The following is a 1,153,433-nucleotide window of genomic DNA, read 5'->3' on the forward strand; positions in this document are numbered from 1 at the left end:
CTTTCTTATGTGGTTAGGAAAAAAAAATGATCAAAGAGGTATTTACCCATGTAATTTGTTCCTCCTCTTTTGCTTTTTTTCCATTCAAGCCTGTAGGGTTGATTGGCACAGGGATTCATTATTACTCCCTTTCTGATAATAGATCCTGAAAAATGGCATTACGCTGCTTGAAGGCGACATAGTAGGGTTGGTTTATACCAGGCACAGTAGTGATCTTTTAATTTGACATTTGCAGTGCTGTCCTTATTATGATGTGAGGACAGTCTAAAGAAACCACATACATATTGTAAGTAATTTTGTGCTTTTGTTTTCTTACGTAAAGTCTTTAAAAATCTCACATGGAAACTTAAAGACAAGAACAGGTGACTGACCTTACTTTGGGCACAGACTCAACTTAGTAACTAAAAACAAATATCAAGTACAAATTTCATTATAAAAGCATTAAGAGAAAACAATAGTGACATAACTAGATAATAAAATTTGCTTTAATAGGTGCAAATATTATGCTTGTTAGATCTTCTTTTGGTATAAATCAGCACAACTTTTTTTGATTGCAATACACGTAAAATAAGCTACCTGGTTAAGAGGAAAAGCACGATCATACTGCAAGTCAAGGATCCATTAAGTCCACCACTCAGTAGTGAATGCCCATGCGGACTCCCAAAACCAGAATTTGATCTCCCCTGCATATCTTACTGCCTTCCCAAAGGTCAGTAACTCAGGGATTTTGTAATCTAGGTAATCCATCCAGACTTTTGTATTTAATAAATAGCTATGAACCTTTATCCTGAATTCTTTAGGTATCGACATCATCACATGCACTGAGTTACACACTATGTGGAAAAAAAAGCAACTCATTTCAGTCACATTAAGCCTGGGTGCCTTTGGTTCTTATATTGAGAGAAATAGTGCATAATCATTCTTTAATCATCCCTTCAAGGTTTGACTAAGCTCTCTTGGAGTCTCCATTCTGTCATTTCTTTTCAAGCTAAAGGGCTTTAGTCTCTCCTTACAGGAAAACTGTTCTATTTTTCTACCTCACCCTTTTTAATCCTTCTCTGTAAAATGTACTGTTTCTTCCTCTGCTTTATTCATTCTTTGATAGGATGATCAAAACTGAATGAAAATTCAGAAAGTGCATGCACCCTATAATAACATAACGTGATTTTTTATTATTATTTTTTTTCTGTAGCACTTAACTAAATAACATTAACATCGTAAACATTTTATTGGGCCTTTGACAACTTCGGAGCTTCCTAGCTTCCTAGCTCCAAGGTGCTGGTGAGAATCCTCACCACATCTCAGCTACCTACACAAGCAAGATCTAGGTACACACCTTTGCCTCTCAAAACAAACATGTGGTTAAGCAGGAAAGCAGAGAAACTGTGCTCCAGTAAGTCCTTTAGTCTGCACTCTTGAAGAACCAGAGCCTTAGGCACTATATGGAGCACAGGTAGCCCATAATTAATATGGAAACAGGTCCCCACCATCACTTCCTTGGGTGTAAAGAGCTGATTTAGAGCCATTGCCTTATATACATATATACACACACACAGAGAAAATACTCACCTGAATATGTTTATTTGCACTTAGTGAAATGAATTTCATCCTTCATTTTATGGCTCAGTCACAGTATTACGATTCTTCAGATCTGGCCCCATACACATTTTTATCCTAATATGCAATATTATTTGAGATGTGAATTCCATCATTTTGGACACAAATTATAATCCTCTCAGAACTGTGAAGGAAAACCAAGACAATGATCCAGCAAACAGATCTGCAGAACTAAAGGCAATGAATTCTGTATGGACACAAAGACATGCCTATGCTGATCTAATTTCAGGATCTAATATTAAAAACTGCCTCTTTGATAACACATTATATTGGTTTTTTAATATTAGATATTATTTATTTGATACATTTATCTATTTTCATCCAGATGAAAGAATGAAGCTACACTTTCAGATCGTTTTACCTGAAAGCATTGACATTAGGTAAAATTAAAATAATTATCAATTAGGGAACCTGAAACAATCAGCCAAGAGAAATGTGAGTTAGAGAATCTTTTCCCAAAAGGCTCACAGATTTTCATCTCATGGGATGACAGTACACACAGGCCATAGTTTCTAATCTAGTCAACTCTGCATCAAGCTCTGTGCTAAGTATATCTACTAGAAACACATCCAAAGTTGATTGGAAGATTGCAAGTGACAGACAACCCACTACAACTGTAGGTACACTATTCTACTGATTAATTGCTCTCACTTTTAAAAGCTTACATCTATTCTTAGACTTATTTATCTTGCTTCAGCTTCTAGCCACTAGTATGCCTTTTTGTACTAGATTAAATAACAAGTTAGGAGGAGAAGGCAATACACAGATAGATTCTAAGAGAGCTGGCAGGAAAAGCAAATAACCAGGCATACTATTTACTTCACTTTGCAGCTCTTACTTTCAAGGCTTTCCTCCAAATTATCATCCACTGCAAAGGACGCTACCCACACTCAACTCCTTCCACACAGGTTTCCTGTCTCAGTCCCAAAACCCACTGACAGAACTTCTACGTTTCTTTTCCTGCTGTATTTCTGCTCGTGTGCGATGCACCGCTTCCCAGCATTTAAAAGGGGAATTGCAAGGAAGAGAAGAGTAGCTCAATTATTTCAATAAGGCCAACAGAGTGACTTAATACAGACCAACACCTGGTCCTGTATGTTGGCTACTGTGTGCTGTTGTCTTTTACTTATTTCCCTGAGAAGTCTTTAATCGAGGAACAGCAAGTGATGTCCCCCATTCAGACTGAGGACGTTTACACGCCCAGCTGTGTCTCCACTCCTGTGCTCTGAAAACCTCCCACAGCAAACTTGCTGTTTACACACAACCCAATCAACAATGGCAGAGTTACAGTTAGAGAAATATTGAAATTCTGAGGAAGAAATCAACCACAAATCTGTTAGCTTGTCAAAATAAAGTGTTACAGTGATAGTATAACATAGCCTATGCCCATCTACAAATATGTCTTTTGCTATCTTTGGTGCTTCAGAGATTCATGAATTACCGGGATCTTGCTTGCATTACTGAGTTTGATTTGTTTGCTGCCTGACAGGTTAGGAATGGCAGTTCACTGGTATGAACCAAGCCCTTTAGATCTGCACTAGGAAGCGATGTGACAAAGCACTAGCTATAGTCATGCAAGGAGGCGGCTGGAGGAGACTACCCCAGTGACAAATCAAAGTAGCAGTCGTGAAAGAAGCACAGTGGAGGCTGCAGGAGGTAACGGTTCACTTGTCACTTCTGTACTAAATAACATGACCTTTACAACCCCACGTGTGTTCTCTTCAGAAAACAGAAAGAGGTGAAAGAGCTGAGGGACTCTGCCAGGCTCTGCAGGCAGATTTCTGCCAGTTTCAGATGCCAGAAGAAATGTGCATCCAGAAGGAATTTGGTAAACGATGCATAACTTAGATCTATACGATACTATGCAGTATTCCAAGCTGCCGGTAAAAGAGACAATTCAGGTGTTAGAATCTGTATTTGTGCAGTGCTGTGGCTCAGCCAAATTAACTACACTTAACAATGATGGAGTACTGCACCAAAAAAAGCCATACTAGTACTCCAGAGCTAACTCAGGTATCTTGACACCCCATTACTTTGTAGCACAGCAAGATACCCATAGAGCAAATAGTAAATAAAAAAAAATTAAAAAAAAATAAAAATCACAAAATAAAGTATAATACTGAAATACTAAGATATCATGGGAAAATGCCTTGGTGTGTTATGCCAAGGACCAGAGAGGTAATTCTGCATGCACTGGACTCAGAAATAATGCCTCAGTACATTTTCTGACAGGAATGAATCACAATACAGCATTCGACTGCAGTAACCAAGTGCACATTGTTTTTAAAATTCATTAAGAAATGTCTGAGGTATTAACAGTCTCCATGGCAGCTTCTGAACAGGTTGCAAATTAACATGCTCAGACTACTGAGCTCCTTACCACTTCGGATTCTTCATTGACTAGTTGAATTGTTAAGAGTTAGAGTTATGTCCTGTCTTCATTTTCCAATTATTCTAATATCTGTATCTGATCTCTTACTCCTCTGACACAAATGGAATAGTACTGTTATACGTGTCATTTTTCAGACGATCACTGGAACCCATTTAAATGCATAAATACATGCACGGTATCTATATGTACATATGCACTTAATAAATACATGTATAGTTTAGTAGCATGTTACCATGATCTCCCAGAAGCATTCAAGAGTTAGGAATTGGATACTGAGAGATTGCAGATATTTATAACTGAGTGAAATTTCAGGATTGGGGGGTGGGGGGTGGGAAATGGACCTGCAGCAAAAGGCACTCCCTGCACTAGGTTTTTGCCCAGAAGGGATATAGAAATCTTCAAAAATATCCACTGAGCGATTAACCTAGGAAAAAAGATAACACACACACAAAAATTCTCAGACATAGCTGCACAGCTTTATGATAATCCAAAAGGACTCTGCACAAGGCAGAGACCATGAACAGAAAGTATGAGTCTAAACAGTTAATATTTGGTAAAGCTGTAAGCAGCTGAAGACAAAAGCCTATAATGGGAAGTGTCAGGCATCTTAATAGGCAGCAATATAAGCACCACCTATAACAAATGAGGGAGGGACAGAAACAGAGAGTATAGACAAATTAACCGTAGCCTAGAAACCTCAAACAAGTGTCTCACTTTCCTGAAAATAAGATTTTTCTTACTAACAAGTACAGGATTTTTACATGGCATATTGAGAAGTATATTTCTTTGTGATGCTGGTCTATCTCAGAGGTATCATAAGTATAGAAGCATGTAATGTGGCTGTTACTATGGAAACAACTCCTTTTCTAAGGAAAATCAGAAGGTATAAGTCAAGTAAAATCCCAAATAATTTCTAGTGACATAGGTTGGACATGTTGTTAAACTGCACCCTTAACTTATTGCATCCCATTTCTGTCAATTCTTTCCTAGCTCTACATGTTTCATACAGAAACCAGCAATATTAATTTTTCCCCACATTAATTGAAATAATATATCCTGAGTATGCAGTACAAATTTCTTCACCTCAGCAATAAATGCAGAACAGACTAAGATGGGCTCTGAGGGTATCTCCGCTAAAAGACATTACTTCACACAAGAATCTCTCATCAGCTAAGAATTGGTGAGGTGGTACACAGGTTCCTGAGGACATAACTGTCCACCTTCCATGCTGAGCAAAGAAAGAAAAATGGCCAAAATAAAACAGTATGTCAAGAATAAGGCAATTTGTTTGGTTTTTTTTCCATAAATAAAAATAATCCTATACAGACAGCTCACTATAATGAGCGTAAAAGCACTCAGGAAAACAGAAGAGAAAGATTAGAGAACGAATTGCTAAGATTTGCTGTTAGAAATTCCTCTCTCTCCCAAATGTTAAAGGATGTTACCTACTTCTAATCCCTCAACTCTTACTTTGCCCCTCTTTAAGAACTAAGTTTGCAATGTCCACAAAGTCACTCCAAAGAAACCCCCCATATTAACTGTGAACAAAAGCTATAATGTTTAACCTCTGTTTCAGCACTATTCCCTAAACCTGGTCTACAGACTACCAAATATTCTTCCCTCATTCAGTTTGCCAACCAATTTTATCACTCTCCATTTCCAAAACCAGTTTTTCTTCACTAAGGTTGATGTCAGCCCAGGGCAGATCTGCTCCTTACTGCATATGTTCACTCAAAGAATAGACTCTGGGGAGGTTACCATCACACTTCCTGCAAAGAATTTTGGTTTTACAAATCCTAATAATCTTTCTCTTTCTCACTATCACTTAAGCACATAAAGCCTTTGCACCACAAAAGATGAAGATTTGAGGTGAGGTGACACATTGCTTGCCAGAGTAGAGAAAAATAAATTTGGGGGAAATAAAAACAAAACATATTTTTTATGTAGTCCTGACATGAAAGAAAGTAAAAGCAGTAGATAGGGGTCTGACTGCCCCCTTTCCTAGTAGGTCTGTAAATGTGCAGACAACTACTTTGTATGAATGTGACAGGAGAAATTTAAATCTGAACTCTACCCACAGCCAATAAATCTTACATTAGCCTTTTACCTAATCAGAATGACACCTCATACAATGCCTCTGTGACCCAGAAAGGAAAAAGATTAAGGAATTATAGGGAATTTCAAACCCATTGCTGCCTCTCTATGTGAAAATCAAAGTATGGGCATTGCCTCTTTCCCAAATACTTTTCCTGAGTGTAAAGGTTATGCTCAGCCAACTGGGAGACACAAACTCTCCCACGTGGCTTTGGGACCAGTTGCAGAGTCTGTTGCTGCTGAGTACCTGGAAAGCTGCTTGCAGTAAATCAGCATGTTAAAAAGAAAACAAAGGAAATGGTTGAGTATATTTGAATAATACATAAGTTGAAAGAAATTGTCATCTACTAGAAACTTTCCGAAAAACAGAAAAAGAGGCTTCAGTAATTCATCAAAAAAGCTATTCACCATGAATTATTCACTTAGTTTTACTACTAAGGCTTCCATGTGCTTCAAGTCATGCAAATCTGATAGGGAGATATAAACCTGGGAATCAGGGTTGTGAAGGTCTTGCCTGCTCTTATATTTTCTAAGAGAGGAAATGAAGTTAGAATAATTATATTTTTCTATTTTTATCTTGGCTATTAATCTCTTGGCTGGATTACTGAGGGATGCAGTATCTCTGCTTTGCCCTTTCAATGGCCCATTTCCTCTAGAAGTTGCTAAGGGGAATTTTTCCTTTTAGCTGTACTTTTCCCCTTTGTGAATAGAGTCTCTAACGATCAGAGGAATCTAGAAGTGATTTAAAGTGCCTGTCGATCAGAAGACTTGTTTTCAGGACAGTACCCATATTCATGAAAGCAAGCAGTCCAAAGAGAAACAGCTTCAAGAGAAGTTTGATGATAATATAATAAAGAAGGGAGAAAAGAAGGGAGAAAAGAAGCCAGGGCCACCTAAGGAACAGAATGAAATAGTGATTAAGATGCAACTAGCTGAAATGTAGAATCCCCTGTCCTTGAGTTATCATTTAAAAAAGAAAGGGGCAGAAGTTCCAAAATACATCAAGATCATAGAGAAAAACTCAAAACATATTATTCTGATAAAAGACACTGCAACATCTTTCCAGATCTGCAGACAGTCCAAAACCAGTAACTCTGAGAAAATAAGGTCCTTGCTTTGTCCCTAGAGGTCTCCTTCCTGCAGGAGGCTGCAGAAGGCAGCCTGTTTCCGTGAATGGAGCTGTAGGTAAATATGGTATTTTTCACGACTGACAACAGCCTAGTGACAAACAGACTTTACTCCATTTAGTGAAGCGTCACCTCCATTTGCTGGAGCTCTAGAAAGAAAGCTCAGTGAAACACACTGTGGGTGTCAAACCACCCTCACATTTTGAAAACAAACCAACCAAATCCCTAATATCTAATTGGATTGTCCCAACTTGTGTCCTATAGTTGTGCACTGCCAAGGAGTCTCCAAAGGGGCCTAAAAACTGAATGGAAATGCCTATATTTAATACATCAATGAAGCTGTGAAATGCCAAGTTGGATAGCTTTAACACATATTAGTTCTACTTGTGAATCTACAAAAAGAACCTCTCCAGAAAAATATTCAACCCAAGATCGGCATTGATTTTGGTCCCTGGAAAATGCACCAGACGGTGATAGTTTAAAATGATAAACATCTAGAGAATACTTGCCAATACTGATGGAAAGAAAGAGAGATAAATCTGGAATCATATGATACACCAACTCTGAACTAAGAGCAAATTTAACACTATCAGTGCCTGTGGTTAACTTCTTCTTTGATACCTATGCACTAATGAGCAAATGTATATGCCAAGGAATGCTGAATTCTGTGTACTATACTTACATTTAATAGAAGAAAGAGTGCTTGAATTAATTGAGCATGCATCAGGAAGTCAGACTAACGTTTACTTGGTCTCATTTGTTTTGCCTCCTGTTCTACTGACAGTGCTTTTTAGATTTGTGGTTTGCAGTTTATGCTACTTTCTTTAGATACATGGACTTTCTACTGATACCAAAACTTCAGATATAGTAGTGCAAGTACCACTGTATCATTTTGTCCAGAGGTAGTAGGCAAGTAGGAAGGAGAGAATGTAGCAGTCAACCAAGATGGACTGATTTAATACCATCACAGAAGTGGATCATGACTGAAAAGAGTGAATAGCAGTGAATGAATGTAGATAAGTGACACCAAATTTGTTTTCAATTTGTACTTCAGCTATTTTTCTAAAGCCTCTCTCTTGATAAGTAGCCTAACCCCTGAAACTTTGTTTAGCAATGCCTTTCCACTAGCTGTGGAGTAACTCTTCTCTAACAGGGAGAATGTCCTGTGTATTTCAGGAGACACATACACATACTTGCACAGATTTTGTGTGCAGGTACATATGCACATGTGCACATAAGTCCTGATTAGAGAAAGGTAATATAAATACATTAGCAAGTTATATGTCTTAATTTACAATTAATAAGTTTTTTTTATTTCTTCCATTTTTGTTATGATAGAGAATGGTAAATGATGCCTACCTTGCTTACTACACTGAAGAACAACTACAAGAAGATATTAAAATATATAAGAACATTTAAAATTATCTTAAGAGCATTAAATAAATTTTAAAGGTTTAATCAAAGTACATATATTAGCTAAAAGAATTTTTTTTTATTTTTTTTTACATTTAGAAATATTACCCAAGGTTAAAAATGAATGGGCTGTTTCAGACCACCAAAACTGTAATTTTCAGTAAAATTTTATGTGTGCCAAGATGCACACCAATGCCAATGTTCAAAACTCGCTTAGTCTGGCTGTCAAATAAGGCCTGTTGATATTAATGGCTGTTACACCGTTCCTTGCCTGCATATTTTTTTAAATCTCTCTCACGTCCTTCCAGATTTTCAGTGCACTTCATTCTTTCTCATTCTGTCCTGCCCTCATATCTCCAGAAAATTTTGCAGCACCAAATGAACTGGTGAAAACACAGAAAATGTTTTCTAGTATCTGCTAGCCAAATTGAAACCAAAAGTGTTTAAAACTAAAAATATTCCTAGAAAGCCGACACCACAGTACTTACATTTTATCAGAAAATAACATTACTGAGGACTAGAAAAAATATTTTTTCATATCAGGCTGAAAAAGAAAATTTTGGCGTCACTTGACAGACCAGAGAAGACTGCACAACGTTGTCTAGCAGGATATTTAGAACTGGCTCAGGTGGCCTGATGCTATCCAAAATAAAGGTCAGGAACTGCTGCTAGAATGAGTTTATTTTTAAAGCCCTGTGGTTCTTTGTGCCAGAGCCTGGCGTATTTTCAGCACTTGTTTCAACGGGGGTGTCCCAAGTCATAGGAGGTCCTGCTGTTCTTAAGAGTCACTAGTGAAAATTACTGTTCTAGAAAAAAGCTTCTCTTTCAAAGTATCCTTACTCAAAGGATTTTTTCCACAACAGTCTTACATTACTTGTAAGAGTTAGAAGAAAAACACCACAGAGAGAAACCTGGAACATTATTTGCATGAAGCAACAGGCTGACAGCTACTTGGTCTTGAGGGTGGTGGTGTGTGAAGGAGTACAGTTTTGTTTATATCATAAAAAGACTTGTAGTAATGTCCTTTTCACTTTTCCTGACAGCCACTGTAAATAAACCTCATTCTCCTTCAAGTGCTACAGTCCACCGGTTGAGAAACACTATTCTGCTTTTCGAAACAATTGCTGGCCACCAGATGGTAGGAACACACAGTTTCTTCTGTATCCACCCTGTGGTGCTCAGGTCTGCTGCTGAGTCCTGCCCTGAAGGAGATAGTGCCCATGGCAGAGGATGCCGTCACTGCTGTAACAATCAGAATTTTGGCCACAGCTTGCATCGTCAATCAATAATATCAGTAAAGTGGCAGGTTGTCCATATGACATAAGTATGAGGTCATTGTTCCTATTAGCTTTTTCATAAGGATTACATATCTAATTTTTTAAAATACATTTAATATATAAATGGATATATATAATAAAATACATGTATATATCCACAGAATTTTAAAAAAACAAATGCTAGGGGGGGGAGTTAGCAAGCTGCCACTCACGCAAACGTCCTGCCATGCAGCCACGTCTGGCGTGGGGGGTTTAGGGAGGTTTGGCAGTGAATGCGCTTACAGTCCATCTGCTCACAGCAATATCAACAATGCACCAGGTTTCTAACTGTATTCTTTAGCAATGCTGCAGTGTTTATTGTTCAAGTAGATTGTTTTCCTACTACTTAATGCTGATTTGTAAGCTCTGTCTCTTTTTAGCACTGTTTTCATGAAAATGAAAGGAAACACAATAAATGGCTCTACCAGCATAGCCTTTCCTTCCCTGCACCAGCGTTTGGGGGAGGGCAGGGGGAAGCCCATTATTGTTGGCTACAGCTAATTCACTGAATAAGAGAAGGTTCTACATCTAGATTTGAATATGTAAATAATCCAGTTAGCAAGAGAAACACGTACCTCCCCACCACGTATTTAATTTCCACTTGCTATGCTCTCCCCCATGCTGCTTTGCATCTCTGTAAGTCTTCAATTATTATCGTTGAATCAGTCACACAGTGTACACGCTGACTGTCACATGGATCTGCATCAAAGTCACACAAATACTCTCATGCCTATAGTTCAACTAGACTGTTTCTATGGTTATGACAGATATATTATTGCTTTTCCTTAATTATATACCTTGCTCTTGAGCACTCTTTTTGATCCAGTCCCTAGATTAGACTCTTTGCAAAAGGGTCTGCTGATGTTAATGTGAAGAACTAATATAGGGTTTTTTCTGAGCTGAAGAACATTGAAGGCTTAAAGAAACTGTATGATAAATATCAATGGCCACATATGGCTAACAGACACCGATTTAAAGAACAAAGGAATAATATCAGCCCTAAACTACTTTGTGCAAGGTTTTGTGAGATAAAAGTATTCTGATGAGTATGGTTCTGGTTTTAAGCCACTTAATCACCATCTGAATCTTTTCATTGGTTTTGCTACATTTTACATCGCACTTTACCATAATCACATACCTAGCAAAGTAGTAGCTGCCTTCTCTCAGACACTTTGCATTTTATGCAAACTGTACTCGCTTAAGGAAAAATATATATCTTTTTGGAGGGATAAAACCAATTTTCTTCTGATGTCCCAGAGGTTTACGCTGCTCCAAACCTAGCTAGCCTCATTATCTCATTGTTGGTGCTGGCGTGACTCATACAGGTTATATCAAGTAATCAGCCAAACTCTTACACAATAGCCAACCTCTTAAGATTTCTCCATCTGTTCAAGCCAGTGCACACATCAGCATGCAATTCATTCTGCATGTCATTTCAACACAACTATTTTACACCAGGAGCCATCAACATCTATTTATTGTGACTCATACATTTTAGAAGAAAACTTTCCTTTAAGATTGAAAGCTCAGGGAAAGAGGCACTTCCACACTATTTCATTTGCTACGACTCTCACTCAGCAGTGTGGCACAGTCACCTTCCTTTCTGAGAGGCCAACACACTAACAAAACAGAGGACCCTGTTTCTGATCGTCACCAATGTATTTCTACCCCCAGCCTCCAAAGCATTTTGGGAGCAGGTGGTTAGTACAAACTGAGGCTTCAATCTCCTCATCCATCTCCAGTGATATCACCTTGGATTGTACACACAGACCAAAAAAACTAGATGGACCTGACCTTATGCCTACTGGAGCCTGCACAGAGCCATCAGAGTTTGGTCTGCCTGTTGAGGCATACACAATAGGGGAAGCTATTATGCACGTGTAGGCATGAAGTGAACAGGATATACATGCACGTCATTCATTTGTGAGCAGACTGAGTCCTATACGAACAGAGAGAACTTCACTAGAAATAGGGTATTTTAAAGCACAGAAGAATGACTGGGGTTAAAACGAGGGAAGGGGGGGAAAAAAAGGGGGGGGGGGGGGGGGGGGGGAGGGAGGGAGGATCAATACCCATGACAGGAGAGGCAAGAGAAAGGGAGACAAACGACAAAAGACCCAAAGTACCGCAGAAATGTCCTGTAGGACACACAGGGCATTAAACCTATTGGAATGACAGTGAGGAGCACTGAATAAGAACAGCCTGTAAGTCAGTAAAAGTAAGGCATAAAGGAGGTATGGCTTACAAGTTAAAATAATGATAAATAGTATCTTAAACTTCCCCTTTGTCCCAAAGCACATCAGACAGGACAATATAGCAGGGAAGCTGCAGGCTGAAGCACAGGGACTGCTTAGCAATGCACACAATAGCGAAGGGCAGGAAGAGAGGGACCATCACATTCAACTGAAAGGGTAAGAAGAATTTAGAAAGACAGAATGTAATTACTTAAACTGGAGTCTTGCCAGGATACCAGAGATATCAACCTTGCTGTAAAGACCTTTAAGAGGTAAAACTTCAGGTACAAAAGAAGACTGGGAAGATTGTATGCTGAAGTTCCAAGAGCACGGAAAGAAAATGCACTGCAGAGAAAGAAAGCAAAACTACACAAGAGGTTAAGCTAAATAACAAGAAATTTCCAAGTGAATTAAGAACATGAGGTCAGAGAAGGAGACAGTATGACAGTCCTCTAAGAGGTAGGAACTATAATTTATTCACAAGAGGGGGAGAAAGGCAGTAATTCAAAGTGTACTGGAGCCAAGAATCCAAGTGTAAAGTTCAGAAATGACATATTCTGTCAAAGGAGTTTGAAAGAAACATACTAAACCAGGTCAAAACATTAAAATGTAGGAAATGACTTGGAAAAGTCCACTACATCATAACTATTTTTAAACAAAACCTTAGTTGTAACAGGCAGATGTGAAGCAAGTGATGATGGGGATGAGATTGTAAATAACATTGTAAGTTCCTAACAGGGGGGAAAGAAAAAAATCCAAAATAAACAATGCACAAATTAAGCAATGCAATGGAGGACAGAGGTCAACAGGAAGCATTTTTCACTATTAAAAGGATGAAGTGGACTAAAAGAAGATAACAAAGTACCAGATCTCCAGCCTTAAGAATATGAGGTAAAATTAAGCTTTCCATCAACTACTGCTGTGTTATATTAATAGTGAAGAGATACATGCAATGGCATAATACTTAAAATAATAATAAACAGTGAAAGTCAGGAAGGAGAAGTGGCCTGAAAATCCAGACATAGTGTCTTTCTGGCATACACAAATTTAATAGTTTGGTCCCTCCAGTAATCCTACATTGACACAACCAGATATTTTGCATAAAGAGATCTGAAGGCGACCAAAAATCCCAGTATAGTGTTATGAAGTAAGGTCCCTGTGTCTTGATCCATACAGTATTAGAGTGTAAATAGAAAAAGAAAAAAAAAAAACCAACAAAAAACGAGGAAGGCCCAGAGGAGGAACCACTTGCAAAAAAATCCTTTTCTACCTTTCATATAACATAAACATGCATTTGTGCCTATAAATAGGAAACAATTCTGGAAGGGACTCTTTTAGGTAAACTAAGTGGCATAATGATTCTATTGAGTGCTTCCTCACTAAAGAATCCTTTTGCTTATCTTCTCAGGACAACTCAAGTGTCTTTCAAGCAACAGAAATAAAAATAAGAATAATAAATAAATAAAATAAAATTTAAAAAACCCTTTCTTTTCCATATAGCTGTATATTTACAGGTCAGAAAGATACTGTTATTGAAGACCTTACAGTATACATGCACAGAGACACACCCACAGAGACCCACCCATAAAGGAACCCACCATATTCCTGATTTAGAAGGCAACTGATTTTGCATAGAATAAAATAAATAAGGACATAGAAATACAGATGGTGAATCATTCAACTAGTTTTAGCTTTGCATTTCAGCAGCCAAGGGAAATTCTGATCAATATAGTGAACATCCAGCTTTCTAAACATAAAGCACATTTCACACAAAGCTGAACATTTTTCTCCTTGTCACACAGAATTATCTTAATTATTGTTTCAAGGAACAGCTTTACATAGAATCATCTAGTAGTCCAAAATGCTGCTCAGAAACTCATCACTGGAATAATTTATGATTTTTTTCTTCCTAACATCTTGGGCTTGTTTGATATGCTTGCCATTTCTTGCTGACAGGGAGGTCGATTAAATCACATTTATATTGTAAACGTATGCATTGCTTTTTACCCTAGGCGGTGGATGAAGAGATACAGAGCCCCATGGGAAAAGCAAGCCAATCCACTTTCATATTGCAAATTTCTGCTGTTCGGAAGAAATGAATGGTTGCCAGGGAGAGCTGGGAATTACTCGAGGATGCAAAATGTTATTTTAGAATCCTTTTGAGAGAGGTTTTTCTCTCCCCCACCTCACCATTTTCACATCATCTGCTAATGCAGCTCACATCAGTTTCTATGAAAACACTGAAGGAATGCACTTCACCAGCATTCTTCAGAGGATCTGTATAAATCAGGCTTTTACTCTGCCTACATAAAGCAGGCCATTTCTTTACTTTCAAAGGAAGAGGGGAGAAGGGATTTGTAACATTTTCCAAAGCATTATGTCTCCCAAAGATCGTTCAAGATGAGGAAGGTCACCACATGTTTTTGAACTAAAAGAAAGTGTTGAAAATGGGGAGGGTAAAGGTCATTGCTCAGGGCCATGGAAAAATGAGGCTGTGGTATCATTAACCTAACAGAACTAATTAGGAAACATTCAGCCTTTATAAATTATGCAAAGCACTCAATTTACACTTTTTCAGATTTCTACCATAACAGAGATAATTAGGAAACATTTACAGCAACAGTGTAATCTAATAAAGCAACCCTTTCATATGGGGATACCTTCCCACTAATAATTTCGTACCTACAATAGTGACAAACAAGTATTATTACCCCAAAAAGGTTTATGGAAACTGTTTCATCTGTGACCTAAGACCAACGAGATCATATTGGTATTTCCCCTTCACTTAATGCAATAGCAAAGAGTCAGTCAGTCAACCAACTATGTATATAACTGACTCTGTACAACTCTAAGGGCTTCTCACTAGTTTATTTATAGCAGAAAATTATTTTATCTAATTTAACCTTAAGAATATATACCTTGCCATTCAGAGATTATGTAAACTCAGGGTCAAATCCTGCAGTAGAGCCCATTCCCACTTAGTACCCCTGAAAAACTGGAGAGCTTGGATATTTTAGTGTTAATTTTATTAGCATAAAGTGTTCTGAAATATCAGCTTGGTTCTCTGCTTAATTTTTAGAGGGCTTACATAATATGTTCACCAAAAAAAGGATGATCTAACAACAACAACAAAAATTTAAAAATCCCTTACTCAGGAACACTTGGCAAAGGATGGCATCTTTACAGCATACAAAATATCCTAGTTATTTAGCTCTACAAACTTTGTATCTGTTTTTGAAACATAGTTTGTAAAGATAACCAGATCCTTTTCCTCCTCCCCTCAGAGAGAAAGAGAGAAGAATATATAAAACATGGTGAAAAAGAATGGGGGCTGAAATCAAACTGGGGTGGGAGTGGGGTAGGGATTAGATAAGAGAAAAGGGGGTGGTAAAGATAAAAGTCTCACAAAAGTCAAAAGGTATAAAAATTCAACTACCTCTAGTATTTCAGGGGGGTAAGGAGATATGCAAATACACTCCTGCCTTCAGATCTTCTATTTGTAATGCTTTAAAGAATGAGTTACAGTGAGAGTCAAAGCCCACTGAAGTCAGTGGAAAGATCTCCTCCACTGATCTTTAGGTGTTCTGTAGGAAATACATCCTGATTTGGCTACAAGATTTTTGATGGCAGTGCAAAGGACTTTACATATAATCATTGAGATTCAGCTTGTGAGCTGTGGAAGATAAAGACCAAGAATGAATTCTGGTATACTACAGCTTTCAGAAAGAGTGCAGAACATAACTCAGCAGAGAGTTTTCTTGTACATCATCCATCATTTTTCCTCCCATGAACTGCACAGTCAAAAATATACACCGTATGCCTGAGAGCAAGAAAAGTTGATGTGGATAAGATCCTGATGTTTTTTCTCTTCACCAAAAAGAATGTGTTCACAAAAATATTTGCAAAACTCTTATTTCTGCTATTGACATAATGTCAATACTTATGCAACTCTAATGAAAAGTCACTCTTGGAACCTTTTCATGTTATTGAAGTGTAAACCTTCTGCCATGAGTCAGAATAAAATATACATGGCTTTTCTCCATCACCCATATCTATCTAGTTATAGCAAAGGTTTAACATTCCATCATTACAGTCTCTAAGCAGAGGATCAGCCACTCAACCAGGTACACTGCATTCCCTGGTGCGTGAGGTAACTTGCTGCAGTGGTGTGTATAAAAACCAGCCAGCACTGAATGATGTGTAAAAAGTTTGCAATCTCAATACTAGCATTTTCTTTTCTAGAAGTATTAACTTTCTACTATTTATTTTGGTTTGTGTTTATCATCTTACATCTATTTATAAAAATGCTTATGGTGTATGAATCTCTTGTTCACACGTTACAGTTTAATTCATGTTTTTACATGTTTTAGTGCTACTTTTACCATAAATGTCAAGAAAGCAAGAAAATGCACTACATCATTAAAAATTATTACAGAGACACCATGAACAAAATCTTCAAGAGTATAATTCAGTGTAGTCAGATGCTTTTAGTGAAAGTTAGCACAGATAGCAGAAAACACCAGGAAATCATGAGACATGGATTATATTTATGGTTCTGCCACTCACCTGCAATGTAACCATAGGAAAATCATGATGGCTGTCTAAGTCCATTTCTGCTTGTCTTCATTGCTTCTTAGGTGCATTAGGCAATGATTATTAATTTTGCTGGGCATTAGTAGGCACTCCTATAATCCAGATAACAATGCTAAAGATAACATACAGCCTTCAAAAATAAACTTTCGTGACATTATACTTTTGTGTACCTGATTGAAAGATGCTTACTAGCATGGCAGGTGTGACCATCAGTCATTACCTGGTAAGTCATGAGAACACTGCACAGATTGACAGATATACCAAGACATCAGGGATCTCTAGTAATGGAGCTCTCGTACAAGTCACCCAAACTTACTGCAACTATGATTTAAAAGACAGTCAAGGTACTGAAACAAAACAGAGACCCAAAAGAAGCCGTGAGAAGTATTTCATTACTTCCGCTCTCCATTCACGCCAAAGACAAGATACCTTCCACAGTTGGCCCCGAGTGTTAGTGGATGACAGAAAGAAATGTTGCTCCATTTCACAAACAAATGGTTCCAGGAGAGCTGACAGAGTTGCTGAGTGAACTCACAGAGCTCCATTATCTTGCAGCAGTCATAAAGGCTGAATACACAAACTTATCCATCTTTCAGAGTTACTTTTCCATAAATTGCAAGGAGGCAGAAAAACAAAGTAACATTGCAGCTTTACAGGTATAACACCTTGAAATCTCAGCTCCAAGACGCCTATTCATAGCTGCAGCCACCCAGCAGAAACCTACCTACAGGTCTGTCAGCTGCTCTAGCCATCTTAGATTACCTGAGGGCATGGCTGTGGCTACGGCAAAAATGCTTCATGTGAATTAATCTAATCTCTCACTACACCTGAATCCCATAGATGTTTTAGTCCTGACATGATGACCACTATCTCTTTTTGATTGTTCTGCCCTTGCATCTCATACTCCTTTAAGAGCAACTGGCTGAGGTAGTTCTTGAATAGGTACTTTTTAAATTCTAATAACCTACTATCATCCCAGGCTGGCAGAGACACATAATCCAACCCTGCCATGCCACAGACGTTCAGTAATAGAGCAATTCCCTCAGCAACTGCTTCATAATATCTAGAACTCTGAAGCTGTACAGATACCTTTCCCAAATCTGCCACCAACTCAGTGGTCTTGCAGTAATCTTCACTAAATTCTACATGAGTTCTGGGGTCAGGACCTGGGTCTCCTGAACCTAAGCCCATTAGCCTAATCATAGACATCCTGAGCAAATTTTTTTTTTTAAATAATGCAAATTCACCAAGTTTTTTCAAACTTAAAAATTTTAAGACTCAAAATAGTCTTTGAATAACCCCCCTCACTTAGGAGTCCATCTAGCAATCCTTTTTCCTTGAATAGTTCCCAATATAAGTACAACTATATGAATGAGAAACATTTGCTCACATAAATAAAAGCTGCTCCGCCTGGTCCCTCATTAGTACAAATTCACCTGTCCTTTCCTTTCAACTTCTGGGTGAGAGGAACAGATATAAGTGGTTCTCATTACAGTCCTCATTATGACTCATGCTACAAGAACAAGATACCCTAATTGTAAGACAGATGAGAAAGACAGCAGCATCCTGTAGTATCGTGACCTTTCCAACATTTCATATTTTGACTTGCTGACCATTCCATCTGCTTGTTGCACACTGCAGGGAAGAACAGAATAGTCATGCATGACGGTAACCAGGAGGAAAGTTAACCCATTACTGCAAACCCATGTAATCTCATTAAAACCCTTAGGTCCTGTCTCAACTCCTGCAGAACTGGCACGGCTTAGCCTGCTTTTGTGTTAATAGTGGCAAGAGGCATTTTTATGAAGATAGTAATATCTCTGAGATCTCATTCACAGATCAAGCTTCTTTTGTGAAAAAGCAATGATGGATTACTATTCTGGGCAACACTTTGCAACAAGTGACAAATCATATTTAATTCCTTGGATATTCATTATCATAACACTAATCCACCTGGCATTAAGGAAGGAATAATATGCAAGCCTATATTCTTTCTTTTACAATTCAGTACAAATCTTGAATAGCTTTTGAGATCTTTTTATCAGAGATCCCCAGACACTTTCATATCACATAAGATACTACCATATTACAGTGTCAGTAATGTCTCGGCACTTTTATAACTTGACTTGAAGACTATGGCATAAACTCCAACAGATAAGACCTGGCCTTTCTGTACCTTCCTACATATTGGCACTTGGTAACATCATTACTTCTCATTGGCTCTAGAAACCGAGCCAAAATTCCTTGGTGAGCATAAATGTTTGCAAAACTAGAGAAAAGAAAATAGAAGTCAGAAGTAATTGACAGTTCACATCAGGAAAGATGTGGAAAACAGACTGATGTAGGAAGTTGTAATTTTAAGGCACAAGTTACGACAAACATAGCTCTAACAGTGACCACAGGTATATATTGAACAGGCACATTTCTTTAAATAAAACTGTGATTTCTTTTAGCAGTATGAACAAAAAATTATGACAAAAAGGATTTCAGGTCAAAGATCTATACACGTGTCTGCTTCCCCTAAAGACTGACCTAGCCATGGTATCAGTCTGAGAAGGGTAAACCTCCCCAGACAGACACAGCTGAGGGCCAAGAATAGGAAGGAGCTGGGTAAAGGAATAGTAGGAACAGTCTCAAGGGGACAGTTCAGGCTAGAATAAGGAAAAAAAAAATACAGCAGAGAAGATGTTAGGAGTCAGATATTTGAGAATCTAAAAAGCAGCAAATGGAGCTGAATCTTATGAAAAAACAAACAGGCAGTCAATGGAGGGCTGAAAGAATGAGCAGGACATGGTTACAGCAGCACAGAAGTCAATCTGAGGAACAGAAAGGGAAGCAGAGCTGCAGGAAAGCAACTGAATTTCAGGTGTTGAATTTGAGATACTGGTGGCCCAAAAGGAAATATTCAATATATAGTTAAAACACAAAACTACTGAAGTGTGACTGGGAGGTCAAGAGGTAGATATGAAAGCAGAGAATATCCAACCTTTGCAAAAATACATGTAAGAGCATACATATCCACATGGGAAAAACTGATGGAAATGTGACTGTCAAACCAAATAAGCTTTTGGGAAAACAAACAAACAAACAAACAATTTAAAAAACAAAAACAAAAAAAAAAAAAACCAAACAAAACAACAAAAAAAACCCAACCAACAACAAAATAAATGGGTAAAAGCCTGTTATTTTGGCTTCTTAAAGGTTGAGAAAGCTACACCTTTAATTGCTCTTTGCCTAACTACTATTCAGTATGTAAATAACTCCAGTCATAAAGAATTAATAATTCATAAGCAATGAAGTTAAAATTAATTCTCCCGTGTCTAATTTTCTTCTTTAAAAAAATACATAATACACAGTGGAAATGAAAATGGCTCAAGCTGTTTTACACTGGTTAAATGTATTCATGTTTTCTATAGTGCACTCTTTCTCTTTGTATGAGAACTGTTAAGTCTTATTAATATTATTATTTAATAAGATTAGTAAAAATTAAACTCCACCATTAAAAAAACCAGAAACATGTTTCCTTTTGTTTACAGGTAATTAGGTAATTTTAAAACAGCACACAGAGAAAGAAATTAATTAATTGGGGGGGGAGACTAGAGAGGAACTGATTGGTACTGCATGAGTAACTATTAAAAGGCACATTGTGTTTCCTCATATATTTCAGTTAAATAATAGTATGTAAAGTACAGAGAATTTTAAACGTTCAGAATTTTGCAAGGCATTAACTAGCTTTCCTGTGAAATAAACTATTTAGATCTTGTTTTATAAATGAAGAAAATGACAGATTGCAAGATTTTTACAGAGACATTTCAGGTATGTTTATAAAACACAGTGTAGTGAGTCAGAGATATATATATCCAATGTTGGAATGAAGAAACTCCTGGTACTGAAGCGAGATGCAGTGTTGCATCTGCAATTATCTAAGGGACTACTTCTCACGTGGCACATTTTGTTTCTCTAAAAAGCCTTTGATATGTGACCAGTGTTGGAGTGGATGGCTTAGTGATGCTTATCATGTAGCAAATTAAGTGTTTATGTAACTGCTGAGGGCCTGATCCTGCTTTCACCCAAATCGCTGAAGTGGGATTCAACGCAAGACTTGTTCTTACCCACAGCTTCAAAAGAAGCATCCAAATTAAATCAGCTACTCCAATACATGCTAAGGAATAAACACACTGAGGGCAGCGGGACACATCGAGAGAACCAATTGCAAGCAAAACACACTTATGCAGTAAGGATTTCTGCAAATACATGGAACACATAAAATACATGGACAAATCAATGAGCTGAAAAAATTGAGTGACAAAGAACACTTTAATGGCATTCTGAGGTAAAGGAGTACAATTATTCATTAGTAACAGACAAACCATTTACATACTCATGAGCAGGCAGGGTCAATTCAGATTTCATGAAGACTAGATTCCTCCAACTCTTTAAACTCCAGTTCAGAAAAGCACTTAACCACGTGCTTAACCATAAGTGCAGACCCACGTCAATTCTTACTCATTAAAAACTTACACGGACACTTAAAGGTGATAGAGGTTTGAATACTTTGGTATCCAAACAGGATGACCAGTCTGGCTCTGCTCTCTCCATCGCAGCTTGTTGCAACACTGCAGCTGAGAGGGGAAGGACCTGCCCTGCGCTGGGCTGGCTGTGCAATTGGGTCCAGACCCTTTCCCGTTTCTCACCTTTCCTTTAAACTTGCTAAGCTGTGCCTGAAGAGTCCTTTCATTAACGTGCTTTGTAGGTCAAAGTACAAACAAATATTCTCAGTTGTCCATCACTGAAGTCCTTTAAGGGAAACCCCTTTGATTCAGGGCAAGCTGCTTTGGGCTCTGAGGTAGAAGGGCACATGTTTCACCTGTCAAGAACGTGGGGCATGTCTGACTTACGCACTTACTTACAACCATGTTTGACTTACTGACTCTGGCGTGTAATACTAGCAATTCCTGATCAGTTAAAGGCAACCCCTGAAGCTTGAATCATCACACTCTGGTTCTTGTGTTGTAGGTTTTGGTGGTTTATTTTCCTTGGGGGGGGGGGGGCGGGATGTAATCAAAAGAGAACAGAAAAATATGCCAGCACTAAAGCCTGGCAGTAACCTCTCTTTAATACATAAACTCAAGCAGGCATTTACTAAGTTACTCTGTCAATTGAATATCTGCAGTCAACCAACATTAAAAGCTGGTACCAACATGTTTGCACACCAGTAGATACCAATATTTCCATGGAAAAAATGTACTTAAAAATACAGCGTGAGAGGTTGATTATTTATGCGAAAGTGCTGTGTCGAAGAGTGTTCAAGAACTCGCACATTATTAATTTCACACCCCTACAGAACACCCAGATGTGGTCAAATTAAAGATAAAACTAATGACAGTAACTCATTAGGTTGTCAGAGAAAGTCTGTGATAATAATAGATTAGAATACAAAGCCACGTGACTGTTCAAATTATATGAAAGACATCAGGGTGCAGAGTATGAGCCGTATAACTTGATAATATTCAAAAATATATCATTGTTTCAGTCTCAGCTTAGTGAACTACAATTAGATGAAGCAAAAAAACTTAAGAAATAAAATGGATGCACCTCATATCTTCATATTGTGTGTCATATGGTGCCTTTCATCTAGCATTTTGCTATTTACCATTATTAACATGCCATTTGTGCTGGATCATTCTCACTCAAGGCAGTAAATGTCAGTTTTTGCCTGGAAAGACCTTTGCATTTTTGCTACGAAATACCAGTCAATTGGTCACGCTGATTTAAAGAAACACAGGAATAGTCACATTGTCTTGAAAATTCATTTTTAATATTGCTACTTCTATTACCTCAATTCAACTCTATTAATTATAGTATTTTTTCATTAATAACTTTGCTGTTACAGAATTAAAAATGTAATTTTCAAAATTAGTCAAATAGTACAAGATTACAAGTTCACTTTCAGCTATTGGAGAAACACAAACATTGCAGGCTTGCAGCATTTTTTTAAAAAAGGATTTTGCTCCACCAGTACCATGAACTTAGCAGTTCCTGCAAGAAAAATTCAAATCAGAAACATCAACAACACTGTATATAATTTTTAAGAAAGTGCTTGCTAGCGCCCTAACCTAGAAGTCAGTTGTTGAAATTCTGATAAGATATTTTAGCTTAGGCATGAACACCTTCTTCTCTAAGGCAACCAAGAGAGTGCTTTCTTAACACCTTCAATGCTAACAGACTGCTCGCCTATCTCCTGACACTGTCTTTCCCAAGAGAGACTACATTCAAACGAACCGGTATCTGAGGATTCTTACCATGGCTATATTTCCTAGGTGTACCTGGTGGAAGTCTATCAGCATTAGAGAAGTTAATTAGTCAACTGAGAGCTGGAATCTCACCAGGCTAATTTTTGCTGTCAGGGATAATGATAGATTTTTCAAGCCTTAAACCAACAATTGGTGCAAAAGATCAACTCACTAATGATTGTCAATTAGTCGTGTGACTGTTGGCTTCATTTTTCTGCCTTTGAAAAACATGTCATACTCATTCAACAACAGCCCACACCACCTGTATTTTGCAGCTGTGAAAATACAGATATTCCAAATAAATCCCCAGAGACACCAGAGCTAAATGTTTTTTGGTAAATAGTAAATGCCTTATCACTGTAACGTTATTAACTGTGTTCATTTGTCTAGAAAACACAGTGCAGCATTTATAACTGCAGAATAATCTGAACATTTCCAACAATAAGTTAAATCGTTCATTATAATAGCTCATAGCTATCTTCACACAAGAATTAAAAACAAGGCTTCAGTGAGGAAACTGAAGGGTACCTCTCAGAGCAACTACATATTACAAGTCACCTCCAATAAACACGAGGGTATCAAACTTCAGGGTTTGTGTGTTCATGTGCATACATCTATAATTGTAGAAGCAGTAGAGATGGTGGAGAGGCTCTATAAAGGGGGGGTAACACTTTTCAGAAAGCAAGACAATAAAATCAGCTAAAAGAAATTTACCTTCATCCAAATTCAACACAGCCTTTAGTCTAGCAAATGGTTTCTTTCATAGGGAAGAGCACAGTTCGGTGGAAGAGTTCAAAGCATCACCTGACCATATAATCTCAGCAACCACAACCCAGGAAGCGATAGGAACTTCTGAAACTCATCTTAATAAATAAGCGTATGTTCATTCAAAGTAAATATAAGCTTTCACTCCTGCAACAAATTCTCAGAATGGTCCAAAGTTTCCCCTCACACTAATTTGAGGTGGGCCTCAAGCTGAGTTGCTTGCTGGAGAAAAAGAGTAGCTCAGCCTCCACTCTGTCCTTGCCACTCCCACCCTACGAGCAAAGGCACCAGTTAGCACTAGTGACAGCAATACCTTTAGCAAAGTCTCTACTGCTAGAAATCTAATGAGAATCAAACTGGATTTTTACCCTTCCTTCACGTTTAGTAGTGCGGGTTATTAGCAATATAGACATGGAAATAATACAGCAGCATATTACTGAAAATGCTGAGAGCACTGAGAACTGCTCTTTTTAAGTGCCCGAACGCACGCTACAGATCCAGGTTCATGCAGGGAACAGTACAAATGCTTCTTGATTCCTAATCCTTTCAGCCCATTTTATTATCCTACCAGATCCTTCAATGAAAAAAATCTCAACTCTGAATACTTTAGCACCCTTTAACAAGTTTCTTAGCCTTGCATGGGAAGGGCAGTCGTCTCACATGGGAAGGAATATGTTCTCTTCCATCTCTCTCCATCCGTTACTGATGGATACAGAAGGTCAGGCTGTGTCCTAAACGCCTCCTCCACTGGCTTCCACAGACACAACCACTCCACCTTAGCCCTTGATTACTTGAGGAAATAACAGAAAATCCAAGCATCAGTACTTGAAGACACAGCATGGGGCTGACAGATCCCTTTCCCAGATCTTACAGCTAGGAATAACAACTTCACAAATGACTGCAACAAGACCGGCCAGTCAAAGCCCTAGTGAACACACACACATCCACAAACGCACGCTTAGTCAGAGCATGGAGCTCTGAAGATTATCAAAATATACCGCAACAAACCTTTCAGAAAATTTTAGAAAGACTACTATCCAGGCTCTACAGAATTCCTGAAAGTCAAATAGCAATATATGTGCAGATTCAGTGTGCCTTCCTGAACTATCTAGAGAAAATGACTTTTCTAGAGAACCTGTTCATTATTTTGGAAAGAAGATCATTTTAAACATTCTGTTAAAATAAGTTCTTTGCAATTTCATTCAGAGACTGAAAATTGACAAAACTTGTCACCACGTTAGAGATGGAGTAACAGGGGCCTTGGGAAGCTGATCAGCTAGCTTTAAGTTCATATATCAGTGGTACTGAAAGGAACTCAGCTGTAACACTACTTCATTTATCATTAAAACCCAAGTAAATGATATACATCGAAAAGAGTTTTAGGGCTTAGTTTATTAGTTTTAATAAGAAAAAAATTTCATCATCATTCAAGCGTTAGGAATTTATTAACAAAACATCAAAAAGAATTACCCCAGCCAAGAACAATAATAACATCCCTTTTAGAACTCAGAAGAAAAGGGTACTTTTAGCTAAGTTAAAAATATTTTAAAAGCTAGATTTATCATGCAACTCCCTCCACTTAAAGTCACTACCTAAGCAATATTGTACTATAAAAAGCCTTGCTTGTACTACCCCGCCAGTCCACGTCTGTGCCCCTTTACTTAAAGGGTTTCTCTAATGGCTACCACTTCATGCTGTCCGTCCTACATCTCATGTTGCTCTTCCTCAATGCTTCTCTCTTCCCCTCTCCCTATACGTTCGTCTGTTCTTTCAGCTAGTGGTCTTCAACATCCTGTTCCCTGTATTTCAAGCCCCTGCTCCAGAGCACGCAAATGATAAAGATTTAGTGAATCAGAGTTAAGGACTGTTCTGATGCCATTCTGAGTAAAAGCTAACACTTAGAATTAAAAAGAGGAAGAAAGGTAATCATCTCAATGCGGATAACCTGGCATGAGAAAACTCACTCTGAAAAGCTGAAGTCTGTGGACATTTTATGCATTGTATAACAGCATCTAGGAAAAAGATGAGGTGATCTTAAATAAAAGCATAATGCTTGGTTCTACCTTTACTGAAAGCAACAGGGATCCATTCAGTATGGGAACCTAGATATGCAAAATTCAGAAGGATATATAATTTTCAAATTATAAGCTTTGGAACCTTGTATTTGATCAGCAGTTTCTGAGCCTCGCCAAATCACAAGTTTCCCATCAGAAAGGGTTAGACTTATTTACTTATTTAGCAACAGCAGCTGAATAGATGGTGCAATTTCCTGGTTCTGGCAGCCGGCACATCAAGAAAACCACCAAAACCCATGACAGCTCTAATAAAAATCTCAAGAACTGATACTGCTCCCTCTTACAAAATGCCTGTGAGGGCCAACCCTCCAAAGATGTTGAAAAGACACCGCTCAGTCAGAATGGGAGTTGTCAGTATTTAGCAATTCCAAAAGAAAAAATAAAAAACCCCACCCGACTCCCAGCATTATATCATGGTCTAGCAACTGATGTACTGTATTTCTGGATGAAATGCCACAAGGATCTTTTTATTTTCCCAATTTCCTACCTGGAAAAACAATTTTCAGTGATCTTGCAATTAGTAGTAGTAATGCACGGGCTGGACTGTAGCTATTCTTTATTCAGTTCCTGACTTGAGACCAAAGGATAACAGTGGGAATCTTCTACATGGTACTTAATTCCGTTTGCCAGAGTTCCCCTGTTGATTTCACTGACTGGTTGTTTTTTTTTTTTTTTTTAAATTTAGAAAGCACACTTCTGATAGCAGAGATTGCATTTTGGTTTACGTCCATGTGGAAAGGCGTAATTCCATCCTAATCAGGGACTTCTAATTGGAGACATAAATTAAGTAACCTTTGTCTTATTTGTGTTTTTAAAAGCAGGCAAATATAGTAACCTGACCAATAAATGTAGCAATGCCAGTGGCATCCTTCAATTTTTAATTTCCAGAAAACCATGTGTATGTTTCAGTAAGAGGGCATGCTGTAATGGGGCTTTTTTTTTTTTTTTTTTTTTTTTTTCCACATTAAACCTGGAGCTAGGCTAGACGACACATCATATGGGAAGGGGGAAAAGAAAACTTCACATCACCGGAATTCTGTCTCAGTGGGGGCTGAGAGCTTGGATATTCTTTGGTTATTGCTATGCCGAGTGCTAAGATGGCTGTTAAATATTTTATCAGCCAAGACTAAAGCCAAGAAATGCGCTGAAAACAAGGGTTGAATGATCTCTGTTTTGAGCCTCACGCTGTGTAGCTACACAAGTAGATTTCCTTTCCTCCCCGCCCCCGCTATTTATGTTTCTCTCAAATATCTCCCCCCAAAGCAGCTACGCTGAGGGCTTTCTTTTCCACAGCAGCGGCTGTGGTACGGGGCACTTTATAAGGGCTGACAGTTAACCGAAGTAAACATAAGGACACAGCAGCGTTAGGGACGTCAGCCCGCAAGTAGAATTTCGTTGTAATTCTCTGCGTGAGGTCTGGGAGCAGCCGACGGCTGAATTAAGAGCGGTGCTTTTGCAGATTTTATGAGGCTGATGCGTGTGACCATCCTCCCTCCCTCCCTCCCTCCCTCCCTCCGTCACGCCGGAGGCTCGCGTGACGGAAGCCCAGGGGAGGGTCCGCGCAGGTAGGGGCGCACGCAGGGCAGGGCGCAGCCCTCGGCGCAGGGGTCCTCGCCTTTCCCGGCTCCCGTCCGCTCTCGCCGGTGACTCCCCACGCCCAGCCCCAGCGCTTTGCTGGCGGTGGAAGGGGCACCGGGACTCGGCGCGGCTCCTTTCCCGGCTGGCTCCCCGCTCCCGTCCCCTTTCCCTCCCCCGCACGCACCAGGGGAGCCCCCTCGCAAGGTCCTCTTTCTGCCGCAGACACTAACTTCCAGCCGCGAATTTATCCGCGCTTTCCCCTCCGGGGTTTGCAGCGTCGCCTGCTAACAACAGAGTTCGCACCACCGTCTGCATCTGCAGCGCTGAGCTCTTCCCGTGGCTTCTCCCCGCCTTTTCTAAGAATTTGACAAACAAACGGCACCCGACGCGCGGGTCAAGCACGAAATTTACGGGCACCGCAGTCCAGCTTAGGTCTTTGTTTCGGGGGGTTTCAATGACGGACGAGTGTCTCCTCACAGGTGCCTGCCCCTGGCGAGGCAGCGAGAGCCCCGGGTGCAGCTGGAAGCCGCGGCGGGGGGCGGGGGGGCGGGGGAGGGGGCTGCACCGCCAGCGGAGCGGCCCGACTGGGACGGAGCCCTCTCCGAGGAGGAGAGGAGGAGAGCGGGCTCTGGACTGCGCCTTGGACAGGGTCCATCTTTGTTTCGTGAGGTGGAGCCATTTCGTTCAAAGTTGATGGGGTTAGACAAGCAGAAGAGGAGGCGCAGTCCAGCGCCGCGCCCGGCTCCGGCGTCCTCGCGTTTATCCGGCGTCCCGGGCCGGCGAAACGTCTGCCGCCGGGGCCGCCTCACCCTTCGCCGCCGAAGCCCGAGGGTCCTGATTTTCCCCGGCGACGTCCCCCCCGCCCCGGTCCCCGCACCTAGCGCGGCGGCAGAGCAGCTGCTGCCGCCGCCGGCGGAACGGCGGGAACGGCTGGTCACGCCGGCGCCCACCGTCCCTCACCAAGGTGTCGCCCCCGGCCGCCAGCCCCGCCGACGGCCCGCCCGGCAGCCCGCGGCCCCGCCCGCCCGGGCGCCCGCCCGAGCGCCCCACGGGTGACCGCGACAGCCCCGGCACCTGCCCCCAACGCCGTGTGTACAGTGACACCTACCGCCGGCGGGCACCGCGGCGGGGGGGGGGGGCGGGGGGCGCGCCTGTTCTCTCGGTCTCTCTCTCCCGGTTCCTCTTTCGCTCTTAAAGAAGCGCCTCCCTGCCGAAGAGGTAATTGATTGCGTTCACCCGAGGAAATACCAGCCTCTCCATCGATTTCTACATTTGCTGAATTTATTTTGTTTTCTCCTCCGTGCGATACCGTAAAATGTTATTAAAAAGGTGGTGTAGATCAAACACAAAATTATTTGTTTTCCCCTAGAAAGACTCTCCCCCCCACCCCCCCCTCCGCCTTTTTTTTTTTTTTTTTTTTTTTTTAACTGCCATATTTTAAACATTTCAGCTCTATGGCAGGGAAAGAAATCATTTAGCATCCGCGGCCATTATCTGGTGCTCGTTAGCAAGTTGTTTATGGGGCTGCAGAACAGAGAGAGGGTGGAAGGCTGCTGCACAGTCCGCCAGCACGTTCTTCTCCGCATTAACAATTTCTTTTATAGCCTCACCGAGCTCCCCCATCATTTCACTATGCAGGGCCAAGCAGTTATTAGAATAAGATTTTCAGTGCTGTTTTAAACAGTAAAGAAAATCCCATAGAGAAACGTCCATGAAAACTAACAGCGCTGTAAAAAATAACTTTAATAAAGCTCCGCCGAGTTAAACGGGGGAGCGTTTTCATGGGGTTGTGCGAGAGTGTTATACACTACAATCAAAAACTGTTTAAAAATTTACTCGCAGGGCAACAGACAATAGTGCCACTACACTTGAATAATTGCTCAAGTATCTCCGAGGTGAAGCCAACAACAAAATACCCAGACCCAACCGACTTCAGTTGAAATTTTAGGTGCCTCCAGTTATACCAAGCAGACACGGTGCTGTGGTGTCAACTAGGGCTCATAATTACAATAAAATTTAGAGGAGGTTTAAGATAAAATTTAGAGGAGAGGTGTGAGAATTACAGAGTTTTCAAGCAAACCAAAAATGTAAGTTAGGCACGTCTTTTAATATAAAACTGAAATAACACCACATAAAACAGATCTTTTCAAACACATCAGAAAGAAACACATCTAATTTCTTAGAATGTCTGCCTTGACACTGAAACAGCCAGACGTATTTTTCTGTGAATTTACAATAAGTTAATTTCCCCTGGTCTCCTTTCTTTACATTTTGGGATGGGGGTGGGGGGAAGGGTGAGGGAGCCTACTCTGATAAAAAAATTTCACATTTAATTAGAATCGTACAGAAAAGAAAGGATATTTTGCCACTGTACTCAACGGGTTAGGACTCCACTCCTAGTCTTTTAATAAAATATAAGGAGTGAAGCAAAAATTTATTCTGTAATAAAGGAAAACAGAGCATTTTAAAACAGACAAATGGCCATTACAAGAAATGCCTTTTAGTAATGCCATTTGTGCAAGATGCTGACTCTTGAGAACACCTTTCTTGTATTTTGACTATATGTGTGTATATATACACACACGTATACATAAGAAATAAATACGCTTTATCTGTGTGACATTTTACAATTAGGTCTAAATAACAGTTTTAAGATTTAGGCATCCTGTAAGATTGCTGCTGCTGCTGCATGTATTGCTGCAGGTAAGATCAGATAACTTGTGGCACAGGGACACAAAAGAGGGGAGTTCCCTATTCAGATGCTCCACTTGAAAAACAGGACTGTTCTTATCAAAACCTTGTGCTTGAGCCAGTTTCCTTGTCCAGAATCATTTCCTTTAACTCACGTACTTTAGAATCAGGTCTGCATGTAGCAGGGAGTTGGATTATGGAGCTCTTGTTTTTCCAGGGAAGCTTAGCATGCACATCATCAGAGAAACAGAGTGCTGCATTTAACTTTATACATGACATATTCTAACACAGATGGGAGAATATTTGGTCTACGCAGCTCAGGAATTTATCAGTGTTTGTTTCCTGTGTATGTTATCCCATACCAGAGCAACACTGTAGCATCACTTTTGTCTGCTCAGCCTCAGGCTGCATTTTATAAAATGTGAACAAGTAATAGTAATACTTCATTACAATATACACTACATTTTTAGTGCTCAGCTCAAAAGGAGGCGACTATATGCAGTATGTCAGAAAATCTAGGCCTCGGTGGTCCGCAGTGAAACACCTAAAGTTACTGAAATCTTCCTGAAATTTAGCTTGGTATTTCCAAAATCTGCCAAAATTCAAGATTTGTTTCGAAAACCAGCCATTAGCACAAGCGTAAATGGACACAGTTCCTTAACCACCACATACCTACCTGCAGGTGCAGGGCATTCACAAAACCAACATACTTAATACTATGTTGACCTCAAACATTATTAAATTCAAACACAGTATCCAAAGTGTTTAGAAAATACTTTCCAACCATTAAGAACTGCCATTTGTAAGACTTTGGAATCTGGAAGCGGTCCACGTAAAAAGCTGTTAGGCTTCTATTATCAACACACCTCAGGACTTAATAAACCAGGCATTTCAAAACACAGCATGCTGAAATTTGACATTTTCATTTTGTGCTTACATGTTACTGAACGGTGGGCAATGTAATGAAGAAAAAGAGAAAAATCTAGCAGGAAGGTCATTTTCAAAATTAAGAATCTGTATTGTTGATGTTGCCGGTCAAAAGGTGCCCCAAACCATGTAAAATTTATTTTGTTTTTAAGCACTAATGATCAAAGTCCAGGGCACTGGCTCTGAATTAATGATTGGCTGGGCGGAGCTGATTCCATTAACCTCAGGTGCTCATTAATCCCTAGGACTACCTTCCATCAAGGTCATTAGTGCTATTAAAAGCTAAATATTTATCATACAATTGTAATTCTTTGTGCCTTATGAAAGACTTTCAGCAGAAATGCTTCAATTTCAGTTGTCTAGGTGCGCTTGTCTAGGTCCCAGTGATACTGTCTATAACTTGAAAGAACTCACACCCAAAGTATCACCACATTTTCTTACCTTGTTGTGATTCAAACCGATTTCAGGAATTGAGTTCCGATATATTGAAATAGAGACAGAACGTGCACTTATGTTCTGCACTACTTCTTGTTTATACTAACACGCAGAGGAAGCAGAGCTGGCAAAGACTCACTGAAAGCCATTCTCAGCTGAGAGGCAGCACTTAAATCCCCTTCCAGCTGAGACTGGAGCCCAGTGCACAAGTTTTCTTTCTTTGACTTTCATTCCAAGAAGGTGGCAGGCAGTGGTTTCGGCTTGTAATGAGCACCTTTTGCTCCCACCTCCCAAGAACAGAGAGGTGAGCACTCATGGGGTTGGAGCTGCAGTCTCATTTGAAAAGCAGTAACTAGGTGGTGGTCAGAAGGAGTTTTCCAAATTCCCCAGTTGCGCTGCGTGACTCTGCTCGCATTGGCTATCGTGGCTTTGTGCTAATATCAGAAGGGTCTGATGACAGAGGCTGAGGCCTCTGTAGCCTCACTGGGGCACACAAGGTCAAAGCTTGAGCTTGCGCAGGGCCAATCTAACAGCGAGCCCTGAAGAACAGTATAAATGGTTTATTACTTTACAAACCCATCCTACCCTGAACACTTAATGCAGCCTCCATTACTAGACTGAGTGTCATAGTCTTTATATCAGATAAAGTAACAGAATCAATATTTAAAATAGAAGCATGAACTAGTTTTAATTGGTGACATTATATAAATTCACACAGTGTTTCTTTTTTGCAGCTTTCTTGTTAGTTCTCACAAACCAAAATGTAACCGAATTAGCCATTTGGGATATCATAGCATTGCTTTAGATGTAAAAGGATACAGGCTGGCAATGAGATGATTAAGTACTGCTCTCATTCCTAAGACCAATCTGCTCTCTCTATGGTACGTCTCAAACCCATTATATTTTGCTACATGTCCTATAAAACCAATATTAGAAAAGTCTGGAGAAAAGAAGAATGGCAAGGTATCATTACTTCTTTTAATACATCCCCTGAGATACTATTAAGTAATCTAAATAACCTCTTTTTTTCCCCCACGCCACCTTTTGATCTCTACAGTTTGGAGATACTACTCAATTCTCTTATTTATGTTTTGGACACATTAAAACATACTGGCTTCACCTTTACAACTTTTGTTGAAAAATCCGTTTAGTCCAAAGATATATCCTTGCTCTGTACCCAGTTCTTTTCTATATATTGAATCTAGCTATACCGCAATGGCAACAGCCTAATAGTGATGTACATGATGGACTTCTTCAAAATACCTTCTGCAGTTACTGTGTATGAAAGTACTGTGAAGGCTTTATTTGAGTAATGCCATGATTTTCACTTCTATCTTTTGAAAGGGAAACTAGGTTATACTTGTCTTCCCAAAAAAGAACACAGAGCATGTAGGAAGTGAGCCTGAAATGGACCTCCTTATTCACCAATTCCAGTCCCCTGCTATCAGCAGCACCAGATCATATAATCTCCTTGGTAATTTCTTGCCCCTGCTACTCTAATTAAAAGGCTATTCCAAAGTGTGACTCCTGCTACGGCAAGGAACCTTCTTCTAATTTCCAACCTAAAATTTATTCATGATCAGTGTATACCCATTTGTTCTTGTGTCTGTCCTTTAGATTAAGTAGCTCATGTCTTTTCCCTCCCTATTTTACCTGCCTCCATGTTCTTTGATGTATTCATAGACAGCACTCAGGAAAATGAAGCTGAGTGGGATCAGAGTTAAATGAGCAATTTCTTTTCAGTCTCTTCTCAGAAAACAGGCTTTTCATTAACCTGATAGCAATTCTGTGTACCTGCTTCAGTTTGAGTTCATCTTTCTCGAACATGGGTGAACAAACTTCTACCCCATATGTGAGATGAAATCTGACCGTTACGTTGCACTAGTGAACTAACAACTAACACTATTCAGTGGCAAGTGGACATACCTCATATGCTGAACTCCAGGACTCTGTGCTTGCTCCCCACCGCCGCTGACTGTATTCTGAAGTGACTGACTAACATGCAAGTCTTTCTCTACCTCTGCCATTTCCAGCTCATGGCTTCAGCAATAGAAAATAAAATTTCTATAAATAGAAAATTGAGAGAATAAAGAGAATGGAGAGAATAAAATCTCTACAAAATCTCTGTTATTAGCCTTTCACTGTGTTCTCTTAGAAGCCAGTAAAGGCAGGATGGGGGATGATGGGGGACGGAGGATGAGGACAAACAAAAGCAAATGTTAATAGTCAAACTCTTGGTGCATTTATTGCCTAAGATTCATTATTCCACACATACATACAAGTAAATGAATCCATATATTCATATTTCCAGTATCAGAATGCAAAGGGTCTAAGGCGTGGAAGGTTTTACTTTCCAAACAACTTGGGTTCTTCAGTGTCTCAGAAAAAAAAAACCAAAAAAAAAACCCCAAAACCCCAAACTGATGCTCTTGATTCTGTAAGTCACATTTTCTTTTATATTTAACTATCGACCAAGTATTAAAAAGGACTTTCCCATTTCACTACCTACAATGACACAAGAGAGTCCTTAATTAGGAGAACCTAATTTTCTGAAAGTTTGTTCCTGGCAACACTACAGATCCAAAAGAGAAGTTCCATGTGTGTCTATTTCCATCATTTCCATAATCCACTTGCCTAAATACAGCGACTAGGTTAGCAGCACTGTCACAGACACTTTATCCAGCAGAATAGCCCACCAGTGTTAGTGCTCCTCCCAAACCACCTTGGGATATCTTTGTCATTATTTGTAGTCTTGAGCTTGGATGCATGACCTGCAATCAATTCAAGCTTAATTTCTGTACACAGACTACCTGTTTCACTAAAACTAACAATGGGAAAAGAAACCACCACTAAATTGTCGCGCTCCTCCCTCTGAAAGCATGTGGGGTGTGGGCACACCTTATGGGGGGGAAGGAGCACTTTCTTGGGTCCTTTGCAAGCTAAGTCAAGCACCATAACTGACACACAGAGAGAAGAAATTCTACCCTAGCAGGAGAACTGATGTAGGTTTCTTTCATCTTAGAGCAATGAATGAGACAAGCAGCAAATTGTACCCACAACTAGAATCTGTCAGTCACCATTGATTTCCTGTACTCCTCGGGTAGCGCTGCTGTGGCCACCGCAAGGTTGCACGGTAACAACCTGACCCCTTTATGTCAAACAGAAAATTTAGCTGGTGGGCTGCTCTGAAGTTTGCAGCCAAACTAAACTTTTCAGTGCCTCTCTGCACTCATACTATTAATTTCTGACTTACCCAGGCATCTGTTGTACACCCAAGAGAAGGCTAGGAAACTGCTACATAAATTGAGGATATGCGGTTGTAGAGATTTTGAAAAGATAAAGCGTGTCAACACGTAAAGCGTGATTTGTTAAAAAAATGTAATCTCTGAGAAAAAAACAACAACTTCCTTTTATCAGTGATTCACAGATACTCAACAATAAAACCTGCGTGTTATTTAGTAGTGATGTAATTGGGAAGTAATTGTTAATATTTCACAGATGCTGCAGAACATTCAGTCCTACTTCTTCATAAACAAATTAAGGATGAGCAAACTGACTAAGAACAGGAATACAAACGTTCATTCTCATTAGGAATAGTAAATAAGGTCTGAGCATGAATGTGATGTCTTTGCTATGAGAAGTCCTTCTGTCTAGAGAAAAGTTAGCAAAAACATCCTCTCTTCTCTCTGACAACTATTCAAGAATAGATGATTTTTCTTTTTATAATAATGGTGGTATCAGATAAAATACAGAAGTCAGCTAATACACAGAGTGCTGTCTTGTTAAAGAGCCTTCTAATATCAATTTTGTGTCACCAAAATATCAAAATGATTCTGTCATTATTCCACAACTAAACTCATGCAAATGAGGGGAAAATCAAACTGAATTAGAATAAATTATTCTAACCAAACACACACTCAGCAATGGGCATGTTTACAGCTATCTCCCTTACAAGTAAAAATAGAACACGAACTTCTACAAAATCCTGTCATAATCAGTGAAAAAAAACCAAACACCATAGTCTCACTGATGTTTAACTCCTTGAAAAAGCCTTCCTCCGCTCCCAGTACATTTTTAGCCAGAGATAGCATTAGCTATTTAGTTTATGAGGTAAAATATAAGCCAGGATGAAGAAGCGTGCACCGATGGCTTATTGAAGTGGAGTTCTACTAAAAGACTAACTACTCGCAACACAGTAGACTGATTTGATGACGCTCCATAGCATTTCACTGAATCACATATTATGGAGGTGTCATCAACTATACATCAACTAACAGGTGTTATTGAAGTCTTCATGTTATTTCTTTATTCTCATACAACAGCATGCAGTGGCCACAGCTGGTTTGCAGGAACCCACATACATACCTAAGAAAGCTAGTGTCTTTGATAACTTACAATTTAACGGAGCTTGACAAGCAGGGAGTCAGAAGGAAATCTCTTCAACAACGCTGTAAGGGTACAGAGATTTCTTGAATATCTGCACCAGAACAATTGAAATTTGGAAGGAAATGTTTATTTAGCCAATGTGAACACAAACCAATGTGAACAGAATATCTGACAGACGGCACAAGGTATGCCTATGTATTCAAGTGACTCAGTACAAGAAAATAAAAGAATGCAGGAATTTGGATCAACCTTCTCTTTTTTTGCCACAATAGCATCTCTTACCTTTGGGTAAGAAAGTGGGCTTTCCACTGCAATTTCAGCAGCTGCCCCCCAAGGATCAACAAAGTCCAGCAGCTTTCAGGTGGAGCTACAACACAGAGGGCAAGCAGGAAACAGATTTTTACTTTAAATACCCTGTGCCCTGAGGCATTCCTGAGAAGACAACAACTATATTTATGATACTGTAGCCCTCCCTGAGCTCACCAGTTACATGCTATTCCCAGTGGAAATTTAATCACTGATTTTATGAAGTACAGGATCAGCCACAGAGCATCTCATCTCTATGTAATCTAAAAAGAAGCCCTGTAGACAGGTTTTCAAACAAAGAGCTTGTATGTCCACGTCAGTAAGAGCCTTATCATTCCAGTGACAGCTTACTTCACGCATCCCTCCAACAGTAGAGACCTCAGGTACTAGTGTGGTAGAAGAAATTTTATTCACTTTCAGGAAAGGCTCAGTAGAATTGAATCACAGAATGGTCAAGGTGGGAGGGGACCTTTGAATATGGTCTAGTCCAAGCATGCCACAACCTTTCGAAGACAGTCAAGAGTGGCTTCGCAATGACATCAGCCAGCTTCCTCAGCAATTGTGCCCGTATCCCATCAAGTCCCATGGATTTATGCAAGTCCAGTTTATTTAAGAGTTCCATAACATGATCCTCCTCCATCAAGAGAAAGCCTTCCTTGCTCCAGACTTTCCCACTGGTTTCAGGGACAGGGGTTCCTGAACATTGGTCTTACCAGTAAAGACTGGGGCAAAAAAAGGCATTGAGTACCACAGCCTTTTGCACGCCCTTTAGTATAACAAATACGCTGTGATCCCAGCCCTTTATCTTAAGAAATGTCCTTCACAAGGAGATCTTGCTCTAGAAAAAAAGCAGTCAAGCCATTCGGTAAGGTCTGGGGGAGTTTGTGCAGGACAATACAAGCTGTGCCTTTACTTTTAAATGAAACTCACTCACTACAGAGTACTTAGCTGCTGCATTGCTTTCTGTTGCAACATCTTTCCACACTAAGTGCTCAGGTCTTTTCAGCTGCTTTATCCTGTCCTCTCAGTGGAGTAGTCTGTTGCTCATATCCTTGACCTGGCTTCTAGCTGATCCTCCTAGCTTGCAGGATATTGTCAGTGACTAATGACTATAGCAGCACAATAAGAAAACAACAGGGAGGGGAAACATGATGAAACCACCAGTCAGTCCTCCACTAGATAAAAGAGGAGCATTTGAAATGGTGTGGCTCTTCTTATCATTCTCCCTACCAGTAAGCTGCACCTTTTCAGCATTAGGGGTCCTAAAATATCCATTGCTCTGAATCTTCCCAGCCAGTTTCCCCTCATGTTTTATGGGTGTGGATTTTTTTCTTTTGTGAATCCAATATTAACGATCTGTGCCTGACCAATAGCCTAAGAGACTACAATCCCTTCTGTTTGGGGCCCTGTTTTTTACATGTATATGACAAAAATGTACGCATATGTATAAAACCACACACATATATATGGTAAACATCAGAACCACATTTCCTCCATCCCAACTCATCAGTGTGTTTACCAGGAGCACTTGTGATGGCATGGGGTGCTTTAGACTTCTTGTCCTCACTGAACTATGATTTTCCAGTTGAAATTTGTCAAAAATAATAACAAAAGCCTACCTGAATTCTAGAGGTTTTATTTAAGGGGACGTTGTCAACTGTAAATAGAGCCTCCATTCATAAAAACCAATATTGCAGAACAACAAGCCTTTGCTTCCACCTATCTGCATCATTCATTTAAGAAATAAAGAAGAAAAATCACGTGGAAGGAAAAATGGGCTATTGACACTCCTTAGGTCAATTATACAGTTGGGGGAACAGAGAAGTTTCTGGTTTTGTAGTCAAATTAAAAAAAAAAAATAATCAGTTGGTGGCATATAAGAGAGCTAGGTCAGTTCAAGTCTTCAAATATTTATTTTGGATTGTTCAGAAATATTTTATTAACCACAAGTAGTTGTCTGTTTTTATCTGCAGTTCTGTCCTTCTATTTTATCTTTTATTCTTCTCATCTATATCAGTTTTTAAGGAAAAAAAGTCTCAGACATAAAACCCACCAAAATGAGAAGTCAAAGTCACATGAACATGCCACACTGCAGCACAGCCAGTTTAGGCAGTCCTAATGGTCCCTGAAGCAACTGCACCCAAAGCTGTTCCTTCTACTTCCCACGCCCATACTCTGATTCACTAAATTTGCATGGCTTGGTTTTTATTCACTAAAACTGGCAGCGTTTCTCAGATTTGTCCATGGAACCAAGGCTTCCGCTCTGCCAAAACACAACTTCCCCAGAGATGCATTGTCCTCTATATTCTGACCTCGCTTTTTTTGATTTGCACTAAATATAGCAGTTTTGCTTAGAATAGTGTACTATGACGGTTTTTACAAGATTTCTTATCTTAACACCATCTCTTATCCTCTTCTACCTGTCATAATCCATGGGCTGAATATGCTCTATAGGAAAGAATTTTTTTCACAATTTATCTACATAGAACCTTTAATATGTCCACATTCCTCAAGTTAGGATTCCCTAAAGCACCTTTCCCAGAAATAACAAAATGCTATGTTATTCCCAAATATGAAGTTACAGGGACAGAAAAAAAGTAATCTGTCTTTGGTCCCACAGATTCCATTTTTTCCAAATCATGCCAGAATTCTTCAGCTCTTTTTCATGTGAAGTCTTCTGATACCCTGACACTCCAGCCTCCTATAAATCTTTCCTCTCGTTGTTTATTTTCCACAAGGTTTTTCTTGAATAAGCTCAGGATATGGAAGACTATCCAGTTTAGCCCCTTTTTCTTACCAGCATTAGCCTTCACAAGGCCTCCACAGTAAGGAAGTCTCCTTAATTACAGTGTCACAGATGCAGGGAGGGGGAGCTGCAGATCACAAAAGTCATAGAAACAATCAGCATTTTCAGGGGTTCATCTTTGTGTATATACCCATTTTGTTTTCTTACAAAAACAGTTTTAATCACAGTTTTGAGGCCATGCCTTTGTTTTCACCCCAAGGAATGACCACTAGACCCATAAGGCATCTTACATGACACAGTCCCTGTTCCTCAGAATTTTAAAGTAATTACACTTTTGAAATTTCAACTCCTAAGAATTTTACCAGTTAAGAAAAGTGGCACAGATGAGCTTGCTCATTAACTAAGCTCCCTCAGAATCAGTCCCAATAAATAAAATTCCCTTTTGGCTTAGAAATTTGCCTAATATAATCAATTTCACAAATCAGACTGATGCGCTTAATTGATCTTTTTTACTTCTAATATTTTCCCTCGCTTCTGCCCTTTCCTGTCATCTCATCCTCCAACAAGCCAGAAACATATTTTCTTTGCAAGAAAAAAGTTCTATTATATCTCTGCGTTTAAAATCGTTTCTAAGAAAAGGAGAAAGCAAACCTTGAATAAAGCACATATTGACAGTGAAGTGCAGCTAAGCCATGTATTGCATGCTGCTAGTTTTCTATAAGGCATCAGACATTAAAGTTGAACTTTTGCCTAGATCCTGTCATTTGAGCTAATCTATTTCTGCTAGGAAACATGTTGGCAGTAGCAGGTGAGGGTCTTTATGGTCAAAGTGAAATAACAATATAGCCAGCAAGGGTTTAGAGAAAAGCCAAGTATTGACCACAAGAAAAAGGAGAGAAATAGCAGATTGCAAGAGCTGACAGGAAACCCAGTTTCCCTTACCACTTAGCTCTGTATATGAAAAGGTCAGAACTACACTGCAGAATTGTTCCAAGCCTTTCATACAAAATAAATAAAATGCTCTGGTTTTCCCCCTGCAAACATTTCAGCTCATTGCTGTAGGTAGATGAAAAATTTACTTGCATTTTTACTATGAGACTCTTTCTGTTATACCTAAATGGTCGTTGACAGGGCCACCCATTATGGGAGAGCCTTCTGCAGTTGACAACAAAAGAGGACACATATGAAGTAACTGGACCAAATCCTAATGTAACTTCTTTCCAAATAGATCCTTTGTTCTGGCTCATTTAAGCATCACCCAAGCCTGTAACGTGACAAGAGGCCCTTATTTTTCCACTGTGGTGGGGAGTGCCTTACTTATTTTAAGTGAATCTTAGGCTAGGTAATATTTGTCCATGGCTCAAAAAATATGTGTTATTATCCATTCATAACTATTAATAAAATTCCATCTATTAACTAGGAATTATTCTCTGCAGAATAATTTTGTCTTTTCACTCTGTTATCTGTTATATACCCAGATCGAGTATAATCAATTAAGACAAGTCTACTTATAAACGGGGCAGATATTGCTCAACAGTGTGCAGTCTCTGTAAGCAAAGGAACTATACACTTGTCAATAAGAGTTATGGAAAAGAGTAAATAATTACCCCAAACTGCCTTGTAAAACTAAGGGGCGGGGGAATCCTTCAATTCAGGTCTCCACTCTTTTCAGTTTTGCTTTTTTTGGGGAGGAGGGGCTGTGCTTTAAATGCAGTCCATCATCTCCCTTCTGATTTTTTTCCATATCAAATTAGCTTTTGTTTAAAAGTGTAAATGTCAATCTACTAATAAATAAATTAGATATGTATACATAAATTAGTTACAGCAGACATGTATTACACATATTTGTCTTTTTGTGTGGCAAAATTGCAGCTATTTGATTTGATGCATAATTTCTTTGTTTCACAATCCAGAGGGAGTGAAACAGCAGCAATCATTAGTCAGATTCAGAATAACACATTTCAGTGCAAGCCCATTAGCTATCATTCCCTGACTGGGGGAGTGTGTTTACCAAAGCCTCTGTGGTCCTCACAACATTTCTCCAGGCTTTTCATAACCATTATTTAAAAGATACCTACTAGAAAAGCCAGCCTTCATATTTCACCATTTCAGATCTTTCAGAGGTTGTTGAAATTAGATGTAGCACTAAACAATTAGCTGACAGACCTGGTTATTAATTCCACAAGTTACAAATACTTCCTACAAATACCTTTGCAAAAGAGATTCTTTCAGAACTGCGCTTTGAAGAAGTAAGCAGTCTAGTCACAAAAAAGTAGAAAGAATCATTACCATCAGGAAGAACGTAAGTTTACTGCAACACACATACTAGTTTTCTTAGCTGATTTCATTCTATGGCTACCAAAAGTTTTCAGAGGCACTGTTTTGTTTTTTTTGAAAGATAGGGTGGCACATAAGTGACTGAGGGAAAAAATGTCCTATATTAGTATTATTAAGTGGAGCTCCTTTCGTGGCTAGAAAGTCATTTAACTTAAGGTTGGGCTGCTTTCCCTAGTCATGGTGTTCTATGTTGTAAAGAATGAATGAAATAAAGCCTAATGATCTTTATATCTCTCAAAGGCCCCCAATTTTAAAAAAACCCCACTCATCTATTTTAGACACAGTCAAAACCTCTTTTTTTCAGGCTAGCTGTCACTTGTTTTCATATTTGAATTAAATTTAAGGCATTCCAAGTAACAGGTCCTGAAATTACACTATACTTAAGAGTACATTTAGATATCTTTATAGATAGAGATACTACTTCAAGTTTTCAGCTACTTGAAATTCATAAAACTTCACTAATTTCATCCAAGTGCTGAAACTGGTGGAGTAGAATCTAAATTTCACAATCAATTTCTACTTCTCATCTGTTAAGTTTCACACATGAAGCAGGTTTTCCACTGTGGGCATTGGGAATATAATTCAAGTCATTTACATAATTTATATGCAACAAGGGATAGTCTTGTAAAAACACGTGCACTGCAGGAATGAAGCTTAAGGTCAGAGAGAGTAGAGTTTTAAATTTGGACCTTTCAGACAGCTGTGGTTTATATTTTTCCTAGACACTTCGACAAAAACCAAACCAAACCAAACCAGAAAGAAGTACACACAGCATAATTACTACCCTGCCCAGAGATTTTCTACTGCTGCTACCCAGTACTGCTAAAGAAAGCCAAACTCACAGTACAACAGGCGCAACAATTATTTAGATTAGCTTTTCTCCTTTTGTATAACTTATTTTCAAAAATTTCCCCTGGACAATTTCTCCAGTAACATCCTCTGTTTGTGGAAGTCAAAGTCGCAGCTAAAGGACAAGACCCTCTTCCTGTTATATGGCAAAGGCTATCAGCACGTAGAAAGGGAAACTGTATTCAACAGCCATTTTTGTTTTCTTCAATCTGCCAGAAAGAAAGCAGTTCTCAGTATTATGCACCTTGCTGACTAAAGTGTTTCCTTGAAAAAATCTTCTTCACCTACCAGCTTGCTTCAAAACCACCATCTCTCCAATCACACTACCCAAACATTGAAAGAATTTCTGCTTCCTCCTGTATCTCTTTTTGACCTATTTAATCTGAAATAGCCAACTAGACATTTCTTTCTTTACTCATTTTGTTGTTTATGTTGTACATTGCCCAAAACTGCTTAAGCAAACATTAATTCGTCTTTTCCTAGCTGTTTGCAGAGAATGAAAATGACATTAATTTCCACTGGAATCTCTCAATTACAACCTGTTTGGGAATCCTTCCTCTCTTCACCCAATTTTGCAGAAATGTGTATGCCATTATAAAGTTAATCATAAATATTTGACTATTGAAAATGCTGCCCATTTTGCAGGCTTCCTGCATGCACTGACACAGAGTGTTTGAAACTGTATCCCAGGGCTGCATTAATTATGCATTGCAACAGCTGCCATAGATCCAGTAGTGCCAGCTCTTTAGGACAGGCTTTGCTATCTGCATCATGAATGCGGGAGCAACACCCTGACAGCACTGTGCTTCCAGTCCAAGCTGAGTACAGCCATTAGGATTGATTCCAGCACTGCTGCAGAGTGCTCTTAAATCTGGATTTAGTCATGTTAGCGCCTCCTCCGTGACAAGAGCTTTGCATTATGTTTCATCCTAAATTTTATCAGAAAATTTTAATGTTTCTGCTTCTACATCCAGGAATTCTCAGGGATGCTACTCAGAAAGACAATATTACAGATGACAGAATCCCTGCCCTTGGAGCAGGGTACTGTGTCATGTGGCAGTCCAAGAGGAAAGTAGTAACCATACAGAAAAGCTTCCTAATAGAGCTGCTTGTGTATAAGGCAAAGACAGAAGAAAGGACAAGGACAGGAACAGAGCTGCCAGACCGACAGAACTGCCTAATAGAATGTTATGTAGGTGGAAGACATCTCTGTTTTTAGCTAAAGTGATAAGTTCAAATAACATAGAGAGGACAGGAGATGAACGTTACATACACTGTCTTGCAGGCAAAGCAGCTACTTTTAATGAATTACATGCAAAATGCTTGAGGTAAAATATGCCTTGGAGACAGTCAGCTATATATGTGTCTTCGTTATGTTTTAATCCTCCTGCAAGGTACCATGATCTACAGTGACAACAATCTAGGTAGAGGTCCTTGTACCTACCAACCAGAAGGTTTCAGAATGCAGAGCTCTAAAAATAAATTTCCAGAGTTCCCAAGCACTTTCTTTCCAGAGTCCACATTAAATTCTTATGTGGTGTCCATGAAAAAGGAAAGGTTTAGGAAGAAAAGGAGAAAAATCTAAAGAATAAGATTTGTAAGAACACAAAAGAAATCTCAAGATTGTCAGCTGTCTAATGTCTGCGATCCACGTAACATTCTGTCTGCAGCTACTAGGTACCCTTTTCAGCACTCTCCTTATTCAGGAGCCCCTTTCCAGAGTGAAGACACTCATCCCTACCTCTGGTAGCATCACACCCACAGTATTGTTTTCAAGATAAAGGGTGTGCATGTGTGTGTGTGTGTTCATTTTTTATTTTATGTTTCCAGGGCATAGTTTCTAAAATAGCTATTCCTGAGCAAGTTCAAAGTGTTTTCTTTCAGGAAATGCAAGCATTTAAAAGAAAGGCTTGCTGACTCTTAGCTGCAACAAGGCATCAGAAAAAAAGGCAATTACATTGCAACAGTTATTCTACAATTACTTGTATTTACCTAAAACTTGTGTCCACACAGTTCATCTGTACTTCTCTTCTTGTGAAGTAATGCAGTCTGTTCTCCCACCAGCACCTGCCTCATGGAGCCAACTTCTCCTCAGCCTCTCAGCTCTCTATCATCATGTTATTTCATGACCCAGGTCCTATGTGCTTAGGCAAGTGGAGAGTGGAAAGACCCAGCTTCCCAAATAGCTGGGAGTAGTGACCTCTTCATTATTCACAACGTTTTTATGAGCAAGAGTATCTAAGAGCCAGGAGCTGAACAGCCTTTTCTTTGAAAAGAAAAAGTATTTAGGCCTTAATCCAAAAAACCACTTAAGGAGATATATAACTTCAATTATATCAACTTCAACAGGATTACATGTAACTGTTATGTTGTATTTGGGTGTTCATGGACTAAATTGATATATAGCCAGTATTGTTGAATTGATCTAATTACTGGGTGTTAATTACTATGACAGACATTTTGGTATTTAAATATTCAGGTTAGGACTTGCCAGTATGATAATTTTTGCTGAACTGTTTAAGACAGACAAGACAATAAACCTGCAACAGATTTTCCAATAGTAGATGAGCAGAAAGAAGCCAACGACTGTTTGCCATGCATTTAGAGTCTGACATACACAGACCACTCTACACACCTTTTCCTGAGATGCTTAAAAAGAAAATGACACGGACTATGAAAGCATCTGTGCTTCCCTGACAAAGCATATACACTCCCCCTCAATAGTTTAGAAACAGGCTCTCTCACTAATTCTACATTTAAAAGTTGTCAATGAGCTAACGTTTCTAAGAACACTACAACTACAAATTTAGAAACAAAAGGACAAACCTAGCAAAAAAGCATCTTTTAAAATATTTATAATTTTTGCTTCTTAGACGAGTATTTTTTGTGAAAGAAGGCAGGCTAATTAAAACCATGAATCAATTCCCACAGATGAAGGGATAGAAAAGAGAACAAAAAAAGCAGTCACATTCTTTGGATTTATTAGGTGACTGGATATTTACAGCAGATATAATTTTACACAGGACCACACAACAAGTAGATACATCCCTAAAAACTTCAGCTGAGCCACCCCAGACCTGGAAGTGACAGTGCAGTGCTGTTACCAGCCTCCTGTTTCAGATGACCTGAACAAACAACAACTGAAAACCCACAGATTTTTCTCAAATTACAGCGTAGCTGCAATTATTTATGCCTATTCTGAGAATTACTTTGCTTCATATTATTTGATTGTTTCTCGTGCTTCACTCACTATCCCTCTCAGACTTATGCTCAGAAATTAGTTATATTCTGCTCATTAATTTAAGGTCTGAATGAAATTCCAGAAAAGATACTGGAATATTTTTCCCTTCTCTCTAGAATTAGATGAACTAGTTTCAAAAATCCCAGAAAACCTGTATGTAGAGAGATCTGGTTAAGTAACTACTGCAAGTTTTCTAGCAGTGACACACCAAAGTGTTCAGCAACAACTAGACTATATTCTGGTTCATGCAAGTACAGGATACTGAACATTTTAAGTGTTAAACTAATTGAAGACATATTAATGATACCTTTTACTATTAAAACACATTCACACAGATAAATGTCAACTGTCTGTACAATAACCATCCTACTCCTTGCCTGTGTAATTCAGTCACTACAAAAGGAAGTTTTTTCTTTTGCTACCAAGAATATCACTGTATAACATAACCTCACCCACTGCCACTGGAAGCCATTTTCATTTGTTTCTAACCATAAAATGAAGTTGTTCTGAAAACCCAAACTTAGGTGTACTCATAATTACAAATTATATGATATTTCTAAAAACACAAGTGTATAGAACGTGGTTTTCATTACTTATCAAAACCAGCCAAGTAAGAACATGACTTGGCTTAACTATTTTAAAACAAGCCAGCCCTGTACATTCTGTCTGTTATTATACAAGAATTCAGCAACCTATTTTTATTTTGATTTTTAGTCCAGCAATACAAAGAGCTATACAAGAACACTACTGCATCTCCACCGCTGGGATGGAGCCTGGGTGTCCCCAGTGTGGTGCCCACTCCGTCGCATGCTGATCTCTTCCTGTCAGTTCCACTGGGCAGCAGTAACTTCTGGCTCAATGAGTTGGGGCTGCACTAAATTTCACAGGTCAGCCTTTTTAGATTTGTTACTACTATATTACTGTGCATATTACGACAGTTGTTGTAATAACAGAAAACCTAAGATGCGTCCACTTAAAATGCTTCCAACCATAACCATGCTTGGAAACACTGCAGGCACTGCTTTGGCTGCAGGTCAGCACAGACATACTCACACTGACTTCATACAAGTTAGTCTGAGGACTAGCTTTAGAAAAGTCTCAGTGTAATGACACCATTGTGGACATATCAAGTGATTTAATTTTCCACATCTACTTTCAGAAAGGGCATTTGCGCTACAAAGCTGATGTCCTGCAGGTACAAGTTTTCACTTTTGAAAGCTACTCAGGCACTAGAACTACCTTAAAACCCCCTGGGCTTCAGTGCCTCCTTTAAACTTTCTCAGTTTTTTTTTAAATGGAACCTGGTAATAACAACTTAAACTCAAACAGTAACTTCATCCCAGCCTAAAGCAATACATGAGATTCTCCGTTTCAGATATTACTGAAACATACCCCACAGATCACATTGTATTCAACGTGGAATCTGACTTTATGTATTTTACAAACTTTCACGCTAATGGACAGTTTTCTTTTCTGAAAGGCACAAGTGCTGCCATGTCCCTGATATCACACTTAGCTCATTTTAACCATAGTGATTTCTTGAAGCCACACACCTTGCATTCCTTCTGTTATATATATGGGGAGACACTCAGACTAAAAGCCTGGGCTAGAGATTTTGTAAGTGTATTTTTGTTATGGATGAGACCATCACAAGGTTATGCTAACAGGAGTGTTACTATTGATTTTGCATTGCCAGGAGGGAGTATTATCTCACTTGAATATTCTAGCTTTCCTTTTTTTGTTGTTGTTTTGAGGGGGGTTTTGGTTGTTTTTAAAGATGTCACAATGAATAAATACAGCACAAATAGGCAAATACTTGTGAACAGCACTGTTGAAATGGGGTGTTAGCAGGAATGACCAGCTCATATCATGAGAATTCTCATCTCCTGTACAGTTCCATTACAGCTCCTGCAGGGAAACTATTTTTGGGATGTGAACTGTGGTGACCGAGGAGGGGGGGTGTCTTCCCCTTAAGCAGCCAAAGTCTCTACAATTGCTTAAGCCCTTCATACTACTAAGATCTCCTTCCTTAGGAACATCATGTATTGGCTACTACTAATGCAAGGATATTGGAGTGATGGCCAGTAGTCTGGTGTAACGGTTGTTATTTAAATACCACTCAAAGCCATTGCTGACGTAACATTAAAGTCACAAAACTACAGTTCCACAAGTAGTTAAAAGTAATGAAACCAATGGTGTTCTAGCACTAACAATGGTTCAGCTTATTCAGTTATCCACTGTGGCTTGTACTATGTATTTCATTGTATAAATAGTTGTGTATTATATTAGACCAGATCAAAAAAGAAAATAGAAAATATTATCTATTTTTTGAAACCCTGAACCTGATTTTACTTATCCTGAGTCTATATGAAGTATTTACTTTCAACTTGGTATTAACAAGGGATGAATTGGTTGTTTACTTGCATTAACCTTCCTCAGATTTTCAGAGATGACTAATGTAACAGCGCTTTGAAAGAAAAGAATGGATCCACAGCTTTTGCTGACTGGGCTAAGTTCTATGGTTTTGATCTAAGGACTTCTTTCATATAGCACTCATAACCTATGGAGCAAATATCACTCCACTGATTGATCCAAACAGCTTCACTCAGCCTCTGACTCTCCAGAAGTAGCACTTAGACAAACTTATACTCAGTGCAGAACTACCACTTCAAACCCCAATCCTGAAAAACGTATCAATTATACACTATTAGTATTCTCTGTTGATAACACAGTGCTTGCTACAGGTCATATTAATATATACAGTCTGGCTTTACACTAATCAGGTCATCTAAGGCCAACAGTAGTGAGAACAGTGTAAAACTAGAATATGAAATGCAAAAAGTTAATGGAAGAAAAACAGTTAATTTGTATTTGGAAGACATAACAATACAAGCCCTTCTGCACACTGTTATTAAACACCATTACTAACTCATCTGAGTCAATTTCAGTAGGAAAATAGAAGCAAAATATTTAATTTCCAATGATGAGCTTTCTAAACCATCAGTGCCATGCACACATGTCTTTCTATAATGTATCCTGTACAGATTAACCTGCACCTTGATCAGAATGGTCTTGATCTCAGTTAAATGCATTCTTAAAGTACTTAAAATGTACTGCTTCATCACTGATATTTTTACAAGGCTGTCAAAGAGAAATATCATTTTTCATCCTTCTTTATTTCACTTTACTTCAAGATATAGTAATTAACAAGTGTCGTTAGATGCTGGCAAAACTGTCCCTTTTGAAGTTTCTACAGAGCTGTCACCCTGGAGATAAAGGCAGATTATTCAATCTTGACATTATAATTGTGAATACAAGATAAAAGGCTGGATTAGCAACTTCATAACTTCATGCCTAGGGAAAAAAAAAAAAGATATCACCATGAGGTAATCTTACTTCCAGTTTTGAGGGTTTAAGGACTTCCTTAAGCATGAAGAGAGGGAGACTATCATGTCTTGAAAGGGTATGAAATGAGTTATATATCCTTTTGAGCATTCCAGTAAAAAAAATATTAAAATTATCTGTTATTTATAAAATTATACAGGAATACTAGGGTAACCATCTGACACACAAATTTTTCCTATTTAAATGCTGGGTACTTTTATGTGTTGCAGCTACATCTCTTCTCATGTAATTTTCTTTTCCTTCCTCTGCATAGAAATAACAGGGAATATGGAACAGGGCACATCAGAGGACTGGTTGTAGCAACCCTTCACATCTAAGACGTTGCAAGAAGAAACAGACTAAAGACCAAAGAAGGCGGCATCCTATGACTGTTAGGTGGTTTGTATGGTGGAGTCCATCTCCCACCAAACACATCGTGTCTTTCTTAGACAAAGCACAGTTCACAGAGATTTTGTGGCTGAGAATCTGAGGTCTAAATCAGCAGGGAAATTTAATTGCTAATGGTCTCCTAGATACCTTTCCAGTAGTTTGGTACACACTAATGGAACAGTATAGCATCAAGTTTCTTTGCTCTTGGAATACTATTGATGCATTTTGCGGAAAACAGGAAAATAGATCAGGGAAATTACCTATCAGGACAGAATTCAGAGATAAAATTTAAGTGCTATCAAGAAATGTTTCATGGGCCTGCTACTTAGAGGTCCCACAAAAAGAGTTGCAACCTCGCGCAACAGACTGACATGCTGAGTGTGGTTCAAAGTCTTACTGATGAAGACTCTTATTATCAGTAAACCTGAATGGCAGAATGAAACCAGCATGGCTAACCAGAAGGGTAAGGAAGCATCTCTGAAGCAAGAAATAACTCAGAAAGCTGGGGCTGTGATCAATTAAAAAACAAACATAAAAAAAACCCAAAAAACCTACCGAACAAACAAAACCAAAAAACCCGCCACAGGGTTAAAAAAGCCATTAAACTAACCCCAAGGTATACTAAAAACAAATTCAAGGAAAAATTAGAGGAAGGACTCAGAACTGCTTATAAATCTTTCTTCAAACATATAAGGAACATGAATACTGTCAGATAAACTGTAGGAACACAAATACTATCAGATGATCTGCCAGCCAGCTGATGATCAGAACACAAATGAAGGTCTCTAAGTTGCAGCAGAAAACCAGAATCATTTGTGTCAGTGCTGATTGTGGAAAAGACTAGAGAGATTCCCATACTCCTGGAGGAACCTGAAGGATCTCTCTGAAATTAAAGCGCTTCTAGGGAACATAAGGAAAAACTGGACAAACAACCAAATTCCCAGGACTATCTTATAGTCAGCCAAGAATTCAAAAGGAACTCAGGAAGGAAACAGTTTAATCATTAACAATAGCATCTAATGTTTTTGCTTAAAACTGTTATAATGCCTGAAGACTATTCGGTAGCAATTGTGACTCCTAGTCAAAGAGGATCCAGGGAGATCCAGCTCAGGTGAAAACTGCACAAGTTCAGAGAAAAAAAAACAACAAGATCTATTGATACAAAATGAACATCCAAACAGTAGTGTCTGAACCGGCTGAATGATCAGAAAGCATATGGGAAGTACCACATCCAACTGTCTTGTTCTTACTCGCCCTGGGGCATCCACTTTTGGCCACTGTCAGAAATGAGATAGAATGGGTAAACACCCCAATAGTCAAAACCAGTATGAGGTTCTAAAGTTTTAATGTTAATGTATCTAAGTAGAATGAAATCCTCTTATTCAGGGATTTTACAAAGTATGTGTAACACAGAGACCAGACCACACAGACCAATAGCAATGCTGATGTACAATTGACTAGATTCAGTGAATGAAAGCCAGAGAATTTAATAAGCTTTGTGTATACTTAATAAGCTCCTAAACTACTATGCAATATTTATGCCAAAGGAATGAGACTGGGAGTAAAAGTGATCATCTTCATCCCTGTTTGTACAAAACACTCATGCAGCTACAACATCTGATAAAGCCCCACCAACTTACCATCTGGTCAGAGCAGGTGGTATTTCATTCTTAGCTTATTTCAGGAAATGCCTCAGAAATGAAAACCCAGACAGAGAACACTGAGAAACCATCTCCTGGGAGTCTTTAACTATTTGTGTCAGAGGCAACATCATATAGCTCCTCCTCATGCTTGGCACTGCTGGGATACCACAGTGTTTTTTCCAAGGATATAAGCAATAGTCCCAGCACACCGCTGCAACTTACATTTAAAGAATTTAGACAGGACTAAGGGTAAATGTAGAAAGAGCAGGACCTGAGTGGTGTCACTTGGTAAACTGATGTAATATCTCATTACATATCTCTAAGAGATCTTAGTCTGCAACCTTATGAAGTCATTTAAGAGCCTTCATGACAAAAGAGTATTTAATTCCATCAAAATTTTTTATTTAAAAATATTCCATAAAAATGGCCTTGTTAGGCACAAAAAGTAAGGGATTTCCCCTTAAAAATTCATTCACCTTCTAGTTACACTCCACAGTCCAGGTTAATTACAATCACAACAGTAGTCTGAACTCAGGATTACCTCACTCCTTTTAAATGGATTAATTAGAATTTGATCACTGTTTAGCTAAATCCAGAAGTTTTCTTTTTTTTTTTTAAACTAGAAAATATACAAGTAGTCTTCAATGTTGTGGAAACCTGGGGACCTGTGTACCATTTAAAGAAAATCCTCTTAAATGAAGTGTTTCAAGAGGAAACTCAAAAAAATCTGCAGTTCTGCTGGAATAAATGGGTATTCACTGGGCTATGATTGTTAAGGATACTTTTATCATAACAAAAAAGAATAAACACTTGATAAAATTTTTTTTGAAGACAAATATTTGGCATGAAATTTGACTACATCTGGGTTTTGTTTTCTTCTCCCCACACAGCTCAAGAGTTCATTTATGTTTGGTTAATAAGATCTTTATGATACTGCATACTTTAAAAGTCATCATTCCTTTTTAAAAAAGTGAGTCTACTGTTAATCTGAGCCTTTGTCCAATTAATTAATAGAACAACTGTACTGCACCAATCCTAGCTTTTTTCTGCTTGGTTTTTCCTACACACTGACTGCAGTAACACAGTCAATAAAGCAGATGTGCTTTCCTGTAGCAGTGGTGTTTAGTGCATGCTTAAGGTGACTTGATTTTTTTTTTTTTTTTTAAACTGCCAAAGTAATTTGTAAGCCTGAAATGTAAAGTCTGAGAAAAACAGGTGTAGAATACACATATTTTTATTTTTATTTTTCAAGTCTTCACTCAAATTTCTTTGAGTAAAGACAGCAAGAAATGCAGAGCCTAAGAAAAGGAGAGATCAAAATCTGAATCTGAAGAACTTTGCTCATTTCAAATTTAAAAAACAACCAAGTCAGCTCTCAGCTGATTCAAACCAGTAAAGCTCCTGTGACCTCAGATACTATAGTGATTTTTACCAGCTCCCAAGAATTAAAAATAAAAAGCTGGCTACCTAAACCATCGTTTTTATAAAAGATGAGACCACTCCAAGGGAAAAGTATTTTCAATATAACATCATCTGAGATAGGTACCTCCTCAAATGTATACTCTTTAAAACCTCCACATGTACTTAGTGTTTCAAGTTTAAAACATTCGTGAGTCCAGCGTCATTCAAGAAACAGTAAGTATCTCTATCAACTCTGGGTGGTTTTTTTTTTGGTTTTTTTTTGAGGAGTGTAAAAATGGCAAGAAGTTAAAACAATCACCTTCAACTGCCCCCTTACCCATCTATTCAGCTAATATTTATTTTATTAACAGAAGAAGCTTATTAAAATATGAAGCAACACATCAGGGGTGGCAATCAACTATAAAAAGTTTTGCCCAACTAATAAATAGCATCATACATGGAAAATTCCAAAAAACCTCTTTAAAACTCAACAGAATTATTCAAAATTTCTCTAACAATATCATGGTGCTATTCTAATGGATATTTTTTCCTCACTGTACTGTGCATTTCTGTAGTCTTGCCTACTGACAGGTGCTAAGGCATTCTTTAATATAGTAGGACAAAACAAGACCCAACTGACAAACACACACAAACACAACAAAAGCAGTATTTTTCTTATTATTCAGTATCTGTAAGTCCAGACACGGGGTATTTATAAGGCACATATTTTTGCATTGTTATTCCAGAATGAAGGTCTATGGTGTCTTACTTGGGATAGGAGGCAGAACTGTTCTCTGACATTAGACTGTATGTCACTGCTGAGTACAACATGTCCTGCTCCATCTTTGTCATTACGCAATTTCATTGTATCCTTCCTTAGCCATCTCACCACCATATTATATTGCTTCTTAATGTAGTTGCATCTGAAAACACACACAAGGCACTGGAAGAATTTTGTCAAAGGAGGTTTTGTTTTCATAACAAACCTCTTTATTGGTGCTGTCCTCTAATCTGTCCCTCCTTCAGTAAAGATGCTTTTACTTTATGAACCTTTCTGCAATGAGCTATATTAATCTTCTAGTCTAGTGTGCATGATGATATAAGGTAATGATAAAATGGTAGTAAGACAAGCCACAGGCAGTAGACACAGGGAAGAGGACTAAACCAAGTATTTATCAGATTATACCAAACCTTTGCAATAAAGTTTTAACTTCATGGCTCTGACTATCCCTCTTTAAAGTTAGCCCAAATCTGGCCCTTCCAGATAACAGTGCTGTTCCACTAAAAATCACTATGCTTACTAAATAAATTTAAGTTGCAAAGTTGCAATCACCTCAGTTAAATTTTAATTTGGATAGCTGGGGAGGGAACAGTTTTGCAAGTCCACCAATTCCACCACACTGAGAAATGTGCAAACTTCATATTTCACAAGCTTCCTGAACTCTTTTTCTAATTTCAAACCAAGAGACATATTTAGCCTTTAGAAACACTCCTCTGTTTGTAGAAAAAGTAACTATGAAGGACTGACATCATGTACAGTACATGCATACTGTAACCAAAAAAAAAAAAAAAAAATCCTCATCACCTGCCATTCATTGCCATCCATCATCAGTTCTACATGCTGAATGTGGAGAACTGTAAGACTCAGACATTTTAAATCCTTCACACCTACATCGCTATGTAACAACTTAAGGAGCACTGAAGTTGACGGCAGAACTCAGTTGATTCTAGAACAGGATTGTGTGGGTCAGATATGGGGTCAGATATTTGAATACACCTGCTCATTCTGTTTAAGTAAATTTTAACCGATTTGTCAAAGTTCTGTATCACGTATCTGGTAATTCTTAAACCTCAGTGAACTCCTGTCTGTAACACGTAACACGTACTACTGTACCATTACTTAGCTACAAAGGAACAGCTGTAAGATTTATGAGTGACTAATTTAGATCACAAAGATTGAAGACCTCTGTAGGCTGCTGGGGTAGGACTTTGACTGAAGCGAGCATAAGCCGCACTGCATACAAAACACTCTGTCAAATCTGCTCTGAGATAATTTTTGTACTGCCAGCCTCATCAAGAAGCCAAGAATCTGAACCAGAGTGGAGGTTCAGCTACCTCCTTTTCCCCCCCAAGTCAGACTAAGGCACATTTGCCAGGGTTAAAAGAGAATTCTGTAGTTCTGATGCCTCTAGTTTGTCTGTTCTGTCATCCAGTGCCATTGTTCAGCTAACATTTCTGTGACTCTTAAGCATTTCGTTAGCACCAATTTCCTTTCTAAAATCCTGAAAAGGAAGTTCACCCTCATGGCAGGAAGATTAGTAACATTATAAAATTGCAAATTATTTTTACAGTACCCTTAAAAGGAAAAGGAAGAAAGGAATTCCAGAAACAATGTAGAGTTATAAAGTATGTATCCTAATTCTCTAGTATTCTTTAACTTGAAATGTTAATGAAATTACTGACAGGCAGTGGCGTATCTCTTACTATCACATGATAGCATCCAACTGAAATGAATGAGATGTCTTAACACCGTTTTTAAATGTTTTAAATATCTTCTTAAGAAGCAGGTGTCAAATTATAAAATCAATCAGAAAAATTATGTGTTCTCCCTAAAGATTTATTAATATAAAAGCAAACACTTACAAGAACCTAATATGATTTCTGGGGCTTTTAAAAAAAAAAAAAATTAAGATATTGTAGAAACTAAAAGATAAGTACTTCCAAATATGGAAGTACTTGGCATTTTAAAGTGTTACGCAGTGTCTGAAGAACCTCTCGTCTCTAAGTGCATCATTCTTATCCACTAGGTTAACTCAAGCTGCTGCTATACTGGCAGTGAGTCTACAAAGACCAGGGGAATTATTACTACTTCAGTTAAGGATTCATGCTTGGGTTGTTGTTGATAGTTCTGATGGAAGGTTTTTTTAAGGTTGTTTGTCTGTTTGTTTTTGTAATTAATATGTGGGAAGTGTAGTTTGCAACTTAGGATAAACCTCCAGAGCTAAATCTTTGATTACTGAACAGTTTATTTGAGAAGAAATTCTTCCTGGGAAAGTTTGCCCATACAGGCAAAGTTCCAATGATTTCAATGAGGTCAACAGTTAATTCTTACTCTTAACCTTAGTCTTGAAATGCATCATTTAAAAAAAAACCAAACCAAACAAACAAACAAAAACCCCAAACAAACAAACAAACAAAAAAACCAACAAAGGCAATATTCTGGAAAGCAATTATCTGTTTATCTGACTTCCCTCTAAATAATACTAAAGATGTAGGAGCAAGAGAAGAGTGAATAGGACTCAGCAACGTAATGATGGCATAGATAAATAGAAATCCTTTCCATATTCCATTTCTAAAACAAGCCGACAGCCAGGTTTAGCAGCCAATGAGACCAGTTCAGTCCTTGCTCTAATGCTCATGGGAGTTTAATGCCCAAGGAAAAGGGTCATGCCAAGGCACCCTCAAAATGACCAACATGCAGTTTGTAGCGAATCTAACACTCCTAACAGATGAGGGTTCTCTACGAGACGTAGGAGGTAATCCGTTAGAAGACACAAGAGAAGGTAGTTATGGAAGGTAAGGCCACAGGCCCTACTTCCAGCACAGAAATTCCCTGTCACTCCATACCCGGCCCAAGCGGCAGCTGTGCAGCTGGAGACAAGGGGCTGGGGTTTCATGTGACAGGGTGCACACTCAGAAACATGAACAAACAAGGACAGCCACCTATTTTCCCTCACCTTTGGCAAATCCTCTTATCCTGAGGCTTTTGCTCCACTGCCACAACTTACTTCCCAAAGAGCTGATTTCAGAAGTTTAAAAAGCCTCTGCGGTTCCCCATAAAACCTGAAATTATCGGCAAAGCCAATTCCCTTTAGCCAGAAGGGGTTGTTTTTTTTTTTAATACATTTAGGAGAGGGGGGAAGGGGATTTTCCCATACTGTCAAAATATTTTTACATTTTCCAGATTAAAATAGGTCAATTCTCCAGTCAGCAGCAACCTTCTATTTTCAGTTGCAGAATTTGCCTCCCAATGCTTCTTGAAACAGAAGTGCTCTCCACTGTACAGCTCTGTCCTTCTGCAGCTCATGGGATGACACTGGACTCATCCTGCTTGTTGTGGCCTCCAGCAGCCCCTGTGCCAGCCAAGAAACAGCAGCAAGCTGTCACTTCCCACAACACATACCCACACAATACAGAGGCTTATCTAGAAAGAGATTACTCCAATTGCAAATTATATGGGGCGGCTTCTGTCTGGGAAATCTCCATCGGTGGAGAATCAGGATGCTGCTTCTCTGCTCTACCACACCAATGTACATTTTAATGAGCTATCCCAACACAGCACCAGGCTGTCATCAGCAATGTGCTAGGAAGGCCTCTCAGGGACTTCCGGGAGTTATTTGTTAAAATTCTGCCACCAGACAAAAGGGAATTGCAGATTTGTTAATTATTACTGGCAAGGTCCTGACAAGGTATTGGGAACGTTCCCCCTGCTTCTGATGCAGCTTAGACATCTTCTCAATAGTGCTAAGAAGTATCCCTGCTGAACATCACTTACTTCTGAGGCCTATAAGATTACATCCAGGAAATAATTTTAGGGAAATGGGGGGTTGCTTTTGGAGAAAAACTGCTTCCATCAAACGCACGTTGTGCTTAAGTTATTTCCCAAGGAGAGTGACTCGTCCTCATCTTTCAGCTGGTAATTACATAAATTCAAAACTACGCTGTATTGTTAGTATACTAAATATAGTTCTCAACAACAAAACATAAATAAATCACTCTGAGAATGTCCTTTGCATGAAGTGTCTGCAGGTTGCTATTGTTTTATTGCAAGAGCTAAAGGAATAGAAAACCCACTTCAGTTCACCATTGAAATAAGTTACTAGATACTTTTACCTCACCCATCCCATCTGTAGGCATATCCCTTCAAACATGCTTTTTTGAAGCTCAAGAGAGAAATCTGTGGTCGTCTGTTGTTAATATTAGTGGCATAGCCACAAAATGCTAATTCATCAGTTTTCAATTACTTTTTTGTTACTGGGTGAGTTCAATCACTAGACCACCTCTGGTCATTTTGAATTTTGGGGGTTTTTTTTGTTTTGTTTTGTTTGGGGTTTTTTTTGGTGTGTGGTTTAAATTATAACCATGTAGTCTGGATACATGAGTGCTGCCTCTACCTGGAAAGAATGTCAGTTTTCCTCAGGAAGCTGTATCTAACTGCAGTACATTTTTATTCTATGGTGCTTAAATACTTCAAAATATGAAAGTATAGGCAGCTTCTACTGTAACAAAACTGTCCTGAAGAAGAACTCAACCAACTTATTACATGCACACCATCAGCAAAGAACTACACAACAGCATACATTAGGGATGTGTTTAAAGCTTAAATCCAGCATAGCCAGAGATCTGGAAGTCCATATGCAAAAGAAGTTTGAGGACTGAGCTAATAATGTAATCCAGTACATTAAAATAAGATGCCATTAGAAAGAGTAACCTCATAAGAGGCTAACATTAATCTTGAAGTCAGCCCAACAGTGTGTGACTTGTCCTACACAGCTGCTCAAGGGGGAGAGGGAGCAGGAAGGCTTCCTCTTTCATCTCTCCCCAGCAGAGAAACTAATCAAAACTGCTGTCCTCACACTTCTCAGGGCAACTTGCATCAGAGCTTGTACAGAAGAGCATGACAGAGACATGCACTAAAAAAAAAAGCCTCCTAGCTCCGGGAATTAATGCTGGGATTTATTAGATTAACACGCTCTGGGAACAGACACAAAGTATACCACTACCTATGGGAAGCAGGGGCTAGATTAAGGAAGGTGAGAAAATTGTTCCGCTCCACAGGACAAATATAATGAATTAGGAAAGCAGCCCACACCTTTCAAATGGATTGCGCCGCGTGCGCCCGGCCTGACGTGCCCTGAACAACCCATGAAGAGGCAATTCTCTTCCCCCGTACTCCTATGAGGCATCATATTGCCCATATACCGAGGCTTAATGAAAATTGTTGCCCAACAACTGCTCGAGGGTAGAGCTTGCAACGATGCAACTTCGCCAAGCAGAAACAGAGCAGGCCACACCACTCCTCCTGCTGCTACAGCCCAAAGGTTGCTCTGATCCACCCCTCCTGGAGCACCGGCTCAAGTTCTGGGTCTCTCCTGAGCCTCCTGTCCTGGGGATGTTCGGCTAAGGCTCCCGTCTAGCCCACGGTAGATATGCTAATGTTGCTAAACCTGAGTGCTCCCAAATGAAACTTTTCCACTCACAAGCGTATTGTGTGCTTAAATGCCATGAAAAAATATAAATTGTTCTCCTCAAACCCCAGCAGGTTCCTTAATGACTAAGCTCTGCTAATTAGTAACAGCTGTTAATGAAGTAAGCAGGTACAAACCTAACCTCTTCAATTAATGTGTGAGATTTCTTAGACTGAACTAATATTCAAAGGGAAGCTGTTAAGTAAAAAATAAGAAAAACAATATTTAGAGGACAATATTTTTGTTGCCAAGGTCATACTATTTCTTCCAACCCCAGAGATATCAGTCTTTATCAAGTGTAGAACATATTTATACTAAAACCTATCTTACACTTTTCATTCAGCTTATGCAAACTGAAAACCTGCCATTACTTTCATGAAACTCATGCATCCTTTCTTAACAAACGAAAGAAGCGAGATGCAGAATATATACAATAATCCAAATCTGGAACAACACTGTTAATGGTTAGTTGACTGTATAATTACATATTTGGAAAAATTATAATTTATAACATATATTGTTTGGAAAGCTTGATTTGAAAGAGTAAGTCTCCTGTATAACAGCGGACTGTAGTAAAATCAGAGCATGGTCACCAATTCCATCACATTTTACTCAGCTGCTTTGCTTCTAAACCATACTTCGATGTGCTTCAACACTTGTCATCTCAGTTTGTAATTACAGAAACTTTCTCCCTACATCTTGCACATATTGGCTGACAATTTAAGTCCACAGCCAAATAAAAAAAAAAAAGGAAATTCATAACCATTCCTTACAGGAGCTAAAAAATTGAAGAGCTCTTTTCACTCAGATTTGATCTGACAGTATTCCAGATACTGCAGTCATCTCAACACACCTGCTTTCATTTTCTATAGTGTTGGTGAAAACCTTAAGTTTCATGACTGTTTACTCTACAGAGAATCACTGCACAAGCAGATCTATAGCTATCTTGAAATACCCTTCCCAAGGCTGAAATTAAATGATTCTTCCCATCTCTTCTACTAGTCAAGCACTGTTACAAGTCTCCTGGCTCCCAGGTTCCCAGTGGTGAAAGAAAATTAAATTGGAGACTACTGCTAATGTCATCATAAGTAGTAGATTTTCCATCCAAAGTGCTAAATTGCCAATTAAAAGAAAAAATATCCAAATGAATACTCAATACAAACAGTTTGCCTTCTAACTATATTCTAAAACTGATCCACATAAATACAGAGCAAAACATTCTTAAATATAAAAAGTTATGGAAATCAGCCTGTTATTACAGAAGCCATAAAAGAAGGGGGAAATGGAATGAGAGAAGGGGAATGCATTCACTAAGTTACTTCCGAAATGTTTGCCTAATCCTAATTATCATCCTTCGTATGGTAGGTAGAGCTGTGCAGATACCCAGCCAGAGCTCTTAAGAGATCCTTTTGGGACTTCCCAGTGATGAAGTGGCAAGCAGGGAGATATGGCTAGGGACTAATAGTTATATATTTACATATTGGCCTTAAGGATCCCCATTTTCAAATTCTTTATCCTACATACTATTAGTTTTAAGTTAATAATCACTTATTATTTTAGGTAATTAAAACTATAAAATCATTACTGAGTTATTTAGATAACTGTATTAGAAGATAAGTCTAGGATTTCCCAGTAGAGGGATTTTTGCTCTTATATGGTATGCCCTAGAAATCTTGACATATAGAAGAAAAGCAAACAAAAGAACATAATCATCTATATGTAACGATTTACGATGCTGAGGTGGCTTTGAGAAAAATGTGAAACTCCAAAGACCATCACCACACTCGTAAAAAATAAAAACAATAAAAAACCAAGCAGATGGCTTTTTTCATCTTTCTTTGGAAATAAGCTTTTTATGTTTGGTCTTTGCATTTTTTTGTGTGTGTGTATGCATGCCCAGAGATTTGCACCAATTCTCAAGCCAAAACCTGTACAAGCCAATTGAAAAACCCCATTTATTTGAGTGACTTTTAGATCATTCCATTGAGATCCAAATTCATAACTGTAGTCTGGATGTTGTTCCTGTACCAATAACACCATTTTAATTTCACTTCTTCATTGACCCCAGTGTAGCTGCAGTATGCCAATATAATCTTGCTTTATACCAGGATATCTTATTCCTCCTTCCGTTAAAGAATATGTTCCCCTCCCCACCCCCCCACCCCCCCCCCCAAGTATTCTCTTTATCAAAGAATCTGCAGGCAGAATGGGGGGTCTCTTACTCTTTAACTGACAAAACTTTCATGTGCAAGTAAACCTCAGACTAATTACTGAACACTGCAGGGAGAAGTCCCATACATGGTCATGTCAGATTGCAAAGAACTCCTCTGATTCAGAGGACACGTTGTGCAGGAGCTGGGTGGTGGCAGGATAAGACAACTGCTGGGATTGCTGGATGCCAGCCGTACAAACCAAGTTGTCATCAAGCACCTGCTGAATAGAGCCCACAGTAAGTGGGTGGAAGCAGGTCCTGAACCTCCTCTAATAGCTGAACAGATAGATTGAAAAAAGCAAAGTACTAGTAGTTTCACAAAGTGGTGGCTTATTTCTACCTTAAAGTTGGTATAAATGTGAACTCCACTGTTTGTTTTAAACAAAAGATGGCAACAAGATTTTTATTTTTTAAATAAAGGTTGTCATAATTCTCCCTTTATTTTTAACTTTTCCCTATTCCATGAAATTTGCTTACAGTTGATCTCTTCAGTGTTCAAAAGATAGTTCTGATAACATGAATTCCAAATATAAAAAGATCATTGAAGTACATTCAGAAATAACATTTATAGAAAAGAAAATTATTTTCCTTCAATATGTGGTTGGTCAGCAAGAAGTTCTGACTAGGAAAGGATTATTTTATTTTTTTTTCCCAAAACTCAACTCAACCATAAAACCAGCAAATAATTCCCTGAAAACAGCAGAAAACCCCATTTGCAATTTGCCAAGAGCTGCATTTCTGCTCAACGGAAGTACTTCCGAACATTTCACTGACGTGGTGTCCATTCTTAGGTTGAGGTAAGACCTGAAATCCTGTGTTTCTTCTGGCCTTTAGTATAAATCATAAGAGTTTGAGGCTCTGCCAGACATCTTCCAGCAACCCTACCAGAAGAGGTTTAACATCACTGCCCTCAGGTGTCTCCCCTGTCCCTCTGCAAGAGGTTACTGACCGCAGAAAGATTTCCCATGCAATGCAACCAACCATAAGCCAAGTGGCCACCTTCATTTCAATGATGGTACAATATAGTGGTTTTTTACTAAAAAAATGATAGAAGAGACTATTTTAAGTTGAGGATGGGAAATTTAGTATAAAGATACTAAAGCATTCTTTAAGATAAGTGTTCTTTTCTTAGCTTTCACACAAGTGTTTTTAGCAATGCAAAAATTCACACAGCTTCCCTATTTCTGTTACTCTATTTGGAGAACAGCAAAAAACCACAGGCAGTATCAGACATCAGGTAGACTGCCAGGATGAGTATCTGGACCTTGGTTTGCTTATCCAACCATAATGTGATGTGCAACTGATCTGAAGCACCACCATTGCTAATTAACACAGTTGGAGGGTAGGAATGTTTGAGAGATCCTGATGCCTTTAGAGAAGTGGGGGGGGAGGAATACCCCACACAGTACACCTGCAAGCCATACCTGAAAAAACCACCAACTGAATAGAATTTAGAAATAACAACATGTAAGTCCTCGGGAGTAACACAAAGGAAAATTTCGTGTTCTTTTTCACAGTCTTGCATCGAAACAGCCAAATCCAACTTTCATTGTTAAGTAAAGAGTACACAAGCACATATTAAACTTGAGCAGAATTTAGGCATAAGGACACAAAGGAACTCTAGGGACTTACAGCTTCACTGCAGGGAACTGATGCCTCTTAATTTGCTCAGCACCTGGACTTTAAATCAGCCTCCACGCATTACTAATTAATGTGGTGCACAGTAGCACTTGGTAACAAAACTGACAGCTAGAAGGGAGCATTTCTAATACAGATACCACATTGATATTGCAGGTTCACTTAAGGGGACTTGCTCGTTTCAAATTATTATCTTCAAGTTACAAGTATGTACAAGTGGAAGTGCAGGTGATGTGAAAGTCAAAAAAAAAAAAAAATCAATGCAATAAAACAATAGCTCTGGAGACAGCATTGAAATGGTCTTTCCACACATGCACAATTTTGCTTTCAGTGTGCAAGGTAGATCTCAAGACAGTATGACTTTTCCAGAACACTGACTAAGTAAACGACATTCCTATCAGAAATAAGGCTGAGTATATGATAGAACAGCAAATTTACATCCACTCCTGGCCTAATTTTGCCAGTATACTACACAGTAGCAAAAGGACAAAAAAAGCCCTTTGTTTATTCAATTATCTTGATTAGGTTTGGTTGTAACAACATGCATGTTGATAATTACCAAGTTTAAAGTAGAGTTAAAATCAGAAAATTATAATCCTTTCCAGTATAACTTGTCTTCTCTGTTTAAGCATGTTCTTTGAAGAGTGGCCCAAGCTCTTGAACTGTCAGATCAAGAAAGTTGAGTATGGAAGTCAGTCATAAAAAGTAAGCATGAAGCTCTATTACATATTACTCAGTCACTCAAATAACTCTAACAACCTAGAGAGCACCAAGGGATACATAACTCTCATGGTAAAGTTCTGAAACATGTCAAGTTCCTCCAAGTGTGTTTCTATAGGGACACTTTGGCACTCTGGCCCTCCACAATGTGCACATGCCTCAGAGACTCTTTCTAGAAACACTCCGAGCAGTTTTCTCCAAGGGGAAACTTGGGAACCATTAGTAAGATAATTTTCTGCACGATCTCTCCAATAGGGATATGGAAGATGATTGTGCCAAGTTTGGCTCCCTCTGAACATGACAGTCAAACTGACATGGGTACTGTGTGTCACAATATAAACAAATAAAAACAGTCAAAAGATCAAGTGTAAAAAGCATCAAATACAGATTAAATTAAAGGTGCATCTCTCTGTACAGAACAGTGAGTGCAATGAGCCTATGCACCATAAAACAAAAAGGGTAGCAGGTAAGGAATTAAGAGGAGGAAGTTTGAAGTGTACTATGGTGTAGAGGCATTAATGCATAGCAACAAACGAAAAACACAGAAGTCAAACTCTGTGAAAGGTACTAATTCTATAATGTAAATCTTAAAACTACGAAAAAGTGTGTCATCTTATGCAAAAACAAGACTAGCAAAAATATAGGTTTAAATCCTTTTTCTTGTTATGTTCATATAAATTGTGTGTTCAATTTTTATTTCATTTAAACCCATGTAACTAAACTAGGCAACTTATTCAAGTGCTAACAAGAACTGACGGTGAGCACGAATACACTTTCCTTTAACTATGGGCTTACAAGTGCCAGTTGCACATTCACAACATAAAGATGTATGTGCAAGATCTTTGAATAAGACTTCTGGAAAGTACGATATCCACTGACCTGGTGATTTATTTTGCAAGTGGGAAGAAAAATGTCTGAAGCAATTTAAAGTTTCTGCAGTTTTAAGACATGGCAGCACAAAGTCATAAGGCTGGACCATCTCTGGTGGGCTTATGCACTGCCTCTTTTGAGCAAGCTGTTTGCCTGAAAACATAAGTTAATAAAACTTGTATTTGCAGAAAGTTTATTCATAGAGAGAGTACCAATGAAATTATATAGAAATGTGATCCAGTGAGAACATTTCCACTTGTTTCCACGTTCTTTCGGTTCAGTTCAAAATTTTTAACTTTAAGGATGGCACGTGCTGAGAGTCAGTCTAAAAATGAGCATAGGTGGCCTTTGAAATATGCCATGTTTCACACTTCAGCTACTACAGACAAACTTAATTGTTTTTCACTCATGCCTTACTCAAAGGATCTTATCTAATGGCTGTTAAATCAGTATCTTTTTCTCTGTAATAATCACCAGATAAGCCAAAATTTATTTTGGGCTCTAAGGTAAAAGTAAGAGATACAAATAATAAAGAAAAAAACATACTTTCTGGAAGCTTTAAAACATTAAAAGCATCAAAACTATCAAGTGCGATTAAAAGAAGGGTAAATTTTATCCAGGATTTATCTAAAACATCTGCATAAGTATATTAGCACAATCTTTTTTTATTTATGTATTTATTTTATCTTTGTACACATGCCAATAGGAAGACAGCTCAGTGGCTTTGGGATTTTCTTCCATCTTGTGCAAATCACTTTACCCAAGAAGAAATGTCCACGTGTTTGCTAGTTTTAGATATAGCAGGGTTTTGGCAAGGCTAACTTGAAGATGAGAAGGACAAACTCCAAAAGCTGCATACTCCTGGTTCTACTACATCTGTAGGAACTGGGGTTACTCAACTTCACTAAAAATGATACTGTTCCTATTTCAACTGAGGCATGCGATACACCTATCTATGCCATAATTTTTAGTCTGTCCATTTTCCACCCTGCCTTTTTTTTTTAAATCGCTACATGAGCTCTGTTGCCAAGCGCTTCAGAGATTATCAGCAAATACTGAAAATGGCAAAGCCACTCATTCTTTGCTGGTCACTATGCAAGTTACACAGGAACAAATCTTAAATAGTTTCTCTAAAGTCACTACAGCACCACAGATACTCCTGTTATGAATATTTCTGTTTGATACCAATGGCTCAAGTGACCCAGGCTCAAGTGGGTCCAGGTGGTTGGACAGTTAATAGAATTTAGTGCCAAAATGTATCAACTATAAGGAAAACAAAGATGGCAAGACCTCTTTAGGTTTCTTTGTCAATCCATGCTGCGCATATATATATAAACACAATCCATTTATATATATGCCTGCATGTATGTATAACCCATAAATCATTGTACATATGCATTTGAAATAAAATATTGACACTGACTTGTTTACTTTTTGTATTTACTTCTGCACTGAGTTTGAAGATATAACAAGACTCAATCACATTCAGAACTTAGCATAAAAGAACCCCAAAAGAATAATTGAAGTCTCTCTTGAGTGAGATCATTTAATGAATCTTCTAGATGTTAAGAGGTTTTATACGCTCTAAAAAAAAAAATAAAAAAAAAATTCCCAAATGCAATGCCATGATATTGCCTCCGAGAGCTAAGAGATAAAGTGATACACATATGCTGAACACATGGATATGAAGCAAGTGGTTACCTTGGCAACAACAACCGTGTCAAAGCTTCCTTCTGCTAAATTAGAATAGTGACTATTGGAGAAAATATGTTTTTTCCCCAGTCAGATCCTGAAAATAAGTTATTATATTTCATTTGTAGCTTTTCAGAGCCTTAGAATTTCTGCAGTTAAACTACACTTGCTTTATCTTATGTACCTCCAAGTTCTAATACATAGCACTTTTGTAGTATTTGGTTTCTATTGATTTCCAAATTCAATACAATTTTTTTCTTACCCAAATAAAGCTGCAGACATATCTGAATGCACTGAGTTTGCCACTACAGTCTGCAACTGCAGATATTCTATATACTGCAAACATAAGTAAAACAATATTTTAAAGTATTTTAACTAATAGCTCTCAAACATTAAGGTACATGTAAGAACCTGTTATTGAGAAAAATGTATTTGTAGCCATTCTGAAAAGCATTTTCAAAGAGCACCTAATGAATCAGGAGCACAATTTCAACTGAAGGATTCCCATGTTGCTAAATCACTTTGCTGTTTCTGAAAATCCTGTGTCACAGATAACTTAAAAGAATGTATACCTGGGACCATTCCCCCAGGACACCCTTCAGCACAAGCAAGCATACCCTGTTTTACTTAGAAGAGTCCAAAGAATATTCTTTTCACATGTGCTACAAGCCACACAAAATACTTCCAAGAGCTAACAAATTTCTGATGTGTAATGAAAGACCACAAGTCACAGCTCAGTGTACGATAGAGGCAGCAGAGGAAACCTCAAGGACATGGTTGATACTTGACCAGACATCACTGAATAATACAGCACTCCCAATTTTTGCACCATGCATATAGACAAAGACAATAAACTGCTATTCATACAGTCACATCTTCCTGGGACCATGCAGGTTTCCTACTGACTAGAACAGATTCACAGTTTATAATTCATCTTTCAGATGCAAAGTACACCTATCATTTTTTATTAATGCTTCTGTCTTATAATCATGTAAATTACTTATGATGATCTTGTTTTTATTTGGTGTGGTCAGCCACTATGATAATCTCATGTTATTTAGTTAACATTCATTCAGAGATACATTAAAACAGTATATTAGCACGTACATTATGGTCAGCCCGACTACTTGGTGGACAAAAGCATATGAGCGTTATGCAGTTTACTTGGTCCAATTTACATTTTTACCTTGTTTATTGTATTACAATTTGTGTTCATCACATTCTACAGCTTTCTAGGTGCCTCAGGAAAGAAATACTTTCTAATATTCTAATATGCTGATTATTACCAATTATTAAACACTTTAGTTAAAATTATGGTTACAAAATCATGAATCAGACAATCCTCAGGTATGTGAATTTCCAGACAAAGAGAAGGTTATCACATCCAGCATGTCCAGTTATGGCTTCCCCCCAGAGTCACATCAGATAACAGAATTAGGCTAGTGAAGACAACTGGCAACTGCAAAAAAAAAATATATATCTCTGCCTATTGCACCTTCAGTTCCATACACAGCTGCAACCCAGAAGCGGCAATTAGACAGGACTAGAAATCTTTCTTTAGTTTTGTCCTGGTTTCAGATGGGATAGAATTATTTTTTTTTCTAGTAGCTGGTATAGTGTTATGTTTTGGATTTAGTATGAGAAGAATGTTGATAACAAGCTGACGTTTTCAGTAGTTGCTAAGTAGTTTTTAGACTAAGTCAAGGATTTTTCAGCTTCTCATGCCCAGCCAGCAAGAAGGCTGGAGGGGCACAAGAAGTTGGGAGGGGACACAGCCAGGACAGCTGACCCAGACCGGCCAAAGGGTTATTCCATACCACATAAACTCATACCCAGTATATAAACTGGGGCGGAGTTGGCCTGGGAGGGGCACGGGATCGCTGCTCGGGAACTAACTGGGCATCAGTGGGCAAGTGGTGAGCAATTGCATTGTGGATCACTTCTTTTGTATATTCTTATCCTTTTATTATTAGTATTGTCATGAGTTTTACTTTTTTTTCCCCCCAAGTCTCTCCCATATCCCACTGAGTGAGGGGGAAGTGAGCAAGCGGCTGCGTGGTGCTTAGTTGCTGACTGGGGTTAACACAAGTTTACAGAGGTACATGGCAATTGTTTGGACCAAAAAGTACAGCATCCATAACTGTGCAAGAAACATGCTTGAGTCATGCTCCATTCCCTTCCATGGGAGAGAAACTCACTGTGGTTCATACGAATGGATAGAAGGCATCTATATAATCAGACTATGATGCATACAGAGCCAGCACTGCCTATAATATGCCTTACTATTCCAATAAGAAGAGGCACTAGGGACCTGGCAGAGGAATGTACCCTCTAGAAAAAGCCATAGCAGCAACTGTACTAACAGTATGGCACCAGTCTAATCAGTGTCACTCCTACAAATTTCTCATCAGTAAGATGAGAAACACTTAAATAAGAACCAAGCATCTAAATTCTTGAGATAATCTGGGCCTTGGTGCTTCACTAAAACTCTCCTGCCTGTGATAAAACAAATCCATTTTAAAGGACACAGCACATGAAAAAGTCCTGTCTTCTGCAAATGCTTTCAGTGTACGTATTTAGAGAAAACCCTGAATTCAGCCTATGCCTGTTGTGTCACTTCTCAATAAGCTTGAAACTTGCCTCCCCTATGTCACGTCATCCCTACTGCTCATTGATGAAGCCCCACTGGTGGCACATGACACAGATTGCTGCTAGGAGAACGTACATGCTAGTTTGACTTGCTTACTTCCATTTCCTGGTCATTTGGAAACTAGTCTAAATCTTGTTATGCTGGTATCATTTATTTGAGCAGAAATGCCATTATAACATCATTTAGCCCTAACACCTCTCCCACAGAGTTAACTGTTTGTGACCATGCTAGTCAATTACTGTAATTCCTTTCCAGCGGTGATCTGCTGCTGTTTATAGACTGCACAAAACACAGAAACTTTTCTCCTAGCACACACAGGCCCAAGGAAAGATACACCAAACAGGATATAAAGACCATATGCTAATGAATGTAAGATGTACTAGGTATCCAAATCGGAAAGCGACAGCTCAAATTAAGATTTCAATTGCCTCAATAGGTTAAAACAAAATTCTGCATGGTGTTACAGATGTTTCTTAAAATAATCAATGCAACCAGACTATAACAGAGTTTCACACCACAATACGTACCATAATTAGCTTCAGCCTCCTGGTACAATTATAAAAGCAACAGCTGCTAAACTACTCTCTGAGTTCTTCAAAGAACTTCTTTAGTTCTAACTCTGCCTAGAAATTGGATGTGTGTTACGGCTTTTCAGCCTCCAATACACTGCAAAACTTAAGTTTTGCCAACTATAAGCATTCAAGTCTCATCATACAGCATTCATACGGCTGATGGTTTGTATCTTCTTACTGTGATAGGGAAATAGTCACGAAACATTGGAGCTAAGTAAAGAAACATTATGTATCTATATTCTGATCCAGAGTCAACTGATGAAATATTGGACCACCTGATTCCAGACTCTAAATGCTCTTATAACTGCTAATTACTGGACTAACATCTATTCTCTTTCATATGACTTTAAAGTAAATGCCAGGAAAATGCACATCCATGAGCACTCTTCAAATTAGGGATTAAAATAAAAGTGTAAGCTTTACCTCAAAGCTATGTGGTTTAGAAATTAGCATTTAATCCATGTATTTGTGTGATTATTTCACTCCCCAGATGATGGTCTACTTCAATAGAATTTAAAAGGAAGATACTTTTTGTGCTGTATTTCTCCAAATCTGGGTAGATGTGTCATTCAACATGTAAACCTTTGACTGACTCAATTTTCCGGTGTAAATCAGTTCGAATAAACTTTGGTGGAAGTGGTTTCTACTAGAAAATTCAATTAATCTAAGTTACAGGTTCACAACAATATATCAAAACTGATAACACTTTGATTCCTAACACTTCTAACTGTATGAACCAGTGTTATGTATTGGTTCATATGTTGGTTCAACAGTACATATGTGATGTGCTGCTTTTCACGTATAATCAACATATAGAAGCCTATACGAAATTATTTTACAATACTGAAATGAAAGGGTACAATCTAATGAAATACAGCATTTCCAATGCTGCTATAGATCAAAGACTGCTGGAAAAGCAGAGCATAAGATACTCTATAGCACTTCTATAACTGTCCATTTAAGAAGTCTTGATGGCATGTATTTCTGGGGCGTGATTTTTGAGCAGAAAGGTCATGCTCACAAGTCATCAGGTAGCAGGACCCACATCTATTAGCATGATATTATGAGAATTGGCATACTAGATTGAAATAAAGATCTATCGTATCCAGTGCAGCCACAGCAGCATATGTTGTAGAAAAAGAATATAGGAAACAGGGCAAATATAGGATATTCTTTTGAATACAGCTACCAACCTTCCAGCAAGTGGCAGTTAGGAGACTGAGGAGGGTGAACACTGAATATTAGTAGTTTGCCAACAGCAGCCTCACTGTGCCAATGACATAGTTCAGGATGTTACTGAAATATAGAAGTTCAAGATTTCATCCTAGGATATAGTAATTCTTGTTTAGACTAAAAAAAAATAAAATAATTGTATATTTAACATGTAGATTCAAATATAACTTATTTAATTAAAAAAACCCCACCTTTTAGTAGGGTGCTTAATTTTCAATTATTACAGAAGCAATTTATGCCCAACAAGAGCCACAGAGCCACCAAGTGAATATGTAAGTGGAGCTATTCTTCCGATCTTATTCTAACCCCGGTCCAGAGAGTCTAAATAGGCCAGCTAGGCAACAGCGAGAGGGGAAGCAAAGGTGCAGAGAGGTGAACTGATTTGCTCCCTGTCACTTCCCAGACAGATGTTAGTAGATGTGGACAGAACTAAGGCCCACTGAAATCCAAATCAGATTGGATGACACTAGGCTGGGATTTATACCACACATCTTAACTCCAAACATGTGTCTCGGTAAAACTATATAGGGCACTTGGAGATTGCTAGCTCTGCAAGGTTATTAATTTTACATAAAAATACCTACAAGACAAAGCAACATATGAACCAGCTTAGTTCAGGAAACAACGTGGATGCTGCGCTTTATACCAAACAAAATAAATGTTGAAATTAATATGCTGCAAGAAACAGAAAAAGAAAGAAAAAAGAAGTATGAGATAAAGTAATTTATATCACACTTTAGCAACCGCATGTAGCTCCTTGCTACCAGAGATCTGCTTTCCAACAGCAAATAATAAAATTATACTTTTTGTGCTGTTAATTATATGCAAATTAAAATTGGGTGCACATTAATGCAAAGAGTTGAATATCCATTTAATCAGATCCTCCCTGCAGGGTCCAATGATAAAAATGACAGAAGACTTGCATTACTAATTCTGAACTTCTCACATCTTGTACGTACTTACCTTGTAAACGAACTGCTACTGTGACACCTGCCTGCTGGGCTGAAGGTTTATGTTGATTAGGTCTATAGGAGCTAGCGGTAATCCTCCTGAAGGGAAAGTTCAGTTCCCTGAACTAGGAAACCTAAAGAGCAAATCCCTGTAGTAACTGGAAACATTTAGCTGCTGAAATCAACAACAACAAGCCCCTAACGTTCAAGATCACTTGATAAGGATTTAGGCTGTAGCCTATTCTAACATGTTCCATGGTGAGGCCACAGATCTATTGTTTAGATCTAGTTTCCCTCTCTCATATCAGCAGGGAAAAGAAGTGTCTCTAAACTATCTGATTGCATGTATAATCTCCCTTGAGTTTTCTTTCCTGAAAAAGACCTGCTGAATATCTACCCTTTTCTCAGTCTCCATTTTTATTTTTTTTTTTTTTAGCTTTCATCTTCACTTCCAATTCCAGCATTGAGAGAAATTTCCCAAGGAATAGAAGGGCAAAAGCCTCCTTGATGTAGATTCTCTGTATTAATAACAGTGACAAGAGGGCCCTTAACCCTGTTTAATAGCTAAAAAGACAAGTGGCAGGGGAAGAAAACAGAAATTTATACGAATGAGACCATATTCTATTATGCTGCCTCACATGGTGACAGCATAGACTCATGAATTTTCATCTGACGTGACAGTCAAGATCATTCCCAGGGTCTTACTGTAGAGAATGCAGATTTGCCTTTCTCCCTGCATCACAGGGCTGTTCAAATCAGCACCAGTTGGACTGGCCTTTTATGAAGTTATCCTTAGAGGGAAGAAGGATGAATTTTTTTTTTTTTTTTTTTTTGTCATTCCCCAGTGCATTGCTACAGGAAAAAGGTACACTTCCCATTGGAAGAGAGGTTCCTTATTGCCAGGCTCCACAGCTTTGCTCAAAAAACCCAGGCAGTCCTGTTTAGTGGTTAATGCAGGGATAAGACTGAGTTAGGGAGACATCATTTGAATTGTGCAGCAGGAGCGGTACTTAAAGCGTTAGATGTGTCATGGATCCACTTCCTTTCAGCCAACAAGGACTGCAGAGAAATAAGCTGATCATAATACAGAAGATGCAGACATGACTGATGATGGCAGTAAGCCCTGCTGCAAACCCACCCTCCCTCCCTCCCTCCTGCATACTGGTAGGGGGAATTTCTCCCACAGTGAAGCACCGCAGAGAAAGGACACGACTCCTGCAAACGTGGTGCCATCTCAGTGGAGACCTCTCTAGGACCTAGCGCATCTCAAAGTCTAGAAGGCGCTCAATTAGTGTTCTCTTATCAAGCCAAACTCAATAAGAAATTATTTCTTCTCATGCCATCTAGAAAGCTTAAAAGAAAGCATTTCACTGCAGACATCATGGCTCGGCCTACAACCTAATGCTGCACACCTGTCTGTAACACAGATTCTTCCATTGGTTTTCTTCAAGAGGTGTGAGCTACAGTAACATAGGGTTTTAAAATTTAACTCACTTCCTTGCTTTAGTGGTTGCTAATCTAACATTGACTATTAAATGACCATAGGGTATTTATTTTATAAATTTCTACAGTATGTTATACATGTTTTGAAATCTCTTTAATTACAGATGAGATAAATACATAATTACAGACTTTACAGAGAGTGTATTCTTTACTCATTAAACCACAATCACAATATTTTCTGCAGAGCATATATTTATTTCAACCTATTTCAACACTGTCCAGGATGACTTTTTTACATGCAACTGTGTCTCTTGCAAACAGGAACCTTTATGTCATAGCTCACTGATCTAATATGGTGTAATGGCTCCTTAGAAGCTGTTTTCAGTATGTCCATTTAGCCACTGCCGTGAGAAACAGAGCTGCAGAATAGCTGTTTTCTTGAAGGAACCTGTGTTTTTCTTTGCTTTGTCCTTCTGAAAACCTATGTTTTCTTAGTGACCCTGATTTTATTTTTTTCTCATATATCATTTTCATATATATTTCATATATTTCTCATATTTTTTTCTCATAAATAATTTTAACCTTCCTTATCAGTCATATTTAAGCCACATTTTTACTTAAACTAATATTTATTCTTAATGTTTGAATCTGCTAAAAATGGCATTAATATTTTCTTCACCGGGTTAAATTCATTATTGAAAAGCCCAATTTTAAGTTGCAAATGGAGAGATGGTGTTCTCTTCTATCTGTGAATAAAAAAAGACTCAGAAGACTACGAAAACTGCAAATTCTAAAATTCTCAAAGACCTGGGGAAACACAATCAAAGTTGTTTGGACACCTAAAGATAGATTTAAGTGCCCAGTTCCATTTTTAAACTGGGTAGCCAATGCTTAACTAAACTGAAATTGTGTGTCATTTAAATATCTGAACACTTTTGAAAATTCAGTGTGTACTGAGCTTAGGTAATTCACTACACCTAATACCTCTTCTGTTCAGTGACTCTATTGAAAACACAAGTCAAACTTTTTAAGAATGTACCTTTTAGAATTATGTATCCATCTCATTACAGCTTTTTCTCCTTAAATAACTTCATGAATCACTTAATTTTCAGTTCGGGAACTGAGGTGCATTTCTTGAAAAAAATCCTAGGTAATAAAGTATCCTCAAACCAGACAACAAACACATCATTCATCATTCTCTAATACCATAAAATGCAAAAATTAATAATATGAACAAATGTATGCTAAGTGATATTACTTACATAGATATATTTTTAATATAACCTCCCTGTTAGCAAAAAATTTTACCAATTGTTATCATGAGATTACATCCGATTACAAATCAGTGTGTTTTAATTGTTTATATCCACCAACAGGACTGAAACTTTCTTTAGGAAAATAATTAAGTACAGATTAAAATTAATTATTTCAATACAGATTTCCTGCCTGCTGTCTTAAATCGTGATTAGAATTGGTGATTTAAATCAAGCCACCCTACTGTGACTTAGCAAAAAAAAAAAAAAAAAAAGTTTTCTGAATTGTAATCAAATACTGTGTGGTATTCAGTGTTAATTAGAGTGGTTTATGGTTAGGGCTGGTTTCTGGAATAAGACATGCAAGTGCCTCCATAGGACTGATTTCTTAATTTCTCATTTCTCCTTTCATTACATATGTCAGTTACAGAGTTTTATTGCATAACATGCACAGTCTTCTTTGTACAGAAGACTGTATGAGATTGCAGCGCATTAAACTGCATTGTAAGAGACAGCATTTCTAAAAGAACTGAGATATATCAAATGAGTAGCAGGCTGACAGAGATATAGTCATGGTGTATCTGTATCATCGAAATATCTAAAATAGTGCACTATAAAAACTCATGAGTCTAATTTGTTCATATCATTAATCTGTGACATATTATTATAACTAAATAACTCTAATTTCATTCATTTCTAATTGCCAAGAAAATAATCTTCTGACAATAACTATGCATGTCTCTTGTCCGACATACATAGTTCCTCTAAATGTTCCTGTATTTACCATGAAAATGAAGACACTGTCTCCCATATACTGTACATATGCAGTTTCTTGGAGCTCTAAATATATATTTTCCCATATTGTCTTTACGTAAATCACAGTAAGAAAGATATCTAAATTCCAATGCTGCCCACTAGCAACTCCGCTTTGGATCTCAGAAAAAGAAACCTTTCTCACAGTCTGTGCATATTTAACTTTCAATCTCATTGTGTTTAACTGAGCTTACATTTGGGTACCATTTGCATACAGAAATTAAAGACAGAAAAGGGAGTTATTAGGAAAAATAAGATGCAATCATATCATCCCAAACAACATGCCGAGACAGCCTCTACCAAGAAAATGTCTCCTCCTTCCCTAAAAATCCTCGGTTATCTTTATCAAAAGGTCAAGAAATTTTTTCACATCCCACAGATATCTCGTCATGATTAAATAGTTCTGGTTATCTATTACCAGGGCCAGATGATATCTTTAGATCTCTTATGACAAAAATAAGGTAGGGAAACTAGCACAGCAAGAAATATAATTGTATCGCATAACTGACATTAAGAGGATGCAGTTTATACAAATGATTATTCATGACAGGCGATTTATAGTTTTATCATCATGAAAAAAGAAATGTTGCATTGACCTTTGGATCTTTAGTACTGCACAGAAAACAGGGACACACAGAGTTGTTTGTTAAATGTCAGTCAAGTTTCATTTTAATAAAAAAAAAAAAGAAAAAAGAAAAACAGACAGTATCATTCCACATCTTATGCTATTTCAAACTCCCAAAGTCCTGGGAAAGGGATTGGGTTACAATTCTGCCACATCTCCACATTCTTATGAATTCTTCTTGGGGCAGCAAAACAGCGAACGACAGACGTGAAAAATATTTTGGCATCCCGTACCTCTCTCCATTTAAAGTTACAGCAGATACTATAAGCTAGCAAATGAACATATACTTGTATGACATTGTTTAACCTTCATCTTTAATCACTTTGCCATTGCTCTGGAAAAAAAAAAAAAAAAAAAAAAAAGATACCTACAGTAAAGCTGCCTAATTCCATTCACAATCACAGTGTCTGCTGGAGGCCATCCGACAAGCTAATATGATAGTCAGTGGTGTGTCTCTTTGAAGTTAATCAAGCCAATACCTACACCCCAGAAATCGTGGGCTGGACTTCAAAAGACTGCAGAAAAAGAATCCAGAGGTCCTGAGGGGAAAAATATGATGGATGACAAAGAGTTACCCATTTAGATAATTATGTAAATGGTCACAAAACTATGTCTGTGAACCTCCAAGACACTAAAGGGAGAGGCATTCATAGGAATGAATTAACTTGATCTGAAATGCAAGAAATTATAAAATTTGCACAGAGATCATGTCTTTCTCAACATAATAGTTTTTAAAACTTAGCAGGAACATCCAAGTTAGTTATCATTAGTTGTTATTTCACCTCTGCTTGCATACTCGATGAATATAATTAGTTTTAACATGGCCAAAAGTTCAGTGCTCGAGATAGCACTGAGCATCCGCCATAAAACTCACTACATAAAGGCCATAACAACTCTCTCAGAGAAAAAACAAGAGTGACAAAAGAGGAAGAAAACTGTAATGCATGTAATTTCCTCCCTTGGTTTTCCAGAGTAAGAACATCACATAATCCTCTAGGGATACGTTTCCAGGGTCCCCGAGGAACCTGAACAGTTTAGGACAGAGTCCCATATGCATTTACCCTGGCTGTTGGCCAAGACAGACTTGATGTCAATATACATGATGTTCCTCTGCATCAGTCCTCATCTCTACTTCCCATGAGAGACAGCCACAGAAAGATACTACCCTTGCTTCAGATTTTGTTTTGCAGCTTCCAGGGTGACAAGGCTCTAGTTTTGTTCTTAGTAGTTGCTACCCTTCAGGCAATGAGCATTCTCTAACCGTTGCTATTACACTAACCATTATCATCTGTGTATTACCTTGAATTATTCTTCTAGCTCTTGCACTCACCTATGGCCTCAATGTATAATCAGATGCCAGAGTTTCTTCTATTAAACATGTACAGTGCCTAGCACAACAGGGGTCCAGTACTTGAACAGAAGTTCTAAGTTGTTACAATGCAAATAAAAATTGTAGTTAATGTTATTAATCTTCTCAGGACCAAATGTTTCCAATGCACAGCTTGCTCCGCAGTGTGAAACTACATGAGAGAACTGCTTGAGTTATAAGAATGTGATGCTACACCTTGCTAGCAGCCTTCCCAAAAAGCCTCACACACAAAATAAAAAGCCTTGAAACAAAGCTAAGTTGCCAGAGCAGGGTCAGTCAGAGGATAAATCACAACTCAGTGACTAATCTGTCCTCCTTCTGTGAGCTGTAAATCAGGAAGAAAGATGAGGAGGTTCTCAGGTTGGTCATGGCACAAATGGTAAATCTCACAGTTTGTCACCAGCTAATAGGAAAGAAAATATTAAAACACAAATATATCATATTAATAAAAGATTATTTTAGGTGCTTAACATTCTTTATAATGAATATTAATGAAATTATTAAAAAATGGATGTTAGTCTATAAGCTTTCTTTTTGCAAATAAAGAAACTGACTAGAAATAATAGCAGTTCAGGCTTCAGACTCTTTGTCTCTATTCACTGCTCATACAGTTTGGAGGATTTTAGTGCTTGTCACAGCTAAGAAAATTAGAGGTGGTGTAGGACAGTAGCCTGTCATCAGCCCAGCCCAACACTTCTCTTCCAGGATTCAAGATCAGACCAATTAGATCTCACCCCTCTATTCTTCCGTCTCTTTTTGTCAGTAGGACATACAGGTACAGATTTATCTCCCCAGAAATTTCGGGAATGTTGTATTCATTGGTATCAGAACACCCGGCAGACAAATAACATTGCCTACATTCAGTAGAGTAAAACAAGTCCATTACTGCCTTTCCCCGCCTATCTGCCTGGAGCAGAATCATCGGCCCCTTGGTCCCGTGAGGGAAGCAGATTGTGTCACCACCTCACAGGGTGCCTCTTGCTACCTCCAGTTCCGTCAGGTCTCCTCCCATTTTCCCTCCTCTTTCCTTACTCTGTTTTACCAACGTGCTCGAAGTACAGGAGCAGACAGACTGCTTTATGCCTCGGTCTTATGAGGGAATCTTCCTTCCCTCTGACGTTGTTGCACTGGACCATGACACATTTTTTTGTTAAATAATACACCAATAAACCTTTGCAAAGTCTCAGCGAAAACATCAATGAGAATGCTTTACCAGTGTCTTCACAGTAAGCAGAATCAAGTTGTGAAAACTCTTACTCTGCCCCTTTGCACTACATATACTGAAAACTGAGTTGCTTTACTGACAGACACTTAATGGGTTTTTTGCTTGGGTATGTGCTTACAGGGTCAAGAATATAGAAACAGCTTCCATCTTCATCCACACAATTTGGTAGTTCGCTAACTGGTAACATACCAGCTACCACCTAACCAACTTTTTCTGAAGTGTCACTGATCCAAAGATCTGTATTGACAACAGTATTTCAGGGAATATACATCTCTGTGTGACCACCGAGATTCATCACCACCTTGCAGCAGAATCCCTTCCAAAATCACAGTACTACTTTCACTCATACCTACGCTGTTGTCTTTACAATTTTTACCTAAAGGCAACGATGAGCTGCATGATCTTGTGAAGGGATGCAAGCTCCCCAGATTCTGCGGGACAGACACACATCAGCCTATGGAAAGACACTGTAAAATCCAGGATGACTTGCTTAGGGCTTTCCCTATTCAGATCATCTTGTTTTTCATAACTACATCTTCTGTCACAAACTCCAAGCGCAAGCTTCAGCCCCACTGAACAGCATTATGAAGTAACTGCTTTGCCCAAATCTGTCCCCAAGGATCCTGCACTTGTTATGAGATTTTCTCCAAGAAACCTTTACAGCTTCTTCTTAGTGTTGTTTTTCATTGCAGTTCAGGACTATAAGAAGGCTTTCTGTGCTGCATTTTAGCTCCTATTATTTGCTCTTTGGTTTTGGATTTCACTGGATAGAGCCTTGCTAAAGAATCTACAGGCATAACTAGGGTAATGCATCACAAAAAGCATGACGGAGAAACTCAAAGAAAGTATAACTACTAGAAAATAGGGGAGAAATATTTTCAGGAAGCAGAACGCAAGCAAGGCGCTGGATAAAAACTCATCACTTCCAGAGACTAAAAGAGCAGAAGTGGTAAGGTGACCAACAATGAAAGGCAGGAGCAAAATACACAGATACTGGGAGGCTGAAACTCAAATTTATTTCAAAAACTAGACAAGGCTGCTCTAGCAAGTTAGTGCTTGAGAAGAAACAGCTGCTGAATGCACAAATCACAGACATCATAAGGGAAGCAGCTACTCAGGACCATATGGTCTTCTACCATTTTTCTTTTCAACTCAGGCAAGACTAATATGTGGGTTTTGGTAGCTGGGTAATCTTTTGAATCTCATTCTGTGGTTTAGAAAGCAAAATGAGAGGGCAAATAGTTTTATTTCAGAAGGATACAAAGAACTTGGTAAGAAGGATTTTTTTCACCATCTTGTCCTGCTGATAAACACAGACCACTACTCTTGGTGGGATGGTGAATTTATAAGGCTTGGCAGATTTCCTGTACTGCTAAGGTGCTCTCATAATACACACACAAAACAAAAATCAAAGATGTAATCAGGCCATAAGCAATAGCACAACCTGCTTCCATTGCACTAGATTACCTCAAAGTATCACTGTTTGCTCTCTAACTTACTCAGCCTACTGTCTCAGTGGGTATTTGGAGTTATAACTCATTCAGGTCTTTAAGCTTCATTTTATTATTTTGATTGGGTGATGAATTCAAAGTCAGTGTAGCAATACAAACAATAATGAACTGAAGTATCTCCTATTAATTTTGTTAGAAAAAAAAGTCACATTTTTCAGTGTTTCTCCTGTCCCTCAATACTTTCACTTCAGCGTTATGGACAACCTTAAACTCTATCAAAGATCACTTTTTTAAGATGAGGTCACATTTAAAAAAACAGGAACAAGAATAACATGACTGAATTCATGCTCAAGAAAATTTTCAGAGGAACCCAGATTCAGATTGTGGAGAGACATTCATAAGCTTTAAGACATAAGTGGATGGTTAGTGAGTTTTAAAAGCACCTGCAGACACACAATTCTGAAAATCCCCCGTGGCATCTATTCATACTTACGTTGTCAAATATCTCTAGAAGTCTGGCTTTATTTAATTTAGATGAAAAATAGTACATGTTTACTTGTAACTAGAATTTTGACCTGATTTTTGAAACTTCTAAGGAGCTTGCTGCTCTCAATTAACAGGGACTGTAGATTTATTCAAACAATAAAATAGTGCCTTAGCAGTCTAAAAGTAAGATTGTTACTTTTGAAGTAGTTGACTAGCTTTTGGAGGGAGGAGAAGGGAACTAAATGGCTTCACAGTCCTGTATAATGCTGGACCACCTAGCCGTATGTGCTAGAACAGCTCCTGGTTTGGAGTATCTAGTCTGGCTAAGGTCACATTTAAAATGCTAGGTAGGTTAAAGGTGCTGGATGAACCAAGGAAGTAGTGAGAGAGGGGCCGTCACTGGTCCCTGAGGCGTTAATGGAAATAAAACAGTCAGAGGAAGCCAGCATGGCCTTGGGCTTAGTCCCCCAAGCTACCACTTCAAACTGTGTACACCCACAAACACAAAAAACTTACATAAGTTAGGAAGGAAGAAAGGAAGGCTTCGGTACAGTGAATATTTTATATCATCTCCCTGGTTGATTTTTTCAGCACACTTAATTCCTTTCTCAGATACTTTGCTTACACTTGGCATGCAAAGCGTCACAGGGCTACTGCTAACAAAGCAGCAAGAGCTTCTCTGAAGATTTGAGTAAATGCTCTGACACACAGAACTGTGCTGATTTCCAGACAACGGTTTGACATCTGCTCCATCATGTAAAAACGAGACTTTACAAAGCCTGACTTCAATTCATTTTAAAGCCTCGTTTGAAGATCCCATTTTTAGACCCTCTTGCTGTAGATTTCACTTCCCCGACTGCTTAACATGCACGTTGGAGCCTCCAACACCGAGCCATATAGATTTGTCTTTGTCTTTTGTGTTAATTATTAGCTGCTGCAGAGCTGTCTCTGTGGGTGAACGCACACAGAAACAAAGGCGGCAAGGTTGTAAAACCTTTTATCTCTATCAGGGCACATTATTTGATAAGGTGCTAAGCTAATAGCAACGCATGTCAAATTGTGTTTAGACAGATCAGTGTGCTGGGAATTGGAGGTTATATTTGTCTCTGGAAACCAGCATCTGGAGAAGCAAAGAGAAATTCATACCAATATTCACAACACTGTGTAAACTGTAAACCACCTCAAAGCGGTTACTTTACAAATGGCTCGAAGATAACGAACCTCTGTCATTTCATTTGCCTTGTGCATATCCTTTCGAACTTTAATCATTCATATTATCATAAAAGCAGTGGGAATAGGAAACAGAATATGGGACAGTGAGCAACGCAGTATTATGTCAACATTACATAGCCTAACGCTTTTAAAAGCATCTCTGAGCACCCAACTGGAGACACTAACTTTGCAGTAAGATCTAAACATCTGTTCCCAAGAAACAGGCAAGGGTGTGCATCAAGGCATCCAAAGCTGATAAAATAAAACACTTTGAAAAAAACATGTTCTGCATACTAGAACAAGAGATATGGTGTAAATTAAAAAATTATAGCTTCCAAGGTTTGGGGTTTGTGTTTTGTTTGAGGGGTTTTTGCCCCTCCCTCGCAGATATTTCTCTTCTGGTTTTCAGCTAAGTGCACTAAATCCGAGGCAGTGCCTGGACAGGACTACTTAATGGAAAGGCAACAAAAACATCATTTCCCCATGAATGTGAACAGCTGACAATGGTACACAGTCAGCCTGGAAAACGCACAGTGCTCCTTCCTCCAGAGACCCTTACCTTTTCAGATAGCTTTATAACTTGCACATTTGAAACCAGAGTCTTGCTAATCAGTGCTATATATGTTCATTGTCATAGTCTCTTTCAACACCTTAAATGCTTTTTTCTATGACAAAGACCTCGAGATATCACAAGGAATTATCCCAAATGTTAGGTGTCTAATTTGCATGAAGCTTACAACCTTGATTATCTCAAAGTCATTGGGACCAATGAACACATTTAGATAATCAGGATTTCCAGGTACTCAAGGATGGTTTCAGCACAGTTACTAGATGGATGTTTTGTAAACAAAATTTGAAATAATTAAGGTTCAAGTAATCAGAATTATTCTCTACACAAAAACAAAGTTTAGATTATTTCTCCTCCTTTCTCTGCAAACCCTGTGGTAACCCTGGAATAAATTTAACACTTTCAACGGTTGTGTACAAAAAGTTGCACTTACAGAAATACATTAGATTAAGTTTATATGACTGTCTGAGACTTTATATGTAATAGGATATGTATGCATTTTAATTCTTGTACTGGTTAATAGGCAAACTGGGCTCCAAAATGCCACACAAACTAAAAACCCAATAAACTGGATGTTTTTTCTTGAGTCCTTTTTAAGGACAAGAACTATTTATGAAACATATTCAGCGTGATTATTGGTTTCCAGCATTCTTGACAATTACACTTCATTCTTATTCTTAATTCCAAAGATGAGGCTTCCAGGAAAAAAAGAAAAAAGAAAAAAAAAAAGAAAGGAAAAAAGTCTCCTAACGTTGTGTATGATTACAATTAATTTAATATTGTCTCTACTGGAAAACCTTACATATTGGTTCTCCAATACTGTAAGCTGTCTACCCCAGCACTGATACCAACCTGCTTAGCTTGTGCTACAACCAATGAAGAACCCAACGTGCACAAAACCAGGGCATGTTTTTAGCTTAGCTGTGACTCTTGTATGATGAAATAGGACACGAACCAATGGTTTACAGAGATATGGCACACCTTAAATTTTCTATGTCTGTTTATATTCTAGTTTGAGCTCTGTCAGAGCTAAAAGCCAAATTAGCAACAGGATCGTTGGTTGAGTGTGGTGTGAATTTTGGAGCTTGTATTAATTATCAAAGAAATCTTTCTGAATCCCTCCATTCACCCATCAGGGCAAAAAGACAGCCTGAGCAAATACTTTGAACAGATAAGCTTTTTGTATATATATATATGTGTGTGTCTGTGTATGCATCTGTGTGGTTTGTTTTGGGTTTTCTTTCTTTGTTTGTTTTTAAATACCATTATGGTAAACCATCTATATTCCTAATCAAGGAAAGCAAAAGCTCAGTCACAACTTCCTATTTGTAAAGTCTCTCAAAGAAAAATGGAATTGGCTTTTGGTGAATTTCATAACAAAATTCCCCCCCCTCTCTTGAGAGTTTGCTGAGATTAAGATGATACCATACCATTTTTATTTTTAGGAAGATACCCTAAGTATACATTGATTCTCGTTGCAGTAGGCAAAGACACTACCACTCTTTCCCTCCTCCTCCAAGAAAAGATTAAAAAAGGAAAGGTGTATGCAAATAAAAAAGAATGGCGGGGGGGGGGGGGGAGAATCTTTCTTTCAGCTTTATATTCTCTGCAACTGTGTAGAAGACATCAGATGGTGATGTGACAGGACTGGAAACACTTAATAGTTTACTATTGTCATTAATTATATTAAGGTTACTAAGCTTAAGCATCTTCAATTTGAGAACTCTTAGAGGAAAAAGAAAATGAACTGAAGAAATCTTAGTGACTATAAGCTTGGATACAGAAAGAAGAGACTGACACTGTCTCACCTGAGCAAGGAATCCCTTTTCTACCTGGTAAGAATACCCATCAAGCTGGCAGGCAGGCAAACTGATCAGGGTGTGGAGCAGTAACCTGGTGAGGGAAGCAGCTGTATTTGCAAGGGGCAAGTTCTCCCTTTCTGACCAAAAGATCATAGAAGTTTCAAATTCCTATATACATGAAATAAATTTTCATCTCAACTTTCTCTCTACTATTTGACTGGAGAAGTAGAGACGTCCTCTGTACTCTCCAGTCTTCAGACCACTAGTAAATATGCAGTCTTCAGAGAAACTACATTCTTCCACATAATATCAAGTCACCCAATCATCAATTAATCAGCATCATCCAAGCTCTCAATTTTGAACACACTGAAGAGAAGATGAAAACAAATTCAGGGTGTAGCATGGGTCCTTCCGTTTGAATAAGTAGACCAGCAAACAGGCAGATGGCAGAAGCAAAACATATGAGAATTAATAAACCATTACACAATGCTTTTCATCCAAACGTGTAAGTGGTTAAACAAAAAGTTCATAATCACTATCCTAATTTTAAAGGTTAAGGTAAGCAATACATACAGAAATGAAAACAGCTGCCCCAAGAGGCCAGTGGCAGAACTGAAAATAGAGGCAGCAAGAAAATACAAATGTCAAGTCGCCCTTCCCTGTTCTGTTCAGAAACATACTGTTCATCCTTGGAACTAAGCATCAAGTACTTGCTTATTTCTTGCTCCTGCAAACCATGAAGTTATTTTAAGACCATGTTAAATGCATCCTTCTCACTCTAACTCTGCTATTAGTCTCAGGTTGATAAACAGAAAGTACAAATAGAGGCAAAACATCAAGAATTATTTCTTCCCAGAATTAATTATAACAACATCACTAGCTTGTATGTTATATCATTTAAATATATTTTTCCAGTCATGTAGAGATATGCTTGGATAGGGTTTCTAAGCCAAAAAACACATCTGTAATTCAAAAGAGCATGGCACTCAGCAAGAGGATGCAAATGAGACCAAACAGAGCAACCCTGATAGAGAAACCTCATCCACCCAAAAGATGGGTTACGCATGTCGCATTTTCCAGCCTATTTCTCTTAAACATGTTTTGCACTTTCTACTGCTAAAAATAACTCTGTTACATTAGGAAGAGCAGGGGCAGAAACCAATGCTTGCTGGCAAGCTGCTTTCCCTCCCACCACCACTTTTCTTTTTTTTCTTTTTTTTTTTTTTTTTTAAAGAGACAAAATTTATCTGTAGCATTTCAGACTTGTTTAGGTTAACTACAGCTGTTAAACAGCCATACTAAATATGAAACAACCTGCGAATGATATTTATATTTTTTCTTGTATAAGTCTCATCAGGTCAGTTCTGGTTTTACTGATGCCCATGTTAACCAAGTGGCTCAAAGAAATCTCCCCACTGCAAAACTAGTGCAAAAATAGACTGTAACTTTAAAAATGCGTACATATGTGCGTGCACACAGACACGCTTATTCATCAGCATGTTTAATGGAACATACATTTATTGTGTAAGTTACTACACTGGAAAAGCAATGCAACAATAAATCTCCCTTCCATCATAAACAGAGGTATCATCCAAGCAACATTAGGTTTTGCTTTGCTTCTCATGACATGGTGACAAAAGTAAAGAGGACATTAAAATAAAGCTGCATGTTAAAAAAAGAATATTTTAATTTTAATTTTTTTTTTTGTAGAGACCTCTAACCCCTTTAAAAATATTTAACACTTGCTACAGAGAAGTTACACTATTACTCCTCCGGAATGTTTCACAGAAGTCGATCGTACATAGTCCAAGCATCACTCCAAAAATTAGTAAGATAGGTCTCATTCATTATTAATAACACGACACAGAACAGCCTTTAACAGACATGTTTGATCTGCTTCAGAAAGTACACTAGAGTTGTTACTACCCATTAAGAGAAAGGATGCATATGTATATACTTCTTCAGATTGTGTACCTTATTTAGTGTTTCCATAAAAAGCCAATAGAAAAATGATCATATATCAACATATTCGTGTGTATTGCAATAATAAACACTGTTTTAAGCAAAAGTCACCAAATAGTGCCACCTGCTGTAAACTGTCCAGTACTGCCAGCCAGCCACCAGCCCCTGTTCTCCATTACCTGAAATTCACAGAATAAAATATTACACAGCCCAACCCCTTCATTCAAATGAGAGACTAAAGAGCTATAGAGAGAAGAAAGGAACAAAGAAGCAAACAAACATCATTTAACAGAGCTCTGCTGGACTCAGAGGGATATAAATAGTCTATTGTTCCAGCGTCTATCTGCTTTTGTAGTGCCTCCTGGATCGCTGAATAGGCAGCAATCTGCATAAGAAAATCCTCATATGAACACTGATACATACACGGACATGTAAATGCCTTTAGGAGTGTAATTTATGAACAGCTCATTAATAAGGGTGATATGTTACTACTGAGATTCTAACAAGAACCTCCTACAGGTTCCAGATCAAAGGTTTTGCCATTGAAGAAATGGAACAAATTGCACAGCCACAACCCGTGCATCACGGAAATCAGCAGCAAAACTCCCAAGATGCTTCTACAGGACTTAAAACCAACTAATATAAAACCCCACCATAAACTCCAAAATAGTCAGGGTGGTAGAGAGCCTTAATTTTAGCCTTCACATTTTGTGGTGATGAGAATCAGAGAAATAATTAGCTGAAGCATTTTAAAATACCTACAGAATATACTTACATGTGCTCGAAAGACAATGCAATTCATTTTTAAACTAGCCACAGCTCAGATAAGAGACAGCAGGATATTTTCAAAGCAATTGCTTTGAAAAAGCCTTCCTAGTATTTTCACAGGATCCTGAGCAACAGGCATAACAGTCCATTTATGTACACGTGAGTGTAGTTTAAGTCGCACACTGAGTCAAAGACAAAGCTAGGTTCCTTCACACCCATGCTGATACAATCCATTTCACCCTGGCATAACTGAAATGAGCTAAATATATTGAAACGACATGTTCAACCTGCATCCGGATAGAATCAGCTTTCTACTCTTTCATAAATGACTTAAAACTCTCTAAGCTGACCAGATAGATCAGGCTAAGAATCCATCTAATCACAACAGAAGAGCCCTCATCCCTTTCTTTCACCATTTGGATCCTTCACCTGGAGCCAAATGTTTCGTCTCCATGAAGCTTTGCCATGTGCTGCATACCATTTGACCACCATCTGTACCTCAGAGGTGACTGAAGTTCCGCAATACAAGCATGTCAACCTGGCAGCTAACAAAATGCCTTGTGAATGAAATGAGTGAAAATGAATGAAAAATGTTATGTAAATGTAAATTATTGTTATTAACAGAACTGGGGATATTTCTGTGCTACTTTCATTGCTAATTTTTCGCTCGCATTTCTATGTGACTTTTAATTTTGTAAAAATAGATTAAGTGATTGATTTGTATTTTCTAAATCATGATGAAATTACAGTTTAAAGTGTCATGTCACAGGTAAAACTGTTAGAAGCCACAGCAGCGATGACAGTAATGAAAAAGTATCCATATTAATTGCTTGTACATTTATCATGTAGCTTGCTTTTTTATTTTTTTTAATAAAGACACTACTTTTTCTGTATTGTGAACTGACTTCACTCAAAAAGATAGATCAGCTGAAAGTACTGGAGGGCCAGATTCTCATATATCCCTAAGGAGCCCTTCACACTGCCTAGCTGTGCAAAGGAACTTTAAATCAGGTAGATACTGAACTGAAGGCTGTTACAATATCCCCTGCACAGTTATTCATATTCTGAATAACTAAGCTCTAAGCTCTGGTATCTTTTCACTAGGTGAGATCTAAGCCTTCAGGCTTTCCATGTCTTTGCACTCTTTCAAGCCCTACTCCTGTGACTGAGTAAAAAACTTCATGCTGTGACAACACAAAAGTTTGTGTTTGCACAGAAATTAACCTTTCCACTAACATTCAAAAATCCCAACATGCCGTAATTCCAGGTAAACTATTTCCTTGGAAATTCATGTGAAGAAAAGGATGCATTGCTCATACTTGGAGTTCAGTACTAGGCAGTTCCACCAGAGCACTCATGCTTGTTCACACTTGGCACTGATTAGCTCCTTGCATTTGATTATAAAAATATTTTGTAGACATTTATGAATTAAAACTGACAGCATCCTTGTGAAATCAGAAAGTTTTAATATCTTGTTACAGATGGATAAACTGAGGCACTGAAACATTAACGGCAGCATTCTTAACCTTGCTTGAGTAATATGAAGTGTACAAATCCAAATTAGTGTAGTATTTGAGGAAACGGGTGCCTTTAAAAGGGACTGAGCACATGGCTTTACGGTACTGGAACTGATGGAAGTTCCTAAATCCAGCGCTGTTCAGAATGCCCAGTTAAAAACTAACATTTAGACATTCTGTCTGAAGCATCAATGAAATGAAAGAAATCATAAGAAATAGCCAAAGAAAACAGAGTTCCAAAATTCTAGTTTTCATATTGTCTTGAAATGGCAAACATCAAGTCTTGGTTTTATTTTTGACTGCACCAATGACCCGTGAATCACACACTGCTGTAGCCAAGGAGGCCTTGCTTGACAATTATTGCAGCCTATCACATTCTGAGGAGTGCTAAAGCGTAATATAATGCAATTAATAAAAATTCCCCAAACAGACCACTAGTTCTACCTCAGCACATAATATATGACTAGGTACACCTATATGCATGTGTATCTATACAAACCCAGCAGAGACACCAACTGTGCCTAAATACTGCCTTACCCCCACTTTAGATAACAGATACAGAATGGTGCTTCCTAAAACTTTTGCTCTGTTTCTCACCCCCAGGATAAAAGTTTACTGGTATCTTCATTTTCACACTGAAGTCACCTCCACTCACCTACCCTAAAAACAATAGTAGCAAAAAAATTGAAGAGTATTTACAGAAAAGGCTGCTTTCTACACTGTGTACAAGGGAGTGAAATTGTATGGGTGTGCTGAAAACAGTGTTACTTGGATGCAAAAGCTTAGACAAAATCTGCAGGTTGTACTGAAGGTAAATGAATTCTTATGATGCTGGGAAACTGGATTTCAGGGATGCAGTTCCAAATTACAATAAATTTTGCAATCTCCATTCAAACAAAAATACTATTGGCAAAAGTATAACAGCAGTGGTCTCTCCTGACTATTACATGCCCTCAAAGTTGAAGGAAAAATTGACAGACTGACCCTTTTTATAGAAGTATGCTGGATACATCCAAGACTGAGAACAAGAAAAATCTCTGCTAAAATTTCCAAATATTTTCACTAAGCCACCATCCGTCATAGCATAAACCACACTCTTAAGTCCTTTATCAGCACATAGAAGAGAAGCCTAAAAAAATATACAGCTGCATGTAATCCATATCGCCACCATCTCTACACCACTTCCAGGAATATCCATCCATATTCAACAGCTAAATACAACAGACTATTAAATGCTACCTAAGAAAGATTAGGATTAATGCTATCTCATATATTTATCTGCAACCTAGAAATAAAGTTGGCTCTGAGTTATGCAGGTTGATACTCTGACCTTAGGATCTATCAAATGAGTGCTATTTTATAAATCTTCAGTAAGATGTCACTTAAAATACTTTATACAGTTCTCATCACGTGTATGCAAGAACAATGAATTTAAAGGGGAACAAATTCAAAGAGGCCCTATTACAGTGATTAGAAAAAAATGGAATGTCTGCAAAGAGACGTTAAGAGGGCAGCTTTATTTTGCTAGCAAAATAAGTGCTGAGAAAGAATATCTGACTTGAGAAGTATGTTTAGAAATAAATATCAAGGAAGGATAAAAACTGCTTAAGACAGATTAAGGATCAAATGGTTATACTTCAGTCATGATTATTATTCCAACTAGTCCTGCAAGAGGACACTTTCAGAGCAGCTAGTACAAGAAACCTAGCATGGCTTTTAAGTTGGAGCTCAATTAAATTTATGAAAGAGACCAAATGATAGTGCAGGAAAATTTCATAGACAGAAACTTAATCTTGATATTTGGAACCACATGTATCTGATGTGGTCTCTTATAGAGAGAACCCAAAATGAAACTAGATCACTGTTTCTTTTCATTATAATTGCACTTATGAACCCCGCATACCAGGACACTGCTGGCTACCTACAGAAGTCTGGAGAGGATACCCTTTTCCCAGTCAATGCATAGTTTCAATTCCGTGTACAAGAAAAACAGGAAGAAAACATCTTTCTCTGAACAAATGGAAACTGTAGGCAGCTCAAGAAAGAATTTGGATACTGATGCTTTTAATGACAGTAACCTGCTGCAGATGCATGTTCCTCTTACGGCTACAATTTAACTTATCACCAGGTTTCTGGCTGAAACATTCTTCATGCGGATTACATTTGCACAGACTGCTGCAGAGCTGGTTTGTGAGTTGGGGTTTTGTTTGTTTGTTTGGAGTTGTTTGGTTGGTTGGTTTTTTGCCTTTTTTTTTTTTTTTTTTTTTGCTTGTTCTTACTTTTGTAGTGCTACAATCCAGAGAATCATCTAGTGAGTTCATTAACACATCCATTGTCACTACAGGGTCACCGATGTATTCTGCTGGCTTTCTATGTCTTATATACATAGTTACATAGTTAAAGTCTTTATAAAATATTTAGTAACGTTGTGTCATATAGTAACTGTGATTTGATATATGTATATATACTCATGTATATATGCATGCAGAAGATGTTCTGTGGATTCTTCTCAACTAACTGACCACTATACAATTGCTTCACATTACCAGACAACTAGTTAGAGGGGCAATCAGAAAATCCTTCCCAATACTATATTCTTATTCATTTAACAGTCTGCTTATGAGAAGAGAGTGGTTGTGAAGCATGCTCCATTTTTTTTGAGCACTCACTGCTACAAGATGTCCATAGTCCAGTAGGGAAATCACCTTGCAGGCAACGTCAAAGGCAACTAGCAGGCTGAAATAATCGAACTCTTCAATTAGCAAGCTGCCTCCAGATTTCTCATGGCAGAACATGCACAGTCTTTATCCCAAGATCTTCCCCTTTTGATTTGTTTGTGGCTGAGCTTCTTTCTCACAGTGCTGAGGTGCTATGTGAAAAATAAATTTGAAATTCTGTAAATTTACAGTTGGGTAATTGGCAGCAAAGGTGCACCATCAACTGCAATAAATTAACTATTTAAGCCATAAATCACATTTATGATTTTCACTGTAAGTGTAATTGTTAAAAATGTTCATCTTAACAGTAAACAGCAGTTCAAAGAAATCAATTTAATAATGACAGATTGTTTCCAGCTAGAAATATAAGTGTTACAATAGTTGATTTTAATCACAAACTCATATTCAGTTGCTACAGATTAATATCTCGGAATATGGTCTTAAAACCAAAAATGAACTGTTTATTTTTACTTTTCTGTTACAACAGCGACACTTACTGAACACTGATGAATGCTTTTATGTGTGTCAAACGAGCTCATTTTAAGCAACAGGAGTAACTAGTCTGATTCCTGACTCTATACAAAGAAGCTTGAGAAGACATATTGAAACAGCTGCTTTTCTGAAAGGCAAGAGTAAAAAGAATAAGAATGAAGCAGGAAGTCAGTTTTCTAAAGAAAAAAAAAATCTTTTACAAATATGACGATTTGTGTATAGTTTGGACAAGCATAGAGCCGTGCAAACTACACTTGGAAAACAACTTCTAAGATTATGAGCTGGAAAAATAACATGCCACCAAAGGTGAATTCTAAAACCTGTTCTTTCTGCTTAATATGTTTTAACACTATTGGTATGCAAATTTTAAAAAATTGCATATGGGGTGATCAGTTCCTGTACCAGAGAAGTAGAAGGCTCAACTGTTTAAATATTGCAACTGAATCCACATTGCCACACTGCTGCCCCGCTCTGTGTCCAGGGCTGTGAATAGTAGTGCTGGGCACAAACATGATATTGTGGTCACTCTCTGCTACATCTTTTTTCCTCTATCTTCCATGTCCTTTTGGTACTCTTATCTCGATTCTTCTCTTTTCTTCCTCTTCCCATTTCAATTTATTTCCCTCACCCTTCACCTTTCCCTATACCAAGCTTTCTCACATAACGCTTATCTCAACTTCTTCTCCAGTTCTCCTCCTATCAACCATGCCAACTCCTTTTTCTTCATGTTTTCCGTCCAACAAGGTGCGTGTATCCTCTGAAAGTAGCAATCCATGTAAAAATCACAATTCTCTTCTCAGCAGAATGCCCCAGAAAATACATAGGGATGTCATAAGGGTCAAATCCAATATATCAGCAAATAGGTAGAGCTCCTTACTGTCACATTATCTATGGACATATACCAAACACACTCCTTGAAAAAGTGTTAGCACATCTTCAAGCTAAAAGTGTACAAATATGCATATTAGACTGTAATACACCCACATTAGCTTTAAATTCCCAACCATGTTGTTTGGCACTCTCCCTCTCTGCCCAACAGTTAGCAAAGGGGAAAATTGTATTAACCCTGTGTCCAATATAGAATTCGACACGAAAGTGAGCATAGGATTCTGTTTTCTATGTTTGGATAGAGGTCTACTCAGACATATCAAGAAATCTAGGGCCTCATTGTTTTAACAAAACTACTCCAACCACCACAAGTGGAAATTCAGCTATCAGCAGCTGGTATTAGAGACAGCCAGAGAGATGGTAAGCTGAAATTTGCCTGCTGTAATAAAGCTAGTGGCAATTTTTATTTTTACCTCCCTACTCCAGAAAATACTGACAACTGCAACCGCAGCTATTATCAGGGAAAACACCCCATATGAATATGCCTAAATTAGCAAAAAATGCAGTACGTGTAGGGGGCTTTTTTGGCTGGTTGGTTTTGGTTTTGGGGGGGGGGTGGGGGTGGGGGGTGTTGGTTTTTAAAATGCAACGATACCTTAAGTAGTACCCAAGGACCTTTTAGAAGCCCACTCTTTCCAACAAACTCCAGGGAGATATTTTGGGTTTTGCCTTTAAAAAGGGCATAATTTTTCAGAAAGCATGCATACACCTTTTGACGCCACGCAAGTTCGAGGCAGTCCTAAAAGATGCAGGCAGTGGATTCAGGGTATTGCACATATGGCTACCATTTCCTCGCTTTACTCCATCTTCCTGCTTATTTGGTGACCAAGCCAACCAAGAGGATAACATAATGGCAAATAAAATATACAGAGAAATAAGTAGCTCCAGATATTAGTAGTACTTTAGAAGGAAATTCAGTACCTGTTAAAAAGAAAATTATATATTGTATAAATTATAGTTTAAAAAACATAACTGTCATGGGACTTGCACTTGAAATTGCAAAGCTTGACAACATGGACATATCCATCCTTTTTCAGCCAGCCAGAGGAGGTATTCCAAGGTCTTTGGTGAGAACATTGCACCTGCCACATCTCCTCTAGTGCTCTAAGGAGGATCTGGCACCAGTGCCAATGTGCCATCTTAGGAAGATAAGTCATCCATCAGCTAGGCTGCTTCAGACCCATGCAAAGCCTACGTTCCTGTGCACATGAAATGAAATCCCATTAGACTACAGTGCCCAAATTCACAGCCAAACTTACTATAAAGTTTAACCCCTTGCTTGCAAGGGAAAAACATCTGCAACATGGAGTTGAATAACTCTTTTGTGATAAAGATACATCTTGATTGTGAAATCTTTACTTCCCCTTTCATGAGTCAAGAGTAGTTTCAGTAGAAAATTCTCAACAGAATTTCATAAAGTGTAATTGGGGGGGGGGGCAGGCAGAGGGAAAGCAAAACCAATTTTTGACAGAGTAGTACAGTTTTTACTCCCAGAGCAGCAGTTCAGATTCCGTATTTGCCCATAGTATTTTGCCTTACAGAAATCAAAATAAAAAACAAAACATCCAAGCTTATTCTCTCACCAGAGGGCATTTTTTAAGCTGATGTTTTATATATTACATGACTCTTCTTATTCCAAAAGGATATTCAAAGTGCTAGGTCTGATCCATAAAGCTTAGGCATATTTTAGCACAAGCTTCATTCTAATATTCTTCAGGGTCCCCTTTATTACAGTAATCCTAATTACTGTCAGTTTGAGGCATAGGAGGTTGACTAAAGAAGCGGCACCTTTTGGCGAGAGTGTTGTACACTGTAAATATAAAATTATATCTCCATTTATCTCCTGTTTTCTTTGGTTTATAACATCTCCTAAGAAGAAATTGAATGTTTCATCCTCTAGCAAAAAAATTACATCCCTCCTCAAACTACTAACATTTTTTTTTTATTTTGTTTCATAAAATATTAATACAAGTAAAAATAAAAATCTAGAAAAAAAAAATCTGTATTTTCAGAGCTGCATGTTCAGACAAACCAGCACATAGGCAAATTCTGGAAAGACTATATAGTACAGGCAGACTGTTCAAGTGTATAGGACACTAAATGTCAGCAACTGTGGAATACATTGCCCCTTTTTTCCATAGACGCTTGGCACATCATCCTCATTTTTATGATATTTATATGGTCCTCATAAGCACATCCGAAACACATGATTCATTTAATTTGCTTAACTTCACTCTAGGCGTGTAAGTAATGCATTGCCAATATTGTAAGCAGAGAAACCGAGACACTAACAGCCTGAAATCCGGCGGCTTAAAAGACACTCAATAGCTTTGCTAGAGGAAAGATGTGATGGCACAAGGATTTGCATCTAGATGTCATATGTGCTAGACTAGTGTCCCAAAAACTGAACCGCTCCTTGTCCTGCCCTGCTGCCTTCCCTGCACACCTGAATTTCAGCACAAAAGGCTTCCCACCCAAGGTCAAGCAACTGGAAGCAGACACACACAGTTGAACCAGGTCACAGGACAGCAGAGGAACCATGGTGGCAGACTGCTGCCAGCAAACGTGTCCTGCAAGGAGATCCCTTTCATTTTAGTATTCTCCAGAAAGCTCTGACTTAGCTGGCCTGTAACATTCTTGTACTTTTCCCCAACTAGCATCCTACAGGTCACACTACAAGTACACGAGGTATTGGTGCCATACAGAAAGAATGGGGTCAACTGAACCTTATACTTAAAAAATGAGATTGACAGGTCTGATTGTGAATTTCTTCAGCTGTGGCACCAATTCTCTTCTAATATAGCCTTGTCCAGAGTCTAGCAAAGTGAGATTCAGGCTGCCCACTTACTACTATGCAAATAACAAAATAAATAACTGCTCCTGGGATAAACCCCATCTAGACATAAAAGGATATTTAATCTTTAAAACAAAAACCCCACCAACAAAAAAAGTTTTTTAAAAACCCACTAACCTTAATTAGGAATTAGTCCCTCTGATGCCTACATCACAACTAACATTGTTAACAAAGCAAGCCTTGTACGTATCGCCACTTTATTTTTTATTATTTATATCACTGTAGCCACTAGGAACTCTAGCCATGAATTAGAAGCCTAATGTTAAGTAGCTACCAATTTTATTCTATTACGTTTTATTTAAAAAAGTATTATCCAAGGACAAATTCTAACTGGCAATCATGTTATAAAGGTGATGGAGTAGTCTGCTTTGTCTCTGCCATTTTTTACCTAGGATAGGGTTCATGTAAATGTGTGCTCTGCAGAAAGCAGTATTGAGAAAACTGGGATTTTTAGAATATATACTATTACAATTGCTACGATAATATTTGACATTTTTAATTATGCAAAGCTGTCCTGGTATCAGCTGGAATAGAGTTAATTGTCTTCCTAGTAGCTAATATAGTGCTATGATTTTGAGTTAGGTATGAGAAGAATGTTGATAACACATTAATGTTTTCTGTTGTTGCTAAGTAGTGTTTAGACTAAAGTCAAGGATTTTTCAGCTTCTGATGCCCAGCCAGAGAGAAGGCTGGGGGGGCACAAGAAGTTGGGAGGGGACACAGCCAGGGCACCTGACCCAGACTGGCCAATGGGGTATTCCATACCATCTCATGTCATGCCCAGTATATAAACTGGGGGGAGTGGGAGTCGGGGGATCACCACTCGGGGACTAACTGGTTGTCAATTAGCAGGTGGTGAGCAATTGTACTGTGCATTATTTGTACATTCCAATCCTTTTATTACTGCTGCTTTCACTTTATTAGTGTTATCACTATTAGTTTCTTCTTTTCTGTTCTATTAAAATGTTCTTATCTCAACCCATGAGTTTTACTTTTTTTCCTGGTTTTGTCCCCCATCCCACTGGGTGGGGGTGGGGGGGGAAGTGAGTGAGCAGCTGCGTGGTGTTTAGTTGTTGGCTCGGGTTAAACCACGACAAAAGCATAAAGCACAGGTGAACAAAATGGTCTTACAGATATACTCCAACTCAGCACTGGACTGTTTTCAGTTTATATTTACATAAACACAAATGAGTAAGCACTGACAGAAAGGACTTTGTTTACCACACAGCTCTGGTACACCGGTCTGCAACTTGTATATACTTAGCTACCCCAAAGCCACTCTGAAGTTCAAATTTAAAAGCCCAGGCACATATACACGATGTCAGCTTTTTGGTGAAAGCTTGTAACATCCTGCAGCAATAATGGGATGACTAGACCAGAAAGTCTGCACTACTACAGGCCTGATCTAAAATCCCTTTAAGCTAGAGTTAAATACTCTAGTTATAACTGTATAGGTTGGGGTTTTTATCAAGAAATAATTTCCCGATTCTATCTCAGCTGTGCTAAAAAAAAGTGCTTATTACTCAGTCACCTATTTTCAAAAGATTAGAAAGAGATGACTGATTCTGGCTGTAGACAGCATTTTTCTTTCCCTACAAAAGAACTGATCCATTTTTCTCTAGTTCTCTGGTTTGGAGTAGGAGAGTCAAAGTATTTATCCGAGTAATAGGAAAGGATTACACATGTAGATGGATTTACGAAACGTCAAACCCGGCAGGCTTCTGAAATTAAAAGAGCCTAATGCATGGGGAGTGATATACTTTACAATAAGGGGAATGTCAAGCTGTGGAAAAACTATTCCAGAAGGTAGCTGCAAGTTAAGTACAGAGTTCACTTGTCTTGTCACTTGATCCTCTCCTTAGAATTAAGGACTGAACTTACCATTTTGAAACATGTAGAGTAGCAGCTATAAAAATCCACCACGAGAACATTCGTATTACGAGATTTTTCTGCCTTCACACAAGTTTAAGGGATTGTCAGAGGTCAAAGAGAATTGAACATCCCTGCTGAGTCACTTCTATGAAAGATATGCTGGGGAATGGTGTAGGTGTACTTACTTACTCTTCATGGCTATCGAGACAGGACCAAAAAAAAAAAAAAAAAAAAAAACAAACCCAAAACCGAAAAAGGAGTGGGGCAGCAAAAAGACTTGCTCAACATTGACTCTTGTTAGCCCTCAATAACAGGGACCAATACCAGTTTTTAACAGATTAACAAGGAATTTCTGCTTAAGAAACAAATCATATTCAACGATCTTTCCAATAATACTCCCACAATTAATTATGGCATTTCAGACAAAGCAGGTAGATTGCTCATTGTCAGATCAACTTTGTCTTACAGAAGAGAACAAGTCTTTTTTCTCTTCTGTGAAACCAAGAATAGATACACTTGCGGATCTCCAAATACCCTCTAATAAAAACCAGAACTACTACTTGGCAGACACATACCCCAACTCCCTCTCCACAGCTATCTATTAATGCCTCCCTATCTCCATAGGTGAGAAGTACCTTCCCCAGGAAGCTGCCAATACACCCTTATTTCCTGGCAGGGGGCAGACTAATGAATCAGAGTAGGAGCATAGCTCCCATTTAAATGCAAGATTGGACTGAATACCTTCCCAAGCTATTGCAAAGGCAGTGTTTTTGTTTAGGAGACTAACAGAACTTATTCTATACCAGCTTTTAAATTCTATTACTGTTAACGCATGCAAAATTATCTTAACATTTGGAATATGTTAAGGAAAGAACTATCAGTGTAACAACATCAAGAACCTACTGTAAAGCAGTATTATAATGAATCTGTTTTGAAAAAAAAAAAAAAAAAAAAGTCCTAAATTACCTTCTTACCTCCCTGCAGTGCATTTATATCAGGGGTTGGTGCTAGAAATAAGAGAACTTTTGAATTACATTCAGATACATTGCCTTACTGCAGAGTCTCCTACATTTAAAAGGCACCTGCCTCCTGGTCCTTCCTTCACAGAAAGGTTTATTACTGTTTATTATTAAAACCACATTCATTGTGACATACCACCCCCTTTGGATGTTAGAAAGGAAAAGTGTATGAATAAGTTCATCTCTGTTCAGGAAACAGGTTAAGCACATAAGTACTAATTCTCCATCTTATCTAATCCTCACAGCCCCTCACCACAGTAGGTACAGTCACGTATCACTTGCCCATGAATTTTCTGCTATGATATTTACTGTCATTATTTATCACTCATAAAACTTTGGTCTATATAGCTTGCTCTCTGAAACTGCATTCACAATGAACTGTAATCACAGCTACACATCAGATTCAGTGCAAACAGTCTGCTTGTGTAGGGCTGCAAGAAACTTCACACATTTTTCTACAGATATCCTTACAAAAAAAAAAAAAGCTTCTGTAAGTGCTAATTAAAAGCTTAATCAGAAACAAATCAGGTAAATAATAAATATTTTCCCATGGCATTCTATTATTGCTTGCAACAAATTAACAGAATGCTGCTTTACATCATCATGAAGAGAAAATCGTGGAGGCTCAGCAGATAATTGCATCTCCCTGATGTGATAAGAGAGTCCAAACAAAGATGGCTCACAGAAGATCAGGTCAAAGTGCCAGCAGAACCCAGGAGGAGCCATCCAAAATCCCTATGGCCTTAAACTGTAAGGTCCTATCACCGCTCTTGGGCAAACACCCAGCTGAACTGCAGAGAAGAACCAATAAAAGCAGATTCTTAGCTTCACCAGTATTATTGCTGGCACAGGGAAGGAAGAAAGATACCTGTCCCTGGCTGGAAAGAGGGTAACTCTGCCGCTTTTGGCCCAGAGTATACAACAACTTCTATATTTTTGTGAGGCCACTGCCTGTGTCATGCAATAACATGTCTCTTTGCGCGTCTGATCATATTAGAAAATCCAAAGTAGGATTGTTGTACTGCTACTTCTTAACTCCTTCACTCCTGAGCAGACTCCCTTAGGAACACTGCAAAAAAAATAGAAAGGTCTAATCACCCATAGGGGAAAATGGATTTTGTCACTAGTCAAACTTAATGCTCGCTTGAGTCTGGTAGACAAAGAAGATTCACACAGGTCTTCCCAAAAACCAAAGCAAAGTTACTAGTAAAGATTTTGATGTATCCAAATCAAAACAGTGTAGAGTGACTTGCATAAGACAGGACTAAAGCAGAAATAGGATGAGTGAGAGTTCTGTTAGTGGAAGTGCAGTATTATTAGCAATTTCTAAGGTGCTAGTAGGCTCTAAGAATGATTGTTTTCAGACAGCAGAGATCATAATTGCCTTTAATAGCAAATTTTGCATTTATGTTTTTAAAAAATAGCATAATAATGCCTTATAAAGCCTAGAAGAACCCTTTAAGACAATTAATCTGTAGAAAACTGCATTTCCAATATAAAGTGAGAACCAACGTCTATGCCTTCAGGAAGAAATCAGCCTATGAGAGTACATTCTGATGTTGTGTTGCTTCTAAGTGACAGCTGGAGCATGCCATTTCTCTACTCTTAATGTAGAGGTCTGGGGCTAGAGTTCACTCTGAGGTTACAGGTTTTTTCAGCATGGCTAGAGGTAGGTAATTACATGGGCTGCAAGCACATGCCTATATGCTATAACAATGGGTCACATTTCATTTTTCTACTGCTGCCCTGCCCACCCATTGTATGGGCAGAATTTAGACTACACACTATGAAGACGCAAGTACACAGGACAGCACATTTAAAAAAAAAAAAAAAAAAAAAAAAAAACCAAACAGTTCGTTTGGCTTTTTTTTTTTTGAACAAAGATTATTACAAAGGAAAATGACAAACCACTAAAGCAATTCACATGCTTTCTGCTCTGAATAATCCCACAATAGTAACACAATCTATATCCAGGTTACTGGATATTTAAAGTCAGAGCTGTAATTAAGTAACTGCTGCCTGTTGAGGCTGTAGGTTTAAAAAAAAAAAAAAATAAAAAAAAAAATCCAGACCCAAGATCCACACTAAAGCTGAAGTGCTTCTGGTAATTCTACTTTTGAGCAAGCTTTTAAAATTAAAATTAAATGAATTTACAACATGTCATTATTCCTAGACCTTATGGAGTGTATACTTTACTGCCTAGAGAGACAGCTTCAATCATACTCAGCATTAAGGTGAATTAGTGTCCCAAAGTGCCTACTCCCCTCCTCCTTTTAGCAGGTCTCTGTTTAGGCACAAGGTCAAAAATAGAGATGAGCTGCATGCTGCTTGCAAGTCCCTCATCTGCCTATTAAGGGGGGATCTTGAGTTTTATGGCTGCAAGGCTTATGTCAGCCAACTATTATTAATTTAATTTATTAGGAGGAACAGTGAATTATACAATTGAAATAATGTACAGCCAAGCTACTCTGTGACAATGCCCTATCTGCTTATTATAGGCAAACCTCTTCTAGTCAGTACCTCTATACTGGAAGCCAATCTTTCCCTCTGGGATCACTTAAGATGTGGTTATTTTTTTGTATTTCTTATCTTCCCTGTGATCAAAACTTGCCATTCCTTTTTCCTAGCAATTCTCCCTTTGCATTCTGTTCCAAGGTGTCTCCCTGAACCTTTCCTTTTCCGCTCTGCATCCTTGGGGAAATTTTGTACTTTTCCAGCCTTTAGAAGTTTAATTCACTTGCTTGCATGAGATCTGGGAGAAAGTTAAGAACCTTAGAAAGAGAAGGAATGTGACCCTAATGCAAGACTTGGAAGTAGAGTTTGTATCCTTCCCAACACAGGGGACCACAGTGTTATAACAGCTGCTTTTCTATCTAGATCATGCATCTGACTCTAAGATTTGGTACCAATAAAGTCAACTTCACAGAAATACTACTTCTGGAGCTCTTCATGATGGTTCATCAAGCTGGACAGTATAATTTTTGTAGTATCCTTAACTTACTCTTTAAACACCAAGTCAATGATTTTCAGGGAACCAACAGTTGAGTCTATGCATCACAAATAATTAGTAAGTTTTAAAAATAAATCTTGTGTTAATTATGTATTTCCATTTTAAGGGAACCAGAAGAACAGATCCTTCCAAATGATGCACAGTAACGTGCACAATAACTATTTTAACATTCACTACCTTTCCAGCTCTCCTTACCAATAGTGCCCTTTAACTTTTGCTTCGAGTGTCCTTTTTTGGGGGCTCTGAATTTAGAGAGACGGGTTTTGATAGCAATACTTATTCAACATTTAGGAGTTCAAATAAAAGTGCTAAACAAATTTAGGAATACACGTGAACCACTCTCACTGTCACTCAAGCATGCTGTGTTTCATCACTTTGCTACAACACACCAGCCTCAAGCTGTTTTCCAATTGTCATACTCTGCTAATTCAAACAGTTCAGCATTTTGGACACCCTTTTTAGAGGGCTCCAGAATGAGATTGTTCAATAATTACTTTCTGATCTAGATATGGCTCTGACATCTGAAATCATTTATCACCAAATTGCAATTAGCCCCAAGAACAGAGTTTTTGTACAGAACAATAATCCCTGTGCAAGGATACCATCTACACACTCATTATTTTGTCTGTTCTCCAGAGCGGAGGTGTCATCACCTCAAGAAGACAGTTGATGAATTAGACCTGTTAGTCATTTCACACATAACCCCAACATGGTTTTATTAGTATGGTGGACATTTAAAGCAGCTTTTGTTTATACACTATATTAGGATTGGCTTATTTAACTTTCTGTATACAAATTCTCAGTAATTTGGGGTAGGCTTCCATCACTCTGATGATAAACAGCTGGCTAACAGACGTTCATATTCTGAAACCAAGAGTATTACATCTAGACATCTAGAGCAAAGAACTAATGAAACATCAAGAATTCTTCAGTTTGCACAGGCTTTTGAAAATCCTCAAATAAACTGAAAGTGCATGAACAACAAAGATGTTTTAATCTTCTCTAGACGTTCTGGTCTAAAAAGCATCTGAATTTCTTCTATATTAATTAGATTATTATTAACTGCATTAACAATAACAAATTCCCCTGTGGGCAGAACTTACAAAAAGCATCCCTTACTGTAGCCCACATGAAACCACACATGCTTGATCTCTTGACATTTTGCAGAAAAACTTCCTGAGGCTGTACTAGCTTTATTGCTACAACTGCAGAGTTCATAAAGTAATGCACATTAGTTAATTCCAGTACCACACTGAAACTTGGAGACAGATCTAAGAAACATGGTAGTTTAAAAAAGTGCCAATAGCTTATATGTTCACTGCTCAGGCTGATCCCAGCATCAGCAGAGCTATAGTAGAGCTAGTGCAATGGTGACAGATCATCTTAAAATTTTCAATGTGATCCAGACTGCAAGGTATGAACGTTACTAATATATACAGGAGTATAAAAGGAGTGACATATTCAAAGTACATTCAATCAGACAGTAGCAAAGCAAATTATGTGCCTTCAACTGTGCACTCGTATTTTGGTAGGACACTCAAAACCTCTATCTCTTGTGTTAATCAAATCAGAAAACATTCAACAGAATACACACAGCAATCTGGTATTGTTATGGTTCATTAATGGTTTCTCAGTCACTAGGTTCTCCCCCCCTGCCCCAAGAATCATTTGACACCATTTTTAAGACCTGGCTGTACATTTCTGCATTGCTAACACACTAATGCTTCAATAGCATTAACAGCTCAATTCCTAAAAAGAGCCTAGGAGCACTGAAGATTTATAGTTAAACCCTGAATAGATATTTTTTAATAATGAGAAGACCTTGATGTCACTTGTATCCATTTGTCATTAAAGATTATTCTCACTTCTATCCTAAGCTTTTATTCTTGGAAATAAATTTCAGGAGAAAAAACATTTTAATAATAATTTAATTTTTATACTACAATCTGCTTTTCAAATCCAGAGAGTCTTATTGTAAAATAACATGAGAGGTAAAAGGAAGATGACCCTTTTTTCTCCCATTAGTTTGCTAAGACTATCATCAAAAGGTTTGATTTAATCACCCACACAAAACACGTGCTATGTTGACCCTCTTGGCAGTATCTCCCAAGGGCTGGGGAACTAGGATGTCAGTCAGTGACTACAGATGTGGTTAGATCAGCCAGACTTAACCCTGACTTAATCTCTCCTAGGTATCGTTTGCCAGCTGGGCTCCTGGGATTAATTTTGAAGCAGCAACAGTACTATTATCTGAATTTAAGTGAATGGGATATTCACTTTTGAACACAGACAACCTCTTAAATAAGTTTTAATGTCAAGACTGACAGGCTAGTAAATGTCATGATTGTTCAGTAGGAATTGGATTGAGAAGATGTAGGAAAACGAACAAGCATTATGAGCAATGCAAAATATATGGCTAATAAAGAAATTAGGACACTGGGAATCAGTAGTAACACAGTAATCTTATTTTAGGAACTGTATTTTTACATTAGCACACAATGAATCTTTTGACACCTAGCTGTCCAAAATGAGCCTTTAATGAGCAAGAAACAGCTACATATCAAATAATGTGTGTTCAGGGCTACTCGACAGCAAGTTACAACTTTGGAATAGCACAAAATCATAGTTCTACTGCTTAAAGTAGCACAGAGACTATATTTTTCTTTCATCTACCCTTGTTTTGAGTGTGTTTCACTCTTCCTACCACTAAATCATATAAGAATCCCTCATGGTGTTCAAGTGCACAGAGTCCCATCATTCTCATAAAACACATACTGAAGAAGTGAGCAGCTGGGACAGTAAGGTGCAGAGCAGAAAAGAAGCTTTTCCCAAGAGTTTTTTTTCAATTAAGCGTCTATTCCAAAGTCTTGTGTTAACAGAAAGACTGCTGCTCACGCATGCAAGTTTCCAAAGAACTAGGATGTCATAAGCAAAGCTTGTTTACTCATCTCTGTTGCAGTCTGAGGTTAAGAAAGCTCATAATCAACAAAAAACCTCAGGCAAATTGGTGTAAAAGTACAATCAATCTCATTTTGATTCCACAAATGCGAGGCATGGGTGTTGAGGACTGGCTTTGGCTACAGAATAATAGAGGCACAATATCAGGGCCTGGCTGCTACTTTTTTTTGCAGCACCTACTCTGTGGATGAACAGAGAATTTTATTTCTCTGCTTCATTTCTCAGCTTCCTATGACTCCTGACATGAGTCATAATTCAGTGTCAAAGAAAAACATTAGTATTTTAATGTTAAGGCCTTGTCTACACTGAAGACTTGCCCTGGTTTAAGTCGCCTCAGTACTTAGAATAGACAGGCATCAGGGCGCAGCACAAACTTCAAGCGGGGGGGGGAACTCCACTGATGCAAAGCACAAGAGGCAGCAGCTTTGCCCGTACACACTTAGAAACATCGTACTGGTGAAAATTCACAGGCAGACCAAAACCCCAGTGTAGACAACACTTGCGGAATTTCTGTGGATTTTTCCCCCTATTTGGATTTTTGTCCAAGTTACTCTTTCATGTCTAGCAAATCCTTGAGTCCTTATCTGTTACTTCGTAATACTTATTAGCAAATGATCAAAAGGCATAAAAGAAATCTTTAAATGAGGCCATGGCAAAGCTATTAGGCTATGGCACAGAAATTAAGTCAAGTAAATGGGGGAGGGGAGATTCAGCTTTGTTGGCAAATTGTCTTGGACATTTATTTTGAGAATTAATACAAGCCATTCAAACTAAAGACTGCAACATTATCACAGGCACATTAAAATATATGCATTATGCACCACTCTCAGCTTTACCTCCCAGCGCTATTAGCTTAAAAAGCAAACATGGTTTTTAAAGCCACTTTTTTATGGTGTGCCATGACAGCTGATTAATAACTGCAGTTGCAAGAGCTGAAAGCTTAGTAACCAAAGCTAGAAAATTCAATCTCATTCCTATACAGATGGGGGGGGGAACTGAGCAACAGAACTATTAATAAAACCCACTGAAATGTTTCCTTAACACAACAAGATTCCTTGCATATTCTAATTCTTCCATAGTCAATCTTTTCAAAACTTATTTTCAAATATGAAGGCATTTTAAAAGGTAGCTGTGACTTTCCACCTGGTAGTGACAGAAGGTGTTAATGTGCTGCTTGTAAGTGAACAATGCAAAAAAAATATAACGCAAAAGTAAACACAGATACAGTGTTTTTAAAAGGTAAAAAGTGTATTGGAAATCAATAAGATGAGGGTGACTTATTTATCACACTGCTGAAAATCTTCATAAAATATTTTAATGAAAGGAAGTAATATTTTTTAAGAGAACAATACTTCTCTAAAAACAAAGAAGAACTGAAAAGAATACATTCAAAAGACCCAAAACCTGTGTCCCTGATCTCACAAGAAAATAATGTTTATTGCTAAGAACATAGGAGAAGAGTCAGAGATCTGAGTTAGATTTCTATTTCCAGAGTAAATATTTCTCAATTTTATCCATCCTTTTACCTTGTATTCATCTACGTCCCTTACCACTTTCTTGTAGCTTTTGGTAGTGTATATTACTTGTTCTGCTCCTCTGATGTAGCCTTTTCATACAAATTATTTTCAAGTAAATCAGTCCCTGTTAAAGCTGATGATTATCACTTGTAAGTGACTAGCAAATACAGGCATAAAAACAATCTTCCAGTCAGAATTCTTGTGATTAGTCTACACTGCATGTATCCTTGAGAAACATATAACCAGTTTATATTCCTGGTCATCTAAAGAACACAGTAACACAATAAACAAAAAAACATAGTTACTGAAAATCTTTGAGGGTGTATGTCAAAGAGACACACCAATTGCAATGAATAAGTAAGGCAGCAGATAACGACCAGATCTAGAACACATTACAGTATTTAAAATATTTTCCTAGGTTAGGTTGGGGGGGGAGGGGGGTGTCCCACAAGGAATTGCAGCACAAGAGGATTATTCTGTGGATTCTCCACCTTAAAAAAAAAAAAAAAGTTCATTCTTAATTGAGACAGAAAAATAAATCAGGTGTGTATATATATATCTATATATAAAATATACATAAATATACTTTGCAAGTGTGAAAAACACACAAATGTATTAATTTCTGAATATTAAGAATCCACGATATTTGCTTGTAGTATTACTACAAAGCCTCACAGAATCATTCCAACCAGGACTCCCTGCAGTTACCCAGCAATTTGCCAGTGATTCAGGCCTGGTACTCAGACAGATGTTATACCAACCAGTCTGTTAGAGCCTCTTCACCTGGACGATTGCATAAACCACCATAATCTTGCTCAGAAGCTATTTGAAACCTACACTGATCTTCCAGCTGCGAGTTTATGAACAGAGGCATTTTAGGAAGCTCCTACCCAGTGCAAAAAAGGAAGGTGACTTCTCGTACAGGCATATGACACCAAGGGTTCCCCACATAACCTCACCTCTGTAGCAAAGTTAGCAACAGACTTCTGACAGTTGCAGTCACACATCAGTTGGCCATACCATGGAAGGCAATACTGTGCACATCCTAAACGTACACAGATTGCATTGGCTTTGCACATTTGCACAGCTTGAAAGACTGTTATTCTCTTTGGAATAGCCTTGACGTTCCGAGTACTCAACTCATTTGAGATCAATTTAAATGGACAAGAAACAACAGTGTAAATAAATTCCTCTAAACCTGTTCTCACTTTTCTCAAAGTCAGATCCCACAACTCAATCCAGCTTTGGTTTTGAAGAGGCTCTCCCACATTCAGTGCAATTTCACGCTGAGCAAAAGCTTCTGGAAAAAAACTACAGGTAAGGAATAGGATAGCCTGTATTCAGGTGTAAACTGCAGTTCACGTTAACCAGCAACAAATTAAAGTAAAAGCTGCAAGTGACGCCCGTTTTGCCCAAGGCAGTCTTGTATGGAAATCCACCAAAAAGCTGGGAAAGGTAAAAGTCACCATAAACAGTGATGCATACGAATAAAAGCTACTAACAGTTTACTTTACTTCACTTAATTTAGCACAAGTCAGGAGTAACCTAACCATAATCAATACAAATATAACCCAATGAAATCTAGGTCTAAGTACAAGAATTTACGTAAACAACTGTCACAAAGTCAGCTTGGGCACTGCAAAGTAGGTGCTGGAAAGCAACAGGAAACTTCAATTCAGCAGTAATTTTACACATGCACTTCTCTGCCCTGCCTTTCTTTAATACTTTCCCACACTACCTGCCATCTAGAAAAAGCTTTACAAAAAAAAGTCTGTGCCATACTTATTTACCATCTATCTTCCAAATGTCATCTGGAAACAGATTCTCCCCTCTTTCCTTAAAAGTCTTAATTTCTCTCTCCTTTCTACCATTTAACTTTATATCTGTATTATCTAACCACATAAAGCCTTTGAGATACCATTTCTACAAAAGATGTTATAAAAATAAAGTGGTAATACACTATATCATACTATATCACTGTCAGGGCTCTTATCTGAAGTTCACTCTATTCTGCAGTGAACTATTTGTTCCCCAAGATAAACAATAAAACAATTCTGAAGTATTCTTTGTTTACAGTTCAGCCTGGTGTGCATATGTCCAAAAAAGCCCAGCTTATTTCTCCACTGTTTTATCTACACCACACAAGATGAATTTCTGTGGTCTTGTGGTGAAGGCACTGGACTGACACTCAACAGAAGCAGCATTTGCTCTCACCCTCTATATTCTATTGAGGGTTATTTACTTCTGTTTCAAGGTATAAAGACATAAAAGATAACCTTTTCTCTTTAAAATAAGAACACTAAAAATCATCTTTATTACAGTGTTAGAAGGAAAAGCTGAATGTTTGCTGGAAAGATTTGGTGGCATTTTCTTTGAATGCATCACACAGTTTAGGCCATATTTCTTAATACAACCTTAAGCTATTCCTTGTTTAAGATATTACCCCTTATGACTTCCTTAATGCTTTCTAAGATCTTCTCCCACTGTGCTGGCTATTCAGTTTTATGCATTCACCATTCTGCATCTACCATACTAGTTTAGCTCTTATCTCCTAGAGACATTTACCTCTACTTGCCTTGAAATGCTCCTGTCCAAGCTCATGATCCACAGTCAGTTCATAAAAAAGGAACTCAATATAGCAAAGTAGAATTAGATGGACACAGTTGATGACATTAAGTTTTTGATCTATAGCAAAATCAGAAAGCTTCAGGGTTTTTTCTCTTGTGTATGCACTTTATTTTGCACCATCCAGAAGCTGTAAGCATTATCTAGAGACATCTTCCCATACCCTTTGAAAGTAAGAGTCCAACTGCCATATTAGCTCACTGACCAAAACTAACTGAAATGATATAAGGCTTTTCAAAGGAGGGTACTACAATCATTTTTTGTTAATTCACTAGCTACAGGATGGAATTGGATCTAGATATCCTGTTGTAAGTTGACACAGAGTGTTGTTTATTGACTATCTACTCGCACCTCAAGAAACCTCAGTTATAACATAAGGCACAGGGTTTAAGAGCCTGGTTCACAAGCACCAGGAGGCCTTAAGAGGCCACGTAACAATACTGTGAATAGCAGTTCAGGCCTAGAGCACAGTAAGGGTAGTGGACGCATAAAAGACAGTAGTAATACGTATCATGAAATATCCTATCTTAATATACTGGAATACTGAAGGTATTATTTTTCATTCATTATTTCATTGTTCTTATTGATCACAAGTGTTCATTAGTGGCCAATCCCACCCTCTGGGATTCCTACCAAATGCTTATCTGCAAAAGTATATCTCCCAGTCCAAAGCCAGCAGCAGAAAGCTTTAATTATTTGTTGAATTTGATGAATTTGAGCTCAGCAGTCAGACACTAATGTTCTGAGACACAGCAGCCTGCTGCTGTTCTCTGAACAAAGCCATTTATAAAAATTAGTCACAAATTTAGCAAGTATGAGAGACTATCCAGCTTTAGTCCTCACTCAGGACTGGAGACACTGCCCAGTAGAATAGGGTTTAGAATGAAAAAAAAATAAATAAATAAATAAATACAAAACCAAAACCACTCCACACACTGGAAAAATCCAGCACCACTGAAACACAAATGCAAAATGAGAAAGAGAAGAGAGAGAAAAGGCAAAGACACACTTAGTTTCTGTTAAGGGTATGAGCAGAATTGTGGAAAAAGACCTGTTCATTCTTGCAACTTGGCTAAAGAACCTCGGGCTGGCTGTATTCTAGTTCATTGTGTCACACAGAGGAATTAAAATACATGATTCACGGAAAGGCTAGAAGCTGCAGACAAAGCAACAATACACAAAAAGGGAAATAGCATTCAGAAGAAATTGTTCTGTACTGGCTCTATCTAGTCATGCTACACAAATAGCCATGTTACTATTATTTAGAGCTAAGAGGAGAAGTTTCAAGAAAATACAGTTGTGCCAAAATAAGACCACTCTGAGCTTTGTCAGTACTGCTAGAAATGTTGCACAAGAAAAGTGGGACTCAGAAGACCTGAAAATACCAAAGCAGACTATGTAGATACTGCTTGACTGAACGATTACAGTTGTTTCAAAAACTTTACCTTGTATTAATAAAAAAAATAAGCACTTGAAAAAAAAAAATATCTAAGCCACAGATAAGAATTTCAATTGACCCAATGTGATGGGTTGACCCTGGCTGAACACCAGGTGCCCACCAAAGCCATTCTATCACTCCCCCATCCTCAGCTGGACAGGGGAGAGAAAATATAACAAAAGGCTCGCGGGTCGAGATAAGGACAGGAGAGATCATTCACTATTACCGTCACGGGCAAAACAGACTCAATTTGCAAAACATACTCAATTTATTACAAATCAACCAGAGCAAGGTAATGAGAAGTAAAACGAAATCTCAGAACACCTTCCCACCACCCCTCCGTTCTTCCCGGGCACAACTACCCTCCCGGATTTCACCACCAAGCCCCCCCAGCGGCACAAAGGGGACAGGGATGGGGTTTATGGTCATCACACGTTATTTTCTGCCGCTTCACCTCCTCAGGACGAGGGCTGATCACACTCTTCCCCTGCTCCAGCGTGGGGTCCCACCCACGGGAGACAGTCCTCCACGAACTCCTCCAACGTGGGCCATTCCCATGGGCTGCAGTTCTTCACGAACTGCTCCAGCATGGGTCCATTCCACGGTGTGCAGTCCTTCAGGAGCACACTGCTCCAGCGCGGGTCCCCCACGGGGTCACAAGTCCTGCCAGAAAGCCTGCTCCGTGGGCTCCTCTCTCCACAGATCCGCAGGTCCTGCCAGGAGCCTGCTCCAGCGCGGGGTTCCCACGGGGTCACAGCCTCCTTCGGGAACCCACCTGCTCCGGCGTGGGGTCCTCCACGGGCTACAGGTGGATATCTGCTCCACCGTGGACCTCCCTGGACTGCAGGGGGACAGCCTGCCTCACCAGGGTCTTCACCACGGGCTGCAGGGGAATCTTCGCTCCGGCGCCTGGAGCATCTCCTCCCCCTCCTTCTTCACTGACCTTGGTGTCCGCAGGCTTGTTTCTCTTACATGTTCTCACTCCTCACTCCGGCGGCAGTTTCTCTCCGTCCCAACTTTTTCCTTCTTAAAAATGTTATCACAGAGGCGTTACCACTATCACTGATTGGCTCGGCCTTGGCCGGCGGCGGGTCCGTCTCAGAGCCGGCTAATATGGGCTCGCTCTCTCTTGAACACAGGGGAAGCTTCCAGCAGTTTCTTACAGAAGCCACCCCTGTAACCCCCCCCCGCTACCAAAACCTTGCCAAACAAAACCAATACACCCAATAACACTTTTTCTGTGACCAAAAGAAATTAAAACATTTTTAAATCTGGTCTAGCAAAATTTGACAAGCTTTTTTCTTTATAAAGCAGAACGTGTATGCTGTCACACAAATTTGCTGTTGAGGCCAGGAACATCTAAAAGCCCAAAGCAAACATGAATGCTACACATGTATAGAAAGACAGAATGCTTTCCCCAAAATTAACTGTCTATGGCAGAAATAAGGCCTGCACAATTCAAGGAAAAATATAGGACTACCCTCAGGAGTAGTCTAACTATAGTACACTATCTAAAAGCAAGTGATATGAACCAAATACTTAAACAGCCTTTTTTGCAGAAATTTGAACCTGGTTTTTTTCAAAGAAAGTGCACGCATTCTTGTCTCCAACTCCAAGCACCAAACCAGTGGACAATCCTTGTTCACTGATGTCGTGGTTTAACCCCAGCCAGCAACTAAGCACCACGCAGCCGCTCACTCACTTCCCCCCACCCAGTGTGATGGGGGAGAAAAATCGGGAAAAGTAGTAAAACTCATGGGTTGAGATAAGAACTGTTTAATAGAACAGAAAAGAAGAAACTAATAATGATAATGAGACACTAATAAAATGACAGCAGTAATAATAAAAGGATTGGAATACACAAATGATGCTCAGGGCAATTGCTCACCACCCGCCAATCGATGCCCAGTTAATCCCTGAGAGGCAATCCCCCTGCCCCCACTCCCCCCAGTTTATATACTAGATGTGACATCCCATGGTATGGAATATCCCTTTGGCCACTTTGGGTCAGGTGCCCTGGCTGTGTCCCCTCCCAACTTCTTGTGCCCCTCCAGATTTCTCGCTGGCTGGGCATGAGAAGCTGAAAAATCCTTGACTTCAGTCTAAACACTACTGAGCAACAACTGAAAACATCAGTGTGTTATCAACATTCTTCGCATACTGAACTCAAAATACAGCACCGTACCAGCTACTAGGAAGACAATTGACTCCATCCCAACTGAAACCAGGACAACTGCTATGTTAGGAACACCACAAAAGCACTGGGGAAATGTCTACAGCTTAGCAAAGCTGCAGCTGTTTAAAGAGTATTTGCAGTGTGATGGCAGACAGAAACCTATCAGCATCCCTATAAGGACCCAGCTCCACTGGTCTTCGATTGCCTGTTTTACTGCAACTTCACTTGCCCTGCATCAAAGGGCATCCCAACTAACACACAGATTTTAGGAGGAGTACTGAGGAGGCTTTTCTACCCTTTGCTTTCCCAATACAGACCACATAATATTAGTCTTGATTCTTCAAGCATACAACATGATTACTCCTGTTCCTAATTCTGAAGTAAAGGGATTTGGCTTTAGCAGGCACAAACTACATGATTGACTTCATTTGCTTTCCATTTTATCCTTGGTTGTATTCTTTGTACATGCACTTCATTTCCACTGGACAAGATTTGGTTTTGTTTTGCAAACTTCTCATGTCAGCCAATATTAGGAACACAAAGATCCTTTTGTGTATTGCACTTCTTATTTTTCCTCCTCCTGTTCCTAGCAGACAGGATGTATGTCATCGAAAATGACTTTGCAACTGAAAATGTTTCAATTACTTTGTGAATTCTTGCTCTTTGGCTGTCAACCAGAGTAGCGAGGTATAGGGAGGTATTTTTACCATGCTAGCTAAATAGGAATTTATCTAATCATATTAATTTCAGTAACTATTATTTTTTTAAAACTTAGCAAGATAATGTACAAATATGTGCAGTTAAAAATTGTGCACATAACAATACCACATTGCAACATTAGGAGTATCATACTCAAAATGTCTATCCAACACTGATCAAGTGCACTAGGGATTCCTGAAAGATCAGAGCTTTACTCTTATCAGGATATTTGGGTAGTCCAAACATAAGATTTTTCTAACTGTAGATGGAAATTCCCTTTACATGCAATGGAAGTATAGAAGGTGTTAAGTCTCCATACACTGATAAGTCAAAACCATCAATTGCTCCTGATTTCTCATCAGCTGTCAGCATGATATATCAACTGATAACAATTCAACTATGGGAGGTGCCAATGACATGAAGGTGCTCCAGAAAGACTCTCTTCTCCTTCCCATATCAGAAAAAAGTAATATGGCCTTATACTTTATAGTGAATACATTTTGAGGCCTATCAGAAATATCTTATGAGACTTGAGAAGGAAATATCATTTTGCATGAATTAGTTGTGAACATCAAAACCCAGCTGATTCATAAATGGCTGAAATATTAATGGTGATAAGAGACAATTACAGTCTCTTACACTAACCTACACTTCCTATGATTTCCTGAAGTCATTCCTGCCTAATGTATGTCAAAAGGGATTGTCTCATTTACCAAGGTATACTATTTTGATTTATATACTGACTCTAAGCAATATAAAGTCTATCATACCCACAAAAGTCTGCTGTAATTATTTATACCCTACAGTTAAAAATTTACATCTAGTTTATGGTTTGAACTTCATGGGCTTCCAGTGCCTTGCTACAAACTAGTTATGTGTTTTTCTGCAAGTTCAACACCCCATCTTTTCTTTCGGTGTAGACAGTTACAGAATGTCAGCAAGTTGTTACTAAACCTTCCTTCTACCTAGCTGTTTAGAAGTCCTGTCGTTTCTCACAGTTTTCCATACCTCAAGTTATTTCTCCTACTTCTCCTCTGAGACATCTTAGGTTTTTCAGCATTCTGTTTCTAGATCAACAAGTATTAATATATTTGAATTACTGTTAAACTTAACTAGCAACTAATTTTCAACTTTGTAATGCCGGTTTGTCACTGTCATAGATGAATAAAAGTATAGACACTCTCAGATGCTTTAACATAATTTAGTATTCTTTACTGTTGAATTATGGTGACCTATTTTGTCTTTCTTAGCCCCTGATTATCAGTTTAACTTAGATCCAGGGTTAAGTCCGTGCCTAAGCTTGGGAGCATCTATTTTGGAAACTTCACTGAGCTTGGTCATATTTTCATCCAACTTGAAGACAGAGATTTTTTATTATTTTGTTTTTAAACACCGCCTCATCAGACCAGAGGGAAGCATTGAGAGTCATCACAAATAACTTATCAGGTAGAAACTGAGAAAGTAAAGAGCAAGCACTGAGCACTCAGCACTGAGTGTCTGAATACCCAAGCCTGCTTTTGAATGAGACATTCTGGTGAAACACCTTCCTCATCTTCAGAAACTAGGTGATTTTTACAGGTATAATAAGATCTTGTCCAACACACAGAAATTAAAAACTTCTTCCATCTGAATGTGATTTTCTCCTTCGTATCCCTAATGGATATGCATTTCTCTCTTCCCTGCTGGAATGCAAATCAGCATTTTACTATGAAAGCTTCACTTTGTTTTATCGTGCACTTTATTAGTATGAATGTGATAGCAGAAGTCCTGGAGTTTCCAGTGCCTCATCTAAGGGGGATGCTGAAATAAAGACATAAATAATTCAGCAAAGGATCAGAAAGCAGCTAACAAAGGATAGTTCACAGAAAGGATGATACTGGGAGCTCACTGCAATACAGTATACTTTTATCAGGGGAAGAGATGCAATAGTTCTGCTTCTGTTCAGAAGAACATAACTTTAGATTTTCTCTAAACTAATCAAAATACAGTACAAATAATAATTGGAAGAGTTCAAAAACATAGCCATCATGATCTTAGAGAACTTACACTCCATGAGAGATCTGAAAATTAATGCCTCCAAAATTAAGTGTGGTTTTGTTCAGGCTCAAATCTACAGCCTATGCAATTCCGCAAAAACATGCTACAAGTCTTAGAGAAAAACCTCTTCTTTAAAGCCTTTGGATATGCTCACTTCTGCTTCGGCTCTCAAAGTAAAAAACCCAGTTGTATCAGAGGAAAAAAAAAACAAAACAAAACAAAAAAAAACCCAAAAAAACCACAACACAACATTAAATACACACCTTCAAAGGGATCTGCAAACTTCATATTGCAGACCAAACCACAGTCACTTAGGTATCATGACAGACTGCTTTGACCTCCCTAGAAATGCCAGAAATAACTTCACATCACTGCTTTGTCCTTTTTCTGCTGTAATGTGGGCCAAACACTCTCATGTTCATCAAGTGGCAACTACTAAGCCTTCATGAAAATGACAGAATTGAAAATACTTGAGGGCAAACCAGAGTCGACAGAGAAAAAAACCTTGCTTACAACAACAGTAAGAAATTAGTAGTAAGAAATTAGTTATTGGCCCAACAAGGAACACTAGTAGCACGACTGCTATGATAACTTCCCAGTTCCAGTCCAACCTTTTCACCTTGATATAATACACGGGCTATGACTGAATCTTGTTCATTACTGCATGTTATTTGCAACACTTGTTGTCTGTTAGACAACTGCCTACTTACCACCTTTCAAAACAAATGATCCATGCCATATGGTGCATATTCTCCTTAAGAGCAATTCTGTTTCTCCTTGTCATCTGCAGGCTATCAGGTGAGACACTGCTCTTGGGCATCCTGGCCCAGACAGTACTTAAAAACATAATTAAAAAAAACCTTAAAAAAATCACAAGTTACGAAGAAGATGAAAACTTGCCACCAAACAATTTTCTGTCGCTCTCAAAGAGCAATACAAACTGCCTTAGATCATATCATTACAAAAATTGTATTTCAATAATTTGCAGAAGTGTAAGACAGTAAAATAAAGTGCAGAAAGTTTATTTCCTTCTACCAAATGACTCTGTTTCACATACTGAGTATCAAATATCATTGGTTAGGTCCGCTCATACAAAAAATACAAGGGATTTTTACAATGCAAAGTGAGTAGCTCTCAGAAAGCTTTCAAGCGATTTGTAAATACAAGTTTTTTGGATTGCCCTCACTTTGCTCAGAGAGCTATTTCTTATTTAAGTAGGTGATTGAGGGACCAATTTAGGAGTCAGAAGTACCCTTCAGTGGCTGGCTCCCCAGGGCCAACAGAGTAAGTGCAGCACTCCACTATAGTGATGATCTCTGTATTTCTGAGTTTGAGTCATTCTTCTGTTGCTGTACATAGCTAAAAAGCTTCTTGTGGTCTTCATATTCATAGCAGAATATTTTTTCCATCTCTTTTGCATGTTGTTAGAGTTTTTTTTGTTATCAAGTTGTCTTCATTTCCAAAAGGAATATCACAGGAAAGACCTTACGTCAAGCTTTTTATTCTACTAACCCCTCACAGAAATTTAAAAAAAAAAAAAAAAAAAAAAAGTTATTTTTGTTTTGGTAATCAGATTCAGTTTGGAAAGGCATTTTTTTAATATCACGTTTTTAAATCTGCAACCAGTACAGGTCAGGAATTGCTCAACTGAAGACAGTAACATCATGGATATTTGGGATCAATAAATAGAAAGTCAAGACCCTATGTTTGAACCATTTATCACAGCATATAAAAACTTGTAAGCCTTGTCCCAAAATTCTATTAAGTGACACAGCTACATTAACATGTAGGGAATTTAAAAAGGTTTTGAAAAGAAAAATCATGATATACCATGTTGGAATCCAACACTTGGACTAGTTTAGTCTTGGAACCACACAGGTTTGTCTCAAATTCCAAATTAATTCTCTGTCATAAGAAAACATTTGCAATTTCAGATGTGAAGCTCTGTACCTTCTTGGTTCTACACAGCCTAAATATGTTTGTCAAAGCATCTTCTGGACAAGCTGGCAGTATGTCAAAGCATACAAAATCATAGTGATGATCAGAATTTCACAAAACAGAGTTTTACTGTGTCCTTAAAGAACTTTTCTGCAGGGCTGAGTGGGCTTCTGTCCTCATCACAGATTACTATCACACAGCAGCAGCAGCACCACACGTATTGATATGCTAGTCACATCCAACCCTCCATCCATCCAGAGACTGCAATCAGGTACCTGATAATAATGCAAGTCACATCAGCTGGACTGCTGCCGCAGTGAACTGATTCATGCTGGTGCCTTGATGCAAATAACAAGGACACCAGGGCCAGAAGATGTAGGATCTTGTCTTTATAATACAGATGCTGGTTTTGAGATGGAACATTCCAGTCTTTTGCTTCTCTTGCAGCTATATGGTGTACCTATTTTCCCTCCCTTAGCCTCTGGCTGAGCAATAGCATTGTGCAACACATTAAAAAAAAAAAAAAAAAAAAAAAAAAAGAGTGCTGTGAAGCGGGGGTTGGGGAAACAAACACAAATTAATCACCAAGCTGCTACTGTCTTTTCCATGCTGTGGCACTATTTCTTACTCTAAGTGATGTGTTTTCCCATTATTTTTGCCACTGGGTGAAAACTTGTCTAATAGCCTTGAAGCACTGAATATGAAGAAAAGGTTAGTCGGACACACTTAAACCAATTACTGATCAAATAAATAACTTTCTATCATGTTAAGCAGGCATTTCTGGCGTTTTTTCCTGTTTAGTTGTCTCACTACATGATTTTATGGAGATTTTACGTATGTGTGTAACTTCCAAGTAACACAATAAACAATTAAGCCATGACAACACTAATTCCTAAGTTTACATATGATATTTATTTATTATCCTGGTACCCCAACAAAAGCGTTAGTGCCAAATCATCCCATAGAACAATCCTCAAGTGCTGTACACCTTCAATATATTCAGTAGAATACACAATAAATTGAAGCAGCAGTGGCCTAAGGTATTGTCAAGCTGCACTTAACTACAAATACTGAGCAGGGGAATGCAATGATTTAATTTCACCCATCCAATCTCATTTTATTTTGCCCAGAGTTCTTTCACACAATTTGGGATTAAACATATGCACTGGTAGTTTATAAAAGAAAAGAGATTTTTCTTTTTCCCTGAGAGATGACTCCTTTCTGGCTTTTATCTTCATTCCTTTAATCCAGCAAAAATTAAGTTTGAGATGAATATAAAAAAAATTAGGAGTGAGAAATAAAAGGAAATTACTAAATTAAATTAATTAACCTTTTAATTGTCATCTTTACCTACACTACATTCTTTTCCTTCTCAGCTAGTAAGATGTAGTTGCTATACATACATAACCACAACAATTTGAAGGTATGAAGAGAGCACACATTTCCAAAGCAGCCACAGCAACACTGACACTACTGCTGCTAATACATTTGATTCACAAATCTTCTAACAGGAACCACACAGTATGGCAGCTGCGTGGGATCAAAATTTTTATATCTCATAAGGTAAAGATGAACAACAAACCACTGTAGGAATCAACAGTTTTTTTCTTCTTTCACTTAAAGTTGCAACTGGCAAGATGTTAATCACAAATAAATATTTTAACTGAAATTATAAAACCTTCAACAAGCAAGCATACCTGAATCATGGCAGAACACCCAGCACAGACACTGGAGGAGGTGCTAACATCAAGGGATATATCACATCAATCCTTCTGGCCAAGCAACTAGCCCTCGGACCACCATGCAATAAATAGGATTGGTGAGTATAAGGGGTGGTGGTGTTCTAACTCCAAAGGCATCCTCAGTCCAGCATATTAGCACAGAAAATATTAGATAATCTCCCATGAGCACCCTTCTATAGCAAATACATTTGATATTTATTTACCTTCATAACTCTGTAGAAGCCTACTGGACAAAACGCTGCTCCTCAAAGGGAAAAGGTTTCTTTTCAGGGAGAGCAAGGGTTTTTTTAAACTTATGTCAGAAACCACCAATTATGGATGATCTTCTACCACTCTAGTAAACCAAGAAAGATGCTTCACCAGTTTTCATTTCTAAGATGAGAGGCCACAGACTGCAGAGCATCAAGATCAACAAGCACACACAACAGACTCTGACAGGGGCTTGCTAATCTTTCAGGTTCAAAAGTCAAAGTTGTATCCACACAAAACCAGCAAAACAAACAAAAAATCAAACTCTTATCTTCAGACTTAAGCCTGCCTTTACACAGAGTAGGACTAGATTCTTTTCCAAACCTACATGTTTGAGGACTTTGGTGTAATGACAGACTTCATCTACTGAAAGTCACTATCCAGTTTCCCAGTTTGGCATCTGGAAGTCCGTTCTGTGGATGTGTGTATTGGTTTTGTGTGGCAAGGTTTAGGTAGCAGGGAGGGCTACAGGGGTGGCTTCTGTGAGAAGGTGCTAGAAGCTTCCCCCATGTCCGATAGAGCCAATGCCAGCCAGCTCCAAGACGGACCCACCGCTGGCCAAGGCTGAGCCCATCAGCGATGGTGGGAGCATCTCTGGGATAACGTATTTAAGAAGGGAAAAGAAAGTTGCTGCGGCACAGAAACTGCAGCCAGAGAGAGGAGTGAGAACGTGAGAGAAACAGCCCTTCAGACCCCCAGGTCAGTGAAGAAGGAGGAGGTGATCCAGGTGCCAGAGCAGAGATTCCCCTGCAGCCTGTGGGGAAGACCCTGGTGAGGCAGGCTGTCCCCCTGCAGCCCAGGGAGGACCCCACGCTGGAGCAGGTAGATGCCTGAAGGAGGCTGTGACCCCATGGGAAGCCCACGTTGGAGCAGGCTCCTGGCAGGAGCTGCGGACCCATGGAGAGAGGAGTCCACGCTGGAGCAGGTTTTCTGGCAGGACTTGTGACCCTGTGGGGGTCTCACGCTGGAGCAGTCTGTGCCTGAAGGACTGCAGCCTGTGGAAGGGACCCACGCTGGATCAGTTCATAAAGAACTGCAGACCATGGGAAGGACCCATGTTGGAGAAGTTCATGAAGGGCTGGCTCCCGTGGGAGGGACTCCACGCTGGAGCAGGGGAAGAGTGTGAGGAGTCCTGCCCCTGAGGAGGAAGGAGCAGCAGAGACAATGTGTGATGAACTGACCACAACCCCCATTCCCCATCCCCCTGCACAGCTGTTGGGGGGAGAAGGTAGAGAACTTGAGAGCGAAGTTCAGCCTGAAAAGAAGGGAGGGTTGAAGGGAATGTGTTTTTAAGATTTGGGTTTACTTCTCATTATCCTACTCCATTTTGATTTGATTGGTAATAAATTAAATTAGTTTCCCTGAGTCGAGTTTGGTTTGCCCATGACAGTAATTGGTGAGTGATCTCCCTGTCCTCATCTCAACCCACAAGCCTTTAGTTGAATATTTTTCTCCTCCTGTCCAGTTGAGAAGGGGAGTGATAGAGTGGCTTTCGTGGGCACCTGGTGTCCAGCTAAGGTCAACCCACCAGCATGTGTTTGCAAAAGATCACACAGGGCTGGTTCTGCATACCTTGCGCATTTAGTGAAGAAACAGCTGCAAAGCAGAAGGGTAATCCAAGATCTATTTTATATCCGTTTCTGCAAGAAGGACTATTTAAAGTGTTGTAGATGATAAATCTTCCACATACCCTAATCACAATGCTAAGGACAGCAGAAAGAAACTTGAGACACATGGAATGACTAAGCTTCCTGTATTTCACATGCAGTGGTGGACAAAATAGTTGGCAAACACCTTTCATTTACATCTTCCCAATTAGATTACATCTTCCCAATTACACCACATTACTGACTTAAGGAGCCGTTTACTTAATGAAACCTCTGCTTTCAGAAGCCAATTCACAACCCACATTCAAACGTCAGTTTTTCTTGACACTTTTAAGTGTCAGTGGGAAACAAAAGCAATGGTGAAAAAGTTGCAAAGAAAAAAAAAAAATTAAAAAAATATCACCAAAAGTGCATTTAAAAGTTGTAGTAACAAGTCCCTTCTCAGCACAGTAATTCTTTCTCAGCCCTCAGCCAAAGGCACTAGTGTACATTGAAACATCCTTCTCTCTATATGAAGGATGAAAACAAAACATATATGATAAAACAAGTAGTCTATAACCACTTAGAATATCATCCAAATTCTGATAATATCAAACCTGCCTAGCTCAATATATACTGCAAAATGGTTAGAGCATGTGAGTAGAAGTGAGAAGTCAAGGATTCCTTCCTGAAGGATACAGTGAGGCAAGGCCACTACACACACGACTTTGAGTTTAGAAACTTCAGATTACTTTGGGAAGCATGAACTGCTGAACTGCCATAAAACAGCGAACAAACAGGTAATATTTTTCACTGAAATTTCTTTCAAAGTTGAAGTTCATCCAGTTAGAAGTCAACAGGGGTTAAGTTCCTAAATTACTGTTTAAAAATGAGAGGTAAGCCTCTAGGTCACATCCAACCTTTGAAACAGATATGCTGCCTGGCTTAGCTTATTCAACTGTAAAATAAGTTATATAACTTTGGATTCCTATGCTACATGAAGTTTTAAGGTATTTAATAAAGTAATCATAGATTATGCAGCAATATTTTAAAACACAGGTGGTGGTGTGTTGGGGGAGAGTGGTGGTTTGCTTGGGTTTTTTAATTGGCTCACAGACTGACCTGCTTGTTATATGCAGACCACTAAGGAATGCTACCAAGTCAGAAAAAAAGAATAAAGCTTTTCTATGTACCAAGTTGCCCTGATTCAGATGTGCAGAAACATGCCTTGATCTCAGATCCTGTGATGCAGAGAATGACCTCAGCTTCCTAGTTCCACCTCCTGGAATCAGCTCCCATCTTTGCTGTACTTATAAGCACTTCTCCGACCAGAAGCAGATTAAAGGCTGTGTTTCACACTTCCTTAAATCAAACAAGCTATCAAAATAGCTCCATGGTACCACCACCTTTTTGTCAAGGTTCCTCATCTAGTACGAGCACACCACCCACTCTTTGTTCCACCCCATCACTGCTGTTATACCAAAACTCTCAAGATTCCTAGAGCTTGTGCGTACAACAAATGACCAGCTGGAGTTGTCTTAAAACAGGAAAGCCACTGATCCAAGTTCTTTCTGTCTGAATTGACGTTGACTGCGACAGTAGCTTCTGCCTCTCAGCCCTCCATCTGGGTCTCCAGTCACGAGTACAGCCCCCTCACTGCAGCACTGGCTTCTGCAGCCAGCAAGAACATATGGAGGAGGTCCTGCTCCAGGGAACCCCGGGGACTGCCATTGTGCGCAGGAGCAACAATTCGAAGCAAGAAGATCTGCTCTCTGATTTACAAAGCCATTTTGTATACTGCACTCAAATGTCATTCTCTGCCTACCAACAGGGCAATCCCATAACCTCAGAGTTGGTGGCCTGACTCTGCTGTAACCAGGAGTCTTGTTAAAGGTACAGGGCCCATAGGCAAAATAAAATTCTGCCTATTCAAATACACAAGGTATTCCCTCTCTGACCAAAACAGGCTTTGGAACATTTACTAGCTACCACATTACCATTCGTTCCAAAGGCAGAACATTTACCCCCTCCCATGTCTCTGGCAGCAGCTAAAAAGTTATCATGTATTGCCAGGTACATGGATTAAAGTGTTTCTTCAGGAACAAAAATCTTTGAAAGTTTAAAAAAGTTACATACATATACAGTGAATAGCCTTGTATGTGAAGAGACATGATGAAATGGATGTAAACTACAGATTAGATACAGTAGGAACAACGTGACAGGAATGTACTACTGAGGTACTTTTAAGATTAGGGGTGAGGGGGTGTGAATACGGTGCTCTTAATAAGTAGTGAACACTGGGAAGGTGGCACACATCAACTCAGGGCAGACAGATCCATTTTTCCTTTCTGTTAACACCTTCAGATCCAGACTGCCACTGCACTTTTGGAGTTGCAGAACTTTAAGTACTGGGAGCTTTAGCTGCCACGGATTCTCTCACAACTGTTCCCTAGGTATGCCAGGCTAATTCTGTCATTAGATAGAGGCACTATTACACTATTGCCCAAGTAGCAATAGTAGTTGCACCTCTCACAAAAAAACCCAACCAAACAAACAAAACCCACACACACACTTTTTTGATAAGGACTGAAGATGAAGAGTAGCCTTTTCCAGTACCACTGGGTTTTAGGTGGATAGATGAGTTGCAGGAAAAAAAAGAAAGAAAAAGAAAGATCACAGTCTTAAAGTTTATGAAGATCGTTATATTTAACGGCCAACATTTTGGATACACTACAATCAAAGTACAGGGAAAAAAAAGGTTTGAGTTTTCATCAAAATTAACTCCTGAAGGAGCTTGCCTTCTTGTAATTTTTTTGCTGGTTTAATACAATTTTCTCCATACAGTAAAACAGAAGTTCCTACATCACGTGTCAAATAAAACCACACAAAATCAAAAGTCTTTTTACAAAGGTTTCAAACTAAAGGAAAATAAATTAGTGACTATCAGCTGCAAATTTAAGTATTGGGTGTCATGTAAAGCATTCTTAAACTGAAGCAACACAATGGGCTACAACCTACTGAAATGGTTACTGATCAATGGAAAATAAGTCATCAGAATATTTTTAGATGGCACAATACCTTTTAGTTCAAAGCATGATGAACAGACAATGCAACTGTGATTTGATTTACCAGTTCAGGTAGCATCTTCAAATGGAAAAAATACCATATGCTCTTTTGCTTACACAGAATGCCAAATCTTTCTTTCAAACCTACACATGAGAAAACTCCTAATGCTAAGTTAATATTTAATTTAGCACTATAAGCACCAAATTTTCTCCCGGAAAATCTGTCTGTGATCTTGAGTTTTCTCACACATCACCATCTGTACACACTCATGCAATTACTCTGTTTGGAGCATTTCTGTATACAAATAGAACCCGCAAGCAGGTACACATACAGAACATAAATCAGAGAGTCTCATTATTCCAAGTCTGGACTACAAGTACATTTTCCCCTAACCTTTTAAGGTCCCCAAGAGAACATTTCCCGCATTCCAATGGGAAAACCTGTATTGTGTAGTTGTCCACCCTAGCAGGAGCTACCTACAGGATGTTGATGTGGTTCATATCTGCGAAGTAGCACCAGAGTCTGGCTAATCCAACAAACCTGGGACTGATGCACTGCTTCTTTCCAAGCAAACCTTGGTAAAATTATACACTTCCCCTCAGTAAGAACTAGTAGACCTGCAAAAAACTTACGGTCATGTTCAACACATAGTCTAGATATACCACCTTAATACAGCCCTGAAATTATTTAGTTGCAGAAAATCAAGATCCTAGGTGACTAAATGAGAGACCTGAGATGCAGTGAAGCATAAGGCCACTGACTGTCTGTTACTACCCCCAACATTTATTGCAAAGCCTCTGATAGACTGGTTTTTTTCATGACCTTTCAGTCACATCTCTCATTCTGTCCTGCAATATGCTGAATGCTTAATATTCTGTATGATTTGTTTTGTGACAGGATAAAGATGAGATGTTACTGTGGTTTTGCCCCAGAACTTCTGCAAAGCTTGACATTTCAAATACACAATGTGAGGTGTTGCTGCTAATGCATTATCACAAAACAAATGTAGTGAAAGACTATGACACCAAAGGAGTTATTAACTGCTTCGTGGAGTGGGACATCGGTAAGTGGCTGGTACTGTTGATTGTCCAATAGGTACCTAGTTGGCACTTGTGGCATTAAATATCACACACAAATTCACATGGGCAAGTGCAGGATGAAGCTTCACACAACAGCTGCCACGATGCATGTGGTATCACACCAAACCCTTGCAGAAATGCCCTCGCAGAGACGCCCAGAAGTCAGTTAAAAGCGCTACGCTGTCCACAATACTGTAAGACTCCTATTTGCCTTGATTTTCTGACTGTGAAGATTACCTTTATATCTGCAATGATTGAAACCTCGTTCTTTGTGTACACTTCATGAACCATTTCTGTGCTAACAAGGTCAGGTAAACAGTGACACACATTTTCATTACAGGTGTAGGAAGGACTTCAGCCTGCAGTCTTTACACTCATCATTCGTCCAGTAGACTAGAAAACTGTGGTGGGACACTGGACGTCCTAATAGAGGATTTCGGCAAACTACTTCCCCGTGTTGGGTCCGTTTCCTGAAGCAAAACAAAATGCAAGTTTTCAAAATGATGTATTCCGTAAAAAACTTAAACACATTAACACACAGCGTAAAAGACTATATGATCAAACTTACACAGCCGGGGAGCGTGTTTTCTCACTGTCTGCTTGATACTCCTGTCAAGTGAATATCGTTTGCGGCCCAAAAGTCAATAGAAGCCCAGTCCAGCCCATTTCAGCAGGGCACAGGTGAGGCCAGGCACAGCTCCGGCATGGTGCAAAGCAGCCCCAGCCTGCCCGCTGTCCCCTCCCGGCTCTTTGGGAGACCACAGCTTCCCCTCTCCTTGTGCCTCTTCTAGAGAAGCACAGCCGATCTGCATCACCATGTCTCCATTTAAACAGCAGACCCTTACGCAGCCCCAAGACCAGGGGAATCTGGGGCTGCCTGGGCTCCCTTTTACATAGACCCGTGCCAAACTGGAGCTAGCTGAAGTCAAGTCTGCCCAATATACACTTCAGCAGAGCCAGGTGGTGGTTGTGTTGTGGTGGGGTTTTTGTTAGTTTGCTTTGGAGTTTGGGGGTTTGTTTCTTCTTGTTTGCTTGGGAGGGCTGGTTTGTTTCTTTTTGTTTGTTTTTAAAACTTCAGCCACTTAATGACTTGGACATCAAACAGCTGAAATCACACTTCTCTTAGTTTGGATCCTTTTCTTCCCCCACACCACTTTGTGCAAGTTTCTGTGTTTCTACTGCAGACCAAGGTGGGGTTTCTGGGGGCTTTGGTTTTGGTTTGGGTTTTTGGGGGGTTTTACACCCTTGAAGCCTACAGCAGCATGCAGAAAACACCCAGCGAGTTACAGAGTATCAGAGGTGCAATATGGGCAAATGAAATTTATCATTTGCCTAAAGAAAGCATTAAATGTAAATAATTGCCCCTACTTCCATTTTATTTCGCATGGAGGGAACAGTTCCTTTGCTGTTACCTTTCAATACTACAGGTTACAGTAAGGCAAACTACGTTTGAAATGGAGTCATTCAAGTTCAGAGCCAAGTTTTACAAGAGAAACTTTTTAATTGAATAATTCATAGTTTTCAATTAGAAGTTTACTAGCAAAATGAAATTCAAATTAAATCCAGTATAAAGCCTACATGTAACTAAGCCCAGAGTTGAAAAAGGATCTCCAGATTCATATTTTGAAGCTCAAATGCACTGCCACGTATTAATGTTATTTCAATCAGGCAGGAGGTGCCATGAAAATTGACTATTGGTATCAGACTGGGTTTTTTTTGTTTGGTTGGTTTTTTAAGAGACAGTTTTTTTCACTTCTGATGAACATGTACTACTGTTGATCTTTAGAATAGGGAGTGTTCTTGGAGCAGCAACAGAAAAGCTCCTGAAAGAAGCACTGGCAAAGAATGAATTGTATGTAAGCAGAAGTAGTTTACTCATTGCATGCTTCCATAAAGTCAGTGTCAATAAAACCCTCTAAGGCCAGCACGGTGAAACTTTTTACAAAACTCTGCACAAAGCTAAGGACTTAAGGAAGGATTCTCTAATAATGAGCAAATGTTATCTAGGACTTGGATGATGAAAGCATATAAGAGGCTCCCAGTACTCCAGCAAGACAGCATGAACAGAGTTCCCCAGCATCTGAAGATTTTTGCCAGGGCCAATTCTCTTCATAAAAGGATACTTGGCTGCCAGGTTCCCAGCTGCCAGATAATTGTGTGCATTGCTGTGGATTTCAGATTATTTTTATCTTACAAGAGGGATAGGAAAACACAGAGGAAATGTAACTTATTCACCAGAACACAGAAAAAAGGCTGAGTGGCTGACAAGCTCCTGGCTTATTTTATAAACATCCCTTGAGAATATTCTGCTCACAGATGTGTTTCAAAAGAACAGCAGTAGGTGGTAAACAAACACCATACACCTTTCTCTAAGGAGCTTCAGCCCTCTCTTCCTGATCTTGAGCTATCAGATATGCAACAATCCACTGCTACAACATAGCTTTTTGAAATGCATTTTCAAAATAAAATAAACAGTATGCATGCACACACAAGACACTTTCTCTTGACATTACCTTTTCATGAAATAGGAAAGTCTTCGCATAAAGACATTCAGTTTTTCTTTAACAAAATCTAAATAAAAAACATCAAAAATGGTTTTATTCTCCGGATCAAACTCTAATAAAATATAATTTTTCAGTGACAAAGAAAAATTTTCTCTTCTTTTTTCCCCAACTGATCAGACATATTAAAACCAGAGAATGCCATTACAGAGTAATATAATTTCCTGCTTGAGATAGCACTTAAAATTTTAACCAATTACCTATATGTTTAAGCCAGAAACTTGTTTGATCAAATTATTCTTTCCAGTCTTAACCTGAGGGAATTAAGGGAAACAGACTCCACAATTCTCCTGACATTTTGATCCAACAGTTAATCAACTTCACCTAGCAAAAATCCGTGTTTCACATTTAATATGAATTTTCCTGGGTTCAGCTCTTAGGCATCTGTGTTTATTATGTTTTTCCTGTTAGATGAAAAAGGTATTTATTATTCTAGAATTTCTTCCACGTGAAGGTACCACAACAGAGCCACCAAGGTACTGCTTAATCCTCCTGACCACCCAAACATATCATGCTCCTTAAATCCATCACTGAAGACCAGACTTCAAATACACCATGGTTCTTTTCTACACGTCCCCCCCCCCCCCCCCCCCACCCCGCAGTGTCCTACCAAAAATGTGGATCAAGCACAAAGTATTCCAGTACTGACCTGGAATTTTGTACCAAACTGTGCACAAAGGCATAATGTCATCCCTAATTGCTCTTCTCCTCTATTCACCTGTTCAAGGTTCACACCGGACATTTTGCCATTGCAGCACACCCGGAGCTCATACCAAGTCCCTAATCCATTACAGAGACCACAGAATCACTGCTGTACAGGATGCAGCTCCCAATTCAGTAACCATGGATTAGTTAACCCTACATGTCTGACCTGGCCGGCAGCGTAAAAACCACAGTTATTTGAACAGACACGGGTCACCACATGATGTTAGCTGCTCTAGAGTGCTGCCCTTTCTTCTTTACCATTTATCATGCTGCTTGGCCCTCATGTAGATAAGCACTTAAGCACGTGCTTGAGGATTAGTCTAAACTACCAGCTGCCCTAGAGTGGGGCAACACACGAGCTTGCATTTAAGAAGCTATGTTCCAGTTTAGTACTGGAAACAAGGTTGCTCTCAGCAGGTCAGATGATGCTCTGTGCTTCTGTGCCTCAATTGCTTCTAATACCTGAGCTCTCTCATTCAAAGCTAGCAGGTTACCTCTGCTCTCCTCTGCAGCCAGCAGCAATTGAATATAATGAGACTTAAAGTACTTTCCTGCATAAGGGGCACTACTCTGATCTTGCCTCTAAGGAGTCCATCTGAGGATTATAGCTGAGGAATATAACCCTCCTCCCCAATCCCCAGTCATTTTCCATCTACCTGGGGGGAAATCCTGTTCACTTTTCCCCATGTTTCTGTATCTCTTAAATTCTTACAGCCAGTTCACGTGCTGCCTCAACTCCCTTTTATTTGTTACCGTACACTTTCCTCTGAGTTCTGTAACAATATGGAAAGACATGAGAATGAATGCCTGGTGTTAAAGGCTCCCTGTTATGACAAAAAAGTTTATCTGAAAGTTAAAACCAAAACAAAACAAAACCCCTGCATAATCAAAAAGCAACTCAGTGAGCCAGGGATCCACTTGAACAGATGGCCAAATGCAACCCCTGGGTAACTCAATATAACCTCCTCATTTGTGTACTGAACAAAGTCAGAGAGGGACACCCTCTAAGTTGGATGTATGGAGCCAGCTGAAAAGGCAGGAATAGGGAAAAAATGCTGGAGGAGATCAGGGCACTGATGTTGTTAAGCCAAAATTATTGAAGAAGCTTATACATTTACACATAAAATGCTGCCATTAGCAGAACGCAAGGCTGTATCTTGCATGTAACAGCCTATCACTATTGACAAAGAAAACAGTAACCCTACTAACCTAGTTAGAATAGCGTTGCAGTAGGAGCTCATGTTGAGTTACCCACCAGGCTATACAAGCCTACAGGCTATTGTTGCCAAGGGTACAAATCCACCTACTACTACCTCTATTCTGCAAGTAGTCTGCAAGTCTTCAGTGTCTTGTTAAAGAAGTATGTGTATATTTTCAAATGTAGCCTAAAAAGAAGAAAAAAAAAAAATCAAAACAAAACCCACCTTTTTTATAGCTGACCAAGTCTATCACTTTACTTCAAGATCAACAGTATCATCATTGCAAATTCTACTTCACCCCCACCCGCACTCCCCTTTCTCTTCTATGGAAACAGCAACTATGTACAGCCCAGGCTCTCGCCCCTCTTCTAACTAAAAATAAATAAATAAAGCATGAACAGAAAAAAAAGTATTACACACACACACAAAAGATTACTTCTTGAAGAAAACAGAGGGGATGGGTATTATTTTTAATGAGATAAACCAGCAAGTAAACATAGTATCCACTCATCATTCTGTGGCTCTCAAAGTGCTTTGAAAACATTAGTCAGAGCTTCACAACGGGGAGGAAAGATCACTGCTCCCATGTTATCAAGTCTTGAAACATCAAGACATGCCCATAACTTGCATAACTTTTGGTAAATCTACAGAAATACCACAAGACTATATTATCTCAGTACAATCAGGGAAGCAGCTCAAGGTGCTTGTGACCAGTCTTGTCTCACCACTTTCAACTACTGGTTGAGATCGCTTTGCAAAACAGCAATACACCAACACCATCTAAAGAAACAGCCTGTACTCTTGTAATACAGTTAAGTGAACATGCTCCTCACAAAGGCCCTCTCTGAACTACAAGATGGCACCAAAAGGCTCCCATGATTTGCTGCACATTAAGGAGTCTGTGGCATAAGCAGAAGAAGAACTCAAGCCACGACCTTTAACACAAACCCTGCTTTCTTCCTTAATACCAAAGGATCTCAGTAAGCTGACTTGAACAGAAAAAAACCCCAGTGTACTTCCAATACATGCTCAGCATCTGGATGGAGGACTTGACAGGTCTTCAGAGTTCCTGCATGAGTAAGCTTTGTATTGTGGGAGCTATTGTGCTTTTTCCAAAGTTGGAGCTCAGTAAATTTAAACTGTCAACTGTGCTTCAAAAGAATCAGTAGATTTTTTTTTTTTTTTTCTCCATTCAGACACCTGGGTTCTCATGGTAATTAGCCCAACTTTACTGCAAAATCTGAAGATTACAGGAAGAATTGGCTGGGTGGAATTTTGTACTGGTGGGAATACATAGTGCCAAGAAAAACTCCTGGGAATAGAGGATTATCCAGTCTAAAATAAAATTCTCCTTACAAGAATGCATGTTCTGAGTAATGTGCATTAAGGAGGACTGCTGTGTGAGGTGTTGATTTGAAAAAGCATTCTTGCTTTTTCCCTTCTCAGCTGTAAACTAGAATAGCTCCTAGGATCTATCACAGAATCTACAATAGATGGAGCACAGGCTAGCTTTTGTCTCCTATAAATAAATCTCTTTCATGCTCCCAAGCATACCTTATTGCATTCCTATGGCCAAGTTGCAAGGAGGACAGTAGTAGAATTACTGTGCCAACTAATAAATCCCTTTCCAAGAGAATTGAAGTGTACAGTACAAGGGACTGAATTATTCAGTAATGCACTTGGCACTGGAGATGTGGAACTGCCGCTTTTCATTAGCATCATCAACCTTTTCTGTCAACATAGTTTCTATATTCATGCATTTCTTGCCATGCAGCGCAGAGGTGCAAGTCACATGAACCATCTGGGTCACATGTGTCATCTTCATTCCCCTCATGTTGGTAACTCCCATCTTTTTGGGTCATCTCAGGAATCTGAACAGCCCGAGATAAACTGTAGCCCAGAAGCAGCTACCCGTACTAAATCAAATCCTAGCCTAGATAACTCTGCCTACTCCAAAATGTATCGCTAGACCAGAATGCCCTAAAAAACAAACAAGACTTCAGAATAAACTGAGGACCTTATAGATCTCAGCAGTAACCAGGAAGCTCTATTAGGCTTCTCATCCCTAGACCTGGGCCTAAGGATCCAACCATTTGAAAGCCAAATTTGATCTATATATTATTTTTCCTAGAAGACTTCTTAAACATGTCTGAATCAAAAACCAAATCTTTTGACACATCCCAAATTGGAAAGGAAGTTATGAATGCTACAGACTTGTTAATTGGCCCACTGCCACTCAAGATTTTCTCAATTTGCACAATGCCTTGAACAGAGAAATGCAGAACCACCAGGCAGGTTCCTAGCCATGGAGGAAATATATGCACACGCACAAAATAAGGGAATACACACACACACCCCAGCTGTTTACACTGCTGGTGTTTTGTAAAGCTGTGGCAAGTCCTGCTCTTGGGTTTACCTACTATCCTTTTTCCTCATCTTTTAGCAACGGCAATTTAATCTTCCCTATTTTCTAAACCCCCAAATTTCAATAAGGTTCCATTCATTTGTAACCAAATATGGCCATTCAGATACAGTAGTTTTGACATTATTGGTTAGAAGAGGTAGAAAGCAATAATTGACTTAGTCCCAATATGGCAGACTGAGGCTAATTAAAACAACCGTATGGCTGAGTTAGAAGACAAACTGTGCATCTTTATTACTATTGTCAATTTGAAAAGATATACTACTTCTTATACATCAGAGGATTGAGAATATTTTCAAGACGGTATTTCATGTAATCTAAACAAACACAACTATACCAGACTTATTCTAGAAACCAGGCAGACAGTGGATCTTTCTTGATGTCAGATATTTCTCTTTTCATTTCAGCTTGATAGAGCAGCATATCTTATGACCCTATCATGACTTGAATTTTCTTACTGCCTACAAGTAAACTCCTGCATCTGCACAATGCTTTGCAAGAACTTCTGCTTTTGCATGGGTGGGGAAGAGTGAACACAATTTCATTTGATTCCAGGAAATAATTTAAAAAAAAAAAAAACAAAACAAAAACAAAACAGCCAACCAACCCTCTGAAATGAGGTTTTTTAAAAAAAAAAAAAAAAAAAAAAAAGCCAACAAAAACCCAAACTTTCCTTTCTTGAGGGAGAGGATGGGCAGATCCCAAACAGTTAGGTATTTGGCAGAGCTATTCTGTTTAGTGCCTTCAGCAGACTTTGGTACCATCACAGTCTACTCAGCTGCACTGACCAAATTAATCTGGTTAACTCACCCTGACAGCCCAGCTGGAGGAGAGGAACATTGGAAGGGAAACTTGCACCATCTGTGGTCCACCCCATTAAGGTGAGTCGTTGGCAGTTTAGGGCACAATCTCTCTCAGGACACTCTCAGCTACTAACTGAGTGTACAGAGTAACAGAATGAGCACAGGCAATACAATTACACAAAACTGCAATGAAAGAGTAAGAATTGCAGTCCAGAGATGACAAAACACTTAATCCACAGACACCAGTGTTCACAAGCAAGGAGAAAGAACTCCACAGTATTCATCGCCAATGGCATACAAATGAAATATATATTAAAAAAAAAAAAGAAAAGAGTTTCTACTAGTCATAAAACAAAAAAGGCAGCTGCAGCATAGATTGGGCAGTTTTATTCAGCCAGAAACCCCACCATCACTCTCTTCCAGACCCCAATCTCTCCTACTCCTCCCCTGCTGTTTCATATCCCCAATTGCCAATGAACCTCATTAGCCTTCCTGCATGAAGCACCTGCTAATCCACCCATCCTTGTTAGCACATTGAAAAGCATCTGGTGGTCTAGAGAGAGGAAGTTAAAGCTTTTAACTCTATCCCTGCCAGACCCATTCACCACCATGCATTCAGGTTGTAAACATTATGAAGTGAACTTCTCAGAATACACTGTCTCAAGTACCATCTCAGAAACACATTTACGAATGAACACAGTGTTCTGTGGTACCTGAAGCCAGAGCAGTCTATAACCGACACCTGAACACCTCTCAAAATCCTCAGAGACAGAAACAATTGCACTATAGAGTTGGAAAATGCAAATGCAGGGAGACTAAAAGCTTTTCCTACACCTGAACATTTGGTTTTCCCGATTTCAGTTCTGTGAACAGATCAACTTGTTCACACTCTTTACAACCTATTCACATACTCCCATGGTCTGCTAGCTGCAGCACTTTGAGAAAGCAGAGGGAATTACGCATTTCTTCAATTTATCTGAAGAGCTCAACTAAACACAATCAACTCCTTGCAACAAGACACCATTGTGACAAATACATTTGGGGGGGGGGGGGGGTCCTTTAAACTGTGGTATACAAAGATGTGGGGGGTGGAATATAAAACCAACATATTTTAAATAGTCCTTATAAAAACAGATTGGTGAATAATGTGATTTCATGACATGATTGTTTTTTAAATTATTTTACATCTTTTCATACTAGCTGCAGGTGGAATGAGAAATCTATTGAATTACGGAAATAGCGACGACTCAAGAAGCGGCAATCTTCAACAGACAAAAAGGGGAACAGAAGGAAAAGTATAGCCATATTTTTGCCACTAGAGAACCGAGAGGGTTATACTGAGCAACTCTCCCAAGGACATGAAGGAAGTTTATGGTGCAGTCAAGAAGTAAACAAACAAGATGACAAGCCCTGGTCTGGAGCTTTTATTACAAGGTTCAACCATGAACATAAAATGATTTCATAAAACCATTTTATCAAGACAGTTTGACAAGAATTTGATGCTTTGTTGCTTCAGCCTTGATTTACTGCACAGAACTCGTGAGAGTGATCTCCAGCATTTAGTAGAGATTTTAGCATTTACCTGTTGTCATATATTTTCTAATTTGGGTTTTCTAGCAGTTTCTGCATAGCCTTGTGACAGCATACTAAGCAACAGACATCTAGTTCAAAGCAATTTCAACCACACGTTACAAAAAGGAGGTACTTTATTCCTGCGGTAAATAGGTTTGCTCCTATGGTGTTCAATAGCTGATTGCAGTTACTCACTGCCTCTTACTACTGGTTGACCAGCCTTTCCCGCTAGCAAGACCTTGCATCCTGGTGACTTCAACATCCACTCACTCGTTTGTGACTCCAGCTTTCCAGACAACAGCTTCTACTACCTGAGGATCTGATGCCGTCTGGGGGTGAGGAAGAAGCAGCAGGGTTTGTTTTCCTGTGAGCTGGTATTGCTTTGCCAATAACAAACCTGGCAAAATGACCTTGGTACAGCGCAGTCTCTTTCACCCAACTTACAGCAGAAAAACAAACATTTTTGAAAGACTAAGGTAGATCTGTGGTCAGCTATGGGCAAACCTGAGCACAAGTAAATCTGTCTTCCATAGCTCATTCTCAGATTGTTCCCACCTCTTCCCAGCACATACCCGTCTTGGTTCATAGCCTGTGTAGAAGTTCTTGTTCATATTTAAATTATATTTTTTTGTAATTTTTAACCCCAGCCAGCAACCAAGCACCACGCAGCCGCTCACTCACTGCCCCCCATCCAGTGGGATGGGGGAGAAAATCTGGAAAAAGAAGTAAAACTCGTGGGTTGAGATAAGAACGGTTTAACAGAACAGAAAAGAAGAAACTAATAATGAACAAAACTGCCCAATCTATGCTGCAGCTGCCTTTTTTGTTTTATGACTAGTAGAAACTCTTTTCTTTTTTTTTTTTATATATATTTCATTTGTATGCCATTGGCGATGAATACTGTGGAGTTTTTTCTCCTTGCTTGTGAACACTGGTGTCTGTGGATTAATTGTTTTGTCATCTCTGCCTTTTGGAGGGCTTCTCATTCCTTTGAAGCATTTGCCATTAACTAAAAATTTCCAAGTTACTGATTCCAGCTGGATCAAACACATACGGCAGTTTCAGAGATGGTGCAAAAGGACGAGACACAACCCAAAGTCAGACCAAACTCTAAAAGCAGAGAAGTTACCTTGCACAGAACATACTATATTGCAAGGAAACTGCCGAGTCATCGGCAAGATTCAAATTCCTCCCAGCTTACTACTTACTGGTTACAGCCAGCTGGTTAAATTCAACAAAACTGGTTCAGAGTCACAGCTTCGATTGAAAATTCATTTGGGGAGAGATACCGTATCCAAGCAGTGCCTTCCGGGGTGTTCTGGGATAAGGCTTGGACCCCCAGTTACAACGTGAATACAGGTGTTGCAGGTTATATAGGAAGTCTGTCTCACAACAATTATAAATCACACTCTTTAAACCAGCCTCTTTTTTCTTAAAACAGCAAAGTTTTAGTCAAACATGGATCCCTATAGAGAATACAATGCAACTAAAAATGGTACTGCCACACCATTGCTAGAATGGCATAAAGACGGGTCAAGGCCTTCAGTATCTGGAGACTTGGGGGGCACACACCACTCTCAGGACAACATTACCTGCACGCTTGATACCTGTCTTCACAGGTGGGGGTTTTGTTTGTTTTCATTTTGTTGTTTGGTTGGGTGTTTGTAGTGGGTTTGGGGGGTTTTCTGGTTTGTTTTTTTTTAAGATAGGGTAGGGAAAAAAAAAAAAATAAACCAATAATGGCTGTAGACTCTAGGAGGATATCACAAAGCATTATCCTCTTGACCACACTACGAATGGCCAAGTTACACCAAACTACATTTAATATCCTCCCATCTCAGAGTAATAAAACACTCTACAAGCATTCAAACAGTAAGACAGCTGACACTACTTTGATAAGGAAAGTGAAATGTATGAAGAAAAATCATCTATGTGCAGATGGTTTTGGTATCTCTTCCAACTGGAATGTAAAGAAAAAAAATTCTTAAAATAAAAAAATCAGTATTTTAGGGACAAAAAACCCTCTTAAAAAACAGGTATTTCCTTAGAAAGTTTCCACATAAGGGAGCAAAAAAATCTGCCTTATTTGGAGAGACATGAAATCTGGGTGTCTGAATTCTAAACCATACCCGTGTGTTTGTCTGCTGTGGAATGAAGGGAGCTGAAGTTGTTACAAAGAAGAAAGTTTGGAAACTCTGTTTTCCTCTCTTTTTTTTAAAAAAAATGTCTTCATATGTGGATCAAATGAGTACTAACACTAAAGGTTACTTGAATTTTCCTATGATTTAGGATGTCCTTTTTTTTTTTTTTTTCGTCAGTATAAGAGTTTGGAAAGTTTGTAAGTAGTCATATAAAATTGAAAACAGTATTTTAATATAAAATTGAAAAAAGTATTTTACCAGGAAATTCTTGCTGAAATATCAAGCTTTTAAACTGCTCTCTCAAAAACTCTTTCCTTCTAATGTTTTTAGCCAAGCACCGCAGATTCTAGTAGCTCAGAATCTAAAATGTTTAAGTTTTGGATATATACTTGACTCGTAACAACAACTGCATGCAATAAATGGTAACAGAGTTGAAATCTCTCCTCAAATATATACAACACTCAGTAGGCCCTCACTGATGCTATGAAGCATCACTCCATTAGCCACATTTTTAATAGTTTTAAAATTTGGTCATAGCTATGTGTGATCCAGAAGCAGGGTTTAGAGAAGCATTACCAAGAAAATCCTAAGTATATCAGTATTGTTAGGAAGAGCTATAATTTCATCACTGGGAAAACAAGCCTCCAACTATGTTATTTCATGTTGTCAACTAATTTATCTATTTATAGGGTTCAAAAAACTTGACTAACATAACAAAATGCATTTTACCAGTTGACCGTGCTTCTGCATATCTAAAAATGAAGCCCAAAGGCTTTTGCTGATAGATTATCTTGGCCTTCATCACAGCGACCACCACAGAGAGCCAGCCTCTTTCTCCTTCTAACATTAAAAGGTCTACTGAGCTTAAAATTACAGTAATAATTTTCATTTACCAAACATCTATACACAAAGTACATGTCTCGTAGCTTTATAATACAATGACTTGATTACACAGTTCATCTAGCAAAATTCACTTGAGAATCAGCCAGCCATACTGAAGAATCTAACCCAATTTACATGCATTTTCAGTCATGCTTGAATAGCCACTGCATTAGCATGAAAATCACTCCTAAATTCAAGCAAGCCGACCACCACCCAGTTATCAATGCACATCTTATCTCCTTCTCTTCTGCTGTGTAGGAAGCAAGTGGTGGCCAGGTGAGGCCATACTGGCCATTCAGGAGGAAAAAACTACATCATACTAAAAGCTTCCAATAAGATGCAGGTACAGTATTTTAGACTCAATTACCCACACAGCTTTCTCAGAATGATTCCCGGACCTAGGTGATTGTTTCTAGAAGCAGACAGGTGATAGGAGTCAGGATCCACAGGCTCCTGGCAGGCTACAGAGCCTCATAGCCATGCTTTCATAACAACAAATCAAAGTTTTTAGCATAGGGTTTCACTACCAACTTTTGCTCAGTATTCTTTCAAAGTTAAAGCAACAGAGAAAAATCAATGCCTTTGTCACACACAATCTCGGCATGAAATGTGTACCATACAAGACTGCCACATCCACCTTTGTGTGGATACCAAACATGCATCGCCAGCATGGTGTGCACAAGTTCACCAAATACACATATATGAATCTTTTGTCTCAGAACCCCTCTGGGGCCAAAAAATAGATTCGGCCTAGATCTGTGGTTTACTCATCATTGCCTCTGCAATAGGGTACACTTTGCACTTTCTGAATATAAACATACTCCACATTACCTGCACACTCACATATACACTCTAAAATAATTTTTTTTTTTAAAAACTATTTGATAAGACTATTCCCAGAGGCAGGGTAACACACTGTGGCACAGATCTCATGGAATATATCCCAGACTAGAAGTCTTCACTAAAGCTGAGGTGGACAAACTGATCTTTATAAGGAACTTCCCTTAGACCTAGCAGAGAAGGTAAATCAAAGCCTCTCCTCATGTTGCAACACAAGTGTTTAATGACATCTTCAGAAAATAAAGCAGACTAACGTTGTGACTGAGATGGAAAAAAAACCCAAACAAACAAAAAAGCCCAAACAACTCTTTTAAAGCTGTAGGTACAATTTAGTATTAAATGAAGATAAGCACTTGTAGCAGAGTGTAAATTCAGTGCAGCTGCACCCTATGGATGCCTTTTGTTTCCACGGCCAAAGGAAAAAGGCAAGTTAAAACTGAGACCAGCAATAAAGTGTCACATGAATGCATTGCATGCTCTCTGTAGTTGCCAGTGAAAACTGGGGAGACCAGTCTTCAAATATTTTTATTTTCTGTTTTCATAAACCATTGTATCCATGCACCTAGTTTCCCAGCAGTGTCTCCCTGATTCTCTAATTTTCTAGTAAGTCCAGGAAACACCTGCTCAGCAGCTGGAAGACCCTGTTTTATTACCCTTCTCTTGCCCTAAAAGTATGAAGCACTCCTAGCTATAATTCACCTACCAGCGGATTAGTTGCATGCAAATCTCCGAACTACAGACTGCCTGTACCAGGAAAATAATGCATGTTTCACATATTTCAGCAATCCTACCACATGGCACATCATGATGAAGGGAAAAATATCTCCATGTAAATATTCTAACCAAGGAAAAAAAGTTCATTGGGCTAAGAATCAGAAAGTTATGAACTTTCAAGTTTTCCACTTGAGACCGAGTCTCATGTTCTTTTTAGTTTTCTTTCAGGAAAAAAACCCCAACTTATTTCATATAAGAATATCCTTAATATGGGATGGTTATGTACTATTCAAATCTATTATCAACAGCATAACAAAAAATTAAGTCCAAGCATTATAATTTTCACATACCATATTTTCTTACAGGTTTCATGGTTTCTTTGTCTGCTGGAACCATTTACAGGCAGACCTAAGGAAAGAGTGAAGCCAAACCCATGGTGTCACTGGTTATTATTGCTAAGAATTGTGAACTTCATCAGTAGCGTGGAACAATCCACAAGTACCCCCTATTCCACCGGACACAAATTGTCACTTCACTATTTTTATAGCAAAAGTAAAGTCTGTAGTAGCACAACAGGAAAAGAACAAAAGCAGAGGGCACTGCAAAATGCTTTGTATACCTGAAAGAGAAGGAAACAGTCTCAAACAGCTTAAAGAATCAAACACACCCATCAATGATAAATATGCCCTCAATGGTGGTTTGTCTTCTGAAATAAGTCCTACCCAACCTGGACAGACAGTTCATCTGAATATATAAACTGGGCAGAGCAGCCAGGTAACTCAGCTTTGCAGAGCTGTTGTCCACCTTCTGGGATCAAGCTATGAAAAGCATTTCATTGCCAGCATGGGGAGGATCTGGCCATGTGCTCTAACAAGAGCCCACAGACCATCCTGATAAGTGGAATTATTCTTTATGCAAGAAATACAAGTTGTTAAAGTGGTAACTCTCCTATGACATGAAAAGAAATTGAAAATATGTAAAAGAAAACTGTTAAATAGAGGGGGGGGGGGGGGGGAGATCACGACATTAATGGCTTTGCTTCTTTGCAAGGCCAGTTCTTCAGAGATACATTCAATGATAGCTGACAATGATTTTAAGTTATATAAGAAGTCTGAATACCAAATGAGACATTTTTAAGAGGAAACCGGAATATTAAAAAAATGAAGACAAAAAGGCTAGAGGTGACATTTCTTGGCCATACACAGTATTTGAGAAGTACCCGATTTTGAGGAGTTTGATGCTAAGTTTTAAGTAACAGAACTTCTCTGCAAAGATAAAGCCAATTAGCTTCGAGAAAAAGAGTTGCAAGTTTAAAGATATAAAAATAAAAGATTTCAAAACCTAACTATTTTATTCTGCTCTATTTCTCTTCAACCGAAACAGACATTTATTTTGTCTACACAGTATTTAGTTTGCTGAAGACAGAAAAATGTGATCAGTATTTTTCCAAAATGAACCATGTTTATTTGGGTTGGCAGCAGGGAGAGCTTTTTTTCTGAGTCACATCCATGCCCTGCCACCTGTGGCAAGAAGCTTGTTTTGCAACAGAACAGTGCTAAATTGTGGATGAGTGCTGGAAAATTTAATTAAAACTCACTTCAAAACCAACACATCCTGTAAGCATCTCAGGAAATCTATAGGTTCATCATTAAATTCATTAGCAAGTTTATAAAATCCAAAAACAAAAAATCTGTTCAAATATGCATGAACACACACAGAAAAAGCAACCACCCCCAGTAATGCAAATTCTCTTGGACCTCGTGCATTGTGGCAAGGCCCCCGGAGTAAGGCAAACACGAACGACCATCTGTTATTTTTGTCTGCAAAGCAGCGACTTCCCCCCTGATGAATCTTTGATAGCAGCCAAGCAATGGCAGCGACTGCTGCGGCAGGAACTGACAGCCAGCAGCCCCAGCCTCCATTTCTCTTTTCACTCTCCCTGCATGTTAAATGGCTGCTTCAAACCCAGGAGCAGCTCCTTACATATTAAAACCAAATATGCCTTTTCTGCACTTTCATTTAAATTACAGCAAATGAAGGGAAGTGTCAGGGAGCAAGCGAAGGGAAAAAAGAAAGAGAAAGAGTCGGAGAATGAAGAACCCCTCAGGGAGCATTCATGGTGCCAAAGAGATACTCATTTTCGAGCACCATCTGTCAAGAGCCACTTGGAGATTTTTCTTTCTTTCTCTATCTTAATACCCTCCCCCAGGTTTTACCATCTCACTTGCTATACCGAGTGGCAAAAACCTCTAGAGCTCACAGAAAAACCACTTGGCCTTCGATCAGTTGAATGGCAAAAATGTGACTTTGGGACAGATTGAACTATGGTGAAAGTCAACAATAGGCTCCAACCACGTGTGGCTTGGATGCAGGAGACACTTTGTCTGCAGTTGACTTGTAGCTTCTTTTAGCACTGCTAGAGTGCAAGTTTCAAGACAGCAAACAAATCTGAGTTTTGCCCCAAGAGCGTAGATTAGGCTGGCACCTCAACTGTGGCCCCCATCCCATCCGGCTGCTGGGTAGTAACACTGAACCAACTGCTGCGGTAGTACAGTTGCAAAAGGGAGGAAATCAAGTTAGCTTGCTCTGCATCACTGTAACATTTTGACACTTTTCCTATTTTATTTAAATCTATACATTACCTGACTTTTGACTCACAACAATTTAGCAGTGGAGACAGGAGGATGTTTCATAACTTACAGGCAAGCAATATTACCTTCACAGCTTCACAGCAGAACTTTGTGTAGAAAATTTACAGTGGAATGCAAATATTTAGATTAATGACTTACTAGCATTTATATGCCATATCTAAATCATCTCTGAAAACGCTATGGAGGCTGTAATAATCATGAGAGATTGCAAGTTGTTGGCCCTAAGGAACAAGGCATTTATCAGCAGCGGTGGAGACAGCAAGTCCAGCGTGGTTCTAAACCAGGAAATCCAGTATTGCCAGAAGGGCTAGCTGTGAAAACAGAAAGTGTGTTTTGCCAAAAATTCTGGGCCTTTTTCACTTGATTTCTTCAGACTTTGGTCAATTCTAGGACCTTTTGAAATGGTTGTGCAAGCAGAACAGAAAAAGGGCCAGACAGAACCACCTGTGGATATCCAGTAAACAAACAACTAAAGAGTTTTCCATCAAGAGGTAGGCAACATGTTAGCCACAAGACTAGCGTCTGTCAGCTTTTCTTTGACAGATTATTGAAATATTTAACACAATTGGCATTGACAAAACAGAGCCTTCCTAAGGCTGCCAATAATTTGAGTCAAAGACAGAACAGAGCTTGAACCTCCAACCCAGAGAAGTGCCCTCAGCAGATATCTCTATGGAAAGGGGAACAAGAGGGCCGGCCGTTCTCAGTTACTTTCTCATTCAGATTCTACTGAGAAACATTGCCAACAATGCATCGGAACTAGCATATTTCACTGAAAAGGTTCTTATTTGATAATGAACCACAGGTGCATAAAAGGTTTTCCCTGCCAGGTTTAATTGCAAGATGCCACAGTTCAAAACCATAAATCCAGATCAAAATAAAAAATTTCCAAGACAGATTTTAAAAAACATTGTGGTTCAATTTGTCAACTTACATTTCAGCTTTTATGATGCACTTTTTTTGCACTTTTATTAGGAAATATTAGAATCTGAAAGCTTACATTTACCTGAAAAGTTCAGACTTTCAACTTTTTTTAATCAAGTCTAAAAGAAAAATATGCAAGCATAGATTTGGTCATAAAATCAAGCCAGAACAGTTGGTAGTACTAGGCATCAAACCTGACCTTTCAGAGGCAAGAGTGAACTTCAACTACCAACTATTTTGTCATTTCTTATTTAACCAATTCATTTTCTCAAGTATTACAGACTTCTGGCCCTTTAGCAATATTACTATCCTTTTCATAAAGGATTTATTCCTCCTGTAGCATTGTTGTATACAATGACAGCTCCAAGATATGAGACAACTATCTACTTTGCCCTACTATTCACCTTATAATTTTCTTTGTTCAGTGAACCAGAACAACCTGTGGGAATAAATCAGGATGCCAGGTCAGCAAGATGTGAACAAGATACTGAAACACCCAGAGTTTTAAGCATCAGAACCATCTTGCCAACTTCAGTGAAATCATTCAAGTCCATGGAGATGTGTATGCGCTATGCTGGGGCCCACACATAATTCCCAAAGCACTGCTAGATTCATAAACAACTAGAGCCAATCATGAGAAGTGGAGAACATTATTATTTCCAAAGCAAATGTTTCTAAACCATTCTGAAGGTAAAAACCTAGTAAACTCTTATACCTAGTGTGTAACAGAAGAAATTTTGAAACATTTCTAGCAGCAGTCTACTTGCCTAGTCAGAAGCTTGATGCTTTGTGGGAAATAGTCAAAGTATGTAATACCAATGCCAAAGTTAAGTCAAACGGAATGATGTGAAAAGCTGGTTTGGAAAATAAAGACAGCACTCACCATTTCTATTCCTCCCCCCCCATCAATGAATACATTTGCATTTTGAATGTAAAACCAGAAAATTAATCAATTTGTTATTAAGCTTCTTTTATTCATACACAGCCTGCCCTTCCTAAATAGATTCCCTTATTTATAACTAATTTTTCTCAATCTTTCTGCCTCATCAGTTTTCTTGTACTTTCATTGATACAATTTTCCTGGGCTTCCGATATTCTCTGTGCTGGGCTGTCTTTTCATTGTTGTTGTTGATTCCTCTCCCCCATCCCATTTCTTTATTTTAGCATGCTAGCTTTACCCCACTCTGTATGAAACCTGATCCGACCTTCATCTCAGCTTGCTTTAGCCTGACAGTGCACTCTTTCCCTACAGTGCTTGTGACTGAAGCTATAACATTGCTAGCTCTCTTCTGCAGTCTCTAGCTTGCTGAAACAAACAGAAAACCCACTTGGCGCTACCTGACAAAGAAAAGAAGCAACCCAGATCAGTGGGATTATTGTTCAAGTAGAAAGAGCTGAGCAACCAACAGCAGCTACCTAGTTTTTCTTCCACCCAACCACTGTTTTCACTAAAGGGTATTCCATTTGAAACCTTCAGAATTACTCTTGATTTACTCTAGTTTAAAATGGTACCAATCTACTCTAACATGTTCCTTCCCCCAAAGGCACAGCTAAGGAATCTAAATTACAGTTCATGTTCAGGAAGAGAGAAACAGTCTGGAGAAGCTATATAGTAAGGGAATTCAAAAAGGTTTAAATCATTATGAATGTTTCACCTCCAATACTTCTTAATCCTGATGCCATCCTGGGCAAAACCTTAGCAAAACCTACTAATTATACAGCCTGATTTTAGTTTAATTTAGAAAGGTATTTACCGTCACTAACGGCTCAGCTGAATTCATATAAACGTATATTCAGACATCATGTGTGCCTGCGTATATTTGAATATATAATACACACTATATACAGAGACATCTTTCATACAGAACAGCAAGCTAGACAATAAAAATACCATTTAATCACATACTCTTACAGTGACTCAAAGTGCTTTAGAGGTAGTAGCTCATAGTATGTTAGTGATTACTTCCTTATATTACACCTTTGCCAGGTACACAACTAAGTTTCTCTCTCCTCCTTTAAGAAGAAGATGGACAGGGCAAAAATCTCATCACCACCACCATCAGACATTGGACTCCCAGCTTTTGCGGTTTAATAAAGACTGTACAAAATCTGTGCCTACTTTTGAATCTGTAGAAGAAAAACAAGCTTGAAAGAGGATTTGGAAACTATTAGGTTAAGAACCAAGTTGCAGATCAGAACCAGACTGATACCATCTCTAATCACTACAACACGTTTTTCTTCCAACATATTTATTTTGCCCCTAAGCACAAACAGTCCTAACTTTTAGAGGACATTAATTTTTTTTTTCATTGCATCATACTAAAATACATCTTACATAAGTGCTATTTACAATAAGCACTGAAGTTAAGGTTTAGCTCCCTGGAGATTTCACTTCGGTGCTTGGATCTGGAATGAGAGGCAAGACACGCTGTGTGTCTGCACCCACCTTATCAGCTGTTGCATCTGCTTCCACCTGTCTTGCCTCATCTTAGCAAGTTCATTATTGTATTTGTATAGCCAGTATCCCAAAAGCGTCCTAGAGTTCGTTGGGAATGCAAGTACTACTTATTAGTTGAAAAATAATACTTACCAAAAGTTCAGTTGGTAGCAAATTTCTCAAGTACTTAAAATAATAATCAAGAACATAACAAAGTGATGATAAATGATCATAATACAATTACCTAATGTGGCTGTGCTGGTTTTGGCTGATGTAGAGTTAGCAAGCGAACAAGAAGGCGTGTGGTGCTTAGTTGCCAGCTGGGGTTAAACCACTGCACTGGCAACTGGCCAAACCCTTGTAAGGTTCCACAGTCATCTATAAAATGCCCATACTGGTAGCATTGTTTCATTTCATTCATTCAACAAGTGATAGGACAAGAGGAAACAACCTCAAGTTGTGCCAGGGGAAATTGGATCCTAGGAAAAATTCCTTCACCAAAAGGGTTATCAAGCATTGGAACAAGCTGCCCAGGGAAGTGGTTGAGTCACCATCCCTGAAGGTATTTAAAAGACATGTAGATGTGGTGCTTAGGGACATGGTTTAGTGGTGGACTTGGCATTGTTAGGTTTACGGTTGGACTCAATGATCTTAAAGGTCTTTTCTAACCCAAATGATTCTATGATTTACAAAATGTTACTTACAACAGCCAAAAACTCAGAGAAATTATGGACACATTTTTATACATGTGTTGTATCGGATTTCACAAGCACTCTTAGATCAAAAAGATCTCAAGCAGTACATATTACTTATCTTCACAATATATCGCATGAACCAGGAAACCTTGCAGATTGTGTGGTTTTGCAAATGCAAATGTTTGTACCATATCAAACTCCATGAATGACAGCATTTGTTAAAAACAGGAGTACAGTTTGGTGTGCTTTACCTCTTCATTCAAAAAAGAGGTTTTTACCTCAATCAAAAAAGATTCTATTCAATCTTTTTTTTTTTTTTTCCCAAAGGTACACATGTTGTGGCATAAGGAGCAAACTGTTGACAGATGGCATTAAAACACCACAGTCCCATAATTGAGGCTTATATTCATACATTCCTGCCAGTTTGGAATCTAATTGCCAATAAAACAATACCGTGATATTGCCACATCCAATACTATCATATTTTCCTGAAGTAACACTTGAATCCACTAGTAAATTCTGTTCTCCCAGAGGAAAATATTTTCTTCGTTCCATTCTGACATAGGATTATAAATCCATGTACAGTAGTTCAGTTTTGAATGAGAACTTACCTCTCATCCCCAAAGTGCTCTCACAGAGTTACTGCCAGTGCCAGTATGAAAATGCTAGAGATTTGTGTATTTGGATGCAGCACTTTGCATTTTAATAAGACATGGCTAAAACACCTAAGTGGTACAACTGACACAGTAAGCATTGTTTTTATAAAAGATCCAAGTGAACCAGGAGTAAAATATGCCAGCTTTGCTATACTAATTCTGCCTGCAGACCACAAATTCATATTACTTCAACAGTCAAGGCATCTACTTTGATTTATCAGACAACAATCATCATAAACTAAATCGGAGGAAGTGGGATGCCAATTCTTATTCTATCTGTGACTGCTTTTAACTGGAGATACACATATATGAAAGGTAAAAACAACCTTGTTTCAAAGATAATGGACACAATGGCCAATTGTTGCAATTATTACTACAAGCTGCATTGGTCTTCCCTTGTTCAGCACAGTCGTCCCTAAAAATCATTGAGCATTTCCTGAAGACTTATGGACTGATGCTGGAAGCCTTCATACAAAAACTTGGTTTTTACTGCCACGACATTTTACTCACATTAATTTCACTGAAGAACTGAAGCATTAGTAAGTGCTTACAGGACTAGGTTCTATGTGTGTCCAAGTGTGCATATATTTATGTTTATTACCTAAACGTGTGTATGTAGACTGACCTTCAGACATACAAATTTACTGCAAATATTCAGTATGTATACTTACACATACACACACAGATATGTATACATACAATCCTTTTTTTGCCCACTGCTCAAATGTAGTCACCTCACAGCTGGAGTGCAGTAGTTATTTTAAGGCAGACAGACAATACTATGACTTAAGACATTTGGGTCAGGGAACAGAGGAAACTACAGTGGACAATTGCTGGAGAAACATTACAGGCTGCTGTAGAAGCAGTTGAGTAATTGTGGATAGTTTTTCAACAAATTTACATACATTTTGGTTTGCCACTGTGTTGAAAGCTCTGCCAATAAAAAGGATTTGCTGAATAGTTTAGGCCTGCATCAATAAGCTTGATCACCACAGCTTTCCTGGAATAGATCAATTATGATTGCCTGAATATTACTTTTATTTCGGGCTCTCAAGTAAGTTGTGTGAAAAGGACAATGCTTTCCCCGGCTTTGTTATGGCGAAAGCAATTGATTTCAGTTAGTGACTGAAAGACTAGTATAAAATAGGTCTGATAAAGGTGTAAAGCATGAACCCAGTTCCTATTTTATAAGATTAAAACAAGCGCACATATGGACAAACACGTAGAACTAGATAAGCAACAAGCAAATCTGCATTACTAGATGAGCCCTAATCATATCCCCAAGTCATGGCACTACCTCGCAGCCTGTAAGTTTGACTTTTCAAAAGGCAGGTTCACTCATCTCTCATAGCCTGGGCTTGCAATCTGACCTCAGCCGTAACAGATGCTTGCCCTCAAAAGCCCGTGGGACAGGACCTCACTCGATGCATTGGTGAGCTCTCAGATCCAAAGATGAGCAGAGCGTGTCTGGGAGGATTTGCGCAGGCTGGTAACGGACGGGCAGAGCACACCAAGCTAAACAGCCCTTCTGAGGCCAAGGCAACCCAAGACACCCAAAACCTTGTGACTAGTTATTCACCTGACTCCAATCCTGACAACGGTAATTAGAAAAGTCACAGAAGAGAGAAATAAAAATCCAAGATGACCAAAGGCCTTGTACTTGAACGATACTGAAGGTAATGACAGGTATGCCTTGAAAAACTGACGTATTCACTCAGAAGACATATTGCTGGATTCAGTTATTTCCCAAAGGGAAGGTCAGAGAGAAATTACAGGAAAGACTAATGGCAGTTTGAAGGAGAGAAGAAGCTTCAGGATGTCAAATAGAAGGTAACAGAGCAGGAAGGCCAATTGACAGTGGCATCAGAGACTGGGAGACAAAAGGGCTTAGTCAGGTCTAGAAGAACTGAAGAAGAGAATACCTGTGAGTGTCTGAATTTCTTCTGCTCCCTTTTCAATGCATGGTAAAATGCATATGTAGGAAGCGTGCATAGAAGTGCATGGGAAAGGTAGCATTCCTAACACAAGATAAAAAATGGAAAAAAAGAATCAGGAAAGAAAAGTTTAATTTTTAAAACTAGAAGATGACATGTTCCACTCAGTACAGTATTTCCGCATCCCTCACATACCCAAACCCAAACATTTCAGGTATGTTTAGCATGCACTGCAATAGGATGTCATGTTCTCTGCTTGCATGCAATAGTGAACCATGACCTTGCAAAGTAAGTTCTGCTGATTCACCCTTGTGCCAGAGCTGAGAAGTCTTACTAACTTCATGAAGCTATTAAGGCAATAAAAAGTTTCTCTGACAAGTAATGTCAGAGAGAAGGAAGTCTGAATACCTAGTCCAAGACTTGTGTGTTTTAACAATTCTAGACAATACAAAGGTTAATCACAGGACAAGATATGTCTGAACAGTATCTAATAGGTGGGTTTTCAGTTTTGAGCACCTCACATGGATTGGCTTAGTTAAACTGCCCTTCCCAGATCTTATTTGGAATTAAAATCACCTTTTGTCCTATTCACATGAAAAAGTAAGAAATCTCATCTATTTTCCCTGTCAAGGTAATATCTTTTTTTAAACTTCAGCATATATGAGACAGCACAGTTAATTTCAATGGCTAAGCATAGTTAATTTCCTAAGCAAGGGAACTGCTCAGATTTTAACAGCACACCACAAAAGCTGAATGGTAGCAAGATAGGAGCACCTTATTTCACATTATATCTGTAGGCAGTACTGTAGCTCAGTCAGAAGAAATAAAAATAAAAATATTCCAAGTCATACAAATGACTTGGAAAACTTTGTCCTTATCTATATAGGTACTGACCTATAATTAAACCCCAGTCACCACAGAAAGGGCTTTGACCAATTGTTTCAGTAAAGCACTTGAATAAAGGAGTTGTTAGAGATTCTCCTTCCTGTATAGCCTTTGATGGTGCAGGTCATGCATCAATTGAAGGTAAGTTCCATGCAACTTCTTACTGTGAGCACACCTGCAACCAGTCAGATGTTTACAGCTCTTAGCTTTTGCCAGGAAACTTAGTTAACACCTTGCATGTGGACCACCCATAGCTTGGAATCAAAACAATCAAGCACTTATTTGCTGCTTGATTTAGGTACAGATTTATGTAAAATAAAACCTTATAATCCAAACCAGAATTTTTGTCTTCAAATTTGTGTTTTCCCAGCTTATATAACATATAGCATTCTTGACTCTAAAAGTGTTTTTGCTCCCTTCTCCATAGTAAAGGAATCCAAATAACCCATTAAAATCTAGCAAGTTATTCTGATGATTGCTCATTAATAGATTAGCCCTAAATTCTCGCAGTCCCATCCCTCCTCACCCCTGCTTACCGACACAAAGGTTTTCTTAGCAAGACCTTTAGTGGACTACATTAAATTCTGTCTCTGCTAATATGAATCTGACTCAGTTAAGCAAAGACATCACTTTAACTAGATACAACTATAGCAGGCCTAAATCACGTCTCCTCCTGATACTAACTTGTTGGCCTCTGTCATCTTCCCTCAGGGAAAGGGGTTAAGGCATTTTATCTTGGTAATAAAAATTATCTTCTGCCACACAATTTCATTTATTTCCAGCCTGAAGTATTTTTTTTTTTAAATTAATAAAATGCCATTAGTTTCTTTAGTGTTCTTATAATAAGAACAGAAAATAGGTACTCTGCTTGAGTATTTCATTTTCATTTTAAGTATCCACAGCTTAGCTAAGGTGATGCCAAGTTAAAACCATTGAATATGAAAAAAAAAAGAGAAAATAGAAATGGATAAAAGATCTGAAAGAAAAGAGTTTGTGAAGCAGATACCCTTTCAACCAATATTCCTCCAGACTGGTACACATTAAGATGTAATATGGACAGGTGCCCCATTCAACATATACAATCCTGCTTCAGCACAGCTAAACATCATGGAAAAAGGTATTTCTCTTTCCATTTTAAGTTCCTTCGCAACCCTACCATCAAGAAAAATATTATTTCAAAATGTTATATCACTCTTATTCTAAATACAAGATAGTCTGCACATTTTGTGGTAATCTTAATGACAAGGAAAAATGTTTTGAGACGCCCCCCAAAATTATTAGAACACATCTTGCCAGTATCAAAAATAAAGTACTTGCCCTTTACTTCAGAAATCATTATCTATCCATCATTTACAGTTGCAAAAGTACTTTCTATTGCGACTTGCCTAAAGATTAGGCAGAGTCTTCGGGCAAAGCTATAAACTTACTGCATAGAGCCAGTTTCCCCCTTTGCCTCATCTGGGATCTTTTTTAAAAATGCAGCTGGCTGCGTTTCTGCTATCTTGACATAAACCAGCCCGAAGGAATCCCTTTTAATGAAATTTATGATTTCTGTGAAAGGACACTGCTTTCCTTGGCAGCATCCTCACCTGAATATTCAAAACTAGTGAATGAAGTGAACAGGGACATCACTGCACGGTTCTAATATCACATGATTTCATCCAAATACATTTGCAAAGCAGAAAATCCCTGTAAGGAATTGTACTGGTTTTGGCTGGGTTAGAGTTAATTTTCTTCATAGCAGCTGGTGTGGGGCTGTGTTTTGGATTTGTGCTGGAAGCAGTGTTGATAACACAGAGGGATGTTTTAGTTACTGCTGAGCAGCGCTTACCCAGAGCCAAGGGCTTTTCTGCTCCTCACCCCACCCCACCAGCGAGCAGGCTGGGGGGCACAAGGAGTTGGGAGGGGACACAGCCGGGACAGCTGACCCCAACTGACCAGAGGGACATTCCAGACCGTATGACGTCACGCTCAGCACATAAAGCTGCGGGAAGAAGGAGGACAGGAGAACATTCGGAGTGATGACGTTTGTCTCCCCAAGTAACTGTTACATGTGATGGAGCCCTGCTTTCCTGGAGATGGCTGAACACCTGCCTGCTAAAAGGAAGCAGTGAATGAATTCCTTGTTTTGCTTTGCTTTGCTTGTGCTTGCAACTTTTGCTTTACCTATTAAGCTGTCTTTATCCCAACCCAGGAGTTTTCTCACTTTTACTCTACCAATTCTTCTCCCCCATCCTACCGGAGGGAAGCAAGCATCAGCTCTGTGGTGCTTCGTTGCCAGCTGGGGTTAGACCACAATAACTATGTGTGCATAAAACTGAAATGTATACTAAGGTTAAGTCCTAGATGCTAGCATACATGTGACTAGTGATCTCAAATAAGAAAGACATATCAATGAAGTCTGCACTGTTTTCCTATTCACTAAAAGGAAGTTTTGAAGCTCCCATCAAGTCCTCTTACATATTTTTCACCTTATATGAGACTTTTTCAGTAGATATCTAGTAAGCAATAACCTGAAAAAAACAGATTTCAGGTGAATGAAATTCCAATCCTGTTTCTCCTTGTTAGGTCAGTGGCAAAACTTCTATTGACTTCAGTGAAGCAGAAGTAGGTACTTCTTCTTCTGAACTTACTTGCAATGGAGTTCACTATGGTCCTGCCTTTTACTGCAAGAAGCATCAATAAATCTGTACATGATTTAGTGTGTAGTTTGTGCTGCACTTGATTTTATGGTTTGGCTTCCATTGTCACAAAGCAGTTTGGATATCACAGCCAGCAGTGTCTAGACGTTGGTATAACCATTTCACAGTATGTGGGAAGAATTAGAATGATTTCATTGTCAAGCAGGTTCACTCTTTGTTAACAAGTGCCTTCTCGTTAAGGGAACGGCTGCAACAACAAACAGCCAGGTCACTATCAGTAGGTGTCACTGAAGACTGTGGCAGCAAGAAATGAATGCAAATGAAGAGAGATGAGAAAAAATTAAGAGAATCAGGTAGTCCTGCAGCCACCACATGAGCTCCTACATCTCTATCTTAGTATTAATTGTCATTCAATTCCCCATAGCATTCTAAAACCTAGATGATCAGATAATAAGAGGTTGAGTGGTATGCATAACATCAAGCTGATTAAATTTGTTTACTGATAATTCTTTCAGGTTCCCATGAATATCATGTAATTTTCAAGGTTTATTCCAAACAGATTTTATGTAATGTATTATTGACAACATCCTCATGGACCATTTCTACAATGTCATTCAGGATAATTATTTCACAACAGATTTTCAGAGTCCCTGATTCCTGTTGGGATTTGCTTTTGCATAAATTACAGAGCAGAATATTTAATCAGTGTCCCCATTAGAACCCTATGGCTTACTTTTAGGAATAAGGAATGAGAGAATGGAGAGATTTCAGGAGGGGCAAGGGGAAGGAAAGGAATAGTTGTACGATTGCAACATTAATATTTTCCTCAGTAATAATTTCTAAAGTGCAGCAAAGCTAAATGCTGTCCTGCAGCATCTTTGCCTTTTTTAGAAATAAACACTGACATTAATCTTTTGACTCCATTAAATTAAATATTAATGTTAACGAATCACGTAATGTGGAGTTAACAACAATTAACATTTAAACCACATTCTCCTTAAGGCTGTTCCAAAAAGTGAGTTAGCCCCTCTTTAATAACGCCAAAACAATAATAAAACCAAGAATTATGATTACAGGATTTTTATGTTTTTTTAATATACGTACACGACAGCTAATGACTGGACAATTGCTTGTCTACTAAACATGACAAATCCTTATGCTTCAAAGTATTCAGATTTATTTCCTTATGTAACACGCTCTATAGCCTGACCATCAAAACAGTGTACTATTCTCACTGTTTACAAAAGTGAATTAAACAGGCAGACAGATATGGTCCTGCAATTTGACAATGTATCAGGAATAAAAACATATTAATTCATTTTTCTAATAGATTGCAAGCTGCCCACTGGTGTCTGCTCAAAACAGAGGGTTTAAAAAAGTTACAGGAAAAGCTAAACCTTCCTGACTGATGAGAATCTGTGTTTCCCTGAATAAGGACCAAATGGAGCATTTACTGTAACCTCTATGAGAGCATACAGTTACTTTGTCAGAGCAAGGTAGCGTTTCAGGCCACCAGAACATACTGAGGAGCGAGGGAAAGGAGCAACGTCACCATTGCCCAGCATGAACCAGCATCACCATTCTTATATTTTAAGCCTCTGTCAGAGACGCAAAGTGTGTTGCTGCTGTGGAAAGTGGCCCAAGTACAGCATGAACCTAAAAATAAAGAAAGAGCTTGAAGAGCAGATGGGATTACAATTCTCTCCACAGAGGATCTAGCAAAGAAATCATGGCTAATACTGGGTGACACAACAGGCAGCTCAGGAAAGGCCATATCTCACTTCTCAAGCTCAAACTGCACCCAAGCTTCACCAACTACCATGCACAGGGAACAGCAATTTTAACAGGTAGGGCTTAATCTTTCCATGTGTAAGGAGTCAATGAGAGCTGAGCACCAGATGATCTTTGTGACCTTTTTACACCTGAGAGCTCAAAAGCAAGGACTCAAAGTGGTACAGCACTCCTGTGTTGCACATGTGACTCCTTGATGGTCCCCTGTAGTAACCAAAGAACAAGATAAAGTTTTGAACATTGCCCAAACATATTGCTCTTTGTGAAAAGTATGTCAAGAGCACAAAGTTCATAGTTGTGTGAAACTGTGCATCCTCCATGCACTTCCCCACCAGTATAACTCATGCATATTCATCATACCAGTACTGTGCAGTGAAGGCTAAGACCTGATCAAGGGCAATGATGTTAGTTCATATATGTAAACAGTCACACAAGTACAGAAGCTACTGACTTATAATGCTTCATGCTGCTGAAAACCATCAGCTTGAACTCCCCAAAGGCTTCACTGTCCATGTTTGTGGTCTCTCCACAGCACACACACATTCTTCTTACCAAATATGATGTCTCCCGAGCCAACTGGATCACAGAGCTAGCATGGCTAAGGCTTGCCATAGCACACAATCTACAGCACTAAGGAAGACAGATAAGCTGACAGTGGCTATATACCCAAGTCTCTGCAGAAGACAAAGTATCCTACCATTCTAAGGTAGCCATATTATTTGTACATTTACGTGCAGTACAGGAATTTTAAAAAGTCAACATAATCTGCCAACATCTAACAATCTTATTTTTTTTATTATTTTTTGTTGTTGTTCTTTAAAAGGCCTTATATAAGGCCTTGTGGTAGAAGTTATAATGCACTTATTGGTGCATACAAGTTTTTGGGTTTGGGAGTTTTTTGGGGGGGTGGGGAGGTGGGGTGTTTGTTTGGTTTTTTTAAAGCAGAACTTTTGATGCTATCCCACAGCAATATATTCATTTCTTCACTGTAGGCAGACTCAAAGCAGCAAATTCAAGTAATTTGTTCATGTTAAATATGCAATTCAATTATCATTCATCAAGAAGAAAAGTTTCAGGAGTTCATTCTTTCTGATAGTTCTTTCTTTTTCCTAAACCAGCTTCAGGATTGGGTAGGTTTTTCTGTTTTGTTTTGGGGTTTTTTTGGTTTTTTTTTTTTGGTTGGGGGTGGGGGGTGGGGGGTATTTTTTCTTTTTATAATGTAAGTCACCTAGACAATTAGGAAAAGTGTAAAGAAGGCTAGCTCTTTCTACGATACAAGAAACCAGGCCCTGGGGAATATCACCAATAGCAGCAGCTATGGGTCCATCTAGCACAGCAGTTCGTGACCCAACCTGTAAGATAAGACCACCTTTAAACCCTCCAGTGGGTATAAATAGAAGCACCTCTAGCTTGAGAAAGAAGTGCCAGAAATGAAGCTGGCCTCCCCTCCCTTTCACTACTAGTCTGGTACCAAAGCATATTGTTTTGTACAGTCCATTTGGAAAAGATCAAGACCACTGTGCTTGACTACTTTGAAGTTATTAGAAAATCTCATTTAAGAGCCTTTAAAAAGACATTTTTTATCAAGATAATGATATGGATACTGCCCGGAAAACTCCAGTAAAATACATTTTCCCATGCACACACACTTAAACCACTTTGGTAGACGTGAAACACTGGCAGCCATTTGTTATCACAGTGCAAAGGGCTGCACGGTCCTCTTCATTTGTGCCCTACACAGGATGGCAGAAGAGCCAAACTGCAGGAACAGAGAACCACAGAGCACCTGACAGCACCATGGGGAGTTTCTCTCCCGCACCTCACAGCAATCCTGCGGCAGCTGAGCTAGGCATAGCCAGGGGACAGCAGAGGAGCCCAAACAGCTGGTTCACGCAGCATCTTCGCCCTCCCAGGACAACAGAGGACACGGCAGCAAAAGCACCATGATAATAACTCACTGCCAGCTTCAGGCGTTGGTACGTTCCACCTCCGCTACTCCAACGCCAGCCTGCAGCTGGGAGGCTGGCAGGCACAAGCCAGCTGGGATGAAGCCTGGGGCAAGGTGAAGGGGCCCCACCTTATCTATAGCATCTCTCTGGTCAAAAAGAAAACACACATGAAACTTGTAAATTATGCCCTTTCTTCCACAACTCAGCTAGGCCTTTTCAGCCCGGGATAGCAGCTTCCACAGACCAACAGCTAGAGGTGAGCCCCCATGTCTCAGGGATTTCCACGTGTAGAGAGAGAACACAAATCATGCTATGGGCACTAGCTGCGTCACTTACCTCAACGCACAGTCACGCGGACACCCAGAGACTGACGCCTGCACCAAATGCCTCCTTACGCAAGTTTAAGCACAGACTTCGTGCCAGTGCACAAATAAGAATTACAACCTTAAAAAAAAAAAAAAAAAAAAAAAAAAAAGAAAGAAAAATACTGCCTGACGAGCCAGTTCTTTGACATGCAAGAGCCCACACAAGCATCTGCTAACATGTGATGAAGCTCATGAGGCACAAAGGTCAAGAACAAAATAAATGGGAAGTAAACATCAGTGGACAAAAAGCAGTGATCGATCTTCATCACTTCTTTCCAAAGAGGCAAGGCTTGGTAAATCACGGTCTTCTGACAACCAAGGCTGGCTGGCCTGCATGTTTCGTATGTATTATTAACAAGGATTAAAGCTCATTATTCCATGTGTTCCCCACCCTAGTGACTAGAGCAATGTTTGCCAAGAGCAATGCCAGGCAGCTCATCCTGCATTTTAATCAGCAGAGAATAGCTTTTTCAGCTGTAACTTATAACAGGCAGAAAGAAAGATCAAACCAGAGACCTAAAGAAGACCGAGGGACACTGCAGAAGTTCAGTAAGGTGCAGCTGTAGATCAATGAACTCGATACTTTCTCCATGAAATAGCAGGGCACACTGTGGGATGTGAAATGGTACAGTAGCAGAGACATAGTCAAACATCAGTGGCATTGGGGTGGAAGAGAAAGAATGCTGCTTCACAGTGGTCTCAAAGGTAACTTATGAGAATAAGTAGTTCAAATACATTACAGGAAGTTAAATCAAACAGTTTCACATGAATACATACAGGTCACTTAAGGACCAAAAAAGACCAAATAACTCCAGGCGTAAATTTTGCCATTATATCTCTAAAAGGACCACAGCACCAGGCTAAGAAAAAAAAAAAACAAACCACAAAACCCCCAGTAATCCTGAAATTCTAACTGTTCTGCTTAAAACATCCCATCTGCCTGCAACCTTATCACTCTTCTTGATATAGATCCAGATTTGAAATAAATCAGAAACTGCTTTATTCTCCCAGTGCTTTGAACAAGTTTTAAATCTGCCCTCCCAGCTGAGTACATGGACCATTCTAGACACTCTTTGTATCACACCAGAGAACAGCCTGTGTGTTACGCATCTCACAGTCAATACTGTTAGCTCCTTATGCTATAGCAGTTTGCACCACTAAGTATTTAGGCAAATAGGGTCAAGGCTTCAGTTTTTGTGTGTTAGAAAAAAGGATCAACTCTCTGAAGTGCTGATCCAAAGCCTCATTAAGCCAGTGGAGTTCTCTCCATTCAGCCAAAAGCTGCGTATTGTTTTATTCGCCCTTATTACAACTACCAAACCAAAGTCACACTGGGTCCAGTCTTACCCCCTCAGGCACGGTCCAGGCGCTGCCAGGGCTCCCCAGCACAGACAGGGAACGGGGCAGCCCCAGCTCCGGGCATCTCCCCGGGAACAGGGACAGGCTGGTGCCAGTGAGGTACAGGCTAGACACAGATATGGCTGGGACTGCACCCTTCAGCCCCCTTAAAGGCCTTTAAGGCTAGCCAAGGCTTTTGAAATAGCCCTCCCTTACCCAACAGCTGGCCTTGCTACATCCGAGTGAAAGTCTCTTCAGTTTAAGCACCACAAAAAATTGTTACTTCCCCAGTGGAGAATCCAACCAATTGTTCAGGTGCTATGTTAGAAGTGCAAGAGTTTTCACTTTATGGCAGTTTATTGTATAGTTCTGTTTATACATAGTAAAATCCTGGTAAATCCTTGCGTCCTGGTTTCAGCTGGGATAGAGTTAACTGTCCTCCTAGTAGCTGGTACAGTGCTATGGTTTGAGCTCGGTATGAGAAGAATGTTGATAACACAGTGACGTTTTCAGTTGTTGCTCAGTAGTGTTTAGACTAATGTCAAGGATTTTCCAGCTTCTCATGCCCAGCCAGGGCACAAGAAGTTGGCACAGGACACAGCCAGGGCACCTGACCCAAACTGGCCAACGGTGTATTCCATACCATGGGATGTCCCATCTAGTATAGGAACTGGGAAGTGGGGGGCAGGGAATCGCCGCTCGGCGGGTGGTGAGCAATTGCCCTGTACATCATTTGTACATTGCAATCCTTTTATTAGTACTGTTGTCATTTTATCAGTGTTATCATTATTAGTTTCTTCTTTTCTGTTCTATTAAACCGTTCTTATCTCAACCCATGAGTTTTACTTCTTTTTTCCCCGATTTTCTCCCCCATCCCACTGGATGGGGGGGGGCGGGGAGTGAGTGAGTGGCTGCGTGGTGCTTGGTTGCTGGCTGGGGTTAAACCGCGACACCTTGGCAAGGGAATATTTCAGTTCAGGTCATGGAGAAAAAAAAAAAGTTTCATTCAAATACAAAGTGACTATAGTAATTGCAAGAGTAAATTATGTTATAAAGTCCACAATATTCACAATTACACTGGGATACTTGTAATTTCATACCATTTTGCTTTCAAACAGGTGAGGATCCCTTTTGGACACTCAGTATATAAAAAAAAAAAAAAAACAACAACAACAAAAAAGCCCAAACAAACCTATAAAAGCAACTGAGTTTGAATAACAAAAAAATAAGGACAGAGAATTGTGAGAACAAATGACAAGCTTTAGTGTTTATGATGGGGACCTTTATGGAAGACAACTCTTACCAGAGTCCCGTCCTCCCCCCCCCCCAAAAAAAAAATGTCATGGAACAAAACTATACTAATCAAATCCCCATCTCCTGAACGCCACTGTTTGAATAGAGGCAGATATCTAAAAAGCTAGAACAAAAAGAAAATCACTGTTTCCCCCACATTCACATACCCATTAGAGGGTTTTTAAATGCATTTATGAACCTCTACCAAATTCTGTTATTCTCTGCAGGGATATAGTAGTAATACCTTATAGAAGATAATTAGAAAACAGTGCACACAAAAATGGAATGTATGCAAGCTCCAGTAATTGGAGAGAGAGAAGGTGGATGAAATAATTAGTGTTAGCAATTTAGAAATAATATGGTATGAAACAAGGTAGCATTCCCCCGTGAATTAGTTTAAAATATACCACATAGTTTTTTGTTTTGTTTTCTTCAGAGTACATACCTGTGTATGAAATAAAGTACCATTTAAAACCAGATAATACACATTTGAATTTGACCGAGACAGAGGTTACTCTTTCTGTCAGATATATGATACCCGAAAGGTAATTTCTACTCCTAACAGCAGATTCTTTGGTGTACCTTTTCAAGCTGATTTTTTGTTTGGGTTTTTGTTTTTTTTTTTTTTTTCTCGCAGCACCTGTGTTATATATGACCCTATTTCCACAGTTTTTTATTTTTTTTCAAGTTGGACAGTCTTAATAAAGGTCTTTTAGCTTAATTGCATGCATGAATGCACACTGGCATGATTTCCAGTTAAAAAAACTTAAATCCTATGCCTTTATTCTGGGCTCTGTGCCAGCATTGGTCCTATAAAGAGGTCAGAAACCAGCCAGTTCTTCCCCACTTCCTTGAAATGCATAGCTAACGTGACTTCTTCACGCACAGCCTAGCATGACATGCAGCCAGCAATCAGTGACTGGTAAGCCCAGAAGCCATACCATGATTTATGCCTATTTTTCACTGCTACATAGCAGCCTGCAAGGTTATAACCTGCTCGGGGATTAAACTTGTCCAAGGGATCCCCAAGGACCTGATGTTTGGCGGCTAGGAAGAAGGGTTTGGAAAGATGCACAGCCTAGGAGACGGGGCAGGGCTCACCAAGGAGAAGAACTTGCGTTCTGCTCCCAGCTGACACAGAATTACCTGCAGATATCCATTTAACCTTTTTTTACACCTGTACTTCTGCTCCACATTGATTCACAAACACAAGAATTAGAACTAGGAGGTTGGACAGGGATAATTCACATCATCCAGATAAAGGCAGTTCAGCAGGTTTTGGCCTTTCAGTATCATCCCTGTCAGAGGGAATATGATAGATAAATCCAATAATATGAGATAACAGGGATGCTGGCTTTCCAACTCACAGCCAGTGACAGTGAAAAACCAGGGCTGAACACCATGCTTAGCCTCTTTAGGAGAGGAATCCTTGCTGCAACTCTTCATCTTGAAACCTCAGTGCTCCCAGGATACAAGTTTCTAGAGCATATTTATTTATTCATTTGCTTGTCCTGACTGAGTTTTTCCAGAGAAAACTCTGAAAATAATTGATCTTTCCAGGCTTCCTTGACACCTGGGGTTTTTTCCAGCTTTATTTTCTTAATTTATTTTTTTTTTTTAAACATGTATGAATTCTAGTGCGTTTACCATAGCAAGCTCACACTTAATAACTTAGGAGAAAGGCAGTTGATGAAAGGAAGCACATCTTGAAGCAGAGAGGAAAAGATCTAAATTAAAACATTGGATCAGGCACCAGCTTTTCCTGTGGCCCCTCATGAGCCACAATCTCTTTCTGTCCCTGCTCCCTATCAGCAAGATCATTAGCTGAATAAATGATAGTTAAAAACCCATTAACAAAAGTCAGATTTACTAGGCTTGATCAATTAGGTTTTCCAAGTGTAAAAAGATCCTAACTCACAAGCCTTAAGGAGGAAGCTCCTTTTGCCAAATGTATTAAGTAATTTATGATCACTGCTTCCTTTTTCCAATTCCTTCTCAATTGCGTCTTTAAATGGAGACGTTTGGGGAAGGTAGAGGGAATAGGTAATATTTTCTGATATTCACGGCAAGAGTTGTCTTTTTGTTTTCAATTTTAATTAGTTTTATTTATTTCACTTTTTCTTTCCTGCTCTCAACCTCTGAGCAGGGAATGAAAAGCAAGATGGATCCAGCTAGATAAACACGGCTGGATTTCATATTGCTGATTCGGTTCTTTTACCCAGGGTTCATACCAAGGCTGCGGTGGTACTCCTGGCTGTAACCATTCAAGCTCAACAGCCCAGTGGGACCAATTACTGCATTTACAGTAAAACATGCAAGGAAATGTATCTCCCTATATCCATATAGCCAAGTTTACTGAAGGATAACCTACTACATTACACAGATTAATACTCCAGTGAGTAAATTAATCCTTAGAATTTCACTCACTACTTGTGGCATATAAATTTTAATTGGCTCTAAACTGCCACATGAATTTATGTGAATGTATATTGGTGAAGTAGAAGGGATCAGAAATTACTTTATTAACAATCAGAGCTCAGAGATAAGATAACAGGATATGTTGGGACCAATTTATAAACATATATAAATGTTTACAGAGCAGCATTCAAACTTGGTTTAGAGGTGCATCATCATAGCTTACACATAACTCCACTGAGGAGGAAAGTAGCAGCATTAGATGAGAATGAAAGGCAGTTTCAGAAAGTGAAATAGTCCCATTTTGCAAAAAAACACATCCAGAGCTGAAGGGTACACAGTGCTCATGCTATTTTTGATTGTACCATTATTGATCAGAGTCAATCAATACTACCAGTACAGCCATCGGAACAGCTTTCTGATATGTTGACATGCTGGTACACCATACAAGTGGTTATTTCTACAACAATGAAATATGACACCAGACTTCCAAATATATTAGAAGTGCCTAACACTATAGACTGGCATCTTTAGGAAATCGTACACCTTTTGTCATCGGGACAAAACTTTCCCTCCGATATGCAATTGTTCACAAAGACTCAGTTCACTGGTTGAACCTTCCAACAGTGGATCAGGATAGAATCAGTTCCCTGAAATGCTACAAGGACAGTTTAAAATGTCTTTTTTTTTTTTCTTTTCTTTTTTTAAACCATAGTGTGCTCTGTTAATCCTGAAACATAGCTATGATTATCTGAATGTCAGTAAGTGTTCTACTACTGCCCATGACAGCAGGGGCATCCACCACATATTATCCATCTTCATGAAATACAGCAGCAGTTAGCAAGGTAGAGAATCAGAGAACTGACTTATTCTAAAATAATTCATGTCAAGACATCTCAAACCCGGTAATATGAAAGGCCAAGTCTATCTCCTTTCTCCTGCCCAAATGTAAATAGCTTCCTGAAAGCCAGGAAGCAAAATTGCTATCCAAAGACCACCTCCCATCCTTGCATTGCATTTATGCATATTTTCAGTTAACACATGTGGCAGACAAAAGTAATTCTGACACCACGCTAATCAATTTCATATACTATGAGCGTAAATAATATATGAAACAGTGAAAGGCCACTTTTTTCATATTTATTTCCACATCTACCCAAGGCTTCCACAAACATTTCTAAGATGTTTCACAATTGCTTTAGCTTCCAGGAGTTAGTTATTTGGGATGTCCCATTCAGCATCATTAGCAGTGATGCTGCTGTACAGAAGAAAAAGGCCCTAAGGCTAAAATAGCCCCTTGTGTCCTTTTCATCTTAACAGTGGATCACTGAATTGCCACAGCAAGTATTTCAAGAGGAAAATATCTGCTGCATTCCATGACTGTCTTTCAGACCACACTCTCAAGCTCTGTGGATAGACTCCTGTATTCATTATAGCTCCTAACCATAACTTTAGCCCCTATGACAATGATATTACATTAAATAAATAATCCAATGTCCATCTTTGGAAGCCTTCGATATCTGTTATCATTTGAGTAAACTGGGACTAGAAGGCACCATAATTTTCCTTCGAGACAAATTCCTTACAACCAGAAGTACAGATATCTTGTAGTAAACCTTGAGAATGCCCTGGAATTCACAACACTCCTTGTAACACTGAGGAATACAAATGAAAAGCAGATGCAACCAGTAACTTTACAGTCACAAATGCATGAAGCTATATGACCCTATATGTCTTCATTTTAGGCCCTACAGCTGTGCATGATGATTTGCATCATCAAGTTCGATCATAACTTAAAAGAAACAAAGATACACAGCCTCCAAATTGGAGGATATGCCATATGGCATAAAGAGAGACTGAGTAAACAGGAAGAGATTTTCCTTCAATACCCCAATTCCAGTTTCTAGACTAGCTGGAAACACTGATGGAACTAGTGAATAAGAAACACCTTTTTATAAGGCCACCTTTTGGGTCAAAGCCTAAGGGGCTAATAAGTGAAAGTAATTACAAAAAAGGACCTTATTTCCAGATATTTCTTTCTAATGTATTTTCTTTAGCATTTAACAGCATCCTTTTTTTACTTTTCTATATTCTATTTGTTTTTGACAAGGCAAAGGACAACTTCAAGTTTAGAGGCAGGTCAAACTGCCTTTTTTTTTTTTAAGCTGAAAAATACAGTAAGACACTATTTCACTCACACATTTAACTTTCTGCTCTTTCTTTTAAGCATTTTCAGTTACTGAATAAAAGCAGGGAATCTCCAGCAACCTTATACAGAGATCTCAGAGTTTTCCTACCTTTGTATCAGAGTTCAAGACTTCTTAAGGCTGCTCTCCTTGAACTTCAGGCTAAGCTAATGATCCTCAGGGAATTCAGACACTTTTCAGTTAAGCAGTTATTCTTCCACCTTCTTATCCAGAGGAAACAAGCCCAGGAATGCTCAGCCGTCTGCTCCTGAGCCTTCTTTCTCTGGGTTTTCAAATTCTGAGGAACCATCAGGGTACGAATTCTAAGTCTCAAGCCTGGCAGTAGAAACCCTCCCCCCCCCCACCTCATCAGGCTCTGATAAAATCAGCTGTGTTACACCACTGACCTGCTAACCCTGCTGCACAGAAACTGAGCATCAGCTGGGCCTGTTACAGAATCAGTACCTGCAGCGGGGTTTAGATACAACCCTTTGTGTAAGGGCCAATGCTGATCAACCTGTAAAGCTGTTCAGCCTGCTAGAAGGAGTCTTTTGATAAACTACCTATCTTTTATTCATAGAATAAATAAGCAGGGGGAAAAAACAGCTTTAATTGAAGTTGTTGTTCTACTTTTTAAGAAACAGTCTGAGCTACTTTAGTTATATATAACACTGTTTGTTCCAATCATTTCCATTCACAGTGTATCAGTATGATTTGAGATGAGCTCTTCTTGGTAAGATCTCAGTACTTTTAAGTAGCTTAATAAGTAATACAACTAACATCTGTTATGCAGTTGTTCTTTTATTTGTTTTGGAGAGAGAAGAGCATTTTATGATCCTTGCTATACATTCCACTGTGTTGTCCTCTGTTTCTGTTGTTGCATGCTATGTGTCAGCTGGAAATCAAAAGATAGCCCTTTATTTTAATTTCTTTCTCAGGTGCTATCCAATCCATCCAGATTGCCCTAGATAGAAGGAATTCAGAGTTCTCTGGTTAGGATTTAGTAAGGCAAAAGTATCACCTTTTCTAGGATACTTTATTATTTTGACAATCTTTAGGAAAACAGATACAGAAATTAGCCCATTCTTTTTCTTCCAAAAAGCCCTGGGCCAAAATATCAAAGAAATAGACCACAAAGTTCTTCAGAACAGTCTTGGCTAGACACGTTGCACAGTTAGACCTAGCACATTACATCTAGGCCAATAAACTAATTAGATAGTAAATATTAGAAGACCTACTCGTTCATTAGACTAATTGAGCTAATGCTGTCCAGACATTAAAATACGAGGAATGAAAGCTATATGCAAACAAAACAGCAGTAATGACTTTCTGATAAATACTTTCAGGCTGAATAAGGCTAAAGGATATTACTCAAGGGTAGCAGAAAGATTTCCTTTGCACAGCAGCAATAATCTATATATCCACAGAGAATTTAAATACATGATTGAGATCTGCAGCATACTGCGTTCACTGCAGATGTAGAGGTAATGTTGCAGCTAACCTTCTGTTAGAAGCCAGCATCCCTGAATTCACGTCTGGCCTTTAGGAAGACATTTTGTACTAAATTTTTGGAGAAATGGACAAAAGGTGCTTGAACTAAAGGGTTGGCAAGAATGAGGGAAAGAAGCAGTCATTAGAATTCAGAGTCTAACTTATTTGCTACTGTCTCAACAAAATGTAATCCAAAGAAAAGAGAGAAAATTTGGCTTCTAAATCTTAAATATCTAGAAGATCAATGTAATCCTGGTTTTTAATGTTGAGATTTTAAATAGAGATCAATTCAGCTCATTAGCTCTAAGCTAAAATTGTTTGTTCAAGACCAAATCTTGCTAATTTGAATTCTTTTTTTCTCTGACAAATAAAGCACTAAAGCTTCATTCGCCCTGTCACAAAGTCCCATGGCTGACAGTAGGTGTCTACTGTAGCTGTAAGTGAACTGTTTCTGAGTACAGTCTTTTGCTCTAAGCTGGTTCTGTTCTCTAATTTGTAGGATTCATTTAGCACAGCACAGAAGAGAAGGGGAATGTCCACTTTATATCCCTTTTTTTCTGATATGTCAATGGGAGCTTGGGAATTGTCTGACCTGTTTGCCATTCAAACAACAGGAGCACAGGCGTGCACTTGTATACATGTCTCTACATGTATGTGCATATTACCATGCAAGGAGCACACAAATCATAGTAAGCTGTCAGAATAATCAAGGTCTGCAAATGTTTTTTTCCTACACCGCATCCTTGTTTGATAAAGCAAGGTGGAAGATGACTGTCGTTACCTTGACTGGGTGCATGTACTTCTCACATGCAAGCATGTGAGACATAAACACCTTCCCACTTAGTCGGTTCCACAGATTCCTGCTAGTGACGTTCCTTTTCTTCACTGTTTCCTACATGGTATCAACTGGAGGGATAGCCTGAAAAAGCCTTAGGGAAGAATAAAGCAGCTAGGAGAAGGGAATATTATGTGTAGAAAGAGTATCAAAAACAGGGTGGAAGGGGAGAGGAAAGCCTAAGGACAGCGCAGTGATGGGTATATATTGCAGAGACAGTTTGGAGGGAGAGGAAGGTTCTGCAAAACTGAAACTCTGTTTCACCCCCCCCCCCCTTCTAGCCTAATCAAAGGAACGCAGTTTCCAAGTTTAGAGTCTTGCTGGTATCCTGGTCCTGTATGTGGAGATTGTGTGACTGCTATATTAAAATTTTGTTCAGCTCCCCCAAATTGATATTAAGAATCCACATTCTGCATGGAATAACTCAAATGGAATCCATATATCACAGTGCTTCTTCCTTTGGATAATTAGAGAAAACAATATTTATATCAATGTCTTCAAACATTTCAATTACTATTAAAAACTTCGGGCTAAAAGGAAACAATTCTGAGAATTATTTTCAAAAGGACTGTCCTGAACCTGTGGCTTTCTTATGGTGCTGGTTGCTTGTGCTCCTCCACATGCATCCAAGTGATAGAAATCCCATCACTTACCCTTATCTACAAGATATCCTCTAATTTGATATGAAAGCGTAAAAATGTTTTGAGAAATAGATCTCGGCACAATTTACTGCAGATGCCCTACAAGCCTCTTCCAGTGGAATCGTTTATCAAATATGTGAGAACATGTCAGAGTGAGGATTTCTGAGCCTTGTCCTAAATTGCATTTTATATATGGATTAATGAATGAAGTAATAAATCAAGAAAGACTGCTGTGCTCCGATTACTCTCAGTTCCTCATACACAACTTCTTTTAATGTCCTACCTGCAAGGCAATGGGGGGAAGCAAGGGGGAGGGAATCAGCTTTCCTCTTTGTAGTGATTCTACCTAGTGCTGCTTACACTTTTTGGATTATATTTGCACTGTGTTGCCTAAAAGCTGGGTGGAGAACAGAGTTCTTCCCTCCCCAAAAACACCTGTGTGAGCTCTGGGAATGGGCTGCTTCATACATAGCATAATTACCGGCTGTCTTCTAGAAAAAGTATAGGTTTTACAGCATTTTTGTTCTTTGTTTACAGTAAAGCATGGAAATGCATCCCACAAACTTAGGCATTATTATATCTCTTACTCCCCCAAAGCAGTCAACTTACTACTAACATCAGTAGTTATAGTCCTAAAGGTCTCAGTTATAACAGAAAACAGCATTGATTTAACTGTCTAATCAAGCTAAGATAACTTATGAGAAGAGAAACTGAAACCAGGTAAGAACATCTACATGAAGGGGTTATGCCTCTTAACCGATTTATCAATTTTTTTAATGATGTAGATTTGCCATATATACAAACCCAAAACATCATGGAAATGCATTAACTTTCATAATCTACACCCAGATAGCTCCTGGCAGGTAGTACGCAAGCAGAGTCCAAGAGTCTTTTCTAAGACTTTAATAAAGCAAATCTTCCTTCTGTAGCTTGTGGAATCTGTCTAGATTTATTTTCTTCCAATCATTATAATATCTTTGGGAAGGAGTGTAAATGAGGTAGAGACATTTCTGGCTCCGAACAGTGGAGGGCTATATTACTTGTAATCACAAGCGCTCTGACAATGTTTGCTATTCTGTTGCTGGAAAATCCCTCTTGCCCATCCTGAAGCTTTTCTTTTCTCCTTATCCTTCATTTGCATTCTCTCTTTCATCCAAACAACAACACAAGTTCAGCATTTCGACAGGTTGTCATCAGTATCATTCCTATCCTGAGGGGTAGATCCATGATGTACAATTGTTCTCCATGGCCTCTTTCATCTTTCCTATACAGCGTTAAGGAGGATGCAAAAATATTTCAATGTTTTAACATGCACACTACTGTACAAAGGGGGGATAACACATTTTAGCATTCAAAAGGGTGGATGCCAGATTAATACGACAAACCTGGAGGAACCTGGATAGGTAGCCAGGAAAAGATGACATAAGGTGCAGGAGAATGGGTTTTAAATGGGTGCTGAAACAAGCCATGTTAGCACTGATGCCATGAATTCCTCTAGAGTGTTTGCATACCACAGCAAGTGTTTGTTTTCTCCTTAGGAACAATTTGTGTTTGTTATAGCTGACAAGAAGAAAGGTGAGGAAGAAAGAGCTACTGTGTTTTAAAGCACAATAGGAAAACAAAATAGTCTTTTATATTTTACTGGTGTTTGGAGAATAGTTTACTCTCTGCAATTTAAACAGATTGTGAACAGTGAAAGGTGGGAGTCCTTCAAAAGGATGGACATAGGGAAACAAAATGGGAATTGTGGGCTAATTTCTGTATGCTGAACTGGCCAGGATGCTATCTGAGAGAGGGCTCTAGAAACTTGAAGTCAAACAGACACTGGCAACTGGGGAAGCCATTTGCCAGTGATTTCAAGCCACCTATACCTTAGTCATCCTATCAACATAACATAATATTGCTCAGACTGTATTTATCCTATAGCTAAAAGGAGCAGATTATCCGCAAATTCAGCATACACGCATATACTGACTTGCAGTGCAGTCTGACTCCAGAAATATCCCAACGTTTGGGGTTTGTTGGGTTTTTTTGTTACCCCCATGCACACGGAGGGCTTAGAAAACAGTATCTGATGGCAACCACTGAACAGTCCCATGGATGACAAACAAGAGACAGCTAATTTCCCTTTGTCATCAGGGTTGGCTCCATAGAAATAATAAATGCTAAAGTCAGGAAGAATTGTTTCACTCCAGTGAGTAGATATATACACAGGGGATTGCATAAGAAATAAGTTTAACATAGAGCTACATTTTAAAAATAAAATAATTATCCTACTAAGTCTTTCTCAATCATATCAAGCTTCTAAAGAAAAAAATTATTTTCCTATGTATTGCAAGTTTTCGGAGCTCAGCATTGAGATGCAAATATAAAATCAGTATTTCAGGGTAGGACTGTCTCTCACTGCTTATTGTACAGTAGCCAGGACAGCATAATTTCCTGTTGAAGGACAAGAAGAAATTAAAGCATGGTTCACCCCAGAAGTTCACATTGCAGATCAATGATGGTATTGTTAACTCTATTAAATTTATCTATGTAGAGATTTCTTTTTCTAATTGGTAGATCCCTAATAAATACTCTAAAAGAGACAGATAAATGGTGAATTTTTGTGTCTACAGATATGCCCAGAACAGGTTAACTATCTTCAGGTGACCCTCGTTGGGCTCGCACTTTCTTGTTCTATTCTTGTACTAATGGATGCCTAACAACCCGGCTCAGTAGAGACAGTGGAATTAGTTAGGCCAGGGAAGCTCTAGCAAATAACAGTGTTTTAAAGAATTTGAGGGTTTGTATGTTTGTTTTTCTCATGTAATAGTCTTGGCCTTCATTTAGATTTACAGCATTAGGGAATGTTTTTAAGTATTTTATCCATGTATCAATTATTCTCTGAAGAGGGCTTCACTGTATAGCTACAATATTGCACTTGTGCAGTAAAAACAAGCATCTGAAGAACCCTCATGAAAATATGTAAAAGCCAATTATTGTGATTTGTGTTTACATTCCAGCTGTCTTCTAATGAGATTTTTTTTTTTCCAAGCCATTAAAAAAAGAAGATAGTGCTGTCAATTTCTGGACTCCAAGATAAAGTTCCTGAAAATTATTTAAGTACATATTTCAGGTTTTGTCTTGTTGATTTTCCTGAAAAGACATGGATTTAAACATACACAGGAATGCCTTCATGAATTAAAAACTTGATTTAACAGATGCAAGTAAATGCACAATAAGACTGAATTCAACCGCCTGTTTGTAGCCACAGGTTCCTTCCCAACTCAAAGAAACCTCTCACAGTGCAGTTCCCGACCTCTGATGACAAATGCCCAATGCATTTCAGGTCTGACCAGTCTAGACCATTCAATAGGGCAGTCAACAGGACAGATCTGGCTTCCAGAGGATTTCTTCCAGCCTACTAATATTTCTACTGGGGACGGATGATAAAAAGTAAAACCTTGTTACCGGCAGTACGTGAACCCCAGCTTTTATGAAGTGCCTCTAGTCAGCCTGCCCACACCCAGGCACGAAGATCTAGAAGCTGCCTACAGCCCCACACAGATGCAAACGTCTCTAGAAAACAGTCTGCTGAGACATCCCAGCACAGGCATCTGGCCCGCACATACTGAAAAAGCTGAATTAACTCCTATAGGAAATGGGGAGTAGAGTGAATATGCCACTATAACATACCCAAACTGCAGCTGCTGTAATAGCACAGTGAATGTTCCCATTTCTTAAAGGGTGTCATGCATATCGAACCTTCCTCAGTCTTAATTACAAAACAAAAAATAATATGATCCTCTTACTGTATGTCTTTATTTACCCTCTCATCTGCTCTGGCATTTTAATATCCAAGTTTTAGTTAGAAACAGATGCCTCTGCTTTAGCACCCTCTTGTAATGGCTTAATACCCTAGGTAAGATTGAAGACAGAGGAAAAAGATGCTACACTGAGCACAACTTTTGAGCAAATGGGCTTGAATATTCATTAAACAACATTTAATTTAAACACCCAAACTCTAAAAGCAGCAACATATGGGCCTGTTTTATTTTACATAAACTGAATAGGAGGTTGTGCCATTAGTTTCTGCAGACATAATGTTCATTACAAATGAAGTATGTTTTCCTTTAGGGAATGCACCACCATTTCTGCAGTGTTGTCATTCCCCCAAAAGGTTCAGTATACTTGCCATATGAAGTACTCTTCTTGGCAATGTGCTTCAAAATGTAAACAAAATTCCCATAGATCTTCATCGACAAGGGGAACCTGGGCCAAATTAAATTCTTTAATGAGAAACAAAGAACCCTCCCTTTTCAGTATTTTACCATGTTTAAGAAACTGTCTCGACTACATAGTTTGCTCCGTGGCTTTTCCCCTTACTCTTTGTGATTGTACATTTTTGCACCTGTAACCGTGTGGTACGTGGTTCTACAGTCCTCTGCTGGCTAAAGGATTACTTTGCACAATCTCTGACTATCTAAGCTGTTTTCTGGTATGCATCTTCACTGAAAAGTGAGATACTTGCTCTTTAAGTTTGTGTAGATTGAAAATAGCTAGATAAAAACATTTTGCTTACTCCGCAAGCTCCACGAAAAGTCTTTTACACCTGTTCCTGCACTTCACATCCCAAGACAGCTATTTAAGTGGCAAAACAATAAATAAAAGACACTTGGGGTGGTAAATACTTGGAGAACTAAGCTGAAAAGCAAGAGAAGCATCACTGCATCTGGGATTGAAGGATCTATTCTCTCTGTAGTGTTGCTAGAACTGTCACTGAAGTTATGGAGAAGTATTAGTTGAAGAATGGACCTCAGAAGTACCTTGTGCATAGCGTTTACTTGGTAGGTGTCTGCCGTAGCACTCTTCTATTTCCATTTACTAATTCCAATAAAAGTGAGGCACTGCAAGGCTTGTTTTGTGGTTTTGTGGGTTTTGTCATTTTAGGTTGTTTCCTAATTGAGAAACCCTCCAGGAATTATTTTCTATCTTTACTAAAGCAAGAGGGTTAACACAGGACTGAAGAACTGTGGCACCTCGATATACCTGGGAAGTGTATCTCCTTTCATCCACCGGACAGCAGCAATACAAACCGCTCTACAACCTTCTCTCAACTCTGGAGACAGCAACTTCAGGTTCCTCCACTTGGACCCACAAGGGTGCCAGTGGAGCACTGATCAACCACTAGGGAAAAAGCTGATAAATTGCTTTATATAAGCTATGTGATTATTGTTCATTCTTACACAGTCTATGGGAAAGTAAAGCTAGAAAAAGCACCTGTGAGCAGAACAAAGCTAAGAAACAAAGAGACACCATCAGGATGGAAAGGGAGGGGATGCGAAGTAGAAACACAAGAAACATGAAGATATATCACTAAGGTTATATGCCTTGAGCCAAGTATCAGGGCAACTGCCATACAGAGATGAGCATAAAGGACTGAAACAGGTTTCAGAAAGAAGCATGGTCTGTATGCAACAGGCAGCTTGAATGAAGACAAGATATTTTCTTGGCTAAGCAGTCTTGGGGGTTAAACAAACCTCAGGCTTCTTTAAGGGAAAAGCAAAAGATGGAAGATTTAAGAACCACCTTCACCGACCTCTTAAAACATTAAAATCAGTAGTGACCACACACAGTATTTACTTCAAAGTACAAGTTGTTTATGTTATGGAGTAATGAACTTTGCTAATGAACATAGGGACATACCTTCTGAACAAGTTGTAAACCACAGAGTGCCCCTAGTTAAGCAGCCAGTTATGGGTGCAGCGGACTTGTGAGACTAAAAGGGTACAAAATTATGTTAGTCCATCATCATTGACAAAAGTAAAAGTTAATTCCCACACAAGCCACTAGAAATGTATTTCTGAGACATGGAAATCTATTTGAGACAGCTGATACACAGGGGTGTTTCTGTAGCAGAAATTACTAAAATGCTGCCAACTAGCCTCATCACCTCTGAAGAGAGCTTTTGAAGGAAGAGAAGAAAGTCATCTCATGAGCTATCTGAACCCAGCAGAAAGAATTACCTGCCTTAAGGGAGGGGCATTGCATCAGGCTGACAGTACTGGCTGAAACATCAAACATGGACTAGTTGCCGCATTGAAGTTGCCCAGCTATTGACCCACAGACTGCACTGTAGAAAACCACTAAGGCAGAGCAGAGCTGGTTGCGGCTTGGTCGCATTCAGTGCTTCCTGTGCATTGAGCCTCTCACTAGGGCTTATTTCCACAGAAGCAAGTCCCATCTCTCATCTGCTGAGAAGAAAGCTGGTCCAGCCATTAGTGGGAGCATTCCCTTGACACCGAGGTTCAATTCCCCAGCACATTTGCTTGTTTTCTGACCTGGGGAGAAGCCACTACTGCAGGAGGTATTTTTATACTAAGGAGGTTCAAAGCTGCACAAGGGGAGGTTTAAGCTGGACATGAGGAAGCATTTATTTACCAAGAGGGTGGTCAAACACTGGAACAGGCTCCCTAAAGAGCTGGTCGATGTCCCAAGCCTGTCAGCCTTGAAGAGGCATTTGGACAATGCCCATAGTAACAAGTTTTAACTTGGTCAGCCCTGATGTGGTCAGGCAGTTGGACTAGATGACCATTGTAGGTCCCTTCCATCTGAAATAGTCTATTCTATTCATTTGTACACAAGTACATTTGTACTTACACTTTTAAAACACTCAGGTACTTTCAAAATGTCTTTGTACTTTATCCTTCTGTGCTTCGTCTGTGAAGCAGGAATACTGGCACGTTCCAGCCTCACAGGGATTTGTAAGGTTGTCTGGTAACATCCTGCCAGGATCATACGAGTGCCTGCACTTGTCTTCAACACCAGCATAGGGTTTTCAAAGAAGCCTCTCCAAGGTTTGGTCTGCACAGCACTGTGTTAGAGCTTCTGTAAAAGTATCTTAGTCCTACACTGCAGCTGTCACACAGGTCACCAGACATGCCATACCAATGAAGTATTGTCAGGAGCCAAAAGAAAACCGTTAAAGAAAAGTATTCTAAAGCAATCATTTACCACATTGAAATGAGATTTTTTTTTTTCAAAACCACGAGTCAGTCACAAAAGGCAACTAGCAGACATTTATGCCTCTGAACATTTTCACATTTAACAAAAATGAAAAAAAACCCCCACAAACCAACTTTGATGCGTATTTTACTTCATGTTTAATGCCAGATGTTTACTTTTCAGCATTTCTTTGAGTCCAGACAATTCAATTTCACCATGTATTCTCTGGTTTATGCATTATTACAGTGCTCAGTGCTATGGAGTTCAATGCTAGGCAAAATATACTCTCATTTTAATTAACTTCTCAAAAACATAAAAGTTTAATATTTGTGCGTGAATCTGAAAATTTCTCCCAATCCTAGGTCCTTACATTAGTCTTTACTTTTGTAAAGCCATGAAGTAGGGCCTAGATCAACCTGACTTTCTTCAATAACCAGAACTGATCAATTAAAACATGAATTCTGACAGCTCTTAAGTTTTACAATACCCCTCTACTTGCCTTAAAAAAAAAAAAAAAAAAAAAAAAAAAAAAGAAGCTTAATTTCACTTTTGGTCTGTAGCAGGATCCATCAAACTATTAAGGAAACAGTGAAGCAAACTATGCAAAAACTATTGGCCAACATTGTAAAATCAACTTTCTCCCCTTTTTAATTTAAAAATATTAAGCCACTTCATTTGTAATTTTTACACTGGCTGTTAAACCAGACAGAAAACACTGAAAAAGGGAAGTGTCAGTCCCAATTTTCTACCTACAGCCAACACTGTGCAGGAGATATGGATCCGAGGTCATTTGTCACAGAAAAGTTTTATTATCAGTGATTGAAACCTGTTATCAAATCAACACAAACGATGCCTGGCTTAACAAACAGGCTAGCAAAAAATGACAGAAAAGATAGCAGGGTAGCAACTCCAGTACAATCAAATCAGATCATCATGAAAGGCACTGAAGCATGTTCCTGCTAATACGGGTCAGTTTGCAGTCTGGCCAGCTTCATTAGATAACAAGCTGCATTTTAACCCAATGAACACGAGTACAAACTGTTATCATCCACCCCAGTGAAGCACTGCACTCAGTTTTCAGTGGTTGTATAACATCTACTGCGTCAAAAGAAGCCACAGATGCTCTGAACGTCCTTCTGCCTCAGCACACTACTTGACCTTATTTGGGATCTCTCTGTATGAACAGCAATAACTGGAAAGGAAGATGAAGCTTTTTTATTAGCAGTACTGGTTGCCAATGGCCAGCTCTTGGAAAACACACAATTATCTTCCAGCGCACAAGATGTCTTTTAGCCACTTTTGCAGCTGTTTCATTAGCCACAGCCTTTATAAAGAGCAAAGACTAAAATTAAGAGGAAACTTAGTTATTCCATATGAGGATAAAATTCCACAGGGGATTGTTTGGTTTTTTTTTAAGACATAACTAGAGTTCACAAATGTTAGCAACAAACATAAGACTAAATTTCCATTTAATCACTTCAAAGCAAAGGAGTCCAAAAGCATTAATGTACTAGCATGTGCCTACTCCTGACATTGACTTGTCAAAACTTAAACCTTTTCAGTTTACGTCTTAGAGGCATTGCAACAAATGCATTCATAGAAATAACTTAGTCTTAGTGCTATTGCGTTAGGAAAGTGATGAACAGAAGAAACGTTTGCCGCCAGTATTGGAAAGTTCTCCAGCTCAGATCAAACATTGCCAACATTCAAAGCAAAAAAAATGACTACTCTCATCTGGTCTCTTAGCACCACCAAAATACCCAACCAAGAAAGGCTCAATATATGTAGTTCCGCTCAAACAGAAGCACATGAACAGGGAGCATTCACAACTAGAATTTCAAACTTACTGTACAAATCTAGTATCAACAGCTGCTACAGGACAATGTTCTACTTCCTCTGTGTAGGAAACTAATGACATTAATTTTGTACAGGAACTGACCAGAATATGGACAAGTTAATTTTTTCTGACTGTTGCAAATAGATTTGATAGCGACATCCATACTTTATTCCTTAAATGACACATTTTCTATGAACAAAAAGAACCCACATCACCCTTTTATCCCTCTGCCTATCGGTAAGACTGCAGTCTTCTCCTAGCATACTATGCCTCATTTATTTCAAGCCACTGACAATACAAGCTTCATTTCTTCCCCTTAACATTTGTTCTCAAGCCTGTTACAAGCTGCTCCCTAGACAAAACAACCTCATTGACCAGGTCATGCCAAGTTTTACCATCTTTCATCTGTATCACAGTTATCTTTTTCTATGATACCAAGACACTAATCTCTCCTCCTCCAAACAGACTCCGCTTCCATGGTAAATCTTCCTTCGATCCGCTGTAGTTTGTCTTTTGCCTTCAAACCAAAATCTCCTTCAGACAGAAGCCATCATTATCTGGCTGTGCCTTATCCATCTCACTGAACACACAGGTGGAACCTCAGCAAGAAGTTGGACTACTTGATCCAGTTTCAATTAAGTCAAGCCCTGAGGCTTCTGCACAGGTTTTCAAGTATTTCACAGGAAGAGTTCATTTACTCTTACTAGTCTAGCTATATAATTTTGAGTCCTTCCTACAAAAAAAACCCAAACACCTTCTAAGGTAATTATATCCCTTCTAAAAACCACACAACTCAAACTTAAGGCCTAGCCATTAACAATGGTAAAGAGTTAATGAAAGTCTTTACTCCAACAGTTTAATTTAGAAGTTCCTTCTCCAAAAACCCTTCAGTCTAATTTGGGCTCCAGATTGGTCAAATAGACAAAATACTTGATACTGAAATAACAGGGCCAGGCCAAAGTCTAAAAGCAGGCAACAGTGACAAAAACTACTACCTACAGATGATGGGATGTGCCACGATCAGCAGGAAATAAAAGGGTACCTTCAGGACACAGTAGGGAAAGAAGTGAAGATTCCTGTTCATCAATGCTTTCCACTTAATTGTTTTACCTCCCACAGGAAAGGGGATTAACCTAGAGTCTTCACAGCACAACACGTGCATTAAACTTCTGAATTACAGAACATCTGCTACACATTGCTTAGACTGTAGTATATGATGGCAAAACCTTGGCAGAACAGAAATTCACATGAAGAGCTGCTTATGTCTCCAGACTGTTGAAGCACCAAGATTCAGATGACAGTTATTCAGCTGCTTGCCATTTTCCAGGTGGAATGATAGAAGAAAAGGATAGCCGGAACACAGAATGTTGCAGAACAGTGGAAAAACTCAAATATGGTGATCAGATCAGTTAATTCTAGATCACAATGTCATTTTGTCCCCCTCCCCATTTCTGGGGCTTAATGCCTCATTTTGCAATACAAGACTATAGCTTATGGGTATGTGGCTATAACCTAACCATGCAGCAAGGGAAGAGTTAATGGTTCTATGGATTCACTAGGTATCTTTCGCTGTCAATCTTAAATCATCAAAATGGGGCATCAAATACCAAATTATGGCACCAAGCAATAAGACAGCCTATTTCAATCCATCTGCTTCGAAAAGTTACTGTACCTCATAAATAAGTCTGTAGTGAATAGCATGTAAGACATTATCAAATTGAAAGGAACCTTTAAAACTCCAACTCCAGCGCTAAGCTCTGCTTCAAGAGGTACGTACATCTCCCCTGCAACAGTACTGTTTACCATGCAAAGTCAAAACATGAAGACTATGCAAGACATATATACACCTTTATGCCAGTACTTATTTATAGATCCTCTGTCGATTGCTTAAAACTAAGGTAGGGAAGCTTCTGAAAAGAACAACTAGAATTTGTGCCATCATTCTAGAGCTTTAAAGTAGTGAACATTTGGGAAACACTAACTGTACGGTCTTCACTGAAACAGATAGTTTCCATTCAATTAAAAAAAAAAAAAGAACCAGTGAAACAAAAATATCATTTAAAGCCTCAGATCCTAAATACAACTATTATTACTGCATATTTTCAAGGGAGTTGACCTCCTCTGTCAATTCAACTTCCTTTCAGCCTATTTTATGAAAAATTGCTATACAAGTCTTCTTTGTATTTGTATTGCTGTGTTCACAACACCACCTAGTGACCGTTCAATTATATTTAATAGCATGACTCTTCTCTCCTTTGATGTTGAACATTATATATGGAAAGGGTTTACTGCAAATATTACCTTTAAAACAGGTTTAGGTTCTAACTCTAAGCCTTACACACACCTTGCCCCCATATCCCTTAAAACCTTTGTGGTTGTCAGAAATTTACTGTCACCTACTCAAAACATATCTACAGACTCAAGAGTTCAGTGCACATACTGTATTTAAGTACACATATCCCACTTTTAATACCCCTTTACCGATTCTTCAGAATTTAACATTGAAACCTTCGGGAAGAACATCCAGAAAGTACCTATCTTTGAAGGTCTGTCTGCCAAGTAGAAAAGCCTTTTAACTTCCACAGGACTTAATCAAAGCTATTATTTTAGAAGCAATTACTGCATTTCACCATCCCCTTAGTCTAACATCACTAGTGCACCTACGTTTAGAAGATACTGGAGTACCTACCTATCCTTTCACCAGGGCAATTCCCTACCAGTCCTAGTTACTAACCTCAATAAAGACAGAAACACTACAGCATGAGGTACAGAAAATTTACAGTACAGCTAGAAGCATGATGCTGCTGAATGCAGACAACAGCAACCCCACTAGTTCAAGACTCAGACTGAAGGTATTAGAAAAGGCATTATCTGTTTTATCTATTATTTAGCAGATCTTGTATGGAAGTTACTAGGACAACAGTATCCCTCCTTCTGACCACTTTACCAACTCTAACTCTAGGTTTGTTGGTTTCCCCCCCCCCCCAAACACTAAAAATGCTTTACCTGTGTTACAATATGCTGCCTTAGTACAAAGGTAGTACAATTTAAAAATACTGTACTTGGATAATAATCAAGTCAGAGCCTTCATCAGCACAGCTGCTAGAGCTGCCCAGTTTGTTTCAGTCCTATTTGAAGTATAAAACTTCTATTTTGCTTGCTACACAGTACACCTGCACCAGAATGTCCACACTTCTAGCACAGAGCACGCGTCATCCAACCACTAATCCAATCTTAAATGACTCTTTTAACACTACCAGATGAAAAAATAGGGGTGTACTGTATAGTTTGCAGACCAGTGACAGACCCCAGAGCCTGTCCTGACAACTCAGGAACAAAAGACAAGTCATACCTAACTCCTTCATTAGCAAAAGACTTAACTGTGGAAGTATGCAGCTCTCGGATCTCCATCTACATGTTTTGTTTTCCCTTCAGCTACGTTCTATAAGTCTATATTATATATAGGCAGGCAAACAAGCACATCTTAAAAGGACTTCCAAACCACAGTTTGAACACCAAACAACAAAAGCATACCTACCTCCATGAACTAACGCTGCCTCTGCTTACCATTAGGTTATACTACGGCCTGTAGAAAGCTCTGATTCACTTCAAATTGATACCCAAAACAAGAGTTGTTTCATTATTAAAAGATTTTAATACAGTGCAAACAGTGCACTGATCTTGAATTTCTCAAACGTTACAAAATGGCAGCTTTCAAATCAAAACTAAAGGGTAAACCAACATTTTATTGACATAGTTTATTTGATGTTAAAGCCAGATAAGCAGCTTCTTTCCGGAATAATTCTTTCTATATTTCTTCATAGAATAATGTAGTCTGTAAAGGAAAGAAATAGATCAGTGCTACATGATTAAAACAATTTTTACACTTACACCTTTATAGAGCCTGAAAAACTGGCTCCCGAACAACTCAGGTGAACCACACTGCCTTTCTTAGAAGAATGCAAGGTTCACAACTTCACGGTACTGTCATGGCAATAAATGAGAGCCTAGATTACAGCATTTCTGTAGAAGAGCTCAACAAACTACAATTACTTTGCCAGCTTTCTGTTTAAGACATTATACTTACTATATCAGCTCCCAGACAGACTGATTAAGTTGCTTTAAACCGAGTCATTCAAACCATTCATAATAAAGCCACAGTTTTATCTGTAAAAGTTACTGCCCACAGTATATCTAACTCCTGTTTCTGCAACAAAGATATAAAAATATAGTCTAGGACTTGTCTAAAAGAATATCAGGCTTGCTTAATAAGAAACTTACTTGAAATTAGTATCTATAAGAAAAATACAGAAATTTGTCCTCAAAATAGAAATCATACTACTTCAATCTATTTAAGACAATAAAAAACAAGGCCTATTATCCTCTCCTTCTATCTACAAAAGGCAGATGTAAGCCTTGTTTACAGTAAGACTAAATAATCAACAGTTTCAGCAACAGCAAATCCTAACTGCCTGATTTTTTATTGCAGTCTTTATACTAATCAGGTGCTTCATGTAAGTGGAAGGCACATAAATTATCAACTCAGTAGTAAGCACAACAGTGCTTTACAAATATTTAAGTCTTTCTTAGTCTTAAACTCTTGCACTGTGTTCTATATCAGCACAACTACCATGCTTTGCATAAATCAATTAGACCTGTGTCATCATAATGACTACACACTACTGAATGCCTACTGTTATAAAGCATTCTAAAGTCATACCTGTTATGCATTTTCCATCTGAAGTATGTTCATTTACTGAAAAAGAAAAAGCATTTATTAATAAAAGAATAGTTTTATCAAAGTTCTACTACTGTAGAAGATGGAGCTTTCAGGCTTTTTACTGACATTCATAATATGCTTTTTTTCAATTACCACAGTGAAATGTGACAGGAAAACCCCAAAGTTCTGACTACTGTAAAGGCTGAAGACTGAGATTTCACACATTCCCTCAAACTCAAAATGGGACCCAACAATAGCTGTTTAGGGCTTAAGTAATGCTCGGAATGCAATTGCATGTTCAATTATACCTTCAGGCTACAATGGCTTAAAGTGCCTATCCTGCCACACTTCTGTTTGATACTTCTTTCAAAAAAAAACCCATTTGTTTGGAAGGCTCACAGGTCAAAGGCTGTCACAGCTACAGTTGTGACATTAAGATGTAGGGTGGGGTTTTTTTTGCATTTTAATATCCCAGGGTATATGGGCCACTGCCCTGAATGCAAACACTAGTTGAAGGACATCCTCATCTACTTGTTGCAAACTTCCATGCAAGCTCAGCAAACTATAGAGATACTGAATACTTTAAATAACACAAACTACTTCAAAATACTTCTCTGGAAACTGCAGAGAAAACAGAATGGGAATTCTGAAGGAGTGAGAAGTGAAAGGAAGCATCAGAGAAAACTTTTAACAGTCAGACATCAGCACAGTTCACGTCTGACTTTAAAGTTCAAGAAAAACTATTTAAGTATGATTCAACACTTTAATAGTTTTCTGACTACGTGGTACATAACTCTTGCAGAAATATGGACTTGCCTGAAGATGTCTCGGAATCAAGTGCCTACACATTTGAGATAAATAGTTTTCACAGATTGTTTAAGTGGGCTCCAAAACATGTTCCAGGACTCCTATTAAAAACTCCTCCACATGGCTGTGATGAAAGGATTATGAACCATACCACACCATTATGTTTAAACATGCATTTTTCAAGACAAAGCTTTAAGACACAAGTGTATTCCACAAGCTTTTTTCTGTGATGCAGCAAAGAACTCTTCTCAATCAATGTAAATTAATTTGTCTTTAACGTAAGAACACAAAGATTAACTGGTAAACAAGTAAAGTCAAACCCATGCATATGTATCAACTAAAAGATCATTTTAAAAGACATTAAAAAACCTCTAACCAAAAACACAGTTCACCTACTACTGAGATTGCATGTTAGTTTGGGAAGCACTTGATACAGAAGTCACATCTGCTATATAATGATCACAGCACACGATCCTGGTCTTAAATTTCTAAAGTGCTTATATATTTTAAGACAATTTCTATGAACTGGACAGCTTTAGTAATTCACGTGACAGTCATTTAACCATTTTGCATTAACACTCAACAACAGCTACCTTCAAGTGCAAAATTCTTGAGTTCATCCATACTACTGGTATCAGTGCAACGCTAAATGACTCCCTTGACATTGACAAGAGGGTGTATGTTAGTGTCACTAATATACCAAATGCTAATTTGTGTTGTTACACTGTAAACAATTGTAGGACCTAATGATTAAAACAGCATTAAAGCAGAACAGAAAAAGGCTCTGAATCTTATCTAGTAGAGTAGTTCTCTCATCTAGTAGTTTGCAGCCACACTGGTTTATTTCCATCCAGTGATAACAAGAATTTCACTTATGCACTAAGTCAATAATTTAATTTCACAGAGATTTCTAATTTCACTGTAATTCATGTCTGAACTTGGAATACTGCAGGCAAATAGTTAAATACAGTTTAATGCTGACAACTGTGTCATTTCCAACTACCATCTCAAACGCACTAAGCTGTGATGTGACTTAGTTTTCATAAAGATACACAACTACTTTCACACAAAGGTCAAATTACACATGCAATTGCACTGTACTACTTTGAAGCAGAACCTGGGGTGTTCTGAACCAATGCCTCAAACCAATGGCATTGAGTTTCTTGGATTTCTTCTCACTGGGAATTCCTTATTTTAATGTTGTTTCATTAGTCTCAAAAAGTCTTGTTCGCTGTCAGCCAAATTTTATTTCTAAGTCACACAGAATAAAGTTCATTATGTAGTTATCTGAACCCTTACAGGACAGAAGGAAGTTTAAAGCAAATGTGCATTATTCAAAGCAGTACAGTGCTTCAATTAAAAGGATGGACACGTTTCAGTGATGTATAATTCAGTCAACACATCCATGCTCGTTTCCAGTACCTGCTAGATACTTCATTTCTGATGGAGAATTCCAAGAAAGTAGAAAAAAAGCAAAAGTGAAGATTACTAAAGTTGAAGTCAAGGCACTTGAGCAGCTACAGAAATAAGCATCAAAACCCATCACCCTCTCTCCCCTCATTAACACACTTGAAAAAAACCACTTAGCTGTACAGCTTACTCGGTATTTTTCAGAGGACAAAAAGCTGCTAAGGAAGATGACTGTCTTCACAGCCAGGCTATTCCTCAGTTTTGGTGGCTTTTTTTTTTGTTTCATGATAGAGGAACTCTGCCTCTCTCCAAGCTGCTTGTATCAAGTTCAAGCCACAGAACAGGAAGCTCCCACCAGGGGAAAACTCCACTATCTTGGAAATCAGTCACTTAAACCCAGGGTAAAGCAGGCACTTTACCTTATTTCTATTTACACACTGTCCTCACTGCCTACACCACCACACATCCTTAACAAAATCTCCTCTGTTAACAACACCATAAATAACAGTAACTTGGTGGAGTAAGCATTAGATATTTAGATAGTCTGAGTATCAAGTGTTAAGATGATCTCATTTGTATATTGCAATATCGAGTTACCCAATTAGCGCAATACTGAATTATGCGATTAGAACGATACTGTTAGGTTTATGAAAGCTTAACTGTAGTTTAAGTGAAATGTAGGAAACAATTATTTAAGAAGCATTGTTTCATGTTCTATCAGCTAAGCTTGCAGCAGTGAGTAGCAAAACTAAACTACTGAGCTGATAAGCTGTATGACGCCACACAGATTACCTTCTGTTATCCAACAGCCGAGGTGAAAGAAATGGAAGAAAAACAGTGTTATCCTGCTGAAGAACTTCTAATCAACACTTCTAAGGCAACATGCTAGAGTGCTAGCTTACAACTACTCCCATCCTACCTTCTTGCCAGCACCAACATTTGCCTTGGCTGTGCCCCTGACTTTCTTCATTCTGTTCTTACGCTCCTTTCGCTGCTTCCTAGAAGTCTTCTTCTTTTCATACAAGCCATGCTATTAAGAAAGTTAAAAGTTGCATTTAACATCGTTTCACTGATAGTAACTCCGAATTTAAGTTCTCCTACTTCTAAACTGTTCAAATACTGTTTAAATTTGAAATATTAGCTAAATATTAAGACAAGTTCACTAATAAATCATTCAACACAGAAAATAAGCGCTGAAGTAGCGTAAGGATCAGCCCCAACTCTTATGCCTCTTCAAGACCTTTAATAGCAGTTAGTTATCTATTACTGCTAAACATCAACTGGTAACTTCAGTTTTGTTTTCCCAAGTCCCCTGTAACATACAATAAAAAAAAACTTAGGCTACTTCGCAAATACAGAAGCTAACCTATGCTGTTTTAAGACCTCTTCTGTAACTCTGAGTACACCAACAGTACTTTCACAAAACTTTAGCTTTTACACCTATAAGTCATAAATAACTAAAGACTTCAAATCCATTTAAATTGTTTTCTAGTTACTGGAAAACAACTTACCCTGGCAAGCCTGTGTTTGGGTTCATTTTTCTTTGCATAGTCCAGGGAATCATAGATCATGCCAAAACCTGTTGTCTTGCCACCACCGAAGTGAGTTCTGAAGCCAAAGACGAAAATTACATCAGGGGTTGTCTTGTACATTTTTGCCAGCTTTTCCCTGATTTCTGTTTTGGGGACTGTGGCCTTCCCAGGATGAAGAACATCAATCACCTAAGAAGAAATTTTTTCAAGTAGTATAAAGGTCAATATCCAGTACAACAGCAAGGTGCTACAGTCCCACCATGAGCTTAACGCTTAAACCAACATACCTTAGCAGTAAAGAGTATTATTACTTTGATACAAAAACGTTTGTAAGTGTTCTGCTTCATAGAATCATTTAGGTTGGAAAAGACCTGTAAGATCATTGAATCCAACCGTAAACCTAACACCGCCAAGCCCACCACTACACCATGTCCTTAAGTGCCACATCTATACACTTTTTAAATACCTTCAGGGATGGTGACTCAACCACTTCCCTGGGCAGCCTGTTCCAGAGCTCGACAACCTTTTGTGTGAGGAAATTTTTCCCAATAGCCAATCTAAACCTCCCCTGGCGCAAGCTGGACAAAACAGCTCACTACTTCACTATCAAGATTTACCTTCAACACGCATCAACACATTTAAGCCTGTAAGTTCTTACAATAAGAGCTCTGGAGGGTTTAAGGGCCCCTTATTTATAGTGGCTAAAAAAACACTTGCAGCCCAGAACCAACAGAGAAATAATTAAAGGGATTTTTCTGTATTCTTTTACCATCTGCTTGCGCTGAAGCAGCCTGTTTGTCATGAACTTCCTGGTTCTGATGGTCACTGTGTCATTCTGCAAGAGAAGATACACAGTAAAACAAAATAACAGCCATACATGCAATTCGATCTTAATATACACATAAATAACGCACAATACAGCAACAGTCACTCGTCTCTCAGATTATGAGTTCACTGTCAGTATCAAAGTGGCCTGCTCCCGCGCTACAGAAAACACCTTTAAAGTAGACCAAAAAACTGACAGATTCATTCCCAGCTTCCAAACAACACAGTAACATACATACTTCTGTCATTCTCAAAACACGGCACAGCTTTCAATGAAACACATAGACTACAAGCCCAAGCACTACAACAATACAAAAAAAGCTTCCTTAACAAACCTGAATGTTACCAGTTCTTTAATGCGGCAGCTTCCTTAAAACACCTACACGCTACTGTTACCTTAACACTTTCAAAGAAGAACACCTGTGACATTAATACCCGAGTACGACCGACAACGCCCCTTTAACGCCTTAAGAAATGCAACGTTACACTACTGCCACAGCCCAGGACTGCTGTTACCAACCAGCAGCACGGAGACGCAGCAGGCCAAACATACGCCCCGGCCCACACCTCGCCGCTACCAACCGGCACCGACCCGCCGCGGCCAGGCCGCAGGAGCCCCGGCCCAAAGCGGGATGACAAGCCCCCGCTCAGTTTCCACCATACCCCCGTAGCCCGCTACGGGCAGGCCAGCCCGGCACCTGGGGAGCCCCGCGGGGGCGGGATGGCGGCAGCACGGGGCGGATTTGCCGCACACCCCCAGCAGACACTCACCATCTTGGCGGCGGCCTCCCTGCCAGCGAGCGAGAAAAGGAAGAGGGACCTGCCCGCAGCCAATCATAAGGCGGCGCAGGGGTCCTTCGCGCCCGGGCGGAGCCGCGCCGTGGGGGTGTTCTTTCCAGAGCCGGACCCAGAAGGAGGCGGCAGGGGTGGCTTATGCGCGCCTGATGGGCGCGGCTGGGCTGGGAGCGCGGTCTCCTCAGCCCCGTGGGCGGCTGCGTGGCGAGGCGAGGCGAGCTCCCCCGCTTGTACCGGTGCTGCCGCAGAGTCGGCTCTAGCAGCCCGCCCCGCCGCTGGTGACCAGGGTCTGGACCGGGGCTGCCGTGAGGGCAACTAAACGCAGAGCCACCAAGCGCGCTTGGCGGCGCGGCTCCTGGCAGCTGGGGGAGCGGCGGTTGTTGGCCGGTGACAGTACCGTGGCGGGCAAGGGAGCGCCGGTGGGCGCCGAGGGCGCCGAGAGTCAGCCCCAGAGGCGGCCGTGAGCAGCGGCCGGGCGGAGGCGCGGCTGCTGCCGGCGGCCGGGGAGGCCCCGGGAGACCGCGGCGGGAGGACCCCAGCTGCGCCCCAGCAGGGGGCGCTGCGGGCCGCGCCCCCGCCGCTCTGCGCCGCCGCCGCCGGGTGGGCCGGCTCTGCGCCGCCGCGTGCAGCCGCGCCGGAGCTGAGGGGCCGCCGCCGGGCCCGCCGCCGCCGCCGCCATGGTGAAGGAGCAGTTCAGGGAGACGGACGTGGCCAAGAAAATGTGAGTGTGCTCCGCCGGCCCGCCCCGCGCTCAGGGGCCCGGCGTTGCGGCGGGGTGGGCCCGGGGGCTGTGGCGGCCCGCGGCAGAAATCCCAGGGCGCGGTGCAACCGCTGTGAAGGGAGCCGGGGAGGAGCTTAGCGGCGGGGGGTGCCACGGCTGGCCCGCTGTTGAAAGCGCCGGCGGAGGCTGCGTTCTCCCGGGCCTGGCTGGGCTTGCCTCAGGCTGCCGGCGGGGCCCGCGGGTGGCTGTGCCGGTGGGCAGCTGTAGGGTTGCCCAAGAACATCGATAAATCCCCCCGGTATAAACCGCCAGCTCGCTGCAGAGCAGCTCTCTCTTTTATACTTGCCCCAAAAGAACCTGCTTCAGCAATGTTGTGAATCAGCTTAGCCGCCGTTGCATTGGTTTTGAACACCTATGTGTGTGTGGCTGTAGTTATAAGTAGTTATGCATATATATGCTAGTGCACATATACACATGTGAAATTTCTATTCTAGAAGCCACATCTGTTTTGGCATGAAATCGCCAGAGGAGATGCGTCAGCAAGCTCACATTCAAGTGGTTAGCAAAAACTTGTATAGTCAGGACAACCATCACTCTCCGCTGCAGTATGGAGTACTTGACCATCGCATGGTGAGAACTGTTGGTGTTTCGCCCTCCCCCCCCCCCCAATCCTTTTTGTAGAATTACTTGACGTGATTACAGATAAGTGAAGTTTACTGCTCATCCAAAATACAGGCAAATGTGTCTCTTCCTGAATTCCATAGCCTGTCAGCGGCAGTGACAGTTACTCTCTTCATGCTTTTGGGTGGTTCGGGAGAGCATTCTTTTGAGACAGGAGATAAGCGTATCCTGCCCAGTTGTTGGGAGACCCAGAGACATCTGTCTGCAAAATAATATGGTAGATTAGCAAGCTGTAGATCAGTTGCAAAAGGCTGTATCAATTAATGTCACTGGTATCACTAGGGCCTGTGAGTGAAGGACATTTTTCTTAAGGATTGGAATGAATGTCATGCTACTAACATGCTTCTGATGCTGTAAAAAAGGAGTAAGTGCTCTGGGTGTGCTGTTAGGATCACTGACTAGCTTAGGAAGTCTTGTATTTTCTATGCATTCACTTGATTATAGCTAAAATGCTTTTCCATGCGTGTGTTCCCCTTCTCCCAAAGGGAACCAGTGAAAAAGACCGTCCCTGTGAAACCTGTGGAAAAAATCTGGCTGATTGCTTAGGACATTATGGGTACATTGACTTAGAACTGCCCTGTTTTCACGTTGGGTACTTCAAGGCTGTGATAGGCATCTTACAGGTAAATTATTACAGTTATGATTTGTCATCAGTTTCTAGTCTAGAAAAATGAAATTATTGGTAAAGATGATGCTTGAAAGAGTAATTGAGAAGACCTATAATACAACCTATTTAGGTTGTATTATAAATAAGGTTGTATTATAAATTTTATCTTTATGCATCTTGTGTTTTGTAAAAAAAAAATGTATTTAAATACTAGTCCTAGTGATGTAAAAACATCTGTTTTATTTTAGGTAATCTCAGACTTGAGTAATTTAATCCATTATTTTTCTGTAGTAGTTTGAATTAAATGTGTGCAATGTAATTTGCCTTTTAGGACATCCCAGTAAATCAAAACTCTGTTTGCTTTATATGGATCTTTAAGATCCTGCAGAGCTTAGAAAAGTATTTGCCTCATTGACTGTATTTTTTTTGGTGTACTTTTTTTTGTGCGTTACAGCATATGAATTGGTCTTTCAACCAAGACCACTGTATTTCATTCAAAAAGACTGCATTCTGTTTAAGAACTTAAGTTATAGTAGAAGATGTTGCATATCTGAATGTGTCTGTTAAACAGCTGTGTTAATATGTGTTTACACTTAAGATGATATGCAAAACCTGTTGCTGTATCATGCTGTCAGTGGAAGAAAAAAAACAATTTTTGGATTACCTGAAGCGACCTGGCCTTACATATCTTCAGAAGAGAGGACTAAAAAAGAAAGTGTCTGAAAAGTGCCGAAAGAAAAACACCTGTCCTTACTGTGGTGCCTTTAATGGTGAGTGTTGACATTAGCAGTGATAGTTATCTACTGTGATGGTTTTTACCCTGGTGGCTGTGATAGGCATCAAAATCTTGAATATCCTTGTTAGTTCCACAGCTAATGGATATTTTACCTGGCCCTTATTAAGAATCTGGTAACTGCATTCCTGATGCTGAGCATATGCTTGTTCACATTTCATTTATGTGGATATAGACATTGTCCTAGTTGCTTCTTTTGTTTCATGTGATATCTCTTCATGGTGGTAACCAATATTTGATACTTTATTAATAGTATTAAAAACCCTGCTTAACATGTTTTTAAAAATATTGGGAGCTATTGTCAGTGATCAATACCTTAACATAGAAGCATTCGTAGACTTTGTAATTTTGATTGAACTTCATTTTTTGTCATTGTATTCAATTATCTTTCTTAACATTAGATGTGCTTGTTGTCATCTAGGAGGGTATGTTCTGCAGTGTGGCCGTATTTGAGCTGTGATGATCTTGAGTTACACTGGAATTTGTTCTTCAGGGCAGAGTATCTTAAGATTTGACATTTGGTTTTCAGAATGCGTTTGGTTTTTTTTCTTCATGTACACTGATCAAGTGATACTGAAAGGACTTGCAGTGCTACAGATTCATAGTGGATGGCTAATTCATAACTTCAAACTGTACGTTTTTAGATCTTGACAATTGTGGGTTGTTTGTAATGATCAACAGCCTGAATAAATAGAGAGCTGCTTCATTGTAAGTGCCACATACACACATAGGGAGCACAAACAATAGGCATTTACAAAATGAAGTGGTAGGTCAGCATACTTCAGTAAAAATAATGGAGTTTGGAAGGCACTTGTACTAGTCTGTGGAAGTTTTATGAATAATGTTACCTGCAAAACATGAGAATATTGCTCAGATTTTTCTTATAATTCACTTCCAAAATTACTTTATAAGATAGTGGGATGATATATAAATGGCACATCTTAGTCCCATTTTTAGTGTGGGAACTTCTACTTAAAAAAATCTGCTGTGACTGAGGTGAAGCGGAATTAAAGCGTGGGCCAAACTACCTGCTTTCAGCTTCAAAATCCACATCATGATCTAGGCACACCAAGCCAGCCATACAAGGGGACATGACCTTGTTATCCTCTTCTTGTTTAATGAATTTAGGAAACTGGTTAATAAAGCTGATAAAGTTTTATTTTATTTTTGTGTTCACTGAAGGCTTAACTAGTTTTGGAACTGTAGCTTACTCATTTTAAGTTTGGGGGCTTGGGGGTTTTTTGGTGTTTTTGTTGTTTTTAAAAAAAAACAAACCAACCAAAACAACCCACACTTATTTGCTTGCAGGAACCGTGAAGAAGTGTGGTTTGTTGAAAATAATACATGAAAAGTATAAGACCAATAAGAAAGTCGTAGATCCAATAGTATCTACTTTTCTCCAGTCCTTCGAAACTGCCATAGAACATAACAAAGAAGTAGAACCCTTACTGGGAAGAGCTCAGGTGAATTTTATTATGACTTAAATTTGCTGCTAGTTTTTTTTGTGTGAAATAAAACTCCTCAAAGGTTTTCCGTGTAGCAGCTTAAGCCTTGTGAGTTGTCCAGGATTTTCATATACCAAAAGACACTTGAAGAATGTTTGTATTTATTGCAATAATGCTGACTTTGCTAAAATGAGAAATTTAGTTCATTGATATGTTCTGATACATAGCTTTCTGTCTGTAAAGAAGGGGAATGTTTTTGGTGTGTTTTACTTCCGTAAGCTAGAAAAGGGAGAAGAAATATAGGCCCATATAAAGTCTGCATGTACATTTACTGTAACTCCAAGTTTATTACAATACACAGAATTATTTTTTTTTCTTCAGAAGAACTTGAGAAGGAGAGAGGAGACTTAATTATCTAACCTTTTTGTTTCGCTCAGCTTTGCACTGTGTGCAGTTTTGTTCCCATCTGCTCTTTGCAAGCTGGGAAGACCTCAGGGTACATATTTGGACAGAAAAAGTAGTGGATATCTGGAGTTACTTATACTACAGCAACTGCTGTACTAAAGAGAGAAATGAAGTTTTGAAAAATAGTCTAGAAAATATTGTGATTCATTAGAGTTTCTACTAATAAAATGAATACAATGTACTGTGAGTTTGTTGTAAGAGGTTTGAGTTGCTTTGTCAAGTAACGATGAAATACTCTCAGTTAACTCTTCAGAAGAGAGAGTAACATGATAAGTAAGCACTAATGTAAAAGGAAAAAAAGGAAGGAAAGAACGTAGCAAGTTAGTATCTGAGACTAAAAGCATTGGTTCAGAATAAATAAACCAAAACATAGTTTTGTTTGCATGAATAGTTCTTCTCTATTTGCCTTTTAAAAATACTTTGTTTTTTGAACAATCAATAAATGAGGGGAGGAGGGAAGCACTGAAACTGTTGCGTTATGGGTTGTTCTCCTCATTCTCCAATGGATTTTGTAGGAAAACTTGAATCCTTTGGTAGTATTGAACCTCTTTAAAAGAATCCCAGCAGAAGACATCCCTCTGCTTCTGATGAACCCAGAAGCAGGTAAACCTTCGGATTTGATCCTCACACGACTCTTGGTGCCTCCACTGTGTATCAGACCCTCTGTTGTGAGTGACTTGAAGTCTGGCACCAACGAAGATGACTTGACAATGAAACTGACAGAGATAATTTTCCTCAATGATGTAATAAAAAAGGTGAGTCATCCTTCAAGCTCTCAGAGACTGTTGCCTTCGAAAAGATTTGGTTAGAATTGAATACAGCAAGTGGTTTTACTTGTCTTACTGCTTACAATCTAGCAAGCAGTCTGTACTGTACTGGTATGTTGTTTGGCATTTTGTTAAAAGAAATGGAGAAACCTGCTTCAAATAGAGCTGGCTGACTGGCTGCTTGCAGTATAGGACCTACTGAAGATCTGGTAGTGGATCATGGGAAATGTTTTTTCTTTTGAGTTCTGGTCTGTAAACTCTTCTTTTTTCTCGCACATTGTCTTTCTTGCGTGCTTTCTTTCTCTTTTTTCCCTTCCCGTGACTTATGACACTTTTCGAATGCTCACTTACAATGAAAACACTATACCTATTGGTCTTGGGTTTTTTATCCCCATGTAGACCTTCCTTTTTTTTTTTTTTTTTTTTTTTTACTACATCTTTGTCCTTTCTTTATTCTAGTATCTGTTCTTAAGAAATCAGGTCTCAGTTAGCATGGTTATCAAATTGAGGCTAGAAGTAAATTTGACAATTTATCATTTGTTTAGAAGAACAGTTCTACCAGACTAATATTTTCATGCTTTTCAAAAGTGGTCTTTTGTCAGGCCTCAAGTGAGCACTGTTAACTACTGGTGATTTTCCTGGCTATGAAGTTATATTAGCTTAACTTCGTGGCTTGGGAAAAAAAGAATTTAAAAATATACATAGTTTTGTGTGCATTTGTCCAAAGCAGATGCTAGTCAAAAGAAATTTTTTGCTGGGTTCCGTTGTGAAAGGCCTTATGTTATAGCAATATGCATCCTGTTATAAAGTTATCTCACCTTTTTCATTCCAACGTATGAAAGTTTTTTAACATTATTTTTGAAAGAATCCTAGAATGGTTTGGGTTGGAAAGATCATCTTAAAGATCATCTAGTTCCAACCCCCCTGCCGTGGCCAGGGACACCTTCCACTAGACCAGGTTGCTCAAAGCCCCATCCAGCCTGGCCTTGAACACTTCCAGGGATGGGGCATCTACAACTTCTCTGGGCAACCTGTTCCAGTGCCTCACCACCCTTACAGTAAGGAATTTTTTCCTAATATCTAATCTAAATCTATCCTGTTTCAGTTTAAAACTGTTATTCGTCGTCCTGTTCCTATACTTACTCCCTGTTAAAGAGTCCTTCCCCATCTTTCCTGTAGGCTCCCTTTAAGTACTGGCTCTTCTCCAGGCTGAACAAGCTCAACTCTCTCAGCCTGTCCTCATAGAGGAGGTGCTCCAGCCCCTTGATTACCTTCATGGCCCTCCTCTGGACCATGTCCATATCTTTCTTATGTTAGGGGTCCCAGAGCTGAAGGCAGTACTCCAGGTGGGGTCTCCCAACAGTGGAGTAGAGGGACAGAATCACCTCCCTCAACCTGCTGGCCACGCTTCTTTTGATGCAGCCCAGGATGTGATTGGGTTTTGGGGCTGTGAGTGCACATTGCTGGCTCACGTCCAGCTTCTCATCAACCAACACCCCTAAGTCCTTCTCCACAGGGCTGCTCTCAATCCACTCATTGCCCAGCCTGTATTTGTGCTTGGGATTACTCTGACCCATGTGCAGGACCTTGCACTTGGCGTTGTTGAACTTCATGAGGTTCACGTGGGCCCACTTTGCAAGCCTGTCAAGGTCCTTCTGGATGGCATCCCTTCCCTCCAGTGTGTCGACTGCACCACACAGCTTGGTGTCATCGGAAAACTTGCTGAGGGTGCACTTGTATGATACGATATGAGTTTTACTCATATCAGAAAAATTCTTTGCTGGTTTGATCTGTGTTGTTATATTTTCTGAACTGAATAACTATTTTCTTTAGCATAGGATATCAGGAGCCAAAACACAGATGATTATGGAAGACTGGGATTTTCTTCAACTGCAGTGTGCCCTGTACATTAATAGTGAGCTCTCAGGAATTCCTCTCAACATGGCACCTAAAAAATGGACCAGAGGTTTTGTTCAGAGACTTAAGGGAAAGCAAGGTTTGTCTAGAAAGTTGTTTTTAACTTTTTTTTTTTAATTAAACCACAAATACTTGCTATTCTAAAGCATATATCTGCTACTATTGTGTTGCCCTTCAGTGATGTACTGTGAAAGATGTTCTAATATGCTGTCTTAACAGATAACATTTTGAAAACAATTTTTTATAAAAGTTTTCACTTGCTTATTTTGTTAGGTCGGTTTCGAGGCAATCTGTCTGGAAAGCGAGTGGATTTCTCTGGCAGAACAGTCATTTCACCTGATCCAAATTTAAGAATAGATGAAGTAGCAGTGCCTATTCATGTTGCTAAAATACTAACCTTTCCTGAGAAGGTAGGTAGTGTAGAACCAAAACTTTTTCTATGCTTTTTTTTTTTTTTTTTTTTTTTTTACCAGACCTCAGTGTTGTCCACCTTTATAACCTTGCTGTAAAAGGGAGTGAATGTATTGCTTTATGTTCAAAATATCATTCAGTGATGCTTTGCCAGTTTCGTTGCTGCTGGTAAAAGAAGGTTGTAGGTAGCAGATATATGCAAGTCCTTTGTCCTGGTTTCAGTTGGGATAGAATTAATTTTCTTTCTAGTAGCTGGTGTAGTGTTATGTTCTGGGTTCAGTATGAGAAGAATGTTGATTACACACTGATGTTTTCAGTTGTTGCTAAGTTGTGTTTAGACTAAGTCAAGGATTTTTCAGCTTCTCATGCCCAGCCAGCAAGAAGACTGGAGGGGCACAAGAAGTTAGGAGGGGACACAGACAGGGTAGTTGACCCCAACTAGCCAAAGGGATTCCATTCCATGTGATGTCATGCCCATTATATAAACTGGGTGGAGTTGGCCTGGGGAGGGATTGCTGCTCAGGAAATAATTGGGCATTGGTTGGCAAGTGGTGAGCAATTGCATTGTGCATCACTTGTTTTGTATATTCCAAATCTTCTATTACTCTTATCGTCATTTTATTATTATTATTATCATTATTATTTTTTTCCTTTCTGTTGTGTTAAGCTGTTCTTACCTCAGCCCTCGACTTTTACTTTTTTTCCCCCTGATTCTCTCCCCCGTCCCACTGTGGGGGGCAGGGAAGTGAGTGGGTGTCTGCGTGGTGCTTAGTTGTTGGCTGGGGTTAAACCATGGCATACTGTGAAGACATATGGTGTAAGGAGTGACTTATCAAGAGAGAAGAGTTTTGCTTGATATTTTTTGAACTCATACATAGCTTCATATGTTTGCTGGTGTATCTGTCTAAGGAGTGATTGGGTATTTTTATTTCTGAATTGACTTCCCAGATTTTTAATTTAATTTTATTCTGATGTTCTGCTCTAAGATTGGCTTACATTTTTCTCCTCTATTCCCTCTTGCCTGTTCCCTTCAGCAGCTGGAGGCTGTGAGGGGGTTTGTCAGTTGAGCCTAAAATTTGAAAACATAAAAGCCACCAGCAAAAACAAGAAGTCCTGAAACATGTTTCATTTGTTTCTGATTGAAGTGTTTATGCAACAGGTGAACAAAGCAAATATTAATTTTATGAGGAAACTTGTCCGTAATGGTCCTGATGTTCATCCTGGAGCCAACTTCATACAGCAAAGGCACACACAGATGAAAAGGTATCATGTTTATGTGTAACGATTCACTCTATTTCTCCCCATCAACTTTGTTCTTACTGCTGTGTGAAAACAGTTAGATATACAGGGATTAAAATCTATTTTTAGAATCTTTCATAAAGGGCAGTAACAAAAAAATAGTCATTATCTCTTGAGGTTTAGTCTACAATTTCTTTTTAGGTAATTTGTGGGATTTAAACTTAAGTGTGCATACTAATGATAGTGAACTGCAGTTACATTTTTGTTTTGTTTTATGACTGAGTCTCCTTTATTTGAAATAGGTGGTGTAGTACAGAGATAAATGAAAACAGGCAGCTTTGTTAATAGCAGCAGGACTGATATTTAATGATGCAATCCACACCAGTTTTGTCTTCTATTTATTGTAATACAAATACTCGAACATTTAATGGAATAACTTGCATTATAAACAGAATTTATTTTCAGTTGTGTGAACATGTTTCTGACTTTGTTTCTTCTGACTCTATTTGTTATGTGGTACCGTAAGATTTTTGAAATACGGAAACCGAGAAAAAATGGCCCAGGAGTTGAAGTTTGGTGATATTGTGGAGCGACATCTTATAGATGGTGACATAGTCCTGTTCAACCGCCAACCCTCTCTTCATAAACTGAGCATCATGGCTCACATTGTAAGTGCACACGCAGCCTAACATACAGGTAGTGCATCCCTGAATATTAGGTGGTTTACCTTTACTGATGTTTATCTCTTACATGCCCCAAAATAAACAGCTTTTGAAACACTGCATGGAGATGAGCATGAATACAGTGGAGTTGTGTTTTTGCATGGGAATTGATGTGTAACGGGGCAGTATGCTGTCTGGACAATTCTGTTAATAGCCGTAATTGACCTCAGTATCTGTTCTTGCGTAAGCATTTAATTTTTGTAGAGTTGATGTCATCTCTACAAAGCATGTTGTGTTCTGTGCTTTGTATAAATTCTTCATAGTGAAAGTTATTAGCTACATTTGTATAACATAACCTGAGTACAATTTCTGTTAGTTCCTGGTTGAGTTAAATCCTATAATCAGAAGTTTTGACTCGTGTCTGCAATAAAAAGAAAAGATAAAGCCTACAAGGAAGCACTCAGGCATAGCTTTTCATCTTTTAGCACGCTTGACTGCATGTGCATCACTTTTTTTTCTTTTTTCTCCAGGCTAGAGTAAAACCTCATAGGACATTCAGATTTAATGAATGTGTCTGTACACCATACAATGCAGACTTTGATGGAGATGAGATGAACCTTCACCTTCCTCAGACAGAAGAAGCAAAAGCAGAAGCACTTGTTTTAATGGGGGTAGGTAGATAATGTTGGAGTTGGGATTTTGCTAGTGACAGGTGGGCTGAACCCTGTATTTCTTAACTTGCATGTGAAATCTGAAATATTATCAAGATTCCTGGATATGGATAATGTGCAACTGTGAAGCTGCCTGAAACCTCTGCAAAAGGGAACTTAGAATAAATTAGGACTGTTATGCAATGGAAGTCTAATAGACTTATATTTAGCATCTGAGGAAAACTCAGTGGTTTTAAGTAAGTAGATGTCATTAGTATGTTTCTGCCTGACTGTCCTTAGTGATTGCTACCAAAATAGGGTGGCTTTGTTACCAAACAGATACATACTTTGCTTCTGGTCTGACAGCCCAGCAATTGCAGATGGTCAGACCAACTGGAAATGAGACGGCAATAGTGTGCTTGTACTGCAGAAGGCAATTTATCAGAGAAGGCAGGAGACAGTAGGCTCTTAGGGCAGGGAAAAAAGAGGGAAGGGAAGGTAGATAAAGAGGGATCTGATGGTTGCAGGCATTGATCTGTGGTGTGAAAGTAGAATCGGTAGCATCAATCTGAGGATTTTCCAGTATATCGCTCCTTTAGGGTGACTGAATGCCACTGCTACTTCAGATGTACCAACACAGCTGTTGGCTGCAGCATGTATTGGCTTGCGGAACTGATTTGCGAGCTTAAAAAGAACCTCTCCTCCCCGCCACCTCAGTGTGTTATTTAGGTTTGTGTGGGCCTGTGAACAGTTCAGGCAAAACTGTGCTGCATAGGTGGCGGTGATTAACTGGAGCAGTGGTCTGAGTAAGACATAAGAAGATGAGGCTAGTGGAAGTGGCTAGCTTGATTATTACATATCAGTAGGGTCACACAACTTGAAGTATTTCACTAGCTCCCTGCAGTGAGCATAACCTCTTTTGTCCCTTCTCAGGTTCTCAAAGCTAGCTTGTCTTCCCTTCCCTGTTCTCTTCGAATCTCAGGTTCTCAAAGCTAGCTTGTCTTCCCTTCCCTGTCCTGTTTGAACAGTAACCTACCAAACACATCAAGCTGATTGCAGCTTCTGCTTTGGAAACAGAATATGTAATTTTCAATAACTATTCTCAGTTTATTCCTTAACTGTCAATAGACTTGCATGGACTGTAGTGAACTGAAACATCTAGTTTGTTTTTTCAATCTCTTTGAAGAAAGCTGTGCTTTGATTTAGAATAAGCTTTTACCAAAATAACTGCCTTAAATGGTAAGTTTCCTTCTGAGTGATAAATGGAGTATCAGTGTCTTCAAATGTGTAATTTTTTTGTTTCTTGTATCATATAGACTAAAGCAAACTTGGTAACACCAAGAAATGGAGAACCTCTTATTGCTGCTATTCAGGATTTCCTCACAGGTGTGTATATAAGCTTATTTTATTGCTGTGCAATTTGACAGTTGTTTCTTCAGAATCACTTCCCACTTCTCCAGAATTTTTCTATATGAATTAAAATTTTCTCCTTTCACAAGTCAAACTGACATTATGAAAGTAAGGCCGTTGTTAGTCTGAAATATAATGAAGTACTCGGAATCTCTTCTGATACTGTCTACCTTTGTAGCTGCAATTACTATTAGCTCTGCCTATGTTTTGCAGTGCTTCTCTGACAGAGAAAATGAATATTTGTGTTCTTTGTTTGCGTTAGGTAGACAACGTGAACTGCTTATGATTATGGTAGAGGAATTGAATTCATTGGTCAAAAATTAGTTTTAAGCTGCAGTAAGTAGCTTCAAGTTTCCTTAGTTCTTTGGGAAGTGCCCAATGAATATAAGGAAGGTGTACAAAAATTAATGCCAAAGCCTTATTTTAACCTGTGAGATAGAGTCTGAGAGGGAGAATAGATTATGGAAATACACTGGTGGTAATTTTTAGAAATTTGAGTATGGAGCAATTAAAAAAAAATTTTGGGAAGGATTTACAACTGAAGCTGTCTGAACTACTGTCATTTTGCATAGTAAGTAGGTAACTAGTATTAGAATGAAATCATTGATACTGAATATACAATAGCTTTTGAACTTAATCTTATTTTAGTCTGTCATGTTAATTTTTTACATTCTAGGTGCCTATCTTCTTACATTAAAAGATACCTTTTTTGATCGAGCCAAAGCCTGTCAAATTATTGCTTCTATCCTGGTTGGCAAGGATGAAAAGATTAAAGTTCGTCTTCCACCTCCAGCAATTCTGAAGGTGTGTCAAACTCTTTTTTTTTTTTTTTTTTATTTAATGTTGACCCATGGTGACGTTCTCAGCAGAGAAACAGTTCTTGTTTTCTCTGACATCAGTTTTGTATGAGATTTTGTATTTGTAAAGTGCAAGGATCAGAATTCAGGGTCAAAGCTATGCAGGAGTTTTTTGATGGTTCCTGATGCTGAACAGAATCGACCTTGCATGGTGCTGTCCAGATGCAGGGTTCCTTCAGGGTTCAAACATAGCTTTGCTATTATCCTGCTACTCTGAGACAGACCACTTGGCTGTTAGTGGTCAGTAGAAGGTAGGTTGTTCTTGGTAACCTCACTGTTACTAGCTGTGCAGACTAATATGGGGCTAAGTGAAGAAACTATGTTACTCCTTGGGTGTCCTCAAGTAGTGTCCTGAAATGCTCAACAGTTCTAGCTTTCAGTATCCCAAATTTAGGAGATATTAAACCTGTGAAATAGTGTGCTTTAGTTGTTAACCTGGCAATGTGTTAAAGAGGATGAGTGCTATGTGTTTTTTGGTTTGTGGTTTGGTTTTTTTTTTGGTTGGTTGGTTGCTTTTTTTTTGGTTGGTTTTTCGTTTGTTACATCATGTACACAAAATACTTATTACAAAGGACAGAGTATTTGTGTATTTGTCATAAACTTTGAAGAGAGCTATAGTATCATTTATTAGATTAGGGTCTGTTAAGCCTTCATTCACATACATTTATGCAGGCAAACAGTATTGTTTGGAGAGAGTTTGGTATACTTTTAAATTTGTTAAATACTTACTAAGTATTGGTGTATACTTTTTTTTAACACCTTTTATTTAATTTCAAAATAATAAGTGTAATATTAGGGAAATTCAGAAAGTGAAATTGAAATACCAGTGAATAATACTAATATAAAACAAGTTCAGAGAATTTATGGGCAGTATCTAATAGCCAAGAGCAGTGATTCTTTGACTGCTTCTGTCACTCCAAATGAATAATTTTGGTGGTAGCTGTGACAGTTATTTACATTTAACTACAGCTGAGGGGAGTACATAATTATATGAATGTTTAACCTCCTAAAAATTTAAACCAAAGGCACTATATAAAGAAGGAATTATAAATGTTGCAACCTCTTTGAGGAATGAAATTACAGCAGTGGCATCTTTTTTTTTTCTTTCATTTTCTAATCAGAAAGGGAAACATGACAGTAAGAGGGAGCAATAGAAAATGTTTCTCGAAATGCATGCACCTACCCTTATGTAAAGGATAACCATTCAGCAGTCAGTGTTTTTCTATTTATAAAAGTGCATAATACTTCCAAATTCAAAGGAATGCTACTATGCACTTCTACAAGTATAGAAAGGTTCTGTATAGAAAACAATTTTACAATTAAATTCTTGCTTGCTGTTTTACTGTAGCTGTAGCATAAACTCTGTAATCCTAATTCTTGTCCTTTTGTTTCTCTAAGCCTGTAACGCTCTGGACAGGAAAACAGGTTTTCAGCCTCATTCTCAAACCCAGTGATGACTGTCCTGTAAAAGCCAACCTACGAACCAAGGGCAAGCAGTATTGTGGCAAAGGGGAAGACCTGTGTTACAATGATTCTTGTAAGTGATTCTTCTACAGCTGTGTTTTGGAAGTCTTCAGAGAAATTGTAGCTATTGTTTTGTTGAGCTCACTGTAGGAGTTTAAAGCAGTACTTCATATAAGTATTCTTGAAATGAAAAACAAAACTATGCAGTTTTTCTCAAAAGTAGAAGTCATGCTGACCACCAAAGGAAAGACTTGGGTGTTTTCTTGTAATAAAATTTCTTTTGTGTGATGCTAGGCTTGTTGTGATACTAACATAGTATTTGAAGGTGAGAGAGAGAGAAAAGCAAAGAAACTTAGGAAGTGGTTGTGCAGAGGGCAAATGGAAAAATTTAGTATCTTAAGTCAGGGTAGTGATACAGGGATTAGAAGTTAAACAGTGAAAGGAGTTAGGATACATAGGGAAGATAGGAATCCCTAGGATATTAAACCATCTGTATCCTTCGAGTTAGGGAGGTCAGAGTGGTGGATGGAATGCAAAGCATCAGGATTGAAAAGGCTGTAGGAGATGAGCAAGGCTTTGCTTGCTATTAATTTAACATTCATGTGGTAGCAGCTGGAAAAGAACTTGAGCAGGCCAGGATTAGCTTGGTTCCTTGCTGCTCAGAGGTGTGATTTAAGGAACCTAGTGAGGAACCATTGATTTCCAGTAATTCTGTCGTGCAATGCTGATGTGAGAAAGAAATTACCAGTTGGGACTCAAATCCATTCTACACCAGCCTCTGAACGATTTCTTTAGAAGATAGGACCACTCCGTGGTTGTGAATTTGGTTATAAACACAGCGGCACAATTTTTTTTTCAGCCTCCAAGTAATGTGGGGTGAAATGCCACAAAGCAATCTTCTTCACACTCGTGCAAATATAGGCCATCTTCTTTGCTCCGCAGTCTTTTCATTTTAGGAAGTATGGGAAGATTTTCCATTTTCTGAGTTCAACAGTAGCAGATGATGTGGAAAACTTTTGGATTTAATTGGTGGCTCTGTTCAGTTCTCTGAAAAAAACATGTAATTTCTGAAGCAACACTAATTCTCTTCAGAAAGTTCTTTGCAAATTCTTCAAAGTCTCAAGAAATCCTGGTATCATATTTTGATTGTATATGATAAGTTTTAGAGCAGTGACCTCTGGTTCAAGAAGATGATTACCTAAATTCACATTGAAAATTCTAAGCATAGAGTACAGTGCACAAACATCTACAGTGTTCTGCATGAAATGATTTAAATTGGATCCATCTAGATGTGCCAGTTCTTCTTTGAAAGATGCATAATGAAGTTAAGGATGAACATATATTATACTGGTCTCATAGAAAATATGTCTAAAGTTCATGTACAGAAGATACTTTTTAACTGGTTAAAGGCTAAAGCTTGAATGGAAGATTCAGTGCCTGAAATGGAAGGTTCCTGATGAAGCAAGAGGAAGTAATCTAAAAGAGGTAGTGTGCACAGGCCTACAGGCAAGATGGATGTCATTATGATATGCATGTAATTAAAGAGACATCTGAGTCCAGTGTGTCTTTTAAATTTAAGCTGTGCCTCCAGAGGTGATTTCAATTGATCTGAATATCAGAATCTTTGAATGAGAACTGTAACTTCACTTCTGCAATTTTGTTGATCTACTTTTATAAATAAATAAATAACATTGATTTAATATGCATGATTGAAGACTTATTTCTGGACAGATAAGATTGATTGAAGTCTTCTTTCTGATTAATGAAGCTAAATTTATATTTAGATTTTTAACAAAAAGGATTATTCACAATGTTTCTCACAAGTCTTAAATTGGATAGTTTCCTATCTAAGAGGTAAGGGAAATAAATTTTAACTTAAGTTAGTAAGGTCAGCCTGTAGGCTGTTCCCCTTGCATACTTACTCATGCAGTTCTACAGATACATTAAATGTCCGTCTTTGGGTTTTGTTGTGTTCATGAACAGAGCTTTTATTTATAAGCCTACTCCATAACTGATTACTAGAGTTTAGGTAATGTTTTAGAAAAAACAATGAATTCTTTTTGCCTTTTTATTTCTAGATGTCACAATTCAAAACAGTGAGTTAATGAGCGGCAGTATGGACAAAGGAACTTTAGGTTCAGGATCCAAGAACAACATCTTCTACATCTTGCTGAGAGACTGGGGACAGGTAGAAGCTGCGGATGCCATGTCACGACTAGCCAGACTTGCTCCTGTCTATCTTTGTAAGTACATTTCCTTGTAAAATAGTATCTTAAAGCAGAAATACAGAGCAATCAAGCAAGATTTTTGCTTCAAATATGATGTACTGTATTTAAAAAAAAATAAGCTAGTTGTGAAGCTGACAGATACTGTGAAACAACTGATTGTGCTTATGAAGTGCTTATGATGGTCATGTGATGGGAGGAAAAGATAAAGTTCCTGATGATAATATTTCCTGGTTTTAATTTGTTTTCTCTATAGGAGATCGAGCTATCAATATAATCCTTTTGTTTTCCCTTTTTTTTTTTTTTTTTTTTTTTTTTTTTTTTTTTTTTTTTTTTTAAACAATAGCTAATCGTGGCTTTTCAATTGGAATTGGAGATGTAACCCCGGGGCAGGGTCTGCTAAAAGCGAAGTATGAGCTCCTGAATGCTGGCTATAAGAAATGTGATGAGTATATTGAAGCTCTGAACACTGGCAAGCTACAGCAGCAGCCTGGTTGTACTGCAGAAGAGACACTAGAGGTAAAATTTTTAACTTAAATCACTATGTGGTTGGAGTAGAGACTTCATGAATATATTTATGTAAATTGTGAATTTCTAAGTTGTCCTCTGAAACCTAAAAATACAAGCAAATAGGGTCCTTAGGTATGCAACTTTAGCGGAGTCCATCTAGGCTTAACATTTAGATGCTTGTATGCATCTAAAAATATTAGCTAAATACTAAACAACTGAGATGCTCTCTCCCTCCCTCCTGGCTGGATTTATTGTGGTGACATACAAGAGAATAAAATAACATACGTAATTGGAACGGGGTTAATTACATTTATCAGTATTTGCTAAGTTAATAAAGAACAGTAACAGTAAAGAACCTAACCCAAGAAGCAAAACATGCCTTTAGTTATATATCTGTTTATGTGCAAGTGTTTTCTTGCCCCTTATTGGGGAAAAAGTTAAGTGGACTTTAGTTATGCTGGGTTTTTTCTTTTTTTCTGTAGAAATTTCGATGAAGAGCAATGAATGTTGCCCAAAAAAGCTTGCGGACAGGGACTTAATGAAGTTAGCTCAAGAACACTCGTTCATTGTCTTTTATGGTTTTATACATTTATCTTCTTGGCTAGTCAATGTCTAATTTTTACCTTTAAAAAAAAAGTAGAAAGAAAAAAAAGAATAAAAACAATAACAAACAACCAGAAAACCCCACCCTATGATGAAGTACTGCCACAGTTGTCCAGTTTCAACTGGTACTCTGGCTGAAAGAAGTGTCATGCAGTCTTTTCCATTCTTCCTCTTTTCAGATGCCTCTGTATGTCCTAGAATGTTTTTTTTTTTTTGATACAGTTGTTATGTTCTTAACGATTGGAGCATTGTACTGTCTGAAAGCAGTCCAAAAATACAATTTTTTGTGGTAATCTTTCACATAGTGCAGCAAGACTTAGAGCTTAGTTCAATGCTCAGTTTAGCTTAAGCTGGTGCTGCTGACAAAAGAGGTTGTTATGTCCCTGCCTACCCCTGTCTTATCCCAACAGAGACTTTTTGTGCAGCAAACTGGAAAGTTTTTCAAGTTAAAAGTTAAACTTGTTTTACCCAAAGCAAAGTCTAGGTTTCTGTATTGTATTTTGAGTTCCCTTTGACTACTGACAGTATTGCTGGCAAGTGATAGGAGTACTATTTGTATATGGTATTTTTAAAAAATGTTGAATCTCTGAAATCTTGGATTTTAGGCCTTAATCCTTAAAGAACTCTCTGTTATCAGAGATCATGCTGGCAGTGCCTGTCTTCGAGAATTGGACAAGAGCAACAGTCCCCTTATCATGGCTCTCTGTGGTTCTAAAGGTAGGGATAGCTAAGCTTTGGCAGTAGATTGCTTGCTCCTTTACTGTTCTCAAAATTACTTGTTCTGTCTTTATAGCTTATTTTATACAGTCAGTTGTACAAGTATTAAATTCACATCATATAGATTTGAAGTGACTCCTCTCAGTGCAGGGTGGGTATAGGTAATTAAAATCATGATGTGCTAGTTCTTGTATCTTTAAATTTTTCATACAAATTGAAAAAACATCCTATTGGAACCTTAGATGTTCTTAAGACTTGAATTAATTCATCAGTAAGAAGTTTTCAGTTGCATTTCTGACTTCAAGTATGTGTATCATATACAAAAATCAGCTGGAAATTATATATTAAGAATTGAACTAATAATTCAGCCATCTTCTCTGCTTTGTTTCTGAAGGACCACCTGTGTAGTAAATATTTGTTTAATACTCAAATTCTTATCTGAGCTTTCCTTTGTTTCCTGTGACAATTTGAAGAAATCACTTAACTCTTTGCCTTTATTTATCTGTCTCTAATAAATTGTGGAAAGCCTCAGCGTGATATTTTGTACTTCTAGAGAAATACTGAACTTTAAGGAGGATATAAAGGAGGATATATTAAGTGTATAATTGGGGGGGCATTGTTTGCAAACATGTTCAGCAAATAAAACTTCTGAGTTAGTGACTTAATTCTCTGGACTTAATTTGTTCTAGGAATCTTGGTAGATGCTGAACCCTTCATAAAAAATGGTGTTAAAATATGTTTACTTCAGAAATTTTGAAGCAAAATATGTAGGTTAGGAACATGGGTTGTATAAAACACAATCCATAATACGAAACAGGGTAAGGACTGTAGTCAAGTAGTAGTGGCATGAATGTCTGTGACCCAAAGAAAAAAAACTTAAAAGGAGTTGTTAGCTATATCATAGACTAACTTAGTTGTCAGTCTCTGCATAAATGCTGAAATTTACAGGACAGGTAACAGAAAGCTTCTTTAACTGTTGCAATTCTAAATGCATTTTTGACAAATTACAAAGTTAAATAATAGGTCTTCATATAAGTGAAGACAGCTCATCAGAGCATCACTGATATTCCACATTTGTGAGTGAGATTTTTTTTTTTCTTTCTTTTCAGGCTCCTTCATTAATATATCTCAGATGATTGCTTGTGTAGGTCAACAGGCTATTAGTGGGTCCCGAGTTCCTGACGGATTTGAGAACAGATCCTTGCCTCACTTTGAGAAGCATTCTAAGGTAATTCTGTATGTTTATAATACACTGTCAAGAAAAGTGAAACAAGTTGCCTTAAACCATTTTGAGAAGGACACGTGATAGGATGTGTTGTCATGACATGGTGAAGGAAAAGGACCACATATGGTACACGTAAAATGTTTCGAATGTGTTTTGGTAGTTAATGGTGGTGTTGTGAATTGCCGTAGGATGTCTACTTAGCTTGAATTTTTACAGCTAAGCCTTCCTTAGACATTTCTAATTTGGTAAAATTAAAGGAAGTCTGATGATAGATTTTTGGTTCTCTTGAGAGTCCTAAAAATAGTTCGTTAAAGTTTCTCTCTTCGTTCTGTTTCACTGCACTAAGACTTTTCAGGACAACTGCTGGGTGTGTATTGGTATCTTTAGACAGGCAAAACATGCCAGGTAAACCATTGTGGAGTCTGGTGGGGTTTTTTTGTTTGTTTTAATTTTTTTCACTAGGATAGATAGATATCATGGGTCACTCTGAACGTTCTGTGTTTGAGTTGTGTTCTGCATGAAGCAATAAGGAGTCTCATGCACTTGTTAATACAATTCAGTGAGATTAGGGGTTTTTTTAAACTGCTATCTGAAATCTAATGATTGGTAGAGAATGTTTTAGGTACCAGCCAACAATCTAGTTGGTGTGGTAGGTAACCCAGGTGTGGGATGGTAGCCACGACACTTGCATTTGTCACTAAATGTCCACATTTCAACTTCTGAGTTCTGCAATGTGAAATCTTTTCTTTCCTGGATAAATTAAAGAAGAAAAAATACTTCATGGATTAGATGAGAAGGAAAAAGTTAAATTTTAACTCGCTTTTTTACTGAAGTACAAAGGAATACCTGTTAAATAACAGCAAAAAGTGAGCTTCTAAGATGAAGCTCTTTGTAGGCTATACATTGTTCTGTGTGATCATGGAGACAGTTTGGTGTTATTTGACTTAAAGGGATGTCTGCATAAAGTTCATTGGCAAGAACTCTTCTCAGAGGTGTGAGCAAAATGTTTGAAAGAATTAGTTATGTACATAGATCCAGTCATATTTTTTTCTGGATTCCTGAGTCTTCAGCACTGCAAATACCTTCGTTATACTACTGCAAAATGAATGTTCTTATCACCCTTTCAATTTTTGCAACTTTAAGGGAGGCCAAAATGTTAGAAGTTGGTGTAGTGTTTGCAAGGAATGGCTAGAAGCATGACAAGGCTTGTAGGTGGAGAAAGAAAGTCTATTAGATTAGTTTGGAAGAACTAGGCAAGGGTTTTGAAGCCTTTGTTCAGAACTAAAATACAAACATTGAACTTCAAAGATAAATGCAGCTGAGACGACTGCTCTATGTTTGTGTATGTATTGGCTAACTATCTGAAAGAATTTAGATGACATACAATGTGTTTTTCTGTAACATGCATACAGAATGTGTGTTGAATTTTAACCTGTTTTTCCCTGCTTTTCTCTGTAGCTCCCAGCAGCAAAAGGCTTTGTTGCTAATAGCTTTTATTCTGGGTTGACCCCCACTGAATTTTTTTTTCATACAATGGCTGGTCGAGAAGGCCTGGTTGACACAGCTGTAAAGACAGCCGAAACTGGATATATGCAGGTAACTGTCAGTGGAGTAGGGTATTTATCAACTGTGCAAAAGGAGGATATTTCTTATATGCATGTTGAGGTGAGGGATGGGGGAGAAGTGCATACATTATGTATGTGTGTGTTTGTTCTGAATGTAATGAAGAGTAATTTATAGTGTGAAATACATGACTTTGCTCCACTAGATGAGGTTTGTAAACCAGACCTCAGGCAATGGTACAGTAACATGCTTGTATTAAGCTGTTTCCTCTTGAATATGGGCGATAAAAGCCCTTGTCCTATGGAATTATTGAGGACTACTTTCTATGTAGTGTGTGTTCCAAAGACCCATGTGAATGATGGAAGTTTTGTCCGTACATTATAATAAACATTTGAGTTGTGAGTGCTTTTTCGGATACGGTATTTCAACAATGAGAAACAGAAAACACAAATCCTTGGTTTGGGTTATTTAAAAAAAAGATTATCTGAATGGCAGAAATATGGTTAAAACTCCCTTTCAGTATCTGTCCTCTTTAGGTAACAGGCACCTTGGCTATATAGACTTGGACTTCAGGTTCCGTAAGATCTTTGGCTTTATCTCCTGTGAAAACAAATGTCTCTCCAACAAAGCTTCTTGCTATATGAGCAGTTTTAAGACTTCAGTGAAGTATAGTCCTCTTCCTAGTGTAACAGGCAGGAGAAAAACCAAGATAACCTGGGGCTAGGGACACATTCAGAGATATGCAAGTAACTCTACAGAGACTAAAATCAATTCCTCTCGGGGTGGGTGACTAATTAGACTATTTGTCTCCCAAAGTAGCAGAATAATGTTTGTATGTGTGTGAGTATATACAAACATACGTAAATATAATAAGCAACCTCCAAAATATTTTCACTCATCAGCTTTAGGCCTACGTGAATAAATTGTAGCACTTGGACTTTGGGATTTAAAAAAAATAAAAATCTTAACACTTCTTTCATCTTACCTTTTTCTTCCTCAGTAAAAAAAAATTACGAATTGATATTCTTTAGTATAACAATGAAGTCCATCTTTCAAGTAAAAACCTTTTTAACCATTAATGCTTCATAGCATGCCATCTTTTTGGGGAGACAGAGGAAGGAAGATGGTAGTAAAGGGATTTCCCAACACAATGAATTCATGTAAGAGAAGTAGCTAACACTGGTAGAAAAATAGCATCTACTGGCTTTGAGGGATGAGCTCTTTGTTTTTTGTCAGTGAAAATAATTGTTGACTGGTTTTGCTTCCATATGCAAAAAGTGTTGTATCCCTTGAGAAATAAAACTGCTTGGAAGAATATGAATGTTCTATTAAAAAGAACCCCGAATTCCTCAGACTATAATAGGTTCTTGCAGCTTACCATTAGGTTTCCTATATGATGGAATTTCTAAATGTGGAGAATTGTGTTGTTGCTATTAAATTTTATTATTGTTGGCTTTCATGTTCTGGGGAATGTACAGTAAAGCCCTAGGGATAATGTATGACTTAAAATAGGTTTTCATGCCTGCTAATCACTGTGTCAGATTTATTTCCTCAGTCCAGTTTCTATACTTTTTGTAATTCAAATCAATAGCTATTTTTAAAAAAATCCCATTTACTTTCCTTGTGGCTTTTTTTTTTCCCCCTTCAGAGGCGGCTCGTAAAATCACTTGAAGATCTTTGCTCACAGTATGATTTGACAGTTAGAAGTTCTACTGGTGACATTATACAGTTTATTTATGGAGGAGATGGCTTGGATCCTGCAGCCATGGAAGGGAAGGATGAACCGCTGGAATTCAAGCGAGTTCTAGACAATATCAGAGTAAGGATTACTGAAATCTTTGTTGGAAGTGTGAAAAGACTATTGAGCATGTAGGAGTAAGTAATAAATTATGGGGATAATTGTTGAAGAATTTATTTTTAAATTACCTTTTTGAGTGGTCCTGGTCATTCTTTCAGCATGTGTATGCTAAGAGTTATAGATACTGTTGACATTAGAACAGAGCAACTAGGACTAAACTGTGTATAAGCTGTGTAAAATGGAATTTTCTTCTGTGCTTACATAGTTCTAGGGCCTAATACCCAACTCACTAGATAAATTACTCCTGGCTTAGTTGGGTCCTAGATTGGACTTGTATTACACAAAGTAATTCCTTATTAAATCAAGACATGCACATTCTTTCTGTTGAACTGCTGCTTAGGTCAGAGGCCTGGTGTGTTGTTGAATAACTCTGGACACACTGTGATGTTTGAAGAATGGTATTGTTTGGTTTGGTTTTGTGGAGGTTTTTGTTGCTTTTTTCTCCCTGTCCTGCCCCGGCCCCCCCAAAGATAAAAGCCTTTTCCTGAAATGACTGTTCAGATTTCTGTACTGTGAGTATAATAAATTGATAGAATTAGAAATGTGTGTGTATACTGTGCATATGTTTTATGTGAGAAGTATTTTTTTTTCCTCTGAAGGCTGTATATCCATGCCGAAGTGAACCAGCCCTTAGTAAAAATGAATTGGTGTTAACATCTGAGTCCATTATGAAGAAGAGTGAATTTCTTTGCTGCCGAGACAGTTTTCTGCAGGTAATTGTCTCACTTTCTTATCACATTGTGATTAACTTTTCCTTATAAATCAAGGAAACTAAATAAAATGGTCTTATTAATCTGTAGGAGCAATGGCTGAATTTTATGCATTAGTAGCAGGAATAGTAGTTTGTTCAGTAATATATTTCTGTACACTTAGGAGGCAGGACAGGAGGACTAGTAATTTTAATTCTTATTATGGTAGTTGTTCATGTTCACCGCAGGAGGTTTAGAAATGAGAGAAAAATCTAGTGATCTTTGAGTAGAAGGTGCTGCTGATCTGAGATATCTTGCTGGAATTTCTCTCCATAGAAAGATGGTAGAGTAATTATGTGCTTCCCCTGGGTTGTCAGAAATGAAGTAATACTTATTGACTCTATGTAGAGAAACTGCTTAGTTAGTACTGACTCTTATACTCTGTTATTACACATACGTTTTGATATTATCAGCTTTCTGAAAAACTGTTTTTACTCATTTGCTTGTTTTCGTGTAATAGAAACACTAGCTATACATGTACACCTATTTACCTTGCTTTCTTATGATACTAATCCAGCAAAAAACTTCTGTCATATGATGTGCTTTGCTGGATAGGACTTACCTTCTGGGAAGTACTTACATGTCATTTAAGGATGAGTGAACGTTCACCTGACTGCACTTTGAATCGTAAAAGTCAATTTGTTTGAAAGAGTATTAAGCAATTGTAATATTTATGAGAGCAGCCACACTTAAGACTACTTTGGGAGACAGTGATAAAAATTGTAGAATTAACCTGCCTGTGGGTACATAAAGATGTTACCTTGATGAACCTTCCAGTTTCTGGCAGTGATGAGAACAACATGAATTTAGTGACCTGCTTTTGAAGGGTTTCTTTTTAATAGATCAGAGTGCTTCAGAGCAGACTGTGACAAAACTAGTAAGCAGTTGTTTATGAACCTGATTTGCAATTCCATTGCTAGAGTAGAGTTGAAAAAATAATTATATCCATACTTGAAATATGCTGTAAATCTTAACTGGATCTCTGAAGGGAAAAAATATGCAATATACTAATACTAGAGTTCGGAGATTAAGCTATTCTTTGAGATGTACATCTTTTTAATCATATCAGGAAGATAAATAATTGCTATTAATTTCAGAAGCACAGATATGGCTACATCACCTTAATGGTAATTAGTTTAACTTAAGATTTTTAAGTTTTAGATAGTTACATTTTCTTCTTTCCTGTTCTTTTTTTTTTTTCCGTTCATCCTTGAAGACATTAACTGAGACAGGTTATGAAAAATATAATGAGGTAATTGTAGCATGTGTGTGCACTGTGTGAACCTTAATGTTAGTGCTTTTTAGCTAAAGATGTGTGTATAGTGCTAAAGTAACTGATTAGCATATATACATTACTGCTTGTTGAATTATAATGTAGGTGTTCATCACAATAATTTACACAATTCCTTTGTAATGCTGAAAACCATTACATGTGAATTAATCCCCCATAGTTAAATTTGAGGATTTTGAGGAAGCTTGCTTCTAGTACATGACTCTCCTTTCTAAAACTCATTCTTACAACCTCTAAGGATATTAGCATGTTTTGCTGATGTTCTCCTGTCCCTTCCTCTACTTTTCCCTTCCAGAACGGAGATATTTCTTCTCACTGTTATTTTACCAGGAGATTCCTGTAATGGGTTTATCCACTCTTGATCAGAAAACAGTATGTCTAAATAGCATTTTTCAAACAGACTAGCGTTCATTCTGCTTGCACTCTGTCCTCACTGGAGGGAATTCAACTGATGAACAAGCAGATTGTTGGCTGGCACAGTTTCAGTTGCGTTAATGTTTTAACGTGTTTGAGTATATTAAGATACAGGTGAAGGAAAATTTTTGGTTTCTTATTGAAATTGGGAAAATCTTCAGAAACCCTCACAATTTAAACAAAAAAAAAATTAAATCATTTGTCTGTGGTTTTTGGAGATGATAGAATATTATGAGTACTGTGGAGTGTGGTGCAAACATGGAAAATGCTCAGTGCACAGCCAGTCAGTGCTGGCATATGTAGACCTGACTTAATGGATCTGCCTGGATTCAGATGGATTATTGCTGAATCTTGTGGGATTGTCTGTACTGCTCTGTGTTTCAGTGGGGTTCGTAACTGTGAGGATTCTTATATTAGCAGTGCTTCACATATATAAATGATCCCACCAGCTTAAGTGCTGGGAAACATGATGCAAACACCGGAGCAAACAGGCTTTATACCCTGACTGCTATTTTGACTAAACATTGGCTCTGTAGGAGCTGACGAGGCCCACATTGAGCCAGAGCTTACTGAGTCAGTTTGGTGCCATTTTGTTAAACAGGTCCAGGCTAAAAGACTTTATAGGTTTAGACTATGTGAAAGAACCAGTGGTTTCTTGAGCTCACTCTGGAAGTTACACAGCTGTGCTCATAGAGGACAGTGTTGCACTGGAGGTGATAGCTCCACAAACAGGCTCAGCAAAGAGTGAGCTACATTTTCTTTCTATTTGTAGCATAAATTAATCCATAGTTTGGATAAACTCCCAACAGATAATTGAAAGGTGAGATAAATAGGTCATTTCCTTTTTTAGTTCTTGTGCATGAATAAAACTTTTGACAATGAAAAATAAATCTCTGCAGAGATTTATCTTTGATTTCTCACCTGTCTTTTTTTGGCTCTAGTGCATGGAAATAATGTATCAATTGAGTACCTTATTTCTACAATTCAGAATGATAGATAATGATTTTGTAGGCTGGAGGGTTTTTTTGGTTTTGGGGTTTTTTTTAAGTATTTTGGTACTTGGGGACTGTCAAAAGAGGAAAACTTGGCAATAAGTAGTTTGCCATAATGCTGTTCGCAGTCCTATCCTGTTTTGATCTTAAGTCTGCCCTTTCTCCGTATGATCACATGACTAAATATTCAGTCAGTATGACAACTTCTTTTGAGGAGGTGGTGGTGGTGTGGTTTATTATTACTGTCCCCTGGTTTTACGTGGGTAGGTAAACATTTAAAAGAATTTAGTCTTCAGTCTTCTGGAGAAAGAACTTAGTGTTACACCTTCCGCCTCCTTCCCCTTCCATTCTTCCCTTCCTGCCTTTTCACAAAAGAAGCATCTTTCAAGATAGAATTACTTTTAAAATCTCTCCTTAATGGTTTTCTTTTCTCTAGATTGAATGTTCTGGGTGATCTTCTGCAAGTCCTGCAATATTTCTCTTTTTTTAATGTACCTGTAGTAAAAAGATTTATTTTTCCAATACCACATTATTACTTAACACTTATTTTAGGAGATAAATCAAATTATCAATTTTATGCAAAGATTTCAGGGTCAAAAACCTTTAAAATGGCAAAATATTTTGTTTGTTAATTAATATTAATTAACTGCAGGGCAAAAGGGGCAGAAATGTATGAATGCATCCTGTTGTCATCCAACTGGGGAAACAACTTGAAGCATCCGTTCCAGTAGCACACTTCTGTTGTCAGTTCTTTCATCTGAATTTTGTTCTAGTATTCACAGAAAATAATGTACTGTCTGAAAATACCTTGAATAACCAGTTAAAATATTGTTACTTTGAGAATCCGAGGATTCTGTTAGGATGTAATAGAAGTGTTTTGATAATGATTTCTGAATTCAGTTGTAAAAAAAAATAAAATAAATTTGCAAGTAATTTTCAGTGCCCAGCTAATAGGTTGGAAGGAGTCCAGTACTGAGTGCAGAAGATGTGATACCATATAATCATCATCCTCGTTGTCAGGCAGGACTAATTGGGTGGAAAGGGTTTAAAAGAACTCTAAAAATCAAACTATTCACATGTCCACGGAGGCTTTCTTAAATCATTGTTGAAGTAGATGGAAAGATTTTTTCTCCCTTTTTGTTTATATTTTGGTTTTGAAAGTCTGTGTTATCGTAATGACTTGCACTGAGTGTACTTTTATGGAAGAGTTTAATTGTGGACCTCATACTTCATGACTTCTAGTGTACATATCTACATCCAAAGCGCATAATACCTGAATGATGTTTCATAGAAATTTTGGATATTTTTCTGACAATAGAATGAAAGACTTAGGTACTACTACATGTTAAATGGAATTGTCTGCAAGACCTGTCCACAACATAGAGAAGTTATTTGAACTGTGTTAGGTAGAGTCTGATATGTATAGATCAACTTTGAGGGGGGGGTGTCCCCACAAATAAAGTACATCTTGAATCTCTGAAATCTGTCCAGGAGGTGTCCTTTATATACTTCCTGTCATGCCAGTGTCTTTCTGCTTTGACGTGTTTTAAATACTGAGAAATGAGTGAGAACCTGTTTGTCCGTATACAGAGCAATAAGAATTTTGAGGGGTTTCTTTGTTGTTGGTTGTTTGGGTTTGGGTTTTTTTGATGGTAGAATCAGTTTCAGTAAGTGATGGGTAGGAAGGAAGGATCAATGAAAGTCAAATCTCTTAAGTTTTCAGTGTGTGCTCAGGAAGGATGCTTTTATTCAGCGTGGACCATATTTCATGTACTGCTACTAATTTGTGTTACACAAGAGTGAATCTGGTTTGCTAAATTCTAGTGTATGTGTGTGTCTTAAGTTCTGATGTTCCTCTTTTCATATTGTGCATTGTTAATTTATTGTAAACATTCCATTTGGAGGTCTAAGCAAGTAACTTACTGCTGAAGATTTCAGTATGAAGACCATGTCTTTGCTTACTGTTGCTTTAATGTAATTTCAGGAAATTAAAAAATTCATCAAAGGTGTTTCTGAGAAGATAAAAAAAACTAGGGACAAGTACGGCATAAATGACAATGGCACAACAGAGGTAAATAGTTTCAAGGGGGGTGATTATGTAGTTATTTTAAATCTTCGTAAGCTTTTGCTTTTCCAACTGTTGTATTCTCTTTTCAGCCGCAAGTTTTATATCAGTTGGATAGGATTACTCCAACACAACTAGAGAAGTTTCTAGAGACTTGTAGGGACAAATATATGAGGTAGGTGTTTAGCCTGTTATTTTCCGTCAGTTTATCCCCCTGCCCCAATTCAGTATTTACTGATTTGTTTGCAATCTAGGAGTGTATTTTGCTATTTTTAATATATGAATGTTGGTTCTGTTGTGAATGCAATACAAATAAGAATAAGAAACAGTTGGCCTCAGTGACATAAACATTGCAAGACAAAGATAAAATGCCCCCCTGCCCCCCCCCCCCCCCCCCCCCCCCCAAAAAAAAAAAAGCATCACCATCTACAGGTGGGCTTGTTAAGGCAGACATGTTCCCTTTCTCTCCCTCTCTCAGGAGATTGTTCCAAGCCTCCAAAGAGTCCATGCAAAATAATGTCTGAATAGATCAGTTTCAAATCCATGTGAATCTTGATGGTTATTCTTCATCCACACCATCTGAAGAGTTATGTCACGCTTCATGCTAACATGTTCTTGAATCTGTTATGTACCTGTAGGAGCCTTTTGTTTGTTATTCTTGGTCTCCAACAAGATAGTGATAGTGTGGATGTTTTCAACTCTTACCTGTCGAGAGTTGTTTTATTTACTTAGACTGCTTGGATTTGTTCATTGGCGTGCAGCCATTGGTGACAGCTGCTTTGTGGCCTCACGCTCACCTGCATTAATAGTTTACTAGTATTTTTTCTTTTTTTAGAAAATTAATATATATGTAAATTCTTAACTATTTTAAAACAATTACCAGTTTTCTGCTTTCAGTTATTAAGATTACTTGCTTATGTTTAAGTGTTCTTAAACATGAATTGCCTATTTTACTGTATTAAGTTGGTTTAGCATACTATATTATGTTGATCTGACAACTGAAAGATGGTACCCTTGGAAAGGATCTAATTGCTATGATGTTTGGTTTTGTATTATAGACTGTTGTCATTTTACCAGGAGAAATATCTCGACTGAGATTTCAGCAATTTTTGGATAGATGTGATATGAATGTAAAGAGGTCTCCAAATAATAGTGAAAACAATAACCTCTATTTAAATAATTTTGTTTTACAGTCACCCAGAATTAATTCCTTTAGACGGTACAAGCTAAATAACTATTAGACAACATTTTTACTTGGTAAGAGCTCATCGAAGAAAATGCAAGGAGCTGCTATGAGTTAGATTGATTTAGGAAGTGTTATTGTGCCTTAAGTTCAGAGGTTTTTGCTCTAGAAAAGCAGATCACATTGCACTCTGTGCAAGCTGAAGAATGCTAACTGCAGGATCTGAAGAAAATTGTATGGGAGAATGTAAACCACCCCTCACATCTCATTTTGAGAATGCATAGTGTAGTGGAGTGGTCTTCATTCTTTGTTCTCTAAGGACAACCAGTTCTCAAAGTACGTAAACTGTAGAAAGGGGCAAATGTGGGAATGAGCCCATTACATGCATAACTTGAAGGGAAAGTAGGTCATCAGTATAGGGGTTTTGAATAAGATGAAAACAAACAGACATTAATATCTGGATTTTGTTCTGATTAAAAAGTAATCTGCATAATAATTACTTAAAAGAAGACTTAATAGAGGTCTCTCATGCTGAAACATATAAAGGGGAGTTTTGGATAAGTTAGCATGTGGGATTTCCCTGAATGGGCAATCTTGAATCTACTGCTTGATGCTTTGGAAGAAGACAAACATTTTGTTTTCTGTTGTGGATGTTACACTGCATCTGTGGAATGTCTGTGTAACAGGGCATCTTCTTGCCTTGCATGAGATCAGCGTCCTGAGTATTGGTGACCTTTTAACCTCTCCCCTGTTCATTTAAAAAAAAAATATAAAAAAATTAACAAACTTCTCATTATCTGCTAGTGTAGTTTGTCTGTGCTTGCTTAGGATTTTATGCCTTTTTGAGTTCTATGTCTCTTTCTGTATTTTTTTATGAGAGAATTTCTTTATCAGGGCACAGATGGAGCCTGGTTCTGCAGTAGGAGCTCTTTGCGCACAGAGTATTGGTGAGCCTGGCACACAGATGACTCTGAAGACTTTCCATTTTGCTGGCGTTGCTTCAATGAACATTACTTTGGGTGTGCCAAGAATCAAAGAAATCATTAATGCTTCAAAGGCTATTAGGTATTAACATTGTTTTGGTTTTGCTTTTTTCTTCTGCTTAAGTGAAACCTGATGGATACATTTTCAATATGTGATAGCATTTCCCTGTTCTCAATAATATATTAGATAACATTGAATCCATGGAATACCAAAATACAAAAAATCTAACGTCTGTCCAGCTAAGTGATACTTAGGGCAGAGAAGAGAGAAGTTTTATTTTCCTGAAAATCAAATGAGGTAAAGTAGTTACTTCCTAAGTTTAATATTCCATTAGGTGTCTCATATATTGTGAAACTTTCTGATGTTTAGTGCTAGTTGAAACTTACCTATTACTAGGTATCCACTTAAATAATACTAGAATAATGTACGCCATGAAAATAGTCAATAATTTGTTATGTTATAAGCTCTTGTGTGTGTGGTTGTTTTTACTGGCCTAAAGTAAATGAACAATAATTTTCTTAAATGTACCTGAGGAAGCTGAAGGTCTCTTTATGTTATTAAATACTACTCTAGATGATGAGATCGGTTCCATAAGGCCACCTGTAACTCAAATTGCCATCTGTAATCTACCTGAGCAATTTTCTAAGTATGGGTTTTTTTGTGTGTGTTTATTCTTTGTAGCACCCCTATTATAACAGCACAGTTGGACAAAGATGATGATCCTGATTTTGCCCGTCTGGTTAAAGGAAGAATTGAGAAAACTTTATTAGGAGAGGTGGGAAAAATTGTGTTATTGCCAATGCTTTAAATGCTGAGGAACATTTTAAGCAATTGCTATGGGGCATTTTAACCATATTCACACGCTAAGTATTTTGTCCTTATCTCTTAAAGATTTCAGAATATATTGAGGAGGTGTTTCTTCCAGATGATTGTTTCATCCTAGTGAAGCTGTCTTTAGAGCGCATTAGACTACTGAGATTAGAGGTGAGTTGTTCAGTTCTTACGCAGAATATGCCTTGGGTAAATTCCAAAGGGTCTCTTAATCCTATCTCAGAAACAGAAGTCAGACCAGTGGAAGTTTAAAAAAAAGAAAGTGAACAAAGGATGTCCTGTGGCTACATTACATCTGGATTCCACCCCCACCCCCCCTTTTTTTTTTTTCCTTGTAAAGTGAATAATTTTTCCTTTATTTGGAAATGAAAGAACATACATTCATTTCTTTGGTGTCTTGCTAAATACAAGGGTGCCATTTCTGTCCATTCGGTAGCATATAGGCCAATACCCTCAGCATAGGATAGTATTTCATGCAACTTATAAGAGTAACAACTTTTGCTTATTTTTCTACGTTACACTTTTTTTATATTCTGTTGAAAGACTGCTGTATGTATTTGAGCAGATTTATAGATGATGAGAGATACCCTGATGTTTGTTGGCTGACTTTTGCCATAGGTGAATGCAGAGACTGTGCGCTACTCTATTTGCATATCTAAACTCAGAGTAAAGCCTGGGGATGTTGCTGTCCATGGAGAAGCAGTTGTATGTGTGACGCCACGTGAAAATAGCAAGAGTTCAATGTATTATGTATTGCAGTCCCTGAAGGAAGAACTACCAAAGGTAAAAACAAAGACTGTCTCATGCTTTTGTAGGAGGTAATCAATAATAATAATTTGGGATTCTATGGTGGAAAGACAAAATAATTCTTGTCAATATTGACAATGAAGATAGTCTGAATCCATAACTCTTAGATTGCAATGCTACTGCTTTACAGCTGAAACTAAGCCTCTGTTGCTAATCTTTATAAATAAAATCTAAGCCTTGATACTTTACTTGCAACATTTACTGAAGCATTCAGAGTGCAGCCGTTGTATGAAATAGTTATATCTTCTTCCAGCTGCATCTAGAATTCAACCACATGACAGTATCTGGCATTTTTTGCAGCTTTCTGTGAGGAGACTGTCTACTTTGGATTTTAAAAATAGTGATACGTGAACCTTATTATTGGCAGGATGCCCTTTCAGTTGTGTGGATCTGCGACCATTCAGACACCCAGGTCTGAGTGTGAGGATATCTGGCATAAAATATAAAATGTAGGTAGTGAGTAAGGTTTATAGTACAGTGTGAATGTCACATTTGTGCTAGTGTATTTAAGAGCAGGAAATCTTACTTCATATTTATTTTAATTGAGCATTTACTCCAAAAACTGGAGCTTCTAAATAGGTTGGAATGCTGATAAGGGTTACCCTTTTATACTGCGTTACTGTACACACCAAAGTTACTAGGTTTTTTTGTTTTGTGAAGGTTGTAGTGCAAGGTATACCAGAGGTTTCCCGAGCTGTCATTCACATTGATGAACAAAGTGGAAAGGAAAAATATAAACTTTTAGTTGAAGGTGATAATCTGCGAGCTGTTATGGCTACTCACGGAGTGAAAGGAACAAAAACGTCCTCTAACAACACTTATGAGGTAATGTTCAAACGGGTATTGTAGGTTTTTTCCCCATAGCATCTTTATTACAAGTGCTTGTTTGTGTTCAGTTGCAGCAGTTGATATCTAATCAAGCCTGGTTTCACTAATAGTTGTCAGAATGCATTAGCACAAGAGAATAATTCAACTGGCAGCACTGTTCACTTTAAAGAAGCCTTTTCTATGAATATTTTTAAAACAGAGAAATGCAAAAGGCTAGTAATGAAAATGGAGTGTTATCTGACATTAGGTGGTATTTGTTCCAGGAATATACTTATTCCAAACATTTGGTTCTTCATTAATCTAACGTAATCTCTTGTGTAGGTAGAGAAGACCCTAGGAATTGAAGCTGCTCGGACAACCATTATCAATGAGATTCAGTATACAATGGTGAACCATGGTATGAGCATTGACAGGAGACATGTTATGTTGCTGTCTGATCTAATGACTTACAAGGTTTGTACTATGCTTTTTCTAAATGTTGCATTGGCCTGTTGATACAAATTAATTTGACCATGTTTGGGAAAGATGGGTGAGCTAGGGAGATGGAAATCAGTCATAGGTTTAAAGAATTGTAGGTTATACTGACCAGATACTGTTGTTTGTATATCAAACAAAACGCTTAATTAATCTGTTTCTTGGGGGTAGGGAGTACAAGGTCTATTTTGACTGAAAACAAGTTCATATAATGAGTAGGGAATTATAATTTCATATTGGAAATAGGAATCCTAAAAATTGTGGTATGAAAATCAACTGGGTAACCATGCATGCAATTTAAGGCTTGCTGAGCAGAAAACCACACGGGGTGTGGTTCATAGCAGCTGCACTGTTTATAAGAGACAAAGGATACAGACATTACAAATAGAATCAGATTATGTTTAGAGTATCAACAGTCTTCCAGACTTGTTAGTAGAAAATTGTATCTGTTCTTTATTGATTGACTTTCTTTCTTTCACATCTGATATGTTTTTTAGATTTGAGTATGCTTAGTGAAGTAAGACTTTCCACTTTGCCTGCCAGAGTGCAAGGGTTTAATTTGAGTAAAATGGATGAAGGAGTTCTGACTTCTTCCAAAACTGGGGCTTTGTACTGAGCTGCAGCAGTCCCCAGGGCTGGCTGTGTGGGGCTGCAACACAATAGTGGAAAAGGGCATCAGAGTGCAGTGTTTTACACTTGTTAGGCTCCTAGCATGCATTCTTTTGTCTGTGCTTCTGACTTGTGCTTCTGTGCACTGTCTGTTATAATCAGGATGTTTGTTAGAAACAGAGGCAGAAATAAACCAAGTTAGTGTAAAAAGCTAATTACTTTTTTTTCTGGGGAGCAAAAAAATGAAGATTTAACATCTTTTGTAATCTCCTGACAGCTGAAGTTGGATTTAACAGTAGACAATAGGCAGTAGCTTCAGACCCCACTAAAATTTGTAGCTCAGCAACTACTTTATAATTTTGTGTTTTTTCTCATGGCCATGTTTCTTTCAATCTTTCCAATACTTTTGCTTTAAAAAAAAAATAAATATCAAAAATCTATTAACCATTTATAACAGCTTCTGTTGTGTATGAATAATCACTTCTGTTTTATTTAAATATTGATTACTACCAAACTATTAACCTTTGTGATGTTTAACTGTGAAGCAGCATATTATGAAAATGATATATTGTAGATAGTAACCTTTTTACTTACTACTCGTTTCATGTGTTTGTTAGAATAAAAACTACATTTCTGTTCTTCACTTGATTTGCTTCTTTAGCAAATATAACTGACCTCCAGCCGCTATTATGATAGTCTCTCTTTGGGTTTTTCCATCAATCAAGGGTGAAGTGCTGGGCATTACTAGGTTTGGACTGGCAAAAATGAAGGAAAGTGTGTTGATGCTAGCTTCTTTTGAAAAGACTGCAGACCATCTCTTTGATGCTGCCTACTTTGGACAGAAGGATTCTGTTTGTGGTAGGTATTGCAAATTCTGCTACAGTTTGTGGTCCTTACCCAGCATCTGTAAACCTCTTCAAAGCATTGGATTTTTGCCCTTGTTAAGCTTTCTGTTCAGCTTACATGTCAAAAACTTCAGGCCTGATGCTAATCCATACTTCTTAATCCTAGAGGTTTGGTGAATGTTTCTCTACTTCTAATCTCAGTGAAGATCTTGAAGTCAGTTGGACATTTGTTGTATGTTTCTTAAAGTAGACTTTAGTAATTTGGTTTTACTTCTCACCACATAGCTCAGTGCAAATTTGTCCTGCTATTGGTAGTTCTGTTTTTTCAATTTTGAAAGTTTTATATCTTCAACACCTAGAGCTTATTAAGGAATCTAGTATTTAGGTTTGATTTTCATTCCTATAAGTAGAAAGACATGTGTCTCAGGTAGCATAGGTGAATATCATACTGTGCATAATGATTGCTTATCTGATGATTGTAACTAGAAATAAACAGAAGCACAAAGTTCTTGTCCTCTTCAGTTAGTTCTGATGTAAATAGATAAAAATTGTGGGGTGGTGATTTTTTTTATTTAGAAGCCTTGTTTATCAGTACTCCATTTATTAACAGAACAGAGATCCCTGTCCTGAGAAATTTCTTCTTAAATGTATAGGTTTCAGTTTTAAAGTTAGGTTCATTAACATCCATTGAATCATACTCTCACTGAATTAATGAAAGAATCTGATAAAAGTTTAAAAATATATATATACATGCACACAAGTACATGCATGCACATGTACATAGAGCCAAACAAAATTCAGATAGACGAGTTTTGTCATTCTCTTTGTCTTTTAATTTTGCATTTCTGCCATGGACTCTTAATATTTGGAATTGAAATTATTTTTCTTTTTTTTAAACTCCTTTGCCCCCATTGCTCCCAGATTTCATTCTCCTTTAAGCTACATACATTTTGGAATGATTTGTTAACAAGTCTCTATCTAGTAGGTTAAACAGAGAAAAGTAGTCAAGCAGGTTTCACCCTTTTCAACACCTGTTTATGTAAGGCATACCATCCTGGAGCAGTAACTGCTCATTTGGGGTTTCTGGGTGCTAATGAAGTATAAAAATATGAATGTATTATGTTAAGGTTTACTAGTTTGTATGTATTTGTAGGTGGTCTTAGTGTAGTCAATTAACAGTGCTTTGTGGACAGTATATTTTCTGAATCGCTGGAATCTGTTAGAAACCTTTGTGTTACAAGTTTGTATTTTAAGAACACTGCCACTTTCTGGCTGTCCAGTATTCCACGAGAGCGGGATATTCTTTCTTTTTTTTTCTTTTTTTTTTCTTTTTTTTTTTTGTTAATTATTTGCCCATGATTAAAGCAAAGATCCTGTGGGAGACTGATTCCATCCTGGACAGTAATGAAAATAAAATGTTTTCTCTAAGTCACCCTTGAGCTGGTAAAACCTTGTTTTGAATAATGTGGAGACCAAAGATCTTTTCATGTTGCCTTCTATATATATGCTTTACTTCAAATAAGGAAATGAAATGGACAAAACAGAAAATTGTTGTCTGTCTTCCAAAACTGAAGAGATGATACTGGCTTCCTTGTACAAAAAAGTGCTGTGCAGCTGCCTGACCTGGCCATCACTAGTTATCTCTTTGAATTGCTATGAAAAGAAACTCTTACACACTGATGGTTTTGCATTTCCAGAGCAGGAAAAAATTGCAAACATTGCCAAGAAAAATGAGTATATACCCAAAATGAACTATAGGTGCTGAACTGAATGGCATCTCAAGTCAGTGCTTCTCCTGAATGTGTGGGTGTAGTTTTAGACCATCTGGCCTTTGAATCCCTTCTGTCTTGTAAGATGCATTTTCCCCCCCGAGAAAATGGGGAACAGCTGATTTCCTGCTTTACCTACATAAAGACAGGCATTTTCTTGTGAGAACTGCTGGTGCCATGTTTCAGTGGGCAGAGTGGGTTGAAACTAGAGCAGAGGAGTACATCCAGTTCCAGCAGCATCCTCTGTAGAAGCAGGATCAGCAAGTGCAAGCCACTGCTTAGAGATATAGTCGATTTACTTTACCTTTCTATCCCCTTCCCAAAGAGTAGCCAACTGCACTTTCATTTGTAACTTAAGAATGGGAACTGAGAGCTACAGATCACTGCTGTGATGTTCATTTATGAGGAGGTGGTCTGGAAGGGAAGCATCAAAAATAAACTTTGTAATAAGAGCAGTACAGCTGGCTTCATCTCTACCTATCTTCACCCAGTTGAAAGTGAAAGCAGCAGTTCATAGCTGTCAGCCAGATGTTTAGACCTGCACTAGATTATAACTGGTAGTGTTAAAAGACTTTGCACTGGAGGAGTCTTGGATGGTTATTAGAGTGGAGTGTGCTCTCCTGGCACTTCTGCCACCAATGATATCATTATCTTCAGCTGTCTGATACAATTGTCTCTGGCCTCTAGTATACGTTAGTCTGAGCAAGTACATAACATACATACACTTGGTTGTTATAATGGCATGTTCTGTCTGAGCATTTCCTGCTATATGTGACTGCTGTCAGATGCTGCAAACTATTATTTTGTCCATGAGGCCAAAGGAAGTTGGGGAGGAAGGGCTTCTGATTGTATACATGGAAGTATTGCAAGGGAAGAAGGATTCCCAAATCTAACTGCAGTTTCCACGGTTCAGAGGTTGGCTCAGCTTGAAAGGTTATTGTGCAAAACCACATAGATTTTATTCTGCTAGGTATTAGAAAGGTGGTTCCTTTATCTGTGTAACCTGCATGCTGTAGAGGCCTAAATAAACAGTAAGCGACTCCTAAGAATTCTATTTTGCACAAGATTTTTAAGTGCATAATGTTGGAAAATATGTAGTAGAAATGCAGCAATTGTCTAAGAGAAAAAATACAGAATCTTCATTAATATACATTTAAATTGCCAATTGAATCTTGCCAGAATTATAAGCAAATTGATTTTCATCTTTTGTGCATTCACAGGTACAGCTATTTATTATTTTCTTAAACATTTATAAGAAGGACAACATTCTTATACTCCTGAGAATGTGTGAAAGTGTCATTTGGATCATAACAGTATGCCGAGGGGAAAAAAAACCCACTGGTATCTCATAGATTGCTTTTAATGTGGAATGTTCTTTGGAAAAGTTGTATACAGGAGTAGATGTGGAATATAAATGTGTCAGCACACTTCTGGGAAAATGTTATAGCTAAAAAATAATTGGGACAGACTAAATCTTTAAATTCAAAACATGCACTTTATGAATTGTGAAAATGCAAAAAAAGTGGTATAGCTAAAGTAGTGGTATGCCTCTTTCACTGGGAAGTTATGGGCATGTCAAGGGAACTTGGCCAGATTTGACTGAAGTCTTAGCACTGAGTCAGAGGATGAACATAAAGTAACTTTGCCTTGCATCTTCTGCTCTTGGCACTGAGTGGAATGTGTCTTCTCCAAAAACAAACCTTCTGAGGCTCTTCCATTGCTAGAGAAGGTGTTCAGGTTAGGTTGCATTTTTTTCCATCTATAATTTAAACAACACAAATTAAATAACATACTGATCCCATGACCATAAACTTTAACTTTATCTAGTGAAGAGACCTTGATCTTTAACGTGTAGGCTTGAAAGAGGTTTGATAGGCAATGCATACAGAATGGGCAAATGAAAACAGTTTTGTAAATCCTTACTTGTCAGATGTTCAACATGTTTGGTTTTTTCGTAGGTGTTTCTGAGTGCATCATCATGGGAATTCCGATGAATATTGGAACAGGACTTTTTAAGCTGTTGCACAAAGCAGACAAAGAATCAACCCCTCCTAGGAGGCCTCTGATATTTGATAATAATGAATTTCATATTCCCATTGTTACGTAGCACTTGGACACAATACAAGATAGCAAAACAAGAAGTTTCAGAAAACATCATTTAAATTAAGAAATGTGTATTTTCAGTTCTGTATGTCTCGATAACTGTGAATTGGTAAGTGAAATACTATCAAAAGAATTGCCCAATTATTTACCACCTGTTGTTACTACAGACCCTGAAAGGAGAGGCTTCTCTGCACCAGAGAGTGGAAATAAAGTGGATTTCAGCTGATAAAATTTTCTTTTTCATGTGCTAGAATTAGATCTTTGTGTTAGTGGATGGAAGTTGTTATTAACTCAGTATTAGACACATCTATTCAGATGTGATCAATAAAACCAAAACTGCAAGAGAGTTCTGTGAGCTTGCACAGAGTGCACTTGGAGATGGCCTTTCAACAGGAGCTGCAGAGGTCAGTCTGTAGCTGGTAAGAACAGAGACTTCAGAAAGCTAGACCTGATTTCATTCATTTATACTGAGTTAAACTTCAGGAGTGCTGTTAAAAGTGTTTGCAATATTTGCTCTTTGCTTTTTTTTTTTTTTTTAAAATTGTTTTTCTTTTATCCCAAGTTATCAACCAGTAAATGGTTTGCTCCCCAGGATTCTGCTTTGGGTTGTACCTGCAAGAATCTGCAAATGGTAAAGCTGTTACTAAATTCTGAGAAGACTGTTACAAGAACATTACAAATTATAAATAGCTTTTAATACTATAGCAGCTGTTACACTGCTGGAATCTGTAATTTACAGCAGTCTTAGTTTTACGAAAGTTTTATAATTGAGCAGGATCATCTGAACAACCTAGTTTTTATTTTAATATATAAAGTAGAAATAGAAAGGGAAGCTGTTTTCCTGCATTGCCTTGAAATAATTTGAAAGTATTTTAATCTTGAGCCCACTAGAGTAGTTTTCAGAATGAATATAAATTTTAAAGTATTTTGGTGTAGTATGTTTAAATTTACTCTGGTGCTATGGAGGGAAGGTGTCTTAGTGTTTCCTTCTCAGCATTGTTTGGATATTCAGTGTGCTCATAACACAGGTCAGGGTTGGAGAGAAACAAAGTAGAGGAAAAAAAGCTGAAGGTGCGCACTCATGAAGTAAAAGCAGGCCACTGAATGATCTTGCATTTGAAAATGAACGAGTTTGTGCTGCAGTTTGTCTTCATGTGGCAACCAAAAGAAAAAGTGTAAGGCTACGTTCAGAGCATGTAAGTCTAAAGATGCCGCTGTTTATTTTTTAAATCATCCTCCATGCAGAGAAGACCTGATGTGAAATTCAACATAGCTAGTCTTAAATTATTTTGTGTTTTCAATGTGATACTAAGATACACTTCCGCCTAGATTTTGGCAGGTAAAGATTGAGAATGTAACGCATTTAGTATCTGCTCTAAAAGCCATATATATTTTGCTATCTCCCTTTAACAACAGAAATTTCAGAATAAATTTAAATTTTCTTTGTGATCTCAGTGAGATTGCCACTTTCTGATTTGCCTGTATAGAAGTCTAGCTCTGTTTCTTTTTAAATATGTCAGTGTAAGACAGGTAGGGGCCAAATGGAGAGAAAGCCCCTCAACCTTTCCTGTGGATAAGAACTGCATTTTACCATGGGAAATTCTAGTGAAAGTGCTTGGTATTTTTGTGAATAAAGATTCTTCTGAAGGTGTAAATGGGTGGAGTTGGTATTGGAATGACTAACCACCTCTTTTTTCTTTGTCTTTTTGTTGTTTTTTTTTTTGTAAATATAGTGAAATGTTGCTATTTAAATGGTGGGTTTACTCTTTTGTATGTGTAAAAAGTATTCAGTAAATTACATCTGTTATCATTGTCTTTAATATGACAATAAAAAGAGGCAGAGATAAAGAAAATGTAAACCTTGTGTTTGCTTATTGATGCATTATATTTGTGCATAATAACTTTATGGATGACCTAACCTCCATCTCCGTCATTTGCTTAGTTAAGACAGTTGAGAATTACTGAGCTTAAATCTCAGGTATTTACAACCTAAATGAATATGTAATATAAAGCCTATCTTGCTTAAGGTAAATATAAACACATCTTGCCCTCTGAGCAGGCTATTAAGTTTGTAGGTATTTCAGCCAAAAATAGATTGTTTACAAGAAATCTGGATTAGTAATTATTGTTTGGGCTTTCTATACAGTCAGTAAACAAATTAGCTGTTGGATTTCACTCATAAGCAGCTTTTTTTAAGGGTTACTTTTAATGGTCGAAGATACAGAACTTTGCGGTATTCCCTAAAATTTACATTTTAATTTAAATTTTCAAGAGTTTTTTTCTGAAAAATTACTAGATGACAGTAGAAGCCCTAGAACAGAACATCCCAGACAGCCAACGTGTCTTTACATGGAAAAGCATCACTGATTCATTTATGATGTCTCAGAATTGTTTGTGTACTGCAGTATACAAACTTTACTACAGTAAAAACATTTCTGAACGTAATGCTAAAATCTCTACTAATTAGGTTATGGGAACAATTAGGTACTATCATTCAGATTTGATCACCAGATGCCCTTAAAATTTTAAACCGTCTGGCTCCTGCAGAACATAGGCATTGAACCTAGAATAGTAGGGCTGCTGAAGAATCTCAAGTATGAACTGCATAGCCAGTGGTGCAGTGGGCAGTCAGCAAGGCCAGCTGCACGTGGGAGGCCTGAGATGGGAACCCTGATTCATTTTGGTACTGCTGGCAGCACATTTTTAAGGAAGCAAGAATTGGCTACCAAAGTTCATTAAGTTAATTATGAATATCCATATCCTGATTTCTAATTTTAGACATATGTTTCATTTGTAAACTTTTGCTTAATTGTCAGGCTTAGAAACTCCTCAATAAGTCATTATTTATAAACGGATCCTTGATGGTTTTTTTTTCTCTAGTCTACTGAAAATACTGTGTGACTTGCACTCAAACTTGAAAACAGCTTTCTGTCTTGATCTCAAGTAAATGGAAAAGCAGATACGTTGTTCATTTGTATTCTTTGAAGATTAGGAGTTCTGATTTTATGTGCAGTGGGTCAAAAAAAACCCCTTCCATCTCCACTTTTCTGTCTAACAATAGGAGTAGCTGAATAATTACTTCTAAAAATACATCAGTAGATACTTGGAGATGGAGGGATCTTCTGTATGTCTCTCTTTGCCCTACAAACAAACAAATGAAACCCCACCTTTGGTCCCTCTGATTGGAACACAGAAAATGACCTGCTAGTCTGGTGACAAGTCGGATGGAGAAGCCTGGAGGACTGGCAGTAGGTAGAAGGCTGCAGTTAACTGCTGAAGTGCGCTGTTCGTACCAAAGGATCGGCTGAGCTCGACGGAGAGGGCAGCATCTCTTCAGCGATGGGAACAGAGCAGAACCTGAGCAGAAGTGTAAGTGAAGGGGGAGAGGACAAAGAAATCGTCAAATGGAGAAGCTAAGCAAAGTTCTACTTCCTGAGATGGTTGCAGGAGGGTTAGCTGTTTGCTGTGCAGTGCGTTTCTGTGACGGCTGCATGGATGGCAAGATGCAGCTAAGAACCTTCAGGAAAGAGAAGCGCGTGCCCAGGGGCCGCAGCCATTTGCTGTGGAGCTGGGCAGGGCTGTCTGAGTAGGGTGTGCGGCAGCTGTTGTTGGTGGTTGAAGTTAAGCTGGAGTGCTTTTGCAAGCCTGTATAATATTGCTCTACAATGTATATAGCCTACATAATTTTGACAGAAGAGTAGATACAGACTTGATGGGATTATAATTTTTTGCAGATGAGGTTTACACTAATTAGCAATCTGTGACTGCTTCACCCCTATCCTCTGACAAATTATTCTCTCCCCATAGCATTTCTGTTTAATGGGAAGAGTACTTACGGTGGAAGAAGTATGCAGGCAAAAATTGTTAAAATTAATTAGTAAATCAATAAGCAGAAAGCAATTTTTCTTTCTTTTTATGAAGTGCCTCTTCAAAAAAAAGTAATAAAGTACTTTCTTAGTATGTTTATCAGGAAACTACTTTACATGTCTCTTACCTGTAGAGAGATAAGAAAACAGAAGCACGTGCTATATAGGTTTCCTGTCATGAATATGGGAAGCTGGGAATAAATCTAGAACTGTGCTGCTTTGGTCCACAGCTTGAAGAAATTTAGCATGGAGGGCAGTTCCTTGTTCTGCTTTATCTACACTTAAAAAAAAAAAAAAAAAAAAAAAAAAAAAAAAAAAAGAAATTAATGCTGTATTTTATAAACTAACTACAAGTAGAATAAAATTTGGTTCCTTCAGGACAAATACTCCTTGATGTCTAACCACTTGTCACTGTTTTCAGTATAAGCTGAAGGAACCACTGCAACAGGTAATTTCTCAGTTTTGTATCGCTGTACTTGAAAACAGGAATGTCTTTAGAAACCCATAGCAAGCAGGATAAAGATTTTCATAGTATCTGCATATTTGCCTGAATTCTGTGGATTAACTGATTAAAGTTGTATCTTCAAAACGGTTAGCTAAAGCTCTGTACTGAGACCTAGAAAAGACTGTCAGTTATTAAATATGTGGAAAAAAACATAAGAAAATAAGAAAAATAGGCTTGTGTTTTTTATATTGTCTAAGAACAGAAAAACTAAAAGGGATCAAATTAGAAAACGTGTTAATATTTTAATGCACAAATACTTGGCAGGTTATTTGGATGTGATTACAGTATTGATATAAATGTATAGCAGATTTATCTTGAGGAATAAATACCAAAATCTCACAGGACAATCTGAAAGACTGAAATAAAACAAACTAGTCCTACTACACTTATATGTCAGTGCTTGTGAAAATGAATTAAGTTTTCCTGTAAATGATAAAATGAAAAATTTAAAACATTCCTTCTAATGAAATTAGATCATATCATCATCTTCCACTAGAGAGCAGCGTTTTGTTTCAGGAAGAGACATGTTTGGGTAGCAATTCTTTATTTTTCTATTAATTTTTTTTTTTAATATCAGGGCTGAAATACAGCTATGAGAAGGAAGGTTACCTGTTAAAATTGTATACATGAGGAAGGAAATTAATGGAATTCTTTTTCTTAAGAAGGAGAAAACAGAGTCCAGACATGCTTTTTCAGGAATTAGTAAAGACTTGCTTATCTTTTGCCCCATCTGGCTTAAAAAAAACCAACCAACCAACCGAAGTAGCACTTAAGTAGAAGGCTGTAGTCTTTTCCAAAGGAACATGGTGAGTTGCTCCCGGCAAGTGGGAGAACAGCGTATTTGTACTGTGAAAGGGGTCATGTCTTTTGTCGCAGCATTTTCCATGCAGCAGTGATTGTTACGATCTGTGTTCATTCTCTATAGTGAGTACTTAAATGTAGCTCCAAGAGTTTCTCTGAAGCGTGAAGTTCTGGCAGCTCACTGGGTAGCGTCACACATTCTTCAGCTGCTGCAGAACCCCAAAGCAAGGCTGTATTAAAAACACTTGAAGGTGATGCTGAGAGATGCAAGAGACCAATCTTTAAGACTGAAAATAATATGAAACAGGTGGTCTTCTCTGTGTACAGACAGCTGAAAACAGCAAGATTCATGAAAGATGACTTTCGCTTTAATGTCCAAAAGCTACAGGGATGCCTGTAGCGTTGTTGGTTCCTATCATATGTGTAACTCAATACACAGTGGTCTTTTGAGCAAGAACTTGGTATTGACTGGCTGTGCTTAGGGATTCTGTTGGCCATGAGCTTCTTTGAATACAGTGTTGTCTTAGCCACCACAGTTTCATCTAGTTATATGTAAAGCCAGTGTGTGCATCAGATGGTAAAAGGTGTTTCTTAAAGCTACGAGTCTGTCTTGTGAGTCCAAGCCTGCAAGATCAGGAATAATTGCATGTTCCTTTTGGAAGCAATGATGGTAGGTGTGAGTGATGTTGCACAGGAATATGGTGGTTTCTGCAGGTGTGGAGGATAGAGGGAAGAAAGCTGAAAAGACAGGGAATGCAAAGATAAGCAAGGGGATATGGAAGCAGAGCAGAGTGGAATTTCATATCTGTCGGGGGAGGTGGGGGGCAGAGAACAGAAAGATGCCAGCTGGGTAAAGTGACACACAGATAGTCATAATCTCTACAAGGAGTCTCACTGAAGTGATGGAAATAGCTGGAAAAAGGATGAGTATTCCTGAGAACTAAGATTTTGTCATTTGTAGTGGATATTACTGTCAATGGCTGTGACAACTGATAGTTAAATCGCCATTCGTTCATTAGATGACTATTAATAATGAGTAATAACTCTGAATTATTTCCTTCAGTTATTATATCTGTTTATAATACTCTTTCAACCAACTGCACACAATTACAGCTCCTTAGCTACAGTGATACACTACAGCTAAGTACAAAAACTGCTGTGCATGTTGGGTTCTGGTACAGTCCATGTAGAGGATGATATTTATAATTGGGGGGCAAATAGGAATCTGTCTTTTAGTGCCGATACCTGCAGTTAGATCAGAAGCATTTATGGAAAATCCTTATTTGAAGAGATTTTAATAATATAGAAGTCCTGCTACTGGGCCAAGATACAGAAATTGCATCAATTAAATTCCTAGTTTTGTGTCTCCTACTAGAAGAGAGGCTACAATATCGATGAAGATCCGATGGCTAATTCACTAAAGTTTGGAAAGGAAAGCTATTATGTATGTATTTTTGTTGTTGTTAAAACAAGAAGAGTATTTGCAATGCATGTCTGCGATCATAGTGCGATGATCTTGTTGATTTCCAAGTCAGATAGTGCTGAGGACTTTTAGTCCACGGATAAAGGAGGATATGCAGGTGCCTCTGTGACCGTGGCTTTCATGGTCCATGGAAAGCTGGGGCACCCCACAGGATTTCCTACCAAGTTCTTTTCTCGTCCATGATGGCTGTTTTGTCAGTTAGAGACATCGTTGACCAGAAATGAAGCTGTAATGACAGCAGCAGGCATTTTACTCTCCTTTTTGTGAAAGTGGGTGTTGGTTGGCTAATCTTTCAATATGTATGGCAATTTTATCTGCATGCACCCCTTTGAAATGTTTAATCATGCAGATTTTTAAAAGCAAAATAAAGAAAAATTAATTGCCAAGGAATGCAAAAGCAATAGTGAGACTGTGCCAGAGTCTCACTTTAGGAGGCCCAGAAAATACCAGAGTTAGGTGTGAGACAAAAATTATTTGACTTGATGTATTCTTTAGGGTTTTGCTGGTTTCTGAGAAGAATTGGTTAGCAGTGTGGTGTGATTCATCCCTTTTTGTAATCCTGTAATACTATTTTCTCTTCTGTTACTTCATACAGGAGTTGCTTCTTCAAGTCCCCTTTTCTACAGAATGAAATCCTTCAGCCTGAGCAATATACAGTCACAGACAGGGAATTCTTTGTCTCAGGCTGATTCATAGCATCTCTGTTGTAAACTGCTGATTGCCTTTTGAGTGACGAGAACGGCCTTGGCTGTATCATGGTGCGGGCTTGAAGCACCAGCAGCGATACTGTGTGACTCGTTGCCGAAGGGCACAGTGGGTAGGAGGTCTCTCATGCACACACTGGAAGGAAGGACACACCTCACGCCCCTCTCTACCCTGCACCCTGCACTTTGCCAATGCAGTGATGCTAAAATGCTTGCTGTATGTATGTGTAGGTACCTTGACAAGCCCGCGCAACAGCTCATTCCCATATGCCATTATTCCAGATTTTCAGCTCGCGCAGATATTTTCCAGTTACATCAGAGGCTTCCTTTAAACTTCCATTTTTAAGAAGATACTTAGTTCTTCTGACTTATGCTACTGTCACTGTGCATTTTCTAGTTCCCCTTTACATCTCTTTCTTTCTCCTTCTCCTTGTTTCTCACACGGCTTCCTCCCTTCTGGGCCCATAGTGACTGTCACTGCTGGTGACATCGCTTCCCCGCAGCAGTGCTATGTCAACCATACTGTGCCACTGGCTGGCTTCAACTCAGCCATGCAAGGTTACTGTGAACCTTTGCCTGGAGGAAAATTAAACCACTCAAGGAAAAAACATCTCCTCAGCACATCTGGATGTGGAAATTTACTGCCATCGAAATTACGATTATGGTCAAATAACTTCTGAAAAAAAATGACCTTATTATATAAGAGAATGCATTCATACTCTAAACTGAAATGAAGGGCATCCTGCTTCATGTGGCTCTGTCAGCACTGAGAACTGTTTTCAGCTGTTTAATTCTCCACTTACTTTTCTCTTTAGCCTGTTTCTGGTCCTTCCCACATACCTGATGCCAATGTTGTTTCCTTTGCTTGTGTTTGTATGCATTCTGTTCAGAATTAAAATAAGGAGAAGCGATGATTAGCACAGCAGCTTGGTAAGTGGTTGGCACATGTAGAATCAGTTAACTGTTGCTGCCGCACTCTTGTATGACCTGGGGAAATCTTTAGGCTCTCTGTAGTTTAGATTTAGTCTATTGAAGACTATTAAATGATAATAGTTTCTCCTTAGCAACATGGTTGTGAGAGGAGATGATAGAATCATCAAGGTGGCGAAGGGAATGTGCTTGTGAAAACTTACATGCTATACAGAAGACTTAGTAAATGGCATGTACTTGTCTTCCTAGGTTTTTATTGCAAGGATGTGTGGATTAAATAATGTGATTAGCATCTGCTGTGTATAGTTCTTTTTATTCTTTCATCTTCCAAAGAAAACGGAAAAAGGCTAGAGGTTGCTGCTCTTGAAGTCAGCTGCAAGACAGACACTGACTTCAGCAGGAAAAGGAGAGGGCAAAGCAGTGAAGCTCTTTGCTGCCATTAATATTCTTGGAGGGGGATGGTGGCAGCTCTGAAAATGAATTAAGGGGAAAAAAATTCTTACAGTTCAAATAGGCCATGGTATAAAGGATAATATTTGGCTTGCCTTGCTGATGAAGTATATTTATCCTTCATGGAATATCCCTAACAGATTTGGAGACTTTTTATTTCAGTTATTCTTTTGCACAGTATTTTTATTACCAAACTAGGGCTTAATCCAAGTCCCCTGGAAACCAATTAGAGAACTCTAACTCGGCAGAACTAGATGAGCTTTGATATATGCGTTATATTAAATATTTCTATCCATCAAACTCCCACCAGTTAATGCATCTTCATAAGTTTCAAACAGTTGCACAATGCTTCTCTAAACATCATTGCTGCAGACTTGATCCGGAAAGAATCATTTTAACCTAAATCTTTTTTAAGGCTTCCATGCTGCTCAGGACTTTGTCTCAGATGTTTCTGCTTATTCTGGGCCATGCTGTGTATGTTCTTTTCCATTTAGTGTCGATGTGGGGTTTTTCTGTTTGTTTTGGGAGTTGTTTTTTTGTTTGTTCAATTCTGACAAATCTTGGCATTTATAATAATTTAAGTTCCAAATTACTTTTATGGCATTTTTCTTTAAAAAATACTAGTCAACTTGAACTGTTGAATGTTTAATTTTTACATTTGTGTTATGAGGGGAAAAAATACAGATGTGTTGAAGATTTGTAGCTGAGTTTAAACTGGATGACCAAATCTTGTGGAAGCTGGTAATGCAGATGCTACTGTGCCAAGCTGAGACATTATTTCATTCTGGAAGTCTCCGATGGCTTTCCCATCCCTGCCAAAGCATGTAGACTGCCGCAGAGACTGTATTCCTTTTGCCTTCTGAATTAGAGTGTAACTTAGGAGTTGCTTCATTTCATGTTAGTTACTATTTTCAGAACTGATTTTAGTTAAGTGCAGTATTTTTGTCATGTTAAACACTTCTCAGTCTTCAGCTGCATCTTGGCCCATAGGCCGCTTTGCCTGAGCAAATTGACTATAGGAAGTTCTACAAGGGTTTCTCTTTGACTTTATTCTCACTGTAATCCCAGTCTTGTGTTTACCTCCTACAAAAATAATTTCCTCCTCCTGCCCAAGGAATATCCTGCAATGTTAAAAGTAAAAATTTCTTTTCAAATCAGAAGCATATGGAATTTATGCAGTATTTATGTAAACAGAAACCAATGTGTCACAGTCAAATAGCAGTTAAAGTCTTAGCTATGGGTATGACACACAGGATCTGCTTAAAGACCAGCATATTTTTCAACCTCCTGACTGTATACATTTGTCTGGTTTTCACAAAGACTTGTAAAACTGTGCACAATTAATGAAAGTACACTAGAAATCCTTCTCTTGTATCATAAAACAGATTAATCCAGAAAGCTAGAGCATTTCATTATGAAACAATAATAATCTTCTCCATCTGGATGCTCCCCACAATCCTGCTCATCTGCTTCCAGGCATGATAAGCTTTTGGAGTCCAACCAAATCTAAGTATTGGTCTATTCTCATATGCAGATCTGCTGGGTGCTAGTTTTTTCAGGAGCTAGGCTGCCACTTCTGTTTTAAGCATTGAAAAACAGATGAGCTGTGGGATTAGCTTTGGATTAGCTTTTCAGGCGTGTGTGAAAAGACAGGTGTTGCAGGTATCTAGAGAAACACAGAACCAGTTGCATGCATACCTGTCTCCATTTCCTCAGGGAACTCTTTGGGCTTGGACTACAGATATCTGGACTGCCCTGGAGCTTTCAAGGATTATTGGCTTCTATTTAGGATCAGGACCCTCTTTCTTCAGGTCCAGCAGTCCTGCAATTAAAGCACTGCCCCATGCTCACCATCTGTAAAAGTGTGCAGTTTTGTGTGTCTCAGGCAGTGTTTCCTGTGGCCCTGCAAGCATTCTGCCCCCCAGTCTTTCTAAAGCTCTGCTTTGTCATTTCTGCCTGCTGGCATGATGAGATGGTTTTTTGCTCTTTCTGTACCCATCGGGCTCATGTCTGACAGGAATGATATTCTGTCAAAACAACCTCCCTTTCTGTCTGGCTGCGTTTTTGGTTTTTTTTTAAAATATACTACATTTTCTAATGGTAGAATAAAATGTGTATGTTTTGGTAGATAATGAGCAAGGCATCTGAACCAAAGCCCTTTAAAATCAATGGGAGGGTCACTGTTATCTGCAAGAAGCCTTGGATTAAGCCCTAGGTGCTTTCATTGACTTGGAGACCCTCAAAAACTTAGCTTGTAACTGAGATGTATTCAACTCTTCAACTCTTGCATGGCAGTGAGCAGGGAAACTACTTGTTATTAAAAGTACATACGTAATTCTTAGCAGATCTGAGGCTTGAAGTATGAAATGTAACACAAGAAAATACCTTTCCTCCTTCAGGAGCCTTCAGATTCAAATCCAATTTGAAAATGCTTGTTGCTGACAGAAAAACAATGAAGATGGTGAAACCATGCTGAGGTTTACTCTGGAGTCCTTACTATTACATTTGTCTACCTCCTTCAACTGCAGTTTGGGTTTTCTTCTTCCAAATTCCCAGCTCATGCATGGCTTGTTTATAGAAATTACCCAGAGGTGCTTAGGGCACCCATTTGCTTTTATGTCCCCATTAGTGCTAAAAGAGGTAAAAGCAAATGATTGGTATAAATAGCCTCTCTTGGCTTGACTTGAAAACTGACCTAGTAACTAAACCAATAACAAACTGCAAGCAACAGCTTTTAAAGAGGCTGTTTAACATCTGCTTGCCTATAGAAGTTAACCACATCACAAGTCAGCCCAGTCTCCCAAAGAAAATTAAATCGCCCCCCCAGTTCTGTTCTAAACAGACGGGTACTTGGGATGTGCTTGCAGGGTGCCTTCCCTATGAAAGCTGAAATTCGTACAGCCCTGGAGGATCACCACTAATGTGCCTCTGCAGTATTGCTGTTTTTCTTTTGCTGCCTGTTTTTGGAAGCAGTTGTCTGAGAAACAGAATTGTGTGTATTCACAGCTCCAGGAGGAGCCAATTTATCGACCCTTTTCTTCTCACGACCCCCAAACAAACATACACCCCCCCTTCCTGCCAGGTATTCTGCCCTAGAGGAAGGCCTTTTCTTCCTCTTTAAACGGGCAAATGTTTAGTTCCTTAAGTAAAACTTTTTTTTTTTTTTTAATTTGCTTTTTCAACAGCCCTGGGAAATGTAAAACCTTCAGCAGACAGGCTGTTTTCTTTCTACTGAAGCTAACTGAAATAACTGTCTGATCTTCATTTTAATTGGAATTACCAGTTCAGCCCCTGCCCAGAGTGGGAATGGGCTGAAATAATTACTATCTGAAAACTGCCTAGTGCAGTGCAAGATGAAATGACTGCTAGTTTGTAAGGCTACAGAAAAAAAAAGCGATGTAATCCTCTGGTCTGCTTTCCTTCATACTGTATGTCATAGGAGCTCACTTAAGAAAGAGCTAAACCATTTCCTGGAGTTCACAGTTACACATTTTTAGGAAGATAAATGATTCTTGTGCTTCTGTGAGAGTTCAACAGCAGCTCCCTCAGTCTGCAGCTTCAACAGGAGCACTGAGGACCTCAGGATTTGCGGACATAGCCCATTCCTGGAGACAACACTGCCAGGTGAAATACTTTGCCTGGGCAGTGCGCAAACTGCTCACATTGTGTTTGGGTTTTTTTTTCCTTTTCATGGATAAATGAGATCTTTTGATCTGCTGGCCTATTGGACCATCACCTTCCTATCCTGAAAATGCTAATTAATTTTCTATCAGTTACATCAATCTGAAAAAATAAGTTTCTATTGAGAACTGCTTAGTGTTTCATATAACACCTATTACAAAATCTCTATGGTGTTTACTTTGTATCTAGTTAGCTCTAATCTTAACTTGATGATCACTTTTCATATACCTGCCTTGGTGATTGTATAATCTTCCTTCCTAGGATCCACACGGTGTTGTCAGTTTCCATTAACTTACTGTAAATATCTCAATATTTTTCTCTAAATCCTTTGTTGTTTGAATTGTATGATTCAGTGAGCTTAGCTTTCATTCAAAACCGTTTCTATCATACATGGCTGCCAAAGAAGCTTGAAGACCTGTATCCTAAGGGCTCCAAAACCACAAAGCAAGTAAAATGTCTCCCATGTATTTAAAAATAATAGAAAGAACTCCTAACCCTAACGAAAATCCTCTACTTTTGACCATTAGAATTTCTGACTGGTTCAGACCAATGATATTGAGGAGGGGATTTACCAGTAAAACTACAGCAGCGGAGCTGCTGCTGTGACTTGGGCAGCAGTAAGCAAGTAGGTGCAGAGAAGGAGGAAGTATTTGAGAAGGAGCGACAGGTATTTTTTACACAGAAGACTATTGCGCTGTTAAAAGTCCTATTAAAGTGAGTATAAGAAATCTGTTTTAAAGCCCAGATGTTCCTAAAGGGTGCCTTATCAGAAAATACCAAGCTAAAATAATACAACAGTGTCACTCAGTACGCGGATGACCGATGGAGAATATAAATCTCATCACCTAACGGCTTTTGGAAGCAAGGATTTTGCGGGATGGAACAGTCACTGGGTGCAGTCCCTGCCATTGCAGCTGCAATGTTTTATACTATCTTATTGAAATCCATTTTGAAAGCAGGTAGACTTTTCTTTTGTCTTTCTCTACTTTCTTTTCTCTTCTTTCCTCTGCTCTCTTCTTTCCCGCTTGATTGTCACGGTGGTCAGAGTCTTCTTGGTTTCAGTCTAAAGTTCTCTGATCTGTATGGAAGATAGACTTTTACAGTGAGAACTACGTGCTGGATTACATGAATTTGAATCTTTTCTTAGTTTCTAATGTGAATGTATGACACAACATTGTATTTCAGGAAATGTGCTGAGTTTGCATACACAAGCATGATGATTATTGCACAATAAAAAAGGTGTACTGGCAATTATGGCAACAAAACTTTCTTGTATTGAAGGTTAAATCCTGCTCTTGCTGCTCTTGATTCTGATCTTAATATTTTCAAAAGCTTGCATGTTTGCTTTTTTTATATGTGCTGTAGTTAATATTGTGGAATATTCTGGGATTTCATATACTGCACAGAGTTATACAAACTTATAACAAAAACAGTCTTCAGCTGCAGGACTGTGGCTTGCTGAATCCTAATCCTTCTGCTGAGGATGATTCTGTCCTCCCAATAGAAAATTCTGCAATACAAAGACTTAAAAGTACTTCGCTGCCCCCATCTTAAATGTACGGGGGGGGGGGGGGGGGGGGGGATGGGGGGGGAGGCATTCAGGGGCAGATATACCAAGCAGATACCCAACTTGATTTTTCAAATTCCAATTTCTGCTTTTGAAAATCATTCCCAAGGTCCAATACCTTCTTAAGCCTTGCATGTTTTATCTGTATTTCAAAGACTTCATTTCTGCATGGCAACGATAGTGCTTCTCTCTTTCTGAAAAGAAGATAAAAAATTGAATAAAAATAAACCTCCATGTCCCCATCTTGCCCTCCCAAATATTTCTCAGACTTCACAGGCACAGGTATTGCTAGCCTAATGTGCTTTCTCAGAAACTCAATGTTTTTTCCTAATGCCCGGAGCATATATCCTCAGTAGCCTAGTTTCCAAATCTCAAAAAAAAAAAAGGATTTGGAAAGCTTTTTCAAAGCTTAGAAAAATCTACTGATCTTCTTTTTCTGTTAATTTGTCAAGTTGTGGTTTTAATCCAATTTTACACAAGTACCCATGACATCCTGTGTCAGAGCTGCATATTTAATTACATTTTTTTAAATAATTCCTTTTATTTGGTTTAAACAAACAAACAGAAAACCTGCCTTCCTTTTCTGATAAATACCTGATTGATTCTTGCATAGTCTGTGCAAGTCATAGACTTTATTTAATTCATTTCAGAGATCTGTCTTTGATTAACCTAGATTTTGGTTCTGAAAATTTATTCCGCAGATATAGTCTTTTTTTGAATACTTGGCAGGGGAACCACAGGGTTTTGCCCTTTTTTTATTTTGGAGGGAGGAAGGAATTAATTGACAATTGGTCTTGCTGCTTGTTTTGGCAGTAGGGTTGTAGATTCTGGGGTACTGTGACTATCTGAATTTTGGTCATTTCATAAACTTCTGGCATAATAAATTTGCATATGTTTCATAGTTCGAGTCTTCAGAGATGACCTATATGCCAAAGTCTTATGAAGACTTTCCCTACACTTGCTCAGGAAGGTCTATACTGAGTCAAGCAATTGAGGTAACAGCAAAGTCCCTCTCTTACGCAGGCAATTGCCTGTCAGCTGGACCCATGAAAGAGAGAAATTTATCTGTGCAATGAGAAATTTATCTAAATTTATCTGAGAGCAAAGAAGACTTGCTATTTGCAAGAAAAATGGAGTGTAAGAGACTCAGTTATGACAAAAAGATAGAAACTGCATTGCCAGAAAGAAAGAAACCTGGTATGAGAGGGATTTACCTGCTGCCTGGCACTATCTGAACAACGGCAACGGGAGATGTGGATCTGCAAGCAAACGGCAAGGCAGGCATTGCAGGATGAGTAGATGGATATTTTATTTGGAAGAGAAGGCAAAGGACTAAGACGCACATTTAGGGAAGGCAGGAATAAATGGAGTCTAGAGCAAACACTTGCCAAGGCACACCTCCCTCTAGACTTTGGAATGGGACTCAAGATACCCGAGTTAGCCCTGCCTGAACCATGCCATTCCTGGGTTACTGCAGCTTGTGGTGAAGAACACATATCAGAGTGCTGAAGCAGGCAGAGGATGAAAACCAAGCTTGTTCTTCACTATTTCAAGTAGTGGAGGACTGCTGCATAGATCTAAAGTACGGCTCTTACCATAATGCCCCCTACTGAAATTTGGTGGTTTGTTTCCTTTTCTTCACAGAAAACTATACAAGCACACACACAATAAAACAATATTGTTAAAGGACTGCTGAGATTAGAAAGTCTTAAAAACTAGGAAATACTTGAATAATTTGTGCAAGCTTTGTTCAGACTTCTTGTGCATTTGCCTTATGAAAGCTTTCAATTGCACGACTAGTTGCCCTACGTTCTGTTGGAGGCACGGAAGGGAACTGCTTTGGCACCAGCTGAGAGCTGTGTCTGCTTCAGCTGGGCGCTAGGTGACACAAGGCAGGTTTCACTTCTTACCAGTAGTTTTTCACTCTGTTCTATTTCAACTTTGTTTGGCTGAGTTGAAGACAACAATTAATGCATACCGGTGTTAACCAGCATTTCTGGAATGTACGGTCACTTTACTGGCTAAACTTCGCCCAACTTATGGGAGAGAAATAGGCAGATTTTCTGATAAATTAAATAGTCTAGAAAGAACAAAGTTTGCAGGAATTTACAACATTAGTCATTAGCCAACAAAGCTCATCTCTGTGCATTTCATCCAGTAAAGAAAGTTGCTAAGAAAACCAGGGATGCAAAATTAGAAGAAACAAATCTACAAAAACATAAGTAAGTAACATCGGATCAAATGTGAAAACACTTGTTTCAAAATCATGCCATACTTTCAAGTATTGTTGTAAATAGTGCCTTTTAAGGTTGGGAAAAATCCCTAAGTCCCTTTATTCTGTATCTGCTTCCACTAATAGCAGTAGAATGCACACCATGATTATGCATGTCACCCAAGGCTGTTTTCACATATGAGAGACATCATCATCATCTGTTCAACTATATAATGTTGATTTGAAACCCGGTTCAGCACCTGAATTCTCCAAATGGGTGTGTTAACAGAAAATTTTAGGGAACAATTGCTTCCCCTTGTTCCTCATGGAGTCCAGCTCTCTGAGCACTAAATAAAGCATACAAGTGTTCGGACAGGAGACTTTCAGATAATTTCAGTTGCTACTAGATGTAGCAGGGTTAACACAAACACCGGTAGTGCTTTTTCTGTGTCATTACAGCCACCATTATTTTTGCAGGATATCAGAAACATGCCTACGAGTTTTTCACGTAAAATGTGAAGTTAAGATTACAATTGCTTGTGGTCATTGGGCAGCCTGTTCCCCTAGCCGTTTGCAAATCAAGGTACCATTCGGTACAAGCAGACTGTTAACCTTCAGACAGAAAAGTTGTTATTCTCCTTTTTATTTGCTAAACAATTACATCCTGCAGTTGCTGCCGAGTACAGACAGGCCGGTACTCTGTCGGTAAATTACCTGGTCTCTGGTCACTCACGAAACGCCGAGGAAACTACATTTGGGGGGAAGATGAGCCAGCATCTCGTGGATCTTTGCTTTGAAAGCTTCTAATTTTTGTAAAATCTAACGGGCAAAGCCCCCAACGGCCTGGTACTGTTTTGATGTTTTGCTTTCGCCGGTTTAGGACGAAAGAAATCTTGACGTTTGAAGCTGCGGCCCGGCGCAGACCCGGGCCCCCGCCGCCGTACCGCCAGCACCATCAACAGGCGGCCGCTCCCGCCCTCCCGGGAGAGGGCACCGGCCCGGCCCGGCCCGCCCCGCTCCGCCACGGCCCGGCCCGCTGGGCTCCGGGCCGCCAGGGCGGGCGGAGCCGGCAGCCCCCGGCCCCGCCGTGCCCGCCCGGCCGCCGGGGAGGAGCGCCGCCCCGCCGCAGCGCAGCCTTTGTCTCACCGCCGAGACACCCGGGGCCGCTCACCCCCTCCCGCCCCAGCGAAGCCCCGCTTCCCCGGAGGGAGGAGTGGGGGAAGCCTCCCGGAGGCCGCCCCTCACCGCGGGAAGTGGGGGTGGGGGTGCGGGCCCTTCCCCGCCGGCCCGGCCCGACCCGGCCCGGCTCGCCCCGCCCGGGCGCCGGCGCCCCGCCTCCGCGCCCCACACGGGCCGGCGGGGAGCCCCTGACTGACGGCCGGGAGGCGGGCGGCGGCCGGGGCCGGGGAGAGGCTGCCGCTGCGGCGCTTCGGCGGGAGGCGAGGCGCGGAGCGGGCGGGCAATGCGCTGCCGCAGCTCCGTCTCGGCGCAGGCGGCAGCCTTGTGCAACCAATATGGCTGCGTGCGCCCGCGAATGAAAGGAGGCGCTTGGAGCTGAAGCCGTCTCCCCCCATCCCCCTCCTCGCCCCGCGGCCGTGTGGCCTGTAGCGAGCGGAGGAGAGAAGTTGTCTGGGCTGCCCCGCAGGGGGGTGGGGGGTGCCCGGGAGGCGGCGGTCGCCCTTCCCGCAGCTCCTGCTCCCGGCTGTCTCCCGCCCGGCGGCAGGGGAGAGAAGGAGGAGGAGAAGTTGTTTCGCCTCCCGGGGGGGGGCGGAAAGGAGGCGAGAGGGGCGCCAGCTGGAGGAGGAGAGGAAGAGGAGCAGCAGCCCCTGACGGCGGCTGCCCCCCCCACCCCCGCCCGCCCGCCTGAGGGGGAGCGCGGCGGCTCCCGGCCCGCAGGAAGAGGCGAAGCCGCCCTCGGCCCAGGTCCTGCCCGAGCTCCGCGCCTCTTCCCCGGGAAGAAGTTTCGCCAGGGGCCGCTGCGGGGGCGCCGGCTGCCGGAGGAGGACGCCCGGCGGCGCCCCTCCTCGGCCCGCGCCTCCCCGGGGACGGCGGTGGCCGAGCGGCGGGGCCGGGGGACGGCGGCGGCGGCGGCGGCGGGGGTGCGCGGCCCCGGCGGGCAAAGTTTGGCCGGCGGCGGCCTGCCGCGGCCATGGAGCCGAAGCACAAGGAGCTGCTCGCCCAGTGCCGCCAGAGCCTGGCGCAGGCCATGACCGAGGTGGACAAGGTGGTGGAGCTGCTGGAGGCCGCCGGCGCCCTCGGCCCCCGCGACCTGCGCGACCTGGAGGCGGCGGGCGGCGGGAAGGCCGAGCTGCTCATCGCCCTGCTGCTGGCCAAGGAGCGGGACCACTTCCAGGACCTGCGGGTGGCCCTGGAGAAGACGCAGCCCCACCTGCTCTCCATCCTCTACCTGAACGGCGTGGCGGGGGCGCCGGCGGCGGCCGAGACGGCCGGTGAGTGGGGCCGGGGGGGCCCGGCGGGGCCCGGGGAAGGTGCGCAGGAGGAGGAGGAGGGCAGCGGCTGCCCCCGCCCACCCCCGCTGGGTAGGGGAGCCGCTGGGCTGCGCGGGACCCTCGGGTCCCCCCCTCCCGCAGGCGCGGAGGGAGCGGGGCGGCAGCGGGCGGGGGTCCCGCTTTTCCGGTGGGTGGAAAACTCCCGTGTTTCTACTCGGGCGCTCGATTCTTGTGCTGCGCTCCCGACCCTTTTCCTTTCTCTTCTGGCGGGCTCGCCGGTCGGTACCGCTCCCCGAGAGGTGCCGCGGATGCTGTACGGTGCCTGTAGGAGATGCCACCCCAGCCTGGGTCTTGCTGCTGCTCCCATCCATCCCCTGAAGCCGGGTGCCGGCTGGGGGCTGGGGAAAACCGTACCCGAAGGGGTTTTCCTCCCCCGAGCTCCTCTGGGGCCGCCGGTGGTGTTAGACAGTCGCTTCTTGACCGGGCAAAACTGTGAAACTTCCCCCCCCCCCCCCCCCCCCCGCCCCCCGCTGGCAGGACTCCAGCAGATGTTTGAATAAATATTGTAGCTATTTTTCTCGGACGAACATACATTTGTTTGGGGCTGTGTTATTGTAGCTCTTCTTGGTGGTTAGAACAGGAAAACAATTGATTTCAGTGTAAACCTCCTCCTTAACTAAGTTGGGCTTTGTCCCACAGGTGTGCCCCTATTCTTCCCTCTCCAAAACAAGCCACACAGTCTACTTTTATGTCGACAATACTAGGCTTTAAAATAATTAAAGAAAAAGATTTGGTGATAATACACAAGGCCTTGCAAGTGCAGCTGTGTTTCTAGATAAGAAATACTTCAGCTGAAGTAAATAATAGTTCTGTATTACAGATAAAGAATAGGCAGTTTTCCAAGTGATGTGCAGGTATTCTCTTCCAGTGGTTTTCCAAGTTGACTGATTCAGAAAGGTGGGGTATCTTTTTGGTTTTGTTAACAGCTTTGGGTATTGCAGGGTGACTACCTGTTTATGTAAGGAACTGGATTGGGAGGGCTTCCTGGCTCTTATAAACTATACCATTTCTTTTAGAAAATAAACCTTTTAAGAGCTGCTTTTGTCTGGAAAATAGTGCTTGCATGTGCAGTCGCACTGTTGTGTTCTGCCCGTATTTGAATTACGCTGTTGATTCTAGGAGTTTGGTGTAAACAAGAAAATGTATGAGGGTCTTATGTTTTGTTTTATATCAGTGTTTATAGTGTATGACCTTTTTTAATGAATATATTGCAGGACCTCACAGGATGGGGAAAAATGGACTAAACAATAGACCTCAGCACTTACAGCATTATGTGGTTTGACATCAATGGGAGATGAGGGCACTCGCTGCCTTTCAGAATGGGACCCATGATGTTTTTGTATGACTAGATTAATGCTCAGTCTTGTCTTGTTGAGAAGATGCATTAATGGTAGTGGGCTACTAATGTTCCCCAGCCTTAAAACAAAGGGGTAAAACATGAATGGTAGGAAAAAATGAAGTTGTCATTGGATATAGTAATACCCTTTATTTTTAAAATACAAGTTGGAATTGCAAAATGTCTCATGGCCCTGAGCTCTCAAGGGAGAAGTAGTTTGATTGGCAAAAGGAACTATATCCTCCTTGACTGAATGCGTTTATGAGGCTAATTGAGTTAGATTAACATCTGCGTGGGGAAGGACGTTCCCCTGACATGATGGTTTTTAAAATTTTATCGCTTTCATTTATCAGTAGTAATAAAGAGCTAACTTTGAAACTTATGATTTTGTTTCCCTTGCAGTAAACATGTTTACAAATTAGCACGCAGGTGATTGCTAATAGCGAGTTTAAGAATAAACCATCATGCACATAGGAAGGTAAAGGACCTGAGCCTTCACACACTCTTGTATATTCCAACTTTACTCCCCTGAGGAGGTCTTATGGTGACTAGTTGTGAGGCTGCTTGTGTGCCCACTGAACACCTCTGAAAAATCCTGGTCTATGCGTGAGTTTGTCATGGATGCGTTGTGTAAAGAGTTAATGTCTGAGGGTAACTGCAGTAGAAGGGTTCTTGTTTGAACCTCTATTCAGATGTGATTGGGTTTTGCTCTAGTATCTGACTGTAGCAAGTCTGGCCAGCCATCTGCTTTTCTGCTGCCATTTAGGAGTTTTACTCCTTTTCACTGGGGATGTGGAAGGCAGATGAGTCAAGTCGCTTTTTGTTCTTTGGGTGTAGTAGCAAACTGTAAACACAGTAGCAAGGAGAACTGTTGGATTCTGTATTTAAAATACTCAAGTGAAACAGTCCTCAGCATATATTACGTAAAATGCAGCTATTCTTAAAGGCAAAAAAAGACATATCTTAAGCATCCCGTTAATTGAACCTATCCAGCTGAATTAATTTTTAAAATTACAGTTAGTATATGAAAAAAATAGCAGTTTATAGTGGTACATACACTTAATTTTAGTATCGTTTGGAAGAGGAGGCTAATAGAAAGTAAAACCCCTGAATGCTTGTTGGAGATGAAAATCATTTATAACCAATAACTTATTGTAGTAGCATTTGCTGATTTCTCTTTTCTGTGTGCTGTTGTTGTGAGAGAAATGTGAAGGTAATCAGCAACTTAATTTTGTTCAGAGTTGCAAAATGCAGTATACAGTCTGCTCACTACACTAGCATGAGTGATTCTCCTTCCATTTTGATATACGTGAAGTGTACCATTACTTTGTGGTTTACTTTGTGTTTTCTTCCTTCTCATTTTAAATATCACCTCCTGTTGGACTTTAAAGGTAATATGTAAACTCAGATGGAAACTCTGGCCGTTATTTATACCAAGAGTTCTTGTGGCTGGCTGGACAATGTAGAGCTGACACTTTTATAAGTATTTATCTACACAGCATGGAGGGAAGTAAACAGCTGGTCTGACTGCTAAAGGGAAAGAAGTGGGGTCCTAGTAACTGCCGAAAGACTTCCAGTATAGGTAACTATGTCTTTATGTTACAAGGAGCTTTCTTTTCTTTGTAGAGTTTCCCCTACTTCAGTTCCCATTTAAATACAGTAGCTTGTAATTGCTTGTTTTAAACCTAAACCTGTATAGTGGTTTGTGGATCACAGTTTCTCCAATAAAAGGTATGTTTTTAAGCTTGTTTTTTTTCTAATTTGAGAACAGTATGCCTAACAGTATTAGTAAACAGAGTGCAAAATCTAAAAGGAAACTACCTTCTGTCACAGCAGAAGCTAAACAAAGTGGGATTTGCTCTGTTTCACTTAGTCATGTTTAGAGACACTAGTCCTTCCTTGAGTAAGACCTTTGATTACTACATTATGCTTTTGTGTAAGTGTTTCTGTGAGAAATTGGCTCTGTCCATGTGAAAGTGACTGTTTGGCTGATTTAAAATCTCCCAGTACTTTGCACAGGGGCTAATTCTTTAAGCAGTGTGCCAAGTGCTTTTATTTATTTATTTTGGGGTGAACTGATGGATTATTATTAAATACTTGATTTGGCAAATTACCTCCATCGTGCATGTGAGAAATCCTGTATCCTGAGAGAATAACATATCCCTTCTAATGTGGAAATAAATGACTTCTGAACATTGTTATCTCTTGGATATCTTGCTAAGCAGATGTGTTATTCTTGTAATTTATATAATGTGAATTTTGTGACATAAAATGTGTCCAAGACAAGAATACAGTGGAAGATACTTCATTGTGACAAATGCTAGTAAAGATGTAGTTTCTTTTAAATGTAATTGAAGGGCTAAACCACAAATCTAATGAGACTATGTAGACTTTAGACTGCTTCAGGTAATGTAGAGCTTTTTACGTACATTTTTCTGATATTAAAGAAGTGGGGAAAAGGTGGGTTTGGTTGTCAAGCTTGGAATTTGTTTTTGAGACTAACTTGTGGGGCTACAAAGGCGCTGCTAGCGCTTTATCCTCAAGCTAGTAGATTGTTAAACTTTGCTGCTGGTTTCACAACTATTAAACTTTTAGGTTCACAGTTTCCTTTTATATTAGCAATTGGCCGCGTACTTTTCTGTACCCATACAGCTGCAGTCAGTGAGTCTGCGCCTGTAAGCTTAACCATAATGGCTTTTTTACTGTAAGGATTTAGCACCATTTTGGATTTTAAAAGCAGAGCATGTTAGGCTTCAGAGGTGTTTTATTGAACAGTTTCAAGACTGGAATTTAAAACTTCAAAATTTAAAACTCCAAATTGATTGCATTTTTAAAAAGGTTTTTAAGGGGGCAAGAAGTAAAGAAGAAAGATGGTTGTAGATTGACTTTGAAAGTTTTCCTTCTGTTATTAAATGAGACTTATTTTTCTAACTGTGTTTGGTCAGAGATCAGATGTTAATATCCAGTCCAAAAAGTAAATATGGGCATTTATAGGAGTAGGAAAAAGAATTCAAACTTTTATAGCTAATCAGAGGGAATATATCAACTTCCTCTCTCTCCTCTATGAGGAAGGAGGGAGTTTCAGACAGTACCTGATCTGAATTCACAAAGTTTACTTTTAAATATTGCAAAGTCTTTCAGCATATTTAAAAACAAACACAAAAGGCAAGCTCTGTATGTATGAATTTAGGAGGTGGAGAGCTGAGACCTACTTCTTTTGCTGGCAGCACCGAGGAGACCCGCAAGAAACACAGAAATTCCAGGGTTGTCCCTGAGGAGCTGGGAGTGTGACTGCGCGGGGCTGGTGCTGGGGCCTCCGCGTTGTGCCGCTTCTTCCCTATCCCCCACCCCAAAGTATTGGCTGGTCCCCACAAAACGTTGACTGGTGACTGGCGAGAGGAGATTATGAGCAGGAGTGAGAACTTGAGCTAGCGAGGAGCTGAGAGACTGTATGGAGGAAGGGTGCGAGATGTGGAGGTGGGATGTGGTGTCCTGTAGGAGGAAGTGAGAAGAAAGGTGGGCTTGGGAGGCTGTGGGGTGAAGTAGGGGAAGGCTACAGTACAAGTGCTCTGAGAAGATGAGAAAAAAATGTTGGAAGCCTGCCTTCCCTGGGAAACGAGAGAAGGGAGAATGAGGAGAAATCGTAAAAGCACAAGTTACTGACTCAAGGACCGAAGTGACAATTTTGCAATTAAGTACAATTTACACTCCCTTCCGTCACTGAAAATTGAAGAGTGGGAGAAGTAGAGCAGTATGTCTGGGTTTTTCCAGACCTGTTATTAGTTCCCAGGGTAGCTTCGCAAGCCTTGTTATAGGATTTCTTAAATTGTGCAGATGAAAAAGCAGGCAGTGTTCAGAAGTCACGCTAGGGGAAGTACAGGTCTTAAGCAGCACTGAGCAGTAATTAAATTTGATAAAATACCCAGTGCTAGTTTTGTAGTACCTGTGTCTTCTGATGATCTCAGATTTGTGGTATCTCTTGGAATTGGCAGGCTAAAAAAAAGCAGGAAGTTTCCAACAAGTGTCTGGAAGGGTATTCCCAATGAAAGGTCTAATAGTAAGTAAATGCAATCAGGCTCTCCATCCCAAAGAAGGAAATGTGTGGTTTAGTAGTTCACAGATCCCAAGGGTGGTAGCTCTCAATTACATTTTTGCTGTGCTCAGGGAGGGGGTGGAAAGAAAGCTGGCCACAGTAAACTCATGGGGACACATTTTTCATCAGTGTAAAATGAATAATAATGATTTTTATGATATCAGTGCATACAGCCATCGAGCTGCTTTAGACACGTGCGGGACTTGGTGTCTTACAAAATTACAGAAAAGAGGAGAGACGTATATTTTTGAATGATTCTTTTAGCTTGTTACTTCTATGGCTATCCTGAAATAGAAGCAGAAATTTCACTTTCAGACATGATCAGTGAGAAAAGCCAACAGCTTTCTGTAACTAGCTCCTTCTTTATTTATTAAAGCTAAAGATTGCCTGTCTCGGAGGTTTCAGATCTTTAGCTTGATTTAACTACTGTTCTCAGTCACATTGTTGTCTTGTAGCTTTTACTAGTGTTGATTGCTGTGAGGTTTTTGGACCTTTGGTCTAGATGGTGAAGACCGCAGCCACCACACGGGTAGTGACTTTGGGCTTTCCAGTTCTGTTAGCAGCTTGCAATTTGACCTATGTATTTCTTTTTTTTAATCCTTTGCTGCTTGCTTTTACCACTTCCTGTTTTTTTCTTTGTTTCTTTCAATTTGCTTTCTAGCTTCCCTTGCTCCTGTTAACTCTCTTTCTCCCTTTAGTCCTAATTGTTATTTCAGTTATTATTTTATAGCAATGCAATTCTTTATTTAAAACCCTGGTCATTAGAAAGATACCAGTAAGTCTTGATAAATTCCTTCTACTTTTCACTTTTTTCTAACAATTCTTATGCTGTAAAATCGCAAGGACAGAGGTTTCATCCTTCAGAGCTGTTCAGTCCCCAGCATGTTTTGGGTGTTACAGTGTGAGGCAATTAGTTCCTGCTTGGTTTTGAGTTTTTGTTGTTTTGTTTTGTTTTTTTTTAAATATATAAACAATCATAAAATGCTGTATGTGTAATAAAACAAAAACATTTCCTTATGTGAAGTGTTTGTAGTACTGATCAAGATCACAAAACTTAGTGCATATAACATTGTATGAAAAGAGCTGTAGTAATGAAGTCGAGGCATCTAGGCTTCTGGTGCTTTCCAAATTACATTGAGTAGGCAATGGTGAAACATTATTTGTGACCTTCAAGATGGAAGATATTGGCTGCTTTATATTGAACGGTAATAATTTAGAACTGAATCATTCTGATGTAGGAGCTCAAATGTCGCACTGACTGAGCTTTGGCTTGAGGCTAACCAATACTTTTCTAATGAAAGCATAAAAGAAGGGTGCTGTCCTCTGAAGAGAGGCATGTTGTTAGTGCATCTTGAATGTTGGAGCCTGGCTCTTCCAAAAGGGCTGTATTTTGGAGTCCTCAGCGTTACTCTGGTATATTGATTCTTGTCAATGCAAGATAGAATTACTAAAATGTTGAAGGAGGCCCATAGTACTATAGCTAGTTCAAAATACCTAGTGTACAATGTTTGCTGTGTAATTGGTATTTTTGTATGCTTGCTGTAGGTGGTAGTGCACTTGCAGGTGTGTTGATGGTGGCAGCTGGTAATACCAGCATCCCTTGCTGTTGTAGCTAACAAATAAGGTTGAATTTGGGAACGCCTGTTGTAAGCTGTTGTGCAGGAGGAGTCTGATCTCCACAAGGCACCCTTTGCAGGCTTGAGAAGCTGGTGGTAGCAGACAGGGTACCTAGAATTGCTGCATCTTGAAGAAGCTGATGGAAGCACTTGGCCACTTGAGGTGAACACTTAAGGATATTTTTCTGGGCAGTGTATGATTACTGGGCAATACAGAATAACTTACTAGAACTGGAAAGCCCTTCTTACCCAAGCTGGTGTCAGGGAAGTTAAGAGCAGGCTATTTTATATATAGAACCCCCACCTTCCTCCTCACGACTTCTGAAGCTTCTAATTTCACAATCCCTGGGTTGAGTTGCTCAGCAGTTTGCTTGTTCACAGTGTTAACTAGTTTGTTCTGGAGAGCTGCTGTTTGTATTTAAGAAAAATCTTATTTTTTTTAATTATTTTTTTTTTTTAGTTGGCTGATAAAGGAATTGAATTTTAAATAGGCCATTTTGCCCTGATTGCGAAGCTTTCCAGGCATGCAGGTGGCTTGTAGCTGAGGAAAGAAAGCAAGTGAGAATTTAAAACCATTACATGTTTCAGCTGGAGAGTTAGGGGGATTGGGTAAAGAGGAGCAGTCTAAGGGTTGTTTTTTGGCAGACTTTTTATATAGTTGACAATTTATTGTGTGTTCGGATGGTAAACCAAGAAACTCTCCTCCTTCCCACCCCCAAACCCTCAAAGCTAATGTTCTTTAAACTTAGAAGTAAGTTAGCTTTCCTAAAAACCCAGTTGGGAGCATTTACTCTTATTAATGACTTGTGACAACTTTCTTGCCTCTTGTGCCCCCTTTCCTTTCACTTTGGCTTTTTATTCTGCTTGCGCATAATTGCTGATTCATGAACATGCTTATTATTCACGTACTTACCTTCCAGCATGTGAGTAATCCCCGTTTATATGCATCAGATTAGGCATGTGCAAGTGTTGGCAGAATCCAGGCCTTGCAATACTAAGCTCTTTGGATTAGACAATGTCTTCGGTAAAGTACTGCTTGTAACCTCGGGCCTCAAAGTGAGGCTGATGGCTGTTTGCTTCTCAGTAGTGCTCAAAATGGAGTTTGTGTGGGAAAACATAGCTGTAGTGTAGGAAAAGGTGTTTTCCTTGAGGATTGATGTAAAATGTAGTTGGAATTCTGGACTCACTTGGTGCAGGTGAGCTATGTCCTGTTGGTATTAGTGCACCAAAATCCTTGCTTTTCAAGTATATTCTTTCTTTCAGAGACAGACAAACTGGCTAGTGTGTGTATGTATGGTTTTCTTTAAAAGCATCAGAACTTTTGGATTGGGGAATTAAAGCTGGTGTAGTAAATGTCCTTATCAAAATTACCAAATACAGCTGCTAAATTGCTGCATAGATGTTCACATGTTATTTTGATAAGCGTAAAACTATATTTATCTCCTTTATCGTTTCTGTTTCTTGTTTGTATTTGTGTTTCTTTCTTTGTGCTTTCTCCTATTGTATGCTTTTGTGGAAAAAGAAAAAAAAACCTCTAGGAAAAGAGAGTTTTGAGACTTGGGTAACCATGTGATCCTGCTCTTTTGGAGCACTTGCATAATTTCAAGTCGTCTTCCTCACTTATGATCTTCTTGTGGAAAGAGGGGTTGATTGAGTTGTTGAGAGCTCTTCAACTAGAATTCGACAGGAGATTGACAGATGTGGTTTTAGTGACTTCTTTCTTTCAGGAAAGCTTCTTGTTAATGCAGTTCTAAAGTTCTCTTAAACACTTAATACGTGATCTTGTGAACATTTGCCATGGTTTTTGAGAAGGTGTACTTTGCATTTAGATCATGGTGATGTTCTGTTTTTCGGGTGGTGGACAAGTGAGTGTGTGTTTAATGGTGGTGAAATCAGGTTATCTCAAGATTTTCTTTGAGGCTATAATCACCACAATGAAAATATTCAGGTATTAGCTTCACTTCTTAATCTTTAAAATAATCATAAATGTTCAGTCTGGTTTTTCCCTTCTGAATGCTTTTTGAGGCAGTGTGATATTATTTGAGAGCTTGCTTAACCTTTAATTGAAGATGGGGTGTGTTGTATTTTTAACAGATTTGCTCTGTCAGTTTGTTAAAGGCCATTTGACTTAAGTAGGTGTGGTTAAAAATAATATTAAAAGCTTAAGCCTTAAACAAAAAAGCAAAAAACTACCAAACAAAAACAACAGTGGGCTTTCCCTTGTAATTGATCAACTGGCTTGTTGTCATCAGCTGCTCCATCACTTAGTTCTTGAGCTGGGCTAGACTTGGAATGAGCTATGTAGGTACAACCTGAGTTTTAGAAATAATAAAATCACAAAAAGCAGTACTAAGCCACTTCAAAATCACAAAAGAGGTATTCTCAAGAGGGAATTCACTTTCAATTATATTGTTTTCATCTTCAAGTATTGTTTGCTGGGTTTGGTTTTTTTTCCTTTTAACAGAAAGGAGTATTAAAAATGTAACTTCCTTGTTCAGCCCCTTCTCCACTTTCTGTGGCAATGGTCCTTGGGATGCTCAGACTACCTGTTTGTTTCCTTTCTATTTAGATATGCTGCAACAGCTTTCCGTTGCCGCTCTGCCAGCATGCAGGCAGCCTTTGCTTTTTTTTCTGGAGAAATTTAAGTTTCTAAGGCTTCTAGTTGCCGTTAGGGCGTATTAGGAAAGGATGCTTTATGTAAGATACATTGAGTACTTCTTTAGGTTAGGGGTCTGAATAGTCTGCCTTAAGGGGTTAATATCCCCCCTCCCCCCACGTTGAGTCACAGGAGGCTGACTCAGGTATAGACTGCAGACATGAACTTTGAGATACTCGGTGAGTTATTTTTCTAAATCGCTGGCCTTGAAAATGTGTAGGCCAGCACTTTAAGGTACACTGCACTAGCTCATAATTCGAATATATTCATCTGTTTCCCTAGTTCATGAACCTTTCTTGTTTTTCTGGCATCTTTGCAGTAGTCAGGCGTATTTTGCGGGCTGCATTGCTGCAAGTGGCAGAGCAGTGTTTTGACTGAGCAGAACGTTCCCTGATAATGCTGAGAAGCAGTTTTGGATGCTGAGGTCAGAGATACTTTCTGCCTCGGGTTTTTAGGACTTAGTAGGATATCAAGAGTATTGGTATTAATATGAAAATCAATAAATACATGATGGAAATCTTCATCTGGCAAGGCTGGTGGCAGTCCTGTTCTGTGCATTGTTGTTCAGCTGAAACCTGTGTGTAATGTGTGCTGGCTTGGAAGAAAACAATGTGTAAATACGAGCTGTTTTACTATCTCTGGCTGAGTTGATCTTCAGTGGTATGCTGTGCGTACATGACTGGCATAAAATTTCATTTGCCAGGGAGTGTCCCATTATATTGTCTAGAATGTCAAATCTCAATTTATTTTAGAGCCAACTATAGCAAATTCATTAAGTGCTGCAAAAAGCCAGGTTGTTAATATGGTTTTAGTATTGAATTTTTACTCTTGGGGCCCCTGATTTCCTCCTTTCCAGTGGTAATCAGAAGGTAGAGGCAAACTGGTGAAACTGGAAGGATTGCAGCATGGTTATTACCTGGCTACAGTGATGATCAGTTTACTGCGCCTACTGTGCTATATGGTGTGGTCCCTTGTAAGGAATTTCAGGGTGCTATACTGCATGTTGCTCAGCATCTCTGGAAAGTTAAGTTCTTTTTTTATCTTCTTCTGCAAGTCTGCATTGCAACAATACAGTGTCAAGTTTATTGGTTTTGCTCTGAATCTGTTTAGCTTTCTCACGGGGATGTGAATCAGATTGTATCTGAGGGTTGTAGTAGCTGATGTAGGGAGTCCACATAAAATGTTCTGTGAATTCATCTCATCAAGTGCATTTATATGTTTACATTTATGCATGGAAACTTTTAATACATGCTGCTTTTGTAATGAGAAACACTTTTTTAGGAAAAAAATCTTTATACTGAAAGTAGATGAGACATTTAAAGAACAGTTCTTTCATCAAAATAATTTGGCTTATTGCTACAATGCATTTAATAAAACACTAAAGAAAAAAGAACACAACCCAAATTTAAGGTTTTGCTGAAGTATGGTTGCATACATTATCATTATTGTGTAGGACATGAACCCACAGTAATCGCTAAAACCATTTTATAGTACGTTGTGGTGAAATAATAGGTTGTGAAAGATAAATGTGCCATGGTTAGAGCTTTACAATTTTGGGGAATATTTCCCTTGTCTTATGACAGTGAGAGGAGGTGACTTGGGATCATTGGGGCTTTAGGATTTCTGACCTTGCAGATTAGATCATGAGACCTTGGCCTTCGATTTAATTCTAGCTAGTATGAGACGTTGGGTAAGTATCTGCATTTTGTGTGGAATTCTTAGTATTAAAAATGCTTTATTTTGTAGATCTATTTCATAAAAATCACTAAAAGTGTGCTTAATTTTCTTAATGATTTCAAGAGAACTTTGTTAGCTTATGGAGGGGAGTCTTATTTGCCTGGCTAATCTCCGTTCTCGATTTTCTGCTGTCCTCATGTGTTTCTCAGTTTGCATGCGGTGTATTGTGAAGATAGGCTTCTCAGCTTTCCCAGCTGAGCACCCAGTATCCTTTCATGATGGTGGTGTTAGGGACCTGTTACCTATATCCACTATTTATGCATGCAAACTTGTACATCTTAAAAGGCGATGAAATGGAATATTCTGTTTCAAGTGATTTCTTCAATTGTGTTTAATGCTAGAGAATTTTAATCTAAATGGATTTTTTGTGTTGTTTTGCCCACCTCTCTTAGCAGCATGATCTTAAATAGACCTTATAATTATGGTAAGGTATTGTATAGCACTGTAAACTAAAGAACGTAGGAACCACCCCTGTGATCCCCACTTTTGCTCTGTAGAAGATAAACATGTAAGAAAGTGCTTAATAGGACAAATAACTGTGTTCCCTTAAAAGATATCAAAAAGAATAAAGATCAGTTATGCTTTTTTCCAAAATTAAATAAATTTTGATTTGAAGAAATTACATAAAATACAGATGTCTGATGTTTGTTATGAACTTAATCTGGCTAACAAAGTTGTTCTGAGCATTTGTAAATAGAGGTAATAAATAGGTGTGGCATGTTGGGAAGTTGTAACAAATCATCTGTGTTTGGCTGTTGGATTTCAAGGTACAACAGTGGCTAGGCATTTCCTGAAAGGATTTTTGAAAGTTCTCGAAGAAATAAAATTATTCTTGAATTCTTCTGTTATGTTGGACAGAAGTGATTTAGGGAAGTTAAGTCTTTCTGCTCCAACAGTTTTTTTTGTGGTTTGTGGGTGTTTTAATAAGTGCATCTTAAATATGTATATGAGCCTTCTGAACATAAAATTTGGGTTTGTCAAAATGCTTATTCATATCACAAGTCTTACTGAACTTTTTTTTTTCTTTTTAAAACTTACTTCAAAGCAAATGCTTTGTGGTTTTTTTTTAATCTTGATTTTGTATCAGCCTGGAGAAATTTACAGAATTCTTTCTAACAGGAATTACCCAAAGGCTAGTTTTCATAAAACGTGGATTAATTATTATGATGAAAACAATGAAAAAAAAATTTTCCCTGTAACTTTTCTCAGATCAAGAATGGGATTTAAATAAGGTAACTTTGAGTCCTTGAAAGTTTCATTCTGTTGTCTCTATCAGATACAGTGCATATCTGCATCTTTAGCTGGAAGTGGCATCACAGGGAAAAGCTGTTATTCTGAGTCTTATAGACTGCTCTGTGTTCATTAAGAATGAATCTGCTAATGCTTAAGCTAAGAATGCTCATTTCATGGTAGTACAAAAACCAGTTTCAGCTTCAAATAATGCTCCTAAAAATGGCCTTCTAGAGAAAAGCTTTCTTTGCCAATCTCTTTTGTATAATTTCATTTCAGCCATTTTGTGGATGTCTAAGCTGAACATCCAGCGTTACTGATGTTTATTGCTCTGCCTTAATTTCCTAGTGCAAAATTTGGGGATAAACATTGCGGAGGTAAGTGTGAGAATGCTGTTAATGGAATGACTACCTCTGAAAGACGCAGGGACTTGTGCCATGGAGAAGAGGGAGAACATTGTGTATTCAGAGCAGGATGTGAATAATGTATCATTAATAAAGTATGAGGCAACTCATTGCAGGGGACTCCCTTTGTGATGAAAATCAGGTGGAGTTCTGTAAGGGGAAAAAAATTAGATCACAGGCAATTATATGTACTTGCTTAAGCCCTGAGCTTGTTTGCAGAGCTGGGTGACCTTTCATAGACTTGGGCTGGGGGCAAGATTTAACACTGTTTTCAAACTGCCTTGCAACTCAGGTGTTCTGGGAGCTCTGGGTCAGAGAGTGTGCCAGCCAGCCTGGGCTAAGGGTCTCTCTGCTTTGTAGTATGGATGGAGTGACGATGAGCTTTGCAGAGATTGAGGGCTGAGAGGTAGGTGGAGTGGGTGCCTGAGAGAAGCGAGGGCAAACTTCTTGAACTTCCTCTTGCAATGGTGATTATGAGCATTTTCTGTTTGCTTTGACACAAAGTTGATTTAAGTTAGCTGAGATTATCCTCACTACTAGTTAGAGTTTGCCTGAAGAATTCCCTGCCACATACAAGAAATGTTTAAAAAAACCTTTTTTACCAGTACTGAAGTAGTTGTTGCCACTCTAGTAAAATAGGTCTGGTTTTGGCATATCAGCTTGAACAAAAAAATTAAAAGTCAGGATGTTTGTTGAGCCGAAGTCCAGTCTTGGGCACGGCCAGATATGCAGTGATGCATAACTGAAAATGTGTATGAATACCGTTAACTCTAGTTTGTTCTTAAATTTGTCAGTTCATGACCTGAAAGTTAAGAATTTGCCTCCGAACATTTTACTGGATTTGACTTCTGTTACATAAGTCTCTTTTGTGATTACTTTTTCAGCTACTGTGTAAAACTTATCCAAAAAATCCTTTGCAGTGCGTGGGAGAAGTAGTTGATTTCCCCAGCTTGGGTGGGATAACCATTGTAAAATGGTTAGTGCAAACTTACTGATAATCTTTGCTGCTACTTTCCGATACGCAAATGGTTCACGTATGATGATGGAATGTGAATTGGCTGCATTATATGAAAACATATCAATCTTTTTTTGCTGTGCTCCAGTGCTACTTGCAGATCTGAAATGGAAACATATTAACATTTAAAATGTGCAATCTTAATACCGTTTTCAGACACTAAGCAGAAAGCATGTTCTTGGGTTTGCAGTTAGTGGAAAACGTCAAAGCAGATGTCATATGCCTTGCTATTGGGTATTACTCTTCAATGCTGATGCTGTAAGAAAATGTGAAATTATGGAAGTATAGTCAAGTTATAGTTGCTATACAGTGTCTAGGCATGGGATTGCAAAATTTGTCCTCTGAGTCCAAGTGTAAAGATGTCAATTCACTTGGATGTGAAAAGTTGATACTTAGGTGGAACAGGGTATTTTTGTCTCCTTTATCAAAATTGCTAATTTCCATGAATTCATGGATTATAGTGACAGTTATGAATTGAAGACTTCTGGAGAGGGTTTCTGTCATTCAGAGGAAACTAATAAGTGGATGTGAACACTATGGCAGAGCAGATCATGCATTACAAAAACATAAATGACTTGCCAAGTTACATCTTATTTTTCTTAGCGTTTATATTCAAAATGATGTTTTTTCAACAATTAATCTCACTTTACAGGTTCAGAATGGTCGTAAAATGCAGTTTTACAGTTGGAGAGGTTTGAAGCAGAGAAGGGAGGAGTTCATCCCGAAGGACAGAAACGAAGCTGGGAATGCAGTATGTACTCCAGCGCTCTGTTAGACAGTGCAGCCCACAGAAACAGGAGTGCAATCATCATTAGTTTCAAAATTAGTGCCTTAAAATACATGATGCAAACTAAAGCTAATATTCAAATGCTGTGACAATATCACAGTAGCTGTGTCTTCCTGGTATATTTTGACAAAAATAGCCTACCACCCAGTACAAAGAAGAAATACAGGAAAGCCTGCAACCTTTCCCAGTGGCTTACTGCTGATGGACTTTGTAATTACATCTGTCTAACTCCATCTGTGCCCTGCTCGGCTCGAGGTTGGATTTAAGATTAATTGTATGATGGAGGATCCTGGCTTACAGCTATACCTTAATTAGAATTCACAATCCACTTTACATAAAAATATCTGAAAACTCCTTTCTAAAAGAATACTGATTATAGGGCAAATGAAAACATTTTGATCTTTCTTTTTTTCATAATTTGGGAATAACTTAAGTGTGTATATATAAATATATTCCTATGCCATCTGGTTTATTTCTCTCTTCATCTTACTCTTGGCTTCTGTCATCTTGCTTATTGCTCTTTGCCTTTTTAATTAGTAGGAGAAAGCAAGTAGAAATGACTTTTCTGTGATTGCAGTAGCATTTCAAACATTACTGAATGCTATGAAAAATAGTGCTTTTCTATGTTTTGAGATATACTGCTGTTGAACATAGCTCTGATATTGATATGAATATGCTAAAATCCCTTTAAGTTGGGTGTATAATATTTAGTGTAATTAATCACTTTTTTTCTGGAAAATACCGTGGTTTTCAGAATTAAGTAGTTCAGTTCTTGGAACTACAATACTAAGGTTGAACTATGATGGTAAAGTTGTGTTTAACTCATGTTCTGGTGGTGTCGTGGCTGAAATAGATCTGTTTCTAAAAGCAGTGATTTGGAAGTATTTAATTAAATGTGCAGGAGTTAACATTTACAGTATTCTGGGAACTCTCAGGGTGCAGTCTTGTGAAGACCGATAGAGAAATTCTGTCTTTTCCAATGATTTGTGTAAGAGGAGAAAAAGACGGAAAATACACACTTATATTTTATTTGGGTTAATTTAATCTGAAGTGCTACAATGTAACTTTAGAACTGTTTGTTGGGTTTTGCAGGTTTTTTTAACTCTGTAAAAACAGTGTTTGGGGCCCAAGAGATTTTCTTCAGGTGAAGTGAGTTTCAATAAGGTAGCCTCTTATGTCTTAAAAAAAAAAAAGAAAAAAAAAAAAGGGGGGGGGGGGGAAGGGAGGAAGTACTAAAGATTTTCCTTGAACAGCATCACTTAAAAGGTTCAGTTCAGTTTAACAAGGTGCATAAGCGTATGCTCCTCTTAAGCAAGAGAACACTTCCTCTCTTGGGTTTTATAGTGATGTTGCTGATTGCGTCAGTTAAGATGATTAAGTATGACCCTGATGTTTTTAAACGAGTGCCTGAGTTCCTGATATGATAATTTGCAAACAAAATTTTCTTTCTCATAGTGTCAGTTGCATTCCAGTTTATTCAGCAGCATTTGGAAGTTAAATGCCATAGCTTGGTGCTTCCTTGCTCTTGTTGAAGATCCTACAGGGAAATGACCTTATATGTGAGAGAAGATGCTGGACTGAAGGAAAAGCACGAATATATTTTTCAAACCTCAGGGTTTCTGTATTTTTATTTGAAACTTTGTATTAAGTACCTGAATCAAGGGATAATAATTTTTAAAGTTCCCTTAAAAATTAGGATAATTAAGCTGCTTTTTATCCAAGACATAATGTAGATTTTGCAAATATGAAATATTTAGGTGTGTATACTGATGGTAAGCATTAACAAATTAGTTTTGCTATTTGTTTCTTTAAAATGCCATTGATAACACCACGTTCTCATGCATTTTGCCATTTCGTAGCAATCTACACAAGGTCTGTGTTTTGCCATGGAAGGAAAATAAAGCTAAGTGACTCTGTTCAGGGTGTTCTACAGCTGGCCAGAGGTGGTCGCCGTGAACCCCCTACTACAGGATTGCGTGAAGACCTTCCATAAAACTGTGTGACTTCATTATGTGACTGTTCAGAGCAGCTGACTCGAGCTAATCTCTGATTAGTGAGTGATCTTCAGCCTTACTGCAGCCATGCTAAGAGTTAGTTAAGAAGTAAGAAATCAGATCTGTTTTTTTACTTACTGGATCATCTAAGAACTTTTTTCTCTTTATTTGATTGAAAGACTGGTACGGTATGGAGGTGTCTTAACATCTTGGCCCTATTTTTGCTTGCTTCAGGTCTGTCTTTGATAGTTTTGCATGCACATTTGGAATTGGTGGTTGAAAGGGGAAGCTGTATCTTGGGGGGCGGCATTACCAAGAGAGGAAATAGTCCTTCTGGGAAAGCACCGTGGGATTTGAGCTGATGAGAAGGGCACTGCCGTGTGGTGGGATAGATGGTGTTGACACTGGGAGTGTCCTAAACAGAGAAGAAAGCACAGCTGGGTTTCTTTCTAAGGACTTACGTCTTGAATTGTTGTTTACGGCAGTTGTACAAAACTGAGAAGCTTTACTTTGTGCTGATGATAATTTTCTGAAGGGAATGTTGTACTTCATTGCTGCAGCTTGAGTGTCTTTGGCAATAGGGTGTGATTTTTGTCTTTGCTAATTATTCCACAGCTGCTCACCCCTTTCCTTCCACATCAGCGTCTCAGTTAACATGGTTACCTGGATCATTAAGAGAAAGACCCATGGAATCTGTTCCTTACAAGCTAAAATTATGTTATATGTATGTTAAAGCTGCTTAGCTAATCTCAGGAATAGCACTTTAATTTTGCAGTAAGCTTTCTACAGGAAAAAAAGTGTTGTAGTTATTTCCCTAGATTTGAGGGGAATCTGAAAACTAGTTTTGCAAAGCAGCCAATAATACTGCTTTACAAAGGGGTTGTACTGTAGGACTAAAATTCATCTGTGTGTGACCTCTTAGAACTTTGTAACTCTACACCAACACATCCTAATTGTCTGCTCAGGTCACAGCCAGCCTTTGATGTCCCACAGACCGCGGTAGGGTACTGGGCCGACTGGTTCGGCAGCCGCCCTGGTGCTGGCTTAGAACAACAGCCCTTTGTTGGGCGCCGGGCTGGTTGTGCTGCTTAAAGACCGGGGAACCTGCCGGCCAGCCTCCTGGTGACTTGGGCTTCAGGAAAGCGTGCAGTCTGGGTTATGTTTCCGCTAGCAGCGCAAAGTCCAGGGGACATCTATGGTGCGTTTTGTTAGGTTTTGGCTGTGAAGGTGTCTGCTCTGCACAGCTTGTAGAGCCTGAAGTGTGACGGTATTTCCTGGGTGGGTTAGCAGCCTTAGGCTTTTCAATCTGTGTTCTCGCAGGTATTCTCCTTAAGTTTCGGCTTATACCAGTGATGTTTCTTGTAAAGGCTTAGTGGGAGGTTGGTTTGTTTTGGGTTTATGTTGTTTAACTGCTTCTCTTCAGCAACTCTTGGACAAAGGCTTCTGGTCATTTATAGTTAAAACTAATTTTAGGAAGCCTTCTCCAGACCCGTGTGGATAAATGTCCTAGTATCAAGAATAAAATTTTAAACAGAAAAATGTTAATACATGCACACTGTCTTATGATTCCCAGGATCTGGAAAACCAATACTTTGGGTTGTTACTGAGATGTTGCTTTATAAGAATATTGCCATGCCAGGAAGCATATGAAGTATTTTGAAATTGTATCTAAACTGATTTGCATGCAAGATGTGAATTCGTGTTGCATTTATTCAGACATTGCTCCTGGGATTGTTAGTGCTGATTTTATATCTTCTTGCCACTTTAATACAAATACATTCTGCAGCTTGACTAATAGAGTACCAGTAATACTAGATTGTTCAGTGTATATAACTACAATTTCTTTAGCTCCCCCCTCTCCCCAGCATTAACTTACATTTTTAAATCACAGGGACTAAGCTAAATAGTTTGATACATATGCATAGAATATATGTTGGTCCATGTACAGTGCTTGGAAAGTAGTATGGCTGCTTCTAATATTAGTTCCCTTTTGCTTTTTTTCACACTTTGTTATTCTCTTGTTTGATTATTATTTTTTATTTAATTCTTTTTCCCCCAAGCTTGCATTAACTCAAGCTTAAGGCTTGTTTCATTTTCTGAGCACTTGCTTGCTGGTCTCACTCATCCCAAGAGCAATGCTGAAGAGTGCAACAAACACCTTATTGCTGTAATGTAGTAAAAATAATGAAAATCAAGCGTTATGCAGGCAGCACCTGAAACCGGGTGATAATGACTATGGTTGTTAAGCAAACTTGTCTGGCTTTAATCAGAGACCTGTTTGCGGAACACAGACTTGATGAGGAATAGCAATAGCAACGTGATAATGACAAAGCTTTGCTGGGTTGGTAGGACTTGGGAGCAGCATATATGAGATACCGTCTGTACAATCAACCTGTAATCTTTGGAGTTGAGATGGAAGATGAGTTAGAAGAGAGCAGAAGCAGAAATGCTTTACTGTAAAGCTGCACTGAAAGGTATTGGGAAGTTGAGTGGTTGCATTGGTGCTGAGTAGCTTTGTGGGCTCTTTGTTGGCTATTCTTTTGGCTTTCTGCTTGGTTTTGTAAAGGAAATGGAAAAATGATGTGAAAATTTTGGAGTGGTGTTTCTTTTTTCCTTTTGTAATTCCTTTGTGCTACTCTGCTCTCTTTGAGGGATTTGATTATAGCATTGATCTGCATCTTGAACAGTGGACTGATATATTTCAGCCATTCTTTGCAGTAGTTTGGCTGTAAAATACAGAAAGTTGCTGTTTACAAGCAAAAACTAATTGAAATAAATTGCCAGAATTCCTTTAAAGGAGGAAAAACATTTCTGCTGGCAAATTAAACAGTCTGACATCCAATTCAGCCATTACCTTATATGGTTCCTGGTAAGAATTGTGCAGTGTGAAGAAGTGAAACATTCTGAGACCAAAATCAGGCTTTTCTGGTGGTTTGATTGTGGCAGTGTCATAACCCACTTCCTTCTTTCAGTGAGTGTTCAGTGGTATGGGAAGCTCTTCAGCTGAAGTCCCAACCACCAGGGCTTCCTGTGGCTGTTCAGAGACTGATTAAAAGCCACACATGGGGGAAGAGCATTCTTTTTTCCTTCAAATAAATTTATTTGGGTTTTTTTCTCCTCCCGCCCCCAGCCCTGATATAGCCATATATGTGCTGTGGAGCGATTTCTTCTTGAGCCATATTGCCTTTTTGGCTTTGTACAGAACCTGTAGCAGGCAATCCTGTTACATATCTTTTCAGATTGTATGTTGGTTCTTACACAGTCAGCTTTTCTAGAGAAAAACTGTTAAATGATTTCTGGTAACGGATTAGCAACAGCTAAAATGGCTTGTTGAAAAGTTTTCAAGAATGTCATTGGTCTGCATGTGTATCATACCAAAATTATAGTTTGATAGAAAGGAAAGGTCCTTCTAAGTGTGATGTTGAAGTTCTTTATGTGCAAGTGTGATGGATCAATTTATACCTTCCTCCATTTATAATTATGTATAGTTGATATAGTCTTACTAGCAGCTGAGACTGAAAAACCAAGGCATTACAAACCTGGCTTTTGGTAACTAGGGCTTTCTTTCTACAAGTGGCTTCTGTGTAAAGGGAGGTCTTGCTAGTCACCATCCTTAGACAGGGTGTCTTCATTAACGTATCCCCCTCTGATTTTTTTTCATTGTTTGTTTTAAAGGTCTTGCAGAACTTTTCTTGGAAATCCCATGGGAGGGTTTGTATTGGCGGTGTTGTTTGTGACAAAGTCTTAAGTTTGCAGCCGTGGAATCAAATGGAAATTGCTGTGTTTTGGACATGCCACAGCCTATATTTTGGGTGGAGCAAGGGGCATTAATGCATAGCTTTTCCTGTAGAAGTTAATTTATTCTCACAATGTTGGTTCTGCACAGTGTGTGTTGAATGGGACATGGCTGAAAGCATCGATTCTGAAGCTTGCCAGGCTCTTTTAGAAGACCTGCTTGATTGAAGGCATAAGTGGGGCTGCAGTTTGGAGCTGTTGTTTTTTGTGAAACTCTCATTCATAATTGAGCTTATTTTAAAAAATACTTTTAATGAGAAAAGCGAGATGTGTAGCTGATTTTGAAACGTGTTCCAGAGCCTTTTTGTACCTACACACACACACACAGAGGTTGTTAGGCACATCTGTAATGTATAACACTACAAGACACTCAGATGAAGGAGATTATTTTTAAGCATTATTTACTGAAGGTATGAGACCTAAATAAAACCCATTGTCAGTCCTTTTACTTGTGCAATAGTGTAATATTTCAGTAGCGAGAACGGATCTCAGAATGAGTAAATTGCAATAAATTAACGTGGTTTTAAGTTTTGAAAAGATGAATGGCATTTCCTCCTACATATTAGCTTCTTATTCCACACACAAAACAAAGAAGTCACTAAGGATGAAAATAAGTTAGGTGGTGCACAGCAGTTGTCTCTGCTGGAGCTGTGCTGAGATGATGGTATGCCTCCTGCAGGTCATAAAGAGATTTTCTGGCTGTTGTGAGGAAAAATAAGCAGAATGGGGACCACCCTCACCTTTGTGTGAAGACTAAGATTTGAACAGTCAGCAGCTTCTTCCTGGGACATGAAGAACGCTTGGCTTTACTGTTCGCTTCAGTGACATGACGCTTAAATTATGCGAGACATGCATCATATGGGGGAAATAAACTTTGCTTTTGCTGTGTTTTAGATTACCGTGTTCATGGATTTGGTAAAAGATGAAATATTAGAATATACATTTGTCTTTTAGTATAGTGAATGGTAATTGGCACCCCCTCTGGTGGCACTGTTTGCTGCCTGAGCAGACATAGCAATATCAAGACAAATGAACATTGGCTGTAGCTCAGGCTTCTCAACTTCATCCCCTTCTCCAGAAGTCTAAAAGCACTCTCAGAGCTCTTTCTTATAAACTTTTTGCTACATCCATTCCTCTGTAATATTTTAATTCAGATAATAAGCACAATTTTCTAGGGCTGCCTTTTTAATAACCACAGTAGTGCTGTATTGGAGCTTCTGTCTTGGTAGCAGAGTGGGTTTTATCATTCCAGTTTTCTTTTCTGTGTGTTTATACAAGCCATACTGACAGTTTTCATGCCATTCACAGCTAAAGACAGAGGCAGCAGGACTTTTTAAAATGAAAGTTGCAGTTTGTTCTTTAGGGCTTCTGGTTCATGCATCTTACTCCTCTTAAAACATGCTGTTACAGCTTTAATATTGCTTGACTGCACCTGTGGAAAGCATATGCATGCTAAATTGTAATTGTAGGCTGTACTATCCAGGATTTTTTTTTGCTTTGAGGTTGCTGAAAGTTTTTTAGTGGAAAAAAGCCCATGTGCGAAGATTAATTTTTTGGTTTTCAAATTGTTTTTTTACTGTCTAGGGTTTTTTTAACTTAGTATGTGTTAGCATAATACCAAAATGCATGGAAAAGATGTCACCCATTTAGAGGTTTATTGTGCCTTACATGGCTGTGATTTGTTTTCTGGATTTTTCTTGTACTGTACCTGCTTCTTGTTGTGCTGCTTGTGGATATGCGAAGTTGAGAGCTGTGTTTCGGGCTGAGCTGTCACGATGAGGTCAGCGGTCACAGAGCAGGAGAGCTCTTGTGCCATAACATGGTTCAGAATGCACAGTTGAGAAAACTTCCCCACTTATCTCTCCCACCTTCCTACTGTCGTTCTTTGCAGTAGTTTCAGCACACTTGAGGCTATCTGTGCTTATACCTTCTTGTCACAGGAACACAAGAGGTTCCTTCAAGTGCCCTGGAAGTTTGGCATAGGGAGCACAACACTGAAGAATGTGTTAGCATTGACATTGCTCCTCCATAGGTGAGCATTTCCTATCACACCACAGGATTTTCTCCAGACCTATTCCAGCTGTTAATTAGCATACTGCATTGCAAGTAGTCTATTCCCCATTCTTTTTTTATCCTCTTCTTCCATGCCTGCATCACTCACAACAGCACAGTGTTTTATGGATATTTCTGGTCGTTCAAAGCTTTGCCATTGGAGAACAGACTCTGAGCCACCGTGAGTGTTATTACTGTGTTGGCAGTTTCTCAGAAAGCTTTCTGCTTCACATTAATTTTGCGGAAAATGCCCAGTTTAACAGTTCTTAAGGTTGATGTCTATTTTTTTCATGTTGAATATTGCTGGCTAAAACTTCCGGCTGTCTAAAACCATCAGTTAACTTTATTTTCATTGTTTGTGGGAAGAACAATAGATGTATAGTGTACAATGAATGGACATACTGTGTTCTAACAGAAATTTTCATCTGAAATTTTAAAAACAGTAATAATGCTTTCAGTCATCACTAGATGCATATTCATGTTCTTCTAAAGGTAGGCTACTGCATTTAGCTTAAGATACTGTTGATCTTGCAACTATAGATGTTTGGAACAGGAAAATTACAATTTTTTGACAATTTATAGTTTAGGAAGGTAAGCCTAAACCTAATCTTGCTTCTGTATATCAGCAGTGACACTCTAATGGGGGGGGGGAGGGGGGGTTGAGGGGTGTGTGTGTGTGTTTGGGTTTTTTTAGGAAATTAATCCAGCCACTTTTATTGTCCTGTACTAAGACTTGCAACAGAAAAAAACCCCACCTTTGTAAATTGAATCAAATAAGCAATCCACCTGTCTTACTAATTATATGTTGCCACTTGTTGTTATTTAAGACTTCAGTTAAAAAAATAAGTGTGCAAGTGTTTTCCTTCCCTCATTTCTTGGAAGGTAGAAGATATAGCCATGGTTTCTAGTTTTGAAAATAAAATACTGTATTTCTGGGTACGAAACAGTTAGAAATATTGATGAGATGATGGATGTTTTGAAAGATGATCATGAGTGTGTTTGGAGTCAAGGGCTGTGGCAGGGACTTTCTGGTCCTATAAAAATTGGTCTGTTTGCTTTCGTAACATAGCTTTTCTTTCTCTTCTTCAAAAATACTAATCATAAGAGCTCCTTTTCCCAAAGTGATGAAAATTCTTACCTTTTTCTTGCTAAGAGAGACAAAAATGAAAAAGTAGAAAAATAAAAGAGTTTGCCTTTAGTAAAAAGATAGGCAATGTCTTGGAAAGCAGATGAAAGATGATGATTAAGAGCTAGGACTAGATCTGTTTCTACAGTAAGATATAAGGAGGAGATAGGAGCCACATCCACGTAGGAAGGATGAGAATAATACACGGCCAGCAGGTTCCTTAGGGCTCTGTTTTCTACTACTGGGGCAACATGAAGGAAGGTGGTTGCCTCTTTCCATTGTATTTCAGTGTCCTAATGGACCAAGAATAACTTTGCTGCCAGCATGGATTTCCTTATTGGTTTTCTACTAGTTCTACTAGTTGTTTTTCTTCCTGATCCGATGGGAGGAGAATGGTTCGTAAGATCCACTGTAGGTTTGAAAACACAAAGCAAATTCTAGTGCCTTTCTACATGTGCCAGTAAAACATGATGGCCCGGTTGTTTGATCTGTAGTCTTTCTACTTGAATGTTTATCTTCAGCATTTCTTTGAAATATTGAGTCTTCTGTTATCTCTAGCTGCCCCTTATCCCTGCTACTCATTTGCTAGATGTTGCTTTTATTTGTATCTGCTGTGAATTTATGTAGGTGATAATCATCGTGTGTGTGGGTGAAATCATCACAAGTCCAAATCTGCCAACGTGTTGTTTCTGATGAACTCTGAACTTCGCTGGCCAGAGCACACGTACTTGCCCTGCAGGCATGAATCAGTGGGTGATCATTTAATCTGTGCAAATATTCTCCTTATGGTGAGCTGAGGAACCAGGGAGATTTTTTTTTTTAAAAGCGTGTAAGTCGTGACTAGAATCTTTTTGTCTTGAAAACAAGATGATGCTGATCTACTGTGTCCAAACGTGAAGTGATTAATAGCAGTGGTTAGTATTTGCACTTTTAGGAATGCTTACAGGGGTTCAGCCTAAGGGTAGCAGGAGGGAGGTGAGCGCTGTAAGCAGGCAGGATGCTTTCTTTGTCTTGTTTAATAATGCATACTTCCCTAATACAGATTTCCAGTACAGGGGTGTTGCATGCCTGTCCAAAGGGTCACTGTAGCTCAGATATTCAAGGTTTTGTTTTTCGAGACTTTTCTGATGGCTCCCCTTTCCATACGGTAATGGTGTCTGGATGGCATCACCAAAAAGCACTTCAGGCTTTGCTTTTTGATGGGGAAACTTCTGATGTTTTTAAAAGGAAACATGTTCCAGATCTTAGATGCAACTTGAGCTCAGTTTTGAATTATAAAGCCTATCCTGTATGCCTGGGAGGATGCTTCTGCTCAATTTATCTTGGATAGTTGCAAAGACTGAACAATCAGCTCCTGCATTTTCTGTGTGGAACTGGTGGCAAGTCACCAGCTTCATTTTCTGCTGGCGTGGTTGGGTAGCATAGGAGTTTCCCTAGGCAGGGCAGAGGCATTAGCAACTCTCCCTCAGTTTACAATCTTCTTTCTCTTAATAGTTTACCCGAAGGTAGCAACTTTATTATATTATAGGACTCTGATGTTTGTACTTGTTTATAGTGCAGGGGACTGATAGGCAGCTCTTGTTAGGTAGGTGGAGGGTGTCTGCGTGGTGTTTTGTTTGTTTGTTTTCCCAAGTGTTAATTTGCATTTGTGCATTGAGTCACTTTCCTCTGATAATTTGTCTAGGGAGTGGGGAAAAGCATACTTTATGAAACTGAAAAATAAATGAATATGACCAACCTCCAAACTCACACCTGTCAGGATACGTTAGTGGATACATACAGAGAACATGCTAAAAAATAAGAAAGAGTGCTCTCTGGATTAAATCTCGCAGTGTTATCCTGTTGTCCTCATACTGAGAATAGTAGCATGTAGGTTATCTGACTTTGCCCTTGACCAGAAAAGTCTGGACCTACTTGAAAGTCTATAAAGATTTAAATGTTTCCTCTGATTGGAAACAAGTTTTCAGTTTTTGCTTTCAGGGTTCTCTACTGTAGCTTGGATTTCTTTTCCCTCTTTTTTTTTTTTTCCCAATTATCTCCTTTCTGTGCATTTTTTTCTTTTTTTTTTTTTTTTTAAGAAGTACTGATTCATTAAATATTTCTGGAAGGTTCTTTGCATTTTAAGTAGAACAGAATCAGCATAAACATCACTAATTATAAAGCAAATTTAGCCCTTCAAGTGAAAAGTTGCAGGATTTGTTTTCCCAGCAGGATAAAGTGTAGCACAGGAAGGGAAAAGAATGATTTAAAGAGCTACAAGCTATTAACCTTCTTTTTAGTCAAAGAATTTAAGTTTTCTCAGAAGTTTTCCACTGATGTTATTTATGAAAGAAAAGAGATGGTTATATGCTTTCATACAAATTAAAAACCTTTGGGGATTTGTTGCATTGTGGATTTTGAAATGTGAGCCACTTTCTAATGGATCAAAACTAATATTCACACTTGTTTCTGACAAATCTTCTCTAATGTATTCAAAATGTCAATTTTTGGAAGATACTACCCAAGCAGAGAAGATATAGTATTTCCCTTGAGGAACTTGTGGTTTACAGCACAATTAGAAAAGACCAAACTGTTGAGTTGAGCTCCAATCATCTATTTGCTTTTACATACTTCAGTTTACACAGTTGAACTTCCTATTTTTTTTCACTGATGTATTCTTAACATTAAAATCCTGCAGCAACGTAAGAACAGATGGATGTGGAAAAATTGTAGTTGAATGTAACCTAGTTGTTTGTAATGAAAATATCTTGAATATTCTTGATTTATCTAGTGGAAATATAGAATAAAAATATTTCTGTAACAACAGGAGATGATGCAGTACTATGTGAGAATAAATTAAAAAATGGTGAAAACATCTTGTAGAAAGAGTTGCAGTATCAAAGATTGCTATAAATCATGATGGGGTAGATTTTAATCCTGTGCTTCTAAACCATGATCCATCTCAACCTGTGTTTATATAGTCATTTGCTAAGCACTTTTTCATATTACAGACTATTTGAATTTGGTCTTCATTGTAATGTCTTTCAAACATTTGGTGGTTATGGGTACAGTAGCATGCTAATTCATCTCAGTTGGGATCTTTTGGTTTTTTTGAGGGGGAAGCCTTTTCTTGCTATATAGGAATTGCTCGGTTTTAATTATGATTTAGTCAGTGCTTAACTGCATGTCTGTTTCATACTGAAAGCAGTGTATATGTGAGGAAAACAATGGATGCAATGGATGTGTCTCCCCCCCTGCTTTTTTTTTTTTTTAAAACCCACTGCTGTTCTCCTCATGCTGTTTCTGTCCCCCGCACACCCTCTTGACCTCGTTGCTGCTCTTATGGCTACTGCTGATATGAGAAACAAAATGAAACATTTGATCCTGATGGTAGCTGCTCTCAGTGACACCATCTCCTTTAGGAGCATCCCCAGTATCTTCATAGCCTGTTCAAGGAGAGAGATGTAAAGAAGGCTAGTTCACTGGAGGCTTAAAGTGGAGAAGAAGTGTCAAAGCCTGCTGTCAAGCCTACACAACAAAGCCTGTTTCAAGGCTACCTATGGAGGCACAATTTTTACTGCCTGTTCCGTTGCTGATATGGGAACAGCAAAATGTGGATGTTTATATGGTTAATTGAAGAGGTTGCAAAGTGTTATGCAGTCTGTCTGCTACTCCAGATCACCTGGCATGCTTACTTAAGGCATGTCTGTGCTGGCACCAGGAGCTGAACCTGAATGCTAAAGCTGTCCTCACTCAACCATCATGCCTGAGAAGTAGTGCTGATGGGGAGGCAGCATCCTCATCTGCTCCTCTGTTCTGAGAGATGTCGGTGAGAGAAGGTTGAGGGGAAACCACAACTCCGTGACAGGCAGGTGACTTTCCACGCAGGACAGGTCTTGACTTGTTTATTGGCTCAGTCACCCCTCTAGGGTGGGGGAGGCCACTCTTTCTCCCCTCAAGGGCTCTGACTTGTGCTGTCCAATATACCACATTCTACTTCTTCAGTGCTGTAGTCTTGTTTTCTTTTGTGTTCTCTCTTGTCACTGTCTTAGTGGACGTGAGCATTGTATTTGCATTTGGAGTAGCATGCTGGACATTGAGTGCATTTGCTGAATTTTTAGCCTGTGTCTCTTCTGCAGACTCCAGGGAGGTCTGCTGCACTACATTAAGCTCAGTGTGCCCTGTCATGTAACGCTAATGCTGCTTCCTGGTAAGAGTGTGATTTCAGTCTTTTGGAGATACATAATCAGTGCATTAAACTTTAAAACTTTTTCCAGAATTGATGGAGCCGATGGCATTTGACTGCCTGTATTGCAGGTGGTTTTTTCCTCCTCATAATTGATCTCATGGTGAATATTTGGCTTATAAAAATCCTCCCATTACAAAGATCTGCCTGGTTGTCACTAGTACCTCAAGTTCCCAGTTATTCTTTGTATGCTCACTGCAGTTGCTTGCTTGGTAACCCAGACCTCTTGGCTTAAAAGCCCATAGCTAAGCCCTTTTAAAGTCATTGGCCACTCTGCAACTTGCTAGAGTTGCAGCAACTGCAGTTGCTTTCTCCCCAGATAATAATCTCAAAAAGGCTAAAAGGCCCACCTAGCATGTTGATGCTCTTGCTATATAGGAAAAAGTCCTCTCTAGACTCTAAAATTGATTTAGTCTTCAAACAGGGTCTGTCATCATGGAATTACGTAAAAGATGAAGCTGGAAGAAGAAGCCCTTAGAAATATCTATGTCTAAGCAAGCAAACTCCTTCAGCACTGCAAAGCACCGTGTGGCCATGCAGGGCTGCCTCACTGCTCTGTCAAGCCACAGCAGAGGCTGAGGATGCTGCTTCCTTCTTGCCGTGCCATGACCGTGAGAGAAGGAAAAGTAGCAGCACTCATGTCCTGCAGAGAAGAGGCAAAAAGGGGGAGAGGAATGTGTGCCATAATTGCTTCCAGATGAGTTCCTCTTTTTTCCAGCATTCTTTGCTCTTAGTTCTCAGGTAGCGTGATCATTTGTACGCATGAGCGCCCTGGTACACAGAAGGTGGCTTTTTGTTGTGTGTAGTTACACGTGTTACTTCTGCCATTAGGAAGCTTAAGCAATGTTTTCCTGTGTTATTCCCTGCGTGTGTCAGGGAGAGGTCTGCTCACACGCACTCTGGCGGTGCCTGTGCCAGTGAAGGAAGATATCAACCTGTTGCTGCCATCATCACAGCTGAAGGTTACTGCCGGTGAGGGATGAAAAGTTCCTGTGGGTGGTGCAGCTGTAACCAGAAGAGGCATGAAGTTTACCCCTGGGGATTTCTGCAACAAATTATTTTTGTAAATGGTTCATAGTTAGTAGACTTCTGTAATAATCACTCAGTACAGCAGAGCACTTAAGGACATACTTAATTGCGTTGTTTAAATGAGGGCGTAGGCGCGGTGTCTTTTTTATATCTGTGTGTTTGTCTTCTGAAAAAAGTACAATCTATGGTTCAAATATATTCTTAATTGATATCGTTGCCTTCTCCACTGCCTCTTCTGAAGTCATATCAGTGCTTGGCACTTTCAAAAGCTGTCTGGTTAAGCTATTAACCTTTGTGAAAACTTGTATGTTTCTGGAAAGATTCTGTATAGACACACACAGAGTATTTACTCCAATTTGTCCAGTTTTAGAGAAGGGTCTCAGTCACTTTACCATGGATTCAACATTTCTTTTGTCTGCAACAGTTGCTGTGTGCTAGTAGCGTTCACCCAGTTCTGATGACCTTCCTGTGATTGTAAATGTCCTGAAGGGGACTTAGGCTTGAAGTCTGTGGGTAACAGGGACTTATATCTCTCTTACTGAGCAGAGCCTTGGATTCTGTGCATACAGAAAAAAAAATATATATATGTATTTAATAAGGAATTACTGCTGGCAGAAAGATTTCTTGGTCTACAACACTAGGAGGGGGGAAAAAAGCTTTATGTTTTATTATTCCTTACTTCTGCTTTCTTAAATGAAGCAGAGTGTGGGGTTAAAAAATAAACCTGCCAAGGAGACAAGAAATCTTAGATTAAATGATTTAGCTTACTTGTAGCTTTTCTATTACCATTTCAAGTAACAATCACTAAAAACAGAAGAAGCTTGGATACAAGCCCTCTTCTGTATGAAAGTGCATGCAGTTTTTTCCATTGTAACAACACAACAAAGTCGAATTTAAAGTCCTTCTCTGACATACCTTAATGAAACCATCTTGGGATGTTTGTTTTGGTTGTTTTCCTGAAGGGGGGATACTTAGAGGCCAAATATTGAAGCATGCTACGAAGAGCAATATAAGGAAAATTCATTTTTTAGGGCTTAGTTGGTGAGTATGCATTTCCTTTCAAGGTTGAAAGGAGGTTACTTGAGCATTATGCCAGCTTTCATACCAAGTAACATGAATCACTTTTTCTAGAGGTGCATGGTTTGAAAAAGTCAAATCTCATAATGCCACTTGAATTTCAAAGGAGGTGTGTTGAGTATTGACTCCCACACAGTCCAAGTTTGGATGATTGTAATGATACATCTCTTGCAATCCTTATGAGCAGTAGATGTGAGCTAGTTTGCAAGTTGGAGGAAAATGAAGAATTCAGGCTAGAAACAACAGGCTCATAAGTCTTCCTAATTAGTTATTATTTATAGCACTTAATGTGGAGAACATCATATGAGGAGATACTGTGTAAATGTAACTTCTTCAATCAGTTGCTGGTTCAGTTTGTGAATAGTAACAGGGTCTGCTTTTTGAGAAGGGTGTTCCTACTACTTTGTTCTATTTCTGTTAGAAGTTTGGTCCTTGTCAGTATGCTATGGCTGTAGAAATCGGAAGGATATTCAGAGAAGATAGCTTTACGAGATTAAATTGTACACAGGCAAGTTTAGATAAGGTAGATATTATGGGTATAGGGAAAAAAGCCTTTGGACTTTGATATGTTACTCTTCTGCTTGGAATCACAAAGGACTGGCCTAAAAGTGGCCTTTTTTTTTTTTTTTTTTTTCCTTCTTTTCTTTTTTTTTCTCTCTTCTCCTCCCCCCCCCCCCCCCCCCCCCCCCCCGAGCTGTAAATAGCACAACCCCTTGGTGTGAATGTGGTTGTGGTTGTGTTCAGGTGCTTTCTTCTTTGTGTGCCTAATTCTTCTGCTGTACAGGACTAAGCTAGAACTATGTTAAACCCGTTTATCATTGTTTAAAAGTCTCTGCAGAGTAGGAAAGCTATGTGGCTTTAACTGTACCATTATCATTGAGGCAGATCTGTTCTTATATTTAGACTATGTTTATGGATGGGTGTAGGTAGATGTGTGTTCTTGATGACTTGTCCTTAAAAACACAGTTTGAACCATAATGCTTGTTTGTTATGGGTGAAGTTTGAATTGCTAGAAAAAAGCTCAGATTAGGCACGTGATGGATGCTCTTGTCACCCGCAGTTCCAGGCATGCCCCCAGCTGCTTCTGCAGTGGAAATCCCTGGTTGCAAGGTACAGTGAATTAGTGAAAGAACTGGATGCTTTAAGAGGCTAATCTTGAGGAATTAATGCTTGCTTTCCTTGTTACCTGGTAGATTTCTAGTCTTCTGAATGTCGGTGTCTGCAGTTTTAAATGCCCGTAGGTGCTTTTTCCTTTGTTCTTCCATGTAGGTTTTTTTATGGCATGGCCTCTTTACAAACATAATTAGGTGGCTACTTCGATTTAATTCCAAAAATTTAAATTAAATGTTAAATATAGCATTTAGTTGTAGAGTTAATGCTATTTTTTAAATTTTGTTTTGCCATTCGTATTACCTGACTGTACAATTATTTGAGGAAATAATATGCTACAAAGTTCTGTGTGTATCTGTTCAGACTAAATGAAGTTTGGATTTCTTAATTGTCACCATTGCAAATTTAGTAAGGCAACTGTTGCTGATTGAGAATGCATTTGCAGGGATCTAGCATTTACCACCTTCATCCCACAACAGTTTCTTGGGTTTTGACTGCATAGCGTGTGGGTATTTTCTGAACATCATTTCCTTTCACTTATATCTTCTAGGGTCAGTTGCAAATGGCAGACGGTGTCATCCTCCAGAAATCTTAGTCAGATTACTTGCAAAGCTCCTGGAATATAGCTTGATGTAAAGAATTGCCTCCAGATATCGAAATAACTTTGCAAAATGAGGTTTCCCTGGAATGAGTGCTGCATAACAAAATGGACAACCAACGAGCCCTTCTTCAACCTTTAAGAACTGGTTAGTGTGCTAGGATAAATAGATGTGAATACATTATTATCTGGACTTAGAAGAAGCTAGGAAGGAGATTTGAAGGCATTCAGGAATACTATTTCTGTCAAACCTTAATGAGAGGAAAGGATATTCTAAGAGGTGTCTGTTCCCAGCCCAAATAATGACATGTGACTTGGTGTATTGTGAGTCTATCCCTTTTTCCTCCAGAATAAAATTGGATCTGTAATATTTCCTTACTTTTAAGAATTGTCAGTCAGCTCTCAACTTGGTGATGTTCTTAAAAATGTTGTACCCCAGCATTAAAGGAGGTTGCGGTGGACTTTTCTGAGTGACTTGTCATATTTCCCAATTCACCTGTTTTTTTTTTTTCTGCAGTTCTAGTGAGCAATACTATCTTTCAGTCATGGCCTAGGAGGAGTCCAGATTACGTCTCTGCTTCTTCAGTGTTGATGTCTGAAGCTGCCCAGTTAGCTCTTCACAAACCATGCATTTACAGCCCAGAAGAGCTTTAGTAGTCAGCACCAGATTCAGCAGGTTTGAAGTGTGAGTTCCTGTGGATAGAGACCATTCATAGCAAGAATACCTGGACTTTTCCTTAACTTCTTATTTGCCAGAATGTCTAACTTCTTATCTGCCCTATACTTGTCAATAAAACTCAGAAAATGGATCAGAAAGACTGAGTAGTGGCCTTGAAAATGATATTTCCTAAATGTCTGACAGAAGAAAACCAATCATTATCTAGATGCAAGGCAGGTGAGAAACTTTTTAGAAGTAGACAGGTCTGATTTACCACAATCTCTTCGGACAGGGTTTAGGAATATGCATCTGGGACCAGATGAGACCAGACTGGGTGTAAGGGTAGGCAGAACTGGGATGCGCTTTGAGCGCTGATACAGAGAACACAAAAAGTGAAGTTTGCAGGTGCTCTCTGGGTGAGGTAGATGAGTGGTGCTGATGCTCTCTCACTGCCATTTGTGTCCAGGAAGAGGAATCTGTAGCTGCTCCCTGTTGGACATGGCACCTTATTGATGGCTGTAGGGACAAAAAGCACTCAGCTCAAGGTTCTGTTGGTCTGTGAGGGCCTGCTGCTTTCTGGTGACTGCCATCACTGCACTGCTCAGCTGAAGAAGCCTTGGTCCCTTCAGCAATACCTGGAATATCCAGCAAATGATCAGAATGCCATTTTGCTGGACACTGTGCAGATGGAGTACTGAAGGAGCATGTGCTTGCCAAGTGGATTTAGGCCCTATGTTATCCGATTTCCTTTCCTAGAGGGATAGGGATTGGTGAATGTCCTCTATTGCATCTTAGTCATCTGGGCAACTTAATGAAAATTTACATCTCTCTACCTTAAAAATGGAATTAATTATATCGTCTTATGTATAGTTTCATGAGTAATCTAGATTAAGAAGATAACTTTAAGAGAAACAGAGTTTGAGATAGCAGGAAGCTTGTTAAAAAAGTAAAATGCTATTATGTTTTCTACACACCCCCCCCCCCCCCCCCCCCGCCTTTGGTTTATCATACATAATCCAGCAAACAAATGTAATGTTCCTGATGGCTAGAAGTGAGAACAAATTAATGGGTACACTGCCTTTTTACCAGTGCAATAGAGATGGGTTTTCCCAGAATAGGTTAACTGGTGTTGTTAAAGCAGCTATATTAAAAGTAATTCATAAAAAGGATTTCTGTATTTGTTTAATAAGGTAGTCAGCTGTAATACCACATGACATTTTTAGAACAGAAGACGGCACTGCTGCAGTGGTAATAATGCAAGGACCACCTGTATAATCCACACGAGCTGAAATATGTGACAGTTTGTTTCACCTATCTGCACTGCAGTTTTACTAAGACTTGACTTTAAATGCAGCTTTTTCCTATCTGTACTAAGAGCTGAGGTTAAAGAATCTTGAGCCAGTTATTCTTTTCTCTGCCTTCTGAGTGTTAGCCTGCAAAAATACACATTTCTCTTGTAAGAAAGTTAGCAGTGAAGACAGTGTGTGCAACTCTACAATCCAAAAGTTGTTCTTTTGCCAGATTCTGAGCAATGTAACTTTGCATGCCGGTATTTTCACGGTAGCTAGGTATGTTGCTGTTAGCCTTAAAATAACTTGAAAAATCATCGCCCATCTCACTGCACTACCTAATGGAAATTCAGGGCTGTAAGAGGAGGGCATGGTCATTTTCTGTTGCAGTTCTCCTCAGCTGAAATGGAGTGTTGGAGACAAATGACTTGTCAAGTCAAAATGCACTCATAAAGTGGAGTTAAAAGCCATCCCAGTCAAAAAGCAAGATGACAAAGGTTAAAGCAGTTGTTTCTCGTTCAGATCCTGAATTGCTGCAGGACTTTTTGAATAAGTAATAGCAGCAGCAATTATGATTGCATCTTTGCTCCTGCTGCTCCAGCAGATATATTTAATCACTTCTGATGTGGTTTCACAGAGTGCAAGAGATTAAATTAGTAATTTTATAAATTGTGAAGAAAGAAATGAAAGATGGAAAGGTAGCAAGGGGCATTATTTCTAGCTGACCTGATATACTTGGGTGTGTCTTTTTCCATTTTTTTTAAGCAGTCATAAGTTTGTGTACCTCTTTGCTTCCAATTACTAGTTGGTAATAGCTGCTATCCTGCTAATAAAACTTCAAGGTAATTTGGCTCTTAAAAATGGCTTCTGTCCCATCTCTTTAAGGCATTATTAGAGCATCATGTCCATGACAAAACAGCTTGAATGCTGTCAGCTGAAGCACTATCATCATGTGTTTTGTGAATCAAACTATGCAAATTCAGATCTGTAAAGATTTTTTTAATCTTTTCTGTGCTGCTTTGTGTGAAAAGAGGATGTTAATAATTAGCATTATTAACAAATAATGCTAATAAAGTATGTGGACAGCAGCAAGTGTATCCTAATGGTAAAGTGATAATGTAGAAAAATGAACTACCTAATTTTCTTGTCTCTTGCCCTTTCCTCTTACCTTTCTCAGTGCCCTTCTGCTTTTTTTATTGAAGGAACCAACATCTGCTTCCTTTCATAATTCACATTGTAGTAAGATGCACAACAATAGTTTAGTGACTTAGATTTCTCTTAAAGATAGGTTGTAAATTCTTTTCAGTATAACTCACTGCATTGCCTCCTGGCTAAAGAAAAAAGTATCTATAGCAATGAGTAGGTATAGATGTTGCTGGAGAGGGTATTCTTAGGAATGCATATTTAGAAATATCAGTCTGTGGGTTTATTCTACTATGAAGTGTTTTGAACAGATGTTGCTTAGAAAATAGGAATTTTACAGATACTTCTCTCTAGTGATGTTTTTAACAGCTGAAGATCAAATGCTCTACTTGATTGTATGACTGACAACTAGGAATTTAAGCATCTGAACTCCAGGCTTCTTTACTGATGTCTCTGGCCTCCAGCAGGTTACTTAACTTCTCTGAATCTAAACCTACACAGAAATTGTCATATTAAATTAGAATGAACCTGACTTCTTATTCTGTCACCAGTGCTGGTTTTTACTAAATGTTTCGGAGAAAGGTGCCAATGTCCTTGTTCATGCGTTAAGGACTCTTCTGTCCTTAACAAGAGTTTGTTCTTAATTGCTTGAAATTGAAAGATGGCTTAAGCACTAAAATATCTATCTTTTCCAAAACCGCACTTATAATATTAATATCTTAATATTTCATAAATAAGTTGTTATAAAATGTCTTCCCCACAGTGAAAGAAAAATAAACTTTGTAACCCGCACTGTCTCTGTGAAACTGTTATAGACCAAGACATTTGGGAAATAAAACTTAAAAATTTTTAGCTGCTTGATTATTTAAAAAGCCGTTTAATGTTTATTTAGTTTTCATGCTGTCCTAAAAATAAGAGGATTTTACGCTGCAGGGCACACTATTAAGGAACTGTAGGTGTGCAGAATAAGTAGTAAAGCCGTGTTTAAAAGCAGGTGGAGAAAGAGACGGCAAACTTTTTCTGATATGACCCATACTACTGTTTTACTGCTAAGTTTGTACCTTTGTTCTTGGAGTTACTTATATCCTTAAAGATAAATGACTGTGAAACATCTGAAATAAATGACATGGATGGAAGCAAATACCCAATTGAAGGTTTTGCGTGAGGTCAGAATTTAGCATCTGAACATCACACAGCTTCCAAGAATAACTGTGTCTTATGGTTTCTGACAAACCTGGCTGCACAGGCTGCCAGGAAAAGAAGAGCCTCAGAGATAGAGCATGGCAGATCCGTGGGATCTTGAGCTACTTGGGCAGTTTTGTTTGTTGTAAAGGCAATGGGAACGTTGTAATCTGGGTCATTCCCAGTTTTAATCAAAATTTTTCACTCCCCCACAGCAAGTAGGAGTCCTGCCAAAAAGGCAGTTTGGTTTGGTTCACAGAGATGTGGATAAACAAATGTTTGTCATCCGGTGCGTTGAACCTCCATCAGAAAAATCATTTGCTGACAAGAAGTTGAATCAGCTGGCAGTCACTGTGCTGAGAAGGGAGGTGGGAGGAAGAACAGAGTTTAAGTAACGACGGAAATTCGCAGCAGGGGAGCATAGAGAGTTGTTTAATATCATCCTTAAAAGCAGAAGCGTAGCAAAAGAAATTTGGGCAGGAGAAACGTTTCTTCTAGGCTCAGTCCTACAATGAGCTAAGTGTTCTTAGTTAGGAAACAAGCTTAATTTAGGAGTCAGCCATACCGCAGATCTTAATGCAATCCTTAAAGATGAGTGATGTGCCAAAAGCTGTGCAGCTAAGACCAGAGCACTCCCCATCTAGTGGGATGAATCACCTAATGCTCCTTGAATTAAACCCTGGTTCTTCACACACTGAAACAGGTTTAGTGTACCTTCCTCTTTGGCCCTGTGCTGAAGGTGTGTATCTGAGGGAGTAATTATTCTTATTCCTACACAGTCACTTAGTTAATACAGCAAATTTTGCAAGATGAAATAGCCTTCAGTTGAATTATAGATATAATTTTGTAACTATTTGAGAGAAAAATATACATTGTGGAAAAAAAATATTAATTGAAAGCATATGTGCAATGAATTCTGGAAAGCTGAGTCCCTGTATCTTATTTTGCCACTACAGTCCCCTTGGATACACTACGCTTTAGAGTGATGAGCAGAGCCTATGTACGTACCTGTATTTGTATGGAGGAGGAGGAGAATGTTCTACGCAGTCATGGCAACCCTGACATTCAGGTTACGTCCACATAATGAAATTTGAACATAGTGTGTTTTTCTCCAAAGTCGTTTTAGCATTTAGTCCTAGAAGATATTTTACTTGATCCTTTGTGCTGCTTTCTTACAGAAGGTACTAAGTGCAAGCAAGGAGGCTTTGCTTTGAAATTAGCTGGCTTGTCTTTTTAAGTCTCTCCTTGAAGTCTAGGTGATGCCCAGTGTTATGTGGTGTTTCACAATTCAAATATTAGAAATACAGAAGAGAAAAATATTCTGTTTTAATTTTGTGCTAGTAATTTAATTCTACAAGTCTAGATTTGGCATTGCTGATGAGGAAATTGCTTGGTTAGACAGTTGGTGTCGTTAGGACATGTAATTATTTTTTTTTCCCTCCACCATCATTATCTGTCTTAACAAAGGAAATATATATCACTGTTTCTGTGTGGATGTTGTGTGAAAGATGGAGGTAAATTAGAATCTAGTTCCTCTGCTGTCCCTGGAAGCGGCTTCCACAGTTAAGCAACTAGTTCCTTTCTTGAATTTGCGAGTTTTTAAGTGGCCTTCCTGTTATCTGACTAATGAAGACAGTAATAACTTAAGGATATTTGACATGCTCTAATTGTTAAAAATAGAAGGAAATGGGATTCTTAAGATTCTCTAGTATATACCATTGCAGTTTCTAAATCCCTCTGCTCTGCCAAAGCTGTTTAATATAGCCAGGAACCGATCCAAAGCTTAAATCTGGATGAGCAAAAAAGAAATGCCCCAAAAGCAAGTCTGCTATGCAAAGACAGGATGCTTATGCTCTTCTTCATCTCTGTATGGATGTGTATCTGTAAAAGGCAGGTCACTTTTTTTTTTAATGAAGTATGGGTAGTATACTGTTTTTCTCAGAATCCTGTAATTTCAAGTTGTAATTTTGAACTTCAAGAATATGACAGCAATTGTTGTGAGTCAGTGAATCAAGATCAAATGTAGGAAGTTTTTGTACTGGGGAACTTTGGCATGCGAGGTGATTACTAGAGGAAAAGTATGAAAATATTTGGAAAAGTATGGTGAAAGGCATGTGAACCCCTAGGTGTGAAGCACTTGCAACATGAACCTGAAAAGTAGTCATGGCTTCTTGTTGGGTTTTGTGTTCTGATCTTATTTTTTGTGCAGTTTGACAAGATGGACAGTCAGAAAGTTTCAAGAATTTGAAATAAGTGGAAAATGGCTCAGCAAAGGGGAGAGGGAGGGGGGTGGTTTTGCAACAAATTTCTTAAAATACCATGGTTGTGTAGCTTGTGAATAAACAGGATGTTCTAGTGCCTTTGGTCATAGAAACCAGCTTGTGCCTTTTTCCTTGCCTTTTTGCCTGTAACTGAATTTGTGTTGGGGTGGTTTTGAGCATTTTTGTTTATGTGAGGAGGCATCCTATAGAGTAGGGAAACTCTTGTCTTGGAGCATTTTCAGGTACTACTGAGGTACTGCTAGTTTGATCAAGCGGAATACATCAAGTACGATGCTATTCTAGCCTGAATTGGATACGTGGATGTGTATCAGTTCAGTACCTAAAGATGAATTCTAATACTGTGAAAGCTATGTAGAGTTCTCTGGTTATTGCTTCTGATGCTTACTAATACTGCTTCTGATGACAGAGGTGGTACATGTGTAGTTTAAAACCAAACCAAAACTAAACACACCCACAGCCAGCCTTGGAAGCCAAACAAATGCTACTAGATTTTTTTTTTCCCCCCCTGTTAGAAGTGAGGAATTATGAATGGGTCAGATGATTCTTCCTCTCTTCACAATTGTACGTTTTCTTCTGATAACTTGCCATGCATACTGCATCTTGCATTTACAAATCTGACCTAATCTCTCTGTTGATGAAGTCAGCTGCATGAAACTTTTAAATCTATTCCAGAGAGCAGAATTTAGCTTGTTTTAAGTCCTGGCTCTGGCTTTTAACGCAGGAAAAGAAGACAGAGGATCAATGCTTCTTGATGATAAATAAAAGCAAGATCAGCTAAGATGATGAGGTTTTGAGTCTTTTCTTTCTCCGCTCTTAAAAAGAAGCAAAAGCAGCTAATGATCAGTAGAAGTTTGCTTAGGTATGGGACTCCTATGTAATCTTTTAGAGGAACTGGGAAATTTTGCCTTAAATTGCCGAGTATAATGAAGTGTCACTTCTTGGCACACGGTTTTATTGTGCTTGAGTCCCACGCAGTTTTGATACCATCTCGGTACATGTTGTCTGTCATAAAGATGTTCTACTTTAGGATATTGATCTGCTCTTTTCAACTTCCCTTATGATTCTAATCCTTCTAGTCCAGACTACAAGAAATACTGCAAGTCGTATGAGTTTAGAATACGCAAAGAGATTGATTTTAATTAATGCAGAAATTATTTTGCTTTTAATAAGCTTTAATGAAACAGGAACATAGCTTAAATTGTTCTGTGGAAATGTTTGAAATGGAAGCAAAAATGCACAGCAGATTTTTTTTTTCATCAAGCCAGTGTGTCAGTGACATGCTTGTCATATGTTTTGTTTAAAAATCAGAACAAAACAAAAAACTTACATTCCATACAATCAACTAGAATTATTTGTAACCAATGCATTTTGAATCATTTTTTCACAGGGATTTGTCAGGTTAAACAGTCTACTTCAAGATTAATTTCCTTTTCTGGTACTTACTTTTGCAATGTCTCCTAATAAAACTGGAGGATTTGCTTAGAGGGAGTTTTCCTTGCATTCCACTACTTGTTTAAGTTTGCTTTTGCCTAGACATCACTCCTTTATCAAATGTAGGAGCCTCATTCTTTGTCAAGATAAATAAACACATCCCATTAAAGTTGGGGTCTATGTCACTTTTAGTAGCTTAAGATCAGGCCTTAAGTGTGTGTGCTTTTTTTGATTCACTTTGCCTGTTACTGCTTGTGTTGTTAGTAAACTTATCACATCTTGTCTTTCCTTCATCTAACACTGTGGTAGTTACAGATGTCATGTCTTTTTCTAATAAGAAGGAGAGGAGATGAACAAAACCTAGGATTTCTTTCTTATTTTCCAGCCTGTCCTTTCTTTAATCTATTTCAAAGGTAGGTCCATGTGTTTAATCTCGTGCTGCTTCTCAGCTTTTATTTCTTAATTTCAAAGAGACTGGAAGAAACAAATATTGAAACATAAGGAGGACTATAGGAAAGGCAGTTCCTGAAAGTATCAAAACTGTCTTTGAGCTTGGCTGTTGTGAAGACAGGTCTCACATCCTGGCTAGTGCTGAAAATGGACCAGATTTCAAATTGATTTTGCACATAATCACTCCCTGTCTCTACTGCGGCACTTTTATCCTGTTTGTGAGGGATGGTGGAGCTGTTTAGTTTGTAAGGTTTTGAAGTAGGACCTGTTTTTCTAGTTCTTCTGGTAAGTAAAATCTAGCATACTTCTAAAATAACTAAATTAAAAGGTGCCTCTGTCTATTCATCTATAAATACATGAAAAAACTTGCTATCATCAGTAACAGCAGATAGCTTTGTAGGTCCTTGCTCTTAAGGTCAGATACTGAAATTTGCAAATGGATGGAAGCAAAATTTATTTACCAGTGAAATGAAATTTCTAAGTCTTAAGGAAGTTTGAGGATAAGAATACAAATCAAGTTACAGAATGAAATAGGAGCTGGTACATGTAAAAAGATAAGAAAACAAAACAGATTCTGACTGTTGTCACAGGTGTTGCTCATAATTTTCACAACGTAGAGATGAAACTCTGTATTTTCTGTGTATCTGAAATAACTACTGTATTAGTTCAGGATTTTGCTGAACTCTTTTTTACCATTTCATCCAAAATGATTTCCTACTCAGTGCACAGTGCAATGTTCATTTACAAATTATACTTTTCCTGTTAGATTTTTATGCGTTAGTGACATGTTCTCTAATTTAATTTGTTTGGCATCTACAGTATCAAGAAGATGAATGGTTAGCTTGGTTTGGGGAAAAGAAAAGAAAAAAGTAACACTGTCTTTATTTTTCTAATTTTAGGGTCTACTTACAGTGTGCTGTCCATAATGCCCTCAGATTCTGAAAGCAGCAGTTCTCTGAGTAGCATTGGTGAGTAAAGTATTAATCTAATAACTTGAAGAGCGTGCCTTTTGGGAGCTGGGAGAACAAGTTTTTAAGGTTGCCTTTGAGAAGGGTGGAGGGATTCCAGTCATAAAATCAAAGAAGTTGAACATGTAACTATGCATCTTCACCAGGAAAAAGTATACTCATTTTGTGTAATGCAAGTTAAGCCTTTTCATGGCTGCATGCAGTTGTTGCCCATAAAATTTGTTACATTTGGATACATTAAATGATATAAGCATGCTTTGTGTTACTTAGTAAAATGATGTAAAAGTGGCAACGTTAGGCTTACACAAGTCTGTGCATATAAAATACACATATACGCGTGCATATATGTGTATGTATATATTTATGTAGATGTGAAAATTGTAGTCAGAGTCAAAAACACCATAGAAATTACAAATATTGTTAGCCAAGGTCATAGCCTTTTAAACTTTCGGAAGTGGCTGCAAGCTTTAACCCTTTTTTCCCCTGCATGCAACGAATTGCTTCATTATCTCTGTTTTTAAAGTCACTGGGAAAGACAAAATATTAAAAAAAAATAGAGTTAAAAGAAATGTGGGCAAAACACCTCTAACAAGATAATCTTGGAATAGCTGTTTTAGCTGTCAGCTTTCTTCTTCTTACACAAATAAATTTTATTGTGAAATCCATATAAAAGTAATTTGCCTTGGATAAGGAATGTAGGCTCTTGCATATTTAAAGTTCCAATGTTGTGTCAGGCATCTGTAGACTTCTCTGACAGCACCAGGCAAGTCAGTTGTCTGTTTAAGGATGTGGGTAGACATCTGTTGCAGCCATTGAGTTGAACTTTTAACTCCAGCATGTAGGAACAAGATTTTAGGGTTGACTGAACTATTTGCTGAAAATACAGGAAGCTGTGACATGTTAGTTTGATTTTTATCAAGATCACGCTTGTATGTATTACCTGAAGGAAGGGTATTATTTAATTTGCTATGAATAAATTGGGCCTGGAAATAGGAAGAAAAAATTTCCTATGTTTTTAGGACAACCAGACTCAAAAAGGAGCCTTCCAAAGAGGGAAGAAGTTCTAACATGAAATCCGTTAAGTTTGTGGAATAACTGGATGAAGTAATGCCTGAGATAGGAGAAGATGCAGGTGGTCCTTTCTAGTTCCATGTTCCTGATTTTAAAAAGGAAAGGTACACTTAACCCCCTCCCTTTTTTGGGAGTGGGGTGGAGGCAGGGTGCAATTTTAGTAACTTTGTGAATGCACTCTATCTGACCTTTTATAATTTTGGAAGTAAAGGTAGGTGGATGAACAGCTAGTGTTTGCCATCATGAAGAGATTTTTTGCTTTAACAGTGACCACTTGCAAGCTACAGATACATGCCTCTATTTTTTTATTTTATTAATTTTCTGAGGCATAGTACCTTATGCAAGTGTGGTATTCCTGTTTCTGAACGCTTATTTAGAATTTGGCGTGTTACTCCTGAGACATCCATTTTATTCCCATATATGAGTCAGAACTGAATACTTTCCGAACTATGTTTTGTTCATGTTTTAAAATACTGAAGTTCATACTGAATCCTGATCTGCGTATTTTACCTAAAGGGCTGTCCTAGGAAGTGTTTTATGCCTTTGGTGTGTGCAGTGATCAAAGTTATTTATAACCTAAAAATTAATTGACCTGCTATTAAACAAAACTTGTGCTCTGGTATTCTCCATGGTTTTGTTTTGTTCAGATGATTAAAGTGAGTTAGGTATTTAATACATGAACAGTCAGGGGAATTCTTTGTTTGAAGCTGGCATGTTTGTTTTATAATCTGGTTATAGACTTGTTATTAATGAGTATAATTTTCTTCCCCAACCATTTTCTCTCCCTCAAATCTTGCTCTGCAAGAGATATTTTTAATGTGCTCTAATATCAGTAACAAAATTTCTTTGCTTAATAACCAACACATCCTAGTAGACATGTTTGCAAGTCACTTCAAAGCTGCAGTCAGATTATTTTAATTCTGACTGATTTGTTGAATGACAAACCATCATAACTGAAACTGTTTGCATGCCAGCTCTCTGAAGGCTTCGTATGACTTCTTTGAATGGAATCCCAACAAATACTGAGTTGCTATAGCATTTCAGGAATTTCACATACATCTTCCCCCCTAGTCTGTCCTCATCTCACTGGAATACATTTTCACAAGGGTAGTTCTGTGCAGTGGAAATTATAAGTTTAGGCTGTGAAATGAATGCATCAGTGAAAAAATGTAAATAACCTCATGGTTTGGAGACAATGTGAGCTTTGAAATATGTTCAGTTTGACGTGGATAGTTATGTGTACACACACGTATATAAAGGAATATTTTTGTTTCCCCACTCACATGGACCTTCCTCCTGGGGCAGAAAAGGGATCTGTTTTATTTTTCCTGAGTTCAAAACACTGGTTTTCATTAATATTTAACAAATTTTTATTTCTCATCTACCTTGCTTTTGTTTGTCAAGCAGCTCAGAAACACACATTTGACCTTTCAGAAGACATGAGAAAGGTATTGGGGCCACTAATTAAGCCCAGATAAAGAAGCAGAGTGAATCTTAGTGACTTCTAATTAGGAGTGGTAATACAATCTTTCATTTGTAGTCTTTGGACTCCATAGTTCATAAAAGTAACTAGAGAAGGGTATATCCATGTGCTTTATCTTTTCTTCCCAACCTTAATTTTGCTGCCACCATTCATAATTAAACAATCTTTTTCTGAAATACTTCCAAGTAAGCCAGGATGTTGTGAAATTGAGATGATTTTATATGTTTTATAGCTGTCCTGGGTTTCTGAGTTAATTGATGAAGCTGATGTATATAATAGTGGGTTTATTTTCCAGAAAAAGACGCTGATCTAAGAACTAAGCTTAAATAGTATTAAGATGACTGTTCTTAAGAGGTAGTTCTAAGAAAACATGTGCTCAGTCTCAGTCAAATAAATAAAACATGGTATTAGTATTTGGAAAGGAAGAGGGAAAGATGAGAGAACATCGTTTTATCACTGTATAAACCCATGGTGTGCCTGCATCTTGGGTATATTTGCAGTTCTGATTCTCCCATTGAAAGAGAAGAGGGCAGCAAGCATGGAGAGCAGCAGCATAGATGAACAGTCATGGAGAAGCTTGTACGGGGAACAACTGGATATACTGGGGTTCTCTCAGTCTTCAGTAACTTCATAGTCCTAATATAAGAGGAGAGTAAGGAGTGATGTAACTTGAATAACATGACTCAGAGAAGAGTTTAGGGCTACTCTATCCTGAGTACTGTGGTGTCATCCAAGTTTTTTTTCTCCTTCCCTATCTAGATGGTCTTGCAGGGCATGAGGGATGCAACAAGAATGAAATTCCAGCCTCGTGTGTGTGGTAGAATAAGCAGTTGAGTGGAAGCCAGTTTTCCTACCTGTGTAGGAGCAGGATAGCAGCCTTGGAGAAGAAACTCCTCTTCATAGGTTTATATGCCTTGACCATAGGTGTATCTGCCTTTTTTCTTTTGTATCTATATGTAAATAAAAATACAGAGTGATACAGGTCATTGCTCCTTACAAGTTTTTCTTATGTATTTTCCTCACCATTCAATCAAAATTGGTTTAGATGACAGCATTTTCTTTTTTCCCTTATGCTTCCTTCCTTTTCTTTCCCAGGTATTAAAAGTTCATGCTGCACATGTAAAATAGGTAGTTTTGATGGTAGTGAGGGCAAATATTCACTATTAATTTCCTAAAGAGGTATGATATAAACTGCTATCATCCCAGCATCCCACCATTGTGCTTCAGCCCCACCTTCTTCCCCCCAAAGGAACAAATCCTCATTAAATTGTCATGTTCTCTCTGTATTTCCTTTCTCGTTGCTCTTGGATGATGACAAAGATTTTTGTGTGTAAATAGAAGCACCCTTCATCTGCCCACACCCCATGCCTGGCAGACTCTCTGAATGGAGCTGCAATCTTGCATCTCTGACATCAGAATAATTATTTATGGAGATTCAGTGCCTGGCATGCCAAGCACGGAACAACAGTGTCACTTAGGAATTGGATGGAAACCAGTAACACATCTGTATGTGACAGTCACTGGCTAGTTTCCCATTTGACCGGTCATCGTAACGAAGAGGAAAAGAACATAGAATAAAGACCCCCTTTAAAAAAGAAAAAAAAAAGAAAAGAAAAAGAAAAAAAAGTGCCAATTTATATAGTGCACTCAGTCATTTGACATTTATAATTTTGAAGATAAATGTTCACCAAGCACTGAACTGCATGTAAATGACATAGTCCTGGACAACTGGCTCTAGATGGTCCTGCTTTAACTAGAGGGTTGGACCAGATGTTCTTCCTGTATCCCAGCAGATAATTTTCTGGACCTGCAATGAAAGATGGAAGGCCTGTGTTCTGAAAGTTTATCTGCGGATGATAGAATATCAGCCAGATACCACCCTACATATACAGTACTTCAGCCTGAAATCATCAAATTTGTTTGCTATGGGAAGTAGTAACACAGTGTCCTTGTTAGTTTCTGTGTATCTCAAATATCTACTCTACTTCCAATTTCCATCTTTTTTATTTTTTACTTCCCTTGCTCTTTTTTTCCAAAAGCAGGTTCCTTTCTTCCTTTTTACAATAGCCAGTTAAGTTACTGTGCTGGCCCATGTTGCCTAAAACAGCCTCTGTGAATTGACTTAAAGGGTGTATTTCAAGACTTTTGATACCCAGTACTACTTGTACACCCTACAGTAACACAGTGTTCACCTAAGCAATATGATGCCATGACAGGATTATAGTTTCTGGAATTGAGCCATTTTTTACCTACTCTAGTACCATAACGAAACTTGAGAGTTTTCCTTTAGTACTTTAAAAATGTGATTCTTCCTCCCCTCCTCAATGCACAGCTTTTGGGTTTTTTGTTTACCTTTTTTTTTTTTTTTTTTTTTTTTTTAAATAAAGAAATGTTTAATAGAAACCAGCAGCTTGCATGCAGGAGTCAGGCTATGGCTCTGAGAGATAGCTTCCGTTCTGCTTTTTTGTAATGAGTTTTTAACAGAAAGGCATTGCATACTCTTCCATTTTTTGAAAATATACTGAGATCCTAGTGAGAGGATTTTTGGAATGGAAGAGGCCTTCCATCTTTCCACATGTGTAATTTCCTTCTTTTCACAGCCAGATCTCTTTGCATTGTTTTGATTACAGCTGTCAATCTTGCATCCTCTTCATTCCACATCACATATTATCACCTTTAACTTTTAACAGACTGTTATTGTTCCAGCTGTTCAGTTCTTTGCAAATGGTATCACTTTTTTAGTCATAAGTGTTTTTTCTTGCTCTTCACTGTTCATATCGCTGTACTACCTTTTCCTATGGGAATTTACATATCAGTCTGTAACTAACACCGCCATTGGCACTGCAGTTTTATGACTCTTTCTTGCAGCCATCAGGTGGTTATACATCTGTCCCCACCAAGCTTGTCCGACTTTAACTGAGGGTATTTCCTTGCTTAATGCTTTGTTAGCTTATCAGCCTGACAGGCTATTTACAGATAGTTTTTCACTAATTGCAATTCAAGTTACTTAATCTGAGAGCCTTAGTTCTTACTCCAAAGCAAATGTTACCTCCCTCCCAATCACATGATAATTCCTTCCCAGCAATGTGTAGTCTTTCATTCCCCATTTTCATGCTGGCCATTTTGACAACTGTCCTTTTATATTGTTGTGATTTCAGTTTATTGTTTCATACTTTCTTGCAGCTCTATATGACAAAGTCATTGTTTTCACTGTTCATAGGAAGTGTTCATTTGCAGGTGTGGTTTATGACTCTTTCAGTCAAAGATAAACACTTGTTCCTTGTCTGAAAGGGTGATTTATTTGTTTCCCCTCAACAGCCTGTAGAAATCTCTAGTTGTATTTCTTGCTTTTTTTACTAACACAAACACAAAATTTATATTTGGCAAAGATACCTCAACAGTTAACATATACTGACAAAGGAACAAGTGACAATATTACCCCTGCTGACAGGCCAGAAATGAATGACAAAAGGTACTAGGAACACTACCAGTACACCACATCACAATCCTTTTCTGTACTGCAGTGATTGCCTTTGATGTTCCACCTCATCACCAATCAGTCTCTCTATTCAGAAGTAATTTTCCTGTAAAATTTGGCCTCAATGATTGAATTAAACCTCTTTTTATGGATTTATTTCCTATGTAATTTTCTTGTGCTTTGATCTGAATAGTGTCTGTTTAGTTTACTGGAAACAAGACTTTTAACTTAGGAAATAAACACAGTTTTCCACAAACTTAAAGTACCTTTACTCTCTTTCTATTTTATTCTGTTCATGAATCATGTAAATGTTTCTAGGATTGATCCTTATTCTCATTGCCTAATTTTCGGTGTGTTTGTTAATAACCATCTTCTCTTAAGTGATAAGCACTCTGAATAGCTTTAATGTATTATCACTGACTTCTATGGCATCCATTTCCAGGCAGCTATGGGTTGACATGTAGTCATGCTCAGTGTTCTCTCAACTTCTGTCACTTCACAGGTACCCAAGAATTACTCAGTGGATGTGATGCTGTGTTTTAAACAAACAAACAAAAACCCCAACCCAACAGTAAGGACAAAGAAGTTAACTTTGCTGATGTATACTGATACAGTCTTGGAGGAGGGGTATTGGGTTTTTTTGGCCTTTGTTTGGGTTGGGGTTTTTTTTCTTCTTCTTTTTCTTCTTTTTTTCCTTTTTTTTTAGTATTTCCTGTAGTGAATCAATTTGAGTCACTGCTTGGTCTCTTAAGGGTTCTGCATAGATAGGGCTTGAGAACCACTAGCGAATAGCTGACCACTTCATGGTATTTTGTTATAATAGCATCTTAACGTTTGGCAGCTCCCTGGAGGAATTTTTGAAGATTTGGTTGGTCTATAATGATTTGAATGGAAATACAGTGTGTGTGAATACCTTCTCCTGCACTCCAGACAGCGTATCTGGAATATGGTGTCTTTCACTACTCCGTGATGCTCTCTATCAGTCTGTGCGTTCAGGAAATCATTTTGGTGTCAGCAGTTTTCTTTGGGGGCTATAAAACAGTATGGTGAGACAATGCTCTCAACTCCTCTGTAGGAGAAGATGCGAAGGAGCAAGCACTGGTGGAGTCTTATCCTCTTGGTTGGTGTGGACCTGTTGACCCTTTGTCATTGTCCCCCTTGGGTTTGGGTTGGACACTTTTGTCTAGGTTATGCTTTCATTGTGTGGTTGTAAGCCTGACAAATGTAGGGTTTGAGCCTTCCCACCAGGGTGCTCCCTAAATGCAGACGCTTCAGCTGTATTTTCCTTGGTCATGGTAACAGATTTTACTCTCTGTTGTGTTTTAGCTCGGCAAAGTTCTGCAAGGACTTTTTGAATTGACATATCTGCCCTTTTTTCTACTTGCTGGTTTTGAGTATTAGGTTGTAGGTTTTCTTTCATGTTGATCTTTCTAGAACCAGTGTTCAGTTCTTTCTGAAGTCTTAAACTTACTGAAGTTGAAAGTTTGTTTTACATGCTGGTGGGTTTGTTCAGTTTGTTGTATTCTGCACTAAAACAAAAACTGAAGTGCTACCCATTCTTTTGTCCGTGCATGTTACATGATCCTCGTTGCTTTCATAACCTATTAGGTATTCTGTCTGTCAGATGAAACTGTTTCCACAGTTCATTATTTTACCTTTCCGTTTCCTTTCCTCAATGTACTGCTGCTTGTTTTTACTGATGTTTTGTTTTACCTGCATGCAATTCTGTTCTGTGCTTTCCACTACTTCAAGACTACTTCAAAAGATATATCTGAAGAAATGTATCTAAATGGTAACTTCTGATATGTAATCCTCTTCTAGTCCTCATAAATTATTGAAAGAAAGTAAATATTTTAGCATGCATTTTCCTACAGCAGGCATAAGTCTTTACTCCCCACCCCTTCCCAAGCTTGGGGAGAAACCCTGTTGATCATGCTTTGCAATACATCTTACAAGTCTTCTTTAATGTTTTCTGTCATGATTTACAAGGCCATCAAGAAATAATACTCTGAACATCCCTGGGTTTGTTTTTTATTAAAGAAAGCAATGAAGAATGCTTGACTGTACAATGGATGGTCTTCTGTTTGTTTGCAAGCTAGAATTGGCACACATTTATAAGATGAGTTAAAAAATTATTGTAAAATTCAGGCATTCTGTTAGCTTGTGACAGATTGCCTTTTGCATTAGTTGAACCTGTCATCCAAGTGTATTTCTCAAAGAGTAATGAGTTTATTAAAATTCAAAATATGTTCATGCTATTTCTTAAAAGTAGGTGTTTATGCATTGGTACCCATTTTCCCACCTCAACATTATATTGATTTGGCATTAAGGTACATCATGGTCAGGTTAACAAGTTTCCCAGCCTTGTTTCACTTAATTTTTTTCCTTTTTTTTTTTTCTTTTCTTCAAAAACTGTGCTACCCTGTCCCCAAATACGAAGCTAACTGAGCAGTGGTTTCTGTGTGGCTGTATTATCCCTTCAATCATTGATTATTAGAGTAATCATCAAGAATTGTGTTTGGTATGTACTACAATAATGGATCTTTGTGGTTTCTGCGAAGTCCAGCATTTGGACTACAATTATGGAAGATATGATTGCTACAGTTTCTGTTTTTCAGTTTTTTCTCTTATACAACGTATGGTGGAAATCCTCCAAAATCTTGCTTTAGATGAAGTCAATGCATACTCAGGACTTAATGCACGTACTGCATTACAGGTAAAATGTATTTTGCCCACACAATGCATCGCTGCTGTCGCCTGTGTCAGGAGTTGGTGGAGTGCCGCTTACCTGGAGGCTGGCCAGGGAGGTGACTTCCATGCGGTTGGGTTCTCAGAGCCCAAGGGCAGCTCACGTGAAAAATGGGTTGTGAGGCTTTCCGAAGCAGATGAATGAGTTGCACTTGGCAGGACACACAGTACATACATTTTTCACAAATCCAGGTTGTGTGAGAAAGCAGGTGAGTTACTGCAAGGTGGCATAATTTGATTCATGGAGATTTAGCCTTTAGGCTTGTATATTTTAAGACCAGTTTGACTGGTTAAAGCATGGAAGGGAAGCACTGTTGTGTAAAATATGCAGTCGGATAGAAAAAGAATACAAAGCTGGAAGCACAGGTCACTTTCCTTCTGCTGCATCAGGATGTCAGATGCAATAAAAGGCTTTTAACATTCAGCTCTAAAAGCTGCTTTAAAGGAAATGAAGGGTAGTGAATTTTTCTGATGAAAAAGTAGTTTACTGAAGTTTTTTGGTTTGGGGTTTTTTTTTGGTTTTGTTTTTGGGGTTTGGCTTTTTTTGTGAGTATCCACAAATCTGATTTAACATTTGTGAGACCTTTTCTACAACTATTGAAAATGTAAGCTTGTTATTAAATTAAGCAAAGATAAACTTTTTGGACTTTTTTTAAGTATAAGAGGGGGAATATTTGGATCGTATTGATCTGTGTTTTTACAGCACTTAAAAGGCATACATCTCTTGGCTGGTATTGTGTGTTGACAACAATATCGTTGCATTTGAGATGAAAGTATTTGTTGATGTACTTGTAAATAGTGATAAGCTAATGAAAAATAACCTTTTCTAGTACTAAGATGAATGGCTTCATCTTAGTCAAGAAAGCTTCTTTCCTAAGGCTAATTAATTAGCCTGTCTTTATTTAAAGAAGTCTTGTCTTGCTTGGCACTGTTTTGGGACTGTGTGCACAAATGCTCTCCTTTCTTGAAGAAGATTGTCACTGGGGATGCTGTCAAAGCTGGGGCAGGGGGGCGGGGGAAGGAGGCAAGAGGTGGAGGAGCAGAGGTATAACTCTTGCCTCCTTTTACTATGTTTTAGATTCCTAGAGCAGCTGTTGCATGCTTTCACAGGACTTGTGTAGTGGACATTGTCCATGGGACTGCTGCTGGGGTTAACACTGATATTAGTGATGATGGACTGTTGTTAATCCAATGCCCTTTCCTCTGTGTAAAGCACACCAGCCTTCCTGATTTATCCCCTCCTTCCTCTTTGTGCCCCTTGCATCCTGTTCATCTGTTTTGCTCGCAAGCAGCCCCAGGATGAGAGATAAGCTTTTCAACTTCTCTGTAAGGATGAGAAGGGGACTTTTTTAGTGTTATGCATATTCTGATGTGTCAGCTCAAATGGGAAGATGTGCAGGTTGCCACTGAATTTACCCAAGACCATGCAGTCTGTCAGTACTTGAATTAGGTTTGTCTGCCTTTACGTTTTTGCCTGTTTATGAAACTTCCTGCTCATTGATGTGTTCAAACTGTTCCAAATGAATACATAGCCTGACTTTTTTAATCTGTCCATTTGGGTTTTTCCCTATTTATTCCCTATACCATGAGCTTAAGACAGTGCATTTGTATTATTACTGGGTTTTGTATAATCTTGCCTTAAAAATTCTGTGAAATGGTTCTTATTTTAGTAAAAGAAAGGATAACTGCCGTTTAAAAGTGTGAGATCTGTAGTGCTTGTGGATGAAGGGACTCCATCTGGATGGGGGAGTGAAACAAAGTAGTAGGAGAAAGCCCAAATGCAGCCTCCATTAAGAATTCTTTTGAGCGATGTGAGTTTGTGTCTTTCTACAGAATGCAGGCTATTCCTGCAATTTTTTTATTTCTTTGGTTCTTTATTAGAGCGTTTACATACATTATTATACAATAGTTAAATTAAAAGAACAGTCTGTGCTCATAAATTCTCATTACAGAATTGCAGTAACAGCTGAAAGGAATAATAACAGGGATCTTACTATTCTAGATGCTGTATGTATGATCGTCCTGACCCTGCAGTTATTTTGGTGTGGGAACTTTAAAGCACAGGTAGTTCTACTTAAAAGTTGGAGGGAATTTTTGCATTCTGCGGTACCTTCCTGAACTGGGTTTAGAGCTAATAAGCCAGTCCTTGCAACTCTTTAGCATTTGATCAGATGAAATAACTTTGAAATTCTTTCTTTGAAAAGACAGTGATCAGAGCGCATTATTTCACTATTGTAGCTTTTGTTTCTTCATTTTTAAAAAAGATGTAATGAAGTTACATCCTAACAAGTTAATACATATGTCAGCAACTTGTTTCAATTGTATAATTACGCAAACTATTTCTAGAATTTCTCTTTTGGGTAGAAAATAATAATCTGTATACATATAGGCCTTTAACTTTCACATCTGTAATCTATATCTTTGAGTTTGCCCTCATGTGTCTGGGATAAAATGAGCAGAACTAAAATTACAGTTGAATTAATTGTCAGCATGTTGTGAAACAATATACCACACTCTCATCTCTGAGGTGGAAGAAGACCTCTTTGTATTGGTATAGCTGTCTGAGAAGACAGTAGGCATCGTCGTTCATCTCCGATATTAAGAAAGCTGAGACTTAAAAGATCCTACAAGCCTCTTTAATGTATGACTGCCCCTTAGAGGAAACTTGATGTGTCGTCCAGTTGCAGTGATTGTAATGTGCTCGTTTTAGCCAACGTTGTTAACAATAAAGCCTGTTCCTCTCGATTTGTTGGCAAGTCAAATCTTTAACTTCATGTACTGGACTGATAAATTGCAACATGTGAAAACATAGAATTGCGTTAAAAATAAATGTTGGCAGTAGCACAAAGCAGAATAGTATGTCTGTGCTGCTAGATAAAGGAAAAGAGCCCCAGTCACTATGGTAGTTTCTGAGGTGTTTGCAATTGTGACTGCAAACTTGCCTTGCCTTTTAGGCAATTTGTAAGTTCATGAGTAAGCAAGGAACCTAGTCACACAAACTTAACTTGCAGCACAGACAGGGCCTTTCTGCTAGCATGGGATCTGACTGGGTTGTTCTTGTCAACTTACTGATGAAAACTTCTGTGACTTGTTTCATTTTTGAACAGGATTCAGCAACCAAATATACAGGATTTTTTAAATGAGTGTTAACTTCTTTAGTGAAGTTGTATTTTCTTTTGAGGAATTCCCTGACTGCCAATTTTTTATCTCTTGGTCAGGTACGACTGGTAAAGCATCATCTCCGCCACCTGTAATAGACACGAGACAGATGAGTGAGAAGCTGGAGACGATACTATATCAGCTCCGTCAGGTAACTCGAGAGAGGGATGAGCTGCGCAAGCGACTTGCACTTTCATCTCCTGGATCAACTTTTGATGACTGCAGGTAAAAATAAAGGACATGCAACATTTTAATTTAGTCCTGAGTAGTGTTTTCAAGTGTTTTGACTCCTCCTTGCCTGTAAAGGAGCCATTGCAATGTATATATGTTGCTTGTAACCTACTTGCATCCTGGTGATGTGTGTGTATGTAGGTGACCACATCCAGGTTTTGGGGCTGCCTGTTGAATGCCTGTTGCCACTTTCTCCAACAATTTTGCTGTGGCAATGAGGAGAGTAAGGCTAATCTCTATGTTGAAAGAAGAAAGCAAACAAGTTGTTTAGGCTTCCTGGATTATGCTGTGGGAAGAGAAAGACAACAGTTGCTGAAGCATTTGCTGTTTTGAAAGCAGGAGATAAAAAAGGGAATAGCTCTGAATACTTGGCTGGAGGACAGAAATTAGGAGAGGAAAAAAACTCAGGTATTCCTGTGCTTCTGCAAGGAGAGAGAGGTTTGGACTTCTGTTGAGGGGAGTAAGTGTTTTTTAGGAGATACACTTTCTGGTATACATATATTGGGGAACTGCGTAGCATTAAGATGTTGAGAGTAAGGAACTCTCCTCCACTGAGAAGTTGTGGGTGCTGCCAAATTAAAATAACATCTTCAAAGTCAGTTAATAGCCAGCAGCCTTATGCAGCTCATTCTATTTTGAAGGTTGAAAAGTTATGAGGAAGATAGTACTCAGGGAGAGTACGAGTTAATTGTAGATAAGGGTTTTATTAGGTATGAAACAGAACTGGTTTATTTTAGAGGGTTAAAGATCTGCTAATGTTTATAAATGTGACTTTGGGCACACTGAGCAGGTACTTTTTGCCTGCAGTAAGCACGCGTAAGGGAAATTTTTTGAATGTTGGAAAAAATTATCTGTTACTGAATCTGAAATAAAAGCAATGAACAGATTTTCTGGGAGGTGTTGCAATAATGCATAACTTCTCTGAACTTCAGTGTTTTATTGTTGTTGTTTATATCTGTTACTTTGTCAGCTCTACCTGTGTGTGGTCAGGTGGTTAATTAAACTTTTTGTCCTTATGAGATAAGGTCAAGATATGAACCAGTGTCCTGGAATTGAGAGAATCTGGGCATATTATTCACTCCTTAGCTACTCATCTTAATGCCCCTTTCTTCCCCCATGAGTTCTGAGGGCTACTTTAAGAGCTTTGTGTTCTATCTAAGGGTCTCCAAGCATTGTGGGGATGGGAGAGGAAAAGGTTGTCAAGTGTCAACATCTTTTGCATAGCTTCCAGTTACTTACTTACACGGAGGGATTTCTTATTTGAAGTCACTAGAGTTTAGGCATTGAGGATTTTATAGCTTACAATAATGTCCTCCATAATCCAGGATGCTATTAATAAAGTTCTGATGAGCTGTCCTCTAGACTGCCCTAGTTTTTTTTCTCTTTCATTGTCAAATCAATCTTCTGCTGCTGGTGTAGGATTTGTATGTTGTGGAAAATATAAATGTTTACAGCTTCAAGAACAACTCATCAAAATAAATATTGTATTTGGGCAGTGCTTGGACAGTATATGTTAGATGGAGGATGCTGCCTTCCAATTACATATTTGAAGAGTGGGAAATGAATGAAGATTATTAGCTGACATTTTTTTCCTCCAGTGTAAAAGCAACTACTCCTCCCATCCACATACACATCTATGGTTTTTGAAAGCTTGCTGGTATTTTTTTTTACTTTGTTTTTCATTCTTTCCTCATATAAAACTAATCTTCAGCCTTCCAGGAGTCAAAGCCCAGACATTGCAAACTGTTATGGTGAAGTGTGAAAGCTGAAAGATTATTATTTAGATGGTGACTTTTACTACCCAAAAAGGGCATTTGCTTTTCTGGCTGTGTATGCTGCTTTAACCATGGCCATACCAAACACAGGTGGTGTAGAGGCAAATCTTGACATGTCATGATGGTGTGCTTCAAAACAGTTGCAGCTCGCAACACATTTGTAGGCTGGGCTGCGCTGGCTGTGAAGGCTGGCAGTTGCAAAACTGAGAGCTGTTTTCCAAAGCAAGTGTTGACTAAGTCTAGAGCAGTGGAAGAGGAGCCACAGAAGTTGATTGTGATGTGCTGAATCAGATGAACATGTGTCATCCTGCTGGACAGGATTAGGATTGCTCATGCTGTGCTTGTGTCACTTGACAGTGACTGTACGCATGGATGTGTTGTTGTGATTAAGCAAAGATTTGACCAAATAATTCAGTGCGCTCAAGGTACACTTTATAGACTTAAACTTGCTGTTCTTACTACTTACGTAGTAGTAGGAAAGAACTGCAATACAAGTAAAACCCCTGAAAACTTCCTTTGAAAAGACTGTTTTATGTGTAAGATGTAGGTGGTGGTGGTGGAATTGCAATAGTAAATGATAACATTTTCAAGTTGTTGGGTAGGCATTGCCCACAAAGTTGGATCTGCTGTTGGCATTAGCTTTTATGTCAGCATTGGATACATGTAAATGTCAGTCTCACTGTGGCCTTGATTTCTGTTCAGGGTAATTTCACTGGTATACAAAGGATTTTTAGAGTTGTTATATGAATATCAGAAAAACAGCTGGACCTTTGAAACTAGCATTTGAAATTTTGTTAATGTTTGAAGCAATGCTTCCAAAATAGTAACTGAAGCCTCTCCTTCATTGAAATCATAGTTTTCTGTATTTTGTGAGGCATTTTAGCATAAAACTATGGTGGTCTTACTTAAGCAAGGGTCAACCACTACACACATTTGAATGGACTGCTTTGTTGCAACAGTTTTGATTTTTGATTTCTGACCCATATTCCTCCTGTGTGTATCCCTGTTTTTCTTGCTGAGATATAAGCCCTTGGAACGGTGCTGTTGAACATATGGCCTTGGCTATCCAGGTGTGTTTTATTTCATGTAGCTGAGCTAGAATGCAGGATGTTACTGGTGGCATTGTTCCTTCCTCATTGTGTAGGTAGGCTAACTTCTATAGTTACATATATGGTTTCTATATGTTTATAGGATTTTTTTTATTTATTTATTTTAAGAATAGTGCTAGTATTACTTCAGCAATATAAGAAATACATGTGATTAATGTTAGACTTGTAGTTCTCATCATAGCTTTGAGACTGACCTAATAGTTTTCCTTTAGTAAAAATTCATACACTGAAATATTTTGCACAAATATGAATTTATGATTACAAGCTTAATGTGAACATGTGTTAATGGGTCTTAGTAAGCTTAACGCTTCAATTGAGAGTTAAACTGTGCTTCAGTTAATGTTGTAATTTTAATGACTGTGGTGGACAGATGGTATCTACTTTCAATAATTTCTCCCTAAAGTCTAATTTAAATCAATACTTGGGTTTTTAGTGGTTCTGTCAAGGGTGTGAACATTTCAAATTTAGTTTTACTTATGCTAACTAGGGTTGTATTTTAAAAAAAAAACCACTGCAGTAGTTGCGGTAGTATGTCTGTAACACTGTATGAATAACGTACTACTTCTTTTGGCAACCCTAAAAGACATCCCTGTGGATGTGACTTGAATATTTGGTTACTTTATATGAATTTGGCTTTTAATTGTTGTTAAAGTCTGTTAGTCAAGGAAGGTTTTTTTTGGTTTTGTTTTCCCCAGGAGTACTTCTCTAGAGAAAGGAGAAAAAGAATTACAGTTTAAGGTCTTAGTACTCAGCAACCCAAGTGCAGCTGGGTTGCTAAAAAGCACCTTCATATCATACACGCGCTCCCTAAAAGTCTGTGAATCAGAGGTAGCTGGCATTTATTTTTTTCTTTTTAACAACTCTCACCACTGCAGTAGTGTGGAACTATTTTCTTTTTGATTCAATTCCCAGCTGCATTTCAGTTCCAGAATCCATGTTGCTGTTTTTGTATGAAAGCAAAGAGAATTCTAATTGCTTTTCAGGCTGCGCTTACAGTGAAGCTGCTTGGGGGAGAGTGAGGTGGGAGGCAGAAATGGTGGTTTGTGCAGTGATGAAGCAAATCTGATACAAGAATAAACAGAGTTAAATTAGAGAGCAATTGTTTCCTTTTAGGGTTGGGTTTGTTTGGTTTTATTCATTGCCTGTGGAGTTATAAGAGACCCAGGAGATGACACAGGGACAGTTGTCAGAAGCTTCATTTTGAAACTAGAAAATTTAATGGTGCAAAAATTTTGTGACCATGTAGAGGAGGAACAGTTCAATTTAGAGTCTCTTTTAGAAGCTTAGTGCTTCTAAACAAGAAGGCATAATCCTGCTAATTTCATTTCTAGCATGATTTATGATTTTTCTAATAAAGAAAGGTATCATATGCAAGGACCACACACTCTAGACATAATCGATGTTGGTCAATTGCTTGGCAAGGTAGATTATTTTAGAAAATTTCTCCTCTCCCAATCATCCTGATATACTAAAAACAATTTCAATCAAAAATTTTCTTTTCACTGACTTTGGCTTTCACTTTGTTCAGCTTACTGAAAGTTGCTTAGTCGAGATTATATTGTATTGGAGATTCCTAATAACACAAATTTTATTCAAGTAATTATCTTACAGAAGTATGAAGTAGATTCTGACATGTTTTCTCATTCATTTATAGTAGTTTAGAAGAATATGGTAACACTCAATCAGATATGTAATTCAGCAGAATGACTTGGTCAAATTATTTAAATTCAGTGCTTGATTAGTCACACTGGTCAAATTCTGCCAGCACAGATGCATGTGTTTGGTGTCTCATTGGAAGCCTTTCTCTGAAGGCTAACCCTGATTTTCCTAGGGAGTTATAGGCAATACCCTCCAGCTGCTGCCTAGGTAAGAAGTTTTTCCTAGCCCAGGTCTCCATGCCCCCTCAACTGACTTTGGCCGCTTCTTTTCAGCCACACTCTTAATGTAGCTCTGTGCTTTTTCTTTGAGAGTTTTGACATGGTGGTGCAGGAAAGCTGAGCATACTGTGATTGACTTGTTCTTGTATCAAGTGACAGTTCTGCTCTGTGATAATACTGCTGCTCAGAAGAAAGGTACATGCATGCTCAGTACTATTTTTGGCAGTTAGTGATAGACAGAATTATCTCAGTATTAGATGTTATGTCTCAGTATAAAATTAATACAGGTTAAAGTCAGTGAATTTTTATTTGTGGTTGCATCTTAATGTGAAGTGGTCAGTATTTAAATTAAAGCATAATGTAACCTAAGTATCAACAGTTGTGTGATACTATTTTTTCATTGGATAGTAATTTCCCAGACTTTCCATTCTCTTTAGTAGCAGATGTTTGACTTCATATTCTATTTCCATGCTAGGCCTAGTCCAAAACCGAATCATGATTATGAAAGACTGAAGATTCAGTGCATGAAGGCCATGTCAGACCTACAGTCTCTGCAGAATCAACACACCAAGACACTAAAAAGGTGTGAAGAAGCAGCAAAAGAGGCAGATTTTTATCAGTAAGTATTAGTAAAACTGTACAAGGTAAGAGTTTACCAATCTATGCTAGCTAGATCATAAACACGGTAATCAAATAATTTTTTAATTCTGTTTTTCCACATTAATTGCAAGGTTAATGTTTGCCTGCATCTGATTAAAAGTTTCTGGCATATTTGAAGTGATAAATTATGGATTGCTTGTTTTACTTTGAGGAATTTCAGGAATTTGTCTTGATGGGACTCTGACAAGTAAAGCCTAGTTACTGACTTGCAATTACAGTCCAGTAGTCTTACTGTCAGACTGGAGAGCAGGATGTAATTTGAGAGAATGTAATTTCTTACTCTTTTTTAATAGGTTGTGATAGCTCTCATGCCAATTTGTCTAAGTTTTAACACAGGTTTAGACCAATTGTAAGCATTTATGAAAATGCAATAAAACAGGGAAAGTGGTGGATATTTCTAGCCTGTATTTCTGTTTAAAAATCAGTTGTTGATGCAAGTAGGAAAATGTTCTCTTCACTTGAAAAGATGACAGCTCAGAAACAGAAATGCAGATAAATTCTTGGTTTGAAGTTTACTTCACTTAAATCTATACTGTAATGTATGACTAGTATTTAGTGACAGCGTTTGTTTTCATTGGGGGCTGCTAGTTCTTACATAGCACTTTCACCCACAACTCTTCAAGCCTTTAAAGATAGGCATCATTTCCCTATGTTCTTTTTCCAAAACCTGAAAATAGTATTAAAGGTTGTTGACAGGTGCAGATGTAGCGAGTCGTGTGGCTTCTTTATGAAGAGCTTTATTCCTAGTTTCATTTGAGGATTTTTGAGTATTTTAATTTGCTAGTGAATTTTGTGCAAAACATTAGTGTATTGTATGTTGTAGATGGATTCTTTTCAGAGCTGAGTTACCTGTCTCCATCCAATGCTGACATGAAACAGTTGTATTCTTTATCCTAAAAAATGAGTGGTTTGCTCACCTTATTTAGAAGTTCTGTAGTCTCTGAAACCATACTGTGTTAACACTGTTTATTTCAGTATTTCCGTGATAGTATAAAAGGATTTACCCTCTCATATCAGGAGAAAAACTCTTCAGTTCTAAAAGATAGAATGAGTGATTGAAATACTCAAGTATACCACAAATATAGGCACATTCCTCAGAGACCAACAATTTAGGCTTCTGCAAAATGATGCATATATACAAGTACAAGCTTTTGCATTTGTATTTACTACAGACTAAGATAATCTGGTCAGAAGAAAGTATAGAAAATTTGGATTGATTTAGAGGTAATTCTTTTTATTATAAGAACTTATTTACTTGGATTTGAATAATTCAGTTTCCTACTTAAAGCTTCAGAGAGGCTGAAACTCACTGTTGGAGTTTAGGTGCCCAAAATATGACAACACATGTTGAAATCCATGCATGTGATTGCTCTTCATCCTATGAGTAATTCTTAGGGTAAAGAAAGGAATTGAGTAGAACATGTTATTCAAATGTTATTTTATCCTGCAGTAATTCTTAAACCCCCATGTTTAAAATAATAATAAAAAAAGGGCAGATTAATTACCTACATTTAAAGATTATGTGTGTTTAATTGCGTGAATATAATTTGTCAAAGTTTATTTTGTTTTGGTTTAGTTTTTTTAGCAGGTTGTTCTAATTTCCATTTTAATGCTTTGTACGGTAAATGCTGGTATTTCACTTCAAAAGGAAGGAATACAAAGCATCTTAAAATGTTAATTGGTTCTATTCGTTGCTGCATGGGTTTGGGGGTTTGTTTTGGGTTTTTGTTTGTTTTTTTAAATAAAAATGGACTTTAAACATTTTACCAGCAGGTGTGAAAGTTCAGTTTGAATCATTCTGTTTCAACAATAAAAATACTTGTCAGTATCCAGATGTCACTTTTTATTTGATTTGCAGTAGTAAAATATAATCAATTGATGTTTCTGCTCTTTTTTGGCAGTGGTCTGGTCTAATTTTGGGCTGCTACCTTGAATCATGATCTGAGTGATAGCCTCCTCATGTGGCTTTCAGTTGTTAATTTTTAAGTGGGAGTGTATTTCTTTCAGTAATTATGGCTTGCATACCAAAGTTTGGAGTAACTTTGATAGCTTTTTTTGGAGTAACTTTTTTGGATAGCTTGAATGTAGTTGAAATATACATAGTGTGTTTTAGTTGTGGAGTATTTTTGTTTGTTTGGGTTTTTGTATTTGTTTGTTTTTAAAACAATAGCATACAAGGAGATTTTTTTGTAGTTTTCATCATCTGTATTCTGGTTAGCTGCTGCTCAGCTGCGGGGCCCAAGAGAAAGTGGAGGTGTTTAGTGGGATAATTCCTATTATCTCCAGGATCACCTTACGCTCACATTACACCATTTCTGTTTGTCTCTCTGCTTGCGATGAAATGGCATTGATGGGTGGCATAAATCCGTCATGTCTTCTGATAACGTTTTAAGAATACTGTGTACTTTCACGTATTTTCATACTTATGTTCCTGATTGTTCTGATTTTTTTCCCTGGTGTTTAGAATACTCAAATACACAGAATTGAATTAGTTTGACCTGCTTTCTTGGTAGGAAACTCATGCTTGAAATGAATTAGTCCAGGACTTTGTCCTTGCAAGTTGGCATCTAAGAGAATTTTCTGTGTGCCGTGACAGCACGTTGCACAGTCGGCTGCTGAGTGACCAGTCACAGCTGAAGGAGGACATGGATACCTTGAAGAGGAAAAACACGCAGTTGGTGCGAGAACATAATCATCTCCAGCAGTCGTGTGAGGAAATGAAGAGGCTTCACGATGAGGATCAGAAAGAGATAACGGACCTGCGCAGCCAGCAGCAGCAGGTAAGCTACAGCTTGTAGTGTATGTGCTGGAAGAGATCATGAATTGTTCCTTTGGTAAGTAAGTCTATAAAACTGAATGTGCAGCATTGCTGCCTTTTATGTCTTACTGATTCTAAAACATCCGCTGTACGCTTTATAGCACTAGGGGAGAAAATGAGATTTTTGGATACTGATTGATTTTCTGTGTCTAGCTGGAAAGAATAATGAGGGATATAGAATATTAGGTGGTATTAAGAAATTTTGATGCAGAGGTGAAAAAATGTACATGAAGAAGATTGTATATGCATGATTATTTTTTTTTTTAAGTGGGTGAAGAGGCATCGAAAACCTAGCTTGAAGTTGCAAAGTGATTAAAAAGATGACTATTTTATGGGACAGGACTAACTTTAAACTTACATGCTATGTTTGATTTTTGGAAAGAATCACAATTTTAAAACGGGACAGAGATGGGTTTGTGGGGGTTTTGTTTGGTTTTCATGGTATGTTTGTCTTGTTGGGGTTGTTTTGGTTTTGTTTGTTGTTTTTGGTTTTGGTTTTGTTTTTTTTTTTAATTGTTCTATTGACACCATAAATGTTAGGAGACTGACTGAGCTAAGTTTGGTTATTTAGGTTTGCAGATGCTATTCAGTTAGAACAAAGCTGCAGCTGATTAATGTTTTTGAACTTAAACAAAAAAAAGACAAGCTTTTCAGGACTGGAAGAGGTGAACATTTCAGAACTATGTGTAACAGGCTGTCTCCAGGCCAATGTTGTTCACACAGTCTGAAGAAAGAAGAGAGTAATAGTAAGGAGCCACTGGTTGTATCGGGTCAGTGGTTCACCTATGGAAAACTCTGATCATTTAGTTAGAATAGTTACAGTAACCTGTGGAATAGTTACACACAGTTAACCAAGATACTCTGTTTAGGTTGACTCACCAGGGCAAACTTGCAAGTCAAACATTAGGCTTCAGAAGCAAAACCTATGCAAACAAAACTAATTATTTGCTAGGGTAGGAGGGGCAAAGGTCAAAGCAAGCTGGATGTGCTGAATGGTGCTTCAACAGGTGCTTGAGGGCTAGTGCGAAGAGGAGTGAAGATTTGTATCTCCTTTTGATCCCTTCCTCTAACACTATCTTGAGAGTTCTGCTGTGAAATGGTTTAGTGGCTTGGCTCAGAGGATAGCAGAAACGGTTTGCTGTGTAAATCTTGGCAAATCGCGTAATTGTTCTGTGCCTCAGTTTCCCAGTCTGCAAAGCAGGGATATAAAACCTCTGAGAGAAGGCTATTGTATTTTGAGGTTCTGTCCTAAAGTTTGATATTATCTGGCAGCACAGAAGGAAGCTAAAGTATCATTGTCAGTATTTAATTAAGAAATTGGGTCTCGTGTCAACATCATGATTAAACCTTTAAAGAAGACTATGTATGTGACTCTTGGTGAGAAAGTTGTGTAACTCCATTTCTCAGCATGTCAGAGTGAATCATGGTGTCTTGAAGGGGCGCCAAGAATCTTATCTTGTCTGTGTCATTTCTCATCTGAATTAGTCTAACTCTGTCTTGATCCCTCTGACGTGTTGTTTCGTTGTCAGGCTGTAGCAAAATACATCATGGTGGCCTCAGAGAGCAAAAACTTTTGATCGGGTTACTCTTTGTGTGGGATTGTCATGGATTTGCTGTGTAGCAGCTGACCAGCTTAAGTTTCTGCTGCTCGCGTATGAAGTTTCTTGTTGCCATGGCTGTCTTCCTTGGTCCAGCTGGGACTATTTACTTTTTCTCAGACTGGGATTTTGAATGGGACACCTTCCTCATTACACTGCTTCCTGCTTATGGCGTTTCTCTTCTTTCAAATCTCTGTTAGCAAGTTTATGCTGAATTCCATCCAGTTTCTAGTATATTCATCCTTCTTTTCTTTGATTATTTAGTGTGTTTTTAGCAAAAAGACATTCTGTATATGCTTTAGACAGTGAGAAGTGGTTTGTTTCTGTTTGGATTCTTAAATATTTGGTTCTCAAACCTGTTCTCAAAATGTTTTGGGAAGTAGTCTTCAGGAAAACAGCTCTCTTGAGTGGGTTTAAATCAATATGTATTTACACTTTACATATGCCTTAGTTAAAGGAGACCAGTGTGAGGCTTGACTCTGGAGAGAAGTGTTTGCCTGACAGTGATGGTTGTTATCCACTACCTATGGGCAGTGAGTAGTGGGCAAAGAGCACTCAGTCTCGTTTAGTCTCCTTTCCTTTTGGTCTGCAGGCACCCAGGTTCTTCCATGTTCAGGAGCTGATCCTTACTCTGAATACAAGACACAAAAGAAGATGAGGAGCCAATTTGTGCATGTAGGGTAGTTGCTACGTGTTTGGTTTCAGCTTTTTGTAGAGCTCATGTTTTCTCTCTTTTTTTTTCCTTCTAATTTTTTAATACTTTTTATTTTCAGGTAGTTAGGGATGTGCCTTTGTAGGCTAATGTTAAGGTTATATAAATTCCTGGCACCCCTTTGTATAGGGCATTCCTGTTTCCTCCCACTGCTCCATCAAGGCCAAATTTCAATTTAGAAGACAAAAACAGAAAAAAATAAGCATAGCATTAAAAAAAAAAGCGGGGGGGGGGGGGGGGGGAGGTAAGGCCTCGTTTCAGGCACACTTTTTTGCCTTTTGAGAAAGAAGGACAACTAGATTTACTGAAGCTCATTAGGGGCTTTCTGTTGTTGCTGGTCATTTATCATCAACGTTGCTATTTACAAGAAGATTCTTATGTTGATGGAAATTAATTTGAAAGTAAGATTCAGGTCAGACTTCATGTTAAAATGGATTTTTCTCTTGCTGTTCATATTTTAAGGATAGCTTTTGAAATACAAACCTCTGTGGGTAGTTTTTAGATGAAATATTGTATGAATATTAAAATACATGCCTGCATTTCTAACATATTTAGGGTCGATTTTATTCTCTTGAAGTTTTAAATTATTTAATTTGTTCGCGGAGGATACAGGCAACCTATTACGAATGCCACCTCGTGGTCATTTCCTAAATTACTGCTATCATCTTGGTCATCAAATAACGATTACCTCTTGCTAAAACTATGAAGTATTTAAAAAAACCCATAGGTTTAATAGCTGTTGGTTGCAGTTATCATTAGGGAGAGCTTTTCATAAACTTGCGCACTCCAAGTTGTGGTAAAGCAGATTTTTTTACTCGGTTAACAACAAGCAGATGTAATGCTTAGACTAACAGTAATGCTTAGAAGTGGCTTAGTGTTTCCTTAGTCATTAAAAAGAATTATTATTAAAATTAGTTAATACATGTTTGTTCTGATACTGCTTCAAATCCAATTTATTGAACTGATTAAAAACTGAGCTTTTTAATACAGTTTCTGGCGGTTTTTTAGGTTATGAAGCAAAATGGATCATCAGAGATATTAAATAAACTTTATGACACAGCAATGGACAAGTTGGAGGGTGTGAAGAAGGATTATGATGCCCTAAGGAAACGGTACAATGAGAAGATTGCAAGTCACAATACGGATCTGAGCCGCCTAGAACAGGCTGAGGAGGAGAACAGACGTCTTCAGAAACAGATTGACATGTTAATGAAGCAAAGGGACACAGCAATACATTTTCAGCAGCAATATTCATCCTCTCTTAGAAGGTATAATTAGGTTTTGATACCTTTCAGGTATTCTGTGAAGGCAGTAACTATTCTAATGCAGCGTCTTATTTTCTCTGTGGTAGAATCACAAATAATTTTCTGACTTTTTTCCTAAAGTTTTTCTCCTGTGTATGTTATCTTGGTGCGGTAAGTAAGCATGCATTTCTATATAAGATTTTCTGGAAGGTTCTGAAAGGTGTGATGGGGATGTTTATTTGCAGAAATGGTGCTTTTTCTTGAGAACAGGATTTCCCAGTTAGGGTTTTGGAATTGCATGAGGAATTTTAACCATTGTTTAGCTCGTGTGAGAAAGGGATATTCTGCCTTTCAAGCTGTGTTTCTTCTTAGTTGTAGACACAGGAGTCAAATACAAACAAAGTTTTGTTAAACCTCAGACTTTGTGTTCCCAACAAACTCCTCAATGGGTGGTGAGCCCATCAACATATATATTTTTATTTAAATATAAAAAACCAAGTCAGTAAGAGGATGCATTTTCTAAATGGTGTTTAGCAAATGAAAATGTTCTCAAGCATAAGTTAAGTTTTCATGATATTAGAATTGCAGACTGTGTGGGACTCTGAGACAGAGCTTTGGGCTGGCAGCAGAATTCACTGGATGCAGACGTCTGGGAGTCTTGCTTCACTGAGAAGGCACTGCTGCTATGAGCAGCACAAGTGCCAAAAGAGAAGGGCACAGACTATGTCACACCACACTTAACATCTCTCCTTTCCTTTGTGATATTAAGCGTACACAGTTACACATACAGGGTAGGAAGAAGGGCTCCAAAGAGCATCCATGGGCATGTTGAGAATGTTTTCACTGACGTAAGTTAGGGCTAATACACAACTCCCACAGACCAAAGCTAAAAAAAATAGGGTTTTTTTCCACATTCATAGACTTTTAGTATTTCAAAAAAGGTGAAATTGAGCATAGATAATAGTGTGCTCATGAATAGCATGTGCATATTTGTGATAAATCTGATTAAGTTATAGGAGAATATGAGTAATAAGAGAATTAGTTATGTAATTTAAACTGCCATGGATTCCTGAAAGTGAGGAAAGGCCTAACGTATACTTCAAGAAACACTGCAACCATGCTGATACACGTAGAAGCTCAACATATTTGTTTTATGGTCTTGTGATTTAGGTCTCCTTCTTGAGAAGAAGGTGTGGTTTGATGCTGAGCAGAGGTTGGTATGGTGGGTTGACCCTGGCTGGATGCCAGGTGCCCACCAAAGCTGCTCTGTCACTCCCCTGCTCAGCTGGACAGGGTAGAGAAAATATCACAAAAAGCTTGTGGGTTGAGATAGGGATAGGGAGAGATCACTCACCAATTACTGTCACAGGCAACAGACTCAACTTGGGGAGATTAATTTAGTTTATTACCAATCAAATCAGAGTAGGATAATGAGAAATAAAACCAAATCTTACAAGCATCTTCCCCCCACCCCTCCCTTCTTCCCAGGCACAGCTTCACTCCCGAATTCTCTACCTCCTCCCCACCAGCAGCACAGGGGAACGGGGAATGGGGGTTGCAGTCAGTTCATCACATGTTATTTTCTGCCAGTCCTTGCTCCTCAGGGGCAGGACTCCTCACACTCTTCCACTGCTCCAGCATGGGGTCCCTCCCATGGGAGACAGTGACTCTCCATGAACTTCTCCAACATGGGTCCTTCCCAAAGGCTGCAGTCCATCACGAACTGCTCCAGCGTGGGTCCCCCGCGGGGTCACAAGCCCTGCCAGAAAACCTGCTCCAGCATGAGCTCCTCTCTCCACGGGGCTGCAGGTCCTGCCGGGAGCGTGTTCCAGCATGGGATCCTCCATGGGCTGCAGGTGGAGATCTGCTCCACCGTGGACCTCCCTGGGCTGCAGGGGGACAGCCTGCCTCACCAGGGTCTTCCACACGGGCTGCAGGGGAATCTCCGCTGTGGTGCCTGGAACACCTCCTCCTCCTCCTCCTCCTTCTTCACTGACTTTGGTGTCTGCAGGGTTGTTTCTTTCACATACTCTCACTCCTCTCTCTGGCTGCAGTTTCTGTGCCCCAGCAACTTTTTTCCCTTCTTAAATCTGTTATCCCAGAGGCATTACCACTGTTGCTGATGGGCTGTGCCTTGGCCAGCTGTGGGTCCGTCTTGGAGCCGGCTGGCATTGGCTTCATTGGACATGGGGGAAGCGCCTAGCAACTTCTCACAGAAGCCACTCCTGTAGCCCCTCAGCTACCAAAACCTTGCCATGCAGACCCAATACAGTTGGTTTTGAGAATTTCATGAAAGATGTTTGTGTTCCTGTGAACCAGTGATCCAACTAAATTCATATAACTGAATGTCAGGAATTTTTGCTTTTTATTCAGTTGGCTTTGGGTCTGGACTTCTTTTTTACTTGTTTGTATTTATAGATACCTGTATTTGTCATATGTTTATACCCTTTCTTCATAACAAAAACCATATTTCTCCGGGTGACTGATGAAAATTTTTTAAAATGCATTTCAGGTGTGTGTACTTCTCAGAATATAAGACTTAAACTTGTAGTTTGAAGATTAATGGGTCTTAAATTGCAGCACTAATTTTTAAATTAATACCAAGTGTAAGCACAGTCGAAATAGGTTTTAGAGAGAGCAGATAGTGCTCCAGTGATGGCCCAGGTCTCATTTTGAATTAATCCTTGGCTGTAAAAAATATCAGAGAAGTGTTTTGCCTTTTTTCTTTTATCTGTAATGTCGTCACAATAATACACAGCATATGAATGCTACTGAGATGATTTAATTGGTGAATAGTTTGCAGCTGACAAATTAGCTATACCAGCATCTAATCCCTGTGTGCTAAACCTTACCCTAACACGTGCCTCTGCATTTTGAATGTGGGCCATGGGCACTCGGACAGATCTGCCTGTAGTTTGCAATTGCACTGAAGACAAAGCAGGTAGTCCTCGTAAGGGTTCTTTTCAGTATTGGTTGCTCCTTATAAACCCATACTTACTGCTACTGACCCTTGCAACCCATTCACAACAGCTGTTAGAAATGGGCTTTCTCTACAGAAGGCATCTGAAAATGTGATCCAGTTGCCTGTATTTCCTCCACAGGAGGCAATACAAGGTCAAGCAAGGCCAAGGTGTTTCAGCTGGAACTTTGCTTTTGGGTTTCCTCAGTTATCGCTATTTAATATGAATGTCTTCCTGTGGCAGAGACTTTCTTCCTCTGATTGCTTTCCCATGCTAGTATGCTTGTTGTGGTTTGGTTGTGTTGTTGATTGTTTCGTTATTTTTTTCCTTTGTGTTTTTTTTTTTTCTTCCTTACTGATGATATTTTTTTTGCTTGACAAACATTGTGTTAAATCTTTTCTCCTCCCCTGTATCCTCCCAGTGTTGTCCTTGATTTTACCACCAAATACTTTGCATATGTAGTGTGGGTTCTCACATGACGATGAGGTTGCTTGGCATAGTCTCTTAGATTTCTGATACATCCTGGTACTTCTCCTATGGTATATTCTTCTTACCTTCACGCTCACAGTTCTGAAAAGAAAAAATAAATCCTGTCTGTAATATGTTAGGTCTTCTGTAGTGCCAACCCGATGATCTCTTAAACTGAAGAATTTCCTAAAAGGAGCAGGGTGATGGTTTTGAAATTACTGGCAGATACCTCAGTAAAGCTATGGCAATGCTTTGAACACACTAAGGCTTTCAAGGAAGTGTTTGAAATTGGGTTTACAGCTTTCTCTTGGGAAAGGTCAGGCAACATGCTGGATTAGACAAGAAATTGCACTTTTAAACAGTGAGAGGTGTGCGTGAGAGAGAGAGAACAAAGTCTGCCAGAGGTTTGTGGGCACATGAAATTTGGATAACCATAGAAGTCCATCAAGTTAGGTACAGTGTTTACATCAATGGCATTTACCTGTGAGTTTTGGAAAAAACATGCAAGGAAATCTTAGTGTCTGACTGTGATAAAACACTTCTCAGGAGAAGTTCCTTTTCAAACCTAATTGTGAACGTGTGTGTGGAATCATATTCCCACTTTTAAGAATGTTTTGTCAATATAAACACAGAAGTAACTACTTACAAATTAAATTAAACTTTTTATGCCCTTTTTTTTGATTGTACCATACTTCAGTGGGTTGTAGTGATAAAATACATACATTTTTGTCTGTGTCAATGGTCAAAAGTAAATTTTAAAAATATTAAGATATTTTGCATTTCACTTTTACTGGATGACCTACTGATGAAAACAAACAGTAATGGTTGAATTACCTGGGTTTAGCTCCATTGTCTGCATTTTTACTGTAAACCCAGGATTTTTTTCTCCTCTAACCTATCCATTACCAACCTTATGGCATATTTGGGCATGTGGAAGTTGTTCTGTGTTTTCCAATTTCTGCATTTGTCTCCCTTCTTCCCACATGCCTGAAAGCATGTGCTGGGAGAAGGATTTAACTTCTAAGATGAGCAGAGCTCAGCACAGTAAATACAGTTAAACTTGTGCTACTAAATAACGGTAATGTTTTGCATTACTCTTAGAATAATTTGTTAGAAATTTACTTTTAATAATGAAACTAATTCTAGATTATTTCTAATAACTTTTATGTTTCAATTCCTTAAAAAGGTTCTCTAGGAATATTAGTGAACCTTCAGGAATATTAAAGCAATAATTAGACTAACTTTTATTTTGCCGCACTGATTGTACGATGTCTAAGAAGTCCTCTGTGGTTGTGTTTTACCAATGGATACATTTGGTTATCCAGCTAAATCCTTAATGTATGAAAAAAGAAAATGAGGAACAAGTATCTTACTGGTGTTTCTGCTTGGTTTTAGATTTGAATCAGTACAGCAGGAACTAAGCAACACCACAGCACAAAACAAAGAGTTGCAGAGAGAGATGGAACGATTGCAGTCGGAGGTTACAAGGTTCAAAACAATGCAGCTGAAAGCATCAAAGGATGCAGAAAAATACAAGGAAGAAAGGGATTCAGTTTTCAATGAATATCGCCTCATAATGAGTGAGAGAGATCAAGTAATCAAAGAGGTAGATAAGCTTCAAACAGAGCTGGAGCTTGCAGAGTCCAAACTGAAGAACACTTCTTCTGAGAAGCGAGTGGCTAGTGAAGAGATGGAAGCGCTAAGACAGGTACTAACCTATTGTTTTGGTGGGGAAGGGAAATGAGTATACACTGTTGATGCTAGAATCAGAAATGTATGACTGATTAATGGAAAATAGGAATGCACTGCAAAGAGGAAATTCTGTGCTGATGTTTTCCTATAGCAGTCCTTTATACTACCAATTTATTAAGCTTCCCTGTTTGAAAAATTGAAATTTGCTATTCACTTGATTTAATTCTGTTCTGCAGATTATAAATCTTTCCTTTACTGCATTAGTTTTCTATGCCTTCTCAAGTAATGCTCTCTGTAGCAATATCACTCTAAATATTCATTATTTTTAACTTCTAACCTCTACAGGAACCACTGGATACTATCTACTATGACTTAAGACGGTACATGATAAAGTAGTCTCAAACATTTCTGCAAAGCCTGTGCTGACATGCATGTTCTTACTCATTTGCCCTCCTTCTGCCTTTAAGTTAAAGAGGATATTTTGAAGATTTTTCAGTACAACTCAGGCATGCCTTAAAGTGTGTGAAACCAGAACTTTGTATTTTTTAGCAATATGTTCTTGAAATGCTTATACCACAACCATGTTCTAATGATGCTGTTAAGGTTTCCAAAACACAATTTGCTGCTTGGTTTCATTTCAGCTGACATGCATTCACTTGACCCTTTGGTTTACAAATACTTAATTTAGCATGAAATAGATACAAGCAAACATATTGCATTGCCTATAAATCTCATTTTACTTTTTTCACAGCATTACATCTGAACAAAATGCCCTTTATGAAAAATAAAAGTGTGGAGCTTTTTTTTTAAATAACACCGATGTTGAGGGACATAATGTGGATTGTGACATACAGCATCGGGGCTTTTAAAAATAACTAACTTTGGTTTTAAAAATTCAGTTTTAAATGCTGCGTATTTGTCAGCTAAGTAATTTAGCTTCTACAGTGCGTGAGGTTTTAATACGTTTCATACCCATTCTACTTTCATCAAAGCCATTAAGCCAATAGAATTATCTGTTGATTTCAGTGGAATCAGGGTAGGTAGCTAATAAGGAATACTGATGGAAGCAGCCAAAATTAGCTGTTCTGCTCCAATTTGTTGTATCTGTCATTGTGGCACTATGAGTAATTTGCCAAAGTGCTTTAAGAGGCAGGAAATTAAAATTTTAAATACATGGATATTCCCTCCTACCTACATGACTTGAACGGGTGTTTGAATAAGAACCAGAAAGAGCCTAGGACTGGTGAGTGAGATGCTGGCAGGGCGCAGACATGCATTTTTCTTCACCCCCAGAAATGGCCCATCAGAAAGCAGAAGTAACTGATTCTATAATGTACTAAAAGGTGTAAAATAGCAGTACTGTGAGTTTTCTTTTTGTTCCTGTTTTCTTTTCTTGTAGCTATGACTCTTCTGCTGGTGAGTAGGTATGTTCCTGTGTCACATAGTACTGGCTCGCTGCAGCTGCATTCAGTGCATAAGGGATTTTCTAGTTCTGGCAAGGCCAACGTTTGAAACATTGAAAAAATTTATTGATCAAGTGATATGTTCACTTGAAATAGTATCCTGAAAGGTGCTTCTGCGTAAGTGGGATTAATCCTGTTGGTGAATACTTGGTCTGGTGCCTGCCAAAATGTTACTTAATGCTCTTCGCTTTCCTTTTGATGTACAGCAGGTTTAAGTGCCTTATTACATAGTGCCCATTGACTGATTGAAACAGCACTGAATCCGTTTAGGTTATTTAAAATGTGGTTTCTTCTCTGAAGCTTGTGTTTGCTAGTGTACCTCTTCTGTCCCAAAGAAATGCAAAAGCAACTGAGATGGAGAAGACATTGATTTTTAAGCATTATAATGTGAACAGTTACTGATGAGGTCAGTCAGTCAATGTCTTAGTTGGGTATTTAAGCTTTATTGGTCACATATGCCCAAACAGAATGGGTTAATTTACATCCAAAATGTACTAATTGTCTGGCTTTTATAGAGATAATAGAAGAAATCTCAGGATTTTGTGCTGTGGACAGTTTTGGATTAAGGTCTTATGAGTTTGGCCACTCAAAGCTAGGGATTAGATGTTATAGATTTCTCCCTCTACTTTCCCCAGTGGTGTTTGGTTTTAGCATAATCTTTTGCTCCAGCAAATACTTAGAATGTCTTGTTTCATCTCAGTGGTAGTCAGCTTTCCCCTCTGTTTAATAGACCTGTTGTATTTTATCCTTATTGCACTATATTCTGATGCAAGAACTTCCTTCAAACATAAGAATTCTTCACAAATTCAGAATTATTCTTAAACCAAGCCACTCTAATGTTTCCAGACAAAAGCTGCTCTAATCAGTGCCAAATGGCACATTGCCCTGTGCTATCATGTTGTAATTTTGTGCAAATGTAACAAGGAGAAAGACAGAGGTGAAATTTTACGACTGACCACTGGAGGCAATGGCTGTTCTTATTCAGATAGTCTATATTGAGCATGCTGGGATAAACTTGTGACAATATGTATTTTTTCCCATCACCTTAAAGTACTGTAAATTCTTGTTTAATGAAGGGCTTGCTGAGAACTTTCCCTCTGCCTTCATACTTGATGACTTTCATCTCAGCTGCATGCAGGAAAAGACTTAATGTTTTTGTGTAAGTTTTATACATGCATTTGTGCATTTCATACAGACTATAGTTAAGCTGTGCAAAACGTTGCTTCCAGTACTAAAATTTGTTTGCAGTGCCAGATGGGTCAGGGATTTCTCTCTTCAGAGGTACTGAGCAACGGAAGCTCTTCCTGATGTTGAAAAAACTTGAGTGCTCGGGTAATTGACATTCACTGATATGTTTAAAGTTCAGAGTGAGTCATTAATTCTAGTGCTTGTCTGTTACTCTACAGCAAAAATACTGCTTTTGATATTGTCGCAGAAAAGCCTGACTAGCTTTAATTAGATGCCATATCTCAAAACCAAGTATGTTAGTAAGGCAAAATGCAATTGTCACCCATGCTTTAAATACTCAATCTTATTTCTTGGAAACTGTAGAGGAAAATAAAAGAGAAGTCAGTTTATGCCATGATGTCTTTCTGTCCTTAAGTATTTAGACCCTTTTCTTCTTTTGCTTTTGAGATGTTAGCTCTCTCTGGTAATCTTTTTGAGATCAAAACATCAATAGTTTTCAGCTGGGAGTGCCTATATGTAGAAGGACTTATTTGTAGCCATTGGCTGAATGCTTCTAGAGAGCTGCACCTCCTTAAAATTTAGTGGCATGAAATTCAACTGTTACAATGCCTCATTTTTCCAATAGGAAGCCTAAATGATTTTAAAAGGACAGATTGTATTTTAAAGCTGCATTTACCTCATCTTTTTTATTATGATGCAGTTGAATTCCACATTTAATAAGATGTGCTGTCATTCTGCTTTATGGCATACTGTAGTTTTATCTTTGCACGTTGGTGTCTTACTGGCGTATGACTTCAATGTCCCTTTAAAACTTATGAGGAAGCTCTAAGATACTTATGTAGCTGGGTTGTCTAAATTATTTGAGTCCTATAAAATCAAGGTAGTTGCTTAAAAATATTTGCAATATATATTCTTACCCTTTGCTATATTTAAAGCCTTTTTAAACCACCAAGTATGACTGGTTAAGAACTTTCCCTCATTTAGGTTCCTCAAAACTGTGAATGCTCCCAGATTCTTGCTTACTTTTGACATAGCACTGTGCTAATGTGATGGTATGATGTTTAATACCAAATTTAATATTCTTTACTAGTACTTACTTGTATGTAATGTGAGTACAATCCTGTTCTGCTCTGATTTTTCAGAATATTAGTGGTAAACTCTCTAGGCTTTTAAGGTGTCAGTGTGTATCCAGTTGGAAAGATGAATTATTTCCTTCGGTACTTAACCTACTGCAAACAATGGATCTTGTTTTAGGAGCTAAACTCAGCTCTAGTGGAAAGAGATCGAGCAATTTGTGAGAGGAATGAGTTACTGGAAAAATACTGTCATGAAGTGAAGGACAAAGCTGAGGCCCAGAAGGAACTTGACCAAGCTTGCAAGGATATAGAGACAGTGAAGGAAGAAAGAGATGTTGCCAGGAAAGAGAGAACAGAAGCTATCATCCAGAGAGATCATCTACTAAGGGAATATTATCAAGCCCGTCAGGTATTGCAAGTCTTCACAGATGCTTTTTTCTTTCTTAGCTTCAGTTGGTCAGTAATTTTCAAGAGATTAGTTAAAGGTCTGAGCAGATTGGATGTCTTTCCTCTTGTCCCCAAGTCGCTCTAAAATACCTACATATAAACACACATACGTTCTTCAAGACGTAGTGACAGAACTTCTTGTTTGAAAGAAATAGTCATACTTCATATTAAGTTTCTGTTTGTAAAAAAGTAAAATATTGTGGTGGCTTGTTGCCATCTATAATGTGTCGTGTTTATCCCTGTGACCTGCTCAGGATGTTAGCTATTTCTAATACTTCAAAAAGGAAGTTAATTGAAGTGTGATTGTAAATTTTTCTACTCTATACACGTTCTTAGTATAAATATGCTATTCTGACAATTTGTGTCTCTCTGTGGGTAGTAACATTCTTACAATTGTGCACACTTACCAATGCTCATCTTGTGTGCGATACCAAATATCAATCTACATACAACTGTAAATGCTTACATATAATGTAGTATGAAAATGCATAGTATCACAACTGTTATGCTCATGAAATAAATAGCAAATATGAAATTATTTAATATTAAACTAGATATTTTGGATTGTTTTCATTAAACTTGTATTCTCTTTTCATTGAATACCAACACTTTTACCAGTACAAAAAAAGTTTATAGTCTTGCCTGTCATACTGATTTGCCAATCCTGAATGAGTGTGTGGGGTAGCGATTAAACTATGTTTTCAGTTGTACTGGAAATAAATCTTTGATTGTATTTGGTTCTTCATGGCCAAACCAATGGGACTTTGGAAACTTTTGTTTTTCTCAAGCAAGTTTGGGTGAACTTTGCTGTGACTTAGCAATGGACCCATTCAGATACTCACCTTTGGTCATTTCCAAATCAGAATTGACATTTTAAATATAAAGGTCCATTTGTTGGTTTGAGTGGGTTTTTTGATTGTATTTTTCCTGCCAGTGGGGTGGAAGAGAAGAAAGTAATCCTTAGAAATGAAAGAGAGAATCAAAAGGCCAGACATGACTCTTCATGACCTCTATTTGGTCTTATTTGTTGCAACGTTTTATTTTTTAATGTTGAAGTGAGAATGTAAACCTGGGGTTTAAGGTTCAGTGCTCTCTTATTTTTGAATATGATTATAACTCAGAGAAAAAAAGAGGCTTTAAAGTGTATTAATCATGACTTAGTAGTCTCTCTTTGATTCATGGTCATGCATTCAGGTCTTAAAAACCTTCCTCCAAAGTTTAATCGTGAATCAAATGACACATCTAGTCAGATTCATTAGATTTATTTGTATTCTTGAAATTAATCACACAGTTGTTTGCAAGACCACGGCCTTCAGTGCTTGTGGTGGGCTGTACTGTTGTAGTTGTCTTGTATTTATTGTGCTGAAAGCTTCGAGTATTCTTTATGTATTTGTCTTATTCTTGTCACCATCGCTCTTGTTCAAAATAGAGAATGTTAGCAGAACAAGTTAATTTAAGTAGAAAGTAATTCTTACCTAAACCAAGAAACATTGCAACACAACTATTCTGGAATTCTGTTGCTCTGCTTTGGAATTAAGGGACCTGTGTGAATCACAAGTCTGTTTTGTGAACATGTGTGTCTAGTTGTGCCAGGGCAAATAACAGACATTAATGCTGGAAATCTGTGTTGTAACTGCATATCATGGTGTATCTGATTTCTAAATATCCTTGAAGTTTTTTTCTGTCTGCTAAGCAGAACAAGATAGAAGCATGGAATGTCATCTCTGAAATACAAAATGTTCACTGATGTTATTTTGAAGGATTCTTATTCATGTAGATTGTATTCACACAAATTTGTGTGCCACTGAATGAAATATGTTACAGCAGGTTTTATCATTTTTTCCCCCAAAGTTGCCACTAAGATAAATGAACATTTTTCATGGAAAATGTGAGAATGGAATACATCAGGCAACACACATACAGTAAAACACCTAAAAATTGTGCGTAAAATACTTATCTATGTTTCTTAATTCCTAGATACAAGATTCTGCTACCCTAGACATAGAAAGAGCAAACAAAGAAATTGAAATGCTTCGGAAACAATATGAGGCAATGTCACAAGAACTAAAGGAAGCTGTCCAGGAAGCAGAAGTAGCCAAGTGTAGGAGAGATTGGGCCTTTCAAGAGCGGGATAAGATTGTTGCAGAAAGGGAAAGTATACGGTAAATGAATGCTAGATGGTACATGGGTGATCTTCGTAACACCTTGCGTGCAGTTGATGCAATTCTAGGACTTGCTGGATTTTCCTAGCACTTTCTTCAACTTCTGCATTAGCTGTCACAGGGTGATTTCTTTTGTTTGTTAAAAGTTGAGGGCACCTTACAATATACTTTGCTTTGTCTGTGCTTTTGTACCGATAATACGTCCCTAATAAATACCGTAGAGCCTAACAGGACTGCTACGTAGGAACAACAAATTACGCATTCTTTTACGCATATAATATACCTAATCCTGCTATAGCTATAGTCCTGCAAATAATTCTGTCCTGTGGGGACATTTTGCAAAAAGTACCCACCATAGTTGCTCCTAAACATGTGTAAGAAACTAAGTGAACATACTTCAATCAGAATTTTTTTGTGCTAGATTAAAGAAGATAGGTAGAAATAAAGTTTTGAAAGGCATGAAGGAAGTTTCTGTTATCTTGACAAGCTTTTCCTTAAGACCTAGCATATGCAACTTTTTTCGTCCTTATACTTTTGTTTTTTTGAGAAAGAGCTTTTGAAATTGCTTTTCAAAATTTTGCATTAACTATACAATATGGTAAAACTTGTTTGTTACTTTGATAGTGTTTTAAGTAACTAAATTGAAACTTCTTTGCTTCTGAAGGACTCTGTGTGACAACTTAAGGAGGGAGAGAGACCGGGCTGTGAGTGACTTGGCTGAAGCTCTTCGCAATCTGGATGACATGAGAAAGCAGAAAAACGATGCTGTTCGTGAACTGAAGGAACTGAAGTATGTTAGAGAAATGATCAAACTGCATGGAAATTTGTGATAAAAACTTTGGTTTGTTAGCTGTGTTCGCAAGCGAATCATATGTTGTTATAGCTGTGGGCAGCAGGTATTCAGATATTGTATGTGGAAACATTGCCTATGTATTTAGTTATCATGGAAATTATTGTGTTGGGAAGGACCCTAAGTCTTACTATCTTAACCCTTTCATCTCATTAATGAGACACATATTCTAAGCTTTATACTGTGGAGATACTCTTAAGCATTATCAGATTCTTTCACTGAAGTTGGATTAACTGCAACTTGGTTCCTCCCAACTGTATTCTCCCTGGTTTATGAATGCAAGGCAGATGTGCATCATATGTCTTCTCAGTGGGTTGTGGGAGAGGTTTTTCTGTTGATATTTATCATGCCCCACTTGTCCTGAATGTACCAATATAGCTTCTCTGAGGGTAAATTAAATGCATTTTGGGAGATCTTAGAAACCTAACTATGTAATTCAATCATGTAAAAATAATGCAAAAAATGTAAGACTTATGTTAGGACAATATATAGAAAAAGAAAGTAAATTTGATAATAGCCTAAGAGTATTGGAAGGATGGAAGCATGGGGCAAATTCTTGGCACAGCTTGGATTTTTGAGTAAGAAAACAAAATACAATGTATCTCATAATGATAACATTATGTATCAATTTATTTAAAAGGGTTGTCTGTGTTCATAAATAATTATTTTCTTTGCCTAGAGAGAAGATGGAGAATCAGTTGGAAAAGGAGGCCAGATTCCGTCAATTGATGGCCCATAGTTCCCATGACTCAGCCATAGACACAGATTCTCTGGAATGGGAAACAGAAGTGGTAGAATTTGAAAAAGACAGAGTAAGTCAAAAACACCAACTGCATTGTCTTATATATTGGATAACTTTAAGTCAATTATAACATCTTGATACTAGATATGATTAAAAATAACTTTAATCTGTGGGTTTTTTTATTTCTTTATTGTTGTGCGAGGAACCACACACATGTGCAGCAAGTGCAGTAACGTCTAGATAAAAGTAGTTGGCAAAACCAAATGTTATACACAAGCTTTGCATTTTTCTTCATATGAATTATAAATAAAAATAGTTCCTTCATCTGATCTTTCAGGGTACCCAGGTCCATGTACTATAGGAAATGTTTTAAGTTAAACATTTAGTATTCTTTAAGTTAGTGATTCCTTGCAGAAATAGCAGTGCTAAGGCAGCCGAAAGTTAAGATGTGATGGAAAAACTGATTTCAGAGAGCCCAGTCCTCTACTCTTACAGGCAGCATCACTTATAAACTATGCATAAAATAGTTAAGCTTTTTACATGAGGTTATTTCTTTTACTTTTGCTCAGATTTGATGGTTAGAAATTTTAAAGTATTAAAAGTATTTATTCATGATGACCGTATATTTTAGGACAACATTGCCCTTCAGCTTAAAAAATCTGGGATGAAAGGAGATGCTAATCTCTCTTGCTTGTCTGTAGAGAAAGTTAAATCCTTTTCCATTTTGGAATATTAAATAAAGTTCTTATGTTTAGCTTTCCAGATAACCTCTGCATCCTTTTATTATCCTAGTAGTACTTTTCTCCATGTAATTTTATTTTTCTTCGTTGTAGTCTAGAATTTTTATTTCACTGTTTTGTATGCTAGTCTTGTATTCTCTTCTATTTGAAATTTTTGACTGGCACGTCACATTGTTTGCTAGTAGTAATTTTTTTGACTGCATAGAACACACAGGTGGTCTTCCAGATGGTGTTTCATTTATAACAGCTTCTGCATATACCAGAATTTCTTTCTCATTCCTGAATGACATAGTTTGTGATTTAATGCTGTCAAATTCAGTCCTTTTTATTTTACTGCAATATTTGGGGTCATCTTTTTTTATGCTCTTCCAATCTGTGTTCTGACAGTGCATCCCAACAAAATCACTAATACATTTCTTTTTTTGACACTAAAAATATTATTTAGTATTATTATATGTTTAAATATATAGATTGAAAAGACTGTATGAACTGAGCACCAATGCAGATCCATCAGGATCACCGCCTGTAAATTCTTTCTGGGATAACTATTCCTCTTTCACCATGCTTTTCCATCTCTTTTGAGCAGCTCCTTCATCATCGGATTTTGTGCATTGCCATCTTCTCCATTTTAACCGATAACTAATAATTTTGCTTTTCTTTTGTCTGTAAGATGAGTTGGTAAGTCTAGCATATGCTGTACCTGTGATAAACAACAATGCAGCCTGATGAATTTTCCATTCATGTGCAGTTATTTAGTTATTCTTTACTTCAAAGATTGTTCCAAATGTTTGTATTACTGAGATCAAATGTGTAGACTTTGTCATTTGACTATATGTTTCCCTTTCCCAAACATGGGGATTACACTTGCTGCTATCAAATGATAGTAATAATATTGTGCCAACCTTGATTAGATATATGGGAAAATCCTTGCTGACCTACCAGCATTTGAATTCCAGGATGGAGATTATAGAGTTGAATACATTTAAATCCTTTTATTTTTGCTTCAACTTCACCTGTCTGCTTAAGCTTGTGTTCTAAATAATCAGTCGGCTCAAAACTGCGAGAAACAATATTCACTTTTCAGCTCTGAGGCTGTGCAATGATGCTATGATCTCTACTCAATCTTTATTTTATGGCAGCCCCATGTTCTTTCCTATGAACTTTTTTCTTACATAGAATATTTGGAAGAATCATAAAGATTTTAGTATATTTTTGGTAGGTTTAGCTCAGTGTAACTTCTGGTAAATATTCATATTTTTGCATGTTTTATCCTCAGCTTTTATCAGGTGTCTTTTGCACTCCCTGAAGACTTTATGCTCTTCTGATTTTAAGGTGATTAGTCATCAAACCATGTCTAGAACCATGCTTTACATGTTTGATTTAAGCTGTCTTTAATTTTTCCATGTTAGATTTTAAATTTCAAGTATCGTCTCCCTTCAGTATGCCGAGATGGTTGGTCCAGCTGATTTCAAGTAGAGTTCTCTAATTTTTCTAAGTGTAGTATTTAACACTGAAAGTAGCAATAATAAATCAGTTTGTGATTAGTTGGTACCAGTTTATTTTCTTTAACCAGTTTTTTTTCCAGTCACCTTGCCTTTTACCAAAGCAAACACTAAATTAAAATTTCCATGTTTGGTTCAATGACTGATCGGTTAAAGATGTTTATCACTTTTCACATCAAGGATGATCTGTTTTGGATCATGGTTGGTAGAATATCGCCTCTAATCTGTATTTAGAAATGGTCCCCCATAATGTTAGAAGTCTCCTAACTGTTTACTTCTGGTCTCTAGCCGTATCAAAGCGGGCATCTTTCTGAGTTCATCGCTAAGACACAGTGCTGTTTCCTTACCTTTACAATTGTTTTTTCCCCAAGTAATGCCCATTCTTGGGGGACATGTCCTTGTTCTCCCATTACACATCCATCATCATGCCTTAAAACAGGCTATATGTGTCTGAACGTGCTTTTTTGCATGTTCTTCTGCTTTCCTATTCCTCTTTGGTGTAGTTCCCCTTCTGCATTATTTCAGCCTTAATTTGAGAGAGAAGGATTGCTCTAATGCCACAGGATGCCTAATGACTAATGGAAGCTTATATATTGAAGTACAAAATATAAAAACTTGCCTAGAACAGGTACCCTGTAAATGTAAGTGCCTAGTACAAACATGCAGTAATGCCTTTTGCTAACAGACAGTGGTACAATGGTTACCAGTGCAGTTGAGTCACTTTTTAATAATATTTATTAGGATGATATGGACTTGAAAGCACTTGGTTTTGATGTGGCAGAAGGTGTGAATGAGCCATACCTCCCTGGAGACTGTGGGATATTCGTTACCAAAGTAGACAAAGGAAGTATTGCTGATGGTCGATTAAGGTAGGGTTTGACTTTGGAAGATACTTGTCTTTTGTTGATCATAATAAACTAAATGTGAGCATATTGTATATTGTCTCCAGTTTTCCTATTTTTTAAGTTCTTTTTTATCATTGCTCATGTGTATGTCATTAATGTTCGTTGGGAAATTGCACTGAGAGGACCAATGCCTAAAAACATTACAGAAGTTAAACACTGTTTGACTCATCCAGGATTCAGAATGTTCTTTTGTTTCTCTCTGTCTTACCTACTCTGTTTATTATCTCCTCAGACTTTGAGCTATGTATTTCAATTTTGGGAAGACGTGATGTTGAGCATGGGGGAGGGCAAGGGAAAAGGAGAGTAGACCAAGGGATAATTTGAAACCTGCTCCTGTTCTTAGTGTTGATAGGAGGCTTTTAATAACCCTCCTCTGTCCGAAGAGTTGCTTTTAAATAAGGAGTAGTCATTAGTGGTTTGAGAATATACTTTTGCTAGTGAAGTGCAGACTAGAAGTTCTGGTTTTCATTTAGCTGTTATTTAATGCTTTTTCAGGAATGGAGAACTCCAGATAATTAAGGATTAGCATATTGAGATCAGCTCTCTTGCATCCCTTTTCATGAATGTTACTCATGTGCTGCATCCAGCAAAGTATGCTTATAACACTGACCTGCTTATTTCTGTTTATCTACCAGAGTGAATGATTGGTTGCTGAAGATAAATGATGTAGATCTTACTAATAAGGATAAAAAACAAGTTATAAAAGCTGTTCTAAATGGAGGAGGTGTTATTAACATGGTGGTTCGAAGAAGGAAGTCCTTAGGTGGGCGAGTGATAACACCTCTTCACATCAATGTTTCTGGACATAAAGGTAATGGCTATAAAGGATGTATGTAAATGATATATGTTTGTTCAGCCAAAAATGGCTTGACATAAAGGTACATGTTCTGAGCCTCTGCTTAAATCCTACTTAAACTGTTCCTTCCTTCTAGATGGGGATTTTTCATTAATTGTTTTTAGCAAACTAAGAATGCTAATATTGATGATAGCTTTATTCTGTAAGCACAGATTTTCTTTTTTGTTCTTGTGTGGGTTTTGGGTGTTCTTGTTTTTTTAAAAATATTTAGTTCTAGTTAGCTGCCTGCCTGGAGTGTTACCCAGAGTCTAAACAAGGCTGTTAAACCCATCAGTCACCCTAGCTTGTATGATTACATTAAATTTCGGGATATCCAAAATCCCTATTTTTCCCCCACTGTGTTCTTATTTCTTTTAAAGGGTTTTCAGAAATTGAAGTTCAGTTGGTTTAGTAGTTATATTTCTTCCTCATGCAGGCGGGTCAGACGTGCTGTTTGAGCAATGTATTTTGAACTGCAGGAGTAAATTCTTTTTTGTGTGTGTCCATTTCAGATAGTGGGGTCAGTCTAGAAAATGGAATATTTGTTGCTGCTCTTGTGCCCGGAAGCCCAGCTGCCAAAGAGGGTTCCCTTACTGTTGGAGACAGAATAATTGCTGTAAGTCTTAAGAAGTCATTCTCTTTTTTTTATTTTTTATTTATTTTAAAGTGTTATCATTGATGCTAGTCTTAAAGATCCCAGACTTTCCAGTTAATTTTTTACTTTCACTGTATTATACCCTTTTTGTATATTCACTAAATATTTATTATAAATTAATGTGTTTGTAGGCTGAGTAGTTAATATAACGTACAGATTATTTGCTACGCTTAGCTCATAAGAGAATTTTTGACAGAGGCACTGACTTACTCTTCACATTTGGCTTATATGTAATCATAATTGTGATTTTTATACTGAATAGGAAAGGTCAGTTCCAAAAAGACATCCCTTGGTTGGATGAAAGGTTTCTTGTCTTTTAAATTATGGTATCACAGATGTCATCCTTCTGGGGGGAAGTTTTTTCCTGTGTGCATTTGCAGCCTTAAATGACCTGTCTCATTTATAAACTCCTTTGAAACTGAAGGTGGTTACTGTGGTTGTACAAATGCATAGAGGCCAATGTAGTGAAAGAAGTGTTGCTACACTGTATCTCTGGGAGGAATAGGAAGATTGTAGTTAGGAGGCTTGTTTTTTTAGTGGAGAATGGAAAAAGACAGGACAAGGTCAACCAGACTTCAGTCATGTATAAATACAAAACTAGTGTTTTCCCTGTCTCAGAGATGCTACCTTAAGATGCACTCCACCTGCTACCTTTCATTTATGGATGTCTGTTGTGGTTTTTTTGTGTGTAGATCAATGGCATTGCACTAGATAATAAGTCGCTTACTGAATGTGAAGCTTTGCTACGAAACTGTAGGGATTCCCTTACCCTGTCACTGATGAAGGTGAGTAGGAGAAGCTAAGTTTGCAGAATTTTCTTGAACTTATGCAGAATCATTTTAGTTGTTCAGAGAAGAGTAAATGAAAGAAATGAATATATGATCATGGGAAAGTCTCTGCTAAAAATAAGACCATCCAGATGCATTTCACTGGTGGTACAGTCACTGAACAGTTATTTCCAATGTGAGGCTATTGTGGCATCTGGTAAAAAATGGACCTTGTTTTTATTGCTCTTGCTTCTTTTCCATTTGTTTGCTGGTCACATAAAATGATTCCTAGCACAATTGCTTCTTTCTTCTTGGTTTCTGCTTCAGAGCTGCAGCAGAAAGATATATGAAAGATAAACTGCCTCCTGACTGCAGAAAGGTTTGCTTTTAATCAGGAGGGAGTTGTGCAGAAAACGGATCTCAGGCTATCATGAAGATTAAGTACAAGGCTTTCTTCTTAAGGCTTATTGCTATAAAAATATGATTCTGTTTTGCTTATTGAGTTTACAATCCCATTATGCTGGGCCTGTCACACAGGTTTGTGAGTGATAATTTCAGCTCCAGAGAGCTTGAGGTTTTAAGAAAGTAAAAAGATGAAATATATGAGGGGAAATGGGCAATGAAAGATGACTTATTAGTGTCACTTAACAGAGGTGGAAGTAGAATGCAGGTCCCTTCACTGTCAGTTCAGTGCTTCTGCCACCATGTGGAGTTGCCCTTCTGGAATAGTTCTGAAAATGTTTCAAAAAATTCTTAACTTTGTTTTATCTGATGTTCTGTGCTTTGAATCTGTAAGATTTTATTAAACCTTTCCCAGCTGTATCTATACATGTCTTGGTGTATATTCAGGTATGGGTAAATTGAGGAGGCTAGAAAATGCCTCATACTAAACAGAAATCAGCCATAATAATAAGGTGATCACATGTGGTTTTTGTTTTAGGTTTTTCCTCAGAGTTCATCTTGGAGTGGTCAAAATATATTTGAAAATCTGAAGGATTCTGAAAAAATATCAAACTGTAGGGTTCACGCCACAGAGATACAAGCCCAAAATAAAAGAAATCTGAAACTCAACAGCTCAACCCAGACGGACATATTCAATCCAGACATCATGGATGGCAAGAAGGACCAGAGTGATCAGGGCAGCAGTTCATTTTGCGATCACAAAACTTTCGCTAATAACCCATTACGAGTAGACTCTCATAGGAACACAGTGCACAGTTGCCACAGTAATTCAGAACACAGTCTCAGCTCCTTCAGCCCAGAGACATATGGGGACCGGGGCTATGGAGCTGTTGACTTGGACAACAGGAGGCTGCCATATGAGCCTACAGGAGCTGACTGTATGGTGGTTGAGACCACATTTGACAAAGGACATGGAACTAAGCATAGTGGTGGTACCTGGCCAAAAGTCATGGTGAATATCTCCACAACAGAAACAGAAAAGTTCTCTGTGTACAAGAAGCCAAAACAAAGGAAATCTATCTTTGACCCTGATACTTTCAAAAGACCACCAACTCCTCCTAAACTGGAATACCTTTCCCCTAATCAGGTAACAGGCCATTCACCCCAGCCATCAAAAGCTGAAGTGACTTCAACTCCTCCAACTCCTCCAAAGAGAAGTGACTCTATCAAATTTAAGCATAAACAGCAGGCAAGCTCAGCATCAGAGTCTACGGTAACAACTGGTTCACCACCCACCAGCCCAGCCACTGCCCAAGCTCCAGTTTCCTTGGCACTTAAACAGGACTCTGCCACTCTCAAGGGGCGCAGCAGGAATGCTGGGCATTATTATCGGGAGGAGGGAATTGACTGCACTCATCTCTCTTCAAGAAAATCCTGTGAAGATGACATTGGCTTTCAAAGAGTTGAAGAGCCAGAGGTTAAAAGACCAAGGCCAAAATCAGCTCCTGCTCTAAGGCATAAAATGACCCCTATGCCCATTCCTAATCCTGCGCTTCAGGTAGAAGCTTGGTATATTGAAGCACAAAACTAGAAATGTTAAAATGTATTTTCAGTGTGGTTTTGGGTGCACAGTTACATACCATAACAGGAGAAGCATAGCCCGTCCTCAAAATCCAGGTCCCCTGAGAAGCTACCCCAAACTCATTTAGCACTTTGCAGTATCACAAAATACAAAATCATTTCATGAAGTTGCAGTATTTAACAGGCAGTGGTGGCTGCCAAACGGAATGATGGGGCTCCTTAGCAGCCACATCTTGGGTTTTAATGCTGCTTGTTGGAAGATCTGGGCTCTTTATTGTATGTTTTTGACAACCTAAAAAAACATAAATAAAAAGGCAGAGAGGCAGCTTTAGAAAAGCTGAAAATAGGACTTCAAGTTTTATGGAAGTCAGACTGGTTGCCCAGCTCACTGTACAAATTAATGGAAAAAGGTGTACCATTCAGTGTGTTGTTTTTTGTAAGTCTTTCTATGTGTCTAAATAATTTTGTAAATCTAATTTGAAATTCATAGGGTGTTAGGCACATTACACTGTAAAGATGGACGTTTTATGAGAATATGGTTCAATAATACAGCTCAAAATGAGAGTATAATTTGTTAGAACAAACAACTCTGCTGTGGAGATTGTGGGCCATGTCTTAACAGAATAGGTGGAAGAAAAGTTTTATGCTGTCTAGGAAGAACCACCTGTTTAGATGACTACATTATATAAAGTGGCATAATCAGTAATGTAGTTTCAGGTCTACTGCCTCAGATTTGCTCAGGTGGCAGACACAGTTTTGGTTTTGTTTTTTTTCCTCCCAACTAAAATCTGAAGTTTCAAAAAGTGTTATTTTTGCTTGTATATAATCACATCCTAATGACTTAGACTATCATATTCTTTGCCCGTACTTGTTTATACCTGGATCATCCCACCCTCTTCACAGAGTTTTAGAAAGAAAGAGACAGCAGAGCTGAATTGGAAGTAGTGCAAGGATTGGAGCTGTATTTTGCAAAAATACTGATATAAGAGAACAACTGGCGATTTTGTTTTGTCTTTTTTTGGCTGTTTCCATTGTATTTCTTTCATATTCCCTAACGTTTCTGGAGAAAAATAGTTACAGAGAGCTTTAAGCCTTTGTTATAGAAGCGTCCAGCAAATTCTGCATTATTGTTGTGGTTTAACCCCAGCTGGCAACTAAGCAGCATGCAGCCACTCGCTCACTTCCCCCCAGTAGTATGGGGGAAGAGCATTGAAAGGGTAGAAGTGAGAAAACTCATGGGTTGAGGTAAAAATTGTTTAATAATTGAAATAATAACTTAAATAATAATGATAATAATAGTGAAAATAAATGAAATTGCAATGAAAAGGAAGATAACAAAGAGAGAGAAATAAAACCCAAGACAGACAAGTGATGTAAGTGAAAACTGTTGCTCACCACCAACTGACTGATGCCCAGCTAGTCTCTGACCAGCAGCCCCCTGCTAACCTTCCCCCCAGCTTTATGTGCTGAGCATGATGTCATACGGTCTGTCATGTCCCTCTGGTCAGTTGGGGTCATCTGTCCCAGCTGTGTCCCCTCCCAACTCCTTGTGCCCCCCAGGCTGCTCGCTGGTGGGGTGGGGTGAGGAGCAGAAAAGCCCTTGGCTCTGGGTAAGCGCTGCTCAGCAGTAACTAAAACATCCCTCTGTGTTATCAACACTGCTTCCAGCACAAATCCAAAGCATAGCCCCATACCAGCTACTATGAAGAAAATTAACTCTATCCCAGCCAAAACCAGCACAGAAAATAACAGTAAAGCCTAAGAGTTTGATTTTGTAGCTGAAATTAGCAGATTTATTCTGAACAGGTCTGAAGAGCATTATGGCTAAGAGAAAGGTCATGATTTTTCATCAAGAACTGCACTGCAAGAAGCAAAGGAAGGCATATTCTAATGTCATCTCTTGGCACATATAACAAAACAAGATCAAGCTATTAAACACATTTGAATATGGGGTGTTTGTTTTATATAGAATATCAAGTTGATCCATTAGCACTAATAGCCCCATGCTTCGTTATAGTGCATTGTCGTGAGCATATACACTGTCCTGGTTGTAATTGTATTAATATTTCTATAGTGAGTGAAGTTTCCAGCTGTGACAGGGACACATGTAGTTGGGGACTTACATGTAAGAAATTTGTTAGCTGTTACAGAGGGTGTGTTTTTGGCACTCGCTATTTAAGAGACCAGAAAGGATAAACGTATTACACTTGGTTCTACGTACTGCCCAAGTGGTATTGCAGATATCACATAGGTGTTGGTTTGAGGTGAGGAAGAAAATTGTACAATAGAATTAAAAAGTAATAATTCTTGTTTTTTAAAAGTTACTTGATGTATTAGAACTTACGTTTCTAAGGTTAAATTAGGACTAGGTTCTGTGATTATTTTTTTTTTAATTATTTTTTTTCCCCTCCCCTTAATTTGTCTCCCGTTCTCCCAGAAAATAGGCTCAGCTTTGTAACTCTGAAATTGTTGACTGGAGAGCAGAAGTGATGTTGTGCCTCAAAATGTGGACACCATTCACTCTGAGAATTTCACTCGGGTGGAATCATCTTTGTGCATTACAGCTACATCAGGCTGTGTGACAGTGGTGTCCAGCCTGCATGTATTCATTACTGAAGTAGTGTTTATAATATCAAAGATATGTATATAGAGCATGCAGTGTAGTTTAATTTGTAGCCATATTGGGTGTTATCAGTTTCCTTAGTTGTGTATATACACACAGTTAAGGTTTTGTACTTTGATAAGTTGATAAATTTAAGAGAACTTTTGTCCCTGAGTAGTAGGTGGAACAATTACTAATTAACCCACAGTAGTGTTCAAGTATTGGTTCTAAGAAGGTACCTCTGCATTTTAGAGTCTTTGTGCTCTCAGTAACTTAATTTAATTATAATACTGCTATCATAAAAACTGTAAGTACCTTTTCAGTGATTCTTTTTCACTTCCTACATACTTCAATCTCATGTTTTGTGTTGTACGTTTCAAATGTATAAACTGTCTGTACCGAGCCCTGAACTTGCAGCTCTCTAGCATCACTGTCAGTAGCTGAGCTATTCTCATGTTTCTTAACTTATCGGTGTCTACTCGTTATGTACAGAACAGAAGTTGTGATGGTTCCAAAACCTGAATTGCTCTTAATGAGAGGTTGTTCCACACTTACTGAAAATACAGGCTTAGAGGAAAACACTTTCTGGCTTGTTAGCTAGGTCTTCTTTAGAAAACACTTGCAATAGTGGCTGAAATAACCATTAAAATGTCCTGTGAAAGCAGTATTTTAAAGGATAAACGTAACTAAATGCTGGGTGTTTTCTTGTGAAGGAAAGTATATTAGTTAGGTTGCAAACATTGGTCTAAAAGATTATGAAATAATAAAAAGGAATAACGGAGCAGGATGGAGGAAGAAAGGGTAGAAGCGAAGAGCATCATTGAAAGATAAAGGTGTAACAAGCATTGTGATGGTGAGCACATTCTGGAACAGATACTAGAAAGTTTGAAGTTGCTTACTGCCTACAAAGTTTGGCTATTTTGTTCTTCTGAATCTCCAACTTCCTGTAATCAAATTTCTGGTTTTGTAGGTGCAGAAGTATGCTCCAGCTAGTGAGGAGCATCTGTCTCCAGAGCTGCAGGAATGGGCACCATATTCACCAAAACGGTCTGCTAGGCACAGTGATGGCTTTGTGCCTGCTGCTTTATACGCTGGTGGCATGTCAGCAGGTGAGTAACAGAACTTGTAGTTACTTTCTAGGAATGCCCCAAGGAATTCGTCCATATTGGACAATATTGGGGATTAGTCATGATAAGAGCAGAACAAACATAACTCATAAAACATATTTCCATGGCTGCTTGTAATCTAAGCATGGGTCTGCTCAGCTTTCGGACTGTAAAGAAGTGAAACCTGTTTAAGAACCATGTAGGAAACTGAGCAACTCCTGGCTGAAGGATTTGTTTCATCAGTTTCTGTGCAGCAGAGTTGTGAATACACTAGTGGCGAACAAGGTGTAGCCTATGCTTTAGGAAGACATGTAAGATTTCCAACATTTTTGAAAGCGATCAGTAAATGGAGGCATCCCAGGCTTTAGCTGCTTAACTTCTGAAATACTTCTAAGGAAAAAGATCTGATGTTCAGAAGGTGCAACATAGTAAGTTCTGCCTTTTGAAAATCAAATGCTTGGAATATTTCAAGTTGAGTGCCCAAACTGGTTGTGATCTTAATCTAAATTAAAGTTTAAATGCCAACATGTTTGAGATACTAAGCTGCTGAAGACTGGACTAACAAGCAGCTCATGCAGAAATCAATATAATTGGGTAGAATAGAAAACAGTTAGCATGTTGTCTCAGTTGATCAAACAGTTGTTGGTATTGAAGTTCATGTTAGCAGGTTTTAAATTGGCACTAAATGGAGTGCTTTAGCAGCTAGAGTATCATATGCTAGTTGCTTTGAACTGGTTGAGAAGCATTTGGTAAACTTGTTGGCAGATGGATTATTCACTCTTTAGTGTAGCTACCTTCAGCAGTTGCATATGAAACTTGATTTTCAAATCAAGACAATATTGATTTTTATGAGTTTGCCCTCGATTCTTTGAAAAGCCCCAAACTCCTGCATGTTCTAGATATTATGGAAGACGTTCTTTTTGCTTGAAACCATGAGGAAGGTAATGACTTCTTGTCCTGGTTTTGGCTGGGATAGAGTTTATTTTCTTTCTAGTAGCTGGTATAGTGTTATGTTCTGGGTTCAGTATGAGAAGAATGTTGATAACACACTGATGTTTTCAGTTGTTGCGAAGTAGTGTTTTGACCAACTCAAGGATTTTTCAGCTTCTCATGCCCAGCCAGCAAGAAGGCTGGAGGGGCACAAGAAGTTGGGAGGGGACACAGCCAGGAGAGCTGACCCAAACTGGCCAAAGGGGTATTCCATACCATGTGATGTCATCCCCAGTATATAAACTGGGGGGAGTTGGCCAGGGGAGTGGGGGCAGATCGTTGCTTGGGAGCTAATTGGGCATTGGTTGGCAAGTGGTGAGCAATTGTATTGTGCATCACTTGTTTTGTATGTTCCAATTTTTTATTATTATTATTGTAATAATAATTACAGTATTTTATTACTATTTTATTACTATTATTATTCTTATTATAATTATTTTCTTCTTTTCTGTTCCATTAAACTGTCTTTATCTCAAGCCACATGTTTTACTTTTTTTCCCGGATTCCTTCCCCCATCCCAGTGGGTGGGGGAAGTGAGTGAGTGGCTGTGTGGTGCTTAGTTGCTGGCTGGGGTTAAACAACAACACCTGTGTATCTGGAGCAATCAATGGACAGCTTCAAACCCTGTTGTCCCAATGAATTTTCAGAATGTAAAGACATGCTCGAGAATAGCTCAGATCAAAGCAGCTTTTGCTCCTCTTTCTTTTACTCTTTCCTCTCTCTCTCCTTTGATGATGATATAGAAAAAGTATTAAAAGGTATTATTTCTAACTAAAAGCTTTATCTTGTCATGATACCTTTGCGTAATAACCCAATCAAGTCAAACCTACACTAGACAATACGATTGTATATCTTGAAATGTAAACAAGTTTTTGATACTGTATTCTATGCTACCAGCTCATTTAAGAGGAAATTGATAAGATCGACTTTGGTTGAGTACTGAAGGATGAGTGTACTTAAAAGAACAGCTTGAGTAATAAGTTTCATAAATAAATATTGAAATAGTATAATTTCAAGTCACAGAACACACTAGAAGTGGGAGGCTTCAAGGCAACAGAAGAGGAGCAAGAATCATTTTAGCTGCAGTCAGTTCAAGTACCAAATAAAAACTTGTGTTCCTGTCAGATGACTCTTCAGAGAGAAATGCAGAATTTTTGTTCCTGTATAAAAAAGTTTGATACTTAAAACCAGAGAAAATCTTTCAGTTACCAGTGCATATTAAAATGGTATACTGTGAACGACTTCATTTTTGGTAATACAATCCACTTTATTACTGACTCATTACAAAATTATAAACTAGATTTTAAATACGTAAGTACTGCTTAAAAGGTATCACATGGTGCTTAAAAATTATTAGCAAACAAATACATTATTATTTATAGATACATGTTCATACATGCAAATGTTGTAATAAATAATTATATAAATATTTAAATGTATTTAAAATCTGTAGCTTATATGCTAATAATGTTGGTAAGAACGTGATTTTATCATCTTAAGCAGGTACAGTACCAAGAAGCTTAGCACCCTGCCCTGCAGTAACTGCTGTCATGAGAAATCCAATCTATACTGCCTGGAGCCATAGAGTTCACACCAGCAATTGCCCATCAGTTGCCAGCCAAATATGTCATCAGCATCTGCATCCCAGGTGGTTTGAAATTTATAGCTCTTTAAATTTTTGTTTTTATTAGGATGAAATTGCTTCTGGTAGTTGTTTTATACAGTGCAGAGTGAAACACACTGCTGTTGTGTGTTATTTTGATCCAGAGTTCTCAAAACTATTATTGCATAGAAGTGATGTGCCAGTTGTTTTCATTTCTTTCAGTAACTGATGGTTTAGGTTTCCCTGTGCTCCACTGTCTGATATTGACAAAGACATGTATTTTTTTAATGAACTAATTTCTAATGTTCTAATGCCAAAACAAATAAAGCTTTCCCCCTTTTTTTTTTTTGTAGCCCTTTAGGCTATTTTTCCTCTGACTTCTCTTAGTTCATAAAATGATGGGAAATTGGGAAGTGGGAAGGAGAGGAGCATTCATTTTATTCAGTAACTCAGGGATAACCAAAATTTTTTGTAGGCCAGTTTGCTATTTGCTGAGGTGCTTTGCCCAGTTCTAACTGTTGCCCTATTCTCCTTTTCTTTTGCTGTAGTTCCCAGCATCAAGGTCGCCTGAGTTTGGACCTAAGTCATAAACACTCCAATGACTATTCTGAAAATTCACGTACAAGAGCATCTCATGGCTCAAATTCATTACCATCCAGTGCAAGACTTGGTAACTAGCTTTTCCAAATTATTTCCTGTGGGATTCCTACATATTGGAGACAAAGAATAAATGGAAAATTCCTTAAGTACATGTGTTATGGGATTGTCACAGCTAGCAAAGCCTAAAGGCTTCCTGTGTTCCTTTGCCTCATTTTTTGTGGTTTTATGACTAAAGATGTTCCCTGGAAGTAGCTGTGTTTTAATTCATTCTTTACAGTCTCTTTAAAATGCTGTGTGTGTGTGTGTGTGTGTGTGAGTGATTCTCCTTTCTGTGCCTGCTACTGTTTGAAAGTACCCTTATAAAGATGGGAGGCCCCCCCAAAGAATTTTTGAGGTTCAGTGAGGTGGAGAGAAGAAGAGAAAAGGAGAGAGTCCCTAGAACAAAAAAATCAAGGATGACTAATGGTGTAATGTGAATTGTATTGTTGGATAAGTTACACTTATGTTTACTTGATTGACATGTAAGATTGTTTATGCCTATCCTAGTAATACCAAAGTAAACGCATGCTTTGTAGCAATGACATTTTAACATTTTAGAATTTTTCAAATTTTTGTGTTTTTGCCTGTTTGTGTTCCTGTGTTCCATCAATGATTGGCAGTTGCATCTGAATAGAGCATGGCAGCTTTGTAACCACAGCAAAAAATGGCATAACAGTTTGCAACCAGTGTCAAAAAATTAAGTATTCATCCAAGCAGAATGTAACCAGAAAATTTTACATGCCTTTTGGAAAGTCCCATGGGTTCTTAGTAAACAGAGATGTTAGATTCTCACTCAGACTTCAAGTTAAGCTTCATTTGATTGAAAAATATTTTGAATGTTTTTCATACAAGAATGAACAGTTCTTATATACTGTATAGCTGCATTGTGCTCTGTTTATACTGGCTATGTAATCAAGACAATTTACTAGAAATATGATACATACAATATATATGAAGTTAATCATCAAGGCTTGTGCATAGATTCAAAGGCGATTTTAATGCTCATTGACGAAGTAGAATCTAAATAAACTTTTTTGTTCAATGTAGTTGTTTTTACTTTTGTCATTGTAATGTTTTCTTCTTGTAAAAATAGGTTCTTCTAGTAACTTGCAATACAGAACAGAACGAATTAAGATCCCTTTAACACCAAGATATCCAAGGTCCATGATGGGCTCTGACAGAGGTGAATTATTTCATAAGTAATTTTAGTTGTACTGTTTTCAGTATTACCAATCCAAAGCCTTTGCACTTGTTAAATCAGGTTGCACCAAAATCTAAATATGACAGTTTTATTAAGGCTACAAAATTTGCGTTTTGCCACAGAAAGGTAAAAAAAGGAAACTTTCTAATGAAAGTTGATTTTTCTGTTAGTTGACTCTAGGACATGGCACACCAAGAAAAAGTGCACAAAAAAAGTAAGAATAAGCATTGCTGTATGTTTTACAGTTGTAGTTTTCTTCTAGAATGATGTCTTAAAACAGTGAGATGACCTGCATTATTTTTTTGATTCTTTAAGTATTGCATATTATTGTATTACTGATTGTAAATCATATTTTGAAATGCAGTGAAAATATTTTAGTACTTCATTCAGAATTACTTGGTGGAGAATATTTAAAGACCTGATAAAAATACCAGTTGAAGTGCTGGAGAGCTGTAGGATTCAGAGCCCGATGACAGTAAATGGCAACTCTTTGCTGCCGTAATTATTCAAATGTTCTGTAGCCTTAATGGATTGTATGCAGTGGTTTTCCTAACTGGGCAAATACAATTCTTAAAAATGGCTTTCATTTGTGATTAGTAATTTGAGATTTATTTTCTGTAGCTTTTTCAGAGGAAGCAAACTGAATCTTTCTGTCAGGGCGCTTGTTCAGTAATTACTCAGGGAGGGCACAATTAGGGAAGAGATGCAAGGAAAGTCATGTCAAGGTTGTTTGAAACAGCAGAGCTTTCTTGTCTCTGTGTGTGATTCATGTTGGGGTTTTGTTGGTGTTTTCAGGTGTTTCATAATGTATCTGGTACCCAAAGGAAAGGGCAGTACATAAATATTATATGTGAAAATAAACCTACATATTAAATTTTTCTGTTACATCTCCTCTCCTGTTTTTTATTATTTTTCTTTTACTTTGCATTGCTAAGTGTTTTCAGACACGCATATGGTGTAGCTTGTCTGTAACATTCTCTCCTTGTTGAGAATGGCAGTAGTTGTAGGCACACTTACCAAGGACAGATTTGACATATAGTCATTAAGGACAGTAAGTTTACACTGTCTGAAATTAGTTACCTGGTCTCTCTAAGCTCCTTACATGGTTGATAGAGTGCTAGTGAACAGGCGGTCCTCTTTCTTGTCTCAGATGTGTATGGTGTCTTTCACTATGTCTGTGTAGACATACTCCAAGCTATGACCAATGCAGGATACTAAAACTCAACTACTGATTTTTCCATAGGCTCCTTGTCACACTCTGAATGTAGCAGTCCCAGCTTGATAACTCCTCCACAGTCACCTCTTAACTTGGAAACGTCTTCCTTCGCCAGCAGCCAGTCTCAGAACTCCCTTTCTACATTACCGAGGATTTCCATTAGCCCAGTATCTATTGGAGAACGTAGAAAAGATAGGTAAGGTCTCCATGTTATTTGTTTTTAATACAAATATGTCTGAGGAAATCTTGTACATTTGTTTATTGGGCTGAAGGAATGTGAACATTAATTTAAATGACAAAGATGCAGGCGCAGAGGTGCATCTTGGGTCCTGTTACTCGACGGTTGTTTTTTTCTTTACAAAGTACGTAAGAGATCTTTGTGTGCATTTTTCCTGCAAAACTGAAGAGTAGTTTCTTGATTTTAGGAAATTAAGGAATTTCATATGTGTTTTATTTCTTCCATGTTAGATTAACGGCCACACAAAATAAGAGCAGTCTAAATTGGAATACACCCTTTCAGCTGAACTGCCTCAGATGCTTGTTTGCGATAGGCTTGTTCTGTACTCTGGAAAACTAAATAAAATGAAGACTTAGTAACATCTGATAGCTAAATATCAGGTGCTTTAGCATTGTAGAACGTGTGTTCTAACCACTGTGCCTTGATTCAGTTTAGCCAGATAACATGAAAAATTGAGGGCATAACTGTGCAGGAATGTATCCATATGTACAGATGCAATTTTACTACTGTGACTGATCCCTTTGGCTGTACGTGGACAGCTGCTAGCAATAACATTAAGTATATGTGTAGCTACTTCCAGAATTTGAACCTGATATGATAGCTTTCCTAAAAACATGAGCTTTTTGTTCTAACAGCTTTCTATATCTCACGATGAATATTTTCAAGATATGTTGTTTATGGTATCAGTCTTGGACATCTGATTTCATTTTTTCATATATTCCGTCTAGCTAGATCATGATAAAGTTTGCATGAATTCAAAGCATTGAATAGTAAGACACAAATCTGAATCAGGCTTTTATTTATAGTAAGGCAGCCAAATGCCGTTCTGGCAGTGTAAAGGAGCTATGATGTGTTGGAATAGATTACATTTATGTGGACTTCAAGACCCCTTTGTATTGCTTGATTTATGTAAAAGGATTGACCATAAAAAATGTGAATGATAAAGTAATAAGGATATTCTGTATTCTAAGTTTTCTGGTAGTAATAAAAAGTTATTCATAAAAAGTTATGCGAAACTTTTGTTTAAAGAATCGGTGACTAAGTTATTGTAGTAAATCTAGAATGTATATTGTGTACAAAGGACAGTGTTACTTTGAAAGGGAATCTAAAGAGGTTTTTGTGAAATTTCATTCTTCCTTCAGTGTGACTTTTGTACTATGTGTACTCAATTTGTGTTCTCATATAAACGTTCCTCTTAATTGTCACTTGCAAATTCAAAGTCAGAATTTCTTTTCTCTTTCACATGACTAATGATGTATGATGTTCAGCTGAAAAAGCTAGGTTTTCGATACCCCTATAACTTTGTATCTCTGAGCACAAGATAAATGTTCTGATCTTAGGGAAATAAGTATTTCTGTTAATATTGTTCAGATGATTGAAGTACAGTCAGGTTCCATTCCCTTTGCTCTTGCTGTGCATATATATAAATCGTAGTCTAAATTGACTTTCTAAAAAGAATGTAATGCTAAGTTTTGTTTTTATTTTTTTTAAAAGCAAAATAAAAACCTAACACACACAAACAGTTCTTAATTTAGGAAAGTAGCTAAGTTAAGTATATCCCAAGAAAATGTTTTAAGATGCCTAGATAGCATTTTAAATGGTTATTTGGACTTAATTCTTTCTGTTCCCCACAAAATACAAGTAACTCGCTTGGCCTTTCCGCAGACAAAAATAATAATAATACAGATGAAAACAAAAATCAATGTTTCTGTTTGTTCTGTTGATTTTAATTTAAATGAAAATTAAAAGATCTGATCAATTAAGACTTTTTTCTAATCAGTCTTTAGTGGCAGGCAGTCTGAATGTTATAGAAGAGTGCGCTTCACTTGATTTTAATAACACTGCTTACCAAGTAAGACACCTTTTAATGTTATTGTTCTGTTTCACTTTATTATTGATTCTCTACTACATGCATTACTAGTTATCTTTCATTTCGTATTTACTAGAATTCTAAGATATGATCCTGTGCAATTTTATATGGGTTTGATTCTTTCTTATTCCAATCCAAAACAAAGAAACAAAACAAATTTTAAAATGCATGTGGTAGATGGAAAAGCAGAAAGGTACAATAAATAAAGTTCAGAAAGATGTAATTTTAGTTTTTAATGACTTAGTATGTCTTGATAAATCTTGTGGTACTGAGAAGCTTCATATAACAACATGGTTTACATGCTCATAATGAGTTAAAAGAAAAAGTTCAGGAATTGCAGTTTTCTGGGAGTTAGCACAGTTTAGTTAAGATATGCTACATACAAAAAATGTGGGCTTCAGTTTAAGTTTGCTGGTAGTAAACTACCTTATCTTCATTACATTGGTAGACAAGCTCTGAGTGATGTTGATGTTATAAGATTACTGGGTTCCGGAGTTGCATTCATATCAGCAGCCAGTTTTTATCTTTTATGCATTAATAAGCTGGCAAGCTATTATGCCCCTGCTGCAGAAGGCTACCGAATAGTTACCTTCCAAGGCTGTGGCCATAAGCATAACTTATGATGTCCTCTTCCCTCTGCCCCCAACCCCAAGTTCTACTCATTCCAAAAATACCTTTTCTAAGCCTGGCTCACATTAGTAGCAGTGAGTGAGGTCCAGTTAACTCATTTTGTCTCTGAACAGCACAATTAAAATTGTTTAAGCAGTTGGCACAATTTAGAGAATGCCTATATGATAAAATGAAGTGTTAGGAAAGAAAACACTCTAATGCAGTCAAATATAGTATAAAGCTATTAAAATAAAAAATACACCACACCTGGTACCCAAGCTGTTTCACTCAGAACAAGCTCAGCTGTTAATATCTGGTGATGCCTTTTGCTGTGTTGGATACTAATAGTAATATGAACCAGCACTTTTTAGGAGGCTACTGTTTGTTTACCCACACCATGAAGGGACCAGCCCTGTTTGTACAGCTGGATACATCCTAACTGTGGGGGGAGGAAAGGGGAATGTATCCAGGTTTTCTTTTGTATAAGCCGTTCTCTTGTTATGCTACTTAGTACTACTGTGTGTCTTTTTCTAAGTGTTCTTTTCTTCTCAAATCTTCTACGTCTTTCAGATATCTGTTCCGTAATAGGTCTTTTCTGAGAATCCCTGTGGCTCCTAGGCCTAGGTTCTCATCACTAAGGAGTTTGAGGTTGGCCTGATATAAGGTTGTCCTTCTCGAGCAGTATCGCGCACTTTGTGCTATTTTACATGTTTGGATAATTGCTCTGAGGAGAATTTGCATGGTAATTGTAATGCTACCATGCAAACTGCTGTCCTAATGGCTTGAGTTTGCAACTGCTTAATTTTCATTGCTAATTTATGTTTCCCTGCATACAAATGTGAAATCTGATATTTGTGCATTGTTGTCCTTTGGTTTACCACCTTATTTATGATGTTTATTTTCACTGGCAATAAAGACTCCCAGCATTTATATTTGTGACATACCTTTCTGGAATATGTTTTGTAAATTACATGTTATATACAGTGGTTCAATTACTTTTATATAATATGCATCTGGAAGCTTCTTTCCTTCCAACTTCACCACCATCCTGTTTATAATTCATATTTACCATAATGTTTTAGAGAAGTCATGTAACTGGTATACATTTACTTCTGCCACTGTATGTTGCATGGTGTTAAAGGAATGCATTTAAGGCAGTTGACAGTAAATTTTTTTAAAGTAACTGTTTAAAACTATTTTATTATTACAGTTCAGACAGACATAAAGTATTGCATGTAACTTTGACATTGTGATGGTTCAAGTGCAATTTTGTCCAAATCAGTTTTAACTATCTCCTCTAAAAGGCCCTACATGGAAGAGCCACGTCATGTTAAAGTGCAGAAGGGTTCTGAGCCACTAGGGATTTCCATTGTGAGCGGAGAAAATGGTGGAATATTTGTCTCTAAAGTAACAGGTGGGAGCATTGCCCATCAAGCTGGCCTTGAGTATGGTGATCAGTTACTAGAGGTAATTGTTTACTTATTATTCCTATGGCTTAATGAATCAGTTCAAATGACTCCAGCCATAACTGCCTTCCCCAAAAGAGTATCTTGTGAAAGCTTGTTTGCTGTGAAAGGTAGCAAAGGGTACTCTGTATTGTACTGTTCTGGTAATTATGATTGTTGTGACTTTTTGTCAGGCTTTATCATAAAATAACGTCTTTTGATGGTAGATCTGCATTGCCTCTTATATAGATATAATTACGTTTTGAGCTAGCTAGTTTTGGTACTTAAAACAATATAGTCTCAACACCATACTCTTCCTGACAAGGTGAGTAAATACTCAAGCAGCTGGCTTGTACCGAGTTTCATGCTGCTGTTGCTGTGCCATATCCTTGCCTGAGATACCTGGTTTAAAAAATACTCAGGTAGGCTTTAGATTAGCTACAGTCATGTTTTTTGCCTACACTGTTAGACAAACATGTGGAGGAGCATTTTGTAAAGTACAGAACTGCGTTGTAAATGTTAGATCTGTTCATGCTTGTGTATGTTAAAGCATCTTCTGTTGCACAATGTATGGATGACACTACAATGGACCTGAATGGATCATGGATCTGAATTTATCTTTAAATCCTGAATTTATTCAGATTGGTGATCTGAACCAACTTGTATTTAATCAGAGATATCAAATCATAACACAGCTCAGAATACATATGTCTTTCAATAGTAAAATATTTTTGAACTAATGGTCATGTTACCAAATGTTTTAAAATTACAGTGATTCTTTCCAAGGAGTAAACCTTAGGAATCATTATATAGCAGCATTTCCATCCTCTTACTTACCCCAGTGGAAATAAGTTAGCATGTAGACATTAAACTAATTAGGAGACTGAAAGAGTGATTTTGCTAGTTTCAATCTGAAAACTTGACATCCCTGTTTGTGCATCTTTCCCATAGTTTAATGGAATAAATTTGAGAAATGCTACAGAGCAACAGGCTCGACTAATCATTGGACAACAGTGTGACACCATTACTATTCTGGCTCAGTATAACCCACATATGTATCAGCTTGGCAATCATTCACGATCAAGGTAAGGCTGGCTAGACTTTGAAAAAACTGCTCTCTGGTCCATGCAGTTATTTAACTAATAGATAACTTCTCTACAGGTAATGTGTTTGCAAACATCAGCATATTTGTGCTGGTAAGAAGTGTGATTGCTTAGAAAAGTAACGTGTGAATACATGATTGTCAAACAGAAAAGAAAAGTGCTTGATGCATCTACTATATTTTCTTTCTTATTTGGGCATAAATCCTTAGATACATTAAACTAAAACCAAAGATGGCTTCTTCCTAGGATTATGAGATTCTAGTACTTCAAATCAACTTTAATTTTTTTTTTCCAGTTGGAGTTTCCAAAAAATTAGAGAAGTGAAATTATTAGTGAAATTATCCATCCCATTTTGATGCATGATCACACTTCAAAACTGGGCTTTATCTTTCTTTTAGACTTATGGTGAACATATGTTATTTGGCATGCTGTTTGGGGTTTTTTTCCTTACTTTATCCTTAATTTGTAGCCAAATTAAAAACTTTGTCTTCATGCGAAATATTTGGCATTGGTAAAACACTAATCCCCCAGTCATTGTTCTTTTTTTTTTTCTTTCTTTTTTTTTCTCTCTTAGTTCTCGCCTAGAACCTGTGAGTAATCATTCCACCCCTCAAGGCAGTGGAGCTGCCACACCTGACAATCATTCCGTAATTGATACTGTGAGTGAACAGGATGAAGGAACAATGACACCCCCATCCAAACAAACCACGCCAACTACAAGTCCCCGGAATTCCTTAAGGTAGAGAGTAAAATTTTTGCCTTAAGGAAAAAAAAAATGGTCAGGGTGGATGTGAAGGGTATTAAAAACCAAAGTGTACTTCTGTGAATGCTGTGTCTGGTTGAAATAAGTCAGCAGAGAAGTTAAGTGGATCCCAGGATAAAGGTACATGTTTTCAGACTGGTTTTGAAAGACAGGGTCTGCAAGGAATGAAGAAAATTTACTACAAGATGGGTGAAGTTAAGAAGGTCTGCAAGGAACATGATGTTTGTCTTACAAGACTGTATCTGTAGGTGACCTATTTTGAGTAATAATTATGTAAATATATCTTCTTCACATGGCTAGTTGATTGTATGTAATGCAGGGTTTTAAATTTAAATGCATATGTTTTTTCTCCCTGTCAAAAGAGGCCCTGTGGACACAAACAAAAGGACCCCTGAACCTAGAACTGTTGTTGTTAAAAAATCCCAAGTGGATCTTGGGATCCAGATATGTGGTGGAAACCTGTATGGAATATTTGTCTCAGATGTAGATGATGATAGCCCAGCAAAAGGATCTGATGGACTAGTCTTGGGTGACATGATACTTGAGGTAAGCTATTAAGAAAAGTGTGCAGCATACTGACAAAATGTCTAGGACAGTATAAAGAGGGAGTTGTACAAAGAATTGTGCTGTCTCACAATGGGAGATGCTCTGTGAACGTTGAGTTCCTGCCACAAAACCTGGATAACAATGGTGAGAATACGTAACCTTCATTCTGGCTGCAACACATGAAGAGCTGGATGGTGTGGACCTGGAGAACTACCACTGTTGAGAACACAAGTTGCCCACAAGTTTGAAGGACTACTCTACGTCCACTTGGACTTATGAACACCTGCTCTCTTCATGTAAATAGGAAGCCTTGAATCCAATTGCTGTACATAGGAGAAAGGCAAGGATATGAAAGATACTGCAAAACAGAGAAAAATATTGATCTTATCACTATGAAATTCTAATGAGAGTTTAGAGAAGGCTGTGCAATATGTCTTTGACTCTGCTTTCTATACCTGAAACAAGAAAATTTATCTATTTGGCAGGACTGTTAAGATGATAAACACGTGTGTGTGTGAGCTTTTCAGGTACAACTTTGTGTTGATACTGTCTGAGCACTGAGACTCTCCCATTGTGCCTCTAGTATCCAGATGGAGATTTTGCTTTCTAATTGTGTTTCTGACTTCCCTCAGACCACTTGCTTTCCCTAAAAATATTAAATTTTTTCCAGTGTGAATTTTATGATTCTCAGCTTACACTTTGAAAACTATTTAAAGAAGTGGAGACTCTCTCTCACAGTGCATGTCTGCTCAGATCACTTGGGTATTTTGTTTTCCATCCCCTTGACTCAGTCTCCTGCTAGACATCCTAAGGTGCAAAGCGTGCTAGGGTCAAGTGGCAAGATTTACTTGCGTATAGAGCCTGCTAGTGGGAAAAACAAACTCGTTTTGCATGTTTTTCAAGCTCACCTGATTCTGTTACCTGTTAAGATACAATTTCACACCTAAGGGTTTCTGTGTTTTGTGTTTTGCAGTACGGTTCCATTGATATGCGAAATAAAACAGCTGAGGAAGCTTATCTTGAAATGTTGAAGCCTGGAGAAAACATCAAAATAAAGACCCAGTACAGAATAGAAGAGTTTAATAAGATAAAAGAACTTCCTGGAGATGGATTCTACATCAGGTATTTGAGCGCGACTGGGGGTGATGGCATGACTGTTAGGATAGTGCGCTGACCATCATGAGAGAGATAGTATCAGCTTTGCCACGTTTTTCAAACTCCAAGTTTAGTAATTTATCCCAGCTAGTCTCTGACAGTGGGTACACAATCTGTAACATAGTAAGTCTGCATGTTTTGCTATAAACTTGTGTGCTCTTGAAATGTGGAGTGTGCCACTAATCTGTTAACTTTTTTCAAAATAAGTATGCATGTTCTTCCCTTGAGTTGGTGGAGATCAGTTGCAGAGCCTGTTTATGTCTTCCTTTCCAGAGCACTTTATGACCGTCTGCCAGAGGTAGAACAGGATTTAAGCTTTAAGAAGGATGACATATTGTATGTTGATGACACTCTACCACAGGGAAACTTTGGTTGCTGGATGGCTTGGCAGCTAGACGAGAATGCTCAGAAGCTGGAAAGAGGACAGATTCCAAGTAAATATATGTGAGTGACCTCGGTTACAGTATTTTATCTTATAGTCTTTAAAAGTCTGATGAGTGAGATGTGGTATAAAAGACTTGTTTGCTTCTGGTTTTTTTCTGGGATATACTAATTCTTAGACATGTCATTTTAGGGATGGCATATTTTAATAATATTGAATTAAATATATTGCTCTATCAAGTTGTTTCTAATGCTACTAAATAGTAAACTAGAAATGGAAATGATACATAGACCAGTGTTGTAATCGATAATACAGTAACAAAAGTGAGAGTATCCACAGCAAAAATGTCCTTGAATCCAAGGTTATCACAGTCGTTCTTGGGAAGCATCAGTGTTTTTAACTATCTGTGGACAGCAACATTACTGTAAGACGGTGTATCCACTGCAGTCTCATAATGTTGATAGTTGAGTATGCAGAAACTAAATTTTTACATTGTTACTGAAATCACATAACTTATCACTTGATTATTAAATATTTTTTTTTCATTTTAAGATTACTGGTTTTCTGGTTTCCTTTTCTTTTATTAGTCTTCTCTCCATGTCATAACTCAAAATTCATCCTGACAATGGGACAATGGTACTATGTGGAATGTGTGGAAGTACAATATATACATGCAGACCCATATACATCATTGCTGGGCTTGTTACTGAAAGATGAATAGTAAAACCAACTACATTTTACATGTATTATGTGGCCAAAATATTTGTGCTCATATAAAATAAAACTGCATAAAATAAAACTGTTATTTTGGATTGCTAGTAAGTTATTTGTAAGGATGAATATAACATGCAGCTTCACAGAAAGAATGGGATCTTCATTTCTGTGCAAGGCTGACTTTACTGGCAAGTAGGTGCATACTGCTGCTTCTGCCTTGGAGAATTTTGCCCTACCTGTCAGAGTGGTCACCCTCTGTGCCATGCTGCTATTTACATTACAAGAATCCTGAAGAAATTATGGTAGTGTATGAGGTTTTCAGATGCTTATTATTGGATTTATGTTAACATTTGTTTCTGGTTAATTTTCTGTGATGAAGATATTTGGCCTAAGGCTTGAGATGAGCATTTCCAGTGTCTTTCAGAAGCAGTGGTGATACTGTTTGTAGGAAAAATTCAGAAAGATAAGTTTAAATACCAACCATTTAGTCTGTTTCATTATAGGATGGATCAAGAATTCTACAGGAGACACAGCATGTCTGAGGCTAAAGATGAAAACAGCTCATCTAAGACATTGTCAGCAGCAGCACGGAGGTCATTCTTCAGGAGAAAGCATAAACACAAGCGAAGTGGTTCCAAAGATGGAAAGGATTTACTGGCTCTTGATACAATCAGTACAGACTCAATTCCTTTCTTGGATGGCAAGTACCTTTGTTAGTTACACTTGGGAGGGGGTTGCCTTTCCTTCTCTTTGATTTTTATATAGCTGCAGCATGATACAAAGAATAATGTTGCTTTCTGGTTGGTCTGAATATAAATGGTGATCATATGTCCCATCATGTACATTACTTTTAATAACAATTTATTTTTTTTATTAAATAACAAGCCAGCATGTTTCAAGCTAATTTTTTTTTTGGTACTTTATTACTAGATCTCTATTAGCTTTAATTTTCATTTGCAGAGGGAGATTGCTTTTTGTTGCATAGTTTTGATCTTCCTTTCAACTATTTAATTTCTGTCCAGGTTGCTTAGTCTAGACAGAAATCCTGGGCACCACTCAAAACTCCTTGCTTCCATTTTTTCACTCCTCTACAAAAATCATGTTGCTTACTATGCTTGCTTCCATGGAAGAGCACAACAAACCAAACCAGAGAGGATAAAATAGGAATGATTGGTTTTTAAAGTTTGGTGGGGCTAGGGGGAAGAATCAACAGGTTGAATTAGAAAAACATCTGTTTTAAGCTGTAAAGTTGAGAAAATCGCAATAATGTCTAGTGAGTATTTGTTGTCTTTCTCAAGGCCCTTATCCTGTGCAAGGGAGTTGTTTTCATAATTACTGTTAGGGTGCTTCTGCTTATCTGAGGAAAGCTAGGAAAATAATTTATACTTTTATAAGTAAATCTTCTCTGTGTGTAGATTCTGCAAGTCTGGCATACCAGCGTGTACAGAAAGTGGACTGTACCTCTCCTAGGCCTGTCCTTATTCTAGGACCTTTACTTGATGCTGTGAAAGACATGTTGGTCAAAGAATCCCCTGGAAAATTTTGCAGATGTCCTCTTGGTAAGTATGCAAATATAACCAATTTATTCTTGCTTAGAATACATGATAGTAACATTTATATAAGTGAATTAAATGGTAGCACAAACATGGGAAAAAACCCCAAGAATCTGAATTTGCAAACATTGTTTTCATTAGCCTTGTTCTGTGCCTAAGGAATGGTAATGAAAGTGGATCTTTTCTGGTTCTATGAAACAGAGGTTATGAAAGCTTCCCAACAAGCCATTGAGCGGGGTGTGAAGGATTGTCTGTTTATTGATTATAAACGGAGGAGTGGACATTTTGATGTGACAACTGTAGCTTCAATAAAAGAGATAACAGAAAAGGTGAGTCACTTTTAATGCTGTAGTTCTTTGTACAATTTGCAATATATGGTCATACTATGTTAGGGGGATGCAAATTATGTTAGTGTTGTTCTCCATTAAGGTATTCAGAGAATTGTTCCCCAGGCTGCTGAGTAAAATAAAAGTTACCTTGCTTTGGCATGTAACTGTTTAAAGGGTTATTTCATGCAAGCTCACCTTTGTAGAAACTAGGAATGTCCATATTCTTTTACAGTATTATTAAAGTTAGAAATTATTTTCTTAGAGTCCATAGATTTCAACCCATACCCCATCAAACGAGGATTTAGGTTTTTTAACTATTCCATTTAATGCAGTCATATAGAACATAAATATCATAGTAGTCTTGGAGACAGATGTTAATTAAAATCTGTACATGCTTATAGTTTTCTGTCAAACAATGCAGAAAGTCTTACTACTTTAATGCTTGTATTTGCTTATGACTTCTGAAAGAGAAAATGAATATATAAATTTGGAAAAAATGTATATATTTCAATCTGAGTTTTCATTTCATTAGTTCTTCAAGTATTTTTATTTCTATCAATGCATGTTTTTGGTACTATGAATGGAATTTCTTGCAGTTCTTCATCTTCTGTCTTTTGTTATAAATCCTTTGGGTACAAATTGCTCAGTAGCCCCAAAATGCTAAATGTGTAGCGAAATTCTGTTGGGTTGCTATGATTTAAGTAGGGGAAAAAATGGGGGATTTGCATGTGTGCTTGTGCTCTTTAACTGAATGAGTGTTTTGCATTTACATTTGATCTTAGGATTGTCATTGTCTGCTTGACATCGCTCCTCATGCCATCGAACGGCTCCACAGTGTTCATATCTACCCTATTGTAATTTTTATTCGCTACAAAAATGCTAAACAAATCAAGTAAGTCTGTGAGGGGTATAGTTCAGGGATGTTTATTTTAGCTTAAAATGAGCTTGTTACCTTTATTGTTTCTTTCATCTTAGTCATCTTAAATCTCTTTAAAATGTGGACATTAAACCGCTGTGAGGTAAATGGTCTTAACTTCATTTTGTTGCATGGCAATTAAATGAATCTTTCAAAGAAATCAAACAATATTGACTAAACTGTATGTACTCCAGGAGGCACTCAGATCTTTCCTGCTCACTTTTGTATTAAAACGTAAGACAGATATGGGTGAGATCCATTGAGGATTAAGTGGTGACTGTGACACACAGCTGTTCTTCATCATCTTGTCTGGGCCAAGTATGTGGATGCAGGGCCACCTGATTTGTAACCTCAACTTTCCCACCTTCATTCACCACTGAAAACGGCAAGGGAAGTCCCCGTTTCCCATGGAGTGTATATACTGTGGTCTTCTCGAGCAGTGCTGTTTCAGCAGTTGGGAATTTCCTGCTCAAATATAGCCAGGAACAGAACATGGGAGTTACAAAGCCCAGTTCCTCCCCTTATGTTTGGGTAAGCCTTCGCACATTTTAATAGGTTGATTTGACAAGAAGTGACATAATCTCCTAATATAAGTATTAAGAAACAGTTTTGTTGAGAGATCTTATGTTTGTGCTGTCTTCGTTTTGAAAGTCGAGGGCTTCTTATATTCTTGATCTGTAGGTAAATGTGCTGACTATCTATTTAGTAAAGAAGATAATTATCGCCACTTTCAAGTAGAAGGAAGACATAAAGCAATGTGGTGTATTTAATTACCACTGTAGGATCGTGCACTTGAATGGCAATGGAACTGTCATGTCTTGAGCCCCTTTGGAAATGGAATGGTGACCATTACAGCTATTTCCTTTTTTTTGGAAAGTGACAGAGAGCAATTGAAGTTAGACAAGCAAGGATTTCTAGCAATCATCCAAATAAGATGCAGTAGCACATTGTCTCTGCCTGTTATGAGCACCAAAGGTTTTTCCAAACAGCCTTTGTGGTATAGCACAGGTTCTATTGGCATTCTCTGAAATGCTACATAGCAGTGATAGGTTAGTTTAGGAATGACTTTTTTTTTATTTCTAAAATAAAATTGTGCTTCTTTTCTCACTGCTATAAGAAGCTATGCTTATATTGTTTCAGTACCTATCTATATAACCTTACTAGCTGATTATAAATTCTGCTTTCTTTTAAACAGAATCCCCTACTGGGGACCCCAAGTTGGATTGGGAGGAGAGCGTTACAAGCCTTGATTGGAAGTAAAATATATTTTTCTTACCATTTGTATTTCTCTATATGTTTTTTTATTTTATTTCCAACAGCTTGTGTAACAGAAAAAGTCATCTCAAAAATGTGTCATATGACATAGAAACATAAAATTTTTTATTTGCTCAATGCTTGATACTTCAAGCCCTTAAAAGAGTGGTACTTGAACCCAGCTTTGTGTAGGGAGTACTGGAGTGTATATGAGATGATGGTCTGATTCACCTGAACTGGAAAAAATTATATTCTTCCTCATTCAGCCTCCTCCCAGTCTCTGAGACTTTAAAGGAATACTGTCTTGGTCTGATAGCAGACAAATTTGTTCACTGAAATGATCCTGATGACTATGCTGATACTGCTGAAACACAGTAGATGGCAGTCTGTGCACAGGATTATGCTTGCAAATTAATTAGCCTTTCACATTCACCCAACTGGAGGTAATCATTTCAAGTCCCTTAAAAAAAAATAAAAAATTACTCTTATACAAGGTTTTTCTTTTTTCTTTCTTTTTTTGCAGAGAGCAAAAAGACCCAATCTTCCTGAGGGACAAAGTTACACAAAAACATTCCAAAGAACAGTTTGAGACAGCTCAAAAAATAGAACAAGAATATAGCAAGTACTTTACAGGTTAGTATTTAATCAACATTTCACTAGGAACACAGTAGCAATTTAATCCATTTACACTGTAATTCGAAAGATCCTATGTTCCCTCAAAGAGTTTTTTTGGAGGGGGGGGAGGGGGTGTTGGGTTTTTTCTTTTTTTTTCCCCTTTCTGCCTTCCCTTTTGGCAAACTCATGCTGTGGTGTTTTACCAGGAGAGGAAATCTCAAGATATTTAAGTACTATCCCTTGCTTTTGCATGTTTTTGGTTTAGTGTGTTATGAATCTTATGACCTAAAGAGATTCTGAGAATGTTTTATTGCAAGCCAGTAGGATTGGAAGTGTGGCCAAGATAACTGGACACAGTGTTGTCAGTTTTATATCATGTAAGGAATATAAGTCTTTTTGTAATTGCAAAAATCAAACAAAACAACGACAAAAAAAAACACCCTGTAGTGTAAATTAATGAATTATTTGTGAGACATACTTTAAATCTTTCAAGAAAGGAAAAAAAATTGTCAAAGGTTTATTGAGCATACATTGTAATTTGGAATAATTCAATTCAACTTCAGAGGCCTTTTTAACATCATAAAGTATATTATATAAATCTTGGATTGTAGTTAATACTGTATCTTTACCAGAGAAAGAAAACTGTGTTTGAAGACTGTCTCTGTTTTTTTCAGAGTATATTTCCATGTGGTTCTACATAAGTTTAAGAGAGTGGGGGTAAAATTCTAGCTATCTTGATGTGAATGGCAACAAAACTTGAAAAAAACAAACCAAAACCAAACTAACACCACTAAACCAGCCAAAACCCAACTTTTCATCCCCCGAACAATGGGTTTCTTACAGAAGTATTTTGAGGCATACCTGCCAAGTGCAGGGGAGGGAAGCGGGATGTATTTAGTATAGAGCTATCTCAGTGCATCCTGAGAGAAGCTGTACATTCTCAAGTTCAGTAACTTGGTATGTAATAGCCATACAAATGTTCATTTAAATGGTACATACTAAGCCTTCACAGAACTGGACATGTGCATGGCCAGATTGCATCACCACATGTTATCTTCTGCTCCATGATAAGTCATCTGTTGCATTTTAATTTCACCCTGATAGTGAAAGTAGTACTCGGTCCAAGAGAGTCCTATGTGTATCTTCTCACATGCCCTGTGGGAAGGGCCTCCCACTGTTAGTGCCAAGTAGAGCGGACTCCAGCTGTCATCAACATTTCCAGATGCTGATAGTCAGAGAGGATTGGTGTTCAAACTGCACTGACATTTAGGCTTGTTGAAATTATAACGTTGTGTATAAAATAAGGCTTTAGATAGGCATGTTGGACATGGTAGCTTCCTCATGAAGCTATATGACACACTCTCTCAGACCTGAACTCTGCGACTACTTCATGAAGTACATTTTTTGTATAATGACTCTTTCAAGTTGGCTTTATTTCGTGTACCAAGTTGTGAGCACGGTGTATAATCTGAATCACTCCCTCACTGCCGTTTTTCACCTTTCATAGATCTTGTTGGTTACTGTGTTCTGTATCCAAACTCACCTGACATCGTTAACTGTAGTATATACTGCAGAGTCAAGTAATACTTTACGTGAGATCAAATTCTCTCTTTTCAAAAATGGAAATTATATCTCAAGCCTTTTAAGACTTCCCCTATTTTTCCAGCGTTTGCAGTAACTGAGGCCAGAGGCTTTGCTGACATATTTCTCAAGTTGTGAAGTTCCTAACTTTTTCAGTCTTAAAGCTAATACATTCTCCTCTCCTGTGTCAGTGTTGGCAGTTTACTTTTTATGACTGTTATGTTTAGCAAGGGTAGAACGCATGGTGTTCATTTATCTTTTAAATTGATTTTCAGGGAGTTGCTTGCTGTTGGCCTTTTTATTCCTTGAACGTAGTTGACAATAAGAATTGGAGTAGCAATCGCTGCTGGTTTATTTAGCTCCAGGATCTGTGAGCTGCCTCATAATTTACTTCTAATATTTGTAAATAGTGCCTAGTTGCTACAGCTATAGTCTCTATGTATATTACCACGTAAATATAAAACTCTTAACACCACATGCTGAACAGAGAAGGTTTATTATAGCAGGTTCTGACCATCTTTAGACTTAAACTTTGCCACCTGATGCCTCTGAAAATAGCACATGGAGGCCTCTAACAAAACAGTTGTCTTAGTTGATTATACCCATCAGTTCTGTGACTTCCCTGGGCTGTTTTAAGGGCTAGCAGAAGAAACTGTATATTCAATGCTTGACCCCTTTGCTCTGTTTATTCTTCCTCATCTTTTAATAGAGTTATGCAGCTGGCAAATATTGAATTGGGTAGATTAATTCTGATTTGTTGATAAAAACTTTGCAGAAAAATGCAGAAGACTGCTCTTTGTCATTAGTCGTAACTGTTTGTTCCAGTCTCATTTGTGGTGGGGGTGTGTTTCTTTTTCTCCAGGCATTGTCCAGGGAGGAGCCCTTTCAAGCATTTGCACTCAGATTATGACAACTGTTGATCAAGAACAAAACAAAGTCCTGTGGATCCCAGCTGGCCCGCTGTAGATTTATTTCGCTGTGAAACTACTTTGCAGATGTAAATAACCAACTAACTTTCTATCCAACGGACTCTGTCCATTTCTGTCTTTATAAAGATATCCATAAGTGATTTCTGTTTCATGAAGGGGAATGATAACACTGAACACACAAGGACCTGATGAGGCACGTGGGAAGGGGTAGATCACTTCACCGAGCTTGTCTCTTACTTCATACGTGTACGTGTGACAGGTTGTCATGAGGGGTTGCGACCTGTGTGTACTTGTCCGTGAGTAATGAATTTAACAATGCTGCAAAACCCTGTAGAATGACAAGTTTACAAAAACCTTTTCAAAGTATTTGGTTGTTGCTGTTTACTTGAATGTCTTTGTTTTGTTTTGTTTTTATAACTGTGTCCTTTCACTTAATGAGGTAACTCTCCGAAATAGAGTGAAATTTCTGAATATGATTGAATGGTTTATGCGCAGTGTGATTCTTAGTTGCAATTTTGACCATTTCTAAGCACATTGTTGACTTGACAGCTAGGTAACAACGTGGGATTGAATCGGTACGTCTTGGAAGTAAGCTCAGATGGAAGTACACTCCTCTACAGGGCAGACCACTGTTTGTATCCTGTCAATGCTTGTCTGTCAAAGATATCATTTCTTGTTTTATGCATGAATATAATATTTAAACGTCATAATATATCTGAACAATCCAAACTTAATGTGTGTTGAGAAATAATAATTTTTGGTTGTTGGGCCTGGATTAAGTACTGGTGGGGAAGAGTCATAAGCTAGGCCTAGCATGCTGTGTTCTGTCACTTTTAGATACTGTAAATATGGAAAGCTTATGTCGGTGCAATTTTGCAGGGTAATTCTTAAGCTTTGTACTTCAGTGTGTAGCATTCACATAGATTGTTTTTTATTTAAGAGCAGCCACAGTTTTAGGGCTTTGATTAAAAGCCTTTAGAAAGGTACTAAATTGTTAGTGTTATCACTGTCAAACAATAAGTGATCGTTTAGTTTTGGTTGCAATACTTATTTACTTATTGTACCAAACGCCATTGTATCGGTTCCCTTTTTGTTTTTTGCACTTCTGACTCTGTGTTCCTAACACAGGTTTTGTACCTGTCGCTTCTGTCTCTTGTGCCATGTTTCTTGGGTACTGTATTTTAATTGTTTTTAAAATATCATTTGAGTAGAACTGCTTCTTGGTCACTGTTCCTAACATTTCATTATGTAGGGTTTCTAGTTTTATACTACAGGCTGTCGTTTTGCTTCTGTTTGCAGCTTTTTTTAATTAAAAAAAGGGATTCTTCTTGCACAGTTCTTCAAAGAAAGATCTGGTCTTAAATTTAAATTCTGTGTTACATATGCTATTTTATAGTTCAAAATACTTTACATAGTATTTATATAGTTATATACTATAGAGAGAGTATTTTGAGCTATAATACATATAAAATATATATACAGTATTATAGCATACTACTGTAATACTGTATATATGTAAATTAAAAAATAGGAAATGGTATGGATTAATTACTAGTCAAAGTACTTCTCATGGTGAGGGACAGCAGTTGTTTTTTGTTTATCTCATTTTTTGTTTGTTTGTTTTTTAAAGTTTGAGGTCAGACTGTAGATGCCAGTGGTACAACTGAAACAGACAGGTACTGTTCTGACATGGATTTTCTGTACTAAAATGAAAATGTCACTTTGTATCAAAAAAAAAAAAAAGTTAAAGAAACTGATTACTAAATAAAGGTCAATTTCTATAACTTCACTTGTGTGTAAAAGGCGCATGTAGCTAATGTTCTCCTTGACTCTATTTAGTTGAGTCCTCATGTAAGGTTTTATTTTCTGACTAAAATTGGCATATATAGGGTCAAGGGCCCACCTTGAGAGGAACAAGTTTCAGTTTTGTGTTTTTGCCCAGCCTTGCATACGTCAATACCAAAGACATTCAAAAACTGCAGGACACAAGAAGCGAGATGTTGGTTTGCGTTAACATATTTTTAACGTTCTGGCCCAGTGGTCTTAAGGATTTCAAGCGGGAATGCAATTGATTGGATGGAGGCTTTAACTGGAGAATGAGTCTATCACTGTTATTTTCAAGAGAGTGTCACTGGAAACCAGGGAAAACCTAATAGGCAAAAGCGTGCATGATTAGCTTAAAGGCACATTGCAGAATTTAGTGCCTCAGTTTTTACACTTCATACAGACCAGCCTCATCTGTTCATTGAGCTATCTGAAAGCTTAGGGAAGGTAATTATTGTGTATTAACTTTTCTGCTTCATCAACTGCTTTATTCTCAGCTGCCAAATAGTCAAATTCAGCATGAACTGGATTGGTGGATGGGTCAGTCTTCTTGCAATCTGCATACCTAGTAATAGCCTTCAGTCATAAGACAGGACTTGCACCTTATCTGCTTTTCTTGAAAGAAACCACCATGGGTCCCATCTTCTAATGGACGACGAAGAAAATGAGAATAGGCAAGTTCTGGCAGGTCAGTAACAGCCATACCTTGCATATCGTCAGATCACAAGGAAGTAGAATTGAAGTCTTGGTTAAACACTAGAAAGATTCCTTTAGCTCAGATCAAGAGTTTCCTGATACACTATTTTATTTTATAATACTACATGTTGGAGCTATATTTGGCCATCATTCCAAAACCAGTAACTTCGTCTAGGTGTTTAAATAAAGGGTATAGTTCTGTGGGTATTTTAAAAATAGTTTAAAAGTAATATAGCTAGACAACAAAAGTCTGAGAATTTTACCCTCGTGCTCATAAGCCACTGTGCAGCATGTATGGCTGCAAGTAAGGAGTTAGCTAGAAGTCAACATCTTTTAACTTTATTTCTCCATAGCTAAACTGACATAAAACAGCTGAAGGTACTGCAGCCCACATGTATGATCTGTTGTTAATACATTAGCAAGCATCTACTTGCTTTCAAACCTTTGCATTTTGTTCACATTGACCTGAATTGCAGGGCAAGTGTTCGCCAGATCCAGAATTACACTCTGACAGCTGCCAACCTCTCCACCTCAGACAAGGGTCCTCTTTCAGTGTCTGATAAATTTGGAGGCCATATCATAATCCCTTTTAGTGAATGCAAACATTGCCTTAAACAGTCTTGAACAGCTTTCAGAGATGCATCTCGGATGGATGTGTTTGTGGTTGAAGTACAATCTTGAAAGCTTTTCTAGACCTATGTTTAAGGTTCCATGTTATTTCTAAGATTCTATGCCTCCATTTCACAATGGACTGTTTCTTTTAAAATACACTGACGTTGGAAAAATGTGCACTGGCTTGGAAACTGAAGAGACTGCTGTGAAAAATACAGATAGCCAACAAGGCAGACTTTGGTCTTGTGCAACAACTAGTAAAGGTCCCAGACCTACAACTGAACAGTATAAAAAAGGTGCTTGGCCTCTTCCTGTAAATTTTCTTACTGCTGCTGTGTCAGTAAGTGTAAGGGTTTCTTATTCATTTGGTTGCTTTTAAAGAGATTTGATTCCACCTCCCCCCCGTCCCAACCTTAATTGCTGTGATTTTGCTTAGAAGATGTCTTGGTGTTCTGCACTGAAAAAATACATTTTTGATGAATGCTTGATAGCAAACTTTTTAACTATTCCATTTAACTTCTTTCTCTCTTAGTGTTCAAAGAGGTGCTATTGCTAGCACAACCCAAATGATGCAAGCATGAAGCCAAAAAAAGGTGAATAGGGGATCCCGTTACTTAAATGTTAACATATGAGCTTAATTTGGGATTGTTCAACTCTTACAAACAATTCCTTACAAGCTTTTGTAATAATGGTTGTTTATTACATTATAAATACTTTTAGATGAATGTCATAACTTTATATTTAAAAGTTGTCTAGATCGATCCTTTTCTTTAAGTAAACTGTTCATAAAAAGCATACTGTGACTAAAAAAATTCAAAACACTTTCAGTACTGGAAGTTATCTTGTAGACCTCCAGTATGCAAAACGTTTTGGAGGGTTTTTTTTATATTTTATATTTATTTCATCTTGTAACTTAGTTTAAAAACAGCGAGGAGTATTAAAGGTATTCTGATTTCAGTAGATCACATTCAAGTAAGTGTTTGTAATTAATTTTCCTTTACAAAATGCACCTGTTAAAGGTACAGTGAGTTTTTTATCCCCTATGTGTAAAGTATGAGATTCCAGATGATTTTTTTTTCCTAACACACACAAGTTTTAAAAATATGAGTCGTCTTTCTAAAAATGTAGGAGGGGAAAATGGTAGAGATCTAATCATTGTTTTAAGCAAATCACCAAAATCTTTGTACTTTGTAACCTACTCACTTCCTATTATGGTGAAGTATCTGTCATTGCTATTTTTTATTAACAGTACATTATATGCTAAATGTGTGTCTGTTCACTGGTTATTATCTGTGTCCATCATATTGAAGGAAATACCACCAATGGCTGAGGAAGCTTTCAGATATAGGGTGTCTTGATTTATGACCCTTTCCTCTGCTTGTTCACTTTATAAAGAGAATGTCCAAGAGCTAGAATACTACTTCTACTAGTTAAGAAAAGCAAACAACCCAAAACTGAAACAACACCCCCCACCGCCCACCCCCAAACCAACGCACAAAACAAAACAACTCCCTACCCGCCAGACCCCACTTCCTAAGTGTCCGATTTGGCCTTATGATTTTGGGTCCTTCCCCTCTTCCTAAAGATCTATTAAAAGTTCAGAAAACAAAGACAGCAGTTTACACTCAATCCACATACATACTGCATATTTAACAATACACTGATGTGTTTCTTGACAAAATTTCACTTATATTTGCAATGGCTTTTTCTTTTTAAAGTTTTTTCAGTGCAAATGTGAATGACATTTCTTATGTAATCTTGCCTATGCCCTTCCTCTGAAGACAGGGGATGATCGACTTTCTGAAGATGGTGACTTCGATTTTCAGAGGAAGTGACCCTTTTCACACAACTTTTGCATCTGGTTTTGCTACAGATTCATCTTATCTCGTTAGCAGTTATGCCAGTCAATTAAAATCATCATAACTCCTTCATTTGCCCAATCTGCCTGCCCTACAAATGCTTAGCATTTGAGCTTAGCATTTAGATGCTCAAGTCATCTAACTGTTTAACCAAAGACAATATTTGTGGCCCACCTGTGACAAACCTAAGGTTTTAGGTTTCAAGCTTGCCTGATGTTTGGCTAGTGTAAGCAATAAAAGGCTAAACGTGCATTGCTTCATCTAAATACATGCAAGGGGTCTAAATGCGAATGTAAGTTTTATAGTTCTGTGATGAAAATAACTGTTAGAGCATTTTGAGAGGGTAATTCCAGTGAAGTCAGCCAAAAGATCCTAAGGTGAGACAGAAACTTGTTCCCCATTGTGAAGTTATGATTTGAGCGTGCTAGCAATTGCTCACATCATTATAGTAACAAGTAGCTTTCTAATACAAAGATAAATAAGTACAATTACTGAAGAAACCAAACACATGGAGCTGAATTCCAGGACAGCAATACAAGCTGTATGTATGTCCTCAGCAACCCTTAAGGTTGGTCCAGTGGCGGCAAATGTGTGTGTATCACTTATATCTGGGGTTGGCTGAACTTGCATGGCCTTGCAGAGCTTCTGACAGCAAATGTGTTTCTAACATTCAAATGAATACTCGTACTTTTATACCCTAACTTGTACTGTAGTAAAAAATGTGTGGTTAATAGCTGCAATTATAGCGTGATCTGTTGAGACGTGCTCTGACTGATTTGCAGTTCAATTATTTAGGATTCATTTTTCAGGGTGGTACCACATGAATGACTATTTTACAGCTGCAAAATAATTCAAATGAAGTTGTCAAAAGCAATTGCATATCCTCCCTGTCCTCCTGGTCTTGCATGGCAGAGTTTCCCTCAGAGCTGCAAGATTTGAACTCCAAGAGATGCTTGAATTCTTATCTGGTGCTGACACTGCTCTGTTGTCCTGCACAGGACATGATCAGAGCTGTCTCCTGACAGCGTGTAGTAAGGAAGTGTTGGGGCTGCACTGGCTTCAGTCCACAGCTGTGCTCCTCCATGGGATACTTTATAATGCTTCAGTCTTTGCATGATTTAACCGTAGCAAGATGCTTCCAGTCCTGGCTCCATGGTGGCAGTTCTGTGCCTTGTGGAGCTGAAATGGGGTTGCTGCCGCAGTTTTCCTTTCAGTTGTGCCTTTTCTGCTGTGTAACCGTACACAGACGTATGGTTTTGGCAAGTGCTCCATGAAATTTTTCCCAGAATAGGAGTGAGCTTTTATGCAAGAACTATATTATGGATACATCACAAGCCTTCCTCTTCTTCTACTGTTACATTCAGCTTTAGTTTCCTTTTGCTTTATAGTCTCACTACCAATAGATAAATCTTTCCAGGTGTGTCTCCTATCCAGTGCAGCCTTCCTGTTTGCCCCGTTTCCTTGCTTCATGCTTCACTTGTAACATTGCTCCTCAACTTGCACATCTAAACTCTCAAAGATATTTTTTCCATTGCTGATGCAACCTAATCTCTCTCTTCCTCGCCCTGTTATCTAATACTAAAATATTTTGGGACATTATGTAAAGTATGTTTGTTTCATAAAGCATACTATGAGGTTGTATAATAATTACAGATTTGATTCTAGTTGCTTGTTATACTTACTGTTGATGATCTCCTGAACAGCAGCGGCTGATCCACTCCAGAATTCAGCAGCCTGCAATTTCAGATAATGTTTTAGCAAGGATTCCACGTCTGCAGTTTCTGAAAGTGATGCCTTACTATGTTTCCAGCAGTGTCAGCAGTACATTTGTAAAAGAACCTACTTGGTAAGCAACAGAAGACGACTTGAGAAAGTCCGCACACCTGCCTTAGGATTTTATGACCTCAGCTGGCTTGCAGAAGCTGCAATCTTTGAATTAATTTGGATTTCTTTCTGCACTGTTTTGATTCTGTGATAACACAGTGCTGGTAAGGTATGCAGAAGTATAGCTGAACTGACTTGCTACAAATTACTGAGATCTACAAATGGTGCTTGACATTCACTAGAAATAAACTATCATTACTCTAAATTTAACCTTTTTTGCTATAACTTAGGATGTTACAGAAGTTACAAGAGGTCAGGTTTTTATATAGAAAGAGTTCTGAAATGCTGGAACTTGCCAGAAGTAGCGGTATTTCTCTTGTTTCTTTCCCACACTACTATTGAACTGAAGCCCAATTTTTATTTTACATCCTCTGTATTGCCAGTCATTTGAAGATGTAGGCAGTCTGTAACACACAAGCTGATGGAAAGAACAAGAACAGCAACAAAACAGTGTTGGATGTTGGAAGTCATGGGTCCTTAAAATCCTTTTCAGTTTTCTTACCTGCAGCAAGAGCTACTCAGAAACCGAAATCCTTTCGTGAAACAATTAGGCCAGAGTTTGAAAGTAATTTCTTTTCTTGCTCTCAAGTGCTCTGATAATGAGACTTTCAAAACCTAACTCCCTTATTTTTAGAAATCATCTGATGTCCAGACCAAATGCATCTGTGGCATCTTAATACTTTTTCTTGTGGAAATACTATTTTAACTTCTCTGCCTCAGTATAGGTACTTCATGATACAGAGCAATTTCAGCTTCTGTTTTACTAGGCTAAACAGACTTACCTCTTAGGCTCCTCTTAAATGGTAGGTTCTTCATTCCTCCCACCTCTTCTCTGCACCTTTTCTAGATTGAATGAAGCTGCTTTGAATACCCAGAGTTTTTAATACCACATGAACAAATGGAAATGTTGCTTTCCAGGCATTAAAAATAGCGTAGGTAAAGGAACAGTGTTTCTTTCTCCTAGCACAGGACAATGAAATTTATTGGAGCAAGGAAGAGTTTATTTATACAAAGTTCTTAGATCTGCCACAGTTTTATCTTGCCCTTTAAAACAGAGATGGTTTGTTATTTTTCCATTGAATTCTTAAAAGAGGTCTTTAATCCAGAGACAACTTTCAAAGATGCCAGATGAAAACCTAATCTATTTCAATGATTTGATTTTTATGGCTTTTTGTTACCCCGTGCTACTTAGCAGATGTAGGTTTTGTTTAAATAAAGGTTTGTTCCATCGTAACCCATTGAGTCATCCTGCTTGATGGTGTGAATTCATGGTTCTGTAGCCACTTGAAACCGGTGTCCTATTCCTCAATGGGGAAAAAAAAGGTCAGCTAACCTATCCAATGTGGGATTCCCCTTTGAGTATATATTCTTGTGCTTTCTGAGTCTGGTGTTTTGTTTTCTTCTTTTTTGTTGTTGTTTTGGGTTTTTTAAAAATCTAATTCTGCAAATACTACACACACCAAGAACACTTCCTGAAAATCGGTGGTACTACACCGAAGCAAATGACCACTATATGGTGTGCTAGTCAATGCAAAACAGAAAAATGACAAAATTGTTTTGAATTAAGCTGATGGGTTACATGAAAAAAAAACACCAACCCAAACCCCTGATGTTCTGGCCTTCAATTATTTAGCCTTGTGTTTGATTTTTAATATACCTACCTTAAAAAGGTGTTTTGAGCCTGAAAGTTGTATTTGGAAAATGTGAATGAATTGGAATGGGGTATTGCATTTGATAAACATTCAAATGAGGCATTGAGCTTCACCAAAAGGAGGCTGTTTTTTTATTTCATCAGATTTCTTGGTATTCACTGTTTTTAGGAAAATGTTCAGTAATTTCTGAAGAAGAAAGAACCCTTTAGAAGGTATCTCAAGCCAGCTACTCAAACCAGGAGTTATACTATATAACTACTCATCATTAAAAGTTTTGGGGAATTTTACTGTGTGTAGTACAGAATGTAATGATTAGAGAAAAAAATATTTCTGGTATGTGAGAGGGACTAAATCTTTCATTTTCCAGTATGTTAATATGGCAAGTACAAAAACTACAACAGGTGAAAAAAAGACATTAAAAATTATTTCTTCAGCAGAAACAATAATACATGGAAGATGACTTGCATTCATCAAATTGTTCTTTTAAAATTCAAGGAACTCTCCCTTGATGTAAACTGACACATCAAACATTGACACTTTATTTTTATAGTTACAACATTTCGTTTACAGTCATTTTGTGCTGTATATAGCACTGATTGTTTTTTCTTGCAAGATTAAGAGCAGAGTTTTAAACTGTCATCCTCAAGGTCACAAGCCTGGCAGAAAATTCTTCTCTTTTTTTTTTTGTTTTGTAGATCATAAAGTACTTCAATAACCAAAAAAACAAACCAGACAATCCTTCTAAAGTTTAAGAAAATAAAAGAATATGTATTCTATGACAATTTCTTCCGTAAGACAAAAAGTATTATCAAAATCAATGGTGAGAACTTGCAGCCTTAGTGATGACTGTAAATCAACGGCTGCTACGCATTGCATGAAAAAATAAAGTGTCTGAGTCTTAAAATAATATATGCTGCAGTCTATAATGCATGATTAATGGGAGTTTATATAATGGTGGTTCTGAAGGGATTGAAAAGTACTGCATATTTCTTATCTGTAAATCCAACATTTCTAGTGCATTAAATCCAGTCACCTATTATGGGCTATTTTGTAACAATCACTCTAAATTGTCGAAGGCATACTAAGCCTTGTATGGCCACAGACCTTTAGCTGAGGCCAGACAATAATAATCTAGTCTCTAAAGTATGCAAAAAGCATGAGAGCACATCAGGCTGACTGGCTCAGTGTCAAGTCCTACTTATAAAAGGTATGACTTAAAATGGAAAGCCTTTGTGACAGTTTATGCTGACTAAACTCAATGTGTATAGCCTGTGCAGAGAGTTCTTTTCCACCTATTTGTGAATACACAAGCAAGGAAACTGGCTTCAAACCCAGAGGGGTGCAGACAGTTTTTTTGTTTAGTCAAATAAATATTTTCTGATGGACATTTAACTAGTTCTAATTTATGGGCAACAGATGGCTTCATTAGTAATTGTTTTTCCACAAGATAACTCTCTATTAAAATTTGTGAGGATTCATGGGCGCTCTTATCATAAGTAAAGCTCTTTGTCAGAACCACTGGATATTTTTAAAATGAAAAACCGAAGTGACTTCCTCAAACCTCCAAAGCCTATTACTTAATTATATTATGTTTTTTCTTAGAGGCAAAGGCTGTTAAGCATGTTATTGTGCTCTTCCCTGGAAGGAAAATCCTTAAGTGCTTATAGGATGCAGGCATAACAGAAGTTCACTAAAACTGCTTCTGCTTTTAACTTAGGTAAGATGCAATGGCATCAGATCAAGATGTCAGATGTAAGTCCTGAAAATTCTTTTGAATCCACCTGTGTTCAAAATTAAGTGTTCAGCATTTCCTGATAATGAGGAAGTTTTATTCTTGTTTTGGGACTAGTGAACAAACAGTTTGATTTTTACATCTCCATCCTTGTCTCACTGAAATGGACTCTACCCCTTGCTGTAGGAACACGAACAGGAACTGAGGCCTCTCACGTTATAAATGCTTCTGCCATCAGCATATAGTTAAGCTCCATTTAAAGCATATTAAGTATTTTGAGTAATGGGAGCAATACGAGGAAGTTTTAACCTTAATAACTGATATGCTGGTTTGACAAGGCTTTCACAGCAGAAGTCGCTGTTGTATAAGCCTTTACAGATACAACACTTTTCTCATGATGGAAACGTATGTACATCTCGAGTAGCATTTTCCTTTTATGGCATATCGGAGCTCTCTACAGTCCTTTAAGGTATATCCATACAAATTTGTGGAGGGAGCCTTCTAAGACACAAGTGTTTGAAATAGCAGTGTCAAGTTATGTCAAGGTTTGAGCTTTAAATTTTAAAGGTCCAGAATTCTGTGATAACAGCATTTTCCCACTAACAGATGCACATTTTTAGGTACCAGCTTCCAAAGTTAGTCATGCAGGACTTCCTCTTACTTGAAAAAAATACAGATTTGCATCTTTCTTTTGTTTAGGCACCAGTGTAAGTAATACAGTCATTAACTTGTCAACAAACTCCTCTGCCATGTGTTGCTGTCTTGTACGCAGCATATGCAAATTGTTCCAGTGCCTCACGAGAAGTTGCTACATGTCTTTCCTTTTGCGATCCATGCATTGGGCCGTGACCTTTCTCTTCTAAATTTCTTTATTCAAGTTACAGACACCTCTGTGTACAGGTTTTGAAGTGATCTGTGCCCTGTTGCAAGTGCTAACCTCTACCATCAAAGGACACAAGAAACAGTCTCGCTCTGGCACAAGTAGGAGCGTGGCCGCGGTCCAGCTCTGCCTGCTGTGTGCTTGCTCTCTACGTTTTGGGTTGCTGTTTTTCAAGGGACTGAGATACTGGCTGTGTTTCTTGCTTCTCTCCTCGCCCTGCTGGAGGCCCCAGAGCCCTTCTTTGCTACACTGTATATTTTCATTTGCTTTGAGACTGTGGATGTACCCTAAAACTCTTTTAATTACTTGGATTTTACAGGTGGCTTACCTGTTTGTACAAAACGTAGCACTACAGAGAGGGATTGCGGCAGAAAGGTCAGTGAATGGTTAGCTGTTACTTCAAACAGGAAAATAATTAAAACAAACCCTTCAATGCTGAAGTGATCTGTGAGGGGTAAAGCACTACGTTACCAGATGTGATTGCAGGGACAATTTTTTTTTTGAGTGCCTTTGGTTTTTGTAAGAACCTATATTTTATCCCAGGAGATTAGAGATTAGCTTAACATCTTTTTACAGACGTCTTACAGATAGGAAACTGTATCCTGTTTTATAGGTAGGAAGGTGAGAGGCAAATAAAGAGACCAGTTTTTAAGAAATCATAAGGGATTTTTTAAAAATGACTAATACAGTACTCTAAATGATGCCATAAAGAGGAGCGCCATGTTATTCTAAGTATGTAGCTTAGCAGGAGAACTGTGCTGCATGATGTTGTGTAAAGTGTCAAACTACCTTAGTGTTGCTGATTTCAGTGCAGTCACTGAGGCAAATAATTACTCCAGGAGATAACATTTCAGTATCTCACAATCAGCAGTTCTCTGAGTTTACTCTTCACGTCATTCTATTCCTATTTCTTCCGGTCTTCCAGAATGGTCTTTGAGCTCTTACTCTAGTGCCACTGAAGGCAATAGAGTTTCTTCTACAGCTCAAAGGCAAAACTTGTTGCTGCCCTTTGTCATTGTTTAAGCAGTCCAAGAATCCTCACCTTTAAGGACTGGGGGGGTAGGGGCACAAACGTGATTTTTTTTTTTTTTTTTTTTTTTCCTCCAAATGCAGGGAGTCTGATGAAAGACAAATTTGGTACTCTTGGGTTTGTGATGGGGTGGGGTTTTTCCTGTCTTTTTTTTTTTTTTTTTTTTTTTTTTGAAGTAGAGCTGGGTTTATACAAGAATAAAGCCGGGCAGTCCACATAATGGATATTGCTATGGTCTCCAGCCAGAGTTGGAGGAGTCATCAGTCAGTTTTAACCTGGTGAAGGGCAGAGATGGACATAAATCCCCCTCCAACAAGATGTAAACTTTTATTTATTTATTTATTAGACTGCTAGCTTTTTCCTTTTGTGAAACGTGTAGAACAAAGGGAGCAATTTGAAGGAGAAAGGTCTGGACCACATGAGTGCTTAGTTTGTTATTAGAGTTTATTCCTATCTACCACCCTTTGTACTAGAAGATTAGTCTTTGTTATGCAGCCTGTTACTAGCTCTAGTTCCACATGCAGGAGAGCCGAAATGCAGTGAAATTACAGCCTTGATTTCCAACAAGTACCAAGTAGAAATATTCCATTCCTTTCATTAATGATGGAAGGGAGTCCAGGACTAGGAGCTGCATGATGCTATGCAGGTCACTATAGGGTCAACTCTCCAGTGCTCTCCCCACTGTGCTTGAAAATGGGGTGTGCACCCCATTTAACTTTTCTGTGGTCAATCCTTTGTGTCTAGAAAGGAACAGTGCTGGCTGCCCAGCTGCTGGTGTGCAGCACGCTTAAACACGGGCTCGACCTGCGGCACTTGTGACAATACAAAGGATGTTAGAGTGCCTGTGTTTACTGACATTCCCTACAAAGTCACTGCCCCCCTAATACAAGGGCATTAATTACAGCTAGAGAGAAATATGGTGACTCCAAGGTCAAGAGATGAGAGCATGTAATCTGGAGTTTCCATCACAACTGATTATGCTTATGCTTTAGCTATTAAAAGTTACAAGGTTGCGTTTCTTGCTTCTAATTAAAGAAAATGCACATGCTTTAAGAACTCAAGAACAAATAGATTCCAATTTTTATCTTTAACTAAATTTCTTGATACCTTTTTCATGTGAATGCTAACTTATTAATTTTCTGTGCAAATGTAGTTTGTACATTTGTTGGATGAATTTAAGACTGCATTTGTCTTTACCTGATACCTTTAGAGGCAAGCCTTGCCTGCAGCACAAGATAAAATGAGCCTTGCAGTCTTGTCTTATTCTTTTCTTTAACTTTGGTGCATCTCTCTTCCCTTTCTCATTTACTGCCTGTCTGTACAGAGGTGCTTCAGACAGTTAATCTAGTCAGGTGAATTTAACGCTGATTACTCAAACTCAAATGGACAGTATGGATACACTCATTCAAGAACAAAGGCATTTTGAAGTGAGTTACACTGCAGAAACAAAAGCTCCTTGAATTCTGATGAGAGCATTCAAATTGCAATGTGAGATGTGCAAGTACCTCAATTAAAATAAATTCAAATTATTTTTCCCAAGTGACTCTTTGCAAACACAAAGGACTCAATTCTTTTAACTCCAGCATCTTGATAAAAGAATGAATCCATGCACTTTACTCTTCACCCCAGTACTAATATCTCTTGCAGCAGAAAGATAAGCACAACTTCCTTTATAGAAAATACCCTCTGTTTTCACCACTAACCTTGCTGCTTTATTTGTATTTCAATTATATCATTTGTACTCCCTGCCTGCCTTCCTTCTTGCTCTCCTATTTATGTTTTCATTATTTACTATGGCTTGCGTATAGTGGTAGATGGAGTACTAGTTCTTGACGCAGGTCTTTTATGATGTTTATTTATGAGACATTTTTGAGAACAGTCTCATTGTATCCTGTTCAGTTGCCATTTGTGTTTTGCGTTAATGTACTGCTTTTCAGAAGCCTTTCTGTAAGCTGCATAAAATGAGACTCCCAGCTGAGAGCAGTTTAGAACATCTCCTTTTGGCATAGTAGCTGCCTTTTTATTTTAACTAAGTGAGATTCAGTGAATGGACTCAGACTTACATGAATAAGTACATCTGAAGCTATACTAGGATCAAAATTTAGAGGGATATCAGGTGTATGCTTCCAAAGAAATGCTTACCTATAGCTGTACATACATAGCATCTTTATATAATGGGAGATTTTCCTATCAGTGATGTGGTTTTGAAATAGTTACTTTTCTTCCATCCTTTTTGAAGCTCTGGATGTGTATCATGACTAGAAGGAGGAAGGATAGTAACTTACAGACTGCTGTTCCCTCTGTATATCTATTCAAAGCCAAGGTTGTGTTTAATGTACTGTGGTGCTGGAAGATGCAGAAATAAGGAAGTGATGATAGGCTACTAGGTGAGGACTCAGAAAATTGTCTCCCATTTCTGGGAAATGGTGACTTTCTTTTATAATCCTAGGCAAGTCAGTCTGGTTTGACATTAGATATCCCATGAAAATCTCAGCAAACTTGAAGGGAAAAGAGGAAAACACTACAGTCACAATAACCTTGAACTGGCATAAATCTACTCCAACTTGAGAAACTTTGGTCCAAGTTGCATATATCTTCTGGAATGCATTTTCTTCCTGGGCCATCTAGACTATGTAGACTCACTCTAAAGGAGTGGCATCCTCTGTGTCACTTGGGTCAAGAATAATGCCACTTAACGTTTCCTTGCCAGTCTTGTTGACTTCAGGCTGTAGCTTTTGATCTATAATTTTGTATAACACCTTGTAGAAAGAGGCTGTGATCTCATTCGGGGCCCCTGTGCAGCCCAAATAGGAAAATTTATAGAACTGCTGTACATGGAAGAAAATGTTAATGTAACAACTTTTAGATAGCTTGTCTATCTGGTGAAAGGGGGTGGTCTGGAGCTGCCAAAACAGCAATCGAGACACGAAATAGAGTGTTATTTGTTGGTGACAGAATGTTCGGTGCTTTGCAGCACCCAGCTGAGTCTCAATGGTGAAGTGACATAAGAGAAGCAGCGGTTCCCCCTGCTCTCCTCCCTGCCCTGCTGTGCTGGTGTGAGTTCTTTGGGAGCCTGTAAGAATGGTCAAATGCATTTTCATCACTTCTGAAATCCCTTACTATCAGTCTACACCCACCATCTGTCACAAAATTTCAGTGAATAAAAATACTGCATTTGGCAAACAGACTTTAAAAGCAGGGAAAAACAAAGGGCACAAATGCCACTATGCAATTTCTGATTTATAGGGAATAAAACTTTGCGTTTTGCAGACACACATAACAATTTCAAATAGCTAAGCTGCAGAAAATTGGCTAATGGAATATATATAAAAATGTATTTAGTGTAGATTTTCAAGCGCTTAGGGCAATTAGGTGTGAGTCTGTCTACCCAAAGTTTTGCCTCTAAAGAGAAATGTAGTGATTGCAGAGCAAAAGTGTGCCCCTTCAGTCTTTCCCAGTAAAGGAAATAGCATTCTGTGACATGGGAGAAAGTGGGAGTTGATTTTCAAGGAGTACCTAAAGCAGTGAAGGCTGAGGTCAGGTCTGCAGTGGTAAGCTTTCCTGCCAACCGCTGTCAAGTGACAATATTGACAGCTGTAGCATCACTGGAATACACGTCTTTTGGCTGTTCCTGCCAGCATCACAAACTTCTTACAAAGATGTTTTATATCTGCAGAGGTTGTAGGTATGCAATGGAAAGAACCCTGGGCTTTCACCTGTTGACATCCCTATTGTGCTGGCACTTTGCTTGCAGAAGTCTGGCTATCAAAGGGCTGTGGTGTTCAGGAAAGAAATCCAAGTGGTAGAAAAGTGAGCATTGCCGCTTGAGTGAGGAAAAACCTACAGGAAATGAAGACCATCCAAGTAACAAGAGCTTTGGAAGAAAAATTAATACAATTACACTGCATGTCTTGGGCATCTTGCATGTAATTTTGAATGGTAAATATTTATTTCAGGGGATGCTTCCTCATCAGGAAACACAGGATGTTGCAGGAAGGAGCACCAAAAGTGCTGTACAGAGGTCCCTCCTGAGCTCAGGCTCCAGGCTGGCCATAGGTGCAGGTGTCTCTTTCTTTGGAGGTCTCCTATTGCTTATTTACTTGTATTACTGACAAGCTGTTCTCTTCTGCAAGTATGATATCCTGGCCTGATATTCTGGCCAAATTCTAACTGTAATCCTTACAGCCTGCTTGACTTAAAATAGCCTATACATCACAATATGTCATTTCTCTTCTAACTGATGGTGGTGTTTTTAAACAATTTCCATTTTTCACCCCAAATATGGCTCTTTCAGCTTTGAATGTTTCTCTATTTCTAGCTTGTTAAAGTATTTGGAAGGCATTATGCACTGCATGCATAAGACAAGCTATTATAAATATTTAGCTAGTTAAAGCATTTGTGATTTTTTTAACTTCAAAGTTAGAAGTAAATGGGATACTTGTAAGGACTCTTGCATTTTTTATGGAAAGTTACGGAAGTAAATCTTCCACAATAGTTTGGGAGTTCTCATGGCGTGCCAAAATATATCCTACCTCAGTACCACTGGGATTCAGAAACTGGACAAAGTGTCAGGGAGACTAAAACAAAGACTCATGCCTGGAATTTTCCTGAAAGATTCTGACAGCATCAGTGCTCTCTGAGTGCCATTCAAAATGCTGTTGCTTGTCTCTTCCTTTCTGGAAGCCCTTCTCAGCTATTACCCTGTAACCTTCCAGGGAATGGGAGATGCATCTTTGACCCCTCCACCTCTCCTGTTGGATCCTTATGGCACCTAGGTTTCCTGTTTTCAGGATGAGAATCCTTACTTGCAGTGGTGCAGGAAACAGGACTTCCTCTGCTACCTTAGCAGCTTTGTCTTAATGGGAAAACAGCAAAGTCTGCTCGGTTCTTTCAAAGGACGGTTAAAGACTTTACCCTGGGGTGGGGGGACGACAATCCTTTAGGCTTCTGCTGAAGCTGAGTAAGCAGGACCCTGCAGAACAGAAGGACTTAACTCCAACAGGGAGTTTAGTTCAAGGAGTCACCCAGACCTTTAGCATTTTTTCTTTCATACTGACAAGCTTTAAACAGCTCCCTTTCTTATGTTTGAACAGCCCTTTTGAAGCATCTGCCTTTCCTAAAGCACTGTGTCCTATCCAGGTTTTTTTTCCACTGGGGACAGTTGTCACCTGGAGGCCCACAGCATCTCTGTCTGATTCTATCTAGCCATCAGGCTTCCCAAGTATCAGGAGGGTGTTCCTGGCTCCTCCCATTAGTCCATTCAAGTAGTTGTATATATTAAATGTAGGACACTATAGTCTGTGTTTAACAGTTTTGACCCAACTTTAAAATATGGATTTGAAAATATTTTGATGATTATGACCCAAGATTTTGGTCTGGCTGGGTCCTTATTTAGTACTTGAATTGTGTGTTTCCTGTTAGTCTGTGATTTTTTTAAATACCACACCAGCCTCACTACTGGTAGTTTACCATTTGCACTCTGTTTATATGGTTATTTTTTTGACAAAAAAAAAAAAAAAAAAAAAGAGAACAAGAAGAAAAAGAAGAAACGAAATAGTGGAGTGGTGCTGGTTGGAGGAGATTGATCAGTAAAATAGTTTTCCTTTTTCTTCAGGAAAGAAGAGAGCTTCCGTGGAGTCTGTGGTTACATTTTCCTTTCTGTCAAAAGCTCTGGGCGATCCCTAGAAGGCTGTACAGCCTCTGCAGGCCTTGTTCTTAGGCTGTAGAATAGGAGCATCAGTACATACTTTCCTCATAGAAACATTTTCTGGTTAAGATTGTGAGGTACTTAAATGCAACAGTACTGGAGTCTGCACAATAACTGGATAAATGTTTCTCAGTTCTTTGATTAATATTCTATTGACACAGCTGGACAAATAACTGAAAGTATGTTTTGTCTCTGTTTTAAGAAAATGGACAATTTTATCTATCAGCAGTATTCTGGTCTTGACAGTATTTTAGCAAAGAGGTTTGAAGTAATCTGTGGCAATGAATGTTTGTGAAACAGCTAATCTTAGACAAATAAAAGTAAAGTATTTAAAGAAGGCAAATGTTGAACTCTAAGACACAACTATTTGCAAAAGGAGCCTGGTTTCACTCAAAGTAATGGAAACAGCTCACATGAGCTATTTATCAAGCACTCTGCAAGGCTAGGGTTTCAAAAAAATTTGAATTGCTCAGAGTCTTTAAGCCAAAACATTATTGCAGGAATTACTTAGAGAATATTAGCAAATGTGGGAATCGGAAAATGTTCAATGGCAATTCATAAACAAAATATTTTTTTCTACTAGGTTTATCTCCTGGATCATTAGTCTTATGTCTAAATGTTACTTTTCCTTGTAGTCAGGCACACAGAGAGGGGGAATGGAACTCCGAAAAGGAAAGTGTTCAAGATTATATTTATTTTAATATTATGGAGAACTTCCACTATGAAAGTCTTCCCTGCTTTTCAGACTGGGTTTAGACCATAATGAACATACCCAGGATGGCATGAGCACTGCTCAGTCGCAAAGCCATCCTTATCTGCTTCCCCCTTTGTGCTAAAGGCATCACAAACCACTGGAGAGAGTATTACACGTTTTCATCATGTGTTTTTATTTTAATTGGACTGGATTTAAGCTATGTCTAGATGTGCTTTCAAGAAGCTGTGGCTTTCATATTTTTTCATTGAGACTGACCAGAACTGATAATTTATGGCTTGTAGAGCTGATGACTGAGCACTTTCCAAGTTAGATCTGGAGCCAAGCACTGCGGTAATTATTTTGCAGTTGATTTCTAACGGACCTTTGAAAACACAGCTTGGGGATGGCTGAGGCTCAGAGGCAGTGCAGCAGAGGCACTGACAAAACAGCAAAGGGGGTCAGTAGCAGTTCATGCAAACTCCGAATCTCACTGTTGCCCTTCTTTCCCAAAAGAAGCTTCCAGTCTGTGATGAAAGTGACTGATGTTCCTCTGTAGAAAACAGAGCAAAACTATAGCACGTATATATAGTTTGCTGAAAAGATGTGCTACAGTCATTGCAACTTAATCCATCGCATTTTGCTGCTCCTTCCAACAACTGAAAATCCATAACCACGTTATTCAGCAGCCTGAGGACCTCTAAATCTGCATTTTACTTTTCAGTGTCACTTCTTGATTATTCTATGAAGTTCAAAAGGCAAACTGAGATGAAATTTATTTCAGAAAGGAACAAAGGTGAAGTGCACAAGTGAGTTGAGATACTGCTCAAACTCATGGGGTATATCAAAACTGCATGGTAAGTGTGATGTTTATCTCTGTCTAGATTTTCCCTGGATCTCTGTATGGCCCTTTTTCAGTCAGGAGAAGATGAAAACAAGGGAGAAGCAGTTTCTAGCCATGCTTGCATATAGGATATAGTTGCTTGCCTTTCTGCCTCTGCCATTTGTATTATATTCCACAGTAGTTCTGCAAGTTTAATTTGTGCCATAGTTCTCTTTAGTCATTTCATGGGAATGTTATTTCTTCTATGACCCAACAGCTTGTAAAGTAACAGTTAAAAGAAAACTTTTCTCTAATTAGACAATGTGAGCCACTTCCCTTCCTCCTCTTTCTTCAAGTCACTTAAAAGTCAGCTCCCGTACTGAGTTAACACCCCACTGACCTGTGTGCAGCTACCCCTGGAGTATACTATCATTTAGTATGAATAACAGTTTCAAAGTACTGTGGATGCACTACTTAGCATGTTATCATGACTGATGGAGTTTTTCAAGTGTTCTTAAAAGCTCTGGTCCTCCAGAGCTGTTCAAACTTTGCTGAGGTTACCTACCATAGAGCCATGGTAGGAAATCGGGTATTGACATGAGATCGTAACTTACAATGGCACCTTCAAAAAAATCCTAGATGCACATTAATGTCATAAATTATACTGCGAAGGCTTAGTGGAACAGCTTCACATATACTCTAAAACAGTATATGTATATATGCAGCAAAACTGAAATACTCTTTGGCAGAGCCTTGGCATAAGAATCTATCCACTGGGTTTTGAGCTGCATGAAATGCTTTGAGAACTGGTAATGCCTCTTACTTTTGAAACAGATCTTTCAAAATGTCAGGTGCAATTGCATGCATGTTAGGGTTATGCAGGGTCTGCAAATCAGACTGTGATTGAAAAAGCCTTGAACTGCCTCTTTCCATGCAAGTCTCTATTAAAGTAGTCCAACTCTAAAAATAAGGAAGGGGGGGGGGGGGGGCGGGGGAAGGGAAGAAGTTACATAGTGTTGTAATTTCAAAGTCACCTCATCTCAGGTGTATATCCCCTTTCTGATGCACAGCCAGAATCAAAAAATAAAAGTTGCCATCACAAAACCCAGCTCTTTTTGCCATATCTAGCACAATACTCTTCACCTCCCTCTCGCCAATGCATCGCTTCACTTCCCCTGCTTCCCGTGTCTGAACACTGTCTATAAAGCCTGGCTTCTCATGATACATATAGATTGAGTGACTTGCTTGGAAGCGTCTTGGCATAGGACTTTTTCTGAAACAATACAGTTTATTCATAACGCCTCTGTTGGATTTAATGGCTGCTTTTCATTGGTCTGTTGTTTTTTCCACTGAAGTAAGCATTTTGGGGTTATTTTGTTTGTTTTAAAGTTCATCCCTCCCCCCTGCAGTGTTTGCTTCTGTTTTTCCAATATTCTGGAAAACACACAGTCTCATTCATCTGCTACAGTTGACCCTTATTTCCATATCTCCATGCCAAATGCTGGCTTTACCTGTAACTCTTCATTTCTTGAGCTTTCTGTACTGCCCTCCTTGTCTTTATCCGGGGAAGATCTGCTATTGTTAATCTTCACTCCCCTTCTTGTCTGAGCAGTCAAGTACAGGGAGGGGTTAATCTTTTCTCCCTTTTCCTAAAGGGTCTTGGTAGATACTGCAGCAAAGACTGGATAGAGAGTGTAACTGCATCCTTTCATTCATCCTTTCCTATTAATTCCAGAAGTATCACGTTTTGATTCTTCTTGTGGCAGATATTTCCCTGTACAAGGATACACTTTTGGAGAGGAATACATGCCTATTTGGCCACTTGGCTAATGTAAGTGACTGCAAGCTAAGAACTGGCTATATTCTCCCCAATTTTTCCTTTCATTTGGGTTTATTCAGTTGAAGCTACCACCTTCCTAACCTCCACAGTGAAGCATCCTTATGTCAGCCATCTTTGTTGATCAATCTTATCTATGTCTGCCCCAATCTAGGTAGGCTAAAAGGCATCTGAGGGCCAAAAAAATTCAGACATTTCCCAAGTCCTGACGATGATATACTCCATCTCAGGTCTCTTTCTTACTAATTCTTGAATAATTTATTTCCCAAACCCTCTCTTTTGCTGACAGACACAGGACAGGAAGAACAAATCTCTTTTCTTGGTTCAAGGTGCACTGTATAATTTATTTTTTTTTTCCTGAGCCTCATGTTGCAGACCGTTTTCTTGCTTCCTTTCTTGGCAGTCTCTTTTGCTGCATTGTAGCTCCCAGAGCTTCTGTTGGCCACTTCCTCTGAAGTCTCCCCAGCTCAGAGAAGATCTCTCCATCTCTGCCTCCCACAGCTGAAAACTGTGAATGTGAATGAAGGCCCCTCTAACTCCTCTTCGGCCACTGCTTCCTGCGGGGACAGAAACCACATCTTACCATCTCCCGGTTACCAAGGCTCTCTGCAGAGACAGAGTACTGCTTTTTTCAGTGCACAGCAGGACTTTATCTTCTACACCTGTTCTCTGACAAACATGGATGTGTGCTTGGATTTACTACTGACCTACCCATTATAGCTCTTCATGTCCTTTATTATGGCACTTTAATGACTTCCATCTATCAAAATATGGCTGAGAATTCCTACTCTTCCATATGCGCTTAGACTTGATGGGAGGGGGAATATCACGCGCAGGCAATGAGCCTGCCTTGCCTAGTGAGCTGAATAATTAGTAATTTACAAATTCAGTAAACAGTGAGGGTGCTCTTGACCTTCCACTCACACCAGCTGCCTGATGAGGCACCCAGCTGACACGTCCAGCTGCCTAATGCCTCCTCCCCATGTAAAGCCCCCACCGAAGCTCCTGCTTGCTCTGTGCTGGTGTTTCAGGAGGCAGCGTGGTACTGCCTACGCTGCATTGTGCTTTCTGATTCATACTAATCCCCTCATCTTCCTATGGAACATTAAACATAATCACGATATTGAAAATGAAGGCGTTGCAGATTTAAAAGTAGGATCTGCTTAACTAAAAATAGCATTAAAGCAAACCCTGTCCTTCTGTGCTGAAGGACTGGCTGGTATTTACAGTGCTGTACAGTCATCAGACTCGAGCATAGGAATAGGAAAGAATGCCAGCCAAGAGGGTCCAGGAATTATAGGCTTGTCCTGGTTTATTCCAAGATCTGCTCCTCCTTTGCTGTGTGACCTTGAGCTTGTTACATAGTATGCCCAAACCACCATTTATTCTTCTGTAATGTAGGTATAAGGCTGGTTTTGCAGCTTCTGGGTGTGAATGAAAGAATTCATATTTGCAGAGAGCTTGAGGATCCTTAGAGCTGTAGTAGTGATCAGCAGGAGACCACAAGTATATTAATTCCTCTGAATTCTATACGAAAAAGATTTTTACAATCAAAAAGTTCAAATCATTCCTTGGGAAGAACACATCTTTGTCTTGGCATACAAGATCAAGACACAGCTACAAGGCGCCCTCCAATCTCAAGCCCCAACTACCATGATTTCTAGATTCACTTTGGACTGCACTATCTACTTTGAAGCTAGCTTTTAAATACTGTGTACCAAGGCAACTACAATGGAAGGAAAACACAGTATTTTCTCATCTTATTCCCATTTAGCTTTCTGCTCTCCACAACCTTGCTGATTCCCTTTATACTTCCATGCGATTCTGTCAAAGTAGTACTGGCTCTCAAAACAAGACCATGTTTACAGTAAGAAAGTTTTAGCTTTCAATAGCTAAATTGTATAAATGACATGTCTCCTGAACTCTTTTCCCCCTCTCTTAAAGGATTCACTATTTTCATTAAACTAATGGGCAAATTCAGAGAGGCTGTTACAAATTTAATGTTGAAATGACCTGGTCAAGAGCTAGAAATATTTTAATATTAAATCAGTCTCTCTTCTTAGTCCCTTAATTCTAAAAGCTGAGGCTCTAAGGAAAACACCAACTGTCACAAGTCTTGCCAATCTGCTTATGCATTTCACTATATCAGTTTTCCTTCCCTTCACTCTCCCTATTCTCTGCAGTTGACTCAGGCTTTTTTTCTAGGTCTTAAAGCCTATTTAAAACTCTACAGCTTGCCTCCCACACTGTCCTCTCTACAGTAACAAGCAGCTACAGTCTGCATTCAGATGTCCTGTGATCTCCTTAGGGCCAAGGTCTGCAAGCTAGCCTGGATATTGTAGGTATGTTCAACATGGCAGTACAACCTAAACACCCCAACCTTTTCTATTCAAATACAGTGAAAGCGTATTGAGGAAGCTAATTACCAGAGGTGTCACTAGCACTGGTGAACCAACTAATTCCGTTAGTTCTTTTTCCTCTTCTCATTCTTTAAGGTAACTAAAAGAGCTTAAGAAGGAGTTGTCTTTGATAGGCACCAGTGATTCTAGGGCTTTCCGAGTATTTAAGATACTAGCTGGTTGGCTCAGCTTAGGCAAGTCTCACGATCGATTGTGTCGTCTTAAGCCAAAAGGGTAAGCTCTTGCACACTTATCTCTCAGCTTTCAACTGAGGCTTTAACCAGGGAAAAGTTAAAATGTTGGGATTTTTCTGCTTTCAGAAGTGCTCGGTCAACAGCATGCAACTTTGGGCAGTCAAAACAATGTAGAAGATAAGAATTGTCGTAACTGTGTTGTCATGGACAACTTTGCACTCTGAAGGAATAAAAATGCTATAGTTAAACTTTTACCTTATGTAGAGCCAAAAGGAGTTAAGGTCCAGGCTGCGCTTTTTGCTGTGACTTGCTGGCTGTTATTTTTTGGGATGGCTGCCCAAACCTCAAGAGACAGTACTGTAAACAAGGCTGTGCTTTTCCCTTCTCATTCTTGCTGTCCACATTTAGACATGGAATGACCTGTGGTGATCATATGGGTTTGGTTTCTTTGTGTGTATGAAGTTGTCATTTGCAACGTGATGCTATTGTATTTTTGTTGTTGTAAAATTAAAATTTTTGAGAGGTAACATTTCATTTTGTGTCCTCTGCTGAGATTTATTCTGGCTTAGGTATTTTTTAGGCATCTATCACTGCTGTCATGGCTATAAAAGAGCGAGAAGGATAAGCAGACTACAGGAGATGTTTCTGAACTCAATGGAATTAATATTTTTCCCTCTATCAGGCTGGATCTGCTCTCTTGGTAACACACCCATAGTAATAAATCTGGTTCTATATATAGTTATAGATGGCAACAGCCAACTAAATTGCATATAGATGTTACTGGGGATAGAATCCAGGATCCTCTGTTTAAAAAGCTACAGGTCTTGACCACTGATGTTAATGAAGAACAGCTCACACTATTTTATTGACTAGTAGTTCCTCCTCTGTGAAGGGGAGACTGTCACAGCCACATGGAGATGCACATGTTTTAGCCGATCTGATGCCTTCTAGCAGATGTATACATAAGCAGGCATTTACATAACAGAAGGTGGCAGAACTCATGTAAAGTTTGTGGTTTATCTCCAATACAGTCAAGCGTACTCTTGGGTGTTGCTAGCTGAAACTCAGATTTTCTGCTTCTAATTAAAAAAGCATCTGTTTTCAATATCCTAGAAAAATGATTCCAGGCTAAGAGACATATCCAGAAAATAGCTGTTCCTCTAATTAGTATGCTGAATGCTTATCTGTTTTTCTTCTTCCTAGTATTAAATGGTTTAATTGTATTTGGTGTTCATTTGTATCGCAAGCTATCCAATAAATCAGACAAGAGATGTCAACATCTATCACATAACAAAATAAAATGCTTTATGTATTAAAAATAAAACAATACACTATTTCATGCCTTATTATGACATTTTACATAAATGGCATGATGAGCATAATGTAGGATATGGCATTCCATACTGGGCTGTGACTTGCCATTTTGAAGTGACATGTACTAGTTCAAGATCTGATGGTAGCAGAGATACTCTATAAAGAACAGCATTTCTTTTAAGGAGAAAATTTGAAACAAATCCACTGCAATAGCTTTTTATTTTAATTTTAATGGCCTTCAAAAGCCAACATGATTGCACAGCAGTGTAAAGGAAGTAATTAAGAAATTAAAAAAAAAAAAAGAAAAAGTTTTTCAAAGTATAAATTCTTTCCAAGCAAGCAACCATGAATAAGCCTAACCTTTTGCTAGTTAAAGATAAAACTGGAGCATCCTGTTAGAGATACGAGAACTAGTAACAAAATCCATTTTTATCACATCAGAATCTAGGAAGATTTTGAGAGAGTTGTTTAGAGCAGACTGTTGATCCAGGTATAAAAGGAGCAGTCAGGGAAGATAAAAGCCATTGCTGGAAAGCTAAATCTATTTGTTGCATCAGTATTCAGGGAGAAGGTGATCAAAGAAGTTCTTCCAGCAGTGTTTGTTTTTTTGTTTGGTTTTTTTTTTTTTTTTTTTTTAAACCAGGCATTAATCAGAGAAATCTTAATCTGAGGAACCCATAAAAGAGGTGTTTTTTACAGAAAACTGCCTGTCTCAGTATTAAAAAGTGCCAGGATCTGAGATTATTTAGCTTCATGTTCAAAAAGATGTTAAATATAAAAATGCTTAGGGAGTAATGTGGTATGTTACTTGTTCCTCAAAACGTTACCAGTGGCACAGAGCCTGGGATGTCTACAGCTTGGATCCAGGGATGACTGCAGATTGACTTTAAGTCTGACTTGCATACTAGGCAAATTAGTGGAAACCATAATAAAGAATACAATTAGTAGGCACACAGGTAGCTATAATATACCAGAGAAGAGGTGAGAGAACATTTGTAAAAGGGATGTCAACACCTCACACCTCTGTTTGTTTAACACTGTCAAAGACCTCATGAGGTAAGGATGCTAAATTATTAGTGCATACTAGGGTTTTCAGAAAGCATCAAAGAAGGTCCTTTGTGAGGTCTGTAAGGGCAGTGTAGTAAGCCTGGGGTGAGAGCAATAGTCCACCTGTGAATTAAGAGCCAAATAACAGAAAACAAAGGGGAGGACTAAGTGCTTGGTTTTCCACCAGAAGGAGGTTGCTGGTAGCATATTCCTACGTTATCTATAAAAGAGAGAAAAAGTGGGGTGACCGAAGTTGAGGGATCGACTCAAAAGCCAACTACAGGGTGTTGTAGGGTGGCAAATGCAAAGCAATATACAAAGGGAAAAGAAATATATTTGTGTGTAGCTAATGTGATTAATAGCTAACAGTTTAACTGTATGTGTGTAGACTCTTTATTAGCTATCACCACCTTTCTGAATACTTTTTGAACATTCAGTGTACTGTTTATTGTACTTTAAAAAGTAAATAAGGAAATAAAATAGAAAACACTTACTGTACCAATCCATGGAACACAGAACTTCAGTATTATGTGCCTTGTTACAGGCCCTCAGCCTCATGAGGGGATATATAAAAGTTTTCTAGTTCTAATAAGGATGATTAGAGGTGTGAAACTACTGCGACACAAAATAGAGAAGAGAAATCCGTAGGGGAATACTGAGCGCCATGAATTCATAAATGATGCAGAGAAAGTGAATAAGTATAAATTATCCCATGTCTCAAAATAAAAAATAAGCTCCATCTAAGAGATTTTTTTTGTTTCAAGCAAACAAAATATTTTTTTATACAGCAAAAAAAAATTATGTATTCATTGCTACAGGATTTGTGGGGGTGAAGGGCTTGCTTGGTTTTGCAAATGGATCTTTGGAGCAGGAGTCCATCAGTGATTGCTGAACATGAACTGCATGCACCTCCAAATCAAGTAGATCTTAAGCTATTATTTTTTGGCAATAAATTAATGGGGAAGGAAGCCCTTTTCTGGACAGTGCCCTTTCACAAGCACCCACTAGTTGCCCCTATGGGAGGGAGGACACTGTCTAGAGAGTCCGGCTAACGCTCTCATCCAGTATAGCTATTCTCAGGTTAATACTTCTGCAACAAATGTAATGAAATAACATAAAATACTAGAACACATTAAAAATTAAAATACACATTCCACTGTGAAACAAGACATTAACCAGTCTTTCCTGGAGTAATTTAGTTCTTTAACTTTTTTGGTGTCAGGAACTGATGGGGACTTATCTCATTTACCGCTTCTCAAAGCAACATTTCTGTTAGGAAAACTGCTTCTGTGATAAACTTTCATCCCACTTTGGTTCTGGTCACAGAATTCTTCTCCTACCAGTTTCATAAACGTACGTGTCAGTACATGCTAACATTACTGCCATCTCTGTGGACCTAGTAAACTCCACAAGTGGGCTTCCTGCATCATGTGTCCCCAAGGCATCTTGCTCTTATTTCAATGAGACAGCAGATAACTGAGCACAGTTTTCCAGGTTCTGCAGAAACACCTGATGGAATAGGAAGAAAATGAGGCAGGTAAGTGTGAATTTGTACGGACTATATCCCTTAATAGCTAAACACTGTGAGCCCAGCCTTTGCAAACTGAATCCAGCAAGTTTACATGCTGCTCTGCATAGTTAAAATAATGCTCACGAGAATCACACATGGGCATCATAAAAAAAACCAGCAAAAAACAGCTATCGTGTTTAAATACTGTATGTGAGAAATATAGCCATCAATGTACTAAAATAATTGCCTGCATACTTTATGTCAGCGGCCTTGTCAAATTGATAATAGCTTCAACTCTTTACCTGATTGCAACATAAAAAATCTTTGTACGAGGTACATTGTCATTACAGACTTCAATTAGTAAAGCTGTGACTGTCTTTGTTAATGATAATAGATTCTTTCTACAGTAGCTGAAGTTTTTTGATATTGCTTATTCTGGCGTGGCTCATTGAACACATACCTTATTAAAAGAGACTGAATAATAATAACAACAAATGTATCTTTATGGTTGTGTTTTGCAGCTTTCCCCTGCAAGAGTTTTTCCCCTGTTTGGTTAATGGTACTTTCAGCATCTCCAGCTGGCATAATTATAAATGGTGACCCATATCTGTGGATGGCATGGGCTGAAGAAGGACCATACACTTAATCACTTCATTGTAATAATGGACTTATTGTCATTTTCATCAACAGAGAAACGGAAGAAGCTGAAGTGCCAGCCAAAGGCAAAATTGTGGCTATTTCACTCAGGATAACAAACAAAAAGAGTACAGAAACTTGAGCACAGAAATGGCAAAAATAACTTATGTGAGGATAGGAGAAATTTGCCATAATCAGTGTCTTTCTGTGACAGGGCTAACTAAATGAGAAATACTGATCTTCACAGCCAAGAGTTTGTCAGAGCCTGGAAAGTAATTGCCATTATAGGTATTTTTTTCTTCACAGCTTCCCATGTATGTAGATAGCTCCTTGCATCTTCCTTTAAAGCAGTTAACCCAGACCACAGTCTGAAACAGGATGTGAGTGTACATCTATATCCATCAGATAGCAGTTTGGAAGAGATCCCAAATGGTAGTTCCCCTGTAAACTTATGTAAATGCTTATTGCATGTTTTTATTTAGAAGCTTAGGAGCTTTTCAATTCGGGAACACGTTAAGGGGAGTGATTTTTTAAAAACGTTTTACTTTTTTACTCCAGGATCTATTGCAATTTAAAAAATATAGCCTAATTTGCGTATAGCTGAGTTTAGTTACATGAACTATAATATCGTGGGTATCTTCTCTGAGTGAGTGACCATGAAAAGGGGGAAGTTTGCACTTTTGGAAAGGAACCAATGCTGACAGATAGGAGGTTTTGGAATTCAATATCTACACACGAACCACCCAAAATCCCATTCTTCATACTCGGAAAACAAAAATAATGAGCAATAATTTAAGCATCTTTACTTAAAAAAATATGATAAATGGCAAAAAAGATGCATTGTTTATCTACATGTAGAAAAGAGTCATGCGCTGTCCTTCCATGCCCTTACAGGATACCTATACAAAACAGATCTGAATCAAATTAACAGAAAGCATGATTTAAAACAAACATTGTCTAGTTTAAACTGGTGACTGTATTATTATTTTGTATTTCAGTAATTAATCTTGATTTAGCTAAAATAGGCTTGTCACTGATCTTTATTAAATTGATCTACTACCCTCAAAATGAGTATATGCACAGAGATTTACACCGTGAGTTACATGCATCTTTCATTTGAGCTGGTATAAATCTGTGCTGAGATTAGTTATTAGATGGGAGGGAAATGACAATTCAGACAGCAGAATATGTGTATTTCAGATGTGACCTCATGGAGTGAGCTGGCTGGGGACATCAGCAAAGACTCATGCGCTTGAAAAAAGGCTGAGCCCTCGCTAGCAGCTGTTGATGTGGCAATGGAAAATACTAAGGGTTCCAGAGATTACAGAGGTATAATTTGGCCTGCGGTAACAGTAAGCAGAAATGCTCACTGGAAAGAGCTCCTATTGTAATCAATGAGGTTTTGCCATTAGTTATAATGAGAAAAGCACTAATGCTAATTTTTTTTGTGTACATTATTATTCCAGCAGTATTTTAACAAGAGGTTTCTATGCAGAGTAGTATATGTGTTTTTATCAAGACAGAAACATATCTGTTGAGCAGAATTTCCCATTATGAATTATAGATATGTCTTAATTGTATTTAGAATGTATCAGAATATAGTATATATTAGAATATAAGGGGTAAATATTATGTAGTTTACAATATATTTAGACTATATTAGAAGTTTGGAATTCTGTTAAGATTTTAATATTTTATTTTTAATTTTGAGCTCTTTTCACTGTAGACATTCGTCTGATCACCCCGTGGGACTCGGCACAGGGTCCACCATACCCTGGGCCACAGAGCACTGACACCAATATGAGGATGCTGCAAATGGCGTTTATTCAACTGCGTCACGCCCTTATATACTGTCTGTCGGTCATCCCGCCTCCCTTAACCCTTCTCTTTCCGTACATCGCGAGATCTTCCGAGCGCCAATCCCTACATTTCACATTTAAAGATGCTCTTGTTTTACAGAGCATTAACAAGCCCTCTAATTCATCATTCCATGCTATGTAAAACATAGTATAATTAATAGGAAACCATTATTCCCAGTAGCTGTCCTCCTGCATTCTTTTGAAATCAAGAGAGAAAGTCCTGTTCTGGCATAATTAGATGCTACTACTGAAGGATCCAGAACAATGATAGTTAAGGTTTTTCAACTTTTCATAATAATTCTCTCAAATACTAAACTATCGAGCTGTTTGCCAGGACTATAGTCTGTATGAACGTTGACTCCGTAAGCTAAGTGGAGCAAGACCAATTCTGACAGGGTTTGTGGGGAAGATGGGGAGGAAGGGGGAGAGGGGTATCCTATCATTAAACATCACTTCTGTGACATTTTTTATGAATCTCTTTGCAGCCAAAATGACTGAGGGTGAAAAGCTAGATTCCCCCCACTCCCCATTAACTAACCACAGTGAGAAGTAGTATCTTTAACAGGCTTGAACTTAGTTTAATGTGGCTCAAACAGAACACTTCTTGAAATCTACTCCTGCACAAATGTGTAGTAAAGCTGTAATAGCATAACCTATTTTGACAAAATATTTGACAGGCTACATTGATGTGCCAGCCCAACATAGCTGTTTAGGGAAACAAGGTTTCATGTTAAGCTTAATATGGTATGTTCTTGTTTTACTAATTCTATGTATTCTCCACTGGAGCCCACTCCTACTTTGGCCCTTTTGAGTAAAACTTCAGTGCGACTTCGTTAGGCCCAGAAGTTTGCTAATGGTGTAGTTTTTAAGAACAGGCTGTAGCCAGACAGGACAGGGGAATGTTGTTGTCTCACCTCTGTTCTGTGGGTCTTAGCATTTGTGTTGAGATGGATCAGCCAACAGACCTGTCCAAAATCAGTTTCTAATAGAAATTGCTTATTTCATGGTGACTTTCCCCAATAGACAAGCAATAATGAAAAATTATTTAGGATGTATTTTTTCCTTGAAACATTTACTGCACCTTTACCATTACCTTATTGTGATAGCAAAGTAGCAACATACCCACTTACCTCATGGTCTTTCCTATGGACTCATCCTTAAAATATCTCAACTATGTGTTAATAGTAATTTATTTTGCTACTGTCCCTATGAGATAAAATGAATGCTATCATTCATAACTTATAGATGAAGATCTGAGAATAGCAGTTATTTATACTAAAACTGTTCCCTTGTTCTGACAATCTAGTTTTCTATATACAGGAATAGAGGTTTTTTTTCAGAGCATTTAATGTTAGGTAGCATTTCATGGGTTGACACAGCAAACAAATAAGGTCTGAATTTTAGACCCCAATATGTTAAATTTTAGATGAAAATAGCCCCTGCTTTTAAAGCAGTCACTTGGAAAGGAGGTCAATCAGCAGATGTAAAGAATTAAAAAAATGTCTCTTAGCAATTCGAAGTGTAGGCATATTATCAGTGAGGTTTATAGAACCTCTAAGACCTAAGGAAAGAGTTTTATAGTGAAAAATCAGACAAAGAAAGCTGAAGTATAGCATCATACTTTTACATTTTAATTCCAGTGGATTATAACTATCACACCACATTATACATTGTGAATGCTTTCAAGAATAACTTGCCACTTGGTAAAAGCACAAAACATTTAGGAAACACTACTTTAATCACAAAACTAATGTGTTTGCACTAACCCCAAATAGTAACTAATACAGTCTTTTTTCTGCTTCTGATGATAAGAATCAGCATTATGAAAACAGCACTTCCAATGACATTTTCTAGCTGTGAGACCTGGGTTTTTATATCATGTATTATAGCGTGATGTTTAAATGGGTTTTGAAGGAAAAAGATATGAACTGAGGTATAATAATTGAAGAGAGACCCTAGCCAGCCAAAGAAGAGAGTGTTTATAACCATCTTGTTACAACAGCTGGTTTCTTCTTCTGCCTCTTCTTAGATGTTCTCATAGCTAGCTGATGCTTTCTTCACAACCTTAATATCAATATAGGATCTGGGCTTATATGCCTGCAGCTGTTTTGATGCTCCAAAATACATACACATTGTGCACATTTTTTTAACAGTTAAAGTTTGGAGTAAAGAAAGTTAAAGTTCTTTTGATAGTTGCCAGATCCACCCATGCATGGAAAATCCTCCAACAAGCTTACATTGGATTCCATTAGTAAAGCAGAAGTATCTCTTGACAATCAGAAGAATAGAGAACAACATCCTTTTTTTAATCTTAAAACTGCCAGCTCTGAGTTTTCAGCCAGAGGTTCTCCACCAGAAATATAATGCTTTCAGCTGCAAGTGGCATCAGCAGCAAGCATCAAATGAAAAGAGATTGAAATAGAGAGTGAGAACTTTTATTTCTCATTCTCTTCTGTGCTTGTCATCATGCTGCCATTTCAGATATTGAAATCACTCAACCTTGACATGAGCAAAACCTGTCTCTGAGGACAATATGGCAAGTGAAAGAGCAGCTTTTAGACTAGAATCTTTTGAAAACACATTATTGCAGGCAATTGTGAAAATTCAGCATCTGTCTTCTCCAACTAAAAGTTAAACATCATTTTCCTTCTTCCTTCTATCATATAAGTGTATGCTCTTCCACTTTTGAAATGAGAAACAAGACAAAGCCTTGCAGCTTGTTTGAGAATATCTGCGTGATCCAGCCACAAGTAGCCAATTTGCTCTTCTTCATTTGGAGTCAAATAGGATTATCCCAGAGATGCACAGAATCACACTGGATAAGGTACTGACGCCAGTCAAACACCCGCTTCACACACAGTCCAATTTGATTCAACGTAATGAAACTTTGCTGGCACTGGAAACCATCCCCATACAAATAAGGAGGAAGGTTCTTGTATATTAAGAAGCTGTAAACATCTTAGGTTTCATTTCCCCTGCTCTTTCACTGCTATCAAGAGTCACTCACAGACTGCAAATTGGCATAGTAAATAAAAGAAAAAAAATAGAGAAAAAGCTTTTTATGCAGTGAGGTTTCACATGGCAGATTGAAATTTGGAAGGCTGGAGCTCTTTTCCTCACTCTGCCAGTTTTCCTGAGATCCTAGGTACAACCTTAAGTGCCTTTTGTCTCTGTTACCCATCAATAAAATGGGGAAAATTGTACTTTTTTTCTTGGTTTCACTGGGATGCATCGAAGATAAGTGCATCACAGATTTTAAGTTCCACAGAAACGTTAGTAAGGGGCAGCACAGAAGAATGAAAGATAACAGCTACCTCAAGAAAGATGAAATTTACCAAGTTTAGCCAAGACAACTTCGTAACCAGTGAGTAGACAACAGTCAGACTTACATCGGTGGATGATCTTAAAGTATACCAGCTTCCTGAAAAAATATTTTCAAGTAGGAGAACCCTTTGTTGCCTTACAGAGTTTCAGTAAGTGCCCTTATGTAATTTGCATCTTTGTACTTTGGCTTTGTTCTGCCAAGTAGGTTGTACTCAGGAGCAATTTTCTCTTCATACAGCAGTACTGTGTGATATGTAGCCCAAGTGAAAACGCAAAACATTTCCTGGAGCTGGTGTTACTGTCCCTCACTACATCTGAAATGAAGACAAGAGCAAGTTTCAAGATCACAGGTGTGCATTGCATGTCTGCCCTACTGCATAAAGGTGATTTATTACATCCGAGGTTACCATGTGGTAAAGGAGAAAAAACAATAAAGAAAAGTGCAGGGAGGCACTTTTTTTCTTTTTTCAACCTTTGCAGAAACAGGTTGAGAGTTTCTGAAGATCAGAGACAGAAGAAGATCTTTGAGACAGAACAGAAATGTCTTACTGGGGCTTTGAGCGATTTCTATCCAGACATGCTGCTTCTGTGTTAAGTTTCACCTATCAGTGTCCTTGGGACTGTTTTGAGAACATTACCTGTAATAAGATCAGTTTATGAGATTAAGAAAGGACAACAGTTTTGAAAAAAGTGCTAGTGAAATTTTTGAACTTCACACTGAGTTGGAGTAACTTCAGTCTTTGACTACCCCTTTTTATTCCTTTTAGATCACAGTTTACTTTTAAATGTAACAGCATCAGTAAGATCACAAAAATGGCATTTGTCCTGTCCAGTCTGGTTGATTTCTGGTTGGTGTCAGTTTAGTTTTAATTGATTATTTCCTGTGTCATTTTACTAGTGATTGCTGATGGAAGAAAGAAATGTATTTGGCCTTGCTAAACTGGTGCCAAGCTAGAAATGCATTACAGCTACTGTCCAGAAAGATGAACAGAAAATAAGACCTTTACATGTCATGCCACAGCTGGGGTCTTGGGAAACTGCAGACACAATTGACTTGAAATCTGGATCCAGGCTGAAATCACTGCTTAGTGAATTTAGCTTTTGGCTAGTTCGGTACTTTCTTCTCTGTCTCCTATTGAAATTAGGTTTACATGCTGTTTAGCCAGAAAAGTTTCAGCTACCTCTTTGAATTTCACAACATACTTCCGATGTGGCATTGGACAAAACTGGTGATGGGAGCAGGGGCGGCTCTTTAAGGCTAAGCTATTTACTCAGGGTCGCACATCACCTCTGCTCTCCCTTTGCAGTTGCCACTAGATGAGACTTTTAGTTAAAATAACAGGAGAAGAAAGGTTATTAGACTTGGATTCCCAATCTGAAGTTCACGATTCTTAATAAATGTTAATATGAAGGCAATGACGGCAGCAACAACTTCTCTAGGACAGGCTGTGTGCCTGCTCAGGTGGAGCTGTGTCCAGGCCTGTCTGTCACATGGGTGGCAGCACTGCAAACTCCCAGCTTTTGTCCTAAGCTCAGCCAGTGTATGAGAGGAAAGGGTTGCTGGTTTTTCCATTTAAAACAAAAAGTGCTGGGGTGATTATTTTACATTTTTGTAAACCTTTGAAGCAATTTCTTTACAACTGTATGAGAACAAATAATCAAAATCTCTTGTTTAGCCTGTGCTTAAAAATTATTAATGATCTTGAGAAGCTTTCTAGGTAACTTGTTACATTGTTTAAAGACATTCATTAATTAACAGCTTAAAATTCTGCTCCATTTAAGCTGACTTTTTTAGTCTTTCCCTGCATTGCTTCTCAAGGCTGGGATCCTGCTGGCCATGTGGAACAATTAATAACTGTTCTTTTTATAACAACAGTCAAGGTTTTGAAAAATCACGATCATGTATCCCTTCAGCCTTCTATTTTCTACTCTGAATTCCTTCTAACTTTGTCAAGGGTCCTGTTCCTCTAAGCCTGTTTTTCTGTTTGATGTTTTAATGTGGGCTCCGTGCAGCTTGCTTACATCTTTCTTAGCGCATTGCTTCTGGCTCGTGATTAAGACTGTACTCCACTCAAAGCTTCCTCAGCACGAAGCAAGGTGGAATACTTTAATGTGTAATGGATCTGGTCATTTCATGCATTTAACAGATACTAGATTATGAAGTTCTGCTCACCTAGTTGTCTTATTTTTCTTCTGTTCTATTTCAGAGTTTAAAAACAAAACCTTCTTAAGCTCTGATTTATATTTCCACAGAACTCATGTTGCCAAGACAACTATAATAAATGTTCTCTTCTGGAAAAACCTCTTGTAGACTCGAGAAGCTTTCCCAGATATACTATTCAAGCTGAAATGGTTGTAAAATGAAATAGATAGTGAATTCACTAGCGTTTTTCCATACACTGTCAATTTAATTGACATGACAGAATTATTCCCCACTCTGTGTTTGCAGTTTATGTTATTCTTCATCTTCATTTGAATAGCATAAAGGAAAGAAATCCAATACATTCTTTCTGATGTTTATTGAGTTAAAAAGGAGCAGGAAGTATTTCTGGTCAAATATTTTAGGTAATAGAAATGCATGTTCTCTGTGTCGCTCTGACATTAATTATCACTGTCTTCATGAGGAAAAAGCGTGGGAGGTTTAATTTCTGGCAGAAATATGTTAGCAGCTGAAGCAACTAAAGAAATTAACAAGATTGTTGTTGGGTTTTGTATTGATTTCTGGATTTTTTTTCATTATTTTATATTTCACTTTCTCAGCACCATACAACGTAATGTCTCTAGGGGCAACAGTACTGACCCTGCTTCAGTTCGGCCAATTTGGAAGCCCTAGAAGGGACAGAGATAAGCTGCTACCATAATTTTAACTACATCCATTAGACCTGTGCATTGGTTCGTTAGCAGTTACTAGTCATTGCCCTTTAGTGTGTTTAAAGGTTTGTACTTGTTTATGAAAGAACTGAAACCATATCACGTGAATTATGTTACATAACACAGCATCCATACTGAATAATTTTACCACAGTACATCACAACTGGCCTATGAACAATGAGAAAATTTAGATTGTGAGTGTTAATGAACACCACAGGGAATAACCCATGTAATACTTTGAATGGAAAAAGCTCTATTTCCATCTTGAAATGGATTGGTGTGCTTTTTGTACAGCTGATATTGGATAAATTAAATTTGTGGTTGCACACCATAGTATCTTCTTGATAGGGAGTCTTGGCCATTGCATAGACACACAGTTCAGTGAGGAATCCTAGCTCATGGGGGAGAACAGAAGTTGAAGAACACAAATTGTAGGTAGTATGAAACACTAGAGCAATGCTTTAGAAATACATTCAAATGAATAATAAAAGGTATCCTATTTTCATATAAACCCAAACCAACTTATGTAAAACCAGCATTCTTGAAAAAAATCTGTTTAACTGATTAGCTAAAATTTCCTGAACAAAATTGTTTGAATTGAAAAATTTCAGCCATTCCTCTATTTTCAGTGAAGCTAGGGAAAAGAGACCCGAGAAGAAAGAAGCAAAAAATGAAAAGCGCTCACAGGAGCTATCTGGAGGAGTAGTTTCCAAAATACATACTATTTTTGCAAATGGGTTAAGATGCAACTGATAAATGCACAAAGGGTGTCAGTCCTCCGTTGTTTTTTGTTTTTCACAACAGCTAGTTCAGAAAGGTATAGAAGAGATTTCAGAAGCAGAATGAGGAACTAAAGGGAGCAACCAGGAATGCATGTAATCCCTTCCTCCCACCAGCCCTCTAGAGGATACAGAGTACCGAGAAGCTCATTTAAAAAACCTATGATTAGCCATGACTTTTCAAAAAGGCACAAGCCTTTGTAATTATAGCTGTTCTTGTTCTAAACATGTTTCAGTCATCAGAATTTGGGAGATAGAGACATCTGAAAAACTGTATAACATAATGGCTGATTTAAGATTCTGCATCTCCAAGAGCATGTGAACACTGCTAAGAGAGAGTTATCTTTCTTTTGTAAAAACACATACCAGTTCTGCATTTATATAAAGTAATCATTTAAGATGGTTAAAAAGAGGATCTTGGCAACAGCATGGTCTTTGTGGAAGAATATGTTGCTTTCTGTAGAGTTCCATCAACATATTCAAATTTCCTTCCAAGAATCTTATTTTCAGAATTAGCATATTTTTTTATAACTCCTTCTCAGATACACTATGTCAGTTGCTCTGCACAGTTCCCATTTATAACTGATATCACATGAGCTTCACTAAGACTCAGAGCAGAGCCTGAGCTGTTATGGCACAGGATCACATATATGGGCACAAACTTTCTTTGTAAGTTGTTTAGAGATTATTTTTTTTTATTATTACTATTTTTAAGATAGCGTATCTATGCTAACTATAACCACACTCATAACTGAAATAAATGGGGGTCCTGAGCCTCATCAAGGTTTTGCTCCATCCCAGATTGTCTTGGCAGAGAGATGTGGATGCAATTTCCCAGACAATTGTCAAACACTTTCGGCCCCAGGAAATAAGCAGCTAGACATCAAACTAATTTCTTTCATAGTAACCTTCACTCTCATTTTAGGTGAGAACCCGTTCTTTATTTCAAATAATTTTCTTCAGTCAAGGTGGGGAGAGCCCAGTTCAGGCTGCTAAGTTTTGCTGTAGGTTTCTACCTCCCTCTCTGCCCAGTCACTACCTAAAGTCATTTACAAGTTTTATTTATTAAGCTCTAGGTGTGATTTCCCTTGACCCCTCCTGTTCCCTTCACGAGGCACCTTATGACGGAGACTCTCTCTTTTATTATGGTACCGTTACAGCGCTGTTCTGTGACCTCTGCCATAGGCGTGCAATAGCTGTTGTGTGACTCTTTCTGAACTAGACAGACATCGATTGCGTGGCTGCCTGAAACTGGGAGCCCTGGCTTGGGTCATGCATACGCTGCCCTACAGTCCTGTACTTCTGTGCTCCATATGTCCCCGAGGACATTATCAGCACTGCCGCACCTGCACCTAACACAGAGAGGAAGAAGCTAGCTTTAAACTAGACGAATGAAATGCTGCCATCCACATAGCTGTGGCAGACTGGAGCTCAGTGTGGGCTCGCTGCCTGAATATTTATTTAGCTTCCTGGGCAAGTTTTCTGGCTGAATCGGTCTCCAGCAGCTACATGGCTAGCAGAAGCTGCACTTAGCTGGGTGAGTGCTTGCATTAACCTACACTACAAGCTTAATGCTTGCAAATGAGCTGCAGGGAATGTAGAACAGAAATGACTGGCATGAGCACAAGAGTGTTGGATGCTCTCGGATAATCCCTCCTATAAGGTGTTCTCCAGTAACATATTGCGTACGCTAGCTTTATGTGTTAAAAGTTAGAAGGAATAACTTTCAACCAAAGTAAAGGGACTAAAGCAGTATGATAGATTGGTGGAATGGTGCAACTTTTGATTGACTCTGATGATTCTATAGCTCAGTAAATCTGTATTTTTGTCACATACAGGGTAAGATTCACAGCTTATATCCCCAACAGAATGTTGAGAATGTGAATTATACTAAATCTTGCAACTTCAGGCAAAGCAACTAACTCCCAAAGCAGCTATATTCCAGGAGAGGGGAAGAAAGAAATATATAATTACCTACTACTATCACAAGTGTTAAAACATATCATCTCTAATGAAAAAAAAGCCCAGTGTATCCTAATAAAAAGGAAAGGGATAAGCAAGAGAGATGTATGAATGGGCAACTTGTGGGTGGTGGTAGACTCCACAAATCTTACAGCATGGTAGCAGCACAGTGCTGGGTATCTATCAAATATACCATGTTACAAATTATAGAACGCAAGACCTGACCCATGCAGCCATGTGATTACCGATGCCGAGAGGAAGCGACAAAGCAGCCCTTAGGGCAATTAGGATCTCCAACGGGCTGCAAATTCAGTTGAAATCTTCCTCTTTCCTCAGTAGTGCTATTATTTCTTCTCATTTTCTTCAAACTTAGGTAAGTAAAAAGTTTATGCAAGACAAGAAAGAATCCCTTCTGATGCCTTTTTTTCCTTAGATATACCACACAACGTATATCGATGTTAGGGATTAGAAAGTTTTGTTGACATGTGTCATTCTGGCACATTACTGTCTTTTCTTTCCAGATATTCCAGTAGTAAATGTTTACACAGCGCAAGAGATTAGAATGATAAAATAAAAAAACATTGTCCAACTGAATCTCGAAAATCTTAGCTGCTTCACCAATGTGTGCGTGTGCGTATATATGTATATGTACACAGACATATATCGACAAAAAGAATGTGAAATGGAAACCAGAGACGTTAGTGTAAAACAAGATGTATTGCTAGTTATTTAGCTGACTTCACAGAGTAAACTGCCTTCCTCTCTGATTTTTCGGGTTTTCTAGAACCTTTGTAATTCACCATGGTCTCCTTCTTGTTCAATTAATATTTTGTAAGGTGCTTTTGGTTCACATAAATCTGTACCTGTGTTCTGTTTGAATTTATCACCCTGTTTTTCCTGTAAGCAGTTTATGTTTTGATGCTTTTACGCACTGAATTCTCAAAGACTTCAGTAGAATGCAAAATACTACCCAGAAAAAGGTAAAACAGGGCAGTCTATGCAGTGAGCAGTTTATGGATTCCAACGGGCTTCAGGGAGTGCTAGGTTATACATTTGGACTGCAGGGCAAATGGAGTTTTAGAACAGAGTGTACATCTGGATGGTTTCTTATTGACTCGACTCTGTAGAGACCCAAGAACTTTGCCTATTGCAGTAAGGCCATAGAGTAAAGTGGTGTTGGTAGATAGTAGAATGTGCATGGCTGTAGTGTGGTCTCCTCTGCTGGCATAACAACTGCATCTATCAGCAGGAACGTTTCTCACATGGATTTTGCCACTGTCTAGAAAATGTAAACTTTTGGTTTAGTCTGAGTGAGTATTATTCTCACAGTACAGAACTGGAGTCGAAGAGTGAGTGTCCTCTGGGAAAGAGCAATTCGCCAGGACAAAGAAACTAGAAAGAAAATAATTCTACAGAAAAAATGCCATTTTATTCACTAATCTCATTTTGCATTTTGTTTTTAACCTGTACAGAAGTTTATGAAGCACTAAGACAGTTGTTACAAAGAAGCGCAAAGTGCTATCCAGGTTTCATGGAGCACTGCTGGCTTTCTGCCTGCCTTGGCCTCAGAGTGAAAGGGAGAAAGGGGGAAGCTGGTAACCAGGAACGAAGTCAAGTCAGAGATTTCGAGTCTGGATACCCTGGGGTCCAGGCATGACTCCCATGCCTCGCCACGCTCAGAGCTGTGAAAGGGGAAGCACAGAGCTCTACCAGTACATTTCTTCTTTACTTCATTGTGTGGGTCTTAGCTCGATCTCAAAACTAAACTCAGCTGCAGTGGTAGTGTGAAAAGGTAAGCTTTGCTAGGCTTATGCCAAGCAGCAGAGAGCCCTCAAAGACAAAGTTAATTCATGTTTGGTGTCTTTGTGAGAACGTTAACTTTTCTCCATTTGATCTGGATAAGCTGTGTGCAGCACAATCTGTCAGCAGGTCTCCAGAGCTTTTCCCAGTAGAATGCGGAAAGTGGAGCTCAGGCCAGAGCCAGCCTAATAGCCAGCAGTACAGGAAGCTGTCTGGGTTGCTGCCTTACTTATATCTGCCTTTGGACTACCTTTTAACCTTGCAACATATATCTATACGTGTATAACTGGAACATATTGATGTGAGTGGGGAGGAAGTGGCAGAAGAAAGCTTATTGAGAGTTTGTCTAATTTCTCACACATCAGAGACTTCTGGCAGCACTGAGGACTAATTATCCATCAGTCCCATATGAATTACATAGATTTTCACTACACGAGGTTAGAACTACACCAGCAAACAGCTCGTTTCACATGCTAATAGCCTTTAATATCCTTCTGCTGTGTTTCACAGTCCAATTATTCATTTATTTAGCTAATCAAACTGAAAGGGAGAGGAAAAGCATTATTTTAGAGAGGATCTTAGCCACAGAAGAGGCCTATATTGTAGAAAATGCCGGTTTCTCTTTTTTTTTTAATTTTTTTTTTTTTATTAACAGCTGGTGATATGACTGGTATAAAGCTTTGTAGGGAAGGGTCTTATCCCAGCTTGGCATCCTGCCTTGAATTCCTGTGGCCTGGCTGTTTTACTCAACCAGCTCCTTCCATGGCCTCTATTTTCAGACCCTCTCCTCTCTTTATTCCATGATGCTAGCAACATTTGTGCAGGCATTTAAGCTCTTTATTTCCTTAAGTCAGGTTTGATTGAAGTGATGCATCAGAGACTGAGCTATGCTGTAGTGCTGTCCTATACATCCATCTGTTATTAAGGCACTCTATCCTTTAGCTGTTCTTTTGTTATATGTATGAGGTCCCAGGAGTGGGTTTCATATTACCAATGAATTATCCTTCATTACCTTTCAGCTAATGTCTCCCTTCCAAAGTACACTATAGCTTTTTTATGCAGCTTCACTATACTGATGCCTAGGTTTGGACCTGTTTGATAACTGTTCTGGAATAAATCACCATCTTTCCCTCTCTCTGTGAGAAGGGCAGAGAAGGGAAGAAAGCACTAAACAGAAAAAAAGAATAGCAGGTAAAGCTTGAGGAATACCTTACAAATGAAAACATGAAGAAAAAGAAGAAGACAATGCTGCTACTTCCTAAAGATGCACCTCCCAAGCAGATGGCCAGAGAAACATGTCCTGGCCTAACTCCACAGTAAAAAAAATACCTTTCTTCTCCCTATTTTGCCATATTTTTTAGTGGAAGAGGAAAAAAAAGAAGAAATAAGAAATCTCTTATATTTCTTTGTTGCATAATGATGCATGTGAAAAAATAAAGAAGTAGAATGCAGAGAATGGAAAATAAAATATGAATGTAAGTTTTATAGGATTGAAGGAGAAAAACCCTACAGGCATTTTCAAAGACCCTTGCTGATTACTGTTTTTCCTAGCTACTACTAAGTGCAGCCAGAGTATGACCACTGCTTGAATTCTGCTTTTGAATTATTAATCACTTTTACTTTCATGTAAAATAACTATTTGTAAATTCTTGAAGCCTTTTAATTTTTTTTTCACTGAAACATGAAAATCTAAGGCAGATTTTAAGATTTACAGAGATATAACTCTCTGTTAAAAAGCTTGCCTAATTAGAAGGAGGTATGACAGCAAATAGAGCACAAATCCTGAAGTATGCCTATAATTTTAGCATCATGGTACTTTACAGTCTAAATGGTCAAGAAAGGTAAGGGGACAGAGAAAGAAGCATGCCATTAGATCTTGCCACAGGATAACATCAAGGCCAGGAATAAACACAGGCTTGAGCCTATGCCCCTTTGTAGTTCAATCCCTTACCTGTGTGTCCTCCTTGCTTCTGGCTACCGAATAGTTGGTGTTAAACATTGAAATTACTTTTCTTTCCCCATCTGTTCAATTTAAAGTTGCTGTCAGCAAGAGCGTCAGAATAATGTGAACTCTTTTACAAAACTCTCTGTATGTATTTTGGAAAATGTTTCATTAGCCTTCAAACTTTTCCTTGTGGATTTTCATTACACAGCTCCATGTTTGAGCAGTTATTGGTGTCTCACAGCCTTCTGGTTTGTAGAAAATGTACTGTAATTCACCATCCACCTAGTTTTTTATAGTCTGGTTTCCTAAAGGAAGATGACTTACTATGCTGTCTGTGTCTGTTTCCTGCAATTGCTGGCTCTCTCAATGCACTTTTAAAACAGTTGTCTGATTTCATCCTCATTTGACAGGAGTGAAAAAAATCTTTAAGAAAATGTAATTTCTACAGATCAAGCAAAAATATAGGGCTAGAAAGAGAGGGGAGACCCTGCTAGTGCTCTGACTGAAGGAGAGACTGCAGGATAAAGCTTCGCTAGTCCTGCTACCCATGGAACTCTCCTATCCTCCCCCTCCCCCTGTTACTCCTGTTAACTCCCTTCAGATGGCTTACTAGTGAGAAAGGAAGCCCATGATGTAGATGCTTTTCACATGAGCAGTCACCGTAATTGTTAGAAAACATTGCTGGATTCTGTATAAGAAGGGCTACAGATGGGACACAATTTTTCTCAAACCCTGATTTTGGTAGGGTTTTTTGTGTGTTTTGTTTGTTTGTTTGTTTGTTTGAATGAAAATGTTTTCAGCTATTTAGAACTTAAAACATTTTTGGCACTCAGGTTTTTAAAGCTATTTTCTTTCTTTTTTCTCCGTGCTTCTTTTCTATGAGGGGAAAGATTACATAAATAGAAAAGGTGAAAAGAAACAGACCCCCCCAAGTTAATTTCTTACTTTCTGCCATTTTCATTGAAATGTTCTGCCCCCAAAATGTTCCAGTCATTTACAGAAGAACCTTTAGTCATACCATGGTCTGTCTCCTGTCATGGTTCAACCCATTTAATTTTGGGAGACCTGCTTGGCCATCCTAGCTTCTTCATGAGAAATTACTATTATTAGGAAAGGTTAAAATTTTTACTTTTCCTCTGAGACATAAATTGGCAAACTCTCCTGTAATCTGTTTTGACTATATTGATTTTTACTTCTAATTTGAGAACAGTTTTTTGATTAAAGTATTTGTTTTGTTTCAAATAGGATATATGGTAAAAGTCACTGCTCTCTTGCTAATGTTGAAGTGTCCCTAATGTCTGAATTTTTTCTAGCAGAAATGAAATCTAAATCTGTCAGCTAATAATAGCACTCTCAGGGATCTGAGGCTTTTGAATCCCTTTGCACAGTCTTCCCTTGTATTATGTTGTTCTCTTCTCTTGGCAGGTGTTCCAAGGCTGAGATTTCACTTTTTAAAGGTACGGTGAATAGTGTCTGTACAATCTGAATGACTTCAGATTGCTCAGCCAAAAGGAAGGCTAGGGGCAGTGTGGCATCTTGTCATATTTTAGAGGCTCTGTGTTTACTACGAGAGATGTACTTTTTTTAAGATGGATGAGATGTGACAGGGTATCCATTAGGCCTATCCCTTTTTAGCATTCTTTATTGAATGAAAATGTCTAATGATCTTAACTGCTGTTTCTGACAGGGGCCTAGAAATCAAATATTACTTCTCAGACTATGCACACAACCCTTTTTAAACATATCAGATGAATAATCAAATGTAGCTCTGAAGAGAGAGAACCATTAACTTTTATTTTCTAGGGGAGGAATGCACTCATATATATCCTGTAAAGATTAAAGGAGAAACTTTTTTTTCAATTAGATCCATTACTTGAGGAACAGATGCCTTAGAGTTTGAAATTGCATTGCGCAAAGAGCTAAAACCTGCTGCACAGAACACTACCCAAAAGTACAAAATGACGGAGTACGGTGTTTTCAGCTCTATTTTTTATGACACAAGAAACGCTGAGAGAGAAAGTCTTTGTTTTGCCTTAGGGAGAGTATGCAGGCTCAGTGGAGGAGATTGCTAATCACAGATAACACTGTAATGACTCTTGCCAGAAAGTAGCTGGCTCCACAGGATAATAGGATTAAAGCCTTCCCTTCTGGAAGAGCAGGCAGTGCACCAGAGCTGAACTGTCCTCTGCAAGTATGCGGTAAAAATTCAAGACCGGGTATGACTGACCGTGGCACACAGTTCCTACTGCTGCAGTTGAACAGGCAGCTTTACTCTCTTATCACCTTTTACATGAATGTGGAGGTTTTCTTAGCTTTTCCAGAGAAGTGCAGTGCTGGCTGCCAAGACCCATCTCCAGGTGCCCCTTTCCTTTGGAGCAGGAGAAGAAGTGAGGCCTGTAAGTGAGTAGGCTTTTCTCCTACAGCAGATGGGTCAGGACATAAGCTTGCATTGCTGACCTGAAGGGATTTGGTGATGGGATGTAGAAACTGTCACTCTCAATCATTGCTTCAACTCTGGTCTAACTGTTATTTCTGAAGATTGCCATCACTGACTTGGTTAGTTTGACGTCCAAGGTGCTCTGCGAGATGATGTGGTTAGTTTATTTCCTAATGAAAGGAAAAACAACAACAAAAAAATAATCTTTGCTGCCTATCTCAAAAGAGGACCTTTAGTGAAATGGTCTTTGAGGACTGTCTCTTTTGTAGGGAATATCCCTCCAGGGCTACCAGTGCTGCATCTTTTCAGTAATTAATCAAATCAGCTCATTTACTACAGTTATCAAACAGCATGTTTGCATTCGTTGCAAGTCACTTTAGAAAGATATTTGCTTGAAAACTGTATTTCAGAAGTTTTTCCTATACGGCGGTAATATTTAAAATAACAAGAAAGGCAGAAATCAAAACATTCACACCAATAATGTTAATAATTTCCAAGTTTTTCTTAAAAAAATCTGTGTGGCTGGACAACATTACTGCTACTGAGATCAGTATGAGAACTTATTATATGTGAAATCCCTTCAAGCTTGTAAGTTTGGGGTTCGGGTCAGTTAGTAGAAAGTGGTCATCAGACTCCATGCACGTTTTGCCTTTGTAACAACTGGTGCCAGATTAAAAAGCTTGTAATAGGATGGAGTTAACCGACTCAGCCAAAAACGCTCCAGACTCTTCCTACAGCACGTGGGTTGTCTTTTCTTCTTAGCACTATGCTTCTGCTTTGCTGTTATATTTCATACTGTGGTATGTCGAGTAACGGGAACTGCACAGGTCAGACATCACGGCATTACTGAGAATTTTTAAGCGTTAAACCGTCAAAATGTCTTTTGAGAAGCAGGCGCCTTTAAAAAGCAATACCTTCTGCCTGCTATCCGGTCATATTTTCCGTCTTCTAGATACAGTAATATTTTCCTTACATTACCAGCTGAGAACAACTTTTCTTTACAATCCGTTGAGCAAATTAACGCAAGAAATATAATTTCTCTGCTTCAGATACTATTACTAACATTGATTACAGCAGGAACGGAGGTAAGGGGAGGATTAATTCACAAGTTCCCTCGAAGAAATAGGGAAGTGCTTTGTATTTACAGTAGGGAACCATTCTGTCTAGGCAGCGATTAAGATAAGTACGCTAATTTTGTGATACAGGCTGTCAAATAAAGTCCTCAGGAGCATATTTTGAGCAATTGCTCTAAGTGGAGCTCTTTGTCATTAACCTGAGACACGCTCTCCGGTTGTTACGGCTTCTGTTGCGAACGGAAGACTGAGCCTAAACTCGTACGTAAATTTCCTGACACTATCCTGTTTTGAAGGTAATGCAGTCGACAGCTGGGAGAAAGCCACGCGGCTGAAAGCAGTAATTGCCTGCCTGGCAAAGAAGTATTGTCTCTCCTTTGGCGAGAGGCACGCAGGGAGGAGGAAGCAGACTGCGAAGGGTCGGCGATAAGGCAGCCAGGGGCAAGACCTTCCTTCGCCTGAGAGCTCGGGACGGCTCTGGCCAGCCGAGGCCAGGCTGGGGCTGCCTTTCCTTTACCCCGCACGGCTGTGTCCTGCGCCAGGGCCACAGCTCCTTTTTTTCCCAAGGGTGGCAGCCGAAGGGAGAATAAATGAGGACCGCGTGCGAGGAGGCCTGCCGTTCCCGCTCGGAGCCTCGCTCGCCAGGCAGGGTGATGCACGAGCGGGCAGCGACGGACCAAAAGAAGTCTGAGGGCCATCCCCCAAAAGTCTGAGGGCCATCCCCCTTGTCTGCTACGAACACACCTGTCACCACCGCGTACGCCGTGTGTTAACAGCCAATCCATCACCTACTGCTTAACACACAAGGACTCGCAGGGAAACGCGATCCCTAAATCTGCATGGATTAAATTTAAGTGATACACCAGGTATAATTCATCAAAAGCTGTTTTTGGTCTTGACTGTGAAACTGTGTGAGTCAACAGCGAAACCCGTCTTTTAGCAAAGATCTGGAGCATTAGCTAGCAAAATTGGAAAGCCAGAAGAAGAATCCAGGATGTGATTTCCAGTCCTATTAAGCAGTGAAATTAATCAATGTTTAAAGGAAATTAAATCAATGGATGAAGATCTGAAAACTGTCTAAAATAAGAAAAAGCATTTTTTATGTGTAGGCTAGTAAGACCACTGTGAACACAGTCTAGCTTATTAAGGACTCTGGTTTGGACTGCATTTTATCTTATTCCCCGGACATTGCAAACCTTGTTCAGCATTTCATTTGGCACAAGCTGGTTCTAGTCTGATGGATGGTTCCACAAAGACAGTTACCTTTTAAATGCAAAATAGGATTTTCTTTCTTTTTTTTTTTTTTTTTTTTTTTTTTTTTTTAAATTTGTTTCAATCTAAAGCAGTGCTAAAATATGTATGAGAGAATCTGAGCTTCTCTGTAATTCTTTTTAGTTTTTGTAAATTTAGAGGCAAAATACGTTCATATCAGAATGAAATAGACAAATACCTGTGCTTCACTTGTAAGCACTAGGCATAGTTATGAGTGATGAACAATATTGCCTCTTCTCATGAAAAAGATAGGAGAGTTTTGCAGGACTTAAAGAAACAAGAGAGCTAAAAAAATTTGTCAATTTGTTTTCTTTCTTGTGTTAGCATTACTGTTATGTACTTGGTTGTATTCGTGACTAAATTATGCTAGACACTGCAAGAGAAACAATCCCTCACCATAAGGGTTTAAAATCATTGTACCACTATAAAAATTAACTGACACTTATAGAATCTATTTCAGACAAAAATTCATTTTTGCCACTTGAAATTACAATTGATTGCTGTGTGTTTATGGATTTGACTAATACCAGAGCTCAAGGTATCTAACTGATATGCATTATTAAGTTATTTGGGGAAAACTTAAAAAAAATAGTGCTCCTGTAATTGGGACTAGACTTGCTGTCAGTGGGAGATGCTGGAGTCTGAGCTCTGTTGAAAATTTTGTTTTTCTGTTGTGGCTGAAATTCCAAAAAGTTGGGATGAAGAGAGTTTATGGCCTCCTTCCCTTGAAGAAATTAAGAGTGAAAAAAATGACAAATCTAATAGCCCACTTGCAAGAAGCATCAATACCTGTTTTACTCATCAACTATTTTTGTCCATTTAGAAGTAGGATATCAAAACTGTGAGATCTTAAAGAGTACAAATTATTTATTTTTTACATTTTGGAGCCAACTCTGGGAGTAGCAGGAGATGCAAAGACAGCCAGATGTGAGGAAATGGCAGGTTCTAATGTTGTTTAAGGGCAGCAGGGGAATAATACGCTGTTTAGAGGAACATTTCTATTTTCTGATGACATCTACAAAGAAGTTAGAATTCTTTTTAGGTATTTCTCATTTAAAAGGTTAATATCAGGTATGACTCTTCCACTACTGATTAAAAAAATGGAAGTCTGAGAAAACATCACAGAATTATATTATATATACATGTTATTTATATGAAATATATAATGATTACATATTATATTATAACATAGAAATCTGCAAGAAAATAATCTGTTTTATGAAGAGGTTGTCATGAGATGACACGTTTCTAGGAAATATATATCTTCAGTGTAAAAAACTATTCAGTATAGAAAAATTATGTGTTGTAAAATTCAGCCAATGGATAACTGACGGGTTTGTTTGGGGTTTTTTTGTGTGTGTTTTTGTTTTTTTCTAAAAAGAAAGAGCAAAACATAATAAATTCATTATGTTTTTTTCTAGTTCAAGATACTAGCATGCTTTATAGTAAAGAATAACAGACATTTATCCTGGTTCAACTGCATAGTGACAAATGATTATTCAAAATATTACAGTGTTTCCATAGGCTGAAGCATAGGTAACCACATATAAAAATATACCTTTTACAACCAATTTTTTGCTCAGATGAAAGAGAAATTAATATATTGTTGGCAATATTCAAAACTTGTGCCTTATCAGTGCATATCTTTTTAGTTGTGCAAAACTTAGGGAACAACAAATTTGCTATCAAAATCAATAGAAAATGTTATGTTTTCTTGCTAAAAAGTCTAAAAAATTATCCAGTTGCTAGAAGGTACTTGGTACAGAAGAGAATATTCACCATGTGCCATTTTAAATTTCTTGAAAAAGTGGTAAAAATGGTGTTGATGGAGAGAACCTTTCAGTAGCTGAATATAATTAATGTAATTTTTAATTATTTCATGACAGATTCAGAATATATGAATACCTTAATTTTATATTAAGCTTAATTTGAGCTTCTATATCAAAATTTAAAAATAAATTGCAACAAAGAATTCATGACAAACTAAGCACAAGCATAATTTATTAAAAAAATACCATGTCACAACTTAATAGTTATAAATGGTTTTCATGTGGTAGAATATATTATATTTCACTACATGAGTTTATATTTTTCAGCAATCAGGCTGTAATCTGATACTCTCACTTTCTTGGAATTATATGTTGTCATTTCAGAATTTATTTACTTTTTTTTTTACTCAATCAGCTAGGATATATTACCAACTTCATGATTTTTATTACAAAATTTAATTCTGTATGGCTGAAGCAGACAGATCTTGTCTGTAGGGAATGTGTTGATGGCCTAGTGCCTCAACTGGATATTCTTTCTAGTAGAAATGTGTTGACTTCTCTTTACCCAAAAAGGAAATGCACAAATCAGTAATGATAAAAGTCAAGAAATCTAGAAGTGACCAATCAATTGGGCTCCTGCTTATTTTGGGCATTTAGTATGAGACTTCTGGAACTGATCTCAGAGGAATTTACTGGAGGAGCAGTCATCTCTGCCAGTGTCTCAGACTTGGCATCCTGAAGTGAAGGCATCCAAAGTCACTCTGGACAACCCTATGGTCATCTTTAATGGTAAATCTGTAGAGTCTCTGTCCCCGTTTCAGATGGTGCCCAAAGATAGCATGTTGTTTACCTTCATAAACTGATATTTTTGGTAACACAACCTACCTTCATTAAAAATATCGATGTTGTATACATTGTACACCCAAACAACCGCTTCCTCCCAGCTGTATGTCTTTGAATTAGTAGTATACACTGGGTGTGCCGAATGCAGACCTTGAAGTCTCATAGGAACTCCACCTCTACAGCCATACTGTAATGTAAACCTCTTGGCATTTCTAAACCAGCAGTCCCACAATATCAAAGCCATGCTTGTCTCAATTTGTTTTCAGATTTTGTCATCTGCTGTAACAGCTGTCTCTTAAGTAGCACAGATGAGGCTCTGCAGACAAATCTCACCATGGGAATTCTCCTCCAAGGGAAATCTTGCACTGTGGCAATTAACAGCTCACATGTTCGGAGTGATGCATACCAGGCGTGTCATGCTGGTGAGATGTTAGAGGAGCCCTGACATGGAAAGTTGAGTTGCTTCAGTAACGGGTGTAGAACAGCAAGTGTGTACCTCTTCTACACAGCAAAACATGCTAATACAGCACATAGAAAGATGTTCAAATTGAGTACAAGTGGAATTGAGAAGTGGCATTCTTAACTGCTTAGCTTGTGCTTGATTTTGTCATTTTGTGGAGGTTACCTAGCTGTCTCATTATTTTCCAACTGTGAGCGAGAAAATATTTCTCATACTTTTCTACAGATGTTGGGGGTCACAGTGAGGCTTGGATTCACAAAAGCTCTGTTAGAGCTTTAATGAAAGCTCTAGTGCAGGCAGTCTGATTGAAAGCTTTGATGTAGGGGGTCTAATTTCAGAATGACCTCAACTCCTGTGTCATACTTTCCTCCTGATAAGCAAGTGGGGTTTTTTTATTTTTTATTCTGTTCACAAGCCATTGTCATGGCAACTTCCCCTTGAGTTGTCTTTAGGTGGTTACTTTTCATCTTCAGGACTATCTATGTTGCTGTTCTGATTTTACCTGAAATATTAAATGAGGACTTCAAGACCTAGCCTCCAACTTTGTTTTCTTAGCTTTAGGGAATAAACAAACACCATCTAAAAAATTATATTTGTATGCTCATAACCTGCAAAAGATATGACTAGCTGCCTCCACTATGATACGATCAATAACTGAACACAACAGTCTTATTTAGAAAGATGTTAACATAGTAGTACAGAGTTAATAATTTTAATTTTAGTTTTTCAGGAGGGGGAATATAATTGAAATATAGTCATAATATGTATAAATATAACAAAGTGCACAATACAAAAATCTAATAAAGGCCAAAAAACCAGAGCAGCTTTAAAAATGGGACAAACACAATCACCCTAAAACAGTTCTAAGCCTCAGGAGAGCTTAAAACAGCTTGTAAAATTCAAGGGTTCTCCTCCTGTCTCCCCATGTACTGCTATTGCAGCTGTTCCTGCAAAAGGTTCATTCTGCAGAAGTTAGTTTTAATACCAGTTGGAAAAGGAGACTAAAATATTTTTGCTATGATCAGACTAGATGAATTTCACACCTCCCTGTAAAAGAACCGGCTGGGCCAACAGCAGTCAAGTCACACTTAATCCTTGTTTTGAGGGTTTAAGGGAAACATAAACCCTGTGCTGGTTCTCAGCTGAAGAATAAATGCAGGGCAAATTCTGTCCCTTCCCTTTAGCTACGGGGATGTCTTGCAATAAATAAGAGGTAATAAAAGGAAATGCAATATATAGCAATTTGCAGATCATTGAGGCTGACTCAGCAAGGGCTCTCTCTGTATTACATGTAGTTCAAGTTGTCATTGCTATATGCTGTATCCTTTCCTCATCTGTTTGCAAAAATGGGTGTTTGGGTTACTGTTCCTGCTGCTGCACTAAGGAGCTGGAAGGGACTGGCAGCACCGAGCGGCCGTAGCGCTCCCCAGTCCCTGGCTCACGTACTTGAGCTGGTCTTACAGGGAGGATTTTTGGCATGTTTGTTCAGGCTAATTGGCTTGATAGCTAATTAGAGCTAACGAGCCTGAAGCACAAAATAAACATGACATCTATGCTCTGCTTTTTATAACTCTGGCATTTCTCTCATTTTGGTGAAGCTTATTCATGTCACATAGATTGAAATACCTAGTTGATCTTGTTACCCATATGACTGCCCCGAGCACATGGTAATACCTCTCTTAATGCCAAGAAGCATACGAATAACACAGTTTAAGTCATTGTAGTGTTAACATGGATCATCCCAATGGGGTCTCTCCTGTTCATTCAGAAATGTGGTTGAAGGATTGAACTAAACCAATGATTATTATTAAGTGGAAGGAGACACATACAGAAGAATTGTCTTCAAAGAAACTGTAACATAGTGAAGTTTTGAACTGGATGCAATAGGTATTGAAAAGGAAATAGCTGCTAAAAATAACAACTAAAATTATGATCTTTTAATTCATATGACATTATGAAAATGTGAATGGCCGATTCATGAGTTGTGGTAAGAATAACCTTAATACAGCTGAGCTGATTCTGCTGCGCATTCTGAAAAGAAATGACAAGTTTTACTCTATGCTGCTGAAAGATTACCGTAGTCTTCACTGTTAGTAGCAAGCAAAAGTGCCAAAAAAAATATAAAAATTTGTCCATCAGTTCACTCATAATTAAGCTGCACTTTTCCAGGCTTAAACAGGATGCTTGAAAGTAAAAAGGCTGGCCTGAGGTCTCCACACCCTGTTTTGGTGCCAAAACACAGAAGATCCACTGCATTACTACAATACGTATTTGTTAGGTGGAACTGAGTTCCAGAAAGTTTTCGGGCAAGTATACTCCTGCCAGCCTTTCCTTCTGTGGCTGTTCTCCCCTCTAGACTCTGCTTGAACAGAATTGCACAGGCATTGCAGTTGTATGTAGGTTCATTTGTTCTGTTTCTGGTTTTAATTTTGCCTTACAGGGGGCTTTGGACATTTAACGTCATCTCTCTGGCTGAGTTCTTGGTTTGTACAATGAGGATGGTTACTCTTCATTACTCACCTTTTCAGGTGTCACTTTTATTGCCACTAGTGAAAATAATGCTACCATATCAGGTTCATTTTAAACTCATTGTCAGTACATAAATGACTACAAACACCGCAGACAATTTAGAGCCCTTACCATACCTGTTTATGACTCAGATACCACAACGACAAACAACATAGAAAAACTTACAGTTACAAACCTATATGACTCTTCTCTACTTCATCAGGTCCATCAAGCGTTATTTTCAAGGTATCCACTTTACTGAGTAAAAAGAAAAGGAGAGGCAAAATAGAGCTTTTTGGATGGATGGTAGTTACAAAGCATTACAGCACCCAGTTCAATAAGACTCATCCTGATCAGGACATCCAAGTCTCATAATAACACAAATAGATAACATACCTAGATATAGTATTTATATAGGTATGTTTAATGCATCTTTTCCATCAAGGCTCTAGGAAGAAATCCTTACCTATATCCTTGTGTATCACGGAAGTACAGACTCAGAGAGGGAGGCCATAAGGGAAGTATTAAATGACTTTTTTTAAAAAAAACCCACCTTCTTGTTTTAAGGGAAATTACTACAATTAAGTACGAAACAGCACCTTCCATGCCAGCAATTCACATTTCATGAGTTCAATTGGCCAGAAAAGTGTAGTGTTTTTTCTTAAAACTATAGCTAGAAGAGTGCAGTGTTCAGTCTGGAAAGATTTCAGCTATATATTGACAGGATAAAGAATTGCTAAGGTTAATAGGAGGTTTTGAGGGAAAGGGAAGGGAAGGGAGAAGTAGGCGTCATTTTCTTGGGTAACTGTTCCATTCACAAGAACAGAGATTCAAAGCATGTGTAAGAACCGTAGGGACGAAGGATGGGTTAATCATGACCCAGAAAGCATTTTAAGTCTTCTATAGGTGGGAAAATTGCCCCAGCTTTCCTTGAACTTGCAGTCAGGGGTTCCCATGAGCCTGCTTCATTCTACCACTGTAAGCAGGGTAGGAGATACTCAAAAGCCATTTCTTTCATATTGCATGGCTCTTCCTCTTGGGGTTATTCAATAGGACTTACAGTTCACACTACTGTCAGTATCATAACAGAGGCTATTTGCACCACATCCTTTAATATAGGATTGCATTGTTTCTGATGACATATTAGCTTTGATGTATTCAACCAGTTCCTAAGTAAGTGAAGGATGTTCAGTGTGTCCTTGTTTTCATGTATTACAATATCTTATTAATTTTACCTACTAAAATAAACCCACCATGTCCTTGGATTAAATATGTGGAGAATGGGCAGGCCTGAAATTAAATAAGTTTTTCTAGTGAACGTCCCTTCCTAAAAGTAGTAGATGCATATTTCAATGTTTTATATGGCATGCTTAAATTATAATAGTTTTTAGACTATTTTTCACAGTCTTGATTGTGATTGTGATTTCCCCTTTGTAATTTCATGCTCATGAAATCGGTAAAGTGCTTATGCTTTGTCTCCAGCTGGGGGGAAAAAAAAAAAGTATTTTGTATTATATGGATAGGAAGACCCCAGGGATCTATTTCAGGGCCTGTCATCAACCTGCTAACAAATTATATAATTATTATTATTATTCAGTATTGTCCTCCAATGATTCTGCAGTGCTCAGTTCATAAGCAAAAAAGACAAGACTTCATGCCAGAGATATTAAAGGAACTAATCTGTACACCTACCTCATTAGGAGGAATTGCTCAAGAACATGTTGTCCTTATATACAGATTGCCCCTGTAAGGCTGCCAATGTCAGCAAGACCTTGGGTGCATCTGTCATGCTAGTGACTGTAGACTTGATACATTTTCATGTGTGTATTTGTGCATGAGTGCAAAAAATTTCTGAACAGTTTTGTTCCTGTGAGTTTACTCCCTTTGCTTCTTAGATCATAAAAGAACAAGCCTCTGGAATCAGGCCAAAACACTTTTCAAAAATGGGTTAGATGGTAAAGTCTCTTTTCTCCTATCTACAGGAACCTTTTCTGAAAATTTAGTTAATATTGAAAGTCAATTTTTTGTCTAAGATTTCAGCTCTTGCATGTATTGGGTAAGTCAAAGAATATATTCCTTTAAATGTAATAGCCAAGCAAAAAAGGATTTTGCAACTGTAAAAACAATAATTATGCAGATTGTGAGGACCCATTATTTTACTATCTTGGTATAAAAATGTCTTTTGGGTACTTTGCTAGAAAGGCTTCTTCAGGATAGGAGTGCTCTGTGGTGCTGGTGGTTGCTTGCATTGAATTATTCACTGGTTCTCGAGGTAGACAGTGACAGTTTTCTTCTTGCTGCTGCTCAGAGTATCGCTGCGGCAGGCTCAAACACTCAATTTTGCGCAAGAGTGATTCCACATTAAGAGTGTTGACTCTGTCCAACAGATCTTGTGATCCTTCCTTAATGGCAGCTATTGTCTTTTGCCACCTCCTATTTGTTTTTAATCTGCTTAATGTATGCCTTATCCTGCAGTGTTCCCAAAGATAATAGTTTATGAGACATCTTTTTGTAGTACAGCTTCATGACTTGCATAAATCTACTAAAATGGTAGTCCATTGCATATTGACTTCAAAATCTAATAAGCATTCAACTTTGTTCCTCAGCCAGCTGGCAGACCTTTGTGATATCATTCTGATTTTATGACAAAACACTGATCTAAATCAGTATAACTAAAGCTAACTAAATGGACATGACAGAACTGAATCAAACGCCAAGCAAAGGGTTATACAGTGACCCAAAAACCATGCAGAAAACGAGTGCGATGGGACCCATGAGGATGCCACTTTGGGATCCCCATCTATTCTGCTGCATTTGTGTACATTCATGTTCTTTCTTATCACATGCCAGAAAAGGCTTGAGCTTTGACATTGTTTCATGTCAGTGTTTAGGGTAGTATTGGTGGTGTGCATGAATGTGTTGCTTGTGGACAGGACACGGAAGTTGAAATAATGAACCCTGGCTCCAATGTCTCTGTTGGAGCTCTAGAAGTAACCTTTCAAAATGGAACCCATTCCTCCCACAGAGGATGCTCTCAGCCAAGCCAAAGTATATATGTCCTGCGAAGCTTATCTTGTAAACTGTGTGAAAGGGAGAAGTCTTGTTCTTGAAAGAGGATAGACTAGCTGACCTAACAGATATTTTCCCTTCTAACTTCTGGATTTAATGAGAAAATGATAAATAATCTTTCCTGGCAATCCTATTTTTCAAATAGACATGCTGCTGCAGGAATGAACCAGAGACTGTCTTCAAAAATAGAGAAGCTGAGAGCTTTGTGATCAATGATATCCAGCAAGTAATGGCTGGAATACTAAGTCCTCATTTTCCAAAAGGTAATGGAAGAAAGCATAATGATAAATGGAAGGAAATGCCATGCCTCGCTTACAAATGTAAATTCCTCCAAAAGAGGTGTTTCAGAAGTGAGCCCTCAGGATGGCGGGCACGTATGCATTTTAATCAGAGTCGAATGGTTAATCACAGAACTGGTTCTCAGACATTAAAGGCCTCGACCCTGTGTCCACCTGCTGCTGAGAGGCCGCCTCCCTAAGCTAAGCTTGGGCATGGTGGGTGTAACTGTTGTATCTGTCAATCAGAAGATTTCCAGCCAAGCTAGTTCACAACCCCAGACTGCTACCAGCGAGAACCGCTGTTAAGCTAAACCTGACGGGTTTCACAGAGCCACTTCTGCTATAGAATGTTGTCATTCATAATGACGCTTCCCTGTGCTGAATCAGCCAAGGTAGAAAGGAAATGTACTGTAATTTTGAATTTAAGAGTTACCTCACAGTTTTCTAAGTCATCAAACAACTCTTTTGGCGATAAATAACAGCTCTGTTTTGTCCTTTTGCTACAAAAGGGAAATTGATGTAATTAACGTCAGACAGTGAGATTTTGCTTTGCTGTGTAGGTGATGGAAGGTGATGTTGGATTTGGCAGTTGGTGAATGCAGTCTAATTTTATCAGATGGTTAACCAAATTGAATACCTCTACTGGCACCATCTTTTAGGACAGTGATACTATCACCCTTGGGATTGCAAGCAAGAGTATTCCAGCTTTGCCATTGTGTTTAACATTGATCTGTAAGCTACGGTGGTCTAGAATTGGGAAAAAGGCATTATTGCCATGATATTAAGGAGATAAGGGCTCTTAGTTAGTGATATTGATTTAGTTCTGCCCTGCCACAAGATAACTTTTTTAAAAACTTCTGGCAGCCAGATGTATTCAAGGACAAGTCAACTTGTTTGATGCATGTGGTGGAGGGAAGAAACTAGCGTCCCTCATGGGAAGGAGTGAGCTATCTGCGAAAAAGTGATGTAATTAATTTCTGAATCCCCCTCCAAGACTGAACTGTTATAGACCTGCAGAATTTTGTGCATCCAGAGATAGGCAGAGTCCACTGACTCTCAGCACTCTTCCTTTCCTTTTTTTCCCCTCACTCCATCTGTTCATATAGCACCTGTATTTCAATGCCTCACTGACTCTCCATCTGTTTCCATAATTTGTATCTTTCTCCTCTGCTCACGGCCCTTAAAATTTATAATAGAGGTAGGGAGACATTAGGCATGAGTGCCTCAACATGTTCACCCTGCAAAGTCTTTACACTAATGCTTTCAGTTCCTGCCTGCTGCAGCAGCTCTCAAGCCTGTTCCTGCTCCTCCAGGGCAGCTTTAGACTATTTCTAATAGCCCACCATCTGGTTCCAATAAGCAGTTAAATCTTATTTCACCCAGCTGTTGCTGCTGATGCAATTTGTACCTTTGTCCATGTACATTCTCTGTTAGAGAATACGATCCAGCAGCAGGATCGCTATAGACCACTGTGACCTGGTTTCTAGCTGCCAGTGACTGACTGACTTAGCTCATAGTATACCAGCAAAGTAGATTTCCTTCTCAGCTGGATGTTACTAGGCCTGGAGAAAAAATATTTTCCTTTCTACATTGATATTGGCCAGTTAGGAAGTTTATTCTCAGCCCTCACCTTTCTTTCACAAAAGCCAAATTTAAAAAAACCCCACAAACCCAACCCTCAAACTGCCATTCGGTGTGAAATATAATGCTGGAAATCGATCCTGTAATATATTAATACTGCCATACAGTAAGTGAAGATTTAATTGCATTCATGTTTTTCATTAAAAAACCCATAAAATACACATAGGCATATTAGAAATTTAATATAGAGTGCAAATTCTCATGGTTAATAGTCCAGTAATATCACTAATGCCATATTAGTTAGACACATCACTCAAAGAAAATGATACTTTATCAACAAACTGGTACTTGCTTAACCTTGACTAGAGAAGCCCCTGAGAGGTTTTTGTTCGTGTAGGAAACCAGCCCAAAAATACAGAAAAGTAACCTGTCGTACAAACAAAAACTCAGTGAAGTTTTTGTCTTTTCAGCCTGTCTTTCTTTGGACTAGATTGTCTCGTGTTTGTTTCTCTACTTCTAAAGCTGCCACTAGCAGCTTTGTCGGCTCCTGGGTATTTTCTATTCCTTTCCTTGTTTCACCTATACTAACACAGCACAAAAGACTGTTCTCTGATGCACATTTCTATAAATGCTGTTAAAGTAACCCACACACTCAGGCTCTGCATTACAATACTCAGGAGGAAAGACGAGCTTCATAAATGGACAGTATTAAGGCCTTGAGAACCTCGAAACTCCAACTATATTTTAACACACATGATCTTAAATAAAGTCACAGCAACAGTTAATTATAGGGTGGCACTGTAAGTATCCTGGCCAGATGAAAGGTAGCTCGTGTTCCTATATCACGTATGATCTGGTATGATGAGTATTTGGTTACAGCTGCTGTTGTGCCACTGCTGGGGAAAGTTAAGGATGAGATAATTTTTTAAAGAATGATCCAGCATTCTTGAAAACCAGCAGAGCTGCAGATCATAACGCCACTGTTGTAAGGGTGAAACTATATTAGATCACAAGGCAGCTTTTTTCCAAATCAAAAGTCATAGCCATTTTCTTATTGTAACCCCCCCTGTCAATCAACTGATTATCAAAATGGAAAATCTTCAAGAGTTATTATTCCAGCGGACTGAGTCTCTCTGCCATTTTTAGTTTATCATAACGCAATTCAATCTGTCAGTGAATGTCACTTTGCTCACATACACTCTGCTTGTAATGCTTTCGGTGTAACAAAATATAGTCGCTCCCACCATTTCTTAATCTTCTGCTGGTATTCAGGCCATTTTAAGAAGGTGACCTAGTATCATTCTCTCAGGCATTCAGTTAATCTGGTGCAAAAGAACTTTAAATAAGTAGGTCCTATAGTCTGTTTTATTGGAGAAGACCCGTAGCTTTGTACAAATACAAATCCCCATGCTGGATAGCTGAGGCATAAACTGGAAAGATACGTCTCTCTATATATACTGCTAATAAGTCATGCTTTGAGCTTTTACAGTACCTTTCATCTAAAGCTCTAAAAGTGCTGTAGAAATATTAACCCCCACAATACTCTTTGCACAGAAGTAAACATGAAACCCCTGCAGTACATGTGACTTGCTCAAGGTCACAGAGCCAAGGCTGCATGCACGTCTTGGCTTTAGGGCTTCTGCTCTAGTAACTATGCTACAATCCCAAACCCTCAGAAAATAAGAAAATAAATAAATAATCATTTTCAGTGGTCTGGTAGAACTGGCTGGAAATGAGGTGTAGTTCAGAAGACTGCAAAATAACCTCATGCAGGTGTGTCAATTTGAAACTCACTTTAATTTTGTATGGAATTATAACAGTAATGAAATGAGATGGAACTCAAATGAATAATGAGCTCTAAATTGAGAAATGGTGTGATAATGCTTTCTATGGTTCAATTAGTCAGCCATCTGTAGTACTTTCTAGTAATAGTTACATTGCCTGGTTTAGAAGAGATTTAAACGCCTCTGTCTAGTTTTCAAGAACACGTACACATTATACAAGAGATACTGGGCATCGTGAGGAAAATATAACAGGAAACGTGTGTGCATTGACCCACATCCAACGGATCTAAGTTTAATAGGAAGTCAGTCTGAATATTCAGACTGTTAACTGGAAAAAAAAAATAATCTGGATATAACTGAACCTGCACCATACATTTCCTTTGTAACCAGCTACTTGAAATACTTATCTCAGACTTGAATACCTTTTTGCCTTCAGTCTCTGTTTCCATCATGGAGCCCCTGTTTGGATGTTGCCTGGTGTAGTCCTGCTCAGTAGGGCGAAGTCTAGAGCTGTCTTCTGTCACATTGTAGAAGCATTGAAAAGCATTGACTCCTAACATACAGCTTATCCTCAGTAGGGGACATTTTATCCTCAGTATCTTGAGTTCATAAGGATCTCATCCTTCATCTAGGAGAGTTTAACTCACTACAGAACTAGGATATTTTTATTATACTTAGACTGGGATGATAAGAAAAAATGTTTCTGTACTGCAGAAGTATCGGTCTAAGGTGAGAACCAGGTAATATGGGAGTTTTGAAGAAGGTGGAGCAAGCTGAAGAAGGTAAACCAAATCTGATCTGGTTGTCCAAAGAAGAAATAGCTCTGCCTTTAGTATTTCCTGAAACCTGATATTAATCCAGAGAAGACTGGAGAGATGACACTCCATGTTTCAAGATGGCTAACACTGAATTTATTAGAGTCTGGAAGGCAGGAATTCTTCTGCCAAAGGGAAGGTAAACCAACCGCTGAAGAAGGTTGGCTCTATGTTTCAGTTGGTGTTAGAAAGCAGTTACTGTACCATCCGGGAAAAAAGGCAGTGGAAATCCTCTTTTTTTTTTAAAAAAAAAGTTTAACATAATCTGGGTTATATCTTTCATTTTATTGATAGTGATATAAAACTGGTTAAATCTATTACTTTGTGATTCTTGCAACACACACAGAAGTGTGTTGCATTGACACATCAATCAGGATTTAAACACAACCTGATTAGTTGACAGTGCCTGTCACTGAAAGGGGACTAACCTGATGCACAATGAACAAAGCATATTGTCTAAATACTGTCTATTAAAACAGTATTTATTTATATTAATGTTAACCTACCCTTGACAAACTTTCATTGTCCTATTGCTCTGTTGCAGTTAGTAAATAATCTGCTTACGATTACCTGTCTCCAAATAGCTGAATCTTTCTGCAAACAAAAGAGAAAGTGTTTTATGAACTTTTTTTCAGATAAGGAAGGTAAGTTTCCTTCTAGGAAAGCAAGTTAGTAGTGAGTCTGTTTTGTCTATGGGAAGGAGTATAAGCATACCTGAAACTCTAATTAAATTTTTCTTGTTTTAAATTAGCATGAATATCACACCACTAGAGCTCCTCCAGGACCACACTCAGACAACTGAAGTACTGATGATTCTATAATTATAGAAACTTAATATGGCTGAAGGGTTCTCTAGCTCTTAAAATGTTGTCTTTTTAGTTGTGGATGATAAACACCTTACACGTCTTTGCATTTCACCTGTCTTGATCCTAAGAGACATAGATGGTTATAGAGTTTCATCAGTTTATAGACCTTAAAAAAGTTCTAGGTTACCCATTTCTTGATACAAAAAGAAAACACTTGAAATATGACATTATGGAAATTCAGAGGAAAAAAAAAAAAATAGTCTTGCTTACAAGCTTAGTAAATGTTGATAATATTAAGTAATACTTTATAATACACATTTAGTAATAGCCATAATTTATGAAAACCAGATCATGTTAACTACCATACTGCAAAAAAACCCCTATGTAAAAATTAAAAGCATTCTAACTAACTACTGCAGTTGTTAATACACTGTACATATTTGTTTCTCACATATGGAGGTTAGATGAGCGATAAGGTATTACCACATGTATAGCAGTGAACTTCCTTCTAGTAAAGGAGAGGCTGGGAAAACCTGTTGTGTGAGAGATAAGGTAATATAATCCACAAGCGTTTATTGTCAGAGACTTTGAATGAGACTTGACTGAGGTGGTGACTAGGTGGAAGGTCTGTGATTAACATGTCTCACATTTAAATACAATTTAGTATTCCATTGCCTAAAACTGCATGTTAATTAATAATTAAAAATTATCTGCAGGATATCCACCTGTGAGCATTTATGAAAATAGATGCTTTATTATGCTTCTCCCCGAAGATATTGCTACACTGATTACAAATTAGCCTGTGTCTATTATTAGATATGCACATGTAAATTATTATTAGATATCCACATGTATCTTTCACTGATGCAGCTACAGAGTTGTATTTGAAGGTAAAACTGCACCCACTGCATAAGACACACACAATCCATGCCTCTTCCCAAATAACTTACCTAAGTTTTGACCATAGGTTGAATTACAGTTAGCTTATGTCAGGAAACAGAAATTAACATCTGCCCCCAGATCAGATTAAATTAAAGCCACAAATATGAGTAGATGCAGCATATGAGACTATTCAGTTAATAAAGCTTCATTCCACCATTATCATATCACCCAGAGGCTGCCGCTGAAGGTCATAACTGGACTTTCATTTTGTTGGTTGCCATTAAGTATCCCAACATTCCACTGAATTTAGCATAGGAAAAAATATTATAAGCTCTGTTGGAAAATACTGCCTTTTTAAGGCAGCCATTCACTGTGGCCTTGACTTCAATTAGTTTGACTTCAGCCTGAGGGTATTTTGTTTTATAGCCTGCTGCAGGCTTAGTACTGCATATAAGACTGCTGCATTAGCAGAGCTCCAACATTTGACACGTATCTGTGACTACTGGTATATATTTGATCCTTAGCAGCACTGTTGACTTGTGAGATGACATACTTGGATCTATCAGTGAGAAAACTGAATACTATGTCTTTAGAATAGTATTCCAGAGGTTCATCTTTTGTCAGGAATACAAAAAATAACGTCAGTTAATCACTGAACCTTCCAAAATTGTGACTAAATTGGGTATTATTTTTTCATTATTTTGGCAATTGAAGAACATATGGATCCAAATAGGAAAGGGAATCCTAAAGCTATATTCATTCTGGAATTAAAGGTCACCTTTATATTGCACACTAGCAAATACAGCCTCAGTAAGATATAAGCGCTGATGAAGTCAGCAAGCAGTTAAGGACATGACTCCTACATAACCTCTTCAGCTTACTAGTCACTTAATCGTACAAGGTGCTGAGCCTTGTCGCCCTGGACCTAAACCACATGCTTAATTTTAAACATGTGACTTGGTTACAGGATTCTGTGAGACTACTTGTGCGTAACATCAGACACCTGTTTAAATGCTTTGCTGGATCAAAGCAGGAATGCTCAGCATTTTGCGGGATTGCATGTTAACTGGGTTTTCTCTCTTCCTCCTGTTGGAAAAACTCTTTGGTGGATATACGCTTACATAGTGGAATGAGAAAGAGCGTCTTCTGATTCTGCTGAGATTCCGCTTTTCAAGCCTTACTGTATGGGCTGATGTTTGATAATGAAAGTGGTCCTGATTTGTCTCTGTTCCAATTTATTTTCAGCTGCAAATTTCCAGTTCTCAGCTATTCAGTTCCAGACAAGCGTGACAGACAAGAAAGCAAAGCGGATCATTGCAAATACTGCTCTTCCTGAAATCATGTTGAGGTTATTGTCAAAAATAAACACCAAGTTCCTAAATGTGAATATATCCTGGGGAGAATAAAGTGTAAGTGTCACAATAAGCTGCAAATACATCGAGTGGCTGCTTGTAAGCATATGGTCTCCCTTTTATGATTTTAGTATGCCTGATGTCTGATTTTTCAGCGTTAGGCAGATTTACACCTGGTGGACATTAAAGTAGCTAGTGTTCAGAGCTGTTTTTCTCAGTGGCTGGTTTCAGTACATTCTTCTTTGTTTTTCACAATTAGCTGACTTCTACAAAAATTTCCATTGACCTAATTGGAGTAGAGCAGCAGTGCAGTCCTGCTACTATTACTTTTCTCCCCAAGTAATTTTTTTCAACTGTATGCCACAGACTTTGAGGCCCTACAGTACGTTAAGGCTGGCGGCTGGTTTCAGGAAAGACTGGCAGAGCTTCCTCTGTAGGGCTCCGATTCTGAAAGCAGCATCTCTCTGCAAGTGCCACGTGGCAAAGTTGGCTGCTAGACTTAAGAGGGAATTGCCCAATGCAAACAGGCATCTTTAGACGTATCATATTTTACAATGAAACTTCTTTTCCTTCCCTTCCCTTTTAGACATGTCTTAGAAGGGTCTCGAGTCAAAGCCAAATGGTTCCCAGAAGCAATCAAAGCAAGCTACCCAGCCTATGCACTTCCAGTATGCAAGATAGCAACTAAAATGAATGGAAAAATACTAAAAGATGAGACAATAACCATTTAGGCCTCCAAATTAATGACATTTAAAAAAATTAGTATTGGTCTTTGTGATCACTATGGCAATACCTGAGGAGCTCTGGAATGCTTTGTCTGTAGCTAGTAGCTGTAGCCATAGCCACAGTGGGAACACCACTGTTGGAAACTGCACATGGGCATGGGAGACACACTCACACTGCTTCGCGTTTTCAGGATGGTGGCACACAGAGTAGTACCTATTTGCTGTACTACTATAATATTTGCTGTATTACTCCGTTAGAAGGTTCTGGGCCTATCTGGAAGGACCAAAGGATGCCAGTATTTATACAAAGAACTGGAGAGCTGCTTCCCCAAAACAAAGGTGCAAAGTGGTGCAGAAGGAAGTCCTGGCATTGCACCGATACGTTTGCAGGGTGCTGTTGCTGTCCTGATTTGATGCAACCCAACAGAATCAACACAAAGCAAAGTTAGAGTATTTCTACCCTGCTTCTGGGGTGGCTCTTCGCGCAGCACTTCACATCATAACTTATTTCTCTGTTGTTCTCTCCTTATTATTCAATACAGGGTGAAGCATTTGCTCCTTCTCTCTATGGTTTGGATGGACATCAGGGTGCACTCCAAAAAAGGGGAACTAATGGTTTAAGAGAGGCATTTTAAAGGTCTTTTGGTTTGGGTATTGTTTTGATACATTGTTTAACTGCTATTTCTGTACCCCCTTTGTTAGCCTACCTGTGTTTTAACAGTGGTTGCTACCATTCTGTCTTCAGAATATCCACTGCTATCTTCCTACTTTCTTCTCTCCTGTGGCAAAATCCCTGACTGGAAGGAAAAATCATTAGTGCAAACAGTAATAAACAGGCTTTGATTCGCAGGAGTCAAGAGTGCTTTTAAGAATGTGGACTGATATTTATTAAATGCACTTACAGACCTCAGAGGATATAATATGGCTTAATTAATATCGCTCCTGAAGTCATAATTTCTGCTGTCACCTTTTTTCAGATGCTAGCCATGTCTTCTTAATGCATAAACCACACTCATTTTCCAAGAAGAAGTGGTCCTACTGGCAATAAATATCACATCTAACCAAATACTGTGTGATTCAGGACATTTGGTAAGAGGAAAAGGAGGACAAGGAAGTATGCTTAGGTCTAAGTATTAAACAAAATACAAGGATATCCAAGAATTGCCTTATAGGAAAAAAAAAAAAAAAGTCCAAAGAAAATACTTCATGTTTGCAGTACTAATTTGTATTAAATTTCTATTCTTACCGTATGGATTAACATGAACAAGGGATTTTCTTTAATATTTTATTTGGGTGGATTGAGTGCAAGGGTTCCAGTACTCTGGAGATGATCATTCTGAATGACTGGGTGATCCATTAAAACATTCTGCTGAGGTATGTCTTTGTCCTGCCAGCTGGAGGATTTTGCCAGGGTTAAGTGCCAAAATAGATCTCAATATGAAAGTTTTAACTAATTCAAGGAAATCATTATGTAACCTCACTGCCAAGAATAGTGTTCATGTATACTGTTACAGAGAGATGTGATGAAGTTGAATGTATTCATATTTGCAAAGTGCTTTGATAAGAAGGTGTTACAGGGTGCAATATATTATCATGCTAAAGATGTACTTCAGTCTTTGAACAGGGATTGGGTAGATGCAAAATAAGCTCAATGGGATTTTCAATTAATATGCACTGAAATAGTTTGACTAAATTCTATGAAAAGAACAAATGCTAAAGATAATCATTTGTCATATGCAAATATATAGTTATATGCAGCCATGCTACTTTTATATGCATATTAGTATCACCTCCTGCAAATATTTCCTCTTTAGAGTCTTTAAGACAAGGACAGCAGATCCATGCTTGCGTGCGTTTTACATCAGCAAACATTTTGCATTACAACAAAAATCTCTCAGAATTATTTCATGATATGATTTTGTTTCCAGTATCCATCTAATCACCAAAAATGTATTCTTTTTCACACTTCTCCCAGGACAAAGTAGGAATAGTAAGGAATAGTATTAAAGCGAGGCTCAGAGTTAATTATGCAAGACATCTGTGATTATATGTAAAGTCTGGTTGATATTGTATCTCCATCATTTGAAGTCAAGACCAAATGCACCACTGACCTCAGGAGTACAGGTCTAGCCCCTTGACTAGTAAACAATTTTTATTCTTATTTTATTGTACTTCTGTAAGTTCTTGCTCTGCCACAGCTAGTGGTGTTACATAAAGCCAACATTCTGCAGGGACAAGAAGAACGTAAAGAAGGAGGCTGTCAGTCACAAATAGTAATTAGATATGCTGGTTAAACTATCACGTAAGGTAACAACAGCGCATCGTATTAGGACTTGTTCACATAGCTACCTGGAGCCTGGTGTTGCAGAGAATAAATGCATACCTAATTGTTGGAACTTTGACTTTAATGCCTTGGGAAAGTATTTACCTTTAGAGAGCCTTAAGCTGCTTGGTCAACATTTACTCTGTACCTTTAACCAAATGGGAAGGTTTTATATGTAACCATTAAACAAACAAGTTGTGGCAAACAAGTTTATGGTATATTGGTATATAAAGGCTTTTAGCCTTTTTAAAAATAATTTCCCTCAAGATAATAACATGCAAATTTTTTCTATCATTTTCCCAGTCTCAGACCAAATGCCTTTTGGCAAAACTGGGAAGTACATGTTTATTCTGTCAGATTTCATTTCTTAAGAAAAAAAATATCCTTTGTATAATGTAGTCATCATTCAGAGAACATATAAATCTTACACTGATACTCCATTCATATGTTTTTTTTTTTTAAACTGTCATGCCAAATTAATCCCTGGTGCAATATTGTGTCACCAGTGAAGCCGTGCCACTTGGTTGCTTGGACTCTTTAGTTCTAATGGAAAGATTTATCTTTCCAAAGAGTTTCTTTGTCTTCAGTACTTACTACATGGACCCTTGCAAATCTTGCCTGTTTTGCTGTTATTGTCTCTTTTCCTTATATAGCGTATGTTTTCCTTCTTTTTTTAATCATGGTTTTCTTTATTGGAATGTGCAGAAGGTTTTCTCATATATGCAAAATAAAAACCCCACTGTGATTTATACAGGTACAGTTATGCAACTTTATTTAGCTTTGTTGTGGTTATTGCACTTAATGAAATAATTTGTTATTGATAATGAGTAATTTTGCAGGTAAATTATACCTGATTAAATACAATAGCTTCTTCTTCTTTACTTGTATATTTAATTGCTAGAACCAAGACTGTCCTGTGTTGAGATCATTGCTGAATGGAGGGGGTTTCCTTAATTGCAAAGATCCAGGTTTGACGAATATTTTAAATACTTTGTCTGTGATACTGTACACAGACTATCCACAAGAGGGAACCATTTTACATAAAGAGGAGTAATTTCCTTGCTGCCAAAATACTGCTTTCTGGAACCAAACCCTCCGGATTTATGTCAAGCTGGCATGATTGTCCCCCTTACTATGCTATATGGTAGCAACAGGAAAAACACAGGTAAACACAGTGTTTATTGTGTTCTGTAAATAGTATTCAGTTAAATAAGTAAATTTTGAACTCTCTTGTTGACATATTAAATAGAAAACTAAACCGAAAATGAATCCACTTAAGTTTGTGTTTGCTCGGAACAGATCTCTCCAGGAAACAGAGCTGGAAAACCTTGTTTGGTCTGAAGGCAATGTGAAATGCAGTTGTTGCATCCGTAAATGAAGCATGCAGCCCCAGCGTGCTCTTGCAAGCTCCCCTTTATAAAACCTGTGCTAGGAAGCAGGCCTTTCCTTATTCATAAAGGAGGAAGCTCAAACGGTACTTAACTTGAGTGATACTCATTCAAGTATCATTTGTACCTCTGTCTACAAACCGGTGAACAAAATACAGTTACCCACTTTATATATATGCTTTGTCTTTAGCAGATAATTCCCATTAAGCAAACTTTTCACTGGTAATGTAAGTCTCACCAGTTGATATCAATGAGTTTGCCTTTGTATGTGAGTTTCGTCATAAGTATTTGTAGAAGTGAGACCTATTTGTATACATAAGAGGAGTTTTGTTTATACAGATAACAGGAAAGATTTTTCCCTGGATATATAGTGTGAAATTTATCAACTAAAACTCCTAATGTATGTGTTAGTTGGTTTATGAATGGTTTTTGAGCAGCAGAACTTAAAATCAGCTTTTTACAAATGATCACAACAAATCTCCTACCCCTGTCCAAATCTGTGTGTAAATGTTGTGTAAACATGTTCAGAGCAAATTATTTTAAGTAAAGTCCATATCCTGTGGTGCACTTGGCTTGCTTTAGTCTGAATTTTTTATTAGGACCATCCTTTTTACTTGTGGGTACAGTATTATGGGGATGCTATGTTAGAAGTGCCTAATGGTCCTGTTTGCATTTGGAGTGCTCATGAAACCAGTGTCTGCAGCACTCAGCTGCAACAGTACCCGCAGTCACAGAAATACTTTTCAACTCATACCTTCTGAATGTATGAAGTGAGAAAACAGATTTTCAAACTGTGGCCTCTCTGTCAAACCTCCTGGGCCCTCTCAAACAGCAAGAGAAGACGTATGCCATATCCGTGGCTTCAGAGACCCAGCCCTTGTTATCTACCAGAGCAGAATACAGAAGCCCCACCGTGCAAAAGCCTTCCCCGGGATATGCTGTGCTACTGCTGCTCACTGCTCAGGTCTTTCGAGGTGCACAGGGCTTGTGGTTTCCATTAGCTGTAAGAGCGTCTGTAAGTACCCGGCACTTCTGAAGATCAGACATCGAGTGGCTGTGTTACGACGCTCCTGCCCTTGCTCCACTCCTGGTGTTTGCTGACGGATAAAAGGATCCGTAGGTATTCGTGCAGCCGTGAAAAGGCTGCTCCTTGAACGCCAACCCAGAAACGCAGAGCAAATGACCATCAGGACCAGGTTCTGAGGCCAGGTCCCAAAGTGTGTGATTCTGCCGCGATGGCACTTTGTGGCCCAGGTGGCTTTCTAGTTGTGGGGAGGGTTGGTAATGAAAGTCATGGGGGGGGGGGGAAGTAGCAGCTGCGGCAGCGCAGTCTGGGGTCGCACGTGGCAGCTGTGACATGCAGTTTCTTTTCAACATGACTTGTTTTCTGCACCTAGCAATCCTCCACTTAATTCCCTCTTACTACAGCCTCCTGGGAACAGGCTGCTTCAGGTGCACTATGTAGCTGACTATCCGCTTTCCTCTGGGATACGGCAATGTAGTATTCCCTCAGTTGTATATACCTCCATGTTATTGTCTAATGCTTTCTCTATTCAGAGGCCTCTATTAATCCCTTCTTGAAAAAGGAAGCCCTCTCTTGAAGGAGCAGACTGGAGGAACAGGCTGGAGCGAGCCATCATGATAAACTCACAAAGTTAGACAAGCGGTGGTGTTACTGCACAAAAAAGTGGAGGCGAGAGGGTTAGAGGGCCCCATAAAAAGCTTTGAGCACTCATAAAATCTCTTTACCACCCGTTAAGTAGAAAACAAAAATAAACAAAGCCATGGCAGATGCAGAAGGAGGAACTACTACTAGTAAAGGTTAAGAGATTACTATTTCATAATGGTGGCTCCGTGTAGTGACTAGATCAGATGGGGAAATGTCACGGTCACATAGGCTGTTGGTTCTCACCCTTGGAAAGATGTCAAGAGGATCTGCATAATACTTTGGGCAGGCAACCGAGTGAGCAGACCATGTGCCAAAGGGAGATTCTAATTTATATACAAACAGAAATAAATAGATATATGAAAGAAATAAATTCCTCCGCTTTTCAGTGGGAATCTGAAAGAAAAGCAGGAGACAACTCTCCAGATTTTCTTGCTGGCTCCCCCCCCACCCCCCGTCCAGTGTGTCATTCTGAATTGCTATTTCTGTTTCTAACGGTTAATTTCAGGAACGTTCTCGGCATGTGCAGCAATCTACGGTGCGTTTGTGGAGCCTCTGCAGTTATTTCCCCGTCTCAGTTAAAGACACACCAAGAAAGCCTTCAGCGGAAAGGCCCACGCCACGGTTCCTCGATACTTATTTCACGCTCCCTCGCCGCCTTTCCACCCCACTCCCCCCCGCCCGGCATCCTCGGGCACCTGCTGCTGCAACTCAGCCGCCTCCTGCAGCCTCTGCCCCCCTTCCCCCTTCCCCCCCCCCCCCCCGCCATCGGCCGCCCCCTAGGGCGCCTTTGCAGGCGGGCTGCGGAGGGGCCGCGCTCGCCGCGTCGCGCTGCGCGGCGGCGGGATGGGGAAGACGGGCGGCGGGGGGAACCGCCGGGGCCGCGGGGGCCGGGGCCGTGACAGCGCCGCGCGTTAGCCGCTGCGTCACGACATCCGCCACACCAGCCCCGCGCGCGGGGAGGGGAGGGGAGGGGAGGGGGGGGCCGCTGCCGCCCGCCGCCGCCCCACCGCGGCTGCGGAGCGCGGAGCGGAGCGGAGCGGAGCGCTGCGCGGCGGCGATGGACCCGCCTGGGCCGGCAGGACTTGTTGGACCGGCAGCTCCCCGGCGCGGCCGGGCACCGCCTCGCCGCCACCTGTGAAGCGCCTCGCTGCCCCCTCACCGCCCCCCCCCCCCCTCCCGCCCCCAGCCCCCAACGCCCTCCCCTCAGCCGCCGTCCTCCAGAGCGGTCGCTCGGTGCCTCGGCGGCCCCGCCAGCGGGACCCGGCGGCCGCGGGGCGCGGAGCGCGGCACGGCGCTGCCCATGGGGGGCCGGCGGCCCGCCTGAGCCGGCGCCCCCACCTCGGCGGCGGCGGCGGCGGCGGCGGCGGCGGCGGCGGCAGCGCGGCGACCCGGGCCGGCGCGGCCCGGGCCGGCACCCCCACCCCGCGGGGCCCTTGATGCGCCCCGGGCAGGGCCGCGGCTGCGGGCGCGGGGCCGTCGCGTCCCCCGGCGGCAGCTAGGGAGGGGCGGGGAGCCGGCGGCAGCGGCGCCTCTGCGCGTGTGGGAGCAACAGCCTGAGCGACAGCCGGGGCCCTGGAGGGAGCTCCTGAAGGATGGGCGAGGAGGCGGCGGCAGCGGCAGCGCACGCACAGATGGGCCAGCGGAGGATGAATTAGGAGCCACAGGAGGCTGCTGCCGGCACCGAGGGGGGAAGAGGAGAGGAAGGGGCTGGACTTGGAAGAAGACGAGGAGGAGGAGGAGGAGGAGGAGGAGGAGGGTGCGCGCGCGGGGGGGACCGAGTGTCGCTAATAACAAGTTAAAGACTAATAACAATAATAACAGACCACCTCCGGGAAGATCCGCGGCGGAGGCTGAGAGATCCCCGCTGAGGCCAGCGGGGTTGCCGCGCTGGGTATCTTGGAGAGACGCTCCGAGGCATCAGTTTGTGGTGGTGGTGGTGGATGATTTTTTTGGGGGTGGGCGGGGTGGGGGCTGCGAATGCGGGAGAAGGAAGGGGTGGGAATCTGAGGAGGAGACTACCTTTTGATTATTATTTTTAATTTTTTTTTTTTTTTTTACATTATTCTCGCCGTACGAGGAGGACGCTCGGAATTCACCGGCCTGTCGGCTCCCGAGAGGGACCCGGGGATCGCGCGGCCGCTTTTCTTCGTCGTCTTTTTTTTTTTTTTTTTTTTTTTTTTTTGCCCGTTTGGTTGGTTGGTTTGCTTGCTTTGATTTGGGTGGTTGTTTTTTTTTTATTATTTTATCATTTTTATCATTTTCCTTTTTCCGCTGAGCAGCAGCGGCGGCGGCAGCAGCAGCAATATGGCTGGTGATGGGTTTTTTGGGGGGCGCTGGCGGCGGGAGGAGCTCTCGGAAGCCCCTGCGCGCCCGGCTCGCTGTTAGCTATGGCAAATGGCAGCGGCGGCGGCGGCGGCTCCTACCCGGGCGGCGGCGGCGGCGGCGGCGGCGGCGGCGGCATTAGAATGAGTAACAATATCAACGCCAACAATCTCAACACAGACTCGTCCTCCTCCCCCGTCAATGTGCCCAAGATGGATGCGCTCATCATCCCGGTGACCATGGAGGTGCCCTGCGATAGCCGCGGACAGCGCATGTGGTGGGCTTTCCTCGCCTCATCCATGGTCACTTTCTTTGGGGGACTGTTTATCATCCTGCTGTGGAGGACCCTCAAGTACCTGTGGACTGTCTGCTGCCACTGCGGGGTCAAAAACAAGGTAACTCCCCCTCCCCTTCCCCTCCTGGTGCCGGTGATGGTTTGGTGCGGTGGTGGGGAGGAGGAGGAGGAGGAGTGGGAGCCCGGCCTCGTAAACCAGGACACCTGGGCGAGGTGGCCCTGGCCCTGGCCCTGGAGGAGAGGCCGTAGTAGGGCTGCTGCTGGACGGCAGCGTGCTGGCTGCTGCTGGGGCAGGCTCGCCACGGGCTGTGGGGAGCCGCAGCGTGCGGAGCGTGGCCGGAGGGCCGAGATGTTGGGTGCAGCCCCGAGACGTGCCCACCCCAGACAGGGACACGCTCGTTTTCGTCCGGTGGCACAGAAGTCACACCTGGTGTCTGCTCGCCCTCTCGGCGAGGCACACGCTGGCGCGGTGGGACAGTGGGTTCAGGAGTTGATACGCTCCCTCGGGACTGCATATGGTGGTGGAGCGGGAGCGTATTCACTGATCCAAACTCTGAGTTCTCTTGTGGAATGAGAAACTTTGGCAAAATTGGAAAGGTAAACTTCCCATGCAAGTAAATCTTTTTAAAGCTAGTTCCGCTCCCTGAGAACCTTTGATGCTTCTGTTTGATAAACTAAATGTAGCGATCTAGAAGTATGAGTGCATTCGTAAGTAGCACGCTAGATCAGCGTTCTTGAAACCTAAGTGCGAAATCTCTCGGGCAACCTCTCTGCCCCTTTGATTTTTGCATGTGACCAGCTGGAAGAAAGGGTAGTACATGAAGTAAGGTCAGCTCCTGGTTCGAAGGGTCTCTTTTCAACCCACACCCAAGAACTTGCTCAGGTCCAGACTTTCATTTTTGTTTAAGACAAATGAGATAGAAAGTATTAAGACTCTGTATTTGTGAAAGTGGATTTTGACAGACCCCAAAATAGATCAGCAGCTGGAGTTTCTCCCCTTCCCTTTTCACATTTTTTGGATTACAAATGGAATAATATCTGCTTCAGTTATTCCTGGCACACAGACACCCACAAAAACACACACACCTTTTAATATATGGTTGCTAGGTTGCTGGCTTGCTTTGACGTACAGTGAGCTGTCTTCCCCTTTCTCCTGTCCCCTCCCCCCTAAACACACTTGATACAGCGCATAACCCAGCTGTGTGAAGGATCTAACTCTTAGGGGAAACCAGGAACAAAGTTAGAGTGGGAGAAGTTATGGTACTTGTTTGTTTGTGTATTTGGGTTTAGCGAGGTAGGCGTCCAGTTCGGATTGCCTAAATGAACCATGCCAGTTGGAAGTAAAACAGTTACAGTGAACTTGGCCTATCTATGGAAGAAGTGATTGCTAGAGATAAGGAATAAGTAAAAGCTTTTAACTCAACCTTAAGTAAGCGTCAGGAAACCTGCCAGGCAGTATCACTTCTCTATAGGAATTTTTTATTTCCTTCAGAACCAAACCTGAACTTTCTTAGACAGGTACTAGTCAGGTATGATGACAAAGCTCAAATGAATTAGGGATAATAAGTGTGTCTTGTAAAATACCATTTCCTACAACAGTAAAAGGAGATTTTCAAGGATGGGTGGGTAGTTATGACTTACCTTCAGTTTCTTCTGTGTCTATTTAGCATTTTCCTCTCCACATGGTGAGACAAATCTGCAAGGGGGTGTCAGGGATCTTGATGAAAAAGAAAATCCAACAGGTTATCACCTCGTGCTTCTTTCCTTGAGAGAATGAAAAGTTAGAGACTTATACACAGCCTTCGTATGCGTAGTGTCTGATAGTCCGTTGTTGGGACATAGTCAGATCAATTAATTTCTTAACCAGTACTTAAAGGCATATGCAAAGGGTCTTTAAAACCTCTTAGGTTAAATGGATATCATTCGCTAAATAACAGGTATCATCGAAGGGTTCCAACACTTCCAACGATCTGACATATTGCGGCTATGTCAGGTTGTAAGCTTTGAGTTTATTTCATGTTTGAGACCTGAAGTAGCTATGTCCATGAATATCATTCCCCAGGGCAGGAGGATAAAGGACTCTGCAGGTAGGGGGAGATATATGTCTCTTTTTAGATTGTATTTATTCCACTTGCAAGGGTTTTCCAGCGTCTGATGAAGAAGAACTTTCAAGGGCTTACCCTCCATTCCTTACGTGCTAAAGCAGGGAATTGGAGGGAATTCTCTGTGTGTGAGGAGTAACTAGTTATTGCAAAACGCTTTTCTAGTATTTAGGGTATAAAGGCTAACAGAAGTAACAACTGGAAATGTCTTAAACTTTGCTGTTATCAAACACATGCTTTGTGCTGCATGCCAACTTGGGAAAGGCTGCCGAGGCTGCGGGTGAAAAATGTGAATGGGTATATATGCTATGGCGATTATATTGGACCTGCCAGCAAAAGCCATTTTACAAGAAGTAGCTCCTCCTGCTGTGGGACTGAAGAAGTTTTCTGCATGTTAGGACCTTTCTTTCCCTGTGCTGCCTCTTCTGCTACTCTGCAGGTTGTAGCAGAGTTGGGTTATCCGACGTTGTCTCGCCATCTGCCTAAAGAGTGGTCCCAGCGAGTGAGCTAAATGAAATCTTTCTCATGTCTACTTTCTGTGGCTTCTTATTGAATAATTCACATATATATGTGAATAATTCCCAGTTACTGTGCTAACACCCGTGTCTGTATATGTTATTGCAAGGAACGGCAAAAAGTTTCTTTTCTTTTTTTCCTGCTGTATTCTAAGCACAACATTGTATTCCTCAGATTTGTCCTTGATTGTCAACTTGATTTTGGGATATAACACTTTTCAGTGGCTACATAGAAGTATTTAGCATATGTTGGTTTTTTTTTTTCCTCCCCCCCCCCCCTCCCCCCCCCCCGCCCCCTCCTCAACTCATTGAATTTAAGGTTGGAATTTAAAAATGTGATATAAACAGTTTAACACTTTGTGCTATGAAATTTCACTAGAGTGTTTTTGTTTGTTTTTTTTTTTCTTTTTCCTTGGAGATAAGAAAGTTAAGATACTGTAAGTCAAGAATATGAAAATTTTTGGTAACAGAATGATAAACATTGCCCCTTAAAATTCCATATCTAATTTATGTTATCATACATGAATATAACATTAATATTAATAATGTACTAAAAATGATTGCTGAAGTTTTAAGATTTTTATGCTCCATGCTTGCTTTGTGAGATGACATTTTTTTAAAATCCGTCAAAAAGAAAAATGTAAATCTCGACTTGTGTCGTCAGTGTTTCATGTAATGTGAGAGTCATTATAATTTAAGCCCTTGTATTCCTTTATTTAATATGATACATAATTTTAGATGTAATTCTTCCAAAATTAGCCACAGTCATATTGCAGAGACTTAACAAATGCTGTTTTTCTCCTCAGTGTTTACATCTGCATGTTTAGGAATGCTTAGATACCGTTAAAGAACGTGTCTTCTCTTTGCTTTTTCTTTGTCCCTTGACCAACTTATTCCTGTTTGTGTACGGGAAGTAGAATGTCAGACTGAAATTCAGTGGGCTGGATTCTGACACCATTAGTTGCTCTTGTTTCTGGAAATAACAGAAAAATAAAATAAATATGTATAGTGAAGTACACAGTGCACACAGTGGCTAAATGCATATTATACAATCTGTAGTTCTTTTGATTATACGGATCTGCAACTGTATTTTCTGTGCTCCTGAAGGGCATTTTCTACTGACAGTATCTGTTAACTATCTTTTGGCATTGAACAAACTCTTAAACAAGAAGAAGGAGCAGTGGAATGAGAGAGCACAAGTTCGGGTCACAGCCAGCTCCTGAAGCTGGCCAGTGCAGAATGAAGTGAAATTTGTATCCCTCCAAAGAATGTGATACTGGACCCTATATCACCGCTCCTTGGTTCCCCAAAGAGTGGTACCCCTTATCTACCTTATGCCTTCAGGGCTCTAGGAGGTAGAATGTATCTTTATTGCTATGCTCCTATTGGAATGATTTCAGTGTTTTGAAGACCTTTCCTCCCCTCAACCCAGGACTCGTAAACATAGAATGAAATTACATTGTGATTATAGATAGCAGTTGCTAGTCTGAAATTACAAGTCATAGTAGTCTTCTCTGATATTTGTCTACATATTTTGGAAGTTTAAAAAACTATACAGTGCTAGATTTGGTCAGTAGAAACCAAGCAACATTCCCATTTGTTTTGAATAGAAAAATGCAATTTTTACTGGAAGTACAATATTTGCAGAAGTCTTCTTTGAAAAGTTAAGAATTTTCACCCAGACCTCTAAGGCCTGAGAAAATTTGTAAGTGGAAAAATTTAAGTTTTCCCTAAAAGAAGCAACATTTCTACCAAACTGGCTCTCGTATAGCTAGGTTTGTCGATTTCCTAGCAATACTTGCATAAATGTCCTCTCCAAATAAAAATTAAAGAAACAAAATAAAACCAAGGCACTATATGTTGAGAGAAGTATTGAAAGTACATGGGAAGGCGTGTGTGGACACATAATGCAGGAGATCCCTTCATTAAGTCTGTATGTGGAAACCTCACCTTGACTCTCTCTCGAAGATGTACTAAGCAGAAGCGTATGAACAACTGGAAGGCTCAAGGGATTAGCAGCAGACTGTAATGCATTTCACTTGTTAGTCACATGTGCAGCCTGGCTCAAGGCACCGAATCCTTCCTGTCTCATGGCTATCAGGTGGTCTGCATATAATTACTCCATGAGCGTCCCACCGGACAGGTTGCTAATTAAGAGATGGACATGGTGGAGAGGTCAAGGACCAAAAGAAAAGGCACTCACCGCTCTTTGCGGATGGTGTTTCTACAAGCGAAAAAAGGCACCGGTATGGAGGGGTGTGTGCTGCTGTTTTCCATGGTGTGGAAAGGAAGATGCTTTTGGCTCTCTGGAGCTCATAATGGATTTCACATTTTATAAACACTTGCTAAAATTGGTTATGCATGCAGAAAAGAAAATGTATGGGCGAGGATTTAAGCTGTAAACCGAACAATCTCAGCCAAAATGTTATTTTGATGCAGTATCATACTTATTTTCAAGGCTTTGCAACGCATATATTTGAGGAGAAAATCTACGCTCAGAAAGAATTTGCAACTCTCGTGTGTTTGCAAATCTGTAAATGCTGGTTGGAAACCATTAGATTTCACAATTTTTTCCAGTTTAGCTCAATAGAAGAAATGCCTGTAATAGAGAACAAAAAGCTTTTAAATAACAGTGATCTATGTCCGCAGTTTTGATGTGGTGGGATTTCTGAATGCAGAATGAGGGCAGTTTACAGCCCCAGAGGGCTGTTTACAGCCCCAGAGATAGAAACACTAAAAATTTAGAGCATGCCAGTCCTGAGTATAATTTCTACAGGGACAGGACCTAATGATTATAATTTAAAAAGCAGTGATGGTCCATGTCTGTCCTGTACTATTGCAAGAAAGTGGATTGTCAATCTTAGTCATTGAGTTTCCTTCCTGGGACAAGTCCTAAAAAGAAGCAGTAATCTCTAGTCAGCAGGCAAAATGCAGAGCAATGGTCAGTGTTCTTTCAGAGATTGGCTCTGCTAGTCTGTGGAATCCAACTCAGATTGACAAAAAATATGTAAATTTCAGGGTTGACTTGTAATGATTCCTCAGCAAGATCAGGCTGTAGTTCAGCAGCAGTGAGGCATTCTGTAGTGTGAGATTGTAGGGCAGCAGTTCCAGAGAACCTGGTGAGACGTAAACATGGCATAACTCTAGATGAAATTAGGGCATGGGGTATCCTTTCAGCTCTGTTAAACATACCTGGTCATATTGCATAAAATTATGTATTTTACATGTATGAAAATCATGGAATTATCAGAGGTCTGAGAAGGACAGGGTGAATACAGCTTGTGGAGGTTTTCTAAGGGAAAGATTGCTGAAACATTATGTGTGGGTGTTAATGGTTAAAAAATATTTTTCTCCCCCACATATCATTTCAGTGACAAAAGGAAGGGGACTATACTTTTAAAAACTACCATAAAATGCTGTGTTTCTGTAATGAGTTCAAATGCTGCTACGTGGTTGAAGGCTTAGAATCACAGACTATCTCAAGTTGGAAGGGACCCATAAGGTTCATCGAGTCCAGCTCCCTGCTCCTCGCAGGACTACGATGCCCGACTCTTCCACCCACCCTGTGGAGGGGGTGCAAAACTCCGTTAGATCACAAGACTAGACTGGCATTTATGCCAACTTTACACAGGGCTAAATACACAAATTCCCAATTAGATTTCATGGTTTGTTCAGTGTGAGCACTTGGTCTGTGGCACATAGGTCACCTTGGGTGACAACGGAAGGTGGAAGTGCAGCAGAAGTTTGTTAGCACTTTTACCAACCCTATAGCTGGATGAATAAATGAGAAGGAAAGATACCCATCTTCCATGCCTGTCAGAGATGTATTGGTCAGGAAGGGCTCACTTTGAATCCTGATGGTATTTATAGCCTGAGAATACATCGGGCTTGCATCTTTGAGAGGAACACTTTATTCCCATATATAGTATGCGTGGTTCTGTTTAGATGAATGTGCTGCCACTGAAATGTGTTGAGTTCAGTTTGCTTTGAGATGATGTATTGCGTGTATTTGTCTGTTTGAGAGTTATAGAAACGGAGACCGTTATCCAAAGCCTGTTGAAATAGAGGGAGGCAGTCCTAATAACTTCAATGGTTTTGGACTCAGGCCTAGATGTTCACAGCGTTCTAGATGCATCAGATTTTTTTTTTTTTAATGATTCTTATATTAACATTTTAAGCTTTTAAAAGCTTTTTCCTTTTATTGTAGCGAGGTGTATTTACTTGGCTTGTGGCCATTTTGTCTGGGATTTCAACATTAGAAACATAATATTTAAAAATCACACAAGGTATGTTTCCATTCCAGTCAAGACTTACACCTACTGCCAGGCCCCCGCTTGGAAATCAAAATCTGAGGCCTTGAACTGCTGATAATATCCTATTATGGCATCTCTCCTGCAAGCTGATGTGCAATGGTAAATCTTGGCTCTTGTTTTAGAACCGCAGTAAGAACACGTTCAGTGGAACTGGCAAAGGTCCCTTGCCCCATGGATCACCTGCAGGACAGACGCGCATGTGCAGCTGCAGCCCTGAGTCCTGGAAGTCCTTTTGCATGTCCTTAGTTAGTTTCACTACCTAATTTAAATATCAGAACTGCTGATGTATAGTGGAGAAAAAAACCCAAATCTCATCACCAGGCCAGAAGAGTATTGAGAAGTACTGTAACATCATCAGCTGCAGCATAACACAACAACTGGGCCAGAATTTGAGTGGCTTGTCACTATAACTGTTAGATACAGGTGTACTGTGTTGAGTTTTTATTGCTCTTTGTATACCAAGGAATAAATTTATAATAGTTTTGCTCCCCTTTGTCCAAGCAAATGCTGACTAAATATTTGGCATTTTCTTTCTTGTTATATTTCATTCAATTTTCATGATATCATTAACATTTTTATGTAATAGTTTAGCTCTTATTTGTTAAACTAAAAAGGTGACTCATTTCAAATTTGCTGTTATTAATGAGATTAGCACTACTGGTGTTGTGTTCATTTTCTATTTTAAGTATAGGGGAAACATTATTACTGATAACGTCTTTTTAAAAAACCTGTTTGCAAATGGTGACCTTAATATTACAAAAGTAAAGTGAAATATATTAGAGTTATTCTTTGTTCAAGCATCTTGTAATTTTCTTATAGTATGAACTCTATTAAACTCGTTTTAGTTGTGATTTATGCATGGGTATTCTGGGGGACAGAAATTACTTGAAAAGGGTTATTAGCTTCTTTCACCTGTAATGGTCATGGCTGATGTAGAGCACTTCAGATGCTTTCAGATATGGTGAATCCTTTGGCTGCAAGTGATTTGAGATCACTTTTTTGAAAGTGAGTTTGCTGATCAAGAGGCAGATGTTGTGTGATGTTTTTACATTTTCTAGGTTATCATGCTGTAAATATTGTTTCATAAGGAAGCTGATAAACTCTGCTTGGGTTTCATGGACCGAAGGAAAAACCCTCCTTTTTCCTTTTTCCTTTTTAGTCACAAAAACATCCTAGTTAGGAGAAAATATTGCAGGATCTGTCTGTATGTGGTGCAAATGTTTTTTCCCCATGAGAGAATTTTTTTTAACGCTTTGATTATACACTTCTGATAAATTGATTTTGTTATGTGGGAAGTTTTTCCAGCTTTTTGTGTTAGTTTTCTTCTGTTCTCGATACATTTATATCCAAAGTCTTCTGATGCCTTCAGCATCAGAAACAGTGGACTGCTGGGTTTATGTTCACATTATTTTCATATCACTTAAGGCTCTCAGCTATAATGCGTACTTGTTTCCTTGCGTCCTTTACTGTAATGTTATTTTTCTCCTGTTCCCAGGATGAGGTTATAGTCACGATTTGTTATGTTGCACTTTTTTTAGAGAGATGTGGATTATATGCTTAAGGAATGATGTCTTCAATTGAGAGAGGGTCTGGGTTTTGGTTTAAGGCCATACAAAATTTTACCTGACTAAATGCTGGTTTTCCTCCTCTGACTCTGCCTTGTATGTGTAAGTTACGGTGTTGTCTTTTCATGAGTTGGAAGAGCAGAATTTGTATTATGGATCTGTTGTTCCTAAAAGAAGACAACACTAAAAACTTAACAGTTTTGATATTTGCAAAAATAATTTTCGTTGCTTTGCCAGAATGTGCCCCTAGGGTATAATAAAGTTTTAATTTACCAGAAGTGGAAAATGCTGTCCAAAGTGTGGAGCTTTTACTCTGCCTCTATGATTTAAGTGATAAAATTTTAATGTTAACTTAAATGATATGTGCTGTAGGAAAACCTTGGTATCTTTGAGTTGCCAGCTGAATGATAAAATATGATTCCAGGAGCGGAAGAAAAGAACATTTGATTTTTCTGATTTCCAGTTGATGGCATTTTGTTTGTTATTAAATTATGCATAATTTTTAAAGAAAACTCACATAGCAGTTTTTTAGGTTAATATGTGGAACTTAGGTCAAGACTTGCACAAAACAGCTGTTTAGACATCAAAATTTGTGTTTAAGATCTGAATAAGGAGTTTGGTTTCAGAGTCAGCGATAATTTCAGATGGTTTCAGAAAGAGGTGTTATTGTTCTTGAAAACTTACTTTCTTATTTAGATGTTGTCAATGAACATAACAGCTAAAATCCAGGTACCTTTTTTTTTTAAATGTTGACGTTACACATCATATTCTTTACTTGAGCAGGGTTTACCTAATCCCCTGGCTTCTCTTCTCTGTATATATAAACACAGGAGAAGGCACATCAATATTTGTAAAGTTACACGCTGTTTTAAAGTTCTTTAAAGCAGCAGTGTCTCTTGCATTCACATCTAATACTCTGATTTTCTTTTACCTAAGAGGTTGATACACATCCACAATCAAAAATATTTATTTCAAGCTGATTGCTTTTAGAAATAACTTTAATAAAAAATAAGTTAAAAAATAATATTTTTCATGCCCCCATATTGAAATTGTGGGGGTAATCAAAAGATGTTATCATTTCTGTGGCTACAGTTGCTTTAATAAAGCTGCATATAAACTTTTGCCTTTATTGGCTGTCTATGTGATTATTTGTCTTTGGGTTTGTGTTCTTTAAAGTGAGACATGCTAATGGCTTACAGTGCATAGATCTTGCTCCTATGCCAGCTGTGTACAGAAGTAAAATGTATCCTTACAATTGATTACAGAAACTGTATTTAGAAACTTTCCTGTCTTATTAAAGAGTGGTTGAATGAGAGAATGTATATTCATAATTTGTGAAAGTGGAAAACAGTTCAACCTCTAGGGTGAAATGTTTACTTATTTTTTTAAACAACAAAGTACACCCAGAGTTTCATAGGCTTGTCTGTTTGCTCTTTATACACAAAGGACTAGGATATTCAGTTTTGAAATAGCTAATGTTTCTGCCTGCAACAGCTCAAGGGTACTGCAGAAGAGGCTCCAGACTCATATCAGGTGCAGTAAGGGAGTAAACTGGCTGAGTTACTCATTGTTAAAGTCCTTCACTAATGATCAGCCAGGGTATTGCTAAGTCTTGATAAGAGGTGGGTCACATCCCATAGCGAGTTGATTTAAGGGGTGTGGGTGGGTGTGTTGGAGGGTGAGGGGATGGCGCACAGGGCCCAGGTAGAGCTCCAAGTTGTTATTCAGCACTCACTTAATTCTGCTGCACCCATGGGCTCTTGAGATGGTAAGGGAACACCAATTTGGTTTAGAACATATCTGATTGCATAATTATTTCTGTGAAGGTGTCTGAGCCGCTTTATGCAGTGTTTACATCTACTTTCCCAATCTGACCTAACACCTGTTGAAGCTATGTTACATCACTTACCACTTCTTAAAAAACAAATTTAATCTATCAGAGCAATTTAAGTGTTTTGGGACAGCAGTATTTTTTATTTAGTTTTCTAATGCTGGACTTACCATCCTGAGGTGATGGTTTGACAGTGCTAATAAATGCAAACTTTAAAGTCTGAGAGGAGATTCTCTGCGAGGTACCTGAGCTGTGTTGAGGACAGGCTGTGACTGGCAGGTAGTAGCTCCAGATCCTAAACCATTATAAATGTTTTTAGGCATTTCTACTGAGCTGAAAGGAGTTCATAGGTAAAAGTTGAATACTGAAAAGTTTTAAAAGTGAGGTTGTTTCATTATTAGCATGCTAAATATTAATTTCATTACATCCTTTCGTGAATACAGTTTTGTTCACTTCAACATTTTAGCTGGATGAGGAATGCACTTTTGAAAGTACACTGGCTTTTTCAGCGTGGTTAAGTAGATTCCCTTCAGGTGAAACTATGTAGGAAGATGAGCTCCAGGAGCACACTTGATCTACTCCACCTGTTAATGGGCATGCAGTCCCCCACAGCTGAGATAGATTAGTCTTGAGGGTTTAAATACTGAAGTACAATACAGGTAGAGCTTTTATGTTCTTTTATTGTGCCTTACTACTTGTGAAGGTAAAGTTAGCTATGTTTTTAGGAAAAATCTTAGATGAGGTTTTTGGTGAGCTTCTGGCTTTTTTTTTTTTTTCTTTTTTTGGTGTTGGGTGGTTGTTGTTTGTGTGGGTTTTTTTGGTTTTTTTTTTTTTTTTTTAAAACCACTGTACAATGTACATATAGCTTCCTACAGTTGCTCTTCCAGAGAGCTCTTTCTTTTATTATGCCATAACTCTGACTCCAGCATTAAGCTTGTGCTCACGGGCTTTGTGTTTGTGCCACGGCTGTGCTGGCACGGGCAGGCCACTGTGGGTGGGCAGGCTGGCTGCTGAGGATTGGATGGTGAACCAGCACATTGGCAAAGATAATGGTAAGACTGTGACTTTGGATGACATCTTACTGCCTTAAAATTACCTTTTTTTTTCTTCTTTTTTATTCATCTTATGAGAATTTTGGCAAGTGTATGAAGTCTGTATAGATAAAGGTATTACTTGCCCTGGCTGAGGAGGAAGAAAATGGGTTTGGGACAGGTTGTTTAAAGCAGTTGTTGCTTATTTGATCTAGTCTGAGACAACAGGTGTTAGAACTTGGTGCCCAGACTGTGTCCAGGGTGCTTTCCTGTCACTGTGAACTTGAGCTTTGGAGCTCTTATTTTCAAAACGTTTATGAGAAGTGGGGAGAAAGGTAGTGATAGCTTCAATTAAAGGTAAAAGTTCTAGAAAAGCTGCTGGCAATGTAAGCAGACTTCTAAGGTCTGTGTCTCATGTATTTATATTCTCTCAGCTCAGTAAAAAATGTTTATGAACAAGAAGTAGAGGAACCATTTTAAATGTGGGCTTTTTTCATCAATCTGTTTCTCAGATTGAATTGTCTTCTCTTTGGGGCAAATGGTTTTGGTCTTGGGAATGGATTGTTTTCCGCAGTGAATGTAAGACTAGTTTCTGTGGGGTTGTAAAATACTCTTTGGATTTTAAATGGTGTGCAAATGTAGGCTATTGTGTAACTTCTATAGAAAAAACATAATGCCTATGACTTTTAAAATTAATGGCTCTAACGGTTATAGGGAAATAAGAATGTGCTCTGAGAGCTGGTGGAAATGACAGTTCACTTAATCTCAGAACAAATTATATGGCTTAAGACCATAGCAGTGTTTTGGCCTTTAATATCAGTGAAAGTAGAGGGCTCTTCACCCCTGTAATTAAACAGATGTTGGTCCCTGGATGTCTGCTTTTACACAGTCAGCTTATTTTGGTTTCTTTGGGCTCCTTTCTAATAATTTAAAATAATACCACGTTAAACTAAAGTATTAGATCATTCTTTTATTACAAAAAAAATACTGGTTTAATTTGGTACAGATCTGGTAGAAAATGCTGCATTGATGTGTAAAGTATTTTAAAAAAATTCATTAGATTCTTCAGAATTTAATTATAGGTTGTTTCTTCTTGTATTCTGGCCTCAGGCTTCTGATTAGGTTACGTAGTCTTGAGGTGGTGCTCTTTAAGTGTGTCACCAGTCTTCTGAAGGTGAAAACCTGAGATTCTTGTGTAGTTGTGTGACACTTGGAGCTAAAACTTTATGAAAAGGTTTTAATATCAGCAGAGATGCAGTGTACCTGTTATGGAGACAGGCTTTGGAGAGGTGGCAGCACTCATTGTGAGCTGGTTTGTGTTTCACATGGATACATTTGAAGTAGAATTCATTCCTGTACTGTGTGTCAATGTTTCTGCACCACTTAAGTTCCATTTAGAGGACTCAAAAGCTTATGGTTTTTGTAGTGCTTTCTGCAAGTGGGAAAATTCATTACTAGGGCTCCAGGATATTGTTTTAGAATGTTCCACTCTATACAAGGAGCGTTGTGTATTCAAAATTGGACTTAGCAACTTAAAAGGTCTATCTGAACTATTTTTATTATTGTAGTATTCGGAGGCCACACGGTTTTGCAGGCTTAGTTCTGCCAGATCCTATTACCAGCTTTGACAAAGGGGCGATCTTCTGCCTCATGCATCTTCTGATCTGAAAGCAGATAATACGGAGATATCCAGGAGAGGAGGAGGATTGTGAAAGAACTGGTTTGCCCCAGTCCATACAAAGCAACCTTAGTGATCAACATAAGCAGATGACTTCATTAATGTACATCCATCTACTCACCCCATTTGTTACATTTATGAAGGCAACATGGTTTGTGAGTTCATTAGAGCAGTTACTATTTTTAAAGAACTACAGGTGGTTAAACTTGCTGTGCCACACGAAGTTCCCTCTTGAAGATTTATTTCTTTACATAAGCAGAGAATTAAAGGGGAAAAAAAATCTTTATTTTGGATGAAATGAAATTTTAGCTGAAGTGTGTTGAGGAATTAGTAAAAATAGAAAAATAACATGGTGGAGGGAATTGAAGACTGATGACAAGAAGGGAATCTGTCTAGTTTAGTATGTAGCGTATGGTATTTGCTTTATTTATATGCAGACACTTTGAATATGCTTGCTCCATTGCCATTAAAAAAAATGAAACAGTTTTTGAGTACTCATATCCACACTGGATTTAAAGAATAATGTTACTTTTAGAATCTAGGAAGGTTCCCAGTTAAACATATGCTTGTTGATTGTACTATTTTTAGCTGCTTTGAACAACATGTGTTCTCCCCAGATACTTACTTGTGAATGTTGTATTCTGTTCTTAAAAGGAAAATCTCTCTGTGTCTAGATTCTTTTTCTATATCCAAGAAAGGAAAGAACCAGGGTTCTTGTCAGTACTTTGCTGCTTCGAAATCCTAGGAGATGGGGTAGATTAATTAAATGTAAAATGGATGCACCTGATGGTGCTAGCAATGAAACAGGTGGAAATAATCTGAGCCAGAATAAACATATAGTGCATTACATAACCCATAATGTGATTTGTGACACATCACAAGCAGAAGACTAACCTTGGTGTTAGGCTATTTACTTTTTGTGTAGTGTTGTTTTTCAGTCAAAGGGCTAATGTGGTAGTTTGAAATACTTGTTTCTGTTGCATTGCTAAAAAGCTAAGGTTTTTTTTCATTATTAATAAGAAAATGTATTTAATCCAACCTGTAAACAACATACAATTCCCTGTATGGTTTGCTTGCCCTGTTTAAAATTTGGAAAGCTATTATCCAAACTAAAAATTTTGAAAGGCATACTGCCAACTCAGTTTTGCTCCCAAATTTATGTTTGTGTAAAAAGAATACAAAATCTCAATGCAGACATTTTGTTGCCAAAATTACCTTGTTCTTTAAGTTCACTGCAATACTTTCAATGTAGTCATTGCATCACTGGGAATAGGAATGTAAAAATGACTGTAAAAATTGAATTGTATTACCTGATTTGGGAGGCATGCAAAAGGTAAGCAGCATAAATGCTGAGAAGTGAATTAGATTAGAAAAGAAATGGCAATGAAGAGATTAAAGGACGGTGTCTATTTGCAGTGCAGGGTTTGTACTTTGGCAGGGCTCCTTAGCACACATTCCGTTTTTATTATGGCACCAGTTAGACATGATTTCTGTGTCATTGCCTATGTTATGGAGCGTGTGTCTGTCTGATAGACTTCTAATTTTGGGGAAATTAGGGAATCTTTGGGGAAATATATTTCGTGAGGGCAGGGCAGGTGCCTGGGCCTGTTGGCATGATTTTAAAAGAAGTGGAGAAAGTAGGCCTTAGAGCTTTTTGTGAACTTAGGAGCTTAGTAGCTAGATCTCTATCCAGCTTTAAAAAAAAAAAAAAAAAAAAAAAAAAATCAATCTCATTACCTGCCTTTAAGTCAAATTCCATCCTTGTCTATCATTTTTTTTCAGCATCCCCTGTGCCTTTATTTCTTGCTGCTTAAGTTTCACTTTTTTGTGTGTAGTTTAAAAAATGCCAACAAACCATGATGAGAATATTTCATATGTAGGTTGGAAGGAGATTGTTTCATTTGTCTCACTTGAATTTCCAGCTCTCAAGGGAAGGATTCTAGGTGGTTTGTAAGATTACATAAATGTTGGTTGTCTTTACATAGTGGAGAGGATTGCATTCCATTTCTGATAAATAATTTTCAGAAAAATATGGTTCTGCCAAAATTGGAATACTTATAAAATTGTCAGTTTAACTGGGTTTTATTAACTGAGGGAAGGGAAGAGATGATACTGAAACTCTTTTCCTTTTTTTTTTTTTTCTTTTTCTTTTTTGACAGGAAATAAAATGTAAGTCTAAAAAGTCAAATATTTATTTCATATTGTAAAGTCAAAACCAAAGCCAGTTAATAGCTTGATTCACATTCTTCTTTCAGGAATCTTGCTTTGACAAATCTTTATAGTTTTCAGGAGTTCTTTCCATATTAGAAGTTAATTTGGTGATCTTAAAAATCTATGCAATATATCAATTCTGCTCTCTGCCCAGCTGTATTCTCTGAATGTTTCCATTCCTAGGGTATAGCTATATAAATATGTATGTGTAAAATACATGTTTTTATATATATATAAATGTAATCAAGTCTTTTATGAACAATTACACCAAAGTTAAACATTTTTACAATGTGCTGTTTTATTAGAATAAGTGTGTTATGCTCATTTTAATGTCTGTAATAGATTGTGGAAAGCATGCAAGAATAGAGAATTAAAGATGTTTTGCATTTTTAGCATTACAATAAATTCTACAAACCCCCTCAAATCAATTGATTAGATAACAATAAGGAGGTGTTTAGCAGCTAAATGACTACAAAAGCTGTGGTCAGCCATTTAATCTGTTGCATTGGCTTTTAATAATTCTTCTGTTTTCTTATAATTGTAGATTTGTTAAGAATTTTATGTGGCTTATTTGTTGAAATAGCTGTTATAGCAGAGGCGCAGAAGTACGTTGTAACAGGCATACTTACTGAATGATGAGCCCTTGGGAAATTTAACACAGCTTTTCAAGACTGCAGTGAAAGAAAGAAGTGGCAAGATGAGAGCAATATACATCCCAGAAGTAGCTGGTCTGTGAGAAGACAGTGAAAAGAATGTGAATATTGCATAATTTTTTTGAGTGCTCAGTGCATTCATGCCTTTCTAGACCATTGCTACGCTGTTCTTTTTTGTCAGTGTGCCTGTTGGTGTGTTACAGAGTTCACTTAATTCTTCAGTGCAGTGTTTTTCACTTAGCTTTTAATGCTGTTTTCTTTCATCCCACCTGAAGTCTATGCTCTCAACACAGAATGAGGTATACATGGTGATAAATTACATAGAGGCTATCATTCCATGTTTGGAAGTTACTGTTTTATTCCAGACATTCCGCCCCCCCCCCCCCCCCCCCCCCCCCCCGGAGGGGAACATTAGAACATGGAGGCCTGTTGCTATATCAAGTGTAATTCAGAGTTCCTGGTTCTGAATTTTGTCAAAACTGATTACCAGAAGTCAGAGAAGGTTTGATACTGTTTCTGTAGGTTTACATGAGAAATAGATTGATGATAGCCCAGACTATTCTACTTTGCAAAGAGAGGGCCGAAGTAGCTATTTGCAATATATATGGCAGGCTAATTCTTCATGTTACTCAAAACTTTGCTACTCCATGGTGTTGGTCAATTGAGTTGCAAAATGCATGATACATTAAATCACAATATAATGTAGCAGTCTTACTTCCAAGATATGTGCCTTAAGGGTTTTTTTTTGTCCACAAGAAAATTAAATATCTCACTCCCTTCCTCTGTTGCCCTCTTTGTAAGTGTCATGAGTACTTCACAGAGCATCTTGGTCTGAGCTGAGTGAGATCAGAAATAGATTTAGGCCAGGAAGGAGGCTTCCAGGTTGGAACCGGTTGATCAGTGTAGCAGAAACAAGCAGTGCCCTGTGGTTTAAAGGAGCTCTGAAGTCTTGGGCTTCTAAGAGTGCCGAGATGTCTGCAATCTGACTTCAGTTGGAGCTGTGAGTGCTCAGTTTTAGAGAAAAATTACACCTTAACTGGTTTTTAATTTATCCAGATGGCTTTCTGATTACCTTGGTGCTGTACAGGGTGATCCTTTTATCCTGTTTGGGAGAAACTCTGTTACTATAGAACTTCAGAAGTAAACATTCATTGAGTAGGTACTTAAAATGTAGCTCAGTGACTGGATAATGGTTAAAACAGAAGTTTTCTACTTTATTGTTTCCTGGTAAAAAATTGAGGCTAACAAAATTCCTATAATAATTTTACATACTGATAGTAGCAGCAAAGTGATTAAAAAAAAGCTAATGCTTTCTCTCTCAATGCAGTTACTGGCAGAAATTGATTTTAGAAGTTGTCAACAAATAGGTTTTGGTCACTTCAAATAAAACAGCAGTTTCTTAAAACTTGTACATGTGGTTGCATGGAAGAAAAAGTAGTGTACTGTTTTATCGCAGCCCACTAATGATACTTCATAAGTATGCGCTGTGTAAGTGCTTCTTGGAAACTCCTGTTTCTATCAGTCTGGAGTGAAATTTTACACAATATCCACATAGTCAGATGCTACTGAAAAACTTAACTTTTGATAGCATTACCTGGAGTGACTTCTATTCTTGGATACTTCTTGAGATTTTAATCCACAGAGCCTAGAGCTCTCTTAGTGGGGATCTTTGTGTGTGGCATTTGTACAAATGTAACTGGTAAATGTACAGCCAAAAGCATTCAGAGGACTTTATTAGTGCAGATTTAGTATTTCTTTTTAGTTTGCTTTTATCCTTCATCTAAATTACAGTACTGTGATACAGTGCATTAAGAGATGTCATATAAAAAGCTGTGCTGTATTGCTTTTGTTCACCACTGCCTAGCAGTTTTATTTTTCTGGTTTAGTGGCTAAATACTTCTTTCTTTTTGTCTGAGTCATTTTCCAATGAAATACTTACGTTATCGTAGCCTTAAAACCCCCACTATTTGTGCAGTAAAACATCAATTCAGTTACCCACCTTTTCCTCTCTTCACCCTGTGCTCTATTCCTTTTGCAAAGAAGAGCTGTTCTGTGGCTTTGTACAAATACCTTCTTCTAGTGTGTTGTCTTTGGATTATTTTGAATGAATATCACACAGAGCTGGTGCATTCTCAAAGTAATACATTATAATATGCTATTTAGTGCCAGCACATGTTTGTGTACAAGCCCCTCTGGTATTCTTCTAATGGTGTTGGGACCCTGGGGGTAAATTACAAGTTCCAGATAGTGTGCATGCATTGTATAGGAACTGGAATGAAGTGATATCTGCCTGCAGGACTGTGGGGTGTGCTTATGGACATCCATCTAGCCTGGGGGCATCTTCCTTGGCAGCCTGTATATCACTTTGTCAAAAGAGTTGTAGGGTTTCTAATGTTTTTATTCTTCAATCATTACTCAGTAGGGGTCCTCCTGACACTTTGGTATGAAGTCTTATTATAGTACAGACTTAAATTAAGGCTCGTTATTATAACAATCATTTTCCCAACAGTTCTTGAGTTGAAGTTCAGCTCTGTACAGATTTCAGTAGATGAGTCCTGCAGAGGCCCTCTATGTCGGGCTGACTGGCTGAAGGTCTTTTCTGGGAATTGGAGGTAGTAGAGGTTAATAGAGGTATCTTCCTCATTCCTGAAGGAAATAGGACTTCTGAACCCAGAGAATGTTACTGCGTTCTTTTTTTTTTTTCTTTTTTAAATTAATCTAGCCAGTATTTTTAGTCAAATCAAATCTGAACTTGTACTGAAGTCATTTTTATCTGGTTAGGACTGAAACACTTGTTCTGTGATGTTCTTTCTGAGAACTCTCGTTTCATATTGAAGCCGCTGTCAGTTGACGTTCTTAAATCAGTATGAAATTCTTAACTGCATAATTTATTACTGTTAGGGATACAAATGGGTTAGTGCCAAAGCCTGAAATCCAAATACAGGGATTTAGAATCTAGTCCAAGAATTCAACATAAACTCAGCAAATCCTTGGCCAGAACTGGCAGCTTTCCAGCACTCCAGGTCCAAAGCCATTCATTGTCATTGGTGACATTCTAGCATTTGAAAGTGTTAGCTGTTTAGTTATTTCAGTCTTGTAAGTCCCCTGATAAGTTGTAAGGAGGTTAATGAGTTTAAAAACCCAAGAATGCCAGGGATTTTGTGAATCCCCGAGTAGACTGTTTCCAGAGATTAAATCTGCTCTTCATTTTAAAGAGAATCTCGGACTAATGGAAATTTTCCACAGAGATGAATAATTAAAGAAAGAAAAAACCAACCAACCAAAACAAACCACAAACATAAGTATTAAATATGCCTTACAGGGACTGGCATTCTATAGTATCAGAAATACTGTAATTCAGTATTTTATTTTTAGTTACATACAGATCCCAGAGGGTAATAGAGGATTATATGATGCTGGAATATTCTTTTTTTTAAGATTTCATATTGAGCTCTGATAATTTCCTGTTTTTCTTTATCTTCCTTTGAAGAACATTCTTGTTGAACAAGAAAACATGTCCCATAAGCTTAGGACAGATGTCTCAAATTTTGAGTAGTTATATTTTTCTTCCTTTTTTTTAGTTTGAGAGAGTCCCTGCTAAGAAATGTCAAACAGTACATGTTTAGTTGTTGTAGGATCACTATAAAATCTAGATATAAAGCATCCATGTGTAATGCAACAGCAGTTGCTAAAATTTCAGTGTGTTACATAGGCATAGGAAGTTAGAGCTGGGCAACAATAGATCTCGGGAACAATGTGTATGGGTATGAAAAACATCAGTCAAGTGGAGCATAGCAGCTGTGTAAGAGCACATGGAAGCACTCCAGGAAAGAAAGAGGAGCAAGGAGTATTATACTTCACACAAATTTGGCTTCAGGTACTCACAGGTGTTTACCCAAAATGAAATTTGGCAAGAAGCTCAAAACTAAAATAATATCAGACATAAATGCATGTACGTAATTACGGAAAGTTGTGAATGAACCCAGAAAATAAGCCAGTTCTGTATTTTGATGAAGAGTTGAGTTTTGGAGATTAAAAAGATGAGGAATGTCAGACCATGTAAGAGCCTACAAAACGTTCTTCACTTCTCCACCCCTGTATCTATTTCTCATTCTCTTTGTATCCCATGAACTCTGGCCCTTCAGCTTCTACAGAGGCCTCCTTTGTATTGCACAAGTAAGATCACATTTCTTCTTTACCATTCCTGTGTCTGCTCTTCTGAATGTATGTATTGCACAACCTTGCTCAAGAGGAGAGAGAACAGCCAACACCTGCTTAGAGAAGACTGAGATCCAGGGGGTTATGCTGTAGTAGCAGGGTATGAGAGTCACCCAGGCAAAGAACGTGCATAGCTGACATCCCAGAAAATGGAGGGATACTGCAGTTTTGTGTGTGTGTGAATGCTGTAGCCTTGGAAAGGCAAAGCAGGGTACTGAATGGGCACAAGGAACGGCCTGAAAATATTCTTCAGGCTTCAGTAAACCCAACAATATCAGAAATAATATCAGTTGTAGACCTGATTTATAGAAAGGTAAAATGCAATATACGGAGAAATTCAGCAGCTTTTGTTCTTGCTGTCTGTGCAAGGAAGAGATCAAAACTTCAGTAGAAAAGGAGTGAAGAACAGCAGCTATGAATCTTCATGGGGTGGAGTATTTTCATTAAAGGCGTTTCACCTAAACGGTGAGGAGCAGAGAGGGGAAAAAATACCAGGAGGTACCACATCAGTCAGGGTGATTAATTGCACTAAAGAGGGTGGGAGACTTGGATAGACTGTAGGCAGCTTGTTGCTAGAAAAAAAGAACTCTTCTTACATTTTCTTGGTGAGTGTCCAGTGCCCTCTTTTTATCCAGTGTAAATAGGAAAAGATTGTGGTAAGTCAGTATTGGTCTCGGTTTATCATCCAAACACTTCTTTCACTGACTTTAGTGGGAATTTTGCATTCTATCCAAAGTCAAAATACTTCTCTCTGGTGTTAGAAAAACAGTTCCTTAAATAGATTGCCATTTATGTTTCTTTAGAGCATTTGAAGGCTAGTGGAGTGCTGTGAAAGTTCCACTTTTAAGACAGGCCTGGGGTATTAAAGGAAACAAATATTATGTGTAGTAAAATGAGCATAATTCAAGTCTACCACAGGAACCAGAAGTTTACTTTGTAAAAATGGAAGCTGAAATTATGTAATCATCATATGTTTCTTGGAAACGCAGCTTTTTAAATGACACTTTTATAACCTTTGAAAGGGCAGCTGTACACAGAGGCTTTTTTTTTAGTTTGCTTTTGATGAAAGGGCTTCCTAAATACAAATGACCTATGTAAATTCCAAGATAAAAGCATGAAGAAAATGGCTTGGTTTTATTCAAGCTTTAGGAAAGAAGGTAAGAATATAGTGTATTATGGAAAGAAGAGAAACCTGTATGATGCCAGAGTACATTGATGCTCCTACTTGCAGCTATCTCAGCTTCACTAGATGATTGGATTTTTAATAGAAGCAGATAAGCTTGGCACAGCTGTGATCCCACACTGAAATACAAGCATCACAGTATTTTTTTCCTCTATTAATCATAAATGTCAATGCCTTACTTGCTTTTACTTCGAAGCAAGGTAATTGGGAAGTCTGGTATGGCTTTTGATTCAAATATCACATTTTCTGGCAACTGGTAAGTTGGAGAGCTACATAACTTAAAAGACTTTTCTATGTGAGATTTCATCTATTTCTGTGAATCTACCGCCAGTATCACTTAGACAAAATAAGCTCAGAGTGAATGAAAATCAAGCCTTGACCCTTACTTAGGCACAGGGTTTAAGTCTTTAAAGCATCGTGGTATAAGAGATGAAAGATATATTTAAAAAAATTTAAAAATTCTGGTGCCGTGGAAAAATCTTAAGTAAAAAAAGTGGCAGTTAAAAAACCTGCCTTGTAGAGTCTTACTATATGGAAATTCTTGGGTCACAATGTGGAGGTAGATACTGCAGCTGTAGAAGGATGTAAAATACACAGATGAGATTTACACCTTTATAGTCTTGAGCTCTTTTTCTGAGTGAATCACAGGTGGCAGAAGCACTCCCAAGTCCATTTAAGGCTCCGAGCATGGAAACTAAAGCTTTAACTGTAGATGTGCAAGTGTCCTGAGCCTCTAGAAATCGGGCTATTCAGCATGCCTATGCACCCAAACCAGCTGACTAACATAATTCATCCCTCACTTCCCATAGTAATACTTTTGGTGTAGTGGCATCTGCTGTTCTGTGGAGACGAAACGATGAAGTATTGGTGCTTCTAACATCTGTAACCCCACATAACAAAGTCTTTGCACGTACAAAGGAACATGAAAATGCGTGCTTCCATTGAAATCACAGCACAGTGTGCTTTAGTGGATGAACAGTTACAGCTTTTGGCACTGGTTTTGGTGGGACAGTAAAATGACATGTTATTGTTTCATTATTAATGTGTGAGATATTACCAGCTTTTAAATTTATAGTTGTCATCTCTAACAGTTCATTTATTGAGTCGTGCAAAAACCTTACCAAGTCTGTGGCAGAGTTAAGTTGTGACACTCAGTGTAACTCAAACTACCTCTACTGAGAAATGTCAAATGGGTTTTTCTGCATTCAGTCAGGCTGAGATGATAGTGCAGTGGGAAACTGAAGTTGCTTAAGCAAGTGGGAGGGAAATGCAGTCTTAATTAGAGGAGGTGGTAGTACTAAGTAGCTGAATATGATCAAGTTGAGAACTTGAGACATTTGGCCATTCCTCCCTCCCCCCCCCCGAGTTAATGAGACGACAAGGGGTTCATTTAAATGAGAGTGGAGCTCTGAGACCACACACGGTTAGACTGAGAAAACAAGAAATCTGAGATCTGAGTGCCTGGACTAATCTTTAATTTGTTCAAAATACAACTACCTCAAATACGAATCTGATTCAAGAGGGTAGGCGTGTTTTGACCAGTCTACTAGTGACCAACATTCATCATTGCAGGAAATTTCCACTCCTGCAGGAATATTTTAACAATAAAAAGCCTAAAGGTCCAGGTAGGGTGTTTTTGTTGTTTTTCACCCCCTCTGTGAATGCAGTGCGTTGGGCAGCGGGTTCTGCCGTAGCTATGTCCAACTCGGGGACATAACTGTAACATTGTCCTGTAACGCTGCCCGTGTGACAACTGGCACTGCCTAAATGAAGTGTGCTGTCTACTGTAATGATCCCACGTGGTTCCGCATGGATGAAAGGAAGACAGATTGGACCCATACCTGGGAGACTGTGTTCATAATGTTAAAGACTTCTAGGATGTAGGTGCAGCTATAATGCAGAAGCTCCTGGATTATCTGGTTTATTGTGTGGAAGGATGTTTGGTAATCTAAGCTCTAGCCAAAAAATTTCATCTATTTGGGACTGTGTTTGGTGATCTAAGATAAGCATGGATTGTATGGTTTACTGATCATATTTTGAATTCTTTCTGGTTTTGAAAAGGAATCCAAACAATTCTGACACTTATCATTGCCATTGTGTTTATTTTGTTTCCTCTGAAATTTTTTTGCAACTAGTTTTTTAACTTCCTCAGAGTTCCACTTTCTGGGGGAGGTGCCTTTAAAATTGCTAACAAAGTTCTACAAAGTATCTTAAATATTATCATTTAACTCTGGTAAACTGGGAAGGATAGCTTCTTTCTGGCTTTCAAGAGACATAGAAATGTAACCTCTCACAAGCAAGATTAAAGAAGCAAGGTCTGTGGAGTCTGATCTCTTATTCCTTTCTGTTTTTTTTTTTTTTTTTTTTTTTAACAGCATCTTAATTGGGCTTCTTGCCAGCTTTATGTAGGAAGATAACAATTTGACAGATAATGTGTAGTAAATGAACTGTGGTGTTATTCCTGTTAGTTAACTTTTTATGATCTCGGAAACCAAGGCTTATGACTTCCCTGCAGGAACCTAGGGAAGGTTCCTTGGCTCTGAACCATGTGCACATTCTGTACTCATTGTGACGAAAAACAGGGATGGAGTGCAATTGGTGAACATCAAGAGAGGGGACCTGAAAAGCTCGCTTGTTTGTGATTGCCATTTTGATATAATGACTTACACTGTTTTAAGTTCATGTCAATTCCAATGTGGATCACGTGCAGCCTGCAGGCTCACATGAGTCTCTCTGCTTCCAGATCTTCTAGATGTTTAAATGCTACATGAACACTTAACTTGTCTACTGTTTTGCTTCTTAAGTATGAATTGTTTAGAGGGAAGTGAAAACTTTCAAACTCTGCTTTACAGATTCTGTTGGCTATATTTTCCAAGTCTTAAAGCTGCCTCTGTTAGCGTGTAGTGAATTAGCCATATTTGGAAGGTCTATCCAGCACCGGGAGGTGGCCCACAAAGTGCGTATTTCCCAAGTTTTATTGAAAAGACTTACTTTAAATAAGTAAAATACACGTTTTTCCATTTACGTAAATGTTAGGCACTTGTACAGCATGAAGAGATGGTTCGTCTTTGAACATTAGCAAAGCTGCTACAGTACATGTTGACTGCATAAATTGATGGGTACATAACCTTCCTTCTTAAGTCTTTTTTCATTTAAGGTTTTATCCTTTCACTTAAATGTTTTATCTATTGCTTAGTATTACTTAAGTAAACTGGAAGTGACACTGAGGGAAATGTTTCAGAGAAATTAAAAGTACGCCAAGTCCAGCAGGTGGGCAAGTTTAAGGATCACTTTATGTGTCTCTATCTCTTATATTCAGGGAAGATGCTTATGACTGTACAGGCTCAGTCTACAGGGCAGGTGCAGTAAACACTTATGTTGCCCAATAGGACTGCACTTAATTAATCAGTCCAATATAACAGTGAATACTAAACTAAATTTTCTCTGGCATACTAAACATCTTGAGGTTCAGACAGTTTTCTTTTAGTTGTGTTAGAGGCAAAAAAAATAATTGTGTAACATGACAAACGAGGAGTAACTCAGATACAAAGAATAAAAAAGATGAACCTAATGGCATGGGAAGAAGAATGTAAACCATCAAATTTTAGAGAAACCTTCAAGTGTACATAATTCCATATATTTTTCTTGAGCATCACAAAATTCTTGCAGGCAAAAACATTAAGTGTGGATGTTTGTGTTTTGGAAGAGACTTTCCTCTGTTCTTGCACTTATGATGGGGTTGGGTATACATGCATCTGTGTGAAGATCTTATTTTTGTGGGCACCAAAGCATATCAGACCACCTTTGAAAACCCTTAGGATGAAGTCCCAGTGTTGTTGGAGTTAGAATTTCATAACAGCAGGGAAAGGAATTAATGTTTTTTGCCTTTGGTTTGATTCCTCGCTGCCCTACTCCTGAGGCAGCTGTTGAAACTGCGAAAGAGCACTGAGTCAGAGGTTTGCACTGACTAGTCTGCTGTCGATACAATTTCACATTCGCTTTGCAGAAGTGCCAGCTAACAGAGAGTGGCGTTTCCTGTTGGAGTGATCAGAAGAATGGCAGGAGACAGGATTTACACAGCTGCCTAATGAATATTCTAAAACGTTTTGAGTTATTTTAAAATGTGGCTCTGAAATTCCCTATTTAGCTTATGCAGTTGTGAGGAAATAAATGTAACTGCCTACAACACAGCTTAAACAATACTGGAAGTTGCAGTTCCCAGTTGTGTTAGGACAGTGTTACTCTCTGAGACTCTACCTAAAGGGAATGAGTAATGGATGTTCATGTGAAGGTTCCTCTGCTCACCCTGTCCCCTTTTTTAGTTACTCTGTGTTTTCTACTCTAAAATCCTTCCCATTTTATCCTTCTACCTTTTGAAAGAATTTAATTTCTTCTATTGCTAAATCCCAAACTCAGAAAATATACCACCATTGGTTCCACTCTGTGGTGAGAGGGCATACAGGGTGCTGTTGCTAGTTCTCTTAATGACTTTTAATGACTCAAACTACCCAATAGGTGAAGGCAATTGCAGGGGGAAAGACCTGTATGAAGACAATATATGGATGTATAATAAGGGGAGTGCGATCAACCCCAGACTTCTGCTAGTGCAAGAGAAGACAGTTTTTAGTGACATGGGCTAGATTTGATGACGAAAGGCAGCCGAGAGGAAAGTGCAGTACCTGAAACAAGAGTGATATTGAGGATGCAGGCTAGTACGGGTAATCCTGAGGAGGAAGGTGATGGACTGATGTGAGCCTGATTCTGAGGGAAAGGAGGAAAAACCAAATACTAGCACCACAGCTAATACGGATTGTCAGTTTGCCAGCGCAGCAGCGCCTGTGTGAATGGATGTGTGTGAAAGGCAAACAGGGATGTGATGCTGAGCAGGGAGGAGAGCAGTGAGTAATGGGGTGATCTTGCAGCTGTCATAACAAAAGATATGCTGGGTAAAGCTATGAGAACAAAGTAATGGGTGATACAGGGCTGCTTGTTTTTTGTAGCGTCTCTGTAGCCTGGTTCTATGTGTACTAAATGGTAAATTCTCATATGCTTCATGGAGGTTCTTGTGTAATTCAGGCTAAGGAATTCTGGCCTAAAATGTTTTCCTAGGTACAAAATATGAAGTAACTAGATGGAAATGGAATAAAGCCAATTTAAAAATATTCACTGTTTTATTCAGGGGAAGGAGAATTTACAAAGTATATAAATGCATTTTATACTTCAAAATTAATTGTTCAAGCTTTTATAATTATATAATCAGGAAAAAGTAAAAATTATGTAGAGCTTTAATTTACATGCAATAAAACACCAGTAGGACTATATAGCTGTGTTTGGCTATTAATGCATGAAAATAGTATTAGTTTGTCTTTTCTTGAACATGTTCTTATCTGTCTCTTTTGCTTTCAGAACGTAATCTCATAAAAGTTGCAGAAGCAATAATGAGAAACTTTATTTTAAAAATGTCAGTTAAAATTTATTAGGTTTTATACATGAGGTATGAGACTGGAAGTTGAGTAATTGGGTGGCGGGGAAAAAAAAAGGAAAAACATGCTGTATGATCTTGGACTTGCTGCTTTGTGGGATATGCATGTGCTACAGTATATAGTCATGTCTGTCTAAGGTTTTTCTGTAAGTATACAGGTATTGCAGACTCAGTTTTTTTGTCTTCTTCTGTACCTAGCTGGCACTAGAATATATGCAGATGAAGCACACAGCTTTCTTAGTACCATCTAGGGAGAAATTTGTAATGTTCTGAGAGTGGGCTTTTTTTTTTTCTGCTGTGCTTCTGCATTTGATTATATGCCATGTTGCACATATCTTGGGTGCTCTATGTAAAGTCTTTTGATCAGGCAGTGGTTGCATGCTGGAAAGCATAACCTACAGCATCTAAAATGGCCCTAGCAGCCAGGGTTGTGGTGTGGCGTCGATGTTACCACTCGGTTGTGAGTACTCACTGTCATGTTAGAAGGCTCCACGTGCTTTCTCTTGTTGTGGATATGTAGCGTGCCTGCTAGTTGCAGGAGGGTGGGAGTCCTCTCAACAGGCTTGAAGATAAAGCCATGCTGCCTCCAACTCTGTCTGGATTAATTTGTCACACGTTTCCTGTATGAATGCAGCCTCTTGAGTCTTATCCTTTGGATCTAAATGTAAATAAAATGTATTTGTATGGGACAGACTTAACAGCATTGAGAGTTTACCCATTTATGCAGCAGGAAAACCACATCCACTCTGGCATGAGTTTGGGGAGGCTATGGGCTCACATCCTGGTGAGGTCTGAGTAATTGATCAAGAATTCATAGCTTGCTTCCTTATTACACTTGAGGTGGGTACTTGTTTTATTCATCCTTTTCCATTAGATCCCAGTTTGAGTCAGAGGGTGTGCACAGAAATGCTGGCTATGATTGTTTTTTGGAGACAGTGGGCTGTACAAATTCTTGCTCTGTGTTTCCTATGGACTATTTATTTTTGCATATTTTCCCAGTTGCAGCCTATTGTAGTTAGAGGTGCGTGTGAGGTGGTTGTATTGTTTTGGGGTTTTTTTTATTTTTTTTTACCTGTGGTCATGCAGCTTTGTGGTCATACTCCTGACAACTCTTCTACTGCCTGCAGTCACTGACACATTCACCCAAACGTGTAATGGTTGAGTTCTAGTGATTTGGAAGAGCAATTTGCTTACAGGGATGCTAATCTGGATATAAGGCTTTACACTGTAGAAACCACCATGATCACCACACACAAGAGTCCTCCCTCCTTTCCTATATGCCTATGCATTTTCCTGTTTCAAAGTGATAGCGTAATTTGCAGCATACAGCATAATCATATTGCTATGCCTCTTTTCTTTGTAGATCAGTAATTTGGAATATACAGGTACAAACTTCAAGAGAAAATAAATAAACAGTAATAGAAAAAATGGGAGCTACTTCTAAATAAATTATCTTTCCAAAAGTCATGGAAGTAACAGATATGGGGATTTTTGCAGACAGCATACATTTCTATCTGCTTTTGTAGGCTGGCCTACTTTTTGGAATCAAACTGAAAGTTCTTAAGAGAAAGAGTTGTAGCATTTCAGAGCCATAGAGGAGGTCTATTTATATGTGTGTGTGTGGAAGTAATTGCTAATCTAAGCTGTGAGTGACTGGCAGATGATGGAAAACGGTATTCTTAAGTTACTTAAATAGCATCAATTTCTTGCTAAAGGACATAAGGAGGACCACAACCAAAGTGATGTGACAATTATTTTGGGGGGACTTTTACTAAATCCGTACCTGGGCTGTAAGTCTTCACCACTGACAGCAGCACGGAACGTGCTACCTGTTTAGACTTCTTCTCATGGCATAAGTGAGCAAGGAACAGGAGAGCACTGACTGATGGTTGTAACCTCAACTACAGCAGAACGTAGAACAGGGTGTTAGAGATTTGATCTATAGCCTCACTTCTACAACAGAGATAAAAATAAATGGTATGTCATAGATAATAGTAACCAAAAGCATTTTTTTGAAAGGACTTAAATGGCTAATACTTATGCGTTTAAATTATTTATTCTATATGAAGGCCATTTGGAAACACAGGGCAAGGGGAAAGCTTGTCATGACAGGATACCAAGGGAGAAGGTGATCTCTACTAGTAATTTGGAGTCCTAAAAATCTTACCTGTGTGTATTGGTAACTTTGAGTACAGGCCCTTTTTTTTTTTTTTTTTCTTCCCTTTCTGAAGTTTTCAGCACCTTTTATATCTTCAGTTGGTTGGCCAAAATACAAACAATCACAAATCTTGGATCTTGGGGATGGAGAGAAAAGGAGCAAGGAACAGCCTCCATAGCAGCAGCAATACTAGTTAGAAACAGCATAATTCTTGTTATATGCAAATACTTATGGGGTAATGTATGGGCAGCACTTTCTAGATTTGAACATTTTGAAGTGTTCTGTATGTATGCCCTGTGCTTCTGCCTCTTCAGAGGTATTTCTGGTTTTCTTCCAGAACTGTTTTTTGCAGAACTTTCTAGGAATTTGCTGTCTCTGTGTGTGTGTCTTTTTGGTTGATAGTCTTTTAAAAAAAACCAAAACAAAACCAACCCCCCCCCCCCCCCCCCCAAAAAAAAAACCCAAACCAAACAACAACCAAACACCCATGGCCTCTGCCTCAAGATTCCTTCCTATTATTTAACAATAGAGTTATTCCCTAGTAGACAACTAAGAATAATCTGTGCTAGGGATAAGTCTATATTTGGTGAGCACAAAATGTGTACTGCTGGACTTCTGGTTAGCATCATTAACTTTGTAATGTTATAGCTAAGATACTCTGCTCCTGGTGCTGGGGTTCAGCCTCCTGGGGTTGTGTGGAAGTGGCATCTCAGTGCTGTTAGTTTTCCGAAGCGTTAATTTTGTTAGTTATATGTAGTTACCTGGCCATATGGAAAAAGAGGGATTAAATACCAAGGAAAGGTGTTCCATTGGCCCCCAGAAATAGTAGCATAAGGCAAAAGTAGGAAGGACTAGGCTTATGGGAATAGTAGTGGAACAGCTTCAGAGCTCACCTACTTAGAGGTACAAACTGGTGTGGAAGAACACTTTTAATTCACTCGGCAAGCAGAAGTCACAATGTAGTCATCTGGCAAACTGCTTGAGTTAAGATGACTGTCTGTGCGCTAATGAATCACCAGCACTCCACCAAGGGACCATGATGATGGGGAAGAAAGTGCGTTGGAGGTGAGTCACAAGAGCCCCACCAACAAACATTTCTGAGTGGAAAGTATGTATGTGGTGGTGAATCACCAAGAACTCCACCAAAAGTCTCTGTGTGCCTGTCTTAATGTTTGTGGGATGATGAGTATTGGTAATGAAAACCTTAGCTAGTGAAAATCGGCATCTCTTTATAGAATAGACAGTAAGGTGCTGGGCCAGTGTTTTAAACCTATGTTGTTCTGTCCAGCTGCAAGCAAATGTACTTGTAAGAGGCACAGTGTTTTGCTCTTTAATTCTTAAGACTTTTTTTTTTTCTTTTGAAGAAGTGTAGTATCTGTCTGGCCAGCTTCCTGCCTGTAGAAGGCTCTTCTGCAAGATAGATGACACTTGAAGTTTGTAAAGTAATTTGAGATTTTGGTGTGTAAGCTGCTGTGGAAATGTTTGACTTGCTGACCTTTTGAGGGGGGGGGAAGCCAAGTTCTATGTTTGATCTGTTTTTTAGTGGAGTAAATCAAAGGTGGTATCTAAATTTTTGCTCTAAGAAGTTTTAGTATAAGATTGATAAAAATTATATAAATGGTGATAAATATAAAGGATGATGTAAAGCTTACATAAACCTGTATAAAAATAAAACCCAGACTTGGGTACAAGGATTTCCTAAGTAAAGATAGAATTGGCCAGATAAATATATGCCCCCAGCTTCCTCATTTGTTCTTTCTATGCCATAGGGCAGCAGTGCTGCTTCCCTAATAGTGTTGCTTCTCCCCAGTTCCATTCAGTGGAAATCTTCCATTCCTAACAAGGGCTTGATCCATAAGAGGACTGCTTTCTGTCTCTCTGCAATCTTTATTCATGGTGGTTTCCACATTCTTAATATATAGACATAACTAAAATCTAAAGTGGCATTCAGTTGATAGGCTTCCAGAAGATTTGCCTGAAGAGTATAGTGGACTTCTTAATTAGTGGCAATACTGACACTTTTCTCAGTTTCCAAGGGAGCTTTCCTGCAGTTTGTTAAATGGGATGCCAATGGAAGTTAGCCCCTTTGGGTAAAAGAAACTTAATAGAGTTTTGGGGTTTTCCTTGTGGTGAGATGGAAGGTCTTAGATATGTGAAACATCAAAAATGTCTATAAATTATTGTTAAAATTGAATAGGCCTTACTAAATGAAATGATTATATGATTAGAAATTACTAGAAAACTTGTGCGTGCTATACAGTAATTGTTTCATGAGGAGAAATTGGAATTGTCCATAAAATAAGGAATTTTTTTAACAGCACTTTTCCAGCAAGAAATGAATTTAAATTAAGCTATGCTTACATGTCTATATATACTGTTTTCTAATTAAAACCAAAACCAACCAACCAAACAAGAAAAGGAACAGCTGCAGCATGACCAGAATGAATCTCCTTTCAAGAGCAATGTGCTCATTATGAAAGGTAAGTTTTTCTGATCTTGGGGATTGTTCTTGGAGCACAGTGGAGGATGCAAGGACTCTAGGAATATCTAGAAAATCAGGAAGGAAGGATTATCAAGGAGAAGACTATCCAACACTTATTTGAGGACAAGTGACTCTGGTAGTGAGGAGTCTGCATTGTTACAGAGAAGGGTTTCTGATAATCTTAGGGGCTTTGTAGTGTGGCATTTGGATAATTGGTGTCTATGCCCTGCCCTGGTCAAAGGGAAGTTCAGCATGACGATCTTTGGGCTTTAGCTTTTCTGTGAAGGCTGTCATGAGTGCAGGTTGTTGGACTTTTAGCTGTGGGGAACTGAGAAGGTGCAGTCATGAAGCGAGCTGCATTTTAGCCAGACGTATGGCATATGTTCTAACAAAAGTGAGCTCAAGATCTAGATGACGCTAGTGATGGTTCTCTTGTATGTGTGCAATGTGCCAAATACTGCTTTGCATCACTTGGATGGAAGCCCCTTTCATCTTAAGTCACCTGTTTCAGAGGCAGGTGGGTAATGCTTCCAGCTTTTTCAGCACCTGTGAGCTTGTGTAAGCTGATTCTAGTTTGAAACATTCAGCCAAAATAATTAGTAGAGACTTTCTGGCTCTTCTCATGTCTGGCAAATGGATTACACTTAAGAACAAGTGGACCTGCTCTCCCTGTCACAGCAACTGTTTGTGGCAAAATGACAGAATGGGAGATGAACAGAATTCCTTTACTGTACACTTCCTTAAGGTGATTCAGCAAATGCGGAACTTTTGTTTCAGCTGCTCTTAATATTCAAGTAATGACCCTTAAGTAAGTGCTTTTGTGAGGTTGGTGATATGAGCATAGTGCGCACACACATGCACACATGTATATGCTCACTTTATCTATGATTATGTATATAAGCAACTTATATACATGCTTTACTTCCATAAAAAGTATAATATATGGGGTATTCTTTTTTTATAAAGGCAAGAGCTAATCCTATTAAGCTTCCTTAGTTTCTTCTGAAGTGGGGGTTCTGTCACACCATGGTTAAACATCTTTCAAATGTTTTGGGGAAGAGAAAGCTGAAGAAAAGGATTGTTTCTATTTCCTTTTTTAAGCATAGGTGTACAGAATGTGGGCAATTTGTGATTTTTCTTTTGAAAAAACCCAACAAACAACTGAGCAGTCACAAATGCCTCTTTCTCTTTGATTCTGTTTTTCAGTGATCACAGCTCAACCTTTTTTGAATTGTGAAGAACTTGTTTAAAATACCTGCTGCCTTTTTTTGAATGACTAGCGTAATAAATCTCCAGCTCTATATATTGGCAGAAAATTATTTCTTTTCTGGAGATGGAAGAAAGAAGGAAAAAAAATCATGGGAGAGGTATGTGTGAGAGAAAGAGATTGCCATATATATCTCTCACATATATATACACATATATATAGTTGGAGAGGAAGTGTTATTCCTAATAAAACTTTATTTGAAAACAGACAGAGAATGGAAGAATGCAGGTAATTTCTTTAAGCTTTCAATGACACATAGAGCGTTAATTTTTTAGTGTGGTGGGTTTTTTCTCACTACTTCGCAGAGAATTGGGTTTGCAGCATGCAAGCTTTTAGCTTTGTTTCTGTGCCCAGGTAAGCTGATGGGAATACTTTTTTGAAAGTTAGTGCAGGCTGAAACTCATAATGAGCAACTGGTGAGTTCATGTTTACATTCTTGTTGCATAAACCAGTTAAAAACAAACCATGATGCATGTATTTTTTTATATATATGCACATGCATATAAAGGTCAAACGAAAAGCTCTTAAAGAGGGAAATACTGATGTGTTTTTTAACAACCCTGGCATGTGGCTATTTTCAGTGACACTTGCAACTCTTCTCTGAAATTACTATTTACTCATTTTTAAGAGAAGTGATAGGAGCTGTTTGTTTCAGGAAAGGGATTTTGCAGTTCTGTGTTCTTCCATGGGCTTCAGTGCAAATGCTAGACCAGAGTATTGGAAGACAAGAAGAATCACCATTTATGTGATGCATTTTCTTTGTGGGCATGTTTCCATCTAGGACCACAGTAAAACTACTGGTACATATCACAGGCTACTAAGTGGCAGAAGCCAGATAATGATTCTTACTCGTTGCTGCTAGATTTGAACTGACAATTTAATCCTGAATCCTGATCATATTTACAAGGTGCCAAATCACATTTTTCTAGAATACGAGTGCTTTTTTTTCATTAGTGTTGCTGATCTGAAAAAGTGAGTGATGCAAGAGATGGGAAGGATTTTATGGATTAAAAAGAAAGAACAAATTTAACAGTTTAAGGTGAAATGTAGAGAATAATGTTGATTTGAATTTTATCTCGATCAGCAGTGTTCAGCTTTGTCCTTTTTAATAGTTTAGTTTTATTCAAAGTGCAACTTAACTAATTATATCACCAGTATCCTAATTTTGGATGCCATAAATAGGATATTTGCTGCCAGTGCAAATGCCATCCTGGTCTTTTCACTGCACTAGCTTAGTTCTTGAGGGTACAGTGTAAGCTGGGACACAGGAGCTTCTCCGTAGTCCCTGTTACTTTTCATTTGCTGCCAGTGACTGAGAATCAGTGATTCTAAAGCTGGCCAAAAGTCTGAGTAAAAACACTTCTAAAAAAATGCCCTTTTTAAAAGAAACTACTTAAATAGATCAGCATGCCCTCACTGGAAGAACTGAATTAACAAATTAGTTGCTTTAGTTTCACTGTGCTTTGAGTTGCTTTGAGTCCATGTATCAGATCAAACTGGTTGTCCTTCCGATACTGCTTTGATGCCGCAGAAGTCTGTGTGCAGCAGGGCCCTTCCATTTCACTTGTGATGCTGTTTCTCTTGGTACATCTTGGCACTGGAGCGCAAGCCAGGAATCGAAGGTCATTTACCAGTGCTGCCATGAAATGGCTTCTCTTCATCCTCAGATGTAATGTAACGACACTTATTAAAGCTACCTTAAGAATGCTTTTGGAGATATTTGGGTATATGCAGGTCATTGGTGGTAGTCCAGCTAGTATTTCAGCATGGGATATAATGAAAACAGTAAAAAAGAATGAAATAATGATTCAGAAGGAGTAACCCCCTCACCAACCCAACAAAGAGAACACAAAATGAAGTTTATGGCCACATTGGCATGTGGCTCTATTTAAGGAGGAGGAAATTGCTCACTATACCTGTCTCATGCATATAATATTCCCTTTAAAGATTTAAAGAATTAATAGATCTAAGAAGCTGGCTGGGTTAAATGCACTTAAAACAACATAAACAGTATGATGCAACAGTCTCTATCCCTGTTGTCAAGAGCATGCCTTGTAGTAGACTCATAACACTGAAGTACAAAATACACAAACAATTTGTGCTTGGATGCTTATGAAAAACCAGGTGTGAATGTGAGTTACCTATGAAATGTGAGAAAAGGGAATGTATGCTTGTAAAACAAAGACTTAATCAGCATTTCACCACCTCAAAATGAATTATCTAAATATTAATTGGAGAAAAGCAGGTTGTGGCTTTAGGGAAAGTGAAGTACTGTTCATTTAACGGCTGCATTGTCAAAGAACTGGTTGTGGATGAAGGTAATGCTGTATGCTTGCAGCACTGATCAGTGTCAGTCTTTGAAGAGGGGAGTCTAAAACATGCTGGTTAATTTATTTAAACCTTTGGATCAGGTTCTGTTAATATTACTTGTCTGACTTTCTGCAGGTTATCTTGAGAAACAGAGTGTGGAAATGCTTGCAGCTTCTTCTCCAAAATACCAAGATCCAAAATACATTTTAGTAATTTTTTTTTTGTTTGTTAATGTTTCATTTGTTGTAAGTCTTTTAGGTTTGGTGGTTTTTGTTTTTGTTGTTTTTTTCTTTTCTTTTACCCTGATGTCATAAATATGTAGAAGTGTTTTGATTTTTTCTTTCCCTTTTTTTTTTTTTTTAAATTTATTTGCATTAAACCAGTGACTTGTGTAATCATGACTTTAAGGAAACTGAAGAAAATTACCCAGATGTCACCAGCGCAGCCAGGTGAGATGGCCAAAGTGGATGGCCTAGATCATAAGGCTCCTCTAGATTATAACATGCAAGTATAAAAAAGAATTAAAGTGACTGCCTCACAACTTCTGACTTTATCCAGTTGTTGCAAAGGAGTATTAGGTCCAGTGTCACTGATGGAGTGGCTGTGGAAGTGAAACTGCCCTCTAGTAGAGTGGCCATAGAAGTATCTTGGTGCTGTCCTGGTTGCCTTCAGTTTGTTTTTGAGAGTACAGCATTTCTTTATGTTCATGATTGCTCTGAAAGTGGATTGTCTCTGATCAGCAAAAGGCTAGCTCAAGGTAATTGCTGAAGGACTATGCCTGAGCAGGTAACATGAAAGGCATGCAGTGATCTTGTCACTGTGTGTCATTTGTAAGGCATTTTATTTTATTGAGAATAGGACAGATTATCTGTCCAAATTTGGTCTCTTCCATATAACCATTGATAGCAGGCATATTTTCACAATGGATTTGGCCGAGCTCTTGCGTTGATTAGAAGAACAGGATTCCTAACTGTCTGTCAAGATCGTGCTATTTTATTGTATTCTGGGAGTTAAAGCCTCTATCGCAGTAATTGGTGCTTGCTCTGAGCTCTGTTCCCTCACATAGCTGTTTGCTATGAGAACACGGTGATTGTATCTTCTGTCACTTGAATTTGTATGAGATTGTGGATAAGAGATTGTATTGCCTTTTCTGCTCCTAGTTTTTCAGCTGCATCGTGCTTACCTGTTGAAGAAGTGCCCTTGACTAAGAAGGTAAGTATGCATATTGTACAGCAAACCCACTGCAGCATTTAGTTGATACTTTCTTGTGGACATCCATTCCTAAATCTTTGGTGCCTTTACGCAGGTCTCCTGAAACGGCAATATTACCAGTCTGGCAGGAGACCAGCTGGGGCAGTAAAATGCATCATCATACTTACATAATGCTGCCACTATAATAGCTAAGGGTTTTTTTCTTGTTATCTGACCTAGCTCCTTGCATGGCATATAGATTAGTTTTATCTGCACTGTGTGAAATTAAAAGTAACAAAACCTGAAACAAAAAGTAGCTTATCAGCTCCTGTTCTGCAGAGGCAGAAATAAAAACTGTGTAAATATTGGCTATGTTTCAGCATCCTGTATTACAAAACGTCACACAGATATGTACAGGGAATACGAATAGGGGTTAAACGCGAAAGGGCTGAGGGAAGAGGCACGGCTCTGCAAGAGTACCAGCTGGGAGGTGCACCCATCGCTGCTAGTGCGGCACGGTGCCTGCTCTTCAGCCTGTGTGGTTTGTATGTAGGCTCTGAACTTTCTAATGATCAGCAGGTCCAGCTCTGGTTTCAGAAATATTTCCCCCTTCACTTCTTAATTTTTTTGGAGCATTAACATCCCCCAATAGTGTTCTTTAGAGAATATGATTGTTTGCCATAACAGAGCTTGTAGGGGGGGCTTGGGCTTATGCATAGCTATTGGATCAAAAGTAAAATTACTAGTCAGTGAACTGAGAAGTTAATGTTTCAGCAGTGTCCTAGTCTATTCTTTGGTCCTCCTAATAGATCTGCAGTTTTGGGAGTAGTGTTTCTGAGCAGTTCTAGTAGTTGCTGCCTGGGTCTCTGCGGTTCATGCGTTGTGATGGTACAGAAAGTGATGCCTTTGAACACGTGAATCTAATAAATTCTGTTTGTGCCCCTACATAATGAAGTGTGTGCTAGTAATCTTTATCCTGAAGATTCTGTGTAAATACAGGATGCTTCAAAATAAGGAAAGTCCTTTAATATCACTAACACCTGCAGAAAAGTGCTCTTCCCCCCCCCCAAATAAGAATTTAACTGGATTTTTTGAAGATGGGTAGAATTAATACGACTAAAAGGGAGCTAGACCTATGGACCAGATAATTACTGTAAATGGAGGTTACAGATTACAAAAATAGCATGATCAAGTACTTTTCCATTATGGAAGATGGGCAGCTTACTTCTGTTGACCCTTGGGAATGAACTGCCTCACTCTGCTTTTGAAAAAAATCTCTCACAATTTCTAATTATTTTGTAAGCTTGTCATTCTTGAGTATCTCCTCCGTAGTTTGGAAGTAATTTGAATATAGATCTCTGTCCTTCTCTTCTGACTATTGTTTTTCTGTGTTGCAAGTTGAAATGAGCCAATTTACTCCCTGGGATCTCATCATGCCAAACCACTTCTATTTATACATGGACACCATCTTTAGCAATTCAGTAGGGCGTTTTTAAGGAAATGCCTGCTGTTTTGGCAGCTGGTTGGGAAGGAAATGAGGAACTAAACTGTGTATTTCTGTAGACCCTGTGAAAATTACTCCTTGTGGGAGACCTGTGTGTTTTGAATAATCAGACTGTCTCCACAGTAGTCATAGGTGGGACTGGAGCTGGTGGGGACAGAGTGTTGCTAACTTTAAACTAGATAGTTTGAGTAATAACAACAGTGTAGCTATGGCAACACACAGCTCTGCTTGGGCAGGCCGCTCCTTTTAGGCAACTTTTGGAGCCTATGTTGAACTCCAGGCTGTCATAGTTATGCTCCCATCAGTACTTGGCAAAGGTGATGTTAAGCTAACTAGATGCATAGCCACTTGAGTGACAGCCAAAACCTGAGGGGGGGGTGGGGGTGGGATGCAGGTCCTCTCCACCATTTGGAAGCAGTTGGGCTTGCTGAGGGAGATCTGGGTGATGCTGGTGCCTCCAGCAAAGCCCTTGAGGCAGGAACCAGCCTCACAGCCTTGGGGCAGTGTGGTGGGTTGACCCTGGCTGGATGCCAGGTGCCCACCAAAGCCGCTCTATCACTCCCCCTCCTCAGCTGGAACGGGGGAGAGAAAAATATAACGAAAGGCTCGTGGGTCAAGATAAGGGCAGTTTAATAAAATGATAGCAAAGGTTGCGCGCGAAAGCAAAGAAAAAACAAATGATGTTACTCTCTACTTCCCATCAGCAGGCGATGTCTGGCCACTTCCTGGGAAGCAGGGCTCCAGTACGCGTAGTGCTTGCTCCGGAAGACAAAAATGCCCCCCCCTCCGTCTCCCTTCACTTAGCTTTTTTTATCTGAGCTGACGTCATATGGTATGGAATATCTGTTTGGTTAGTTTAGGTCAGCTGTCCTGGTTATGTCCCGTCCCAAGATCTTGCCCTGCCCCAGCCTGCCATTGAGGGGAGGGCAAAAATGTTGGAGAGACAGCCTTGATGCTGTGCCAGCACTGCTCAGCAGTAGCCAAAACACTGGTGTGTTATCAACACCTTTCTAGCTACAGAGCTGCAGAGCACAGTGCTATGAGGGCTGCTATAGGGAGTACTAACTCCATCTCAGCCAGACCCAATACAGGCAGGAAGGAGGATGCAGGGGGCATTGCTGCAGGTGATGGGAGCCCTGGCTGGTGATAGGAGGAGGGTGATGGGTCGTCATTCAGTTAGGAAGGTCAAGAGCTTTAGTATGAGGTAAGAGGAGGGGAAAAAATGTTGCGATTGTTTAGTAAAGCTGGTAAAAAAACCATAGGACCTACTGCCATTAAAACCCTCCCCAGGCTGGAAGAGGAAAAAGGGGGGCTTGGGGGACAATGACAGACAGTGCAAATGGTTATTTCTGGATATCTTTCTTAGATATTTCCTTCAAAATGAATATTTTATTTTTCAGACTAAAATATTTGGCCTTAGTTATTGGAAAACTTCATACTTTCTATAAAAATAAAAAATTCTAAGGGAGAAAAATGTTCTCATTTGGAACAGGGAGTAGTTTCTCTAATCACTACTACTCAACAAGAATAGTTAAAAACAGTTGGAGCTAAGCAGATCATTCTAAGTTAAATTAGGACAGTTGACTGTAAAAAATGTAAATATCTTTGGTAATAGATGGTTGCCGTGGTTTCAGCCCAGCCGGTAACAAAGGACCACGCAGCCCCTCGCTCACTCCTCCACCCCACTCTGGTGGGATGGGGAGGAGACGGAGGAGAGAAAAGAAAAAGAAACTGGAACCTGGAGGGTTGAGATAAAGGCAGTTTACCGGGACAAACACAAAGAAAAATTACAACAACAACAACGGCACTAATGAAAAAGTATACAAAAAGAGTGATGCACAGTGCAACTGCTCGCCACCCGGGACCCGACGCTCTGCCACTTCCCCCACCGAAAACAGAGACCACCCCCTGGCCCACTCCCCATTTATATACTGAGCATGATGTCACATGGTATGGAATAGCTCCTTGGCTAGTCCAGGTCAGCTGCCCCGGCTATGCCCCCACCTCCCAGGTTCCTGTAAAAATTAACTCTATCCCAGCTGAACCAAGGACATTATCCACCCCTTATTCTATACCATCTACATCATGCCCAGATCTTATATTTTTCCAATCAACCACTACTGCTTTCCTTGTCTTATATATAAGTATATGGACTTCCCCCCCCCCCCGACCTCACGCACCCACACACACACATGGTGTTCCTTTAGCCTATGGGCTATTCCTCTAATGTGTCCATCGATTCTGGGGCTCTATCTGTTGTAACAGTTCTTCAGGATAAGAGAGAGATGGTGAGATGTTGGGTTGTTGTATGTTGTCTCTGGAACTTGTGGGTAGTACAGTTGGTGCAACTCATGCCCTTGGTCTGCAGGTTGAAGATGTTGTTCTTGAGGAAATTGCTAGGTGCCAGTTCAAGTTCTATCGCTGTTGTACGTGGCTCAGTTTCAAAAGTCCATCCTGTAGTCATTTGGATAATTCTTGCAATAATACCCTTGATATGGCATATAGACGCTATAGATACAATGACATGCATTGGCAGGTGATTTAGCAGTTAAATATCATACAGCCCAATTCACTGGCTATTCTCTCCCAAAATCAAATCTCCCTGAGGTACACATCGAACTTCCTCATCCTTCTGCATCACCCACCAGGTATACCCAGGTCCCTGAGCAAAAACAACCCCTTGAATGGGTTTGCCTCTGCTTGAGGGAGGACTAACCCAGACTGTCTTTCCTAACATACTCCTCATGCGCACTACAGGGACTTTATCCTCTTCTACAGTATGTGGAACTCTTGGTTGGGCAGGGCCAGCCTGATTGGCGGATCCTCTAGTATTAACTAACCAGGTGGCTTTTGTTAAATGTGTATCCCAATGCTTGAAAGTTCCACCCCCCATCGCTCTCAATGTAGTTTTCAGCAGTCCATTGTATCGTTCAATTTTTCCGGAGGCCAGTGCGTGATAAGGGATGTGATACACCCACTCAGCGCCATGTTCTTTGGCCCAGGTGTCTACGAGGTTGTTTCGGAAGTGAGTCCCGTTGTCCGACTCGATTCTTTCTGGGGTGCCATGTTGCCATAAAATTTTCTCTTCAAGGCCCAGGACAGTGTTCTGGGCAGTGGCATGGGACACAGGGTATGTTTCCAGCCATCCAGTGGTTGCTTCCACCACTGTAAGCACATGGCACTTGCCTTGGCGTGTTTGTGGGAGTGTGATATAGTCAATCTGCCAGGCCTCCCACTGTTTATATTTCAGCCATCGCCCTCCATGCGACAGGGGTTTTTGCCGCTTGGCTTGCTTAATTGCAGCACATGTTTTACATTCATGGATGACCTGTGCGATAGTGTTTATGGTCAAGTCCACCCCTCAATCTCGAGCCCATTTATATGTTGCATCTCTTCCCTGATGGCCTGAGGTATCATGGGCCCACTAAGCCATAAATAGCTCACCTCTACGTTGCCAGTCCAGGTCCACCTGAGACACTTAAATCTTGGCGGCTTGATCTGCCTGCTGGTTGTTTTGATGCTCTTCAGTGGCTCGACTCTTGGGTACATGGGCATCTATGTGCCGTACTTTTACCACTAACTTCTCTATCCGAACAGCGGTATCTTGCCACAATGCAGCAGCCCAGATGGGTTTACCTCTGCACTGCCAATTGCCCTTCTTCCATTGCTGTAGCCGCCCCCACAGGGCATTTGCCACCATCCATGAGTCAGTATAGAGATAGAGCACTGGCCACTTTTCTCTTTCAGCAATGTCTAACGCTAGCTGGATGGCTTTCACCTCTGCAAACTGACTCGATTCACCTTCTCCTTCAGCAGTTTCTGCGACTAGTCGTGTAGGACTCCATACAGCAGCCTTCCACCTCGGATGTTTTCCCACAATGCGGCAGGACCCATCAGTGAACAGGGCATATTGCCTCTCATTTTCTGGCAGTTTATTATACAGCGGGGCCTCATCAGCCCGTGTCACCTCCTCCTCTGGCGACATTCCAAAATCTTTGCCTTCTGGCCAGTCCGCGATCACTTCTTACATTCCTGGGTGACTGGGGTTTCCTATGCGAGCCCGCTGTGTGATCAGTGCGATCCACTTACTCCACGTGGCGTCAGTCGCGTGATGCGTAGAGGAAACTTTCCCTTTGAACATCCAGCCCAGCACTGGCAGTCGCTGGGTGCTAAGAGGAGAGCTGTGTTTCAGTACCAACCACTTCTGAGGTGGCTCGAACTCCTTCATATGCTGCCAAGATCTCTTTTTGCAGTTGGAGTATAGCGAGCCTCGGATCCTCGATATCCCCAACTCCAAAACCCCAGAGGTCGGCCTCAGGTCGCCCCAGGTGCTTTCTGCCAAAGGCTCCAGGTAGGGCTATTCTCCCCAGCTGCAGTGTAGAGCACATTTTTAATATCTTGTCCTGTCTTGACTGGCCCAAGAGCTACTGCATGAACAATCTCCTGCTTAATCTGTTCAAAGGCTTGTCGTTGCTCAGGCCCCCATTTAAAATCGTTCTTCCGAGTAACTTGGTAGAGAGGGCTTACAATTTGACTGTAATTTGGAATACGCATTCTCCAAAAACCCACAACACCTAAGAAAGCCTGTGTTTCCTTTTTATTAGTCGGTGAGGACATAGCTGCTATTTTGTTGATCGCATCCGTAGGGATCTGACGACGCCCATCTTGCTGTTTTACTCCTAAGAACTGGATCTCCTGCGCAGGTCCCTTGACCTTACTTTCTTTTATGGCAAAACCAGCCTTCAAAAGGATTTGGATTATTTTCTTCCCTTTCTCAAAAACTTCTTCTGCCACGTTGCCCCATACGATGATGTCATCAATATATTGCGGGTGCTCTGGAGCTTCACCTTTTTCTAGTGCAGCCTGGATCAGTCCATGGCAAATGGTGGGGCTGTGTTTCCACCCCTGGGGCAGCCAATTCCAGGTGTACTGGACGCCCCTCCAAGTGAATGCAAACTGAGGCCTGCACTCCGCTGCCAAAGGAATGGAGAAAAATGCATTAGCAATGTCAATTGTGGCATACCGCTTGGCTGCCTTTGATTCCAGTTCATATTGAAGCTCTAACATATCTGGCACAGCAGCGCTCAGCGGTGGCATGACTTCATTCAGCCCACGATAATCTACTGTTAGTAGCCATTTCCCATTAGATTTCCACACGGGCCATACGGGACTATTAAAGGGTGAGTGAGTCTTGCTGATCACTCCTTGGCTCTCCAGTTGGCAAATCAGCTTATGGATGGGGATCAGGGAGTCTCAGTTGGTGTGATATTGTCGCCGGTGCACCGTCGTGGTAGCAACTGGCACCTGTTGTTCTTCAACCTTCAGCAACCCCACAATCGAAGGGTCTTGAGAGAGACCCGGCAGGGTAGACAGCTGTTCAATCTCCTCCGTCTCCAATGCAGCTATACCAAAGGCCCAACGGTACCCTTTTGGGTCCTTGAAATACCCCCTCCTGAGATAATCTATACCAAGGATGCACGGGGCCTCTGGGCCAGTCGCAATGGGGTGTTTATGCCACTCATTCCCGGTTAGACTCATTTCAGCTTCCAATACGGTTAGCTCTTGGGATCCCCCTGTCACACCAGAGATACAGATGAGTTCTGCCCCTTTATAACTAGATGGCATTAGGGTACATTGTGCACCAGTGTCCACTAGAGCCTTATATTCCTGTGGGTCTGATGTGCCAGGCCATCGAATCCACACTGTCCAGTAGACTCGGTTGTCCCTCTCCTCCACCTGGCTGGAGGCAGGGCCCCTCTAATCCTGGTTAGAATATCCGTTACTCACTTTCTGCACACGTGAATCAGAAGTCCCTTCAAGGGGATCAGAAATGAGATCAGCCCATCTACTGCGTCTGGGGGACTGCTCACGGGAAACTGGAGCAGCAGTTTTCCAAGAAGAATTCTCTTTTCTGGTTGCTTTTTCTCGCAACTCCTGTACCCGTGCATCCAAGACTGAGGTAGTTTTTCCATCCCACTTCCTCATGTCCTCTCCATGGTCACGCAGGTAAAACCACAGGTTAGCCCGTCGAGTGTACTTTCTCTCTCCTCTCTCTTGGGCAGAGGAACGCTTACTCCCAATAACTCCGATGCGGGCCTGTACAGGTGAGGAGGAGGACAGATCCACTTTGAATTGCTGGAACTCTCGGGACAACTCCTCTACAGCTGAGACACAGGCCCGTAGGGAGGAAGAGAGACTTCCTTCGTATTGCTGGAGTTGGACAGCCAATTCATCCACCGTTTGTCCATAGCCTTCTCTCCAGGACATTACTGCCAATGAGTTGGCATAGGTTGGTGGTGCACTTCGTAGAAACTTCCGCCATATGGGTTGTGTGCATTGGACTTCATCTGGATCTGTGGGTGACTGCACATTTTCTGGATCATTATAATCACCTCCAGCACGGCTAATTCTCTCAGGTACTGGATACCTCTCTCCATGGTGGTCCACTTGCCTCGGTGACATGTAACTTCATCCCTGAAGGTGTATCTTTCCTTTACACCTAACAGAAGTCGCCTCCAGAGGCTGAGGACTTGAGTTTTTCTCCCAATCGCCTTGTCGATGCCCCCTTCCCTAGACAGAGATCCCAACTGCTTGGCTTCCTTACCCTCTAATTCCACACTACTAGCCCCGCTATCCCAGCATCAGAGCAGCCAGGTAACAATATGCTCACCTGGGTGGCGGCTAAAATCTTTTCGCATGTCACACAACTCACTCATGGATAGAGATCGGGTAATTATTTCAGGTTCTGCCTCTACCTCCTGTTCTTGCGATGACCCTGGTTCATCTTCATCTCTCGCTAAGCAAACTGATTTCTTTGTGTGTTTGTTTTTCTGTACAGGGGCGACTGATACTGGCACAGGCTGGTTCTCTGGTTTGGCTGCAGTATCTCTTGTTGGGGTAGGGGCAGCCACGGTGCATGTTGTCGGGGTAGGGGCAGCCACGGTGCATGTTGTCCTGTTTTCCATCTTTTCCCCCTTTTCCCCCTTTTCCCCCTGAGGGTGCTGCCAAATATCAAGCAGTGTTTGGTAGATACTGGCCAGGGCCCAGCACAGTCCAGCGAGTTGTACGTCTTTGGAATAGCCACAGCATTTGTCTTTCAAATATTCTGTCACTTCCTAAGGGTTCTGTAGTTGTTTGGGAGTGAACTTCCAAGCCACTGGAGGTGAGAAGTTCTCTAGATACCTGCCTATATCCTCACACATGCCGTGTCACCCATGAATATCCAGCTTTGGGGGAGATCTCTGAGTGGTACTCTTAAAGAGCCTTTTTGTAGCCCTAAACAAGACCTGAAAAATATTCAGGATGCATAGCACTAACAGCACACTGGCTTGTGCATCCCAAGGATATTCAAAATTCTCGAAAGCTGTTGTAATTAATCGGAAGGAGGAAAGGGAGGTGAACGGACAGGGGGAAGTATCCCCCCCTAACTTCCCCATGGATGGGGTGTAATTACCAATAAAATCCGACAGAAGGTGCCCGAAGTATGGAAATGATATCACTGCCTCATACAGATACCAGCTTAACCTCATGACCAGTGATGTAATCATTTCACAAGTTGACATTGCCCAGTACAGCAAAATGATAATCCCAATCACTCTCCCAGAGATGAGATACGCGACTACAGGCAATACATAGAGCATATAAGAGCTTACAAAACGCCACCATGTAAACAAATGAAACAACATTGTGACTAACTTCTATTTATCTAAGAAATGCATTTGACAAATTTGTTTCAACACACTCTGGCCAGATCTGTCGTTATCTCAACCCTTCGTGCCCCACGTTGGGCGCCAAAAAGGACTGTCGTGGTTCCAGCCCAGCCAGTAACAAAGGACCACGCAGCCGCTTGCTCACTCCTCCACGGCCCTCCGCTGGGATGGGGAGGAGATGGAGGAGAGAAAAGAAAAAAACCCTGGAACCTCGAGGGTTGAGATAAAGGCAGTTTACTGGGACAAACACAAAGAAAAATTACAACAACAACAACGGCACTAATGAAAAAAAAAGTATACAAGAAGAGTGATGCACAGTGCAACTGCTCACCACCCGGGACCCGACGCTCCGCCACTTCCCCCACCGAAAAACAGAGACCACCCCCCGGCCCGCTCCCCATTTATATACTGAGCATGATGTCACATGGTATGGAATAGCTCCTTGGCTAGTCCAGGTCAGCTGCCCCGGCTATGCCCCCACCTCCCAGGTTCCTGTAAAAATTAACTCTATCCCAGCTTGAACCCAGGAGAATGGTAGAAATAGTGGTTACATCTATTTACAATTTACTACATGTATTTTATGAGTTGTTGGAAAGGGTACGGCTGGCAAGAAGACAGCTTGTTTGTGCAGTCCAGCCTGCGGTAATCTGGGTCAGATCAAACAGCCCCTTTGAGAGAAGGAGAGACTCTTTTTCTCTGGGAGCAATGAGCTTGTTCAGGTAGAAGAAGCTTCAGGAGTATGAGGAGGGAACAGGGAAACAGCTGGGGAGGTAGGAATTAGGGAAGCTGACAGCAGGAAGGCCACTCAGGAAAAATTGCGGTAAAGGGGGACCTTGCCTTTTCATAATAAGCAGACTTAGAGCCAATTATAAGACACTTCAGTGGGAATGTAGAGGCTTGTTTCAACTTGAGAAACAACCTGGAATGGATCAATTAGAAAATGAGGTTGGCAAATGGATTGTGTCCTTTCTTTTTTCCCATCTGGTGCAGCAGATGTCAAGTTATCATAAGGGACTACCTTTTTCCAGTTTGTTTTAGTTACATGGAAACAATGCTATAGTAGTTTTAATCTTTTTAGTAACTTCCAGCAAGTTCACTTTTGTGAACAGAGTCGTGAAGCAGAATCCATGGAAGTAGCCAAATCTTGGATCAGTTGTATTTGCCTCAGCTGTAAAGTACTGTTAAAAGCAAGGAAAAGACTGCTTATGACCAGTATTGTAAAAGCTATTTGTAGTTTCTTGGGAGCTTTGGGTCAGTGATGGGAAACCTAACTGCCTTTGGTGCTGGCGAGGAAGGAATATACTGTTTGGTCAATCTTACGCTGCTGCTGTTTTGCTTTCAAGAAAAAGTGATGCCATTCTGTCTTAAAGTTTGGACTGATTCTGGATCTTGTCCTACTGATCTTCATTTAAATATTTTCTTGTAATGATAATGTAATCTGCAGAGTTGTTTTAGTATTACATAAGAAATGCAAAGGTGCAGTTGTTCTTGAAATATTCCTTTCCACTGTATACGCCAAAACGGGAAATCCCTAGTTTATAAATATTTTCATTTTATTGCATCTTCTCAAGGGACATATGCATATTTTGTTTTACTTTTTGTACCGAACTGGGAAAAGAAACTCTTATTACTTATTCAATTAAATTTGTTTCTATAAATTAATGAGGAATAATTGTGTTTATATGGGCCAAAAATTCCTGAAGGGGACATTAAATGGTGAGTGATTTAAAATACATTTATTTAGAAATCAATGATAGTGATTTGAAGCTACCCATTGAGATGAGTTTTGATGGTAGTAGTGGAGCACTTTGTTGGATTTATTACAAAAGTTGCAATATATCAAAGAAATGTTATTAATCTAGTTTAACAAACAACAAGCAAATAACAAGCATGATAGGTTTGATAAGCCACAATATTGATGTTTGCTGAAACTATTTAATGAAATACAGATATGATATTTGCATTACAAAGAATATAGGTGGATTTTTGTTCTTCCAGGACACAGAGTGTGTGATCCTAATTCAGAGCATAGTCAGTCTATATCACAGGAGTCCCAATCCCATGCTTAAAACTGGTTTCTCTGGCAGTTTCTAGCAGGGTAGTTGTCTAGTTAAATGAGCGTGTGTGTATACATATATAAAAGACCTAAAGCATGCTTAAAGGAGTCAAATTGTGATGTAGCAATGACATGAGAAATTGAGTTTCATGTCCTTAGTTCAGAGAATTGAGTTGCATCTGGTACCTGCTATTTTGCCTCTCTCTTGCACTGGTCAGGTTGCTCTTGTTCCGTCTGACCCTCATGTGCTTTTTTTCTACTCTCCCTACTATTTTTACTGTCTGTCAGTCACTCTCACTGTTCTGGCCCTGTTCTTTTGGCTGATGGGACACTCCTCTAATAGATGTTCCTATGCGGTAAGTAATACTGAACTTGACTGAAGCCAAGTGAATTGGTTTGTATTACTTACCTTATTCTGATGTGCAATAAATATACATTTTAAATTGTATCCAGCACAGAACAGAAAATATAAAAGAAAAAAATCAATAACCTAAACTCTGATTTTTTTTTTTTTTTTTTGTTCCAAAATTTGTTTAGTCTTCTGACTTTACCAGAGATACTTAAGGTCAGTGAGGAGCTGTGTATTGGTAATTTCTGTTTGTGCTCTATTTCTTTTACCTAATCTTGCTGTTAATGTATCTTATTAAAAATACAAGGCAAAAATGGAGCAAATCATTTAATTATTACCAGTTCATTAGGCTTAAAACGTGAATTGGAGCCAACTTCAGCTTTCAGATTCATTCACGTGGCTCACACTGAAGTCAGTGAGAGGCACATGCATATTCACAAATCCAGAATTTGGCTCTTTGCCCAAGATCTTAGTAGACCAATGTTCAGTGAAGGCTCTGAGGTAGTAGATCATTTGTTATTTACAGCAGATAATAAAACATTACTCTGATTTTACTTGAAGCTTTGTTACATAAAGTCTTTTAAGTTGGTAGAGGAAAAAATACTCTCCCAATTAATTAAAAAATAAATAAGAAGCTAAAAGAAGCTCTGTCTAATTTGTAAAGGAATTAAGATTTTTTTTTTTCTTTTGAAGTGTTTCAGCTGTAAAAACAGGATGACAAAATGCTTGCTTGGACTTCAGATTTCCTTGGAGTTGCATTGGACTCTGGCTATTTCTGTGTCGCAGGTGTAGTCGCTTTCCTCCCAGCAGCTGACTGCTCTAGAAATGCCGCTTGGAACTGGAAACCTTGAAAAATACTTTGCAGTTTTCTTGTGGCGAGAAGTGCTTCTCACCACGTAAAGTTTTTGGATCGCTAGGCTGAAGGGAATGGCAGTTTTCCTGTAAGGTGAAGCTGCCCTTGCTAATCTGGGAAGCGGCACCCAGCTTGCATGGTGGGAGCAGTTTCTGAACCCTGCTGATATTTTCTGCTCTCTGCATACCTGTAACTGCCCTTCATACAGGCAGGGGGGCTGTGCCCACCCTCAGGGAAGAACAGAAAATTATCTGTATGCATAAGGCATCCATCATTTGGTGAAAGGCTAAACATTTCTTTTTTAATAAAACTGTGTTATTTTAAAAGTGGTGGGTTTTTTTTTTTCCCCCTTCCCCTTTGCACTGGATTTCAGCATCTCTTCTAAAGTACAAATGGTAACAGGAGAGCAATAAGGCTTTGGGTGGGGAGTGGAGAAAGAGCATGCTTTTTGAGCATTAAGGAGTCCCTTTAATGATTACTTTTGAAATAAGTTGTTGATCAGTGAATGAAATCTTCTGAACTGTTGTTCTCCTTGGGTCAGCTCCAGTGTAAAGGGCAATTGATCTCCCTCCTGCCAGGTGTCCTTGTGCCAGGTATATTTTGAGTAATCTTGAAGAGGTAGTGCAATATTTCATCACCCAGTACTCTGGCCATGTTATCCAAATAGGTGCTGCATCATGTATAATTACAGTCCAGATATCATTATATGCCATGCAGCCACAGCAGTAAAATTACCTCATGACGTCACTGTAAAATACAGCAAGTCAAGTTTAGTGTGATGGGTAGGCTTGTAAAAGCAGATGTCTGCTTCCAGCTCTTAACAGGCGATTTATTTCTCAACAAACTGTATTGTCTCCTTGCTACAACCAGAAATCACTTTAATGCTGAATGGCTTTAGTCTTCAGTAGGTTTTCATTTAAGGAATTTCCCCCTCCTTGCCTGCACACTGCATAGAACAATGCCCTAGAAATTAAAAATAGAAGTAGTGAGTAGTGTCCCAAAGGCAATGTCTGTCTGCCAGCAGTATGTATGACTTGCTTGGTGGCAAGTGTTTTAGAATTGTGAGCATGAGCTCAGCTGGAAAAATGTAAAACCTGATCTCTTCTCCTAAGTTTAATACTGTTGCTCTTCCTTTATTTTCATTCTTGTACTGTGCCCTATGAATTTTAATAGTTTTAATTTACATCCTGTGGCAAGTGCATCCATGGAGCTTCTTACGCGCAGTCAGGTTCTCTGCAGCAGATGTTGACAGGCTTAGCTGTTTGCCCCATGGAGATGTGCATCCTGCTATGCATTTATACTGCAATCCAAAACATCCCTTTTGGATACTATCCTCAGTGCTGCTTTAAATATCAGCAGGGTGTCTTGAGATCTGAGAAAATGGGGAGATACCTAGTTCCCCTGACCTCACCAGTATTTCAATTGAAAATGGAAACATTCTGTCACAGGTTGATCTGGTGACAGACTGAAGATGATGAGGAACATGTGGCTTTCTTTTAAATATTCTCTCTTTGCAAAAAAAAGAAGAAAATATTTTTCTATAGATTGCTTCTTGTACAAAATTTATTTTAATTGAAACTTTTTTCCATTTTCCTTATGATGAACATTGATTTTTTTTTTTTTTTTTTTATCCCCCCCCCCCCCCCCCCCCCCAAGCAGGAATTGGCCTCTTATTTAAAAACAAAGAAAACCCACACATACCCCTTTAATGTCATTTTGGGGGTCATCTGACTTAATATGGATGGAGAGGCAATAATGCTACCCTCCAAATACATGACATCCGCTGTGTCCCTCATTAGATTAGTGGCTGAGTCCAAACCTTTGTAGGGTGTGACAGTTAATTGAGAAACAGTGCAAGGTGATGGAAATGCTGGATGTCTTCTGTGTTCCTTCAGAGTACCATGTTTCAGGTCATGGCTGGGGAGGATGTGGCATGCAAAACAACCAACCACTCTTTTTTTACAGAAAGGGGCATGATAATTTATGCTTATTTACTAAATGACAGTTTATCTCCAAGTTACAATTTGACTAATGACAGATAAGCTAAAAGTATTGTTAAGAGGCAGAAATGTACTAGACCAGTAAGCAGACTAGTTACATGCAAAAGATAAGTTTCATAAATCCAGTTGGTACCTCACAAGCCAAAAAGCACAAGAATACTCATGCTTTCCCCTTTGTATTTTCTTATAAAATGATTTTGGTCTTAGTACTAAGATACATTTAAAAATTTTAAATTGTACCATGTTGCTACTCTGTTGCTAGTTGTTTGAAGTGCATATCTTATTACAGTGGATCATGAATCTGGAAGCCACCTCTCTGTGTATTTATATTACTTAACTGGTGTGCATGGGTAAACCTGAAAGAAGAATCCCTCCAAAAACCAGCTTATCAATGGAAATACTATTCACTGAAATGCTCTGAGGGGATTTATAAACCTGAAAAGAATTTTTCTTTTTTAGATGTAATGTTTACCATCGCACAGGAGCTGAGAAATAATTTGAATTCAAAGGTAGCTTTACTTTTGTCACTGCAGCTGAAATAACACTTTTTAAAATTAAAAATTGAATACTAAGACTTGTAAGACTGCTCCCAGCCCCCATCTCTCCTTTTCTTATATTAGTGTGCATTGAAAAGATCAAGTATCAATTACAGTTCAGGCTATCACTAGCAAATGCATTGTATGTACGCACACAATACTTCCATCTCCCGAAGAAATCTTGAAGAGATTTGCTTATATAGGGAGCTATAAATATGCATGTTCACTTTATGGTGTCCTTACACTTTTAATAGTATAGTTTTCTGGTTTCTTTCCAGTTATATCTCTACCAATTAGCAAGGAGAGGACAAAAATCTGCCCTAGGTATCTTCTTTATTAAAGATTGTGATTAATTTTTTTTCCCCCCTTTCTAGGGGAGAAAAATTAGAAACAATGCCTGAAAAATTTAAAATAAGTACATGGCAACGTGTCCATAATTGGAGTACATCAATATGTTAACTCGGACAACTGAATGACTGTAATGCAACAACAGAATAAGCACAAGAAAGAATTAACTCATTTACATGAAACAAAATATTATATGCTTGATATTAGAGAACCTGCCAGACCAGTAGCTTGCACTCTTCTGTTCTTGGCTGTAGGCATCATCATTATGATACCGTTTTACTGCTTTTTGTGTTTTTCTGCTGACTTTATTAAAAAAATGAAATACTGTTTCTGCATACCTGTCATTAAATTCCGAGGTCACTGAAAAGGTTTCAGTAGCCTGAGTGGTTAAAACCAACTAATAGCTTCAAGGATACCAGGGTTTAACAGTCAAGCATGTTGAAGTGATGCTTTAAAAGAAAACTTTCAAAATTTACCTGTAAGGTGGTAAATCAGTTAAAGTAAATAAAAATAAATTTTAATGTGAAGTTGAAGGCACAGAAATTGGTATACGGCATTCTTTTGTGTGTGCATCATATACCTAATGAATACCTTGAAAGTTGAAAGACATAAACCTCCATAGATTTAATAGTTTTGAAACTAAAACCTGACACTTCATACAAGGTGCTATGTATATTATTGCATTTCACAGTGGACCTGTTTGTTTCTAGTGGAAGCCTGGACAACACCCATCTTGATGCAGGTTTTTTCCAGGCTTCCTTAAAATCTGGATTCGCTACATGTGAAAAATGTTGGTCTGCAGGGGAATGAATAACAAACTAGAGTACTAAAAGACACGGGGGTTTGTTTTATTCATTTGAAATGTTTCATTTGGGCAGAGCCGACTGAACCATGAAAGAAAAGGAAAGGCTTAGAAAAGATGAGAGCTCAGGTACAGCTGACTGGCAAACGCCCTGCACATTCAACCCCAGTTTATGGATTATTGATTGGAAAGGAGATGAAGCGCAGCTCCTATTCTCAAGCCAAGCAGACTGCCTTACACAGGGTGCAGCTTAACTTTCTTAATTAGCGTGGAATACATAATGTGTGTGGAAAAAGGGTCTCATTAACAGGTCAGAAGAAGTTAGGTTAGCCTTTGTATTGCCTGTCCCAATGAAGGCAGTCATGAAAATGAACCTAGATTTTTTTTTTTTTTCTGCTAGAGAAACTTATGTTCATGAACTGCATATGTAATATATAATGTGTGTATATATATTTTTCAGTCTAGTACCTCATCAGGTTTAAAATTGAGGGGTTTATCACAGGGGTTCTCTTCAACAGAGAAATTCAAAGCACTGAAATAGTCTAAACAGAGCTGGTTCTGCAGAGAACAGACACTAAAACCTGATTAAAAAATCCCCCCAAACACAACATGCCCCCCCAACCAACGTCTAAAAATTATGCATTTGAATTTTATGAAAAAATAAATCATGAAAGTGACATCTTGGTCAACATTTTAGAATTGTAACTGTTTAGGCAGTGTATGAACTAAATAGTTTTTACCGGTAAAGCAAAGTCGGATGATATCCCTTCAACTCCTCTTAACTTCTTAGTCTTCCTACTATCAAGCAAGTGCCTGTCTATAGTTATGACTTGAATATGTAATACTCTACAAGGATTTTTTTTTTTTTTCCTTAGCAGCCTATGGGATTTGAAATCCGTTAAACTCAATTTTCATACCTAATTGGCAAAGAATTTGGGCAGAAATGAAATTAGAGGGCTTTTCTGGCTTCTGCCTATGGCTGCTGTAGCACAAGGGCAAGTGAATGTATATGAAGAGGCAGGGTTGCCCTGCTCTGGTAATGCCGGAATAGTGGGGTCACCCTTCCAGGCAACCCTTGTTTTTTTTTTTTTTCCTGTCATCTTTTGCAAGGATATGTAGTCTCATGCTTTTGATGCTTTTCAGCATGGTAAAAAGGCCTGTTTATTTACTATCATTAAGATTTTAGAATCCAGTAGGTATCAGCTCCTACAAATTAGAGAAAAGTTTACTTGTGTTTCTGTAAGGAAAATTCTTCAGCATGAGAAATAAGATAAATAGATTGCTGGCTAAAATGCCAGGTGGCAAAGCAAGGAGATTGAATATAACACCTTACACTTCAGGTGAGAAATCTGTGAGGGCTTACTTAGTGAGGATGTATATAAATAAAAAATGGCAAATTCAGTATGAAAACTTATTTTTTTTCTCATAAAGCTGCAAGAAGAGAGAAAGGTTGAGGTTGACATAGGACATACAGTGTAATCAGGATGGGAAATACTAAAGCATATACAAATATGCTTTATAATAATAAATATATTTAAATTTATAATAATATTTATTTCTCTTTGTCCCATGATAAAATCTTGGCTGACAGGAAAAAAGAAGTCACTGGTTTGAAAAGTAAGAAAAGGTCAGGGGGTCATCTTGAATTTATGGAAATAATTTGCAAAATAAAGCAACTATCTTTTCTCCATGATGTTGTTAAATTGATTAGTAATAACTTTGATGTTTGCAGGCTGCTGTGGGAAAATTTGTGGAAAAACTGTCAGGGAGGTTTATTTGGTGTCTGGCAGATTTGACAAGGGCAAGCACTAGGTTCTGCTATAAACCTAATTTTAGTGTAAAGCCAGGAATAATTTGCTGAAGCTTACTGACCTACAGGAACGTAGAAGTGTGATAAATGATACCCTATGTACATTATATTAATCCCTCCCTTCAAAAAAGTCCCAACAAACCCACAAGAGCAAGAAATATTAATTTTTGTCCTTGCAACTCCTATGCCTGACAGTCTGAGTCAGCGAGGTGCCGTAACAGAGGTGGTTAGCTTCCCAGTGACTTACGCAGTGGTGTTTGTGTGAAGCATAGCAAATATAATTCATGGAAGGTCATAGGGACCCTTGCATAGTGTCCCTTTTGAGTGGGCCAGTAAAGCACCTGATCACTTCAGGAAAGCATGGTGGTGACTCCAGTGGCAGTAGTTGCATTCCTCATGTGATACACGATGTTTTTGTCAAGTGACTGGCATGCACGGGAGGGGTTTTTGACCTTCTTGTACTGCTTGCTGAGAGTAAACTGATGTGACTGGTATTTCTGGTCCTCAATAACCAAGGTGCTAGCCCAGCTCTGTGCAATTAATATGGTACTTGTGGGTTTTTTTTAAGCTACTTCTGATGGATCTGTTATCTTACCTGGAACAAAGCTCCCCAGGAGTCCTCCAGTGAAACGCGTTCTTTTTTGTCACAAACCACCATTTTGTCAAAACTGAAACGTGTCAGTATTGACAAGTGTCCCCTGGAAGACGGGACGACTTTTGGAAAGACATACCTTCCTTCTTGTCAGCTTGTCAGGGCTGTGAAGTATTTCAGGTTTCCAGCACCTGCAGTACTGCTGGTGTCGCTGTCGCAGTGCTGGGAACCCCACAGCCTGCTGGGCTCTAAGGTCTACTTCAGGGTCTGCTTTCCAGCTTTGCATTAAATTCTGTCCCACACTTGGTATGAAACAATATCTTATTAAAAAAAAAAAAAAAAGTATGTAAAACTTTCTTTAGAATAGAAATTCTGAGTTTCAGATACCTCTGTCTAGTAAGTCTTTGATCAATGCAGAATAGGTAGTGCTGAAGGGAATTACAGTACACCAAGAAGCTGTATGTTTTGAAGAGAGTGTGTTTAGGCCTGTGCTGCAGAGTTGATATTTTAGTTGGAATGTTTTGCTTTCAGGAACAATTTAAACAAATGGTGGCCTAATGTGATTTAGTTGCTACAAAGGCAGTAGGTAGACATGGGAAGGAAAGCAAATAAAATGCTGATGCGGCATCAGGACAGTTGTTCCTTCTGGTTTAGGGCAGAGATATTTTATTAGGATGTTATAGGGAAGAATATTTACTCTGTTGCCATCTTTTTTGGTACTTGATCTGTGGATTAATAGAGGCTATTTTTTCCAAAGCAACATTTTGATGTTTCTGCATTGCACTGATTATATAGGCAGTAGTTTATACAAGTATCAAGAAAACACAGATTTTTCTGTGAACATTTTGTAGTATAATGGTATTGAAAGGAAACTCTAGGATGCAGTTCAGAAGAAAAGGTCCTACCATACTGCAATGGAAAAAAAAAAAAATTGCTATTTTCCACACAGTGTGTGATTTTTGTTGTTGTTTATATTTAGTATACTTATAAAAAAATTATGGTCTAAGATAACTTAGGATAGCTGTTCATAATAAGAATAGGTAGAAAAAGATCAGTAATGCACATATGCTGTCTAAGGCTGGAGAAGAGTGCTTTTAATGATAGGGTTAAAGAACATATAAGTATTGAATTGTTAATTAGTCTAATAACCTTTATAGAAAATGTGTGACATGGAATGATTTAATTCTAGCTTCTGGGGTCAGTTTTGCCTATCCACTCCATAAGCCACTGTCTTATTTTGCTTTTACCACCTTTCATCCCTCTGTAATCACAATACATATGTCTAGACCTGTACCGTCTCTGCTTGATTAATGCTCCAATAGTCAGCAGAATACATTGTTTTGAAATCTCTTTTGTAAGGTTAAACTGTATCACTGACAAGGATTGACAGCTGCTGAGAATACAATAATGAGGATTTTACTCCTACTGTCTGTGCAAATATATCACTGAAGTTTATTTCCCTCATTTACCTGTGGAAGCATTTACCCCTGATGCTGCTCCCTTTGTGATTTACAGCTGTGTTCCTTTCCTTATCAAAACAACATTGGTTTGTGTAGTTTGTGTTAATATAAAAATACACAGCTTCTTGTGCAAGAAACTATGGTTATAAGGTAGAAAGGCAAGGGAAGTAATCGTTAAAAATAATCAGGATCTTGTTATCTGTTCTGCAGTATTTTCCATAGGTAGACATGGCCTATGGAATGTAGTTTGAAAAGATCTGGTGTGCTTTGTGTGCCAGTTGTTATTCATCATGCCATCAGCAGGTTTTTTGTTTTTTTTTCCTCACTGATACACATGTTGCAGGGAGACATCAGTAACTAGTACCGATAAACAGGAGAATTGTTCAAGTCTAAATCATTTGGCTGATGCATGTACAGACCAACCTGCAGTACTTTGGTAGGAAGCATCCCAGATGTATGTGTGTCTGCGCTTCCAACAGCATGAATATGTATTTACTCCTTTTCAAGTAGTTTATAATTATAAACTTCATGGAGCCTTTCAGCAGGTTACAGTACTGCAAAGGTACAACCAATAACTCGAAGCATCTCGAAGGTCAGTGCTGGTTTTCTTGAGGTGGGAGGCTGTCATCCATGCATTTTTTCATTTCCTGGTTGTTACTGCCACTGTCCCCGTGACTACCTAATAATGTGCGAAGCCGGCCTTCCTTTTCTTTTCATGTGGTTTGGACTGTTTATTTTAATAAAGGAGTTGTAGTACACAACAGAGAATATAGCTATTATTTTAGTGGAGTCATCTATCTTAACATAAAGCTTTGGATAGTTGTCTACTTTAGCACATACTATGAAGTCTTTTGTCTCTGTCCAGAATCTTACTGAGACTTTGTATGGCATTACCTAAAAAAAAAATCACTCTGAGCGCTAGAACATGGGTGACTTAAATAATTATGGCATGTAGAGCAGAAACCGTAACTATGTGAAGAATTCTAGAAAGGAGGAGATGAACACATTCATAGAGTAGCAAAGCCTTATTTTGCACATAGACTTGTCCAGGTAAATGAGTCATAAGCAGGAAAGAAAAATAGGAATCATAGTCAAAGGAAATTAGTTGTGGAAAGGGACCTGGAGTCATCCTAACTCTCACTGAGCTGGACTTGCTGGTTTGGCTTTTGTTTGGTTGGTTTTTTTAACTTTGGCAACTTCTTAGTTTTGTTCTACGTTGTCCTTATGTCATGAGGAAAATCTTATTTTTATTTCCAGTTTTGATCCTCGAACACAAAGGAAAAATTCAGGGAACTACCCCCCTTCCCAATAATTAAGAGTAAAAGCTTGTAATGGAAACCTATATAAGAAAAGTAATTCAATATAAGTAATGTATAAAGAAAACCTAGCTATACAGTGTAATTCTTCTGAATCTTATACCTAAGTTCAAAAGCCCAGAGAACCTTTATTTTACTATCATAAAGTATACTAGTACACATGCTGCTAAAACATATATATATATATTATTCTATTCTTTAGACTCACTGGCCTACTGATAGAAAACTCCTTCACGTTTATCACTCTTTCCTGTTCTGTTTTTCAAGTAGCGTGACATCTTAGGTTTACTCATGTCAATTTAAGCTGGTTTAGCTTAATATATTTGCTATAAAGCATTCCAGTGCCTACTCAAAATCCTTTAAGCCGTACCAAAAATGAGATGGCCTGATCTGGACCATCTTTGATAAACCAGCATGACTCATCACTGCTATGACTGCTTCTCTCTGAAAGGCAGTGAGTGGAGAGATTCTCTGGTTTTTCTGTTAGATTAAATGATGTGCTTCAGAGGTATGGTTGTAGTGATACTTGGTTCTTCTTTAAAGGTCTTTGGTTTTAGACTCGATTGGTATTTGAATGGTAGACTGGTGGGAATGGAGGTGCTGCAAGAAAAATGAATGCTGACCTTTCAGGAGAAGATACAGTCTTCTATGAGAATACTAAAACTTAACTGCGATCTTGAATATTGTCTGAATTATGTTTTTTCTTATAGTATACAAAGTTAGTATTTGGGAAAGCAAGAACAATGAATCATCTTTTTCTTAGACACTGATATATCCCACTTCTATAAAGAATCATCTCACATTTTCTTCATTGGCGCAAAAGAATGCTGTCTTTAAATGTGGTAGATAACAGAAATGGTGTCTATAAACAAGCTGAAATAAAAACCATAAACCAAACCAATAAAAAGTGAATTTGCAACTAAGCTTACAGAATTTTATTTGGTTAGGGATTGATGAGAAATACTTCAAGGTCTTGAATGGACAATTTTGCAGATGTGCCTTTTTTCCCTTTGTGTATATATTGCATACATCTGTAAAACATTGTCAGGGTGTGGATTCAGAGACTGCTTTCTCTGACTATTCCAATGTGAATCCATGGTTGGGTTCTGTAGCCTGTGTGATTAACTCCACCTTACTTCTTCAGTTTTTCTCACCTGTTTGCAGAATACCAGCAAATAACTTGTCAGGCCTGTAGTGAATAAAGAGAATGTGATATTGAGTGGTAGAAGCTCCTTGTGCACCTTCCACTTCACTCTTACAGTGGTCATCACTTCTTTCCTCTTGAAGTTGCACCTCTACCTAATAAGCCATGTTACTGGAGCACTTGATTTTCTCAAGAAGAATAAAGCTACTTTCATGTGACTTGGAACAGATCTACAAATGCCACACAAAAATAGCATAAATAAGAATTAGAAGTTTCATTTCATACTCTTAGTTTCATTGGATGATACTTTAATGCTTGTTAAGCCCTCATTAAATTATATTAAATGAAACTGTTCAGGGATGAGAGATTACTTAGCATGGCCAAAGGTGGTATAATCTAGCCCAAGTGCAAATTTCCAGTTTGTATCAGCTGAACAATAATAATAATAATGAAGTAGCTTAATTGATACTTTGGGGATTTGCTGAAAATATGCTACAGAGGCATGGCTTCAACTGTATTCAAATTAGTAACACAAATATCTCTGCTGTCATATTTAAATTTGCTATGGTTAGAGTTGAGGGACTGCTTTTTCCTTTTTTTTCCCTCCTCCCCTTGGCTTCTCCCTCTGAAACTGTATTTGGGTTCCAGTGGGAAGCATGTACTTTATAATGGTAGATACTGTTTAGTGTGACTTGACATTTTTTCAGGGAGATAATGTACCCAGGAGTGTCTCCTTCCTGGCCCAATGACTCAGAAAGCTCTGAAAATATACCACAGTGTGGGAAACTTCAGAAGAGTTGCAGGAGGAATTGCTGGTGACTAACTCACTGACAAAACAGTGGCATAAGCTGCATTTTGTGCATGTTGTTCATCCACACTTTAACTTATTAGATCTTAACAGTGAATTTCTGATGGACATCAGTGTGATTTGGAATTGCTGCTACCCCTCTTACTTTTTGTAACCTCAAAGTATATACCTGATATTTATCCAATATTCATAATCTTTCTTTCATAATCTCTGTAATATCCTGTCTGTTGTATGTTTTCAAGAATCACACTGAAACTAACTTGTGTTTACTGTAAAATCTCTCTATTTTGTTCAAGACTAAAGATTCTTTATGTTAAGTTAAATGTGAATAAAGAACCTGCTGTTAAAAGTTCAAAATCTGTTACTTAAAACAGATGAAGAGCAATACCTCCTTCTGCACCATGTTCTAGTTTCATTTCCATGGAAGACTATCATTCATGAATGCAAACTGAGTTGTGGGTTTGTGTGAAGGACTTGTAAAGACCCTAATTTAATAATTTTATGTAATTTACAAACCTGAGAAAAGTGGACAGAACAGACTGATGACAGTGGTAAGATGAGATCTTTTTGTTTGGTGAAGTAGGGCCCTGTCTTGAAATATAAAAGTTAAGCTCCATCTATCTGGCCAAGTTAACCTTTTGGGGATTTATACCTATTGTCGATAGGTTGATAAAGATCCTAAGGCACAGGCTGGAATTTTGGTTTTGGAGGTCCTGATGGAAAACATTTTTTCTTCTGTTATACAGTTGGATGCTGATATTATGGTGCATTTTATGTTCATTTCAGTGTCTCCGAGAAATTTGAGTTGCATTTTCTTTGGTTCCAGCTGTTGAACAGACTATTGTAAATAAGGATCTTGCAAACAGTTGAAAGACAGAGTAACACGTGTGAAGAAAGAGAGGAATAATAATAATAGTGAATTTATTTATTGAAATAATTTCAGGAATGCAGTTGTAGTGATCACCAGTGAAATAATTTTGAGATGGGTTTTGCAAAGTCTATATGCCAGGGAAAGGTCTAGAAACGATGAACTGACCTCCTCTGTCTTGCAGTGAGAAATTCCACATTGACACTATACCCGTCTTGAATGTCTTTCAAGAACACAAAATCTTAGCCTTAACCAATACCTCTTGCCCTCTGAAGGTGGTAGCTGAAAAGTTACTAGAACTGCTGGAGTCTTGGCAGAATCAAAGAAGTTAAGAGGGAGGTTCTGAAAGGAAATCCAGATAGATGGTTGACTATCATCTACAATAATAAAACATTACTTTAGATGCATAAAAGCACAATGGATTTGGAATTAACTTCACTCTTCCTGTGCTGTTTTAAGCATTTTGACAAAAGCAATCTGTGTAAGAAGTGGACAATGAAATATATTTCATAATAAGAAAAACATCTGTTTTGGAGAAATAAAGTTGCAGATACAGCTCTAGTACAAGCAGCAATTCTTTATTTGACTGCAGAGCTTATGTACATTCAGGTTTTTAAGTCTGCTAGAGCAATCTCCTGACCTTGGATAATGCTTTCTCTGTTAGCTCCTTAATAGCAGCAGCAGTTAGTGACTTCTGGAAGAGGCCTGTGAGGCTGGAGGAATAGCCATTTATTTTGTCTGACCAAGTTGGTTTAAAAAAAAAATATTAAAAAATCCTGTATTAGTCTAGTAGAAAAACCTTTTTAAAAAAGACAGCATTCCCTTCACAATTCTAAATGTCACTGTGAGGAGCAACACTCAAACCTGTACAGTGAATTAGCTCAGGGTTAGAGCTCCTGTTTGACTTTTTAATTGAAAAGTATTATGGAAACAAAATTGAAATGAGGTTAAGAAAAAACAAGGACTGTCTTTACTATTGTTTGCCTTTTTTTTCCCACTGCTCATTGGTGGTGGTGCCAGACAGACCATAGACAAACATTTAAGTATCTAATTAAAAATGAGTAAATGTCATCAAGAAAAACTCGCAAGATGCAAATGATGCCAACTGAAGAAAAAAATTCTCATTCTGTTATAATTAATATGTTAGAACTGAAAACATACACATCTTGAGAGTAAAGAACAGACCATGCATCAGATGATAGAGGTGCCCTGATGTTAATGAAATGTAGTTCTCACTGCTGCTGCCACTAGAGACCAAACCCTGCAGTAAATATCCTTGGCCAGTCTCCTGGAGCATTCCTAGTAGCTGTAGGGAGTTCAGCCTCAGTTCCTGGTGGCTTTAGTATAATCCGCTGCAAAATGATGAGGATGTATCACATTGCTTTGTTTTCACTTCTGAGATGCTTGGAAGATACTGGTATGTGAGGAACTGAAAAAAAGCAAGTATAATAGAGGAGAATTGAAAGTTACCACCCTTCACAGTGTGTTGCCAGAACAAAACCAAGTGGTTTGGTAACTGCATTTCAGTACTTTTGGTGGGAAGGGTCTGGTCTGTGTTGATATGTGACCAGTGATGAGAATGTATGTTGCACTTGCAGGTGACTTGCTCCGTCATCACTAGAATTGCAGTAATCCACTAAAAGGAGGAATTAGCAGCAATATGTCAGGAGTATAGAGAAAACTTTTAAAATATGGAAACAATAGTAAAAGATGAAGACATGTTTAGTAAAAGAAATGTCCATGTTGACACTTCAAATTCTCCAGCATCGACCTAACTTGGATTTTTCTGAAGTCAGTGGTAAAAGGTAACAGAATTGGGCCAAAGCTGAGTCCTTTGAGAGCTGAGTCCTACTTCTGCAGAAATTTCATTTCAAGTATTTTCTAATTAGTAATCTTCTTCATTTTTGTGCCCAATCTTGATTTTTATAGTCGATGTTTAGCAGAAGGCACTGTCTCAGTGTGACTGGGACCTCAAGTGTGCCAGTCTTAAAGGCAAAGGAAGAAGAAAACTGGCTAACAATGAAATAGTAGATTTGTCCCTCTTACAGTCCTCCTGCTGCTTCTCCTGATGTAGGGGAGAAGAGGGAGTTTGGGGACTAGCTATAGAGGGCAGAAGCTTCCCTAATCTGTCTGGTAGATCCATTCCTGAAGTGGCAGTAAACACAGCTTTTACTCTAGCTTTGTGGTACACGACAAGGTTTTATAGGTTTTATAATGTGTTTTCTCTATTATTAAAAAACTCTAAAACACTGTCAAGGTTTCTATGGTGTAATCACAGAACTGCTGCACTCAAATTTCAGTGCACACATCAACACTAGTACCTTTACGATCCTTCAGTTAAAGATGTCTTTTTCCTCAGAGGCAACCTTATTTTCTTGAAGGTAATAGGGTGCTGCAATAGATATATACTATTTCAGTATTACAGAGTGATGTTGGTGTCTGTTTGGGGTTTTTATGGTTGGCTTTTTTTTTTTTTTTTTTTTTTTTTTTTTTTAGAATTATGATAACAATAGTAAGTAAAAGAGATACTTTACTTTTCTGTAAGAAGAAAATCAATTTCTGTAGTTAAGTGGGCCAGTTGTTTCCTGGAGTTTGTGCAGATGATGTTTTACTTCAGCAAAAGCATTATATACATTTGTTGTTCTCAACACATTTAACTGGTGGTTTAAATGCCATTTAAGGGCTTGAGAAAGGATCCTAGGATGTATTAAAAAAAAAAAAAAAAAAAAAAAGGTAGAGAGGAGAAGAGGTGTGTCTAAAGTTCATAGTGACAACAGCTATTATTCAGACCTGTTAGATGCCAAGTTTGAACTTTGGCTAGTGTACATTAACCATATTTATGTATTGCTATGCATGCATACGTATGTAAACAAACCATACGTTGCCTGGATAACGGAACAGAATTGACTTTGAGGCCTGCACATCAAAGCAGGTACTTTCAAGCTTGGCCTTTCTGTCTGTATACTGCTATTTCATTAAACAGTGTAATTGAAATTTAAAAAAGCCCAACAACAAAACCCACCACCCCTGCCCCAAAAAACTTTCTTCCAGAAATGTTTTGAAACTGCTTAAGTATTTCCTTCTGAAAACAAATACAATGCATCTTCTGATTACTGTTATAAACTTATGAAAATAGAAGCACTTATTATGCAAAGAGATGTTTTAGTAGAGTGAATGGGACACTAGTTTGAGTTCCATAAAAAGAGAAGTGTAAAATAACATAGTGATTGTTTAGGGTAGGTTGGTAAAATATACTGAACATCTGTAAGAGGAAAATAAGATATTTTTTAAAATTACTATTTGTATGGGGATATACAGAAAGAGAGGATCCAGAAGAGTTAAAATGCTTCTCTAGGCTCCCCTATTGGAATGATACATCTTAAGAATCCTGGGAAGCAGCAACATTTTTCACTGGAAGCTATTAATAATAAACTTTTTAATGAAGTTTTGAAGCAGATGCTGGGAAAATGTTGGAAGCAATTTAAAGCAACACGAGTTATGCTTCCTTATTTCATTCCAAAGTATTTCTGTGAGAACTGCTTTGATGTCTTTGTGTTTCATTGTGTCTGTTTGCAAAATGGAGATAAGGCTGATTTCACAGAGTCATCTCCAGGTACAGAAGGGTGTAGAAATTTCCAATGTCTTGTAGAAACTTACTTTTTAAAAAGTGAGATTTTCAAAAAAAAGAAAAGGATAGAGGAAAAAAAATCAAAATAATCCTGCACATTAAGCATTTATTGCATATTGTGTGCATTACAAGAGAATTACAAATATAAATATGAGTAATTCGGAATTCTTCTGTTATAACCTTATCAACAGTTACATGTTTTTAAGACCTTGACAGACATAGCAGTGGCAACCGAAGCCTATATAATAAGTAACCAACACTAGCAAAACCACAAAACAGCTTTTGTTTAAAATATCTGGAAAGGAATACTACAATAATTAAATGGCACTATTCATCAGCGTTGTCAAAGATCCATTCAAACTGAAGAGCTTGTTCTGTAAATGTTGATCCGACTTTGAACCTTCAGTTAAAGCAGTAGGAATGATTGGTCATAAAATGAAATTAGTAATTGCAATGGAATGTCATGATCCTTTCGAGAACTATGCTGTTAACCAATGACAGAGACAAATAACATGCTATTTGGCAGGCACAAAATGTTAATTATGTGTTATTGGAATTCAGTCCAAAAAAATTGAATTTTTTTTCTGGAGAGAAGATCCTCAAAATTTAAAAGTTAAAGCTAATTTGATTTTTATTTAAATCATATTAATGTATCTGTTTAATCCTAAAAAAATTATTTTTAGCAAAATGTTTGTTAAAATTTTTCTTAAAACATATTTTCTTTAGCATAAAAACTAGATCTTTCAGAGAATTTTTTCTGCATGAAAAACAACAAGAAAAGTTGTTGGTACATTTATTTTTAACCTTAATGTACTTCCCTTTCACTTGCTACTATTCAGAGCCTTCCTGAGAAACCTGTTTTTCATTTGCATTTTTACTGCTATATGAGGGAAAACGTTGTGTCATAAATATTTGTGTGCTTATATGTTAATGCAGAGTCAAGAGGATGTTATTCTGATTCCTTCCTTTCTATTGCCAGTTTCTTATTGGGTATGTGTGGTTTTGAAGGGTGTGTCTTCAGTTAGCTTTCAATTAATAAGCAAGCAATTAATTTGAAAACCCCTGTTGCTATTACTACAGGAAAAATAATGTTCAAATTTATCCCCATTCAGTGCATTTTTCTTGGAGAAGAAAGAAGGCCCTCCCACTGTACAAAGAGTGGCTGAGCAATAGCAGGTGATGATTCTCCACAGGCTTTCGTGAGATATTTCATCTCTGATGTTGTATACAGTTTTGGTGCTGCAAGTTACATTAATTGCTGATAGACTGAGTTTATTTTATCCCTTATTAAGTCAATTTATTACTTTGGCTGTGGACCAGTCTTGGCAATCGGGGAGACCTGACTCACCGCGTCTATTCAGTTGTAATCTTCCCTCACACCCATGCGTATCTTTGTGCTCTTCAAAGTTCATATTTTAACATTCTGAACAATTTCAGTGGTTATTCAAAGCTGGCTTTCTCTGAAGATGGCATTAATAAAAGTTTCCAGCTGTGATGGCAGTTTCAGTACTATTTCACTTATTTATTCACAAAAAAAAGCTAATTTTGAACTGCTCATGTTACTTGGTCCGGATTTGTACCGACCAATTTCAGGGAGCAGACTCTGTACCATTTATAAATCCTTGAGATAGTTTCACTCTTTAGTAGTCAGCATTTTTGTTTGATATTTTGTTTTCTGTGTATCAGTTGCTATGCTATGGCACATCAATTTTCATCTTTGATCTAGTTTTCATCTGTATTCTTTCAGCCATTGCTATACCTTCCTAGTTATTGCTAGCTAAATAGAAAATTATTAAGAAAGATTTTCTAGACTTTGCAATTTAAGATACGAGGCAAATGGAGAGAACACAGCTGTCCAGTAATACCATCTGGGGAATAAAAAAGGTTTAGTCCTTTCAAACCTCCTGGAGACTTAGCATGCCTCTTTAGTAAACTGCAGGTTTGGCACAGAGAAATAAACTTTATGCCAGTTTGGCTCTCCTTCCAGAAGTCTCTGTATGGTAAGGGATTACATTGGAGTAGGTGTTGAGCAATACAGAAAAGATTTTTAAAAATTCGGTAAAAAAGGAATTGTTGGAATCTCAGTAAATGGCACTCAAAGTGCCTGGCAGAGTAGGTGCTACAGAGTCCTGAATTTATCTCCTGTTGTAGCAATTTCATGTAACACATAAAAAAATTTCTAAAGATTGTCAGATTGGACTGAGTTGCATTTTTTCTGGCTGTTTGGTTGACATGTGCAGGTGGCAGAGGCCGACCTATTTTTATGTGCTGGATGAACACTATAATTAAACTGAAAAAAGTAATTGTTTCACATCGTAGGTCATTCTCATGTGTTCCACACAATTTGTGTGTCTGTCTGAATGTGAAGTTGTGAAATGTCCAGTCAAATGCCCGATTTTAAATTAATTTTCTTTTAAATACAGCATCTCATTTATTTTTTGGGTGCGTAGATTGCTAGAGAAATTATTTCAGAATCATGTTTGTTTCTGTCAGTCTTCTGCAACAGGTTTTATTATTATTATCTGTTGTTTACTTTAAGAAATGTTGCAAATGTCTGCATGAAATTATTTTATGTTCTCTCTCTTGCACTCCCTCTTTTTCTTTGGCCATACAGCTCATAGACCAGGTTTGAGTGGCAAGTGATACAGCTCTAGAGGTGCGGGTTCTAAGTTAGAGGCCTAAATACGCTTTAGCCCTGAATTACAGTAAAATTTTAGTTGTGTTTCAATAAATCATGCCATAACAGTCCAAACATTAAATTAGAATAGTAAAATGATATGTTGCTGTCAGGAAGATGAGAGGGAGGGAGGAGGGGAAGAGACTGAAAAAATACAGCTGCTGCAGTGGCCCTCCAAAAGGTAAATTTTACTGGAAGGGAAGGAGGATGATGCAGAAAAGGAAAGAAATGGGATGGGGTAACAAATGGGATGGAAGAAAATTCTAGGCAAGCTAGAATAGAATGAAGTAGGGGGATTTGCACAGAAAGGTCCTTTTTAATTGAAGGAAAATCACCGGCAAATCTAGAATTCTTTCTTTGGCTTCCTACATGTAGATCAAATCCTGGGTTAAAAACTAGGCAGGACCATCTCAGTGGAATACAATAACTTGAACCCTGGTTATTCAAATGTCTTTTCTTCACCTTGGGCTCTATGACTACTTGGAGAATTTTCTGCTCTTCTGAGCTGGGAAGAGCACAACAGAGAGAAACCCATTAATAGTAAAGCTTAAAAAAATTATTTGTGTTTACAGAACGTCTGGATTGTTGGCTAAGAGAGGAAGTTTGACTTTGTAAGTTAATATATTACTGACCTGTTCAGTACCCAACAGTAGAAACTAATATTGAAAGATTTCTTCCTTTATACTGTGTGTATCCCTATGAGCTCACATTTTAATTGACAGCAGTTAGGATTTCCAGTTCTTTATTGAACTAATACTGAAAATAGAACTTCTAAGAATAAGGATGAAATCCTCATTAGCTTTCGTATTTGAAGAGTATTTGTTTCTCAGCTTTTAACCATGATGAACACTTTAATATGTATCATTACCATACCATATAGTTTGCAACAGACTGTCCTATCTATAGGCAGCAGCTCCATTCGCCATCATACTAACTGCCGCTTTTTCTGAAGAAGGCCCTTTGCTTAGCATTTACAAGAGTTACATAGCTCAATTGTCAATGTCTTGACAGAAGAAAAGGTTTCTTAATGTAGTAAGCATCTGTTACTTAATCACTTTCAGTTGGTAAGAAGAGAAATCTAACTTGGGATTTGTACTGTGTCTGCACAGCTTTAGCTGATGTTTGATATTTCTCCTCCCCTCTCCTATTCCTCTGGAAACAAGAGACGGCTGCGGAAAGCACTGCTGATAAGATGTGATGCATGTTTAATGTGTAACGGAAGTAGTCTGCAAAACTAAAGGATTTAGGAAACGTTTAAAGATGTACAGGTGGTCTGAGGGACAGCCCTCAGCATGGGAAGACACAAGATGTCAGTAGCTGGAAGTCCAGGATGGTTTAGTATAACCAGTCATCTTGTAACCAGGCAGGTGGAGATTAGATCAAAATAAAAAAGGGAGAGACCCATAATTCTTCCTCTCCAAATTAAAACCTCTGCTGAGCATTCAGAGAAAGATGGAGAAAGAGTGGTTATAGATTTCAGAGGTGAGAGAAAACCTGCGCGGTCTAACAAAGCTGCCCGTGCCGAGGCGCAGGAGGGTCTTTGGCTTGTGCCTCGCCTGAGCAACAGGCTCGCAGACGTGGGGGATTGAACGAGAACCAGCGCCTGGGCTTGGTGCTCGGTTTCCTCTTCTCACTCTCTCCCAAGTCCTCCAATTAAATGAACCTTGAGAGGGCAGAGTGGAGTTAACCTCATCATTGAATATAATCATGGTGTTACTAAGAAAAGAGGAGTCTTTAGTGTTGGTTATAAGCTGTATTCTGATTTATAAAACTGCTCTAACCTAGAGTTTCCCTAGGTGCAGATTTCACCGAAATGGATGATAGCTTAAAGGGTGGTTTTCTGCCAGCACCAGATTCCTCCTTAAATCCATAAATGTGGCTGATACTGATTTCAGAGGGAGACCTGTCCATACCCACGGCCAGAAATTGGCTTTTTGCCTGCTCTTGTGTTTAGCAAGTACAGTAATTTGCTGAAATGTTCAGTTCCTTGCTAGTGCTTATTCATTTGTTATTGTTATCGACAGAAACTATTTGTCAAAACCTTAGACATTGACTAAGTCATCATTCCTCACCCGGGTAATTCCACTGAATTTAACTGAAACAGGAAACTTCATATCAAATCGTATCTTACAGCAAAGGCTAATTATATATAAGATGCTGAACAGTTCTATTCATATAATAGAAACAACAGGCTATGCTCTATACAAAAATATCTTTCTCAGGTTGATATTAAATTTAGAATGTATTTTGTTGTATTAAGTGTAGGTGTCAGAATTTTTATTTCTGTTTTATTATATAGCATGTTCTGAAACCCCTTCAGGAAAAGATGTAATATCTCCCCCCTTTGGGCAATTAAGAATGTTAATTATATCAGTTCTTCCTGTTGGCCTTTCTGTTTCTCCTGTAAATAGTAATCTGTTTTTCTCGCCTGTGCAGTTAGTTCCCAGCCATTACAAGGAATATTCCTCTGTCCCCTTTTTTAAAAACATCTCTTAAAGAGGCTTTTCAGACTAGTTTCTTCTGGCTTAGAGACAAACCATATCAGACATAACTATTTTTCTTTTGCTGTCCCTTGAGAATGCTGCTTATTTCCAGTTGGAATAGCTGTAAAAGGATTCCTGACAAGTTGGTTTATCATGCGCTATTTCATCCTTTACTTTGAGAGAACTACTTTAAGATTCAAACCTGTCCACAGGGTATTTCACATGTCCAAATGAATGATGTGGACGGTTGAGCTGCGTAATTTTCATGCTGCTCAGAGATGTAAATTCTACTCTGAATTTTTCCTTATTTGTTTGATCTCAGTTATTCATCACTAGTAGCTTGAAGACTGAAATGTATGAACCACTTTTTTTTTCTGAACAGCCTGTCAGTTACAAATTGAGTGGACAGAAGCTGACAGGTTTTTTTTGATGGCATCTTCTCTTTTTTTTAATGTTATGTTTGTACTCCTTTTTGTGATACAACAAAACTCTGAAAAGTTCTCTTTTGGTTCTGTTGAAAGAGAGATTTTGCCCTGGCATGCCCTGTAATCAGACAGTAGTGGGTGAAATAATACTTCACTTTTCATCCCTTCCCTTATTTAAAATAAATAAATAAATAAAATCAAAGGCAAAATATTTAGAATTATTAGGTCACAAGTAAATACCAAATTCCCTCCAAAACTGTTTGGTAGTGGTTTTTCCAAGCATTCTAGCTGCTCAGGGAATATATACACAGCATACTTATGCCTCCAGCAGTGCTTTTGCTGGCTCTAGGGAGAGCAGCACAAAAAGTTATTTCTTACTCTAGCCCACAGAGTAGGGCAGAATACAAGGAATAGCCTGTGTGTCTAGTATTTTGATAGGCATAGACCTTGTCTGAGGATTTATTAAAATATTTAGTAAAAGGAGAGAAATAAAAAGGGAGAGGAAAGTTATAAACAGTTTTATTATCCCAAGTTTTGTAGGTAAATGTTACATGGTGAAAGTTTTTTAGTTGCTGGCTTTTTAACTATCTCAAAATAACTTGGTATTTGCTCTGTGGCTGAGAATAGATGCCAATTACAAGCTGTCTGCGAGCTCTGCAGACAGTGGTCACGGACAGTAGATTACATCATGAGCCTGCTCCAGCAATAAATATCGTTGTCTTGTTTTTATGGCACCATAGTACAGATCTCTTGATGTTAAGTTGCCGTGTCCTTATTCTCTTTTCTTTCTCTCAACTTGCTTTTTCTGTATCTCTCTGCACACTGCAGGACAAGCTGCTCTCAGGGGATGCAGAAGGTGCAATACTGTACGCTGATGACATCACCATATTCAGTGTAGGTTGTGGTTAAGAGACTGGAAAGAAAAACAAGAGGTTATTTTTAAATTTTAGGCTTCATGATCTGCATAAGCAGTATTGTGTGATATGCACAATAGCTGGAAAAAAGTGGAGTTGCTCCAATTTTGATCCGACAATTGTGTGTGTGTGGGGAAATTGTCCCGCAGTTTCTCTGTGGGACAAGAGAAAACAGACAAAAATATTTACTTTGTTCTAACTTTTTCAAGTTTATTTTATTTATGGTTGCTGGCTTTCAAGAAAAAAAAAACAGCTGTTATTGCACCATTTTAGGTCCACATAGAATTTACAAGTGAATTACAATTTACAGCTTGGCTTTGGGAAGGTAGTAATGGACATGGTGCTTTCCAGTACTGATACTGCATATTGTACAGCAAGACCTTTGTACGTGAAATTTGAACTTGGGGCTCCTGGTTTCAATAAGCAGGAGTTTTACTTCATGCTTAGAGTTAGTGATCTCATTTGTTTATGAATGCAAACTACATAATTGTTGTACTATAAACAAAACTTGCAGAAGGGTGGCTTCTAGATTTACCCCTAGTCCTTTAGTAGAAAAAAAAAATAGTAGAAAACCACTTTTTCAGACAATTGCAAAGGAGGATATTTCTTATTCAAGAAGTCAAATTACATACCTACTTTCGTGTGTGTATCACATAAAATTTGTACCACTACATTAGCTGAATTTTTTTTTTTGTAAGGAAAAACAGGATTTGAACTTAAATATTTTCTTATGCTTTCATACAACTGTTGGAGTGCTAAGCTGCTGTTTGCTTGCAGAAGGCAGTATATAGTCTTCTACAAAACTGCAGTCACCTGCGGTGCAGTGCTCAGGTGAACATACAGATGCCAATCTGAATTAGATTCAGATAATTAATTTAAATTTAAATACTGTAATATTGCCAGTTCTCACTTTGGTACTATCCAATGTATATCTGTTTCACAAGTGATAAATGTGAGTGCCCCTGATAAAAACCTCTTTTCAAGGAGCCTTTTGTGCAGACTCCTTTCCAAATGTAGCTCTATAGAGTTTTCTGTTGCCTTTTTTATTTTTTTTCAGCTAACTAAATAGTGCTCAGTTACAAAGGCCAGTATTTTAGTTTATAAAGAAACAAAAAGTGAGTAATAAGGAAACCCAGGATCTTCCTAGACTACTTCAGTCAAACACTTCAGAAGAGTGTAAATGGAAGAGAAATGTTACGCATTTTTTTCAGCTGATCTATGAGTATTTGTTTCTCTTTAATTTACACAGTACATTTGTAATTGTGTGAGTTGTATGGTCCTCAGATCATAGATGTTAAAATCTGTCTGTTAGAATTACTGAAAACATGAAAAATGGTTAGAAGCAGTGGTGATGGCTAGTAGACAAACTTTCAATAGATAGTAACTGTTAGTGTCATATAGTTGGGTTTTTTCCCACTTTTTCTGATGTTGACGATAATAAAAATACTTTCATATTTCTGTTTGTGGTGATGGTCCTTAAGCTGTTTCATTCTTATAAATGGAGAAGTGTAAGCATGTTTCATGATAATGAACAGTTAAGTAGATAGTGCAAGATGTTAGAACTGTTGCCTTTAATCTGCCATGATTTTTCTCTCTGAAGCTTAAAATATTTCATGATGAGGTGGAAAAAGGGTGAAAGGTGAAGTAAGCATTGCAGTTCTTCATACTTACTATGAACTCTGTAGTTTCTTAGCAGTGATAACACAGTCCAAATAATCTTGGATTACTGTTTCCAGTCATCAAGCAACTATTCAGAGCCAATTAGTGGTTTTTTTTCTGTATCATATTTATGTGTGTGTGTGTATACATATACATGCCATATCATGTTTATGTATACATGTATCTCTGTTCTATGTATGAAGTGAAATTCAAAATTCAGCGTGTCAACTTAGGCAAAAAATCATACTGAGTTCAGATACGCAATTCAGCAAACCACTACCCATCACTGCTGAAGATTGTAGCCATGTGACAGCACTGGCAGTTAAGACATGGAGACAGGTAATGGTGAAGGGTGATTTGTCCCAGTTTCAAGGGAGACTAGCAGAACTTATGAGCAAACACATTGTTTTCTTCTTGGAGGAACAGGTGCTATTTCTGTATCGTTAAATGATAAGTGCAGCAGAACTGGCTTTACATTTGTACTAAATTTAGTTTGTTCTATGTGGATATGTACCAGCCCTTTGATAGTTTTTAACATGGGTAAATACCAATTTTGCACAAGTGAAGAGGGGAGAGAGAAGGCACACAGCCATAGCTTAGTTTATCCCAAATTTTGTGAGAACATTAGGAAACTGGGCTGCGCTCCTATTAACGTATATTGGTATATTGACAAGATCTGCAAGATAAGATTTCTGTATGTTAGGTCACATCTATAACAGAAATGCTTCAGCCTTCTAGGATATTGGTATGCTTACTGGCAAAACAATAACAAAGCAGATGCAGTTGTACTTCACGCCTGTGTTCTGTACTGACCACCAGTTGTGCTGCTAAAGCTGCTTTACTGCTGGGCTTCAGCAGCGGGGACTTCCATGGCGCATCATGTTAGGGACTCTGCTTTTTCACATCCCTCATCAATGTTGGTTTTAGTGGTCTGTAATATAGCTCTTGCTGTTGTCTCAGCAGTGAGCCCCGGGCCTCTTTTACACTGAGCTAGGTAAGTACTTCGGAGTTTTTTCTCTGTTTCTCCCCTGTTTAGTCACTATGTTAAACCAGTGCTACTCAGTGCCATGGGACTATTTATCCTGATTTCTGTTAAAGATGACCTGGTACACTTCTGACTTTCTTTGGAATTGTAGGGAGTTAATCATGAAAAGGAAGGATAGGAGGTTCACTATAATGGTGTCAGCCAAGAGACCAATAAATTTTGTTTCTTCAGCATAGAATTAACTTCAAACTTTTGGGAGATACTAAAGTTTTTAAATAGAGATGGAACCATATGATAATGGTATCAAGGGTATCAAGCATGGTTAGTAGTTTCTGCTTCCATGTCGTCGGATGGCTACTTTTAAAAATGTTCAGCGTTAGATATACTGAAATATTTCTTTCTGCCACTTTCAGAAACTGAAACTTCTGATTGTGTTTTGTATATAGTGGTTTCTGTGTTCTACAAAGATACCACCTATAGAAATAGTTAAGTGGTAGAAAACCTGAAATTTTACCAGTTTTGGAGCAATACTAGGGTCATACTGTGCCCTTGATGTCTGCATAGAGCTTGCCTGTGAGTGCGAACTGGCTTGCGGACCAAGATGGGATAAGTGGCTTAATATGTAGGTTTTTAAAAGTGCTGCAGCGTGAGCAACGTATGAGCGATTTTGTGTGCAGTGAATGCAGATGGCATCTTCAGACTAAAGAGGCAGACGCGGGCAGGTAAGCCAATTGTCTGCGGCAAAACAGAGTAGAGCTGCTGCTGGAGCTCCAGGAGGTGGGTGGTCTGCGGCCAATGCATTTCCCTGCCTGCAGAATGACTGAAGATGAGAATAGATAGATCTCTGCTGGCACCATCTGTGATTCACAGCCATTTCATGGCACGCTCGTTGCAGTGTGGGAGTATACTCAAGCTGGCAATTTTCTATGTAAAAGGGGCTGCAATATGAGGGCTAATGCAGAACTTTGAGTCAGTTCAGCTGCATAACAACAAATGGCATACATAATTACTAGTTGTATCAGAAGAGAGTGACCTCTGCCTTATTTTATTAGATTATGCATCTTGAAAGTTTTTAATTGTCTAGAACAGAATAAATTAATTGCAAGATTTTATTAGTTTAGAATATTGGTAAGGGATTTTTATCTGAAAGGATCCCTCTGGATTTAACCCAATTTCCTTCTGTATACTTTCTCTTCCAATTTGTGAACATTCAGTGCTCTTGGCATTATGACAGAGTTTAGGTGAGAAGCTCTTTGAAGTCTTGTAGAATGTTGTACTGATGGTGGCCAACCTGAGTCTGTGGTGTCATTTACCATCTTTAGCTTCCAGTGATCTCCAAAATACCTGATCAGCAGACAGGTGATTCACTGTCAGTCAGTCCTCTCTCAGCCTTATATGCAAATTTCTCTCTTCCCAGGATTGCGGATAACGTAGCTTCATGTCACAAAAATGGGCCATTGTAATTCAGAAAAAGAACATGCCTGTTTTTTCCATTTCTTGTGGACGTGAAATGAATCGTAAGATGTAATATAGATGGAGAATTCCCAGTGCCATTCTGTCAGTGTTTGTTAATTTTATTTACTTATTTATTTTGAGAGATACTCATTCCCCTGTTTTATTCAGTGCTGACCTCTTTCACAACAAATGTCCCAGTTTGACTGTGGGATGATCTGGGAGATGTTTGGAACTATGAACCCTCTGCACTGCTGGGTCCTTGTCAGGGGCACTCATCTCAGAAGCCAGCACCTAGTGACACCAAACCTCTAACTTGCTCTTGCAGCTAGGTGGGAGGTGTATGCCTCGTGAATTCTTAAAACCCGATTTGGGTTGTCAGTGCCCCCAGGTATTGCCCAACACCGCACTTAACCGGTTTCGTTATCATTGGGAAACATTGGTAGTATGCTTTGGATGCTGGCTTCACTTAAGCTGCTCTCCTTAGTCTTAGACATGCTTAGAGGTGAAAATATAATTCTGCTTTAGTAAAGCAAAAGACTTAATTTGCAAAGTTTCACGCAAGGTGTATGAAGTTGAAATCAGGTTTGCAGTAAAATGCAGCCTCATGCTATACTTCATCTCAGATTGTTTTTGTAATTGCGTTAGGATTCTTGGAAACTAGTAGAATGACCTGACAGCAAAGTACTGCTTCTGAAAACCAGATCTTAATAATCTTTGCAAATAATTTGTAAAGGAAAAGGAATTAAAACATATTTCTTTCTGATCTGATTTTAAGGTGGTTGAAGTAATGTATTTATCTTATATGTAGCTATACGTTGTACTTTCTTCTTATTCAACATACAGTTATTGCTTTATCTTGAGTTATTCACAGAGACTGCACATAGCTCATTAATACCCATAAGTTTATTACTTTAGAGCACTTCACTGAAACTACTCCCAGCTTATTGAAATACAGCTTCATAGAATCAGATCTGGACAATAACTGTCCTGTTCAACAAGCCAGCAAACAAATAATTTTGCTTGAGCCATCAATGAGAGATCAGCTAAGGACTTCTGAGTTCCTGAGATATAAGTGATGTGCAAGTGGTCTTTCAGTACATGGAGGAGAATGGTTTATAACTTCCCTGTTGAATAGTTCAGTACCTGATAACAGGTATCATAACCTACGAAGTAATAGTTTTAGAACTAGTATTTACAATTTCAGAGACTTTTTTATGGTTTATGCTTAAAATGAATATGAAAGGATTGAACTGATAAGCTACTAAACATTTTGATCATTTTGTGCTGAGTATTTAAGAATAATTTCCTTCTTACTTGATATGAGATATGCTAGTACAAAAAAAGTGATGAAGCTATACAACCCACACTGAAGCTGGATGATTTTGAATATAGTATCTGGCAGAGATAATGGTCCTAACTTTAGTGGGGGGCTCCTTCCCCTAGATAGTAATTCAGGCAGTTATTTCTGTCACAGCTAGCTGAATGGCAATATAATTTAATTTAAACTATTGTAATTCAAGCAAGTCTGTATTGAAGAATTCAAGATGAAAAATGCATATCCGTTTTTGACATAAGGTCAAATAAAAGTTGACAAAAGCACAAGGAGAGAGGGATACTTCATAAGAAGTTAGATGTTACAGAAAATGTAATGAGCTGAGATGGTTTTAGTTTTTCCACTTTAATATAAGCACTAACTGCTATGCTAAAGGAATTATGTAGTGCATTTTCCTAAAAACTGTAACATATGATTTGGAATAAAGATGTGTCTGTCTCTCTTTGTGTAGCTACATTTCTTTGAGTTGAAAGTTCTATTCAAAAAGTACTTTGAAAATATTTTTCAGTATCTTTCTCTATGCCTCTCTTACTAACAAGCAGTTAGTATCCCTCTTTCATGCATTCTAGTCAATTGAAACTCACTGCCTGCGTTAAAGAATTATTTCAAGAAACTGGACTGAATTTAATGAAGGCATTCCTTGTCTTTTTGCTGTCTTCCCCATTACATTTGCATCTTTTCCTTCCTCAACACAGCATCTGTGGTGCTTCTCTTATTTATTACCTTGTTTGGAGAAAGTTCACTCCTGTAAAGTTAATTCCGGTCCCTCTCCTCTTGTGTGTGGTCTGCATATTGCAGTCAGGTCAGACTTTATTTTTATCTATCTTTCTGAACTAGATCGCTCATCTCTTCTTGATTTATCCTTAAAATGGTAGTGTTCTCTTCCCACCTACCCCAAATATATTTGTGAATACTTAATTGCCTTTGACCTAATATATAGCAGCCCTTTGAGAAGTATGCTACATAAAGCTAAGCATGTTCTATAGCCTACAGTAAAATGAAAACAGTTTCAGGTTTTGTTTTTTTGTTTGTTTTTTTTTTTTTTTTTTTTTTTTTTTCACCAGTAAGTGAAATTCAGTGCCGTGAGCAGCCGAGCCTTCTGGCCAAGATAAACACCAGAATACAAAGTGTGTGCATGAAATAATTCACCAAATCCATCTGTAGGCATATAAATGTGACCTGAGTTTTGAGAGGATCACCTTCCTTGAAGCATGAGCATCCATCATAGCAATGAACTCTTCATGATGGCAAAGGAGAGGAGTTACACCTATAAGTATTTCTCTGATTATGCATAAAGGCCTTTTTGGGCAGAAAAGGGTGAGAGAAGAAAGAGAGAAGACCATGCTTACTGGGAGATTTTTTTTTTTTTTTTTTTTTTTTTTTTTTTTTTTTCCCCTGGAGCCCTTGATTCAGTTGGAGGAATGCGTGAGGTTGGCCTGACTTAAAAACCTTAATATCATTGTGATAGTTACACTTGCTATTACACATGCAGTTAGGAGGCTGCTGACATCAAGCTCACTCTTATTTTTCAGGCATCTTTGTAGAGGCCAGTTGGGAAGCCTGATTTTTAATCCTGCAGTGGTTGGTACCTATATTAGTCTGGCAAAATTACTTTTCCACATGGTTGAGTAACACAGAAAACTGTTAATGGTTTCCCTGTTTCTCTTCCTTTATTTCTCTGATGATGGTAATGTAGGCACATTATGTGCATAGCGAATTTTAAGCAGTGCCTGAATGTGAAAGATTTTGGAACCGAAACAGTTGGGGACAGGAGCACACATTACTGTTCCCTTGCAAGTGTTCTTGGAATAGCTGTCAAGGACAAAGCACAGCTCCTTCTGGTGTCTGGCTTCTGTGGGGAAGATTTAATTTCAAGCATTCAAGAGCATGCTGCTTTAGTGAACAGTTTGGATTTTTACTGATGGCATTATCATTTGGTATGCATAAGTGGGATGTTTTAAGTGGGATCACTGTTAAGTTTCCTTGCTGGCTCATGACCGGTTGTTGCTAAGAGATGTTCACACGTATTTGCTATGTGAGGGAGTTCATCTCTGTTATGTAGATTTTGATAGCACGATCCAGAAAATATGAATATGCTAATGATTGAGCAGTACAGAGTGGGGAAAATCATGAAGCTAAAAGCTCTGAATTTTTTTTTTAAATAGATTTTTATAATAATGTTGTGTTATAATAGTAGCCACTGTCCCAAATGTTTCTTTGTCCTTCTGAAGCACAGCTTTCCAAAAAATGGGTGAGGTGATGCCACATAAACCAGAAATCATTACTGCATGAGAAGATGGCATCCAGAATGGCTGGTGTTGTGAGCCTTCAGCACTGGTGTGAACCAGCGCCTCACCACAAATAATAGTTCTAAGAATGGTTAATACCTACGTGTTTTGGTAGAAACTGTTGAATAGTTCCAGCTGTGGGTAGGGTAAGGGTAGGGTTTTCCTTATCTAAGGCATGGTGTTTATCAATGGTAAAATCCATCTGAACCCCCACTACTTCAGTGAGCGTTGCCTATTGGTTTCTATGTTACTACGTTTCTTATCAGTGGGTAGCATTGAGTGGTGGTGGTATCTAACCAGAGGACAGGTAAGAATTACTGGAAAAGAAAAATACAGCTTAGAGCCTGTGGCATTTTAGTGGTGTTTGAAATGGGAAGTGGATAAATAAGATGGTGATATCCCTCTTTCCATGCTTTTCATCTGGAGGCGGGGGAAAAAAAAAAAGAAGGTAAAGCTGTGATGGTGTTTAAAAAGGGTGAAATTTGTTTACTTTTCTAACTGTAGACCTATCCAGTGAATGTCATGCTGCTTATGCGAATTTCAACAGGTATTTCTATATCCCTATAAACAGATAATGTTTTTCCATGTTCTTCTATTCAAGGATGTGTTGAAATGGTTTATTTGAATTAGAACTACCTTTCCTGAAAAAAAATGTTTATTGTGGTAATAATGGTAATTCTTCATAGTCATAATTTTATCATAATGACTAATGATTTAACTTCTGATTGTTGAAGTATGTAAATATTAGTGTCCAGAGGATTAAAAAGAAGGTTGCCCAGCATTGACCTTGTCTAATTTATGCATCCTCTTTTTTTCTAGCATTTTTTTTCTCAGTCATCAAAATACCTTTTCACTTCTTTTCACTTAGAAATGCTTTCATGCTGTTTTTATCAACATAAATGCATTCAATTCCAGCAGTCTAGCAAAGTACTGTATTTTGTTTGTTAGTTTCAGGTAGAGAAAACAACTTTTTCATTGAAGAAGCAGTTTTAGGCTTGTAAGAAGTCATCACAAACTGTACAGGTATTGTGCTAATTAGGAAAAATTACCTTGGCTGTGTGTCCTTAATTATTCTCAGAATAGGTATTCTCAGATAGATAATGAACAATTCAATACAGGTGTAAAAATAACTTTATTTCACTGGTTTGACTTTGAAATAATCCTGAAGTACTTTGACTCTGGAAATATTATAAGTAAAAAAGGTCACTGAGGAACTAGTCAATGAAGAGTATGCAATAACTGCAGAAGTGGCAGGGAAAAGATGATGATTACCTAGGAAACATTCCAGCATAATTTAAAAGTTGGGCAGTGTTTTTAAAAAACAAATTCAACTAGCTCTTTCTGGGCTAATTGTGCTGAAATTCCTAAAAGGTTTAATGAAATTGTCTTATTTTCTTGTGAAATTCTGTTAGAGTAGAATAGATTTTGGCTGCTAAGTGGACAGTGGACCCATCATCAGTCCTGCATTGCTTTGACATTGTGTACTGATGGGAATTGTCCAATAACATTTTGACTTTGTTCAGACTAACTGTACAGAAAAATATCAGGAGTGCTACTTTTGTTTCCATTGGACTCGAAGATTTGAACATTAGTTTAAGTTTTGTTCTGAAACGTGGCTGTCTTCTGCTGCTGAGCTGTATGTTGGACAATATACAGTTGCCGTGGTCTCATATCCAGGGTGGTATAGGTAATTTGGCTTTTATGTGGTCACTTAACAGTAAGTACACAAGTCCTCGTGAGCAGAGTTGCAACAGTGTGGATTTCAGTCCTGCAATCCTGTGGAAATAACCGTGACATTCACTTAAACTGATTGTAAGGTAATAGTGCAGAGAGAGATGGAGTGTTTAATCTATTTCAGTCAATCATATTGATTCTAATCTTGTGGAGGGTCTTCAAAATGTCTGCTGTAGTTCTCGTTTAATATTAATTTCAAGCCATTTAAGGACACAACATAACCTGAACAGTTGCCTTGGTTCCCCTGATGTCTCAAGCTTCTATTTTGTCCCCTGTGCTCCGTAGTTTGTATTCATAAGGGTCTACACAAACTAATGTCGATCACTTATTCAGTTACAAGCACCAGAAATACTGGTTGCTTCAAACTCCATTCCTGAGATATGATGTGGATTATTGGTTAAATCTGTAGGCAGTACTGAGAACTGGGATGCTTCGGCTCCAGAATCTTGTCAGTAATGCAAGATAGCGAGCAGATATTTGAGAACAGTTAAAGGCCCAACTTCAAAAGCTGTCAAAGGTCCTTCAGTCTAGATTACTAGTAGAAAATTCCCAGCATTCATCTTGGTGCGTGTAGTAGGTTTTGAATGATCACCAGCATGGAATATAGTGTTAGACTGGATCAGAGAGGAACACTCTTGTTTCTTAATGAAGGTCTGCTCAGATCTACCAATACAACAGAATGTCCCTGTGAAATACATATAATTAAAAGAAAAAAGGGTTTTGTGATGATTTTTTTCCCCCAGGGACTAAAGAAGAAGCTGTTCTGTAAAACCATAATAGTATTTGTTTCATGTTTTAATCTTCCAGTGTTTCCCTAAGAGGGGAGAAATAACATACTGACTATCTAATGCACTTCTGTTACAACATGCAGAGTGTGCAATACTAGCTCATCTCCAGTAGATTCCTAAGGCTGGAGTCTCTTCATTGTTTAGAAAATGATAGCCACAAGATACATTTGTTCCTAATCTTAAATCGCTTCTTAAAGGTTTTAATATTGTTTGGTATTTTTTCCAAGATTAACCAGATAGATCTAGATATGAGAAAAATAACTAGAACAGTACAACTGAGAACGTTAGTGAAGACAGTTTAGTATAAATGTGACAATGCAAGCAAATGCCTTTCCAAGGACAGCTCTGTCTATGCTTAATACTGTATTTGGAAGCTCAGTAACATTATGTTAAAAGATCAGTTTATGTCAATGTGGAAAGGTGGGTCAATGCACCACAAAACGTCTTACATTGGAAGGTCCGTGGGCCAGCCTTATTTTTGTATTTGTGCATTGAGGTGCATTGCTGTACGTGCTTGTGCTTGCAGCCATTCTATTACTGTATTTGTTGCCTATTCTACTTCCTCCCACCTCTCCCTTTTCAGCTGTGCTACTAGAAACAACTGTCCAAAGCTAGCCCAGGGCTGTAACCAACCAAGAGTAAGTTATGCACTTCATAACCAACTCCAAATCACCAGTGCGTGTATCTTCCTGAAAGCTAATCTTGAGTTTTCATATCTTTGCCCTCAAATGTTACAAATGTCCCCTTCGAAAACTTACATCAAATATGCCTCCTGATTCATTATATCACCAAGGCTTCTTTTCCTCACAAGGTTTTTTTTTTCTTGGTTTTGTTTTTTTTTCCTTCTTCCTCCTCCTTTAAACAGATCGAAGGCATTGAAAGCAGCTTATGGCATTAGCTGCTTTTAAGCTGCTTTAGCTGCTTTAACGCCTTAGATAATTTTACATTTCTCTTACTTCCTTTGTCCCATAAAATAAAACATTGTCCTGACCCCAAAACCAAGAGCACAGTTTGGAAGTGAAAAACAAGGGTGCATGCTAATGGATGGAAATACTATGACAAAACCCTTTCAGGGCTTTTTCTGTGGATTATCCTTTTCCTGAAGAGCATGCACCTTGGTCCTATATTTAATTGGTCTGTATTTTATTGGCAACTCTAGATCTCCTGGAAAAATAAATGGAGTTCCCTCATATTAGCAAATAATACTTTATTTAGTTGATTTTTAAGAAGAAGCTTAAAGCCTCATAAGGCAGCCTTCTCTTGCACAAAGTTAGTTTTAAAAAATAAAACAATTATTGTAATGGTAGTTATGTGAAGGAAATCAACAAGTATGTACCTAGGAAAAACATTTTGTACTCCCTTGATATATTATTAAATTTCATCTGTGTCTTCTTTCTAAAGCCAAAAAATGGAACTTCAAATTGAGGGAATTTTCAGCTTCAGGACTTGGAATAATCATGGAATATTGAATTTCTGCCAATACTGGAAAACTTCTGTGTGGATCTACTTATCTAACAGAGAACAAAATTAAGTGGAAAGGGCAGAAATAATGAAGGAAGGGCCCAAGGTGCTACTGAAATGACAGAAAAAACAGAAATCAGTTGTGGTGTTTTTTGTTTTTTTTTTTGAGGGGTGTGTGTGTTTAGGGAATTCTGCTAGAGAAGAAAATGTGAAACTTCAGACTGTCCTAAGCTTTGTTGTATGAACAGCCATTACTGTGGGACTGAACTTCAGCAAAGAGTGAGAAGTGACTCTGTAGCCGGGGTTATACGAATCATCTGAGAATCCTCCATAGTTTTGCATGGCCATTAAGAAATAGCAAGAAGTATTTATAGCGTTCTGAGATCTGGAAATAATATTTAGGTCCTGCTGAACTAAAGATACAAATCCTACTAGATCAAAATTATGGCAGCAATTAGCTTCATGTTCTTGCAGCTGGAGGAAGAAAGAATAGGTGAGCGAGGGAGCAAAGAGCAATAGCTAATTGCTTAATTCTCTTGCCATATCCTTGAGGCTTTCCCAAAATAAAAAAGGTGGAATGTAAGTCATTGTGCGTTGTCACTCTTATGCAGTTTTACATCACGTGAACATCCTTACAAAGAAAGCTATTTATCTGTTAAAACTTTCATCTGAGGACACATTACCTAGCCATTTCTGTCTGCAAAACATAATATAAATTGAGAATTTATGCTTGCTCACCAACCATTTATTCTGTTTTAGTTCAACTGGGTCAATATGTTTTACCAAAAAAAAATTAATAATAATAATAAAAAAATTAGCAAGTAAGCAAATAGTGTCTTGATTACTAAGATGTACAAGTTTACTAAAGGACATCATATCAGACTGGAGTGGAATTAAAAAATTCTTGATGCGTTGTTGTATGTTCATTTCTCTCTTCCACTTCAAATGAGAAAATGATGCAGAAAAGCTTTATATATATTTTATTCTCCATGAATAAAAGGGTTTTCAGACCTTCTTATAAATCTGCAGTATTGTTCTTGACCAAAGCCTAAACTGACCTGAACAGTCATTAGGATTTAAATCATGTTCTTCCATCTGTGACTGACTTTCTAATTGGTGGTTCCAAAACTAAGGTGAATGGCACATAGAATTCATAATTTAATCATCACTTGAAAGCAATAGAAAGAGTATTTAAGTGCTGAAAAAGTAAGGTAGTCTTCTTGAGGCAAAAATGCAATTCTACTCCAGAGTGCTATTCAACACTTCTCAGCCTTTGGTCCAACTGTCTTGTTTTATCTTAGGATTCATGTAAGATTTTTTTATGTGGTGTGTTGATGAAATATGTACAGGCTGCCCCTTCAAGTTTTCATATTAATACAGACAAAAATACTTTTCTATGATACTGTACACAGCCACAAAAACTTAAGTGTTCTTACTCTCTGACTGAGAAGACTTGTAGTTCCAGTTTTATATTTGCCGAGTTTTATAACCCATTGAGTAAATAAAAGTGGCTGTCTTACTGAGTACAGGAAGTCCTCACTGTCTTTTTGTGATACTAGGAATGCTTCTGTGTTAACAAGTTCCTGTTTTACTTTTTTCTGGAAGTTGAGGGCCTTGTAAAGTACAGCAGCTGTACTCCTGTTGCAATGTGAGCCGATTTACTGCTGTTGAGCAACTCGTTTGGATTTTTATTATGAATGAATGAATAAAAGACAGTGAGTTAAAGATAATTGCTTCAAATATTAATTAAGGAATGTTACTGTGCAAAGCCCACAAGAATCAGGGCCAATAAGTGAATGGTGAAATTGGTCACTAAACTCTCAATAAGTGGCTTAAATTTCCAGTAATTGCTAGTTTGTTTGGCAGGGCAATGGCAACTCTAACTTGAAGACTTAGTAAACTGCTCCTCCCCTCCTCTTTCCATTATCTTCAATATGTGTAGCGGGAAGGATTCCGATCCTTAGGGTTCCAGGTACATAAATTCTCTAATTCTGAAGTCCACATTATGTCACAGTCAAATAAACGAGTGTTCTACAGGAAACTGGCATTGAATTAGTTTTGTCTGATCAGAATTGAAAGCAGCAGCAGTTGCTAAGGTAGTATTTGCACGTTCATGTTTATGTTGATAGTAAGTCTCTGATCGCTTTAATATATCTGGATCCAAGTGAAATTTGGAACTTTTGTCCATCTTGTCTGTCTGCTGTGACTTTGTGTGCTAGATCCGTAGGCAAAACTACCATAATAATATCTAACTCGTATCTTTTAAACATTGGTATAATAACGAATACCAGGCAACTAAGTACTGATATTATGAAACTTTGCCATTTATTTCTAATTGGGTCAAGAACAGAGCTGCTGCCATAAATTACTAGATTCCATGGCTGGTGGTTTACTTTGTCTTTTGTGGTCATTTTTGACCTGAGAGTGCAGCAACATTTTTCAGTTCTGTGTGTTTTGGCAATTCCAAGGAGTACAGATGGATTTCTCTGGCACCTGTTGTTATACATTCTGCCTCAGCAACGTCCGAAAAGACTGATGTAACCTACTTGAAAAAAAGTAATGTTGGACTGTGTTTTTCATCACATCTTAGCTATCCTTTCATTGCAACCCAAATGTGACTAAGGCTGTGGTACCAGTATAACAGTGCCAATGCGGGGAAGAACCTTTCAGAGAAGGATGAACTTCTGCACGGTTGTGCAAACATACTCCTTAGTATGTAATGGAAGATTTCAAATTTCAGTTAATACCAGCCCCGAATGTTGACTCAGAGAAAAGGAATCTTCTGTCTCAACCCCACAAGGCTGGTTATCACTTCTCTTTTAAGCATTTCAGTAGTGAATCCACTATTTGATCTTGAGTGGTCTGATTTTTTTTTATTTTCCCTGGATTAAAGGGACAGGGGCTGCGTTGTTCCTGTCTGACCGCATCATTTCAGTGCTAAATTTATCTGGTATCTTCAGAAATGTGTACATTTTGCAGACCCAGTTTGATGCTGTATTATGGAAGAATTTTTAATTCTTAAAATGACCCAGACTGTAATGAATAACTCATTTACTGCAGTTTGAAGGATATCTTCTACTATAGAGACTTCTCTGTATCTGCTTTTCTCTCTTCTCCCTCTTCCTCGCCTTTTCCATAGCAATTACTTGCTATCTGGCAACTTGCTCAGGAACTGCTGACTTGAGAGCCTGTATAGTGGTCCCTCTTGCCATTTTAATGACACTAGTGGCAAAAGCAATTATGGATTTCTGCCTGTAGGATGCCCTTTAACTCCCGTTGCATTATCCCCTGTCTCCATTTCAACTAAGATCCCACTTCTAGTGCATTTCCAGCCTAGTTAACTGTGTTTGCTTCTCTGAGGTTAAACGTCCTGCAAATACAGGCTTGCTTTAGTAAAAGAAAGAACAGTGGTCTTAAACAGCTATTAGTATGAAAGTTGTCAGTGTGATTTCTGAGTTTATTAGAAGATATTTGGGCTCGATCCTTACAGTGACACTGGACATAAAAACTGTCTTGGAGAATGAGTTTGTTGTCCTTCAGCTGCCTTTTATTTCAGAGACATCTGTCACATGCAGGACATTAAAAATAACCTAGCGGTTAATAGCCTTCTCAAAATAACAGCCGGCAAAGTATTTAGCAAAAAAAGGAAATGAGAACTAAAATTATATTTCTGAAAAGTGTCACTTAATTACTGATTTATTTTAACTTCTGGAATGATTTCTGCTTGGCTGCTTAAATTTGCTGTGTGTTAACCTATATCTGTTTTAGCCAGAGGCAGTACGTCTAAGTCTGAGCATACATTTGTCAGAGTTCTATCTATTTGCCGGCACAGAAACATAGCCCTGCAAAATGTTGATCGTGTTCTAGTCTGACATCAGGCACAATATTTCAGTACATACTACGTTTTTAAATGCCATTTAGAATATTTCTTACATTCTACTGTCATCTTTTTTTGTGATTGTTGTATTTCTGAAAATCATGGTAAACTTGAGTATCTTGTATGAGCCAACATTGTTCTGTGTAATAAGGGAATTGTAAAACAGAAATCTGTTTGAAAATCCAGCCTCCAGAGTTTGAATGATGTTTAGTTATAGCATGCTTTTCTTTAGAATGCATTTTTGCCTGAAAATACCAAGAGAAAAAAGACAATTTAGAAATAATTAAGAAAGGCAATTTACCTGCACCTGAGCAACCTTTCATGAGAAAACAAACTTTGCAAGGTTCAGCATCAATTTATTGCAGGACCTACACAAGCTGCAGTTCCTGGTGTAACTAACAGCATTGTAGCCATAGCTGTATTTACATCTGTGCTTTTTTGAAGTGTTACTTATGCCTGGGGTAAAAGAGGTTAAACTGTAGTTTGAGACAATACAGAAAGTCTAGCCAGAATTAAAATTCAATGACCTGTTTGTTCAGTCTGTAGCTAATTCTCTAGGGCTGAGAAGGCTTTCATCTTTGCATTTGTCTCATCTCTATATAAACTTGAAACATCTTGAAAAAACACGTTACATGAATTTCAGTGAGAAGCAGAGGTAGAAAACGTATTTCTCATTGTTGTGGTCTCATTGTCTCATCCCGCCAGTGGGATGGGGAAGAGAACTGGGGAGGGGGAAGTAAAATTCATGGGTTGAGATAAAGACAGTTTAATATGGCAGAAAAGGAAGGGGAAAATAATAATAACAACAACGATAAAAGAATTGGAATATACAAAACAAGTGATACACAATGCAGTTGCTCACCACTCGTCAACCGACGCCCAATTAGTTCCTGTGCAGCAGTCTGCACCTCCAGGCCAACTCCCCCCAGTTTATATACTGGGCATGACATCACATGGTGTGGAATATCCCTTTGGCCAGTCTGGGTCAGCTCTCCTCGCTGTGTCTCCTTCCAGCTTCTCGTGCACTCCCAGCTTACTCACTGGTGGGATGGTGTGAGAAGCTGCAAAGTCCTTGACAGTGTAAACACGGTTTAGCAACAACTAAAACATCAGTGTGTTATCAACATTATTTGCATCCTAAATCCAAAACACAGCACTATACCAGCTACTGGGAAGAAAACTAACTCTATCCTAGCCAAAACCAGGACACTTATCTGCATTTTTTTCATTTAAATAGACCTAATACAGATTCTGCCACAGGGTTGTGTGTGTGAGAATCCACTGTTCGTCAGTCACAGAGGACGAATGTGCTAAGGTGCTAACTGGAAAACACTCTCTTCCTGTACTTCTACTTGTAGCTGAAGGATTGTCAGACTGCTAAAACTCAGGGCATGGTCATGTTTAAATACTTGACTGGAATCTTAAGTTTAATTTCTTATTTTTTACGACTTGGCTCCTTTAACAGTTGTATGGATCTTGTACTGAGATGCATGTTTTTATGCCCTTTGTAAAGGGGACCGTTAAACTAATGAGGCAAGTGCAGAAGGATGGAAGTGCAGTCTGACTGCTTCCTTTGCCAGTAATCAAAAACCAAAAAAGTCTTGCAAGCCATGTGGTAGTCACTATTGCATGCACTATAGTGCAAGCAACTATAGTGCAAGCAAGGCAACAGATCCTTTTGCATTATTGGTTGTGAGGGTTGAAGACATCAAGTCTTTTGCTAAAACAAAAAGCTGAAGTTTTCAAGAGTGCAAGTGATATTGTGATCCTTCTCCCATCTCTAACTCTTTCATTTTGCATGACGTCTGACATCCCAGCTACTTGGACTGATTAAAAAGAAAGATGTAGCCACTATTGATTGATGTTATCCATTACTTGGTAAGTGCAAAGCACACAGCCTGCCATGCTCTGTGTCCTACCTTGTCTCTAGCAAATTAAACAGTGTCATCAATGGCCACTTATACCTATTAGGTTACTGTCTGCTTGTTAACACATTCAAAGAAATTGTTGTTAAATAGTGTTCCAAATGATACCTAGATTCCACTTGCTTTTGAAGGTATTTGAGAGTAAAATTTAGTGTGGTTATTTCGTATGAATGCTGCCTACCAGTCATTTGCTATGGAGACTAATGGAAAGTGAATACGTGACTTATGACAGCAGCAAGCAATTTCCTAAAGTGTAATTAGGTGGCAGAATGGGGCAAGGCAAGACCAACAAGCCTGCTTAGCAAACAGGAAGCCAGAGTAATGCATCATGCCCCTGCACTTCAGTCTTTGTATTTTCTGTTCTTGTTTAAATGACCTTTTTGTCATGAAAGGTGTCTGACTTGGCGCTGACAGGAATGGCTTCTGTTTGAGCACAAAATGTATATTGCAAAGATAAATGCGACATAACCTGTCCTTTGTGAGGAGGTGCGGCTATGCGTGCCAAGCCATACTGTAAAGATTCCTCCTGAGGCTCTGTGAAGATCATTACGTTTTCTCATCCCTCTGGTTCTTGGCCTTTCCACGGAGGTTTACAGCAAAAGTGCGTATTGTCCTCAGTGGCCTAGACTGATTAGCTGTAGAGATTTATTAAATATCTCAAGTTACTAAATAGGTAACAGATGATGATAACTGGATCCACACTGATGACTGAAAGGCTAAAGTCTCTACCAGTTTCTAGCGTGTCCTTCAAATGACTCTTGTGTTCAGTCTGTTGTGGAAGGTACGGAGAAACCATATATCTAAGCTTAAAAACTGTCAAATACAGAAGTTGCTCTATCCCCTTTCTCTTCATTTATGATTCTAACTATTCTCTAAATCCCTAGGGTTTTGATGAGTTTTCTGGTATATGGCCTGTGTTCTTTCATTTGCTAACTGTTCAAGCCACCTACCAGTTTTGGAAGCTTCATCTGCTTTTTCGCTATACAGGGAGTGGAGTTTGTGCAAAGGAGAGATTATCATTCTTAACTTGTAAAACTAGAACTATTTTGAAGAAATAAGTAGTAGGGAGATCAGCTGAGATATCTTCAAAACGTGTATTTACTTTAATCGTATTTCCTGGGTTTTGATGCAGTATATTTCAGCATGCTCTAGTTTAAAGACCTGAGGATTAGTGTTCAGGTTATGGAGTTTTGTCATATGGTAAGATTTCATTCTTCTGAATTTATTTTGTTTTATCTCAAGGAATAAAATTATTCTGTTTGTAGCTGTATAATCTAAAGGTTTAAGTACAGTGTTGATACGTATGGAGTAGTTAGAAGGATTATTCAATATCCCTAATGCTACTTTGATGTTTCTGTCAGTGGATCAAAGACAGGTAAGTTATGGAAAAATTCTTACAATTGTACTGTCTATTCAGAGCCATATATTTTGTTTTTAGTGTTGTTTTAATGTCCCTTAAAGGAATTTAAGCTGGTTTTGTTCTTGACTTTTAAATTGGACAATCTGCATCGGGGAAAATAACAGATAACTTCTTTCTGCCTTGAAAATAAATCTCTGCAAAAGCACAGAGTAGTACAGACATAATGGTAACCGTGCCCATTAATACATGCTCTGATTTAAGTAATTCTAATCCCAGAGTTGCAGTAGATTGACACACAGGCTGCTGATACTTTCTCTACAAGTAACACAATAAAATTGTCACAAAAATATTTCATCTGTCTGTGATGTGGATTCTCAGCCTTACCATTTTAAACCCCTTTTCATGTAGTTCAGTTGATACAAAATGCTGTACAAAACAACAGCATCTATACTACGGAGTGTTGGTAGAAGTTTTCAAAAAATAAGGATTTACATTTCTCAGTGGTCTCTCTGCTAAGTCTTTCAAGGTTTCATTACCATCACTGTTCATCTGTCTCACTGCATAGACTTCAATTTAAAAGTCAGTCTTTGTACAAATCACTTGTTCAGATTTGGTCATTTAATTAAAGTGGGTACATACTTAACTGCACTTAAGTGAATCACCTTAAAATACTAGAAATATTAATGTACATGATGGAAGCTTCCAACTTACTTAAAAGGATAATAATAATGTACAGTTTTATATAGATTTTATTTCAGTAAACCTAAGAAAATTTTGAGATTTGTAATGTGTTTCTCAAAGAGCTGATTTGACTCAGCAGGAAATCCACCAAAATAGAAGATCAAAATACATTAATTATTGAATGTGGTAAACCTGGATGGATTTCAAATTTGGCAAAGCCAAATACAAGTATTGCCTTAAGAGAAGAAGGAAAAAAAGGTAGTGTGGAGGCTTGAACTATTACCTCCTTCACAGTAATAGAAAGCATTTTAATGGAAATTTGCTTGTAACCTGTTAATAGTACTTGCCTACTTTTTTAGTGAAGTGTTTTGCCCAGAAAGCTTAGAAGGTCTGCACACACCTAGTGTGAAGGCAGATTCTTACTTTTTTAGTCAGTTTGCCACTGATTTACTTGGGGAAGAGCATCTGAATAGGGTGCCCCAAAATCACTTGGAGAATCAGCTAGGGTAGTTGTCTCCAAACTTCTTCAATTGTGCACCCCTATCAGTAAAAAAAAATTCAGAGCATGCATCCCCAATATATGCATATTTATTTATGAATTATATACATGTACTACCGAAGTTCTAATATTTTCTTCCTGCTCCCCAGTGGATTTTCATGAACACCCCACTTTGGGGACCACTGAGTGACAGTGTTACTATTAGATCTCCAACCTTGCCTCATGCAAGTTCCTAAAAGACAGGTTTATCCCACTTCATGTGTGAATGACCAGAGAAATAGTTTGGTTTGCGTTAGGGTTTTGGAACAGTTTTTTGGCTCGTTTTTCAGCTCTGATTATCTTTAATATTATGAAAAAATTAATTTCATGATTAGGAGTTGTGTTTATACCTGGATATATCTGAAAATAAATTGGTATCTGTGTGTATCACTACAGATTATAACCTGGCCAGGGACCAGAGGAGCAAAAGTAGAAGGGAGTGTAATATAGGGATTATAATGAAGCTCAATCAAATTCCTTTTAACAGTTCATATACCTACTAATTTATTTGGACATATATATAAAAAATGCCTTATATTAAGTGGTTTAAATAGAGATAGGATAAATGTTTGATTGTAGTGACATGGGATGGCACATAGCTTTTGCTCTTAGGACTCTTGAGATATATTGCTAATTTTCCTTGACTCTTTATCTATTTGATGCCTATTTTTATTATTATAGTAATTGAACAATAACCGTTCTGATAGATTGAATCCCTTATTTAAGCAAAAGGAGAGAGCAGAAAGTCACAGATCAGCCATTTTTAGTGTTGTTACACATAGGCTGTGTCAATGATTTAAAAATCAGTTTATGAACTGGATGTTTCCCTTATATCCCACTGGACTACGGGCATTAAATTCTATAAACCCAATGCTATTGGAGAAACTGAATTGAAGATATATATAAAAACTAGACACTGATTTTATGTGCTGAGGTCTTGGTATGACGCATTACTCAAATGCAGTTCTTTTCCAGTAATACATCTGTTACTTATTTATTGGTCAAAATATACTGGCACTGTTCAGGGCTTTCAGAAATGGGATAGCATAGTATGGCCTAGATTCGCCCAGCCTAAATGCCACCTAATTCCACCAAAGTCCTTTTGTCTAATGTTTCCTACTGGCTACATGCCTTTGGAAGCCCAGAGCCAACCAATAAGAACCAACAGGCATGGAGCCTATTGTGGAATTATATGGGATTAAAACTGTGTAAATCTGAGCCATTGCTATGCTCTTCTGTTTTTTCTGGATGTAACAAACAGTGTCAGCCTTATCTGACACTGATATGCAAACCACAGACTGTACTGCCCCGGTGAAAATGCTACCGAGTCTTACAGTGTCATTTCAACCACCGTTCCAAGGCTTACCTGCTCCATCAGTGCCTGAGGATGTTTTACTACTTCCCACCTTGGGAGTGTGGAGAAAGATTTGCTGGGACACTTTCAATGGATGCAGGCAGTGTTAGGAAGGACGTTGTTTAGATGTACACCTAGCTGTTGAAATATTAGACGCAGAAATACTGTGTGTAGCAAATGGTAAGATTTCTTTACAGAATATCTTTTGAAAAAAAGAAGTAAGAAAATCTATTTTACCTTACTCTGTGATTCTGTTCTTGAGCCTCAGGTAAATAAATTACAAGACAGGTCTTCCTTCATACTTTGTTATAAGGTGCAAAAAGTTTGCAGGAATAGCTGAACTGTGGGTGGGTTTGTTTTGCCCTCCCCCCCCCCCCTTTTTTTTTTTTCCTGTTGTTGTTGCATTTGGATTTTTGTTCTTTTTTGTTGGGGGAGGTTGGTGTTTGGTTTTGGTTTTTTAGGGGCCTTGGTTTTTTGCTGTTGGTATGTCAATGAGGGAAAAAATACCATTATCATGTATTTTAAATATAAGGACAATGTCTGGGTGCACATTGTGCTTTAGTCTGGGATATAATTTTTGCACTTTTTCATCTGTGGACGGGTCACCTTGCCTTGCTGACCTGAGTGAATTCGAGCATCTGCAATTCCTTCCTCTAGGTGTTTGTTTACTGGTATTAAGTGATAAGATGTTCCTCAAGTATTCTCATTACCAGAAACAAAGCCATTAAAGATTAATTATTTTTAAAGGAATGCACATTTATCTTACCTGATGTCTTAATATCTCCTGATGACCATCAGAGACTTGCTTCATAGATGCACGCATTTCCAGTGGGTACTCAAGTGCAGCGATTCCCACAAGGAAAACATTTTTCCGTTTTGAGTCCTAAGAAATGGCACCTCTTATTCATTCCGTATGTTTTTTTGTTCATTTTGTTTCTTAGCCTAAATAAGGTGTATAGATGTAGTTGATCTGGGTTCAAAACCAATCAAATTAACAGTTCTGACATCATCCCCAAGTGATCCTAGTTGCTGTTGTCTCAAGCAGTCTTCCTTCATTCTGGATGACATTTTTTCTCAAATGGATTTCTGTTGAATTTAATCCCAATATCTGTGCTGGAATTCACAAATTTACGCAGAAGAGCTCTAAAATCACTTCATTTTTTGGATATAAACTTACCGATGGGGAGGGGAGAGCATAGTATTATACTTGTATCTGAACATAGTATTTTGTTTTATTTAAAAAGGTTTTTCCTCAGTTTTTTTAAAGATATCTTCTGCCTTTCTTTTAAGTAGGTCAGCAACCTAATTGTTCCTAACTGGCCAAAACACAGGATATACCAGTTTAAAATCTGTCCAGCTTGAAATAACCTGGAAATATCTCTGAAACTTTGGACAACTTCAAAAAGGTGGTTAGCATAAAAAAAAAATATAGTCCAACACTACAATTTTAAGGAAAGATGGGTTCCAGATCTGGCTTTGCATGTTTTGAGTGAAGTTTGCTCTTATAATTATATGATGCTTCTGTAAATATGTCAGTTCTGAGTAGAAAACAAAGATAGATTCAAACACGATTCACCATTGTGTTTTTTACAATGTTGGGATGGGTTGAACAATGACAGGCATGCTCATCTATTTTTGAAGGTAGAACGTGTAATTATGATTTATTAGAAAATTACAGCCAGTGGGAATTAATTCTCCTATATGTAAATACTGCCTTTTTGAAAGTTTGTACAAAAATGTTTATATATGAAATATGCCTATTTGCATAATAGAAGATAGGCTGAATCTTTTGTGAGAGTACTGGTTTCATGTGTAGTATTTTGCTGGTGATACTGAGGAAGTAGCAGTGCCAAAGTCACTTTTAAGTTGTCTATAGTAATGGTTCAATTTTATTTCTATGGAACATAGTCTATATGCAGGTATAAATATTGCTCCAGTATGGCAGGCCTTGTGTATTGGAGACCAGCATGGTATATCTTTATTGTATTGGGAAACCTGGCATGTTCTCCTAATTGTTCACAGATTCAGATGCATAACATTGTTCGGTTCTTTTCCTTTAGCTTTATTATGGACTAAAAAAAGTAGAAAAAACAGTTTCTAGTTTAGTGAGAAGACTATGAGGAGACTACATTTTAAATTCCATTAACAGCAGAAGCCAATGAAATACTATTTTGCTTCCTATTAATTACTAAAGGAATCCAGAAGTGTATGAACTTGAGATGTAAGTGGATCCTCTCATTAACTTTGTGATAAATTGAGGCAGAATGAAGAAATGATTGTGTTAACCTGCCTACTTCATAAAGCAGTCAGCAGCTACTGCATATTCTGCTGTATATTGTGACAAGAATTTCTGGAGACATAGAGAGCAGGAGCACCATCTAGTACAGGGAGTGATGTTTGAAGACCTGATTGGACAAAGTCCAAAGCAACCTGTTTTGAATTCAGTATTGCTCCTGTTTTGAGCAGAAGTTCAGATGAGGTGACCTTCTGAGGTGCCTGCCAGCCTGAATGATTCTATGAAAGATTTTAGGGGAGCTGGAATTTAAAAGTTGGTTTTGATGCATCATTAACTCAGCATTCAGTATAAAAGAAAATAAAATGTAAATCTCTGCTGACTACATGAAAAAAAAAAGTGCTTTTTGAGCACTTTGGCAAATTAATTAAATAAATGCTGAATGGAGACTAGTGAAACTGGAAGCTCATCAGAAAAAAAAATCAGACACACTTACCTCTGCTTCCTCTGCCTGCCATCAAATAAGAAGTCTATTTTGGGAGTAGCTGCAACAAATACCATATTCAAGAAAAGAAATTTGTCTGAGCTGGGAGACTATTTGCTTTTCATTTATTTTTATTTTTTATCCATATTCATTCTATCAATAGACTTGTATTTTTTGCATACCGTATTAGATTATTTGTAATAAATTAAAGTAGAGTTGGCTTTATAGTAGAGATTTGGTTGATGGGGCTATTGGGAGTCATAAACCCTGTAGTGGGAGCCCTTATTTCCAATGCAGTCTGTGTGACCGTGGGTGTCTCGGGAGCAAAGACTGCAGGACTTTTCAGAAGATAAACAGCTGAAACAGTAGAAGACAGAGGTTAGAAGCTTGTTTTGTGGAGAAAGTTCAGGAAAACCAAAATAGTTTTACTAAATGTTTAGTCTTGATGAATAAGCATTTCATGCAAAAATGTCTGACCAAAACCACCTGTAAAAACAGGTTCTTGTGATCTTCTGGGACTATCTTGGGTAGGATTCTAGGTAAGAGAATAATTTTTTGCATCTGGGATATATGAGAAATTTGGAGGGATGGACCCTCAAAATTAAATCTGGATATACTGTTAAGAAAGTTTGATTCCTGGATTCCACTGTTCTGGTTCTACTAGGAATATAGTATGTGCCAGTTTACTACTTTGTGAATATTTATGCTTAACCTGAAGCTTTGTGAATATTCTGATATTTGGTATTTTAAAGTAGCGGATATCTCTTTTTCTCCAGTGCCTAGTCCCTTCAGTCAGGCTGATGGCATGGAAATGGGGAAGGCATAGCAGCAGCAAGTGAAAGGGCTATTATACTGCAAATCATTATGTTATGAAAAATTTAACTATGGCTTATCAAAAATTTAATTTGGTCTGATGAATGAACTGTGCAACTCTAAAATGAATTCTTTGCTTTGATTAAATAAAATGGAGGGAGTTAAGAATTCATTCCAGTACTGTAGAATAAAGTGCTTTTGGATTGTCATAATAACCTCAGAGCTCTCAGTCTTTCTGATGTAAGTATATGGAGGACATACATGTTCTTCCTCTCTTTCTTAGATCATATCCACCTGAATTAGAGCTGAAATACTGTCAGTAGAGGTCATTGTTACTATTCTTGTTTTCAGTGTAGTATTCAAAAAGTGAGATGGAAAATGTTTAAATTACATTACTTGGGGAGAGGGTGTTACATACAATTTTAAAATATTTTCATTTTAGAAGATGCGCTATTGAATTATTCAATGCTTTCAAATTCGAGGACCCATGATGCAATTGTTTCTTATACCACTGCATGTGTATTTACTATTGTGTTAGCAGACTGCTGATTTAAGTGGAGTTAATTTCATGACAGTGGTGCACTAACAGCTGTATCAAGTGCATAGTGAAACCTTTAAAGTTTAACAGCACCCTGGAAAGATAAGGCTGATTATAAGTACACTTTAAAAGGATAATTGCTTTACAATAATTCAAGCAGTTAAATACAGATATTTTGAAAGTGTTGTGTTTAATGATTTCATCATTCATTTCAATCTAGTAGATACACCTTCAAAGAATATATAACCTATCATAAGCTTTTGGTATGACTTGTATGGAATGATTTGGTGCTGTCCATTGAATTCTTAGTATATGAACTTCCATATTAAAGCCAGCAAAACCACTACTGTCTGTATTCTTTGTGTTCTCCACAAAAAGCCACTAAAATGGGCTGAAGTGGAAATTATTTTCTGTCTTGCTCCTTCTATATGTGTTTTTCATAGGCTAAGATGCATTTCAAAAGTTGCCAAGAGCTAAACCTAGGTTACCCATAGGCTTATTAGATAGATAACTGTTCTGCAGATAATACGAAGAAAGTAGAGTAAAAGTTAGTGCCTGCTTTTTGATATTGACATAAATGGGAAAAAGACTGGTGTCATGTTGTTTGGCATGTTTTATCACTATGAAATTACCTACATCATAGAAATGATTAGAAGCAAATACCTAAGAGATCAACCTAAGGTAACATATGCAATTTCTTTAAAAGGAGATAGCAGATGATATTCAGGGGTTAATGTTTTAAGAACAGGTGATGCAGGCCATTGAAAGGACAGGAGACTTTGGACCCTTTGAAGCAGCACTGCTGCGCCTTTTTCTACTGCCTGATCCAGTGGTGAATTTGTCAGATATGTCTAGTTATCAATTCCATCCACTTAGTAGTTAACTGAAATTATGATGTTTGTGTTGGTTGGGTTTTTTGGGTTTGTTTTGGTTTTGGTTTGGTTTTTTGTTTGTTTTCTTTTTCCTAAAGATCACAAAAGAACACAAAAAACTTTTGCAGTCCTAGGGGTATTGCCATCTCTGTCCATTCTATTTTTCTGTTATAAAAATGAGGATTCCTAAACACCCTTTGCTTCTAATGAAAGAAAAAGACAGGAAAACATTCCTGTAGCTCTGCATGGCCTTTCCATGCTGAACTGCAAAGCAGACTCTTGAATTTTTAGCAGCCTAGGGTGCTGGTCTCCTTAGGAGGATGATGTCTATTAATTGCCAATTTACCTAGCTCTGTATTGCACTACAGTTGATACCAACAAGTTCAGTATTCTATATTATGCCATTTAGTCCTGCTATCAGCAGCCCTCTGTTCAGTTGTCCATGGTAGCAAATGAGTTTCCCACATTGCTAAAGGGAACCCTGACATACTAAAGTAATCTCTGGATTATTAATATGTTACTGTGCTCAGGGGACAAAATTAATTTCATCAGTAAGTCATTGTAGATAATAATGCTGGGGCAGAAGAAAAATGCACATCAGCACTTGGAGAGGGATGACAATCAAGGCTTACAGAGGAAAAGGTTACTCCTGGGGAAATAGCAGTGTCTGGGGAATGAAATGGGATCAAAAAGGTGAATCGAATGGCCTTCAGTAGTCCATAGGCAAGGGTTTAGGATTATGGAGCAGACAAGCATTGGAAATCTAATGAGGAAGAGCCTTTGCTGGATGGGAAATGCTGATGACAACAGCTGAATTTAAATATAGCAGTCAAGTTATTTCTCCTTGAATTCACAATATGCATCATTTTTCTACATATTGCTGTATCTCTTGACATGAGTAAATTAATGATTAAATTTTTTAAAATTACTTCTGTGAATTGCAGTAATTACAATATACATGTATAGTCTACCAGGTTTGAGTGACATAAACCAGCTTTTCTGTTGAATGTTGCTAGCAATAAGCTCTTGGTGTACCTTCAGTATGTTTGACCTAGTTCAAGAGACCTTTCTGTACAATACAAAGTGTATTTATCCTTTAAGACTAAACTGATGAGCAATCTGCATAGCAGGAGAAGGGTTTTGTACTAACAGAATATTTGTGTTTAGAAAGAGTGAGTCCAAAGTACTAATTTCACAGTCTGACTTTAGGATGCCAGTTGTTTGATCTTGACCTGCCACTCTAAACAGTTCTGCTATGTTCTGCTATGATTAAAATAAAGAACTTGGAAAAATTTTAGGTAATTTTCTTATGATTTTTTTGTTCCTGCCTGTATTCTTCACCTCCAAAACCCCGTGGCTTTTAGATACATCAGTGTTGAGGTTTCAGTCTCAATATGCTGGTTCTGGACATTTTGACAGCCCATAGGACCTGCATAAATTTCTCAAAGGTGAGAGAATTCAGATGTCTTTAGAAATATTTAAATATAGGAAAAATACAACCATGAGAACCTTGTAGGGTTTAGTAAATACTAGATAGAAATTTATTAAAAAATGAACAAACAAATCAAGAACCGTAAGAATTTTAAAAAGTGGTATTTGTATAAGAAAACACGTCATAAATACTACAAATTAAGTGCTATTTGACAACTACCTCAGTAGTTTGTTGAATGTATCAGGCTTTGCAATCTACATGTCTCCACATACACAGAAGTTATTTGAATTCTGATCTTAGCAGAATAATTCCAGTTATGTCCCTTGCTAGAGACAAATTACTCTAACGTGAGATGAGTTATTGTGCTTGCCAGCAGCTCACTTCCCCCCCCCCTTACCTAAAGACATAATTTGAGACTTCTGATCTAAATTGAATCCTTAATAGCTTGTCACACTTGCTATAAATATATCTCCTTAAAGGCCAGCTAATATAATTATTTTAATTAGCTAATAGTTTTAGTATGATTGCACTCCCTTGTTCTATTAATTGCTCATCACTGGCAGAACTGACTCAATTTTTCTGTAGTCCTTACTCCTATCACTTTTCTGCTTTTCTCTTCCCCCTCCATGTACATCAGCTACCATCTCAGAATTTACAGGGAAATGGAAGTGATGAAACTTGCCATGGTGACTGCATAGAGATTTTTTTTTTTTTTTTTTTTTTTTTTGAGACCTCAAGTCTTAGCAGTGGGTTTTCAGCTGCCGGTTTCTTTACCAACTTCTTACTCCTTTATCATTCCCTCTTGTGTTCCCATTTTTTCCCATTTTTGGTTGCAAAATGGACAGGGAGAATAAACTTTCTCTCCTTGCCCCAAAGGTGCGTGTTACTTCTCTTCAGGGGGGCCTGCCTCATGTGCCTTCCCTCTGTAATTGTTGGTCATCCCAGGAGAGGCCATAGGGTGGGCTGCTGTTCACTCCCTGCTTCAAGAACTGTCCCTAAATCCTAAGGGCTTATATTTACAATATCTTTTGTTCATGGTGTGCTGTTGCCTTGTGTACTGTCAAACTATGTCCAAATAAAATATATCATCTAAATGGGTGGCATGCTGCCTAGAACATCTGTCAGTGTTGTAGAAGTGGCAACGGTGTAGTTGTTACAGGCTGAGGCGGCAATATTAGTTCTCGGGCTATGTCTTTCTCTGCCTAACAGCTACACTGCTGGTGTTCATCCTTGTTAGAATATATGTACTTCAGGACAAGGACTATATCAAAATTGGTGTCATGGTTTAACCCTAGCCAGCAACTAAGTACCATGCAGCTGCTCACTCGCTTCTTCCCCACCCAGTGGGTTGGGGGAGAAAAGCAGGAGGAAAAAAAAAAGAAGTAAAATTTGTGGGTTGAGATAAGAACAGTTTAATAGAATGGAAAGGAAGAAAATAATAATGATAATAACAATAATAAAATGACAATAATAATAGTAAAAGAATTGGAACATACAAAACAAGTGATGCACAATGCAATTGCTTACCACTCACCGACAGATGCCCAGTTAGTTCCCGAGCAGCTATCCCCCCCAGGCCAACTCCCCCAGTTTATATGCTGGACGTGACATCCCATGGTATGGAATACCCCTTTGGCCAGTTTGGGTCAGCTGCCCTGGCTGTGTCCCCTCCCAACTCCTTGTGCCCCTCCAGCCTTCTTGCTGGCTGGGCATGACAAGCTGAAAAATCCTTGACTTGGTATAAACACTACTTAGCAACAACTGAAAACATCAGTGTGTTATCAATATTTTTCTCATACTAAATCCAAAACATAACACTATACAAGCTACTAGGAAGAAAATTAACTCTATACCAGCCGAAACCAGGACAATCCACATCTACACAGATACTTTGTCCTGACTTGTGTATGTGAAATGTCACATTTCTTATGGGAGATTGGGGTGCAGAATGAATGGACCAAAAGGAAATTCCTTCCTGTGGAGGCTCATGACAGTAGATATTGTAGATTATTTTTGTCAAAGTTTAGTAATAAGGCAATCGTCAAGAAAGGATTGAGTATAGATAATAGTCAGCATTGTATTTTCTGTCCTGAAAGTCCATATGGGTTTCTGTTTGGTATTTAAGAAGAAAGGATTTTGTTTGTTTCCTGCTTGACTCTGATCCCACTGATGTTTCCAGAGGCAGTCCTTGTATTGCTGGAATACTTTTCCTTATGCTCTGCTTATTTGAATTTATTTTAAATTAAGGTATTTAATGCTAGTAAATGATGTATTTGCAGGGGGAGGGCGTGGAGTGGGAAGTGAAGGTGACCCAATTATGGGAAGGGAGAATCTGAAAATAACTTTAAGGCTTTAAGAAGGAAAAGTTTAATCAGTTTTTATAATGAATGAATGTTTGTGCTCCAGCAATATATCCCACAGGGTGCTTACAGTTCAGATTTTGGAGCTCTGTTTGCATCTTGTATAAGGGTGGTACGCTTGCTGTGTATTTTGTTTAATGCCTATTAAAAAGAAATTTCATCACAGGAAAAGATGTAGAAATCTTTGGTATGTGTATAGTATATATAAATACGAGCATACACAGAAGGATGAAGGATAGAAAACAATTTGGTTCTGGTGTGTATTTGGAAAAAGTTATTGTCATCAAACCCCTTGGGCTGCGTAGTCTCTTCAGAGAAGTGCCAAAAGAGCTCATTGACTGAACTCTGTGCTCCGGAGCTTTTCCCTCTAAGTGGAACATTAAGCAAAATTAGTACAAGAGAATGAAAGCTTATTTTCATGTTTCGTTATTAGAAAAAACTCAAACCACTAAAGACCTGCACATAGGGATCTTAAAGGATAAGGATGGGAGGTTTACCTGTTTTACTTGCAGGAAACTGAATTTTCAGAACAGCTTATTGTTGGTTTAACTCCAAATGGTGTCAGCAATAAAGCAGACATTAAATTCTGTTTTACAGAGTTAAGCTAATTTCTAGAGGTTCTAGAAAACTCATCCTGAATTACTTAAACACCTTTGAGGCTATTGAACAAAGAGGTAAAAATGAACAGAACTTCAGAACATGGAAGTTGGCTTATACTGAACAGCATTTTCCCTGGAAAAATGCTCATGTCTTTAACTATGCAACCTGCATATTATTTGACTGAAACATGATTACACTATTTCCTGCTTTTTTAATTTTCCTACTTGCTAGTGCTTGTGGAGTGGGCACACTTTAAAAGTCTATGTGGTTTGAGAGAAAATTATGTTTGAAATAGTCCCTGTTGTGTAATATCTCTGGATATTAAAGTATTCTTTTTCCCCCTAATTATGTATCTCTATTACTTACACAACTTAAGTGGTTATTCTGCACTTAGTGTTATTTAATTTTATTTGTTCTTGCTGAAAGCAAAACATGAAAGATGAGAAAGTTTAGTAGTTACAGTACAGTACTGGACATGGAAGACCTCAGTTGAAACCTCTGTCATGTCACAGGCTTCTTGGCTGACAGTGGGGAAATCTCTATGGATCAGTGGCTTATTTGCAATTGAATGATACTATGATCTTGTTGCAGTTTTGTAAAGAAACATTTATGAAGAACTGTAGAGTCATACCTTAATGGAGCCCTTCCTAATGCCCCAAATAAATAGAATTTATCAGATATTTGGGCGAGTAATTGATAGTGGAAACCTTGTTTCCAATTTGCTCCTGCAAATAGTTATCTGATAACAACTCCTTAGAACAAGTTAATTTGCATATACTGTAGACTGCATGAATGGTATGTGTGCAGGAGAATTTTTATATTTCTGATGTGAAATGTAAACTTGAATAAAGCTCTTCATCTGCTTGTAACAGTAGACTGTCCTTTGGAAATCTTTATAGAATGATTTTGGGAAGTTTAAAAGATTACGTTAATTACCACCCATAGGGCTCTTGAGGTAGATTTATCTCCCTGGGTGGTGTGGGTTTTTTTTCTTTTTTTTTTGTAAAATTTAAGTCACTGATAAGCTTTATCTGGGTTTCTGCAAAGGGATGCTTTATGTTCCCATTCTCTCCTTGACAGGCAGCTAGAGATAAGATTGATGAGAAAGATACTGACTGGCTGGCATTAAGGATGTTATGATTGCTGGGGTTGTCAGAAGCCAGAACTGAGGAAGGAACCCAGTTCACTTGCTGATTCACTGTGACCAAATCTGGACACAGCTAAATTCACGTGTAAAAAAAAAAAAAAAAAGGTGGTGGTGGATTTTGTTCCTAATGAGCCTGAAAATAATGAAAACATTGTAAATAATGCATAGAGTAAGTTTAGTTTATTTTCCTTATATTTTTCAATTCCTGTGCTGTAATCAAGAACTAATATCATGAGTGTTTCTGAAATCCTTAAATGCAGAAAAGTTTATGAAAGCTAGATCCTTGCCAGGAGGGGACAAATATTGATCAGTCAACATATGTTACTTTGTGGTTACTTTAATTTCATATACTGTAGAAAGGAAAAAAAAATTCTTAGACTTGGCCTAAGAATCAAAACCCACATTCTCATTTCATTACCAGTAACCATATTTTGTCTTTACTAAAATGTATAGGCAATGTTAGTGTTTTTTTTCTATTTCATAATCTGTTGGGGTTTTTTTGGTTTTTTTTTGTTTTTTTTTTTTTTCTATTAACACATGGTTTTAGTTCAGTACTCCACAAGAGACAAGTCCCATGGGTCTCTCTGACCCAATACCTGAATAGTTTCTTAACCTCTAAGGGAAACCATTTTCTGTATCTCTACTATGTGGTTTCCAAAAACATTGAGTTACTTTATGTGAAGTTACTACAGGAAGGAACTGCATTTCTGACAACAGTGATTATCAGTCAGTAGCTGGGCAGCCTGCCAATGGCCACTCCTGTTCAGGTATTTCCAGGTGTTATCAACATACAACCACTCTTTGCCATTCCTTCTGGGGACCCTGCCAATATATTTTGATTGCCCTGCTCTTTTTCCTTATCTCATTTCCTTTCCCAGTGCTCTTTTTTTTTTTTTTTTTTTTTTTTTTTTTTCCTTCCTGCCTCTGTACCATAATGATGATGGTGCGATAAGTTTTGTGAAGGATAATTTTAGGAAGATTGGTGCAGGAGCAAGTCAGTGGCCATTCATGCTGAGCCAGATCTCTGAAGTGAAGTGGGGACAAAGAATCAGAGTATTTTCTTGTTCAGCGAGTGTGTGATTTTACCACTAAGTCAATACTAAAGCAATTGCTTTCCTTTGGTATTGGTAACCTTAAGAAGTATAGAATCATAGAATCATTTAGGTTGGAAAAGACCTTCAAGATCATCGAGTCCAACCATCAACAATGCCCACTAAACCATGTCCTGAAGTACTTAATAAACCTCCCTTTTGCTTAAAAGAATGTGAAACCTTAGCATAGGAAAAAAAAGATATTTTATAACTTCCAAATTATTATTTCAAGTCAGTTTAATTTCCTTACTCTCATTTCCTCTTTGAATCAGGATGTTCACAGCATACAATGTTAATTACACGTTTTCAGGATGCATGTTACAATTTTGTCTCATGAAATACCATGTTAAATAAAAAGAATAGCAATTCATTTTTTACAAAGTGGAAGCAATGACTTAGTCACTTCTACATTTTTAAATATTCCAAGTGAAATGAAATAAAGCCATAATGAAATGCTTTGATTTTTCCTAATGGAAAATTAAAGGAACTCAGGAAAAAGAAGTCTAAAAGTGTTTGACTGAAAACCAGCTAACAAGTAACTGGAAAGAATTGTTGTGGTTCCTAACAAGTTGATGTACTAAACTGAAGTAATTATGATTTCTAATGATATTAAGAGAATAGAAAGGGTAACAAGAAGAAAGGAAGACTGGGAAAATAGATCTGATTTTTAGTGGGGGGAAGTATCTCGCTTTTAGCATTTGCCAAACTAACTAATAGCATTAGTATTTAGTGGTATGTTTAGCATAAACATGCTTCATCTGCGCCATCTTTTAGAACTTGCTTTCTAATCTGGTCACTTTGTGGGCAGCATAAGAAGAAATCAAGAGACACAAAATAACTGATCTATGGACATTTTACTTTCAAAGGGTTTCAGAATTATGTATCTTAAACCACCATCATCCCTTCTGAGAGATGCAGCTGTTGTTCTTTTCCAGGCTGGTTAAAAGCCTTTCCACTAGCTAGAGTTTCTCTTCACAGCCTCCTTCAGTATAGCAATGGTTGGGCTCTTGGACAAAAAGAGTAGATTGTCTCTTCTTTTTCTATATGCTCAATTGCAAAATTCCAAGTCAGATTTATCTTTGATCTCTCTCAGTCTCTGGACATCCTTTTCGTATAAAAACAGTGTCTAATGGGACATGGGCTAGTAGGTAAGATAAGCTGAAGTTGGTGGTTTAAGGTTGCCACTGTAAGGGATTCTTGGTACTTATCCTTCAACACCTTGACATCTTTGATATGACTGAAGTTTTTGAACAAGATTATTTTCATATGCTTTTCTGTTTGGTAATTAAAGTGATTTCTGAACACTAAGGGTAACCTTGTCCTCCTGCAAGTCAAAACTGCTATTTGAGTTCATTTGGAGATATTAAGTATCACCAATCTTTAAGTGCTATTGTCTGAAAATGTTGGCTGTTGCTGGAAAAAACTTTACCCTTCTGCTGGCCACAAATGGCTCAGCATTAAGAAAAGATCTGAACATATGCATAAAATAGAGGGATTTGGATCTTTCCAGGAAATTGTTGTAGAAACACAAGCCATTATGAAGTAATATAGCATTTCAGTTCCTGCATGGAGATGCTGTAAAATAAATCTGGTTTTATACACAAAGTCACAGTGCTATGGCAATGTAAGTGACAATTATGAATGCAACAGTACTTATTTACAGCAGAATTAATTTCAAATATTGTTCCATTTAGAGAGACTCAGCAGGGACCTCATCTTGTTCCTCTAGATACTTTATTTTGTCATTCTAATTTATAACTTTCATTATTTCCTTCAACCCTCATAAAATCTATACTGCTGTATACTACCTCTGTGCTCACTGACTTGAAAAGTAATTTTCAAAATCAATGTATAATTATTAATTTTTAATTCGATATAGCTAATCTGTGTAAGTAAATGATGCATATCGTGCTAACACCAGTAGGACATGACATGAAAACCCATTAAGCTTACCATTACTGAGAGTTTAATGCCTGCATTTGCCCCTTTCTGTAGTAATAAATTATCCCTACTATTAATTTGGTTCAGATTTAGTGAGTTGTTCTTAGTTCCATGTGAATTTTACTGTGAGTTGAAGAAATCAAAACACTTCCTTGTACGTAATCAATGTGATTATTCTAATGTAAAAACCCCACAAATAGAACAGAGAAGAGACAAGGTTTTTGTGATTCCACAGGTAGCCATGGCATAGACAAATAGTTTTGAAATATCCATAGAGTTATTCCACTCATCAAAAAGTAAGGAGTGCTTCCCAGCATTCTGTATTAATCTACATATGCTGGCAACACAAGAAATGCAGGAAAAAGCTCAAATATGTGTGATCCTGACCACCTTTCTATGGTACAGGAAAGTTTGGTCCTCATAACCAGTTTGACCATCTGTTTTTCTGCTGCTGAAGGGAAATTATTTTTAATTTTTTCTCTCTGTATTTTCTTTTTTCTTTTTTTAAAAAAAATACTTATAATCTGATAATTTTCTATCATATTTGGTTCAAGAAAAACCAATTTGTTCTAGCACTTCTGCAGTGAGCTTGCTGTTTTAACTGAAGTTGAACGAATGAAATGCATGCACATTAAATCAGGAAGTCTGTGTATTCATCCAGTTGTATTATTGATTCTCAATTAACTTTCTGAAAAAGATCCTGTACTAGACCTCTGATTAGCAAGTAGAGCTACTTGCTAAGCAGGCGGACAGTATGTTACAGAAGCCGTCCATCTGTGACTAAGCGTTACTACAAATAGAACACCTGAGTTGCTAATGAACTGTGGAATGCAAAAAAATGATATAGTCCATGGATGTGTCTACATGGTATGCTCAGTGGAAAGGCAATTTTCCACATCCTTTCCTGTTCCTCTGCAAGAAGGATAGGAGTTTTGCAAGAACCTGTTTTCATGAAATTCCTAGATTAGGTGTTTAGGCTGAGGGGGCAGGGAGGGAGAGAACACTGAGATTTTGAGTATTTTCCATTTGAGGTCTTTCTTCAACATCCGAGTCTCTAAAAATTCACATTTCCCTGTCTTGCACCCTAATTTGTCTCTGCTGGATGTTTGCCACTTTGGATTTGATTCTCTAGAGCTTGCCATTCATATCACCAGGTGCCTCTAACTGGGTTAGACGCTTCCCCTCTTAGCCCTTTTCTGAGGAAGAGTTGTTCTGCCTGCCATTTTGGAATACAATTTCTAACTATTTTTATGTTTAGATAGCATGAAAACTATGAGATACCTGCAAAATGGAAGGAGCTTTGATCCTGTCTCCCTTGAAATATTTATATGGAAGAAAAAAAGTTTTTTTAGAGCTTCTGAATCACAGAAGCCAAGATGTCAGTGGGATGCCAATTAAACCTCTCCTGACTTGCTTTCCTGTTTGCCATTTGCCCTTGTTTTTGTGGACAATACAGATACACATGCTGCTTGGTGAATAAGTGCTGTTATTTTATTTACTGTGGAACATATATAATTTATTCTGTAGTTATAAGTGTAAGAGTAAGGTGACCAGAAATTAACTTCTGTACCATTTGTGATTGCATTGTTCAACCCAAATACATTCTTACTGCTACTAATAACAATTTCTTCTGTGACTTTTAATATGTGAAATTAACCTATAGTTCTATGTTAACGCCCATGCTTAGAAATTCAGCTGTGCATTTCATTTATCACTTTATAAGCTTGCATACTACTTAAAGGTTTTAGAAAGCTCAATTACATTTCTTGCTATTTAACAGCTACGGTGCGCATTTATTCTGCCTAAGTGTTGTAGAATTTTCTTTTTCGTGACAAAGCCAAGAATAACCTTTTCCATCTCTATCATCCTGAAAAAATGTAGGAAAGTTTCTTTCTGTATTTTGATTTTTAACATTCTGTTGGGCTGGTTTTAAAAGACTAATTTTCACTCAATCACTGTCAGAAAGTCTGCCACGATAGCTAGATGACTATTCCGTCTTACTTTTGCCTTGTTACTTCTGTTTATGTAAGTAGCAGTCTTTATATACTTCAAATACCTTAATCTTTCTTTAGTAATCAACTACAAATACAAATGGGTGGTCTTTTAATCTTGCTTCTTAAGTAATTCTTTCAACCAGTTGATGGTTTTGAACACTTTTCTCTGAAAGTCTTTTCTCTTTTGTCACTGTGTAGGAAGCACCCAGGAGAGGTGAAACATCTGCAACTTAAAGAAAATAAAAAGCAGGCTCATAAATAATTAGCAATTTTCTAAGGTGCTTGAACTTTTTTTTTTTTCCCCAGAAGGTATATGCTTAGCTATTTCCATTTCTGGAAAACTAGGCCATTTAAGGCATTACAGATTAAAAACTCAAAAACTTTAGTGTACCTCTAATGCTAAGTGTTTTGAAAATCTTAGCTAATATTGTTTTTGTGGCATTATAATAGCAGAACTCTATGAATGACCAAGTCTGTCATCTCTGAAATAATCTAAAGTTTAATTCTGTTATCCTCAGGTTTTATCTGATAACAAGGTAATCTTAGTGAGCTAAAGAAAATGAAGTTTTCCATTCCTTTGAAAGTAACAAAACAGTAATGATGCTGACTGTAAAACATTTGAATGTATTTCATCCAGTCTTAGTTCTGAGCTTCTTGTGAGTTAGATTCATGCTTTACACAGTGTCAGTTTTACTTGGCAATAAAATAACTACACATTTGAAGATCAGTCTTCAGTGCTGTTCTGGTAGAAACGGCTGTGAAACACCCTACACCTGGGAAACCAGGTCCCTTTGTTACAGCAATAAATGGTAGTTGTCTTGAAACTGAAAGACTCCTTAGATGTACTTTTGTTGTGAAAAAAGACATGTTCTTGACTTGTGTAAGCTGATGTGTTAACACACACGGAGTAAAATTCTAATGAACATAGTGCAGTTGATAGGATTTAAATGTGTTAACAGTTTAAGACAAAGATTATATTGATTCTTTTCTGGTAATTCTTTTTAAAAATAAAAAGGGCTTTGTTTGAGGAGGTTCTATTAATTTTTAGAAATCCTGAAATAAGGATTTTTTTTTTTTCTTCCAGTGGAGACCAAGCTTATGTTAGAAAAATGAGAAGGGAAAAAAAAAACAACCCAAAAGGCTGATAAACAATGATTTTATGAAAGAATTGTTGTAATACTCCACTTTTATAATATTCTACACTTTGCACAGGACTTCTGATCCAAAATGGAAAGCTTTTTGTTAATTTTTTTGTGGACTACTAAGAAAAATACATGCCATATTGATCCTTTTTAGGAGGGCAATTGCCAAAAGCAAATGTAATCTAAGTCAAATATTAGTTTGAGAGAAGACATGGTGGAAACTGGGTGTGTGAAGTTGGGTGTGAGTGGTTTTTTGATAGATTTTTTTTTTTTGCCAGTCTACCATCAGCATTCTGTAATACCTTTCAGAGCATTTTGTTTAGAAATAATTTCAGAAAGCATTCCATGAGCTACCAAATTTGAAAAGCAGGTAAGTGTTCAATGCAGCTTTTATTTTGTGATGGATGACCCATATATAACATTGTGTGGTTTGTGTCTGGTTGTATCATTTAAAGATACAATAAATGTTCATTAATTAAGCCTTGTGAAATAAGAGGTTTACGTGTTGCATTTCTGAATTAAGTGGTAATTTAGATCTGTCTGAACTGTGACTAACAATAATGAAAGTTTTCTGCTATGTTCTGTAAAATAAGTTGCACTCTGCAGTGAAAGGAACATAATAGTTTACATTTATTTCATATCCAGGGATCTTTTGGTCACTAGACAGAAATCAAGGTAATAGCAAGAACATGGGAAAAGTTAACTGTGAAAGATCATGCCATGCTGTAACTGTCCATCATAGGAAGTTGTTTAGTTTTTCTTAAATTTCCTTCAAATGCTTAAGGACCTGTGATGGGTTAACCCTGGCTGAACACCAGGTGCTCACCAAAGCCGTTCTATCACTCCCGCTCCTCAGCTGGACAGGGGAGAGAAAATATAACAAAGGGCTTGTGGGTTGAGATAAGGACAGGAGAGATCACTCACCAATTACTGTCACGGGCAAAACAGACTCAGTTTGGGGAAAATTAACTCAATTTATTACAAATCAACCAGAGTAAGGTAATGAGAAATAAAACCAAATCTCAGAACACCTTCCCTCCACCCCTGCCTTCTTCCTGGGCACAACTTCACTCCTAGATTCTCTAACAATCCCCCTCCCCAGTGGCACAGGGGGACAGGGAATGGGGTTTATGGTCAATTCATCACACGTTATTTTCTGCCGCTTCATCCTCCTCAGGGGGAGGGCTCATCACACTCTGCCCTTGCTCCAGCATGGGGTTCCTCCCACGGGAGACAGTCCTCCACGAACTCCTCCAACGTGGGCCATTCCCACGGGCTGCAGTTCTTCACGAACTGCTCCAGCATGGGTCCTTTCCACGGTGTGCAGTCCTTCAGGATCACACTGCTCCAGCGTGGGTCCCCCACGGGGTCACAAGTCCTGCCAGAAAACCTGCTCTGTGGGCTCCTCTCTCCACAGATCCACAGGTCCTGCCAGGAACCTGCTCCAGCGCGGGGTTCTCACGGGGTCACAGCCTCCTTCGGGAACCCATGTGCTCCAGCGTGGGGTCCTCCCCGGGCTGCAGGTGGAGATCTGCTCCACGGTGGACCTCCCTGGGCTGCAGGGGGACAGCCTGCCTCACCAGGGTCTTCCCCACGGGCTGCAGGGGAATCTTCGCTCCGGCACCTGGAGCACCTCCTTCCCCTCCTTCTTCACTGACCTGGGGGTCTGCAGGGGTGTTTCTCTCACTTGTTCTCACTCCTCTCTGTGTCTGTTGGGCTTAAGTTGACTTGCTCTTAATCCAATCATCCAGAGTTTAAAAAAAATAAATCAAACTGCACAGTTCTGATTTATTCCTTCAAGTAATGCTTCCTTGGGTTGAAGCCACAAAATAAAGAAAACTGAATGGGAAGAGAAAAACAGAATTACATGAATGAAATTACATGGCCTGACCTAGTTTTCATAGACTGTATAGGCTTGAATGACTGAGGTAACAGCATTTAAAAAAATTATGTTAAAATGTGTAGATGTTCTTTGATTTTTTTTTTATTTTTTTTTTACTTTTATTTTAAAGGTATCAAATGAAATAATCAAATACTGTTGTTCAGTTTATTATATGTTGAAGCTACTTGTTTTTAATATCGTATTTATCAAATAGTCCTCTGTTGCTTCATTGAAGAACATATCTGTGTTCTCTTTATAGCCAGATTTAAGAATTATGTGCAACTATATCTATTGGACAATACTGTAGCCAAGGACTTTACACTCCTTGATATTACCAGTGAAGAATGAAATGATCATTTTATTGCCTAGCTAGATGTCTGGAATGGATAGTATTCCAAAGGGGAAAATAGGAGTGGTACAAGGAAAAAAACCCAAACAAACCCAAAGTAATTAATGCAGTTATACCCTGTTACTGATATTATGATATTTTTTATAAAATAAAGATTACTGAGGCCAGAAGGTTTATAGGCCTGTTGGAACTTATTTTACCTGCTGGACTTGTAAAGACTTTGGGCTGCTGCTGCATGTGCTAATTCTTTATTTCTTCTAAAATTTTATTGGCATTACTCATTTACACTGCCATTACCACACATACAGTAATGGTCTAGAAAATATATGTAATGATAGAAATCTAGACTTGAATAAATTGAAAACTAGGACATATCTTTGGCAAATAAGTAGGTACTTTGAGAACATTTTATCGTTTTTGATGACTGGTGGAAGAACAGAGCCAACATTAGACGTAATAATTTGCAATTATAATAATACCCAAAGCTCCTAAAGTGAGCCTTTTACATTAGGAGGTATTAAAAGTAATTTTTATGAGTTAACACATAACCACTGACATCTGAGCTTTGTTGTATCATTAGACTTGTTTGCCTCTGTGTGGGTAATGATACTTTAAATGTTTTCAATACACATGTATGCACCTGCATGGATGACATGTTATAGAGTTCTGAACTTTTCGGCATGACTTTTATGTTGAATGTGTCGTCCCCCCCACACCCCCCCCCAAAAAAAAAAAAAAAAAAAAAAAGAAAAAAAAAAGAGGAGCAACAAGTGGTGTAATAATAGCCCAATTAAGAAAAAAGTTGTTCCAGCTTTCCACCATAATTTTCCTAATAAGCAGTATAGGAAAGCAAAAGCTGAAAGAAATACAAGCTAGTGAACGGAGAATGTTTGGAGGGGAATTATGTGTCGACTGTCATAGTTTTCTTCTCTGAGGAGGTTTACTCTTTCCGAGGCTCTCAGTTGTTTGTGTATTTCATGTTTTTAAAACTCTAAGTTCTAAAGGGACAAGTATTATTTGTAATAATATACTTTTACATTGCCTCAATTTTCAGAAGCATGCTTGGAGATCCCAAACACAGATGGTGCACATAATGTTTGATATGTTTTCAATTTAGAGAAGAAAATCAAATAATGCCTGCTGTGTAGCATAGGAAATTTGTCTTGCCTAGGTCAGCTGAAATTCTGATTAGAATTTATTTTTCTGTGTTTTCTTTGGCTCCTTGTCCTAGTCTCTGGATTGTATTTCTATGCTGTTTTTTACAGGTGATTTTTATGTAAGCATCAGGAATATGTTATCTTAATACCCTTTACTTATTTTAGAGAATGCTGTGTTATTTAGTAAAGCACTGAGTCTAGCACTGACCATACTGGAGGACAAAAATGGAACATTTAAAGGATCAAATTAAATCATTTTTTGCTTTTATATAGAACCATAGATTTTTCTAAGAAACTAAAATTTATTTCCTGAAATGTGACTGAATGTGGTTCTTAAGCTTCAGCAGCATTTTCCATCAAACAGCACTTTCCTGGAAGTGCCATAGAAAGAACTAAAATTCCAGAAGGAACAGCTGAGAAAAACTGCCCTGCCTAAACGTGTTTCTGGGAAAACTCCTACAGAGTAAAGCAGCTTTACAGACTTTTATAGTATTTAAAAAAGAGTTGGTCAGTTCCTACATAGTGAATACAGTGTGCATCTCATAGTTAAGAAACAATTGCAACTGCCTTTTGCTTTACCTCCAAACATATGAGAATTACTTGCCAAACAAAGAAAAGAAAAAAAATATTAATTGGTAAATTGATATTAGCCAAGTTCTCCTATTCTGTGCAATCTTCTAACCACTCATGTTTTTGAACTATAGCACATCTTAAAGCAATTAGATAGTTTCAGCTTTTGGAACCCACCACTGAAACTCAGTTACTATAAAGTCAGTGTCATTGGGAAGTGTCTGGACTTCCTTCAGTTTCCTTGTATCTAAAACAGGAATAATGCTTATCTGAGAGGAACCGCTGAGTTTTTATTGTGCTAGTTTTTCTTATTCTTAGCTGAAGACAGTATAGAAGATGGTTGTACGCTGTGAGCAAACCGTATTATTTGGTTGAAAGTGGTAACCTTGCCAGGAGAAATGCTTTGGTGTAAGTTTCTGTAGATTTCTTGCCTATATGTAGTATTTGTAGAAAATTGTAGGTAAAGGCTCTAATTTGGTTCATCTTTCCCTTAGGGATTTCAGTCTTGTACATTTTCAGATTATGTAATGTTAACAGCTCTTATTTTTCACCATGAGAATTGCCATAGAGACATCTTTTTACCTTCTGGTGCTATGTGGATGCATCAGAATTTATTCTTTCGCTCAAAATAAAAATGTGTGTTTCCAGTCTTTTTGATTCTGATTTTTCAGAAAGTAAACCATAGCATATGTTTAAAAAAATAAAATAAAATCGGAGTTGAGATGAGCAAGAAGATATGGAAGAGTATCTTCAAGATAGCTGAAGCAGTTTGAATATGCAGGATCAAGTCTTTTAATACCTCATCTCATATCTTCATTATATACTTGCAGGGATGTAATTCTCACATAATATATCTAGCCTTTTTTGTTGACAGAAACAGACTTTGGATTTAGGAAAGCATTATACCTGTTTTTTTGGCTTTAAACTCCCATCCTCTCCTCCATCACATTTGTGTTATAATTCTTGTAAGGGAATTTCAATTTCCATTAACTTGTTTGTACAAAATCCCAGGATAACAGTATTCGTTCATTTCTTCTAGTGAATTTTGTAATTAAAATGCAATACAACAGTTTATAATGTGCAATAAAATGCCTTTTATGTCCAAGACTGTAGTGTTATAACTTATTTAGCCGTTAAAACAAGAACCAGTTGTGCTATTCATCATTACGCATCATTAGCTGCACAGACCTTTTATTATTGCATTGGAACCTACAGAGGGTTCTGAAAATAGGAAATATAAATTACAGTAAACCATACCCATACGTGGAATAAAAGGAGTATTTGCTGAATAGTGTCCTTTTCTGTTACTCAGAATTTTCCTCAGACTTGCACTTTATATGCTGAAATTGTCCTAACTTGGCTTCTGTGAAGGAATGATTTTTGGTTTTGAAAAGTTCAGATGTCAGAGTGTTGGAGGGACAAATGGGAAGAGATGGGATTTAAGTGATCTCCCCCACTCCCAAATCTCAGTAGACACAGCTGAAATGTTGAATTATTACAGTTTGACATAAAAATAGCTCTGGTTGCTAGGCAATGATGAAGATTTGTTCTATAGGAAACCAGATTTGTGTTGCCCAGGATCTAAAATCGTATGCCTGTCGTGTGTGTGCGTGTGTTTATTTTTATGTATATAAATGCATGTGAATATATATATTTGCTAAATTCACAAATAAGCATGAATTTGAAAGTTTGCGTACACTAGGGTTTTTTTTTTCATTTCTCAGATTTCGTATGTGAGTATACCGAAGACTTACTCATTCCAAGTCCTCTCGTTCTTGACGTGCCTGGTGTGCCTCAGTTCTTCATTCTCCTAATTTTTGTTTCTGATTTTCCATCTCCTTTTTACTATCCGGCTTTTAGATCCTCTCCTTAATTATGCAAAAATCACTCCTCCTTAAAAAAAACAACACCAAACAACCCCAACAAACCCAACAAACAAAAAACCAAGGAAAAAAAGGGGAGGCATTTCACTTAAATATGGGAATGCAACAGTTAGAGGTTCTTTCACAGCTAAAATATTATAGATAGTTCCTGGTATATCAGTGGTGTAAGAACATAAAATCTTACTGTAGTGTTTCAGTGGAAATAAATATGTATTTGAATTAGATCAGCAGGATTTGTCTCCTTAGGCTTGCTTTTGAGTTTCATTACATTTATTCTTGATTTCACAACCATTTGTTTTTTATTATCGTTCTTGTGTGATCCACTATTACATAATTATCGCGGATTTGATAGATTTCAATGTTCTTGGTCTCCTTTTACTTCTTTCAAAGGTAACATTAAAATGTTGCTTTCACTTCACTGTGTTCTAACAATTCAGGGACCAGCCAAAGCTTTATTTTTTTCAGCCACCCTCTTAGGCTATCCTACAATGCTGTGTCTTCATCTTAGACAGTCCTTAGAGCCAGGTAGGTCTGAATTAATTACAGCAGCAGTACTTGCTGTCCCTAGAAGGAATCTGAATCTCAGTTTGAATCGGTAAGTTCAGTTGTGCACATGGAACAGTATGATTTCTTCAGGGTTTACTTGTCCCTCTGCAGAGAAGTGTGCTGCTGTTACTCTCTTGAAATTTTTTAGAAGTCTACAGCAGTGTGCACCCCCTCCTCAGGCCTAAATACTGTGTAGACACAACAGATTTTTAAGAGGGTTTCTCTAAACAGGAAAATCAGAATTCCTTTTTGCATACTGAATAAACCAGGAGCATATATAAATTTCGTTTGACAATGGCAAGAATAAGCGCTAAAATAGGGGACTGTTTTAGATTTCCTAAAAGGGAAGCATAACGGTGGGTGAGGTGTGTGTCAAACATACTGCAAAGGGGTGGAATACGTATTTATCAGCCTATTTGAACGGGCTACTAGAGCTTCAGTTTCATCAGCTGCTATAAAGAATCAGTATCAGAGCGTGAAATTAGTAGTCAAGTAATACATATGCCATAGCCAAAAGCAAAACAATTAGCTGCACAGATCCACAGAGTTTGTCTACTGATTCTGTTGCGTTTTCAGCTCCAAACTTGATGGTTTTTCACTCACTGAGCAGCAAAGGCAGTAAACAAAATTCATTTGCTGAAAAAGAAGTAGTATTCTAGCCTGTAGCAGCAGCTCAGCCTTGTAACTTTAGTGGGCAATAGATGCATGTAGCATCCATAGTGAATGGTAAACATGTGGTGTTTGTGTACTGCAAACTAAAACACATTAATTCCTGTTAAAATCAGTTGGAACTTGTACTCCAACATAGATCTTCACTTGTGTATGTCTTAGAGAAAGCCATTCAGAAATTTGGTTCTGTATTTGAGACCAAAGCTCATGAGCGCTGTCTTGTGGTCTTCAGTTACTTGGTGTGAACTCATTTAGGTCAGGATTGGAGTGACTGCCTTTTAGATGTAGGAAAGTATAGTTTATGATCATTTACACTGTGAACTACAAATATACTCTTCTTATGCACCGTTGGATTTTAAAGCATCAAAATATTTTTAAAACTCCCATTTGAGTCCATTCTCTCCTTTCTATACTTTATGTTGAAATTAAATCAGTAGAAAATTGCAATGGGGGGTGAAAAAAAATGCTCATTTTTGATTGCAGAAACACTCGTACACAGTAATACTTACAAAAATAAATAAATGATGGCAGTGGCATAAAAATTGCCTAAGAAATCATTGTATTGCTCAAATGTTAATTAAGGAAATCTTAAGGCTTTTGGCATTTTTCCAGTCACAGTCATTTTGCTATAGACTGTAATAAGGTACACAGCATGCACTGTATCTCAGTTAATAACTATTTATAATTTAAAGATGTTCCGTGTAGCCATGTTTTTGTTCTATTTGTTTGCTCTTGTGGGCAGTTACAGAGTAGCATCCACTATTCTGTGAGAACAAGCACATATGGAAGACAAGTCTTAAGCTCAGGCTTCCAAATCCTTATGAATGGGGTTTTAATTCTGGGAATTTAGCCTATAATCAGGGGTAGCAACATATTCTGGTGGAAAAGATCTTCATTTGACGTATCATTATCACAGTAACGGCCAGCTGTCCCTCAATTAGACTGACACTTTCTATTTCAGCCTTTCTAAAACAAAGTTAATTAGAATGTTTCCCCTAATGTTTGTCTAAGGACAATTTTAAAAAGCAGCATGTGGAGAATGGCAAATGAGAAAAACAAGAGCACTGGATTCAATGCGTGTTTCACATGTCTTTTTAAAATAATCAGGCATAGGTATTTCCATTCTGTATCTTTTTTCCCAAGTTCTAACAACAAAGCAAATGTTACAATAGTGAAAACACAAATATGTAGATTTTGTTCATTGGCTTTCAGTCACAGATTTCTTGGACGTTTTGTCTTTCTTCTTTTCTTTAGCTCTTTTTACTTCTACCTGTAAGCTAGCTAATACAAGGAGCATATTCCTTGATACAGCCATGTGTATAACTTGCTATTTTTGACACAAACCTTGCATGTGTGTGTTGTGGCAGCTGACTAATCCTTTCACCTTTACTGATTCCAAGTATTTAACTTTTTTATGAGAGTTTGTTTGCCCTGCTTTCTTCCTTTTGAATTTAGGTAAACCAAAGCAAAACATTATTTTCAATAATCTAAGTAAATAATTCCCTTTTCTTAAGAACATAATGAACATGTTTGTATCAAAGATCCATATAGCCAAATATTCTTTTGCAAAGAGTAGCCAAAAATGGATGTCTATAGAAGAATATTTCAGCAAGGCTGTTTGAATGTAATAATGTCTCCTATTCCTCTCCAAACCTTCAGCTGTTTGCAACTTGAGTGATATAGTTGGTGTGCATTAAACAACTCACGATTGATTTCTCTTCCGTAAATTTGTTCAGTTTCTTACTGAACTCAAACAAATTCATAGCATCTACAGCATCAAGCTTCGGTTTTCTCAACTGAATGGAGTGCTGTGACCAAAACCACTTAATTTTTATAACTAATCTACTATATAGGTGTGAAGTTTGATACAAATCAAAAAGTTATGCAACATAAAGGTCAGGGCAAAGATAACTGGTATTAACATTTCTGAAAATAAAATTTAAACATTCTGAATTGAAGGTTGTTTTCAAAACATTGTATTTTATAGGTGATTAATAGACACTTGCACTTCCATGTGTGAGAGGAGACATTTTTGCTTTTCTCTTGTTCAGGCTGTAGAGATGCAGAAGCTTTATCAGTGATGCACAACTGCTTAAGACTTTCAGATCAATATTTTCTTTACTACACAAAGCAAATCCCCTAGGGTGCAATCAGACTGAGTAGGAAATTGCTTCTTTCCTGCCCTTTTCTACAGACATATCTGTATTAAGTTATCACAGAACATGTTATCTAAGCAAATTAAAACTGGACAGAAGACATGGTATTGCTTGATCAATAAAATCCAACTGGTCTACCCTTTGGGTTTTTGCTCATCTTGTATGAAAAACTGTTTCATATTTTCTTTATGCAAAACTAAATAAGAATTAAATATTTTTCTTCTGGTAGGTAAGTATGTATCGATGCTTTTGTCACATCACTGCAGTATACTTCCACTTCAAGTTCCTATTTTTCAGGTGAAGCTTCTTATGACCTTTAGCTTATGTTCCTTTTGATATGAATTCTGAACATACTTTGTCAATGGAGATTAGAATTGTTCTGGTAAATTTTTAAGCACTTAGTTAAGTGATAGCTTGACGACTATAACTACATTGTATTATACAGTAATTTGTCACAGTTGTTGGGATAATTTAAAACTGTTAACAAAAATCTTGTATGTACCTATTTTACTATAAAAATTATCCTTGATGTGGAAATATATTCAGTAAGAAGTCAAGGTACAGTTAATTATAGAAGAGGGAACTTTCAAGAACAGATGCACTTGGATGGGGTTTTTTTATTTGTTTCATAATAGGTCACTGAATTGCTCATCAGAGAGAAAATGATGTAGAATCCCTGTCACTGTTCTATTTTATAGGTTTCAAACAGAATACTTTCTTTTTCCATTTTAAAAAAAGGGGTGGGGGACGGGGGAAGAAAAAGGCTGGAGGGTTAATATTCCTTGATTTTTATGATGTCAGCCACACATTGTTGCCTTTATGGCTAATGAATATAGATATGAAGTATAACTCAGAAGTGTGTTTTGAAAATGCTAAAAGAATATAACACTAATCTGGGAGAGAATTCTCTATATTGTGGAAACCTCTAGTGTCATTTCACAGAATGAAATTCAAACAAGTTGTTGTTTGTTGTCTGAAACAATGTACTGAAATGGCTCCTCAGTGTTTTTCTCTATTAAGACATTCTTTACTGCCCCCTCACAGACCCTAGTTGTGGGGTTTTTTGTTTGTTTTCAGAACAAAGTAGCTATCATTAAGTGGAACAGCAATGCTAGCTGCAAAGGAAAAAAAAAATCAAAACCCCAAAACAGCAAAAAAAATCCAAAATAAGGTCCTTTTGTTCATTAACTTTATAAATATTGAATGAGTATTATTTCAGTTCAGTGAACGAAATCTCAGCGTCTGTAATTCAATCTGAGCAGGTGCATTGTATTCTTAATTTACTCCAGCAGCAAAAAAACCCAACCCAACCCAACAAACCAAACAAAAACCTATAAGAAATATAAAGAATGTTCAAATATAATTAAAAAATAAAAAGTTGAGTCCTAATCGGCACAGTAAGAATTTAAAGACATATGCAGTCTGATGTTCCTAGAGGTGTACTCCAATGTATGTTGATTTAAGAAATGTGAAAGTACTTGGTAGTAGAGGTTCCATGAATAGCTTTCTCTTTTTTTTTTTTTTTTTTTTTTTTTTAATAAACCTTTCAAAAGTGTTGCTGCTAAATACGAAATGAATTGCTGTCAAAGGACTGTTTGGAGATTTCCATGTAGCCTTTTATTTGTTGCTGTTAAAGAACTTCTTGGTACTGTTTGAACTCTATAGAGTAATGCTTCAAAAATGCTCGAGGAGATTTTTCTTTTCCATCATTAAATATTGCTTTCCTTGGCATTAAGGATTGGGCATATCACCTGTCTGCTTGCAATCTGGTGGTTGACATGCTTAACTGGTTACAGTACTGGTTAATATAGTCATAGTTCAGCTTATTGAATGCTGGATATTAGCACAGCTGAGGCATAAGGTAAGATCTTAATCTTCAGAAATCATAGCAGATGGAAGCAGTTATTGCTCTTAATTATCTTTAGTCTAATGTTCACCTCTTACTCTCTAGGCTACCAAAAAGAATAAAACACAAACTGCTTTTGTATAGTTCTCAGCCAGTAAGTTGGTCTCCTTAAATTAAGAGAGGATGTTGCTTTTGTAGATGCTATAAGTCTCTGAAGAAAAGTGCTGTAGCACTCTGTATTTAATTCTAAATTATTAGCTTCTGCTTTCTAAAACTCTACATGGAGAAATAAATTCATGTTTGGAACTCAAAGTTTTTATTCTCTCATCCATAAGACTGAATCACATGCTGTATTAACAGTTCTTTGGATAGAAAAAGAATAAAGTCTAGTTCTTGGCATGGCAAGCAGGAATCCAAGCTGATTTTAACCACTGTATGCAGGAGTTCCTTAAACATAAACTGAAGTAGCAGTTCCATTTTTTGATTGAGAATACTTTCAGATACGCTTACCCTAAAATATGTTATTTATGTGAAAATGGATCTTCTCATAGCAAGGGCACCTGTTTCTTGGGCGTAGAAGTCTAGGATTCGTGTGTGGACAAAGCTACTGTCCTGGCTTTGTGCAGTTTTGCTGTATCTGAGAGCTGTCCATCTGCTCTTATTACGTTCAAAAATTGAGTTGCTGGTAGCAGACGCAAGGAATTAATCAACAAATTAAATTGGTAATCTGTTTTCTAAATGGCAACTTTGCTGCAGGGATACATATGATGAGACAATGTCTTACAAAAACACTGCCAAAACTTGGTTAGGGACTAGCTTGAATTTTATGATGACCCTTTCTCTTTAAGGAAGGGGTGGGGTGGGGGAAATGAGGACATGGGCTAAATTTACAGTCCTGAGAAGTGCTATGTTTTCTAGCCCAATGGAAACTAATTAGAATAGGAAATTGTCAAAGGACCAAGACTGTAAGGAATTTTATGTATACACCATGTAACTTAAGGTTATTTTGAAAAGGTGACCTCAACGACTCACAAAAGTTTTCTCAGAAGTACGTTCAAGTCTGTGTGTGGTTTATTTAGCAAGGCAATGGATTCTGCATATGTACACCAAATGAAAGAGGACAGTTATTCCATTCATTAGTGCTATAGCTTAAAACCTGTAATCAGCTAATTTCAGATCTATAGTTCGTTACAGGCTTCCTGCATGCCTTTCAATTTCTCTGTACCTGCTTTTATAAATTGGAAAAATGGGTCAATTAATACTTCCCTGCTTTGTCTAAATAATCTGAAGGCAAATATTTCAAGGCTGTCAGTGTTCTGAGTAAAACCTGAAGTCTGTGAGATGTTTTGATGCTATTGTAATAATAATAATGAGATATGTAAGCAAAAATTAGGTACTTATAGTATCTTCAGTCCTAGCTGATTGAAATTTTTTATAAATGTTGATGATGATCATAGTATGGAAACACTTCACTTCCAGGCAATATAGCAAATGAATCTCAAGCGTGCAAATGACGTAACTGAGGCTGGAAAATTACCATCTTAAGTTCTCCCCAAAATTCTTCTTCACTGTTAATGAAGGCAGTTTGTCAGACCTCGAAGTCCCCATCCTGTGCCTCAGTTGTTTAGCTTTATGTTCTGACAGGTTAGAGTGAAACTCCTAAATTGTGTTAGTAAATTGCCATGTGCAAAAAGCAGGCCCAATTTTACACAGCCAGTGCTTTGACAGAAGCACCTGTGTGAAAATGAATGATTTTTTATATTCATTTGATACTAATGATGTTAATGTAGGTAGTCTTTACTCACAAGATTATCGTAGTGATTTCTGTTGGAGGGGGAATACTATAATATGTAGATACTTTTATGTTTATTACTTGCCTGACAGCATCCAAATCCAGGTCTATGAGTGAACTCTCTTTAGTTCCAGGGTGTTGTGGTTAAACATTAAAGAATGTCTTACAATAGTTTGGCAAATACCTAGTAGCAAAAGTAAAACAATAATTTTTAAAAATCTAACTCTATTTTTTCTTATGTAATACTATATTTTTGCTTTACCTTTGTTCAGCATGTACAAGCAAATTGTCAGTTTTATTTCTGTTTGTGTGGTATTTTGAATGTGTGTTCTGCTTTACAATATGATGTTATCATTCGGATTTTTATGCATGTTAAGGAAATACTTGTAATAAATTTTCTTTTCCTAGGTAAGGGTAAGCTTGTATATGTATTTACCTAGAAAATAAAATCAGGCTCCAAAGTATTTCTCATGTTATCTTTTGTTTTTTTTCCTTTATAGGAAAAAAAAAAAATAATCCAAATTGTAATGTTATTTCTTTTGTAGAGGTATGTGGCCTGTGATGGATTAGCAAACTTCGCTACTTTATTTGGTCTCTTGACAGAGACTGAATACAACTTCCCATATACAGAAAACTAATGTTTAGTTGAAACACAATAGTATGTCTTTAAGCTTATTTTGCCTCCAGACATAGTGTCTTCTATTTTTAGAAAAGTTAAATGAATTGATTACATACAAAATTAGGCAGCTCGGAACAGAAAGAACTGTCCTAAGAGGTCGGAGAAAGTAGTCTGCATATTGGTTAATATGTATGTTTTCTGGATCCTAAGGCTACTGTTCCCATTCCTGTTAATAAAATCACAGAATCCTGAGAATCTTGTTTTTTCTCATCCATCTTGCACAAAAGTTCGTATTACTTGCTTAGGCAGATTTTAGTTTGTTGTAACTGCTTCAAAAGTGTCAGCTTCTTGGCAGCTGCTTACCCTGGACATAAAATCCTTCTTCCAAAATTGATCATGCATTAGTTGATAGCAACCAATAGTGGTCAGGTGAATGGTACTGTAGCAATGTATGGTATTGATACTTAGTTAGTGAGCACTTTTGACTGTCCACTGATGCTACCAGGAGAACACACCCTTATGTAGGCATAAAGTTGTGTTCTAAAAGAATGAGCGCTTTACTGTTCCATATTCCAAAATCAAACAAAAGGCCAGATCTATCACAGCGAAGTGTCCAGTTCTACTGGTTATCTGTTCCTGGCTAGGGAAGGGAATTATACATAGTAGAGGGCTAATTGAAAGGCTGAAAACTGTAAAAAGGCTTCCGCTATTCTTAAATAGCATTTAGTGCCCAACCTTCCTTTAAAAACAGAATTAGATGATAGTACGTAGTAAAATTGTTATTTGTTTACAAAAGAAAAATTTTCCCCATTGCATGTATCATGCTAAAGACTTCTTTGTTTTGATAGAATTTATTAAAGCTCTTCCTTTGCATTTTGAACAAACCAAATCCAAACACCACTTAACCAATGAAACTAAAGTCACATAACGGATTCTGTGGAAGTTTTAGTCACAATTAGCTATCACTGGCATTTTTTTTTTTTTTTTCAATTTGTCCTTCAATTAAGAAAGAAATAAAGCATAATCAATTTGAAAAAAATTGTTCCTCATCTATATTTGAGTATTTTTTGTGCATGTTAATTGACTACGTATTTCTTTGCTGGTTTTGTGCTTATGAATTGGTATGTGTGTACTTTTAGGGTATATGTTAGCAATCTTAAGAGAATACTCAGCAAGTAGATATTGAGTAATGATTCTGATTACAATCTGATGAACTTCTACTAGGTAGTTAATTTTATTGACTTCCTTTAACTCAGACATTAAAGTGTCTGAGAATGTGATAATTCAGTTTTTACATATCTGCCTACCAATATCAGGAGAGGTTTTATAACTGTCCAAGCCCAGAGACACTTGGTTTCATATTTTTAATTCATTATTATAAGTAAACTTTGCTACTGGCTCCAAGTAACTTTTTCTTTGGATTTCGTTTTTTTTTGGCTGGTGCTGGCTATTTTGTTTGCTCTGCTCATGACTAGTTGAATGAAACATAACTCTTAAATTGTTACCTGTTTTGACTGCACCATCATTTCTCTTCTGAAATAATTTGTTCATCACTTGTTTAAACATAAACTAGCTGTATTTTCATGCTAGAAACAAGTATAAATAGGCAAAGCTACTGTAATTTTCTCAGTGTTATCAAAAAAATAATGGTAAAACTAGTTATCCTATTTGCAGCCCTGCTATAGTGAGGAGAAAGTCTTAGGTGAAACATGTAAATCTTGTTAATAATAGATCATTACTATTTAGAAGCTTATAGGAGGTTTTGGACTATGTTTTTTGTTCTTTTTTAATTTCAAAATTATATATGTGTATTTGTGGTAAAACCAGATTTAAATCTTCGTATGGAATAATCATAAAGGGTCTTATGCTTACATAATTGATCACTTGACATTAATATTGCATGGTAGAAATGTCTATAAGGTTCTGGAATGTAAATTAGCAATACAGTTGATATAAGAAATGAACCATAGATGGTAGTTTTAAATTACTGGAAAGTGGAGGACAAGTTACAGCACAATAGTCAAGATATAAGGAGAGTCATGGGTACTGGAGTTAAGAGGGGAACAGATTTACTCAAGGTAAAAAAAAAGAAGTGTCCTTTTTCTTCTGCTAAAGAACGAGGAGAGGTATCAATCCTTAACTCATCTTTCCTTTATCCCCTAATGATGCTGATATTCTTTTGTCAGTTTATTTGTACCCAGAAAGCATGCTATAAAGTAAACCTTCTCATCCTGTCACTGTACTTTGCTGCCTTAACAAAAAAAAGAACCAAAACCAAAAAACAAATTAGCATTGGGAAATCCAGAAATAATAATAAAACATTATTGGCATAAGTTTTTAACTTGTACCTAGCAGTAAATCCAGCATACTGATAACAGTGAAAATTATTGATGTCATCTCTAGTACTCATATTCAAAATGTGAGATGACATAAAGGGAATGGTAGTTGTTAAATTGTGCGAAAACACTTGTAGTGTTTTGAATGAGAGAACAACCTCCTATTTATACTATTGTTGCAATGCACAGACCTCCGCTCTCCCCAGAGTAGTAGACATTTCTCTGTAAGTATATTCAGACTTTTAATAATCTGTATAATCTACTAGAGAAAGAGAATGCTTTATTTAAAAGAATAGCCACAGTGACTTGAAGCCTTAAACAGAAGACACCACTATGTTTATATTTGTAAGACAAAATAGCTCTGGGGAATAGACAATTTACTTTATTGCTGAGTGGACTTTAATAGGCAAAATAAAAATTTCTGCATTTGAATTTGAGCATGGTAGCATGTTTAACTTCCTTGCACTTGCAAAACCATAGGGTTTTTTTTCAATAATTATAAGTAGCTGAATTTTGACTTGTTATATGTCATCTTAGAGTTCCATTAAAAGACACTGAGATAAATGTTTCAGACTTCAGTAATGCTTTAAACGCGTATTGCTACCTACTTAAATGAATGGATCCTTCTACATGCATTAACCTGTATTTGAACTGATCCAAACTCAAAAAAACCCTTGCTGCAGGAGAGATCTTGATATTTGCTGAAGCCATTTAATATATTCCTTGCAATCTAAGCTTGCTGTGTAGAAGAATGATACTGACTTTTCAAAACTGTTTCTTGGTACATTTGAACATAGACAGTGTACAAAAAGTAATTTTCACTATTAATCCATGTCCCAGGAAATTCTGAGAGTGCCAACTAAGTTATTGTTTATAAAGATTTCCTATTACTTTTAGGAATAAATTACTTTTTTCCTATTACTTGAATTAATATCCTTGTGGAATAAAGTTCTTGGTTTATTCCCAGAACAAGCACTACTACACTGAATAAGTTATCTTTTTTGGTCTTCCCTGTTAACATGTTCAAAGACTGACATAGGCAGCAAATTTCAAGGGCAGAAAAATAGGTAATTTTCTTTCCATTTATTCCATAATTTCTCTCCTGAGGCTAACTTGACACATGATGGGTGAAGTAAAGGTGAATGAATACACAAGCAAAAGTGAAGTCATGCAACTAACTCAGTACTTCCACTGAGAAATTATGAGTGCAACAATTTTTAGCCCTTACCCTTTCATAGCTTTCAATTAGTTGCTAAGGCTGTTTTGACTATTAGCAAAAGAATCAATTTGACTGAAAGTTGGCCTTAAATGATGAATTTGAATTTTGTATTTTCTAGCTTAAAAAAAAAAATGGACTTGATCTGAAGGAAGTCCAGTTCATAACACTGTCTTTGAATTAAAACCTTGTGTACAAGTGTTTCCTTGTCATTTTGAGAGACCAAACCAATACTGTAGTCAACAGCTTATCCTGTCTGTAAATCTTAGAATATTCACATTAGGCAATAAGGATATTTATACAAAGTAGTGTGTCATAGAGGCTACACTCTGCAAGTTCTTTGTTTGCATTTTATGAAATTAGAAGCATCTTTCTACAATACATACATTTAAATATTTTTTTTTTTTTTAAGTTTTCTTTCATTAGTTACAGGTGGTAACTTATGTTGGACTGCTATAGCTTCATTTGTGACCTATGTAGAGGCATTTATTTGTTTATTTAAAGTAAAATCCCCAGCCCCTTAGGAAAGCCCAGTAAGTCTTCCTTCAAAGTCTTAACTCAAGTTATTTATTCTTGTTTGTAAGAATAGCAATCTGTCAGCCCTTGAGTTGAGAAATTACAAACCTGCCAAGTTATGTTTAATGAAATTTGGTTGCGAGACTTGTGAAAGTCTTATATACAGTTTAGAATAAAATTATTATTTCCGTATTTTAAATAGGTGCTATGTGTAATAAGTAGCTGACTCTGTCTTCAGTAATCTTTTTCTTTTCTGTCCTTTGGAACGGAGATATCTCTGGATCTGGATTTAGTCACAGAATTCTTAAACACGTGTATACAAAACCAAAGACACTTCATTTACATTCATCCTGTAGAAGTAACATAGGCTTGTGGTCATTGCATAGCACTGGTTGCCAGAACTACAGGTTTACTTTTATAATTAGTAGATACATTTGTGTTCCCAGACTGAATCCATAGAACTAAGTGAGCTTAATGACTGATCTGTGGCCATAAACCAGTGGGTACTTACTAATTTGAATTATTTTGGCTCTGGAAACACCAGTGAAAGAATATGCCAATTTCTTTGTGAAATATTAAAACTGAACAAACTAAACGATGCAAGCTTTCTATATGGCTTGATGTCAGTTCCTTTTATCCAGTGAAAAGGGCTAAGTAGTCAGCAGAGTAAATACTTCTCAGTTGCTCTTCACAGCATGGTGGAAGAAGTCAAAATGCCACTATGTGTATAATGGTTTCTGTGCAAAGTAGTAGTAAATCACAGCACTACTGATTTCCCTGTGGTAGAGCTCAGGTGTATATTTTACCCTTAGTATATCTATAAATCTAGTGAACGTCTTGCGATGAATCATGTGAGATTGTACAATATCTCTTTCTGCTATTGAAGACTGACTACGATTTTACTCATTTTATGTGTAGCCCATAGGAAAATCCTTTTCAGGTTATGCTTATATAGTACTGTTAAATATTAGTTGTGAGTGGTTTTGGAATATAATAAAATATGGATGGTGGAAAGAAAGCAGATGTTGGATCAAATACAACATAGGTAAGGAACAGATAATTTAGAAAGCCATATGGAAGTCATATGGAGTCGTTTGTAGAGCCATATGCTTTGTCCTGTCCTGGAGGGAACGTGTCTTTATACTTGCTGGCCCAGATCCTTAGTTCTTATGAATCAATGTACCTTTACTGCCTATGTCACTGTCTTGGAATTTCTTTAGTTTAAAAAACCCCCAAACCAACCCAACCAACAAAAAACCTCCTGTTTTTGTTGTGCCAATAAATAGGTTGCTACCCTGTATATTCTAATAATCAGGATTTTAGTTTTGATTAGACCACCTGGAAGTCATCTGATGGCAATGCTGCATCGTCATATTGTAAAGAAAGTTGATATTTTAACAAGCTACATTTTGATTGCAAGGAGACCTAGGAAGAGGAGGAAGTATTGACACTGTGCTCTAGAGATAAGTATGCATGCTTTCATAAAAGTGAAAGCCTTCAGTTTTTCAGGAAGCTGTATTCAGTTCTTCAGAGACCTCTGCAGGTTTTATAGGTTCAGAGGAGTTTGTGAAAGATTCAGAGTTATCAGAGGTAACATTGTTTGTATGTCTGAATATATTTGGACAAAAATACTGATAACATGAGTAAAATTGTGTTCTGAGATAGTTTTGTCCCAACATGGATATTAATGTATGCCAGTAATTGGAGAGACCCTCGAACAGCTTTATGGGCTCTCAAGGAACTCGGTTCTAGTATCTAGTGTGTAAGTCTAGGCTAGAATCTGTCTTCATCCTAGAGAGTATCATGATATTGGGGGGTGGGGGGTGGAGTTCTTTGGTATAAGCACTCTTAGCAAGACTTCTTGATTCAGTAGGAATATCTTCTCAAAATCAGTCACTTCATGTTTGTTTAGTCATCAGTTGCCAAATACAGAACTGGTGTTTTATTAACTTCAGGTTTGATAGAATTCACAAGGCAATTTTTGTAGAAGTGTTTTGCTTTTGTTGATGTAATGGTCTGTCATGATCCGTACTACTGGCAATAGCATCAACTAGATGTCTTTTGTCAGGTTTGTGCACTGTATCTGTGGTTAGCAGCAAAGGTGATTGCATTTCAGTGGGTGAGAGTGTTATCAAACATAGTTAATTTATCAGGATTTTCAAAAAACACCTGCAGAGAGAGTGTGTGTGTATATGTGAGAGAGTGAGTTGATTGTAAACACAGAGACACAACCCCAAACTCCCACTGGAGGACTGAGGGAGGGAAAAGTTTTGTTACAGTGACAAGTGGGACTTGCATGCAAGTTGTGTGTAGTTCTAACCGTACTTTTTCTATGAAGGATTCCATTTATTTTTATACTTTTCTACTGTTTTGCTCCCGTCATCTCATAAACAGCCCACATAACAACAGTTTGAGTCTGGTTTCCAACGGGGCTGACATTCATATAATTGATGTGCCTGTGCTGATGAAAAATTTCCCCCACTTGGATTCCAGCAGAACTTGCTGATTACAGGGAGTGCAGAGCACAGCAGAAAATCATACATTTTTAAAAATGTGGCGTTTTTTTGGTGACTGATGAGCATTTTACTAAATATCACTGTTGCTAGGTCTCTGACTAGTGAAAGCATTCTTCTGAGCTCCAGAGTCTGGAGCACAGCAAGCCACTGATGCTACCATCACTGGGATGCTCTGTGTCTAAGATGTCAGGAAGCAGACTCAAATCTATATTCTAATAACCTAGAATTAATTGTTAAAAGGTCTGTAAACTCTTTGCAAGAAGTTGGCCGTTCTCTTCATATCTGTTAAGTGTTAGTATCATATCAGTAAATTGCCTTTGCACTAATTTGGTACCCAGGAACAATATCTGTATTCACACTTCTGATACTCCTCTTCATACAAGGTGAAGTGAGTCATGTAGGGTAGTTATAAATTTCACTTGCGATGGGAAGCTTGCCCTACCTCTAACATAAATTTGTGGGGATTGATTAATTCTATATCCCTTCATTCTTCTAGCCATATTTGAGCGTGTCTTAAAGGGTTTTTTTAAGTACCTTTGAAAATGAAGGTTAAGCTGAACTGAATAGAATATTTGGAAAATACCATATGAAAATGAAAGCTGTATGTGGCCTTTTTTTAAAAACAAACAAAAAAAGTAGGTGTGCTTTGGTTTGCTTTTAGAATAAAATTGTTTGATTATCTGCTGGAAACTTATTGGCATAGAAGCTTTCGTGGCTTGAAAAAATGTCACAGTGAATGAAACTTTCTTCAATTTGTCCCTTAGAACCAGTAAGAATATGATGCATAATTTATTTTCTATATAAATTTAAATAGTCATTATATTGGGTGTAAATAAAAGATTTCAGTTTTAGGTTTAATTTCTTCCTGGAATTGTCATTATTTCAAAATATATTAAAAAAAAAAGAGTTCAGGGCTGATATTAAATCTATCTTCAGAAAAAGATAACTTCACCACATAAACTAAAAATATGTGACTACCAACCTGTAGGAATCCCTGTACCGTTCAAGTTTCCTTTTATGACAGAATTTGAATTCTGGCCTCGCTAACCTAGAGGATATCTTGCCTGTCAATATGAGGCCTGAGTTTACTATGAAATTCTTAAATTTTATGTCTAAATTTACTAAGCAAACCAGATTTTTTTTCAGAGGTAATAATGAAGCAGACTCCAAGCACATTCCATTCTGATAAAAATCTAAATTTAAATTTATTTCATTTTCAGAAATTCAGTTTTCTCCCTAATTCCTATAAACTGTACATGAGCAAACTGTGTCTGCATATTTGTTTCAGTAATTCCCATATGCTTGCTTTTACAATTAAACAGTCAAAACAATGCAACTGTCATCCTCCTTCCAGGGTCTGTTTACTGTATTTAGTAGCTTTTATTATTACAGTGTCCCAGTTGCAGTAGCCTTGCCAAACATGCTACTGGGTTTAGACCCTGCCTAATGGTATCTTTTTATTACAATTGTATTTTTATTTTTTTCTAGGAAAAAAAAAAAAGAAAAATCTTTCCAGCAAGCTGAAAGACTGTGTAACCATTTCGGTAATTTGGCATGTGTCATCCTGTGAATGCCTTATTTAGTTAAACAGTGACCTCAGTGCCCATTGGACCATAATATTATTGCTGTCAGTCTTGCTTTCAGTTTTTGGCTCCTTGCCTGGGTTAGTATTGGCTCCTGCAGGACATGAGGAATAACAAAAACATCTGCTGTCACCCCAGAAGACTGGCAGAGTTTCATCCAGAAGGATGCGTGCTGCTGCTGTTCAACTTTTCAGTACTCGGTGTCACCACACTCAATGATGGCAATAGTAGAAGATGCTCAGAAAGAAAGTCGACACTCTGAGCCAAACTTGCAGACACCACATGACAAACTGTTACGTATTGAAGGAGGGGGAGAGAAAACCTCAAAAAACCCCATCACCAAATCAAGCAAATAAAAAGTACAGAATTAAGAAGGATGATACCTCCCCATCTCCTGAATAAATGGCTTAGATCATAAATCTTGTCACTTAGCATATTTTTCTTTGTCACTAGACACCTACTGAACTAATTGGAAGCTCAGAGGCTTCTTTTCCAATCCCTACTTTGTTAAGATAAACATCTTAACAGGGTCAGATGTCATGGGTATATAAGGAGAGCCGGATTAGAAAGGTTCAAGAAAGGTTAGGTTTAGAAAAGCAGGTTTAGACTGAAGGTTAGGGGATTAGTCATAGAATTATAGAGTATCTCAAGTTGGAAAGGACCCATAAAGATCATCAAGTCCAACTCCCTGCTCCTCGCAGGACTACCTAATACTAAATCATATGACTAAAAGCATCGTGCAGATGCTTCTTGAACTCCGACAGGCTTGGTGCCGTGACCACTTCCCTGGGGAGCCTGTTCCAGTGACCGACCACACTCTCAGTGAAGAACCTTTTCCTAATGTCCAGTCTGAACTTCCCCTGATGCAGCTTCATTCCATTTCATCGTGTTCTATTGCTGGTCACCAGAGAGAGGAGATCAGCACCTCCCCCTCCACTCCCCCCCCACCACCCCCGAGGAAGTTGTAGACTGCAATGAGGGCACCCCTCAGCCTTCTCTTCTCCAAGCTGAACAAACCAAGTGACCTCAGCAGCTCCTTGTAAGTCTTGCCCTCGAGACCTTTCACCCTCTTGGTTGCCCTCCTCTGGACACACTTGAATAGTTTGGTGTCCTTCTTGTATTGAGGTGCCCAAAACTGCACACATTACTCGAGGTGGGGCCGTGCCAGTGCAATGTAGAGTTGGGACAATCGCCTCCCTCGACTGGCTGGCTATGCTGTGCTTGATGCACCCCAGGACACGGTTGGCCCTTTGGCTGCCAGGGCACGCTGTTGATTCATACTTAATTTACTGTCAACCTAAACCCAGTCAGAGGAGCTGCTAGCTTTATCCCTGTACTTCCATAGCGTTGGACGAAGTGGTATCATTGTGAACTTAGTTTCCCATGGTGCTTCACAGCATTTACAATCTCTTTTTCTATGTTACAATTCCTACAGAGATGGTAGTATCCAGAGAGATGGCTAGTAGAAAAATTCAGGCTCCTTCTTTCCCCTCTTCTGACCAGTATTATGTTTAAAAAAAGACACTACAGATCTTCACAGGGTTTGCTTTCATATGCTGATAGCTGCTGTATCTGATCCTAATGGGAAACATGCCCCAGACTTTTCTGGTGAGAGTAGAGTTCTGAGAGGTGGGAGTGTGAGGGCCTGGTCATTCTCTCCCCCTTTCTGTTGGAATTCTATCTGTTCTCATAAATTTGTCAAGGGACAAGAGAGAAACTGCATTTAGCACCATACCTGCAAAGATGTTGCTGGACATCACAGAGCAGGAGAATTAACGAGGTGGTGTGTACTTAAATAGCAGCTCACAGATCACTTTTTGACCTGTGGAAGCACTGAAGATTTGTAGGTTTGTTGGTGCATATGATGGATAAAGGTAATAGCTTTAGGAAAAAAGCCAATAGAAAGGAAAATAGCTCAATTACTGATTTGCTGGGTGTTACACCAGCCTCTGTTTTGGGTAATTGCTTGGAACATTGTGTAAAACACTCTTGGCTTTATAGAAATGGAAGTAGAATTTGGAAAGTTTGCTTAGTTTATAGCTTTCTGTTACTCCTGTGGTTATCTGCATTAGCAGAAATCAGTACAGGAAAAGATTTCTGTGGAACTGAGTGATTCCAACTTAAATTCATATGGTAATAGTGGTAGGTTTTTTAGAGGAAATAGAACTGTTTTATCATTTTTGAATACTGAAAAAAATGAAAACTGAATTAAGGTAACATTTTTTCATTTGAATTTTTACAGCTCTTTCTATTGATCCAATCAATAACAAGGAGACTTTGTTTCCACAGAGTGCCCTCTAAAATAGATTTGAAGTCAAGTTTTATTAAAACAGCACAGTACAAAAATCTGAATATGACTTAGTGTTAAGGAAGAAGCTTCCTTCTTCACAGGAAGTTAATTTTATTCAGTGGAAAACTTTTGCAACCTAGGGTGAGGACCACTACATGCTTTTAGCTAGTAAAACAAGGCAGTAATGGTTGCCAATGTGGACATCATCAGTAATTGAAAGTAAAAGTACTTAAGTATTATACTTCACTTTACAAGCATTAATAAAATGGAGCACTTGAATTATGCACGGTGCATCCCATGGTGACAGTGAGGATTTGGAGAGTGACCAGGAAGAAAAATATCCTTGAATACTCTTCTCAGAGGGGTGTATCTGCAGACAAAATGGGAATCATGTTACATATAATTTCTGCCTTTGTAACCTGTAAATCCCATTTCCCTTGCTAAACTAGTTTGTGAGGATAAATGTCACACTTTAAAACTAGAAAAACAAGCCGATCTTACAGTTCATGCTTTTTTTTTTCTTCCTGATTTCCGTGAGTTGAATCTGAAATACAGAGATATATTTATTTCTCAAAGTGCATTCCTCATATGCATCCTGTAGTTATATGTGTTACTTCATTGTCTTGTTACTGAATAAACTAGAATCAGATATTTGGAAGATGTGAATTACTGATGTATGAATCGTTACTTGCTTTTTCTCTATTAAGGCTTAATTAAGCCCTTTTTTTCTTTTAAGAAGTAGTAAAGGTAAAATTTTTAACTTCATGTGATACTTGGATGGGATTGTCAATGAATCTCATTCAGAGATAAATTATGGGGGGCACCTGCATCTTGGGAAGCTGTGTGAGGTAATTATGCAGCAGTATAAATGGAGAAGGACTCTAAAGCTTCAAGTTGATGAGTAGGTTCTGTGAAACACAGCTTGTGAATAGTGTAAAGTGTGACAACCTTCTTTGATGAGCTGTTTGATCTTTTTGCTGCTGCAAACTCTTTACCAGAATAATTTATATAAAATTTAAAAGAAAAAACCTGGAGTTTTAGGCTCTGTAATAAAGTTACCAGATAATCACAAAATCGCAAGATACAAACAAAGGTCATGGTTGATTTCCACCTTGTTTCAAGATTGACATTTTTTATAGTAGCATTAACTTTATTACTGATCATTGTCAACTTCTTCTGCTCCCCTAAAGGCTGAGCAAATTAAAACTCAATATTCTGTAATGATTTAATTGTTATTCTTTTAGTTTCTTTCTTACTATTATTTAATCTTAGAGCTAAACATTTAAATTGACCTATTCTTTCACCTCTGTTCATTATCTTTCCTGATCAGTGGAGAATAACTGCTTGCTCTGTCATGCATAATTTATAGACAGAGTGAGTACTCAGAGGTAACATGTTTTTGTGACATATGCAGTATTTGCTGGTTTGACAAATCTGGAAGTCATAAACTGCAGACTCATGAGATGGAGCAATGTCTGTCTTTAAGCACCTCACCTGCCCTCTGCTACTAATGCAACTGCCAGGGCTGCTTCTAACAATTCAGGCTCTCTGAGGAACTTCAAAGAGTTGCTGTTCTCATTTAGAAAATGATCTGTCAGGGTAGGAACTTCACCTACAAGTTTTGGTACAGGCAGATTCAGTCTTGCCATAAGCAAAGAAGACTTAGATATAATTCTTAGTGTTATGAGAATCAAAAATGGGCACCATGTATCTTTATTTTCCAGTAGTCCAACTTCTGATTACTTGCAAAGGCTATGTTCAATGTCACAGTCATGCATCAATTCCTGCCAGTGCATCACTAGTACATCCACAAGAGGAGGAGGTGGTCTCTGTGCCAGTTAAAGTTATTCCTGCTATTTAAAAAGATGAGGTTAAGAAAGTCAAAGAGAACTCACTGAGCTTGTTCTCATTCTATATGGCATAAATAATAATTAATGGAGCTATAGCATGCAAGTAAAAAATTTAGCTTTCCTCTCTTCTCTGCCTTAGATTTCAGTCAGTGTCTCTGAATTTGCAGGAACTGTGTCTGTTTCTTTGCATCATAAATGTACCAGCTGCAGTATTTGTAGTGTACAAGTACTGACTTTGGATAATTTGGATGCTGATATTTAGTGTCTGGGAAGTCAACCAAAATAATGTATGTTACCTAAAACAAATTTATCTACAAGGAAATTTTCTTCTTTTAGGTTTAAAATTTTTTGTCTACTTAATCATTTATGCAAGGGAGTCATGAGATTCAGATTACACAAAATTGTTTCCATAGCAGTGGGTAATGAATGAGGTCATAGCTACTTGATTAAATAATAGCACTTGTACATTTCGTCCTTTAAGGGGAAATATTTAGTTTAATATAATTATTTCAAAGTAACCATTAAAATTGTTACTTTACAACTAAATGTACATTTTCAGTATTCTTGAAAATTAGAGCTGTATATTTTTCCTCCAGATTCCTGCACCTTTGTGTGCTCTCTGACTCTCTCTTCCCGCCCCCTGCAAAGTTCTTCCAGTCTGAAAGCTGCATTAGACTCTGTAATCGCTGAGGTGAGAAGTGTTGTGTGCTAATAAATATTTTTAATTACTTATTGGCTGACCTGCTGCTCTCCAAATATTTATGTGCTGCACACTGGAACTTAATTTCCTACATCATTAAAGGCTTAGATATGGCTTTATATCCTACAGAGAGCTGCCTTTAATTCATTGTGAGTTCTTTTACAATTTTCATACAACAAATATAAATATTATGTATCACCCTTGAATCAAAAAAGGCCTTAGAGATGACTCATTTGTCCAATTTGGCAGGTAATAGAACGATTCTCTGGCATTCTTCAAATCATCATTGATCCATGTGTTTTATGGTATTACCAAATAGTTATATTTGTGACTCTCAGTTATTTTTGTCCAACTGCCTCCCTCCTTCATCTTTTATCCTGTCACCTTTAAAACCTTCTTAAAAATCATAAATGTCTTTGTAAAAATGTAAATGCAAATAAATCCTGTTTGACAGCCTCAGCATTGAGGAAGGTTGCCTGTACTCCCCCACAATATTAATAATTTGCTCTTTCACGTAAAATAGAAGCCACAAGTATTTTAGTCCATTCCTCTTACTTGAAAATGTTTGATTTTGATCAAATGAAGGCCTGAAATTCCTGTCACCAAGGTTTCTAGGGAGTTTTGCCATTCAAGGAAGTGAGTAGTTAATTCCTTTATGCAAGGACCAAGATCCTGGTTTTGGAGTAGTTACGGTACCTTGTGCTTTATAGAGACTCTGTCCATTAAGCTATGTAATGCCTTTCCTAATCCATGGAGTCTTTGTGATTTTGGGGCATCAGAGAGGTGGTTTTGAGTACCAGTTTTAGTCACTGGTGCTAGCTGCATCACTGTTCTGTAATATGCAGAAGAGGGGAAGAATTTCCTTCTGCAATCCAGTCTGCATCTCTTTCTCTCAGATACCTCTGATACCACAAGCAAGAAAGTACTATGAAGTTAATATAATGAAAGAAAGCGTACTGTTTGCTAATAGATAAAAGCCTCTTCTGTAATTGAGCAGGGTGGAGAAAAGTATGCAACTGAAAAGATACTGCCAAGTTTAATTTCACTGACAAAGCAGTTTGATAGTTATTTTGTACCTTGTATTTGTATGTATCTTTTAGTGAAATAAACCTCCTACTTTTGGAACCTTTTAATGACCTATTTTAATGTTGAATATTCTTGGCAGAGAATATTTTTTTCAGCAGTTTTCTTATTTCAGCTTCTACCACATAATTATTTTGTAAAAGCTACTGTCATAATTTAGATCATATAAATCATAAAAGATTTATTGGTAAGGCTTCTCTTAAAATTAGGCAAAATCAAATGCGTTATTTTTCAATGTATTTTTCATCCTTTCACAGTAGTAAAAAAAAAATGCCAAGAGGTGATGACTGAAAAACTTGAATTGGAGTTTGGGTATTACTTAACAAAAACAACAACAACAAAATTATAAACAATCAGCTAAAGTATTTCCTGTAATTAGGATAAACAAGTTAGGTAATTTCCCCACTGTTTATTACTTTTTTCTCATTTATTAAGACCTTTTTCTCACATTCATGAAGCATTTGATATTTTTGGATTGCAATGAATCGTATAGCATCACAAAAATGAGCTAAGTAGGAAGACAGTAAGTGAAGTGTGGTTTTTATTGCTTGTTACAAGTTTTTGTTGCATTACTGTTACTTAAAATGTTTTATCATCTGTAACAGAAAGAAATTTCTGCCAGATTAATTAGTCAATAGGATGTAGGTAATCTGGCAGTGTTTATTTCATGATGATGTCTGTATCAATTTTATTTTCAATGGTATGCTTTCTTTGATTTGCTTTCTGTTAGATGGGAGGAAATACGGGAGGATAACAGAAAATACACGTACCTTTCTACCCTTCTGTGTGTTTTTTCATTAAAGATCCCTTCACTTTCTATGGTTTTCATAACAGTCCCATCTGGTATTGCTTCATGTATTTTTTACAGTTTTAGTTTCCATCATATTTAAGGTTAGTGATCTGGCATGCCTACTCTAAAGTATTTTAAAATACATTTTGAAAGAATGGTCTCATGCTTGAACCACAGAAAAGGCAGTTAAAGACTAATATTCTGTTTTACATAGTAATTGTCTAATTTGCCTAATACTCCTACGGTATTATTGGGACCAAAGAATAATGTCTCTTTTGATGACATGTCTCTTTTGATTTAAACTTAGTGTCCCTATTAATAACATGAAATGCTTGTTTTGCACTTTTGTCTGCTACTTTGTAATTGAACCTGTGGTCCTAAAGGATTATGCTATTAGGATAATAATGTGGTCTTCGTAAAGGAAATTAATAAGAAATGCTCTATTGACTATAGATAAGGAACATAACTTTATGGATATGGGCTCAATGTTAGTTTGACAATTTGTGAAATATTTTCAGTGAAAAATCCTAAGCTGTACTTCACTGACTTGTCCTGTTTTTATTTGCGGACAGTAAGTTAACTTGTTACGTACAAGTTCACTAGTTAGTTATTTCTATAAATGTGGTCTGATACACAATTAGAAGTAACAAAGGAAAACTTAAGGGTTTATTTTTATGAATAAATATAAATGAAATTATTCACACAAACTTCTTAACTTATAGTTAAAGCTTATGTATTGTTATAAACAGTTGCTAACTTGGACCAAGAATCATAAGGTTTTTAAAAACCACCCCATTTGTCCATTTGAATGCATGTTGAGTTTGTAATGACTTTGTTTTTATTGCAGATTTTTAGTTGTGAGAATCACACTCTCCTTCTGACAATCTCTTTCATTAAGTGCAATTTTTAAAAAATTGTTGTTGGATTCCCACATTGTGCAATCCTTCTATATTCCTCCCCTATTTACTCTTCTATAACTTCAGTGGGCACTGGTTTTATCATCTATTTTTACTTCCTGGCATCATTATTAAGACTCTGCTTTTTCATTTCACTATAATGCCTGGAATTGTTCATTCTTTCCCTTTTACACTTCTGTCTTATATGTTTAATTGTCTTGTATAATTAGTCTGACAATCTTTACCAGTATGTTTTTAGTGTGTCTTACTTTATGATTCCCTACACTATGCCTGCATTGTCTGCCATTTGTGTAATACTGAAACACTTAAAATCCTAAATATACTTATCTTTATAAGATCCCTATGCAACAGAAATTACCGTTACTCTTGTTCTATAGCTGTGGGATGAAGACATGAAGAGACTAGATAATGTGACTGAGGACTTCAAAAATTTGGTGGCAGAACAGAGACTTCAGCATGTCTCCCAATTCTTAGGCTGGTATGGAAATCACTCAGCCAGCTTTCCAGTTATTCAGAAATACTGCTTTCCACCAATGGAGGTGTTACATCATAACATCTCCATTAACATGTAGAAATTTTTAAACTTTGAACTGAGTCTTTTTGTATTTTCTTCAGATTTCAGATAATGTAGGTGTCTGCTGTTTCATGTTCTTAAGTGAGAACCATACCCAGGAACCTTTCATTTGACAGACTTATGCTGTTTGTGGGATCATGGCTGGAACACTGTATTTTACTAATCTAGTTTCCCTTTCCTCTCAGGTCAAGGTTTTAGAATTAATTCCTATACTGCAGCAATTTTTGTCAGTCAAAACAATGACTTGAAAAGGGGATTTTATACAAGTAACCCATACCAGAAATATGAAGGTCACAGAAAAAAAAGTCTTTCAGGATTATTGAATGTCTGCACAAGTGCAACAGAGAAGCTGGTCACTGGAAAAAGAGAAAATGTATTTGGTCTTGGAACCTAGACTCTTCACAGTGTAAGCTTTTTTTTTTTTTGTTTTTTTTTTTTTTTTTTTTTGGTCCAGCACAGGAAGTAATGTTCTAGTTGTAAGTAAAGACGGGCAAGGAGCTTCTCAGAATTCCTGCAGGAATGCAGAAAGCAAAAAGAATAGTTGTTTCACAGGAGTTTACCATCTCTTAAACTAATAAGAAAAGTTTTGGAATCTATTTTGGACTTAATTTTTCTTAACCTGCCAAATTTGCAAACACCAAATTACATAGCTTCTGAATATTTTATGAGAGAAAAATGCTTGGCTATCTCATCAGCCATGTTTTCCACTGATCATTCTGTTTCCTTTTATTCAGTGAGAGGAATAATGTTTTTCTGGGTATCAATAATTAATCCTTTGAAACTAGCCAAACCATAGCTGCAATATGATAACTGACACCAATGTAACCTAATATTGACTAAGAACCTAATATTCAAAGAAATGCAGTGGATAGGCCAGTTTATAGGGAGTATCTCTTAGCTCACATTTAGTTGGTTTAGCCTTTGCTCTCTCTTTCCTGCAAGACTGATTCTTTTCAAAGATTTTTCTAAGTCTCCATACAGCTGTTTATTTCTCACATTCCCATCTGCCCTCTTTATTAATATTTCAGTGAAATCCTGTGTTTGCTAAACAGAACAGGTGATCTGCTTCAGGTTTTTTTGTTTGGCTTGTTTGTAGCACTGGATGAACTGGTACTTGGTAACTATTAAGATGAAGACTGCTGATGGTGACTGTATCTGTTGGAGAACATCTGCTGTGGCAACGTATTCAGGAGGTACCTGATGTCTTGACATACACTGTATGTTGCCCAGCTGCTGAGAATGCAGCATGATATTATGGTTTTATAAAAATTTAAGGCCTCTGTTCGGAGTTATCAAAATGGTGAGAAAATGTATCTTCGGGCATGTAATTGAATTACTGATAGAAGTCTAATAACTTTAAACTCAGTGTTTTAGAGGTCTGCCTAACAGAAAGGAGAAATAGTCTTATATGCAAAATTATCCCTCTTCACGTAGCATCTGTTGGTGGCTTTGGGGAAGCAGATGAATGAAAAGGAAAGGAACATGAATGTGGATTTCCAGTGTACAACAGTGGCCAGAATGAAAGTGTTGTTGATCTGATATAAAACATTTCTTAAAATGCAGGCTCTAGGAATGCAATGCTGTTAATTGAGGGCAGTTAATAGAGATAAAATTGCAAGTTGCTGGCATCATTATCTAAAGCAGCACTTGCCTTCAAACCAGTTGCAACTGCCATTCTGGCAGGCCCTTTCTTATCTCATGTTCTCTAGGATGGAATTCCAAGACCGATACTGGGCTTGCTCCATTGGTATTACTGTTTTTAAACTTCTGCTTAAATTGAGTGTACTGCTTCCTCTTGTGTGATGTGGGCATGACTCGATGCCCTGTATTCTTATTACAGTTGATACGTCATGATTTTTGCATGCTATTCATACTAGTTCAATGTTAGATAAGCAGGGATATCAGAAGTCCTTTTCTTTGTTTCACTAGACTTTAACCCAGTTCTTTGCCCTCCCATTACCTGCCTGTTTCCTCTGTTTTCTAACATATTTTAGCAAGAGACGAAGTTTTTTCTTCAGTACCTTACTTCAGAGAGTGCTTACCAGGTTGTCTTCACAGTGTCCTGTTTTTTTAGGGCTTCTAAAAAGGCAAATTATTTTCAGATGACGTTTTAAGTTTTCATAAACATTTTCTGATTTTATTTTGTGCAGTCCTGGATTGAATGGAGTGTCTGTGCATTAGTTCTATGTCTGTACAGATATTCTAGAGAGACGTAAAGTGAAGCAGGCAGGACTACATTTTCAAAACTGAAAACTGTTTTTGAGTGTCTTTTCCCTTTTTGAAGTCTGCTTTCTTAAGATAATTGTGTTTAGGCATCCCAGCACTTGTGTAATCTAAATCAATATTTATTGATGAAAGTATAAGACAAATCATTGAACTATCTGGTGAATCCTGATTCCTGTACACCCCTTCTCATTATGCGTTCTGTTCCATTTTGTCATTAAGTTCAGGAAATACATATTTCACAAAATATTCTGCTTCTCACTTAATCTACCTGAATGTTCCTGTCATCAGATAATTAAAATAATGAACACTTTGTGAAACAAAAGGTAAGCAGAGTGAATAAAGATAGTATTACTTTACTTGTAGATACTGAGCCTGTAAATAATTAAACAATTACCGTCACTGTCAGGTTATTTTTTTAAGCACCTTTTTCAGGTTGTGGTGTTGGTTACTCAATGCTTTGAGGTGAAGAAATAGCAATGTAACAGGACTATACAGTTAATAACAGGACTGCTTTGTACACAGTGTAAATGAAAGCAGCCTTTAAATCTCCTTTAGAGGTCTCTGCACAATTGCATGATGACTTGGGAATAAACTTTTCTTAATACTTAACCGCCAATTAAGTAAGCTAAGAAGCTGGCCATGTAGATGAAAAATATAAAATATCCCAACTGAATACAAGTATTACATAACAGCAAGTAATCTCCATATTAATTATAGCTACAATAGTGGCAAGAGTTAGTCTTGGTATGTAGCTGATCATGAGACTCTGCTCCAAATGATACTTGGCAGGGGATGATTGTTTCACTTATATTTTTATTAAGAAATAATATGGGTGGGAGATTTTAATAGAGGTGAAATAAGTGGTATAAATGCAGAAATACAGCCCTTCAAATGTATTACAGACTTTAATACTTTCAGAGAATCAAATACTGAATAAGTCTGTCACATTTTGCTGCTCTAGTCTACTGGCAACCAAAAGTCAGTACAGCAAAAAGAACTGTAGGGTATTAGAACCTTTTGAAAATATAAAATCTACCTTTCTCTTTCCATGAATTAAATTTCTTACTATTTTATTGAGTGTTAGGAAATTTCATTTTTATAATCTTACGAATAATCATTCAGTTTAATTCAGTTTGATATATTGACAAAAAAAATTGGGAGTAAGGAAGGAGTATGTAAACAGTAAGAGAATTTTCCAACCTAAATACTTTCAAGTTCACTACCATGAAATGGACTTTTCCATTCAGCTCTTTTTGTTTAATGATCTGTAGTTCTGTGACTTTCTCTACCAAAATCCGTAATTATGAATTTTTTAGCAAGGTGTGCATCCCTGAGATTTTAAATAGGGCTGCTGGGTGGAAAAGTCAAGAACGTCTGTGGCTTCATCCTCACTCTGCCGATGACTTCTCTGGTGACTGAGTTAGGCACTTAATCACCATCTCAGTTTCTTATCTGAGAGGAAGAGATAATTGCACTGTCTTTACTATGAAAACCACAATACTTTCATTCAGCATAAAAGCCCACTGTGCTATGTATAGGAGGACCGTGCAGTAAAATCTGGCGTGTAGAGTTTACAATCTGAAAGACAAGCTGTAATAGGTACAAAGGGCAGACGAACTGGTGGGAAGAAAGAAGTAAATGGCACATGTAATCTTTAGGAGGTCAGTAGCTGTGAGGGCGGTGCGGGGCTGGGGGGTTCCCGAGGGCCAGGGGATGCCCAGGTCAGCAGGGCCGGGTCTGGAAGCCGGGGCCTTGTCCCACCGCCTCAGCCAGGGAGTGGGGCAGGTGGGGGCAGCCCCCCAGCCCTGGCCATCAGCAACTCTTTGGGGGCAGGCCGGGGCCAGCCTGGGATGTCAGCCTGTGGGTGAGAGTAAGGATCTGGCCTGGTGAGGGGAACCAGCTGTGGGTTGGTGGTGCTGGTGGGGCCTGGCTCAGCGAGGCCCATGGCTGGGTAGGACAGGGCTGTGGGGAGCTGCTGGCCCTGGGCTGGGCTGAAATGGTGTCCTGGGCCACAGGCAGGGTGGGGCGGGCCCTGGGGAAGAGTCAGGGCCAGTGAGGCCTCCGACTGCCCCCGGGGCCTTAGAGATGTGTCTAGGGTGCCTAAACCTCAATATTTTGTTTTATTACAATGTCTGGTACGTACATACAGCCACATCATCCACTCAAAAAAACCCCAACAAAAACCCCAAAAGAAGCTAAGTTTCTCTTTCCTGGTTTATAATCAAAACACTGATGGTGTTCAAGACATTTCTTTGGGACTGTTCTGTATGGCTTGGTGATGATATGGGTCAGAAATTGTCCCTAGCCAAGCGTTACTCTCCTGGAAATGCCTTGCGCTGTACCATACATCACTGTCCTAAGCAGTGACCTCATTTCTGTAGGTTGTGCTCTGTGCGTGTGCAATGCAGTATATGTCTGTCTTGCCGAGTGCAAAACATCTTATTCACTGTATCCAAATTTGTCTGGGAATGAGGTCCTGTTATGCAAATACAAAGTAGCTTTTATCTTTTCTCTGATTATTTGCTTAGGAAGTACTGAATTACTGTTGTAACTCCAAATAATTCGGAACTATCAATATAGCCACATCATGCATTGTGCTATAATTGCTGGTTAAAAGGCAGAGCCCGCATTTCAGGAGGGAGACTAACAGGGAACAATCTGATTAGCTAATTGAGTTGTAATAGTGAGATTCTCTAAAAACAACTGTTGGTCTCCATATTACATTTTTAGTGTTGCTCTACTGTCCTTTGCTGACAGATTCAGCGCAACAGCCTTACTAGTTCAGTACTGCTCTCAGGAAGTGCCATTACCTTTATGTCCAGCTGTGTCCTTAAGACCATCTCACAGCTATGCATTTTGACTGTGGTAGTGTAATATTCCTACTGTAGTAATAATCAGTGAACCAGCGTCAAACATCTTTGCTTGTGTAATGGATATCCCAAAGGGGATTAATGGCAATTGAGTTCCTGCTTCGTGGCCTATAGGCAAGTCATCTATAAACGAGATCTTTAAAGCTGTTGGTCTGTGCAGAGTGCTTGAAGCACTAATGTAGATCTTTGGGTGCAGTTCAAGTGCTCAGTACTTGCCTCAGCACTGAATTTTGCTGCTTCCCTGTCCTGGTTTCGGCTGGGATAGAGTTGATTGTCTTCCTAGTAGCTGGTGCAGTGCTATGTTTTGAGTTCAGTATGAGTAGAATGTTGATAACACTGATGTTTTCAGTTGTTGCTAAGTAGTGTTTAGTCTAAAGTCAAGGATTTTTCAGCTTCTCATGCCCAGCCAGCGAGAAAGCTGGAGGGGCACAAGAAGTTGGGAGGGGACACAGCCAGGACAGCTGACCCAAACTGGCCAACGGGGTATTCCATACCATGTGATGTCATGCCCAGTATATAAACTGGGGGAGCTGGCCTGGGGGGGAGTCACTGCTTGGGAACTAACTGGGCATTGTTTGGCGAGTGGTGAGCAATTGCCCTGCGCATCATTTGTACATTCCAATCCTTTTATTATTACTGCTGTCATTTTATTAGTGTTATCATTATCATTATTAGTTTCTTCTTTTCTGTTCTATTAAACCTTTCTTATATCAACCCACGAGTTTTACTTCTTTTCCCGAATTTCTTCCCCATCCCACTGGGTAGGGGTGGGGGGAGTGAGTTGAGCAGCTGCATGGTGCTTAGTTGCTGGCTGGGGTTAAACCACGACACTCCCCTATCCTTGTTTAGAATAACTTTCCAAGTATTCAGGAAGTCATTAGTATTATGCTGTCACCAAAGGCATGCCCATGGCACAGTCTGATTCTTTGCATATGATGTGTTTTAAACGGTGTACAATCCCGGCTGGCTTTTCCTATCATTTCCCTGGATTTCTGTGCAGCATCCATGACTGTAGCACATAGCAGGCAGCCACAGAGCACAACAACCTTACTGCAGCATCTGTGAGAGACCAATATGGATTCCAGTGCATGTGACTCATCAGTCAGCTTAGTGCAGCTGAGGGTCCTCTTTAATTTCTAGCTCTCCATTCTACGAGAGCCATTTACTGACAGAAGAATTCCTGTGATATGTTAAACACTTTTATTGAAACACTGGTTCACTGATAGCATGGCAGCTCCCTGCAGATTCTTTATGGTGTATTTTGTTCCCCTCACACTCAATAATTATTGTCTTGTTACATCATGCTTCTCAGTGAAGGTTTACTCAAAATTAATTCTAGTGATAGTAAATTAAAATCATACATAAATTATGTTCACAGCTAGTACACGTTGTTTTGAATTAATACATCAAAAGGTCCTTCAGGCATGTCTGACAAACTCATTTGTATGTAGCTCTATAATTGCATACATAGCTTTTGGCAATTATGCTGCGTATAGGGAAGGAACATGTAGCATATCTGATGCCAAATATATGTTTTTAAGATGTAATGTCAAGGAGAGTATTATTATCTAGTTGTTAGTCTGGTACGTCATAGAACATTTCTATTTTTATTATTTCTGAAGAGATATGGCCAAGTAGGTGCTTAATTTCATCTAGCCCAAATCTGGGAAGACTGATTTGCTTTTTTTCATAGCCACAACCATACGCTGACTTCCACTGTCAAGTTGCTAAACATTGACTAACCCAAATACTTATTTTGCAGGAGGCCCAGAAGATCAATGGTGGTGGAGATACACAGGTAGATGGGACCTGCAAACCAACAGATGAAAAAGAGGAGAATGTGGCAGCAGAAGTGGGATGGATGACCTCCGTGAAGGACTGGGCAGGAGTCATGATATCTGCCCAGACGTTAACTGGCAGAGTACTTGTAAGTTTTCTGTGATTTTCTATATTATTTTAAAGAACTTTTTTTTTTTAACAAACACTGTGTCCCAGCATTAGTGGAGGATTTTTGATTGGTTTGTTGCATCAGCGCTGAATCAATTCCAGTTTTCTCTTTTGGAAGTAAAATAGTAGACTCCCACTGCAAAAGAGAAGCAGAGACAGAAAGAAAAACTGACTTCCAGCCCACCCCTCAGCCTATTTCAGTATTCTGGAACCATGATTTTCAACTATGCTACAAACACTGAGTTTAGTAATTTCATATTACGTGGTAAAACTATAGGTCTATTTTGCCTGGAAGTAAAATTGTGCTAGCAAAAATGGAAGCCAACTTGGAAAATAAGCACAGTGTTACAAATGTAGATAGCGGTCACGACTGTAAAGCAAAGTCAAGTTTGAATTGGCCATGCAGTGGGATTTGTGATCCTTTCAATAGACTGATAATGATTTTTAGTTCTCTTGATCTTTATTAACTTAGGAAATCTTTGAAACATGTGAACAGTTATGAATCAAATAGAGCCAGAAATCAGATATTGATAATATGTGGTTTAAAGTTCCACTGAAAAAGCTTTGTAGTTTTCACTGTATTTGAATGTGATTATTTTAAAGCTTTGTCAAAGCATACTTAATTGCCAAGGGTTTTCTGTGGAGTTCACTGCAATAAAAGGTATCTCCTGTGTGATTTTGATTAGTTTCCTTGTTAGAATTCATGTACTTATAAACTGACAGCTAAAGTGATTTAAATCCCATTCAAAATTTTTGAGAATCCCAGTGAGACTGTGGAACTAGTTTGGGTTAAACTGAAAACAGAATTTGTGTCCTTGATTGCTTACTTTAGTTAAGAGATATTTTACTGTGAGTCAGTTCTGGTCTACAGAGTAATTATTTGGGTTGGGGGAGAGAAGGAAAAGACAAGAAACTGCACTTCCCAATCAAGTCTTTCACAGAGAAAAGTTGAAGTGGCTCAATTGCTACTGCCTTGTTTAGTTCTGCAATAATATTATTTTGATTATTTTTTCTTAAAAAGACCTTCTGTCCATTTGCTTATGTTAAATGCAGACTTTTTATCAGTAGCTTGAAAACATGTTCCATTGCTGCTTTTAGCACTACATGTCTTCTATGTGAAACTGTCTTAAGAAAAGTGGCATATTGATCTTTTGCATGTTTTCCTGACACCTTCAGCATTAAAAATGACAAATCTTAGAGCCATGCTTCTTGTTCCAATTTAAGTATCAAGGCTGGAAATCACCCAAAACCAGAGTCCTATGCTACTAGCTATGCAATCGGAAATTGGCCTGAGGTATATGTGAGCACAAATACAAATAAACAGTCTAGACCAAAACCTAAAATATAGAACACATTTTACTCTGTATTTTTATTCAAGATACTGGGAGAACTTACTCAATTCCATTTGATGACTTTATTTCTTTAGGTGTATTTTTTTTGTACTTGCAGTTTACCATTGCATCTTATAAGGGACTAGTTTATTTCCAGAGTTTTTTGTAGACAGCTGGCTGTCATGAAAGGGAGTGGTTTGGACCACTTAAAGAATCACTTCCAACGGTATTAGCAAAAGGAAAATTATTTAATAGGAATTTAAGTAAAAGCGCAACTTCACAGAATTTGATGGCAAAGTTCACTTTATAGCTTAATATATGGATGAAATGCACGTGGGAAAATTGAGTTAGAATCAGGCTAATATTAGGTATATAGAGACTGAAAATGCAGTAAGTTAAAAAAGAGAAATATACAATGAAAAATCAAGTTAGAATTGATTTCTGGTGATTCGTACAGAGATGGGGAATGTAAAAAGAGTAAAGGAGACCCTCCCATTGAGTCACGAGGTTCAGAGAAGACCCTCTTGCTTTCTAAACTCCTGTTGTAGTCTAGGTGCGGCTGGATTGACTCCTAGTCCCAGACTTGGTCAACGGTTTATATCTAAGGGATTTTAAGTATAATAACAGCCTGAGATTCATTCACAGTTGAATAAAGTTCACGACAGTAATTTAAATGTAGATTTGAAAAGCAATAACTTGTAATATACTTGCTATAGAATATTCACGTTAGTACACACACATATGCATAAAGGCACTAAGAGATACACATATAAGCAAGTAAAAGAGCTATAACTGTTAAAAATTCCCCTCGAGTTCAGTGAAAATATCCACATTGAATGCTTCGGCAGCTTTCTCAATGGGCAAAGTGCCGAGCCTCAAGGAACAGAGAGTATCAGCCCAGGTCCTGTTGGCTTTTGGCAACAGACCTCTGATCTTCACAAACAGAAGAGTTTGCGAGCTCTGAGAGGCTTCCTGCTCAGAAGGAGATGCTGGTTGCAGCCCGCTGTGGTCCAGGGGAGCTCAAAGGGACTCAACTTAGTACCGCTGTTTATAGGTTTGGGAGGTGATTGACTTCAGTCATCAACAAATTACTGGGATTCCAGCTGTGCTGGTACCATTTCACATCAGTCATGATTCAGATGACGAATATTCTGGGGCTGTTGGAGAATGACTTAAGATTCAGATAGGGCATGCTCCAAAGTTGTCAGGAGATGTCTCAAGGTTTGTATGAGAGAAATAGTTTTCTCTACTTTGGGGTTTTTTTTGTTGTCACTGGACAGCAGGATTCCTTGAGATGGTCTGCATGTCTCCCTGTCTTAGCCGTGTAAGAGTCACTGGTATGGTCAAGGGATGCTTAATCCACCCAACTCATTACACTTACGCTAAGGCCTAGTGAGACTCCCTGAGTTCGTAGATCAGCCCAGAGAGGGGGAAAGAAATGCACCACCACAGTGGCCAACATCATTAGGTCAGATTATTTCTGAGAGTATATTTATATTCTTGTTGAGGTATAAAAGCAGGTATTGCATGCATCTGGGCTCATCAATGTAACTAACCGTCTGAGAAATAAGTAGCAATGTATGGAGTCTGTTAGTTAATTTTGTTCAGTTTAGAAAACAAGACGCATTTATTTTAACAGAGCACTCATCAGTTTCAGGATTTGAATTGATAGGATGTAATTTCTGGAGGACCATTTCCAGTATGAACATTGACTGTTCATTTAAATTTTACTTGATGGTTATATTTGCTAACGGTTAACTGCTTCAATGAATATTTGTGCTAGACAGAATATCCATGTTATTTGTAGATATAGGATGTAGCTAAGTCAAGTCAATATTTTTATCAAAGTATATTGTTTGAAAATATTATGGCTTACTTGTGAATTCCTACTAACCTTACAGCCTGTTCCTGCCAGCTATTATATTTCTGAATCAAAGTGTGGAATTACTTTTCTTTTTTCCCTTGAAGAAGAAAGAACTGGTGGCTTTACAGTGTTATGAAATCAAAATTGTATGAGATGTCTTCAGCTAAAGAAATTATAGTACATTTTTACACGGTGAGAGTTTAAATTAAAATCAATTTTATACATCCAATATTTACAAAAAAGTTTTAAAGGTGGTCCACTGAAAATGGACATGGGAAAAGAGTTATAATTGATTTTTAGTTCAGCATGATCACCTGAAGGCTGTTGTGTAACTGCTGCCTGGGTTTATTTGACAAGTGAAGGAGTCAAGTTAGCAAAGTGTTCAACACACATCAGTGTCTTATTTGTGTTTTCTGCTCATAGAAAAAACTCTCATCATTATTCTTACCTGGACAGTCATTTTCGCCAAAGAGAATCTTACTGGAATCTCAAGTGCTGTTTGTGGAGCCAAAACTGAATGGTTTTTGGATCTCTATCTACTGAAGTCTGTCACTATATCTTTGACATGTCTGGTCTAGTTTTTATTTCTTTCTCAGTAACCTTACAAAATAACTTCCTAATTTATCAGATCAGTTTGTCCAGGTGCTTTGTGAGTGTTGGAACAAATATTTATATAGTGGCTGCTCCTATAATTGCGTCTTAAATATTTAAACTTCATGGCTACGCACAGGTGAATAAAATAAAGGCCAACAGTATGGAAAATACAAGACAAAATTTATTTTTAAAAGTCACAGCTTCACATCACTGTAGTTGTAGTACAAAATCAGACATTTACATCAACATTGAAACATTTGCCCAATTCTCTTGTGAAATCAAACATTTTTGTTTAGACAATAGATACAAATCAGTAGGCAACCTTTAAGATGCACACCAGAAGGCTGCCTTCATCATTGTATCTGTAGAACTAGTTGAAAACAATTTTATTTTTTTTAGTTTGAAAATTATTTTGGATAAAATATTTCCAAGTCATGCATTTCAGTGCATCTACTGGAAAGTAAAGGTGTTTCTTGTTATTCATTATCTGGGTCATTGGAGACAGTTAGTGAAATGATTTAATCCATTCCTGAGAAACACAGTGGCTCTGAAATCTTTGAAAGAGATGATTCCCCTCCACACTAGTTTTCTTAAAAATGTTTAATTCATTGGTAGTTGTGGGGGAGGGAAGAGTTCTGTAATCTAAAGAAAAGAAAAAAAAAAACCACCCCAAAAACCACCGCCCCAAAACCCCATATTCTTAGTCTCCTGCCCTCCCATTCCATTGGTAAAAGAGGAATAATTACTTTTAAAGACTAAACAAAGAGAGGGGAAATTAAAACCTTCTCAAACTTTGAAATATTTTGCTTTTGACTTAAATTAAATGTTCTGATTCAAATAAAAATAAATAACCTTAAGTATCTGAAAATTTCGTAAAACCTGTTTGTGATGGATATCTGGGCCTGCCAGCAGTGTTTGCTGTGAGTTGTGGAAAAAAACAGGCTTGTCATTTAAATTTTGGCAGTATTTTTTAAGTGTATGTGTTAGAGCTAACTACATGAAGCTAGAGATATGCGTATTGTGCAAATTAATCTCTGTATACAGAAAAACTTTCACACATCCTCTATGGAAGTGATTCTGAACACTGGCAGAATTAACTGTCTCTCTGGCACAAAAGCTTGTCATACTGGTGCTCTTAGGTAAAACTCAGTTTTGTTTGTACCTACTCTTTCTTACTTTTTTGGAGCACAGAAGAATTGGTGCCGCCAGTTTCATGCATTGCTCCACAGAAGTGGTCAATTATGTCTGGTTCTTCAATACAAAATGTTTGCCTTGTGTCATTTCTTGCTATGCTTCAACCGCATCACATGAATACCTGAAAGCAGGTTTATTGGAAAGGATAGTGTCTCAAATATATCCTGTTAATATCCCCACTTGTAACCCTTAGCTGTTGGTTACATGAGGTAGGAGTTGCCCCCATTCCCTGCTCCTCAGAGTGTTTTTGTATGAATTCCAACAGAGAACCATCAGAAAACAGATTTCTGTTCTTTCAATCTCTAGGAGTAGCTTTCATTTTGTTAAAAGGATATTTTTTTTGGGGGGGGGGGGGGGGCGGGGGGGGCAGGGGGAGAAACGTGACAAACAAGAATCTGAAATTTACTTGCTAAATAATTAAACCATCAAGTTTTCAAAGCAGTTGACCATCACTCGTTTTATCATTATGTCAACTGAGTGTCTCGTAGCATGTAGCTCTTGTTAATGACAGCAAGTTTAGACGGAATAGACATAAAAGTGCCATGTACATGGGATTGTGCTAATATTGCAGTTGATTCCATAGTTTATGTGAATATTGTAGACAAAGTACTAAAACAGAACTAGAGATTCTTACTGCTTTAGGAGCTAAATTCTACACTTGACATTTCAGAAGTGATTTATGCACAAAGCAATATTCTCACTACCCAGTTTCATCTGAAGGGCAGGCTTTGGAGGAAGATATTTGCAGAGGGTGATCCAGAATGTCCTTCAGTTAGAAACCTTTTTTGTTTTCTGAAGTAGTCCAGAAAACTGAGCTGGCTGGGCATGCTATCTACAGTTGTGCGGTCAGAATATCCTTTTCTCCTCATTCTTTACCTTTTAAAAGCACAACCGGAACTTAATGTTCTTTGTGGCACAACCTTTGAAAATGTGACTTTTGCTTTTAAATAATGTAGATAAGAATTTTACATATTGTTTAAAAATGTGTCATTGTTAAATTGCATAAGCACATGATTTAAGAATGTGCTGATCGAACCCATGCAGTTCTGTTTGCAGTTGATATTGAGTGACAAAAATACAAATAACAATAAAAGGTAACAGTTTACTTAAAATCTGTTCTGGGAAATACTGATTTACTTTGAAGTGCTACGTAATGCTGTAGATGATGGAAGTATCAGATAAATATTCCTGAGGTGGGTTTCTCAAAGAAGAGACAGACACATTCATAATTAATCTGAAGAAGCAGGAACTTAAAGGTGTTTATGAACTGATTTTGCTTCCTGAAATTAATTTTTTTAATCATTTGAGTAAGAAAAAAAAGGCTTCCTTAATTAGGTGAGGTGTTTGATATACAAGAGAAAGTCATATGTGTATTGTTGAAGTTACCACAGTTCAATCTAGGGCATGACTGAATGTGGACTCTCCTTTAAACTGACAAAGAAAGAAAAAATACTGTTTCAATTGCAAACCCAGGAGATCAAATGGTGGAGCACATTGTTGTTTGTTTCATTTTTAACGTGACCTGTAAACGCATAGCAGATAGATGAGCTTTACTTAGCTTGTGCTAAGCGCCATGTGGTGGTTTTGCCTATTGCCTTGACTCTCACAGTACCTAAAAGCAAGTCAGTCAGAAACAGCCAAAATTGTGCTAAAATGGAGTATATAAGGCTTTGCTTTTTAATCACTGCATGATGAAAATGTCCTTTAGATTAGCAGCATTGAAAGAAAGAAAAGAAGACAAGCCCTGGGTGACTGAGGGTGCGGCAGAGAGGTGACAGCAATTAGTGGCAGTAGTATAATAATTAAGTTGTTGTGGTGGGTTGACCCTGGCTGGATGCCAGGTGCCCACCAAAGCTGTTCTATCACTCCCCCTCCTCAGCTGGACAGGGGAGAGAAAATATAACAAAGAGCTTGTGGGTCAAGATAAGGACAGGAGAGATCACTCACCAATTACTGTCATGGGCAAAACAGACTCAGCTTGGGGAAAATTAACTCAATTTATTACCAATCAACCAGAGTAGGGTAATAAGAAATAAACCCAAATCTCAGAACACCTTCCCTCCCTCCCTCCCTTCTTCCTGGGCACAACTTCACTCCTAGTTTCTCTAACAACCCCCCCCCCCCAGTGGCACAGGGGGATGGGGAATGGGGTTTATGGTCAGTTCATCACACGTTATTTTCTGCCGCTTCATCCTCCTCAGGGGGAGGGCTCATCACACTCTTCCCCTGCTCCAGCATGGGGTCCCTCCCACAGGAGAAAGTCATCCGCAAACTTCTCCAACGTGGGTCCTTCCCATGGGCTGCAGTTCTTCACGAACTGCTCCAGCATGGGTCCTTTCCACAGTGTGCAGTCCTTCAGGATCGCACTGCTCCAGCGCGGGTCCCCCACAGGGTCACAACTCCTGCCAGAAAACCTGCTCTGTGGGCTCCTCTCTCCACAGATCCACAGGTCCTGCCAGGAGCCTGCTCCAGCGTGGGCTTCCCACAGGGTCACAACCTCCTTTGGGCACCCACCTGCTCCGGCGTGGGGTCCTCCACGGGCTGCAGGTGGAGATCTGCTCCACCGTGGACCTCCCTGGGCTCCAGGGGTCAGCCTGCCTCACCAGGGTCTTCCCCACGGGCTGCAGGGGAATCTCTGCTCCAGTGCCTGGAGCACCTCCTTCCCCTCCTTCTTCACTGACCTTGCTGTCTGCAGGGTTGTTTCTCTTACATGTTCTCACCCCTCTCTGTGGCTGCTGTTTTCTGTCTGTCCCAACAACTTTTTTTCCTTCTTAAAAATGTTATCACAGAGGCGTTACCACTATCGCCGATTGGCTCGGCCTTGGCCGGCGGCGGGTCCGTCTTAGAGCCGGCTGGTATGGGCTCTCTCTCGAACACAGGGGAAGCTTCCAGCAGCTTCTTACAGAAGCCACCCCTCTAACCCCCCGTGCTACCAAAATCTTGCCACACAAAGCCAATACATTCCAAGCATCTCCTCCCCCTAGGAGGCTGCTTTCTTAATGTTCTTAATATTTACTAACTATGTTTAAAAACCTAAAGATGAGGAAGTCATATATGAAAGTGCTTTCTTAAATTAAAAAGTGAGTCTATACTTCTAAAACAAAATATTAATTTTCTGTAATGTAGTTTGGTTGGAATGTATAATTGTTGCTACATTCTCTTCATCTATCCTAAAAATCCAGCAGTCATTCTTTTTTCCCAGCTCTGACTGTCCTACATGTTCAAAGCTTGAAAAATGCAAGTCTCACAAATGTTTTGACAAGATAGAACAAAGTTTTGAGCTTAGTAATAAAACTTGGGACTCTGCTTGGCAGAGGGTCTCATTCTGCAAGGTGTACACATTTCTGAGAAATTAGTGTCAAAACTTTAAAACTTGATTAAAAGTCTGAATGAAAGACCATCTGGTGAATAAAGTGCACTAAATGTTTGCTATGGAAAGATTTAGACCCTTGACTGGACTTCTGAAGAACTGTTAAAAATACTAGAAGGCCTCACTGCTCATTCAGGGAAAGATGAGTGGCATCTTTCTGTGACTATAAAAATGTAAGGCTTCAGGTTTTCTAATTTGTTTATAATGATCACAGTTTGATTATAAATATATGTGGTACTGAAATGCAACTAATTGGTAATACCCTTGCTCAAGCAAACATTCTTAAGTGTAAGTCAGTTATTTTACTTAGATAAGACATAGGTTTTATCCATAAATATGTCATAAAGAGATTAATTAAAAATTGTAACATGTAAGAGTACCCTAAAAATACATAAAGCAATGGAATTAAATGTATTGGTGGCTGGTTGGTTTTTGTTGTTGTTTGTTTGTTGGTTTTTTTTAAGTTTGTATTCGGATGAATTGCTTGAGAGCTGGTGGAGTGTTTTTAAAAAATACAAGTAAGGAAACCCAGTAGATTTTTAAATATATAAGTAATTATAGTAGATTTTCCTGGAAAAAATGTAAGTATGCTATATACTGCTTGAGGTTTTTTTTCAGGGTATTTTCACAGCTTACTCTCTGCTCTTGCTGTAATTTCTTTTTTTGCTGAAGGAGAAGACTCAAATTCTTTTAACATTGAGGGGGATCCCCCCCACACCTTGCAATAAGTTACAGTTGCCTAGCAGCCAAAGTGAATTTTAGCAGCACAGAAATTGTGTGGGGTTTCTCCCTACTTCCAAAGGCAGTAACAGTTCTCTCATGAGTTTAATGAGACTAGGTGCTCAAAGGATAATTTGGTATCCCTGACAGATACAAATTTGGAGGAGGGCGGGTACATTTGATACACATACAGATTACAGATTTTTTGACAGTGTTGTTGACAATATCAGCTATTATACTAGATTTGCAAAGCAGGAAGAGAAACCTTGAGCTACCCTGAGTATGCAACATCTCAGAATTTGAATATGGAGTCTAACAAGCTTTCTCAAGGATAAACAAAGCTCTTGTAAATTTTGGTCTTTCTTTTTCTATCCATTGTGGGACCCTGTCATCTTGAAGACATCTTGCAACCAATCTTCTTGTGGAATTAACATACAGTTTTTTTCTGAGCACTTGTAATATTCTTAGGATGCAGTTAATCTCACTAGGACTTAATTTAGAATAAACTGTATTAATTGACTTGACAATAGAAATTGAATGCATTCTTCAGTGATTTAGTCTTTCATACTCAAGCCTTTTACAAATCCAAACCTGACATTAGCTTTTCAGCAGTGAAGGACGTGCATTTTTGGATAACCAGATTTGTTTTACAGTCTATTTATTATGACATTACAATTTTTCTTAGATAGTTAAGGAAAGTTTGGCATGATGTATAAACTCCCCTAGTTAGGCAAAAATAACTAGTGCCCTATTTTTCCTTGTATTGTGCTCTAGATTTCTGAACTAGAGGAGAAGGGGGAAGCCTTCTCAGCCTCCAGGTTTGACTGCACAGGCAGGAACCACAGGATGTTCCATGTCCTCAGTGGTTTGTTGTTTTTTTTGTGGTTTTGTTTGTTTGTTTGTTTGTTTTTTGTTGTTTGTTTGTTTTGTTTTGTTTGTTTTTGTTTTAATATGTTCATTGAACCAAGACCCATATCAAGACTTGTTTTCATAAGCAAGTAAAATAGTTTGCTGAAGCAAAATTGGGGTTTCTCAGGATGTAGTTGAAAGATTTCAAAAGATATACTGAAGTTTCAGTACAAGGTTTACTGTCATCCTGTTTCAGGAGAGCAAGCATACTATTTTTGTTTTTCTACTCAGTACTGAATCCACTTCCAATTCCTAGCATAAAAATGAGATTTTACCTGAACATTTGGGACTGCTAAACTTTTCAGGGAACTTATAATGATTTTAAGTTATCTAATCACATTAACCATTAATTTGCCTTTCTACATGTCCCTAAGGATGACAGAACAATAAGTAGCTGTTAATAAATTAAGTATACAACTGCCTTTTAAGGCAAATGACTATTTTTATTTTATGGATGAAGAAAGTAAAACACAAAGGAGCTAATGACCTTAAAGTGTAGAAATCAGTAGCACAGTCATACCCATGGCAGCAAATATGTGGCAGATGAACTTCAGTGTGTGTAAAAGTAGGGCAAAGTATCAATGGGAAAAAAATCTAAACCACACTTACATGATTCTGGAGCCAGAACTGGTAGATACAGCTGAGGAAAGATTTTGGCATTAGCATGGATAGTTCTCTCAAATAACTGACTCTGGGTATAGTCAGGAACAAGAGAGATGACATAATTTTACTACTTAAAAAAATCCTTATATACTCCCATGAGTCCTGTGTGAAGTCCTTAATTTTATATCTTAAGAGTGACAGAATAAAGGATAGAGAAAGGCAACAAAAGCAATAAGGATGCAAAACAACTGCCTTACAAGGTAAAAATTGCTGGGAGTTCTCAGTTTGGAGAAATGGCTTGTGTGGGATATGGTCAGCATTCACAAAGGAAGTTGGTGGACAATTTATGCCAAAGTGTTATTAACCAGATGCTAAAAACAAGGGTGAGTTATGAAAGTTGTTAGAGATCAACTTAAGAGCAATTATTTTAAAAGTGGTTTCTTTTATATGAAGATCAGTGAACTTCTGGATTTATTTTTTTTTCTTCTGTAAAGGGAGACTGTAGGCAGTGTCAACAGGTTCAAAAAATAGATTGGACAAAGAGGCAGCAAACAGCTATTACAGAGAATGGGAAGGGGTAATCTTCCAACATACCTATTCCAAAGACTGTATGAGTGGAACGGACTACAGAAAGTTACTATTCTTTTCTGTTCCTCTTAAAAAGCATCTCTCATTAACACAGTCAGAGATTTGTCTCTGTGCTAGACAACTGGACTGCTCTGGGGAGCATATTTTATGGCTTGAAGTCATACCTTCTGATCACTAGATCAAAATTTTACTTACTCTTCATCTTTAGATTAATAGAGTAGAAAAAGGAGACATTTATCTAGTCAAAAGGGAGTGATGGGGAAGCATGTTACCTTTAATACATAATCATTCAAATATTCATGAATCTTGTTTATTTAACAGTATGTATATTTCTGAATCTGTGTGTAGCAGATTATTCATTTTTGGTTTTTTTTTTTTTTTTTTTTTAGGTCTTCTGAGGTGCAAAGAGTTGTGTATGCATTTTAGATTATATACTATTACATCTGTATAAAATTTCCCCTTTCCTCACCCTGGTCAACAAATAAGAGAAATGTCATAAGGACTAAAGGGCATAGTCTTATCAAGTTACGGCATTTGTATAAAGAGAGTACATAAAGCTGCTAAGAATGTACCTTTCAGTGTGTTAGTGTCACTGCTCGGATCTGTTGATTGCAATTGTTCACAGATTAGAATCTGCTTGCCAATGTTTGTTACTTACCTAATGTTCATAGGGTATAGTTTGGATTCTGCTCCTCACTATTGAGAAGTGGACTTTGTTTAGTTAATTTTAATCTTTCATAGGCCTTAGCGGCACATAAATGGATCCAAGAGATGTGTTCTAGATTGCTTTAATCTCTGTGACAATGATGTGGGCTATTTCCAGGGTTTCCATAGGAATAGGAACAATGCTTCTCCATTTGAGTTCATGAGGTACTGAATGATAATGGAATAGAGTAGGAAGTGTTGAGTAAGTCTTGCTGGTTTCTGTGGTAACTGCAGCTAGTTTAAGTTCTGTTTATGCCTTTTTTTTCCCCTGAATATTTATTTATTATTGACAATACCAAGTATTGTTTTGCAGGGTTTTTGCTTTGGATCAAAGGGTGGGCTTCTGTCCACAGTCCTGTGGGAGAGTTCTAAGTTCTTTTAGTGTACATATTTCTTTGTCGTTGGACTATTCAATTCTGCAATATAGCTGTAGTATTTCTGCTTATCACTGCACCTTTAAGACAGCTACCTTAAGTTTTGTGAAAATGCTGTTATTTCAGTGGATCTTCTCTCTTAAAACAAAACACACACCCCCCCCCCCCCCCCAACAAACCAAAAACCAATTAGTGTTTAAACTAAAATAATAAAAATAAGAACATGCTAATAACTCAGTATGAGACAATATCGAGGACCAAGAAGTTACTTTATTATCAGCTATGATGTTGTAATATGGGAAGAAAGGTGGCTGACTTTAAGTCTTTCTCCATCAACTTGCTTTTAGTGTTAATATGCCAATCTTAAACTTTCTTTTCTTTTAAGTCTCCCATGATCTGTATGGCTAATCAAACATAAATAGTATTTTTTTCTCCTCAATTTTACCAGTTATAAATACTGCTGTGTGAAGATGGGGTAGGTGAGCATAAAGTAGATGTACATGCTATCATAAGAGTGACCTGAACTATACTGAGAACTGGACTTGACTGGACTTAAAAGTTTACATTTGAATTGTTAGTTCAGAAAGTGGAGAAATAGAAAATTAAGCGTATACATCACACATACAATTTATAAATGTTTATCTTAATTAAAATTGATAATTTTTAAAAGCTGCCTTTTTGTAAGCCAGATCTCATTGTAGTCTAATCTACCCCATTTCTGTGGTGTTTCAGTGAGCTTATAGCTGCTGCCATGGCAGTTACCTACTGTAAAGTTATCTTCAGAAACTTTCTGCTGTGCTGCAGTGACTTCTGTGACCTCTGGATAGATGGCCATGGTTGTAGAATCTATTCTGATATAAAGCATGCAACTTTTCCTACAGTGGGAATAAATATACCTTGCTAACATCTTTGACATCTACCACTTCCTTTTTTTTTTTTTTCTAAATTAAGGTATCTGTGGTATTCTATCATTAAAATAAAGAAGAGCAAACACATTTAAAAATCATGTTGTGTCTAGTTTTGAATAGTATGATTATTTGAAGAATGTTAAGAACATGGTTAGTATTGAGACAGTTATAGCAAAACTGGCTTAGGGTAACTGCTGTTGCAGAGGGTGACTTCTGTTATACAAGTCTTTATTCTTGAAAAATATTGGTAAGACCATCCCTTTGTTAATGTCAAACATAAGTTAGGAAAAGTCCTTGCTACTTCTTTCTTAGATATAGCTAGAAGGAAAGTACATAAATACAGAAGTGTTCCTTCTGATAACGCCGTGTTGCATCCTCATGATAAGAGTGTGGTGCAGAGGAGATTTACCTTCCACCTATGGGCCACTGACAATAGTCAAATATTGAACAAAAGGTGTGGACACAACTGTTGCAAATGAAGCGTATTTGCAAAGCTCAGCAGAGGAGACAGGTGGCTTCCCCTTAAAGCACCATTCCCATGCAACGGGCTGCTCTGATGATGCAGTTGGTAATATTGTTTGTTTAATATTTTTCTCTTTGCATTTAGTGTATTTGATAAAATTGTGCCTGTAATCAAAACACCAATGTGATCATGCATATTTTTAAAGGTAATTCTGTGTACATTTTTATGCAGCTCTGCTATCAATGATTTGTTCTCAGGTGTGAGGTAAATGGAACAAACTGCTAAGCTCGTGGTTAAAAAAAAATAATTAAAAATCTCCCTTTTAGTGTTTAGCAAAAAGTAATAGTTCATTTCCATACAAAATATTGTCTATCAAAATCAGTTTCCCTTCGCTTCTTAAATATTCAGTGGGTTTTTTTAAAAAACTTGTTTGATAGTTACTTGAATATGTACAAGTTTCCTGAGAAATGTTCTCAGCATATTCTACTTGACTTCACTAGTTTTACGTGACTCCTTAAATGTGCACTGCTTTGGCACTGGAGGTTCCTCTCTGTGGTAATTAATGCTTTGTTTCAGCTTCACATGCTGCAGCAGAGACAACTTCACAGCCTACCACTAAAGCTGCTAAAAGTCCTGCTTTTCCTGGGAAGTCTAATGTCTGTCCTGTGGCTGGAAGAATAGTATGCCATTCAGTCAGAATCAGTTAAAATGGTGGCTACTGATGTGCAGGAGTCACAAGCCTAATTTGGTGTATTCACTAGATAATATATTTATATAATTTTTTAACGGTTCTCCCTATTGGTAAGGTGTGGAAGGCTTGGTTCAATCTGAAGTAATAGTACACAACGTACTTGACTTTCTGAGAAGGGAGCAGGAAATCTAATGGTAGAAACTAGGGCAAAGAAGTTGTGAGTTCAGAGTAAAAACTGGGGAATGTTAACTGCCTGTTCCATGTGTTTCACCTAGAAGCTGAAAGTTCTCGGTGTCTTCTAGAAGTCTCCACTAAAATGGCATGAGTTTAAGGGGGAAATTCGCATGTCTGCTCTGACTGGTCCTGCTTCCCCATTCCTAGTAAGAGAGTCTTCATGCTGCAGACACTTCCCTTCATCTGAGGATGAGGATAGGAGAAACGTTTGAGTAGAGAAGGTGGGAGAAAAGGAAAGAGCTATTTTCTCAAAAGGGGAAGGGACGGGACTTTTCAGAAGTTTGAAGCAGTCCTGCTGCTTCTTTCAGTCTTGTGAAGATTGCTTCTGTTCAGCATAGCTAGGATAGATGGGTGAAAAGGCAATTTCTGCAATGTAATTCCATGCCTATTAATGAAATATAGAACCACTGACTGTGGTCATGGAGAGGGGCTCACAAAACTAACTTAATTGAGGCAGGGTAGATACAGAATGGAAGAGGAAACATCATTTGATTCTTCCCCTATTTCTGGTCCAAACTTCAAAAAAAATTGATTTCAAACAGAGTGTAGTTGTTACTGCTTAGAATGGGGATACCACATTAGGAAATAAGGTGAAATGTGGAACCTGATCCTGCCTTGTGTAGACAGATGCTCTTCATTGCATGCAAACGAACCCATCCAGTTCTGTCAGATGTCCACAGTCCATTGAAAAACATGTGACTCCTATGTACTGTTAAAACAATTTATGCCTGTCAGGGTAAAATCTTGCAAAAAATACTTATGTAAAGATGAGTTGATTTAGTGAGCCATCTGATATACAAAATGTGATACTGTCATAAGCCTGCTGCAAAGGATAGCAGAATACTAAGCTTTTTCATGAAGATGCACTATTTTTTTTGTTACTGTCAGCCATTGTATTTAATCCCAAAACATGCATTTTGAAGGTACTGAGTATGCCTTGAGAAAGTATAGGTGTGTGTCTTGGTAACAAGCAAGAGTTTATTATCTGCATTTCAGTATCAATGCAAAATGTTTGCAACATCTTTGTGAGCTGTTTAATTTTATGATTTCTCCTTTTTTAATCTGTTCCTCAGGAAAAGGAAGGAAGTCTGGCTTTGGTTTCCTTGGTTTTGATTTTTAAATGTATCCAACCCAAATACTGTAAGGTTAAACCTTACATGGAGAATTTTGAACTAGAAGAATCAACAGTGAATACCGTTAGGGCAGTTGATCTGTATGTGTTTTGGGCGTCATTAGACTGTCTGGACAGTGTTGCACGCTAGCATTTTTTTACTCCATGCTACAGTTTAGCAACCATGCATATGTAAACAGAACATCAATTCTGGCACAATCAGTTCTGTTGTTTTAGCTGAATCAGAGAATTCTACATTCTGCTCTAAGCAATGTAAACAAAGCTGAACTGCCACATTCTTCTACCTGTCAAAAGGCTGGCATAGTATTATGTACAGAAACCCAGCACAGGTATGAAAAGATGAATTCAGCAGGATCTTTCTTGAATATGTGATAGCAGTTTGCTCACTCACATCTTGTTTTTTTTCAAGGCTCTGGGGTTTTTTTGTTCTCAACAAAGGCCTGAGCAAATTTTGTCATTGATGCTTGTACCTAAGGATTTGTTTCAATGAATGTGATCAAGCCACATTCTGTCAGACTAGATGTTAAAGTCCTTTTCTGCTATACTTAAAGGATTGTGAAATATTATCAAAAACAGTGAAGTACATGCAAATCAGAAGTTCTTCCATGTTACAAAACAGCAACATAAATCAGCATGTTGAAAATAAAGGGCTTGCATGTCATACTAACAGAAAGATATTTGAGAAACCTCTAGATGTTTTTCTATCAAGCTCTAAAAAATTGTTGTAGGAAAATTTCCCTATAGATTACTTTACCTTTCAAGGTAAGTATTACAAAGTTGTTTTGGGCGAGTGGTTTGATGGTTTTCAATTTGCTGTCATAGAAGGCTGTGAAAAGTAACTAAGAAAACCAAGCCAGCCCTTTATAGGTTTACAGTTGCTGTTTGGTGTTTGTAAGTACAATAGAAAATGTTTAGAGGTCTCCAGACTGGAAAAGATTGTCAGCCACTGGCTTAAATGTATTGGAGGAGTTAGTTGGGAGAAAACTGTCCTGTCTTTGAAATATCAGCTAGAGGATGTACAATAGATGGTACAGTCCATCACAGTAACTTTTAATTTCTGAAACCTTTTCTGTCACGCTGGAAAAATAATGTGAGCAGTGTCCTTCAGTAAATGCAGCACAGGGCTGGAAATTGGACATGGTTTCTGTTCTCAGCTGTAACAGTAACTTGGGTGATTTTGAACATGTAACTAAACTTGCTATTCTCCTTTTGTTTCTGTGCAAGCCAGGATTAAAAAGAATTACCCATGCTTGTAAAAAGTATTGAAATCAGCTTTTTTAAAAGTACTGAAATCAGGAATTTATTTAGTGAAATTTTTTTTAACTCTTCCAATGCACATTTTCAGGTCCAAAATACATTAATGTCCTATGTAATTAAATCTATCTAGTATTATGAAATATGTGTTATGTCTTCTTTATATAAATATGTATACCTATACACACACATATTATATTTCTATATCTGTATCTGAATTATTTTTATTTCCATATTTTGCAATTGAAGATGGCATATGCATGTATCAAAATATTTTTTTACTATACAGGCCCTTTTTCTTACTGTTTTTTTCTGCACTTGTGCTTTTTTATCTCTTTTGGGCCTGATAGGTGCAGACAGATAACCAATCTGAATTTTTCCTTGCTATTCAGTCCATTAGACTCATTATGTATTCTTTTTTGGAAAGAGCCTTGGGCATCAACACTAGTTGCTCATGGTTTCGTTATAGCTGATGGCTCTTGATATGAAAGATCTATTTTTTTAATGATGCAGTTCTGTTGCATATCCAAACCCACTGTTTTACTTCTACAAATGAAAAGCCTGCCTATATGAGATCTTTTCATATTGCCCTTAAGAGAATGTATCTTGTGGTAAAAAAAAAAAGTTAAATCTGGTTTGATAAAACTTAAGTTATATTACTAGTTGAGAATTAATCATGAGTTAATGCACTGATACGGAATTACACTAATAAGCAGAGGCTGAAGTTTGAAAACTTTTGGTTTGCCACAAAGTAAGCATTGGATTAAGAGAGACTTCAGCTTTGTCTTATCTAGTATCGTTAAGAATACTGACCATGCTTGGACTTATAAGGGAATTCTCTACTTTATTGTCTTTCTGATTATTTGTGGAATAGGAATGTGTGAAAAAGCTTGGAAAATAAATCCTCATTTTTGTTGCACGTTCAGAATGAGCATGCTAATTGTAAACAGCTTTATTACCTGCTATTAGGTCTCATTTACAAGTACAATGCTGAGTATGTAGGAATCTTCTTTGTTTTAAATTTGTTTAAAATTTGTTTAAAATAAGGTTTAGTATTACAGCAACACCTGACTCTGCATGAGTATTGGCATTTCAGTGTTATTAGGTGTTTATATAAATTTACATTTATATAGAATACAAATACTTTGAAAATATATACTACAGTTAGCATAAAGTGCCTTCACTGTATATTAGGCATCACGATCTGATAATAGTTTACAAGGTTAGGATATCAAGAATAGCAAGCTTTTTTAAACAAACAATATCAGTGTGAAATAAAATACAGTACATTAAATAGAGCTATGTATAAAGAGATCAGATAGTTCATGTTTTTATTTTACTGATAACGTGTTCAGGTTCCCATTGAGTAAACCCTTGTGACTGATAAAAATGAAGCTGTTAGCAACCTATTAGATATGAAAATGATTCTAAAAACCTATGGAGTTAATTGATGAACTGCATCTAGCCACTAGAAGGTTTAAATAATGTTTCCATTTCTGTTTGTTGCTGTGAAAGAACTTTTTTAACCCCCCCAAACTTGTTACACAATTCAGGAACCTCACTTATTCCTTTGTGACTTCAGTGTAATGCCATTATTGTCAGGAAGTTCCATGGATTTCATCAGTAACACAGAAAGCATAGGAAAAACAGTTTAAGATACTGCTGAAATGAAAATTTGTTTGACCAGCAGAAATTTGAGACCTTTGAGAGGTCAAATTGAACAGTTTTCAACACTTTCCATACTACTTTTCATGTAGTGGAATTGCATTCATGCTGTTGTCTTGCCCAGAAGAAAAATCGAGGGGAAGGATTTAAAAAATATATACTGTAATTAGTTCCAAGAGGTGTGGGTTTTGGTTTGTTTTGTGGTTTTTGGTTTTGGGGGAGGGGGAGGATGGTTTCTTTTTTTTTTTTTTCTTTTTCTTTTTTAATTCCATGATCTCTTTTCAGTAAATTAGGCATCACCCTTTGATATTATGGATTCAGATTAAAGATTCCCAAGCTTTCTTCAGCAAATAATGGCAGCCTGAACTGTATGAGGATTTAATATGTAGTTGCCATTAAAATAGTCTACAGAGAGAATTTTGATAGGCATTTGCAAAGACCTGTGTTTACTTTATGGGCACTCTGGAGGTTAGTACTGATGATACCATATTTCTCTAGACTTTTACATTATTCTTATCTTAATAAGTATTTCAACCAGTTTACTTGGTACTAAAGTAAGGCATGCTCTTCTGTTCCTTTTGATGTGATAGTTAGCACCTGATACAATTTTAAATACAGTAAGATGAATTGACCAGTTCTCCGATGGTTAGTCATATCATTTATTGCAAATGAGGGACTTAATGTTTTTATTATTGGTTCAGCAGCTTTATTCTTAAACTTTCAAAACTCTTGGTACTTGCTTTTCTCTGATCTTGACAGTATTTTCTTTTTGTGTCAGATGGTACCAGACTGGGAGGTTTCAATGGTCAGTTCAAGGATTCTGTTTCAGATGAGGAACTGTGTTTCTTTGTCAGATTAACCACTTTTATTGTAAAGTTGGTCTTTTAACTTACTCCTTTTTCTTATCTTAAATTTAAAATGGGTAGGAGGAGTACATTAGCAGCAGAGATTGTTGTTTTAAACACTACTCCACGAAAGTATGATTTCTATAAGTGTTAGGCTATCTCTAGTCTAGGAGAGCTGATTTGAGGGAGGAGAAAGGGAACTTCTTGTCAGGGAAACTTTTTGTAGGGGGTCGTAATCCACTAAAGAAGATAATCAGAATTGTGTTCAACTGAAAGGCAATAAAATGCAGAAGCTGGATAGTGTCTATTTTACTGTTTCCAAGTCTGCAAGGGGTGGGGCATCTGGCAAAGAAGATAAACCCACCATTTTACACACAGACTCTCTATAAAGACAACAAAAGGCACTATTAGCCTTAAAGGTGCAGTTCATGTATGAGATTTGTTAATCTGAAATGCGCTGTAATCTCTTGTGCTTTACCCATAAGTAGAAACAAACAAGAAAAAGTGTGCTTTGAGAAACTGTGACTTGCTCTCATCTCTCAGGTTAAAAAGCAAGCAGTGCACCTTTGCTGCTCTTACACCTTCAGAAAGCTATGTGCGTGCTTTTTATTTCTGAAAATGGTGAATCTTCTACAGTTTTATTCCTGTGGGTGATATAAAGTCCTCCAATTTCTCTAACAACATACGAAGTCCAAGAACTCTGGTTTAGCTGTTAAAAGAAGTGATAAAGGAAGACAGTAAGTGCTTCCTGATCCTCTTTTATTGGTTTTGGATGCTGGATTAGTTTCAGCTTAGAGATATGAAAAGGTGGTTTCACACTGCATAAAAATGAATAGCTGACTGGAAAGAATTCAGCTAAAACATGAGTTTCACTTGGGAAACCTTGATTAAGCATGAATGTGTATAATTAGTTTTAATGCTTTATATTTCATCTAGTACTAGGAACAAAGTATTATTGCCTTTTATTTTCTCCTTTTTTTGATGTTTTCTACTTTTTAGACTAGGACAAGTATTTTGACAACAGGAGAAAAGCTGTTTTGCTCAATGTAATTAAAAAATTAGAAGTTCTTAGTACTTGGTTTTTTTTTTTAATTTTGAAGTAATCCATTTTAATTTTAAACTTTCCATGTAAGAAAAGGTGACAGGAATATGTCTGCTATGATAAGCAGTTAGCTCAAACTGCCACTGAAACACAGTCAAGTATTGTAAAACCAAAATACATGTCTTCATTGCTAGCGAAAAGAAAAAAAGTCTAAAAAAAGCATAATTTAGCTTACAGAATTGTTGACAAATGCGTTGAATTACCTTTCCCTGCTTACTGGTTTGGATTAAAAACTGCATAGTGTGGTTCATTATGAAAATGTCAAAAACTAGGTCAGAAGGAAAAAAAACAATCTAAGGAACTGTAAGACTGAAAGCATTTTAAAACACCAAGTTAAATTTGTTTCTAGCTGCTGGGTCAAATTTTGGTCTTGTCCATATCAGTGTAATTTAATTGAAGTTAGTGCAGTCAATCCACATTTACATTGGTTTAATTGAGGACAGATGTAGTCTGCTATTTTCAAGGATGAAAATATAATTGGAAGAGCCTGCTCCTGTCAGAGAGCCAAATGAAACTTTATCAGAACTAGAGACACCTGCCTTTTAACAAGAAATTTAAAGACTAATATATGTTCAGGCATATTGTTAATGTAAAACTAGGTATGGGATGTTTCTTAAAGGAGGATAAATAGGCTTTATAATTAAAATAAAACAAAGCAGAAGAACTTGCCTGCCACAGTCCTCTGGGGAATTTCTGGACCCAAGGTCAGATGCTATTGAATAGAAATTAAATCCTGTCAAAAATCCCCCTGTGAAGCCTTCTTCTTGGCAGGACCAGATATGCACATACAATTCATATTTAATGGTAGTAATAGTTCTAGGTTGAGCAAAAATTTGGCTGAAGCAACTTCTTATGTGTTTGGAGACATATTCTGGTTTTTATATGGTTCTCTATAGCACTTCCGGTTTTCTAGACATCTTTTCAGTTTTTGAATGCCATGCTCTTACTTGCAGACTGGGTCTGTATGAGTTTCAAGGTAGGAAACTGATGCTGGAAAGTTTAGTAAAAATATTCAAACTTATCAGTGAGGTCTTGTGTTATGTATATGACTACAGCATCATATTTTCATTCCTAAGCCTTAATTATACCTCATTCTGGAAACCCTGCCTTTTTTTCCTTGGTAAATGACATTAAATAAATAGCAAACTGTTCCTTTTTCCATTTTTGTAGGAAGGTAATGTGAGCCAGTAAGTTTCAGAAAAATATTGTTCCTCATACAGTTATCTAATAGCATGCTTTCTGCCTATAGACTGCTGAACTGAAGGTATGTGAAACGTACAGATCTGCTTATATGGAAATAGATCAGTGTGATAGTTACTCCCAAGGACGCAAATATATATAGATATGGTACTTCAGTAAGTATATTATGAAAAGACAGCAAAGGAAACACAAACTCATGATTCTGTATGTTTTATGTTGATTTCAGTGGGAGCAGGGTTTAGCCACAATATTAAATTATTTAAACTGTATGTATAGTTTTATTTACTTGGATGAATAATGCTTTGAAGATTCTCCATTTTAGAAAACTTTGTAGCAAATAATTGAATTTTAAAGTAATTCCTTCTCTATTTATGAATAATGAGTTGAAAGCAGGGTGTTGCTTTTCATTTTAAACTGTTAAAAGCATTGACATGAAATCACAGGAAGGAAGTGCTTTTGGAATGGCTTTAATGATTTACCTCTTGCACATATTTTTTCTGTTGCATATCCTGTAAGAGTTGACATAGGACAATAAGGATGTTTCTCTTTATTGCCATACCGATAACGCTTAAACTGGCATAGATAAATCAATATTAGATAATAAATAAACAAAGGTGAATTTTAGTCTTGCAAATTAAATGACAAAAAATAATTAGGCCTATTGACAGATACAGTGCTCTATGAGAACTGTTAAAAAAAAAAAAAAAAAAAGGCAAGTTTGTATGAAGTATTGCTTACTTTCTACCACTGCATGGTGTATTACTTATTGGTCTAGGTAATAGATAAGATTCTTCCAGAAAACTTTTTAACACGGCCATGTAGAGACTTTAGTACTGCTGTCTAATAAAGCAAGATCAAGTGATGTTGTAAGGCAAAGCTTAACACTCAGGTTTTTTCCTTTCCTGAAAATATTCTCCTTTTGTAGTTATACAAAACAATGTTTTTAATGTGACCATTACAACAATGAAGTCTCATAGTATTTCACCAAATAGAAATATCAGTTAGAAACAAAAACTTTCTTGCATGGGAGGCATATTTCAGCTTTATTAATGGTAGTTGGAAAAGAAAAATGAAATTATGTTTTGTCTCCTGTCCTACTGTGCTAGAGTATATTTAACCAGGTTAAACCAGTCTTCTGGAAAGGGTAATACATTTTATAAGGAAAGCATTATCTTAGTGTCAACATTTTCTTTTAAAATCAATAGATCTGGTAATGCATTAATTAACATAATAAATTGCAAAACATTTCTTTTGAGAAGTATTTTGAAATAGTAACATGAGAAGACTATCAATCCACTGTTAATATTATGAAATATCTTGACAACATAATAATTTCAATTAACTGTGGTTGGAAATTTATCTTGCACTGATGTAAAATGCCACAGAAGAGAAGTGGCATAACTTAACATTCTGACAGGTATGTAACACTACTTCATCCGAGTTAGGTGCACATAAGACACAACCTGGAAAATTGCTTCTAGATGGAGGCAGCAACTTTTCAAAGCCACATTTTGTGTGGTTATGTACCACCGTTCATGGAACATAGTAATCCACTGTATCTTGTTCAGTTGAATGGTGACCACAGAGCACTGAGTCATCATTTTGGAATCACTGAATATATTATTAATTTCCTCCCCCATCCCCCAGTACAGTAGTCAAGAGTATGATGGCTAAAATGTCTGTACTTACAGATATCCTACTACAGGCGCAGTTACTTTGACAAAAAGTTGTCTTCCCAGGAGAGTCTGTTTCTAATAGCAAAACCAGTTACCTAGTACAAATGATTTTTTTACCAGCAAGATATGCTAATGTAAGACTTGTTCATTATAAGAATGATTTGTTACCTAATTTCTGGATATTAACGTGGAACAAGTGATAAAAGTTCTCTTGCATTCTTCAGTTTTAACATAAACACTCAGGTTAGATTTTAGTTGGAAGGAACGTAGAATGTTCAGCAAAAGCAAAAAAAAAACCACGTCCTTTTTCTTTTTCCTGAAAGATAGAGATGGTGTCAGAATCATGATATACAGGCTGAAAGTTCATGTGAGGCAGAAATATCTACCAGCAGAAGAAAGAAAGAAAAAAACCCAAGACTAAAGGTTCCCCCATATGTCTGTCTTTTCATACGTGCTCAGAATGTAAAGGCTTTATTATTTATGTTTTTCTATATGTTTATTTATTATATAGCTGCTTATTTTTCATATCAGTCCTACTTAACAAATGTTGAATGGGGTTGCTCTTCTAATACAACAGAAAGTTGCGGTATAGGCAAAAAAGGTCAGTAAAAGAACCTTGTCTAGGTTTAGGAAACAAATATATTAAAAAAACCTGTAAGATTTTCATGATGTCTCATAAATCAGAGATATGCTTTGCTAAGCACTTCAAAGACAGAAGCACGTGAACAGAAGCTTTCTTAGACAGCTTTCAGTTCAATTAAGATGGAAAAAGGATATGAGATCCAAACTCAAATTCTATACTGAAAGTTTACCCAGCAAGTCAATACCAAAATTCCAAGGTGAATATTAATTCAATACTTTACCTGATCATTAAAGAAAGTTTAATTCCCCCTTTTTATGATCTTATACTACATCAGTTTCAGAAGCTCATGACTCTGCACTTAGTCATTTAACCCCTACTAAAGGGCAAATCAGTTGGTAAAACGACTTAGCCAAGTTGTGCTAATGGGAAGAAATCTCAAGTTTTGGTTGTTTGTTTTGTAGTACTAAGGAAAAGGGAGTTACTTTCATTTTGAAGGAGACCTAGCACTGAAAAATAAAATCTGTGATACCCCCTTTCCACCCTTCCATGGCAGCAGGATAACTTGGGAATAATTAATATTGTCTCAGTTTGTATCTCAGGTGGCTACTTTGACTGACTTGGTATGAAGCTGACTTGGATGAGGGGAAATATCTCAGGATCTATAGCCCAGACACATTATTATAATTTTTTTTTTTCCCCCTAGCCTTTTTGGAAAAGGTAACCTGCCTTCAAATAGTGTTACCTCTAAATAGCATGCCTGGCCAGTTCTGTCGGATTTCATCAAGAAACTCTTATTTTACCTTTGTTTGGAAGAGAAGAGAGATATTATTGCATAACAGTAGATGTGGTTTCTTTTTTGTGTGTGTGTATAAAATCTAATAAGGTTAGAAGAAGCAAAAAATATTGTTATTTTAACTGCTTAAGTAATTTCTTAGGCTTTGAAATATAAAAATTAATTGTATCCTAAAAAGTTTTAAAAATACCCCCAAAAACAAAACCAAAAAAAGGCAAACCCGTGAACCCCTAATACCAAACCTAAAAAACTTCAAAAAACTTCAGAATATGAGCCATTAAAGCAAATCTATGTGAATGTCCTTTCATAGCTGACCTTTCTGCATCACCCTGCTTGAGTGCTTTAAGAATTTTGTTCTCCTCTATGCCTTGAAAACTTGAAGTGAACTTAGTGCTATTTGTAAATAATATAGCTGTTTGGTAAGGTTTTTAAGCAGTTGTCATTATGACCATGAAATGTAGAAATTCCAAGATTATCTGTGAGGTTTTCAAAACTACCATTGCACAATTAACATTGTGCTGTGGTCTGAAAAGCCAATGATAGGATGGACAGGGGTCCTGTACAATGAGTTTGTGTTATGATGGAAGAACGGAATTTTTGTAATTTTTCCTTTGCAATGCTCTTCAGCTTGGTTTTGTTCCCCTAGTTTTTGTTATGGTAACAGTCTCTTATTTATCTTACTGTATGTTACTTTTTAGCATTAATTTTAATGGTGAATTAAACACAGGGGGAGTGGAGTGAAATAGCTGTCATCTTCTGTACTGTATGTGTATGAATGTGGAGGCTACGGTCCTCACTCTGCATTTGCCTAGAATTCCAGAACAGGAAACTTCAGGTTTGGAGGAGCGATCCCCTGTGCGTCCAGCACTGCAATAAAGAATACCTACTTAATAGTCACCATGACTATTAAGTCCTGATTTTGGCTTTTTCACGGCAACAACTTGATGTTGCAATCTAGTTTTAATGTGAAGATGGATGTTCTTTTGGTAAATCAGCTTTCTTCAACAGCTACAAAATATTTTATTCAATTACTATGCCCCTTTACTAGAAAGATTTGCAAGGTATATTTTGAAGAAGGGTGAGAACAATGTAATTTGTCTTCTGTTGACTGTACTTAAAAGGAAAACTGAATCAAGGATGATCTAGGGATGTTTCTTCTTCTGACCTGGTAAAGAAATAAGAGATTTTGACACTTGCTGCCTGGTTTTTCCGTTATTTTTTAGCTGACAGACTGTGATTGAATACAATGACAGAAATATTAGTGGTCTTTTCCATCTGTTGGAACCACTTACCAACTTCAATAAGGACTTGTAATTGTCCTCCAAAAATATGTATTTTCTATGAACTCTGCATCTGAACAACATAGAGTTACTAAGTAGCTTTTTATATCTTTTGATATATGAAGTTCCATATGAATTTGTTTAGTCATTTCTAAATATTTAGTGCAACAATGGGTAATTCCTGAAAACTGTAGCTATAATGTAATTGTGCCCTCGGAAGAAATCCTGGTTGCCTTGGAAAAGTTTCATGATAATTGAATAATTTGTGAAGTACATTTCTTCAATTAGTCTCTTCTTTCTACAGAAGAAGTCTTTGTACTGATGTCATCATTAAACAAAGCTATCTATTTCTGCAGTCTAGTGGTTGTCAATGTAGCAGAACTCTGTTATTCAGATGTATAATTCTTCATTTGTCCCTTGATGGGGTTTTGACCTCATTCAGGTTTCCAGTTTGCTGGCATTTATTGCAGGAGGATTGTGTAGGTTTTTTTCCTTCATGTGTGAAAATTTAAGTTGAAGAACTGTTAAGTTACTTTTCTCATCATAAAAAAAGCATTTTTAATGTCATCTTCACCTTTGACATCCTGTGTTGCAGTGATACACAGATTACACCAGATTTAATAATGGATACAGTTAAAATAGTACCACATGTAAAACAAAACACAAAAAATTCCCCCAAAACCAGAGATTGTTTAGGTCACTTAACTCATTCATCTGCCTCTTCAATATAGATAGCGATAATAGCTTCACTGTATACTCTCATGCCTGTCTATATGCTCTGTACTGATTAGATGGTGGCTTGTCTAGTCCAGTTCAAGTCAGCCAGTTGACCAAACATTTGCACTTCTTTAGGGAGATAATTCTGTAATGTAATAGGCTGCAGCAGAGGAATGGGCTTGTAATCCTCAGACTCTAAATTTTATCTGCTGGCTAAGAAATTTATATATTGCCTATACCTTGTTACTAAGCACATTTAGGGTTTTATATCTTTTTATCTTAATATTTCTTCTATCATGTTTAAGAGTGGCATGGAGCTAAAGCATTGATTACATCACAAATTGTATGTGCAAAAATATCCCAGAAGTCTTCAGGTTGTTGCAACATCTAAAAACACTTTTTGAAATAAAAGTCACTTTCAATTTGTTTCAAATATGGGGACACTGACAGTTTAAACTGAGTTTTCCTGTGCAACATGGCTGCCATGTTTACTACCCAACTTTAAAGTTTTAATAACCGATGAAGCATGAATGCAGGCTTTCATTACATAGTCTTGGTGCAGTAGCAGCATACTATTTATCTCCTGAACTCAGAGCAAATTTGGAAAAGGTAATATGTGATTTTTCTAATCAAGTGGAATATTGTAATGCATAAGTGCAAAAACACGAAGGATGTGAGAGCAATAATATAGCAGTAAATGTTATGGAACACTAGATTTATGTGTTATTTTTTAGTTTTCACTCTGTTTAAAGTTGAACTATTGTTCAATAATAGTTCCATTATCATTCTGTGTGGCAGGATGATAATTTGTGCAATTTGCAAAAATCTTTGACAAGGTGTCTATTCTAAATAAGTAACAGAAATTTCCAAAAATCTTGGCAACTTGTCACTTAGTTTTTCAGCAGTAGTATTATCTCTAAAGGATATCCAGTGTGCTTAGTCTGAAACGTTGACAAAACAGCTAGGAGGAACCTGCTAGTTTTACAAGGAGGGCGAGTCAAGGAGTTCTTTTAGTATCAATACCTTCATTTGCAGCAGTGATTATCAGAGGTGCTTCTGGGTAGCTCTCTGCCTAGAGTGGTGAGGCAAAGTGATTAGTGCTTAGAAGCTGAATAAAGGTGCCTAACGTATTCTGCTACATTAAGAACAAAATACTCCCCACCAACTTTCAGTGATTAAAAATTACAATGAAATATATTTCAAACTTATACTTTACATGCAAATACTAAATGACATGTAGTCTTTAATAGCAAGGAATTTGAAAGAATCAATTTTAACTATAGTATTTGGATTCCAGTTAAGTAATTAATTTTCAGTAGTATATTTAGGACAACCCCTAATTAGAAAAACCTGTCTTCCTACACAAAGGTTTATTTTATTCGTGTTTATTTGTATTTTCAATTGTATAGAATTAATTTTGATCAACAGGGCTTGGAAAATTTGAAACTATTTTTATAATAAAGCTTAGATATTTAAAAACTCCTTATGTCCTTAGATCTTTTTCTCAACATTTGATTTAGTTGGTAGTCTGTTCAGATGACTGAAATTGGAAGAATCCCTCTATTGTAAATCCTACACACTGAAATTGGAAGAATCCCTCTATTGTAAATCCTATGCATTAAGGAAATTAATGATGGTACCTGGTATGATGACAATACTGGTATGGCTGGTACTACGATTTGCTTATTTCTTTAACCACATATTCAAATATTTCATTGTATGCAGAGTGTTATGTTGGAATCTCTAAAAGCAAAATTATCAGAACTTTGACAAATACTGCATTGTATAAGTGTTGCAGATTTGGGCTCAAGTCATAAAGTATCAGCACAGTTATCCCCTCTCTACTACTCTAAGTTCCCATCAAATATCTGATGACAGTGCTTCCCTGGTCATATTTTCCAAGTTTTCCAACATCTCATTTACTTTGCTGCAAGAAATGTAGTTCTAACATTTCATTCTTTTTATTCTTCCTATTCGTACTTTTCATATGATTTTTTGCTGTCAGGTGAGTCCCCATCTTTGTTACATTTTTTCTATGGTGTTACATTTCTTTAAGCTGCATAACACAATTTTAATATTGTTTCTTTTTTATGACTCATCTCTTTTTATTCTCTTTTTCCCTTTAAAAAAAAAATATAACTTATTTCTTTTTTTTAAAATTCCTTATAGAATAGAAGCCTGTGGATTGAAATGCACTAAAAAGCTCTAGCTCTGAAGCTGGATAGCTTTTAAGACTTCTTGTCCATTTTTCAGACTCAGAACAAGAAGGCTTAAAGAAATTTGAACATATTTAAACATTTGAAATACTGTTCCTTGTCTCAGGTGGATATGGACATGGGGAAGGTGTCATGAGGAAAGGTAGTTGTTTGGACTTGCTAGAGTGGCAATACTTGATGGCTTAATAAAGACTAATAAGTAATGGTTATATGAGAAAAAACCTAAGCTTATTACTCTGGGCTTGTTCATATGCCCATTCATTGTGCTCTGCTGACAGAGCCACCACCCATGTCACTGAGCCCCACCGATCCCGAGATACCTTTGCAGGGCTCGTGGCCAGTTGCACAGTAAAACTTGTCACGTTTGCCCCTGTTGCTTTTTGATCCCATCCACTTCTCAGGGCTAAGGAAAAGGGGGATGATCCTTCCAACTGAAAAGAATCCATTAAAAAAATACAAATATAATCTCTATTCTAATTCCGTGATGATTTTCTTGGACTTGCATGCAGGTGATACTGGAAGTGTGTAAAACACACATGCATTTCTTCCTGTTTGGACTAATTTAGAGAATCCTCTGCAATTTCTAGAATATACTGGTTTATTTCCTTTACAGTCTGATTTCACATCTTCAGTGGAACTCATTTAAATATTACAGCTTATTTATTTTCCAGTTTGTGAATAGCTGGAGTGTCGTATCAGTTCCAGCTCCTGTATGTCACCTTTTTTCTATCTTGAACAGATTTGTAAATATTTTCAGCCTGTTTATTTAATTACTCTTAATATTAGAGGAGGACAGCAAAATTAGAAGTAAACCCTTAATAAGCTTATATTGTAACATTGTGTTTTCAATTCCTGATTAGCACTAAAAATTTATTATGTTTCTGAGTTGGCAGAAAGTTTTCCCATATATATGTATATATGTGTGTGTTTCTATATATAAACATATTAAAAGAATATTTGTGTGTATATGTATATATTACATATATAAAGAATGTATCTGGGGCTTAAGGCTGCAAATTGGGACTGACTCTGCCACTGATGTGCTATGCAACGTCAAACACTGATCTTGCTTGTCCTTAGTTTCCCATTTGTAAGTGGAAATTATTGCTGACTTCCACCTTTGACCTTGCTTTCTTGCTTGTTGCGACTGTAAAATGTTTAGGGGGGAGGTTGATCTAATGTAGGACCTAGAACAGTATGGCTTCCACATGGTTAAATAATACAACATATGCTAAGAAACTTCTAGCTTAAAAAACTACAAACTAATATATAGAATGGTGTCCACTGTTGTAGGTAGAAGTGGATATTTCATTATAGTCTTTTCATTGGCTAGCAGAACTTACTGGGATAGGAGTAAAAACTAAATATCTCCCACGTGAAAGAGTATATTGAATGGCTGAAAGTCTATTTTACTTCAAAGCTCACTTTTTTGCACATGGTACCACATGGGAACTGGACACTTTCCCATTCCCTCTTAAATAAGTTCAACTGAGAAGAATTTATTATTGTCATCATGTGCCTAAAAATATGTCTAAATTCTTTGAAGATGATGTGCCTTGAAGTATAGATAGAGTCATGGCAAAACCCATTCGCACCTTACTTTGTAGTCATGTCTGAAAATGCCCAAGTATTCGGAAGAACCTCAGCTTGTCAAAATGATATAATTATTTGAGATTTTTCCTGTGAATCAGAAGGAATACCACCTATCTAATTTCATTCCAGCAAAATGTAAGATGTGATGATTTGAAGAGGGTAGACTTCAGTCTATGATGCACCTGGTAATATCCCTCATCTTTAGGCTTCAATACACTATGTTCATGTTAAGTATGATTTATCAAGTTGAAGTGACTCCAACTAAGCTGTAGTTTAGCTCAGTTTATTTAACCATTTCAGAGGTAACTGGCAAATGAAGAAAGAGGAAAAACCCCAAGAAATTGTCCTGTGCAATGAAAATCCTTTTTTTGGTCTGTTTTTTATGAAAAAATGTTACAAGGAAACATCACTATCCTTTGTCACCCTTGTGTGACAAAACAAAGGTGCATGGGAAAGTATAGCCGGCCATACAGCTTGTACTGGGATTTATACGGGAGTCCTATTAAATTCATTTTGACTGTAGTCTGATTAGTCTTGTTTATATCTCCAATGCCACATTCACCCCTTTCAACAAAACTTTATGGATGATATGAAATAGAAATGAATCTTAATTAAGATGTAGATCCCTGGATCTAAGGATTTGATGTTGATTTAACTTACTTGACATTTAGTTTAATTTAATTATGGGAAGTCTCTCTTGGTAACTATCAGAGAGTGTGCATGGTTGCCTCATTATCTTGCTGTGATAGTATGTGGCTGTTGTATTATTTGTATTTGCTCGTTCTCTCAATGATTGTTTACTCATGGCCCTCAGGGAAAACTATATTAAATAATTCTGCAATCATTTTTCCAGAAGCAAGAAAAATCTTAGTGTTCTCCTGTTTTCAATGCTGATAAAAGCCAGTGAAATTGAGCTACTTTATAGTATAACTTCAGCACAGCTGGAATATGTTGGTTTGGATTTGATTTAGAAATCCCACCTTAAATTCTTACCAAACAAGGATTTCTAGAAATAACATCCTGGAAGTTGATATTTTTGTGTAATATATAAAACAGCATTTAATTTTTTATTTTTTTTTTTGGAAATCACTAAATCATGGTTCTTTAAAGTTTCATGGGGAAGCTGCAGCACTGTGCAGCAGCCACGGGTGGGTGGCATGATGTGGGAACAGAAAGCTGTAGCTAATGAAAAAGCTAATGCTGCATTAGTCCCCATATGAGGAATCTGTACCTATGTACCTCTATAAGTTGCTGTTAGCCTACTGTAACTGCTTTCATTCCTGTAATTTCTGTTGGGTTGCAGCACAGCATAAAACCTTTCAACAGTTGGAAGATGGTTGCATGGTATTCCAAGGTGACTCATAAACTGATTAAACAGAGATGTAGAGAGGGCTGTTCTACTGATATGATAATTTGGGTTTCCAGTTATTGCAGCTAAAATTCACATCAGTCTTTCATGATGTAAATGTCATGGGTTATTAAAGAATCCTCTGGTTTTCAAGTGAGTAGTACCACATCCTTATAGAGTATTTAGAGGCACTCGAACCTCAGCATCTGCAACACATGCATCTGTATCATATGGAATATATTTACTGTTTTAAGATGGATATTTTTAATTTCATGATCCTTTCAAGAGCTGAGGATGTGCTGTTCCTTGCACCTTGTGGCACTATAAATCTGAATTAATTTAATTGATTTTAGTGGAGTTCCAGTTGTATAAAACTAGGTCAATATTAGAATATGACTGAAATAATAAAATAAAAAGATCCATATATATAGAAAAGTTCAATATATGCAGCGCATCTGAGCAAAGAGCTTGCGCCTTGAATTCAGATATGAAATTTAGAAAACTGAGCACGTTTAGCAGTTTGCTTTGGAGGAACCGAAGCTTCTTACTTTGCTGACCAGAATGCAAGATGTGGTTCATTTGCTCTAGTCCTTTCTTGAACATATTGAAGTAGGCTTGAGTAGGCATCTCGTATGTGATTTAGAGACAGACCAAGAAATTTGGCAGATGGTAACATTAATTTTCATTTTGGGAGCTAAGACTGAATGCTTGCGCAGAATTGCTAGTATTGTGGTGTTTTTGAATACTTTTTGTAATAATTGAATAAGAAATGTAATGGTGCGGCTAGAGACCAGTTTGGAATTTTAGTGGTGATGATTGGAACATCTGTTACAGATAGTCATGTATAGATATCATTGTATCAGCAGTTGCTTTTGTAGTTCTAAGATATGTAACCCTAATTACACTTGCCTAGTAAATGAGGGAATAGGTGGTGGAGGAGAAAAAAAAAACCCAAAAAACCTAACATTGCAAATTGGTGCAAGAGGTGAGACCAACCTTTCCAGCAAATCAGGATGTGGTTATGGACTGTGACAGAAAATTAATATTGTCTCTCAGACACTTCTGGCGGGGTTTTAGGAGGGGTTGTTTTGGTTTTGTTTTTAACCTGTAAAAGTAAGGATGCATTTGTTCTGCTATGGTTTACTATGATCTTTGTTGGGAAACCCAAACAACTTCCTTGTCATTTTACATTATCATTGGGCATTAAAGTGTGCAATGTTTGAAAAGACAGGAAATCCTAGATCTTGCCTGATTTCATTCATGATCATCTAAAATGTACATATGGACTACATTCTAGATGAATACATGTGAGGATGATGGTTACAGGATGCAGCTTTGTGGCCTTTTTATGGTCCTTAAAGGTACCGCATCCTGTCTGTTTATGGCAACTGGGAGGTCAGGAAATTAAAGAGTTTCATAGTTATTCTCTTGCTTTCAATGCCCTTGAATGTTTTATTGCTTTCTCACACATCACTGTACTGTCCTTCACTTCCTATGGCAGGCTGCAAAAATGATTTTCGATAAGAGCTTTTCTCAATTTTTCCAATTAAAGTTTATCACTGGCATAATGCATCATCCCAGTAAATGCTGTTTCTTGTAAGACTGATAGAGAAATCTTGAATTTCCCCACTGCTTCTTAGGGTTAGCATTTGTATGGTTAAAAGCAATAAATTGATATTCAACTAGAAGATCCAGCAACTACAATCTGTTGTAATTTCTAGTTCCCATTCCTAGTGTCTTAAGAAGATAAAAGTTGTAAAGTTCTGAATATTATAGCTTTTTTGGTCATTTTAAGCTCTCAATTATCTTAATGACAGTTGATACTGCAAAGGGTAACTGGATAGATATGTACAGTAACTACACTTTTATTCTTAGTAGCTCTTTTCAGTCTTGCATTAGTATAATGAGGAAAATGCATTGCCCAGCTATTATCTAAGACTCCAAAAATATATGTATGTATCCTCCAAAACTCTGGTAATTTTAACTGTTGTCACCTTCTAATAATCAGACATAATTTAGTTTGCATAATTGTCTTTTTATTCTTATATAATTCTTCCAAAATTAAATGCTAGAATTTCAGTCCTTTTAAGAACAATAACTATACTTCTTAGTATAATCTTTACTTCTTAGTTCTGTTAAACATTTTCATTTATTTGCAGAAGCTTCAAGAGCCTCTTTGGTAGGTAACTTTGGAGATGCAAAACCCTTTGCTTCTATAAATACAGCCTCAAAGCAATCTTTCATTAGAGACAATGCCAGATAACTAATGCAGATACATAGCATGGTAGATAACAAAACAAATGAATGGCATGATTGTGACCTAGGAGCATTAAACTTTTGAGTTATGTGCCTCTACCACCATTTTCTAACTCTCATAATATTTCGGGATTTATACATCAGAGAAATGGTGCCAGTATTTAGTAAATCTCTAAGCTCAAAAATGCCTGAATGTATTGTATAACTGTATACTATTGACTTACCTATGTAATCTTTGCAAGATTGTAATATAAATTTGAAGACACTGTAAGGGAGAAAACCTGTATAACTAATCTTGACAAAGAAAATTAATTCCATTCTCTACAACAGTATAATTTTGCTACTGAAAGGAATATTGTTTCAATAGTTAAGCATCACAGGGAGAATATAATTACAACATGCTTTCGCACTGACCAAAGATAAACTCACTCTCTCATGTCTACAGAACAGTCTCATGATGATTTGTTTTCTCAATTGCTATGTATGTGTTTATATTCATAGTGTGTATGCATATAAACTTGGAAGAGGAAAAAATTAGAAGCAAATAAAGTGTCTTGGAAAGGGATTGAATTTTCTTTTATGAATATTCAATTAAAGAAAAAAAAAAGAGAAACTGGTAAACTAGCACTATTTTACAAAGCCTTAGTTTCTCATAAGTCGTCAGGAACCTCCCCCCCCCCCCCCCCCTTGGCCTTTTATGTCCTACATATGAACTATGTTTTATTTTAAATGCCTGTCATGTCAATAACAGAAATTACAGCAATATTTTTCGTATCTTTTTCTTACTTTAATTTAATTTTAGAATTATGATGCTCTACTCCTATTAATGTATTGCAAATTTTTATTTAATGGTGACTTCTGCCTAAGCTAGGACATCCACAGCATGTTTTAGTCCTATGTTTTAGGAAATAAAAACATTCTGATGTTTTCTGATGGATTTGGGTACAGGAATGTGACTTGTGGTATCTCTCAGTCAATGCTTACATTGCTGATAAACTCGATAGGTGATCACATGTATGCAAAGTCATTTGTCAGCAGAGAGCTTGGCTTATATGTACACAAATAAGAGTTCTTGTAAGGGATGAGTAAAATTGTTCCTTATACCTATGCACCTGAACTTTGAATGCATTAACATAAGTTGAGTTATGTACAAAGCTTAGATGAAGGGACTATAAATAATTTTCATCTACCCCACATTCCTATTTGAAAAATGAAAACAGACTGAAATGTTAAGGTATTTATAGTGTCTTATAGGTCCCACCCTTGGCCACCCCTTAAAGAAAAAAAAAGTTCAGGGCAAGTAGTGCTCTGTTTTACTTGGGCATGGGTTTTATAAACTTTTCTACTCAAAGTATAACTTTTGCCTTGGCATGCCTGAGACTAAAAGAACACATGATAGCCCCCAACTGAGGGGGATATTTTGACAGTTATCTCATCTACAATTGTGCTTTTATTAAGAGTGTTAGGTTTTTATTAGTGGAAAAAGTGAAGATAATGATAGGCTGACAGGGAATTCATACCATGTGGTTTAAACTATAACAACCTAATCAGATCTTATGAGGTGTCCCTTTCAGTAATTGTAAAAAAAAAAAAAAATATTAAAAAAATTTAAACAAATAAATGAAAACCAGAAAAAAACCCACCAATTAAAATTTTAAAGCCACCAGCAGTTGGCAATGTAAATTGCTACTGTTGCAGGGCTTCATGTTTTTGTGGGGTGAAAGATTAATTCTGTGTAAAACCTGTCCACAGGGAGATAAAGCAGGAATAAAAAAGCATATGGAAGAAACCAGCAAAAAGCATGGTCAGGTTAGGAGGACTAATCCAGATCACTTCTTGCCCACAGACTATCTGAGAATGTGTATGTATGATCATTTCCTACTGCTTTTTACAAGGGGATGATTTTGTGATTAGTTGGCAGCTGACATTACTACTGAGAAGAAGGATCTCTGAGAAAGGGAGGATTTAAAGAGATTCCCCTTTCCTTTTCAAAAGTGATACAAAACAGTTTTGGGGGACTACCAGTAGTGTTGCTAACTCTGTGTATTTTACTATGTTCTGTAGTCTTGTATTTTAAACTGGGAAGTGTCTAGCCCTAATAGTTGAAAATATCTAACTCCTAGGACTCAATACAAGGAATTGCTGGTTTGCAACTGGTACAAGTGTTCCTAGCAGCACAAAAGCCACTCTGTTTTCATTTTCAGATTGCTGACAAAGAAGCAATTCCCTATTCCTATGATTTCAGGATTTTTTTGGTTTATATCATGAAGTACTGTCGATTATTTATTTTGTTTTGATGATTTAAAGCACCAGCACTTTGCAGATCTCTCAAAATAAATCAATTGCTTCTATATGATCTGAAAATGTCCCTCATTACTGGTTAATGTGAGGATGTCTTCTAACATCATCCTACCAGGAGCATATTAGAGATCCTATATTAGTCCATAGGGTCTCCTATGTCCTACTCCATGTGCTAAATATTGCATTAAAATGTTTAAATGGTAATTAGAAGCAGTATTCATCCTAAGTTAGTATTGCCGTATTTTTAGAACAAGTTCAATTTGCTATTGCTACTCGTTACTGAATGAGTGCCACAGTTTGGTCCCCACCTGATTAGTCTTCAGTCACTGGCACTGGTCACAATGATTTGGCACAATACAAAGAAGTTGTCGTGCATATTTCAACAGAACATTAAAGCACATGTAAGTTTGGGAAATAAGTTTCTCTGAAATGCACATGCATTCTCTCTGAAAGCTAAGCACCTTTTCAGAATGTTACTCACTTTCTAAATGTTTGTCTTGTAATTTTTATATTAAAAAGTAATTTTATTTAATCCAGCATTATGGCTATATTATTTCCAAGGGAGGAGTGCTCCACTCTTGACACACTGGTAAACATACGCAAATCATCAGACGTAACAGTTAACTTGGGGAAGGTTAGGCAATGGTAATATTGCTATTCATTCTGAAGCTTTTGGGCAGGGGAAGAAAATTTTAATTGCTGAAAGGTCTTGTTAGGAGAGAATGCTTTGCGACTATGCTGGACAGCATTGAACATAAGGGTAAGACAAGATTTATCAAAAACTCTGTGGTACTAAAGCAGGCTTCCTCAAATATTCACTCTTCCACTTCTACCTTCATCATTAATTTAAAGCAAGAGTGATGTTCCTTGTGGAGCGCCAGATAAGCCAAATATCATTGTTAAGCTGCATACTAACAAGCATCTTACTATTACATAACATGATAATGAACTATTACCTAGCTGCAGGGCAGCATTTCCTTACCCTTGATATTAATATTAGAGTCAATCAGAGCAATGTCCTGTTAATAAAAGCTGTGAATTTTAGATAATAACCCTTATGAGGCATACAAAGATGTCAAAAACGTAAAATGAATAGAGACCCATACAATTTAGAACCACCCTTGATAAGGAGGCTTTTGTGTTTAAAACTTCTCACAAACTGGGCTGGGTTTTGAACTCCTATCTCTAATCACATGAAGATTAGAGCCCATGGAGTGACTAAACCTGTTTTGACTAATGTAACCTCTTTTGCACCGATTTGAATGTAGAAGGCATGAGGCAAGCTTAAAATACAGCAGTTCCATCAAGAAGCCTTCAAAAAAACTTTTCTGTGTATAACATGAGAGCTTCTTCCAAAGCTTAGTTAAACTGCCAGACTGGATACTATACATATTGGTGGTGTGCTCTCAGTATGCTATGGATAGTTCTGATCATGTCACCTAAAAAAAAGTTTTAACATTAATGTAAAGTATGTGGAAACCAAAAACAGCCATAGAAAACAACTGCCAGCTGCCTGAGGTAAAAAAGGAATATTTTTAAAGGCTAGGTTTTACTCTGTTGTTTTTACAATTTCTCCTGAAGGCTTTGATGTTGTTTAACATAAAATAGTAACTGGGGGAGATATGAAACTGACCACTAATCTAATTAATGGCATGGTCCTTTCCTTATTTAATATATCTCTGATTTTACCTGCTAGTTAATCCGATGTATCAGTGTATATGTATTGTGTGAAGCAAATGTAAAGTTACTGTAGTTTAACAATAATTAAAGTGTCAGCAAAGAGTTAACTGTGGCAATCCTCTATTGTAAATTCAAGTGAACAAAAAATTTTACTGAGTAGGAAGACAGTTTGACTAGAAGGTCATTGTTCTATTAATAGGGAACTAATAAGTTTTCCAAATGAATGACTCTTATTTTCAATTTGAGGAGAGGTGGAGAGTATGAGGTGATGGAACTGAGGTTGAATTGAGAGTTTAATCTATGTATCAAGAACCTTTGTCACTGAAAAGATAGTGAATAGATGAATTCATTTACAAGCTGTAATGAATTCCTATTGAGAATTAATTATCTTGGGACTTAGTTCTTAAACTGGAAACATATTTGACCCTTGAAATCAATCTCTTTTTTTCTCCTCATACTACCATAAACTAGATACAGCTTCATAAATTCAATATGATGAAACTTACAATTTTTTTTTTTTTTAAATTGTATTGGAATACAAGCATGGATATTCTTCTTAATTCTCTTTTTAGTTTTAGTACATATCTGAATTCTGATTGCAGTTCTTCCTGAATATCCTGAGTGGATACTGCTGACTTAATTGAATGTATGTGATGGTTTACACTTTTGAGAGGTAGAAAGAATTGTTGAACCCTAATGTGGTTTAGCACCTGGAGATGTAAAGGGAAAAGCCAAGTATGATCTTGGAAGTTAAGGTAGAGAGCAATAGTGAAAGGATAAAAGCCTCAGATATTTGCAGGAAGAGGAGGAAAATCATGTGAGAACCAGTGTTTGTCATGGAGAGAGAGATTCAGAGTAGCAGACTAATTGGCAATCACTTGTATGCATTAAGTTTCAAAAACAAAAGAATGCAAGAGTAACTTTGTTAACCATAATATAAATTACATAAACAGAGAAGATTTTTAGTATCAATTTTACCTCTACCTTTTAATCTCTAATTCTACACTTACAATATGTTATGGAATAAATCTGACCACCTCTAGAAGTTGTTGATAAAAGGTAAAGGAAGAGTTGCTGCTCTCTGAAAGATGTTATTTGTATGGAAGCAGAAAAAAATGGTTATAACTGACTTTTTTGACAAGTTCAGTTCAATTTTTGCAGGGCATCTCAGAAGTCCTGTATCATTTTTTACTTTATAATAATGTCTTTTTATATTACTGGTAACTGAACAACTGCAATTCATCACACAACAGGGTGGGAAAACTGGAAAAGTCTTGTGGAAAGAAATAAATAAATCCCTCTAGATGACCTATTAACATGTTCACCATTTGACATTTAAAATCTTAAACGTCTTTCAAAAAGGGAATGCAGAAAGATAAGATCAGAGAACTACTGATTTCCAGTTCTTCCATCTTAAAAGAGAGAAAATATGTTAATGCTAGTGCTTTCTCTAATTAGAATGGTTTCCAGATTTTCATTAGACAGGATCAGGTCTGAGAATTGGGTAGAGATGACTCTTTATCTGTTGCCTTTCTACAACTGTTGTCCCTGAAAATATCATGCATCTCAGTAAGTCCACTGAGACCTTTGTCTCAGGTATAAGAAACTTCCAACCTCTATTTTGCATTCCTGAAATAAAGAATTTATTTTGGCATTTTAATGCTAAAAACATCACAGCTTTCCTCAACAATGCATGGAAAGTAAGGACTAAAAGTGTGTGTGGGGGTTTATTATTTTTTTAATATGCCTTGCCTTTGTGAATTGTAAATTCAGTGTTCTTAGAGTAAATTACAAATTTCAGTATCCCTGTAGGAGGAAGTTGCTGACGTGATTTTTGCTACTTAATTGTAAATTTACTGCTTCAGTCACCGTCTCAGAAAAAATTCTGAAAATTTATGAGATTTTCAGTCAACCTACAAAAAACCTGTACTTCTCACTAGTTGTTTTTTTTTTTTTTTTTCTGAATGGCTAAATGTGTACCTATTTGAACTAATTCATCACAACACCTAATTTTTCAGTGAAAATAGAGACTTCAAAACAACAGGTGACATCTGAGTCATGATAATGCTGTTTTTCTTATTTCACTTTACATATAGTTTACTTCAGATACACTGTGGTAGCTTCTAACAGAGAAGCAGTTTGGAATGCTTTGCTGAGGTATAATATTTCTGCTAGAAGATGCCTATAAGCATATTTGGATAGAAAATGATGTGGTTCTCTCAGCAGAGGAAAGTGATTTTAACTGTACACAGAAGGAAAAGTAAGGGCTTTTATTTCTTTTGGAAATGTTAGTTTGATGGAGAGACCTTTTCCATAGACAGAACTAAAAAGATTTAAATGATAGCATGCAATTTTTGGGTCTTGTGATTTGATTATGCTTGAAAATTGGGAATCTGTGGGCTTGACAGAGTTGGAAGAAGTTAATCTGACCTTTTGGGTGTTAATAAATGACACTTTCCCCCAGAGTGTTCCTACTATTTATCAAACAACTTAATCCATAATATTTTTAGTGAAGGAGAAAGTGTCACAGCATTGTACTTCTGCTGACAGAGTACCGTGGGATTGGCTTGCCATCTTTTTCACATGTTCAGACTGTTTGTGGTCAGTCTTATGTGTTACAAGATGGTGACTGATTTTGAAAGTTTCCTTTGTGGTAATATCTATTGAGATTGTGTATCAGTATTAAATTGTTAATTTACCATGTAAACGGAAAGCTTCTTTGTTGGCCCATATGTATTTTTGTGATTTGAACTTTTCTAGTTTGAGGAAAAGAATTTTAAGGTTGTGGGGGGTGGGGAATGAGCCATATTCACCATGTAAAATAATATCAGCACAAGCAAAGATAGTTGTTCCTCTGTTGATATTTCTCCATCCTGAAATGATCAGAAGTTCAAATGCTGGTATCTGTTTGATTCAGACATCACAGATGTTGGCCTGCAAATGGAGTTAAAATAAAATGGGCTCTTTTTTTCTTTTGCATTCTCTACTTGTAATTTAAAAATACAAAATAATCTTCAGTTGGGCTACAAAGAATTAGGTACATACAGTTTTTTAGTCAAAGTCTCATTTTGTATTTCTGTGGACAAATAAGCACCACTACGCTCCCACCACATAAATGTTTTGAAATATTTTGACTTTCTATAATCCAATAACCATAAATCAGATAAAGCAACAGGAAAAATAGTGAGAAAACAGTTACATGTGTATGCATTTTTATCTAGGAGTAGAGAAACTCTCAGCATAAGAGGGCTGACAACAGCTGCACATTCTTTCATTAGAGAGGATGTGGACAGTATCATCTCTGTAACCTAGAGAAACAGAAGTTGAAAACCATATGCAAATATGAACTTAGATAGGATTTGCATAGCTACTTAATTGATTTGCATGGACAGTTCCTATTAGCTTTGGGTGTTTTTATGATCCAGGCATTTTTGATATTTTCAACTTTAGTAACAAAGGTAGGATTGAAGACATTTTTTTAAAACAAAAGACAAAACTATATCATCTGTCCTTCAATCTCACTTATGATGTGTTATGTATGAAACATTTTGTGAAGTCTAGAAAAAGAGGATGCCAGTTTTACACTTATCCTGCCTTTTATTCAACTCTGTGTCACAGGTGTAAAGAACCTTTTTAAGAAGACCTTTAGTATCTTTTTTTGTTATAGATAACAATGCAGTAATTTAACGGTTCCAGTACATTTATATTTTTTTATTAGCTTTCTCAAGGTAAATGTTGTCAAGGGAACTTTTAAGCTAAAACCAAGGCAAAACTCCAAATAAGATAAAAAACAGACATGATTTTATGTACTTGTCATGTTAAAAGAGCTTAATTTACAGAGAAGGTACTAGCAAAACAAAGGATACTGCTGAGCTTTTGCAATTTTTAGAGCCAACATAATCATACACTTTTGGTGGCAGGGATTCAAGATTGTAACGTTTTTAGATTTTGTTTTCCACCCAATTCAATACTGGGCTGACAAGACAGCACTGAGCCTTCAAATGGATGTGTAAAATAAAGGATTTTATTATGTGAATTCTGAGGCAACCAACCTGAGCTGTTGCATCTAATTACTATATTCCTAGGAAGTAGGTGGTATTTATAAGGGAGAAATTTTTGGTTTTGAGAGTTAATTTATTTCCTGCCTGCCAATTCATATCCTTGGTTCCTCTTTTCTCTCTGGTGGCAATACTCTATTCAAGGGAAATTATAGCTTCAATTGTTGTGAATTCTGTATAATCTGTTAAATGCTTTAAAACTGGTTAAGCTTTGAAAACGACAGCCTTCTGAAATTTAGATTTTTTTTTTTATTATTAAAATAGTATTCTAAATTAATCTTGTGCATAGACTTTTTAATAGCTTCAATTTTCAAATGAATTGTGGGTTGTGCTCAGAGAAATTAAATGTCAGGTGAGACTGATTATCTGTATTGATTGCAAACATTCTTCCTAACTAATTGTGAGGTAGCATACTCTTCAGTTCCTCGATGTTTTTTTTTCCAAGATTCTATAGAAAGTTGAGCGAAATTTGGATATTTGTGCAAACTTGGCTGTTTATGCAGTTGATGTATTTGTTGGGTTTTAAAGATGCAATATGGCAGAAATTATTAATTTTAGTTTGTTTGTAAGCATCCAAATTTTAGAGCTCTTCCAGAATGTTCTCTGAATAGATAGCTTAGACTTCACAACTGGTAAAACTGTCATCTAATCCTACTTTTGCCAAATTCATGAAATGCATTTCCGGAATAGGTCGTAGATTTAGGAAATACAAGTGTTTGGTTTTTCAAGCAGGTTAAATTGTATGATTGGATAGTCAGACTACATAACCTAGGAAACTCACAGTGGCGGTTCCTCACATCCTGCTTTTCACTTTTCTCCTGAGTCAGCAAGTCAGCATGTTTTCTGTCCTGATAGTTCTCAAGTCCACATAGAATAAATCTAGTAATTTCAATTCTGCTTTCAAATGTCAAACTGCCATTAAAAATGGCAGAAATCATTAGTCTCATTACAATGGCCAGTGTTTGAAAACATTAAGCCTTGACTATTGTTTCATTCCTCTAGCAATATCCAGATTAAGAAAATCTTTCAGAGTTTACCTATTCTGTTACTGAAATGTCTGTTCAAAGGTGAACAGCTTTCATCTAACTGGGAAGGAGAAGGAAGCAATGTGGTTGCCTGCCCAAGTTTTATGACAAGTTGTGCTCATGATAATCTGCCCTCTTGTTAAATCTTTCACAGTTAAAAATGTGTGCAAACACTGTAGTTGCTTTAAAAAAGTAAAAAAAAAAAAAAAAAAAAAGGCATGCTGAGATTTATTGTGGATGAAATTAAAGTCTGAAATGATACTCAGCAGTACTTAAAAAAAAAAAAAAGCAACCTATCAAATAGGTATTTGCCATGTGGGTATTGTGCTGAATAGCCTACTAGAAGTGGAACAAGATCTGTTTAAACTTTGGATTCTCTGGTTATATCTATAGCTAGACTGCAAGTCAGCCTATCTACAAAAAGCAATTTACCTCTGAAGTAACTGATAGGCTAAATATAAAACTGGGTAAGCCGTTGTATTTTCTATACAGATGTAACTGTACCCTCTGCAGATTTATACAAAAAATGAAGGTTTTTTTTCTGACTGACAAGCTGAACTGTCAGAAGGGTGATACAGTATTTCACCAGTGTGTATCAATGACCATGACCAAACTGAAAAGATGTCATATTTTTTTCAATTTTTTTTAGTTCTTTCCCGCCCCCCACCCCAAATAGGCATGGTACTAAATGTGAGAAACAGGCTATAGGATGATTAACTGGAAATAATTAATGTGGGAAAAAAATATTAGGTATATTGCCACTTTTACTTAATTGAAATTCCAGTAATTTAAAATTTTCTTATTTGTTAATTATTTTATAACTTGGTCATACAGTAATTATAACTTTGAAAGTGTTCAGAATTAAACCAAACAAACAGCACAAAACAAAACCACAACAACAAAAAGCCAAAACTAAACCCCACAAAAACCAAACCAGAAAATGTGGTATTGGGACTAACTAAAGAAAATGCAAATGTTGGTTCATTCAAATGATAAATCCGTTGGAGAACTCTTCAAGAAATGTATCCTTCCTAGCGTAAGGAGCAAACTTCTCCAACATTCTTCTAAGATTTCTTTAACCTAAGGGTAGAAATTAGAGGCACAGAAAAAAGGGCATCATGTTGATATGTGAGTTAGAGCTGGTCAGAACATTTTGTATGATGCATAAGCATTTGTGAACATATACTTGCTTTGGGAAAAGTTTTGTCTGACGAGAGACTGCTTGTATTTTTCTTACAGCATGGTAGTTGGAGCATTGGTTTAGGATGTGGAAGACCATCCTTAATTGGAATTGAAAACTGTCCTTGATGCTATAAAGGGAATACAGTTCATATGGATGCTGAAGTTTGCTGTTCAGAAACTGAAATTCATTTAGATTAGGGTTTTTCAAATTTCCTAGGATGGTTCGCTTTTCAATAGGTTATCCTGTAAGTCCATCTAGACTCCTATGAGCAACAGTGGACCTGTGAAACTTCTCCTGCCATTAGCCAACCATGGTAACTCTAACAAGTATTAAAAGGAAAGATTATATTTTAATATTAGTCTATTTTACAGTGTAATTTAGCAGCTGGAATTGAGGAGTAGCCTTCTGTGACTGCTGAACCCTCTGCAGAATGCCAGAAGTTACTCCGTAACTACTAGAACTTGAATAAAATAGAGTATGAAATGGCTGATGTTGCAGGTGTGTGTTTCAGTACGGTTTAGGTAACAAAAGCAGTTAACTGAACACAGAGCACTCATTCCAGTGCTTATGTTCTGAAATCTGTCAAAAAGAACCAGCAAAATGTCTTAACGGTGTCTTTCTTTCACCTTTACATATTGGTTCCACTGAAAGAATGTGGTAGTGCTTAATTTTTTCAATAACTTTGTCCTAACACCAGTTTCACTTTCCGTCTGGAAATACAATATGCCTTGTTTCTAAATGGTCCCTGGAGAACACTATCCTATTTACTGTCTGTATTGACCCCCTGTATTCTAGTCCTACATTTGGGGTTTCAGTTTTGCAACTGTCTGCGTAAATATTTACAAAAGTGCTTTGAGTTGTGTTAATCGTAGTTGGGAGGTCAAAGAAAAAGAGAAAGAAATTCTTGATTTAGGAGCAATAATGAAAGTGTTTCTCCAGAGACAGAGCAGCTGACTTGTAAGCAATGGTACCGTAAATAGCAAATACCACCACTTGTTCTAGTAAGAACACACATTCAATTTCTTCTAAGTTAGCAGTTATAAAATATGTAAGGTAAATTCTAGGTGTGCTGTGTGTAGACTTTTTTTAAGCTTTGCTGTAGTTGCATGAATTGGGTGAGAGGCCTACAATGATTGATGTCTCTAGTAGTTCACATGAAGAAGTCACTGACAACAGCATAGGAATAGCTGTCATCTGTAGAATTGTATCTGAATATGCAAAAAGTCCAACTCCTGCCACTCAGTTGGGATTCAGCTGATTAATTTTCTTTTAATGTTACCCACCAGCTCTTTGAATCTATTGAATTTAGACAGTTCTAAATTCAATACCAATGATGTTTATATTGTTGACACACAGTAGAGCCACTTCCAGTTACCAAAACGTCCTGGTTTTTCACCTAGGCCTGTTTTTAAGAGAAAAAGAAATCTTCATTCGTACATTTTGTGAACAGGACAGAAACAATAGTTGGAAAGCAAAGACAGTATGCAGGAATTCCAAATAAATAATAATTCTAGCATCTCTAAGTTATTAACTTTAAAATTCTATAGTCTTACCTTATCTGTTTTGATGTATTTGTGTGTATTATGTTAATATACTAAAGGAAAAAAAAAATCCCGCACCTCAGCTTTTCTGGTCCTATAATCAGTGATGGTGATTTAAGGACACCAAATCTAAATCAAAAAATCCCAATCTTTTTGGTATTATACAACTCCATCTTCACCTATTAAAAGGTATCTTAGCAGAAAGTATGTTCATTGTTTTTGAATGTCGGTAGTTGTCTGTTGTTCCTTCAGTATTGTTAGCATTTCTACATATCAGATCAAAAGGGAAACTACTTCAGATGGCAAGCAGATATAAATGCAATGTCTTTTCTGATATTTGTTTATAAAATTTTAGTGAGTTTTCAGTTGTGCGGGTGTCTGAGAATTATGTGTTTTACCATAATTACCAATTCTGAGAATTATGTGTCTTAACAAAGAAGCACTAGAATGAGTTTCCATTTCATAACTTGTATCTGCATAGAATATTGAAAGCCCTTCAACAATAGAGGGAGAATATTCAAAGTGTAATCCACCAAACTAAGTATTTGCAGGGTTATGTTGGGAGATAGCAGCATAATCAGGAGATGAATCAGTGAATTGTGTCATGATCTAGCAATAAGGTCTCCAGTCTTTTTGTAAAGGTAATATTTTATGTCACTTTAAAATTCCAGTTAAAATAAAGCATTTCCAGAGGACCAGAACAAAGGCTGAGTTGTCCAGGAACAGATACTGGGTTTTCCTTGCGTACAGTCTGCTTAACCCCGCTGTGTCCTTACGTCTCTTGCAGCTGTGAAACATGCTCTTCCAGCGCTGTTGCTAGTTGTCAAATAGTGGTCACAACTTTTGAAGAAAAGAATAAATATGTCTTCACATCCACTATGTCACTGGAATTATTGATTAATTTCAGTTAATTTGAATATATTTATAAGCAGTGCTCCAAATTAGGTATGCTAGTCCTTGGTAATTGACATGATAGCTAAACAATGGATGTGAAGTAGATCTTCAAATCAATATATTCTAGCTGCCTTGGGGATCCTGCCTGTTATGATGTCCATACCTTGCACTACTTCATCCTTTAAACTACTCCCTCAGTGGTCTACCAAAGCCTGTTGTGCTGTGTTTTGAAATCTGCTTTTGCCAGCCTAATAGAAAGTTTCCATTGAGAGAAACAGAAGCAGAAATCAAAGAGGATGAGCACTGGAGCAGTAAATCCTGTGCTGTTGTGTGCAGTTTAATAAGCATCTCCGGCACAGATCACTTTATTAAAGCAACATCTGTTACAAGCACAGTACTTGGATTAGAGATGACAGCCATTTGCAGCCAAATGAACTCTTAAAAATAGAAGATATTTAAGTTTGACAAGGATTAATGTTTTATTGGCTTGCTAAATTCTTAAGGTTTACAGTAGTACTTTCTGTGGATATTTTATATGGATGTTCTTTATTGTAATGTAAGTGTGATCTGCATCATCAGTTTTCTCAGCTTACTTTATAAGTTTGGTTAGTCTTACATCTGTCTGTTCTCTGAGAAATCATGAGAGTCGGGGATATGATTGGCAATATTTTTCCCATTGGGGAAGCACTTTAAAAATATCAGCTGGGAGCCAAGAGGACTTCTGTTTGTTCAGACACTTCTACCAGATCTACCATCATTGGGACATCTATATCCGAACATAACAAGTTTTTATTCAAGCCTTACCAGTGCTATTGCTATTCCTATTCCTGCCACAGGATCCTTCCTTTACTAACTTTAATTATGGATGGTTTGGCCATTTCTATATTTATTTCAATTTGCTTCTCATTTGCACCATTTCAAGCTGTTAGGACATAGCAGTTGACTCCAATGGAAACATCTGCTTATTGACTAGAGCAAGCAAATTATTTTGTGTTTCTATCTGCTCCAGCATCTACTCCTGTAGCTTTTTTTATTCCCCTTGCCTAGTCAGAAGAGGTCCAGATCTGTTTCTCAAAGCTTCATTTGTATGAGTAGACTTTGTAAGTGCTGGGGAAACTTTTACTTAAGGAAAAAAAATAAAAATCATTCTGATCAGTGCATGTCAAGAAATGAATGCTGCCATGCACCAAACAGAGAAACCTCATGGTTTGTATTGCTGGTCATATTGTATTGACTCAATGTGTTGGTTCATTTGGGGGTAAATATGTATTTTGAAGGCAAATCACCGGCACATTTGGAAGAGTCATTGCTGTGTTACAGTTAACTCCTGCACTGACACTTCGTTACTGCTCAAAAGCCCCACCTGAGACTGGCGCCAGGTAGAAACTTCAGACAAATATAATAAGGAACAATCTCTGCTCTGAAAAGCCTATATCTAAATGGACAAGACAGTCAGTTGAACAGTTTGAGAGGAATAGAAATGCAGAAAGCTGAAGTGCTTTACTGGTAAGAGGGTCTCAGAGCAAGTATAGACAGAACAATAATACAGTCCTTCCTGATATTTTTCCCAAACCCATTGAAAGATATCTGTGCTGAGCTGGCAGGAGATGCTTCCTCTTTTCACTGTTCTTCCATTTGCAAGCAGTGAGGCAGAAAACTTCAATTTGTGACCCAAGCTACATTCTTTCTTAAGGGAGATCTACCAAATAGCATTTTTTTTTTTTCATTTTTTTTGTGAACTGCTGAATGAATGTATTCTTAGTATGGAGCTTTGGATATATTTTTTCTAATTAATTGCTTCCATACACTCACCTAGTTCAGCCATTGGCTGAACTTCAACCAACATCTCAGTGCTCCATTTGGAGAATATGTGGATTTTGTCAAGGAAGAAATGGTAGAAATATTTTGCTATATAATCTCTGATAAACCTTTGCATAAGTTCAGAAAAGAAGAGACGCTGTCCAAATTCCTTGGCTGATGGCATCTTGATAGCCTGCATACAAGAAAAGATGGCCTAAAATTCCTTCTGAGCAGGTGTCTGTATGTAGACCTTCCACATTAAATTGGCACTGTTCTACTTGAATCTTCAGTAAAAATCCCAAATCTCCTGAAAAATGGAAAATCAACTGTTATCAAGAAGGTGTTTCTGCCAAAATGGAATATTACTGACAGGTGATGATAATGCATTGTATTTCTCAAACAGCACTACTTGCCCTTCTAATTGGACTTCAGTTGAGTTCTTCAGCTAGAAATACAGTTCCTCCTTTTAATGATCCCCCTGCCCCCCATATTCTGATATCTGGGGTCAAAATTATTCAGATTTCAACTTTATTTTAATTGAAGGGACAACTCTAACAGAAAGATTGAGCAAAAGCTATTGCTATCCTTAGTATTTGTTTACTGATCTTCCCTTTCCATTTAAAATGGCGAGATGGTCCAACACATAATACAATAATATGGAATTTGTGAGAGACATTTATTTTCTTTCTTGGCTGTGGGCTTTATAAGTGACTTTGGGCAAGACAACCACTCTGTGTGTCTTCCTCCCTCCCAAATGTGTGTTACGGCATTTTCTTACCTTGTGGAACCTGCTGTTTTATCTAACTGATACCATAGTCAGATACTATGGTAACAGGGGCTATATAAAGTAAGTAGGATATGACTGGTGCAAAGTAGGAATTGCTGGTGCAAAGGCAAAGCTGTAGGACTGAAAGATGTGTCAGAAGGACTGTGGATGATTCCTGGGGTGCTCTCTCCCTCTCTTACCTAAACTTTTTTTTTTCCTTGACAAACTCCTTGTGTCGATTACTTAAATTTTTCTCAGAGGCTTTACTATTATTTCCCCATTAATCTGAGTCTAGAGTGCAATTTAGCATCTGTCCAGAAATATTTCTGTCTGGTTTCCATGCTATTTAGCCCTGCTTTGTGCTTTATCTTTCCTTTGTCCTTCCAGGTGCTTCAAATGCTGTCTGTAAAGCGATAATCTTAACCATAGAAGAATCCTAAAAAATATAGTCTTTCATTCAAAGATTTACTTAACTACAGACACTCCCCAGCATCACTGTGATGATAGAGTGTTAGAAAAAAGACAGATTTTTCAGTTTTAGGTTTATGATAACAACACCATATCCATGCTACACAAAAATGAAGGCACTTTCTTAACTGCTTTTGTCCATCTCGGATGCAAGAGGAGTGATGCCTTTCATAGCATATGTATTTTTATATAATCACCTGATGCATTTTGGTTAATTGCTCATACAGAGTAGAAATGCTGCAGAGACTAAGGAGTCTTAATAATAGATGAGACTCCTTGTGTGTTTGAAGCTAAGAAACACAAATATTGTAACATTTTAGATTAGTTTTACTTAAGTGTTTGAAGCATTCACTGTAGATGATCTGGATCCTATACAGGATTAGTCCTGTAAGTCCATAGTCACTCTGTAACAAAACTACAAGTTATTGAGTGCTATACAAGAACGTGTAATGGATGAAGCTCGCATGGATTATCCTGATACTTTTGGATTTAGAGCACACATACTTGCATAAAAGCTTTTGAATTAGGTACAGAAACTGTGTTTTAGCCCTTTTGCAAATGTGGTTCCACTGGAAAAGTATAGACAAGGGTAAAAAGTGATATTAATGAGAAGACTGTATTTTCATTTGGAAGGAGATACGGTTTTTGCAATACTTAAGAGCTAGCCATTGGTTCCAATCCTAGGAAATTTTTGTGTAATGCATACCTCAGTTCCCAAGAGGATTTGACATAATACCTGCTGTGTGACAGTAGAAGATGACAAGTAGTTGTATCTCTTCATTTCAGAATGAGGAAGTTAAATAAAATCTCTATTTAAATCCATAGCATGTACTATTGTATCAATTTATTTTAGTGAAAATGTAGTTAAGACAATATTTGGCGTTTCTCCTGCCCCCCCTCATTACGCTATTCTAACATATTAATTGATACCCTTTGATATGATAGTAAGTGGGTAATACATGAAATTATTACATCAGCCATTATGTCAATCAAGGAATTAGTACCAAAATATTGTTAATCATTTCTCAGCTAAATAATAAACAAAAAATTACTAAGTTGATGACTTAGAGTATTTTTTCAAATAAATTTAGCTGTGTCAATAAAACCACCCTAATCTGGTGACTGTACCTCAAAGTATCAAAATATATTTACATATATTTTATAGAAATATTTTATATTTATGAAATTCTACAGACTTCCCTGGATTCTTTGTTTATTGAGAACTGTGGCTTCTCTAGGGAAAAGAGTTATGCATCACTTACATAAAAGGCACAGGATTTTGGCTATGAAAAGCTGATTAATAATGTATAGTTTTGTGAGCAATATAAATAAATGTTAATTCTGTCAAATGTCATAAGAACACTTGTCTTACCTGGGGAGAAGGAGCATGCTTGCTAGATTTCTACTTTTGCCCTTGCAAAATTTAGATGCAAGGCTAAGGTTACCTTGTAAAGCCTAGTGGAGGTGTTTATAGATGTCAAATGGTAATGCATTTGTTTTGATAGGAAGGAAGAATGATAGACTTTTCTTCTGATTTTTAGAATTTTGCTTCATTAGTTACTTCAGTGATTGCCATTATGGAAAACCCTCAGGCAAATTCAGACTCTTGAAGAAATAGCATGTGAACTATTCCACTGGTTAGAAGATTTCAGTCCATATAGTCTCCTATGTTACATTCATAGCTCCTCTTTCAAATGTGTAGCTATTCCTGGAATGTAAGCAACCATAAATTTTATTAAATAATAGCATAATTCTTATTCTATAAAATACGTTTTAGTTCACACATAGTAATTTTTATCCTGTGGCCAACATAAACATGAAATATGAAAACTACAAAGAACTGTTTTGAATACAGGTTGCTCTAGTGATCAGTGATAATAGGGAAAATTAATGAATGCATTGTTACAGTCTGTTGTTGGCAAAGATATTACATTATATTTCATTATTATGCATTTTAATCTGCATTAAGGTTCTTTTTTTTAGTTCATAAATTCTTTTGTGTCTCAAAGAGAAGTAAGCCAGAGTTCTGAGATGGCTTAGAAAAATAGAATAAGACCTCAGTAAAGTGTTGTGTTGGATGTGGTCCTGTAGAGTTAATATAGCTGTCCTACAGGTTATTAAGCCTCAACACTATAATCAAGTGAAAGCCCAAGTTAATAGTTTTATGGCATCAGAGCTAACTTGGTTGCCTAGTCAGATATTGAAAGCTTAGTATGGATACTAGAAGCTTCTACAAGATCCTTTTTCTGAACCAGCTCCTTGCTTGAAGTATTCAAGCTGTATTCAAAACTGCAGATGAAATCAGACATTAATTAACTAATGTCATTGATGTAATGAGTATTCAGTAGTTAAACCCATATAATTTTACAAAACAATACATACTATTAACTCCTTTTTTTTGTCATCTGTACCATCTGTACTTTCCAGACTATGAAAACCTGTGCAATAAGGCTTCCCCCTCCCCCCCCCCCCCGAATTCTGTAATGGACAAATTTATATTTTGGACTTTTTCTGGATCCTGGATTACAGTTTCTGTTACCATCTTAAAATCTTTTTTTCTTCTGATTAATGTTTACTTTAGCTGTGCAGCAGTACAAGATTGTATATGAAGACAACATCATTTTAAGTGCCTAGAATTTGATGGAAGTATAAGCATCCACTTATTGTGTATTATTTTGTTTCTTGGCTCTGAGATGGCTTCTCTCAGCAGTTTCTGGTAGTTTCATATTGCATTAACATCTGATTTGGAGCCTTCAGAGCACGATTGAGTTGCCTGATTACTTCAGCATACTGTTAGGAACTGGAAAGAGGGCAAGTGTCATTCTATGAATCTGTGTTTTGAACTGGTGCTAGGAGACATAATGATACTGGGGTGCTGACCTCCAGCTGAATTGTGAAAAAAATCATAAAATGAACCTGAAATTTAAGTACAAACAATCAAGTGAGTTCAAACAGTCCTTGTTAGAACCTTTAAAACTTTATGGTCTCAGTTCTATCACCACAGTTTGGACTACCATATTTCTGCCAGAGGAAAAAAAAATATGGAGGAAGAGCTTAAGAACTGGGAAACAAAAAGTGGGGAGGAAGCATGATACAGAGGGGAGTTTGGCATCTGGACTGAGTGTTGTAGCCTTGTGAACTAGCCTTGTCCTCAACCTCACATTCTTTTTGAACATGCAAGGACAGAAGCTGTGACTTGCAGTGTAGGTTGGAGTTATACAATGATGACTTGGTTGAAATGGGATGGTTCAGGAAATAATGATCAGTGGGCCCTTTTGCAGCTGAATTGTTTCTCCATGACAGTTTAGACACATCCCCTCAGTATCTTATGCTTGTTATTAGCCAAATAATGGGCTGAATCATGAGTTGATCTAAATTATACTGAAGGGAAGCCCCAGAAGAGAATTTGGCTTAACACCTTCCAAAAATTGACAAGGGAACAGTATGGAATATATAGCTTATGTAACAATAAATCTTTCAATTATACACCTCTTTCAGCAGATGGATGTGCTATTTTGGGACTGAATAACAACTGAACATCCACTCTAGTAACTTGGTTTGTGGAAAAAAGCTTTTTCAGTGATGGCAATCTGGACAAATGTGCTGCAGCTTCAAGAAGCTAATGCAGCTGGTGGAGGCAGAGCTCACTGCAGGCTGGCAGCCTGCTGTGCTCTAAGCCCACACCTTTTTGTATGACTCAGTTTTTGTTCCTGCTCATGCTCAAAGCCCAAGGCAAAGCATTGATCTGATCATGTAGTAGGAGTGGACAGAGTAGGTTCTTTCTGTTTTATCTGCACATCTAAACCACCAGAAAATGATCAAATATAAGAAAATTCACCCACATATAAGTGTTGGGCAGAAAACCTACACACACATAGAAATATCTGGTTGCATGGTAAGCCCATCTGGAATGACTTTATACAGCTTCACTCACATCTGTCCTTGGTCTCACTCAAGTCTACTGGTGAAAAATGACAACACCCTTTTGAAGTTGCCTGCAAATTGCAATGACATTTGCACTCTGAAATATCCAATTACTTTTTATCTAATCTAGATACTGGTTTCATCCCTGTATCTTACTATTCTAGGTTTTTATTAAAAGTAAATTTAAATATCTTTCAATATGCTAAATTACAGTATCAAATTTTGCTTTGGGAAAGGAGGATATCAAGTTTAAACAAGTTTTGTATTATAAATTCAGAAAGTTCATTGTTTACCTTTCTTTTTTTAACTGTGGCATTCACTTAAATTTTCTCATATAGTTTCAGTGGCAAGTGCTAGTTAAATTCAAGTCTGTTCTGCAAGCAACAATGCAATAAAATCAAGATAACATAAGATTGTACTCAGTGTCTTAAATGTTGATGCAACCCTGGTAAAACAGTTAAGTGAATTCACTAGACCGAAAGGTATTAGCTCACTTTCTGCACTTATGCTGTTGTTTCATTCCAGACTGAAGAGCCATATAATGACAATCCTATTGCTTATTTGATGCTTCACCTGGTTTGGGTTTTTGCATGACTGAGTGACTTCTAAACAATAGTTAACCTAGTAGGCTTGAATGACACTCCGAAGATGACAGCCATGTTTGTGGAATATCTTTTTCTCTGTTTGGAGGGAGGGGGAAAAAAAAAATAATATCACTCCTCTGTTAATAAAATAGTTTTGAAGCTAAAAATTCAATTTGAAGTTTTACATTCCTAAAAAATACTTTTTTTTCTACTTTTTCTCAAAGGAAAAATTCTTCACAAAAAGCAAAGTAAAGAAGGCCTTCCAAAAAAAAAGTTAACATAAAGCTAACTAGGAAGCTATTACAAAAATGTAATTTGTAGTGTTTTAATTTATCTATGATCATGAATAATCATTTTATACTGAAAAAATATCTTGGTGTTTCAGTCTTGTGAATATTATAACATTTGCATATACAAAGCAGCTTCACCTTAATGTTCAGGTTGTCAATGATTTGCAGCCACCTCTGGCAGCTAGTAAGTCCACAAGGCAATAATAAGTGTCTGTCAAGGATGGGAAGAGAATGAATACAGTTATTCACACTGGAAATTTCTCAGGACATCCCTGTCAACACCTTGATTTACATGGAAAACAGTATTAGTGCTTTCATGACAACAAGCAGTCAGGGTCATGTTAAATTCAAAACAAAAAGCTCTTCAATAGGGAATTCAATATAAAGCCCCCCACGCTGTGGAGGACTAGTTGGCTGCATATAGATTTGCAAGCATGTGCCCTCCATCATAAACACAAATATGAGGTTCACTGTTTGCTGGGTTACTTTTTCGTGCATGTTATTGTGATTTACTGCTCCAGTTAGCATATAGCTTTTGAATAATTTACTAAGAAAACAAAATATTTTATGCAATATTTTCTAGAAAGAAGGGACCTACCTTAAAAGTTCAGAAGAATGAAGGAATTTGCTTTCAAATGGAGAAGAGCTATTTGTACTTCAGTGGCAAATCCAATGAAGAACTCTAGAAAACATTATAAACATTTCCTATAATAAACTTAATTCTTGTTTCCTTAGCATTGCAGGGAGTAAATCTTTCTGCCTACAAAATGCAAGGAAAAAAAGAGAATAAAAATATATTTTTAGAAAAGGTAGTTTTGGGTGAAATTATTAAAAAAAAATTTAAAAACTACTAATCATAACAGAGTGGCTGTATACAATAAATCTGCTGAGTTGGGCAGCTTTTAAGAACGCATTCACTTTTTATAGAATGATTTCATTAGGTGTGCACTGTACATTATAATATTTTGCTATCCTCTGGTATGTCATATTTCCTGTGAGTAAAATGTAATAACCCAGTAAATTTTGAGAAAGAAATTTTGTTCCCTAAAAGTAGGAATGTGGATAATCTGCAACCTCAAGTTATCCAAGTTGGGGAGGGACTCGATAACATTTTAATTCTGTCATCTACACATCAGTATGATATACGGTATTGATGTATTAAACGACTTTTCCAGATAATCTGCTGATTATCCATATCAACATACATGAATTTTAGTAGAGCTTGGTTTTCCAGTTCTGTATGTAGAAAGCATTCAGATCATGTTCTAATGGGCTATCCATGACATATTGATATGTAAAAGTGATTTTTCGTGACTTCGGAGTTTTAGGGGACAAGACCATTTTCCACAAACCATTGCGTTTCATAAATTCAGTTCTTTGATTACTCTCGTAAACTTTGTGTCTACAGCTGGAAGAGATGCAGCCTTGTAAGTACTAAGAACAGTTCATCACCCTATATCTTTTAGTACTTCACTGTAAGAGATCAAGAATTTGCCAGGTTTCTGCAGCCTTATTAGAACTCAATATTAGGAAATAATTTGAGATGGCTAATTAGCCACAATTTAACTTTCCTCAATTTTATACTGTTATTTCTTTCATTGTGTAGAACCTGTAAGATATGGATAGTTCCTCTGCTGTTGTCCTTATGTTCTGTAGTTGTCAGAAAATATTATCTCTTAGTATAAGTGAAGAAGCTTAGAATCGTACTGGTTTGATAGTAGCACAATTAAATAAAAACCCTATTTAGAGCTATGCTTCTCTTTCAGTTTATGTTTTCAAAAGTGGCATTTAAACACATTGAAAAAGCACTCTTAAAAGATGGTGATGATTATTATTATTATTTTATCAAGGGTCTTAATTTTAAGTCTGAGATATATTTCAGAATTGTTAAAATTCCTTGGGGTCTTTTGTTTTTGCATCTCCATTTCAAGACTTTTTCATGATAGTATGTGCAGCTTTTAGAAATTAAAATCTATTTATCATTATTAATTGTTTCTCAAGTGTTACACAGTCAGGCCTTTGAATTGTAACAGTGCCTTTTATGCAGTTAGTTTCATTCTTCTTTGCCGGGTTTTGATGTGTAATGATGACAAATGAGTTGTCTATTTTTTTTTTTTCTTGTTTTGTTGCATTGAAAAGTAGAGTTAATCTCCTGAGAAACAAAAAGACTGCATGAAAGGAAAACACATTTCACCTTTTTGTTTATTGAATATTATATGAGAAGTCCTTTAAATGTTTAATGCATTGAATTACTTTGACAGTATCTTCTTCTTGGATCTCCTTGCAGATGGATTTTGCCAGTGTGTTTAACTGGCTCCATAATCAGAGCAGTGGTCTCAAGCTCATTCCTTACTCAGAGCTGATTTTGATTTGGGTGGGGAAGCCAAAACTGCCTTAACTTGTGGTTTGTGATTTCCTTTCCATATACTGTGAAGGAGGCACTTGCATAAGCTCTCAGAATTCCTTGACAGGCTGTATCCTGTTCTTGTTAGCCTGTTTGGAGAATAATACCATAGCTTGCAATGTGGAAGAAGTAGTGTGGAGGTGATTTTAGTTAGACAAGTGGCTTACTAAAGCTGATGTTGATTTTTGAAGTTGATATTTTGGATTTTAGCAAAGCTTTTGATACTGTCTCTCACAGTATCCTTCTGGACAAAATGTCCAGCGTACAGCTGGACAAGTCCATAACACATTGGGTGAACAATTGGCTGACAGGTTGGGCTCAAAGAGTTACAGTAAATGGGGTTACATCAGACTGGCAACCAGTCACCAGTGGGGTTCCCCAGGGCTCAATTTTAGGGCCAGTGCTCTTTAAAGTTTTTATAAGTTATCTGGACAAAGGAATTGAATGTACACTAAGTAAGTTTGCTGATAATACTAAACTAGGAGGAGCTGTGGACTCCCTCAAGAGTAGAGAGGCCTTACAGAGAGATCTGGATAGACTAGAAAGCTGGGCAGTCGCCAACTGTATGAAATTTAACAAGAGCAGGTGCTGAATTCTCCACATCGGACAAGGTAATCCTTGGTTATACATACAAACTGGGGGACGAGAAGCTGGAGAGCAGCCCTGCAGAAAGAGATCTGGGGTTTTGTGTTGATGGTAAGTTGAGTATGAATCAACAGCGTGCCCTGGCAGCCAAAGGGCCAACCGTGTCCTGGGGTGCATCAAGCACAGCATAGCCAGCCAGTCGAGGGAGGCGATTGTCCCAACTCTACATTGCACTGGCACGGCCCCACCTCGAGTAATGTGTGCAGTTTTGGGCACCTCAATACAAGAAGGACATCAAACTATTCAACTGTGTCCAGAGGAGGGCAACCAAGAGGGTGAAAGGTCTCGAGGGCAAGACTTACAAGGAGCTGCTGAGGTCACTTGGTTTGTTCAGCTTGGAGAAGAGAAGGCTGAGGGGTGCCCTCATTGCAGTCTACAACTTCCTCGGGGGTGGTGGGGGGGGAGTGGAGGGGGAGGTGCTGATCTCCTCTCTCTGGTGACCAGCAATAGAACACGATGAAATGGAATGAAGCTGCATCAGGGGAAGTTCAGACTGGACATTAGGAAAAGGTTCTTCACTGAGAGTGTGGTCGGTCACTGGAACAGGCTCCCCAGGGAAGTGGTCACGGCACCAAGCCTGTCGGAGTTCAAGAAGCATCTGCACGATGCTTTTAGTCATATGATTTAGTATTAGGTAGTCCTGCGAGGAGCAGGAAGTTGGACTTGATGATCCTTATGGGTCCCTTCCAACTTGAGATACTCTATGATGTCCTGGTAATTCAATGGCTTGTATATTCCCATTTTAAAAGTACTAAAGATTTTTCCAAATAGCCTATTCTGACACTTTCCATTTAAAAAACATCACTGTCAAAATCAAGCCATATTCTTTGTCATCAGTATGTGATTTTGACATGAGAAGGATATTCTCCCAGCCTTTCCAGGCAAATAAAGCATCTTTCTTTTTGCAATATACCATTAGCTGATTTTCCAGTATTTAGGATGATTTGGGACTTCAGATATTTCTATGGTCACTTTTCTTTCACCCAACCTTTTAGCTCTTCTTTAATGAAGCTTCTATTCTACTGAAAACTAGTGTCACCCTACTCTTTCCGTTAATATTGTGGTTTAACCCCAGCCAGAAACTAAGCACCACGCAGCCGCTCACTCACTCCCCCCCATCCAGTGGGATGGGGGAGGAAATCGGGGAAAAAAAGTAAAAATCCTGGGTTGAGATAAGAACGGTTTAGTAGAACAGAAAAGAAGAAACTAATAATGATAATGATAACACTAATAAAATGACAACAGTAGTAATAAAAAGATAGGAATGTACAAATGATGCGCAGGGCAATTGCTCACCACCTGCCAACCGACACCCAGCTAGTCCCTGAGCGGTGATTCCCTGCCCCCCCACTTCCCAGTTCCTAAACTAGATGGGACGTCACATGGTATGGAATACACCGTTGGCCAGTTTGGGTCAGGTGCCCTGGTTGTGTCCTGTGCCAACTTCTTGTGCCCTGGCTGGGCATGAGAAGCTGAAAAATCCTTGACTTTAGTCTAAACACTACTGAGCAACAACTGAAAACATCAGTGTTATCAACATTCTTCACATGCTGAACTCAAAACATAGCACTGTACCAGCTACTAGGAAGACAGTTAACTCTATCCCAGCTGAAACCAGGACAGTTAATCACAAAGTATATAAGTGTGCCTGGAAATGTACTTGGGTGTATAAGCAAGCTCTGTCTACAGGTATTGACTAACGTGAAGTCTAATCTTTGAACTAATGTTGCTTAAGAAATTAAGCATAACTAAACTATCTGTAATGGGGATTTCTAGGATTTCCAATTTAATAGATCCATAGGAATTGAGCTGCAGGACAAGCATATGTTTCTCAGCTTGAATGTTTGGCATCAGCATTCATTACAATAAATCTAAGTTATTTTCATCTTGTCACAACACTGCAAAGGAAGGCAACATTACAGTGTCACCTGTCCATCAGTCAGACAAATTTGTGTTCTTAGAAGTCAGTTAACAGAGATGTCCTGAGTTTCATCTATACTTTGAAAGCTGGCTAGCTATGAATTTTATATTGCCTGGAATATGTTATTTTTCCCATATAGCATTGTTAATAAAGCTTGATTAAATACCTAATTCTTTTAGCTTAAAAGGTGGGTGAGAAATGGAAAATTATGGAATATGATATTATTTTAAAAAAGGAAATGAACTCCTAGGTATTTGGTAGCCCCATTGAAAGTGGTTTACAAGGCTTAAGCACACCAAAGAGAAGCTAACAGGGCTGTTCCTGTCAGAAATTTTCCCCAAAGACCTTAACTTCTACTGCTTGGGAACAGCTTTCAGTACCTAATTGGAAACTCTCAATGATGTGAATTAAATGCAGTGCATTTAGCTATAGTTCTATTTTTCTGTTATATGAATCATGACAAAGACTAAAACCACCTGATAATGCTGAGTACCCCAGGTTTCTTTACTTGTCTTAATCTCAGGGGCTTAGTTTTGCAAGAACCCAGAACTCCCAAAGAACAAACTTCAGCTTTTTCTTTTTCTGCTTGACAGTACAATATAAGTTACAGTTTTTCTTTGTTAGATGCTAGTGAAACAGAGCACCAGCATCAGCCCATTGTCAAACACATTTTCTTCATACAAAAATAAGTCACTTGAATGTTAGAGTAATTTCTAAATCCACTTATGAGTATACATTATGTGTATTCAGATGGTGTTATGTTTACAAGAGAAAATATCCATCCGTTTCTGTGTTTATACTGTAGTACATCCAATATCTAAGAATAATAAAACCAGAAAATAGAGATCTGAGTATTAGAGACCAATAGCAGAGATATTTATACAGAATAGTAATTGTCCTTCCTAATGGATCTAGGCCTGAAATTCTTATTCAGAAAAAAGCACTTGATTTAATTAGTTTCTCGGTCTGTAAAAACTAATAAGGACTGGGATTCTAATCCATGCAACAAAAAAGCCCCACAAATGTGTATGGCTGTAAAATATCTGTTTGTCAAAAAATCTCAAAACACTTGTTAGAATAGCAAACTACTAATAATTTGCATGGCATTCTTTATTATGTGTGAATAACAGGATGTTCAAAGAGACTAAGGATACAAGTGAAGTTATTAATTTTTATTTGTGCCATTTTTTGTATTTGATTCATGTGAATTGGGAGGGCAGCCTACCTTTCTTTATATTTCTGCTGAGTTCAGGTAAGTCAGCTTAATGAATGGTTGTAAAATCATGTCTGAATGCCAGTCTCACAGAAATCTTGATTTCCATGTTGTTTTCCCTTCCTTCCCAGTCTACTTGAGCCAAACTAAGCTGGCAACTGGATTTTGCAAAGTCTAGAGATATGCCACAACTAGCATTATTTTTTCTGGGTCAGAATAGGTTTGTTTGCTGTACTGAATATATAGCTTTTCTTGTATAATGTATTTTAATCTGATTTGCATGCAATTGGCAAGCTTTTGATAAGCAGAAATATATACTAAATATAAATGTGCAGCTATGTGTAAGGCAGATTGGTCAGTAGTTTTGCTGATGTTGAGGAGGCAGACTACTCCTTTTGCTTATTTTTCAGTAAATAGGAATTGGTCTGATGGTGCTGATTCTAACCAGAAAACATAGCACTGAGGTGATTCCATTACTATTTAGCTTCACTTAGATTTGATGAAAAGGAATGGTAGGGGGAATTTGTTTCAAATGACTGACAACTTGAACATGTGGATCTGAAACTGAAGCAAGCACATGGAGTCTCCAGGTATGAACAACATGCGAAAAATTTACTGTGGAAGATGCAAAAGCAGTTGACAGGGCTCCCTTCATGGGGCAATCTTTGCTTCTTGGTTTGACAGCAATGTCCCCAGGCTCCCACTGAGACAGCAAAACCTCCCAATATAGAAAGCCCTGTCAATTTAAATACAGCATCAGGATGTTCTCCATTATTTTACAACACCCAGACACAGCAGCTGACATCATGCATTTCATTATATAGGTCTGATGTTCTTTGCATGATGTGCAGAGAGACACTGTGCATTCAGAACTCACGAAAAAGTCTGGGCTCCTTGTTCTGTTCTGCACATGAACAGTATGGACATTTTATTTCAATTTTTGACAAAGAGGAAATCTTTGCAGATATTTACTTTTAGTGTTTTATTGACAAAAATCTTTAGTGACGTATATAATTATGTACATATTTTATGTCAGGAAGCTAGATGCAGACATCATACTCTTTTGCATCCTTTTTCTTTCTTGTTAAGTGAATGTAATTCTAGAGAAGAGCATGAGATTGACAGCCAAGAAGACTGAAGGCCTCATATAACAATACAAGTGTAATAAGGACACCGGCAGTGTCTGCTGCTCAGTAACTGCTTCCAGCCAGCTTTGGTTAATTTTCATGATTTGTGAGGTTGCTAGCAAAAAGGTTAAGCACTAATACTTAATCAAAAATTAGATGTAGCTGGGCACTATGTTCTACCAGAAAAGCTTCATTTGCCATCATTGATTTGCTTCATTCTTAAGAAGTGAGTGAAAATTTTGAAGGCGGAATACTAGGCGGGAAGTTTCCCAGTTTTAGTTTTTTTGCAGAGTTCTTGAATTGGTGGTAGAGGCAAAACTCCTTTTACAGTATCTGATTAATAAAATTCTCCATTTAAATCTTGTTTTATAAGCCTCTTAACTTTCATGACTGGTCGTTTGGAATGACCAATGTCTTTAAACACTGAATCAATTCACTTTTTGCATTGATTGCAAATTCCAAAACCTTGCATGTTTATTGCTAGGGGTTAGGCTTCCTTCTTTCTTCCCCTCTCTCTCACATTCTGTCTTCCCCTTGTTTCTTGGTTTTTATTACACTTAAGTATTGAATCCATCTGTTATGTTCTAGCAGTCTTTTAATTACATCCAAGTTGTTGATGCTTGAAAAACCATCTAAATATAATGGGAAACCTAAAATATTCAATGAACTGTATGCCACAATGGTAGGCAGATGAACGTAACAAGCCATAAAATGAATTACACTGCCTAGTATGGAGAGGCAGAAACTTGGTGAAAATAAACTTTGTAATTGGATATGTTCCATGGACTAATATAAAAATTAGAATTTTAAGGACATATTTAACGGATTCGGCATCCACTGAATGCAAGTAATTTGAATTATCCATCGGACAGCCCTTAAACCCCAGCTAATTCTTATTTGTATGTCAGAGCTTGCAGTGCATGGAATCATGAGGTGCTTGAGCCAGCACTATGAAGTAAATTCTCCTTGATTTGTGCTAAAATGAAATTGAAGAAACATTTCTCTTTGTGATTCCTCCATTCTCTTCCCTCCTTCATTCCGTTCTGCTAGAAACTGACAATAGGTTTCTGGGATTTTTGAATCCAGATGTCTGATATAATACTAATATTTGTACAATATGCTCCAAAGGGTAAAGCAGTGAAGGCAGTAATATGAGTTTAGTGAATGAGATTTAATGTCATTTGCTTTCTCCACATACTGGCCATGCAATTTAAAAAAATCAAAGATTGCTTTCATTTATGAATAATGGCTAGTGAAGAAGGTAGGATTTATACTAGATTCTCAGTGACCGTGTATGGGCAGAGCAGCTGGTTCCTAGAGGCAATGAAGTGTTTATTGGACTTTTTATTGTGTGAATGATTTTTAGGCTGTGCTAGACAGACAGATTTCAGCTTGCCTTGAGCTTTAAAAATCCTTGAGCTAGCAACAGTGGTGTTACCACCTTTGGCAAGGCCAGCCTCCTCATAGGTATTGGAAAAACCAACTAAGAAATTTTTAAAGTCTATATAATATTAAATATTAATTAGGGGAGTCTTTATTTCTATTTTTATTTATGGTCATCTTGTTTAAATAATGAAATTCTTTCTTATACAAATATGTATGTCATTACCATTTGCAGCTCTCCCTCAGTTTCTCTCCAGATTCTGCTGATGTTGTTTTCATGAAAAGAGCCATCAAGCACTTTCTGTAGAACTTAGTACTTTGGGACTCACCCTTGTTCCTTGTTTTTACTATGAATTTTTTTTTTTTCTGCCAAGCTCAATGGTGGGCTCAATGGTGCCACCCCCAGTGGTGGGGATAATCTAATTGTGAAAGTCATTCTGCTTGGACTTTGAAAAAGTCTACCAGCACAGTGAATTGGAACCTTTTATGAAATTTTTGGCACGTGTGTGTGGGGGGAATAGATAGTCATTAAATATTTATATATTTATTGGCGGTAAAATTCATTTATGAGCTAGTAGATGGAACGAAAGGTAAAATGTCTTTAATTTAGTTTTTTTAAAGTACTTAGGCATTTGAGACCTATTTATTTCTATCAGAGTTAAGTTGTTAAAGGCTTCTGAAAAACCTAGTTCTTTTTCTAAAGTCCAGTTTCATATGTACATATATATGTGTGTGTGCTTTTGTGTGTGTATAAGTGTTTGGTTATCAGTTAATAATTAGACTTATGTAGCCTTTATAATTTTAAAAATCTGTGCATTAGCTAATAGTCTCTAAATGAAGTGTTGTTTCAATAATTTTTATAGACTTAAAATTCAGAGGCAACCTTTAACCAGTTTTATTTTGAAACATTCCCTGGTTTGCATTCAGGAACTTAGCTGTTATGAATAAGAAAATGAGTATTTATTTTGAATTTTTTTTTTTTTTTATAAGAAGATGCGAAAACAGGAAGTAAGAGTCTGTGAAGTATTCCCCCTTGCCAGTCTGCTTCCACCTCACCACATCACAGTAATGTTGTTCAAATCAGATGCTTCAGGAGTATAGTGGAGATGAATTTTAGTAATAAAACCCACAAATGACTAAAGTAACTTGTCAAAGTGGGACATAACACCAGCAATGAGGAAGACAGCGTATATCATTCAAGGTACTACATTTTCATTACCATTAAGAGGAGGATTTTAATAGGAACTACTGGCAACTTGTCAGAGTAAGAAGGATAGCACTGGATCCTTTTTTTTTAATTACTTGGGCTGAATTTACTAAAATGCACATTCATGAGTTTACTAAAAATACAGTAAAGTAATTAGTAACAGGAAGGTTTGGGTTAAAAGCCATTCTAGTTTTCCTGCATTGCTCATTATAGCAGCATTGTCCTACTGCATGGATCGTGGAAGACACAAATGACTGGAATGAGAATCAGCCTTGGACTTATTTGTGCTAAATATATAATGGAATCTAGCCAAAATTTTATTTAATTAAGTTTTGAGAGCTCCATTGGTCTGTGATCAATATTCATAGTAAAGTAAATATATATGTGCTTTCTAAAGATGCACATTCTTTAGTATAATAGCTTCCCAAAAATAAAACTCCTTATTACTGTCCTTACAAGATCAGCCTCGGGCCAGTGTCTTATGTGCAGGCACATGGAGTAATAATTTCATTGTTTTCTGACTGAATCGTTTGTTGACTGGTTTACTTTGCAGTGATGCCCCACAAGCCTTCCTGAAAGACTTGAATATTTTTTCTTTTCATTTTAAAGTAGCTTCACTACTTTCTTAGCAAATTGAATATCCAATTTATTGCCATTTTCTCTAGTGCATGGAGAAATCATGAACAACTGTTCTGTTAAGAGTCTAATCACATACTTAATTCTTTGAAATGCTGAAGGTATCCTGATAATCAATAACTATCTTCAGTTCTTATCACCTCTAAGGGAAATAGAAACAAAATCTAAAAAGAGCAGAATTATAGGATACTTTCGAAACAATCAGGGAGCTTTTTTTCCCCCCTTCTCTTATTCTTTTTTTTTCGCTGGTAATATTTCCCACTCAGCACTAGTTTAGTTAACCAGACATAATGAACTTCCTAATACATTTCATGGTATATAGTGAACCACACAGATGCACTAAGGCAAGAAATGGTAAGTTAGTAGAATAGCATCTGCAGGAGGCCAGTTTTATTAGTTCTTTAAAGCCTGAAGCTCTTCTGGGCATCGCTTTCCTGCAGAGCAGTGTTTCTTTTCCAATGCGTTCTCATGTTTCACTCTAACCTATATAGCAGGATTTATTTCTGGATCATGTAAAGAGTCTTGGAAGGACCAGTGCTGAGCTTACAGGGGTTTGAAATGAAGGCAGATCTACAATCTGCCTCACACCCAATTTTAATTGCTTGTGATTTATTCACACCTCCAGGATCACTGATTTGCTTTTTTGTGGGATAGATTTTAGAAACTTTTTAGATGTTATCACTACTGTCATTTAAAGGCATTATATAATTTCTGTTCCCAGATAAATACATTTTAAAGGTACCTTTTTCCCTGAGGGTTGGTGAGAGTGCAGTTTGCATTCAATGTTCCCAAATTCTCTGAAGTACTTTGTTGCTATTGCTTTGTTCTTGAGCACCCAGATAAACGGGGTGTGATAGGCAAAAAGAAAACCACCACATAAAGATAAGAACAAAAGCATAAAAGAAGGAAATCCTTTAGAGGAAAGTAAATAAAATTCAAGAATTCGCCCTTTTCTATGTCATAATTTGCATATAAATAGCACTAAGCATTATAAAGTTTGACATTTATAAGCTAGGATTTAATAGATGTTTGGGAAGGGTAAGGGATGTTGCAAACTGGCTTGTGCTAGACTTGAAATTTTTAATGGAGTTCAAAACTGTTAATTTCCAAACACTAAATTACAAATGGAGTGCCAAAAATGATCTCATTGGTGCTAGCTGACTAAACCAAGATGTGGCACTGACTGGAATATACTGAAAAATTAATATCTATACACCTGAATATTTCTGTTGGCTATACACTTGAATATTTCTGTTGGCTGTCAGGATTTGTTGATGTGACTATGTAGAAAGTCAAGCCATTTTCTATGATGGGTTGTATGGCATCATAGTGGAATTGGAGTGACTGGCAGTGAAAAAACAAGGAACAAGAGAACAATTTAATGACCTCTGTTGGTTTAGGACCTCATCCAAAGCCAAATGACATCAGTGGAAAGACTTCTATTGAGCTTACTGGGCTCTAAGTCAAGTCTTTAATTCTTAAATGTAAACAGTGTGTTAGCCAATTCAGGTGTTGCATGGTACAAGGAGAAGCTTATGGGGAGGGAGGAGCGTACTGTATGCTGTATTTTCAAGCTTTTTTAAGTTTTTGCTGTCTTGTGAACACATTGTCTTGAATGTACCTCAGAACTTCTAAGGTAGATCAGGGAGATACAGAAGTGGGCGGTACATAGACTGCATCAGTGAAAGAATTTTGAGAGGAAGTAAGAATTTCATGGAACTAAGGTTGTTTCAAAACAAAGCATGATAAGACAGATGAGCACTGAAAAAATAGTAAGTTAAGTTTCTGGCAACCACATCACTTCCAGTAGTGCAAATTCTGGTTGTATACCAAAGAAATGTGAACAGGGAAGGATTGTATGTCAGTAAGGATTTGTCGTGGTTTAACCCCAGCTGGCAACTAAGCACCACGCAGCCTCTCGCTCGCTCCCCGGCTACCCAGTGGGATGGGGGAGAGAATCGGAAAAAAAGTAAAACTTGTGGGTTGAGATAAAGACAGTTTAATAGGACAGAAAGGAAGAAAAGAATAATAATGATGATGATAATAGTAATAAAATTACAATAACAATAATAATAAAATAATTGGAATATACAAAACAAGTGTTGCGCAATGCAGTTGCTCACCACTCGCCAACTGATGCCTAGTTACTTCCCAAGCATTGATCTGCCCCCTCGCCCGGCCAACTCTCCCCAGTTTATATACTGGGCATGATGTCATATGATACAGAATATTCCTTTGGCCAGTTTGGGTCAGGTCTCCTGGCTGTGTCCCCTCCCAACTCCTTATGCCCCTCCAGCCTTCTTGCTAGCTGGGCATGACAAGCTGAAAAATCCTTGACTCGGTATAAACACTACTTAGCAACAACTGAAAAGTCAGTGTGTTATCAACATTCTACTCATACTGAACCCAAAACATAACACTGTAACAGCTACTAGAAAGAAAATTAACTCTATGCCAGCTGAAACCAGGACAGGATTTTACCTTGCTCTTCCCTTTTGTGGAAGCATGCATGTATACATGGTTTGGTTGTGAAAGTGATTGATAATTGCTTCTAGCCCACCAAAAATGAGAAATATCAAAAGACTTCAAACAATGTATTTAAAATAGTATGCTAAAATAGTACGTTTATCATTAAGGGACCTCTATTAATATGTATTTTGGATGAAAACTCTACTGTTCTATGTGATTCTATATCAGTGGTGTATACATGAAGTTGGTCTGTAATGGGGAACAGTTAAATGACTGAAGTAACTACAACCCAAGTGTGTTGCATTTTTAATAAATCCAGGCGTATGCAGCTGTTTACTGGAGCATATATATAATATGTGGATGTTCAGTTTATTGCAGGAGATAGGTATTTGAATTTCCTGCTTCTATTTCGTTTATAAGGATTACCGGGGGAGGGAACTGTATAAAATTCCTCCATTATGTTTCACTTTTCTCCTGAAATTCGTTTTTTCTTCAGTTGATTTTTCTAAAATGTGAAAATATATCCACGTATGCATAAAGAACATATCTCCATATGTATGGAACAGTGTAACTGTTTAACATATTTTGATTTAGTTTTTGTGACAGAGGGCTGGAATTTGAAAGCAGCAATGGCTATTAAGTCCAAAAGCACAAACAAATAACATACAAAGATGCTCTCCAAGCCAATTTATAACAGCAGGTATGATCCAAAAGATGCCTGAGTCATAGTAGGGCAACCTGTTCTTGTTTGCCTTGAGTAATCTCTGTGAAATGTGACATTAGGCACAGTATCAAGACAGATTTCTGCAGCTATCCCAATTTATTTCTTAAGTAGGATGATAGCCAAGATGTCCACATCTGTGCTATTCAATAATATTAAAGCTGAAAAAAGTACAGCTGACTGATGGCATACTCACTGTGGAGATTTCCATCCTAGTTTAAAAGCACAGGCGTAATTTCCACGTTACTAGTGCTTCTCAAGATCAGCTGTTTGTTTTCTCTGCCACTGAAATGATGACTCCATCTAATTTTGTTTGCTTTCTCCATCCTGAAGGAGATGTAATCTGAAATACCTTTCAAATATCTCTGTATACTTACAATTTGGGAATGGCAAAACTAAAGTTTTCTTCCTCTTTGGTTTCCCCACAAAAATTTAGTCATTAGCATTGACTTTCCTCTAGAAGGAACTCTCAACTCCTGTCATCCATCTAATTAACCAACACCTGTGAGACCTCAGTGTGTGACTGAATGATCAGCTTCTCAGAGTTGTTATGGCTAATGTACAGTGTATGTGTGCATATGTAAGGTTTGTTGTTATTCATTCAAAGTAATATTTCATTATTATTCATGGTGTAACTAATGGATCTAGTGAAACAGGTTCCTGTGGTGCATCTGTAATACCCTTCTCACTGCAATATCCTCAGGAACTCCCTGCTCCCCTTTTGACCCAAAACTTATACTCAACTTTTTTTTTTTTTTTTTCATGTCAGTGACACTTTCCCAGCAGTTATCTCTGCCATATATTGCCTGATCCATATAATAGTCTCAGTGCTATCCCATCCCTCTTTCCCCACGTCCTAAAATCCTTCTTAAATTTGTTTCATTCAGTTGCGTGGCCTGTCAGGAATACCATAGATGACATATTGTGGTGGTCTGGAATTATGTGTGTGCTAATGGCCTAGTTAGCCACTGCCTATTGTCCTATGGATAAAAGTGGCTAAAGGGTCAGATCTTTGCTGTTTCCTCAGAAGGAGCCCTGATAGGATTGCTACACTCTCTCTATATGCTGATTATCAAGAATACAAGATATTAATGATTTTGAGTTCTTAGTTGCTTTGTCAAATTTTGTTAAGCTTAGAAGAAAAAAATTTAGAAGAATATAGGCTGGGCATACAACAGCCAGCATAATGTCTTATTCCACTGGTAACAGGACTAAAAATAAGATTGGGAAGGAATACAAGCTTGGGTTATGCTTATTATCCAGAATTTCCAAAACAATGAATGAGACTGTAGTCCTAATGGATATGTAATATGTTTGGATGGAATGTTTTAAAGGAGATAGGTAAGGCAGCACCTAGCTCATTTAATTCTAAGAGAGACCTTCAGTGGACAGGTAAACTGCTCCTTCTAATACCATGGCACTAGGGAGAGGATAAGAAAAACAGGAAGAAAGCTAGAGTAAGTTTCTCACTCCAGTGATCAGTTAAGAGTAAGAGCCTGGTTTACATGTTCTGATTTGTCACCTGAGAGATCTTAAAAATATGAGCCTTAAATAAATGAATGTATTTGAAAAACTTAAATATATTATTAACTTTGGCAGAAAAGGTTCCTAAGGTCAAAGTTTTGAAAATTTTAGTTCAAAGTGAGAATGACATCAAACGATTACCTTCTGGCCACAATCAGTGGGGATATACCATCTTAGTAAAAGGTAGAAATGTGTATCTTTGGTCTATATATGATTTTGTAATGCTTTTTTTCCCAGTTCAGAACATAAAACTAGGCCTGTAACTTGAACATTGAACTTAGCCAGTAAGTCGAGTGATAAAAGAAAAAAAACCCAAACTTTAGTAAAATTAATGTATGTTGCAGATCATTACTTTTTTTATTCAGAATAGTGAGCTAGCCAAACTCTATGCTTTTCAGGAACAATATAGCTTTTTCTGAAGAAGCAATCTGAAGGTTAGAATCTCTTGACAGTCCAGTAGCTCACTCAGTATAGGTTACTCCCATCTGATTATCAGTGACTTCTACTGAGTATTAAAGTACACTTAGTAAGTTTTACTATTGAACAATTTGCCTTTTTACTTTAATGTCTTCTATACTTCTCCATTCAACCTTCTGTGACTACCTATGCAGTGTGCAGATTTCCTAAAATAGTTAGTCCTCAATTTTCAGTGCTTAGTTAACTCCAGTAGATGCACGAATGTAGAGTTTTCTTGTTTAGCTACTGGGATATGCGAAGTAATTGCTGGTAGTCTGACAGAAGGGGGGAAACAATCTAAGACCGAAGCAGTGAATTTGTTTCCACTTCTTAGTGTATCATTTCATGCCAACATGTTGAGCATGCATTGTGCTTCATCACCTCTTAAAATTAGATCACATGTATCCTAAGTTTCCTCACAGTAAAAAACCTCCAGTTAGCTTCCCTCATTCAGCTATGTCCACTGCTTAATGATTTTTCTGGTCCCAACTTCATTCTACTGAGAAGAAAAAGCCAAATTTTGCCAATAAAAAAAACCACCCAAGCACCTGTGTAAACTCTGGGTGTACAGTCGCAAAAGTTTGGCACTGTTTTAGCACAATTCAAAGTATATGTTTAAGTTTGTTTTGGTTTTTAATCACGTAACTTTGACATGATTTAGAACAATTTCACTGTGACTGGTTTAGACAGGTTCACAGTTTTAGACAAGTATTGTCATATTTTGCACAGTTCTAATATGAAGCAGTCTGTACCAACAGAGTCTTTATTTTTTATTCTTTCTTGCTGCTACGTTAGCCACTAGAAATTCTCATTACACTTCATTCTGCTCATTAATCAGGGCAGTGTCTGGGACCTTGCATCTGTTTTTTTCATATAGTCATGTCACACTGTTGACAAATCACCTTATGAATGTTATAGCAGAAGTGCTGAATGGATTATAATGAGCCTAGATTCACTGAGGGAAAGGAAGTGTTAGCAATGGAAAAAAAGTAAGGTAGTATTTCATCACAAATATGCAGTGCAGTGGAAGATACCTTGCCAGAAGCCCAACCACCTTGTAAGGCAGCAATGTTATGGTGAGGAAATGCACACGTTGTTGTCAAGTTTCTAACTTGTCACTACTTTTTATGACGTAAAATACAGTAATAGCTTATGCTTTGCACATTTTGCAAAAGGCAATGTGTAAACATACCATAAAAAATTGGTGCTTTATCTGCAGAGCTTATGATCTCTGATTGCAGCTGTCTAAAAAGATTAAATAACTGAATAGGTACCAATAGAAGGATCCTTTTTTTCAGCCTAGATATCAAGATTTCAAAAAGTCCTATGGATACTTGTGAAATAACTGAATAGCTTTCAAGAAATTAGACTGATCTACTGAAAAAAAAAAATCTGTGTTTGTCCACCCTGTAGTAATTTGTTTTTCTACACACAAAACTAATTATCTGTTACCTATGTACCCCTTGAAGTATTTTTTTTAGTCTTATAATTTGCAATATTGTGAGCATGACACTTTGGCTAGCTGGTTGCATTTCATTTTGGTATAATTTATTTTATAAGCCATGTCCTTGACCTCTATGTGCCTATGAACAGATACAGTGAAAAGAAGCTAAATTACACAATGAAGTTGGGCTAATGAATTTCTAAGTTTTGTCTTGAAATAAAATAATATTATAAAATATACCCTTTAAAAGTGGAGGACACATCACATATCTTTTAAATAGTTTACTGTGGAATAAATTAGAAAAATTGTATCCTAAGGGTTTTGCTGACTGCTGGTAACAAAACTAAAGACTATTCAATTGTTGTTATTAACTAATATTAACATAGCTCTGCTGTTTCTGGCTCTTCTGTTGCCTCCAAAAATTGAATGTGTCAGTTAATCCATCTTTATTGGCCTCTAATAATGTCTCTACATTTTAGAGCTTTACCTGTCAGCCCAAAATCATCTTTGATCAGAGTAAAGAATTGTATTCACCTTTCAAGACCTGATCTTTTAGATATACGAATGATGGATTGTTTTCATCTCAGAATGCTTTAGTAAAAGAGGCTTTACTTAAATACATATTTGTGGAAAGGCCACAATTTCCACTTCCCTCCCCCAACCCACTGGGTGGGGGGAAGTGGCTGCGTGGTGCTTAGTTGCTGGCTGGGGTTAAACCACAACAATTGTTCAATTAGATTTTTTTGCTGTCAGAATCAGACTTATGCTGAGGATTTATTAGAGGCATATCTCAGTTATTTCTTTTTCCCTGTATGTGCCTATTAAGCAGAGAACTTTTACCTTCCATTTTGTCTGTTACGCCTCTGTAGCTTGCGTCAGGGATCGACAGGGCTGGCTGCCCTGTAGGGAAGGTGAGCTGAGGGTGGCAGGTAGGCAGGGTCATGCTCTCACCAATCAGGGCATCATCTTACAGTACCCCAACAGGAACAACAGAGTAGGTTTGGCAACCATATCCATGTTCAGTCAAGAGCTCAGATTCCCAGAGAAGCTGTGAAACAGGTCTGAGATGAAGCTGGGAAAAGTCAGGTCTGTGGGTCATGACCAGGGACTGAGTCCATGAGGTACATAGCCAGGCACAGGCTCAGCTGCAGCACCTGTGGCAAAGGCCAGCAGGGTATGTGCATTCGATATGACAAGAATTATAGAAAATGCAGTCCACCCTTAACTAACATTTTGATGTCCTCAACCTGATAGGCTAATAATATCATCTTTAACAGCCTAGGAGTCTAACTCATAAGTAGAGTTTCTGAAGGCCACAATAAAAATGAGCCTGATTTTTGGAGAAAAATAAATAAAGTTCACTCTGCTAGAAAACAATGGTACCCCTGCAGGTGTTTTTTTTTGTTTGGGTTTTTTTTTTTGTTTTGCTTTTTTTTTAAAAGGGAGTGTGTGCAAATAATCCACCCCTCCACCCCCCCCCAAATTAATTTTGTTATTTTAATGGAATTGTGGAATCAGATTATAGAATTAGGCATTACTTTACATTTAACTTTTCCCTCAGGCCAGTTATAATAATTGGTGCTTTTTACTTGATGAATACGTTCCAAACCAACCATCATTCTGAGATTAATGGTATGAGTTTTCTCTGTTTCACTCAAGACTAACTAATATTGTCTGAGACCACAAAAAAATGCAGAGATGAAGGAGGTGTATGTAATATTCAGCTGCTTGGGCAATGTTGCCATGTTGCTTTAAGTCCTGTTCCTGAAGCAGGACTGAAACTCATCTGCCATTTGTGATAACTGGTTGAGAAAGCACTCACACCAACCTGTTTTTCAAAAATGCAAGTCTGTATGTGGTATTTTAGCTTGAACCTGTTACTGAACTAAGCAAAATATTAGTTTTGTGTCATCTGTATATTATTACAGAAAATATACGTATTATAGCAAAAATATATCTTAATATAAATCAAGATTTTTCTTCCTAGTAATATTCTAAAGTCAGGCAATTTGTAGAAATCTTGACAGGAAGTCCACCTGACAAAGCAAGAAACAAACAAACGTGCTGATGGTGTTGATGTATATTTGTGATATATGGAGCACATTCTTGCTTATAACACCTTTACTATAGTGTCCCTGGAGTTCTGAGAAGAAGATATATGGTTAGTTGTATCACTGCTTGCTATTTAAATGTTAGAATATGCTGGTAATTTATCAAAATGTTCTAAGAGCTTTTCATTATAGGAGATCCCTGAAGCTTTGGACTCTCAAGGCCCAAAGCACTATAGTGAAAGTAAGCACAGTATACCTGGTGTTAATGGAGGTGCTTCTGCGTATGCCAGCTCTGGGTTTGGCATGTATATTCCCATTTAGTTAGGTGATTTACCATGACCATTGGACTGTGGTAAAAGCTTTAACAAGTCCAGAAAGTATTTCTTAAGTGCATAGAAGTGTTTGAAGTTGGACAAAACTCAAGTCAGAAAAAGCTATGGAATGATTATACATTTTTCTGTTTAACTTTATGAAAATGTTGACATCTCAAATATTTTCTATGATATTATGATATACAAATAGCAACTCTGATATTTAACAAGGTGAATTTGCTTAGTATTCCCTAATTTCTCTGACTATTTATTTTAGCTTATTTTATTGTGATAGTGTCCTTCTCCATAGTGCATGTTATAAGTATAATAAAAATGTTCGCAGGAAAATAGTTTCAAAGAATCTCAGCTCTGCTCATTATTCTGCCATTCCTCGGTTCTTGCAGTGGTGTCCTTGATCTCCACTTAGAATAAAGGGAGAAGGGAAGGGAATTTACAGTCACATTCTATTACTCCACTGTCTCTCTGTGCTTGATTGACCACGTTATTTCCTAAGCAACTAAATTTATTATTTTAGATAATTTAGATTATTCTTTTGGCTCCCATCACTGTTTCTGGCTCATCTTCATAACCTCTTGCTGAACTCTGAGGGCTTATGCCAGAACTATAAACTAGTGTGTAATTATTGCGAAGTTAGAGTTGGGCAAAACCAAAATGTTGATGGGCTTGGCTTCAGGGTAATGTAAATTATTGACTTCTAATAAAAAAATCATACACATAATCCTATATTTATGGAATAAAAGTGTTTACAAGCTCTGAGGTAGTTTAGACAGCATGTATTTCTCCAAGCTGTTGTTTCATGTTGTCTGTAGTGTGAGGCAGATAACACTGTACTAATTCACCTTTCCAGAGTAAATGGCAGCAATAGTTAAATCAAAGCTCAGATTTTGGATCCTGGTTCAGCAACAAATGGTGATGCTAGGAAGCCATGGAATGCTCAGGCCCTAGTTACAGTTGATAACTTTGCAAGTATTTTCAAAGCTGTGGCCTCATTAATATAAAGTAGAATGGCCTACAGGTAAAAAAATAGGTTTAACTTAGAATGTATATAAATTGCCAAGTCCTCAACAGCTTTGTTTAAAAAAATAATTTTATTTTCAAAGTGATTTCATAGCAGTAGTAGCTCTTCTTTCTGTAATACAATTGGGGAACCTGTAGCCTGGCTAAAGCTTAGTAATGTCTCATATTAAACCATTTTCTCCACTTCCTCCATATTTTACTAGTGCTTTGCACTATAATTTATTTATCCCTGTGCCCTATTTAATTTACTATCTATCAAAGGTTTTCTTTGTTTTCTGCACCTTTTCAAAATAAATTAACTTGGTTTGAAGCAAGGTAATTATGCTGCTTCTCCTCTATGTATGTTTCTAGCAGAAGACTGATGCTCTAAAATAATGCAGTTAAGCCATGGAAAAATATATGTGGTATTTTCCTGACTCCATTTACCAGGATACAATAAGCAACAAAGAGGATGCAAAATTATTAAATTCAAATAAATATTATTAAATTTAAATATTTTTTCTGATTTCTTTAGTTCAGACTATATTTGCCATTCTCCAACCTCTAAATATAAAGCAATGTTTGGAAGATGAACAAAAATCTAATAATATGGAGATAAGGCAATTGGGGTTTTTTTTGTGTGGGCTTTAGTTGGTGCTGCACACTAAAGCACAAGTCCTGTTGCAATCAATAAGTTGAATAGGAAGTGTTGAATAGGACTAATGAGTGTAATTAGGCTTCATTAGCAATGACAGAAGTTACATAAGCATTAAGGGGAGAATACACTCCTGAGTGTTTGTCTAGCTTTCCATTCAGTGGAATAGAGCATTGCAGAGTTTCATAATACAGGTCCCTATTATGTATGGCACTTACTGAATGAAATCAAATATGCTAAGCCACATGGTTTAGAGAAAACTGGTTGAGAGGAGTACTGTTTTCTTTGTACAGATACCTTTCCTAAATGTACGTGACATTTGTGTTAGGTGAAGGTCATAGTTTGGTATGAAACGTGACTACTTGTCTACTCTAATCCTCTGCAGGTAATGCTTTTAACTCTAACTCTTTAAGGGCTTGCCTAATCTCAGGATATTTAGGTCAAGGTCTATTTATAAGAACTACAAAAAAGACCTTGGGGCCTCCAGCTGAAAAGAGTTTTTAAAATTAAAATGAATTTATGTTTGTGATCATTCGTAACTACCAATCCCCTTGATTTTAAGGGAACGTTACTATGAGAATTAACATCATACAATTTGAAAATATCAATCCCACCCACATTACTCTCATTACCTTGAAAAGGTTATAATAAAATACTTCAATAAAACCCTCTAAATCTTAATTTTCAGCCATAATATTTGTGTTTCATTTTGTAGTTCATCTGTAAAGTAGTGAACTGAACTTGCTCTGTTACATTTTGCAGTCATTTCAGTTTCTACTTCTATCTTACTGATATTTTTCTTACTCTCAAGTTTCAAATTTATGTTGTAAAATACATGCTGGTTTTGTTTACTTTTTCATAATTAGTTTCTTTTTATGTTTTTTACCTTTTTTTCCCTCATAATCTCATCTAAAATAAGAGTGTTCTATTCTGCAGTTAACTGACTATGCAATTTGCTTTATCCTGTCTTTTTATTTTGCAATTCTGGTAAAGTACAATAATGTGATAGTTCTGATATAAAAGAGATGCAGACTGCAACTGCATAATAAAATGAACTTTAGTTTATTCTTGAAGTTAACTTCGACCATTGTGAGCTGTTCATACCCCTTCAATTAGGAACTCCCCAACAGATTATGTTGACATATAACTTGGAGAACTATGTAAAGTTTTTGCATTAATGAATCCTTGCAGTGGTGTGAATTACCAAAGAAATTTGGTCAGCTGTGGTTTTATTTAACTGAGTCTTGAAAGTCTTCAAGGACAGAGATTCCATAATCTCTCTGGGAAAACCGTTCCAGTGTTGCACTGACCTCTTATGGAAATTTTTTTCTTACTCACTGGCAGTGGTTGTGTTAGGATTGGTATTCAGCTTCGTGGTAAAAGTGTTTGAAAAGCAAGCACAATGCAGTAAGTGCCTAATCCCTCTTGTGTCATTCTTCTTGTATGTATTCTGATCCTCTTAATGTAAATGTCTAAAAAACCACAACAAAAATTCATGATGAGATGGGAATTCCTATCCTGATTACTGTATGTTTATCCCTTCAGTATGTTTATGTACCAAGTGAAGTTATCAAATTTTAGAAAGTGAAGGTGCTCCACTATTCTAAAGTAGTTCTATTTTTCTTCTTCATTTATTTTACTGTAATATGGATGAATGAGTTGTTGAATTCAGTTAAATGCTGTGAGTATGGAAATCTGACTCAGCGATTAATGGCTTAAAATTCTCTTGGCAGAAGATGAAGTGTGGGTTGGAGGCAGAGGGAAAAAAAAAATCAGTGAAAAACATAGTAGGGGGAGTGGAAAAAAGCCACAGGAGTTTTTGAAGAACACAGAAGGAAAGAGATGCCAATTAAAGGGAACACAGAATCAACATCATATTGTCCATAGGGACATACTTTTCACACTTCTTCCATGAGGATTCTTACCCCTTTAAAAAGGAATAAAAACACAAGCTTCACTTCACTTAAGTAAGCATGTTTTTATCTGTCTGAATATCAACAAAAAATAAAGCAATAAAAGTGAGAGGCAAAGGCTTAGAAATTCAAAGTGGTTTCACCAATCTGTAACAGTTTGCAAGAGTACGTTTTTCTTGAAATACATGCACAAATAAATTTTATAGTTTTTTTAGAATATATTTAAAATGTAATACTTGTAAGTATTTCGGAAGTTTGTTTTTATCAATTGTTCTTCTAAGGCCCATAAATTGAAATACGTTGAAGCACCTGGAATCTGAGGATGATATGTGATTGTCCTTTTCTCTGGATATACGGGGAAATGATTTTCAAGAGAAACATTTCAGTCCCCATCCTTCTTTGTGCTTTGGAATATTGTACAATATATTTCAAAAAAAATTGAATTTTTTAATATAAATGTCATATGATGAATTTTCGTGGCATTCCAGTGACATGAATAGCTCAATAAAGAGAAACTTTTTTTAAACCGATAAGATTGAAAATGGGAGAAGTGGCATACATAGGAAACCATGACTGACTAAAGCTGTGTCATCAATTTTATCATCATCTCTGGAATCAAAATTGTTCTCTTTCTGCTCTGAAAGTCATTAGACCACATTGAATCAGCATAGCCACAGCTCCCCCTAAAAGCAGTAAAATGGATTACCAAAACACATTTCAATTAGAGTCAAAGTAATGTCAATCAAGAAGCCCTGCAAATATGTTAAGTGAGTTTGTTTATGTTCTAGCAGACATCTTTTCCACTAATAGTCTTCAATAGAACAGAAATGCTGGAGGCAAATGTGATTAGAACTGAGGTTTTGGAAGACATATTCATGTTACAGTGCTTAGAGGTATGGATATATATTAGGGCATGCAAATACAAAGTTTTAAATACTGTAGCATATTTTTTAAAACCACCTTATTTCTCACTATAATGTCTATATTATTAGTCTTATTTTTAATGTGTTTTGGGTGTGTATTGGTTTTGTGTGGCAAGGTTTTGGTAGCATGGGGGGTTACAGGGGTGGCTTCTGTAAGAAGCTGCTGGAAGCTTCCCCTGTGTTCGAGAGAGAGCCCATACCAGCCGGCTCTAAGACGGACCCGCCGCCGGCCAAGGCCGAGCCAATCGGCGATAGTGGTAACGCCTCTGTGATAACATTTTTAAGAAGGAAAAAAAAGTTGGGATGCGAAGAAACAGCCACCGGAGAGAGGAGTGAGAACGTGTAAGAGAAAAAACCCTGCGGACACCAAGGTCAGTGAAGAAGGAGGGGGAGGAGATGCTCCAGGTGCCAGAGCGAAGATTCCCGTGCAGCCCATGGGGAAGACCCTGGTGAAGCAGGCTGTCCCCCTGCAGCCCAGGGAGGTCCACGGTGGAGCAGATCTCCACCTGCAGCCTGGGGAGGACCCCATGCTGGAGCAGGTGGGTTCCCGAAGGAGGCTGTAACCCTGTGGGAACCCCACTCTGGAACAGGTTTGCTGGCAGGACCTGCGGATCTGTGGAGAGAGGAGCCCACGGAGCAGGTTTTTCTGACAGGACTTGTGACCCTGTGGGGGACCCACGCTGGAGCAGTGTGCTCCTGAAGGATTGCACCCCATGGAAGGGACCCATGCTGGAGCAGTTCGTGAAGAACTGCAGCCCGTGGGAAGGGCCCACGCTGGAGAAGTTTGTGGAGGACTGTCTCCCGTGGGTGGGACCCCACGCTGGAGCAGGGGAAGAGTGTGATGAGGATTAGCGGCAGAAAATAACGTGTCATGACCATAAACCCCATTCCCCATCACCCTTGTGCCATTGAGGGGGCTTGGTGAAGGAATCTGGGAGTGAAGTTGTGCCCAGGAAGAAGGGAGGGGTGGAGGGAAGGTGTTCTGAGATTTGGTTTTATTTCTCATTACCTTACTCTGGCTGATTTGTAATAAATTGGGCTAATTTTCCCCAAGCTGAGTCTGTTTTGCCCGTGACAGTAATTAGTGAATGATCTCTCCTGTCCTTATCTCGACCCGCAAGCTTTTTGTTATATTTTTCTCTTCCCTGTCCAGCTGAGGATGGGGGAGCGATAGAATGGCTTTGGTGGGCACCTGGCGTCCAGCCAGGGTCAACCCATCACAGGGTGACAAAACTGTACAGTTTTGCAGCGAACATCTGTGTAGGACATTCATGTAGGTTGAGTAGCTTTTTGTGTGAACTTCATGTATGTTTGTGTTGAAAAAGCATATACACACCTATACCCATTTGAGTATTATGCAGTATCTTCCAAATAATTCTTTCTGATAAATTTGGTATATAAAGTAGTAATTAATAAGAAGGGGACAGTATTCAGCAGTTGTTTGAGTGACACTCTTGATTTTAATTTACCCTGTAAACCCACTGAGACACATTATTCAGTTTGGATAACACCAATAAAATGTTACTTGTACATCTATGTTACATGTCCATTAGCATAGCACAGATGTTATTTTCAAGGCAGAATGAATCACATCTGTTCGTTAAAGTATAATTGGTAGTATTGGGTTATCAAAGTTAATTTTATGAAAACCAGATGAGGTACTTCTGGCAGTATAGAAAGGGCAGATGGGGCTTAATATACGTTAGATGCCTGACTATTTATGTGGTTTCTTTGGAAGTTTTTGCGTTGTGTATCATGCTGCCATGGAGCTGCTGTCATCTAAATCAAGTAAAGCAGCTTAGCTATATGAAATTGGCTTGGATATGGCATTGGATAGGGTCTAGATTATTGACATATCCTGAAAATTGACATGTCCTACTTATTTGTTATTAATTAGGATCTTATTTTATAAAGGCTGATACTAGAGCACATCCAAAATAAACTCCGGTCTACTGTTAATTAACAGTAACAAAAAAAGCTGTACTGATATGATAGGTGTCTTTGCCAATAATTTTGCACCAGTCAAAGAAACACTCACCTGATTTGGCAAAGCCTTTGAAGATGTTTTGACACAAAGATGATGGTAAGGTTTTTGTCTCCTCCAGTTTGCAGGCTGAGATTATCAGGGAGTTTAAGCATAGTCCCAGGAGATTATGCTGATGCCCTCACTTACATGAACTGTCTTCTAAAGCAACTGGATCTCTGTGTGCCAAAAAAGAAAAACAGCTTTCATTTATTCAAGTTCTTCTGCAGTGTCCACTGTAAAAGAAATTGAAATGCCTCCTTACTGCTTCATAATCAATTAAACCAGGTATCCAGGTAAAATTTTAATAAAAGGAAATGTGGGATTTCTCATTACTGCTAAAACATGTGGATTTTGCCTGCTCTAAATAGAAGATTGGATCCTGTATCTATCACTATTTCTATTTGCTAATGCTACATTTGCAAAATCAAGTGACACTTCGCTGTCTGTCAGGACACAGTGGAGATCAAAATTTTCCAGAGTAGGATGTTTACTGAGACTGGAAACAAATGCGTGCTTGATACCTAGCTGAAGTTATTTTGTTCTTGCTAAGGCTAACAAATCAATTATTTTGTGGCAAAAACTTCAGAGCTATTCTGCCAGGTACACCCAAATATTAGCACATACTAAGTGCCAGGCTTTATTAGTAATGCACTTCCCCCAGGGTTTTGTGAAGACTGAGAGCCTGTATGAAAGAATATATCTGTCCTTGAGGGAGTAGAGCACATGATAAACAGATTGGTTAAAACTTGAAATATAATTTTGTCTCCTAAGTGTTAAACTCATCTGGGCTTTAATACCTTGCAAAACAAGTATTTGTCTGTCAAAATCCACAGCCTGTTTTGCCTTTTTTTAAAGTTAATGGAAACATCCTCTCTGCTTCTTTCATTTAAAGTTTGCTTTTTATCTTCAGTATGTTCAATAAAACAATCCTGATCCTCCAGTATTTTGAATAATAGTGGAATGCCAAGTCCTATATATCCAGGCAGCCCGGAACAGAGACTGAAACTGAGTGGTGCTTACATCATTTGCATTAGGATGAAGTAGAAGAGACTGTGCTGAGATTACAAAGACTCTTCTTTTGAGCAGGCTGTCAGCTGTTGACTTTTTGAAAAGGGGAAGGAAGTTCTTTTACTGTTCTGAGGTCAGGATATACCTATGGTAATCCAAATGTTTTAAGGGAACTGCACTCAGATCTCAAACTCTAGTGTGATATGTCCTATCATTCTACTTTCACAACCCATTTATTAGCCATTCCATTCACTTTTGGCTTGTTTGCTTCCTGGGCTATTGCTTTTGTCATTAATTTTGCAGACACTTGGCTATGAAGTTGTATTGGGAAGCATTGTAACAGATGATAAGGAAGCAGTTCATCTGAGAGTCATTTTAACATAGCTAATGATGGCTGAAGAGCAGGAGTCTTGGTAGCTTGACTTGTTGAATTTCAGAATAGTTTCAAATAAGGATTATCAAATGTCATTTGCAGGGAACATCTCATTCTCTTATCCACGCTCTCCCACAGACTACTAGTGGACTTACCTATTTTCTTTATCATCTTATTGCACATTTCAACATCCTTAAGTTAGGACCCTAAGCTACTCTTCCACCCAAAGCACACCTGGATTTTCTTCCTTGCTTTCCCTATGTCACTATGTCTATGCATTTGGGTCTTGCTTTCCTAACTGTTTCTCCTGGCCCTGTGGACCACAGAAAGGCAGACTTGGCATAGCCATGCATGTGCTCCAGAAATGTAGCACTTCTCAGTCCAGGGCTACTATCTGTGTGCAGTCACTGATCCATGGCTCAGATAAGTGTGTCTAGCTGAGTAATTATGGTGGATAGGAGGTGTTTCCTGTGTGGAAGCTCTTTTGTGAAAGGCAGAACAAGCACATTTGCCACAAGAAGTTACGGCCAGTTAACAGGCAGTGGGGAAGCAGGGAGCCAGCTAAGAATCTCCACACTGACAGATGCTGTCCCTAGTCATGCTGAACAGCCCCGGCATACCTGTTTAGAGTGATCTGTACACAGGGAGCACAAAACTTTCTTACCTAGAAGTCTGAAGAGCATCTTTCATGAAGAAGAAAATTTGTCTGGAAAAACTGTAGAAGAATGTAAGGCAATAAAGAAAGGAGAGCAGAATCTGATAGAAAAAATACCAATGGAAGAGACAATAGAGAATAGGCTGCCCCTTCTTTCTAGCTCATTGAATGTAATCTAAGATGTCAAGAAAGTTGCTAAAAGTGAATTATGGGGTAAAAACTGAATTATGGGCATGAGGTAAAATGCTGTAAATATTTTTGCTTTTTAAAGTTTCATAAAGGTTTATAAGATATGTGCAAGTGTATGCTAAAGTTAGATACTGCTTGACAGGGGCATTACATTAGAATAAAGATATAGTTGGCTACTCAGTCTAAAGTCAAGTTGGATCTGTCAGAGGAATTGAAACTTTAATGTCATTCGAAACATCACAAAATCAAATAAAATTAGTTTCTCTTTGCCCCCATACCAGCTATGTAGAGTTCATAAAAAAAGATATACTGAGACAGAATGTGGATATGGTTTCATTCACATAATGGAAAGTGATCCTTTTACTACTAATGCATTATACATTAATTGCCTTGTTATGCTGTGACACCATATTGGAGCTAAGAACAATGAGCCAAACCTGATAATGTACTTTCTGTCTTGTTACTTATTCATAAGATTCTTCAGAAGGTTTATTTATTTTCCTTTCCCCAACAGCACTTTCCAGCATTTGCTTTGGGAACAAAGCAGTAAACACTTAAAAATGTGAATATTAATGAGTGTCTTTGCAAACTGGAAACTCACTGAGGAAGTTAGTTGTTGCTAGTTAGTAAATCAGCAAGGCTCTTGAGAAGAAGATGTATTTCCAGATGGATAATACTTTAACAGTAATAAGCACCTGCACTTTGAAACAAAGTAGAGGCTGTAAAAGACTAATTAGACTGATGGAAATAAATAACAGGACAGGTTATTTTTGTGACATCTGACAAGTTCGTGCAATTGAAGTTGTATTTGATACTATTTTAGATTTTGCACAAAGGAATAAATAATTTTCTTAATTATCAAATAACATCCATTAGAATACAGTCATTTCTGAAATAAAAGAAACCTGCAAATATATTTTTGAAATGGTTCAAATAGTACTTTGACTTTCTTTTCTACTCCATATAATACAGAAAAATACATACAGTTTTTCGTAACTTTGGCTGCACCAAATGTGTATTTTTTGAAGAAAAAACTATTGGATGAAAACATTTTGTCCGGTTGATGAATACAAAAGGACAATACTTTATGTTGTAGGATTTACCTTTAACCATGGTATAAATAAGCTTTCTGAACCAAATGATGCCAAGAAGTCTGTCTTTATTCCTAATTTGAAAAAATAGCATGTAAATATTAGTATTTTTTTTTTCATTCATTTTTCAAGTGTTTTAAGTGTTGTTGAATGTTGTTATCTGCTCTCTATCTGTGTGCACCAGTGTTTTAGATATTTGGGAGCTTAATTTGTTATGATATCTGAGCAAGTGTCTCATTTTGACACTGCTGAACATGCACAATTTGCATCATCCATCTTCAGCATCCAAACTTGAAACTCTTTGCCTGTTTCTGTTTTATGTTTATTATTGTCATATCACTCAGCTTTATAGGCCTCTCCAAATTATAATTCCAAGAAATCATACAAAACTATCAATGAAAGCATGCAATATAATTTAACTGAAAAAAGGAAGGGATTTGATTAAGAAGTTCAGTTTTGGTTGATTGGTAGTGAGTGGCAAGTTGCTTCCATATGGTGTAGAAAAATACACATGGATTTATTATAAAAAATAATCCATGAAAATAGTCCATGAAATTGCAACTAAAGGAGCTCTCAAGCTCTTGGCTAATGCAACTTTATTGCAGTGACATTAGAAAGCTGACTGATGCATGCTGCTACACTGTTGACCATTCAAACTAAAGAGCTTGAAGTTGTCATACCACTGAAAATAGGATAATGAAGCTGGATGAGTATGAGTTGTTGGTTCAAATTGGAGTTTGATTTGGTACAGGGAGAAAGATAATCCAGGTTCTCTCAAGTTCATTACTTGAAGTGGAAATTGAAATTGAGGTGAATTTTAGCTGAACATACTAATGGACAGAATTCAAAATAAGCATTAAGCATAAAGCTAATCTTTTTTGAAAATGTCTGTACGTTTTTAAAACAAGTTTAGTTTTCACACAGTCAAGGTTAATCGTGGTCTTTCAACAGGAAGTTCAAATGTAATAGGTCACAGATTCAAAACACATCTTGCTGCCCAAGGACCAGCAGAGAACAACCTGTCTCTTTAAACAAAGTGCCAGAACAATTTTTGAAGTACACTATTCATGTAAAACTTGTATGGCCTACTTTTCAAATGTGTCAGCCCACATGGTGTGGAAGAAATAGTGTGAAGAAAATGTGCATGCTATAAACAGAAAAATTTAAGAGGTGTGGGGTTTTAAACCTAAATAGAGGTTAATCTATACACTGGGCATATTCCATTACTTCTTGTTTAGCTCTGTCTGTGCTTTGCTTCCTGCCTTTCCCCAGACATAGCCTTCTTCCTTCTGTGCCACAAAGAGGGCAGTGGATCTAAGTACAGAGTAATCTATCTCCTTCCAATAGGGCCATACAACTATGCAATTAGAAATTTAGCCCCAAAACTGGGGAATTACTTGTGATACTGAACCTCTGGTATAATGTTTAAACAGACTTGTTATTTATGGAGAACTGAATGATAGGTTAGGGAGAATGTTCTGCCTTGTGTTGGGGAAAGACATCTAGATTTAAAATACAAGAAAGCATCTTAGAGAGTTCAGAGATCTAGGTACTGGAAGATCACCATCTCACAGAAATAGAGGTAAATGCAAGAGAATGCAGTTCTTCCACGTTTTTGTGGTGGGTTGATCTTGGATGGATGCCAGGTGCCTACCAAGACACTCTATCACTCCCCCTCCTCAACTGGACAGGAGAGAGAAAATATAATGAAAGGCTCATGAGTCGAGATAAGGACATGGAGAGATCACTCACCAATTACTGTCACAGGCAAAACAGACTCAACTTGGGGAAATTAATTTAGTTTATTGCCAATCAAATCAGAGTAGGATAACGAGAAGTAAAACTTAAAACACCTTCTCCCCACCCCTCCCTTCTTCCTGGGCTGAACTTCACTCCCAAATTCTCTACTTCCTCCCCACCAAGTAGTACAGGGGGATGAGGAATGGGGGTTGCGGTCAGTTCCTCACACGTTGTCTCTGCCGCTCCTTCCTCCCCAAGGGGAGGACTCATCACACTCTTCCCGTGCTCCAGTGTGAGGTCCCTTCCATGGGCGACAGCCCTCCATGAACTTCTCCAATATGAGTCCTTCTAATGGGCTGCAATTCTTCATGAACTGCTCCAGCATGGATCCCTTCCACGGGCTGCAGTCCTTCAGGCACAGACTGCTCCAGTGTGGGTTCCCCACGGGGTCACAAGTCCTGCCAGAAAATCTGCTCCAGTGTGGGCCCCTCTCTCCATGGGGCCGCAGGTCCTGCCAGGAGCCTGCTCCAGAGTGGGCTTCCCACGGGGTCACAGCCTCCTTCAGGCACCCACCTGCTCCAGCATGGGGGTCCTCCAGGGGCTGCAGATGGAGATCTGCTCCACCATGGACCTCCATGGGCTGCAGGGGGACAGCCTGCCTCACCAGGGTCTTCCCCACGGGCTGCAGGGGAATCTCTGCTCCGGCGCCTGAAGCACCTCCTCCTCCTTCTTCTTCACTGGCCTGGGGGTCTGCAGGGTTGTTTCCCTCACGTATTCTCACTCTCTCCTCTGGGTGCAGTTGCGCAGCAGTTTTGGGGTCCTGTCCTACCCCCGCTTAAATCTGTTATCCCAGAGGCATTGCCACTGTCACTGATGGGCTTGGCCTTGGCCTGTGGCAGGTCTGTCTTGGAGCTGGCTGGCATTGGCTTCATTGGATGTGGAGGAAGCTTCTAGCAGCTTCTCACAGAAGCCACCTCTGTAGCCGTACTGCTGCCAAAACCTTGCCATGCAGACCCAATACAGTTTTACAGCAATCTAGATCTACATGTAGTTTGAGCTTGGAAATTTGCAAAATTGCCTGAATTCTTGTGTTTTCCACTACTGTATCAGAGCATTATTGAAAGTAGTATTTCAGATTCTCCTTTGAATTCTGCATCACTGCCGAGCAGCTTCAGTTGCTTGAGTTGAAGGCAAGAGCTTTTGTCCATTAAAATGGTTTCTATCATTGTGAAAAAATGAAAGCTTGGGCTTTTTGTCAGTCTGCTAGAGACAGTATTTTGAGGACATGAACAAATACAGAATAAAAAACCCCAAGATTATAAAATCCTCATATTTTCAGTCTGCGTCAACATGAGAAAATGTTATTCATATACTGAAAACACTTTGGCATCACCAATTAATAATGATTTCTCTTTTTTCTTGCTGTAACAAAGTGATAGCAATGCATTGTGTAACGTACATTCTTCTTTTGCTAGCTTGTGCATGCATCAGGAGACTAGAGAGTGAGCATCAAATGTATGGACATTGATCTGGCCACAGGGCTTAAAAGCTTCTGGACAAAATGAGAAAATCCTATAACTGAATCATTGCTGTTAAAGACTGGATTTTGAAAAGTGCTCAGATACTAACATTGCCAGGCATATTTTAGTGTCAAGATTATTGAAATGGGAGATGATTCATATGAAAATCTTGCTCCCTTTTTAAAAAGCCTAAACTGAATTTGTTACTAACCTTAAATATCTGGCCTTACAGCACCAGAGAGAAAGTTTGATTGTTCTAGTCCACCTTTCTATCACTGCAGGACAGCTAGCTGTAGCATATTATTTTAAGGTACTTTGCTGAGCCAATTTTAATTGTATATATATTTTAAAATACAGCTTATATTTTATTAAATATACTTCCTAGATAAAAATATCCATAATATTTTCATGAATTAAATGAAAAACAAAGCTAAATATAATAGAAAGCATGAGTTCTATGTAAAATCCAGTACTACGGGAGGACACGTGACTTAATGACCAATAGTTTAGTGTACCTTAAATTTCTTCAGCCATTGAAGGAAAACTTTTGTTAGCCAGGTCTCGGTTGTGCTTTTGCTAATCATATTGCTACTCCCACACATACATGTCCTTTGACGCTCTGATACAACTTCTCTGAAGTATTTAGACTACAAGCATCTGGTTTACATATACCAAAATTAGTTCATTTCAAACAAGTTACTTGTGATGGGAGTAGTATTGCTTCCCTTTAGATTCTATGTGCAGATCAATACAACTTATTGTTTAGCTGACAGTTGGCCTCTATTTTCCTTTGCTTATTTTTATACCATATTACTTTATTGATAATGTAAGTATTAGTTATTAATGTGATTTATTGCATTCTGGAAAAATCTTTTGCCATCAGTAATGCAGTATAGTGAAACTGAGAAATCTAGATTCCACTGAGGCTGTCAGAAACCCAGAGTGCTCAGCAGTTGTCTGGACACAGATAAAGAAAAAGGAGAGAGAAGTAAATTCTGTCATGCGCTCCTGCTTCTCCATAAAAAGACATACTCACTGTTCTCAAAAAAGAAGAGTAATAAAAAGACCAAATGAAAAATATTAAAAGAAATTATGATAACTATTATTTAAAGTTATGATGATAAACCCCCTGATTTTACACCTCTGCTTGCTGTGCTTTTATCTTCTTGAGACAGATTTAGTAGCTAACTTGAATAGTAGGACTTTTTTTATTACTATGTTTTTAATGGAAAGTAATGAACATTTAGAATCATAGAATCACAAAATGGTTTGGGTTGCAAGGAGCTTTTAAAGATCATCTGGTTCAAATCCCTCCTGCCGTGGGCAGGGACACCCTCCACTAGATCAGGTTGTTCAAAGCCCCATCCAGCCTAACCTTGAACACTTCCAGGGATGGGATATCCACAACTTCTCTGGGCAACCTGTTCCAGTCTCTCACCACCATCATAGTAAAGAATTTACTCCTTATATCTAATCTAAATCTACCCTACCCTCTTTCAGTTTAAAACCATTGCCTCTTGTCCTATCACTACAGGTCCCTTTTTTCCCTTTAATTTTGATTTTCTGTGGTGTGAAACTCCTTTGTTTTCTTCTTTGTCTTCTTCTCCCCGCCCCCCCCCCCCCCCCCCCCTTCTTCCTTGTAGAAACTCTTTTGGAGTGTCAGAAAAGGACATTATTTAGTGGTGAAAGTACAATGCTAGTCTATGAATTATAAAATTTAATGTTGCTTTTAAAACTATAAACTCGGAGAACTTTGTCTGGAGTGATTGGATTTAACTAATAAATCTTTTTCAATGGAGGAGATACATCAGAAAATAAATTTGACTGTGTAAAGAAAACACAAAAATTCAAACCTCATAACCAGCAAAATAACACAGTTTGCACAAATCTGATTAAAAAGGACAACTACTTATCAAAGCTTTATGCTGAAAGTATTAGGCTCTTCAATTTATTGCATAGTAAATGGAGCTGGGCTTAAGCTGCCTGTCTTTTGATGTGTAATGGATCACTGTTGGGTTTTTGGCAGTTTTGTTGCAATTTGCTTTGATGAAATGAAGTTCTACATAATTTGCTAGCCTCAGCACAATGTCAGTGCTTATATTTTCTTTGGCAAAAATTAATAGGGTTCATTGCCAAAAACACATAAACGAGCAGAACTGGCAACTAGAAAAAAGGAAAATAACTGTTTCTTCCTGTCACCTTTTACATAGCGCCCACAAGTTACTCTTTGCTAGTTATTATCGAACTTCATCGAAACAGGTGTTTGCATAAAGATCTACATTTATGAAAGAGTCAAATATGTACACATTCACATATATTTGAAAATTGAATTTAAACAAAATAGTAATGTTAGTTCAGAGTATATCAGAGAAGCAAAACATAATCTTTACTTTCATGGATGTGGACAGAGGTGTTTTGAAATGCAGGATTTGGCCTGAAAGTCAGGACACTTGAGGTTCAGCGTTGGCTTCCCTGACACAAAATTGTCCTGTAATGCAGCTTGAGTCCTTGAAGCCGGTATACTCAAATATGTTCAGGCATTTTTGGCCAAAGGTATAAATGACTTGATAAATCTCATATCTTGCACAAGACTGCAACGTGACAAATACACGAGTCCCTACTTACATTTACACCTGAATTATGCAACTCCCTCTATCTAATAATAGAGAGACTAATCATAATGAGGTACCTTTGCACTGTGCCTGGGGATATATCTTTCCACAGGTCAGTTTCATAGTAACTCTAAACAGTAGTAAAGTAAAAAAAGTCCTAATCTAAATGTTGTCTATATAGTGCTAAGCAAAAAGAAAACCCCAGACTAAAAGGAATAAGATAGACTCTAGGTAGTAAAGAGTTGACCAGTTCTGCAAGATTTTCAGTATGCTTTGGGATAAGCCATATTACTTGAAAGTAATCATTCAAAATTAAAAAGAGAGACAGAGAGAGGAGAGAAAGGAGACTGTAAGAAGAACTCTCAGGAGCACACCAATTATAGCACTTAACTTGGTTGTGGGAGATGTGGCATATTCCTTTTCCAAAGGATATTTAATTATTTACACAAAATAGAATGTCTCAGATGAGAGGAGTTGAGACAGATGCAGTGGAGGTTCTCATGTTCAGAGACTGAGATTTAACACCTTAATCTGATTTAAAAAAGAATAAAAATATCTCATGCATCTTAGGTAAATACCCTTCCCACTGACCACTGGCTGTTCTGAAATGCATGGAGTTCCCATCTCTGTTGAAATTTTTATCCCTATATGCATGCTTCCACTGAAGTGTTGAGTGTTTGGGGTTTTTTTCTTAAATATAATACTATTAAACATAAACGAACCTGTTTTGTCTGAAAATTTGCAGGAGGGCAAGGTGATTCAGTCATCATATATAATAATATGTATTAAAGCATTCTTCATTTCTTGGTAGTTGAGAGAAGAAAAGTACAAATTTATCATTGCAACCTGACATCTCTTTGTACTCATTGTTCTCCATTTTTGGGGTCATCTACTTCTTTAGAAAGATATGGATTATATGAAGCAATATATTTTGACAATAATTTTTCTCCTCAAGAGTTTGATGTTATTTTTTATGTTTTAGATAGCCTAAATTTTGTTGTACCTTTCTATTATAGTATATATTGTTATTCTTTATTCAAATGTTGCCAAAAACTACAGCCATTTGACAATAATTTACTGTGGTGGGAGGACTTAAGCTGTTGCTATAAATTTAGCAGACAGTACACCTGGTGGTAAATTTTGAATGTGGTAACTTTTCCAGGAGATTTTATAGTTTAAAAATTTCTTTTTTGTTTAAAATTATTGCATAGACTGCACTATGAAAACTAAACCATCCTGTAAATTAGGTGATGGTGTTCAAGATCAGCAGCTTTATAACATGTAACAAACAATATTGTCAGTAACACAGATTCCAAAGCATTTACCAGGCCTAAGTCTATATTCAAATTATCTTCAAAATAATAGATTTTAAAACCAGTGAGGTTTCTCCATGCTAAACTCATGTATTTCAACCTTTAAGATGATTCACTGTGGTTAAATTTTATTACTTTCTGATTTATAACTGAAAAAAGTTGTGGCGGTGGTTGTGGGTTTGGTTATTTTGGTGTTTTTTTAAATGAAATCTGAGATGTTCGTATTACCGAGTCTCTGGAAACAGAGACATAAACTGAAATGACAGACCAAACCAGTACAATTTGGCAAGGCTTTTGATAAACTACCATTAAGTGGTACTGTCAAGGTGCACTGCAAATAACACAGAAGAGATTCGTTTGGTTTTCTTTAGGAATAATAATAATAATACTTGTTTTACTGAACATACTTATGACGCTGTTTGTCAGGTGTAGCATTGCTGGGAGTTTATGGAGGAGGGCAATGTTTCTGCAAGTTCATCAAATCTCTTGATAAGAACTTAACTCAAATGCTTCTAATCTGCATTTAATCCTTTTTTTTCGAAAGGCATGTAAATGTAGTGGCTCCATGAAATCTATCTGTGTTTATGAACAATTTACAGCGCGCTCAAAGATAGTAACTTAGGCACACTCAGCTGCTTTTACAAGTGGTAGAAAGAGCTCCTTCAGGAGTCTCAGGGCCTTAATATAAAAAAGGCATTTTTTCAAGCTAACAGACTGAGAAGTTTATCATTTAAAATGGTATTTGAGCTTTGATCACTCAGTACCTCTTGGATTGCAGAAACAAAAAATGCAGGATTTTTTTCATAAAATGACAGAGGAAGAAAAGCTCCTTTTTAAAACAGATACTGTCAATTTGTTGTTTTTTCCTGGGTATCAGAATGCTTTCCCTAAACTCTAATTTTAACACAGTAAGTTTCTAGCCTCTCTGGTCTTGAAGAAACCTTTCAAAACATGAACTGAGCATAAGTGGATGTACTTGCTCCTATCATTTGCAGGGAATCAAAAACCTTTTAATGAGAAGTTAAAATTGTTACACTCCTAAATGAAGGGTTAGATATAAATTTAGAATTCTGGGGAAATCAGGAGGAAATTTTGATCTGATATCTGTTACATTTCTATATAAGAAAGTCTTTGCTTTAAAAGTGTAAGATTTTTACAAAATGTTAAATTTTGGAAGGGCATTGGAGTACTTGATTTTTTTCAGCCTTCACTCTTTTTGGATAGGGAGAGGAAGAAAGGGTTTGCTTATGTTATCTTTATGCATCTTTTAAATTTTTATTCTACTTTTTCCATTAAAATGTTTCAGAAATTAACATTATCAATAAGCTATTATTCAACTAGGGTTTTTAAGACCTTATTTTCATATAATTAATAATTCCATATAGTTCAAACATGCCTGTGCAAGTATCATCCAAAAATGTTTGCTGCACTGACTTGCCTTTTTTCAGATTTGGTTGGCAGATTCGAGAAGGTGAATTACTGACTAATGTTTATTTGCAAATAAAGGGGATGTGCTTAGGTTCTGTTGAATCACACAAAGGACTTTGTTCTGGGAGAATATGTAAAGTGGTCAGAATTAACACAATCTAAACAGGTGCTCTATATATTCAGTACAGTGGTCATTTGCTTCTCATCCGCCAAGGAACTAGAACAAAAATAAGACAGCTTGCTCTATTAATGTTCAGCGTATAACTCCATGGTCAGTGGCAGAGCGCCTGTCTCAGGGTTGCCTTGTCAGTGCAAACTATGTGTCACCCATTCTAACTAAGGCTTTACTTATTCACAACGGCCTGTCCTCCTGCCTATGTTTTACATCATGGAATAGCCCTGCAGCACGTTCTTGTTATTAGTGACATCCTCCTAAGGCTCTTGTAGTTAAGAAAAAGCTGCAGCTTTAAAGTCAGGTTTGTAAGCAGATAGGGATGTGTGTTTGGTCTTCCTGGTGTTCAATATACCTGGAAGCATGATAAGAAACTAAACTATAAATTGAGAAGCTGCTTAAACAAGAGATCTCCAAGGAATGCATCAGTGCTGCTGGCAGTCATGTTAATGAATCAGTAGGTGGACTTCCTTTCTGAGTCAGCAGTGTTCAGTTGCCTAGGCACATTTTACATAGGTCTTCGTCGTTAAGATTATTTTGATCAGAGAGGCATTCTGAGGTTTTAGTCAATCAGCGAAAGGAATTTTAATTTAATTTAATGTTTGAAATTACGAATGCTGAAAGCTCTTTCTTCCAGCTCTGTCTGGGAGTCAGAAAGGAAGCATGTCAGCCAAGCTGTTGAGAAAACAAATTATTTGTTAATATTAGGACCTTGCAGTGTTTGTTCTTGTGCAACATCATCACCAGAGTATAAATATTGCTCATCTTCAGATTTGGTATAAGCGTTTTTTAAGTGTCATTGGACTACATTTGATTCTCCTCTTGTTTTTTTCCAGTTTTTGGTCTTGTGCAGGGGGTGTATGTACAGTGAGCTGGTTCAGTGGAGAGGGGAGGCCATTAGCAGAGCCCAGGGGTTGGTGGGATTTTGGTTTCATACAAAAATAAATAGCCCACCCAATGCTGGTGCTCCTTCTCTTTCACTGCCACATTTTTCTTCACTCTTCATTAAAAGAGAACAGCAGTATCTTTAGGGGAGGCTGAGCATCAGGGAAGTGGGTCTAGTGATGCAGCACAGTGGAGGGAAAGGAGCTGGGCCTACAGCTGGGAGAGAGAAACTTCTCATCCCAGACTAAAGACTTAAACTGTTGTTACATCTAAAAAGCATGCGTTAAAAAGGTAATTTCCTCACATGTCACTTTCAAATTTTCTGCTCTAGAATAGATTCCAGAAAGGTGACCTATTTTAAAATAAAGGAACATAGGACTGAATCTGTATAGGAGACCAATAGTAAGTAGAGTTTCAGGAGGGAGGGAAGAAAAGCACATTAAAAAAAAAAAAAAGAAAAAAGGAAGAGGGTTTGTACTTCAATGGCATCATTTACTTGGCCAGAATCTCAGCCAGATTCTGCACTACTCATTCAGAGAAAAACCCTTTGTCTTTCATGTAGTTTGCTGCTAGATTTTGTGTAGTTCATGTAAGATATAATATTTTTTCTTGCAACACTTAAAAAAAAAAATCCTTAAAACCTAATACGTACTTTCAACTTCTGCCCATTCCATAATATTTTAAAATGTGAACTAAAACTGCATACTAACATAAAGACATGGAGTTGCAGCAGTATCTCTTATAAATGGATAGGCAAAAACCTTCTGATTACCTGGTGGTTTGTCCAAATTTGGGTTTTGGTGGTTTTCAGCATAAATACTCTTGTAGCTTCTCAGAAAGAGAATATAGCCAGGCTGAAGGAAGCATGCAGAAAAGGGGAAAAATTATGTACCAGCTGACACTTATGAGACAGAACATAAGCTGAAGTTTTGTGTTCCTCATTCTCCATCCTCTGTTTTTCATGTGTGTGAATAAGACCACTCCAGATTGAAACTCAAGAGTCTTACAGTCTTAGACCTCCACAAGGGACCATATAAACCATGGAGGAAGACAGGCAATTTTCTAGGTCTGCACCCTCAAGAGGGTGTCTATAAGAAGAATAAGGATGCTGACTGGGAGATACCGCAGGCTGGCAAAGCCAGGTAAAGATACAAAGACTATAGACCCGGAAGAAGGGGTGACTTTGAAAAGTTATCTTTGAATTAAACCCTTCATGTTATGTAAAAAGAACAAAAGCCACACCACCAGAGGGTGAAAATTAAAGGGCCTGATATAGTGTTGTCACTAGCAAGAGAGGAGGTCAGCTGAGGTAACAGTTGGTTTCAAGGGCAGATTTAGTGGTCACTGCTGTATGTTTTTTAAAAGCAAGGGTAATAAACAAGACTAATAGAGACAGTTACACTGGAAGTTGGTTCGGCAAGCCTTTAGTCATATGACTATATAATTTTATTTTAAAATTGCATTAAAAAGTCTCATTAAAAAGGTTTCAGTTTTAGAATTATAGCCACATAGCAACATAGGAAAACTCATCTGCAGGAAGCAAGTTTGCTGAATAAATCAGTCTTTGTATCCTTACAGAGAAACTGATCTTTCCATCCTACCCCTAAAAAAAACAGAAAAAATACTTACCACAAGTAAGGGTTTGTTGTGTAAAAATAACTTTTTACCTTTGCTTGCTACATCATTGTCTGCATCACTGCTTTCTGTATCATTTGTTTTCTGCATTGGTCTTTGATAGTTGCAAATCATTGATTCCACTTCATACCTCATGTGAATTTCTCATAATTTGGTACATGATGTTGATTCATAATTCCAGATTAACAATACTTAAAACATACCATAAGCATTTCCTCGATGATTACAATATGGAAATTGCCAGTGCCTGTAATTGATGGTATCAAAGGCTTCTGTGCTTTTCTCTGAAATACCAAATTGTGAAGGAACCTCTGTGTAGCAGTGAAGCCTTGCACCAAATTGTGACTCAAGATTTCACCTGTAGTAGCAAATAACTATAATTGCACAGATTTTACATAAGATAAAAGGAAAATGTATGCTCATGGTTTTTAAAGGAGCAGAAACCACTATATGAACATTTGTTCAGTTTACTTCCAAAGCCCATCAAAATGGCTTTCTTACCATGGGTGAATGCTTCTCCATAAACCAAGATAACTACTACCCTGAATATTTGTCTACTTTAGGTTTAGCTGTTCCAGTGAAATTGGTAAATTTTATTATTACGTAGAGATCTTGTATCTCATGATTAGTGACTGTGTCAAAGAATTAATTGGCAGGCTTCTCAGTCCAAATTAGTCTAAAAACAAAAGAGCTCACACTGTCTATATTTATATTGCTATGGGAAATTGAGAGTTCTGATTAGAGTTATATTTTGAAGTAGCACCTGGAAAAGTATTGTGCTGGTTTTATTTCCTGTTTTCAGGCAAGTTGAGGTATATGCTCTTGTATAGAATTATGACATCTTAGAGTCTGTAAAATGACTAAAATTTAGTCAGTGCTACAATTTACAGTCACTGCTCAGACTTGCGCTTTCTATAGTTTTGTATGCTAATTAAAGGCAGCTTTTTGTATTCACAAATTCTCATATAAAGCTGGGTGATTAAGTAGGTTTAGATTTATTGCTAATGATCAAATAAGTCAGTTTTTCCATCTTCAAAGCAGATTAGTATGAGCGATGTTTTCCTGTGGCTATCAGTCAAAGCTATCAATTTTGGGAAAATGACTGAAGGGCAAACAATGCCAGAGAAAAAGGAGGGAAAAACATGTTTACAAAGGTGACTTTCAAAAATATTATGTTGTTTAACTCCATCAGCAATAGTTTTCCTCCTTCCTATTTAGCATGGTTTCCTTGCATTGATTTTGTTCATTGAGGTCCAGTGTTTGAAATTTCATTTAGTTGCCATAAGAAAGCTTCTGATGTTGTTGACAGTAAGCTATTCCTAATCACAGAGTAGAGAATGTGACTTGAGGTACAGTGAGCTCCTTAAAATCCTCATGCAAGTCTCTGAAGGTATAGTGGTCCCTATTAAAAAGTCATGTTGTTGATGTCTACCTCTCTTTAGATGTCTGTGAAACAGCTATGGATTTTCCTAGACTTACAGTAGAACTTGACCAATGAATACAAGACTTCATTCATTTGTAGGTATCAGCAATTATTATACTCTATATTTGTTCTGGAAATGGAAGTGGAAATACTACAATTCTGGAAATGATCTTTATATTATAAAAGATTCAAGAAAAAAATCACCACATTAGGTAATGTTAAATGTAAGATGAGAGGTGTTGTGTTGAGTACTGCAGCAGAAAACTGTTTTTGCAGTTAATCAGATGCATTTAGCAGTGATTCTTTTCCGTTCTGAAGACTGTCTTGTTTATACACTGTTTTAAAGTACATTCCTTGACAAGTATTCAAATGCTTTTTTTGTATGCTGAATGAATTGACCATTTTTTCTTCATTCAGTCTTTTTCTTGAATGAAATTTCACTAGGCTTTACTGAAGCCAAGAGCTTTCTATTTCTTCAGAGAATACTTTCACAGCTGCATTCCCCTTTGCTGTATGCATGAGTTCTTGTGACTAAGAACCTAAACAATTGAAAAGGGAGGTAATTGTTTCTGTGTTTGTGGAATTCTGCTATTTGAAAATTTAGGAATAGTAACAGCAAATCTGAGTAAATGAACTTACCCAACCCATTCAATCATAACACCTTAGCAAGAGGAAGTAACCACTTTTAATTAGTCCTTCTCTAATTCCTCTTTCAAACTTTATTGACATTACTGTTGTATAGGTTGCATGTCAGACTCTAATGTCCAAATGACTGAGGGCTGTGAGGATTCCTTTTGTCTGCCATACAATCTAGCATTAATTTGAAAGTGTAAGGTAAATAATTTCATTAAATGTAATCCTTGAAGTGATCCATTCACAAAGAAATGTAATTCCTTTTAGTAATTTCTTATGACACAGCAATAAATCTTGACGTTCCTTTAGCAGCAGTGTTAATATGTATAATATTGTAACAACACACTATGGATTACTGGATCAGGCCTAAATTCTCAGAAGGTCCAAATTTGCAGCTTTATTCATTCCTGAGAGCACTTGCTAGTGTCTTTTTAACCAAAACGCTTATCTCCAGAAATATGTTTCCGATTTCAACATTTGAAAGACACAGTTAGTTTTTTTTTTAAATTAGTTATACAGATTCTGGTTAAGATTTGGGGGTAATATCTTGTCTCTTTTATTCTTTCCATAAGTTAATGCTCTTTTGTGCTTTTCAAGATGTTCCATGCACAGGTGGAGATTTTTTTGTGTAGGCGCTATACCAGAAAGTGCAAGAGTCTTTGCTTGCTTCTTCATCTCACTAACCTCGATAACTTTCTTCATCCAGAGGTGGGATGAGGTGTTATTAGAAAAAGTTACTTGGTTCCAATTCTTAATCTGGAGATAAAAAGCCTTCAGTCACAACTGAAACATAGAAACACCACCACCTCCCCCCCTTCTCCCCCCCCCCCCCCCCCCCAATTACTGTATACTGCATTTCAGGGCATGACACAATAAGCAGAGGGTTTCCCCAGGCCTAGCACTGGGCATGGGAGAGTGAATAATCATCATTATGAGTGCTACCCTCCTGTTGTGTTGTTTATGGGAGGGGGACCATGCTGTAGAGCTAGATTCTTTTGCCTTTGTGCAGTTTTGCACTTGAGCTTGTTTGCTTTTCAGTTAGCATGATTTGATTGTTTACAGGTCAGTGACTCATTTCTCTGAAATGACATGCCAGTATGCTCACTGATGGCCCTTATCTACAATGAGACTATGAGGAGTTTGAAAATGAGAACATTGACAACTGGAAGAATACTTTGTAGATAACTGTTACCAACACAACTCTTTTGCTCAGTGTGACTGTAGAACCAGTCATGCATCCACTGGAAATCAGTGTGAGTTATGCTTTTACCAATATACAAAAAGTGAATTATATTTTGTTGACCTTAATGGGAGGTGATTTGGATGACTGCTAGGTAATCAAGAGGAAGGACCTTTTAGGTTGGTGGGGAAAAAAAAATAATCTACGCACACACACACATATTTACCTACATATAATGCTATGCATTTAGCTCTAGGAAAGGGCACATTGTGATAGAAAGTACTGCTCTTTTTTGACTAATGAAATTAAATACTGAATTGGAAAAGTTGTATGCACTTTAATTGGTCATATTGCCAGGCACTCTCCCAGCAAACCTAATTACCTTCAAGCTACAGGGCACGATTAACAGATGGGACCTTTTGGTTTGTGTTTTTTCACTAATTAAAAAATCTCAGTCTTCTCAAATTTATGGATTGAACAGAATTTTTCACTTTATTGTTAATGTGTTAGTGGAAAGTTGAGGAAAAAAATTACTTTGTATAAGAAAAGAAAAATAAAGCTGAAATATTAATGTATATTAGAAGCATGTACAGAACAGGACATAGCAAAGATATTTCTTTTTTAAAACTTCTTCCTCAAATGAGATTGGGAATGTATATGGAAAACAAAAGTGCATTAAGATACTAATTTTCTTTGATTTATTTCCTGCTTTGACTTTTCATGTTCCCGAGTCTGATGTTTACTCTAATGATTTCTAAATTTTGATCCCACAGCAATCTCTTTAATAAGAAAAACTTCTTACTTTCAAGCAATCTGGTCAAATGAGAGGTAGTCTGTTAAAGCGTATGTAAGTGGAAACTTTTACTAGAGAGAGGATAAAATGCAGCTGATGGCAGATGGGCTGAATTTGCTAATTCTGTTTTGTGTGGTTTTATTCAGAGATGTCTGACATACTCTACTCCCAGTCGCCTGTTACTTTAATTACTTTACTACAGTTATGAATAGTTAGGCAAGCTCACAGTGATTCAGACCTTTATCATGCATCTTACCTGTACCTGTCAGATAATACTCAAATTACTGTTCTGATGTGTAAGTGCAGTATGTGGAAACTGAATATATGGCTAATTTTTGTAACTCTTTTGTGTCTGCCATATCTGTTTTCTGTCCCAGCAATTTTGTTTCTATATTTCTTATCACTATTACACAAGTCAGTAAAAAGAGATGCATTAAGTATGAACTGTATTTTTCAAGATATATTGACAATAGATACATAATTTTAGTTTCATTAATAAATGAAAAACCTACTATACTGGATAGTGGCTTAATAGGACCAAAAATGTAATTCCAGAAAGATAAACAAGAACTTTATCTTGGAGATATTGATGCCTTTCTGTTTAAATAAAACCCTTTAATAAGTAAAGTCCCTTTACTCTCATAGATAGTGCTGATGCTGTTACATAGTATCCTACTCAGGCTTTTTATTACTACTGTGGCAGCAGTAGAGATCTCAGCTGTGCTAGATCCATTGCAAACACCTGTAATGAAGACAGCTGTTAACATGCAGTATCCTTGCCAAATGAAAACAAGAGGAAGAATCAGAAGCCTGGAGAGGTCAAGTAATATGCTTTAGGTCACACACCACATGAGTGGCAGAACTACAGGTAATAACCAAGTTTTCTGATTGCTCATGATCATCATCCAGAGCTCATGCTGACCCACTTTACTGCTGCTTTTTATTTTTAAAATGAAATCTTTACTATGAATTTTGCTAGAGAAGTTCACTGAGACCTTACTGCCTATTGGTTTATCAAATAGTCATTTCTCACTCCCCTTCACCTCCTCTTTTGGATAAACTTTGACTTTCCTTGGTAAACAGTAAGTCTAGATGAGCTTTGCTGAAGGGGAAAATTTATATAGCAAAGAACCTCGTAAAGCTGCCAAAGTTTTCAGTACTATTTTTAATGCATGTTGGTGACTAATTTAGTTACTGTAGAATTTAATAGGTAATTAACTTTTTAGTTAACTCCTTGTGTCATAAAGGTAAACAAAATAAAAAAGCAGAAAATGTAGTTGAAAGGAAATAACTTGCATGCGAACATCTTCAAGTCTGGGTTTCTGAGAAGTTTTTAATGTGGATATCAAAGTTCAAAGTTTGGAATTAGTATTTTAATTGCTTCAGGCTCAAAACTAAGAGTTAGTAAAGGCTCTTCAAACTTGTGTCCTCTTGAATTTTTCTGACTTCCCTGAAAGATGGCGTTGCTTACTGTCTAGCTTGGTGCTTAGTTCCTTCTAGAATTGGATGTTAAATCCTAGCTGACAGTCAAAGCATGGAAGAAAGAGTAGAAATGTGTGGTTTGGATTTTTTTTGTTTGTTTTGGTTTGGTTTTTTTTCCCTGCACCACCTGCCTCTCCTGCATGCAAAATGGCAGGATCAATAAGTTACCAAGAGAAATTTACTAGCTAGCATACTACCCAGCAGACACATTCCTTAAGATTCATAGCTGTTAGCATATGTCCTGTCATCAACAGCAGGTAATGACTGTAGAATTTGCACTTTGCCTGTACTTGCACGAGAACCAATGCATATATCACTGCTTCTTCTTCATAATATTATGTTCCATCAAGCATGGCTCTTACACAGAGAGTATATTAACTGCAAAATCTGTTTCCCTATATTTGTGAATAAAAGGTAAATGGCAGGAAATTTCCCAGTTTCTTAGAATCCTTGTTTGAACTTTTCATTTATTATGTATTGCTGGTAGAGACAAGCTGGAATCTTATTTTGTCTTTTCATTATTTTATCACTTTATCTTTCTCCTCCTATTCACCCACTTCAGCCCTCATTTGTTTGCATTTCCTGGTTTGCTCTTGTAAGGTGGCTCACTACTAGTGGCGTGTGGTTAGATAGTTTTTTTTAAAGAGAAGCTGGCATAGTATGCAGTTGTTTTGGAAGATAGTAAGGGAGCATTTCATCAATAAGAGATTTGATCTCGCAAACCTGAACGAGTTAGAATGACTTTCTAACAGCCCCCGGGAATTCATGACTTCATAGAGTAGGTGGTGGGTATTTTGTACTTTTGCTTTCATCGTTTTAGTTGTACATTGGCCTGGGAGGGACCAGCTAAAGAAGCAGAGGCAGAAAGACTGGAGACAGGACAGTGTGTTTAAGCCCAGAGAAAAGTCACTGTACAGCTGCATCCAGAGCATGGTACTAGGTCCTGCTGATGGATTTTAGAGATCCTCAATCCTGCTTCATTTCTGGGTATCGGTGTATAGTGTGAAAAAAGTCTCTAAACAAGAAATTTGCTATTGATTGCTATAAAAATATATATAACATTTTATTTGTCTTGACAAATGACAAAGTTCTGAAGACCATTTTGTTGGATGAACTAATAAAAATTGTATAATTTAACATCATGCAGCTGCTTCAGTTCACTGTGATATGTCTAAAGGTAATATTACTAAAAACATCTTAGTAAAGTAAGTGCCACCAAAAAAAATTAGTGGAGAACACTGATTTTTAGAGCAAGAATCTATATTGCATTATACTAAATAACACTTACTTAATTTGTATTTATAGTAACCTAAGAGATATTAATTGCTCAGCTGTTTATATCAGCTGCAGTGCATAATTTCTTACCACTTATGGCTTTGCCTACATGGAATGCTTTCTGAATTTGGTTGTTTGCATATAGGGTATCAGTTAATGAGATATCAATTAAGTAAGCCATTTTGACTCCTCTGTGGTCTAGACTTGCTCAAGTCTTACTTTTGTTAAACTGCAATAATTGCACAGATGCTGGTGCATATCCTAGAGTCTGCAAATTAATACTGGGATTGCCAAGCAAGGATTAAGTAATTCCTACTTCTGGAATGTAACTTGCAGCTGGTATGTCCTTCAAAATGCAGGTTTTCATTCCTAACAAATCCAGACAAGTATATTCTCTTTGTCTACAAAAGAGATACAATTGATTTCCATTTTTATGGTTAAAGGAAGTTTGTTTTTTATGTTTAAAGTATCTAAATTTTCATTCAAATTAGGTCAAAACCTCAGGCTATTGACATCTTACTAATGCAAACTTTAGTGTTCCAAAATTAGTAGATCCTTGAGGATGTAACTCTGTGGTCATAAGAAATAATTTGCATTCTCTTTAAGTAAATTGAAATATAAAAGCTAATAGAGCTTTATTTTAAAGCATCATATGAAAAAGCTGACTAGCTCATTAATAGAATTTACTGTATGGATATAGAAATTAAAATTAAGTGACATTCTAAACATATTAGTAATTGAACAACTTAATATAATTTAAGCAGTACAGTTCACTTGGGGTTGAAAAATTTAACCTTAGAATAATAAGAGTTTCAGGCAGACATTTCTGAAGAACAATACACAACAGATTGTTATCGGATAACAAATAAGGACTCTGGTGCCCCGAAGTGTTAGGGGTTACAGGATTCCTGAAAGTTTTTTCTTTTCACTATGTACTTCTTATTTTAGTACTTAATGTTGAGTGGACTATAACGATAGACAACTATTCCTTTTTTATTTCCTGCTTTACCTCTTGAGTTCTATGCTATTTTGTATTAATGTTGTTTGGATAGTTCAATATTTTATAGGCAACTATTCTGTGTTCCACAGAACAGTCAGACGTTACAGGCTAATGAGAGATTGAAGCTCCTGCTCTAGAGTCCTTATGTTACTCGTTGTGGATGTAATAACTGTAGCTGTCCTCTAACGTGAACAGCCTTTCCATTTTCTCATGTTTCTTCAATAATGCCAGGACATTAGTTCAATGCATTTGTAGGGGAAACAGTGCCACCCGTTGGATTATCAGTATCATCCTTTTGTTACATAGTCCTGGAAGGTTTGCTGATCCCTTTTATGGTTATTATGGCTTAATTCTGATAGTATTTTCTCAATACCTATACTTTCCCTGCAGTTTTATTATGATGCTACACCCTTATTAAAATTTCCAGGTGTTGGGGTTTTTTATTTTGTTTTGGTTTTGTTCCTGGGTTTGTGTTTTTTGGGGGGGTTGGGTTTTTTTGTTTTGTTTTTTTTTCTTTTCTGTCCTTAATGTAGATGCATAAAGTTTGACTGCAATTTGACTGCAACAGAGCAGTCAAAGCTCTTCTGGAGTACCTTGCTAACAGTGGAGAGCAAAACATTTTTCCAGTTTTCTTTAAGTGGATTTTATCTGCATTTTATCTGAGTCTTGCCTCAAAAATACATTGTACACTTCTGTTGAACTCTGTGGCTAAATATTTTTATTATTTTTTTTAGGAAAGATTTATGGATATGCAGCAACTATTCTATGTTTTTCCTCTCTTTCCTTTAATCAGATTGGTGTTTATTTTTAACTTGATGCTAAGCGCTTAGTCAGTGTAGCTGCTAGCATATGACTTAACATTTCTCAATCTTAAGCAAACAGTAAGTTATTATAAATTAAAAGATTCTTTTCTTCCAGAAAGAGAGAAGTTATAATAGATGTGTAGCAATTGCAATGTTGTGCCAAGTGCATTGGAACAATAAACAGAGCAAGCAAGCTTCTCCCTGGGGCCTAGTTAACAAAAAAGGCAATAATTCACATATGCTTTTTTTCCTCCCTTAGATTCTAGTTGCTGTGAGCTTGGGGTATCAGTCTGTCTATGTTCATACCTCTCTTCAAGCATTGCAAGTTACCCAAAATAGGTGTTACCTCCCATGACAGTCTAGCAAAGGCTGTCATCTGAATCTAGACTTAAACTCAATAATTGGCTCCCTGAGTCTGAATAACCAGGCTGCATTCAGCCTTTTTAGATGGGAGTACAGCAAAAAAACTTGCATCTGAGACTCTGTGAAATGTGTTTATATAGCATGGAAGGTATTAATTTTCTTTTTTAAAATTTTAATATAACTCTAACCTGATTGGTTCAGGCCCTGCTTTTTCCACACACTTGATGTATTCAAGTTTAGCTGAATACCTCGGTCACTTAGCAAAGGAAAAACATGTTTCTCTGCTAGCAGGATAAAAACAGAGTTTAAAATTCCACTCTCTTTTGATGCCCTTTCTGTGATTTTTGGGGACATTATGAACTTTAATGTTAGGTATGCATTTTGGGGCAGTAGAAGAGAAAACAAACCTTGATTTAAAATCAGTTGTGTATTACAGTAGAGGAGGTGTAGTTTTGCATACATATCTCACTGGTGTAGCATGGGAATCTGGAGCTTCTTGCAAAATGTATGTATTTGCATTTTAGTGGCAGTTATGTGAATTGTCGTAGAACATTTAAACTCCTTATGTGCCTTGGAAGATCTTACGTAGAACCTATATAACATTATATAAGCAGCACAATGGTGATTATTAAGGGATTGGATATAACTAAAATGCAAGGCTAGTATACAGTTATGCTGGTTTTGTTCTAGAGGACTGCTTTGACTAGTAGGCAATGATTGAATGTTGTGACTTAAGACTTGAATGTGAAATGGAAAATAAAATTCCAGCTTTATTTGTGTACTTTGTAAACCTTGAAAGAATGAGAAGCGTGTCATAGAGTCACAAACAGATTACAGGTTTAGTTTCTCAAATTTCATTATCAGCATTAAATATTCATTTTGGCATTCTTCATCTCATAACTCCTGCTATAGGGTCTATCTGTTTCGGTTTTGGGGGTTTTAGGGATTGTTGGTTTTGGTTGTTTGCTTAGTTTTCATTTTGATTTGTTTTTTTGAGGAGATACCTGTATTTAATAGTAGTTTTGATGGTGCTGTTAGTATATAAATGATTCCACAGAATGTAGGCTAAAATATCACCATTAATGACTTTTAGTCATGTAAGATTGAATAGCTGCGTTTAAAACTGGTTTGGGTCAAATCAAAATTTTCACCAAAAATGTAAGCACTGTATTCCCAGAAACCTCAGCCCCTTGGTTAACTCTGTTTTTTTTTTTAAAAAAAAAATTATATAAAGACTTCTCTTGAAATGTATTGATAATAAATAATCTAGAGCTAGACAACAGAGCGGATTTGATTCAGATCCAAACTGTGATTGTGTGTGGCTTGGAATACTGCAAGGGGTGGGGCAGGGTGTGCACAATCAGTTTGATTCCCAGTAACTTAATTCAGAGAAAAACGGGCCTTGGGATTACTGCTAATCATAATTTGGGATATATTGCCAGGTGACAATCCGCAAGTTCTATTCACCTGTCCTGGTGCACTGTACCAGCTACTAGGAAGACAGTTAACTCTATCCCAGCTGAAACCAGGACATCACCACATTAGTTTCTTATAAGATGATGAGACTCTTACCAGTTGGTATGGATTTAAAAGCTTATTTCACCTTGCAACACCTATATACATCTGATCAATAATGTAGTTTAATGAAAGAAGATTCAAACTCTAGATGCTAACATTATATTAGACTTGGGTAGTAAAAACATTATTTGAAGAGTTTCATGCTTCAGTTCTTGAATTTGACAGGCAAATCTCACTGATTTGGGTGATAGTGCATCAGATAAGACAACAGGTACTTGTACTCAGGCAAAATACTCTTTCTCAGACATTCACAAAGCAAAAAGTTATGGTAAACAGGATCTAAAAGGAATGAAAAATTAATTTAAACTTTCAGTGAAATAGAATTTTTTAAACAAATTGTAGTGATTACATAATATTAAGAAATTAATGAGTTTCTTTCTTTTATTGGAAAATATGTGCATGTTTGATTTTGGCCCTGCAGAGATCCAGAGTTTGGTTATATAATTATAATTATACCTTGCTTCAGATACTGCCATTACAGCATTGAGTGATAGCTGAGAGTGGAGAAACTTCTACATTTCTGTTTCAGTAAGTCTACTTAGAATTAACACATTGCGTGTTCTCTTGTACTGCGTGTGCTATGACTGTCAGCCTCCTTCCTAATACGGCAGCTTCAGTAAAAGGTCTGAAGCCTGTATTGAATGAAGAAATTTTAGTTTCAGTGCTCATCTGTTGCTGGAACAGTTGAGATTGTCAACAAAAGTAGCAATAATGGTGGTAGTATTTGTTTGTTATGGTATTCATACAGATTAATAAATCTGCTCAGTCAGAACTGGAATGACACCACTAGTTTATTTCACACATGCAGTTGTTTAGATAGTGTCTTAAATTTTAGCCACTTCTGACCTAAGAAGTTGTATTTTAACTGGCAGTTTGAGGAGCTGCATGTCCCCTCAGTTAGTACCCTGGTTTACCCAATCCTGAGTGATCAGTTCTCTGGGTTTATTTTAAGGGACATTACTTCTAAGCAGCTACTTGAGATGTGCATGCCAGAAGACTAAGGGACACTTTATTTTGATTCTGTAGACTAGCAGATCAGATGAGTTGCAGGAGACATAATTTTCCATCTGTTTCTCATCCTCAGTGCAGCAGACAGGAATATTCTTTGATTTCTTCCAGAAGAATTGCATTCTAAGAGACAAAAAATAGCTTATTGGGTTCATGTTTTCAGATTCCAAATTACCCAGTGGATGGCATTGTTCAAGAGACAGAAACCTACAGTAAGGATATTGGAAATCTAAGTCGCAATGGGCACACAAACTATTGTGTACTTCATGATTCCTCAAGCCAAAATTTGAGTGCAGAAATTTCAGTTATGCTGTCCTGTGTAGATGCAGACCTATTTTAGGTAGGATGTGAAAGTAAATCTTCCCACAACATTGGAGAATCTTTGGGAACTAGTAGAACAGAAAATTGCATTGGCTTTGTGTTCAGAAAAAAGAAATTAGAGACAGACAGAAATGTGATTAATTGAGCTTCTGTTGTCCTAGCCAAACAAAGCAAGTTCTACCTTGTTCATAAGGGCTGGATGCTAGACCTAGCAAAATTATTTGGTTCAAAAACTTCAACAGGTTTAAATGGGGGAAAACATTGGGACTACAAGGTGCCTGGGGTATGTATTCATTGTATCAGGACGTGCTGCATTAAGCTATTGTTTTAACCTGTTTGAAACTTAGCTACAGTCTCAGTGGAGTGCAGAGTAAATACACATTTTTACATTACCTTACACTTATCCTGTGGATTTCACGACCATATGTATAAATGGAAACTCACTCTAATCTGTCATCACTCTCAGTTTACCTACCAATGAGCAGAAGCTTACTGCAGTCCTGAAGGATATGCCTGATAAAGCTATAGTGTGATTTGAATGCCATGCAGTAGGATTGCTTGCCATTTGAAATGAAAGAAGATAGTTTAGCAGAGGTTAGGATCTAGGACCTAATTGTATACTGGTTTCCCCGAGGTAGGATTCAACTTGTTTGTGTCTCTTTTTCAATGCAAGAAAGCATTCATTCTATGATAATATATAGTGTTTGAAATTCAAGTAGGAGTAGATATCTAAAGAAAATGACAGCTGAAATAAAAAAATACTAGTTTATGATTTATTTTCCTTGTATCTTTTTATGTGTAAAAGAATAAATGTTTCACTTTAACACTGTTAAATAATGACTCTCTTCTTTTCTTTGTAGGTTGTCCTAGTCTTCGCTCTTAGTATTGGTGCTCTTGTAATATACTTCATAGATTCATCAAAGTGAGTATTCTAGTACATTTTCCTTTCCCTCCTTTCCTGCAGCAATTACACATCTTTAGATTGCTCCATTCGTCTACTTCAAATCAGTGCTTGGTCTCATCGCCTGAGTGCGAAGAACTTTATAATAGTGCATGGTCTACCAAAATAACTCAAGAATGGGAAAAAGGTCTTATATAAACTAGATTGAACATAGTCACATTGGATCTGCAGAATGAATAGAGAGGAAAAACTACTTTTTGTTGTTGTTGTTGAAATTATGCATATTGTTGCAAAATTATAGTTTTTATGTTCATTGGGTGTATGTGGAATCTTTCAAATTCAAGACTAGGATAAGAAATACAGGGGAAGAGTATTTGCCAAAAAATTACAGTTTGCAGAAGAAAAAAAGTGTCTTGGGAGACTGACAGGAACATTTCCGAAAAACTTTGAATGAATTAGTCAATATGAGCATTATATCTGGCATATCTGTTCAGATTACCAACTCCTGGGTTTGATAGATTTCTGCTAAAATAAGGTGAGCCAGTAAAAATCTGCAAAGCATCTCAATATTTTTTAGATTTACGCCAACATTATCATATAGTGTTGTCACTTTGGCCAGGCAATAGAAAGTTTCACCTGACTTTTTGAGGTGTGTGATGGTTTGATACAAACCAATCTAACTAGGAATATCCTCTCATTGATATCATTCATACTCCACCCTTGTTTTCATATCAAGGTAGACACTGTCAGTGATGTAACAGGCAAATTGGTAGCCTAACACAGAAGAAACTGATAAAAGGGGACTTAGTAGAATATTATTCTGTTTAATCCAGTTATTTTGGGGACATGGTGTTCTGAAGTATTGATAGCATTTTAAAGCTCTAGGTCTACATATTTGCTGCTTTTCCCCAGACGTAGGCTTGCCATTACTGCAATGGTTAAGATAGAATGCCAGCCTAGCTGTCTGTAATGATAGTGGTTATGTTCTGAAACAATCCTTATGTGACTCAGAAAATCAGACATTTCACTGTTTACATCTGTACATACTGCTATTTAGGTAGGAGGTAGCACCAGCAAAAGGCATTCTTGAATACATGGATGTCAGTTCTACATTGTGTGAGTTTCAAGCCATACCTTTGTAGCCTAGATGTGTCAAGTATAACACAAATAACTAAGGCAGAGATTTTCTTTGTGGAGAGGAGTCAAGTGGGTGGGAAAACTCAAGTTGTATCTTGAGCTCCATTGAAGTGAGGACAATAATTTTTCCTTCTTAGCATTGTGGTGAGTGTTCTCATTAATTTTAGCAAATTTTTCTTTAATATGTCACCACTGAAGCAAGTAAGGCAGTGCTTTTCTGAAGATCTTTTTAAAAACTTTTTAAAACACAATGGCAAAGCATCTGGGTGCCCAACATATCCACGTCAAAAGTGTCCAAAAGAATAATACCTGTTACCACTTATGTTTCAATTTCAGACCAACAAAATACAATTATTTGTCGGGGCAATTGTCTTTTCTGAAACTAATGGATTATATAGTGACTTTTAGGCACTGCATTCTAGAAGCCTTTGATTGTTTTCCTCAAGGAGAGCGGAATTGACAATATGGGAGATTTCTCTGGGGTGCTTAAGCTTTCTGTTGGCCACCTAATCCATGTAGAGCTACCAGTTTATTGGCTGCTCTGTCAATGGGGATAGAAAACTGTTTCAACTGTAGGTTTCTCTGGGTTTTCAGCCAAGGTTTAATTCATAGCTGCAGTTTAAATTCAGTAACCTCAAGTTAGTATATTTGCACACTTTTCCTTTGTTTTCTCCTCCTTCTCTCTTACCCTACTTTCTCCCCCCCACCCTATCTTTGTCCTTTTTTTTCTTTTTTTTTTTCCTGGTAAATGCTCATTAGTAGTTTGATTCAGGTTAGAAACTGCCCAGATATATCCCTAAAGTGAAAAAATCTGCTTTATTCTGTATTAGAGCTGACCTGATACCCATTTCAGCAATGTAGAATCAAATGTAGTGACATATCAGTCTATTTAAGATCCCCAAGTGCGTGATTACCAAAAGTAATTCCTCTTAGAATTTGGTCAAACAGGAAATAATGAAGGTAGGGTGAGAGGAAGGCTTGTGATATCCTCAACAAAACAACTGGAACAACCGAGACTGTGGCTTGTCCAGGAGCAGTGGAGACAAACAGGATCTAGTGCTCACACCAGACAGATAGTGACATCTACCGTTGTGTGCTTTCCCTTTACAATGCATTCTATAGCTGTTTATTCTGCCTGTGCCATTGACACTTAGGTGTCATTTGATCTTACACATAGAGTGACAAAAATCATGTCTTCACTCCAAAGCTGAAGAGTACTAGTGTAAGCGTTTGTCTAAAACAAAATGCCAGTGATCTATTCATCTGAGACTCTTAATCTGTAAGTAGATTTGCAGATGTAATAGCAGGTAAGTCTACAAAGGAATCCTACATGACTTCATACATAAGGGGCATCAAGAAAGATGGGAATAAGGATGAGTGTCATGATTAATTCTAGTGGAAGACACTGAGGAAGTCAGTAAGGCTCATACAGAAGATACTACCCATTGCTCCCTCTTCTACATTCACGGTATAGAGAAGGGGGCTGCAGGCAAAATGAATGCTGTCACAGCTGTGAGAGGAGGGTAAACTAAGAGCATTTCTGTGTTACTCAGTTCATCACTCTAACAGGCATTCTCCCAGACTAGTACCACGTGAAATGGTATGGCCAGTGCAATGCAATTTAGAGATATCTGAGGTCAGAAAATTGTGCAGCTTCATCAACATAGTATCCTCCATACCAGTTAGTCCTACATCTCAGCAGAGCAATTAAAAAGCTTCATGTTGCTATAATATGTCTGTACTAATTCTAGTTCTGGCACAAACTTTAGGGATCTCTGCACCATACTCCATTACAAAATATAGGCACACTTGTGATCCAATACATCTGCTTTAATCTGAATTGACTTTTCTTAGAAAGAAGCAGTACTTAACTCGCCTTTTAAGAAAGGTTCTAGACAAAATCACAAAAATAATCATTCTTGGTAGAAGGAATGAAGATTATTCATTTTGAAAACTATAGCGATTATTTCAATACCCTTCATTAAGATTATTCTGTTGTTTATTCAGTGCTTCTACTTTTTACAAGCCACCAGCTTGAATCGTCTCCTAGTACCACAAGACGTGTATAGAACATTCTTCTTTAAAGTAAATATGTACATTTTCAGTGATGCATGGTAGCAACTAGTGGAAGATTTCAATCCTTAAACTGAGAATTTATTTAGCAGAGAAATTACTATCTTGGCATGCCTGTTGATTAAATCCAGTCACATCCTAGTAGCAAATGTTTCACTTATTACTAAGGACTAGACTCTTTCCTTCCTTTCTTTGTAGAATCTAATTCATAAAATACTGTTTTCTTGGACAACGCTATTTTTCAATGCTGGAAATAGCAGTTAAACTTGAAACATTTGCCAAAGAGATATTATAGATATCACCCACATAATTATTTTAATCTTTAGGTAACAAATAACCAAATAATTATATTTTTATTTTTAGAGATTTGTTCACTTTAATGTCTGTCTTCCATTTTTAGTTTGAATAAAAGCAGAACATTCAAAGAAGTAATCATAAGCAGCTACTTTGAAGAATTTTCTTTAGGAAAGTGATCTACTTTAGTACAGAATAGTGTCATATATCCTAATGATGGTTCTTTTCCAATTCATGTTTCCTTTAAAATTTTCATCATTTAATTTTTCAAGGTAAGGAAATAATGGAATTATCCTTCATTCTTAAGAGGAAAATCTAACTTGATGTGCACACTTTAGATGGTTCTCTAGAGTCTGCTGAATGTGCTGCTGTAGAATAGAGAGCTTGATGTCTGCCAGTACTTTTTCATTTTCCATGCTTTTTTATAAGTAGTTTTTATAACCTTGTTCCTGTGTCCACTTCTCTTTATTTTTCTGCATGTAAAAGGTGTTTTAACAAATACATATCAAAGTACTTCTAAGTAAATTAAAGATGAATTGCCTATTTTAATTTCCGTTTCTCATCCTGACCTCTGCATATCGTGCTGAATTAGTGACTGGAATAGAGTAGAGAAAAACATTTGCTTGCCATGATCATCTTTAGACATGGTTAGTAAAAGCACTAGCAGAGAATTCAATTTCCCACTAAACTGGTAACTCAGGGCTCCCATTTTCTATTTCTTTCAATGGCAGTAGCATGGAAGCTGTTTAAGATTTGAATATCCTTTTCTATTGTGGTTCTTTTTTTCTCTTCTGGAGTGCAATACAATGTAATATGCAACCATAGATATAAGCTGTGCTTTTCAGGCACAGAAATTTAATATTTTTTTTTTGCCAAAAAGCTTGCTTTCTAATGACTAGTTATTACTGTTCTGTCTCTTAAAGTTTACCTCATTTACTGGAGTCCCTTCACTATATACTGACATTAATGTGGAAATAATAGAGCCCATCAATGGCAAGGTGAAAACATAAAAACTCTCCCAATTTGCTTTATATGTTCTACTTGTGTTTTTCAAATCAATTTTTTGGAGTTGTTTGTATTTTCAGAGGCATCAGTGTAGTTATTCCTAAATAGCAATTTTTTTCCAATACTGTGTCACATATTGTAGTTGATTAGAATTGTACATAAAAGTGCCATCTGGCAATGAGTGTAAAACAGCTGGAGCTAAGAATGACAGTGGCACTGTGAATAGGAAGATTTATACAAATATACACACAGACATATATGTTCATGCTGAGTCCTGAGCTTGTTTTCAACTGTTGTGTTCTTAATCAGACAGCTTTATTTCTTTATATAAGTGGAAAATAAAAAAGTTAAGCTTATAGACAACTCTGCTTTTTTATGTTCTGTATATCTTTGTATATCTGAGAAGAATTCAGAAGTACTTGCTCATTTTGCATACTAATTGTATAAAATCCTATTTGTCTAGATCTGATATCCAGGGAACCTGAATACTGCCCAGATGTAAAACTACCAAGTTTGTCTTAAGTAAACCATAAGGAAAATGCCCTTATTCTTAGCTTGATTTCTAAACTATTTTTTTAAAATGAGCTTTGTGCTTTTTGCAAATGTGTCTATTCTAGACATTCCTTAAAGCTTTCTGAGTTTCTAAAACTATCAGAAAATACCCTACATACCCTCCTCATCACCATACCCCTTTCATCAGTGCTATGACAGGAGAGAGAGAGCACAAAGGTGTACTTCTAGCCACCACCAACTAAGGTTTGATTGACACTGATCCTGCTCTACTCTGTGGGAGTGTAGGAGCTTGGCCTATTTGGGATTGCATTAATTGTGAATTAATCCCTGAAAAATACGGGATAATGCAATTTAAAACACAGTTTTAATTGACCAGATTAATTATCTTTACAGCTCTGTTCTAGGATATAGGTTATTGAGGTAATGTTCTTTGACAATGAACCACAAAGTTAATTTCAAACATTAATCAAATAATTTTGTAAGAAAAAAAATAATCTTTAATTGTTAAACTACTTTGTCATGTCTGCAGCTTAACTGCTGACATTGACTAGTACATCATTATTCATTCTTTTGTCCAACTTTTATTAAATATGTATATATAAAATGTATCCACATACATATTTGACTGCATAAAAATGCACTCTCACTTAATGACACATTAATTGTATTCTTGTGTTCTGTTCTATATGTGGATGACTTTTAGAAAGGATTGTCATTCCCTTCTGGAATACGGTTTTCTTGAGCTTCATGTGTCTCCTGTGGTGCCTTTCAGTTCGTTTTTTTGGCGTTGTCTTTATTATTTAGAGTGAAGCAAGTCTTTGTTACCCACTTTCTTAGTAGCAATATTAGCTCGAAACACAGGTTTCAGAGATGCTATACTAGAAATTGCTTACCAAAACAATGCAAAATGAAAGGTCTGGTTTCTTACTTTGGAGGATTCACATTGGGGTATTTTGCCATTCTATAGGAATAGATTAGGAAGGCTGCACTGGAAATAAATATTCTATTTGAGGAATTTCCTGTGTGACAGCACAAGGAGAAAAGTGTCATTAGCAAGTTCTCTTGGAACATTTTACTAGAAAAATATTTTTTTTCCCTAAGTGGCACTTTATTTCAAGTCCTTATGAACTCTGTTATTCTGTGGGAGTATTTGAGGATAAATTGTGATTGCATACGATGTTTGTCTTTACTGGTTGTTTGCTGCTGCCAGTTTGTCTTGTGAAAGACATTTGATTTAGTGCAGCAAAATGTTCTATAGAAATACTACAAGCCTGACGAGGATTATTTATTTAAATCTGTTACAGACTGTCTGCCCAAGAGAATTTGTGTCTTTCTCATTTGTTCAGGCTGTGTTACCCCTTTTACAGATATGTCTGAGTTACAAAGTTTAACTGAGTAGTTCAGTAAGTCTGTGTAAACACCAAAAATCAAGTATTTTTAGATACCAATCTCATATTTTCATTACAAGTCAGTCAGCTTTTCCACATCACCTGGGCTAATCTGCAGAACATTTTGATGACACTTTCTCAGTTTCATGGCCCTTAGGGGAAAAGGAATTGAAATTTCAATTGTAAATCAAACAATTCAGTGCTGCTACATCTGAATTTGGAGTGAATCCCAGTGGCCTGATGTATAAAAAAAATTAAGATGTGTTTAAGATGATCAGAAATACAGTTCTTAGAGAAAGTTCAGTGTTTTGATCTTTGATTTTGTTATTCTACAAAATATTCTAATAAATTTTATTATAAGCTTCAGGTTAAAGTTTGATTAATTTTTTTTAAGTGTTGTGAATGTATTTATCTTTTACACTTATATGTCTTGCAGTTTTAAAAGAATGCTGTTTTCTGCTCCAGCAAACCATTTGAGCTATGCTGTATTATTTTGCTGAGGACAGACCTTGCAGTTCAGGGTCCTATTCTTTTAAGTATTGCATTTACCAGTATTTTGAGTGCATACAGAGTCTACATAGCATTTCAGTCTTCATATTTGAGGAATTAAGTAAATAAGGCTTAAATAACACTGTTTTGTGTCAACCCTTTCTACTTACAGTGAAATTTACTTGTGCAAAAATATTTTAATTAAGTTCATAAAATTCTTTGTTCTTACTACACTCATTAACCCACACTAAGTGGCCACTGTAGCATTCTTTCATACTTTAAGTACAAATTAGAGTTAATATATATACTTTTTTCATGGTGCATGAATAGGTATGAAGAAGCTGACTTTAAACTCTGGGATCTGGTTCAAGGACCTGTTGTTAGATGATATTTACCATTGCTCAAATTGCAATGGTCTGTATCTTGGCGTATAGATTAAAACAGTATTATTCCCTCTGTAATGAGAATTCTTGGGAAATAATACAGACAGTCTCATACAGACTATCCAATCCTCCATGGTACCCTGCAGCCAGTCTACTTGTCAATTTTGATTTTTTTTGTTCATTTTAATTTTGTTAATACTGCAGTGATTTCTGGCCATTTTTGTGAGCTGATAAATGTTGTCCCATGCTGATCAAAGTAAATCCAGTTGCATTTGTTCTCCCCACCTCTCCCTTAGAAAAAAGAGGGAAAAATAGGGTTAATACCTAAAACCGAATCTTAGTATTATTAAATGCTCAGTAGTCAAATGGAGTGACAGGTGTCATTTTTTGATGTAAAGAAAATTTGGGTTAAGTATGTAAATTAATTTCTCTTGAGTCATTACTTTCAAGTCACTTGTTTTTTACTATTATAATAGAAATGTAACTTCAGCTGTTCCTACTGCTGCTTCTTGGCAAATGACAAAATGTATGGTTTATAAAGACTCTCTCAGTACCCTTTAAACCGATACAGCGTTAAATAAGATTATCAATCGTAACTAAGGGCTCATTTTATCTTTGCTGTGTTTGTAATAGATAACTGAATGCTCACTGTTGTTGGTTTAATTCAAAAAGTGATTTGCAGGAGAAAGCCTTATTTGTGGCAATGAACGTTAATTTTTTTCATCGCTCTGCAAAGTTTCATGGGAAAATGTCCATAGCTAAGATTCATTGCTTTCATAATACCATGCTACAGTTCAAGCCAGGTGGGTATGCAATGCAATGCATGGCCTCTGCAGGCAATTGAATACCAGAAAAATCTAAGGTCTTTGTTAAGCACAGATGGTGTTAATTATGAGTGAAATCCAGCAACAACAGTGATGTGATTATTATAAGACAAAAAGCGAAAGAAACAAGCCACAACAGGGGTGGGAAAACCACATAATTATACTCCATGTGTTAGTATGCACTTAGCTGTCTAGTACAAATGGATTAGGTATGATTGTATGTTTTCTAGGTTTGTTGGTAGACATCTGTCCCTTGAGACACAGCAACTAATCACTATAGGTGTTATCTTTCTTGAATTGTTAAAAAAGTTGGATATAGTGAGGCATACCTGTAGAAATTAGATGCATGTTTTATGTGCTATCCATCTCAGCTCAATGTTTGCATTTATTCTCTGACATGCTCAAAGAGCTTGTGTTTGGTAAATTGTATGCAGATAAAATTTGTAAAACACTACCTGAATAACTTTTCTGATCTACTTGGGAGTTGAGGAAGATTGTAAAATTCCTTCATTATGATTATAATCATAAATAAAGAGAATTCCTCTGTATGTGTTTATCACATTGATGAAACAACATTGGATTACTTTGGTTTTCACTAATTGTACATAATCACTGGCTAGGCAATATAGAAATACCCAGTTTTCTTGAGACAAAACAATGCAATGAGGTTTCTATCAGTGCCAGTAGATGGTGTTTGCTCAATGGTCAAAATTAATTGTTGCAAATTAATTAAATGAGAAATATTGTGAATGAGTTTCAGATAAAATGGCAAAAAAAAAAAAGTTTCTTTCTACAATAATTTGGCAAATCAAGCCTTGGGGAAATTTTTGGTTACTGTTTTTACTTGTGGTATCATACAGAAAGTCTTATTAATCATGATACACAACCTCGATGATGCGACAAATTGCAGTGGGATAAATTTTCTGAAGTGTTAGGCCTTATAAAACATTTCAGTAACGTCAAAATTTCTGGAAAACATCTAAAAAATGAGAAATTAATAAATTGTGGCATAAATCACATCTGTTTTGTATATGCAGTTCTGGAAACAAGCCATTATCATCTTCTATTTAGTTTGTTTTCAATATTGTATTAATCAGCTTGTATTTCAACATGTAACTTTATTTCAGCTCTCTTGATTCAAACAATCTCTGAATTGTTGAAATTGGAAGGGACCTCGAGAGGTTGTTTCGTCCAACCCTTCTGCTTCCAGCAGCGTTACCTAGAGCAGGTTGCTCAAGACTGTGTCCAGTGTGGGTTTTGAATATTTCCAAGGATGGAGATTCCACAGTCTGTCTGGGCAACCTGTTCTGGTGTTTGATCACCCTTACAGTCAAATGTGGTTTGTTGGCTTTCTTTTTCTTATGTTTGATTGAAATTCCATGTATTTCAGTTAATGTCATTTGCTCTTTTCCTGTCATTGGGTATCACTGAGAAGAGTCTGGCTCTGTTTTCTTTACTCTTAAAGAAGGCTTCATCAGATATTTTGTACAAGTTGATAAGATCCTGCTGAGCCTTCTCTTTTCCAGACAAAACAGTCCCTGCTCTCTCAGCCCTCCTCATATGACAGGGCTCCAGTCTCTTAATCATCTTTGTGGCCCTTCACTGGTCTCACTCCTGTATGTCTGTGTCTCCATGCTGAAGACACATTTCCTAATGCAGCCTGGGGTGCTGCTGACCTTCTTTACTACCAGGGCACATTGCTGGCTCATAGTCAACTTGTACACCAGGACCCCCAGGTCCTTTTCTGCAAAGCTGCTTTCCAGCTGCAGCCGGTTGCACGGTAAGGAATCACTGAAGTGCAAGCTTGTATCATTTTGTTATTCCAAAAGTAAGTGAGTAATTTTAAATAACAAAACTTTCTACATGCAGTGATACTTAGTGACTTTATTTGTATTAAAATGTTGCCAGATAGGCCTTTATGTAAATATCTGTCACTTGAATTAATAGTGTTTATACTGAATATAGAGTTTGATCTTCAAGAAGCTCATTTTTCAAGAGCCAATTATTATATGGTTTAAATTTTCAGCATCTCTTAGAATATTAGCTGGACAATTGACAGTATCGTATTTCATCAGAGAATCAGATCCTTTTTTTTTTCTTAAGGGCTAGATGGAATTTGCTAATGGCTTTTTGAAGCACTTTGCCATTAGTTTTTCCTTCTCTGATTTCTACTGAATAGACAGAAATTTGGTTTTGATATGGAAAAAAATCTGTATCACTAGCATGTTTGCAGGAGAGCACAACATGTTGCTCTCTCTAGTTTCTCTTTTAAGGATGAAGGGAGGAAATTCAGCTCTGAATTAAGTGTTGTCTAATTTGAATAGCCTATTAGCTATATTTACATAACAAGGCTTTTCCAAAGGAGCAGAATTTTACGCTAAAACCTGGCTTCATATTTTTTGTGAAGAGGAAGGGAAAAATTTCACAGCAGTGAAATTTCTAGACTAAAACCGGTGGAGTACCTTAAGCCTTGGTAAGGCCTCAAAGCATGCTGCTTTTTCTACACCATTGTATCAGAAATATGTAGATCAACTAATGAGAGAGTCTGGACCAAAACAGGAATGGTGAAAAGTTTAGGAAAATTCTTGTGACAGGTAAATTAAGGAATGAGGAGTGGTTGTTGGAAAAGGATTTGTTTAGCCTGGGAAAGAAACAAAAGAACCCACCTTGTGATACAGGGAGGAAACACATGGGACCATTCCAATATGTAAATAGAAGGGTAACCAAAGGTCATCTCCGTGGTGTTTGAAGAAACTGTAAAATCTGTATAATTTACAACTTTGCAGATTTAGTTTGGATCTAAACGAAAGTTTGATTGCTGTCACAGTGGTGAAATATTGGAACAGATAACCTAGAATAGTTGTGGAATTTCCTGCAAAAGGAGCTTTGAAGAAAATAAAATACCTGGTATCTCAGTTGCACCTATACTTGGTGATACTCTGGTTGGTAGGATGTTGGATTATTTGATTATTATGTTTTCTGTAATGTAAAGGTGACTGTGTGGCTTGGGACACTGAAAGGAAATGAAGACCACTTTATTGCTTTGAGGATCTAAGTCTGCAGAGCAGCAAGGGTATCTATAGGATTTCAATCTTACAAAAATATTTTCTGCCTTAAAAATACTCTTGATAAAATGTTAACTTTTAATACCCTCACCTTTTGTAATAAAGTTTATTATTTATGATGATATACTCAGATACTCCCAAAAGACTGAAATGAATCCAAGAGCAAGGAAGATGTGTGATCCTTTCTGGCCCAGGGCAAACTCTCTTCATAACATGTTGCTCTGCAGTTCAAGGTCACAATTACTCAGAAGAGTTTAGTCTTTTAGTGTAGCTGATCAGTGAGAATTTTTTTAATTTTTTTTTAATCCAGAGGCTGTGGGTAGGCACACAGGAATGCTTCTGAGGATTTGATGTTAGCATTTTATAGCTTGTCAGAAAATTAATAACTAAATCCAACAAATATGTAGTACCAACAGGTAGAAAAATTCCTTCTTTCCCTTATTGTGTTGCAAGTCAGTTCTATCATCTCATGACAAAAGGCTGGAGCTGTTTGTAAGAAGTAGATTTAACACAGGTTTGCACATCTATGTTATAATCTGCTTTTGAGTCAAATTCATTTGTCTCTGCCATATTTAAAAAAGTTTTTGGTGTTTTTTTTTTAATTGATTGGTTTGGTTTGGTTTTGGATTCTGTTATGCTTCATGTCCCATACCTGAGCTTATTAAAGGGCTGGAGGGAAGATAGTGGTTTGACAAAGAGTGTAACAGATTGTTGCCTCACCCAGCAATTTTTCTCCAAGCAAGTGCTGATTGATAAAGGACATTTGAATACCACTGGCTGGTATTCAACACTCCTATGTGCCAAACTGCATCTTTCTTTCCCAATGAATTGTTTCTGCTTTTGTGTACTGAGTAATCAAAAGGCATCAGGTTAAACATCAGGGTGAAAAAGGCCTGCAAATTGATGGCTGCTTCTGGTTGATTCCTGGTAGTCTTTGCTGCTTTCTAGCTCTGTTTTGGGGAAGATTGTCCCCATCTGCTCTAAATTCCATTAGTTTTCATAGGGCAGGATCTCAAAGTTTGTTTTGTGCAAGTGTAAGAAAAGTCTTTCATCTGAAGGTTCGGAGCAGATGTCAGGCATAATCAGGCATGTCTAGAAAACCTTGCTTCTAAAATATGTTTTAAGTTCTGTAGTTTATTCTCTGCTGCCCTGCTTGCTTAAATCTTGCATTAATTTTGATAATGTACTCAATTCATATCTCTGCATGAACTCATAAGTCTGTGAGGCCAGTGAAACCTCTGTTATCACAGAACCCCAGAACCAATGTCCTTTTTAAATTTCTATTCATGTCTATTCATTTCTTTTCTGATTCAAGGCAGGGACTGATGCTACTGCTAGTATTTTCCTTGTCTTAGATAGTAATATGAAATGTTCCTCCCCTGGACACTTGAAATTAGTCTAAAGAATGTGCTTCAGAGAATAATCATATGGTGTTTCCATGGGCTGAAAAGAATTATTGCAATAGATCTTCTCAGTTTCTCATTCCTGTGGTTTTTTAGATCTGTAAATTTATGTTTATTTTGAAAATTATATTTATTATTCGTGTTACAGCACTGTATGTTATGCTGCATCTGAAGAGCAAACTGTTACTTGGTTTCTTAAGTTACAATTTACTAACCATGATTGTGTCTCTGAAAAATAATTTAATGTCTATGCAGCAGCAATAAAATACATTTATTGACACCATTATACTTACATACACATTATTTCATAATGACTTGGATCTGAACTTAAGAAATATGGGTAAAAAAATTTAGATGAGCATTTAATTGCAGCTTGGATTCCAGTAGCTTTCACTGGGAACAAGTTCTCAGGAAATCTATCCTGTGTTTATTTTCACCACCTACTGTATGCAGTAACTTGGAGGTCAGTTTGTGTAATGAAACTGTATAGATCACATTTATGGCATGCTCAGTTTCACTTCTCTGTTTTTACAAGCTCATACCGTGCTGCTTGATATGGTTCCAGTATTGCTGTGAGGACGTTTTCTTAAATTACATTTTAAATTCTTTTAAAAACCACACCAGGATATAATTGATATGCAGGTTAGAACTTTTCTTTAGTTTTCATCCTTTTCCTCTTTCCAAGTGAACCTCTGCATTTTGTTTCATCCCAAAGCATCTGAAAATGCATCTGCAAATATTTCATCCTGTGCTTGCTTTCCCTGTAGACAGATTAGTTGTGCACACTGAATTAACAGCATTCTTCCTTGCCACTGGACAAATTTACAAATCTATCTAATATAAAAGAGGAGACAACTCAGATGAGTTTTTAAAAATACCAGATACCATACAGCTGTTATCAAAACATGGCTTGCACAGAAGATTGCCTTTCAGAGTGGAGTTGAACGTACAATCAGTGTCTTACCTTCTGGTTTTCAAGCTACAGATGCAAATAAAGACGTGACCTCTTTTCCTTTTTTTCCTCCCTTTTCCCCTGACAGCTTGACAAATTGTAGCTTTTGGGGCACCCCAGCGGTTGATGAGTCATATTTGCTTAAAAATAGAATTCCTTGCAGCAAGGACACCCATTCCACTTTTGATGCATGTGTCGTTTCTGACAGAGTCACAGGGCCAACTATGCCATGTTAATTAAGCAACTAGGAAAAAAAAAAAAAGCGCTCTCTTCAGTAAATATCAGATCTGGAATCCAACAGCACTGAAAAAAAAGAAAAAGGAAATCCCGTATACATGAACATGAATACCTGCATGCTTCCCCCACTTCCCCATACTTTGCTGACCTTTTGGGCCTTTTTTAGATAGTTAGTGCAATTTAATGAACATCACTATCCCACCTTTCTCTCTTCGCGCCCCCCCCCCCCCCCCCGCTTTTTTAAAACCCTCTGAGACCTTACAGAACACCAGCTTCACAAAGGGAATTTTACAATCTGATTAGTGTGTACAGAAGAAAAGCTGTGATTGGAGCATTACAATATTGTTATCCTGTTATTTGTGAGACACTTGAAATATGCACAGGAAGAGTGCTGCAAGAGAACAGTGATCAAATGATCAGCTGTATTCTGCATAAGCTACACATGATAGGGTACCCTATACAAGCCCCAATAAGATAGAAAGCATAAAATAAAAAAATGGCAATTTGTTGCACTGTAGTAGATCTTGCTCACTTTAACACTCATAAAGTTTTTATTACTCTTATCGGACCTAGTGCAATTGGAGGAAGTGGGCCAGATGTTGTTCTTTAGCAAAATTGTTAGCTTCTGGCATATTTATTCATCTGGTACTGATGGGAATTATTTGTCCTCAAAAATGAGAGCTAGCCACTTGTGTGGAACAATTTGATGGCACATGAAACCATATCAATGCATTGTTTTTTCTCGAGATTTGCAGACTTGTTTTTATCACAGGATCTGCACCTTGATAAGCATTAGAAATAGTGGATTCTATGCAAGCTGGTTTCATTGCAACATCCATAAAATAATTCATTCTTGCAATTCAGCAAACTGCAGAATTTTGCTAGAGACAGTGTGATACCTGTAAGATTCATTAGATAATGGGAGTCTGATAGTCTGATGCTAATAGCCCTAAAAGATACTGCATCAGTCATGTGTTCTTGTTACCCTTTTGAATTTAATGTTTTCTCAAAACAAAGGAATTTTCTACTCACATGTAATTATTTAAATTTCTATTCATTATACTCCATATCTACTGAAAACGATTAACATTTTTCAACAAAGATGGCTCAGTTTCTATCTATTCCTATGAGCAAATGGAATTATAAGAATAAAATTATACTGAATATATGAAATATGTTTTGTTATTATTTATATTTATACTATTAAACAGTATTCATTCTGAGTAAGAGTCCACTTAATGTAACTAAACTCAGATAACTAATTCTGTTATTCACAGTCATATTAGTCAAAACACTCTTAGGTGACTTAGATTTTAAAAAATAGAGGGCAGTACTGAAGTTAATAGTTGGTATACTATTATTTACAGAATATCGATTCTACACTGCAAGTAATCTTTCTTTATAATACTAATGCTTAGAAAATTTCTTGTAAAGGTCATTGATAACTTAATTTTAACCTTGATTTTTCTCAACTTATATTTGAAATTTGTGTTCAGTGACATGCATTATGTTATCAACATAAAATTCAAGTGAGAAATAATTATGATCCATAAACTTGTATCAGAGTAAAAAAAAGAAATTAAATAAACACCTTTTCTGAGTAACAGTCAGATTATCAGTCACTCTGTATAAAGCTCTATAACACTTTTACAATATTACACTTTTACTGTAGATCTGAAGTGTTGCAAACCTTTTAGAGTAGACTAAAGTGTAGAGTAAATTAAAAGAGTAGACTAAAAGTGAAGAAAACCCCAGTGAAAGTAACTTGAGGATAGCCTTGGCTTGTGTTAATTAAAATTAATTTGTAACAGGGTAGTGGGGAAATTCTTTGAACTGTGAACTCTAACTGGAGGAAACATCAGCTGAAATGGATTTTATTGTTTACTGATTTTGAAAATTGTATAAAGAATAAATAAAGCTAAGAATTAAATTCCTCCTGGCTGCTATTTGGTGATTGCTTATCTATTATAAAATTATGGCATATTTCACTTTTTTCATTTCATGCTTAAATGCATATGAAGATATTGTGATATCTTAGGTTAAGGATTTCTTAAATAGGTTGGGTTTTTTAAATTACTGTGGTTGTAGACTGGGAAAAAGGCTAAATGAGATTGTGAAATACCACTGGTTTTGGAATTAAAGCCATAGGGCCTATTGTGATTGTTTTGCCACATTTCTTAATATAGTAGTTCCTATGGTATTTTGCTTTAAATGTATCTTCTGATCAAAAAGATATTCAGACTTAATTTTAAAGATGTGATGTGATACAAAGTCTTCCATTTACTTAGAGAACTAATTGCAGTGGTTGACTGACCTTGCTGTTAAAAATGTTAACTTTCAATCCAAACATTTGGCTTCATCTTCCACTTACCTCCTTTTTTCCTGTTAGTGATCTTTCCACTGTAATATTTTGTAGAGATATCTCTAGGCATGTGCAAAATACATTTTAATCCCCTCTTTCTTTATATTAACTGAATTTGCTAAGCTCATTTTCAGTTTCTTAAAATAGTACAAGTTTCTGGACTGAATCATTGTAGCAGCTCTTTTTTCTGAACTCTTTGGCACTTCCATTTAATTTCTAACATTTCTGTTCAAGCATTTTACAGTCCAAACTGGATACTACTGGGCATTAATTTTTCAGTGATTTTGAATACTTCATTTCAATGAAAACTCTGCATTTTCTTATTCTCCTCTGGTTATTTATGAAAGGCAAAGTTAATGTAGTGCTCTCTATTTTTATTGCTGCCCATTTAGCCAAAACAAAAATAATATCATGCTATTAGTTGTGAAGAAAACTTCCTTTAGTTTGCATTGTAGAAGCTATTTATTATTTGAACTGAAGCCCAGGATTCAACTTCTTTCAAACTGGTAAGCCTGTCTTCAGCGATAGCTATATGCATGCTCACATACTATGTGTGTAGGTCAGCACATATTACATAATACTTTGGTTTTGTGTGTATGTATGCAAACCCAATTTTGAAAATGTGTTCTTAAAAGCTGAATTGATCTGAATAGTCTGTGTGCATAGGTCAGCACAGTACTTTGCTGTACCTGCTTATATATTCTCTTTGTTCTCCCAGTTTGTCTCCAAACTCCAATGATGTACAGTATATGAAGAAAAAGGTACAAAGACTTTAATGAATAGAATAAAGAATTTGTCTTTCTATTTTCCCTGGACAATTTCACTGCAGTAGCATTAGTTAGTGACTGCTTGTAAAAGCCTGTAAAAGAGAAAGGAGAAGAATAATAGTACACACTATAAACCATTAGAAAGAGGCATTATTCTTCTTGGATGTGGATTTTCTTTTTTAGAATAAATTCATTGTCATATAATCATAAAATACGATCAGTAAATTCAGGATATTTTCTACTGCTTGAATGTACACTCTGTAAATAAATCATCTTTTTATTAAACTTCAGAAAGATAAATATAATTTCATACAATTCATCACTGAATATAATATGGAAAATATGGGATGTAGGCTAGTTAATATAAACAGTATTGTTTGGAATATGTGTGGTGCGTGGGTTGTTTTTTTTGTTTTTTTTCTTTCTTTTTTTTTTTTAATGTTCTCCAAACACTGTTGCTAAGTCACAGGGTTGTGAACACTGACAGGATATATTTTCCAGGACATAAATGGAAATGAGTCTATATTCCACTTAAACTACGGAATTCCTTAAGCAGGAGGGAAGTACTTGTTTCTGGTTTTTGTCAACCTAATTTTTAAACAAAGATGTGTAGGGTTAGCTGGCTTTGAAACAAAGTTGAAGGCTTTTTTTAATGCAGTGATGCTGTTATTAAGTACGTATGGCAGCATTGAAATACACTAATAAAATGCAGATGGAATAAATATTTCTCAAAACAGATTAGAAAGTGTAATTATTCGGAAAATGCTATATACATTTCTGTAATGGACGTCAACCCAAGAATTTGGTTTTTTTCAAAGACAAAATGTACATTCTCTGTCTGACTATCCAGAAACTAAGATTTCCAAGTCAGTCTTTCTTGCAGTTGTCATTAACACTAAAGCTTTTACAAATGAATTCTAAATGATATTTTGATGAGGTATGCTGCCAGAACTGTAGAATAAGCAAAGTTATTCTACATATATGTTGGTGACCTTCCCCATGAAATACATGCCATTTAGTGAGACCATGTATTGGAAGACATACTGAGGTAGTAAAAGACTCTGTCTTTGCATAACAGCTTTTCTGTTAGTAATTTATTCATGTATTTTTTCCTTATCATATTGCAAGTGAATTGTCCACAAAACAGGTTTCTTTTATTTAACTTACAGGACTCAGTGAAAATTGACAAGGGATGAAATTGAGTTTCTGTCATTGATTATTTCTTTTCAGTTTCAAATGATTTGGGAATGAACTTTCCCAGCTTTTTAACAAGAGAAGTTTTTTAAGCCTTCCCCCTGCCCCTGGCTCATCATAGCAGCTTTATATTCTGTGTCAGTGGATTTGGTAGCATCTGTGTAAGGACAGCCAGGACTGTATCAAATGTAAATCCCCATTCTTCAAAGAATCTATACATCATCCACTTCAGAGACAAGAGCGTATGGCAGATTCATCAACACAAAGGAGAACAAAGGTACTGGATGAGCTTCATAGGGATTAGTGGGATTTTAAAGGTAGCAGGGGATTTAGGAGAAAGTCTGTTTAATTCTTCTCTCATACCTATGCAAGTCTGGAGCAACTTTACTGAAGCCAAAAATGTTGCATAGTGTACAACTGGAATAAATTGCAAATTAATCAGATTCTAATGCCTGACCTCTTAAGTGATGCTTGTCAGAATAAGAAATCCCTTGTCAATAAATAAATAAAAAAGAAAATTGCAAAAATGAAAACAAAAGCTGTGTCTATGTTAGCTAGTAGGTGTCCAAAAGTAGTACTTGCTCTTTGACTAAAACAGTTGGTGTTAAGGAGCCTATGTCCATGCTGTACCTTGAAGGGAGTTTACTTCAGACTAGATCTAGTTGACTGCCAGTGAGTGAAGATTCCTTAGCAATTGTGGGCTATTAAGTGTGTCCCTGGAGCACATCTTCCTACCTAGTTTCATCATAAAGGAGTCTGCTTTGTGTGCTCTGATGCTGTTCTGCAATAGAAACTGAAATTCAGTAAGCAGGCACGGTCAGGAGATGAACTTCAGAAACATGGTTTTGATCCAAACTAAAATGCTAGTATATATACACTGTAAGAGCTTTCAGACCCCTTCTACTATAAGGTGAGCAGAAACTACTGAATAATGCACAAACATTGACGATATAGGAAACAGTTTTTAATACCTCGTTAGCATGGAGAAAATCAGCGTACTTTGTTGCCGACATTTTCCCCTTCAACTTCACAGAACTCAGAATTTCCACGCTTTCTTATTGAGTCTCACAATTATGGCTTTGACAGTAGGATGAACAGCTAGTCATCACTTGTAAAATACTATAGATTCTCTTAATAAAGATTCATAGAATTACTTTTTTGTTTATACTTTTAAAGAATTCATCTGTTGTTACTTCATGGACCAAATTGACACCCCCCCCCCCCCCCCCCCTTTTTTTTTCTTTTTTTTTTTTTTAAACTTTAGGACCATATGACATAGTTTTAATACAGAGCCAGAAATTGACACTACATTACTTGAAATTAAGGCCACCTTTGCTGAAATGATTTTCACATCTTAGTTGAATACACTTAGCAAGATGTCATAGAATTACTTGTGGTGTGATAATCGATCTTATTTTACTATTCCCAGCTTAGTAACGAATCACAGAAAACCCAGAGATCTGGACTGTAGTTTAGCTCTGTGTCAAACTTCTGTTATTACCATGTGCAAGCTGTTTACAGCCTGTTTTTCGGAGGTGCCAAATATCTGTAGCTTCTATTGACTTCATTGGAAAAAGTTATGGTAGAAAATCTAGCTTCCAGCCCTTGTCTGTGGGTTTGGTTGTTCTGATTTCCACCCCCACCCCCCCCTGGATTTTTATGATTTATATTATTCATCTTGTAATTGGGATAAAAGGTAAATAGGATAAGACTGTGAAACTTCGGAGTGGGACATCTAAATTCTGTACCTCAGTCCTGATGTGTGATCTGAGAGTTGAAGAAAACCTAATTTCTGTGTCTTAATTTCTGTAATGCAGTGAGAGCTTAAAGTGAGACTTACTCATTCCTATAGTTTTATGTTGCTGAATGAAAGACACAACATGGAAAAAGCAATGCAGCAATAAGAAATTGTAATTAGGAAATAAATTAATATCAATACAGAAATAATTGTGTTGGGGGGGGGGGTTCTAATGTTTAGATTAAAAGTGAGAACAAAAGAAAAGGAAAAAAAAAATCGCTGGAACATCTTGATGTGAGTCAGTGAAGTCAAACTTCCCTTTCCTCTGGTTACTCAGGCACTGATAATGCCGGGACTTCCCAAAGAACTGAAGGGAATCCATTTTATATTCCTCATCGTGACTCTGCATGCATATCCGTTGTTGCTTCCTTCTCTGTTTTTGTAGTGATATGAAACTTCCCTTGATTTCAGTCTCTAAGACAATACAGAAAAGAAGTGTAAGAGTATTTAAGATCTTGCTGCAAGTACTATGCAGTAACGTAACACCAGCTGGCACTAGTTATCGCTAGTGCTGTATTGTCACCTGAAATATTACATTACAAAGAGTAATGATATAGTAGGAAAGAGGACACGAAAAAGATTTTTCTCATCTCTTGAAGACTGACTTGAGAGGAATGTCTGTGACAAACATGTACATTTCTTCAAAAACTGAGATGTTTATTGGTCTCTGCCAGATGCTGCGCTGTGTCCCCCTTCTTCCCCTTTATTCAACCATATGATTGCATCTTGTATTTCCTTGTCAAAAATAGGAGTTTGGACATAATTTTTAGAGGATTTTTTTTTCCCCTCTGATATCTTCTTTTTCTTAATCACAGTCTACTATCTACCTTACCTGATACTTCAGAATTAATCACATAAGTATGTGACCTTGATTATCCAAAGCTTCTTGGTTTTTGGAAAATGAGTAATGGCTACTCTTTTTTTCCATAAAGTAATAAGGGACTTAAATTTTCCAGGGTCTAGCAATGTCAGTCATATGTCACCTGCAATATTCATTTAGGTAAAATCAAAATTCAAGTAAGTAATCTACAACAGATTGACTTTCTATACAGATACAATTTGCATGAGGTACATTGATGAGAAGAGTGAATAAGAATCTCATCAAAATCTTATCTATCCCAAATATGGCTATCATATATGTATTTACATATAGCTTTTACGTCTTATTTACAGATATAAGTAGTATCAATGAGAAATAGCTGATAAATTTTCATGTTGGCATCAGTGAATACACGAAAATGAAGTATTTAGAAGTTACCTCAGACATCTTACATTCATGATGAATTCTTTATCAGAAATTAAGAAATTAACCACATCTGCTAGATCAGCTTAAGGGGAGACTTTGCCACACTGAATTCTTCATGGCTGATTTTGCAGAGATGTGAAACTTCATCTCTCTGCGGTTTAAAGCCTAGAAAACTATTCATCTCTAAAGAATGCATAAATTTTTAATATTATGTCAATACACTACATAAAACAATCTGCAGTGTGCTTTACATTGTATTTTTATTGAATTGTTTTTCCTCTGTATGCTTAAGTCTAAGTGTAATGTACAGTCTCTCATTTACCAACACTAGATTGTTCAGGTTGAAAAGAATGGGGAAGAATAACAAATTTATAATGTTTAGTTAAGACAAAATGTTTTGCTCAGCAAAACATTGCATTGAACCAAGATATGTAATCATCCAGATGCTTAAATAAAAATTGGTTCGATTTACTCTTTACATCCCTATGGTGCTAGTTGCAGACTCATGGCACCAGCAGGGTCTGCAGTAACTTGGATTCACTCCAGAGGTGGGACAGATGTTGTTTACGCATCTGTGTTTCCCAGGAGGTTTTCCTGTAGAAAGTCAGATTTAAGTTTTAGTAAGGATGGCATAGGAACCTCGTTGGCGCTGTTGGAGAGGCACACGCTAGTTCATTAGCAACTTTGCTAGTCCCTGCCTCTGCTCATTGTAGTGCTCCTTTGTGGCTCTAACAGTCCAGGATCCAGGCTTCCTGCCATGTCAGTCATCATATGAGCTTTGTCTGACCACAGACTTGTTTCTATGTAACTCAGGATCAAAATGCAATGTACTTGCTTCACTTTGCCAAAACTGTGATTTTTGGGGGAAGTGGTGGGATCTTCTGTGGGTTAGGAACAGGTGAATTCCTGTAGATTACTGTCCTGGTTTCAGCTGGGATAGAGTTAATTTTCATCCTAGTAACTGGTACAGCGTGTTTTGGATTTAGTGTGAGAATAATGTTGATAACGCACTGATGTTTTAGTTGTTGCTAAGTAGCGCTTATCCTGAGTTAAGAATTTTTCAGTTTCCCATGCTCTGCCAGCAAGCAGATGTACAAGAATGAAGAAAAATATTGTATTTTATTATTATTTTAGTTATTAAGCTGTTCTTATCTCACCCCCCAATAACAATAATACAAATAACAATAATAATAATTGTAATGGAAAGGAATACAACAAAGAGAGAAAAATTAGACCCAAGCAAAGACAAGAGATGCACAATGCAATTGCTCACCACCTGCTGACCAATGCCCAAGCAGTGATCTGCCCCTCCCGGCCAACCCTTCCCAGTTTATATACTGAGCATGACGTTCTATGGTATGGAATATTGATTAGTTCAGGTCAGCTGTCCTGGCCATGCTCCCTCCCATCTTCTTGTGCATCTGCTTGCTGGCAGAGCATGGGAAACTGAAAAATCCTTAACTCAGGGTAAGCACTACTTAGCAACAACTAAAACATCAGTGGGTTATCAACATTATTCTCACACTAAATCCAAAACACACTGCACCAGTTACTAGGATGAAAGTTAACTCTATCCCAGCCGAAACTAGGGCAATTACCTGAATAATCGTTCTTTTCCTCCTGAGCTTTGGTTTTAGCAGGCCACGTAATACTGAATTTCAAATTCCTAGTTGAAATAAACTTCTTCCAGCTGGCTGAAGATGAGCTTTGAGTTCCAGTAATACGAAACCCTCTGTGGACTTTAAACTGGTCCAAGCTGCAGTGTTAAGACACCTTGTGGTTACTGTGCCAACCCTCGCTGGACAGGATTCCCATCTTGGCATGAGGTTCAGGGGAACTGTTGCTGATCACAGCAGAATCTAGCCACCCTGGACTCCCTGTTTTTATAAGAAATTACGTATTTTTAGATACAGAATTCAGAAAGTTCATAGCAAGTTAGTTTCTTTTATTGGCTTGGTGAGATGTTTTCCTGATGGTCCTTTTTTTCTACAATAGAAATTCTTGTTTGAACTGGCAACAAGGTACCATCAAGGCAGCCCATGCTGGTATTAAGATTCAAATGAGTTGTCTCATACTGTGATTTGTGAAGATGATTATGATCATATCTTGGTGTTTGTGAGAGTTGTATTATTAGACTAATTGTTGATCTAAACTCTATGCTCCTTAAGTGATAGAACTCAGCTTTTTTTTTGTTGTTGTTTTTTTCTTGTAACTTTATAAAACTCAAAACTTTTGTAATGAAATTTCTGTTGTCACTGACTGATATAATGGTCTATGCAAAAGAGGAAAGAAGATGCCATTTACTGAAGGAGAGTTTCCTAGGATAGTTGACAAATTGAATTGGCTAGGCCAAGTCAGTGTACTGAGTGGGTCCCAGTATAGTAGGCCTCATTTAACTAGCTACACAACAGTTAGATCCTTATCGCATGACATATTTTTCTCAATTTAATTCTAAACTGTGGCAAACGAGCACTACACAGAGCAAAATATTTTCAAGATGTCTGAACTCTGAGGTTGCTCAATTTCTTTCTGAAGTACTGTATTTTTAACCAGATTTGCACTATGATAATCTTTGGGGCAAGTTGTATATTTAATTTAAAAACTGAGAGTAAACAACCTGGCCCTCTTCCTTTCTAATTTCTTTGTCAAACTTCACTTCAGGTAGTTTTATAAAGAATATCCTGGCAGGTACAATTTGTTTTTATGGAGATTGCTGTTTTTTCACTTGTTCTCAGCACAGTTCGTATTGATGTTCCTCGTGACCTTGATTCTTCAAAAATTAAATAAATTGGCAGATCATGATACAGTTTTAGAACAAAAACTCAAATGATTTAGAAGGATTAGTGATAACTCGGTGGACAAAAAGATGTACATCGTGTTTTATTATTATATGTTGATTAATTTTTTTAACCCCCGCCCCCTAGAAATTATTTGCTCCTAAAGCAAATAAGATATATTTGCTTCTAAAATGAGCAACTCAACTTAATTGACTAAAAACAATGAAAAAGAACACACCATGAAATGTAAAGACAGACAGGGAGTGATTCTTCCCACTATATAATATTAATGTTTGATTACTGGGTGTATTACTGTATGAATGTCCTCTTTTGGCAAAGGAAAAAGTTGTCATGCCAAGTTTGAAATGCCTGATAAGGTTTCAGGGTTGCAGATGACTCAAAAAAATAAAAAAGAAATCTGTAGCAAAAGTCTTTTTGGAATGTTGAAGATGGGAGAGAGAGGAGTAGTCTTAAATCTGTGGGATATATGTAGTTGGTTGGGCTAGGGTTTGGGTTAGTGTCACAGTTTATTAGGTTTATTGTCATAATAAATCTGTTAGAATAGTTTATAAGCCCTATCATTTTATAGATATGAAACTTTTTTGAGCATATTATTATCTTAATGGTGAATTTATTTGTCCTCTTAACAGTAATAAGAGTGTGCCTATAGATAAGAGAGTAGGTGTGCCTGGGAGTGAATAAGGAGTAATAAATTAGAACTAGTAATGAGTCAGAATATAGATTGAAGCGGAGGCCTGGTCTTTCTCTGTAAGCATATGATTTCTTGATCAGAAATTGGCAGCCAAAATATCTAGTGTCAATATTATGCTGGACAGAATTTTGAAGTTTTAAAATTAAAAATTTAGTATGTAAGTCTAGTGATCCATTTGCATGTACAGATACTGTTTAGACAAGTAGGTAAAGAAGTAAGTTTAGTGTTTCACTGGAAAAATGACATCAATGTCATTCATTGTCAATGTATGATTGGTATTTTCTTACTGAAGAAACCCTCAGAGTTTTTGTTTGCTTCATTTTCTTAAATATGAATACATATAAATTTGTATATAAATAAAGCTTACATATAAGATAAAATGAGCTACTTCCTGAAGTTCTAAAAAGTTTGGATGTGAGATGTTAGGTGCAGGTACGTACTGCTTAATTCCTTACTTTAAATATTTTTGAACCTTCAGTGAGCATGTTACATTTGTTTTGTTTTTAAAGTGCAGTTTGATTTTTTTTTTTAAGTCATATTTACAGTTGACTCACAAACAAGTATATAGGATTATGCTTTCAAGAAGTATAACGTGTTTTATTTAGCACATCCCATTTCATGAATCAAATGCTTGTTTTTCTCTCAATGTTAGCATTCAGCTCTGTTTTCATTGGGACTTCTATATAGTGCTCAGAAGGACTGCAGACAATTTTATAAAAGCACAAGTAAATACTACAAGGTAAATCAGATTTCACAGTGTTTCATTTTTCATAATCCATGTCAGAGCAGTTGCAATTTCCTCTTTGTCCCCCTAAAAACGTAATAAAAAGTCTGGAAAAGGTTTTGGGGGGTTTGCAGAAGGGTGGTGGTGGTTGGTGTGGTTTTTGGTTTTGTTTTTTTTTTTAATATATATAAGTATTAAACAATGTGCCTGTTTCTTCAGTTTCTTGATATTATTCTGGCTAGCTCTTTGAACAATGTAGTATTCATTTTTCCCACTTACCACTTAAAATTAGACAACACAGGTGGTTAATATCTCTGGATATTAATCTCTGAGTGTTCTTGTCTTTAGAAATAATTCAATTAAAAATATTATTCCTACTCAAAACCAGTAAATACTTTACTGTACTGGAATATTTGTGTAAAATTAATGACCCCCAGTGGTCATGTTGTAGATTACCTGCTGTCTTTTACCACTTTTATTCCTAACAGTGATAGAAATGGAATTATTTTAGATGCAGCATCTTTGATAAATGATTTTCATACTAAGAAATTACTTTCAATATGAAATTGCAACAGGTCCTGAAATGTGTATTTTAACAGCTAAGGAGACTGCTACATGTAGAAGATAATGAAAAGACAACAAACATAGCTGGAAATTGTTTAGATAAGATCCATGTGTACAAAACCAAGATCTGCACTCAATTATGTTTAGGTGTTTCATAAAATTATACGTTTCTTCATGTTTTTAAGAGAGATTAACTTAAGATCCTTTTAAAGCAAAATGAAATGGCATCAGGAGGACCTTCTAGTAATAGGCAAATAATTTTGATGTCTGCTTATCATCATGCAGTTTTAATGTTTTAAATTGTAAAATATTATTCTCTTCATTATCTATATTAATCAGAGACACAGAACCAAGCATTTTGTCTGCAAACACTCCCTCAAATAACACAAAAGGTATATTTTATGGTTCTGATTTTATTCAGATCAATAGGAATTGAAGGCTATTGATACCTTAGAGGCTCAGATGCTACATACTGCATAAACAGATTTTTGCTTAGCAGCAATTTTTTCCCCTACAGCAAGTTCATTAAATAGGTCTTTAATATCAATATATATATATCATGCTACCTAAAGTATCACTGTTTGAAATACAAAATATGTATTAATGTTTCTATTCTTTTTTTCCATGAGGGATTTATATTAAACTAAGCTTTTCAGCATGTAGTACATAGAGATATTATCTTTTCTCTAGATGTGTATGTGTATGCGTATGCATACATGTGTATATGTTTAAAATCTTATGCATTCTGTAGGTAGCCACTGAACACAAGTAAAGCAAAGAAGATTCACTCAGCCACTCAGCTCTAAATCAGATGCAGGCCTCAATCAAAAAGGGGAGGAATGATAAACCTCTTTAGGGTGATAACTTGTCCTCATTTTCCAGGTAATAATGAGCCCCATTTGTACTGAATTTTAATTTACTTCAGTGCTGGAAGTAGCAATAAGAAAAAATTGCGGGTTAGAAATACAGTTTTAAGCAGCATATCAGATTCTTTAGCAAACCCAGGCTCAGTTTCTGATAAAAATGGAAGTGTCATTCATTGCTGCATTTTGCATACTGTCCTTAGGCTGCTTACTCCCACTCATGCCAGCTGCCAGATCTTTTCCAACCCGCACTCAGCGTCTGATGTAGGTTTTTACATCAAATGCTGATAGGATGGAATATACTCTATGCGGACCTTAATCTGATTCAGGAGAATGATATCTGTTAACACAAAGGGAGACCACCTGAACTGGTGGAGTCTGAAGGAGATCCCGTTCAACATGAGGAAGGAATCATGATGTGATCACGATATAACTCACAAGGGATTCTCTAACATAAATTGAGTCAGTTCAAAGGAACTACTGTTGAAACACATTAGAGACAGAAATAACTTCTTTAAATCCATGTGTCTGAAAAGACATTACAAGGAGAGGTGAAAGTTGGATGGAGAGATTGTATGGTAGATGCAAGAGAAACAAGATAAGGCCCAACACATTCTGTATGAGACATAAGAAGCTATCAGAGGCCAACAGGAACAGAGAGAGGAAAAGGAGAAATTCAGGCCACTGTGTTCAAACAAATACATAGATCCACAATTTAACCAGAAAGTCAGAGAAGAAAATGTGTTTCAAAAGGGGATGCATATGTACAATATCAATCCCACAGTTTAAGAAGAGTAAGTGGTGATCTAGTTTTGATTGTATATCACCTGTTAATTTATGTATTGCCAGTGGTGTGAGGAGGGAATCCTTTTACCTCTTTGCACTAGCCCAGAAAAGAATAGCAAACCCTCCTTACCAGCTCATAGTCTTTCCACTGGGTATTTGAATTTTATAAATAAACAAAGAGGACAACCTCGTTACTATGACTGGGGAGGAAGTCAGTGTTATTTGGCACGTTAAGATATAAAGTGAGTTCATTAGATTCATTTCTGTATGCTTTTTCCTGAAGAATATTTTCTATGGTACAATTTTAGTTTTCATTACAGTTACCACAATTCTCTAGAGAGTCCTTTGACTTCAGGTCTCAGAGACACTGCTGATGTTATAGTCATGCTGTACCTCTTCTACACATTAAAGCATTAGAGGACTTTGCTCAATCTAACAACCAAGTACTTTTCAGAAACTCTAAGAACAGAGAAAAAAGATTTTCAATAAGTTATAGCTATGGTTTACCTCAGCAGGAGTTTAGAAACCTTTTTTAAAGTATTTTCATAAAGTTATAGTGATTAAGGATGTAAGCCAGCATTTGTAGTTCTTTCCTAGTCAATTGACCTCTGTATAAAGCCAACATCCATGCTGCTTATTTTCCTAACCCAAGTGACTTTAAACAGAGCTAAAAATAATCATTTTTCAATGTAAACAAGTTTGTATTATTCTCTTCAGTGTTATCCTCATCTTTACTAAACTGAATTTACAGTATAGCAAAACCACACAAAATTAATCTACATTTAGTAGCATCAGAAGACAAAAAAATTTAGCCAGACCTACAGCATTTATGTAAGCTTTAATAAGTGAGCTGTGGGAATTTTCTTTTACTACCCAGAGTTGTTACCATGCCTGTTGGGGCTATGTAGTGCACCACAGTATGCTGCTGCTATAGAAATGCTAAATACATATTTATAAAAGTGTAATAATAATTAATTTGTCATCTTCATAGCTCTCAATACATTCGCTTGATGGATTTGGAGTATCCAGTTCTAGAATTGTGATTATGGCTCATCTTTAATTATTGGACTACTCTAGCCAAACTGATGGAACCTGACATCAGGCAGGGTAGGATCAGTGGCAACCCAAAGGAAAGTGATTGTGCTAGGAAGACATCAAAAGGAGGGGGGAAGGTCTGATCTGCAGTCTTTATAAGCCAAGAGTGTTCAGACCCTAAGGATCTGTAGGTATTTTAGAGTAACATTTTGTTCCATGTTTAAAAAGGACTGTGATTTTTTTTTTTTTTCCAGGTGATACATAATATGATTCAAAACCTCTCAAAATGTAGAGATTTCTCTCCTTATTGGAAAAATATAACCTGTATAGGTATAATATAGACTAGACTTGCTAAACCTAGTTGTTACAAACTGTTTTGCGGAATGATTTAATTAATCGATTCCTTTGTTTTTCACAAGATCTTTGCACAAAATTTTCAGAAATGCCTGATGGATAGCTTCCTTAGTTGGTAGTCTGCATTAAATATAAGGTAGATCTCTTAAAACATGATGTGGAAAAAGAATTAACTGACAGTTTATGAAGAGAATAGAGAGTTATTAAAAAAGCTGGTTTTGTCTTACGTGAGATTGACAGTACTTAACCTTCAATTTCCTTTAAGGCTTTATATCAAAAACAATTGAAGTCTGTGGTATTTTTTCCTAAGCTGTTAGACCGTTACAAGAATTTGCAGGGTTTTGCCAATTATTAAGTTGTGCTCTCACATTTCAGTAAACTTGACCTATTTCTTACCTAAAAAAGATCCCCTTTTTTCCTGTGTCTCTCTTTTTAATGTGATAGGCCTTGTCACCTTCAAAAAACCATACTAAGTAATACATACTGTTCATTAGAACTATGAAAGATTTACTATCAGGATGTGAGTGAGGAAAAAAGGGCTTTAACAGAAATGTGCCATTTTTCTTTTGGCTTTTTCACCTTTCAGTTATATCTTGTTATCTAGGGCTACATCTTTTCTAAAAGGAAAAAGGAAAGAAAAAGGAAAAAAAAGAGTGGAGGAGTCAGATAAAATGCTTGTCCTTGCGCCCAAATCAGAACACATTATAAGAGAACCAGGCTGTGGTGGCCAAGTTGGATGTCAAATGGCCCAAAATGTCCAGCACCTCCCAGTGTTTTCCAATACAGAGTTCCCATTCCCAAACTGTCTTTCCCTGACCACTTCCCTGATCTTATGCTCTGACATTTCTTTTGGTTTTCCCAGCGTTTTGTACTGTTCCCAATCACTTCCCACCTGAAAGTGATCCATTTCCCCCAGTCGAGTTTAATTTGAAGCTGTCTGGAGCTTTGCGAAGAAATGTATGAAGCAGTTGAAAGATATGTAATTGGTGACTAGAATATATACATGCATTAGTAGTCAAATTAGTTCTGTAAAGCTCATTTTAATATTGAAGAATATTTACCATTTCAGACTATCAAAACCTGGTTATAGACAAAAGCTTTGATGTGGTCACTTGCAAAAATGATGGGAACCTTAAGTGGACTCTGGCACATGTGAATTTTTTTTTTATGATTTCTGCTTTAAAGCAATTCAGTAAACACATGTAATCACTTTGGCAGTTACAATTTAAGTCATGTGCAGCAAGAATAGAAACTAAATTCTTAAGAGCTGCAAGACCTTAAAGTTCGTGGCAATACTTTTTATCTCTCCCTTCCTAAAATAGTTGGGAGTCAAATCTGCTATACTTAGGTGCTTTTTACAAGAATTTTTATAGCAGCTGTCAGCATAGGGAATTATATATATATTTAATGAACAGATTTGTACTGAGAACATGGTACTGCAGATCTGTTTGCTAGCTAAAGTAATTATGCTAGTTCTTTTATTTTTTAATGTTATTTTACAGGCTGTGTATTTTCAAGTGTTCTACTTATAACACCTCTTTCTTGTTCTTTCTAAGATGGTAGCTGTCTGACTGAGCTAAATGTCCCTTTTTTTCAAAAGTATTTGAGTGGTGTTAATTTTATGGATGCATGAAATAAGAATTCACATACACATTTGGCAAGTAACTCCTATTTTTATAGGACATTTGTCTAAATGTTTCAATTTTCTCTATTTAATCCTTGAAAGAGAGGTTGAATGATATCTACATATTTATCTATCCAGTTACTGTGTAATAATTTTAGTCATTGAAAATACTTGGGTCTGTCTGCCACTTATGAAAAGTGCCAGAATGAATATAACAGAAGTGCATTATGCATTCCAGCTCATATAGACAGATCTAACCGTTTATATGCATACTTTAATAGACTCTGTCTAGTGTAAGACAGAAGAATCATAATGACCTAGGCAGTCATTTATTTTATTTATAATGCTGCCAAAGGGACTGCTGAACTTGCTGGGTTTATTTTCCTTAGAAACACTGGCATTTCTTGATTAGCTTCAAAGAGATCGTGAAATGGCCTCCAAATGTTAAAAGTATTTGGCCAAATGCTGATCTTCTATATGTTCAGTCAAATGCATGTTCCTTCATTATTTTTCATTCACAGTGGCCCTCCATATATGTATTATCACTCTTTTTTTTTTAAATGTTAATTTTGTAATAATTCTTTTCAGCAAAGAATATGCTTTATCCCTTGAAGTACTTTACAGGTTAATTGAACCATAGAGTTCTACAGTCTTATTCAATATGTAAAAAAATCTGTATTTTCTTTGAGTTTTTGTTCTTGCTTCATTGCTTTAAGCAACACTGGTGGAAACATGAATCCCTGAAACTGCGCATTAATGAATCATTGTTTAACGTGGTAATAATTTCCTTAAGTCCTTTTATTTGAGTGTAGTGCAGTGCCATTCTTTATATGTAAAGTGTATATCATTTAAAATGAGATCAACATCTATTGTTAAATAATTCATAATAATATTGATCAGTCATACCAAGACTGCAAACTCTTTACTCATGTAAGTACTTGTCAAAAGGTTACCATTTTAAACTAAACAACATTCTTCAGTTTCTCAAAACTGTTAGACAGCCTTTGACAAATTACATCAGAGAACTGGCAAGTAATTGATTGTGTATCACACTGTGCACTAGAATTTATTTATGAATGGTTCCTTTTGGCTGATGTAGCCACTAAAAATTTAGTCTTTTCACTGTATTAGAGAGTGGAATCATTCTAAACTAGGATTCCGCTCTGGTGGGAATATCTTTCTTTTATGTGAATAGAATACTTTCACGGAAGTGCTACTTTCTGAAAAGAAAAGAAATAAGAGCTGACCATATTAAGTGATCTGAATGCAGCTGAACAAATTGCTGTGTCCATTTCAAAACAATACTGGCTAAGGCCTCTTATAGTTTTTGATGGGTTCAATGTATTAGCTTCCTGACTGGAACGTCTCAGACTGTGATCACTTATGTTAATGTTTTGTTGATCACTTGTGGTCTGGCATATAGGCAAATTTAGTACTGAGTATATTCAGAAAAATTTCAAATAGGTTGGAAGTTATTGGTTCCATTCATAAGAGCATTAGATGAACACATTTGTTTAAATAAATCAGAATTTCCATGCATTTGATAGATATATGGGTAGGGCACACAGATGTTTTTAATCTGCGAACACCCATTATCTCTTGAAGTTCAATGTCTGTGCTCTGGAAATCATACTGGAACATTTTCTTATATGTGTGCAAGCACTATAGTGTAGCACATGGTGGATTTCACAGTTTGCCATGAGCTTTGGTGGTTTAATGTTAACACTACAGTTAAAGCGCCAAAGAGTCTAGCCAGGGATATAAGAGGTCACCATCTCCAGCTGCCAAAGAACTGTGATATATTCATGGGCAGGTAGGAAGGAACTGTCAGTGGTCTGTTTTAGGGGCTTTTTTTTTCTCCTCCACCCACCCCCCCCACCCCCCCCAATCAAATCCCTTTCCAAAAGCAAGTTGAATCAGTTCACTTTAAAAGTGAACACTGGAGCAAACTCCCAAAGCAGCTAGTGCATTTACAGTGTCAGAATGGCTATAATGGACTTGCCTGCATAATATACATGCTATATATCCTTGGAAGTAAATCTGTCAACCGCAGAATGCACGCGTTAGCTCTTCTTGACGTGTTACACATGATGATATCTGTTGACACTTAAAGTATTGTTAACAGCAGAGATGAGAAAAACATGGCAAGTGATGGCAGTCATGGCTGCCAGCAACTCAGATTGTATTACGTGGCAGGCTTGGACATCTCTGTAGGGTGTCAAAATATAGGTAACTTGACAAAGCTGAGGAGTTTGTGGGTAGAGAACTGAAGGATTTTTGACTGCTGAATTAAGGGCAGATGTTTTACAGTGAGAACTTCAAAGCTATGGACTTATAGCAAAGCTGTCTACTGTGATAATGGTGATGTGCATCCTTTTGTTCTTGGGGAATCTTTCAGGCTTCCATTAGCTCACTGGCTGGCACCGAGAACATTGTTATCAAGAGAACTCAGTTATTCCACAAATTCAGTAAGCTGTCACTGTGATGGGATATCACTCTTTAAGCTTTCAGGCAATCCTATTATGTAAAATGTTAATAAGGGAAAAAGTTGACAGAAAAGGAAAGATGCCCCAACCATTGGCTAATTTCTTTGTCATTGATTTCTATTAAAGCATGTTGATGATGATGTGTTTGACCCTGAAAGTAGCAGGATGCTACTAAAAATTGGTAGTTAAAGGTCAGACTGCTTGGAGGGCTAAAAGCTGTAGATGTTTCAGGAAACACAGCCAAGAAGCTGGTTTCTGTAGGTTTCATTTCAATGGTTGCCATTTAGAGGTTAAAACTAGATAAGATTCCATCAAGATTCACAAATTGAGATGTTAAAAATAATAATAAAAAAATATCTGCATGTCCTTCTGCACCTATGTTAATATTGGTATTAAATTTTAATTTTCTTAAGTTTAACTCTAGTATTTAAATCTGTAGAGCCAGCTTTCTTATGAGATATCATTCTTTTCTGTGTAGCAAACAGGGGACCTGTGACCTTTTGTCAGTGTTTTCCCAAGAAAATCATGACAATTTCTGCAGCCTAGTAGTCATTCCAGGACTTTTGTAAACCAAGTTCAGAATATTTTATTACTACATGTATTCATGTTGCTTTTCTCTGTTATCAAAGCACTTTACCTTGGCTTTCCTTTCTTTGATACTATTTTGTCTTTTACTATTAGAATAACTTTTGCTAATATTTGTAAAAATATGTTTTGTAAAAATGCATTCATATCTAAACCACAGGAGAATTACATTGCATTATTCGTGGAATTCCTCTGAAACAGAGCAGTAGCTTTAAATTACGAGATTGATCAGGAAACAGCAATCCGTCTCTTCTATTCATTTTTATGGGTGATCAAACTACAGCTGTATGTTTGCCAGTGCCTTCTGAATGCATAGGATATATTGTAGGGATGGCATTTTCTTGATACACATTTTTGTAATTGCTTTTTTTCCTTTAATGGAAAATAATACTAGGTAGTGATTACAAAATCAAATAATGCAGATAAATGCTCATTTTGAGTTTGTTCCATCTCATTTATGTCCTTAGCATAACAGCCATAAGATTGTATTTTTGTTGTCCTGTTTTTCACTGCTTAAAGCCCTGTAAATTAATTTTTAGCGCGGAAGTCAATTTTGAGAGCGCTTACTGGAGAAGACAGATGAAGAAATCAATTTCACAAATAATACTTTGCAGCTTTTACTTAAAAGCAAAAGCAGCAAGTTATAATCGTGCAGCTCCTGGCCAGCCTCCTATACATAGGCCTGTGATAGTATTTCCATCAAAAAAATTCCTTTGCATCTCAGTCATTAAGATTTTCCACAGGGTTAAATATTCACTTGCTCGGTTTTGGCCTAGAAGAAATTTCTTTCTGGCATCAATGGGCCTTAATGGCCCTAACAGGCTGCCCAGGGGCCTCCCCCGCACATGGCCCAGGGGGCCACTCATGCTGAGCCCCTGGCCAGGCTGTAGGCGTGCTGCCCCAGCCCGGTTCCCCAGCTCTAGCTGGGATTTCCTGGGTCCCCCCAGACCTCCTCCCTGCCTTGCCCTTTCCCTGAGGATCAGGACCCTTGGCGGGACCCATTTCTGGCAGCACCTCGCTGCCACCGGCCCAAGCCGGTGGCACTGCAGGAGGGCTCTGCTGTGGGTGAGGGCCCGGCCAGGCCTATGTCGTGGCCACCCTGGGCCGCTGGTTACCCCCAGGGAGCAGCTGACCTTGCAGTTCCCCGATAGTGAGCGCAGAACAGGGCTCCTGGGGTGCCCGGGCAGGGCGACTCACAGGGCAGGCCCAGGCCATGAAGGCCTGCTGGTGCCTGCAAGGCCCTGGCATTTCACAGAGCAGTATTAAGGTGAGCCATTCATCTACTTTTGTGAGACACGGCACTGACACAAACATCCGTTTTGAATGTTTAGACACTTTTCAATGATAATTAAAATAAAGCAAAAATTAAATTCCCAGCCAGTCCCAGGAAATAAAAATTAAATTCCCAGCCTATCCCAGGAAATAACCAGAGAGCTTGGCAACAATTCCGAGTCATTTTAGCTGGGGGGGGGGGGGGGGGGGGGGGGGGGATAAAATCTGGTGATCAGTTTAAAGCTGAACATGTGAAGAAGCACCAGCGTGCTCTGCCTGAAATTTCCTAGAGAATCTGTGTAGCTTTGATTGCTGAAAGCAGTTAAAAATGAATTTGGGGAGTATTCACAAGCCAATGAGATCTTAAGTTAAAACAGTTAATTGCTTCCTTTGACATAGCTAACCCAAACTTCATATTTAATGTGATAGTCTTTCTTCCTCTCCAGTTTGCTCTCCTAGTTCTTTCTTTAAGCATACCTTTAAGTTGTAGGTAAAAATGTTAAGTTTCCTGGGTAGTGCCTTTATGTGGGCTACCAACCAGGCACAGAGTGCTGGTTTTTTTATACTCTCAAATATCCCTAGTCATTTTTTATGACATTATTTCATAGTTGTACTATTCTATGTCATAATAATGTGATTTCATGCAAGTAGAATACCTGCTAATATATAATAATTCAGACTTTCACCAAAATGTAGTGCAGTTATGTTAACTGTACAAATAAACTGCAGTCAGCTACTATTTGCTTCAGCACTAAGACAGCAATATATATTGGAAAAGCTGAGATTGTAAACTCAAAATTGTGGGCTTGTACACCAAAACACATGTATTGGTTTTGTTTGGCAAGGTTTTGGTAGCGGGGGGGGGGGGTTACAGGGGTGGCTTCTGTAAGAAGCTGCTGGAAGCTTCCCCTGTGTTCGAGAGAGAGCGAGCCCATACTAGCTGGCTCTAAGACGGACCCGCCGCCGGCCAAGGCCGAGCCAATCAGTGATAGTGGTAACGCCTCTGTGATAACATTTTTTAAGAAGGAAAAAAAGTTGGGACGGAGAGAAACTGCCGCCGGAGTGAGGAGTGAGAACATGTAAGAGAAACAAGCCTGCGGACACCAAGGTCAGTGAAGAAGGAGGGGGAGGAGATGCTCCAGGCGCCGGAGCGAAGATTCCCCTGCAGCCCGTGGTGAAGACCCTGGTGAGGCAGGCTGTCCCCCTGCAGTCCAGGGAGGTCCACGGTGGAGCAGATCTCCACCTGTAGCCCGTGGAGGACCCCACGCCGGAGCAGGTGGGTTCCCGAAGGAGGCTGTGACCCCGTGGGAACCCCGCGCTGGAGCAGGTTCCTGGCAGGACCTGCGGATCTGTGGAGAGAGGAGCCCACGGAGCAGGCTTTCTGGCAGGACTTGTGACCCCGTGGGGGACCCGCGCTGGAGCAGTGTGCTCCTGAAGGACTGCACACCGTGGAATGGACCCATGCTGGAGCAGTTCGTGAAGAACTGCAGCCCGTGGGAATGGCCCACGTTGGAGGAGTTCGTGGAGGACTGTCTGCCGTGGGTGGGACCCCACGCTGGAGCAGGGGAAGAGTGTGATCAGCCCTCGTCCTGAGGAGGTGAAGCGGCAGAAAATAACGTGTGATGACCATAAACCCCATCCCTGTCCCCCTGTGCCGCTGGGGGGGCTTGGTGGTGAAATCCGGGAGGGTAGTTGTGCCCGGGAAGAACGGAGGGGTGGTGGGAAGGTGTTCTGAGATTTCATTTTACTTCTCATTACCATGCTCTGGTTGATTTGTAATAAATTGAGTTAATTTTGCAAATTGAGTCTGTTTTGCCCGTGACGGTAATAGTGAATGATCTCTCCTGTCCTTATCTCGACCCGCGAGCCTTTTGTTATATTTTCTCTCCCCTATCCAGCTGAGGATGGGGGAGTGATAGAACGGCTTTGGTGGGCACCTGGTGTTCAGCCAGGGTTAACCCATCACAACACACCAGGGTTTTCATGTAACCCCAAAGTTTTCTAAGGTATCCAGGGAGAAGAGTGACTGATAGTTTTCCTGCTGTGCTGCATTTACATTACTGTAGACACTGTAAGTCCACAAGATCAAGGTTCTAATTGACCGGCTTTTGAGCAAATGCAAGGTAAAATACAGAACATGGTATGAGCATGGGATAAGATGAATAACACATGGAAGGAGGAAAAAGACCTAAACCCCAAACCTATAAACCCAATTTTACAGCTGGAGGAAGGAGGCACAGGCAGAATGATTTGAGGAGAGGAGAACCCAGTATATTCATTTGCTTTTTAGTCATTTGCCTTACCTACAGAATCAGTGTTCAGTTTAGGATTTCATATCCTCAGTATTTTATTTTATTTTTTTTCTTTAGTACTTGGCAAACTCAAGTGCATTACTTCTGGTCTTTTAACCTGTCCCATAGTAAAACTACAGTTTTGGTTGGATATTGTGGCTCAGATAATTCTTCATAGTTCAAATTTTGATTATGTATGTATAAGGTTTTGGAATGACAAACATAGGAAATATGATCTTTCATAAGAGAACAGCAATACAGCAGCAGTACTGCAAGCTAATTTTTCCTAGTGGTGTTTGGAAAAACAATCTCTGGTAGAAAAGACAGTAAATTTTCAGTGTCCATGTGGTATTTGATCATTCCAGCAACAGTTGGTGTGATTGCAAAATGTATTTAATGGATTTTAAGATTGTTGTTATTGTTAGTGGTAAGCCTGAGGTCTATGCATCTTAACCTTTGAAACCTCTCTGCACTCTGTGCTACATAAAGAAATGAGAAAGTAATCTCTATCAAACCCAGAAGCAGAGTTAAAAAAATATATGGGCATACAGAACAGACAGACAAGCAGGAAGGGGAAAGAAAAAAAAATGAAAGAAATAAAATGTGTCTCTTCACCACTTTCCTAAATGTGATCATATGACCCATGCAAAATAAATTAAGATCACTAAGCTTATTCATTTTGGGCAATATGCCACACGTTCTTTTTGGATCAAGAGCTCTGGCTTAACTTGTAATGATTATTGTCTTACTTGCCAGATCTCTCAAAATATTTGGGACTCCCATGACTTTCTGCCACTTTTTGGCAGCTGCTCACAATCTCTTGAACAGCTGTTGTTAGCTCAGGAATTTTTGGCTGATTTTCTTGTGAGATTGCAGTTGCAGCTCCAGCTCGTAATTGTGGGTTACAGGCCTCACCTGCCACCAACAGTAGTTTTTGTTGTCAGATTGTGTATTTCCTGATAGCAACTTACTCCGTTTCCTCTTTTTTTGTGCGGAAAGGAAAGGCAAATTGCAGTTTGCCAAGAGAACAATTAGGGTTATCACCAGTAAAGGTAGAAGGGACCATCAAACAATGGAGTGATATCAGTAGTCATCTTCCCCCAAAACCGAACTAGTATTTGCTGGTAGACTTGGTTCATTCTTCTTTTTGCTCTTTTCATCTACTTCTGCCAACAGTAGAGCTAGGAAGGACAGATGAACAGGGTAGAAGAAGATAAGTATGCTTTACTTACATTGACAAAGGTGTGGGTGTCAGTTTTGGAATCAGAACTTTGAAAACAGACTAAGGAGGATCACTCTGATTTTTAAGGGCATCCTCTGGCGGTGCTTTTGCTCCGCTTTTGCTTTTCCTTGAGTTGGCAAAACTGATCTTTTTCATACCTAACTGAAAATCAACATAAAGAAATAGTGATACATTAATTACTTTAGATGATAATAGAAACTAATTCCATGGCATTCATAGTAATATTTTGCATGTACAGGAAAAAAGAAAAAAAAAAGGTGATTATTATTGATCAATATAAGCTCAAGAGTAGGGTTTGCTCATTGCTCAGAAGGTAAGCCCATTAAAGACAGCAAGCCATGATCTGCGAGTCCTGACCAATGGTCAGACTAATGTCTCTTGCTACACCATTGGGACTGTGGAATCTTCTAACCCAGGCTGTAACCTTTAGCTTCCTATTTAATTTTTTTTTTTTGTTTTAGTACTTGCTTGAGCAGTTAGTTTACAAATAGAGGTCATAGGCAATTTGACTGTTCCAGTTGGGTTCATCTCTGGCCATGTGACTGCTAACTTCCAAAAGATCCCCTTTTGCCAACAACAGGAGAAAAATTCCTGTGATGCAAGTGTGATGGGGAAATGGCAAATAAATGGGAGTTATATCTGAAAAGACAGGATTGTTATGGTATCCACTAACTTGGTGTGCATTTCTCTGTAGACAGTTATTGCTAAAAACACCCCAGTTTCCAGTTCAGTTTTAAGAGGTATGTTAATAGTACGTGCTAGTTAATTAGTGAAAGATAAGATTATTTGGGTTTGTGTAAGTGCAAAAATACAAAGATTAAATATTCTTAGAGTCTGTTTTCTGTGTACTCAACACCAGATTTCTCCAAGATTTTGGATGTTGGTAAGTGGAAATGTAGGTAGAACTGAATCCCAGTGAATTTGTAGTATGACATTAGGAGTATTGTTTTTGCAAGAATCTGTAAGTTTTTTTACCTACCATTAGGAAACAATGGTTTTTTTATCTGTGTATTAAGTGTTAGTACTTTATAGTGTAGCTTGTAGTACATGCTTGCAATGAGAAATCTGGGAATTTCTCAAGTTGTTCAGATATTGTATGTGACAGAATTTACAAAGCCATGACTAATGAGTGTGCTGTTCTGGGAGCTGGCACAAGAACCATGATTTTCTCTGCCAACAGAGCACTGTCATGGCTGTTTATTACCCAGTTAAAACAATAATCTTCCAATATATTGGGAGGGGGAACAGTCATGTTATGGGATGGAAATATGAACAAGTTTGGCAGCAGACTGGTTAACAGGTTCTTTCACCACATAGACATGTTCCCTCACAAGATGTGTAATTGTTGAGACTAGCCTAATGCCATAAATGGCATTTATACACATTTATAGTATATTTAAAGAAAATTATAAAGTTTAACTTGGCTGAGCCCCTCCTAACTCTTAAATGTTAGACCTAGTAACTATTATGGAGCCAGTGAGTTGTGAAAGAAGATTGCTGAAACTGTAAAAATATTGTTTGTGATGCTTATATTGAATGTCAAATCAAGGTATTCTGGTCACACAGAGCATTGGACATATTTACTCCCTTGCCCTCCCGGTTTATGAAGCTGAGTTTCAAAAGAACTTTTTGAGAAGCAGTAAATCTACATATCTGTAAAGCCGAGAGCATAGCAGCTGAACTTAATATATTAACAAGGGTGCTTTCAGTGTATATTCCTTTATTCTATTTGGTCTTGAAATATTCTCTCAGAAACTCTGAGGAAGGCTGAGAAATTATTAAAACCATTGTCTTTCTCCTTTGAGACTTTATATATTTAATGGACTGGTTTTCTTCACTGGTACATAGAGCTGTAGAGGTTAGTTTTTTACTTCCAGTCACAGAAGTTTCTTCATATAACTTTCTTGTTCAGAAGAACATGCCCACCCTCTACCCCCTGCCCCTGCCCCTTGACCTTACCTGTGCAGTTTTGCAAACTGCGTAAGTGTTGGTGGGATTAAGCTGTGGAGGTGAATTCCTGCTGTTGTTATGGAAGTCAGGGAAAATTCCCTTTAAGTATTAATTATTTTATAAAGTTGATTGAAGACCAGTGATGTCTACCCGCCTAAATATTGTCTTCCTCAAATATTTGTTGAAAAATCAAGAAAAAACACAAAGCAAAGTCTGTACCAATTGCTAGGAATTATAATTGATGGTTGCTGTTGACAGTGACAAGCTGTATTAAGAGAATTGTTGAGATGATTGTTCTTGTTATTTGTCCTCATCATAACTAATACAGCTGTCAAGCACAAAACATTTTTGCATAGTACACAAAGTGTGTGCTTGTCAACTAAACAATTTGTCAGTAAACAGAAAACAAAGTGTTGGGATGGGATGATGCCACCCAATGGTACAAAAGTGAACAGGATACTGGCAGCCTTCTGAAAGTTTTACACTAAGCTCAATAATGGTTGATAAGTGGGTGAGTTTGATTAATACTCAGAAAGAAGTTCTCTGGCTCTGGTCCCTACATAGATAAAACTTGGGTTTATGGAGAAAGAGAGTTTTTCCATGTAAATGACTAACAGTGGAAAGTAAATCAGAATCCTTTTGTATTGATTAGGAGTGTCACTGACAGTTTTATCGGGTTTGGAGAGATGGAACTGAACCTGCCTGTGTAGATTAATCAGTGGAATAACCTCTCAGGCAGAAGATAAATGAAAATAAATGACTTGCCTGCATGAGAACAAAGTCTGTTGAGGCTAGTCTAATACTTTAAGTATCTCACTCAAAGGCTAGTACCTGATGAACATTTGGAGCTTTCCTCTTTTTTGTGCACAAACAAACAAAAAAACCCCAAGGCTGAATGCCTCCAGGACAGAGAGAGGACAGGAAGAAGAGAACATAAAACGAAGTCTAAAATTTTAGTAAACAAGCAGCTACAGGTTAGTGGTAAAGAAATACCACAAAAATGAAAAAAAAAAAAAAAAGTATATCTGGCAGGCTGACAACATTTATTTAAAGACAGATTTTTCACTCTCTGAGTTTTAGATCTTAAAATTGGCAGACATTACACTGAAGATTGCTTTTTCTCAACATTTTGAAAAGCAGTCTTTGGAATTACAGTCTTTTTGGCATTCACAGAGGGTAGCAAGTAGGATGAAGAAAAGTCTGTGAAGTACATACAAATGCATATGCACTACTTAAAAAAAGCTTTTCCCTAGGAACAGTTACTTGCATAGAAACAAAATTATCCAAGGAAACATTTCCATGCAACAAAATGTGGTAACACAGAATGAGAACAGACCTTAGCATGACAGCAGACCTGGTAAGCAAATTAATGTTCTGAGCATTAACTTCACAGCATGTTGCTAGTAAAATTCCATGCAGGTGCATAGGTATTTATATAAATCTTTGTCCTGAACATAATGAATTCTTGAAAAGATATTTTAGAAGAGGAGGAGAGGGGTTCAGTGGTGGTTTGTTAAAATAAATAAAAAAAACCCTTTATTCCTTTTTCAAACTACTGATTTGGGTGAAGAACTGAAGCTCACAATCAAATGAGAAACAGCAGGTGGGAACCTGGAGTTGGGAAATACTAATTGCTGGCACCGCTGTCCTGATACATTGATCATGATATCAGTTTTACAAGATGAGTTTTGAAAACTCAGTGTCATCCTAGCTCAGGCAGAACTACTAATAGACAGACTTCCCCTCTCTGCACCTCCCCACTTTCTAAAGAGTTGCTGCTCTGTTGAGGGGAACAAGGGAAGTAGTACCACTACAGTAGCACGCTGTCACAGTGGAGAGCATGACACAGACTCTCTGAGTAGGGTCTTGTCTGACAAAATGGGGAAAGAAGTTGAGGCCTTTTACATTTAGAGGGCACCATGCAGCCAGTCTACCCCTGCTTTCATCGTTCCTTGAAAACATTGTTGGGAGTAGGAAAGGGTCTACCTCTTCTGACTCTAGATAGCTAATGCACTCCCCAGCAGTTTGGTTTGAGTGACGGGGAAAGCAGCTTTCTGTTGAAGAGAATGCAGAACTCACTTTATTTTTCTCACTGTCTGCACTGCCATCTGAATACAACTAGTAGTTATGTAAGTTCATATGCCGCTAGGTCTTAATTCCCAACAGATACAAGGAAGCTGGTACTCCAGCTGGGACTTTGTCAAACTGTTTGCTGGCTGAAACATACGTGAAGTGAAGGCAGCAAAGGGTGTGGGGATTGTGGCAATGAAAGTGTATAGGATTTGGGGGTGTCCTTAGTGTGTTTTTTACAAGTCTTTCTAAACCCTCTTGTTAACTTCTGTGCCTATTCCTGGAAATCAGGGTCATGTTAAATTGAAGAGTCATCTAAGATTAAAGTCTGCTTTATGTTTGGGCCTCTGTGGGACTTGCTGTGACTATCAGCCAGCCTTATCTATTTGTAACTGGTAGAGCAAAAATCAGAGAAAAGAATTTGAGATTCATCGGAAATGTTTAAACTATCTGGAAAGATGTTTCAAACACATTTCCTCATGCTATCTCCAAAGGCAAATTAAAAAAAAAAAAAAGACATCTAAACATTCAGATATGACAAGATTTAATACTGATTTCAACAGTCTCTAGGTTTTTATTACTTTTGATAAGCACATCTGTAAGGGCCTTAAAGCTATCAGGACTGTTTTGTACAGCCTTATTTTCCCTCCAACTTCCTGCCACTCATTTCCCTTCCAAAGGGTCACATAATCTAGCTTAGAATGAAATAAATCTAATACTGATTTGCAACATGTGAATGACTGATAAAATTGTGTCCCTTAACTCTATCAGGAAGGAACTCAAAGTGAAGAGGGACATCTTAGAAACAACCTATTCTTCATCTAAAGTTGTTGCAACTGTAACACATCAAGATAGTGATGGGAGAATAAGGGAGGGAGCATTAGCCTGTAATGAGAGCTTTCTACCTTTTCAGAGGAAGTGATCAAGAATCTCTTCATTGCATAATATATAAAAGTAAAGAAATTTTGGGGATGTTTTACTCATTTTTCAAAGGCTTTTAATATTATCCAATGAATGTAGGCTATCTCTTGATGAACTCTTTCCATTTCTGTTCCATTGCATCATGTAGATGGCTCAGAGAAAGCAAAAAAGCAAATGCGGGTAATGGAGTCTCCATATTAGTTTCTATACCAGTGTTTTATTCAGAAATGAGACACATCAAATTGTTATCAGATTTTCTTGTAGATATTAGGTTTCTGAGAAATTGACAACCAGGTAAAAGTTGGAGTCAGCTTTTAGGTTCCTGGTTCAAACTGGGGATCAGCCTTTACATAGTAAGTTTGAGGTTAAAAGAGCATGACAATAGCAGCAAACTGCTGCCACATCCTGACCTACTTCACTGATTCTCTTCTCGACTTTTTTTTTTTCCTTTTGAAGTTGTATTGACTACAATTCGCCAGGATCACTCTTGTCAAATCAGTTACCGATTATAAAATCCAGTCAGTCTTCCTTTATTTATTGAAAACTAACAATTGGTTACAACAATAAAGATTTTAGCTCTATTGAGGAAGGAAGAAAACCTTTATTACTACTTTCAAAGTTCAGAAAGTACATTATCAGACACAAATTTCTTATTGCAAGACAAGTGATTAAGTGCCTTCCTATATTTTTAAGTCTTGATGTCATATGGGTATTATTTGCCTGTAAGGTTAGATTTAATTCTAAATGAAAACACTACAGTCAGGTTTATGGAATCGAGGACTAAAACAGAATGAGCACTATTCTGCTATGGAAGGGCTAGTCATACTCCCACAGAGAACTTTTGTACATTTTTAAAGGGAAAAGAAAGTGCCACCTGCATGTAGTGAAGTACTACATCCCGTTTTTCACCCGTACTTCAGTACAGAAAAGAACAGTTGATCTGAACTCTAGGTAAAAAAGGGGAAAAGATAAGGCTTTTTCCAGATCAAATGATGATATTTGTAGTTAGTATATCATTAATGACATAAAAGGAGAGAATGCAGAGAACAGTTTCAGTCCAATTTGTGCCCCAGGGATGTAGGTCTGCCAGGTAAGCAGTCTAATTGTACAAAAGATTTATTGTGTGCAGTATTCTATCAAATGTAAAGCTATCATGACCCTGAGTACAATTATACTAGTTAACTGAATGTCTGCATTCTTTTTTTTTTTTTTAAGCCTATCTTCCTTACTTAAGAAAAGGAAAGGTTCAATGTGTGAAATTTCCAATGTTTCAAGTTACATGTGTATCTGGAAGCTTTTTTAAAAGGCTCTGGAGCATGTGATTCGAAACCTATGTCTGAGGATCTGAAACAGTGTTTTCTAATGTTTACAGCTTCCTGAACAGTATGAGAAGTTGAGATGCACACTGTCTAAAGCATGCTGTTGACATCAGTGTTGATCAGTGACTCCACTGAAAGAGTAACTTGCATTGAAGAGTGTTCTTAGTGCTTTATAGTTCTAAATACCTAAAGCTATAGTTCTAAATACCTAAAGCTCTGTGAAGCTCCATTTATTATCTCCATTCTGTGGAAGCACATATTTGAGATAGCAGATACTTACTCCGTAGGGACACAAAAAGTGAATGGTGGAGAGTATAGGAAACTTAGTGGCTGGAGAAAATTCCTTAGAGTAGCAGATTTAAAGAGCTTAATAACTTTGATTTATTGGGAAGAGGGTTGATGTGTGATTTGGTTATACTGTAGTAAGTATCTTTGTGGAAGAAAGTAAAAGGCTGTTTAATATAATAAAGGCTAGGCAAGAATCAATATCTTGAAGCTGATGCTGGACAAACTTAGATGGAAAATAAGGTGTAAAATGTTAATAGTGTGAGTGACTGCCCACTGAGATATTCTGTCAAGAGAAAATGAGGACTTTTCATCTCTGTGTTTGTTCCTGTTGGGAATGATTGGTTTTTCCTGAAAGATGCACTTTATCAAAACGTAAAAGATGCTTCAGTTAAAATGCCAATACTTTACTCCTTTCAGAAGTAAGCTGGTGAAGCTCAATGGCTTGTGGTGTACAAGACATCCAACTAAATTAATTAAGTTTCCAGTTGAATGTTGGATCTTGGGATCCTACTATCTTTTCTTGATGTACCTGTGTAAGGAATGACAATCTGTATGTCATGGAAACACCTATGTGGAACTTGGATATCTAAGATCCTATCCCTTCTCAGGATGGAGTAAAGGCAGGCAGGAACTGTACTGAAGTCGAGTTTGTGTCTTCTAAAAAAGTTTTTTTTGTTTTATTTTTTGTTTTGGTGGGTTTTTTACTCGACTAGTAAAAATTAAAGTAGGAACACTTTACCTCCCAACCTGCCCTGCTCATTTGCATATCTAGGGTAATCTAGTAAGTGTAGCACTAGGATAAAAATAATGTTTTGTTTCCTGTTCAGATTTAGCTTCTAAAATGCTTTTTCCCTTGTTTAGTCTCTCAAGTTTCCGTTGTATGGCAAGTACATGTCATGCAAGAGTAATGCATATAGACAGGACTAAACTGGTCAGTGTTCTAATGCAGCTCAAATTTATTTCAATATGTATTTCAAATAAACAAATGACCTTTTTTAATCATATGTAGAATTTTTACTTTACATACATGTCTTCAGAGGCATAGCGTTTACTATTCATACCCTTCTGCCTTCACAAATACTAATATCTGTATTTATGATCTTATTAACATGTGTGAAATTTCCATACATGTCAATCTAGATGAAGTGTACTCATCAATAAAAACTGCAACAAACTAGCATGCCACCTTTTACACACTTCCATCTGCCTCCTCACAAAGTAAAAGAAATAAGAATGAGGAAAATTGAGTTGCAGTGTGTACCTTCAGCTCAACAGATTTGAACTTTGTCAAGTGAATTGAAGAAATTAATAAGAGAAATCCCACACAATGAAAATTGTCAATCATCTTAATAATCCCTTAATGTTATATTGTCATAATATTAAAAAATGTAGTCCATTATTACATCATAAACATTTTGTATAGTTTCTTACAATAAGTTGGAAGGCAATGCAGGACTTAAGAGTATGGGTGATACATATTTCTGTAATGTAATTTATAGGAACATCATGAACTTGAAATGTAATTAATAATAAAAAATATATATATTTTAAGTAGTTTTAAGCACCTCATAAGCTCCTGCCAACTACATTGGCTTTAAATCTTTCATTCCTTTCTCTTAAAATGAAGTTTATATCTGTCCCTGTACACTCACAATATGCACTGATAAATGACTAGGCAGAAAAGGATTAGATTTTGAAATATGTGTGATCCTAAAGACAGAGACCCTTTTACAGTGAAAAAATACAGTAATTTCTTTCTTATGGAGTGTTTAGTTTTTGCTGTTCATCCAAAATGAAAGTAGTATAACACATTTGTATGAAACCCCCCAAGTATTTTGATTCTTAATTACTGTAAAATATACAGTCTAACATAACAAAATTGTTACGCTGCTTACTATAACTGCTCATGTTAGCAGTAAGAGAGAAATGCATAAACAATTATGGCATGTGGCTAGTCTATATCAAAGCAAAATCATTATGCCACTCTAGTAAATGAAAAAGTTTTCATACTTTGCAGGTGCACAGATTATTTTAGCTGTGCTTATATTTGAATATCTATCATTCTTCAGTTATGCATTTCCATAGTATTAAATTCTTAGACATTTTTAACTCCAGTGTTCCTTGATGCACATACAGAAAAGTAGTGCTGGCATGAAAACTTTTCTTAAGTTTTCTCAAAAACTGATCAGAGGAGGGAATTTAAGATACTTTATTTCACTTTTTTTTGTTCAGAGCTACATTCAGTTTTACTAATACGTAATACAAAAATATTGCTTTAATAGCGCTAGGATAGCTTTTCAAAGTACATGAAGCTGCAAACCTTGATGCCTATGGAAGTACAGAGGTTGTTGCATACGTGTATGTTTATTTACTGGTATGGAACTGAAGTGGTGCCACAATCAGCTGCGAACGTGTCTTTCAACTTGTTTTTCCTAAGGCCATAATTCACCATCAGACTTAGTGTGAGTATAAAAGCATGTCTGTCAGTGAAGTTGCCATAATTTATAACCTCCAATATGTTACTACCGTTGTGTATGTTAAATATAACCCATCTTAAGGCCTCAGGGATGCATGCAAGCTGCTAGGAGAGGTTGAATGAATTACAGAATATTGGTTCTGATAGTGTGTGTACCATCTAAACAAGCAGCAGGAAGGGAGGGAAGCCCCCTATGGGCTTATAAGGCCAGTCTAATTACTTTTATTTAGCTAGTGCCAAGTTTTACAGTACTAATGGGTTGATGATTCTGTGGGTAATGGAAGTTTAGAGATGATTTTTCTTAGTATTCAAAATTCTAATTCTTCTAGCTTTCTTCTGTGTCTTCTGTGGGATGTGCCAAAGAGATAATAAAGAATATAGGGAATTACTAACAGAGTTATAAGTGAAAGAATTACTACACCATGAACTAAATGTATGTGCATGAATTCCGTTGCTACACAGATATAAGGGACTGCAGCATTAGGTGAACATACAAAAAAGCAGGCTTCATATATTTTTTCTGAGGTTTTTTTATTGCTTGTGGTGATGTGAAGAAATGATTCAAAGGCTTGCATAATTTTCTACAGCAGTAGAAGTAAAAAGCCCCTATTGTTATCTTTGTTATCTATGGTAATTGTTATCTTTGCTTATCTCTGGTAATTTTCAATGCTAAATTTTCAAAATTTAGTATCTAAAAATAAATATCTGAGTCCAATGTTTTAATGTTCTAATTTACAGAAGTACTGCGCACTCAGAACTGCTGCAGTATTTGGTGGGATACGAAGGTTCAGCCCACAGATGATATTGCTTTGGAGTCAAATGCCTAAACGTCATATGAGAATTTTAGTTTTCAGCAGTTCTAGTAAAAAGAATTGTAAATACTTCTAAATAGTGAATTTTTGTTTGAGGTTTTGTTGGCATATTTGTTTCTTAATAAAACTATTGTGAAAATGTTTTTCAATTAGCTGCAACTCCTCCCTGGCTCTTACTCAACTCAGAATTTTAGGTCTGTCAATCTGACACCTTTGTTAAAAAACATCCTTGGGCAGTGTCATCATGAAAATAGATCTACCCACACAAATTTTCATAAAGCTGCTTTACATGTAGACCAGTCGTTTTAGGATTTTGCAATAGTGATGGGATGGTGGGTGTGCTAACATTCTAAGCAATAATACTGGGCAAAAGTTTGTCATACATGGTTGTAACTTAAAGTCTGTGATCAAATGCCTTACATCAGAAAGAATACTTAAGGATCCAACTGTTCCACAAAGCAGAATCTTCCATCATACTAGTCCATTTAATGGCTAATGATCAGACAGATTAGTAAGTGTATATTTCAGTCCTTACTGCATTATCTACTACTATGCTACACTTGCTTTTTCCAGAATTCCTGCGACACTGCTTTTCCTAGTTCTCCAATAGATTTCTTAGTTTCTTCCTGTTTCTGTCTAGACAAGCCCTTTGGGGTTAAAGTTGTTTTGAGTATTCCAGTAATAGTCTTTACGGTATTCCCAGTCAGCAATGTAGAACCTTACTAAATCACGTTCTAACAAAAACTCATGTTATTTCCGTGAATAAGTTGTAGCTTACAAGTCTCATCTGTTCTTTTTTCTGAGTTTCCCTAAGCCCTTGACTATATACAAGAATTTGGAAGCTCAGCTATTGGTCTCTGATGTCACTTGCTGTGTCCTTCTTTTCTCTTTGGTATCTCTAAGCTTCCAGGTTATATCAGAGCTCTACCTTGCTAAGTGTGTTTATGCAGATATGCTCCTTCAAGAGCATTTAAAATGATTTTACCTATTTTTTTTAAATTCTCTTTTGCAATGTTGACTTAGAGAAAGTTATTAATCTTCTATTTTTTCTGTACCATCTTTTGTAAATTAAAAATTTAACACCTGTGCAGTGTTTGTGCATTTTATCCCAAACACACATTCTGCAGAGCCAGAGGTTTCTGCCCTTGCTTTAACTTAACAGCTGGTAATATTTGTTGTGCTAATTCACTTACATGGAAACACTGATGCAAGTGTTACAAATTGGGAGTTAGGGTTTTTTGGTACAAGACAAAACATAGTGTATTTTTCCCTCCAGTTTGACTTGGCAATGGGAGCAAGAGTGAGGCTAAGTATCAAATGCAGGGAAGACGGAGTTGTCCTGTATGAAGCAAAGATGAACAATCTGCCCTTTCATCAATGTGACAATGCTCTTGAACAGGTGTAGCTCGTTTCAGTAGAACAGAGGCAACTGCAGTTTTAGAAGGCAGCTAGGTCTTGCCTGCTCTTAATGTCTGCCTTTAATTAACCTGCATGTCAATCCTTTCATGTCCTACAGATCTGAGGAAAAACAAGCCATGTCAGAAATAATTACAAAAGGGTATAGAAGCACATTACAGAGAAAATCCTGGGCAGACAGGGACAAACTGTGATGTGGTCCTTAAATGATGTTTATAGGAACAATTAGAGAATTAGGGAGATTTTTTTCTTTTCTTTTTTTCTTTGTGTGAGAGAGACTGGCTGGGAAGAGAGTGAGTGCTGGAAAGGAAATGTAATGGGCTTTGATGGAGGTGGGGGAAAGAGGTGAGATAAACAGCTACAGCAATCAGGACAGGCTGGTGTTATTCTACACTTGTACATGAAAGATGTCAAGTATACTCACTGAGAACTGTTTTAGCATGGTATCTCAAGGCTTGTCTCAAGGCACTTTTAGTTCATGGCAAAGAAAGCTTTTTCACTAGACCAGTCCTCTGTCATAAACACAAATGCCCAATGTGAATCGAATAAGCTTGGCTGCCTAGGGAAAATTTGAAACTCCAATGTGTTTGATTTTGTAGCTAAAATGCAGTGGCAATATAAGTGTTCAAATCACCATGGTTTAATGGATATGAATTGAGTCACCCTGTAGTTCCAGTTACTTGCTTATGGCCATCTTCAGCCAAGTAATTCGGAAGTATTACTCAAACTTATTAACTCAGCAACCTGGTTAAGTCCAAAGAAACCAAGTCCAAAGACTTAAAGGGGTCATACAGACAGTAACAGTTATGTTAGCACACAGCTTTGCAGAATATTTCTCATATCACTTTTATTTACTGATTTGACTTCACATTTTTGTTGTGTGATATTTATTGCATTAAACATGTCATCAAGGCTTCCTAGGTGGCTTATTCTCATTTTTTTTGCAATTATTCTCTTCAGTGTACCTTATGCTTCAAATTTAGGTAACTAATTATGCATTTCAATTTGAATCAGCCTCTTTGATTGTTTTTAGAGTTTTCTTCTTTTTAATTTTGTTGTGTTTGCCATCATATTTCTGTCTGGAGAGGCAGAGATGAGATTGTTCTCACTAATCATTTTAGTGCATGATCTGTGATGTGAAATTTCTATCTGTAAGCTCATATCTGCTCTTTTTTCATTTTCTTCTTTCACAGCTTCAGTCTGGTGTATATAATTGTAACGAATTCCTTTGGCTGTAGTGTTAAATATCAGTGTTTACATGGTTGAAGGATAAATTCTTTTCTTAATTTCATATTATGATTTCCACAGCTTCAGAACTGGATTATAGATATAGAATATATACACCTAGAATTCTATAACATATATAGATAGATATAGAATTCTGTGCTATAGAATTTTATTCTGATAATGTGAATATCAGAATAAAAATCAGATCATATTTTGGAAAAGCAACTGTGGAATAAGTCTCTTGTTTTAAATGACATTAATAATTTTTAAAACAATTTTAGCTTTCCATCAAACAGTTAAAATAATTTAATAGATTCTAATTGAAGAGTAAGCATTTATCCTGTGTTATGGAATATACAGATAACAGATAGTGACCTCCTTTGCTGGATACTTATTTTCCAAAGCAAAAACTTTTGTGACAGCAATGTTTTACAGTCATTTTATTTCCATTATACTGTGTGTTATAATGAAAATGCAATAGTAGTGGTTGATGGATGTTTTTATGTTGAGTACAAGTTGCTTATTGCACCATTGTTGCAAATCTTCATTTTAATTGTCAGGCTTAAGTGTTTCCACCGTAGGGAAAATAGGTTATCCATAGTCTTCTATTTTTTCTACCATCATTTTATGAGTAAGAAAATTTTCAGTGAATACAAGCGAAATATCTATTAAATTATCTCTTGACTATTTTTCCTAGTAATTTGTACTTTTTATTAAAAATATAGGTATGTTTTGTCAAATTCCTTCTTGAAGCAATATGTACCACCTTATATAGTAAAGGTTTATCAGTCTCATTGATATAAATCATTGATTTTAAATGCAGTGAGCTTTAATGTTTTGTCTTAATTCTTTTTTAGGTTTAGGAAAGTAAGGATGAATGTTTAATTGTGTCTTTATTGTACCTTTGTTGAATTGTGATTTCACTTTAACAGCATATCTGAGTAAGAACAAGGAACTGAATTTATGAAATGTCAATACAATGTGTGTAGAAAAAGGGAATGTATAGAAAAATACTGACACAATCATATACATTTCCTACAGTATGGAATATGTAATGAATTAAATTTTTCAGAAGCACTCAGGATCTTCAATCATTAGATTTCTTAAAATTCAAACCTTTAGTTTTAGCAAACTTAAGAAAAAAAACCCCAAACAACTTGCTAATGCAGTGTTCTCTTTAGATTCTGGAAGCTTGGATGTACTGAAGTTGAATGAAGGCCAGGACATCAACATGTTAGGAAGTTTAATCTGAAGTCAGAGGGGAAAATTCTTGTTGCCATAAATATTTTCTTCAATACATATGAGCAGTAAAAACTAATAAAGATTAACACTTGTTATTAATTACTGATGCTAATAATGATTGGGCTTTTCTGTATTTGTAAGAGGTATGAAGCATTGCAACAAGCTATCTAGAGATTTGAAATCTTTGTTCATGCAAGTATTCAAAACAGACAAAAAGGCTCTGAATACAATTGAGCTTTCTTTAGTGAGTGAGTTGGATCAGTTAATTTTATGATATTACTACCAGTTGAAGATTTTTATGGTATTCTTGGTCACTGTTTAAGCAAGACTCCATCCAACGTGCTTAACTCTGAAATCCATGGAGTATATAAGCAGGAATATTTACAGTGTTGAGAGTGTAGTTTGATCCTTCTGATATCTTTGCTGTGCATCATAGTATGCTTAGGACAAAACAGAAAGCTAGAATCAGATGCCCTGTTTCGCCAGACTAAACTTCGCTAGTTGTTTATTTATTAAAAGGAATTTCATATGCAGGGATTGGAAGGAATTGAACTTCAGGGCAAAATATCCCAGCAGTTTAGTTAATTTTGATAGCTCTGGTCATTTAGTTTCAACAGTACATTATCCATCATGGTGATTAGAGTTTATAATTTGCAACAGACTTGTATGAACTACATAAAGCTTGTTATGGCTTTTGGCTACACCAAAAGGTGTAGCCATTTTAGCTTGTTAGAAAATTAATGAGTTTGATAGCTTCTCTCCAGCTGAAGCAGAGAAACTTTTCTAATGTGATGTTGGTTCATAGCAACAATCTGAAAACAGAAGACTGAATCTCTTCTTGAACCTATCTCTTAGGACTAGCTGGTTTTATAGCAAAAATCACTGTTCACAGGACAATAAACTGTTGTTTAAGATGTAATTTAATCTGATCTTCAGAGATCCTTACATTTGTAGCTTCTATCATCCTCTGCTGCATTAGTAGCAGATACCGAGGATGTGATTCTTCTAATTTTGTTTTTACATTTTTATGTTCATATTCAGAGTGATGAGACTGTAGAACTGTAGACAGTAGGCCAGCACTGTGTTTTGTCTGTGTCTTGAGGACTTTTCTATCATGACTAGATGAAAAATTACCTGTGTATTATTTTTATTAAGAATAAATATAAGGACTGTTTTTCATCTTTTGCTAAACCAATGTTTGTCAAGTAAGAAAAGATAGATTGTTTTATTTCCACAACAATGGGAAAGTATACATGCATCGTATGTGTCATTTATGTTGTGATACAGACATATATGTTACAGTACATACTGTGTATGCCATAATTCCTATCACTTAATGTACAGTACCTGTTTAGATGGTACACTTTGGAACTCTGCAAGTTCAGTTTCTAAATTTTGGGGCTCCTCATCTGCTTTCCTTAAACAATTTGCTAGTTGCTGGCTTTGTCAGCAGTGCTTAAATCTATCTTGAGTCAGTAACCTTTTTTGTAGTCGATGACATTTGCATGCACAGTGCAACAGTTCATAAGTGCATACCTGTACACCCAAGAAAATGTTCACATTTTTAATATACAATTAATGAAACATCCTACTAGCCTTGTTAAATAGCACATAGTGACCAGAAGTGGTATGAGTCATGACTGTAAGTTCTGTCCCTGTGAAAAGGATGGAAGAAAAAGAATGTTTCTTTCACTATTTAAGAACAGTACAATTGGAAATTTTATAACTGGAATATGTAATTATTATTTTTTACCTGTCAAATTCAAAAGGTGCTGACAAGTTCCTCTGTAAACATTTTGAGCAATTTCAAGAGGCCAGAAAATAATTTCTACTGTCAATTAAGCAGATTTTATTTTGATCTAAATTTCTGTGGCAATTTGCTAAATAGAAAGATTAATATTTCAAAAACTTATCAGCGTGTAAAAACAGAGATAGCAAAAGCAATTGTTCTGCAACTGGAACAACAACATCGTCTATTAAAAACTTTATATAGTAAATGAAATTTTAGTTTTCTTGATAAAACTATTTTTGGTGTTCCCTGAATTGCTGCCCTGCATAATTAGTTGATATATTTGGAACTGTGATAAAAATACACTGACCACCTACAATTAAGGGTAATTAAGAAAACCTGCTCAAAACAGCATACCTATTGAAAAACATAGAACAAATCTTTTTGTAATGGAACACACATTATATATGTTATAGTGTTACAGAATCATACTTTTTTCATCAAAAAGTAGGATTTCTTATGTGACTGTTGCATTAAAATAAATTCCCTGATCAACTATTTCTTTCTGAGCTTACTGGAATTAAGCTATGAAGTACTGGGGCTAATGTACATGCCTTAAAACAGGCTAGGTGGTCACCCTATTATTCAGGTCACATTTTTACATTCAGAACAACTATGAAGGTGAGTAAGGTACACACAATTCAGAATTACCACAATTTCTGCAAAAAAACGCCCTGCTTTATTCAGCAGAAAGATGTCTTTTACTAGAAAAGCAGCAGAAGGTGGCTAAATAAATCGCTCATATCAGGGCATCCCTTATACTATGCATATTCATTCTGTCCAATACATTATGCATTCAAATAATTGGAAGTTGTGTGGTTTAGATCCTGTGAACTGCATTGAAAAATTCACCTCTATGTATCTCTGTGTTTATTATCTTCAGTTATCCATCAGTTACTGAACACTATGGACATTTTGAAATTATTCTGCATCTCACTATTTCATCCACTGTTTTTTTGCAAAATACATTGAAAATTCAGGTTTGCTTTGAAAACTCAAATGAGATTATTTTGAATGTGAAATAACAAAATGCTTATTAAAAAGGACCGATTGGATTTCAGACTTGTTATTGTAATTTATAATTCCTCCTCCCCCTTCTTCTCTTCCTCATCCTTTTTGTCCTCTTCTACAAGCATCTTTTTCTCCCCAGAGTAATACTGGTGCTATGTTCAGTATTTTGTTTGCAGTAGTATAAACATTTTCAGCCTGTGACTTCATTGCTGAAATAACTCACCTCTTTCATATCAACTCTTACCTAGGAGCCGTACAGCAGACTCATTGATGTAGGTTTTTTTCTGCATGGCAGCCCAGGCCAAGCTTTGGTTTCACTGCATGATGCAACTTCACCTTTTTTTGGTTGTCTATGGGATTAATTATAATCTATTCCTGTATTGCCTGTGCATGCCAATGTGCTTACCATAATGGTGTATACACTGAATGCAGTCTAGAGCATTAAGTGCATGAACTGGAATTAAAAAACCCATAAAATTGGTATATTTGAGAAAATGTAAATTATGCTTGTCAATATCTTTAGTTAAGCTTTTATAGAATGAATAGGACATAATATGTATCAGGTCTATATATTTAAAATTTCCAGCATATTACAGTAGTTTATTGACTAGATAGACTAGACAATTGCAGTGTGGTCAAGATGGGAAAGAAAGAGTGTACTAACTGTTCTGTTGTGACAACAGCTGAATGGTGCCTGTAGTGTTCAGAAAGATAAACCTTTCCCTGCTGTCAACTTTAGCAGCAGGTGACAGTGAAAAGAGGTAAGATTATACATAATCATTTATTAAAAGTCAGAATTTGGGAAGAATTGTGAAGTGCAACAGGTTTGGTGGGGTTTTTTTATAATATAAAGTAGCCTGCAAAGTAATTTTAAATGTAATGATTTACAAAACGCCACTAAAATGAAATTTCATATGAAGAATTGTAACACCACTCTAAGTTTCTTTTACAAATTACATTGTGAGCATCTTAAGCAACATGTTATTCATATGTTCTTAAATGTATTCAAATAAATCTTTCATCAGCAGTCAAAGATATGATTTAATGCTAATCCTATTGTTCCCTGATAAAATGATGAAACAGCACTTTGGAAAGTGACTTGAAATATTGTGTCTGAACACAATTTTGTAGTGCTGTCAATCAGTGCAAATGTTGAGTGTATGTGTTCAGAGGTTATATTTTGTGCTTTTAGGAGGGTCAAAATTAACTTACAGATTGCAAATTAATGCTCAACTTGGTGAATAAACATTTATCCCATACATTTAAATTTGAGGGTCTATAATATAAAATGCTATGATGTTTGAAAAATGGTAATTGTGTAATTATGAAGCCGAAATACATTCTCAGTGTGTACTTTTAAGCAGGTAACTGAAAACTTGCAATATATTCAAAACAATAAAAAAGGGAAGGAATTTCTGCAACTGTTGTCTTGCCACCCACATGCTGGTACTGTGCTGCCCAAAGAATGTTTATTATTTAGGATTACTTAGGAATTTTTTTTTTATGATACTCCTGTATTCCACCTAATGACAGTTACTATTTTTTTCTTATAATGAACACAAAATCTTTTAGGACTGTAAAACTGATCAGACAAATATCTATACAGCAACATGAAATTCTTCCTCCTGAAATTGGTGCAAAGTGGATTATTACACCTGTCCTTTTGACTTACCAGTAGCTCAGCGTGTAAGCCTAACTACACATCCCATGCATGGCAGCTAGGATAAAAAGGTGTTGGATGGTACAGTGCAAGCCATTTTGAGATGGTGTTAGAAAAAAGGAGCCACTATATATTAATTTTTAACGTCATTATAATCCTTTTCTTACACTGATGTAAAGTAGTTTTTTATCAGGCTTGTGATAATTGATTTGAGCAACTGCTACAGGTGCTGGCAATACCTTATTCCATTTGTTAATGGAGATAAAGTGACCGCTAAAAAAGAAAGGCAAAGTGTCATTAATCTGCCTAAAAAGGGCTTTGCCTTTCCCATTTAGAAAAACCACTGTGATTGAGACTGTCAATCAGGCTCCAGGCTGGTTTTCTTGTCTGAAAAGTTGAACTAGGAAAGAGCTGAAGTATTTTTTTAATTTCTTCTTTGTTCATTTAAACTGTTTCTATTCTTTTGCGAATAGAATGTGGCTATTCAGTGAGTCTTTCACAGAATCAGCATTTTGCCTTAAGATTATGGTAATTTGCTCTTAAGACAGTCCTGGTATATAATCAGGTCCCACAGCTGGAACAGCTGTGACATGAAAATTTCTAAGTAGCAAAATTGACTAGATTGCAGTTATATGCATGTGGAAAGTAAGCTGCAGCAGAGGAATGTATGGGTAGAGAAACTGTGTACATGTGTTTTACTTTAAAAAGGTATGTGCACTAAACACTCTCCAGGAGTCCAGAAAAGAAAAAGGGAAACTGATAGAAAGGACTGTCATAAATGTTTATATATACTGGGAGTGAAGGTTACGTGGGTTATGTCTGCAGCTGGTTTAAGGCAGAGGAATTTAAACAGATATTCTGTGTTGCTCAGGATATATTCAAAGATCTCAGATGGTTACTCTTGGTAGTTGAAAGGTTTTTTACTTCAACTCACCTGTCCATTATTCCTAGTAAAGTGGAACAAGTATACAAATACAGAATTCCTTGTGATAATTGACAAGGATACTAGGTGTGTAATAGTTTGGATTGGGAGTAGTTGAGTTGTGTGACCTATGGCACCCTAAATGTAGCTTAGATATTAAATGACTAAGGTGCTTAAAAGGACCCTTATGATGATGGGATAGATGAGGCCAAAAGGTCTTCATGAGAAATGAGAGAATCTGAAATTACAAAAATTTGTTTGGGACTAATATACTTTCTAGTTTTAGGCAGATTTTTTGAGGGAATGTACATGGTTCACATTCACAGTTATGCCTTCTTTTGAAAAATGAAACAATATTTCCTGCCTGGTGTAACTGTGTATTAGGACTGCTTTAGAATTACCATTAACACAATATGGATAACTTTTTATGGATAATAATAGATTTGGGTGCACGCACTAAAAAGTCTGACCAAAAAAGCTGATCCAGTAATGTAATGTCAGCTTTCTACGAGTTTGTAGTATTTCTGGATTTCATTGATCAATTTCATTATTCACTGACATTAAAGTCAAATAATATACCTTAGCTTCAAGTTTATTACTACTCAGTAAAAATGAAATAGTAGCCAGATATTTTTATTAAAGTATCACAGGAGGGAATTCCAGAAAAGACAGACAGATGAATGAACTGCAAGTATTTTAACACTCCAGTTTATCTGGTACTCTTGTCATTTTCAGTTAGGATAGTTGATTTTAGACTAAATTTCATAGGACAAGATCAGTTTTTTTAATTATTGTATGTAAGAAAGCAAGAAACACATGGAAACAATACTGTAAATCATCTGGAGGAATCTTTTATGCATATCAAGCAGAAAACAAGAGCTCAGTTTTATGATGATATACGAGAGAAAAATGATTAATAATTTTACTTTTGAGTCAAATAGGATAGGTGAGGACATTCTCATTTCTGAAGACTGTACGTATTTTTTCCAAGAGTGCAGTCAGATAAAGGAGAATTTTAAAAGTTGGACAACAGTATCAACAGAATAGAGGGATAATAAAAGGCACTGAGATGGAGGAGTAGTTGGAGCTGGAAAACGATGATGATGGTGGGCTGTTGAAAACTTTGAGTTTGAGAAAAGTGCATAGGAAATGTGAAAACCACCTTTGGGTAATTTTAAAAGACAGCAGCTGCAAAAGAGAATCACATAAAATAGAGCAAGAAGGAATCTCAGGAAGTCAATCTTCCTTTTGCTGCAAGGTAAAAGTGACTATACATAAATTTATTCAAACAGATGCTTATCTGAGAGATCAATGGTTTGTAGGCCCTCTTCTGCAGAAGGAGAAAATTTTAGAAATATCACATGTAGATCATTCTATTGACATATGCAAATGCAAGGACTGTAAGTGGTCCATCTATCCAAGGCTGAAAAGTATTTACCACTGTTTTAAAAATCTGAGATCTGCCATTCTCCCTAAAGAACCTATTACAGTGTTTAACTATATGTTTTAACTGAAGAAATTTTATGCTTTTGATATACTTCTCACTAACTTGATCCATTTCCATTTGTTCAATTCAATGTCAACATGGAAAAGGGATTAGTAAAGCAAAGAGAATTCTTTGCAGCATCATATGATGTGTTTGCATTTTCATGTCACCAGTTATTTTCTGTTCTCTGGAGTAAATGGCTACAACAACTTATTACTCCTTGGTACACTTTGGTTAAGAATACTGAACAACAATTATATTAAATAATAACAGATGAGAAGTAATAGATGGGGTCTTATTACGAAGTAGAAACATGCAAGATTGTCAACTTTAGGGTATGCAGTTATCAGAATCTTTCTATTTTGCAGTCAGCATACTAGATATAACTGAAGTGGGTTATTAAATGCTGTCAAAAAAGGTAATAATATACTGTTAGTTGAAAGAGTATAATGGTGTTTTTCTCTTTAATATGTTAGTAGTCTCACACAAAAACCTTTGATTAAAAATGCGATCCCTGGCCATTGTTACTCTATCATTCTTTTAGAGCTGGCTTGTCGTCAAGGAGATTGTTTTGTCAAGGTAATGTAACGCTATTTGCAGTTATAAGTGTTCTCAGCTTATGGTAAACAATTAACAAATCTAATGCAAAATAAAATAATATACTCTTCCTACTTACCTGTGTGGTTCTCAGCAAACCTCTTCAAGTGCAGTTATCTTAAGTAGGATGAAGATTTTAATGGTGTATTTTGCAAGAAAGCACGTGCTCTGTCTTCTGTACACTACTGAAGGAACTTAGAAGAGTTATGGAGATTGACTCTGGGCAATTTTATTGCTGTTTTAGCACTCAGATCCTGGTTGTTCAGCTGTTCTGCAGGAATATTCCTTTAGCTTTTGTTTGTGAAAGTCAGTAATTAGAGAAGACATGCTGCAGGCACTAGTGAATGTACATACACCCTGATGAAATTAAGAAATATGCTGTTTTCAGAGTGAGAAATTCTAATGTGCATATTTTCTGTATATCCTAGCAATTCAGTATAAAATGTAAGTAAAAGTTTCTTGTTATAATACTTGTATACAATTCAGTGTTTGGGCTGAGGAAGATAAGAATTTGATTTTGCTTGAGTTCTGTGTAGGTTGGCTTATGTTTTACTAGGGCAATCTATGAAGAAGCATGATGTACTTAAAATTCATGGAAAACTTGAAAAAGAAAGATGAAAACTGACAACATGATACTGAATTTTACGAAGATGTATTAGTTCATTTAGATAAAATAAGTACTAGCAATGTTACTCGACTCTGTCACTTGGTATGTTGTCAGTCGCAAATAGCACTGCAAAAGTTAATAGAGTTATGCCAGGCAAAATTTTGTGGATCTGAGATGGGCATCAGGAAAGTATACCTTTGTTCTGCAGTTGTACCAACTTAATTAGTCTCTTAATTTCATATATGAATGTGACAGAAATTAAAATTAAGAGCTTCTCTTTCCCACTGGAAGTCCTTCTCTATCTCAGTTTCTAAACGGAATTAATTTTGCATTAAAAACTGTCAAGTCACAGCATTTAAATATATCTTTAAATTTAAAACAAAATTCTTATGCCCTGTTCTTTATCACATGATCCAGAAAACAGAAAGACTCATTAGGAAAAACAGTATGTCTCTGGCTCTGATTCTTAGAAAAATCTTTACTAAATAATGCTGTTGTACAAATTTATTGCTGCTTGATCTGGTTTTGTTGTTGCTTATTTCTTCTGACAGTGGATGGGGTTTTTTTCTGAAGGAGGATGAGGAAACCTGTTAATTTTACCCAAACTAGTCTAAAAGCTTGCCAAAGTTCCCCAGTGTGCTAGGTTGATAATATAGAAGTACTTAGTTGTAGAAAGCATCTGCAGAATGGATGAGTCATGATGCATTTTGTTAATTAGGTTAGAAATAGAAGGGTAATATTCTAATGACAGCTTGTGATCTGTCAGACTACAGAATAACAGAAGATGTTGTGATAGAAATTAGGACAGGGAAATAAGGACAGACACTTGCATTGTTCCTGCTTTTTTCTGAAAAGCAGTTCCCTTGAGGTGCTTGCAATTTATAAGGTGTACCTTAAGCAATGACCTAAGAAGTCTTGGAAGATAGCTTTATTTCACATTATTTGGCAGTTCACCTTTTATTTTGACCAGATTTATATTTTACTTATTTAATTTAAAATTGAACAAAGAGGATACTGATTGTTGTAATTCAAAGACAGCTTAGCATGTATGAGCCTAAGATCAGCAATGCATTTTCAAAAGAAATGTGAAAGAGAAAGATGCATATCAAAGTGAAGAGGGGGGCCACTCCACATGTAGACAAGGCAGGAATGGAGATGGAAACAAAGACAGTAAAACAGAGTAATCTGGAATAAATTCATCGCATGCTGAAGTTGAGTTTTTGTGACTGGAAAGACAAATATGGTTTAATTCAATAAGCAAAGGAGAGTCAGAATAGAGAATTAAAAAAAGGTACTGGGCAATGTCCCAAGGAGTTATGCAGGAATATTTTTCTGAAGCTTTCTGAAGGAAGAGGAGGATAAAGTAATAGGCATTATGGAGTCCAGACAGGAGGAAGGTACAATAAAAAAAGGTGAGAGAGAGACAACCAAGCATGGTCAGCATCTTAGCTGTGAGTATAAAAAAGAAGCTCCAGGAATTGACACTGAAATGTGTTTGGAGCAGAAAGTTCTGTGTGTGTGTGTGTGTGTGTGCACACAGGAGAAGCAGTTAGCTAAGGATTTAGATGTAGGAGGTTGTGTGGTCAAAAAAAGGATTTAAATGTATCTTTATCAATGACAAGATAAGAAGATAGAGGAAATGGTCACAGCATCCTCCTTGGCTATCAGGTCATAACCATCTGCAAAATTCAGTGAGAAAGGGATTGTTCCTCCTTCCCTTACTAGCTCCCGGTATACAAAACTTTGTAGACAATATCTCTAACTAGAGATGTAATGATCCCATGGAGTTTTATGGATCCCAAAACTGTGATGTAGATTACACTGCACTTCTGCTTTGGGCAAAGTTGGTCTTCCCCTTTCTTTCACTAAAGCATTGTTCTGATCCAGCTGGCTGCTATTCGTTTTTGGGAAGGAAACCAACTTAACTCTTCCTGCATATCATGCAGTGCTAACTGAAAATGCTAGTAGCAAAACTTCCCCAGTGGCGGACCACATTGTGTCAAGGGAGAGTGAAGTAATTTAGAAGACATTTGCCATCTAAAAATTAATAAGCTTATTGATGTTATGGCTCAAAGAAAGGCCTTCTAAACTGAGCCATTTACCAAGGCATCTTGTATTCAGAAAATCAGTACACAGACTGCAAGAAAATACTTTGTTTTCTAACTGTGGGACTACCTTGGTTAATAAATGAAAGCCATTTGAAGTAAGAAAAAAAATGTTATGCTCTCTATCACTCTGTGAGATGTTTGACACCTTTGATTTTTATTTAGTCATGTTGATTTATTTTAATTATCGTATTTGTTTCACTAGATTGACACTTGATAGGCATCCATGTTTATAATTTTGCTATGTGTTCATGCATGTTTCACTAAAGAAGATTTTAACTTACTCCCTTCTGAGCAGTACAGCTAAACCATAGTTAAAGGAACAGAAGTTATTCTGCTTTGAATGAACATTGCTTTTACTAAATGATACATCTGGCTTTTCCCTTAGTTTTACTTTAGTACTATGTCACCGAAACACAGTTAAAAAAGCCTAACGATAACCCCCTTAATTTTTTTTTTGCTGTACTATTAAAAAAATGTATTAAAGGAGTATAAACAGATGCTGACCTCAAATTTGTGCCAAACTTATTTTTTACTCTAAACTTTGTAAAATTGGGTTTGTTCTATAAATAATTTTTAGGGAATTCAGTATTACAGAGGAGCTTCCAGTAAAACAAAATAGTTTGGAAACAAAAACCCCCTACTATAGACATTTTTAAGAACAAAGAAAATTTACATGCCCAAATTAATACATACTAATTGCATTCAAACACATTTGAAAGTGAGAAGTGAATGGAATGTCTTCAAATGATGAGATACTAAAGAGCTTCTAAATATTGAGTGGGTTTTCTCCATTATTTATTCATTTGTGTTTATTATATTTTAGCAGCCTCTACCAGTATTTCTGTACATAATTATAATTTGATTTTAAAATTCATTCTTATCAATGGACATTCTTTCTGATAGAAACTGCACATTTAACTGTTTTTTCATATAATGTACTGTCATGCAATCTACAAACTGTCATGAGCAAAGGAAATTAAAAACTTCTCAATTTTTCATAGTATCAAGCTGTCTTTATTTCTCAGGCATGTTAAGTTTGTAACATACTTTTTTTTTTAGTTCCAACTTTTTCAGTTTTACATTTTATTCAGTTAATATTAAGAATTAAAATAGATTTTATCTAATTTCAGTCATGGATTTAGCTTTTCCTCCACTATTCAGAAGACAACTTTGCTTCCAAAAATTAAAATTGAAAATTAGGACAATTCTCTGAATTTCTAAAAGTTTCAATAACTTCTTAAAGTTCCAAAGATGTAGCAGCTGTGGTATTGTTATTAACGTCAGTACTTTCCTGAAGTTACAGTAGAAGTAATTTTCTTTTGTGGTGGTTTATGAATGTTTTACATAGAACTTCTTATCTTCAACACACTTGGCAAAATGTAACTAGATTAATAAAATTAAAATTAACCTTTTGCATTTTGGTATATAATTATACACAAATAAAAAATGGCATCCATCTTAGCCTTTGCAGGCCTTGTCATTAAAAGGAAAGGCAAAAAAAAAAAGTGGCAAAAAACATTAGGAGCAGACTGACAGGACATGTGCCAAAAATACAAGAGTCTACTTCCTTACACAGAAAGGACAAAGAACTGTAAATTGCATATTGAATAGTTATTTGAAGTACCAAATTGGGTGTGTGCAATCTTTCCCATTATTGTGGGGAACTTTTTATGTAAAATCATCCAGATAGATGTCACTATGATTGCAAAGCTGGCCGAAAGTCTGAATCAATGTAGAGTTTCTTTCCCTTACTTCTGTGTGGTCATAGTGAGAGTGATTGCACTGTGGCATAGATTGATATGTCACAGCAAGGCTTTGCTCTGAAGTCGGAAATGGGCTTTACAGCTCCTATCAGGAGGTGAAACAATACAGGAGAAAACAAGATATTTTCAACTCTGTTGCAATTGCAGAATCCTGGAAATACTCAATGAAGGCTTTTTCTGTGGGAAGTTTCATTTTAATATACTCACAGAAACAAATAATTTCAGAAAACATTAAAATGCATACTATTTTTTGCCATCTCCCACTGATTCTATGACTCTTCAAAGAGTAATCTCAGTAGAACCATTTTGAATGCAGTAGAACCATTTTGAATGCAGTAGAAGCATTTCAAATGAACCAGAAATAAGTGAGTATGATAAATAAATACATTAAATAAACTTGTGACAAAAGTAGTTATTTAAACAGCAGTAAATTCTTTTGAATTGAAGTGACAAGGGGTTCATTCATTTGTTCAGCTGTGGTAATAGTATCATGTAAAGTGTTGGATTCAGTGTTGATTGTGAAAAAGGTTTAATGATGCTGGGATCACCTTGTCAAAATTTTGCCCTATCTGTGTAAAGTTAAACTGGAGTAATTTTGTTACTTCTCTTGTAGTCACTCTAGCTCACTGAACTAGTTTATTCCTGTGATACCTGTATAACTGGGCTTTACAACTACTAGTATTGCAATAAAAATGCTGTAGTAGTAAACAGAACGAGTAAATAGAGGTAATGTGAAACTGAAAAGAATAGCAGTGTTTAAAGAGCAGGAGAGGAAGGAATAGAATTAACAGTGAAGTCCATGCCTGAAAAATCAAATAAGGTTCTGTCTTTACTGAAGATCAGGCAAACTAAGCCCACTGTTATTTCTCTAGATGCAATTTTTGTATTAAATTGTAGCACAGAGCACACAGTTGCAGCAAATGATAACTTGATATAAACGTTGACCTGAAGAAAACTGTCAGCCTCTCAAATCTTGCTTGTGTAGCCCAGGCATTGCTTGTAGCATTTAGTCTACTACATAAAAAGATGACGGGGCAAAGGGGAATTATAGTCCTTGATAGATTATCAGCAGGATAACCCTGCATTAAGTAACATAAAATTGGTGCTGTGAATTTTTCTTTTCAAAACACAAGAAGTCATAGCTACAGTGGAATTTTTTTCAATTTTTGTGTAGCAAATTAAAGACACTCTTTCAAAGTGCACATAAATATTGCATTTAGAATTACATCACTACTGTAATTTTTTCCAGTTACATTAAATCTTTCATAGCATTGTTAGTATAATGTTATTCCATTGATTTTAGTGTAGTTTCTCCAGGGTTTTAGAAGTACAAATGCATGAAACCACACTTACAGTGAAGGACACTTACATGGAAGAGTAATAAAAACATTTCTAAGAGTCTGTTGGCTCCTTAAAAGGTGAATCCTTTGCTGATCTAAAGGGGTGAAATCCCATAGGACAAGTCATCTGATTTTAGTTTAAAACAGACAATATATTATTAGTCCTGGAGTCACCAGCACACCACAGTCTGGAACTCTAAGAACTATAGCACTTCTGTTTTGGAGAAATGTGATGTAAAGAAGAGTTTCAACTTCGCTTCCTTTCTGCAGCAGAGTGAATGGTGCAATGATAAACATTAGTGGCTGTTTTTTTCTCTCAGTTCAAATGTGAGCTACCGATGAAACGGAAAACTATCACCAAAATTTAATTTGGAAAATTTTAAATCTTGTACTCTGTGAGTATAAATAATCATTTCTTTAGCCTTAGTCACATGCCTTTCTGATAAACTCATCATTTAAAATAAAAAGGAAAGGACATGGTGTTTGTCTTTGAAACGGATAACTTAGAAATTGAAAGAGAGACATGATCTCTGAAATGAAGGATGCTCTAGGGATATGACTAGCAGAAGCAGTAGTCCTGGTGTTAGGTAAACAAAAGTTCCAAATCAGGATTGTGGTCCACTGTGCTGAGTGTTCTGCAAACAAGATGAAGATGTATTATGCATTAGCTAATTTGTCAGATCTTGTAGGTTTTTGTAAAGGACAATGGTACAAAAGTACAGTGGTTAGCTGCAACCCTACCTGACCTTATCTAACAATCATGACAAGCACCAAATAACTGTGGAAAGGAAGATAATGAAGCGCTCTCTATCCTAGTCATAAATCTGTGCAATTCCATTAGCTTCAGTGAATTTCTGCAGCTTTTACAGGAACCTAACTTGGAATTAAGGGTCCGAGCCTCTGTGTTGGTGCAAAGTTGTTCATGCTGCTTCTGCTGTACTTCCTGTGATTTCTGTTGGTCGGGTGCATACTGACTCAGTGTGTAGCCTACCTTATTTTGACAACATCCTTTGCTCTCAATAATGCTATACAGAAAATGATCCTGTTGGGTTCTCAGATTACATCCACTGTTTTTGTACCTAAAGCTGTATTTGTGAAGTGTGAGGTGCTGTCTTCCATCCTATATGTTAATGTTTGGCTTCTCTTCCCTTCTGCCTGCTTTTGTAAATCAATTTTATTTGAACTACAACAGAAATGTTTCATAACGTCAATGTCTTTGCAAATAGCTTTTTAAAAACCATTTTAATATAATTTCTTATAGCACTGAAGGTTCTTAAAACATAAAGCTATTGTACATCAAGGAAAATTTTGCTGTATACATTCATGCATCTAAAGACAGGAGAGGGCATGCTGTATTTAACTTGTTTGACCTGTAATGTATACAAGGAATGGAAAATTTGGCTGCATGTGTAATGACCTGGTAGCCCAGGTAATTTCCTTTATGCCGTAACTTAGGTAACTGACATTCATAACGCATAGAATCTTGCTTGTTGAGCAATCTAGCATTATATTTGCAGAGCTACTGCTATACTAACTGGTATTATATTCACATTCAGTGATTTATTTGACCTGGGAAGCCAAAGGATTTCTTCTTTCCTGAAAGGATAATTTCTATGGCTCCAAATGACCAAATGATCTACATTCTAGTTTTCCACTTTAATACAGTTGTGATGAATACATGATCATTTGCAATATATGTGTGTGTATATATGTATATATGGTGGGACATTATGTATATATAGTATATACATCAGCATATATTAGGACATGACTTTTACTTTGGTCTGACTTCAACATTTCTCTGTGGCTTCACCAACCAATTTTAGAAACCTCACAAATAAATCACTAATCACATTCATGGAAGTTATCTCCTTCCTTAGATAAAAGTGTATCTATAAAGTACCAGTTTGTATAGAGTATGCTTTGGACCTGTCCCACTGTTAAATAAAGCATAATATAATAAGCTAGAATTTGCAATGGCTGCCTGACACACACAAAGGTATTTCAATTAACCTGCATGCATAAATTAACCCTTAGAGTACTGCTTCAAATTCCTCAATTTATTTTGTTATTTAATTTTACCAGTGGGCTATGCTGCTTTTCTACTCAGTTCATAGTACTGTACATAAAGTACATTAAATAGCCATACACAAAAAAAGAAGTGAGAAAAAGGAAAAAAAAAACCCCAAACCAACTTCTTATAAACAAGGAATTGTACAAGACTAAGTACCCCAGGTTGCTAATGGGTAATGTATTCCTAAGCAACTATGTTTTTTTTTAAGGTTTTATATTATGACATGAATTAAAACCATGTAATGTTTCACTGTAGCTGTGTGCTTGTTAGGTTTGTTCCTAAAGTATCATAGGTATGTTTCCTGTAGAAAGAAGTCAGTTCTTTAAGGGTTAATGTGGGGTTAAGGAATCCTGAGGTATTCTCCTGCTTGTTCTTTCTTAAAGGTATCTGCATGTTGATTCTCAGATATTACCTGAACAGGTTAATATAAAGACTGTATGAATGACTAACTGAATGAATGAAATAATTCATTTGAAATGCTTGCTTGTATCCTGTAAATGACTGGAAAACAGAAATGTGATTTCTGAATCAACGTCCTTAATGAAATGCATAAAAATCTTACCAGAGTAGAAAATCATATACTGACAATTTACTCCAATTTCTTTTTCTTTCAAATAGCCCAATAGAATCCTGCCAGAATTTCTACAAAGATTTCACATTACAGATCGACATGGCTTTCAATGTGTTCTTCCTACTCTACTTCGGCTTGCGTGTAAGTAGTATGTCTTTGATAGCGTAAGTCAGGGAGAGAATATAGCTATTAGATAGGGAAAGTCTTTGAATACAGCCTGACTACAATGGCTGGACAAAATTAAGCTAATTTCTAAAATGCATGAGCAAAACATTTGATTGGGAACATTTAGGTAATAACAATAAGCATCTAAGATCACTAAGGAGACCGATAGTTTATAAGCTAAGCCATCTGTTCCAGGATGTTCTCATGTGGTAGAAAGTGAAAACTATTATAGTTCAGTGCTGGTCAGTGACGTGGAATCTAGTTGCATTGTTAACAATGGAGTTGTAACTACCTCAGCAAGACTAGTGAACGCTTGATCTATTCCTCTGCTGCTAGACAGGTCTTTGGCAGTCAAAGGTTGAGGTTACAGCTGGTAGAGCTGCTGTATTCAGTTTTATGCACTTCCACTTTCCCAGACTGCTAATGAATGCTTTGCAGAAGCTGTAAATACTAGTCAACATGCTGAAATGTATATGCTTAGAATATGCTTACCACTTTCTGAAAATCCAGTAATGCTGTTTCAGGATCTGAAAGTTGGGACATCTGAAACAGGTAGGCACTTTTAAAAGTTCTGGACAGTAATGCTTGGAATTCAAGCTGTTTTTTTTTTTTGTTGTTGGTTGGTTGTTGTTTGGGTTTTTTTTAAATATGCTTTGAAAACTAACTTTGCTTGTTGTTAATTGGAAAATCAGGGGAAAAAGGCCTCAAACATAACAGAACTACAAGGAAAACTTCATGTGAGCAGAAAGCCTGCCACATTGGTCTTTAAATTTGATACAAGTATTGCTTCCTGATCTTGCTTTGTCCATTTTGCTCCTGAATCACTGGAACTCCTATGTCACAATGATAGTTGAGTTCCTCCTATTTCACTTCTGACCAACTTAACCAACTTTTTCTAATAATAAGGAATTTTGTTGCAAATCTGGGTTATTTCATTACTTAGTCTAGGTGCAGTGTCTATCCTTTAGCTAAATAGGTAAATTCTTTCAGTATTTACACTACTATGCATGCATTCTAAGCTGTATTTTAAAAGCATGCAGTGTAATAGCCCCTAATTCTTAAAGATTTGGGGAGCTTTTGTAGTTGTCCACCAGGCCTGCAATATAAGTTAACTTTTTGACATAACAGATGCAATGCATGGTATTTGTGAACTTCCAAGAACCTTTTTTTAGAAGTATCCAAATGCTTTGTAAATTTTGTGCTAGTGATAAGGTTGTATGTTCTTACCAAGAGAATTAAAATTATGTATTGGACACTCTTACTTACATAAAGCAGTAACTCAGATTACATTATCAAGAAGCAGAGCAGAGTAAATGAGAATTTACTGACAGCTGATGCTAATACTTTCATATCCACACTGTATGTTTTTTGGAAGGGAGAGAGAGTACTGTAGAGTCCACTCTGGTCCTGTGGACTGAATGCACTTCAGCAGTTACAGTATGTGAGTTGCACTGCCAGAACACTTTTTTCAGTTTTAGTTTCAACCAAAACAAATCTTTGTGTTATCTAAAACTGCTTTGTGATGCAAACTGAAGTATGGTAGATGGGGATGATAAGGATTCACTTCAGATTAGTACTCCTTATCTAAGTCAAAATGCTAATATAGCTGTAACTTCAGCTCTCCAAGAAGTCCTGCTGAACTAAACAGGAGTTCCTGGGGCAACGGTGATACTTGGTTGTGCAGATGCAAGAATCGGATCGATAATGAGTTTCCTAGTTATGTAATAAGCATCTCATACTTTTAGCTATTTTAGGTTGGGGTTTTTTGTTGGTGTTTGTTGTTGTGGTTTTTTTCTGATAAATATCTCCTATGAGGACTCACTGGCAAATTAAAGTATTTGAAGAAATATTTTAAAATCTCATCCTTCTCAATCTGTTCTCACTGAAATGATGTTGCAACTCAAAATCATATAAATATTACCATATATTCAGTTCTAGAAGATATTTGTATTCAAACATGCATATACTCATTTTAAAATTTTTGTTGGCTATTATCCAACTATGTGAGAACTCAAAAGCGAAGTCTGCAAACTGCTGATGAAGACTAAGTCCAAACTGCATGAGTTAGCACATAATCAAGCAATAGGGTCTGGCAGAGATATGGCAAGTATGGAAGTAATCCTTCTCTGGAAGCGACAGAATTCTGCTAGTGCTTCTAGAAAAACAAGGTATCTCTTCAAGCATGGTAGGATTGCCTCTGTAATGAAATGGACTTCTATTAATCGCTAATTACCTAAATGAATAACTGTTCAAATACTTCCATAGAAAAGTATGAGTGGCCTTTACAGTCAACAGACTTAGTTTTCATTGTTGAATAACACACTTTAACCTTTTTGAAAACCTAAAGGTTGTGCCCTGGGGAAAGATAAAATTCTGATTAGAACACATATTGCAGGTTATGAAAATATTGATCTGACATCTTAAAAAGTTTTCCGTTCCAAATATTCTGACTACTCTAAATTCAACAGAAGGGAGTAGAAAGTTTCTGCTGAAACTGGATATTTTTGTTCAGTTTTCATAGTGGAGCATTGGTATTGAGTAATACAGACCAATAAAAAGTCAATTTTTGCTTTTGAGTCTTCTCTGAGGCAAAGGATGCTCACGTTGTCTGTCTTCTTTTTAAGTATGATTTCAACATTCTTGACATCAGTGGAGTCCCCTTTCCAATAATTTATCTGGGATTCCATCAAAGTTGGTATGCACCATAAACACTTTCTGTTAGAAGTTTTAAAGTAGTTCTAAGGCAAGGAGATTAAGTGGATGAAATAGTTAGAGAATGTCAGTATTTGCTTTGGAAGAAAGACAATGGATAATGTGTGTGAGTTGAAAAATACAAGCACTGTTTTGAAATATGTTAGTGCAGGTTTTAAGACTTATATGAGTAAAACTGCTCCATTAAATGTCTTTGTGATGCACTAAAATTTTATATTTATTTGTATATTTATATTTCATATTTATATAAAACATTTTTTAAAAATTATTACTTGAATGTGAATAGTAGTTTGATCTTATTTAAGCACATAGATGAGTAGGCAAGTTCAAATGATGATGTCCTTGGCATCTAAGTTTGCCAGTTTCCCTAGGCTGATTTCATGATGAGGAGAGAGAAATGACTTCATCCATGGCACAATTCAAAGGATTGAAGTCCTGCTGCAGTCCTGAATTATGCCTTGTAGGAGTCATCCTGGTGATTATGTCTGGATAGGATGATAAAGGGACTTTGTAAACTATCATGTATTTAGAAACCCATGAACAGCAAGTACATGGTGAGACTACTACCAACATGTTTGGTGTGCTAGAGCAAAAGTGAAATATTGAAGTGAAATATTACTTTGAAATATTTTATACTTACCTACACTTTTCTAATATTACTGATACATTGTTAATAAATGTGGAGAAAATGTTTTTTTAGCACAGATATTACAACTCATCATATAGATGATCTGTCTTTTTGTCAGTCTTTTCATTTTAATCTCAATGTGGTTATCAAGCAACACACAATACCGACTTCTTTCCAATGAGACATGTTGTTTTGTCTGGACTGACCTAAAACATCAGCTACTTGTCCACTAACTTTGAAATTTAATATTTTAGAATGGAAAATATTGCACATACTTGCAACCACCATGAGCATAATCTGATTCTTTCATCCTCCCCTTCTTTTTTTTCAGTTCATAGCAGCCAATGACAAGCTATGGTTTTGGCTAGAAGTTAACTCAGTAGTAGATTTCTTCACGGTCCCTCCAGTGTTTGTGTCAGTATATTTAAACAGAAGTTGGCTGGGTAAGTAAAATACCTTTTAATAGCTGTTATAAAAATACTTAAACTTCACATTTAGATGGAGAATTTCTTCATCTTGTGGCATCGTGTAAGCAGAAGAACGTTACCAATGTTCTTTTTGCAGTGAATTTGCCATTTCAGCAGACAGGCGGGTTATGTCAGAAAAAGCACTTACTAAGTCCGTTTTGTTCTTGATTCATTAATATAATCTTCTATTCTAAGTGGTGGTGAATGCCAGCTTGGAAGTACTGTGTAACATGAGGCTGTTTTTATAAAATGGTGAATTTGATGTAATTGTCTCAGCTTACAATCTGAACAGGTGATCCAGACCATTCGTTCACTGAGCTGGATTGCCATGAATCACTGTCAACAATGAAATCAACAAATTTTCTTCACATTTTGAGCTAATACAGCTAAATTTTAAATCCACTGAAAAAACAGAGTTGGAAGATTTGTTTAGACACTTGTGTGGGACTGCTAGGAATGCATTAGAAAAGAATATGCCACATGTAAAAGGGAATAAAAAGTGAAGCAGAGCAGACAAAATATATCAATTAAAGAACACCTATAATGTGACGTGAAGTTTCTTGTACAAATTGCATATTCTCTCTAGTTAAGTAAAATGAAGGTCAAAATTTGGGAGTTTTTATTCAGGGAAAGCTTCCTAAAAATGGCATACATTGTGAATGCCATGTCTTTAGACAACATATGAAACTTCACAATTTGACAATCCATTTCTCCAGAAAGACAGGCATTCATTGTCCCTGATTTCACTAGCTATAACTCAATCCCAGATTCTTTGCATTATGTGAATTAAAGGCATGTATTTTCACACTTGAATGCAACATATCAGAGTTTCTGAGAACTTTGAGATTGAAATTATTGGAGATGAAGGCTATGTAAGAGCAAAAACTAGAATTACAGGAGCCACAGAAAAGGAATACGAAATGAGAAAATAGCAAAACTGCAAAATTTGGGAAATGAGACAAAAAGATAATTATTTGAGATGAATACTCTTTGTGACAGCGACTGCATAATTGACTGACTCATGATGACACAGCAATCTAACAGTACTAACAGTAATAATGAGAGAGTTTGCCCACTTAGCAGCTTCTGCTGGATAGTTTTTACAAGATGTATGTAATTTTGCAAGCAGAGTTAAGCATTGTACTTATATTTATTCATAGGGTTGAAAGGATTTCCAGCTCTCTTAATTACACCAAAGTTGCTTTTTCTTGATTTCTTGTTTATAGTCCCACTTTACCTCTTTTCTAATGGAATCGTCCTGAGACATTTATCACCTGCTGAAGCACGTAATTTTAAAATTGTTTTATGTAGTCATCTTAGGAGTGACATATTTACAGTGTTTGAGCTTTGCTCCTGCTTTCACTGTGTTTATTCCAGAGGGGTTTTCACTTTAGGGAAAATCATCCTTAGTGAAATAATACCCTAATTCAAAAATGTGAATTATTGGGGTCCCTGACATAGCTGTAATTTGGATCAGCAAGTTATTATTTTGAGATGCTGTGATGAAAGAGTTTTTAAGCAAATACACTGAAGTGTATTGATGAAGATTATCTATTCTTTTATAACTTTTAAAATGATGGAAAAATTTACTCTGCCTGTGAAACTCAAATACTTTGGAAACACTTTTAGGACTGGGTGTGTGAGTGGAGGGGGAAGGAGGGTGTTTGGACCATATTATTTACAGTTTCAGGTTAGATGCCTACTTTTCCTTTTATATAATTTTTGTAATTGAGAGAGATATCCTTGTGCAGAGCATGATTCAGAATACATAAGTTCTGGTTCCTGCACCAAGTGCCCCTGTGGAAATAGGAATCGCAGGGAGGTTAGCCTTTTAGCAAGGCAAGTAAATAGGGAGTGCTTAATGTTAGGCAATGTGAAAATCATTTCACAGGTTCAGACTTCAGTGTATTCCAATAATTCTTTGCACGTTTTAAGAATTTGTTACTGATTAAGTAGGATTCCTTTATGTACCTTAAATTTCAAGATCATTTAGGAGCCTCAATACAATACATTGTCTGGAATGTATTGTGCATCAGGGTCTTTCCAGTTTATTTCACTGTTGATTCATGTCAGTCAGCTGTGATGAGTTCATCTAAGTACTAGACAGAATGAAAGTCACCAGAACATTGCTCCCTGACTTCCTGATTTCACAAGAACTGTCCTGGTTTAGCTAACTGACAATAAAGTACGAATGCACTGTTTAAACAGTATTTAAAAAACCCAAACCATCCTAAATCAAAAATAAACTTTGCCTTCGGAGCACTAAATGCTTGTAGAAAGATGTGAAGTATAGCAGAGGACAAGTGGTTTGAATGTGTATCATCTTTTAATGTACTATAGTGGAAAGCTAGTGGTTTTTTTGTTTTTCTTATGCTAGTTCAGAAATGCCACAATTCAGGTATTATGTAACTCTTAGTAAGAGAAACCTTCCACTTTCCCCACTTCTTTTGTGTTCAGTTGTTCATAAAATGTATTTTTGTACCTCAAAATGCTGTATATAAATGAAATTTTCAATCAGTATTCATGAAGGATATTGTTTCAAATTAAATCTTCCATCTAGACAAAATTCAACATGCAAGAAAGATCAGATTGTGCTTTTCCATCACAAGGTTTCTAGGAATGGTAGGGTGTTCACTGTCTAATGTACAGCAGAAAGCAGATCAGCACTTTAAACCTGCAAAATATCACATTTTTAGATTTGATAAATCCTTTAGGATTTCTAGGGTATCATTTTTGCTAGCATAAGGTAGTATAAGAAAAGGAAGTACATAAGCAGAATACAGCTGGCACATGGAATGATCTACATATTGAAATATTGGGGGGGGGAGCAGAGAAAGGGAAGAAAATTTTAATGAATCTATAATTTGGTGATATACATTGCTTTGACAGTCGGTATAAAAAGTTCTTATGCTCTGACTTTAAAAGTGTACAGATACAAACATCAGTGAGTTAAATCCAGTTGGCAGTGGGTCACAAGTGGTGTTCCTCAGGGTGCAGTATCGGGGCCGGTTCTGTTTAATATTTTTATCAATGACCTGGATGAGGGGATCAAGTGCACCCTCAGTAAGTTTGCAGATGACACCAAGTTGGGACGGAGGCTTGATCTACTCAAGGGCGGGAGGGCTCTACAGAGGGATCTGGACAGGCTGGATCGATGAAATGAGGCCAGTTGTATGAGGTTCAACAAGACCAAGTGCAAGGTCCTGCCCTTCGGTCATAACAACCCCATGCAGCGCTACAGGCTTGGGGAAGAGTGGCTGGAAAGCTGCCTGGCAGAAAAAGACCTGGGGGTGCTGGTTGACAGCCAGCAGAATATGAGCCAGCAGTGTGCTCAGGTGACCAAGAAGGCCAACGGCATCCTTGCCTGTATCAGAAACAGTGTGGCCAGCAGGAGCAGGGAGGTGATTGTTCCCCTGTATTTGGCACTGGTGAGGCCACACCTCAAGTCCTGTGTTCAGTTTTGGGCCCCTCACTACAAGACAGACATTGAGGTGCTGGAGCGTGTCCAGAGAAGGGCAACCAAGCTGGTGAGGGGCCTGGAGCACAAGTCTTATGAGGAGTGGCTGAGGGAGCTGGGGCTGTTTAGCCTGGAGAAAAGGAGGCTGAGGGGAGACCTTATCACTCTCTACAACCACCTGAAAGGAGGTTGTAACGACGTAGCTGTTGCTCTCTTCTCCCAAGTAACAAGTGATGGGACAAGAGGAAACGGCCTCAAGTTGCGGCAAGGGAGGTTTAGATTGGATGTTAGGAAAAATTTCTCTATTGAAGGGGTTGTCAGGTATTGGAATAGGCTGCCCAGGGGAGTGGTTGAGTCACCATCCCTGGAGGTATTAAAAAAGCGTGTAGATGTGGCACTTCAGGACATGGTTTAGTGGGCATGGTTGACGGTTGGACTCAATGATCTTGAAGGTCTTTTCCAACCTAAATGATTCTATGATTCTGTGTTTTCTGATGTTTACTTGCATCTAGACACCCTCCCCCCCCCGACATTTTTTCAATGCTGTTTTGCAAACAGTGGCATTTGTGTTATGTGTAAGGTACTTACACATAAATTAAAGCTATGCTTTATAAAATCGTATTTCTTGCACAACACTGTACCAGAAACTTTCTGATAGTGATAGAAGGACAGTTCTCCACTTCAAGTGCAGGCTTCTGTGGAGAGCAGAGAATCTTCCCAAGGGAAGAATGATAACAGAAAGGGTAGAGTTTCTGGCTCTCGACATTTTACAGGTAATTTTGACAGTTAATTTCAGCCAAATGATTTCAATGCATTGCTGAGTCTGGATACTGTCTTTACAGTTTAAGTGAAGGTAGACTAAAAAGGTTGTTGGATGAAAACAAAAAATTTTCAACGGGAGAAATAATGCCATGGTAAATCTCTTTTTTTTTTAACACAAAGTGATCATTATCTGAGTATTATAGCTAAGTTTTAGATTCAGATCTTTGTTTCTTCAGATAGCTTGCAGTCTGGAAAGTTGGAGGGCCCTGCAACAAATTAACATCTTCCAGTTGTATTCAGTAATGATTTACAAACACTTATAGAATCATAGAATCATTTAGGTTGGAAAAGAGCTTCAAGATCATCGAGTCCAACCATCAACCATGCCCACTAAACCATGTCCTGAAGTGCCATGTCTACATCACACCACTTAAAACTGTTATATCTTCTGTGATAGCAAAGGCACTTCAAATAACTGAAATGCCTTTTATCATGTACTTGTATGCTTATGAAAAAGGAAATACTGATTTTATGAGCAGACTGTATTGGAATAAATTGCCTTGACAGGATGGTATTGCTAGAGGAAGATTAAACATGTAAAATATGATCTTGGCTTCACCTTTACAAGGATATATGAATGAGGAACAATCAGCCTTATAACTACAGTGATTTTAATAAAGCGTAATATATGTATTTGATAGTGTCTTATAGTACTGAATCACAGAAATTAAAGGTAGAAAAGACCTACTAAACAATCCGTTTCGTTTTCCTGGCCATGTGCTTCATCTGTTTTACTGTACAAAATTTCAAGTGATAGAAACTCTTTGATTCTATAGAATAGGTTCTACCATCAGGAAGATTTTTTCATTATCCTTCTTCCCTGACATCCCTTTTAGTCTAGGCTGCTGCTGAAGCCGTGCCATTTTTTTCAGAAAATAATTCAAGATTTATAGTGGGGAAAAGAAGACAGACAACAGATGCAAACATAGACACACGCACAACATAGAGAACTGTGGTGCGTTAACCCTGGCTGGATGCCAGGTGCCCACCAAAGCAGTTCTATCACTACCCTCCCTCAGCTGGAGAGGGGAGAGAAAATATAACAAAGGGCTTGTGGGTCGAGATAAGGACAGGAGAGATCACTCACCAATTACTGTCATGGGCAAAACATCCTCAACTTGGGGAAAATTAACTCAATTTATTACCAATCAACCAGAGTAGGGTAATGAGAAATAAAACCAAATCTCAAAACACCTTCCCTCCACCCCTCCCTTCTTCCTGGGCACAGCTTCGCTCCTGGATTCTCTACCTACCTCCTCCAGCAGTGCAGTTACGGTCAGTTCATCACACATTGTCTCTGCCACTCCTTCCTCCTCAGGAGGAGGACTCATCACACTCTTCCCCTGCTCCAGCATGGGGTCCCTCCCACAGGAGAAAGTTCACAAACTTCTCCAACGTGAGTCCTTCCCATGGGCTGCAGTTCTTCACGAACTGCTCCAGCATGGGTCCCTTCCACAGGCTGCAGTCCTTCAGGCACAGAATGCTCCAGCATGGGGCCCCCACAAGGTCACAAGTCCTGCCAGAAAAACCTGTTCCATTGTCGGTTCCTCTCTCCACAGATCCGCAGGTCCCACCAGGAGCCTGCTCCAGTGCGGGCTTCCCAAGGGGTCACAGCCTCCTTTGGGCACCCAGCTGCTCCGGTGTGGGGTCCTCCCCGGGCTGCAGGTGGAGATCTGCTCCACCGTGGACCTCCCTGGGCTGCAGGGGGACAGCCTGCCTCACCAGGGTCTTCCCCACGGGTTGCAGAGGAATCTCTGCTCTGGCACCTGGAGCATCTCCTCCCCCTCCTTCTGCACTGACCTCGGTGTCTGCAGGGTTGTTTCTCTTACATATTCTCACTCCTCTCTGCGGCTGCTGTTTCTATGTGTCCCGCAACTTTTTTTTCCTTTTTAAATTTGTTATCCCAGAGGTGCTACCACTATCACTGATTGCCTTGGCCTTGGCCAGAGGTGCGTCCGTCTTGAAGCTGGCTGGCATTGGCTCTATCAGACACAAGGGAAGCTTCCAGCAGCTTCTAACTGAAGCCACCCCTGCTACCAAAACCTTGCCACACAAACCCAATACAAGAACAAATCTCTCTGTGTGGTGATTAGCATAGTTATGGAAAAGAGAGGATCTTTTTTCCAGTCCTTGCTCAAATTCTGTCCAGGTCCTGTTACAGACTTCTCAATTAATTTTGGATGAGGCTTGTGGTCTCAGTATCAACTCCTGGTCTGAAAAGACTGTTTCCAACATCTCTGGTAGACATTCAGCTATTTTTGTGAGTCAGAGAACAAAACTGGTTTCCCCTGTGGAAGGCGATAGATGGCTTTGGTGAAAAAGCAGTGCGCCTTATTAAGATAGTTAAGCTGATGGTGTGAATGCCTCCTGGCCATTCAGCAAGTGTGCTTCAAGATGAAGCTTTAGTTAAAAATCTGTGACATGAAAACATTTGTTTCAATACCCTGTAGATTTTTTAACATAACCTCTAGAGAACAGCTCAGCCTGAAACCATATTTGAATCCGCAGAACACTTTATTCCTTTTGGAAAACGTATATTTTTTTAATGAAACGTAGAGCAGTACCTTAGCTATACTAACACAAAGAAGTGCTTTGATAACTAATTTGTAGGGATTACCAGTGTGAGAGAGAAATTATGAGCTCCAAAACTTTATAATTATTTACCATCTTTCGATGCATCCACAGGTCTCAAAACTATCCCGTTCTTAGCACCTTAAATTTGCAATCATTGTCAATGATTTTGTTGGCTAAGTATTGTGCATTTCTGCCATCTGCTGGCGAACACTTTGAATGCACATCCAAATTCTACAATATTTCTTATGATTCTAGTGTATTTTATACAGCTTGCATTTTGTGTCATTTTACCTACATTATAAATTATATAATAGAAGCTAAATTCTGTAAAATTTCCCAGGAGAATTGTATTTTATGGATAAGTGCATATGCACTACTTTTCTGTGCAGTAACATTTCTTTGTACACTTCAAATGCCTTCAAACAGGTATCAGAATGAATTTGATGAGAATGGTTGTGAATACTCAGTCAGCTTGGTGATTTGTCAATCATATGTCATTGAATGGACTGTATCACATTTGTATTATATTGAAGACAAGAATTTTACTTTCTTCTAGATAGCTTAATCAGGTCAGCTTTCACAGAGCATGTACGTTTTTACAGGGTACCAGTTAAAGTGATATTTCACAACAGGCTTTTGAGTTCTTACAATATTAATAGCAAAAGGTAACCTTGTGACAAATATGTCTTTGTCATAACATCCACAACGAATTCTTATGAATGTTGTTGCATGCAATTGTGAAAATATGCTTCTCCTTCTCTCTCTTCCACTGATGAGAAGTCAAGCAAGTTAGCCAAAAGGCACTGGAGCAGAGGAGAAACACAATGACAGTACTAGGCTCAAGTGTCATTAGTTCCTGTCACCTAGCTGATGTTCATAGAAACTGAGTGCTTGCTTCCCTACAACTCTGAATTCAAAGTAAACTGGATAATTTAAATCATCTTCTCTTCCCAGTCTATCGCTGTCTGTGAGTGGTACTTAACACTGTGTAGCAAACTGACCCTAAATTAATTCTGTTTTCTATTCTACTCTGCTTGGGAGGTACCATAGGTAGGGGGGGGGTACCTTGATTTTTCTTGTGTGAATGAGTGGCAGGCTTAGCCCCAAAGTAGTCTTACTCTCTGAATGTTGAGGAGCTATTGCAAGTTACTATTGCACCTGATACCAGTTATATTGCCTTAAATAAAAGTGATTCTTAGTTTATCTGGCTGGCTGGCTGGACTGCTTTGACCTCTTGCATCTTTTCTCCTCCTGTCTCCTTCTGAGAAGAAAAATTTGATAGAGCAAGAATTCATCTTTAGTAGAAAAAAAAAATCCAGTCTTAAGCTTATAGTTACCTATGAACAAATGCATATAGTTTATTGCCATGCTGCTTTACACATGATCCTAAGCCGTGCTTGTCACTAGCTTCTTCTCTTCAATATTAAGCATTACATCCTCTAGTATCATCGGTTAACTTTATTAGCATGGATTTTACTTTTCCTCCAGAATATTAATAGAAGTATTAAATAACTTAAGGTCAAGAACACATCCTTAAGATGACTCCCAGGGAAGACATGCCAGATTCATTTCAATGGTTCTTGGTCCATTTAATGAGTGCCATGGCAATGCTGACTAAATTACATCAGTATTTATAGCTTGATCACTCAAATATGACATTTAATGGAAAAAACAATGGGATAGGAAATTTTTCTAAAATATATAGTTAAATATAATTCTTTACCTTGACCACTTAATTACTTCGTAGTAGAATTCTTTGTTTTGTCTAAGTGATTAATACGCCTATGGTTACTTCTTTTAAACATATGGAAATAACATTAACTTTCTTAAATATTTCTGGAACTTCTATAAACTATATGTGCCAGACTCACTGAAAACCAACAGTAAGTAGACCACAGAGTGAGTTTTTAAAACTATTGGATAAAAGTTATGCAGACATGATGATTTAAAAATGTCTGGCTTAATGGATGTTTTTATTAGCATTCTTCTTAGTCACGCTAGAAAGGCAAGTATGCCATCATTACATGATTGGCTTTTTCTCAGTTATGAAATAAAATAGATCTGGGACACTTCTGCCTTTTCTCCATTATTACTGAAATGTCTATCATGCCGCTAAATGCTATAAGTAAAATGTAATTTATTTGCAATGCATTATGTCTGTTGTTGGTTAACATAGTTCATAAACACTTTCTTCTTTTTGATATTTGATGTTTTTAAACACAAATTATATATTACTGTTTTGGACGTCTGTTGTTTGGTTTGGGGTTTTTTTTGTGGTTGTTTTTTTTTTCTCTTTTTTTTCCATGAACAGTAAATATAATAGGTATTTTCATTTAAACAACCTAAATTTGAATTCCATAATCACTTTTTCCTTGTTGCCAAGATGAAGTCATGTAGACAACCCTCCCTTCAATGAAACCCTCTTAGTATTCTTTTGTGGTTACAATATTTAGAACTTCTAAAGGTATACTAGTATTCTTCAGCATATGTTTTTCAGATAGACATTTCCATGGTGTAAACCAATTTTTTTTTTTCCCCGCATGTATTATACAAAGGAACATAAGCAGCTAGACTTTACATTATCTGATATACCCAAGTTGTCTATTGTCATCATCACTTAATGTTCTATTTCATGTTTTTTCTGGACATCAATCCATAAACATTCATGATCATAGTCTGCCAAATTTAGCGATTCAGAAACACAGAATGTCATTTTGGAATAGATGGACTGCTAAAATTCTAAGTATTTTATAATAACTGATTTAAAATTTTTCACTCATATTTCATACAGTCATACTCCCTCAAGGATAGTAATAGGATGGTAATATCAAGTATATGGGATGTATGCTAAAAAATAAATCACTGCAATTCCTCTTAACAGCCAAACACTTTGCATTTTTATTGTAAGATATTATGTAATTTTCTTCTCTCCATATTCTTTCCTGTCTAATCACAACATGTTCTCAACATCCGGATATTATGTGAAAAAACACTCTAATGTTTTCTTTCAGTTTAATTACTTTATGACTGCTCTTGCGTTCTTTAATGGTTTCAGTGGTCTTTCATACTCCGTGATTAAGTCCCTTCTGCTCAAATGAAGGCTACCCAGACTGTACAGTTTTGTCTTTAATTGAATGCGGAATAATGTTCTGAAAGAAGAAAGCTCTTTCCCTCAAACTGTTTAGGGAACCCATAATTCACTTATGCTGTCTTCCGGCATTTGTATTCCTTTGTATGAGGGGCATTTAAAAATGCTACTTGTAGTGTCCAAAAAGATCATTGTATTAACATTAGGTAGATGCTTTCCAAATTTTCCTGAGCTATCTATAGCATGTAAGTAACCTGTACACTTTCCTGAGTGGTAATATGAGAGATAAGGTTAATATTTTTATTTAACTAATTGTTTCTTATCTTTAAAAGTCAGCTGAAAGACCAGTTGAAAATAAAATTTCATGTCTTGGCTCCAAGATAGTATGTTAACTTGTACAGAACCTTGTAGGTATTCAATCTATTCATTATACATTATCCTGTAGTTTTTCCCCGATACCTTTTTTCACTCATTTCTTGGTAACTGTTTTGGGTTTTTTTATTCATTTGAATCTGAGTAATGTTGTTGCAGGGTGTGATCTTCTCAACTTTGAATTTTCAATGCTTGTTGTTAACAGTATTTTATACTTTAATATAAATAATATCTGCATAAGCCCCAAACCAGAAGTCCTTATACCAAGAAGATGAGAGTTTATATTCTGGTAATTTTAACATAAGTTTTATGATTTCTGGCAACTGTTTTTGAGCTTTAGCTCATTTTGTATTTCTAAGCATCTAACTTCTGTAACACAGCTTTAATGATCTCTTTTATCTTTTAAACCCTGGACTAAATGTACTGAGATGTCCGTGTAGCTCTCATTAATTCAGCACCAGTGGTCTTGTTTGCTCTGTGGTGCATGAGGCTTGGTTTATGTGGAATTAAGAGAAGATGCATTATGCAGTTTAAGTAATTAAAAAACCCCAAACTAGCCATGTTCCTCCTGGCCTTTTTGCAAGACTGAATTAGTCATAAGCAAATCCTGTTGAGACTGGAATTGGTATAAACTGCAAAGATAGTTGGAATTTCACTAGAAAGATTAGAAGTTAGGAATTCCGTACAAGACTTTAGAAAGTTCATTATAGTGGCTGTTCTTACTGAATATCAGAGAGTTCTGAATGAACTTAGGTATTCAACTGATAATGGAGGTTTAAATAAACCAGATCATTCATTTCCTTTCAATAATCTTTTGGCAATTCCTTTGCTCAACTTTATATACATGAAACTAAGAAAAGTCAGAGAGGATTTGATTTTCATTCTTCTTATAATTCCAAACTCGAAAAGGGAAACTTCATTAATACGTTTATTTAGATGCACTGCTTGACCATCACCTGATAGGCCAAAAATCCATTGGGATTAGGTAAGATTACTTCTTGTGCTTCTGTGCTTCAGATACTGATATAAGCAAAATTCTGACCTTCCTGTTTATATGACATTTCAGAAGTAACACTTGGATGGATAATAGTTTGCAACAATGTTATATTCCATCTCAATCTGTTCCTTAATCCACTATTCAATTTTTGCAATTGCAGTAATTTGCCATACAAAGTCAGGTGACACGTAGAGAAGGAAAATTTGGGATACAGAGATAAGTGTTCTTCCAGCTGAAGTGTTTTCTGAGGTATTGGAGTGCAGGATATTTATACCATCTGGCAGAGTTTCATACAATATTGACTTAAGAAAATAGTATCTTTCATAGTTTGCCACTTTTTGCCACTTGTTTCACATCATTTTTTTGAATGCCTAAGGTTCTGTAGTACTTCTGTATTTTTAGTGTCTATGCTTACATTATGCAAGGCTTATTCGTGATTCACTGCTGACCCCCAGACACTTAGCATTCATTAACTTTGTTATCGCGTTCAGCAGTGTTTAGTATCATACTATCTCAAATTCTAAATAATAAAATAAAAATAGAAACATGGCAGAGAAAATCCAGTACATAAATGGAAGGACGTTTCTGTGCATCACAAAAGTATCTCTGGAGTTACTGACTCCTCTGTAACTACTTGCACTGCAGTGGTGTACCTCATGGATTGCCAGAAAGTCTTTGCCAATAAAGCTAATGATGCTCAGAGGGCAGTATTTGCTTGTTCTTTGTAAGTATATGTTTTTGGATCTTTCTGCTGGTTTTCCCAGTTTATTCTGTTCAGGGAACTTTTTAATACGGAGCACTGTTAAATAAGCTGCTACCAAACTTTGGAGTGCACTTTTTTTCATTTGGGCATTTAGTTTTTAACTCTTTTTGAAAAAAATCAGTACATTGTGTTTGCAAATTTTATATAGGCTTATGTTAGTCACAAAACATTTTGCTCTAAATCTGTCTACTGATCTTACTTCTCTGATATGATACGTATAAAGGGATATGAAGCCAAAGAATTTTAATTTTCTTGGTATTTTATGTTCCAACTATCTAAGGTTATCTTGTCTTCAAAACTGCACAGGCATTTGTTGGAAGTAGGCTTTCTTATGAATTCTACCTAGATGCTACTTCAGATCAAAAGCTGAATATTGGAAAATCAGCCAGTTTGACTTTATCAGCTCTTTTGCTTATTGCTAGTAAAAATATAGCAGATGGCAGATAAAGATCAAAAACAATAATGCATCTTTTAATTTAAAAATAGTGTTTAAACTTAGAAAAATGTGGTTTTCTACACAAGTAAAACTTTTTTTCTAAAGCCATTTTCTTGTTTGAGTTATGGGTGATTTACACAGAGAAATTATTTTGCCTTCTTTTTAAATCAGCTTCTATTAAGTAAGGCAGATCGAAGTGTGCTGTACAGGGGCAGGTCTAGTACACAGCATTTTGTTCAGCATTATCCTACAAGGAGTGCTGTTTTTATTAAATATAATAATATTGTAGCGTCACTGTGGGTGTTTAGCTGAATAGAATTGGCCATGTAGTATCTTAAGTGTCAAATTCAATTTCAAGAGGTTTTGCATTCAGGTCAGGATATCTGGAGACAATAGTCTGCATAATCAAAAGGAACATGTTGTAGTCGCTCATAAGCAAAGATGATTGAGAGCAAAATTGTTTAGTCTACTGCATTATGAGATTTCTGAGGTACTAAAAACTCTCCAGTGGTTATTTCTCCATTATCACCTAGTTACTCTGCTGCTCAGTATAAATTATCTATCAGCTTTATTGTCTTCCTAATTGGTGGTTATGTTTTTCTTTGATTAACCCCTTACTGTGTGGAACATTTTCCTTCAGAACCGTAGGAGTGTTTGTACAGGTGTGCTCATGCTGCACTACAGAGACACACTGGTTCCTTTCCAACCACTGTGCATTCAGCAGTTAATGCCAGTCTCATTCATCCACACTGAAGCCCCTTGGTCGTTCAAACTGTCCTGTACTTGAAGATTTAGAATAATTTCAGCTGATGCTAGACTTAGGGGATGTGGATGCCTACCTTCGTAGCCTAGCAGAAAGGTGTTTTATTGCTAAGAGCTAGCTGTAATGTTAGTGGCCAAGTATGGCACCGACATACTTGTGTGCTGATGTCAGAGTGAATACTATTTTCACATTATATCAGTTTGCTCACTTTTACTTAATTCTGATCTGGGATGCTTTTCTCTGAGGTAAGTCAAGTGAGTCAGTGAAGTTCAAGGATGTAATGACTTGTCAGCCTTGGGACAGAAGAAGAAATAATTACAGTGGGATAAATATAAAATTCTAATATGATTTGAATGCCTTTTACAACCTTTGTATTTATTCTTTTTTTCAAAATTCAACCTTTGTGACCCTTTCCTGTTCAACATCCAACTTCCATATCTATTATTGAAATTCTAAATCCTACACGGGTTCATACTAATGTTCTGTTACGTAAAGACTGCTGTAGGTAATAGATATGATGTTATTTAGAAGCTTACTTTTAAATTATGTACTTAAGTGATTAAAGATGTATGTAATAAAATAAATCAAGTTAATTGTTATTAAAATTTTAATTGTAGATATATAATTTTTATATAATTTAATTATTTAAAATTTAGGTATTTATTAAAGCATAGTTAATGAAGTGTTTAGTAATGGTTAGGTATGTCATTATGAGAATACTAACTCTTAAGAAAAAGTTATTTTTATAGTGGTTAGTTGGCAGGCAATATATATCATGATGGTGTGGCTGTCAATGAACATCTGAGTCTCTACATGTAAAATACTGCAAGTATAAATTCAAATGAGATGGGATAATTTGTAAATAAAATAGTGTGATCCCAGCTTTTATTTTCTATTAAATTCCATATTAACACTGAGTTTGGATTCTTCTGCATTGTTTCACTTCCCTTTCTATTGTGGGCAAAGCATAAAAAGCAGAAAAAAAGCAGAGACATCTGAAAAATAAAAACAAACCAAGACAGGTTCATCTGGATTCTCTCATGCTCACTCTTACCTAGGAAATTAATCTAAAGAAAATTATATACATTTGCATGCTGGGCAGATCATGTAAGAAATGTGTTGCATTCAGTGGAAAATAACATGATACATAGATTTGGAGGAACAGCATCTTCTAGGAAAACATTAGACACCTACTTTTCTAGGCAGTGGTTCTAATCTACTCTGATAGTGCACAGAAATTTTCCGTATGTGTTCTTAGTGATTTGGTAACATTGGCCTATTAATGCAAACATTTGTGTGAGCTTGAAACTCCCTGAGAATTTGCTTCTCAGTAGGCAGATCACAGACAAATTTTCTGTCTAACATGAATTTGAAGAGAGGAATTTTAAATGCTACTCCCTTTACTGGATTTATTCTTGATTCAGCCTTAGTGCTGAATTGACACTTGCAGTTCTTAGACTTTGTATTTAAACATGATACAATACTGATCAGGTAAAGACTATTTTTTTAGTACTGGCATGAGGTGAAATAAACGATACTGATAAGTGGTGTATGGACCTACATGACAGCTATGTTTTAAAAAAGCAGTTAAAACAATTTCTATGAAATTTTATGCCTAAATTCTTAATCCAACAGCTGGTATGAAATACTCTGTTTGTTATTACAATATAAATTTACACCATGTGCACAGAGTCATTCTCTACACTGAGTAAAGGGACATCACTTCTCTTGGGCAGGCATAAATATTTTATGAAGTTTGGCACCATTCTGGTCAGAAAATGGATTTTTTTTTTTTTTTTTTTTTTTTTGCTCTTGGATCATAGTCACATATAGAATTTTGTGGTGTATAATTTTCATAACTGGTTTTTCATAATTAATATATGTATCTGTTCATATCCATTCTTTAAATATTTTCTTTGTGCAATTCAAAGGCTAAAGAAGGTTCAATGGCTAGGATGCTTTATATCATACCAGTTGATTAGAACTGAAACATTTGACTCCTTTTCAAGTTATGGCCCGTGCCTTGTGACTCACAGCAGCAAAGACAGTCAGAACTGCAAGTCTTTTTTTTAAACCACCATCCTGCAGCATGAGTCAGGCTTTAGATCTGGACTTTGTCCTTCCTTTGTCTTTGTTCTTATCATTTGTCCTGCCCCATGGTTACAGTCTGTGATTATAGCATATTCCTGATTTGACTGCAATTTGTTCCTCATGAATGACAGGGAAAATTATACAAGATGCTAACTTCATTCTTCAGAAAGTGAAACTACTTTACATTGAGTTGTAATGGGCACTTTAAAAAACAAACCCCAAGTTTCCAACCTTCAGTGCCACCTCTCTGCAAGGTTAGCTTGCTGAGGTGTAACCTCTTATTTCAAGGGTCATCTTGATTTTAGTGAAGTGTCCAATTAATTTATTCTCCAAAAATCAAAGAATTAAAAAGACATATTTTGCATCCTTTTTGAATGTGGACTTCAGTATCTAGAAAGGATTACACAACTGTATGATAAAAAAATATAGAAAAATGAGATGAATAAATTCCTTTTCTTCCTAGCTCTTTTCTTCCATAAGATAAGTATGAATATTCTTTATTCTTCCCTTCATGCTTTCAGCCTTTCGTTACAAATGGCACCACTATCAGTTTGGTGGGATAATACTTCCTCTATAAAAATATGATGCTTACAAGATAATACACTCTGATTTTATGTAGAGATCTGCTATTCATTCGTTACTGGGTATATCTCTGCTTGTCTTACATTGCCTGAAGTGGTATAAAGCAGAAAGTTAGTATTTACATATCTAGTGACTGTTTTTGTTATTGCTTCTGCAAAGCTTTCTGAAAATGGTTTCATATCTTAAGACTTTGAGACTGGGAGATAAAAAGCTAAATAATGCAACTACATGTATTTCTTCAGGAACTCAAGTTTGGGTTGTAAATTGACCTTCTAAATCATTTAGTGAGATTAATGAGCAGTAAGTACTTGGCAGAACTAACATTAGATTGTTATGTTTTTGTGATAACCCATAGACAGTACTTCAAAGCTGTACCAAAAAGTAGTTGCTGGCCAACCTGTATAGTTTTTGTATTCAGACACACCAGGTTATTTTTTTTTTTCTATGAATAATACTTTCACCCTTTTTGAAATAGGACCAATGAAAATTTTATGGGCCATTTCTTGTAGAACTATGGCTTTTACACTGTAGTTTCAGAAGTAGCAACCCGAGAGGAAAGATAACGTGGAACATTCTGCATTGTCTTACTGTAAAATAAATTAAAAAGTAATTTTCAAGGAGAGAATGGTCACTGGATATAAAAAAGTTATTTTTCTCTGCAGTGGGTTTCTCCTTGGCAGGTTTCCTTGTGTTTTAAGTTTTTTCTAGATTGTGGTTTTGGGCACAACTGTAAGCAGATAGTATCCTACAAAAGCACAGCAAATCAGTCATCCCTGTCTAACCTGTGCTTCAGAGAGCAATAATTTGATACCCACTTATACCCAATACATTAGTTGTCTGTGCCAAAGATCTATTCTTCCCTTGCCCTCTTAGAAGATGATACAGCAAGCACCTAGTTCCTGCATAGCCAAAGGTAAAGTGGAGCTCAGCTGCTGAGAAGTCTTGCTTTCTTCTTCTGCATATTTGAGATTAATAGTTTCACATTTGGATGGAACTTGAAAGCAAGTTATCATTTAATTGTAGCAATGCTTCCACAAGTGTATCAGTCCATTTTTATGGCAAGTTCAGGGAGGGTCATTGAGTGATATGCTCCAGGGATAGGCTTCTGCTGAAAATATGGAAAACTTCAGTTGTAACATACTTTAAGTAGTTTGGGTTCATTGAAGGTACAATAGATTTTAACAAGTCATCCAAGAGCTTTTTAGAACAGAATGGATGTTAATTAGTTTGGAGTAAATACTTCAGAGCAAACTGCACGGATCTCCAGTGTTTCTGATAACACAGAGTTTAGGAGTTTTAAGTCTACCTCAGACCAGAAGACTGTCAGCTCTGTCCCTCACAGGGGTAGGAAAAAGTACAGAAACACTGGGAACAGTGCTATTTTCCTAATGGCATCATCTTCATCTGCTTAATTGAACTTCAGACTTTCACTCAGATGCTCATCTGAGCTAGAAAACGGGATATCTAAAAGGTAGTTTTCTTGACAACTGAAGAAAAAAATAATATAACCTATAGAGAACAATTTTCTGTAATCTGATTTTATATATAATATGAAAATTTTGCCAAGTAATAGATAATGTAGATGGTAAAGAACTGTACTCTCACTGAAAACAGGAAGCCCTCATGAGTAATCAGGTTGTAGAACAAAATGCTAAAAAACATTCCATTGGAAAGCAGAAACATCTGCACAGGAAAGTACTACAAACATCTTTGTGTGGTTCTGTGATGCTGCATAGTGATTGTCAGCACAATATGTCATCATCTTGCTGCTGCTGAAATTTAGATTCATGTTTGTTTAACTTGTGGTACAGTTTTATTTTAAATTTATTTCCAGTTTTTGTCATTTAATTCATATTTGCAGATTTTTATGTATGCAACAGATTTAGCAGAGCACTGACAGAGAAAGAGAGAAAAACTGATAAAAATCTGGCTATGCCAAGGAGCTGAGAGAGTTAAAGGAATACTGTCAAATTACTAAAACCAAAATATAGTTTATGTAAACTAAACAGCTTGGCTCTTGCTATTTATTACTTGGCTACTGTTTTCCTTTAGAGATGTTCCAGGCTTGCAAGGTGAAATGGTTTCTACACCCAAACATTTGCTGTACTAAGTACAAAGTACATTAATGATACGTTTAAAATTGGATAATACCAATATTATAATATTATTCAAGATGAAATACAAAAAGAAAGATAGTGTGCCTCATATAGTAAAAAGTAAGTAGGACGTTCTTTCAGTTTGAGCCATACAAGATGTGGTTAGTAACACAGATAAGTACTAACTTCTTCAAATCTTTCCAATTTGAGAGGAATGATTCAAGTGCTCACAGGTATATTATATATATGTCTGCATGCATATGTAAAGAATCAAAAATTACTCCCACTAGACTTAGTGGAACTTTACTATTATTACCAGTGGGAACTTGACCAGGTTGTTTGTAAGAACATAATGTAAAGGTTACAACGTAAAGGAGTCACAGAAGTGGTTTGCCTCTGGTTCACTCTCTGCATATTACTTGGCAATTTGAAATTTGTATGTACTGTTCTCCCCATTTCTATATTTGGCATTGTCACCCTTTAATAACTTTTCCAAAATGCTTTAAGATCCTGTATATTTCCTATAAGCACATGGTGCAGTCTATTTGTGTGTCTGCTTTGCATTGTACTCCAGATGGCATTGATCTATTTTTGGCATATACATCTTTGTGGCTCCTCTGGGGACAAAAAATAGGAATGATAAGCATATTCCTCGAAATGAAGATAGCTTTTTCAAGATGAAGTTTGTATGTTATGCTCAAAGCAGGAAAGTTGACTATCGTATATCATGGAAAAAGTATCTCACATTTACATTTTATTTTAAAGAGCTTTTTCTAATTGAATGAGATGGTAGCTGACTGAACAAAAATCCAGTCTTATGAATAATCACAGAGCGAGTCTGTTTGAGAGAACTAATGCACTCTATTCTTTGTGCTTTTGCTTGATGGCTCAATTGCCTTCTTTTTTTTTCTTTTTTTTTTTTTTTCCCTTCAGTAATATAGTTGTCATTAACTGGGATTAGATGAAGGGTTGTGTTTGTCTGGGGTTTTTTATTTCATCTGGGATAAATCCTGTAAGAGTTGACTGATTACGTGACCTCTGCTTTCTGCATAGTAGCTTCAGCTGGAAGACAGATATGTGAAGTTGCCAAAGAAAATAATACACACTAAACAATTCACTTTATGTAAATGAACTAAAAGAACTATATTCTTTATAAGAGCACCTGTTCATTCCAAGTGAACAGCATCACATTTTGAATCAATGGGTGTGGTTCTTTGGTGTATCTGAAAGAAGCTTATGTGGTAATATCCGGATAGAAGATGGCTTTTAAGCTCTAATACATCATGGATCAGAGAAGCATCTGCACTGCCTGCCTGCTTCTGTGATTTGTTTTGTCCATCCAGTCTGTGATACTCTTAGTCTGTTTTGTGAGGCTGAGTTTTGTATTTGAATTAATTGCTTGTTTCATGCTAACAGAAATGGACTAGATTATACTGAATTCTCTTTTGGTAACAATATGTAAAGGTGAACTTTGCATTATCCTGTGTCCAGTTAAATAAATCTGCTTTCAAAGAGTTCTGTTAAAGGAAGAACTCTGAGCTGTCTCTCCGTGTTGATACTGAATTGTCAAAAAAGAAAGGTAAATATATGACTAACTTCACCATTAGTGGATGCTGTGACTGAAGACTGGACCCCAATACTTATGTGCAGTGCTCCTGAAGCTGAAGATACATAGTCATGATTTCCAGCAAGATTTTAGTCTACCACAACACTTCTGGGGGCACGCGTACAGAAACTTATAAAAGTACTAGACGACGTAAAAAATCTCTTGGAGAATTGTTCCAAAATGGATATCGTGTCAAAGCTGGACATAATATCCCTGAAAAGGAAGAACAACATACTTTTCGAAACTCTCTGGTGTCTTGTTATAGGGTCGGCTCATACTGGGGTAAGGTCTAACTCTAAACTTTGTCTTCAGAGCTGTAGTTTGTGTTTCTGTCTCTGGTGCTAGTGTTGTTCTCTTCTAAAAAGACATTATATTTAATTTTTCAACTTAAAAATAACACTGCAGTATTTCAGTTTCTTTCGAGGAAAAATTCCTTCCCAAACCCACATGCTTTAATGTGCTCATATCTCCCTCATCAAAGGGGTTCGGTGTTCACCTAGAATCAAGTAATCCACTCTTTACCGAAGGATGGAATGTAGAATTCTGCAACGGTGGAGTTATTAAGAACTTATTTTTAAAACCGCTGTCATTATTTTAACAGGTGTAAAAGTAAGTTAAAGACATGCAGCAGAGGGATTTATTGATACAACATTTTTTGAAAGCAATTACTATACAACCTATGTAGATTCTGAACTTGATGGTGTTTTACGCTTCTGGTTCACAGGGTACTGATTTTTCTCATGCCGTGGGCTGTTTTCCCTGCTTGTACACTTGCATAACAGAGGGAGGGAAATGCATCAAAATATTTTGGCTGTGTTGCTTCCAAGGAATAGCAGATTCTTTTCCTCCCATGATATTTCTTCTTGTCTTGTTCTTTGAACTTACATTTTCAAACCTATATACAGAGCATGGAATCTGAGGTTGCTCTGCTGTGCTGTGTGAAGGCATTCAGGATAGGATTATTTTGCATCCTAAAAATTACCCCTCCATTATATGTGTCTCAGAAAAACTTCTGATTTCCTAAATATAGATTCTGGTTTGTTCAGTTTTCAGTAAACCATACAATCTTAATGAAATTCAGGGTAGAAGTAGCCGTTGATAGGTTTGATGAAGATACCATTCTGATGAATGGGTGAATGGTTTGTCAGGAATACAAATGGTATATAGAATCTCTGTGTATTGAATCCTTATACCAATATTTTGTATATGCTATTGTCAATAAGCAAAAAAAAGCAATATATGGCAATAAGAAAGGGATTATGTGTCTCATTGATGAGAAATAATGTAATGCTTGATGCTGTTCTGGTAGATTGACCTCTCATATTGAATGAAGAAACATCCTAATTCCTGTTTCTGTTTTTTAGAATCTTGTTAAAGACACACAAGTTTAGTTGTGATTTCCCTCTCTTCCCCTTTATAGATTTAAAATCATAAATTTCCTTTTTGGGGGGGTTTGTAACCCATGGGTAATCCTGATTGCTGCTGTGTATTAATCCAGTGGAAAGCATCAGTTCAGCAGAGAGACTGCAAGACTGTCTGACAGACAGGAAAATACCATATTTCAGCACCTGTAAGACTTTAAAGTCAAATAAGGCTTAAAATAATGTTGTTTGTTTTGCTGTAAACTTTATAGAGAAAATAATTTTCTCCTGTAATTGCATTGCTACTGGCACATAGTTTATTGGTCATGTTTATATCACTGTTCTGGTCTAAAGCATCCATTTTACTGGGTCATTAGTAAAGAGTCAGAAAGAGATAGCTGGAGAGTATTTGCACCTCACCTCACAGAACTGAACAAGTATGTAGTGAAATGAATAAAAATACTCCTGTTGTATTTGAGATCCAGCCCAGTATTTTAACATAGTATATTGTTTCCTATTGCACATATCATTGATTTCTGTAATATTTTGCACTGATTTCAGGTTTTTGGGTGGTATTTGACCTCTCTTAGTGACCCTTCAAAATTCGCCTGAAAGATGTGTGTAATTTTCCTATCTAAATTCAGTGTATAGAAGAATATCAGGAGGGGTAGGCATTTGCTCTCTGGGAGTCAGGTGTGGTTCTTGTGGTCTTTTTTGTTGGTTTTTTGTTTTACAGGTTCCAGGCTGAACACTCAGAATCTGAAATGAAATTAAACCACACGAGTTATCCAGGAAATTACCTCGTAAAAATAACAGAACATATTACACACATATTTTTCATTTTGAGTATACTTTGAAAGATGGTCTGTTAGCTGTACAGGCAACACAGGTAGCTAAAGAAATATTTCCACAGTAAGAAAATAAACCTTTGGTATACATAGAGGTTCATTTGAATCATCATACCTATGACTCGAATTATTTTACTAGAGGCAGAAACTATTGACTAAAATACTTTGTCTCGTATTGTTAAAGGAATCTGGTTTGATAATCATAAAAATTTTTTCTGGTCTAGAAATCTATGAATGTCTTAGCTTTATCCTGAGCATTGCAGCTGAAATAAACTCCAGCTCAGAAGCATAGTTTGGTCATCCATTTAGAAGCAGAAGACTGACAAACTGAAGAAGCACTTCATTTTATCTTTATATTTTTCCTGTGATTAGATAGATTTTCTAGGTAAATTAAATCTTTTGATACTTATTTTTTCTATAAATTGTAGTGTAGAACGTTATATCTTATTCCAGTCAGATCCCCTAAGAAAATTCTGATATAAAACCTCTTGCCAAGAAGAAGGTGAGTGACATGATTGAGCCAAAACAGCAAGTACTTCCTGAGCATTCCATTCAGCAGTTTGCAATTAACTTTAGCAGGCAGGATCCTATGAAGTGTGGAAAATTAGAATAGACTTTACTGTAATACATAAGAAGCCTACCCTATCTCAACTATTGATTGTATCATTTAAATGTAAAACAGTTTTGTAGTTACTTCATATTAAAAGAAATTATTCTTCCCCACATGTATAAAATACATTCCCAAATATTTCTAAGGAAAGAGAGATGTACACATTCATATATGTAGCTGAGACATCTTGGGGAAAATGGGAATTTTTGTTAGTGGTCCTATTATAGACTTTTGCTTACTGTTCTGGATACATAAAAAACATCAAAAATTTCTATTCTTGGTGAGTTGGTGCATCTGAAAGAGATAACATCTTAGTTGTGAGTCAAATTTGATTTGAAAATGGGGAGAGCATAGCATGGGGTATTTTGTTACTGTTTACATGTGATTAGTTTTCAGAGACAGGCTATTTTTTTACAGACACTTTGTGTCAATAGTTACCCTTGAGTTAAATCCATCAAAATCTTTTCTATTTAACTTGTTTTAATTTTGATCTTATGTGGATTCATAGTAAGCTATCTACTGAGTAATTTAGGCCATTTTCAGTTTTACAACAGTGTCATCGCAAGAAGGTTATTGCTGTGAGGATTGCTGTGTCATCAGTTTACGGATGCATGTATGATTGCAAGCACACTTCCGCATGTCAGTAATACCAGTACCAGAATGAAGTGCTGACTTTTCCTCTGGGAATTATTCAGTTGATTCATCATCCCCTTGTTAAGTTCAAGGTGATATAAATAATCATACATTTAGGGGCAAACTCATTTCATCTGAGTTTTATGCTTACAATTTATTCTCAGCAGCAGCTTTTTGTAGTCTATTTGAAGAATAAGGCTGAAATCTCTGAATTACCTGCAGTCTTTCAAAATGCACATAATTTACTAGATGGTCAAGTAGTCAATGCTATTAAATGATTTAGAGTGCCAAACAGATTCGTTCAAAGACAGCACCTCTTATCTCTTTCACAGTCAAGCTTTAGAAACAACTGTTCAAGAATGGGAATTCTCCTTTCTCCCTTGTTTCAGTTCAGCTAGTATTAGTGGATGTTGCCAACAGACCACACAAAGTCTTTGCATGGTATAAGCTACCAGGAAGGTATGCATACTGGTGCATTGTACAGTGTGATTTGTCCCTACTATGCAGAGTTGTTTTGGCTGACTGACTCGTGTTAATAGTGTTAATGGGGAGTAAACACTGCAGGTGTGATGGGTTTCACTTGCAAACACTGAATGAACTGATGGTTGTATGCTCAGCCCCTGAGAGCAAGATACTGTGAGTACCTGGAAACAAGGTTACTCAAACCTACCAGCTGCAGCCCTGACATTGTCCAGTCCTTTTATGTGTTTTGTTCAGATCACTTTTCAGATTTCTTTTTTACACTATTCTGGAATACCCATCTCTTTGCAGTCAGGTGAAGTCCCTAGTGACTGGAAAAAGGGAAACATTGCATCCATTTTTAAAAAGGATAGAAAGGAGGACCCTGGGAACTAACGATCTGTCAGCCTCATCTCTGTGCCTGGGAAGATCATGGAACAGATCCTCCTAGCAGCTACGCTAAGGCACACAGAGGACAGGGAGGTGATTCAAGACAGCCAGCATGGCTTCACCAAGGGCAAGTCTTGCCTGACCAATGTAGTGGCCTTCTATGATGGAGTGACTACATCAGTGGACAAGGGAAGAGCTATGGATGTTGTCTATCTGGACTTCTCTAAGGCTTTTGACATGGTCCCCCACAACATCCTTATCTCTAAATTGGAAAGATATGGGTTTGATGGGTGGACTGTTTGGTGGATGAGGACATGGTTGGATGGTTGCATCCAGAGGATAGTGGTCAACAGCTCAATGTCCAGATGGAGATCGGTGACAAGTGATGTCCCCCAGGGGTCAATATTGGGACCAGTACTGTTTAATGTCTTCATCAACAACATAGACAGTGGGATCAAGTGCACCCTCAGCAAGTTTACAGATGACTCCAAGCTGAGTGGTGCAGTTGGCATGCCTTAGGGACCGGATGCCATCCAGAGGGGCCTGGACAGGCTCAAGAAGTGGGCCCATGTGAACCTCATGAGGTTCAACAAGGCCAAGTGCAAGGTCCTGCACCTGGGTCAGGGCAATCCCAGGTATCAAGACAGGCTGGGGGATGAAGGGATTGAGAGCTGCCCTGCCAAGAAGGACTTGGCAGGTCCAAGGTGGATGAAAAGCTGGATGTGAGCTGGCAATGTGAGCTTGCAGCCCAGAAAGCTAACCGTATCCTGTGCTGCATCAAAAGAAGCATGGCCAGCAGGTCAAGGGAGGTGATTCTGCCCCTCTGCTCTTCTGAGACCTTACCTGGAGTACTGCATCCAGCTCTGGAGTCCTGAGCACAGGAAAGACATGGACCTGTTGGAGCAGGTCCAGAGGAGGGCCACAAAAATGATCAGAGGGATGGAACACCTCTCCTATGAGGAGAGTCTAAGAGAATTGGGGTTGTTTAGGCTGGAGAAGAGAAGGCCCCAGGGAGATCTTACTGCAACCTTTCAGTACTTAAAGGGGGCCTATAAGAAAGATGGGGACAAGTTCTTTAGTAGGACCTGTTGCAATAGGATGAGGGACAATGGTTTTAAAGTAAAAAAAGGGTAGACTTAGACTAAATATAAGGAAGAAATTTTCTATATTGAGCATGGTGAAACAGTGGAACAGGTTGCCCAGAGAAGTGGTAGATGTGCCATCTCTGGAAACATTCCAGGTCAGGTTGGACGGGGCTCTAAGCAACCTGAATCTAGTTGAAGACATCCCTGCTCAGTGCAGGGGGGTTGGACTAGATTACCTTTAAAGGCCCCTTCCAACCCAAACTATTCTGTGATTCTATGAAAATCATATAAAATGACATGCATATGGGAATCTAATAACGGATCTGTTTGGGTCTTGAAAAGTGTAGAATACTGGAAAGAATTCATTTGCTATCATTATAAGGAGAACTGTGATTTTAATTTCATTTTTATCTTCTTATTTGAACCACACAAAGCAGGTAATACACTGAGGTTTCTGAAGATCAAAATTTGATCCTTTCTGTGTCATAATTCCTTCAGCTATAAAACACAGCCCCACAAGTAATGTCCTAGACAAGATACAGAAGTTACAAGGTGATTGTAACCTTTTACAATTACAAGCCAGTTCTATTTGTAGTTCAAGTAAACGTAAACTCTCCACTTTTTTTTTTTTTTTTTCTATTCTCTGAAGGGAAATCTTTAAATAGTGTAGGCTGTAGCAAATGCAGAACTTAATAATGATTTTTGTTCTTTCACAAAAAAATACATTGAAGCCATAATCTTTTTGTTCTATTATTTGATGTCTCAGCAACTAAAATATATCTGAGCACTGTAAGAATTTGGAGATAGAGGTTTTGTTGCTAACTTTGATGTTTCTCAGGCTTCTTTTTGAAACATTGCAATGGGTAATTTGGGCACCTCATTAACTTCAGATGCAATGCAAAGCAATTGAACAGAAGGATTTTTCTTCCACCAGCCATTTTTCAAAAAGTTCCTAGAGAGTGAAGTGAGGGAGGTAGTTGGATGGAACAGAGATGAGAAAGTTTAGGGTCCTTTCCATCCCTGTCCAGCCACACCTCTTTGGATAGGAGTAGCAGAAGGACATGTCTCTCACAGTTTTCAGCACTATGATCCAAAATGATCGTCTTCTAACTGCAAACAGATCTGAAGTTTATAATTATTAAGCAACATTTTATTGCTTTTCATCTAGATCCCCAAATCCAGTTTTCCAGTTGTGATTAATCTTCAGAGTTCCCTACAGTCAGTAATTAAAAAGAAAATTTATATCCATGTAATAGACAGGAGTGATTTTCTACTTTATTCAGGGTACTTATGAGCCTTATTAAGGCTACTTATGAGCCTTAGCAAGAGTAAAAAATTTATTTAACAACTTTCCAAGAATACTGTGGAAATAAAGCCTTGATTTAAACACATCTCGCCACATATATCTTGGCTCTTGAGGGGAACCTCTCAACTCCACTGAGATGATGAAGGTTGTGACCAGTTTTATATGTTTGCCAGGTCCAGTCTTTCCTTAAGTTTCTAGAAATAAAATGTGGTTTATAGCACTGGAATTGGGTAAAACAAATGTCAATAAAGAGGATATAGGAGAAGAAGCTGGCCTGGACCTAACAGTTACAGTTGCAATACCACGTTATACAACTTTTATGTAACTCCTGGCTGTACTGTCTAATAAAAATTATCCTCAAAGCCTTATTTTAATTTTATGAGCTGTGCATGTGTATAATACACAGTGTACTTTTATTCATATGCCAAATATCTGCAGCCAAATTATTTACTATCAGCATAAGTCTCTTTTAATAATTTAAGCCTTTAATCTTCTATAGTATTTCTCTTGCGCACACTCTCTCCGTGTATGTCTCGCTGGCTTTGTAGTTGTCTGGGAATTGCTGTTCACGCAACCTGATTTCAACACAAAAATGTTATTTCATTGTAAAACCAGTTACTTATTTAATAGCCAAAGTGCAATCTATTCTTATAGTCTGATAGAAAGAATTATAGTATATTTGTCATTTTTAAGAATGAATGTGTTGTTTCTCTGTTCTCCTCCTTGAGGTTTTTGAAATTAGGGTAGAGATAGGGAGCATTATTACAATAAAAGATTTTACGTCATTAAGACTTAACAATTTAATCAGGCATATACACAGTCTACTTCATCCAGGTTATCAGATCTCTTGCCCATAATCTCTTATTTTTCACTAAGCAATGTGGGAGCTGGGAGGACTGAGGTGTTTCAGATCTGTATGTGTCTTTGTCAGCCTGGAAGAGAAGGACATGTGCACTAGAACTACCAACAGAACCTTAGTGAGGTTTTTTCCCCTTAGCTTTCAGCCTGTATGTCTCCTCCCATGGCATCCTACATAAACTAGGGTTTTCTGGTAGGATACTTCAGTTATTAAGGAAATAAGTTTAAAACAATTTGAAAAAAACTGGTAAGGACCTTGGAACCTTTAAATATGGAAGAACATTTCAAAGGTATTTGACATTTTGTATGCTACCTATGTTGATTTAATTGATCACTGTCATTGTAAGTGAAATGTTGTTATAATTTGAATTATTCTTTACTAGAGCTTTTTTTTTTTTTCTTTACTGCAGGCTTAAGGTTTTTAAGAGCCCTTAGACTGATACAGTTTTCAGAAATTTTGCAGTTTCTGAATATCCTTAAAACAAGGTAAGACTTTTTCCTACATACTGAGTTAGTTGCATTGGTGACAGAACATAAATGGCTTAGGTTTGTGGTCCTAGTAATATATGATTTCTTTTCTGGAAAAAAACACTTGTTATCTGTTCTTTAAACCTTTTTCTGCTGATGAATGATTTATCGGTGTCAGCATCTTTTGCTATGTGATCAGTAGATTTTACCTGATGTGTTGTTACATTTGAAATATCTGGGCAAGTCTGTGCTGATAAATTAAAAGCAGAATGAATTACAGAGCTCTGCACTGATTAAACATTGCTGCTTTCCACCTAATCAGTCCATATTCTGCTGCCTTGGAAAAACAGAAATCAAAATTAATTCAACAGAAGACAGTTAAAAAGTATTTTGAGAAATAATCATTGTGGCTCTATTTCAGTTTTTTTGAACTAAGCATCCTTCTGCACATCAAAAATATATTAAAAATTAATTTTACACTGAGCTATCTTTATATTGTGTTCATTGTCATTAGCATTTATTTCAAAGAATAATTAAAATACTCCAAGTAACTGTCTGGCTTTCACTGATTCTTTGGGCTATTAATAAATGAAAGTCGTGCAGAAGCAGCACAACTTTGAACAAAAGATCACTCAATAAAAGTGAAAGGAACCTTCCCATGCCTTGCAGTTGAAGACACATTGCCTTTCATCATTCCCTAAAATGCCCCAGTTGAAGTATTGAACCCAGCTTCCAATACTTACTGTAAACTCAGTTCCATTCTGAAATCCTGTGCTCTCTCCACCTGTTGGTGATGCATGTGTGAGGGCTTTTATATGCAAGTAACTCCATTTACTTGCTATGTTAATTGGTAGAGATGGGGAAATAGATTCTTGAGATTTGTACATGCTCATGGTAAACAGCTGTTTCTTCAACTCTTAACCTTGAAACTATTCTCTTTGCTGTAAAACTCTTGCACTACCTGTCTTTAGCTGTGTGACTGTAAGGAATCCAGTTCTTGTCGAATAAAGAAATGAAAGAATGTGCAGTGAATATGTAGTCCAGTAGCTTAGAATATTACCAGTATTGTAAAGGAGAGTAATTTTTGCAGGGGCTTAGAATATCCAATGATTTTGCATTTAACACACAGAACAACCTCACCAAAAGAAATGGCAGTCAATACAGAAGCCCCATAAACTCAAAGGATTTTGGATAAAGGCTAAAAGCCCCTTCAGGAGTGGTGGATTTGTAAACTTCCAGATCCATAAGTGAAGAAATACTGCATTAATCACATTCAGTGAATTCAGAGCTGGTTATTCAAGATTGACCTGTTAATTTAAATAGCATTTCTCTGGTACAAAATTTACTGTTAGATTAGATATCATCATCTCTGTGATTATTTATAGGAATGTCCAAATATCTGTAAACCTCAAATGTTGATTGTTAGAAAGCCTGTAAAGCAAAGCTTTCTTACATGACTGTTTCAGTTTACTCAACTGGTTAATCCCCAGCAGTTCATCAATAACACCATTTATTTAACTTAAAAGCTGCCAGTGTCTCAAAACAATTTTTTATATCTTCCTGTTCCTGGTTCTTCAATAGAAAGACATGTCTGCTCTCTTTTGTATCTTACTTAATAATCTGAAATGAACTAAGTAATTTGGATACTATCAATGTTCACAAAACATCAATTTATAAAATGGATGAGTCAAATTAAAACAAATGAACAGAATGTCATTTATTTTAGAAAAGTTTTTTGTTACACCTGACTTGACCATGTACGTGCCTTGGTTTTTATTTATTGTCTTACATGAATTTAGCTTTTAGAAAGCAAAAAATTAGAAAATTCATTTATTACTACTACTGCTAATTTCAGTGAGAAATTTTCATGTTTTCAATATGCTCTTAAGTATCATCACAAACAAGAACTATGGTTTATGTGGTGGGTACACTTTTTCTGTTACGGTACCAAAATATTTTTTAATTTAGAGTTTCTATTTCTGCATTATTAATCTTCCTTAAAAAAAAAAAAAAAAAGCAGGACGCTGAGCACTTGTGGTTAATGGACAATCTTTAGTAATTCTGCAAGAGTTAGAGCAGTTAAACTAGTAGTCTCAATAAATTTGTTTTTAGTTAAATAAAATTTAATTCCCATAATTCAAGCAGTAATTTCAATTACATAGAGTGGCCTTAAACTGTTGTTATTACCTTAAACTCTTATATTGTATTGTATGCTTTTGACCAGCTACTGCAACATTGTTTTGCTCAGGGATGTTTAAAAAACTTACAGAATTAATATATTTTAGCATTTGTTGCAATCTACTTTTAGGGTTTTAATGAAATTTTCAACATCATTGTTGGTGAACATAAAGACCAAGGATTAATGACAGAATTTGAATTTTTGAACTGAGATAGCAAATTCAGTATATCATTACTAGCTCTGAAATGATAGTATAGGGGAAAAAACCTAACACTTAAAAATTCTGCAAAAGATAAAAGTGTTCTTTGTTCGAGGTGGTATGTGTTTATATGAAAAAAATATGGAACTAATTTGACTAGAGGTGTTTCAGTGTGCTTAGCATTATTAACAAGTAACTACTGACAAGATGAGAAACTGATAGAGTATAGAGGGCACTGCTGTGTTTTTAAAATTTGGGGCAATTAGTAGAAGAAATTTTGTCCTTTTTTTCCTCATTCCTCCCAGTAAAGAAAACAAGTTTACTCTAACCTATAAATTAAAATTATTCCTGGAATTAGTGACTGAGATATGAGGATTAAAGAAGCATATATTACATAATGAGTAGAAGGGCCATTTCAAACACTGGAATCCAAAGGAAGAAGCAAAACAATGCAAAAATAGAAGCAGTGAGAAGACTAGCAAAGTAGTATGGTTGTGAAAGATAATTATTAGAATAGCTGAAAAATTATTAATTATATTTGAAAAGAACCAGTAAGGCAAAGAAAAATTTTACAGCAGTGAATTAAAAGACTATACACTGCCGAGGATCTATTAGTTTCCCTAATTTGAAATTAAATGTATTTTACTCAATATTTTTTGTTCCTGTGTTTTATGAAATAGAATGAGTATTGTGGTGTTCATTTGAAAATATCTCTCCACTGCTTTCTAATATTTTTCAACAAAACTACAGAGGCTTAGGCAGGGCTCACAGTAAGGGATTTTGCACAGATGTTGGAAAGAGCTTAAAGAGGAGAAAAATGTTTGTGACTAATCATTCATCTATATTTAGACTCTGGCAGAAACACAGGGAGTATTTCATGGGGAGAGATAAGGTACAATGTTTAATAAATCTGCAAAAATAAAATGTACCAAACAATTCATGTAAATAGTCATTCCTAATGGCTGCTGTCATTTACTTGTATTACTGTAATATGTGGAGACCAACTGATACGTTATTGTATTAGGAGCATCTCCTGTTCTAAGTTCAGGTGAAGGGTGATATTTAGTCTTTGATAACAAAGCTTTGCATCAGCATGATTTCTGTGATTTTGTTTAATCTAGGAACCTATTGGTTAGAGTCCTGTGCTGACTGACTGTTATCACCAATAAAATATGGACTTTAATCAACCATAGCTTAAGAAATAGAGAAACAGGGAATATGTGTTGATGTAGGTGAATGCTAATTGCAGAACTGCTGGTATATTATCTTATTTTTGAGTACAGTATTTGTTACAGCATCTATCACATTACCCAATTGTATTTCTTTCCTAGTACCCAAAGATGCCCACTTCGCTGACTGTAACTCTTAAAAATATTTTTAATGGAGCTGGTCTGATTAATTTTCCAGGTTAATTTCTCACCTTTGTTTAGAAAAGAATGCATTATTATTGTCCTTAAAGTAGTTATAAACAGTTAATAACAGTTAAAGTAGTTATACAACAGTTAATTAATTTTACTGCAAAACTGCTACTGCTAATGCTGATAGTGAATTTTTCCCAAGTTTTTATTCTCTTTGAATCTATTGCATTAGACATAATAGTGAGGCATTATTGTTTTCAAAAATAAAGGAGAGCTATTTCCAATACAATTCTGTGAATGGGTAAGATTATTTAGGCACAGTAATGCATGGACTTCAGTTCCTTGTGTATTTGTTGAATATCCTTCTTAGCTTTTGAAATCATAGCGATTTTTGTAAGAAGAGAGGGAGTGAGGTTTACTTATATTTCTTCCACAAGCTGTTTAAGTAAGGTATTTTCCTGTTTTCCTGCTGAGCTGGGTAAGGTCCTTGCTTCAAAATTGCTTCTGGCTACAATAGGGAACATACTACTCAGTGGGACTAAAAAGATTTTGCAGAGTTTGACTGGTAGGTTTCAATCTCTCTCTCTCTCTCTTTTTTTAATTTTAGAAAAATGTGAATGTGAAGTATGAAATGATATACTCTAGCTCCATATGAATTTCCACAGAGAAGTCCATAGGAATTCATGCAAGCACAATAATATGAAAATTATTTAGGACTTTACACAGGAACTATGAAATCCCTAAGTTATTTAATTTGGGAATTATAATTTTTTCACAAAAGCAGCATGACATTTACAGTTTGGCTGCAGTAATTCATTAATTGTTTGCTGTAACTGTAGGAAAATATTCTTGCCCTGTGGTCATGTATGCAAGATACAAGTGTTAACAGGTGATGAGTATGCAACAAAAACATCTTCTTGCTGTTAATTTTTAGTGTCTGCAGGTCTCGGTTCAAAAGCACGATGAATATAGAAGAAGCATATGAAAAATGAAATAATTCAAAAAACATCCATCAGTTGTTTGTATAAATGAAGTGTTCAGCAGCTAATGTTAACTGACATTGCCCAGCTTATTTCATTGGACCTGCATGGATGTATTCCAGGGTAGCAGAATTTTTACATGTAAACCATTGCTGAGGAGTATAGCAATGAAAAATGAGAAGGCGAGTGTACTGAGAAGCAACCAAATTATTTGTGAAAAAGCACTATTTATTTCTGTGTGTTTGATTATGAGTGCAAATGTAGCTAAGGTTTCCATTTGTCTTTCTGCTCTCAAATACATTGGAATTTTTATTTCAAGCTATCTAAATTATGCAAATGTGAACTCAGCAAAGACAATACATATCTTGCATAGGCTTTTGATTAAGTATTTTAAGGAGCCTGCTTCTCTTCAGAAATGATGAACAGACTCAGTCTGAAGTATGCAGTTGTATACAGGTACATATTAAAAATGTGTGATAAATTCTAGTCTAAGTTCCTATTTGTTCTTGGGTTTTGTTTATTTTCAGTAATTCCATCAAGCTAGTGAATCTGTGCTCTATATTTATCAGCACGTGGCTGACAGCAGCTGGGTTCATACATTTGGTAAGTATATTTGAAAATACTTCATTGACTTTTTCTCATGGATCATCTGCTCTCTGAGCTACTTTATTACCTGAAATTGCCTTGCTCTGGATAATCCCTTAACACATCTATAGAGTACAATAAAAAAAAGACATTACAGCTTCCCAAATTTTAAGCTTCTACTCAAAACTAATTCTGAATAGCGAGCAATACCTCATTAACCTCAGCAATAAAATATGAGACTTGGACTGATGCAACTTCTTGAATGATTACAAGTTACCAGTGGGTGGCAATGTTTCCTAAATAACTAGCTGGAGTGCTTCCTGGAAGGGGCTGGCAGAGCTGAAATGATACTGAGGTCCTGGGAAATAAATGGTTGGGCCTGAAGGAAGCACTTTTGTATTTCCACGAGAAGTAGTGGGATTGCTAATATTCTGGGTACCATTTTTTTAGAGGTTGTTTCCTTCCCTCTTGTTTTTAATTTTTTTTTTTTTTTTTTTTTTTTTTTTTTTGGTGTATCTTACAGTCACTGATAACATGGATTTTTGTAATAGATTTTTATTCCACACTTAACAATACCTGAAAAATGTAAGATAGTTAGTATAGAAGTACATATGAGCTCATAAATGTAAATATACATATATATGATAGGTATATGTCAGTTGTGTATTTTAAAGTTCTAAAACTTTTTACTGATTTGATTGGAAAATATAATTAAATATGATTAAGTGTTTGTCCTTTAAGTACAATTTATGATCAACTTAGAATCAGGAAAATTACAAGCTGCTGGTAGTAATAAGTTATTCAGGAATGATTTGAGACTAATATTGTAATTTAATGATATTGATGTTAGTCCAGAGCAATTTAATTGACTTCACTTGAATTACCTTGAGCTGCATCCAGCTATATAAGGTTAAATTCAGAATGTTTATCTTCTTGTTATACCAGATAGTAATTTAATTTTTACTCTTACTAAGATGCACCAAAATTCTGCATGTTTTTATCATACATTAGCTTTTTCTATTTTTGAACAAAACATAACAAAAGCTTTATAAAATTATATCAGTACAGAGGGAATGCTATTGTCTAGGGCTTGGATTTTGGTAGTGTTTTGGGTTTTGTTTTGTTTTTTTTTTTCTTCTTTTCAGCATAAGTTTCTCTGTTCTGCTGTAGGAATCCCCAAACTTCAAACTTTTTGCTGTGGAACAAATTTTAGAAGACATGCTTCTTTCCCACTGATAAATTTATAACTTTGTCACATACAGTAGCTGACTTCTTGGAAAGTAATAGTATATTGCTAAACTCAACATGTCACAATGCATTTAATAGCTATGTAATGCTTTGAAACAAAAACATTAACAAGTATAATTGCATTACAAGTAAGATTCACTCTGAAAAAGTTCTGAACATATTGCTATAAAGTGAACTTACCTATCTGCATTAGTAAGTTGTATTATTTAGTGGTGAATGGAAAAGATACTTTCCATAAACAGTATGAGTGGCAAGCCTATGCATATTGCAAAAGAACGGTAATGCTATAATTGAGACAGGGTTAGGTTCTGTATTTGTTCAAAATAAATTACGGGAAAAGATCCAGAATTTATATTATATGCCAAATTATATATACACACACACACGTATGCACACGCATATATCAGTAGAGTTAATTTGTTGTACAACTCTATTAATTCATTATGTTTTCTTGCACATTTTAGGTGGAGAACTCAGGGGATCCATGGGAAAATTTCCAAAATAATCAACCACTAACATATTGGGAATGCGTTTATTTACTGATGGTTACAATGTCCACTGTTGGCTATGGAGATGTTTATGCAAAAACAACCCTTGGTCGCCTTTTCATGGTCTTCTTCATCCTTGGGGGATTGGTAAAAACTATATTATTATTATTATTATTATTATCATCATTATCATTATTCCAGTGACGTTAATACTTTATCCTGTATATCTCAATGCTGTAATTAAAGAAATAATAATATCTAATTTAGTGAATTAAAATTAATTATAAAACTTTTAAATATGTTTAATACAACCCATTTTTTTTCTATAGATAAATATTTGGCAGAGCTTGTCAAATTAGTCCAGTTTAATAGAGTCAGAATTTTTCTAATCCATTTAAATGAGTAATGCATGTGAATACATAAATGAAGTGCCTTAATATTTCAACTTATAATGTTATTTGTAGTCCTTTACTTTTTAGTGATTGACTGTAGTGTATTTTTGAGGCTGCTATTGATACTTAAAGGCACTTTGCGGTTTCAGAAGTCCTACCTACCCTTCTGTGTTCCTTCCCAGAATTCCAACAAACACTGTGGCTTTGGACTGCCTTAAAGAGCAGCTTGCCTGATCCAGATGATGGCAAACCACATTCTCTTTAATTTCAAACATCCTTTCATGTCATGTAGTGCAATTTTAACTCACAATTTATCACATGGCCATAACCAGTATCCTTTTATATTGGCAAATTCTTGTGTTCTTTGTCCTGTATGTACATAGCACCAAAGTTACTAATTGTCTTGCGTCAACTTTTCTATTATTTATCAGTGTCAGTAATATTATAGGACCTGTTGCAATGTTATTGTCTAAACTAGCAAAGTTTATTTTAAAGTTTACACGGTGCAAGGTAAGTGGTTTAGGGATGACTCACAATATGTATTGTGCACATACATACATATGTATATTGTTACTTTGCTCTCATATATTGATTTCACATATACATACATCTTACAGAGGTGATATGTATATAATGTGAATGCTGTATGAGAGACACACACACAGATACATATATATGAATATATATATATGAGCACAAATATATGCATTCCCATCTATGTTTGTTGACATACGAAGACAAAGACCATGTCAACTGGCAGTAGCTCTTCGAAGTATCCAGCCACAAGGAAGATGTTTGTTGGACAAAACATGGCAGAATAATTTTTATTTTCTCCTCAAAACCTTTTTTCTATCATGTGTTATTCCAGTCCTTTTACAAATACAAACTTCTGGAAAAGTTCTTTTTGGGGGCGGGGGTGTGTGATCTTTTTGTTTCTTGGCAGGGGGAATAACCCCTGATTCCATCTTGTTTTTGTCTTCTATTGAATTCTAATAATGGGGGGAAAAAGTCTGTCTTTTCAAATAGAAATGTAACAGTAATGATAATACTTGGTTTTGTTTTTTCGCAGTGGATCTTGGATAGGTTTTTTCCCCTCCCCTCTTCAGGAAGAATTAGACATAACTGTGTTTTATGATTAGATACCAGTTTGGATTAATTTTGTTCTTGTTTTGTTTTGTGTGCCTGTTTTTCCTCTTTTGACCATTTTCTTAATTTATAAGGTGTGCACCCTCTCCAAGACCAACTTTTACATTGAGCCCTCTTGTTTTGTTTGATAAGAACTTTTACATTTTTTAAATTTTCTTTTTAAACAACTTCATAGATCTAATTCTTTTGCATTTTCAGATCTTAAAGATATATATCTTCTGAAAATATTCATCATCCCCCTTTCTTTGGCCTCTCTTTTTAGTCTTTTCTTCTGTCTCCTATCTTCTTCTTAGGCCATGTTTGCCAGCTACGTCCCTGAAATCATAGAGTTAATAGGAAACCGCAAGAAATATGGTGGTTCCTATAGTGCGGTTAGTGGAAGAAAGTAAGTATTCCAAGAGGCTCTGCTGCCTCTGCTGCAGTAGAACACTCTCTGCATGCCATTTTCTTTTTTTTTTTTTGTGTTTTTGTTTCATGCATGTAGGCAATGTTTGCTCGCTACGTGCCAGAAATTGCTGCTCTCATCCTTAATCGGAAGAAATACGGCGGGACTTTTAACTCAACTCGAGGCAGAAAGTAAGTCAAAAAAGACCAGGTGTGGTTGTGTGACTTTAAAGAGCCCCTGAAGGTGGTAATAGCTGACTCACAGCTTATGAGGCTGTATTCCTTGACATCAGATGTTACCACTGGAGAGTTGTCACACTATAATTAGAGACCTGGGCCATGCTATGGTACAAGTCACAATATTTTGTCCCTACTTCAAGAGAACGTGGATACCAGTAAGACTACACTGATGTATCTTGCAAAAAATGCTGCTATTGCATTTGCAGTTAGCTTCTGGAACAATGTTGACTTTTCACTTCACAGTTTTGGGCATCAGATTATCATATGGTCATGTCTTCACTAAGTGACAATGGTAATTCACATGATTTTCAAACAACTCAGTTCTTTAGAAAACTTGGGTTCACTGGAGTGCAAAGTATGAGATTTATGTTGATAGGGTTATTCCATTAGACTGACTATGTCAGAAGTCTGACAGTGCTGTTTCTTATTGTTCAAACAGCAGATTCAGATCTCATGCAGCTCCTTTTGACTTCATATGAATATTGCAAACACTCGTGATTTTAGGATCTATGACCAGGGATTTTGAAGTGATTCACTTCCACACGCATATAAAACCTATCTTAAGAAGAACAATTAGTAGCTTTAGTATCAATATCACATGAAAAAACCCCAAACCTGTAAAAAATACTGGTTTTACCTGGTAGCAAAAGTTAAATTTTATTGGACCACGTAAGGTCATTTAATATCTATTGAAAGCCTGCTTGTTATCTTGACCAAGTTAAAACCAGCTCTTTCTGGCATTCCCAGCATCTAGACCTGCTGGGATATAGCCTTTAATGAACTAGAGGTACTTGGCGATATAGTAGTTTCTCCTTTGTATCACTTTTAGTGTTGCCATCTTTTGTTTCATTACATATCGTGACATTCACTGGTAGAGAAATATTTGTCCTAAAAGACTAGTGATATAGAATCCTTTCCATATAACATAACGAAGTTACTGCAAGCAACGCATCTAATTAATTGTCCCTCTCCTTACTTTAAGAAGATGTTTTTTACTTTTTCCCTATCAAATCATCACCCATGCATCATTTTATAAATGTGGAATATGGTTTTATCAAGTTGTTTCTCCTCTCTGTGTAGCAGAAAGACTGTAAATGTCCCACAGAGCTAATTCTAGAGTACTGTTTTACATCACTGGGTAGATAAATCAAAGTTTTTTCTTTGGTTATAGCTTATACTACTGTACATTCAATAATACTCAAGCAATTAGATGACATAATTGAAAGCTTCAATGCTTTCATTTTTTTAGATACTCTTATGTGTCCAAATATTTTTTTTCTTTACTGTAAACGCTAATGTTGGAAACTTGCATCATAATTCACTTATCCAGATTAACAAAATGCCTTAATTTATTTCTTAGAGTAGTATCATTAATTTCCAAAAATGTTTATTTGTGACAGAGGCCTACTCAGTTTTGTATTTGTATTCGTACTTAGTTTCTCAAAGAGCGAGGTTTTTCAAACATAGAACTTACACCTCTGTTTTTGAGGCTCCAAAGGAGTTATAGCAGAGGAGAATATGGTTAAAAACTATTCTGCATACAGTGTTTTCGTCTCTCCCCTTCTACATTGTCACTAGTACCCAGCATTGCTCAGATGTCTCTAAACTTGGACCTGATCTTCAGTCAGAACCCCACATCCTGAAAAGCTCAACTCCAGATTACAGGCTTCTGCTAGCTTTGGGGCGTGCTTAATTTTATTTTTTCGCCTATTCTTTCTGTCTTTATTTATATGCGCTATCCGTTTGTTGTTAGCTCACCCTGTTGTCAGTGCTTTCTCTGCTGATCTCTACTGCCCGAATAACTTGTTGTTTGAAACTGAGCTCTGTCATCAGCATACAAACTGTTCAACTTACTTTATGCATTGTTTTCTGGTTCAATTATTAATTACTAAGTAGTTTAAAGATGTCCTTTGCTCATGTGGATCTTTCATCAGAGAATCTAAGCTTGGGAACTGCACAGTAAAAAGCCATTAGCACCCCTTGTTTGATGTTGCTTTTGCAGTCAGTAGAACAAGATTGATGAAATGTTATGTTTGGCCAAAATTTAAGTTTTCATTTGGAATTCAGTGTTGAGAGAATGGATTGTCAGAACCAATAAGTTTTCCTTTGCTTGGGATATGGGCATGTGGTAGTAATTAGCAATAGATGGTCTTTAGCTGAGCAACCAAGCATAGATTCTGGCAGCAAACATAATGAGAAACTACAGTTCTATTCCTAACGGCAGTAAGTTTCCAGATAAAATTAAATACATGTACAAAATTAAAGCAGCTAAATTTTGTTGAAAGATGTAGTTTCAGCTCTTAAAATAGCATATGTTTATACTTTTTAATTTTCTCCAAAATAGATAAATACATGGAATCTGCTTTGTAGCATTTATATAGATTTTTATACATGTTGCCTTATGAACTATGACAGTGGAATAACATGCTTCTATATGATTATTAAACATTTAAGTGGGAAGTTAAAATTAACATATGATTATGTATGTTTTGAGGATTGCACTACATTGCTTTAATACTAAGAAGAGTCTTGCTATAGAACTGTAACTAAAGAAACAGCTAGAATGTATGCATAAAAATTATTTCTAAAAACTCCACTTACTAAAAAAGAGAAACAACCAACACACCAGCAAGTTTGATCACATTTAATTTTGCTTTTCAGCCAATAAAGTCCCCAAAGGACTCATAAACTGTATAGGAATCATTTTGCACTGTAAAGATGCTCACTTCTCTCTTAGATGAGACGCGTACATACAGAGTTTGGAAACAGAAGTAGTTTGTAGGCAGTATGCAATTATCGCTGGTTAAATTTACTAGATACTAGGTAGTTTTGTTACAAAAGTCCATGGGGAATTTTAAATTTAATTTATAATCTCAGCTTTATAATATATTCCTGTAATAAGACTTCTAAGGTCTCATAGAACACAAAGCAGGAATTTTATTTAAGTCTTTGATTGAAGCGTCACCTGTTAAATAAACAACAGTGCTCACTGTTGCATATATACCAAAATGCATACCAAGATATGTATACAAAATGTGACTGAGACCAAACATACACATTTAATGACAAATAGGGTAATGACTGTGGCAAAATAACAACCTAGTACAAAAAAAAATTAAGACGTTATCAAAACAAGGTAACAATCCTTGTCTTGAATTCCAGATTTGTAAGCAAGGAGATCTGCTCTATAGGTAATGAGATTACTGCTTAACAGCTGTTTTGCTGCTGTTTACAGATCAGCACATCAGAAGACTCCGTAATGTTTTTACTATGTGCCCTGATACACCAGAATAAGATCATCAGTAGACAAGAAAAACTGGCTTTCTTAGTTTGTTTATACTCAGAACAAACCATTGTTTCTTGCTATAGTACCGCTATAAATACAAATGATACAGAGAAAACCACACTGTAGATACAAAGACAGAAAATAGTTGATATTACATATATATAACTTAGATGTAACTGTGAAATAAAATTCAGGCATGAGAAGCAACCAGAACTGTATAGAATACTGTTTTTTAATAATGCTAAGAGGTATCTTAGGATAACGATGTGGCCGCTTCCAGTATTTTCCACATTGAGCCCTACATAGTTTTTCTGTTCTTTCACATGAGCAATTTATTCACTACTGTTTCTCCTTCCTGTGTACTCCCCTGGATGAGTTCTGTAGTACATGATTTTACGTTTTGGGAAATACTTTTTGCAAAGGAGGTATTGCACATAATATTCTTTACATAGTAGCCAACATTCTGTGGATTTCTATAGAAGTAGATAACAACATAACTTACTTTCTCTGTAGAACAATTGGCATATTTTTGTTATTAATAAACTAGTAACTACCTATGAGAGTTTTTGTGAGATTTAAGAGTCAAGCTTATGCTTTCTGAAGATGAGAAATGTTTTTAAAATGCAAAATAGACAAATTTATAATGAAAGTTTTATTAATTGTTTCATCAACAGGCATTATGTCATCACACTGAAAAACATCTGCAATATTATATAGGACATCTCACTAAAACATTGTGAAACTTACTAGATCACTAAGAAATAACTGATGAAAGCATATACTTGAAGGAAGTTATATTCAAGTAATTTCATAAAGTAAATTAGTGACAAACTAGTATCATTATGAACAGATAAAATAATTTATAATGACAAAATACTGGATACAAATGCTGGAGATAAAAGCTAGATGTTACATACAGTTGGGTGGAGAATGAAAAATGTCTGACCTTTTATTACACTATTATAAAAAGTCTATAGATTAGATTTTAGTTTAGAAAATAACATATAATTTTATATATATTAGCAGAGGAAGTTTTATGCTTTTTTTGTTTCTTTGACTTTTTTTTCGTCAGTTACAAACTGAAATGGTATATAGCTTGAGTATTAATGATATTTCCTCTTAGCTGTTTTTCTTAATAATTTTGAGACCAGCACCTGGTTTCCTATACCTTATCTACGTTTAGCTCTTTTCTTTCTAAGGCTTTCGATTTGACTGACTCCATTTAGGCTCTCTCTGTAAGCTATCGGTAGAACTCATGAGTTAGTATTCAAGGGATCATTTTAAAGGGATATTTTTAAATTGGAGTACCATAGAAGGATGAAAAGGTATCTGCCACTGTCACCATAGCTGATAGACTATTGCTTTTAGAATGTAGCAATAAGACTACAGGTTAGTTCATGCATGCATACCTCTAGAAGGCTGGAAAAGGCAGTGATCACTTTGGCTTTGGATGACTTTCTGAAGTGCTTCAACTAACATCTTAACTATAAAGTTTAAGCTTTAAGTCTTACGAGACAGGAGTTTTCTTCAAAAAAATCTTGGTTTTGGAAAAGTTGAATTCTACCGTTGCACTCTTTTTGTGATATTTGGAACTTACATATTCAGTCCCAGCCAAAATAGGATTTACAAGATAATCTGTTTTATTTCTTTTAAGAAAAAAAGCAAAACCAAAACCAAAACTAAAAAGCCAAGGTTTGTTTATTTATTTATACTGTTCATATTACTCGGCTTTGGTTTGAGATTTGGTAAAAGATGCAGATTTGTTTTACCTCTACAAATCTATTATTAACCTTTTATTCTGCATGTACTAATTTACCTGAGAATCAAGATTATTCTTACACAGTTGTTTCATTTCTGTATTCATGTATTCATATGATCAGACTGGATTTTAAGTCTGTGAAATATTTTCCAGTTGAAGACCTTAGCTTATTGTAAATCAGCCTGCACAAAGGTCTAGAAAGCATATGGAAAGAATATTTGTAAACTGATGGACTGAAAGAGAGACTGGATAACTTAGTAATATTTTTCAGACTTTACAGTGAATTATTGACTTTTAATTCCATGGACTAAATTATATTTGCCTTTTTCATGCAAAACTGATATCAAATCCAATGGAAGCTCTTTATGAAGGCAGCAAGCAGAACACAGCTTCACACAAATAGATACTGGCAGAGAGAGGGATTATTATTATTTTATATACATGTATGTGTATATATAAACTGCTTATCTTGTCCCAGTAGTAAATATTTATGCTAAACTTTGTTAAATTTTCAAAAGATTTTAAAAAAATTATCCAAAGGCATTACCATAGCTAATATATAAGATTAAAAATTGTATTTTAATGAAATCACAGTTCTATTAAAACCTCTTGTTTCTCTGCTCTCATGATCTGCTCTGCTTCCCAGAGATTTCTTCAGATTTCTTAAATTTACAAGCCATAAATTAGCAAATCATCAACATATCAACAGGAATAATCATCTGTTAGAGATTCCTTCCAGAAGGAAACATGGGATTCAATAACTAAACTTCACAGAGAAATATAAAAGCTGTAGACAGATAGATATGGTAAACAGAAAGACAAACAGATAATTTAAGTTGACAGGCCATCTTGGACTCATTAGACATTTGAATTTGATTAAAAATTAGAAAAAAAAATATTAAGGCTTATCCATATACTTTGGCAAAGGTCCGTTTGCTGTAGTAATGAGAAGCATAGCTCCAAAGAAAGTGACATTAGATTATTATATTAAATAATTTGAGACAATATGTAAGATATTATTTTCCAGTGGGATGAGAATGTAATAAGAGAATGTGACATGGATTGCATTATGATCCCCAGGGGTGTCTCTATTTCCCATCTGCTAGCCATTCTTCTAATCCCACTGTTTCAAATGAAGTCTCACTTAGTGATAAAGAAAATCTGATGAGTGTTAAATAGACTGACAGATAGAACTAATAGGACAAACTTTTTTTTTTTTTAATTTTGCATGCTTATTAAACTATATCCATTCTTATGAAAGCAAGAAAGGAAATGTGGGAAGTGACATATAACAATATTATGACTTAAAAAAAAAAGTGTACTCTATGTCTCAAATCATGTTTCATTCCTACAGGAACAGCACTAAATCTGTATTTCTGGTTAAAATTGTAAAACTTTCAACTTTTCCTTCTCTCTGCCTAAAGTTTAAAAAAAACTTTTGGGTTTGGCATCAAAATAACAGTTGTTGGTGTCCAAATTTTGACCCAAGAAAGACTGAATCTGGTTTATAAATCTGCAGTTCTACCATATGCTACAAAATACACAGGCCATGACTTTAAGTGTGGACATTCCAGAGAATGCAATGTGAAGTGGCAGAAGTGGTGAATTGATCAGCAAGTTTTATTGATTTATGACTTTTTCTTTTCATTCAGGCTCCGTTGCAGAAAACTAGTCATGACATTTTGGGGTGATTTCTATGGAAAGAAATGCATTGGCTCTGGTCATGAATGAAATGCTCAAAAATCTTAAAGCCTTTGCTAACTCCTGCATTGCTTACAAAGGGTATAACTATTTTTGGATTCATTGAGCATTTAAAAAACGCATAAGGCAATTTGAAAATGAGTAATGGTGGGAACATAGAAAGCAATTTCTTTAAGGGAAAATATTTTCAGTTGATTTCAAGTAATAACAGGGTGTCTTGTGTGTGTGATATCTACTGCACAAAATATTACAAGAAGGAAGCCCAGGGTTTGGAGGGACTAGAACAGGACTATTTGTAACTGAGATGCTAATTCTGGAGGTATGGTTTACTCCTGCATTTTACTATAAGCTTTCTAGTGTGGACTCCTTGTGCATGCCATAGCATTTGACAGTTTTTACTTCTATTTATACTAAATTATTCACTTATTTCTTACAGTGATATAACTGTGTTGTGTCTAAATGCTGTGGTATTTTTAATGAAAGCAGAAATACTCTAGATAATATTACCATCAAGATTGAATGAAAGGATGAATATTCATCCTTTATTTTAAGCTACAGTTGGAAGCCTCTTAACCAGTCCAGACCCTGGAAGAAACAAATTGCTGTGCTTTCTTCTTATTATTGCAGTTTCAGAGGTATGCATCAAGCAAAGATTATTAACTTTTGTTTCTTAACTTGCTTTATAGACAAGCATTGGACAATTCCTTAGGTCATAAAAATATAAGATAAACTCATTTAGCTGTAACTGAGCAAAGAAGTTGAAATTAACAAAGCAGCTCACAGTGAATCACTTACGATAGCATGCTATTGCAAACAGACTTAGATGCAAGCTCTAATTCACAGTTTAAACAAAGGAGTGTGCTATTTATCCAGGATTAAAGTATCTGAAATGTACTCTATCGGCCTGTTGTCTAGTAGAAATCTCACTTAGGTGGGCATGAAATATTTGAGGGCCTGTGTAAATGAATTCTTCTGTACTACTTCTATGTACTTTGGAAACAATTTCTAATATTTAAAGGTTGCCAGGGACACACCACCAATATTCACTGAGCAAGAATGAAACCTGGATTTGTATAAATGCACTTGATATAGTTTCATAGCTGTAATAATTCACAACTAATTAGGGTGTTGTATGTGTCTGTATGTTTGTCACACGTTACCAATTTTATGTTTAGGAGAATTTGAAATGATTCCTTCCTGATTCTTAATTTTACATATTTATATTGGTCACAAAGCAAACTAGTATCTGCATCAGATGTAATTTTCAAATGCCTGACATTAATGTTTTCCATTTATGTTAATCTGATGTATGATCCAGTGCTGTTCCACTGATCTGTACTGTATACCACATACTGAAGGTAGCTCTGAGTGTTTTCTGGTATTAACTAATTCCTTTTTCTTTATTCGCAATGTAAGAGAGATTCCAAAGAGCGTGGAACCTGTTGGAAATAACAGATAGTTTCTGTCAGAATTAATCACAGCAGCAGTACAGGCTGCACGAGTTCACTCTGGTTCCTAAATAGTCGGCAGCTGAAGCTATCAGGTCCAATTTACAGAAATTAAAGATACCTCAGACATGTTCTCACATACTGCAATCACATCTCCAGGCACAGTGTAGTCATATTCTTTTATACATTTAATGTTGATACATATTTGAAAGTCAGTGCTTTTGGCTTCTCAGTAACTTCAACACTTTTAAAATTTTTAATCCTTCAGCATTAAAGAGAAAAATGAGAACCTACTTTCTAACAAATGGTTGGAAGGAGAACAAATGTTAAAATAAAGTTGCTGGGATGTTACACACTTGACAGACAATTTGCTATATCCTTGAATATTTTTTACTTGTCTCCTTTCTACTAGAAGATTTCTAGAGCCTGATTTGAGAATCGGAGTAAGAAAATAGCTTACAGTGGATTTTTTATTTAAATATCATGTCTTGATTTCAGAGTATTTATGCTCTGTCTTCATAGATATGAATAACTAATGCAAAAAGGCAAGTTTGAGAGTAACACTTTTTAGTTTCATACCTCTTAGAGTTATTTTTTAAAAAACGACCTGGTGTGTCTTTTTTTTTGGTCCAGAATTGTCCGTTCTAGATGAGTGGTTCTCAGTCTTTGCTTTTGTCATATATGCAATATGTAGGCAAGTTTTTTTAATGGTTAAAATATTATATTGTTCTGGCTCACTATACACATTGGGTAAATAAGTGGTCCTTAGAGGACCATCCTTGGGTTCAAGTCTTCTGTGAAAAAAAGAGAAAAACATGAAATCATGACTGTGCAGCACTTATTACTCCATCCGTATTAATATGAGAGAGGAGTTTATATTAAAATAAGGCATGAGTTTAACCGAATAAGAGAGAGTGACACATAAGCACATGCATAAAGTGTTCACTTAATTGAACTTGAGTAATGATAGGTAAATCATGAAAAGCACAAGCAGCTAGAAATGTATTGTAAACCTGTATATTTAAAGAATGCATACCATGAATAAAAGAAGACCATATATACAGTCTCTGTTGACATTTACTGACTTTTCTTAATAAGAAAAAGTGACTGAGATGGATCCTTTGTTGAGGAAAACCAGTTAGACTTTACAAGAACCTGTTTACTTCAACGACAGCAGCCCGCTACTGGTATATGAAGAAAGAATTTAGGTGGTCGATAGAAGTAGGCGTGATCTGAACAGTAAGCAGAAAGACCATAAAGATAATTGAGCATATGTATTTGATATAAATATTATAGTTTTATAGAGACATCTAGATCAATATGCACCACACTTCATTTAGCTACTTGACAAGTGAACACCATGTATTCAACTGAATGCTGAACAGAATTTTGTATTTATTATCTTTGATTTATTATGACAGACTAGTTAGAATGAACTTTTTCAAGTTCTTTATACTTGTTCCAATAAAATGGATATAATTTCTTTCAAAATAAACAGGCAAAAGATTTCCCTTTCGTATTGTATCCTCTGAAGGAAGAACCATGCAAAGATCCTTTTTAAAGAATCCTATTCACAGTGGATGTTTTCATTTATCATTTACAGTACTTTTTACATGTATTAAGTGTATGTTCTCAATTATGTCAGAATTCTAGATGTTTTAGCTTTTGCTTATTTCATTTTTTTTCTTCCTGAAACTGTTTGTATCTGTGGTAGCTTTGGACCTTTTATCACCATTGTTGTTTACTTTATAAGAAGCCACTGTATCTTTAGCAAATGTATGTCAATGTCAATACTTGAGTGGAAAAAAATTAGGTACTGTAGAGAATTTCAACTGTGTAGAATCACAGTTAAAATCCACTGAGTAGAACTGTACTAATTTTTCATATTTGGTTACTGAAATTAATTTTGAGAATGATAAGTACATGTGGGAGAGAATGTGCTAGTCTGGCTTTATTGGTTGATAGAATATGGCTCCTGGTAAGCTTTTGATTCTCTGTAAAAGATTCTTTTTGCAGCATCACAATCATGTAATATGGATTTCCATTGATATATTAAACTAGTTTCACCTCTGATACATGATAACAATGACAGCTATTACTTAACAGAAAACTTAGTCCTCCTGAATACTTAACAGCAATAAAAATGTCTAAATTCCTGAATCATGCTTTTCAGTATTGTGAGGGAATTTCTAAGTGTTGTTTTTAAGGAATTAAAAAAAAAAAAAAAAAGAAAAGGAAATCATAATAATTTAGCTGAATACTGTATTACTTTGAGTTTTTTCATAAACAAAATCTTAATGCAGAAGTTAGACATTTTTGTTGACCCAAAATTATTAATACAATATTTTTCTACCAACCAACTCTAGCTCAAAGCAAAAGATATCCAGTATATTGGCTTTACTTAAAGTCTTGGTGCATGGAAAAAAAAGGGAGGTACATGGGCAGGGAATGGTTATTGGAACAAACAGAGGAAGTTATAAATCTTTAAATCATATACAGGACAGATTGGAACAATATAAGCTCTCCAAGTTTTCTTAAATAATGTACCTAATAACTCTCTCTGGGCAAGTAGGAAATCTGTTTTCAATTCTTCTACTTCTAAGCAAAAATATAATTTATGTTAAAAAGAGATGTTTTTGTGCGAGTTCTCAACCAAAAATTAATGCAAGTATCTCATCAGAAAATATTGTTTGAAAACCAGGAGGTTTTGTTGCAATCACTGCTCAGGACACTGTCTTGCACTATATAAGAACAGCAAAGAAGAGGAGAATAGATCATGTCCAGCCCCAAATCAGAGTGCTAAAATGAAACCGTGGTGCAGATGCCTTCTGACACTTCCAAAACAATCAGTCCTGATGCTCAAATGCAAGAGTATTTGACAGCCAAATGTTTTATTTTCACTGGAGCAGATTGCTATGAAACCCTACTGAATGAGAATCATAACAGGATTGAATTATTGTACCAAATCCATCTGTTTTTAGTGGGAGTTTTTGGGAGTAGATAATCTCTGGAGGTCTTTTCCAACCTGAATTATCTTGTAATCTTATGTTCCTTTGAAAATTTCTTCTGCAATAGAGTAATGTGGGTTGCACACTCTATCTGGCTTGTAGTTTTTCTCTTCAGTTTACCCATATTTTTAAAATGTGGACTCTAATTAATGACAGAAAAGAACCCATATGAAGTGAAATCTCCCAGGAAGGAAGCAAATTTTCTGCACAGGTATGCAGTGTAGCACAAGAGCATTCAGGAAGAGACCCTGCTAAAGCTAACAGCACAGATCTGTACAAAGCAGTTGCCTATAAGAAGAAATAATTTCTATTATTAAAAATAATACATCAACTATGCAAATGGAAAGTTCAATTTCTTAATTAGTAATAGATGTAAACATTTGAAGAAAATAATACCCATAGTTTAAAATTAGTCATCTTAGAAAATGTATACAGACAGTATAAGGAATACAAATTAATATTTTTAGCTGCTATTTATCATTTTCTTGGGCCTTTGTGGTTTTTGATCCTAGATGGGTTTACACTCTGGAAAACAGCTAGAACTTCCCAATATGTTAGTGTAATGTATTGTATCAAACACAGCCTGTTCAGAATTTAGATGTAGTAAATGTTCTTGAGGTTTTCCATTTACATTGATATATTGGATGGAGATTCATCCATTTAGTAGGGAGTGAATCTTAGTGCTTGAAATCATATTTTACCCTAATGTGTTATCCTGACCTAACTGTGGTTGCAGTAACACATGCACACACAGTGCTGGCAGGTCAGGCAATTGACCACTAGGGAAACTGAGGAAAAGTGCTCCTGCAGGGGTTATGTAGGCATGGTTTTATCCAGTACAGAGGCTGCTGCAAACTCTACCAAGCTGCAAAGGTCCCAGAGGAAGCCTCTTAAGGACCCCTTGCACCAAAAAAGGATGAGCTAATACATTTTATATCTTGTTTTCTGTCATTGTGCTTACTACCTCATAAAACAGGAAAGCTCTAACTCAGGGATTTTTGTGGTTTTAAGTGTTTACAGTCTGAGAACTCAGTGCTCTGTACACTTACTGCACCAAAACCCTAGGTTAAAATTGAAGCCAAAGCAGACACTCTGGATAGGTAGTTTAGCAATAAAATTCATAGTATTGGGTCTGCTGTTAAATACAAACCAGCCTGATCAGAGTCTCATATAAACGTATCTTCCTTACCTGTTAAAAAGAATGAAACCATTGAATTTTTGACAGCTGCTATTTCCAAAATTACATCTGAGTCCTGGTGGTGTCACTAGGAACTCATACAATGTGCAAAAGGAGTTTATCATATTTCTAAATAAAGCTGTAAAACTCCATGCAATGCTGTTTATAAAAGTGATAACAGTAGAGCAATATCCTAAGGTATGTTGAACTGGTATAATAGTTTATTGTGTTTTGCTTTTCTAGTCACCATCTGAACCACTGCAAAAGTAACAGTACATGATGGTGATATTATTCACTGCATGATGCATATTACGGATTTATTCTTTGTTCTGCATAATTATTCCTTTTCCAATGAGTTCTATGCATTTTTTCCACATATTTAATCAAGCATCAAATTATGAAGTAAGAACAGGCTCCTATTATAGCCCATTACATAAGTAATCATTGCTGCCACCTATTATTTGTTTCCAGCCAATGAGGTTTCTGCATTACTGAGTTTTCCACACAACAGTTATGAAGTAGGTGAGACCCTTGGAATTACTTTGCTTCACATGTGACAGTTGAAGTGCCAAATAAGTTTGTGAAATTGTGTGTTTGTAGAGTTTGTGCATAAGCGATATGACTGTAACGAAGCTGACTCTCTGTTAGTTCAGGAATTCTATCTATACCACCTTGTCCCTCTTCCTGACTTCTGTGAGCAATGTGGTTATTGGAAGTGTTAGCAATAGGCATACCAAAATCACTGTCTGTCTTAAACCAATGACAGTAATGGAAGCTGGAGTTGAGTTTATTCGCTGAAGGAAGTTGTGAGACAATGTAGGATATTCTTTACAATAATAAAGGAGCAAAGATCCCTTAAATCAGGAAGACTGCAATTTCCTAGGCCTTCTCTTCAGCCTCTCAGAATTTCACATGTAGAATTCAAGAATGTGTATGTAGGTATATATTGTGCTTCCATCTTACATGGTTGGATACATCTCGTAATGGAAATGTGGAACAGTAGAAACCTTTGTGACATCACAGTCTGTGCAAACTTTGATTTTCTAAGCAATCTGTTGCAATAATGATTTCTTATTGTGAAGTACTCTCCTTGTAGGAGTTACAGTAGGAGAAAGATTTCTTGTTTACTGCTTATGGCCTATAATTGGCAAGCTTTGCACTGCCTTCATTGGCATAAGTGTCTGTTTTCAACCATGGAAAAATATTGAATCAATCATTTTAGGGAGATTTGCTGTCTCATTATGTCATAAACTAAAAATTTAAACAGTAGATCTCAGCAGAGGAGGTAAAGTTGTGGAGAAAGGTGTGTAATAAAGAAATATGACTTTGAAAGGGACTGGTTAATACAGTGTATAAACATATGTATAAATGATGCCATTTACTGTTAAATGTGTAATACAACTTGGCCAAATGATTTGTTAATAGTAGTCTTTGCAGGTGAGAGTGTATATGTATTTGCAATTGCAAAAGCACCTTTTGGAACTGATGTTTTCCTTCTCTGACTTCATGGAATAGGATCTAGAGAAACATCAAGAAGAGACTAATACTCTTTTTTGGCCCATAAATTATCTTTTCCTTCTGTGCTTGCTTGCTTGCTTGTTTTACCTTCTTTGCAAGATTAACTCTGATTTTTCTGTAACAGGCACATAGTTGTCTGTGGTCACATAACACTTGAAAGTGTGTCCAACTTCCTGAAGGACTTCCTGCACAAGGATAGGGATGATGTCAACGTAGAAATCGTCTTTCTGCATAAGTGAGTAATCTTTCAAGATTAGTCTTACCATCTGTTACTGAAACTCATTAAATTAACCCAGATCTTTTTGGGGAAGACAGAGGATCTCTCAAGCTCCAAATAAGCGTAAAATTGTTTGCAATTACTTTTGTTAACAATGTATTTTGAAAAAAGAGTTGTTTTCTGCATTTTTTTTTATAACCCATTGATAAGTATAGGTGTTTCAAGCAGACAGACTTCAGACCCAATCGTGTCAATTGTGAGGTAGACAGCTAAACACATAGTTGAAGTGGGAATGGAATTACGAAATAAAAATATTGAAATATTAATAAATAGATGTGAGAATTTTCTTTAGTGCTAAATATTTCTAGTGTAACTACCAAAATTGGTAAAATCAGTAAAATTAGTGAAAAATACTGTATGTGATATGAACTTAAGCTATCTGAAAACACATTTTCACCTTTGATTTCACTAAGGAAAAAATTCTTGTTTCATATTGCAAAATATTTATAAGAAGAAAAATGAAGGTGCAGATTTAGTTTTAATATAAATGAGATACATTGCTGAAGATAGAAGAGAAATTCTTGTCATGGTAATAATTAGTACTGCTCTTTTACCCATATATACCTACCTACAAACACATAGTCTCTTGCATTTTTCTGTTGTGGGATTTGGCAAGGTGTCTTAAGGCGGTTGCTGTTGCAAGCTCTGCATTATATGTAATGGAACAGAAAACAGGCATGCCTGTGGGAGAAGCTGCTAGAAATAGCCATGTGATAGAGAGACAGACAGTATGATAGGTCTTTTCTGCTCTGGAATGGCATCTATTTAGAAGTGTTGCAAGCTATAAATGAGTGATATTTCTGCATTTAGCAGCAGTTCTGCACTTTTCTTCTTGTCAAAGAAAATGATTAAAAAATTAATCATTTGTGCTGATTCAACAAAGGAAGCTGAAAAACTAAGAATCAGCAGCACTTGCACAGTTTCTTTATCTAGTCCTTTCAAACTGAACTAGAGATGATATCCGCAAGTAACTACATTGTTTGTTTGTTTGTTTCCCATCTCTAAGTAGTAACAAGAATTGACTGAGAGGAAAGCAGAGATTCAGATTTCCACAGTGAAAATGCATGGTGATAGGAATCAGGAAAACTGCATATGCACATGAAGGGAGTTTAGCACCTGGCTACTTGTTTGTGTCTGCTTTCTTCTGTACCTTCACAGACAAATAGTTGCATGTGTCTGTTTTATTTTCTTATTAAATTTAGCATCTGGCATGACAAAGATCTCACGCTCTTACTATGTAGCTATTAAATCCCTTCTGTTTTAATAAGTGGCATCAGAAAAGGTATTCACAAGGTTGGTGGCACATTATATAATAGAGTATAATCCATTTAATTTTTTTTGTTTATGGCAAAATGAAATGAGACAGAAAGTCATAGTATAATTATGTTTGTTTTAATTGTAGCTCATACAGGCCACAGAGTCCCTATAGAGTTCCTTTTCCAGGTTTTAGTGATTTTGCATTGAGCTTTCTGATGCAATCAGCTGTTTTAAGAATGGTGGGGATGTGCAGAGGATGATTGTTTTACTAGGCAATTTCTGTGGAGAATGCTGTGTGAGGATGCTTTCAAGTATTTGCACCAATTCTTCTGGATGCACATCTGTGAGAAACTGAGAAGTGAGGAAGGTGCAGAGTAGCACAATGAAGTGGGCCAGAAGTACTTTAGGCAGGAGTAAAGAAGGGAAAGCAGTATGTTTTTTAAGTAGTGCATGCTGTTTCCACACTGCAGGAAAAGCATCAGCAGAAGTCTGAATACCTAGAATAAATAAATGGGTTGGTTTATAAATGACGGAAATGGGGCTGTTATGTAAACTGACTTCTCATTTGCTCTTGTGTTTTCTTCCTCTTCCCAATGCAGTATCTCCCCTAACCTTGAGCTGGAAGCTCTTTTTAAACGACACTTCACTCAGGTGGAATTTTATCAGGGTTCAGTCCTTAATCCCCATGACCTGGCGAGAGTGAAGGTAACTGCTCTGTTGTTCTGTTCTCCTGCTAATTGACTTTTTAAAAAGTTCTCATTGCATTATTTGGAAATAAACAGTAAAGATCTCCTTCATGTAACCCCAAAAGATTGTTCTTCCATCTCTGTTAGCTTGTCTAATAAATTATAATATCTAGCCTTATAAACCTTGTTTTCCCTATATCTTTAGACCTTCAAAGTTACAGTAACACTGTGACTAAAGATACAGTCTGCCATTCCATTGAACTGTTTATGAATTTTTCATTGGGGTTTAGTTCAAGAGCCTATTTTACATTAGTGTTTGATATAATAGAACATTGTCTTACAGTAATTGCTTAAAATGCTATTGTCTTACCTTTATCAGAACAATTAGAAAATAATTTTTCACCTGTCAAACCCTTTTTCTATTGTCTAGAATCCTGGGGAAAAACAACACAATTTAAGATTTTTTGGTAGCTAAAATGAGATGGGTTTATTGTCTAGAATTCTCTATGGTGAATTATTTTGTACCCTTAAAGCAAAGTGTGAAGCTTAAATAAATAAAAAAAAAAGATGGCAAGCTGTCAGATACAGCATTAACTCTTTTATGGGTTTTGTGGTTTTGGGATTTTTTTGTTTTTCTTTTTTAAATGGAATGTAAACTGGCTATTTAAGCCAAGAATATTTTAGTGCAGTGTTAACACTTTCTGCAGTACTAATCGTATATTTTGTCCATTTTGACTGCAGAAATTGCTTAACCTTCTGTAGCCCAAGACACGCTGTTACAGTTCATCAGAACAAAATATTCTAATTATGACCATAAAATTGCGTATTAGTCTTTTGTGTTCTGTATTTCACCATTCTTTGTGTTGGTATTTCATTGTATACACTGAAAAATACTTCTGTCATCTGCTTTGAATTACATAGAGCTAAGGTTTGTGTGAACATTAGAAGTCCTGTGAACAGATCAGTTCTCCTCATGCTTTCTAAAACTGGTGCTCAGATTGTAAATCATCAGTTCAGCTGCCTCTTCCTGTCTCTAACAGAGAGGTACTTAAATTCCCAAACAAAACTGCAGGACTTGTGGGAGCACTGTACTGATATAACAAGGACTTCCTATGCATTTAGGGTCTAAATTTCAGTATCTGGTTACAAAAGATATGTCCATTAATACCTTCATGCCTCAGCTGATATAAAGTAAGAATCAATAATTGAACTACTGACCTGGTCAGAGCATCATAAGCAAGTTTCAATAAATTGCTATGTGTATATGAGAGCTGTTATAATCACTCACATTAACTCAGGTTAGCCTGAGCTGATTTTTGATTAGCAGTATTAAGAACTGACATTCACACTCATGATGGCAGTGTTGGATTCCCTAATAGTTTATGATGAAAGCTGGAAAGGGATGTTGCTATTTACGTTTGTTTTTTCTTTGGTGTCTCAGATAGAGTCAGCGGATGCGTGCCTAATCCTTGCCAATAAATACTGCGCTGACCCAGATGCTGAAGATGCCTCCAATATTATGAGGTAAACTCATTAGTTTTGAATATGGTTTTGGTTCTTAACTCTGATTAGCTAACTCCAGGTGTTCAGATAGGCTATAGCCATATGCAGCTTTAGTGCTGATCTGTTGCACTTGAAGAACATTGCAGGATCTTTTTTTTTTTTTGTAGGGGACAGATTACAAGATTGTCTCAAACGTTCAGAGATGCGGATACCCTAAATTCCTACCTAAACTGTTTCAATTTAGCTGCTTTAGAAAGAGTGTGTCAGAAGAGACACTTGGAGCACAACCTTTGGTACTCTAAATCATTTTGCAGGACCTGGGGTTTAAATATTCATAGCTGAATGCAGTCCCAATAGAAAGGAAGGGAAAGGGAATGCAGTTATGTTGTTGCAACAGTATGTTATGTGAGTGCATGTACTGCATGGGCTGCTGTTAACAATGGAACAGAAGGACCCTTAATCACTTCATGCCTCATTGCTCCTTGGTGCTTGTAGGAGTAATTGTGCTGCTTGGGGGATAACAACGTATACACTTCATGATGGTAACGATACAGTGGTCTCCTAGCTCTGTCCTCCTTTTTTACACTGAAGACCAAACATTGCTTATTTTGATTGACAAGGTTCTTACCACATTAGGGACCACCAGATCTTGTCCTGCTTTCCTCCTTATACTCTCTGAAGGAAGGAGGTGAAAGACTCAGTCAGTAGATGGCAGGTAGAGTTACAACAAACTTAAGCCACTCCATTTTTTGTGTTTCGTTCCTATAACCCTAGTTTTAATGAGAGCAGTCTCTCCTTTTTAAAATTTAAATGTCAATGATTTGTTAAAAATTCTCTAACATACTGTTGGCCAGTGTTATGAACCTGGCCTGTCAGTTGTTTGCATGCTGTGAATTGAAGGAAGGGGAGAAATAAAAAAAAAATAATAAAATTGCTCCTCTGGAAAAAGTTCACTGTGTGCAAGTCATCCAGCTGTCTGTGGAAGGCACAGGGTTTAAATATGCCTAATTTCATTTTTCAAACATGCTTTTGAGTTGCAATGCGAGAAACTTTATTTTCACATTAATTGCATAAATACATTAAAAATATTCTGGTTGCAGATTAGTACATTCTTAATAGATTTAATACATTTCATGTAATAAAGTGCAAAAGTGTTATTTTGAGAGTGGAATTCTCTTGTGTTTTGTTACATTTAAATGAATTTAATTCAAAAAAATTGAATGTTTAAATAATTCAGCAAGAAATGGAAAATTAGAAAGAAGACCTTTTCAACTTCCAAAAGATAACATAAGTTAAAATAATGCATACTACTTTTTTTTATCTGTTTCATGCTCTAGCTTTGATATGCTTCAAAGCGCTAGCCAGACCAGCAGTTTGCAAGATACTTCCTGCAAAACACCAATGTAAATAGTTATGGCATTCAGAGTCTTCTGAGACTGATGATTCCATAATAATCCAGATTATTTTTTGTTTTGATTGTTTTATCTTCTTTTTTTACCTTTAGTTTTATATACAGAACTGATTTTTTTGGGCCTGTTTCTCTCTTTAATTTTGCTCAATGCCTTTTGCATTTTTAAATTGTATATTCATCTCTTCATAACAAGTTATCAATCTACTAATTTCTCAAATATTTTTCTTTCTAGCGACTTTTAATCTGTACACAGTTGAGTATATCTTAGGCTCGTTAAATAATTAAGAATGCAGGCAAGCTGAAGATTATGGAAGTAGCCCCATATTTTATAAATTCAGTGTACAGATATCAGTTTCAATATTGAGCTTTGGAATAATCCATAAAATTTAAGATGATTTTGCATGTGGATTTAGGTCAAACAAAATCATTATTCAAGGTGTTTAAATATGATGAATGACTAGCAACTATAAATAAATAATATGTGATGGGGCAGGATGAAGGGAATTCTTTTCAGACATTGATCATTGGAAAATGTGATCAATTATGTTGATTCAAAGACATGAAGATAATCATTGAAGGTGACATAATAATTGCCAGTGTATTATTTGCTTAACAGAATGAGTACAGAGTATCTGAACAGTGCTGTTAAAACAAGTCTCTTTTTCTGCAAACTCCATAAAAGCAAACCATTCAATGGAATAATTCCTGAAGTTTCATGTTCTCTAGTATTAGACGATGGTTATTAACTGAATTTGACTAAGTGTAAATGTTGCCCAGGTCTGACTTCAATCAGTGTGCTTTACAGCCAGGTGAATAAGAGGGTACAGTTTTAGTTGTGGGGACTTGACAACACAGTGAAGTAGAACTATTGGGATATATTATCCAAATACCCCACCAGCTAAAGGTTATTTTAATTATTTTTTCTTTTATTTTCAGAGTTATTTCAATAAAGAATTATCATCCGAAGATAAGAATTATCACTCAGATGCTGCAGTATCACAATAAGGTAATGTGATGACCAACAGTGTCTGTCCACAGAGTTTTTTGCTGTGTTGCATTCACTCATACCCAATTTTTCTAGCTCCACCAATAGTAAGCATTTTTCTTTCCAAATAAAAACATCCTAATAAGCCTTGTCATGCAATCCCATTACAAGGTAATTCAGTTTTATTTATATATGCAAGGAACCTTGTCAAAATCCTGACATTTATTAATTGCCTAGGGTCTAATTCTCAAAGCTGCAGTGTCCATAGTTGCTATTGATGCCAGATGAGCTTTTAAACACACCTCTTATAAAAGTTTTGCTCAGCTTATTACACTAGAGCTACCCAAGATGAATTGGTGGTCTCTAGGCAAGTCATCTGAAGTCAGTTCTTTGTGGATACTTAGAAAAAAATTGCACAGAATTATTGTCTTATTGGAGATTTATTGTGATTTTTTTTGTTTCTTGCATGACAATGTAGACCTGAAATTGCCAAGTAGCAGGTCAAAAATAAGGGTTTTTTTCATATAAAACATAATTCAGTTGTGGAAATTGTTGCTAAAAATATTGTGGAGATCAAAATTATAAATCCACTTTGGAAAGGAATTTGTCAAATTTTTGGTGGTAAATCTGTGGCCTTTAAACACAATGAAGTCAATTCATTCAATCCTGAGATGAGGAAGTCCATAAACCGCTGATTAACGGGCTAGGAAGAGTATATCGGAGGACAGACTGCTCATATGTGACCTGCGTCTTTTATTGTTTCTAAAAGCATCAACCACTGCCCAGTGCTGGAGAAAAAGCTTTGGTGGGTAGACCTTCATTAAATAAAAATTCAGCAATAATTCTGGTACTTAGAAGGTTTGACTGCTAACAACTCCTTATACCTGTAACCTTTGGCTAGAACAAGAGCACTTACTGTTGCTTGTGATGTCCTCTTCCTGTACATGAATGGACAGAGCCTGCCTTTTTATAGAATAAAAGCAAGGTGTTTCTCTGCTTTAAACAGGCTCAGAGGGGAAGATCTTTTAAATACTGGATTTTTCCTTTGTATTAAGAATAGCTGTTATCAAAGCACTGAACTGTGATACTAACTTACAAAGGGAAACAAGCATGAAGGCCTCTTTGTTTCCTTATGTCTATGCAAATGTACGAGGTAGATGGAAGAGAGAATCCAATAGACTTGTGCCAATAACTGAACTGTATTAATACCTAACTGACTAGCATCAATACTGGAGGTGTGTCTCGATCAGCTATTTTCTTTATTCTATCCTTATAAATAGCAGTCTTAGGAAAAAGTTTGGATTTTTACTAAGTGCTATCCTTCAGGGTGGAAGGAATGAAATAGAAAAGACAGATGATGTTCTATACATTATTAAATGACAATGTTGTACAAAGGTTGCAGCTTCACACGAGTTGTATCTAAGTTGTATTAGATTCCTATATATTATGTATGTTCCTTATCAGTCAAAGACTAGTTCAAAGTGCTGTAAAATGAATATACGGAAGGAAGGAAAACTTTACAAGATGCTGTCATTCGTTCAGGTGTGAGGATGGGCCTGGCAGAGTGTCACAGCCAGAACATGGCTTGAGAGATGTAAGATTTTGTTTATATTAGGTAAGATCGGAGCATTTCTTAGCATAGAATTAAACTCTAAAATACCTGGATTGCTTCTGCGAACTCAGAAAAAGTCAAGCCAGTAACAAAGAAAATCTTTTACTGCTATCTCCTTCAATACTGTACTGTATTTGAGGAATTATTTCTGGTTCTTCACCTATGGGATATTTTTTTGTCTGTTTGTTTTCCAGGCCCATCTGCTAAATATCCCAAGCTGGAACTGGAAAGAAGGGGATGATGCAATCTGTCTTGCTGAGCTCAAGCTCGGTTTCATAGCCCAGAGCTGCCTGGCACCAGGCCTTTCAACAATGTTAGCCAACCTCTTCTCTATGAGGTCATTCATAAAGGTAATGTCTTGTCTCATTAGAATGTATTAGTCTGCAATTCAGTTTGTCAGAGAGCTGAGTAGGAAATATGACTCAAATATGAAACAGATAGGAACACATTAACAGATTTTGTAAGACACAAAAACCAGTGTACACTTCTATACAAAAGTTCTCTGCTGCAAATAGGGCAATGAGCCAGGTTCTATCAAATTATGTTTTTATTTTTATTCAGCAAGTGTTTGGCTTTTAAATGATTTTTCAAAGCATCATCCATTTCTAGGGAGATATTTCTGGTGTTTTGTGTTTTGCTTTGTTTTAGACAAACCACACATTTATCTATGAGAGAAGCCCCTGCTGCTAAAATGAAAATGTGATTTATATATGTCCTATATAGCAACAAAGTGCCCAGAAAAAAGGACTGATCGTTTTGGTCTTTTACATCAGGTGGCTAGTGGACCTCTCACTGTGAGAGTAAATAAGGAACATGCATTGGAACTGAAGCCTGAACTTCCTACAATGTCATTTGTGTATTTGTTTCTCCTCAAGGAGCTCTTTTGAACTTACATGGCAAAATTTTAACCCAGTTATTCCTAGACTTAATGATAGGGAGCTGTACTAGTTCACTAGATCAAGGCCTTGATTGCAGCGGTCAGTGTTTCCTTGCTCATGCCTTGCTGGGACACTGATTCCATGCGTAAAGGATGGTCAGTTTCCAATCCTATGAGTGTTATTAATGGGACGGAAAACACCCGAGTCCAAGGTAGGCCATGGTCCACTTCAAGTCCATTGTGCAAGTAAGCAAAAAAACAAAAAGCCTAATGTCCTCAGGTGAGAAAGCCAGGACCGTTCTCATACAGGTGCACATGTGAGTGCAAACCAGTGAATCTTTATTTAGTTCCTATGAAGTCCTGGAATTCTTATTAAGGTATCCTTTGGAGACAGCAGACTCCTGTATGTCAAAAAAATGCCAGTTTTCAATATGGAAACAAGCGTGGGCTCTGCACTTTACTGTCTCTAGTTATGATGTTTGCATCTTTATTCATGTTCTGGGGGACAAAAAAAAAAAGCTGTTTTTCTTCAGTAAGCCAAACCTGGGAACTGTCTACGACTCATCAGCATATGTCACTTTGATATTAATCCTTTCTACTTATATCCCAAAAGAAAACTGTATCTCTTATGAACTCCATTCTTCTTGCTGATCATTTTGGTCTCCCTCACTCTTGCCTGGTCTGGCAACCCAGGACTTTCAGGAATGTCAAACACTTTTAACAGTCACATTAATGTATCCAAATTACTGAGGCAACCTGTTCTATAAACTTGCTCTTGACATCAGAAGTAGACGTGAAACTTTTGCTCAACTTCTGTCTTTCCAAAATCAGAAGGGATCAGTTTTCTCTCAAGGAGATCCAAATATATTGGTATCTCCAGAAGCCATAGTCTTAATTCAAGTTATTTTAATAATGAATTTAAACTTGCAGTGAGAAAATGGAGAGATTCAGAAAGTGATAAAGTCTAGAAATGTCAGACTATGGGGGAACTGTACTAGAGACACACACTTTTATGACCTGGATTTGTAGTTAAAATATTTAGACAAGTCCAAAACTGCAAATGTAAAGGTAGCATCTTTCCAGAAGATATATCTAACCACTTAGATATCTTTATATCTAAGCCATTTTATTACCCACTTTCAATCCTATATTTTCTTATTTTGTAAGATATTCTTATATTAATTTCAGTACAGTGACAGATTGGACTATCTCACTGATGAACAGTTTTAAGCCGAAGGCTCAGCTTTATAAGGCACTACTCAGATTACATCTGAGTATTTCTATGTACACAGAATAAGCATAAAAATAGCAATTAATTTGATTTGGAGGAAGCTATCAATGTCAGTTTTGCTCTTGTTTCTGTGATTCTATACAGTTATAAACAGAATAGTGTCCAGACATACCTTAACTTGCATTACTTCAGATGTCATTTTCGCATGGCACTGAGAGAAAAAATGCTGTAAAATAGTTCATTGGGAGAATGCAAGGCTCTGTTAGTACTGGTTAAAAAGATGTCTGCCACTTAACTAAGAATGAATTGTCCAGGCAAGTAAAATACATAAAATAATTTCCAAAGATCTCTGAGTATATTAAAATCTAAAGCAAAATAAACATACAAGAACTGACACACATTTCTTTATGAGAATCCAACTTGATTGGTGACAACAAAAAGTTTATTTAGCTGAAAGGATGTTCTTTCTCCAAGCTGTCTCACTCTAAAAACTGTATTTGAAAGCTAAAACTATTACAGAGTGGTGGCTGTGAATCAACAGTGTATTGTAGGAGAGCAACTACATTGAAAAGATGTCCATTCCCTAAAATAACTTCAACCCTTTTCATTTAGAGCACTGAATTTAAGTACTGTCAGACCTTCCTAAATTCCTTGGGCAATTGTTATTAGTGAAGTCTCCCACAAGATAGGAGATTGCCAGGAAAATGCACTGAAACTTCTGTATTTTTTAAAGAAATCTTGAAATGTGTGTTTGTTCCTCTTCCTTCATAATGTGATTAGAAAGTGATTTAATGTGCCATAAATGTTTGGTCAGTCAAACACAAAATGAACATGATTGATGGTGACATTATACACATTTAACTCATTATGTGTTAGTTTACAGCAAAATGATTTGTGTAAACAGTCTGCCCAGTATTAGAGGTAAAACAAACTAAGAAACCTCAAAATATTATATTTGTTCCTAATATTTTCATTTTGGTGTTAGCGATGTAATCTCATATGGAATCTTTTATGCTCTCTTTGGCACCAAACTGAACAAAAAGGAAATCAGCTCAAAAATATTAAGGTTCTGTAAACACTTAAAGGAAGACAGATAGATTGCACAGCAAATGATATGTTAAGGAAAAAAAAACTTTACACCTGTAAACTGTATTTCAATAATCCAGTCTTTTTATAGCACAGACTGTTATCGTTGTGTTAATAAAGGAATTGGGACTCTCTGTTACTTGCGTAGTCTCAGAAAAAGATGGAAATACTATACTGTACTGCAATTTCTGCATTGTTTGGATTAGCAAATGTATGCCAGAAGTCTACCCATATGAAAAACATTGGAAAAGAAGGCAGAGGTGGTCAAATTTTGTGCCTGTATACAACCATGCAAGCCAATATGAGTTAGTATTGTTATGTAAATTAATAAAATATGGAATGTGGTCCTTGACTGTAACAGAAGTCCACAAATTAATTAGTTTTGTCTTTGCTCTATTGGTAAGACAGCACACCTCATTCCAGATCTGAAAAATGATCTAAAGCAGTCTCAATTCTCCTCTAAGCTATTTTGAGAGCAGGAATGGGCTCTTTTGGCAGCTGTTGCTCACACCCACACATACGCGATGTCCACTTCTCCTACTAAATTCCTTTCTTGTCCAGGCTGAAAGAGAGACACAATAAAGCCACACAGATTTACATCAGTCTGGTGCTTACCTATACTGATGGAACACATCAACTTGTTTTCTATGTATTTTTTTGGCCACCTAGGCAGCCTTGGACTGTTTTAAAGTATGACACTAGGGTATGCACAGTGAATTCCTTCAAATGAAGGAGAACTTTAAAAGGGGTGTGGGGAGGAAATGCAACTTCTCAATATATTGTATGGTTCTTCAGGAGGCTGCATAATAAACTGGTTACCTGATCCTCCTCACAGGATTTAGACCAAATATTAATGTAGCCTGTTACCAAAGACATTTATTCTCTAAAAGGTCTGCCTGAATGTAATATTTTTAATCATTGAGTCTAGGAATTAAAAACTGTTGTGGTTGAAAACTGTTTGCTATTTACAAATAGTGTCGGTCCTTGTGATGAGTATATTTGTCTTGGACAGAAGTCTACCATGGAGTGCATTTTTCAGTCAATCATTGGAACAGATCAACACCAATCTGTCTTTTGCATTATGATTGGATAGAGATACTGCCCTGTTTTGTAAATTTGAAAATATTAAAAGTAGAGCCTGTATGTCTTTGAGTTCAAACCCATCAAGGCCAGCATCTAAAGAAGAATTAGTTGTCTTAATATTTCAAGAATACTCTCTCTGCTTTGACCTACTACAAGACTCTACATTAGTATGAACAATGAAAATGTGCATATATCTCTCATTTGAAATTAGAGCTAATCTTAATTAGCATATTTGATGGTTTAGAAAACATACTCTTTTCATACCAATTTTAAAAAAAACCAATCTTGCATACAGAAAGAACTATGGGAATACTTGGCTGAGGTTGTAAAATTTTTATACCACTAAGGATACTTGTTAGCTTTGATTTAAACGGACAATGGAATTGAGTAAAGAGGTAGTTGATAATTTATAATACTTAAGGAAATTCAATTATAAGACTGTAAATCTAAGAAGCTTCACTCTTTACTAGGAGTGTATGAATTTCTTTCAGCCAATTACTTATCTGTCAGATTTTGATATCCATATCTAAAGGCATAATAAAACCAGACATTCACACAAGCAATTTGGGTAGACTGAAAGGGCATTATAGGTGAACATAAGAAAATGTTTAAAATATATTGCTTTCAATGTACAACTTCTTTTCAACTACCAATCAAGAATATTCTGTGTGTGCTTCCTTTTTATTCTCATCTATGTTGTTAGAAAAATACCCACAATGCTGTGGAGGAAAGAATTACAAAATTAAACATCAAGAAGGCCTGGAAGTGTTCTGAACGTAGGGGGAGGTAGGAGTCTTTCTGTTAGATGGAAGTAGATGAAAACAGCTTGGCAAGCACTCAAGAAAATTGCCCCAGTGAAGATGTTATTTTCTAGGCATTTTTTGTGAAACATTTCTCTACATGGTCTTCTGGGCATCTTTGAACAGAAAATTTTATATGTATTTTAGACAGGAAATAGGTAACAACTTTCATGTTGTTTACACAACACTTTATTTAATTTTTTGATACAAACCTTATAATTTTCAGAAGACCATTCAGAATTTCTGAATTACCTGCATTTAGACAGAATACTGCATAATGGGACACATATGCTGAACACAAAAAATTAGACCAGTAGATAAAGCAAGATCACTTTAACAACAGAACTAAAATATTCAAGTGCTTTTCTAGAGAGATAACTCATTCATTTACTGTACTTTTTGTGGGTTTTTTTATTATTAAATTAGATAAGGTTGTTTATAAAAGTGAATATATGTCTAAGATATCAAATGGATGATCTTCTTCCAAACTTCTGAAATTATTCTCAAAGGCATTGTACTATTTTGTTCTCCTTCCTTGGTGGTGATGAGCTGAACTTATTCAATTCTAGGGAGCACTTTACAGCTGCTTTCATTGTGCTATAAAGGAATTTTCATTGTGTCAATTCCTTAATATTTATAAAGACACCCCGCCATCCTTTTCCCATTTTTGCCTTGCAAAATGCAATAAAAGATCCTAGGTCACACTACAACAGCTCTAGCATTAGTTCTCTGTCTTGATAGTGAGACTTAGATCTTGACAGAAGAGGTTATATAGCATTATGAGGTTCAGATATACTCAATCTCTTTCATGTAACTATTTATGTCATTACACTGAGAAGCAAATGCTATGAACAAGATAGATCAGTGGGGGTGACAGAGCTCCTGATAATGACACTGCCAGTGGGTAGGGCTGGGTGTATTAGGGGTTTAGTTTTTTTCCTGACAATACTAATGGTTGTGCTTGCAAGATGTACATTGTTTTTTCATATTTCTGTCACCATGTCTCACTAGGAAATTACTGTATTATGTAAATATATTTGCTGATAACAACATTGTATCTATATACAGATAGAAGAGAGCAGAGGAGCATTGTGACTTAAAAAAAGATACAGATGAAAATTAGATTTCTTCTCTTGGGATATACTATGTCATCTTCCAGCTATTCTTCATATAGGCTATTGAATCAGTGGGTAATTTGTTTTATGACTACCCAGGAGACAGAATTGCGATGTAATGTAGTCAGGGAAAGATAGCTGTGTGCTTACAGTACTAGAGAGGAACTTGGAAGATATAGATTCAAGTCACTGTGGTGGTATGGCACATTCTGCGTGAGGTCCAGCAGTTACCTAAACTCTCTATACATTTCTTCCTAGCTGTGATCAGAATAACTTAATTTTTATTTTTTTTTGCTATTTGTTAAGATTTCCTCTTGAGTTTGTAAGGTCTCTGAAGAAAAAATTTACTTCTTACTGTCTGTACCAACTCAGCATCCTGTGATAAAGTTTTGCTATGATTCAACATCAAAAGTCAAAAGAAAATGCTATGTAGTTATTGTTAATAATTTATAGTGTGGTCAGCAGTAGAAGATAGTGAATGATTCCTTGTTGCTGTATCAGCTGCTAATTGTGCTGTCTTATTTTTCTAGAATGTTACATTTACTCATGTTGCTGAGGTATCAGCTTGAAGTATATTAGTTATTTAACTTCAGGGATAAAAATAACAGAATGGCCTGCAAAGCCTTCTCTTTAGGATCATGCAGGGGAAGGTCTTTCATGAAGACAGATACTCTTTTCTGTGAGGAAAGGCATGTAAAAGTGCCTTTTGTAACTGCTTGGTGATACACTTGAGGTGTCCAATATTTGATGAGTAAAGGAGGTCCAAATTAAAAAAAGGGAATAGAATTGTTCTTGATCAATTATTGTGTCTTCATTCAACAGTTATACCTTATATAAGATCTGTAGAGGCCTATGTATGAGGCTAAAGGAAAGCAGAAATAACATGCAAGAAATGAGAAGAGGTAAAAGGGAAAAGAATAAATAATAGCAGGACCAAATAATATCAAGGATTTTGTTTGGTTATTTTTCCCTCAGTGAAGTGGTTCACTGCTGTTGTGTTTGTGTACTTCACTCCTTCTGGCGTTCTTTGTGTTGTTCCTCACTGCAGCTTTTCTGATACATTTTATTCTATTCTAAATATTGAGTGGCATTAACTTCTGCTTTAATTATTCTGCCAGCTAAGGCACATATCCTCATTCCAAAGCGGTATTTGACTCTTTAATTATTCACAATTTTTGTTACCAAGACAGTTTTTTCCAGTAAACAATAAAAGTTTTATCTGAGGATGGCATGCCCCATCCCTTGGAAATGTTCAAGGCCAGGTTGGATGGAGCTTTGAGCAACGTGGTCTAGTGGAAGGTGTCCCTGCTTATGGCAGGGGGTTGGAACTAGATGATCTTTAAAGGTCCCTTCCAATGCAAACCATTCTGTGATTCTATGATTTAAATTCTGAACTTCTCAAACTGGCAGTTATCCGCAGAGATAATGGTGAACAGGAGATAAAGTCTGATATCACTCTCTGATACCAGAACTAAACTAACACATTTGGCTTCCTGGAACCCACAATACTTAATATAGGTTTATGCTTTTTGCTGGAATGTGTTTGTTCCGCCAACAAGCAAAGCTTAACCACAGAAAACTTTTCACTGAAATGAAATATGTTCTCTTTGTCTCAACTGTATTAGTCCATACTGTACAAAGGTAGAAAATACAAGTATCCAGATTCTGCTGTCAGGAGCTGAAATAGGATAGGCCAGTAATTATTTGCAGTAACAAAATTATCTTTATAACCATAAAATTGAAACTACTGTAGGTTATTCTTTGTTTTTCAAGTTAAAATCAAGGTTGTTTTTGTCTTTGTAAGCACAGTAATATTTTCAGGTAGCCTAAAATAAATTTCCTTAACCAGATAAATAACTTCCATGGTTCTACTAAATGACATTTGTGGTAACTTCCATGGTTCTACTAAATGACATTTGTGGTAACCTTGATCAGTAGCATCTTGAACCAAATTCACCCCAAATTGGGCTTTTTTGTTTCTATAAAATTTACATAACATTTAACTATTCCCCGTTGTTTTCAGGCAACTGACATGTAAACATCAAATTTTTAAGTGCATATGGGACAGATTATTTCATCTCTACATTAACAGTTAATTTTTGGCTACTTACTCTTATTATATAGATAAGTATGGGTAAGTAGTAGATACAGATCACTAAGTCCAGAGATGGACTGCACAACAATCACTCAAGTTATGGTTAAGTATTGTAAAGGAAAATAAACACACATTATGGAGACTCAGATTTGTTTAGGGATTCAGTTTTTGAGGTTAACTGCAGCAGCAGAGTTTAAAATTTCATCACAAAGGCTTAAATTAGTCAAGAGCACAATGAGTCCTAAAGTATTTTTTCTCATTTTAAGGATTTTTAAATTAGTACCTTACTGACATGGATTAGGGGAGAAACTGCTTATGTTTATCAGTGGAACCTTACTCTATTAAAACTCAGGGAAACTGCAAGACTCAAGGAATCAGGAAAGAAATATTGAACAATGGAGGTTCTTAATAATAGCTTCAATTCTAGCAGACCAGCAGGTACTCCCTTTCAAAAAATACCAGGCAGGTGACCATCTCTGTCTTTGAAATCACAGGGGCAAGTCATGGTTCAGGTGGAGATAAAATGTAAAGGTCATCTTTAGTCCTTTGTTATCATTATCTTGTAATATTTTATGGCATCCCAACTATCAGCAATTCTTTAAATTCATTAATCAACATTTCATGGTATTCTAAGAGAACATATCTTAATCATTCCAATCACTTCATGAAGGTTAATTTAACACTAACCAGTGAAGCTTGATGACTGCTTGGTGAATGAGTTTGGTTTTCTCCAGTCCTTTCTTAGTCCTTGACTAAGGGTGAGTACTTAACTATAGGTCTGATCTGCAGTTCATTCCTCCAAATCAAAACCATCTGCCTAAAGAAAAGAAAGCAAGGGAAGAAAGTAGAAAGGAGAAAGACATAGTGTATTTGTGTATTTTTTTTCCAACCCCAGGTGGTGTCAATCTAAGAAAAAGCCACAAAATAGACCATAAGTTACAAACATGTCCTTGCTATCATTACTCTTATTTTTTACCAAGCCTGCACTTTATCTGTTTTCTGTATATAAAGAGTTGCTGATCAGCAACATTTGCAAGCTTCACATAAATAAAAGGGTTATAAAAAATGTGATGTGACTTCTCTGTGTGTGGTGGAGAATAATACAAAGCAAATCCCTTTTAGCATCCCACATGGTCTCTGAATGGTGAAACAATTTCTATGGAAGAAATTTCTCTTAATTGCTTGCATCCCACTTGTCAGGGAATGTATAATTTGGAACATTTCCATATTGCAATTTATTCTTGCAGTTGTTTACTTCTCCAGAACTAGAGTAACTGGTTACTTGGCAGCCTATCAACAGGAGAAGAAAATTGAAAAGAAATAAATTCATTGTAAGTTATATTTCACTGGTTTCTTGAAAAGTTTCCAATCCTTCTGTTCTTTAGAACGTTCTTTTGAAACAGTGCCTTTTGACTAGTTTAACATGGGCAAAAGATTTGTGAATGCCAAATTTGTACTCAGCCTGTAGGATAAAAACGCAAACTTTATATAAAATACTATAGAAGTCCTGTTGAAATAGCTGTGGAATTCAGATTTTTTTTAATATTGGAAAATTGTCCAAGAGAGGTTTGGGTCATACTAAATTCCAATTAAAGTTATACTGTAAAATAATATATAATATAAAAGTAATAATAATAGTTAATAATGTAATATAACAATACAATAGATTTTATTTAATAATATAATATTAGAACTTAATGATATAATATGAAAATTATTTTGATTTTTTTTTTTTCTAACTTAAATCTTTATGTCAAAATACACTCTTGTTTCTTTCTGCTTTGTGCTGTTCAATGATCCTGAGCATGTCAGAATCAGTAGAGAATGTTTGAGTGGTTTAAACAAGCTATGGTTCAGGCTATGACAGGGAAGAGGTGTTTTTAAGTTGTAGAAGAGTTTGAAAAGCTCATCAATACAAGCCATGTGTGGACATGGTATGAAGATGCTTCTTTAAGTTAGACAATTAGCAGAGCTGTAGTTCTTACATGTGCTGCTAGGACAGTACATTCCTGATGTGCTTCTGCAACTGTAGAGGCTCAACTGCAGTTCCCTTTCTCTGAAGCCTTTTGATGTAGCTGTTGCTTTATTTCCTGTTAATGAATAATATAATCCTGTTTTTCTCACTGAGATTAGTATGTATGACAGTACTGCATCCCTCGTTTTTTTGGTACTGTCTATCCATAAAATGCTAGTTTGACATGGAACTGATCTTGCTGTCTCTTAAAGCTTTTAAAAGTGAACTTTTTTCTAACATGATTTAGACATTTTTTCCATAGTTTATCCTGATTAGTGGGAAGACAAGAGGTCTGTATGAATTAAGCATAGAATAAGTGACTAGGTTGAAGCAGGCAAAGAAGATAACCACATTATGAGCCTAAAAGAGGTTTGAAAGAGGAGGTGGAAATACTGCTGATGGAGAAGTAAGATAAAGAACTCTGTCAGTAAAAGCACTGTCAGTTGGTGGCTCTACATCCTCTAGTACATGTCAGTTAGGCAGGCTGACATTTCCCTTTGGATAAAGGAGTTAAGAGGGAAATACAAAGCAAGATATACAGGACATAAGCCTAGAGAAACAATTCTGTTGGTATTGTGGGTAATGTTAGGTAATTATATGGTAGCGAAGAGAAATAAAGGGGCAGAGTCAAGGGCAAGGACTCAGGGAACTGCAGGCAGAGGAAGTGGAGATGGAGACAGCTCTCCAAAAAAGCAATAAAATGACTGGGAAGAGGAACATAACTGCATTTACATAGAATTCTTATTTTGTGGGGGTTTGTGAGCTTCATGTGTTGGAACTGAATTAAGAATATGAAATACAAAACTATAACTTAAAACATTTAGAAAATATTAAGTGTTTAATAAAAATGGATAAGAAGGAACAAGAAAAATCTGTTCTAGACTCTTGGGGAATAAATAGGACTCTGTAACCATTATAGCTTTTGTTTTTAAAATGTAGTTTACTTTTACAGCTTGTGCTCATATAATTTTATTTCCTAAAGCATATAAGATTTTAAAAATTCCTAAAGATTTAATTTAAAATAAAAAAATATCAATTACTTAGCTTAAAAGTTTTGTTAAACACTTAACGTTTTCATCTGATTATACCTTGTTTAGAAGCGTAATTTGGAGTAGAATAATAAGTACAACTAATGAAACACCAATATAAACAAACCAGTTAAAGGAAAAATAGAATTAATATCCAGAAAGAAGTTTTGAATGATATCTATGTAGGCATGAGTTCATTTTTTAAATTTAAGAGGCAGAAAGCCAGTTGCTGGATATAAGCACATAGAGTATGTTGTTGGTCACAGACTGAACTGTCTGATGATTAGAGCATGTCCTTTAATTTTTCCCATCTTAAATTTTTATCCTTTTTTAAATTTACTTGATGAGATTTCCTTTAAGCCCTGTATGTTATGCAAGAACTTCTTGCTTTAATGCTGTTTTAAAAACAGCTATGGTTTGACACAACAGACAAAGATAAGTTCTTGCTTTAAAATGCTTTTCTCAATTTGATTTATTGCTGAACAGCAGCAAAATTAATTTGGACACCTTTACCCAAGTCATTTACAATCCATGTATTAATTTCTTTTCTTGAATACTGACAGAGATGTATGTATATATTGCTGTTAGGAACATATTTTCATAACAAACCCCACACCTCTCCTAACATACCATAATACTTTTACCATAAAGAATATACAGGCCTGTGTTTTGCTGCCATAAGGCACTTGATACCATTAAAATCCTTGACTGGATATTACCCAAGGCATTTAACATAGCGGGCTGTAATATAGCTGCACAAAATTTTAAAGCAGTAATAAGTTGTTTATCTTACTGGACTGAATTCTGTGATAAGAATTTCTGAAATTCTGAATGTTCTCTATGTATTGGGAAAAAAACCCTGGTTGGTTGCTGTTACACTGGCTCTGGTACTTTAGACAAGCAAGATCAGCAGTGTAGATGAAAGCATTTGAGCTTTACCTGCAGTAATTTATGAAAATGGATGTTCCTGAAGCATCCTTTTTGCCACTTCACGGGGCCTGGCTACCGCTCTGTTTCCTGCAGGATTAGTATCATCATCTCTTTACACAATGTAGACTGAGCTTCGGAAAAAGCTGGGGATATCAGAAAAAGAGAAATAGTGAAATGTTTAAGAGAGCCAAGTCCTTCTCAAATCAGTCAGTATTTGGTACTTCAGCCATTCAGGTAGCTTTGCAAATCTCTACCAATAGTTTTTTAAAAAATACTTTCTCATTATGTCAGTTTTGTGGCCTTCACATCTAAACTCAATGCTGTCTTACTTTCTGCTCTGTAAGATGAAGACCATAATGGGGCTACCTAAACAGTGGAACTATGAGTTTCTTTATTTTTTTGCATAGAATAAAATATAGCTTTTAGACATGAACTAAATTACAAGATAAATATTTCAATGATCTGTAAAATCATGTGCCTTTTTTAGGAAAATTAAAAACTCTGATCTCTCAGTCTCTCTCTTTTTTCTTGTTTCCTATTTACTATCTAGTTATATAGACTCTGTTTAATGAAAATGTGGTTATATAAAATATAAAAAACCCGACCCCACTTTATTTTTGCTAGTCTGATGTAACTGACATGTTTTTCACTAATTTTTATATATTGTATTATCATAATACATTTTTTGGTGCTGTGTATAATTTTTGCAAATATGAATTTCTCTGTTCACACAATTTATATAGCACAATTAGTGAATAAAGCCAAAGAGAAATTACATGCAAGAATCTCCCATTGTGGTTGAAATTTTTGCTCTATTTTAATGTGATGTAATAAGTAGGGAAGCAACAGTTTGATGTGAAGCCTTAGATATTTCAGGCTGCGTGTTTGTGGTGGTTTCCCTAGTTTGCCTAGGAATGGCTCATTGGGAGTGACAGTCAAATCTTGAACAAACTTTGGATGAAGGCACAAATTATGGTCTAGAGAACTGGGATTTCAGCAGTGAATAGCTTTAGGTCATACCATATTTCCAGTCCTGTCAGCTAGCTTTGTATTTCCTATTCTGAATTATGGTGCTGTTCCTGCTGATAGATACTAAGCAGCTCAACCCAGTTGCCTTAATATAGGTGTTTGATGCTAATTGAAAGACCTTATAGAGTGTCTGAGACATAAGCTTTATAGATATGACATGGCATCCACAGACCCCGGGGCAGCAGCTGGAAGCTAGGTGGGATTGCATGCACACCTCAAATACCACTAGAAACTTATATATTGAGCTTTTGATGGTAGTCCTGTAGCATCTCTGACTTGTTTTCCTTTGTACCTTCAACAAAGATCTCTGAATTTAGCAGTAAAGGTTTTCTTCAGTTGTTGCCCTAAAGCACTGATGACCATTGAATAAATTGTTTCAATATATGTTTCTTATATTTCCTTGTTAGTTATAGATGCAGAGATGAAAAAAAAATTATAATTTTAAGGATGAGTTTTGACTGCTGATCAACTTCTGAACAAGGTGAAAATAATTGAAACATTGTTAGAGACACTAAAATAACAATACAGTGCAACCATTTCACTAGAGAATTTTCAGAAAGAGAAAATTGAGAAACTTTTTTCCTCAAGGTCTGTACAATCTTATTTCACCTCATGCTGAATGTGCTTGCCAAGAATTGAGTGTATTATTTTTACATAGGATACTTGAGTTACTGACTTACATGGACTCTTTTTTTTCTTTTGGCGTTCCAGGAAATCCTGTAAAAATAAGCAATATTAATTGCCATAACAGTCTGCTGACTTATTCATTAAAATCTGATTCATGTTTAAGCAGTTGTTTGTAAATTTTAAAGAAAGCTTTTGGTTTTACTCATAACTCTGCATCTGTGTTTGTTTTAGATTGAGGAAGATACATGGCAGAAATACTACCTGGAAGGAGTTGCAAATGAAATGTATACAGAATACCTGTCTAGTGCCTTTGTGGGTTTGTCCTTCCCTGCAGTTTGTGAGTAAGTAGAAATACATATTAATACACATAAGTATTTGCCTTCTCTCAAGTGAAATCTAAGGTTTCTACAGGAGACCTTTTCACTCTGTTACAGTCCTAATATTGCTACATCAGATAAGATCCAAAAAAATAAACATTAAAGCAATCACTGCATGGAAGTATTCCAAACATTGTAATGCCTGTTTTCAGAAGAGATTTGGAATTAAGTTTTTGTAAATGAAAGCATAAATGTTTTCAGTGTTGAAAAGATTCATCAGCAATCCATTTAAATTGAGTTATTTACTCATAAGTGCTGTCCTATTGTTTCTAATAATGATTCCCATTCTTTGAATCATGCTTGTCAGCATCACCATCTTGGCTTACATCCCATTCCAAGGAAACTACTCATTAATTGAGACAGATGTAGTGGAGTCATATAAGCAGTGTGGCATCTAGAGCTCTGTAGATCTGGTTGCAAACCACTTTTAACAAGTGAAATATGTCAGAAAAAGTATATCTATTCTGTAATGAGACAGGAGTATTTGAAGCATATAGTATATAACCATAGCATAAGCCATGCTACAACTTGATTTCTAGAGACTGAAAATCCTTATATTTGTCCTAGAATGATTCTGTGAATGAGACATTTGTATGCACAAGGTTTCTATGATAATTACTGTGGCCACAAACATAGTCAGGATGGTTTAGCACAGTTTTATTTCATCTTATGTTGGCATTGCTCTTCGTTACAGCCGTACCAAAAGGTCACAACAAAGACTGTGGACAGCTTTTGCTAGGGACTGTTCAAATGCTTAAAAAGAAACAGACCCTACTCGAAAGAGTTTGATGTCTAACTAGATAACATAGAAAAACTTCTACAGACTCCATTCTTAAAGGAAGAAATAGAGGAAGAAGTAAGATCTCTCTCATGTAAAGGAGAATGATTTTGCTTTAAGTCCTCTCACTTCTCCCACCTTTTCTGATTTTTACACTAGCATAAACATAGGTTATGGCATAAGAATAAGGGAGAAACAACTGTTAGACAAATGTTAACCATTTAAAAATCTTTCTTTTTCTGGGACGTAGCTATGACAGAGCTGTCTTCAATGTGCTAGTAAAATGAAAGGGCTTACAATCCATCCCTCCACTGTGTTAACCAGACTGTGACTAGGTTATTGGGGAAAATGTTTATACTGTAAGCACAAAACTTTGCCTGGATATCTTGAAATAGAAAATGCCATAATGTATTCTAGAAATTTGAACTATATTCAGAACGAATGGTAATTTGTGCTGTTCACACTAATTGCAATCATGAAAACTGAATCTCCACACCAACCATAGTCAAACAGTTGAGTTTCTATACAAGTCCTTAGAAACATGTGACTGAGACTGTATTTGACATAAAGCTGACATTCATTTAACTATGCTGGTAGAGCTGAGATAAAATAATCAATAAAGAAAGGGCATTTATTGACATGTAGAAACATGTCTAAATTTTGGAGGTCTCCTCAAGCATTTGATTATCTGGAGGCTTAATTAACTGTGTTTCCTAGTTTAAATTAAAGAAAAAGATTTATCTCAAATTTTCCAACAGTTTAATAACTCTGTTAAAGTCAGGTTAATTAAAGCACATTGAAAATTAAAATGTAGTGTTACATATTAATGAGTTTGGTACATAGGTATTTTAATTACAGTAAGAATTGGGTATTCAATTTCCAGAACTGAAGGACAGTAAAAAGTCCATTGCATTGGTTTGTGAAGGGGGAATAAAATCAGTGGACGGGCTCAGTGTGATCAACTACCCACAAAATATGCAGACTTTAAGAACAGTTTTTGTAATTTAGCTTTTAAAATTCATGCAGTCAATGACATTTTAAAACTGAAACTAAATGAGATGTGCTGCTTCCTCAGGTTATTGGTCTTAATTGCCAGTCTAGGAATGTGATTCTTTGGTAAATAGGCTGCCTTACAGTTTAGATAAGAAACACAAAGAGAGTGCAGAAACATCTCCTCTTTCAATGGAGATGGGACACTCAGTATTGGTGAAGAATTTCAAGCTTTTGATGTCAACACCAGGGTGAAGATTTAGATGGAAATAGAAGTTAGTAACAGTCTGCAAGTTTTATTTATAACTCTGAGTATATGTGGGTGTACTTTGTGAACATATTCCCACCAGTACATTTTCAATATGTGACTGTAATTCCTATCATTCTGTGCCCTTGGATATTGTTGGACCAGGTGTGGATGTTGCTGATTGAAGAATAAACTAACCAAACTGTCCCCCACTAGCGCAGAGTCTTCTAGTGGGCCTTCTAACACTTACTAATGCAAGGCTAACCTTCAACCAGGTTCTAGGCCCACCATTCTCCACCCAAAAATTTTCCTAGTGAGGCTAGCATGTCCATGGATTCACATTTGACCTAGCAGTGGAAACAGTATATGAAAGGTGTCCACTTGTTTTAATATATGTTAAATCAGGCCCATTTGCTGTTGGTTCTATTTTTGAAGTCACTCATTCAATCAAATGTCACAGCCATGTTTTAATAAAAGGCAAAATTATAGAGAAGTCATTATCTCTGTATTTGTGTATCATATTGTTGCATGGTTTATAACTATGGCATATATTCCCACCTCAGTCATGAAGTTTTTTGTATGTTTTTATAAAAGACTGTTTGGGGAGCTAATCACAGAAGTCTTAGAAACTTCACTGTTGTGACAAAGGAGAGCTAAGTTAGGCGAGTAGGTGACACTCAGCACTTGTCTGCATTCTTTCTCAGCTCCACAACAGATTATTTCTTTTCTGGATATGTTCATAGTAGTAGCACTTCCTAGTCTGAGAGTGACTCCAAATTAAGCCAGTGTTTCACAGAGCAAGGACAACATGGGCTACCTGTAACGGTCAAGTTCTCACTTCTATCTTTGGATCATTCTGTTCAACTAGATTTCTGACTTGTCGCAGAGGGTGAGGTAAATCGTAGGCACTTTTGGACTTCTGAGATTTAAGCTACACTTAATATGACCAGTACAGTTTTCTGCCTCTCTGAAGCAGTGATGCTGAATCAATCCATACCTGTTAAATTACGAGCTTTTTCCTAAATCCAGGATTTTTTTCAACATTGCAGACGTGTGTCAAATTTTAGACTCAACAAACCTAAGCTCAGCTCAGGTAGTGGCCAAGCCACAAGACAGCCTCTAGACTGGCTTAGCTCTAAATGAAGTTTTCCATCTTCTGACTGTGATTAAAATCAGACTCTATCTGATTTTGCCTGAGACGTCTCCTATATTTACCACTTTCTTGCAAGTGCTCTCAGCAAAAGGTTGGCCACCCCCACTGCATCCACCCAGCCAATGCATAAGTGCTAAATATTCTCCTCAGGCACACCTGTGAGATAGCAAGAGCCAACACATGAAAAGAGATGTTGTGGGGTCCCACTGTGCTCCCTGATTTCACCTCAGTGGACAGCAACCTTTTCCCAAGTATGAAAAAGCTGCTTCAATAGAAAAGTATCCATAGATCAGCACAGAGGCCTTAGAGCTTCCCACTGTTCTTTCTTCTTTAATGCATTTAAAGTTTGGAGGCCTATGTTACCATTACCAATGCTTACACCATGGTTTTGGATTTTACTACAATAATTAGTGGGCTAGTAATTACTAGACAAATTTTGGTTTATTAATTCAAAACTCTGTATGTGTGGCAGCTATGTTTCCTGTTCATACCTAGGAAACTAACAATACGCACTTTTATAAAGCAAGCGTGGTTTCTTGGTGCTTAAAACCTTCAGTAGAGCTCTTATAGGAACAGTATCCTTACTTGGTTTTCTTATTCCAACATGATCAGTTTTATTGGGAACCAGAAAGAACAGTGGAATGCTGGTTTTGTTTAGCAGGATAAGAGTACAGAAAAGTAATGAAAGACAAATACTTATGAAACTCCTTAGCCAAGTGTGGATTGGAGTAGGATGTATTCCACAACACTTCACAGAAGTTCAAATCAGGAAGCAACTCATAAACCAAGATAGTATTTGATGTGGGAAATGCAGAGAAAAATTAATTTAGAGCTCTGTATTGACATTTCTTACATTCAGTGTTTTCCTAACAGACAGGTCAGCAACCAAAAACTGTTAAATATTCAGTTCACATTCTTACTACCATCCTAGCAATGGTAGTGGTATCCACTACCATGAACAGCAGATTTATTTGCTCACCTGCTCTTGGTCTTGTCAGCAGCCACTTATGGAACTGGTAGAAATAATTAATTTATATGAAGTGCTTCTGTGTGTATAGATGTGTATAGAGAAAGACTAATGTATGTCATTATGAGTGATGTATGTCACGTTGCCATGAGTGACATAAGTCACTCTACGCACACTCTGTTATATATTTTTTATATAATGACTCATGAACCCACTAGAAAAGAGCCTGCTTTTTGTCAAGGTTCATCCATATTCTCTGTATGCTTTTGGATTGAACTGTACACTTGATATTCTGTACTCCCTCTGGATGTCTATTTTTCCTGCTACCATGGATTCCTCATTATCCTAGTAGTGTTCCAGTCTTGAAGGTCTTTTTCCACTGTGCTAGATTTAAAGAGTACTTTGACTTTTTTGATTTATTTATACAAACGTTGGCCCACGTCAGCATGTTTTTTATTATTTTAACTTATGTTAATTGTTTACAACTCAATCTCATAGAATTTAATAGAAGGTTTTTTCTTTTGGTCTTTGGATGACCTCATAAGATCTTGATCTCCTAAGGCAAAGAAAAAAGGCCTTCTGCACAGCTATGCATGAGTGATATTCAACAAAATTACTGCTAAAAACTTTGTTGGGTCTATAGAATAGGTGCTTTAAAAGACCCATACCAAATGCTCAGCTTCTGCACATGACAAGGCTGATAACTTCCCCCCCACCCACCTCAATCTATTACCCTGTTGGAGAAAGGAATCTAGTCTATTGTAACCTTCAACCAGAGGATCATTTAAAGGCTGGGGGACAAGAACCTTTTCCAGATACTTCCCATGATGAGCCTTCAAAGATAAAATAGCCTCATATCATGATTTAACAAAGCAAAAGAAAAGAGATCAAAACTTGTATTCAGATACATCAGGGAAATGTTTACTGAAGTACTAAAGTACATTTAAAGTGTTGCCATGCAGGTTGTTTCGGCATTGTTTGTATGTAGTACTTTTCATCAGTTTCAAATCTCTTTCCAATATATCTATTGGTTCCTGACTCTGACTAAAGAAATTAATAAGTGCCTTCTTCAGTGTTTTGGCCATAAGAATGAACAATGTTTTTCATGCACTGAACCTGGCAATGGGTATTGCTTTGTAGCCAGTGATTCATAACTTTCAAAATATAAAATTTAATTGTGTTTTATTTTATTTGTCAGATGGGATTAGACTAGAAAACATACCTCGAATATATTGTATCTCTGTGTCTCTTCACAGCTGAGATTATGGTTAAAATCCTAATCTGACATGGAACGGCCTGCTTAACTGAACCCTGTCTAGTAAACTAAACTCATTGGCATTGTTTGCTTTTGATTAAGTTACTGATTCCATTATTTTAGTGGGGTTACTTCTGCTCCACATCAGTGTAAGATACATAGCGATCACAGATCTAGAAAAATCTGCATGATTCACATACACATGACACAGCTGTATTTTTTCATTTGTCTATATTTCTGAGTTGGCCTGTTAGGCTTTCTTATCCTTTTGCAGAACGCTCAAAGTTTTCCCGAGGTTGTAAATAAGAAGTCAACAGTCATGTAAAATAAACAGTATTTTAAGTGGAAATAACTGTAATAGTAGTTAAGTACTCTTACTTTTGGGGCAAATTTTCCACTAGCGGTAGCAACACCACCAGTGCCTTCTGTATTATGTATGTGATAGATTTCAGCCAGTGGCTTTTAATTTCTTAGCATGTCTAATTTCTGATTCCTCCTCTGACTTCTGATCTCTTCTGCTCTTCTGTAGCATACTTAAGACCCAGCAATTCTAATGCAATAGCAGAAGTGCATGTAGTGATCTAGTAAGACACCTGTAAAATATATCTCAAATATTTTAACATGACCCCCCAAAATCTTGCTAACAAACTTGCCATTTGACACTTGATCATGTAACCACTTACATCGGTGCTTTTAAAGTTTTGAATAGTTCTGTGAAATTCTACTGTTGGAGTATTTGCTTACATTTTTTTCCTTGCCTGAGCAATACATGAGTCCTTGGCATCTGGAAGAACCCAGCTGTAGGTTGAAAGCAGAAGGTGCCCATGCTTTTGCCAGTTTCATGTGATTGGAAATTAGCTGAACCTGACATTAACTAACCTTTTAAAGAGATATTTGGGGTTATATATGTATATATTATGATAATTTGTGTTCCAACACACAAACCTCATTGACTGCACTGGTTTTAGACACTGCTGCCCCATAAAAGTAAAGTCCTTGATATTCTCATACTTCCAACTCCTAAGGAACAGAGTGTACTAGCAAGCATCAGAAAGCACTAGCTGCCAATGTGCATAAAAAATAGGTTGAAAAGTAGACAAAAATAGTATATTTATGAAAGAATTCTGATATTGTAAGTAATTTTCTCAGCTTAAGATGCTATTATGGTACTACTTTTTTATCAGGAATGATATTTTTCCACGTATTTTTCATTAGGTGAGTAGCAATGTCATTTATTCTATATCAAAATACTTTTGCTAACTGCAGGTGAACCAAGGTATGGAAGTAGTTGAAAATACTTTTTCTCTCCTGAGGAGAGTACCTATTCCTTTGTCAAAAGTAGTTTAGCAAAAATGTTATAAGTGACACTGAGGAAAAAAAATGAATGACTTATTGTGTACAAGACTTCAATCAAAAAATTTGTTTGAAAAGAAAAAAATTCCTTCCAGTAGATTTTCTAATTAAAATCCCTTTATTAATGTTTGGTACAAAAAATAAATAATTAATAACTAATCAAGGTTATATCTTCATGTTTTGCTGCTCAGAAAGGAGAATGATAATTTCTTTAAATTCTAAATATCCCAGTACTTTCACATGCAAATAATACAGCAGGTATCTATGGTTAATTTATGCCAATGATAGTCTTACCAGTAAAGAAGGAAGTTTTAATGTCAAAACCACTTTATTTCTCTCTGGGTAGATAGAATCAGTCAGATTCAAATTCTTAAGAGTCTTTGTTCATGACCATCTTTGTTCATCAGTAGTTAGCAGATGATGGTGGCAGTTGAAAATAAAATAGAAATTAATGCCTCATGTACTGTCATTGACAACTCTTTTGCACTTCTACACAATAATTTGAGATAAAAAGTGTTCTAATTTCTTATTACAAGGTTCTTATGTATCAGGGGAAAAAAGAGCAGGTATAAGATCTTTCTTTCTCATTTTAATCATATCAAACTACATTTGCAGAAAATAGTTAAATGCTGAGACTTATTAATCCTAATATTTAATTGCATGGCCAAGTCCGTGTAAACATATTTGTTTTACCACTTAAATATTTTTAGTAAATCTATAGATAAGAATAAGATGCTGATGCCTTATCCCTATCTCTTCGTGTTGGCTTTTTTGTTTGTTTCGTTTTGTGTTTTGTTTTGTTTTTTTTTTTAAATGAAGATATATAGATAGATAGATTACCATATACTGCACAGAAGTGAAACTAAGGAAGAAAAGTTAAGTATGTTTCCTAAAGGAATGTAGGTGGTCCAAATAAAAAACCCCATACGTTTAGAACTCCTGACATTCATGGCTCATAAAGTTGTATTTTACATCATCTTCTTTAAAACAGATACATAATAGTCTTAATATGACATATGGGATACTCTAGTGTTACTATATTTGCAAATTGATTTTTTTTTTAATTTTTTTTTTTTTTTACTCTGATAGTCAGGCTTCATTTACCTGTTAATATTGTGGGAGGAGACAGGCTAATCGAGAATTCAGTAACTATCAGGATTTTGTCTGCCCATTCCTGACATTGGCTGGAGTTCTGGAGCTAGAATAAGACTTTTAATTGATTCTGAAAAAAAGTTAAATGAATCTTCCCCCATCTGTGTTTTTGTGTTACTTCCCAATACTGAGATATCACTTACCTCCCCTGACATAGAGATTACAGAGGTACTTTTACAATCCCTCAAAAGGAAAATTTTTTAAGAAAAAAATATGCTCAAGTATTACACGGCAAAACTTAAACAATGCAAAGTAAATTTTATTGTATATATCCTTATGTGATATGCAGTACGTTGCCTCAGCATTGTCAGTACTCCTACATCCATGCTTCTCTCTAATTATTCTGTTATCTTGAAGAAATATCAGAAAATAACTGTTGACAGTGATTTCTGAAACTTATTATAGAAATGGAACAGTATCAGTTCAGCAGCCACTTCCTTGTTTTCTGCTAAGTATATGACTGATGCAAACTATGCAGAATATTGCTTAATTTGCTTAAAGAAAATAAATAGTGTTGAAATATATGCAAAAATATTAATAACACTGAAGTAAGGAAGTTGGTAGGGAAGCGCAGAGCACTAGAAAAGTTAGTGTATTATATAGAAGATGGCAGCCATCTAACTGAAAGGTGAGCCGTAGAATAATTTGTGACAAATTTGTAGAACAGGAAGCAAGTAGCATTGAATTTGCATACACTTCAATGACAAAATTGGAGAATGGTTTGTAGTTATTTAAAAAAAAATGGTTAGTTTCTTTGTTTATTCTCACAGAGCCTATTAGCTTGAAGCAAATGGTGGCGTGCTAACTCACAGTTCTACAAGTCTTTGAGTTGTTTTAATAAATAGCCACTTGTACAGACTTTTACAACTGAAAAAAATGTGTAATAGAGTATCAGAATGTACTTCCCATATAATGGTCAGAAATTGCTTCCAGTCATGCTGTTCCTATGTGACAGTATTTGGCAAATACCGACTTATCAATAGTGTATTCTCATTTTAGTTCAGTACATACCTATTTTCTAAGGAATGCACACTTCAAACAACATATGGCTGAATTCCAGCAAAGATTTGAAAAATTTCCTCAAGACACGCGCAACTATAGCCAAATGCAATTTTATGTTGTGTATCATTACCTTTATTCTTGTTGCTTAAGTAGACTTAGTAACATAGTGTGTTGGTGCTTATGCTGCTGTTCTCAACTTCTCAGTTTATATTTTTAGGAAAATATGTGTTCATTATCTTCAAAATAGAAAGACCTTAATATATGCTCTGTGTATACCTAGCTGAAAAAATGAGAAAAGATTTTAGTGTAAGTTCTCATAGAAAATACATACCCTGCAGCCATCTCTACATATGTGATGTTGGTTGTGAAAAAGGACTGACTCTTGGCCTTTTTTTTTCCTGCAGACTGGTGTTTGCGAAACTAAAGCTCTTAATGATAGCCATAGAATACAAGTCGGAAAAACGAGAAAGCAGGTATGTCCAATGTCTACAAATTTTGAAGTTCAGGAATGCACTGTCAAGAATTTTGCCTGCTTTTTTTTTCCAGAGTGAACACAGCCATTCTTATGCTTTTGAAACATTTCAGAGTATAATTAGCATTCCATCATATTGCACCATTTCATATACCGCTGAAAGGCTTTTATTTCTGGACTATTATTCTTCCCTAAAATTAATTCAAGTCAGAACATTTAGTAGAAGGTCAGGGGACAGTGATACACATGTCCTGTCTCCAGAAGTGCAATTCATTTTTACTTAAACACAAACTTACAATGTTTTTGTTAATAGTCTATCAGTTTTAATTGGAGGTCCAACTTATTTTACTAAAAATGGAAAAGTAGAAAACAGATGTGATATTGAAACTCATTATAGCTATGTGTATTCTCAAAATAATAATTTCATTTAAATCAGTTTGGAAGAACCAATTTAGCTAGGATACAAGATAAACAGAAATATAGGATAAACATAGTATTTGTATGGTAACTGTTCTGACAAAATTTGCATGTATGAACATCATGAAACTGGAAAAGAGAAATTAAGACTTGAAATTACCAACTGGCTGACTCCTTTCCTCAATGAAAAAGAAAAAAAAAATCATTATTATTAGTACAGATTCACAGACAGGGAAAGAAGTGCTTCTTGTGGCTTTTTTGTACAAAAATTCGTTTAAATCTGAGTAAACATTGGAGTCAATCTTCTATCAACTTGTCCACCAGTGCTTTACACAACATTCATTTTTGTATAACAAAAATGTTAAAAGTGTGCTCTGCAACATGTGGAAGAGCATATAATAAAAATATGACAATACTGACCCTGAGCTGAATTTTATTTTCCTCTGTCAAAAATTATATTCTTTACTACTGTAGTAAATCTGGAATGATACATATTAGTTCATCTTATTTTTGGCCACTAATTAACTAAAAACTTTAAAGGGTAATTGTTTCTCCTCATAGGAGAACCAATTCTGTCATTTGAGCTCATGCCAGAATTTCTGAGGTTTTGAAAGTTTATTTTAATGTTTATTATTAAATTTTGTCATTTTTCTTTACTAAAAATATCGATAAAACCTATGTGCGACATCTGACATGGAAAATGCAATGTTACAACTGTTTATAAGAGTATTTTGATGCCCTATAGTAGGTTTTGCTTGATTCTTTTGTATGTTATAAAGTGACATGTGAAATGGTGTATGTGCCATTTGATATTATAGTCCACACTATGCTGATTAAGAAATCCTTTTTTTTTTTTTCTTAAATATCAGATTATTTTTTTTAATGTTTCCAGCTCCCATGGGCTCTTAAAATACTTTTCCATTGAATGATCTCATTCTGCATTAGCTAATGTAAAGCAAATGATTTATTATTCTTTTGTCTCTGAACAGTTTAATCTCTTCCTAGAAAAAAGAAAAATTCAGTAGTAACAGCAGTGGAACTATTTATCAGATTTTGTATTTCCAATATTAGAAAATACTTGGTTTCTGTTGGTTCTCCTAAGAATTATTGCCCAAATTTAGGCTGTCATTACTTCAGTTGTCATTTACTTACCTAAGTGCTAATATTACAGTCTTTTTCAGTAATAACAGATAAATCATGGCTTCCTTATCATTCTTTGCACTAACTTCAGTGGGAGTTGGATTGAGTTCTTAATCACAAGGTGATGCGGAGGATCTCACAAAGAGTAACACAGTGTGATACAATCATATATTCCTTACTTAAAGCCATGCAGGTAACAGTTCACAATTAATTAATTTGGTAGGAGAAAAGAGCCCCAAAATTGCAGGAAACAATACTAATAATACTAATAAAGGGATGCTATCAGCTGGATTTTGTGAATACATATGTAACAAGAGAAGAGCATGTAAGTTAGCCACATATTCTTATAACCCTGACCCACAGTAATATCTGCTGACTTTATTAACCAGTGATAATTTTATAGTCATTGTTTGGTGAATCACAGAGCTACCTGCAGAATATCTTTACTGTTCTACTTGTTCCTGTGCTCTTCAACCCAAATATGTTAAGTACATATTTGTGGTTTTCTGAGCTGGAGCCTTTTAGTCTAACCAGAAAGGTGATGGAACAAAAGTTCAGTTTCTCACTTCTTAGGTATACTTGCATTTCCGTGCATCTTATTAAATGAAAAGGTGGGGAATTAAGATAAAAACTAGAATAATGTGGTTTACAAGTGCAAGCTGTCATCGAACAAGATAAATTTGCATTTAACATTTATGTTTGTTGATGCTGACTTTGGAAATATTTTATTCTACTTAGTATCTTAAGTTCTTCATTGGTAATTCTTCATAAAAGTGAAAAGGGAACTGATAATGGTACCCTTGTAGCTTTCAATCTTTATGAGAGTGACCAACAGTAGATATGTGCTGATTTATTTTATGATTATACTTTAGATTCATATTTTGTAAAACTGTTGAGAGGGTTTACATAGTTTACTACTTAGAGCAACAATGATAAGTATAAATAAAAATTTAGAATATTTTCTAGGGGGCACCCTTTTGTTAAGATCTAGTATTTCCTGCCATAGCTGAGACAGGTCTAGGACCAGTATTTTTAGGAGAAGGGGAAATTTTCAAAGCATTCTTTCTGCTTAAGTGTTGAGAAGATCTTAGTCCCATCAGTTTAATTTTTGTTACTAGTCATAATAGAATATCTATGTAAGTAAACTACATATCTGATTTTTTACTTACACAGGGAGTTTCCTTTTAAGATTAGTTTCATCTGCCTTCATCATTTTGCACTCGGAGCAAAAGTAGTGCAAAGTGAATTCAGAAGTATGTGCAGGTCTCAAAAGTGGTAATGTGAGGGCATTCCAGATTTCCTAATCCCCTCTTCAAATTTTCACCTCAGTGTAAAGGATCAATCCTAGTACCATTTTAAGTCAACAGCAGAATTTTCATTGACTTTGTTAATGTCTTCTAACATGTAGAGTGGCATAAATACTCATTTACCTATGCACTTTTTTTCTTCCAGGCAGTCTCCTAGATGCCAGTTTTCTAAAGCTTTCTGATTTGCAGCTAAATTCTGTTAACTCTACTATAGGGAATTTGAGATCAATAGTAATTTTAAATCATCAGAACTCTATCCAAGCTAATATTAATGTACAAGTTAGCAGTAGCTGAGCTTCCTGCTTGCAGTTGGGTTTTTTTCTCCTTTTTTTTCCTGACTCCTAATAAAGCTACACAAAACAGTAAGCACACCTTGATAACTAGTTTTGACAGTATTACATTCTTAATTATAAACAGTTTATGATTTTACAAGATTACTTAAAGCAGAATTTAAAAGTTTTCAAGCCTAAATACAGGTATTATAGTCATAGATATGATAAACACAAACTCGTTTTCAAATAATGGATAAAGTATCTATAGTATGTTTATCTTTTTAAGCAACTGTTTCTCATCAAGGTATCATAAAGATTAATTAAATCAGCCATGATTAGATATATTTTTTTTTACCTTTACATTTATATATTTACTAATGTTTAAATTAATGCTCAGTTATCACAGAAACCTCTGAATTTACAAAACATGACTGCGTTTAGCGGATCAGCTACTAAGGTCTGCACTTGAGTAGTTCCAGGTCACAATATGAGTTAGCCATTACTTCATCTCTAATTAGTATCAAGGAATATTATAATCAGTTATTAAGAGCAGGAAGCACTTCTTAAATAAGTTTTTTTGTCCATGATGCAAGCCAAATACTTTAGCTTAAAAAATGGTATTTCTTAGTTCATTTGTAGAGAGGTTTCATTTCTTCTGTAGAAAAAAATGCTAAAGGAACATGAAGAACATCAACCTGAAAATGTCCCAGCAGAGCTTGCTGAATAGATAGCAAAAAATACCAGTTCAAAATGCAGACATTCAAACACCTCATCTGAAATCCCTTTTAGATTTTATATATCTAATATATATCTTATAGATTTATATTTTTGCCTTCCTTTCTCCCCAGTGTTTTTTTCTTTTTTCCACATGATTAAGCAAGAAGGAAAGCCTAACCAGGATTCTTCCCTCCTGCACCCCGTGTTTACTCCTCTTGTTAATTTTTCTCTTTGTCTATCCATATATTTGTTCTCATTCTCAGCAGAAAAACCTTTGAGCCTTGAAGACTTTTAAATAAAGGGTTTTTTTGCTTTTGCTTTGGTGTCAGTTGATTTCTTATCAAAGTGTTTGATTTGCAATTTTTTTCTTGTCGTTTGCAGAAGCCGAAAGCGGTATGCCCTCTTCGTTACCTTTCCTTCCAACCTCAATCCTACCTCCACTCCTTCTAACTTCAGGACTAATTCCTTGCCAAGAACACAGGAAGATAACATCTTTGTCTATCTTTCTCTGTATATACACACACATATATACATATATATATATATTTTCATCCTTCTATGTGTGTATATATATATATATCTGTGTGTATATTTATATATGAGCCCCCAGTCTCAAAGAGGAGAGAGAATAGCATTTTGTCTCTCCATTGGTTCTCGTGACTCATGCACTAACTTCTTTGCAGGAAGTACAAAATAAAACAGTATAAGTTTTTTAGTCTTTTTCCCCCTGTCCCCTTGTGGAGTCATTGGTGTAACAGATTGTTGCATTTGAAAAGTAGACTTTACTGTTAACATCTCCCCTCCTCTTTTTTCATTTGTACTGTATCGTGATGATGTATATTTCGTCTTTACCAGCCCTTGTGCTACCATATTGTCTCCATATTCACACCTTCATTGATGTCCTTCTTTCCCCAGAGTCTTCCTTCAAAACACGTCTTACAATACAGTAGTTCATGTTCTCTTGTAGCCTCACCTTCCATTAACAACAACCAAATACCTGATTCTTTGCATTGCTGGTCCTGTTTTGAGCCCAGTTATTCATAATACAGTACTCATCAAAGCTATTGTACTGTTCCAGTGAAAGTGCCATGGATAGTTTGTACTATATGTCACTTTCATTTTAATGACATTTATTAAGCTCATTTATGAAGATGTTACAAAATGTACTTGTTTCTCAGTTTTGGTTTTTCTTTGGGATGGCATGTTTTGCATTTTCTTTTGGTATACCATGCTGTGAGCCCCTCTCTGGTCTACATTCTATCTTGCTGCTATTGGTTTGGATGAAGTAAATAAGGCATGCTCTTCCAAATCCTCTCCTCTCCTCATCTCTCTTCCCCATTCCAGCTTTGTTTTTTCTAACTGCTTATAGCAGTCTGTCTGACTGTCAGTGGTGCTCTTTGGAGACCCATTCTTGTTGTCCAGACATATCAATTTCCTTCTTCGTCATACTCTCCAAACTTTACTTTCTGTGTCTGTTCTGTTGCGTGTGTTGTTAGTGTTATGTTTATTTAATTTTTAGTCATTCTCCTGTGGTTTCTGAGTAGATGTGTGAAAAGAGAGGTGGCTTCCTGTCAGTTTGGCATTATTGATATGATCCAACTGCAGAGAAGTTACTGCAACACTTAGCATCTTCAAGGATCTGCAGTTGTTGCACCTCTACTTCGCTTCTTGCTTTTTAAGTATATATTATCTTGTGGTGAAGGCATGTTAACGCTGGCATGATAAGCAATATGAAGAAGTGTTGTACCAAGTGAAGTTGCTTGCTCCCAGAATAAAGTATATTGTGTTGCTTCATTGTACTGATAATCAGTCACTTCTGGAACCAGAAGGAATAATTTGTTTCAAAGTGTATTGAATTCACCAGCACCGTTGAACTAGTTTGGACTATGCCCCGATAAAATACCTCATGCACATCCTGTACACCATGACTTAGTAGTTACTATTGTAAAGAACTGAACTCCTGGGAGCAACCTTTTATATGCTTTTAGTAATTAAGCTTTAATATACTGTAGCATGTAATGTGCACTGTGTCTTTTGCCTTGTATTCTTTTTAGTGTCTTACTGGATTTTTCTGTGTAGAGCAATATGGATCTGAATTAATGTCAATGGTAGAGCCCAGAAGAAAGAAGCAAAGCTTATAAGTTACAATCAGTGTGAAGCTGGTATGCACGCAATTCCCACTGTGGGATTTGTGCACCTACCCTCACACTCCACTTTAAAACATACCCTGAAACAAAAAATATTGTCTCAAACTAATTTTGTAATTCTAATTCTATAGCTGCATGAATGACATGGTACATTTTAAAAGGCCATTATGCTAATGGTGGTGCATTTCATCTGGGCATGGCATGAAACAATCAAGAATAATATCTGGTTTTATTTAAAAATGTGGTAGCTATAGTCAGTAATACCACATAGTCATCTTTTAGATAATGTATTAGTAGTACTTAAAGTATATTATATCTTCCTGATTACTAGATGATATTGCTACTGTTTCAGTCACATGGGGAATGGTACAGTACATCTACCACAAAGTTTAAAACAGAGTTGTTACAGCTTTTGTCATTTGTTTAGTCAAAATTTTGCCATTTGTGTTTCATTTAATTCAACAATTGATCTTTTCTTTTTTAGACAAGGATGATGGCAGTTACAAAGGTAGCCATAAATCTGAAAAAAAAAAAAAAAAAAAAAAAAAAGGGAGTGTTACTGAATCAGACAAGTTTCATTGATGCAGGGATGAACTGTTCAATTGGTCACTGATAACGGGATTAATCTCACCAAACTATATCAATCTAAACGTTAGATGTTTATTATCCAGGCTTAGTTCATGATTGCAAGGGAAGAGAGAGACAGTTCTTGAAAGCAGCTTCCATTCTAAGACAGATGAGATGGAACCCACTTTGAGTGCTGTCTAAAATGTAACCTTGAAAGTAAGAACAAACAAGAATAGTACATAACTGAGGCTGCTGACAAGGAAAATTCTTAAAAGAACTCTTCCAGTGTATGTCTCTACTGATTGACCTTATCTATATCTTCCAGTTTTTAATCTTCATATAGTACTGTTAAAATGTTGTTACCCTTGCCTGTTTTCTGTGCCATACTTGCTGGGCATCTCCACATGCCTTTGGCAGCTCAGTGTTAAGACTTTTACTGCACCTCTTCCATCTTAATGAGATTCCCCCCCATTTTTTTTTTCCTCAGAGAAGACTGACAGTTATACAAATCTGAGAGTCATCTACTGTATAAATGCTATGTCTATATTAAGAGTTCAAAGTTATGTCCATTTACAACTTCAGTAATAATGGAAACCTACTCAGTTTCAAGCTGTGGAAAGCAAATTGTGGAGCCATGCCACTTAGCAAGTGGCCTACCAATAAATACGTACAGTGTAGTGATGGTTCAGACTCTTAATGCTGATTGGTTGTTTTATTCCATGTGGTTCACATAGAAGGTAGCTGAATATTATAGAAAGCTACAGGAAATATTTTTTTATCTCCTACTGAAATTCTTGGATACTGAAAATTTATTAGAAATAATGTTTTATATATTCTAATAACATGAAAAGATATCAGCTATCAAACTTTCTAATTGCTGTTTCAACAAAAGAAACATAATTTGAGTCCAACATGTATGATATTTGAAAGCAGGAGACAAATAAGCATCACTCAACAACAGAAATGAGTAAAAAATAAATAGTTGGGGGGAATTATTCCTGCCCTGAAGTGTCAGTTCACAAATTGTCCTACAGTTCAAATGTCCAACTATCAGGTTCTCCATCAAATATCTTTAAGTTCAACAAGATACGGAAGACCTGAAAATAGTAATCAAAACCTTAGCTCACTTTTAATGCTTTAAGGGAAGACATAATATGGTATTGTTTATCTAGATCACAATATTGTTGTATTGCGCAGTCAATCATCCATGCACCAGCAAAAAGGTATTGAGCAATGCTCGTGTTCTGGGGTACTTTCAGGTAAATAAGAATGGATGAACAGATATTTATATATACCTGTATTATACTGAAGGTAGCATGTATACTTAAAACATCAGAAAGGTATAATCCAACAAATGAGTAAATTGATCAAAATTAACACAGTTACTAACAGATATATCTATTCTCCACTGACATATGAAAAAGTCATCATGTCCTATCGTAACTTTTTATTGAATAATCTTTGTAAAGAGATCCATAAGTCTTACTCCAGAATTTTTCTGACCGCATTTGAATTTTTCATTTTTTTTTAAACTGCATCTCAAATGTGCACTAATTCCCATTTGTGCATCACCTGCCTGTATTTCAGTGAGTCTGAGAGCTCAGTTTCAACTGTATAGATACTATTGTTCCTGATTCTTTCCTGAGCTTTAAGTGTTCAATGCCACATTGGATGGGGCTTTGAGCAATCTGTTTTAGTGAAAAATGCCCCTGACCATGACAGGGGGGTTGGAATTAGATGGTCTTTAAAGGTCCCTTCTAACCCAAACTATTCTATGATTCATTCTATGATTCCTGAGAGTACAACTGAATTCAAGGGTGATTTTTACATTTTTGATGTGTGATATTTTCATTGCTCTTAGATGCATGATTTTGCATCTAGTCACCAGGTGAATCTTATTTAGCAAATGGACTAACTTTTGCTAGACGTCAGATAAGTGTAAAGCAGAGGTTTCCAAACTGCACATTCTGTTCCACGATACAAATTGTTGTATTATCACAGAGTAATGGAACTACCTGCTTCAGAGTTCATGCTGGTGAATTACATTAAATTCCCATTAAACACATTAAATCATATTTAATTTACACATATTCAATTTGCATGGCTGTAATTGCCATGTGTTCTAAATATTCATGTATGAAAGAGCAAGCAAGGCAAAAGATAATTTTTTTTTTTTTTTTGCAGTGACATGTGACCCCTGTCATGAAATGCTTTGTCCTGAGGAATGTATTTCTGGAAGTGGAATTGTTAAGGAAATTGTGACTAAAAGTTTTTTGAGCTTGCTATTTCTTGATTAGTTTCTGAGGTAACCTAACCTAGCAAAGTTACAAAATTATAAAATTTGATCAAGACCTCAGAAGCTTTTAAAGTATTTGGCATTTCTTGCTTGATTTCATGCTGATTTAGGAGATTAAAAAATCAAATTGTATTTTATGTTAAAAACATATTTGGAAAAATCAGGGATGTAATTTTCAATGCATTTTTTCCAGTGTGTGGCACAGAATGCGTATGGATTAGCCATAGATATTGCTATGAAACGTAATGAGTTTCTGTCCTTTTTTGCCTTTTCCTACATCTTCCTTTATCTGCAAAATTCCCCAGCCTTGGAGATACATAAAAATGAGACATTAGCTGAAGTTTTCTCTCTTAAAACTCCAATTTACTTTGCCATGTACTTATCTTTTCAACTGTGGGGATATATATATGTGCATATTTTCATGAGCTACTTAAACAGATACATGCATCTCTAAATAACTGATGGATGCATTCTTGGTATGCTCATAAGCCTGTTTTATTTTTCTCTGTCCTCTTTGTTCCCTAGATTCTATTCTTTTAATTCAAAACATTTCCCTTGCTGTACATTTTAGAGTGAGCGCTTATCAAAGCATAACTTTAGCTAATGACACTACAGGTCTCATAAGAAATAATTCAATTGCTGCTTTAATAAGCAGCATATTTAATAAATCCATATAGAGTCAGTAGAAATTGCTCATGATTTTGCTCTGGTTAAATATCAGCGTGTATATAAACCCAAAACTTTATGAGCCTTTGCTGTAACTCTTTGCCAATAGCAGTTATGGGGCAAATTAATTTTTATTCCCAACAGAATATTTTGCTGCTGGGGTCATACTGCATTAACTGCGATCACATCTATGTTTTGTGGCTATAAATACATTGTATTTGTAAAAATAAGTATATGTGAATGAAGTATAAGATCGGACAAAAATAAAGTCTGTACACTGACCCATCTGAATTGATTTAATGTGTCTCAGAAAACCTTGAGATACAAAATCATGGTCATAATACATTACATCCTAAATGAAGCCAGCTACTTCTGATTTAAGATGACGTTCACTGCCTCTTAAAAGAACTGCTTCAGTTGCTTATTACTTTGTCAAATTTTAAGTTCTGTGAGGGGGAGTGAACATATACATAGCTAGTAGTTACCTCTGCTTATGGAGTTTGGGTTGTTGAGCTTTTAGTAGGATTTTTTACTGTTTGGGTATGGTTTATCTATTTCCAAGAATGGGATGAGGAAAAAAAAAAAAAAAGGTGGGTCTATGTAAAGAAATGTGTGCATCTGTTTTCACTGAAAAGCTATAATACTTTAGTGATTAAGGGCTAAGAATGAAATAAGGGCCAAAAAAAGTATTTTTCTGACAGAGCAGTACCCATTTGTACCTAAGAAAAACAGCCACCCCTAACCATATTACAAGTCTTTGCATGTTTTAGAAGGAACACTATAGTAGAAATAAACGAGACTAGCATCTGTAGAAGATTTTTGACTATAACAGCTGAATTCTCAGCATAGTGGCAGATGAAGGACTAACGGGGAAGAGGAAAGGTGGAGACTGAAACACTGATGCAGTTACGGACATGATAGAAAGTTTTGGCAGAAAGGCTTTGGAGAGTTAATGGCAGAAAGATTCTCTCCTGGTTCTTGAGAAGTGACATATCTAGGCTCATATAGGCTCCCAGGCTTAAGATAGGCCATTCTCAACTTTTTTTTCTGAGTGTACTGGTAGAGTGGATGTCTCATCTCCTTTAGTGATGGCCTGTTAAGGTATCTCTGTAACAGCTAGTAAGTGCTCTGTTGGCTCAAGTGACAATTTTCCAACCTGTTTGTGACCTGAGTGACTGGTTTCATATGAAGAAATTCTTGTGGGTTTTTTTGGGTTTTTTTTCCTGTCTGTTTTATTCCATTTTAAAACCTGTGAAGTTGCATTTTAAAACTGCATTAGGTAAATGTTTTGGTTGCATGTGCAACCATTAATCCCAATACACTAACAAAAGATGGGAAGTTTAGCTGTGCAACTTTAATTCATCCCATTTATCTGCGTGCATAATGTAGGCGTTATTTACACCATCACATTTCATTTTCTGCAATACTACTGAAGTGTGCTGTGGAGATGAACCTGCTTTCTGTGGTGATGACTTCCATTTTCTGTAGTTCTCCTCTCCTTTTTGTTGCAAAGCTTGAAACTGTGAATGAAGGAAAAGGAAGGATATCTGGGTAAATGCTTTCTTTGAGATTTAATTTCTGTTCCGGCCTCTGCCACAGAATATCTGTGTGAGAGTGAGCTAATGATTTAAACCAAACCTTTTACAGATGACCTCTGATTAAGTGTTTATTATTTTGGGAACCAGAGGCTGGACTTTTGGAAATGCTGAGCATTCTTACTTACAGTAAAATTCCCTAGAAGGTGTATGTGGAGCTATGCAATGTTAAATGCTTGTAAAAAATGGCCTGTAGGCATCCCAAATTATTAGCTACTATATCTCATAGTGACTTAATCTCTCATCTGTAAAATGGGATAATACTACATCTTCATTCTTCTTGTAAAATAAATTATATATTTGTGAATCTTTTGCATGCTACAGTGATGAACGTTGCAGAAAAACACATAAGCAAAATATGATGCTGATTTTAAAGAAAGATAAACTACATGAAGCCATGCCTGGAGTAATGACAGTAAACCACCACTGAATAAAGTTCCAGATTGTGAGAAAAAAAGCAGTTTGTGGCTATTAAATTAAGAATTGTATCATCAACATCTACATAATGGGGGCTGAATTATGGCTGTATGACCAACCTTTTAATTCTAAACTCATGAGCACTTTATTTTGCAGCCTGCATATTTTTTTCATAGGGCCTTGTGGGCATGTGTAATCAGGCAAAGCAATGTGCTCATTATAAAGCTTTCAGGTATATTTTTTGTCACACTGATTTATTACTAATGTATAGATAATAAATAACATCTTGAATAAGAGATCTGCTGAGACCCAATTTCCCTTCTAACAATAACATAAAAGATTTTTGGTCTTCAAATTTTAGTAACGTATGTCTGTTCAGAAATGTGCATTATTTGTTTTTGTATGTATATACTTCCCCAAAATCTATTTTTGCTAAATCCACAAGCGTTTAAATTGCTGGTAGTCTTTATTTACTCTAAATTGCATGTATGCTGTTACTACATTTTTACTTAAAAAGGCTAAGCTTTAATAAAAGACAAGAGAGAACTTTTGGCAAGCTCTATTAAGTTTTAGCAAGTCAAAATCTTAGTTGTATTACACATTAATAAAACTTATCGGAGAATATATTGACATCTACCCCATCTGTATATTCCTCTTTAGCTTGGTTCTTTGAAAAGTGCCTTACCTAAAATCTAGTGTTAAAATTATTACGAAAATAAAAAAGATTCTTTGTAGAGAGACATGGACTACCTCACTTCTTGATAGCAGTTTATAATTTCCTTTATCAAATTTAGCTGAGGCTGTTCTGTCAGTGTGGTTGGGTTATTTTTGTTCTTCCATGGCTGCATAGCAGTGTTTTAAAAATTTTCTATTCATTTTATGTATTTTCAGCTGTCGTGACTGGTTGTCTTGTACCATTCCCCTTGAGTGTATGTGTGTATTTATTATTTTAAACAACAACTTTGTATGTCCAGATAGGGGTCCCATTAACATTCTGTTTCACTAGCAATTGGCAAAAATTTGCATCAAAGCGTTTAGCTTCATAAATGGTAGTTTGTATTGTTACTGAGTGGTGGTTGCTGGTTCTTCCCTTTTCACCATATTGTGAATATTTCACCACTTTGCATGACAGAGCAAGAAAGCTGAAATGGTCAGCTTCACACATCATGTTTCTGAGAGGCTTTGTTATTTTGTATAGTTGTATACTCTACATTTAATGCAAAAATGAAAGAAAACAGATGTAAACACTTAAATTATGTGATTATAGGCAGAGGCATGTGACTGTCTCAAACTTAAGTTTTTGTAAAAAGCATGTGAAACTGTTATTTGATTGGAAATTTCAAGGAAGAATGGCTTAAAAATTCCTTGCAGCCTTTCCTAACTAGTGGGTCCCCTATAACAAAACCAAATAAAGCTGTTTTGGAACATTCAGTTTAAAGTAATTTACACTTATGTTTTGTTGTTTTGTTTCTTGTTTCACTGAGCAGTATATTAATCAATCCTGGAAACCATGTCAAGATTCAAGAAGGTACTTTAGGATTCTTCATTGCAAGTGATGCCAAAGAAGTAAAAAGGTAATTCATATATTTTTATCTTTAAATTTAAACAAATATTATTTAATTTCTGTTTTTTCTTTACATGTAAACACCTCACCTAATTTTTGTTATTACCTGTTTAAAGATTCTGAGGGGAAATGAGTTGGTACTCTAGTGAACCAAATGTGTGCATGCCGTTTTCTTAACTACAGTCCTAAATATCAAGGAAATGAAATAATTTTACAGCATATGTGAAAAAAAATGAAGAGGCTTTTTTTCCTGTGTCCTACTAGAAAATGTAAAATGTTTTGATCTGATTTCTCTAGAATTAATTTGTTTCAGTGGAATTACTTTGAGAGAGGACAGGGATTATAGTTTTGTCCAACTTTCAGGTTTAGAGTAGTTCTTATTTACATAGGTGTCAGCAAATATGATGTGAGCAAGCTACTGTATTCATTCAGTAATTGCATTAGCAGAATACTATTTATAGTCTTTTCATTTTTCTTTACTGGAACTACATACTCTATGACCTCACAATAATAAATCAAATTGCAACAGTGCAGTATATCCCAACCATTGCAGACAACTTCACAGGTTCGTTGTACTTGGCTGTATTAGATTTGGGATGAATGAAAAGGGGCTTTATGGTATTGTGTTTAGGACCAAATGTATGTACTCTTGTTTATTAGGATTATAATATGCTTGGAAGAAATAAAAAAGCGATGTGAGAAAATTATTTTTAAAAGAAATTATTTTTCAATGTCTGTAAGATAAAAAAAAAGGGAAAGGAATATTTGCTTCCTCATCATTTGTATTTTTTGTTGTAAGTCACGCTATCAAGAATCTGATTTTTACTTGATGTTCTTCAGTTAGATATTTTAACTAAATCCTATACTTAGAGTGATAAAATATTCAAATGATAACCTTTACTAAGTCCTAAACTTTTTATGATTAAATTACAGTGAAAATAGTATTTAAGCAATGCATGTTTGCCACGAATATTTAAAGAAAGTCAAAACATCAGAACAGTGAAGTCACTGGGAACCTGAATTCTATTTTCTTTGAAAGAGCTAACATAGTTTTTGGCTGGGTGAAGCATGCAGAACAACGCGCAGTGCTCCTGTCCTCTCCTATTTCTAGCACCATCTCTCGAGTATTTGCATCCAGCACTGCCTCAGGTACACTGCCTTTCAGCATATAGTTCTTTTCCTTTCTGGTGCTTTTCTCCAGTTGAATATTCAGAACTGTCTTCACATTCCTTTACTGAGATGCTAGCTTTTTTTTCATTTATAAGGCATTTTACACCCTCCTGTGAAATTATTTCTGACTCTAAGTAAAAATTACCTGGCATAGCATTTTTAACAGGGAGAAGTTGACTGTTAGTAATATGTTTAGAGAAATTTTACACATCATTCATCTAGCACGTGTTATCTAATAGCAAGTGAAACAAAATTCCCAATTCTGCCTTGCTTTTTGCAGAAGGCTTTGTTTAGAAACATGCTGCCTCCCTTACCGCATTTCTTAGCTGTTCTGTGCAAAGCCAGTGATTATAAGATGTGTTTCAACTAACAAAGCCCATTATGTAAAGTGTTGATTTCACTCTTTTGAGCTATGAATCAGAGTCAGAAAAATGTTCTAAAATTTAGGTCTTTTGGAGGGGAAAAAAAGGATTTTTTAATAAAGTAGAATTAAACATGTAATATACCTGAAATTCAAATTAAATTATTCTGGGTTTGTGTTACATGCTAATGGAGAAATTTCAGCTCCTTCAAGCTAAAGCTATTTGTATTTATGAAATATATATTCCACAATGAAATATAACATGCAGTGTTCAGTTACTCTTCTTGCTAGAATTACTTTCCCATTTTTAGAACAATAGTTTCACATTAGAAACAATTATACCTAGAAACAATTATGTCTAGATAGATAGCTTCATGTAAAATGTTGAGTATTTAAACGTAATACAGACTATATGAATTGCATCTTTATTATTCTTTATTGATTTACATGTTAGTACTAACATCAGAAATCACATGCTTCAAATCTACATAATTCAACCCAATTATATAGAAGGATAATTACAGCAATCACTTCAGGTGTTTGCTCTTGGTTTTGCACATAGGATTGAAGGTACTCTTTAGGACATTTGTTCTGCAGTGGGCTTTAGAAACATGATCTGTAGAAATGACCTATGTCCAATTCATGTCATGTATTTTGTGAGGGAATATTTGTGATAGTGGATTCTTGTTCAATACAGGGTCTTAAAGGTGGATTGGGGAGAAATTGTAAAAATTGGAGGCAGTTTTCTCCTCCTTGCTTATGGCTCGACACTGGCTCATGGTTTGAAAAATATTTTATTCTCATTTCTTTGGAGACAGTTTGTTTTCTTTTTGGTGGAAGGTGAATATTTTGAAGACCAGAAATTTTCTGCGGCAAAGTATACAAATGCTCAGAGAAGGCTTTATTCATTTTACCTTTTGCTTCTTGGAAATAGTAAGGCAATTTCACAGTCTGAGAGTGATCCTCTTGGAAGCTTCTAAGACAAATTAAGTCTGCTACATTTAGGACTTGCATCTTCCATCAGTAGCTTGCATGCTGTCTTGATTTTAGAAATGTTAATAACATTCAGTGAGGTTTTGCTGCAAATTTAAATTTTTATTCTCTGGTCCATACCTCGTATGTTAGACCTGCTTACCTTTCTCCTGATGGGATGCTTAACTACCAGGGCTATTACTCAGAGGTGTAAAATAACTTAGATAAATTCTTAACCATTTGAATTAGGTATCTAGTTCATATTTCATATGTATCTAGTTCATATATTTCCTTTAGTATAGTGCCGCCTGTGGTAGACACTGTCTAATTAATCTAAAAAGATTAGGAGCAATCATCCTAGCTGAACTACCAAAGGCTGTGTTTATTCAGAGGCTGTGTATTAATTTTGTTTATTTTTCTTTTTATATTTTGGACTGTAGATTGTTCTGTTCCAGTGACTTCCCTACTGTTGTAGCAATCCAACCATCCAGTACTGTCGGCAAAATCCATGGGTGGTTGCAAAGTGGCAGCTTTGGTTCTTACTGCCAATTTTTATTGAACTCAAAACATAGCACTGTACCAGCTACTAGGAAGACAGTTAACTCTATCCCAGCTGAAACCAGCACAGAAGTGTGCAATGAGAGAGGGTTGGGAAGATAGGCGTGGAGCTGACATATCCTGAATATGGATAAGTACAGGGAACTTACAGCAGGTTAAAAAGTATGTTTAATTTGTTGTGCCAGCAAGAACCTTCATAAATTGTAACTGTCCAGCTAGAGGCCAGCTGCGTGATCCTCATGAAATGTGTCACAGCAGCCTTACATGACATGTTGACTTGACAGGCATGATTAAACTCTCCCGTGGGCAGTCTGATGCATATTTATTAAATCGGAATTTTGTTTTAATCTTATATAAAGTCAAGTGTTTACCCTTTCTCACTTCCTTAGTTCTCCTTGTGCTTCACCTAGTGGTGAGCCATTTGATACAAGAGTAGATGTTCATAAGCAAAAATATTAAATGGAAACCTAGATGATTCACCTTGTTAATGCATATTTTTGTTTGGAATTTTGGCTTTTGTCTGTTCAAAACCAAAATGGTTCTGCTTTTTCAGATGAGGACAAACAAATAGTCTAAATAAAGATTATTTCAGTTCTTTCATTTATATGTTCCTTTAGGAACTTATTTTGAGTGGATTTTCCCTTTCTGGTTTCGTTTGGGAAGTTTTTTTGGTAAACAGCAGACCTGATGTTACTGTCATGTTGATCAAATTGCAATCCCTCATTGTATCCAAAATGAGGTCCTGCTTGTGACCAGGCTGAAAAATTGGCTCAGGGTGCTAGACAGCCTTTAAAAAAACCCCAAACCTGCTATATCTGATAAGAACAGGGAATTCACTATGTATATGTATTTTCATGACAAAATTCATTGGATGCTCTTTTTTCTAAGGTAAAAGACAAACAAACTGATACACTGTGTCATAATTATCATCCGTTCTCCTGATTATTTTTCAAATAAAAGTATATTAAAAGAAACACTAATTTGGAGTCTTATGTTTGAAATTAATGCTCTTTCAGCAAATATTTCCTACTTTAAATGTCTAAACCTTTTCAAAGATTAAAGGAAATTAGTGTTGGCATGTTTCATTAATTTGGCACTGCAACAAGAGGAAATATGGGGGTAATTTCATTTATATGGATTAAGAAATGTGTCAGTTTTTCCATTCTGTCTCTCTAGGGCATTTTTTTACTGCAAGGCCTGTCATGATGACATCACGGATCCCAAAAGGATAAAAAAATGTGGCTGCAAACGGCGTAAGTAATATTTCTATCACTCCCTTCCTCTACTTTTCATGAATTGTTCAGCCTTGAAGGATATCTGTACATGTGTTTACATGTTTTACACAGTGGTACAGAAAAGCTAAGAAAAATGCACAGCAACATAGTAAGTTCCATTTGCATTTCTGAAGTCCATATATTTTTATTACATTTCACACCACTCACACCTGTTTCTTCATTAAAAATTCCATTAGGGTCCAAGCTAACAAAACCTGAAGAATTAAATCAAGCTAGATCTAATTGTGGAAGTTTCTGAGTTAAGAATGACCTAACAGTGAAGTTCTGCTCTCATTCATACCATGCAGAAATCCAGTAATTTCAATAGTTTTCTGCAAAGAACTTCTATCTTGCTGAACATGATTCTGTAAAAGAAGAAACTAAGAAATAGTATTCCATCATATAACTATTGAAATAAATTATTATTGAAATAAACGATCATTTTTACTGGAGGAAGTGATTGTCTGGAAGAAATTAAATATTAGTGCCTCTTACATATATCCTTTTAGAAGATTTCATAGCTGTAATGCTAATATTTGGCTTAGTTAAGTTCTTAGGTTTGCTGTTTAAATTGTTTGGAAAATTTTGCATGAAGAAATCATTGAGTTTTGGAGTTGAGATCAGGCTTTGCATCTGTATTGTTATAAATATATAGAAATTGGCATTTTATCGATATATACTTTGAAAGGACTTTTTTCAGGAACTATCAGAACCACATTTTGGCCAAAGATGTGTTTGACCCATGCATATTTGTAATACTGATATCAAAAGGATTTAGGGATCCTTTTCTCAATAGGTATCTGAATATTTATGTGCATTCCATGGTATTCTCTCATGAAAAAGATTATTCAGTTCAAAAGTACTGATTAGGTAAATTGAAAGATCTCAGATGTGTTTGATCATGTCTATTTTACCATTACTTTTAAAAAGGAAAAAACTCTTTTATTTATAGATCCAATCATAGTTTTAGCACTACACTGGCATAGAGGATGGAAGAAAGCCTAAACTGGACATTCTCTGACTTTAAAGGGTGCCTGAAATTGATGAATTCTTGAAGATGAATTTAAAAAGAAAAAATATGTCACTAGAGTTTTTAAAGAAACTCCTCTCCCTCTCAAAAAACAGGACTGTGGAACAAAGTAGTATAGTTGAGAGAAAGCAGCTGAAACACTGACAGAAAATGGTATTTATCCTCCCTGTAGCCACAAGGAGAGCAAAGCACATGGAAAGCATGCCTGATGTGGAAGGAATGTATGCATTGCCTAACATATTGGAAAAAAATTGTTCAAGAACAGTTTATCCATGTGAGAATGTGACCTTTGAACTGCTGCCAAAGCCAATGAGGCTGCTGAGTAAGTTTTGGTAGAGCCAGTTACAGATGCCTCGGGGTGCCTGTAACTCTCAAACCCAATCTTTTTTCCAAATTATCCAACAGTTAAAGAGAATTATGTTACCTGTTTAATTTTATCTGATTCTATCAAAAAAGACCTATTTTATTCGTATTTTCTCCTCTATTCCTCCTTCACATAGTGTATGCTTTTTACACGTGCTGATTAAAAAAAGAAATAATTCCCAAAGTTCTGTCATTTTAATGTGATATCTATGCTTTTCATTGAAATGTGTTAGAAGATAGTAATCAGGAATTCACAGTATAAAGGGCAAGAGCCCTTTATTATACATTAATGAGAATCAATGTAACCTCCTCGGTACTAGGAAACCGGGGAGAAAACAGAGTATCCTGTGATCCAGCCAACACTATGGATATATTACCAGCAGCAGGGCCATGGAGAGGTGAGAGTGACAACTTCTGTGTGAAGCACTAGGAAATGTTCCAAGTGGCATGGTCACATGTATCAGTCCAATAAATGAAAGGGTGTTGGACAGATGAAGAAGCAAAATGATGGAGTTAGTGAGGCAGAAGAAAGAGACAGCTGTCAGAGCTGCTGCAGTGAGCACTGAACACTAAGGAGGGAATCCTTCGAGTCAGGTGAAAAAGAAAAAAAATGGTCAGTGAGAGTAAAATCTTAAATTTCCCTTTCATTGTCTCTCCTCTACCTCTCCCCCCATCTGTCCTCTCCCCTCTCCTTTCCTACATATACACACATATGGTCATAGATACGATGATAGCTGGCAGCTCTCAGTACAGCTTAGAACAGCTTCCACAACTTCCACACGCTCACAACTATTAGGAATAGTACAATTACTTTGCTTTTAAAGTTCTGTCAATCAGCAAAAAATGTAAATGAAAAATTTCAACAGTAATTAGTGATTTTTGATCTCTCAAATTTTGATGACAATCTTGAGATCCCATTTATGGGACCTGATTTTTTTATTTTTTTTAAAAGGTAAGTCTGTAGTGCAGATTGTTATTCACATCAAATGTCTTAGCTTTAGCTTTCGAATCACTAATCACTTTTGAAAAATCTTAACTATGTTATACATCTGTAAGCTACACAAATCATTGGTCTTAAAAATGCAGTCTAACCAAAACAAAACATAAATTAAGAAAACTCTTTCCCTATTGAATTAAGAAACTGTCAACTGGTCTGTCAACAGCTAATATGTTAATTTGATTTTCAGAGACACTGCAAATAGTCACACATGCGTATATGTCGTCCTATATGATAAATACATATTTTAATTAGTCAGTAACATGGCAATTAGAGGCAGCTGAATGCGGAAAAGGTGTAAGATGAAATGAAAGGTTGTATGTAAAAATATTGACACATTCAAATGAATTAAATGTGAAAGAATATCTTTACATGGAAAACCTAATTATGGTGGCATTAATTAATGCAGCTTCCTGTGACTCTTGAAAACCGCATTCTTTAATAATGCATCTGAGGTTGCACATCAATATAGATACTGTCTGAACATTAGCTTGTGGTGGTGTTGGGGTCTAAATGTGAGTCTGACCTACATAGCCATTTGTCCAAACCTGTTAGGCCTAATATTAATAATTCAGGGCAGATCATTATGTTTCCACAAGTCCAGGGATAATTAAAGTAACCTCGCTTTCCTTTTGCAGTTTCTTTGCCATCCCTTTCTCCTTACTCATCCCACTCCCCGAATAACATGAATGCTGATGTCACATTGTCCAGAGAAATGCTTGTGTGGAAATCTTATTCACAGATTGTTAATATTTTTTTAATGTTTTCAATCTCTTTCCTATTCCATTTAACTGTAGTTTTTGCAGCAAGGGGCCAAATACATGTATATATTTATATAAAATTCAGCCATGTTGGGATGAAATCTCTAAACTGGATGACCTACTCCTCCTGTTTCTTTCATTTTGTGCAACAGCTATGGTCTAATTCTCTATATATTTTTTCCAGTGACAGTGCTTGCTGTGAATGGTGGGGATTGAACCCCAGAGGGGACATATCATGTGTACATTGATGTGTTTGAAGGAATTTCTTGTAATCGATGACAATTGACAAACTTTTGATTTATTTTTCCTCTTGCTGCCTTGGAACACGGCCCCTACTATATTTTAACTGCACACTGATAGTGATCTATTGTGAGTAAAAATGGGTTCCCTGTAGCCCAGAGTGCGGTCCAACCTGTCTTTCTCTAGCAGAGAGTATTTTTGTTCAGTATTTTGGTTCTTTTCTTTATTTATGTTGCATGTAGCAGTGACGTCATACCCACAAGTTTCTCATCGTTTACACCCATGGAGATTAGGGTGATGTTGAAGAAAATACAGCAGTTTTCACCTCTTCCAGCTTTTTGCCCCTTTTTTTCCACAACCTTGGGTTTTTTTTATCCCTATTTGAAAAAGACATCTTGGGAACAGTATTTCCTTTAAACGATTCGAGAGATATCTCATGAAATTTTAGGGATATTGGTTAGGCTGGGGTAATTGCCACTATAGCACTGTTTTCCTGGTTAAGTGCCATTCATTGTCAGACCCATCTTCAATTTTTTTTTGTACTAGGTCTTTTCCATTGCATAGCTGACACAAAGAGCAACACAGCAGTCTTTTACTGTCCTTTTCTAACTCCTTTCTCCCCATTGGCAAAAAAAAAAAGGAGATGGAGGAAAGCCAGACAATGAATTAAATGTGTGGCTAACTTTTAATGTATAAACCTACAGGTATCTTCAACAAAAAAAAAAGCTACAGTGATTATTTTCCCCAGCTTGCTTGTTTTGAAATTAATTACATGAATAGAGCCATGCTGACTTTTCAGGACCTAAGCTGTAGTTTTACCTTATATATAGAATATGAACTTTATAGACCACTTCATGTCAATCTAAGTCATATCACTTTAAAGTGTACAGAATCTATGAAGTCTCTTGTCAGCCCTTTTTAGAGTGTACAGTAGTGATAATTTAAATAAACACAGCATTTGGGACATGGAAAGAATTTGCTGCTTAGAAATAAAAGCACTGCAAAGAAATGTACTGCTTGTAGGGCAGTGTTGGATTATATGGGCTTGTTCTTTCAAACAGCAAGAGGGATCAAATATTTCATAGCTGCAGTGAGGCATTACTGTGCCAGATTGAGACTGCTAACCATATCGTATAACTGCAGCTATTCTAAATAAGTGAGGCTATAAGACTTTCTCAACATTTTACCAGATATTCTGAATTTATTGACACTTCAGGTTTTAATCAGGATTGAGATAATGTTTTCCCTCTCAACTATACACACCACAGGATCTTGCAAAGAATCAAGGAAGACTTGACACTCCTGAACTTGCATGATAAAGTGCTAGCCACCTTGGAATTGTGATGACAGTCATTAGGATCCTCATTATTTACTATTTATCTTATTGTGGTACCTGCAAACTACACTAAAGGCTTGAGATCCTGTTGCGGTAGAAAGCATTGAAACAGGGAATAGAAATTTCTCCAAAGATCTCTTTTCAGCCAATAGAATGACACAGAAGAAAGATAGGGCAGCACAGAAAAGCAGATTGTGAAACAGGTCAGCATGATAAGAATCAATACTTAATAATAAACCAGAAAGAAACTAATTTCTAGGGATAAAATGATGAATCCTATTGACTTTGAAGCAAAATACTGGAAGTGATTTGTATTTTTTTGAAGCAATGTATTTATTTAAAATATGTTTCTTTGTTGAGGATTATCTGGACCAGAGAAATTAGTTTAAATAGTAATAAATAAACAAATAAAACAGCTCTTCATGCTAAGAGAGTATTAAAAAAGAAAAGGTCATGTAGCTTTGACATGTTTTTTCCATTTCCCCAATAGCTTCAGTTTGTTCAGAAATGCAGTTAGCTTTGAGAGTACACTGGCTGAGAGTCTTCTTTAAGGTAATGAAGGAAAGATCATGATCTGATTTGAAAATTAAAATGAATTGGTCTATAAATGTGCCATTACTTCAAAACCCATGAGTCATTCTTATAGCTACTAAAATAGGGCAAAATTTCCACTCAGGTAACCTGCTGTTTCTACACTTTTGACAAAGAACAGCACTGCATGAATTATAGGAAACAACTAACCAATTGCCTTTCAAAAAATTGCAAGATAGTGAACAAGCTGACTTGGTGGTCTTGAAGTTGTTCTGTAAAAATTAAATAAGGGAGAGATAGCTTTGCCTGTTGTGTCAAGAGAAAATAAATTCTCACCAACAGTTTAAGATATGCTGCTGTATTTTTCAGAAAATTGAAATTGTGCTGGGGGAAGTCCTTTCAATATTTCGGTCTCATGATGCTAACCAGCATTGCTAAAAGGCGATCAAATCAGTCTGGTCGTCCTTTACTGTTGCTGTTGTTTTACTCATAGTGTGGATCATGAGAACTTGATGAATTGAAATGACACTGTATGCATTTCAATTCTTAAGTGTATTGGGACCTTTTTTGCCATTTGCTGGTCAAGAAACCTCCAGATCATTAACTTCCTAACCATCTGTTATCTCAGAGAGATCCACTAGATGTCCTCGTAGATCTACTCTTTGTTACCGTTGAGGTCACAAGGAAAACTTGCTATAGCGGTGGGTGGAACACGAGGATTGGGTAGACTGTATAGCTTTGGGAAAAAAGAAAAAAAAGTAAAGAAAAAAAAAAAAAACCAGCAAAGATGAAGGGATACTTTGTTCTGCTTGCTTTTTTTAAAAAAAAAAAAAAAAAAAAAAAAAAAAAAAAGAGCTGTTTCTTGACATCTTAGGTAGAGAATAATCTGCAGTTTCCTTTGCTTATTTTTGCAGCTGGAAATATTTCCCATTACTGTTTGTGAACTCTAAGTAATAACTCAGATCCAGATAATCCAGAAATTTGGACTGGACTTTTTGAGTTTTTGAGATCAGAAAGCAAGGTACTGCTAGAAGCTTAGACATCCAAGGCACATTCCTTCCTTGTTAGAATGGAAGGCTGTTGCCTTCTGAGAAAATTTGCAACAAAAAAAAAGTTTTTAAAAGTATTTATTTACTTTATAAGGAATTCACAGAAATTTTGTTTTCCTTTTGCTCTTAAAAAATCAGAAAATGACAAGTTCATACATGCCTTGTTTTGTCAGTAAATTACTTAAGTAGTCTGATTTCCGTGTCCATGATAACTTCCCTTGATATTTTTACTAATAAATTTTACAAATGCAGTGGGATTGTCATCATACTAAGTAGAAGGATCAGTTCTTCCTTTTTGTCCATTTACTATTCAATTGAAAATCAGGGAGTAATTTCCTTTATGTCCCAACTTACATTTTCACTAGTTGCAAATAACAGTTCTGTTCAACATCCATAACATGCCTATGAATAGAAATGAGTTGATTCTTACACAGGTGCTACAGGTGTCAAATGAATTTAACACCCACCCAGAGGCTGTTCTTAAGGTCCCCCTGTCTCTTTGATGATTCCCATTTATTGTTACTGTTCATGGAACTTTTAGAGGAAATGGTATGTGTGTGGCTGAACCATTTAAAATCATTCCTGTCTTGTCTTTGATCTTGTCGCTAGTCATCCCTACTAATAATCCATGTTTTGTTTTATTTAAAAGAAAATAAGTATTGTATTTGGTATGAATGTAACAATGACTATAAAAGGAATGAAGAGTAACAGCATGTTTTCTTTCCAAAATGTATTGCTCTGATATGCAGTTGCTTATATACTGGTTGAAACCCCTATAGCAAGTCCTTTCTGCTACTTATATTTCCAGGTCTAAGCCTGTTTCCTGCATGTTAATGATGTGAAATATTAAAATGATGCATGATCTCCAGAACACCAGATAATAATAGTTAAAAACAGTCCCTGAAAGGGCATTGCTTTTGAGAAGTGCCATGGAGTCCTTCCCCTATTGAACAGAAGGGCTTAAATTTCCCACTTCATTGGTTTAAGTCTGATGAAAATGGTACAAAAAGTTTTCCTTCCCAACCCTCTTTGCCCTTAAGGATGATTTCATTTAATTTTCATAAATGTGTCCTATCCTATTATTGACTGTTGACAAGATATGGCTACAAGTAAATGAAAACCAGGGACTGTTACTAACCAATGACATAGCAGTTGAGAATTTCTGAGCAGTGTGTTTTGCTACAGCATTTGATTAGAAAAAGTCCTTCAAAACAGCTATAATTAATACAAAATGGGCTGCCTTTTACCTCACCTACTGTTCATGTGTCTTACAAATGCCCTTTATTTTTGTTTCATTTCCTTAAAGTGAAAATAATAACATCGGCATAATGGAAAGACTTCCACATTTTTGGTAACATATTTCACTTTTCTTTTTCTGCCCAACTTTTCCACTTTAAAGAATGTGTTGGGAAGAGTTAGACAGAGGGAAACCATGGGAAAACAAATGCTGTTTTGAATTTTCTGTGTAGTTTGAATGTGTATGCATCAAAAGCTGCAGTGGAAACCTTCTTACTAAAAGCCAAGCTCTGAGGAATGATGTACCATGCAATGAACAAGCCTGATGCTGCATGATGACTTTCTGAACAGCTGTAAGATAACTCTACTAGGATGCTAAAAGAACATGGCATTAGTCATGTGAGCAAAGTTTTAGAGGAATGGAGTCGCTGCTGAAGAGATCACTCATTCATCTCCCTCAATGCCTGTTTTCCACAATCATAATGTTACCCTTGCTTGACAAGTATACTGTATGGCAAGTCATCAAGGCCTTAGAACAGGACTTGACCCACTTGAGCAATTTCAATCCCTCTTCCCTGGTGACTGTGGCATTAAGAAAAAAAAAAAGAGAGAGAGAAATTATTTTAAATTTAATGTTATTACCATAATGCAAAAAAGACATCCTAAACTGAAGGTACAGGCCAGAGAAACATTACCTTTTTTCTGCATTTGCTTTTAAGGTTTTGTTTTTGCCTGTCAGTGTTCTGTTTTGTTTTTAGTATAATTGAGTCAGTTCAATCTAAACCATTACCAAAAGTGTTGGTTCAATGCAACATGTGAAACAATCTAAGTGGCCTTTGCATTCCTCCAGGCTTAAACGTACCTGTGATTCAGGTAACATACAAAATTGCACGATGGTACTTACACATGCATTTATAAAACAGGATGCTGTATGTTTCTAGAAATATATAACAAGGCCTTTCAGATGACTGAAGGATAGAAATGTTCTAATCTAACCTGGCACTCCTTTTGGAATTAGCCTCTAATTCTACATTCAGTTATTTGGTTCTCCATCTATGTTTGAATCCAGAGCAGAAAACATGCCAATGATTGGTTCAGCATGTTTCAGGGGACCAATGCTCTGTGTGCTTTTGGTGATGCCTTATTTGTGAACTGATTTTACTGTCAAGCATATTTACCATTATTAGTTGTGTCTCTTATATGGGCAAATTTTGGTATTCTGTCAAGAGTTAATTTGAATTCCTGAAGATATAATGTAAATGAAATAAATTTTTTCAGAAAATTTTATGAACATCTTGTAACTCTTTGGTAATGTGTAATTTATTGCAATAAAGGAGTTCCCTGGCACAGTTTAATACAGAGAAATTATTAGCATATGTTTAAGAACAAATGTATTTATATGTATATATATGTATGTATGTATATAATGTATACGTGTGAGTGTGTGTATGTAAGAATATACGTGTATGTGTGGTTTTGTGTGTGTATACATACATACATATATATAGATATATAAAAGCCTTTGATTTTTACAGGAAGTAAGATAGGCCAAAAATATCTAATAGATTAGCAACTTCAGATTTTTCTTTTCATTTTAGCCCAGTAGTATTAATTGTGCCAAGGGAAAAATATATTCTTAGGATTCTCTGCTTTTACTATGTTCTTTTTTGATCCAAACACTTGACTGTAAACAGTAATTCTTCCCCATGTCTGCGGTCACCCTCTAAGACTGAACAGAAATAAAGAGCAATTTATCTTTTGCCCTACTTTTAATGTACAGCCAAAGTGTTATCAATAATCTCATTGCATTCTTTTTTCCTGGGTCAAGACTGTTAACATAAACTAAGGCCTGTATTAAATCCCTTAAATTACCTTCCAGCTGCCTTGTTATATATATAACCTTGCCATTAACCTGCTGCTCTTCCTCTCCTCCCATCCAACACATGGTTATAGCCAAGATGTCCATCTACAAGAGAATGAAACTGGCATGTTGTTTTGATTGCGGACGCTCTGAGCGTGACTGCTCTTGCATGTCAGGCAGTGTACATAGTAACATGGACACCCTTGAGAGAGCCTTCCCACTTTCTTCTGTCTCTGTTAATGATTGCTCCACCAGTTTACGTGCCTGTAAGTTTTAACACCAACACATGCTGTTCCATGTCTGTGGTGTCTGTGGTATCATCCCCGTCTTGTGTCGTACATTGTAGTTCTGTGAGTTTTACTGGGCTGATGCTTTTTTAAAAAGTCAAACCCAAATTTTAATACAGCTCTGTATTTATATTTCTGTTTTACTTTATTTTTAATATGAGAAATGTAATTCATTATTTTGCTTTGTGTGCTCTTTATGAAGCATGCTTTTGCAATAGCATGCAGGACCTTACTAGTGCAGTTTGGTGACATATTTTATTTAATTCATACAATATAAATTGTCATTAATTAAACAATAAGTGCTTCAGTGGAGGAACAGGCCTGTGTCTAAATCTATGACTGATGCTAAGCGGACAGCTTTAATAGTGCTGGCACTAGAGCAGCATACAATAGGCAGTGAATATACAGGATACAACTTAGTAGCTGAACCACAGTAGCTAGAATTCTGTTCTATACTGCTACCGTTATCTTTACTTTTGTCTGTAACGCTTCATTCTCAATAACACAGGACCTTCCATCTAATACTGAATCCACAGAAATCTTAGTAAAAATGGTTGTACTTTTTGTAGTGCCTTTTTAGAAGGGCTAGCCTGATGCAAAATTCCTGATACAAACTTTTTGAAATTAGCTTTAGAATCTGTCCCATAGGACAGTACCATTCTGGAATATGCTCCAAAAGCTCTTTTGAAAGATCAGAGTTTGAGAGAGAGAAGAACAGAGAACTTGGGACAATTCTGCATAGCCATTAATTCTTTTTTTGGGCAAATGGTAGGGATTCCAAAGCTTGCTTTATGAGTGTGATGTCAATAATTGAAGAAGATTGTTAAATAAAATGATGACTTTTTTTTTTTCCCCCCACTTTTTTATCCTCTTTAGACATACATAACAGGCAAAACTATGTCTCGGGACAGGAACTGTTTTACTTTCCCTACTATAAAATTATTCAGATACATCTCTAAGGAGTATTAGGAGTTTTGATCAGAAAGCATGTCCGCTTTACATTACAAGTCGTCACAGATAAGGATGCCTTCTACTACTAAAAGTATAATGTAGTTAGTAGATTATGCATCTGGTTGCCTTTTGATACCACATGTGTATTGCAGTATAAAGTTCAAGTGTTGAATGACTTCGTTTTAACTGTTTTGACATTTGAACTATTTTTCCAGACACAAATGTGGAGCATATAACAATACTATGATTTTATTAGCATTTCTTGTCTGAAGACTGTGTCAATTAAAGTGATTCTAATAGAATTTCTTGGAGATTTTACCAGAAATCTTCTCTCTGTATATGTGCATAAGCACTCTGAATGTCCTTTTTATCTACTTGTTTGTAACTCATGCATGACCTCAGGGGAGATGGTTCCCAGTTTTAAGTCCAATTCTAAGTTACAGGAGTTTTTATCCTTTAAAGAGACCTTTATCAGAGTAAAACATAGCAAAACATATTTTGTTAAGAAAAGTGAACAAGAAACCTTCCTAGATTGAGAATTACTGCAGGCAGTGTTACTTACATAGCCTAACAGCCTCAGTAACACAGTGCCTGGTATAGTTTGCATTAATACAGACTAGTACAGAGTGTATGTGGTTGGGTCCCGGCACTGGTGTTAACAGCATCCAGACCAGGCTAAATGAATATGTGCCCTACAAATGGGTGAAATTTCTGCCATTAGCACTCTTTGGCAAGGAAAGAAAACCGTAATTTGTAGGTTTACCATAGCTTTCAAGTTCACTTAGGACTCTACAGAGGCAGATAAAGTAAACATTTTTGATTGTGTTGCCTGCTGAGCCGAAAACATCCACAATAATGATATTATTTCCACCAAAAAACAACACTTCTGGGAAACACGTTAGATCTATGTTACATTTTGAAGGATGATTGATATTGACAGCTTTGAGGATTTTTAGCATCCTATCTTTCAAGGGCCTTTTCCTCCCTTCATCACTCCATCAAATCAAAAGAGAGCTCACTCTTCCCCTTGTGAGACTAGTCACCTTTGACTGTTAATAATAAGTACAAAAATCAATACCAATTCACACTCTCTGCAAAGCAGCATAAGCCTTTCTTTTCCAATTAAAATATATATATATACACACATGCAACGTTTCACTGGCAGGGCTTCAATAGAAATCAGTGTATTTTCTTTGCAGTGCACAGGGGTCGTATAATGCCCATCTTGACAGAGCTAGTTAACTCAAAGAATGGCGGTGAGAGTCAGCTTTTCATTAAATATGAGCAGATGTGAAATGTAGAGTGTTTGACAATTAGAAATGGCAGCAGCAGGGCCCCAGAATCAAAGTGAGGTCAGATTGGTGGATCAGATTACCTCTCTTACATTCTTTAGTTGTTCTGAAAATCATTTTGAATTAGTGTCAGTGGAGCCACGATGGGTTTTGCCCTTTGTCTTTTATGCTAGGACTGTATTGTTTCCCCAGACACTCATTAAAGGTCATTATACTATTACAGGGCTTGCTTTGGTCGTGGTGCCCCAGTTGGGTTGGTTTGCTTCTACAATTGCTTAATGCATTTCTTTCTTTCTTTCCCTTTTTTTTTTTTTAAAAAAAAAAAAAAAACTTTTGGTTATAAAAGCAGGCTTTTTCTTCAAGGTAAATAAAGTCACAGATCATTGTATGAAACTTCTTGGAACAATGAGTAGCTTCTGTAAGAACTAATGCTGTTTGTAAGAATCTGATGTCAAGCTGAAGATATCAATTTACATATTCAATGATGTACACAGGATTTAGTGTACTAATTGTATAATATGTAGAGTAAGTAACACTTGCAGTGTATTTTCCACTGTGGATGAGTTTCTCTGTTATTATATTGTTGTCTGTACTTCTAGCAAATGAAGATCATATTTTGATTAAATATAATTACATTAAAATAGCTTTTGAGTTTATAGGCAGGATATAAGGATATAATATTTCTAAAAAGGATATAATCTTTCTAAAAGTAAGGAAATATAATTTTAAAGGTTTTTCTGTCTACATTTTTTCAGGTTTAGCTGCTTTTGGTGGGTTGCTACATGAACAGCAGTCAAATGGTCCAAGCATTTTTTGCACTGGAGACTCAAGTGAATTAGCATGAAGAGAGGCACTTAGTCACTGAAAAACCTGGGGTGGTTTATACAATGAAATTATGTTACTAAGAAGTGTGATGTTTCTGCTTAGGTCTGTGCCAAATCTTGGGGAGTGCCATTCAAATGATTAATTGATACAGACAGAATCTTAACCTGAACCATTTAATTTCTTTGTTTCTGTATCACTATATGGCTGTGCTTCTCAGGAACATCAAAAGTTCACGTTCCAAAAGGAAACCTTTTCTAAACTTGTTGCTGTGCCCACTGCCTTGGGAATCTAAATTTCCAAGGACATTCTTGATACTTGATACATTCTTGATAGGCCCAGGCATATCTAATTCAGCTTGTGAGAAAACATGCTTTGACATGCTCTGATAGTTCTGAGAAGCTTTATGTGAAGACTTTGACTTTGGTGAATATCAGAGATGTCCGGAGACAAAAGGCAAGATTAATTATTGCTATATTTTGAATTCAGGGTTCAGCCCAAACTCCTAGCCATATTATGTGGAAAGAAAGACCATGCTAAGACAAGCTGGAGAAAGCTTAACTTTTGAAAGTAGCCAAAGCATATACCTACCTGTGTGCCAAGCCCAGTTTAGAACCATATAGTCCATCTGATCTTCTAGTGGCATTGTGTGGTTTATGCTGAACAGACAAGTTAGCTGCTGAGTCTTTCTCAAAGGACCCAAAATCATATTCTGCAAGATTAGGTGAACATTTTGGGTAGCTTGCGTAAGGTTGCCTGTTGAACCAAGGTTGGTACACTGTGCTGAAGCTATGCCTGGCAGTGTGGTTTAACAAGTTAAGTCAAGGAAAACTAGCTTCTTCATTGACCTGTGCTCCTTAGGGCAGTGTAGACTCTGCCTGTATGTCTTTACAACTTAAAAACCCAAATTCTGTAATAGGAGTTGAAATGACTTGTCACTTACTGATTTAGCCAGAGAGAAGAATGCATAACACACACACACACTGGTCAGTGTATCTAAAACTCATCAGTTGTATAACTGTGCTTGGGCTTTTCTAAATGACTTGACTGTTAAGTCCTGGATTCCTAAATTACTGGCTGAAAAGACAGCATAGTCTCTATTTCTCCCAGAATGCAAGAGCTGTGTCCTCTGCTTTCTACAGAACAAAACTAACCTACTACTTCTCTAGTCCTGCTGAAGTAGCCAGGACAACAAGAAATACTTGCTTTTAGGGATGAGCCAAGGTGCAGGAAGGGCCTGTATGTGCCTTGTCAAAGGACAGCTTTCAGTGCTAGAATTTTATTTTCACCCTTCAGCAGCAATGGTTTCCCTTTTATAGGGTGCATGTACCACCTTGTGGTGGCTAGAGACTTTGAGATTCTCAAATGAGCTATAAATATGATTCCATTTACATTATATTTATAATACTCTGAATAGGAAAAGGTGAGGTACTACCACTGCTCTCTCCCTCTACACACCTTTTCTGAGCTGTGAGAATTCTGTTGTGGCCACAGGAGGGATGGACACTCATTTGCTCTGAAATTCTTACTTTTACATAAACTGCATGAACACCTTTTCTTTAATATAACCCACTGATCCCTCTGTAGTCACACTGTCTCATCTTTGTCCTGCACAAAAAGCCAATAGCACACCTTTAATGTTTTGAGGAAGAAGAAATTGAAAGAGTAAATAAGCAATGAGGTCTGCTTGGAAAGGACATACAGATGTTGCCCCTTAGGGATGACATCATAACATCATAAGCAAGTGATTATAATCAGATCGTTATGATTTTTACAGCTCACTTCTATGGGATGATCCCACCTCTGTATACTGGAGAATGATATAGCATTATGTTGTGTAGCCTGTTTTTTTGTTTTGGTTTTTTGTTGGGGTTTTTTTGTAAAAAAGATCAATGGAAATGGGACATTAAAATGAGACATAGTGCCAGATAAATTCCTGTTAATTCAAAGCCACAGAGAATATAAATAATAAGCCTGTGAAACATGCTGTGGGTGATACATTGATTTATGTAAAACTAGTTCCAAATATTGTTCTTTCTTTTAAGGTGACAGATTTTTACTTCAGTTATATCAATTCCCATGTATTCAGGGTGGTGTTCCTGAGAATTGGCATGGCTATGATGTTTCCTCTAAATACCTCTATAAGACTGCATGTGTCCCCTTTCAAAATACTGAAAATAATGTAAAAATGGACACCTGTGTATATTTTAGTGTTCAATTTTGCTGACAAAATACTAGGTAACTCAGTTAAGATACGAGTCCAATACAGCTGGAAAAAAAGTCAGGCATATACATCTTAAAGTAGTCTATGTTGCTACTGGGTAATGAAGAAAAAAAACCCTTACCTTCCTTAGCCACCTTCTCAGAATGAACTACGGTCAAGAAAGCTGCTGTTACCAAAACAGGCCAATGGGGTTTTGAAGCACATAAAACCAGACAATGGAACAATTGCAAAAGAAAATACCAGTGTGGGAGATTCCTGTGCTCTTATATAGAGGTTCTTCTGGTGTAGCCATTGACATGAAGTCAAATGGTTGCCGTATTTGCAGCCAGCTCTATAGCCTTGTGGTACTGGCAAATCAGAAGCCAGACACCATGAGATCTGCTTTTCTGAGAATGAAAATCTCCTAATTACCCTTCCACTTTCAAGCTTAGTATATATTTGCAATTCAGCCTAACCTACTTTCTTTCCATCTTCTTTTCCTTGTGGCAGTTGTACAAAGATGCATGCAGGTGTTTCCACTAAAGAAGATAAGATGAATTGACAATATATGCAATCACAGTCTTAACTAGCATTCAAGAACTGCTTACTGGAACAGTGGTTTCACTGAACCAACCCTTTGATTCTATCTTTTTCTCACTCTTGATGTGCAGAGCTTCAGCTGATCTTCTTGATGCAACTGTATGTTTTTCGGTGTTGCTAACATAGAGATAGAAGCAGTGATCAGAATAGGCTGGTATATGCCCTCCTGAGATTCCAAGTATCTATTCCATCGGGATTTTTTCATATGTATAAATGTGCTGGGACTTTTGTATTTCCTTTTCAAACACTGAATGGACAACGTTAATTACGGGGCGGGGGGTAGCATGAAACAATAGGTATTTTACAACAGGTGGCTTCAAGTCAAGACTTTAAACTGAAAAGAGGGTAGATTTACATTAGATACAAGGAGGAAGTTCTTCACTGTGAGGTAGTGAGGCACTGGAATAGGTTGCCCAGAGAAGTTGTGGATGCTCCATCCCTGGAAGTGTTCAAGGCCAGGTTGGATGGGGTTTTGGTCAACCTGGTCTAGTGGAAGGTGTCCCTGCTCATGGAAGGGGGGTTGGAATTAGATGATCTTTAAGGTCCATTCCAACCTAAACCATTCTATGATTCAATGATAAGTATGTAGTTTGACTCTAACACTCAAAAAAGGAATCCCCTTCATTGTTCTATATTTTTGATAGAACTTGAGTGCTGCTAAATTATTTAGCTTTCTTTTGGGTATAATATGAGCATGTAGATGAATACTGAGATGTAGAAGTGCAAGACTAGAAAAAAAAACAAAACAACCCTCCAAACCAAGCTGTTCCTTTCCAGATGCTAGAATGGTAAAAGTGAGACAATCTGACTTGTTAGTCATGACCAGAAAATATAAATAATGAAGCACATGCCTTTTCAGATGAGTTTTGTGATGTAGCATATACCACTAGTCTGATGAGAGGGATCTCTGCCCAATTTCTGATGTCTGTAACAAGGAGATGAACTCTCACATCACCATGGAATGAAGGCAGTGCTAAGTTTAGCAACAAAGCTTTTGAAGAATTGGGAAGGTGGGGGAGGGAGAGATCAAGAAGTCTGCATTTAATTCCTTTAGGCCTTTACATTGAGTAGCGATTCTTGCCAGGGTCACAGGGAAGAGACTAGTGAGTGGCTTGCTTTGATGGTGACAAGCTAGAAAAGATGCTGTCTGCATCCTGTGGAGTGAATTTAGCAGAGGGTCTTATGCAAGGTGACATGGAAATTATGTTTGCATTTTTAGTTCCTGAGTGTGGCTGGTTGTCATGAAACTCACCATGACAGTTTCTTACCACCAGGCAGCAGATTCTTCCTGTTACCTCCTTGGTGTGGGACAGATGCTAGCCGGTTAGGTCTTCTTCTCTACTGTTTCCAAGCTATTTCAAGCGACAGATGCCAGAGCTGGCTCGGTTTCAGCTTGAGCATTTCTGTCATAGCCCTGCCTTGAGCCCAAATTCTGACCTTTACTATATGAAATAAAGTATTTATGAACAAACAGTGGCTTGATCCAGAGCAGGCTTAGAGCAAATGTCAAGTGTCAAGTCAGTCTCCTGCCTCCTTATACCACCTGCATTAGGAACCTGGATTAGACCCTAGACTACAGCACTGACTGCCTTAGGCTTTATGGGTCTGGAGAGACATAACTTATTAACAAAGAGTTATTAAATTTTTATCAGTTTTATAACATGATGTAAATGCCTTCTATGAATCTACATTGTATTCATTATCATTTAAAACGTTAATTAAGTCAAAGTTGCATTTAATTCAGTTCTAAATGTGCCTTTGGGAGGAAGCTTTTAAAAACAGCTGCAGGATCGAGAAGCTTATTGATGCTAGGAAGTTGTTAGTACCACTTTTCAGGATAGGTCCCCCAAGTTGATTGCCATTTGGAGTCTTAGCTAATTTGTGTTGATGTTATTGGGCAAGGTCTCAAATTAATATTGAACCAGTAACAGCAGAAAGCTATCAGCTCATGCTAATCACAGATACACTTTGATGCATAATCTGTGTTCCTTTCAAATTGCTTCCAAACTAAAATGAACAGATGATTTGTAAAGCCTGTACTTCTCATACTCTTGTATTATAAAATTTTTTTCATTTGATATCCTTATTGGTTGCCTTCTTTTATAATTCAGGGAAAAAATATGTTCACTCATTTGGAATATTGTCCTTCAGACTCATAGAAAAAGAAGTCCTCTGGCCTAGGTCATCTACATTTCTAGTGATCTGAAGTTATTGTAATATATAGAAGGAGGTGCTTATTGATTATTGAGGTGCTTATTGACAGACCATGATGTAGTATCAACATATAAAGTGGAATACAGTTTATTATAAAAAAAACTAGAATAAAAGCCCTCCAAACCAAGTTAAAATGCGCTTGGCTTGCATTATGTATGGGAGTTTTACTGCTTTTGATGCATTTTGATGTAAAAACAGGAGAAAGAAGGAAAAAAATCAAGCACAGTGTTTCCACCATCTGATTATTCCATTGAGACCCCTAGCATATTTTATATATGCATACCTTTAATCAGGTAAGTAGTCACATTAGCTATAGTGTGACCACTAATGTACATACTAGGTGATTCATACTTCTAGAACTGGAGCCAGAAGCAACCAACCTAATGCTTACCAAAGCTAGGAGACTCCATTGAATTAGAGCCAGAGATCTTCAGATTTTATCAAGTTCAATGTAGGCCCAGCAGAGTGGTCCAGCCGTCAGCCTGGGAGCCAGAAGCAACTTGCGAGACAATTTTTTCTGGTTCATTGTATTTTCTGCTGAGTACCTAGAACATTTCCAGGTATTTGTATATACCAGGATACATAACCTTGTGATTTTTTAATGTGCTACATGAAAAGAGGAGGTTGTTGTTACATAAGTCCATATGCGGTCATTGAAGTGCCACAGAACAAGCACCCATCCTGTATCGTTGCTTTGATTGAGGTTATAGTAGACAGGAGGGAGTTGAACAGATGAGGAAAAGTTTTAATTTATTCTTAAGAAATCATAGATCTATTTATTTTAGTAAGTAACTTCTTAAATATGTTGATAATATACTTTAAAATAGGTTAAAGTTCATTCGTACTTTTACTGTTTGAGACTATTCACCAGCTTTTGTTAACATTCCTTTTTGTAATACAGTGATGCAGCTTTCCTTGTGATATTTTACGTATTACTGAATGCTGTAATGCTGTGATTAACTTATTATCAATGACTTTAGGAAACATAGTGTGTGCTACCTTGAGCACACATGCTTCATTGATCACATCTTGTTAGCACAGTACAATTATTGTGAAAAGGAAGGGTGGAAAAAGCATTATTACTGTGTAAGATGTGGCCAGTGTCATCTGGTTAAAAATTCACGTGGATGTTTTAGTGTGACTTGAAATTCTACGTAGGCAAATGTAAAACAAAAATGGCGCAAGGCAAAGGTCCCAATCTCAACTGTGCCCCTGACTTACTACATGAATATAGTTTCTTATCCACCCAAAGACTGAGAATACTGTATTCTCAATATATTATATTACATTTTGTGCTAAGAAGTGCTTTGAGATCCTTACATTGTGAAGTACTGAATACAAGCCTGGGTATCCTTTTGACATAGTGATTCCCCTGCAGAGGCCAATTTTCATGTCTTCTGATCTTTGCTGAAGGAGGTCACAGGTAGATGGCAAGGAGGACAGAAAAGAAGGAATGGGGAAATTACTAGAACTGCCTTGCTACTGTCTAATTTAGGGAGGTTTTGAAAGGGGATACTATCTAAAGGCATGAATAGCTTCTGTTTATCTGCATCAGCAGAGAAGAATATCTTTTTAGATTTCTGGAAAAAAAAATTTAAAATCTTATGCAGTTTTTAGCTGCTTCTGAACTTCAATTGTAATGCAGACCTTGTTTACTGTGAAGAACTGCTGAAGGAAATCCAAAAAATCATTATAGTGTCTTTGATCTTTGTCATGCAATTTCCTTTATTCGTTCTTGCATAAAAGATTTTGCTTGCACTAAACATGTTGCTTTCTCCATTCCCATGTTCCTGACATTATCTTCACTCTCTAACTCAGTGGTGTTATGTGTTGTCTGACACGGCATGTCTGACAATATGGAGAGAGATTTTACATCACCATAGCTATGCTATGGAGGAAGACTGGCAACAAGAAATGGAGGTTCTGTTCTTGAGCAAACGCTTGCCAGAATGGACTAGCAGGTGTGCTATCTAGCCCCTCTTCTATAGTACTTACGTGATTCCATATGGGACATATTTTTGGACTTCTAGTAAAAATGCAAGTTGTAACATATGGACAACAACTCAGAAGTCAAGATAAACATTTGCCTAGCTTATAAAGTGTCACCAGCTAATAGAACTAAGATTCTTCTACCAAAGAATAAAAACAATTACAGGTTTTGAGCCTAATGTAGAGATGATGCTTATTCCTGTTCCATGAGCAACGTGAGGTAAAATCCACAGCTGCAAACTGATAGTGTGTTTCATTAACAGGCATTTGTCCAGTGATTTTTTTAGTCATTTTATCTCTATTAGAATTATTCCTGATCTACCAAAACATGCAAGGACTGTCAGGTTCTCTGTGATCAGTCAATCACAAGATGGGTGGCAGCAAAGAAGCGATACAGTATTTATTCAGAATTGCAGGGTGTGAAAATGAATATAATTCACATGATGAAGCAGCAGAAGGGTGAAAAGAAGTGAGATGCACCGCTGAACAGAACAGGATGTACTTTTCTGGCTTCCACTACAGAGTGTCCTTTACAACATATGGGAAACATTTCCCAAATTTTCAGATGACATGCTAATATTTCTCACTAATAATGGAATTGGACTTATAGCCATGCTTGCATCTTGTCTTGTTTTTGACATGAAATACTGCTTTTTTACTTGGTTCTGAACAAAGCCAGCAAACTTTCCAATGTCAGGGCAAGCAACAAAATAGCAAAATACATTTTACTAACTCTTGGATGCTAAGAACTACTTTTGATATTCCACAGAAAAATATTTATCTGTGTGACATTACGCATTTTCAGAGTGCTATTCAAGTTAAATTTTAATTGTTGACAAATAATATTTTTTGTAAATTGAGGCATGAAAATGTAATTTTTGTTTCATTTTATGTACAAAAAATCTGCTGAAAATTAAATCGTTTTCATTTGGTAAAGATCTAAATTTTTCCATAGTTCTTAAATGCTGGATTTTTTTGCACCAAGAGCTTGTGTTCCATAGAAGAATTGTCCAAGAAAAAAATGACTCTGTGTGTGTGTGTATATATATATGTATAAAGCATTTCATTGTGTATATTTTGATTGTTTCTATTCAAGAGTCTCACTGCCCTGGGTGACAAGGTATAACATTGATTTCTTCATTCAGACAAAGGAGAAAATACGAGAGAACCGTAGACTTGGGACAGATGTCAGTCTCAGCACAACTTCTGTGGTGATAATTGTGATGCAAGGATCTGCAGAGACTAGAATCAGTAATGTAATCCTAACTATTTGATGGGATCCTTCCATAAAAGAAGGCCAATTTACAGGCATCTTACACTTTGAAGAGTTATATGACTCAGCAAAAACCTTTGATTATGTTTGAAAGAGGAGTAAATGAACACAAAATTTGCAGTAACAAGGAAGACTCAAGCCAAGGATCTGTGATCATGTAGTCTGGCTTTGTCTGATATTACATTATTCTGTAAGATATTCTGTAAGATATTTCTGTAAGAAATTCTGTAAGAGCAGGAACTGGCATTCTTTTAACCCATTGGTACCAGATACTTCTGTGTGTTGATTTATGTAATATGAATTCTGTGCCGTATCTGTGCACTTCAATATGCCATTATTGTATAATTCTGCTATTCTTGGAACTCCCTACATTTAAATTTGCCTCTTTTCAAGCATGGGATTATTATAATTTTTGTTTCAGATCTCCCCTGTGATCACTACCACATGTTATTTTTTATTATAGCATGGTCTATGGAATTTTTTTTTTTCTTTCCTTTCTGAATAATTCCTGAAAATACTATCTCCTACTTGAATGAAAGTGCATACTCTGGTTTTGGATTCAGGATTTCTAGTATTATCATGTCTAGTGGCTGATCAGGCTTTAATGGTCTTTTTGCTTGGCTGATTGAATCTTTGAATGCTGCAGCTCATTCATCCATCCACAGCTCTACTGGTATTTCTCCTGCTAAATAGACAGCTAAGCTCTTGTTTTGCATCTAAAATTGTAGCTTGAGGGAATGCAATAATTGTATCTTTAGGCTCATATATTCAGCCTCAATATTCAAGCCCCACATATTCCTCAAGAAATATCCTGAAGTTGTCCCTTGGGTCCCACAGATTTCCTCAGCAGTATCTTTGAGTTCTGCCCATGAGGAATATAAAATAAGTCAAAATATGCATTTGTTTTTAATCTGCCTTTAGCATATGAGTCTTTTGTCTGCCCTCTTCTTTCTCCTCAAGCAGGACAAAATAAAATCCTCAGAGGTAGAGCTCCAAGCAATTCGCTTTTGGAAGATGACTTTCTTGACAGCTGTCAGTGTCCCCTGAGCACTGGATTTCTGGATGCTTTCAGTATCTGACTCTCAAAACATCTGGCAGGAACACTATTTCCAAATATATTGACATCCTGTGGCATTTGTGGTTGTTATAGTTATTTTCAGGGTAGTAACTGACCTGTAAATCTTATGAAATCTTATATATCAATTTTCTCTTTGTTGGAGCGTTCCTCCTCCTCTAGGTGATTATGAACTTCATTGTGAAATTGGTGTGATAATTATAACAGAAATGCTGGCAGTTCAGTGGTTTCCCGCAGCATTTTCTTTTTTTTTCTTTTATTAGTCGTCTTTCCTCCTTATCATGCTACCTGCTTTGAAAATGAACATAATTTCTGTTTAATTTTATACTCACAGAGTATTTCCCTGGTGTAACACTGAGCACACCAAGCATTCTGCAGGACATAGCTAAGCAACCCGAGCGGCTAATCTAGCACTTTGACTATCCTCTCAAAAATTCTCCATTGCCTTCTTTCCTCTCCTCTTTTTTCAGTGCATGGTGTAGTAACAGTGAGGGTGCTGCTGTTAGGCTGCCTTTGCTTTCTCTGGTAATGTCCATATTCTCATCAGGGCTTGGTTAATGAAACCAGAAGTACGTAGCACAATGCATTTATCTTTGATGAAGTTTTCTTTCTAAAGCTGTTCCTCGTCATGGGTTGTGGTCTCTTTGCGTGATCTGCCCAATCCTTGTCTTGAACTAAGCAAGCTTGACACTTCTGTGTAGCGTTAGTTACAAAGTGAAAAATAAAAGGACAAAACATACTTAATTTTTTAATTTTTTTTTAAAGCTGGCTATCAATTTAGTTTGGTAGATTCAGTATTATTTGCTTGCTTTCTCAGTTGTTAGTCTGCATACTTTTATACTGTTATAGTTTGTCTTATGTGAAGTGAATGTGAGATGGCATGTATTTCCCTCTTACAATAATTCTGAATAGTTCAACCCTAACTTCTGCATGTATTTCAGTGTTACCGGTGCAGTATTTCTGAGTATTAGGGAAATAAACAGAGGGAACTTGTTACAGTAATTTTTTTTTTATTTTGTGCCTAGGTACGTTGTTCCTATTTAGGTTTTATTTGAAAAATATGATCCTTGCTAAATACATTTATCCTTTTGAGTATGCTTTCTGTTAGAGATCAAAACACTGTTGTAAGTAACATTATTATTAATCATCACCACTGGATTTCTTAGCTTATGCTTTATTTTCTGCCCTTATGAAATTGCTAGCCCTTGCTTCCCCATAGCAATAGATTTCATCCAAACTACTGTATGCTTTGACAGAGATGTAAGCATTAATTCTTTTCGTGTTCTTTTGCAGATACAGTCAGAGGTAGACATTGCATTTCCTTTTTTTTTTTTTTTTTAATTATTATTATTGTTGTGTTACTTTACTTTCTTTGTGTTGCCATTCTTTACCTAGAAATTACATGCTATGCTTCCCTAATTTTCCATACCAATGAATTATATTCCATCTCCATTTTTTGCTATCACCATTTTTGCTATTATTTTATAGATTTAATCTCATTTATTTATATTTTGGTTGTTTTTTATATTAGTATATTTACCAGGTGATACTGGCTTTTTGGATACATTTGTTCAGAGAAAAACAGAGTTTTACAAGAATGGAGTACATTGTAGAACTCACTAAATTAGGGAGCACTTAGAAAAAAAATACACACTGATTTCTTAGTATCATGAAGTGTATTTAACTGTATATCTGTAAGTGATAAAACCAGCATATGTAACAATAGGCTTTTTAATACAACAGGTTCAATCTGTTCGATTAATTTGGATGTTTACCCTGTGACTTACACTACTTTGCATAAGAGAATTGGTTTGTCAACAATTAACATTCCCCGATTTTAGGAAAGCCATACCTCAGGTAAATAGAGTATTGTTAAACTGCAACCAATGCACTAAAAATCTGTCTTCTGGCAATATCATTTCTATGTATAGGAGCAGCTGGGAAATACTGTTCTATACTTAGGCATAGTTTTGAAGACAGAAAAAGTGCTGGGGCATGAAACTCCCTGTAACCAGCAGGTGGTGGTGCTGGCTTAGAAATAAGTAGTGACTGAAAGGCCTCCAACTTCTTATGTATTGATTTTGTGAGGAAACAATTTTATTTAAAAAAAAAAAATTAAAAAATCTAATATTGGAGGTGGCTCATTTTAATTGTATAGAAGTGCTTCTGAATAGGTACATACAGTGTAAGCACTTGTATATAAAACCAGTGTGTATGTAAGCATGCACAGCATTTTTTGCTTAGTTTACATATGAAAATTATATTATGACCTCACAGGTTATAGTCATGTGAAGACCTCCATCCCAGAGAAATATTACAGCTGAACCTGAAAGAGTATTGGGGATTACTGAGCCTGATCCTATTAACATTTACTAAATGGAAGTTTTTCCACTGATGTGGATGAAAGCTAGATAAGACTGAAGATAAGAAAGCTAGAGTTAAATGTCAAGATTTCAATTCTTATTGTTCAGACACACAGACACTTCTACACCCTTTTGTACAAGGGTAAACAACAGCCAAAAGGGAAAAGAAATTTAATGCCAGCGAAGTTTAAAAAGTAAAAAAAAAAAAAAAAAAAAAAAAAAAATCCAATTTCTTGGTGGCATATTTACCACCTAGTAAAAAAGAAAACCTGAGCAATGTCTTCTAAATTGTGTGTTTCAGAGGTAAGACAACTTGCTAGGAAGCAGAAGAATTTAAAAAAAAAAGTCTTAGAAGTTAAGAATACAGTCCCCTAGATTTATAATAAGTTTATGAAAATCTCTTCTTTACTCAACACTGCTGTACTGGCAGGGAAATGGGCACAGGGACCTAGTATGTCTTCTTCAGGAAATGTGTTAATGAAAACACCTTCACCACAAGTTTATTTTAAAACTTGTCTTGAGCAGGGTAGAGGAAAGTTTATTTCAGTTTAAAATTTCAGGATATGCAGGTTGGAATTACACTGGAAATATGTATTTTTAAGATGTTGAGATAAACTGGCACTTTGAACTGGAAAACAAAGTAATAATTCTAATTAGATTTCTGCAGGCTGAAATCTACCCTTCCCAATGTTCTTGGGAAGGAAACAGTTGCAGCAAGACCTAGCTGAAATTTGTGGAGTCCTGCTCCAAAGAAGTTGGCATATCCCTTTCCTATACACTGAAATACTCTCTTTTCCTGAGGAACACAATCTATGCAGTAAATACAAGATTTCTAATCCCAAGGAGCAGAGCAATGACCAAGGACTCCTGTGCTTACTTTTTCATTTAGTTACTTCTAGGCGTTGTATATTTTCCCACTGAATTTAATGGAGCTAAGGGAGTGTAAACAGCAAAGTGTTCATAGGCACAATGGTGAGTGTCCCTTCAGTTAGGGGTTTGGGTTTTTTTAGTTTTTTTTAATAGGAGCCTATTTTTCGTCCACATACAGAACTTCACTGGTTTTAGCAGTGACTGATCAGATTGTGAGTGTATTCAATCACAAAGGGGAAAATTCCTTTACTTTGTAAAAACAGGACAGATTCCTTCTACAGTTTGGCAGAACTACATAAATACAGTCTACCCTCACCAGTGCTGCAACTTCTCCCTCTGTATCCCTTACAGCTGGTGTAAAAATCCTCTCTGAAGCAATAGGACAAAGGACAATACACTTTGGATTACTATATATTGAGACAAGCATGGTCTATGACAATGCACTGAATTTAGAACTGTAGGTGTGGAAATACTACAAGTTGCTGTGTATTGCTACTCTTAAAGAGCATGCCCCCAAAGATGCGCCTTTTGGCTTTACATGTCATGCCTTGGGGAACTGTCAAATGACCACTGATAAGGAAATCAGTGTCCTTTAATCACACTTTTTAAGGAAAGAAAAAAGAAACAGAAATAAAAATGATGTTACAGTTATTTGATGTTAAAGAGATACACTTTCAGGTCTAATTAAAACAAAAAACCCAAAACAACCAAACACTGTAATAACAACTTACTTTTATCACATATGCATGTGATATGTTTTTATGGAATGTATTCCAAATGTACTTTCCAAACACCACTAGCAGCCTCACTATCTTATACCAGGTAGATCTGAGAAAATTATTGATTAACAGCCACATTTTCAGATAATTTGGTCACTTGAGTCTTAGCAAGAGCTATAAGTAAGGAACTCCATTAAAAGGGAATTGGCTGCAAGTGAGCAACCCAAGGCTGTGTAACAAAACAGTGGTAGAAATAAATCCCAGTCAAGAGATTCCCAGTCTTCTGTTTGTAGCCATAGGATCATCAGGTAGTCTATTAAAAAGTTAACATGTGGCTTTGAGCAATCCTTTTGTACTGTGCTTCTGCTAGACGCAGCAGCTGGAGCTCTAAAATTGGAGTTCATAGCTGTTTGTGACACAGTAGGACACACAGGGTCTGAACAGCTCTTTTCTGACATGTAGGGGTAATGTTTTGCTGCTGCTCCTCCTCTGTGTTCAGATAGCAAAACAGCTTGTCATAGTGAAATAACGTAATTTAAAATTTAACTTGGAGTATATTTACACTCACCATACCTGATGAGAAACTTTGAGTTTCCTTATTCTCCAAAGCGCACTCTCAAAAGACAAAGTCAATTCCCTTCACTTTGATGTTTGTCTGGAGAATAGACCCCTGTGAACACAGACCATGTTCTGTTTTAAGTTCTACAATTTAGACACATCTTCCTTTCTTCACTCTTTCCCAAAATAAACTTTACTTTACCCAAATAGTATTCTGTGTGGGTGCAACATGTTGGAGAAGTCAGTTGGACAATTAAATGGACAGGGGAAAAAAATGTCCCCTGACCTGATGCCTTTTTTTTTAAAAAAAAACTTTTCATTTGACAGTTTTCCAAAAACAATATAATTATTTGAATAAACAATTACAGAGTGAATCATAAATTGAAAAGGCAATGGAGAATGGAGACTAAAAATCAAGAGAAATGTATGAGGGAATAATAAAATCTGAATCAGAAAATATGTTCAAGGTTCAGTGGACCTCTGACAGTCTAAATGTAAATTAGGATTTGATTAGGAATTAAATTAGCTTTTTTCTACTGTGCACATTTGTCAGGGGAAGGGAAAGATGGTTGTTACATACATATAGTATCACTTTGTGTGTATGCTTCTGTATAAGAACAAGAAACCAGATCCATGAAATCTGAAGCTTTTCTTCTCTTAAGTTGCCCAAGCCATTTGTAAAATTCTGTATATATGGGAAAGGCTTTCTTGCTGCCCTATTTTATCAGCTTGCACCCTGAAGTATGAGATATGAACAGCTCCTGATCTAAAGTCCACTGAAGTCAACGTAAGCGTTTTCTCACTTTTTCACTTACTTTCTCTGGCTTTAGTGTTCTTTAGATCAACTACAATTTGAACAGCCTAAAACCTCTGTAAAGCATTTGTAATAATTATGCTCTTGAATTAAACTGGAGGAGGAAAAAAAAATAATAAATCAAAGCTCTACAGTAAACATAGGGGGTTGCTCTACCCCTACAAATAAATCAAAGTAAAACCATACCCTGGACTTTTTTTCACCAAAGGATTCAAGTTAAGTTCCCTGGGTTTCCAAACACCTTTGCATTCTATCATTCTGTATACACATGTAACCCTAAAAGCTCAGGAACTTAAACATGGTTTCACAGGATATCAGAGCAGCCGTCTAGAATACATAACAGGATCCAGCCTAGCAACATTCCGTATTTTCTATTAACTGTCTTTTTACAGCATTCGTGGAAAAGCAAAGGTGAGGAATATATCTGTAGCTGAGTTTCAATCCTTTATGTGTGAGGAGAATTAAGACTGAAAGACTGTGTATTATTTATATAAAATTTAAGCATTGGATGCCAATAGAAGAAAAAAAAAAAAAAGTAGAGCAATGCATTTGTCATTCAATTTTATGTGCCTTTAGCCAGAAGGTGCAAGCCTGGGACAAAAAGGGAAACAAAAAAAATTTAAAAAAAAAGAGAAAAAAAGGTGTTTCTTGGGCTGCAGTGTTTCAAAGAGAATGTCTTATGTAAGCACCTTCAGTATTTGTAAAATGTTCTGAGATGACGCATTCTTGACATTCTGAGATCTTGATGTTTTCTTATCTGCTTCACATGGCACACACTGCAACTAAAAGCCAGTGAGCCTCACCTGCCTTTCTAATGGTACTAGTACGTAGAGATACACAGCATATCTGTTTCTCTTTGTATAAAAAAAAAGCAATGAAATACATTTCCCTGAGTTTGTTATGCACATAGAAACCAAAACAGCGATCCTGTTTCATTTGAATTACCATTTCAGACAACAAGCAAACACTGCTCTGCAGTGTCTAAAATTAACGTTCTTGTCTCTCATCAAGAACCTTTGCATTGTAGTTTCTAGTCAATGATTTCATTACATCTGTTACCATCAAAAAATCAAGTAAATTTGTAAAATAAATAGTTCATTGGCATAAAGTGATTTTTAAAGGGAATGAATAATATTTTTTCCCAACAAATAATGAATGTTCCAATTAAACCATATTTCAGTACTATGCTAAATTCCAACCCCAACTGATTGGGCACATTTTCTTTTTTGAAACTACCTTTGATAAGAAATGCATTACAAACTCATCAGTTTAGCTTCCTGTTAACAAAGAGACAGCAGCCGTCTGGATTATTCTAGATCCGCAGTGAAACTGCCACACTATGTATGCTCAAACTAAAGCTGTGCAAGTTTGACAAGGGGCAGATGAATCCAGGAGTTATTGTGCAGGGGTTTAAGTCTATGCGGCAGCTGACGGTTGAAATAATCATCTATACATCGCTCTGAGCTAGATGGGGAAAGGTTGAAGCTGTATATTTTCAACATATCTAGCCTAATGGTTAATCTGTTGTCTTGTACGGGGGGTGCTGGGTGGAATCACAGCAATAGCTGACAGTTTGGAGGAATTGCTGTGGGTATTTTCAGTTGCCTGATTCACAAAGTGGTAGGTAGCAAAGTCTAAACAGGCTTGTCATTGAGAGACGGCAGTCATGCTCACTGTCACTCCCATCAAAAGAACTCTGGTAGCCAAAAGCTCAATCAACATATTGATTATTTGCATTTAGTAATACAGAGCTGCAGCTTGGCTTCACCCACCACATGAAAGCTGAGCTTTATGGAAGACACACCAGATTGCAGGACGGTGATTGCTCCTTTGGAGGTCAGCTGGGAAGATGCTTAGGAGGAAAAGAACAGTTAAGTTGGGGGAGAAATAAAACATTTTTTCAAACCAAGATAGTTTAAGTGTTAAAAACACTTTATGCTTCTAGTACTGGATCTGGCATATCTGCACAGTGACATGGCATTACTCACTACAGAGACTAAGGGGGTGCAGTATGAATTAGACTGAAACAAAAATGAAGTATCTGCAAGTGACAGCTCTGGCTGATGGCTGACTGTGAAGGAAAACACTGTGCTAGTGTCTGGCGAAAAACGGCGCTGAAAGCCTAGCAGCTGATAGAGATGGGGGAGGAAAGGAGCAGTGGGTATCGGTGGTGGTTGTTCAGAATGTCTGGTTTTGGTCAGGATATTTTTTCTCTAAAACACATTTTCATCTTCCCTTCCAGGCAAATCATGCTGAAGCCAGTTTCAGCCATTTTGTTGAAAGCACTGTACTGGTATCCTGCCTTGTTACATTTAAATTAAAACTCAGCACAGTTTTAAGTTATGGCAAGTGTATACTCACAAAGAATAAATAGAGATTGCCATAGGCATTAGATTAACTACATTGGTTGTTTTAAAAATGTTCAGGGAGTTGCAGATTGCATTTCAAATTATCTTCATTATAATAAATAAAATATATAGAAATAGAAACAGGCATGATTCCCTAATGCAGTCTGTAGGCAAGTGTATATTCATTGAGCTTGAAAGGGAGTTCTTGAGGGTGGAGGGAAGGAATAGGAATGTATGCAGCTTCGAAATACCTTTACATAAATTGCATTAATATCTCACATTTTATAGACATTATTTTTTATCTGTCTAATGTTGACAGGTTTCTTGGGCAAATTCTGAACAGCATTTACCAAAAGCAGGTAGTGTTCACCCATTTTGCAATTAGGAAATACTACAGAAAACGTGGAATTTCTTACTTTTACTGTACTCTCATCCACTTCCGTATTGTTTGCCAGTCTCAAAAAGCTATTCAAAATTTGCTCTCAAAATGACCAGTAAGTGTCTCTATTCTTAGTTAACAATAATAACGCCTTATGGATACATGACAAGTGTCCTGAATTGTTTTAATGAAGTTTGGCAGAATGCAGGCAGCACTCTCGCCCTGTGACCATTTGCATTGAAAATAAAGGTATATGCCATAATAGATAAAGAGAAACTGATCTAACTATGACTAGAAAATAGTCCTCTTTTAGGAGACTTGCTGGTGCTAAACACATCACATACTTGGAAGCAAACTCTTGTGGATTTGGAGGTTGTGGTTTAACATTGCACAGTGGTACAACAAGTTACCCCAATCCAGACAGTTTGGTTGCCAAACCTAGTGAGACAGTGACAGTATGTAAGGATGTATTTAGTTCCATATAATTAACAGCAATCTTTGTTTCCCAAATATGTTTCTGTGGAAATCAGCCCACGTAGTGGTGCAAGCACCCAAACAGATTTTTAAGAAATTATTAATAAAAAGAAACTACCTTTGCTGAACAACAGAATGCTATAAAAAACCTAAGTGTTTTAGGTTCTGCACATTATAGTATATATCTGCAGAAGTGATGGTGTTGGCCTGTATTTCTCACCTAGTTGTATAATATTGCTTAACCTGAAAGCATAGCAATATCCTGTGTTCAAAATTGCACCTCTGTGCTTGCACATGTAGTTCCATGTGTATCTTGACATGCTTGTGTTTGTGGCACAGTGTGCAAGTACAACTTGACAGGCTATTTAGACTAAAAATAACCCACTTTACTCTTCTAGGATAAAAAATATACAATTGTATTAGAAGAATGGAGAAAGAGATAATTGTCTCTACCAAAGACAGGTTATTCAGATACTATACTGTAATACTGTAATCCTCAGTTTTCAAGATTGAGTAAAAAGACATGAGCCTGCTGGAGTCAGAAAGAAACTTGTCCTATGAACGAGGTATTTCATAGTCACCCACTGTAGTGCTGCTTACATTTTCATCTGAAGCAGCTGAGCTCATGTCAGAGGCAGGAGGTTAAAGGTCATGGGATGAAACTGGTGGTTAGAACTTTTAAATCTGGAATAATTTGACAAAAAAATGGCAACTCTTATGCCCATTGTTTAATGTTTTGCTCTTCAGTGGTAGTAGCTGTCCACACTGCTGGAAATAAGGGCAAGTAGGATGTGTTTTAAGCAGCTCAGTCTGCCTTCATGCTGAACAAAATCATGTGATGCTATTAAATATGATGCCAAGCTCAAGCTATTAAGCTGTACCGAAAGACAAGGTATTTTAGTTCTGGCTCATGCTGTGCCACAGCACGCACATCTTGGGAAAGCTTGCTTATGTCTGCATGGAACGTGCCATAAGGCATACACTGTTATGGAAGTTTAGTGCTTAATAATCAGGTCTGGTATCTGAAACCATCGCTTATTGAACTCCAGAAATGACTGTAGAAAGATTATGATGTTTCTTAAACAACTTGATTGGAGGGTGGATAAGCATTATTAATAGATTTTGGTCTTCTTCCATTGTATGTGAAGATATTTTGATGCAGGAATGTAGATTTGTAAAGATTCTTTCCAATATTACTGTCGTTTAAAAATAGAACCAAATCAATGCATTTCAAAGTATTCAAATACATGCTTGATCAGTGACTTGTGTAGGGAAATAGGTCTCTGCAAATATATTTTATCATCTTAAAATTGTTTCACTGGAGGAATATCAAAGATAGAAGTACAAGATTTGACAAAAACCCAGTAACTCCGAGGTAAGATTGATAATTTTCAAGTAATGTATCCAATGTGATACACAGATTTTTTTGTGGCAGTTTTGCTTATCAAAGATATGTACTATCCAATGATTTAAAATCTATGTGAACTCTCGTGAGTATGCATTATTATCATTATACTTTAAATGTTACTACTATTAGCAAAGAGCAGAATAACGTTGTGAGTTAGACTAGTTCTATTCTCACTGATGTTTCTATCCACCTCAGTCAGAGTAGTAGCAAGCCATCAATTCAGACATCTTTGAATGTGAAAGGGTACTTTGTCACCAAATAGTTGAACCTTGTTAAAAACTACATTCAAATGACTTGTAATTCACATGTAATCACCTTTTTTTTTTGTGAGAGAGACAGATTTTGACCTTGAACACAAATGGCAAACATGTGGATGCTATTCATGTATCTTTCCTGTTATTAGTGTTCCTAGCTGATGGTAAACTAGACAAAGATGCCAAAAAATATGCCAAACTCCTCAAATAATTTGGAGCTACTGTCTACTCAAAGTTCTCCGTGGAAACTTTAAGGCAATTGAAACATATGGAAATAATGCTGCAAGATTATCAGTCCATAAACTACTCCCTACCTAACCTCCTCACCTCATAATCCATAACAGAATATAAAATCTTAGTGGCTCGGTAATGTACCTTCTTCTCTGTAATATACTCCTTCAGAATGAAACAAGCATTAGGAGAAGATCATTACTGCATATTTTTACCAGAAAAACATTTTATTATTGTCTTTTACAGAGGATGGCATTTATTAGAGGTATTAATATGGGGTTTTTGTTTAATTAGCTTTGATATATTAGAAATGGAAGACTAAGAATCACAGTTTCAAGCTAAATCCATATTTAGGAAATTGAATTTATTAGCTTTCTTTTCAGAGGTGCTATGTGTGACCCGCTGAAATTTACAGTATTCAGCACTTCTGAATACCCAACAACTTTTACGTAGGTTCCTAAACACCACTTTAATTCCATAAGTATGCTTGCACAATTTTGAAGTGTTGACCTTACTTTTTTTCTATGATTCCTTATTTATTTTAATAGCAGCAGAGTGCTCTACCTCCCCTGTCATTTTCAGTAGATTCGAAGGAATAAATATCGTCCACAGCTAGTAAATCTCAAAACCTTTATCAACATGTGGGAAATAAGTGTTGCCTCAGACACACTTACCCTAGGATGGGATTATTGCTTAACGATGATAATATTGTGGAATAATCCTTTTATAAGTATTCTTTTATAACAAGCCATTTTTAGAAAAAAAACTTAAGAAAGCTGCAGGTATAAACATTTATTTCAGCTGTAGAAACTGATACTTTAAGCTTTAAAGTCTGTAATTCCACTTAGTATCAAAATTGATTCATGAGCCTGTGGTTTGAAATAATTTTTAATACAAAGACATTAATTTAAATTTTTTCTTATTATTTAGAAGTAAAGAATGCAGCTAGACCAAGTTACCCAAAATGTTCATATCAATTCAAGAATGCAACTACTAAGGCATTGGTTGGTGCCAAGTCCACTGAAGGAATCCCGGAACCTGTTCCACTTGTTAATAACCGTAAAGGGAGCCTCTTCCTACCCAACAACCCCTCGCTGCTGCATCTTAACTTATTGAGTTCTGTTGAACAAGGAAAATCTACGTACTGTAGATTGCAAAGGGCACTCAGCTTACCTGTAAAATACCGCTACCACTCCCAAAAGCCTGGGTTGAACCAAGATCTCCGTAGGTAGCCCCATAGTTGGATGCATAAGGCAATATAGATTGGTTTGTGCATGGTTTTGCAGTCTGTTTTCAATGTGACTATGACATTACTAATGCTCTGTTAAGTGCTTACAGATGTGGGTTTCTCCAGATGTGGTGATTAATAAGTTAATCGAGATAGCTAGTCAACTAATGTTTCTGGGTGGTTTGTGCTTTACCTTTCATATGGTTTTTTTGCTCTGAAGCATTTATGTGCTAGGAAGAATGAGTTTACCAGGTATTCCAGTCCGTGTGATGTTCAGTAACGTAGATGTTATTTCAAATTCCAGCTCTTTCTGGGGTCTAAAAAACAGTGTCTGTAAACTGTTCTGCTAGTGACCTGGGAGAGCCAGTAAAGGAGACAGATTTATTTAAAAAAACAGTAACAAAATAACAAAGAAAAAGTTATGAACTTGTCCACTGTTTCTGAATGACATTCCCTTTATTTTGCTTAAAAAATGAGATGAGGATAAAAGTCAAGTAATATGTTGTTACAGATGTTCAGCTCCACATTAAGGCTGTTAAAATTACCAGCACATCTTAAATCAATTCATGGAACATTGTCTGGAGGTTATGTCATTGAAATAATGAATTCTCTTTACTCAAGAATAAGCAAACATGTTAAAACATCAGTGTAACTTTAAATTAAACTCCAGCATAAACTGGAGCATCTGAAGCCTCATTAGACTTGCCTGACATTTTTCTAGCTCTGAGTCTTCCTGAACTGCAAAACTGTTAGATTCTCTGCCTATTAGACAAGTGAGCACTCGGTTGTTACAACAGTACATTAAGTGTTATACTTAGGGATGTGCTATAAAATTCTGTGTCCAATTCTTGAACTTGCAATTTTCGTGAAAGCTGGTAAAGAAAGTCTGCATAATATAATATGACTGTATTTTAATACAAGTCCTGTAGCATAAAGACATCAAAAATACTAAAAATGGGGGCTCATTAACAAAAGCACTAAGTCAAACATACATCATCAGAGTTGAGCTGTCATATATCACAGCCTATTATTCAAATATGGTTGTCTTTCATAAGAACAAGCAAATTTAAGGCTCCCTTTTAAATTAATGCAGTCACAGGAACCATGAAACTAAAATGATACTTTATGGCTTTACTAAAAATTTTGCTAGGTCTGTTTCTTTAAATATGCAGGAAATTGATAAGGGTATCTGAAGGTCAATAATTAAATATGTTTTATGTCCTACTTACAACTAAGAAGCCACTTGTGAGTTATCATTGCAACTCTTTGGGGAATGAAGCCATAGGTAATGGTGTCCGTTATATACCATTCTCATATTTCAGCTTCATGGATTCCCTTCCCCCATTCTTATGGAGCTGTGTTTCTAAACTGCACATGCCCTGTAAACTCTGCACACAGATTTCATTGAAAAACAAAATCTTGTTTGGATGTGATGTGATTAAGATAGATCACCTTTCATTGCTGCAATGAGAATAAATGGCTTCCTTGCTTAAGCAAGGCATTGCTTTAGCAACAAATTGAGATCCCCCAGAAGGTTCTGCTAACAGGTATTAACTAGTGAGCCACATTAACCTTGGGCTTCCCAGGCAATTGGTGACAGTAACATAGCTTGAATATGACAAGCACATATCAAAAGAGGAAGCTTTTTTTTTTATAGGTGCAAAACCAAAAGTAAGTGCAGATTGCTAGAAATCTAGTTCTAGAAATGGTTATTCCGGATGACTACTAGTAAGACTTTGTTTTATAATTGGACAGCAGGGTAGTATCACCTGGCAGCACTGGAGAACACAAATGTTGGACCATATACTAGAAAAGATCCCTATTGTAACTAACTTTCAGTATTTGAAAGGATCAGATGGGAGTCTTATTAGCTAGCTTGAAAACTTGGGAAAGTACTCTTTTTTTAATAGTGTTTTCTGTTGTTTGTAGAAATATTTCTGGCTATAATATGATCTACAATTGACTTGTGTCAATGTAAGATTTTGCACATGGTCCTGATGGCTATATATCTTCCTTAAACTGTTTAAATTGTATAACAATATGCTTTACTTATGGTGCAAAACTGAATCTCTTGACAAACATTCTGTAACCCCATGGTAGCAGATTAAATTAAGTGAAATTTAGAATTTTTACTACCAAGAGAGCAAAACATATTAGTTGTAGCTGGTTTCTGGAAGGAACATTTTGTGTGGTTCTTGTTCCTTTGATCTTTTAATTAGTGGAATCATCAGATTGGAACTGAATATTTATATCCTATAAAGAACAAGAGAGCACAGTGTATATCTTGAAAGCAACCTATTGTCTGTGTGGAACAGCATGTGAATAACTTTTTGATAGACAAGTTTAAAACAAGACTAGGCCATTTCCAAGAGAGTGATTTGCAGAGGGTGTTCTGAAATGCACACATACTTGCATTTTGTTATAATCAGAAATAGAAAGATATTACTAATAAAATAATTCTGTGCATATTCACTTCATGTTACAAATAGCTAAATATTGAAGTGATCTAGTTTAATCCGAACAAACTGTCACAGAAAGGAAATTTCAATTTGTATATTTTTGAGAATTTTCTATGAGCTTCTTTATCTCTCAGGCAAACAAATACTGGTACTTGACTAATCATCAATAAGCATTTCCGCTATAGGACTCTGACTTCAAAAAAAAAGTCAAATGAGAAGGAAGTGGCTTTGTCTTTGGAGATGCTGCTGAAGAAGAAAGCTAAGTTTGTAAAATAAATCATTATTAGATAGTCATTTCTCTGATCTAAGTATTACCTTTTACACCACTCTTTGGAGCATTTATTTTTGGGTTAACTTTTTTTGGGGGGGCGGGGGGGCGGTCTTTTACAATGCTTTCTTTTGTTTTGATTCTCTTGATATGTTAGGTGATGCCAGGTCATTTAAAAAGACAGCACATCTGTCTTTTCAGGGCTCAGTCCTTCAGTCTTGACCAAGGCAAAATGAAGTTCTGTAGCAGACTTGGGCAGACAGACATGACAGGTTAGAATGCAGTCTATAATAAAATTGTGTCAAGAGAGAGTTATAGCAGAAGGATATTGCTTAATTTCTTCCCAGATAAGTCGAGGGCAGGTGACATATATCCAGGTTTTGTTGTTGTTCCTGTGTAGCTTGTTGCAAATAGAATTTTTTTCCCAGCCTCTGCTTGTGCACTGCTAATGGGTATTAAGCTCTTTTAATATAGCTACTACTACTACTAATCTCTTTCCTTTTAGCTTTATAGTAACAGCTTTCTAGGCATCACTTATATTATCTTCTAATTCATTTTTCAGTTAACAATAAGATGGAGAAAAAAAGTGTATTTTTCCTTCTTTATATTAGAATGATTCAGCATTAGTGTGAATTTGAGAAAGTAGGCATAAGATAATTCCCTTTGAGAGCACATGTATGTTATGCACAGATTATCAAGTGCAATAACAATCTCAAAACAGTAAAGATGACGATTAATTCTTATAGTGGAGTTAATAGGAAGCAGCACTTGTTTAAGAAATATGTATTGTGACATAGGTTATCCAAGAGTAGTTTATGATTGGCAAAACCGTAGGTGATTTTACATCTGGAAATTGATCTGTCATTGAAAATGCAACTCATCCTCATTAAAAGATTGCATAACACATGCATCCTCTGTTTATACAGGTATTGTCTCCCCACTTCCATTCAACCTCATTCTGTTCACTCCTGTTAAAACTCCCTTTTGTGAGAAGGGTAGAGGGATAAGGTCTGACTTGTGCTGAAGATCTGTGCACAATGGCAGGCTGCGTTCACATTCCCGACTAACTGAATCATTGAACATCAAGGCATTGAATATTTTACATCTCTTCATGAAGACTCTGTTGTTTGGCATGTGAGGAGCAAGAACCAACTGGTGTCTAGTTCATTAGCAAAAGCAGGCTGACAGCTGTTATATTGGTATTGCAAATAGTACTTTATCTTTCTGGGAATATAGCAGAGCACTAATTCTACTTTTCCGTAGCGCAGATTAACTGAAAATAACTCTTAAGAATAACCCGAATGTGGTTCCCCCCCTTTGTTTTTGAAGTATGAAACCAATTTGAACGCCTGTGTTCAAAACCCTGGTATTCTTCCCTGCTTCTCCGTCAAACCAATCTCTTTGACTAACATGTTTTTGATTTTTATTACTGTTGGGCCTATATTAGCAATGAAGTATCAGTGCGTGAATGGACATAGAGTGTGTGTTCTTTGCTACTTCACTTGTATTTCATATTGCACTTAGAGCGGTACTTAATCTCATGAGTTCCTTATATTTCCAGTTGAAGATGAGCAACCGTCGACACTATCACCCAAAAAAAAGCAGCGAAATGGAGGCATGCGAAATTCACCCAACTCCTCACCCAAACTGATGAGGTAAGACTGTAAGAAACTCATATCTTCATCTCCTTTCTTCCTTCCTTCCTCTTCTCCTCCCCCCACATCAAAAATAGGGGAGGGGGTGGAAAAAAAAGATTCTTAGATGGTTTCTGAAAGGCTGAAGTATTTATTCTGTCAGCTTGTCAGCAGTTAATGATAGAGCTGAAAAAAATTCTGTCATGGAAAACAGTTTGAAAAGCTGTTTGAAAAATACATAGGCTTTAAAGTCTTAGCTGTCACCCTGTCCTGTCCGTGTGTAGTTCTTAAACAGCAGTGGCACTAATGATAGCACTAACCAATCAGGGGAACTCGTGTGGTTAGTTTGCCTCAGGCAATTCTCTTTTTGTTGGATTCCCTCTGAGTACTGTTTTCTGTACTTAAGGCCATATGTGAGATGTATCATCACAATCAAAAATGAACCTGAATATTACCTTCCTTTTATCCTGTCGATTGAAATCAAATTTCTGTTAATTGATTTAGACTGATAAAAAAGTCTAATAATATATGTACTTGCCAAAGCAAAGTTCAAAACTAATGCAGTTTTACTCAGGCTAAAAGCACATCAATTATGAAATACAGGGCTTTTTAAGAGGGTAGTATATACTCTAAAAGTGAGTGATGAAAACATTGTCTTGTTAGTGATATTTTTCCCCTGTTGCTATGTGTACATTATTTTACACCAGTATGCCTTTGTATAACTATGTAGTTTCCTTCTGTAGGACAAATTACCTCTAAGACATTCTTTAAAATTAGAACTGCAACAAGAAATTGGAATCTCTTCAAATAATATGGCATTTGCATTCTGTCTCACTGTGCTTCACCTTTTGCTTGCTCTAGTCAGTCAGAACAGGATCAGATAGTAGACATGGAGTTTTCTACAAAGAGGCTGTTCCAGCTCTGATTTTGCATATCTAAAGTAGCCAGGCTAGAACCTCAGTCTGTAATTGTATCCAGAACTAAATACCATAGCAGAGGTTTTCCACAGCATATATATATGCACACAGAAAAATGTAAACTTATTTGCATATATAAACAGACACATTAGTGCAGTTTGGGGTTTGGGTGTATGTATAACTGTAACTGCTCTGCATTCACAGAGGTTAAGTGAGAAAAATTAAGTTGAATATATAGTTCTTTACATCTATTAAATCACTCATGACTTTTATTGTTGGCAATGATTTTGTTTCTTTAAGGATTCTGGATACAGCCAGGTAATATTCCTCCCTTGTATTTCAGTCAATAGACTGGAATTTTCTTTGGCCAGTTACAGAAGCATCCATATTTGTTTATTGTTACTGCAATATAGGGCATATTCAAGGATGTAACATCTACAAGTCGTCTTCATCTCTGTTTAGACTACAGAACCAAAAGTGAGATTGATTCACAGAGGAAAATGCAGCCAGCTGTGGCTTTTTTTTCCTATTGACCATCTATTTCTGTTAAATGTATCATTAAAAGTTCTCTGCCTTCCTGTTAGCTCAGCGTTGCCCATATGACACTGATTTACATGCTTGTTTACAGTTTATGAGGAAGAATAAAATGAACATACTGGCAAGCTTCTCATTTTTATGGTGCCAGTTGTCATGCTAGCATCATTTTCAATTTACTTACCTTTGGACAGTCTTCTTATCTGGCGCTAATAGTTTTAACCACTTAAAGTTTTAAACAGGTGGGAGATTCCCCCCTACACCAAATCCTACTTTGGGGGAAGTAGAAATAAAAAGAAAGAGAGGGAGAGAGAGAGAAAGAGCTGAAACGTTTGGAGCTGAGCACACTGTCCCTGTTTGCTATGTAAAGTATGCCTCATTTCTTTGATCTTGAGTAATAATAATTCTGGGGAGTTATACTGTTTTCATATGCTTCAAAGCTGTGTCAAAGTTTTGCTGCTTAAGGGTACTTCTTTATTCTATTGGCTCTTGGGTACTGAGATGACAGGTCCTCTGTACTAGGTGCAGGCTTTTTCAAGTCATAGCCTTCAGCAAAACATCAAATTACCAAATACAGGGTAACATACTTCTACACAAATGCCTTTCCTGTAGATGTATTATACCATATATATTAAATACTTTAGTGTTACACGGTACATTTTATGTGCAATAGAAAGTGATGGTTTGAGGTAGCCTTAGGGGTACTTTTTTCCACAAGCAGAAAAAGCTAGTGTATACCGTATCAAGTATGGTTTTTACAGGACTTTCTGCCCGAAGGCCTTTGTAAATAAGTAATGATCAACAGATTGGCTGTGGGTTTTTGAAAAGCATGCCTGTGTCAGTTTGCATGATGGGGGAAGATTTTCAAAGTAGAGCCTGCTTTCATTGCCTGCTGAAGAGGGACTGAGGGAGAGTAGTCGTCCTGAGCCTGAGCTGTCTGCTCAGTAGCACATCAGAATTGCTAAACACAGGTCGAGCAGTGAGTGGAGAACTTGCCAGGCTTCCAGATCCAGACATTGTTTTCTTCCTCTTCTCCCTTGCTGCTAAATTTATTCACCAGCCCTGTGTTGGCACCCTCAGCCTCTCCCCAGACCCAACCATTCCTTTGTCTTACCCTTTATCTGCACTGACTTAACTTTGGTTCAGGGTGCTAAATAAGACAAAGTGGATCGAATCAGAAGAGAACTCTGTTAAGCTTTGTGGGTAATGGCCAAACGCTTTTCTCCTTTCCGATAAACAAAGGTGGGCTGTATTATCTGCTATTTTGTATCCTCGTAAATTACCTAAAGTGACAGGTACTTGCTTTCCTGCCCGGAAATCTTTAGTGTATGTCAGCTAAAAGTACACAAGAGGTAAATCAGCTAAAGCACTGTCATGTCTGTAGCTGATACTTATCTTTGCAATATTTTTCCTAAATTTACTTCAAAAGCTCCTTTTCAAAGCCAGCTTCACCCCTGTCCCTCCCACAGAAACAGCTACTTTGCAGACTTTTCCTCAGCCACGGTGCTGGATCTAGAGGGGGGCTGGAGGACAAGAAGTCTGGAGTGTGTGAAGGAGGAATATGTGAAAAGTTCATTTTTAAATTGTAATCAGAGTTGTCATTTTAGAATCCCTTTCTGAGCAGCCCTACAGTTAAGATAATGTTGAAAATGCTACGTAGATTTTAGGTTTCCACAGTGGCTGGGGCAAATCAGGGGAGAGGGTATTATGCCATGAGGTAAAACTTTATGACTTCTGCTATAACTGCAGTAGAACAGAGGACAGAACCTGTATTGTAAGGATTCTCTGGGACATCATGACAAGAGGTCTGACAGGTGCTTATTTAGACCTGGTCTCAAAGTGGGAATTTTTCAGATTTACTCAGACCTAAGTAGAAAGCTGTATTACCAAATATGATCCAGATAGATAGAAGACATCCTTTCAATGTCATCTTTTTGATGTTATTGTCTTTAAATGCCAGTAAATTACTAATTGAAATAAATAGATGGTAGGATACAAATGTTCTTTGTAGACATCATGAATGGTCTAGATTCATGTTTAGAAAGTCACTGTTCTAACTGAATCCTGCATCACATCAAACAACATGGGCAGAATCACACTGATGCAATACTGGAAGAATCTAGTCAATCAGAAACAAATCCTTCAAATTCCAACTATAGCTACAAATGCAAATTAACTAGAAAAATACTCTGCATTGCCATGGTTATTTCCATCTGGTTTACATCAGCAGAAGTCTGTCCCATTAAACCCACAAGAACATAGGTATTTTTCAAAAATAACTTAAACTCCAATAAGAAAAAATGTATTCTTCTCCTCTGGAGATGTGAACAGGGAGATCCTATTACCATAAAAGGTAAAGTTTAGATAGGAAGTGGAAGGAAAAAGAAGGAAAGCTGTGAGTAGCAGAGTAATCACATATCAGGTCTCCTTCTTCATGAGACAGAGAAGAAAAGTAGAAGCATTTGATGCCTCTGGTGTCATGCAGTGATATTAAGTCACCTGTTCATCATCTCACAGTCAGAGTTTTCGATGCATGTTGTTGATGAAGAGTCACGTTAAATATGAGAAGGCTATATCGCCCGAATATCAAATAGCAAAGCTAGGTTTTTTTAAAAAAAGTGTCATTTTGGATTCCAGAATGACCAGTAGAAATGTGAAAAGCCCTGGATATGAATCAAAAAAGCCACTTATAAGGATTGTTGCTGGGGCTCAAGTCCACACTTAATGCTTTGGTAGCTGCTACTGCATGAGTGGAATACACTGACTTGAAGGAAATGTCAGCCCAGCTGAGTCAAACTACCTCTTAATGCAAGAACAAATAGCATATGACAGGGCCCAAGGGGCCTGAAGAGCAAACAAATAGTTTGTCCCTGTCCACTCTGAATGTAGTGGTATAGTTGACATAGGCCTCTAGACAAGTAGCATACTCAGCAAAGGGTCATTATCATTAGTGTCCCTGATCACATAAGAATCAGAGGCATCAGAGGACACTGGGTTTTCAGTGTGTTGCCAAGGAGAATTTCATAAGCCTGAGGTTTTTTCTTGGTCAAGGATCTAAAATAATTCCCAACCAAACTATAAAGCTTGCTCAGAGACTGTCAAGACCCAGCTAAGTGACACAGAAAAAAGTGAGTTTTTTGGCATACATTTCCAGAAATGTAATGAGATTATTTACCTGAAGTTGAGGGGGAAACCTCCTGGGTTTTTTCCTGAAGTTGGATATAATGTTCTAAGTATATGAACAATGGCTGTGCACATTTATCTCCTCATCTGCCCACCCAGCTACATACACTCAAATGTACACACACCTCTGCTAGTGCCACTCGGGATGAATTTGTATTGCCCCTGCCATTGTAGTGCTGCCCTTCCTTGAGCTGATACTGTGAGCTTTCTCATAGGAACCAAAAGAAGTGATGGGAGGTCTAGAGGGGAACATTTCTCAAGCAAAAACTGGTAAAATAAGTTCAATCTGATCATTTTCCATGACTCCACTAAACCAGGCGTGAAAGGAAGTTTTGAAGAGGTGAAAGCTCACTGATTAACCATAATAGTGGTTTATATTTATATCTCCCTCAGCATTGGAGATTTCATGTACTCTGAAATTTATGTCCTTTGTTAAGGATTTACAAGGCTAACTTTATGCAAGGATAACTGAGCTGCAACACAGCAGGTATTTAGTAGCACATTTCACTTCCTGATTCTGTTCTACAAGTTGACTACAACCAACACGAGCAACAGGAGTAGCTCAGTAATCACTATGTTATCTTAGACCTGCTTTTAACAAAGTTATAGAGGGAAATGGTTGACATGATAGGGGGTAGTATAGGTTAGCCCTCTGACTGTTGCTACCATTGGTAGTTGTGTTATAAACCATGGGAATAAGAACAGTAACGGGGGGTGGTGGTGGTGGTGGTGAGAATACTGTGAAGTCTTACACAAGTGTTTTTGAGATCAGAGGGCACTGTCAGAAAGAGAAGAATTTTCCAGAAGAAGAAATCTACAGGCTTTTTTATAAAGTTCAGAGTAACAGAAGATCCACTTAGATCAAGGCAGTGGAAAGAAAAAACTCTTTAGCTTTAAGCCATGTTTAAAGAAAATAATGTATTCTTATAAACTTTGACTTGTTGAAAGTGGTAGCTTTTATCATAAGGTATAAAGGCTATACACTTCATTTAAGTGGCAAAAAACACTCCTACATTTTATGATGCCACTTAACTGTGGGTTTATTTTTTTACAAATGAAAAATTATTTTTTCAGGTACATTCTCCTACCCCTCAAAGCTTGCTAGTTCTGCAGCTTAAGTAGATATAAATGGAAAATATTAAAACCAGAAGACACACTGGCTGTGTGCCTTGACTCCCCCTCATTAAATTGCTCATATAAAACTCTAAACATTAACTATTTTGTTACATTTCTATGTGAGAGGATTCGTACTTCAGAAGTATATTCTAAGCATGTCCTGAGGTATCAAGATACTTTCATGAACAAGATTCTTACATTAAACAGCTCTATATCAGTGTCCTTAGTAGTCTCGATAAATGAACGTGAACTCTTCAGTAAGGCTTCTGAGGATAAAAAAACCTTCAGTGACGTCTGGGCAGAGCAAGAGGGAAGGAAAGAGAATTGTTAGTATTGTTAGCACTGTAATTCAGCCTATAAACTATCACAGGGCACTAGGTACCAACCACAGTGTGAGCTGTATTCTTCTTTGTAGATTTAGGGAAGAAGTCAGACTGTGTGATTGTGGCCAACACTGGGGTAGCTTCTGAATACAACAATGAAAGTATTTAACAGTGGACTGCAGGTTTTCTTGTCACACTGGGTTTTGTTCTCTAAAGCCCGGTGCATCTGGGCACCGAATCCTTACAAATTTCATTGCTGATTAACCTGTGAAAGGAAAGATCAGTAAGAGTGTCATTAGCATAACACACATAGGTGACAAATTCTCATTACAATTTAATGCCATCCATGCAGACTGCAGAGGGTCACAGGAATGGCTAATGGTAGCCGACAAATGTTGGGTGTATTAGTCACAAAACATTTGCTGAATTCCATCAGAATATCGTGACAACCTTCACAGCTAGTCCCAGTGAGCTGCTGGAGTCAGTGGAGTTTGCCTGTGACAAGCCGTCACTCTATCTTGGTTGAGCTTTATAGCACCAGTCAAAGCAGTCAGAGAAGATTGAAGTGACAGAGGCCCACTGAGTAAATAGTGAAACATGCAGCACATCATGAAATATTCAGCCAGGGTGTAAAAGCTCTAAATGCTTTTTCAATTATTAGCACCTGCACTGGCTGCATACGTCTAACACTAACAGCATGTTAATTGCCACAATTTGTTAGGGTAGTTGTAGGAGAAATTTCAAAGGCATGAGACGTTCTCTAATGTGTCTTCAATTCCTATCCTACCTTCAGCAAACACACTCCTTTCTCCTAAAATGAAGTACATGCGTGCATACACTCGCAAACACACATCCACATACAAAGTTAGGTAGGAAAGCTCAAAATTCCTGGACCACACACAAGGTGACTTTCAGGACCCTGAATCTTGAGCAGGAGACTGCTAAACATCTTTTTGTGGGCAAAATCTACCTGAGAAAGGCATAATTGCAGACTTTAACAAACACAGGTTAAAGAGGAGCTGTGTTGCTCCTGGGGGTGTTTTGCCATTGATTTTAGATAAGGAGAAATTTATTGGAGGGCAGAATAAAAAGTAGCCAAGATATTGTTTTACTCATGTGCAAAGACTAACAGATTACAGTTTATTTTCAAATGACACCAGGGTCCCTACTGGTCATACAGTATTCTTGTTCCCAGTGCTCAACATACAGAGCAGTTCTGCTGCAGATCAATGAGGGTAAGTTGCTCTAATGCTCAATTGCATATGAGTGATAGCAAGAGGGTTAAGACAAAAGTGACAGCATACAAGGGTATGCTAAACAATAGTCATTTAATGAGGCAGCCATTTGGCCCTGAATGGTCTTTTCAGTTCTGTCCATCCCCAGTCATTACTCAGAAGTTCCAGATTCAAAAACTCCAAGTAAATCAGTTTGCAGGAGTTATAAATGTGTGCTAGGAAAGCAATGTTCTTTAAAATGTAATGTTGACTTCCTCGCAATAGGTTTGCTGGAAGTGGGGTTTATGGTTTTGCTTTAGGCTGTTGTCTTCCAGGCAGGCTTTTTGGCGCTGTAGCTGTAGCATGGCATTTAGCATCGTTTTCAAGTTTAATTGATCATAAGTGGCATTACATGCTCTTCAAAACCTTGAAAAAATGGTATTTTGCTCTTCATTTTAAGTCATGCGTATGTAATATCTGCCATAAGAACCAGAGAAGCTATTTTTAAACTGGGGTTGTGGATGAGAAATTTAACTTTTGCTCCTTTTCTCCCATGCATGCTATACATGCCTGTCTTTGGTCATTGCAAGCCATAAAAGCCAGCATCTCAATTAAAACAAACACTATGGCATGGTCTTCTTCCTATAATTTGCATTTTTCAAGCAAATGACTTTACAGCCCTGGAGAACATAACAGCTGCAGCACAAATACAAGCATTTCCACAGTAACCTGCCAATGTGACTCAAGCATGGCTTGACAGGGCCATCTTCAAGGGTAAGGGGGGCAGAGAGGCTCTAGGAACATTCAGTCCCTGATTTGGCTGTAAGGGCAACAACTGTAATGCTTTGTGTAATATAAATTTTAATGGGAAGAGGGTGTCCAAACCCCTTAGGCAGATTTGACAGCCTTGGCCTCTGTGTGTCTGTCTTAATTAATTTTTAGTATTTGCAAAACAGGTTTAGATCATCAGATTAACTAGAGCGTGTATGTCCAAAGTACTAATACTATTACGGTATCACTTCATCAAACGACCACATATTTTAAATAAAAAAAGTCCAAAGATAAATTTGTTTTCTAAGTACACAAGCCAGCGTATCTTTTAACATCTGAGGACAAAGTTGGACTTTAGTAGTAAACAGTTTTCAACCTTCATAGACATCTTCAGGGATCACTTTACTGAGAATGAAAATTCATTGATTAAAGAGAGATTAAAGTAATAACTTAGCCCAGAAGTTTTAAATTTAATAAACTCACTTATATGTAAATAAACCACAGATTCTGAAAAAACAAAGTGTGGCTTGTCTTATCACGGTTTCCTTCTCAGGCAAATAATCCATTCTCCTAGAGTAAAAGTAGTATAATAGTATCTATTAGCACACTTTCTTGTCGTGTGTCCCTTCCTGTTTGCTTCTTGTAAGGCTCTCACTTGCTATACTCCAAGCACTGAAGCAGAGAATCCAAACAGTTTATCATATTGCAAATAAGTGCATGTATTGATTAAAAAAACCCCAAAACCAAAAACTCAAACAAAATCACAATTTGTGATCTAAAACTTCAATAGGGAGTTATATCCAGTGATTCACATTCTTGGTCCCTTCCATAGCACACTTCTGTTTAAACCCAAGATAACTAGAAAATATAGTATTGAGATAAATTTCTAATAAATCTTTAGCACAAGCTACTTTGAATATTATTCCCTTTTGGGATGCAAGGCCCTTACCCAAAAGAGAACTAAGCTAGGCTTTAAGCACTCACACACTAAAAACTGCCTCAGATCTCAAAGCAGTTGACTATAATTTAATGTCAGGTATCTGTTATCACCTGCTTTGTTATACGATTGCTTTTAATTTGTATCATCTCTGTGACTGAGATTAGAGTATTGCTAAATACTCATTTGTGTGAAAGCTTCAGATGATCCATTTAGTTTTAAATCTCAGAGCAGAAAAAAAGCCTGTTTAGAAAATGAGTGTGGCGGGTTTTTTACAAATTGATTTATTATAGTTTCTCTGATGAAGGGAAAAGGAAAAAAGAAAATGCCTTCCTATATGCATCTGATTTCTGAAAGGAAAAGAAGGCGATTTGATTGGTGAACTTTGTTTTTGTTTCAGTGCTCTGCTAGGAAACCTCATGGAGAAATGTCTTGTGATACTTTGGGGGAAAAAAAAAACAAAACCACAAAAGCAACAGAAAGAAAAACATTTCTCAGTGGAAGCTGCTGAAGAGTCCTAACCTTTTGGCAAGCTTTCTTATTTTGAAATACAAAGCTAACACATTCCATCACAGTACCACTAAATGTTTTCTGAACATTAGTACAACCTTCAAATGGAATTGTATCCGTGGTTGCAGACCTTACTGTATCACATGCAGCTGTGAGCAGCAAGGAATGCCCTATGAACAGCATCACAGTTAGCTCTCAGCCAAAACTACCACGGCTGCAGCTTGCTTATGCATGGAGTAAGAGAATGCAGTCTATATATTTTTCTAGAAATGAAAAAAAAAAAAAAAAGAAAAAACCCCCACACCCAAAAACCCAACCAAAACCCCACAACAAAACCCTTAGGTACAGCTTTTGCACAAAGAAGTCACCTCTGCTTCCCACAAAAGAGAGAGCACACTTATGCAAGGCCTTTCATTATTAAACCTGGAGTAAGGTCAGAGACTCCAGGTAGTCAGTCCCCTAGAGACTCTGCTGCCAGTGGGTTGATAGTGAAATGCACTGAACTGTATCTCTGTTGAGTGAATGTAAAAAACTTTGAAAACCTACTGTGTCTTTTTCCAGTTGAGTCTGACTTACGCCTTCGCCATGTAGTGCATTGCTTTTTCTTAAAGCATCAAAAGATTCTGGTTTAAATGGAACATTGTATTGATAATTTCTCAAGTTCTTTTAAGCCACTTTCTGTGGAGTTGATCCTGTTTGACTGAAATGAATGGAAATTTTCCACTGATTTCAGTGGATGTACAATCAGTGGCTATAAAATTACACAAATGAATCACCCTGACATAATTAGAGATTATACCTTTCTTAGGCATGCAAGCATAACTGTTTTAAGCATGGTAACTTATTGTACTAGATTTGGGGTAAATTAACCTACATCATACACAGTGTTCAAAGTCTGCTTTAGTAGGCAATGCAGAAGAGAAGTTCTTACCACAGTCTGCTGGCTCATATGCTTTAAAAGCAGTAAACTTCCCAGTTTGAGAGTTCAGCCAATATGGGCATTTCCTTAACATGGTTGAAAAGGCAAACTGCTTTAAAATTGGGCCACCTGTCTTAGAGTACTTAGCATATTCCTACACTGCAAGTATTTTCTTCTTTGAAATGTTACAATTCTGTATCGGGATGTTTCAAGCATTCATGACAAAAATCCTAAGACTGTAGTTTTTCCAGACAAAGCTCTGTTTCCTCCTTGAATTTAAGATTTTAGGGTCAGTTTACCCTGTGCCTTGTAAACATGGTCCTCCTTCTAATGCTATTGTATAATGCAATCACTAGCATCAGAGAGTGTTGGAGTCACTTAGTACTTAGCTTAATGTTTGATTTTAGCATATAAATTAAAGAACTGTATGTGTCTGTGCTTAGATGTAACTATATAGCTGAAGAGCAAGTTTATAAAAATGTCTTTTACTTGCTTCTCCTTTGAGAAGCCTTGTGCTTTAAAATTTTGCTGCAAAAACACTTAGAAGGTTATCACAGGTAGAGTTGTCAGAGAAAATGGACATTGTTGTTTGGTATTAAAATCATGTATTCCAGATGTGGGCATTTGTTAGTCAGTGTGCTCTAAAATGACATACTGTTGAATCTTTAAAGGGCTTCAGTTTGGGAAGGCAAAATATGATTGGGCAAATTGCTAAAATATTTAAAGTGCAGCCTGTTAAAGCTTTTACTGCGAAGAGCATCACGTCAGAAGTTGTATGTGGTAAAAGCAAGTAATTGGCTTTCCATACCTATGCCAGTCAGTCAGCATGGGGCTCTGTTCCTATCCCTTCTACTTCATTGCAGATGCTAATAGCAACTCCGATATTTATTTTGGAGGGGTGGGACTGGAAAGAAAAAAAACTTTTATGGATGTGATGGTTTCAGAAAGCCCTGTTTAAAATTAAATGGTTATTGGTGCAGAAAGAATATAGAAAATCTTTGAAACTGCACCCAAAATTTAAAAATTATCTTTTTTTTATTTTCAGCTTTTGTTTAAAAGTATCCATGTTGAAAGCATGTTAAAGTGTAAATACATTTCATTTTTTTACTTTTATCCCTCTTTGTACACAGCTCTTGGGATATCTTTCCATCCATAATTCATAATATTTTCCACTTATGTTGTCCTCAACTTGTTTTTCCCCAGGCATGACCCCTTGTTAATTCCTGGCAACGAGCAGATTGACAATATGGATGCCAATGTGAAAAAATATGACTCTACAGGGATGTTTCATTGGTGTCCAGCCAAGGACATTGAAAAGGTCATTTTGGTAGGTATTGATGATAAGTTGTGTTTGAAAAGAGGTTATTTGAACCATAGAACTGATGTCTAATAGATTAATAAATTAATCTCTACTATCATTAAATCCAGCATATTGACATCAGAAACACAGCGTGGTGGAATCGAAGCTAACATTGTGGTTAAAGAATTCTAATTATATAAATCTGTATGCCGAGTGCAACAATAAAAAGTTGTTCAAAATGGAGAATTTCTTTTTCATAAGCTGAAATTTGCATATTTGGTTGGAATCTCTAGAGAATTAAGATTGGAAATATTTAAATGTTTACATACCCCATTTATCTTACACAAGGCAGTAATGATTCTAATACAGGCAAGTGTTCTTTTGCATTATCTCTTATTTATTGATGTGAATTTTGCTCTCTTAGAACTTGTCTCTCAATTTCCAACATTTCAAGATGCCCAGATAGGCCAGAGTAAGTAGCAGTACTACTCTGCCTTTCTAGCATGTTGCAGTGAGCCTAGTCTATGTTTGTTTTGTTTGTTTAACTGGGGAAACCATCAAACTGACTCAAGTCATTAAAAATAATTAGAAGGCCTATCACAGTTTATTTTGTTCTGTGAAAGTTTGTGCCACTTGTGTTCATGTACTCATACCTAAGAGTAACAAGTAACTAACTCCAGATCTCATACACAAAACTGATGCTATTTGAAATGAACTCCCTGGTGGATCTTCACGTTGTCGCACTTCATAAAGCTTTTCCTGAGCCTGCTCTCTTAGATTTTCCTGCACTGTGGCATGGTGTAGCCAACAATGGTGACAGCCCCAGTTTATTCTAGCAATCAGGGGTTAAAAGCTTGTCTCCACTTCTCCTCAGTGGTTTCTGTAATAACTGTGGCATTGCCTGAAATTGCAATATCGGTGTTTAAACAGTCAAGCAAGTAAATTCCAAATTCTACAGACTGAGCTGTGAGACGGAGTTTGGCTGAACAGTTTTAAATAGTATGTGTTTAGATTTATGCAGCAGGCAAGGAGGGGCAGCCCTGCTGTACAATACTTTGTAACAGAGATAGAAATCTGCCTTCATGCTCTAAACACATTTTAGCCGACAACCTTTATATGTTGCCCCACTTTGAAAAGTGTTTATCCAAAAATGGCGCTGTGGAGTGCGTCGTTTATGATCTCTTGGTGATGCCATGTCAGTTTTTCCCCCTACTAGCCTGTGAATTTGTAAGTCTGGCCAGGTTCTTTCTGCTTCACGCATCATCACCAATTAAGACACCTCCAGCAAAATGCTTCCTTACACCTTTTCAAACTCACAGTCCACATTTTATGTCTACATTCATATCCATGCAAATTTAATGCTGTCCTTAGAAGCCACACAAGTACAAATTAGTACATAATTTGAAGAGGATGGGATTTCCCAGGTTGTCTTCTAATTGATACTTTATGATGTCTCAATCAGAAAAGAATTCATTTTTCTGCCCAAGGTCTGTTTTGGCTCTGCAAGATTCCAGCAGTATCAGGTAGTAAGAATTTTTTTTGACATATAGTCAAATGTATGTGGCTGCATATGGGCCAATGACTATAAAGTGACATTTTTTTACATAATTTCTTTCAAGACTTGGTCTCTGTCTGGTCAAATCTGAATATTCCAGACCCAAAGGCAGAGGCATGGGACAACTTACATGCTTCACTTAAGCATTCGCTCACGTCTTCTGTTGTTTGGAGGGCCAAGACCACTCTCTTGGTAGAGTTGTATGAAAATCAGTGTAACTGCCCCAGAGAAATTGAAAGCTAATGTATTTTTTAAATGATGAGAAAACTTCTAATCAGAGTTCCCGTTCTTCTTACATAGGGAACACCTCTGCTGCATATTCCAATCTGTATTGCACATTGTTATGCTTCCATAATTTAGGAAAAAGGACATGTACTATGGATAAGTGAGGGGAAAATTTTGCAGTTCACCATTGTCTTAATTTTTTTCACTGGGAAAACTTCTATGTAATGGTACTGAGTATACAACTTCTTGGCAGTACGGTATCAGTGGATCTGCAGCTACTTGATGGAGTGCAATAATGCTAAGGCTGGCTCCAGAAATGAAGGTCATTTTTTCCTAATGACTTTATTTAATCATCTTGGTATTTGAGTTTCCTGCTCAACTGACATTACCACTGATGAAATTAGTGCAAAAATTTATTCTTGTCACTGAGACAAGTAGGTAATTCTGAACATCATTCAAATGTTCTCCATGAGACTTTTTTCCTTCTATCTATTCAACAAGTCAGGAAGCCCAGTGGGCCTGAAAAGTTAGTATTAGTCACGATCTTGCACACTAGTTTTTTCTTACTGAGAGAAGTTCTGTGGAGTATGGTGGGCATCCATTGTAAAGCAGAGCAGTGTAGAACGTTCCTTGATTGCTTCTTAGGGTAGTAGCAGCTTGTCCTAAAATAAGAACTTTGACTCGTAAGAGAATATGGTCCTCAGTTCACAAGATAATGTGTAATACCACAAAGCCCTACAAAGAGCATTGGGCTCTCACATTTTCCTTTTCAAATTGGTCCTGATCTCTTTACTATAATCCTTCTAATGGCTAAATGCATAGTGGGTCAAATTCTGTTCTTAGCTAAACCCATAGTACTTTGATTGTAACCAGAGTCTTAATCCACATGTGTAGAAACAAACACAGGACCAGAATTCAGTCCAGTTCAATGTCTTCCTGAACACTGAAGGATTTGCAAACAAGAATAAAATTTTTCTTTTTCTGAGTACGTTTAATGAGGGATAAATAAGGGTAAAATGAACAGCTATTATCAAACTGCTTCTTTGTGCATGAACAATATTGACAGTTGTGTTTTTCCTGGTTTAAAACTCAATATATGATTTAATTTAAGCTTCCCTTTGTTTCATTTCTCCCTTGTCTTTTTGTTTTGTTTTTTTCTTTTTAGACTCGAAGTGAAGCAGCGATGACAGTTTTAAGTGGGCATGTAGTCGTTTGCATATTTGGGGATGTTAAATCTGCTTTGATTGGATTAAGAAATTTAGTGATGCCATTACGAGCCAGCAACTTTCACTACCATGAACTCAAGCACATTGTGTTTGTGGGTTCACTTGAATACCTGAGAAGGGAATGGGAGACACTGCATAACTTCCCCAAGGTTTCAATCTTGCCTGTAAGTCCAAAGCCCTATTATTGATACTTTGTTATTTAGGACATCAGCTGGACAGACTTGTATTGACTTTGATCTTAGGCTTTTTTACTTTTGTCTACTCATAGGCCTGAGGACTTAGATTTTTCCCTTTACTTTGTCTATGAAAACACAGCCCTGTGAGACCTTATTAGAAGATATTTGCCGCAGTGTTTGGTTCCTCATCATCCTCATCGGATGAATTTCAGCTGCTATCAAATGTATTAGCTGTGTTATATATCAAACATCCGCTGTAATGCACTGCATGTAGCCAGCTCTGATGTTGTGATTTCCCTGACAGAATGACAGTAGTTATTTATGACATTATTTATGTATTTGTACCCACAAAACCTTTGGAAAAAAATTATTGTTACTCTATCTATATGCATAAAAACTTCCTGTAGGCTGGCCTACTTTATAAGGAACACTGCCATAGCATTTCAGTTCAGAGTCCTGCCATACTTATGTATGGAAGTACGGCAAAACCCTGACCCTTTTGAAATCGATGAAAAGCTCCTATTGATTTTAGTAGGGGCAGCCACTAAAACCACAATTCAGAGGTCCTTTTTCTCCTATATATCATTATCATTTACACATGTGCCCAAAATACAGAAACACGAGCTCCAGGACAAACAAGTGAAACCCTCCAAGCTAGTGACCTGAGGTAGTCATGGCTATAAATGACCCACAAAGATGCAGGCAGGAGGGAAACAAGCCCACGGTATAAGTACGAAAGAGAATGCTCTGTATGTTACAGAGTAAAGTTAGTTTGGATGTTTTTATCAGAATGAAAAATTATGAATTTACCAGTTCTTACTAATTACATTTCAGCAGTTAAAAATAAATAAATTAACAATGGATGTAAACTAAACTGAATAATTTGGCAAATAGCTATAGAATGGAAAGTCTACCTTCACTTTTTGATTAATTCAGGCTGTAGGTCTTTGTTACTGTAAATGCAGTTTTACTGTTAGCCCTTGGCTTTTTTCTGTAAACTGATCCAACAGATGATGTCACAAGATTCTGTGCTGTCACAAAAATGGTGTCAATATCAGATTTGGTCAGTTAATATCCTCCTCTTCCTGCAAATCCCTTTTAATTCCACTCACTGTGAAGGCTAAAGACTGAGGAATCAGAATTAAATTAATAATACTGTTGAACTGTGGAGCAGAATAGAATCCAACTACTACTTCCAAACTATCCAGTATATAGTGTGTATCCGTTATTATAATGTGTATTTGTAAAGTTTTGATTCTGAATTCTGAAGAGGCATTAAGGAAATGTACACCACCTTTACGTTCCCCAATCACTTTGCACCCAAATTTAGAGTAGTTTTGGACTAATTTCAGCTTAAACAGCTTAAGTAGTTAGTTAATGCACCTTTAAAAATACAGAATATGTAAAGGAATTGTATCTTACACAGTAATCAAGGGTGCTGAAGACCACACAGACTTCATTACTGCTTTTTCTTTTTTTTTTTTCAGCCTACCTTGTTCAAAATGGTGATATAAAGTTAAAAATAACAGCATTATTCTGATCTAATTATACTAATTTAAAAGTCTGCTAAAGTTTCTGAGACCATACTGGTAAAGTTACTGAGACCATACCATGTGTTAAAAGGAGGTCGCTCAAACTCATTTCCTACTTTCTGTGCTTTGGTTCACGAGGTAAAACTTGCTGCTGATATCTGATGGGGATGTGGTTACAGCTGAATACAAAAATGTTTGTTCTGGTCTTAAAAAAAAAAAAGAAGTGGAAATTCATTTAAAGTCTGTATTGAAAGAGGCATTTAAGCTGCTGGGTAAACTCTTAAAAAGTAGGCAAATGCCAATTTTAAATATCCTCAGGCAGCCTTAATTCTGTCCCTTTGCATAAAATCATTAGGAGTAAGCCTTTAATTAATTACATGTTTGCATATTATTTTTCCCCACAGGAATCCTGCTTCACTTGATGCACAGTACAGACACAAAGAGCAGAATTAAGGCGGCAGGAATAATCATATCCTAACTTTTGAGTACTTTATAACTAAATCATATCTGTCTGATATATACTGTTTTCCACACAGTTTCGTGCCTCAAATTACTGAAAGTAACATGGAATAGTCAGACTGGTATCTGAGACTAGGTGGCAATCACTGAATAAGAATTGAGCTCTGGCTTCACTTTGTGCATTTTAAATTCACTTCTGCATTGAATATTCTCAGTGGAGTTCAGGAGACGTTCACCATGAGTGATCAGGAGATGGAAGAGTAGGGTCTTGACTTGGTTTTATGAAAGTCACTGTGTGACAAGGGGACAGCTTAGTCTCCTCATCATCATTAGGGTCTTTGGGTACCAAACCATGTGAGGCAGCAGAGCAGAATCTAGTTTCCATAAAAAATCTTCTCCTGCACCTTGCAGCCCCTGTGACATAGAGTTAATATTCTGTAACTAGAGATGTGGATTGTTGGATGTGAAAGGCAAGTGTTATCTTTAAACAAAACATAATGGGTTAAGTGTCATGTGTCAGTTGTGTTAACTATGAAAAAAACCCACGGACTACCACAACATTTCATTTTAATTATTGCATTCTCTGATTGAGAACTGTGGAAGCCGGGAATGTTGCATGAGTTGTGCCCATTAAGATAAAGTCTCGTTTCTGTTTCAAAGGGTTTAATCACACAACTTTGAAGATGAGTGTGTTTTCCTTCTAGAAGCACCAAAAACATGCATTGAAAAGGATTAACCTTTTTTGTGTATTGCTTCAGGTGGAAAAAAACAACTTTATCCTGATTGCATTTCAAATGTGTAGGACACGTAATGCTTTCCTGTTTAAATTGCCATTCTTTTGCCCAAGACCATTGTGACTTGGTAGTAGATAAATAGACATTTAAAACACACCCCTCGTTATATTCAGAGAGCCAGAGGTTGCCACATGATAGCAACTTAAATCAAGACAATTTCAAGTCACCGATGAGATGTAGAATGCTGGCATTATTCCTGTTTCTTGTTTGTAAGTAATAGCTTGACTGAGTATTGAGACTGAACCTAAAATGCTGCCATCAGCACCAACTACCCTTTAGATTAGCACACATCTCCTATTCCCTGGCACATAGTTAGACCAGCTTAATGTCAGAGCATAAAAAAGATACTTGTTAAATAATTTCCCAAAGCTCCTTCTCAATCTTTAATTTGTTTGTCTTTTTTTCCTCTCCTGCCCCCCTTCCCCCCTTTTTTTTCTCTGTGCCGAAGGGTACGCCATTAAGTCGGGCTGATTTAAGGGCTGTCAACATCAACCTCTGCGACATGTGCGTTATCCTGTCAGCCAATCAGAATAATATTGATGATGCTTCGCTGCAGGACAAGGAATGCATCTTGGCGTCACTCAACATCAAATCTATGCAGTTTGATGACAGCATTGGGGTCTTGCAGGCTAATTCCCAAGGTAAGGACTGCCCTATAATACTTCTCTGCAGTGCCTACGGGGGACAGGACCTGGCAGGAAGAATATCCCTCACTCAGTAATTCAAAGAGCCCTACATCAGCTTGCTTGACAGTTAAACCTGCTGATTGGTATGATGGCTTTTAAAGGGACAGCCACATAGTTTCTCTGCTACATCACAAAGCACATCTTACAGAGGAGAAATGAATGAACGTGAAACTGGCTTTTTTTTCTCAATTTAAAATTTTCAAAAAAAAAAAAAAAAAAAAAATCATTGCTTTCTCACCCTCCCCTGCTCTGTGGCTTTCTTACCAGGGCAGTTGCTGTTATATAGCCAAAGCTAACTCATACTCATTTAAGAATACCTGAAGCTTCTGTCTAACAAGATTTCTTTTTTACGTAAAGCACATTGCAACCGCGGAGAAAAAGAACTGAATAGTACAAGCAAAAAAGTAAAATAAAAAGAACAAGAATTTTAAATTGTCTTTACAGTCCCTGTGCCTTCTTGCTCAAAAAGCCAGTTAGAATTAACTCAAAGCTGATTTCTTCCCATGGTTTGACATGTACTCATCCCATTTAAGGACACTGAACAAAATCCTTCCGTCTTTGCTGAGAGTAGGGGACTGATTCACAGGTAGCCAAAGGCTATTTTACACCAACTGTGCCTGTGCAAAGCAGCTGCAAAGCAGTCATAAGCACCCTGGCAAAGACCATCAGTGTAAAAACAATCATCTTCCCATCCCTGAAGGGTCTTGCAGCTTATGCAGCTGAAGTCCTACCTTTGATAAACCTATTAAGTGCTGCCGTAAATATTCCCTCTGGATCTAGCCCTGCTATAAACGTAGGTGTAGAAAGGATAGTGCTTTGTTCTGCAATTTCCCTGTGAGCCTGACCTAGAGATAGCTTTCCCTCAAGGACTGTGAGGACTAAGATTAAGTTCCATTTTTCCTCTTTACACTCTAATCAGGAAATAGGAATTATGAACCAAAAATCAGATGCAGCGGTATAACTTCTTGAATTTGGAAACTTCTTGAACACGGAAAATTCTTTCTTAGAATCAGCAATAAAACTGTGGAATTTAATACTGGAATTAAATTGTACCAGGAAACAAAAAGTTTGAAATTTTCAAAGTCAGGTTGGAAAGTTCTCTGGATAACAAGTAGATTTAAAGAAGAGGAAGAAGGAAGTGTTTTTTCAATCCCATGGGTGTTTGAAGTTTCAAATCTGTGGCCCGGAAGCAATACAACCCCAAATATTTTAGAGTTCTTCCCTTAAAAATTTGTGACACTCATTTGCTCACACTATAACTTGTAGTCATGATCAGGAAACTCATTGCAGAAGGGGAATACAGGCATTGAGGTTCCTTGTTTTGCTGATTTAGATCTGGGATTTGAAATTTTGTATCTCAAAACCAAATGCGTACTTTCACTACCAGGCTATTGGCTATTCTTTGGTGGGTCTCTCTCAGTGTCCTATCACAAATGTAACTAAAATCATCAAGAATTAGAATCTGTTTGTTCCACCTCTTTCCTCCCTTCCTTTCTCTTCTTGAGCATGGGCAGTCTGAGAGGATTTCCTTCTTCTGCCTTTGCTCAGAGGTTAGAGATATTTCACACACTTGGCTATTGTATTTTACCTCTGGGAATACATTGGATCTTAGACCATCCCTGAATAAGGATGGAAAAACCTAGCAATATAACAGTCTTGTTGCACCACATGAAGACCTGTCATTTTTTACTCTCTGTCCTTGGAGGTATTCAAGACCTGACTGCATAAAGCCCTGAAGAACCTGATCTGACCTCATGGCTGACTCTGCTTTGAGCAAGAAGTCAGGCCAGAGACGCTCTGATGTCCTTTCCAGCATGAATTGTTCTATGATTTTATAATATCCAGGTTGCTGCTACAGCATAGCCCCTATAGGTCAGGAAGTGTAGACTGGGGCCATGGTTCAGATCCCTTCAGCCCTATTCAATGTTGCTGATGCAGAGAAGCAGAGGCACAATAAGTTAGCACATACTTAGAAATTTTGGACATATCTTCAGGTAAATATCAGTCTGCATGTTAAAAAAAAAAAAAAGTGACTCTTTCTATAGCTTTTCTAGGCAAACAGGACATAGCACAAGGCAAGTAACCAGCAGCCTATTTTAGTTGGGACCACTGACTAGGCAGGGGTTCTTGTTGCTAGTTGCTTCAGAAAATAATTATCTTCCCAGAAAATTGTCTGCTTATGGTAACCACAACTCCTGAATTGGTTGCATTGCCTTCAGTACAGTAAATTTTCTTGAAGGACCTTGAATACAATGGTTAGACTGTCAGAAGCAATTAGATCAGTAGATAGCACAAACTTTACTGGAAATTATATCCAATGTGACATTTTTATCTATGAAATGCAGCTTTAACATACGGTGGACACAACTATCATGACAATTATATAAACCAGGTGATTCAACATTTGCTGGTCAGCAAGCAGCATACTAGAACCACCTCTCAGGTCCTTACTGGCAATGAAATATGTTTATTTACAGAACAAGTTGTCATTTTACTTTTGCTTAAACATTTGTGTATTATTTGACATACTTATTTATCCTTAACACATTAGCTGGTACAAACCTTATTGCCAATCTGAATTCTTCTAGATCTGAATGTATGATTTTGAAATAAGACATTCCTCACCAACAGCATCCTTTGAAAGAGTGTTCTGTGCTGTTCTTTTATGTGACTCCTGTTACTGATCATAGGAAACACTGACATTAGAAAATGTGGGTGTGTGGAAGAATGCCAGTTGACCTGTGACAGGGTGTTGAAAAGAGAAGAAACAAACCAAAATATGTGAACAGCCTGAGAAACATATGGGCTAAGATGTGAGATTTTTGGTGAGGGAATTAACAGTGTAATCTTACCCTTGCTATTCTAAGTAATAAGCTAGCATAATTCTGCAGTCACTAAGCAGTGGAATCTCATATGAAAACCTGATATATATATATGCTATGCCTCTGAAAAAGAAAAAAAAATTACAGTCATTTAATTGATAGGTTATTGAATGCACAAGGATCTTTCCGGTTTTTATCTGTGATGATTTCACTCCAGCATCAGACAAAAGATGATACCAGTACAAGAAGTGCACCATAAAAAGCAGGATGCAAATTTATGCAACCATCAGATAAGCCATAATTACTGGCCAGTGCTGAAGTACAAGGCCATATCTATAACTCCTTTGTTCTAAGTTGGTAGCAGAAAAAGAACAAATCCCCCACAAATTTGGGGATTTTATTCCCTTTTCCCCAGAGCCTCACCCTTGTCACCTACTTTAACACCAAACTCACTTCCAGTCCTAGGCATTCATCACTAGCCAACCTTCTGTATCCATCCAGACATGCCCTTTCCAATCAGCAACACAGCATTGCACCAACAACTGAACCCAGATGCAATTTGAGAGGAAAGGTCTTGTAAGAAGGAACAGGAGGGTGGACATATGACAGCAAGGCTTCCTGATAGGACCACCAATTCCCAATGGATTAAGTTAACTGCTGAAAGAAAGCCTACTGAATTAATCTGGTTTATATCAGCAAAGGATTTTCTCATTACTAGTTCAAGATGAACTTAATATGCACACAGCTGTTCTTATGCAGAAACAAAGACTTGCTAGTGTTTCCTTACAGTGTTAAAATACTCCCAGGCTTTTGGACTGGGCAGCATTAATTATCCGGACCTTCTATAAGTAGTGCGACAACACTTTTGTCCTCTGGTCTGCCTGCCTTCACTCCTAACTGATCCTGCCAGAATTTCATCTTAACCAACCGAAGTGCTCTGCCTTGACCTCCTGAAGAAGAAAAGAAGTAGCTCACAGTTCCAAGGCACAGAAAAAAAAAAAAATATATTCTGGACCAGAGCTACAAAGGACCCTGGGGTACCCAGAGTGGATGACAGTAAACTAAGTTGTCAAATCTATGTTCATCATCAGCTGTCTAGCAACATATGACCAAACACATGACTACACAGAACTGTGAATGGAAACAGGGTGCCTTCCTTAGAAGGAAAAGCTTGCTAACTGTTCTGAAGGATTTGCTAGTCTCCTTTCCATTAAATGTGTAATTCTGCTCGAAAAGAACAAGGAACTCTTTCAAATTGGGTCTATGTTGCTGAAAGCTCTCATGTTGAAAACATTCTCGTGGCTGTCTGCACTGAGCGTTTCAAAGCTGATGAGGCAACTCCTTAGGCTTGCTAGAGGTTAGGGACGCAGAATCTGATGTCCTGAAAATGAGCTTTTGGAAATCATCAGGGCAGTATGTTGCCTTTGGGAGACCTAGATTCCAATGACAGGAAGGCCAAAAGTGTGTCCCACTGAAGCTGCAGCAAACTATCACTTTCATTGAGCTCTCCCAGCTTCTGAGACATAAAATGCTGTAAAGTTGGAGCTTGACACACCTCTACAAAAAATGACTCATAAACTCAGTCAGATGTCTTATTTGTGACAAGGGAAGTCCTGTTTTTATCTTGCAGTTCCTCTTATAGATGTTGACTGATTGTCTTCTTAGAAAGGTTTGTCAAGAGATGCATATGTTTGTGGTGGAGAAAAAAGGTCACCCTCAGGTACTGGAGATTTGTTTTTATTGTCCCTTGATCCTTCCTGATTCTCATTCTGTCCCCTCAAATACAAAGTGAGATTATTTTATCAAGAAGTATTTTGGAGAGAAGACCAAAGAATATTAGATCCCTATTAAGCATTTGTGCTCCCTAGCCATAACATTTTTCTAAAGCACCCAGGAAGATTGAGTCTGGGGTGGGCTCTGCCTTGGAAGTTATGTTGGGATAGCTCCAGTAATTCTCCTTTCCTTCATTCTGTTGACCTTTCCATCCTTTCTTATTCAAGTAGCATCTATTGACAGTTCCCATTTAGTTTTTCATGTTTCTTATATTTTCTTTCAGAGGTTTACATCGTGGGATGTAAACTTGTTGTTTTACCCACCAGATGAACACCAAATATTTTTCTTCAGTTGTAACTAAAACTGCTATTTGGCTTTCTTCCCAAAAACCAGAAAGACAATTATACTTAACTGTTTAGAGATTTATAAATACTGTACCAGAGTAGCCTCTGGGTAGTAACTTTAGATATCCAACTCAATATTTTTCTTTTATTGGACAGTGATTTAGATCTTATTTTGAGTCCTATATAATAAGAGCAGTACATTTCATTAAAAAACACTTACTAAACAATAAAGAAAAGTGATCTTATGGCTCCAAGCAGGTCTAAAGTAGAGAAGAGGGAGGCCGTATAGTAACATTTTTTCTATGGACATTACAAGACAGATCACAGTACAGCAGGGTAGATGTATTTCAGCATAGTAACAATTGCAGCTGTTTTCTGAATGACTTCAACTTATGAGAATTTTCCCTAGGAACACTATTTCAACACATGAGAGATCTTTTTAGGGCCTTCATTTACGGTTCTTGTAATAGATCCTCCAACAAGAAAGAATAAAGAGAAAAAAATAAACAGGGGATGAACTCCTGGGTAATACATCTCATACATCATGGCAGAATTCTTCTGGGGAAAATCCTATAAAATCAAGTAAACATACTCAGAATTTTACACACTGACTTTCAAGTGTAACAGATTACACAAGCTAAGATAACCATCTACAAGTTTAGTTGCATTTGGTCCAGTTCCTTTAAAAATCACTTGTGGCTTCATCATCATTTTTTTGTTGGAGCGGTCTTAAACTTCCAATTGACAGGACAAAACCAGTTAGTGACTGAGTTTCATTAGGTTTATTTCACAATCTGTTGATTAATTCTTGAATTATTGCAAATTTTGGTGGACTTAGTCTCGCAATCTGCTGTAAGAAATTTCCTATTAAAATGAATTTGAGATCTACATTCCATTGTGTTTGCAGGTAATATATTCTTTTTCACCTCTACCAATCAGTAATTCTTGATTGTTTTATCTCTGAAATGTTAGCAAAAGAGAGAGAACAACAACAGTATTATCAGGATTGGAAATGACAGAAAATTCATAAACAAGGGGAAAGGATAAATACTGTCTGAAATGCTTGGTTAGCAAAGGTTTTGTGTCACTCTCAGAGATAACTGTATTGTAATGCTGGCAGAGATGTTTGTTACAAGTTCAAAACAACAGTTTTATTCCTGAAAGAGGTTTTTTTGGTGAGTGTTGAATCTTATTTCTCTTATTTTATAGTCATAAGATGAAGATTGCAAAATATAGGGTTTGATAAACATAGGTGCAGTTACCTTTTAGGCTGTTACAGAATTCAAAATTCTGTGGCAACTTCAGCACTGTTTCCTATGTTTAATTTGTTGCATTTCTACATGAAAATGTAGAGATAAAGAGCCTTACTTTCAAATACAGAAAATCAAACTCTCCTTAAGCCAGGTAAATAATTTCAGAGTTTAAGGAGTTACTTAACCTCCTTAGGAAAGCATATAAGTAAATGTAGAAAATTAAATGTAGGCATAATATTAAAAATAAATAAATGAATAGTGCTGGCAAAAAGTGAAATATTTGGGGTGATTCTTTTAAGTGTCAAAGTGAGCTATGACACTAACTTTAATCTTTTCAACACTTAGATTCCTGTGTGTCTTTGCAAATCAATGTAAATTAGGCTGCAGAATGCTTGTTACACTTAAAGATAGCTCATAATTTCCTAAATCACATAGATGTTTTGAAAAATTTTCTCCTAGACAATATCAATCCTACCAGTTACATTTGCAAAAATGGCAAGTATTTTGCATTGACATCAGGTTTATTGGTTTGTCAGGACTGACAGTTTAGTGTAGGTGTTACACCTGATTAAGGATGTTTTTATGCTGCGTGTTTCTGAATGCTCCTTGTATTTTTGCTGGCATCAGTTGTTGTAAATGACAAAAATAATAATCCGATTAACAAAATTTTCTGCTTGGTTCGTTGATTATTATTTAACTAAGTGAATTTTGAAATGTCTGTTGTAGTTCAGTTTCATTATTATTTTTCAAAACAAAGGCTGACCATCCTAAGTAATGAAGTTAATAACTGAAGAATGAGATAAGGGTATCCTAACTTCCTAGCACATGTCCCACATCACCATTTGCTCACAAAAAAATTCAATTTTTGAAGATTAGGTCACTGTGATAAATAACTCAGTATTACCTTTTTGCAACATGCACATAATTTCTTATCCTGCTGAACTAGATGGATCAGCTGATAGCTTTTATTTATTTTATGGTAGCACACTGGAGCTCTAGATGGGATTAAGAGCTTGTTGTCATAGTCCTGATATATACAAGAATAAAATATGGCCTTTGCCCTGGCAAGTTTACAGTCTGATGCCTTGCTTGTTCCAAAACTTAAGTTATGTGCTCAATGTTATACAGGTTAATAAATCTCTCTGACTTCAATGAAACTATCCACCTGTGTAAAGTTAGATTATGTGCAAGTCTTCGCAAGATTTGGACTTAAATAAACTAGAGAGGCTGGGTAGGAGAGAGGCTGTTCACTTAACTTTGTTTCCTGTGCTATAGAAGCCATCTATGTTAGGACCTTGCTAGCCTTCACAAGAAACCCTTGACAGAAAAAGTTCCCGCCCAGCACTGTTTGCATTTCTTGTATTTTACTTGCAGCTGGACACTAACATTAGCTGCCAGCACCTACACAGGCGGAGAACAGTTTCCTGTCTCTCTCAAAGTTTTCCTAGGAAGAGAGAAAAACTATTAAGAAAAGAGTTTTTCAATTCTGTTGCTTATAAACTAAAAATGTGTTGGGGAATGGCTGGAGAGACACATTTCTTTGATGCAATTTCCCTGTATTTGAGAAATGCTGTAAGGTCCTAGCCCAAATACCTTCAAGCTTTCACAATTGCTTCTTTCTCCTCTGCTTTCAAGATACCTTCTGGTTCAGCAAGAGAAAGATAAAACCAGGCGAAGAAGGTAGATAGTATTGTACATCAAGCACGTGATTTCACACTTGAACTATAAATATATTTAACCATCCCAAGACTGTTATAAATTCATGGTGACTCTATTTTATTATTATTTGCTGTTCAACATCTTGAAAGCAAACCCCCTATTATGAAGGTATACTATTTTGTGCATTTCTGATGCTGAGGAATAAAAAACCCCGCTCTTTTTATGAGCATTAATTATACACCAGGCAAGGAAGCAATTGCCTCTATGTTATGAAATATTAAATCAAAATGCTTCCTGTTCCCAGATGTCCCAGAGATAAATACAGCAGTATTTTGAAGCCCCACTTGGAGCTGTTTTGCCTGCAAATTTATAGTTTTGTCTCCATTTTCAGAAAACCCTGTTTTATGTGAAGTATAGCACTCTTGGTAGTTTTTAAGGAGCAAACTCCTCTGGAGTTGCCTATGTAGGCAACAACTCTTATGTAGATTGCACACAAGGGATCTGAAGTTGAAAGGCTCCTTTAAGATGACAAATGGGTTGAAAGTGTTATTGTCTTTGATTGCATGCCTTACATCATCTGTATGTAGGAATAAGAGAGCTATACTTTATCTTTAGCCATTTTATAAATATTTAAGTCCTTATAGTTGCCTAAAGATATTAAAGCATATTTTACAGTAGTTGGAATATAAATATTATATATAGCACAAGATACCAAAGTAGTTTAATGAATTCATAATTTTCTGTTCACTTTTATTGGAATGTGTTTTATGTTCCAAAACTTCCATTTAAAGAATAAGAGGCTATTCTGCTTCCTGACAAGATGTGAGCCAATGGTGAATGTTATCAAGGTTGCTTTAAATGATGATATGGGACTTCAATTAGCACGAAGAAAGGGAACATAAGTATTAGAAGGTAGTACTCCAATCTCTGTTTTAACTTTAAAGAAAGTCTTTTTGAAGAAACCATTTGTTTTCAAAGTCTTTAAGAAACTGTAAGGTGTTTTGCCTCACTGTCTCTGTATTTTTCAAAAGTTCTTAATTGCAGAAGGAGATACATATCTAGATCCAATTATACAAGGGTAAATTTTTTAAAATTTGAAGTTTAGTTTCTAAAATAAACAACCATAAAATCTTGTGACATTAAATGTATAAAAGGTCTGTGTTTCATGGCCCCTTGAACACAAAGGTGTGTTGAGGTTATAATGGTGAATCTTTCAAATTCCTATCAAATTAAAAAAAATAATAATTCTTTTTAATATTTCAGAGTTTCACTTTTTCCCAGTAGGAGTCCATGCTAGGTAATGCTAGCTAATTACCCACAACAAAAGTAGACACACAATGCTGGTAAATTACCTGACCCTTTGCATTTTAATGAGACAACAAGGATTTCATGAAGTGATGTTGTTTCAGTGGTTAATGGTGTCAGCAATGTTGTAATTGTAGGCTGAGGCACATTAGCTGCACAACCACATGTAGGAAGGGTTTCTCTCAACAGGCCCTTTGGAGAATAGAACAGGGTATTATCATTAAGCCTATGTCATTTACATGCTGCTAATCACTTACTTTATTATCTTGTGTATCCATTGTCTTTCTTTAATTGCTCTTTAAATGAAAATTAAAAATAGTTCCAATGCCCATGATACTTGTGATAGCATCTTGATTATGAAGATAACTTCAAGAAAATGGAACATATAGATAATATATTACAGGATTACAAGATAGTTTGAAAGTGATATACCATAGCAGGCAGCCTCGTGAGCATAATTCTTTCTTTGCTTCAGTACGTATTGTTTGTTTAATAAATGGCTATTTATATGCATAAAGGTGGTTGGTTTTTTTAAAGGACATACATGAATTCAGAGATCAATGTCACTGTTTTTGCTTTAGTGTGGAAGAGCTACAAAGCGTCAACATCCAGCAGATTCCACCAGTCTAATAGCTTTACAGGAGAAAGCTAGATTTTGGTTCTTTGTTCTTCCCAGTTAAATCCTACTCTGTGGTATTCATTGTAGAAGAGCAGAATCTAACACCTGCTAGTGAGTTGCAGAACTTGCACCTTTAGGGTAAAACTTACAAAATACTTGGCATTCTTTTATCAAGAGAGACCTGTTGATTTTTAAGTTTGACATGGTTACATTTGAGGCAGCCCAGACTTTCCATAATAGGCAATCTCTAAAGACTTGGTAGCCACTGGTTATCAGGAAACTTCCAAGCCTTTCAGCATCTGCAGAGTTAGATATGCAGGCTGAACTGAGGCACAGCTTTCATTTGAGAGTAAATACTGCTGTGCTCCTAATAATGTATTTTTTGCAGCTTTTCTTTTAACATCTGAACAAACCAGACCTGAAAAAGTAAATCTATGAATTTTGCAAATGGCATGGTAGAAATTTTTATTGAAGGAAGAAAGGTAAACTTTGTTCTTCACTAGTTATTGTGATTTATTTTTATTCAACACACCCCAGTGAGATTATAGTTACTGGGAATTTTCATACTGATTTGTTCGGATACATGATTAAGATTATATAAAATTTCTGTAATGTCACAGGAATACCCGATCTTTTTAAAGTAGATCCTATGAAAGTATAATTGAGATTGGACCTTTCATATTTATTTGAGGTTTCGCTGCTGGTTTAAATTTTGTATTCAACTTTAAATGCCAAATACTCTTAATACTAATACAGGAGCATGATTACTGGTTGGTAGTGAGAGGCAAAGTGTCTCTACAGTGTAACAGCATATATATTTTCTGTAAGTTCTACTTTACAGAGGTTTTGCTTAAATGCATAGGCAGGATTATAGTGTGATTGGATGTCCTCATCAGATTTCCTATTTCTGCTAAGTTCATGCCAATCTCCTTGTTCTATGACTTAGAAATGAGTCTCCAAGTGAGGGTGAAGATAGCCAGACATTTTTGAAACAACTGCTCCTCTAAAAAAAAGAAGAGAGTTTTCACTGAAATCAGGCAGTGTCATAAGGGGGCTGAGAAAATGCTGGTGGAATTGTGTCTTGTTTGTTTGAGGACGGATGGATTGGATGAATAATGCTACAGTTATAGGAGATATTCTTAAGAACAAATGTTCCATTAGTCACAAGTGTCAGCTTGCTCAAAAACAGTTTATGCTGTAAACAAAATTAAGTTCAGAAAAGGTATTTGAACCATTTTATTTAGCATATTAAGCTGTGTATTTGAGAAACTATAGCTGTTGTAATTCCTCAATACTTTGTGAATTGTTCCCATTCTAACTTTTCATGTATGAAGAAGATGTCTTCTTAGAACGGTAACTTCAAACTTTTCAGAAATAAGTTCAGCTATATTAAAAAAAAAACCCTATGAAATTGATTTATCTAATCTACCCTGGGATGAAATCAGTGTTTGACAAGCTGCTTAAAATAATGTTTTGGTGAACTCTTTCTTAGAGGACAAATATCAGAAAGATTTTTCCATATAACTCCAATTTAGCAACCTTGCTATTTCCAGTTTAATAAATGTGCCTAAGCAAACAGATGAATCTGAGATACTCTGTTATATCCTAGTTAATTTCATTGCCTGCCCCTTGCTACCAAATCTTCTTCAGAGTTCATAAGAAAGGAATTTTGCCACAAAATCTTGGAAAATGATTCCTTGAATTATGACATTCATGGGCTTTCTAAACACAGATTTGAAGTCTTATTTACAACATTTTCTTAGTCAGATATGTGGCATGTAAAGTAATGTTTCCATTCTCACCTCCTCTTGTTTATTTTTAGTGTCTAGCACCTACAGTAATTTCACTAAAAACTGGTGAAAATTGCAGGCTTTTTGTTTTTAAATTTCATTATTAGGTGTTGATGAGCCTGGTGTGAGACCTAAAATTCATGAAAGGGAAGAAATGTCCTCATCTTTTCCTTGTCAAACAATAGAGGCCACGTTGATAGCTAACAATGTGGAAAGGACCTTGAGTGTTCCCTTCCAGGTGTTCATGAGAGGGTGGACTGGGGGTTGAAGATCTCTCTGTCCTCCCTTGCTGATCAGTGAAGGGAGGCAGGGGACAGCAGTGCCTTCCTGAGTTTTTCCTCCAAGACTAGTACCCTCTTGACTCCTTTCTCCATGTGAGTCAAAGCAGGAGCTACCCTTTGACATGCAATGGGAAGTCTGTCAGGAGAAAAAGGTGGGGAAGTGCTTATGCAAAGCATCTTGTGATGCACATCTCAAAATACTGTCCCTGCAAGAGAGGGAATTGATTCTGCTTACTTGCTCAAGAAGTGCAACATTACCTTTGTGTCTCCCAGGTTTCTCAACATTAGAGAATTTGGGTTTTACTAACTCTTCAATTAAATCTTCAGTTAAGTTCTTGAGTGGCAATGTAAACTCTTGTCTGTCTGGACATATTGTCCATTTTGAGTGGGACAGCTGTAGACTGAATTAGGTAGAACAAAGAGAGTGCTTCTTAAAATTTGGAATATATCCTGAATTTTTTAATTTTATGGCAATGTGCTTTATGGTGTCAAATGTAAATAGGCCTTAAAATTTATCTGCAGATCTATATTTCAGATTAGCCCTGCCCAAAGCCACAGATTCAATCTCCTTAAACTACCTTACTAGCTACAAAAATCCACATTGCAACTTGAATATTTATTCTTAGAATCCTATCAAATAGCAAGAAATAGATAAAAGACTGTCAGAAATAGTCAAAAACCCTAGCTGAAGGGACAGCTGTTTCCACTGGTATTGGTGCTAATGAAATTCAAACAAGGAAGTAAACATTTTATTTTTTATCAAACCATTTAACTCTCCAGTAAATAGTAATGGATATGAAAGTTAATTTGTTGCTTAAGTGTTTATAGAGATTTTGCCATTTTTAAATCCAACAGTAGTATTTAGATGCATGTATGACAGTAAATAGTCAATATAATGCTGAAAACTAAAAAAAAAACCCAAAACCTGCTTGGTGGAAGTTGTCAGTATGACTGTACTGTGCACTGGATACCATGGCATATATTTTATGGTTGCCACCTGTTTTTCACTACTTAAAGAACACCACATTATATTTTATGGTTATCATTGCCTTCACCGGCTTGGTTGCTAGTGTAATAGGGTTTGGATCCCAATAAATAAAATAAATATGGAGCTCGTGTAGAGACACTTGCTGGTACTTCTTTAAATATAAGACATTTGAACTATGAGAGGCAGGCAAAACCCTTAAAGATTTTAGCAAAAAACTCTAATAAATCAATATGAGTCATTCTATCATGATAATGAGTTACTTTTCTTTCTAAGATTAATATTCACTAAGAGGGGAAAAACTGTGAGCCAAAATAGTGCAAACTTAGCAATGGGAAGTTCATCTTTTCTTAAGAGCGGGCAGTATCTCACTGGTCTTGTGTATACTTTTCCTTTTTTCTTGATACATTTGAACAAATTGTCTGTTTATTTACACTGGTGATTGTATGCTTTGGATACTCTTCCCCCTAGAATGGCCATCAGAGGCATAAGTTGCTTTCTGGCTTCTTGATTCTGGATCCTGTACTGGTTGAAGCAGAGGTTCCCAAACTTTACAGATTGGGTACTGCCAGTAGTATCACTGCTGTTCTTCAGGCAGTTGTGTCTACACAATCTTAGATATTACTAGTAGCTAATACATTGCTACTGGTACCTCATTCAAGAATATGCAATTAGAGAGCTACTTCACATTCATCCTGATTCCATAACTGTGCAATTTCTATTTAGATGCTTTATTTTTTTTTAATGTGAAAAAAGAGGAGCAGAAAGAAAAGGAAATCTTCATTATCTGTTTATTTCCAGTCAGAGTCAAGAGTAATTGCAAAAAATTAGCCAATTTTAGTATTTGGTAGACCTATTTTGAAACTGGAATAGAATGTGGCATAATATATATGTGACATATAAAACAGGGATAATATGCTGAGCTGAACAGAGTACAGGGCTGGTTTGATGTGTTAGCTGTTCATGTGAACTTCAGTATCAGAGGGCTGGCATTTCTTTTAATGGAAGTACTTTCTGGAGGTACTTGCCTTCCTATTGCTTTATTGTACTTGACAGGGATGATTTTCATGCTGACCAGTAAGACTAATAATTCTGAAGTGCAATTAATTGTGCTGATGGGATGATGTACCTGTTTTGAAAATATACTCCAAACCCTAGGATGGTCTCTCTTTATTCCTATTTCAAATTGGGCACCGTATGTTATTTGCAAGGTTCAAATTAAACTGCAGCAGCGATGTAGTAAGCTACCTTTTTGGATCAGGATGGTTTTGTTTGAAGAAGTATACAAATACTTCTTAGGCAATTATCATTCCCTACAGTGGTAACTGCACCTGGGTTCAAGTGATTTATTGTGCCTTCTATGGGAAAGTTGGTTGATGAGTTAGTGTTATGCAGACTGGCATATTTCAAAACAACTTGATACTCATTTTCACACATCTGCTAAGATGTCTTTAACAGACATGCTACTCTGAAGTTGTGTGTGTTACAGAAGGCAGTATTTGAGTGACAAAGAGCATGACTGATGGTTTTTTCCCCTATTTATGGTGTTCAGTTTGGAGTTCTGGTAAAAAATTTTGGCTTGCAGAGAACCTTTGTAGTGCTATGCTGAAAGCATAAGTGCCAGAAGAAAATCCTCTGTTAAGCCTCTCTTTAAAAAATAAATTATAAAAAGTTGTGACAGGATTTGGTGAAATCTGGCAGGATTGGACATGGGCACAATATGGTCTCTAGTCGGCAGGCTTTGCCAAGAGTTGCTTTTTTACAATATGGGGCAGGATGGGAGAGAAGCTTTTGGATATTTGCAAATAGATTAGACTGCAGGAAATGTGCAGGAGGCCTATGGAGCCCACCTGCCAGATAAATTAGAGGTGGTCTTGATCTGAATCCAACCTGTCTCAGAGCTCAGCTCTGGGAATCCAGTTCAGATTTCTTTGATAAAATGAGGCCTTAGCCTTCACTGTTAAATCCTTGATCCCCAAGACAGCCTTGAATGTGGGATTTTAGCTTTGACCCAGCCTATAGAGAACTTAATGACATTTTACCATAGGTTTCCAGCTCAGTTCCAGCTTGAGTAATTTACAAGTCTGCCAGCACTGTTTAGCCCACACAGACCATGAAGTCGACTGTAAGTAAGTCCAAGTTGATGGAAAAACAATATTGCTAGAACAGAGTGACAGATGTTGATTATCACAAAATGTCTGTTTAAGCTTTTTGTATGGATCCGTTTCCTCCCTGCATACACCTGAAATTTTTGTAGAAGTTACAAAGTAATTGTACTTAAAGACATGGAATCATCTGCTAAAGAAATTGTCGGAATACATATTGCAAAAAATGACTGCTGTGGTTATTATGTTGCTGCTCAGGGGAGCTATTCAGATGCCTCATTTATTGGAGCTTAATAGATTAAAAGTCCAAATTGAGTCTCATGATATAAACCTAATCAAATTCTAATCTGCATAATTTTCCCATAAGCAGCAATGGGAAATCTGTTTAATTTATGTTTCAATAGTTGCCAATCATGTGTTGGACAGCATTGTTACTTTTATTTATCAAAATATTTTTATTGATTGCTTGCTATGACATCTGGCTTTGCTCTCCCTTTTTCACTAAGGAAAAATTTACTTTATTTGCTATAATGTAGGATATAATGACATAATGTCGAGTCTCACCTAACATGCCGATATATCATTTTTAATGGTGAGCTTTCCATTTTATTTGTAGTTATTGAATACCTGTCTCTCTGAACTAGGTAATATAGCTTAATTTATTTGATAAGTTTTATTCAGCATATTTATCTACTTTTGCCTAAGGTCTAAATATGCAAGGTTGATTAATGATTAAACTGAAAAGAATTTGGCTTCATTTTATACTAAATTCTTTTAGCTGCAAACCTGTGCTACACTTAGATGCTACCAACTTTGTGCCCTAGAATTACCTAGTGCAGGAAACTATTAAATAGTAAATGGAGAGTAGGGACAATTAATAAATAAAGTTTGTAGTGAAAGTGGCTAAAACCCACAAGAATTATAATTTCTGATGTTATTATGAATTTAAGTGTATTCCATAATAATTGCTGAATGAACACATTACTGTTTGTTGTCTCTTTTTCCAAATATTTGTATAGTTCTAGTGGTTCCTTCTGAACAAAATAAGAAAAGAGCAAAGAAAAAAAGAGTCTGTGAGAAGTAGCCAAACTACTCTCTAGCACCTGGACAGTAATATTAGGAGTAGGTGATATATCTAGAGGTGCAATCCACCAGAAAGAATGGTCACTTGCCATCAAGAGGTAAATTTCTAGCAGAAGAACAATTCGAGAGAACTAAATTCTTTCCCAACAGGAGTAGACTTTGGAAAAGCAGGTTCCTGACAACAGAGAAAAGGGGGGGAAGTAGATGGAAAACCAAAGATGACATTACAATTACAAAACAAAACAAGATTTTAACAAATACAAAGCACATGGTGTACTGGAAAGAGTTAAAATATTCTCTGACCAGTTTGTAAAAACATAGCATAAAATTATTGTGAACACATCCCAAGCAATAGGGTGAGTGTGAAGTAGTTTGGAAGCTGTTGTCCTCTGCATTCTAGAATTCCTTTGTATTGTACTGTGTGTTGTCCCAGGTGTTTTCAATTAGAGAATTAGCCAACCATTCCCTCGTTTCTGGAGATGGTTTAGAAAATAGATGCTTAAAGACAGCTACAAGATGGCACTATCAGGCAATAAACTCTTGACGGCCTGTCCCTTCTTGTTGCACAATGGAGAACCTGCAGAGTGTCTCAGTTTAATATTTAATTTCCCTTCTTGATAGCCTACAAGCCCCAAGCAATTATCCTGGTTCGCTTGGCTGTAACCATTATGACTGTCTTCATGACTCTTATAGGTTTCTGTGATTTACTCTTTTCTGTGGATACAGTGCTTTGAAAAATAAGAGATTATTTTCCTAAGTTTTCCACTTTTGGAATTGTTTACTTATACACTAAAGACTGAAGAAGCAGTCACTGTTGTACTCCTGGAGTTTCATGTTCCCAAGACCAATGTGTATAAAACAAGATGGCTGCATTGCATAACAGGAGTTCTAGTTCCACCTTGGCTTTATTGGCTGAAAAAAACCCCATATAGGATATGTCAGGCCAAAGAAATCAGTAACCAAGGCAATAACTTGCTTAGAGCTCTACAAAATTGCTATAGCACTGAAAAAATTAAAGATGAAGACTCAAAAAAAGGAAATTTAATTTTGTTTTCCCTTTACCAAATATAAAAATAAATTCAGTAAAATTGTGCTTGATTCCACTGAGAGTGAGAAGTTCTTGTCAGACTAATACTGGCCAGCAATATTTACTGTCCAGAGATATAAAGTTTCCATTCTAGCAGACATGAGGCAAGTGGTATGGCTATTAATTACGTATTGTCTCACTTAAGTGAGCAAAAGAGCAGGGAGAGAAGCAAAGCATTAGTAAAGAAAGCCCATTTGTTTTGGTAGCTTTAGATTGAGTAAGCCTGTGGTGAACCTTGGCAGACCTATGGTTTGGGTAATTACCGCATGAGGTTTTGTGAAGAAAAAAACCCCAACCCCCCCCCAAAACAAACAAACAACAACAACAAAACACCCAACAAAAACCCACCACAAAAAAGCGCTCCAAAACCCAGGCAGTTTCAGATAGACTTCATCTTGATTTTTTGCGTGTGTTCAATAGCGAAACTTAAACTGGGAAAAGACTTGTATAAATACCTGTGAATAAAACCACCTAAGTTATATATGATTCCGCACTATGCTTAAAATATAATGCTATTTCTAACATATTATGCTGTTCACAATTGGAAATGGAAACAATGTAGTACCATTCAATGCTAGACCTCGAGATGATGAAACTCCAACCCTTCTCTTGATCTTTCTTTTTACAGCTTAATCCTGCTTTGCTAGAGCAGCATGAAAACCAGTAGACCTATAAATCCTTTTCAGCACGTGGGACCACTAACCCACCCAGGAATGGTTCTCACACTTTGGGGACAGGCAACTAACATTGATCCCGCTGCCCTGTGCTTTCATTAGAGCTTTGATTTGGACATTTTCAGACATTTTGATTTGGACATTTTCTAAACAGACATTTAGAGAAGAGCACTTTCTTGGGAGGAGGATGGCATCTTGTTCTCTGTAACAGTGTCTCTCAGCGTTCAGTGCTCCAGGGGTTGTTCCAGTCCCAAAGCATTGGAGGGTAGTTACAATTGAGAAAGCTACCCTTCTTCACCCTCTACTCTCTGTAGATTTAGCCTGGCCTATGTTTGAGCCCAGAGCATCTCTGAAAGATGCTGCAGTCTCTGAGAGAGCTGGGAGCTTACACAGTCACATCTGCTCTCCCACGTTCCTCTCCTTTTCCAGAGCTTTAGAGATAATCTCCAAGAGATTATTAGATCTTCAGGCACAAATTACAGTAAAAGTCAGAACTGAAACTAGAATTTAGGATTTTCAGGTTCTGAGGCCAAACTACAACTCAGACCACATGGGACGTTGAAGCTAGAATTGTTTCTAAATTGAATGGCTGTAACAGATTCCCATGAATGTCAGCAGCTCTTTAGCTGCATGACTGCTGCTGAATTTACCAGGTATACCCAAGTGGCTGTACTTTGGAGAATAACAGGTATAGTCTATCATTCAATTGAATTCACTGGAATATTGATGGACATTGCCAGCAAACAGTAGCAAAGGGATATAGCTGTGAGATCCTTTTGTAAGAGAATTATTTCTTTTTGTCTGGCTCTGCTTAATGAAAGTTCTTGTCCCATATTCCTGCATGGTAACTTCTCGAGGGTGTGTTTGGCAGTTCATCGCCTGTGTGTTATTCATATATGCTCAAAATATGATTGTTGTTTTATGCTTCTTAGATGAACCAGAGCTAGTTAATGGTATATATGCTTTAAAAATTATATTTTTGAGGACTTTAATGCATACATTACCCAGTGAATCCCATGACACCTTTCCCTAGAATAGCATTATTTAAAAGGCACTATCAATTTACATGGCACTTTAATGACAAAGCCACAACCTTTAGGTCTGCCAAGTGCATTTTTGGTTTAGGAAACTGCATTCTGCCTGCATAGAGTTCCAGTTTAATAAATCATACATATTTGAAAGGGAAGGGAGGCGAAGAGGAAAGGGGCGGGGGGAAAGGGGAAGAGGATCATAAAGGATCTATTATGATCCTTTAGAATGGAAGCTATTTTATAAATGTAACATAAAATTCTCATTTGAGAGTATGCCCATCTGGGTCTCAGTGAAGTCAGTGGAACAGAAGCAGTGCACGTCCAAGAACCAAATTTGTTTCTAGATTAAAACCCCAGTAAAACTTTACTGGCCCCTCAGCAGATTAAAAGGAGGTATTTACTGCCATGTAGAGCAAACCTTCCTGCATTTCGTGGGACGTTACTCAGTCAAGTGAACTGCACAGGAACAAAACCCAGTGGTTTGTGGCCAGCACAATCAGCAGATCACGTGGCCATCAGGCCAGTTGCTCCAAACAACACATAAGCGGGGCAAACTGTAATTATTGCTGATGTTTTCAGTGGGCAGAAGTCACTGTTAGGCCATGCCAGCATTCCTTAATTTTGAACTTCATCACAGTGCCACTATGGCTCCCAGAATACCTGCGTGTTACTGGTGAGCCACTGTTAGTGCCGCTCTGAGAGCACCATGGATCAGCCTGGCTCAGGAGGCACAGCTTTCACAGAAGCCCAGTACTGCTCATCACTTGGTAGGTGGTGTTTTGTAGGAGAGGAGAAGGGCTCATCATAGCCAACTGGCCATGCTGAGCTCTGAGCTGGGCAGCACCTGGATCCCCAGTAACTCTTGGGAAAAAGAGCTTCCCTCCTCGTGGGGAGGAAGTTTCCCCGAGGTTCTCCTTCCACAAAGATGAGAACACCTTAAAGAGGTAGGATCTTGCCTCTACTGCAGTTGTTTGGCTGTTTCACCTTCTTTTGTGAGCAGTACTATCCCAGAGGGAGCTCGGAAATATTTCTTTGCACAGAATCAAGACGTTGAACCAGCTTTTTTCTGCAGAGAACTGCAGGAGGCTCAAACTCCTGCAGAGCAGGTAGCTGAGTTAAGGCACAGGAGTCCCTGCCTCTCAAAGAGGGAGCCTGCTGCCGGGAGGGAAGCAGTGACTCCTGACTGCCAGTCCTCACTGATTTTGAGCATGTCAAGAGCCCAGAGCCTGTGTTCCTCTCAGAGGCATGACATATTTAATCCACTGTTTGGCAGCATCTTGTTTCAGAGAGGGACAAGGGCTTGGTACCTCCTGTTGAAGTCCAAGCCATTTCTTGAGTTTGATGTTGTGGTGGTGATCACTATAGCCAATGGTGGTGGGTTAACCCTGGCTGGCAACTAAGCCCCTACCCAGTCTCTTGCTCACGTCCCCCCAGTGGGATGGGGGAGAGAAGCAGAAGGGCAAAAGTGAGCAAAAAACCTCATGGGTTGAGGTAAAGACAGTTCAATAAGTGAAGAGAAAAGAAAAACCAAACCGAAACACAAAAAACCTGAAACCCAAGTGATGCAAAGGCACTCACTTACCCAGTACAGCAATTTAGTATTGGAGGCAGTGGCTGCAGGAATGGATGTGATTGTCACTGTATTTCCTTACACAGGGACTGTGCTTAGGCTTGCACAGGCCATGTGAATTTTACTGTAGAGGTTGATCCTGTTAAGCAATTGTAGCCACAGCTCCCTCAGTTGTTTGTTGAACGAGGAGACACTGTGGTTATAAGAAGATCACAACTATCAGCCCTGTTTTACGATTTTGATGAGTGTTAATGGAACAAGATTTGGGGACTGAAGGAGAAAATGGAATATGAAAGGGAAAATGAAAAGAGACTGTGAGGAAAGCATGTCATTTCTAAATGAATGCTCTGTGCAGAGGAACTGAATCTTTTCACAGCTGAAAATGGATCTTAAATCTGATGCCTTAGCTTGTTTCAGCTTCTGTAATGAAATAGAGTTTTCCTAATACCCTGTGACCTGAATTTCTCCCTGCTTTATGGGTGCTATTCCTTGACGTACAAACCTGTATTTTCTCAAGTCAGCATTTGATGATGGATGTCAAAATACAGGTCATGTATTATGCATATAGCATTACCGATTTAAGGTGTTTACTTGTCAAGTTGAAGAAATTCAGAAATGTCACATTCACTGAATCTGCACAGCTGTCACTTGTAGTTTTTCATGCCTTTAAATGAAAGTTCTGATGAAGCAGGTTAGTTTTCCTGCACTTTTTTTTTTCTCTCTTCTGGAGGAAAAAAATAGAGAGCCTATGTATAGAATTTATGTTATGACTTGGGAGCAGAAAGGTGGCCTGAAGGTGCATGATGCCTTGTGACTCCAAACATAGGCACACAAAATCCCCAAGTACTCCAATTTTCTTTTTCCTGAAAATACTCCAAGATTTTTATATTTTTAAAAAGTGGATTTGTAGAAGTGTCTGAATTAACCATGGACAAGGAAATTAAATTAAAATAGCAGATATTTCTCACATCTTCCAAGACCATAGGATGAAAAATATTAGGGCATGAGTCTATTTTTCATTCAAGGAGAAAACAAAATCCCTTTAACATGCTTCCTGCATTTCAGACTGAATGCACTATGAGTGCAGTGTGCAATTACAGAGCTCCTGACAGTCTGTGTCTAACAGAAATGCCACATTTACTTCAATCTTCCAACACCATCCTAGGAAGACAAATATTTGAAGGGTTAGAGAGAGGTGGCTACAAATAGCCTTCGATGGAGAGTGTGCGTGTGCGTGCCTCTGTGCGTGTGCACATTGTAGAAGAGGGAGGGCAAGAAGGACTTACACATTTAGACATAGTTATGCCAACTTTCTTCAATTTGCTTTTAGCTAGTAGGGAAATACCAATGTGCTCTTACCAACTGAAGAGCCTGATTCACTAAAAGGTGGTTTAGGGAGTGCATCCTGAGATGGGGAGAGAAAACCCTTCAGGAAAAAGAGAGAAGCAGGGCCTCTAGGGATGCTCCCAGCAGTACAGCCCCTACGGTGCATGGGAACAAGATTAGTTTTCTGTGCTCTCAGATAAGTGAGTGTAAAATGTCTTGCTGTTGCCATTTTGACTCGTGATTCTGCAGGGACCCGACTGGGCCGGCCACTTTAACTGCTCAAGGAGTCTACAGCTACTTGAGCTTTTTTCAATGTACTGTGACAAAAGCCATGTCATGCCTTTCCTGTAGCATAACAGAATGCAAAACTTAAGCACCAGAGCCTGCTGCAGAAGGAGGGGTCACACTAATACCCACCTGTCCTCAGATAGCATGCCTTCCCTTTGGAGTCCCACTTCAATTTTCCTGCTGTTGTGAGAGTGTCAGGGTTACCTCTAACTCATGAGGTGGTGCCTCCAGGAACTTCGTTAGACTCTGTGAGTCTGAGAAATCCTAGGCTCTGCCGTGCAGACGTAAGTGTTCAAACAGCCAATACGCCTACTGGTCACAGCGCCAGACACAAGAAAGCATCTGCAGCCGATACCAGTTGGGAATGCAACTCACTGTCACTATGCCAGTCTTACTGAATGCATTTCAGCACGACAAGTAGTATTAAATGACCGACTGTTATCATTGCCAACATTTCCGATTGTCTCTAAGAAATCTGCTTTCTAAAGATTTTCTATGCACTGGTAATATTAAATAGAGTTGCTTTGCTGTCTTAGGTTTGCCTATGGTGACATTTTTGTCTTGCAAGGCTGTTGAAGATATCACATCCACTTCTTTCCTCCTAAGGAATTTCTTCACAGACTTTTTACTCCCTTTTTACTTATCCTATCCTTACAATCCTCATGTTGTATCTAGCTTTCATGTGGTAGTCAGAAGAAAATTCATACTGATACCTTCTGGAGGGCTAAGTCTCTCTTCTCAGTGATTTGAGTTATATTACCTATATATTCTATATGTGATATAGACAAAACATAGGGAGAAATGAATTGAATACCAAATAAAAATTTACATCCCATTAAATCAAGAAGTCCAGATCTAGTGGTCCTTATAGTTTGTTTTGTTTAGGTACAGTTTAAGAGTGATGGTAATTATCACTGGAAAAGAACCATAAATCCCTCAGACAATATAAAACCAGTACCACATGTTAACAACACTACAGTTTAGTTTAGAGATTTCCTGGTTTGTAAATTAGTCCCCAAACTGAAGAAAGTTAAAGTAGATAATATCATATATCATATCATATCATGTCATCTTCTTCTGAATTCAGTAGCAGATGAATGTGTCAATGAATTTAATGCAGTGAAACAGTTTCCACACTGCAAGAAGGTAATGAAGTTATGTCCTGAATTAATTTTGCTGTGATTAATTTAGAATTGATATATGGAGAATTCAAAACTAGTTCAGACCAGTAATGACAGAGGATCAAAAGTGTCCCTGGATGTCAGGTGTGAAGTAAAAGAAGTCAGGTGTAATATGGCAAAAAAATGAATGTTTTCTCAAAAATGTGTGTTTTAAAGTGAGCTTGGCTCAATCCTATCCCTAGCAGACAAATATTTGCTTAAAAATGCTGCCTTGATATTGATCTACAGGAAATCCTGAAGTCAAACTCTGGCTTCATCATCACTTCTGCAATAATGATGTTAAATGAATATTCCCATGCTTTCTGCAGCTTTAATGGACAAGGGAGATGGAATGCATTAGTCTCAACTGTGAATTTCCAGTCCAGTTGTTGCATGGGCTTTTGTATAACTGCCTATTTTTCAGTACTTACAATCAAACTCCTAAAGGCTTTGCCTGGGTATTTTTTTTTTATTATTTTATTTTTTTTTAAAAAAAAAGAAAGATTAAAAAATGCTCAGTGTCAAGAGCTCGATTTCAAACTGCGTAGAGAATCAGGCTGAAAACACAAACTTTTTTAGAGGTGAACCTTGCTGCTTTCCAGATCTTTTTTTCTCTGAGTGCCTGCCAATATGTTTTCTCTCCCACCTTTGTTTCCTTTACATCCCCAAAGGTATAAAACTCTTTCTAGTTTCTTTTCAAGCATTCCTCCTACATACCGTTTGAAAACCTGTGTCTTTTTCCTTCCATCCTATCTTTTTTCTGTTAGAATGGGCCCTTCCATCCCAGCATTCCTGTAATTGTATTCCTCATAAAAATGCATATTATGAATGGTACACCTGAAAAGAAAAAAAAAAGAAAATTGTGTGGGTTGTATTGCTCCTGGCCTGGAAAAGTTAGAAAATTTTAAATTCTGCATGTTGATCAAACCTAAAACTGCTAATGGAAGCAATTTGTTCCTCATGGTTGTACTACTGTTTACAAACAATACTATTTAAAATGCTGATTGAGGTTTAAGGAAAGGTGTTTGTTTCAGAATTATTTGAGATACTAATAGGACAAAATTAAACCTCTCTAACACTGAAGTCTTTGGTTTTTTATTTCTATTTAAGTAAGCATTACTCTTTCCCTTTTGCATGTTTTAATGCAAAGGCTACCTGGGATAACAAAATAAATTTCAATTTCTCCATTACCTCCCAAATATCTTACAGTAGAAATCACCTACATATTTGTGCAGGATTATGCTTTTAAGAAATAATTGTTGAAAATTAAGTCAATTTTTTAAAAAAATGCCAATTTTTTTTACCATACTTTTCTGGAAAAAAAGAAAGGGATAGGGAATTCCCTGTTGGTGGGGATTTTTTAGTATAATTTGTCCTGTGTAAACTTTCTCTTTTTTTTCTTTTTTTTCTTTTTTCTTTTTTTTTTTTTCTCTTTTAGGCTTTACACCCCCTGGGATGGATAGGTCATCTCCAGACAACAGTCCAGTCCATGGCCTGTTACGTCAACCCTCCATTACAACAGGAGCCAACATCCCTATTATAACAGAGCTAGGTAAGGAAAACTAACATTTAACCTTTCAAGTACATTCCCCTATCTTTTTCCAACTTCCCTTGTTATGCAGTCTCAGGAAAATTACCTATACTGTATCTTTACACTGCTGTGTTTTCTCTTCTGATAACTGTTTTGAATTACTCTTTCTAAAGAAAGATTAGTAACAGTTGTTTCACTTTATTTGAATAACTGAAATCTATTTCTCTCTTTCCTTTGCATTTTCACTATTTTCTTAAACACTCTATCAGACAAGATGCTTTTTACATAGTGTAACAAATAAGCAGGGGTCTTTGGGCTAAGGTTAGAAAAGAAAAAACCCACAGTAAGTATGAGCAGACATTTCCTGTACATTTAATCAATAGTAAGAGGCCATTTGTTTATTTCTTCATGGTCCAGAACTTTTTAATCATGTGTAACCAAACTCTGTATAATAGTATGAGACATTTTACTCCTGAGAATATGATGATGGTAGGTAACCAGGCTCTGATTTCCACTCTAGCTGTGGGTATTTATGTTGTCAAATGGTGTGATGTGAAGTGCAGAAGCTGTTCTGTTTTTTTCATGGCAAATACAAACTTGATTTGTGGTCCTTTGTCCTCTTATTTTCTTTTTCAGTTTTATTTTTTAGAGCCTTACCTGTCTTTTTCCCTTACTTTATTCTCTTTCTGTACTTTCTTTTCCCCTTAAATACTTTACTTATTAGCTAAGCCTGGCAAACTTCTGCCTTTGGTTTCAATCAGTCAGGAAAAAAACAGTGGAACCCACATTCTAATGATAACTGAACTGGGTAAGAAGTGCCTTTTTCCTTCACATCACTGTCTTATTTTCTGTTGTTGTTCTTACTGTCATCAGCTTTTCCTTTATTTATCTGGCTGTATCAGAGGGGCTACCCTCATGGCACTGCTTTGAATGTGTTTTATTTGTGGTTCTAGTTGAAATTGACTGTCTTGTTCTGGCCTTTCTTAATGATTTTTTTTTTCACGCAGCATCAGTAAACCTTTGATCACACTCGCCTGACCTGCCGGCTGTTTTCATAGCACCTTCTCACCAATTCATTTTCTTTGGCCTGGGTCCCCACCTCCTGGGCCCTCCCTCCCCCCCACCAATTTGTCTCTCCTTTTCTCTCTCTCTTTCTCTTTCTTTTTTTGTTTTTGGTGGTTTTTTTCAGCCTATTGTCAATTTGGTGGACATGCCTTAGCACTTCTCACAGGAAGTCCAAGAAGAAATAAAAGATACCAGAAAAAAACCCCAAACAGCATCATACTTTCCCTTGAGCTATTTGTTTGTTTATTTGGGGGAGCAGGCCTTTTCTCAGAAGCTCAGGTTTTGAAGCTGTAAAAAAGCAGCCACGCTTCTGCATTGCTCCCTCTCAATAAAGAGAACTCCCACCAGCTTTTCCGAGCAGTGTTTGATGAGTATTTCCTATCGTGCAGCACCACACATTCGAGCCTACCTCACCTAGCCTGGAGACCTTTCGCAGAAATCCTAGCCTGCTAACTTGCATCAGGAAGATAAAGATATTGAGGATAAAACCACACTTGCAGAATTAATGTTAGAATTTGTAGTACCTTGGAAACTGATACCACGCACAGCTAGCAAGCTGGTGCCCAAGTCAGGTATTAGTCTACCAGATGTAGGTGGAAAAAGAATGCTACTGTCAATAGTGCCTACTCTCAACTAGCAAATTAAGCTAAGGTGCAAGCTCTTCAAAAAGTACATTTTGAAATTATATGTCAGGCTCTCAAATACTATTTTGCTCGAGAATCTGGAGAATAAATTGATAGCCATTGTACAAAGAAAGGAGTATCGTAGATATTGGTGTTTGCTAGAATGAAATTCTTCTGACTCCCAGGGCAGAACACTTCTCTATTTACAATGCTGAGGTGTTCTGTTTTCATGGTTACATCAGGGGTTGGAAAGGCAGGAATTTTAAATCCTACTTCAGCTCAGTTCCTGACTGAATGATCACGGCCAAGCAGCGGCTCAACAGGGCTCTAAATGGAGAATAACACTTCTCATCTCTTTTAGACAGCTATTGTGAGGCTTTATCTATAGTCATTCATGTTTGGTAAGCTAAGCATGGCAAGCACAGTAGTATATACAGGTTGGAAAAGGAGTGGATGGAAAATGAAACTATATACGAAGGAAGATCAGAATAGCAGGCGGAAGAATTTCTGGCCTAGGAAGTCCGGAGTCGAAACCTGATCAAGTTAATAGCAGCTCTCCTGTTGTTTTCAAAGCTCAGGAGATGTGTTCACATGGGGAATAGGGACATAGTCAATGTGTGCAGTTTCAAATGCTGAAAAAGTTTTTGGTTTCCCTTCCTTGCATGAGAACTGAAATTAATTTGTCATTTAGTAAGGTAAAGGGTATTTCGATGGCATAGCTAAGCAGTCTGTGCTTTCAAGCCTGAGGAGGACTAATAGGGAAATGTAGTATTTCATGAAATACGATCCACTTGATGCTCTGATCTCAAGGAAACAACTATTTTTAGTGGAGTGAGTTGGAGGCAGAGCGCTTAACTGTGACAATGAAATGCCAGAGAAAGTCTAAATGACAAATACTACTTTATTTGGGCTTTTTCTTTATACAGCCTGATGTAGATTCTTTTTCACAGTGGCTAATATAGAATTTGTGTCTAAGGAAGTGAAGTTATGGAGACAAATATTCAAACAAAAGAGAATGCTGCAAGAGAATAGCTGGAGTATTGCTCGTTCATTCAGATAGATGCATGTTAAAGGGATAGTTTATCCTCTTTAGAGCCATAAGTGCATTAACACCACTCCAGTAAGAATCACAGCAGCCCACCTAACAGATGCCGGTGGGCTGTATCAGTGTTTTATGGAGAGCCTTTATTTTACAATGGGGTTCTGACTTGGTATCTTCTGATAACATTTCACTGTACATGCATACAGCCTTAGCCACTGTTCCCGACCAATACCAAGGTTGTCTCAATATATAGAAGAGTATCACGTATCTCATTTTGAGTGCAGGCAGCTGATGCCACAAAGCCACTTTTACAGCAAAGTCATAGTCACCTCTCAAAAGCAAGAGAGTCACCTCTTACAAGCAAGATAATGACCAACAGATTTTTAAATGCACATTTTCACATCCATCTTGATTTCATTTTCAGTGACGTCAAAGACACAAGTCTGTGTTTCCAGACATATGCCGTTTCTTTTTCTTTCTGACTGTGTAATGTGTAAGGTCACATGCTGGTGACCCAGAGGCACCTGATGATTTTATTATTATTTATTTATTATTTTCAGTAAATGATTCAAATGTTCAGTTCTTGGACCAAGATGATGATGATGATCCAGACACAGAATTGTATCTCACGCAGCCCTTTGCATGTGGAACCGCATTTGCTGTCAGTGTGCTGGACTCTCTCATGAGCGCAGTAAGCAAACAAAACCTTTTTCATTCCCTTCCATCAGACTTATTGTGAAAGAGTATGAAAGCGTAATCCCTTTTCCACAGGTAGTCAGGAGGAGACACTTTTCTCTTAGATGTCAAGAGAATTTCAGAGCCTAAACTAGGTTATTTTTTAGCTGGACACAGAGACCTTAAAACAACTGAGATATCTAGTTACTACCATGAGTCCACAATTTTAAAAGCAAAGACTCTCATGTCAGGCTTTAAGGACAATATTTTCCAAAAAATGTTCAGTCTCCCTCCTGAAACCCAGACCCAAATTCAGTGTGTCAGCCCCTATGTTCACTGTTCATGTCAGACAGCATCCACCATGTTTTAAGCTCTTAATTTCCTGTAGCCATGAACAATGCTCTGAGTATGAACAGAAAGCCATTGTGCACATCATGTGAATGCTACTTGTGTGAAGAGAGGTCATAATCTCTTTTTCACATGAGTTGTCTTGTGAATTGAAACATAAGCGTACACCAGAAACTACAGATGGTGGCCTTTGGTTATGTCTACGTTAGGGTTTTCGGTTTGCAGCCATAGTACAGTTTTGAAGCAAATGCCTTAGTCATACTCCTTTTCATCCTCCCTTGCTTCATATTGGCCAGGTTTTCAGACCAGTCTCACCCTGTTTGAGCTGCACTTCTTTCAGAGGGACCTTAAGCTCTGCTAGATGTAGCAAGAACATAGCCTTTTTAAAATCTGAGCACAGGCTTTCTGATCTCCTCATGGAATAAAGTTCCATAGTGCTGGGAATCATCTGCTGTAAACCCCACATGATATTAGAAATGAGCAAACGGGTTTCCTTAAAGGAGCCAAGTCTGACCTTCACCTAAATTCAGAATGAAGCTTTTTGCTTTTAAGAAAAATTCACAGTGATCTTTATTATTTAATATTTTATTTGTATTTCTTATTTATGTATCTGTAGTTCATATTTTTATTCCCTGCTATATTCCTCATATTTTCCATACACAGATGAATAATATCAGTCTACACTGTTAAAATTTTATTCTAATGCAGCCTAAGAGTTTGCAATAAACTCAGAAAATACTTTTTTTGAAAGTTATTGGCCATATTTTGCAGATGTGACCAATTCAGAAAGCCTAAGCAAGCACACTTAAACTCTGTACCTTCTCTAATTCAAATATCTATGTATAATATATTTAACATTTTCACATTATAAATGGGAATAATTTAACACGAAGGTTCCAAATTATTATCTACTGTTTATCTACTCACATTGTTATCTAAATCAATGCCCCCGAATGAACTGTTCAGTAGGGCACTTCCAGAATCTTGGAAAAAGTATTCCTCTGATTGCCACTGACATCACCACAAAAAGAGAGCAAAAAGTTGTGGACACCATTGCTTTCTTGTGCAAAGGTGTATCATGTAAATAATAGTGAGGCAATAAGACATATGTGGAACATGACTGCTCAGAAATTTTTACTGGGAACTCATCATATAATCCTCACAGTATTTTTAGTTATTGCTAGCTTTTATTAACTTCTAGTTTTTGACACGTTGCCCCTCCATTTCCGCAATTCCTTTCTTCAACAGAGTCTTTTTTTCAAACATTTTCACATCTAAGTGGTCATATTATACGTCAGGGACAGTGCAGCCTGAAGCCAGAGAAGTAAATGTGATAACAAGTGTAGAAAATTCTAACTTCTTAGAAAAAAAACTAATCAAGAAGACAAGCCAAGGATTCAGTCAGTTAGAATTGTTCACCATTCTGTCTTTTCTTTGACCACTTTGCTGATTGGTGGCAGCGTTATTTTCTCTTTTATTCCTCAAAGGCCTAGTAAAGAGTTGGAAAAGTACAATTCTTCCTGACTCTTCAGAAAGTGTTAAGATGTGTGAGATGTTTTCGCTTTACTATCCCTATTCTCATGGGAAGGGTGTATTCTCCTTTCACTTCTTCTCCAAGGAAAAGTGTGTTCTTCACACAAACTAATCTACTTGCACTCTATTATCTCTTTCTTTTTTTTTTTTTTTCCTAGAGTACACTTGTTTTTAGGGACCAGCTTCTACTTATTCTGCCTAACTTCAAGCCAGTACCAGCAAACTGAACGCAAAATCCTAAATAAATTGTGAGATTGGCAGTCATGCTTTCATCCTATTAATTGCACAGGAATTCTGTAAGAAGGAAATACTACACACTGTACTGGCCTGTGCCAGCTCATTTTGAGAATAGGGTATAGTTCGTTATTCAATCTGCTTAGTGATTTGGGATTTTTTGTTGCTTAATTTTTATAGAAAAATTCCAACTTATGATCTCTGTTGATATCTCTGGCGTGCAAATTCCTTATATGGTCTACAATACAAACGTACTAATGCATGAACTGCTCCATTAAGAATGAATCTCGTCTCACAGTGGTGGAGTTTTGTAGTAAAACAAGTGTAAGAAAGATTAGAAAGTAGAAGAATATCCACGCGTACAGTATTCTTTCTGATCTGCAGGTAATTTGAAACATACCTATAGATGTATGTATATAGAAAAAGAGGTACAAAATATATTTAAAATAATTTGCTAAAGTATTCAGTTATTGAATAATAATAATGATACTAACAATTCAACAGTATTAGTCAGTGTTAAATTAATATTTTCTTTCATGTAATTTTATTAATATAGAAGTAGTGGAGTAAACCCTACTCGTGAATCACAAATTAGAAAATGCGCTGTCACTTTCTGATTCAAATCTGAATGCTGAAGATCATTACGTTCTGCTAGTTTAGCATTATTTCCTTTAAGATGACAGTATTAGATATTTTAAATTTGAAGTTGTCTGTTATTTTCTATTTCAAAGATAAAAGGCTTAATGAAGTTTACTTTTCAAAATGCTAGCTACAGGCTAGCTACACAGTTTGTCCTCTGCAGCAAAGGCAATATATTCCACAAGCCTATGATTCACAGTGTGGTAGTTCGAAGATCATTGCTCAGAAGACAATAACGAGCTCAAAAACTGCATTGTCTTTTTGATGAGTTGGTAACAGTGGTCTCTCCAGGCTTTGGTTAAAGTGCATTATTGTACTCTGTGTGAACACTGTAGACATGGTTCATGTTTTAAGTGTGGCAGTGGCTATTGTTAAATCACACCAGCTAATCATTATTATGTCTTTGAAGAGACATCTACTGCCATCAGAGACGTGAATGATATATTAATATTTGTTTTGTCATAACATATGCAAACCCAGGGAAAGAATATATGTAGTCTGTCAGTCTCAAGGTGGCGCTGCTCCTGAAAAGCAAAGCACATTCTCATCACCAAATTGAATGTGGCTAAAAGCCATGGGATTGGAAGCATCTTTTAGATAATGTGGATGTTGTGTAAAAAGATTATCTTGAGCTATAAAATTACATGACATAGGATAGCTTAAGGGAAGCAAATTTTTGAGGAGGAGTACATTTTCCTTTTCTGGGCCTTGTTGAGATAGTTTTTCCAGAAAATCCTGTGCATGCAAGAAAATCAGTTTTATCGACATGCAGGTTTGAGCAGCTGGCTTGAGAGCCAATGCTTCTCTGTTACTCCTTTTGGTGCTGAAGCTATGAGAACCAGAGAAGTTCTGGCAGGTTGGCATCCCTCCCATACATACTGCTGACAAGAGACTTGATGTACTGTCAGAGTGCTGCCATTAGAAGCAAAGATCTCCAGAACCAGATTATACCATTTAACATTCGATATCCTCGATTTCCTTGTACTAGAACTTTAGGTCTTGGTTTTTGTTCTGTAAAACTACATTCTACATTTTCTTCATATAAACAAAAGCACAGAATGGAAGACAATAGTTAAAACAGTTAAAAATAACTTTTCAGTATATCCCTTACTCAAGAGTTCTCCATCAGGGATCCTCACAGTCTTATTTATACAGAAAAGTAACTGTTCTAATCTATGATATGGGCATTTTGAAACAGAAGACTGGGTTTTGTGCAAATCTGTTCAGGGGAATAGCAAGCAGCATCTTGTGACCTAAAGCACCCCAAACTTCTTTAAAGTTTGGACAATATTTTGAGAATCAATAGATTTTCAAGGGGTGAAATGCTGTTACTTATTTTCTGCTGTTGATTCTGTCTCAAAGGCCCTTTTGTTATTGGTCTAAATTACTGATGTTAGCTTAGATTTGGATATATATTATTTATTCAACAGAATTCCTCCAACTGAAAAAGAAAAGCAAGTTAAAGTATTTATTTGAAAGCAATGTTAAAAACTGCATGCAGTGGAGGAGTAGTCTTCTTAAAAGAAATCCATAAAAAACCACTAGCAAACACAAAAAAATGGCAGATATGACTTGGAAAATGACAATTTTAGAGTAATTATAAATGAAAGGCAAAGTGCTATTAAAGTTAAAGCAATGTTATTAAAAGATGTGCTAATTTTCAGTTAAATTTTCTGTAAAAGACCAATTAGTTTAAAAGGCTTGACAGCATTAACTGCAAAACATAAGCACTCTGGTAATTATACTTTAAAAAATGATTGAACAAGTGGGAAAGCATCCCCAAAATTTTTGAAAGAGCTGCACTACAATTCCGGAGCATAGGCTAGGTGGCACTGCTAGCTCAGATATCTGTGTCAGAATTTCCTTGCTATTTACCCAGTTTCAGTGTCTATGATGCATTTCCTTTTTTTCTGTGTTTAGACTACACCTATTTCACATTCTCATTCCGGATGCTAATTATAGCGATGTCATACAGATGTCCAGTGTGGGGTTCAGTTAATGGCAGTAGCAAACAAGTATTTCTCCAGTTATGATTTTACAGTCAACAAAAGGGATTCACTACCATTACTGGAAAGTGTCTTGTTACTTTAAGCACAGCAGCACCTTTCCAAAGACGTTCTGTAGATCAGTTTCTTATAAGTACTGGCAGTTCCAGGCCATGTACCCTCCCACAGAGCAAGTAGAAGATCATTCTCAAATTAATTTCGGTGTATTATTATTCCAAAGGAAATGGATATCCACTAGTTCAGCTTTTCAGTGTCCCCAGTTCCAAACTGGCAAGAGGTAATGAGAGGAGACTGATTTCTGTGACAATTGAAAGCATGGACAGACAGGTTTTTCCTGAGGAGTGTTAAATATGTTAGTATAGGAGGAAGCAAGCCTATTTAGCAGAAGGTGACAAGTTACAGCTTCCTATTCACCCATCCTGTCTTGCTTATGGTTGGGCATTTTCTGATCAGTTGCAATGCCAGAGCAGTCCGCCCTGAAAGTTGGAATCTTTTTACTCATTGATGGCAAAAAAACCCCAAACCCATCATTTGGCTGCATTCATCCATCTGATTAAATGGTGACATCCACATCAGTCATGGTGTGAAACCCAAATTAAGCCATTGTTCTAAGATAAATGTTGCCTCCTTTGCTAATAAATGTCTTAGCTTTGCCTTAGCATTTGTCTAGCAGTGGGAGGCCTTTCTCCAGTGACAGCATTCTGTTCCATCAACAATAGACTTGATTCTTTTCTCATTTGCATCAGTTTCATAGTAGTGTATGGCTCCCAGAGTTACTGCTGGCTGGCACACGACATAAGCCAGAATTGGGCCCATTATGTTGTAATTGCACTGGGGTTTGGGGGTGGGGGTGTATTTTATTTTATTTTATTTTTATTTTATTTTATTTGTATTAATGAATTTGTGACAGATGCCTGACTTGATACGTTATTTTACTACTGCTTTCATTTCTCAGTTTAATATGAGATCTGTAGTAAAATGAGCAATATGGCCACAGTATAATTTCTTAGTAGATCATGCTCTAGTGAGCTACAACTGAATTTACGATAAGGGGTAGTTGTGCACTTGCACAGTACAAAATTCAGATGAGCTAAGTGTATATGTGTTTAAATCTTGGGTTATGGTTATAGTTGCTATAATTTGAATTACAGAATAAAGAGAGAGAGGAAGAGTTGGAAACCAGTGAAGGCTGGCCTAATGATACCTCCTAAAGAGTAATAAAATTATTAGTACAATTTTAGACTTTTGCATGTTTTACCAATCACTGCAAGTCAGCAGTCTATAAACCCAGGCTATTTTACACAAACCAGCATCCATCAGTCTTAGAGCAGGTGAACATTTCTTACCATAGTTGCGCCCATTGTAAACCAGACTTGAAAAATCTACCAGTAAAGATATGCTTTACTTTTGTTTCATGTTATTCTATCTTGATTTATAGATGTAAAACTGAGAATAGCATTTTTGAATAATACTAAATACCACTGCTTAGAGAAGAAAAAGGAATAAAAAAATACTGAATAAAAGAGTGGGGAAGGTATGAGAAAAGATACTATTGCAGAAAATGCTATTCCTTTGTGAAGATAGGTGCTTAAAGTGCTGTATAGAATATGTTGAAGCACATTTTTACTGAAAGGGCTTTTCCAGCTTCTACAATTGCTGTGCCTCCAGCCTCTAGATCTGGCAGAATTTGGCTTTATATCCATGAAACTCGTGTCAAGTAACATTGCTGCCTAACTGCAGGAGCAAAGGCATTGTGCTAATTATTTTAGTTCTGAGTGGTGTATAGTATACCCTGACAAAAGCTGAGAAAAGAGACTAAACTTAATGCCAATTTTTTTATTCTGAGTACTTTCATGTTGGAAGAGTATAGCACAGTGGGAAGAGTTGCCAAAGAGGGCAACTCTGATTCTCACCTCAGGGACATTGAGGAAGAAGTAATTGAAGAACAAACAATCATGCCTGAATGTCTTCTGTCTCGCACCACGGCAATTCCTATTAAATATCATGTAATCACTCCAGACTTAACATCCCTGCAGAGGGGTCACATTGATTTTTCTTCATGTTAAGAAAGGTTTGAGTATTACACTTGAATTGTTACACAGTGCATCCAATATGTAAGAGCTGATTTGAGATTAGCTGTTGGCTTGGACTAACCGAATCTTCCTGAACCTGCTCATGTCAGACAACTCTTTACAGTACACTTTGTATTTAAAATATATAGTGCTTTACCCGGGCTAATTTAAAATAATTGGAGTTGATGAGATGCAAATATTTGCTTTAGGGCATGTGTAACAATAACAATATGTTTCTCTCATTTTAATTTAGTCAACAGGTGAATGGCGCATATGCCTATGTAAATAAGCAGAGAAGCTTGAAGTTATGAAACTTCAATGTAACAGTGAAAAATGTTGCTGCATAGAATTCATTTGCTCCTGTTTTATCTGTCATCTCAAGTGAACAATAAAACTGAAGTTTCATTATACAAAGAAAGAATATCAAAGTAACATGGATAGGAAGCTAGTTCTGCTTTTTGATCTCAGGATAAAATATTTCAACTTGTACCTCAGTTTACCCATGTATTAAATACAATTACATTACATGGATAGAGCAATGAATTTCATTGAAAAGTATTACTTTAAAAAGTATTATCTTTGGACAAGCAGCACGGTTTGAGAATTCAGTATTCATTTTTACTTGGTTGGATTACAGACAATTGTTCCAAGTCCTAAGTTCAACAAAAGTCCCAAATCTAGTAATGGAATCCACAAACCCAGGGATGTCAATCCTGTGTACTCTACAGTGAGCTCATTTTCTTCTTGTATGTCCCCATACAAGGGGAGACACTTGCAAAGCTTCTGAAAACACAGATGTTAGTGACATTGTAAGTGTCTCCTTTTTTTGTTCAACATTATTTTTTGCCCAGTACATTACATTGCAGATATCTAACTGAGTATATCAGAACTATACCAGTATACTTTTAAGTGAACTTGAAAGTCATTCATCTGGCATTAAATTAATATTTAAAATACCCATTGTTTGCCTGACAGACCAGCAATGCTACAGATGCTGGCAAAATGTCAGTGTGGAGCAGATCTTCCCTAATAAACCACACTTACCCTATACCCTAGAGTTTTTTAAAAGGACCACCAGGATCCCAAACTCATCATACATTTATCTGGAATGAACTCAAGATGTTTAATTGATACATGCTTATGTCTGAACACTGTCAAGTCTCGTAATAAGATGTTTAGTACCATACATCGGTTAGACTGCTAGAGTCCAGCCACAGTAATAAGTAATGACATTTGCAGCACAAAGGCAGCTCCCCAACGAATTGGTGACAAGAGTAAAAAGGCAATCTAGCCTGTGTAAGCTTTAAATGTGGTCTGAATTTTACAATTACATGTCCTAAAGCCCATTATTAGACATGAAGGCAATGAGAAGGAAAGCAGTCATTGCATCACTACTAACACCAATTATAGGAAACATAAATCATTCAAATTTTTGTACTTTAATAAAAATCAGCCTGAATTGGTGTTTAAAAGGAAGGATCTAGTATAGGAGCCTAATGGGATAGAAGAAAATAGAGTAATTGGAGGCTGCTGTCTTTTCACTTTCTATGTAAAATTATTTGAAGAGACAGCCAAGAACTTTAAACAGCAGAAACCCACAAAAGTTGTAATTTGGATGTCTTCAGTTGTGACTTTAATGGTGTTTGCTTAAAGAGCTTTCTCTTATCTCTGCAGACATACTTCAATGACAATATCCTCACACTGATACGGACCTTGGTAACAGGAGGAGCCACACCAGAGCTGGAAGCACTGATTGCTGAGGAAAATGCATTGAGAGGAGGTTACAGCACGCCCCAGACACTTGCAAACAGGGACAGGTGTCGAGTTGCTCAGTTGGCTTTGTATGATGGGCCGTTTGCAGACCTAGGGGTAAGATCATGAGGGATACGTAGGACCAGGGCTGGTCTGCACTCTATTTGTTTTCTTTCAGACTGAATTAAAAATCTATCTTAATTAGCGTATAATTTCTATTATTTAGTTTAATACAGCTTTTGGGTCGTTTGACAGTTTATAACACAGGGTGCCAGGTTTGCTGTTACCCTTGTTAAGAAGCTGTATGACTTCCCAGACTCCTTGCCTGGATGTCTCATGCAGAAAATCCCGTGGCTCTTCTTAGTTGTCAGCTAAAGAGATGGATGAACTGACTTGGATGATATAACTATTCTAACAATAATCCATTGTAAACATGAGCAATATCTATACCTTTGTTGGGTTTTTATAAGCTTATTTAGTGCTTCCACAGAGCTTCCAGTTCTTGCTTAAAATATACTTATTAGCTTGAAAACAAAGCTATAAGGTTTGTTTTCTGCTGCTTCTGGATGAACTAAAATTCTTGTGAAATCCTGATTTTCTGACATTTTGGTTCCACTATCCTAAGAGTGAAGTAAAAAAAACCCAACCAAACCGACAACTCCAAAAGCAAATAATAAAAGGAAAATCTTTACAGAACAGTGCATTTGGATAAAGAAGTATCTATAAATGTTTTCTGGACCAAGTCTTGTAATCTTGAGGTGATCCCAAAGTACTCACTTTGCTTTGATGATGATTTGATATTTCTTAAATTAACCTTGTGTTCACAAGCTCTGTTCAAAAAGAATGGAGCGACCTTCTTCATAGAAATGACAGGGAATTCCAGTTTAAGGATTAAGGGTGATGGGAGTACACAGATAAAAGTAAACAGCCTTTCAGTTCATGCAGAAATCCATTCATAGCCAAAACTAACAGCTCATCAAAACACTTGGGCATGAAGCATAACATTTTCACAAATAAAATAAGCAACACCAATCCTTCAAATGGTATTTTGCTAGAGCCTCAGTTGCACTACATCAGTGAAGGTAGAATGCATTAACAGTCATCGTTACTTAAGAATCAATATTTTAGATATACAAATTATCAAATCTAACTTTTTTTTCTAATCAAAACATTTCATATTATTTATGAAAAATGGCATACCTTTCATCATTATTTTACAGTGGAAGATATTATATTATCCTTTTAACCCCTCAGAACTCTAATTTCTGTTGTGCTCCCCTGTGAATTTATTTGTCTAGATGACAGTATGGCTACTGTGAAAGAAGGGTCAAAAATACTAAAAATTTTAATATCACAGCTAATGTGATTGTAGAATGTGCATTGTTTGGTACCAAAATTAATATTTCCAGCTTAAAGCAAATCACTCACTCTTCCCAATTTACCATCATTTCATGGATCAAGGCTTTCCAAAATAATGATCAGTTTGCATAACTACTTATTTGAAATAAAACATTTGGGTTATTCATTTCCATGGGTCTCATTTGTGACAAACAACAGACTGTCTATACATTGTTCTTTTTGTACAGGGTCATACTGAAAATCCTGTTCCTTGACATCGTAGTAACAGAGAAAGAAAGGAAAAAAATGTGCTGTTCTCTCTTTTCCTTTTTTTTTTTTTTCTCTTCTTTCTTTCTCCTAGGATGGAGGTTGTTACGGAGATCTATTTTGTAAAGCACTGAAAACATACAATATGCTTTGCTTTGGAATTTATCGATTAAGGGATGCACATCTAAGTACTCCCAGCCAATGTACTAAACGGTAAGCCCAGTCATTTAGAACATCTCTGCTTCACCATTCTTCAGTCTTCTCAGTGAGGAAGATCCCAGTGCCTGTAATAAATCTAAAAAAGAGCATTCTCCATTTTTTGTATAACTTTGCTACAAAAGCTAACTCTTTGAGGACTTCGTGATGATTCTTTAGCTGAGTTTAAATCATAGGCTGGATATCATAGCATCAAGTTTCAGCTAATTTTAATCAAAAATTTTTGAAGTAAATTTTCAGAACACATCTTTATCTTGTTTGATTTATGATAATCCACTGCTTGCATACAGGGAAAGGACTCCAGTTTGCTTATATCAATCAGCTGTAAGTTACTGGCTAATAATTTACATTATAGTAGCTAGACTTTCTTTTTTCTGAATGCTCAAAAAATACTCCTGTGGGCTTCCTACAGGTACTGTCTGTATCTAATAATCATTTCTTCCAGTAAATGGAAACCCTTCTTTTGGCAGGCTGCATTTGTACTTCATTAGCACCAAGGCTGACCTCAATGCTTTAAATTGAGCGGACACATTTCCATCTTTGCAAACCGAAGGCCATTTAGCAGAATACTTGAAATGTGTCTTGATTAAGTGTCTACTAGAAATACACACACAGACCTGTACCAGAACTGTCACAAATCTACCATCTGTTACTGTTCCATTCTCTACAAAAAGCATCATTATTGGGTGAACATGGCAATAAACAACCCTGTAGCCGACCAAAGCAGTTTCTTCTGTAAGGATTTGGACAAATTGAGTAGAAAAAATTATTTTCAGTTTAGATTTACACTGTACTTGCTATACTTGGGATTATTTGTTGGATTAATAAGTGACTTCTGTCCCTGAGGCAGCTAAGCCAGATTTCTTATGAGCACTGAATTCATTTGAAAAGAAGTTCTGAGCTTTGTGATCAATTTTTACTCATTTCTTGCTTGGACAGAAAATGCCTATTGCCTTGTTCAAATATGTTTTTCACATGTGTGAAAAAATTTAGCAGCAGCATCTATTAGCCCTTCCTAACCTGAAAAGGGGGTTAGTTGATGGTGGAAATTCTTGAAATTGATAGAGTTTTTGTTTCAGGTCTGGGATGTATACTTAGCAATGCTGGATTCATGGATGTGCAGATTTCTCTTTATAAATGCTCTTTGAGGCTGTGAATGTACATGTGGAATGAATGAACAAAATTAACCTCACTGCGAATTTGCTGATATATTTTCCTTAACTTGTTTTATGTACAGTCACAATCCAAAAAAAAAAAAATTATATCCCTTGCTCTATTGACAGTATTTAAATATTTAGTAAATATATAGGAAGTATGTATTTAAATATAACTGCATCTAAAATCCTCCTCTCCCTGCTTTTCAGCCATTCTTTTAAATATCATTGCTGGTGGGTATGTTACTGGTTTTTGTCAATATGTAAATCTATTTGCTAGAGTCATTGCATTATGGTACAGCTAGAGAAAGGAGGGTGATTTGTGTGGTGCCTTCTCTGAAAAAATCATGATGTGATTCACTTGAAGAACATCCTACACAGACAGTATGCCTGTGCAACAGAAAACATACAAAAAAATTATATCTGACATAAGAAGGTCCTAAATCATAATGGGTATTATGTAAGCTAAAATTAGGTACAGACTGAAGGAAACAGAAATGCAAAAATCTGGGTAAATGTTTATGAGAGAACAACTGTAGCAGAATTTTTTTAGCAGAAATCTAAACCTGCTTTTTCTTTCTCTTTCTTTCTTTTTCCTTTCTTTCTTTCTTTTTCTTTGTTTCTTTCTTTCTTTCTTTCTTTCCAGTTATGTTATCACAAACCCACCATATGAATTTGAGCTTGTGCCGACAGACTTGATCTTCTGTTTGATGCAATTTGACCACAACGCTGGCCAGTCCCGGGCCAGTCTTTCTCATTCCTCCCATTCCTCCTATTCTTCCAGCAAGAAGAGCTCATCAGTTCACTCCATCCCATCAACGGCAAACCGACCGAACCGCACCAAGACCAGGGATTCCCGGGAAAAACAGAAGTATGTGCAGGAAGATAGACTTTGATATGTGTACCTGCTCCCACTGTGTGTGAAACTTGCATTCACCACCCATTCTCCCCAGTTAATGTTTCCAGCAGTAATGTTCCCTGTTTTCCCATGGAGTTCTCCCTTTTTGTACACATATTTTGCATATGTATGACAGTGTGCATGTGATTGTCATTTTTATTTCACCACCATAAAACCCTTAAGCACAACAGCAACAAAGCAGACGGACCAAAAGTTATTTATGATGCTAGGGGAGAAAAAAAAAATTCTAAACCCATAGGCACACAGAAAACATAAATAACTCACTGCACTTACTCTACATATCAGAAAATAGAGTATATCTAACATGAACACTTGTTCTTGATGTCAGAGTTACACAAAGAAAGTAATTTAGTACAGAAGTGTTGACGTATGTTGTGGTAGGTTTTTTTATATTCATATTTACAGGAGTTGCTACATTTATTTCAAGCTTATAAAACTAACCCATTGGGGAAAGAAAAAAAAAAAAAATCTCTACTGGTTTTTCACTCTCAAGGCTTACATTGTATAGGGCTTACACTCTTTGTATAGATTATTGCTACGCACCTGCTTTATACCAAAGGAACATCAGGGACTTTTCTGCTTGTTTAAGAACTTCCTCTGACATACTAGCCTTTTGGAGATAGTGTCTTTTCCCTTTAACACTGAAACTGTCTGGGCATGGAGTTGTAAAACTCCAATGGTTTAATTTAAGTTTAGAAAGAGTCTAATTGCATATTAAATTATTATTCTGTCTATTTATACTGCCACATGAATAGCTATATTTTCTTTCACTTTTGACATTTGGAATAAAAAGCCATATGTATCATAAATATTGGATGTAAGTCATTAAAAACTGCCTTCCTAGGACTTTTACATCTTTAAAAGGTGAATTAGTCACCTTATGTACAGAATAAATAATGTTCAGAAAAGAGCAAGCATTTTTCTATGCTTAAGTATCAGATCTCGAGGGACTTTGTTCCTTTCCCCAGATGGTTGTTTAACTTTTCCAAGTTAGAGTGGTGGTATAAATCTTCCAACAAGGGTCCTAATATGTGAAGATCCTCCAGAAATCCTGCTCCATGTTCTAGCTGGTTCTTTTCAACAGGTGCCTGCCAGTCCACAGCACGCAGGAATAAAGGGGAAGAGAGCTGAGTACCTTTAAGGTCTCTCCTATTTGGGAAGAAAAGGTAGTGCTTGTGCCCAAGACAGCTAATGAGCAGACCAAGAGGGCTGGTGTGGAAATATTCACTGTGCTGAGGCACCATGTTCTAGGCACTTGCCCCAGAGCTTTGGTTCTTGCAGATTCCCACCAATGACACACCTAGCCAAACAAAAATTGTGGCAGGGAATTAAATAAAGTAGTGGAAAGTAACCTATCCTAGACAGCCATAGAAATGATACTTCAAGCTTGGTTTTTTTAGTTTCAGATGCCAACCTTTTGAAATACAGAACTAGTTCTAGGTGGTATGAAGAGTTTCCCAGGGTAGGGAGGCCAGAAACACATACCAACTTCCCTGGCTACCCAGCAAGAAAGCATGCAGACAGAAAATAAATATTTGGATGTGGGAGGGATTAGCATTGTAGCTGCCAACCCAGACAAGGTGCTTTTATGGTTAGTGTTGTTTTCTACCTTCCTCTCCCCCAAGCATGATAATTTTGAAGATTTGCTTGCTGTGTGAATTGACAATGAAGCCAAGCACTTTTACTGACAAAACCTGGAACCCTACAAGTGGGCTACAGAGAGTGCCACTGTGCAGTGTTAAGCATAATGATTGGAATACAGTATATATGTGTGTGTGCATTCAAAAGCAGCTGTAAGTCCTATCAGTGAAATATGTTGCAAATTGTGGATGGTCCCTTACAAATGAGTCTATTACAGTTGCTTTTCATCATAAAGACAAATTAACGTGTTTCTTTTTGCAAAGAAAGTTATCATGTTTTGCCCTAAGAATATTTATTACTACAAGGATGTGCCAGTTAAAGTGCTCAACAGGAAATATGACAGTTTAAAACCATTGTAAAACTTACATAGCTTACTTCTTTTTCTAAAGTGCAACAAGGATGAATAGAATGGGCCAAGGTATGACAATTAATGGTTCTGCATGACCTAGCAACTGCTGTGGGTTTCCTTCTATAACTTTGTCCTTGTGAAAACTTGTGAAATTAAAAAAAAAATAGTTACAAACTTTATTCAGTTATTGGTTTGTTTGTTTGGTTGTTTTGTTGGTTTTCTTTTGCCTTTTTTTTCCCTCCAAACCAGAAGTAAAACTGGCTGCTGCTGCTGCTGCTGCTGTTGCTCAACCCTGTTTGATTTTTTATCCTCTCATCTGCTTGCCTTTCTAATTGCACGTGTCCTTTTGTAAACACCCAGGTTTCTGCTCAATGAAGATGCCTACCCTGGTGCAGACATTACTTTAATTTCCCATTCCTCATTCCAATTCCTTTCCTCCCTTCCCTTTCCTACTCCCCTGTCCCCTGTGTATGTTCATGAGCATCTTTTTATGTTGGCAATATTGACTGAAGGTAGTCGAGAGCAGTTATGCATTTTGGAAGAATGTTAATGGCTTTGACACCAAAATGCTTTTTCATTAATGTTTTATCTGTTTTCCATTTAGCAGAGGTAGGAAGGGTGTTAATATGAAGCCACTTGTCACATACTACATAATAATTTTATTAAAAAAAAAATAGTATTTGTATAACTGTGCATCTCAAATAGAAAAAATATAAACAGTGTACATCATTAGAGAAACAACTTGTCTACTTTGTGAGCAACAGGAGAGGAATAATGTGGATGCAAATCTGAATTCTTCAAATCATATTGAAGTCTAATTCTTCTCTGTCTTCTGTCCTAAAGTTGGAAGGCGTAAAGTTTTGATTTTTAGTTATGCCATGTGCAATTTTCACTGCTAACTATAGTCAAACTGATCTAATAGTTTATTACAGTGATGAAGATTTTCTGATATGGATATACTAATGAAATTGGGAGGTTGGTCATTACAAGTAGAGGAATGTTTAAATCAACTATGTTATGTTGTCAAAATTTTTTATATTGAAAAGGAAATCTCCTATTTGTTCAGAAACTTATCCCAAGTCAAATGTTCTTAGTAAGTACCCTGGTTAGTTTCTGAAGGTGGAAAAGCAGCACCAATGTCAAGAGATGGCATTTTAGAGCTTTAAATGGAGATCCTGACACTTGTATCAGTCCCAGCATGGTTTTGACAACGGAAAGCTAGGTTCTTAGTAACATTGCTGATTAGAGTGTTGACACAAAACCATATCTAGCAAACCTGCAGGTCAGCCAGGCATTTTCCAGAGAAATTCCCATTGTCAAAAGTAAGAATTTTGCTAGTTTAAAAAAAATTAAAAATCACCAAGAGCAATTCCAGAATAGCATATTTGTCCCAGAATTTTGCCTTGGAGCAAAATAAAGACCTTCACAGAAAGTAAGAATAGTTTCTTCTCTCTCTCCCTGCAAATTACGTACTGCCTGCTTCATGTAAAATTTTCATCTGCCAAACAAAGAATTGCTGAGCAGGTGGGTGGAGAAATTTTCATTACTTTTTTTCTCATACAGGAAGAAATATCATGGGAGAATTTTCAGTTTAGCTGTGAATGAGCTGCCTATATGGAACGAGGGGAGGCACACAAACACATACATACAGACTAATTTGAAACTGCAAATGTCACAGAGGAAAAAAATGCATGTTTAAAACAATTGTAAGGTAACCTGGGATTATGGTGAGAATACAGATTTAGAAAAATCTTTGTGTCATGTTTAGCTAGTACTTTCTTTGCCTCTCCTTAGAAGAGAGGGTGTTTCACAGTGACATTTATTCAAACGTAATTATTTAGTCCAGAATTAATGCAAGAAAGCACCAGAATAATAAATCTGTTGGAGAGAATTGCTGGAGTCTTATACAAGTTGAAGAAATCTGTATTTTTAAAATTTTACTTTAATTATTTTATCTTTTTATGCTGCAGGGAACAGTCTTACACAGGATGTTAATTTCTATTTATTTGTGATAAGAGCATGAAGCCTTTAGAACCTTCATGGATGCACTGGGTTGCTGATAGCCCATTGCAAACACAGGTGTTTGAGAGGAAAGTAAATGTTTTCTGCTTTCTGATACATGAAGTTACTTAGCTGTTCCAACATCTCTTAGGTGATGCTGTCAAAAACAAACCTGTCAAATAGCACAGGAAGATCAGGGACTCTCCTGAACAGCTCTTAAAAAAATAGAAGACTATGCCTGTTCTCACTATAAAGTAGAAACACACGGTAAGGATCAATATACCTATGCCAAAAGGGAGAGACGGACTGAACTTGACAGAACTAAAAAAAAGTTGGTCAATATAACAACATATAAAGACTTAAAAAAGGGTTTTCTGGACTGATTTAAAGGAGAGTAAATAGTTTGTTTAAGATACATAAAAATCTGTGCTAAGACTTTGGAAGACATATCAAAGTCAGACTGGGAGCATAACAAAAAAGATTGTAAAGTGTGTAAGAGATTCAAAAAGGACATTTAGTAACTGGAAGCAAAATGTCTTAGTGACCAAGAGTAAAGATGAAGAGTGTCAAACTCACATTTCAAAGGTAAGTATAGAGATTGAATGGACTTCCACGGGAGATTTGTCATTACATGGTCAAAGACAATTTTAACAGCAGAAAAGGAACAGGAAAGGTAAAAAGCTGGGTCCAAGCATTTGATGCTGGAGATGATAATGCCTGGATCAAGTGTTCAGCTCTGGCAAAAAGAAATTTAAACAGCAAAAGAAATTAGAATCTACCAGTTTCTGCATTTATTATTTATTTTCTGTATTTATTACTTGCCAGGTAAAGGCAAAAAGAGCCTTGATGGTGTCTTTTAAAGATCAGCTCCCTGGATATGAGTTTTATTGTAAAAACTAACATATAAATAATAATTGCCTTGTTTTGAAAATTCCAGGGAAAGCAGGGGAGATGATGGAAGTGCTTTGCACTGGCTGCTGAGAAACACAGTGCAGTTCATCTCTAATCCTTAGCACACACACAGTTCTCCCCTTTCTTGCTACGAGATCAAATTAACTTGCACCAACTTCTGTTTGTAAGGAAAGTTTGTGCACCATATGTTAAAAAAGAAGGTAGAGATAAAAGTTCACAGTGCTTAACTTGCCTCAAAATCATTTTAAACACAAACCATTAGAAAACTGTTAGTTTGAAATTGTTTATGTGATCTTGCAAGGCTTTTAAAACATGATAACCATCACACTTTACACCTCTCTGAAAGGTTAGTTTAATCGTAGATCACATAAAATTGGTTTCCACAAATGCATAATGGTTCATGTGTCACACTTGAACTAAATGGTTTTTTAAATGGAGCTGAAATTATTTTGATGTGTACACATTCCCAGATTTTTTTTTCCTACAACCTTTCTTAAACCAGCCCCCATCAGGAACCATTCCCTTAAAGTCTCATTAATAATTCAGATGTTCTGATGACTTTAAAAGATCTATGGAATTGAGGCTTTCTTTTTTTTAACTGCTTGACAAAAAGATAAATGAATGTAGAAAGAAGCGGTAGGAGTCTGGCAAGCTGTAGATCATCTCTGAACAGATTGTAACTTTATCATTCTGTCAGGAAGAATAATTTAAAGCACTTAATCAGTTAGCTTCAGTGTGCAGGATGTAACATTATGAATTCCTATCGTCCAATCTGTTCAAATCAAAGGGAACTTAATTACAATAGGTAAGAGAGAGAGAGAGATGGGAGATTGAACATTGTTCAGACTCAGGCAACTTTATGGGGGCAGGGAACTATTTACCCTGATTGCAAATGAGTAGGATAATTTAAAAAGAAGTAAAATACATTTTAGAAAATGACAAGAAAATACAGTAGTTCTGGTTACCTTCAGTAATAAGCCACTAATTATTAATACAATTCCTTTTTTTTCAATTTAAATTTTTTAAAAAGCATAAGCACAGGTAACAAAAGTATCTGAAAAAAAAAGTTGGATTAAACCCTCATGAGTTTGGGGTTTGTTGCTGGGGAGTGGTGGTGTTGCATGTAGATGCTTAAAATCCATATCAAGTATAAGTGTTCAAATTTCTTATTCACGAAAGTGACTGAGAAGTCCAGTAATTCTAGAAATCAATCCACTTCTTTAGAGGCCCTAACTTCGAAGCTAGTTGCTTATTTTTATGCATTAATGCCCAGATATTTGTACTTTATTCTTCCTGGTCTTCCAGTTTCTATTCTCTGCTTCACCTTCTGAGCTTTTGTGCTCGATCCTTGGGTTTCGAAGGTGCATTTTCCTCTGCTTATTTTTATTTATTTATTTGTTTAAAATGAGCACTCCTTCCACTTCTGTCCTGATTCCAGCCCACATACAGCAGCATTTTAGTGGTAAGCAAAAGTGGCTGTTTGTATTATGTGAGACACTAAAGCTTAGAAATCATTTTGGGTTGCCAAAATGTAGTAGTGCATACATGTCAGAGCAGCAGCTCTGATGTGGCACACATTAAACCTTGCATGTAATAATGAAAATGCTCCAGTTGCAGAATCCTATCCCCAGAACCATTTGTGCCCACTGCTCTGCACACCCACCTCTGGAATTTGGGGAAGGAGGGTGAATGGAGACCTCTGTTCACAAATGCTTGTCAAAGCACGAGCACCTAATGGCCATAAGCCACACTAAGACCAGGAGTTTCTAATTAAGAAATGACAGCAGTAATTGCTTTCTAAAGGGCTTAAGAAAATTCTTTTTTTGTTTGTTTGTTTTGTGAATTTTAAGAAGATTTTGTCCACATCTGTGTATGAACAATGCCATATAGTGGTTACAATCACAAGCAGATAGGAAATGGCCGCAATGATGCAGCCTCTCAGCATCCTCATTCCTTCCCAGCCCACCTTAAATCAGTACCATAAAATTCTTCCTATGTTCATGGAAACAGACACTGCCCAAAGATACAAAAGGAACAGCTTCCCCTCTAATCTTCCTTCAAGTCCTTGCTTCTTTTGCCTTGCTGTCACCAATCCACTCAGGATTCAGCCCCTACTACAGTCATCTGCAGCACCGAGTACGTTCCAAACCCCTTCCCAAACTGGAGAGTTCAGCAGTGCCCAAGCAGGCAGGTTGCTAAGTAGCAATACAATGGCCATCCCGTGCAGGAACGCAGCCATCTGGCAGCATGAATGCAAGCTCTATTTATTCTAGCACCAACTGTGGAAAGTTCTTCTTTACATTCTCCTATGTGATTTCTGAACCAGAAGTAGCAACCACTCTGAGGCTGAAATTGTTCGGAGAAGCCTCTGATTCTTTAGGTTCTCCTCTGTATAGGGACTAACATGCTCTTTTCTGCATTACCCTTATCCCATCTGCTCTCCCTGGCTTCTCAGTTTAGCCTTTTATTTGTATCATCATTTTTTCAATAAATGAATCAAAGGGTATTTACCTGAGCATGAAAAAAAGAAAAAAAGAGCTCTATTATATTCAACAAGCAAATTAGCATACTGACAGTTTTCTTCAGCTTCTACTATCAAATCTGCAAACGTCATCTTCCTTTCATGAAAAGTCTTTTCAGAGGTATTAATCTAATGCACCACACTGCTAGTAATTAGTCAAAGTCACCTTCTATCGATTGCCTTTTCTCTATAAACTTTACTGACTGCTCCCCCCTCCTTGGTTGTGGGTTGTTTTGGGGTTTTTTTGGTGTTTATGTGTATATGTGCTTCACTAATTAAAACTCTCATTTTCCCTCCTTATTCTGTCTCTACCCATTTTGCTCCTTAGCAGAAAAGAAATGGTTTACAGATGAGCCGGATAATGCCTATCCCAGAAACATTCAAATCAAGCCCATGAGCACTCACATGGCCAATCAGATCAATCAATATAAATCGACAAGCAGCTTGATACCACCAATCAGAGAAGTTGAAGATGAATGTTGACTCCTTCAAGGCCAGAACTATTTTTATAAAGCCTGACAAACTTCATGAATGGTGATGTGACATTTATTCCTCTTACATGCTGAACCACTGATGGAGAAGTTAAGGGCAAGCTTAATGGGAAAATAAAGTAGACAGATCTTTGTTTGTCTGCCTTTAATATTGCTTCCACGTATTTTGGAAACTATTTCATTTATAAATGAACATAATCAAAACTAGTCATGTATAGCCTCTAGCATTTTAAATTATTTTTATTTATTAGAAAAAAATATATTTTTCTTTTTTTTTCATTGTCAAGTATTTTCCCTTTAAAAAAAAAAACAACTGCATATGTGGCCAGACTCCTAAGAAATTTAAAAAAACCAAACCTCAGTCTTTGGCATAAAGGAGAATGATGGTCACAGCTATGAGGACATGTAATTAAGGGAGACAAATGATATATTTACAAAAAGAAAAAAAGGTCCAACTTGTATTTTAGTAAATCAAAAAAGAAGGAAAAACAAAAAAAGAACAGTTCACCAAAATGTTTCTTTACTGGAGGATGTGTATTTTGTTCAGCATTGACACCAGCTCTTAATAAACTGAACTTATTTATTTTCGAAGTTGAAAGTCATATTTTTGTACACGTAACATTCTTCTCAAATATTCTTTGTTTTATTACCATATACAGATCATCTTAATTGCCAGTTATGTTAAGGTCCAATAATGCCCCCCAGACACACACTGCACACTCCCCTGCCCCCCCCCCCCCCCCCGCCCCCGCCTACACAGAGAAGCCCAGCATCCTCGATAACCTTCTGCAACACTGGCGTAGTGAACATCACTACCCTAAACCAAGGGCCGCGTAGATAATGTGTTCATAGGCAGCACTTGCTACAAGTGGCAAATCTGGCAATTCCACTCCACTTCCCATTAGCCATCAGCAGTTGCTAATTTCAGGAAGGCAAGTGTGGCAGTTTCTCTTCTTTTGCCATGTATTACAGTGCTTTAATCCAGAGTGCATAAATAGTGCATGAAATCATAAGTTATAAACCTTCTCATCTACCATATTTTGTTGGTTCCTTAATTCAAAAGTGCGGATGGCCTTGCATCACTCTTGTTTATTTAGTTCAAATTCTTCCTGCTATGTATAGAGGTTTAGCTCCAGAGCTTTGCACATTAGTGATAGCTCATACCTTGGTAAAAGGCATGCTGAATCTCCTTTTGGTGAGTTCGGATCAGGATAAGAACTGGTTTAGCCTCAGCTTTATAATCTCACCACATGCTGTTCTCAGTTAATTCCTGCACCAAGCGACATCTTACTTTAGCAGTTGCTTTTTTTCTTTATTTTCACTTTGCTGGGACACCACACATAAAAGTACAGTAATAACCAAATCAAAACAAAAGTAATGAATGTATTTATTCTGATAACTTACAAAAGGCCTTTGATGGGTGCCTTTTGTGTCAGCAGTTTCACAAAGTTGCCAACAAGCTTTATAGCCATCAGACAAAAATGTGATGTTTCATATCTGTGCTGCAGTATCTATCCACCCAAGCATTTGATGTTCTAAATGATTTAGTAACTCTCTCTATCTCAAATTAGCAACATCTGACACAATAGTGTGAAGAAAAAAAAGAAAAAAAAAAAAGAAGAAGAAAAGGCTGTGCTAATAAGGATTAAAACAAAAACATAGTACCCAGTCATCAGGAAAGGGAGAGTTTCATTGTGCAAGTTAACTTTAGGCTTTGTAATTTTGCAGAATTGTTAAATACCACAATAAAACATACCGTTGGTACTTTTATCATTAGAGAAATACCAGTGAATCAAATAAATACAAAGCAGATGATGAAGTTATTGTGAAAACAATGATGTCCACTATATAATCCAACATTTAAGCTAAACTATCTGAGCGTTAATGTTTGTCCACTGGCTGCAGTACGAATATAACCATACTAACATCTAATAAGCTTTATTCTGGAGTGACATCTTGGACTGTGACTACTTTGTTGTTACATTTTTGTAGAATAGCTCTTTAAAGACAATAACAAGAATTGTTAATACAGTATCTGTAAAATTGGATTGTTGAAAATATTTCACTCTCCTACAAAGTAACAAAATTTAAGCAGTATTTCATTATCATTTAGACCATGTTTAACCCATTTCATAGTCCCCAAACCAGAAGATGATTCTGGTGAATTTTTCCAATATATGCTGCTTCAGCTAGTGACATGTTATAATCTACATCCAGTTTCTGTGTTGGGTCATGTTAAGCCTTTACTTTGAAGTCAGTGCTCCTTTTTCATTTATGAACTGCATTCATATTATAACCAGAGTGAAAAAGCTGGTCCTGAGTACAGGAGAATTTTTGAAATTTGTATTCAACTTTTCACTAAGTAACATGCAATTTTTTTATTTATTTTTTTTTTCTTAGAAGATTGGTGTTTACTGTAAGGGTATAGAACTTTATATCTTATACTTTATCACATACAGTGCCATTTCTGAGTGTCCTTCCTTCCTTCCAAAGTGAGCGTTCACTGGATAAAACATACTAATGAATCAAATACAATACTCCTACATAGCTAAGCTTCGTGTGTGTCTCTGTCCAGTTTAACTGTCACACCCAAAAATATCGTGCTGCCAACTGTACATAAATAAAGGGCAAGATCTGAATACACTCACGCTCTCTCCCAGCACAGCTAGGCCCGTATGTAACAACGATAGATAGAACAACACCTGCAGAGAGCGAGTGAGACAGAGAGAAACAGGTATAGTTATGCGTTTGCGTTTCCCATTTATAGAAAAGCTAAGAACAATCAATAATATTTTCTTACTCCTCTTTTTTGATGATCAAAGATGCAGGGCTGACTTCTGGCAATTAGATGGAGGAACATGTAGAAAACCTGTTGGAGATCTTTGACATTCAGCCATTAAAGACTACAATAAGGCCAGCACCAATATTTGGATATATGAAGTTACATCAAGGCAGGTGGCTGGGAAAGTGGCCTAAGTGACAGCTGACAGACCACATGATGACTGATGCAGAAACAAGTTTTTGATCTTTATTGATAATTCTTATTCCTTTCTCACAAGACAACAAAAAGGGAATTTCAGCTCTTTCATTAAATGCATGCACAATTAATATGGTCTAAACATTTGGGGGGGGGGGGTAACATTCATTGGATAGTGTGTCTCTGTGCGTGTGTGTTTGCATATATGCATGTCCACACATATATGTATGTGTGGATATATATTTGCATATATATAGGGGTGTATATGTATTTGATACAGAGTCATCACAAAAAGATGGTCATTATTTTGGGGGGCGCTAGTGTGAAGAAAGTCATAAAGGAAAAGAAAATATGTGACTTCTTTTACAGACTGGCGCATGGAGGCATTGTACCTGCTATTTCCTCCTGGTTCGACCAAAAAAGCAGACATTCCTGGTAGTTATATTAGTGGTGCACTGACAGTACGTTGCAGAAACCTCTCTGACTGCTGAAGCAGGTGTGTGCCCCAGTCCCTGCTTGCACTCATCCATGCACATGCATGCCTCCACATTGCCAGAAAGCCTGCTGTCTCTCTGTCTCATGGCTATTATTTTAATTGGTCCCCTGAAGTTCATGAGCACTAAGATGAAAGGATAAAACTGTCCTCCAATGGGGTGTTGCTTGGGTGGCCAGTGACAAGCACAGCTAACATTAAGTTGTAGAGAAAAGAAACTATTCAGAGTCTAAATGCAATTGTTTTAAGGCTTCAATGTGGCCATCTTACTGTTGCTTGTAAGATGATAAGTATATGATGTATTTATTAACAGGGGAAAAAAAAAAAAAAAGCAAACATTTTCTTGTTCTTTTCAAAAGCTTTCTAAAACTGTCACCCTTGTTTTAACAGGTCTTCTTTCAAATTAGCATCGATGGCCAAACAGTTTGAAGTACACTTGGCAGAAAGCACAAACTCCTTGCTCTGGGGCATGATCAGTTATAGAGTGCTGCAGGTTCACAGACACCATTGTTATTCCACCTGTAACACAAAGGGACCCTGCAAGCCCTACTAGACCAAAAGCCAAGAGCGTAGGGACAGAGAAAGCATGGGTTGAGAGGGACACAACACATCCAGGTCCTCAAGCAAATGTAGGCATGTGGCTATCTCCAAGCCATTTTTGATGGGAAAGCCAGTGCTGCTGGTGAAGGCCATGAGCTTCAGGATAATGAAAATCTTGTGTAGCCTTATTAAGCCACACAGATGTCTTGACAGAGTTGATGAGTCTTCAGCAGCGTACAGGCTATTGCAGTGGCTGGGACTGTACAGGAAGCCAGGTTTAGTCATACTGAAGATTTTTTTTTTCCCCCTATATTTGAATGTTAAAGAAAAAGGCCACCCAATGACTCAGGCAGCATGGATGTTAAAAGACTTTATTGGCCTCAGCCAAATGTGAAGAGGAAAAATAGTTTGCATGTAATGTGCAAGAGACACTACAAAAGTATTGTCTGTAGCCTTTTACTATAGGTTGTTGGGTGGTAATGGGCAAGGTTGTTGTTGGATTTCTTTTCTTTGGCCAGTGTAAGGAAGATTTGCATTTTTTGAAATTTTCATAGAGTAGAAGAAGAGGAAAATATACTAGTGTGTTCTCATTCAGAGAGGACAGTTTTTGTTGGGGATGTAGGGGCGTGTGTGTGCGTGCGTGTAAACTACAACTACTGCAATAACTGGATGCCTAAACTAATGCATGACAAAGCAATAATTTACAAATAGGTGATTGTGCATGTTTTCACTGCTTGGTCACTCACCAGTGAATCCATAAATGTTAGCAACTGCCCTGTTCTAGCTGACTCACATGAGCTCAAAGTTAAACACAGAGTAGGTGCTTAAATGGTTTTATCAAGAAGCAGGTTCTTAAGGGCTTCTGGATCCCAATGTATTTGAAAAGAACACATATTGAGGTCAGGGGGGCTGTGGTATGTTGTTTTTAAAGCCGTTATCATTGTGAATTTTTTTAGCACCAAAAGAAGTGTATGCCTCACCTTTCATTTCTAGTTTTTAAATGTGCTTAAACAAAATAACCAAGTGTGTGAAAGGCGTTGAACAGGACAAAGTGAAAACAGAAATTCTTTCCCTGTGTTACAGTGGATTGGCCTGGGAATACCTGTCAAAGTAAGTCAATGGCAGATGCATAGAAAACTCCAGGGGAAAGGAGAGTTCTTTATATTCCTTCTTTTGTTTCCCTTTCCCTGCCATCTGAACCACCAATATCCCCAACATATGAGCAAGAACTTTTTTAAATTTTATTTTCATTTTTTTAATTCTAGGGGTATAAGGGTATTTGTTTGAACAAGTCCAGGCTTAGGGGATATAGTTTTTAAAAAATCTTTATATATGCACACCACGTCTCCTAATATTCAGTTAGCAGGCATAATATTTGTAATACTTTCGTACTGAGCAATACTAGTAGGTGTGGGTACAGCCCCCATCTGAAATAAAGGAAGGAATGGAGTAGCTGTTCAGCTGTGGCCAGTGCCTCGGATGGTACATAATCCTATAGTATTGACAATTCTGCCCCAGCATTTATCAAAGCTATATTTATATATGTATCTATTCTGGACAGATATTCTCTGCTATAGAACATGCAGCCACACTGAAACTGTATAGTCTGTAATGTGCAGTAGTCTATATAACCAAGTAAATTCCACTGAAGTTAATAGATAGGACTGCTGGTCTAATGTATCTGTTTTATATAATGGTGTACTACCGTTAACTGTCAAAATGAGAAGGGGAAGGAAGAAAATATAAAATATTTTTTTATTACTTTGGGTCTAATTTAGAACAATATCTAACTTAAGAAGCTAAACACTAACGCTGCATCTAATTAGAACCTTAGTGAGGTTGAGAGAAAGTTTCTTACTGCTTCAGTCAATGCGTTTCAGAAGAGATCTTTATAACTTAAAAAAAACCCCAAACCATAACACAACATATAGGCTGTTGAATAAATGTAATAATAGAAAGCATAGCTTTTTCAGAAACCAAAAATTTGCCATATGAGCACTTTGTTGACTGGACAATAACTAACAGGAACCACATGAAAAGGTCAGCAGACGTTATCTCAAGTTTTCCTTAAGTATCGGTTAAAAAGTGCCGCTTCTGCCATGGCATAGCTTGGGACACACATGCTTAGCCAATGCAAATAATCTAACCTCTGTCCAGAAAAAAAGAAAAGATAATATAACTTTAACTTTTGCATTTCTGTAGATTTCAAGGGCGATGGGGTTTTTTTCTTCCTTCAGAAAAAACACACACACAAACACATATATACAATATATTTTGATGGCTACATGTGTCTATTTAATTATAATTTGGGAGTGGGGTTGGGGGGGGGGTGGTACACTGAGAACCAGCTGTCATCTTAACTTAAAAGTTCATCAGGAAAAAGGAGTATGACTTCATCATTTTACTTTTTACCATTATGGGTTGGTGAGAGAGAACAAATGCTGGTGCTCAGAAATGATCTACCTGACTTTGTCATATGTAATTTCCAGTGATAAATATATTGTCCTGTAAAAAGGGTTTGTACATAACTTGTACATGGTTTCATTTTGTATTTTTCTCAGATTAAAATTTATGTATTTGTGTTCTAAAAGAAGGAGAGATTGCTGTGTTTTCTTTTTTCTCTTAGAGACAGGATGTGTCCCATAAAGTTATGCAACACATATCATGAAGTCATGAATAATATTTTATTCATGAAACCAATGCTATTAACACTTTGAACTAAGACTAACCCAGCTGCCTTTCTCTCTTGCTCACTCTCCAGAATCAGCCTCTTCCTAATAGTAATTAATATCAGCTGCTGTGGAGGATGCTGTGAGGGCTGTAAGTGAATAATTCTGCAGTAACAACAAATGTCACCCTTACACCAGTTACATAGTCAAATACAATTATAATCTGGTATAATTTAGCTACTTTACATGGTTGAACAGAGCATGTCATGGCACCTTTAGGTCTGATAGGTCAGGTTATGATGGATTGATAATTTTGCTAAGCAGTCCAAAGATTTTCTAATCTCTCATGATGAGTACATTTAAAAGTTATTTGCAGAATTTGGACTATGCTTCTTCTATTGCAGTGCAGGAGCTAGGTATAATCCTAAATGCAACTGTATGTTTTTAAGTTTAAGAAAAACTTATTCTCCTTGTGGAGTCTCTAAGATTGTGCGCATGTGGCTGGCATTCTGCCATTTAAAATAACCTTGTCATTAAAGTTGACATCATTAATCTTCTGTGCAGCAGTATCACCACAGTGATTTGTAATCAATCACAGTATGATAAACCTTGTTTGATTCTGAATCATGGCAAGGAAAGATGAAGAGCAGAGCACTGCAAAGAACTCAGTTAAGCACCCAAAAAAGTGCAAATAGTTAATTGGTCCTAACTTGGAGGTAAGTAACATAAAGAACCTGGTATAAAATGGCTACACTGGTATTTTCTAAGCAAATAGAGTGTTTTGGGGGGAAAAAAAGGGAAAAATATCAATGGACAACACTATTTGTGCAGGACTATGGAGAACTGTGTAACAAACTGGCTCAGCACCAGTGAAACAAACCGGTCCAGCCCTCACTGAGTACACCTGTCAAAACCATCCTTAGATACTCTCACTGAAAGAGTTTATGTACCATAAAACCCGTGATGTCTGCCTAGAACAGGTCAATGAAAGGACTACTCGATGTCAGTAAATCTGCATGGAGGTGTATACTACACCTACTTTAGACATTACTCCTCGACCTCAACCCTTCGTGGTGTCAGGCACTAACTAGTAAGCTTGAGTTCTAATTACTGAAGGAGAATGATAACAAGGAAGCGAGGGACAGCCATGTAAGTAACTATGAACAGGTATCCATTTTAAGATGGGAAGGTAATTCTTCACCACAGGTTTAATCAGTTGTCTGCTCCCTGCACAAGGATCCATATCACAGAAGAGGTATTTATCCATACATAGTCATCCATGAATATAAGTGTGTGCATTTGGATATGTATATTTATATCTACACATATATGTCACTACCTACTAATTTTTTTAGGGTCTTGACTCCTAGATGGCACAGCTTGCTGTCAAAACCACTGAAATCAAACATGGCCATAGAATACCTAAGGTAAGAAGCTGTTTTGTTGTGTATCTACAGCCCTGTTACTCATCAGTACAAAGGTTAGATTAAGCAGCACCCTATGCAGTTCTCCTGAAATGATATAGTAGTCCTAGTCAGCAAGTGGCTGCGGTGAATGACAGGCTGCTCAGACCTTTTCTGGACTATGAGGCAGTCTTGCTACTCTTTTACAATACTTTAGTTGAATGAATTTGTCTTTTGCTGTATAGGATGATAAATATAAATTCTGATATTTATTTTAATTGCAAATATATGGTTCAAGCTAGGAAGGTGATTTCAAAAGCATAGCTTTGTGCTTTGAAGGAACCCCCACTGAGGGGCAGGGGAACTGCAAAACAAATGTTTGCCTCACAGCCCAAAGGCAAGGTCAACAATTTGCCATAATTTTCTATAGCAATACAACACCCACCCGCGCACACACACAAAATGAGCCTCTTTCTGGCCCTCCCTCACTTAGCACAACCCCACCCTTTGCCTCATTTGCAGCCCCTAGAAAAAAAAAAATACTGTTTTAAGAAACTGTAAATCTTCTCTCACTACAAAGGTAGAAGATGTTCAGGCCTATTTCTAAGTATTAAGGGAAAGGCAATCAAAGATCTTATTAAGTGAGTCCTTAACCAATCAACAGTTATTGTCCATTACAGCCATCCCAGTTTTCATCTTTGCAAGCTCACAAATTTCACCAGTAACAGTGAAGTAGTACTCAGTTAATGAGACAGAGGTAGGGATGAAAATTTTGTGACATGATGCATTGCTTTCAAAAACTTGCCAACATTATTTTTTTCCTAGACCATGGAAAAACTCTGCTTCCTTCCTAGATCTTACAGGATAAAGGCAAAACAATGAGGGCTAATTTTTGATCGTCTCTCTCCCTGAACCTTAACAATCTTCAGACATGGCTAACATCTAAAAAAAGAAAAATGTGAATCTTGTCACCAGACTGTGGTTGTACAGTATCTGCTAAACATGACCATTGAACAGGTGTGGGCAGTGTATGTGCTGGGTTTATGGCCCTTAACTACCACTTTAGTCATGCACGGCCATGCAGCTGCAGGGATTAGTTGATGAGGCACGTCATGCCTTTACAGTACTGCTTGCTAAACACTAAACCAGAGGGCATCACAGTGCAGTTACACCAGATGGCCTGTATGTTACACATTCAGGGAACACCATAAATGGGAAAGCCAGATTTATATCAAATCGGTTCATTTTCCCAATTGCCTGAAAACCATCAGAATGGCCTGGCACATAATATTTTAAAGGAATAAAGAAAGAAAGAACAAAAAGGCATCTTGAGGTGAGAAGAGAAATGTATGTATATACACTCCAGTAGCCAAAATTCAGCTTTCTGAGCGTTTTGTAGGGTTGTGGATTTATTTTGTTTTGTTTGGTGGTGGGATGTTTGTTGAGCAGCAAAAGCCGATAGTAGGCTCTATCACTGATACGTGCAACTCTGTTAGAGGAATAGGTATGTCAGATAGGTTGGTAGTGCAGATGTAAACCCCCTGCTTCTAATCAATATTGACTTGTGCAGTCTAGCTACAGCTATGTGCTTCATAACTGCTTTGAAAAATTCATAAATCAAATTAATTCTCCAGCCTTGAGCTTTAAGTGTAGAGAACATCACTAGACATATCTTTAAATATAAAGAATATAACAATAATGAAAAAGATATTATTGGGCACTATAGTAGGTGACAGATAGCCCACCATCTGCACTGTGGGCTGCAGACTACCTCCTATAGTCACCTAGACCTAACACGGTCCCTCTTAGTCATGAAGTTAAGCCTTGTCGTGAGGACACTTTTGATCACTCTTTCTCTGTAATACGTTATAGGGCTCACAGCCCTGAGCTTTTTGTAGCAAAAGGTTTTGGTAGAGGGCACTGGAACCTGGACGCTGTTTTTTTTTGTAAACATGACTAAAGGGCATTTGGGTCATTGAGTCATTCTGGACTAAAGGGCAATATATTGTTTTGGGTTTTTTTCACACACACACATATGTATATCTATATGTATATAAATATACATAAAATAAATACATGTATCTTTCAACTAAATGGCTGTTCACCATACCTGTAACTTGACTAAAGAATTTTTCCCCTTTGGAAAGGTAGCTTGGGCAGGGGTAGGGTGCAGTGAGGGAGCCTCAGTTTAACAGCATAGCTCTCTTGGCTAGGTAAGTGCGAGGACCTTAGCGGTGATGTGCACATTGGCATGCAGCTATCCTGTAATGCAGAGCCAAGCTGGCAAGTCCTACACTTACGACAGAAGAGAAGGCAGAAGCAGGATAACTGATGAGTGTGAGGAACTCAAATATCTTAGGACTAAACTGACTGCCAGTGCCACAGTATTTGGCTGCTAGGAGATCCTGTTCCAAACAGGAATATGAAACCACTCTATGACCTGAACAGGTTAAAAAAAAAAAAAAAAAAAAAAAAAGGATGAGGAGGAAGATGGAAGTAGAGTAACTTGTTACTGAAATGGAAGACATTTCAGCAGCTCCTGCCACCTTATTCTTTTGTAGGTGTATATAAAAGCTGTGATATAACTTGCAATAAAGTATCTATCTGAATAGCCTCAGAAAGCTTGACATTACTGCCTCAAAAGCTGTGTGCCAGGCAGACAAAGGACATGAGCGAATCCTGCTACTCGTACTCAGTGAGACCTCTGTTGTCCTACAGCACAAGAGGTAAGTTACTCCTGGACAGAAGGAAACACCCACACTGCCCCAGAATTGTCCTAAGCAAGCTGGGATGTGAGGCACTTACCTGTACGCATCTTGCTCAGGGCACAGGGTGGGTGGAAGAAGGAAGGCTTTGGGCCCAAAACAACAGCATGGTTTCTCATCCAGAGCCCCTTGCTGCGCCTGCTTGCCACCTGGCTTGCTGTTTGCTGGCTCTCTCGTGTATAACCACATCTAGAGAGTCTGAGGAAGGGCTGCATGCCTGGGACCTGCACCTCCTTAGCCTGGATTTGCTACCAGAGAGAATTTCTCATGTAATTGCATCCTAAGGAAATAGATAAATTACAAACGTGAGTGAGTGAAATCAAGTGAGAAAAATCTTTACAGTGTATCAGAAGAAAAGGAGTTGTGCATTCATGGTGAGTGTTTGATAAAACTATGCAGGTTTTCATCCTGGCTCTTCCCTCCCTCCCCATGCTCTTCAAGAGTGGTGACTGACAGGGGATTGAAACCTGTTACTATCCCCATCAAGGGACCAAAAGGAGAAAATATAGAAAGTAATAGCCTCATGTCTATCCTCTGTCACTTATCTGTCTCATAGCTTCCTTCTAAGGAGGAACTCCATTTATGAAGCCAGTGCTTATTCTTAGAATGCAACTGCACTGCCATATGCTGGCCTTTATTAGGTCAATTGCTCTGAATTAATATTCAGACTTTCTTTGTTTTCTGTAATGGTTCTATGTGACCTTTACTCTTTTATACAGCAAGTGAGTTCACTGTGCCTGGCTGTTTTATAAGCTAGCACAAAGATCTAAGACTTCCAAATAGGCATTATATAGCTAGTAAACTCTAGCTTTAAAAGAAAACAGGGAAAGAAAAGCAGGGGCACATAAGTAAACAATATCCAAACATAACAAAATGGGAAATAATACAGGCAGATTTCATCAGCAAAGATTTCGTGCAGTCTTGGCTAAGTCAGAAAAAACTTTAATTATCTATCCATGAGGTCTTGAAGTATGTGGTGCTTCTGCAGCTAAGCTAGGTCCTAAGCATGATTGCTGGCTATATGTACTTGACCGACCTCTTTAAAAAACACTCCACCTCCCCCCAGGCCTGAAAACACAGATATATATATTATTATAACTTATTTTCAGAACATCCATTATGCAAAAATTTTCATCTACCTCTGGATGCAATTTGCCTGTTTTTATTTTCTCGCTTATTTCCAGCAACTAGACACTAGTGTCCAGTAACCAGACACTTTCAGTCTGCCAAAAAGATCTTAGTCAGTGGGAATGTGAGTTCAAAGTGTCCCAGCGGATGTGCTGGAGAGAGATGAACACTCCAGACCACTTTTTTTTTTTTATTACTTTATTCAGTTTCCACTTTCTTTTCCTGCTTGGAAGAAGAAACTCTTACTTCCAACATCTTTGTCTTCTTAGTCTCTCCACAAAGGTTTGCAAATCAAGCCACAATAAAGACTTGTAAAATAATGCATTGTATTTGAAACTTCTGATTGTTGAGAAACTGTTAATGTATGTATTTTTTTTCAGTGTTCTCTTTAAGTGTTATCCAGCAAACTCTTCTAGTTAGACGTCAGATACAATACAATATATATTTTGAAATGCATTTATCTCAAGGGACAGTGCAAAACAAATCAGTAAATGTTGGTTTTATCATGGATCAAAGACTTTATATGTAGGCTGCATAATCCACGTGCACAGGCTGAATTAGGTAGCCTTCCACCCCAGGCCTACAGCTTGAATGCAAAGCTTTTTTAAAAGCCAATACCATAGTGGTTTAATGTTTGGAATTTATGGAAACAAGACTGGTTCTTTTACTTCAAAGATAACTTTGGTGATACCAGTAAAAACCAAGAAATGCCATGGTTTGCACATACATAATATTTTCCCACTGAAGAAGAGATCACTTCAAATATAACTTTTCCTTAGAATAGACTTCCTGAAGTGTGCTGTAAAATTCATGTCCTATCCCCCTACTGCACATGATTAGCCATCTCTGTTGTCTTTTCATAATGCACAAACTTCATTGCTGCTTCTGTAATATTCTAGTCAGATAATGCAAACTCCCATGCTTTCATCATCTTGTATATGGACTTAGCTGCAATGGAGAAATAATAAAAATGTGCAAGACAGTGGAATTTAGGGAAACTCAGGAACTCATCAGGTTAGACTACCATATAGTCTCCCACATTGATCAATTACTTCTTGAGAAACAGCATTTTACAGAACCAAATCTACGCAGATTATTAAAATTATTAAATTATTTAAAAACTCATGGACTGACAGTGAAACCTGGAAGGAGAAGAAGAGATGCTTAGGTGTGTAGATAATTACATCTGACAGTGAAGAGGATTAATAAGAGGGGACTTGGAGCTGGGTAATGGAGGTGGTTTGGGTAGCTGGGTAACTCAGTTGTTTGCATGGAAGGCAAGTGTGAAAAAGAACCCCTTTGAAATTCACTGATTGCTTCAGCATTCATCTTTCCCTGCAGTGTTGGATCAGTTTCTGCAAGGATACATTACTTCATCACTTTAGGTTCTGCAGATGCTTTCTTGTACTTGGACTCTGTCCAAAGAATTTGCAGGGAAGATCACAGCACCAAGCAATGAAACTCCTTTACAGCCATTTGATTCAATTTGTTGTAGCTGGACTTTCAAGAAACAGTTCTGTTAATGTGTGCTTGAATGCCTGCAGGGTGTTTTGTATGGAAATCAGCAGGCTGGGCTTTGTAACGCTTTTTTGACATCTTGAATCTCACTGAAAAGCATTGCTCTGCCCAGGATGACACCAACTGCTTGCCGGGTGCAGAAGCTCTAAGTGAAGGATTATTGTCCTTTCTAGTTTACATTCTTTGTTCAAGTCAATTATCAGCCTCATGCCCCTTGTTAGCTTGCAACTAACAAATCAAAACTGTCTCTATAAACAATGTGAAAATCTATACTTTTTATAAACTATGCTTTTCATCTACCTTGGTTAGAAATATCCAAGATACGCCTGGCAATCCCGTTCAGAATGAAAAGGGTCAGGGTACAACATGCCTAACGACAACATGCTTTTCTAATGCAAATAATACCAAATACTAGCAGCAGAACATGCTTAGTTTTATCCACTCTAATATGCAGCTTAGTTCTATGTGGTAGTTAGTACTTGTATTACTACTTCCTACCACTAGGATACACCTGAAGAATACTGATCAGAGTAGCCCTTTGCAAAACACTTCAGCTGGCACAGGACATGAGTCCTGGAAGAAATGGATGTAAACTTTACTCCTATTGCCCCTTTCAAACAGTGTGGTGTGCCACACAGTGGCCACTGGAGAGTTTGTATGTGTCCTGGGCTTTGATACAACCACCCCGGCCCCTCCAAAACAAACAACAAAAGTGCTTGCAGTCATGGTAATAGCAGTATCTGCAGTATGATTTGCACAGTTATTAGCCAGAAGTTTTTTTTCTATAGAGTCCCTTGTAATCAATTCAGTGCTGTTGGAGGCTGCAGGATCAGCTCATCATCCTCCAGCAGCTCTCTCATTAATACACCTCTGACCTAGAGGCCTATTCCTAGTGGGACTGAGACTCTCCAGCCAGTTAAATCACCTGTCCCTTGCTATAAATGCTATGAAGACATAATTATAAGGATTAGACTGAGACCATTAATTTAGAGCAAAAATAATACTGTCTGTAAGATTTGAAGATTTAAATCCTCCAGACTGAGAAGCACAATCCTGGTAAAGCTTATGTTGGACAGTGACCTATTGCTGTGTCCAAGTCTCACAGAGCATATTTCAAAGCTGCAGTTGCTTTCTGTGGACTCTACCATTGTCTCGTTTCATAATATCTTTAGCATGCTTAGTAAGCATGTGGACCATGCTTATCCCAGCAAACAGCAGTTATTTAACATAAACTAACTTTTGAGGATGATTATGAGTCTTGATTGCCTATGAAGGGAGCCTAATGCAGCTGGATATCTGAGACACTTGAGTTTAGGTGGAATGAATCTATGCTGCATACTCTGTGACGCCTTTATGGAAGACCAGTTCTGATGTAATGTGATCAAAGACCTTTTCATAAGGTCGATGGCTTGAGGCCACCTTCTTTTACGGCTCACCTATTCAGGAAAATATAATTGAAGCACAGAACATGAGCTTATGTTCTAGCAAAGTTATTCTTCAGCTTAGAAATAGGAAGAACCTCTAAAACCTATGATACCTCTATGCTTTCCATGCCTCTGTTCCTCAAAACTTGTGTTTTAGAGCGATTTGCCCAGAATCCTTTAACATGACAAGGAACTCCTTTCTAATGTACATATGGTTTATCCTCTAACAATGTAATTGTTCTGTTGCTATACATCCACTAGCTTTTTTTTTTTTTTGCTAGTCAGATAAAAACATCTGATGATAAATTATGGCCTTTATCTTGCCCTGTTACGCTACACACTTGAAAATGTAGTTTCATTTACCTTTTTCTTGATCACACAGTTTAATTAAAGGATTCTTACTTGCATGTTCCTGTTCCCTTTTCTCCATCACAGACATATCATCATCCAAGGAATCAACATAAATAAATTCCCATGGGAATTTTGGCAGTAACTCTACCTGCTTCCCCTTATTTGAAATCTTTACTTAGGTGGAGTCCCACAATATGAATCCACTTAGGAACTCAGCCCATGGGGCATAGCCAAAGGAACAAATCTGTATTCCATGTTTGACTTGACTTAAAACTAACCTGAAATTAAATTACCTGAAATCTGCTGCTATTTATTTGGAGAAGCTGGATTTCACATGCTTTGCAGATTAAAAAGAAACAGTTGTAAAACCCCATTTTATGAGACCAACAAAAAAATAAACATTGTTCAAGACAGTTAAGGAAAGGGTGAGAGAGAGGGGAGGCATACGAAGAACACCAGTAGGAAGAGGTGTGTTGGGGATAGTGGTATGGAGAAGAGAGAGCAAATGGCCAAACATTAAAACAGAAAAGCAGAAGTGCTATCTCAGAAAAGTAAAACCAACTGAAAACACAAGGAGAGGGGTGAAACAATGCAAAAGAGTTCAAGATTGGTGCAGAATGATCAGGCCAAAACTAATGAGCTTTTTGTCAGGCTCTAAAATCGACAGATCTACCATGTGCTTCAGTGAACTGTGGTTTCTTTCCATAGCAAGGCAGATGACTTTTTATCAGATGTGTCACTTGGTGAAATAATTGCCAGCAATAATGGTGCAATAGCAGCATACTCAGAGCACAATTTATCCATGTCTATTCTATCTTTCAACTTCAAAGCTTCTACTGCCTCACAGATCACATCAAAATGACACCTCTGTCATTAATGACAGTGGTCTAATGCAATACAGAGAAGTCAAATCACTTCTCCAGATAGGCAGAATGCTCTCATACAGAAACTAGGCATGTGCACGGGTCCTGACATTCATATTCAGATTTGTATTTATGGGGAAGATGGTGCATTTGCCATACAGATTTATTCATATTTGAAACAGCCTGATTTTATAAAGCACCAAATTCACTAGAATTAGAAAGGAGGGGGGACAAGAGTAGCATGCAGGGATTTAACTAATGCAAAGTGAATGCCTAGATGTGGGAAATTTCCATTTGCACAGCCTACTGCATGGATTAGCCAGTGTCAGAGGTCAGAGATGTGAGTTGTCTTTAAAGAAACAAACAAATAAACAAACAAATAAAATAAAGATGAACTTACTTTAAATTGCACACACTGTTCTTGTAGGCAAAACCACATATTTTCTGCATCTAGTAACAAACCAAGCTGCTGTGAAGCCCCTCCTGGTGGTCATTAGTCACATAAAGAAGAAAGCCAGCAAACTGCAGTTCTTAAAAAGAAAGAATTGTCTGTTTATAATCCAGTACTGTTTGGAAATTACCATAGAACAATAAATCTCTAACTATGAAAAATATTTCTTTTGCTTTCATAGTATATATAAACACAGATGCAACCAACATTTTGGCAGGGACACCATTTGTTTAGGTTTCATTAAGATGTGTAGTTAAAACCCTTATTAAAAGTGTCCATTTCTCACTTCAGTGATTAAGTTTATTGCCTGAGGGTTAAGTAATGCTTCAAAGGAAAAATGAGGTTTAGGAATATTGTCATATTTTACCAACTTCTCCAGTGGAAGCATGTCCTGTAATGGCTGCTTGGGTGGAGGGTTGAGACTTAACCATAGTGAAGGTTTTCACAGTGTTTTATGTAAAAAAATAGACAAACGAACAAAATAACCAACCGTCCTATCCCCCAACCCCCCTCCAAAAAAAAAAAAAGGAAAAAAAGAAAAAAAAAGGAAAAAAAAAAAAACTTCTTTGAAGGGAAAAAGAAAGGCCAGTTATTTTTAACAGATTTTTTTTTTCAATTATTATTGGTATTCCACAAACATAGAACCATAGAATCATTTAGGTTGGAAAAGACCTTTAAGATCATCAGCTCCAACCGTTAACCTAGTGCTGCCAAGCCCACCACTAAACCATGTCCTTAAGTGCCACATCTACACATCTTTTAAATACCTCCAGGGGTGGTGACTCCACCACTCTCCTAAGCAGCATGTCCAATGCTTGATAACTCTTTTGGTGAAGAAATTTTTCCTAATAGCCAATCTAAACCTCCCCTGGTGCAACTTGAGGCCATTTCCTCTTGTCCTATCACTTGTTACTTGGGAGAAGAGACCAACAGCTACGTCGTTACAACCTCCTTTCAGGTGGTTGTAGAGAGCGATAAGGTCTCCCCTCAGCCTCCTTTTCTCCAGGCTAAACAGCCCCAGCTCCATCAGCCGCTCCGTGTAAGACTTGTGCTCCAGGCCCCTCACCAGCTTGGTTGCCCTTCTCTGGACACGCTCCAGCACCTCAATGTCTGTCTTGTAGTGAGGGGCCCAAAACTGAACACAGGACTTGAGGTGTGGCCTCACCAGTGCCAAATACAGGGGAAAAATCACCTCCCTGCTCCTGCTGGCCACACTACTTCTGACGCAGGCCAGGATGCCGTTGGCCTTCTTGGCCACCTGGGCACACTGCTGGCTGGTATTCTGCTGGCTGTCAACTAGCACACCCAGGTCTTTTTCTGCCAGGCAGCTTTCCAGCCACTCTTCCCCAAGCCTGTAGTGTTGCAAGGAAAGGAGAACTTAGTTTAAAAAGATAAATGAAGAAAAGAAATTGAAAAGAAAAAAAGTTTTCAAAACCAATATTTCAGTTTAAGTGTTTGGATGGTGAAAAGGAAATGTTCTTCCACAGCCATTAGCAGTGTGCTGCCATTTGAATAGTGTCTATAATGTAAATTACTGACTGTATGTTAGTGTGCTTTGTTTTGTGTGCTGGTGGCCTTGCCATTTATTGATTGTAGGCATATTTGAGCAGCCTAACTTGAAAATCGGTCCTACACCATGATTATGGGCCAGGGGACGGTAACACATCCATGAAACTGGGTCATGGGGTGGGGAATTTTACACAGGTACGAAGAGGCTGTGTACATTTAAACACAGTGCACTGAAAAATGCAGTGATTATCTAGTGTTTTGTTGCTTTGATGCATTTTTTTAAATTATTATCATTAGCATCCTGTGTAAATGCTGAGTAGTAAACTTAAAGGGAAAAATCTGTCTTCCCACACCCATGACTTGTACCTATCATAAAATGATTTTCCTGTTTGTTTATATATATAAATAATATCTATATTTGCATTTTTTAACACAGAAAACTTTTACTTATATAGACAATGACAAGAATCCAATTGCAGTTTTTCTATAAATTTTCAGCAGGAAGTTCTCTGGATAATGATTATCTTAAAATACCCTACAGTTTTAATGCACAAAAATTGCTTTCCAAAGAAGACAAATAATCAACAGGACTGCCATTTTTTTCCCCTCATTAAAATTCATAACATTCTGGCTAAACCTGTGTAATAAATTCAAAATCTCTTGTCTTGAGAGACATTGAAACAACATGGAAAAAGTATTTTGAGTTTTGTACAGAAAAAATTTCATTTGGTACTCTCAAGTACTCTGCTCCAGTACCCTCAAATACAGAAAATGAGGAATAAGGCCATGATCTGAAACGTTGGGGAGGTCAGAGAACATCTGTCTGTCCCTTAGGGCAGAATTCAGACCATTGCTGGACTCCTTACACAGAGTCTCTGGGTTTTTTTGTATTACCATTTGACTAGACTTCAGCAGCTTCTGTGTATTTTGTTCAATTTTTTATATTTATGCATGCAAAGACCCGCTATTGTAGAATATAATGGAGATTTAATGACCCACCATCCTTTTGACTGTGAGTTTGGTTCCCCTGTAGGTCAGGAAATTCTGTACAAACTGCACATCAGAGGTGACTTACATAAAACTGTCTCTCTGTGTATTCACCCTTATTTATGCTTACTGCATTTCTACTGTTCCTTCAAGCATTAAATGTTGAGGTTTGTTCAAAGGAGTGACCATCAGTAGCTGCTGAAACAATTTTATTTTTTCTGTATTTCAGGTTCTGGATTACATTTATATTAAAAGATCACTGTGCAAAAAACCCACTAGACGTAAGTTCTTCACAGTAGTAAGCATAGAAATGTTTTTCCCCTCATGATGACTTTGTAAGAAGAAATACTTCTAAAACCTCTGCCCTGTAATCATCCAAGGACCCTAACTAAAAAGCACTTTTAGACAGTGCAAAGATATAATAGTCCCAAGATGAATCTGCCCTACAGTTCCATTTTCTGCCCTACAAATGTTTGGGAGCTTATCATTGAAGCCACATTAGTCTTGATTTAAGGTCTTTTGACACATTATTACAGCACACTGCCATCACTTCACACCTGCCATTCTGTCAGTCAGAAGAGAGGGAGGGGAAACAATTTTGATGTCAATCAACAAATCCTTTGGGAGGTGTAACCTCTTAAGACATATTACCCTTTGCCCATTGTGATTTACAGGCTTTGAATTTAAAGGACATATGCCAGAAATAATTAAAGATTAATCTTTATTGTACTCACTTATGAATGAAGGCATTCAGCACCACCAGCACATTTATATTGTCCGGAAGAAGAAAAAGAAAGAGGAGCTAGGTGTGGTACTACTATTACTCTTTCCATTTGTTAATCAATTGTTCTGGCTGAATGTTAAAATCCTCTGCCCTCAAGGAGCAAATATTTAAAACGGTGGCCATAACTATTACACTTGTAGCAATGTCCTAGCAAAGTACAGATGATTCCAGCATGATGCAAGGTCCATAACGTTGTTTATGAATCAAGACATTCTTTTAAAAATAGAAACAATTATATGAAATTATTGAAAAAAATAATCTAGCAAAATAAATAAATAAATAAATAAATTACGTCCCGTACATTTTAGTGGCTACAAAAACCAGTCTCAGCCTGGAGAATTAAACTTACATGGGCATGGCTTTGGATCACCTTGCAACTATTCTGTTGTAATTTACTCAGAGGCATCAAAGGAATGATGTCAACCTCAAAATCTGAATTTAGGACCTCAATCCTGAGCTGAAGGAGACTTCCCCACAACCACCCCAAGCTAAGTTTTCAGAATGAAACAGAAGAAAAGAAGCATTTACACAGCCTACTTGTTACTGTTCACAACTCATCTCTGGAAAGAACATCTTGTCCTTAGACTGACCTTAGAGCTACAAGCTAAAGGAAATAGCTACAAAACGAGAATAGCTATGGAGTAAATAAAACAACAGGCAGGGGCTATATAGCCCAGAGAGAACTAAAATAAAAAAAATTAATTATATTGTAAATTTTTTTACGCTATTGCACTGTATTACTATACATACAGCTTGTTTGGCCTAGAAACGGGATGGAATTGTGGAAGCTTTGTCTTGCAGTTGCCACCACATATTACCAAATTAGTACTGGGGAGAACAGTTTTGGTAGCTAATGTGAAAAAACTTTAGGCACATTGTTCAATAGGCAAACCCTATGTCATTAACTCATCATCACTGAACTAGGACAAGAGCTATTCCTTTCCTTTAAGGAAACATGCTTTTTTCTACATCTTATTCCTGCCTTACCTCCCTCATAAACACACATGCAGACACCCATATGCACTGGAAGAGACACGGTGGAGTTAGGAAGAAGAAAGCAATTGCTCTCAGCTGTGCTGCAGACCTTTAAGGACTAATAATACATCACCCTCATAGAGAAGCAAATACAATGTGGCATGTTCTGCTGATAGATAGTGTGGGTATCAAGATCACACAGGTGATTAGGAGACACATAGTACCCTCCATTTGTATTCACAAATCATTTTCATCAGAAGGGTAGAGATTCACATGTGGACAAAAGCATTATGCACACATTTGTTTGTTAATTTGATCTTACTGAATGGAAGGGCTAAATTATTTTTAATTGGCAGTAGTGACAAAGGTGTGCATGTTAGCTGTTAATTTTCCATTTCCCAAAATATGGAATCATCTTGCATATGAAAGACTATTCCTTCTCAGCTCTCATAATTTAAAGAGGTACTCTGAGGAGGGTGGGAAGTTGAAAGACAGGGAAGTAGGACTGAGAGGTGGATGGTGATTTACCATGCTTACACAGAGGAAGGAAGAAAACAAGTGCTTCTTCAGCATCTGTCTCCCCTCCCCTTTAAATATGCCATCTGTCTGACTAGATACTCTATGCCTCTTCTCGCATTTTCATGGTACCTGAGCTCCTCTAGCTAATGCATTTTCCCCCATCTGCACTGCTTTCTGCTCTCTCTGGAGGTGGCTCAAACATGACCATGCCAGCCAGTCCTTTTGCCTCAGATTCAGCTTGCTGTGGCGTTTGTTAACTTAACATACAACATCAGCAACTGTCCCTTGACTGTAAGCTACAGTGGAAGTAAAAAAATAGTACACCAGTTTTCACACAGGAAGCCAAGACTTTCTAGGACAGGCCAGAATTGCTGACTTCAGGAAACATCAGCACTCACAGCCACACATAAACCAGAAGCCGAATAACTATATCTAATACAAGAGCAAAATACTATAAGCAGTGTTTTATCTCATATTTTTTGGTAATAATAACATAAAGAAGCTGTGTGTTTCCAGCTGGCAGCTGATAGCCAATTCTGCTTTTACTTTCATAGGTGTAAAGTAACACTGTCAATGGAGTAAAGCTGGTAGAAAATGTGATTTGAATCAGTCTCCTAGTTTGAAGCTGCTTGGACCAGAACCTTGTCAGCCTGGAAGACTGTCGAATATGCTGTGACATTTAATCAACTGTTTGACTACAGGCTCACCTCTAGTGTCTGTGGTGAAGTGAACATGATTCGCCTCACCTTGCTTCACATCACACATCACTTTTCAGTGCAATGCTGTAGAGAGCTGGGTTATAGCCTCCCCCCCCCAAAAAAAAAGGAACACAGTAACAGAGGTCAGCTACAGTCATGAATTTTATGAAAGGTTTGCTGGGAAACCACATTAAATGGCAACATCAGTCCATACATCAGCTCTGCAATGCTCTTATTCCAAGACTCTGCAGCTGAGTGATTTGCAATGTACTTGCATTTCATGGCCATCATTTTCAAGCAATGTCATTTGCCTTGGTATCAGACACTTCAGCTGCACCAGAATCCACCCAGCTATTCTTGATAAATTTCCTTCAAGAAAAAATCTTCACCAGAAACACACTCCCAGGATCCCCAGACTCCAATCGTAGGAAGCTTTGGATATAAAACCAGGCACAGACACTTCAAAATACAATAGAGGCTGGAGAGGAAAAGCTGAGAACAAAATTACTATCCCAGGATTCAGAAATGTAACAACTTTGGATTGAGAAATGAAACAGGACAATTTCCTTGTATTTACTGTTTGGACTAACCTATCATTCATTTAGAGCAACCTAGCAAAATCATGCAAAACAAACACTCATACCTCTGAACACTGATCCTCCCAAAATTCTCTATCACTGTCCCAACACAAAGAAGCATATATTTTAGGCAAACAAGCAAATACTGTCTATCCAGTATTCTTATTTCGGTATATAAACCTCTAGATCAGAGGCTCACTACATTAGCATCCATGTGCACATAAAACAGAAGGCTAGATCTAGCGGAACTTACCCTATGTTCAGCTGTTGCTGTGATCCTAATATTGCCATTTATGATACGGAGGCATTCAATTAATATCACGACATCCACAGGATGCTATTAAAGCATAAGATGAGGCCTGTATCATCAATACGACAAATACAATGCTTTGTTAATTTTTTGAAGGAAAATCAACACTAGTGACATTTTTCCCCCAAGAATATTTTTTTCCAGCAATAATATTGCCTTCATTCCCATCATGATACCATATAATTTCTTCTGTGTTGAATCCTATTATTGATATTGGATGCTAGTAGAAATTTTAGTATTCAAAATATTCAGTTGCAGAAGTAATGTTATGTCAACCACATCACAGATCCACTAAACTTGTCACTATACAAATGATCTAAACCAACAAGACTCTTAGTCCCTTCTGAGAAAGGGGTTACTCAAAAAAGTAACAATAAACACTTAAAATTAAAACAAGTTGTGGTTACATTACCACATCATGGAAAGAGTTTCTATAACCATGAATAAACTTAATGAAAGTCTAATAAATGTAGTACTCCTACCAGAATGTCTCAAAGTGCTAGACATTAGGCTGTAATCTTTACGGAGATCTTTCTTGCATCTTGGAAACTGTTTTACTGGCATATTCAAGAGGGTTCTCTATGAGATTTGCTACGTACCTTACAGACAAACTCATTATTGTAACTACAGACCATGATGTATCTACTGTATGTGTTCATTTTAGACCTGTTCTTCATGCTACAATGCAACAAGAATCAAAATCTCTTTCATCTGTTCAGAAAGCCATTTTTCACCTCAGATCTCATGTTTATTTTAGTTTGTAACAGACTAAGATGCATCTATCTCCCCAGGAGATGGGACAGTCCAGGACTTCAGCTGAAATCTTGGTTGGTAAAAATATATTTTGAGAAGCCAGAAAGATGAACCTACCGCAAGCCCATATTACAGAAGAGTCCCATGTGTTGAAGCACCAGCAGTCAGAAGGAGATGTGCTAGTTGGTTATTGACATCCTGAACCAGTGAAAAGTACACAGAAGACAGACAGATTGACCCAGAGGGCACTCAAAGCATAGAGGAATGCTGGAGAGAGGAGTGCCACATGCAAGAGTCTCAAGAAGGGAAGGAGTTAATTATTCTCACAACTCAGGAAGTCTGTTTCCAAAGTTGCATCATAAACTTAAGTTTTAAATGTCAGATATCTTGCAACAACAGCAATAATTATGCATGGATGCACAGACCTCCTAATTTCACTTACAGATCCTTAGGCCAAAAGTCTGTGCCTGCAACTCAAAGGAAACGGAGCACAATGTTGCACGTGTGACAGCAGCACAGCATCTGGCCCAGTATTTAGGAAAGAGCTGAACTTTGTTTCCTTATTCAAGAGAGAAAGAGGAGAAAGGCACCCAATAGCTATGGACCCTTAATGGCTGGGAGAAGCAGCTGAAAGGTTTTCTCAGTCTTCCTGCTCCCTGCTTCCACATATATAATTTCTATTGTAGATTTTCCAATAATCACTGTAAGTGCCTACAACATCACATATCCACTACTCTGAATCAAAGCTGGTTTACCAGAAGGACTTTTGTGGTCCATTATCTCCACCTGGTTAGGTAGACGCTCTGTATCCATGTCAGGGAGAAACTGCACTGAACTGCTGTTAACAGTGTGATGGTTATGAAACCCTACCTCTAGTAGACCCATTTGCAGCCAGGGTTTACAGACTCACCTTGCTTTTGTTCCCAAGTCTCCACTTTGCCTCACTGACTTGGTAGTCAGTCTACAGAATGCCTTCTCGCTAGCACCAAGGAGACTGCAAGTGACTGAGCACAATTCATTGGCTCAGTATTTAGAAAGTTAAACTGTATGCAAAATTACAGTGGTAGGTAACTTATCAAGAACAGAGAACTACATACTTACAATAAACACATTTTTTTACCCGACACCTCATCTATTTATTGTAAGTGAAATAGCCCTACTCCAGGAGTAGATGTTCAAAATGCCAACCAAAGGCACTGAGGCAACTGAATGAAGGGGTTGGTGAGACAGGATCGAAAATCACAGTAGGCCTCCTTTCCATTTATACCTTAAGAAACTGTATGAAGAGTAACCGATTTCCTCAAATCTTATCTGTATCCTAGTTGTGGATCAAGAAATATCAAGAAAGGATTGGCTGACCTCATGACACTTCTGGTAAAGATTAGGAGCAAGTGTTTACATGAGAAGATTGAATCTGACTGTTATTTGAGCCAAAACCAAAGGGACTTGTACAGGAAATTTCAGTGCATTATAGCATTTCTCAGATGTTAAACTGTAAGTCTGAATCTCTTCCAGGTCATACTAAAACCCAGTGGTTGTCTGATGATGCCTGACAGGCACCCAAAAAATGAGTTCTTAGTGTCAGTTCAATGCTTAAGATAGAATAAAATGGCCACCAGAGTAAATACTGCCTGTGGTACTTATAAGTACACAGCAAGGAAAAGCCCCCCCAAACAGGTTTGGGAAGAAATCCAGAGTGCTCTTTTCACCCATTCTCAGCTCTCTGCTTGACAAAGAGGACAAACTGATAGGGCATCTACAGGAAAAAAAAACCACCAAACAACTGCCTTGCTTCTCTTTACATTATAGCTGTTCTACAGGGCTAGAGAAATGCAGTCTCCAGCACTGCCGTTGTGATGTTCTTTGTAAAAGAAAAAGTAAATGTGCACATCCGTAAATTTCAGCAGTAGAAAAAGTTTAAGAGTGCTGTCACCTTCTTCATTGTATATATAGCTTGGTAAATAAGGAAGAGAAAGTGTGCTTTTGGCAAAACCATTGGGCATTCTGTGCTCAGCCTTCCCTCCTGAAATAAAATACAACGTTAAGTTTTTCACATTGGTTGTTTGATGTATGGCTCTGTTCTACCTCATCATTCTAGTATGATTCAACAAACATTAGAGAGAAATTCTTCTGTTTAAATCCTTTACTGCAACAGAAGTAAATATCTTACTTTTAGAAAACACATTTCTTAAAGATAAAATACAATTCTACAATACTCTTTCAGATAGATTTGCCATAAGTCAGATACCCTTGTTCAAATAATGGACTATGAACCTAATTTATCTTGTGCCTTCAAGAAGTACAGAACTTGCTCTTATTAAGGTGCTCCATTATGAGAGTCTGTGACTGATACAATGAATTGTTTTTCAGCTGTGCTGTGGTTGCCATTATAAGTCTTCTGGCTGAATGAAAAGGCAATTAAGGAGGAAAGTATTTAACAAGAGACCAAAACAAAATGATACCATTTTAAGGACAGATCATGATTACAATGACATTTAAACTGTCATTCAGCTAAAATAAAATAACAATATAGAGCTGCATAGGACTCTGGCACGGGTGATGGGAACAAACCTATTAACTTCAGAAGAAAAAAACCCACTTCATGACGTAATAATGCCTTTGAATCAAGAACAATTGTTTTTCACCTCCCTTTCACTCCTCCCTAAATTACAAGTGCAAATGGGAGCAAATGTAAGTTCCTTATTCAGATGACCTGATCAAATCTATAGCTGGATGACTCATATACCTAGATGCAATTTTCTAATCTTCTGTTTTTCAAAGACAAGCTGTCTTCTAAATTCCAGTTTTAAATGTATCATTCAAATTTGGGGGAAGCTACTTCAATGCATAATAAATTCAGAAAAACTAGGTGAGTTGTTCTATTGCTTAGAGAATGTAACTCAGTCATATGTGAGCAAACAGTCCTTGTGCTATGTGCAAATATAATATATATATATATGACAGTACTGATCAGTACACTATAGTGTAAAACAGGTAAGTGGAAGGAAATAAAAGCAAAGCTGTGAAAGGCACTAATGATACCTGTTCCTGTTAGAGCTGGACTACACATAATACAGGGTAGGTCTCCTGAGGTGTAGATAGGTGATATTTTATTTAGGTTTTCCCCAAAGCATCTTGAAATTATGCCTAATTGTTACTCTTCAATACATTGTTCCAGCAAGGTACTTACAAGAATTGATGTATCTGATACTACCTGTAGTAGTAAGATGCCAATTCTGGGTCTTACTCTGCTTGTTGACCCTTATTTGACATTTAAACATTGTTTGCTCATTTAATTTTATGTTAGTGCCAGAAATTGGACCAACCCAGGTCTGAGCAGGTCAAAAATTTTGATTATTCAAAAGTTATGTCCAGGTGCAACTTGTGTTCGTCTCTGGATTAGTTTGTGCTGCCTTTAATGACACTGCTTTTGGGAAGAGACAACTTCTAATTTTTGCTTCTAATTCCACTGAAGGCAATAAATTCCAATTCAATAGAGTTGTGTCTGAAACATTCCTTCCTTCCTTCCTTTAGCACCACTATTGCTATGAAAGCCAGATACAGTGCACTTATTAAATTCACTTTTTCTTCCAGAACAGTAACAGAAATAGTAATTAATGAATGAATCTCACTACCTGCCCTTACAGGGCATAGCTTTCCTGAACAATCTTTCTAGACTGCAATGTAAAGTCTAGAAAAGTCTCTTCTTGCCCTTTCCATCCTCTTCCACCCCAAAGTTCTACTCAAGATGTGAAGTTGGTCTGTTGTTCACACAGAGTCAGCATCATGTAGCACAGTTCTTAATGACTAACAGGTTTTCAGGTTTATCAAAATGTGCACATTCATTTTAAAAAACATCTTGCAAAAAGTTTAACTCACAACACCACCGACAAGAGTTTCACTCCATAGATCCTTAGCCTGAATTGCTACAGAGCAAGCAAAAGGGAAATTAATTGTGATTGCAAAAGCACCATGGGACCAATTCACATCTGACATGAATCAACTTCCACTGCAAGCATGAGAGTATCTCTATGAACACTGGGTATGGTATTTCATAGGGAGTAGAAAGACCTTTTAAAATTATTTTCCTACATGAGATAAATGATTTAGAAGTTGGGGGATTAGTATAAAAAGGAGCCACAGAGCTTTAGTCAGAAAAAAATGCCCTCCCCCCTTTTTTTTTCTTGTTAAAGAAACTACAGATCAAAGAGGTGAGGGACAAGCTGAAATTTTATTTACCCTTATTAACAAAAGGATACATTTAAAATGAGTTTTCTAATTACGTAGGGATATAACACACTGATGTAGTGGTTGTTAAATCTCACAAATTAAAAGGCAAAAGCTGAACCGCAACACAGAGTTTTTAGAGCAGTCTCAGAGCTTGGAGAATTCATAAACCAAGTAAACCTTCTGACATAACTATAAAATGTGGTATAAACCCTAGGAAAAAATAGCCATCTTGAAAGGGTAACAGCACTTTTATGAGAATTTCAACTGCACCATGGCAACATCAACCCGTCAAAGCAAATGAAGGGCAGTAAAAGTAAAATTAAAAATGATGAAGGGGACACCAGCTTGCTAACAGCTTTCCAAGCTGTAAAGCTTTCAAATGTTATCTCTTCATTGGTTTGTTCAATCACACATGCCGGTTACCAAGCTTTATCACATTATGTATCTTTCCCATCACTGCAGGCTGCCAGGTTTTCATGGACCTGTGCATAAAAAAAAAAACCCAAAACCAAACCACAACATCTTTTCCCTCTTGGTGCACACTGCTCCTTCTTTCGCCTTATTGGTTCTTCTATACTGTTGCCAATGGTGACACCTCCTGGTATTAACTAAAGCTACAAAAATGATGAAAGTTAGTTCAAAGGACTCTCAGCTACTTCTGCTTCCCATTCCTCTCCTCCTTGCTCCACCCACATGCCCCAGAGCCTGTCCCCATGGCTTTCAGACCCCAAACTAGGGGTGGCTGCTCTCACAGGTGTACCATGTATCACAGCACCTACTGCTTAGATATTGTCTCTTTAAATGTTCTATCAACTGTATAACCAAATGGCAAGTTACTAATTTGCAACTCATTCATTGTGTTGTAGTCAATTTGTTGAATTGTAGTCAATTCCTTGAAGTGCTTTGAGATACAGGTTTTTATGCAAGACTCAAATGCAAATGCAGAGTCCCACGTATCGTATGCATCTAGGCTGAATCCCATTCCTCCCATATAGGCCGTGGTAAAGAACTAAAAGATTAGTCCCTGTGATTCATTTAATAGCATCACACAATACATATTTCTGCATTAAAGAGCCACAGCTTTCTGACTGGGCCTTTGCTCCTGTGATTCCTCTCATTTTTTATTAGCTGCAACATGATTCATGTTTTAATAACTTTCTCATTTAAAAATGGCATTAAATCAGATCATAAACATTGCATATATGTTTCATTGTCATTAAAAAGATCTTATACTGCAAAAGGAGGTATGTTAAAAGAGAACATTAATAAAGTTATAAGTAGAAGTCTTTTTTTAATTGAAATCAGTCATGAAAGGAACTTTACCTTTCAAAGTAGAGGATTATTAAAATGCAGATTTCTCAAACTGTACATGTGACAGCTCCCTCTTTTGGGGCAGAAAGTCCTTGGACTCTTTCATATTTAAACTGTCATTAATGGAAAGGACTTGTGATTAAGCCATTGCATGTACTGCATAGCCCATGCTCTGTTTCAAGCCCAAAACAAAAAAGTCTGACAATATCATCACTAATTATGAACAATATTAGATCTGTTAATTTTTCTGATTTCTGGAGGGAGAGAAAATTTTTGATGTTTTCTCCAACCCATCAGATCAGTATGACTACCATGTCAGGATATGAATGACTGCAAAAAGAAACACTGCATTATTTCACAACTCCATGAAACCCAATGGAGTAAAAATGTTTCTTTTTCTGATGGTCCTACAAGGTGATAACCTGGGAGCCACAAGAAGGTATATTAATTGTAGACATATAAGGAAAGAATGTGAAGTAGGACTGAAAGTTTAGAACAGGGGTTTTGTCCCTGGATGAACTTTTATTATGTAAGATTTTCCTCAGTAAAGCATTGCTTTTTCCTGTGCAAATTAGAAAAAAGCAAATTATCATTCCTAAAATAGCTGATATCTTCTGCCTATGCACTCTGCCTGTTGCTTGTCATTATTTTGGATCCACCATTGCTAAGCCAAAGAAGACATCCGGGTAGACCAAGATCTGCTCTCTCATTGTGGTGGGTTGACCCTGGCTGGATGCCAGGTGCCCACCAAAGCTGCTCTATCACTCCCTGCCTCAGCTTGACAAGGGAGAAAAAATATAACAAAAGGTTCATGGGTCGAGATAAGGACAGGGAGAGATCACTCACCAGTTACTGTCATGGGCAAAACAGACTCGACTTGGAGAAAATTAACTTGTCGCCAATCAACCAGAGTAGAATAATGAGAAATAAAACCAAATCTTAAAAATACCTTCCCCTGACCTCTCCCTTCTTCCTGGGCACAGCTTCACTCCTGAATTCTCCACCTACCTCCTCCAGTGGCGCAGGGGGGTGGGGAATGGGAGTTACGGTCAGTTCATCACACGGTGTCTCTGCCACTCCTTCCTCCTCAGGGGCAGGACTCATCACACTCTGCCCCTGCTCCAGCGTGGGGTTCCTCCCATGGGAGACAGTCCTCCCTGAACTTCTCCAGCATGGGTCCTTCCCATGGGCTGCAGTTCTTCATGAACTGCTCCAGCATGGGTCCCTCCCACAGGCTGCAGTCCTTCAGGCACAGACTACTGCAGCATGGGGCCCCTCCAGGGTCACAAGTTCTGCCAGAAACTGTCTGGGCTCCTCTCTCCACAGATCCACAGGTCCTGCCAGGAGCCTGCTCCAGCATGGGCTTCCCACAGGGCCACAGCCTCCTTCGGGCACCCACCTGCTCCGGCGTGGGGTGGTCCTCAGGCTGCAGGGAGACAGCCTGCCTCACCATGGTCTTCCCCACGGGCTGCAGGGGAATCTCTGCTCTGGCACCTGGAGCACCTCCTCCCCCTCCTTCTGTACTGACTTTGGTGTCTGCAGGGTTGTTTCTCTCACATATTCTCACTCCTCTCTCTGGCTGCAGTTTCTGTGCCCCAGCAACTTTTTCCCTTCTTAAATCTGTTATCCCAGAGGCACTACCACCGTTGCTGATGGGCTCTGCCTTGGCCAGCTGTGGGTCCGTCTTGGAGCCAGCTGGCATTGGCTTCATTGGACATGGGGGAAGCTCCTAGCAGCTTCTCACAGAAGCCACCCCTATAGCCCCCCTGCTACCAAAACCTTGCCACGCAAATCCAATAAACTCATGGATCGTTCTGCCTGTGAGAGACTGAAAGAGTTAATGTCTCAAACATTGTGGTGGGTCAAGTTCTGCTTAAAGACAAACCCTGCACAGCAAGGAGCCAAGGTGAAAAGCCCATCAGCTCAGACATCAGCAACAGGAGGGGGAGGGAGTGCTGGAGGGCGCAGCTCCCTGTTCTGATACAAAGATCAAACAATGGCCATGTCTGCAGGGAAGAAGTTACTCCACAAATGACCCCCAAACCCAAAGGCTCACAAACTGTTCATTAACCTGACAAGTTCGGGTGCCCACCCGAAGGAGGAGCAGGGATGATAACAGGACATAAACTGAAGCCCTGGGTGCACAAGCCCACCGGGACCGGACCCCTCAGCTGACTAGTCACCTCAGCTGACTGTACCAATGCTGGACCCAGGACCAGTGAAATCTTTCTCTCTTCCTTTTTCTCTCTGTCTTCTTCTCTCTTTCCTTTTCCACAATCCCTACACCTCATCCGTTTCAAGATATAAACCGTTGACCAAGTCTGAGCCTAAGAGTAGATCCAGCCACCCCTAGACCCTTCTCTGAGGAGAAGTCTGGAAAGCAAGGGGGTCTGCTCTGAACCTTGTGACTCAACAGGAGGGATCTCCTTATTCCCTGAATGGATGTATATGGTTACGCAGTTTACAGAAGTAGTCTTATGCCAATTCCTGTTGTGAGAAACCCTGCCACCTACTACCACACCTCCCCAGTTCAGTTTGCTTCTGTCATGAATAAAATCTTTAACTGATCGTTTGGTGTCATTTCACCCTGATTTAGCCCGAGGGAATTTTGAATTAAACAGGACTCCCTGGTCTGTCCAGTCTGGGTCGTGACACCGCCTCAGCAAGAACCTGAGAGCACCCCTTCTTATTACATTGTTACTGTTCTGAGTATGCCCTATCAGCTCGCCTAAACAAATCTGCATGAAAATTTTGCAGTGATGCAGAACTAGAGAATGCATTTCAGATCTCTGGGGCCAATTTCCTTTAACAGATTAATGAAGTTAATAGAAGTTTGTTCATATCGGTGTATTTGGATCAGAAAAGTAAGGAAACCCTATTGTAATCTCTAATCTATCTAGAGGTAAAATTTCCAACTATCAGTACACACAGTCAGCATAGTACTTCTTGACCGTGACTAATATTCCAGCAAGGGTATTTAATGAATGCTAATGAATGTTTAATGAATTCAATGAATGTTTGCAACTGCTGCAAAATACATTCAGGAATCTCTTTCTTTCTGGTTTTCCATTGACTTCAAATTAGATAAAATTCAATCACTTTTTTACAGAAGCTTATTGCAAACTTATCCAAAGCCACAAGCATTAGTATTTTACAATACGCTTTGAGTAAAAAAAAATAAGATTTTAAAAAATTAATAGCTTGGAGATTAAACTGTCTTGATGAGGAAAGAAAGCATGTTTATTCATTACCTTTAGTAAAACAGATTTGCTCTTTTGCAAGTGCCTCTATTTAATATCTATAGAAGTAAAATTTATTTTCAAATTCAGAGAAGTCAAAACTATTTATAGGCTTTTCTGTATGAAAATTTGCTTTATATTGCTGAATAAAGGAATGCATTCCTTGTGCAGATCACCAGCTTCTTTTTCTAGACTGCCACCTGACATAAGCACTCTGCCTGGATAATCATCTGTCTTCTGTTTCTAGTGAACAGTTTCTAGGATTGAACTGTACTGCTCAGACAGAATTCACACAACAGAGTTAATGCAGTTTGGACTCATCAGTTTGATGAAACTCGTCAATGGTGATGACTTTACAGATGTCTCTGTTCACCCAGCTATTCAGTGTCTGGGTTCATACAAATAAAGATGACTGAAGGTAACAGATTGTTCAAGCAAACATGGGAGAAATGTCAATGAGTGCTGAACCTGAGGAAAAGGATATTAATGGAAAGCTCTCTTGAGCTTATTACTTATTCATTGCACCTGATAGTTGACATAGACATCCCACTGAGCATGGAAATGAGGGTTGCCTTTTTTTTTGTTAGGGAACTGGCAGAGACTCCCACAGCTTCTTCATCAATCAGTTCAGGGTTGAGACAGCCACCTGAACCATTTGAAAGGTTGGTGGTCATAGGTTGCCAACCCATGCTACATGTGAGGGATAGGCACAGAGGAAGCTTGTAGCAGTTGTTTAGCAGGCAGGCTTCTCCAGCTGCACTGGTATCACAGATGAGATGTAAAGCCACATCTGCTGACCTTCAGCCTCAGGATGCCCTTGATTCAGTTTTGCTTTGGCTGATTTTGTATGACCAGGACCCATAAAACCCAGCACAAAATCTGTGGCAGTCTCTGGACTCAGTGTTCTGCCATTTTTGTCTGGCCCATTCTTTGTGTTTCATGGTACTGAAGTACCATGACATTTTCAGCCAAGAAAGCTTTGATTTCTATTCCAGCAGTTGCTACCTGTCAAGGAAACACAGTCTTGGTTGCCCAAAGGGAAGATGGAGGTCCTTTGGGGTCACTGTCAAGGGACTCCATATATGTTTCTTGTAAAACTTAGAAACTGGAATGAATTCAGCTATCAGTGTTTATTTTCTCACTGGTCTCAATTTGCTGTTGCAGGAAGCCCTATAACCGTTCCTACTGCCATTCTGGAGATACTGCTCATCAGAGCTTCATTCTAGCTTTTTTCTTACAGCGTATGTATTTCAGAGTTCTGAGCCATGGGTAGGCGATATGGTTCGAGCTCCCACTGCATCTGCTCCTGGTGAGACAGTGTCCACACTGTCTAAATGCATGAATGGGACAGACTTAGATGTCTAGAAATTGTATTTGCTTTCTAAATACCAAACTGCTCTTCCTAGACACCAGAGGCAATAAAATAAACATTAACTTACATGCAGAAGTATCAATTATTGGTTCTGACACACTTTTCAGGACCTTATGGCTCAAGTATTTCCTTATCAATGAATCCAGTAAAAACAGTGCAAATAATTACACATTTGGAAATGGGGGGGGGGGGGGGGGGGGGGGGGAATCACAATCATATTCTGTATTCAGTGAAGACTCATTATTCATGACTTCACACTCCAAATAATAAAATAATTACAATGAATTCCATTCAGAGTTCTTTCTCACAACAGATGCTGCTGTATATGCTCTAGCAATAACAGTAAGGAACCCATAGGAGTCCTCCAATAGCAATATCATCTTGTAGCACTACTGGTGGTAGATTGCTATCTGTTAGCTTACTTGCATAAGCTTTCAACTTTAAAATCGCAACTAACTGAAAATTAAAAATAAAAAATTTGCAGTTATTATGATGTCATTATCCTTATTCTTCTTATTATTATTACATTAGATTTATGAGGGGGTATCCATAAATGTAAACATAAACAGCTAGCATATATGAGTAGCTGTGGCTTCAAAATTCAAGATTTTGTCAGGAAAAAACCCCCTTGATTAAAAAATCATTAAAGGCTTTTAAGGAACAACAACAACAACAAAGCCCCCCGAACCAAGTGTCCCCCCTTCCCCCAAAATACACCAAGTCCCCAAGCAAAGATACCCAAGCAAAAAAGCCTGCTGATAACAGCTTTTCGTTTCCAAAATGCAAAGCTGCCTACTGTTCTTTTAAGTGTTCTGGAAAGAATCTTTCAACTCTTCTGGGCAGGAAAAACTACTCAAATTAGTATCATCACTGATAGACTTTTATTCCACAGCTTTGCCTACAGTATTACAGTAAATAATTTTTGAAGATAGGTCTCTATCAAATAATAGAAATTGATATTTGAAGGGGAAATCTACATTCCATATAAAGTTTTTTTCAGCTGTTAAATATACCTACTTAGAGCCTGGCTGAAGAAGTTTACCAGCCTTGTAAATATATATCTTTTCCCTTTCTATTCAGAAAGTGACTGCATGAAAACTTTGTGTATATTTTTGCTTTATGGTTTTTAGCTAAAGAAATTTGCTTATGACATTGAAACATAAAGCATCAACAAAATCCTGGTTTCCATATATTACTCTTTTCTTTACCTTTGAAAGGCCTGTTGACTAATATGTGCTTCACTCTAAATGATAAGAAATTTACAAGAATGACTAATAGAACTTTTTCCTCCCAACTCATATGCTGGTGGGCAGTGGAATGAGTCATTAGTGATGATATTTTCTATATTTAAGTGTCTTCACCTAGCATATCTGCCAAGAGGAAAACTGACACAGTCTCTGGTATGCCCACTCTTGCGTATGAAGAATGGACAAAGAGGTTTGTACTTGGGTTTACAGACATAATTGCATCATGCAGTTGGATGCAGGACAAGAATCCCACTATCAACAGAAAGGAACTTGGGAATAGGAAAGCAGGAAAAAGGACAGAACTGTTTTGTGACTTAGTACAGTCATATAGTTGAGCCACCTGCATGAATCTGAAGCAAAGACAGAAGGTGGCACATCAAAAAAGGAGAGAAAATAGCTAAAGGGTCAGAAATTATCTGAGCTAAACTCTTGCACTATTCCTCAAATTTAAGTTGTTATTTCTATAATCATGAATAACCTTTTGGATTAGAAGGTGGTAACCATGCTCTTTAAATCAGTTTCAATCTACTGTTTCAGGCACCCTGTTCTGTGCCGTGCCAGAACAAATATAGAATCAGCAAGAAAAGAAATTGTCTCCAGGATATTAGTACTAGGCCTCTGAAGCAGATTTCTAACTTCTATGCTAGACCTCAAGAGATGAAGGGTTTTTTCATTATGCTTTTAGGGATAAGTATCAATGATTTCCCTTCAATCAAGCCCACAGCACTGTTTGATTTCATTTTCTTATGTTTTTATTGTGTGGTGCCTCGAGATGTTTGTTTGATAAAGTGCTCCATAAATGGGGATTTTTATTGTTATTGTCATTGCACTTCTTAGGTCCCAAACTATACATTGTTGTCATACTAGCATTTTAGACTGTCTGATTTTTCATTGCTGAAGAGGATTGATCAGTCTTGTTGCTCTTGCTAGTGAGACCAATATATTTTGTAATTAATAGAGTAGTCTTTTGTAGCGTGCTATGTTGGGCTGGATGCCTAAGCAGAGGGTTATTCCTCTTTACACACAGCTCTGCATTTAGCCCAATAATAATATCATATCAGTAAATAACAGAAATACAAAGCTTCCCAAGATCAGTTCTGTTTCTTTGCTTTTTAATTCAGTGAGCAGTCCATCTCATCCAAAAAACTACAGGCTGAGACCTGAGGAAAAAAACCAAACCTCTTCTCAGATAACCAAATCAAAGTACTTCAAGGCAGGTCTCCATCAGAGATAAATATTACATTCAGATTTCTGTTATAAGCAAAAGGTATGACGTAAGAGCTTCTAACAACACCATTTGGTGCCTTTTTAAAATTAAACATATTTCACAATCTTTTTATCATATTCCCTACCCTATCATCTTTATCCTATCGTCTTTAATTCTCATTGCTCTGTCTAAATTCTGTTAAACCACAAAACATTGTTAAAGTACAGTGCAAAAAGGAGGTTGAAGTGGCCCACTTGAAGTCAAATTTGTTAAAATATGGCCTGGAATAAATGGCCACATATGTTAGACAGTAGTCTGGGTCAAAATGTGTCAGGATGTGAATAACATTGATAAGAGGTTCATCAAGTGTTGGCTGATCTAAAAGACATTATAAACGATCAGGCAGTGTAATTTAGATCATCATTCACATCAGTCCTGGGGTTTACTTCACAGATTTGAATGTGATCACTGTTACACTGGCTAAGTCCACAGAAATTCAGTTTAAGTCAATGGAATAATAAAATACTTAAACTAAAGTAACGGAAAAGAATTTGCCTATCTCTTCTTGCACATGTATCCTAAATTAGATCTGCTCACTTGACTGATAAAAATACATTTTAGCACTTTTTATTATTGTAGCTCAGCTGGCTGGAGAACAGTCCTTTATAGTTCACACATAATCCATACTATTTTGAAATATGTTATCTATTTAGACTTTGGACCAGAGAATTGCTTCAACTGAGCCATGGAAATTTCTGCCAATTCTCAACTTTTATTGCCAGGGTCAAAATATAGTTCCAAAAAGAAACTGTTATTCCCAGTTCCCAAGTCAAATTTGCAGAATTGGCATTTAAAGTAAATATAGTTTATTTTGCTTGCAAACTGAGCACAATTGATGCTGCAAAATAATAAATATGAAGCCCCAAATGGCATATAATGGAGCTACTTTCAATGCTGTACTACATATGCAGTTAGAGTGTGGGTGAGCTACAACAGAAAGTGTCCTAAGCACTGATGGACTACAAAAAAATACGGAGAATCATGGATCAAAATTATGGCAGTTTTGCACTGTTTTACTAAAGTGTCTTTTCTATTTTGGAAATATAAGCAAGCCAACCAAGGGAACATACACCTCACGTACTAAATACAGTAAGAAATTTGTGATTTTCTACTTTGGTTCCTTTTGGCAAAAACAGATGGAGCTGTTTTCATTTTTCAGCCCTTTGATCCCTTGTGCACAAGCTATCATCATGCTAATAACTTTCACTGTACCTGCAATGCAAGTCCTTGCACATCTGAGCTTTTTTATTTTGGTTAATGCAGCTCTTCCAGACTCTGGAAGACTCAGTTGATGGAATGGCAGATGTGCCCAGGGCTTTGCTTTATGTTAGGGAAGTCAACATCTCATGCCAGGGAACTCTGACATCTCAGGAGAGATCTGCACAATCTCACAGACTGCCAGCATGCACATCCCGCAGTGGGATCTTGCATACCAGGGTCCCAAAGAAAATGCAACTTGTTATGCTCAATAAAACTTCATTGCCCCATCACACGCATTATTCTGTCTTTGCTAGTCACCTCCTTACTTGTTTCCTGATCAAAAGCATGAAAAAAATCCATAATGTATCAACTGTTTGATGAGGAAAAGATAGATGGCTCTGCATATTACGCTGTGTTCAGTTGCCCCATTTCATCCTGAAATGCACTGAAACACAGCCACTGAGAGAGCCACTAGGGTCAAACTAGAATCTCCAGAGAGATTTTGCAAATCAGATTTTCAGAAGTAGGTACTATGAGCTAGATGCCTACAGATACCAACAATCTCCCTAAATAACCTAATGACATCACTTTCTAGTAACATATTTTTTTCACCACATAGTAGTTGTAATTTTCATTATAGTTTTGACTGTTCAAATGTTGCATTTACAATTTGGTATCAGTATAATGCGGGCATTACAACTGTAATGTTTATGATAACTCAGCGTCCTGTGATAATGAAATTAAATAATCTGAAAGTAACCATGTTTGCACTTTTCTCATCTTCATCTTCCAGTTTAAACATTCTAGAAATTGCTGTCATTAACAAAAAAAATTTTATTTCTATCCTCTTGTTGTACCCCCTGAGCATTCAGTCCAATAACATCAATGCATAATGTTCTTGCTAACTAGCAGCAAGACAGTAGTAAAAAAAATACACTAACAGGTATGAAGTAGTGCAAAGCACTCAACACTAACAAATAAAGGACACAGAGGGAAGAAGTCCTAATTAGCCAAAAAATAACTCAGGTAAGAGATACTGAAATGCATTGTTCATTTAAGCATTTGCCTTATTGTAAAGAGCACAAAGAGAAACAAGATCTTTATAAGCATCCAATAGTCACTACATAACTCATGCAACATGCCAAAGATAATTTGCAGAACTACCAATAACAGCCCATTAATACATTCTCATCTCATAAGACGACCAGTAGGATACCACAGCTGGACAAACTAGTCTGTGTCAGGGTTTCATTAATACATCACCTTATGCCACCACCTTATTAAGCTCATGCTTATGTACATAGTTTAGCTTTCATTAACCTGTACTGCACTTTCAGAATCAGAATTGCACTGCTTAAAATTGTTTTGCATATGTTTCTGCTGTACTGAGTTTGAGCTGTATAACTGTCGCAGACTATCTTTTTTTTCCTATTTCCTTTACCCTGGGATTACTACAAGGATTGCTACTCCTTGCTTTGTAACATCTCCTTCTTCCCTACATCTCCAAGAGACAGCTTTCATGATGATCATCAAGTGTCTATGGTGAGGCATTACATATGAAGAATCAAGTGAGTACACACTGTAAAATCATCAGGATTGCCGTATTAAAATAGCAGTAATAAACCAAATTGGTAATTAGAACCATATCCTCCTACACAGACAGGACACAGAACTCAGTGCCAGATAGTAGGCAACTGTATCAGAAAGAGAAAGCACAGAATTTGGAAAGATTACTGGCAGTATTACTTTTTTGAGCTGAAAAAACAAACTTAGTCATAGGTAATAATGTGTTATTATTTCTATTGCTATAGATCCTGGGAACCCTAGTTACAGAGCAGGTGTCTATAAGCATATCATCTCAGGAACCAGAACATAAGTACCGCTATAGTTAAGGTATGATTTTTAGTATCCAGTAGAACTATTCATTTTAATTCTCAGACCTTTCTTCTGAAGACTTTTTCACAAAGAGTCAAGGTATCATAATCAGGTATTTAAAGAAATGTCATACCTTCTGGTAGTCAGAAGTTTCTATTAATTGTAAGTATAATTATTTTTTTTAATTTAAAATCATTATGGTTGCCTATATGATTTAACTTACATTTTCTGTAAATATATTTGCTTCACTGTATAACACAGACTATCTTCTGGGCAACGCTGATGGAATATCCAGATTTTCATGATTCCAAGGTGGTGAAATCCCCTACTATGGTCATGGAGACATACATTGACTGCATCCATAGTTTGCTGGCTCACGACAAATTTTCAGCAGCCCCAGGAGAACAAGGTAGAAGATCCACACCCTGACGGTGGTCCATAGACCTGGGGTAAGGATATACAGAATAATTCTGTGAAGGAAGCAGGCATATAAATAATGCACATACAGAAATCTATAATTTTCCTAACTAGGTGTAAGAGAATTTTTTTTCCTATTTTTCTATCTCTGGTTTGAAATCATTCCCCTTCCAGGAAACCATAACGATTCTTGCACAGTTTCTATTTGGTACTCATGCTTGGCTCAAAACCTGTCAGTATAAATATCATGATGACAAATGGGCTCAGGGATTTTGTTGATGGTCAGATAGTACAAAATGAATTAAATAGAAATCATGGCCAACACTGACAAAAATATTACTTGTGTGAAAATGTGAGTTGACTGATAAGACCAAACAGTGGCCATCTTGCTTGCGTAGCACAAGCCTGTCATTCTAGAGGAAGTAATTTAAACAGAGCACCTTTACAGACTCAGCAATCAGCTGGACCAGCTCTACCTGAAAATAGCACTGGAAGTCAGCTGAGGAGCAGGAGTCTCATTTAAAAGAAGCCAGCCCAGAAAGACAGATGAAATTCCTTTGGAGAGGGGTAAGAAAGCCCTAACACCACAAAAGTCACATGGGAACTTTCTACACAGGAAAGAGGATCCCCACCGCACCTTGTCCTCCGTCAGCCCTGAAGCAGCTCCCTCACCTGCCAAAGTAGTTTCTCTTGTTTGATGACTTGGATTCAAAATCAATGAGCTCTGGCACAGCTTCCAAATTTAAGTAATATCAGTCCTGCCATGGTTTCAGAGCATCCCAAATGCAACACCTAAGGACACAATTAGTACATTTTCTTATGTTTTGCCCTCTGTGGCCTAAAAGCCAGAGGGAGACAAGGCCTGGGGAAGGCAGATGCCCAGCTTTTCACCCATCTTCCTTCCAACAGATTGCTGAAGGGAATTTCTGCAACAGAGAAGGAAGAGGCTTCCCGAGCTCTGTGAGACCAGTGGGCAAGGAAAGGCAGGATTTGTGCTCGGGAGGGGGAAGGGAGCACTGCCATGTTCTGCAGCTTTAATCTAGAGGCACAGCCTATCCCCTCAGTGACATCTGATTGACACACAAATGGGTGTTAGCAAAGTACCTGTAAGAGACCTGTCGTCCAAGTTCCTGACACCCCACTTCTTAATAGTAACATGGTACATTTGGGGAGGGTATATCCATATAGTCAAAGAGTCAAAAGATAATATGGATTACCAGCTGTTGTTGCCTTGTTCACATTTATCACTTTTTTAAAAATAAGTAAGGCTGGCTGGAGACACTAACTGCAGAAGTTGCGCATGTGGGCTGGAAGACAATGAGACATACAGCTGTATTAAATGCATGAACCCCCTTCACATTCAAGCCCTGCAAAAGGGAGAAGCTGAAGCTCCAAACTTGCTGTGAATATGCTATTTGGTAAGAGATATCTCAGAGTATCCTGCAATAAATGAGAGGATTTCAGCTGAGGTTAATCAGAGATGGATCAGGCCCAGCATAATCCGAGTGTAAAATTAGTTTCCATACAATCACATGAGGTCTCACTAAACTTTTATTTTGACTGTATTTTCAAGAGTGGGACACTTGTTTAATATGCAAGTCTCTGAGAGGCTTTGCATCAAAACTAGTAACTAAGCAATTACCTTGTAATCAGACATAGTGTTGACAATGCAATCATGTGGCAACATGCAATTACACAGTGTAACATTATACGCAGTGTTTTGCTCTACACCTTGCAAACTAAGTGCTGCCATATTTTTTTCTCAAGCTGAATAAGAAAGACTCCAGAGATTCTAAACAAAGCACTCAACCTGAAAACATGATTCTCACAGCTTTTTTGTTGACATAAGTGAAATGCCCAGACAGGCCAATAAAAAAAAAAAAAAAAGGTAGAATATACCTCCTCCACTCTGTTTTATTTAGGGTAGTATGAAGTGTCTTAAAGGAAGAGTTTGGAGACCAAGCCATATATCTGTATCTCCCCCCTGGGGCAGCTTCTCCAACCACTGCCAGCTGGAAGACCCACTCTCTGCACAGGCAAAATTTAACAATTCATCATGTCAAAGAATAAGGAGAACTTCTCTGACTCTGGGGATCAATCTTAACACCCAAGGGGCACAAGGGCAGGATATAAAGTCTCTGAGTTACTGTTAATGTTGCCTTCTAGTAATAAAGGCCATCCATTCCATCCATTGTTGTTAAAATTCCCAACCTATTGTTTTTTCCTATGAGAAAGCACCCTCACTTTTAGGATGTCTGAAAGTGACCTGATGCAAATGAATAAAATAAAATTTTAAAAAGAGTAAGAAAATCACCACCAGCACCAAATACTTACAGGCTGTGGTTTAAAAAAAATAATAACTTCTCCATAATATTAGAATAAATGTTTGTTGCACTTCTAATTTCTAGAGTGCCCCAGACAGACAGTTTAAATTGATGGCTTGTTAGTGAGGACTGGCCCCTTTGTGAGATGTTTTCAGAATGATTGATTTACAATAAAGTGGCTCCTGGTGGGTGCACGCAGGTGGAACTGATTCAGATCGATTCCACAGAAGCTGACTAATCAGCTGTTTAAACTGGCAGAGTGCTCAATGACAGAAACAGTGCAGCTATCATTTTCTATCTAAGATTACAAATTAACTTGTTCTGTTTATCCTGTATGCCATCAATATGGAGAGAAGCAGCTGAGAGAGAAGTGGGATTCCGGGCTGATGGTATAAAGGCTTCCCTGCAGATGTGCTTTCAAACATTGACAATAAAGGCACAAAGGGAAATTTCATTACATGTTAATGAAACCAGTGGAGAGCGCCACCAAATGAGGACTCCTTTAATTAATTAACTGAAGGGGGAAGTCAACAATATTTTTAAAACGTGATCACAAAAGGATAAATCAATGCCAAAATGGCCAAGAGTAAAGATGTACTGTTACTTCCTCCCCTGTCCCACACACCCTATCAGTCTGTCCCTCTCCACACGTATTATATGCACACCAGAGGACTAGCATCTTTAGAGACTGGTATTTCCAGAAATGATTAATGCTAGGTAATCAGCATTTCAGCCTCTACAGTCATATCCCTGAAAGTGTCATTTTTACAACAAGATGAAAAACTCCATGGGGAACACAATGTATGTGGGTAAGTGAAAGGTGTCAGAGAGAATGTGGGTAAGCGAAAGGAGAATAGATATTCCCTGCCTCAGACCTGATAACAAGAGCAGGGGCACAAGGGTCTTGGGGGCTTAGCAAAATAATTCTAGCCATCTCTCATCCATAATGCTTCCTTCATACAACATCTCTGGCATTTGAAAAATCTGATTTCTTTTTTATCCTTCCTCCCCCATCCCACATCAACATACCCCATATGTTAATTACATTTAAAGCTGCAGAAAAATACTAAGTATGCCCCAGTGCAAAAGGGCGGTTCTCTTCTTGTTCACAGTAGGGGGTAAAGATGATGGTGCTAGCAAATGAGTTTTAGCTAACCTACCAAACATGTTCCCCTTCACCAGCCTTTTCAGGCTTATCTGAAAAAAAGTTTACCTTCTCTAAACTTGTTCCGTCCTTAGGCTCTCTGCAGATCTTGACTAAGAGTGATAACTGTTAGCAAATTTTGATGGCTATTTTGTGTGCCTATTTGTGGTCTGAGAGCAACTCATGGCACCTGTGGTTAAAAACCAAACAAAACCAATCCACCTGACAACTGTCAACACCTACGAAATGGATTCAGATTAAAAGCGGTCATTGAAAAGTGATGCACTAACACCAGTATTTACCTTAAAGAAACATAGCACTTAGATACATCAGTCCTGTAAGCATTAAGATCACTGTCAATCTGACTTACTACTTGCATGTATTTAAGGAGAGACCCCAAGATGGGCCCCAAATCAAAATAGTTCTTTTATTGTAACTTTTGAGATGCATAATGTACTGTCTTACTGTCATCTGCTTTTCTCTGATTTTGATAACATAGAAATTAAAATACTAAGCAGATACTGACATTAAATTTGGTGGCCTAAGAGGTAAATATTTTGACAGATGTACTGCTAAAGCTACTTTTTACTGCTACAGAAAGGAAAGTAAAACTTGATTGTCAGTAATACAGGAAAACAATATACTACCTCTATTGCTACATGCATGCTAAATGTCAAAAATAGTCGAGCATGTCTTTATCATGAAATAAGTTTGTGAAGGGCAATACATTTATATCCAAAAAGGAAAATCAAAACAAAACTCTTGGACTGATCAACTGCGTCTCTGGATACTCACAGAATAAATGCTATTATTTGCCAAGAAAGGAAAGGAGTCTAAGAGAAAGCAATTATTAAGTAGGATATCAGGAAGTCACATGCAACCATTGGATGTGTCACATCAGTTTCTATGATCATCTGTTTTTGAAGAGATTAACCTCTTGACCTTCACTGTTTTAGCCTTGAAAAGTGTTGAATGCCCAGCATACTGAAGTAAAATTTAGCTGCCTCATTGCTGGCTTCCTTCTGAGTCCTCAACCCTGACCTGAAGGGATCTTTTCTGACTCTCCGTCTCCAGAGAGAAGAAATAATTCAGTGCTCCTGCAAATGTAGGCCTAGCTCTCTCCTGAGCAAACTGCCAAAGCCAGCTGAATTATGTGTTCTGGTATTGTGATGTGGGCTGCTCACAGCAAATTGATCTGATAGCGCTGAAGTCATTTCACTTCAGACCTCAGGTTGATGTGCAGTCTCAGAGGTGAGATAAGCTACCTGGTTCTGAACCGAATAAGACATGTTTCTTCAAGATAAGATTGGCAATTCAAAACCAGCCACTGCTTGGACAACCAAGCACAGGCATTGAGCATGATCTATCACAGAGAGTTTGGTTCACATGTATGTAGTACGGAAACAGAGACACACTTCAAACTTTTGCTGCCTGAGTATCTGAGACATAGATGGATATATTGTACACAATAAAATCTAGTGGAAAACTCAGGAAAAAACTTATCAACTATCCAAGTAATGTGGGATGATGAGGTCATGAGAAGGGAATAAGAATCCCAAAGCACAACCAGTTTCATTCTAGGTTTAGATGAGAGCAATAACAATTCCAAACTGAGCTGGTGCATATTGCTTTTCAGTTTCCTTACACCTTTACATTTTCTGGATACTGGTGATGTCACCTGATTCCCACATTGACTGCAGACCCTTCTCTGAGACTTCCCTAAACTAATTTTTGACTGAACTAGGACATTTGGGGAAAGATTTTAATTTTTCACTATGAAAAATCCATTGCAGCCTGAGTAAATACTATTGAGGTTTTTAAAAAGATCAGTCAAAATTCATGTTCAGTGATTCTCATTATACTTGTTCAGTTAGTCTGCATAGGGAAATCAGTTCTGATGAAGTTCTAAGGAAGTCAGCAACATTGCAACTCCTGCCAAACCTGTTTCCTGTGGATATGCTTGAAAATCCTATCAGACAGTCCTTTAGCCATGTTCCTGTAAGCTAAATGGACTCTTTTACTATAAAGCATATTTTCTAATCCTTTAATCATTTGTCTAGCATTTCTTTCTACCTTCTCCAGTTTTTCTATTTTCTTCTTAACTGACATCAAGTTCAGACATATATTCCAGAAGCAGCTGCATTAGTATCCAGAGAAAATTTTGCCTGTCTTCTCATTCAATATTACCCCTTTTGTTCACAGTGTTTTTCATAAAAATATGTTGATCTGTAACTAAAATCTTTTAATTTAATCAAGTCCTATGTTAACAGAAACCTTATTCTTCCCAGGATTAGTCTTGGGGCTGACAGTACGTTTCATCCTCTTCACGCTTTCTAATGATGAGCATTCTTCTAGCTCTCAGGAACTTCTGCAGTTTCAAAACCTTTTGAAAATCAACCTTTACTGTACAGAGGTCTTACCTAGCTCTTTTTAAACAATTGGCAGCAGGCAGAAAATTTCCACATCTTTTATGATACATACATTATACACCTATAGAAACTGATTGTAAATGAACTTACTGATATAAACAAAGGACCGTTAACACAGATTTTAGACCAGAATAACGTGTCTTCCCCATCATCTTGCTGATTAATATTTGCATTTCACCTGCTTAAGAAATTACTAGTATGCTCTGATATACCAGCACCAATGCCATGTGTACTATGTATCAACAGAAGAAACAGGGACAGGGTATGGTATCTCCAGAGGTGCTTTTCCATCACAAATGAAAATGTGGTTCATGACTTTCTCCAGACTCATGGTCCTATTTTTGGATTAAAATGCCTCTTTTGTCACCACACCTAGTGTCACCACATTCTCTCAGAACCACTCTGATGTCTCTGGGAATAAAGAATCACAAGTATCTTTCATTTCCACTGAAAAGTAAAAAGATGATTGAAAGCATGAATATGTAAAAAAAGGGCACATCTCATTTGTTAGCAGCAGTTGTATGCTTTGAAACATGAATTGCAAATATAGTTGAAGTCTCAAATTTTTTGATGCAAAAGCTTCAACTGCTGCAATTTTGCAGTCATGCAACTAGTGAATATCTTTCAAAGCAAAGTCATCATCAACTGAAATCCAACTCTAATGAACATCTTCCTCACCAGATCTGCTACTGTGGGCATGATTATGAAGCCAGTTCTGAGCTACCACAACCGTATGATGAGATGTAATAAATCTAGCTCTATACTATCTAGCCTCACTCTCAAACCAGTTTCATGCCTATGAAAAGTCTGTTTCAGCCAGTAAAATCTTTTAAAAAATGGTTCAGAATTGCACAAGAACAAGGCAGTACTAGTGTGCAGTGGCTTGGAGCTCCTTTTCTCTTCTTTACTGCCCTTTAATATATTATGAAGTTGAATCTCATTATCAAAACAGTTGGAAACACACCATCACTTTGATATTTCACAGCTTACCTTATACATTTCTTATGCTCTTTCCTGAGTACTGTTCGAATATAGTCTATTGCCATTTGAACACTCAAAGGATAACCCTGAGCATGCTAAACATGCTGCAAACACAAGCATGTGGAGCTCTGGGCAAACACCGTTGCACTGCATGTAAGTGAGGCTGAGGCTCTTCTGCTCAAGAAAGAGCAGTCCCAAAACCTCTTTCCATTCTGTGCAAACTTACACAAGCAAGGATGAAATGTCCAGTCCTTATATCATTTACCCACCCCAGCAGTGTTTGTTTGAACTGTATCAAGCTGCTGTTGGAAGAGTCTTTTATTTTAATGAACTTCTGATACATGCATGGATACTCACGGAAAACCACTCAATAGAAAGCCATGCTTTTTTGTTATTTGTCTAATATGTTGCCTTTTAGGTACATAAGTATGGGTTAAGCACACAGGAATTCCTATCTATTCCCTGTAGGTATTCCCATACTAGCAATCATTTCCCATGTTCAAAAATGTAATTGCTCGGAATTCCAGAGGAAGATTAATTATTCTGTAGTTATCTGCTACTTGCTAAGGAAAAAAAAAAACCTAACTGAGGTTAGAGGAGTGAACAAAACTACATAAACACTGCAATCAATGACCTAACTATTTATGTACTATAACACTCAGCCACTTTGAACCTAGCAGAATCTTCCTTGCCAAAACAGTTCCTGTGTTAACTAGCCTGTGAACCTGTGAGTCTCTGTAAATTATAGTTTTACAAAGGCAAAGATATCAAGAAAACACATTCCATTAAAACTACATGTTTAAATAACTAGATTTTTCCTCATATCTTTTGGCTGCAATCAAAAGAGCCACTTTGTCCTGCATTTTGCCTTTATAACCTCAGTCAAACTGCAAATCAAATTCTAAAGTGAGAGATGTGGTGAAATTTCACCAGTCCTTTATAAAATTTCCCTAGCTCCAGTGTACAAAGGGGAACTAACAAATTACACTAGAAAGTTTTCTTATACTAACTGAAAGCCAGTGGGAAAAAGTATTAAATAATGTACATTTCCTGGCTGTCAATTCGGAAGAAACTTAGCATTTGAGAACATGTCAGTATTAAAAATTCTTTTCTGTTGGTGGTGGTAACCTTATAATCAAGTAAATAAGCTGTTAAAAATGGGCAAAGAGGCAGATATATAAACAGCCTAAACCTTTAGGCTAAAGCCCCATTCTTACAGACCTGGCACTAACCTGTTATTTTCAATGGATCACTTTTTGCTTTGATACTTATACCTTTTTCAAGGTGCCAGACTAGCCAGGGTTCATGACCATGCACTATAAGATTCATCTATGTGAGCAAAACTGGAGGAGAGAAGTGTTAGTTGTAAAGATTCAATGGATTTAGAAGTGTGTTTTAAACTGAAATGACCACAGCATCAGTCAGATGTGAGGAACAGAGTGGAAAGAGGGATTCCTTAAGCAAAATTCACAGGGGAAAGTGAAAAACAGAGATAACTAAGACTTACATAAAACAGTGCAAGTGGTGGAAACTGATGCAAAATCTGTTACTCTAACATTTGGGGAAAGGTCTGGAAAAGCCAGTAATGATTAGAATTATGTTGATTGTCAACAGATTAAAGGAATTGTTCTTATGATAGATCAAACATTCAGTTTTTCACTGACAGGGGCATAGGTCCTCAAACAATAACTGATAATTTATATAAAATAATTTCTCAATAAAGACGAGTTTCTAGGACTTTAGGGGTTGAGAAGTTCACCTCAAGCTAGGAAGGGAAGATGATGTTAATTTTTGAAATAACTGAAAGAAAATTGCATGTCAAAGATATTTCTTTAGAAGTGTATAAACTGTTGAGCAGTCAATCATGAATGGGTTTTCCATGCTGCTTTTAATCTTGAAATTGCATATGTACAGCTTAATTGCCCATGGGCAAGAACTGAGGGAGTATGGTTTTTATTTAAAGGAAGACCAGATGTCTTCTGTATTCAAAAACTGTTGGTCAAACCAAACCTTTCATTTAATGTTTCTCACTGTTCTCTGTGTGCAAAAGACAGAAGAAAAGAGAGAGTAAGTATGGAATTTTTATCAAAGATTTGCCCTCCAGGGAACCAGCTTTAGATCTAAATCTAGTCAAGAATGCAATAGGGGTTTCTTCCCAGGTGGGGAAGAGGATAATTAACATAATTCAGGGAAGGAAATTAATTGTGATAGATTAGAATATTTTATATCAAATGCAAATTTTCCATTGATTTTTGTACTTGAATTCTAACAGCTATAATACACTGAAGATAGGGAAATATAATAATAATGATGACATTAATAGCACTCTAGTGTAAAGAATTATTAAGACTTAAATGTGATACTTTTCAATAATGGTAGATGAACTGAATTTGAGGCATATTCAAGGAAAGCTTCAAGCATTGATTTAATTTAGCTTTATACCCAGTAAATTGGACTAATGTCATGTCACCATCCTTAGGCTTGAAAAGTAAGAAAATTGAAGAATTTTTTTTTCTTTTTTTCCCCATAACCCTTATAGTTAAATTGTTTCTGGGCAGTAATTTATATTTGGTACTACCTTTACTACAAACACCATCATAACAGAGCAGCTAAGATATATTGCTTTGGCACCAGGAAGGAAAATATGCCTGTCTTCTCAGACCTGCCCAGGATGTAATATGAACTGGGACTTTAAAAGGGGAGCCTGCACAGACCTAGCCACATCCCGCTCTCATGTGCTAGAGCTACAAAAAGACATTTGTCTATTTGTGTTAACCAAATGGGCTGGCCTGATTGGGAAGGCCCTTTTGTATTTTGTCAATGAGCACCAAAAAATTTAACCTTACCAAGGTCTTATGAGGCTCTATGTATGACACAGTATGTTACAGTTTTTTTACCAGAAAATATGTATCCTATAAAGAGGTAAAAATAATAGAATCTGTGACATTATGAGAACAATTTGCCATGTTTTCATCCCCCTTTGAAATTTTTTTTCACATTTCTGCATGATACTTTAAAGAGGAGGAGTCTCTTCTTGTGATAAGAAAGAAAAGGAGGACAAACTTAGAGCCTAAGTGGACCATCAAGCCCTGAAAAAGGAAAATCAACAGGGATGCTGCTTTGGCAGCAAGAACAAGAAACACCAGTCGCTATTTTTATAGCATTTGAGTTATAATGTATGAGCTTCATGAGAAACAAGTAAACATAAACAGATCTTAAGACTGGTGCAAAAGGCTATCTTTTCTGACATGGGTCAACAAGAGCAGGACATCACTCTGGTTGCTACAAGGCATTCAAATAATCTGCCCTAGATTTGCTGCCTTGTTTTATCTCAGAGAATAAATTTAGTTTACTTTGATATGGAAGCAAAGTTGTGCTAGTGTTAGGTTTTCATGCCCAGCATTAGCAATGAAAGAATGGAAAAAAAAGTTTGCCTCTCCACAGATATTATCCCAACACTAGATCCTAGGGTAAAGAGTCTGCATAAACCCCTGAGACCTACAGCAAAACACCTAGGGTAAAAAATGCATGACATATTACATATTTTGTGTTCTTATCAGGGCGGGGGGGGGCTGAGGGCGTGGTTCTTTCATTTTATTTTTACAATTTTAAAATTAATTTCTCTGTGTGGCAGATACTGTCTTATTATTTCACATTCAACTGAGGCCAACACAATTCCCTTGTATCTACTTTACTATCACAACTTGTGGGGGTTATTTCCCTGGCAAAAGAGTAAGAATTCTTTTTTTTTTTAATTTGGTTCTTAAGATACTACTGTTAGTGAGGTTTCAACTATGGATAAACTTGTGTTTTGCACAAAATAATGGGTTTGGGGGTTCTGTTAAGCTCCTGACAGCTGAAATGAGACCTCTGCAGGTTTTTTTATAACTGACAGACTGTAACAGCCAAGGACTCCAAAAAGGGGGGCTTAAGTGTGCTGGTGGAAGAAGTCACAAGAACAGAGTGGAACAAGCCTCTATGCTCAGTGATTCAAGAACGCTAACCTGTGGGTACCGAAACGGACTGAACCATACCATGCATTTTGGGATTCTGCGAGGAAGTAGCTTGCCTCTGTCTGCCACATTCCTGCTTCCGAAAGGAACTGCCCAATTCTCTCTGAAAGTGTTAGTCTTCCTGGAGTAATGAAGTCACATGTATACATCCTTTTCCCTGTGCTAAATGTGATTTTGAGAAGGTGACAGGCATGTTAAGTATTCAGCTCAGGCAGAGCCCTGAAATTGCTATTAGATGAATTTCAGGTGACATGTGAGTTCCCTCTCTCACTGAGGGACGTTGTAGAGCCATGAGTGTTCAAAGCTTGCTGTCTCTGTAGTGATAGGAAGACTTTTTTTATTTTTTTTATACAAGGCAGTATCTGTAGCATGTTGAGACACATTGCAGAGGAAACCCTCTGTATTTCAAGTGGAAAATCAACCTGTATGTAAAACAGATGCAATTACAACTGAATACAGACCTGAAAATAGACGAGTTGGAGTTTAACAGAGCTGAGCAGGAGACCTACATTCTTAAAATACAGCAAGTATTTGATATCAAGGACAAGCCTGGTTCTAGGCTATTGGGACTCTTCGAATTGGGAGTGCAATTCCCTGGGAAGATTTCCTCTGTCCCCCTGGATGGGAGCTTAACAGAGTCGCTGCATTTCCCAGGAGCTGGGTGTGGCTGGGGGCTCACTTGCTCAGCAGACCTGCCAGCAGGAGAAATCTTTCCATTTTGGATGAAGTCTTCTTGTTCCCATGCTGTGAGATCACACCCGGGCTCTACAGGAGCTGACGTGAGCTCAAGTAGAGGTCAGAAAACCAGCCAGGCGCAGCTCTCTGGGTCAGTTCTTCAATTTCAGCTGTGAAGTTACAATCTCACAACACTGCAATTTCCAGTATTACTTCCCACTTTAAATAACAGGTTCAGATGCTGAGGGAGGACTAGTATATTCTAACTTAAAAGCTGAATATGAATCTGAGATTCTGAAAATTTATTTAGAAATCAGTCTTATCTAGTACTGTGATTAAGAGCTTCCTGGAGAAGCACTGACCAGTGTTTGAAATTTGTGATTTAACAAAGTGAAGAGGAGTCGGGGGAGAAATTGCTCAACATTTTTTTTTAAATAAGCTATACAGTATAAATAATGTGTAATTAATATACATACTGTGGTTTAACCCCAGCCAGCAACTAAGCACCATGTAGCCACTCACTCACTTCACCCCCACCCAGTGGGATGGGGGAGAAAATCAGGAAAAGAAGTAAAACACATGGGTTGAGATAAGGACAGTTTAATAGAACAGAAGAAACTAATAATGATAATTATCTAATAAATTAAATCAAATTAACTAATAAAATGACAATAGTAATAATAAAAGGATTGGAATATACAAGTGATGCACAGTGCAATTGCTCACCACCTGCTGACCAACACCCGGTTAGTCCCCAAGTGACAATCTCTCTACCCCCTCTCCCCCAGTTTATATACTGGGCATGATGTCACATGGTATGGAATATCCCTTTGGCAAGTTTGGGTCAGCTGCCCCGGCTGTGTCCCCTCCCAACTTCTTGTGCCCCTACAGCCTTCTCACCGGCTGGGCATGAGAAGCTGAAAAATCCTTCACTTGGTCTAAAAACTACTCAGCAACAACTGGAAACATCAGTGTGCTATCAACATTCTTCTCATACTAAATCCGAACCATAACATTATAACTACTAGAAAGAAAAATAACTCTATCCCAGCCGAAAACAGGACAATACACTATTTTGAAATAGAAAGCTTGCAATCTTTCCTCTTACTAGGTTTAAAAAACAAGGTATATAAATTTTTTTTCACAGTGTAAGTATGTGGCTATATGACATCTCTATGTAAATAGCATCCCTTTGAAATATTATAACACTTATTAATGAACGCTTATCTAGAACATTGCCTTACGACTCCAATCCAAAAAACTGCACTGCTAAACATGTAAAAAAAATAATCATGTAATTAATGGGTGTACTGTTTCACAGCAGTTGGCCAGAGAAGTAAGGTGAGTAGTTTTTAAAACTATTGTTCCAGCTATTGTATCAACATGAAATAACTTAAAAAAACCCCAAACAACAAAACCAGCTGTTATTAACTTAAATTACTTCCAACCATATACTGAATATGCAGGCAATGTAGGTGAAAATTGATCTCACCTAATATAAGCCATTTAAAATTAGCCAGCAACTGTAAGCTAGTTGTCAAATCTTCCTCCAAAACTGAGACACAAAGAGAGCTACTAAAGACAATTAGTTCTCCCTACATCTTAGACACCTCTTTCAGAAGGTGGTAAATTAACTTTTGAAAACTGTCCCTTCTTACAGGTGAAATCTGAACTCAGCTAAAAAAAGCACCTCACCTGTACAATAAATGGCACAAGAGTGGCATGTGCCTATTTCATAATACCAAACAGGTATCATTAAAATTTCATTTTAAACTCCCATGATGTCAATTTCTTTTATTTCTTACCATATGCTTACAGCTCTTCCTGAGACAAAAGATATCATCCTTAAAGCATGAAAATAAATATCACCTTTATTCTGCATTGATAGAAATTATTTTTTTAAATCATTTTACTCCAATTTGATAGTGTAAATTTAACATGCTGTGGCATGCTTTCCTTACAAAGCAGGATTGAGCTAATTCTTGGGAGAATCACTTAAGTGACCTCCAAATACCTCTTTAAAAAAACATTTCAGTTCATTTGTTTACTGATATGGACTTGTGTGTGTTAGTTGTGTATGTTGTAGTATGGTTTAGTTTGATATAAGAATATTATACTGTTAGTAGAACTGACTGGGGTATTTTCTGCCAATTTTTTTTTTTAATAAGCAAAAAAAGATTTTACTGAAATGATTCTCCTGAAATGTAATTTTCCTTTGAAACATGAACTTTTTAATCAGAAGCCCTGCAAGTGTTTATGATCCAAAATGAAAAAAAAAAAAAAAAAACGAACCCCAAAACCCAACAACGAAACAAACTTGAAATTTACAATAGAATCGTTAGATTTGGCTCAAATGGATCTAAACTGAAATATTGCAGCTTATGGAACTGAGCCAAAATATTTAGTCTTGGGTTAGTGCAAGTGTAAATCTATTTCCATTCCTGTTGCTATGAAGCCTCATGGAAGCTTGGAGAGCCTGGGTGAGGCACAAGACATCCAGATTCCATCTTGTAGGAGACATCACCGACATTCAGGAGAATTTTTATTTTATCAGTGTTTGATATAGCCTTTTTTTGCAGTTACACTAAAAAAATCTTGTTATGGGCAAAAGGGCAATTCACTTTGCATATAAAGCCAGAAATTAATATTTAGTGTAACTAAGATAATAAGTCTAATTAAAGAATTACCGTTAGCTCAAAGTCTAACTATTACAGAAAAGGATAGGAAAAAAAGAAAGAAAATAAAGAATAGTGTTACAGAATAAATCTTGACAGTAATAATACAGTTGAAATTATTATACAAACTCCCCATATCTACCCCTTTCTCTGCTATCATACTTACTCTTCCATATCCTGAAGTTGAGGATTTATGTCAGCAGGGTGTATTATGGCAAGACTTTGATGTTACCAGCTTCTTCAATAGAGGTAAGATGTTGATGGTAGGTGTTTCTTTTTCCTCTTTGCTGTCAGGGGCACAATGTTGATATTGACAATTTTTTCCTCCTCATTCTAAGATTGACTTGGACGTGGTATTTTTTCCTAAAATATTTTCACACCTTCATCTTTCTTCATTGGCTAGAAACTTCACATTACACCTGAATTTACTATATATAGAGAGTCTTGATTATGTAGTTCTTTGTTCCCTCTATTAGCCCTAAAATTGGTTGCATTCTCCAATGGTGCATTCCTCTGATGTCAACTAACTGGTGAGTTACAGCCCCAGCACCATTCCAGGCCAGTACCTGTGCTCTTTTGCTGTGCTCAGTCTCCTATTGAATATGCACCTTCTGAGTGAAGATTCTTCAATACTCTATTTTATTCTAGGGTCATACATGGGTCTTCCTACACAGAATAATTACTTACTATTACTCTTGGTTACAAAAATATAAATAATAAGAAGAATTAAAAACCAATTATTTTGGGCTAGGCCAAATTTAAAACAAATCAGAAAAATAATCACCCAATTGTTAGATAATCTGTTACAAGGTAAAACAATTCTCCAGGCAGGCCACATTAAGTCCAGAGAGGTCCTGACAAGTCCCAAGGTCTCTGTTGTGAGCTTAAAACAAAGCCTGTGGCCTGTAACAATCAATGCCAACGCGATATTTACTGGGCTACAGTTTTTAACTTCTAACAAAAAAAACCCCAAAACACCACCACCACCACCGAAAAAAAACCCAAAGAAACAAATTTGGAATATTTGAATACAGTAGAAGAAAAAAAAAAGTCCACTGAAAATTTCAGCAACTATCAAGACCTTTGCTTGTGCAGCAACCTTGCCAGCTAACATACTTTGCAGAAATTGTAAAAGCAATGAAATAAAAATGTGAGACATCTTACAGTACATACTGCCTACTGTCACTCAAAAATGCTCCCTCTCCCTGAAATAATAGATAGAATGCGCTGATATCTGTAATCTGTTCCAGTAGGAAACACTCGCCTTCCACATCCACTTTTCTTTAAAGGATATATAGCCTGAACCAATCACCACCAGTTTAAACTGACTAGATCCTTTCCTACTACACTTTTTTGCACTGAAATTTTTTTCAACTTCTTTCTCATTTATGCTTGAGAAGGACTGCATGCTCCCAAGATTGCTGAAGGTCTCCTGATAAACAAAAACAACAGAACCGCTATCAATGTGCTTCACCTAAAGAGAGGAAAAACATGCACATTAACTCAACTTAAAAATTTGACATGGATCCAAAATAGAAGCTGCCCTTTGTAGAAAGCATTCATCATCATGAATCTCTCAATCCTCCATCTGCTAACTATGGTTGGACTCCACTATGAAAAGCTATTCTTCATGGCAATTACTGAACCTTGAAAAACTCTTCATTAGCAACTGTTAATATACAATAATGTTTTGACTTAGAGACTCTAGGTCTGAGAGTCAGATTTGTACCCCAATTTTAAAAGTCCTCTATAAAGTCAAGCTTTTGTGCTGAACATCTGGTAGATAGAATATGATTAAGATATCCAAGGAAGAGATTGTAATTTTAGTTAGAAGACTTTATGGATTTGAAATACCTTGCTAATAATAGTCACTATTAAGTCAAATAATCATTAATAACACAAACTGCAATGAATTTTGAACATACAGGAAACACAAAGAGTATTATTCATTTGGAATTTAAAAGTTTAGCAAATGTATCAAATTAGCAGCACCTTTAAATAGCAGATTCATTGGTAAATTTTCATAAAAAATCATTCACAATGAACAAATGAGATAACTTTATCAATATTAATTGAATGTAGTCCTCAATAAGTAGGGTGCCTGAACAGCATGTTAGTGGGATTGATCCAGCTTTAGCTGTGGAATTGAAAAAATACTTCTATTATTAATAATCTTTTCTAAGGCACATTTTTCAAGTATAGAATATGTTTTCTCACATATGACTTCATCTGATAGGGTTTTTTACATATCTGACTCTCAAAGGTTAAAAGAAATCTCCTGCAGATTTTTATCTCATTTCCAAGAAGGCACACTCTCATTCTTAGTGTGGCTTCAATTGCCTAAATTTGCTACATTACTGTCAAAATGATTCAGGACTGTATTTAATATGTATTTCAGAATCACTTTGACAAACACTTTAATTTTATACATATCATGTAAATCCATAAAACAGCATGATCTAAAATTCCTAACAAACTTATTAATGAAAATTTAAATATGCATGTTACGTGGGTTTTAGTTAATTATATAGCAATATTGTCTCATATACACCTTAATTAAATTAAGTATTGATTAGTGCATTTCCCAGTGATATTTCATTAACACACAATAACTGTCTCTTTATATCTGGATGAAGTTTTAATTAATTAAAGTGTGGCTGGAAGTGCAAAGTTAAGGAAACAAATTCAACAGCAGAATCATTTAAATTCAAGTAACTGAGTAAGAGTAAGCATGTTAATTACATTAAAAAAGAAGAATTAGTCATGAAACTACTTCTGCAGTTTAAAGTAATTGATTTAATAAAGATAATGATAATTTCTAAAGGATTACAGTTTTAACAGTAGTAAGAGTAAATTTGTCCATGTGGCAAAGTAGGATAATTCCTGAAATATTATTGTTATACTTGTAAGATTATGTCCTTGGTTTATTTCAGGCACACTCTCTCATATTTATATGCAAACGCAAGTAGCATGGGGAATAAACAAGAGGTGTTAGAGATGTACACGTGCCTGCAGGGCTGTGATCTTATTGGCATCACAGAGATGTGGTGGAATGGAAGGATACAGGCTTTTTAGGAAGGATGGGCAGGGTGGATGAGCAGGGGGTGTCTCCCTCTATGTCAATGACCAGCTGAAGCCAATCAAGCTCACCTGGAGGAGCTTACCAATGGGTCAGGATTAAAGGGAGGGCAGGGACAGGTGATATTATAGTGGGGGTCTGCTACAGGCCACCAGACCAGGAAGACTGAGCAGATGAGGCCCTCTATAGACAGATAGGAGCAGCCTCATGTTCACAAGCCCTGGTCCTCATGGCAGACTTCAGCCACCCCAATACCTCTTGGAGGGACAACACAGCAGGGCATAAGCAATCCAGGAGGTTGCTGGAATGCATTGATGACAACTTCCTTCTCCAAGTGATAGAGGAACCAATGAGGAGAGGTACTATGCTGGACCTTGTTCTCACCAGCAAGGAGGGGCTTGGTGGGGCATGTGAAGCTCAAAGGCAGCCTTGGCTGCATTGACTATGAAATGGTGGAGTTGCACATCCTTGAACAGCACAGCAAGCTCGCTACCCTGGACTTCAGGAGAGCATACTTTGGCCTCTTCAGGGATCTGCTTGGTAGAGCACCATGGGATGAAGCCTTGGAGGGAAGAGGGGCCCAAGAAAGTTGGTTAATATTCAAGGATCACCTCCTCCAAGCTCAGGAGTGATGCATCCTGACAAAGAGGAAGCCAGGCAAAAATGCCAGGAGGCCTGCGTGGATGAACATGTTGCTCATGGACAAACCCAAACACAAAAAGAAAGCCTACAGAGGGTGGAAGCAAGGACAGATAGGCTAGGAGGAATACAGAGAAATTGTCCAAGCAGCCAGGGATCAGGTTAGGAAAGCTGCTAGAATTAAATCTGGCCAGGGACATCAAGGGCAATAAGAAAAGCTTCTGTAGGTACGTTGGTGATAAAAGGAAGACTAGGGAAAATGTGGGCCCTCTCTGGAAGGAAATGGGAGACCTGGTTACCTGGGAAATGGAGAAGGCTGAGGTACTCAATGACTTTTTTGCCTCAGTCTTCACCAGCAAGTGCTCCAGCCACACTGCCCAAGATGCAGAAGGCAAAGGCATAGACTGGGAGAATGAAGAACCACCCACTGTAGGAGAAGATCAGGTTCAAGACCATCTAAGGAACCTGAAGGTGTGCAAGTCCATGGGGTCTGATGAGATGCATCCATGGGTGCTGAGGGAACTTGCAGATGAAGTTGCTAAGCCACTATCCATCATATCTGAGAAGTCATCATGGCAGTCCAGGGAGGTTACCACTGACTGGAAAAGGGGAAACACAATCCTCATTTTTAAAAAGGGAAAAAAGGACAACCTAGGGAGCTACAGGCCAGTCACTCTCACCTCTGCCTGGCAAGATCATGGAGTGGATCCTCCTGGAAACTATGCTAAGGCACGTGGAAAATAAGGAGGAGATCAGTGAGAGCCAACATGGATTTACTAAGCCTGACAAATTTGGTGGCCTTTTATGATGGTCTTACAGCATTGGTGGATAAGGGAAGAACAACTGACATCTATCTGGACTTGTGCAAAGCATTTGACGCTGTCCCACATGACATCCTTGTTTCTAAATTGGAGAGACATCGTTTTGACAGACAGATCACTCAATAGATAAGGAATTGACTGGATGGTCACACTCAGGGAGTTGTGGTCACTGTCTCCATGTCCAAGTGGAGACCAGTGACAAGTGGCGTTCCTCAGGAGTCAGTACTGGGACCAATACTCTTTAACATCTTTGTTGGTGACATGGACAGTGGGATTGAGTGCACCCTCAGAAAGTTTGCTGACAGCACTGTTGTGGTTTCAGCCCAGCCGGTAACAAAGGACCACGCAGCCGCTCGCTCACTCCTCCGCCCCCCTCCCGTGGGATGGGCGTAGACATTCGTCTGATCACCCCGTGGGACTTGGCACAGGGTCCACCATACCCTGGGCCACAGAGCACTGACACCAATATGAGGATGCTGCAAATGGCGTTTATTCAACTGCGTCACGCCCTTATATACTGTCTGTCGGTCATCCCGCCTCCTTTAACCCTTCTCTTTCCGTACATCGCGAGATCTTCCGAGCGCCAATCCCTACAAGTCCCCCCTCACTATGGCGGATGACCGACGGTACAAACTGGCGTTACAGCTATAAGCGATCCCACCACCTCATGGTAATTCGTGTACTGGTGGGTACCCGCACTCTGTATAAAGAGTTTCCGCACGCAAACAGTCAGTGCTGGTATCCCACAACAAACCATAATAACCACCACCACCAAAAGGATTCCAAATAGGGTCAACGTTTTTCAGTCAATCAAAGACAGGAGCCATTGCCAGGTCGACGAGAGGAGATTGTCAAGCCACTGTCACCTGCCTCCTGTAATTGATTGGCTTTGTCTAAAAGCATATCATAGTCCCCTGCTTATGGGGTACACACAGCGGTTGCTGTAAAGTGGATCTGCGGTGTTCAAAACATCGGTCACACCATTTTGATGCTCGGTTGGTGCGTCTCCAGAGTTGTTGTCCACAGCGGTCATACTTGATAAGCACCCAAGGGTCGCAGCGACCACAGTGCAGGTACTCAGATGATCTTTTGAACGGCATCCTGCAAAATAACTCACAACAAATCGTTATTGACTGAGGTCTGGTTTCAACCACCGTGCCGGCACCCAGCGCACGCGTGAGTCTGGGTGCTCTGATGATTGTACTGCAGTATACCCTCTTCCCTGTGTCACCAAGCGCCACCCACCTTCCCACTTTCCTGTTTCTGGGTCACGGACCAATACTGGTGGCCCTACTCCCCTTATCGCCTGTTGCCAATGCTTCTGCATTGGACTCTGTGACTCTGTACCACGGGCAAACTGATTGAGTGCAAATAGTGCTAAAGCCAACAACCGTGCATTACGGTGCACAGGGGTCTCACGAGCAGAACGTCGGCATTTGGGATTTTGTTGCTGATGATTTTTGTGGTCAAGAGGGTCTGTCTCTTGGGGTACCTGCTCCCCCTCCCTAAGAACATTAAGCTTGGCTTTTAATGTGCGATGTGCGCGTTCTACAATGGCCTGTCCCTGACTGTTATAGGGAATACCGTGAAGCAGTCGGATTCCCCAACGATCTGCCCACTGTTGGGTAGAAGCTGCGGTAAAACAGGACCCATTATCTGTTTTGATAGTGCGTGGGCAACCTAACCATGCCATGGCAGTCAGCCAATGTTGTTGCGCAGCACGGGCCGTAACCTTTCTGTGAAGAGTCGCAACGAGAACGCCACTGCAGGTGTCGATGGTAACCGCAATGTGAGGGGATGGCTGAAAGGGTGGATACATGGTGAAATCAGTTTGCCATAACTCCGAGGGCTCTAGCCCCCGCGGATTCACTCCCGCGAGCCACAAAGGAGAATGCTGACAGTGGGGACAAGTAGCCACAACGTCCCGTGCCTGGTGTAAGGGAATGTCACAGTGCCGTGACAGTGCCTTTGCCCCAATGTGTAAGTCATGGTGTAACTGCCGGGCCTGCTGTAGAGTGTTCACCTGACGTGCAGCTAGGTCAGCGCGACGATTTCCATCATAATAGAACCCTGAATGATTCGTGTGCGCTGTCACATGAATAATTGATACGGGCGCAGAACGTCGCGTAAGCGCTGCTTCCAACATGACGGCTACGTCTGAAATAGGCCAGCCAGATTCTGCCATAGTGTGTATCAGTTTCGCCACATATATCGAATCTGTCACGATGTTCGAGGGCTGTTCAGGAAACAAGCAAAGAGCCATGCGAATCCCATGGGCTTCGAGTTTCTGCACTGAGCACGACTCATCCTGGTATACCATTCTTTTCCAATCAGTGCCTTCCTGCCATACAACTACTGCTTGCTGCGTCTGTGAAGACGCATCTGTAAACAGAGTAGGACCTTGCACCGGTTGTTCACTGATGCGTAGGACTGGCTTCAGACACAGTAATGGCAAAAAGGTCTTTGCCTCAAGAGTGGGCCCATACGCTAGCTGTCCTACAAAACCCTCAAAGGCTAAAGCCAGTTTGTCCTGTTGGCTCAGGTTCCTTTGCCATGTTTCCGCACGTACCGGCAGCCAGATTCTGTCTGGCTCTTTCCCAAACACTCTACGGGTTACTTCGCGTCCCCGCAAAATCAACAATGCCAGTGCCTTTGAATAGGCTTGAAAAGCCGTTTTTATCTGGGTGGATGTAATCCACCATAGAGCCCTAGGCTTCGAGGGTTCACCTTGGCCTACTAGTCCAATAGCACCCTTCTTTGTCAGGCTCAAATACAGTTGCAATGGTTCTTTTGGCTGCCATCTGTGCAAGCTTTCTACACTCATGAGTTCTGCAATTCTATTCAATGAGTTCTTTGCTTCCTGAGTCAAAGTCCTTTTCTCCCACGGGTGGTGTCCTCTCAAGAGCTCATATAGAGGACTCATCCAATCGGGAGGAATGGGCAAGACACCATTTAACCACTGCAAAGCTCCAACTAATTTCTGTATGTCATGTAAAGTATTAACGACTGGCTCCAAGATCTGCTGTTGTGCTCGGACTGCATGAGGGCCAATGCTGAGCCCTAAATACTTACAGGCTGGCCCTTTTTGCGTCTTAGCCTCTTGCACTTCTAGGCCTTCCGCCTGCAGAGCCTGTAAAATTTGTTGCTCACCAGAACGGAGGGACTCCTCCGAAGGCGCTGCCACCAAAATATCATCCATGTAGTGATAGATAACCAACTGAGAATTGTTTTGCCTTACCGGCTGCAGGGCAAGGGCCACTGCCCTTTGACACAAGGTTGGTGAATTTTTCATGCCTTGCAGCAAAACTGTCCACTGATACCGCTTTGCTGGTTCAGCCAGGTTGGTTGCTGGGAGTGTAAAAGCAAACTTTTCTTGGTCTTCCTCTGCCAACGGGATAGAGAAAAAACAATCTTTAATGTCCATGATCAAAATTGGCCAGCCATCTGGCAGGGCAGAAGGAATAGGCAGGCCGGGTTGCAAAGGCCCCATGTCTTCCAATACCGCATTGACGGCCCGCAAGTCCTGTAGTAGCCGCCATTTGTTCTTGTCCTTCTTTGGGACAACAAAAATGGGTGTATTCCATGGACTAGTGCTCTCAACAAGGTGTCCCTTTTTGAGTTCTCTATTTACTATTTCAGTCGCCGCTTGTAATTTTTCTTGCGTGAGGGGCCACTGTTCTACCCAAACTGGATCAGTGGTTTTCCACTTCATACATACCGCAAGCTCGCGGCGCATCAGGTAGACAGTGGCCCCACTCAAAAATTTGACAAGCGGACACCCCATTGTTGCAACACGTCACGGCCAAGTAAAGGCTCAGACACCTGTGCCTTATGCGGTCTGACATTAGCAACCAAGACTGACCCGTCGGAGTCCTGGGCAGAAACCCAACAGGCCAGCAGTGAATGTTCTGACAGAGAGTTACCACCCAGTCCTTCTAAGCGGCTTTGTACAGTAGGCCAAGAATCTGGCCACATTCCATGAGGAAGACATGAGACATCAGCACCTGTATCCACGAGTGCAGAACACCACAGCTCACGTGGTGTGATGTTGTCGGCCACAATCCGTATACAGACCTGTACATGTGGCCTGTCCCAGCAATCTAACACCAAGGCCACTTGGGGTTCCGCGACTGCTCCATCGCCGTTGCGGAGGACGCGTTGTGGGGCTCTTGTGAGGTGGAGGGAGGCATGCCCCGCTGTCTCCCCCGAAAGCCGTTTCCCGCTTGGCAGGTCTTTGCCAGATGTCCTGTTTGTCCGCATTTCCAACAAGGCCCCGGAGGACCTCCTGACTCACGCTTCTCTGCCTTGCATTGATCTCTCTTATGCCCTTTGCGACCACAACGGTAGCAAACCACCTGTCCGGAGCTACCTCTTTGCTCCGGAGCCCTTACTGCAGCCACAACTGACTGTACCACTGAATCAGGAACCTCCCGCTGCTTCTTCAATACTGCCTCTACCATCACTCCAAGGGATGCCCCCAGAGGCACTGTCCGTAAGACCGCTTTTGTAGTTTCATTCGCCTGCTGTCTAACACACTCCAACAACACTGGTCCTTTAGCTGAATCAGGGAGATGCGCCTGCTCTATGGCTCCCTGTAACCGGTCACAAAATTTTGGAAATTCCTCCGCTACCCCTTGCTTGATTTTCGTCCATGGCTCCTTTGGAGTCATCAGGGGTGTAACAGCTGTCAAGGCTGCACGCGCTGCCCGCGTCGACATTGTCAATTCCCTAGCTGTAAGTTGCCCCGCCTGTTGCTGCGGTGTCAGCTGACCAGGGTCTGACCCTCGCAGACGCTGTACTGACGAATTAGCTAATGGGTTGGGTCTTTCTTGTTGGGCCTCAACTAGTGCTGCCTGTAACCTGTTTGTCCAAGCTTCTTTCCAAATCAAAAAAAAGGTGGGAGTCAAAATCATACTACAAAACTGTCGCGAATCCCAGGGAGTCAGTGAACCTGAAAAAACCACATCTAAAAGAGAGCCTGTCATGGGATGTCCTAAGCCGTAATCATCCACGGCTTTCTTCACTTGTTGCAAAAGCTTGCTATCTAACGGAGACCACTCCACCCCTACACCGCCTGGACCAGCTCGGACTGGGCAAACTAAAGGGGGTCCTTCAAAACGTATGCCGTCCATAACACATTCCTTTGCTACAATTTTCCAGTCCGGCAACGTGACCTTCGGTGAATTGGGAACTCCTTTCTGTTCCCCAGCTGCTTGTAGCAGCTCCCACTGTTGCTTCACCTGCTCCTGCAACTCCTCTACTACTCGCTGCAGCATCTGCAGCGGATCTGTAGCTGGGTCGGGCGCAGGTGTTAAAGGCATAGGCGTTGCCTTTTCACTGGCTGCTGCCGACTGCGCCTTACAGCCGGAAATAGCCTTTTGTTTTATCGCTTCATGTGGCGGACGACAGCGGTTTCCGCCCACCAGTTGCCATGCCTCCTCTAACCGTTGAGCCGACCCCTCGATTGAATCCGGCCCACTCTCTTCCTCTTCCGCTACGCGCGGAAGTGGGAGTGTCCTGACTTTCCTTCCTCCTTCCTTTGGCCGTGCTCCGCCTCTCCCGACCTCCGGAGAGACATCCGGGGAGAAAGCAGATGTCGGCTCCATCTTAGGGTGCGCTTGTGGCGCGGTTCGCAAAACACGTCCCGGCACCCAATCCTCCGGATCATACAGGGGAACCGCTCCCTCCTCTACCTGCTCCTTTTCTGATCCCTTCATCACAGCCCTCTCCGCCTCCTCTAGTCTCTGCCTCTCCTTCTCCCGTCTCCTTTGCTCAGCCACGGGTTCCTCTGCCTCCTGAATTAACTGTCGCTCTTTCTCCCGCTCCTCCTCTCTCGCCCGTTCACGCTCCCGTTCAAACTCCTCCCAAGGGTATCCCGGTGGTTCGGCCGGTGCTGACGGCTGCACTGGGAGCACCAGAGGCGTCTGCTCCGCTACCTCCGTCAGCCCTTCTGTCCGCGCCTCCCCATCCGCCTGCACGCCCCGATCCGCCTGCGCGTGCATCAATCTCTTTGCTTCCTTCCATGTTAAGCCCTCCTCCCGCACTTTCCTGAAAATCGCCCTAATCCACCCCCACGTCTTTAACTCCGGACCATGCTGCGTCGCCATAGCCCGTTCCGCTAAAGCCGCGGTGCATTTCGGCCAGCACTCAGGAGACAATATGTCCCCCGGGCGCTCTATCGCTTCCTCTTTCAGGAGCCGCTCTAGGCAAGCTTTCGCTTCTTTTTGTCCCATAGGGATTTTTACCTCTCTAGAGCATGAGTCCAACACCTTCAGGACTGCTTCCATGCCTGGCCAGGCCTTCGATTACGCCCCGCGTAATCCGCCGATGTCCAATCACGTCAGGGTCACCACTTGTAGACATTCGTCTGATCACCCCGTGGGACTCGGCACAGGGTCCACCATACCCTGGGCCACAGAGCACTGACACCAATATGAGGATGCTGCAAATGGCGTTTATTCAACTGCGTCACGCCCTTATATACTGTCTGTCGGTCATCCCGCCTCCTTTAACCCTTCTCTTTCCGTACATCGCGAGATCTTCCGAGCGCCAATCCCTACAGATGGGGAGGAGACGGAGGAGAGAAAAAGAAAAAAAAGAAACTGGAACCTCGAGGGTTGAGATAAAAGCAGTTTACTGGGACAAACACAAAGAGATTACAACAGCAACAACAGCACTAATGAAAAAGTATACAAAAAGAGTGATGCACAGTGCAACTGCTCACCACCCGGGACCCGACGCTCCGCCACTTCCCCCACCGAAAACAGAGACCACCCCCTGGCCCGCTCCCCATTTATATACTGAGCATGATGTCACATGGTATGGAATAGCTCCTTGGCTAGTCCAGGTCAGCTGCCCCAGCTATGCCCCCCACCTCCCAGGTTCCTGTAAAAATTAACTCTATCCCAGCCAAACCCAGGACATTATCCACCCCTTATCCTATACCATCTACATCATGCCCAGATCTTACATTTTTTCCCAATCAACCACTACTACTTTCCTTGTCTTATATATAAGTATATGGACTCCACCCCCTGACCTCACACACACACACACACATGGTGTTCCTTTAGCCTATGGGCTATCCCTCTAATGTGTCCATCGATTCTGGGGTCCATCTGTTGTCACAGTTCTTCAGGATAAGAGAGAGATGGTGCGAGATGTTGGGTTATTGTGGAACTTGTGGCTAGTACATTTGGTGCAACTCATGCCCTTGGTCTGCAGGTCGAAGATGTTGATCTTGAGGAAATTGGTGGGTGCCAGTTCAAGTTCTATCGCTGTTGTACTTGGCTCAGTTTCAAAAGTCCACCCTGTAGTCATTTGGATAATTCTCACAATAATACCCTTGATATGGCATATAGACACTATAGATACAATGACATGCATTGGCAGGTTATTTAGCAGTTAAATATCATACAGCCCAATTCACTGGCTATTCTCTCCCAAAATCAAATCTCCCTGAGGTACACATTGAACTTCCCCATCCTTCTGTATCACCCACCAGGTGTACCCAGGTCCCTGAGCAAAAACAACTCCTTGAATGGGTTTGCTTCTGCTTGAGGGAGGACTAACCCAGACTGTCTTTCCTAACATACTCCTCATGCGCACTACAGGGACTTTATCCCCTTCTACAGTATGTGGAACTCTTGGTTGGGCGGGCCCAGCCCGATTGGCGGATCCTCTAGTATTAACGAACCAGGTGGCTTTTGTTAAATGTGTATCCCAATGCTTGAAAGTTCCACCCCCCATCGCTCTCAATGTAGTTTTCAGCAGTCCATTGTATCGTTCAATTTTTCTGGAGGCCAGTGCATGATAAGGGATGTGATACACCCACTCAACGCCATGTTCTTTGGCCCAGGTGTCTACGAGGTTGTTTCGGAAGTGAGTCCCGTTGTCCGACTCGATTCTTTCTGGGGTGCCATGTTGCCATAAAATTTTCTCTTCAAGGCCCAGGATAGTGTTCTGGGCAGTGGCATGGGACACAGGGTATGTTTCCAGCCATCCAGTGGTTGCTTCCACCATTGTAAGCACATGGCACTTGCCTTGGCGTGTTTGTGGGAGTGTGATATAGTCAATCTGCCAGGCCTCCCACTGTTTATATTTCAGCCATCGCCCTCCATGCGACAGGGGTTTTTGCCGCTTGGCTTGCTTAATTGCAGCACATGTTTCACATTCACGGATGACCTGTGCGATAGTGTCCATGGTCAAGTCTACCCCTCGATCTCGAGCCCATCTATATGTTGCATCTCTTCCCTGATGGCCTGAGGTATCATGGGCCCACTGAGCCATAAATAGCTCACCCCTATGTTGCCAGTCCAGATCTACCTGAGACACTTCAATCTTGGCGGCCTGATCCGCCTGCTGGTTGTTTTGATGTTCTTCAGTGGCTTGGCTCTTGGGTACATGAGCATCTATGTGATGTACTTTTACCACTAGCTTCTCTATCCGAACAGCGATAGCTTGCCACAGTGCGGCAGCCCAAATGGGTTTACCTCTGTGCTGCCAATTGGCCTTCTTCCATTGCTGTAGCCACCCCCATAGGGCATTTGCCACCATCCATGAGTCAGTATAGAGATAGAGCACTGGCCACTTTTCTCTTTCAGCAATGTCTAACGCTAGCTGGATGGCTTTCACCTCTGCAAACTGACTCGATTCACCTTCTCCTTCAGCAGTTTCTGCGACTAGTCGTGTAGGACTCCATACAGCAGCCTTCCACCTCCGATGTTTTCCCACAATGCAGCAGGACCCATCAGTGAACAGGGCATATTGCCTCTCATTTTCTGGCAGTTTATTATACAGCAGGGCCTCTTCAGCCCGTGTCACCTCCTCCTCTGGCGACATTCCAAAATCTTTGCCTTCTGGCCAGTCCGCGATCACTTCTAACATTCCTGGGTGACTGGGGTTTCCTATGCGAGCCCGCTGTGTGATCAGTGCAATCCACTTACTCCACGTGGCGTCAGTCGCGTGATGCGTAGAGGAAACTTTCCCTTTGAACATCCAGCCCAGCACTGGCAGTCGGGGTGCTAAGAAGAGCTCTGTTTCAGTACCAACCAATTCTGAGGCAGCTCGAACTCCTTCATATGCTGCCAAGATCTCTTTTTCAGTTGGAGTATAGCGAGCCTTGGATCCTCGATATCCCCAACTCCAAAACCCCAGAGGTCGGCCACGGGTCTCCCCAGGTGCTTTCTGCCAAAGGCTCCAGGTAGGGCCATTCTCCCCAGCTGCCGCGTAGAGCACATTTTTAATATCTTGTCCTGTCTTGACTGGCCCAAGAGCTACTGCGTGAACAATCTCCTGCTTAATCTGTTCAAAGGCTTGTCGTTGCTCAGGCCCCCATTTAAAATCGTTCTTCCGAGTAACTTGGTAGAGAGGGCTTACAATTTGACTGTAATTTGGAATATGCATTCTCTAAAAACCCACAACACCTAAGAAAGCCTGTGTTTCCTTTTTATTAGTCGGTGAGGACATAGCTGCTATTTTGTTGATGACGTCCACAGGGATCTGACAACGCCCATCTTGCTGTTTTACTCCTAAGAACTGGATCTCCTGCGCAGGTCCCTTGACCTTACTTTCTTTTATGGCAAAACCAGCCTTCAAAAGGATTTGGATTATTTTCTTCCTTTTCTCAAAAACGTCTTCTGCCGTGTTGCCCCATACGATGATGTCATCAATATATTGCAGGTGCTCTGGAGCTTCACCTTTTTCTCGTGCAGCCTGGATCAGTCCATGACAAATGGTGGGGCTGTGTTTCCACCCCTGGGGCAGCCGATTCCAGGTGTACTGGACGCCCCTCCAAGTGAATGCAAACTGAGGCCTGCACTCTGCTGCCAAAGGAATGGAGAAAAATGCATTAGCAATGTCAATTGTGGCATACCACTTAGCTGCCTTTGATTCCAGTTCATATTGAAGCTCTAACATATCTGGCACAGCAGCACTCAGCGGTGGTGTGACTTCATTCAGCCCACGATAATCTACTGTTAAGTCTCCATTCCCCATTAGATTTCTGCACGGGCCATACGGGACTATTAAAGGGTGAGTGAGTCTTGCTGATCACTCCTTGGCTCTCCAGTTGGCAAATCAGCTTATGGATGGGGATCAGGGAGTCTCGGTTGGTGTGATATTGTCACCGGTGCACCGTCGTGGTAGCAATTGGCACCTGTTGTTCTTCAGCCTTCAGCAACCCCACAACCGAAGGGTCTTGGGAGAGACCCGGCAGGGTAGACAGCTGTTCAATCTCCTCCGTCTCCAATGCAGCTATACCGAAGGCCCAACGGTACCCTTTTGGGTCCTTGAAATACCCCCTCCTGAGATAATCTATACCAAGGATGCACGGGGCCTCTGGGCCAGTCGCAATGGGGTGTTTATGCCACTCATTCCCGGTTAGACTCATTTCAGCTTCCAATACGGTTAGCTCTTGGGATCCCCCTGTCACACCAGAGATACAGATGGGTTCTGCCCCTTTATAACTTGATGGCATTAGGGTACATTGTGCACCAGTGTCCACTAGAGCCTTATATTCCTGTGGGTCTGATGTGTCAGGCCATCGAATCCACACTGTCCAGTAGACTCGGTTGTCCCTCTCCTCCACCTGGCTGGAGGCAGGGCCCCTCTAATCCTGGTTAGAATATCTGTTACTCACTTTCTGCACATGTGAATCAGAAGTCCCTTCAAGGGGATCAGAAATGAGATCAGCCCATCTACTGCGTCTGGGGGACTGCTCACGGGAAACTGGAGCAGCAGTTTTCCAAGAAGAATTCTCTTTTCTGGTTGCTTTTTCTCACAACTCCTGTACCCGTGCATCCAAGACTGAGGTAGTTTTTCCATCCCACTTCCTCATGTCCTCTCCATGGTCACGCAGGTAAAACCACAGGTTAGCCCGTCGAGTGTACTTTCTCTCTCCTCTCTCTTGGGCAGAGGAACGCTTGCTCCCAATAACTGCGATGCGGGCCTGTACAGGTGAGGAGGAGGACAGATCCACTTTGAATTGCTGGAACTCTTGGGACAACTCCTCTACAGCTGAGACACAGGCCCGTAGGGAGGAAGAGAGACTTCCTTCGTATTGCCGGAGTTGGACAGCCAATTCGTCCACTGTTTGTCCATAGCCTTCTCTCCAGGACATTACTGCCAATGAGTTGGCATAGGTTGGTGGTGCACTTCGTAGAAACTTCCGCCACATGGGTTGTGTGCATTGGACTTCATCTGGATCTGTGGGTGACTGCGCATTTTCTGGATCATTATAAATCACCTCCAGCGCGGCTAATTCTCTCAGGTACTGGATACCTCTCTCCATGGTGGTCCACTTGCCTTGGTGACATGTAACTTCACCCCTGAAGGGGTATCTTTCCTTTACACCTAACAGAAGTCACCTCCAGAGGCTGAGGACTTGTGTTTTTCTCCCAATCGCCTTGTCGATGTCCCCTTCCCTAGACAGAGATCCCAACTGCTTGGCTTCCTTACCCTCTAATTCCACACTACTAGCCCCGCTATCCCAGCATCGGAGCAGCCAGGTAACAATGTGCTCACCTGGGTGGCGGCTAAAATCTTTTTGCATGTCACACAACTCACTCATGGATAGAGATCGGGTAATTATTTCAGGTTCTGCCTCTACCTCCTGTTCTCGCGATGACCCTGGTTCATCTTCATCTCTCACTAAGCGAACTGATTTCTTTGTGTGTGTATTGGTTTTGTTTGGCAAGGTTTTGGTAGCGGGGGGGGGTTACAGGGGTGGCTTCTGTAAGAAACTGCTGGAAGCTTCCCCTGTGTTCGAGAGAGAGCGAGCCCATATTAGCCGGCTCTGAGACGGACCCGCCGCTGGCCAAGGCCGAGCCAATCAGTGATAGTGGTAACGCCTCTGTGATAACATTTTTAAGAAGGAAAAAAAGTTGGGACGGAGAGAAACTGCCGCCGGAGTGAGGAGTGAGAACATGTAAGAGAAACAAGCCTGCGGACACCAAGGTCAGTGAAGAAGGAGGGGGAGGAGATGCTCCAGGCGCCGGAGCGAAGATTCCCCTGCAGCCCGTGGTGAAGACCCTGGTGAGGCAGGCTGTCCCCCTGCAGTCCAGGGAGGTCCACGGTGGAGCAGATCTCCACCTGTAGCCCGTGGAGGACCCCACGCCGGAGCAGGTGGGTTCCCGAAGGAGGCTGTGACCCCGTGGGAACCCCGCGCTGGAGCAGGTTCCTGGCAGGACCTGCGGATCTGTGGAGAGAGGAGCCCACGGAGCAGGTTTTCTGGCAGGACTTGTGACCCCGTGGGGGACCCACGCTGGAGCAGTGTGCTCCTGAAGGACTGCGCACCGTGGAAGGGACCCATGCTGGAGCAGTTCGTGAAGAACTGCAGCCCGTGGGAATGGCCCACGTTGGAGGAGTTCGTGGAGGACTGTCTCCCGTGGGTGGGACCCCACGCTGGAGCAGGGGAAGAGTGTGATCAGCCCTCGTCCTGAGGAGGTGAAGCGGCAGAAAATAACGTGTGATGACCATAAACCCCATCCCTGTCCCCCTGTGCCGCTGGGGGGGCTTGGTGGTGAAATCCGGGAGGGTAGTTGTGCCCGGGAAGAACGGAGGGGTGGTGGGAAGGTGTTCTGAGATTTCATTTTACTTCTCATTACCTTGCTCTGGTTGATTTGTAATAAATTGAGTTAATTTTGCAAATTGAGTCTGTTTTGCCTGTGACGGTAATAGTGAATGATCTCTCCTGTCCTTATCTCGACCCGCGAGCCTTTTGTTATATTTTCTCTCCCCTATCCAGCTGAGGATGGGGGAGTGATAGAACAGCTTTGGTGGGCACCTGGTGTTCAGCCAGGGTTAACCCATCACAGTGTGTTTCTTCTTCTGTACAGGGGCGACTGATAACTGGCACAGGTTGGTTCTCTGGTTTAGCTGAAGTGTCTGTCACCGGGCTAGGGGTAGTCACGGTACCTGTTGTCGGGGTAGGGGCAGCCACGGTGTCTGTTGTCGGGGTTGGGGTAGCCATGGTGCCTGTTGTCCTGTTTTCCATCTTTTCTCCCTGAGGGTGCTGCCTAATATCAAGCAGTGTTTGGTAGATACTGGCCAGGGCCCAGCACAATGTAGCAAGTTGTGTGTCTCTGGGATAGCCACAGCATTTTTCTTTCAAATATTCTATCACTTCATGAGGGTTCTGTAGTTGTTCGGGAGTGAACTTCCAAGTCACTGGCGGTGAGAAGTTCTCTAGATACCTGCCCACATCCTCCCACATGCCGTGCCACCCATGAGTATCCAGCTTTGGGGGAGATCTCTGAGTGGTACTCTTAAAGAGCCTTTTTGTAGCCCTAAAGAAGACCTGAAACATATTCAGGAGGCATAGCACTAACAGCACACTGGCTTGCGCATCCCAAGGATATTCAAAATTCTCAAAAGCTGTTGTAATTAGTCGGAAGGAGAAAAGGGAGGTGAACGGACGGGGGGAGGTATCCCCCCCCTAATTTCCCCATGGATTGGGTGTAATTACCAATAAAATCCAACAGAAGGTGCCCAAAGTATGGAAATGATATCACTGCCTCATAGAGATACCAGCTTAACCTCATGACCAGTGATGTAATCATTTCATAAGTCGACATTGCCCAGTACAGCAAAATGATAATCCCAATCACTCTCCCAGAGATGAGATACGCAACTACAGGCAATACATAGAGCATATAAGAGTTTACAAAACGCCACCATGTAAACAAATGAAACAACATTGTGACTAACATCTATTTATCTAAGAAATGCGTTTGGCAAATTTGTTTCAACATGCTCTGGCCAGATCTGTCGTTATCTCAACCCTTCGTGCCCCACGTTGGGCGCCAAAAAGGACTGTCGTGGTTTCAGCCCAGCTGGTAACAAAGGACCAAGCAGCTGCTCGCTCACTCCTCCGCCCCCCTCCCGTGGGATGGGGAGGAGACGGAGGAGAGAAAAGAAAAAGAAACTGGAACCTCGAGGGTTGAGATAAAGGCAGTTTACTGGGACAAACACAAAGAGATTACAACAGCAACAACGGCACTAATGAAAAAGTATACAAAAAGAGTAATGCACAGTGCAACTGCTCGCCACCAGGGACCTGACGCTCTGCCACTTCCCCCACCGAAAACAGAGACCACCCCCTGGCCCGCTCCCCATTTATATACTGAGCATGATGTCACATGGTATGGAATAGCTCCTTGGCTAGTCCAGGTCAGCTGCCCCGGCTATGTCCCCACCTCCCAGGTTACTGTAAAAATTGACTCTATCCCAGCTGAACCCAGGACAAGCACCAAGCTGTGTGGTGCGGTCAACACGTTGGAGGGAAGGGATGTGTGATGGATTGACCCTGGCTGAACACCAGGTGCCCACCAAAGCCATTCTATCACTCCCCCATCCTCAGCTGGATAGGGGAGAGAAAATATAACAAAAGGCTCGCGGGTCGAGATAAGGACAGGAGAGATCATTCACTATTACCGTCACGGGCAAAACAGACTCAATTTGCAAAACATACTCAATTTATTACAAATCAACCAGAGCAAGGTAATGAGAAGTAAAATGAAATCTCAGAACACCTTCCCACCACCCCTCCGTTCTTCCCGGGCACAACTACCCTCCCGGATTTCACCACCAAGCCCCCCCAGCGGCACAGGGGGACAGGGATGGGGTTTATGGTCATCACACGTTATTTTCTGCCGCTTCACCTCCTCAGGACGAGGGCTGATCACACTCTTCCCCTGCTCCAGCGTGGGGTCCCACCCACGGGAGACAGTCCTCCACGAACTCCTCCAACGTGGGCCATTCCCACGGGCTGCAGTTCTTCACGAACTGCTCCAGCATGGGTCCATTCCACGGTGTGCAGTCCTTCAGGAGCACACTGCTCCAGCGCGGGTCCCCCACGGGGTCACAAGTCCTGCCAGAAAGCCTGCTCCGTGGGCTCCTCTCTCCACAGATCCGCAGGTCCTGCCAGGAACCTGCTCCAGCGCGGGGTTCCCACGGGGTCACAGCCTCCTTCGGGAACCCACCTGCTCCGGCGTGGGGTCCTCCACGGGCTACAGGTGGAGATCTGCTCCACCGTGGACCTCCCTGGACTGCAGGGGGACAGCCTGCCTCACCAGGGTCTTCACCACGGGCTGCAGGGGAATCTTCGCTCCGGCGCCTGGAGCATCTCCTCCCCCTCCTTCTTCACTGACCTTGGTGTCCGCAGGCTTGTTTCTCTTACATGTTCTCACTCCTCACTCCGGCGGCAGTTTCTCTCCATCCCAACTTTTTTTCCTTCTTAAAAATGTTATCACAGAGGCGTTACCACTATCACTGATTGGCTCGGCCTTGGCCGGCGGCGGGTCCGTCTTAGAGCCAGCTAGTATGGGCTCGCTCTCTCTCGAACACAGGGGAAGCTTCCAGCAGCTTCTTACAGAAGCCACCCCTGTAACCCCCCCCCCCCCCGCTACCAAAACCTTGCCAAACAAAACCAATACAGGATGCCATCCAGAGGGACATTGACAGGCTTGAGAGGTGGCCCTATGGGAACATCAAGAAGTTCAGCAAGGCCAAGTACAAGGCCCTGCACATGGGTCACAGCAATCCCAGCACAAACACAGGCTGGGTGATGAGTGGATTGAGAGTACCCCTGAGGAGAAGGACTTGGGGTTGTTGGTTGATGAGAAGCTCAACATGACCTGGCAATGTGCATTTGCAGCCCAGAAAGCCAACATATCCTGGGCTGCATCAAAAGAATCATGACCATCACATCAAGGGATGTGATTCTTTCCCTCTACTCTGCTCTTGTGAGACCGCACCTGGAATACTGTGTTCAGCTCTGGGGCCCCCAACATAAGAAGGACATGGACCTGTTGAAGTGAGTCCAGAGGAGGTCCACAAAGATGATCCGAGGGCTGGAGCACCTCTCCTATAAAGACAGGCTGAGAGAGTTGGGGTTGTTCAGCCTGGAGAAGAGAAGGCTCTGTAGACACCTTATAGCAGCCTTCTAGTACCTAAAGGGGGGCATACAAGAAAGCCAGAGAGAGACTATTTACAGAGGCATGTAGTGATAGGACAAGGGGTAATGGTTTTAAACAGAAAGAGGGTAGATTTAGGTTAGATGTAGGGAAGAAATTCTTTACTGTGAGGGTGGTGAGGCACTAGAACAAGTTGCCCAGAGAGGCTGTTGATGCCCCCTCCCTGGAATTGTTCAAGGCCAGGCTGGATGGGGCTTTGAGCAACCTGGTCTAGTGGAAAGTGTCCCTGCCCATGGCCAGGGGTTGGAACTGGATTATCTTTAAGGTCCCTTCCAACCCAAACCCTTCTATGATTCTATATTTTAAGCAGCATCATAGATTTCTAAATGTGTCATTATGACTGTTTATTTTCACACTGATCAGCTACAAGCTCTTTCAATAGGTTGACGCTGTAATTCTCACATGATCTGGCAAATAATTCAGCGTACTTTTATGTTGTCATTAACTGTCACATTTCTTGAGTTAAATATGAGCCCTGTCACTTGAAAGTCAGAAATCTGCTTCTAAATTTCTCAATTTCATTAGCAATTGATTCAAATCAGTTCCATAAAAGAGCCTGGATTGACATATGAATTGCAGTTGTTCCACATTTTAGTGATTAATTAAGCAGGCTATCAGGCTCACGTTTAGCTATTTGTTAATCTTAAAATTCTTGCTTCATTATACAAGGCTTTCTAATTATTATGTGTAATTACTGTATTTATCTTTTCTGATTTTTTTTTTAAAAGTTAATTGGTGGGAAAAAATAAACTGTTTCTGATCAGCAAAGCTGTAACATCAATAACGATTATCTATAGGCAGACTTGAAGCAGAACTTTGACAAAATGGACTGTGAAAGGAACTGTCAACATAAAAGTACACATTTCTTTAAAAAATGGAAAGTAATGTCAGCATGTGATGTTCAAGGTGTATACAGTGCAATGGTACAGTTTATACACTGAAGCATGTACTTCGTGCTTGGTTGTATATCCTTCATGATATGATATATAATTTGAATGTAAACAAGCAAACATAAACACCTGTTGTCCTTGCCAGTAAAGAAAATTGGGGGAAAAATTGACTTATGCTCAACCACACAAAAGCCATAAACAGAAGATAAGTAGCTTGATGATTTTATAGCAACTCATTGACTTGAAAATAAAGTTAACTTCTAATTCCTTCAATATAGTCTTTGTGGTTTTTGAAAAAGGAATCAATAAATGTAGTTCTTCTGCACCTGAATTCTTTCAACTTCCCTTTTCTTATAAGGATGACAGTGACACAGTGACTCATCTAATTGTTGAGAGATTAGTTTGCTTTTTCTCCTTTGTTTAAGAAAGTATCTACAAAAAGAGATGTTACCAGAACTCCTCTTTGCTAATACTCAGTTCCAACAGGCCTATCCTAATGTCATTGATGTTACTGGCTCATTTTATATAACCCTTTTAAATTTCTCCAGATGTAAACAAAACTGATCTTGTAGGTGCCAACCTCAAGGAAAAGCTTAGTCAAAAGTTGCAATTAACAAGGAGTCTCAAATATTTAATCTCCTCTTAATGCTAGTGTTTACAGAACTGCTTTTAATTTAAGTCTGGGTGCTTGTGAAAAAGAAAAATAAGCTAGAGTTCTGAGCCACTTGCAAAAACTCTGCATATGCAACTCTTCTGCTTTTAAGTGCAAGACATAGGTATGCCCAAAACATCAGGTATAGCAGGGCTTCAGATGATTTCTGGATGCTTAGTATCTGTGTGAATTAATGACATCTCTTGTTATTCTGAAAAGAAATAAAACCTACTCCTTATCTTAATATGCTGAAATTATGCACAAATATTTTCCCTGTTTCATGAAAGATCTAGACAAAGGAAACTGAGCATGTAACATCTGTGGGTCACAGCTGGATTGAGGAGATTCCTATGACAGACTTCTATTAGGGAAGTATATGAATTGACAAAGTTTGGGTTTGTTTTTTGGTTTGTTTTTTTTTGGTCACCAATTACCCCCTCCCCTCCCCTCCCCCCCCCCCCCCCCCCCATTTTTTAGTTTCTCATCCAATATTTGAGTTATATTCAGTTAATTATTCCACAAAGGAATTCTCAGTTAGTGTTCTAAAACAGGTGACAATGTCTTGTCCCTGGTTAGTTCTTCCAAAATTAGTGTGATGAATATACTATGTCACATGTATGTTGATCATCTGCTGACTGCTGAAACTGCTATGCAGTGACAGAAACAACGCCCCAAAGTATTTACTTGTTAGGTTGAACAATACGCCTGCAAATCTAAGACCCATGTTCAGCTTCTCAGATTATTGCAGAAATTAGATAGGAATAGTGGCTATTGCACTAGATGCTGTGCAAACATGGCATAGGGAGAGAACCGTTCCACTGAAGGCTTTGGGGTTTTAAATGCGCAGGCAAAGACCACGGAGTGTGGATGAAGGAAACATGCAAACAAGTTTCTTCATGTATCTGTACTTCAAGATGAAGGTTATTATTCTCAGAGCAGCACAGGAAGCTGGGGTTTTTTTCTGCAACATGACCACTTAGGCTGGAATCACCAGTTTTCACATAGGCTAACATGGAACTGTCAGATGATAATGAGGTTCTGTCAATAATCTCAGAGCTAAATTCAAGGTAGTGACCTAGAAGTGAAATACTCTATATGCCATTATATATTCACTATTGCATTAATGCCCAAGTGAGATTTATTCCTCTATATGACTATGAATCCATTAGTATGGTAGTGGGACTTAAAGCACAAAAAATGTTAGGATAAAAAAAATTAAAATTGTTAGCTGCAATTAAAATTATTCCATAAAAGAAAATAGAAGTCTTCACATTCACAGAGCAATCAAAGCATCTGAATCTCATGAAGAAAGGCAATATTGTTGTTTGAATTGTAGCTTTATTCAAATGACACAATCAAAACCCAGGTCCATGCTATGCCCATCATAAACCTGCTCTAAGATATAGCCTTCACTTTCTGAAACCATACAATCCAAAGCTGATCTCTTCAAAAGGAAGATCCAGGGGTATATGGGCATTGAATTGCATAGTATAACTCAGAGGTCATTGAAAATGCCTGCCTAAATAGGCCAATATAGGATGAGAGTTGCAGAGAGAGCTGAAACAGCAGGTCCACAACAGCAGGTCATAGCTGAATCAACAGAACTTAAGTCCCAGTAACAGTCCAGAGTACTATCTGCTGAAATTGGATTTTTTTAATCAAGTGCCAGAGGCGTGTAAGAGCATAAATACCATAGACTTTTAGTGTCAGTTATGCTCCTAAATGCCTTAAGCACCTTTGAAAATCCCACCTTGGACTATTCTGTCCATTGGCTGTTGTAAAAAGCACCATGTGGTTTAATAACTATAAGCAGGCTGAATTTCAGCTTTTCATCTCAAGATGTCTTCTTGAGAGAACAAATTGATTTTGTGGATTATCGGTTTTAAGCTCATGAAGAGTATAGTTATAGTTTCCTAGCAGCTTGGGGATCTGAAAGTTAAGTAAGGCTATGCTGAACAGACTTACCTGCTCAGGACTGCAAGTCCCATGGCAGCAGTGATTTCTTTCTGTACCATTTTTGGAGCAGAGCTGGCAAGGCTGCAGTGAACTGGATGTCTCAGCACTTACGCTCACTTTACTCTTCCAGTTATATGGCTGATGCAGCTTTACACATCTCTAGCATTTTGCAACCAGTGATGGAGTCATGTTCACAGAAGAACAGATTTCCCCATCCACCACAACTGCAGCAACTTCAGTAAAACTTTTAAGAGCCTATTGTTTTCAAGACATTACTTTTATTGAAATGGAGATATCGAACCTATATGTCTTTTCACAGTCAGAAACTTTCAGTTGGACTCTTTTACTTCTACCTGCTAAGTGAATCCAACATTAGTCAGGCCCACTGCACTTCATTGAAATTTGGCAGTGTAAGTTATTTCAAAGCCTCAGAGAAAGCAAAAAAATAAATTCAGGCACTCATAATTTTGAATTACAATAATTAAGTTTGCTTGAAAACAAAATGTACAAATTCACAGGATTCACAACATTACAAGTAGGTACATGTGGTTAGCTTCAGGTGTCAAAACATAGTGCCATTGCCTACAAGATTGTCATTTCCACCAGATAGGTCCCATAAGAACCAATACAACAGTTTCATTTAATTGGCCTATATACATTATTCATGGGGCATAGCTTTGTGATAATTCTGGCATTCATTAAAGAAGGGGTAGCAGGTTTTCTCACTACAGAACACACAGCATTGAACCTAAATTACAGCATCTTTCTAAACATGAGCAATTATGGTAGTTGTAATAAAAGAACTGGGAAATCTTTTAGGGAAGAATAATAAAGAACAGATTCATTACTTACAGCAGAAACAAACTTCTGAAAGCAAAGAAAGTGCAATATCAAGCTCCAGTTCAGCCTAGGACCTTCAAAGACTCACCTTACATTTATTAGATGCTTGTGCTCCAAAAGGCATACTCAGTTAGGCATAACCATGATGATCCCATCAGTGCATCCTCTTTCTTCCTGTGTCACTTTTGACCACAGAGGGCTTCAGGGATGTTGGTAGGACATCATAACGCCATTGGCTCTACCTATTGCCAGCTGGAGAGACTTCCAACCACTATAAGAAATATGCAGTTTCCCAGCCTCTTTAGTTTTCTACAATAATGCAAAGATATCAGAAAAAGGGACCAGGAAATGCCCTGTGAATTGTACTAACTCTGTTTGACTTTCTTTAAATGAATCAATGTATTAGCATGGCAGACACCTAGAAATGGAAATTATAGTAGTATAAAATCCATCTAGCCTTGAAGATGCATTTGTAAATCGATTGAAAGTAAAGATTAAACAAGACTGAGACTAGTGACCACTTGTTGGTCCTTATGTATCAAAAAAACCTCCAAGAATTACATTTGGCTGAATATTTGTTTAAATAAATGGCAATGCATTCTCCACAGCTTTGAGAAATCACATTCATGAACTGTTACTCCAACTACTGCAAAGTAAATGCTTTTTCCCCTCTTGGTTAAAATACAATATTTCACAGTCCTTTACACAAATTTGCCATGAATATTTTAGTGTATGATTTTACATCTATCAGGGACACGTGATCTACCTAGGAAAATACAAGATTAATGTGCACCTGTATGCCTTATTCAAAGACATTTTAAATGAGTCTGCAAGTTGCACACAATGATCAAACACAAGCAAGAACTGGAACACGCTCTGCTTGTCACAAAGTGAATTGATTGTCATCTAAATGAGAGTTGGATTTATAAGAAGGCATTAATAATGAAATACTTTCTGCATTCCAATATAAACACATATTTAGATCACAGATGTTAATCGTCTTAACTGTTACAGTCAATTGAGTGAATAATGCAATCTATAACAGGGTTCACAGATGAAATGGAATTTGTAGTTGTTAATTTTTACTAAGAAGTCAAAGAAAACTTGTATGTCAAAAAATATGCAATAAAAGTGACTTCTTGTATTTCCTCTCTGTATTAATTCATGTTCATATAATGGAATAGAAAAATATGTCTTTGTCTGTGTCTGTGTCTGGTTTAAATGGGGGAAGGGGATAAGGAGAAGTTATTTGAAGTCAGAGCGTGCATCAAGAGTTATGAGATACACATTCTCATCAGTGATGTAAAACAGACTTATGTCTATTTACTGCCACTGTCAGCACAATCAATAAATAACATTTTCTGTGACACAATGCAATGAACTGCAAGCTGCAGTATCAGCAAAGGGTCTTTTCCTTTCCTTGCTGACAGGTGCGCCACTCTTTGCTCTGTGGTACAATACACAGAAAAATTCTAAAGGCTGCTACATCCCAGCAGAAAATTTGAAAGGCCCATCACAAAATGATAAGAAAATGTCTGTTCTCTAGATTGTGTGGTACATAGACATAGCCAAAGAAAAGTCACCAAACATATTTTCTCACGACAAAAAAATTTAAAAATTGCTGTCAAAATGTGTTAGTAAAATTACAAGTAGTTGATCTAAGCAAGTGTGTTCTTCAGAAATTTAGACTATTAAAAGGTATTGAAAATATTCTCAAAAAGAGACTTTGAAAGAGAAAGCAGAAAACACCACACTCTTTTGCTCAAAGCTCTACTACTAACTTATGAAGACCGGGCAATTCAAGAGCAACAAACAAAATTGAGAAGTTGAAAAGGAAACAGATCAATGTAGTAATGAGACATTTAAATTAATAAATCAAATAGTATTAGTTAGACATACTACTAAAGGAAAAAAAAAAACAACCACACAATCCTCACCATATATAGAATTTGATTTAATAACCTTGGAATCTTGCAAAAGGATGGAATAAGAAAACATTCAAAATTTTGTAATTTCTCAAAAGCATGCAAGCAAAGGTACTAACACAAATATGGATTGAAACAATCCAAACTTGATCTTGAGTTTGATGTGCCTATTAGTTGTTCTCACTGACACGACCAAGGAAAGTCAAGCCAGGAATTCTGCTGCAAGAATTATACCAACTCTTGGTTTCAAAAGGAGTTACAGCAGACCCTTGGCAACCTGAAAGGTTATTTAAGGCCTCCTGCTTGAAGAATCAAAGGCAGTGTATATAAAAGAGTTACCTTAAAGTAAGGAAGCACACATTCTTCCCTATTCTGTAGCCACAGCTGTGGACATTCTGCTAAATCCCAAATATATTGTCACCTGCCCCCCATCACCCAGGGTCCTGACCTACGTACCATGTATGCTGGCCACTAGCACAGCACAACTGCTGTTTCATGAGTGCACTCCCGTTTACTTTCTGGACACCTGTTGGTATGGTCATAGTTTAGGTTTAAATAACCAAATACAGGAAAAGACTAAAGAGTGCATGATGTGTCCTGCTGAAAGAAAAACAACAGTGTATTCATGCTAATGACATATGAAAAGTACCCTGAGGAGCAGTGTCATAAAGGTTTGAGCTGAACTACAGTTTAGATTCTGGATGCAAAGATGTACATAAGCTTTTGCAATTAAATACAGCTTGTGGTGTCCTTTTGCATAAGGGAAAAATGCAACTAAGGAAAAATATCAAATGTACTAAAGGAATCAAAAACTTGGGGAACAAAAAAGAGCATAATTTTGAGCAAAGATGCAAAAATAAAGCTCTGTAAAGTAACAATTTTTTATTGCTATGCGATGATACTGTATGCTGCCAAAAGACACAGGGAGACCTAGGTCCATTCCCTATGGCTGCCTAAAATGATTTTCCACTGCGATATTAATTATGGCATGTCTGGTAGAGCCACAAACAACATTTTATTTATATTGTCTCCTTAAAAAAAACCCAATCAAACAAACAAAAAAACCCAACTCACTGCCCAACTCCCCTTAGCTAAACAAATGCTTTAAGTATGCCAGAAAAATTACATTTTCAATGAAATATTCAGAGGAATAATTGCTTGTGTTCTTACTCCCCAGGAGCTCCACCTAACTGCTAACAGATTTATACTTTCCCAATTGCCTCCAACAGAAACGTCTTTGGGAAATTCTTATTTTCTGTGACTACTAAATGAAGTGCAATTAATATATTATACTACTACTACTACTAATAATAATAATAATAAAAGCCTAAACAAATTCTTTGGAAGAGCTGAGGTTTCTTTGTGCCACACAATAGGATGCCCTCATATGAAGTATTGTATGTTTTTGCCTCATCAGAAGTACAATAGAATGGAATTGAAAAGATCCACAAAAGGGAAATAGAACTTTTGAGAATCACGATTGAACATACATCTATTGAAAACTGGCAAAATTCATAGTTATTCAGCTTGAAAAAGTTGGATAGCTACAGGATACTTGATTACAAAGAGCAAATTGAAAACTGATCAGATTTTAGTTTGAGAATATTTGGTATCCTGCTATGAGAAACAAGAGGAAACATCATAAAAGAAAATTCAGAACCAGTTAAATTAGATACTTTGCACACAAGATACAGCTGGAATGATCTTTATATCTCGTATATTGTGAAATATTGCTAAAAAAAATAATCTTGGTATAAGGAATCTTTTAATGCTACCAGACTGGCAATTGGAACTTCTGACTGAAAACGTGGAGGTACCGGCTTCAGCAAGCAAGTATATTCTCATCAGGAGAAACTGGAAGTCTAGTGACTATTGAAGTCTCACTTGAAAAAAATTGTTACAGTGGTTGGCCAGCAACAAGCAGTTCTTCAAACTGGGGCTAGTCATTGCAGTTAATGCAAATTCTGGCATACTGCAAGAAGGATGTATATTTTGGAAAACCTCTGTGGTCTTTTCTGTGGCTTCATGTTGAATATTCTGGCCCTGTGAAATTACACATTACAGGCAAAAATAATCCTCTCAAACTGACATCGAAATTACAATAAGTAGCCCGCTGCCATGCCAGTAAAAACTTATTCATCATTGTACATTTACAAGTTCTTTGTCCAATCTGGTTTTAATTGTCAGACTGCTTCTAACAGTCTGACTGCAGATATGGTCTAATATATCTCATCACAAACAGAAATGCCTTAGTATCTAGTGGCTTATTTTCCATTCTCATCATTTTTACAGTGGCACAAAAAACTGGCACATCTTATAGCTGATCATGCTTTAAAACGGCACCAGGGGCAAGGGAACAGCCCCATGAATACATGGCCTAACAACAGTCTTCTAAGACTATTCTAAGGTGGAGCAGACCTCCTTTACAACAGCTGAAACACAGCAAGTGAAACACAGACTGAGGCTAACTGATGCTTCAAAAAAAAAATTTACTTTTTTTTTTTTTTTTTTTTTTTAAACACACAAACCCTTTTTGTACATTTGGGGGGGGGGGGGGGAGATTTGCAATTCATGCTCAGTCGAGACTAGTCCATAGCTTGATTGTAGGAAGAATCATCATCTCATCTTCCAAACTCATTCAGATTTAAGGCAGCAGCTGGTCTACTTGCAGTTTGTCTTACTTTGCCTCTAGTGTCAAGTTATCTTTTTGTCAGCCTAGCCTTAAAGTTCACACTTTGTACTTAATAATATCAAATGCTTCACCAGTGCTTTTTTTAGATCATTTCAAATTGTAGTAACAGCAACATTGTATGAAGGGCAGAAATACCACAATAGAATAAGGAAGCTTAATGGACAACTCTGTCTTGCTGTTTTCCCAGACCTTGCCTCTCCTCAGCAGATCCACCCTGAAGTTTCAGCTGTTAGCTTTTTAAGATAATTTATGAATATGGAGTTCTAAAAGATTAGTGCTTAGCTGTCATGATCTAGTCTTTCCACACAACACTAGTCATATAACTACTGGCTTTAACATTGCAGCAGAAATCTGGTGGTTCCAAATCCATGTATTCCAGTCATAGGAACTAACTCTCCCAGAAGGAGGTCAATGAGCAAAGCAAGAGAACTCACTCATTAGTTGGTTAAACTGAGTTTAGATTATGACAAAGTCCTTTAATATACTAGAGCAGAACCATGTCACCTCAAAGTAGTCCCAGGGCCAACCTGTTGCACAACTTTACTGGGTGGTTTAAATGGGAAAGATACCCCTTTTCCTTCCCCCTCTGAATATCAAGCTCTAACAAGGATCACTATGTAAACCTACCAGGTAAAGGTTGAGGCATGCTTTATAGATGTAGAGCACAGTTTTATTGATTTTCAGATCTGGATTTTAAAATTCATCTCTAACTACAACTATTTTGCATAAGTCACCAATACCTGTGCATATTGTTCATAGAAAAAAACCAAACAGAATAAAGAGGCATCCTTGAAAAGGACCAAGTTTTTCTTAAAAATACAAAAGGCCAACATTTTAGGGAAAAAATTGTCACACAAAGGTTTTCACTTTTGGAATGTAAAACCCAAGAACTTGATTTAATTAGGGAGGAGTCTTTTAAGATTATATTGAATGCTTAGCCCTTGAATAGCAATTCTGAAAGGGCTAAATCAAAAAGATTGATAAATGTCCATTAGATCTTGCATCTTTATTAAACACAAACACACTGAGTGGTCAAACAGCAAGTCAGTGTTAGGGGCACGCTGCTTTAAGCTGACAGATAGAAAGGGCCTCATAAATACCTCTATTTGTGAAGCCTGACAAAATTAGCATTCAGGGAAAGTTTCTTCCAAATGTAGAAACATCCGCCTCAGCTCTTGAATAAGACCAAGGCAAAGTTTAGTAGATAGGCAAGCAAAAAAATTTAAGCCTAAATATTCTATTTTAGCCTAAAGGGTCTCATTCAAGAGCATGTCTTGAGAAAAAAAAAAGGGGGGGGGCAAAAAAAAAGCTGATTACACTGCTAATTTTGGTGTCATTAAGTGCTATTTTGGCTGCATGCAGTATCCCTTTTGGCTAAATCAACATTCTGATGCCATAAAGGTATTCTTGAATTATTCTGAGCTATCACGTTGAAATAGGTTTCAATTGAAAGTGATACAATAATCCCACGTTCACTCAGTCTTTCATTTGAATTGCAGGTAATGCAATATGGATACAGCAGAAAACATACTGTCAACTAGCAGTTTTACAATGAATCTTTTCTGGAGTCTGTAATTTTAATATTTATTTAACTGAACTCCACATAATCTACTTTGACATAATACATATTCTTGTATTTTCCTGTCTGACTTCACTGTATAGAAACACATTTTATTTAGTACATGAAATACATATATATCTCACACATAAATACATTTCTAAATGCATAAGATTATTTAACCCCTAAAGAATTTTAAAATATGGAATACTACTAATTATATTTATTTATGCCTAGTTATTTAATGTTGACAACATAAGGCTATATTTTTACTAAGCAAATAAGCATGTGTGGCATAAGAGAATGGCAGGTTTGTTTGGATTGAGGAAGGAAGAATTCCTGGATTCTATTTTCTGTTTTATGTAACAAGCAGCTGCCTCTATATTGGGCTGAACGCAGAAGATAAAGGAACTGGTTTTTTGTCCCAAACAGAGAATTTCTTCTGTGTAATGGAACCAAGCACATCTCTGCACCTTTGAAAGTCAAACAATGAAGACAGCACTTCCTTACAGTCTCAGACCTGGACTAGTTCCAGAGCTTACTCACTGCGAGATGCATTTGCTAAGTAACGCTAAATGACTGCTATCCAGAATTGTCGTTGTTGTAATGGAGGACTAGGAAGTTCCAAGCAAACAAAAGCTCAGAATCTGAACCTGACAAATATTCTCCAAGCCACAACTCATTTTATAAACTTAGTCTGGCTCAAGTAAAGAGCAGACCCTCAACCAAAGAATTTTCTTAAAATGAAAACATTTCCAACTTTAAGAATGACCCCAGAGGCCACTAAGAAATATCTATAAATGAGAATAGAGGAACACATATTCTGCCTCTCAAGAATAGATCTTCTCAAAAGATTTTGAGACATTCTATACTTGTGAAGGATTTCTTCCTCTCCATAGAAAAGGAAATGTAATCATAACCATCTTTGATCTTAGTACACCATTTTAAATACTTAATCAATGGGAAAAGCCTTAGATATTTGAATTTTTGGTTCTAGATGATGTTACTGAAAACCTTCCCAGCTTGCATTTTGAGAAATAAATCTTTCAAAAACCGTGATTTTTGCACATCTTTCTCAAAGGAGGATGCCATAAAGTGCATTCAGTACACTACACTGTGCTATGAAGTGCTAAGAAACTGTGACAACATCTTGCCAAGAAAACTTAGAATCAAAGCAGAAATATTAATGACTGCATGGTCAGAAGAAAAATGATTGCATAGTGCGGGAAATATTACTTAGTACTTTTTCAAATATTGTGAAAGGCATTTCATTATTCATTAGGTTAAACAAGGATGTCAATAAGACACATCTGTCAATAACCCAAACTATTAGCTGATGACTGGATGGCTGTGTATTGGATTGAATGGAGAGAAATGGTAGGTATTACTGCAGCTTGGCACTGATTTCAACATCTCATTCAGTCAGATATCTTAAGATATAACAGGTCCTAAGCCTGGGTAGCCTTGCAACATGTAAGATGAAGAGTGAAGAATAAAACTGAAATAATTCTTAATTTTCAAATAAAAACCCCTTTTCCTAAAGTGCTACTTCTATAGCATCATTCTTTCATTCACAGCTCATGGGCACTAGCTAAGAGCTCATCTTCTATTGACATGTTTTCAAACAATATTTCCCAATTACTAAGCCATGTATGAAAGATGATTCTTCACATAAAAAACTTTGGGGATTTTCCTTTCTTCTCATCAAAAATCGATGTACAGGAAATTGCTCAAATTTGTCAGAACAACCACTTCTGTTGCAGCTTAATCATTAGAGCTAGCCTGCAAGAGAGCCTGCTATACTACCTTTTCCAAGAAATCAGCTATCATGTTTTACAGACTAACCTCTTAGAATTATTTGCTTCATATCAGTGGCTCTTTTTTGCCTAAATCACTAGTGGAACCATGCTTGTTTCAGCCTGTTCTCAAATGTGGTGTACTAAGAAACTAATTTCTAGAGATAGTGAAGTTCACACACTCATATACCAAATGCAAGAAGGAAAAGGCTGAGAAAAATACGCTTGCATTGAACAAGGGAGAATTTACAGTCGTAAGGTGTGAGGTATGTCTTCTACTTGCCATTATCTTAAAGCTACAAGGAAATAGGGGAAAAAATATTTGTTATAGGCTGCTACACTTTCAACATGATCCAAAAAAAGTTCCATACATCACCTAACCCTCTCCCCAAAATACTATTTTTCCTTGATAGATATACATGTCTCAAATATGAGGGGTTTTTTTCTTCTCATCTTGATTTTCTTATTTTTTTCTTTAACCAGAAGCACCTTAAATTACTGGCAAGCTACCTAAGTCAAAGAGCAAAAATTAGAAAAACAAACAAACAAAATAAACAGTGGCACTTTCTTCCTTCAAAGTGAAGAAGCTACCTGGGCCTCATAAAATACCCAAACAAGGCCAGAAAGTGCCCTAAGCAGCCACAGCCCTTTAATTCCTGTTGGCTAAGCTACACAGAACTAGCTGCAAATTTTGTAGGCCTAATGAATAGTCAGTGATTAGTATTAGTGGGGTGGAATATACTTCATTGAAATATTCAGTGTCTCATATCAGTGTCACACACCACAGCATTAATGGGATCAAGATGCAACAATAATAGTTTCCATGACAATGCAGCACATGCGCTCAGCAGCACCTCCCTGGGTAAACAGTAATCCTTCAGAAAAACAAGAAGGTCATTACAGCAACTTGTCAAATCAATGCAGAGAGTGTCTGAGCCGATTAAGGCATCTTCTCTCAGCTCTGACACGGTGTCAATAGTACTGGGCCACTAGTGCTCAGTCAGATGACTGAAGTGAAATGCCCATCAGTCAGGGAGCTGAGGTGGACTAATGATTCCCTGTGCTGCCTATTAGAACTACATGACAACTCAATCCTGTTTGCTTAAAAAAAAAAAAAAAAAAAAAAAAAAATGACCTTGTTGCTTTGTTTGAAGCTGAATTAAATTGACAACAGCAGCTAATCTTTACCTAGGGCGATTAACAGAATTAAAGTACAACAACAAAGGCACACAAGGTTTTATGTTTTATATTCTTAGTTTGATAATGCTTGCAATCTTCTAGGGTCTTTACAATCAAGTACAATGTAAATATATATTCCAAGGTTTAGCTTTTAGTGTGAATACATAGTGTTGTGATATGTCCCCCCAAATACAGGGGCACCGTATTTCCCTGATTATTTTATAGCTATCCTGAAAATGCTTAACAAACAGTCACTATAAAGCAAACATGTATAAGCATGTAGGTATACGTGCTTTTCACCTAAGGCCATTATAAACTGATGAGCTTGATGAAAGTCTTCATGTCCACATCATGTTTCTCAGCAGTTTATCAATTTACATTACTGACCTACTCAATCAAGAGGAAGACAGAAGTTATGAGGAGGAAAGAAGAATCCTGGGCAGAATGTTTTGTCTACGTCCAAGAGAAAATCTGAGCTGTTAGTAAAACTGGGAGATTATCTTTCTTTATTCCACTCATGCACACTTTGCTTTAAAGATGTACTTTTACCCACAACATTGGCAACAGAGTTGAGTTGACGTTAACAAGTTAGATTTCTGAGAAATATGCACTGCACCACTGAGCTTGAGCTGTGGATTGCACCAAGGAAAAGGACAAAGAAATATGTAGCTGCCCAAATTCTTTTCACTGAAGCCTCAAAACCCATCAAAGCCAGAGTTAATTGATGTTGGTGGACTTCTTTGAAACAAATCCTCATTCTAAGAGCACTAATTTATTTTTTTTTCTGATGATGTGAATGAGAATAGAACAGGGTTCAAATCTACAGAAAAATCTACCTTAAAGATATGATACAAAGCCTGTACAAAACCTGCTGCAGAGTAACAAGCATGATGAGGACAAAGGGGATTTATGTTTACCAAGAAATAAGTCATTGGAAGAACTAAATAGCTCAAGGGACTGGTACTGAGTTTGAAAGCTTTTCACCTCTTAGTATCAAACTCAAATCTAGCCCCAAGCTGTAGCTATTGAAGGTCATTATCATCCAGTGGCTGTTCAATATTGCGAAAACAGCCCACTTCTCACTGGACAGGGAGTCACATTTCAAAGACAGCAGCATTTCTGAGGTTCATTAGAACCCATAATTTTGGTTTCAGCATAGAGCACTTTATCAGCTGCTGAGCATCATGTCCTCCAGAGGTTGACAGATCAGACAAGGGAAGTTTGCAGTGCTGCCACAATGCTGGCCGTGCTGCATGTGACAGAGGACTTTTATGGCTATGCCTCAAATCTAGCAGGCTTTGAACTGTAACTGCACAAGTTAGAAAATATATAGAATACATTTAAATATTTCAGCACTTGATTCTGGTTTTATTCAGCAGGCAGTGAAAATTTTAAACAGTTGCTCACTCACACGACCTTAAATAGGAAAAGACAACATTTTAACAGTGAATTCCCAGTAACATTGGCAGCGAGAGCAAGCCTTAGACAGGAAATATACAGAATCTTAGACTTCCTCCTGAAGTTCTCATTCTGTGCTCTAAACAAGTTACTAGAGGCGTGTCATAGGTAGTCATATGTGCAGTGCTTACTTTAATTCTTTCAAAATTAGGTTTTATGATGTGTGTTTCTCTACACCAGTTGACAGTTGCAGTCTTAATTTGATTAGTTTGTGTTGCACAAAAAGTTCATATCAGTGCTCATTATTTTACGTAATTGGGTAAAGCACACACACATCAGTAAGCTTGTGCAGTTTGCTTTCAGGCAAAGTAAAATCTGTTATTAGAGTACAAATCTACCATTGCAGCATGACATTTCCATTGATATAGGTAATAATATATTATTATTTTGATGTATTTTACATAAATGCTTTGCATAAAAGATTCTCTGGATAGAATCATAGACTTCTACAGATATACTGTCCATGGTGTTCCAGCATGCTCTGCTAGAGTTTGACAAAGTACAGCTAACACTATTCCCTATGTCCCTGGCGGCAGCCTCTGTAATAGGTACTGGATCTATACAACCCAACAGCAAGAATTAAAAAGTATTAAGGTCTTTCACTGGGGAATGATTTAATTGTTGGTTGTTAATCAACCTGACCATGTTTCACTAATCTTGAATTACTTTCTAATCTGACAGTACATGCACACATGAGAAAGAACATTGGGGAAAGACAGGATTTTATATATTAATTCTGAAACGTGACTAAGAGCTCTCTCATTTTATATGATGATTGAAACTCCACTTCAGGTTAGCCAAAAAATAATGAGGTAAAATGATCTATTTCTACATGCAAATTAAAGCTGACATGATGCAGACCATTCTAAAAGGAGAAGAAAAAAAAAGGCAAACTAAAATTCCAACAACTGGAAAAACAAATCTGATTTTCTTAAAATTAATATTTTGCCATTAACCATTAGCTCCTAGAAGACAGAAACCTGTATTTGTGATACCACATGGATCTTGAAAGACAATAAAGAAGAGGCATTTCTTTCAGGCTTTTAACAAGTGTAGATAACATCAAAATTGAGTCATTTCCTGATTGTTAGGCAAGAACTCTTCTGGGTAGTTCATAATCATCAGTGATGACAATTACTGTCTCTATCAGGAGACAATATTTTAATTTTAATTCAGATGGTGCCCTCACCAACTAGTGAGAAAAGAAATATACTTTTCCTGACAGTTCTGTATAAATAAAGGTTGCAATTATTACTAAATTATCCCATCGTAGATCAAAGAAACTAATAAACAAAGGAAGCTGTAAAGAATGCCTATTGGAGAAGAATCTTGTGAATAATGTGTCTCTTGGCACGATACTTTACATATGCCTAAAGTCCTTGTTCAAGCAGTGCTGCTATTTAAATAATAATAATAAAAAAAATCTGTAGTATGTAATTCTTCCAAAGCCACAAACAATACTTTAAGGGTGACATTTTACCTTACAAAAAACAGAGGTCTGGAGACTGAAACCTTGGACCTCTGTTGCCTAAATCTAGAATTAGTTGTTAAGTGTAAAGCAAAAGTGCTTAATTTTGAAGGCAGAATTTCAGCATATTAGCATATGCTTTCTTTAAAAGCTTGAACTGACTTTGGAAGCTTAAATACTCTCAGCAAAAAAATCATTTTGAGTATATTATTACTTCAGAAACCCCAAATGTAGACTTCTATTTCAAACATGTCAGTTTGTACTTTGAAGTCACAGAACAAGTTCTCTAAACAATAATTTTCTTTATACACACAAGTATAAATGTGTAAGTGTGTGTAAACATTTAATAATCCCTTTAGCAGGGTCCTCCATAATGAAAGCAAATAGATTTTAGCAACAAGTAGCATATTTTTTTTTAAAGTAACTTTTTTTTTTTTTTTTTTTTTTTTAATTGTAGAATATCCTTTTAGGTGGCTTGCAAAAAGAGCAAACTAACAAGACAAAGAAGTAGCCTACAATTATTAGCATAATAATCCATGTACATCAAGCTAAAGCTAGGACCAAGCATCTTCTACCTGCAGCAAAGCCACATTTATCCTGAATCACTGCCACAGATTTAAAAGCCTTCAGGAGCTGAAATTAAATTATGCCTAGGACTATCAAGAGATAGAAAGATGGCTAGTCAGAAAAACTAGGAGGAAAGGCCATAGCTTATCAGGGTTTATATGGAATAAAGAAAAAAACCCTGCTTATCTTATATTGCCATTTCAGGCTCTTTGAGATGGTGTAATCATTAAGCACATCCCACAGGGGAGGTTTCTCCTGTGAGCAAGACCTCAGTCCCCCAAGAGTAACATTTGAATTTTTTGGCCCCATAAATTAAGTTTGACAAGCCTCACAAATGTTCTTGAAAATTCCATGAAAATTGTGACTCAAATTGAACAAAAGACCTGACTGAGAGAAAAGCTGTTTTTAAAACTACCAGCGTTCAGAACTATACATTTGCTTAAACCTTTTATGTTCCACAGGAAGGTATCAAGACCCTTTACTTTATTATTCCTTACTTTTTCACAGTTCCATCTGAGTTCAGAGGCCATTGCTACTGCAACCCTCAAAGGCTCACAACAGGGGCAGAAATGAAGAGCTATAGGTACTGAAACATCTCAAAGAACCAATTTATGGTAAGTGACCTTATTTTCTTATCAAGTATGTGTCCAAGTGGCTAACGAAATTTCCTCAAGATGGTAGTGACAGCACCAGGCAAACAGAGACTGAAGACTCTCTTCAACTTGATATTCAACCTTAATGAACTAACCACAGAGTGTTTAATAAAATGTTGTAATATGCTAGATGTAGCCACTTCAAACACCTCAAAAATTGGTCTTTAAGAACCATAAGGACTAAAGCAAACATTTCTTTTGTCCTAGCAGAATATACCTTAAGATTCAAAAGGAAAGATTTGTTGCTTCACTGAAAGAGGGTGGAAAAGTCACGCCTGATCTATGTGACATTCTTAGTATAACACAATTTAGCCTGTCAACGTCCTGGATGTAGCCACATAAAGGCAATATAAACTAATAAACAAAAAATAAAGGGATAACACATAGATGTCTCTGATGATGACCAAATTATATCTTCATCCTTCACAGCTTCCAGCTTTACTTAGAGAAGAAACTCCATTAGCTACTGAAATGATTCAAGGAGAACTATGGCAGTATCTCATGGATTAATTTGGACTCTGTTTTCATGGCCACCACTGCTGCTTACTGACTGCCCATGCAACAATAAGGAAAGATCTATCTCAAGAGTTAGCTGTTATTATTAAAGTGTTATGAGCTGCATGGTCTGACATCCAAAGTGGAATTCAGTCAGCACTAGAACAATAATGTTGAAAATCCACATGGTGCCATGTTTCTTCCTGGAAGTATAGCTAATGCTCCTGAGAAATTTCAATACTATCAAGCACTGGAAAGAGAAAAAAACCCAAAAGTGTACAGGAGCAACTGTTTTATTAATTCTGCTTCACAGAAGAATAGTAGTTCCAGTGAATTTTATAAAACCCAAAGTTCTCCAAAGGAAAAGGAAATTTACCCCAGAATCTGTTTTCATGAGTTTTTTTGAGCACAAATTCAAATACAACGGTAATGTCTTCTGTGGAAACAGAATATAAGCTACATCATAGGTGGACAGTGAGTGAAAAGATTGCTAGAAATTAAGAGTTTATGAAAAGTGATGACAAGAGAAACACTTGACACATAAATGGTCTTCAGACTGTTATAGGTAGTGAAGAAGGAAGAGCTTTTAAAATGGAGGCTCAAATTTCTGTGAAACTTCAAGAGTTCTGTTAAAAACTAGAGAAATTACAGACTGGTACTTACAGAAATGTATCTGTTATGTCTGTGTACTAGGGGCATAACTCTTATGTTAAAAAGAAGAAAAATGAAGTCATTAAGGACATAAGAACTTTCTGAATATGACAGCTTAAGATGTTGTTGTACAAATTTTACTCTCCATAATAAATCCTCATATGCTCCCATAGGATGTGATGTAACGGACAATAGCATTCATGTCCATGAAATCGTGTAACCCAAAGGGAATCATAACAGAGGACTTGTTAAGCATCGGCAAGGTTTTGAATGACTGTAATTAAGTAACCTACTTCTCCCCTTGTGTTCCACCATGACAGCTGAGGTCAGCTGCAACACTTGAGTCCCTGAACATAAATGTCAGGGGATGTTGGCAGGAAATTCTCAGCAAAAGCCCTTCACCTCTGGAATTCAATTCTCTTATTATAGCTTTGACAGAGCCCAGGTCAGTTGACAGTCAAGATGTAGAGCAAGGCCTCTTTCATAATACTTCCCAACAGAGCCATAAAGATGCCTTTTAATATGCTACTGTGGCTAATTAGTTACTTAAGCACACTAAATTAAATAACAAGCCATATTCTGATTTCCCTGTATTTTAAAACTTAACATACATGGCTAGAAACATGGTTTGTTTGGGGTTTTTTAATGCATCAAAAATCACTGAGAGAAGCTGTATATTAAAGAGTTGAATGGAAGGTTGGCTGAAAACATGACAGACACACAATGTTTACATCTGTAATGAGAAAAGCAAAGAATATGTACAGTAATGAGGGGTAATTTAGAGAATAATCAAAGTAATATTGTAATGACTACAACCAGCATATCATGCCTGAAGGGGAAATATCCTGAAGGGATATCTTGCCTAAAGGGATATGGTCTATACCACAAAAGCTTGGAGCCATTGAAACCCCTAGAGAAAGATGATAATGGCTGTACATAAAGTATAATTTATTTACAATTTGAGGAAGGCTTCCGTCAAGTCCCTATTGACAGGCTTACTAGTTACAAGAAAAGCTGTGCTGATTCTGATAAAAGCACAAAGTCAATAAAGTAAGCAAAAGGGATCTACAAATACAAGGAAAAAATGGTTGCTGCTTACTAGGCAAGAAGAAATAGAAATCCAGGTAGCAACACAGACTTTAAAAAAAAATCTGTATTAAAAGAACTCTAAATACATGATCTCATGTCAGCAGACAATGTACTGACTATTCATAAAAAAGCATGATCTGGTATGAATCTAGCAGCTCCATTATCTTGGAAATATTGAGAGACCTTTACAGAGATCCATCTGCATATCTTTTTAACATTTTATTCTTACTCATTCTTTGCTTGTGTTTTTAACTGTTTGTGGGAAAGGGAAACTGAAAGGTCATTTAGGAATAGAAGTCTTCTAGCTTTTTACTAGTGTCTCTGAAAGAACAAGACATCTATCGATAAATACATGTGTAAGGATAAAAGAAGGAGAAATTTAAAAATTACTGAAAAAGACAATATACCACATGGAATAAACAGCAAAAACAGGGAAGTGAAAAACAGTGTGTGAAATTTATTTTGCATAAGAAATAAGTCTTCTGTCCTTCAGTAATATAAATCAGGACATACTCCATTGAAACCGACCTGGTTGTACTGGTGTAAAACTAGTGAATGAAAAGGAAATCACCACCATCAAATCCAGACATGTAAAAGGTTGTTACAATACCAAAAGAGAAAAATTACCACCTGTTTGGCAGAAATTGGTAGAGTTCATACTAACTTGTGCTTATTTCCTATCACATTACTGCAATACTTCAGACCTGCAAATACCAGCAGTCTTTCCTGTCCTGCAATCAGTTCTCCATGGTGCTCAAAACTCATTCTGAATAAGCACTGACATTTTAAAACCACATCCTACTCTCACAGCAATCCTAATTCTTGCCATTAGATATTTTTTGATCCTTGTTTAAACGTCTACCATGAGATGTTAACAGAGGCCATTAAAAAATAATTTAAAAAAGCCACCCACAGGACAAAGCTTCAAATATGGTGCAAGTATGTTGTTTTCAACATACTATGATTTTATAAATGCACACAGAGTAATTGCAAACTACCACCACTGCAGCTACAGTCAATTCTTCTCAACCCATGGAATATTTAAGATGCAAAACCCAATAACTGGATTGCTCTGTAGATCACACCTACAAAAGGGATCTCCTTGAGGGAAAAAATGCATTTTTTTTTAAATAGTCATAGGCTGTATCACAATTTCTTTGGTTTGTGGAATTAAATAGTTTAACAAATTAATTTGGCTTCCATCCATGGTTTTATTTTATTTTTTTCACAACTGAACACTTTTCATAACAATCAGCAAAGAAAAACGTTTTCACCTGCCCACTGTACAGGATAGTCCCTGCAGAGAGGTTGGAACTGAAATCTTACACCTTCTGCCACATGTGACCATTAAGACTCAGGGCTGAAGGATCATGTTCAGAGTCCACCAATGAATCTGTAACCCTTTTATGCAAAATGGGTGGTGTATCCTTAAGGCCAGGAGGGTACCTACAGGCTAGAAAATCCTATACAGGACTAAGGACTGGGAGATTCTGGTAAGGAACCAGTAAGCTCTGTGGAGGTGGAAAGAGTGGGTTTGAAACTACATCTCCCCAATCGGGATGCATATAGTTTTAAAGGCATGTTCTTCCTCTACAACTCAGAAAGGATTTAAGACTCTACATTCCTTATGGAGATATGTGTATCTTTATGACAATATGCATATTCCTTATGGAGATGCATATCTCCATGAAGTGAGGCACTCCTCTCTTCTGAATTTCCTATAGCCTTGTTTTCCCACTCTGTGAGATATCTGCCACCATGAGTTTCCTAACATTTCCCATGCACTCAATATAGAATTTAGAAATTTCACTTAAGGGTCTCAAGACCAGTCTGGGAAGGAGGCACCTAAGCTTTAATAAATAACCATAGCACGCAGCCTATACCCATCTATGATTTTAGGCTCGTCCCTTAAAAATATGTTCAGGACCTGAAAACTAAACCTAAGGTATTCAGATGTCTATATCTTGACAATTTTTTCCTTGAGCAGTCAGTAAATTCTAGGCAGAGAAATGTCAAAGGAATAGGATGGGCTAAAGAATAGAAAACTGTGGGTGCGTAGCAGGAGCTGTAGCAATTCATCTCTATGAGGAAAGTATCATAGAGATATGTTACTTTTTCCAAGAAGCTTTTGGTCATGAAACAAGAGCAGAAGCATCAATTGCAAGTTATAAGCAGGATGGAAACTTTATAAGGAAAAACCAGCAAGATAAGACAAAGGAGTTTGTTCACAGGTAAATAAGCAAGCTGGAAAAACCCACCCTGATTCTAAAATTCAGAAAATGGAGAGCATGAAGGAAATTGGGGTTTCTGAAGAAAGAGATGTAAATGAAATATTGGCTCAGCATGATAGTAGAAAGAGACATAACACAGTCTAGCAAATCTGTGAGCATTCATAAGGACTTTTTCACTCATGTGAATGTACTCTTTGGGAGAAGTAAGACAGCAGGAAACAAGGGAGACATTTATTTGAAACTGTAAAAATTGAGAATAAGAAATACTGTAATCCTGAACATCCATCAGAGCATAATTGTTGCTCTCCATTTAGTGGCAAAGTATGACTTTCCAAGGGCTGCTAGAAGGATCACTGTTTCACGAGGATGGCTCTGATGATGAGCGATGGTCCTGGTGTCCTAGTAAGAAGCTTTAATATCTTTTTTTCTCCCCTTGCCTTCCTTCCTTGCTATGCCATGCTGCCAGTTAAAAAGCTTGGTGTAATCCCCAGAGTTTATAGAGGAAGTGCATTAGACATAAGGAGGGCAAGGCAGACATTGGCTTTGGCAGTTCGTGTGAACTGATGAAGAGCAGTAGCAAACTCCCTCAACGGACCAGAAGAAATGCATTCCCCTTTTGAATCACTATTCAGACAGTACCAGAACAACCAATCTGTTACAAGTTCACCATGTTTTTATGTAAAATTATAAATTCACATACATATCAGTAATATAGACTTCCACTAGAAAATAAGTCTTTTTACATTTTTCTTGGTTTGCCTTAATTCTATACATATCCCTACAAACTTTCCCCAAAGTCAATTAGAGTTTAAAAATCTAAGCCTAATCAGAAGAAAATTGAATCTTCTTTTTATAGTTAGATGATGTACACAAAGTGAGAGGCAGTGAATTTAAACATTTGGGATTCTGACTTTGATACACTTTGGGAACTGAAATCTCATCAGGAAAGGAGCACGCAATTAAAACAGCTTTCTTTTCCATTTGTTCATTCACATTAAGTAGGGCAAGTTATACACAGCAGTAAAATCTCAGCCTAGATTAACAATACCATATTTTCACAATGTGTAAGGAGAGGAAAGGGCACACAATTAAAACATAGTGTAAGCAAGCACAATGAGCTAGCTCTGAAAAAAACCCACACTTTAAAATTTCTTCTCTTAATAACACAGCTTCCTCTTACAACATTGTTATGAAATCCCTCTTCTATTCTTTTGAACATAAGTCATGATGTATCTAAAAATCTAATGAGATCTACAATGGAGGTTTTCCTAGATTCATTACAGTTTCATGTCAAGTGTTGAAATCCATGTAATTATTTTCTACCAGTATCTTTGTGTGAGTTCTTTCTGCCGTGCTACACTGTTTACCACAGCTAGTGAATGTATGGTATATTCAAACATCCTCAGTAAGTCATTCTATAAATACTAGAAACAAAACTCCTTAGAAGCAAAGTGAAATACAAAAAAAATCAAGACCTTTTCATTTTAAATCTGTCTGACTAAGAGGTGTTAGAGCCAACAGAAATTATCCACTGTTTGATGATATTAACAAACTAGTAATGACAATGATGCTATTTAGTTGCAAAATATGAGCTTCACTGAGCTCTGAAAACAGCCTGGCAACCCATAATAAAAAAAAAAAAAAAAAAAAAGAATTATTCCTTCACCATTGTTATTTGCATCAAGCAAATTTCTTGAATTTGATCCTCAGTACCTTTATTGTCATGCCATGAAGAGGTGTCTTTTTCTCTTCCTGTATCCTCAGTCACAGCATTACAGAGGTTGCTTTGCAATGATTCTGTACATGTGTAAATCCAGGATTCTTTCATTTGCAAAATAACAGTGCTGGGAGACACTAATCATGAACCATGCAAACATAAACAGTAGTGCCTACCCTGAAGTCGTTACATAACTTTAAAGCAAGTCTCAGAAAAGGTAGACAGCCACGTACTTGCTTCATCAGTGCCACTTGAATGCAAGTGTGGAGACCCATTAGCTAAATACATCCCTAAGAAAGAGAAGAATCCTTAGTGTGTAAACTGTTGCTTGTTAATGTGCTTGAATGGTTCAAAACACCTACAGAATTATCTGCCTCTGACCTTAAGATAGTCTTAAATCAATTGCAATCTGACAGTATTCAGCTCTTCCTGAAGAGTGACCCAGAGACTGATTTTAGATCTCTGGAGGTTATCCAGACCAGCCTTGCGTTCAATGGTAGCTCTAATGCTTTTCTTCTGGTGGGAATCTCCACAGAAAATGTTCAAGTACATTTAATACATGTAGAATGTGGTGCATGAACTTCCACAAGTGCACAGACACTTATAAGGCAAAAGTTTTAAGAGATCAGTATAGTACCAACCAAAACAGTATCAGTCATTGTTTAACAAGATGAGGATGTTTATTTGGTATATGCTTGAAAACAGAAAAAAATCCATTACCTTTTAAAGGACCTTGCAACTTTTTCCTGCACACCTCTCTTCACATGTTGTCCTTGTTGCCAAATGCACACTTCTGCAACACCACCCCCCCACCACCCCCACCCCCCCCCGAGGGCTACTATGCAAGCACACAGCTTCATGAGAACTCTGCAACACAGCGTGACTCTGCAGTAATGAATCATTTTGTAACACATTACATGTTATGACAAGTTTGTAGTTTCCTCCATTGCACAACAGACCTAAACCTCCATAGCACTAATCTGCCACAGTGTGCAACTAGTAAGGCAGAACAGCAATGAAACATTTTAGGGATGTTTCTAATATTTTTCTGTTGACAAACTCCACTGCTTCCATGATACTTGCCCATGCTTCTTTGCAAAGCAGACTACTGCAAATAGTAGATTAGGTCAGCTGTAGCTTTGTCTAGGCAATTGCTAAAAGCCTTCAAGCAGATTCTCCAAGTTCTGTTGGTCATCTGTTCCAGCACTGCACTACCTTCCTAGTAAAGATGTTTTTCCTAATGACAAAGCAACCTGCAAATCCACAGGATGTAATAATGTGGGGGTTTTTTTATTTCCTGAACCCCAGCTGATTGCATCTGCACTGCTACAGTTTTACCATGGCTCATACTGACGGGCCAGCTAACAAGCGATTGCAACAACTGAAACTAGAGAACAAATGCAGTTTTGAATAGAACTGTATTGCCTCACCTTATTTAAATTAGATCTAATATGAACCTAGGATGTCCGCAGTCATCAGTCCCTATGTTTATAACTGTGTTATAACCATTGATCTGTTGGGGCTAAACATATTACATCGAGAAGTAAGGCAGGTGCAGACAAGAGCTGTGAAGCAAGCTGGACTCTTCCCTTCCACCGCACCATACATGGTGGTGGGAAGTAATGTGCCAAAGGAGGTTTTCAGTTGTTTTTTTTTCAGTTTCATGACATTTAACCCAGACTTCCCTCTTTTCTTGCTGCTTGATTAACTAGAGGAAAAAAACCTCAAACAACAGTACAAGCAGTATGAATGCATATCTGTCTTTAAAGCATGTGGTAATGGCTTTCCATACGGTAAAGCAGGAGGAGTCTTTCCACACGTTTATGAATACAAAATCATAAACAGTCTGCACCACATAACAGACACTGACACAGAGTAAATGTGTTTTAAACTCCAGAGAGCATTTAACAGGGCAGGTATGGAGGGGACAGGTGAGGCCATGGGAACTACAGCCTTCATTACTAGTACCACTGTGTGGCACATGACAGGGCACAATCATATAATGCTCCTGAATTCATTCTCCCTGTGTCCCAGTATGCAGGGTGCTGTACTGCACTAGACTAAGGTATGGATATGATCTCCCACTTAAGTGATTATTCACCAATCACAGCTCTTACACAGCTGGAAATCAGATATGTTTAAAGTTGGTTAGCCACTACAGAGATTTATGTAAAAAATACAGTATTCTGTGGGTTAAACACAGATATCCTTCTGAATCTGATGGCAAATCTAAGAGTGCACTCTTCCTTAATGAGGCACTTAAAACTGTTGCCACCACTACACTTCTGAGTGTTCCTTCCCCTTACAGCTCCCAGAAGTTTAATGGGGCAACCACTATCATTACCTCATTTGCCTCAATTTTATGTATATCTCAAAAGAATGCAAATAGCAATGTTATCTGCAGTGCTCTGATGCAGCACAACACTTCTTACACAATTTTTTTCTATTCCTGTCAAAGAAATAACTACAGAATCTTAGGAAGGGCATCCTGGCAAAGGAAGAATACCCAAAATTTCTGAATATCCCATGAAACTAAGTGATAGCTATTCTAAATTCCATAAAGTTCATTCTCCTTGCACACACACCCCCCAAATATTAACCTGCAAAATTATTTTAAATAAATTTTAAACCAGTACATTGTAATAGCTAAAGTTTCAGATTTGCAAACAATATTATTTTAATTTAATATCAAACCCACCAAACTAAAAAAACTAAAGGTAAAACAGAGGAAGAAAGGGGTGCGCAATGATTTCACAAAGTATACATGCAATTGGGAGAAACAAAAAACCCAACTCTAAAATTTAGAGTATAAAGAGAGACAACATTTGGCATGGATGAATTGCATGGTCTTGAATGGGAAACCGAGGAGCACACAGATATAATAGAGCCAAAGGAGGCTCTTGAATGATGGGAGTGGTGAAGTTCAGAAGAGATAGTTATCATTTAATTTATCGAATTTACAGAGATCTGTATGCAGATACTGCAGCAGCTGTGAAAGTACTTAAATACAATACTTAAATGCACTGTGATGTACCATGTGGTACAGAAGTAGGCAACTGGTATTTACAGCAGAGGGTTGATCAAAAATAAGAAGGAAGGCTGGAGACATGAATGAGTACTATTTACAAGAAGCGTATGATCATATTCACCTCAGGCACCAAATGGTTGGTGTCAGCCTGTGACATTCATCTTGAGATGACTATAATAAGTGATAATGATGAATGTAATCCACACAGCCAACAGCTTTACTAGCAAGGTAAATCACATTTAGCATTCTCCACTTTTGAAGTATATGCCCTAAATATTAATTTACAACCTTCCATTGCTCTTATCTTATAGCCCAATATTATTCATGAACTAATTTTTAGCCTTTATATTACCATATTATTCTTCTGGATACTTCTAAGCAGCACTGAGCCTACTGAAGCTTTTTAGATGTTGCCAGACATTTCCTGTGCAATGACTTCATATATGCAATAAACTAGACTCAGGCCTCAGACAACAAAACATTTCCCAAAGAGCAACTTATCTAATTGAACTAAAAGATATAGCTATCTCCTAAAATGGGAAAACAAGACAAAATAAGAGGACTTCATTACAGAAATTCTTTCATAGGATCTGAACCTACTCTTTTAGATGTCACAGGGAGAGAGAACTGGACTCATAACCAAATAACTCCCATCTACTACGGGTTCTCGCAAAACAATGCAAAGCACATAAACATCTTTCCATCAGATTCATCCAACCTCCAAAAAATCCCTGAGCTAGAGGTGTCAAGTTTGGACTTCATAGCAAGAAAGAAAAGTTCTTCAAATGCTATCAGGTAGTTTTTATAAGCCATATGTAGTTTAAGCAGTCACAATGGCCTGTGGCAAAGAAGTTCCACAGCTTATGTTTGCTTTGTGAATAGAAACAATTTTTGTTTATACCCATTACTTTCACTTGATGCAACTTTGGCTTCATATTGGAAGGGAGAGAATAATTACTCATCTTTCTATGTCTGGAACAATTTGACAAGCTTTTTTCATATCCTTCTCTCTGCACACCTTTTCATTTCTCTCATTCCAGATTAAAAATTCCCACTCAGTTTAGGTTTTAGCTCACATGGAAATTGTTCCATCCCTTACATCACTGATGTTGATCATGTGTTTTTTTCTGAAGTTTCTCTAATTCTACTCCATCTTTCTTAGATTGGAAAAATCAGTACTCTGCACAGTGCTAAAAATGCAGGCATACCCTGGATTTGTACAGCAGCGTTATAATTTCCCAGTTTGCTTTCTAATCTTTCCCTAGTAAATCCTAATATTCTATTCTTTTTGACCATTAATGAGAACTGAACTACGTTCTTCATTTAACTATCATAAACTCAAAGCCTTGATTCTGAATATTAAGATATCTTGTAATCTACATATTTCACATTTTTCCTTAAAAAATGATCAAGGTATTACTTTCTAAATTTAACCAAAAAAACCAAACAAATCACCTGTTTCCTTGCTAAGAAATGTATTTTGCCATGATATTTAATTTGAACATATTTTGAACACAGTAATCACTTTGTTTCATTGTTTGGGAATTTTGCTTTGTATACAAAGACATCCAGACAACTGGATCTACTGAAGATGTCAACTAAGAATTTCCATGACTTTTATTTTTTTTAAATAACCTTACTTAATGCAAATTCATGATTTTTTTTCAATGTCCTCTTAGAAACACACCTAGCACAAATGACTCTAAAGGTGCAGCATTAGATCTGATGGGCACCTCAGTTTGCCAACCATTTACGTGGTTTAGTCCTCAACAAAATAATTGCCATTTAAAAATTAAAAAAAAAAAAAAAAAGTTCAAAGACTATCTTGCCCTCTCTCTCCCTTACGAGAAGGACGCTACACCTCTTCACTTGCTTATTTTGCATAATCTCTGGAATTTTATTCAAAACTTGATAAGACATCTTTCTTAATCCCTTTCTCTTCTTCAGAGCCAAGGGCTTACCCTATCTTTTCTCACCATTTTGACAAGACTAGTATGCCTAATTTCCCTGGTAAAAACATTCCAGCAATTCTTTTCACCAAATTCTGCCTCCTGAAATATCACAGGATCACTGAGCATACATTTCACTTAGGCCACTAAATTTTTAAGAAACAGCAACTCTTTTGATCACAATATATCTAGACAGCATCTGCAAGCTTAAAATATGTTTTTATCACCAGACCTTCTGACACTTCTGACAGTTCGGTTCAAACCAAAGGCATAGATCATAATTTGGAACACACATTTCTGACTCCATGCTGCATTCTGAATGGCTACACAGCAGGAACTATTATAAAGTGAATGTTTGCAAGACTTGATACTTATCCAGTTACTGCAAGTACACATACCATATACAGAGGAATTACAACAGGACATTACTGATGATTAAATGAATTCTTAATGCAACGACTATACATCAGTGTCATAGCAAAAAACAGCTGTATATCTATGGAAGAAGACACAATAACATAGTTCCTTAATGTTATGTCCAATAACAGTGTGATTCAGTGTAAGATAATGCATCAAATAGTGTGTCCCACTCTTTTTGGACATTAATCCTGACAGAAAAATCTTTAGGTTTGTATGGATTAGTCAATGCAAATTCATTAACTACTTGTCATGCTTCTAATACAATCTGCCCTGACCCTAAAGACTTGACAGTGTAGTGTTAATCAAACCTACACAAGATTCCATACAGACAAAACGATCTGTTTCAGGTTTGACAGATTTCCATGCACAGACACCACACAGCCCCCCCCCAAAGAAAAATAAAGTTGGAGTAAAAAATATTGAAAAGTATGACTCCAGTTGATATTTTTTAAATCCTTTAATTTTAATAAAATTATTCATACTTTTCTATATTGTAAGAAAAAAAAAAATCAAGGACAATTTTAGTTTGGTTACTTTTAAGAGATTTTAAGATTTGAAGAATAAAATGAAAACTTGTTTTAATTTCAATAAACATGGGGGGTTTTCCCCCAAGAAAATATTTTTGTGAGATATTTGGGAAATTTATATAATTTCATGCTACCCAGCCATTTCAGTATTGCTTTTAATTTATTTTTTAAAAAACTATTGGTCACTGAACCCAAAGGCACATGAAGGAATGGTGTAGCAAGAGTTCATAATACCTGTCTGCCTTGAACTCCTAAGCCAGAAAGATCAGATACCCATTTATAACTAGATTAACTGACAACATCTTTTAGCTCACGTCTGGCTCTCAGACTTGCAATCCAATGTGGAACATATGATGTCCTCTATCTCCATATCTCATAATGTAGCATTAGCAATCTTTAATAAGTGCAGTTTACAGCCATATATTGTAGACCAATCTCTGTGTTTAGTTTTGACTTGAACCTTTTAAAAATCTTTAAACAATCATCAACAGTATTTGTACAATCAGTTTTCTCAGACATGCCCCAAAAGAAAAGTAAATAATGGCCTAAATATCAAAATAATTCCACTTAATACAAAAATATATTTTTCTACACTTTGGTTTGCAACAAACTTCTATCAGAATAATCATATACAATGGCTTCTCTTTCAGACTTTCATGTCTAGCCACTAGTGCCAGGCATTTTGTTTTACCTATCTGACCATGGCTTGATATACAAAAGCTTTCTAGCTTAATTGACACCCACCTCTCTTACTGAAGTGATACCTTTTAGAAGCTGAATACTTTCAGACTTGCTAACAGCTGTATGTACTCAGTTTCATAGAAGTCGTCTATTCCAGATGCAGCTAATTAACAAGGAAATATGTCATCAGTTACACCACTCAAAGTTTAGTGCTTCTTATTCCATTGTGGCTATAAAAGCTTAGACAAACTAAATATGAAAAAGTATATGTCTGAGCCTGCTTCAATGTATAGCCAACAGGTATCTACATGTAATACACATAAATAAAATAAATAATAGGTTCTCATCTTGTTATTATTCCTATAAACTTCCTTTGCAACAAAGTAAATAATATTTCTCTTATTGTTCCTTGAAAATAAAGGAATATGAGAAACATTATAGTCCAGAATTATTGTTATTATGTTTATTATTTTCACAGGCACATACCATGTAAGTTACACTTTCCAGTTATATCAGATGTGAAATCAGGCACTCAAAAGTCATAATGTGAATATCTTAATTTTCATAAAGAGCATCCTACAGTCAGTAATGGTATCAATAATGGTAGTTCTGTATTACCAGTAAGAGCAACATTCAGTACTAATCTCTCATGATATTGTAGCCTCAGAAGTGATTTGACTTGGATTTGGCTGATACAATATTTCTTTTGTCAGCTATTAAATGCAGCAATAAATAGTGAGATAAACTAATTACTGGTTCCTAAACTATGTATAAAGCCTAGCAGATAACACTAAAATTAAGAACTGAAAATATTACTAGATATTTTAAGTGCAGATTGTTATATACATCCCATAATTTAGTGCAACAGCATACTAGAGAAATGCGTTAGCAGAAACAAACATCATTTAGAAAGGTATGAATAACACAAATTTAGATAAGCCTAATTTCTCCTTTTGGCTGTAATCCTTGCCTGTGACAATACTGAAATGCCACTGTGTCCATCTCCTTGAACTTGGAGAGCAAGACCAATACATTAAGCCTATATTTTCCAGTACATGTTGGGGAAACTGGTTTATGCCTTACACCATGTAAGGAAAAAGGAATCTGTAAAGAAAGAGTAACAAGCTATGGGCACTCAGTCTATGGCATCAAAGCCGCGATGAGATTCGTTTGCTTGGAAATGCCATAGCTTAGTACAAAGCATGACATTTAGGATGGGGTAGGGAGATTCATTACCAGAGGAAAAACACTGAAATAGTGGCAGATAAGATTGAGTTGTAAAGAAGCAGTAGGTACAGGAAGTTGGTCCTGAAATACCAGCTAGGCTAAGCCAGTAACAAGAAATGCTTATCTGAACAATGAATAACTCCTATTCCTCTTGAACAAAGTTTCATGGTGTTTTCTTTCATACTGTGCAGATCCAGTACAGTCATCTTATACAAGTACTAAGCTTTTTCCACAGAATCAGATAACGTGACAATATCAAAAACGTGACACAAAAATTTGAAACAAGAGTTTGTTGAAGAAAAACTGGGTTCACTAGAAAATCAAAATGCTGCTTTAAAGCAATTGCATGGTAAAAGATTGAAGGAGCTGCTTGCAGACAACTTGTAAGTAATAAAAGAATGAATGCAACAAAGTATTGGTTTTGTACCTACCAAACTAGTTTTAATTTTAACAACTTGGTTTTAGTTTGCCCTTTGATGCATTTGGCCACCGCCATCTTTGGATTTTCATCTGTTTGTTCACTTTTCCTGTTTTTATTTCCCTTTACAAAAATTTTTAAGTAGCTCCTTTTTGCCCATAGGGCTGTTTATGGATTTATCTTCATAACTGAAGGCTGTATTTCCAAAGTAATTTCATTAGCTTCTGAACATTTTAGTGGGTTTTTTTCCCCCCTTTTATGCTAGCTCCCAAATTTCTCATGATTTTATTTTTATTTTCTTTTTAATATTCTGCTAGTTATATTGGCTATCTTAAGACAGTTTTCTTCTGACTGTAATTCATGCAGAGCTTTGCCCAGAAGGGATTACATGTATAAATCTCAACCTTGTTATCATTTAATTTCATGGTTTGTTTTACCTTCAAAAGGATGTGTCTTTAAGCCCATGAAAGTAATTTCTTGCATAGTCATTAGATTGGCACTTAATCACATGCATGATTTTAGAGCTTCTGTAACAGTTTTTCTTCACTGCCAAGAGGTATCTCAGATGCCTAGGTGAAGTCATAGTTAACATGTAGGCACATGGTGATTTCTCTCCTGAACATTTAAAAGATCTATGTAATAAACACCCAGATGATATGGATGGGACTGCTGCTGGATGTTGAAGGTATATACCATGCTTCATATGTAGATCAGCCAGTTGTTAAGGAATGAAAGGCCAGCACTAGATAAGACTGTCAAATTGCTATACACAACAACATTCAGCACCTTAATACACTGCAAAACAGTGCTTTGTAAGTAACAAAAGTCACACCAGATTTTTTTTTAAATATTTAGGTTATCCAGGAGTACTTTATGCTCAATCACTTTAGGCCCTTTTGAAAACTTTCCCTGGATAATTTAGGAAAAGGCTTTAATAATCAAAGGTAAATAAAGTAAAATATAATCATCTTGTTTGTTTAACTAAACTGAAGCAGGCAGACACCAATACTTTACACAAACAGTTTTCATCTGTTTCCGTGTTGGGAACTGCTAACGATTCCCTTTCTCATTTACCCAGACACCCACTCTGAACTCTCATAAAGAAAATATAAAGGGCAAGGAAATTGCTATCTGCTGTCACCCCTTTGCTATACAAATTACTGCCACACACTCACTCTCAGTCAATGAGAGATTGAGCCTTGCATATAGACAAAAGGGGTTTGGTCTCTATGTATAGCAGCTTGGCAAATTAATACTAATAAAACAATACCTCTAACTTGGAGTGCACTTCCTTTTTAACAAATTAGTTTGCTTCTCTAGAAAATTATTTTATATACCTAGTGTTTCCTTTTCTTTTTTTTTTTTTTTTTGTTAACTCAGACATAGTAGGTCAGAGACTTACCTTTTCATTTCTTTTTCTTGCTGTAATATTACTGACCGAAACAAGGTATTCTTATTACACTAAGGACTATGAAAGAGGATGAAATCAGGTCCACACCATGATTTAGATACTAATGTAAACCTGAACCAAGGAATAAAATCACTGCTTTGCAAAGCCAATCACTGAGAAGTCCAAAAGCTTATTATACTTAAATTAATTCAAAGGGTGAAACCTTAAGAACATATGCTGCTCCAAACATCCATCATGACACACACATCATGCTCCTACTCTACTTCCACAAAGAAACAAGAAAGTTGTTGTCAAAATCAGTTTTTTTAAATTTTACAATAGTCGCTTTTGATATCAAAAAGGCTATAAACACTTTCAAGACATTTCTGTTTTCAGTTTTGTGGAGGAAAAGAAAATGCACCTCCGTCTCACTCTCTCTAATGTATGCACATACACTTTTATTTTTTTATATTTTTATATAGCTATAAATAGATTAAATTGCTAGCAACCAATAGAAAGTCTTACATTTTCCTACAAAAATTCAGCAGACATAATATGAAAATATTGACAAAAATTTTAAATAATAATTTTTCAAGCAATTGTGTTTAACATATAACATGCTTCAGTTTATTCTCTGCTGCATTCTGTCTTCTCATATCAGTGACCAGCTCTGAAAGCAACTATCTTAGTACTTTTCTTCTTATTTTAGGAAATCACGTTTACCTCATTTGAAGCCTATTCTTTTGGTCAAAAAAATAACAACTTTAATATAAATGCCAGTGTTTTGAAACTTCAATGACTCTGCAATGTCACTGTTACAAAGTCAACTTCTTAACTTTTGTTTTCAAATGCCCACCTCTCCAAAAGAAAATTCAAAATGCATCAATTTTGTCAGGTAGACAGATTATGCAACTCAAATCTGGTATTGGAAGATCTCAGACTTACATTCTGCTTGCTTTCTTCTCTGCTAAACCTCTACTTACACTCCATGGAGTACTTACAGTTTTCAAAAACTTGATTAAAAGGTCTCAAATAAAATGATAAATAATGGATTTCAAAATATCATATTAATATCTGGAAACATTTAAGCTATATTCCCAGTAACAGCCTGAATATCTGAGTGGAGTTAGATGAAAAATATTCAACCCTTCACAGCATCTACCCCTTTACTGAAAAGGTAATCACAACATTCTTTTCCACAAGAAATTAGAAGAAAACATGGGGAAAGTGTTTGTGGAGTGGAAAATTATTAAAGAATAATACAGCCGTTTAAAAATAGCAAAGCATTTTATATTGCACCAATCCAACTGATTGCTTCACAAGATTAGGTACCTCACAGGTACCTAGCATTTATCTTCACTCTGTGGACACTCGTACTACTTTTTGCTATGGCCTATATCTTCTACAATGTAAAAGCTACATTTTTATAGCTACTTTCTCAGAGAAGTTTCTGTTTTCGTAGATAAATGTTTTAATAGAGGAACTCTAATCAGTTCTAGTTATATCTGTTTATGTGAGATCCATAGTGTGCATATGAAGAAATCATCACCAGTATGTTTCAAAGCAGGATTGGGTCTCCAGCAATAATGAAATTTGTTATATTAAGAGAAAAAGGGATTTATTTACTCATGGGAGTTACCCTTCTCTGCTATGTTGAAAAAAATCTCAACAGAAGAGTTGTTGTTAAACTCTTTTGCCCTGGAAATTTCACAATGCTCCTCCTATTTACCTCTCTTGCTACACTTTCTTAAGCAAGTTATCTCTGACTAAAAAAAATTCCTCCTTTTGGACTTAACAGCCACACATCCGAAGTCTCCTTTGCAACTGTGGCAAAGCTAGGGGAAAACTTCAGTCTTAGACATCGGGGGTGGGGTGGGGGGGGTGGGGGGGGGGGGTGGAGACAGACAAGAAGTATCAGAGAAATCACTAGGTCCGTGTTTTGTCTAAAACCAGAATATCACTCATTCCCGAGTAGTGCTTTCATTCTGATAGTGGGATAGTCATTAGTAAAGGAGACATAATTTGGTCCAGCTCAGACATTAGCCTGTTACATTTAACAAAGTTGTCAAATGCAGGGTTAATTTTCTGCTACATGGCAATGAGACTAGCCCAGACATAGTTAAACTGAGGCTTTGAACAGATATGCTAGTGATGAGGGTTAATTAATGGTTAATAAGGGATGTCTAGTTAAAAATTAACAGAGAAAAGAGTTTATACAATTATTAACTGAAGACTAGATAATGATTGTAAGGTAGAAAATAATTAAGACAGTGAATAATTACCAAGGGAATTAACTAATAATTAACTCAGAAAAGAAATTAATTTGCACAGGTCACCTTAAAAGTAGTTAATTTGTAAGTCTGGTTACGGGTGGTTAATATGCAATGAATTAACAATTAAATAAAGTGATCAATGAATGAAAAAAATAATGATTGATGGTGGAATACCAATTAACCCAGGTTGCTAATTAATGAGTCATTAACTAGTGAAACTAGTTAGCTTCGTAAGGAACTGCAGCTTCTTAACTGAACAAGTTTGGGGCTTTTTTTATGTTATCAAAGCTTGAATGACTCTCGGATTTATATTAGTTCTGCCAATTTTAAGTAAACTTTTTAAGTCTTGGAGTGCTGAGATACATAAAGACTTTATTTATTTATACACATCACAGCTCATTGTTCACTCTTGGGAATGTGTGTTTGATAAACAGAAACAAAATTATTTTGAAATACATGTTGCTATTTTCCCCAACTAAATTAGAAACATCCTGCCCTTATGTTCAGCAAACACAGTGGGATGTTCATATTTAAAGATTTCTTCTTGCATATGTGCAATTTGTCAGGTAGTTTATGAACATTTACATATTAATGGACCTGACATCTGTCATAATTGCATATTAATTATTTTGGTTTTAATCAGATAATTGATTTATTATACTGCTGTCTGCAATTCTAGGGAAATATTCCTGAGGGAAAATGCATGTGTACAGACAGATTTGGTCTTCTCCCTACAACATTCCTCTACTGATGATCTGAAAAAGTTTTGCTGTTGTTTGTTTAGTAGTAAGAGTTGCATTTTAGAATTTGATCCAGTGCTTGTTAAGAGTCAGCTGAAAGACTTCCATTGACTTCAGTGAGTTTCAGCTCAGGCCTTAAGTCAATGTAACAAACCATTTCTGGATGGTTGGATGACAAAAATCAATGGGCTTTTCAATTTTGAATCAATGGAGAATTACAATTCCAGTATATAAATTATACAGGAAGAGGAGATTAGGTTACAGAAGTGGGAGAGTAGCAGACACTACATCTGAAAGATGTACTGATTCTGCATAGAGGTCGTAAATTGCAAATGAACAAAAATAACATTCAGATTCTTAATTCACTTAAGTCAACACTTAAAAAGAATTCACTGGATATATGAACTTCAGCAAACTGTATGTACTCTCTCTGAGGAGACAAACATGTTTTGTGCAGTGTCAGAAAACCTGGTCAAGCAAATATACTGCTATAGCGTAGCAATAGGCTATAGGAAATGTACCGAGGAAAACTCTCAGAGTAGGCAAGAAAATGCTACTTAAACCCAAACATCTCAGAAAAAGTTGAGAGCATGGGTTCTTGTTATAGCAGACCTCTAACAGTGTAGCCTTGCAAGTATTCAGGTGCAGGAAGGCTACAAGAGCAGTGTGACATGCCGACCACTTGACAGAAGTATGAACATTTTTAAAAGAAGGTCCTTCCCCACCAAATCTGACTAAAGCCAAATAGAAAAGCCTGAATGGTTAGTACCTCCCCACCACCCAAGGAGTGGGAAGAAATGAGCACTGGGATTCCTGGCACAGGAAAAGCAACCCACTACTCATAAAAAGCCTGAGCATGATGTTCACATGACATTAAGGCAAATCAGGGGTACCCATTTCAAATGGGGTATTCCCTTTGTGGTGGCAGGGCAAGCAGGAGGTGAAGGAAACAACACCAGAGGTGATCCCAAGCTACAGCTGCATGTAAGCTGAGGCAGAGGAGGCCAGAGACGGAAAGCAAATTATCCAGAAGGGCCAGCTGCAGGTTCAAAGTAACAAGCGTCTGACAGTTTGCCAGATAACGGCACGTCTGATGCCTAAACCCCTCCCCCATTTTTCCCCCAAAAGGTTCATTATATGCAATATCGCCCTTATAAACATAAAGCTAACTGAGGTTTGAACCATTTGAAATCCAGATGCACAAATCACTTCATATCTGCATCTCCACAATGATATTAAAGGCAGAAACAAGCAAAGCCTCAGAAGATATTCTGTCATTACCACACGGCAATACTACTACATATTTCACTTTACATTTCATTGATATAGTCACTTCCAGTAAGTTGTATTACATCTTTGAACTGGCCTATCCTAACGGAGTCTAACATGGATTTGGATTGGCACCAATATCACTTCAAATGCTGCCAGGTCCCTTAGCCGTACCATTTGTAACTTTCACATCATTTCTCATTCACAGTTTAGACCTTGAGCAGAAAAGGAACTGCATGGCAGCCTGCCAAAAGGAGTTTTTATTGTTTATAAATTATGAACAATGTGTGTATTTCTGCAATTGGCAGTTTCTATCTTGAAGAAAGCAAGCTTTATTTATAAAAAATTAGAACATCTTGTTTTGTCCTGTGTTATGGCAGATTTTCTTAGATGATACAAAACACATATGTATGAGCTACATTAAAAACTAAGGTTTAGTTTGTCCAGACCCAAAGGGTATGTTCTAGTTCTTATATTATTAAAAGTCATTACCACTAATTAGGATACAGCAGTCAAGCAAACACGTTCAGGAAAATGGTTCGTAATATTTTATACATGTCTAGTGGGAACCTCATTACTTTTCATGGCATCTGCAGTTTTCCTAAATAAGCTTTGGTGTTTGCAATATCATCCAACTTTAGGGCAGTTCCACAAATGAAGTACGACAAATCAGATGCTAAATCTGAATGCTGAAAATATTACTGAAAACATAATTTTTATAATATTTCAGTTGTTTTTGCTGCATTTTATGGAACACCATCACATTTATTTTGTCTAACAGCAGAAATCTGTGGACACAAAATAAGTTAATTAATTCCTGACACCCCCCCCCCCCCCCCCCCCCCAATCTTTTCTATTGTTCTGTTTCTTATGAAGGGACTGTAAAGGAAAAGAAGAGAGAGCTGTTCTGAAAATACCTGCAGTAGTGACAGAAATATTGACTACCTCTGAAGCATTCAGTTCCAAATAAAAGCTTGAAACAGTGATTTCAGTCCCTGAGAGCAGAGTCTAGCAATATTTGAAAATAATGAGAAACAATGACTTGCTGCATTGATAAATATCTTGGGAATATTGCCACAAAGCATTGTGGCTTTTTAAGAACTGGAACAATACGGTTTATTTTAAAAGCTAACTCATATCTAAAGTGTATCTTGACCACATAATTCAAGTTTAAAGCAATCACCTACACAAAGAAAGAGCTGGAGCAGAAGTGGGAAACAAATGAAATAGAAGGAAAGGAAGGGGAGAATAAAAGGAAGAGATGGGGAGCGAGAGAACAAAATTGTATCTTAAGCCACTCTTGCCCTGTCTTTCTTCAAGTTGTAGAAGACGGATGATCAGGAGAGAAATGGAAGAAAGAAGGGTTGGTTTGGAAGCTTATATTACACAACATGAACCAGCCAAGAATAGCAGTCCTCAAATAGTTTTGCAAGAAGACCGCTGAGACAGGCAAGAATGTTCCCCTTCACGCTGTCAGAAGGCATGGCTGCACAGTGCTGTGCACCTCAGCAGCATGCTTGTCCACCCTCACTGCATTACCACTCTTCAAAGCTGCCTGGATAGACAAATGCAGTGCTAGCCACTTCATTTCTTTTTGGTCTGCCATCAAGAAGGAGACTATGAAGGCGATGGTGACCATGGGAATCACCTGTATGATGACAAGAGGGGAATCCATGATTACAAAGGAAATTTCTGCCACAGCTTCAGAGCTGAAAGTTACCCAGCCTGGGAGCTGAACGTGTTGCCAGCCCAGCCAAAGTACGGTTCTGGGGCAAGGAGAGCAGCACCATGCTGTGCACAGACCCTTCCACGAAGGGTGCTCTTACCTATGGGCCCTGCATGCTCCCTCGCATCACAGAGAAAGGCCCACCCAGGCTCTGCTTGGGGTAGGAAACAGGGCACAGGGAATGCTGGGGCACCAAGTCCAAGAGGCACTAGCCACTGAAAAAGCAACTGAAAAAAAAAAATGAAGGAAGCTGGGGAAAAAAAAAAACAACGAAGGAGGGAATTAGGAGTTAGCAGGATGAGGGAGAAGATGGGAAAGCAAAGCCTGCAGGGATGTGTACACAATGCCACAACTCTTTTGATACCTGTGTTATATTTTGTTCTCATTTAGAAAAGTATGTCGCAGCCTGTCCCTTGTATTAAATAAATAAATCCAGGTATATCATCTTCCCTCTGTTCTCTATAGCCCTGACAGCTTTCATTTTAACACTATTTTCATTTCCACCTGTCTGGAAAGTGAACTCAGAAAGTAGCTGCTCCAGCATCTTCTTCCAGAGATCATTTTAGGAACCCCCTAACATTACCAGGATTAGCAAAAAAGGAAGTGCCCTCTCTAAAGTTGGACAACCCCAGTGGTGAGAAAGCAAATAACTCATTATTCCTAATTAAACAAAAAGAATAAGAAGAGCATGCAATTTTGTATTAAAAAAACCCAAACCCTGAAGAGACAGATATGTACACATGGAAAAAAATTAAGTGTGATTTATATAAAATGTCACTTTTGGAAAGATACTGGCATAATACAGTCTGACTTTGCAGGAAGATTTCCAGCCATACATACATGTACACAATTTCTCCCTCTAGTCTCTGAGAAAGACAATTTTAAGCAACTTGAAGACCCAAAGTTTTAATGCCTTTTAATTTCTATGTATACCACCTGTGCACATCTAACCTGGAAATTTTGTCTATTACTGAGTGCACGTGGAGCTCATGAAAGAACATGCAGCACTGAGGCAGTGACATGTTCTGCCTGTTACTCTGACATGGTATGACTAAAACAAGTACGTAATTAAAAGTTAAAAAACCCCAACTATGGCATAGCCTTCCTAGATGCCTCAGAATATTTTAATATTCCAGTTAGAGGCTTCTAAATGGCAGATATTTTAATTCAGACAGCATATTTATAGCCTTTATATGTCTGTATTACTGTGCATCACTTTCTCCAACAGAGACGTAGCTTCTGAACATATGTAGACTTCGGTCCTATTTTGGCCCTGTTTGATTCATTCGATCTCTCAGTAGCCAGTAATTATAGCTATATGTATAACCTTTAGCTTTTCAGTGATATGTATAGTTACACCTCTCCTCTCTTCTGTAAAATCCTTTAGCTGAGTGTTTTGAATTCATTCCTCTTTCGGGGATAATGCATGTCTCAGTGTTTCTACAAGGGTACAGATCAGGGGCTATGGTGCTAATTTAGCATCAGCATCACTACCAGGGAAACAGTTATACTCTGTATTGACTAATTTTTCTCCTGTGACTGTATTGAACCTGCTCCTCAACCTTTTCTTCACAGAATGCCATCACCATCTAAGTAATACATCATCAGTGCAGTTCACTCTGATGATGTATTATACTAACATATCATTAGTGCAACAGCAGAGCAAGGCGCTTTGATGATGTATTAATGCAATACATCATCGGAATGAGTCACTTCGATGATGTATAACTCAAAAGATGGTACTATCCAGGGAAACATGGACATTCAATAAATCAGGAAGAACATTAAAGAATAAAATCTAGGACATCTTCTAAGGAAAAACAAAGCTTCAGAAAGCTTTGAATGAGTAGAGCATGAGGTTTTCCTTTAAAAAAAAAAAAGGAAAAAGAGATAGAATGCAAATTGTAATTTTATCAGGAATATAGATTTCTGTTGAGTACCATTATCACAATATTCAAATTTGAATTCTCTTCTACAGTGACACCAGATATATGCAGGGCATTTTAAGATAGTGTAAGATGGTGTGATACAATTGGTAATATAATCACTTGACACTTATCTTATCCTACCTGGAAACAGAGAAAAAAGTGAAACAAATGTAAAAAAAACAAGTCCCTTGCCCACAAAAAAAGGTTAAAACTTTTTGCAAACTGCTGAAAGAACCACTTAAAATTTAGTGTTAAGATTTACTACACACTTTACCTAAATCTAACAAATCAGTCTATTGAAATTAGTGCAAGCAGAAATGGCAAACTTCAAATTAGTATAGCACTGAGGATTAAAAGGCACTTAGCCATAAATATTGGTTTCAATAGTTCTGGTAGATATACTTAATAGGAAAAAAAAAAGTCCACATCTATTGATTTACATGACTGATTTCAACTTACCAAAGCTCAGATCCTAAATACAGTAACCGTTCATAGGAAAGCTACTAAATGCAATTCTGAGTTACTTGCAAAATTTTACAGGAAATTTAATAAGCAAATTAAAAAATAAAAAAACCAAACCCTGAATTTCAACATCCTAAACAAACTTAATATAAAAGAAGAGGGCTTTCAGTGGTCAGAGAAGCTACATATTCGGAAAAAAAAAGGGCAGATGTTCTTTTTCCCCCCATCCTTCAGGTTTTATGTCAGGGCCAGAAAATAGCCACCATAAAAAGTATCAGATGGCACTCTGATTAAACAATTAAAAACTCCTCTGATGTTACATGTTTATCTTTAGGTTTCTTACTCAAACAAATACCCAGCTTTTACTTACACACACAGCCATCCTACTCACCACATACCTTAATGTGCTTAAAAGGAGAGAAACATCCAAGCAGGCCTTTTATACCATTAGACCTATTGTTCTGAGACCAGCTCTGCAAATCCCCATTTCCCCCTGCCATAAGAACAGGCAGATTTTTGTTGTTGTTGTTGTTTTGTTTTGTTTTAAATTGGCCTCAGCTGCATTTGATTGCTCCAAGCTTGTGGAGATTCTCCAGCTGAGGCCCTGCAATCCCCGTTAGGATTTAACTCCTCAGTCTCAATTTCTTCAGCTCCCCAAATCCCAGCTCTGCTGATATGAATAATGAATGTGCTCATATATGTGAGTAGGAGCGATAGAGAGAAAATCTCAGTGTTTAAGTTGTAAACCTGAGCACTTGCATTCAGAGTGAAGCCTGATGCTCCCTGTATGTGGTGATCTGTGGGGCTTATCAAGCCCTCAGCATGGCGCGATTGTGGCTCCAGCAGACGTTGCTGACTGTCCTCGCTCAGAGCAAAACTCTGATGTTTTGAGACACCCCAGTCACTTTATGAAAGAAATCACTTTTCTTGAAGTGCTTCAATTAATTGCAGTCTGTAGAAGGAAAATACAAGTAAAACATATTTAAAACACCCCTGAAAGTGGAACGGAGGCCTGCAAATATTGATGAGAGAGAGGAAATAGAGCCGCTTTGCAGAGGTTCGTTTCCAAACATCAGCTTACTTTAGTGTGCAACTGCCGCTTTAGGATCATAGACCCCAACACACCAACCCTACATGCACAAAATCAAAGCTGTAGGTGCTCTGCGGCTGGAGAATATCACCGAGCAGCCCCGGTCAGCTGGCATCCATTACAGAGGCAACGTCTGCTTCAGGGGGCACAGTGCTCCCCTCCCTGCAGGCAAAAGAAAGAGCAGTTTCTTTCTCCTGTGACCCTCTCCGGCTGGTGATAATAATGTGAGTAAATGTCATAGTCTGCAGCAAGCTGCAGCATTGCTGTTTGTGTTTAAAGTCAGGCATGCTGATTCAGAGCTCCAGGCCAGCCTGACATTAGCCACAGCACAGTGGAGGCTGGGGTTAGAGAAGAGTCCACTCCAACAATAAAACACAGTCACCCCGAGGGGTATAAAAAGTATAAGGGGTTCTTAACTGCCTCAGTAGTAGTTAAGAGAAAAAGAAGCTTTTATTGTTCTTAACTAAAGAAAGAACCTTCCCATGCTGTTTTAGACTGAACCAAACATACAACCGGCCAGTATTCCTAGGGAGTTGCAGTTCTTTGTAAGCATTTAAAAGCCTCCCTAAAACTCACAAGTGTTCTAAGTGCTTTTGCTGGCTAACAACCATAGTTTTGCCTTTCCTTTTATGTCCTTGTGCTTTCACACCACCATATGACCTAAAAATATGCATTTCTGTGCAAAAATCAAACAAACATGGAAGAAACCAGCTAACGTCACTGTGTTTTAACCAATGGTGCCAGGCCATACTTACCATGTAACAAAGCATGTTGAGGCAGTTGGCAAAAGAGAAAAAAAATGTATAGAAATAGCTCCCTGTCCTAGTACACCTTACACTAATACCTAGCCCCTTTTCTATGTATGTAAGTCAAACATACAGAAAAAAGCAAAGGCTAGCCTAAAAAGACAGTATCAACTTTAAAGTAATATTAAAGAATAAGCCTCTTCAACTTCCACTTATTTTGCAGAAGTTGTTCCTTTTTTTTTTTTTTTTTTTTTTTTAGGGCATGGTGCTGTAGAATTATGAGAAGAAAAGGAGCCTCTTTCGTTTGGCTTAATTCTTAATCTGAACCATTCTACACCACAATACAGACAGTAGTCAAGAGACACAGCTGAACAGCTTAATACAAAGTCCTTATCAAATTCAAGTGCAAGTAAATTAGGATTTTTAATTACATCATGTGTGAGCCAAGACCTAGTGATTTCAACTAGAGATAAGAGGACTCTGTTAACAAGACTGTGGCCTTATACAACAGAAACATCTCTACTGCCTCAATCTGCAGGACAGGAGCACTAAAACTGAGCATATTTTAAGCAATTGCTCACTCTTGATCCCTCAGTCTCCATTACACACTGCTGAAAACTGCCCAGTCCTTTCCTCCTCACTTGTAAGAAAAGGATAACATTTTAACTTCTATCTCCTATTTTTTTTATACAATCATTGATTCTGAAATCATGTGACTGAAGAGTGAGAAAATAGTCCACAAGCTCAATCCTAATCATGTAATTTCTACACCACACTAACTAATTTCTTGAACACTATACTCTTGGGTTTGCTGTTCTTTGGGACGTCTTTTTAAATTTTTTTTTCCTTGCAATTAAAACTATTGTAATTTGATGCAAGGAAGTTGCCACATTATTGAGACTTTTTTTCCTTCTGAGATAAGAAAAAGAACGTATAGAGAGCAAAATGTAACACTCTCCCTCTTATTCAGCAGTGTTGTACGTAACAACACCGCACATGCTATGTAACTGTAGAGTCTGTAGGTGGAGAAAATTTACTTGGCTTCCGGGAAGGGAATCCCAAATATACATTTAATTTTAAACCATTCCGCAGATAAAATCCCTCTGAAAATTATTTATTTAGACATTCAAGCTGGGGCAGTAAGTGCTAAGTCATTCAGGGTATTTAGTTCAAAATCATCTTTGGCAGTATGATAGTGTCTTTATGTCAACCAGAAACAGTTTCTTCAAGTCAAATCTCTCTGGGCACTTGTACCTAGAAGTTCAAAAGATCCACTGTCCCTCCCTCCCTGCCCCCCCCATTTGAATAGAAAATACTAGGGAGTCTACCCAAAGCTGGCTTTAACCCTCAGAGTTATAGCTGTTATGACAAGTGTTTACACTTCTCATGAAATTACACTACTGTCACACAATGTTTTATTACTATTTTTCATACGTATCATGGTATCTCCTGGGATACTCAAACAGGAATGACTCGCCACTGCACTGGCACCTACATTGGACCATGCTCTGCTCTGAAAACTGTGCTTTTAAAAACAGGACATGGCACTGGGTCCAGTAAAAAAGTGCAAACTCAAAGGTAAGAAGAATAGAAAGGATCTCCTAATTCCACTAACTGTGAATTTCATTACAAGAGAAATCTCTCTTTGGTGAATTAACATAACAAGTTATGTAAATAGATGAGCATATACCTGATCCAGTTCTGATAATACCGACGATTAAATACACTGGAGTGGTTCTGTGGGAAAGACAACTTGTTCAAGAAGTTTCCCACTCTTGTAGCGATAGGCAGACAGTAAGATTTTGAGACTGGATATTCCTAAGTAAGCTACCAGGCAACAGCAATATGCACATCTAACCCTGTGAAACTTTTCTAATGCCATCTTAAATTCAGCTACAATAAATAAAAACCTCTCTATATTATTTTTTCCCAGCAGTTTTACAAGATGGAAGTGCAAGTACTAATAAAATATATGGTTTAATTAACTAAACTTATGCTGAAGCGTACATTAGAAGTGGATGATTTACAGAGTGTTATCCTCTTCAGGACAGAATAATGCAAACAGCATAATTAAAAGTTGATGAGATGTGTATTTATTGAGCACACAGGAAGAATAGACACTTAGATTTATGATACACAAAGTGTACCTTTCATTTGCAATATTAACATTTTAAAGTCCAAAGCATCAGCATAATGCACCCAAACTGTTCTATGCAGCATCCATATAATTTAGCCCTGTTAATCCTCGCACCGCTGATGGTAAATTGTGTGACCTGAACATATACTACTGTAACATGATATATTGTGATATCATGATTATGTTCATTGAGATGTCTGTAGATGCCATACATCACATTTGCCTGTCTGTAAGCACATGTGAAATAGTTGAAGGGCCAATCATTTATTTGTGACACGAATTCCAGGGCTATCAGTCATAGACCCATCAATGCAAAAGATGAAGCCACTGTTTAATTTTAATGAAAGTACTTTTAGTAAATTCCAGCTAACATTCATGTGGATCAGCTCGTTTTGAGGCTTGGGTACTTGACACATTATTTTGAGAGTTCAGAAAGCATATAGACATTCTAGAAAATAAAATGTATACTATTACCCGGGGAATTTTCAAACGTGTAAGCTAGGTAGGCACAACGTCACAAGACACTTACTTTCTCTTCTGTCCTAATATTAAACCCAGTCCATGATTCTCATGTTTGGAAAAATCCATTTTTTGGGGTGCAGAGACAGATACTATGCACAACAATTATTACACAAACATCAACATTACTGAATTCTTTAGAGAGACATATGCACAGATGTAGAAAATACATGTACAAAATAATGCTTTTTGTCAATATCTAAATCATGAGGTAGATGTACTCCCAACCAGTTGTAACATGTCTCAGTTATGAAACAAATATTTGTCTTCCTTGTCAGTGTATTGTATTTTGAACAGTTTGATATACAAAGAAACTTACAATGGGGGCTTGAAGATCCATGTTAAAAAAAAAAAAAAAAAAAAAAAAGCTGCTATTGTTATAAAACCGAAGCTGGAGAGAGAGGGCAATTTGGGAAGAAAAAAAAATAAATAGGCAGCTCCTTTATGTAGCACCATCTTCACATATACATTCTTTTCAGAAAATAATTTTTTGAAAAGGTGACACTAGAGGAAAAAGATCTGCTGGTCCTTTATAATTAGGAGTTTAACTCTTTCTGAAAACTTCCATATCTTTTCCCTCCTCTCCCAACTCAAAATGTATTTCCAGCAAAACCTTCGGCCTCATTCTATGAACTCAGCAGAACTGGCAAGCAGGTCTGCTTATAGAGATGAAAATTGTTAGTTATCAGAAGGTCTTCCATATATAACATGATTTTCATGAGAAGACAAAAGATGCTGTGCCCTCCTCTGATTAGAACTTCCTTTTTCATTACACATGTACATATACCAGGGCAAATTTACTGGGAAAAGGGATGGTTAGATTTAAAGGACCAGCTTCTGCCTGTCCCATTAGTAATGCTCAATAAAACTTAGGTCCCCAATTATGTGATGAGGAGCACATAGCTGTGGATAGGTCCACTAACAAATCACAACTACCTCTATGGCTGTCATATTTATACATGCAAGCTTACCCACATACACTCCAGCCTCTTACCCTAGCCTGGCTATGTGCATGCTTGCAGTTAAATGATATTTTAAAACTTTGTAATAAGATTTCAGTAAAGGTGGGTAAGCAATTACCACATGCCCAGAAAACTCTGCTCAGCACACTGTCCTTCCTTTCAATAGAAATGTGAATGGCTAATGATACACACCAGATCTTAACTACAGACTGTCATTTTTAATTTGATACAGTCCCATTGTAAAGTAGTTCGCAAATACTAATTACTAAGGATTTTTTTCCCCCTTCTCTGCCTACAGCTGGTTAGGGGCAATTTCCTCAAAAGCTTAAAAAGAAGGTCAGAGTGCTCATTTGTGTGTGATTATTTCAACTTGGATTCATGTGGGGTTTTTTTCATTGGGGTGAGTGTGTGTAAATGCATAGGACTGACAACTGGGTCAGAAAGAAGAATGCACCACAGATATCACACTAAGTACTTCCTGGCTAAGCATACTGGGATTCCCCTTTTACAATATCTTCATTTATTCATAATAGTTTGCACCTAATACAAAGAATAATTTATTGTTCTGATATGGATTTGCTGTGAAACTTTGGGCAAACCACTCAAACTCTTTGTATTTTAGTTTCTTAATTTGTAAAAAGCAGATGATTTCTGTTAAAGTCTTCTCACCACTTGAAGTGAAGTAACAGGCAAAAAATCTTTCTGGATTTTAGGTATTACTACTAAGACAAATATAAATCTACTTCTTGTCAACAGTATATTAATTGAATTATTATTTTCAGCCATAGTTCATTTCAGGCACAAAATAAAATTAAAAAAAAAATAAATATCCCCAAAGTAATGAACAACCTCAGGAAAGAGGCATAAGATAGTTAAACTAAATACAAAGAAAATAATATAAACTCTTATTCACAACCTGGTTTATTACCCTTTTTCAGAGCTTATTCAGTCTTGTTAAATTATTTCTATTCTGCTCAGAAAATATGAGGATAGAGATGCTAAGGTTTACATTACCAATGCTGTTACAGAATGTCGAGATTTGAAAACTAATTTGTCAGTCTTTCACTGAGAATGGTCAACACCAGACACCTAACATATACAAGCTAGGCTTACTTTTGCTTGATGGGCAATGCTTTCTCAAGGGCAAGTCAGGATGTAGCAAAGTACAGAATAAATTATGTTTAGTGATGGTCCCTTTGGGATAAGGCTAATTTTTCTTAAAGAGATCTACAAAATGCATGTATATTAATGCAGCAGCTAACTCAAGGTAATTTCTCAGGATAATAAGTTTTCTCTTGAAAGTAGTGTCCATACATTCATTTTGGTGGAATAATCTGCTCATGCCTTTTTCTGAGCTTGTGACATTTTTCATGAAACAGACCTTTAATAAAACAAAGACTTTAGCCAAAATTTTGAAATTGACTATTACTCATTTTACTTGCTTGGAGTTTGGCATGAGGCGGCTGGTTTATAGCATTCTTTTTCACTTAATTTTCTTATGTTAAGGCCCTTTTCCAAATTAGTTTTAAACACCCGGTACTTTGGCAATGACAGAAATACTGTGCTTTCCATACTTTCTCTTGTATTCCATAGCGTATGAGTCATGAGAATCAAGTAAGGGTTTAGGTATGCCGATGGAGATAAACTGACTAAACTACTATGTTATAAATAGGCAATATGACCCCCATGACACATGCTTCGAAATGAATTTCACTTCAGTTATACAAATGTTGTTTTTAAAGTTCTATTTTTTCACATGTGGCAGGCTCAGGACCTGACGTAGCTTGCTTTCCCTATGTGTATAGCTGGAGCTGTATAGAATACGCTCTTATCTACAAAGTGTTTTACCTTTTCCATCGTGCCAGGAGTAATCTTCTAGTTGCTACTACTGATGTCCTTCCTCATTGGTGAACATATCATCATTTAGTGTGTGACTGCTTTCCTTTGCTGCAACCTTTCCTAGCTTCCACCCATAACCTGAAGTGGTAGTGGTGTCTTTTACTATGTCTCAATGCTACAACGCAAAATTTCCAAACATGCAGAAATTGATGTACAAAAAAAATAGGTGGCCTGTAATATGTTGTGATAGCGGAATAGTTAGAAGTAAACTGACATAACCACATTCATTGTTTTCTCCATGCATTGTGATCTATGCAGGTAAAAGAAAACTAAAATGAGACATCTAAAAATACTTCTAGCAAACAAGTCTGGCAATGACTGAATAATTTTTTTTCATTCATATGTGAAATTAGGCTACATTATTATCTCATCTGCATAGGTAAACAGAGTTTCTCTCAGGAACAAACAAATGATGCAATAAAGAGTCTAAATTAGCAACTTCTGCCATTCACTCAGCAGCAGCTCAGTTACGAAACAGAAGCGGTAGAGCTAAAACATTTTAAATGCTGATAGGAAGAGTTACCTCTGGCAACTGATATCTATATGATTAGCAATATTTGATGGGAAAGTAGGTTTCCAGAAAGAGAGAGTAAATAGAGCTACTTAATACATTTTCACTAAGGCAGATTTACTCACATCATGGTGTATGCATTGTTTTAGACTTCCATCTGAAAAGTAACATACTATTATGACGGTATGTATAGTAATTATACTACTTCACGCCTATCATAGAAGGCATGAACAAGAAAGTACAGGCAAAGTTATAAGGAAATATATTTGGAGGCTGGGAAAGACAGTGATGGGAACAGATACCTACTGCCAATGGAGATCAAGGGGCAGCCAATCTGAAATGAAAACTGGCGTGCAGAAGCAAGACAGAGTCCATGTTATCCTCAAATAGGAGAATAAAATGGTTCACCAATTATCTAGATTAGGCTTAGGTAGTTTTGTATTTCCTTTGATACAGATACAGTGCTTAGTGAATCATGTACATATTTTAGGGACCTGATATTGCAGTTCACCACTCAGCATGAAGAATATTTTACACCATACCTAAACCATAACAGGAAAGACAGATGAGAAATTCTACTGACTCTGTTAAAAAAGCTTCTATTTGTAATCATCTGACTTGGTAAAAATGCTGGATTCCCCTTGGTAGTCTAATATCCCAAGACTATCATTCAGTCTTTATAATTACACCATTAAAATATCTTGTATCTTCTACAGATTTTGGCTTTGGTTATATTTAGTCCTAGATATTGGTAGAACAGTTCACTCTTCTTTTGTTCACCTGTTAAAAATTTCCATACACAAAGTCAATAGTTCATACATTTCATTAAACATCAGACCTCAAATGAGAATTGGCTGGTAACCAAAGAGACAGAAAAGACTTCAAAGTGCAAAGAACTCAACCTAATACTCTCTACTTGTCGAGAATCACTTAGAAATGTATGTATTTGTATGTACCTTTAGTTTACTCAGAGAGCACTGAATCAACAAGGACATTTTAGTTTGAAGAATGCAATAGGTACAACAGACATTAATTTGGACTTCCTGCATCAGGATTGCAACAAGCGTTATTAATTTATTCTTTATTTTTTGAGAAGGGAGCCTTCTGGAGGTCAGATGTGGGGACAAGATTCATACAAACAATTACATGTGGAGGGAAAAGAACCCAAATTAATAGGAGCTGCATTCAAGATGATAGAATTTTATATATACATACAAAATACTTTCAGAGCAGTGTAGTCTCGCTCATTTTTTGTTTATGTCAGATGGTGACTGCATTGTAAGCGGTGTTATCATGTTACTGTAATCCAGTCGGGAATATCATTTAAACACAAACATTGGAAGTAACACAAGTCCAGCTGGTGAACAAGACATTTATTTTTATTTTGGTCAAAAGAGAGAAGTGATCAAAAAGAACAGTAGATACAAGTACCTGGGATTTTTCTGACAAAGACCCGTTGGGAGTCTGAACTTGGATACGAATCTGAATGTCATGGCTGGCTCTTGCCTGCATTTCAGACTGAAGTCCTGTGAAGGCAAAGAATGCCTTTACTCTTTGAAAAGTTCAAACTCTGCTCTATGCTCATTTCTGACAAAAAATTAATTACAGGTATGAACTCAGGCCCCTAACTCTGTTTATCCTTTCCTCTCAGGAGACTCCACTCTTCCTAAGGTATCTGGGTTAGATTTGGTTGGTTTGGGTTTTTGTGATTCCACAACAGACTAAAGCATAGTAACAAACTGAGCCTTCCCACAACCGTTTGTTACAGTCTTCTGACCAACTGGCAAGGGGTGCTGAGTACACCTCCTTCTGTGATCCCACAGAGAGCAAACATCAGTCTATGCTTCTGCTCTCTATTTGTTCCCATTCCAGGGTCACAGCACACCCTCTTGTGAAAGGGCAAGACTGCTCCATGAGAATCCAGCGTCTTTTTTGGCAGCGGCAACCTGATGCGATGCATGCTGCCTTCCCTTCTTGTAGCAGGGGCACAAAGTGTGCTCAGGGTCTTTCCAATCCGACAAACCATTACAAATGCATTCCCAGCTAGAGAGGTGAACTCAACACAACATGTAGTTTGAAACACTGATTCATCAACACTTCTTTTTTTTTTTTAATCAAAAGTAGCTCAGAAGGAAAAAAAAATAGATTCTGAGCAAATTTGTGAAGTGCAAATGATTTAAACAACATAGCTAGGAAAACCCCTCCTTGTAAGAAACTCTATAATAATAATTAATGTTCAGATTTGCATTGTCTAAAATTAGACTGACTAAAAATCCAAAGGATATGAGAAACAGAGCACTTCTGAACAAAGCTGAACATTTGAAAGTATCACAGGGTAGGAGACATGCGTAAATGTGTTCCAGTTCTTCCTACTTCATGGGGTTAATTATTTTAAGGCCATTGTGTGGCTATGGTGACCCTAACTGACAGTAAAACAACTGAAAGGAAAAACAGAAGAAAAGGAAATGAAAGAGTACTGGGGAAGAAAAACAAGCAGCTCCTCAACCCTAGTAAATTGCTGTAGGTCTGTTATCTTCCGTTTACCACCAGACAGCCACTGACAGCCAGACAGTGGGAGAGGAGGACAAGAAAAGAGTTCATCCATTTCAAGGCTCACCAAACAATCCTACCACTTCGTGTAACAGAGCACTTCTTGCTCTGACTGCCTGCAGTTTGTGTACCTTCAGCTTTTCACTTTCAAGTGTTTCCTTCACCAGTCTCTGCAAAGCCCCCTCCATCCCACCGCCCAACTTTCAAGCCCTGGGAACTGCTGTGGGAGGGAGAGAGCACATTTACCTTCATGGTGGGTTTCTCCCTACAGGCTCATCCAGCTTAGCAGATGGTAGTACACCAGACCTTCTCCTTTTTCTTTCTTTTTCCCTCTTTTTTTTTTTTCTCTCTGATGCTAAGCATGATTTACAGGCCTGAGTTATTATTTATCATTATTCATTTTCTGTCACCAGTGCATTGAAGGTTAATAGAAATGCCAGCATGCTCACTGATTTACTTAGTAAAATATTTGTTCCAAGGTTTAGGTCAGATGATTGGTGTCTGAGCAAGCTTCAGGTTTATGCATTATGAAAAGCAAGCTGACTTGACCTTGAGCCACTAGCACTAGCACTATATATTACTTTAGTGGAGTGACCTTCAGAGACCCAAGACACACTAGATGTATTCAACACATGTTTTCTTCTCCCATACTGCTGACATTGTATACATTCCAGCTGGACTTATGTAATGTAAGATGATACTCACTTTTCATCTAATGAATTTGAGTAGGATGACATGTTCAGCTAAAAACCCCCACCTCGGAGGTAACAAACTACCTTCGAATCCCAGATGGACTGAGGCTCAGCAAGTACTTCAGGCTAATTGACACACTTTGTCACACAGAGCATCCGGTTCACCAACCCACGCAGGAGACAGAGGGCCTAATTCTGGCATTCACCACCCTGCTACAAGTCAGGAGTAACTCCAATGTTGTCCACTGAATTAAGTGAAAGAAATATAAAGCCCATGGGCGAGAATTCTCAAACTGGCAGGATTTATGCCTGGATTATGATACTACTTAATACTTGGGTTAAAGTGGCATAATCCAGCCCTACATGCCTTCTCTTTCTTTCCTGTCTAAACAGATCCTTAAGTGTGGTGTTGTCAGACAAAAATACACATATGCAAACAATAGTTACGGAAACTATTTTCTTACCCTTGATTTTCACATTGGCCCAGTCTTCTTTCTATTCTCACTTGTGCTGCAGTATATAAGTATCTTCAGATGATTTCTTTTTGTTCCATTTATTCAAACAAACAATGGCCACTATAACCAAAATGAAAAAAACTTAATAACACTGAGATTTAACCATTATTTAATTTGAAAGGCTCTCAGTTTGCTGTCAGCTACACTGGGACAAAGCCAGACTAATTCCAGAGTCTTTAGTGGATCTCCTCCAGATTTGCATCAGAAAAATAAGACCAGAATTTGGCACAATATATATATGTATTTTTTCCAGCTTCACTTTAATTCTTCCCAGGTATCAACCAGAGAAATAGCATCCCTAAGAAAAATTAAAAGCAGAACCTTTTGCCTGCATACCCTATTAGGACAGAAACACCTTCTTAATTTTTCACTTCCCCCATACATGACATTTTGAGATAGCTGAGATTTATATAGGCAGATTTGGCAGCCTTTTCATATTTACTTACACTCAGAGATAAATCAAATCCAGGGCACTCTCTCCAAGAATAAGTTATTTGTTATCTGACTAAGTATGTGTTAGTGGATCAGACATAGGAAAGGTATTTCTATTATAACTGTGTTGTTTGGCTATGATTTACTGCGGTAGATGATATTATTTTTCATTCTTGATTATACAATTTATTCTCTTATTGTCTTACGTATTTCAACACAGTTAGTTAATGGGGAGGGTAAGGGGAAAGGGAGGTGGATTGGTGTTTGACACATTAACCAAGGGAAAGAAACTGAACCCCATCAGCAGGAGGAGAGAAAACTTAATCCTGCTAATGTTGAATCAGGAGCAATTAACCTCACCTGGAGTCTGCCAAGAAAAAAAGGTACCTCAGGAGAAAACATGGGTGAAATTCAAATTTATTACTGGATATCTGCATTAATCCTGCAAAAGTCCCTGAAAGGAAAATGTTTAAATACTCTGGCTAGTAACTTAACACCCTTCTACCCTTCATTCTGAAGAGGAACTGGACGAGATAACATCATTATGTTCTCAGGGTGCCCTAATTCTTTTAGCGACTTTACTATTCTTCCATTTAGAACAGCATGCAAGCATTATGTCTCCTGAGAGAAAGGTAGCTAGCACTATATTATCAACAGATTCTGCTTTTAATGAGAAAAGACAGTCTCAGCGTCACTCTCTTGCATCCAGCATCACTCTCTTGTACTTCTTTGTATACCTTCTGACTGTGCTCTTTTTTTCAGTTCTGGAAGGTCTGAGCCCTCTGAGTCCCAGTGTAGTTTCATACTTGGGTCTTACCTCAGAGTAGCAGATTCCTCTGCCATAAGCAGACTTAAGATTTCCCTAAGACCACATCTTTTTCATCTTTCATCCAAGCTGACATTGTTTCTCATCCAGAGAAATGCAGGACTGCTGATTCCAAGAATTCAAGTTGTGGTGAGTTATTCCTTTTCAAAAATCAAAACGTTAAAAATGTATAACTTCTGTAGCAGCATTAGAAGAGATCTTGTTGAGGGGCACAGAATTGGTTAATTTTTAAGCTTTCCTTCAACAACCACAAAAGTCAAAGCTATTACAAACCTAAATTTAACTCCAACAGCAGAGTTTTGGTGAGGGTGTGTAATCTCGTGGTAAGACTTAGATATCCATCCTCTTTACTAAAAAATTGTGCAAAATAAAACAAATTGCAGCATTTAATAATGTGAATCCTTCAGCTCTCCATGGAGCCTACACCAACAGCACCAACAGAAGTGCAAGCATCGTCTCCCATAACTTAGCTGGTACAACGTCTGGTACACAACAGTCCCTATGTGCTGCAGTAGACAGCACTCTACTCACCTGTTTCAATTTCCTTTTTCTTCAGCAAGACTTATTTTCCTCCCTTTTTTTAGCCAAAGATAGGTTCACCAACCTGCTCACATTATGGTACCTACTAGGTTTTGCTATTATGAGTAACTGGCACGCGATCAATTAACCTGTTCCGTGTTCCCTTTTTTCCTTGATCCATTTCCTGCAATTTCAAGAACTGATCTAGAAAGATTCAGAAAAGTAAAGAAAATATATACCAAGAACCAAAACATTTTTAAGCATGCCTACCTACCAAAGCCATAAAGTATGATAGATGTTTTAAAACTAAATGTATGTTAGTCTGGCTGCTGGAGACACCATAGAAGATAAAACACTCCTCTCAATAACAAAAGTGCTAGGGAAAAACTCATATCCTGTGCACTCATGCTGTATTATTTACTGTTTCTATTAAAGTCATTCAGAAAAATCCCTTCAGAAACAGTGCTGTACAAACTCACGTGAAAAGTCACTGCCCTCCATGCTCCAAAGAGAACAATATTAGTTCCTCAGTTCCAACTTAAGTACCTAATGAAGGCCAGGTTTTCAAACCCCCAGAATCAATGTCTGTGATATGAACAAACAGATTTCAAAGGTCTAGATATGCTGAATTAGTAAGACTTTTTTCTTCTCTCCTCCTCCCACTCCCCTTCCCTTCCATCTTCTGCCCACCATCAACCTGGCTTCTTAATTAGCTGCATAATAGAAAACTGAGCTTCAGAAAAATCTGTCATTGTTTGGACGTGCTGGGCCCTTCTGACAAGCTAGATCTAAGAAATGCAAACAGTGATGCAGCAAAAGAGGGTCTGAGGTAAAAGGCAGAGGAAACCCAACTCTGATGTGAATGGCAGCTAATTAGACCTAAAGGAAAGAGGAGTATGTTTAAAAATTTACATGATTACGTAGATCAGTCAGCCATTAAAAAAAAAAGGTAACTGAAAATTACATCAATTATATTAATGTCTGTGAGCATCTTTCATCTACCTACTGAAGCTGAATTCTTGCCCCTTCCCCACCTTCCTGTTTCTCCATGTTGTGTTACTCCACTAACACCACTGCTGCTGCATTTGTGTTTCAGACATAAGGCACTGTATTTTTGAATACTCCAAGGTTAATCCAAAAGGATGCTTATGCTAGTTCATGATGAAAACCCAGTCATTATTGTATTATCAGCCCAAATGCACTAAGTTATAATGAGTATGTATGATTTCAATGGTCTCAGTAATAAATAGCCATAAGAGCTTAGAATTTTAGTGTGCGACTTCAAGCAACAGATAAAAACACATAACACCCTGACACACAAAGAATAAAACTAGATAATATCTCCCATCCTGAGCTAAACCAAGGTGCTAAAGTCATTGGATTCTGCACTTCACCTCAACAAAGAGCTATTTTCAGGCATTTAGAGGATAAAGGAACAGCAATATCTAAGTAAATAGTGCCATTAGTTTACCCTGTATTTGCCTTTCAGGACTACGAAATATCTCATAGGATTTTCACTTCTTTCTTTGGGAATCATTAAAATATACCTAATAAAAATTATTATGTAAAACTATTTAAGAATAAAATAAAAACTCCTTCTGTATTGTTGTTAGAAGTACAAGCAATGACACTAGAAGTCTTAGGTAATGCTAATTGCTCTTTAACAACTTATCTTCCTGACAAACTGGAAATCTGTTGTTTCAAGCACAGTAGCTGCTCACTTAGCCATAAGTTTCCTACAGTAGCATCAATGGTATTGGCAGTTAGAATAGAAAAGCTGAATAATCAGGGTAGCAACACAGATGATAGTGGGTAAATTAAGCTCATTTAATCTGCCATTTCATGCTAAATCACTTGGTTTGTTTGTGAAGTCCACTTCACCATGGAACTGAATTTCCCCAGAATGGAGGTCAATAGGAGCTCTGCAGACCAAGTAGCGATACTACCTGCTAGATCACTCTTTCCAGACTAGATCAAACTGATTTTACCTTATGCTTGAAATCATTCTTATGAATACAAGGAAAGCATTGAAACCTCCTTTCTGTTGGAGAGAAAAAGGGCACTGAATGATCTGAGGCATGAGGACAGTGAAGTGCTTTTGCTAGAAATGGAGCAGCATAGCAAAGAAAATGATGACAGAAAGACCACTGAAGGGCTACAGAGCTGACCTGCAAAGATTCTGCCAAAATCTTACCGCTGCATTTTGTAACAACTCCTGTGAGCTGTAAAAGGTGGGTCATTTGAACCAAAACTGATTTTAATTGATATACACTGTAGTTTGACTGAGGTAGTATTGTTTAAAAACGGCTCCTTGTTTTCAGGCCTTGCTGGGCTGCAGAGTAGGAACGAGATATAGTTCTTAATGAGATGTGAAACAGATGGTCCTTCCCCTCAATAATACTGAATTTCCATCGCCTTTTCCTACAGACAGTCTCCAAGTGCTTAAAAAGACTTTAAATGCTTTAATATGCACACCGCCTTTGCGAGGTGAGCTTTCTCTGCCCCTCTGGCATGGGTAAGCTGCGATGACAGACACGCCAATTTCCCAGCAGTCACTCAGCAGCATCCCTGTAGCAGGGTTTGGAAGGGAAGCCAGGTTTCCACCACTGCATGGCTAAGCTTTGCACACCATTGGTCACTCTCACTCGTTCTTCCATTCTTCCTGCTAAACCATTGAGCTGTATCTCCAAAATCTGAAAGCCTTTGTTCCTTGAAAGCTTGATTAAACTAGTTATGACTCTACTGTCATGGTCAGAAACAATGTACAGACACAGCAGACATGTTTCTGGTTTTAAGTATGGTAAATGTCAGTGTTTATGTTTTTGTTAGCTGGCCTAATTATCATGTGTCCTCTAAAACTCTCTGTTGTAATTATCACTCACCATACTGACACCTACTGCTAAGGAGAGAGCTGATCAGCTGCAGGATTTCTTTACTCCTGGACCCAGCCAACAAACTGCATGTGACACCAACAGATGTTTCTGGTTTTAAAACAGTGGGAACTTCATGAACTGTTTTCCCCAACCTCCCAGGAGTAAATGCCACCATAGTTGAAAAGTTGGAAACGTTTGTCAGGCTCTGAACAAAGCTGTGAACGAATGCTACAGTAATTTACTACTTCTGCAGTCCATTTTTTTTAAAAAGCAGCGGATGAGACTACAGAAAAGACCATTAGCAGTACTGTGGGGGTTTTGCCATTACAGGCTTTGTGTTATCTACATCTGTATTACAGCACATGGAGAAACAGCTAAGGAGAATATCACTCTAGAGAGTGTTTGTAACTCGGTGTCTTTTGTAAGGGAATGCCCATTAACTCGCAGGGCTGTTCTGAATTGTGTTTGCAGCATAAAGGGAATAGCTTGGCTCAGATTCCATAGCTGTAACTGTACAGGGAGAGGGGAGGAAAAAAAAAATCAATAAGTTCAGTGTAAGCAAGTCAGAGCAACCTTTAAAATAATAAGACAAATCAATTTATTTCACAAATGTCTTTATTTCCAAATGCCATTGTTTGGTGCTTTCTGCTGTCATTGCCCATAACATTTGAGAAAACTTGGCTCTTAGTCATTTAGGTGCAGCAGAAATTATCATGAAACAGCCATGTGAAAAGATTATACATTCACCTCAGTGAAGATCTGCTGTAACAACCTTGTCCTATGGGGTAAGGAGTGTTTAGGAGGCAGAGAAGGCAAGAAAGACAAGTTTTAAATATGGACAGAAAAGCCCTACTTTATTGCTATATACAATGAAAAGTAATTACAGAGAAAAATGAAAGCTGCTTCTTGCTGTTAGCAAGAAGAATAAGGGAATTCTGTTCCTTTTTAAAGCTTGGAGTCCATTTTGATATAATTGGTTCCAGAATTATTTATGACATTAATTGCTGCATTATCGACTGCCTGTCAGCTCTTCTGGCAGTTAGTCCATCTTTCTTACCACAGAAAGCCAGCTCAGCCCAAACTAGACTGACAAGCTAATTATACCCATCTTCCCCTTCAATGACAAATGCTGCTCATCGGAAACCTTTCTAGAAATAAGCTTTCATTCTTTCCCCTTTTTCCTGAGCCAGACACAACTGATATCTCAAGGTACAGATCACAGCTGAAACTCTGCTCACAGGGCTATTAGCTCTGAACATCTCACTTGAGCCAAAAAACCTAAGCATCTTATGTTATCAAACTGTATGTCATTCCCTGATGCTAGTTTTCAGTGGATGTGCACTGGGCCATAGCTGTCACTCAAAGCCATGGCAGATGGAGCAAACCTGACTGCATTAGGTGGGCCCTTCTTAATAGCTGAGGCAGGCCTCTGACAGCCATTCCAAGGCTCAGAAGAAAGACTTTGTACTTCCCTTATGTAAACTTCCAGAATCAATATTTTACAGCTTTTATTTCCCTTTATACCACAAATGGAGGGTGACATTGCCCCCCCCCATCCGCAATGTCCCTTTGGAGCAAGGAAATTGGGAGTTCTGTTGTGAGGGGGAAGGCATCCTGGAAATGAGGGGAAATGCCAGAGGAAAAGAAAGGACCTGGTCAACACGACGCTCTTGCCTCCATCAGAGCTCAGGATCACGTTAAAGCACCAGGTGCCCTGGATGCTTGCCTGTTCATTGTGCCATAACATGAGCCAGTGTAAACTCTTATGCACCACTTAATCCAAAGCCAGTTGTTCTTTTCCATTTTTCAGTATTTTATGTATGTATAGAAATATATATTTATCAATATTTTATTTGCAATCATAAGGGGTTTTAAGCATCTCTGGGGTGGGGTTTTTGTTTCTTTTTTTAAAGATTAGACCCTGGAACACCTACACCGTGACAGAATCTGTCACTTCTTAACAGATTTGGGTCCCATTCATATAGAGGCCAGAGTAATAAAAATTATGATGATCACAATGCTCCTCAATATCTATTAATTTGCCCTCCAGTTCAGTTCCTTGTCTGTCAAAGAATTCGAAGTGGATGTGGTGGCTGGTAACAGCGCAAGGAGTCAATGTCGCTTCTGGATGGAAACAAACATATACATACCATACAGCTGATATAGAGTGAATTTCAGTCCAGTTTTTACAGAGGGAGGTTCAGCATTGCAACTGGTACTAGCAGGCTCCCCTCACAGGTAGCCTCCAAATAGAAAATAAATGCTGAATTATAAGCCTGCCTAGATGACGCTCTTTCAGATCAGAGAGAAGGGATGCTGGCGGCAGTACAATGCAAGATAGCTAATGTTACCACTACCTAAACCCACTATCCAATGCACTCAACATGACAGCTATCAGCAGCACTAAATTTACTGAAATTGTACTGTGAATTTCAACTAAACAAAACTGAGGTCAATATTTCAGCAGGCCTATAGTAAAAAATGGCCATGGACATTGAAGTTGCTGTGGTAACTTCTCATTTTATTCAACAGCACAGTAAGAAGTTGCATGGACCTGCATAAATGGTAAGAATGCCAATTAAAATGACCACAGGGCTGGCTTGATTTACATCCTGTCCTTTTATGTCCTTATTTCAGAAAACACTTGCAGTCCCTTGCTTGGACTGAACAGGCTCCTGGGTTTTTTTTCTGTGAACACCAAGTTGCCAAGCAAAGTTGGGTTGGTAGTTGACTAGAAGTCTTGTGCATTTTACACTTTTTCTAGGTAAAGTCCAAGGGAAAAAAAGCACATAAATTGAGTCTGAAGCTTTACAAATTGGCTACTTAAACCACTCCACACCTATAATTTGTGCAGTGCTCTAGGCCATCTTTCTTTAGACACTATCTTTCATGACAACAAGACCTAGAAGACAGAATTGAGAACCTGATAAACAGATTAACTGTATGCTAAAATACTATGGAGAAAGTAAGAAGAAAGGGAAGTCATGTAAACTGTCTGCTCAGTAGATGATGCAGCAAAGTTTGTGTCAGTGCTTTGTGTTTTTCTATAACATATTACACACTATTGTGAGCAGAAGCTCACATTTATGGGATTCCCCAAATTTTGAAAAGATTAAATGTGTCCCCAGTATTTTTATACAATTTTCAGAATCAGACCAGTTGTGACAACAAGGATCTCTTCTAACGTTATGAAATGCAAACATGGCAATTTCACTTTGATTCACAACAGCATGTGCAATATATTATATTTCTGTATACTTTGTAAGGTAATTTTAGTTCTAGATCATGCTCATATTAAACACAAATAAAACTACAGTAAAAACAAACGACTACTCATGTGCTTGAAGTAAACTCTGTGAGATGTAAATTGTTTATAAATACAGCAAGATTCCTTTTTTTTTCCTTAGTGCTTGGCATTCTGAGAGCATGTAAACCACCAGGAAGTGATTATTAACATGATATATTATAACTCTACAGGTTTTGTTATTGCTGACTAACCCTAGACTTTTTTTCACCTATCATCTATCATTTTTTTTTCTATCATCTTACTGATCATAATTCAGAGTAGCTGATAGAAAATTGTCTACTTTTTTATGTTTCACTGTTGCAGTGATCTTTATAAAGCTTATTCACATTAAGCACTAAACACCTTTGCAGAACACTAAATACTCCAAAAGAGAAAATTATGTTTTCCTGTAAAACCATCAGTAAATATATAAAGTGATACTTGGATAGTATGTCAGCATTTCTGCCCAAGAGCATAATGAGGCGATAAGTTACTTCAAGAGCACTAAGAATAATAGCCTACTGGATTTTCATTTGTTGAGGTTAAATGAATAGCCTTATGCTTTAAAAGAGTACCTTCCACCACAAAAATCAGTGTATGCTTTAAGCACTCATTGACAGCTGAAGTAGTCACTAGGGCTTGTATATTGCTGACCTTGATAGCTTTTTAGTTTAAAACATTTTAAAGGTACATGTACAACAACATTGGTGAGGGAGGAAAAAAAGAAAGCAAATGCCAGGAGATCTAACAGAAGCAAGATGCATTTGTTTTTGACTTCTAATTAATCAAGATAACATCTCTTTCAGCCATTAGACAGTAAAATCAATAACCTGGGCAGTCTGACTGCCAGTTAGACTTATACACCAACACCTATTATTGGCAAAACTGTGATGTATTTAACCATTTCATCCTTTATTATATTAAAAAAAGGTAACCAACCTCTGTGAGAGAGTACAGGAAGAAGTACCGCACCACAGTAAGTTGCTTACCCATTTGTCGGCAAATTTCCCACTAGTGCCCCTCCACATGCTCCTCACTGAAACCTTTTCGTAACTGCTACTTTCCCTTATTGGAGTGACTGTTACAGAAATGAACCAAAACAAAGCAGCCCAAACCTCAGCTGCATCAGTACCAGATCTCAAGGGAAACTGGAAATTTGATGCTTCTGGGAATCAGTGACATTCTGAGCTAAGCAGAAAATATTACAAATAATGCTGCTATAATAGTGGTGCAGAAAAAGAGATGGCACCTGACTAGAACAAGAGGCAGATCTCAGAAATCATTACAGTGGTTTCATTTCAGAGGCAAGTTAAATGGATTCTTTTACATAAACTGCCTATGGCGAGGTCCTGCAACCTCTTCCCCGGTCAATAATCCCATTAAGTCTGTGACATTCCTACAAAAGTGCCAAATCCTGAAATCTTTTCTCATTAATTAGCTCATTTCCCAAACAATCTCATTGAATTTAGACTCTTTAATCAATGCAGACAAAACCACTTAATTCCCAAAAGAAGAAAAGATCCAGTCCATATTATCTAGTTTTAGGAAGTCTTCCAAGCTTTGGCCTATCTTAATTTATGAAGCTTAAAGGGGAAAGCTTTTTCTAAGATTGACATTTTGAAGGCCACAAAAACTTTGGAACTCTACTTCTTTTCACTAGGCAGACAACCAGCAGTGATATCAAAGGTCCTCAACAGACCAGTAAAAAGAGTAACTCCACTCAGGACCTGCAGTTAAGGCTGCTCCATTAATCTACAGAATCTGGTCAACAATCTTGTGACTTATTGCTGCATAGCAGAAGATTATTTTCCTTCCCCTTCCCTAGCAAAGACTGTTTTCCAATCGAATCTCTGTTGAACTAGATTTACCATTACAAGTCTTGACTCTACAGATTAAATACATAAAGTCATTAGAAAAATTTTTACTAGAATGTACAAGTCTAGGAAATGGTGGACATTATGGGGTGGCCCCAAAAAACTTTACAGAGTTGTTTGTTTTCATTCCTTCCCACAGGTTGGCATTAAAAAAAGGTCTTGAGCCAAAAATGTTCTGAGGAAAGACTGGGTTTTTGTAATCAGCATAGGATAAGCAAAGTGCAACATAGCTCAACACATTAAATGAAATTATTTAGCATATGCATATTTAACAAGGACAATACAAACGGACCAGTAATTATGATATTAAAGTGTTTTCATGCTATATTTGTCTTTTTCTAGTCTTCACAGTGATCAGAAGTACAGCTAATTACACTTAATAATGATAATTATGGCTTTATTTTACAATGCAGGAAATTAACTCAACCAGGCATTTCATAATGCATAGGATGCTATGGAAGTTATTATAGCAGAAGAGAAATATTTAAAATCAACATTGCTTTCTAGGGGTCTTTTGGCTTCTCTTCCTTTGCTGTGCCACCAATCTATTGTACAGTGCAGGGTAACTCCCATTAAGGCAAATGGGAAATCCCTAGCTTACATAAATCCTCTGGTAGAAAAGAAAACTGAGGTTTTGTTGCAAAAAGAAATAATGAACTTGTATTACTGTTGCGTATGCAAACAGGTTCTGCAATGACACAAAAATGAGTGGATGGAATCCAACATGATAATCTGAATGAAGAGTCTCTCTCCTGCACTTTAGTCTAGTGTCTTTGAGATAATAGCTCATTTATGATAGAGGGAAAGAATAACCATGTTCTGTATTCAACAGGAAGATGATGCACAGTCAAGAAACAAACTTAGGAATGGGCTTTCTGCCACAATCTTAACTTTGCCCCATGGAACACAATTACTACCAAAGATCATTATACACTTATGTGATTTATAAAGATTGCCAACTATAGCCACCAATGTTATAAAAAACTGTTTTAAAAAAATATTTTTCCACCCACTATGTCCTTTTATGCTGTTCATCGTTGTCATTACTGTAAAAGAACAAGGCATTGCCCATACCCTTTCCCCTCTACACCTTTCTTCTTACTAGTTTAATTTTCTGTTGTTACTTTCTAATTTCACTGTGTGTAGGAACATAATACATACAAAAGCTTTTGTTGCAGGAGGTAGATGTACAGACAGAACATTTTCACAATCCAAGCAGCTTAACAGGAGGACTTTATGGTGTCACCAAAAAGAGCAAAGAATCTACCATCTCAGCTTACATCACACTCTCCCATTCCAAGTCTTTTGTGCATCAGTCTCCATGACACGGAAATGGTTCAAAGCCTCAGCAAAACAATTTCAAATGTCATTCTCTGCCAGCAATAGAACCACCTTGTGCCATTGTAAAAGGGGACAAAGGGATGTGGTTTACCTCTCAAGATGCAACTTGACTTGTCACAAAACAGTGCTGATTTACATTTATGCTGTTAGTCAGACCCAGCTGAAACATGACCAAGGCTTATTTCCTCTGTGAGGTGCCATTAAGAAAGAAAGATATTTTACCTGCTATCCCTGCAGGCCTCAACTGCAGATCTTCCAGGAGGAGAATTTTGGAGGCGAGCCCACCATTGGAGCTCCAATTTACCTGTCACATGAAGAAAGGGCAGACCTTGAAGCTAATCTCTCTTCCCTTCACTGGTACTCTGGGGGACTATCTGCCCTATGCAGAAAGTCTCTGTGGGCAAGCCAGCAACTGCCTGCTTTGTCCCTCAGCCACACTGGTGCCTGCTGCAATCTCCCCACTGAACTGTGAGCCTCACCATTCTCTAATTTAGACACAGGAAGAGCTTCACCAGGCAAATGCCTCATGAGCATACCCTCCAAGGCATGAGGAATCACATGAAATGGAGACGTCCAATTCTGAGCGTTCTTTTCTTCCAGAGGGCAACCAAGTCAATTAAGTTGGAATGTCAGTGTAGCTAGTATTAAGGCTGCCAAAGGAAGAACCTCAAAACATTCAGAGTTTGGGTCTATGTTAGCACACTAACTTGACTTCTCCTAAAGCTATGTTTTACAAGAGAGAGAAAAAAAGGGGTCTTTTGGGATACATCGTTTTCATATTTCTGACCTAGGACAGAAATATACCAATATATGTTTTTCACAATGTTTTCAAGCTTTTGGCCCTGCTGTTGAATGCAAAGATAAAGAGAAAAAAAGACTCTTTAAAGAATATTTTTGAACTTCTGACAACAAAACAATACAACATTCCTTCCCAACCATGTGATGGATAGATGGGTGGTAACAAATAAATTTGTCAAACCTCTAGTAAAACTTTACAAAAAATGTGTATATTAAACACATTCCTTCATTGAACCTTCCCTTCCACCACCATAACGTCTATGATGTTATGGATGTCTTTCAAGTCTGTTTTAACATACAGCAGGAAGTACTGTTAAACCCATGCTTGATTTATCACTATGCCTAGGTAGCCAAAAGATTTAAGTAGAAACCAGTCCAATAGCCTGTAGGTACCACTGACTTTTTAATACAAAAGATTTTTATTTTTTTTTCAACTTCAGCTTGCCAGGGGATTCACATTATTGGAGGCAGATTGTATTTGGAAAATGCTAAAACTGAATCCTCTATTCACCTCCCAGACTGCTAAATGGAAAAGTATCCCCTATGTTAAACTGGAAGTTGGATGAGGAGCAAGCACTTATCCCCTGCAATCAATGACAATTGACAATAATGGGCTGCTGACTATAAGTTCTCTGGAAACCTAGATGCGAAGCTCTTGATTCAAGTGATCTGTGCTGCAGTCCTTGAGCCACTGCAGACAATCAGTTTTATTTACACAAACTTTTTGGGCCAGCATTAAAAGATGCACTACAGGAAAGAAGATACCAACATGATAACTCAAAAAGAATGGTTTATTTTATGCTGCCTGCACCTCAACTTTACAAGGATATAATCAGAAATTAAGACTGTAAAATATCCAGAGGTAGTACAATCAATAAATTATCAACTCTTTGGTACAATAATCATCATTATTGGCTGGATCCTAACCTACTGTAAATAAAGAACATGGGCCATGCACGACAAGTTGCTTCATCAGCAGTTGAAGCCTTTTTGTCTTTATATGTTTTGATTATTAAGGAGTATCTTTGGCAAGTCAGTGCTATTTCTGAGTAAACAGTTCATGTATTTGGGTCACCCTTGGAGAAAGCTTGAAAGACTTATCCTTCTGACTTGGGGGAAAATTGCAGAAAAAAAGGGTGCTGACCTCCTGTCTGTCTACTTGGTGGCTGGTAAATGTTAGCACAGCTTGATAATATCAATTAGACTGGGAAGCTTTATTTTAAGTTTTTTGAACTATCACTACTGCCTGTGTCCATTTGTCTTTTTTATTCTCTAGATGTGCCATGACAAGGATTAAATGCGACACACACCAAACTTTGAATGTCCCGCAGCCAGTTCCAATGGCTTGGATGCTGTCATTTCGAGCTACATCAGGAACAGTGGCTCAATGGCTGCATTTGTGACACATGTCAGAAACTTTTAAATGTCTGCTCTTTTTTTCATCAGGATGCTTCTATATCCTAGCTAGGGAAGAGATGACATTTTGTGTTTGGGTGGAACTTGTTTTGGTTCCCTCTTCCTGCCTCCTCTAACTGTCAGCCTGAGTTTCCCCTAAGCATATCAAAATACAGACAAATAAACCTTGTCATTTAGAAATATATTCAGTAGTAACCATGCTTGAAAACAATGTTTTAAGAGGAACTTGGGCACATTTTCTCGTAGAATGATGAGCTACACAAAACACAGCGCTAGGCTATTTCTGACCTTTGTTATGTGCCGCCTTAGAAGATTGATGTGCACAACTCAGATACACATGAATTCCTTAACATTTCTGTTCTTTTTCCATTAAAGTGGAATAATTTGGCATATAAAATACACAGTGTATCAGGGTGTTTTTTTCAAGGCTTGGAAGTATTAACATTTTGAAAAGAATACATAGTTTAAGGGTAGAAAATTGATCTGCTAATGGACACTAAGGGGTCTCAGGGCGGGACTCCAGGAGTTGAAAACACAATTCAGAAGAAGAAGAGAGCAGTCTTGTATCATTATCATTCACTTAAAATAAATACATGTCATTTTAAAGATCAGATTGGGATTTCTTTGTCTTTGAAATTAAAAAAAAAAAAAAAAAAAAAAAAAAAAAAAAGAAGCCTAAAATCTCTGGACTCCTTGATTATGACATTTTCCCTTTGGGTTTAATTGATACAATAAATAGTAATTTTTCTTCCTTTTCCCTTGGCAGCCTGAGTTCTACAGATTCTCCTAGAGTTATTTGTGACTGCATATGGACAGCCAGACATGTTTCACACAGTTAAACACTGTGTAATTTTACTCTGGGGCTCTCTTTGCCCATTTCAACTGGCCATGTTTCAGCTGGATTTGACTAGCAGTTGGACTTAAAAAATTTTATCTTCATAAAATAATTATTTGGGCTCCTGGTTAAACTTATTTTTTAAAAAATAAGAAGAGAAATGCAATGATGGCATATCAGCTTGCACATATGTGTAAGCATGCAGTTTAATCTTGTTTTTTGAAAATGTATCATATATGCCCATTTCCCTGCTAGTCCTACAGGGATCCTAGAGGGAGTCACTGCTTTTTAGGGGAAGCATTCTACCTAATTACATCTGACTATGGAGAAAACTGGGCTTACATGGAAGGTGCTAATTTAGCAGAGGGTAACCTGAGACACTGCAGAGGGCATTGCCAAAACTTCAAGTAAAATGCAGCCACTATCCCTCTGGATGGATGAGCATTCCAGTCCTCAGTGCTGTGCCCAGCCTTTGCTGGGTACCCAACACACCGTGCATTCAATCCTGATATTCAGGGCCTTTGTTTTTATGCTTTGGTTTTCTTCTGAGGCACTGCTTCACCATTTATTTCATTGCTAGATGAAAGACCATAATTCCAAACATAAAAATTAATTAACTTCTATTAAACTGCAGGTCTATTAAACTCCAGGTAAGTTACTTTAAAAGCAAATGCTTCTGCAGTTACCTTTTTCTTTTCTGCATTGAAGGCTAAATGAAAAAGTTAATACCAAACAAATCATAGAATCATATAACCAAGACTATCGCTGCACACAGTCAAGAATTTGCTTTAAGATTCCATATAATTAGGGAATCAGTGACTGAGTAGCAGAGAGAAAGGTGGGAAGGACCAGAATATATTGATTATCCTCAATTACACAGCTATGGTTAGTTAAGGATAAACAAGATTCCCAAACTTTTCATGATGCTACCTTTCTTCTCTGTGGGGATAAGGAGAGGTAGCCTAACAGCAGGAGATGAGACTTCTCATAAAAGGCAGCATTCTGCATTCTAGCCAAGAACTACTACAATTGATACAAGCATGACACAGCCATGATTAAACAAGAAAGCATAGCCACAGCTTTCTGTTGCACTTACAGATACGCTTTCAAACACATGAGCAGGAGGGGTACATGAAAATAACTTCCAGAAAATATGGCATACTCTGCCCTCGCATTCAAACTGCTTCAGAAAAATGCAACAGTTATCATTGCTGTTTCTGCCGGAATGCACTTATGGATGAATTTTAACAATGGCATTAACAGTGACATTTATTTAGGATTTAGTTTTACTAAAAATAGGGAAAAAAAGGTTTTAAATATAACATTTTATACAAAATAAAAACAGAGTGAGAACACAATTCTTTTGGTATGTTGTTACAATAGAGCTGGGAATGTTTTAGTTAACCAAGTCTCAGCACCCTCTCAGGTAAGGTTACATTAGCTATGTTATTCCAATAGGAAAACTAGGACGTATATATTTATTTTAGTAACTTTTAAAAGTAAATGACTGAAATAGGTACAAACTGAAACCACCTATCCTGTCTCATAGTCCTGAAATCTACTTTACCTTCCTGTAAAACATTCATTAGCACAGTCTACAGGTGTATTGGGTTTGTGTGGCAAGGTTTTGGTAGCCGGGGGTGTGTGTGTGTGTGTGTGTGTTACAGGGGTGGCTTCTGTAAGAAGCTGCTGGAAGCTTCCCTTTTGTCCGATAGAGCCCATACCAGCCGGCTCTAAGACGGACCTGCCGCCAGCCAAGGCCGAGCCAATCGGCGATAGTGGTAACGCCTCTGTGATAACATTTTTAAGAAGGAAAAAAAAGTTGGGATGCGAAGAAACAGCTGCCGGAGAGAGGAGTGAGAACGTGTAAGAGAAACAAGCCTGCGGACACCAAGGTCAGTGAAGAAGGAGGGGGAGGAGATGCTCCAGGTGCCGGAGCAGAGATTCCCCTGGAGCCCGTGGGGAAGACCCTGGTGAGGCAGGCTGTCCCCCTGCAGCCCAGGGAGGTCCACGGTGGAGAAGATCTCCACCTGAAGCCCAGGGAGGACCCCACACTGGAGCAGGTGGATGCCCGAAGGAGGCTGTGACCCCATGGGAACCCCGCGGTGGAGCAGGCTCCTGGCAGGACCTGCGGATCTGTGGAGAGAGGAGCCCATGGAGCAGGTTTTCTAGCAGGACTTGTGACCCCATGCGGGACCCGCACTGGAGCAGTGTGCTCCTGAAGGACTGCACGCCGTGGAAAGGACCCATGCTGGAGCAGTTCATGAAGAACTGAAGGGCCCACGTTGGAGAAGTTCGTGGAGCACTGTCTGCCGTGGGTGGGACCCCACGCTGGAGCAGGGGAAGAGTGTGATGAGCCCTCCCCCTGAGGAGGATTAGCGGCAGAAAATAATGTGTGATGACCGTAAACCCCATCCCCGTCCCCCTTGTGCCGCTGGGGGGGCTTGTTGAAGGAATCTGGGAGTGAAGTTGTGCCTGGGAAGAAGGGAGAGGTGGAGGGAAGGTGTTCTGAGATTTGGTTTTATTTCTCATTACCTTACTCTGGTTGATTTGTAATAAATTGAATTAATTTTCCCCAAGCTGAGTCTGTTTTGCCCGTGACAGTAATTAGTGAGTGATCTCTCCTGTCCTTATCTCAACCTGCAAGCTTTTTGTTATATTTTTTTCTCTCCCTTGTCCAGCTGAGGATGGGGGAATGATAGAACGGCTTTGGTGGGCACCTGGCGTCTAGCCAGGGTCAACCCATCACAACAGGTCTACAGCTTTTGTTCATACTTCAAAAATTTCAGTGAAGCTGGCCTTCCAGTTAGGTAAAATGTGTACTTATTAAGCCTATAGACTAAAGTCTTCATGTTCTGATTTGAGAAAAAAACACAAACCAAACCAATCAGACTTCACTAAATGCTTAAATATAATTACTTTTGGAATAGATTAAAATTTTGTAAAATAGTATTAATTTCCATTTTGATAGATAGCAGAATGTTTCCACTATGTAAAACTCCAGAAATTTATCAGCCAACAGCTGCTTCAAAACTAACAAATCTGGGCTTCTTTCTTAGCACGGGTGATAGACATTCTTTATATCATACATTTTGATTCCTTATGTCAAAGGCCCTGCTTTAATGTGTATTTTGATGCCCCATAAGAAAATGCAAACCATTCTGGTATGAAGCTGAAATTGTGCTTGCTTCTATATTGCCACTAAGTACTTCTTGGTGCAAAAGTGAATGTGCAAATGGAGCAAAACATTCGAATGAACACCATCCTATTCCAGGCTTTGTTAGTTTAAGGCAGACCTCTATTTTTTCCTTTTAAACTGGGTGTGCATTCCTGTATTTTGTGATATTTGCTCCTACTGCCATTGATGTTGAAAGCTTTGCCACTGACATGAATGGAAAGAGGATAAGACTCAGAATGTGCTTATGATATAAACTTGTGATTAACATTAACAGCTGGTAGGGTTTTTTTACTCTTAAGCCCCACAAATACAGCTGAAAAAGCATTTATCTGAAAGTGGAAGATGAGGGCTTAGCTAGAGCTGTACAAACCTTTCATAATGAAACCCAGAACTAGCCTGATTTGGGAGAGTTGCTAGAGGTTTGGCACTCAGGCCAGGTTTGCTAACCCCTCAGTGAATGCAGCAGATTTAGAGTTTCAGATGAAAACCACATACAGCTCAGTAGTGGTTTTGGATGAATGATGTTTTCAGCTTTTGCTCAAACTTGGAAGTTATTGGGTGTGAACCCACAACAACCAAAATTTATTAAAAAAAAAAGAAAAGAAAAAAAAGACTGGCATGAGCACCACATGGACAGAAATCACCCAGGACTTCAGAAACCCAAGGACAGCAAACAGTAGCTGGGGGAAGATATGCCAGGCATTACAGATGTTGAGATCTTGCAGCTCCACTGTTATCTGAAGTAATGGCCAAAGAGGTGTGTAATCAGTGGAGCTCAAGCTAGCCATATTAGGCACCAGTTGATAACTGCAGTTTATCCAAATAATTTCCCAGTACACTGACATTTCCATTGCCTTTTATAATATGTGCATTGTATAGTAGGTGGTGATTTGGTGGTTTGGGAAGTAGCCAAGGAAAGAGACTCAAAGTATAGTGAACTTTCTTCCAAAATTGATGTTGAAATTTGGCTACCTGAAATGCATTACGAGTCATTGTTAAATCAGTAGGGTATTAAAAAGGAAATGACTCTTGAACAGAGAAGTTTTGCTTTCCCCTTCTCTTGCATTGTAATCCTCTGACCAGCCCTAAATCGACTACTAAGCTAAAGGAAATTAAAGAAAAGATGAATAAAAAAAAATCTCAAGCTGGGCCAAATTCATCCCCAGTGTAGCTTAGCTCAAGTGGAGTTAAATCAATGGAGTTCCACCAGGGATGAATTTGGCTTATTGTCAAAAGGAAATGAAGCAACTGTGCCCTCATTTACAGCTATCAACTTAAACAGAAATTTCATTATATGGGAATTTCTGAAAACAATTCCTAGGTAAAAGAAAATTGCTAAGGTTGAACAGCATGTGTGCTTGAAAATTCCCTGAAGTCCACAACTGTCTGCTTACTCGGTGGATACACTGAATGCTGGATAATTGAGTGCACACCTTGTTTCAAAGGTCTTATACAATCTGAGAAGCCTATAAAATGAATAAGCAGATTGTCTTCAGAAATCTCCTTTCTTTGCTTTCCCTATATTGAATCTTAAATACTCAATTGCAGAAATAGTCTTAATTTAAAAGTAGGAGGGCAATTACAGATAAAAATTATTCCAGCAATATAAATTTCAGTTACCTTAGTATTCTTTATTTGATTTTTCCCATTCGAATGTGAAATTAATGTAGAATTTCTTAAGCTGCACTCCTCTGCCACTGATTTTCTCCAGAGTATGATCTGAAGAGATCCGGTGAAGCTCCTCTTTACTTCCAAATATAACACTGAATTAAAACTTAGATTTAATACTGACATTTCCTAACAGATTCCTTTCTATGTATTTTACTATAAAATGATAATACCATAAGGATGTACTTCTATTCTAAGAGGATCTATAGAACTGTGGATGAGAGGCGAGATGATCTGTTAAAAAACCTCTGGATTGAGATAAAACTAGGTTTAAAAACATTTGACTTTAAGTTTTTGGCAGCAAAACTTTCAATTGGAATGCAAAAGATCTGCAAGAAATTTTAAACTTGTGCTGGGAGGATGTTTTGAACACATTTAGGAACTTGCTCTCACAGTCCAAACATTGCATGTAATGTGATAACATAAATATACTTTATGTTAAAACCTAGGAACAACTAACCTAGACCTAAACATATTTTCCAAGATGCTATTCCCTTAAAATGCTGAGGATGCTGAGATGATGATGATGTTTTGTGAATGTGCCACGACCACGACTTAGCTCATCCTTAAAAATATCTGCTCCTTGAAGGCTTGTGAAAATCCTGATCTGAAACCTTAATCTAATTGTCAGCAACTCTAAGAAAGGGTCAGCTTCAGGTTGACAACACCACCAGGGGCAAGTCCGTCAGAGTCACCTAACCTAAAAGGTAACTTTTAGAAAGATTCAGCTGCTTTAGTACTGCATCTGGAAAATATATTAATTCAACCAGCTTTGATGAAGTAGGAGTGCTGAGTGTATCCTGAACATTCTCACATAACAAACACCACAGAAAATACTCTTAAGACTTCTTAAGAACAAGTTATAAATGATTGGAAGAAGCCATTCTTCTTGGGCCTAACTCTCATCTAATCCAAGATCTCAGTAGGTTATTCAGATAATAGTAGAAGTAAATTGAGCAGTAACTCATTTTAGGTAAGACAACATTCTCTAATCACCTAATACTGCTAGAGTGACGTAAGGAAATCAAAGGCTACACTAGTTGTTCACAGTCACAGGCTAACTCCAAAAAGGCTCCAAACCAGAAGACATCTCGGTCCTTCAAGCCATTTAGACATGTTTGTGAATAAGAATGCTCACCTGTCACACAGAGTTGTTAGCATAGCCGTGGTCCCACAGTAACATCTTTAGATGGTTGTTTTCTCACAATCGTATCTTGTTTGGTTTGTTTTATTCCCAGTACTAGGAGTAGAAAGGAATGCAGAAGACAGATTTTAACTAAATAGCAGAAAAAGACTAGCCAGTGAGATGTAACGGTTACCAGGTGTACATATAAAAACACTGAAAAAGCAAACTATGCATTTCAATTGTTATACTACAAGCAGTGAAGCAGAAATTTCACTTTAGAAACAAAAGGGGAGCACTTACCTATTTTGTGCCATCACTTGCTTGAAGAGCAATGACATGGCAATTGAAGCAGACAAGGACACAGCTAGTCATCTTTAGGAACAGAGGACAAGAGCTAGCAAGCCATGCAAGACCCCTGACTTCGTATCACCTGATTCACTGCCAGATTCCCTAGACTGAACCTGCAAATGGATGCATAGAAATCTAAGTGTCATACAGCCTCAGTCTTGGCTATATGGTTACACTTCTGGAAAGCTGAATTTCATCTCTTTCTTTCGCATATGCCACCATTTAACAAAGCAGAAAGACAGACAGCTGTACACAGAGTAAAGAGAATAAGCTTTCCCAAACCGGGCAAGCAGAGACTCATGTGCCAACTATCGCACCACATAAAGAAGAAATATGTGGTAAGACTCAGTGTGAGCCAGTATAAAATGGACTGATTCAGAACCTCACCGCAAAGGCTGCATCTAACAAAGTTCTGCTGGGGGTAAACAGTTCCCAACATACTCATATTGTTGGCAGGAATAAAAAATATTACCACATCCATTGGCAGCAAGTGAACCCTGTAATTTACAGAAAGAGTTTTCAAAAGCACAGGTAGGTTTGTTAGTTTCTTCTGACTTAAATGGGAGCAACATTAGACCAACGTATAGAGATTTTTCATCTGCAAAAAAGATGTGAGAATTGAACATTCAGCAATCATGTAATGCTTTGCTCAAAGAAACAAATATATTAAAAAGGGAGCTTCATACCAGCCTTCCAATACTAGGAACCCTAACTCTCATGGATAATAACATTGACTTCAAAGGCACTCACAGTTTGAGTACAGCAAATACTAGAATAAGTATTGTGAGACTCAGCCCTAACAAAGGAGAAAAAAGTGGTTTCAGTGGTAACATACTTTCAGCAATCCCATAAATCATTTATGCACGCATGCAACACAGGCAATTAGAACCAGTTTGCTCTAAAGTTAGGTCTGTGTATCCATAACAGTAGGGTTTTCACTGAAGGTCATCTTTAAAATTTCCCTTCAATATTGTAGTTTGGATTTTTTTCTTACTTTTAATTAAAAGATTAGGAATTAACATTTTCAATACATAAAGTTAGGACAGCTACTACAGGCAGCTCCTAGTAAAACCATTCGCCTCCTAGTTTTCATTTGTGAAGATATGTGATGTCTGCCAAAAGCCAAATTACTGGCCCTCACATGACTGAACAGAAGATGGAAGCTTGGATTATTTTTTTTAAAAAACAATGTTATTTGAAGATTACTTTTTTAAGCACACCTCAGGTCTCAAACCTTGTTAACCGTCAAGTAACATGGCTGGCCAAAATGTGTCTTGTGACAACACAAAGAACTAAGAATGCAGTGGTTCCTTGGAAAGATACACATTTTAGATTCCTTATAGCTTTGTAGGCAATCTTTCATTTTTAATAGCCTAGTTAATCTTGAGAGGGAAATATGTGCCTTGTATGCAGAAGGGGGAGTAAAGGAGAGAGAGTGGAATCTCTTCTTAGATTACTTTACTGCAACTTTCATCCTAAATGATACTTAGTTAAGAAATCAGGCGCAGTTCCCACTGAGGAAAGAACCAAGTGTAGATAGCAGCCCCAGGTTTGAAAAGTTTGCCATGTCTTAAAACAGAACTTTGGCAGAAGACATCTGAAAATAAAATGTTCCGCATATTAAAAAAGAATGATGTTAGCATAAACAGTAACAAACATCCATGCTTGTTTTAAATAATATCCTAATACTTATTAGTAATGTAAAATAATTATTCATAGATCATCCTTTTGATTTTCCAGAATCAGTGACATTTAGTGTGAATTCCCTTTGAGCAAATTTTAATTAGGGCTTTACCATATTTAACTATAGGTATATAATCCCCCAAGTGAAAACAAAAGCCAAAATGGAAGAGACTTTGATCACATCTCATTCCAAAAATATTTTTGCCTCCAAAGCTTTGCTGGGAAGAAAACACTCCTGAAAATGATACAAATGTTTTTGACATTAGGAAAAGTAAACAAGCAAAATAAAGATGGAAAAATCATGCGGTCAGTTTGCAAGTGCTGTTTATTGTTTGAGGCAGGGTTAAAGCCTTTTATAAGGACAAGAACATATATGCAACCAGACTGAAAGTGACATTAGGTTATTCTAAACACCCCCATTCAGAACCCTGCTGCCTGAAATATGCCATAGCCAAAATGTGTGGAGGCTTCAAAACAGAAAATATGATAGGAACAAACTACGATTGCTGTTATTTTGGTAACCAAGAGAGACGACAAGTGCCCTAAATATTTCTAATGATGTTTTTGATTTTAAAAAGAGGCATGTAGTTTTCCTTTATCTAATATCTCCTAGGACTTCTAATGTGAATTGGCATTTCGTTTGTAGCCATGTATAACATTAGCAAAGGTGTTACAAGTGGCTAGAAGGTGCTTTCCATACACCAATTTGTATGGCAAAGAGCTCAGAGCTCAATTTAAACCACAGGTGGTGTGAACTCGATCGTTCTATGTTCATCACTGATTTTAAGTACCTGTTAAGGATTTATTATAGACTTTCAGAGTGTGTGAAGGTTTCCATTTACTGACTAAGACCTAAAAAGTTCAGCAGCAGCAGCAAGCTTTCCTTTGTCACTCTGCCAGTGTCTCACTCTTTTTCATCGGTCAAACCTGAATTCACGATTGGCTTCAATATCCAGTTCACTTCTACCTGCAACACTAGCTGATAATAGCCCCCCAAAGTAAGCAACGTCTGAAAACTGACATTTTTTTTCAACCAGGAAAGTGAATAAAGACCGCCAAGTAATTTCAAACAAGCCAAAACCAGCCAGTGATGGCTCTCAATTGGGACCAATATGCATGGGTTTGGAACAGCCCAGAGGTCAAGATTTTTGCATATTCCTTGGCCAATACCATTGTATCTAGCAACACTTAACATAGTACATGCATGAAGTACTGAGACTTTTTTTCACAGTAACAAGTTCGTGATTCTAAATATGTCCAACCTGTTTATCAGAAAAGCCAGAAATATGCCATGCATTTTTATTTTTTCCACTGAAAATTTGACAATAGGTTTTCTTATATAGACATCAAAAGGGATTAATCAGAACTCATCTCTATAACATACCAGTAAAGCTGTTAATTATGTTAATTCCACCAGTTACTTTTATTGACTTTTCTTCCCCTCTGAATAATCATACCCATCTGGTGGCAATTTTATTTTATATCACTCCTTTTAAGCACTTTTTTCTTTCCAAATTTAAGCATTGAATGCTAAATGTAATCTCTGTACAAGTTAAGACTATCTTGTGCCATAAACCAGGAATAATACACACTGTCAATATCACAATTGAGGGCTTCTTCCGAGTACATACAGTTAAGCTGTGCCACTGTTCTACAGCATTAAAAAATGATTGCTTTTCTGAAGGTCAGAGTTAGTAAATGTTGCAATGTAATTTAAGAATTAGCAAATTTTGTTTGTCTGCAAAATTGCTTAAATCCTTTTCCTTTGCATATAAACAACTATACAAATTGATAGTACTTTGCATGGCCAAAATATTTTCAGGATCTATTTTTTTCCCTGTTGAAATAAAAAATGATCCATCTAGGCTCATTTCGGGGGGGGATAACACCAAACAAAAAAAAACACCGTGAAAGGATTTGTGTAAGCATGTATGAGATGATAGAAACACAAGCACTTAATTCACAGGGGAAAAACCAAGAACAGATAAGGGCTTTTTCATCTGAAATTATAGCCTCGCTCTTTTATAAACACTTTGATATCACCAGCCACTTTCACTCAACAGGCAAGCTGGAGATAAACGTGCTAAGGCGCCAACCAGTAGAGCATGCTCACTGAAGCCCCAGGTGTGACCCCTGCTCTTCTGCAAGCAGCAATTGGACCAGGCAATCCATCACGGTGCTCCTCCTGTCAGGCTGGGTGCTCGGCTGCAGCTGTCTGTCACACTGGTGGATGGGACCCGCTTAAAGGCAATCATGTCAATCTCTGTGTGACTACTCGGACTACGATAGAAGGATGATCTTGACAGGCTTGGCAAAGTCAGCAGAAGGCACTAGAGGACTTTAGTTACATGCTTAAAATTTAGATGCAATTTGTGCTTCTTTTGTGGAGGGATTCAAGAGGCACAGAACAACGCTGTGTTTTATAGCTGGTCATCTCGGATGAATCTGTTGCCCTCAGAATGTTTTCCATAGTAAATGTAGTGGCATTTTCCCAAAATGCCTAGAATAAAAAGGAAATTAATTACAATTAGGACAGCAGTGGCATAATATGCAAATAAAGCACATAACTAGGGAAATTTGAAGGAGGGATGGGAACAGTTTTCTCTTGTCCTGCAAAAGAAAGTTTGTGCATTTGAAATACTCAGTATTACCATTTCAATCGGCAGTTTTGAATCCACTGGGAAAACGTGTTCAAATATCTGCACGACCTATCCTGTTAAACACACACCCACAAGTGTCTTCAAAAATGGAATGACATAACACTGAAACATCATACACTGTATTTTAAATCACAGTACCTCTCTCCCGCTTTTGAAAACCAGAAAGCCTGGGCTGAAGTTACATTTTGTACTCTCTGTAATCTCCCTGCTACATGTCTACAGGGTTTTCCTGATGATTAAAACCAAAAAGAAAAAAAGCAGAAAATAGTTACGGTTTAACGTGGATCCAGGAAAAACCTTCCAAATGTTCACAAAGTCATACTACAAGCACCTAAGGCCATCCCTGCTTTGCAGTGGCAGAGAACTGAACTGACCAGCTGAAATCCACATGGGAAGTCACCAACAGACATGGGCTAGAACTTGGGACTTCCTAATGGTTAGCCCTCCAGACTCCAGCTTTTTTCCCCAGACATACAAATAAACATCTAGTAAAAACATTTCCAAAGTAGCTCTCTAAACGACATCCTATGAGCCAGATGCAATTATAAATTATGGTAAATATCAGTATATAGAGGATGTTTTAAAAAATTAGCCAGAACACTGCTTTTGGGAGACAAGGCACATTATTCTAAGTGGGTACAGGCAGCAAGATGCCTGAGGAAGCCTTAACTGCTGTGGGTGAGACACACATACCTGCGGATCACACTACCTTATTTAAAAGCATCCCCTCTGGTGGTACTAAGCGGTATGTGAAAACGTAAGTTCACAGTCACATCCCACCTGTGAACATCCTCAAAGATGCTAAATTTTACTAGCAGAGTTGTTGTTTATGCCCTCAGGCACGTACAGTCAAATTAAAGTCATCTCCCATGCACGGAAGGAAGGTGAAAGGGTCTCCTCTACCTCGGGAGTGTCTTAATACAGCAGTCACTGAAGTACCTAGCTCACCCCCATAAGGGCAAACATACCCTAGCCCAAAGGAGACAAACACTGCCTTACATAAAGGGTAAAGATGGGGGAGGAGCAGATCCTCAATTCAGTGCTGTTTGTCATAGCTTGCCAGGACTCACGCAGCAAATACCTGCAGTATGAATTAAGTATGCAAGCTTTTATATAATCTGCATCTATTTTTCCAATATAACATGCATCAGATAAGCAACTAAAGCCTTGGAAGGCATGGGCTGCGCAAGATTAATGTTAACCCATGCTGCTCTTTCCTTCTAAGACATCAGGATAGTAACACATTCCTATAGGAGAAAAAAATAAATTGATAGGCCTGTCATTTGTTGTGAAAAACACATTCCTCTTCAGGATAACACAAATGGGGACTATATGGTGCAGTGCCTAATCCCTTTCCCCTCCTCCACGGAGCTTTCTTCAATAATTTCAATTTCAATAATTTCACTAGTGGAGCAGTTTCCACATTCAAGGGATGATATTATCATTCCTAAACAAGCCTCTAATGAAAAGCAAGGTTTTTTCCCCCTAAGCAGATGATATTCCAAGTCAAACTGCGGCAGGCATTCGGTTGGTAACAAGGCCATTTAGAGCTCTAAATGTAAAGGATACGAACAGTTTATTAATGGCATTCTTCAGACTCCTTTTTCACTGGCATTGATAAAAGTCTTGTTTGAGGTCTGCCGCATTTCTTAAGGACTGGAAGCAAGACTGTTTATAGAGATGCTGGTGAGAGAGTGCTGTTTGATGAATGCTGGAGACTGTAGCTAGGTGTCAGTGCTTAGAAAATGAGGCAAGGACATGAGGTATTAATATTGTCAATGATCTCTTGACAGAAAAACAGATACTGCATTCACCATCAGATTTAAATAGACATCAAGTGCATTAATGACAAAAGGGCAGACTTCAAACAAAGGGGGCTGTATGGTGCTGCACTGAGCCAGTCTCCAAGTTGGCAATAACCTGATCTGAAAAGACACTGTCAGGGCTACAGACAGGCCCTGGATTGTGTGCGGTGACAGAAAACAGAGATGCTGACAGAGATACCGGTGCCATATTATGCCAAGTATATTCTAACACTGTCTCCAGCCCTAACTAAATCTGACATCATTTCCTATCGCTTATAGTATCCTCCACTGCTCCGGCAGAATATTTCTCCCCAGACATCATTACAAACTCCGCTGTAGTTTTAAAGTTACTGGCAGGCCTGTGCTGTCGTGGAGGCTGGGTCTAGAGGCCTAAGGATAACCTCAGTCAATCTAAATTTGGCGTTTGCTTGGAGAAGTGCTCTCATTTTCACTGATATCTCAGCTACTTGAGGTGATCTGAACGCTAAAGTGTGAGGAGCTGTCACCTTGAATAAAATCCTTAAAGTAAAGACGCTCAGTTCCTGGGATGTTCAGCAAAGATGTCGGACAGTCTGGCAGCAGGAAATGAAATCCAGCTGCTGCTGCTCGCCTGGGGATAAAGGTGCTTGGGCTAGTGACAGTTAAAGTCAGCTGAAATTTTTGAACTCCTGCAGCCTACAATTGTTTAAATTAAGGAAGTGTTGTCTCCGCAGAGATTCTCTAACCAGGCACACAGCTGTGATTCGATTGCCAGGCATATTACACACAGCGCTCAGAGAGTCTTGATAAAAGCATGGTTGAAAATGCTGCCATGAGACTTTATTTATCATGAAGGTTATTTGTAAAACAATAATCTTGCTCATAAATTAAATGCGGTGACTGGTTGGCTTGTTTTGTTTTGTTTTGTTTTTCCTCTCCATTTCCCACCTCTCTTTGGCAACCACAGAAAACTCAGAGAAGTACAAGAGGCTTGTGTGCTGCATTGAGAATTTTCGCAATGAGATTTGCTAAGATACGTCACACGTGAATTTAGGAAACCTACTGCTTCTCTCCTGTTTATCTGCTATGGCGCTCATTCCTTGCAGTTCAGGGGCAGGAGTACGCTTGTGGTTTTGCACACAGACAAGGGGAGGAATAAGGGGAAAACAATACATCTGTGGCTGTTGTGGTGTTTTTTAATTAAAATATCCAGCATTGGCCATAATAAGCTAAGTATACCCCCTATACATCAAAACAACACACAGCATCCTGAATGAGGTTTCTGCTGACGATTCTTAAGAAATGACAACACAAGGTCTCCTGAGGGATCATCTTCCTCAAATAAGGCTTCTAATTTTTCTTAAGTAGCTGTTTCTACCATCACCAGAAGCTGTTAAAACTATAATTATGAAAAAAATGCATTGGGAAGAATCATTTTTAAATTCACTCTTTATCTTTTAAATGTTTTCCCCCTTCAGAATGGATGTTCTAATTATGCTGGGTAAGTAATGACCTTGCAGTTGCTTGCATGTGTTGTGGTATCAGTCTTTCTTCACAAACACATTGTAATGTCAGCACCACCAGCTTTTCCTTAGCTGAAGGAAAACCCAATTATCCAAATAAATAAATAAATACATACATACATGCATAACTAAAGCACATGAAAAATTGTTCAAGTCACGTTTGCTTATTTTAAATTGGGCACGTGTTGCAGAGAGCTATGGTGCAGCTGGACCTCCATACACTTTCCTAGAGGAAAAGAAGTTTCCAGATCTTGATGTATTACATGGAAAATGGTAAAATGAAGTTGCAATGGGATGTGCTAGACCTATAGATCATACAGCCTCAGTCACAGGTCAAAATTCAGCTCAGGCCAACAGTGATCTAAGGGAATTGTCTGGTAGCATCTTGTTGCCTTTCTTGGTTTGCTCTTTTTCCTAGCAAATAAATGTTCTACATCTATAAAAAATCACCTCTCAGCCATCACAGCTGGGGCAGCTGTTAGCAACACAGACTTCTCCAGTAGCATTCAGTTTTCTTTAAAAAGTAAGTACTAAAACTAAGTAGTCGAGCCAAACTTTTGCCACCCCCATCAAAACCTATTGCCACATCTGCCCAAGAACCCCCTCAGGCACCCCTTTTAACATCAAATGTTTTTAATAAACCCCTCCGCAAGTGTGAACAGCAAAGTATTCACAACTAAATTTGTTTGTCAAACACACTGGTCTACAGCATACATCAGGGATTACATTTCAGCATACAGTCCTCTGCCTGTCATTCACATGGGCTAACCACAGGTCCTTGTACTAGGAGCTGTGGTCAGATAAAGTGTAGCACTTCATACAACAGACTCAATATTATAGCGGAATTCCACTTCACCTAACTTTAATTTGACTACAGTACCTAAATCCTCCACTACCAATTTTTATTTGATCCATATTCATCTCTTTTTTCCACAACCTGCTGTTGTATAGTTTTGCTATGGGCTATTAAACAGCTGCCATGTTCCACCAAGAAGCTGGGTGCATTTCAGCATGGTTATACTACCAATCTGTAAATTGTTTTGAGACCCTTCAGGATGAAATATCAATACCATTATCATTTTTTTCATAGGCACTTGGGCATATTCTACAATTAATGAACAGAAGTTGCAAGATTCCCTTAAATATTAATATAAAATTCCTTTAAAGGAAAATAATTCCCTACCTACAACATTTAGAGGAGAATAAATACTTATCTGCAAACAGTTTCAAGTCTACAATGCTACTGATTTAGGCAAAACACCTCCATCAGTTGAATTAATTTGAAACTCTTAAAAACCTTTTCATCTAAGGGATAAGTAAAGTTGGTTTGAAACAAAAAATCCTTTGGTACAGGAGTTTAGTAATTTTTCATTTTATATTTATCTTCACAGAAATTGTAACAACTTTATCTATTTGTCTAGTTGACAACCTATTTTCAATTCCACTTTGACTTTCTATGACAAATGAAGTACTAGAGATTTTCAAGAAATTAGGATCCTAATCCTCTCACCTTTACTAGCACATAGGTTATTTTTTTTCTGCCAAATCAGAAGAATTAAATTGTATATACTCTCACAGTCATTTTAGTTTAAATAAAAAAAAAAATAAAAAATCACACCATCTAATTGTACCTGAGCTATCTATTTTATATTCATCATTAAGAACAGTCAAACAACTGAATGCTGTAAAAAGTATCAAAATATTTCCAAATGTGTTCCTTCAAAAGATTTGCTTTATAATCCTTAATGAATCATTAAAAAAACCAAACGAAACCAAACCAAACCAAAAAAAACACAAAAACATTAGCCTGACATGCATCTAAATCAGTTGAAATTTGGGGAGCACAGATCCAGCTTCACAGCAGGCAAGTGTGGGGGCCTGGGGCGGGGTGGGAGAAGAGGAGATGAGAGATGCTAAATATCTAACAGTGATAGGAAAAAAAGAATAAACAGAAAGTTTACTTGGACCCAAGTAGTGCACTTCTAGTTTTACTGAGTCTTGTGGCTGTAACATCAGGGAGATACTTTACAAATGCAAAAAAAAAAAAAAAAAAGGGGGGGGGGGGGTGTCCTAAAATGTTGAGTGTTTTTCCAAGTCAGTCTTCTAAGGTTCATGCATCTGCTTTAACTTGCAGACATTTATTTAGTTATAGCTGGGCCTTCACAGTTGTTTATATAGAAATACATTTTTATAAACAAGAACAATAATTTGAGCAATTAGAAACAAGAAATCCTTTACTTAAGGAGATCTGTTAGAGCCAAAAGCAGAAAAGAATGCTTGTTGAGTTATGTTGTTGGTCCATGTTCTGTAAAATGGACCAATTTAATAAAAAATTTAGAACTATAAACTTATAGAACAAGAAGGGAGGGAATTATAGACAGACTTTTTGTATTTCATGTTGACTTTTGGTAGAACTGAATAATTGTTTCTATTGAACATGATCCAGCCTATGAACACTCTGACACAGGAATCTGAGAAAATCACTTGAAAGATAAGAAAAGATGTAAAGGATCACCTGGGTCACTAAGTCCACCCAAAAGCAGCCAAGTATGTAACTCAGAGAGGTCCACTCAGACTTTCACTCTGCCCCAGCACACCTGTCAGTATGGGGAAGTTCAAGCTCAAAAACTGCAACATGACACAGGAAAAGAACAGAAGAGTCACAGAGGTCCTTGTTAATGCGACATAATCTCTGACTACTACAATTAAATCTGTTTGTTGCAACCACAGTTTCCAGAATGCTCCAGGTTGGAGTCAAGACAGAGGATCTAGACTCCTTAAATCAGAGCAGAGGGAGCAATATAGAGAGAAGCATACAACTGATAAGGAATTGAATGACTTTGGTTGTGCTACAGCTGAATGCTGTAGAAGGGTTATCTTATAAAGACCTGAAATATCATAGCAATAAACCAAAACTAAACAAGAATTCCCTAAACGATATCATAAAATACACATAAGTGCTCAAATAACAAATGTACAAATATTAACTTCCCTTATGTTATAAACTAATTAATTTATTTTTAAGAGGATAGAAACACTAAACGTAAGCAAAAATACACGCAATTCCTCCAAAATTATCTGTGCATAAAGGGATCAGGTTGTGTTTGAGAAAGCTGAAGAGAGCTCACTGCAGCTAAAGCAGAATTCCCACACTGTGGCCACAATACTCAGAGTGGTCCCCAAATACTCCCAAAGAGGTCCCCATCGATTAGGGAATGTGGTCCATCAGAGGTTTCCTGAAGAAGGAGGACATTCCTTCAGTAGCAAACTGCTGATCCTGATTCTCCATTCCCTCTGTGGGTAACAACACTAAAGGAAGGTAACCTTCACATTCAGGGGAGATGAATTACCTCTTTGCTCTGCTCCCTGCACAGGGTTGCCAAAATGCGATAACATTTTCCTCTGGACACCCTACAGCATGGGGCACAAAGTGGTCTTTCAGACTGAAAGAAATTACTGAAAGGCACAAAATCAAACCTGTATCCAGTCTACAGCAATGGAGTCAGAATTATACACCTAAGGTAGAGCTGAGAGGAATCAGAGCAGGCAAACTGAGACACTGAATTATTGCAAGTATCCTGCACAGACAAGTACTGTGACATGTCAAGTCTCACTGGCCTGTTTGTAGGAAGGGGGGGGAAAGGGGGGAGTATGTGGGGAAGTGAGAGTAGGAGAGGGGAAGGAAAGCAGTCAACAGGGAGAGGATGTTGGAAAAATTTGCAATGAAGGTGATAGGAATACAAAGATGTGAAGTTTGCATCCGAGGCCAAGGGAGCTGCATAAATGTTCAGTGTAAACTAGCAGTCAAGCTGATGTGTGATAAAGTGCAGCCTGCTGTAAATACACTTCAGGGCTCCCAATGCAGCTGGGGATGAAATTTGTAATTTGATGGGGGGGGGGAGAAAAGTAAAAGAAAAAAAGAGGAAAGAAAAAAATGCACTGCAAGCTTTTTCTCACATAATCTGTTACTGGAAAATTGAGACGCTTGTCCAAGTCCGTGGGAATAAGCTGATGAGCTGATACTTAATAATAAACCATATTGTGTCATGGTGTGGAGTCATCTAGATCCATTCAGGCCACAAACTATATTACTTTATACAGCCCTGGCTGACATACATTTAAAGCCCTCTACACATTAAGGAGCCATTAGGCTGACAGATTAAAAGTTATCTTGGAGCTAATGTTTCCATTATGCGTATCCTGGCAGTGGAACAATCAACACACTGTTCCTCAGATGTCATACTTTGTTTAAAAAAGGGTAGGGGGGAGAGAAGAGGAAAAGGAGGGTATCTCTCCCTCCTTGAATGACATTGACATGATCAGCTTTGATCTGGGCATGTGCTGTCTACAGATTCTCTAGTGTTGGCTAAAATAGGAGCATTTAGGGCATAATACTTGAAATCATTAAGCAGTTCCGTAGTCCTCTGGGTATCATTGTTACAATTTAAGGTCCTACACTTGGGATTTCTTTGGAATCTTTCCATGCTTATTGTAACCATCACCAGAGAAATATGTTGGGGGGGGGTTTGTCTCTCTCTAGTGAAAATGAAGCAAAAAAAGCACCAAACAAAAAAGCCAAATGCTTTTGTCTCTGCAGTGCCTCTTTACCATTTTTGCACTGTCAAATAATGTCACGGATGGAATTCATGCCGACTTTAGGACAAAATATTTCTTGTTGAATATGTTGAAATTTTAAAGTGGATTTTTTTTAATTACTCAGACACATAAATTGTATAGTCAGCTAGGTACTGCAGTCGAAGAAACCCAAGTGCACAGAAAGCATCAGCATGCCAGATATTATGGGTGAAATGGTGCTTAAATTTGGATGTATTGAATACCCTTGACGGAGATGGAGGAAAGGAAGTATGGGTTCACAGTTCTTTTAGTTTTTCAAAACACTTCTTTGCATATCTCATTCTCATATATGGTGTAAATAAAAGTAGTAAATGCAGACCGAGTTCCTGTAAATATCCAGTGCAAGTCAGGTTACACCTGTTCAATGCCCTTCATCTCTAAACCAACAAGAGCTTGATTGCTTTCTGCTAATGGTCAAATACCCCAAACTGGACTAGCAATTTTTGTAACCAGGCAAAAAGCCACTCCCCACCGAAACAGAGCCATCTCGCCGGCTTGCCTCCCGTCAGGCAGCTTCAAGCCGAGAGCATCAGCACTAGAGGGCAGCATGCATTTGTCTAAGACGCGGACCGCAGCACCAAACTCAATATGCCGATACGACAATTAAAGCAATACGGTTTGTTAGTTTTGCAGCCAATTTCTTGTTCTGTCATGATCAAAGCCTATATTTATACACTCTCTGCTTTCAGCCTTTCGCCCAGGAGCCTGACTTCTGGTGGACTAATCTCGGTGAGCATCAGTTTGTGTATACAGATGGCTACAAAAGGATGTCACTGGTTAGTGGTCTGAACAAAAGGCTCAGAATGTTGTACTGGGGGGAGGCGACCGCCCGTCTGCACCACCGGCTTCCACTGCAGCTGGGCTGGCACTCGTTATTCTCTCACATTCACAACAGAAATTCTAGCACTCTTTTGAACGAGCTTTCTATTACTTTTGAAAATGCAACAGTATGATCACTGAAGTGACGCAAGAGACACTTTTAACATATTCAGAATGGTGGAGGAAAAGGACGTTGCAAAATCCCATCCCTACCATATATTAAAGTTCTGCTGTTCAGTTTACAGTCACCATATTAACTTAGATGATCTTCAGTTAATTTGGCTAATATACAAAAAAATGGCATTTGTGTAGGCTGTTCTAGACTTTGGACTACATTCTACTAATAATACGTACATTAATCAGCAATGGAGTTAAACTATAAAGAATGGCAGGGTCATTAAGAAAACAGAAAGTGAGTATAATTATATTGTACTTTGCAAACTTTAACCATGCGCAGATTGCATTAGCAGTAAAATGCAAGGGGAAAAAAAAAGAGGGAAGTAAGCTCTTTTAGTAACTGTGATAGAATTAAACAAATGTACCATGATTTATGGGGCAGAAAGCAAACTTTTGGAATAATTGTTCGGAAAGTCTGCAAGCATTCCAATAAAATTACAAATTCTTATGTGAAAAAATTTGAGCAGCAGGGCCCTTCTGGAGAGTTTAGACATAAATTTGGCTCATCTCATGAGTAAAACTTGCTTTTGGATCTCAAATGTGTTCCTGCTGGAGGAGTTCACATTAGGAAAAAAAAAAGCCATACAAAATTCAGTCTGGCTCAACTGGTTTGAAATTTCTCAAGAGAGTCATCTGAAATAAAGACAAGTTGCTTTTTATTTTTAAAGCTGAGAAAGAAAGTGTCTCAAATAAAATTAAAGAGCATAATGAAATAGTGCTGCTGTCACATTATGATACAGTTAAGGGAACCTTCTTTGCATGCCATTACTTGCTCCTTTCCACAAGCCCGTCCTCAGAAACAAAGGAAACATTTAACTAATTGCTAATGATAGGATTGCTATGATTCTTCCTAATAAAGAAACGAGTGTTTTTTAAGAAGCTGACACTACAAGGCCCTGGATTCCCTCGATTTCCAGTGGAAACTGAAAGCATTTGGCACTTCGTAAGACACATCCGGACCCCACACAACTGGTGAGCTCCTTTCTCTCTTGTATAGCTGTTGCTGCATAGCACCAAATGAAAGTCAGAAATGTGTCTGGATTCAAAGACCCAAAGAGTTCAGCAAATATCTAGTTCTCTGGACTAAGTCTGGGCTTGTCTTTTAGCAGAACTTTGTTTTATGCTATATCGCATATAACACCATCTGCTATTGCTAAATACTTAGTGGCCATAGTCTAGTTCCCAGTGTCTAGTTCCTAGACACTGACTACCTCCAGTACGGAATGCCAAAACATTGTCATTGTTTCCTATCCTCAACTCTTTTCCCTCTCCCTCAGCCTCCTTTTAAAAACATGCTAATGAGAGCGAGGCTGAAGGTTAAATCACAGTGGACAGGAGAACATAGTTTACAAATGCACTTCTAGCCTCTATGGAAGCTTTTGCTAAAGCTAAAAGATAGGGGGCTAAGAAATAGCTTGAGAGAGGCACATTAAAACACTCCATTAGGGTCAGAGTCATTAAAGTTTAGTCAAAGCACCAAAGACTTTCTAACAAGTACTATGCTTAGTAAACGTTTTCCACTGGAGCACGGATATTGGTGAGAGCTTTTGGAGTGTGTCAGTTAATCAGTATTCGCCCGCTTTGACAGCTTGAAATATTACTCACTTATTTGGCTGGTTCAAATTTGTCAGACTTGACTATGTCGTAAGTTAACATGTCCCTATATTAAAAAGGAGCCAACTGGCAAATATGCACATTGGACCTAATAAAACACATCTGGCCAAACAATCAAGCAACACTGATCACTGTATCACTCACAAGCACAAATTAACAGCAACTGTCTTTGAGACCTACCAAGCTAAACAGGAAGCAATAACCTGCTACCTACTACTTTACCAAATATCCTTTAAATGGTTAACTGAAGGATAAAACCTCCACCACATTCTGTTTCTGAGACATTCAATTGCTTGGTTAAAGCTGCATAAATATTTTAGATGTCTTGGGTCATTCGCTGATACAAATGGGAGAAATGGTTAAGACAGAAGCTCTCCCTTAATCCAGAGAATGTTTTTCAGTCAAGGAAACCCCATCTGCCACAGCAAGGCCATTTAGGCAATGGCTCTTACAGGTAATACTCTTAACCTTTGCTCTCAGAGCAGGTGCTATTAAAACAGAAAGTGCTCTGAAGGTAACAGGTAGTCCAGGATTAGACCATCACATGTATTCACAGTGGGAAAGCTACTCACATACAGTCACTGTTTGGTTAAACATGCCCAACAGCAGGGTACGAGTGCTGCTGTAAAGCCTGGGGCAGCACTGAACAGTCTCTGTCCTGAAGGAGTAAGTACTGGGCACGCTGACTTCCACAGCATCCTTTGCACTCTGACAGAAGCAATGCACAGCACAACTGCCCTACTGAAGACCTCAAAGATCTCAAAAGCAGTAACAAAAAATTATACAAGCAAGATCTTTTCAGAGATAAGGAAAGCTTAACTACTTATGCGTGCGCAGTGAACCCTCTGGTCCTTTCAGAGAGGCTCCTGGGAAGCAGCTATATGCTACTGAAGTATTTCAGTCTTTGGGCAAAACAAGCTTGACATCCCTGTTGGCATCTTGGCTGAGAACAGACACTGGCCTTACTCAGAAAACATCAAACGTGACTTTCTGCTAGCTGTGGCTGTGGTGAAGCTGAATACTGAAGGAAGGGGGAGGAGAGGTCATAGAGGAATCAGTAGTTAACGGGGTAAAGTGAGTGTTATAATCCCCAAATTGCAGTTGGACTAAATGTTTTCAGACAATTTGCCTGTCTAAACCAAGACAGTATCATTTTTCTTTCTTCTAGGAGAGGGTTAAGAATAATCTGAAGCTTGGAAAATGGCTGCTGTTGATACTAGTGAGGCCTTCCCTTTAACTAGATCTTTCAGGAAAAAACAAATTAATCAACAGCCAGCTGAAGTGGGTTTAATGATTGCATTCTGCATACAATCAGCTTTTCCCTTTTCAAGGGCCATCAATATGTCAAGGGAAGACATATCTGAAGGATATAGCTCTTAACATCAAGGTTATCTATTCTCCACAAGGCTCCCACTCCTTACTGGGCTGATACTTTACACTGCCTGTGTCTAACATTTTCATCAACTCTGCAATCAATCAAGGTAATAATGTTGTGCAAAAAATCAATTAACAACGCAATTAAACTTTCCTTATTATCTCAAAGGGCTGAAATAATACCTAAAGGGAAGATAGACTCACTGAATGCAGACATCCATAACCCAATGTGAAAGTGAATTATGAGGTTAGACAGATGCAGGCATGTACTGGCGCTGTTATTTTCAAAGGGATATATCTCATCCAGGCAGTGTATCAGTCACCACCAATCCCATACCCTAAAATTCCAAATTACTTTTAAGAAATATATGATGTGCAATATCCATTTCATATTCTCTTTTAGAGATAAACCCCCCAAAATCTGAACAGGAGTATTATTCAAAGACAAAATGATCTTTCAGAGAGAACATAAAATATAAAAGCTATAATAACATTTACATCTGTATACCACCCATGTCTGTAAATGCAGGTCATCAATTATACATAATCTGTAGTGAATAAGGAACAGAAGAAGCAGCACAACACTTAAAGCCCAAAGGCTCAAATTTGCAAATACCTTGCATCAAGTACACTGAAGGAAGACCCCCAATATAAACGTGTGGCAACAACAGCAAGGACTTAAGTATCACTCACTGAAAATAAGACAGAGTGCCTATATTATTTTGTAATTACATTCAACCCTCATGGAAACATCATTCCCAAGAGCTGAGAGTTTTAAAGCACATTGAAAGCAGACAATTAACCCCTTGCTGTTGGAAGGATTTGGGTTTTAGCATAAAGACGTTAAGGATCAGGGGCACTCAGCACACCAACACAATGGAGTTAATATAGTCAGGAGCCCAGGTGCAATAGTCTTGTGTCAGAGCTGCATGGATGAGGACTTAGGGGAGGGAGAAGGGAAGAGTAGAGAAAGAATACATCCAAAATTAACTAAGATATGAGTGCTCCTACTAGTCCCCAGGGACAAACAAAGAAAAAATGTTATACAAAGAAAATGACCACGACCAAGCTAGGTGTTTAGTGGGGTTTTTTGACACCTATCATTTTCTATCACACAACCTGAGCATTCCCCCTTAGCCCCCCTTACCCATTTCCCAACACACACACACACACACAGAGCCTTCAGCCTCTGTTGTTTTGATTTAACATAGGCAAAAAGATAATGAAAACAGAAAACATTTAAGGGAAACCTATGTCAGAGTGACAAGCTAGGATCACATCCTGTAATAAGCTCAGGAAAATTTGGAAGTGGAAAAGGTTTCCCTTAAACACTGCATTTTGAATTCCTCTATTAAAGGGTGCTCTGTGTGTCTGTGTTAGCAGAGGTGTTCTACAAAGCAGTTCTCCCAGCAGGGTTTGCTTAAGCACATAACAGCTGTAGTTTAGAAATAGTCTATTCTTACAATTAGCTCATGTAGTGCAAGTGGCTTGTTTGGACCAAGAACATCTTTTTTTTGTTGATAATTCTCCCTGGTTTTGTCTTTGTCTTGCACTTCCTGCTCTTCCCCCTGCTACCCTCCAAGCTGTGGAGTCAGTCATGGGTGAGACACAAATAGGTGTGACTAAAATTTTCCACAATTTTTGAAATGTTACACATTTTTCCTGCATGGATTTGGGGCATTAATATTATTCCTGGATTAGAGAATTCAGCCATTACTATCTTAACCTTTAGGAACATAATTAATATGTTTTCATTTTCAATGACTTCATTGTGTGTCTATCAACTGGAACCATTCCTGCTGTGTATTTGATTCCACTGACGATGGGGTGTGTTGGATTTTAAATGATGTGCTAGCACTTCTGTTCCCTATATACTCTAGTTTATGTGTTATTCATGACCTGCATTTGGAGACATGGATGATACACAGATGTAAATGTTATTAAAGCTTTTGTGTTTTAGAATCATTGTGAAAGACTTCTTTGTTTTCAGATAATTCTTTTAACCATCACAAATAACCAACAATACCTGACTTTGTCTTGAGAAATTTTTCTTTCCTGTTAAGGTTTTTGATGAAGAGATTTTTTTTTTTTCTCCCTAATATTCTCTCTTCATCAAAATAAAATACAGGATAAAATGACAGATGGCAGAGTTACACCTGCAGGATAATATAGAAGTGACCCCCTTTTTTGTCATATGCTCATTACACAAAATCAGAACCAAAAGTTACTTCATTTTTTAATAGCTGTCAGGGCTGTGGGTCCCAGTTCAAGAAGGCTGTGACTGGCATAATTCTCAAACTGCTTTTACCCTTTAACATCACATTTGTATTCCTGGGGAATTCAAAGTGAACATGGCAAAGAAAAAGGTACTTTGCCAAATCATGGTTGCCTATCTTCTTTTTCACTTAGATTAAAATTATTTTAGATTAATAGTTTTGTATTACTATTTAAAATTTTGACTGTATGACAGACATAGCATATATCTTTGTTGCACTGGTACTATGTAGGAAAAAACCTGAAAAACAAGTAGGTACTTAAATGCACGGTACATATCAGCCTTGCAAAACATTACCCAGCCAGTAGTCAGAGGCAATTTTTTTGATGGACAGATAAAACACCATTAAATTTTTTTATTGTTACTTATTAAGGCAAAGGGTGAGCAGGTAGATTTGTGTGTCTGGGCTGGTAAATCTTCAAGACAGTTGTTTGTGGCTGCTGTACTTAAGTACATATATACACCCACGTAACTTTGAACTGAAAGCAAAGTGCTCTCAAAAAGCCATGTTTAATCACTAATAATTCTGTCATTTGACAATATTTTTTCATACACCCTTAGATACTTTCTCTCAATGAAGTTGAGCCTCACTTCAAATATGAAGTCTTGGAGCTCTCACATTCTCTGCTTTTTGCTTTAAGAGAAATCTTTTACAGATTTATTTATTTATTTATTTCTGTATTTTATCCATTAAGCCTATAATACATAGCAGCAGCCTCTCTACAGAATTTAAATATTCAGAAACCATGGTAAAAGGGATTTCTTTGTCTGAAATTCAAGCTTCTTGTTGTAAAAATCTAACTTGGAGTAATTTAGTCAAATGGCGTAATGGGTTGACCAAGAAAATAACTTATTATGTCTTCTGCTGTGGGAGTAGTGTGCTGGATAGCGGCAGCTTGCACTCCCCAACATACCACTTTACAGAGGACTTCATATTTTGTTGTGAATAGTTACTGAAAAGAGAGTTTTCTGTCTGACAGAGAGAATCAATCTAATGTCACCCAGTCTTTACCTCCAATTTTCTACTAGCACCACCTCTGTCTGGTGCAATCTTGTTAATGTTTTGCTGTAGATACCTGCTGTTTTACTTCACATGCCACTAAAGCTTACTGCTTTTGAGCAGTTTTGGAAAACTGCTTTTGAGCTTTATGAAACAGAAGACAATTTTTGAAGCTGAACCAAAACGTAACTTAATTCAGAAGGACACTGCAACCCTGCTTCTAAGTCTTTGATGCTTCATTATGACAATAATAAGGCTCCAAACTTCCCCTTCACCAGTCACATCGAAGTCAGCTCAGAACTACTCAATAGACCATTTCTAATGGCCATAAACCAGTATGCCATGGCTCAGTTGCCTTACGCTACATTCCAGGTAAATCCTAGCCATAGTGCAGTGTGGCAATACAATGGAAGGAGCAACCCACTCCCTACCACTGGATGTGTGATAAGGAGAAAGTAGCATGTCTGGAAGCATCATCAGTTTAGGCCCTACTGGGTCCTTGAGACTAGGAAGCTACGCTATTTGGGACAAGTGACACAGGGTCAGCAGAGAGGGGAAAAAGGCCATTTTTGCGTGATTTCAATCTTGTGCTGCACTGTGAGTTCTTCAGCCTTCACAGACTGTCTGACCAATGTGCTCATTTCATTATGTTATTTTTCCTGCTGTAAACACATATTTTTTTATGGGCTTGCTCTAAAATGCAAATAGTTTATCATCCAGGGAGTAGACAAGAGTAACATTTTCAGATGCTTCTTCAACAATTATTGTGTTATCAGGAAGCAGTGTATGACCTCTTATAAATATGACACTATCAACCCACAACATTATTAAGCCAAATCTGTCTTTATTCACATCATTAGTAGCCACTTTATCTGAAGTAGAACCTGATGCCACGTAACAAGGACATGTTGAGATAAAATAAAATTGTTAAAATAACAACTTAAAATAAAATTGCCTGCCTGCCAAACAGAAGTTAGGTATGTCGGGTGCCTCTTCAGTAATATGAGATTTCTGCCACTGCCCCAATGCACTTGTCTGCCTTAAACAGTCTTTGGCAAACCCAGTACAACATGCTTGGACATCACGAAGTAGGAGGGCATCAAGCCTCTACCAGACGTCTCACTGCAGTGTTACTAAGACCAACTGAATAGAGTATTTTAGAGAGATGACAAAGTCAAGAGAGAACCAGTTCAACCAATCACCAAAGGAGAAAACAGTGACCCATAGGCTTGAGACCATGCTCCCTTTCTGAAGTGGTTCCACAGTATACACTACCAGAAGCTTCATAAGACCACTCTAGACCATCAAGGGTCCATTCAAGTAAGATCAGCCAACAAACGGAATACTGAAACAGATTACAGAAAGATGGTAAAACATGATCTTCCCTTTTTCTTCCATTTAGTAGAGTTTTTTGTTTATCATGGAAGAAGTTTGTCTTCTTATAAGACCAAATGATATGACAACAACATTTTTCTTTATCTAAAGAATATAAATTTACGTGGTCTTGCACATAGCCAAGCAACTGTGCAGGCCTGGTGAATCTGGCAGTCTTGTATAGCCTCCTTCCCCATTTATAGCAATGATGGGTAAGTCCTGGACACACATGGCTCTAAAATTTATTGACTTCAAGTGCAATTAATATCCAAGCCCCTGGGAAGCTTATATAAAGCTATTACTCTGTTCAAAGCGGGGGGGGGGGGGGGGGGGGGAAGGACCATCAAATGGTTATTCTGAAAGTTATTTTTCTGTTTTTCTTTGTCTCAAAAAGGAAAGGGGAAGGGGGGGAACGACTGCTCCATAATTATAAATCTGCTGAAATTGTAACTCAGGAAAAGACTTTTCAAATAAAACGTATTCCAGAAAAGAATATTTGGCAGAGGTTGGCTCTTGTTTTCCCTAATAACCATTAAAAGTCTGCCCTAGTAAACCATTTTACTGCAACGTTTGAAATAGTAGAGTTTACATTTTATTTAATGAATAGTTGCAGAGCATTAAAGCAACATCTCGTCGGCAAAACAGCTCCTTATCCTCGCTTTGTCTCAATTGGTTTTTTTACATTTCATTTTCAATGACATGTCAGCCGTCTCTCACCAACCTCAAAGGAAAGTTGAATGCAGGGCTTACAAAGTTAAGCTGACATTTGCTCTCTTCCAATAAAAAATATTTAGTCCATTAAACATAAATACCTGTCATTATGATACATGGACTGGGTACAAGCCTCCCGTTTCCCTCTGATGTTTATTACATCCAAACAACTGCAGTGCCTGCATGTTTTCAACTTTAGTGTATTGATTAAACTTTTAAATGGCTGCCATATAACCCAGGGACATCAGGAAGATTAATTTGCGTCAATGTTCATCTGTAATTCATTAGCCATTTATTCTTTACAACCACATGGGCTATCAAGAAAATGCAGGCCATTTTTCACTCTGCACAGGCTTGGGAACAGATCCTGAAATTTGTGCTGCATACAAATAAGCTCCCCAGGCCCAGCCACTTAAACTGCTTGGCTTTTCAAAAGTTAAAGTTGGGAATAACAGCAGAAAAAAGGGAACATAAAAAAACAGAAATGGACAAAATATACGTCCTCAGGGTACTAGGGATTTAACTGAGTTTGTCCACTGTCTTTTCATCCATGGATTATGGTTTCTTATTTCAGTCAGATTAAAATAACTGAAACTTGTTTCTGTGCAAAGGCCATAAATAAAATGAGTTGCACCCCCCTCTAATATCTTCTAAGATGCAGTTACTTGAAGAAAGCTAGAAAGCGGCAGTGAAGTATAAAAAGCTCATGCCTCAAGGAGGTTGTAGCTGTGAATCTAAGAGAAGGATGCAGTTTTAACCAACTCGCACATTTATTGTGGATTCCAGTCCTGCCTTTATTTGGTAAAATGCCCAGCTAAATATTGGTATGTTTCCTTAGGGTAGAGGTAAGCCATCTGGCTCCTTGATTTGCCCTACTGACCCCTTGGCACAGTATGAAGTGCATATTAAATAAGGAAAAGGAAAGAGAACAGCTATAAAGCAAACAAAAATGCACATGAATTTTACATTTACAACATGGAAAGATCAATGAAATGCATCCTGGTTTCTTTCCTCTTCGCTACCTATAAATAAAGCAGTGTCACTGTGCTAGGTAAACGCATAGCGGTAGGGCATTAGACTCATTGAGCCTAATGGCAGTAACCTAGATTACAAAAAGGAAGACCTCATATAAGACAAATCCAACAGGTTCCCTGTTGCAGACAGGAGCATAAGCATAATAGCACCCTGTAACAAGCAGGGAAATCTCCACATAGACCTAATACATGATTTAGGATGCAATGATCTCTGCCTAACAGCAAGTCACTGTGCTGCCATTTTAAAATGTGAATTTATGCATACATTTGAAAACAAGGACAAATGAGACAATTTGCTTCTAATATCAGTGATCAGCTTACTGTTAAATATCAATCTGGGTGAAGGGAATCCTGGAGAGAGCACCCGAATCCAGCATAATCCCAACCATAGCATGGGTGCAAAAGAACCAATACAGTAAGCTACGCAAGGACTTCGCTTCAGAAAGTTTGTGGGACTGAAGATGACAATCAGAAACACGGCCCTGGAACTCTGGGAGATGATTTGCCAACTTGGCCAAATAAAGATTTTCTACAAAGACTTAGAAAAGGCAAACATTGTATGCATGAATGATGAAATGTGTTGTGAATGCATTGGCCTGTTTATCGTAATCCTCACAATGTCAGGTTGATGCCATGCTCAACCTGCCTGCACAGTCCTGGCCTCTTTACACCCAGAGATCCCACTACAGGATGTTCTCTGCTAAAGCACCGTGGGGAGCAGCAGGCTCTAATCAAGTCCAAGAAACGCACAGGAGGTGATGATGTATCTGAACAACCTGACCTGTGGAGCAGCAAGAGATTTTGGCCTATATCCTCCAGCAGTGTAGCTCCAAAGAAATAAAAGCTGCCCTGCCACTGTCTTATCAGCCAAAAATCTGCCATTTGGTGCATGCCTCTGCAATTCGTATACCAGTACATATATAGGCAATCTGCAGGTGGGATTGCTAAGCAGCATTTCTCTGTCAGTTGACTGGCTTGTAAATGCCCCAAAATAAGTGACCTAAAAATAAATTACCAGATACTCAGGGACATACTGAAAGTGACTTTTGGATATGCTTTTGTGTTTTATTACATGCTTGAAATTTAGACTGAGTTCATCGAAAGATTCATTACGGTTCATCAATCTCACAAGCAAACCAGAGTTGATTTGTGGTTTCATTTTGCACAAATACTTATTTCTAATAGTCAGGAGAAAATTAAATGAGTTTTGGTCAGATATTTGGATTCCTTTGAATCTGAAAGTCGAGTCAAAAAGAATGCTGGGAAATGAGCCAGTTACAAAGCCATATGTACAAGGAAAAAAGTCCATTTATCCAAATCTGGATAGTTTTTATGCTGTACACATAACCTGAGTCGCTCTGGTCTGCATCTTGCCCCACTGCACAAGGAAAAGATGAAATCTCCACTGCAATTTTTTATTTTGTTTTGGGTTTGCCAGCTTTAGTTAGACCTTCAAAATAATTTAAATATAATTTTTTTGTAGTGAATTAATTTTCTACTATGACAGGAGACATACTAGGAACTTCAGCAACGAAAATAGCTGGATAACAAGTGAGTTGGAAATATTGCAAATTTTACCTAGCCTAAGTAGAAAAAAAGATGCAGTGGTAAAACTGTAACTGAAATTAAGTAAAGCAAATCGTAGCACAACCATGGAGTTTCTATCACATCAGAAAAAAAATCTTAGATAGTATGCAAAACAATTGCAGGTGTCCTAGAATGGAGCCATTATAAATTCAGTGGAAAATTTCTCAACCTTGTTTTTGCAGATATCAAAAGCTACCTCATGGTGCTCACTAAAGAGAGTGTTTCCTTAGAAACTTTCACCTTTATTTTTCTGTTTTCTAGCATTAACTTACAGTACAACACAGTTAAGATGCAGCTAGAGCTTGGGGGTCAGTTCTTTAACGTGCCCAGTATAACATACCTGTAACACCAGGGATACAGTAAAGGACTGGAAATCCCAAAGAGAGGCTCACCAATCCCAGGATCTAATTAAATCTTGACAAATTAGGTACAGCAACCCAGGGGATCATTTGCCATTGTGCCCACATTGTAAAACTTCTTTCCTGGGAACAACGCTTACAGGCTGCATGCCACGGCTCTGTGGCATGGGAGCAGGCTGTTGCGGCTCACCATCACACCCAGACTCTCTCATGCTGCAGGAATCTCCAAATGGGAAGACTAGGTGGCTTTGAACTCATGCTTACACCAGGGGGGCCCAAAGCAGCGAGCTCAGGACTCAGCCATTTGTTTTCATTTTCATATAATGATGTGTCTAGCTCTCATGGTTGCACAGAAAACTGTATCAACTCGAACCATATGTTAACTGAGGCAGCAATATGTTCTTAAATTGGCAGACAGCTCAAAATGACAGTTCAGCAAGATGTGAACTATTTTCAATCATCTGAATAGGGTGTTAACTCTGAAACCTAAACATTGCCTGTATATATATTTTGTTAACCATGTCACTACTACATACTTTGAGCAAGATAGCTAATCTGTTCCTCCACACTTCTCCAAGACAAAATATCCCAACTTCTAATTTGAAAGCATCTCTCTATATAAATTGGCCTAGTTACATACTTGGCTCAATCATTCTGAACATCTCACAATGTATTTATCCTTACACTATCATGAGGCAGTGAAGTGCTGTCATTTCCTTTTTACAGATGGAGAAAAAAATGCAAGAACATAATAAAAAGGAAACAGAACCCAGATCAGCTGAGTTTAAGCCTTTTGTCTGAACCATTAGATTAGCCTTTCCTTTTACATGGAAGTTATGTGGAGACAGCAAAAAATCCACTGAATTAAAGTCAGTAAGAGAGACTGAATAGTTAAGAGTACTATTATCCATATATGTAGCAGATTTAATTTTTAAAAGGTTGTGTGCAGTTCAGTTTAAATTAATTCAGTTCTTTCATTGAATTTCCGAGGATTTGCTCAAATTTAAGGCCAGCTTACCATAGAGCAAAGAATCTTCTGCCCTTACCTCTAGCTGGTCAACTTTATTAATACAGTAACTTAGCTTTAGGCCATAGCATGCAATAAAGTAAATATAAGATAAATGCAAGTTTTAAACCAACAGAAGTTGGTCAAATAAATGCAGGATCTGGATCAGTAACACTTTTTAAAATCATACCCGCCTAAAACATTGCACAAAAAGAAAACAACAAGACTTTAAAATATATTTGTATAGGTTTCAAGTTCCTTTCTTACACTTTTTTCCTTAGTTTGTGGCCAATCAGGAAAACGGGGTGGCAGCCAGTATAATTGAAACTGTTTTCCTACCCAGCAGGTACTTCAGTTTTGAGTCACAGCAGTAAATTCATCTGAGCCAGGAATGGAAGTTGGCTATTTATTACCAAGGTGACAATATAGGCTACAAGAAAGTAGACAGCATGATAATGCTTTCAGCTTGGCTGGACTACATGGGCAAAGATGGCTATGTGTCTTCATACCAGCATAAGTCCCTTTCAAAGAACTGACTGCAAAAACTCTACCTAGTTTGTGAAGTATTTTGTGATGAAAGGCACTCCACACATGTAAAATATTATTACTACATTTGCAAAATGAAATTTCTAAGAGAAAAAGCACAGAACACGCCAACAACAATAAAGCAATCAATTGCAATAGGATGCAATAACTTGCAATAAATTGCTTTGTAGACAAGGTTTAAATTGTTTCAGCACCAGCCACCCAATCCAACTTAACTAAAAAAGAGAAAAAAGAAATGAGAAACATTTGCTTAAAAAGCTCATAACTGTCAATGTGTTCAGAACACCAGCATGTCCTGCTACACCTAATACCTTTGTCAAGGTGGCCTATCTGGAACTACTCTTTCCCATTCCCTACAGACTTCAGTTGCAGAGTTTCCCCACAGACTCTCACTGTATTTACCAGAAGTGGATCTCTGCTTGGGGTCTGAGTTTGAGACAATCCAGATCCACACATACAGCCCCCCTTACCCTGCCCCCCCTTCAGTATCACTCATCGCAGCTTTAGCTTGTCTGGTTTGCACTGGCAGTGACCTGGATGTTGCACATGCTACAATGCAATAAGAGAACAATACCGGCAATAAGACTGCTCACACAATGTTGGTTTTTCATAAAGATGTGCTTAACCTTCTTCCAACAACATTATTGTTATAATATTTTTTCTGTGCATTGATTCTACAAATCAGCATTACATTATACCAAAAAAGAAGTGTATTTGGTCTTAAATCCTTGTATTAAGCATCCCCTTTGAACAAAGGCTTTAAGAGCTTTGGCTTGCTATTCCACAAGATCTTTTAATAAATCAGCATCTCAATTCCTAATACTTTCTTCGATTAACACATAAGATTGTAACTTTCTTTTCTCCACATAGTTACATGCTATTTTAAGTGACGTCAAAACTGAGCCTCAAAATGACAGAGTTTGAAATTCAAAAGAAGGCTGACTGTCCATTTGTGCCATGGCCTTTGCCTTGCAGCACATGTTCTATGTAACACTGGAAAATAACTACGAATAACATTTGGTAGCAGACTGGAGAGTTACCATTCATCTTCATTTCCATGGGACAGATCAGTTAAAGTCTTGGCTGTCGTACACAAAGCATCCAAAAATACTTTCACTTGTTAAGTAACAATGTGGCACTGATGCAAAGTGGAGACTGAACCACCCTTTGGGGGTGCAGTCATAGGAACGCTCTACACAATGAAGCAGGTTTGTATGCATTTTAATGGTTGATTACTCTTCCACAACATGATTTACTAAAACAACTGCATATTATACTATGAGCGTCAAAGAAAATCTTATGAATGTTCATATGATTATATCTTCAAATGTCTTTAAAGTGTTTTACAATTAAGTTTACGAGAGTCCTAAATCCTATTTTTTAACTAATTTAGGTGCTTGAGGAAAAATATCACACATAGGCCTAAATCCAGGAAGATATTAAACTGGCAACAAAGAGAACCATTACACCTTTTTGAGTTAACAGCTAGCACCTAAGGTCCCTATAACGCCATTGTAAAGAAAAATAGATATCCAGAGGCTAGAACTGTGTTCTGCAATATACTGCAATGCTGGTCATCACGCACATCTCCATACTGGGAAGAAACAAGTCTCTGCTCCACTTTCCCTGACCATCTGGGCAAGAAGCTATTACACAGCCTCTGGCGGCACAAGCTCGAGCCCCATGGTTCTCCATGGGGAACACGTTCCCCCAGCTGGAGTGTGGCCTGGGCATATTTGCTGAAATCAGGACAACTGGGCACATCACTGAGCCCTGTGACCTGCAGCATAAGGGGGAACTAACAGAGGATTCTCAACAGAGGTCATAGTGTGAGAGAGGAAGATGAAAATAAATTGTCAGATAGCACTGGAGAGGTAGAGGAAAATCCTATTTCTCTCACAGACATAAAGAATACACTCCAACCTTGTGACTAGCGTGCCGTTACCCTTTTGCCTGGTGTTTTGGAATGAATGTGTCTGTGACTGCCATGACCTGCGCTGAATCACATGCTGCCCACTCAGACATGCACTATTACTCTCAAGGGACTTGGAATTTGCAAACCACAAGAGGCCAAGGAAGGACTCAGCCATCAAAGCCTCAGCATAGTCAAAATGGCAGCCTCTGCTGACATGGGCAGCAGCGGAGCATTAAATGCTTAGGCAACTTCACTAATGAAAACGTAGATGGCTAGAGACTTTCACTCACTTATGCACCTGATCAGCATTTTACGCATTGTTCTCTTGCTCTTAAAAGCTTGAACCACACTGATCTTGCCCTTAGAGCCTAGTGCTTAGCCACTTTAAAAACACCTGCCCCAAGAGTTTAGATGTGTATCTATAGAAATGAACCCTGCATACTTAGCTGCTGCTTCTACTGCCTTCACAGGAGGTTGGTGCTAGCATTGGAAAATGAGACCATTTCATTAGTTGCCCAAGTTGGGATTTACAGCTGGAGTTTTGAAAAGAACTTAGCACTACAACTGTGGCTGGATATTCAGAAGAGCTTAACACCCATTAGGCAATGAAAAGAAGCAGCCAGCATCTCAAAATTTTCTGTGTCCAGCAGCTTACACTACTCTTCATTGACTAAAGAAATCAGAAAACTCGCTCCAATAAAATTGCCAAATTTACCTTAATTAGTATGTTTCCTTAATGCTCCATTACTCAAATTCAAAACCATTTGAAATTTATTGCCTGTTCATGGCACCCTGAAGAGGGGTTTCATTTGCTGAGCATTCAGCAGCGTACAGTGTTCTCAGTGAGAGCTACTATATTAATTTATTTTTGAAAATACAATTGTGCAAAACTCATTTTAGGCTCATATGTCAAAAAACTTAACCTTCAAGTATGACACAGGTCAGAAATGTAATACCAGGGAATACTTTACTTCAATAGAATGGATTACATCTTAAAGCACAGTTAGCTTCTCCTCCACTCCTTTCCTATGCAATGGAGGGGACAAACTGACAGCCAGGGGTCCACAAAAGACACATTCTTAGACAGCATTTTGCACAATTCAAGAACATCCATAAAATGACAGCACTGCAGTACAGATTCACAAATTACAAAGAGGTGTTATGACATACTGTGCCCTCTGAAAGTAGATTTAGAACAGCACAAGTTATATTTTACAGATTTTTGCTTTAAAAGTCCTTTTGAAAAGTGGCTGAATAACTTGAATATCTTTTTTTTTTCCAACTTGAACACTTCATTTTACTTTTTGCAAGCAAAGAAGCCTAATCTCTCTTGTAACACAGCATCTTTAAAAATTTAATTTCAAAACAGAGCACAACCCAAAACAAACCCCACTCAGACAACAAAGAGTTATTATTTCCTGAAGATGCCAGTATCAAACAAAATGGAATTTGGTGAATAAATTAACTCTTTTCAATCAAAATTTTAACTTCAATGCAGCCTTTGAAACAGGAAAAATATTTTTTCCTAAACAACTGTGCATAAGAAGGACGAATTTAAAAATACAGAAATAGTTGGGAATTGGAGCCAGCACCTTTCATCACTGAATTCAATTGCTTAAATACAGCCTGTTTAGCAATGTAAAAATAACTATATTAAAACCTAATGGCAATCCAGCAGCTTCTAAATAGAATTTTGCAATGTTTGTATGGTTTCTGTAAGAAATGGATTCAGGGCTCACTTTTGCAGACACATCAAACACCACTGGTACCAACTCTCATTGGGCAGAAATTACTCGGCCTGAATCCTTGCCCACAGAGGCTGTCCTTGACATCAGCAATTAGAGCTGTTAACACTGTCAGTAATTTTGTTGTACGTGTTCAGGGTTAAAACTCATTTCAAGGTAGTTGTATCTCATTTTTTATATTAATACAACAGAATCACAAAAAAAATGGTGGGGCAGCAACTGGAACTTAATAAAAACTTGCACAGTCAGGTTGTTTAACAAGCAGTTAATAGTCCTTTGGTCAGGAAAGTTAAATGATAAGAAGGTATCAAAAAGGTTTTTAACATCTGTCTAGTACTATATAGAATAAAGTCCTAGGGACAATGCTTTTTCTTCTAAAGATTCCTGTCCATAGTATATGTGGGCAATAACTGCTAGTTGTGTCCATGCGTTACATTTTTCATACAGCACTTTTTATCTACATTGCAGACCACATATTTGAATCTAAGGCTCAGACCACAAAAGCCCACATTGCTTGCCAATTTCCTTGTAGTCAAAGTCTATTTTGCTGATAGATTAACTCTCTAAAATTCTTAAATCATGTTATCACAAAATAAGGCTGCCTCTGTAACACTACTTTGGGAACCATGGATTTGTTTAAGGCTCAAAAACTGTGTTAATTTTTCTCTTGCCTTCTTTCCCCCCCCCCCCCCCCCCCTTTCTTTTCTTTTTTGCATCTAAGCTACAGAAAGCAGTTTCAACTTAGCCTGAGTGTTGAACTATAAATTCTAAGGGTCTGACAAACCATACACCTCAACTGAGACATAAAAGGCCGATAGGATTCTGCTTCCATGAAACTCATTTTTCATTTTTAAATATATACAAAGGGGAAGACAGAACTCTACTTTTCTATTTCTTTACTTACTTACAAATGTCAGCTGAGGTTCAGCACTTTTCTAATCTTTAGTGAAGACATATAACTGAAGTCTCGTAGGATAAACAAGAATTTTCTTTGGACACATGCTAAAATTATCCTTATTCATATGAATTCAGCTTGCAAATATCATCCAATATTTATGTATTTACTTGAAGAAACAAATTATTTGGATAACTTTCCCCAAAAACATTCTTCTTGGTTTCATCTGAATTTCAAGGTTCAGAATCAACTTTGCAATCAACAGCAACTAGAAGAGGAAATACCAGAATTCTTGCAAGAAAGTCTATTCCAGCTGAGTTCTGAGAAAAGCTGCAGAACGGGTATCTAGTTTGGCTGTGGTCTAAAGCATCTATACCTAAAGATTCTGACATAGCCTACAATTTCCAAAACTGAGGATTAAAGATCCAGATATCACCAGCTGAAAACCTTTCAAGGGTGTGAAGAAGCAAGATGTAGAAAAGCAACACAGGACATGCCATAGCAGAAAGAAGGTAGATGCAGCATTGAGGATTTAAAGCATCAAAAATGCAACTTAAAAACTGAGTGTTTCTGTGGTATCTGTGATATGCTGTTGTTTAAAAAGTGGGGGGAGAAGAGACTAGTGAGCCAAGAGGAAAAAATGGGCTTTGAATCTATGTTCCTAACTAATTTGTTTCGAATTCTGCCACAGTCTTACATGTGAGAAACGACATTAAGGGCAACGGGTGACGGTGCAGAGATAAAGCAACAAGAAGGTATTTAAAATACTTGCCAAGAAAAAAGCACTCATCTGATAAAAATTTAGACAGGAAGGATGCCAAAAACCAGGAGAGACACAACGGAGAGATTTGATGAGGTGATTGCTGCTGCAGTTGTCAGGCTTGTCAGTAGAAAGGGGATGCCAGATTTTAACTCAAAAATAGTGTCAGCTTAAAAGTTGCCTCTTTTTTCACCACATGTTTCTAATTAAGATGACATTAGGAACTTACTTCTGGCAACTATAAATAAAACTGTTCGGGATTTAGTGTAAAAGATTAGGTAGAAGGGTTTTTCAATATCTTAAAATAGAGAAAGAAAAAGAAACCTGTTGCGAAGAGCAAACCCCAACAACTTGTGCAACTGCCACAATCCAACAATAATCCCAAGACGTTTTTGAATTTGAATAATGGAGCATTAAAAAGAAAAAGACACTTGTTAAATGGAATTTGACAACTTTAGTGAAGCCATTTTTCTGTTTTACCTTGAGCAACTTTTATGAGATGCTCTTCAGATTAACTACAGTACTTTAGAAAGCTATGAAAATGAAGCTCCTCTTACCACTCCAAAAAATGGGATAGACTGAAACCTAATCTCACTTGGCATTCACAGTTTTTGCAATCCCAGCCTTCAGCACTTTTGCATATTATTTCTAAACATCCTACTTCTAATTCCTCTGTTGAAGAAATTTACTGCATTACATCTCATACATGTGTCTGCCTAAATTAGGCACATTGAGAGACTACTGCCTTAACTGGGAGAAGCCACACAGAACAAGTTACTGAAATGCCCTTTTATGTTACCATGAGGATGGTTCTAACACTAGGGCCAGCCTTTGGGATCGGAAGAGGCAACTGAAAAGGATAGGCTTTCAATTTACAGTCCGGGTCTTCAGCTGGGGTTAGTCACAAGACTTGGCTGATTTACACAAGGTAAGGATTTGAAGCCATGTTTTCACTCTAATGAGGTCATAATTTAAAATAAATAAATAAATAAAAATAATAATAAAAAATTAACATGCATTTCCAGGCTAACAAGAATGAAGCCCCTCGGGACTAATGAAGTCAATGAGGTTTATAAATCACAGGTTTATAATACATGCATAGTAAATCTCTTCTATGTAGGAACTGAAAAGACATTGTCATATTATCTAAGCCTCTTCAAATTCAGCAGCCAGACAGCATTGTGTTTAATTACTGTATCCAGTGAAGCTATGCACACACCCTACCCACTCCAAGCCTGTTAAACTTCTATTCAAAATTCTGTAAGCCAAATAAAAACTTTCAGCACTGCAAGAAAGCGATGTCTATTGTCATATGGTTTCTCATTTTTCATGCAGTAGATATCCACATCTTCACTAAGCATAATTGATCTGGCTCTGGACAGAATTACAAGGTGGACTGAAACCACACTGCAAGTGGCTAAGGACTGAGGAACCATGCACGAGGTATGGGGCCTTACAAAAATTAAGCACACAGTTTTACTCCTCTGATTCCTCTTGGGTTGATTTAATAGCAGCAGAAACTATCTTATTAGCACATTCAAGTAATGGTTGCTGCACAGAGAAGGTTTCCCTTTATTGCTTGCTGGGGTGGGGATGCATCATGTCCTTCTGCCTATCAGGTTAGCAGATTACTTTGCTGCTGGAAAGAGCAAGCAGAGAAGGAAGCAAAGATTTGTCCATAGCCTACTTGCCTACATGCAAAGGAAGAAAGGGAAGGTACCATGAATACCAAGTTTCCTTCATTATGCCTGGAAAAGAAATATGCAGAGGCAGTTTGAGAGAGCGAGGAATCACCTACAATCACCAAGCCCCAGGATAACCGTGAATGTTCTCAGGGTCAGAAGGAATACATTCTGATTAATGGCACAAATGCAGACTCAAAAAATGCGACTGTATCTCTTTTCACATTTCCTTTTTCCTGGAGAAGCCATAAGCACTGTGTAAAAGGAAACAACTGACACGATACCCAGTAGAATAAATGAAGGGAAAGCATAGCATCTTGCAACAGACTATAAGGGAGATCCAGGTCACTATGCTATTACAGAAACAGCAGCAGTTTTGACATGCACCTAAACTAGTCACTCTGTCAGTGAGAAAAAGCTTTTAGCTTTGGTGCTGTTCCATTTGAATGCACCTAAACTGTATTCAGAAGTTGAGCAGATTTTGACATACTTAGATCAGCACTATATATACAGGCAATGGGCTTGGATTATCAAGATTTGAGCTAGCTGCTGTTAGTGAACTTTGGTGAGTGGCTCAACTGAGATATCCCCTACAAGCCCTTTCCTCCAGTATTTCAGATTCTCCCTATCATTAAAAACAAATGCTCATAGCTACACATGGCATGGATAAGAATCAACACACAGAAGCAGACCATTTGATGATGTTCCACATTCAGGACAATATTGAATTTTACAATGTAGCATTGTTGCTGAATCTATCAATCCTGCAAGCCATGATAAATGGGCACTAGAGAAAAGCCTGTGCCTATTTAGGATGTTAATCCTCATTTCGGTTTCTAACTGCTTTTGACATCCTTTTCTGAGGGTCACTACCATTACATCTGAGCTAGTGGAATAGCCTGTGCAAGACCCATCATCTGCTTCACTACAAAGTCAGCTGACTGAATTTGCAAAGTCTTCAACGGTGAGCTAAGGTAACCTCTTCCAGCTTAGCTATGACCCAATTTAACCTTCTGGCTTTGCCCATAATTTGTAACATTGCAAAACAGTGCAGACCTTTCTGTGGTGACCATCACACTACAGATTTAACTTATATTGCTCAAGGAGATGCTGTGCCTAGATTTAGAAAAATCCCGTCTGTTGTCATAGGCTGTCTCTTCTCTAGACAGATCTATCCATGTTTGCATAGCCATATCACTATAAAAGATAAAGCAGTAAAGGTTTCCATTACAGCCTTAAAGCCTTGCCACGAAAAGGTCAAGAACTTGAATAGAACATAACTCAGTGTGATATGAAATAACTCCTGCCTTAAAGTAAGAAGGCATCTCAACACAGTGTAACACTACTTCAGCTGTGGGGGGAGGAAAAATAGCAAACTTGCAGTAAGGAGTCAGTTATTGCTATTTGCTACAACATGTGTATTTTGGTGCTGTTTGCTTAGTTCCACCACATATTTTAGTTCCTTATTACCACACAATTAGTTTCATTTCTTTCCTACCCCAAACTGAATAACTCCCATGTTTATAGCATATATTCATATAGCAAACCAAAGAGAAATGTACTTATATGATCATACCAGCATAGACTTTACATACGTTACTCTGAAAAGCCCAGTTTTCTACAGTCAAGAAAGTAATGCTCCAATTTTTCAGCATTTGCCACATCCTCCTCAGTCTCCAGATATTCCCTCACACCTAGCTCTAAATATTTAACAGTCCTTGTGCCATCGTACTACAAACCAGTGTTCACCCCTTATCTCCTGTGAAACGCCCATAGCAATCTTTAAAGACACTAATGATGAAAAATTAGAGGCCTTACAGAATGAGAAAGAGAGCTGACCTTTGCCAGTGTGAACTGCCCATGCTTGAATGGAGTTCTGTGCACATTCAGCAAAACTTTTCAAGCCTGTACAGCTTTGGTAGATGGCCAATATTATCCTAGCATTGCTTTTCAGAATAAAATTGACAATCTTTAATCCTAATTTGAGTTCATTGCACAGTGCAGACATTTGGGATTGTGCCATTGTGCAGTAAATTGTACTCTTGCTTAGTGAAAAGATGAGAAAAGAAATACTTACACTTGGATTTTTAAGGCCAAAACAGAACAATCTTTTTTCTTTATAATCTAGTCTGTATAAGGATGAACAGAAAAACAACTGAAAGGAAAGACTAAGAAGTAACAAGGGATAGATGACTAATAGCATAAGGATTACTTACGGTCACTGTAAAAGCTATTCTTAGCAATGATGCCACATAACTCAATCCAGAACATTTCCTAGGTTAGAAATATGCACTTAAATCTTACAAAATTTATTTTTAACTGAATGTGACTATAACTAAACCCAGTTACAATTAGAATTTGGAAGAAAACATTTAGCATTGCCCAAATTAGTATAATTATTTACAACCACAAGAGCACAGTAAACACTTTCTAACAAATCAAAATGTATCATTAAGCTAGACCAGAAATATGTTTTTGAACTGCCTGCAAAACTTTGCTACATGTTGGCTTTCAGACGTAAATTCAGGTCAGAACTTCAACCTGCTGTTCCATTCCCAAACTCTATTTTTGTAGCCTTTCTAGGTTCTTACTCCAGCACAGACTTCTGTGATTTCATAAACAGTAAGGACTTCAGTTTTTTTTCAAAGTTATACTGTCTCCTCCCATTTCTATTAAGCAAAACCAAAGCAAACAAATCTTAACGTAAAAAAAAACCCAAAACCAAATCATAAACAAACAAGCTCCAAGGGAACACTAAAGCAATACCAAGAGAAAAAAAACAAAAACAAAGGGCATTTACAAAGGGAGAAACCTCTTTCCATTTTAAGAATCTGTTGGTGATACTTGTTGCATTTTTGTTTTTATATAAAGGCAGGGTATCGTGGCTTAACCCCAGACAGCAACTAAGCACCACGCAGCTGGTCACTCACTCCCCCCACCCCCACCCAGTGGGATGAGGGAGAAAATCAAGAAAAGAGGTAAAACTCGTGGGTTGAGATAAGAACAGTTTAATAGAACAGAAAAGAAGAAACTAATAATAATAATGATAACACTAATAAAGTGACAGCAGTAATGATAAAAGGATTGGAATATACAAATGATGCACAGTACAATTGCCCACTACCCACCGATTGACACCCAGTTAGTCCCTGAGTGGCAATCCCCCCACTCTCTATACTAGATGGGGCGTCCCATGGTATGGAATACCCCGTTGGCCAGTTTGGGTCAGGTGCCCTGTCTGTGTCCTGTGCCAACTTCTTGTGCCTCTCCAGCCTTCTTGCTGGCTGGGCGTGAGAAGATGAAAAATCCTTGCCTGTAGTCTAAACACTACTCAGCCACAACTGGAAACATCAGTGTTATCAACATTCTTCACATACTGAATCTAAAACACAGCACTGTACCAGCTACTAGGAAGACAATTAACTCTATCCCAGCTGAAACCAGGACACGGGAAGGAATGGAGAGCAAGTAGTGACTACCGAAAGAGCCCTCCTTTCTACTGCATGCAATACCAGTAATTGTAGAGATTGATTCAGATCAATTACTTATTCCGGAAACTCTAGGACCACAGCCCTCTTTACGTACAGTCTGGAATAGAACAAGCAACAAACAAACAAAAGATGAAAGAAATTAAATACTTTTTTCTGAATTGTGCATACAGGGTTATGCCATATAAAAATTATTCAAGGACACATATCCTAAGTCTGTCAGAAGCCCAGGCATGTACATGTTCAGTTTTGCTTAATGATCAACATGTGTAAATCTTGCCATACTAGGTATTAAGCTTAAAATACTGAAGGCCTACAGAATTGCAGATGATTTAAAAACATTAGGAGAGATAAAGTTTCAACTGTCTTTTTGAGCTCAAGAACTGGGGCTCATCAAGAGAAAGCAGTGGGAAACGGGTTCAAAACAAACAGAAAGGTATGTCTTTTTACATAACAAGTAGTAGACTTGTGAAATTCCTTGCCAAAGGCTGCTTGGGCATAGAAACTTATATGAACTCCAAGGGAGACTGGAGACCTGTTACAGGTTAGTAAACAAACTTAGCTGAAAAAAGTCAAACGCTGGAAGAGTACTAAGGGGAACTATCTTATATACTTGCTCAGTTCCTCTCCAGACAGCTGCTTCTGGCCACACTTAAAGAGAGAATACTGGGCCAGTTGGGCAGCTGGTCTGAACCAGGGTGAACATTCTGCATGTTCTTATGTTATGCTTTGGGAAGCACATGGTCATCGAGGTCCTTTATTCTTCACCAGCTTATTTCTTTTTTCTTGGTGCAGTTCCCTGTTGTGCACAGGATTGGTTACTGATATGAACTCACTATTTATCGTTACAGAATGAATTATAGAATGGTTTGGGTTGGAAAGGACCTTAAAGATCACCTAAGTTGCAACCCCCCTGCCATGGGCAGGGACACCTTCCACTAGACCAGGTTGCTCAAAGCCCCATCCAACCTGGCTTTGAACACTTCCAGGGATGGGGCATCCACAGCTTCTCTGGGCAACCTGTTCTAGTGCCTCATCACCCTCACAGTAAAGAGTTTCCTCCCTACATCTAACTTAAATCTACCCTCTTTCAGCTTAAAACCGTTACCCCTCATCCTATCACTACACTCCATGACAAAGAGTCCCTCCCCATCTTTCCTGTTGGCCACCTTTAAGTACTGGAAGACCGCTATAAGGTCTCCCTGGAGCTTTGTCTTTTCCAGGCTGAGCAACCCCAAGTCTCTCGGCCTGTCCTCATACGGGAGGTGCTCAAGCCCCCTGATCATCTTCATGGCCCTCCTCTGGACCTGCTCAAGCAGGTCCATGTCTTTCTTACACTGGAGGTCCCAGAGCTGAAGGAAGTACTCCAAGTGGCATCTCACGAGAGCAGAGGGGCAGAATCACCTCCCTTGACCTGCTGGCCACGCTTCTTTTGATGCAGCCCGGGATGTGATTGGCTTTCTGGGCTGCCAGCACACATTGCTGGCTCATATTCAGTTTGTCATCAACCAAATCCCCCAAGTCCCCCTCCACAGGACTGCTCTAAATCCACTCATCGCCCAGCCTGCATTTGTGCTTGGGGTTGCCCGGACCCAAGTGCAGAACCTTGCACTTGGCCTTGTTGAACTTCATGAGGTTCCTATAATGTTTTCTCAAAAGCATTGAAATTATCAATCTTTGGGGTTCCTACTTTAACACAAGAAGTTACAACTAATTCTATTCTTTTGGAGACTGTTCATATTTCTGTTTTCACTTACTTTGGCTAGTGGGTATCATATATCTTCTATGAAAGAATTAAAAGCTCAGTTCCTCAGAATACCACTCTGTTTGCAAAGCAACCTACCATTGTACCAACTTGACTGGTATGCTTTCTCTTTTAGAAATGGCAAGATACTAACAGCAGCCATATTTCTGCATAGGTTCTAATGATTTTCCAGTGCTCTTCCCTGAGGTTGTACTTCAGCCATCTTACAGACAAATATCATGATACAGGTACAGTGCCATGATACAGATAAATATCAACACCTCAAAAGTGTAGATGACAGCTTTGCTAAACACAAAAGCAGTATTTTCCTATGCACAGATTCCCTCCACAGTCAGAAGAGTGACAGACACTTCTGACTTTCCACCCACTGCAATAATCTAGTAGTGACTTCCTAGTCCTATAAAAATCTGTAGGATGCCACAAAGAAATGCCTGATTACAACTGCTACAGCTGTTCAAAGTTGATAGAACATTTAATAGATTATTAATGTGTATGCTCTGTTTAATTTTCTGCCCTGCTGGTACTAATATTTAATCAGATTTTGGGTATATTCTTCTCTACTAATTGAGTTTACAAAACCTTGATAATCATGGGCAGCTGACAGAAGAATTTAATTCTTTTTTCTTCTAGTCATCCCTGTTCTTTATGCTATAGATTCTTAAACGGGAACAGGTTTCCAAAAAGGAAATCAGAGCCATTTAATAGATTTTACTGTTCCAGCCAATATACTTCCTCTAGATTTCAATATTTTCAAATAGATTTTATTTATGAGTATTAAAAATCCACACCACCCCCTCCCCCCCATTTTGCCTTATATCACCAGCTGTGATTATTTCAGACAGAGCCTGTCACTTCAGGTTTATCTTTTGAATCCTCCCCTTTTCAGTTGCTCCATCCTTTCCATTTCTTTTCTTTAAAAGAACTATTACATTGTAACTTTATAGAAAGTTTTTCACTGATCTCATCAAAATTAAAAGAATGGGAAATGTCATAGAAAATCAATAGCTGCATTTTTTAATTATTTGAAAATACACATTTCGTTAGAAATATTTAAGGATGCCAGCAATTCAGATAGAAAATGCTGTCACTATATTGTATGAGAACACCAACTCTCAATGCCTTCTGTTTAAGGCAGTATTCCTTCCAGCTATACGATTTTTTACATTAAGTATATTTTCCTTCACTTGTATGTGTCCTTAATATGATTAAAAACTAATAAACGCAACTAAACTAAGCCATCTAATTACAACATTCCCTTGGATCATCCATCACACGGGAAATCTTGTATTCACATGATTAAGCGCTACCTTTCCTTACAAGCAGGATTTATCCCTTTTTATCTTTTAGAGCCTTGAATACAGCCAGGATGAACTAAGCAGAACCAGCTTGATTTTAAGCATACAGTGACTTAAAAAACTCAATCCTGCAGGGGTCAGCAATTATTAATGAAGGGTAAATTTCAAAATTAGCCACAGAATGATTTAAAAGGCATTTGTTCCTGAATGTTCTTCCTCCTCTTTCTTGAATAAAATAGATTAAGAAGGAAATTAAATTCTTCAAGAAATAAATTTTGACTGAAGTGAGAAATCACACTAAGAACCTAATTTAAGAAAGATGAAATTAATTTTGGTGACATTTATTCTATTTAGCAAAAATGGCGACAAAACATATAGTAGCTCTGTTACCATGAGATAAGAGGTTAGTAATTTAAGACTGGGCATAGCTACAGTCTACAACGATTTAATCCTTCTGGTACAACATCCCTTGTGACCTATCATTAAAGGTTTAGAGTAAAACTGACAATTATTATTAGCTGGTAATTGGATTTTGGAGATGCAGTATAAAGTTAGGATAATTTAAATGACTGTTGACATTAGAAAGATTATGTAAAAGCTCTGAATCAGCTGTATTTATCAATTTATTTGGTTGGATAAAAAACCCCTAGCTTATCACTATGGTCTGAAACAGAATACAAAATGTGCAAGATTACTGCAGTATTCTTTTTCAAATTAATAAATAAAAGTGAAGAAACAGTAAGAAACTCTCCCTTAGAGGAAATGTAGAGCATATTAGCATCTATCAAAATTCTTAACTACTAACCTCAATTACAGTAGGTGAAAAGCAAATTTTTATAAACATGCTATTCTTAAAACAGAAATTACAGAATTTGTATCAAAAATACACGGTATGCCTAGAGAAAAATGAAAAGAGTATGGTGTATTACTTTATACATGGATTTTTAATCACCTATCCTAAGTTTCAGAAACTAATGATAGAATTGAAAACATGGCAATCTTTACAAATTTATAGGGCATTAAAAATCGTTTTCTTTATGGCTTCAATGTTCTGGTTTCTATAACAGTGACGTATATGTGCATGTATAAGTCCTGCCTACAACTCTGTACATTGGAAAAATCAAGGTTTTTTGCAAAGCAAATCACATTTTCTGTGCCTGGTTCAAAACATGGTAGCATCTAAGATTTGCTTTCACACATCAACACACAGTATCGCAGCCAAAAGCACGAAGCCACACCAGTGTTTGATTATCCATCATTCTTTAATAACCACTTTCTTAAATAGACACTTTGGCATCATTTTGAAAATGTACTTGCTAATATCCGATACTGAAATAATAAACCCCAGCCTCAGAACTGGAATATTTCTCTTTTTCTGATATTTCCCTCCCCAGTGTTTTTTTTCCTTCTGTTACTATTACCAGTGCCCTTTACTTCCTACATGAATGTTACAATAGACCAAAATCTCTGGGTGCCATAAATCATATCTGTCCTCCAAGCAGCAAGTATATCATCTAAGAAATACACCCTGAATAAAACTTTGAAGACCTCAGGATTCAAGGTCCATTTCAGAATATTGTAGAACACAAGTCAAACACATTAATTCACTGTGCAAAACCCAGAACTACTCCTTTAATGGGTATAAAAGAACCAGTATTGGTATTATACTGGTTTTTACTACATAGGGCTGATGGAGTAGATTACAGTGATCTCCATTAAAAAGCCAACATTCACATAAAAAGCCAACAGTTATCACATAATGGTGTACAACATCACAAAATCACTTCCTATTCCAACCACAGCAGAAATAATGTTTTTGCAGATACTGCTGTGACCTAAGTGCTCTCAAACGCTAAAACTAGTCACTATATTAATTTTGCTGAAGTGTTCAGCTTTCTATTATTCCTGATGTACTCAAAGTCTGTTTGGTTTTTGAACAACTATTAGTTTTCAGGTATCTATTGTCTATTAGGCAACTGAGTGCTTGAAACTAAGCTATTAAATCCCTGGTTTGGTGTCAAGCAACTTTCAAAGACTTACCCAAACTGACTAGGAGCTGCTGAGTATCTCATATTTGAAAATCAGTCTGCTTGTTTAGGTGACTAAAGGGGAAAAAAAGGAGGGGGGGGGGGGGGGGCACAGAATTTAGGAACTGTTAACAACTGATGTAAATTGTTGCTGGAGGAAGGCATTTGGAGTACAGGAACCATTTTATTCACCCTACAAAACCCAGAAAAATATTCCCTGTTCCTGAACACCATTTATTGGCACTTTCTCTATTAACAACTTACTACAGCTGTATGGGACAAAAACTCTGTTTTAGAAAGGATTTAAATATCCCAAGATCTCTGTTCAGTCCATCGGAGAACATAACCTATAATACTAGTATGTTTCATGAGAGAAAATTCCAAAATAAATCTATTTGCATTCAACTAGACTTCCCTAAATTTAATCTTTCTTAATTTAGCATTGTAATCCAGTTAAAGTCAAAATCAAAGCTTCAACTTAAAAAAAAACAAAAAAAAAAAAGAGAGAGAGAAGGAAAAAAGTTAGCTTCCAAAGTACATCAAAATTGGAGATTTCAACATTTTGCTCTGCAAATAAATCTAGGTAAAACAACACAATTTCCAAAGCACTGTAGCTTTGGAAGAATTTAATTCTCTGGTGTAAAATCACTTATGAAGATTTCTTTAACCAGTATGCAACACTCCTTTAAAATAAGCATAAACTGTAATCACCTACTTTATTTTTAAATGCTGATGCTTCACCATTTAGGGCCTGATTCAGTGAGGACCTAAGGCAAAGTATGGACTTGTTTTTAATGAGGTAATTCCAACCTACAGCATGTATAGATCATACCTGTACACATATGATCCAACTTAATTGATTTGTCAGATTTCATCATGCAGCATTGAAAAAAGCTCAGATCAGTGTGGCTGTGTTATTCACTCCTGTGTGGAAGGAAGATGTTTCTCTCTGATTGATCTGTACATAGATTGATAAGCATGAGGGATAAGGTAGTAAAAAACCCTTCCTGGAGAGGAAAACATAACTAACTTCTAGACAAAATTGAGAGCAGAACCCCAGCAAGTCATTTTTTCTCTATCTCCTAAGAAGTCACTGGTAGAAGAGTTTTTGGGTAGACTAAACATAGATACAAAGCTGGCTAAAAATACAAACTCCCATTTGTTTCTTTTTTGAAGGAATTGAAGGAAGCAGATGTGGCATCACCCAGATGGCAATGGCAAGACATGGTTGCCTATCGACTGTCAGAGGAGGGAATATAAAAAGAATATATCAAACTGATTTAAACTATCCTCTGGCTTGGACTAAAATCCCATGTCTTGATTAGGAAGAGCAGGCTAGAAGAGGCCTCATTTCAGGATTGAGGCCACAGGGGGAAGCCATATGAGGTGTGTACTAGACTGATATAACACATTCATGTTAATTCATAGACTCATAGAATCATTTAGGTTGAATAAGACCTTCAAGATCATCGAATCCAACCGTCATCCAAGCCCACTGAACCATGTTCTGGAGTACGCCGTCTACTCGCTTTTTGAATACCTCCAGGGATGGTGACTCAACCACTTCCCTGGGCAGCCTGTTCCAATGTCTGACAACCCTCTCAGTAAAGAAATTTTTCCTAATATGTAACCTAAATCTCCCTTGCTGCAACTTGAGGCCATTTCCTCTCGTCCTATCATCTCCAGCCACCTGACAGAAGAGACCAGCATCCACCTCACTACAACCCCCTTCAGGTAGTCGTAGAGAGCGATCAGGTCTCCCCTCAGCCTCCTCTTCTCCAGACTAAACAGCCCCAGCTCCCTCAGCCGCTCCTCATAAGACTTGTGCTCCAGGCCCCTCACCAGCTTGGTTGCCCTTCTCTGGACATGCTCCAGCACCTCCATGTCTTTCCTGTAGCGAGGGGCCCAAAACTGAACACAGGACTCGAGGTGCGGCCTCACCAGTGCCAAGTACAGGGGAACAACCACCTCCCTGCTCCTGCTGGCCACACTATTTCTGATACAGGCCAGGATGCTGTTGGCCTTCTTGGCCACCTGGGCACACTGCTGGCTCATATTCAGCTGACTGTCGACCAGCACCCCCAGGTCTTTCTCTGCCGGGCAGCTTTCCAGCCACTCTTCCCCAAGCCTGTAGCACTGCATGGGGTTGCTGTGACCGAAGGGCAGGACCTGGCATCTGGCCTTGTTGAACTTCATATGATTGGCCTCAGCCCATCAATTCAGCCTGTCCAGATCTCTCTGTAGAGCGAGTTATGGATATCCCTGATGACTTTAATATACATACCTTTGGTATGTATATTGAAGCATGTTGCCAGAAAAAAAAAGAAAAAAGGAAAAAAAAAAGAAGAGGACAAACATGATGGCAGCGGTAGATGGTTGAAGAGTCATACATCACCACACTGAAATAAGGAAGACCGTCGAACAAGCTAGGCCAAAGAGTTTCAACATTAAAAAGCAAGAATTGTAAATCAACAGATAAATTGTAAATACAATCTGTACCATTATGAATTTAAAGCAGAATTAATCACACTGACATCAAATTCCTATAATGCATAAAACCAAAAATATAGTAAGAGTAAAAAATATCTTAGGTGATAATATCCACATTTGAGATGACTCAAAAACACAGAAAAGTTAGTATGCAGGTAGCGATGGTCAGTAAAGATACAGATTTTGAGAAAAATTTAGAACTGGCAAAGGGGAACAGTTGTTCAGATCCCAGTGCTTTGTCTTCTTTACTTACAGAAAAGCAGAAGAGCAGCATACTGGAGGATTTGGCAAATTATCTGGAGAGGGTAGGGGACATACTGAATTTTCCTAGCTTAAAGGGCTGTCTATTATCATATGGCATATGCATATGCATGCCTAATGGCATATGCAGCGTTGGATTCCTGCAGCTCTTTTGCTTTCTGTTAGATACCCAACAAGCTTTTTCTGCCTTTCTATTTGTTTGGCTAACAGTGTCCTCAGACCTTACCACTGTTATTCCCACTTTCATAACTTCACGAATGCTCAGCATGCTCCTCTGAGGAGCTACTCAGGAAGACCCACTAGAAACTTCAAACTGTGTGGAAGTAGGCTACCTCTGTAATTACTGACTCCATGAATAATTTCACAAAAGAATCATCTGCACTTTGCAGAGTGCAGTGTGTACCTGCATGTGTTTCCTGGTCCAAGCAAAGTTGCTGCCTTTATCTTCATAGTTCAACATAATATTGGTAAATGATTGTCCTACAGGTCCTCATTCTATTTGTGATCTATAAAGATATGTGACTACTTCTACACCATATACTAGCGAATCTTAAAGGCACCTTCACTGCTCAGGATCTGGGACCCACCTGCTTTTTTTTTCGTTTGTTTCTACTTGCCCAGTTCAATGCCACCACCACCACTTATCTTCCAATGGGCCTATATTCCATACCATACATTTTAGGAACTACTAATGACTGTAAAACTGTCTTTGTAGCTATTTGAACTTCTGACTCTTCAAACATAAGATGATTTTTTTTTTTTTTTTTTTCTTAAGCAGATTACTTGCAGGTTCAGAGATAAGAACACCTGGATATCACTATTACTTACTGGCTTATGGACTTTACTCATTTAATAAATTCCAGTTAGCAAGCATTAAATCACTGTTGTTTTCAGTTACTGTCAAGTGCAGCCAGAGACTAAATGAAAACATTAATTAGCCCAGATCAGTCCTCAGTGACTTCCCACGAAGTACCTAGTCTATATAATTTAGCCATTTACAATTATGCAGATAGTTAACAATGCTTTCTGAACTTAATAACAGAAGGGACATGCTCCAGATTGGGGGAGACAGGCAGGTAGATCTGCATTTCTCTTCTAACTACTGCTGTTATCAGCCATGGACAAAACTTCTCAGTTGTGAAACCAGAAGTATCCTTTGCCAAGTTATCCTTGCGAATCTGCTTTAAAATTTGGAATGTGGTCAGTAGTAGCAAAATAAGTCTCTACACCTGTAACATGCACAGATACCTGCACCTTGAGATGAAATGACTATCAATAAAGAACTGCCACCAAACCTTTTACTGCTACGCCTTTTACTGCTATGCCCACGTGGGCATGATGGCACATCCTAGGAGTCAGTAGTTTAGCACTCATTGGGGAATATTTCAAAGAAATATGTATGCAAAATTTAGAGACGGAAAAATATCCATCCAGCTTACCACTCCTGTCTTTTCATTTATCTTGTTTTTCCTGCTTTTTCAATGTATCCCCCTCCCATTGGAATCTTATTTCACTAATGCAGGATTTCCCTCCAACTTTCTACAGAATCTTCATAGTCCTAAAATGTTAACAATGTCCCCCTCCTTCCTCTTCTTTCCTTCCTTCTGCATAGAAAAGTTTACATGCTCCCAAGAAATTCTGAAATTTGGCACCAATTTTCTTCCTTCCTGTTATGAACCTGTAAGATTCAGATGTCTTACCAACAACACTCTCTTTAGCGCAAAGCGAGGACATTGATATCATGACCAACATCAAGCAATATGGATTTTTTGCTTTCTCTTTAGGAAAGGATATGACCTGTGATCTCCTTTAAAACCTCTGCTGGCTTAAGAACATCAGTTCAGGAGTAGAATTTGTCTTCATAAATCATGGGCAGTCTTAAGTCCCATTTTGTCCCATCTGAAGTGTGTTAAGCATAATTGCAGAAACTAAGAAACACACACTGGTTTACACTAGTAAATCAATCTTAAGACACCCTTTAAGATATCTTGAACTAATGTCTCATGTTTTATATACTGCTGCTCTGTTTGCAGCCTTCACCGGGCATAAGAAATTAGACATTTTTAGGGTTATTAAGCATAACATTTTCACAGCAGATCAGCATGAAGTTATTTGGCTGGGACACAGGTGTTTCTTTAATTATATAACATTTGGAAAATTCACTGTACTTGGTGACCTCCAGATCACACTCCTACTTGTGTGGTTTTGTAGGCTTCGCAAAGTAACAACATAAAGACACAGGTTGACTCTGGACTTGATTAAGTGTTTTCTTATGTTGCCCTTTATTATGTTTTCAGTGTTCTTGGGACTGTCTAGCTGTTTCAATATTCCTGAAAAAAACATACATTTAAAGAGCTGGTGACTCCAAGGTAGGAAGTTGTGCTAGCTACGAACAAAGACTGTTGCAAAATTCAGACCTATTTTATGCTGATGATTTGAACAAGATGCAGAAAAATGCTGCCTGAACAAATTTATGTATTACATCAACAGCTGAGAGCATAATGATGGAACACTTCCCACAGCAGTTTGGTCTTGAAGTGCTATGGTACAGCTTTAGCTGCTTTCCAGATATGTATTGAGCTGGCAAGTACCCATTCTCAAAATACTGTAAGCAGAAGTTATACTATGATAGTTTTGTTCATGTAGCACTAAATCCTGGTCAAATGTCTACAGTGGGCTAGGGGAAGCTAAAGCTCTAGAGTCAGTTCACAGATCTATCACTGATGCCTTTTACACCAATTCACACTGCCATGAAGCTAGATAAAATACAGGTTATGAAGATGAACTCAGTACAATTTGCAAAGTCTTAGAAATGTTTTGCAAAATTTCTTAGATGAATAACGTACAACATTTCATATAAACCTCCTAATAAAAACCCAAACCCAGATCACTTAAACACATCTGAAGAAACAGAGCTAAAGCCAAAGAGAAACCCACAAAACCAAAAAAAGTCAAATGGGGACCTTGCCAACAGGCAAGCAACAGATCAGCTAGATACAATGAGATATTCCTTAATGAGTTGCTTAGATAGTTTTATAGGTTCATGTAGAATAAAGCAAGATTTGGCAGAATTCAGGAAGCCTGTCTACCCTTCCCTAAGGTAGTATTTTTCTCCTTTTGAACTTCAGCATATATAGTCTAGAAGGTCTGCACTTCAGACACTTTAGGCCAGACAAGGCCAGCTAAGGGATGAAATCAGAAACAAAACGTCACCATTAGGGCTGTGTAAACCTGACAGTAATGGTGACCCTCGGGAAGAAATCTCACATTTTAATGAGAACTCACACGAATGAAAAGGTTCAGGCTACAGATGTCACAAAGTAAACTCTTCCTCCTCAGTTACTAGTTAAAGATCAGCACCAGAAAAGAATTACTGAAGCTCAAGTCACGACAGCCTTATATATTCTGCTGTTAAGAGCTGCCCCCCCCCCCCCCCCAATTTGAAATGACTAGCAAAGATGTTCATTAAGAGTCTATTTCAATACCATTATGCAATAACACCAAAACAAATAGAGCATAACAAGGAGAGGAAAGATTTGATGAGCAAAAAAGTTACCGAGCCTTCCTGAGGCAGATACAATGTAAAACTGCACCTTAATTGTGAAAGAGGCAGCAGAAACATGCACTATGAACGTTCCCTCTAATGTTTTGTAATAGACAAAAACACGTAATGCCTTTATTAAACAGCATGAAATCTATTTAACGCTTCTTTGGACGCACTAATTAGGTTTTGTATTGTGGGACAGAGTGATACAGTACTAAGGGCAAAATGCTCCACTTAACTAAGTTGCATGCTACTCCTGCTCACACAACGCAATATAAGAGAAGTCAGTACATTCTGCAAGAGACAGTAATGAGCTTTTTACTACTATTTTGGTCCAATATTAAAATACATATTGTCTTTTTAATATTAGGTACAAAATATTAACTTGCAGGAGCTTAACAGTCAGTGGAACCTCTCTTCTCTAGTGTATTACCTTTAAAGGACAAACACTACTTCAGCACACAATTTAGCCTTAATCCTGAAAACTGTGAAGTACATGCTCAATTTTATGTCTCCTTGAACTCATTGTATTCTGTGAGTGCAGATAAATTAACTCATGCACCTGAGGTTAAAAACTTTCATGTTTTGAAGCTTGCAGCTTCACTGTCTCCTTCATAAAGTTTTGAGATAGCAACAAAAGGAAATTCGAAGTGTGTTTAAATGTTTTTATTATTTTGTCTGCCAAGTAAATACAAAAAGGCACATTCAGAAATGCTGACTTTAACATATGTTATTTAAATAAATAAATCATCCTAAGACACTGTAACAAACCATTGCTGTGCTGACTGAAAATTAAATGCAGAATGAAAACATTTTAAAAGTTAGTCTTCAAGTAAAGGTGAAACATGGTTGGGAAGCTGCAACTTTCACATACTTCATGAAGTTAAGGCAGCTGCCTTGAAGTGGGGGAATATGTACTACAAGGTGCTGCAAGATGTTACAGAAAGGGGGGTGGCAGAACTTGCCCCACATCCTACAGATATTAAGAGAGTTCTGCACAGGCAGGTGAGCCTGCCTACACACACCAAAACCCCCCCCAAACATCACACACACACCCCCCCCCCCAGAAAAACAACAAATAAACCAAAGCAGGATCAGTCCCCTTTAAGCATTCAGTCCCAAAGGAGATTAAATGTTCCTTCGAATATGAACAATAAAATGCAAAGCCACCAGTGCAGCCTATGGTAATGTTACAATAACACACATTCCTGGCGATTCTGCAGGAATGCACCTAGCAGAGATTGTGGCTTCATATTCAGAACTGACTACATTGGTTTACAACTATCTATGTTCCTATTATCTCTAAGTAGATGTTTCTGCACACAGCTATATTACATGGAAAAAGAACATCTTCAGTTTCCTTAGGTTTTGGATGGTTTGGTTTGTTTTTTTGTTGTTTTGGGGGTTTCTTTGCTGAAAACAAATCAATGGAGCTATTAGCAAATGCATATTATGAAATCTGAGAAAAGTATCAATAAATCATTCTGTGTATAGAAGATCAATAAGCTCCTTAATGTTCATCTAAATGTTTACGTGTAAGTAAAAAACACAGTGGAGTCTCAAGACTGATAGTATTGGAAATACAAACAGTACTGAATATTAGATAATATGCCTTTGACTCTTAAGATTTATTTTAGCAGTCCGAACCTTACCCTAGAACTCAATAAAATCCCTATTATCTTCTTATAACCCCTTCCTGGCATTCAGGTTTCAAATATGTCCTGAACATGGTCTGGGTGTTGGACATGAACAATAATCCTTTCTGGAAGCAACACAATAAGCTAAAAAAAAGGGGTAGGAGGGTTGATCATGCAAAATTCTCCCCCATTCTGATATGTATTTTTATAGGAAATGTCCATTTCCCCCGTTTTGCAAGGGATTGCCGAGGCTTACACAAAGCTCACTCACCTTGTTTCAACTGTATTGCACTAGCTTGCCTGCAGAAAAGGGAGAAAAGGCTGAACCCGCATGTTACTTGCTAAAATCAGCCAAAGCCCGGCTGAGAAACATGTACCTGTCCATAATGAGACAAGAACATTGGGTTAAGAATAAGATATGTGAGTCTGGCTTAGAAAGCAAGTGAAATTGTAGTGAAGGCAGCTCACAAGACTCATTCAGGCACCACTGGCAGTAGGTAACAAGCTGGAGCAATGACAGCTTCTGGTTCTTGTCCAGGCATTTACTGGAAGTGACAGGCTTCCACTTTCATTTCCCAGCATC

At 37.7% G+C, this 1,153,433-nt stretch overlaps 6 protein-coding genes across 37 annotated transcripts in view; 3 read left to right on the top strand and 3 right to left on the bottom strand.

Annotated features, from left to right (window-relative positions):
* Positions 1–176,991: 176,991 nt before the first annotated feature.
* RPS24 (ribosomal protein S24) lies at positions 176,992–183,448 on the bottom strand. 2 transcript variants are annotated; one of them, XM_049810535.1, is made up of 6 exons: positions 183,331–183,448; positions 182,504–182,569; positions 181,714–181,923; positions 181,122–181,232; positions 177,986–178,021; positions 176,992–177,100 (listed from the first exon to the last, which is right to left on the bottom strand). In XM_049810535.1, exons 1-5 carry the CDS (start codon positions 183,331–183,333, stop codon positions 178,019–178,021), a joined length of 393 nt encoding a protein of 130 aa, XP_049666492.1. In that variant the 5' UTR covers positions 183,334–183,448; the 3' UTR covers positions 176,992–177,100; positions 177,986–178,018. The 2 variants fall into 2 exon arrangements, with proteins under 2 accessions (XP_049666492.1, XP_049666490.1); XM_049810533.1 differs by lacking the exons at positions 176,992–177,100; positions 177,986–178,021 and adding an exon at positions 178,355–180,232.
* A 540-nt stretch (positions 183,449–183,988) lies between these two features.
* Positions 183,989–224,058, top strand: POLR3A (RNA polymerase III subunit A). Of its 4 annotated transcripts, XM_049810469.1 has the most exons (32): positions 183,989–184,075; positions 184,570–184,705; positions 185,242–185,379; positions 185,962–186,133; positions 187,465–187,619; positions 188,582–188,821; positions 190,667–190,829; positions 191,024–191,160; positions 192,321–192,424; positions 192,927–193,068; positions 193,593–193,733; positions 195,029–195,098; positions 195,799–195,926; positions 197,378–197,516; positions 199,522–199,686; positions 200,015–200,187; positions 201,387–201,498; positions 202,608–202,726; positions 204,182–204,319; positions 205,935–206,105; positions 206,744–206,857; positions 208,110–208,145; positions 211,575–211,661; positions 211,748–211,830; positions 213,733–213,903; positions 214,504–214,597; positions 214,714–214,806; positions 215,272–215,436; positions 216,121–216,285; positions 216,610–216,741; positions 218,097–218,229; positions 221,944–224,057. In XM_049810469.1, the coding sequence occupies exons 1-32, from the start codon at positions 184,032–184,034 to the stop codon at positions 222,090–222,092; spliced, it is 4,209 nt and encodes a 1,402-aa protein (XP_049666426.1). In that variant the 5' UTR covers positions 183,989–184,031; the 3' UTR covers positions 222,093–224,057. The 4 variants fall into 4 exon arrangements, with proteins under 4 accessions (XP_049666426.1, XP_049666428.1, XP_049666427.1 ...); XM_049810471.1 differs by lacking the exon at positions 216,121–216,285 and having other exon boundaries at positions 221,944–224,058; XM_049810470.1 differs by lacking the exon at positions 208,110–208,145 and having other exon boundaries at positions 221,944–224,056.
* A 12,155-nt stretch (positions 224,059–236,213) lies between these two features.
* Positions 236,214–240,438, bottom strand: LOC126042886 (basic proline-rich protein-like). Its single transcript, XM_049810624.1, has 2 exons — positions 239,664–240,438; positions 236,214–236,269 (listed from the first exon to the last, which is right to left on the bottom strand). Exons 1-2 carry the CDS (start codon positions 240,436–240,438, stop codon positions 236,214–236,216), a joined length of 831 nt encoding a protein of 276 aa, XP_049666581.1.
* Positions 240,435–353,590, top strand: DLG5 (discs large MAGUK scaffold protein 5). 4 transcript variants are annotated; one of them, XM_049810021.1, is made up of 34 exons: positions 240,435–240,737; positions 282,012–282,080; positions 294,079–294,244; positions 299,487–299,630; positions 302,268–302,451; positions 305,808–306,067; positions 310,867–311,179; positions 315,069–315,299; positions 317,315–317,499; positions 318,164–318,289; positions 319,029–319,161; positions 322,075–322,202; positions 322,874–323,049; positions 323,586–323,689; positions 324,421–324,513; positions 325,436–326,455; positions 330,051–330,189; positions 332,677–332,824; positions 333,328–333,449; positions 334,512–334,601; positions 335,863–336,031; positions 339,123–339,200; positions 339,857–340,019; positions 340,949–341,082; positions 341,675–341,839; positions 342,226–342,409; positions 343,383–343,531; positions 343,838–344,008; positions 345,164–345,360; positions 346,076–346,219; positions 346,415–346,542; positions 347,325–347,434; positions 349,236–349,345; positions 351,771–353,590. In XM_049810021.1, the coding sequence occupies exons 1-34, from the start codon at positions 240,437–240,439 to the stop codon at positions 351,872–351,874; spliced, it is 6,138 nt and encodes a 2,045-aa protein (XP_049665978.1). In that variant the 5' UTR covers positions 240,435–240,436; the 3' UTR covers positions 351,875–353,590. The 4 variants fall into 4 exon arrangements, with proteins under 4 accessions (XP_049665978.1, XP_049665979.1, XP_049665980.1 ...); XM_049810022.1 differs by having other exon boundaries at positions 332,680–332,824; XM_049810023.1 differs by lacking the exon at positions 339,123–339,200.
* A 69,873-nt stretch (positions 353,591–423,463) lies between these two features.
* Positions 423,464–955,173, top strand: KCNMA1 (potassium calcium-activated channel subfamily M alpha 1). 25 transcript variants are annotated; one of them, XM_049810048.1, is made up of 33 exons: positions 423,735–424,455; positions 569,611–569,775; positions 677,904–677,965; positions 733,160–733,183; positions 746,087–746,180; positions 749,876–749,987; positions 777,619–777,694; positions 782,920–782,995; positions 784,690–784,860; positions 786,736–786,827; positions 800,897–801,007; positions 802,906–803,011; positions 804,434–804,516; positions 806,843–806,912; positions 808,698–808,853; positions 822,650–822,759; positions 832,097–832,165; positions 845,193–845,279; positions 849,507–849,583; positions 850,807–850,956; positions 851,318–851,395; positions 859,101–859,274; positions 887,649–887,742; positions 899,349–899,472; positions 902,391–902,615; positions 905,861–906,053; positions 930,692–930,805; positions 934,075–934,205; positions 942,696–942,890; positions 944,473–944,591; positions 946,395–946,619; positions 948,698–948,726; positions 954,420–955,173. In XM_049810048.1, exons 1-33 carry the CDS (start codon positions 424,126–424,128, stop codon positions 954,572–954,574), a joined length of 4,077 nt encoding a protein of 1,358 aa, XP_049666005.1. In that variant the 5' UTR covers positions 423,735–424,125; the 3' UTR covers positions 954,575–955,173. The 25 variants fall into 25 exon arrangements, with proteins under 25 accessions (XP_049665989.1, XP_049665988.1, XP_049665990.1 ...); XM_049810032.1 differs by lacking the exons at positions 851,318–851,395; positions 859,101–859,274 and adding an exon at positions 423,464–423,665 and having other exon boundaries at positions 424,241–424,455; XM_049810031.1 differs by lacking the exons at positions 851,318–851,395; positions 859,101–859,274 and adding an exon at positions 423,464–423,658 and having other exon boundaries at positions 424,241–424,455.
* Positions 955,174–1,105,192: 150,019 nt separating this feature from the next.
* LRMDA (leucine rich melanocyte differentiation associated) overlaps positions 1,105,193–1,153,433 on the bottom strand; it is a 692,212-nt gene continuing 643,971 nt past the window's right edge. Inside the window, exon 7 of the mRNA XM_049811164.1 lies at positions 1,105,193–1,107,368. Coding sequence (XP_049667121.1) covers positions 1,107,289–1,107,368 — 80 coding nt within the window. The 3' untranslated portion in view covers positions 1,105,193–1,107,288. The remainder of the gene's footprint in view (positions 1,107,369–1,153,433) is intronic.

This window comes from Accipiter gentilis, chromosome 9, assembly GCF_929443795.1.
Source record: "Accipiter gentilis chromosome 9, bAccGen1.1, whole genome shotgun sequence".
Classification (NCBI taxonomy): Eukaryota; Metazoa; Chordata; class Aves; order Accipitriformes; family Accipitridae; genus Astur; species Astur gentilis.

What these genes read in the sequence shown, in the direction of transcription:
- RPS24 (XM_049810533.1), bottom strand. An exon ending in TGCTTCAGCGCAAGCAGATG is followed by an intron (nt 181,924 to 182,503) that starts GTAAAAGAATAC and finishes ATTTCTTCTTAG; the next exon opens with GTGATTGATGTTCTTCATCC. An exon ending in CCAAACACAGGCTTGCCAGG is followed by an intron (nt 181,233 to 181,713) that starts GTAAGTTGTTTT and finishes CTTTCTTAATAG; the next exon opens with CATGGCTTGTATGAAAAGAA.
- POLR3A (XM_049810469.1), top strand. Translation starts at nt 184,032, where the DNA reads ATGGTGAAGGAGCAGTTCAGGGAGACGGACGTGGCCAAGAAAAT. An exon ending in TATTCAGGATTTCCTCACAG is followed by an intron (nt 195,099 to 195,798) that starts GTGTGTATATAA and finishes TTTACATTCTAG; the next exon opens with GTGCCTATCTTCTTACATTA. An exon ending in ACAGAAGGATTCTGTTTGTG is followed by an intron (nt 218,230 to 221,943) that starts GTAGGTATTGCA and finishes GTTTTTTCGTAG; the next exon opens with GTGTTTCTGAGTGCATCATC.
- DLG5 (XM_049810021.1), top strand. Translation starts at nt 240,437, where the DNA reads ATGGAGCCGAAGCACAAGGAGCTGCTCGCCCAGTGCCGCCAGAGCCTG. An exon ending in AAAGAGGCAGATTTTTATCA is followed by an intron (nt 299,631 to 302,267) that starts GTAAGTATTAGT and finishes GTGCCGTGACAG; the next exon opens with CACGTTGCACAGTCGGCTGC. An exon ending in AAAAATGCTAAACAAATCAA is followed by an intron (nt 347,435 to 349,235) that starts GTAAGTCTGTGA and finishes CTTTTTTTGCAG; the next exon opens with AGAGCAAAAAGACCCAATCT.
- LOC126042886 (XM_049810624.1), bottom strand. Translation starts at nt 240,438, where the DNA reads ATGGCCGCGGCAGGCCGCCGCCGGCCAAACTTTGCCCGCCGGGGCCGC. An exon ending in CCGCCGCCCGCCTCCCGGCC is followed by an intron (nt 236,270 to 239,663) that starts GTCAGTCAGGGG and finishes TCTTCTTTTCAG; the next exon opens with AAAGAGAGAAGCACTATCGT.
- KCNMA1 (XM_049810048.1), top strand. Translation starts at nt 424,126, where the DNA reads ATGGCAAATGGCAGCGGCGGCGGCGGCGGCTCCTACCCGGGCGGCGGC. An exon ending in TGCTGCAGTATCACAATAAG is followed by an intron (nt 806,913 to 808,697) that starts GTAATGTGATGA and finishes TTTGTTTTCCAG; the next exon opens with GCCCATCTGCTAAATATCCC. An exon ending in TCCTTCCCTGCAGTTTGTGA is followed by an intron (nt 822,760 to 832,096) that starts GTAAGTAGAAAT and finishes TTTTTCCTGCAG; the next exon opens with ACTGGTGTTTGCGAAACTAA.